The sequence below is a fragment of the Hyla sarda genome, chromosome 5 (genome assembly GCF_029499605.1).
Source record: "Hyla sarda isolate aHylSar1 chromosome 5, aHylSar1.hap1, whole genome shotgun sequence".
NCBI lineage: Eukaryota > Metazoa > Chordata > Amphibia > Anura > Hylidae > Hyla > Hyla sarda.
Window position 1 is genome coordinate 198,796,567 of NC_079193.1, and position 1,153,433 is coordinate 199,949,999.

The window sequence follows — 1,153,433 nt, forward strand, 5'->3', positions numbered from 1 at the left end:
CGTACCATTGCTTTAGGTATGCATTACTACTAGTGATGAGCGGCATTGCCAATATTCAAATTCGCAATATTTCGCGAATATATAGACGAATATTCATCCTATATTCGCGAATTTTGCGTATTTGTTATATTCGCAAATGTGAATATTCGTGTATTCCAGAAAGACAACAGTGAGGGGGTGGGCAACTATACTTTTGGTTGCTAGGGATGTTGTTGACAACCTCTGACAAATGTATTTGCATCATTCTAATTGGCCCATAAGTGAAAAGAAGGAATATGCGCATATGCAGAAAAAAGCGAATATTCACAATTTCGACTATATAGTGAATATATTTGCACTATTCGCAAATTTTCAATATTCGCAATAAAAATTTGAATTGCGAATATTAGTGCCCAACTCTAATTACTTTGGCTATCTTCGATTCTGTGGGGGAGATTTATCAAAACCTGTCCAGAGGAAAGTTGCTGAGTTGCCCATATTAACCAATCAGATCGCTTCTTTCATTTTTAACAAGGCCTCTGCAAAATGAAAGTAGTGATCTGATTGGTTGCTATGGGCAACTCAGCAACTTTTCCTCTGGACAGGTTTTGATAAATCTCCCCCTGTGTCTTTACTCCCTGCCAGCAGAGTGCTAGTAACCTGTATCTGCAGCCCTTGCCTATCGCTGCATCAGCACTTGAAATCTAGTTTACTGGAGTACAGCTTGAATGGACTAGGTGAGAGGTACACTGTACCACCAAGTATATTACTCTGGACTAACAGTTTGCATATGGAGATACTGACAAACCTTTCTAATATCTGATTATAATACATGCAACAAATTGAATGTTATATTTAATGTATTATTCTTTATTTAACAGTGTATATATTTACTATTCCTTCACAAGGACCCTGTGTTGGGATTTGTAAACATATTTTATTGTATTTTAAAACATTTATATTGTAATTGAAGCATGTCCATATCACTTTTCTTTTTCATTGTGCATCAGCCACATTAAGTTGCCTGGTGACATCCTTGAGGCTTGGACTATTGTGGTTTTTATTCGTATATGTCTTTACAAAGTCTTTTGGGTGTAGGTGTTTGTTCAATATAGCCTCAAATTTGGTTTAGTCGTAAGCTGCACACATTTCTTCTTTATACCATGTTTAAAAAGTTGCATGTTTGAGGCACCAGGTTAAAAAGTTGCCCAAAAAATTCCAGAGTAGAAACCTTACAAAGGAGAAAATGTGTACCGGCACCATATTTATCACATGTCCTGCACTATGTAACAAATTTGGTACACATACACTTTTCCAATACCTCAAATTAAAAGTGTAAACATATTTCTGCCTACATCAACCTTGATAAATTTCCCCAATGTGCCAAACTTGGGATTTGTATGTATTGTATAACATATGTGTAAATATGCTCCAAATTATGCAGACAAGTATTGCGTAAATAAATAACTAGGTGGATAATAATTTCACAATAGACACTGTATGGGCACAGATAAACTCTGAAGTATTATGGTTATTAAGGTGCGCACATGCTACAAATGTACAATTGTAAACTATCAGATCCAATAAAGCTGCTCAGTGTAAAGCAAGAATAACAAACTGTGTCCCTCCATATGTAACAAGTATGAGACTCAAATGGTTTAATAGAAAGACCATAAAAAAAAGTGAAAATTGATCAGTCTAGCGAAGAAGAGGAGAAGGGACAGTGTACCTAAATGAGCATTCGAAACACTTTGAGTCAAAGGGGTACTCCGGTGGAAAACTTTTTTTTTTTTTTTTTTTTTAAATCAACTGGTGCCAGAAAGTTAAACAGATTTGTAAATTAGTCAAATATATATTGTTATAAGGTGGTGTTAGCGCTAGTGAAATGATAGTGGTGTTAATTGGTAAAAAATTAATACTGCTGTAAACCCAGTGCAGATATAAATAATTATGATAGAAGTTGTTATTTACCTTGACGCTGGGTGTGATAATCTTTTATTTCCCCTCCTTTTTCTTTCCTCTATTTCTCCTTGAAACGATCTTGTTGTCTTAATTATACGCAGACGGTGAGTTTTTTCATCCCACAGAATTGCAGAAAAATGATTGTTAATTTTCCTATTTAATACTTTGATCTCGAGGTGTTGGTTTTGTTCCGGTGTATTAGGAGAACACCCGGCCGGTGGCGTCTACTACCTACACGCGTGACACTGAAAAATAAAGACGGGTAAAAAAAAATGGACCTCCGGTGATTGATATGACTTGAGATGAAAAAGGAAATCGTCAGACAGAGGAGGTCTTGACCCGCACAGGTACCTGGAGGCAAGTCATCTCAATCACCGGAGGTCCATTTTTTTTCCCGGCTTTATTTTTCAGTCTAGTAGACGCCACCGGCCGGGGCGTTCTCCTTATATGCCGGAACAAAACCAACACCTTGAGATCGAAGTATTAAATAGGAAAAAGAAACAATCATTTTTCTGCAATTCTGTGGGATGAAAAAACTCACTGTCTGCGTATAATTAAGACACCAAGATCGTTTCAAGGAGAAAGAGAAGAAAGAAAAAGGAGGGGAAATAAAAGATTATCACACCCAGCGTCAAGGTAAATAACAACTTCTATCATAGTTATTTATATCTGCACTGGGTTTACAGTAGTATACATTTTTTACCAATTAACACCACTATCATTTCACTAGCGCTAACACCACCTCATAACAATATATATTTGACTAAAACCAAAAGCAATGGCACATCAGGGGGCCATTTAGGGGTGTAAATAGCTGCTTATACAATACTTCCATTAGCGCCGGTATTTAATCTATCTCCTTAGATTTGTAAATTACTTCTATTAAAAATGTTTTATCCTTCCAGTACTTATTAGCTGCTTAACCCCTTAAGGACACATGACGTACTGGAACGTCATGTGTCCACTCCCGATCTATAACGCGGGGCCACGGCGTGGCCCCGCGTCATAGCGGGTCGGGCCCGGCCTCTAACAACGGCCGGGACCCGTGGCTAATAGCGCGCGGCATTGATCGCTGTGCCGCGCGCTATTAACCCTTTAGACGCGGCGTTCAAAGTTGAACGCCGCGTCTAAAGTGAAACCGAAAGCATCCCGGCTAGCTCAGTGGGCTGTTCGGGATAGCCGCGGTGAAATCGCGGCATCCCGAACAGCTGACAGGACAGCGGGAGGGCCCCTACCTGCCTCCTCGCTGTCCGATCGCCGAATGACTGCTCAGTGCCTGAGATCCAGGCATGAGCAGTCATCCGGCAGAATCGTTGATCACTGGTTTCTTATGAGAAACCAGTGATCAACATAGAAGATCAGTGTGTGCAGTGTTATAGGTCCCTATGGGACCTATAACACTGCAAAAAAAAAGTGAAAAAAAAAAGTGAATAAACATCATTTAACTCCTCCCCTATTAAAAGTTTGAATCACCCCCCTTTTCCAATAAAAAAAAAAACACAGTGTAAATAAAAATAAAAATAAACATATGTGGTATCACCGCGTGCGGAAATGTCCGAATTATAAAAATATATCATTAATTAAACCGCTCGGTCAATGGCGTGCGCGCAAAAAAATTCCAAAGTCCAAAATAGTGCATTTTTGGTCACTTTTTATATCATTTAAAAATGAATAAAAAGTGATCAATAAGTCCTATCAATGCAAAAATGGTACCGTTAAAAACTTCAGATCACGGCGCAAAAAATGAGCCCTCATACCGCCCCATACACGGAAAAATAAAAAAGTTATAGGGGTCAGAAGATGACAATTTTAAACGTATTAATTTTCCTGCATGTAGTTATGATTTTTTCCGGAAGTCCGACAAAATCAAACCTATATAAGTAGGGTATCATTTTAATCGTATGGACCTACAGAATACATATCAGGTGTCATTTTTACCGAAAAATGTACTACGTAGAAACGGAAGCCCCCAAAAGTTACAAAACAGCATTTTTTTTTCAATTTTGTCGCACAATGATTTTTTTTCCCGCTTCACCATAGATTTTTGGGCAAAATGACTGACGTCATTACAAAGTAGAATTGGTGGCGCAAAAAATAAGCCATCATATGGATTTTTAGGTGTAAATTTGAAAGAGTTATGATTTTTTAAAGGCAAGGAGCAAAAAACGAAAATGCAAAAACGGAAAAACCTCCGGTCCTTAAGGGGTTAATACTACAGAGGACATTATTTTCTTTTTGGAACACAGAGCTCTATGCTGACATATCTGTCCATTTTAAGAACTGTCCAGAATAGGAGAAAATCCCCATTGCAAACACATGCTGCTCTGGACAGTTCCTAAAATGGAAAGAGATGTCAGCAGAGGGCACTGTGGTCATGATGTCAGCAGAGAGCACTGTGTTCCAAAAAGAAAGTAATTTCCTCTGTAGTATTCCACAGCTAATAAGTACTGAAAGGATTCAGATTTCTTAATGGACATAATTTACAAATCTGTTTATCTTTCTGGCACCAGTTGATTTAAAAAAAAAAATGTAAAAAAAGTTTTCCACGGGAGTACCCTTTAAGTAAAATGCAGTAAGTAAATACTTTCTAACCTTCTAAAGACACATCAAGGAGATAGGCTGTATAAACAACAGTACAACAAAAAGCAGCAGCATGGAGTGAGATGCCAAACAATTACCAGAGTATGGTAATCCCAAAGCACATTCTGGCTAAAACTGACAAAGCATACCTAATTGGCTAGTTTAGTATGACATGTTGCTATTAGAATCAACAACATCCTGAAGGACACTTGTCCATAGAGGCACTGGCCAGCAGACAATGCTGTAAAATGTGTTTGGTACTGTTTTAATGATGCATATAACGATGGCTCCCTGAAGATAAAACTCAAATTTCTCACTTATTTGTGGTCATAAACATAAGTCAATAAACATTAAGAAAGCAGGTAAAAAGGCCATTAATACAAAAAGGCAATTACACAATTTGACAATAGAGTGATATAAGGTATAATCATAAGCCTGCTTGCACATAAGAATAACCTAATCCATAAACATGAATAATTAAATTAGTTACTGAATGCCTACCAGACATGGAGGGAAAAAAATATATTTCTTTTGATGATTTTGTACATTTGTCCACTGACAAAGGAATGATCAGTCTATATGTTTAATGGTAGGTTTAAAAATGCATTTTAGATGAGTTATGAAGTGATTTTCTTTTTACTTAGTAAAGTAAGTTTTTTATCCTCTTTAACTCAGCAAGATTCTGGCTCCCAATTGTCTTTTAAATAGGTAAGGAGCTGAGATTAGGAGCACTCTCTTAAAGGAGCTTGTTACTTGTATAAAAGACATCTGCCACAGAGGTAATCAATCAACCAAACTCTTTACCATGGCCAAGATCATAGAGCTGTCCAAGGATGTCTTAAGTTTGCCAATGAACCTTTGAATCATTCATACTATTGTGCATATTACTTTCCAGCAGTGATCCTCTTATCATCACAGACAAGAAAACAGTAACAGATGACACTAATATACACATAAAACACCATTCACAATAGCTGAAAGTCAGAGTTGGTCAAATTTTTAAAAAGTTGTACTTGGCGGGCTCACAATTTTTTTCTAAAAAGGTTTGTTTGCAGCCTTCATGATTCACAGCGCATCATCCTGGACAGTGCTGGAACCACCTACCTGATCCTACTCACACGAGGTTGGCCTCATATCAGGCTGATATCTCCTGACATCATCCGGCTGGATGTAGCACCTGTACTCCGGACACGCGAAGAGATACATCCATCCCCTGCTTTCATATCACTCACCAACAAGATTCACCAGTGGACATCCCACAAGAACTATGGCTCTATCTATTACAGAGGACCAGACAACACTTACTATGGATGGGCCTACTACCTTATCCATAAGATCATCTACCTTACGTTCGGCAACTGTCTACATACCCATTACGGATCCTCCCTCCTAAAACATATCGAGGAGTACCGTTCAATTTATAGCTCTACATGTGTAGGCACACACATCAGGGTCAGTATATAACCCCCTCTAAGTATTCTTACGTATCCCTGAGGAGCTGCCTGTGTCACCACAAGGTAGCGAAATGCGTTCGATGAATATATGCTGTTATCTTCTTATGCATAATATGGGTATATTAGATGCTATATGTCTAGCTGATCTAATTATGTATGTTGATGAATACTAATCTACTGTCCCTGGGTCACACCCATGGATTTTGTCTTCTTGGTTATATGACACATGTTGATAATATTTTCCCATTGCGGGTATATGTATCTGGGTACCATTTGGGAAGTTACTTTATGCAGCTATACTGTACCTGCGCACAAGCCCCTACCCCCTATATCTTTGTCCTAGCCTAGGGACTCTGAGGAGGTTCCAGAGTAGGCCCTAGTCATAAGGACCAGGGACCTACTACTTATAGGCAGGACATCAAGACTAGGGCAAGAGCAGGTCCATTCTACTACCCATTACCAGTGGGGATGCTTAGTTATATATATATCTGTATCTAATGTCAATTACCTATTGTCCTTAATTGTTCACTAACTTGTCTCTCTATAACATTAATAAATATTTCAATGGATATGTTTTTTGTGATCTTTCGGTGAATAACTAAACATATTCCCTCTACCCTAGACTGGTACATTTAGTACCTCTATGCGCCAGCCTTCATAATTGAAATAAGCCTCAACAAACGTGTATTACATTGTCTTAAAGCTCTGCAGTTCTTTAAAACACTCTTAGGGTCCCCTTGGAATGTATTCAAGTAGACATGTAAACATGAACATTTCTCCATTTTTGGGAGTTGTAACAAGGTTTGCGGCTTGCAAGTGAAGAAAACACAATGGATTTTTTCAAGCGTTTCAAAAATTCTCCTCCTTGGGAGGATTAGTGTCCCAAAATAACAAAGAAAAAAAGATTTTGTATAAAAAGCCCCACTAAATTAGGGTCTCTGTAAACTGCAGAGGGACGCCACCACCCCACAGCCAGTACAAGACAAAATAGAAAGTTTTCAAGCCTTCTTCAACAAACATCATATACCGGAAAACCACCTTCAGTCTATCAATTTTCTTATAATGCAACGTGATGTTTTCCAATGAATATCTTAGGCGATTCAGTGCAATCTTAATGCACTTGACACACTTGACAGAAACTTTTGGTAGTGCAATTTCAATTTATGGATTGGTGAAATGCAGACCTTGATGTTACTATATCCTTACCACAGTGGAACAAAGTGTTCCAACTTCCTCGCAGAGTGTTCTACTAACCATCAAGAAGCCATTTTCAAAACAATGTATAAGTGGTACTACACTCCCTCAAGAATGCACAGAGTTGATACCTCCAGTAGCTTACCTGTTTATGTCAACTAAACTATTAATCACAAGAAAATGGAGGTCTCCAACCACCCTTGCATTAATAGATGTCATTGCCTATGTCCATCTGACCTGTGAGTACGAAAGAGCAATTTTCATTGCCCATTTCCAACATGCTAAATTCCAGTCAATATGGGGTACAAGGACAGCTAACCCTTACTGCCCATCTCATGCATCGTATTAGTGCACTCAGGTTCATACTCATGTATGGTACAGGTAGTTTGACTGCTAATATTTTTTTTCTTGCTGATACCCTTATGTGTCACTTGTTTTGTCTGATTTTCACGTATGGTCTACACTGTAATTCATGCACTTATGTTTCATTTTTCTCCAGTTTGGCTACCTACCGGACTCTGTACAATATTTCTTAACCTATGGTTCATAGCCTAGCTCTTGGCCGAATGGTACGCGCCATATATCTATACACATTGTACATTGCATCATCGGTTGATATACTTGCTTGTATTCTTTTTTGTCTTTGTAACATTGTTATATTCATATTCCTGAAAAATATAAAAACTTTGGACTTAAAAAAAAAATGTATCACAAACAATATTGCTATTTTGGGTCATGGGTGGTGTATATGTAAGGCCTGGCAGGTAGTAGCAGCAGCAAGGGTGGTGGACTAGTGGTATTTATAGCCAGCCAACAGCAGGTAGTGGTAATCTGGTGATAGTTGTTATGGGGGCTGGTTGTAGTTCAAGTAACAGGAGAAACAGGTGGTGGTGGACTGGGGGAAGTTTAAGTGACCAGAGAAGTAGGTAATGGTGGTAGTTGCGTCAGCCAGTAGACTGCAGGGGTGGTGGACTATTGCTATATGTAGCCAGCAGACAGGAAGCAGTGGTGAGTTGGTGATACTTCTGGCCAGGCCTTGTGATGTCACTGAATGTTCCTACGTAAAGTCATTATTCCTAAACTGAGAACCTGGCTATGCTTTACTTTCTTTTTCCAGAGACAACACTGTGCCTGTTTTTCTTCATTTGGTAATACAGAAACTGATTTTTGATAAAGGAAAAATGTATATAGTACCACTACCTGACTGTGCATGTACTATTGGAGGCTTTTTTCTCAAACCTGCAGATGCAGCAGTGTCGCCATCTCCTGGGTCCAATATGGGTCCAATATAATATCAATATGGGTGAGTGTATGTTTACAATACGGGAGTTGTGCAATTGATTATACAGAATGGAATGTGGAGGTTAAGATATCATTTTTTGGTGGGAACCTCACATGTGCACCCCTGCTACTTATTATATTAGTCTGTTGAACTTTGTTCATTGAACTGTCTTACTCTCCTGCACTATAAATGTGTCTTCCCTGTTTGTAGACAATAGTATGTGTACTTATACTGATTCACAGTGGCTTTGCATATGTAAGATCCTTTGGTTGTCAGAATGACCTCTTATAGATAATCATATATGTGTTTTAGTTTTGTACTGAATAAAGATTGAATTTTAATATTCCTGAGATTATGAATTTTTGGTACACAGAGTCTGTTCAAGCTTATCTTGGGGTTATCCAGGAAAAAAACAAAACTTTTTTATATATATATATATATATATATATATATATATATATATATATATCAACTGGCTCCAGAAAGTTAAACAGATTTGTAAATTACTTATATAAAACAATCTTAATTATTTCAGTGCTTTTGAGCTGATGAAGTTGAGTTGTTCTTTTCTGTCTAAGTGCTCTCTGATGACACCTGTCTCAGGAACTGTCCAGAGTAGAAGCAAATCTCCATAGCAAACCTCTTCTACTCAGTGCAGTTCCTGAGACAAGCATAGATGTCAGCAGAGAGCACTGTTGCCAGACAGAAAAGAACAACTCAACATCAGCAGCTGATAATTATTGGAAGGATCAATATTTTTTTTAATAGAAGTAATTTACAAATCTGTTTAACTTTCTGGAGCCAGTTGATATACTGCATAAAAAAAAGTTTTTTCCTAGAATAACTATGCATTCATGACATCTAAGTTAGTGTGTGTCCTACATATTGAACTTAGTAAGGCTAGGATTCCACTGAGGTTTTGTTCTGACTTTTTTTAGGCTACAAATCACCAGAAAAACTGCCACAGATTTTTCCCTGCATTTCAGCATTTTTTTTGTGTGTGTTTTACCCTTTCTGTGGAAAAAAAAAAGATACAGTAGGGATTGGAAACATTGTAGGGAGCAAATTAAATCTATTTTAGAGCAAGATTTTTTATTTTTTTCGAGCAGGGAGCCATTTATGTGAGCAGGCAGGGACATAAAAAATATACCCAACAATACTTATTCTTTTTTTTTTTTATTTTACCTTTTTATTAATAAAGCATTTAATAATGTATTTAAACCCTTTTATTAATTTTATGTAACATCAGTACAGTGTTATCTTTTTTAAACTTTACGTATGAACAGAGTGTGCTCCATGTTGGGAGCAGTATCACCTGCACTAAAGACAGATCTCCCCTTGGCTCACTCTTGAGACCCTCTGCGATTCCTGAGATGCGGGCAGCATGCTGCACCGCTCCACATCTCTGCTCTATACTCTGCCAGGACAGTGATGGGGAGAGAACTTTACATCACTGATTCACATTTGCCGCTCAGAGTGGTGATTGGCCGGCACCATTTGGCTAATCACCACTCTGAGCAGCAAATATGAATCAGTGATGTGAAGTTCTATTCACATCACTGGCTGGCTGGAGTAGAGAGCAGGTATGCAGAACGGTGGAGTGCCGCCTGCATCTCAGTAATATAAGTGCCGATTGCAACGGGTCTCAGGAGTGAGACCAGAGATGATCTGTCCTTTACTGCAGGTATTACTGCTCCCGACATGGAGCACACTCTGTTCCATGCTGAGAGTAGTAGTAGGAACAAAATAATGTGCAGACTTATAGTTTAAAAAACATATTACACTGTACACTGGTTTTACATTAAATAAATAAATTAAAAGCTTTATATACATTATTAAATACATTATTCATAAAAAGGAAACTAAAAAATAGAAGAATACATTTTAATTTTAATTATTTAAGATCACATGGACCCCTTAGCCATTTTTTATATTGTCGGGTACATTTTTCAGTCCCTGCCCACTCACAAAAATGGTTCCTTGATCGAAAAATTTTTAAAATTTCATTCTAAACAATATAACATGACCTACAAAATGTAATAAATAAAAAAAAGCTAACTCTATCCTTTTTTTGGATTGCTAAAGTCAATAAAAGAATAAAAATCGCATGAAAAACCCCAATGTTAAAACCCACATGGCTTTTTCTGTGACGTTTTTTTCACTCCCATAGACTTCTATGGGAGAAAAACGCCAATTATTTTCCTGAAAGTACACCAAAGTCTCAACATGAGGTCGTTTTTTAAAATCGCCCAAAAAAGCAAAAAAAAAAAGTCAAATGTAAAATGTATTAGTAGTAAGGTTCTGTGCTCTAATGAGTCCAATTAAAATATCTGTTTAAATAAATTTCAAGGAAAGGAGTTGTTTTGGAAAACAATGTGATTAAAAAAGGATAGGGAATAAGATGTCTGATCGTAGGGGGGAGGGGAGGTCAGGCTGCTGGGACACCCTGCGATCTCCGGGCCGGCATTACGGCTTTCTGAATACGAAAGCTTGGGGTTTCTGTGTTCATGGCATCACGCCACGCCCCCCTCCATTCATGTCAATGGGAGGGGGCGTGATGTATAGTACACAGCCGCAATGTCCTCTCCCATAGATGTGAATGGAGAGGGTGTGGCGTCACAAACATGGAAGCCCCAAGCTTCCGTGTTTAGAAAGCCATGGTGCAGCAGATGGAGAGGGTGAAGATTTTCCTATATAAAACTTTTCCACACACATTTATAGTAAAATCAATAACATAAATGTACAGGTCAGGAAGCTAGTGTCTAAGCAAACAAGGTTAACCAAGTCTGTGAACTAAGACCACATTATCGGAGGTGTAATCCCGCACACGTATATGTACTTGATGTAATTAAAGTTATGGTGATCATCTTACTGTAGTGATAACAAGATCAAGATAACTTTTCCATTTTACAGAATGGTCCTTGGAATCTGAGCACCTCCTGACTGGACTAAAATTCCCAGCACTGTGCCACTTTTTTCTTTTTCTCTTTTAGACTTTATATATAAGCTAGGTATTGTGTTTTTCCAATTAAATTCAAACAGTAAAGAATCTGAAGTTTAAAAAAGTTTAAAAAAAAAAAAAAAAAAAAAACATCCCAGAAGGATTTTTTAAAAGAAAGATTAACTGTGGAGCAGTTTTACTGTCTCGTGTTTAATTCAGCTTCCTCTGATGGACCCAGCTGTCTGATATAGCTTGTCTATGAGCCTAGGTGCAATACTGTACCCATAGAGGTGTGCTCTGTCAGAAAAGCGTTACATGGGATTAGTGTTGCTCACAAATATTCGCAATTCGAATATTATTCGCGAATATCGCATATTCGCGAATTCGCGAATTTCGCGAATATAGCGCTATATATTCGTAATTACGAATATTCGTTTTTTTTTTGTTTTTTTTTTTCACAGTACACATCACAGTGATCACCCCTCTCTGCTTCCAGCTTGTGTGGTGTAAAGAAGGCTGTAATACTACTGTGTGAGACTGGCGTGCGAAAATTCGCATATGCGTTAATTCACATATGCTAATTTTCGCATATGCGAATTTTTGCGTATGCTAATTTTGTATATGTTAATATTCACATATGTTAATTTTGGCATACGCGAATTTACGCATATGCGAAAATAAAACGAGAATATAACGAATATGCGAATATTCGCGAATATATGACGAATATTCGTCCATATATTCGCGAATATTCGCGAATTCGAATATGGCCTATGCCGCTCAACACTACATGGGATATCTGTTAACCGGGGTTATAGAAAAGCAAGAGAAGTAAATCAATCCTTGGACACTGGCAGCTTTATTTTAAAGAAAACCTTAAAGAGGCACAAAAGAGCAAAATCAACTACGGTATATACCCTGTCAGCTGCAAATGACTCTACTATACAGCTAGTAGTTCTTGCGAACTTGCTTCTATATTTAAAGGGGAACTCTGGTGGAAAACTTTTTTTTTTAAATCAACTGGTGCCAGAAAGTTAAACAGATTTGTAAATTACTTCTATTAAAAAATCTGAATCCTTCCAGTACTTATTAGCTGCTGAATACTACAGAGGAAATTATTTTCTTTTTGGAACACAGTGCTCTCTGCTTACATCTATGTCCATTTTAGGAACTGTCCAGAGCAGCATATGTTTTCTATGAGGATTTTCTACTACTCAGGACAGTTCTTAAAATGAACAGAGGTGTCAGCAGAGAGCACTGTGGTCATGATATCAGCAGAGAGCTCTGTGTTCCAAAAAGAAAAGAATTTCCTCTGTATTACTCAGTAGCTAATAAGTACCAGAAGGATTAATATTTTTTAATAGAAGTAATTTACAAATCTGTTTAACTTTCTGGCACCAGTTGATAAAAAAAAAGGTTTTCCACCAGAGTATCCCCTTTAAGTCTAGGAGTATTTTACTACTGATGGTTTGCCTTTGGGGAATTTTGCAGTAAAACATTGGTTGCATGTGTATTTTCAAGCTTGTTTCTATTATAAGGGGAAACATTAGCTCATAATATTCTGATCACGGTTACTGCGATATATTGCCTGTCATTTCTATCCATTTAATACGGTGCACTCCTAGATATTTTTTTTTCTTTTGTATAAGTATCATTTATGCAGTAACATGGTTTAATGTAATAAATTACACCCCTCAGCCATTATTTATTTTATTTTTTATTTTTTTTGACATGCTGGGGAGGAACTGCTATCGGGCATCTTTTTTATGCAGTTAAGGTCAAATGCTGCTCTCAAAGAGGCATACATAGTTGTCTGGTTTTACCTTTGCTTTTACTGACATCTAGCTATGGTGGTTTACCTTATTGACACTTCTTGGTACCCTCTGGATGAAGGAAAAGTGTTAACTTGTTAACTCGCAATAGTCATTATTTGTAGAGGGGTGGAGGGGTGCTCTCCAGAAGAAAATAGTTAAAGGGGTACTCCGGTGGACATCTTTTTTATTTTTTTTAATCAACTGTTGCTAGAAAGTTAAACAGATTTGTAAATTACTTCTATTAAAAAATCTTAATCCTTCCAGTACTTATTAGCTGCTGAATACTACAGAGGAAATGATTTTCTTTTTGGAACACAGTGCTCTCTGCTGACATCATTAGCACAGTACTCTCTGCTGACATCTCTGTCCATTTTAGGAACTGTCTGGAGCAGCATATGTTTGCTTTGGGGATTTTATCCTACTCTGGACAGTTCTTAAAATGGACAGAGATGTCAGCAAAGAACACTGTGGTCATGATGTGAGCAGAGAGCTCTGTGTTCCAAAAAGAAAATAATTTCCTCTGCAGTATTCAGCAGCTAATAAGTGCTGGAAGGATTAAGATTTTTTAATAGAAGTAATTTACAAATCTGTTGAGTTTTCTGGCACCAGTTGATAAAAAAAAAAAGTACGACCAGGAGACTTTCATCTTTTCTGATGTCACATAATCTATCCACATAGATCCGGAGGCATCTCAACGCATCTAGAGTATGTAACTCTTGTTTTTCAGAGAAGGCAGTGTAAGGAGCCAGAATCGGTAGGGAAAACCCTTAAAGGGGTACTCCGGTGGTCAACGTGTTTTCCGTTTTTGACTTACCCTATTTGTTTTGTTTCATTTCTATTCTTGTTGTTTAGGCTACTCTATTTCCATTCTTTGTTGTCTTTTTATCCCCCACTTTGTTTTCCTATCTTTGCTTCTATTTCCTGTTTCTTGCTGTGCTGAAAACTACAAATCCCAGCATGCCACATGCCTTGCTAGTTTGGGGCGGCTCCTTTTTTTTTTTTTTTTGATCCGACCTTTACCCACCCTACTATTTTCCCGGGTTGGCCCCATTATACACAGCACACTAATATAATCAGCCCTCGTTGGGATACACTGTCATACATAAACAACAATTATTTACCCCGGAATGGGTTAGGGTCAATTGAACATAAACACCATTGACCAAGGGGCAAAACCCTAGGTCACTAATACCCTTCTTAATCCCACCCCCTAAAACTTAACTTTTATTAAGGTCACTATAATGATAATGATGTGGTGATCAACTATATTAAAATGACCCTCCTTGTGTATCTATATATATATATGGTTAGTGGACTCTGAGCTAATTGCTTCCTAGTAGTTAGTCATAGCCAGGGATCTGCAGTCTCACTGGTTAGTAAGACACAAGGAAGGTTGTAATAAAAACTGATTATGCCCCCTCTACATGTTTCGTTGCAGCAGCAACGTCTTCAGGAGGGAAATGGGCATCAACTAATATAGTTGATCACCACATCATTATCATTATAGTGACCTTAATAAAAGTTAAGTTTTAGGGGGTGGGATTAAGAAGGGTATTAGTGACCTAGGGTTTTGCCCCTTGGTCAATGGTGTTTATGTACACCGTCATACACACACACAAAAGGGACTACAACTCCCAGCATGAGTCATTCAGGAGTCTTCAGTCTGTGGTAAAACACCAGCATGCTGCCTCTGTAGTCTCCTGGAGGTTGTAGTTCACCACAGCTCTATAGGGCATACACCAGTGTTTCCCAACCAGAGTGCCTCCAGGTGTTGCAAAGCTACTACTACCAGCATGCCCGGACAGCAAAAAGCTGTGAGGGCATGCTAGGAGTTGTAGTTTTGATACAGCTGAAGACACCCTGGTTGGGAACCAATGCACTTTGTTTGTAATATACTGAATAGGCTAGGCCAGTGTTTCCCAATCAGTGTGCATCCAGCTGTTGCAAAACTACAACTCCCAGCATGCCCAAAGACTGTTAGGTAATGCTGGGAGTTGTAGTTTTACAACAGCTGGAGGCACACTGGTTTGGAAACACTGGTGAAACATGATGTGTATGCTGAATAGGCTAGGGCAGTGTTTCCCAACCAATGTGCCTTCAGCTGTTGCAAAACTACAACTCCCAGCATGTCCAAAGTCTGTCCAGGCATACTGGAAGTTGTAGTTTTGCAACAGCTGGAGGCACACTGGTTTGTAAACACTAGCATTCACACACATAACAGGGACTACAACTCCCAGCATGTGTCATTCAGGAGTCCCCCCCCCCCCTTCACACACAGAAATCATCCCCAGTTCAAGATTTATTCCCCTGCAGTATATCATCCCCAGCCGTGCACTTTGTTATCCTCCCCTTCAGATAACACTATTATCTTCTCTGTCTTCTTTCAGTGCAGACCTGCGTCCTCAGAAGTATGTCCTCTCTCCCCCTGCTCTGGCTTCTTTCTCTCATGCACACCTGTGTCCTCCAAGAGGGGGAGATGAGGGGGCGGGGCTTCTTTCTCTCATGTAGTTCTGAAAGAACAGAGAAAAAAAAGCCCTGACATGTTGTCCACAGCCTAATCCTAACATGTGGACAACAGTAAGAGATCCAACACAGAACTACAGAACTTCCTGGCCCACAAACAGGTAAGAAAAAAAGACACATCTTACACAAATATATAATACATGTCAATTGCAAAAAACATGAACATTAAAAGAAGATGCAATATAGCCAAAATTATTAACCACAGGAGTACCCCTTTAATTCAGTTAGCAATTTTAACAGCAAGTTAATAGCAAAGTGTCTTATAATTACATAAGGAACAATATATTAAAAGTGTAGTTTGATGACAAGTACTCTTTAAAGACTTTTCAACTTGAAAGAAAAAGTGTTATCCAGCTACCAAAACTAAATATCAGGTAAAAGCCTAAAACTTTATGTTCAATAGATGTGCATTAAAAATAGAGATACAGCCAAAAAAAAAAAGAAAAAAAAGAATGCATAAGTAAAATGAAAGCGAAATGCCAAAACATTTTGAGCTATATATATAGCTCTTAGTAAGGGCAATATGTCAAAACTGTAATGATTAATATATATATATATATATATATATATATATATATATATATATATATTTTTTTTTTTTGTCTGTATGTCTATGCATATGTATTAAAGGGGTACTCCACTGAAAAAAAAATATTTTTAAATCAACAGGTGCCAGAAAGTTAAACAAATTTGTAAATTACTTCTATTAAAAAATTGTTTAGGACTTTCAGTATTTATCAGCTGCTGTTATGATCCACAGGAAGTTCTTTTCTTTTTGAATTTCCTTTCTGTCTGACCACAGTGCCCTCTGCTGACACCTCTGTCTATTGTAGGAACTGTCCAGAGTAGGAGGAAATACCCATACAAAACCTCTTCTGTTCTGGATAGTTCCTAAAATGGACAAAAGTGTCAGCAGAGAGCACTGTGGTCAGACAGAAAGGAAATTTTAAAAGAAAAGATAATTACAGCAGCTGATAATTATTAGAAGGATTAATATTTTTTAAAAGAAGTAATTTACAAATCTGTTTAACTTTCTGGCACCAGTAAATAAAAAAAATAAAAAAAATGTTTTCCAGTGGAGTACCAATTTAAATATGAAGTTTTGTTTTGGGAGCTGGACATCACTTTTTCTTTCAAATTGTAAATAGTGGTGGACTATAAACAAAAGCAAACTATCCAAACTTCAATTTCAATATGAAAAACTATACCCTCCCTTTTACCTTCTAGTAAATTTTATTGTGAATTAAGACTGAATTTACCTAAAAGAAGAAGTAAACAGAATGAAATTGATTGGACCACCACCTTTTGTGTAGCACCTGCTTCGTATTATTATCAAAATGTGTCTCTAACAAACACCACAAATAACATAATACTTCAAATAATTCATTGCTGCAATTATTTTCATTCTCATACCCAACCCTCTAATATTCCAAGTGTTCACCTTAGCTCCCATCCTACTGTCCTCAGGTTACGAATAGAGAAGAGGAAAAAAAATAAATACACGACTGTTGACCCAAACCTATTTTTATGACCTGATTGGAAACAATAAAGCATGATTTATTGCCTACAGTCTTTTTTTTTTTTTGCACAAAATAACCTTTTTGTTTTCCTGTGTGTTTTTGCAGCAAGATCTGGAAAGACTATAATCTAAAAATTGTTTAGGAACACTAGGGTTTTCTTAGTTCATTGACTATAATATTGCTATCTTTTGATCTCAAAAGTTTCATGATTATTTAACTTACATTATGTCCCTGCATTTTGATGATGCCATCTGCATGTGGGCTTTAGCCTTGTCTGTTCTGGCTGCAGTTTTGATCGCTGCCATACTGATGCCCTGTCCAATCAGAATTGTGGACTTCTGGCCAATTGCTGTCTAGGCGTCCACCCCCTGTTTGGCTGGGTTACAAAAAGGAGCACAACAGCTTCACTGAGTTATAATGTTTCATCCTCACTCGCTCTTTACTGCATGCTATCCTGTTTCCTTATATCTGACTTCAGTGTTGTTTTAAATTTACTCTTTTCTCAGGCTTGGCACTTCATTTGTCCTCTTGGTATTTGACAGTTTTTTCCCTGTTTGTATTTAATGGGGTACTCTGGCAGTAGGACCCCAAGATTAGACATCTTATCCCCTATCCTTTGACATCCTAAGATGTCTAGTGCTCGTAATCTCACATGCAGAACCCCCTATAATCAGCCTCAAAGCAAAGATCGCTTCTTGTCTGATGACTCACGATCACAGCGCTGGAGTATCGCCCCCTCAATGCAAGTCTATGGGAGGGGGCATGGCATCACAATACTCCAGCCCCATGATCATGAGTCATCAGACACGGGGCGATCAACGCTCTGTGAGGCCGATCATAGGGGAAGCTGCATGAAAGATTGTGGGGGTCCCCAGCAGCAGGATAGGGGATAAGATGTCTAGGGTCGGAGAACCCCTTTAACCTTCTTTCTCCTGACCCGCTTAGTGTGACTACGCAAGTAGGTAGGGAAAGGGGATCTGGGCAGTTTAGAGTGCACCTTTTACTGCCCAAGTGACATTAGAGGCTTTGTCAGGACCAGATGTGGTGGTGCTGTTTTTTAAGCTATCAGCTCTGTCTTCCTAATCCTGGACAATCCCTTTAACCTCTTAAGGACGCAGGGCATCCCTGTGCACCCTGTGACCACTCCCCTGCTATGATGCGGGCTCATGAGCTGACCCCGCATAATAGCGGGGTGGTCCTGGCAGCTATCAACAGCCGGGACCCGTGTCTAATGCCGGGCATCAACGATCGTGGTGATGCCCTGCATTAAACCCATAGCATAGCCTTGATCAGTGTTATCTGTGCTCGATTGCTCCAGGCTTCTAAGGCTGCCAAGAGCAACGCAGAAGAGAATGGACTGCGAGGAGGCAGGTAAGGGCCCTCCTGCTGTCCTCGAAGCTGCCTTCTCGCCTTCCGATCTCTTCTGCAAAGCAATCGAGCGCAGATTTTGTGGTGAAATGACTGATGGAATTACAAAGTAAAATTGTTAGCACATAAAATAAGCCCTCATATAGGTATGTAAATGGGAAACTGAAAGTGTTTGATTTTTAGAAGGTGAGGAGGAAAAAATTAAAGTGCAAACACGGAAAAACCTTAAAGGGTTAAGGATGGTGAGTTATACAAGTTTAAAGTTGAAACACAAAATCTAGCACTGTTTTAAATGTGGGTATACACAGAGGATTGAAATCCCTAGTGTCTATGGAAAGAGTTAGAAAGGCATGCTCCTTTGTTTATAGATATATAAATAGTATTACATATCATTAACTCAATATTACCTTAAATGTCTGATGGGAAAAACTGCATGGGAGATACTAGATATGCAAGAGTCAAGCCTGGTGTAACAGGTCTCGCTCAGAACTTTAGGGTAAATTTGGCTCACAGAACTTTAAAACGTTGTCAGTTTTGGCTTGTGCAAGCCTTGTATTAGCACTATTATTAGCAGAACAAATGAGGAACACATGGAGGGAGATTTATGAAAACCTGACCAGAGGAAAAGATGCTCATAGCAACCAATCAAATCACTTCTTTCATTTTTTTTAAGGTCTCTGAAAAATGAAAGAAGAGATCTGATTGGTTGCTATGGGCAATTTGGCAAATTTTCCTCTGGACAGGTTTTGATAAATTTCTCCCATGGTGTTTTGACGCCTAAAAAAAAGAAGTACTTGGGACACTATGATGACATCAGGGTATTTTAGCATACCCTGCATCTAGCAGCAAGATCTCATGACCCAAGAGTATCAAATCATTGCTTGAATTATGTGACATAAAGTTCCAGGCCAATCAGGAGACTGCATAGGGGTGGCTTTAAGAGGCTGCATTGCAGTGGCCACCTAGGAGAAAAAGCTGAGCGATAGCAGACAGTGCACAGGAATTACTCATCCCATAAAGTTTTTATCCAATAGAAAGCAAGCAGAGCAAAACATTAAACAGTGGGCTGACCTTAGACAATGACCTCCTGTCACTTGCATCACTGTTTCTAGTGTCAATGCAGAACAAGCCCATAAAGCTTTCACATTAGAATGCAAAGCAAGCTAAACAAAGCAGTCGATAGACTTGTATTTTAACATACAAGCACAGGTAACATGGAATATGCATTTTAGATAAAGTACCGTATATTTTCTGAGTTTATTCAGGCATATAGAATTTCTCCTGAGTTTAACATGCATTAAAATTGTTTATGGTGAATATGAAATACACATTTTAGGCCAAGTTGCCTGAATTTTCTGGGTTTAATAAAACATAAAATATTTCTTCCTCTTTTTAACATGAACACACATTGAAATCATTGAGAGTAAAAACAAAGGCCATGTTACATGTATTTTCTGGGTTTAATGAAACATTTGGTGTTTCTACCAGTATTTAACATAAATATGTTTTAAAAATGTTGAGAGTAAACATGGAAAACTCATTTTAGGCCAAGTTGTCTGTATTTTCTGGGTCACATCTAACATATAGGCCCCAATTTACTATTGTAAACCTGACATGTTTGATTGGGTTGTGTGCCAAATTCTAAATTGTTCCAGAAATTCTGTCTGCACCAGAATCTGTGACAGAATTGAAAAAAAAAAAACAACCAACTCTCCATTTTACTGATAAAACCTGAAAAAGGGGCATGGTAATTGAGGAAAAGGTGCGTAGTCACTGAAAAGGGGGCATATCCCTGACAAAAAAAAAAAATACCAACATATTTACTAAGGTTTCCACAGAAAATGTGGTAGATTTAAGCTGAGAAAAACCCCCACAGTTCAGAGCATGTGCAAAAAAAAAAAAAAAAAAACAGGGAAAAGTGCACTACACTCTTAGTAAATAAACCCCATAGTGTCGTTCCCTTCTGTTTATCATAAATACACATTGAAAGCATTGAAAATTAAAGTTGACTGGCAGTGTCTCTGCCACCTTACTACTTGGTAAGTGTCAAATCACCCCAAAACATAATAATAACCTTAAAATCTTTTTAAAGAAAAAAAATGTCTCGTAAGGAATCAGGTAGATGCCCAGGCTCAGTACAGATAGCATCAGCAGCCCAGTGCCTTGTGATTGTAGTAGCAGCAGCTTTAGCAAGAAAATGTTGTCACTGTCTTCAAGGGATTGTGTGAATTTGAGGATTATAAGTCCCTTGTGGAATGGTTGACTAATTCTTGGTCATCTCAGGAGGAGGAAGAGTCTGACAATTTGACATTGAAAAAGGTGTCAGTGGATTCCTCATTGGTTACAGTTACATGGCACACTGCAAGTGGCCCATCTACATAGTCTGTTCCATCATCTCTGTCTTTTCTTCCCCCAACTTGTGCCAAGCATGAGGATGACCACGAGGAAGAGTTGTTTAAGAACCATCAGCCTTTGGAGTGTGTTATAGAGGTGATTGAGATGGAAGCTGTGGTCGAGTTTAGCACTAGTGAGATTGGTGATGGTAAACATGGCTGGGATACTGTAAGGCATCATGGGGGATATGCTGAGGGAGAGCAAGGAGCCTATGATCAGACATCAAAGGTTCATACTGAGAGGAGTGGTGGGAACAATGAGGAGGAGTTTGATGATGATGATGATGTTGGCAATGAAGAGCAGAGCCAAGGTAGGGACAGAACATCTGTCAAATGTAAAAGATGTAGGCTTGCTGGTATGGCCAGCTCAGGAGTGGATGACAGTGATGCTGGTGCATCTGTAGGCTTAAAGGGGTATTCCAGGCAAAACCTATATATATATATATATATATATATATATATATATATATATATAAGCTGGCTCTGAAAAGTTAGACAGATTTGTAAATTACTTCTATTAAAAAATCTTAATCCTTCCAATAGTTATTAGCTTCTGAAGTTTTCTGTCTAACTGCTCAATGATGATGTCACGTCCCGGGGAGCTGTGCATGATGGGAGAATATCTCCATAGGAACTGCACAGCTCCCGGGATGTGAGTCATCAAAGAGCAGTTAGACAGAAAACAACAACTCAACTTCAGAAGCTAATAACTATTGGAAGGATTAAGAGTTTTTAATAGAAGTCATTTACAAATCTGTTTAACTTTCCGGAGCCAGTTGATATATATAAAAAAGTTTTGGCCTGGAATACCCCTTTAAGTAAAAAGCCTTCCAGTGGAGATGCACAGTTGGGGGATGGTGCAACCATCTCTTTACAATATTCTGCCATGTGGAAATTCTTTTCTATCTAATCAGATGAAGAGACCAGGCACAATGCCATCTCTGTAAAAAGAATGTAAGTTAAAGCCAGGGTCAGAGTTTTGGAATGATGGCTCTCTGTAAGTACAGTCTGTTAGTGTTGAGCGGCATAGGCCATATTCGAATTCGCGAATATTCGCGAATATATGGACGAATATTCGTCATATATTCGCGAATATTCGCATATTCGTTATATCCTCGTTTTATTTTCGCATATGCGAACATTCGCGTATGCGAAAATTAACATATGTGAAAATTAGCATATACAAAATTAGTATACGCGAAAATTTGCATATGCGAAAATTAGCATATGCTAATTTTCGCATATGCAAATTTTCGCACGCCAGTCTCACACAGTAGTATTACAGCCTTCTTTACACCACACAAGCTGGAAGCAGAGAGGGATGATCACTGTGATGTGTACTGTGAAGAAAAAAAAATAAAGATAAAAAAACGAATATATAGCGCTATATTCGCAAAATTCGCGAATTCACGAATATGCGATATTCGCGAATAATATTCGAATTGCGAATATTCGCGAGCAACACTACAGTCTGTATCACTTGTCCTTTATTGCCTGATGTCCGCTGGCTAAAACTAGCACCACTCTACCAGCTCTGCTGTCTGTTGGCTACTACAACTACCACCAGTCCACCACCACCTGCTTTTTCTTGGTTACTACAACTACCACCAGTCCACCACCACCTCCTCTCCCTTGGCTACTACAACTACCACCAGTCCACCACTGCCTGCTGTCTGCTGGATATTACAACTACTACGAGTCCACCAATGTCTGCTGCTACTACCAGCTAGGCCTACACATATGGGGCCCACTTTAACCCCTTAAGGACTCAGGGTTTTTCCGTTTTTGCACTTTAATGTTTTCCTCCTTATCTTTTAAAAATCATAACCCTTTCAATTTTCCACCTAAAAATCCATATTATGGCTTATTTTTTGCGTCACCAATTCTACTTTGCAGTGACATCAGTCATTTTACCCAAAAGTTCACGATGAAATGGAAAAAAAAATCATTGTGCGACAAAATCGAAGAAGAAACGCCATTTTGTGAATTTTGGGGGCTTCCGTTTCTACGCAGTGCATATTTTGTTAAAAATGACACCTTAGAATTATTCTGTAGGTCCATACGGTTAAAATGATACCCTACTTATATAGGTTTGATTTTGTCGTACTTCTGGAAAAAATCATAACTACATGCAGGAAAATGTATACGTTTAAAAATGTCCTCTTCTGACCCCTATAACTTTTTATTTTTCCACGAACAGGGCGGTATGAGGGCTTATTTTTTGCGCCGTGATCTGAAGTTTTTATCGGTATGATTTTTGTTGACTTTTTGATCACTTTTTATTCATTTTTTAATGGTATAAAAAGTGACCAAAATACGCTTTTTTAGACTTTGGAATTTTTTTGCGCGTACGCCATTGACTGTGCGGTTTAATTAACAATATATTTTTATAGTTCGGACATTTACACACGAGGCGATACCACATATGTTTATTTTTATTTACACTGTTTTATTTTTTTATGGGAAAAGGGGGGTGATTCAAACTTTTATTAGGAAAGGGGTTAAATGACCTTTATTAACACTTTTTTTTACTTTTATTTGCAGTGTTATAGGTCCCATAGGGACCTATAACACTGCACACACTGATCTCCTATGCTGATCACTGGCGCGTATTAACACACCTGTGATCAGCGTTATCGGCGCTTGACTGCTCCTGCCTAGATCTCAGGCACAAAGCAGTCATTTGTTGATCGGACACCGAGGAGGCAGGTAAGGGCCCTCTCGGTGTCCTGCAAGCTGTTCGGGATGCCACGATTTCACCACGGCGGTCCTGAACAGCCCGATTGACTAGCCAGGATACTTTCGCTTTAGAAGCGGCGGTCAGCTTTGACCACCGCTTCTAAAGGGTTAATACCGCACATCGCCGCGATCGGCAATGTGAGGTATTAGCCGCGGGTCCCAGCCGTTGATGAGCGCCGGGACCGACGCTTCATATTGCGGGAGTCTGCGCAAGACATAAATATACGTCCTGCGTCGTTAAAGGATTAAAAATGCTTGGAAAAAGTCATTCTGTCTTCTTTACTTGTCAGTCACAAAAACTCCAAAAATATATTTTTAGATGTGTCATTACTTATCTTTTCATAAATGTTGTTAAGGACTCCAGTTTTTCACAATACAAATGTAATAAATTTATATACGGAAGCAAAAAACACAGTCAACAGGATATCGACTTTTTCATTCTATTTCAAAGCTGGTCATCTCACACCACTCTCTTTGGGAAATGTCCAGCCAAGAAACAAGGTAAGGTAAAGTACATATATGCGTTACTACTCAGGCTCTATGATTGAAACTGGTTCTAGAATAAGATTTAAAATGATCCACTGCAATCTGTGGTTAGGAAGCCATTTATTCCTAAACTAATGTATGAAAATGGCTCCTGTTTATAGTTGGTAATCATCTCAGTTTGACTTCTTGATAATATGATTTTTAACATATCATATTCATTAAATTTATGCTGACAGCAGTTCACATGAATTGGAAATTATTCTTATAAATTATATCAGAAAGAAATGTGTTAATCAACATCAATCTTTTCCAGATAATGAGGAATTTCTGTATTATCTTCTATAAACAATGTGGGGTTAAAATATGTTTTCTTGAACTACAGTATGTCTTTTACTTTGAAGTAAGTTTAAAGGGGTACTCCAGTGGAAAACAAATGTTAAACAGATTTGTAAATTACTTTTATTTAAAAATTGAAATCCTTCCAGTACTTATCAGCTAGTATGCTCCACAGGAAGTTGTATAGTTCTTTTCATTCTGACCACAGTGCTCTTTGCTGCCTCCTCTGTCTGTGTCAGGAACTGTCCAGAGTACAGGCAAATTCCCATAGCAAAGCTCTCCTGCTCTAATCAGTTCCTGGCACAGATAGTGGGGGCAGCAGAGAGCACTGTGGTCAAACTGGAATGAACTACACCACTTCCTCTGGAGCATACAACAGCTTATAAGCACTGGAAGCCCTAAGATCTTTAAATAGAAGTAATTTACAAATTTGTTTAACTTTCAGGGACCAGTTGATTTAAAATAATATACATATATATTTTCCCACCGGAGTACCCTTTTAAGTTCAAATTACATTTTTGCAGGCATCAGGAATCTTTTTGTTATTGTTGTTTTTTGTTGTTGTTGTTTATTAGTATCTTTAATAGCTAAATTTGTATTGTTTTTTAATCTTTTAATACCACAGATTCAGGGTTACAGAAACTACTTTTACTGATAAGGTCTTGCAGGCAGATGTTACAGTCCATGCATTAGAACAGCAAACATTAGTAGTGCCATAATTTGGGTACATTTGCATGGGATGTCGCATTACATCACTAGGTACTCTGGGACTTGTAGTTATGGTGCAGCTATGACGATTTAACTTGGCTTAGCTGGGCTTTTGACTGTTTTGGGAGACAACTAACACAGACTTGGGGTACTTCACGCTACATTCACAGAATCGCTTACCACCAGGGGTGAACTTTGATTTTTGGACTGATGCCGCAGGAGGCTTTCATTCTTTTAATATATGAGGTGCATTATGGGGTCCTTTCCATGTTATGGCAACTTCTCCCCACAACTGGACTTTGACTGACTTGACCTGGTTGCTAGTGGTTTAGTGTAGTTGCTCAGCACTTTACTACTTCACAGGCTCCACAGACTTGAAGGCTACACAGACTCTCCTCTCTCCTCCTTGCCCAGGACCCGACTTCCTCTCCTCTCTACACACTAGACCAGTGGTCTCCAACCTGCGGACCTCCATATGTTACAAAACTACAACTCCCAGCATGCCCGGACAGCCAAAGGCTCTCCAGGCATGCTGGGAGTTGTAGTTTTGCAACATCTGGAGGTCCGCAGGTTGGAGACTACTGCACTAGACTTTGAACCTGTCCACATTAGAGGTATGGGGCAGGTATGCTACAGGGATGCTCACATTGTTTTGACTGAACTCACACTAACTGACTCCTCCCTGTCTAGCCAGGGCTTGACTCTAATTGTCCACAGTGATTAAATGACTTCTCTCCAACCGTTTCCTTAAAGGGGTACTCCGGTGCTTACACATCTTATCCCCTCTCCAAAGGATAGGGGATAAGATGCCTGATCGCGGGAGTCCCACAGCGTCCTACCCGTGATCATGCACGCGGCACCCCGTTTGTAATCAATTCCCGGAGCGTGTCTGATTCTCCGGGTCTGATTACGGTCGACCGCAGGGCTCCTCCCGTAGGCTTGCATTGAGGGGCTATCACGCCCCCTCCCGTAGGCTTGCATTGAGGGGCGGAGCATGACGTCACACGGGGGCAGAGGCGTGACGTCTCACGCCGCCGGCCCTGCGGTCGACGGTAATCAGACCCGGAGCGAACACGCTCCGGGAACTGATTACAAGCGGGGTGCTGCGTGCATGATCACGGGCGTCTCCAGCTGCGGGACTCCCACGATCAGGCATCTTATCCCCTATCCTTTGGGTAGGGGATAAGATGTGTAAGCACCGGAGTACCCCTTTAAGGCACAGTACACTTTACACAGGATAAGCAGCATACATTGGTATGTAACATAAATACCATATTAACCACTTAAGGTCAGTCCCAGCGGCTAACGATAGCCGGGTTCCGTGGCTAATACTGGACATCACCGATAGTGGTTATGCCTGGTATTAACCCTATAGATGCGGCAATCAAAGTTGATTGCCGTGCGCCGTGTCTAAGGTTAAAAAAAACAAAAAAAAAGCATTCCTGGCAGCTCAGTGGGGACCACCACATTGTTTTTTTTTTTTGTTTTTTTTCAATTTTGTCCCATAAGTATATATTTTTTTTTTGTTTCACCATAGATTTTTGGGTAAAATTACTGATGTCATTGCAAAGTAGAATTGGTGGTGCAAAAAACAAGCCATCATATGGGTCTGTAGGTGCAAAATTGAAAGGTTATGATTTTTAAAAGGTAAGGAGGAAAAAACTAAAGTGGAAAAATGCTGAGTCCTTAAGGGGTTAAAGGACAAGTTCCCTAAAGCTGTTGGTTGAAACAGGCACCTGAGGCAACATCTACCTGAGAGGACAGACAGAGTAACTAGAGATCATGTGTTGACGGACCAGATAATCAAATTGTTTAAGGTACATTTTACTCTTATTGGGGATGATTTATCAAAACCTGTCCAGAAGAAAAGTTGCTGAGTTGCCCATAGCAACCAATCAGATCGCTTCTTTAATTTTTTTAAAGGCCTCTAAAAATATGAAAGAAGATATCTGATTGGTTGCCATGGGCAACTTAGAAACTTTTCCTCTGGACATGTTTTGATAAATCTCCCCTATTGTGCTTTGTATCTAACATATTCCATGCTTTTCCTTGTTTTTTTAAACAAATACATATAGCTTGAAAATTTGTCTTTCTTTGTATACCTTACCAGATAACATGTATGCTGACCCCTGATAAAGTCTAGTAATGGTGGAATTCATGAGGCTTAGTCTCCAAAACCCTAGTCAGGCTTGGAAAGATTTCCTCTTATCCGTATAGATTTCCGTATCTTGAAACAGCATAATTGCCTTTATTGTGACAATGAATTATTTCCAAAATATTTTTGTTACTTCAGCTGCATACCTGTCCCTACATGCTTTATTGCTTTTAGCTGAGTTTAGAGGTGGAACTGAACATGAGGGACATTGGGAGCCTGGGCTACCTGCCAGGCCCTATAATGTCCTGGCCAGGTTTGGTGTTAGTGTAGGGACCCCTTTTAAACTGAATGCGCATCATTTAGATGCACATGCAGCGGAAAAGTGTTAAAGGGAAAGAAGCCAATGACTTCTGACATATGGGTGGTGGATGTGTATATTGCTGGGATAGATCTTGTGTAGAAGGACAGTCTATGTTCAGTTTATGTTAAAGGTATGTTTAGTTTATGTAATCAGTCTTGTGTACTGCTGGCAGCTTTGTCCTGCCAAGAAGACTCAGTGTTCTGCTCAAGACTGCTGAGTCCTAGCGTGTGATTACAGAGCAGAGGTGGTGAGCGGAAGATGAGAAATCACAGGGGCCTTCAGCTCTGCAAGGGAATGTAGATAAGATAAGTATATATAGATTTTTCAAATTGGGGGGAATTTACTACTAACCTACTAGAGAACTCATCTAATGGGGGAACCAACGTACTAACTATGGGAGCTACAAACCTTCTAGGGGACTTGACTAACTAAAAGAGGGAATCTAACTGCTTAATAAAGAGGCTACCCACATAATGGTGGACTTGGGGAATTTACCTACCATTTTGACTTACCGATTTAGCTACTCTCACTATGTGAGGCACAAAAGAGGAGCACTATTACAATTTGGGACATCAAAGGAGATATTATGCTTGTTTGGAGGACTAGACAGTTTGTGTAGGTAGAGATGATGAGAGTTGTCATAAAAGTAAACATTTACAGTCAGAGAAGAAGTTGCCTGTGAGTCTTTGGATATAAATGCATGGTAAGTACTATAGTGTTCAGATCTCCTATTCAACACTGATACTAACCTTGATATGGTTACTTAATGTAGTGTTATTGATGTGTGTATAGTGTATGGTGGTATTCAGTCACTATTTAGTAGAAATGTTCCTGGTGCAATGGTAATAGTTGGACCTTATATAATGGTATTATTGGTAATACTAGTCTTTGTCTACTGATGTAGTATGTGACTGTGGTATTGTTATGGTATCTCAACATTAGGGGCCCCAATAAAAGTTTTTACTAGGGCCACACTAATTTTAAAGCCAGTCCTGGGCCTGGTCGCCTGGGCCTGTCAATGATATTATCTGATGCCTGTGTGACCTGGTGCATATCCCTAACAGTACTTAGCATTTAGGACTTTTTATGGGAAGTCAGAGTGCCCCACATGTCTAACCCCTTAAGGACACAGCCAATGTTATTTTTGCAATTTAGTTTTTTCCTTCTCGCCTAAAAATCATAAGTCTTTTATATTTTCTTCCACAGACCCATACAGTGGGGCAAAAAAGTATTTAGTCAGCCACCAATTGTGCATATGCTCCCACTTAAAAAGATGAGAGAGGCCTGTAATTTTTATCATAGGTATACCTCAACTATGAGAGACATAATGATAAAAAAAAAATCCATAAAATCACATTGTCTGATTTTTAAAGAATTTATTTGCAAATTATGGTAGAAAATAAGTATTTGGTCACCTACAAAAAAGCAAGATTTCTGGATTAGTGTTGGTCGCGAATATTCGCAATTCGAATTTTATTCGCGAATATCGCATATTCGCGAATTCGCGAATATTCGCGAATCTAGCGCTATATATTCGTAATTACGAATATTCGTTATTTTTTTTTTTTTTTTTTTTTTTTCACAGTACACATCACAGTGATCATCCCTCTTTGCTTCCAGCTTGTGTGGTGTAAGAAGACTCTAATACTACTGTGTAAGACTGGTGTGCGTATTTTCGCATATGCGAAAATTAGCACATGCTAATTTTCGCATATGCGAATTTCCGCGTATGTTAATTTGTTGTATATGCAAATATTCGCATATGTGAATTTTCGCATACGCGACTATTCGCATATGCGAAAATAAAACGAGAATATTACGAATATGCGAATATTCGCGAATATCACGAATATTCGTCCATATATTCGCGAATATTCGCGAATTCGAATATGGCCTATGCCGCTCAACACTATTCTGGATCTCACAGACCTGTAACTTCTTCTTTAAGATTCTCCTCTGTCTTCCACTCGTTACCTGTATGAACGGCACCTGTTTGAACTTGTTATCAGTATAAAAGACACCTGTTTACAACCTCAAACAGTCACACTCTAAACTCCACTATGGCCAAGACCAAAGAGCTGTTGAAGGACACCAGAAACAAAATAGTAGACCTGCACCAGGATGGGAAGACTGAATCTGCAATAGGCATGCCGTTTGGTGTGAAGAAATCAACTGTGGGAGCAATTATTAGAAAATGGTAAACATACAAGACCACTGATAATCTCCCTCAATCTGGGGCTCCATGCAAGATCTCCCCCGTGGTGTCAAAATGATCACAAGAACAGTGAGCAAAAATCCCAGAATCACATGGGGGGACCTAGTGAATGACCTGGAGAGAGCTGGGACCAAAGTAACAAAAGCTACCGTCAGTAACACACTATGTTGCAAGGGTCTTAAATCATGCAGTGCCAGACATGTCCCCCCTGCTTATGCAAGTACATGTCAGGGCCCATCTGAAGTTTGCTTGAGATCAATTGGATGATCCAGAAGAGTATTAGGAGAATGTCATATGGTCAAATGAAACCAAAGTAGAACTTTTTGGTAAAAACTCAACTCGTCATGTTTGGAGCAGAAAGAATGCCGAGTTGCATCCAAAGAACACCATACCTACTGTGAAGCATGGGGGTGGAAACATCATGCTTTGGGGCTGTTTTTCTGCAAAGGGACCAGGACGACTGATCTGTGTAAAGGAAAGAATGAATGGGGCCATGTATCATGAGATTTCACATGGGTGAAAACTTCCTTCCATCAGCAAGGGCATTGAAGATGAAACGTGGCTGGGTCTTTCAGCATGACAATGATCCCAAACTTTATTATTCCTGGACAACGAAGGAGTGGCTTCGCAAGAAGCATTTCAAGGTCTTTGAGTGGCCTAGCCAGTCTCCAGATCTCAACCCCATAGAAAACCTTTGGAGGGAGTTGAAAGTCCGTGTTGCCCAGCGACAGCCCCAAAACATCACTCCTCTGGAGGAGATCTGCATGGAGGAATGGGCTAAAATATCAGCAACAGTGTGTAAAAACCATGTGAAGACTTACAATATATTATTATATTATATACCAACAAAGGGTATATAACAAAGTATTGAACTGATGAAAAATTGAGCACTAATACAAAAAACAAGAAAGTTATAGGTGGTCAAATAGGTAAAATGGGCCATTTAAATTTTGATTGGGGGAGGGGCTCTTTCTTTTTTTTAAACTTTTTTTTACACTTTTATTTTCCCATAGGGGAATCATTAGATTGCATATACTGAACAGTGCTATGAGTAGGCATAGAACTTATCAGTATTATCAGCGATCTTCTTCTCTGGTCTGCTCAATCTCAGACCAGATGAGAAGACCCAGGGATGACGGCCGGAGCAGGTAAGGGGACCTCCGTCTGTCTTTTCGGATGATCGGATCCCCGCGGCGGCGCCGAGGGCGATGCAATCATCGGTTCAAATGACCGCATTGCTGCAGATGCAATGATCTATATTGATCTGTATTGGGCTTTTATGTGTCTTTTACACACGAGATTCTTCTTTCTTTCCTCTCTGCCATAAAGCCTGAGGAGTGCTGTAGTTATTTTTGAAGCTCTGACAAAGTGATCATTTGGTTTTTGGTCACCTTTCTTACCAAGATCCTTTTCCAGTAATTACCTAATTTGGTGCAGCAGCCAGCTCTGATGATTTTAAAGTTCTCCCATTGTAGTGTCATAGCAAAAGCCTGCATATATATATGTCCAGGCAAACATTTCCAGTTTAAAAAATGATAAATAAGGATTTCCAAATATTTGCTTTTACATTCTCCTTACTGTAGTACTGAATGCGAATTAACCACTTAAGGACCCAGGGCGTGCAGGTACGCCCTGACGTCCTGGTACTTAACCCCTTAAGGACTCAGGGTTTTTCCGTTTTTGCACTTTCGTTTTTTCCTCCTTACTTTTTAAAAATCATAACCCTTTCAATTTTCCACCTAAAAATCCATATTATGGCTTATTTTTGCATCGCCAATTCTACTTTGCAGTGACATTAGTCATTTTACCCAAAAATGCACGGGGAAACGGCAAAAAAAATCATTGTGCGACAAAATCGAAGAAAAAACGCCATTTTGTAACCTTTGGGGGCTTCCGTTTCTACGCAGTGCATATTTCTGTAAAAATTACACCTTATCATTATTCTGTAGGTCCATACAGTTAAAATGATACCCTACTTATATAGGTTTGATTTTGTCGCACTTCTGGAAAAAATCATGACTACATGCAGGAAAATTTATACGTTTAAAAATTTCATCTTCTGACCCCTATAACTTTTTTATTTTTCCACGTACAGGGTGGTGTAAGGACTCATTTTTTGCGCCGTGATCTGAAGTTTTTATTGGTACAATTTTTGTTTTGATCGGACTTTTTGATCACTTTTTATTCATTTTTTAATAGTATAAAAAGTGACCAAAAATGCGCTTTTTTGACTTTGGAATTTTTTTGCGCGTACGCCATTGACCGTGCGGTTTAATTAATGATATATTTTTATAGTTCAGACATTTACGCACGCGGCAATACCACATATGTTTATTTTTATTTATTTTTACTGCTTTTTTCTCAGTGCACCCCTTAGTACAATCCATGAGGGGTATAGTTTCCATAATAGGATCACATATGGGGGGGTCCACTCTTCTGGCCCTATGAGGTGCTTTGTAAACGCACATGGCCCCCGACTTCCATTCCAAATTCTCTCTCCATAAGCTCAATGGCGCTCCTTCTCTTCTGAGCATTGTAGTTAGTCCGTAGAGCACTTTACATCCACACATGGGATATTTCCATACTCAGAAGAAATGGGGTTACACATTTTGAGGGGCATTTTCTCCTATAACCTCTTGTAAAAATTGTAAATTTGGGGTAAAACAACATTTTTTTACGTGCCTTGAGGGGTGTAGTTTCCAAAATAGTATAACATATGGGGATTTTTTTTGCTGTTATGGAACCATAGGAGCTTCCTAAATGTGACATGCCCCCCAAAAACCATTTCAGCAAAATTTTTTTCAAAAAGCCAAATGTGGGTCCTTCTCTTCTGAGCATTGTAGGGCACCCACTGAGTACGTCCACACATGAGGTTTTTCCATACCCAGAAGAAATGGGGTTACACCTTTTGGGGGCATTTTCTCCTATTACCTCTTGTAAAAATGGTCAATTTTGGGAAAAACTGCATTGTAGTGAAATAAAAAAAATATCATTTACACATCCGACTTTACCGAAAAGCTGTGGGGTGTTAAGGCTCACTTTACCCCTTGTTACGTGCCATGAGGGGTGTAGTTTCCAAAATAGTATGCCGTGTTTTTTTTCACTTTGCTGCTATTCCTGTGAAACACATAAAGGGTTAACAAACTTTCTGAATGTCATTTTTGGGGTGCATTTTTCATGAAAATTTCTAATTTTTCACCAATAAATAATTTGGAAACAAATTCATAAGTAAAAGCATCCCAGAGTTATTAATGCTTAAAGTGACAGTGGTCAGATATGCAAACAATGCTCTGGTCCTTAGGGTTCTAATGGGCTTGGTCCCTAAGGGGTTAATGGAGAAAAACTTTATTTATTTATTAATGTATTTATTTTATTAATTTAGTTATTTATTTATGTATTCATTTATTTATTAATTTAACAAAATTAAAACAAGTGAAGAGAGTTGAAGACTTTCTAAATGCATTGTATCTTGTTGTAAAGTGCAGTTTTGTTACTTGTTCTTATTTCTCTTTTTTTGTTAGTAGATTTATGTGTATGACACGTGTTCAAATCATTAGCAGTGCATGTCAGTAAAGCAAAGGGTTAGACCCACCTGGAAGTTGTTGAATTTTTGCAAACAATGACAAATTGATGGAGAACTCATCAAATAATAATTAACCTATTCTTTTGACAAGGTTGACAAGGAACTGCACCTGGAGATAAGATCTTTGATTCTGTCATTTTAAAATGTATGCTTACACCAAAGAAGCATATGGCAGGTTACCTACGCAGCACTAATGGCCCAGTCATTTTTATTTATTTTTTCTAAACTAGAAGAGTTTGGTTTTAGTAGCAATAAATGCTGGAGAGAATTATGTTTAAATAATTTACCTGAAATGAAGCATGTTTCAAACATCTGGCCTAACTCTGTACACAATGTACATAGCACTGTAGCTAAAGTATAGTTAATGAGTTATGCTGGTCTTCAGTAGCAAGGGTTCATAATGAAATAAAAACATAACTGACATAATTTCCAGAATATTGATGACGCATGCAAACCATAAAAAGCTCAATATAATACTATCTAGAGGATGAAATATACATGTTTTCTTATGTCCGCTACATATATCACATTAATTACTTTTTTATTCAACATAAAAACTTCAGTTTTTAAAGCTGAAATTATTTTGTAAGACAAGAAACAGTATATCACATTTGATCACATTTTATTTAAAGCTGAAATTCAGCACTACGCATCATCTATTCTGCAATACAGTTGTCCAGAGCACACTAGTAGTGACTAATAGAGAGAGTTCTGAATCTGAGGTTTCCCATTTATACATACATATGTTTCATTAGAACTTATTCACAGAGGTTGTCATTGGATGTAACAGTTTAAAAATTCTGTTGATTCTGTTGAATTTGAAAACAATGCTGTAGGTCTGCATTTAGTAAGGTGTGTGACATGGCAGTCACATTGCAGTTGTTATGGTTGAAGGCCTGCTAAAAGGCCAGTAGAAGCAGAAGAGCACTTGTTTAATTTCCCTCTTCTGACATCTTTCTTTTGGAGTGCAAGTTTTGAGTAGATATTCCTTTAGTATGGACTTCAATGTGAGTCATGTGTACAGGTTAACTGCAAAATAATTTTTTACCAGAACTGGAGTTAAATGGGCACTGCCAGATCTAAAGACTTTTTTATATGTTGTTACTAACAAACATTTAAGACCTTTTGTATTATAGTTGTTTTTTGTAGTTGTTTAAGAAAACAGCCCCTGAAAATCCTACCACTAGGGTCCCCATACCTACTGGGACCCTAACCAGTCCTGTAGCAGCATTAGGCTTGTTCATGGGTCATGGACAAGAGATGACTGATGGACAAGGATACATGAGCAGACACACCAATCACCTCCCATCACCACAAGGTGGGACACATCCTCTTTTCCTGAGAGGATTTATAATGAAAAGAGGTATTTTTATAATAAATAAAGTTTATAGAGGCATAAAAATTAGATGTACATGGTCAGGATTAGGTATTGAGTAACATATTAATTTTTTTTTTTTTTTTTTTTGTGTGGAATCTGACAGGAACGCTTCAACTAAACTTCAACACAGTAGGCTTACTATCAGGAATACATTCTTACTTTTCTGGTCTAAACCTGACTAGACTAACTATGGTCTTCTCAGCTTAAGAGCTGAAAGGCAAAACCTCCCACTACAAATTGCACTAAGGGAGAAAGATGGACTAGGGAACTTATCTTTAAACGTTTTCTAGAGTACTCTAGCCATCAGTAAGGGATGTGGGTCATGTAGTTCATGTAGAAAAAAGTATTTCAGCACCTGTGTTTGTAGTGCACAGGTTCTCACCAGGCCAAGTATGTGCTACTAATGCAAAAAATAAATAAATAAATAAAAATACTTTTGATCCAGTTCTTCATCTATATTTTTTTATCTGCATTAAAACAAGCTACAAATACCACATCGCTTTGACACAAACATTGGGTTCTCCACACTTTAGTGTGCATGCACATGGATTTTCAGCATGACTTTTATTAATGTTTTAAACTCAAGATGCTAAATTACATGTTACTTCTTTTCCCACACTGATAAAATAAGGGGTATAAGATTTGGTGCAAAAGGTCCCACAGTAACTACTAAGTCAAGGTCTGTAGACCATGCGCTCAAAGATCAACAGAATGGCTGCCGGCCATGTGATCTGTGTTTATATTCAAACTGGCTGCCAATTATGTACCTATATTGAATACAATATACTCAGAAAGCACTGGTACATTAGACACAAACTAAGCAGAATTACTGAAGCCCAAATGCATTCAAAAGTACCCAAAACCAATCTATTAATATCAGTTAACAAACAATATTGCCAATCACTCAGAATACAGCAAAATATAATAATGATCAAAAAAGTCTACAACATATTCTAGCTGAACACTTGTAACTTGACAATTATCTATGCAGTACTAAGTATAATTCACATAAAGGCTATTAAGGAATACCAAAGCTAAATGAATGATTTCATCTAAAAGAAAAATATAAAAATGTTTAAAAATTATAAAACATACCTAGAAGCAGTCATGCAGGCTGATCTATGCTCTTTGGCAGAAAAATCTTTAGCAATCAAATAGAGACCATCCAGGATCCATATTCCTAGCAAATACCTTTGCTTTTTTTACAGTTAATTCCATTAAAATTAACCCATCTAGTATTAAAGGGGTACTCCGGTGCTTACACATCTTATCCCCGCAGCTGGGGACACCCGCGATCATGCTCGCGGCACCCCGTTTGTAATCGGTCCCCAGAGTGTGTTCGCTCCGGGACTGATTACCTACGACGGCAGGGTCGGCGGCGTGTGACGTCACGCCTCCGCCCCGTATGATGTCACGCTCCGCCCCTCAATGCAAGCCTACGGGAGGTGGCGTGATAGCTATCACGCCCCCTCCCGTAGGCTTGCATTGAGGGGCGGAGCGTGACGTCACACGCCGCCGGCTCTGCGGTTGACCATAATCAGCGAATACGTGCCGGGGACTGATTACAAATGGGGTGCCGCGTGCATGATCGCGGGCGTCCCCAGCTGCGGGACTCCCACGATCAGGCATCTTATCCCCATCCTTTGGATAGGGGATAAGATGTGTAAGCACCAGAGTACCCCTTTAAAGGAAATCTGTCATCAGTGTCACCCCCACTAATCTGTAATACAGGCTTGTAGTGTGGTTGACACTGGGAACTAGGAAGTCATCCTTCACTCCACCCAGCTCATCCATATTAGTAATCCCCCCCCCCGCTCACTTGGTCTATGTTACTGTAAGTCATATGCCACGGTCCCTGGATACACACGGAGGTGGCGTTCAGCTGAGTTTCATTCCTGTGGCCATCTTGGACGTGTAAGGAAAATTATTGTATCCTCAGTGTCCTGTCGTCTCCTGTCATGTCTGCCTACTTTCCTTTATGCCACCTATTAGTACTAATGTATTGTGCCTGCACCACACACACAAATAAATGTAGGTAGTGTTATGAAGCTGGATGTGGATCCTCTAACTTGTGTGTCTGATGACTCGGACCGTATCGGGGAGCGTATCTAAGGTGCTGCTGGTCTTTACCAGAGCCCGCCGCAAGCGACAACCAGATCGCTACCCCCGACAAGGCTCAACCACACAGGTAGCTGGGCAAGGTGAGGTACCAAAGGATAAGGCAGTAGAGAAGTCAGATGTAGCAGAAGGTCAAGGCAGGCAGCAAAGGTGCAAAGTCTATAACATAGCGGGAAGGTCTGGATACACGGATCTTTTCTCTGGTCCGAATCCTTCCCAATCTACAAGGAAGAAACGTTTTCCTCTGATAAGTTTGGAGTCCAGAATTTCCTTGACAGTAAAAACATCGGGGGTACCTGAGATGGGAGTAGGAGAAATGTCCTTTTTAGAGAAGCGGATATGGATGACTGCTTTCAAGAGGGAGATGTGAAAAGAAATCAGGATCCGGACGGAGGAAGGCAGATGAAGAGAATAAGCAACTGGATTTAGACGTTTCTTGACCTTGTAAGGGCCCAAATAGCAAGGACCCAGTTTATAGCAGGGTACTCTGAAGTGGATATATTTAGATGACAACCACACTGTCTCCAGGAGAGAATTTGGGAGGAGAACACCTTTTTTTTTGTCCACTTGAGATTTCATACTGGTCGTGGCATATAAGAGGGAGAGACAAGTCTTCTTCCAGAAGGAGGTGAAATTCTGTACAAGTTCATTTGACATAGGGACACCAGTTTGAGAAGACAAGGGAAGGGGTGGACGTAGATGAAGTGCATAGACTACATGAAAAGGCAAAGTCCCAGTGGATTCAGAATCTCTATGGTTGTAAGAAAACTCAGCCCAGGGGAGTAAATCGGTCCAATTGTCCTGACGAGCGAAAACAAAAAGGGCAAAGGTAGTCTCCCTAGATTTGGTTCACCCTTTCAACTTGTCCATTAGATTGGGGGGTAGGATACAACATGGGTAGGCAGTCCATATAAGCGGAAGATGTGGTGGAGAAAAAGTTGAGCAAGCTGCAGTGCCGATGGTAATCCTGGCAGGGGCACAAAATGAGCCATTTTAGAGAATTGGTCTACTACAACCCAAATGACTATTACTGACCTTCCTTCCTCTGGCGGCAATACAAAGTCCATGGCAATATCGGTCCAAGGTCGCTCAGGAACTGGCAAAGGTTGTAGAAGTCCTGCAGGTTTGGAGCGAGGGGTCTTGTCCCAGGCAGACTTAACAGGAACGGACGAAGTCCACAACATCCTGTTTTAACCCCTTAAGGACTGAGCCCCTTTTCACCTTAATGACTCGGCCATTTTTTGCAAATCTGACCACTGTCACTTTAAACATTAATAACTCTGAAATGCTTTTAGTTATCATTCTGATTCCGAGATTGTTTTTTCGTGACATATTCTATTTTAACATAGTGGTAAAATTTTGTGGTAACTTGCATCCTTTCTTGGTGAAAAATCCCAAAATTTGATGAAAAATTTGAAAATTTTGCATTTTTCTAACTTTGTAAGGAAAATGGATATTCCAAATATTTTTTTTTTTATTCACATATACAATATGCAATATGTCTACTTTATGTTTGCATCATAAAATTGATGAGTTTTTACTTTTGGAAGACACCAGAGGGCTTCAAAGTTCCGCAGCAATTTTCCAATTTTTCACAAAATTTTGAAACTCGCTTTTTTTCAGGGACCAGTTTAGGTTTGAAGTGGATTTGAAGGGTCTTTTTATTAGAAATACCCCATAAATTACCCCATTATAAAAACTCCACCCCCCAAAGTATGCAAAATGACATTCAGTAAGCGTTTTAACCCTTTAGGTGTTTCACAGGAATAGCAGCAAAGTGAAGGAGAAAATTCACAATCTTAATTTTTTACACTTGCATGTTCTTGTAGACCCAATTTTAGAATTTTTGCAAGGGGTAAAAAGGAGAAAATTTTTACTTGTATTTGAAACCCAATTTCCCTTACGTCCTAACCAGTAGCACAGATGGGGTATTCCACCCCCCGCGAACTGGTTAGGACAGATGGAAGTTTTATTGAACCTAATTAAACAATCAGTAAAGACACACCCACAACACCCTGTATAAGTAAGAGGGTCACCCTCTGTCCCATTGTGTTATTTTCTGTCCTCCCGGACAGTGGGACAGATGGTGACCCCCTTACTCCTGTTATATGAGTAGGGGGGGTTCTTTCTTACTTGCAAATTTGGGCATGGTTTGCGCCCATCTGCTTCTGTACCACGGAGCCGCGACTCCAATCGCGGCCCCGGCCGGAAGTGCGTCAGCGGCGTCTGACGTCACTTCCTGTTTTTCTCTTCGCTTCCCGGCTCGTTTTTTTGCGCCGTTTTGCTAATAATTAGTGTTGCTCGCGAATATTCGCAATTCGAATATTATTCGCGAATATCGCATATTCGCGAATTCGCGAATTTCGCGAATATAGCGCTATATATTCGTAATTACGAATATTCGTTTTTTTTTTTTTTTTTTTTCTTCTTCACAGTACACATCACAGTGATCATCCCTCTCTGCTTCCAGCTTGTGTGGTGTAAAGAAGGCTGTAATACTACTGTGTGAGACTGGCGTGCGAAAATTCGCATATGCTAATTTTCGCATATGCGAATTTCCACATATGCTAATTTTCGCATGCGCGTATTTTCGCATACGCGAAAATAAAACTAGAATGTAACGAATATGCGAATATTCGCGAATATATGACGAATATTCGTCCATATATTCGCGAATATTCGCGAATTCGAATATGGCCTATGCCGCTCAACACTACTAATAATACGGCGAAACCGAGCGGGGAGCCTCTTTCTATAACCCTCTAACTTAGGGTTCCTTTTTTTCCTGTTTTTTAAGCAAGATTTCTTTATCTCTCCTGTAACTCCGCCTTGTGGGCGGAGTCTTGTTTTGGCGCCAACCAGGGGGATATTTAAACTCCCCCTAGGCTGTCATTCAGCCTCCTAGAGCGCAGAGCTGTTGGTACCTCCACAGTCCTGTCTTTTTGAGTTTAGTAGTGCATCCTTGCGGATACTACTGTTTCCCTATCTCTATCTCTTACCTGGTCTCTTGCTGAGAACTTTGGGTATTTTAAATTATATTTTAGCTAGCCGCAATTTTTTTCTTGCCGCTACATTATCTAATCCTCCTCTCATATTTATCTAGATATGTCGACCGAGGGCTCAGGGGATCGTGAAGGCTTGGCAAAAAGATCCGCCAAGCGCAAGCACCTCTCTTGCCATGACTGCAATACTCCCCTTGAGGATAATTATGAATTTTCCAGGTGCCCTCCTTGTAGGGCTAAGTCTCTACCTTCCCACCAGACTGAGCCTACAGTCCAAGATATGTATGTGTGGGTCTCCTCTAACATGTCGGCCATGCAAGCCTCTATTGAGGAGCTGAAACACGTTGTCTCTCAGAAACGCGCCAGACCTTCTTCACCTCCCAGAATGGAGACGTCTGTGGATCAGGAGAGAGAAGATTCCAAGTCCTCCTCTTCGGATGAGGAGGTCGCTACCTCCTATTTCTTTCCGCTGGAAAAGACCCAGCGTCTTCTGAGATCCATCCGGTCGGGGGACCAGGATGTGTATCCCGGGGAAGCCTCTACCTCCGCCTCTAAGGGACCTAGGGTCTTTAAAGCGGATGATACCCTTCTGTCCGTGCTTAGAACGGAATGGAAAAAAACAGAAAAGGGTCCGGTCTTAACCAAAAGATTTAAGACCATGTTTCCTATACAGGAATCTCAGCTTTCCTCCTGGGGCCCTGTCCCTAAGGTTGATATGGCAGTTGCCAAACTGTCCAAGAGGACAGTAGTCCCTGCTGAGGATGGGTTTTCCTTGCAGGATCCAATGGATCGGAAGGCTGACTGTGCCATGAGGCGCTCCTACTCCACTGCTTCTGCGTCTGCATCAGTGGCGATAGCTTGCTCAGAGGTAGCAAACTTTTTAAAGACCCGCCTTTCTAACATCCAGGCGGATTTGGACCAGGGGGTTCCTAGGGATGAAATTCTTTCATCCTTCAAGACGACCAATCTGGCCGTTGATTTTTTGTGCGATGCTTCCACCCAGCATCTTAAATTGGCCTCCAAGTCTATGGCCCTGGCTTCCGCTGGACGACGTCCTCTGTGGTTAAAACCTTGGAAGGTCGACAACTCTTCCAAGAACACCTTATGTGCTATGCCTTACGAACCCGGCATTCTTTTCGGAGCTGAGTTGGACCGCATTATGGAGGGACTTTCTGACAAGAAAGGCAAGTCCCTCCCTTATTCCTCCTTTCGTGGTCAAGGGCGGCGTTCTGGGGGCGGATCAGCCCCCCAACCTAAGCCTCAGAGAGACTGGGGTAATCAACGCCGGGGCGGAAAACGCTCCCGTGGCCCCAAAGACAACAGAAAGCTCTGACTGCGGGCTTCTACGAAGCTCTGGGTTCCTTGCCGAGGTGACCTTTCCAGTTTCCCATCCTGCCCCCCAGATTCCAGTTGGTGGTCGTCTTCACCATTTTTTAAGCGCCTGGTCCCTCCACATTCAAGACCCTTGGGTCCTGAGATTAATCTCGGATGGTTATTCGATAGACCTCGAATCAATTCCCCCATCCAATTATGTGGAGACAAGAGTTCTTTCACCAATCAAACAGGGGGCACTAGAAACTTACATTCTGGAATACATCCAGAAGAATGCCTTAGAGGAAGTTCCTCTTGCAGAACGGGGGTCAGGAATTTATTCTCCAGTCTTCCTAGTTCCCAAGGTAACAGGAGACTGGCGGATGATTATAGATCTGAGATATCTCAATCAGTATGTAAAGCACAAACGCTTTCGTATGGAAACTATTCAATCTGTGGTCAATCTCATCTCGCCAGGGGATTACCTGGCTACTCTGGATCTAAAGGATGCTTACCTTCATATTCCTATTCATCCGGTATCCAGAAAGTATCTAAGGATCGCAGTTCAGGTAGGGGGAGTTCTAAAACACCTCCAGTTTGTAGCCCTCCCGTTTGGAATTTCTTCGGCCCCACACACATTTACCAAAGTGGTGGTAGCGGTAGTTGCTGCTCTGAGGCTCCAGGGGCTCAGCATCGTTCCCTACCTAGACGATTGGCTCCTCAGAGCTCCTTCTTCTGCGATCCTGTCCCAACATCTGCAACTAGCAGTATCCTTCCTTCACCAGTTAGGGTGGATAGTCAATTGGGCCAGATCCAATTTCCTCCCAACGACCTCAGTGAGGTTCCTCGGCTTCATAGTCGACTCAATTTCCATGACACTTTACCTCTCTCCCGAGAGGAAATCTCGGGTTCAAGAATCGGCCCTTTTTCTCTCTGTACCCCGGAGAGTATCCATTCGCACTCTCATGCGGATGTTGGGACTTATGTCCGCTACCGTGGATGCGGTTCCTTGGGCTCTTTGGCATCTACGCCCTCTTCAATCAGAGGTGCTCGCCACATGGAATCTCAGGCCCTCGGGCCTAAACAAGTGCCACTCCCTGTCTTATCGAGTCCGGTCCTCTCTCAGATGGTGGTCTCACCTCGAGGACGGCAAGTCAATGGTCCAACCCTCTTGGATCATACTTACTACCGACGCGTCCCTTGTAGGTTGGGGAGCGCATCTCTTGGATCTGTCAGTGCGAGGATCTTGGTCTCCACAGGAGAGAGGGTTAACCTCCAATCTCCTCGAGATTCGAGCCATCAGATTAGCACTCCTCCACTTTGCTTCTCTTCTTCAAGGGAAAGCAGTAAAGATCCAATCCGACAGCATGACGGCTGTATTGTACATCAACAAGCAGGGAGGCACTCGATCACAAAGCCTCCTCAGAGAGGTGGGTCTGATCTTGGATTGGGCAGAGAGGAACCTAACCCATCTGTCGGCAGTTCACATTCGGGGATCTCTCAATGTGATCGCCGACCGCCTGAGCAGAGGACTTTCAACTGGAGAATGGTCTCTCCATCCAGAGATATTCAAACAAATATCACTCAGGTGGGGTGTGCCGGAAATAGATCTAATGGCAACAAGGTTCAACACCAAAGTGGTGAGATTTTGCTCCCTGTACAGGGAAGACAACCCAGTAGCAATCGATGCTCTCTCAATCCCATGGAGGTTCAGGCTGGCCTACATCTTCCCTCCAATTTCCTTGATCCCAAGGGTATTGATGAAAATCAGGCAGGACCAAGCCTCTGTCATAGCCATAATTCCATTTTGGCCCAAGAGAGCTTGGTTTACCCAACTCTTGCAAATGAGTCGGGGACAATTCTGGAGGCTTCCCCCAGAGCAAGCACTAGTGTCGGGGGACACTCACAGCAGCTCAAATCTTCAAATGTTCAACCTGACAGCCTGGAGGTTGACCAGTCCCTTCCACATCTAGAAGGGCTTTCTAGTGCGGTCTTGAATACCCTCTCGCATTCCAGAGCGGAGTCCACTAACAGAGCCTATAAAAGAATTTGGACAACTTTTCAGTCTTGGTGCTCCAAGAAACAACTACCTGGACAGAATCCAGCTGTTGCCACAATTCTCAACTTTCTCCAGGAGGGATTAGACAAGAATCTATCTCCTTCCACACTCAGAGTTCAGGTATCAGCCATCTCTGCCTTTCTCAATAAACCATTGTCTCAAGACCCACTAGTCAAAACATTCTTGAGGGGATCCTCAAGGTTAAAACCTACAATTATACAACCTGTCCCAGCATGGGACTTATCGATGGTGCTCAAGGGGTTAGCATCTCCCCCCTTTGAGCCCTTGGAGGAGGTGGACATGAAATTTGTTACCATTAAAATAACTTTTTTACTGGCAATCACATCAGCCAAAAGGATTGGGGAACTCTCGGCACTTGAACCATATACTAAATTTTTGCCAGATCGAGTGTTACTCAGATTTATGCCATCCTTTATACCTAAAGTTCCATCATTCCAAAATATTAATCAAGTTATATCCCTGCCAGTATTTTCTCCTCCTCCATCCTCCAATGAAGATAGTGCTCTTCATTGCCTAGATATCTCGAGATGTCTCCAGATCTATATAAGAAGATCTTTGGAGTTTAGGAAGGATGAAAATCTGCTAATTCTCTTTTCAGGACCCAAGAGAGGTCTTAAAGCTTCCAAGCCCTCCATCAGTAGATGGGTAAAGGATGCCATTCGTATTTCCATGGTATCCCAAGGTAAGGAGCCTCCTGAGTTTGTAAAAGCTCATTCCACCAGGTCTGTATCTACCTCCTTTGCGGAAAGGAGTCTTGTTCCCTTGGAACATATATGCAAAGCTGCTTCCTGGAGTTCACTCTCCACATTTATCACCCACTACAGACTTGACAGTAGATTGGCCAATTTCTCCTCATTTGGACGGACAGTATTATCTGCCGTCAGGCATGAGAGCCCTCCCTCATAGGGTTTCTGCTTGCCATTTCCCCATCTGTGCTACTGGTTAGGACGTAAGGGAATCGTTAATTTCTAACGATAATTTGTTTTCCCTTAGTCCTAACAGTAGCACAACTTTCCCTCCCTAGTTAAGTTATTTTCTTCTATTGTTTGCCTTTAGTTCTTCTTGTTACTACACAATGGGACAGAGGGTGACCCTCTTACTTATACAGGGTGTTGTGGGTGTGTCTTTACTGATTGTTTAATTAGGTTCAATAAAACTTCCATCTGTCCTAACCAGTTCGCGGGGGGTGGAATACCCCATCTGTGCTACTGTTAGGACTAAGGGAAAACAAATTATCGTTAGAAATTAACGATTCTCTCGAGTAAGCACATACCTTTAGTCACCTTTAGGAAGCCCCTATGGTGCCAGAACAGCAAAAAAACCCACATGGCATACCATTTTGGAAACTAGACCCCTCGGGGAACATAACAAGGGGTAAAGTGAACCTTAATACCCCACAGGTGATTCACAACTTTTGCATATGTAAAAAAAAAAAATTACCTAAAATGCTTGGTTTCCCAAAAGTTTTACATTTTTACAAAGAGTAATAGCAGAAAATACCCCCCAAAATTTGAAGCCCAATTTCTTCCAATTCAGAAAACACCCCATATGGTGGTGAAAAGTGCTCTGCTGGCACACTACAGGTCTCAGAAGAGAAGGAGTCACATTTGGCTTTTTTGAAAGCAAATTTTGCTCTGGGGGCATGCCGCATTTAGGAAGCCCCTATGGTGCCAGGACAGCAAAAAAAAACACATGGCATACCATTTTGAAAACTAGAGCCCTCGGGGAATGTAACAAGGGGTTAAGTGAACCTTAATACCCCACAGGCGTTTCTCGACTATTGCATATGTAAAAAAATATATATTTTTTTTACCTGAAATGCTTCTTTTCCCCAAAATTTTACATTTTTAAAAAGGGTAAAAGCAGAAAATACCCCCCAAAATTTGTAACACAATTTCTCCCGAGTACGGCAATACCCCATACGTGACCCTAAACTGTTGCCTTGAAATATGACAGGGCTCCAAAGTGAGAGCGCCATGCGCATTTGAGGCCTAAATTGGGGATTGCATAGGGGTGGACATAGGGGAATTCTACGCCAGTGATTTCCAAACAGGGTGCCTCCAGCTGTTGTAAAACTCCCAGCATGCCTGGACAGTCAGTGGCTATCTGGCAATACTGGGAGTAGTTGTTTTGCAACAGCTGGAGGCTCCGTTTTGGAAACCGTGGCGTACCAGACGTTTTTCATTTTTATTGGGGAGGGGAGGGGGGCTGTGTAGGGGTAAGTGTATATGTAGTGATTTTTACTTTTTATTTTATTTTTTGTGGTAGTGTAGTGTAGTGTTTTTAGGGTACAGTCGCACGGGCGGGGTTCACAGTAGTTTCTCGCTGGCAGTTTGAGCTGTTGCAGAAAATTTGCCGCAGCTCAAACTTGCAGCCCGATACTTACTGTAAACCTCCGCCCATGTGAGTGTACCCTGTACATTTACATTGGGGGGGGGGGGGGGGGGGGCATCCAGCTGTTGCAAAACTACAACTCCCAGCATGCGCTGACAGACTGTACAAGCTGAGAGTTTTAGTTTTGCAACAGCTGTAGGCACACTGGTTATGAATCACTGAGTTTGTGACCTTACTCAGTGTTTCAAAACCAGTGTGCCTCCAGCTGTTGCAAAACTACAACTCCCAGCATGTACGGTGCATGGTGTAAGGTGACTGCTGGGAGTTGTAGTTTGCAACAGCTGGAGGCACACCGGTCGTGAAACACTGAGTTAGGTAAAAAAAAAACTGAGTTTCACAACCAGTGTGCCTTCAGCTGTTGCAAAACTACAACTCTCAGCAGTCACCGACAGCCAATGGGCATGCTGGGAGTTGTAGTTATACAACAGCTGAAGGTACACTTTTCCATAGAAAAAATGTGCCTCCAGCTGTTGCAAAACCATAAGTCCCAGCATGCCCATAAGGGAATGCTGGGAATTATGGTGGTCTGCCTCCTGCTGTTGCATAACTACAGCTCCCAGCATGCCCTTTTTGCATGCTGGGAGCTGTTGCTAAGCAACAGCAGGAGGCTGTCACTCACCTCCTGCTGCTGCTCCGTCGCAGGACAGTCCCTCGCCGCTGCTGTCGCTCCTGGGGCCCCGATCCCAACATGGACACCTGGCATCGGGGTCCCCAGCACCCGGGGTAGTCTTCCCGCTCCCGCTCACGTCCTTCGGAAGAGGGGCGGAGCGGGTGCGGGAGTGACACCCGCAGCAGGCGCCCTTATTGGTCGGCCGGTAATCCAGCCGACGAATCAGGGCGATCGTGATGTGGCACCAATGCCACCTCACCCCTGCAGGCTCTGGCTGTTCGGGGCCGTCAGAGACGGCCCCGATCAGCCAGTAATTCCGGGTCACCGGGTCACTGGAGACCCGATTGACCCGGAATCGCCGCAGATCGTTGGACTGAATTGTCCAGCGATCTGCGGCCATCGCCGACATGGGGGGGATTAATGACCCCCCTGGGCGATATGCCGGGATGCCAGCTGAATGATTTCAGCAGGCATCCGGCTCCGGTCCCCAACCGGCTAGCGGTGGAGATCAGAATTCCCAGGGGCGTATGGATACGCCCTGCGTCCTTAAGGACTCGGAATGCAGGGCGTATCCATACGCCCTGCGTCCTTAAGAGGTTAAAGTTGGCCACCAATACTGTCGGGATATGAGTTGTAAGGATTTTTGGATACTGGCATGACTGGCCAACAATGATGAATGACTCCATTTCAAGACACGAAGTCTGAGACAGGGAGTTATGAAAGTCTTTCCAGGAGAGGCAGGTGCTGAAGAGTTGCTGGTGCTGGAAAAATAAGACGATTAGGAGGTATAATATGTTGAGGATGGGATTCTTGGTCTTGTACATCGGAGGATCTAGACAGAGCATCTTTCTGCTCTGCTGGAAGGAAGTGAATGAAAAAATCAAATCTGGAGAAGAACAGAGACCAGTGAGCCTGATGAGGGTTGATGCGATGAGCTGTCTGTAGATAGAGCAAGTTCTTGTGATCTGTATAAATACTAAATGGGTGTACAGAGCCCTCCAAGAGATGACACCATTCTTCCAAGGCCAACTTTATAGACAAGAGCTCGCAATCTCCTACGGTATCATTTCTCTCCTCAGAAGAGAAGGTCTTAGAGAAAAAAAAACCTGCAAGTTAAAGTTATACCTTTGGAGGACTTTTGTGTCAAAACTGCACCTGCAGAAGATGCACCCATTTCCAGAATAAATGGCTTGCCTGGATTGGGTCTTGATAACACAGGAGCAGAAGCGAAGGCGAACTTTAATTGTTTGAAAGCTTCTTCAGCGTTAGGAGTCCAGACATTTGGATTAGCAGTCTTTTTGGTAAGCAAAACAATGGAAGCTACCAGAGTGGAGTAGTGAGGAATGAATTGCCAATAGTAATTGGCAAAGCCGAGGAAGCGCTGAATCGCTTTCAGACTAGTAGGTTGTGTCCAGTCCAAAACTGCGGATACCTTGTTGGGATCCATTTGAAGACCTTGATTGGTAACAATGTAGCCCAGAAAAGGGAGGCATAGCATAGAGATGATTTTCACGGAGACGCTGGAACACTTGGCGGAGGTGAGAGCAATGAGACTGGACTTTGGGAGAGTAGATGAGTATGTCATCCAAATAGACAGCGACACAGGAGTACAGGAGGTCACGGAAAATATCATTGACAAACTCCTGGAAAACTGCTGGAGCATTAGAGTCCGAATGGCATTACAAGATATTCGAAATGTCCATCACGAGTATTAAATGCAGTCTTCCAATCGTCCTCTTCACGCATACAAATAAAATTATAGGCTCCAAGGTCTAGTTTAGAGAAAATCCTGGCATCTCAAGGATAATCAAATAACTATGAGATTAAAGGAAGTGGGTATGGGTTCTTACCTGTAATTTTATTCAAGCCTTGGTAGTCAACGCATGGTCGCAAAGACCAGTCTTTATTTTCCACAAAGAAGAACCCAGAGTCTAAGGTGCCGCAGTATTTTACCAGAGCCCTACGCAAGGCAGGATGGGCTTGCTGCGGCAAGTGACACCCAGGTCACTACCCCCGACACGGCTCGACCACACAGGAAGCTGGGCAAGGTGAGGTACCAAAGGATAAGGCAGTAGCGTAGTCAGATGTAGCAGAAGGTAAAGGCATCAAAGGTGCAAAGTCTATAATGTAGCGGTAAGGTCTGGATACACGGATAAGGCAAACAGGCAATATGGAACGCTTAATCTCAGACTAGGGGCACTGAAGATCTGGCAGGGAAGTGGTGCAACAGTAATTATGGGAGGACGCAAGGAAGCAGCACATGCACCATACAATAACAATAATAGACCAAGTAAGCAGGGAGTGGGATTATATATAAAGATGAGCCGGGCATAGTGCCCACCCGGCAAGGATGACATAACAGTGCCTGAAGTAGCGATCCTAGCTCCACCCATGCTCCAAGAAACTGAAAAAGATGGATTACGGCAGAACGCAGCAACGGATTGGGCTGAAGTAAGTATCATTTTCACCTGCACTACAAGCCATTATGACAGGTTAATGTGGGTAATAATGATGACAGATTTCCTTTTAAAAAAAACAAAAACATTTTCTGGGAAAAATCTGTTAACTAGGAAGTCTAAATAATTTAGGAAATTATGAGCGTAAAAACACAAATGTAATATTTAAAATATAAGTCATGTTTATATCCATAACACATAAAAAAAAGTCATGTGTTTTTTTAAACCTTCACCTTTTTTGATGTCCCCCATTGAAATTAGAAGGGGGGATTTTTATAAATAAAAGTATGCAGATCTTGATGTGGAAATTGGTGAAGTTCCTGGGCCAAAATCTGCAAGTTTTTTGTCCATGTGAACAAGCCCTTAATTTAGGTAAAGAATTTGATGGTAACTGCACACTGAAAAATGGCACAATAAGCAAGAAGACAGGAGACACTAAATTAACAATTTTCCAATTTTCCACAAAATTTTCAAAATCTGACTATTTCAGGGACCACTTCAGATTTGAAGTGGATTTGAGGGGTCTTCTTATTAGAAATACCCCATAAATGACCCCATTATAAAAACTGCACCCCCAAAGTATTCAAAATGACATTCAGAAAGTGTGTTAACCCTTTAAGTGTTTCACAGTAATAGCATCATGGTAAAGGAGAACATTCAAAATCTTCATTTTTTACACTCGCATGTTCTTGTAGACCCAGTTTTTTCAATTTTACAAGGGGTAAAAGGAGATAAGCCCCCTAAAATTTGTAACCCAATTTTTCTCGAGTAAGGAAATACCTAATATGTGGATGTCTAGTGCTCTGTGGGTGCACTAGAGGGCTCAGAAGGGAAGGGGCGACAATGGGATTTTGGAGAGTGAGCTTTTCTGAAATGGCTTTTGGGGGGCATGTCACATTTAGGAAGCCGCTATGGTGCCAGAACAGCAAAAAAAAAACAACATGGCATACTATTTTGGAAACTACACCCCTCTAGGAACGTAACAAGGGGTCCGTTGAGCCTTAACACCCCACAGGTGTTTGACGACTTTTCGTTAAAGTCGGATGTGTAGATATATATTTTTTTCACTAAAATGATGGTTTTCCCCCAATTTTTACATTTTTTCAAGTAATTATAGGAGAAAATGCCCCCCAAAATTTGTAACCCCATCTCTTCTGAGTATGGAAGTACCCCATGTGTGGACGTCAAGTGCTCTGCTGGCGCACTACAATGCTCAGAAGAAAAGAAGTCCCATTTGGCTTTTGGAAAGCAAATTTAGCGGAAAGGGTTTTTGGGGGGCATGTCGCAGTTAGGAAGCCCCTATGTTGCCAGAACAGCAAAAAAAAAACATGGCATACTATTTTGGAATCTACAATCCCTCAAGGAACGTAACAAGGGGTACAGTGAACCTTAAAGGGTACCTCTCATCAAATAAACTTTTGATATATTTTAGATTAATGAATGTTGAATAACTTTACAATAGCATGTTAATGAAACATACACTTCTTTCTATTGTATTTTTCCAGATCAGTCCTGTCAGCAAGCATTTCTGACTCATGCTGGAGTCCTAAACACTCAGAGCTGCCAGCCTGCTTTGTTCACAGCCAAACAGGCTGTGAACAAAGCAGGCTGGCAGCTCTGAGTGTTCTCCTTTGTGAACAAAGCAGACTGGCAGCTCGTAGTGTTTAGGACTCCGGCATGAGTCTGAAATGCTTGCTGCCAGGACTGGTAGGGAGACCCCTAGTGGTCATTTCTTCAAAGTGGAAAATTAAATAGAAAGAAGCATATTTTTTAATAACATGCAATTGTAAAGTTATTCTGCATACATTAATCTATAATATATAAAAAGTTTTTTTGATGAGAGGTACCCTTTAACACCCCACAGATGCTTGACAAATTTCTGCTAAAGTTGGACGTGAAAATGAAAATTAGATTTTTTTCACTAAAATGCTGGTGTTACCCGAATTTTTTCATTTCACAAGGGATAATTGGAGAAAAAGCCTCCCAAAATTTGTAACCCCATTTCTTCTGAGTATGGAAATACCCCATATGTGGATGTAAAGTGCTCTGGGAGCGAACTACAATGGTCAGAAGGAGGAGCGCCACTGAGCCTTTGGTGAGAGAATGGCGCTCCTTCTCTTCTGAACATTGTAGTTCACCCGCAGAGCACTTTACATCCACATATGGGGTATGTTCTTATTCAGAAGAAATGGTGCTACAAATTTTGGGGGGCTTTTTTTCCTATTCTCCCTTGTGAAAATGAAAAATGTAGGGTAACACCAGCAAAAAATTTTTTTTTTTCATTTTCACATCCAACTTTAACAAAATTTGTCAAACACTTGTGGGGTGTTAAGGCTCACTGTACCCCTTGTTACATTCCGTTATGGGTTTAGTTTACAAAATGGTGTCACATCTGGGTATTTATTGTTTTGCGTTTATGTCAGAACCGCTGTCAAATCAACCACCCCTGTGCAAATCACCAATTTAGACCTCAAATGTACATGGCACGCTCTCACTCCTGAGCCATGTTGTGCGCCCGCAGATCCCTTTACGCCCATATATGGGGTAGTTCTGTAATCAGGAGAAATTGTGTTACACATTTTGAGGGTCTTTTTTTTTTCCTTTTACTGTTTGTGAAAATTAAAAGTATGAGGCAACTCCAGCATGTTAGTGTAAAAAAAAAAAAAATACACTAACATGCTGGTGTAGACCCCAACTTTACCTTTTCATAAGGGGTAAAAGCATTTGAGGCCTAAATTGGGGATTTGAATCTGCCACAAAAATACCCTACGGCAGTGTTTCCCAAACTGGGTGTCTCCAGCTGTTGCATAACTCCCAGTATGCCTGGACAGTCAGTGGCTGTCTGGCAATAATGGGAGTTATTGCTTTTCAACAGCTGGAGGCTCCGTTTTGAAACAGTGCCGTACAAGACTTATTTTTTTATTGGGGGGGGGGGGGGGAGACTGTGTAGGGGTATGTGTATATGTAGTGTTTTACTTTTTATTATGTGTAGGTGTAGTGTAGTGTTTTTTAGTGTTGCTCGCGAATATTCGCAATGTAAATTTTGTTCGCAAATATCGCATATTCGCGAATTCGTGAATATTCACGAATATAGCACTATATATTCGCAATTACGAATATATATATTTTTTTTCACAGTACACATAACAGTGATCATCCCTCTCTGCTTTCAGCTTGTGTGGTGTAAAGAAGGCTCTAATACTACTGTGTGAGGCCGCCGGGCGAATTTTCGCATATGCTAATTTTTGCATATGCTAATTTTCGCATATGCGAATATTACGAATATGCAAATTTAGCGAATATATGACGAATATTCGTCCATATATTCGCAAAATATTGCGAATTTGAATATGGCCCATGCCGCTCAACACTAGTGTTTTTAGGGTACATTCACACGAGCAAGTTTAAAGTGGGTTTCTCACTGGGAGTTTGAGCTGCGGCGGAAAATTTGCCACATCTCAAACTTGCAGCAGAAAACTCGCTGTAAACCCGCCCGTGTTAATGTACTCTGTAAATTCACATGGGGGGAGGGGCGGGGCAAACCTACAACTCCCAGCATGCACTGACAGTCCATATATGCTGGGAGTTGTTGTCATGCAACCACTCGAGGCACATTGGTTGCAAAACAATGAGAGTTTGTTACTTAACTCAGTGTTTCGCAACCAGTGTGCCTCCAGCTGTTGAAAACTAGAACTCCCAGCATGTACAGTCTCTCAGTGCATGATGGAAGTTGTATTTTTGCAACAGCTGGAGGCACACTGGTTGCAAAACACTGAGTTAGGCAACAAACTCTGTTTCACAACCAATGTGTCTCCAAAAAACTGTAACAATCAGCATGCATTGACAGTCAAAGGGCATGCTGAGAGTTGTAGTTTTGCCACAGCTGGAGGCACACTGCTACAACTCCCAGCATGCCCTTTGGTAGTCTGTACATGTTGGGAGTTGTAGTTATGCAACAGCTGGATGCACACTTTTTTATAGAAAAAATGTGCCTCCAGCTGTTGCATAACTACAACCCCCAGCATGCACAGACTACCAAAGGGTATGCTGGGAGTTGTAGTTGGAACTCCAGCTGTTGTAAGACTACAACTCCCAGCATGCCCTTTGGCTTTTAATGCAGAGAGTTGTTGCTAAGCAACAGCAGGAGGAGTACAGGCCTCACTTCCTGCTGTATCCTGCTGCCGGAACCACCGCCGCTGCTGCCACCGATCCTGCTGCTCCTGTCACCTCCACTGCACCAGAGTGGACCGCTGCGGGACCAGGGAAAGGTAGGAGACCCCCGTCAAACCCTATCACCCCCATGATCGTCATCCCGATCACCGCCCAGCAGGGTCGTGATTGGTCAGTCGTTACAACCGATGAATCACGTGATCGTGAGGCGGCACCGTGCCACCTCACTCCTGCTGGGTAAGGGTGAATGGGGCTGTCTCGGACAGCCCCATTCACCCTTTTCTTCCGGGTCACCAGAGACCCGATTGACCAGGAATCGCCGCAAATAGCCGGTCTTAATTGGTCTCAGGACCCCCCCAGCGGACCGAAATTCCCATGGGCAACCCACATACCCTCAGTCCTTAAATTTTAAAACGGGGACATATGGATACGCCCGGTGTCCTTAAGGGGTTAAACCAGTTCTCTCTAAATCCCCCCTGGTACACACACTGCCACTACGTCCCTCTTTATTTTGAAGTAGTTGTCTATAGGACAGAAATATTCTCAAAGTCCAGTAAACTGTTTTTTGAAAAAATGTCACTGGGGTAAAAAAAAAACACATAAGCCATAAACCAATGTTCAGAAGCCCAATAAAGTGCTGGTCACTCATCTACACTGCTGTTCAATTTGCTTGGGGGACGATTTTCCTTTGTTCATAGGTTTGGTGGAGGTCAGGCACCCACCAATCAGCTATTTACCCCCTATTCTTTGGGATTCTAATAACTAATGTAAATGTATGAATTCAATTTTACGGATAATACCTAAAGAAACAATTAACTAATTTTCAAGATTTAAAGCATGCCTATTCTCCCAGGTGAATCTTTGCAATAAGCTTTTATGTATACAAACTTGAATAATTACAATAATTTTGCCAACAATGGGACATGTAAGATGCATTTTCAGCCTTTTTTTCCCTTTTAAAGGCTTCATAACAATGAAGACATCTAGATTAAACAAAGGTCTAACTTACTGGATCAGTACTTTCTACAGATCATGTAGGATCAGAAGGAAACACTTGTCAGAGTTTAGTCTATATGATTCAAACACCAGGAGGTCACATATGAGCAGAATTTAAATATAGTAGGCAGTCAGGCCAAATCCAGTGTTAGATATCGTAATTGGTCCAGGAAAATGCTGGTCATCTGTGAACAGCAAGCCCACTTCAAATAGTTTTCCACATGAGGATTAGGACCATAGCACTTCAACAGAGGTGAGTCTCAGATTTTCTTGCTTTTTTCTGCAATGGTAGCAGAAATATATATGACAATTCTCTATTGTATGTGAATGAGATTGTGAACAGCTCATTGTGTATGGGATATGGATTTTCCATAGAGTTCATGCAAATTTTGGCATATAAACAGCTCTAAAATCCATATGAAGTCCAGAATGTGTAAATTAGAGCTTAATTCATTCTTTCATAAAACATATAAACTGGTAACTTGGGTTCAGATCCCCACCACCAATATACACACAGGTACAACAGACCTGGAACTGATTGAGAGATATACTAAGTGGAAAAAGAGGCATTTTCCTTAACAAGATATATACATTTTTTTTTTTTTTTTTATTTATTTTTTTAATCTTTGCATACACTACTGGCTTATGACTTTTGAAGAAAAAAAATGAAAAAAAGAATGTAAGCCATAGATACTCTTTATTATAGCTAAATTTAGATCATAAAGTGAATTGCATATTTAAAATATGTTTTTATTTAAAATGTTCAGTTGTACGGCAACCAGATGTTTAGATTAGAGAAGTAGGTATAAGTACAATAAGTGCAATGGGGAAGTATTTTTATAGGGAGTACAAAATACACACACACACATATATATGTATAAATATATATGTGTGTGTGTCTGTGTGTGTGTTAAGGCTGCTTGGAGAAGGATAAAAACACAGGGGGCGCTCCCTGATGAGGGGTATCTGCTGATGTGTGCCCTTCACCCCACCACAGTGAGATACCCACCTTGTATAGCCGTGGACTGAATTGTACGGCAATAAGCTGGGCCAATGGTATTAGTTGGCTGCTGCGCTCCTACCGGTATCGGGCCCCAATAATGGGGGCCGATGGTAATGGTAGACAACGGTTTTTCAGAGGCGCTGCACAACAAGAACATGAAGCGAAGACTCGAGCAGCACTGGACAATAAAAGGTTTTTATTGGTATAACGGGGACAACGCATTTCGGCATGAACTCATGCCTTCCTCAGGTCCACTTACAGTGTCCAAGTTGATGCTTGTGGTAGTACTGTAGAGCTGGTCAGAGGTCTTGTGTGCATCTGTGCTGCCGCCAGTGTGTGTTAAGGCAAATTACAAACCTGTTTGTGGGAGGAGTCTGTGCTCTCATATAACGCCTCTGACGTCAGCAGAAGGTTCTGCTGGCTTCCGTCCTGTTGATCTCCCATTGCGTTGGCGTTCACCTGGTGCTCTGGGCACCTTCCACATTCAGTTCCAGTATGGTTTCAGGGTCGTTAGACAAGCTAGGCAGACCAATCAAATATTTAGGTAAATCACAAATATGCAATAATTTTAACTACTCTGCATGTCACTATAATCAGTGTCACCTACTCCATGTCTGTGTGAATTGTTTCAGAGCGCAACTGAAAATAGCCTGTTCCCAAAAATCGGCTAAGTCCACATGACAAAGTGTGATCGACACTGATTATTTAGCCTTCAGCCTCACCCTGATACCCAGTTTGCGCAGTTTCTTGTCAGGGGCTTCATACAGGGCTTTCATACAGGCCTGGTCGCTTTGCCAGATCAGACATTTGAATGCAGTAACTTGCTGTCTGCTCAGAATGATCCCAGCATTGTAGATTCCTTAGTTCAAGCTAAATTGGACAAGGGATTTCTGATAGGTCCATTTAGAGTACCTCAGTTTGATTGTTGGAGAATTAGTCCCATTGGGGTTGTGTCTGGGAAATTCAGTAATAAAAAGCCTTTAATTTATGATCTCTCCGCACCTTATTCATCCCAAGTCCCTAGTCTCAATTCCTTGATTTTGGCAGATGAAGTGTCTTTAAAGTATGCCTCCATTGACCAGGCCATAGCTATCATTATCCAGTCAGGTGCTGAGTCAAATCTGTCTAAGGCTGATATTTCAGATGCCTTTAAACTCTTTCCCATAATGCCCAAACTATGGCAGTGGCTTGGGTTAAAATGGAGAGAGCGTTCCTATTTAGCCACAATGCTCACATTCGGATCCAGGAGCAGCCCCTGACTCTTTGATACATTTGCACAGGCCCTTCACTGGATTTTGGAAGAACAGTTTGCTTGCCAGCATGTCATCCACTACTTAGATGACTTCCTGCTAATTGAGGGTCCTGACAGACCTTCTTCCGATCTGTCCACGTTACTGACAGAAGGGAGTCCCGGTGTCAGCTTAAAAAGTAGAAGGGCCGGCTACCAGTCTTACCTTCCTAGGTATAGTCTTGGATTGGCAGCAAATAATAACCAAATTACCGGAAGAGAAGCTTCGTAGAATTAAGGAAGTCATTTCCAATATGTTGAACTTCGCCATGCAAATTATCCCTCAAGGTCATTCTCTTATTTCCCGTTTGTTAGAACTTCTCCCAACAGCCCTGTAGCAGGGCAACCAAAATTCACTTAGATCACAATGCCATGGCAGACTTAGCCATGTGGCGAGAGTTTCCTAATACCCGGAACGGCACATCTTTCTTCATTCCAGCAGCCAATAGCCAGCCCCCTATAGTATTTTGTGATGCTTCATCTAGTGTTCATCTAGGCTATATTTTATTATCACTGGCTAGCAGACAGGTGGCCGGAAGTTGTGAGACAGATTCCTGCATTTGATAGAACTTCCGCAATATTTGAAATTTATCCATTGGTCGCTGCGGCCCAAGTCTGGAGCAATCAGTTGTCTAATACCCCGGTCACCTTCCTCTCTGACAATCAGGCGACAGTAGACATACTTACCAGAGGCAGATCTAAGTCTAGTCATGTAATGTCTTTTGCTAGGAATTAGTACAACTTTCCTTACACCATAATTTTCGTTATATTTGCTCATATATTAGAGGCTCGACCAACACCTCTAGAATTTACAACATGGCCTGGAACACGTTGTTAAGATTTCAGCATACTCACCCGCCAGGTGATATGAAATTGATTGAATATGTACTTGCTTTCATTGGCTTTTGCCACACTGAACTTAATCCCTTGCCGCAAAACGCTGCTTCTAAATGGCGCTGTGGCACTGGAGGGTTATGAAGTGAGCCAAGGAGCTGAGCTCGCATCATATCCGCACGGTCCCGGATGCTATCAGCAGCCAGGACCCATGACTTATGCTGGACATCGCAGTTAAGGCAGATGTCTGGCATTAACTCTTTAGACGGAGCGATCAAAGTTGATCGCCGCATCTATAGTGAAAGTGAAAGCTTTCTTGCAGCTCAGTTAGGCTGATCGGGACCATCGCGGTAAAATTGCAATGTCCCGATCAGCTAGGATGCAGCAGAAGGGTGCCTTACCTTCCTCCTGCTCGTTTGATCGGCAATTGATTGCTCCAAGTCTGAAATCCAAGCTTGAGCAATCAACCGCCGATAACATTGATCAATGCATTGCAATGCAATAGCATTGATCAGTGTATTGAATCAATGTACTGCATGTTATAGTCTCCTATGGGGGCTAAAACATTGCAAAAAAAAAGTGAAAAAAAAAGTTCATAAAGATGATTTAACCCCTTCCCTAATAATAAAGGTTTGAATCACGCCCCTTTTCCCATAAAAAAAAATATGTAAATAAAAATAAACATATGTGGTATTGCCGCGTGTGTAAATGTCTATAAAAATATATTGTTAATTAAACTGCACGGTCAATGGCGTAGGCACAAAAAAATTCCAAAGTCCAAAATAGCGTATTTTTGGTCACTTTTTAAACCATAAAAGAATTAATTAAAAGCGATCAAAAATTCTGATCAAAACAAAAATGGTACTGATAAAAACTTCAGATCACGGTGCAAAAAATGAGCCCTCAAACATCTCTATATGCAGAAAAAATATAGAGGTTAGAAGAGGACAATTTTAAGATAAGGTGTCAATTTTACCCAAAAAATTGTAGAAACAGAAGCCCCCAAAATGTACAAAATGGCGTTTTTTCTTCCATTTTGTCGCACAATGTTTTTTTTTTCTGTTTTGCAGTAGATTTTTGGGTAAAATGACTGATGCCATTACAAAGTAGAATTGGTGGCACAAAAAAGAAGCCATTATATGGATTTTAGGTGAAAAATTTTAAGAGTTATGATTATTAAAAGGTAAGGAGGAAAAAACTAATGCAAAAATGGAAAAACGCTATGTCCTTAAGGGGTTAAATTGTCATACCATACTATTAAATCCTAATTGGCTGGTATCCAGCATTTCTTGGTGTTGGAACATTCTAGAAGCATTTCTATCTGTTTAGTTCATGTGATAAAAACAGCTTTACGAGGGGTGTTAAAACAGAACCAAAGAAAGGCCACGGTTAGACAACCAATCTCTGGGCAGGTTTTCAGAGACTTATCTGACATGCTTACTAGGAATCCGTTTGGTTCTTTCTGTAGTTTAATATTGAAAGCAGCCATTTATCTTGGCTTTTACGGATTCCTTTTGGTTGGGGAATTCACCTGGGCTAACAGTAAGGCTAGTTACATTAAGCAGAGCCAACTCTCTTGGTGCTCTGATCATTTTATTCTTTCTCTCCCAGTTACCAAGACATCACAAACGGGTGCCCCCACGTTGATTAGGTATTTCCCTACTACCCATGCTTGGTGCCCTGTATGTGTGCTACCTGATCTGTCTACAGCTCTACAAAGCAAAGAGCCGAACTATCCTTTGTTACCTTTTCCCACATCAGCATTATCCACATCTCAATTCATCAAGCACGTTCACATTTTGGTCTCTAATTTAGGTTTGAACCCAGCCAGCATGGGTGCCGCAACAGCCAGCATGGGTGCCGCAACAGCTGCTTCTAAACACAAAGTGATTAGAAAACTTGGGTGCTGGAGATCTCCTTGTTTTTATCAATACATACCTAATCCTCAAAAAGAAATGTCCGAAGCTTTTGATCATTTGGTTTTGTGAATGGTTGAATAAAATTCCTGTAAAATGTTTACAGTTGTCTGGGATTTTTTCCCCCTTAAAGGCATATTCCCTTCGCAGCGGTAATAGCACAACACAAGCTGCTTAGTTAGGTTTGGTGTTATTAGGTCGGGTTCACACTTAGGTCCTGACCAAAAGTGTTAAGGCTAATTACATTAGCCTGTGTTTGTGGGAGGGGCCTATGCTCGCATATAATGCGGGCAATGGCCCTCCCACTCTGAAGTCAGTGTAAGGTTTATCCGCCCAACCCTCCCCTTTTCACTTCACTACTACCAGGGTATCCCCCTTAAAGGCATATTCCCTTTGTAGTGGTTATGGCACAACACAAGCCGCTTAGTTATATTTGGTGATATTAGGTAGGGTTCACTCTAAGCTTATCAGGTCTTGACCACAGATATATATATATATATATATATATATATATATATATATATATATATATATCAATGTTACAGTTTTCTACATTTTGATTTGCAATACCAGAAAAGATCCTCTCAGCTGCACAGTTTTTTTTTTCTGAATGCAATGTCCTAATATATGAGTTTATCTAAATATTAATGAATACTTTAAACTTTAGATGACAGATACTCAAATATTATAAAGTTATTGACGCTTCCGTTTTTTAGAAGTTTAAAAGTTTTATTTTCTCCCCCAACAATCTCGTATTTCAGAGGGTGTCCTGCTTCTGGTAAGGACCCTCAGTGATCAGATGTGATCATTTGAGGTACCCAGCAGTTACTGCAGTATCACCACAGGTGTTACAAAATATTACACATTTCCGATTAAATCAATAGCATGTGTAGTGCACAGACATGCTTACTCCTTAGAGATATAAAATGTCCTCTCTTCATTTGACTTAATAGTTGAGGTTACTAAATGGGAGAACTGTTCCAGATATTTTAACCCCTTAACGACGCAGGACGTATATTTACGTTCTGCGCCCGCGATATGCCGCGGGGCCACGCGGTTTCCCCGCGTCATATCGGGTCGGTCCCAGTGGCTATCAACGGCTGGGGCCCGAGGCTAGTACAGGACATCACCGATCGCGGTGATGCCCTGTATTAACCCTTTAGACGCGGCGATCAAAGCTGACCACCGCGTCTGAAGTGAAGGTGAAAGTATCCCGGCTGCTCAGTCGGGCTGTTCGGGACCGCCGCGGTGAAATTGTAGTGTCCCGAACAGCTTACAGGACACCGGGAGGGCCCTTACCTGCCTCCTCGGTGTCCGATCGAAAAATGACTGCTCCGTGCCTGAGATCCAGGCAGGAGCAGTCAAGTGCCGATAACACTGATCACAGGCGTGTTAATACACGCCAGTGATAAGCATGAGAGATCAGTGTGTGCAGTGTTATAGGTTCCTATGGGACCTATAACACTGCAAAAAAAAGTAAAAAAAAGTGTTAATAAAGGTCATTTAACCCCTTCCCTAATAAAAGTTTGAATCACCCCCCTTTTCCCATAAAAAAAATAAAACCGTGTAAATAAAAACAAATAAATAAACATATGTGGTATCGCTGCGTGCATAAATGCCCGAACTATAAAAATATATCATTAATTAAATCGCATGGTCAATGGCGTACACGCCAAAAAATTCCAAAGTCAAAAAATGCGTATTTTGGTCACTTTTTATACCATTAAAAAATGAATAAAAAGTGATCAAAAAGTCCGATAAAAGGAAAAATCCTACCGATAAAAACTTCAGATCACTGCGCAAAAAATGAGTCCTCATACCGCCCTGTACGTGGAAAAATAAAAAAGTTATAGGGGTCAGAAGATGACATTTTTAAACGTATAAATTTTCCTGCATGTAGTTATGATTTTTTCCAGAAGTACGACAAAATCAAACCTATATAAGTAGGGTATAATTTTAACCGTATGGACCTACAGAATATTTATAAGGTGTCATTTTTACCGAAATATGCACTGCGTAGAAACGGAACCCCCCAAAAGTTACAAAATGGCATTTTTTCTTCGACTTTGTCGCACAATGATTTTTTTCCGTTTCGCCGTGAATTTTTGGGTAAAATTACTAATGTCACTGCAAAGTAGAATTGGTGACACAAAAAATAAGCCATAATATGGATTTTTAGGTGGAAAATTGAAAGGGTTATGATTTTTAAAAGGTAAGGAGGAAAAAACTAAAGTGCAAAAACTGAAAAACCATGAGTCCTTAAGGGGTTAATACAGTTTTTCCAAACACCAGAAAATCCATTAAATGGGCACTGTCACTTCAAAAAACTTTTGACATGTTATAGAGACAAGTTAGGAGTTTTGATAGGTCAGGGTCTGGACCATGACTGATTGCTAGAATGAGCTGGGAGAAGAGCACTCCAAGCAATACAAACTTGCAATGCAAGTCTATGGGCTTGTCATGGTAAACCGTCCTTTTCTCCCAGCTCTCTTGGTCAAGGTCTAAACACTCGGACCCCAACCAAACAAAAAAATATTTGACATGCCTTCAGGACATCTCAAAAGTTTTTTTTAAAGCGACAGGTACACTTTAAAGTGACCTTGTATAAGGCGATTTTTCTGCAAGCTTAATTACAACAGTTTATGTATAATACTTTCTAATATTTTGTTAAGTAAAATATACAATAACATTTTGAGAAGAGAGCTCTACGAAACAGGAAGCCCATTGTTAGCTTATTATGAGGCTCAAAGGCCTGTGCAAAAATATAGATAGATATAAATAGTCAAAAGCATGGAAAAATAGAAAAAGAAACCATTAAAAATATTTTTAAAAAAATGCTTAACATACAAACTTCATTTGAACTCTCACAGTATAACCAAGGCTATACTTGGAGCTTGGAAAAGGCCAATACATGTTAATCTGTGCTCAACTCGGGCTGCAGTTTCAGTGTATGGAGAACTATTTTGTCTCCCTACATTTTCCTGTCAGATCTGGGTTAGATGAAATGTGCTCTAACTAACTCCTCTTCTTATTTCTTTGCCCCCCCTTTAAAACTAAAATGTAAGCTGGCCATCCTGTCTGCTGTCTTCCTCTCTATGTGCTCCATTCCCCTTATCCTTCCTCTGTGCCTCCTTTGCCCTTTTCGGGCACCTTCAGTAATAAAGTGATGGGTCTTGTCCCTCCTCAAATCTTCCAGTATAATGACATTAACCTTTATCTTTCCTCTTACACCTATCTTGTGTGTTTTTTCAAGTGCTATCTATTTTGTGCAGAAACAGAGGTAAGAGTTAATGATCTGTTTTGTGCTCCAGTCCCCTGTGGCTTTTCCCCTTTCTGCCAGCACCAAAGGTTATTCCTATTCCCTTGTCTTTCCTTAACCTCAACAGTTTACAAGATAATAGCATAATAGGTTTCACAGCTAAAAGCAAAACAACATTTAGAAAAAATAAAAATAAGTAAACAAACACATTTTCCCTTACATAATGATTTGTTATTTCAAGGATTTAACAATAAAAAATACACATAACTGGTATCTTCGTATTTGTTTTGGCTAACAATATAAAAAAGATTATTTGACTTTAGCATGCCAGAAGAGATGTTCTCTGTTTATGTTATGTTGTCAAAACAGGAATAAAAAGTTCATTTTAATAAAGCACAGTATTAGGTTAAAAAATATGGCAATTTTTCCCCCTCTTTTATTCAGGATTTTGTAATGTGTGAACCCAGGTTAAATTTTGTATAGCCATTATAGTATCAACTAGTAGGCTAAAGACAACTTATTTATGGGGTGCAGTGAACAGAGTAAAAATGAGTCCAGAACAACTAATTGGGGCTAAAATTTGTAAAAGTCTATGGCTGCTGGTCATTGCTTGAAGTTCCGTTTACTTGTTTTGTTTCCCCCAGGTACCGGTTTCTATGTTTAAAGAGGTTGTTCCACCAATCTTAAAATTGCCCCCCCCCCCCCCCCACCTTCCCCTCCTAACCACTCATTCACTATAGAAACTTGTCTAAGTGAAGCACACTATACAATATCAGGCTGCCAGAATGTTGGACAAAGGGTCAGGTAGATTTACAGCTGGAGAATGAAGGGAAAGCATGGGAGAGTAGGACTAATGATAGAAGCATAGTCTCTGACATGTGCAGAAAAGAGGTGCTGCATAGTAATAAAGATCAGGAAAACCAACCGAGCAAGCATTACCTAGGATTCCCAGGTACATGGGCTACAGGTTAGAAACTAACTTTTAAACAAAGCAATAGTAAAAAATATATATATAATAAAGTATTGGGTAATATAATTGTTACAGTGAGTACTATAATTACATATATTAAAATTAATTAGGAAACATTTTGTATAATAGTATGCTGTTTAATTCACTGTACTATTGTATACTTAAAACAAATAATAGCAGATGTCTAGAAAAGTTATAATTAAAACATTTAAAAATAATAATAATAATATATATATATATATATATATATATATATATAAGAAATTTTAAATAGATGAATTAAAAAATCCATTAACATAAATAAACCACCTATTCACTGAAACTAAACAGATAAAATGCAAGTAAAAATCAATACATCTATGTATCCCATAGTATCAGAACAAGCACAGCAGCAGGTATATGCGCGACTGTGAACAGAAGTGGATGTAGGTCAAGTGGTGAATGTACAAGGCTAACCTGACCTGGGTATAATATGTATTGAAAGAGTCGTCCTGTGAACAGTCTAGATGGTGTTTCTTTGGCAGAGGTCCTACAGCTTTGGCAGGAGTAAGTATTCCTGAGCATGAGTGTGAAGAATACGGAGTTGCGTCTATGCACAGCGGAGGGTTCAATATGGGCAGTAAAAATACCAGCTTCTTGTGTTTGGTCAGCAGAAAAAATGGACTGTCAATCAGATGTGACAATTTGATGCGCTGCATTGCCATGGTACAATACATCTTTTGAGACACAGAGTATCTCTGATTCTTTTAGCTGAATGCATTTTGAGCCTTCCTGGCCTCTTTCTCAACAGCAAAAGATGTCTCTGTAATGGGTCACAGAAGGACTCCTACAGTATGCATCATAACCAGGTCAGCTGAACATACAACACTTGACGCATATGAACTGTTTATGGAAATACGCTTTAAACATAGCATAGACTGACATATTGCTATTGCAAAGCATATACACAAAATTCAATTCAAAATGTCAAAATTCCATTTCATATTACTGTGCAATAATCAAATGGCTAAAAATGGTCTTTAATCTGAACTTATATGACATCACAGTTTTGAGACAGATTTATTGTACAGTATAAACTCAGTTTGCTTATCTCTGTGCACTACACAATATTTCATGAGCTCTTTTGTTTACTCCTGCTCAAAATTGTGCGTATATCTTCTGCAGTGCTAATTCTAATACATTGGGATTCATACACTTTGTATTGTATTTTAGTTGTATTTTACCTGTTTAGTTTTCATGGCTTATAAAATTATGGCTTTAACCAAGCTGAAGCACAGGCATGGACAAATACCAGAAAGTAAGGATGGGCTAACACTCCTCTGTGCTCTCTCCTGTCTGATAGGACTCGTCTGTGCTCTCTCCTGTCTGATAGGACTCCTCTGTGCTCTCTCCTGTCTGATAGCACTCCTCTGTGCTCTCTCCTGTCTGATAGTATTCCTCTGTGCTCTCTCCTGTCTGATAGCACTCCTCTGTGCTCTCTCCTGTCTGATAGTACTACACTCCTCTGTGCTCTCTCCTGTCTGATAGCACTCCTCTGTGCTCTCTCCTGTCTGATAGTACTCCTCTGTGCTCTCTCCTTTCTGATAGCACTCCTCTGTGCTCTCTTCTGTCTGATAGTACTGTACTCCTCTGTGCTCTCTCCTGTCTGATAGTACTTCTCTGTGCTCAATCCTGTCTGATAGGACTCCTCTGTGCTCTGTCCTGTCTAATAGGACTTGTCTGTGCTCTCTCCTGTCTGATAGGACTCCTCTGTGCTCTCTCCTGTCTGATAGCACTCCTCTGTGCTCTCTCCTGTCTGATAGCACTCCTCTGTGCTCTCTCCTGTCTGATAGTACTGTACTCCTCTGTGCTCTCTCCTGTCTGATAGCACTCCTCTGTGCTCTCTCCTGTCTGATAGTACTTCTCTGTGCTCTCTCCTTTCTGATAGCACTCCTCTGTGCTCTCTCCTGTCTGATAGTACTGTACTCCTCTGTGCTCTCTCCTGTCTGATAGTACTTCTCTGTGCTCAATCCTGTCTGATAGGACTCCTCTGTGCTCTGTCCTGTCTGATAAGACTTCTCTGTGCTCTCTCCTGTCTGATAGGACTCATCTCTGCTCTCTCCTGTCTTATAGTACTCCTCTGTGCTCTCTCCTGTCTGATAGGACTCATCTGTGCTCTCTACTGTCTGATAGGTCTCCTCTGTGTTCTCTCCTGTCTGATAGTACTGCTTTGTGCTCTCTCCTGTCTGATAGGACTCCTCTGTGCTCTCTCCTGTCTGATAGGACTCCTCTGTGCTCTTTCCTGTCTGATAGTACTCCTCTGTGCTCTCTCCTGTCTGATAGGACTCCTCTGTGCTCTCCCTTGTCTGATAGTACAGGGTGGGCCATTTATATGGATAAACCTTAATAAAATTGGAATGGTTGGTAATATTAACTTACTGTTTGTGGCACATTAGTATATGTGAGGGGGAAACCTTTCAAGATGGGTGGTGACCATGGCGGCCATTTTGAAGTCAGCCATTTTGAATCCAACTTTGTTTTTTCAATAGGAAGAGGGTCATGTGACACATCAAACCTCTTGGAAATTTCACAAAAAAAAACTGCTTGTTTTTAACGTAACTTTATTCTTTCATGAGTTATTTACAAGTTTCTGACCACTTATAAAATGTGTTCAATGTGCTGCCCATTGTGTTGGATTGTCAATGTAACCCTCCTCTCCCACTCTTCACACACTGATAGCAACACCGCAGGAGAAATGTTAGCACAGGCTTCCAGTATCAGTAGTTTCAGGTGCTGCACATCTCGTATCTTCACAGCATAGACAATTGCCTTCATATGACCCCAAAGATAAAAGTCTAAGGGGATCAGATCGGGAGACCTTGGGGCCATTCAACTGGCCCACGACGACCAATCCACTTTCCAGGAAATTGTTCATCTAGGAATACTCGGCCCTGACACCCATAATGTGGTGGTGCACCATCTTGCTGGAAAAACTCAGGGAATGTGCCAGCTTCAGTGCATAAAGAGGGAAACACATCATCATGTAGCAATTTCGCGTATCCAGTGGCCTTGAGGTTTCCATTGATGAAGAATGGCCCCACTATCTTTGTACCCCATATACCACACCATACCATCAATTTTTGTGTCCCAACTCTTGGAGGGATATATCCAATGTGGGTTAGTGTCAGACCAATAGCGGTGGTTTTGTTTGTTAACTTCAGCATTCACATAAAAGTTTGCCTCATCACTGAACAAAATCTTCTGCGTAAACTGAGGGTCCTGTTCTAATTTCTCTTTTGCCCATTCTGCAGCACCTAAAACTACGGATACTGGAAGCCTGTGCTAGCATTTCTCCTGCGGTGTTGCTATCAGTGTGTGAAGAGTGGGAGAGGAGGGTTACATTGACAATCCAACACAATGGGCATCACATTGAACGCATTTTATAAGTGGTCAGAAACTTGAAAATAACTCATAAAAGAATAAAGTTATGTTAAAACCAAGAACATCATTGTTTTTCTTGTGAAATTCCCAATAAGTTTGATATGTCACATGGCCCTCTTCCTATTGAAAAAAACAAAAGTTGGATTCAAAATGGCCAACCTCAAAATGGCTGCCATGTTCACCACCCATCTTGAAAAGTTATCCCCCGCACATATACTAATGTGCCATAAACAGGAAGTTAATATCACCAACCATTCCCATTTTATTAAGGTGTATCAATATAAATGGCCCACCCTGTACTCTTCTGTACTCTCTCCTGTCTGATGGGACTCCTCTGTGCTCTCTCCTGTCTGATAGGTCTCCTCTGTACTCTCTCCTGTCTGATGGGACTCCTCTGTGCTCTCTCCTGTCTGATAGGTCTCCTATGTGCTCTCTTCTTTCTGATAGTACTCCTCTGTGCTCTCTCCTATCTGATAGCACTCCTCTGTGCTCTCTCCTGTCTGATAGGTCTCCTCTGTGCTCTCTCCTGTCTGATGGTACTACTATGTGCTCTCTCCTGTCTGATAGCACTCCTCTGTGCTCTTTCCTGTCTGATAGCACTCCTCTGTGCTCTCTCCTCTCTGATAGTACTCCTCTGTGCTCTCTCTTTCCTGTCTGATTGCACTCCTCTGTGCTCTCTCCTGTCTGATAGTACTCCTCTGTGCTCTCTCCTATCTGATAGCACTCCTCTGTGCTCTCTCCTGTCTGATGGTACTACTATGTGCTCTCTCCTGTCTGATAGAACTCCTCAGTGCTCTCTCCTGTCTGATAGCACTCCTCTGTGCTCTCTCCTCTCTGATAGTACTCCTCTGTGCTCTCTCTTTCCTGTCTGATTGCACTCCTCTGTTCGCGCTCCTGTCTGATAGGACTCCTCTGTGCTCTCTCCTGTCTGATAGCACTCCACTGTGCTCTCTCCTGTCTGATAGTACTCCTCTGTGCTCTCTCCTGTCTGATAGTACTCCTCTGTGCTTGTTACGCCGAGCGCTCCGGGTCCCCGCTCCTCCCCGGAGCGCTCGCTACACTTCCCTCACTGCAGCGCCCCGGTCGGTTCCACGGACCCGGGGCGCTGCGTTACTACCTCCGGCCGGGATGCGATTCGCGATGCGGGTAGCGCCCGCTCGCGATGCGCACCCCGGCTCCCGTACCTTACTCGCTCCCCGTCAGTTCTGTCCCGGCGCGCGCGGCCCCGCTCCCTAGGGCGCGCGCGCGCCGGGTCTTTGCGATTTAAAGGGCCACTGCACCGCTGATTGGTGCAGTGGTTCCAATTAGTGTTTACACCTGTGCACTTCCCTATATCACCTCACTTCCCCTTCACTCCCTCGCCGGATCTTGTTGCCCTAGTGCCAGTGAAAGCGTTCCTTGTGTGTTCCTTGCCTGTGATTCCAGACCTTCTGCCGTTGCCCCTGACTACGATCCTTGCTGCCTGCCCCGACCTTCTGCTACGTCCGACCTTGCTTCTGTCTACTCCCTTGTACCGCGCCTATCTTCAGCAGCCAGAGAGGTTGAGCCGTTGCTAGGGGATACGACCTGGTCACTACCGCCGCAGCAAGACCATCCCGCTTTGCGGCGGGCTCTGGTGAAAACCAGTAGTGACTTAGAACCGATCCTCTAGCACGGTCCACGCCAATCCCTCTCTGGCACAGAGGATCCACTACCTGCCAGCCGGCATCGTGACAGTAGATCCGGCCATGGATCCCGCTGAAGTTCCTCTGCCAGTTGTCGCTGACCTCACCACGGTGGTCGCCCAGCAGTCACAACAGATTGCGCAACAAGGCCAACAGCTGTCTCAACTGACTGTTATGCTACAACAGTTACTACCACAGCTCCAGCAATCATCTCCTCCGCCAGCTCCTGTACCTCCTCCGCAGCGAGTGGCCGCTTCTGGAATACGACTATCCTTGCCGGATAAATTTGATGGGGACTCTAAGTTTTGCCGTGGCTTTCTTTCCCAATGTTCATTACACTTGGAGATGATGTCGGACCAGTTCCCCACTGAAAGGTCTAAGGTGGCTTTCGTAGTCAGCCTGCTGTCTGGAAAAGCCCTGGCTTGGGCCACACCGCTCTGGGACCGCAATGACCCCGTCACTGCCTCTGTACACTCCTTCTTCTCGGAGATTCGAAGTGTCTTTGAGGAACCTGCCCGAGCCTCTTCTGCTGAGACTGCCCTGTTGAACCTGGTCCAGGGTAATTCTTCCGTTGGCGAGTATGCCGTACAGTTCCGTACCCTTGCTTCAGAATTATCCTGGAATAATGAGGCACTCTGCGCGACCTTTAAAAAAGGCCTATCCAGCAACATTAAAGATGTTCTGGCCGCACGAGAAATCCCTGCTAACCTACATGAACTCATCCATCTTGCCACTCGCATTGACATGCGTTTTTCCGAACGGCGTCAGGAGCTCCGCCAGGATATGGACTCTGTTCGCACGAGGCGTTTCTTCTCCCCGGCTCCTCTCTCCTCTGGTCCCCTGCAATCTGTTCCTGTGCCTCCCGCCGTGGAGGCTATGCAGGTCGACCGGTCTCGCCTGACACCCCAAGAGAGGACACGACGCCGCATGGAGAATCTCTGCCTGTACTGTGCTAGTACCGAACACTTCCTGAAGGATTGTCCTATCCGTCCTCCCCGCCTGGAAAGACGTCCGCTGACTCCGCACAATGGTGAGACAGTCCTTGATGTCTACTCTGCTTCTCCACGTCTTACTGTGCCTGTGCGGATGTCTGCCTCTGCCTTCTCCTTCTCTGCTGTGGCCTTCTTGGACTCTGGATCTGCAGGAAATTTCATCTTAGCCTCTCTCGTCAACAGGTTCAACATCCCGGTGACCAGTCTCGCCAGACCCCTCTACATCAATTGTGTAAACAATGAAAGATTGGACTGTACTATACGTTTCCGCACGGAGCCCCTTCTAATGTGCATCGGATCTCATCACGAGAGGATTGAACTGTTGGTCCTCCCCAATTGCACTTCTGAAATCCTTCTTGGACTTCCCTGGCTTCAACTCCATTCCCCAATCCTGGATTGGTCCACTGGGGAGATCAAGAGTTGGGGGCCCTCTTGTTCCAAGGACTGCTTAAAACCGGTTCCCAGTAAACCTTGCCGTGTCCCTGTGCTTCCTCATGTAACCGGTCTCCCTAAGGCCTATATGGACTTTGCGGACGTTTTTTGCAAAAAACAAGCTGAGACTCTACCTCCTCACAGGCCTTATGATTGTCCCATTGACCTCCTCCCGGGCACTACTCCACCCCGGGGCAGAATCTATCCTCTGTCCGTCCCAGAGACTCTTGCCATGTCTGAATACGTCCAAGAAAATTTAAAAAAGGGCTTTATCCGTAAATCCTCCTCTCCTGCCGGAGCCGGATTTTTCTTTGTGTCCAAAAAAGATGGCTCTCTACGTCCTTGCATTGACTACCGCGGTCTTAATAAAATCACGGTTAAGAACCGCTACCCCCTACCCCTCATCTCTGAACTCTTTGATCGTCTCCAAGGTGCCCATATTTTTACCAAACTGGACTTAAGAGGTGCTTATAATCTCATCCGCATCAGAGAGGGGGATGAATGGAAAACGGCATTTAACACCAGAGATGGACACTTTGAGTATCTGGTCATGCCCTTTGGTCTATGCAACGCCCCTGCCGTCTTCCAAGACTTTGTTAATGAAATTTTTCGTGATCTACTATACTCCTGTGTTGTTGTATATCTGGACGATATCCTGATTTTTTCTGCCAATCTTGAAGAACACCGCCAGCATGTCCGTATGGTTCTTCAGAGACTTCGTGATAATCAACTCTATGCCAAAATAGAGAAATGTCTGTTTGAATGCCAATCTCTTCCTTTTCTAGGATACTTGGTCTCTGGCCAGGGACTACAAATGGACCCAGATAAACTCTCTGCCGTCTTAGATTGGCCACGCCCCTCCGGACTCCGTGCCATCCAACGTTTTTTGGGGTTCGCCAATTATTACAGGCAATTTATTCCACATTTTTCTACCATTGTGGCTCCTATTGTGGCTTTAACAAAAAAAAATGCCGATCCCAAGTCTTGGCCTCCTCAAGCGGAAGACGCCTTTAAACGACTCAAGTCTGCCTTTTCTTCGGCTCCCGTGCTCTCCAGACCTGACCCATCTAAACCCTTCCTATTGGAGGTTGATGCCTCCTCAGTGGGAGCTGGAGCTGTCCTTCTACAAAAAAACTCTTCCGGGCATGCTGTTACTTGTGGTTTTTTTTCCAGGACCTTCTCTCCGGCGGAGAGGAACTACTCCATCGGGGATCGAGAGCTTCTAGCCATTAAATTAGCACTTGAGGAATGGAGGCATCTGCTGGAGGGATCAAGATTTCCAGTTATTATTTACACCGATCACAAGAACCTCTCCTACCTCCAGTCTGCCCAACGGCTGAATCCTCGTCAGGCCAGGTGGTCTCTGTTCTTTGCCCGATTTAATTTTGAAATTCACTTTCGGCCTGCTGATAAAAACATTAGGGCCGATGCTCTCTCTCGTTCCTCAGATGCCTCTGAAATTGAACTCTCTCCTCAACACATCATTCCTCCTGACTGCCTGATTTCCACTTCTCCAGCCTCCATCAGGCAAACTCCTCCAGGAAAGACCTTTGTTTCTCCACGCCAACGCCTTGGGATCCTCAAATGGGGTCACTCCTCCCATCTCGCAGGTCATGCGGGCATCAAGAAATCTGTGCAACTCATCTCTCGCTTCTATTGGTGGCCGACTCTAGAGACTGATGTGGTGGACTTTGTGCGAGCCTGCACTATCTGTGCCCGGGATAAGACTCCTCGCCAGAAGCCCGCTGGTTTTCTTCATCCTCTACCTGTCCCCGAACAACCTTGGTCTCTGATTGGTATGGATTTTATTACTGACTTACCCCCATCCCATGGCAACACTGTTATTTGGGTGGTCGTTGATCGATTCTCCAAAATGGCACATTTCATCCCTCTTCCTGGTCTTCCTTCAGCGCCTCAGTTGGCTAAACAATTTTTTGTACACATTTTTCGTCTTCACGGGTTGCCTACACAGATCGTCTCGGATAGAGGCGTCCAATTTGTGTCTAAATTCTGGAGGGCTCTCTGTAAACAACTCAAGATTAAATTAAATTTTTCTTCTGCATACCATCCTCAATCCAATGGACAAGTAGAGAGAATTAACCAGATCTTGGGTGACTATTTACGACATTTTGTTTCCTCCCGCCAGGATGACTGGGCAGATCTTCTACCTTGGGCCGAATTCTCGTATAATTTCAGAATCTCTGAATCTTCCTCCAAATCTCCGTTTTTCGTGGTGTACGGCCGTCACCCTCTTCCCCCCCTCCCTACCCCCTTGCCCTCTGGTCTGCCCGCTGTGGATGAAATTTCTCGTGATCTTTCCACCATATGGAAAGAGACCCAAAATTCTCTCTTACAGGCTTCTTCTCGCATGAAGAGATTCGCAGATAAGAAAAGAAGAGCTCCTCCCATTTTTTCCCCTGGAGACAAGGTATGGCTCTCCGCTAAATATGTCCGTTTCCGTGTCCCGAGCTATAAGTTGGGACCACGCTATCTTGGTCCTTTTAAAGTTTTGTGTCAAATTAATCCTGTCTCTTACAAACTTCTTCTTCCTCCTTCTCTTCGTATCCCTAATGCCTTTCACGTCTCTCTTCTTAAACCTCTCATCCTCAACCGTTTTTCTCCTAAATCTGTTCCTCCCACTCCTGTTTCCGGCTCCTCGGACATCTTCTCTGTCAAAGAGATTTTGGCCTCTAAAAAGGTCAGGGGAAGAACTTTTTTTTTAGTGGATTGGGAGGGTTGTGGTCCTGAAGAGAGGTCCTGGGAACCTGAGGACAATATCCTGGACAAAAGTCTGATCCTCAGGTTCTCAGGCCCCAAGAAGAGGGGGAGACCCAAGGGGGGGGGTACTGTTACGCCGAGCGCTCCGGGTCCCCGCTCCTCCCCGGAGCGCTCGCTACACTTCCCTCACTGCAGCGCCCCGGTCGGTTCCACGGACCCGGGGCGCTGCGTTACTACCTCCGGCCGGGATGCGATTCGCGATGCGGGTAGCGCCCGCTCGCGATGCGCACCCCGGCTCCCGTACCTTACTCGCTCCCCGTCAGTTCTGTCCCGGCGCGCGCGGCCCCGCTCCCTAGGGCGCGCGCGCGCCGGGTCTTTGCGATTTAAAGGGCCACTGCACCGCTGATTGGTGCAGTGGTTCCAATTAGTGTTTACACCTGTGCACTTCCCTATATCACCTCACTTCCCCTTCACTCCCTCGCCGGATCTTGTTGCCCTAGTGCCAGTGAAAGCGTTCCTTGTGTGTTCCTTGCCTGTGATTCCAGACCTTCTGCCGTTGCCCCTGACTACGATCCTTGCTGCCTGCCCCGACCTTCTGCTACGTCCGACCTTGCTTCTGTCTACTCCCTTGTACCGCGCCTATCTTCAGCAGCCAGAGAGGTTGAGCCGTTGCTAGGGGATACGACCTGGTCACTACCGCCGCAGCAAGACCATCCCGCTTTGCGGCGGGCTCTGGTGAAAACCAGTAGTGACTTAGAACCGATCCTCTAGCACGGTCCACGCCAATCCCTCTCTGGCACAGAGGATCCACTACCTGCCAGCCGGCATCGTGACAGTGCTCTCTCCTGTCTTATAGCACTCCTCTGTGCTCTCTCTTTTCTGATACTGTTTCTCTGTGCTCTATCCTGTCTGATAGTACTCCTCTGTGCTCTCTCCTGTCTGATAGCACTCCACTGTGCTCTCTCCTGTCTGATAGTACTCCTCTGTGCTCTCTCCTGTCTGCTAGTACTCCTCTGTGCTCTCTCCTGTCTTATAGCACTCCTCTGTGCTCTCTCTTTTCTGATACTGTTTCTCTGTGCTCTATCCTGTCTGATAGTACTCCTCTGTGCTCTCTCCTGTCTGATAGTACTCCTCTGTGCTCTCTCCTGTCCTATGAGGCAGCACAGAGGAGTGCTAGCCCACCCTCACCCTCTGTTAAATTTATGCATACTCCAAATTCATCAATTCAAATTCTGTGGGTTGGTACGATCATGGCAATAACCAATTGATAAAACTTTTTTATGTTCTATTTCTTTTTCTCAATAAAATCATTTCTTACCCTTTTTTTGTATTGTCATGTTCTGCCAGCCATAACTTTTAAAGGGTAGCTCCCACCATCCTTTTTTTTCTCCTGTCCCTGCCTATTGTCCATCTCTCCCCAAACCCCTTTCATTTTTTTTTTACTATATTAAAAATGCTTTTTTGTCTGCCTGGTAGTGTGCTCACTATTAGGCAGACGTCCCCAGCAGGCGCGACGTCACTGATGCATGCTTGGGGCCTGGTGCCGACTCTTCCGCCCTTAGTTCTTCTACACAGGGTGCCTCCAGCTGTTTCACCACTACAACTCCCAGCTTGCCCTGACAGCTATTGGCTGACAGGGCATGCTGGGAGTTGTAGTGGTGAAACAGCTGGAGGCACCCTGTGATGAAAACAATATCCTTCCGTGGCCGCGACGCTGTTTTTTTTTTTTTTGGGGGGGGGGGCATGATAATACAGGGTTTTATAGGGAAAGGGCCATTTATTTATATGTTTTACACTTTATACATGTTTTATATTTTTTATATTTTTCCCTTTTTACAGTTTTTACTATGCTGCAGTACATCTGTACTGCAGTACAATTCTACTGTCAGTATCACATTGACACAGCCTATGGCTGGACCTCACAGGCTGCCATACTGGGCAGACAAAAGGCTATCAGCTGTCCTCCTGCTGCCATAGCAGCCAACGGGATCCCAAGATTGCATCACGGGATCGCAGTTGGTAAACAGGGGAGCCCCTCCCCCTGTCAACCCTATGCATTCCGAGATCAGGACTGATCATGACATCTATGGGGTTAATGCTGCCGAGACTGATGTTATCACAATCTCACCAGTTGCGGTGGGACCCTGACTGTGATTGATAACTTGGTCCCATCGGCGATCTCTTGCAATGCATTGAGCCGAGCAGGATATTGCAGTGACATATGCATACGTCCATTTGCGACAACATGTTAGCAACTGGGACATATGCATATGTCCTAGGGTGGGAAGGGGTTAATGCAGTATCTGTTTGGTGGTGTGGAGTAGTATTTACTGCTGTATTGCAGTATATGTTTGGTGTTGTGTACAAATATTTAATGCTGCAATGTGAAATCTATTTGGTGCTGTGAAGAGGTAACTTGTTTAGCATTCAGTATATGGTGCTGCATGGGAGGTGTTTTGTGCTTCTCTGGGAATTTGTCTGATGCTGCTGGAGAGATATTTACTGCTACACTGAGGTATGTGATGCTACTGGAGAGATACGTTGTGCTGTAAGGCTAGGTTTCCACTTGGTTTTTTTTTTCTGGCAGTTTTTGTAAAACTGCCACTGCAGATTTTGAGCCAAAGCCAGAAGTGTATTAAAAAGGAATAGGACATTTAAAGGAAGGACTTAGACTTCTCCTCCCTTAGGTTAGGATTCCACTTGTTTTTTTTTTCTGGCAGTTTTTGGAAAAAAATGCAGTTTTTGAGCCAAAGTCAGAAGTGGATCCATAAGGGAGGAGAAGTGTAAGTCCTTCCTTTATATTTCCCATTCCTTTGTTTTCCAAAAACTGCCAGAAAAAAAACCAAGTGGAAACCTAGCCTAACTGTATTTGATTGACATTACTTAAAGGTAAAACAGACTCTACATAGTAGTATTTTTTCACTCGTGATGCCTTATATCACCACAGACTAAAGGGGTACTCCAATGGAAAACATTTGTTTTAAATCAACAGGTGCCAGAAAGTTAAACAGATTTGTAAATGACTTCTATAAAAAAAATCTTAATCCTTCCAGTACTTATCAGCTGCTGTTTGCTACAGAGGAAGTTCTTTTCTTTTTGAATTTCTTTTCTATCTGACCACAGTGCTCTCCGCTGACACATCTGTCCATGTCAGGAACTGTCCAGAGCAGGAGAAACTCCCCATGGCAAACCTATCCTGCTCTGGATAGTTCCTGAAACGGATAGAGGTATTCAAAAATGAAACGGCAGAGAAATTCAAAAATGAAAAAAACTTTCTGTAGCGCATACAGCAGCTGATAATTACTGGAAGGATTAATATTTTTATATAGGAGTAATTTAGAAATCTGTTTAACATTTTGGCACCAGTTGATTTAAAAAAAGATTCTACCAGAGTACCCCTTTAACTAGTGATACCGAGCGAAAACAAGCTTCTGAAGACTTGCCTAGTGCCTGGTTTTCAATAAATTTATATTACAGAAATGTCCAAGCCTCTCACAAAGGCATTTCAATCATTATTGTAAATAAAACTAAATATAGCTGAAATTGACAGCAGCATAGAGGGATGTATATTCATGAGGAATATATTAATTAATATGTCTTAAATAAGGTCCCAGAGCATCAAATAAACAAAACTAATTTGAGAAGCTGCATAAGGATTAATGATCTCAAAGACCTGGACTTTAAAGATTTCTGGTTGCAGTCTGATGAATATTAACTCACCCTATGCATCTCCCAGATCAATAAAATGATGAGAAATACCTAACTTGAGAATGAAAGCGACAGAGTGTGCCATATATATATATATATATATATATATATATATATATAGTAGAAGAAGGCAGCACATCCAGGCATATGGTTGGTGAAAGCAAATCTAAGGGGCCCCGGTCCCAGGGTCCAAGTTTAACTACCCAAAATGAGGCGACCGCAGCACACAGGCATATTCAGATAAAAAGGTGATTTATTCCATGAACAAGGTGCAATGTTTCGGTATCCTCAAAACACCATTCTCAAGCAAGTCAATAGTGAACCAACAAGGTATATATAGGGGAACAACCCCATACAGTGACAAATCATTACATCAAAACATCATGAGTAATTAGTGCAAATATCAATAATCAAAACAAAGTGGAATGTGCAAGTGCATTCTATTCTATAGGGGACGTCATAGACTGTCCTAAAGTGCTACATGTGATTTTAAAATCATACACATTGGGCCTCATTTACTAAGGGTGTTGTGTAGGTTTCTTTGTGGGTTTTAATTCCCTACAATTTATTTTCCTTGGTATTTACTAAGGTTTCCCTACATTTTGCACTTTTCCCTACACTTTGCTTTTTTTACACCTGCTCTGATCTGTCTGGTTTTCCCACATCTTTGGGTTACACCTACAGTGAGTGGGTGCGCCACATTCACAGATACATGTGCACCAATGGCCTTTAGTTTAATGCCATGGATAAAATAAATGAAAATCCCCCCCCAAAAAAAAAATGTAAATAAAAAAATTCTAAGAAAATTATTATGAATTTTTTTTAAAAGAACAAAGAATAAAAAGGGATCAAAAATCATAAAAAATATAAAATAATAATAAGATAAATAATAGGAAATGGAAAAATAAAAATAAAGTGAAATAAAAAAAATATTAAATCTAGCTGTGAAAACAAAAATAAATGAATAAACTTCATGAGCAATGTTACTCAGTGTGTGGTGTCTCACATCTACGGATAGGCCAGTAACATATCTCGAATGAATCAATTATAGAGAAAGATAATATTTTATTTCTAAGTTCAACTAGTGATTTCACATATAAACCATAAAGGAGATTTTGTCAAATTATATAAAAGTGAGCATGTGAAAAAATGAAAAAAAATCTTGTGAGGTTGTCTCAGCCACCTTCCAGTCCATGGTTCTGAAGAATCTACAATAAACCAAAAACCAAAATTAATATATATAAAAAAAAATTTCACAATATATCAATAAATAAATCAATGAAACATCACTATTGACTAAATACCCTTCTACTGTGACATAGAATTGAACACCGGGTCTAATTTCCTTTTTGAGGGTACCCCATTATTTGACATTGCATATCTGGGAGATTAGGGTGAAATCCACATTTAGACCCCTCAGTCTGAGTGTCTGTAACATGTGGATCCACCTCAACTCTCTACGTTTTAGGCTGCCTAAAACGTAGAGAGTTGAGGTGGATCCACATGTCAATAGTGTATGTTTTGTTTTTCTGGGCCCGTGAGTGTATGTTTTGTTTTTTTGCTTTGTGTATAAACCTTATAACATATTATTAGATAAGCTGTTTTGAATAAATATAAAGCAGTTAGAATTAATTTTGATTAAACTTTCTGGTGACAGACTTGGCCTGTCTCTTTTTTAAGGCACTTCTTATACTATATTGAAAAAAATACACAACTAGCAATTCTTTTGTATTTTATTAATGAAATCTGTCAGTTCAAATTTATTGCCCTGAAAATCATATCTCAGACCATAGACATTTACACAGACTAATGATCTGTATACACATACTGTATTTTCAATAACCCTTAAAGGTCTTTGGTCCTTTTTGGGCTGCTCATGCTTATAATGGTCATTTTTTTTTATTAAGTTGCCCAGTTTGGAAATCCATAAGTGAATCAAGGAGGTCATATATAAACCCACAGTCTTGTATTGGTCCTCACTATGTGAAAATAGCTCCCATCAAAAAAATTTATACCAGGGTAGTAATATAGGGGAGGTACCTAAAATATAATTTTTAATGCATTTTTAATAAATCAATATTAAAAATCTCACCACAGTCAAAGGTGTGGATCCATTAATAATATAATAAAAAGTATCCATCCGTATGAGACACAAATTAGTATTTCTAATATAGCGGCTATTTACATGTCAAAACTAATATTGTGTGTCACTCCCAACACATTTCTGTCACGATACATTACGTCCTTTGGGGAGTATGCGATTATACATAACACACAGCAAAAAGGTTATTAGTCAGAAACACAATGTTCTCACATATTGTTACGCCGAGCGCTCCGGGTCCCCGCTCCTCCCCGGAGCGCTCGCAGCGTTCTCTCATTCGCAGCGCCCCGGTCAGACCTGCTGACCGGGTGCGCTGCGATATTACTCCCAGCCGGGATGCGATTCGTGATGCGGGACGCGCCCGCTCGCGATGCGCATCTCGGCTCCCGTACCTGACCCGTTCCCCGTCTGTGTTGTCCCGGCGCGCGCGGCCCCGCTCCTTAGGGCGCACGCGCGCCGGGTCTCTGCCATTTAAAGGGCCGCTGCGCCACTGATTGGCGCAGCAGGCCTAATCAGTATTCTCACCTGTGCACTCCCTACTTATACCTCACTTCTCCTGCACTCCCTCGCCGGATCTTGTTGCCATTGTGCCAGTGAAAGCGTTCCCTTGTGTGTTCCTAGCCTGTGTTTCAGACCTCCTGCCGTTGCCCCTGACTACGATCCTTGCTGCCTGCCCTGACCTTCTGCTACGTCCGACCTTGCTCTTGTCTACTCCCTTGTACCGCGCCTATCTTCAGCAGTCAGAGAGGTTGAGCCGTTGCTGGTGGATACGACCTGGTTGCTACCGCCGCTGCAAGACCATCCCGCTTTGCGGCGGGCTCTGGTGAATACCAGTAGCAACTTAGAACCGGTCCACCAGCACGGTCCACGCCAATCCCTCTCTGGCACAGAGGATCCACCTCCTGCCAGCCGAATCGTGACAGTAGATCCGGCCATGAATCCCGCTGAAGTCCCACTGCCAGTTGTCGCCGACCTCACCACGGTGGTCGCCCAGCAGTCGCAACAGATAGCGCAACAAGGTCACCAGCTGTCTCAACTGACCGTGATGCTACAGCAGCTATTACCACAGCTCCAGCAATAATCTCCTCCGCCAGCTCCTGCACCTCCTCCGCAGCGAGTGGCCGCTTCCGGCTTACGATTATCCTTGCCGGATAAATTTGATGGGGACTCTAAGTTTTGCCGTGGCTTTCTTTCGCAATGTTCCCTGCACTTGGAGATGATGTCGGACCAGTTTCCAACTGAAAGGTCTAAGGTGGCTTTCGTAGTCAGCCTTCTGTCTGGGAAAGCTCTGTCATGGGCCACACCGCTCTGGGACAGCAATGACCCTGTCACTGCCTCTGTACACTCCTTCTTCACGGAGATCCGAAGTGTCTTTGAGGAACCTGCCCGAGCCTCTTCTGCTGAGGCTGCCCTGCTGAACCTGGTCCAGGGTAATTCTTCTGTTGGCGAGTACGCCATCCAATTCTGTACTCTTGCCTCCGAATTATCCTGGAATAATGAGGCCCTCTGCGCGACCTTTAAAAAAGGCCTATCCAGCAACATTAAAGATGTGCTGGCCGCACGAGAAATTCCTGCTAACCTGCATGAACTTATTCATCTTGCCACCCACATTGACATGCGTTTTTCCGAAAGGAGTCAGGAGCTCCGCCAGGATATGGACTTTGTTCGCACGAGGTGTTTTCTTTCCCCGGCTCCTCTCTCCTCTGGTCCTCTGCAATCCGTTCCTGTGCCTCCCGCCGTGGAGGCTATGCAAGTTGACCGGTCTCACTTGACACCTCAAGAGAGGACACGACGCCGCATGGAGAACCTATGCCTGTACTGTGCCGGTACCGAACACTTCTTGAAAAATTGTCCTATCTGTCCTCCCCGCCTGGAAAGACGTATGCTGACTCTGCACAAAGATGAGACAGTTCTTGATGTCTACTCTGCTTCTCCACGCCTTACTGTGCCTGTGCGGATATCTTCCTCTACTTTCTCCTTCTCTGCTACGGCCTTCTTGGATTCCTGATCTGCAGGAAATTTTATTTTGGCCTCTCTCATCAACAGGTTCAACATCCCGGTGACCAGTCTCGCCAGACCCATCTACATCAATTCTGTTAACAATGAAAGATTGGACTGTACCGTGCGTTACCGCACGGAACCTCTCCTAATGTGCATCGGACCTCATCACGAAAAAATTGAATTTTTGGTCCTCTCCAACTGCACTTCTGAAATTCTTCTTGGATTACCGTGGCTTCAACGCCATTCCCCAACCCTTGATTGGTCCACAGGAGAAATCAAGAACTGGGGTACTTCTTGTCACAAGGACTGTCTTAAATCGGTTCCCAGTACTCCTTGCCGTGACCCTGTGGTTCCCCCTGTATCCGGTCTTCCTAAGGCTTATATGGACTATTCTGATGTTTTTTGCAAAAAGCAAGCTGAGACTTTGCCTCCTCACAGGCCTTATGACTGTCCTATTGACCTCTTCCCGGGTACTACCCCACCCCGGGGCAGAATCTATCCTCTGTCTGCTCCTGAGACTCTTGCCATGTCGGAGTACATCCAGGAGAATTTAAAAAAGGGGTTTATCCGCAAGTCCTCCTCTCCTGCCGGAGCTGGATTTTTTTTTGTGTCCAAAAAAGATGGCTCCCTACGTCCTTGTATTGATTACCGCGGACTTAAAATCACGGTAAAAAACCGCTACCCCTTACCTCTTATCTCGGAACTCTTTGATCGCTTACAAGGTGCCCACATCTTTACCAAACTGGACTTAAGAGGTGCTTATAATCTCATCCGCATCAGGGAGGGGGACGAATGGAAGACCGCATTTAACACCAGAGATGGACACTTTGAGTATCTGGTCATGCCCTTTGGCCTATGCAACGCCCCTGCCGTCTTCCAAGACTTTGTTAATGAAATTTTTCGTGATCTCCTATATTCCTGTGTTGTGGTTTATCTGGACGATATTCTGATTTTTTCTGCCAACTTAGAAGAACACTGCCAGCATGTCCGCATGGTTCTTCAGAGACTTCGTGACAATCAACTTTATGCCAAAATGGAGAAATGTCTCTTTGAATGTCAATCTCTTCCTTTCCTAGGATACTTGGTCTCTGGCCAGGGACTACAAATGGACCCAGATAAACTCTCTGCCGTCTTAGATTGGCCACGCCCCTCCGGACTCCGTGCTATCCAACGTTTTTTGGGGTTCGCCAATTATTACAGACAGTTTATTCCACACTTTTCCACTATTGTGGCTCCTATTGTGGCTTTAACCAAGAAAAATGCCAATCCCAAGTCCTGGTCCCCCCAAGCGGAAGACGCATTTAAACATCTCAAGTCTGCCTTTTCTTCCGCTCCCGTGCTCTCCAGACCTGACCCATCTAAACCCTTCCTATTGGAGGTAGATGCCTCCTCAGTGGGAGCTGGAGCTGTCCTTCTACAAAAAAATTCTTCCGGGCATGCTGTTACTTGTGGTTTTTTTTCTAGGACCTTCTCCCCGGCGGAGAGAAACTATTCCATCGGGGATCGAGAACTACTGGCCATTAAATTGGCGCTTGAGGAATGGAGGCACCTGCTGGAGGGAGGGATCAAAATTTCCAGTTATCATATACACTGATCACAAGAATCTCTCCTATCTCCAGTCTGCCCAACGACTGAACCCTCGCCAGGCTAGGTGGTCGTTGTTCTTTGCCCGTTTTAACTTTGAAATCCATTTTCGCCCTGCTGACAAGAACATTAGGGCCGATGCCCTCTCTCGTTCTTCTGATGCCTCTGAAGTAGAGGTCTCTCCGCAACACATCAATCCTCCGGACTGTCTGATCTCCACTTCTCCAGCTTCCATCAGGCAAACTCCTCCAGGGAAGACCTTCGTTTCTCCACGCCAGCGTCTCGGGATTCTCAAATGGGGACACTCCTCCCACCTCGCAGGCCATGTGGGCATCAAAAAATCCTTGCAACTCATCTCTCGATTTTATTGGTGGCCGACTCTGGAGACTGATGTTATTGATTTTGTGCGGGCCTGTACGGTCTGTGCCCGGGATAAGACTCCTCGCCAGAAGCCTGCTGGTCTCCTTCATCCTCTGCCTGTTCCTGAACAGCCTTGGTCTCTGATTGGTATGGACTTTATTACAGACTTGCCCTCATCCCGTGGAAACACAGTTGTTTGGGTGGTCGTTGATTGATTTTCCAAGATGGCACATTTTATTCCTCTTCCTGGTCTTCCTTCAGCGCCTCAGTTGGCAAAGCAATTTTTTGTACACATTTTTCGCCTTCACGGTTTGCCCACGCATATCGTCTCAGATAGAGGCGTCCAATTCGTGTCTAAATTCTGGAGGGCCCTCTGTAAACAGCTCAAGATCAAATTAAACTTCTCTTCTTCTTATCATCCCCAATCCAATGGGCAAGTAGAAAGAGTTAATCAGGTCCTGGGTGACTATTTACGGCATTTTGTTTCCTCCCGCCAGGATGACTGGGCAGATCTTCTACCATGGGCCGAATTCTCATACAACTTCAGAGTCTCCGAATCTTCTGCTAAATCCCCATTTTTCGTGGTGTACGGCCGTCACCCTCTTCCTCCCCTCCCTACTCCCTTGCCCTCTGGTTTGCCCGCTGTGGATGAAGTGACTCGTGATCTTTCCACCATATGGAAAGAGACCCAAAATTCTCTTTTACAGGCTTCATCCCGGATGAAAAGATTTGCTGATAAAAAAAGAAGAACTCCCCCCATTTTTGCTCCCGGAGACAAGGTATGGCTCTCCGCTAAATATGTCCGCTTTCGTGTCCCCAGTTATAAACTGGGACCACGCTATCTTGGTCCTTTCAAAATCAAGTGCCAGATCTACCCTGTCTCTTACAAACTCCTTCTTCCTCCTTCTCTCCGTATTCCCAATGCCTTCCATGTCTCTCTCCTTAAACCACTCATCCTTAACCGCTTCTCTCCCAAAGTTGTTTCTCCCACTCCAGTTTCTGGATCTTCTGACGTCTTTTCTGTGAAGGAGATTCTAGCATCCAAGACGGTCAGAGGTAAAAGATTCTTCTTGGTCGACTGGGAGAATTGCGGCCCTGAGGAGAGATCCTGGGAACCTGAGGACAACATCCTGGACAAAAGTCTTATCCTCAGGTTCTCAGGCTCCAAAAAGAGGGGGAGACCCAAGGGGGGGGTACTGTTACGCCGAGCGCTCCGGGTCCCCGCTCCTCCCCGGAGCGCTCGCAGCATTCTCTCATTCGCAGCGCCCCGGTCAGACCTGCTGACCGGGTGCGCTGCGATATTACTCCCAGCCGGGATGCGATTCGCGATGCGGGACGCGCCCGCTCGCGATGCGCATCTCGGCTCCCGTACCTGACCCGTTCCCCGTCTGTGTTGTCCCGGCGCGCGCGGCCCCGCTCCTTAGGGCGCGCGCGCGGGGGGTCTCTGCCATTTAAAGGGCCGCTGCGCCACTGATTGGCGCAGCAGGCCTAATCAGTATTCTCACCTGTGCACTCCCTACTTATACCTCACTTCCCCTGCACTCCCTCGCCGGATCTTGTTGCCATTGTGCCTGTGAAAGCGTTCCCTTGTGTGTTCCTAGCCTGTGTTCCAAACCTCCTGCCGTTGCCCCTGACTACGATCCTTGCTGCCTGCCCTGACCTTCTGCTACGTCCGACCTTGCTCTTGTCTACTCCCTTGTACCGCGCCTATCTTCAGCAGTCAGAGAGGTTGAGCCGTTGCTGGTGGATACGACCTGGTTGCTGCCGCCGCTGCAAGACCATCCCGCTTTGCGGCGGGCTCTGGTGAATACCAGTAGCAACTTAGAACCGGTCCACCAGCACGGTCCACGCCAATCCCTCTCTGGCACAGAGGATCCACCTCCTGCCAGCCGAATCGTGACACATATCATTAGTAGGTAAAAGATTATGCCTGATTAAATCTGATTAAGCAATTATGCCCTAGTTCCCAATCATCCCAAGTGTTTGAAAATTATTTTGTCAAACATAGCATTAGATAGCCTAGTAGTGTTGGGAGACTAAGGGTAATAGAAGGACCACAATCATCTAGTGGGTATAACCCATGCTGGCTGAATGCCGGCTGATTTTCCCCTTGCCCGTCTTGGAGACAGTTAGGTGGTCCTTGTGCTAAATCTTGTGTTGGGGATATGACACCTGCAGTGAACCGTCACAACCGACTACTCTGCATTAAACAAAACCGCACATACAAACCACATACTGCAATTTAAAATGTTAAGTGATAGGCTCATTTGAGTAAAAAGCTATGGTAATCAGAAAGCTACTAATATGACTCTAACTAAATTAGATCCCTCCCACCCTACCCTAAAGAATAGAAGGGAACTGTCCCTATACTGACAACCCTTGGAGGTCCCTGATTTCTGAGAGGGGAGTAAACTGATTACTAAAAGTTCCAATTTTAGAATACAGTGCAGTTCCAATGCTTTCACCCCACCTGGCATTTGCTCAAGCTACAATTAAACCAACATACTAAAAACTTTCTGTCATGTAGTAATTATTGGTTATTCTTATATTCAATGCTGCCACCTGGTCACTGCATGAGGCCGAGTAAATGTAAAAGTCTACTCAGTTGTCTATGATTGGATCCAAGCAGATAGAGAGAATTGGGCTGCACACCAGATGAAGAACATGCCACATTAGGGAATGCCCTACAAGCACTTCACATCAATGGTGTGCACATATTTAGATGGAGGAGAAAGGGTTCAGGCTGCATAGTGAGGGAAGAAGAGTATCCTTGTGATGTGCAGAGAGTAACTAGACATGCCACCTTTATTGGATGAAAGTGTTATTGTTCCCAACTGCTACCACACTCAACTCAACAGAGCACGTCTCTCCCTGTTGCTTTCCTCACTGCATGAGATAGATTCTATCTGACAGTCTATTCTGACAATTGGTGGATTCAGACCCTAAACAATCAAAACTTTTCACATATCTGTGACATTTAAAGTGTCTACTGACAGCTGCACTTTAATAGGGTAGCAGCACTTTATGACCCCCGTATTGTTAAAATAGGGATTGTTAAAAGCAAAGACTTGGTGCAGATATAGAAACTACAGTGCAGCCAAGATGTGAGTAGATCGATGTGGTTTCTAAATTGATTGTAGCTTTAGTTCAGTTATAAATGTCTGTTTAGTAGACTGCTGTTTCCTGCAAATAATTGGAAAAATGCATGTCTGCTTGTTTCTGAAGTTTTGGCTGCATAGTAAATGAGGTTTAAAATATTATAAAATATAATAGTATTTTCCCTTATTAGTGTGAAGCTCAAGCTGACAATTAGAGATGAGTGAATTTTTTATTTGATTCAAATTTTCCAAATTTTCTGAAAAAAATCGGTTCGGTCTGAATTTTTTTGCAGCGAATCACTATTAAAAACCAATCACTATTAAAATCACAATTTCTGGCCTACAGAGAGGCTAAATAGGGGAGTAGAACACTTAGCCTTGCCCTAACACTCATAGGGAGTGTGCTGTGTTAGTGAAATAATACTGTTATTCAGAATAACATGCAGATTACAGGCATCGCTATCACAGCAGCAGAGCGGCACAATGACACAGCGTGGAGTTGGTGGCAGCATGAGGAGACCATATAGTGGCTGAATGACACAGCGTGGAGGTGCTGTCAGCATGAGGATACCATATAGTGGCTGAATGACACAGCATGGACTTGTTGGCAGCATATAGTGGCTGAATGACACAGAGTGGAGTTGGCGACAGCATGAGGAGACCATATAGTGGCGGAATGACACAGCCTGGAGTTAGTGGCAGCATATAGTGGCTGAATAACACAGCTTGGAGTTGGCCGTGATGTACGCTATTTGCGTAGACCTAACGTACACTACGCTAATCGCACATGCGTATGTCGTTTTCCACAGATTGTAAAAAACTTTATGGTGCTTTTCACAGATTTGAAAATACTTTAGATCTATTGTGGAAAAGTCCAATCTCCCACATGCGCAGTAGCACTTAGGCTGCGCTAACTGCGTAGTTAAAGGACATGTCCGGTGCTCAATTTTCTTATTGTATCTGTTCCGGGCTGCAAAAAAAAAAGCTTTCTTTTACCTGCATACGCTCCCCTGGTGCTCCGGTACAAGCGTTTGGTCCCCGGGCTGTATTCTTCTTCCTTCCTGTTACCCTGGCATGTCACACGGAGCTTCAGCCTATCACTGGCCGAGGCGGGACATCGCTGCGGCCGGTGATAGGTTGAAGCTCCATGTGACAAGCCGGGCTAACAGAAAGTAAGAAGAATACAGCCCGGGGACCGAATACCTGTACTGAAGCACCGGTGGAGCCTAGGCAGGTAAGAGAAAATTTGTTTTCTTTTATTTTTCAGCCTGGAACGGATAAAATAAGAAAAGTGAGCACCGGACATCTCCTTTAAGCTTTACGCTAACTGTAAACCCACAAAAAAGTTAAGGACAACATAAATCAAGGTATTACTCATTGAACCCCCCCCCCCCCTAAAAAGTATCTGAACAATTAAGGGAAAGGAGACAATTAAAGGAGTGCACAAGTGCGATATGAAAAATCCACAGGTGATCCAAGAAACTACACCTACGCTGATAACAAGCAAGTAAGGCACTGCGCAGGTGTGATCCTACTATAGAACTACTGCGCATGCGCAACATTACGCAATTAGCATAGCGTACATTAATAGCGTAAACTCGCACATGCGCATGGCGTTTTTCACAGATTGGACAATACTTTACATCACCGGCAGAATGAGGAGACCATAGGGCCTCACAATCCCAAAGATTAAAAGATATATTTTAATAGTTAAATTGAAGATTTATGGAAGCTAGTGTTACCATCATGCTACCATAAAAAGATTTTGGTAATGTCCCAGGTCCAGTAGCATCAGTAAACCATATAGTCACTGAATGACACAGCCTGGAGCTGAAGGTTTATGGTAGGTAGTACTACTATAAAAAAATTTAGGTAATGTCCCATGCTCAGCAGTATCAGTAAGCCACATAGTGGCTGAATGGCACAGCCTGGAGTTAATGGCAGCATGAGTAGAACAAATAGTGGCTGAATGACACAGCGTGGAGGTGGCGGCAGCATGAGAAGACCATATAGTGGCTGAATGGCACAGCCTGGAGTTGGCGGCAGCATGAGGAGAACATATAGTGGCTGAATGGCACAGCCTGGAGGTGACAGCAGATGAGGAGACCATAGAGTATCAGTAAACCACATAGTGGCTGAGTGGCACAGCCTGTAGTTGGTGGCTGAAGCATGAGTAGAACATATAGTGGCTTAATGACACAGCGTGGAGGTGGCGGAAGCATGAGGAGACCATATAGTGGCTGAATGGCCCAGCCTGTAGTTAGTGGCAGCATGAGTAGAACATAGAATGGCTGAATGACATTTTTTGATCAAAAGGGGACACATTTTGATCAAACAGTGCGCTGAGAGCCTCAATTTTTTTGACCTAGAGTGCTGTTGCAACTTTTTGTGCATTTGGCAGAATGAGACAGCCTGGAGGTGGCAGCATCAAGAGTTCTGAATGTGATCCAGTGACAGAGTGGTGCGGTAGGTAGAAATACCACTTCCCAGTGACGAAGGTGGGTGAAAAAAGGTCTGATGCGGAGGAATGTTTGTAACTGGGGAGCAGTGCCTTAAATCTGTTTAGCACTATCCATATTTGTGAAGTGTTGGTGTGGTGCCATGATCAATCTACTCTGATGCATCAGGCATTGGTGGGAGGAAATCCTGGCTGATCCATGCCTGATTTATCTTCACAAAGGTCAGGCTCTCCACATTTTTTGTGGACAGACGAGTTCTCCTTGGGGTGAATATGGCCCCCGCTGCACAAAGCACCCGCCCTGATGTCACACTACTGGCTGGGCAGGACAGCTTTTCCAGGGCAAACTCTTCTAGTTGCGGCCACAAATCAAGTTTGGCTGCACAGAAGTCCAGATCATCTTCAAGGTGTGTTGGCATGGGCATGTCAAGGTATGCCACAACCTGCTGGTTCAGGTCCTGCTCCAGGTCTACCTGCTGCTGATGAGTTGCTTCACTATGCGAGTGAAGAAAAGTACTCATCAGCGACTGTAGACTCAAGCTGCTGCTGATGGAGCTGGTACTGCTCCTGTCACCCCCATCCCTCCCCAGCATCCATGGCAGTAGAAGTTGAGTGCAGAGGGCCCCCGAGTTAGACCTGCGAGAGGATGGACGATGGTGCAGATAGGCATCTGCCAACTGACTACGTAGGATGTCACTTTAGTAGGTCAGTTTGTCCTCCCTCTCAGTGGGTGTAAAGAAGGCCCCAATTTTGTGGTGGTAGCGAGGGTCCAATAAGCTGGAGAGCCAAAAGTCATCCCGCTGCCGAATGGTGACAATTCGACGGTCACTACGCAAGCAATTGAGCATGCATCATGCCATTTGTGCAAGTAACTCGGAGGGACTCCCTGCCTCCATCTCCACTGCATACTGCCATGGTGTGTCTGGGTCCTCTGTCTCACCTTCCTTATAACCGTCTAGCTCCTCTGGCTGCTCCTGCTCCTCCTCTCCTGACAGATGACTAGAAAAAACAGCCATTTTGTGAAACCTAAATTGTGCTCCATTGTGCCCCTCCCACTCCTCCCTCTAGTTCAGCCCCCACAGGGCTCATGTGGCCATGAGATGGCAATGTCGCAAATCAGACTATGTTGGGGAATACCACTGCAGCTCAAGGAGGGTGTGCTTTGCAGTGTACGAGTGGCTGAAGTGCATGCAAAGTTTCTTTCCCATTGTTAGAATGTCTTGCAAATGGGGGGAACAATTCAGGAACTGCTTGACAACCATATTGAACACATGTGCCATGCAGGGCGCATGGCTCAGCCTTCCTTGTCGCAGCGAAGACAAAATGTTCTTCCCGTTGTCGATCACCTTGGTTCCCATTTCCAGTTTTCACGGAGTAAGCCATGCTCCAATTTCTTCATGAATGACTTTCAGCAGTTCCTCCCCTGTGTGACTCAGTTTGCCAAGGCAAACCATGTGAAGAACTCCATGGCACCACCGTGCCCTGCACACATGGTATGCTGAAGGGGCACTGAGGCTTGTCTGGGCAGTGGAGGTTGAGGGCACGGTGGAGGATGATGAGGCAGCGTCGCACATTGTCACAGGACCAATGGCCTGAGAGCGTGGAGGAGAAAGCAGCATGACCTGTCCAAGTTGCTGTTGTGGCTGTGCAAGAACTACATTGACTCAGTGGGCCGTAAAGGACATGTATTGTCCCTGACCGTAGTTACACCACGGCTGGCTGGTTGGCTGAAAGAGAGAGCGACTTGGCACTTCGTGATGCATCAGGCTGGACCACTACATCGGAGACACGTTTCTATCACGCCGCTTTATGGTGGCACAGCATATGTTGACGCAGGGCTGTGGTTCAAATATTGGGACCCTTGCCACACTTCACCTTCTGCCGACACATCTTGCATGTGGCTATGTTAACCTCCTTTGGATGCTTGATGAAAAACTGCCACACCACAAGAAGCTGATTTCCCCACCAACAGTCCACATTAATTGAATGCTACTGTCGCCGTCTTCAGGAACCCCTGTTCCACTACCTCCCGGGAAGATAGGCTGCAGCGAAGCAGGTGGTCTCCCCTGCGCACGTTTGGCTCCAGAATTTCCACTTCTGCCACCATGCTGACTGCCAACCATGCTACCACCTTGCTGGCTCATCTGCTGCCTCACAGCAACCTGCAACCCTCTTCTCCTGATGATGATGAAGACCCTTCTGCTCCCAGCCCCCAATCGGCTTCATCGTCATCAACAACAAGTGTCTGCAAGTTACTGATGTCCTACTCAGGTTCCTCAACAGTGTCTGCTTCTGACCCTGAATGCTGGCAACACCACCTCCCACGTCCCTCTCCTCATCACTACTTGCCCGAGTAGCAGAGGAAGCGGCGGATGTCTCCTCTACTTCTTGGCTGAGCAGTAGCTGCTGACTGTCCTCTATTAGATCATCCTCACTGAATAGTGGAGCTTAACCCACAGCATAAGATATTTCTTTAGGTGAGGGAAAAGCATAGGACAGAGGCAATGAGAGGACAGAAACTGCTCCCGGGCCATGCCAACTGAGGGTTGTGTCTGAGGAACCCACCAACTGTTGACTGGGGGTATCAGATGTCACGTGATGAAGTGGATGACTGTGTTAACCAATCGATGACGACAGATGGGTTGCTGGTCGAAACACGACCGCTAGCTGATACCGGGAGCTCAGGCCTCTCGCTGCGACTCCTGCTGCCACTCGCCCCTGGTCTGCTGCGATCTCTGCCTGGCTTCTGCCACTCCTCTGTGCACATCCTGGCACTTCTGGGCCTGACATACTTAGTGCATATATGAGGGGAGTACAATACGCTTCACTATGCTTCAAACAGTATTTGTCTAGAACAGCAGCAGATGTGTACTTATGACTGTCCTTTCAAAGTATCTGGGCCCTTGACAGATTAACAGGTACAAAATAGTACACTACTTAGGTGTTGTATGCACTTATGAGGGCAGAAAAATGTGATACAGAACGCTTAAAAAACATATTTGAGCACAACACCAGCCAGTGATTACTTTTGCCTGGCGTTTCACAGTATCTACGCCCTTGACAGATTAAAAGGTGCAAAATAGTACACTAGTACAAATAGTACACAACTTAGATGTAGGTAGGAGGGCAGAAAAATGTGATACAGTACACCTAAAGAAGTAGTGGAGTAAAACGCCAACCTGTGATTACTTTTGCCTGGACTTTCACAGCATCTAGGCCCTTGACAGAATAACAGGTGAAAAATAGTACACTACTTAGATGCAGGTATGTGGTGTACACTTAGAGCAGAAAAATGTGCTACAGTACGCTTAAAGAGGTATTTGAGTACAACACCAGCCGGTGAGTACTTTTTCCTGGCCTTTCACAGTATCTAGGCCCTTGACAGATTAAAAGGTACAAAAGAGTACACTACTTAGATGCAGGTATTTGATATGCACTTATGAGGGCAGAAAAATGCACTACAGTATAATTAAAGAGGTAGTGGAGTAAAACACTAGATGGTGATTACTTTTGCCTGGACTTTCACAGTATCTAGACCCTTGACAGATTAACATTACTTAGATGTAGGTATGTGGTATGCACTTATGAGGGTATAAAAATGCGCTAAGGTTTCTCAAGCTTAGCCAGCTTGTTAAAATGTATGAGGCAACAGACAGCTCTCTGTCCCTCTCTGTAATACAATGCTGTAGAAAGTGACTAGGAGGTTAATGGCTGCATTAAAAAAAAATTCCACCAGAAAGCTGACATGACTCTAAGGTGAAACGCTGCTGGAAAACACTTTTTGTGTAACACAGAAAGCGCTGACAGTCCTATCTTTCTGCAGTGGAAGGATTAAGTGACTAGCCGGAATTTGGCTGCCGATTATATAGGGGTGCAACATCACAGAGGTGACTGGCTGCTGATAGGCTGCATCCTGCATGTGATTCAGTCATCCCGCCTACCCTTGTTCCCGCCTTCCCAGCATTCCTTGCCCCATGTACTGACATGTGGATCTGCCATTTTAGATGCCCTGGAGCTTGGACCACACTAAATGGAGTTTAATTAAGTGATTCACGCAATAGAATCACAGCGATATTCACATTCATTGTGAATCAAACTTTTCATGAAATTCGTAACAAATTTGGGTTCGTCAGATTCGATTCGCTCATCTCTACTGACAATGATGAATGTAAAGTCTAGATGCCATACCAATATCAATATCATGATGGTTAATTCCTTTATTTACAGTACATACACAGGATTTTCTCCATCTGAGGAAAATGAATTACTCCTATTCTCCATAGTAGGCTCTTCTCCTCTTCTCTCAGATCATTGGTTGAACAACTAGCTTTGGAGCAGGAGAAACCAATTTCAACAGATTGCTTCTCTTGTTACACATAACATTAATATTGATTTTATGGAAGACAAGACCTGGGTGCTGTAAACTGACCATACATATAAAGGTTTCTAAATACATCGGAACTGATTAATTGAAGGTAAAACATTTTGGTCTAGAAAAGCAACCATTGAGACTGTTGTATCCCTATAAGTGAGTGGTTCAGTAAACATACTGTATTTATTGGGGGAAAAAACATCATTATACAATTTTCTTCTTTCTAAGGCAAACCAGCATGAGGAAAGTGAGCAGAAACAACACACTTTAACAGAATGTGAGATGATCTGAAGAGAAGGATGGGGAAAACATTTTTTATTATGTGTTATTGCTTGACGATGTTATAAAATGGTAAATACTTTAGTTTGAAAAACAAAGCATATATGCCCAATTGGCAGGTTTAGAGAAGGGCATAATATGTCGACGATGCTGCACTAAGACTAGCCATATATATATATATATATATATATATATATATATATATATATATATGTTGGTTTAATGTGTATGATAACCTACAACCTATATTATACAATACTAACAAGGAGACAAAAACAGAAAGGATGGTCAACAAACCAGATCAGAAAGCCAAAAGGACAGCAAAAGTGCAGAACTGAGTATTAGAGGGTTAACCAATTATAGATCCAAAGTCACAAAACCAAGAAGACAGAATCAGATACACATGTAGGTAAATGATAGCTTCAGAGACAAGCTCTTTCACAGTCACATAGTCAAAGTCTAAGTCAACTGGACACTTAAATACCCAAGAAAAAAATATATAATATGTAATAATAATCTGATCATCCAGCATGGCAGCTGGGGGTCCCCTCACCTGCCTCTGCTGCCTTCCACGGGTCTTCCGCAGAAGATGGCTGATAACACTGATCAGTGCTATGCCCTATACATAGCACTGAACAGTATTACTGTTACGCCGAGCGCTCCGGGTCCCTGCTCCTCCCCGGAGTGCTCGCGGCGTTCTCCTCTCTGCAGCGCCCTGGTCAGACCCGCTGACCGAGAGCGCTGTACTGACATTCACGATGGGGATGCGATTCGCATAGCGGGACGCGCCCGCTCGCGAATCGCATTTCAAGCCACTTACCCGTCCCGGTCCCCGGCTGTCACGTTCTGGCGCGCGCGGCTCCGCTCTCTAGGGCGCACGCATGCCAGCTCTCTAGGATTTAAAGGGCCAGTGCACCAATGATTGGTGCCTGGCCCAATCAGTCTATTAGCCTCCACCTGCTCCTTGTCTATTTAACCTCCCTTCCCCTTCAATTCCTTGCCAGATCTTGTTGCCTTGTGCCAGAGAAAGCGTTTAGTGTTGTCCAAAGCCTGTGTTCCAGATCTTCTGCTATTGCCATTGACTACGAACATTGCCGCCTGCCCCGACCTTCTGCTACGTCTGACCTTGCCTCTGTCTAGTCCTTCTGTCCCACGCCTTCTCAGCAGTCAGCGAGGTTGAGCCGTTGCCGGTGGATACGACCTGGTTGCTACCGCCGCAGCAAGACCATCCCGCTTTGCGGCGGGCTCTGGTGAATACCAGTAGCAACCCTAGAACCGGTCCACCGACACGGTCCACGCCAATCCCTCTCTGACACAGTGGATCAACCTCCAGCTAGCCGAATCATAACAATTACAATCAAATGATTTCTATAAATAGTCCCCTATGGGGACTATTAAAGTGTAAAAATAAAAGTAAACTTTAAAAAAGTAAAAAAGAAATGTGAAAACCTCCTCTCCCAATAAAAACGTGAATTGTACCATTTCCCCTATTTCACCCCCAAAAAGTGTAAAAAAAATATTTTATATACATATTTGGTATCGGCGCATGCGTAAATATCCCAAGTATTAAAATAAAATCATCAATAATAGAAAGAAATAGCTACCGGCACTGCTGCAATGATGGAAATAAGTAAGCAACAGGTGGTATGAATGAACCATAAATGCTATATGGGTGATTCATCCAGAAAAGAACAGTTCCAGATATCCAAACTAGAAGAAAGATAGACGGCACTCACCAGGAAGGTAGCTTCAACTTCTTTTCTTTTTCAATCGTTTCGGATCAAGGGAGCAGTGTCAGGCAGGTATCATGGCCGAGACGCTGGGGACCCATGAGCCCTCATACCGCCGCTTATACGGAAAAATGAAAAAGTTATAGGTATTCAAAATAGGGGATTTAAAATGCACTAATTTGGTTAAACAGTTTGGATTTTTTTAAGCACAACAGTAATAGAAAAGTATGTTACCATGGGTATCATTTTAATCGTATTGACCCAAAGAATAAAGAACACATGTCATTTTTTACTGTAAATTGTACGGCGTGAAAACGAAACCTTACAAAATTAGCTAAATTGCAGTTTTATTTTTAATTTCCCCACACAAATAGTATTTTTTTTGGTTGCGCCATACATTTTATGGTAAAGTGAGTGATGGCATTACAACAGACAACTGGTCTTGCCAAAAAACAAGCCCTCATACTAGTCTGTGGATGAAAATCTAAAAGAGTTATGATTTTTTGAAGGTGAGGAGGCAAAAACAAAAACGTAAAATGAAATTGTCTTTAAGGGGTTAACGTACATCTGTGGCTCCCGAGGTATAACGTGCGCTCAGCAGGTGAGCGCATATCATACCCGGTGGGTCCCGATTGCTATAGGCAACCAGGACCCACGGCTAATGCCGAACATCACTGATCAGGCTGATGTCTGGCATTAACCCTTTAGATGCGGCGATCAAACATGATCGCTGCGTCTAAAACAAAAGTAAACAATCCCTTCTTTTTGCCTGGACTTTCACAGTATCTATGCCCTTGACAGATTAAGAGGTACAAAATAGTACACTACTTACATGTAGGTATGTGGTATGCACTTATGAGGGCAGAATAATGTTCTACAGTATGCTTAAAAAACGTATTTTTGCACAACGCCCGCAGTACACAAAAGTCGCTGTGTACTAAACCCAAAATTGCACTTTCTCAAAGACTATAAGAAAAGGACTGCTAGGTATTATACTGTCAGACTAGTATAACCAGCAGACCATTTGTTGTTGAACAAAGACACAGAATTGCACTGAAAAATTATTCCTCCATCCTCTGCTAAGGTTTATGAAGTTGATGCAGCTTGTTGAAATGCATGAGGCAACACACAGCTATGTGCCCCTCTCTGTAATACTACGCTGTAGAAAGTGACTGGGAGGTTAATGGCTGCAGTAAAAATTATTTAAAGTGAAAAAAGCACTGCTCTAGGTCCACCAGAATGCTGATATGACTAGGAGGTGAAACGCTGCTGGTAAAAGCTTTTCTGTGTAACCCACACACAGGCTGTCCATCCTGCCTCTCAGCAGTGTAAGGAATGAAATGACGATCCGGAATATGGCTGACGACTTTATAGGGCTGTGACATTACAGGGGTGACTGGCTGCTGATAGGCTGCATCCTGCATGTGATTCACATGTGGATCCACCATTTTAGATGCCCTGGAGCCTGCACCACATTTAATGGAGTTTAATGAAGCAATTCGCGCAGTAGAATTGGGGCAATATTCACATTTGTTGCAAATCTAAATTTTCCGTGAAATTCGTAACAAATTCATATTGGTCAGCTTCGATTCGCTCATCTCTAATCATGACCACATTCCAAAAAGCATTTGGGTAAGGGGAGGAATAAGCAAAAGTATATACAGCACATCTCAGTGTGCGCCAGAGTCTCGATCCATGGACGTCCGGTAAGGGCGGGACTCCGGCGCGCACAGAGATCCGCTGTATATACTTTTACTTATGCCTGAACGAATTACAACTTCATGTGGGTGGCCATGAACTCCTCCCCCCGACCGGAAGGTATTTTTAGAATATGATTACTGTCACCTGATACACCGATCATCACACTGTATATTGTATGATCACATTATGCTTTATTCACAACCAGCTGCTATTAAGTTGCGCTGATATACTGATGTATTCACTGAACTGTTCAGATAGCTATGTATTCACTTTGTATATTTATGTATGATAATTAGGCTGTGATGTAACAGGATATAATATCATGATGTACACCATATTTAAAGCCTGCACTTTCTTTATTGTATTGCTTGACAAAGGTCACGTGAGGTGACCGAAACTTCGCTCACTTGTGTGATTGAATAATCAGCCACTATTTAATCACCACTGGAGTGCTACTGTGTCTTTATTTGTGATATATATATATATATATATATATATATATATATATATATATATTTATATTTATATATATAATATTTCCAGATTTCCAGAGTCACCTCATCAGAAGCGACCTCTTTGACTTTACCATAAGAAACTGCAGATCCTCCACTGGAGTGTACGTTTTACTGTGTACAAAGGTTCTTGAGGGAATCTACAGTATATTGGGGAATTTAAGCTGAAACTACAATCCAGGATAAATTTACACAGACAGACAATAGGAAATAATCCAGGCATACCCATGAGTAAACATTTCTCTGGACAGAATTAAACATCTTTATACTGAAAGGTCATTTGAAGAATGACAGGAGGAGGAAAGTCAGGGAATTCAAACTGATAAGAACTTTCTAGCCATTGACACAAGAACTCAATCTGAAACATGGATTTATGGCCCATAACTTCACACCCCACAGCAGTTACTTCAGATCTCTAAACTCCTGAATCATCATCTTGATTACTCTTCCAACTGTAATAAAAACTTCAGTTTTATTGCTTTGTCCTATCTTGATGATGTATAATCCTATCTACCATGTCTTGGTATAGCATCTCTTAAATGTTGCATTCTTCTTTCCGTCGGCACTTGCCGGATGAGGAATGTTATATGTAAGCTTGTAAATATAATTTTTCTAGTTAAATTAAATTATTAGTCATATAATAATTTTAGCGTTTTTAACACAATTTTTTTTAGATTTATCACAATATTAACCACTAGTGTTGCGCGGCATAGGCCACATTCGAATTTGCAATATTTTGCGAATATATGGATGAATATTCGTCATATATTCACTAAATTTGCATATTAGTAATATTCTCGTTTTATTTTTGCATATGCAAAAATTTGCATATGGGAAAATTTGCCCATGCGAAAATTTGCATATACATAAATTAGCATGAGTGAAAATTTGCATATGAAAAATTTGCATATGCACATTTTTGCATATGCGAAAAATTGCACGCCAGTCTCACACAGTAGTAATAGAGCATTCTTTACACCACACAATGGTACTTAAGGTACTGCTACTTAAGGACCCAGGGCGTACTTGTACGCCTGCGGGAATTCCGGTCTCCGACGCTCACCGGGCGGGGACGGTACCGGCATGCCTGCTGAAATCATTCAGCAAGCACCCGTGCAAACCCCTGGTCAATTCAGATCAGCGATCTGCAGTGATTCCGGGTCATAGGGGTCTCCGGTGACACGGAGAATAAGGGGGATTGGGGATGTCCAAGACACCCCCAATCCCCCTGAAGGGATAAGAGTGAGGTGGCAGGGGTGCCACTCCTCCTATAACTGCTATTGGTCGGCCAGAAGCGACCGACCAATGGCAGATTGGGGGCGGGGGCTGGGGTGGTGGTTAAAGTTCGAATTCCCCGTTCTGCCAACCCACGGTAGTCAGGGCAGAACAGGGAGATTGAAGTGTGACCGGCGGTGGCCGTAGAGGTCCCTTACCAGTGGCGATTGGCGGCGGCAGGCAGCAATCCTCTCCCTGGTGTGGCATGCTGCACACTACAGAAGCCAGTGCGTTGTTACCTAGCAACATATGGAGGGATACAGTTTGGAGACATCTATATATTGGTCTCTATACTGTAGCCCTTCAGATGTTGCAAAACAGACAGCGGTTTGCTTTTTGGGCATGCTGGGATTTGTAGTTTTGCAACATCTGGAGGGCTACAGTTTGGAGATCACTGGCACTGGTGTCTATAGTGTGGCTCTCTAGATCTTGCAAAACTATAACTCCCAGCATGCACGAACAACAAACGGCTGTATCGCCATGCTGGGAGTTGTAGTTGCGTACCTCCAGCTGTTGTACAACTACATCTCCCAGCATGCCCTTCAGCAATCAGCACATGCTGGGACTTGTAGCTTTGCAACAGCTGCGGGCACACTGGTTGGAAAATACTGAGTTAGGTAACAGAACCTAACTGAAGGTTTTCCAACCAGTGTGCCTCCAGCTGTTTCAAAACTACAACTCCCAGCATGCACAGTCTGTCAATGCATGCTAAGAGTTGTAGTTTTGCAACAGTTGGAGGTTTGCCCCCCCCCCCCCCATGTGAATATACAGGGTACATTCACATGGGTGGGTTTACAGTGAGTTTCCTGCTTCAAGTTTGAGCTGCGGCAAACTCCTAGTAGGAAACTCACCGTAAACCCCCGCCAGTGTGAATGTACCCTAAAAACACTACACTGACACATAATAAAGGGTAAAACACTACATATACACCCCCTTACACTGAAAAAACGTATCATACAGCAGTGTTTCCAAAACGGTGCCTCCAGATCTTGCAAAAGAACAACTCCCAGCATCTCCGGACAGCCATGTCTGTAAACACACATGGCCCTGACTTCTATTCCAACCAAATTATCTCTCCAAAAGCTCAATGGTGCTCATTCTCTTCTGAGCATTGTAGTGTGCCAGCAGAGCACTTGATGTCCACATATGGGGTATTTCCATGCTCAGAAGAAATGGGGTTACAAAATTGGGGGACATTCTCTGCTATAACACCTTGTAAAAATGTTACATTTGGGGAAAAACAGCATTTTAGTGAAAAGAAAATTAATTTACACATCCAACTTTAACGAAAAGTCGTCAAACACCTGTGGGGTGTTAAGGCTCACTGGACACCTTGTTAAGTTCCTTGCAGGGTGTAGTTTCCAAAATAGTATGCCATGTTTTTTGTATTTGTTTTGCTATTCTGGCACCATAGTGGCTTCCTAAATGTGACATGCCCCCCAAAAACCATTTCAGAAAAACTCATTCTCCAAAATCCCATTGTCGCTCCTTCCCTTCTGAGCCCTGTAGTGCACCCACAGAGCACTTGACATACACGTATGAGATATTTCCTTACTCAAGAGAAATTGGGGTTACAAAGTTTAGGGTGATTTCTTTCCTTTTACCCCTTGTAAAAATTCAAAATCTGGGTCTACAAGAACATGCAAGTGTAAAAAATTAAGATTTTGAATTTTCTTCTTCACTTTGCTGCCATTCCTGTGAAACACCTAAAGGGTTAACACACTTACTGAATGTCATTTTGAATACTTTGAAGGGTGCAGTTTTTATAATGGGGTCATTTATGGGGTATTTCTAATATTAAGGTCCCTCAAATCCACTTCAAAACTTAACTGGTCCCTAAAGATTTCCGATTTTGATAATTTTGTGAAAAATTTGAAAATTTCTGCTGAACTTTAAAGCCCTCTGATGCCTTCCAAAAGTAAAAACATGTCAACTTTATGATGCAAACATAAAGTAGACATATTATATATGTGAATCAATATAAAATGTATTTGGAATGTCTATTTTCCTTATAACCAGGTAGCTTCAAATTTTCAAATTTTTTATCAAATTTTGGAATTTTTCACCAATACATAATACATGTATCGATGAAAATTTACCCCTAACATAAAGTAGAATAAGTCACGAAAAAACTTTCTCGGAATCAGAATAAAAAGTAAAAGCATCCCAGAGATATTAATGCTTAAAGTGACAGTGGTTAGATGTGCAAAAAATGCCTGGGTCCTTAAGGGGTTAAAATATGTTATACTATACATGAGCAAATAAAAACAAAAAATATCTATTTTAGAGTAAAATGTGACATACCAAAATAACAAGTAGAAAATGTAGAGAGTCTAAATACTTCATATTTTAGAATGCACTGTATAAAACTTAAAAAAAAAAGGCCTGTTACAAAGCTAGGAGTAGCATTATTCATGGCCAATATATCACTTGTATCCGGCATTTTCCACCAGATTTACCGGCTCTGCATGCTCCATATCTAGTCTTTGATGTCTCCCTGAGCTAGTTGGGTTCCATGATGACACACGCACTTGCACGCACTCGCACTATTGATTTATGCAAAGTTTGTTAATATTGACCATACATATACTCATGCATGCAACACAGCAAAGGTATAATGTATTTTTTATTTAGTTAATTCGAAACCCAATGACATATATGTGCATAACAAAGCTATATATAGGAGATAAGTGGAAAAGCAATGATACCTTTATTGGCTAACTTACTTAGTCAATAAAGGTATTATCTATACTCCATTTATCTCCTGACAAAGCCATAATATAACATAATGCAAACACTTGAAAGAAAAATGCAGAGCAACTCACCCAGTTAGTTGATAGCAGCAGGATTATTCACATCACGTCCATTCAGTGAACAAGCAGGGAGGCGGAGGATGTTAACGGGGGAATCAGGCGTCGGGCCACAGCCATATCACATTGTTAGGTGCTTCGTCAGGCCCCTGCGACGTCATCATGCTCACTCCGCTGGTTTTATTACCTGTGGTAGCACATGACACAGGTGAGTAGGTGTAAACCAAAACATGTACCCTTAAGGTGCCTATAACAAAACTGAGTGGATTAAAAACATATCAGGAGGAACAAACTTGCATGTGTACGGGAACCAGGATACAGTGTGTCAGATTAAGGCTCCCAAATCATTTTTATCATTAAGACCTAAGCGTCATAGGAAAAAAAAAAACATACACCATTGAATTGCATGTTGACTAATGCCTGAAGTCTGACCAATAAAACTGATGAACTGGAGTTGAAAATGTCTGAGGAGAATTATGACATTGTGGGTATAACAGAGACTTGGTTGGACAATAGCTGTGACTGGACGGTCAACATACAGGTATATAGTCTATTCAGGAAGGATCGGACAAAACAGAAAGGGGGAGGAGTTTGTCTTAATGTAAAGTCCAGTCTGAAGGCTGCACTGTGGGAGGATATATGGGAGGGAAACGATAATGTGGAGTCACTATGGGTAGAAATATATGGAGATAAAAAAAAATCTGATAGGGGTTTGCTATAAGCCACCAAACATAATGGAAGAGCCAGAAGATCCATTATTGAGGCAAATAAACAAGGCAGTAAATCAAAATGAGGTTATAATAATGGGGGGACTATCCTGATATAAACTGGGAGACCGAGTCCTGTGAATTTCATAAAGGAAACAGGTTATCTGTCCCAAATGGTGCAGGGCCCGACCAGAGGGGGGGCACTACTAGACTTAATATTAACCAACAGACCTGAAAGAGTAACTAATGTGCAAGTAGAAGGACACCTAGGAAATAGTGATCATGATATAATACATTATAGCTTGTTCTTCAATAAGAGAATCTCTCGAGGGGCCACAAAAACAATGAACTTTAGGAATGCAAACAACTCAGAGAAGCCTTTAACAATATAAAATGGGATGATGTCCCCAAAAACAAGAATACTGACACTAAATGGGAGACTTTTAAAAATATCTTAAACTCTCACTGTAAGATGTATATACCTTATGGGAATAAAAGGGTCAGAAATAAAAGAAAACCAATATGGATGAATAAAAATCTTGAGGGGGCAATAAATGACAAAAATAAAGCATTTAAACTACTAAAACAGGATGGCAGTGAAGAAGCATTAAAAAGCTATAGAGAAAAGGTTAAAATATGTAAAATACAGATAAAAGCCGCAAAAATAGAGACAGAAAGACTCATTGCCAAAGAGAGTAAAACTAATCCCAAAATGTTCATTAACTACATAAATAGCAAAAAGGTCAAAAATGAAAGTGTTGGCCCATTAAAAAACGATGAGGAAGAAATTATAGACGGGGATCAGGAAAAAGCAAATATACTAAACAAATTCTTCTCCACTGTATTTACCGAGGAAAATGACATGCCAAGTGAAATACAGTGAGATAAGGTAAACTCCCCAGTACAGGTCACCTCTCTAACCCAGTAAGAAGCACAGTGCCGCCTACAAAAAATTAAAATAGACAAATCACCAGGTTCAGATAGCATTCACTCCTGTATTTTAAAGGAATTAAGTAATGTAATAGACAGACCCCTATTTTTAATATTCAGAGACTCTATAGGGACAAGGACTGTTCACAAGGACTGGCACATGGCAAATGTGGTGCCAATATTTAACCCCTTAAGGACAATGGACGTACTCCTACGCCCCCATTTCCGAGTCCTTAAGGACCGAGGACGTAGGAGTACGTCCTTTCCTTTCCCGGCCCCCTGCCGCTAGCCGGAGGGGAGCCGGTGCCCGATGCCTGCTGAAATCGTTCAGCAGGCATTGCGGCATATCGCCCAGGGGGGTCATTATGCCCCCCCATGTCGGCGATGACCGCAGATCGCTGGACAATTCAGTCCAGCGATCTGCGGCGATTCCGGGTCAATCGGGTCTCCAGTGACCCGGTGACCCGGAATTACTGGCTGATCGGGGCCGTCAGAGACGGCCCCGAACAGCCAGAGCCTGCAGGGGTGAGGTGGCACTGGTGCCACCTCACAATCGCCCTGATTCGTCGGCCGGATTACTGGCCGACGAATCAGGGCGCCTGCTGCGGCTGTCACTCCCGCACCCGCTCCGCCCCTCTTCCGGAGGACGTGAGCGGGTGCGGGACGTGCACCCCTGGTGCTGGGGACCCCGATCCCCGGCGTTAATGTTGGGATCGGGGCCCCAGGAGCGACGACGGCGGCGGCGGCGGCGGGACTGACCTGTGCGGCGATCAAGCAGCAGCAGGAGGTGAGTGACAGCCTCCTGCTGTTGCTTAGCAACAGTTCCCAGCATGCAAAAAGGGCATGCTGGGAGCTGTAGTTATGCAACAGGAGGAGGCAGACCACCACAACTCCCAGCATGCACTTATGGGCATGCTGGGACTTATGGTTTTGCAACAGCTGGAGGCACATTCTTTCTATGGAAAAGTGTACCTTCAGCTGTTGTGTAACTACAACTCCCAGCTTGCACAAACAGCTTAAGGGCATGCTGGGAGTTGTAGTGGTGCATCTGCTGGTTGCATAACTACAACTCCCAGCATGCCCGTTGGCTGTCGGTGACTGCTGAGAGTTGTAGTTTTGCAACAGCTGAAGGCACACTGAGTTAAGTAGCAAACCAGTGTGTCTACAGCTGTTGCATAACTACAATCCCCAGCATCCCCAGTCAAAGTAGTATGCCTCCGGCTGTTGCATAACTACAACACCCAACATGCCCTTCCGCTGTCCGTACATGCTGGGGGTTGTAGCTTTTGCAACAGCTGAAGGCACACTTTTTTTTACATATGCAAAAGTTGTGAATCACCTGTGGGGTATAAAGGTTCACATTACCCCTTGTTACGTTCCCCAAGGGGTCTAGTTTCCAAAATGGTATGCCATGTGTTTTTTTTTGCTGTCCTGGCACCATAGGGGCTTCCTAAATGCGGCATGCCCCCAGAGCAAAATTTGCTTTCAAAAAGCCAAATGTGACTCCTTCTCTTCTGAGACCTGTAGTGCGCCAGCAGAGCACTTTTCACCCCCATATGGGGTGTTTTCTGAATCGGGAGAAATTGGGCTTCAAATTTTGGGGGGTATTTTCTGCTATTATCCTTTTTAAAAATGTAACATTTTTGGGAAACCAAGCATTTTAGGTAAAACATTTTTATTTTTATTTTACATATGCAAAAGTCGTGAATCACCTGTGGGGTATTAAGGTTCACTTTACCCCTTGTTACGTTCCCTGAGGGGTCTAGTTTCCAAAATGGTATGCCATGTGTGTTTTTTTGCTGTCCTGGCACCATAGGGGCTTCCTAAATGCGGCATGCCCCTCAAAAACCATTTGACGCTCCTTCCCTTCTGAGCCCTCTACTGCGCCCGCCGAACAATTAACATAGACATATGAGGTATGTGCTTACTCGAGAGAAATTGGGTTTCAAATACAAGTAAAAATTGTCTCCTTTTTACTCCTTGCAAAAATTCAAAAATTGGGTCTACAAGAACATGCGAGTGTAAAAAATTAAGATTGTGAATTTTCTCCTTCACTTTTCTGCTATTCCTGTGAAACACCTAAAGGGTTAATACACTTATTGAATGTCATTTTGAATACTTTTGGGGGTGTAGTTTTTATAATGGGGTCATTTATGGGGTATTTATAATATGAAGACCCTTCAAATCCACTTCAAACCTGAACTGGTCCATGAAAAATAGCGAGTTTGAAAATTTTGTGAAAAATTTCCAAATTGCTGCTGAACTTTGAAGCCCTCTGGTGTCTTCCAAAAGTAAATGCAACAAGAGGGACCTATGAGTGGAGGGTAAATCCAATATTATTAACATTTGACCGCTAAGCGGTCACTGAGACCCTAAATTTCCCACCCAATATAAAACTTAACGTTTAATGAGCCAACATTAAAATAACCTCACACATATTGATCCATAGTGCATTGATTGGCATGACACTGCATGCTATAGTAAGTGAATTGAAAAGATAGATTGTGGCTGCAGTCCACAATCTATAGTGTGAGACAATTAAAAATCTAACACATTGCCCGCCTGCCCGACGTTTCGCCACAGGCTGTGGCTTTATCAAGGGCTAAGAGGCAAATGGCGTGCAAACAAGCCTTGCAGGGGTTTAAATAACCTCCTGTCTCTGACGTCATTGGAACATGTCACTTCCTGTATTAACATGACATCTCATTGGTTACAATCACATGCAGACTATTGATTGATCGCTTCCTGGCCAATGAAATTTAGACCAGGATGCATCCTGCTATATTCATTTGATTGACAGCATCCTTGACCAACCAGCTGAGACCATTCATACTTCTGAACTCCTCATTGGTGCCGGAAGCTATACACGTATGTGCGCCATCAGTCCTGCGCAAACTGATAGATTCCCGAACCTCCGGTATGGACGCATGCGCAGTACGGATGCGCAAAGGAACGTGCGCGAGTACTTAGTCATATACAGCCACTGCCAGGAAGCTGCGCGACAGACATATGCGCCGGCAAAAAAGCACTAAACTAATTCGAGAACACTAAGTAAGTTACTATCTGGCAATATGGGGCGACTAACCTAGCAACGATGGTATAACATCAAATCAAGGGAGTATTATTCATAATACCGCTGAGATCGTGTAATCGATAGTAAAAGGGGGGAGCTAATACTCATCTTGTTCTGCATGGGTATAGTCATAATTAATTCATATCATCAACGGAAGTTAATCATGAGTGTAATTAATAAAAGGCTTATAACGGCTCTTCTATATAGTATCAATTGTAATAAGTAATTCCGGTCCTACAAGAAGGCTGCATAGGTGAAGCCTTCATTCAGTCCATTTGGACTTTGGGATTTTAATCTCCAAATCCATCGGGCTTCTTCTTGAAGCAGTCTGGTGTTAAGATTGCCACGTCTCGGACCCAGTTTACACTGAGTAATGCCACAGAAACGTAATTCAAAGGGAGCATCATTGTGTACAGTCCTCATATGCCTAGCAATTGGCGTATCTTGATAGGTATTAATAGTACTTATATGTTTTGAAATACGCCTACGCAATTGTTGGACTGTCTTTCCTACATAGACTTTAGGACAGTTGCATGTGGCTAAGTACACTACCCCCATCGTTTGACAGGTGATGAAGTCCCTAATTTGGTATTTCCGATTATCAATCGGATTAGAGAATTCTTTTGTACGTGGCATATATTTACAAAAATTGCACCGTCCACATGGATGTGATCCTTGGATTGATGATTTCAACCAACTGGATGCAGACTCCTCTGCATAAAAACTCCAAACTATTTGGTTTTGAATGTTAGGTCCTCTACGATAGGTTATAGAGAGGTGAGTAGAGATCACCTCCCTAAGGTCATTGTCCACCTGTAATATAGACCAATATTTCTTAAGTATATTCATGATTTTTTGATTGTGTTGATCAAAAGTTCCGATACACCTAATGATCTTTTGGCCACTATTGTCTTTAGCCAAATTGTGATCACGTAATAATTCAGATCTTGGAGTAGCCCTGGCTCTGGCGAAAGCCTTATGAAGGACTTTCTTGGGATAACCTCTATTGGTGAAGCGTCTATACAGGAGATCACATTCTTCTTGAAATTTAAGAGGATCAGAGCAATTCCTTTTGGCTCGTAGATATTGACTGATTGGGATACCTCTCTTCAATGGTACAGGGTGATAACTCTTCCAATTAAGAAAACTATTAGTTGACGTAGGTTTACGATATATAGAAGTGTGAATGTGACCAAGTGAATCGATAGTGATAGTGAGGTCAAGAAAGTGAAGAAATTTATCGTGAATTTCAGAAGTAAAGTGCATATTAATATGATTAGTGTTAAGTGCTTGAACGAAGGACCGCTTAGCGGTCAAATGTTAATAATATTGGATTTACCCTCCACTCATAGGTCCCTCTTGTTGCATTAATTAATTGGAGTTAATCACTCCTTTTTGTGGACCGTCAAGCTTACTATGCACTGATGGCTGGATTTCTGTCCAACAAACCTAATTTAGAGCACTCTAAAGCTGATGCTGCTCATGTCTTTTCACTTCAAAATCTCCCTTTTAATCAAGTTGATATAAATTCAGCTTTTAAGGATTTACAAAAAACTTATAAACAGTATTATCGGTCTTGGTGGGAGATTGCCAGTCTCGAAACATATCTCCAGCAAAAAATTGTTTACCGTGGTTTAAGAATTAATATCACTCCTAATTCACATCAAAACGAAACTGAATTCATACAAGGTTGGCAACAACTTCTAACTGAAAACTCCTTACGTATGTTACAATATTTACTAGATTTTGAGAAGTTTGCATTTACAAAAATTGGTATACAGTTGGAAACACAAATTAGTGAAATTCAAATATTCCAAACACAACCTGAGTATCCCTTATTAGAGCAAAAACTTAAGAAACATCTGGACAGTTTTTTAAGTGATATTAAAGAAAGGAAACATAGAAAATACGTACGAGACAAAAGGGATTTTGAAACAGGACAGATTTATTTAAAATCACAACAACAAGATTTTCAGGGTAACAGGTATACAGATATTTCGGATTCTGAATAGTCAGGTACTGAGGATAGTGCTAACGTCCAGAGTGGCCCTAAGAGGTTTCAACCTAGATCGAGATCTAGGAGCAATAAGAGACGTCAACCCTATAGAAAAAATACTGGTACTTTTAAATCTGAGAATACCCCTAGACCACAAGGCCATTCACAACCATGCCCACCTCATACTACTCAAGGAGGTGGTCATCCCTCCATGCACTCACATGGATTTTTATCCTCTGTTATACCCAATCCTGCAGAGGTACAAATGACCCCAGTGATGCCTGGTCCTATAGCAACAACAGCTGCCCCACGGGCACCTGGCATCCCAACGATTACCCATATGGGAGGATTACCACAGAATCCCCCTCATCCTTTTTTAGAACCAGGGGTCCAATTGAGGGATCGCGACAAATGGGGATACAATCCAATTCCCAGACAATAACTGATGCTACCAGTGACCAATTGCAAATTTGTAACCTGTCATCCCTAGTTCTGAATGAACATCATTTGTCCGTATTACAAAAGGGGTTATCATTTACCCCTACACCACCTTGTAATATTTTCACTTGGACTAAAGATATAAATTTATTTGGCAGAAAGCTTGCCTTACACAAATTTCACAAAAACCTTGCTACCAATCCTGCTGTGAACAGACAACAAGATCAGCAAGTTGTTACTATGCTAGAACAGCTAGAAGAAGAAAGTGAGACAGGAATTGTCTCAGTTGAAGCTCCCTTCTCTAATCTTAAACCCAAGTCAAGTTTCACACCATCCTTGTCACAATACTCTAATATTGATACTTTTGTCAAGATGGTTACACATGAGATCAGTTCCCTAAGGTCAAGGACTCCCCACATTCCATCTAACTTATCTATGGAAGAAATCCGAGCACTTGATGAAATACAACAAAATAATGAGATTGTCTGCAAACCTTCTGACAAAGGAGGAAACATCGTCCTGATGGATAAAAGTTATTATAAGGCTATGGTGATGAGACTGTTGAATGATAAAGATACTTATCGTAAACTTGACCATAACCCACTTCAGGAGTTCAACCAGAATTTACGTACAATTTTACAAGAGGCAAGAATAGACCAATTGATAACAGAAGAAGAATTCAAATATCTCTTTAATCCATCGCCAACAATAGCCACTTTCTACGCCCTTCCCAAGGTGCATAAACGGAGTTCCCCTATCCCTGGCAGACCCATTGTTTCAGGGTGTGACAATATCACACAAAATATTAGTCACTATGTAGACCAGTTCTTGACCCCCTTTGTTTCCTCTCTTCCGTCCTTTATTAAGGATACCAAGGATACTGTGAAGAAATTACAGGAGATCACATTCCCTCCAGGTACTCTTATAGCTAGTTTAGATGTGGAATCTCTCTACACAAACATCCAACATGAACAGGGACTTAATGCTGTACAACATTTCCTAACTACTAAAGGTCTTCAGTACACAGCACACAATAAATTTGTTTTGACTTTATTACGTTTTCTACTTACTCACAATTTTTTCCTTTTTGATAGACACTTTTATTTTCAGTTGAAGGGCACTGCTATGGGCACTCCTTGTGCACCGAATTATTCTAATTTATTCTTAGGGTGGTGGGAAGACACTCACGTTTTCTCTGACACTTTTCAAGAATTTAATTCTCACATTTTATTTTGGGGTCGTTATATAGATGATATATTGATTTTTTGGGACAGCACTACACAATTATTCCAATCCTTCGTTCAAGCACTTAACACTAATCATATTAATATGCACTTTACTTCTGAAATTCACGATAAATTTCTTCACTTTCTTGACCTCACTATCACTATCGATTCACTTGGTCACATTCACACTTCTATATATCGTAAACCTACGTCAACTAATAGTTTTCTTAATTGGAAGAGTTATCACCCTGTACCATTGAAGAGAGGTATCCCAATCAGTCAATATCTACGAGCCAAAAGGAATTGCTCTGATCCTCTTAAATTTCAAGAAGAATGTGATCTCCTGTATAGACGCTTCACCAATAGAGGTTATCCCAAGAAAGTCCTTCATAAGGCTTTCGCCAGAGCCAGGGCTACTCCAAGATCTGAATTATTACGTGATCACAATTTGGCTAAAGACAATAGTGGCCAAAAGATCATTAGGTGTATCGGAACTTTTGATCAACACAATCAAAAAATCATGAATATACTTAAGAAATATTGGTCTATATTACAGGTGGACAATGACCTTAGGGAGGTGATCTCTACTCACCCCTCTATAACCTATCGTAGAGGACCTAACATTCAAAACCAAATAGTTAGGTGTTTTTATGCAGAGGAGTCTGCATCCAGTTGGTTGAAATCATCAATCCAAGGATCACATCCATGTGGACGGTGCAATTTTTGTAAATATATGCCACGTACAAAAGAATTCTCTAATCCGATTGATAATCGGAAATACCAAATTAGGGACTTCATCACCTGTCAAACGATGGGGGTAGTGTACTTAGCCACATGCAACTGTCCTAAAGTCTATGTAGGAAAGACAGTCCAACAATTGCGTAGGCGTATTTCAAAACATATAAGTACTATTAATACCTATCAAGATACGCCAATTGCTAGGCATATGAGGACTGTACACAATGATGCTCCCTTTGAATTACGTTTCTGTGGCATTACTCAGTGTAAACTGGGTCCGAGACGTGGCAATCTTAACACCAGACTGCTTCAAGAAGAAGCCCGATGGATTTGGAGATTAAAATCCCAAAGTCCAAATGGACTGAATGAAGGCTTCACCTATGCAGCCTTCTTGTAGGACAGGAATCACTTATTACAATTGATACTATATAGAAGAGCCGTTATAAGCCTTTTATTAATTACACTCATGATTAACTTCCGTTGATGATATGAATTAATTATGACTATACCCATGCAGAACAAGATGAGTATTAGCTCCCCCCTTTTACTATCGATTACACGATCTCAGCGGTATTATGAATAATACTCCCTTGATTTGATGTTATACCATCGTTGCTAGGTTAGTCGCCCCATATTGCCAGATAGTAACTTACTTAGTGTTCTCTAATTAGTTTAGTGCTTTTTGCTACCCAGTCGTTGTTCACATGAGTGGTTGTATTGTGTATTACAGTTCTATAACAACAGCCATGTATGAACCATATGCAATAAAATCGGCTGAGTGCCGGCGCATATGTCTGTCGCGCAGCTTCCTGGCAGTGGCTGTATATGACTAAGTACTCGCGCACGTTCCTTTGCGCATCCGTACTGCGCATGCGTCCATACCGGAGGTTCGGGAATCTATCAGTTAGCGCAGGACTGATGGCGCACATACGTGTACAGCTTCCGGCACCAATGAGGAGTTCAGAAGTATGAATGGTCTCAGCTGGTTGGTCAAGGATGCTGTCAATCAAATGAATATAGCAGGATGCATCCTGGTCTAAATTTCATTGGCCAGGAAGCGATCAATCAATAGTTTGCATGTGATTGTAACCAATGAGATGTCATGTTAATACAGGAAGTGACATGTTCCAATGACGTCAGAGACAGGAGGTTATTTAAACCCCTGCAAGGCTTGTTTGCACGCCATTTGCCTCTTAGCCCTTGATAAAGCCACAGCCTGTGGCGAAACGTCGGGCGGGCGGGCAATGTGTTAGATTTTTAATTGTCTCACACTATAGATTGTGGACTGCAGCCACAATCTATCTTTTCAATTCACTTACTATAGCATGCAGTGTCATGCCAATCAATGCACTATGGATCAATATGTGTGAGGTTATTTTAATCTTGGCTCATTAAACGTTAAGTTTTATATTGGGTGGGAAATTTAGGGTCTCAGTGACCGCTTAGCGGTCAAATTCCAAAAGTAAAAACTCATAAATTTTATGATGCAAACATAAAGTAGACATATTGTATATGTGAACCCAAAAATGTTTTATTTTGAATATCCATTTTCCTTACAAGCAGAGAGCTTCAAAGTTAGAAAAATTCAAAATTTTCATTTTTTTTCATCAAATTTGGGGATTTTTCACCAAGAAAGGATGCAAGTTACCATAAAATTTTACCACTAAGTTAAAGTAGAATATGTCACGAAAAAACAATCTCGGAATCAGAATGATAACTAAAAGCATTCCAGAGTTATTAATGTTTAAAGTGACAGTGGTCAGAATTCCAAAAAACGCTCCGGTCCTTAAGGTATAAAATGGCCTGGTCCTTAAGGGGTTAAAAAGGGGTCAAAAAGTGACCCCGGGAATTATAGACCTGTTAGTTTAACCTCCGTTGTATGTAAATTGTTTGAGGATTTTCTATGGGATGCTATTTTGGAGTATCTTGATAAAAATAAATGTATGACTCCATATTAGCATGATTTTATAAGGGTTCAGTCCTGTCAAACTAACCTGATCAGCTTTTATGAGGAGGTGAGCTCCAGACTGGATGTTGTATATCTGGATTTTTCCAAAGCATTTGATACAGAGCCACATAAAAGATTGGTTAATAAAATTAGAAGGATTGGACTGGGGGAGAATGTGTGTAAGTGGGTAAGTAACTGGCTCAGTGATAGGAAACCAAGGGTGGTTATTAATGGTACTTATTTTGATTGGGTGACTATTACTAGTGGGGTACCACAGGGGTCCGTCTTGGGTCCTGTTCTATTTAATATATTCATTAATGACCTTGTAGAGGGGTTGAATAGTAAAGCAGCAATCTTTGCAGATGATACTAAACTCTGTAAAGCGGTAAACACAATAGAAGACAGTGAACTGTTGCAAATGGATCTGAACAGGTTAGAGGTTTGGGCTGGAAAGGGGCAGATGAGGTTTAACACTGATAAATGTAAGGTAATGCACATGGGGAAGAAAAATCCGAGCTGGGATTATGTATTAAATGGGAGAACACTTGGGACAACTGACGTGGAAAAGGACTTGGGAGTCTTAGTTAACAGTAAATTTAGCTGTAGTGACCAGTGTCGGGCAGCTGCTGCCAAGGCAAATAAAATCATGGGGTGCATCAATAAGGGTATAGATGCCCACAACAAGGAAATAATTCTACTGCTGTACAAATCACTAGTCAGACCACACATTGAATACTGTGTACAGTACTGGGCACCAGTGTACAAGAAAAATATAGTGGAGCTGGAGAGGGTTCAAAGACGGGCAACCAGGGTAATACAGGAAATGGGAGGACTACAGTACCCAGAAAGATTATCAGTATTAGGTTTATTTAGTTTAGAAAAAAGAAGGCTTAGGGGAGACCTAATAACTATGTATAAATATATCAGGGGACCGTACAGAGATCTCTCCCATAATCTATTTATACCCAGGACTGTATCTATAACAAGGTGGCATCCTCTACGTCTTGAGGAAAGAAGGTTTCTACACCAGCACAGACGGGGGTTCTTTTCTGTAAGAGCAGTGAGACTGTGGAATTCTCTGCCAGAGGAGGTGGTCATAGTGAACTCTGTAAAAGAGTTCACAAAGGGGTCTGGATGCATTTTTGGAGAATAATAACATCACTGGTTATGTATACTAGATTTATAGGGACAGAAGGTTGATCCAGGGATTTATTCTGATGCCATATTTGGAGTCGGAAAGGAATTTTTACCTCGAGTATGAGGGTTTTTTGCCTTCCTCTGGATCAACTCAGTAGTGACTCATTAGGGATATAGGATGAACTTGATGGACTCTGGTCTTTTTTCAACCTTATGAACTATGTTACTATGTCCTAATGCATTTACTCTCAAAATCCATCTGGATTATTTAAATAATAATGTCTGGTGCCTACCTTTACCTTAGTTAGCAATTTCTACTCTTGCAAGGGTGCCAAACTTTAATGTACTGTAGAACCATCACCATTATGTGATTTAATCATATGTTCTATAAATCTAGCTGAACCCTTTTCGGATTATTACCCACAATGCCTGATGAAGCGGTTTTCCTCGAAACGCGTTGCATTGTGGGTAATAAACTTTTTCTGCCTCATCTGAGTTCCATGCGCCCTGCTTGATCCTTAGTTTCTTGGAGGTCTTCTTTGTGTTTGCTGTATATCCCAGGAGCGGCTGCTGGATCCATGATCTACTGATCACTTACACGTTTTTCCACTGTTGTACTTGGTTCAGTACAACCATCGAGGGTGAGTACTTCTAAATTTGGGTTCATCTGTATTATACACCAATGTTATCACACCATGGAGCACTTTGCTTTGTTTTAGCAGGATCCCTAGATGGTCACATTCAAACTTCTGGATTTAGGAAAGAAACTGCCCTCAATGCTTTTCTATATTATAATTCCTCCCATCCAGTCAAAACCAAGAACAGTATTCCATACAGCCATATGGTCCGTTTCAAACGAATAAGTAGTCATTCCGAAGTGTTTGCCAAATAAGTTGATGATATGGCTGACCGCTTATGAGCAAGAGGTTAGCCCTCAGATGTGATAGCACAAGCAAGAACTCAAATAGAAAACATTCCAAGAGAAGCATTGATAGCCAATAATACAAAAACGAAGAATTTAATGAAGAAACATCCATCTAGAGTCACATTTGTCTTCAAAAATACTCCTTTGAACGGGAAAATTCAACAATCTATTTATTCCAATTGGTATATGTTACAATCAGATCCTGACATTTGAGATATCACATCCCAAAAACCTATAATCACACACAAATGCAATAAAACTATTCAGGATTATTTAAAATCAACAAAACATACAGCAAGATCACAATCAAACTGGTTAACAGATACCAGACCAGGAGGGAATCATTCATGTGGGTCTTTTTCTTTTTGCCACATGAACTTAAAAAACTTAAAAACCAAAACTGTTAAAGGAGATGTCCGGTACGGACTATTCCTATTCCATCCTGCCCGGGCTGCAAAAAAAGAGAAACAAACTTTCACTTACCTTCCTACGTTTCCCAGGAGCTCCGCAACAGCTGATCCGTCGGCCGGGCTGTCTGCTTCCTACTTCCCCTAGCACGGGACGTCACACGGAGCTTCAGCCTATCATGGGCCGCAGCGATGTCGGTGATAGGCTCAAGCGCCGTGTTACGTCCCAGGCTAAGGGAAGTAGGAAGCAGACAGCCAGGCCAATGATCAGCTGTCGCGGAGCTCCGTGGGAACGTAGGAAGGGAAGTGAAAGTTTGTTTTCTTTTTTTTTTTTTTTGCAGCCCGGGCAGGATGGAATAGAAATAGTCTGTACAGGACATCCCCTTTAAATCAGGAAGTTAAACAGTGTATGTAAAACAACCAATTACCTGTAGATTTAAAGGGGTATTCCAGGATTTTTTTTATTTGACTATGTTACAGGGGCTGTAAAGTTAGTGTAGTTCACAATATAGTGTCTGTACCTGTGTGTAACGGTTTTCTCACAATTCTGATGTGATTTTCACTTTTTATTTTTATCAGCATACATAATGACTGTTGTCTCTGATTTTTCCCATCTTGCAATACGGCCAAGACCTGACTCACTAGTCTGCTGATGACAGGGAGCCTGTCTGCTTCAATGGGTGGAGGGATTGCTTGGTGGGAGAGAGATCAATCTGCAACTAATGCAACAGCTGTAGGCACCCTAATTGAAAACCACAGGTCTTTTGAATGGATGCAGCTCATTTATGTTTCAATGGGTGTGGGAGGGAGGAAAATGTATGTGGTATTTGTAGTAAAAAAAAAAGAAAAGTCAAACAGGAAATACCAGTTCACAAAAAGCTAGCCACAGTGTTGTGGTAATCTCATGACATAGCCATTTAGCCCCAAGACAAGCGCAGATCCTTCCTAAGCATGCCCATTACTGCCTGCCAGGTACGTACTAAAATCCCCTTATGGTGGACAACCCCTTTAATTATGTGGTATATCGCATGGTATGCACATGTGGTTTTTTCTACATAGGGAAAACCAAATGGCCCTTATTCCATAGAATTAGAGAACATTTAGGATCCCTTGCTCCTGGAAAAGGTTCAGCTAGACTTAAAGAATAGATGATTAAATCACATAATGGTGATGGTTCTATATTTAAGTTTGGCAGCCTTGAAAGAGTAGAAAATGCTAACCAAGGTAAAGATAGGCACCAATCATTATTATTAAAAGAATCCAGATGGATTTTGAGAGAAAATGCACTAGGACCGTTAGGTCTTAATCATAAAAACGAATTGGGAGTCTTAATCTGACACGCTGTCTCCTGGTTCCCGTTCACATGCAAGTTTGTTCCTCCAGATATTTTTTTAACCCACTCAGTTTTGTTATAGGCACCTTAAAGTAATTTTTTTTGTTTACACCTACTCACCTGTGTCATGTGACACTACAGGTAATAAAACCAGCGCAGTCAGCATGAAAGCGTCACAGGGGTCTGACGAAGCACCTAATGGCGTGAGACGGCTGTGGCCCGACGCCTGTTTCCCCCGTTTCCATCCTCCGCCTCCCTGCTTGTTCACCGAATGGACGTGATGTGAATAATCCTGCTGCTATCAACTTACTGGGTGAGTTGCTCTGCATTTTTCTTTCAAGTGTTTGCATTTGTGAGCATCGGCCACATCACTTGAGGTAAGATTTATATAGGGCAAACACTGTGGCAGTGCCGGATTCTACTTTCTTTTTGTTTCTTATCATTATATAACATAATATAACTGTGTTCAGGAGGCCTTATTAGAGGAAAGTTTTACTCTTCAGCTTCTTTTGATTCCTCCTTCTCTTCCTGCAAAATCACTGTAAATGTTCAGAATCCTTCACTGTAAAACAAAATATGTCGTTTTTGCATTTACGTTTTTTCCTCCTTACTTTTAAAAAATCATAACTTTTTAAATTTTGCACCTAAAAATCCATATGATGGCTTATTTTTTGTGCCACCAATTCTACTTTGTAATGTCATTTTACTCAAAAATCTACAACGAAACGGAAAAAAAAAATCATTGTGAGACAAAATTGAAAGAAAAAAAAGCCATTTTGTAACTTTTGGGGGCTTCCGTTTCTACATAGTACATTTTCAGTAAAAATGACACCTTCTCTTTATTCTGTAGGTCCAGATTAAAATGATACCCTACTTAAGTATGTTTGATTTTGTCGTACTTCTGGAAAAAAACCATAACTACATGCTGGAAAATTTATACGTTTATAATTTTCATCTTCTGACCCCTATAACTTTTTTATTTTTCCGTGTATGGGGTGGTATGAGGGCAAATTTATTTGCGCCGTGATCTGAAGTTTTGAGCGGTACCATCATTTGCATTGATAGGACTTATTGATCGCTTTTTATGAATTTTTTCATGATATAAAAAGTGACCAAAATGCACTATTTTGGACTTTGGAATTTTTTTTGTGCATACGCCATTGACCGTGCGGTTTAATTAACAATATTTTTTTTTTTTTTATAATTCGGACATTTCTGCATGCGGCGATACCACATATGTTTATTTTTATTTACACCATGGGAAAAGGGGGATGATTCAAACTTTTATTAGGGAAGGTGTTAAATGATCTTTATTAACTTTTTTTTTCCACTTTTTTTTGCAATGTTATAGCTCCCATAGGGGGCTATAACACTGCACACACTGATCTTTTACAATGATCAGTGGTTTCTCTTGATGATTCTGCCGCTTGACTGCTCATGCCTGGATCTCAGGCACTGAGCAGTCATTCGGGGATCGGACAGCATGGAGGCAGGTAGGGATCCTTCGGCTGTCATGTAAGCTGTTCAGGATGCCGCGATTTCACTGCGGCAATCCCAAACAGCTCCCTGAGCTAACCGGCATGGTTTTACTTTCACTTTAGACGCGGCATTCAACTTTGAACGCCGCATCTAAAGGGTTAGTAGCGCGCGGCACCGCGATCAGTGCTGCACGCTGTTAGCCACAGGTCCCAGCCATTGTTAGAGGCCGGGCCCGACCCGCTATGATGCGGGGCCACGCCGTATGACGTATCGGTACATCATGGGTCCTTAAGAGGTTAAAGAACTAAATATTGGGGTTGTTCGCATAATTGAAGAATAAACTGATCAGATAAATTGGCCCAGTTGAGTACTGCAAGTAACATTGTAACATAGTCTGTAAGGTTGAAAAAAGAGTCTTAGATTTCCAGAAAGACTGTTCACTTGATAATGTCTCTATTGTTGCTCTTGTTTCTTAGGGTGTACTATAAAGAGACAGAAGAGCAGCATCCCCTATTCTCTGTGTGTGCAATGTATGGGGGCCATCATAAAGGCTAGGTTCCATCAACTAAAGCATGTGAAAAATGCAATATAGAAGTTATATTATAGTTAGAAACATAGCACTTCTCATGTGCACACATGACAGCTTACCATGAAAAGTTACCTGAAATGACAAGTATGATATAAGGAGTTCATTTCTCAGCCTCACAGTGTAGCCATCCACTTAGAAATTGCCACAGTAACCTAAAGATAAAGATGGTCATCTTACTAATGCAGCAGAAACTTTTTTTTTACCTCTGACAACACTGTGATTGTTTTTTTATTTGGATGGCCTGAAGAACTAGCAGCAGAAGCCTGAAAACCACTGGCTGGGAGGTCACACCCATGCCTGCTTCCAGTGGCTTTGGGCTCCTTGGCTACAACACAAAGCTGTAAACCATCTCAGCACAACCTAAACCCCACATTTCACCTCCTTCCTTCTGTACTCTTCTAACAAAACAAGCAAGTTTTTATGGTGTTAATGCAATAAACCATAAAAAATGTATAAATTAGAAATCACCATAATTGTACTGACCTACAAAACAAAGCTAGTAAGTCATATATATCACATGGAAAACAGAGTAAAAGGAATACTCCTGTGGAAAACTTTTATTTTTATTATTTTTAAATCAACTGATGCCAGAAAGTTAAACAGATTTGTAAATTCAAAACAAATAGGGACCATTCACCTCTAGACTAATACCAGGAGAACCTGGTACAAGATGGTTATACATTTGGATAAAGAATTGGAACTGTGCTTTAAATTTATAATGTAGACAAAATTGTTATGTTATCAGTATCTACTGAGGAAAGGGTCAACATATAAAGCACCCTGAAATGCGTCTAGAGGTTTTTACTGCACCGATACCGCAAGAGAGAAATTATCGCATCAATACCCCAGTCTACAGCAGGACTCTAATCCTACCATCTATTAATCCAGCCACCGGAATTTGGTCATCACTGCTTTCCCTAACAGAATTTGCCAGGCTGATCTTCATCGCTATTGAAGCTGACGTCACACGCCGAGATTTCTTCCACGAGGCTTATCTCCATCACCGGAGCAACAACATCTACCTCTGGCATCAGCGGCATTTCTAGGTCTGTGGCAGGCAAACCAGCTGCCGGTGCGCACGCCAGCGCACATTAGCCTCATCGGGAGGGACAGCAAAAATAGCTCCAAAACCTTGCACATCTATCTTCTTGAGCCGGTAATTATAAATATATGATGACCATACATATGTAATAGCGGACTGTGATAACAAACTGATCCTTTACTAACGGACTATATATTTGCTGGATTATCAGATCAGAGACTCTCGGCGGTATTGCAATATTTTCTAACAATTGTTTCATTGAAGTTTTGTAAAAATTTTTCATCCCCACAAGGGCCCTGTGTAGGGAGACATTATACATATATATATATATATATATATATATATATATATATATATATATATATATATATATATATATTGTTACATGACATTAGTTTATTTTACCAGCAGTTATCTTTTTATATGAATAAATATAATTTTGTCTACATCATAAATTTGAAGCACAGTTCCAATTCTTTATCCAAATTTATAACCATCATGTACCAAGTTCTCCTGGTATTAGTCTAGAGGTGAATGGTCCCTATTTATTTTTACTGAAAGTTTTTTATTGCACTTTGTGGTGTAAGTACTATCCATTCATAACTCAACTAATTTTTTGTGAGCTGCACTCCAACACTTCTTTTCGGATTTGTAAATTACTTCTATTAAAAAATCTTAATCCTTCCAGTACTTATTAGCTGCTCTATACTACAGAGGAAATTCATTTATTTTGGGATTTCTTTTCTGTCATGACCACAGTGCTCTCTGCTGACACCTCTGTCCATGTGTCCATGTCAGGAACTGTCCAGAGTAGGAGAAAATCCCCATAGCAAACATATGAGATGAGATGAGAAGAGCAAATCAAAGCTGACGAACCCGAATTCGTTACGAATTTCATGAAATATTCGATTTGCAATGAATGCGAATATCGCCGCGATTCGATCGCGCGAATCGCTTCATTAAACTTCATTTTACAGCGTTCCAGGCTATTGGGGACCTAAAATGGCGGATCCACGTATGAGTACATGGGGCAGGGGATTACGGGAGGGTGGGAAACAGCGGCGGGAATGAAGATAGGCGGGATGACCCTGAATCACATGTGAGATACAGCCTATCAGCATTCATTGACCCCTGTGATGTCAGAGATAGAGAGAATGGGACTGTGTGTGTCTGACTAGCTTATACCACAGCGTTACACTGCCACTGCTAGTCACATCAGCATTGGGGAAAGACAGGAGTGCAGAATGCTTTGCTGTTACACTGAATCATTGATAGCTAAACCTTCTATTCACGTTATTGAGCATTGCAGCAGACAGGGGCAGATAGCTGTTAGCTGCCTCATACAGATCAACAAGCTGCCTGAACTTTATCAACCATCTTACCACCTCATTTTTCAGCGCAATTCAGTATTTATTTTGCTCCACAAATCATCTGCTTCTCAGAATTGTGTGACAGAGTGCAATTTATGGTTTAAACCCTGTATTTTTTATTGTGGTGGTGCACTGTTGGGTCCTGCTGCTGTTCACAAATAGGTTATTTTTCAGCGGACTGTAGTGCATTTGTCTGCCCTCATACGTGCATCACACATGCCTACATCAAAGCAGTCTACTATTCTGTATCTGTAACAAGTCTAGATACAGGGAAAGTCCTGACTCCTGGCAAAAGTAATCACCTGCTGGTGTTTTTAAAAAATACTTATTTTTTCTGCGTATAGTTGCGCATATTATTGCCCTCATCAATGCATACCGCATAGGTACATCCAAGTATTGTACCATTTTGTACCTGTTAATCTGTCAAGGGGCTATATACTGTCAAAAAGTCCAAACAATAGTATTCACTGGCTGGTGTTTTACAAAAATACAGAGTTTTTTTCTGCGTATAGTTGCGCATATTACTGCCCTCATCAGTGCATACTGCTTAAGTACATAAAAGTATTGTACCATTTTGTACCTGTTAATCTGTCAAGGGGCTACATACTGTCAAAGTCCAAACAATAGAATTCTCCGGCTGGTGTTTTACAAAAATACGGAGTTTTTCTCCATATAATTGCGCATATTACTGCCCTCATCAGTGCATACCGCATAGGTACATCCAAGTATTGTACAATTTTGTACCTGTTAACCTGTCAAGGGGCTACATTCTGTGAAAGGACAGCCATAAGTAATCACCTGCTGCTGATCTAGTCAAATACTGTTGAAAGAGTAGTGTAGCGTATTGTAATACCCTCATATACGCACTAAGTATGTCAGGCAGAAAAGTGCCAGGACGTGCACAGAGGAGTGGCAGAGGCCTAAATACTTCAGGCAGAGTTGGCAGAAGACAAAGGGCAAGTGGCAGCAGGAGTCGCAGCGAGAGGCCTGAGCTCCCGTTAACAGCCAGCGTTCGTGTCTCGACCAGCAACCCATCTGCCGTCGTCGATTGCTTAACACGCTCATCACAAGTGACATCTGACACCCCCAGTCAACAGACAGAGGGTTCCTCAGACACAACTCTCAGTTGGCATGGCCCGGGAGCAGTCCATGTTCTCCCATTGCCTTTGTCCTATGCTGTTCCCTCTCCTAAAGAAGTATCTTATGCTGTGGGTTCAGCTCCACTATTTACTGAGGACGATCTAATAGAGGACAGTCAGCAGCTACTGGCCAGCCAAGAAGGGGAGGAGACATGTGCCGCTTGCTCCGCTAGGCGGCCAAATAGTGATGCGGAGAGTGATGTGTGAGTTGGTGTTGCAAGGGTTCAGGGTCCTGAAGCAGACACTGTTGGGAAACCTGAGGAGGACATCAGTGACGTGCACACACCTGTTGAGGATGATGAAGCTGATCGCATTTGGGAACCGGGTGCAGTAGGGGCTTTATCATCATCAGGAGAAGAGAGTTGCCGGTTGCCCTTGAGGCAGCAAGGCGGTAGCACGGTTGGCAATCAGCGTGGTGGCAGTAATGGAAATTCAGGAGCCAAACGTGCCCGGGGGAGACCACCTGCTGCGCGGAAGCCTAACTTTCCGGGAGGTAGTGGAAAAGGGGTTCCTGGTGACTGCGCTAGTAGCAGTCTATTAGTGCAGACTGTAGGTGGGAAAATCAGCTACTCGGCGGTGTGGAAGTTTTTCATCAGGCATCTGGAGGAGGTTCACGTAGCCACATTCAAGATCTGTCGGCAGAAGGTGAAGCGTGGCCAGGGTCCCAATGTCGGCACCACGGCCCTGAGTCAACACATGCTTCGCCACCATAAAGAGGTCTTTTAGAACCGTGGCTCCGATGTAGTGATCCAGCCTGCTGCATCACCCAGTGGCCATCCGCTCCCTCCTTCATCTAGCCAAGGCTCCACCACCTCAGCCGAAGGGAGCTGTGTGTCAAACCATCCTTTTGTCGCTCCAGATGCTCCTGCTTCTCCAGCTTTTAGTCAGCCATTCCGCCAACAATCCATTGGTGAAGCCATGTCCAAGAGACAACAGTATGCGCCCACTCATCCAATGGCGCTGAAGTTGAATGTGCTCCTGTCCAAGTTGCTGGACAAGTGGTGGACTCTGCACCTTTCAGTGAATTGATGGCTTGTGCCGAGCCGAGGTGGAGAGTCCCAAGCCGTCATTTCTTTGCGAAGAAGGCAGTATCAGCCCTGCATAAGTTTGTGCAAGAGAAGGTGGGCCAGTCCTTGAGCCTGTCGGTGTGTTCAAAAGTGCACGGCAGCGCCGACTTGTGGAGCTGTAACTACGGGCAGGGACAATACTTGTCTTTTACGGTGCACTGGGTAAATGTGGTTCCTGCACAGCCACAACAGCAACTTGTTGTTGCTTCCTCCTCCACGCTCTCGCTCTCAGGCAGTTGGTCCTGTTACAGTGTGCGACGACGCCTCCTCATCCTCCACCGTGTCCTCGGCCTCCACTGCACGTTCAAATCTCGGTGGCCATTCATCGTACCATGTGTGTAGGGCACGGCGGTGTCAAACTGTTCTTCACATGGTTTGCCTTGGCGAACGGAGTCACACAGGGGTGGAACTGCTAAAATTCATTCGTAAAGAAATCCGAGTATGGCTTACTCCACGAAATCTTGAAATGGGAACCATGGTGACTGACAACAGGAAGAACATCATGTCCGCGCTGCGACAAGGAAGTGTGAAACATGCACCCTGCATGGCACACGTGTTGAATCTATTTGTCAAGCACTTCCTCAAGTCTTCACCCCATTTGGAAAACATCCTGAAAATGGCAAGGAAACTGTGCATGCACTTCAGCCATTCGTACATGGCCAAGCACACCTTCCTTGAGCTGCAGCGTCAGAACGGTATCCCACAACATAGTCTTATTTATGACGTTGCCACACGTTGGAATTACACGCTCCATATGTTGGACAGACTATACGAACAAAGAAAATCCATCACTGATTTCTTGATGATCCAATTTGAACCAGTGGCAGCTCATATGTGACACCTGCCATTTGCTGAGGCCATTTGAGGAAGCCACATTATTTGTGAGTCGCCTGGATTACGCCATGAATGACGTAATTCCACTCCTACATTTCCTACAACAAATTATTAAAACAATGGCTGGTCATGGCAATGGAGACGTTGCGCCTACATTTCAAGGCTACATGAGTCCTGTGGGGGCTGAACTGGAGGAGGAGGATGAGGGGCAGAGTGGAGCACAGTTTAGGTTGGATGAGATGGCCGGTGTTTCTAGTCATTGGGCAGGAGAGGAAGAGCAGGGGCAGCCAGAGGAGCTGGAGGGTTATGAGGAAGGTGAGACAGAGGACCCAGACACACCGTGGCAGTACGCAGTGGAGATGGAGGCAGGTAGTCCCTCCGAGTCACTGGTGCAAATAGCACGATGCATGCTCAGTTGCTTGCGTAGTAACCCCCAAATTGTCAAAATTCATCAGCAGGATGACTTCTGGATCTCCACCTTATTGGACCCTAGCTATCATCCCAGAATGGGGGCCTTTTTTACACCCACTGAGAGGGAGGACAAACTGACCTATAGAGAAATTCTACGTAGTCAGTTCGGCCACATGGTCCATCCACTCGCAGGTCTGACTCAGGGGGCCCTCTGTGCTCACCTTCCACTGCCATGGCTGCTGGGGGAGGGAGGGGTTGCAGGAGCAGTACCAGCTCAATCAGCAGCAGCCTGAGTCTACAGTCGTTGATGAGTAGCTTTCTTCACCTGCATAGTGAAGCAACTCATCAGCAGCCGGTAGACATGGAGCAGGACCTGAACCAGCAGGTGGTGGCATACCTTGACATAGCCATACCAACAACCATTGAAGATCCACTGGACTTCTGGGCAGCCAAACTTGATTTATGGCCGCAACTAGCAGAGTTTGCCATGGAAAAGCTGTCCTGTCTGGCCAGTAGTGTTTAGTGCGGCCGGGGCCATAGTCACCCCAAGGCGAACTCGTCTGTCCACTAAAAATGTGGATAAATTGACATTTGTCAAGATGAATCAGGGATGGATCAGCCAGGATTTCCAGCCACCAATGCCAGATGCCTCAGAGTAGATTGACCATGCTGCTACACCAACACTTCCCAATTATGGTTATGAAACCCTCTTGGGTTATCAATTAGGGTTGGGAAACCCTCTGTGGTACTGCAAATGCCTGCTCCTGACTCATCCTGTGTCTTTCAGGAACTACTTGCCTCACAGATGCTTTGGGCCTTGGCCGTTTCATTTTTGGATGTTTAGCAGTAGCTAAATAAATGCTTAATACAAATTTCAACATTGATCTTTATATGTAAGGGGTTATGAAACCCTCTTGGGTACTGCGAATGCCTGCTCCTGGCTCATCTTGTGTCTTTCAGGAACTTCTTGCCTCACAGATGCTTCAGGCCTTGGCCCTTCAATTTTTGGATGTTTAGCAGTAGCTAAATACATGCTTAATGCAAATTTCAACATTGATCTTTAGTGAAGGGATTATGAAACCCCTGCTAAACTTCCAAAAATTAAAGGCCCAAGACCAGAAGCATCAGTGAGGCAAAAAGTTCCTGAAAGACACAGGATGAGTTAGGTGCAAGCATTCGCAGTACTCTTGGGTACTGCGAATGCTTGCACCTAACTCATCCTGTGTCTTTCAGGAACTTTTTGCCTCACTGATGCTTCTGGTCTTGGGCCTTTAATTTTTGGAAGTTTAGCAGTAGCTAATACATGCTTAATGCTAATTTCAACAATGATCTTTAAATTTTCGGCGCTCTGCCATGGCCGTTGCCTACCCCGCCAGGGCCGATCAGAGCACCTCACTAAACCATCCAATCGATAGTAGAGACAGGCGGTGTGTACAAAGGCCAGGGGCTCAATGAACCCGAGCTTATGACCCGCACTTACCTGGAATTCTTCTTTCATGGCAAATAATTGCAATCCCCGATCCCTATCACGAACAGGGTTGAGCGGGTTACCCGCATTTGTCAGTGAAGGATAGACACACGCTGGTCTGTTCAGTGTAGCGCGCGTGCAGCCCCGGACATCTGAGGGCATCACACACCTGTTATTGCTCGATCTCGCGATTGATCGTGCTATGCAAGGAGTTATGAAAGCCTCATGGGTACTGCTGGTGCCTACTCCTGACTGCCCCTGTGTGTTTCAGGAACCACTTGCCTTCATGTTGCTTCTGGGCTTGGGCCTTTAATTTTATGATTTGTGAAATAGATACATACATGATTAATTAAAATTTCAACATTTATGGTGCAATATCATTTTTTTTTTTAAATTTAAATTAAACTTTGAGTGTCCCGGACCCCAGCGTGTGGGTACGAAGGACCAAATCCAACAAGCTCCCACAGGGCTCATGTGGCCGTGAGATGTAGGCGCAACGTCTCTATTGCCCTGACCGGCCCTTTTTTTTTGTTTTTATACTTTTGTTTAAGAACAAGCACATATCCAAGAGTCCAGAAGACTCAATAATGTAGGACGGTGGACCACAAAAAGACATTCTTCTCTAAAGTAATGTTTTCTGAAATGAAGAAGCAGAGTTCATCCATCTCCGTATTATTTTACTAAAAAAAAATCCCACACAACAAGCGTTCAATGGTGTAATGGTTATTATTCTGGAAAATTTAAGTTTATTGCTGAGAAAATCCTAAAATTTAAAAAAACAGTACCCAATAGGGTTTAATAACCCCTATTTAACCCTATTGGGTACTGTTTTTTTTTTAATTTTAGGATTTTCTCAGCAATAAACTTGAATTTTCCAGAATAATAACCATTACACCATTGAACGCTTGTTGTGTGGGATTTTTTTTATTAAAATTAGCAAAAATAATATGGAGATGGATGAACTCTGCTTCTTCATTTCAGAAAATATTACTTTAAAAAAGTATGTCTTTTTGTGGTCCACCGTCCTACATTATTGAGTCTTCTGGACTCTTGGATATGTGCTTGTTCTTAAACAAAGGTATAAAAACAAAAAAAAGGGCCAGTCAGGGCAATGGAGACGTTGCGCCTACATCTCACGGCCACATGAGCCCTGTGGAGGCTTGTTGGATTTGGTCCTTAGGCTGGGGTCCGGGACACTCAAAGTTTGATTTAAATTTCAAATCAAAAAATGATGGCGCTGCTGGGCCTGGGTCTGGGAATTTAAAAATTTCTCATAGGTAGCACCCGCTATCCAAAATCTTTTTCAAAAATTTCTAAAATTGTTGTGTTTTTTGGGGGGGGATTGTGAAGCCCTGCTGTGTACTCTTGCATCAGCCAACTACAGGCTGTGTCATTCAGGCAATAGATAGTTTACTGATGGCGCTGCTTGGCCTGGGTCTGGGAATTTCAAATTTTCTCTTAGATAGCAACTGCTATCCAAAATATTCTTCATAAATTTCTAAAATTGTTTTTTTTGGTGGGGATTGTGAAGCCCTGGTGTGTACTCATGCGTCAGCCAATTCCAGGCTGTGTCATTCAGGCAATAGATGGTTCACTGATGCCGCTGTGGGGCCTGGGTCTGGGAATTTCAAATTTTCTCATAGGTAGCACCCGCTATCCAAAATCTTTTTAAAAAATTTGTAAAATTGTGGTGTTTTTTGGGGGGGGGGATTGTGAAGCCCTGCTGTGTACTCAAGCATTAGCCAACTCCAGGCTGTGTCATTCAGGCAATAGATGGTTTACTGATGCCGCTGTGGGGCCTGGGTCTGGTAATTTCAAATTTTCTCATAGGTAGCACCCGCTATCCAAAATCTTTTTCAAAAATTTCTAAAATTGTGATGTTTTTTGGGGGGGATTGTGAAGCCCTGCTGTGTACTCCTGAATCAGCCAACTCCAGGCTGTGTCATTCAGGCAATATATGGTTTACTGATGCCGCTGTGGGGGCTGGGAATTTCAAATTTTCTCATAGGTAGCACCCGCTATCCAAAATCTTTTTCAAATATTTCTAAAATTGTTGTGTTTTTTGGGGGGGGATTGTGAAACCCTGCTGTGTACTCGTGCATCAGCCAACTACAGGCTGTGCCATTCAGGCAATATATGGTTTACTGATGCCGCTTCTGGGCCTGGGTCTGGGAATTTAACATTTTCTCCCAGGTAGCACCCGCTATCCAAAATCTCCGGTTTAAATTTCTTAATTCATCTTTTAATCTTAGGGATTGTGAAGGCCTAGTGCATACTCATGCTGCTGACAACTCCGGGCTGTGCCATTAAGCCACTATATGGTCTCCTCATGCTGCCAACACCTCCACGCTGTGTCGTTCAGCCACTATATGGTGTCCTCATGTTTCAGCCTAATCCAAACTGTGTCATTCAGCCACTATACAGTGTCCTCATGCTGCCAACACCTCCATGCTGTGTCATTCAGCCACTATATGGTCTCCTCATGCTGCCAACACCTCCACGCTGTGCCATTCAGCCACTATATGGTCTCCTCATGCTGCCAACACCTCCACGTTGTCATTCAGTCACTATATGGTCTCATGACACTGATGCCACCACCAGGCTCTGTCATTGTGCTGCTGTGCGGCAGTGATTTTAAAACGATGCCGGTAATCTGAATGTTATCCTGAATAACAGTATTATTTCACTACCCCAGCACACTCCATATGCATTTTAGAACACGGCAAAGTGTTCTATACCCTTATAGAGGCTGTATGTAGGCTAGAAATAGCCTTTTTTAATATAGATTTGCCGCAAAAAAAATTGGATCAAAATAAACGTTTTCGGAAAATTTGGCGAATCGGCCGTATCAAATTTTTGAAAAGTTCGCTCATCTCTAATATGCTGCTCTGGACAGTTCCTAAAATGGACAGAAGTTTCAGCAGAGAGCACTGTGGTTGTGACAGAAAAGATATCCAAAAAGAAAAAAATTCCTCTTTAGAATACAGCCGTTAATAAGTACTGGAAGGGTTAAGAATTTTTAATAGAAGTAATTTACAAATCTGTTTAATACCAGGGGTTGATTTAAAAAAAAAAAAAGTTTTCCACCGGAGTACCTCTTTAACCCCTTGGGGACGGAGCCCATTATGACCCTAAGGATGGGAGCATTTTTTGCAAATCTGACCACTGTCACTTTAAGCATTAATAACTCTGGGATGCTTTTACTTATAAATTTGATTCCGAGATAGTTTTTTCGTGACATATTCTACTTTATGTTAGTGGTAAATTTTTGTCGATGCTTGCATCATTTCTTGGTGAAAAATTCAAAAATTTCATGAAAACTTGAACTTTGAAGCTCTCTGCTTATAAGGAATATGGATATTCCAAATAAATTATATTTTGATTCACATATACAATATGTCTACTTTATGTTTGCATCATAAAGTTGACATGTTTTTACTTTTGGAAAACATCAGAGGGCTTCAAAGTTCAGCAGCAATTTTCCAATTTTTGGCAAAATTTTCAAAATCGGAATTTTTCAGGGACCTGTTCAGGTTTGAAGTGGATTTGAAGGATCTTCTGGTTAGAAATACTCCATAAATGACCCCATTATAAAAACTGCACCCCTCAAAGTATTCAAAATGACATTCAGTAAGTGTGTTAACCCTTTAGGTGTTTCACAGGAATAGGAGCAAAGTGAAGGAGAAAATTAAAAATCTTCATTTTTTACACTCGCATGTTCTTGTAGACCCAGTTTTTGAATTTTTACAAGGGGTAAAAGGAAAAAAATCCTCTCAAAATTTGTAACCCAATTTCTCTTGAGTAAGAAAATACTTCATATGTGTATGTCAAGTGTTCGGTGGGTGCACTAGAGGGCTCAGAAGCGAAGGAGCAACAATGGGATTTAGGAGAGTGAGTTTTTCTGAAATGGTTTTTGGGGGGCATGTCCCATTTAGGAAGCCCCTATGGTGCAAGGACAGCAAAACACCCCCACATCGCACACTATTATGGAAACTACACCCCTCAAGGAACGTAACAAGGGGTATGGTGAGCCTTAACACCCCACAGGTGTTTGACAATTTTTTTTTAAAGTAGGATGTGTAAATGAAAAAAAAAAATTCACTAAAATTATGGTTTTTCCCCAAATTTTACTTTTTTACAAGGGGTAATAGGAGAAAATGTCCCCCAAAATTTGTAACCCCATTTCTTCTGAGTATGGAAATACCCCATGTTTGGACGTCAAGTGCACTGCGAGCGAACTATAATGCTCAGAAGAGAAGGAGCGCCATTGAGCTTTTAGAGAGATAATTTGTTTGGAATGGAAGTCGTGGGCCATGTTCATTTACAAAGCCCCCCGTGGTCCAAGAACAGTGGACCCCCCCACATGTGACCCCATTTTGGAAAATACACCCCTCACGGAATGTAATTAGGGGTATAGTGAGCATTTACACCCTACTGGCGTTTGACAGATCTTTGGAACAGTGGGCTGTGCAAACAAAAAAATTTCATTTTTCATTTTCACTAACCACTGTTCCAAAAATCTGTCAGACACTTGTGGGGCGTAAATGCTCACTGTACCCCTTATAACATTCTGTGAGGGGTGTAGTTTCCAAAATGGGGTCACATGTGGGTATTTATTTTTTTGGCTTTATGTCAGAACCGCTGTAAAATCAGCCACCCCTGTGCAAATCACCAATTTAGGCCTCAAATGTACATGAGCCTTGTTGTGCACCGGCAGAGCATTTTACGCCCACATATGGGGTATTTCCGTACTCAGGATAAATTGTGTTACAAATTTTGGGGGTCTTTTTTTCCTTTTACCTCTTGTGAAAATAAAAAGTAAAGGGCAATACCAGCATGTTAGTGTCAACATTTTTTTTATACACTAACAGGCTGGTGTAGACCCCAACTTTTCCTTTTCATAAGGGGTAAAAGGAGAAAAAGACCCCCAAAATTTGTAGTGCAATTTCTCCCGAGTACGGAAATACCCCATGTGTGGCCCTAAACTGTTTCCTTGAAATACGACAGGGCTCCGAAGTGAGAGAGCGCCATACGCATTTGAGGACTAAATTAGGGATTGCATAGGGGTGGACATAGGGGTATTCTACGCCAGTGATTCCCAAACAGGGTGCCTCCAGCTGCTGCTAAACTCCCAGCATGCCTGGACAGTCAGTGGCTGTCCGGAAATGCTGGGAGTTGTTGTTTTGCAACAGCTGGAGGCTCCGTTTTGGAAACACTGCCGTACAATACGTTTTTCATTTTTATTGGGGGGGGACAGTGTAAGGGGGTGTATATGTAGTGTTTTACTCTTTATTAGGTGACAGTTTACTGTAGTGTTCTTAGGGTACATTCACACTGGCGGGTTACGGTGAGTTTCCTGCTAGGAATTTGCGCTGCGGAGAAAAATTTGCCGCAGCTTATACTTGAAGCAGGAAACTTACTGTAAACCCGCCCGTGTGAATGTACCCTGTACGTTCACATGGGGGGGGGGGGGGGGGGCAAACCTCCAGCTGTTTCAAAACTACAACTCCCAGCATGTACTGACAGACCGTGCATGCTGGGAGTTGTAGTTTTGCAACAGCTGGAGGCACACTGGTTGGAAAACCTTCAGTTAGGTTCTGTTACCTAACTCAGTATTTTCCAACCAGTGTGCCTCCAGCTGTTGCAAAACTACAATTCCCAGCATGTAACAGAAGGGCATGCTGGGAGATGTAGTTATGCAACAGCTGGAGGTACGCAACTACAACTCCCAGCATGCCGAGACAGCTGTTTGCTGTGTGGGCATGCTGGAATTTGTAGTTTTACAACATCTGGATTGCTACAATTTAGAGACCACTGAACAGTGATCTCCAAACTGTGGACCTCCAGATGTTGCAAAACTACAACTCCCAGCATGCCCAGATAGCAAACAGCTGTGTGGGCATGCTAGGAGTTGTAGTTTTGCAAGATCTAGAGGGCAGTAAAGAGATCACTGTGCAGTGGTCTCTAAACGGTAGACTTCCAGCTGTTGCAAAACTACAAATTCCAGCATGCCCACACAGCAAACAGCTGTCTGGGCATGCTGGGAGTTTTAGTTGCAACATCTGGAGGGCTACAGTCTAGAGACCACTATAGTGGTCTCAGACTGTAGCCCTCTAGATGTTGCTAGGCAACTCACCGGCTTCCGTCGCATCCAGGGAGCCGTCCTCTTCTGCCGCCCGCCGCCCGCAGATCTCCGTCGCCGCCCGCCGATCGCCGTCGCTCCGCTGCCTCTGGACGGGTAAGTGATCTTCGGCGTCGCTCCTCTTCATTTTCCCCGTTCTGGCCCGCATATTGTGGGTGGGCAGGACGGGGAAAACGAAAGTAAACCCCCCCGCCCCCGATCTGCTATTGGTGGTCACGTCTAGACCACCAATAGCAGAAATAGGAGGGGTGGCACCCGTGCCACCTCACTCCTATCGCTTTAGGGGGATTGTGGGTGTCTTAAACACCCGCGATCCCCCTTATATTCCAGGTCACCATAGTTCCGTAATGACCCGGAATCGGCACAAATCGCAAGTGTGAATTAACTTGCGATTTGCACCGATCGCCGACATGGGGGTCTAATGACCCCCCTGGGCATCTGCACAGGGTGCCTGCTGATAGATATCAGCAGTCACCCCGGTCGGGTCCCCACCCGGCGCGCGGCAGGGACCGAAATTCCCACATTTTTTTTTTTTTTACCTCATAAAAAAAGACAAAAAAGGCAATTAGAATGTCACACATACTCCAAACTGGTACCAATGAAAACATTAACTGGTTTTGCAAAAATGTGTTGGTACCCCAAGACTCATAAAACTTGATATGTTGCCTACATATCCTAAATAAATGGATCTTCCAAACTTGACTAGGGGCTCCATCATGTGGGAAGCCTGAAAATCTGCAAAAAAGTTAATAAATGTATAAAATTTTTCCTCCTCTCTGCTTTCATTTCTGTAAAACACCAAGGGTTAATAAACTGCATACATATAATTTTAAATAATTTAAGGGGCTTTTAATTTGGGTTGATTTGTGAGTTTTTCTAACATACAGGTCCCCCAAATCACTTCAGAACTGAACTCATTCCCAAAAATTCTGATTTTGAAATTTTCTTGAAATTTATGAAAGTTTCTACTAAATTTATAAGCTCTCTAACTTTCTATAAAAGTAAAATAATGTTTAATATATGAGGACAACATAAAATATACAGATAGTAAATGTGAATAAATAACTAATTTGTGGCATGGCTATTTTCCGCACAAGCAGCAAACTTCAAATTCAGAAAAATGAAATGTTTGTGGTTTTCACAAAAAACACAGAATGTATTAACGCTGTTGTCAAAAAAATCATTGCATCTGAAAGGGGTTAACGATTTCCTCTGTTTTTCAGAATACTTAAAAATGAATACTGTCCCAAATGCCAGACAAGCCCATGACATTTTAAGATTTGCAAAACTGTGGGAAAATGTAGTGTATGCTTTTTCCAAACATAATCTCCTAAACAGACAAATCTCCTACACACCAAGAGAAAAAGTGTACGGATCAGCAATTGTTGGTGGATAATCAGCATTACTATAGTAATATAGTCACTCAGATACTTTATTTTACTTTTCTTTCTTTTTTATAACTGTTTATTTATTAAGGTTTTATGACATTTTTTATACATAAAGAAAAGAAACATGAAAAATGAACAAAATAAAGTAATACAGGTCTGAATACAGTACACAACAGCGTGTTAAATAATGACAAAATATTGTAGCACTAAGATTAGAGTCATGCGACTTGTCTCCTAGATTAGTATAAAATAACAAAAGTTATAGAGAAGATGAACTGATAGTCCACATTTATGAACCTTAAAGCTGTACTCCCGTGGAAAACTTTTTTTTTTTAATCAACTGGTGCCAGAAAGTTAAACAGATTTGTAAATTACTTCTATTAAACAATCTTAATCCTTCCTGTACTTTTGAGGGGCTGTATACTACAGAGGAAATGTTTTTCTTTTTGGATTTCTCTGATGTCACGACCACAGGGCTCTCTGCTGACCCCTGCTGTCCATTTTAGGAACTGTCCAAAGCAGCATATGTTTGCTACGGGGATTTTCTCCTGCTCTGGACAATTCCTAATATGGACAGCAGAGGTCAGCAGAGAGAACTGTGGTCGTGACATAAGAGAAATCCAAAAATAAAAGCATTTCCTCTGTAGTATACAGCCCCCAAATGTACTGGAATGATTAAGGTTTTTTAATAGAATGTGTAATTTACAAATCTGTTTAACTTTCTGGCACCAGTTGATCTATAACAAAAAATAGGGAATACCCCTTTAACCCCTTAACCCCTTGGGCACAGAGCCCATTATGACCCTAAGGACGGGAGCATTTTTTGCAAATCTGACCCCTGTCACTTTAACCTCTTCAGGACATAGGCCGTATGGATACGCCCTGCATCCCGAGTCCTTAAGGACCGAGGGCGTATCCATACGCCCGTGGGAATTCCGGCCCCCACCGCTAGCCAGTTGGGGACCGGAGCCGGATGCCTGCTGAAATCGTTCAGCAGGCATCCCGGCATATCGCCCAGGGGGGTCATTATGTCCCCCCATGTCGGCGATCGCCGCAGATCGCTGGACAATTCAGTCCAGCGATCTGGGGCGATTCCGGGTCAATCGGGTCTCCAGTGACCCGGTGACCCGGAATTACTGGCTGTTCGGGGCCGTCTCTGACGGCCCCGAACAGCCAGAGCCTGCAGGGGTGAGGTGGCACTGGTGCCACCTCACGATCGCCCTGATTCGTCGGCTGGATTACCGGCCGACCAATCAGGGCGCCTGCTGCGGGTGTCACTCCCGCACCCGCTCCGCCCCTCTTCTGAAGGACGTGAGCGGGTGCGGGACGTGCACCCCGGGTGCTGAGGACCCTGATCCCCGGCGCCCCTGTTGGGATCGGGGCCCCAGGAGCAGCTGCGGCGGCGGGACTGACCTGCAGCGTCTGGATCGTTGGAGGTGAGTGACAGCCTCCTGCTGGTACTTAGCAACAGCTCCCAGCATGCAAAAAGCGCATGCTGGGAGCTGTAGTTATGCAACAGCAGGAGGCAGACCACCACAACTCCCAGCATGCCCTTATGGGCATGCTGGGACTTGTAGTTTTGCAACAGCTGGAGGCACATTCTTTCTATGGAAAAGTGTACCTTCAGCTGTTGTGTAACTACAACTCCCAGCTTGCACAATCAGCTAAAGTGCATGCTGGGAGTTGTAGTGGTGCATCTGGTGGTTGCATAACTACAACTCCCAGCATGCCCGTTGGCTGTCGGTGACTGCTGAGAGTTGTAGTTTTGCAACAGCTGAAGGCACACTGGTTGTGAAACTCAGAGTTTTTTTTTACCTAACTCAGTGTTTCACGACCGGTGTGCCTCCAGCTGTTGCAAACTACAACTCTCAGCAGTCACCGTACACCATGCACCGTACATGCTGGGAGTTGTAGTTTTGCAACAGCTGGAGGCACACTGGTTGTGAAACATTAAGTTAGGTCACAAACTCAGTGATACATAATCAGTGTGCCTACAGTTGTTACAAAACTGCAACTCTCAGCAGTCACCGACAGCCAACGGGCATGCTGGGAGTTGTAGTTATGCAACAGCTGGATGTCCCCCCCCCCCCCCAATGTGAACGTACAGGGTACACTCATATGGGCGGAGGATTACAGTAAGTATCTGGCTGCAAATTTGAGCTGCCGCAAACTTTCTGCTGCAGCTCAAATTGCCAGCGAGAAACTACTGTGAACCCCCGCCCGTGCGACTGTACCCTAAAAACACTACACTACACTAACACAAAAAATAAAATAAAAAGTAAAAAACACTACATATACACATACCCCTACACAGCCCCCCTCCCCTCCCCAATAAAAATGAAAAACGTCTGGTACGCCACTGTTTCCAGAACGGAGCCTCCAGCTGTTGCAAAACAACTCACAGTATTGTCGGACAGCCGTTGACTGTCCAGGCATGCTGGGAGTTTTGCAACAGCTGGAGGCACCCTGTTTTGGAATCACTGGCGTAGAATACCCCTATGTCCACCCCTATGCAATCCCTAATTTAGGCCTCAAATGCGCATGGCGCTCTCACTTTGGAGCCCTGTCGTATTTCAAGGCAACAGTTTAGGGTCACATATGGGGTATCGCCGTACTCGGGAGAAATTGTGTTACAAATTTTGGGGGGTATTTTCTGCTTTTACCCTTTTTAAAAATGTAAAATTTTTGGGAAAACAAGCATTTTAGGTAAAAAAAAAATTTTTTTTTTACATATGCAAAAGTCGTGAAACACCTGTGGGGTATAAAGGTTCACTTAACCCCTTGTTATGTTCCCCGAGGGGTCTAGTTTCCAAAATGGTATGCCATGTGGGTTTTTTTTTGCTGTCCTGGCACCATAGGGGCTTCCTACATGCGGCATGCCCCCAGAGCAAAATTTGCGTTCAAAAAGCCAAATGTGACTCCTTCTCTTCCGAGACCTGTAGTGCGCCAGCAGAGCACTTTTTACCCCCATATGGGGTGTTTTCTGAATTGGGAGAAATTGGGCTTCAAATTTTTAGGGGTATTTTCTGCTATTACCCTTTTTAAAAATAAAAATTTTTTGGGAAAACAAGCATTTTTTTTTTTTTACATTTGCAAAAGTCGTGAAAGACCTGTGGGGTATTAACCCCTTAAGGACGCAGGACGTAAATATACGTCCTGGTGAGGTGGTACTTAACGCACCAGGACGTACATTTACGTCCTAAGCATAACCGCGGGCATCGGAGCGATGCCCGTGTCATACGCGGCTGATCCCGGCTGCTAATCGCAGCCAGGGACCCGCCGGCAATGGCCGACGCCCGCGATCTTGCGGGCGTCCGCCATTAACCCCTCAGGTGCCGGGATCAATACAGATCCCGGCATCTGCGGCGGTTCGCGATTTAAATGAACGATCGGATCGCCCGCAGCGCTGCTGCGGGGATCCGATCATTCATAACGCCGCACGGAGGTTCCCTCTCCTTCCTCCGTGCGGCTCCCGGCGTCTCCTGCTCTGGTCTGTGATCGAGCAGACCAGAGCAGGAGATGACCGATAATACTGATCTGTTCTATGTCCTATACATAGAACAGATCAGTATTAGCAATCATGGTATTGCTATGAATATTCCCCTATGGGGACTATTCAAGTGTAAAAAAAAAATGTAAAAAAATGTAAAAGTAAAAGTAAAAAAAAAGTGAAAAATCCCCTCCCCCAATAAAAAAGTAAAACGTCCGTTTTTTCCTATTTTACCCCCAAAAAGCGTAAAAAACATTTTTTATAGACATATTTGGTATCGCCACGTTCGTAAATGTCCGAACTATTAAAATAAAATGTTAATGATCCCGTACGGTGAACGGGGTGAACGAAAAAAAATAAAAAAAAGTTCAAAATTCCTACTTTTTTAATACATTTTATTAAAAAAAATTATAAAAAATGTATTAAAAGTTTTTTATATGCAAATGTGGTATCAAAAAAAAGTACAGATCATGGCGCAAAAAATGAGCCCCCATACCGCCACTTATACGGAAAAATAAAAAAGTTAGAGGTCATCAAAATAAAGGGATTATAAACGTACTAATTTGGTTAAAAAGTTTGTGATTTTTTTTAAGCGCAACAATAATATAAAAGTATATAATAATGGATATCATTTTAATCGTACTGACCCTCAGAATAAAGAACACACGTCATTTTTACCAGAAATTGTACGGCGTGAAAACAAAACCTTCCAAAATTAGCAAAATTGCGTTTTTCGTTTTAATTTCCCCACAAAAATAATGTTTTTTGGTTGCGCCATACATTTTATGATATAATGAGTTATGTCATTACAAAGGACAACTGGTCGCGCAAAAAACAAGCCCTCATACTAGTCTGTGGATGAAAATATAAAAGAGTTATGATTTTTAGAAAGCGAGGAGGAAAAAATGAAAACGTAAAAATTAAATTGTCTGAGTCCTTAAGGCCAAAATGGGCTGAGTCCTTAAGGGGTTAAGGTTCACTTTATCCCATGTTACATTCCCCGAGGGGTCTAGTTTCCAAAATGGTATGCCATGTGTTTTTTTTTTTTGCTGTTCTGGCACCATAAGGGCTTCCTAAAGGTAACATGCCCCCCAAAAACCATTTCAGAAAAACGTACTCTCCAAAATCCCCTTGTCGCTCCTTCCCTTCTGAGCCCTCTACTGCGCCCGCCGAACACTTTACATAGACATATGAGGTATGTGCTTACTCGAGAGAAATTGGGCTACAAATACAATTAAAAATTTTGTCCTTTTACCCCTTGTAAAAATTCAAAAATTGGGTCTACAAGAACATGTGAGTGTAAAAAATGAAGATTGTGAATTTTCTCCTTCACTTTGCTGCTATTCGTGTGAAACACCTAAAGGGTTAAAACGCTGACTGAATGTCATTTTGAATACTTTGGGGGGTGTAGTTTTTATAATGGGGTCATTTATGGGGTATTTCTTATATGAAGACCCTTCAAATCCACTTCAAACCTGAACTGGTCCCTGAAAAATAGTGAGTTTGAAAATTTTGTGAAAAATCGGAAAATTGCTGCTGACCGTTGAAGCCCTCTGGTGTCTTCCAAAAGTAAAAACACGTCAATTTTATGATGCAAACATAAAGTAGACATATTGTATATGTGAACCAAAAAAAAATGTATTCGTAATATCCATTTTCCTTACAAGCAGAGAGCTTCAAAGTTAGAAAAATGCTAAATTTTCAAATTTTTCATCAAATTTACGGATTTTTCACCAAGAAAGGATGCAAGTATCGACAAAAATTTACCACTATGTTAAAGTAGAATATGTCACGAAAAAACAATCTCGGAATCAGAATGATAACTAAAAGCATTCCAGAGTTATTAATGTTTAAAGTGACAGTGGTCAGATGTGCAAAAAACGCTCCGGTCCTTAAGGCCAAAATGGGCTCCGTCCTGAAGGGGTTAAGCATTAATAACTCTGGGATGTTTTTACTTATAAATTTGATTCCGAGATAGTTTTTTTGTGACATATTCCACTTTATGGTAGTGGTAAATTTTTGTTGATTTCTTGCATCATTTCTTGGTGAAAAATTAAAAAAGTTTGATGAAAAAATTTGAAAATGTAGCATTTTTCTAACTTTGAAGCTTTCTGCTTGTAAGGAAAATACACATTCCAAATAAATGATATCTTGATTCACATATACAATATGTCTACTTTATATTTGCATGATACAGTTGACATGTTTTACTTTTGGAAGGCAAAAGAGGGCTTCAAAGTTCAGCAGCAATTTTCAAATTTTTCACAAAATTTTCAAAATCTGAATTTTTCAGGGACCAGTTCAGATTTGAAGTGGATTTGAAGGGCCTTCATATTAGAAATTTTCAGACCACTGTTCCAAAAATCTGTCAGACACCTGTGGGGCGTAAATGCTCACTGCACCCCTTAATACATTACATGAGGGGTGTAGTTTCCAAAATGGGTCACATGTGGGGGGTTCCATTGTTCTTGCACTATGGGGGCTTTGTAAACAGACGTGGCCTTCAATTCCGGACAAATTTACTCTTCAAAATCCCAATGGCGCTCCTTCTCTTCTGAGCATTGTAGTTCACCCACAGAGCACTTTACATTCACATATGGGGTATTGGGGGGCTTTTTTTTCTCCTATTTTCCCTTGTGAAAATGAAAAATTTAGGGTAACACCAGCATTTTAGTAGAATTTATTTTTTCCTTTTCCCATCCAAATTTAATGAAAATTCGTCAAACACCTGTGGGGTGTTAAGGCACACTCTACCCCTTGTCACATTCCGTGAGGGGTGTAGTTTCCAAAATGGAGTCACATGTAGGTATTTATGTTTTTGTGTTTATGTATGTCAGAACCACTGTAAAATCAGCCACCCCTGTGCAAATCACCAATTTAGGCCTCAAAAGTACATGGTGCGCTGTCACTCCTGAGCCTTGTTGTGCGCCCGCAGAGCATTTTACGCCCACATTTGGGGTATTTCCGTACTCAGGAGAAACTCAGGACATAGGGGTATTCTACACCAGTGATTCCCAAACAGGGTGCCTCCAGCTGTTGCTAAGCTAGCAGCATGCCTGGATAGTCAGTGGCTGTCCATATGCTGGCGGTTGTTGTTTTGCAACAGCTGGAGGCTCCGTTTTGGAAACACAGCCGTACAATATGTTTTTCATTTTTCTTGGGGGGGGGGAACAATGTAAGGGGGTGGTTATATAGTGTTTTACCCTTTATTTTGTGTTAGTGTCGTGTAGTGTTTTTAGGGTACATTCACACTGGCGTGTTACAGTGAGTTTCCCGTTAGGAGTTTGTGCTGTGGCGAACCTCCAGCTGTTTCAAAACTGCAACTCCCAGCATGTACTGACAGACCGTGCATGCTGGGAGTTGTACATTTGCAACAGCTGCAGGCACGCTGGTTGGAAAACCTTCAGTTAGGTTCTGTTACCTAACTCAGTATTTTCCAACCAGTGTGCCTCCAGCTGTTGCAAAACTACAACTACCAGCATGTACTGATCGCCGAAAGGCATGCTGGTAGATGTAGTTATGCAACAGCTGGAGGTACGCAACTACCACTCCCAGCATGCCGAGACAGCTTTTTGCTGTTTGGGCATGCTGGGATTTGCAGTTTTGCAACATCTGAAGGGCTACAGTTTATAGACCACTGCACAGTGATCTCCAAACTGTGACCCTCCAGATGTTGCAAAAACTACAAATCCCTGCATGCCCAGACAGCAAACAGCTGTTTGGGCATGCTAGGAGTTGTAGTTTTGCAAGATCTGGAGAGATACAGTTTAGAGACCACTGTATAGTGGTCTCAAACTGTAGCCCTCCAGCTGTTGCAAAACTACACATTCCAGCATGCCCAAGCAGCTGTCTGGGCATGTTGGGAGTTGTAGTTTTGCAACATCTGGAGGGCTACAGGTTAGAGACCACTGTATAGTGGTCTCAGACTGTAGCCCTCCAGATGTTGCTAGGACACTTACCGGCTTCCGTAGGATCCAGGGAGCCGTCCTCTTCTTCCACACGACATCGCCGCCCGCCGATCACTGACGAACGCTGCCTTGGGATGGGTAAGTGGATCTTCTGCCATCGGTCCTCTTCGGTTTCCCCGTTCTGCCCAGCCTATTGTGGGTGGGCAGGACGGGGAAAACAAAAGTTAACCCCCCCAACCCCGAACTGCTATTGTTCGTCACTTCTGATGACCAATAGCAGGGATAGGAGGGGTGGCACCCCTGCCACCTCACTCCTATCCCTTCAGGGGGATCGTAGGTGTTTTAGATAACAGTGATCCCCCTTATATTCCGGGTCACCATTGATCATGTATGACCCGGAATCGGCACAAATCGCAAGTGTGAATTCACTTGCGATTTGCGCCGATCTCCGACATGAAGGGTCTGGTGACCCCCCTGGGCATTTGCGCAGGGTGCCTGCTGATCGATATCACTATTTTGGACTTTGGAATTTTTTTGCGAGTACGCCATTGACCATGCGGTTTAATTAACGATATATTTTTATAGTTCGGACATTTCCAAATGCGGCAATACCCTATATGTTTATTTTTATTTTTATTTACACAGTTTTTTTTTATTAAATGGGAAAAAGGGGGTGATTCTGAATTTTATTAGGGAAGGGGTTAAATGATCTTTCTTAACACTTTTTTTCACACTTTTTTGTAGTGTTATTGCCCCCTCTAGTGGCTATAGCACTGCACATACTGATCTTCTACACAGATCAACCCCATGCGTTAACATAGAGATGATCAGTGTTATCTGCGGAGCAATTAATTGCCGATTGGACATGATGGAGGCAGGTAGGGCACCCTCTGCTCATGTTCTAGCTGATCGGGACATCGTGATTTCACCGCGATGGTGCTGATCAGCCCGACTGAGCTGCCGGGAGTATATTTTTGTTAATTTAGATGTGGCAATCAACTTTGAATGCCGCGTCTAAAGGGCTAATAGCGCAAGGCACAACGATCAGTGCCGCATGCTATTAGCCCAGGGTCCCAGCTTTCATTAGGTCACGATGTGACCCCGCGTTATATACCGGGACTGGGCGCAGTGCGTACAGGTACGCCCTGCATCCTTAAGAGGTAAAAAAATTACATAAGATGGGTATCAGATAAGATTCTGCATGTCCAAAATGTTAGAGAGAAGATTCAGACTTATTGCATATTATTTGGGGATATGAAAGAGTTCAAGAATATTGGAGAATGATATATAAAAAAAATTGAGGCAGACTTTCAGGTTAAATTGCAATTTAATAGAAGGAGTGCAATTTTAGGGTTAAAGGTTAAATTTAAAGAAATAGAAGAGGTTGTACTTAAAATAATTGGACAATTTTAATTGTTATATTAAAGGGGTATTCTGCCCCTAGACATTTTATCCCCTATCCAAAGGATAGGGGATAAAATGTCAGATCGCCGCGGTCCCGCTGCTGGGGACCCCCGGGATCCCCGCTGCGGCACCGCGCTATCATTACAGCACAGAGCGAGTTCGCTCTGTGCGTAATGACGGGCGATACGGGGGAGGGAGCAGCGTGACGTCATGGCTCCGCCCCTCGTGACATCACGTCCCGTCCCCTTAATGCAAGTCTATGGGAGGGGGCGTGACGACCACCACGCCCCCTCCCATAGACTTATATTGAAAGGGGCGGGCCGTGACATCATGAGGGGCGGAGCCATGACATAACGATGCTCCGGCCCCTGTACCGCCCATTATTACGTGCAGAGCGGATCCCAGGGTCCCCAGCAGCGGCACCGCGGCGATCTGACATCTTATCCCCTATCCTTTGGATAGGGGATAAAATGTCTAGGGGCGGAATGCCCCTTTAAGAAATTGGTTTGCCCCGTGTGTTCCACCATTAGAGGAGTGGAAAAAAATTGTAAATAAAGTCAGAAAATTTTAGGAAATTTTACATAAAGGGAGAAAATGGGTCGTAAATAAGTAAGGGGGGGTCACACTGGAAGAACTGACTATGTTGTTGATTAAAACTTCTTGTAGGGTAAAGAACGGATATTTCTTGTAAATATCGAAAATAGGAAAGTAGTGCCAGGCTGTGGGAGGTTGTGGGAGGGCGATCGAAGGGTTTATAAAATGTAGTGAATTTTTTATGTTATCTTGTAATGTGAATTAAAGATGGAAAATGTTAATAAAAAAACACAATTAAACAAAGATAAGTTAAAATGAATGATAAATAATATTTGAAAGAGGAAAAACTGAATAGATAAGATAGTTCACCCATGTGGCCAGCCCACCCTCACCCCCCACCACCAAATTTACTTTTCATGTTTCTCCTTCTGCCATTTTAGCTAATAAACCATTAAAACAAGTATATATGAAGGGTTAGCTTGTGTCTGAATGACACAAATTTCTGGAACTCCTGTGTTGAATTTTAATTTGCTATGTGCAATTATGTTATGCAATTCGAGATTTTCCTAGTTTTTATGAAGGAAAATATAGATTTTATAACGACAGGAGGCGAATAATATGCTGTCCAAATTCTTTACTACTCATAGCAGCTGAATAACATAGTACAGATACAGGAGAGAAAAACTTTAACAGTACAACCAAACATGTTGAACAGGTATAGGTGTGTTGACCAATCATACATTATGAGAGGTAATATAAGTCCAGGTGACCTAATAACGTCTCCTTTCTTTGATGTGTGTGTAGGAGAAAACAATCCATATTTGCATCATAAACAGTTAGGCAGGTCAAATCTTCATCTTAAAGGTATGAAGGTTGAATCCATAATGACTTGACTTAGGAGGTCAGATTAAAAGAAGAAGAGTCATCCGAGGGAGAAGTCGTCGTAGGCTGGTCATTTCGTCGAATCTAGTAGGCTGGAAAATATAAATGAATAATATCATTAGGGTTGGGTATGGGTGGGATATTATTCGCCTCCTGTCGTTATAAAATCTATATTTTCCTTCATAAAAACTAGGAAAATCTCGAATTTTATTGCCGACTAGGAGGCTCATAATATGCAAGTTTAAAGCTAAAACATAAAAATTTCATAAACAGTCATAGTATCATATATACAATTAATATAATTTAAAAGACAGACATAGAAACATGAGGTTCAGGGCGGAAATAAAAAGTTCTAAAAGTTGTTTCAGAAGACCAGTCTGCGGCCTTCAAAATATCTGATAGAGAGCCACCTGTGAGTGCTGTTTTTGTAGCCATGGCGCTACGAACTGAATGGGCACCGAAAAGGGATATGTCAATGCCAGCTAGGGACATGGTAGACCTGACCCATCTAGCTAGAGTAGAAGAAGAAACGGGTAGATGAGGTTTGCAAAAGGATATGAGAAGTTGAGGAGAAGAAGAACGAAGAGAGGAAGTTCTTTGTTCATAGGTGCGTAGACAAGAGACCACACATAGATCAGGACGGTTAGGGAAGTAAGGATAGAAAATTGATTGAATAGAAGTTTTGGTGCGTCTACAAATTTCAAAACGAACACCGTGAGGAGAAAAAGTTCTTCTGGATATGTCCAGAGCATGTACATCTGAAATCCGTTTGATAGAAATAAGACATAATAGCATGGTTAATTTGAAAGAAAGAAATTTTAAAGGTATAGATTCATTGTCTGACCAAGATGAAAGTAAAGATATAACTAGGGAGACATCCCAAGTAGATTGATATTTAGGTCGAGGAGGTCTTTGGAGTCGAATGCCTTTAAGTAATTTACAGATAAGAGGGTGTTTGCCTACAGGAGTGTCTAAGAATAAAGAGTGATGAGCAGAAATGGCAGAACGATATAAGTTAATAGTACGATAAGCCTTGCCTGAATCGAATAATTCAGACAGGAAATTTATGATGTGGGGGATAGATGCTTGAAAGGGATCCAGGTGTCTTCTAAAGCACCAATTATCCCAAACTTTCCAAGCTGATCGGTAAGATTTTCTGGTGCCTGGAGCCCAGACCTCGGCCAGAATGTTCTTAGATGACTGTGAAAGTTCGATATCGTCTGAAGGTTGCCCGAAATGAACCAAGCCACTAGAGACATGGAATTCGAATGGATTAGGGGATGAGGATTGAAGTATGGGTCTAGAAGGATGTGAGGAAAAGAAGGAAGGATCCTCGGAAAATCTATGGTCATGCCCAAGATCTGAGGGAACCATGCCTGAGTTGGCCACCAAGGTGTGATGAGAATCAAAGTAGATTGAAGTGACATTGTTTGAAGAAGAACTCTGGGGATCATTGCGAAAGGAGGGAAAGCATAGAGAATGCCTGAGGGCCAAGTTTGAAGGAATGCGTCCTGAGCTATGGCTTCCGGATCTGGGCGCCAACTGTAAAACATTGGAACTTGATGGTTGAGGCGAGACGCGAAGAGGTCTAATATTATTGGACCCCAAAGGTTGTTGATAGTCTGGAAAATTGTACGATCTAACATCCAGTCGCTGGAATCTATTAAATAACGGGAGTTCCAGTCCGCGATTGAGTTGTATAGGCCCGGAAGGTATTCTGATTTCAAAATTATGTTTCTGGCTAAGCAAAAATTCCATAATTGGGTGGCTATGTCTGATAGGGTTTTGGATCCCGTGCCACCTAAGCGATTGATATATTGAACCGCCGAGATGTTGTCCATGCGGATCAATACACAACAATGCGATCTGAATTTCGCAAAGCTCTTTAGGGCGAAGAAACCAGCCAACAGTTCTAGACAATTGATGTGGAGTTTTTGTTCTGTCTCTGACCAATTGCCTCCTGTTGAAGCCGAGCCGCATCGAGCTCCCCATCCTTGGAGACTGGCGTCTGATTCTATCACCAGGTCTGGTCTGCAGTTGAAAATTGCTTTCCCATTCCAAAGTTGGATATGAGTTAGCCACCATTGTAGTTCCTCCTCTGCTTCTGGAGATAAGGAAATCTCGTCTGAATAAGATAAGCCTTTCTGGAGGTAGTACTTTTTCAATCTCTGTAGAGCTCTGTAGTGTAAAGGTGCAGGGAAAATTGCTTGGATGGAGGCCGAAAGAAGGCCTACGATCCTCGCGATCGTTCTCAAAGAAACTGATTGTTTGCGAAGAATAGAAAGAATTTCTTTCTTGATAGTGAATAATTTTTTGTTGGGGAGGCTGAGAGTAGATGATAGAGTATCTATTGTGAAGCCAAGGAATTCTAACTTCCTGGAAGGAGAGAGAATAGATTTCTTCAGATTGATCGAGAATCCCAGGCTGGACAGTAGAGAAATTGTCCAATCTAGATGTCGAAGTACCATGTTGGGAGATTGAGCCATGATAAGAATGTCGTCTAAATATATAATGAGACGAACCCCACGACTTCTTAATAAGGCGACTACGGATTTCATTAGCTTGGTGAAACACCAAGGGGCTGAGGAGAGACCGAATGGTAGGCAAGTGAATTGCCATAGAGTGTCTTCCCAATAGAATTGGAGATAATGTTGATGGGAGGGGTGAATAGGAACCGTCAAGTAGGCGTCCTTTAGGTCTACTTTCACCAACCAATCTTGTTCCAAAAGAAGGTCTCTTAGCAGATGGATACCTTCCATCTTGAAATGTTGGTAAAAAACGAAGTCGTTCAAGTGACGAAGATTTATAACTGGACGGTGACCTCCGTCCTTTTTCTTCACTAGGAAGATATTGCTTATGAAACCTGGAGTGTTTGGGTTGGCTTTCATGATGGCTCTTTTTGAAATCAGTTCTTTGATTTCTTGAGAGATAAGAAGATAGTCTTGTGAGGAGAATTGAATTTGATGAGGGAGATATGATTGAGTCGGGGGGTATAGAAATTCTATCAGATATCCTGAGATTGTCTGAAGAACCCAGACATCTGTAGTGATGGAAGCCCAAGCGGGAAAAAAATGTTGGAGTCGACCACCTAGAGGAAGAAGGGAAGAAAGTTTTAGAGAAAGGCTCACCTGATGTTGGTCTGGATCTGGGGAATCCACGTTGACCTCGGGATCTCCATGGACGTCCTCTTGATGGGAAAAACGGGGTTGGATTCGGTTGGAAGGAAGGTCCGGGGTAATTATATTGTTGTGGTTGGGAAGAGCCTCTATTGGATTGTCTATTAGGGAAGGGGCGGCCGGGAAAACGGCCCCTACTTCTCCCGGCCTTCCCAAAAACTCTTTGGGAGAACACTTTTTTCAATGAGTTTTGGGCTTTATCTAGGGATGTGAAAATATTGACATATTTGCCTATCTCTTTTATGGCATCATCACCGAAAAGAAGTCCCTCATTGGAAGGTTCGGATTCTGAGTTGGCTAGATAAGCTAACTGCGGATCAAGTCTCATCAAGAGAGTTTTCTTTCTCTCAGAGCATAATGCTGCATTGGCATTGTCGAAGTGACAAATGGATCTCTGGAGCCATCCTCTCATGACCTCTGTGTCCAGAGTAGTGCCTGAAGCATGTGCATGTTCAACAATGTCCATCATCTGGGCCAATGGACCAAGTAAGTCCAATAACTTATCCTGACATATACGAAGTGATCTGTCTAGACCTTTTTTGGGGTGTTTGCCCGTTTTTAGCATGTATTTTACGAGTACGGGATCAATATCAGGGGTAGAGGCTGCCTTTCCTGGTAAGGTAGGCCTGGGGCATTCAGCCCTAAGTTTATTCCTGGCTGTCTTATCTAATGGTTTCTTAATCCATACAGACAGGTATTTAGATACAATAGGTTGAGGAAACCATTCGCCAGATCTGGGATGGGATATAAGGTATGGGTCAAATAGAGGGTTCCCTTTCTCATCATAAACAATGGTTTGGGATTTTGATGTTTCATCAGGGACCTGATATTCAGAGACCTCTCCTTCCTCGATATCAGATTCCTGAACGAGGTCTATATAATCATCATCATTATCCTCTTCCTCATCTGAGGAATTAGAGGAAAGAACATTATATGAGTCCGGTTTTGCTCTGGACTGAGCTTTTCGTGCCCTTTTTATTTTATCCACCTCCAGGGCTGAGGGTCTGTGGTGAGAAACTGAGTCACCTGTCATATTCACACTGACGTTAGCAGTGGGGTCTTTATTCTCAGAAGAGGTCCCTAAAGGGTTAGATATTCTGGGGTCTGTGTTGCAATATCGCCTTTTATGAGTTCTTTTGCCTGTCTTTTTATGCCCTCTGGCTAATTTAGATACTGAGTCATCTGCTGACCAGAAAATGTCAGAGGGGGTATTAGGATGAAGGGTAGAAGTATTGGGATTATTTATAGCTAGAGACTTTGTAATTGTATCTTGAATAGTCTCTATGGCCGATTTGAGAGCAGTCTGTACTGACTGGTCCACTAATTTTTGTATATGAGTGGGGTCATTATTGCCCTGTTCAGGAGTAGGGTTGGTGGACATATTAAATTAATATAATAGGGTAGTCTATAGAGAATACTGTCTATAAAGAATACTGTGAGGAGAGTAGCGAAATGTATGTGACCTGATGCTGAGTATCGCGGCGACTGAGGAGAATTGAAAAAGAGCGCGAAAATAGCGAGAGAGGGAATGAAATTTCGCAGACGCGAAATCTCGCAGACGCGAAATCTCGCGAGAGGAAGCGCGTGAGGGAGAGCGCGTTCAGATAGGGAACAATGGCGCCGGCGGAGATGCGAGAGCGGAACACTGCGCTAAGGTGAGTAGATTCGTTAGGATGTGAATTACCAAGTGAAGACAGAATGAAATACAAAGGAGTTATGTATGTATATAAATATATAAGAGAAAATAATGTAATGATAACTGGAATGAAAAGGGGGGGGGGAGGAGGGGGGAGGGGGGGGGAATGGATGTATGGAGGATATATATATATAAAAATAAAGACCGATAGGAATATACTAAACGGGGAAATATGATATATATATAAGAAAGTAAAGAAAATATAAAATATATAATATATATAATGTGTTATCACACTGAGGAAAATTGAAGTATATATATGAAGTACTTAACTCTCCTGTGGAGCAGCAAAGAAAGGAGACGTTATTAGGTCACCTGGACTTATATTACCTCTCATGATGTATGATTGGTCAACACACCTATACCTGTTCAACATGTTTGGTTGTACTGTTAAAGTTTTTCTCTCCTGTATCTGTACTATGTTATTCAGCTGCTATGAGTAGTAAAGAATTTGGACAGCATATTATGAGCCTCCTAGTCGGCAATAAAATCATTTGCCATGTTCTAATTTAAAATTCTGTTTGCAAACAGACACCACTAGGGGGAGCTAACTGTATATGAACAGTTCTAATAGAGGCCAAAAATAAATGCATGTGGGAAAGCTAATTATAAAAATCTGCTGCAGGTCACCATACTTTACCACTTCAAAACAAAAAAGGACTTTCATTTGTTTACCTAAAGCTACGTACTCACCAGCATTTGTCTTTTATTAACATGTATTTTCTAGAAAAAGAACCACTTTATTTCAATGGGGCAAACTCTTGCTGCTTGCATTTGTTCAGTCTTGATACGTATTTTTTTCGACCGTATCTGAAACTGCAAAGGAATGAAACAAAAACCTGCAATCTGCTTTTTCTTTTGTTTGTCTTGAACAAATGTATTCCACAGCACAATAACTATCAGCAGGAACCTACAGATCAATGTTATGCTCTGGTTACAATATCTGGCAGTGTTCCATACCACAGGATAGCAGGTATATGATATTGTCACCTAAGTTATGCTTCCACACAGTCATGTACAGTATCTGTATTACTTTCCAAATACAATTTATGTCACTGGAGCTACTACTCACATTTGCTGATATATTTCTATAAATATGTCATACTTCTTTTACAAAGGGAGTTTGTGAATATGCCTAATATTGTAAAGACATTGCATAACTGCTTATTTTTTGCGACATAAGTCCTTGATCCTTTATTGGGTTTTCTAAAATAAAAAGAAAATCAGGAAAAATAAAAAAAAATAATAATATTAATCATATATATATATATATATATATATATATATATATATATATATATATATATATACACACATACAGTGGGGCAAAAAGTATTTAGTTAGCCACCAGGTGTTCAAGTTCTCCCACTTAAAAAGATGAGAGGCCTGTAATTTCATCATAGGTATATCTTAACTGTGAGAGACATAATGAGAAAAAAAATCCATAAAATCACATTGTCTGATTTTGAAAGGATTTATTTGCAAATTATGGTGGAAAATAAGTATTTGGTCACCTACAAACAAGTAAGATTACTGGCTCTCATAGACCTGTAACTTCTTCTTTATTCTGTTGGGGACGGAGGGCGTACAAGTACGCCCTTGTGTCTCGATACTTAAGGATGGAGGGCGTGACCTGGAAAATTAGAGTGATTGGTGCTGTCTGAGACAGCGCCACTCAGCCAATCACCCTGAAGGATAGGAGTGAGGTGACAGGGGTGCCACCTCCTCCTATCCCCTGCGATTGGCCGATCAGGACTGACTGGACATTCGCAGGGCAGGGGGCGGTTAGCGTTAAGATTCCCCACCTTCGCCTTGCTTACATGTGGAAATCTGGGCAGAGTGGGGGGCAACACTTCTGCGGGGGGGGGGGGGCATGCAGCCTTACCAGTGTTGTGGCGTTAGTTAACTGCCGCAATGTCACCGGCGGCAGGCTGCGGTGTCGTGACCAGGCAGTGCTGTTTCAAGATGCAGCAGTGAAGACCAGTAAGTGATCTCCAAAAAGGTTGCAAAACTACAATTCTCAGTGCGCCGGACAGCCAGTTTCCTCAAACTGTGCCCCTCCAGATGTTGCAAAACTACAATTCCAGGCATGTTGGGAGTTGTAGTTCTGCAAAATCTGCACCTTTAGATGTTGCAGAACTACAACTCCCAGCATGTCTGGACAGTCGGGGCATGTTGAGAGATGTAGTTTTGCAAAATCTGGAGGCACACAGTTTGAATGTCACTGTGCAGTGATCCCCTAACTGTGGCCCTCCAGATGTTGCAAAACTATAATTCCCATCATGCTTGGATAGCCTGAACATGCTGGGAGTTGTAGTATTGCAACATCTGGAGGGCCACAGTTTGGAGACCACTTCACAGTGTTTTCCAAACTGTGCCCTTCCAGCTGTTGCATAACTACAACTCTCAACATACCCTTCAGCTGTCAGTGCATACTGGGAGTTGTAGTTTTACAACATCTGGAGGGCAACAGTTTGGAGACCATTGTGCAGTGGTCTCCAAACTGTGCCCTCCAGATGTTGTAAAACTACAATTCCCAGCATGCCAAGACAATCAGGCATTCTGGCCCTTCAGATGTTGTCGAACTACAACTCCCAGTGTGCTTGGACAATCTGGGCATGCTGGGAATTGCAGCTTTGCAACATCTGAAGGGGCACAATTTGGATACTACTACAGTGTGCTTTCCAAACTGTGCCCTTCCAGCTGTTGCATAACTACAACTCTCAGCATGCCCTTTGGCTGTCAGTGCACGCTTGGCGTTGTAGTTTTGCAAAAAAAAAAGTACAGGCTCAGTCACATGGTCAGGTTTACAGAGAGTTTCCCACTGAGAAACCAGCCATAGCTCAAACTCCCATCTGGAAACTCATTGTGAATCCCCGTCCGTGTGACTGTACCCTAAAAACACTACACTACACAAAATGAAAAGTAAAACACTAAATATACACACCCTTAGATATTGACACCCTCCACCCTCAATCATAATTAAAAACATCACGTATGGCACTGTTTTCAAAACTGAGCCTCCAGCTGTTGCAAAACAACTCACAGTATTGCCAAACAGCCATTGACTGTCCAGGCATGCTGGGAGCTTGGCAACAGCTGGAGGCACCCTATTTGGGAAACACTGTCATAGAGTATTTTGCGAAATCCAGGTCCGCCCCTAAGCAAATCCCTCACCTCAAATGTGCATGGCCTTCTCTCACTCTGGAGCCCTGTGTATTTTAAGGAAACAGTTTAGGCCACACATGGGGTATTTCCGTACTCGGGAGAAATTGCATAAAATTTTGGGGGGTCTTTTTCTTCTTTTACCCCTTATGAAAAGGAAAAATCGAGAATTTGGCTGCAATTGAAGGCCATGGGCGTTTACAAAGCCCCATGGTGCCAGAATAGTGGACCCCCCCCCACGTGACCCCATTTTGGAAACTGCACTACCTCACGGAATGTAATAAGGGATACAATGAGCATTTACACCCCACTGGTGTCTGACAGATTTTTTAAACAGTGGTCCATGGAAATGAACAAATTACATTTTTTATTTACACAGCCCACTGTTCAAAAGATCGGTCAGACACCAGTGGGGTTAAAATGCTCACTGCACACCTTATTACATTCCGTAGGGGGTGTAGTTTCCAAAATGGGGTCACATGTGTGTGTGTGTGTGGGGGGGGGGGGGAGGGGGTCCACTGTTCTGGCACCATGGGGGCTTTGTGGCTTTGTAAATGCACATGACCCCCAACTTCTATTCCAACCAAATTCTCTCAACAAAAGCCCAGTGGCACTGCTTCTCTTCTGAGCATTGTAGTTTGCCCGCAGAGCACTTTACATCCACATATAGGATATTTCCATACTGAGAAGAAATGGTACTATGAATTTGGGGGGGGGGGTTCTACTATTATTCCTTGTGAAAGTGAAAAATGTGGGGTAACACCAGCATTTTAGTAAAAAAAAAAAAAATGTTTTCATTTTATAATCCAACTTTAGCAAAAATTCATCAAACACCTGTGGGGTGTAAAGGCTCACTGTACCCCTTGCTACATTCTTTGAGGGGTGTGGTTTCCCAAATAGTGTCCCATGTGTTTTTTTTCCCCCATCTGGCACCATAGGGGCTTTCTTAATTTGACATGCCCCCAAAAAACCATTTCAGCAAAATTCACTCTCCAAAAGCCCATTGTCACTCTTTCCATCCTGAGCCCTCTAGAGTATCCACAGAGCACTTTACATCCACATATTGGGTATATCCATTCTCAGAAGAAATTGTGTTACAAATTTTTGGGGGGAATTTTCCCCTATTTTCCCTTATAAAAATGAAATATTTGGGGGAAAAACAGCATTTTAGTGGAAAAAATTTCATTTACACATCCCATTTTAACGAAAAGTCGTCAAACACATGTGGAGTGTTAAGGCTCACTGTACTCCTTGTTATATTCCTTAAGAAGTGTAGTTTCCTAAATAGTGTGCCATGTGGGGTTTCTTTGCTGTTCTGGCACCATGGGGGCTTCCCAAATGTGACATGCCCCCCAAAAACCGTTTCAGCAAAATTTGCTCGCCAAAATCCCATTGCCGCTCCTTCCCTTCTGAACCCTGTAGTGCGCTCGCAAATAACTTTTCATCCATATATGAGGTATTTCCTTACTCAAAAGAAATTGGATTACAAATTTTGGGGGCATTTTCTCCTTTTACCCCTTGTAAAAATGGGGAAAAAATGGGTCTACAAGAACATGTTACTGTAGAAAAATAAAGATTTTGAATTTTCTCCTCCACTTTGCCGCTATTCCTGTGAAACATCTAAAGGGTTAACAAACTTTCTGAATGTAATTTTGAATACTATGAGGGGTGCTTTTTTCATAATGGGGTCCATTATGGGGGATTCCTAACATAAAGACCTTCAAATTCACTTTAAAACTGATCTGGTTGATTTTGAAATTTTAATGACTCATTGGAAAATTGCTGCTATACTTTGAAGCCCTGTAATGTCTTTAAAAAGTAAAAACATGTCAACTTCATGATACCAACATAAGGTAGACATATTGTATATTTGGATCATTATATCATTTATTTGGTATGTCTCTTTTCCTTACAAGCAGAGAGCTTCAAAATTAGAAAAATGCTAAATTTTCTAATTTTTCAAGAAAAATTAGAATTTTTCACCAAGAAATTATGCGAGTATTAAAGAAAATGTACCACTAACATAAAGTAGACTATATCACGGAAATCTCGGAATCAAATTCATAAGTAAAAGCATCCCAGAGTTATTAATGCTTAAACTGACATTGATCAGATTTACAAAAAATGTTCCCGTCGTTTGGGTCAAAATGTGCTCTGTCCCCAAGGGGTTATGTGTATCATCTCTCCTCCACTCATTACCTGTATTAATGGCACCTGTTTGACCTCATTATCAGTATAAAAAACATCTGTCCACAACCTAAAACAGTCAAACTCCAAACTCCACTATGGCCAAACCAGAGAGCTGTCGAAGGACACCAGAAACAAAATTGTGTGAAGAAATCACATAAACGGGACTGCATTCATCTGAGCACAGGTTGTATTAAGTTGCAAGTATTTTTCTTTGTATTTATGCAAAGTAGATCAATATTTGTTATACTGCAAAATAATATGGGGGGAGATTTATCAAGACCTGTCCAGAGGAAAAGTTGCTGAGTTGCCCATAGCAACCAATAAGATCACTTCATTTTTGAAAAGGCCTGTTAAAAATAAAATAAGTGATCTGATTGGTTGATATGGGCAACTCAGTAACTTTTCCTCTGGACAGGTTTTGATAAATCTTTACCATGGTGTGTTCGTAAATTTTGTATGTTACTTTAATATAAAACAATTATGACCCAGTTTACTTCCTTCTTATCTATTTTTGTTTATTTATGACATTTTATTAATGTCTATTTGATTCATTGTCCCAAATATGAACTGTCATGAAAGAAAATGTATATATTTGGGTTTCCTTATAAGAATGGAATATCCAATTTTCTTGCTTGTTTCTAGCCATGATAAAGGACTATAGGTCTGAAGCGAGTCAGCTTTCCTTGTGGTGATTTTTAACCCCTTCCTTACCCATGACATTTATGTACGTCATTATTCAGATGGATGAACATGATGGGGGGCTGCATGACTTCGGAAGCCTGAGGCCTTACCTTGTCCTCGCATGTTCCCTGGCTCTGTGATTGCTTAGGACTTCCTTTGGCAGCCCTTAGCAATTGAGCACAGATTAATAGCATTACATTGATCTATGTAAGCCATCTGATGATGGCTTATGATAGGACCCTAGGGAGGACAAAAAAGTGTGTATACAAAAAGTAAAAAAAACAATTCTGTACAAATATAAAAAAAAAAATCCTCCCCTAATAAAATTTGAATCACCCCCCTTTTCCCATTTTTTAAATAAAACACAATATTTGGTATTGACACATGCGTAATTGTTCAAACTATTAAATTATAATGTTTCTGATCCTGCACGGTGAATGGCGTAAAAGCAAAAAAAAATCAAAATGCCAAAATTGCTGATTTTTGGTTTAATTACATCCTAAAAAGTTATCAAAAATCCAGAACTACACAAAAACTACAGCTTATGGCACAAAAAAAACAAACCCTAAAACAGTTCCATAGGTTGAAAAATAAAAAAAATTAAAGGGTTGAGAACATGGTAATGAACAAAGTAATTTTTTTTTCAAGGTTCAAATTTCTTTTTTAACCATAAAACGAAACATAGAATACAGATGGCATGTCAGATTTACCCTATTTTGAACTACAAAAAAAGGATTGTTCTCCAAAATTGTGCAATTCCATATTTTTTTTTCAATTTTGCCCTACATGAAGGAGTTAATGAGAAAATAATAAAAACATGAATTTTATTTATAGGTGTTAAAAGTTTTTTGTTTTTTTTTTGCCTTTTAGTCTACATTTACCCTTGAGTCTGGTGGAATTCTTCTGTATTCCATGTATACGGGATGAATTAGTGTTCGATAATACTTAATGAGAACATCTACTATTTCTATTTGCAATACTAAACAAAGTCAGCACTGCTGAACAACCGTTGTACTGTATTGAAGGCTGCACTATGGCAAAATAGTTATATTCTTTCTACAGTTCTTTAATACAGATCTATAGTTTACAATGTTGATCATATTTTTCTGTGATGTGGAAGAAAATACTAACAAAGCCACAGAAAAAGGGCAGATAAATACACAGTAAAACAATAGGAAAAAATCAAATATAATATTGACAAGTATGGAGCTGAATGCAAATGAATAAATCCATATTCTATATAAAAAATTAACTTAGTGTTTTATTGACATTTTTATACGCTTGTGTGGGTCGGCATACTGTAGAACATATTCTTACAAAATTACAATCATTCCTTAAAACTTTTGACATGTCATGCAGAAATAGATAAGGTTTTGATTGGTCAATGTCTGAGTGCTGAGACACCCCCTGATCATTAGGTTTAGTCAGATGAAGGGCACCACAGCTTGCTTCACTTTGTGGATCGGTGCTCTGTTTGATTGCAGGTGTCGGGCTCTATAGACTTGACTCCTGCAATAATATGAACTGAGCAAAGAACTGGTTAGTAAGGTGGAAAACCTCTTATATCTGTTTCCACTATGGTTCTTTGTTGTTTTAAAACCATAACTTTATTTTAAACTATCATTTCTTAGTATTTTATCTGGCCTGCTGTTTTATCTTTTTTCTCTTGACAGTATATGAAATCCTTCTTTATATTATGGCAAATTTTTCTTCCTGTGATGCCATTTCCAATACATCTGCCATAGATATTTCAGTGATTTGCTACAGATGAAACGATTACTTTATGTTTTACAATTGTACTTTTGATTATGTTTCTAAATACATAACTGTTAATTTTGTTCTACAAAACTAATTAAAAATGACTAGAAATGTTTAGACACAGTTGCTGAACAAGAGCGTCATACCAGATACTAAGATCAAAGGTTTACATACTTACTAACCACTCACAGATTTGCAATATTGGATCCTTTCTTCAAGAAAATATGTGATGGAGTCTAATATTTTTGACTCATGTGTTTCATTTTCTTCTTTTTATCTACTTTTAAGATCACTTTTAAGGCTTCATTCACACTACCCTTAGGACATGGTAGTGTGACAGCTGTCGGGGGAAAAAGCGGGAGAAAAAATAAAGCTTGTGTCGCCTTTTTCTCCCACTACTCCTGCTGAAAAACAGTGGTGCCCGAAGGACTCCATTGACCATAATGGGGTCCATCGGGACCTGCTGGTGCCCATTGCGCCCTGTCAAAATGACAGCCGTCAAACTCGGAAAAAAAAAAAAAGAGTTTGACGGTCGTTCTTGACGGGGTGCAATAGCAGTGTGAAAGTGTGAAAGAAGCCTAAGTCTGATGTAGTTTTGGTCAAATGTATGAAGAACATTCAGAAGGGTTGACAAACTTTCAAGCATCACTGTATGGGTATGGCATACATTAAGCTTTTATTACCATCTTACCGTTTGCAGAATTGCTCTGTTCACATTTACATCATGGTTTCCATTTGCATAAAAAACAGGCACAGCTTGATCAGTGGCATAGCAGATACTGTACAATTTTTGCCTGTTGGACCCAATAAACTTACAATGCTCTTCTCCCTGTAATATCTGCCTTAACTGTTAATGGAGTTATAAAAGTGATGGCATAAGCAGTTATAAGCAGTTAGCAGAAATTGGATAATTAGACATGTTAAAGGGGTATCCCAGGAATTTGTGTGTGACGGTGGTCTCCCAATTCTACTGTGATTTGCCCCAATTTTTATTTTAATTTGCCCCAATTTTTATTTTTAACTGCATACAAAATTACTCAGGTCTCGGATTTTCCAAGGTTGCAGTGCAGCCAAGACATGACATCACTAGTTAGGTGTGCAAAGTGAGTCTGTCCTGCTTCAATAGGGGTAGAGACCGTTGGGTTGGAGAGAGATCATTTTGCAACAGCTGTACGCACCCTGGTTAGAAAACACTGGTCTTTTAAATGGAATGCAACTCATTTGTGTTTTAATGGGTGTGGTTGGTGATGTGTGGGAGGAAAGTGACCTCACACTTACAAACAAGGAACTATGGGATGTGTAGTTTGAGAGAACAAACTCACAAAAAGATAGCCACAGCATTATGGTTGACGCAGAACATAGACATTTGGCCCCAAGACAAGCACAGATCCTTCCTAAGCATGCCCATTACTGTTTGGCAGATACATATTAAAATCACCTTATGGTGGATAACCCCTTTAATGATATACAAATGATGAAAAAATGGAAACAAAGTATTAAAAACATTTCAATTTATTCAACATAGAGTATGAGTTTTACTCACAGAAATATATGCACTTGCATGCCTTAGTATGCTATTAACCCCTTAACGACGCAGGACGTATATTTAAGTCCTGCACCAGCTCCCGCGCCAGCTGTAATTTGTACTGAAAAATTTACTGTGTAGAAACGGAAGCCCCCAAAATTAACAAAATGGCGTTTTTTCTTCAATTTTAGCCCACAATGATTTTTTTTCCGTTTCACAGTAGCACAAATGCTTGATAACGCCTTTATAGAGGTCATAATGCAGCACAGTAAAAGGAATCTTTTCTATGCTGCCCAAACCATAGGAAGCATACCACAGGTGCAGGGACAAGGATGCTGGGACACAATGATTTTCTCTGGAATGATCAGGCATTCATAGTTTAAATGAGTTGCCAGGACCCATGTAATTAATTGCCATGTCTTACTGGCTTGAGTGACATCTCTCCCAAACTGTGTATATAGAGATGCACTACTCAAGGCCAGAGGGATGGGGGCAGCTTCCAAGAACCACCTCAATGAGTAGTTACCTGTGTCCTGGCTGCTGTTTTTACTCTATGAATCTCTGAAAAGCAGAGTAAACAATAGTGTCCCAACATTCTATACTCTACACCTCTTTTATGCTGCTGCTGTTTATAAAACAAGTTACATGTTTCCTTTTTTTAATTGTAAAGGATTTGGCCAGTATTAAAACCAAAAGAAAATGAGAGCTTTGTAAATAAATCAGTGTTTAAAGTGTAAAAAGTGGTCTGATGAGGATAAAAGTTTGGAAGGAGACATTGGGGGAGATTTATCAAAACCTGTCCAGAGGAAAAGTTGCTGAGTTGCCCATAGCAACCAATCAGATCGCTTCTTTCATTTTTGAAAAGGCCTGTGAAAAATGAAAGAAGCGATCTGATTGGTTGCTATGGGCAACTCAGCAACTTTTCCTCTGGACAGAATTTGATAAATCTCCCCCATAGTGACCAATAAGCTTATCCCCCATATCTGGCTGTTTATGGAAATTAGGGTGGAATCCATGTTTTTTTGTTTTTTGTTTTGTTTTTCCAGTTATTTAGTAATTTACTATTTGTTGTCCCTGGCAGCCTGACATTACCAACCTAATAATACCAGCATAATAGTTGGATGTTGAGCTATAACTTGCCCTTCCAAGGACACCTGGGGCATTGGATGTAAGGGTAATAATGGGGGGATAAATGTTCACCTTTTTGGCAGCTATCAATAAGCCCTACCTTAGTAATAGATGTTGTTAATCAGGCTGCAGCAATTACTAAGCAAATATAAATAGTAATAGTAATAAATTAAAAAATAATTAAAATAAAGCACCCACCACAACCGTTATTTTTATTTATTTTTTTATAAAGAAAACTGCTGGGGAACGCAAGTACCCATCTTTATTGGGATTAGAAAAAAGATGTTTCAGATCCTAGAAAAGATGGATACTACCGCATATGGAGCCCCAGAGTTTCAGCAAATCAGTCACATCTCAGGAATTCATTAGCTAGTAATAAAGTAGTCCCTGCCCTCTGGATTACTCGCAGTTAACTGCAGTTCATGAGCAGCTCACAAAACAGGGACCTGCTGTTTAGAATTACCTCACTATTATTTGTCAGAGCTATGGGCTATTACTGCTAGTAGTGGCCCTCCCTTTAGAGTTTTAAACCTAACACGTAGAAGTGACACCAAGGATCTTGACCTACATCTATTTATCAATTGACCTAATTTCTTTGATTAAATGACCCACTTTTTAAATTGATTGGGCTCCCTCCGGTCCCCTCTGCCGACCCCCCCACCCCCAGACTTCCCTTTTCCCTACTAGACCGGAACCCTTCTCAAAAACTGTGCAGAAGAATACCAGTGCAGTTGCCTACAGCCACCAATCAGATTGCTTCTCTTATTTTTTAGAGGCCTTATTGAAAAATGTAATAAGCAATCTGATCCACTTAAGGGTATGTCCACACTAAGTAATATCTGCATGGAATTCCTATCAGGAGTTTTGCTTGAAGATGCCATCTGAGCCTGTCGCCACCGAAATCCCTCAGTGTGAATGAGTGAGCAGAATACCCAGTCACACCTATGATTAGGTTAATTCCGGAACGCAATTATGCACAAAGAAATTCTGTAGAGTAAACGTACCATAATTTGTATTACCAAAATTATTTATATTTGCCATATGCCAGAATAATGAGAGAGATGCATTTTTCAAGCATTTTTATTACTTTCTGCAAAGTCAAAAGTTTACATACACTAGGATTACTATGCCTTTAAACAATTTGGGACAGCCTGTATGATGATGTCATGTCTTTGGAAGCTTCTGATTTTATTGTTAACATCTGAGTTAATAAGAAACCCACCTGTAGATGTATTTTAATGCACACCAGAAACACACTGCTTCTGTGTGTAACATCATGGGGAAGTCTAAAGAAATCAGCCAAGATATCAGGAAGAGAATTGTGGACTTGCACAAGTCTGGATCATCCTTGGGTGCAATTTCCAGATACCTGCAGGTGCGTTGTTCATCTGTACAAACAATTATACGCAAGTACAAACAAGATGGGAATGTCCAGCCATCAAATCGCTCAGGGAGGAGACGGGTTTTGTGTCTCAGAGATGAACGTGCTTTGGTCCGACATGTGCATAATAACCCAAGAACAAAAGCAAAAGACCTTATGAAAATGCTGGTGGAAGCTGACAAGCTTGTGTCATTATCCATAGAGAAATGAGTTATGTATCAACATGGACTGAAAGGCCACTCTGCCAGGAAAATTCCATTACTTCAAAAGAAACATATACAAGACAGATTAATGTTTGCAAATACACACAGGGACAAAGACCTACATTTTTGGAGACATGTCCTGTGGTCTGACAAAACTAAAACTGAACTGTTTGGCCACCATGGTTACATTTGAAGTAAAAAGGGAGGAGCTTGGAAGCCTAAGAACACCATTCCAACTTTGAAACACGGGGGTGGCAGCATCATGTTGCAAGGTTGTTTTGCTGCAGAAGGGACTGGTGCACTTCACAAAACAGATGGCATCATGAGAAAAGAAGATTAAGTGGAAATACTAAAGCAACATCTCAAGACATCAGCCAGGAAGTTAAAGCTTGGGCTTAAATGGGTCTCCCAAATGGACAATGACACAAAGCATACTGCCAAAATGGTTACAAAGTGGCTTAAGGATAACAAAGTCAATGTTTTGGAGTGGCCATCACAAAGCTCTGATCTCAATCCTATTAAAAATGTATGGGCAAAGCTGAAAAGGCAGGTGCAAGCAAGGTGGCCTACATACATGGCTTAGTTACACCATTTTTGTGGGAGGAGTGGGCCAAAATTCCTACCAACGATTGTGAGAAGCTTGTGGAAGGATAAACAAAATAATTGACACAAGTCATAAAGTTTAACCCCTTCCCGCAAATGGACGTTTATGAACGTCCATTTTTCCTGAGACTTAATGCAAATGGACGTTCATAAACATCCAATGCATTTTCTATCACCATGTCCGTTGGCATGGTGATAGAAACGTCATCGCAGCTGTTCTGAACAGCAGACCGATGACACTATGCAGCTGGGGACCAATTATAATGGTCCCCTTCTGCTGATCGTTGTCATTAGTCAGTCAGTTAGTGGACTTGGACAAGGACTTGCGGGGTTCTGGGCTGATCGGGTTTCTGGTGACCCAACAGCCTGGAAAATAGGGATGATCGGAGCTGTCAGAGACCGTCCTGATCATATTGAGGCATAGGAGCGAGGTGGCAGCTGCCACCTCGCTCCTATTCCCTGCCATTAGTCAGATATGACGGCTGACCAATGTCGGACAGAGCAGGGGGAGAAGATGGCGGCGTTTAAATGGGGACCATCGGTGGGATCAGCGGTAAGGAAGCGACAGCGGCTGTGAAGGTAGCAGTAAAGATCGCCGTAAAGCGATCTTTACTGCTGCCTTCTAGGGGTTGCCAAACTACAAATCCTAGCATGCCCAGACAGCCAAAGCATGCTGGAAGTTGTAGTTTTGCAACATCTGTAGGGCCACAGTTTGGAGACCACTATACAGTGGTGACCAATCTGTTTCCCTTCAGATGTTGCAAAACTACAACTCTCAGCATGCCCAGACAGTCAAGACATGCTGGGAGTTGTAGTTCTGTAACATCTGTCCCTTCAGATGTTGCAGAACTACAACTCCCAACATGCCTGGACAGTCTGGGCATGCTTGGAGTTGAAGTTTGCAATATCTGAAGTACTACAGTTTGGACACGACTGCACATTGGTTTCCAAACTGTGGCCCCCCAGATGTTGCAAAACTACAACTCCCAACATGTCCTTCGGCTGTCTGGGCATGCTGGGAGTTGTAGTTTTGCAACAGCTGGAGGCACACTGGTTGGGAAGCACTGAGTTAAGTAACAAACGCACAGTGTTTTGCAACCAGTGTGCCTCCAGCTGTTGCATAACTACAACCCCCAGCAGGCACAAACAGCCAAAGGGCATGCTGGAAGTGTTGGCAGTATGCCTCCAGTTGTTGCATAACTACAAGTCCCAGCATGCCCTTCAGTTGTCACTGCATGCTGAGAGTTGAAGTTTTTGCAACGGCTGAAGGCACACTGGTTGCGAAGTTTGTTACCTAACTCAGTGTTTCACTACCAGTGTGCCTCCAGCTGTGGCAAACTACAACTCCCAATATGTACTGATAGACCGTACATGCAGGGAGTTGTAGTTTTGCAACAGCTGGAGGCACACTGGTTGGAAAATACTGAGTTAGGTAACAGAACCTAACTGAAGGTTTCCCAACCAGTGTGCCCACAGCTGTTGCAGAAGTACAACTCACAGCATGCACGGTCTGTCAGTACATGCTGGGAGTTGTAGTTTTGCAACATCTGGAGGTCCCCCCCCCATGTGAATGTACAGGGTACATTCACATTGGCAGGTTTACAGTGAGTTTCCTGCTTCAAGTTCAAATTTTTCGATGCAGCGCAACTCTTAGCGGGAAACTCACTGTAAATCTCAGCCAGTGTGAATGTACCCTAAAACCACTACACTACACTAACACATAATAAAGGGTAAATCACTACATATATACCCCCTTACACTGTCCCCCCCCCCCCCCAATAAAAATAAAAAACGTATTGTACGGCAGTGTTTCCAAAATGGAGCCTCCAGCTGTTGCAAAACAACAACTCCCAGCATTTCGGGACAGTTACCGACTGTCCAGGCATGCTGGGAGTTTAGCAACAGCTGGAGGCATCCTGTTTGGTAATCACTGGCATAGAATGCATAGAATACCCCTATGTCCACCCATATGCAATCCTTAATATAGTCCTCAAATGTGCATGGCACTCTCTCACTTGTCGTATTTCAAGGAAACAGTTTAGGGCCACATATGGGGTATTTCTGTACTCGGGAGAAATTGCACTAAAAAATTTGGGGGGGGCTTTTTCTCCTTTTACCCCTTATGAAAAGGAAAAGTTAGGGGCCACACCAGCCTGTTAGTGTAAAAAAAAAAAATTTTTTTACACTAACAGGCTGGTGTTGCCCCATACTTTTTATTTTCACAAGTGTTAAAAGGAATACGTAAATACCCCATATGTGGGCATAAAATGCTCTGCAGGCGCACAACAAGGCTCAGGAGTGAGAGCGCACTATGTACATTTGAGGCTTAATTGGTGATTTGCACAGGGGTGGCTGATTTTACAGCGGTTCTGACATAAAATGCAAAAAAAGAAATAACCACATGTGACCCCATTTTGGAAACTACACCTGCCACGGAACGTAACAAGGGGTATAGTGAGTCTTAACACCCCACAGGTGTTTGACAAATTTTCGGAAAGGTTGGAATGGAAAATGAAAAAAAAAATCACTAATATGCTGGTGTTACCCTCAATTTTTCATTTTCACAAGGGAAAATAGAAAAAAAGCCCCCCACAATTTGTAACCCCATGTCTTCTGAGTAAGAACAGAGCCCATGTGTGGATGTAAAGTCCTCTGCGGGTGCACTACAATGCTCAGAAGAGAAGGAGCGCTATTGGGATTTCGGAGAGAAAAATTTGTCCAGAATTGAAGGCCCGTATGTTTACAAAGCCCCCCGTGGTACCAGAACAATGGACCCCCCACTTGTGACCCCATTTTGGAAACTTCGCCCCTCATGTAATGTAATAAGGGGTACAGTAAGCATTTACGCCCCAAAGGTGTCTGACAGATTTTTGGAACAATGGTCCATGAAAATGAAAAATTGAATTTTTCATTTGCACAGCCCACTGTTCCAAAGATCTATCAAATGCCAGTGGGGTGTAAATACTCTGTGCACCCCTTATTAAATTCTGTGAGCAGTGTAGTTTCCAAAATGGGGTCACATGTGGGGGGGGTCCACTGTTCTGGCACCACGGGGGCTTTGTAAACGCACATGACACCTGACTTCCATTCCAAACAAATTATTTTTCCAAAAGCTCAATGGCGCTCCTCCTCTTCTGAGCATTTTAGTGTGCCAGCAGAGCACTTGACATCCACGCATGGGGTATTTCCATACTCAGACGAAATGGGGTTACAAATTTTGGGGTCATTTTCTACTATTACCCCTTGTAAAAATGCTAAATTTGGGGAAAAACCAGCATTTTAGTGATTTTTTTTTCCACTTACACATCCAACTTCAACAAAAAGTCATCAAATACCTGTGAGGTGTTAAGGCTCCTTGTACCCCTTGTTATGTTCCTTGAGGGGTTTAGTTTCCAAAATAGCATGCCATGTTTTTTTTTTTTTTTTTTTTTTTTGCTGTTCTGGCACCATAGTAGCTTCCTAAATGAGATATGCCCCCCAAAAACCATTTCAGCAAAATTTGCTTTCCAAAAGCCAAATGTGACTCCTTCTCTTCTGAGCATTGTAGTTCGCCCACAGAGCATTTTACATCCTAACATGGAATATTTCCATAATCATAAGAGATGGGGTTACAAATTTGGGGGGGGGGGAGTTTTCTCCCATTGCCCTTTGTAAAAATGGTAAATTTGGGGAAAAAACTGTATTTTAGTGAAAAAAACTATTTTTTTCATTTACACTTCCGACTTTAACGAAAAGTCGTCAAACACCTGTGGGGTGTTAAGGCTCACTGGACCCCTTGTAACGTGCCTTGAGGGGTGTAGTTTCCAAAATGGTATGCCATGTGGGTTTTTTTCTGCTGTTCTGGCACCATAGGGGCTTCCTAAATGTGACATGCACCCAAAAACCATTTCTGAAAAACTCACTCTCCAAAATCCCATTGTGGCTCCTTCCCTTCTGAGTCCTCTACTGTGCCTGCCGAACACTTGGCATACACATATGAGGTATTTCCTTACTCAAGAGAAATTGGGTTACAAATTTTGAGAGGATTTTTCTCCTTTTACCCCTTGTAAAAATTCAAAACTGGGTCTACAAGAACATGCGAGTGTAAAAAATGAAGATTTTTAATTTTCTCCTTCACTTTGCTGCTATTCCTGTGAAACACCTAAAGGGTTAACACACTTACTGAATGTCATTTTGAATACTTTGAGTGGTGCAGTTTTTATAATGGGGTCATTTATGGGGTATTTCTAATAAGAAAGCCCTTCAAATCCACTTCAACCCTGAACTGGTCCATGAAAAATTCCGATTTTGAAAATGTTGTGAAAAATTGGAAAATTGCTGCTAAACTTTTAAGCACTCTGATGTCTTCCAAAAGTAAAAACATGTCAACTTTATGATGCAAACATAAAGTAGACATTTTGTTTTTGTGAATCAAAATATAATTGATTTGGAATGTCTATTTCCCTTACATCCAGAGAGCTTCAAAGTTAGAAAAATGCTACATTTTCAATTTTTTCATAACATTTTTGAATTTTTCACCAAGAAATGATGCAATTATCGACAACATTTTACCACTAACATAAAGAAGAATATGTCACGAAAAAACAGTCTCGGAATCAGAATGAAAAGTAAAAGCATCCCAGAGTTAATAATGCTTAAAGTGACAGTGGTCATATGTGTAAAAAAATGCTCTGGTCCCTAAGGCCAAAATGGGCCTGGTCCTTAAGGGGTTAAGGACCATGCTACCAAATACCAATGAAATGTATGTAAACTTTTGACTTTGCATAAAGTAATAAAAATGCCTTAAAATAAACCTCTCTCTCTCATATTATTCTGTCTTTTGGAAAATATAGCTAATTTAGGTAATCCTAATTGACCGAAAATGGGTAAGGTCTATTCTGATTTTATGTGAAACAGGGAGAAAAACATGCATATTTGTCTTTTTATAAAGTGTATGTAAACTTCTAGTTTCCAATATATATATATATATATATATATATATATATATATATATATGTATATATATATATATATATATATATTTATATATATATATATATATATATATATATATATATATATATATATATATATATATATATATTTATATATATATATATATATATATATATATATATATATATATATATATACACACACACACAGGGTGGGCCATTTATATGGATACACCTCAATAAAATGGGAATGGTTGGTGATATAAATTCCCTGTTTGTGGCACATTAGTATAAGTGAGGGGGGAAACTTTTCAAGATGGGTGATGACCATGGCGGCCATTTTGAAGTCGGACATTTTGAATCCAACTTTAGTTTTTTCAATAGGAAGAGGGTCATGCAACACATCAAACGTATTGGGAATCTCACAAGAAAAATACTGGTGTGCTTGGTTTTAACGTAACTTTATTCTTTCATGAGTTATTTACAAGTTTCTCTTTGTTGACAGCCTTTGACATGTCGTTAAGGTTAACACGTGTCTGGTGAACGCAGTAAACGGGTCATTGCAGCAGATTTCAATGCAAGACACCCTACGAGACCACCCATCTCCCATGCTACAGTTAGCAAACTGCTTGCTAAGTTTTGTGAAACTAGTTCAGTGTTGGATTTGCCAAAATGTGGATGCATGAAATCTGTCACTAATGAAGAAACATCATTGGCTGTCCTAGCTTCATTCAGCAAGAGCCCACAGCGTAGCACTCGCCGCATGTCACTGTAGAGTGGCATTAGTCGAACATCGCTTCGGCGGATATTAGCTACTCACAATTAGCACCCTTACAAACTCCAGCTATTGCAGCATCTCAACAAGGATGACCCAGATGACTGAATTTGCAGAATTGGCAGAACAAAAATTGAACAGGACCCTCAGTTTACGCAGAAGATTTTGTTAAGTGATGATGCAAACTTTTATGTGAATGGTGAAGTTAAAAAACAAAACCACCGCTGTTGGTCTGACACTAACCCACATTGGATAGATCCCTCCAAGACTGTTGGAACACAAAAATTGATGATATGGTGTGGTATATGGGGTACAAAGATAGTGGGGCCATTCTTCATCAATGGAATCCTCAAGGCCACTGGATATGCAAAATTGCTACATGATGATGTGTTTCCCTCTTTATACACAGAAGCTGGCACATTCTCTGAGTTTTTCCAGCAAGATGGTGCACCACCACATTATGGATGTCAGGGCCGAACATTCCTAGATGAACAGTTTCTTGGAAAGCGGATTGGTCGTTGTGGGCCAGTTGAATGGCCCCCAAGGTCTCCCTATCTGACCCCGTTAGACTTTTATCTTTGGGGTCATCTGAAGGCAATTGTCTATGCTGTGAAGATACGAGATGTGCAGCACCTGAAACTATGGATACTGGAAGCCTGTGATAGCATTTCTCCTGTGGTGTTGCTATCAGTGTGTGAAGAGTGGGAGAAGAAGGTTGCATTGACAATCCAACACAATGGGCAGCACATTGAACACATTTTATAAGTGGTCAGAAACTTGTAAATAACTCATAAAAGGATAAAGTTATGTTAAAACCAAGCACATCATTGTTTTTCTTGTGAAATCCCCAATAAGTTTGATGTGTCACATGACCCTCTTCCTCTTGAAAAAACAAAGTTGGATTCAAAATGGCCAACTTCAAAATGGCCTCCATGGTCACCACCCATCTTGAAAAGTTCCCCCCTCACATATACTATGGTTAAGACAAATTGCTGAATTTCAAAACTGAATATGCTCATCTCTTTCTGCTCTATAACATAATGCCAATAGATTAGATAATCATTTTATGGTAACAGGTTCCCTTTAAATAACAAAAAAAAAAAAAACACTTTTATTTACTTAGCAATAGCCAGGTGATAATCTAACATTTTTATTTCATTTAGTCTCTCCTGACGCTATATTTTATCTGGCACTGTAAATTACTCATTAAGATTAGTAACTGCTTCAGTGGAGTTTACAGTCTAATTTTCTATTCACCGAGACATATGATGTGAATAGAATGAAAACAAATGTGTCAAAACCGGGAAACATGCTGCTAAAAGTAACCAAAAACTCCAGGTTAATGGTGTCATGATAAAAATAAACTTCAATACCTTATTGTTCAAAGACAGCAATTACTCATGATGCAACAATTCTAAAACTTGCCTTTGTTCTTCTTTTTCTTAGTCGTCTTTAAACTGTATTGTTAAAAACTTTTCCTTTTCATATTTCTGAAACTTTTTCATTAGTATTACGAAAACAGCTATTGTATAAATTGCTGTACCATATAACTTCAGTAATTTTATAATTACCATCCTGATAATTAGTTATGGTTTGTTACTTTTTACATTACTTAGCATTTCTATAATTTCTCTATTGAGATATTATAAATAGTGATGCATAGTTTAGTTAAGGTAAGTTTTTAAGGTCTTATGCAATTATCAGTGACACATATGTAAAGTACATCTACAGTATCATCATGATTTTTCTTTTTTTGCAAAAATTTATAGTAAATATAAATACATGAAATTTAAGGAGAGCCGGCTTTATTGTTACCTCTTAGTCATTTTTTTTCTGTCTGTAGGTTCTTTGTTAAAGTGGTCATCCAGGGGGATGACCACTCCACCTCTACCTTACGCTCTTTGTCAGAAATATACCTTCATTGAGGGTACCATATCATGATTATTGCATGTGGACAAAACCACGGTCACATGTAATGATAAAAAGCCCCATAATGCAGTTTCAACATTGTGATTGTGTACCTACATGTGATTGCTGTTTGGTAACCATCTCCTCTTGTCTCAAAAGGTACAGGGTGGAAGTGGAAAAGGGAATACCTTTTATGCTCCATGGACAACCCCTTTAAAGGAGTATTCCCGGATTTTTGGTTATTTAAATGTGAGACACGGACAGCAAAGCTAGTCTTGTTGCTAAAATACTTTGCTCACCTATGTTTGGTGGCTGTTACGGAATTTCTCCGTCTTTCTTTTCCCCGGCATATCTTTTTTAGCAACCCACAAAATGTATGTATACATCACAAGTTAGGTGCTGAAAGGGGGCTTGGCTGCTTCATCAGTTGTGCGAGAAGCCAGCCTGATGAGGCTACTGGCACACATTTGTGTGAATTTGTCATTACACAAATCCACAGCTTGTTTGTCAGGAGATGTTGGGCAAGTCATGTGATCAATGGGAGTGTGACTGTGCTGCAATGGGTATGGCGACTGAAGTGTGGGAGGGAAAGAAGTTCCCTTCCACCTTGAAAGAAAGGATCCTAGGGATTGTAGTCTGAGGGACACAACGGAAACAGGAAATAGACAGTTCCCAATAATAAGCAAGCAGAATTGTATACTAATGGATACTGCAGCATACCTAAACCAGATACATTGATCACTAGATTAACCGTAGTCTAAAAGTCAATTTCTAAGCATATAGAGTGTTTTTGAGTCCTGTCCAAAAAATGTATACACTTAAAAAAAAGACAGAACATAGTCACTAGAATAATCTGGTCCATTGAACTCAATGGATTCAGGGTAGGTATCCCATGGTGTACATTTGTATACCTTTCTGCCTATTTGTCAATTTTACCACAAACAGTGAAGTTTTAGATTTGAATCTAGCCTAAGATATGTAGCTGCTGTATAACTTCTGCAGTTTGTCTGTCAAACTGTATAGTGGACAAAGGTAGGATGGATAGATGTAGATATATTTGACTAGCTCAGAGCAAATCTCCAAGTATAATAAAGAATATTTTGCATTTAAAGTTATTAGAAGAAAGAAGGAGAAAGAGACAAACAGCATGTTACAGACATTGCTGGCTATAAAACGTATAACATACAAGTGTGATTGTTTATTTAGATTATAGACATTCTTAAATTGTTCTTACTATTGCTTATAGTCTTGAATGTAATATACAGTGAATACTTTTTATTAAATCTTTTAATGTCTGGAGGTAAAAGATTATATATACTATGCAAAGCAAATGACAATGTAGCCCCTGCAGGTACAGACTTCAGAAGGTCATGGTTCTTCATGGACTATGTTCATTAAAATGAACTCTAGCAGACAAATGAAGTGAATCCACCCTCCAGCAGTTCATATTAGGCCATTATACTTCAGTTCCCCCATTCCCCTTCTAATTAGCCTTTTTTTAATAGAATAATCTATTATGTCTTCTATCTTATCTGTGTAGGTAGAAATCAGACAGTAGCCTTAGTAATTACTTAAACCATTATTCCTTCCACATGTATCACGGAGATTGGTGTAGCCAGATCACATCTATCAGAAGCATTATATAGACAATTTAAATTATTTGCTGTATTCAGAGAAGCAATTGATGCATGTATAAAGCCCAGAAGAGGCTGCAGTTATTGACTTATTTTATTAAGCAGTGTACAATGTCATAGACAGTATACAAACTTCAGACACTGCAGGGAGGAGCAAAGTTTAAAGAAAATTGTTTTACAGAAAAGGAGTTATCTACCATTTTATAAAAAAACATATATCAGGCTGGGGCTGGGGAAAAAAAAACTATACTTACCTAGCTCTGGTCCTCCACAGCTCCCACTTGTCTCCATCTAGTACCTTGATCTATTGTTTCCTACCTGCTTTCAAGATAAGTGTTTGTTGCAGTACCTGCATTCTTAGCCAATCACTGGCTGAGATGACGCACCGTAGGTCCTGCTCCGAGCGCTCGTCTCAAAAGCAGAAAGACGACAGAGGATTGTGGACCAGACAAAGCTAAGTGGGAGTTGCGGAGGACCAGCAGGGGATTAGGTAAATATAATGTTTTTTTCTTTATTTCCGTCCCAACAGGATATAAATTTATGCAAAACTCTAGATAACCCCTTTAAAAAAAAAACAACAAGCATCCAGAAAAGACTGAGTAATTGGAGATAACACAGGCATGGAAATATCTGCATATGTCAACTACAATGTTCTTGTATTTTTACAATGCTATGGCCCAAGCAAGTTATGCCTAATAGTGTATTTTGAGTAACTTTTTAGAGCTAACAGTAGCATCACATATTAAGATGATTATAAATGAAATACTACATGGGAAATCATTGTTTCCATGGGAGCTTCCTTCTAACTCATATCTTAAATAGGCTTAAATGGTCACTATCATTTCATATAAATTACCGGCATTTGATAGCCTATGTTGTTCCAAATATTTTTGTAAATGTAAAATTAAAAAGAATCTGTAAGGTTCCTGGTGTCTTATACCCAGATGTTAGCACTTGGCAGGTGAGGAGAATAGCATTCTAATGCTCTAGGCCAGGCATAGGCAATCTTCGGCACTGCAGATGTTTTGGACTACATCTCCCATGATGCTTTGGTAGTATTTTGGCTGTAAGAGCATCATGGAAGATGTAGTCCAAAACATCAGCAGTGTCAAAGCTTGCTTAGGCCTGTTCTAGGCAATGTAGCATTGTGTTAAAAAATTACTTTCAATGGTGTACTGTCATTGGTAGCCACACACAGAAGAGGGGGCATAGTGGTTTTTTAGGCATGCTTGCCTCAGCCTTCTCCCACCAAAATGGCTTCATTGACCACTTGAATGCAGAAGTAAGTCTTGGATTCAAGCTGTCAATTAAGTCTGACCAGTGAGGAAGCAGGAAGCCTTATAGGAAGCCACTTCATCCCCTCCATTTGACTGGATAGCAGTCATGGCATGCACCATTTAAAGTTGTTCTTTTTTTTTGTTAGCTTGATGCAGCCTCACATATATGGAGAGGAATGCTAGTGCAGCATGAGGTATAGTGTATGGCTCAGGGAAACTGTGCTGTATATTGTACTGTCATGCTATGTATAATTGTAATTTATTGAATGACTTGTAATGATGACTGAATGATAACCCAAGCTCATATAGAGCAGAGAACCTGGCAGGTAACTTTTTAAAATGTTTTAAATAAAGGTTTACTGCCATTTTACTGCTTTAGAGCATGTGTAACCTCTTCACCTAGCTGGTTGTCCTATTGCTTCTAATAGAGATCAGATAGCACACTGTTCCTGGCTGTATTGTCTCTCTCTTTGCTCTCCCTATCCCATTTTCGGTTTTCAATATAGCTGTAGGAAGAGGTAAGAGGTGCTACATGGCTGTAAAAAGGGGAAAGTTTTCAGGGAAAACAGATAACACCAGATGAGAATAAAGAGCAGAGCATACACATCATTGTTTTAAGGGAAAGCAGGCGAGATTAAAGATAGTGTTTATGAGTGTAAAAAGAAAGGAGACAACCTATAAAAAAAATTGCATTACTGTTTGTCCCCACAAGGGGAATATATAGAAAATTTGATACAGTACTAGTAAAGGCAACATTAACCTCAACATACAAAACTCACATCCAGAATGTATTTAAATGGACATGCCCACATGAGAAAAGTCTGAAAGCAGGAACAAGTTAAAAAACTGTCTGGCTGGGGTCAGAAAATGAATGAATGAATACGGATTGCCGACTGAAACTTAGTGGACCTAAATTCATTTTCCATGTCAAAAGTATCCATAGCCTTTACTGAGATTAAGTTATCTTTACCTGGATAGAAATGACAGTGCTTTAGTATCTTGGTTAGTCTGTTTTTATAACCTGCGGTAGTTAATTCATTACATCTGCCCATTAAGTAGTTAGTTGTACGTAGAGGCTCTCCAAATACAGAACAATTTTCGTGAAGGACATAGAAAACAATACATGAACCCAGGCTATGCTTTTTTTTTATAATGGAGAAAATGGAAAACTAATTTTGATTTACATAATACCAAATAAATTTATAGTTCTTATTAAATTTACTTCACAATTTTCCCCACTGGCTATGTTATTATATTAAAACCATTTAGCCATTAAGCAAGTTGTAAAAACAGGTTTATTTCTTAAAAATAAATACAAAAATATAAATATAAAACATTGGCAAGATACTATTTGATGAAATGACGTTCTACTAACATATATCTTCACCGGTTTCATCACACTTACTAACATCTAATGTACATTTCAGTAAATTTTAATGTACATAATGTATCAGAGTATCTGAAAAATCATTTCCTTGTTCCTTCTGGAAAAAAACAATAAAAAATAAAAAAAGAAAGAAAAACATGAAAACAAAGCGGTGCTGCGAATGCAAAGGCAGCCAATTACTCAATAGAAGCAATGTATTCATGAGTCTGTACGAGGAAGTAGTCTTCTCATCAAGTTTTCAATGACCATTTGATAGACAGACAACATAGAAACCATGGCATTCAATCCATAGTTTGTAATTAACATTAGCCATACTCTAGGGTGATAGTCTACAGAGAATAAAAACGAATGAAATAAATGAATGTGGTAAAAAGTAGTTTTTTTTTTGTTTTTTTTTTGTTTTTCTCTTTAATGTGTTATTCTTATTATTTTAACACTGTGCCAAGTGTCAGAAAAAAATGTATTTTAAAATTGTTAATATTATTTCCAAGTGCCCGCAAACTTATTCCACTATGAAATAAAAAAAGGGTGATGACACATTTTTCAAGTTAGGAATCTTTATCACTTTCCCCGTTGCCATACATTTCCGCTAGTTTGTTGAAACGTGGACCCCATTCTTTGAGGTATTCATAGTTTTGGTCCCCTTCTGTAGTACTAGACTCAAGAGAACTTAAAGATTCAGCTATAGAATCATTGCCTTCATATGCATATGTTGCGAGTGAATCATATGGCGGTGCAGTAGGATCATTATCATGCTCTTTCAACCTTTGGTTAATAAAATCACGAACGTCTGTATTGTCTGGGACAGAAGCAGTTCTCCGAGGTAACAACAAATTTTCAGGAATAATGTCTCTACGATGTTTTTTATCCTCCATAGCACCTGGATTTCTTAGAGTGCCAATGTCGAAAGCTTGAGTGTCTTCTTCTCCACCACCTTCATCATTATAACTGACAATGTTGTCTCGGATATCCTCTTTTGACAAGACCAATGGCTCTTTCTTTCTCTGTCTTTTCAGCGCAGCAAACAATACCACAATAACTGCAAAAACAGAAAAACAACACAAAACAAATTCCTTAATAAATGTAATAAATTATTCAGTGCTTTGTGGTGCTCTTTTGCAACAAAATTGTGGCATAGCATCTTGCTGTACAGAAAGCCAACAAATAGTTTATCGAAACTTAGACTAGACAGATTAAAGATGCCCCAGATTTGTCAACAGCATGATACACTGATAAATATGGCACATGTTTGGTTTAATCTTTCAAGAACATTTTTCCAGTAGCCCATACGGCATCCTAGGATGTAATTAAGTACTTAAGAAGCATTAATGGATATTTCAGGAAGTATTTGTTATGAGGAAATGGACATAAACAACTCTGACATAGGCCAAATTGTGATGGCTAGAAAACTGGGTCAGAACAAATCCATAATGTCAAGTATAGTGGGGCACTCCAGGTATGAAGTAATTAATAACTACATAATAAGAGCAATTAAAGATAACTGGTGAACAAGAAAAAGGGTCATGGGTGTCAAGGTAGTGCATTGAGAGAAAGGGCTAGCTGTCTTGTCCCTTTTCACAGATTTCTGTAAAAGTCTAGAATGACTTTGATAGAAAGTTTCATAACAACAGTGTGCTGTGTGATAAGTACTAATTCTAACTACTAGTTAATGCTGGAAACATGTACAAAGGACATGTTATCAGAACTATATTATAGACCAAAGAAAGAAGAGGGCCTGGTCTGGTGAACCACTTTTGTCATGTTGACAGATGGGTATTTACAAAAAGATTATGACAACAACAACAACAATTGATGACAGTGGTCTCTTTTAGCAGGAGAGAGATACCTGAGAACTGTACTTGTGTATCTCCGGCTCTCCTATAGAGATGAATGGAGGGCACGTGCCGCCCCCCCCCCCTGCTCTGTGCCTGAGGAGAGCTTGATCACTCGGCAGGAGATCACAGGGGTCCCAGTGGTCGGATACCCCCCCCCCCCCCCATGATCAGACACTTATCCTCATATATCCTTTAGAAGGGATGAATTGTCCTATACTGCAGTGCTCCTTTAATGAATCTGCTGCTAATGTCTTGGATCCAAATACCACAGGATACCTTCACAGGTCTTACAGAGTCCATGTCATGATAGGCCAGTACTGTTTGGGCAGCATAAAGGGGAATAACACAATACTGGTTTTCATGTTAGGGCAGATTAGTGTATATGTATAGCAAGAAATCTACGAATGTTAAAAATGCTCTTGTGTGTCTGTTAAATTGATATTTATAAAATTCATGTTTAAGAATGTGTTAAAATAAAAATATCCAGAAATTAAATGTCAGTTAATTTGGAACCAGTAATTTGCATAACATTTTGCATACACAAAGAATGACCTGCAGAAGTTACATTTATCTTTACTGAACATGTCCAGAAAATTATTCACTGAAACAAATACTGGGTAAGCATATAAAGTGTCATTTAGTAGGTCTGTCTGTTTCATTTTTGTTCTGTGTCACTTTATTCTTTTTACTGACTTTGAAATTATAAATGTCCTATTTTCTTAAATTATTTTGAATTAAATAAAATACACAAATGCAAAGGGGATAAGTCTCCAAAATTTCAATTTCATTAATTGCCCTTCTGTGCCTTTAGATAAGCAAGCACATAATTGTAGAAACTAATTACGAAATATGAATAATACTGATCCTTTTTTTTACTAAATTAAATATATATTTTTCCCCAGAAATGTGTTTACTTGACAAGATGTGGATAAATGGATAATCAACCATATCATACAGTTATTGTTTGATCATTTATAATACCTAACCTTAAGTATTATTGGTTACAAGATATTATGACTAGGGTATTGTGCTGTAAATGGATGTACTTTTAGTGTATTAAATCCATAAATGTAAAATATATATAAATGATAAAAACAAAAATGAATAAAATACAACAGTGCACTATACCAAAAATGAAATTTGCTGTATGCTGCTAGGGAAATATATGTATAGCTCTTGAACATGTTAGTGTTTTTCTTCCCAGAAGCTACACTATTTCCCAGCTATTTGTCACACTAAGGGATCTTACAAGATAAGGAAAAGCATCCAGTGCTCCCAGCATGCTTTGTTGAGAAAGGATGAGATAACCCATGTGTACATATAAAAAGAATTATAAGAAGCAGTGTTTTCGTTCCTGAAACCAGTTATTTATGAGACCAGTGTTTATATTATCTTTCAGTTTAGAAAACCTATTTTCCTGTTCTTTATTGGGGTATTTTGAGTTAACAGAGAAGAATGCTCTGTTGAGGATCCTCATCTCTTGAACATATAGGGGAGCTTCCCAGTACTGCATTACAAAGGCATTTGGTTGTTTTGAAAGGGAACTGTGTAATGCTTAGGGAAATTAAACTCTTGCTACCATATTTTGCTACAAATTATAGCTGACTGCTGGGAGCAGCTTACATTAATCCCTTAAGGACACAGTCCATTTTGGCCTTGAGGACACAGCCAGTTTAAATTTTTTTTACCTGTTAAGGACCCATGACGTACCAGTACGTCATGAGTCTAATCCTGTTCTATAACGCGGGTTGGGCCCGGCCTCTAACAACGGTCAGGACCCATGGCTAATAGCGCACGGCACTGATCGTAGTGCCCTTTAGACGCGGTGTTCAAAGTTGATCGCCGCGTCCAAAGTGAAACAGTGTTAACTTTTTTTGCACTTTTTGTTTGCAGTGTTATAGCTCCCATAGGGGGCTATAACACTGCACACACTGATCTTTTACATCTTTCAATAGTTTCTTATAGGAAACCATTGATCTATGTAAAAGATCAGTGTGTGCAGTGTTATAGGTCCCTATGGGAGCTATAATACTGCAAACAAAAAGTGCAAAAAAAAAAAGTTAAAGTAGTATTCCAGGCAAAAACATTTTTATATATATCAACTGGCTCCAGAAAGTTAAACAGATTTGTATTTTACTTCTATAAAAAAATTGTAATCCTTTCAGTACTTATGAGCTTCTGAAGTTAAGGTTGTTCTTTTCTGTCTAAGTCCTCTCTGATGACACCTGTCTCAGGAAACGCCCAGTTTAGAAGAGGTTTGCTATGGGGATTTGCTTCTAAACTTGGCGTTTCCCGAGACAGGTGTCATCAGAGAGGACTTAGACAGAAAAGAACAACCTCAACTTCAGAAGCTCATAAGTACTGAAAGGATTGATTTTTTAATAGAAGTAATTTACAAATCTGCTTAACTTTCTGGAGCCAGTTGATATATATAAAAAAAGTTTTTGCCTGGAATACCCCTTTAATAAAGATAATTTAACCCCTTCGCTAATAACATTTTGAATCACCCCCCTTTTCCCAAAATAAAAAAAAACAGTGTAAATAAAAATAAACATATGTGGTATCACCGCGTGCATAAATGTCCGAATTATAAAAATATGTAATTAAACTGCACGGTCAATGGCGTACGTGCAAAAACATTCCAAAGTCCAAAATAGTGTATTTTTGGTCACTTTTTATATCATGGAAAAATTAATAAAAAGCGATCAAAAAGGCAGATCAATACAAAAATGGTACTGCTAAAAACATCAGATCACGATACAAAAAATTAGCCTTCACACCCCCCCATACGCGGAAAAATAAAAACTATAGGGGTCAGAAGATGACAATTTTAAACGTATACATTTTTCCTGTAATTATGATAGATTTTTTCCAGAAGTATGACCAAATCAAAACTACATAAGTAGGGTATCATTTTAATCGTATGGACCTACAGAATAATGAGGATGTGTCATTTTTACCGAAACATTTACTGTGCAGAAACGGAAGTCCCCAAAATTTACAAAATGGCATTTTTTTTTTCAATTTTGTCTCACAATGATTTGTTTTCTGTCTCACCGTAGATTTTTTGGTAAAATGATTTGTCATTACAAAGTAGAATTGGTGGCACAAAAAATAAGCAATCATATGGATTTTTAGGTGCAAAATTGAAAGAGTTATGATTTTTTAAATGTAAGAAGGAAAAAACGAAAATGCAAAAATGGAAAAACCCTGGGTCCTTAAGGGGTTAAAAACGGAAAGAGAAGCTGAGACAGGCCGGCACTCCAGCGCTAGGAGTGAGGAGACATCAGTGGGAGCAAAGCTGCAGTGACACTGGAACCCAAGACACCAGAGTCCAAGAGGTCCCGGACCTCTCCCCCACCACCTTTCCACACCTGCCCGCATCTGTCATGCACCGCTTTGAATAAAGCAAAGTTCTGAATGGTGAGTGCAATCTACTGTCTTGTCTTTGAATTGCAGTTTAAATCTTTGCATTTTTGTTTTTTCTTCCTCACATTTGAAAAAACATAGCTTTTATTTTTTCCTCATGGTGTTATATGAGGGCTTGCTTCTGTGCAACCTACTGTAATTTATAATGACACCTTAAATTTTTACCAAAAAATGTATGGTGCAACAAAAAAAACATTATTTGTGGAGGGAAATTGAAAAGAGACCACAATTTTGACACTTCTGAGGGGTTTTGTTTTTATACAGGGCACTTTACGGTAAACTGACATGTTCTCTTTATCATATGAGTCAATACGATTAAAATGATACCTATGTTTACATGATTTTCTATAATTGTACTGCATTTTGAAATAAGTATTCTTAAAATGTCACTACTCTGACCCCTATAACTTTCTTAGTTTTCAGTATGTAGAGGTGTATGAGGTCTCATTGTATTCCACCATTATCTATAATTTTCTACTAGTTCCACATTTGCTTATGTTACTTTTTGTTCACTTTTTCTTAAAATGTTTTATAGCATGTGATGTGACCAACACTTTCGGACTTTTTTAAACTTTTATTTAACTTTTTTAGTTTTTATTTGTCTTGTTTGTTTAACAAAATGACAAAGGGGGGTGACTTAAATTTGTATTATTATTATTTTACTCTTTAACTTTACATTTTTTAAGTCCCCATAGGGGACTATTAACATAAATCGTTCAATTTCTATTACTGCTCAGTGCTATACAACGGCAAAGAACCGATCAGTACTATCTGCAATCAACTTGTATAGCCTGTCTGTGAAGGCAGATTATACAAGATGATCATTGAAGTGGGTCTAAGCAGGTGTGGAGCCATCTTCAGTCACTGGATCCCAAAGATCATGGTGTTTGGTCTGATGAGTGTCAATTCGACTCACAGATGTTTTAGATGCCATCATCAGTATCGATCACAGCATCTTAATAGTTAATGGTGGGCCTCAGCATGATTGCTAATAGCTATGAAGTGAGTGCAACTCCTGTGCTTGCTTCATAGATGGAATTCCACTCAGGATGTAAATGTATGCCAATGTCATTAAGGAGTTAAAGAAGCCCGTCTTAGAAGTAAGATAATATGCTGGAACAATATTTATTTAGAATATTTTGTATACTGGATTCATTACAACAAAATGGAGACTACTTTACAATGGCCCTATTGTATATTTGAACCAAAAAAATAGAGGGTATGTGTTACACAGCATGCAATAAGTGTTCGATGGTTGTTATTTGGGGTTTTTGTTCCAGACTGTGTACTACTAATATCTATAAAAGTGTTAACAGGATACATAAAATTCAGTTCATTATGTTAAAGCCTAACAAAATACTTACGAAGAAGTATTATGATGCAGAGAAGAATTGCAATTAATGCTCCTGTACTAAGACCGGCAGGAAGGAGTAAGGCCTCAGCGCTACAGGACTGCATGTTTCCCTGGTTATCACATGTACACACTCTTATTGTCAAAGTTCCAGTGCTACTTTGGATGGGATAATCGTTGTCAGATATGACCACTGGTAAAAGATAACTGTTTATTTCATGTCTGTTAAATCCATTTCTTCTTGTTAGGATTCGAGCAGTGTTATCTGAAAATGACAATAGAAAATTGTTGCTGTTATTATTAACAGAAAATAGGTACAACCTATAAAATAAGTATGTAATATTCAAAGTAAAAACATAACAATTGCAAAGAAAAAACTATTAATGCTCAGATATTCAATTTAATAAATTACAACAGTTAGTTTGTATCTTTTGGCTATTAGTGTAAACAATAAATAAGCTGTAAATTATATATGAGCTGCTTCTATGAAATTGATATAATTTTAACAATTTAAGTATGCAATATTTGTATTAGAAATAAATAGATTTGAATACATATAGTTATTGTTTACATAACTATGCTACTGTATGCTCAGTGGGGAGTTCAAAGATAGGACCCCCACTAGTCAGAAGAATAAAGGAGTTGCAGCACTTTTTTGAACATAGAAGCCTCTGTTCCCCAGAAACAAGGTAACAACATAGCACTTCTTATTAAAGGCATGACACTACCATGGAATGCCAGAAGAATATAATAATAATAATAATAATAATAATAATAATAATAATGCAATCCCAGATTTGCGACAGTGGAAAAGATTTATGTAGAAAAAAAGCCACATAGTTCATCTGTCAGAACCTTGACAGGTGAAATGAATAAAATGTATTATCTAGTGACAATGGCATCTATCAAGTGGTAGGATATATTAGGTAGCAAGTGAATAGTCAGTATTTTAAGAGTATGTGATTAAATAATAAGTAAGTGTTAGGCTAAGTTTCTACTTGTTTTTTATTTATTTATTTTTAGCACCGAGAAAAACACCAATTCTGCCACATGGTGTTTTTTCGGCCAAAAATGTTAGCTGTAAATGAATGAAAATTCGAAAAATTCTTTTTCCACTTGCCGTTTTTCAGTTTGGCTTTTTTTTTAAATCCTTTTGCCGTGTTTTCACTCTTTTTTGGCATTTTTCAACTTGCATTTTTTCCCCTGAAATCGTAGAGTTTTTCTCCCATAGAAGTCTAAGGGAGTAAAAAAAATGCCAAGAAAAATGCCATGTGGGTTTTAACTTTGGCGTTTTTTCAGACGGTTTTTATTCTCTTTTGGACTTTAGCGATCCAAAAAAGTGATGGAGATACCTTTTTTAATAAAATTTTGTAGGGTACCATTAAAAAAATAATAAAAAAGATACAGTAGTGAAGTGAAAAAATTGTATTTAATGAAATTTTTCTTTTTTATGACACATTTTTTATTAATTTTTAAACAGAGATCAATTTATGTGGGCGGGCAGGGCACTAAAAATGTAGCGCACAATAATAAAAATGTAGTGTGTGTGTTTTTCACTTTTTATTCTTTATTTTTTAGGTGGTACTACTACTCCCAGCATGGACCACACACTGTTCCATGATGGGAGTAGTAGTAACTTTACCAATTGACAGATCGCCCGGGTCCCGTTGCGATCCTTCTGTATAATGTATAGATGAGGCCGGACACTCTTCTATCGTCCCCTGCACTGACGTATATATACACCTATTCATATTTCCTGCAGAGAGCTGTGATTGGCCAGATGGTTCCAGCCAATCACAACTCTCACTGTGGGAAATATGAATAGGTGTATATATACGTCAGTGCAGGGGTCCATAGAAGAGAGGCCGCCTCATCTATACATTAAACAGGAGGATCACAGCGGGTGTCAGAAGACCTCCACTGTGATGTTTCCTTAACTGCAGGTACTACAGCACTCAAAATGGATCAGAGTGTGCTCCATGATGGGAGTAGTTGTACCTGCAGTTAAGGAAAGACCACAGCGGGTGTCACTCCTGACATCTGCTGTGATCGTCCTTTCTATTGCAGAAATGTGGAGCGGCTTTCTCCTGTGCTCTGCATCTCTGTTCTGTACTCCGGTCAGTGATGTGAATAGAACATCACTCATTCATATTTCCCTCTGAGAGTGGGGATTGGCTGCAGCCATCCAGCCAATCACCACTCTGGGTGGAAAATATGAATGAGTGAGGTTCTATTCACATCACTGGCCAGCCAGAGTACAGAGCAGAGATGCGAGCGCTGTATAGAGCCGCTCCTTATCTCTGCTATATTATGGATGATCGCATTCGGCGATATGTCTATTAGTACAGGTACTACTACTCCCATCATGGAACAGTGTGTTCCATGCTGGGAGTAGTAGTACTACCTTAAAAATGTCCAAAAAGAGAGAAAAAAAGTGAAACACACTTTATTAATTGAAACACACACTAAATTAATTAAAATTTTTGTTATAAAAAAATATAAATTTTGTTGAATAAATTTTTTTACATCACTACTGCCTTTTTTTTTTTTTTTTTGGTACCCAACAAATTTTTGGTACCAAAAAAATTAAAAAACGCCAAAAGGGCCAAAAAGGGCAATTTCCACACAAATGAAAAAACTCCAGAAAAAACGCCAGACATAGGAAATTGCACTGGCGTTTTTTCAGGTGTTTTTTCTTGCATTTTTTTTTTTTAATCCAAAAAACACAGGACAAAAAAACAAGTAGAAACTTAGCATAAGGATCTGAGCGATCAAATGCCAAAGTTGTGATTACTTGATGGCTGGGTCAGGGCATCACCACAAATGTTGTAGGGTGCTCCCAGTAGTCAGTGATTAGTACCTACCAACAGTGACCCAAGGAGTACAATCTATGAACCAGCAACACTGGCACCACCACTTATCAATGCCCATGTGCAGCCATAGCTAACCTGTGCCGATGAAGCTCAAATTGCAGAAAACATGCTTACTATGGTAGAATGATATTGTAAGATCCAATGTATTGTTCTGTACTGTATTACTGTATATGGAGCTGTGAATGTCCATGCTGACCCCTTTCCATTTAGAAAATTCAAAACCATAGAACAATGGAAAAAAGGAGGTCAGGTTGCATTTTTTTTCCAAATATCAACAATAACAACATTTTATAGTTTCTCATTAGATTGGATGGAAGTTAGCATTTTATAACCTTTTGTTACATAAGTGAGGGTTACTTCACTCGAAAAACAGTAACCCCCTGTTTTTCAGTGTCTTGCAACATAGACTAGGATAAAAAGCAGAAACTATGTTGGTTGTCTATAGGTTACACAGTCATCTACCTAACACCTTTAGACCAGGAATACAGCATGTAGTTAGGTAGATGTTTGTTTAACCTATGGATAACCAACTAAATCACTATGGGGGGGAATGGCATTTTTCCCCAAATAATTATTATTTCGCCTCAAAGTCTATGCAAAATGTTAGTGTTGCTATAGTGAAAAAAATTTAACTCGAGAAAAAAAATTGATAATTTGGTTGGTTGTTATATACTTACACTTTTGAACAAAGTTTTTTTTTATGCTTGGCAAACACAATTGGAATTCATTATAAGTTAAATTAAGGACTGGTTCATTAATGTGGCATATGACTCTAGTTTTGGTTGATTGATCCAATTATAAAAGGTAAATAATGCCATTAGGCTGCTTCTACACCAGTATGTGAAGATTTACTAGTAAATTCCATGACATTTATACAGTATAATTAAATGGTTGGGCTCATTTTATGCTGATGGCTGCCAGATCGGTGATACCCAGACTATGGAGGACTCCCCATCCTACTACCCTTTCGTCCTTGCTGCAGGAAATTTCACTACTGTGTAAGATGGAAGAACTGCTGGCTGACTCAAAACAGCAAGCTGACAGGTTCCAAGCTGTTTGGTGTCCCTGGCTTTCCTTTATGGTGTCTGAAGAGTTTGAATCCTTCCACTTGGAGGCATAACATAATATAGAAATCTGAACCCTCCCTCATGATCTCTTTAGCACTCCCGCTACAGTCGTCGGTCTGGGGGGGGGGGGGTCTGGTTCCGGGCCAACTTGCGAGGTATGTGCTTTTCTCCTCCTGCCTCCTTCCCTACCTTGTTCTTTCTCCTGACTTTTTCTGTCCCTACTCTCATACTTTTATCTCACTCTCTTATCTCCCTCTCGGGTCCTCTCTCCTTCCCGGGCCTGTGAGTTTGATCATACAATCCTGTTTGGCAGGCCCTCTCTGCCTTAACTCTCATTGTTTTATTTGGATAGGCCATGCAATTGATGCTTGCCCTGTTAATTGACATACATGCTTTGTGCTCTCATAACACCAAGCCGCCAGTCTACCATGTGGTGATATCTGCCGTGACATGAATTGGACCTCCTACTTGTCAATGGAGAGAGTTGTTCCTTTTTTCTTTCTGTTTATTTCAGGGTTATATGCTTTACTATATACCGATTGTTTATATTGTAATAATTTGAAAACTAATAAAATTTCTACTTAAAAAAAAAAAGAAAGAAATGGTTGGGCTCCTGCAAATGGAATGCTAAAGAAGCCCTTTTTATCAAATGTGTATGTGCAGTCACTCTTTTGAAATAAGGAAAGTTACAAACACACAAATGTTAATGAAGAGTGACGTAGCAAGTAATGATACTGATGCTGATGATTGCTTTAGTCTGTATATATTAGTTCCATTCTCAAAGTGCTCCAGGTGCCCATGAAAGATTAATATAGTCCAAGAAGACCTAAGACTGCCATTCTGGAATTTTCCAAGCACCCAAAGCACTTTGAAAACAGAACTGATTTATACATACTAAAGCAATCAATAGTGATACTGTCACGATGCCGGCTGGCAGGTAGTGGATCCTCTGTGCCAGAGAGGGATGGCGAGGGCCGCGCTAGTGGACCGGTTCTAAGCCACTACAGGTTTTCACCAGAGCCCGCCGCAAAGCGGGATGGTCTTGCTGCGGCGGTAGTGACCAGGTCGTATCCACTAGCAACGGCTCACCTCTCTGACTGCTGAAGATAGGCGAGGTACAAGGGAGTAGGCAGAAGCAAAGTCGGACGTAGCAGAAGGTCGGGGGCAGGCGGCAAGGTTCGTAGTCAGGGGAGATAGCAGAAGTTCTGGTACACAGGCTTTAAACACACAAAACGCTTTCACTAGGCACAAGGGCAACAAGATCCGGCAAGGGAGTGCAAGGGAGGAGACCAGATATAGCCAGGGAGCAGGTGGGAGCCAATTAAGCTAATTGGGCCAGGCACCAATCATTGGTGCACTGGCCCTTTAAGTCTCAGGGAGCTGGCGCGCGCGCGCCCTAGGGAGCGGAGCCGCGCGCGCCAGCACATGACAGCAGGGGACGGGAACGGGTAAGTGACCTGGGATGCGATTCGCGAGCGGGCGCGTCCCGCTGTGCGAATCGCATCCCCAACGGCCATTACAGAGCAGCGCTCCCGGTCAGCGGGACTGACCGGGGAGCTGCAGGGAGAAAGACGCCGTGAGCGCTCCGGGGAGGAGCGGGGGCCCGGAGCGCTAGGCGTAACAGTACCCCCCCCCTTAGGTCTCCCCTTCTCTTTGTCCGGTAACTGCCTCCCCTGGGATGAGGACACCGGGAAAGGATGGAGGGATTCCTCAACGGCAGGCAGAACAGCAGGAGTAGGAATGGGGAGAGAGGGCAGAGGGCGAGACCTGGCACGGGGCAGTGTGACACCAGGACGAGGGCCATGAGGGGACACAGAGGCTTGCCTGATGGGACTGGGAGGGGGGGAGAGGCATTTCCTGTGGCAGGCAGAGTCCTTAATGACCTTAGGGGGACCGGATACAGGGGGAACCACAGGGTCACGGCAGGGAGTACTGGGAACCGGTTGAAGGCAGTCCTTGGAACAAGAGGGACCCCAACTCTTGATCTCCCCAGTGGACCAATCCAGGGTTGGGGAATGGTGTTGAAGCCAGGGTAGTCCAAGGAGAACTTCAGAAGTGCAATTAGGAAGGACAAAAAATACAATTTCCTCGTGATGAGGTCCGATGCACATTAGGAGGGGCTCCGTGCGGTAACGCACGGTGCAATCCAACCTGGCTCCGTTGACCGCGGAAATGTGGAGTGGCTTGACAAGACGGGTCACCGGAATGCGGAATTTATTCACTAAGGACTCCCGAATAAAATTCCCAGAAGCTCCAGAGTCCAGGCAGGCCACGGCTGAGAGGGGAGAGCTGGCTGAAGAAGAAATCCGAACAGGGACCGTGAGACGTGGAGAAGCCGACTTAGCATCAAGAGACGCCACACCCACGAGAGCTGGGTGCGAGCGTGCGTTTCCCAGACGTGGAGGACGGATTGGGCAATCCACCAAAAAATGTTCAGTACTGGCACAGTACAGACAAAGATTCTCTTCCTTACGGCGATTCCTCTCTTCCAGGGTCAGGCGAGACCGATCCACTTGCATGGCCTCCTCGGCGGGAGGCCTAGGCGCAGATTGCAGTGGAGACTGTGGGAGAGGTGTCCAGAGATCTAAGTCTTTTTCCTGGCGGAGCTCTTGATGCCTCTCAGAAAAACGCATGTCAATGCGAGTGGCTAGATGAATGAGTTCATGCAGGTTAGCAGGAGTCTCTCGTGCGGCCAGAACATCTTTAATGTTGCTGGATAGGCCTTTTTTAAAGGTCGCGCAGAGAGCCTCATTATTCCAGGATAGTTCAGAAGCAAGAGTATGGAATTGTATGGCGTACTCGCCAACGGAGGAATTACCCTGGACCAGGTTCAGCAGGGCAGTCTCAGCAGAAGAGGCTCGGGCAGGTTCCTCAAAGACACTTCGAATTTCCGAGAAGAAGGAGTGTACAGAGGCAGTGACGGGGTCATTGCGGTCCCAGAGCGGTGTGGCCCATGACAGGGCTTTTCCAGACAGAAGGCTGACTACGAAAGCCACCTTAGACCTTTCAGTAGGAAACTGGTCCGACATCATCTCCAAGTGCAGGGAACATTGCGAAAGAAAGCCACGGCAAAACTTAGAGTCCCCATTAAATTTGTCCGGCAAGGACAGGCGGAGGCTAGGAGTGGCCACTCGCTGCGGAAGGGGTGCAGGAGCTGGCGGAGGAGATGGTTGTTGCTGCTGTAGCTGTGACTGTACTTGCTGTAGTTGTGACTGGAGTTGCTGTGTCATGGTGGTCAAGTACGACAGCTGGTGATCTTGTTGGGCGATCTGACGAGCTTGCTGGGCGACCAGCGTAGGGAGGTCAGCGACAACTGGCAGAGGAACTTCAGCGGGATCCATGGCCGGATCTACTGTCACGATGCCGGCTGGCAGGTAGTGGATCCTCTGTGCCAGAGAGGGATGGCGAGGGCCGCGCTAGTGGACCGGTTCTAAGCCACTACAGGTTTTCACCAGAGCCCGCCGCAAAGCGGGATGGTCTTGCTGCGGCGGTAGTGACCAGGTCGTATCCACTAGCAACGGCTCACCTCTCTGACTGCTGAAGATAGGCGAGGTACAAGGGAGTAGGCAGAAGCAAAGTCGGACGTAGCAGAAGGTCGGGGGCAGGCGGCAAGGTTCGTAGTCAGGGGAGATAGCAGAAGTTCTGGTACACAGGCTTTAAACACACAAAACGCTTTCACTAGGCACAAGGGCAACAAGATCCGGCAAGGGAGTGCAAGGGAGGAGACCAGATATAGCCAGGGAGCAGGTGGGAGCCAATTAAGCTAATTGGGCCAGGCACCAATCATTGGTGCACTGGCCCTTTAAGTCTCAGGGAGCTGGCGCGCGCGCGCCCTAGAGAGCGGAGCCGCGCGCGCCAGCACATGACAGCAGGGGACGGGAACGGGTAAGTGACCTGGGATGCGATTCGCGAGCGGGCGCGTCCCGCTGTGCGAATCGCATCCCCAACGGCCATGACAGAGCAGCGCTCCCGGTCAGCGGGACTGACCGGGGAGCTGCAGGGAGAAAGACGCCGTGAGCGCTCCGGGGAGGAGCGGGGGCCCGGAGCGCTAGGCGTAACAGATACATTAGGTTCGGGTTCAGCTTTAAGTGGTTCATGTTGCTTTAAGTGGTTATCCAGTTATTAAAAAAAATATCTCCTCCCAAGCAAAGTACATTTAGGAAGGTGGGGCAGGTGAGCTTAGAGGGGAGAGTTGAGCCCAGCTATGGGGGTCATGGGGGTCTCACAGTCCCTGCAATCAGACTCTGATCCTAAATCCTATGCATGAGGGATACATTTGTAATAGCTTAGTTATATGCTTGTTTTTTTTTTCTTTTCATTTTTCTTTGAAATGACCTGTAAACAACCCCCCAAAAAATGATTTTGGTATAATTAAATAGCTTAGAGTGCCCTGATTAAATATTTTTACTGTTTCTGTGTATGATCTTACATTGCCAAGAGTATGTGGGTTTATATTGTGTCTGACAATTCAGGGAATCATCAAGTGTGCGTAAACATAATTGTATTAATGTTGGTGAACACATGAGGAGAGTCAGGGGTATGTATTAGGCATAAACACCAATCAATGTAAAATAACCACACTCTCTGCCTGTAGAAGCATGCCCATCCCCACAACATGATCATAGTGTTAAATAGACAAAACATTATAAATGTTTGGCTACATTTGGTCACACTGCTTCACAATGTTGTTGTACGCTTTATTTGAAAGACAAAAATTATTACAAGATTACCTTAAAGTGTCCTTGAAAAATAAATTCTATACTAAAGCAGACCAAATGTAGTCACAAATAGATGTTTGGTACATTAAAGTTCATGACTGTGCTGCTACACTGCATTATAGTGGCAAAACCTTTTTGATGGAACTCTGATATAGGTAACAGAGCCTCAAAATAGGATGTGTACAAGGTCCAATAGACTCAAATGATACATAATAGTAGAAAGGAAAAAAGGGGGGATTTTTAGTGGAGCGCTTCTTCTTGGCGATGAGCAAAACTCAAAACAGCCACGGTTGCACAGGACAAAGGTTTATTGGAAATAGAATAGATAGGACAACGCGTTTCAGCGCTAACAAGCGCCTTCCTCTGGTCCACAGAGTTCAAGTTTGTGTGTTCTGTCTGTGCATGCTGTGCAATGGTGGCGCCCCTCTCTTTTTTACTTCTGCCTTTGCAAATGATATATAATGTGAGTGATGTAAAATACAAAAGAATTCTTAACATGTTCACGCTTATTTCTGTATTTTGCTAGTAATAATACAATAGCTGTATTAGTCCAGTAATTTGGATGTAAAATCATAGAATGTTGCCAAATTCCTTTTTTAATTGATCTAGCATTATTTTGTAGAGCTAATTTTTTGAAAGTCCTCCCTTTGAAATGCTTTTGACTCTTAAAAGTTGGCCTCTTTGAAAATGCTGTTAGTCCTTCAAAAAAGGTATTACGAGATTCTGAAACATGAAATAATATAATACAACACCATTATATATTATATGACCCCCACTATAACTTACCTTCATTATCCTGGACTGTAAAGTTTGGATTAACAGATGCCAAACTGAAGAAGAATTTTTGTCCACCTGGCGGTTCGTCTTTGTCCACTGCACTTATAGTCTGTATTAACTGTAAAACATAAAATAAGGTTTTACTTAAAGTAATAACTTAAAAAGTTTGAAGTTTACAGAACAGCACAAAAAGAAAACAGGAAATATGGGTGTTAAATAAAGTGTGCTTTTTCTAAAAGGGGTAAGCTCCAGTGCCCAGGGATTTAAATGACAGACATTATTATAAATGTGCAGTCATACTTTTTATATTTTCCTGCTGTGAAGTATAAACACCATTATTAATGTGCCATCTATAGGAAGGAATGTTAAAGCAATGTCGTCTGTTAACTATAGGTGACATAATTTTCCTAGCATGAGAGTGTATTGAAATGTTTTGTTAATATTGATGGCCTATCCTTAGTCTATCAATCGAACATTGATAGTCTTTCTTGAGAAAGTAAGAAAGATAAATGTCTAGAAATGAGTCTAGAAAGACCTAAGATCTAAGGTATAGCATTTTATATTATAGTGATGGCCAGATATTGAAGGTAATGCTCATACTTCTGATTGGCAGCTCACATTGATGTCTTTGCGTTAAAAGATGAGGCAGAAATAAAGTTTGGATCATTCTGAATATTGTAAATATATGAAGAATTGAAACAGAGCTTATAGTTGTCATGTTGAACTGATTGACTGGTGAAATGTGAAATTTATATAATGTTATGCACCTTTTATGAATCCATTTAAGGTGCATAGCCACGTGGCTTCATAGCTGTTAAACTAAACCTACCCAACAGAAATCACAGTCTATTCACTGACCAGGCACAGGTAGCCCTTCATGCTCATAGCCATGGTTGTACTAAGCTGAGGGCCTTAATGGGGATGACTTGTATCTATGATCTCAGAAATAACTGAAAATATATAGTGCAAGGTGGCCCTACTTGGCTCCATGTCCTATTGTATGAATGAATGTTTTGTGTCACTGGTGGTGCAATGATGACATTGTACCACTCACATCTACTCAGAAGCCTGGTCAAAAGAAGCTAAGGATTCACTGTTTGCCAATGGTTGTGTGATGGTGTGAGAGTGTTGGCAGATGAAAATGACTTAGTGAGGGAACATCAACATTTTTTATGCAGGACACAAAATGTGTGGGCTACAGTTACATCAGGGTGGAAGATGAGTTTTGTTTTTATAAAGGAAAGACACAATGCATCTGGAGCACCGACTCTTAAAGTGGCAACCCCAAAAACATGGTTCCATAAATGCCCAAGAAAAACCCTTTCAAAATTCTCCAAACATGTTTCATCCCACCATAACCTAGGACTCATCAGTGGACAACAACAGGATAAAACATGTCTGGAGAAAGGTTTTTCTGGGATACTTAAAGGGGTGTTGTTTTTGGGGTTGCCTCTTTTTAGGTAGGTTCTTAATAAGGACATAAGTTAAGGTAATTAAAAGGCACCTGATGCATTGTGTCTTACCTTTAGGCTATGTCCACACAGTGTAAAATAAAATAAAAAATACTGCAGGAAGGTAAAAAAAAATGCAATATTTTTAAGTCATAATAATTAAGATATAAAAATATATATCTGTAAGCTTTTTTAAATGTCATTTATGTATTTATGTTTGCCTGACCCAAAGATTCATGAAAAAATTAATAAATATTGAAAGAAACAAAACATCATTGGTATTTAAAACATTTGAAATGAATGCCAGAATATATGCAATTTGTTTCCCCCAGTATGAAGAAAAACTTTCATAAACAATTGGCACAATGGGGGAGATTTATCAAAACCTGTGTAGAAAAAAAGTTGACCAGTTGCCCATAGCAACCAATCAGATTGCTTCTTTAACTTTTAAAGAGGCCTGTAAAAATGAAAGAAGCAATCTGATTGGTTGCTATGGGCAACTGGTCAACTTTTCTCTGCACAAGTTTTGATCAATCTCCCCTTATGTCCTGCAAAGTCAGCTTTAAAAAATGTTTAAAAAAAGCTTTAAAGGGGTACTCCGATGGAAAACATAAAAAAAAAAAACTGGTGCCAGAAAGTTAAACAGAGTTGAAAATAACTTCTATTAAAAAATCTTTATCCTTCCAGTAGATGTTAGCAGCTGTATGCTACAGAGGAAATTATTTTCTTTTTGAATTTCTTTTTTGTCTTGTCCACAGTGCTCTCTGCTGACACCTAATGCCCTTATCAGAAACTGTACAGAGCAGGAGAAAATCCTTATAGCAAACCTATGCTACTCGGGACAGCTCCTGACATGGACAGAGGTGTCAGCAGTGAGCACTGTGGACAAGGGAAAAAACTAATTCAAAAAGCAAATAATTTCCTGGCACCAGTTCATTTTAACAAAAAAGTTTTCATTTAAAGTTTTCCTTTAAAGATAAATAACTATAAAATTAGAAATTGACATAATTGTAACAATCAAAATAAACATACTTTTTTGTCAAATGGTGAATATCATAAAGCAAAAAGCTAAAAAAAAATTCCACCCTATCAAAGAAAAAAGTGTATTTTACACCAATCCCAAAATGATGCTATTAAAATGTAAAGCTAAAACAAAAAACAAGCCCTTATATAACTATGAGAAAAAAGCAAACATGATTAAATCGCCACACAACATGCCAAATTGGAGCCAAATAGTTGTTTTCTACAATGTTAATAGTTGATAGTTGTACATATATATATATATATATATATATATATATATATATATATATATATATGTTAAAATTAGGTACATTTATTGTTTTAATAATAATATATATATATATATATATATATATCATTAAAAAAGTAAATGCAGACAAAAAATACTAGTCAAGAAGCTGAAAGTATTAGATCAGCTGCACACCTCAAAGTGCTTTTAGCAACTAGAGTGATCTAATAAAAAATACAAAAAATACAAAAACCCTCTGGTGAAATGATTATTTCTGCAATGTTTGCTCCCATCCTTCACCTATCAAGCTTTTTCTCTGGCATTATATATTTGATGTAATCTTTCATTTGTTGTAGTACGGTTTCTTTCTTTTTTTTTTTTTCTTTTTTTCAAGTTTCCATATAGATTTGTAGCTATTTTTATTAATTTATATGGAATGCTCAAAACAGTTATCAATAAAATATGTACTGAAACCAATTAGTTATATCCTTGTAATTTTGAGGCTGGGCACCAGAAGTTAGCTTGTAGCAGTGAGATGTTTTGATGCCCGAAACTCCAGTGCTGAGCTGGTATAGCTGCTATACCTATACTATGTGTATGATTCAACCTCATAATCTTATGATAGTCTATCCTTAAATCATCACCACCCCCCTCAGGCTCACCTTAATCACTTTGATGCCTGGCTTCCTTGTCCTCTATCTTGTAAAATATCTACTTCACAAATGTTTTGGTGCCTTTTAACATTTGATCTGCCTCCTGTATCCTGATTTTGACCTCCTCCCTCTGACTGCTTAAAATTTCTTTATGCATCAGCACAGTATTTCACTAGATCTGGTCTTCTCTCGGCTCTGCTCAGTTTCTAATTTATTAATTCTTCTCTCCCACTTTCTAACTACAACTTACCTTCCTTTACTATCAAAAATTTTTGGCCTACTCAGGACACTGCTACCAATTACCGACACAGTAAACAGCATGCTATCAACATTCAGCAATGTATAGACACTCTACAGTCTCCATTATCCCCAATCTCGTCCTTGATTTTTCCCAATCTGGCTGGCAAAAATTACAATGCCATTCTTTAACCCCTTAAGGATTCAGCCCATTTTGGCCTTAAAGGGGTACTCCACTACCCAAGCATTTGGAACATTTTGTTTAGATCACGGAATGCGGGTTACGGGGGCCATGTCCCTTCAATCCATGTCTATGGAAGGGGGCATGGCGGCCGTTTACCCTTTAACCACTTAGGGACCACCGGCATACAGGTACGCCCTGACGCCCTGGTGCTTAAGGACCAAGGGCGTACCTGTACGCCTGCGGGAATTTCGGTCCCCGCCACGCGCCAGGCGGCGAACAGACCGGGATGACTGCTGATATCTATCAACAGGCATCCCTTGCCAATGCCCAGACCCCCCTCATGTCGGCGATCACACCGGCGATTTGAGGCGATTCTGGGTGACCCGGAAAATAAGAGGGATTGGGGTTTTCCAAGACACCCACAATCCCCCTGAAGGGATAGAAGTGAGGTGGCAGGGGTGCCACCCCTTTTATCCCTGCCATTGGTCGGTCAGAAGTGACCGATCAATAGCAGATCAGGGGCCGGGAGTTAAAGTTCAGTTCCCCCGTTCTACCCACCCACAGTAGTCCAGGCAGAATGGGGGAACCAATGATGACAGGTGCCGGTGATTGGCGGATTGATGCCGCTCCCTGATGTGGCTCCCTGGTGCGGCGATCCTACGGAAGCCGGTGAGTTGTTGCCTAGCAACATTTGGAGGGCTACAGTTTTGAGACCACTATACAGTGGTCTCTAAACTGTAGCCCTCCAGATGTTGCAAAACTACAACTCCCAGCATGCCCAGAGAGCTGTTTGCTGTTTGGGCATGCTGGAATTTGCAGTTTTGCAACAGCTGGAGGGCTACAGTTTGGAGATCACTGTGCAGTGGTCTCTAAACTGTGGCCCTCTAGATCTTGCAAAACTACAACTCCCAGCATACCCAAACAGCAAACAGCTGTCTCGGCATGCTAGAAGTTGTAATTGTGTACCTCCAGCTGTTGCATAACTACATCTACTAGTTTTCCAAAAGCGGTAGGCACACTGGTTGGAAAATACTAAGTTAGGTAACAGAACCTTACTGAAGGTTTTCCAACCAGTGTGCCTCCAGCTGTTGCAAAAGTAAAACTCTCAGCATGCACGGTCTGTCAGTGCATGCTGGGAGTTGAAGTGTTGCAACAGCTGGAGGTTTGCCCCCCCCCCCCCCCACCATGTGAATGTACAGGGTACATTCACACGGGCGGGTTTACAGTGAGTTTCCTGCTTCAAGTTTGATCTGCAGCAAATTTTCCACCGCAGTGCAAACTCCTAGCGGCATACTCTCCGTTAACCCCCGTCATTGTGAATGTACCCTAAAAACACTGCATTACACTAACAAATAATAAAGGGTAAAACACTACATAAACACCCCCTTACATTGTCCCGCCCAATAAAAATGAAAAGGCATAGTAAGGAAGTTTCCAAAACAGACCCTCCAGCTGTTGCAAAGCAACAACTAATTTCCGGACAGCCACTGACTGCCTAGGCATGTTGGGAGTTTAGCAACAGCTGGAGGCACCCTGTTTGGGAATCATTGGCGTAGAATACCCCTATGTCCACCCCTATGCAATCCCTAATTTAGTCCTCAAATGCGCATGGCACTCTCTCACTTCGGAGCCCTGTCATGTTTCAAAGAAACAGTTTAGGGCCACATATGGGGTATTTCCATACTTGGGAGCAATTGCACTACAAATTTTGGGGGGCTTTTTCTCCTTTTACCCCCTATGAAAAGAAAAAGTTGGGGTCTACACCAGCCTGTTAGTGTAAATTTATATATTTTTTTTTTACACTAACATCCTGGTGTTGCCCCATACTTTTTATTTTCAAAAGACGTAAAAGAAAAAAAAAAGACCCCCAAAATGTGTACGCAATTTCTCCTGAGTACGGAAATACCCCATATGTGGGGGTAAAATGCTCTACAGACACAAGGTTCAGGAGTGAGAGCGCACCATGTACATTTGAGGCCTAAATTGGTGATTTGCACAGGGGTGGCTGATTTTACAGTGGTTCTGACATAAATGCAAAAACATAAATAACCACATGTGACCCCATTTTGGAAACTACACCCCTCACAGAACATAACAAGGGGTATAGTGAGCCTCAACACCCCACAGGTGTTTGACACATTTTTGTTAAAGTTGGATGAGAAAATGGGAATAAATATGTAATGTAATAAGGGGTGCAGTGAGCATTTACACCCCATAGGTGTCTGACAGATTTTTGGAACAGTGGTCCGTGAAAATGAAAAATGTAATTATTCATTTGTACAGCCCACTGTTCCAAAGATCTGTCAAATGCGAGTGGGGTGTAAATGCTCAATGCACCCCTTATTACATTTTGTGAGGGGTGCAGTTTCCAAAATGGGGTCATGTGAGGGGTCCACTGTTCTGGCACCATGAGGGACTTTGTAAACACACATGGCCCCTGACTTCCATTCCAAACAAATTCTCTCTCCAATAGCTCAATGGCGCTCCTCCTCTTCTGAGCATTGTAGTGCGTCAACAGAGCACTTGACGTCAACACATGGGATATTTCCATACTCATAAGAGATGGGGTTACACATTTGGGGGGGTATTTTCTCCCACTACCCTTTATAAAAATGGTAAATTTGGGAAAAAACTGGACCCCTTGTTACGTGCCTTGAGGGGTTTAGTTTCCAAAATAGTATGACGTGTTTTTTTTTTTTTTTGCTGTTCTGGCACAATAGGGGCTTCCTAAATGCGACATAGTCCCCAAAAACCATTTCAGCAAAATTCACTCTCCAAAATCCCATTGTCGCTCCTTCTCTTCTGAGCTCTCTTCTGCACTTGCTGAACACTTCACATACACATATGAGGTATTCCCTTACTCGAGAGAAATTGGGCTACACATTTTGGGGGCTTTTTCTCCTATTACCCCTTGTAAAAAATAAAAAACTGGGTCTACAAGAACATGCGAGTGAAAAAAAATAAGATTTTGAATTTTCTCCTTCACTTGCTGCTATTCCTGTGAAACACCTAAAGGGTTAACAAACTTTCTGAATGTCATTTTGAATACTTTTAGGGGTTCAGTTTCTATAGTGGGGTCATTGATGCAGCATTTCTTATATGAGGGCTCTTCAAATCCACTTCAAAACTGAACTGATCCCTGAAAAATTCCGATTTAGAAAATTTTGTGAAAAATTAGAAAATTGCTGCTGAATTTTTAAGCCCTCTGATGTCTTCCAAGAGTAAAAACATGCCAATTTTATGAGCATTTGGAATGTCTATTTTATTGACAAGCAGAGAGCTTCAAAGTTGGAAAAATGCAAACTTTTCTATTTTTTCTTAAAATTTTAGAATTTTTCACCAAGAAAGGATGCAAGTATCGAAAATTTACCACTAACATAAAGTAGAATATGTCATGAAAAAACTATCTCGGGATCAAAATGAAAAGTAAAAGCATCCCAGAATTATTGATGCTTAATCCCTTAAGGACTCAGCGTTTTTCCGTTTTTGCATTTTCATTTTTTCCTCATCACCTTCTAAAAATCATAACGCTTTCAATTTTGCACGTAAAAATCCATATGATGGCTTATTTTTTGCACCACCAATTCTACTTTGCAGTGACATTAGTCATTTTACCAAACAATGCACAGCAAAACGGGAAAAAAAATCATTGTGCGACAAAATTGAAGAAAAAATTCAATTTTCTATTTTTTGGGTGCTTCCGTCTCTACTCAGTGCATTTATCGGTAAAAATAACACCTTCTCTTTATTCTGTAGGTCCATATAGTTAAAATGATACCCTACTTATATAGGTTGGATATTGTCGTACTTCGGGAAAAAATCATAACTACATGCCGGAAAATGTACATGTTAAAAATTCTCATCATCTAACCCCTATAACTTTTTTTATTTTTCCGCATACGGGCCGGTATGAGGACTCACTTTTTGTGCCGTGTTCTGAAGTTTTTATGGGTACCATTTTTGTATTGATCGGACTTTTGGATCGCTTTTTATTCCTTTTTTCATGATATAAAAAGTGACCAAAAATACATTATTTTGGACTTTGTAATTTTTTTTTGCGCACGCCATTGACCGTGCAATTTAATTAACAATATATTTTTATAGTTCGGACAGTTTCGCATGCGGCGATACCACGTATGTTTATTTTTATTTTTATTTACACAGTTTTTCTTTTTATGGGAAAAGGGGGGTGATTCAAACTTTTAATAGGGAAGGGGTTAAATGACCTTTGTTAACTTTTTTTTCACTTTTTTTTTGCAGTGTTATAGCTCCCTACACTTAGGTGTATTATACAGACACTCCCACTCACATTCTTTCCTTTGTATTTTTTTGGAGCACTCATGGGTTTTTTATATATATGGTCTATAAAAAAAAATTTTTTACATATTTTTTGCCACTATACTCTATATTATATTATTTATATTGCCTGCGATCCTTCCGGTATACTCCGGGCGTCTGCGTTGTCTTGGTTACCCGTCATGCGCATTGCTATGCTGACGGAGGACCGTGACGTCGCCGGCGCTCTGTTGGCATCGGAGGGTATCCTAGGCAATGAGTCAGGTGAGCGCTAGTCATGTGATTACTCACATGATTGCATCCATCTAACGCATGCGCACAGAGTTTTATTTACAAACAGTCGGCACCATTACAGCTACAGAGCGCGTGAGTTTTCCTCTATGATTTAATATGATTACAGCTGATTTGTATAAAATTAATGAATTAATTATACTTGAGCATTAATTTTCAAGCCTTTTTATGTACATCTTAATGATTTTAATATATTCACTATGCCTGTACCTATCGGTACTCTTATTTATGCACTGTTTTGGGTCAATATTGTAATTTTTCATTGTGATTTTTAATCTTTTTGCACTGTATTAGTAAATTTATTGTTTGATAAATGAGGTCACCTGTTTTGGGTATATATACCCCTGAAGTATTGATTGTCACTATGCTTGAAAAAAGCTCTAGTGTAGAGCTGAAACGTTGCTACTGGAGACATGCTTTGAATAAATTCACTTGCTGATTGGAACTTTGTTGGAGTGCTGCGCCATTGATTTCTGTGGACTGTCTAGAAAGGCCAGGATCGGGCCTTGGACGCTGGGCACCCGTGGTAGTATTATTGGATGTGCTGCATTTTTTTTCATTTATATATATATATATATATATATATATATAAATATATATATATATATATATATATATATATATATATATAAATATATATATATATATATATATATACACACAAAAGTTATCCAGCTTTTTTATGTTTTAACCCCTTAAGGACAAAGAACGTATATTTACGTCCATTACTCCCTCCCGTTTTATGATGCACGCTCAGCTCCTGACCGCTTCATGATCGGTGGGTCCCGGATGCTATCAGCATTGCCAATCTGTCTGATGTCCATCATTAACCTTTTAGACACTGCAATAAGAGTTGATTGTTGCATCTTCCATCCAATTGTTGCTATGAGACTCCAGTCAGTCATGGCAAGGTGGAGCAATGGCATAGCATTGAACAGTGTATGCAATCCATTGAATGCATGTAAAAGTCCTCTCTGGGGACTAAAAAAAAGTGGAAAAAGTGGGGGGAAAAAGTTACTAAATGTGAATTAACCTTCCCTAATGAAAGTTTGACTCACCCCCCTTTTTCTACTTTTTAAAAATAAAATAATGTAAGCAAAAATAAACATAAACGTATGGGATGTCAACGCATGCATACATGTCCGAACTATATAAATATAACATTAACCCCTTCCCGACCTATGACATACCTATACGTCACGGGTGGCATGGTGTTCCCGACCCATGACATACAGGTACGTCATGAACATTACTGCCGCTACTCGCGGCATCCCGCAGCGCCCGGAAAGATGGTGGCTATCACTGATAGCCAGCCATCTTACCGTGTGACCACAGGGGGTTTCATCCCCCACCCCCCCCAGTGATCGCTGCTATCAGCTGGTCAAATCTGACTAGCTGATAGCAGCGTTTCGCTATGAAAATACTTAGTAGCGCGGTGTGTGAGTTCCGATCACGGGGATCGGGACACACACCGCTCTGCTGAGTGTCCCTGACCCGTCCCCCGGCGTCACTTACCCGGCCATGCGGTGTCCCGAGCGGTCCCGGCGTGAGCGGCGTCCTCCAGGAGGTCCCGGCGGCGCTGCGTCCCGGAGGTGAGTTTGCAGCAGCAGGGCGGCATCTACATTGGCAGCAGTGAGATCGCCGTAAAGCGATCTCACTGCTGCCTCTGAGAGTTTCAAAACTGCAACTCCCAGCATGCCCAGACAGCCTTTGGCTTTCTGGGCATGTTGGGAGTTGTAGTTTTGCAACATCTGGAGGCCCACAGTTTGGAGACCACTGTATAATGGTCTCCAATCTGTGCTCTTCCAGATGTTACAAAACTACAAATCTCAGCATGCTCGGTCTGTCCAGGCATGCTGGGAGTTGTAGTTCTCTAACATCTGGAAGAGCACAGATTGGAGACCATTATACAGTTGTCTCCAAACTGTGGACCTCCAGATGTTGCAAAACTACAACTCCCAGCATGCCCAGACTGCCCAAGCATGCTGGAAGTTGTAGTTCGGCAACATCTGATCCTTCAGATATTGCCGAACTACAACTTCCAGCATGCCTGGGCAGTCTGGGCATGCTGGGAGTTGTAGTTTTGCAACAACTGGAGGCACACTAGTTGGGAAACATTGTCCGTTTCCTACCTCAGTGCCTCCAGCTGTTGCAATTGTTGCAAAACTATAACTCCCAGCATGCACTGACAGACCATGCATGCTGGGAGTTGTAGTTTTGCAACAGCTGGAGGCACACTGGTTTGGAAACACTAAGTTTGGTTGCAAAACACTTGAAAGTTTATTACTTAACTTAGTGTTTCCAAACCAGTGTTCCTCCAGCTGTTGCAAAACTACAACTCCCAGCATGCACGGACAGCCAAAGGGCATGCTCCGAGTTTGCAACAGCTGGATGTTTGCCCCCTCCCCCCAATGTGAATGTACAGGGTACACTCACATGGGCGGAGGTTTACAGTGAGTGCTGCAAGTTTGAGATGGCGCAAATTTTGCGCTGCAGCTCAAACTTCCAGCGGCAAACTTGCTGTGAACCTCTGCCCATGTGACTGTACCCTAAAAACACTACACTAACACTAACCTAAAATAAAAAGTAAAAAACACTACATATACACATACCCCTACACAGCCCCCCTCCCCCCAAAAAATGAAAAACGTCTGGTACGCTACTGTTTCCAAAATGGAGCCTCCAGCTGTTGCAAAATAATAACTCCCAGTATTGCCGGACAGCCATTGACTGTCCAGGCATGCTGGGAGTTTTGCAACAGCTGGATGCACCCTGTTTGGGAATCATTGGCATAGAATACCCCTATGTCCACCCCTATGCAAATCCCTAATTCAGGCCTCAAATGCGCATGGCGCTCTCTCACTTTGGAGCCCTGTCGTATTTCAGGGCAACAGTTTTGGGACACATATGGGATATCGCCGTACTCGGGAGAAATTGCCTTACAAATTTTGGGGGGCTTTTTCTTCTTTAACCCCTTATGAAAAGGTGAAGTTGGGGTCTACACCAGCATGTTAGTGTAAAAAAATAAATTTTTTACACTGACATGCTAGTGTTGCCCTATACTTTTCATTTTCACAAGAGGTAAAAGGGAAAAAAGACCACCAAAATTTGTAACGCAATTTCTCCCGACTACGGAGATACCCCATATGTGGGCGCAAAGTGCTCTGGGGGCGCACAACAAGGCCCAGAAGGGAGAGTGCGCCATGTACATTTGAGGCGATTTGCACAGGGGTGGCTGATTGTTACAGCAGTTCTGACAAACGCAAAACAATAAATATCCATATGTGACCCCATTTTGGAAACTACACCCCTCACGGAATTTAATAAGGGGTGCAGTGAGCATTTACACCCCACTGGCGTATGACAGAGTTTTGGAACAGTGGTCTGTGAAAATGAAAAATAAATTTTTTAATTTGCACAGTCCACTGTTTCAAATATCTGTCAAACGCCAGTGGGGTGTAAATGCTCACTGCACCCCCTATTAAATTCCATGAGGGGTATAGTTTCCAAAATGGGGTCACATGTGGGGGGGGGGTCCACTGTTCTGGCACCATAGGGGCTTCCTAAATGGGACATGCCCCCCAAACACCCTTTCAGAAAAACTCACTCTCCAAAATCCCATTGTCTCTCCTTCCCTTCTGAGCCCTCTACTGCGCCCGCCGAACCCTTTACATACGCATATGAGGTATTTCCTTACTCGAGAGAAGTTGGGTTACAAATTTTAGGGTGATTTCTCTCCTTTTACCCCTTGTAAAAATTCAAAAATTGGGTCTACAAGAAAATGCGAGTGTAAAAAATGAAGATTTAGAATTTTCTCCTTCACTTTGCTGCTATTCCTGTGAAACACCTAAAGGGTTAAAACACTTACTGAATGTCATTTTGAATACTTTGGGGGGTGCAGTTTTTATAATGGGGTAATTTATGGGGTATTTCTAATATGAAGACCCTTAAAATCCACTTCCAACCTGAACTGGGCCCTGAAAAATTATGATTTTGAAAATCTTGAGAAAAATTGGAAAATTGCTGCGGAACTTTGAAGTCCTCTGGTGCCCTCCAAAAGTAAAAACTTGTCAATTTTTTTATGCAAACACAAAGTAGACATATTGTATATGTGAATCAATATGTAATTTATTTGGAATATCCATTTTCCTTTCAAGCAGAGACTTTCAAAGTTAGAAAAATGCTAAATTTTCAAAATTTTCATGGAATTTTTAGATTTTTTACCAAGAAAGGATACAAATATCAGTGAAATTTTACCAATAACATAAAGTAGAATATGTCACGAAAAAACTATCTCGGAATCAGAATGATAAGTAAAAGCATTCCAAAGTTATTAATGTTTAAAGTGACAGTGGTCAGATTTAAAAAAAAATGCCCAGGTCCTGAAGGTGAAAATGGGCTGGGTCATGAAGGGGTTAATGGCAGAATTGCATATTTTTGGTCACTTCATATATCATAAAAAATTCATAAAAAACTATCAAAAAGTCTCATTACAACAAAAATGGGACCGATAAAAACTATAGATTTTGGTGCAAAAAAATAAGCCATCATATGGCCTTGTATATGGAAAAATAAAAAAGTTATAGGGGTCAGAAGAGGACTATTTTAAGCATACTCCTTTTCATACAACAAGTTATCATTTTTTTTTAAGGTATGAAAATAAAACAAAACCCATACAAATTGGGTATCATTTTAATCGTTTGGATCTACATAATAAATAGAATGTATATTAGTTGTTACCGAAAATTACACTGCATAGAAACGGAAGCCCCCAAATTTTTTTTTCCATTTTTGCCCCACAAATAATATAATTTTTTTTGTTTCAGGAGAGATTTTGTGGTCAAATGATTGATGTCATTACAAGGTACATTTGCTTGCACAAAGAACAATCCCTTATATGGATCTGTAGGTGGAAAATGGAAAACATTACGATTTTGAGAAAGGGAGGAGGAAAAATTAAAAAAAAATTGTTCTTAAGTGGTTAAATAACTTGATCCTCTCATTTCTATATATCTATGCCTGGCTAAGTGTCAGTAAAAATATCTACACATTTGTTAAACAGTTTGTTCATTCTTATCCAAATCCTCTAATCCGATAGGGAAATTGCTTATGGCAGCATCACTTATTGCATCTCAGTAAAACAAGTACTATAAAATTGAACTCTCATAGGAAAATTAGCCTAGAACTGCTGATACCTACAAAGAAAAAAGTGAGCTGTTTTTTGGCAAAAAATAAATAAAAAAGAATTATATGATTTTTTTGCATATACTGTGCAGTCTTCAGTAAGTAGACAGCTGTTATGCATTAAAAATGTTTTTACCGGTATCAGGAGGCTAGAAAGCTAGTTTGCATCAATAGTTCTTTTCCAACCCTATAAACAAATCAACTTTAGTAACCTAAACTTTAAATAAAATAGTGTCTGCTGATTTTCTGTTCCAGGAAGAGTAAAAAAAAAAAAAATGCTGCTGTGAAAAATTCAATTTCATTTCCTTTTAAAGATAACTTCTTGACAGACACTTTTCAAGATTTAATGGGATTTTTCAATGCTCTTACTGCGATAGAAGCCGACAGGTAATGACTATAGCAATAAAACACGGCTGTGCTCAAATGTTTTCAATTTATGTCTTATTTCCTTTATTATTATTTTTTCCTTTACCTATAGTGTATATGAATTTTAAATGAAAAATGTAAGTAATTGGAGTTGAGGAATTAGAAAAATGCGGGTGCTGAATCTCCAGTTCTGGAAACCTCCAGGTTTCCGGGACTGGGGATGTGACGTCACTCCACGCCCCCTCTATTCATGTCTAAGGGAGGGGGAGTGGCGTCCAGAAACCCGGAGGTTGCCGAAACTGGAGATTCAGGGAGATCACGGGGGCGGGGGGTGGGTCTCAGCAGCGCCCCCCTCCCCCCACCCCCCCGCGATCAGACATCTTATTAGGGGATAAAATGTTTTTGCCCATAATACCCCTAAGAAAGCCCAATAAAACAATGCATTTTCCTTTTTTTTGGGGGGGGGAGGGGGGGAACTCATGTTGACTTAAACATCAAGTTATGAGAAAAGAAAGCAAAATCAATGTTACCAAACCACTGGGGTCTATCTCTGGGACATGGAGAAATGATCTATGGGTCCAATATGTATGGGTCAGCTTCTGTATTTAGGGTGATTTGCTTACTACACATTGCAGAAATGGAAGCTGATTTTCATTTTGGATGTTTAAAAAGCATTTGGAATAAAACATTATTCATTTCTATTAACAATTAACTATTGATTAGCCATATTCTTGTTGTACTATGAAGATGGAATAACTGGTGTTTGCTGAATAGAAGGGGAGCTAATTACATTTACTTTTTACATCACAGTAGAACCAGGACAGATTAGGAACACAAAGAAAACAAAAAAGCACTACAAGAACCAGGTAGAATTAAACAAGAGATGACTACATTGACACACTAGACTATAGGCCTGGCTAGGTTTACCAGCAAAACTTAATAACCTCAAAAACAAACACTGTGTTACATAGCAACAAAGGTAAAATTTGAAAAGGCCAACCTATATTATCTTCAGCAGCAAGGTATGAACAAAGACATCGGCCCGGATTTATCAATCAGCCTGAAACCCTAATTGTTTGGTTTTCCCCATAGTAACCAATCACAGCTCAACTTTCACTTTACAAGAGCTTGATAGGAGATGAAAGTTGAGCTGTTATTGGTTGTTATGGGAATAACTAGACAATTAGGGTTTCAGGCTGATTGATAAATCAGGGCATCAATGTAGGATATAATTAGAAATGTCACAGTCCAGGATAACAACCTACAGTGACATGAACGGTACTTGCCGAACAACACAACTCAACCCCAATGAAAGGATGCAGAAAGGTAGTGCTAGAACAGAAAGCAGAGAATGACTGGGACTGGGATTTTATACAAAAAAAAAATCATGGGGGAAATGGTCTGGGGGCCAGCCAGCTAAGGGTTCTCATATCTATGCAACCTTCTGTCGACTTGACCCGCGTCCTACATACAAGGTGGTTAATATACAGAAAGATGATCATTTTTGTTCTACATCAGCATGAATAATACAATCTAACAATTAATGATTAACCAAAAACGCCCACACACTCCAATTCCGACCTCTCCTTTGTAATAAAGTATACATCATTCTGTTGTATTATGTAATAAAGTCTGGTTGTTTAAATGTAACTAGCAAGATGTCTTGTAAAATTACATGTTTTGTCTTATGATCTCTGCATGTATTTAGTAGAACCTTGAAGTACCTGTCAAAAGAATTTTGTCAAGTTCTAATACATAACAATTACACTAATGGCTCTAGTGATCTGATTATCAAATGTAATATGACTTACATAAGAATGCTTGTCAATGTAACTTTTCTAACAATTTTGTGGCTGGAGTTATGCTTGATAATACAGTATTCATAATTGCTGTAGTTAACATGTGGCATTAGGCATAAATAATAAGGTTTCCTGTCCATAGGTCAATATAAGTAGGAAGATGATCATGCTTTCAACCCACATCAATGCTGGAGCATGTAGAAATCATGGTCTATTTAACCCCTTAAGGACCAGGCCCATTTTGGCCTTGAGGACCAGACTAATTTTATTTTAGCATTTTCGTTTTTTTCCTCCTCGCCTTCTAAAAATCATAACTCTCTTATATTTCCATCCACAGACCCATATGAGGGCTTGTCACCAATTTTACTTTGTAATGACATCACTTATTTTACCATAAAATGTACGGCGCAACCAAACAAATATTATTTAAGAGAGAAAATTGAAAAGAAAACCGCAATTTGGCAAATTTTGGAAGGTTTTGTTTTTACGCTGTACACTTTCCGGAAAAAATGACATGTTTTCTTTATTCTGTGGGTCAACATGATTAAAATGATACCCATGTTATATGGTTTTCTATAATTGTACCGCTTAAAAAAAATCTCAAACAATTTTAACAAAATTAGTATGTTTGAAATAGTCCTATTTTGACCACCTATAACTTTCTCATTTTTCCGTATATGGGGCGATATGAGGGCTCATTTCTTGCGCCATGATCTGTAGTTTTTATCAGTACCACTTTTGCTAAGATTTTACCTTTTATACATTTTTTATAATTTATTTTTTGGAATAAAATTTGACAAAGAAGCAGAAATTTTTGACTTTTTTTTTTATTTTTTTACATTTACGCCATTCACCGTACGGGATAATTAACACTGTATTTTAATAGTTCAGACTTTTACGCATGTGGCAATACCAAATATGTGTGTTAATTATTTTTGTTAATTATTTTTGGGGGTAAAATGGGAAAAAAGGACGTTTTACTTTTTTATTGGGGGAGGGGATTTTTCGAATTTTTTTTAACTTTTTTATTTTACATTTTTTTTACTTTTTTTTTTACACTTTAATAGTCCCCATAGGGGACTATTTATAGCAATCATTTCATTGCTAATACTGTTCAGCAGACATCCCGGTCCTGTCCCCAACCTGCTAGCGGAGGGGACCGGAATTTTCACGGACATACCTGTATGCCCTACGTCCTTAAGGACTCAGGATGCAGGGTGTATGCATATGCCCTGCATCCTGAAGAGGTTAAAATGCTCTGTGTTCCAAAAAGAAAATAATTTCCTCTCTAGTATTCAGTAGCTAATAAGTACTGGAAGGATTAAGATTTTTTGATTGAAGTCATTCACAAATCTGTTTAACTTTCTGGCACCAGTTGATTAAAAAAAAAAAAAAAAGGTTTCCACTGGAGTACCCCTTCAATGTTTTATCCTGTTGTAAATTAAAGTCTAAAACTTTAACAATATTTAATTTTGGCCCAAAAGAACCCTCGTCAGGCTATGGCCATGTAAATTGTGTAACTGCTGCCATTCAATTAATGAATTCAGAAAGTCTTCAGACCCCTTCACTTTTTTCACATTTTGTTGTGTTGTTGTCTTGTGCTACTATTAAAAAAAAATAAAAAATCAATATCCCCCCATTATTCTGAAGCAATACCTCATAATGACAAAGTAAAAGCAGAATGTTAGAATTATTTGATATATCAGACCCTTTACCCTATGCAGATCCTCTCAAGCTTTGTCAGGTTGGATGAGAGCAGTCAGAGGACAGTCGTTTTCAGGCCTCTCCAAAGATGTTCCATTGGGTTCTATTCAATACTCTAGCTGGGACTCTCAAGGACATTCACAAAGGTTTCCCAACGCCACTCCTGTGTTGTCTTGGCTGTGTGCTTAGGGTTATAGTCTTGTTGGAAGGCCTGAGTGAGGTCCAAAGCACTCAAAATCAGGTTTTCATGAAGAAGATTTCTGAACTTTTTCTAAACCCTGACCAATATCCCTGTCCCAGCTGCTAAAAAAACACCCCTACTGCTTGATACTACCACTACCATGCTTCATTATAGGGATGGTATTGGGAAGTGAGAAGCAATGCCTGGTTTCTTCTAAACATAATGCTTAGAACTGAGGCCAGAGAGTTGAATTTTTTTTTTTGTTTTGATTGGTGCTGTGAAGGTTGACCATCTAAAAGTTTCACTGATCTGCACATAAAGTAAAAGTTGAGAGAGACCATTGGCACTTTTACCCCTATTACTTAGTTTGCTGGGCTGGCCAGATCAAGGACAAAGGACCTGGTTGTTCCAATCTTCTTCCATTTAGGAATTATTGAGGCCACTGTGCTCTTGATAATATTCAGTGCAGCAAAATGTTTTTGCACACTTCATTACATCTGTGCCTCCACACAATCCTCTCTCTGAGCTCTACAGGCAATTATTTCCCTTGTATGGCTTGTTTTACTTCTGTGATATGCATTGTCAACTGTGAGACTTTATAAAGACAGGGCTATGTCTTTCCTATTTCTGTCCAATCACGTGATTTTACCACGGGTGACTCCAATCAAAGTGCAAAAACATCTTAAAGATGTCATAGCCAAGAGTCTGAATACTTAAAGGGGTACTCCAGCCCTCTTTGGATAGGGGATAAGACATATGATTGTGGAAATCCAGCTGCTGGGGACCCCCACAATCTGTCATTCACCACCCAACTTTGCGAGCTCTCCACAGCGCTGGAGGCTCTGAATGTGCAGCCACGGGGCCAGAGTATTGTGACATCACGACTCTGCCCCCTGTGACATCATACCTCGCCCCCTCAATGCAAGTCTATAGGAGGGGGCGTGACATTTCCTTTGTCAGTCTTTTGGACAATGTGCAAATTTCAAAACTGGGCTTTGCAATTTACAAGTGTGTCCCTATTGATATTGTCCAATCAGTGCTGACAGTATGAGTTTGTTTAGAGATTAACCCCATGGTACCACCTAGTTGTCATTTTATTCAATAATTTCCAGGAGGAATAAGAGAGGAATTTGTCATTTTCTGTATAGGTAAATTAGGGCCTTGTGGCATGGGTGGAGCTCTGACCCGAGCTCCGGGCATGCTGACGTCATCTTCGCCGGGTGGAGTGCCGGGCAGCTCATCAATATTCATAAACACCCTCCCTGCTCTTGCGCCCCGTGATAGTGTACGGTGCATGCTCGCGAGCAACACTATTCCTGGGTACATATCCAGGCTCATCGGGTCTCTGGTGAGCCAATCGCTTGGAAAATACATCCTAAAGGATAGGAGTGAGGGGTGCCACCTCCTCCTATCCCCTGCAATGCCCCTGTCAAGACTGACTGGCTAATTGCAGGGCAGGGATGGGGGGGGGGGTTAGAGTTCAGATCCCCGCTCTTCCCACCCCTGGAAGTCTGGGCAGAGCGGGGGAAGATGGCGGTGACAGCTGCGGGGGGGCCAGTGTGGTGGGGGGACTGGTGGCAGGCAGAGGGGACAGGCGCAGGCAGCAGGGGACCGGGGACCGGGGGCAGGCAAGTGGAGGCAGTGGCAGTGGCTGAGTCAGAGGCAGCAGTAAATCACTGTGCAGTGGTCTCCAAACTGTGCCCTTCAGATGTTGCAGAACTACAACTCGCAGCATGCCTGGACAGTCGGGGCCTGCTTGGAGTTGAAGCTTTGCAACATCTGGAGGGCCACAGTTTGGAGACCATTACACAATGGTCTCCAAACTGTTCTCCTCTAGTTGTTGCATAAGCACAACTCCCAGCATGCCTGTCGGCTTGTTTGCAACAACTGAAGGCACACTGGTTGGGAAACACTGCCTGTTTCCTAATTCAGTGTTTCCCAACCCATGTGCCTACAGCTGTTGCAAAACTACAACTCCCAGCATGCACTGACAGACCATGCATGCTGGGAGTTGTAGTTTTGCAACAGCTGGAGGTACACTGGTACAGAAACACTGAGGTAGTCTGTTACCTAACTCAGTGTTTCCCAACCAGTGTGCCTCCAGCTGTTGCATAACTACAACTTTGTCTATCAGTGCATTCTGGGAGCTGTGGTTTTGCAATAGCCGGAGGTTTGCCCCCCCTCCCCCCCCCCCCCCCCCCGCCATGTGAATGTACAGGGTACATTCACATGGGTGGGGGTTTACAGTGAGTTTCCCGCTTTATGTTTGAGCTGTGGCAAATTTTCAGCTGCAGCTCAAACTCCCAGTGGGAATCTTGCTGTGAACACCCGTCCGTGTGAATGTACCCTAAAAACACTACACAACACTAACACAAAATAAAGAGTAAAACACTACATATACACACATCCATACACTGCCCCTCCCTCCCCCCTTAAATTGTCTTGTACGGCACTGTTTCCAAAACGGTGCCTCCAGCTGTTGCAAAACAACAACTCCCAGTATTGTTGGATAGCCACTGACTGTCCAAGCATGCTGGGAGTTTTGCAACAGCTGGAGGCACACTGTTTGGGAAACACTGCCGTAGGCTATTTTTGGTAGCAAAGGCAAGTGTAATGCTTACATCCGGGTTTACCCCTATGAAAATCCCTAATTAAGGCCTCAAATGCGCATGGCCCTCTCTCACTTCGGAGCCCTATCGTATTCCAAGGCAACAGTTAAGGGCCACACATGGGGTATTTCTGGACTCAGGAGAATTGTGCTACAAATTTTGGGGGGCTTTTTCTCCTTTTACCCCATATGAAAAGGTAAAGTTGGGGGTCTACACCAGCAGGTTAGTGTAAACATTTTTAATTTTCTACACTAACATGCTGGAGTGGCCCCATACATTTCATTTTCACAAGACGTAAAAGGAAAAAAAAGACTCCGAAAATTTGTAACACAATTTCTCCCGAGTACGGAAATACCCTAAATGTGGACACAAAGTGCTCTGTGGGCGCACAACAGGGCTCAGGAGTGAGAGCGCACCATGTACAATTGAGGTCTAATTGGTGATTTGCACAGGGGTGGCTGATTTTACAATGGTTCTGACATAGATGCAAAAAAAAAAAAGGACATGTGACCCCATTTTAAAGACTACACCCCTCATGGAATGGATGGAACAAGGGGTATAGTGAGCCTTAACATCCCACAGGTGTTTGAAAAATTTTCGTTGAAGTTGGACGTGAAATTTTTTATTTTTTTTTTTTCACAAAAATGCTGGTGTTACCCCAAATTTTTCTTTTTCACAAGGGGCAAAAGGAAAAAAAGCCCCACAAAATCACTGTTCTGGTAGCATGGGGTCTTTGTGAACGTACCTGGCCCCCGACTTCTATTCCAAACAAATTCTCTCTCCAATAGCCCAATGGCGTTCCTTCTCTTCTAAGTCTTGTAGTGGGCCCGCAGAGCCCTTACCATCCACTTATGGGGTATTTCCCTTTTTTTTTTTTTTTTTTTTTTTTGGGGGGGGGGGGGGCTTTTACTCCTATTACCCCTTGTGAAAATAAAAAAAATTGGGGTAACACAAGCATTTTAGTGAAAAAAAATCTAATTTAAAATTTTCATGTCCAACTTTAGCAAAAATTTGTCAATCACCTGTGGGTTGTTAAGGCTCACTGTACCTCTTGTTAAGTTCCTTGAGGGATGTATTTTCCCGAATAGTGTGCCATGTGTTTTTTTTGTTTTGTTTTTTTTGCTGGTCTGGAACCATGGGGGCTTCCTAAATGCGACAAGCCCCCCAAAAACCATTTCAGCAAAATCCATTTCAGCAATGTCGCTCTTTCCCTTCTGAATCCTGTAGTGCGCCCGCAGAACACTTTATATCCACATATGAGGTATTTCCTTATTCGAGAGAAATGGGGTTACAAATTTTGGGGGCTTTTTTCCTATAACCCCTTGTGAAAATGAAACATTTGGGGTAACGCCAGCATTTTAGTGAAAAAAAAAATCTATTTTTTTTCATTTTCGCATCCAACTTTAGCAAAAATTTGTCAATCACCTGTGGGGTGTTAAGGCTGTTAGGGCTCGATCCTTCCCCTCTGAGCCCCGTAGTGCGCTTCCAAAGCAATTTACATCCACATATTAGGTATTTCCTTACTCAAAAGAAATTAGGTTACACATTTTGGTGACTTTTTCTCCTTTTACCCCTTGTAAAAATGAAGAAGAAAAAAATGGGTCTACAAGAAAATGTTTGTAAACAATGAAGATCTTGAATTTTCTCCTCCACTTTGCTGCTATTCCTGTGAAACACCTAAAGAACAAACTTTCTGTATGTCATTTTGAATACTTTGAGGGGTGCAGTTTTCATAATGGTGTCCATTATGGGGTATTTCGGACATAAAGACCCTCAAATTCACTTCAAAACTGAACTGGTTCTGAAAAAATTCAGATTTAGAAATTTTTGTGAAAATTGGAAAATTGCTGCTAAATTTTGAAGCCCTCTAATGTCTTCAAAAAGTAAAAACATGTTGACTTTATGATGCAGAATGTTCATTTTCTTTACAAGCAGAGAGCTTCAAAGTAAGAAAAATGCTAAGTTTTCAAATTTTTCATGACAATTTTGCATTTTTCACCAAGAAATTATGCAAGTATCAACAAAAATGTACAACTATCATAAAGTAGAATATGTCATGAAAAACACAATCTCGGAATCAAATTCATAAGTTAAACCATTCCAGAGTGATTAATGCTTAAAGTGACAGTGGTCCTTAAAAGGGTAACTCTCATTAAAATAAATTTTTGCTATTGCACTCCTTATGGTAAATAAAACAATATTTCTAATATACTTTGTTTAAAAAAAAAAAAAGTTTTCTATGTTTTATTTGTGCTTAAAAAAGCTCAAGAGCACATTTTCCCTCATCTTATACACAGACTTAGGACCGAGGTCCAAATACAGAAAGTGCAGCCTGGAGTGCTGAGGGGTGTGTGTCCAGCCTCATCCAATCATAGCTCCTCTCACACTTAGCTGTCATATGCAGCACTCCAGGCTGCACTTCCTGTGTTTGGGCTTCGGTCCTAAGTCTGTGTATAAGATGGAAAAAATGTGCTCTTGAGCTTTTTTAAGCACAAATAAAACATAGAAAACGTATTTTTTTTAACCAAAGTATATTAGAAATATTTTGTATTTACCATAAGGAGTGCAATAGCAAAAAATTTTTATGAGAGTGCCCGTTTAAAATTAAAATGGGCCTTGTCCCCAAAGGGTTAAAGGGGTATTTCAGTGAAAAACTTTTTTTGTTTTCAAATAAACTGGCTCAAGTAAGTTAAACAGATTTGTAAATGACTTCTATAAAAAAAATCTTAATCCTACTAGTACTTAACAGCTGCTGAAGTTGAGTTGTTCTTTTCTATCTGGCAACAGTGCTCTCTGCTGACACCTCTGTCTGTCTCAGGAACTGTCCAGAGTAGGAAAGGTGTGCTATGGGGATTTGCTCCTACTCTGTGCAATTCCTGAGACAGAAGAATATATTGGTGGGTATGGGCTTAACTGTTCAGCTCAGATCAAGGTACACATGTTACTAAAGGGGTTTTTAACTCAACATCGTCTAGCCTAGCCAATCTACTGGGAGAAAGTAGAAGTTTAAATTAATGATTTGAAAAAAAAGTGAAAAAAAAAATGTGAAAAAAAAAACAAAAACAAGATTAAAGCATAAAAAGGCTTATCTTGGTTCTAATGCTTACCAGTTGTATTGAATGCACTTAGAACAACTCCCAGAGGCCTGTTGAAGTTATTACCATATGAATCTTTATTTGGAAAATTACCTAAGTTGACTTCTTCCCTGACATGCACAAAGCCACCGGGCAGACTCAGCTGAAGCCAATGAATAAAATATGTTTGGCCAAACTACAGCATATGCATACATAATAAATATTACATATTGTTCATAAAGATGGCTGTTGGTGACAAATTCCCTGTAAGCAAAGCGTGAAACTGTATCCCAGAGTACTGAAAATTAAAAGTCAACAGAGGCGCTTAACTATCAGTGAATATAAAACCGGTTGTTGTCACTTATGAACCAAAGAACAACATGCAGCTATAAGAGCCGTGAAGCGTTGTTTTTTTTTACATTTCCCGCATACATTTATACTGCCGGCACCAGGTAGTTGACACTAAAGGACATATGCAGTGATCTCTCAACTTACAATGGCCTCAACACACAATAGTTTCAACATACAATGGTCTTTTCTGGACTATTGTAACTTGAAACCAGACTCAACATACAATGCTAAGGAATCTTCCAAACATGGCTGGAAGAACCGACCAATCAGAATGGGTATTTACTGCTAAAACCCCTGTATTACTGAAGTGCATGCACTGAATGGCTGTCTGGTAGGGCCCCCTACAGTACAGGGAGGTATTACATGTTCTGTACTACTTTTAACCTATGCCAGGATTAGCTGCTCCTTTGGACACAGAGTAAGGGTGGCTCCATTTTACTTTTTTAGGACATTGTGTGTACTGTACAGAACCCTGAAGAAGCTCCTGTCCTCTACTTAGACCAGTGTTTCCAAATGAGGGTGCCTCCAGCTGTTGCAAAACTACAACTCCCAGCATGCCCGGATAGCCAAAGGCTGTCCGGGCATGCTGGGAGTTGTAGTTTTGCAAAAGCTGCAGGCACCCTGGTTGGGAAACACTGACATAGACAGTGATTCACAGCTCCCAGCAGATCTTTCTTATTTGTATATGTAAGGACTGGCTTTATCTCTATTAGTTATCTACTTATTTTTCTTTAATCCTCACTTTTTCCTATTTTTGGATGACATTTTGGTGGCTTCAGAACCAATTACCAGGTTTCCATAGAGTTATGGTTTCAGCATACAGTGGATTCAACATACAATGGTCATCCTGGAACCTATTAATATTGTAACTTGAGGGACCACTGTACATATATGCAAAATAGCAATTTATATTACAGCTGACACTGACACATTATAGCTCAAAATGGCCAGGGCCAGATATTGTGCTTGGCCCAGCTTTTTAACCCTTAGATGCCACATTCAAGTTGTTAGAAAGAGGGAAAAGGCCACAACTGCATATCTAGATGATGTTGTAATAGAAGCCAGGGCCTAACCAACATGACTAATAATATGCTAACTGCCAATATTCTGTGCTCCTCATTTTTCACCTGTCCTCTGTCTTCGACTACTCAATCCTGATACAGGCCCTGTCACTATTACAGTCATTGCAAATACAGTATCAAAGCCTCCTGAGTGCCAACTATTACACCTTAAAGGGTTATTGCAGGAATTTTTTTTATTTGACTATGCTACAGGGGCTGAAAAGTTAGTATGGTTCATACTATAGTGTCTGTACCTGTGTGTGACGGTTTTCTCACAATTATTCTGTGATTTTCACCCCAATATTTATTTTTAACAGCATACAAAATGACTGTTGTCTAAGATTTTTCCCAGGTTGCATTGCGGCCGAGACCTGACTCACTAGTCAGCTGATGGCAGGGAGCCTGTGTGCTTCAATGGGTGGAGGGATCGCTTAGTGGGAGAGAGATCAATCTGCAACTAATGCAACAGCTGTAGCAACCCTGACTGAAAACCACAGGTCTTTTGAATGGATGCAGCTCATTTATGTTTCAATGGGTGGGGTGGCTGATGTGTGGAAGGGAGGAAAATGGAATTATGGGATTTGTAGTCAAAAAAAGAAAACTGAAACAGGAAATACCAGTTCACAAAAAGCTAGCCACAGTATTAAGGTAATCTCACAACATAGCCATTTAACCCCAAGACAAGCACAATTCCTTCCTAAGCATGTCCATTACTGCCTGCCAGGTACGGACGAAAATCACCTTATGGTGGATAACCCCTTTAAGACCAACTTCATAGCTATATACTTGCCTGCATCTGAGCTACTCTCTCATAACATTGTTTATCTTGTTTATCATGGAGAGTTTATCTACCAATCATAGTTGACTAGGAAACCCATTATTTATCTAACTGTACCACCATACAACATTTAAATTTTTGTTTCAATGCTGCCAATAAACATTGTTTGAAGAGTGTTGATGTCTATTAAGGTTACAATGGTATAGTTTTTCAATTGTCATTTAATAAGCAATTTCCTTTAAGAAACAGTTTATCTTCCTTATTAGCAATTGGATTGCCGAGCAAGTTTCTTGTCTCCTTAAAGGGTTATTTGGTTTTATCCTGCAGACTGGCTTAGAATGTTGTGTGCAACATTTTCATAGATTTTCTTTTCATTTTCCAACTCAAGTCAATGTGATGCTTTGGGACCCTGCTGTGTCAGTTGTGCTTTAACTGGTTTGTTCAGCACAACAACAAAAAAAGAGCCAAACGGACCCTGAATGGGTAGGAGCACAATGACAGTGTGAACATACTCTAACAATCAATAACATAATAGGCCCCCTTGGTGTTCATAACATTTAAACAGAGTACAATATTGAAAAAAAGAAACAGTACCTGTCCAGGTCTGGCATTTTCACACACAAATGTGTCATAAAACATTGCAAATTGAGGTGCATTGTCATTAACATCCAGGATTAGAATGTAAACAGTGGCTCTTGTGGTTTGTTTGGGATTATCTGTAAAAGAAAATGACATACTTATTGCACAAGCCTATTATTATTGCACATTATACATATAAAGTAAACTCCAGAAATATACATTTATATGGACATTTATCAACGGGTTTAGTCAGGTTTTCTTTACTATAATTGTTTCAAAATTGTCGCAACTGCGACTACATAATTTTTTGTGCTACATTTTCACTGGAAAGCGAGAAAAGCAAGTTTTCCTAAAATTTACTATGTAGTAATAATTTTAAAATGGACTACGGGTAGTCAGGTATTTATTAACTGCGACAGTTGCAACTGCGCAAAAAAAAGTAGCAACAGCGTTAAAAATTGACTAAATTTACTCCAGCTCAAACATGGAGCAGAAGAAGCTACTACCAAAGTAAAAAAGGAAAAATTGCTTACGTGAAAGAAAATTATCAACAGGCTGAAACCAGTTGATAAATACGTCGCACATAAGCAAAAAAAAGGTAAGGAAAAAATTACTAAAAAAAAGAATACATAAGCAAACATTGATAAATGTCCCTCATTATGTCCAAAATAACAATTAGCATTTACTACACTGGTCTCTTAGGTTACAATATTATTATTTTTCCCTTGGTAACCATTTTATAAAACTATTGTAAGTTCGCCCCAAAGTGATACACAGGGGTTTAACCAGTGAAATGCTGTCTGGATTGAGCCAATCATTGGCTAAATCCCTAAAATTGTAAATTGTATGTGATTTCTCAGGCTGTACATGGTACATGTAAGGCTAAGGAAGTTAAAAATACATTTCGTAGCATCCTTGTAACCTGAGTAACCTGTATGTCAAAAATGAGTAAAAACATATAGTCTCTCTTGAAGGAATAGAACACAAAGGACAAAATGCTGGGGAATAGTTGTACTATACATCAATGGTGTTACAATATATATATATATATATATATATATATATATATATATATATATATATATATATATATAGTACTATCTAGTTATACCCCAGTTCAAAGTATGGGCCGTATATTTATGAGCTCCAATCGAAAAAATCAAAAAAACTAAAAATGACTCCGTATATTTATGAGCTCCAATCTAAAATATTGGAGTCATTTTTATAAAAAGATTATGTGTCCAAAAACACAAATTTTATTATTTACGTAGAAATAATAAAATTTGTGTCTTTCTGACACATAATCTTTTTATTAAAATGACTCCGTTGTGCTCTTTTGGTTTTTTGATCTCTTGAAGGAATGTAATTTGTGCTGGATATATTGGGAAAACTGGAAGAAGAACTTTGCAGAACTAGGATTTACATTGTAGGCTATTGTTTAAATGGGTATCCTTACTCCAGCATAGAAAGATTATACCTATTGTACATTAAAAAGTTTTACAATTTCCGATATACTTTCTTTATCAGCTCTTGGCAGTTTTTATTGCTTTTATTAAATAACCTTTACTGTTTGCTTCCTGTACAGGCCTATGTGGGTCAAACTGTTGCATATAGGTCTGCGTAGGATATACATCACCCAGTAGGACACTTTTAATCAAATCTGTTGCCAAAGTTACACATTTTTAATAAGCAGAATAGCTGAAAAAGGTGAACATACTCTTTTATACATTGATATTTTAAAATAGGCTTTCAAAATCTAGAAATAGCTGTAATGTAAACTTGCTGGTTTCATTGGTGTGTGAAGCATTAAGGAAGCATAAGAGTTGTTTTTAAGCGTGATCCAACAACAGACTTTTTTAAAATCTTTTTTTACTTCTATGAAGTACAGTATGGCTAAGAAGAAGCTTTTGTCACATGCAATTTAATGCTTCTAGTTGCCTCTCATTTGCTCCTTTAGTGATTTATGATTCTGCTTCTTCTTTTACATTTGGCATGTACTATTGTATTACATTTTATATATTTTTACTCTTATTTTTGTGGATACCATATGTATATTATACAATCCTATAATTCAGACACCCTTTCTCTGGCACCTATTAGATGGGTCTAGCGCTACTGAAATTTTAATGTTTATTATTATAGATTCATATTTGTGTTAGGATAAATTAATAAAGATTCTTTATACTTGTATTTTATTTGTATTTTTTTTGTGGTGTTTTTGGAGTGGCATATTTATAAGCACTGCAGCATGTTATATGGGTATTGATTAGTCCGATTAAAGCAGGTAATATATTTGGCAACCACTATTAGCTCCACAAGAGGTACAATCAGCTTTTATACACTAACAGTTATCAAATGGTGTCTTAGAAGAAAATACATCTGACAGATTCCCTTTAAGTGATATTTTAAGAGTGGAAATAGATCTACATTTTGTACTGCCTCGAATCAGTTTTGAAACAGAAGCAGGTTTTATTTTCAAGAATTTCAAGGGTTGTTATTTTTACATTGATGTGGTAGTTAAGCACTTTGAAGATCACTAGTCTTGGTTTGGCAGAACAGTCTCCATGGTCTGACCTAATTTTGTATTCTCTTTTAGTGGCAATAGCTCCAGTGAAATCAACAATTTTAAGGCTTAAGGAAACTATTCAGAAAAGAGTAGTTTGCTAGAAACGGACAGGCGAGCATCTGCTGCTGGTATTATTAGATCAGTAATTGCCTTAGCAGTGGCTTGAACATTATTATTGTCCATTTCTGGGTCTTACCTTTACATTGAATGCATACTTTTCTATGGTTTACAAAGCATCCAGATTTACTAGCTTATGTGATATGGCCTTTGTCCATAAAAGTATCAATAGTAAACAAAGTCATGAAAGAATATTGCTTAAGTATGAATGAGTTGTGATAAAACAAGATGTGTTATATCAGTTTCTGAGGGAATAACATCAGATCAGGGGTGCAAACATCTGCACAGCTGTATACAGTAGAAAAATATAAAAAAAAAATGGTTAGGAGTCCTGTAAGGTGAACTACACAATCTCTTCAGAGAGTACCTGTCATCAAACCATATTTTCCAAACTAACTTGGATTATATTGCCTAACTACTCCTAACACCCCTCCTGCCCTCAAAATAGTTTTCAGAGCTTTAACAAACTCTGTATCATACCTTTCCCCTTGCTCACATTGTATGAGCTCCCAGCAGGAGAAAGTGATCATTCCCCAGCAGGCGCGACATCACTGAAGCCTGCAAGAGCTGAGCCTCACCATGCCCCACACGCACTTCCTGAGTTTGGACTTCTGCCAGGCCAGGAGGAGACCAAACTAACTGTTTTACTTGTGGCAGGGAACATAACAGAGCCACCTAGTGGCCATTTTTCTTATCACATTAAAAACATATAAAGGTTGAGAATTTTAAAAGGAAGTAATTAGCAAAGTGTCTTATAATTACATAAGGAACAGTATATTAAAAGTTTAGTTTGGTGTCAGGTACTCTTTAATACATGTAGCAGTAGATATTATAAGTCCCACTTTAAAGAGGTTCTCCGGTGCTTACACATCTTTTCCCCTATCCAAAGGATAGGGGATAAGATGCCTATCTACGCTGGGGACCCCCGGGATCATGCACGTGGCACCCCGTTTGTAATCAGTCCCGGAGCGTGTTCGCTCCGGGACTGATTACAGGCGACCACCGGGCTGGCGGCGTGTGACATCATGCTCCGCCCTTCAATGCAAGCCTAGGGGAGGGGGCGTACCATGCAGGAGATTTACCTTGAGATACTCTGTGGCATTTCCCCGCATTCCCTTTAAATCATGTGACTTTCACATTAATGATAGAAACATTCAAGATCTTAAAGGGAATCTTTCAAGTTTGTCAATGTTGAGCTGCAGCAAGCACACCTCATCCAGTGGATGCAGCAAGCACACCTCATCCAACAAACAGTGGATGGAGTCCAAAATATATAAAACTAAGGTTTATTTGTGCAACAATAAGTTTTGTGTCCATGACAGACTCTTCATCAGGCATAAATTCATCTGTACACATACAGTTTTAAAAAGCCCGGGTAAGTAGTACCACCGGGTCATGAGGTCAATGATGTAACAGCATTAATATTTAAAACCATTCTCATAACTACACAAAATAACAAACATGTTGATAGAAACAGCAAATTAATCAGCATATGTGCGCGGATGCGCATAAAAAAACATTATTATATATAATGCACTGCTTCGCTAATCCCGGACAGCATTGCCGCGGCTTGTCATGATTGAAAACCAGACCGAGGCTGGTAAACAGATCATAGTAAATAAACAAGTAAGGGGGCCGTAGTGAAACATTGCTCCGCTGTTTTAGTAGAGCTTGATCCCGACTTGTATCCGTTTGTTACTGCAGAGGCTGAAGTGACTGCAGAGGGCGAAGTGATATGTTGTTACATTGGATGCGCCGATCATAATGCTCTGCTTCACATCTGATTGTGTGAGAGAGCCGCAGAGACATACTGCTACATTAGGTGTCCCGATCGCTACAACCTAACAGATCTGCTGAATTGTTCTCTTTTAGGATAACCTGAGGTGCTGGACTGTACTATACTATGAAACTGGTAAGGGTTCCTCATGGATAGGGTATCTTATTTAGATTATTACAATGTTATAGGCATATCATCTAAACATGGTAATCATCTAAATAGGACACCCTATCTGTGAGGAAACCTCACCAGTTTCCCAGTTTAGTACAGTCCAGCACCTCAGGTTATCCTAAAATCCTGCAAACAATTCAGAAGATCTGCCAGGGTGTAGCGATCGGGACAACTAATGTAGCAATATGTCTCTGCGGATCTCTTACACAATCAGACATGAACGCCGCCAAAGCATTACGATCGGCGCATCCAATGTAACAACATATCACTTCGGCCTCCGCAGTAACAATGTAACAATACATGACTTCAGCCTCTGCAGTAACATATGGATACAAGTTGGGATCAAGCTCCGCTAAAACGAAGGAGCAAGGTTGCACTATGGCCCCCTTACTTCTTTATTTACTATCATCTGTTTACCAGCCTCGGCCTGGTTTTCATTCATGACAAGCCGCGGCAATGCTGTCCAGGACTAGTGAAGCAGTGCCTTATATATATGCATATAATATTTTTTTACGCCCATCTGTGCACATATGCCTATTTATTTGCTGTTTTTATCAACGTGTTTGGTGTATTTATGAGAATTGTTTTAAATGCTAATGCTGTTACGTCATTGACCTCATGACTGGGCGGTACTGCTTACCCGGGCTTTTTAAAGCTGTATGTGTACACATGAATTTATGCCTGATGAAGAGTACGGTACAGACTCTAAACTTATTGTTGCACAAATAAACCTTAGTTTTATATACTTTGGACTCTATCCGCCGTTTGTTCCAGAGGGGAAGCGCCGAAACCTAGGTCTAATTTTTCACATATCTTCCAATTGCTACTCGATCTAAGGAATTTCTGGTCTCTTGGAATTGGACCCCTGCAGCAGCTGACATCGAGCCTCTAGCGAGTCTACATGCCATCACACACTGCTCAAAAAATTAAAGGGAACACTTAAGCAACACAATGTAACTCCAAGTCAATCACACTTCTGTGAAATCACACTGTCCACTCAGGAAGCATTTAACATGCTGTTGTTCAAATGGAACAGACAACAGGTGGAAATTATAGGAAGTATAAATTATTCTCCAGCATGATCAAAATAGAAGAAAATTCACACTAGGCAGGTATGAACGTTTTAAAATAGCTTTTAGTAAATTCTTAATAATTTGTACAATCTTGGAGAATGCTCCATTTTTTTCAAATGCATTCATTACAAATAGTACTTCACCCCAAGTGCTCACTAAAAAATGTCCGACATTTCCTGATCCAGCTGCCGATCTATCTTCACCTTAGCACGGGAACAGCGGAGTGAATCCTCCTTCCTCTCATGAAGGGGAAAGACAGGTGAGTGTGTAGGCCGGACACTTCCGACGTTTCGGAGGACACACCCCCTTTCTCAAGTGACCCTATCGTGCACCCATCACCTATTACATAGCAATCATCTCTCGTGAGAACTCATTTCTAAAATGAGAAGTTTTGGAATTAAAAACATATATATGTTCAAAACAATTTCATTACAGTAACATTTAATCATACGTTGGCAAAACTCACAGAAAAACTGAAAAATTGCATAATTCATTAAGCCCGTCCGGTCTTCTATCCAATATACTTCTCGTTGGAGTAATTTCCTTTTAATCTTCTCTTCTGACTCTCCTTCCACTTCTTCAATCACTAGTCAACGCAACTCACTAACTTTATGTCCATATTCATGTAAATGCTTTGCCACTCCGGTTTCGCCAAACTTACTTCCTATTTCAACCGGACTCTGATCTTCCTTACTCTTTACATTCCGGATTGCCGAACGGTGTTCATTAATCCGGTATTTGACATTCCTCATAGTCTGCCCCACGTAGACACGCCCACAGGGACATTTCAACATACATATAGACGACATGTTTAAGTTGCAACTGTAGCAGCCTTTTATTGGAATTTTAGTGCCTTTAAAAGTCTCCCATAGTCTCCAAAAGTCTCCCATAGTCTCGGGGGTTGACTCCATCCTACACCCTTTGGCAGTATACGTGGATTATCATTTGCAGAGAATTGTTAAAAAACAGAAAAAATGTCTAAGGGATACTAACGATTTTTTAGATCAAATTGAAAATTTGGAAATTACAGAAAAAACATTACTGTGTACATTAGACATCAAAATTCTTTATACAAATATCCCCACGCATGAAGGAATAGCTGCGATTAGGGAAGAAATAATCAAAAATCCCACACTTTGTAACTCTAAAATTGCCCTTTTTATTGAATCTGTTTGAGATAATTTTACAAAAATTTTTTTTTCGATTTGGGGAAGATTTTTATTTGCAGATACAAGGGACCTCGTATAGCAAATATTTTTATGTCTAAGTTTGAGGAGACATTTGTTCATTCTTTTGCTTTAAGTGAATATGTCATCAAGGGACTCGATACATGGATGATGTGTTTTTATTATGGGCAGGTTCGGTTGAACAGCAAGGAGAGTATGTACAGTTACTGAACAGTTGTCATTCACTTATCGAGTTCACTATGGAAGTACCCCCAACAGATTCACTATTTTGACGTAGAAATATTTAAAAATGGTACAAAATTGAGTCTACATTGTTTAAAAAACAAGCAGATAGAAATAATGTTCTCCTTAGACAAAGTCAACATGCACCACAAACATTTAATGGAATACCGAGAGGTCCGAGACAAATATGTAGTAATGATGAAGAATAAAGAAATGTTGACACAGAAATTTGTCGAACGAGGATATGCGGAAAAAGTAATAAGAAAAGTAGGAGAGGAGGTTCAAAAAATACCAAGAGTTAATTTCAGACAGAGGAAGGATAAAAATAAAAAGGGAAATGAAGATAAGAATTTTTCTTTCATGTCTACATATGACTGTCATGCACAAATAATCAAAACAAAACAGTGAATATATATATTGGGGACCATTACGTGCAGACCCCAAGTATGGAAACATGTTTGAAAAATTACCTAGATTTATATATAAAAAAGGTAAATTGGTAGCAAATTATTTAGTACGTGCAGACATGAAAGAAAAACGAAAAACAAAACAATCTTTTTTATGTACAAAAAAGAAAGGTACCTTTCCGTGCTTAAGTTGCCAAAACTGTAACAGCATTATTAAAACTGATGCTATCTGCCATCCTCTTAAAGGCGCTAAAATTCCAATAAAAGGCTGCTACAGTTGCAACTCTAAACATGTCGTCTTTATGTTAAAATGTCCCTGTGGGCGTGTCTACGTGTGGCAGACTATGAGGAATGTCAAATACCGCATTAATGAACACCGTTCAGCAATCCGGAATGTAAAGAGTAAGGAAGATCAGAGAAAGGTTGAAATAGGAAGTAAATTTGGTGAAACCGGAGTGGCAAAGCATTTCCATGAATATGGACATAAAGTTAGTGAGTTGCGTTGGCTAGTGATTGAAGAAGTGGAAGGAGAGTCAGAAGAGAAGATTAAAAGGAAATTACTCCAATGAGAAGTATATTGGATAGAAGCCCTTAATTCATTGATCTATCTTCACCCTCCACTATGACCGTGCTAGGGTGAAGATAGATCGGCAGCTGGATCAGGAGATGTCAGACGTTCTTTAGTGAGCACTTGTGGTGAAGTACTATTTGTAACGAATGAATTTGAAAAAAGTGGAGCATTCTCCAAGAGTGTATGAATTATTAAGAAGATCCACTCCACTATGACCGTGCTAGGGTGAAGATAGATCGGCAGCTGGATCAGGAGATGTCGGACGTTCTTTAGTGAGCACTTGTGGTGAAGTACTATTTGTAACAATTGAATTTGAAAAAAGTGGAGCATTCTCCAAGAGTGTATGAATTATTAAGAAGATCCACTCCACTATGACCGTGCTAGGGTGAAGATAGATCGGCAGCTGGATCAGGAGATGTCGGACGTTCTTTAGTGAGCACTTGTGGTGAAGTACTATTTGTAACGAATGAATTTGAAAAAAGTGGAGCATTCTCCAAGAGTGTATGAATTATTAAGAATTTACTAAAAGCTATTTTAAAACGTACATACCTGCCTAGTGTGAATTTTCTTTTATTTTGGAGACTGCTTTGAATGGGTTGAGCCCCCGTGTATTCACACGCATACCCCAGTGCATCCTAGGTTTACTATTTAATTATTATATGGATTCTCCAGCATCACCGGTTTGGCAGTGGGTCAGTAATGGTGTGGGGTGGCATTTCTTTGGGGCCTGCACAGCCCTCCATGTGCTTGCCAGAGGTAGCCTGACTGCCATTAGGTTCCAAGATAAAATCCTCAGCCCCTTGTGAGACCATATGCTGGTGCAGTTGGCCTTGGGTTCCTCCTAATGAAAGACAATGCTAAACCTCATGTGGCTGGAGTGTGTCAGCAGTTCCTACAAGAGGAAGGCATTGATGCTATGGACTTGTACATTCGTTCCCCAGACCTGAATCCGATTGAGCACATCTGGGAAATATTTTCTCGCTCCATCCACCAACGCCACATTGCACCACAGACTGTCCAGGAGCTGGCGAATGCTTTAGTCCAGGTCTGGGAGGATATCCCTCAGGAGACCATCCGCCACCTCATCAGGAGCCCACATGGAGGCCATACACACTACTGAGCCTCATTTTGACTTGTTTTAAGGACATTACATCAAAGTTGGTTGGTTTTCCACTTTGATTTTGAGTGTGACTCCATATCAGGATCTCCATGGGTTGATGAATTTGATTTTCATTGGTGATTTTAGTGTGATTTTGTTGTCAGCACATTCAACAATGTAAAGACGAAAGTATTTCATATGATCAGTTCATCCATTCAGATCTAGGATGTGTTATCTTTTGATCAGTGTTGGTGTTGTGCCCTCAGAATCGCTTACATTTATTGTGGGGCTATCAATTGCATAGATCCCCTGCACTCGGAGCGTACCTGTTTTTCGTTTTTATACAAGTGCTGGAAGCCAAACTCTGTATGTCCATCATTAAAGGCAGGGAGGGGTGGGGAGGAAAGGAGATCTGCATGATGCAGCTAGGTACTGACTCCTTGACATTTGAGCTCCTAGAATGATATAGGTCCGCATTTATAAATCTATCTGAAGCAAAAATTTGTCCAACAGATAGAAAAAAGAAAAAAAAACAGATAGAAGGCAATTTGTGGCCAGCTTTCATTACTCTGGTAAAATGAAAAATGAGCTATGATTGGCTGCTATTTTTCTGAGACAGAAATCAGAGATGTTGTTTTATACAGATTATTAAATCTGGGCCATTGAGCTGACAGATTATCTATGAAGTTTTATTTGATCTTTACCACTAGGGCAGGGCTACATCTGCCTATTATACTTGTTAGCCCACTTCTGATTATACAGCATATTCTATAGAACTTATATGCTCTTCCTAATATAGAAATTGCCTGTACTTGAGGATGAGCAATTGCATCCTGTGATGTCAAATGTTTAAAAAGTACCTGTCACCAAATAAACTTTTCTAAACTAACTCATACTATGTTCCCTAACTACTCTTATCACCCCTCCCACCCTTAAAAAATGTTTCAGAGCTTTAAAACGCTGTGTATCATACCTTTATTCTTGCTCACATAGTGCAATCTCCCAGCATGAGAAAGTGGGCGTTTCCCAGCAGGCATGACATCACTGAAGCTGGGGGACCGCTTCTGCCCTCACATCGTTGCAGTGCTGTGATGAATAGAAGACCTCAAGCTCTGTGTAGCATCTTTCATTGAGGCTCTATGCATCTTTCAGTGAGGCTCTTTGCAGCTGTCAATCAAGCTCAGTGCAGAGAAGCATTTCCTGGGTTTGGTCTCCTGCCAGGCCGAGATGAGACCAAACTCACTGTATTAATTGTGGCAGGGAACAGAACAGAGCCTCCTAGTGGCTGTTTTTTCTATTACATTTTGAATATATTTATGTTGAATGGGAAAGTGAATGGGAAAGTGTTTGCTAATTACATAAGGAATAATATATTCAATGTTTTATTTGGTGACAGGTACTCTTTAACATTAAGATATGTTCAATTTAAAATCAAAAAAGTATAAAATCAATCAATCAATCTTTGTAAACATAAAATACTAATCATAACTTGTAGTAAATACAATGACAATACATCAGTAGGTTACTGTTCCTTTTAATCATTTTGTTACATTTTCTTTTAATCATTTTAGAAAAGTACACTGCTGGCCAGCACAAGAAGGCTATTTTCCATTCTCATTTCAAGATTGCGCTCCAAGTTATTGTGCTCCAAGTTATTATTTTTTATAGTGTATACGTTTGAAGATAATATGTTTAGAAGACAAGCTTTTAAAATGTAATTTATATTGATCATATCTGTATTTTCATCAAAATGTAGAGCTTGCTCAAGTGAAGTGCTTATGAAATGTGAATACATAGATGACCCTGTGTAATAGTAAAGTGTAATAACTTCTTGGTTATCTTATTGTGATTAAAAAGGGAAAAAAAACACAGCAACAGCATCAACTAAACATTTCAAAATCATAGTTTTGTTGATTAATTTCAAAAACCTTAACAAAGAACTAACATAATGTCCTAGCATACAAATAAAGTAATTTTAAAAAGTGGGTATTTTGGTTTAGGGAACTATTATTTGTTATACAATGAGAAAAAAAAAATACAATTTTGTAATGTATTTATGTATCAAATTCTTGATTAAATTGTATTATTTATGTATCAATGGCTCACAGATTTCAAGACTCCTGCTTGCAATTATTCAATAGAAATCTTCGGGTTAAAACTAGTGTAAGCTGGTAACATGAGCAAAAAAAAAAGGTAAGGAAGATTTAATATTAAAATATGTAAAGTAAAGGATGTGTGCCACAGTAAAATATATTTGTGGTCATGTACATAAGTGAATGTATAAAGGGTGTTGCCGTTGCCTGAGGTGTGCCTTGGCCAACCATGTAGGTACACCTAAAGAATAGGAAAAAATAAATTCTACCAAATAGGTGTTAACTCATTATAGTCCCAAGGCACAGACCATACTGCCGACATCTATGAGGCCAATCTGACAAACCCTGGCCATCTCTGTCTGTGGACTTGGTAAACTTAGAACAAAAACTCAAGTAACTATCCAGCTTATTAATGGTAAGGTCTGAGGAACCATAGAACTGTAAACCTATCAATACATAAACATCTATTCACATAAATATTCACACATAAACACACACACACATATATGTTGCCCCCCGCCCCAATACCACACTAGGCACTATCAATAGCTTCTAACCATTTGGTACCCATGCAGGATAAGGTCAGGGACCTAAAAGATGATTCATGTACTTGAAATATATGATGCCCTCAATACTGTACTTGGACGAGTCTTGGACAGCGAGGGTCGTTTAGATGCATGCCATACCTTTTTATTTGCTCTTGATACTCGTATGGTGCTAAAAAAAATGCTTTTATGGGGGCCCAGAGGCCCCCATAAATGAGGCATGGATTTGTGTTCCCAGTGCACTCAAGAGGCATAGTTTTGTGTTTCCAGTGCACTCGGGCTGCAACACTGCAACACTATTATTTCCTGTGATGTCCCTACTTGATTGACATGCATGGCTCCCCTAACAACCATCCATGTAAAGATCTTGTTTATGTTAAGGGTATAAAAAACCATGGGCCACAACTATTTAAAGGGGTACTTAGGTGGAAAACATTTTTATTTATTTATTTTTTAATAAACTGGTACCAGAAAGTTAAACAGATTTGTTAATTCTATTTAAAAATCTTAAGCCGGGGATTGCGGCTCCCTGCTCCAGGCAGGTTTGCACATCACCGCAACATCTGAGGGCCAGACTACTGAATCGTTTACCTAGACAGCATTGCCTGTATCTGAAGCCCTGCAGTTTTATCCCCACAGGAACATGGTCTAATATACCAGTATGCTTGCTATTATAAGCATCGGACCTTTATCTGGCTGAGTGGGAAACTCATATTATATGATCTGTTTTTATATTTTTTGTATTATCAGTTATATAATATCTTATACAATATTCATACATAAATAATTGACAAGGATTTCCCCTGAGGACGCCGATGCACTTCGGCAGAAACGCATTGAGAAACCTTGTGTATGAAAGAAATTTTGTGCTTGAGATATTAGGTGTAGGTCACACCTGCCTTGTGACATTGTTTCATACGCTTTTATAGACCTTATGCTTTGGACTCTGGATGGGATACACTCGATCCATGGATCCATCCATGTCCTGAGTCAATTAGTTGTTATGTTTGTCTGGCACTGCATTCTTTTCACTTATGCAGGTTATATTTTACGGAAACTAGTAAAAGTTACGTTTTAACATATTCACTCTCCACTTCCTTGTTTATACACTAGGAGTTTCATATTATCCTTCCAGTACCTATCAGCTGCTGTATACCACAGAGAAAGTTATTTTCTTTTTGAATGTCTTTTCTGTCTGAGCACAGTGCTTTCTGCTGACACCTCTCTCCATGTCAGGAACTGTCCAGAGCAGGAGAGGTTTGCTATGGGGATTTGTTACTGCTCTGGACAGTTCCTAACATGGACAGAGCTGTCAGCAGAGAGCATTTTACTATGTTGACAGTTTCATTCGCTTAATCCATGTGACAGCCCCACTTTAAATGGAATAAAATATAGAGCAGAACAAGAGTAGTTCTCGGGTATACTGCTTACATGTAAGCTAAGCAGCAGTGCTCAATGAAAGACAGCAGTTACAAAAGCAAATACCATTTGTAAGTATACTGTACATATAAAAAAAATAGTAATAAAAACTAAAATAAATATTGCCCATCTTTAAATTCCTTAAATATGTTCATATAAATATATAAATGGTCAAAAAGGTATTGACATATAATTTATTCATGTCAGGGATTTTACAGAAGACCAGAGCATGTTTCTCATGGGTGAAGGAAGACCAAATGATTAAATAATATTTATATGGGTCTAGGAAATATCTAAGACAGAGACTATAAAAGCAAAATGGCCTAGATGTTTTCCTAATGAAAAATATAGTAATCTGAATGTACTTCATGTTGCTTCCCATATTGCAGATTATTACTGGATTATTTCTGTACAGTAAGTACAGAGGGCAATTTAGTGATTCAAAGTGAAACTACACATACAAGACAATATACAATGTATTTTATAATAATATATTTTCAGCACTGCTCAGCAAAATCTAAATTTTGAATAGACAACTAGACATTTAAATAAAACACTATAGTCTTTAGAATGTCATTGTTATTATGGTCTCCCAAACACTTGTTTTTATAGTACTATATTTCATTTTTTGACCCTCTGTCTTTCTAAATAATTCTACTTGGCTACTCAACAATGACAGATGGTTGGCTGTTCTGAACAGTCTGTCCTTTCAAAGGTACATTTCCAATTTGGACCTTGGGATTGAAAGGAAATAAACTACATTTACAAATACAAAGTTTAACATTATGGTAAAATTGACAGTTTAGTTTTATGGTACATAACTGACATTTTCTTTACATACTATATAACTAATATCAAAATAAATGGAAGGCTGTTAACCAACAATAGTTAAGAATTTAAATGAATATATATATATATATATATATATATATATATATATATATATATATATATATTTGAAATAATAATAATGGAAAATATTCAACCATATAAAGGAAGCGTTAAACCGCTATGTTAAAGACACTTAAGTTGAACAGTAGAGAACAAAGATCAGAAAATGTGACTGTCATTAAATTCCCATTATGCTGACTTTGTTCTTGATGAGTTTGCCAGTGATGAGGTGCCAGTAACTGTGGAGCAGGTAATCAGACCATTGTGCTAATAATATATTAACATTTTAAGAAAATTATTTAACATAAAAAAGACTATGTTAACATTTTTTCATGGTAATATTCGCAAGGAAAATGGATATACAGTGGACTTGTAAAATTAGTAAAAAAAAAAAGTATTTAAGTATTCAAAAATAAATAAATACATAAATATTTTTAAAAAAGCCAAATTTTTAAATATGTCAAGTCTTTTTAATGATGTGTTCTGGCCCTGTGATCCTTGGGGAGCCCGGGGTGTCAGTGTGATGTGGGGTGCACATAGAAGATGATCAAATTGTATGGGCATCATTAATTAGTTGTAAACCAGCATGGTGCACTACACGCTTCAATTTAACTGGCACCCTGTGTATTCCTTATCTGTGGGCAACTATAATACTAAGCAACTACTCCCTTCATGAAGTAGGCATGTGAGTGGTTGTTTATCAATATTTTGCACCTGTAAGACTTCTCCTTATATAGAATTGTGTCTGATCTGCATCATATTGGAAAACGATGCCAAACCTGCTCTTGTATCAATAACCAGTAAGTGTGGCCATTTTTCTGTGTTTTTTTTTCTTTTTCATATGCTGTGTCCCTTGAATATAATACTTCCACAGACTGTGTTCCCAATTAGAGATGAGCGAACTTACAGTAAATTCGATCCGCCACAAACTTCTCGGCTCGGCAGTTGATTACTTATCCTGCGTAAATTAGTTCAGCCTTCAGGTGCTCCGGTGGGCTGGAAAAGGTGGATACATTCCTAGGAAAGAGTCTCCTAGGACTGTATCCACCTTTTCCAGCCCACGGGAGCACCTGAAAGCTTAACTAACTTATGCAGGAAAAGTCATTAACTGCCGAGCCGAGAAGTTCGTGACGAATCAAATTTACTGTAAGTTCGCTCATCTCTATTCCCAATTATAATACTGCCATACACCACTGAATATAATACTGCCGCAAATTGTCCACCTAAATATGATACTGCTACACACTACAACATCTGAAAACAACCCTCATACATTTAATAAGAATGCACTCTAGTTTCATCAGGGGGGTTAACTTTAAAGCCTATTGCATTGAGGGGCGGAGTATGCTATCACACAGGGGTGGAGTAAATTCATGATACTCTGGCCCTGTGTTCGTAATTCATCAGATCCACAGCGATGTTCGCTCCGGAGGCTGATGATAGCAGGGTGCTGCATGAAAGATTACAGGGGACCCCAGCGGCGGGACCACCATGATCAAGCATCTTATCCCCTATCTTTTGGATAGAGGATAAGATGTCTTAGGCCGGAGTACCCCTTTAGCATCTTTTATCCCTTAAAACACTACTTGTCACTACATAACACAATCATAATTGTCTCTTATTGATTTTTGATAACATTATAGCATGTATGCTAAAAACTTTTGTCACTCATCCCATCTGCTACAGGATGACAGGTCCTGTTCCCAGCCCTAAGCATGCCCTTATGAGAGGCAGCCATGAGGCCAGAAAACCAGTCCTGACAGCTCATCTAACATACTGAGCCTAGATTCTGCATATATATATATATATATATATATATATATATATATATATCCCCCATTGTATGCATTTTTTATGATGGGAATTGCCCCTAGCAACAGACCACAAAGGCAGGATCTGCTCCCCCAGTATAAATGCACAAGTGGATTTGGGAATGAGCACCTCCTACCATTTGAGACCACGTCATTGTTGTTGTTTAAATCTTATACTTGGAGGTGTGTAAACTCCAAATTTAATGTGCCTTGATCACTATTTAGGCAGCATTAAGATTCACCTGTGAGGCTGGCAACCATATCAGCCAACTTGGGTGGAGCTCATAGTCTATCTCCCTCCTTCCATTGTATGTGTGCCCAGCCACATTGGAGGTAACCATGGATCAGACTGTGAGTCGGACCTAATGCTGCTGTAATTGCCCACTGGCCCCTGGTGTTGCTTATCATGCACCTGTAGGTTAGTATTAGGTCCTGTGCCACTTGAGAAACCTTGGCGTTGGTGTGCGGGCTCAGGTATGTCCTTCATATAAGGATATACTGGCTAATGTCTCAATTTTAACATCAGTTTTGAGGGTTAGCCAATGTCATTGTTTACATCTAGCACAGTAGTGAACCTAAATTATTGTATTGTATTATTCTATATGTTACACATTTACACCGTTTATCTGGTGTAGGATGCCATTGTGGCATTTGTAGTCTGCTGCAGGCATCCCCCATTGTATGCATTTTTATGCTGGGGATTGCCCCTAGCAACAGACAACAAGGGCAGGATCTGCTCCCCCAGCATAAATGCAAAACTGCATTTGTGGTTGAGCACCTTCTGCCATTTGAGACCACGTCATTGCTGTTGTTTATACATTTCTGGAAATTGCCTTTAGGTCCACAGTAGCAATAAATATTGACCCTCCCCTCTTCATTATCCAGAGATCTCCACTGACATTCACATGAAAGCCCGAAACTGCTTATGTCTATATTCACCATGGCTCAACACTCCTCCAGTGTCCAAGTTTTGTGTTTATAATTTTCAAATCTCTTACGTTTTCCCCACCCCGATAAAATAAAGAAGGTACTAATTATTGTCAATTTCAGCAACTCATGTAGTTTTGCACTTTAAATCAGGACATTCTGCCGCTCTCTAAGCCCTACTGTCATGTACCTGGATGAAGGCTGTCCCGAAGCTTGGACGGGGATCCTCCACCTGTTTGGCTAATGACTCGGACTGTATCGGGGAGCGGAATCTAAGGTGCCTCTGGTCTTCACCAGAGCCTGCCGCAAGGCAGGATGGGCTTGCTGCGGCAGGCAACACCCAGATTGCTACACCCGACATGGCTCGACCGCACAGGTAACTGGGCAAGGTGAGGTACCGAAGGAGAAGTCTGTAGCGAAGTCAACGTAGCAGAAGGTCAAGGCAGGCGGCAAGGTTCGTAGTCAAGAAACATAGCAGGAAGGTCTGGATACATGGGTATGGCAAAACAGGCAATTGGGAACGCTTTCTCTCAGGCAATAGGCACTGAAGATCCGGTAGGGAAGTGTGGGAGGTGCAGGGACTTTATAATGTAGTTTCAGGTGCAACATTAAATATGGGCATACTGACCCTTTAAATTTCAGAGCTCCGGTGCACGCACGCCCTAGGAGACGGGGACTCGTACACCAGAGCTGAGAGACAGGAGAGGATACTTAAATGGGCAGCAAAATACTCAGCAAAATAAAATAAATAAATAATAGCTTGACACATGTTGGGAATAATGCCTTAGTCATAAGCTAATTAGCTGATTACTTATAACTAAAGGTTTACTGCTGAAATGCATTGGGAAATTTTAAATTGTCATCTCTGTACTATCCTGTGTTAATTGGATCTTCAATAAATACATAAATAAATAAAAGGGACCCTTCTTGCATCGCTGGATTTTCTTCCAGACATTGCAACTTTTGTTCTAACATCTGAGCCAGAGAGAACCTGACAGATCCCACCCAGTCCCCATTTTTTTGACTCAATTTTGGATATCTTAACTAGCAAATACACTTTCCCCTCACCTTATTACCCTTACATATGATATCAATGGATGACCTTTCATTTATGAAAGCTTATGACCCATAATTTAAATCTCCTTCCTCAGTATTGTTCACATTCTTAATTTTGACCTTTGTCAAAGCCAAATTCTTTTAGATACCCTTAGATCATGAAAATCCAACCCATGAATTATGAATTTAACCATTTCTTTTAACAGTATACTGGTTCACAATAAAACACAGACTACAACAATTTGTGTGCTGTTAACAAGCCAGACAAATCTATTGACTTTTTTAGGAGTTCAATACTTTGACATGGCACGTGATACAATAACAAGTATAGTTTCTCATTTTGGTTTGCCCTTCTTCACCAGTATTTCAGGAGTGACACTACATAGACATTATATTGATGTCTGAAGTTCATGATTTAATGGACAGAACATACACATCGATTTGTTACAGAAGTGGATGCATTGCAGAGAGAAAGTAGGACATATTTAACTTTAATCCTCTCCAGCTTTGTAGCTTATGTCTTTAAAAACACATGTAGCTAAACTGTTTTACAGTACATAAAGATCAATAATCTGTTTAAAAGTATCTGCTTTTTCATCCTATGTTCAGGGAGCCACAGTAAAGTCAATTACAGAATTGCATATACAAAATGTAATTGCCATGGGAAGTCTATGCTACTAAAATAGATGAACCTGGCATAAAGACAGGCCTTCCGAATGACAAATTATACATATTGTGAGAGATATATGTTTAGTTATTATGGCTCTGCCTTTGGACTGTGAATGTAATATAAATCTAAAGTTCTAGAAATTACACTCCTTCTGCAACAAACCTTCCTAATAAGTGGCCTGTGACATTTAATGGGGTACTTCCGTGGAAAACTTTTTTTTTTAAATCAACTGGTGCCAGAAAGTTAAACATATTTGTAAATCACTTCTATTGAAAAATGTTAATCCTTCCAGTACTTTTTAGGGGCTGTATACTAAAGAGAAATCCAAAAAAGAAATGCATTTCCTCTGATGTCGTGACCACAGTGCTCTATGCTGACCTCTTCTGTCCATTTTAGGAACTGTCCAGAGCAGCATATGTTTGCTATGGGGATTTTCTTCTGCTCTGGACAGTTCCTAAAATGGACAGCAGAGGTCAGCAAAGAGCACTGTGGTCATGACATCAGAGGAAATGCATTTCTTTTTTGGATTTCTCTTTGTTATACAGCCCCTAAAAAGTACTGGAAGGATTAAGATTTTTTTAATAGATGTGATTTACAAATCTGTTTAACTTTCTGGCACCAAATTATTTTTAAAAAAAAGTTTTCCATGGGAGTACCCCTTTAATAGGAAGAGTAAACCATCTCCTGCTTTTTAACACTATTCCAAAACATGTAGAAACCATTTGTAACAATATTTGAAAATGCAATATACAGTATATACTTTAAGAAAGAAATCGCCTAGAAAACATTAGAAGCAGCGAGTTCTTCAAATATCTAGAATTATGAGAAATGTATGTGGCTCCAGGTTTGTGCTATTAGGAATCCAACACTCAACCATCTACAAATTCCTTTAATCTGAAAGATACTTTGTGTTTTGACCTATTGTAAAGACATGTGAGTAAATCAAAGGTGAGAGGAAAGAATAGATAGAATCCAGTGTAAGTTTAATCCAAGGAAGAATTTGAGGAATACAGATCTTAACAAAAAAAGAATACAATACATAAAAAAGTGATATTTTCAGGGAAGAGTTTGTGAAATTATTGGAGGACTTAACAAAACTAGTTTAGCACAAATGTGGATAAAACTTTATCTATTGAAAGGCTTTGTAGAGTTTGTAGAATTCTCGAGTGAGTACATGACCATTAATATTGACACAAAAAGACATTTTGGAGTATCTGAAAGCATTGAGGAGGTGGCTGCTGTAGTCACATGAGACCTGAAGGCTATTAATGACTACATTCTATTGTTAAAGTGTACCTTCGAACGATGAAGCCTGGAGCACACCTTGTTAAAGTTTAAAAATACCCTTTTAAAATATGACACTTATAAGGTATCACTGGAGCATGTCCCTCAGAATAATAAACCTCAATAACTCTATGGGCAATAGGAATGGTCAAATTACTTTTAGACTTCCCTACTGATATAAAAACATAATCTGTGCATTACATAGATTTAGACTTGGTGCATACTACTATTAACCTAAATTTTTATTATAGTCCTCTCATATGCAGCATGTAGAAGCACAAGCACTATAAAACACAACCTGCCCCAAATACTGCATGGAAGAACGATTAATGTATGAACATAGACGTATGCATTAAAGACAAGTAATTCACAATATCATTTAAAATAGCATACGTAGAAAGACAAAAAGGTACCCACACTCACCGCAAGGAAACAGCAGACTGACCTCTATGACATCTAGGACAGATCCGACTTCAGGTTGACAGCAGGGAGCTCAGAGTTGAGGAGACTGCCGGCAAAGTTTTGCGCAGATCTCGCTTCTTCCGGCAAAGTTTTGCGCAGATCACACTTCTTCCGGCCTCAAAGAGGCCGGAAAAAGCATGATCTCTGCGAAACTTTGCCGGCAGTCGCCTCCACTCTGAGCGCCCCACTGTCAGCCTGAAGTCGGATCTGTCCGAGATGCCATAGAAGTCGGTCTGCTGTTTCCTTGCGGTGAGTGCAGGTGCCTTTTTGTCTTTCTATGTATGCTATTGAGTGACTTCGGGTTTCTTGGTTCCCAGCACCTCCGGACCCACATGCATCAGGACTCTGCGTTGCCACAGTGACAGAACGCTAGCCTCCACAGTACATGTTGACATAATTGGTCTTTTTCCACAGCAGTGCCCTCTAGCTTTTGTTAGTTGTTTAAAATATCACCACCTTCTAAGCCAATAAACTCAATACACTGCACCAATATGAAAGGCTGCTATAGGGAGATTTGTAACATACAGTTTGGTTAACGTGAATAACTATGAGCAGTCAGAGGTTCAAACTGGAGATCTCTCCTATGTTTCTGTTGATCTCAACACTGCCCAGAATTTCTCTGCTGCTCTGATGTCTTTTTTATCTCATGCCAGTCCAAAAAGCTTTTTGCCCTACCTGTAGTTTAGCTGGCTTGGAGTTTATGCATTTTTTCTACAGTATTTATGCTTCCTTTTTGGCGACTAGGCACCATCATGCCTCTTCTTCTACTAATATACCTTAGGCTTCCAGGGAGTTCACAATTCTGCCATGCTTGCAAGGATAGAAACAGAGAGGGGATCTTATGTGTTATAGGCTTAAAATGCTTCAATGTGGTCCTTTATTGCACCCACAGGAATAAAGCTTGAACAGCAGCATATCAGTTACTATTATCTGTGCATTTAACTGACAGCTTCATCAAGGATCGCTGAAGAAGCTCAGTGTCGGCCAAGTGAAACCTGTTGGATGCACAGATTGTGGTACCTGATATGCTGCTGGTTAAGTGCAATAAAGTACACCATCAAGGTTATTTTAAACAACATCAACAACATTCTTTGTGGGGATAGCAGAATCGTGAATCCCCAGGAATCTTAAAGCATATGAGTTCAGGAAAAGTTTTCAGAGCACAGGGTAAGCTGCAAAGCAATAGGGAAGTGTGAATACCACTGGTCTAGCTCTTCTTTTCTTCTCTATTCTAAGTTTATATGATATGCCTATAATGACATGTGACTGCTACAGCTAATCACTGGCCTCTACATTCTCATGTCATACACTGCTGAAGCCAGTGATAAATTGTATTGGTTACATGATATACAGGCTTATTACTGCTATAGCCCCCTTCAACGGATTGCCACTTGTGCTAACTTGTCAGCTGTCAGCAGCACCAGAGCTCTCCAGAGAAGGCAGCGATGGCTCATGCTTATGTCAGCACCAGTTATAGGGGGACATCATCATAATTTCGAAAATAAAATGTACGTTATAATAAAGTCTGATGTATCATAGAAAATGTATTTAAAGGGGTACTCCGGTAAAAAAAAAAAAAATAATAATAATAATTAAACATCAACTGGTGCCAGAAAATTAATCATATTTGTAAATTACTTATATATAAAAATCTTAACCCTTCCAGTACTTATCAGCTGCCGTATGTTCCACAGGAAGTTCTTTTCTTTTTGAATTTATTTTCTGTATGACCACAGTGCTCTCTGCTGACTGTCTCAGGAACCATCAAGAGCAGGAGCAAATCCCCATAGCAAACCTAACCTGTTCTTGACAGTTCCAGAGATATACAGAGGTGTCAGCAGAGAGCACTGTGGTCAGACAGAAAAGAAAATAACTTCCTGTGGAGCATATAGCAGCTTATAAGTACTGGAAGGGTTAAGATTTTTAAATAGAAGTCATTTTCAAATCTGTTGACCAGTTTCAAATCTGTTCTGGCACCAGTTGATTAAAAAAAAAAAGTTTTTTCAATGGAGTAGCCCAATGTAGCCCAGTCTGGAAACAGTCCACTACCATCGATCTAAGGGGGTTCTACATAATATTTGACACTTCACACATTATGCTTTTTGTATCTTTTCCTAAACTAATTTATTTTATTTATGTATTAATAGCAATGTCTGAATTATAATAAAGTCTTTTCAATATATTTATTGAGAGAAAGCTGCTGTAGGGCCTGAGAGAGGAGCACAGAAGCGCGATACGGTCCGTTGCTTGAAGTCGTTCCCGACAGTCCGCTCCTCCATGCACAATGTACCTGCATCAAGAATAAAGTGCATCCTGCTTAAACTACCGGTCAGTGCTCCACCTTTACTTCTTTCTAGCAATATATATATTCAGAAATACAGTTTGGTAAAATGCAAAGTTATGCATCTTGATACTGATCTGCAGGCATCCTATGTCTTTAAAGGGGTTATCCAGGAAATAGAAAAACACAGGTAATTTCTTTCCAAAACCACTCCCTGTCTGTCTCCAGGTTGTGTGTGGTTTTACAACTTGGCTACATTAACTTCAATGGAACTGAGCTGCAGAACCACACCCAACCTGGAGACAGACTTGGAGCGGTTCTGGAAAGAAATTACCTGTGTTTTTCTGTTCCTGGATAACCCCTTTAACTGGGTGAGTCACTAATAAAGAAGGGTCAATGTGTGCTTGTAGATCATAGATAAATAGTTTATAAAGTGTCAATCAGCTGCATCTAAGGCCAACAAGATACAGTTGTGGATTTAGAAATGCATTAATCCACAAGACAGTAACATACAGTAAGACCGCACCTAAAATGTGCAGTTTATGTTCAAACAATGGGTTCACAAAAAGAATGCCCTGAACTGGTACATTGCATTTCTATTTTGTTAACTGAGTTCACTGTTCCAAAATGCTTGTTTAAGGTTTTAAGAACAATGAACACAATTTTTGGATACCTAAAATATGCATAAATTAGGAGGATTGATAAATCATGTAATGCATGTTGTCTACTATAGTTCATATTTATAGTAGAGAAAATAATAAAGCACTAAGTACAATGCTTTTTTTTTTTTTTTTAAATATAACTGATTTATTCAGCTCATTGAATCGGTTCCTGGTAGGATTTTTTTTTATGCTGATAATTGATTTATTACTAAAAATGAATAATCTGCAATTGAGAAAAAGAAATGTGGCACCTAGGAAATGATTATTAGTAAATTATAGTAATCCCATTTTCCCCTTATCTGTGGAACATCACTACAAGAGCACCTTGAAATAGTCTTCTAGAGATGACAGCAGCAGCCTACAGTTATATGTTACTTATTTATAAAATAAAATTTCTACCAAACTCCTGCTGAATTTGTAAGATACATGTAACTTTCCTTATAAGCCTTTTGCTTGTTTACTGTTCAATAAAATTATGAAAATTAAAGAAATATTTTCACAGATTAGTGGCAGATTTTGGAGAATGGCAGCTAAAATGTGTACAAACAATACTATTGCCATCACCAATATTCAAACTCTGGCTAATGGGTTATATACACCTTAGACTAAAGTCGGCTGACCCCCCCAATTTTTATGGATTCGATCAAATGTCCTAAACCATATGGTAGCCCTCTTGGCATTGAATGAGCTTTTATTATAGACTAAGAGGGATTGTAGTTACATAGTTCTTAAGGTTGACAAAAGACCAGGGTCCAAGTATGCCGTCAGAATAAATCCCTGGATCAATGTTCTGTACCTATAGATCTAGTATCTGTAACCTGCAATATTATTACTCTCCAGAAATGCATCCTGGCCCTGTTAAACCATGACCAAAAACCAGAGAGTTCTATAGGCTTACTGCTCTTACTATAAAGAACCCCTGTTTGTACTGCTGTAAAAATCTTCTTTCCTATTGATGAAAAGGATGCCCCATTGTTATAGGTACAGTGATGGGTATAAATAGATTTTAGGAGAGATCTCTGTACTGCCCCCTGATATATTTATGCACAGTTATTAGGTTACCCCTAAGCCATTTGTTTCTAACTAAATTACTCTGGATTAATTATTATTATTAATTATGATAATATTTCTGGATACTGTAGTCCTCCCATTTGCCTTATTACTCTGGTTGCCCGTCTTTAACCTGTTGGGGACCACGGGTGTATGGATACGCTCTTGCGTCCTGGTACTTAAGGACAAAGGGCGTACCTGGGAATTTCGATCCCCGCCGCTAGCCGGAAGGGGATCAGAATGGGATGCCTGCTGAAATCATTCAGGAGGCATACCATGCAAATGCCTGGGGGGGTCCTGAGACACCCCATGTCGGTGATCGCCGCAAATCGCCGATAAATTCAGATTGGTGATTTGCGGCTATTCCGGGCTGAGCGGGTCTCTGAAGACCAGATAGCCCGGAAAATAGGGATGATTGGAGATGTCAGAGACAGCACCGATCATCCTAAAGGATAGGAGCGAGGTGGCAGGGGTGCCACCTCCTCCTATCCCCTGCGCTTGGCCGAACTAGCCAATCAGCAAATCGCAGGGGCGGGGGGTTGCTGAAAGTTCATTTCCCCCGCTCTGCCCACCCCTGAATTTTGGGGAAGAGCGGGGGAAGATTGCGGCGATGTGCGAGCGATAGATGTGGCGGGTTACCAGGGCTCACATGGTGTCCAAGGATCGGCGGCTGACAGGAGGCACAGGCAAGTGGAGGCAGCTGTGGCGGTTTCCCAGATGCAGCAGTGAAGATTGTCGTAAATTGATCTACACTGTTGTATCTAGGAGTTTCAAAACTACAACTCCAAGCATGCCCAGACTGTCCAGGCATGCTGGGAGTTGTAGTTCTGTAACATCTGGCCCTTCTGATGTTGCAGAACTTCAACTCCCAGCATGTTTGGACAGTCTCAGGATGCTGGGAGTTGTAGTTTTGCAACATCTGGAAGGGCACTGTTTGGAGACCACTATACAGTGGTGTCCAAACTGTAGCGCTCCAGATGTTAATACAAAGCATGCCGATACTGTCCAGGCATGCTGGGAGTTGTAGTTCGGCTACATCTTTCCCTTCAGATGTTGCTGAACTACAACTCCCAGCATGCCTGGACAGTCTGGGCATGCTTGAAGTAGAAGTCTTGCAACAACTGGAGGGCTACAGTTTGGAGACCACTACACAGTGGTCTCCAAAATGTTCTCCACCAGTTGTTGCATAACTACAACTCCCAACATGTCCTTCGGCTGTCTGGGCATGCTGGGAGTTGTAGTTTTGCAACAGCTGGAGGCACATGGGTTGGTAAACACTGAGTTAGGAAACAGGCAGTGGTGCGGAAACACTGCGATAGTCTGTTACCAAACAGTGTGGCTCTAGCTGTTGCTAAACTACAACTCCCAGCATGCACGGTCTGTCAGTGCATGCTGGGAGTTGCAGTTTTGCCCCCCCAAGTGAATGTACAGGGTACATTCACATAGGCGGGGGTTTACAGCAAGTTTCCTGCTTCAAGTTTGAGATGCAGCAAATTTTCTGCTGCAGCGGGAAACTCACTATAAACCCCTGCCCGTGTGAATGTACCCTAAAAACACTACACTACACTAACCCAAAATAAAGAGTAAAATGCTACATATACACTACACCCTTACACTGTGCCCCCCCCCCAATTAAAATTTAAAATGTCAGTTTTTCCAAAACGGAGACTCCAGCTGTTTCAAAATAACACATTTTTTACACTAACATGCTGGTGTTGCCCCATACTTTTCATTTTCATAAAAAAGGTAAAAGGAAATAAAGACCCCCAAAATGTGTAACACAATTTCTCCCAAGTACAGAAATACTTCATATGTGGACGTAAAGTGCTCTGTGGGCACACAGCAAGGCTCAGGAGTGAAAGCGCACCATGTACATTTGAGGCCTAAACTGGTGATTTGCACAAGGGTGGCTGCTGGTTACAGTGGTTCTGACATAAACGCAAAAAAAAAAAAAAAAATACCCACATGTGACCCAATTTTGGAAACTACATCCCTCATGAAACGTAACAAGGGGTATAGTGAGCCTTAACACCACACAGGTGACTGAAAGATTTCTAAAACAGTGTTCCGTGAAAATGAAAAATGTAATTTTTCATTTGCACAGCCCACTGTTACAAAGATCTGTCAAACGCCAGTGGAGGGCAAATGCTCACTGCACCCCTTGTAACATTCCTTGAGGGGTGTAGTTTCCCAAATAGTGTACCATGTGGGGTGTTTTTCGCTGTTCTGGCACAATGGGGGCTTCCTAAATGTGACATGCCCCCAAAAAACCATTTCAGCTAAATTTACTTTCCAAAAGCCAAATGTTGCTACTTCCCTTCTTAGCCCTCTCGTGCACCGCAGATCCCTTTACATCCACATATGAGGTATTTTCTTACTCGAGAGAAATTGGATTTGAAATTTTGGGGGATGTTTTCACTTATTACCCCTTGTGAAAATGAAAAATCTGGGGTGACATCAGCATTTTAGTAAAAAAAATAATATTTTTCATTTTCACGTCCAACTTCAACGCAAATTCATCAAACATCTGTGGGGTTTTAAGGCTCACTGTACCACTTGTTACATTCCTTGAGGGGTTTAGTTTCCCAAATAGTGTATCATGTGGGGAGTTTTTCGCTGTTCTAACACCATAGGGGCTTCCTAAATGTGACATGCCCCCCAAAAAACATTTCAGCAAAATTCGCTCTCCAAAATCCCATTGTCGCTCCTTCCCTTCTGAGCCCCCTAGTACACCCACAGAGCACTTTACATCCACATATGAGGTATTTCCTTACTCGAAAGAAATTGGGTTACATTTTTGGGGGGCTTTTTCTCCTTTTACCACTTGTAAAAATAAAAAAAATATGGGTCTACAAGAACATGTTAGTGTAAAAAAATTTAGATTTTTAATTTTTGCCTCCACTTTACTGCGATTCCTGTGAGACACCTAAAGGGTTAACAAACTTTCTGAATGTCATTTTGAGAAATTGTGTTACAAATTTTGGGGGTCTTTTTTTCCTTTTACCTCTTGTGAAAATAAAAAGTACATTTTTAATTGTAAATTTTTTTACAATAACATGCTGGAGTAGACCCCAACTTTAGGGGGTTTAAGGGGTAAAAGGAGGAAAAGCCTCCCAAAATTTGTTAGGCAATTTCTCTCGAGTACGGAAATACCCCACATGTGGCACTAAACTGTTGCCTTAAAATATAACAGAGCTCCAAATTGAAAGAGCGCCATGCGCATTTGAGGCCTAAATTAGGGATATGCATAGTGGTCTACATAGGGGTATTCTATGCCAGTGATTCCCAAACAGGGTGCCTCCAGCTGTTGCAAAACTCCCAGCATGCCTGGACAGTCAATGGCTGTCCGACAATACTAGTAGTTGTTGTTTTGCAACAGCTGGAGGCTCAATTTTGGAGGGGGAGGAGGGGACTGTGTATATGTAGTGTTTTACTCTTTACTTTGTGTAGTGTAGTGTTTTTAGGGTACATTAACATGGGCGGGGATTCACAGCGAGTTCCCCACTGGGAGTTTGAGATGCAGCGGAAAATGTGCTGCGTCTCAAACTTGCAGTGACTTGCAGTGAGAAACTCGCTGTAAACCACCGTCTATGTGAATGTACCCTGTACATTCAAATGGGGGAGGGCAAACCTACAGCTCTCAAAACTACAACTCTCAGCATGCAGTGACAGCAGAAGGGCATGCTGGGACTTGTAGTTATGCAACAGCTGGAGGCACACTGGTTGCAAAACACTGATAGTTTGTTACTTAACTCAGTGTTTTCCGTGGAGGAAACATCTTTCCACGTGTTTTGGCAGTGCCCCTTTGCACAGGGTCTGCTGAACGCCCTAGAACATGAACTCAGAGACTCAGTGCCCAGGAGCTGCCTATCGTACCATTCGGTGCTTTACGGCCTGTTCCCTGGGACTCACGACGTGGAGGCCATCCAGGAGGCCTGGCGCCTTATGAACTGTTTTAAGGACGCAGTGTGGCTTGCCAGGAACCGCCTCGTGATAAACAGGGAAAACATGTCCGTCCGGGACTGCCGCAGGTTCATCAAGAACCTGCTTAGAGACTATTCCATCTTGGACAGCTCGGCCGTTGATGAGGAAGAAGAGGAGTGAAGACCCCTCTCCTTCTCCCATGTCTCCCTGAAGATACAGCCCAACAGTTTGGCCCTGTGATCCGCCCCCTCCCTACCCCCACATAGTCGCCCACACCCCTACCCCGATCACAGATTGTATTATTTGGTTTTTGTTTGATCTCTTGTGCCTTTCTATTGCAGGATTGAGCTGAATGTTAGAGTAGCATGGTGTGCGATGTATAGCTTAGGGAACCTTTGCTGTGTATTGTACTATCATGCTTTGTGTGACTGTAATTTATTGTACGACTTGTAATGACTGAACGGAAAATAAAGCTCTTTCAATCAAAAAAAAAAAAAAACTCAGTGTTTTCCAACCAGTGTGCCTCCAGATGTTGCAAAACTACAACTCCCAGCATGCATGGTTTGTCAGTGCATGCTGGTAGTTATAGTTTTGCAACAGCTGGAGGCACATGAGTTGGGAAGCACTGAGTTAGGAAACAGACAATGTTTCCCAACCAGAGGGCCTCCAGTTGTTTCAAAACTACAACTCCTGGTATGCCCAGACAGCCGAAGGGCATGCTGGTAGTTTTAGTTTTGCAACAACTAGAGGAGAACAGTTTGGAGACCCCTGTGTAGTGGTCTCCAAACTGTAGCTCTCCAGATGTTGCAAAACTTCAACTCCAAGCATGCCCAGGCATGATGGGAGTTGTAGTTCGGCAACATCTGAAGGGCCAGATGTTACATAACTACAACGCCCAGCATGCCTGGACTGTCTGGGCATGTTGTAGTTTTGCAACATCTGGAAGAGCACAGATTGGAGACCACAGCACAGTGGCCCTCCAGATGTTGCCCTCCAGATGTTGCCAAAGGCTGTCTGGGCATGCTGGGAGTTGTAGTTTTGAAACTTCTAGAAGCAGCAGTGAGGATCACTTTACAGCAATCTTCACTGCTGCCTCTGATGCCGACGCTGCCTTCTCTACTTGCCTGCCACCGCTGCCTCCTCCACTTGCCTGCTGCCGGTCCCCGCTACCTGCGCCGTTCCCAGGTATGTGCCACCGAACCCCACAGCTCTCTGGGTCATCTTTCCCCGCTTTGCCCAGACTTCTAGGGGCGGGCAGAGCTGGGGGTCTGAACTTTATTAATAATATATAATATATATATATATATATATATATATATATATATTATTACCTAAGTATTTTTTGTATATGTGCTATAATTATCAGGAATTTATCCTCATTTACTTAAAAAATAAGAGGTAATGTTTCTTCATTTTTATCTGTTTCTTATTGCAACCTATAAACTGAACTTGTGCATTCCCTCTCACACAACCTTCCCTTGCTTTATTTTTAAATAATTCTCCATTTAGGAAATTATTTTTATTTCACAGCAACAAAACAACAGTGATGCCCCCTCCCTGACATACATAGTGAGTGACCATTAAAGTGGAACCACTAAATAATGTGCATTAGGATGAAGAAGTATTCAACTAACACAGACCATATAGATCATAGTCCCAAAGGTTACATGTTCACTATTTAGAGATTGAATAAAAATAAAAGCCTTTGGATGGAAAGTATAACACTGACAATCAGAGAGAATCAAAGTGTGACCTGAGGGAAATTCGGAGTTTCTGTACACACTCCGTCTGAATGTATAAATAAGTTGTTCCTTTGAAGCACATCATTTTTTAAAGATATTACGGTCACAGAATAGGATTTTGGCGATTAGAGCAATTGATGGTAGTGAAATGAAGAATACACAGTAAACAAGTATAATTATGAAATAGCTTACTAATTTCCGTAGCTATGATGCTTAGATTATGCCACTGGGATATTTCACGGTCCAAAGGTTTTGCTGTATAAATTGATCCATTTCCTGAGTGTATATTAAAAATTCTGTCAAGGTCAGTGTGTCGATCCAGAGAGAACCTAGCAGGAAAACATGTTTATAAATATTTTACTATTACTATAAAATATGGCTGGTTTAATCCTACAAATCTACTATGGTGCTTCAAGTATCTGATATATATATATATATATATATATATATATATATATATATATATATATACTCATGCCTAGAACAGAATCATATAACAAATAACTGTGTCAGGAAAGAGTACATGTATATAATATTGATTCTTAACTTATATATAAACTGATACATGTATAACACAACTTAGTAAAACACTCTACCCATGATAAGGGTTTAAGGGCAGCTCAAATATACAGTAGCATATTATAGATACTCTAATGCCAAACAACAGTGTAATATTTGGTTAATAGCACCGTATATGAAATACAGGGTGGGCCATTTAAATGGATACACCTTAATAAAATGGGAATGGTTGGTGATATTAACTTCCTGTTTGTGGCACATAAGTATATGTGAGGGGGGAAACTTTTCAACATGGGTGGTGACCATGACGGCCATTTCGAATCCAACTTTGGTTTTTTCAATAGGAAGAGGGTCAAGTGGGAATTTCACAAGAAAAACAACGATGTGCTTGATTTTAACATAGCTTTATTCTTTCATGAGTTATTTACAAGTTTCTGACCACTTATAAAATGTGTTCAATGTGCTGCCCATTGTGTTGGATTGTCAATGCAACCCTCCTCTCCCACTCTTCACACACTGATAGCAACACCGCAGGAGAAATGCTAGCACAGGCTTCCAGTATCCGTAGTTTCAGGTGCTGCACATCCCATATCTTCACAGCATAGACAATTGCCTTCAGATGACCCCAAAGATAAAAGTCTAAGGGGGTCAGATTGGGAGACCTTCGGGGCCATTCAACTGGCCCACGACGACCAATCTACTTTCCAGGAAACTGTTCATCTGGGAATGCTCGGACCTGACACCCATAATGTGGTGGTGCACCATCTTGCTGGAAAAACTCAGGGAACGTGCCAGCTTCAGTGCATAAAGAGGGAAGCACATCATCAAGTAGCAATTTAGCATATCCAGTGGCCTTGAGGTTTCCGCTGATGAAGAATGGCCCCACTATCTTTGTACCCCATATACCACACCATACCATCAATTTTTGTGTTCCAACAGTCTTGGAGGGATCTATCCAATATGTGTTAGTGTCAGACCGATAGCCGTGGTTTTGTTTGTTAATTTCACCATTCACATAAAAGTTTCCCTCATCACTGAACAAAATCTTCTGCGTAAACTGAGGGTCCTGTTCCAATTTATGTTTGGCCCCTTCTGTAGCACCTGAAACTACGGATACTGGAAGCCTGTGCTAGCATTTCTCCTGCGGTGTTGCTATCAGTGTGTGAAGAGTGGGAGAAGAAGGATGCATTGACAATCCAACACAATGGGCAGCACATTAAACACATTTTATAAGTGGTCAGAAACTTGTAAATAACTCATGAAAGAATAAAGTTATGTTAAAACCAAGCACATCATTGTTTTTCTTGTGTCACATGACCCTCATCCTATTGAATAAACAAAAGTTGGATTCAAAATGGCCGACTTCAAAATGGTCGTCATGGTCACCACCCATCTTGAAAAGTTCCCCCCCTCACATATACTAATATATACTAACCAACCATTCCCATTTTTTTAAGATGTATCTATATAAATAGCCCACCCTGTCTATTAAACATATAGAAAATTCTGCCCACCTCTACCTGCCCTTATCATTGACAGCCACTGTACATAGTGGTTGTCAGTTAATGGTTAGGAAGGAGGTTGATGGGATAGGAAGAAAGTATCCACCCTCATGTGTACAGTGGAGTTATCCCTATGAGTATGCTGTATTCTCTGTAAATACTGTTCACCACATAGCACATTTTTTGTGTGCCTTTAAGGCTAATAATAGAATGGACTTTTAATCAGCTCTGCAATAAGAAGTACCCTTCAGTTATTTTATATCATTATGTTTAGAATGATATTGTTTACTGCTTACTTTTGTATGTTGATAAATTGATAATATTAAAATAATTTCAATAAAAAAATGCAGTGTTACACTATAGGCTACATATATATGATATAAGTATTAGCTTTTTCTTTAGGCATAGATGATCCACGCTTTTGATGTGTCTCTAAAAAATTTTTTTTTGGCCCATGAAGATCTCTATTCCACTAGGAAGAAACTATGTGAGGAAAATGTCACAACTTTAAACAACTTTTATATAAGATTTGAGGAAAACATTGAACATTTCACACAGTAACATGAAAATTACCTTATAGGACTGGAAATAGTATCTGGATCTCTAGCCATTACTGTCCCTATTATAGTCCCAAGTTCGATATCCTCATGAACTTTGAACATGTAGCTAGGTCGGCCAAAAATAGGAGGTTCATCAGCATCTTCTACTGAGATTTTCACAGTTGCTGTATCTTTAAATGGACCAAGATAGTGGAAATGGGGATCTATATGTGTATTCTCTGCTTCCACTTTTAAGGTGTACAATCTTCTGCTTTCGTAATCCAATTTCTGTGTTGAAAAACAAAGGGGAATGTTATCATTGCACATGATAGAAAGATGCACATTGATATACATCTCTTTTCAATTTGCTGCCTTATATTTTTCCTGCATATATATAGATATTCACAGATAGCCACTGTGACTCCTATAAACCATAGAGAAGATACACTTAAATTCATGATGGCCTTTTCATCAAGGATAATAAGAATCAGTGTAGGGCTCCGGTTACAGACACCCTGGGAGCTGTACATGTTTATTCTGTCTGTGCCGTAAAAGTAGTGTTGCCCACGAATATTCTAAATTCTAATTTTAATCGCGAATATTGCAAATACAGCACTATATATTCACAATTTAGAATATTCGCTTTTTTTTTCTTTGTTCACAGTACACATCACCGTGATGTCTAGAGGTACGCCCCCCGCACCTGATAGCTTTGGCTCTCGCTCACGGCACCTCCAGCTATTGACTTGCCGTCTGCTGTTTGGACATGTGGAATAAAGCATTGTTTGGCAAATACTTCTCAGTGAGTGAGTGCAGCTTTTTTCAAGTCTTCTGCTTTTCATGTTTTACACATCACAGTGATCACTGCATCCCTCTCTGCTCTTCGAATATTCGCGAATATTGAGCCCTCCCTTCTTTAATGGTATAGGGAACTAATGGGCTAGTGCAGTGCAATGCACTAGTCCATTAGTTCCCTATACCATTAAAGAAGGGAGGGCTCAATATTCGCGAATATGCACATATATTTTCGCATATGCGCAAAAAAACCCCGAATAGAACGAATATGCAAATTTCACGAATATATAAGGAATATTTGAATATCGCAAATTTGAATATGGCCTATGCTGCTCATATAAGAAGTAGTGTAGTGTAGTTTACAGACCAGAAGTACTGAACCTGTCCACACTATATGCATTCACTTTTAAATTCTTTTTACTATGAGATGCCCAAATACTCTGCTATAATTGATAATTTAGCATAATGTAACAACAGATTTCAGATAGAAATCCACGTGAGGCCATCTCAAGATTAAAAGTGATCACCAGCCACAGATTTGTTTTTTTTTGTTTTTTTTATCAGCTGATGCCAGAAAGTTAAATAGATTTGTAAATCACTTCTATTAAAAAATCTTAATCCTTCCAGTACTTTTTAGGGGCTGTATACTGAAGAGAAATCCAAAAAAGAAATGTATTTCCTCTAATGTCATGACCACAGTGCTCTCTGCTGACCTCTGCTGTCCATTTTAGGAACTGTCCAGAGCAGGAGAAAATCCCCATAGCAAACATATGCTGCTCTGGACAGTTCATAAAATGGACAGCAGAGGTCAGCAGAGAGCACTGTGGTCATGACATCAGAGGAAATGTATTTATTTTTTGGATTTCTCTTTAGTATGTAGCCCCTAAAAAGTACTGGAAGGATTTTTTTATTTTTTTTATAGAAACAGTTTACAAATCTGTTTAACTTTCTGGTACCAGTTTATAAAAAAAAAAAAAAAAAAAAGTTTTCCACGGGAGTACCCCTTTAATCTTCTAAAGATAGCCAAGTGCTGTTAGTCTCATTGAGAGTAAAAGGAGGTTACTGGGTTGGGAAGAAGGAGAAAGCTAAATAGCAGAGATATTTAAATGTAAAATAAAGGTACATTTTTGGGTATCAATGATACATTTTATATATTTATTTATTTTAAAGGTTTTATACACTGTATTATACATGACTCTAGCTCCCGATTGCTTATGGTATTGTAAATATACTGATGTGCACAAATGTCTTAAAAATTTATTGCACTTTATATAAGTCAGTCAGTTTAACCCCTTAAGGACTCAGGGTTTTTCCGTTTTTGCACTTTCGTTTTTTCCTCCTTACCTTTTAAAAATCATAACCCTTTCAATTTTCCACCTAACAATCCATATTATAGCTTATTTTTTGCGTCACCAATTCTACTTTGCAGTGACATTAGTCATTTTACCCAAAAATGCACGGCGAAACAGAAAAAAAAATCATTGTGCGACAAAATCGAAAAAAAAAACGCCCTTTTGTAACTTTTGGGGGCTTCCGTTTCTACGTTGTGCATATTTCAGTAAAAATTACACCTTATAATTATTCTGTAGGTCCATACGGTTAAAATGATACCCTACTTATATAGGTTTGATTTTGTCGCACTTCTGGAAAAAAATCATAACTACATACAGGAAAATTTATACGTTTAAAAATGACATCTTCTGACCCCTATAACTTTTTTATTTTTCCATGTACAGGGCGGTATGAGGACTCATTTTTTGCGCCATGATCTGAAGTTTTTATCGGTATGATTTTTGTTTTGATCGGACTTTTTGATCACTTTTTATTTATTTTTTTAATGGTATAAAAAGTGACCAAAATACGCTTTTTTGGACTTTGGAATTTTTTTGCGCATACGCCATTGACCGTGCGGTTTAATTAATGATATATTTTTATAGTTCGGACATTTACGCACGCGGCGATACCTCATATGTTTATTTATTTAATTTTTTACACTGTTTTATTTTTTTATGGGAAAAGGGGGGTGATTTAAACTTTTATTAGGGAAGGGGTTAAATGACCTTTATTAACATAGGGACCTATAACACTGCACACACTGATCTCCTATGCTGATCACTGGCGTGTATTAACATGCCTGTGATCAGCATTATCGGCGCTTGACTGCTCCTGCCTGGATCTCAGGCACGTAGCAGTCTTTCGTCGATCGGACACCAAGGAGGCAGGTAAGGGCCCTCCCGGTGTCCGGTCAGCTGTTCGGGACACTGCAATTTCACTGCGGCGGTCCCGAACAGCCCGACTGAGCATCCGGGTCACTTTCAGTTTCACTTTACAAAGCTGACCGCCGCTTCTAAAGGGTAAATACCGCACATCGGCGATGTGTGGTATTAGCAGCGCGATCCCGCTTCATATTGCGGGAGCCGGCGCAGGACGTAAATATACATCCTGCGTCGTTAAGGGGTTAAAGGGTATGTTCACACATACGGGATCTGCTGCATATTTTTGCTGCATATTTTGTGAAGCTGATTTTGCTACCTGTTGAAGTTAATAGGTAGCAAATTCAGCTGCAGAAAATCTGCGCAAAAATATACAGCAGATCCTGTACGTTTGAACGTACCCTAAATGTTTTTTTTTTCACAAAGATACATAGGTCTAAAAAGATGCATTATGTGAAAATAAACATATTTCAATGTTCAAGCATTTCTAAAACCATAAGGTATATACTACCTTATCCCGCATATGTCTGTTTCGTTTTGCTCTGTTGTCCTTGCTGATCTAAGGACATCCACTGAGACGGTCTAACATACTCAATACGACTGCAATATCTTGCCTTGCCCCAAGAGTAATAGCAGTTAGTCTCACTTGTTTATGAAAGCAAGGGGGATCGTGGGAAAGTTTGTGCTTTGTTGCATAGTAACAGTACAGGGATGCAATTAACCTTACATTATGTATGTGTTTTGCATCTGATCTTACCAACTTTGCTTCGTGGGAGACCCCTTTAATAAAAGTACTTATAAAAACCAAAGTGTTCCTATTTCCCCTGTGTAGGTTTCCCATGGGAATAATCCAGAGTGAGGAAGAAACTCCTTTGTTACTGCTTTCATATAAATATTATTTAGTCTTACTACCTATTATCAGCCAGCATATTATATCCTGTCCTGTGCATCTGTTTATTCATTCAGCAATGCAGCAAAAAATTTCAATATATTCTAACTTAAAAAAAACATTGATAATGTGTTTTCTTAAATCATCCTGCATGCAAACCAAAACATACAATGCATACCGTATATACTCAAGTATAAGCTGAGGCCCCTAATTTCAGCCCAAAAACACAGGAAAAGTTATTGACTCGACTATAAGCCTAGGGTGGGAAATACATCATCCCCCCTGTCATCATCCAGACCCCCATCATTAACACCCCCGTCATCATCACCTGTCATGATCCAGACCCCTGTCATCATCACCTGTCGTGATCCAGACCCCTGTCATCATCACCTGTCATGATCCAGACCCCCGTCATCATCACCCTGTCATCATCACCGCCTGTCAATCCCTTCAATCAGTGGTCTTCAACCTGCGGACCTCCAGATGTTGCATAACTACAAATCCCAGCATGTCCGGACAGCCATCGACTGTCTGGGCATGCTGGGAGTTGTAGTTTTGAAACATCTGGAGGTTCTCAGGTTGAAGACCACTGCCGGGCCTTCATCATCATCCAGACCCCCCCCCCCCTTTAGTTTTCTACTCACCTCCCCTCGGTGGGAAGGAAGGGTGAGCTGGTTCGGGCCATCTATGCTGCAGGGACCATCCGGTGGGGAGGGTTAGTCGTTAGGCTGTCCATCTTCACCGGGAGGCCCTCTTCCCCGCTTTGGGCCCGGCCCCAGACTAGTGACGTTGCCTTGATGACGACGCACAGGGACGTTCATGCGCAGGGACGTCCCTGTGTGTCATCGTCAAGGCAACTTCACTAGTCCGGGGCCAGGCCTGGAGCAGAGAAGAGAGCCTCCTGGTGTAGATGGCAAGGCCGGAACGACTAACCCTCCCCACCGGACGGTCTCTGCAGCATAGATTGCCCGGACCAGCTCACCCTTCCTTCCCACCGAGGGGAGGTGAGTAGAATACTAAAGGGGGGGTCTGGATGATGACGAAGGCCCGAGCAGTGGTCTTCAACCTGCGGACCTCCAGATGTTTCAAAACTACAACTCCCAGCATGCCGGACAGCTGGGAGTTGTAGTTTTGCAACATCTGGAGGTCCACAGGTTGAAGACCACTGAGAAGGGATTGACAGGCAGAGAGTTCACTCGAGTATAAGCCAAGGGGGGCATTTTCAGCACGAAAAATCGTGCTGAAAAACTCGGCTTATACTCGAGTATATACGGTACATATTATATATATATATATATATATATATATATATATATATATATATATATATAGTCCTGTGTAGTTTTTGTAGCTTTCGCTGCATTTAGAAAATTGGTTCATCACTTTTCCCTCCAGTTAAATGTGCATCGAAGCTTACTTTAGGGATGACAACACTACTGGAAACTAGGAAGTTAAAGTTTATAGAAATGTATTTATCATCTTACAAATGGAACATCCTGACAGTTCAAGCATTGCATTCTCTTAACAGGATGGGAAATCTCTATTCATTTACTTTCTATGGCAATTATAGCACTACAAAGCTTTTGCTACTCCAGTGGGTATTAGCCAGAAGGTATATGCTTGCCTTTCTACTACTAGGTCATTCGTGTGACCTATTCTTATTCCTCCGGTGAGTCATTCTTGATGCAGACTCTGGTCTGGTAATTAACTGTTCGCTCAATCTCTAAAGACTAATCCCTATCTCAGCTGACAAATGCAAGGCCACCAATTGATTCTAAAATAGTGTACTGCTTCATGCTACAAGCCTGTCACTTGAAATAGCTGATGTTTCTTACTTTCATTTGTTTCAAAGACTATTAAGTGGAAAAATCATAAACCTAATATAGTGTTGAAAGCTTCTGGAGCCATTGAGGGTTACTAATTGGACTCTTTAGTTAAAGAGACAATGTATAACTTCATTCACTGTATTACATGCTGCATTGTACTGTGTGTACCGTATATACTCGAGTATTAGCCGTCCCGAATATAAGCTGAGGCCCCTAATTTCACCCCAAAAACCCAGGAAAAGTTATTGACTCGACTATAAACCTAGGGTGGGAAATACATCATATCCCCATGTCATCATCCCCCTCCACTTTCATCATCCAGACCCCCATCATTATCACCCCTGTCATCATCACCCTGTCATCATCCAGACCCCCCTTTTGTTTTCCACTCACCTCCCCTCGGTGGGAAGGAAGGGTGAGCTGGTCCGGGTTGTCCATATTGGACCACCTATGCTGCAGGGACCGTCTGGTGGGGAGGGTTAGTCGTTCTGGGCTGTCCATCTTCACCGGGAGGCCCTCTTCTCTGCTCCGGGCCGGCCCCCGACGATGCGCAGGGATGCCCGTGCGCAGCAGACGTCCGTGACGTCCCTGCACATGAACGTCCCTGCGTGGTGGCATCAAGGCAGCGTCACTAGTTTGGGGCCGGCCTGGAGCGGAAAAGAGGGCCTCCCGGTGAAGATGGACAGCCCGGAACGACTAACCCTCCCCCCAGGACGGTCCCTGCAGCATAGGTGGTCGAATATGGATGGCCCAGACCAACTCATCCTTCCTTCCCACCAAGGGGAGGTGAGTAGAAAACAAAAGGGGGGCCTGGATGATGACAAAGGCCGCAGTGGTCTTCAACCTGTGGACCTCCAGATGTTTCAAAACTACAACTCCCAGCATGCCCGGACAGCCAACGGCCGGGACCATCCACTCTCAGCTAAGCCAGAAACTTTTTTTATTCACTCGAGTAAAAGCCGAGGGGGGCGTTTTCAGCACGAAAAATTGTGCTTAAAAAATCGGCTTATACTCGAGTATATACAGTATTTGTGATTGTAATGCTTTGAAAAAAGTTCACATACAAATTGTTCATAGTAAAAATATTAACTGTAATATTTAGTAAAAATAGACATATTTTTGGAGACTATGGGGGAGATATATCAAAACCTGTCCAGAGGAAAAGGTTCCCACTTGCCCACAACAACCAATCAGATCACTTCTTTCATTTTGCAGAGGCCTTGTTAAAAATGAAAGAAGCAATCTGATTGTTTACTATAGGCAACTGGGCAACTTTTCTTCTGGACAGGTTTTGATAAATCTCCCCCCTATGTCATTTGTATATGGCATTTTACACAGTTTTTCCCTTTGCTTGCATTCTCTAATTACCTCAGCTATATAGTGGCTGAGGACTAGTATTTTGCCATACAGTGGACACACAGAATTGAAGATCCAGCTCCCTCATATCTTTATACCACACCCAAAAAAAGCAGCAACTATAACAACAGTTGGCCGCTCTCTTCCCCCATTTTAGTTAGACAGATAGGTAAATAAATACGACCCCTTTGCGGCACAAATGACAAAAATAAAAAATAAACTTCTTTGCGCCCCCTCGCCAAACTGCATGCTACAGTCTGTTTGGCGAGGGAGTGTGAATCATATCATCGTGCTGCATCTTTTCGGACCTCACCTACAAAAAAGAAGTTTACAGGCCGACGTTTATCATTGTCTTTACACTGTTTTTTTGTGTCTACAAAAGGAGCAAAAAAGGCGCAAGCAGGGTTTATTTGCCCATTTTTTGCGCCTTTTGGTTTACACATTTCTGCTGATTTTGAGTTGCAATCCACTGATTTTGGCAATACACATGATATGGAAATGATATGGAAGGGTTTTATGAGCTGCGCCTTTTTCTGAAAAGGCGCAAAAAAGGTGCAAAGCCACTAAAAAGTCTCTAAAACTACACCGGCCCAGACTTAGCTTAGCTTTTTGGTGTATGTGAAAAGAGAAATTTCAGAAAATGTGACCTGCACAAAATGTATTAAATGCTATGTGACCATTTAATAAATTTGGTGCTCCTATACATTACCAGCACACAATAAAAAGGTGTAAAAATGCTTCACTTACACCTACAATGATAAATGCCGGCCACAGTGTCCCATGTCGCCACACCGGAGAGACTGAGCTGCACACTGTCTGGGGCAGATTTATCAAAACCTGTCCAGATGAAATGTTGCTGAGTTGCATATAACAACCAATCAAATCGCTTCTTTCATTTTTCAGAGGCCTTTTAAAAAATGAAAGAAGCAATCTGATTGGTTGCTATGGGCAACTTTTCCTTTGGAAAGGTTTTGATAAATCTCCCCAGTATGTCCTGGCTGGCATCAGGTCATTCTGTGTGTGCCCCAACACCACTGCACACAAGGTCCTAATCCTACTATCAGGAACTTGGGTACCAGTCTGGGTGAGTGGCCCAGGAGACCAGCCCATGGAGGGTACTGGCCCATCTGATATTTTCCAGAAAGGCAAGGCGACTAGACAGGCTGTGGATTCATATCTGTTCTAAAGATGAATGGATGAGGGAAGGTGGGTAGCACATAGAAGTACTGGCTAGAAATTTGGCATTTTTCTCTTACAAAGTATTTTACAAAATATATCATATTCATTATGCATTCAAGCTTCACTGTGTTTAAAGAATAGAAATCAAAGGTATTATCAAAAATGGCTTATTATTTAAATTATACTTTCATAATATATTTTATATCACTGTCCATTTAATAATAAAGTCTGCTATATTCTGGTTTCCATGCTAGCAACTGAAACTTAGAGGATAGCAACTTATCTTTAGAAGATATCATGTATAATGACAGGTAACCGCTCTATTGTCCTACTGGGGGCCTGGATTAGCAGGATAGTAGTTATATACAAAGAGATATGACTCTGAGTGCATGTTCCCTGACACTTTTTGGTTTCTATATAAGGTTGCATGAACACACACACACACACACCATGCTACTTTCTATACAAACAATAGTTAAATTTAAAACGTTAAAAAGCACAATTTTTCTTTTCTACAGAACATAAGAAAACAATGAATAATATTTGTAGCCTGGTTCTTTATGTACCACAAATAAATAAATAAATAGATTATATATATATATATATATATATATATATATATATATATATATATATACATACACCGTATATACTCGAGTATAAGCCGAGCTGAAAACAAGCTGAAAATGCCCCCCTCGGCTTAAACTCGAGTGAACTCTCCGCCTGTCAATCCCTTCATCAGTGGTCTTCAACCTGCGGACTTCCAGAAGTTGAAAAACTACAACTCCCGTCATTATCCAGCCCCCCCCCCCTCTTTTGTTTTGTACTCACCTCCCTCTGCGGGATGTTAGGGTGAGCTGGTCCGGGCCATCTATGCTGCAGGGACCGTCCGGTGGGGATGGTTAGTCGATGGGGCTGTCCATTTTCACCGGGGGGGCCTCTTCTCCGCGCTTCGGCCCCAGCCCTGGAGTAGTGACATTGCCTTGACGACGACGCACAGGGATGTTCATGCGCAACATCCCTGTCCGTCATCGTCAAGGCATCCCTGTCCATCATCATCCCCCCTTCATCATCACCCTCTGTCAATCACTTCATCAGTGGTCTTCAACCTACGGACCTCCAGAGGTTTCAGAACTCCAACTCCCAGCATGCCTGGACAGCCGATGGCTGTCCGGGCATGCTGGGAGTTATAGTTTTGCAATACCTGGAGGTCCGCAGGTTGAAGACCACTGATGAAGTGATTGACAGAGGGTGATGATGAAGGGGGGATGATGACGGGGGTCTGGATGATGACAGGGGGGAATTATGTATTTCCCACTCTAGGCTTATAGTCGAGTCAATAACTTTTACTGGGTTTTTGGGGTAAAATTAGGGGCCTTGGCTTATATTCAGGTCAGCTTATACTCGAGTATATACGGTACATCTTTTTTTTTTTAAATGCCCACAAATACTAAATGGGTCACTGACAATTGAATATCTTACCAACCTATACATCTTTTATATAAATATATTTTTTCAATATAAAACACAAACATTTATGGAAGTATAACCTGATACATACATAAGCTTCTATACTTCAGCACATGAACATAAGATGGATAATGATAATTACTCACTGGGGAGAACATTCTACCAGCCCAACATCTGCATGGTGTTTGTATATTCAACTTAGTGTACATGTTACCCTATGAAAAGTTGTACACATGACTGTCCTTAGCTTTATGTGACCAGCATGGTCTCACAGTGCACTGGCCACTAGGCTGCTGGGAGGACAACATTAGGATAGATCAGTGTAAGTTTAATGTTACTCATCAATTCCAATCCTCACTTACTCCAAGTCTGAAGGCTGCCCCACTCTCAGATGATGTTGCCGGCAGTGATGGAGGCTTTCTGTTTTGTGTCTGAGTGGCACTGCCCCCTTCCCAATCCCATCTCACTTGATCTCATACCGATTGATAGGCTTCCCCATGCCAGTCAGAAAGTCCATGCTGTCAGATGGGGTGGGGACACAGAGTGAAAGTCTTGTGCTCCCTGAACTTTCAAGAATGTGAGAGTGCAACAAAGTTACCCACAGTCTCAGTGACCAAGTAGGTTAGTTATTTAGTTTGGCTGGGGTGGTTGGATTTTATTTATTAAATAGGGGCAAGAACCTAAGGTGTGTGCAGGGGGCAAGATGTGTACAGAATTCAGTATCCCCCATCTGCTCATATGTAATATATTGCCTCTTAAGTGCACTCTTGTGACAGAAAAGTACAAAAGTGGCAATAAATTACAAAATGGCACATGGCAGAAAGGGACTAAAAGGACACTATGGATAATTCAATGCCATTGGTGCACATTTGGTAATAGCTTCTGCCCATGCATGTTTCCTGGGGAAGCTAAATCACCAAATACCATGCTAAATGCTAAATCAACAAAATCACCAAATGCCATCTTCACATAAAGATGTGGGGGCACCAAAGGGCACATTTTCACAGGGCAACATAACCTGTGGTAAATGCGTTTAGGTCATGGCTTGGTAGGACTTCTGGTCCTGAATCTAGGCATATCTTTGGTTTGATAATTTTCCCCTTCTAGCAACAAGTTATTCTACTTTGCATTGATATGCAAATGAGCATTAAAGGGGTACTCCACCCCTAGACATCTTATCCCTTATACATCTTAGATATACATAGAGGATAAGATGTCTGATCGCAGGGTCCCACCGCTAAGGACCCCCACTATCTCAACTGTGGCAATCCAGACATCTGGTGCGTGGAGCTAACTTTGCTCCATGCCGGATGACTGGCGATGCCGGGTGGCCATGCCCCCTCAATGCAAGACTTGCATTGATGGTGTGTGGCTGTGATGTCAATAGCCGGGCGCGGCCATGACGTCACGAGCCTCTGGTGCTGCACCTGACACTCTAAATTAATGCTGCGTTCAGCAGGGAGATCACAGGGGGTCCCCCTGCTGGGATAGGGGATAAGATGTCTAGGGGCGGAGTACCCCTTTAAAATACCTGGGGGAGGTCCCTTGCGCTGCAAAAGCCCAGCAGAGTTCATCCCATCCTTTTATTAACAATGGCTCTTAGCTTAGAAGCAGAGGTCAGAGATGTTTAAGAGACATGAAGGAAGCCTACACAACATTAGGCAGGTGGTTAGGGATGCAATGACAACTGCAAGCATCATGTTATAGAGCAGGAGAAGCTGAGCAGATTGTTATATAGTTTTGTGAGAAAAAGTGCAAGGATAAGTTTTCACTTATTCATGTAAATTTCTGCTTATACTGGGCTTAGTAGTAAAGTGTGTGGTCCTACCCGATTGACAGCTCTTACTTATGCACATGTATGCACAAATATTTGTCAATATCTTTGTATTAATTCATTTGTTCATTATTTTTATGTAACTATTTCAACCCCTTAAGGACCAACCCAAATAAACCTGCACGCCCCTGAAAGACCAGGCCTGCTTTTTCAAATCGGGGATGTCTGTGTTTATTAGAGAATACCGTATATACTTGAGTATAAGCCGAGTTTTTCAGCTCGATTTTTCGTGCTGAAAACACCCCCCTCGGCTTATACTTGAGTGAACTCTCCGCCCTCAGTGGTCTTCAACCTGCGGACCTCCAGATGTTTCAAAACTACAACTCCCAGCAAGCCCGGGCAGCCATCGGCTGTCCGGGCTTGCTGGGAGTTGTAGTTTTGAAACCTCTGGAGGTCCGCAGGTTGAAGACCACTGCGGCCTTCGACATCATCCAGACAACCCACCACCACCCCCTTTAGTTTTGTACTCACCTCCGCTCGATGGGACGTTAGGGTGAGCTGGTCCGGGCCATCTGTGCTGCAGGACCGTCCGGTGGGGAGGAATAGTCGTTCCGGGCTGTCCATCTTTAACGGGGGGGGGGCTCTTCTCCGCGCTTCGGGCCCGGACCCGGAATAGTCACGTTGCCTTGACGACAACGCACAGGGACGTTCATTAGCAACGTCCCTGTGCATCGTCGTAAAGGCAACCCCTCTATTCCAGGCCCGAAGCGCGGAGAAGAGGCCCCCCGGTGAAGATGGACATCCCGGAACGACTATCCCTCGCCACCGGACGGTCCTGCAGCACAGATGGCCCGGACCAGCTCACCCTAACGTCCCGCCGAGCGGAGGTGAGTACAAAACTAAAGGGGGTGAGAGGGTGGGGGGGCTGGATGATGTCGAAGGCCGCAGTGGTCTTCAACCTCTGGACCTCCAGATGTTTCAAAACTACAACTCCCAGCAAGCCCCGACAGCCGACATCTGGAGGTCCGCAGGTTGAAGACCACTGTATCAGACATTGACAAGCGGTGGTGATGAAGGGGGGGGCTGATGACATGTGGTGATGATGAAGGGGGGTGGGGATGATGACAAGGGGATGATGAAGGGGGGTGTGGGATGATGACAAGGGGATGATGAAGTGGGGGTGTGGGATGATGACAAGGGGATGATGAAGGGGGGTGTGGGATGATAACAAGGGGATGATGACAAGGGGATGATGACAGGTGGTGATGATGAAGGGGGGGTGGGATGATGACAGGCGGTGATGATGAAGGTGGGGTGGGATGATGACAGGCGGTGACGATGAAGGGGGGATGATGACTGGGGTTTGGATGATGATGTATTTCCCACCCTAGGCTTATAGTCGAGTCAATAACTTTTCCTGGGATTTTGGGGTGAAATTAGGGGCCTCGGCTTATATTCGGGTCGACTTATACTCAAGTATATACGGTAACTCTGGTAACGTTTTGCCAATCATGATAATTCTGACATTGTTTTTTTGTCACAAGTTGTCCTTCATGTACATAGTAAAAGTAAGCCGATATCATTTGTAGTTTTTTTTCTTACAATGCAAAAAATCATGAAACTTTTTGCTATTTGAACATTAATAGGTTGCATATATTTATACATACTGACCAAATAGTTAATGAAATTTATACTTTTAGATGTCTACTTTATTTTGAATGCATTTTTTGATTTTTAATTAACATTTTAAATTAATTAGAAGCCTAACAATTTAACTTGAAATGTAGAAAATTTAGAAAATTTAAAAAGTACATCTTTTTTTTATGTGCTATGCAAGGTTTGCAGAAATTTGTAGGTAGTAGAACATAGGAACACCCCCCAAATGATGCAATTTTAAAAACTAGACCCCTCAAGGTATTCGCTAGGGGGTACAGTGAGTATTTTAACACCATAGTTTTTTGGCAGGAATTATTACAAAATCAGTATTAAAAATTTGAAATTTGCATTTTTCACAAATGCATCATTTGTGGGACAAAATCACTTGTACATCACTTCTGATATTGCAAGAAATGCACCCTATATTTTATTAAGCTACTCCGCCCGTGTTTGGAAATACCCTCGCTTAGGCCATATTTGGTTCCTTGGCCGCGTGGTAGGACCCAGAAGGAGAGGAGCGCCATTTAGCTTTCAGGGCATCATTTTAGGCCGAATAGATTATAGGCCGCACTTCATGCCTGCAAAGGGTTTTAGCTGCCAGAACCATACGGAATCCCCACAAGTGACCGCATTTTGGAAACCACACCCCCAAAAGTATTCATCTAGACCAAAAGTGAGTACTTTGAGTCCTTATTGTGTGGCTGGAATGGATACAAAGTCAGTGAAAAAAATAAAAATTTTCTTTTTTTCACAAATGCATTATTTGTAGGACATATTTTTTGTACATTGCATCTGAAAAGTAGAAAATGCGCCCCATATTTTATTACGCTGTTCATCCTGTGTTCGGTAATACCCCCGCTTAGACCATATTTGGTTGCATGGCCACATGGTGGGACCCAAAGGAGAGGAGCCCCATTTGGCTTTCAGGATATCATTATACAAATTATAGGCCACACTTCAACTTGCAAAGCATTCTAGCTGTCAGAACAAAACCTCATCCCCAGATGTGACCCCATTTTCAAAACTACACCCCCTAAATTATTCACCTAGGGCAAAAGTGAGTATGTTGAGCCCTTATTGTGTGGTTAGAATAATTTTGAAGTCAGTGGAAAAAATAGCAATTAGCTTTTTTCCCCACAAATTCTTTATTAGTGGGACATCATTTTGGTAAGTCGCTTATGAAATGGAGGAAATACGCCCCATATTTTATCACCCTGTTCGTCCCGGGCTTGGCGGTACCCCTACTTAGGCCATATCTGGTTGCTTGACCGCCTGGTAGGAACAAGAAGGAGAGGAGCCCCCTTTGGATTTCAGGGCATCATTGTATGAATAGTCCCCATTCATACTGTATTTCTGCAGTATAGGTGTCCGTTGTCATGTCAAAAAAGGAATACCAATGTATACTGTAGCAGTCTCATTCAGAAATAAATAGAGCTGCTACAGTATATGTCAGCATCACTCTTTTTGACGTGATGCTGACGGATACCTCTAACACTGCGTAAACGCAGTATGAACGGGACGCAGTGTAGGGTCACATAGAGCGCATCTGCAGCATATTTCACCCCGCGGATGCCCCTGGCAGTCACAAGGGCGAGATCACTGCTGTGGTTGGGTAGCTCAGTGTGTCCGCTCATGACTGCCGGCGTGAAATTCGCCGCTATTAGTGGACACACAAAGCTACCCAGCCGCAACAGGGAGCTCATTATTGTGACTGTTGGCGGGCATCCGCAGCATGTAATATGCTGCAGATGTGCGCCGTGTGATCCTACACATTATACATTTTTATTTTTTATTATATTTATTTTAAAAATATGTTTTTATTTTTTTTACACTTTTTCCACTGTATTTTTTACACTTTTATTTATTTTATATTTTTTTCACTTTTTTATGCTTTGGAATATTCGTAAATGTACGTCTTGGTTTGGCGGGACTTCCCGCACCAAGACGTACATTTACGTCCTGTGTATGACCGCAAGCATCGGAAGGGTGCTCGCGTCATACATGGCAGGTTATGTAATGGCCGACATCTGCGATCACGCGGATGTCCGCCATTAACCCCTCCGATGCTGTGATCAATACAGATCACCGCATCTGCGGCATTGCGGCACTTTGATTGGATGATCGGATCGCCCGCAGCGCTGCCGCGGGGATCTGATTATCCAGCATTACAGCTGGAGGTCCCCTTACCTAGCTCCGGCCGTCTCCCGGGGTCTTCTGCTCTGGTCTGAGATCGAGCAGACCAGAGCAGAAAATCACCGATAATACTGAGCAGTGTTGTGTCCTATGCATAGCACTGCACAGTATTAGCAATCAAAGGATTGCTATAGATAGTCCCCTATGGGGACATAAAAAGTGTAAAATAAAAAGTAAAAAAAGTGAAAAATCCCCTCCCCCGATAAAAATGAAAATTGTCCGTTTTTCCCATTTTACCCCCAAAAAGCATTTTTTTTTAAATAAACATATTTGGTATCACCGCGTATATAAATGTTCGAACTATCAAAATATTATGTTAATGATCCCGTACGGTGAATGGCGTAAACGTAAATGCTGCTTTTTTTGTCACATTTTATTAAAAAAAAATAATAAAAAATGATCTAAAAGTTTTACATATGCAAATGTGGTATCTAAAAAAAGTACAGATGAAGGCGCAAAAAATGAGCCCTCATACCTTCCTATATACGGAAAAATGAAAAAGTTATGGGTGGTCAAAATACGGCGATTTTAGATTACTGATTTTGTACAAAAAGTTTTTGATTTTTTTAAGCAGTACAAAAATATAATAGTATCTAGCCATGGATATCATTTTAATCGTATTGACCCACAGAATAAAGAACACATGTCATTTTTACCGTAAAGTGTACAGTGTGAAAACAAAACCCTCCAAAATGTGCAAAATTGTTTTTGGGTTCGCCGTATATTTTATGGTAAAATGTGAGGTTTCATAACAAAGTACAATTGGTCAAGTAAAAAACAAGCCCTTATATGGGTCTGTAGATTTTAATATAAAAGAGTTATGGATTTTAGAAGGCGAGGAGGAAAAAACTAAAAACGCAAAAATAAAATTGGCCTGGTCTTTAAGGTGAAAATGGGCTTGGTCATTAAGGGGTTAAAATGAATATTATTATGTCTAATATGTCCTACATATATTTGTATACTTCCCTGTATATACATAGATTTGTACTGTACCTTTATTGTTTAAGCTTATTCCAGCCTCATTTTGTGCGTTTATGTTACTACAATCTAGCCTCCTATCTGCCATTTCTTTATTGCTTTTGATCCCCTTCACACACCATGACTCGGCCCCTGTCACATGTCATTATGTCCTGAAATAGCCACTGACACAAGAGGACAGAGGATTGAATTACACGACATCTGTACCATCATCAGCTGCAATAATGTAGCCCCGAGCTATCAGGTGATTTGGTGAGCAGCAGGTTATTCTGCACATCGAGGATATTGCCAATCTAAGCACATTCCAGACAGTCATGACCGGATTCAATAAGGTGATCAGACCCAAGATGCTCGAGAATGATAGAAGACAAAAAATTAAGAAATAGGTGGTGCATTCCAATGGCTTATGACTAAATAGCAAACAGTGTTGTATTACAGAGATAGAGAAAAAACATTATATGGACTTCTTAGGAGACTAATAACACAATTGCTCAGATTTACTAATCTGTCTAAGGTCCAGAGCAACCAACCAGAGCTCTGCATTTATTTTGCTAAGATATGAAACATGACTTATGATTGGTCATCATGGGCAAAGCCAGATATTGCCTCTCCTTAGATGTGCATTATATACAGTATGTGTGCATTTGTTAAACAATTTAATAAAATTACATTTATTTTCCGTACAGTACATATTTTGTTATGTAAATAATATTAAGTTTAAGGTGTAGAATTAAGCTGAGTCAATTTATTTCCTATCACTGCAAGGGATAAACTTTTCTATGTCTGTAGATATTATTGTACCATGTTATGCAAGTCCATAAAAAGATTATGCTTGCAAATTGGGGTTTTGCTAGTTGTTCAACACAACCAGCACAACTATTTTGGCTTCACTGCCACCCCCAGCTTCTGCAAAGAGGCCGGAGCGGGAAGGAAGCCATGATATAGCGATATGGGAATGCCCATTTAACACATATGGCGCACACAGTCTATTATAGTTGGAAAATACGGACCAATTGAGACTCTACTTATTACCATGCAGACCCTATGCATGCACCAATGTCTTTTTCATAGATTTATCTAATATATACTGTATATAGGTCTTCTTAATATTCCCTAATGGAAGTTTTTGGGGATATCTATGAGAGGGAATGTTGGCAATAATATCTTGGATCCTTTATTTGTGTTAAAGATAGGCCCTAGAAAACAGCTATGGTAGCAATAGAAAAATATGCATGTTAATGGGAGAGTTTATAGGGGAATACCTGTTGGTTGAACAGTCAGCCAACAGTTATTTAAAGTGTATGTTAACTTTAATGGCAGACTCTAGGATTTTGTTTAACAATTCAATGTTCTGAAATTGAAGTGTTAATACTTAAAAAAAAAAACATAACTATGGAAGTTACCCAGCTTACAGTATGAATCAGCGTCAAAACACAAAAAGATTAGAAATTATACAATTATGTCACAATTTCAGTAAAAGTTTCACATTCAGATCAATCTTCACATTATAAACTAATCTTAATAGGAAATTGGATCTTAACTGGAAATAAATGCCACTGTTGATTGAAGATCAGCAGTTTCTTGACATTTTCTAATTTTTCTCAGTGATTTACCATTTTAAGAAACCGTATATTAAATGATTATGTCTGACATTAGCTAATCCATAAAATTAATACAAGTCCTAGAGGGGAATATACATAAAGTTAAGCAGCTACACATAAATGAATATAAAATTTAGCAAAGTAATCATATTTACATATATAAAGCATCTTATACAATATTAATACAGTGCACACACAGCACAAGAATATTATTTAATTACTAAATTAAACACCAGGAAAAATAAGGCGACAAGTGAACAGTTGGTCAGGGTTGATGTTTAGGAAACATCTGAGAAACTTTAAGAAGGGCTAAATTGTGACAGCTAGACTACTGGATAAGATAATCTCCAGGTTATCTGCAATTTATACCTATTAAAAGTGGTCCAGTGGACTGATCAAAGGGTCATGACCTTTGACAGGGTATTTGATAGAAAAGGGATAGGATAAGGATTACCTGTCTTATCCAATTCTACAGAAAAGCTACACAAAATTGCTTAAAAACGTTAAAGATGATTGTGATAGAAAAGTATCAGAACACATCATGCAACACAGCATGCTGCAAGTCAGTGAGAGTACCCATGCGGACCCTTGTGTAGCTTTGAAAGTACCTGTAATGCACAAGTGAGTATTAAAATTGGACTATAGAGAAATAAAAATTACATTTTCTTTTATATCATGTTGATATAATGTTGGTATACAGAAAAAGGGAAGCTTGGTAGGCAGTTTGATGGTCTGGGTAGTGTTCTGTCTGAGAGCCTTAACCCCTTAAGGACCAGGGATTTTTCAGTTTTTGCACTTTAGTTTTTTCCTCCTTACCGTTAAAAAAGCATGATTCTTTAAATTTTGCACCTAAAAATCCGTATGATGGTTTATTTTTTGCGCCATCAATTCTACTTTGTAATGACATCAGTAATTTTACCCAAAAATCTATGATGAAATGAAAATAAAAATCATTGTGCGACAAAACTGAAGAAAAAACGCAATTTTGTAACTTTTGGGGGCTTCTGTTACTACCCATTTTTTCATTATATAAAAAGTGACCAAAAATACGCTATTTTGGACTTGGGATTATTTTTTGCACATACGCCATTGACCGTGTGGTTTAATTAACAATATACTTTTGTAGTTTGGACATTTCCGCATGCAGCGGTACCAAATATGTTTATTTTTATTTACACAGTTTATTTCTTTTTTTAAATGGAAAAAGGGGGGTGATTCAAACTTTTATTAGGGAAGGGGTTAAATGATCTTTATTAGCTTTTTTCACTTTTTTTGCAATGTTATGACACTGCACACAATGATCTTTTACATTGATCATTGTTATCCCATAGGATAACATTGATCAATGATTCTGCCGCTTGACTGCTCATGCCTGGATCTCAGGCATGGAGCAGTCATTTGGCGATCTGACACACAGGAGGAAGGTAGGGACCCTTCTTGTGTCCTCCAGATTTTCGGGACACCACGGCAGTCCCAAACAGTCCACTGAGCTAGCCGGAAGTAGTTTACTTTCACTTTAGATGCGGCGATCAACTTTGAAGGCCACGTCTAAAGGGTTAATAGCGCGAGGCACCACAATGTACACCACAGTGTAAATTTATGGATTTTTGTTAAATTAAGGAAACTGTCAGCCTTTTTTTGCCTTCTGCATTATACATATTACTGATGTCCCTTTCCTCATCTCATCTCTGACCCCCGCAATTATTGATGCCAGCACATTTAAATGCCCGAAAAAATAAAATTAAATAAATGGGTCTGAAAAATTAAAGGGAAAATACATACTGTATAATATCACTCCCTATAATTAGTACCCACATTAATAGACAGATCAGAACAGGTGTAAGAAGTGACACCTGTTGTGATCTGTCTATCTGTCCAATCACAGCTTTCTGCAGGAAATATGAATCTGTGATGTGAAGAACTTTAAATCGCAGGACATAGTGTAGGATCGCGCAGAAGAGCGGCCTGCCGGCCGCATCTATTTTTTATATAGAAGGATCGCAACGGGTGTCAGAAGTTATACCCTGGGTGATCTGTCTATTAGTACAGGCACTACTACTCCCATCATGGAACAGTCTGTTCTATGCTGGGAGTTGTAGTACTACCTAAAAATTTAAAAAAAATAAAGACAAAAAGTTATAAAAAGTTAAAAACACACACACACTTTATTAAACACATTATCAAAATACATTACTAATAAAACGTTTAACAAAATGAATAAAAAAATATGTTATTTTTACATTTAAATGGCCCCTTTCTACATTTTTATTATTGTCGGCTACATTTTTAGGACCCTGCCCGCCCACATAAATTGGTCCCTGTTTAAAAATTCATCACTCATCTCTAATCACATGCATTAGCACTTGAACTTTGCATTATGATTTAAAAGGAGCTACAGTATTTATTGATGGCTGAGCAATGTGCACAGCATACTTAGTGTTATGAACTTTTATGCATTGTATATGCTTGGTCCTTTTAATCAGATATTATGATTTATGGATTTTTGCATTGACTGTTCTATATTTAGGTAACCCAATACCTTTATGCTGTATCTCATGTCACTCAAGGTTTTAATTAGTTTTATATCTTTGAACTAGTCAATAAAGATTAAATATTATGGATTAATACATTGCTTAGCACTCATTCTTTCTTGAATAGGATTTGAATGATGTTGAGAACAGCCCAGGAAATATTGATTTTGGTCAGTTGAGATGTGTGTGTCTTTTATCTGTTTATACCTTAGCCAGTAAGACAAGGGGGCATCCAGTTTGTCTAGAGGCAAGAAGATTTCAACATCATGATATACTGTATGGGAAATCTTTACTGTTAGAGTAGTAAGACTATGAAACCTTATACCTCAAATGAAGACAGATTAATTGCAAAAGTTCAAGAGTGGCCTGGATGCCTTTCCTTTTTTATTTTTTATTAATTTATTTTTTTATATTTGAAGGTTTTTATTTTCAAACAACATAACGAAGTACAATAAAAGAAGTGCAGTCAGTGAGTCAGTATAAAAAGAAAACAAATAAATGGGTAATAAACCCGCTTATCTAACGAAAATAAACTACCCTTGAGGTAGATAAATAGCATCAAGTTCCATACACCGAACGCAAAAACATTTCAAAGGCACCTACAATAACAATTCAGTAAAAAGAGTAGGAGGTTTTGTTCACCGTGCAACAGGTAAGTCGATATCACTACGCATAAATGACTATTGCTCCGAAAAATGGATGCCTTTTCTTTAAAGGGGTACTCCCCTGGAAAACATTTTTTTTAAATCAACTGATGCCAGAAAGTTAAACATATTTGAATATTACTTCTATTTAAAAAAAATCCTTCCATTACGTATTTGCTCCACAGGAAGTCATTTTCTTTTTGAATTTCCTTTCTGTCTGACCACAGTGCTCTCTACTGACACCTCTATCCATTTTAGGAACTGTCCAGAGTAGGAGAAAATCCCCATAGCCAAACTCTCCTGCTGTGGACAGTTCCTGAAATGGACAGAGGTGTAAGCAGAGAGCACTGTGGTCAGACAGAAAGGAAATTCAAAAAGAAAAGAACTTCATGTGGAGCATATGGCAGCTGATAAGTACTGGGAGGATTAAGATTTTTTTTAATACAAGTAATTTACAAATATGTTTAACTTTCTGGGCCAGTTGATTAAAAAAAAAAAAAAAAAAACTATTCCAGTGGAGTACCCGATTAAATGTATACTATAGAATGCTTTAAAGCCTACAATTCTAGAAGTGTCATTTATCCAGGGAGTTTCCTCTTCTCTGGAAAGAAAACAAAACACTGTAGCCCTTATTGTCCTGTGTAGTAGGGTCAGCGTTCAGCCATCAAATGAGCAAACACTTGTCCATTAGCTGATCATGTCATTGGACTGGTTAAAAAAAATTACATCAGCTTTAGGGGATAGCGGCTGAAGACTGAGGGCGGCAAGGGAACATATAGACAATTCAGTAACCATTCCTGTGTTCCTCCCTACACTATGCTTACACCATATAAAGCCTCTGGAAATGAACGGTGATGTATAAGATCGGCACTTGTTTACAACACAGGGTCAGTCCTTGTAAAAGTGCCCTTGTAGAATGGACATGAGGGATCTGTCTATTTTTTTTTTCCAGCTTGTCAACTAGCTTCGGTATGCTCATGCAAAGGCAACTGATAAAGGCCTACTGTCCCCTGGAATCCTGAGCTGACAATGAGCAGGGATTTACATATAATACATTTATAGTTATACTATATTTTTCAAAACTCAAACTCTATAGCAATCTGCTTAGCCCGTACAGTCCTTTAACAGGCAGTCTGCAGGCTGCGCAGCATGTTTAATGTGTCAAGTCCCCTTATAATATTTATTATATCTACAAGTAATATTTAATCCAGTGCTTACCGTAAGCAGCAGATGTTCTCATAAAAGTAAAAATCTATGACACAGAAAAAGGTTTACAAATCTAAGAAAAAGAAATATTGTGAATAGAACACAATGTGTTAGTTACTTCAGAATACCCCACTTTATTGAGCAAAGTGTATGCTTACGATACAATAGCTTACAGGAAAGCCTTCTGACAACGAAAACAGCTCAATAACTTTTAAATGTTTGTTGCTTTATTGTTATGTTTGTTTTTAAATAATTGATTATGTTAAATTGATCTTTTGAGAGTTCCATGGTATAAGGAGCTGTTATTTTCAATGATACAGCCCTCTAAGTGATTTATATGTTATGCCATTAAACACTTAGAATATGTGTGAATAATATGTTTTAGTTTGTTTTCAAAGCCCTTTCAAGTTCTAAAAACTTGGCAGGGGTTTCGACTTAGATCCATAAAGTTTTTTTCTTGCTGTGCAATATAGCTCTGAGTTGAGTAATTCAAGCTCCTTTTTTACTGTTTATAGTTAAATGGTTTAGAAAAATCCATTATCAAGGTACATTATAAATACTGTGCTTATTCTTTGTAAAATGCAAATTTGAAGATCTATTTTGAAGTCGGCTTCTTGCATTACAAATTATACAGCAACCTCACCAAATACTTGCAATATTATGCTTGAATTTTCAAGACCAAAGTTAACAGGAATGCTTATATAAACATAATAACTAGATTGGTGTTTATTGGCAATAACATGTGGACTGAAGGATTTGGCACACAATAAAAAATAATGTCCAATTGGCTTTTCACAGTTTGCTATACATTTTTTGTAACCTTTAAAATTTTTCAACATTGCCTTTTAGGGTGTAGACCAAACCTTAATTACGCCACTCACAGCTGTGTCCCAAGTAAGTCAGTGATTGAAAGATTGGGATGTTCATGCAGGCATGAAACATCACTGTAACCAGGATCAGGGTAGGTGAGTATGATTTTATTAAAATTTTTTACACAATATATATATATATATATATATATATATATATATATTTATATATATATATATATATATATATATATATATATATATACTGCTCAGTAAACTTAAACAACTTAACAACAACACTATGTAACTCCAAGTCAATCACACTTCTGTGAAATCACACTGTCCACTCAGGAAGCAACACAGAATGACAATCAATTTCACATGCTGTTGCACAAATGCAACAGACAACAGGTGGAAATTATAGGCAATTAGCAAGACACCCCCAATAAAGAAGTGGTTCTGCAGGTGGTGACCACATACCAGTTCACAATTCCTATGCTTCCTAGATGATGTTTTGGTCTCTTTTTAATGCTGGCGGTGTTTTCACTCTAGTGGTAGCATGGGATGGAGTCTACAACCCACACAAGTGGCTCAGGTAGTGGAGCTCATCCAGGATGGCACATCAATGCGAGCTGTGGCAAGAAGGTTTGCTGTGTCTGTCAGTGTAGTGTCCAGAGCATGGAGGCGCTACCAGGAGTCAGGCCAGTACATCAGGAGACATGGAGGAGGTCATAGGAGGGCAACAACCTAGCAATAGGACCGCTACCTCTGCCTTTGTGCAAGGAGGAGCAGAAAGAGTACTGCCAGAGCCCTGCAAAATGTGTCCACTCAAACAGTCAGAAACAGACTCCATGAGGGTGCAAGACTGGCAAATTCACCACTGGCGTCCTGTGCTCTTCACAGATAAAAGCAGGTTCACACTTAGCACATGTGACAGATTTGACAGAGTCTGGAGACGCCGTGGAGAACGTTCTGCTGCCTGAAAAATCCTCCAGCACGACCGGTTTGTCGGTGGGTCAGTAATGGTGTGGGGTGGCATTTCTTTGGGAGTGCCGCACAGCCCCCCATGTGCTTAACAGAGGTAGCCTGACTGCCATTAGGTACCGAGATGAGATCCTCAGACCCCTTGTGAGACCATATGTTGGTGCTGTTGGCCCTGGGTTCCTCCTAATGCAAGACAATGCTAGACCTCATGTGGCTGGAGTGTGTCAGCAGTTCCTGCAAGAGGAAGACATTGATGCTATGGACTTGCCCCCCCCCCCCCAATCCCCAGACCAGAATCCGATTGAGCACAAATTGGACATCATGTCTCGCTCCATGCAATAACACCATATTGCACCACATACTGTCCAGGAGTTGGCCTATGCTTTAGTCCAGGTCTGGACAGCCCTCAGGAGACCATTAGCCACCTCAACAGGAGGTCATATGGGCACATGCATGGAGGCCACACACACTACAGAGCCTCATTTTGACATGTTTTAAGGACATTACATCAAAGTTGGATCAGTCTGTAGTGTGGTTTTCCACTTTGATTTTGAGTGTGACTCCATATCCAGACTTCTATGGGTTGATAAATTTGATTTCCATTGATAATTTTTGTGTGATTTTGTTGTCAGCACATGCAACTGTGTAAAATGAAAGTATTTCATAAGATTAGTTCATTCATTCAGATCTAGGATGTGTTATCTTAGTGTTCCCTTTATTTTTTTTTAGAAGTGTATATATATATATATATATATATATATATATATATATATATATATATGTATATAAATATATATATTTAAAGATATATGGGCACTGGTATATTAAAATTTTTAGCACCAAATATGCGTTTAGAGAAAAAAAGTGGTGTACATCCACTACTGGGTATATGCTTTACAGTAAAAGAATTAAATAGTGATCAAAAAGTATGAATAGAAATGTAGAAAAGTATGATCAGCACTAAATATTATTCGCATTTCACAATGTGTGAGAGCAACACTCAGTATGCAGACTTGGTAGTAATCCACATGGTGGAATCATATACTGGTACATAGAGTTAAATAGGGTACTGTACTATGGTGTGTCTCTGTATGGCACCATGTTATGTATTAAAGGGGTTATCCAGGGATATGTGTATATATATATATATATATATATATATATATATATATATATTTGTGACCAGAGCAATGACATACTATATTTAATACCTGAAAAAAGTTCAAATTATTATGTTTTATGTAGAATATATTGTGGAAAGGACTCCAGGGGGCAATTCAAGCAGTTTTTAGATATATTTTGCTGTTAGAATTACATATTAAATTTATTTGTACTGTACTACAGACACATTTTTTACTTCAAGAGGGCATATTTCCCATCTTGTCAGCATGAAGGAAAGTACTGGAAAATGAAATACCTTTTTGAATTTCCAATTGTAGGTATTAACCAAGAAGTAGTTTCGGGCTATTATGGTAAATCTATAATGTTTGTGCAGCCTAGATGAATACAGTATTTTCATGCTATCATTATAAGTGTATCTAGTTGTTGGTTTATGCTACAGCTGTCAAAAGAGAATTGACATCTGCCTTCTGTCTTGTATTGTACAAAAGGCTAATAAAAATTATAATATACAATCTTAAAAAATATATAACCATTTATTAATGGATTTAGACTAGACTTACAGTCTGTAAATATGATTGACTATGGACTATTACTAGAACATTTACAATTAGAAATGATAAAGTTTTAGAAACATTTGATTTGGCCAATTAGTAGAAATTTCTGAAAAAATTGGTTCAGTCCGAATTTATTTGTGGTCGATTGCTATTAAAAACGGTTATTTCAGGCCTACAAAGAGGCTCAATAGGGGTGTAGAACACTTTGCCTTGTCCTAACACACATAGTGAGTGTATTGTGTTGGTGAAATAATACTGTTATTCATTATGACGATTACAGGCATCGCTATTAGAATCACTGCTGCAGAGCATCTGGATGTGGCAGATTTTTTATGTAATTTTTATTTATTCTGGTGAGCATCGAGCTAGCGGTCCGCGGCGAGGTGAGCTACCACCTGTTCCAGCCCCTGCCTCTCAGCATACCCCCATACTGGAAAGGGGAGGGACTGCAGTATTAGCAACTTGGACAGGAGCACATTCAGCTTCTGTGGCATTGGATAAGTGGGCGTATAAAGCTAGGAGTGTATCTTAAAATCGAGTTGGCGGTCCTCCACCAGGCGAGATACCACCTGTTCCAGTGAATGTTTCATTTAATTAATGTTTCATTTAATTTAATTATGGTTCATTGTTATCGCTCAATCAATTTTTTGAAATTTAAATGTAAGATTTACTAATAAAATGTGTGGTTTCAAAGAACAAATCCAACAAGGTGTTACATGTCACATGGCGGCACAATGACAGAGCCTAGAGGTGGCGGCAGCATGGGGAGACCATAATCTGGCAGAATGACACAGCCTGGAATTGGCAGCTGCAAAAAGAGACCATATAGTGTTGGAATGACCCAGCCTGGAGTTGGCGGCAGCATGAGGAGACCATATAATGCTGAATGACACAGCCTGTAGTTGGAGGCAGCATGAGTAGACCATATAGTGGCTGAATGGCACAGCCTGGAGTTGGTGGATGCATGAGTAAAAACATATACTGGCTGAATGACACAGCCTGGAGCTGGCGGCAGCATGAAGAGACCATATAGTGGCTGAATGACACAGCATGGAAGTGGCGGCAGCATAAGTAGACCAAATAGTGGCTGAATGGCACAGCCTGGAGTTGGCAGAAGCATGAAGAGACCATATAGTGGCTGGATGGGAAAGACTGGAGTTGGCAGAAGCATGAGGAGACCATATAGTGGTTGAATGACACAGCCTGGAGTTTGTGGCAGCATCAGGAGACCATATAGTGGCTGAATTACACAGCCTGGAGTTTGCGGCAGCAAGAGGAGACCACATAGTGGCTGAATGATATAGCCTGTAGTTGGCTGCAGCATGAGGAGACCACATAGTGGCCAAATGACACAGCCTGGAGGTGGCGGAAGCATGAGTAGACCATATGGTAGCTGAATGGCACAGCCTGGAGTTGGTAGCAGCATGAGGAAACCATATCCTGGCTGAATGACACAGCCTGGAGCTGGCGGAAGCATGAGGAGACCATATTGTGGCTGAATAACACAGCCTGTAGTTGGTGGCAGCATGAGGAGACCACCTAGTGGCTGAATGACACAGTCTGGAGTCTGCGGCAGCATGAGGAGACCATATAGTGGCTGAATGACAGCGTGGAGGTGGTGGCAGCATCAGGACACCATTATGTCTGAAAGACACAGCCTGGAGTTGGTTGCATCATGAGGAGAACATATGGTGGCTGAATGACACAGCCTGGAGTTGGCAGCAGAATGAGGGGAACATATGGTGGCAGAATGAGACAGCCTGGAGGTGGCAGCAGCAGCAACAGGAGTCCTGAAAGTGATCTGGTGGCAGAGTGGTGCGGTGGGTGGCAATACCAGTAACCTGTGACAAAGGTGAGTGAAAAAAAGTCTGATGCAGATGAATGTTTGTATCTGGGGAGCAGCACCTTAAATCTGTTTTGCACTATCCATATTTGTGAAGTATTGGTTTTGGCACCATTGTCAATCTACTCTGATGCCTCAGGCATTGGTGGGTGGAAATCCTGGCTGATCCATATCTGATTCATCTTCACAAAGGTCAGTCTCTCCACATTTTTCATGAACAGAGGAGTTCTCCTTGAGGTAACTTTGGCCCCCACGACACCAAACACCCGGCCTGATGGCACACTACTGGACGGGCAGGACAGCTTTTCCAGGGCAAATTTTGCTTGTTGCGGCCACAAATCAAGTTTGGCTGCCCAGAAGTCCAGCGGATCTTCAAGGAGTGTTGGCATGGGCATGTCAAGATATGCCATCATCTGCTGGTTCAGGTTCTGCTCCAGGTCTACCTGCTGCTGATGAGTTGCTTCACTATGTGGGTGAAGAAAGATACACATCAGTGACTGTAGACTCAGGCTGCTGCTGATGGAGCTGGTGCTGCTCCTGCCACCCCACCCCTCCCCAGCAGCCATGGCAGTGGAAGGTGAGCACAAAGTGCCCCCCAAGTCAGACCTGCAAGAGGATGGACAAAGGCAACGATAGGCATCGGCCGACTGACTATGTAGTCTCTGTAGTCGGTCAGTTTGTCCTCCCTCTCAGTGGGTGTAAAAAGGCCCCCATTTTGTGCCAGAAGTGAAGAGCCAGAACTCATCCCACTGCCGAATGGTGACAATTCGGCAGTCACTACGAAAGCAACTGAACATGCATCGTGCCATGGCTCATGTGGCCGTGAGATGTAGGCGCCACATCTCTAGTGCCCTGACCAGCCATTTTTTACAACACGTGTTATAGGAAATGAAGCAGTGGAATGACATTGTTCATCTCGTAATCCTGGCAACTGACTTATCATGTGGCTTGCTCAAAGGGCCTGAGCAAACGGCAGGTGTCATGTATAAGCTGCCACTGGTTCACATTGAAGTTACACAGTGGAGTCCCCCTATATGCTTGGATCATCAAGAAATTGGTGATGGTTTTTCTCTATTTGTATAGTCATCCAACATATGGAGGATGGAATTCCAAAGTGTGGCAACGTCGCAAATCAGACTATGTTTTGGGATGCCGTTCTGATGCTGCAGCTCAAAGAGGGTGTGCTTTGCAGTGTACGCGAGTCGGGAGTGCATACAAAGTTTCCTTCCCATTGTTAGGATGTCTTGCAAATGGGGGGAACACTTCAGGCTCAGCTTGACAATCATATTGAACATGTGTGCCATGCAGGGCGCATGGCTCAGCATTCCTTTTCGTGATGCAGACAAGATGGTTCCCATTTCCAGTTTTCATGGAGTAATCCATGCTTCAATTTCTTTATGAATGACTTTTAGCAGTTCCTCCCCTGTGTGACTCCGTTCGCCAAGGCAAATCATTGCGAAGAACAGCGTGACACAGACATGCCCTGCACAAATGGTATGCTGAAGGTTCACTGAGACTTGTCAATGCAGTGGAGGATGAGGACACGGTGAAGGATGAGGAGGCGGAGTCACATACTGTCACAGGACCAATGGCCTGAGAGCGTGGAGAAGGAAACGGTGGGACCTGTTGGGTGGGTGCTGTTGTGGCTGTGCAGGAACCACATTCACCCAGTGGTCCGTAAAGGACATGTATTGTCCCTGAGCATAGTTACAGCGCCAGACACGGTGCTGTCGTGCACTTTGGTACACACCAAAATGCTCAAGGACTGGCCTACCTTCTCTTCTACAAAATTGTGTAGGGCTGGTACTGCCTTCTTTGCAAAGAAATGACGGCTTGGGACTCTCCACCTCGGCTCAGCACAAGCCATCAGTTCTCTGAAAGGTGCAGAGTCCACCACTTGAAGAAGGAGGGACTGCAGAACCAGCAACTTGGACATGAGCACATTCAGCTTCTGCGCCGTTGGATGAGTGGGCGCATACTGTTGTCTCTTGGACATGGCTTCACCGATATATTGCTGGCGGAATGACTGACTCTAAGTAGGAGGAGCAGGAGCATCTGGAGTGAAAGAAGGAGGGTAAGACACACAGCTCCCTTCGGCTGAGGTGGTGGAGCCTTGGCTGGCTAAAACAGGGAGTGGTTTGCCACTGGGTGATGCAGCAGGCTGGACCACCACATTGGAGCCACAGTTCTCCCAGGCCACTTTATGGTGGCGCAGCATATGTTAACGCAGGTCCGTGGTGCAAACATTGGGACCCTGGCCATGCTTCACCTTCTGCCGATACATCTTGCATGTGGCTATGTTAACTTCCTCCGGATGCTTGATGAAAAACTGCCACAACTCCAAGTAACTGATTTTCCCACCAACAGTCCGCACTAATTGACTGCTACTGCCGCCGTCTCAAGGAACCCCTGTTCCACGGAAGGTAGGCTGCCGTGGAGCAGGTGGTCTCCCCCAGGCACGTTTGGCTCCAGAATTTCCACTTTTGCCACCATGCTGACTGCCAACCATGCTACCACCTTGCTGACTCAGCTGCTGCCTCACGGGCAACCTGCAACCCCCTTCTCCTGATGATGATGAAGCAACTTCTGCACACGGCTCCCAATTGCAATCGGCTTCATCATCATCAAGTGTTTGCAAGTTACTAATGTCCTCCTCAGGTTTCTCAACAGAGTCTGCTTCAGGACCTTGAACGTTGGCAACACCACCTCCCACGTCACTCTCCTCATCACTACTTGCCCACCTAGCGGAGGAAGCGGCGGATGTATCCTCCACTTCTTGGCTGGGCAGTATCTGCTGACTGTCCTCTATTGGATCGCCCTCACTGAATAGTGGAGCTGAACTCACAGCATAAGATACTTCTGTAGGGGAGGGAACAGCATAGGACAGAGGCAATGGGAGGACAGAAACTGCTCCTGGGACATGCCAACTGAGGGTTGTGTCTGAGGAACCCACCGACTGTTGACTGGGGGTATCAGATTTCCCTCGTGATGAAGTGGATGACCGTGTTAACCAATTGATGACAGCAGATGGTTTGCTGGTCGAGACACGACCGCTAGCTGATACCGGGAGATCAGGCCTCACGCTGCGACTCCTGCTGCCACTCACCCCTAGTCTACTGTGACCTCTGCCTGAGCCTGATGAATTAAGGCCTCTGCCACTCCTCTGTGCATGTCCTGGCACTTTTCTGCCTGACATACTTAGTGCGTATATGAGGGGAGTACAATACGCTTCACTATGCTTAAAGCAGTATTTGTTTAGAACAGTAGCCGGTGTGTACTTTTGGCTGGCCTTTTATAGTAACTAGGCCCTTAAGACTTTATGAGGAAAAAAATGGTACAACACTTAAATGTACGTATGTGGTATGCACATTTGAGGACAGAAAAATGTGCTACAGTACGCTTAAAAAAATATTTGAGTGCAACACCAGCTGGTCAGTACTTTTCCCTGGCCTTTCAAAATATCTAAGCCCTTGAAAGTTTAACAGGTACAAAATAGTACACCTTTTAGATGTACATATGTGGTATGCACTTATGAGGGCAGAAAAATGTGCTACAGTATGCTTAAAAAGTATTTCAGTACAACACTAGCCGGTGAGTACTTTTGCCTTTCACAGTATCTAGGCCCTTGAGAGTTTAATAGGTACAAAATAGTACTCCACTTAGATGTATTAATGTGCTATGCACTTATGAGAACAGAAAATTGCCCTACAGTACGCTTAAAAAAGTATTTGTGCGCAACACCAGCAGTACACACTAGTGCTGCAGCACAGTCGCTGTGTACTACACCCAAAATTGCACTTTCTCTCTCAATCTCACTCCCTTTCCTATCAGGGCTTCTAGGCAGGATTTGTGCTCGAGCTGAATCACTGCTGTTCTTCTGTGCAACATATTGCTCTCTGTAATACAGGGTGGGCCATTTATCTGGATACACCTTAATAAAATGGGAATGGTTGGTGATATTAACTTCCCGTTTGTGGCACATAGTATATATGAGGGGGGAAACTTTTCAAGATGGGTGGTGACCATGGTGGCCATTTTGAAGTCGGGCATTTTGAATCCAACTTTAGTTTTTTTCAATAGGAAGAGGGTCATGTGACACATCAAACTTACTGGGAATTTCACAAGAAAAACAATGATGTACTTGGTTTTAACGTAACTTTATTCTTTCATGAGTTATTTACAAGTTTCTGACCCCTTATATAATGTGTTCAATGTGCTGCCCATTGTGTTGGATTGTCAATGCAACCCTCTTCTGCCACTCTTCACACACTGATAGAAACACTGCAGGAGAAATGCTAGCACGGGCTTCTAGTATCCATAGTTTCAGGTGCTGCACATCTCGTATCTTCACAGCATAGACAATTGCTTTCAGATGACTCCAAAGATAATAGTCTAAGGAGGTCAGATCGGGAGACCTTGGGGGCCATTCAACTGGCCCACAATGACCAATCCACTTTCCAGGAAACTGTTCATCTAGGAATGCTCGGACCTGACACCCATAATGTGGTGGTGCACCATCTTCTGGAAAAACTCAGGGAACGTGCCAGCTTCAGTGCATAAAGAGGGAAACACATCATCATGTAGTAATTTTGCATATCCAGTGGCCTTGACGTTTCCATTAATGAAGAATGGCCCCACTATCTTTTTAACCCATATACCACACCATACCCTCAATTTTTGTGTTCTATCCAGTGTGGGTTAGTGTCAGACCAATAGCGGTTGTTTTGTTTGTTAACTTCACCATTCACATAAAAGTTTGCCTCATCACTGAACAAAATCTTCTGCGTAAACTGAGGGTCCTGTTCCAATTTTTGTTTTGCCCATTCTGCAGCACCTGAAACTATGGACACTGAAAGCCTGTGCTAGCATTTCTCCTGCGGTGTTGCTATCAGTGTGTGAAGAGTGGGAGAAGAGGGTTGCATTGACAATCCAACACAATGGGCAGCACATTCAACACATTTTATAAGTGGTCAGAAACTTGTAAATAACTCATGAAAGAATAAAGTTATGTTAAAACCAAGCACATCATTGTTTTTCTTGTGAAATTCCCAATAAGTTTGATGTGTTACATGACCCTCTTCCTATTGAAAAAACTAAAGTTGGATTCAAAATGGCCGACTTCAAAATGGTCGCCATGGTCACCACCCATCTTGAAAAGTTTCCCCCCTTACATATACTAATGTGCCACAAACAGGAAGTTAATATCACCAACCATTCCCATTTTATTAAGGTGTATCCATATAAATGGCCCACCCTGTAGAATGCTGTAGACAGTGACTGGGAGGTAGATCGCTACAGTAAGAACGCTTTTCTATGAAACACACACTGCTCACTGTCCCTCTCTCTGTGCAGCAGAACGCTGACTGAGGTGAATCGCTGATGGAAAAAGCTATTCTGTGCAACATGCAGCGCTTTCTGTACCTGTCTAACTCTCTGCAGTGAAAGGGTGAAGTGACTGGCCGCAATGTGGCTGTCAATTATATAGGGCTGTGACAAGGGTAACTGGCTGCTGATAGGCTGCATGCTGCATGTGATTCAGGGTCATCCCGCCTACCCTTGTTCCCGCCTTCCCAGGATTCCCTAACCCACGTCCTCACATGTGGATCTGCCATTTTAGATGCCCTGGAGCATGGAGCGCACTAAATGGAGTTTAATTAAGTTAAATTTTTCCTGAAATTCGTAACAAATTTGGATTCGTCAGATTTGATTTGCTTATCTCTATTTACCATACTTACATATCCATTCTTAAGTCATGTAGTTAGATAAAGTTAAAAATAGAAAGTTTCAGCACTGATATTAATTGTGAAGCTTATTGATGCAGTCAGGGGAGATTTGGACTTAGGCTCTACTCCAAAAAATCCTGAAAGGCTGGTTAAATCATTGCCACTCGGGGCTGGCTCCAGGCATCAGGAACACAGTTGGACGCTATGTTGAAGCAGGAAGCAGGAAATGCAATATAATATACAGCAGGATAAGGTAAACTCCCCAGTACATATTACCTGTCTAACCCAGGAAGAAGTGCTGTGAGGCCTAAAAAAAATCTAAATAGACAAATCACTAAATCCAGATAACATTCACCCCTGCATTTTAAGGAAATTAAGCAATGTAATAGACACACCCCTATTTCTAATATTTAATGACTCTTTAGTGACAGGGTCAATTCCCCAGGACTGGCCAATAGAAAATGTGGTGCCAATATTCAAAAAGGGGCCAAAAATTACCTTGGGAATTATAGGTCTGTTAGTTTTCATGTATGTAAATAGTTTGAGGGTTTTCTAAAAGATGTTATGTTAGAAAATCTCAATAAAAATAAATGTGTGACTCCATATCAGCAGGGGTTTATGAGGAATCAGTCCTGTCAAACTAACCTGATCTATTTTCATGAGGAGGTGAGCTAAAAACTGTACTGGAGTAAATCGATGGATGTTGTATTTCTGGATTTTTCAAAAAATGTGATATGTTGCCACATAAAGGCTAGATTTCCACTTGTTTATTTTTTTTTTACAAAAACGCCAATAAAAACACCCATTCTGCCACATGGCGTTTTTTGGGTGAAAAAATGCTGCGGCCAGATGTTAGCTGCAAGTCAATAGTAAACTGCAAAATGCCAAATCCACTTGGCGTTTTTCAGTTTGGCGTTTTTTTTTATAATTTTGGAGTTTTTTGGCTCCTTGGCAGTTTTTAAAAAACGACCTCTTGTCGAGACTTTGGCGTTTTTTCAGGAAAATCTTGGCTTTTTTCTCCCATAGAAGTCTATGGGAGTGAAAAATCGCCAAGAAAAACGCCATGTGGGTTTTAAATTTGGCATTTTTTCAGGCGGTTTTTATTCTCTTTTGGACCTTAGCGATCCAAAAAAGTGTTGGAGATACCTTTTTTTATTAAAATTTAGTAGGGTACCATTAAAAAATTATAATAAAAAATATACAATAGTGATGGAAAAAATTGTATTTAACGAAATTTATCTTTTTTATAACAAAATTTTAATAAATTTGTAAACAGGGATCAATTTATGTGGGCGGGTAGAGCACTAAAAACGTAGCCGACAATAATAAAAATGTAGTGTGTGTGTGTTTCACTTTTTATTTATATTTTTCCTTTTTTTAGGTAGTACTGCTACGTGCAGCATGGAACACACTGTTCCATGATAGGAGTAGTAGTTACCTGTACTCATTGAAAGATCACAGTGGTCCGTTGCGATCCTGTATAATGTATAGATGCAGCCGCTCTTCTATGGTCCCTGCACTGCCGTATATATACATCTATCCGTATTTACCGCAGAGAGCTGTGATTGGTCAGATGGTTCCAGCCAATCACAACTCTGTGGCAAATAGGAATATGTGTATATATATATATATATATATATATATATATATATATATATATATATATACGGCAGTGCAGGGGACCATAGAAGAGTGGCCGCCCGTATCTATACATTATATCGGAGGATCGCAGCAGGTGTCATGAGGAGTGACACTCGCTGCGATCTGTCTATTAATGCAAGTACTACAGCTTCCATCAGAGTGGGAGCAGTAGTACCTGCAGTAAGAGCCAGATGACAGCAGATGTCACTCCTCCTGACACCCGCTGCGATCCTCCTGAAGTGAGGGAGTCGGGATCAGCTGTTCTCAAGGCTACAGAGCCTGGAGATCAGCTGATGCTGAGCAGTAGATATACATCATATACCTACTGCCCAGCAAGAACTTACAGTGAGCTTGCAATGTGTATACAGTATACACATTGCTGGCTCACTTAACCCCTTGCTGAGCTGTGCGCTAAGCCAGCCCGGCAAGGAAAGAGTTAACTTACACTGCTGGACAGTGTAGGTTAACCCTTTGGGCGGTATACACTATATACAGCTATCTATAGATAGCTGTATATAGTGTATACAGAAGATGGAGAAGTCCCCTTACCTCCGTCCAGTCCCCGTGGGTCAGTGTAGCTCCGCCCCTAGTGATGACGTCATTAGGGGCGGGGCTACAGACACGATCCAGGCTAGTAAGTCTGAAGCTCTGTTCACATTTTCTGTTTTGGATAATGGGAACAGACCCTTCTGCCAGTGTCTATCCAGACAGGGAGACTCCAGGTGTTGCTAAACTACAACTCCCAGCATGCCCAGACGGCAAAAGGCTGTCTGGGCATGCTGGGATTTGTAGTTTTGCACCAATTGGAGTCTCCCTGTTTAGGTAGACATTGCATTATGGGCGCTCTCCCCTGCAGAGAGCACAAGAAATTTCCTAACCAATTTTTTTGTGTTTTTTTCTTCTCGTTTCAGATCCGTGTATGCAGAGGAGTACAACGGATTTGATGGATTGCGACGGATGAACTTGATTTTTTTTATTGTAATAAAATGGTTAACGAGGGCTGTGGGGGAGTGTTTTTCAAAATAAAATAATTTTTCCAATGTGTTGTGTTTTTTTTTAAATTGAATATTCAGGCTTAGTAATGGAGACTGGCTAATAGACGGAATCCATTACTAAGTCATGGGTTAGCGTTAGCCCCAAAAACAGCTGGCGCTAACCCCCAATTATTACCCACCGCCGCAGGGGTGCCAGGAAGAGCCGGTACCAACAGTCCCGGAGTGTCGAAAACGTCAGGCTGTTGCTGCTTGGTTGGTATCTGGCTAATACTGAAAATAGGGGGGAACCCTATGCATTTTTTTTATTTTTTATTTATTTATGAAGAAAAAAAAAGCATAGGGTTCCCTGTATAGTCAGTATCAGCCAGATACCAACAAAGCAGCAACAGCCTGACGTTACCAGGGTGGGCGAGGACCATTGTTACTGGCCCTCCCCAGCCTAAATAACGCCAGCCTGTTACTGCTTAGGCCCAGGATCGCCATTTTTGACACTCCGGGCCTGTTGGTACTGGCTCTTCCAAGCACCCCTGTGGCAGTGGGTACCGGGGTAATAATTGGGGTTTAGCGCCAGCTGTTTTTGGGGCTAAGCCCCGGCTTAGTAATGGATTCCGTCTATTAGACAGCCTCCATTACATAGCCTGAATATTCAATGTAAAAAATACACAACACATTGGAAAAATTATTTTAGTTTAAAAAACACCCCCCACAGCCCTCGTTAACCATTTTATTAAAATAAAAAAAATCAAGTTCATCCGTCGTAATCCATCGAATCCGTCGTAATCCTCTTCATACACGGATCTGAAATGAGAAGAAAAAAACACAAAAAAATAGGTTAGGACATTTTTTGCACTCTCTGCAGGGGAGAGCGCCCATAATGCAATGTCTACCTAAACAGTGAGCCTCCAATTGGTGCAAAACTACAACTCCCAGCATGTCTGGGCATGCTGGGAGTTGTAGTTCAGCAACAGCTGGAGTCTCCCTGTCTGGGTAGACAATGGCAGAAGGGTCTGTTCCCATTATCCAAAACGGACAATGTGAACAGAGCTTCAGACTAGCCTGAATCCTGTCTCTAGCTCCGCCCCTAATGACGTCCTCACTAGGGGGCGGGGTTACACTGATCGGCGGTGACAGAAAAGAGGGAGGTAAGTGGATATCCTATTTTGTATACACTATATACAGCTATCTATGGATAGCTGTATATTCTGTTTACCGCCCAAAGGGGCTATAGGAGCAGGGAGTCCTGTCAGTCTGATGACTGGATTCCCAGCTCCTGTATAGTATAGACGGGTACACTCTGCCCCCCTGTATACTATACGGCTGGGGGAGGTGAGTAGTGATGCTCTACATCACTCCTCACCTCCTTACACTCTGTGGACCGGGCGTTCAGCACCCGACCCACAGAGTGGTACCCAGAAGGCAGTGAGAAAACTGCCACAGGGGACAAAACTGGCTGTTTCCACACACCAGGGAAAACGCAAGAAAAAATTCCAGAAAAACTGCCAAAACTCAGGAAAAACCTGTGGCAGTTTTTCTGGCGTTTTTGCTGGCATTTTTTTAGGTGTACAAAAAAAAAAAAAAAAAACAAGTGGAAACCTAGACAAACAGTTAATGCATAAAACATTAGAAAATATTACATTTGCTGATAATACTAAACTCTGTAAAGTTGTGTACACAATAGAGGACAGTGCAATGTTACAAATGGAGACTTGGGCTGAAAAGTGGAAAATGAGGTTCGACGCAGATAAATCCAGGCTGAGATTATGTACTAAATAGGAAAACACTGGGTAAGACTGACAGGGAAAAGGATTAAGGAATATTAGTTAACAGTAAGTTTTTTTTATGTAGCGACCAGTGTCAGGCAGCTACTGCCAAGGCTATGGTTAACTCAATATAAGAGTTTAAAAGAGGCCTGGAGGCATTTCTGGAGGGTACTAACATTACAGTTTATGGATAGTAGATGTAGAGGGACAGACCATTGATCCAGGGATTTATCTTATTGACATATTTGGAGTCGGGAAAGATTTTGCCCCGCCTGGTGATTGGGCATTTTTCATTAGCCTTATAAGGGTTATTGCCTTTCTCTGGATTAAGACAGTGGGAACATAATAGGAGAATAGGTTAAACTTGATGGACTTTTGTTTAACCTTATTAACTCTGTAACTATGTAAATATGTAACTATGTAGCAGAACTGAGCACATAAAGCCTGTCCAGATACATATGTAGTCCCTATACTGCAAAGCCACGTATTGCTATAAGGCTCCTCCGTAAGATGTATTCTGAAAAGCCCCTGCAAGCCTCTGTATAAAGTTTAAGGCATACAGAAATGCATTAATGTCCCTTATATTTCTATAAGTGCTGCATTGTAGCTTGTTACACAGGTTTTACACAGGTTTTACACTTGTTACACGGGTTTTCTTTTTTTTGGGGGGGGGGGCAATGTTGGCAAAAGTTTGCTGGTAATCAATTAGGAAATATAAATTGATATTTCTGCAATGCTTTTTGTGTTGTTTTTCTTTGGTGAGCATGCCTTCTTTTATGGTGTTTTTGTTTTTTTCTGGCATTATATAACATTTTTTACGTTCAACAAGAAACAAAAAAACGAAGATAAAAAAAAAATCCCCCAAAAATCAACCCACAGCTTTCTAAATAAGTAGATAGAAGTAAATTAGCCAGAGGTGTCACATTGCTAATATAGGCTGATTTAAAGAGGCACTCCCCTGGAAAACATTTATTTTTTAATTAACTGGTTCCAGAAGGCTAAACAGATTTGTAAATTACTTCTATTTAACAATCTTAATCCTTTCAGTACTTATCAGCTGCTGTATGCTCCACAGGAAGTTCTTTTCTTTTTGAATTTCCTTTTTTGTCTGACCACAGTGCTCTCTGCTCACATCTCTGTCCATTTTAGGAACTGTCCAGATCAGGATAGGTTTGCTACAGGGATTTGCTCCTACTCTGGACATGTCCTAAAATGTACAGAGGTGTCAGCAGAGAGCACTGTGGTCAGATAGAAAGGAAATTCAAAAAGAAAAGAACTTCCTCTGGAACATACAGCAGCTGATTAGTACTGGAAGGTTTAATATTTTTAAATAGAAGTAATTTGCAAATCTGTTTAACTTTCTGGTACCAGTTGGTTTAAAAAAAAAATATTTTCTAGTGGACTACCCTCTTTAATAATAGAAAACCATATAAAGCTAGGGCATGCTGAGAAATGGGCATCTGATTTCTATGTCCACTTAATATTGCATGTTTTTTGTTTTTCCTCATGTTCCTTCATTCCTTTCCTATATGTGAGCTTTCTTCACCTGGAGAAAATCTGAATTTTACTGTAGATGTACACCCTGCCCAAGCAGAGTGGCTTGCTGGTTGGCCCCATCCAGGGTTGGCCCCTCTCCCACCATCCAGGATATATGGCCAATTGGCCTTATACCAAGGCATTGCCATTCCACAAATAAATCCAGAATCATTGTAATCCTTCTCTTGAATCCGAGAGAATTAAAGTTTAGCCACAATATATTCTAGCTCACATTGTCTTTTTTTTTTTTTTTTTTTTTTATAACTTTATGATGTATAGTTCTTTATCTATAGATTGTCTCTTGTGATTCATCTTCACCTTTTTTAATGAATTTTCAGTCTGTTTTTTTCTGGTTTGGGAATTCATTGCTCATAAATTTTCAAATCTGTGTTTAAAAGCAGAACCTGTGGGACTCAATGTTCTCTTGCTGTTGTTGACTTCTCTCTGAGGTGTAAAATTAGGCACTGAAAAGTATTTGTGATAATTTATTGTTGCCTCCTCATTAGAGTGACAGTTTGCTTTTGTTACCGTGTATTCTGCTTCATGCTGTTCACTGTTGCAAGATAGTGCTAATTTCCATGAAATTCAGTTGGAGATCCTTTTTTTTTGGAAGCATTCTAAGATAAGTTATCGTAAATGTAATCATGATTATTATTCAAGGAGCATTTAGAAACAAAATCCAGTTTAAACTGTGTTTTTTGTTACTTAGAAAAATGGCATATTGTTTAAGATGTACTGCCCAATATAATCACATTAACAAGGTAATGGAATTATATCATTGTACGCATTCACTTCATGGTCACGGTCACCTTGGTAAAAGGTATTGAATGAAACCTCATTTATATCAATTTAACAATTTATAACACTGATCAAGCACACTTAGGGTATATTAAAATGTAGGGCCCATGCCCTCTACCCTATAAGGTATCTGTGTTGAATGGGTTTGTAATTCAAGACCTATAGATTGTTATGTACCCATAATACTATTAATGTGTACGTGCTTCTGTTATTGTTATGCAGGTATATGAAGGTCTCTTTGTTTTTCTCACACATTCATGCAAGAACAAAAAAAATGAGATCATCTTCTATCTCATACTATACAATTAAGAAAGGTTAAAGGGGTACCCTGCCCCTAGACATCTTATTCCCTAGCCAAAGGATAGGGGATAAGATGTCTGTTTGGGGGGACTCCCCACAATGTCTCTGCAGCCCCTGGCATTCTAAACATTATGTTCAGAATGCTAGGTTCGGGTGGCCGTGGCCACCATGCCTCCTCCCATAGACATGAATAGAGGGAGCGTGGCATGAGATCATGATGGGGCATGGCATGACGTCACAACCATGGCCGCCCAAACCCAGCCTTCCGAATATCATGTTCAGAACGCCAAGGTGCTGGCACAGAGATTGCGTGGGTCCCAGGGGCTGAACCCTCGCAATCAGACATCTAATGCCCTATCCTTTGCATTGGGGATAAGATGTCTAATGGGGGAGTTCCCCTTTCATGATGAAACCTTTATAGACAAACTTGGGCTTTATTTACAAGGTATCTTGCAAGTTACCCACAGTTCATGTTAAAGAGGTTGTCCTAGTACAGTAAAAAATATAACTTATCCTTGCTTCCCAACACTTAACTTCCTAGGGGAGAGGCAACGCAGCACTATACCTTTGTCCCAATTTGCAAAGGGTGAGCTGATGTCACTGTGGCTGGTCCTATGCTGTGACCACTTTATGTGGGTGAAACTATGCTTGCATGTGGTGGCCAATAGCCACACAATGTTTCCAGTGTTACCACAACATCAGTTGTCTTTGCAATATAATAAAAAAAATGCCCCTGCAATACAGCCTTTCCCGAAGCATCAGGCAGTGAAGATGTGTAATATCACTAACAGTGATGGGGTAACCCCTTTAATATTTCTCCTCAGACTCAGGGTAACACAGACACAGTGGAGCCCAAACCTAAAATCACAATCAAACAATACATTTAAAAAGATGAATAGCCCAAAAAAATTTGTCTGATTTGTACATAGCAACCAGCCACAGCTACGGTTTCATTTGAACAGAGCAATATGCAAAAAGGAAGTTGAACTGTGATTGGTTGATTGGTTGCTACGGGCAAATCAGACACATTTTATTGTCATGCAGTTTGATAAATCCGGGTCACATTTTCACTAAATCATTTGATCCATTTTGTTTTCTTACAGTGATCAAAATGAAAAATGTTTTACTAATAACATCAATAATAATAATGATTCCTTTATTTTTTTATAGCACCAAAATATGCCAAATACCTGCACAGAGCTTCTCATAACTGACATCGGCCACTGTGCCCATAGGGGCTCCCAATCTAGATTAAATTGTAAAAATCATGATTTTGGAATATAGGAGGAAACCCGAGTACACAAAGGAAACAGATGCAAATACATGGAGAAACTCAGATGTTGTCCTTGATGGCATTTGAACCTAAGATCTCAGCACCACAAGGCAACAGTGCACTGAGCCATAGGAATTACGTTCCTTTCACACTGCCGTTATGACTCCTAGCACCATCTTTTTCTCCTGCTATTCCCGACTGACCCCATAATAGTAAATGGGAGCTGTAAGGACCCGTTGTTTCCTGTTGTGCCCAGTCACGAGAACGGGCATTAAGGGCACACACAAAAAAAAAGACTTTAACGGACGTTCTTGATGGGGTGCAAAGGCTATGTGAAAGGGGCCTAATTCTTAAAAATCCAGTCTGATAACTGCAAAACCAAATGTACAAAAAATATTTTACTAAAACACAATTTTGTCATGAAATTTACTCAGGAGCTAAAGACAATTCACACCATATGTGAAGCCAAAACGTTTTTGCAATTTATTTTTGAGCATGTAGAGGTTACAAGGAATGGGAAATAAAAAGGAAGGCCTTATACTTCTCCTTCCTGCTGGATCTACTTCTGGCATTGACTTAAATACTAAATGAAAATCTGCTACAAAAACTGCCAGAAAATGTTCTGTGGGAAATAAGCTTAATACATGCACGTCGGTGTGTTTTTCTTGACAGACGTAGATCCAGCAGGAAATAGAAGACTTTCCTTTATATTTTCTAATCCTCTTGAATCCACAACTGGTTTTGGCCTAAAAATCTGAATAAATACTGTTATAAAAATTTTAGTATTTATGGAAAAAAAAATTTTTTATGATCCGCGACTAATACATATACTTTGTGTAACATCAACCCAGGAGGATGTTTCAGTTCTAAGTGGAATTTTTGTGGCAGTTTATTTATTTTTATTTTTTAGCCAAAGTAAATTCAAAAGAAATAAGGATTTTAAAGGAAAGTATTTTCTTCTCCTTTACGCTTAAGGGTGCATTCACACCACGTTTTGGCAATACAGTTCCCGTATCAGGTTTTTGATGAAAAATGGATTACTAAAAAATCTGACTAAACTGTATCAAAATGTGTGTACAAATTTCAACCCGTATACAGTTAAAAACCGTATACGGTTTGAAAAATGATCTCCGGTTGCCTCCGTTTTTAAGAAAAAAACATACGTTTTTAACTTTTCACTCCATTTTGAATTAAGTTTCACTTGTTAGACTGAAATTCCAAGAAAAAAAAAAACTGTGCAAAGTCAAAAAATGTGTGGTGAAAACCGGATGGAACTGTATGCACATACGGTTCTGTACGGTTCCCATTGACTCCCATGTTAAAAAAAAAAAAAAAAAAAAAACGTACCCGGTTTAATACAGTTTTTCACCCAGACCAAAAATTGTGGTAGACTACGGTTTTGGGTACGGGAGGAAAAACTGACAAAACCGTACAGGATGCAAAACGGACACAACCTGATACAACTTTTAGCATACGGTTTTCAATGGAGAGTCAATGCATACGGTTTTCAATATGGTTCCATACGGTTTTCACATTGAAAGCGTATACGGAAACTGTATTGCAAAAAAGTGGTGTGAATGCACCCACTTTAGACTTTTTTGGCACCAGTTGGCATAAAAAAAAAAGTCTGCAAATATGACATAGGATGCAATACATTTGTTTTTATTTTTTATTTGGGGGTATTTCAATTGTACTCTTCAGACATACTATAGCTTATAAAGGTATGAATAGAGCTTTATGATTGCTTTTCTCTTGGATACTATCTGGATACTACTTATATATGATAGTTTGGATACTATCATATAAGAAGCATTTTTTTCATATTTTTTATGAAACAATTCTGCAGGAATAGATTTTTCCTCATGCAAGGATGCTACTAATATAATATAAATAAATAGAATAAGGGCTCATTCATATTAACAAATTAACAATACATGCTCATTTCCAAATCTGTTCAAGCCTTTTGCAAACAGCTGTAAATGAATCCTATTGACGTCAATGGTATTTTTTTACAGTCTTTTGCAGGCCGTTTGCACCTGTTTGGTTCCTAATCCATTATTTTTTATGACAAAATTATGTGGCATGCAGTATTTTTTTCCCTGTCAAAAATAACAGAATAGAAACAGATATTATAAATTTAAAGGGGTACTCTGGCTCTAACACATCTTATCCCCTATCCAAAGGATAGGGGATAAGATGTCTGACTACAGGGGTCCAGCCGCTGGGGGCCCCGGGCCACCACGCCCCCTCCCATAGACTTGCATAGAGGGGCGGGGCGTGATGTCACACTGATGCGGACTCATGACATCACGATACTCCAGCCTCAAGGTCGGCAACCGGCAGTTTGTGAGCTGCAGCACGGCGTGCAGCTCAAAGAGGTGGGTGCTGAATGCAAGATAGTGGGGGTCCCCAGAGGCAGGATCCCCGCGGTCAGACATCTTATCCCTTATCCTTTGGATAGGGGATAAGATGTCTTAGGGCTGGAGTACCCCTTTAACATTGAAGTCTATGGCAAACAGATGAGTCTTTAAATGTCATCCGTTTGCACCTGGTTTTCAATATCCGTATTTGAACGGTTATCACTTCTGAGCAGGCTTAGAATTGGTGAAAGCAGCGGACTCCTGCAGTGCTGCTCAGGACTACAACTACTCCCAGGTGTGGGTACCTTGAGAACAGTCTTCTAACAGTGGATAAGAAGGTTTTTCCTAAAAGAGTTTGAGGAACCTGATAATTTTATATTAAAGACACTTTTGTGAAAATGTCCCCAGTAGATGTACAAAAAAACAAAACAATGGAATGACCAACACCTGTTAGTGACCAAGCACCACAATCTGCAAAAAGAACTGGAATATATGATATTTGCAATAGAGTGGCAATACACTCATCACCATATTTCTAGTACTCATTCACTGAAATCTTGGATTTCTCAATCCTTATTGTCCACTTGTGGCCAAGCAAAATGGTAGAAAACGTACATTCTGTCACTGTAAGCAGCCAGGGTATTTCCAGGAAACACTAGGCAATTCAAGTTCAGTTTCCTAGAGCCCCACAGTGATCTGTCACTCTGCGGCTCTGGGACTCTGAACTTGAATTGCCTAGAGTTTCCTGGAAATACCCTGGCTGCTTACAGTGACAGAATGTACGTTTTCTACCATTTTGCTTGGCCACAAGTGGACAATAAGGATTGAGAAATCCAAGATTTCAGTGAATGAGTACTAGTAATATGGCTGTTAAAAAGTTTAGGGGGTGGGATAAGGAGGTTTAACACAATAGCCATGTCTTCAAAATTGTATATGTGATACTTAATTAATTGTAGCTAGGCAGGTTTCTACATATACCTAACACATACAGTGATATATATATATATATATATATATATATATATATATTATATAGATAGATATATACATATTTTTTTTCATACATAATCTTATAAAACATTTTAAATTGGAATGAAATACATACCTTTCTTATAGTTATGGCACCGTCTTGTGTCGCCTTCTCTGTAGTTATATCAAACATATTCATTTCATCTCCATCTATTATTCTATATCTTACTTCTGCATTTCTGCCAATATCTGCATCTACAGCTTTTATATGACCAACAACAGTTCCAGGAAGAGAGGATTCTGAGACACTGAGATGGTATGTATCTAAAATTGAAAGGTACAAAGGACCTTGTCAATATAATGTAATATATCAGTAAAACATAGCGGTGAATCTGCTAACATATTTTAGGCCACAGTTGTGTCACTAATGGAAGCAATAATGAAATCGTACTAACAAAATGTCAAAAAATATATGAATTGGCTGCATTTTACAATATCTTTTTTCAATGTTAAATGTCTGAACTCAAAATTCATTTAAAAAGGAATGTGTTAACCGGGTACATTGTAACACTTAAATGCAGCATAACTTTCTTTGTTTTATTTGTTCATATACTAACTAAAACACTGAATGAAAACATCTTGTAAAAGGTTACAATAAAGGTATTTCATATTGATTTTTAAAACTGAAATATAAATATTCAAAAACAAGTCATCCAAAGAATAAAAATGTAGCTGTCTTCATAAAATAAAATAATTAAGTAAAATATGGACAGTTATGGGGTGTAACCATTTGTCAGTTAAAGGAGTTATCATACATTAAGTGTGTGTATCAACTAAATGTGATATAGTGGGGGAGATGCTTATAAATGCTTTGTATGGTGTCCAATGGCAATGCTTTGTCCAAATAGTTGTTTTTCTGGTTTGCGTGCGCTGCATACAACTACATTTCCCGGCATCTCTCTTTTAAAGTTGGGAGGTGACTTTAAATGGGCACTATCAGATACAAAAACTTTTGATATGTTGTAAAGCATGCAAAACTAATAGGTTTTGCAATTGCTTTCATTAGAAAATTTTCAGTATTCCATACTTAAAAAGCCAGTCAAACAACTGCCCCCCCCTGCCTGCTTGGACATATACTAGTCCTGCTGTGTCCATGCATCATCACCTATGCCATGGACACACATCCTTGATTGACAGCTGTGAGTGCAGGGCTCACAGCTGGAGGAAAAATCCTCCCACTGTGAGCTTGTGTCCCGATACTGTTAGTGAGGACAAGCTGGTAGGTGTAGTTTTGCTAATGCTAGGGGAGATGTGAGCAGACAGCATACTGAGGGAGGGGGCGGAGACATGTACAGTGAGGCCACACCCCCTTCCTTTGAGAGGAATTCAGACTAGTGAGCTAAATTAAAAGTATAATAAAAAAATAAAGGTGCTAGACACATACAAATGTGATGCACATAGTCAGGATTAGGTACTGAGTGATATATCAAAAAAAATGTTTTTGTTGGAGCTGACAGGTACCCTTTAAGCCCTCCCACCAAGTGTTCGGCACTCCCCTTGCAGCACAGCCATGCTCCCTGGCATGCACATTTTGCTGCAAACTACATCCCAGGGCTCATTTACATGTCTTTTATTAGATGTTTAGTAGACCTAGTGCATTGAAGCCTTGCTCTTTACAGGCTGTATAATTAGTAAGGTCCATCTGACAGTGGGGACATCAATTCTGCAGATGGACGCCAAATAAACAGTGAAGGGGGCTGGCTTGACAAAAAAAAAAAACAAGAAGCTGCCAAGCCCCCTTTGACAACCTGACTTATAAGGCTTGTCTTGACCCGAGACAATAGAAGTTCTGTATGCTGCACATAAGGAACTTCCAGGGACAACAGTACAACACAAAAAGGCCAGAAATCCCAAAAAAAAGGTAACACATTCATTACTGACTTTTAGTTAAGTTTTTTATACTTACTCAAAGTTTAAAAAATCTAAAAACCGGAATACCCTTATAGCAGTTGTCGAAAAAAAATCTTAAAATAATAACAAACTACTATTGTTGACTTGCTATAAATTTTTCAACCACTAACTTCCATGATATAAAAAATAAATAAATAAAAAAAACTATCCAATAGCTAGTTAGGAAGGACATATTGTAAAGTAACTTAAATATTTATACTCTTGTCTCTCAGTCAGGGAAAGCCATTGCTAGTAGGGGAAGTCAGCAGTGCCGAGTCTGATATTCACTTGTGGCCCTTCTTGGTCTAATTCTTGTGGGGGCAGAGGAGAACTCTGCCATGAGCATCAATACTTAGGGCTAAATAATGTGGAATCATTTGGTGAATGTCCTTTTTAGAAAAAAAGGGTGGCTACTTGTCTCCTCTTCATTGGGTCATTTAGGAGAACATACAGGAGAACTTTTGCAGTCAGTCATTCATGATTTACCTACATACTGTAAGTGAAGTGGGTGAGTGCATACATATACAAATATCTGCATTTTAAAGTAAGGCGGGAAAGTAAGAGATTTGATTATTCTCCCCCTTTGGGTGTATGTCTGCTCTTTTTGCCTATAATCCACAAAGTGAGGAGGTAATTATGATTTCATGCACTTAGAGAGAAAGCTGCAGACTCCCACAGTCATTACAGTCCATGGTTAGGCTCTGCCCCAAGACATTATGAAAACTTTTGACTTTAACTAAAAGTTTATTTTATTCCCCATAAAGAAGCATGAATGCTTTTATATTACTCAGAAAATAAACAAGAAATCCAAATTCCAAAAAATCCATTGTCCAGAACTGGAAAATGGAGTAGCATTAGATATTTTTAGATCTTTTATTTAGCTCACATTTTTTTTTTCCTCTGCACATTCTAAGACCCTTACCTTTTTATTTTTTAACTGACAACAATAAGTTGTATTAGGGCTTATTTTTGTTGTGGGACAAGTTGTACTTTTCATTTGCTTACTTTATTTGTGCTCATATAATACATAATTACAGAGCCAAAAAAAAAATAAATGTAGGGCAAAGTTGAAAAAATAATATGAAATTTTGCAATTTGTGGGGCAAACATTTTTTAAGGAGTTTACAATACAGTAAATCTGACATGCTTTCTTTATTCTATAGGCCAGTATGATTTCAATGATACCAAACTTGGATAACTTTTTGTTTCATTGTGTTAGAGCTGTGTGAATCAGCAATTTTGGAGCGTTTGGAATTTCTGCATTACCTTGATTTAAGTTATAGGCACTTGATTGCTAAGGGCTGCCTAAAACAGCCTTCAGCAATTGCTGATCCACTGGGCATTGGGAAGAACAAGTAAGTCCCCGTTCTTCAACAGTACCCTATCAGAAGCACACATTAACATCGGTGAACTGCCAATGTGTCCCCTAGACACCAGGGATTACCAGCATTTTACCATGGCATTTAACAGTATTACCCATGTAAATTATGGACATCAGAGCCAGCTCCAATGTCTATCATTACTGGCAGATGTCAGCTGCTAATAGCAGCAGGCATCTGCCGATTATTATGCAAACCCGAATCATGGGCCCGTGCCATAATCCCCTCACCAAACCCATGAAGTACCAGTGTGTCATGGGTTGGGAAGGGGTTAATGTTACTGTCCCCTCAAAAAAACTTTACACACAGCCATTCATGTCTAAACCTTGGCAACAAAAGGAAGTACACCCCTAAGTGAAAATGTCCAAATTTTGCCCAAAGTGTCAATATTTTGTGTTGCCATCATTATTTCTTTAGCACTGTCTGGAATTCACCAGAGCTTCACAGGTTGCCACTGAAGTCCTCCTCCCCACCTGCTGTTTGAGGATGCACTAAAGCTACATGTTAACATCCTATGAACTGTAGCTCCCTGGTGCCAGCAGCACTCATTCATTCCCAGACCATGACACTCCCACCACCATGCTCGACTATAGACAAGACATACTTGCCTTTGCAATTCTCACTTGGTTGCTTCCATACACGCTTGACACCATCTGAACCAAATATGTTTGTCTTAGCCTCATCGAACCACAGGGCAAGGTTCCTGTAATCTATGTTCTTAATCTGCTTGTGATAACCAAATTTAAGACACCTGCTCGTCATTCATACCTACGACCTTGTATCACTAATGAGTCACATGACAGTTTTGAGGGAAAATTACTAATTTGGACATTTCCTCTTAGGGGTATACTCACTTATGCTGCCAAGGTTTAGACTTGCATAGCGGGGGTGGGGGGTGACGTGACACGGGGCCTCGCGATACTCCAGCCCCGCGGTCGCCACCCGGCTATTTGTGAGCTGGCACCGTGGCGTGCAGCTAACACAGGTGGGTGGCAAATACAAGATTGTGGTGGGACCCCCGTGGTGAGACATCTTATCCCCTATTCTTTGGATAGGGATAAGATGTCTCAGGGCCAGAGTACCCCTTTAAACATTATTATACAGGCTGTGCACTCACTACTACTATTACATTGTAGCAAACTGTCATTTCTTCAGTCCTGTCACATGAAAAGATAGAAAATATTTACAAAAATATGAGGCATGTAAGATACTGTATGTACACGCACACACACACACACATATATATATATATATATATATATATATATATATATATATCAAAGCTAATGTGCACTAGTCACTACTGGTCACTACTATTCATCGCTGATCTATAAATGGAAGATATAGAACACACATATAAATATGTCTTACAGTCTTCATTACAATATTTTGTGTTGTGTTTCAGTGTGCACACAATCACAATTACAATGCAATGTAGATAGGGCAAAGCAATCAGCAAGGACAAAATACATCTATTTTTTAAGAACTTTCCAGCATAAATGACACGTCTGATTTTTATGCTACTAGACTGGTTCATGCATGCCTCTAGGAAGGAACTTAATGAGGTGATTTAAATCTAACCGGTGACATTTAGAACTGATTACTAGAATTCTATTAGCTACTTTTTTGGCAAGTTCAGAAAAATGTATACTAAGGACAAAACATCATATAATGTAATTGAATGGGTCCGTGTGCTAGTAAAAATGAATAAAATATAAAGGATAAAAAATAAAAAAAAATGTTTGACTAAGCTATTTGTATTATAAAATATCATGCCTTTAAAGATCTGTTTTCTGCAAATTACTTCTTTATTAGAATTTTTTTTACATTTTTTTTTACATATTTCATAAGAACTTTGTTGTACGTATCTATACTGGATACAATTGTAAAATCTTAGTATTAGGTTTGTACAGAATAATAATCTTTATATACATTGGCTGCAAACTGAGATATTTAGATAGGAGGGAAACAGAAATGGCTTTATGTTCTAAAATCTTTTTACTGTGTTAGTAGTATCAAATCTGTATTATGATATTACCAGTAAGGTTCCAAGAAATTCACTTATTGTTGACTGACAAACCACATTAACTGGAACATTAAGGACATGACCCATTTTATTCTTAAAGGGGTACTCTGGCGCTAAACATCTTATCCCCTATTAAAATGATAGGGGATAAGTTGTTAGATTGTAGGGATCCCACCACTGGGGACCCCAGCGATCTGCTGCAGCACCCCCCATTTTTTAGCCACCCCCTCATGACATCAACATTTTATCACGATCCAACATCCTTTCCCCTATCCCTTTCATAGGGGATAAGATGTTTTGTGCCAGACTACCCCTTTAAAGCCAATTTGTCATATTTGTAAGGGCCAGATGAAGCACTTGCATAATGAAAAACGGCAACCGTCGCCCAGTGCAGCTTCCCAGTGTGTGTACAAGTTCCTGTCTGTCCTGTAAAGCACTGTTTTGTTTGTATTTTTGCAATAAAGAAGTTTGAAGATATGACTATGACGAGTGACTTGGTTTAATTTCTTTGTGAAAGTCTGTTTATAGACTATATTAGAGAAGCCAGTGAGCACCACCAGTCATTACAGAGGTACAATAACTAATTGTGTTTACAGGATTTTTTGCTATTGTACGGCTTTTAATCCCTTAAAATAAAACTGACAGGCTGTTCACCCACACTAAACCCAATATACCGGGTTATAGTGTGGATAAACAACATTAAATAGTGGTCACTTATGGGAAATGGTAAAGTATTGCCAGAGTTTTGCATCTTCATTCTTTTTTTCAATTGCGTAGTTGACTTGCTGTACTCCCCTGCCTCCCCAATATTCTCTGCTCTTCTCTCCCCTCTAATGAATTTGCAAAAGTTTTCACTCTCATATCGCTAGGACTTGAGAGTCTGGACCTGTGCTCTGCTCTGAGCAAGCCTTTGCATCATATCGATGGAAGAGTGAATACTTTTGCATATTCATAAAAGGGGTGGGCACAGCAGAAAATATAAGAAAATGCAATAAATAAAAGTTAAATGGTTTAGTGAACAAGAGTTTTTTGCTGCAATAAATATAAAAAGAGGTTACACATTGCTTCAATGTTGCAGAATAACACCAGAAAAATACATCTAGGTAATAGGCAGCCTTAACCCCTTTACAACGAAGGACGTAGATGTACGTCCTGGTGATGCGGTACTTAACACACCAGGACGTACATTTACGTCGTAAGCATAACCGCGGGCATCGGAGCGATGCCCGGATTATGCGCGGCAGGTCCCGGCTGTTGATCACAGCTAGGGACCCGCCGGTAATGGCGGACATCCGCGATCCTGCAGATGTCCGCCATTAACCCCTCAGATGCCGTGATCAATACCGATCATGGCATCTGCAGCATCGCAGTCACTTAATTGGATGATCGGATCCCCGCAGTGCTGCCGCGGCGATCCGATCATCCAGCATGGCAGACGGAGGTCCCCTCTCCTGCCTCCGCTGTCTTCCGGGAGACTTCTGCTCTGATCTGCCTTCCCGCAGACCAGAGCAGAAGATGACCGATAACCCTGATCAGTGCTATGTCCTATACATAGCACTGAACAGGATTAGCAATCGAGTGATTGCTTTAAATAGTCCCCTATGGAGACTATTAAAGTGTAAAAATAAAAGTAAAAAAAGTAAAAAAATAAACTAAAAAAATGTGAAAAACCCCCTCCCCCAATAAAAATTTAAATTGCCCCATTTTCCCTATTTCACCCCCAAAAAGTGTTAAAAAAATATTTTATATACATATTTGGTATCGTCGCGAGCGTAAATATCTGAACTATTAAAATAAAATGTTAATGATACTGTACGGTGAACGGTGTGAGCGTAAAAAAAAGTCCAAAATAGCTGCTTTTTTTTATAACATTTTATTCCAAAAAAAATTAATAAAAATGTATTAAAAGTTTTATATAAGCAAATATGGTATCAATAAAAAATACAGATCAGGGCGCATTTTTTATCATATTGACCCAAACAAAAAAGAACACATGTCACTTTTACCATAAATTGTACGGCGTGAAAACGAGACCTTCCAAAATTAGCAAAATTGCGGTTTTCTTTTAAATTTCCCCACACAAATAGTATTTTTTTGGTTGCGCCATACATTTTATGGTAAAGTGAGTGATGGCATTACAACCGACAAATGGCAAAAAACAAGCCCTCATACTAGTCTGTGGATGAAAATATAAAAGAGTTATGATTTTTTGAAGGCGAGGAGGAAAAAATGAAAACGTAAAAATAAAATGTTCTGCGTTCTTAAGGTCCAAATGGGCTGCGTCCTTAAGGGGTTAAAAATGTGTCTTGTTTTATATGAATAAAGGCCCTCACTTACTAAGAGTGGAGTGTAGGTTTCTTTGTAGGTTTTAATTCCCTACAATTTTTTTTCCATGGTATTTATTAAGGTTCCCCTACATTTTCCCCTTTCCCTACACTTTGCTTTTTTTACACATGTTCTGATATGTAGGGTTTTCTTCAGCTCAAATACACCACATTTTATGTGGAAACCTTAGTAAATATGTTGTTTTTTTGTGAAAATGTCTGGAACAAGCCCCTTTTTGGAGACCACACTACCCTTTTCCCGGCAGCCATGCCCCTTTTTCGGGTTTCCTTAGCAAAATGGAGAGTTAGTTGTTTTTTTTCAATTCTGGCGCAAAATCTGACACAAAATCTGACGCAGACAGAATTTCTGGCACAATGCGACAGATTCTGTCACACAACCCCACAAAACATGTCGGGTTTGCAATAGTAAATGAGGGCCATTGTGTCAATAAAAAGTACTGCTGCTTTTAACACAGAATTGTTTAACTGAATTTTTGAAGGGAAAAAAAAGAAGGATAACATACATAAAAGACAGTAATATGGCTTCAATAAAGATGGTTGGTAATATTTACAATATATACTGTGTTCACTTACTCTGAGTAAATCTTGGCGGATTGTCGTTTACATCTGTCAGGTTAATATTTACAGTGGTAGTTCCAGATAATCCTCCCATCTGACCGCCCATATCTTTGGCCTGAATAACCACTTGGTAATGTTCTCTGATTTCTCGATTCATGTTTGGCAGAGCAGTCCGAATAATACCTTTATGATAAGTAAATGTAACAATGCAAGATGCTGTTAGTTTTCCACTTGGCACAGCTATTCAGAGTAATATAAGATGAAGCCTTTTATATGATACAATGATACAAAATAAAGCCATAGAAAACCAAATGCACACATACTAATGTAAACATTTTCATATTCTAAAATAAAAAGTCATTCATGGAATAAAGTGTTTTAAGCTTTCATCCTTGTTCAGCCTTGAAATGTTTTTTTTTTTTTTTTTTTTTTTTTATATAGGAATGGTCTAGCAGAAATTAAGTATAAATATTGTGTTGCTTGTGTTTCTCCAACCTGTGCCATTTATGTATTATTTACTTTCTTAACTTTTTTTTTTTAATAAAATTTTACAGACAAAAAAAATTCCATAAATTGTAACCGGCAACAAGTGCAGAGTTTCATAAAGGGTTTTTATGAGATTCAAAAAAGCTATGCATATGTGTTCATAAAGCCCCCTTAAAAAAAACTGACAAACCCCCAATATGCTTATGCCGCCCACAAGCATGGTCACTATGGACAGAATAGTCCTGCTGTGACAAATGTTGTGATCCCTTGATGCATTCTTACTACTGACATTCACACTGGAGCATCAGAATGACACGCAAGACTACTGTAGAGAGATGTAATAGTAATTGGAGACTCAAAGAAAATGTCCAGTGAAAGAAAACTTAACCTCCTATATGCAGAAGAGGGGATAAGTGTCTGATGTATGTGAAATGTCATTTCAGAAAGCTGTTGAAGCCCCATATGGGAGATTGCGGGAGTCCCAGCAGTTGGACCCCCAGGGATCAGACACTTATCGTTTCTCCTGTGGATATGGGATAAGTTGCCTTTCATTGGACATTTTCTTTAAATGGAGTCTACATGAACATATTTTTAAACCCCATAAGGCATCATTAACCTTTTATGACTAAGGGGTGTTTGGGACCTTTATGCCCAGACCAAAAAATAGTCAGAAACCGAGATTAAATTTTTTTCCCATATTTTTTCTGCTCTGCTATAGGTAGTTAGGTAGTTAAGTCAAAGAATATTATTAATCCACAAAATTAGTAGTTCTGTTATCAATAGCAAAGTCAAATATTTGTACATTGAAGGAGATTTATCAAAACCTGAAAAGCTGAAAAGTTGCTCATAGTAACCAATCAAATTGCTTATTTTATTTTTGAAGAGCCATCTGAAAATAAAAGAAGCAACCTGATTGGTTGCTGTGGGCAACTGGACAGCTTTTCCTCTGCACAGGTTTTGATAAATCTCCCCCATTGTGCAATATAGATGATGTTCTTATAACACCAAGAACAAAAGCCCTATTTGAGCTTTTACATGTACTGCCTAAGCTTTAGACCCAGCTTTTGTACATAGTTGATAACAATTTAGGTACAGGCACAGGCAGAAAAGCAGATAAGTCCAGAGAGGAACAACCTAAAACTGGCAGCTGGGGATATATACTTTGCTTGTGTTGTAATGTACATTTTGTGTGACATGAACATGATTAACAACTTCTGTCTGTAAGTTAGAGGTGTGTCGGCTTTTCCTAATTTCATACATTTTACATTATTTGTTCTTTACCATATGGGAACTGGTTTTCAGGATTAGCAGAATACACATTTTGGATGTGTTTCCTGCTGTGCTGTCCCCTTACACAGATCACTGCTACTAGTGATCTGCATAGACATAAATAAGAGATTGCATAGATTGCATCTTTTCTACATGACTCCAATTATACTCTGCTGAGGGAAAACTCATTAATTAATGTTTTTTTTTTATGTTTTAATATAAACGTCTTAATACTTTTAAAATATCCCATTTAGAGGATTTGACCATGTGATTGCATAAGCACTTCAGTAATACACTGCAATACTTTTGTGTTGTAGTGTATTATGCCTTTCTGTGTATAACTGGCAGTGGGTAATTCTGTAAGTATACACAGAAGGCAGAACCACATTAGATCCACAGCTGCTATGGAAGCCTATCGGCACCCTGAAATCATATCATGGGGTCAGGATAGGTTTACAAAGGCAGACCCTTTCTCTGTCTAATCTTATAGATGTGGTGATCATTTTTTAATGTAAAGTTTATGTGGTTAAATGTTATAGAGCTGGCACCCACTGCAGATGATGCAGATTCCCAATCCAGTGCCATCCCTGTACTATGCATTTATGGTATGTGTACATAGCACCAGCACTGTAAATGTACTGTAGTGCAGATGTTGGCAAGGGGTTAACACAATCATCCTGTGGAGTCTACCTGTAGCACAAGAAAAAAAAAAAAAAAAAGCAATAAAACTAACTAGTCATATGGGCCCGCTAAGAGCATACCAAAGGCTTCATAAGTTATAACAACATTGCTGGACTGTGAAAATCCGTCAGTTATTTGCTTTAACATCATTGTGGTAAAATCACATTACACTAAATTCAATTTGGTCACACTTCTCTCCAATGCAATTTTAGACCTTTTCAGTTGTAGCATTTCTCTTTCTTCTATAACACTGTAGTATGTGCATGCTGCTCAATTTCTCACTCAAAAACACTAGCTATGCAGAAAAAGTCTTTAAAATTTTTTTTTCCCCTCAGGAGTTTTATCCTAACATTACAAAAATGTGAGTGCTTTTAGTAATGCTGACATAATTGCATATGCTAAACTGATGGTTGTTCCTGTAAGAACATTCATACAGGACATGTTGTTACTAAAGCTACTCGTATGATAGCTGTATCTCCCTTTTATAATGTTCAGTTAGTCGTTGAAGATCTAGCATCAAGTCCATTCTCCATCCAAAGCTATTCCTGCAACGTATCCGTTTACAATATAATGGCAAAATGTCATTCCAACAGACCCAAGGGGAAGATTCAACTGCTTTATTTACTCTATGAAGTGCCGGTACAAACTATCAAACCTACCTTCAAGTATACATCCTATAAATTAGTGTAGAAATGTGCACATATATCACCCCCCCCCCCAAAACAATCCATTGAACCAGAATTATATATATAATGATTTATTTACACTCTCCAATCATTTCCCGTTTTCATTTATATATGCAAAAGATGTCTAATATTGTTATTGCACAAAATATTACATTGTTGAAAGTTTGTGGACATAAAAACACATGTAAGAGGCCAGTGGGAGAATTACAGACAGCCCTTAACCTCTGCACCCTTCATTTAAAAGGAATCTGTCAACTGTGTCAGATACCATGGGATTGCTGTTAGCGTATGAAACTGTAGCTTTCCTAAAGATGATGGTGGTTCCCATACTTATGAAATTACCTTTTTATTTCACAGTTAAAGGGGTACTCTGCCCCTAGACATCTTATCCCCTATCCAAAGGATAGGGGCTAAGATGTCTGATTGTGGGGGTCCTGGCACTGGGACCCCTGTGATCTCTGTGCAGCATCCGGCGTTCGGTTAGAACGCTGGGTGCGGGCAGCGAGGTTGTAATGTCACTGCTACGCCCCCTTGTTGCAAGTCTATGGGAGGGGACTTGGCAGCCACCTCGCCCCCTCCCATAGGCTTGCATTGAGGGGGCATGGTTTGACAACACCAGGGGATGTGGCAGTGATGTCACGACCCCCACCCCTGCTCCCACCCCCGCTCCAAGCATTCGGTACAAAATGTTCTGAACACTGGGGCAACAGAGTACCCCTTTAACCCCTTGCCAAAAATGGACGTGAATGTACATACATTGTGAGCTCCTGAGGTATGACGCATGCTCAGCAGGTGAGTGCGCATCATATCCGGTGGGTCCCGGTTGCTATAACTAACCAGGACATGCGGCTACTGCTGGTCAGGCTGATGTCTGGCATTAACCCTTTACACGCCGTGATTAAAGTTGATTGAAGCATCTAAAAGAGGTTAATTTAACTCCCAGCTAGCTCAATGGGCTGATCGGACTGCCGCGGCGAAACCGCAGCATCCCGATCAGCTGAGAGGACGGAGGAAGGTCTCTTACCTTCTTTCCTGCTGTCCAATCACCGATTCACTGCTCCGTGCCTGAGATCTATGGCATAGCATTGATCAGTATTTGCAATCAAGGTATTGCATGTTATAGTCCACCATGGGGTAAAGTGTAAAAATTTGATTTAACCCCTTCCCTAATAAAAGTTTGAATCACTCTGCTTTTCCCATAAAAACTGTGTAAATAAAAATAAATATATACATATGTGGTATCGCTGCATGCGTAAATGTCTGAACTATAAAAATATATCATTAATTAAACCGCACGGTCGATGGCCTACACATAAAAAAATATTCCAAAATAGCATATTTTTGGTCACTTTTTATACCATTACAAAATAAATAAAAAAGTGATCAAAAAGTCAGAGCAAAATAAGAATGATACCAATAAAAACTTCAGCTCATGGTGCAAAAAATGAGCACTCATAAATCCTCATATGTGAAAAAATCCTGTTGCTATATATATATATATATATATATATATATATATATATATATATATATAGTATCAATTTTACCGAAAACTGCACTGCATAGAAAAGGAAGCTGCTAAAAATTACAAAATGGCGTTTTTTATTTTGCCCCACAAATATTTTATTTTTCTGTAGATTTTGTGGTGAAATTATTAATGTATGGCGCAGAACAAGCCCTCATATGAGTCTGTAGGTGGAAAATTTAAAATGTTATGATTTTTAGACGGAGGAAAAAACAAAGTGCAGAAATGAAAAATCGTCAAAGAGGGAAGGGGTTAAGTGTCAAGAAGGTGGTGCCAATCTTCTCAAGTGCCATAGCTCCTGACCCATTTTATCTGCCAGTCCCTCGTTGACTGATGTCAGTCAAGAAGGTGCTAGGACGTAAGGGTGAGCGAAGAGGCATGCCAGGCTATGGCACTTAAGCAGCTCATTCCGACTCCTTGGCGTTTGGCTGAGAAAGAAAAGGGTTATTACCAACCATTACCAGCTCCAGGAAAGATACAGTTTGCTTTTATACTCAAATACCTATTCAATGGTGTCTGCAGCTCTAAGCACCAAGGACAGCTGACAGACTCCCTTTATGTATAAAAGCAGCTAGTTTCTCCCCCGAAAAATATTTTCTTTTATGGTACAAAAAAGCAGCAGAGTCTAAACCACTTAGCTTTTGATTTGGTGATATTTCTCCCATTTGTATTTACGGCTTGGGTGACCCCTACTTACACCCATGTGATTACTGTTTACAATTTAACAAAGTAGTAGGAAACACATTGACATGATGATTATGTTTTCCATATTATATATATATATATATATATATATATATATATATATATATATATATATATATATATATCTGTTTCACTGGTTGTGGCAAAAACAGCTTTTGTGTCAGCATGGGTTAGTTCTTTGGGCAAATATTCAACAAACATACTGCAAATCCATTGCTTCAGATGTCTGCCAGATATTTAAAGGGAAAATATGTTGTGTGCACAAAACCTTAACTCCTTAAGACTAAGCCCATTTTCACGTTAAGGACCAGGACATTTTTTGTTTTTGCAATTTTATTTTTTCCTCCTCACCTTCTAAAAATCATAATATTTTAAATTTTGCACCTATAGACCCATATAAGGGATTGCTTTTTGTGCCACCAATTGTACTTTATAATTACATCAATCATTTCATAACAAAATCTACAGCAAAACCCCAAAAATATATATTTGTGGGGTGAAATAAAAAAAAAAGGGAGAAAACACCAATTTGTGCAGTGCAATTTCTGTTGAAAATGACACGCCATTGACCATGCAGTTTAGCTAACCTTATATACTAATAGTTTGAGCATTTAACCACGGGGCGGTACCACAAATGATTATTTTTCTTTTTTTATTACATTATTTAATTTTAAAAATGGGAAAAGAGGGGGTGATTTGTACTTTTTTCTTTACATTTTTTTTTAGCCCCCACAGGGGGCTAAAACATGCCATCTTCTGATTGCATATACTGGTCAGGGCTATGTCATAGCAAAGCACTGATCAGTGTAACCAGTGATCTGCTGCTCTAGCCTGCTGCACAGGCTAGGAGTAGCAGATCACCGAACGGATGACGAAGAGGCAGGTGAGGACCCTTTTGACGTCCGGTAAGTTGATAGGGACATCGCGATTATGTCGCAATAGTCCCGATCAGCTCCGCAGAGCTTCCGGGACACTTTCACTTTCTTTTTAGACGTTGCAATCAAATTTGATTGTGGCGTCTTAAGGGTTAATGCCGGGCATTGGCCCAATTAATGGTGCCCAGTATTAGTCGTGAGTCCCGGCTGCCCATAGCAACCATGACCCATGGGGTCTAACCTATTCTCCACTGGTGAAAACAGATTAAACCCTGTTAATGGGACCAGGGCATACAGGTACACCCTTGGTCCTTAAGTACCAGGGTCCGAGGCCGTACCTGTACACCCTTGGTCCTAAAGGGGTTAAAGGGGTACTCCACCCCTAAAAAGAAGATAAGATGTCTAGGGCAAGAGTACCATTTTAACCCCTTAAAGACTCAGGATTTTTCAATTTTTGCACTTTTGTTGTTTCCTCCTTACCTTTAAAAAATCATAATTCTTTCAATTTTTCACCTATAAATCCATATGATGGCTTATTGTTTGTGCCACCAATTTATATGCTATTTTGGAATTTTTATGTGTGTACGACATTGATCGTGTAGTTTAATTAACAATATATTTTTATAATTTGGACTTTTTTTTATGGGAAAAGGGGGGTGATTCAAACGTTTATTAGGGAAGGGGTTAAATGATCTTTATTCACTTTTTTTGCAGTGTTATAGCTCCCATAGGGAGCTATAACACTGCACACACTGATCTTTTACATCAATCTGTGTTATCTCATCGGATAACATTGATCGATGATCTGCCGCTTGACTGCTCATGCCTGGATCTCAGGCACTGAGCAGTCATTCGGCGATCAGCGATGCAGGAGGCAGGTGAGAATCCTCCTTGTGTCTGCCAGCTGTTCGGGGCACCGCGATTTTGCCACAGTGGTCCCGAACAGCCGGCAGAGCTAACCGGCATTACATTACTTTCACTTTAGACGCAGCAATACATTTTAAATGCCGCATCTAAAGGGTTAATAGTGTGTGGCTCCGTGATCAGTGCCACGAGCTATTAGCCACGGGTTTCAGCCCGCTATGACGCGAGGCCACCCGTTATAGAACAGGAACGGACTCATGACATATGGGTACACCCTGCGTCTTTCAGGAGTTAAGTCAGGCCGTGTAAAATGATATGTTTAATATACAATATAACTCATGCAAGGTATAACTCTAGGGTATACAAGATGGCTGACAAAAGTCAAACATAAAATGGATGCCATGACCTTAAACAGTTAAGCTATAGACAGCTGAACCTTTAGATAGAATTGCTGAGGTATGCATAACACACTATATTGTTCTAAGAATAGTGAAGGTTGAAACTACAGGCCAACCATATATGTGAAGGGTAGTAATGTCCAATCAGTATGTAAGTTAAGCATGACATAATGTATACACCCTTAAGTTAAAGATACACTCAAACCAACCCACTAGGAGGAGATATATAGAGATAAGTATATTTATGGATATAAGACTTAGTATAACCACGCCCACATATGTAAAGAACACACCCATAAGTATGGTATAAAAGAAGACTGCAACACCAGGGGGCAGCATCATTAAGGAGACCTCACTCATTCATGGAGGACGAGGAAGCCTCAGTCAAGAAGAACCAAGGATGAAGTAAGCAAAGCCAAGCTAAGAGGAAGGAGGCGGAGCCAATCCAGTCTGATGAAGAAGGAAGCCATCTTAGATTAACTTTCAATGATGAATCCAGCCCACACAAACCTCAGTTGGTGAGATTGTTCTAAGAACATGCCTATACTCCCTACTGTTATTATTGTAATACTTAAGCAAGGACTGTTATTTACATAAGATTTACTAGTTTGTTCTGTCTGCCATATTTGTCTATGAGCCTAATAATAAATGTAATTTTTGTTTACTTAATTTGACGTAATCCGAGTAATTTATTCTCCAATGGTGACTATACCTGTGTCAAATGAAATTTGACCAGTATAAGAATGTAACATGCCGGTATGAATGTTTTTAGAGTATTAAATAAGTGCATTACTGTATATGGCTTTGGACCATGAACTAGGCTTCGGAACTCATGGAAGTTGGCCCTTTCACCCCAGTCACACCCCTTCTGTACTCCTATTTTTAACAACCACCAGGGACCAAACTTTGCTGGGCCCAGGCCCAATCAGCCATTCTTAAACACCTGCTGGCAGGTCTATTTCAACACCTTTAAAGGACTTGTGGAGTTTTGCTAGCATAAGGGGACCTACGCAATATTCGAACACACACTATAAGTGATGACACAAAAAGTAAAATAGAGTTTTTCTGCACTAACCTGTTTCAGGCTCCACAGAAAAGTATGGTTGTCCCTGAAGAATGCTGTAAATGATTTTGGCACTGTTTCCATAAGAAGGATCATCTGCATCAGCAGCTGTTACTTGAACTACAAAGGTACCTGCGGTTAAAGAAGATTTTGTTTTATTTTACCCAAGTAAAATTTTCAAACAATAAAAAATGTTGTAAGCAAAACTAGAAAAAGTCACAATGTATCCATCTAACGCTAAAAAAGTGTATTAAATAAAGAGATAATGTCATAAGACAATGTAGGCAGCGTGTCGTCCATACATATGACATACATTTCTTTATTCTCTATAAGGAAGAAAAAACTGGGTAAACCTCATCTATGTATGGTAAGTCCTTAGTTTTGCAGTGGTTTTACAAGAATACATTCAATATTAAATAATATATACCTTTACAACCATTTCTTTAACCCCTTAACGACGCAGGACGTAAATGTACGTCCTGGTGATGTGGTACATTTACATCCTGAGCATAACCGCGGGCCGGCATCATGCGTGGCAGGTCCCGGCTGTGGATCGCAGCCAGGGAACCGCCGGTAATGGCGGACACCCGCGATCCCGCGGATGTCCGCCATTAACCCCTCAGATGCCGTGATCAATACAGATCACGGCATCTGCAGCATCGCAATCACTTAACAGGATGATTGGATCGCCCGCAGCGCTACCGCGGCGATCCGATCATCCTGCACGGCAGACGGAGGTCCCCTCACCTGGCTCCGCTGCCTTCCGGGAGTCTTCTGCTCTGATCTGCCTTCCCGCAGACCAGAGCAGAAGATGACCGATAACCCTGATCAGTGCTATGTCCTATACATAGCACTGAACAGGATTAGCAATCGAGTGATTGCTATAAATAGTCCCCTATGGGGACTATAAGAGTTTAAAAATAAAAGTAAAAAAAGTAAAAAAAAAAAAAGTAAAACAAATGTGAAAAAACCCCTCCCCCAATAAAAACGTAAATTGTCCCATTTTCCCTATTTTGCCCCAAAAAGTGTAAAGAAATTATTTTATATACATATTTGGTATCACCACGTGCGTAAATATCCGTACTATTAAAATAAAATGTAAATGATCCCGTACGGTGAACAGCGTGAACGTAAAAAAAAAAAATGTCCAAAATAGCTGCTTTTTTTATAACATTGTATTCCCAAAAAAATTAATACAAAATGTAATAAAAGTTTTGTATCAGCAAATATGGTATTAATAAAAAGTACAGATCACGGCGCAAAAAATGAGCCCTCATACCACCGCTTATATGGAAAATTGAAAAAGTTATAGGTCTTCAAAATAGGGGGATTTTAAACGTACTAATTTGGTTAAAAAGTTTACGATTTTTTTAAGCGCAACAGTAATAGAAAAGTGCATAATCATGGGTATCATTTTAATCATATTGACCCAGAGAATAAAAAACATGTCATTTTTACCATAAATTGTACGGCGTGAAAACAAAACCTTCCAAAATTTGCAAAATTGCGGTTTTCTTTTTAATTTCCCCACACAAATAGTATTTTTTGGGTTGCGCCATGCATTTTATGGTAAAGTGAGTGATGGCATTACAACGGACAATTGGTCGCGCAAAAAACAAGCCCTCATACTAGTCTGTAGATGAAAATATAAAAGTGTCATGATTTTTTGAAGGGGAGGAGGAAAAAACAAAAGCGTAAAAATAAAATTGTCTGAGTCCTTAAGGTCCAAATGAGTCCTTAAGGGGTTAAATAATAAAAAGTATTTTCAAATGACATTTAACATTTCTAAAATTATATATTTTATTGTACACACTTCACATGTCTATGGAATGTATTAAAAGTATGTTAAATAAGGGGAATGGGTAGCTCAACAGACATGAATACAGATTCTAACGAGTACAGGTTAAAGATTGTTTACCCAATACAACCTCAATAAAATGAAGATATAAAGTTGAGGTTCTCAAGCTAGATTCTGTGTGTGAGGAGTGTAAGAAAATAAATGCTGAGAGAAATATTTGAATATTGATAAAAAAAATGGATAAATAAATTTGTGCTATATGTGTGGTGTCTGCAGAGCCCATGCAGACCACCCCCAAAACACTAAAAAAGGTTTTATATATTTTTTAAAGCATTAATAGAATAAAAAAAAATGAAAGATTACAAATGTTTATGCTGCTTAGCTCATATGCTGTGGCGCTATATGCATTTACCCCAATAGAAAAACCATAGAATGCTTGGTATCGGTATGTATATATGTTATGGCAGACAATATTGCAAATCGCGCATTTATATACAATATATCTTATTTTAACCACATTTAAAACAATTGTCTTCTGTGAAGACTATCAATATAATTGTGTCAAAGTTTCCTTCCGATGAAGATGCATGTCAACTGAGTTAAGTCCTATGGCGCTATGCGCCATCCTGAATGTCCTGTGCACTGGATCTTACGTTAATGCCTTCTATGAAGGTTGTTGCGATGCGATACCAGTGCTATGCACCGTTCCTTAATGCTGAAAAGAAGATAGTGTTATACAGCTGGTATAGGCGTGTGCTGCAAGCGCTGCTCACCTGGAGATGGATCCCGCGTAGCTCTCTCACTTACCCATCATAGACTGGTCTGCTTCTCGTTGTCCGGCTTGCGGGAGTACGATCATGGCAGGCATGTGGAGGGAGAGGTCAGATGAGGCAGGTCAGATGGTGCACGTCCGTCGCTGAGGCTGGAAGTTGGTGATGACGTAATGAATCTTTCACTGGCTTGCGGAGACCACATTCAATGCAATATTCGTATATGCGGCGAAGATACTTGATGTGGTAGTGTACTCTCAATACTGGCTAGACACGTTTCGAGACCGTCTTGTTCTCTTTTTCAATCGCTGATATCAGCCAGTGAAAGACCGACATTCATTACGTCAACACCAACTTCCAGCCTCAGCGACAGATGAGCACCATCTGACCTGCTTCATCTGACCTCTCCGTCCCCAGGCCTACCATGATTGTACTCCCGCCAGCTGGACAACAAGAAGCGGATCGGCCTATGACAGGTAAGTGAGAGAGCTACATGGCATCCATCTCCGGATGAGTAGCGTGTGCAGCGCACATCTATACCAACTGTATAACACTATCTTCTTTACAGCATTAAGGAACGGTGCATAGCGCCGATATTGCATTGCATCAGCCTTCTTAGAAGGCATTAAGATCTAGTACACAGGGTAAGATCTAGTACACAGGGCATTCAGGGTGGCACATAGCGCCATAGGACTTTACTCCGTTGACAGACATCTTTATTTCAAGGTACAATAAGTACCCAGGAATTTCTTTCCCGCAGGTATCAGAAGGAAACTTTGACACAATTATATTGATAGTATTCACAGAAGACAAATGTTTCAAATGTGAGCAAAATAAGATATATTAGGGGAGATTTATCAAAATCTGTCCAGAGAAAAAGTTGCTGAGTTGCCCATAGCAACCAATCAGATTGCTTCTTTCATTTTGTAGAGGTATTTTTTAAAAGAAAGGAAGCGATCTGATTGGTTGCTATGGGCAACTCAGCAACTTTTCATCTGGACAGGTTTTGATAAATCCTCCTCATTGTATATAAATGTGCAATTTGCAATATTGTCTGCCATAACATATATACATACTGCTGCCAAGCATTCTATGTTTTTCTATTGTGGTATATGCATATGCAGCATATGAGCAAACAAGCCAGCAGCATAAACATTTGTAATCTTTCATTTTTTTTTACTCTAGTAATGTTTTTAAAAATATATAAAACCTTTTTTAGTGTTTTGTGGGTTGTCTGCATGGGCTCTGCAGACACCACACATATAGCACAAGTTTATTTATTTATATATTTTTTTAATCAATAAACACAATCTATTATCAATATTCAAATATTTCTCTCAGCGTTTATTATCTTACACTCCTTACACACCAAATCTTTCTTGAGAACGGTGACCTCTAACTTTATCTCTTCATATTAAAAGAATGTGATGAACAAACAGTACAAAAAAATGATTATGGAAATATTTTAAATGGGCACTGTCATTAACCACTTAAGGACTCAGGGTTTTTCAGTTTTTGCACTTTCGTTTTTTCCTCCTTACCTTTTAAAACCATAACCCTTTCAATTCTCCACCTAAAAATCCATATTATGGCTTATTTTTTGTGTCACCAATTCTACTTTGCAGTGACATTAGTCATTTTACCCAAAAATTCACGGCAAAATGGAAAAAAAAATCATTGTGCGACAAAATCTAAGTAAAAACACCATTTGTAACTTTTGGGGGCTTCCATTTCTACGCAAAAATTACACCTTATCAGTATTCTGTAGGTCCATACGGTTAAAATGGACTAGGTTTGATTTTGTCATACTTCTGGAAAAAATCATAACTACATGCAGGAAAATTTATACATTTAAAAATGTCATCTTCTGACCTCTATAACTTTTTTATTTTTCAACGTACAGGGCGGAATGAGGACTCATTTTTTGTGCCGTGATCTGAAGTTTTTATCGGTATAATTTTTGTTTTTATCAGACTTTTTGATCACTTTTTATTCATTTTTTAATGGTATAAAAAGTGACCAAAAATATGCTTTTTGGGAATTTGGATTTTTTTGCGCGTACGCCATTGACCATGCAGTTTAATTAATGATATATTTTTATAGTTCGGACATTTACACAAGCGGCGATACCACATATGTTTATTTATTTTTAATTTACACTGTTTTATTTTTTTTTATGGGAAAAGGGGGGTGATTCAAACTTTAATTAGGGAAGGCGTTAAATGACCTTTATTAACACTTTTTTTTCTTTTTTTTGCAGTGTTATAGGTCCCATAGGGACCTATAACACTGCACACACTGATCTCTCATGCTGATCACTGGCGTGTATTAACACGCCTGTGATCAGTGTTATCGGCGCTTGACTGCTCCTGCCTGGATCTCAGGCACGGAGCAGTCATTCGTCGATCGTACACCAAGGAGGCAGGTAAGGGCCCTCCCGGTGTCCTGTAAGCAGTTCGGGATGCCGCGATTTCACCCCGGCGGTCCCGAATAGCCCGACTGACTAGCCGGGATAGTTTCACTTTCACTTTAGAAGTGGCGGTCAGATTTGACCGCCACTTCTAAAGGGTTAATACCGCACATTGCCGCGATCAGTGATGTGTGGTATTAGCCGCGGTCCCGGCCGTTGATGAGCGCCGGGACCGACGCGATGTGATGTTTCATATCGCGGGAGCTGGCGCAGGACGTAAATATACATCCTGCGTTGTTAAGGGGTTAAACATTGTTTTTTATATTTTATTCCTTATGCTAAATAAATAACTTTTGTAATTGGCTTCCAATTTTATGTTAGATTTTCTGCTGTATATTACTTGGCCAGAACACATTCTGTATGGTCAAAATCTCAGATTTTGGTCTACTGCTTGTAATGGCAGGAGACCAAACTCAGGAAGTGTTTCTCTGCACTGAGCTTGATTGACAGCTGCAAAGAGCCTTACTGACAGCTGCACAGACTAAAAGCTGCACAGACTGAAAGCTGCAAAGAGCCTCACTGAAAGGGGCACAGACGAAAAGCTGCACAGACTGAAAGTAGCAAGGAGCCTCAGTGAAAGATACACAGACTGAAAGCTGCTGCACAGAGCTTGACCTCTCCGTCCCCAGGCCTACCATGATTGTACTCCCGCCAGCTGGACAACAAGAAGCGGATCGGCCTATGACAGGTAAGTGAGAGAGCTACATGGCATCCATCTCCGGAGGAGTAGCGTGTGCAGCGCACATCTATACCAACTGTATAACACTATCTTCTTTACAGCATTAAGGAACGGTGCATAGCGCCGATATTGCATTGCATCAGCCTTCTTAGAAGGCATTAAGATCTAGTACACAGGGTAAGATCTAGTACACAGGGCATTCAGGGTGGCACATAGCGCCATAGGACTTTACTCCGTTGACAGACATCTTTATTTCAAGGTACAATAAGTACCCAGGAATTTCTTTCCCGCAGGTATCAGAAGGAAACTTTGACACAATTATATTGATAGTATTCACAGAAGACAAATGTTTCAAATGTGAGCAAAATAAGATATATTAGGGGAGATTTATCAAAATCTGTCCAGAGAAAAAGTTGCTGAGTTGCCCATAGCAACCAATCAGATTGCTTCTTTCATTTTGTAGAGGTATTTTTTAAAAGAAAGGAAGCGATCTGATTGGTTGCTATGGGCAACTCAGCAACTTTTCATCTGGACAGGTTTTGATAAATCCTCCTCATTGTATATAAATGTGCAATTTGCAATATTGTCTGCCATAACATATATACATACTGCTGCCAAGCATTCTATGTTTTTCTATTGTGGTATATGCATATGCAGCATATGAGCAAACAAGCCAGCAGCATAAACATTTGTAATCTTTCATTTTTTTTTACTCTAGTAATGTTTTTAAAAATATATAAAACCTTTTTTAGTGTTTTGTGGGTTGTCTGCATGGGCTCTGCAGACACCACACATATAGCACAAGTTTATTTATTTATATATTTTTTTAATCAATAAACACAATCTATTATCAATATTCAAATATTTCTCTCAGCGTTTATTATCTTACACTCCTTACACACCAAATCTTTCTTGAGAACGGTGACCTCTAACTTTATCTCTTCATATTAAAAGAATGTGATGAACAAACAGTACAAAAAAATGATTATGGAAATATTTTAAATGGGCACTGTCATTAACCACTTAAGGACTCAGGGTTTTTCAGTTTTTGCACTTTCGTTTTTTCCTCCTTACCTTTTAAAACCATAACCCTTTCAATTCTCCACCTAAAAATCCATATTATGGCTTATTTTTTGTGTCACCAATTCTACTTTGCAGTGACATTAGTCATTTTACCCAAAAATTCACGGCAAAATGGAAAAAAAAATCATTGTGCGACAAAATCTAAGTAAAAACACCATTTGTAACTTTTGGGGGCTTCCATTTCTACGCAAAAATTACACCTTATCAGTATTCTGTAGGTCCATACGGTTAAAATGGACTAGGTTTGATTTTGTCATACTTCTGGAAAAAATCATAACTACATGCAGGAAAATTTATACATTTAAAAATGTCATCTTCTGACCTCTATAACTTTTTTATTTTTCAACGTACAGGGCGGAATGAGGACTCATTTTTTGTGCCGTGATCTGAAGTTTTTATCGGTATAATTTTTGTTTTTATCAGACTTTTTGATCACTTTTTATTCATTTTTTAATGGTATAAAAAGTGACCAAAAATATGCTTTTTGGGAATTTGGATTTTTTTGCGCGTACGCCATTGACCATGCAGTTTAATTAATGATATATTTTTATAGTTCGGACATTTACACAAGCGGCGATACCACATATGTTTATTTATTTTTAATTTACACTGTTTTATTTTTTTTTATGGGAAAAGGGGGGTGATTCAAACTTTAATTAGGGAAGGCGTTAAATGACCTTTATTAACACTTTTTTTTCTTTTTTTTGCAGTGTTATAGGTCCCATAGGGACCTATAACACTGCACACACTGATCTCTCATGCTGATCACTGGCGTGTATTAACACGCCTGTGATCAGTGTTATCGGCGCTTGACTGCTCCTGCCTGGATCTCAGGCACGGAGCAGTCATTCGTCGATCGTACACCAAGGAGGCAGGTAAGGGCCCTCCCGGTGTCCTGTAAGCAGTTCGGGATGCCGCGATTTCACCCCGGCGGTCCCGAATAGCCCGACTGACTAGCCGGGATAGTTTCACTTTCACTTTAGAAGTGGCGGTCAGATTTGACCGCCACTTCTAAAGGGTTAATACCGCACATTGCCGCGATCAGTGATGTGTGGTATTAGCCGCGGTCCCGGCCGTTGATGAGCGCCGGGACCGACGCGATGTGATGTTTCATATCGCGGGAGCTGGCGCAGGACGTAAATATACATCCTGCGTTGTTAAGGGGTTAAACATTGTTTTTTATATTTTATTCCTTATGCTAAATAAATAACTTTTGTAATTGGCTTCCAATTTTATGTTAGATTTTCTGCTGTATATTACTTGGCCAGAACACATTCTGTATGGTCAAAATCTCAGATTTTGGTCTACTGCTTGTAATGGCAGGAGACCAAACTCAGGAAGTGTTTCTCTGCACTGAGCTTGATTGACAGCTGCAAAGAGCCTTACTGACAGCTGCACAGACTAAAAGCTGCACAGACTGAAAGCTGCAAAGAGCCTCACTGAAAGGGGCACAGACGAAAAGCTGCACAGACTGAAAGTAGCAAGGAGCCTCAGTGAAAGATACACAGACTGAAAGCTGCTGCACAGAGCTTGAGGTCTTCTATTCATCACAGCACTCCAACCATGTGAGGGCGGAAGTGGTCCCCCAGCAGGCTTCAGTAATGTCCTGTCGGCTGGGAAATGCCCACTTTCTCCTGCTGGGAGATTGCACTATGTGAGCAAGAAGAAAGGTATGATACACAGCTTTTTAAAGCTCTGAAATTTTTTATAAGGGTGAGAGGGGTGTTAGGAGTAGTTAGGGAAGATAGCCTGAGTTAGTTTAGAAAAGCAATACAATCAATACATTTACATAGTCTCCATGTTGGAAATCTTTTAATGATCACTAATGTTTAATAAACTTTTGTGGTTTTTACATTAGGATTGTAATATTTCTTTATGTGCCATTAGGGAACCTAACTTCCTGTGTATTTCTTCTATATAAAACAAAAGAAGCTGCAATGGATACATTTGGTTTTATATTTCAGCCTTTATTGTCTTCTATAGAGGAAATTAAACTTTAAATATATATATATATATATATATATATATATATATATATATATGAAAGATTTCACATATTTTTAAGTTACTTAATAAAAAAACAAAACAAAAAAACAACAAAAAAAGCATGATTGTAGATTATGCATAGAAATATGTTATTTTCATTATTCTCAGTCAATATCACTAAAGGAATAAAGTGACCTGTAACGTATGGGGAAAAAAAAATATAAAAAAAGAAGAAGCTTGTACTTCTTTACTGTATTCTTTGCGTGTGATGCTGACATTTGATCCAAGCACCAAAAATATGATTACTTCAAAGTGAGTGCCTTTTCTTTGTTATTTCACCTTTCTACTTCTTTCTCAGTGTCCAGCTGATACACTCAATGTTATAGAGCTCAGTTTTAGCAAGTGATTATAGCAGAGTGGGATTCCACCATAAAATTTTCATTACAGCCTTAGAAAATCTTAAATAAAATATTTAAAAGGTCAAAGGGTCAAATACATTTGTATGTAGGTTAATAGGTAACACAGGGCTGATTGCCTATGTGTCTCTGTGAGGAGACCAAATACTGGAAGCGAGGGCAGAACAAGCAAGGCTCTGTGCAGGCTCCTAGCTTGTCAATCATCCTGCTGTGTGAGCTGGGGGAATGTCACAGAGCTTCATGGCACAGAGCCCTGCTTGTCCTCAGTGCACAGAGCCCTGCTTGTCCTCAGTGCACAGAGCCCTGCTTGTCCTCACTGCACAGAGCCCTGCTTGTCCTCCGTGCCCAGATCCCTGCTTTTCCTCAGTGTACAGAGCCCTGCTTGTTCTCAGTGTACAGAGCCCTGCTTGTCCTTAGTGTACAGAGCCCTGCTTGTCCTCAGTGCACAGAGCCCTGCTTGTCCTCACTGCACAGAGCCCTGCTTGTCCTCCGTGCACAGATCCCTGCTTGTCCTCAGTGTACAGAGCTCTGCTTGTCTTCAGTGTACAGAGCCCTGCTTGTCCTCAGTGTACAGAGCCCTGCCTGTCCTTTGTGTACAGAACCCTGCTTGTCCTCAGTGCACAGAGCCCTGCTTGTTCTCAGTGTACAGAGACCTGCTTGCCCTCGGTGTACAGAGCCCTGTTTGTCCTCAGTGTACAGAGCCCTGCTTGTTCTCAGTGTACAGAGCCCTGCTTGTCCTCTGCACACAGATCCCTGCTTGTCCTCAGTGTACAGAGCCCTGCTTGTCCTCAGTGTACAGAGCCCTGCTTGTCCTCAATGTACAGAGCCCTGCCTTTCCTCAGTGTACAGAGCCCTGCTTGTCCTCAGTGTACAGAGCCCTGCTTGTCCTCAGTGTACAGAGCCCTGCTTGTCCTCGGTGTACAGAGCCCTGCTTGTCCTCAATGTACAGAGCCCTGCTTGTCCTCAGTGTACAGAGCGCTGCTTGTCCTCAGTCTACAGAGCACTGCTTGTCCTCAGTGTAGAGAGTCCTGCCTGTCCTCAGTGTACAGAGTCCTGCTTGTCATCAGTGTATAGAGCCCTGCTGGTTTTACCCAATGTACATTTGAAATATACATATTGTGTTATTTTCTACATTATATGAAAAGTTTGGGCTAATGACAGGTTCACTTACATACAGGGATAACTACCTGATCCTCTTTTTCTTCAGAAGTTCCTTAGAGAGTGAATGGTGCAGGGACTGAGCAGGCTTGCTGCCATTCCATTCACTTCTGAAACAATGGACCTCTGTTCTTGTGATTGGTGGAGATCCCAATGGTTGGACCCTTACTGAGCAGCTAACTTGTCCCTATCCTGTGTATTATTAATTACTTTTAACCTTTGGATAATCCTTTTATGAGCAGTAATATCTCCATGCAGGTACTTGGTAAAATATTAGCGTCTGAAGTAAAATATAATGATGAGGGATATGAATACAGCAAGCCTCATTTGGACAGACATTAGTTAGGCTGGGTTCACATCACGATTTTCCAATTCGGTTCCCGTATACGGTTTCTTAGTAAAAACCGTATGGGACAGTTTTGAAAAACGTAAACATTGACAAATCATTGAAAACCGTATGCATCAGAATGCATACGGGTGCATACGGTTTGCTGCCAACACGTTTTTTTCCCGTTCTGAAAACCGTGTCTGACCATGGTTTTTGGTCCTGTTCGAAAACCGTATTGCAACCGTATGCGTTTTTTTTTAACATGGAGATCAATGAGAACCGTACAACCGTACGGGTCAATACGGTTAACCGTACGCGTTTTTTGCATTGCGCATGCGCTTTGGACTCCAAAGTCCCTCCCACCTCCCCACCCTTCCAGAACTTCTCAGTCTGCTGAAGAGGAAAGAAGCAGTGACGTGAGCTCTGCCATATTCCTACACATTTTTCCATGCTTTCCAGATTCCATAGTGAGTACTCTGCCATGTTTTTTTAAAACAGGGAAACCTCTCCTACTTCTATGGAAATTTCAATTAAACAATGAAATCTTTGTTTGAAAATGTACAAAATTGCTTGACAAAATCAGATTTTCACAGCCAAAAACGTATGGAACAGTACGGAAACTGATATTTTTTTTAAAACATATACGGTTTGCTTTTTCTCATACTGTTCAATTCGGTTTAGTTAGTTTTTTGGACCCATACAGTTTTGGAAAAAAACCTGATGGAAAACAGTATTGCAAAATCGTGATGTGAACCAAGCCTTACTTTGTTTTAGCCAAAGCTGTTTTTTTTATGATATCTAAGCTAGGGATGCCTAGAAAAATCTTCCATTCCCAAGAACACAAAAAGTCAGCGATAAAAACCAACACAGGCTTACCTACTAATACTTATTGCCACACATTTCTGAGGTAGAAAAGCAAAAGAGGTACCTCTCAAATGTTGGAAAAGAGAAGCAAGTATTATATATATATATATATATATATATATATATATATATATATATATATATATATATATATATATATATTAATTTTATATAATGAGAAGGTTAAAGCAGGATTGGAACCTAATAATTGCCAGCTATTGCCAATTATTACTAGTACCAGCCTATTGCCTCATTTGTTTTTCTTTTTTTATGGCTCAGGACCTGATACCCAGATCTTTGTTGTACCCCTCGTGGTGGTAGGGTTATAGGGTTATGTTAGTTATTTTCTGAGCTAATGCTGAACCCAGGCTTAGTATAAAAAAAAAAAAAGGAAGATAAAAACAACAAACATGTCAGGTAAAAAAAAATATATAAAATAAAAAGCTTTATTGAAGCAAAATTAGGTCTCCTAATGAGAGTGGGACTACAATTACCAGCTGTCCATGACAACAGAATCTGATGTCATTGCTGTGGGCACTAAATCTGCATCTTGCTGAAAGTTCTGCATTCTTATGTTATGGGGCCAGTTTTAGAAATGCTTTGTTTTTTTGTTTGTTTGTTTTTTTGTTAAGTTTACTGTCTCTATAAAGATGTAGGCCCAGATTTAGCAAACTGTGTGAGAGAAAAAAATTTGGGATTTTCCCACAGCAACCAATCACAGTTCAGCTAATGAACTCTGGTAAAGTGAAAGCTGAGCTGTGATTGGTTTCTCTGGGAAAATCCCTCCACTTTTTCTCTCACACGGTTTGATAAATCTGAGCAGTAACCCCTTCAAAAATGTATGACAAAGTATATACCATAAATATCAGATAGATGCAAAAATGGGGATGGGACCTGTCTTAGGAATGAGGCCTTCATGACCACTAAAGCCTGGGTGCAGTGGCAAGATATAGCTGATATTCTAAAAAATAGCTGAGTAAGCACTTGTTCACAGTCTACATTAGTTGCTCAGACATTTATGGGAGTTTTAGAAACAATGTTGCATTATGAGCTGCACCTCTTCTCTAAGTCTGGGTTCACATCACGTTTTCAGCCATACAAAACTGCATACGGCTGGGGGGAGCTAAAACTGGGCGCTCCCGTATCCCTGCCGTATGCCGCCCATATGTAATTCATTTCAATGAGCCGACCGGAGTGAAACGCTGACTACAGTTGGCTCATTTTTGCCCCGTATGCGGTTTTCCCACCGGACCTAAAACCGTGGTCGACAACGGTTTTAGGTCTGGTGGAAAACCACATACGGGGGAAAAATGAGCCAACCGGAGTCAGCGTTTCACTCTGGCTCATTGAAATGAATTACATACGGGCGGCATACGGCAATGATATTGGAGCGCCCGGATTTAGCCCCCCCAGCCGTATGCAGTCCTGTATGGCTGAAAACATGTCAACCCAGCCTAACTGAGAATGTATAACAATCTATTACAATTATTTCTGCCCTATACAGTACTATAAACATATGCAAATCTCAATGATTTTAGTGAAATAATAATACTCCATGGCTCCATGCACGAATACCACAAACATGAGGTATTTTATCAATAGCCCTGCATTCAAAATAAATATTCTGAATTTAATGACACATTTAAGGATTCTTTACAAAAATGTTCTTGTTTGCTTGAGCCTTAATAAGACTATGAAAGAAAAGGTTTTATGTATGAAAATGTTATGCAAGCAAAATATACAGTATTGATGAATGTACTGATGGATGGATGGATTAACAAAAGCAAATTCATGGATTCACTGAAATGAATTTATTAAATAGTTGTGGTGTCTTCATGTTCTTGGGTGATGTATGTGTGGGAGCTTGTTGTGAATAAAGAAATGTAGAACAGCAGGGATTTTGTGCTGACAGATGTCAGAGTTGTGAATCTAGTATGTGTGTATATCCATAAAAATTAGATGTAAAGTAACCTGTGGAGAGCACAGTGTGACTATTTTTTAGTACATAGATGTTGTAAAGTAGATGCAGAATACACAGTAGTGCATCTTGTTTATAAACTATGCAAACGTTTAAAAATGTATTTTCTTTGCAGTCTTAAAATTGTTAATGCCTGAAGGTAGCCTGCTTGAGATCATTTAAGATTATGGCTGAAGCACAGGAGCAGTCTTGGTGAGTAATGTTAAAGGTTGAGATACAGAAAGCTGGTTGACTTAAAGGGGTATTCCAGGAAAAAACTTTTTTTTTATATATCAACTAGCTCCAGAAAGTTTAATAGATTTGTAAATTACTTCTATTAAAAAATCTTAATCCTTTCAGTATTTATGAGCTGCTGAAGTTGAGCTGTTCTTTTCTGTCTAAGTAATCTCTGATGACACCTGTCTCGGGAACTGTCCATAGTAGAAGCAAATCCCCATAGCAAACCTCTTCTACTCTGTGCAGTTCCCGAGACAAGCAGAGATGTCAGCAGAGAGCACTGTTGCCAGACAGGGAAGAACAACTCAACTTCAGCAACTGATAATTATTGGAAGGATTACATTTTTTAATAGAAGTAATTCACAAATCTGTTTAACTTTCTGGAGCCAGTTGATATATTAAAAAAGTATTCCCGGAATACCCCTTTAAATGTGATTGGAGTTTTTAAAAAGCAGGATTTAGACTGTATTCTTGTAGAAATAGACAAGCAGTAGAACGACAGCAGTTAATCAAAATTAGTGGGTTTTGAATAAAATTAACAAAAAAAATAGCTAAAACTAGTCATTTATTTTATTATTGACCTTATAGTAACCAATTTAGATGACAAATGTTAATACAGAACAAGTAAATACTAAAGTGGACATCTGGATTTTGAATCCAGAACCAAATCGAAAGGTAATAAGTGCAGATCACAGCGCACATAAGACTAAAAAAGACAATTGTCACGATTCGGCTTCCAGGTAGTGGATCCTCTGTGCCAGAGAGGGATTGGCGTGGACCGTGCTAGTGGACCGGTTCTAAGCCACTACTGGTTTTCACCAGAGCCCGCCGCAAAGCGGGATGGTCTTGCTGCGGCGGTAGTGACCAGGTCGTATCCACTAGCAACGGCTCACCTCTCTGGCTGCTGAAGATGGGCGCGGTACAAGGGACTAGGCAGAGGCAAGGTCAGACGTAGCAGAAGGTCGGGGGCAGGCGGCAAGGTTCGTAGTCAGGATGGGTAGCAGAAGTTCAGGTACACAGGCTTTGGACACACTAAACGCTTTCACTGGCACAAGGCAACAAGATCCGGCAAGGGAGTGCAAGGGAGGAGACTAGATAAAGGCAGGGAGCAGGTGGGAGCCAATTAAGCTAATTGGGCCAGGCACCAATCATTGGTGCACTGGCCCTTTAAGTCTCAGAGAGCTGGCGCGCGCGCGCCCTAGAGAGCGGAGCCGCGCGCGCCAGCACATGACAGCAGGGGACCGGGACGGGTAAGTGACCTGGGATGCGACTCGCGAGCGGGTGCGTCCCGCTGTGCGAATCGCATCCCCAACGGCCAAAACAGTGCAGCGCTCCCGGTCAGCGGGACTGACCGGGGCGCTGCAGGGAGAAAGACGCCGTGAGCGCTCCGGGGAGGAGCGGGGACCCGGAGCGCTAGGCGTAACAGTACCCCCCCCCTTAGGTCTCCCCTTTTCTTTGACCGGCAACTGCCTCCCCTGGGATGAGGACCCCGGGAAAGAATGGAGGGTTTCCTCAACGGCAGGCAGTACAGCAGGAGTGGGAATGGGGAGGGAGGGCAGAGGGCGAAGCCGGGCACGGGGCAGTGTGACACCAGGACGGGGGCCATGAGGAGGCACAGAGGTTTGCCTGACGGGACTGGGAGGGGGGGAGAGGCACTTCCTATGGCAGGCAGAGTCCCAGTTCTTTATCTCCCCGGTGGTCCAATCAAGGGTGGGGGAATGAAGCCGGAGCCATGGCAGACCGAGGAGGACCTCAGAGGTACAACTGGGGAGAATGAAGAACTGAATCCTTTCGTGGTGGGGTCCGATAGACATCAGGAGGGGTTCTGTGCGGTAACGCACGGTGCAGTCCAATCTGGCTCCGTTGACCGCGGAAATGTAGAGCGGTTTGGCGAGACGGGTCACCGGGATGCAGAATTTATTGACAAAGGACTCCAAAATAAAATTCCCGGAGGCACCAGAGTCCAAGCAGGCCAAGGCTGAGAGGGAGGAGTTGGCTGTAGGAGAAATCCGCACGGGCACCGTGAGACGTGGAGAAGAAGATTTAGAACCAAGAGATGCCACACCCACGTGAGCTGGGTGCGTGCGTGCGTTTCCCAGGCGTGGAGGACGGATAGGGCAATCCACCAAGAAATGCTCGGTACTGGCACAGTACAGACAGAGATTTTCTTCTCTACGGCGATTCCTCTCTTCCTGGGTCAGGCGAGACCGATCCACTTGCATGGCCTCCTCGGCGGGAGGCCCAGGCATAGACTGCAAAGGATGCTGTGGGAGAGGTGCCCAGAGATCTAAGTCTTTTTCCTGGCGGAGCTCTTGGTGTCGCTCAGAAAAACGCATGTCAATGCGGGTAGCCAAATGGATGAGTTCTTGGAGGTTGGCAGGAATCTCTCGTGCGGCCAGCACATCCTTGATGCGACTGGATAGGCCTTTTTTAAAGGTCGCGCAGAGAGCCTCATTATTCCAGGATAGTTCAGATGCAAAAGTACGGAATTGTATGGCGTACTCGCCAACGGAAGAATTACCCTGGACCAGGTTCAGCAGGGCAGTCTCAGCAGAAGAGGCTCGGGCAGGTTCCTCGAAGACACTTCGGACTTCAGCAAAAAAGGACTGGACTGTGGCTGTGGCAGGATCATTGCGGTCCCAGAGCGGTGTGGCCCAAGACAAGGCCTTTCCTGAAAGAAGGCTTACTACGAACGCCACCTTAGACCGTTCTGTAGGAAACAAGTCTGACAACATCTCCATATGCAGGGAACACTGAGACAAAAATCCACGGCAGAGTCTGGAGTCCCCATCAAATTTGTCCGGCAGGGACAAGCGGAGGTTAGGAGCGGCCACTCGCTGCGGAGGAGGTGCAGGAGCTGGCGGAGGAGATGGTTGCTGCTGTAGCAGGGGCAGAATTTGCTGTAACATGGCGGTCAACTGCGACAGCTGCTGTCCTTGTTGGGCAATCTGCTGCGATTGCTGAGCGACCACCGTGGGAAGATCAGCGAGACTTGGCAGCGGCACCTCAGCGGGATCCATGGCCGGATCTACTGTCACGATTCGGCTTCCAGGTAGTGGATCCTCTGTGCCAGAGAGGGATTGGCGTGGACCGTGCTAGTGGACCGGTTCTAAGCCACTACTGGTTTTCACCAGAGCCCGCCGCAAAGCGGGATGGTCTTGCTGCGGCGGTAGTGACCAGGTCGTATCCACTAGCAACGGCTCACCTCTCTGGCTGCTGAAGATGGCCGCGGTACAAGGGACTAGGCAGAGGCAAGGTCAGACGTAGCAGAAGGTCGGGGGCAGGCGGCAAGGTTCGTAGTCAGGATGGGTAGCAGAAGTTCAGGTACACAGGCTTTGGACACACTAAACGCTTTCACTGGCACAAGGCAACAAGATCCGGCAAGGGAGTGCAAGGGAGGAGACTAGATAAAGGCAGGGAGCAGGTGGGAGCCAATTAAGCTAATTGGGCCAGGCACCAATCATTGGTGCACTGGCCCTTTAAGTCTCAGAGAGCTGGCGCGCGCGCGCCCTAGAGAGCGGAGCCGCGCGCGCCAGCACATGACAGCAGGGGACCGGGACGGGTAAGTGACCTGGGATGCGACTCGCGAGCGGGTGCGTCCCGCTGTGCGAATCGCATCCCCAACGGCCAAAACAGTGCAGCGCTCCCGGTCAGCGGGACTGACCGGGGCGCTGCAGGGAGAAAGACGCCGTGAGCGCTCCGGGGAGGAGCGGGGACCCGGAGCGCTAGGCGTAACAACAATGCTTTTGAAATGTTGCATTTTATATGGAAAGCAATAAAAAAAAAAAAAACATAGCTTGAACACTACTTCAGGCCTCCATGTGTACTGTGATCTACACTTGTATGTTTACATAATTAATTGATAGAGTACCCTGTTGCTTTGGTAGTGTCAGTAGTGAAGTAATTAGTAGAAAACAATATAGTAGGAGGATAAGTAACTGGATAAAAAGAGAACTGTTGATCACTACAAGCAGGTATATATGATTTCTAAATCTTAACAGGATAGCATGGGGAACTGTTCCTGACATGGACAGAGGTGTAAGCAGAGAGCGCTTGTGGTCAGGTGGAAAGAAAATCTGCAAAGAAAAGAACTTTCTGTGTATTATACAGCAGCTGATAAGTACTGGAAGGATTTGGGATTATTTAATAGAAGTAATTTACAAATCTGTTTAACTTTCTAACACCAGTTGATTTCAAAGAAATTTTCCAGTGGAGTACCCCTTTAATCACCACAGGACATGTTTGTAGGTTTGCTCTTCTTACCCAAATGTGTCCTTCTAATGTAACTCATAAATGTGTTGTGAATGGGGACTTCACAAGTATTCTAACCCTTTAAAGACACAGCATATTTAGTTCTTGAGGACAAAGCACATGTTCTATTTATTTTGTGGGTCAATACAATTAAAATTGTACCTATGTTTGTCTGTTACTCTACTATTTAAAAAAAATGTAAGACAATGAGTATGCTTAAAATTGTAGCACAACATGTGCCTTGTGGCTTATGGCTGTGGTATGTATGCATGCAATTTTGAATAGCATGATGTTAGTGTCCATTAGTGTCCATGAGCATTCAAAGCAAAGTATTCAAACACCCCTTAACAAAATTCATCATAAGCCCTGTGAATTCCCAAGTTTGAAATGGCAGAACTATATAACAAATGGGTCTGTAATGAGGATCATTTATCCTTCTTAATTGTCAAAAACAAAACAAAACATAGAAATATTGTCAGACAGGTGTGAGCCTAATATAAAATGCACTGAACTGCTGCTGCATGTTTCACATTTCTATTTAATTGTTTTGTTTTTTGTTTTTTCTCTGAAAAAATAGAAAAGGGATAAATATATAAAAAATAAATAAAATATATAATTATACATAATTAGTACATTATATAATTATGAATAATTAGTACATGATATGTACATTATTTTGTACAAACCTTTGCTTTGTGCAAATATGTGTGACTTTTTACAACTTTACACCACATTCGCCAAAATGGGTGAGGTGTATAGTAAAAGCTGGTGAGGCTAAATTGATGGGCGCTGGGTCTCCTGTGAACACCAGATTTAGTAACATGCAAACAGACATTAGTTTTAGGTAAAATCTACACCAGCTCTTTGTTGTCATAGATTTATGTCAGAGGTACAGGGACAGATGTGTCAGATTTTTTTAAAGCCATATACCTCTTAATAGATTTGGCTAATATGACAATGTGTGAAAAACAACGGTCTAAGTAATTACCCCCAATATGTATTAATTGTATCAGTGTGGCTTATGGTGAGTGTTAGTCTTTGTAGTGGAGACTTAGGGGATCACTAACATTTTGCAAAATGTTGTTTAATTTGTAAAATAACAGCAAAACATTGTATCAGTATGGCTTATGGTGAGTGTTAGTCTTTGTAGTGGAGACATAGGAGATCACTAACATTTTGCAAAATGTTGCTTAATTTGTAAAAAAAAAAAAAAAATATATATATATATATATATATATATATATATATATATATATATATATAAATAAATAAATAAAAAAATTAGCCTGTTCAAGACTTATTGTAGAGATAGTTGACTACAATACGTCAAACATTATAGTGTCCACAAGGAAGTAGAAGCTGGAGAGAAAATGATGGTAACCAGGGCAGGATAATTGTGAAGGTTTGATACAATATGTGTATACTCCAAAGAGAAAGAAAAATCCACATGAATGAGCAAAAAAAAAAAATGATGGTGAGAAAAAGATGTGAGGAAATGGGATCAAAAGAAAATATATTGTAGGGCAGAGGACACTAGTTCTGGGACTTCATCATCTGTTTCAGGGTAGAATACAGAGAAGATACAAGAGGAAACATAATGATTGAGGAAAATTGCTCCTAGGAGTTTTTATGTCCTGATGAAAGTTGCTAATTTTATCTCTAAAATATGAGGCAAGGTCATGGGCACTGAGAACTGTAAAAGACGTCTGTGCATTGGCACTGAGAAGGAAGGTAAAATCAGAGGTGTTTAAGATTGCAGGGATGTGGAGGAGATAAGAAAAGTAAAGTCGTTTTGTCTGCAAAACCAAATACTAAACTGAATTGTTTTACTTTTGATGGATTACAATGTTCTCCTTTCTTTCTTTCTTTTCTCTCTGCGGCATGTAAACTTGTTGAGAGCTTTGAGAACAGCTTATTTGGCAGATATTAAAATCTTACAATCCAGACATTTTTACTAAGGACTGTTGTTTTGCATTGCATGTGGTATAATCATTCCTCTTTTTCTCAAAGTTGCTAAAAATAAAAACAGCAAAGGAGAAAAAACATGATTAACCCCTAAAGGACAAAGACAATTTAAACAAAAAATACATTTTTGTTCCTCGCTTTCTAAGGGTGATAGCATTTGCATATTTCTCTGTATGAGGGTTTATTTTCTGGCAGAACAAGTTGTGCTTTTTTATGGCCTTCTTCATTTTACAATAAAATGTAATGCTGCTGCTAGTCAGTAACTACTGTAACATAAGAACCATGAACAGGATACTTTCCTGCATACAAGTCCAACCTTAAATTTCATATCTCATTCAAGCCTAACATATGTTATTTAGGCTATGTTCACACTTAGGAATTAACTTGCGTAATTCCTCACATGAATTCCACTGTGATTCTACCTTGAATGGAATTTTCATTGACCTGAATGGTCTTTCCACTGCTCTGTCTCAGGCAGCATTTCCGATGAGGAGTTGTATTCTGTCAGAAGATTGAACATGTTCATTCTTCCGGCAGGATCTGCAGGTAAAAGCCCATTGAGGTCAATGGGATTTATGTTTCCTGACAAAATGAGTTTGGAGTAAAATTTGCATGAATTTGTGCAGAATTGGTGTGGAATTCCCACGCAAAAATTTCAAAAGTAGAATTGAGAGCCAGCCCATTGGTGGATGTAGTACTAATCTTCCTCCAGATTTCCTCTTCACATTGCGTGTTAAATTGTGCACCAAATAATGCACCAATTCTACCACAACCTTAACATGAACATAACCTTAAGGTTTTTTAAATTTTGATTCAATTTTAAAGATAATTTTAGGCATTGGAGATTTTAACAGATTGCCCAAAACAACAGACTACAACCATTGTAGTCATTTCTACAATAAAAAATGAGAGCTATCAGTTTTCATACGGACATTGTTATTTTCTCATTTTATGATCATGTGCATATTTTGAAAAGTACTTTTGTTGCTACTACTACTACTACTAGTGTTGCTCGCGAATATCGCATATTTGCGAATTCGCGAATATTCGCGAATATAGCACTATATATTCGTAATTACGAATATTTTTTTTTTTTTACAGTAAACATCGCAGTGATCATCCCTCTCTGCTTCCAGCTTGTGTGGTGTAAAGAAGGCTCTAATACTACTATGTGAGACTGGCGTATGCTAATTTTGGTGTATGCTAATTGTCGTATATGCGAATGTAGCGAATATATGATGAATATTCGTCCATATATTCGCAAAATATTAGATGCTTTGGTTCCTTTGCTTTATAATGTTAGCAAAATACAAGCTCCTTTATGACCATTACTCTTAACAGCAACCCATAGCGAACCTATCCTACTCTAGACAGTTCCTGACACGGGCGGAAGTGGCAGCAGAGAGCACTGTAGACAGACTGGAAAGAACTCCCTAACTGCCTCTGGAACATCTATCAGCTGGTAAGTATTGTATGGCTTAAGACTTTTAAACAGAAATAATATACAAAGTTGTTTAGTATTCTGCCACCAGTTGATTTGACATTTTTTTCTTCTACAGTACCATTTGTATTACTTTTACGGTTGATTTCTTATTTGTTGCAGTATATGTAAGTTTTAAAGCCAAAACTAGGAGTGGAGTAGAATCTTTCCCACATAAATTATCTCCTACTAAAATCCATTCTTGGCATCAAAATGTCATGTGAGAAATAACCCTCACTCTCTATTTTCTCTGCTCATCACAGTTCCTGTTGTTTTCCTTTTTGTCTCTCTGAAATGTTGACCCCTGTTGATTGCTGTTGTGCTTTTCATGTCTGTTATATTTGCTCTTATTTGAAGTCTCATACCCTTGTTTGCTTTTTCCCATCTATTTATTTTCATGTTTGTCTATTAATATTCATATTTTTATTATTTCAATTTTTGCATTTCTAAATGGAAAAAAAAGTATTGTTAAAAAAATCTTTCTTAGTTCATCTTGAAATTAGAAACAGACTGCAAAATTAAAGTGTTGTTAAATAATAGTTCATGTTGTGTTTCAATTCGTACATTTGTATCCATAAATACAAAAATATTTTAAAATGTGCACAGATTTTCAATTTTTTTTCCGTTTGCGTGAGACCAACAATGTGACCCTGTTTGTTCAACACTTGCTCTTGAAGTGTCGTTTTGATGTAATGTCCTGACACTGCCTGCCAAAACTACATGACCACAATTTTACTTGTAACTGTTAACAATGCTACTAAGAAATGTTATATTGAGGAATTGAACTTCATTGCTTTTATTTAACTTCAATCATTCTATCTTTAACTCAACTTCAGGATTCAGAAACCTGTTTAAAATACTCAATGGATAATTGTTACCTATAGGAAAATATAACTTATAATATAGTGAGCGGGCATATTTTTGCCTATTATTCTTACCAAAAACATCAATTTTATTTATTTTCATCGTCCTTGGTTAAATATCATTTATTTTCATTTTAAGCAAAGGTTTTGTCATTTAAGAATATGGCCAGCTACAAATATTCAGGATGCAAGCTGAGAGACAAATATGTTTCTTACCAACTTCAGACATTTCAGGGACACTGGCAGTATAAATGTGTTCTAGAAAAGTGGGCTCATTATCATTAATGTCATGTATCTTTATGACAAACTCAGACTCTGGTTCCACAGGTTTCTCTGTCCTTCTATTTATTGCTTGGGCACGCAAGGTGTAAAAGGCTTTTTCTTCTCTGTCAATTCGTCGTGTGGCGTGAATGTCACCTGTATTCTCATCAATGACAAAAAGTGTCCCAGCTCCATCTCCTGAGAGGATATATTTCAGATTCCCATCTCCTGTATCTTGATCTGAATGGAGCTGTAGAAAATAGAGAGGAAAAAGTAAAATTAATGCTTGTGCCTATATATGAGACACATGTTATGACTTTAATATCTTAGTTAACTCTTTAACTGCCACCATTGTATTATAATAATATACATGTACCTCCAGTATAATAGCTATTAGAACCTTCTTGCCCAATTCCACATTGGAGTAAACTAGAATTCACATTTTAAAGAATTTAAGGATGATTGAAGTTCAAAAGATTTTCTAATTTCTGTGTTATGCTATAACATTTGTACAGTATTACAGGATATATATTCTTTCCATTTAACAGTGGTTAAACTGCAAAGGCGTTTATAAATGGTCTATTTCTAGTATGGATTGATAATGTCTAATAACTTGTCTTTTGTACAACATGATGTTAACAATGTATCAAAGGGTAGAGTACAATATACTCACTTTACAACAGATTTATTCAATATTTTCTACAACAGTCCCATTCATTTAAACAGTGCTTTTAAAATATGTGTTCTTGTGTCCAAGACATTCAGAACAATTAAATTATACTTTACTTTTATGAATATCAAGTTTATTGTGTAGAAATATTATCTTAATCAGCCTTTAACTCCTTAAGGAAGAAGCCCATTTGACCTCTGCTTTTCTCAGGAACTGTCTGAAGCATTAGAGGTTTGCTATGGGGATCTGCTCTTACTCTGGACAGTTCCTGAGACAAGAAGAGGTGTCAGCAGAGAGCACTGTTGTCAGACAGAAAAGAACAACTCAACTTCAGCAGGTGATAACTACTGGAAGGATTAAGAATTTTTAATAGAAGTAATTTACAAATCTGTTTAACTTTCTGGAGCCAGTTGATATAAAACAAAGTTTTTTCCTGGGATTTTTTTTATGGTATATGAAGTGAACCAAAAATGCACAATTTTGGACTGTGTTATTATTTACGTGTATGCCATCGACTGTTTTAACTACCCTTATATTTTAATAGTTTAGACAATTATGCACGTGGCGGTACCACATATGATTATTTTTTTATGTTTTTATTTTATTTAAAAAATGGGAAAAGGGGAGGGATTCAAACTTTTATTAGGAAGGGGTTACTTTACTTTTATAAACCTTTTCTATAACACTATTTTTTTAGCCCCCATAGGGGCCTACAACATGCAACCTTTTAATTGCATATACTGATCAATGGTATGCCATAGCAGAGCATTGATCAGTGTTATAGGTGCTCTGCTGCTCCAGCAGATCAGACGGCAAGGAGGCAGGCAAGGTCCCGCCCGCCATCCTCTCAGCTGATCGGGACATCACTGTTTCACCACAATGGTCCTGATCAGCTCCACTGAGCTGCCAGGATACTTTAACTTTTGGTTTAGATGCCGCAATCAACTATGATCACAGTGCCTAAAGGGTTAATGTCGGCATTGGCCCGATCGGTGATGCCTGGAATTAACTCTGCTGATAGCTGTCGGGACCCGCCGGGTTTAAGGCATGCTCAGCTCATGAGCACGCTTCAAACTCTGGGAACGGAACCAGGGCATACTGGTACGCCCTCCATTCTTTCATACTAGGATGCAAGGGTGTACCTGTATGCCCTTCATCCCCAACAGGTTAAAGGAAATCTTACTTTGTACTAACCCTGTGTACAATATTGCTGGTAAATAGAGCCTTTTTTTCTTTCAATGGCGTTGTGCTAATATGAAAAAAAAAAAAAAACAATCACATGTTCCCCACCAATCAAAGCTCAATATCCCATAATGTTTTCATAAAGTTAAAACAGAATTTCAGATATTTTTGCAAATTTATTAAAAGCATGGACTTAAGTATTTAGACTCTTGACACTTGAAATTTATCTCTGTGGCTTCATTAAGTTCTTTGGACAGCATTTGGTAAGATACACCCCTGTATATATAAGGTCTAATTAGCGCCAAGACACTACTGCATGGAGGCACACATCTTAAGAAGGGTATGAAAAAAGTCTGCTGCACTTAAAGTTCCTGAAAGAGCACTGTGGCCTAAACTCCTAAATGGAAGCTATTTAGAACAACCAGCACTTTTCCTACCAAACAAAATAATTGGGGAGAAGGGCCTGAGGTGACCAAGAACCCAATGGTTACTCTGATTTAGTTTAGAAGATCCTGCTTGTGTACAGATGGGAGAAAACTTGGCAGAGTGGTAAGAAAGAAGTGTCTCCTTAGTAAAAGACACATGAACCCCCATCTGGACTTTGTACAAAAAGCAACTAAAGGACTCTCAGACTATGAGAAACAAGATTCCCCCTGTTGTGACAAAACCAACATTAATATGTTTGGCCTGTCTGGAGGTAACTAGGCACTCTCTTCACCTACCCAATGTTATCCCTACAGTAAAGCATGGTGCTGGCAGCACTTGGGGCATTGTTTTTTTGTTTTGTTTTTAAGCACAACGCTACAACATAAAATGTTAAGAAAAAAGTGAAAAGGGTCTGGAAAGTTTCCAAATATATTGTAAGTCTGCACTAGCTTACATGTTTGAAAAATTATTGACATTTATTTGGCTCTACACCATCTTTAATTATCAGCACACATTCATTTTAAATGAAGCCAGGTTGGCTTGTATTGTTTTATGTTATTCTGATTTTTGCCCATATTTCCTTGTATTCCTATTGCTTTTATTACTGTTTTTTGGGGGAATCTGATGTTGCAGGTCCACAAGACTGAATAAAGCAGCACAGGAAAATCGATCAAAAACATGATACAAGTAAAATTTCTGAAAGTTTGCTAATCTATATGAGAGTGATTTTGGCATGGCACAAGTGCAGATACACCTTAATATTTTATGTCAGGATGAAGCTCTGTGTGGAGTCCAAAGTGTTCTTTCTATATTTAGGGTCAGCTATTTATTATTGCCTGATTATAATATTCACCCATGGGAATATTTATAGGGAGAACTTATGTTTTACCCATGGTCACTATTCTATATCACATACCATTGTAGGATTGTCAGGATTGCTAATATCAGCAGTGGCTAATGCCAAATATCATTGATTTGGGTAATATTTAGCATTAACTCTTCAGACGACACAATAAAAGTGTATCACTGCATCTAAAATGCAAAAGAACAAGTTCTGGCAGCTAAGGGGAGCTGAGTCCCCTATAGGGACTAAAAATAGTAGAATACATTTTTTTTAATCACCTTACTTTTCCCATTTTTAAAATAAAACAATATAAACAAAAAATAAACATCATCATGTGTGTATTGCTGCATGCGTAATTGTCCAAACAATTAAAAGGTTATGTTTATTAAACCACACGGTCAACTGCGTATACGTAAAAAAATTACAAAGTCCAGAATTGTGTATTTTTAGTCACTTCATATATCACAAAAATTTGTCTCAAAAGTGATCAAAAAGCTGGCAAACAAAAAGGGTAGTAATAAAAACTAAGGATCCCAACACAAAAAATGAGCCCTCATACATCCCCGTTGAAATATTAGTTTTGTGGCACCGTAGTGGATTTTGTGGTCACATAAGTGATGTTATTACACAGTACAATTGGTGACAAGCCCTCATATGGGTCTGTAAGTGGAAAATTAAATTTGTTATGGTTTTTAGAAAGTGAGGAGGAAAAAATTAAAGGAAAACTGTCAGCCAGTTCACCTACACTTAACCCAATATATTGGGTGATAGTGTGGGTGAACTGGAGTCCATAAAGTGTTCACTTACTTTAGTGTGTGCCCTGGCCACTGAGTTCTCCTCTGCTAAAGTCCCATTTGTCCTCTCTGCAGTAGCGCTTTAAAGGCGGTCCCCCGGCGTCCATATCTCTTTTGGTCCTGGAGGAAGGGGACTAATCCTGTCCCTTGTGCTTTGCATATTCATTTTCTTCAACTCCATATCCAAGTGACGTGGAGTCACATGCCCTCTGCAGAGCGCATTCGCCTGAAGTTTTTACGCAGCTCTCACGTCTTGATGACATGAGAGCTGTGCGTTCAGAGAGCTTAACTGCGCATGCGCTGGGCCCTCGCTACAGAAGTTGGGAGTAGCGAGGGCCCGGTACATGCGCAGTTACTTAGGACGTGAGAGATGCATAAAAACTTCAGGTGCATGCGCTCTGCAGACAGAGCCTGCGCTCAAGGGGCATGTGACTCCACATCACTAGGATGTGGAGTTGAAGAAAATGAATATGCAAACCACAGGGGCAGGCTTAGGCCCCCTTCCTCCAGGGCCCAAAGAGAGATGGATGCCGGAGGACCGGCTTCAAAGCACTACTGCAGAGAGGACAAATGGGACTTTAGAGGGGGAGAACTTAGCGGCTGGGGCACATACTAAAGTAAGTGAACGCTTTATGGACTCCAGTTCACCCACACTATCACCAAGTATATTTGGCTTAGTGTGGGTGAACTGGCTGACAGTTTTCCTTTAGAGTACAAATATGAAAAATCTCTGCATCTTTCAGTGGTTAAAAAAATGGATAAGTGAAAGGACAGGACCAAAAACTGTGCATGGACATATCCTAAAACTACGTATGTAAATCTAATCCTAAAGTGTGGATATTAAAACAAATACAAAAAAAAAAAATCTTCCAAAATCGATCACTCTGATTTGCTACATTCAATTCAGAAATGCATTATAGAAAAATTATCCCACAGCGTTTGGTGGGATATTCAGGTCACTCCTGAAACAGACATGCAGTCAACAAAAAGTTAATTATTTTTTTGTTTGCAGGCAATTAACCTCTTAAGGACTCAGGGCGTACCTGTACGCCCTGAGCCCGGCCCCAGTCATAGCCGGGACCCTGGGCTAATAACGATCGGTGCCGCACGCTATTAACCCTTCAGACGCGGCGATCAAAGTTGACCGCCGCGTCTGAAAGTGAAAGTAAATGCTTCCCAGCAGCTCAGTCGGGCTGAACGGGACATTCCGATAAACTTGCGATGTCCCGATCAGCTAGGACTAGAGCGGAGACCCCCTTACCTTGCTCTGTCACGTCCAATCTGGGTTTGATTGCTCCAAGCCTGAGCTACAGGCTTGAGCAATCAAGCCCCTATCTCGCTGATCCATGCAAAGCTATGGTTTTGCAGGGAACAGGGTAAAAGATCAGTGTGTGCAGTGTTATAGGTCCCTATGGAAGCTATAGCACTGCAAAAAAAAAAGTGAAAAAAAAAGTTAACAAAGGTCATTTAACCCTTTCCCTAATAAAAGTTTGAATCCCCCCCTTTCCCATAAAAAACTGTGTAAATAAAAATAAACATATGTGGCATCGCCGCGACCGTAAATATCTGAACTATAAAAATATATTGTTAATAAGACCGCACGGTCAATGGCGTACGCGCAAAAAAATTCCAAAGTCCAACATAGCGTATTTTTGGTCACTTTTTATATAATAAAAAAATGGATAAAAAGCGATTAAAAAGTCTGATCAATGCAAAAATGGTACTGATAAAAACTTCAGAACATGGCACAAAAAAATGAGCCCTCATACTGGCCCGTGTGCAGAAAAATAAAAAAGGGGTCAGAAGATGACAATTTTAGACGTATACATTTTCTTGCATATAGTTATGATTTTTTTCAGAAGTACGACAAAATCAAACCTATATAATAAAGGGTATCATTTTAACCGTATAGACCCATAGAATAAAGATAAGGTGTCATTTTCACCGAAAAATGCACTGCGTAGAAACGGAAGCCCCCAAAAGTAACAAAATGACATGTTTTCTTCAATTTTGTTGCATAATGAATTTTTTGTTAAAATGACTATTGTCACTGCAAAGTAGAATTGGTGGTGCAAAAAATAAGCCATCATATGGAATTTTATGTGCAAAATTTAAAGCATAATGATTTTTAGAAGGTGATGAGGAAAAAATGAAAACACAAAAACGAAAAAATGCTGATGCTTTTTTTTCAAAAATTTTGAGTCAAACCTTGCTAAAAGTTACCTTTGAAATGAAGACCAGGAATAATGAATAGGAATATAATGCCAGCAGCAAAACATTGTGGGAGTAGTATAGGAGGCGAGACGCTGCTATCATAAAACCTGGATAACTATCTATTATTGTTGCAACAAGAACTTGGACAATACAAAAAAAAAAAAAAAAACTATATCCATTAACAGTCTAAATCTAAATATAAAATACAAATACAATACAATATAAAATCCAAAAAAAAAAAAAAACTATCATCTTGGCTTGGCCTAACTTGACCCATTAGCTATTTCTAAATTTTACATAAAGCAAGTAATGTGCTTAACCTCTTAAGGACCAAGCGTTTTTTTTTTTTTTGTTTTTGCACCTTCGTTTTTTCCTCCTTACATTTTAAATATCATAACACTTTCAATTTTGCACCTAAAAATCCATATTATGGCTTTTTGTTTTTTGCACCACCAATTATACTTTGTAATGACATCAGTCATTTTACCCAAAAATCTACAGAAAACGGGAAAAAAATCATTGTGCAACAAAATTGAAGAAAAAACACAATTTTCTAAATTTTGGGGGCTTCCGTTTCTACACAGTATATTTTCTGGTAAAAATGACATCTTCTCTTTATTTTGTAGGTCCATACGATTAAAATGATATCCTATTTATATAGGTTTGATTTTGTCATACTTCAGGAAAAAATCATAACTACATGCACGAAAATGAATATGTTTAAAATTGTCATTTTCTGACCCCTATAAGTTTTCTATTTTTTTTTCCACGAATGGGTCAGTATGAGGGCTCATTTTTTGCGTCGTGAACTGAAGTTTTTATCAGTACTATTTTTGTTTTGATTAGACTTTTTGATCGCTTTTATTCATTTTTTTATGGTATAAAAACTGACCAAAAATATGCTTTTTTGGACTATGGAATTTTTTTTGTGCATACGTCATTGATTGTGCAATTTAATTAACAATATATTTTTTTAGTTCCAACATTTATGCAAACAGTAATACCACATATGTTTGTTTTTATTTCCATTTACACACTTTTTTTTAATGGGAAAAGGGGGGGTGAGTCACATTTTTATTAGAGAAGGGGTTAAATCACATTTATTTCCATTTTTTTTTTTTTACTTTTTTTATGCAGTGTTATAGCCCCCTCTATGGGGCTATAGTATTACATACACTGATTGCAGGCACTGTTCAATGCATTGCTATAGGAATGCATTGATCAGTGTTTTCTGCGCTTGATTGTGCAAGCCTGGATTTGCAAATACCTGGGATTCTCAACCTTTAAATTATGTCAATTGCCTGCATGGAATAATTTAAAATATGCATCTTTTTAATTTTTTTTTTAAAAAGAACATAAATCTCTGTCTTTTACTGACCCTATCAGGTCAACAGAAAAAAGTTTAGTAAAGAAAAAAAAAATTACTTCACTATTTCTGTTCTGTATCTCTAACAGAAATTATTCTATTATCTATCCTAAATAATGTGACTTGTATCCACCACTTAAAATTGTAAAGACTCAAAATTGTAAAGAGCTGCAGAATTTGTTGGGGCTATATTAATATATACCGTATTTATCGGCGTATAACACGCACTTTTTCGGCTAAAATTTTTAGCCTGAAGTCTACCTGCATGTTATACGCTGAAAAGCCGCTGCAGTTCAATGATTTAAAGCGGGCGCTTTAAATCAACGAACTGCAGCGGCTTTGCAGGTGCAGAGACCTCCACCGCTGCCGGCTTCTCGGCCCCTGCCTGTCCTGGGGTCTAGAGCCCTGCTGCTGGCCCTTCTCTCCCCCTGGCTATCGGTGCCGCTGCCCGTTCTCTCCCCCTGACTATCGGTGTCGGCGCCCCATTGCTGGTGCCGATAGCCAGGGGGAGAGAAGCGGCGCCGGCAATGGGGCAGCGGCGCCGACAGACAAGGGGAGAGAATGGGCAGCAACACCCATTGCCGGCGCCGCTGCCCAGTTGCCTCCTCCATCCCCGGTTGTATAATTACCTGTTGCCGGGGTCGGGTCCTCGCTACTTCAGGCCTCCGGTGTGCGTTCCCTGCGTCGTTGCTATGCGCTGCGAGACGCAATGACGTCACTCGTCATTGCACCACGCCGTGCAGTGCATAGCAACGATGCAGGGGACGCTTACTATCCCTTTCCACAGAGTGGATCAAGATTTAACAAAGGCATCACTCTTTGTTTTGTTGCCTCTATTTGCAGTGAAATCCTGTTGTTATGGAGACTAACATACCAGGTGACAAATGGCTTTTAAAAGTGGCATTTAGGCCAAGTAAAATTTATTAATGCAGAAAAGAAAGTTGCTGTTACTGCTTGTAGCCCATATATTTATTCCATACGGTTACATATTTTTATCTTGACATACAGCAGCTACCATACACAGCCACCAGTTCAATAAACACATGGAATAAAATGTGTTAGATATAGCTCAGCAGCACTAGTAATATGTTGCATTCACACCAGCATACTGACTAAACTATCCCATAACAAGTTATTCATACTGCATCAATAGTAGTATCTGAAATGCTTCAACACCTGCATCCTACGCAAGAAATTGTATTGGAAAATGCTCAGATTACTTGTTGGCAGAAAAAAAATGCTTTTCACAATATTTGCAGATACTCAAGACGTGTATATATTGATCATCAGAGCAGATAATCCAGGCCACAAGAGGATAAAACAAAGGATCTAGTCAAAACCAGATAACCACATAACATCATCATCTGAAACTTGTAACCAATTAATGTAAAAATTTGGATCAAGGATAAATGATCTTTAGAGATGAGCGAATATTTGAAAAATTTGATTCCGCTGATTCGCCAAATTTCCCCCAAATATTTGTTTCGGTCCGGATTTATTCACGGCGAGTTGCTATTAAAAACGGCCATTTCTGGGCTACAGAGAGCCTCAATAGGGGAGTAGAACATTTTGCCTTGCCATAACATGCATTGGGAGCATAACACGTGTTGTGAAATAATACTGTTGTTCTGTAAAACATACAGATTACAGGCGTTGCTATTTGAATCACTGTCCCAGAGTGGCACAATGACAGAGCCTAGAGGTGGCATCAGTATGAGGAGACAACATGGCAGCAGAATGAAACAGCCTGTAGTTGGCGGCAGCATGAGGAGACCATATAGTGGCTGAATGACACAGCATTGAGGTGGCGGCAGCATGAGGAGACCATATAGTGGCTGAATGACACAGTCTGGAGGTGGCAACAGCCTGACAAGACCGTAGGGCTACACAATTGTATAGATTAAAGATATTTACTAACATTTAAATTGAAGATTTCAAATAGATAAACCTAAACAGTTTTATTTAATGTGCCAGCAGCATGAGGAGACCACATGGCGGCACAGTGACACAGCCTGGATGTTACGCCTAGCGCTCCGGGTCCCCGCTCCTCCCCGGAGCGCTCACGGCGTCTTTCTCCCTGCAGCTCCCCGGTCAGTCCCGCTGACCGGGAGCGCTGCACTGTCATGGCCGTTGGGGATGCGATTCGCACAGCGGGACGCGCCCGCTCGCGAATCGCATCCCAGGTCACTTACCCGTTCCCGTCCCCTGCTGTCATGTGCTGGCGCGCGCGGCTCCGCTCTCTAGGGCGCGCGCGCGCCAGCTCCCTGAGACTTAAAGGGCCAGTGCACCAATGATTGGTGCCTGGCCCAATTAGCTTAATTGGCTTCCATCTGCTCCCTGCCTTTATCTGACCTCCTCCCATGCACTCCCTTGCCGGATCTTGTTGCCCTTGTGCCTAGTGAAAGCGTTTTGTGTGTCTAAAGCCTGTGTACCAGAACTTCTGCTATCCACCCTGACTACGAACCTTGCCGCCTGCCCCCGACCTTCTGCTACGTCCGACCTTGCTTCTGTCTACTCCCTTGTACCTCGCCTATCATCAGCAGTCAGAGAGGTGAGCCGTTGCTAGTGCATACGACCTGGTCACTACCGCCGCAGCAAGACCATCCCGCTTTGCGGCGGGCTCTGGTGAAAACCAGTAGTGACTTAGAACCGGTCCACTAGCACGGTCCTCGCCAATCCCTCTCTGGCACAGAGGATCCACTACCTGCCAGCCGGCATCGTGACAGTAGATCCGGCCATGGATCCCGCTGAGGTCCCTCTGCCTTATATCTCTGATATCACCACGGTGGTCGCCCAGCAATCCCGACAGATCGCCCATCTAACCCACCAGCTGTCGGAAATGTCCACCATTGTGCACCAACTTCAGTCGCAACTTCAGCAGCAATCATCTCCTCCGCCAGCTCCTGCACCCCTTCCGCAGCGAGTGGCCACTCCTAGCCTCCGCCTGTCCTTGCCGGACAAATTTAATGGGGACTCTAAGTTTTGCCGTGGCTTCCTTTCGCAATGTTCCCTGCACATGGAGATGATGTCGGACCAGTTTCCTACTGAAAGGTCTAAGGTGGCTTTCGTAGTCAGCCTTCTGTCTGGAAAAGCCCTGTCATGGGCCACACCGCTCTGGGACCGCAATGACCCCGTCACTGCCTCTGTACACTCCTTCTTCTCGGAAATTCGAAGTGTCTTTGAGGAACCTGCCCGAGCCTCTTCTGCTGAAACTGCCCTGCTGAACCTGGTCCAGGGTAATTCTTCCGTTGGCGAGTACGCCATACAATTCCGTACTCTTGCTTCTGAACTATCCTGGAATAATGAGGCCCTCTGCGCGACCTTTAAAAAAGGCCTATCCAGCAACATTAAAGATGTTCTGGCCGCACGAGAAACTCCTGCTAACCTGCATGAACTCATTCATCTAGCCACTCGCATTGACATGCGTTTTTCTGAGAGACATCAAGAGCTCCGCCAGGAAAAAGACTTAGATCTCTGGACACCTCTCCCACAGTCTCCACTGCAATCTGCGCCTAGGCCTCCCGCCGAGGAAGCCATGCAAGTGGATCGGTCTCGCCTGACCCTGGAAGAGAGGAATCGCCGTAAGGAAGAGAATCTTTGTCTGTACTGTGCCAGTACCGAACATTTTTTGGTGGATTGCCCTATCCGTCCTCCACGTCTGGGAAACGCACGCTCGCACCCAGCTCTCGTGGGTGTGGCGTCTCTTGATGCTAAGTCGGCTTCTCCACGTCTCACGGTGCCTGTACGGATTTCTACCTCAGCCAGCTCTTCCCTCTCAGCCGTGGCCTGCCTGGACTCTGGTGCTTCTGGGAATTTTATTCGGGAGTCCTTGGTGAATAAATTCCGCATTCCGGTGACCCGTCTTGTCAAGCCACTCCACATTTCCGCGGTCAACGGAGCCAGGTTGGATTGCACCGTGCGTTACCGCACGGAGCCCCTCCTAATGTGCATCGGACCTCATCACGAGAAAATTGAATTTTTGGTCCTTCCCAATTGCACTTCCGAAATTCTCCTTGGACTACCCTGGCTTCTACACCATTCCCCAACCCTGGACTGGTCCACTGGGGAGATCAAGAGTTGGGGTCCCTCTTGTTCCAAGGACTGCCTTAAACCAGTTCCCAGTACTCCCTGCCGTGACCCTGTGGATCCTCCTGTATCCGGTCCCCCTAAGGTCGTTAGGGACTCTGCCTGCCACAGAAAATGCCTCTCCCCCCCTCCCAGTCCCTTCAGGCAAGCCTCTGTGTCCCCTCATGGCTCCCGTCCTTGTGTCTCCCTGCCCCGTGCCAAGCTTCACCCTCTGCCCTCCCTCCCCATTCCTACTCCTGCTGTACTGCCTGCCATTGAGGAAACCATCCATTCCTTCCCGGTGTCCTCATCCCAGGGGAGGCAGTCACCGGACAAAAAAAAGGGGAGACCTAAGGGGGGGGTACTGTTACGCCTAGCACTCCGGGTCCCCGCTCCTCCCCGGAGCGCTCACGGCGTCTTTCTCCCTGCAGCTCCCCGGTCAGTCCCGCTGACCGGGAGCGCTGCACTGTCATGGCCGTTGGGGATGCGATTCGCACAGCGGGACGCGCCCGCTCGCGAATCGCATCCCAGGTCACTTACCCGTTCCCGTCCCCTGCTGTCATGTGCTGGCGCGCGCGGCTCCGCTCTCTAGGGCGCGCGCGCGCCAGCTCCCTGAGACTTAAAGGGCCAGTGCACCAATGATTGGTGCCTGGCCCAATTAGCTTAATTGGCTTCCATCTGCTCCCTGCCTTTATCTGACCTCCTCCCATGCACTCCCTTGCCGGATCTTGTTGCCCTTGTGCCTAGTGAAAGCGTTTTGTGTGTCTAAAGCCTGTGTACCAGAACTTCTGCTATCCACCCTGACTACGAACCTTGCCGCCTGCCCCCGACCTTCTGCTACGTCCGACCTTGCTTCTGTCTACTCCCTTGTACCTCGCCTATCATCAGCAGTCAGAGAGGTGAGCCGTTGCTAGTGGATACGACCTGGTCACTACCGCCGCAGCAAGACCATCCCGCTTTGCGGCGGGCTCTGGTGAAAACCAGTAGTGACTTAGAACCGGTCCACTAGCACGGTCCTCGCCAATCCCTCTCTGGCACAGAGGATCCACTACCTGCCAGCCGGCATCGTGACACTGGAGCTGGCATCAGCATGAGTAGATCATAATGTGGCAGAATGAGACAGCCTGGAGCTGGCATCAGCAGCATCAGAAGTGCAGAAAGTGACCCGGTGACAGAGTGGGGCGATGGGTGGCAATACCAGTACCCGGTGAAGAAGGTGGGTGAAAGAGAGCTTGGCATCAGATATGTGGCATCAGACAGGTGGCAGGATCAGAATAGTAGCTGGGGCAGGTAGGCAGAAGAAAATGGTCTCTTTTGTAAAAGGTGTTAGTGTGCACAAGTAAGTATTGTGTATATGCATTAAAACTTAACTTTTAATAATATTCTTAGGATAAAATATATGTACCCAATTATTTTTTTTTTATTTAACAAAAGGAAAGGTGTGAAAAAACACCATATGTTACCTACACCACCAAGTATTGATGTATTGATGTGATGCAAAGACCTCTAAAAGGTTGAAGGGAACAATATATGGTCCATTGTAACAGGTGGGGGGTAACTTCCCCTGTTAGGATCTATTAATTTCTAGGCTCTATTAATTTCTAGGCTCTATTAATTTCCTTATTGAAAAGTTTTACCTGACCTATTAAGGGTGGTCCCACACAGAAACTTCTCCCTATTTGTACCTATAAACACTACCATTTCCCAGGGTTTTTAAGTTGGAAATAGGGAGAGGTTTCTGTGTGTGGCTGCCCTTTTAGGACGAGTAACACTTGCCAAGAAGTGGATTAATACTGCAAGAGAGGGGCCTTACAGGGGAAGTTTTTACCCCCCACCTGTTACAATGGACCATACTTTGTTTCCTTACACCTTTTAGAGGTCTTTGCATCGCATCAAATCTTGGTGGTGTAGGTGACACATGGTGTTTTTTGCACATCTTTCCTTTGTTAGAGTTCAAAAACATTTGGGTTCATATATTTTATCATAAGAAAAGTTAAGCTTTAGCTAATGCATATCCTCAATACTTCCTTGTGGTCTAATGCGGAGGAATTTCTGTAACTGGGATCAGCACCTTATTTATGTTTTGCAGTATCCATGGCAGCACAATGAGTGAATCTGGTGGTGGCAGCATCAGCATGAGGAGACCATATGGCGGCACAATGACAGAGCCTGGAGGTGACAGCATCAGCATGAGGAGACCATATAGCAGCACAATGACAGAGCCTGGAGGTGGCAACATCAGCATGAGGAAAGCCTATAGTAGCACAATGACAGAGCCTGAAGGTGGCAGCATCAGCAAGAGAAGACCGTATGGTGGCACGACGAAACAGCCTGGAGGTGGCAGCATCAGCATGATGAGACCATATGGTGGCACAATGAGAGAGCCTGGAGGTGGCAGCATAATGAGAGAGCATGGAGGTGGCAGCAGCAGCATGATGACCATGCCAACTGAGGGTTGAGTCTAAGGAACCCACCAACTGTTGACTGGGGGTGTCGGATGTCACTTGGGATGAAGGGAATGACCGAGTCAACCAATCAATCACGGCTGCTGGATTGCTAGTCAAGACATGACTGCTAGCTGACACCAGGAGCTCAGACCTCTCGCTGCGACTCCTGCTGCCACATGCCCCTACTCTGCTGCAACCTCTGCCTGCGCCTGATGAATTTAGGCATCTGCCACTCCTCTGTGCATGTCTTGGCACTTCTCTGCCTGACATACTTATACACTAGCTTAATGCGTATATGTTACACTTATGGGAGGACAATGTGCTCCACTACTCTTAAAGCTTCATTAGACTACAGAAACAAGTGGGTGGCTTTGGCTGGCCTTTCACAGTAACTAGGCCCAAATTAGTTTTTCAGGGGGAAAAAAAAGCGTACACCACATATGTGTACTTACACTTTACAATTATTAGAGCTGGACAATACGCTCAGCTAAAACTGTATAAGGCTACAGAAACAAGGGTGTAGCTTTGGCTGGCCTTTCACAATAACTAGGGAAAAATGTGCTTTTCCGGAAGAAAAAAAAATGTACACCACCTATGTACGCACAGGCTACACTTATGAGAGGACAATTAGCTCTGCTACACAACCTGTATTGGGCACTGTCTGTAATCAGGTGACTATTACTTTTCGTGCTCACCCTAACTGGCCCTTGTTAGCTTTACAGTTGTACAACCAACTGCAGCAGTACAGAATCGCTGTGTAGTAGAGCCCAGTACAGTAATATTAGGCACTTATAGCAGGTGACAATGGTTTTTAGTGCTCTGCCTAACTGGCCCCTATGAGTATTACACCCAAAAGTGCACTTTCTCTCTCTCTCTCTGTCAGTGCTTTTATGCAGTGATTTGGGCTTGTGGTGAATCGCTGCTGTGAAACTGTTTTTCTGTGCACCGCACACAATGCTCTATCTCTCCCTGCAATGAAACGCTCTCTCTGAAATACAAATCTGAAGTGAGTGACTGACCGCAAGATGGCTGCCGATTATACTGGGCTGTGACTTCACAGGGGTGGCTGGCTGCTGATAGGCTGCATGCTACATGTGATTCAGGGTCATCCCACCTTGCCCCATGTCTTCATATGTGGATCTGTCATATTAGATAGCCTGGAACGCACTAAATGAAGTTGAATGAAGCGATCAAAACATGGTGATATTCAAATTCATTGCAGAGCGAATTTTTCTGAAATTCGTAACAAATTCTGATTCCTCAGATTTGATTTGCTCATTGACCTTGCACTCACATGAACAAAGAGTGTCTAATGAATATTTATGAGGTGGGAGGGCACATGGGAGAATAGAGGAAGGAGGCAGGGAAGCTCTGTATGCCAGGCCCCACCTCCCAAAGCTGGAGACGATAACTGGGTGTGTGTATCTCCAGAACGGCAGCACCAATCCGCATAAGTAAAACATAATTTTAATCTGGTTCATGCCCACTATAATCCTGTTTATTGGGTTTAGTGGGGGTGAACAAGTTGTCAGTTTCCCTTTAAACCAATTGAAGTGAATAATAACAGGCTCTTAAAGGTAAGCAGAACCGCTCATTATGAACATGGAGAGGTTGTATGCTGTACTTTGATAGCTTCAGGTTATGCCTATAGTAAATATATTGAACATATTTCTATCAATTTTTTTCATTAATGTGATTTTTTAAAATGAAAATAACCTTGAAAAGATTAACATTTACAATGCTTAATGCACATCAATATGTCCTTGAGGGGGTAATCATAATACAATCCTAACACGTTCATGACATTTTAAATACTGCTTATATATAGAAGTTAACATCTAGATTATATTTTGTCACCTATATTTCAAGTTTGTTTTTTTTTGTTTATTTTTATTTAGCAGAGCATTACTTTTTTTTTTTTTTTTTTTTTTTTATAGATGACAGCATTCCCCAAGGTTCTATGAAGTTTACCTTTTTTTTGTGCAAAACTTACACAAGATCACTGATTAAAACAAGTGAATTACAAAGTAACCAACTTCTCATTAGAAGATGACCTACATATATTAGTGTAATGAACTTTAATGTAAATTCAAACTAATTAGCACAAACAATGTTAAACATAATCCAATACATGTATAAAACACTTGCTATGGAAAGTGGCTGTCCTAAATCCCCAGAAATATAGTCTAAATACTTGACATAAACTATAATGCTAAATATATTACTAAGCAATGGGATTTATAGACATACAAAAAAAAATGAAAAAGGTGAAAGATGTACAGACACTAATAATAAAATTAAACAATAAAATACACCCTGTGAATATAAAAGCTTCCATATCATGAGCAATGACTTATGTCTAGAGCTGTAAAAGCAAACAAAGCAGCTGCAATACATTACAAATAATTGTAATATAAACATTTCCATAATACACAATGCATTTGTAAAGTTTTTAAGGAAAATGTGCTATTTTTTTTTAGTTTTTAAATCAGAGACTATATGGACACTATCTTGTCTGAGCTGCTGCTTTGCTCTATCTGAGGCTTATGAACATTGCCAAGCACTGCTCCATATGGTTTTCTGACTGTGTATTTGTGGTGTGTTTCATCCTCTGAGGAGGACATTTCTCTTCTGTTCTGCCTTTTAGCAACTAATAGGGTATGCCCAGCCTAGGTGGTGCATACCTGGGAATCATTATGTTACAAAAAATTCATCTCTACTTTGAACAATCATGTGGCAGAGAGGGTGGGCCACTCGATGCAGTTATTGGTGCCATGCACCACAGTGCATGCCATGGTAGATATAGCTACGGCCAGGGCCAATACATGTCTTTTACGGACCACTGGATCAACATTCTGCAGAATGAGGCTTCACGGCATTGAGGCAAGGAAATAGTGGCACCTCCACGGTTCCACCTATCTGGTTCACATTCTAATGCCTGCCACATATCCTCCTCCCCATCCAGGTCTCCTACATGGACATCTTGCTTTCGCCTACAGGGAAGAGCGTAGTTTATCCTCCTCCTCCTCCCCCCTCCTTTCATCTTTGTAAGGTCAAGCGCTGTCATTTTTTACATATGCTAAGCCTGTGCGAGAAAAGTTGCTCCCCTGTATGCATCAGGAAGTTTTACACTGGCTCTGTAATCTTAAATTGGGAAGCATGGTCACCCCTAATGGCATTAACATCAGAAAAGGCTGCATCTAGATGGCTAGACACATTTTAAACAAAGAGATAATCCAGAACTTGAAAACAGGATTCAGTTTAATTTCAAACGGCGAGCGATTAAAACAAACAGATATGGCACACCTTATAGATACATTTGACGCATTTCAGGTGCATGTGAGCCTTTCATCAGTGATGTTTCAGCAGTGCTTCTCCCCTGACCTAAATACCTGTACTGAGGGGAGGAATATTTGTGCGGCATGGACAATGGGTAAGTACAAAGATATAACATATAAAATAAATGCCACACATGTAACATATAATAAATATGTAACCAAATATGAAAAGCTATGAGAACATGCATAAAATGCAAATGGGATATCTATGTACATAAATACGAAAACACTGCAGGGCATGCATAAATGTAGATATGCTGTCAGTATTAAAATAACAACTCACACCACATGTTCATGCCGTAAGATGCATGAGTGCCCAGCGGGAACTGCCAAAAGGCTTCACAATCTAGCAGCCTCCTAAGTATACATTCCCTTTGAGAATGAGTCACATACACTCAATGCCATAAACTCTGATCTATTGTGTGCTACATTGTTATTTTGTTGAGATGTTTGATCTATGTGTGGTACATCCCACATACAGTGGGGGAAAAGTCTTCAGTTAGTCACCAATTGTACTGTACTGTAATGTCTGTTTATTTGTTTTTGTATTTTTCTGATTAGGTGTGTATTCAAACACTAGTTTGTTCAGAGAAGTTTGCTATTCTACCATGATAGGCAATCGTGGAGCCACCTGGGCGCCCAGGTATTTTTTGTAAAAAAAAATTCTGATGTGTTTTTATGTTTGTTTTGTGTTTTTTAGGGGGTCCGGTGGCATCTCTTTAACCCCTTCCCGCAGAATGTCATATATAAACGCCGGGTTGTGCAGTGCGTTCGCGCATCCCGGCGTTTATAAATGACATGCAGTTAACCCGGCGATGCGCAGCAGGGGACAACTTCCAGCAGGGGACAACTTCTGCTTCACCCCCAGGACCATAAATTGATGGTCCTGGTCAGCGATCACTGTGATTGGTTCCTGTGGACCAATCACAGTGATCTGGGGTGAAAGTTCAGATCCCCCGCACTGCCCGCCCCTGGAAGTCGGGCAGAACGGGGGACGATGGCTGCAGGGGCTCGCGGGGACCTGCGGCATAGGGGGGGGGACACGTGGGGACCGGCGGACTTACCTGATCCAGCGGCAGGACCGAGGAGCAGCGGCAGGACCGGCCACGTGGACGAGCAGCGACGGGACCAGCAGGTAAGTATGTAGTCCTCAGAGGCAGCAGTGAAGATCTTCACTGCTGCTTCTAGGAGTCTGAAAACTACAACTCCCAGCATGCCTAGACAGCCTTTGGCTGTCTGGGCATGCTGGGAGTTGTAGTTTTGCAACATCTGGAGGGCCCCAGTTTGGAGACCATTGTATAATGGTCTCCAATCTGTGCTCTTCCAGCTGTTGCAAAACTACAACTCCCAGCATGCACTGACTGTCCAGGCATGCTGGGAGTTTTAGTTAAGCAACATCTGGCCCTTCAGATGTTGCCGAACTACAACTCCCAGCATGCCCTTCAGCTGTCTGGGCATGCTGGGAGTTGTAGTTTTGCAACAGCTGGAGACACACTGGTTGGGAAACATTGTTTCTAACTCAGTGTTTCCTAACCTGTGTGCCTCCAGCTGTTGCAAAACTATAACTCCCAGCATGCACTAAAAGACCATACATGCTGGGAGTTGTAGTTTTGCAACATCTGGAGGGCCCCAGTTTGGAGACCATTGTATAATGGTCTCCAATCTGTGCTCTTCCAGCTGTTGCAAAACTACAACTCCCAGTATGCACTGACTGTCCAGGCATGCTGGGAGTTTTAGTTCAGCAACATCTGGCCCTTCAGATGTTGCCGAACTACAACTCCCAGCATGCCCTTCAGCTGTCTGGGCATGCTGGGAGTTGTAGTTTTGCAACAACTGGAGACACACTGGTTGGGAAACATTGTCTGTTTCTAACTCAGTGTTTCCTAACCTGTGTGCCTCCAGCTGTTGCAAAACTATGACTCCCAGCATGCACTAACAGACCATGCATGCTGGGAGTTGTGGTTTTGCAACAGCTGATGCTGTACAGCCCACTGTTCCAAAGATCTGTCAGACACCAGTGGGGGGCAAATGCTCACTGTACCCCTTGTTACGTTCCTCAAGGGTTCTAGTTTCCAAAATGGTATGCCATGTGTGTTTTTTTTTTGCTGTTCTGGCACCTTAGGGGCTTCCTAAATGCGAAATGCCCCCCCCCCCCCCCCCGAGCAAAATTTGCTCTCAAAAAGCCAAATATGACTCCTTCTCTTCTGAGCATTGTAGTTCACCCATAGTGCACTTCAGGTCAACTTATGGGGTACCTCCATACTCAGAAGAGATGGGGTTACAAATTTTGGGGGGTATTTTCTGCTATTAACCCTTGGAAAAAGGTGAAATTTGGGGGGAAACACACATTTTAGTGGAAAAAAATTTTTTTTTTTTACATATGCAAAAGTCGTGAAACACCTGTGGGGTATTAAGGCTCACTTTATTCCTTGTTATGTTCCTCAAGGGGTCTAGTTTCCAAAATGGTATGCCACGTGAGGGTTTTTTGCTGTTCTGGCACCATAAGGGCTTCCTAAATGCAACATACCCCCCAAAAACCATTTCAGAAAAACGTACTCTCCAAAATCCCCTTATCGCTCTTTCCCTTCTGAGCCCTCTACTGCACCCGCCGAACACTTTACATAGACATATGAGGTATGTGCTTACTCGAGAGAAATCAGGCTACAAATATAAGTATACATTTTCTCCTTTTACACCTTGTAAAAATTAAAAAATTGGGTCTACAAGAACATGCGAGTGTAAAAAATGAAGATTGTGAATTTTCTCCTTCACTTTGCTTCTATTCCTGTGAAACACCTAAAGGGTTAAAATGATGACTGAATGTCATTTTGAATACTTTGGGGGGTGCAGTTTTTATAATGGGGTCTTTTGTGGGGTATTTCTAATAAGAAGACCCTTCAAATCCACTTCAAACCTGAACTGGTCCCTGAAAAATAGTGAGTTTGAAAATTTTGTGAAAAATTGGAAAATTGCTGCTGAAATTTGAAGCCCTCTGGTGTCTTCCAAAAGTAAAAACTCGTCACTTTTATGATGCAAACATAAAGTAGACATATTGTATATGTGAATAAAATTTTTTTTTATTTGTAATATACATTTTCCTTACAAGCAGAGAGCTTCAAAGTTAGAAAAATGCAAAATTTTCAAATTTTTCATCAAATTTTAGGATTTTTCACAAGGAAAGGATGCAAGTTACGACAAAAATTTACCACCATGTTAAAGTAGAATATGTCACGAAAAAACAATCTCGGAATCAGAAAGATAACTAAAAGCATTCCAGAGTTATTAATGTTTAAAGTGACAGTGGTCAGATGTGCAAAAAATGCTCTGGTCCTTAAGGCCAAAATGGGCTTGGTCCTGAAGGGGTTAAAGGGGGGTACTGTAATGTCTGTTTATTTGTTTTTGTATTTTTCTGTTTAGGTCTGCATTCATGCACTAGTTTGTTCGGAGCAGTTTGCTATTCTACCTGGATAGGGAATAGTTAATGCTCTGAACGAATGAGAACTCGAGTGGAGTTATTTAACCAGAGTTCTCCTGCATTCTGGTGCTGGTTATTGTGCAATAAACTTTCAAGTCTGCTTGAGTATTTACCTTGTATTTATCTGAGTTTTAGCCATGGTTAAATAGCCTTGTTCTTTTAGATTTTAGTCTGTGTTGCATTTGTCGGTTTTAGGATTTGTATATCCTTTATGTTATATATCTGTTCACACTATGTCTTAGTCTTGCTTGTTACCTGTGCCCTTTATGTTTCATTCCTGTTTGGAATCCTGGAGCCTATTCAGACTCATTAGGTTCTAGTCTAGTGTTTCATGTATTAAATTTCTGTTTGCTACTGGGTCAGCATCTTGTCCCCACGGTGGAGTGTGTCAGCTGGCCAGTAGCCTATTTGGCTTTATAATTAATGGCTACTCCTTTTGTGGAGTGGGGTGTCCAGTTTGTTTGTTCTGTGTCCCAGTGTGAATAGTTTCCTGTTTTTATTCTACTCTGTTAGTATTTGTATTCAGTTTGGTATATTTGGTTGTCTAGTAGTTTTCCGTTTCTGGCCTGTGACCGACTAGGTATATTATTGTTGTTTTGTTTTAGTTTTTTTTCAAATTCAAAGGTATATTATTGTTTTTATGCCACTGCACTTTAGCGCTGTAAGGGACTGGTGCCCAGTTGTCGATCCATCATTAAGGCAGGGAGAGATGTTTTAGGGTCAGTTTAGGGTTCACTCTCCCTGTCCTCCTGGTTGGTCCGTGACAGGTACACTTCAACTATGAGAAACAGAATGGGGGAAAGAATACAGGAAATTACATTGTAGGATTTCTAATGAATTAATTGGTAAATTTCTTTTTAAAATAAGTATTAGACCTCTAAATTCTTCTTTAAGAGTCTCCTCTGTCCTTCACTCATTACCTGTATTAATGGAACCTGTTTGAACAGTCACACTCCAAATTCCACTATGGCCAAGACCAAAGAGCTGTCAAACAACACCAGGAACAGTATTGTAGACCTGCACCAGGCTGAGAAAACTGAATCTGCAATAGGCAAGCAGCTTGGAGTGAAAAAATCAACTGTGGGAGCAATTATTAGAAAATGGAAGACATACAAGACCACTGATAATCTCCCTCAATCTGGGGCTCCACGCAAGATCTCACCCCATGGTGTCAAAATGATCACAAGAACGGTGAGCAAAAATCCCAGAACCACACGGGGGGATCTGGAGAATGACCTGCAGAGAGCTGGGACCCAAGTAACAAAGTCTACCATCAGTAACACACTACGCCAACAGGGACTCAAATCGTGCAGTGCAAGATGTGTCCCCCTGCTTAAGCCAGTACATGTCTGGGCCCGTCTGAAGTTTGCAAGAGAGCATTTGGATGATCCAGTAGAGGATTGGGAGAATGTCATATGGTCAGATGAAAGCAAAGTTGATCTTTTTGCTAAAACCTCAACTTGTGTTTGGAGGAGAAAGAATGCTGAGTTGCATCCAATGAACACCATACCTACTGTGAAGCATGGGGGTGGAAACATCATGCTTTGGGGCTGTTGTTCAGTAAAGGGACAAGGATGACTGATCCATGTAAAGGAAAGAATGTGCATATTTCGGTAAAAATTACACCTTATCATTATTCTGTAGGTCCATACGGTTAAAATGATACCCTACTTATATAGGTTTGATTTTGTCGCACTTCTGGAAAAAAATCATAACTACATGCAGGAAAATTTATACGTTTAAAAATGTCATCTTCTGACCCCTATAACTTTTTTATTTTTCCACGTACAGGGTGGTATGAGGACTCATTTATTGCGCCATGATTTGAAGTTTTTATCGGTATGATTTTTGTTTTGATCGGACTTTTTGATCACTTTTTATTCATTTTTTAATGTTATAAAAAGTGACCAAAATACGCTTTTTTGGACTTTGGAATTTTTTTGCGCGTACACCATTGACCGTACGGCTTAATTAATGATATAGTTTTATAGTTCGGACATTTACGCACGTGGTGATACCACATATGTTTATTTATTTCTTTTTTTACACTGTTTTATTTTTTTTTATGGGAAAAGGGGGGTGATTCAAACTTTTATTAGGGAAGGGGTTAAATTACCTTTATTAACACTTTTTTTTTACTTTTTTTTTGCAGTGTTATAGGTCCCATAGGGACCTATAACACTGCACACACTGATCGCTCATCCTGATCACAGGCGTGTATTAACACGCCTGTGATCAGCATTATCGGCGCTTGACTGCTCCTGCCTGGATCTCAGGCACGGAGCAGTCATTCGTCGATCGGACACCGAGGAGGCAGGTAAGAGCCCTCCCGGTGTCCGATCAGCTGTTCGGGACGCCACAATTTCACCGCGGCGGTCCCGAACAGCCTGACTGAGCAGCCGGGATACTTTCAGTTTCACTTTAGAAGCGGCGGTCAGCTTTGACCGCCGCTTCTAAAGGGTTAATACCGCACATCGCCGCGATCGGCGATGTGTGGTATTAGCCGCGGGTCCCGGCCGTTGATTAGCGCCGGGACCGATGCGATATGATGCGGGATCGCGGCGCGATCCCGCTTCATATCACGGGAGCCGGCGCAGGACGTAAATATACGTCCTGCGTCGTTAAGGGGTTAAAAATCAGACAATGATTTTCTGGATTTTTTTTTTCTCATTATGTCTCTCATAGTTGAGGTATACCTATGATGAAAATTACAGGCCTCTCATCTTTTTAAGTGGGAGAACTTGCACAATTGGTGGCTGAAACCCCTGTACTTTAAGTTACACTGGATATCCTAATGATATTAACAACATTGGAATTATTACAATTTCTATATTGTTTAATATCATACTGTCTGTCATCTCTAGAATTCTCCAAACATTTACAAGATTTGACATAGCTGCAAGTTCGACAAATTCTACCTCCGCATCAATAAAAACCTTTCTAATTTAACCAACTACTGTCAGTTTGCTGTCTTGATAGAACTATGCTGGAGGATAATTTATCCCCCAGTGTTTCGCTTTTTTGGATACAATTTCACATCCATGTCTATCCAATTTATCCATGTCTATCCAAGTCTATAATTTTTTTCCCACACTTCCAAAAAGGTATTCAGTGTATATATATATATATATATATATATATATATATATATATATATATACATTCATGGCTGTAAATGTTGGCACCCCTAAAGTTTTTCAAGAAAATTAAGTATTTCTCACAGAGAAGGAGTGCAGTAACACGTTTTGCTATACACATGTTTATTCCCTTTGTGTGTGTATTGGAACTAAACCAAAAAATTTAGGAAATAAAGCAAATTGGACATAATGTCACACCAAACTCCAATAATGGTCTGGACAAAATTATTGGCACCCACAACTTAATATTTGGTTGCACTCCCTTTGGAAAAAAATAACTGAAATCAGTTGCTTCCTATAACCATCAATAAGCTTCTTACACCACTCAGCCGGAATGTTGGACTACTCTTCCTTTACAAACTGCTTCAGGTCTCTCTTATAGGAAGGGCTTATTTTCCCCACAGCAATTTTAAGATATTTCCACAAGTGTTCAATGGGATTTAGATCTGGACTCATTGCTGCCACTTCAGAACTCTCCAGTGCTTTGTTGCCATCCATTTCTGGGTGCTTTTTGACGTATGTTTGGGGGTCATTGTCCTTCTGGAAGATCTCGGACTCAAACCCAGCATTCTGACACTGGGCTGTACAGTGCGACCCAAAATCCGTTGGTAATTCTCAGATTTCATGATGCCTTGCACACATTCAAGACACCCAGTGCCAGAGGCACCAAAACGACGCCAAAACATTATTGAACCTCCACCATATTTCACTGTAGGTACTGTGTTCTTTTCTTTGTAGGCCTCATTCCATTTTCGGTAAACAGTAGAATGATGTGCTTTACCAAAAAGCTCTATCTTGGTCTCATCTGTCCATAAGACGTTTTCCCAGAAGGATTTTGGCTTACTCAAGTTCATTTTGGCAAAATGTAGTCTTGCTTTTTTATGTCTCTGTATCAGCAGTGGGGTCCTCCTGTGTCTCCTGCCATAGTGTTTCATTTCATTTACATGTTGACGGATAGTTTGTGCTGACACTGATGCTCCCTGAGCCTGCAGGACAGCTTGAATATCTTTGGCACTTGTTTGGGGCTGCTTATCAACCATCCGGACTATCTTGCATTGACACCTTTCATCAATACATTTTTCTCTGCTGTCCACGCCCAGGGAGATTAGCTACAGCGCCATGGGTTGCAAACTTCTTGATAATGTGGCACACTGTGGACAAAGGCAAATCTAGATCTCTGGAGATGGACTTGTAACCTTGAGATTGTTGATATTTTTTTCATAATTTTGGTTCTCAAGCCTTCAGACAGTTCCCTTTTCCTCTTTTTGTTGTCCATGCTTAGTGTGGCACACACAGACACACAATGCAAAGACTAACTGAACTTCTCTCCTTGTTGTCTTCTTTCAGGTGTGATTTTTTTTTATTGCCCACACCTGTTACTTTCCCCCAGGTGAGTTTAAAGGAACATCACATACTTGTAACAATCTTATTTTTCCCCAATTTTTAAAGGGTGCCAATAATTTTGTCCAGCCCATTTTTGGAGTTTGGCGTGACATTATGTCCAAATTGCTTTCTTCCCTCCCTGTTTTGGTTTAGTTCCAATACACACAAAGGGAATAAACATGTGTATAGCAAAACTTGTGTTACTGCAATCCTTTTCTGTGAGAAATACTTAATTTTTAGGATAGATTTCAGGGGTGCCAACATTTACGGCCATGACTGTCTTTACAGTATATATATATATATATATATATATATATATATATATATATGTCACGATGCCGGCTGGCAGGTAGTGGATCCTCTGTGCCAGAGAGGGATTGGCGTGGACCGTGCTAGTGGATCGGTTCTAAGTCACTACTGGTTTTCACCAGAGCCCGCCGCAAAGCGGGATGGTCTTGCTGCGGCGGTAGTGACCAGGTCGTATCCACTAGCAACGGCTCACCTCTCTGGCTGCTGAAGATAGGCGCGGTACAAGGGAGTAGACAGAAGCAAGGTCGGACGTAGCAGAAGGTCGGGGCAGGCAGCAAGGATCGTAGTCAGGGGCAACGGCAGGAGGTCTGGAACACAGGCTAGGAACACACAAGGAAACGCTTTCACTGGCACGATGGCAACAAGATCCGGCAAGGGAGTGCAGGGGAAGTGAGGTGATATAGGGAAGTGCACAGGTGAACACACTAATTGGAATCACTGCGCCAATCAGCGGCGCAGTGGCCCTTTAAATCGCAAAGACCCGGCGCGCGCGCGCCCTAGGGAGCGGGGCCGCGCGCGCCGGGACAGGACCGAGGGAGAGCGAGTCAGGTACGGGAGCCGGGGTGCGCATCGCGAGCGGGCGCTACCCGCATCGCGAATCGCATCCCGGCTGGAAGCGGAATCGCAGCGCCCCGGGTCAGTGGATCTGACCGGAGCGCTGCAGTGGGGAGAGTGTAGCGAGCGCTCCGGGGAGGAGCGGGGACCCGGAGCGCTCGGCGTAACAGTACCCCCCCCCTTGGGTCTCCCCCTCTTCTTAGAGCCTGAGAACCTGAGGAGCAGACTTTTGTCTAGGATGTTGTCCTCAGGTTCCCAGGATCTCTCTTCTGGACCACAACCCTCCCAATCCACTAAAAAAAAGGTTTTCCCTCTGACCTTTTTAGAAGCTAGAATCTCTTTGACGGAGAAGATGTCCGAGGAGCCGGAAACAGGAGTGGGAGGAACAGATTTGGGAGAGAAACGGTTGATGATGAGTGGTTTAAGAAGAGAAACGTGAAAGGCATTAGGGATACGAAGAGAAGGAGGAAGAAGAAGTTTGTAAGAGACAGGATTAATCTGACACAAAATTTTGAAAGGACCAAGATAGCGTGGTCCCAACTTGTAGCTAGGGACACGGAAGCGGACATATTTAGCGGAGAGCCATACCTTGTCTCCAGGGGAAAAAATGGGAGGAGCTCTTCTTTTCTTATCCGCGAATTTCTTCATGCGTGATGAAGCCTGTAAGAGAGAATTTTGGGTCTCTCTCCATATGATGGAAAGGTCACGAGAAATTTCATCCACAGCGGGCAGACCAGAGGGCAAGGGGGTAGGGAGGGGGGGAAGAGGGTGACGGCCGTACACCACGAAAAATGGGGATTTGGAGGAAGATTCAGAGGCTCTGAAGTTATACGAGAATTCGGCCCATGGAAGGAGATCTGCCCAGTCATCCTGGCGGGAGGAAACAAAATGTCGTAAATAATCACCCAAGACCTGGTTAATTCTTTCTACTTGTCCATTGGATTGGGGATGATATGCAGAAGAAAAATTTAATTTAATCTTGAGTTGTTTACAGAGAGCCCTCCAGAATTTAGACACGAATTGGACGCCTCTATCCGAGACGATCTGCGTAGGCAACCCGTGAAGACGAAAAATGTGTACAAAAAATTGTTTAGCCAACTGAGGCGCTGAAGGAAGACCAGGAAGAGGGATGAAATGTGCCATTTTGGAGAATCGATCAACGACCACCCAAATAACAGTGTTGCCACGGGAAGGGGGTAAATCAGTAATAAAATCCATACCAATCAGAGACCAAGGCTGTTCGGGGACAGGCAGGGGATGAAGAAAACCAGCGGGCTTCTGGCGAGGAGTCTTATCCCGGGCACAGATAGTGCAGGCTCGCACAAAGTCCACAACATCTGTCTCCAGAGTCGGCCACCAATAGAAGCGGGAGATGAGTTGCACAGATTTCTTGATGCCCACATGACCAGCGAGATGGGAGGAGTGACCCCATTTGAGGATTCCGAGGCGTTGGCGTGGAGAAACAAAGGTCTTTCCTGGAGGAGTTTGCCTGATGGAGGCTGGAGAAGTGGAGATCAGGCAGTCAGGTGGAATGATGTGTTGCGGAGAGAGTTCAACTTCTGAGGCATCCGAGGAACGAGAGAGAGCATCGGCCCTAATGTTCTTATCGGCAGGCCGAAAGTGAATTTCAAAATTAAATCGGGCAAAGAACAGAGACCACCGGGCCTGGCGAGGATTCAGCCGTTGGGCAGACTGGAGGTAGGAGAGGTTCTTGTGATCGGTGTAAATAATAACTGGAAATCTTGATCCCTCCAGCAGATGCCTCCATTCCTCAAGTGCTAATTTGATGGCTAGAAGCTCTCGATCCCCGATGGAGTAGTTCCTCTCCGCCGGAGAGAAGGTCCTAGAAAAAAAACCACAAGTGACAGCATGCCCGGAAGAATTTTTTTGTAGAAGAACAGCTCCAGCTCCCACTGAGGAGGCATCAACCTCCAATAGGAAGGGTTTGGAAGGGTCAGGTCTGGAGAGCACGGGAGCCGAAGAAAAGGCAGACTTGAGTCGTTTAAAGGCGTCTTCCGCTTGAGGAGGCCAAGACTTGGGATCGGCATTTTTTTTGGTTAAAGCCACGATGGGAGCCACAACGGTAGAAAAATGTGGAATAAATTGCCTGTAATAATTGGCGAACCCCAAAAAGCGTTGGATAGCACGGAGTCCGGAGGGGCGTGGCCAATCTAAGACGGCAGAGAGTTTGTCTGGATCCATTTGTAGTCCCTGGCCAGAGACCAAGTATCCTAGAAAAGGAAGAGATTGGCATTCAAACAGACATTTCTCAATTTTGGCATAGAGTTGATTGTCACGAAGTCTCTGAAGAACCATACGGACATGCTGGCGGTGTTCTTCTAGATTGGCAGAAAAAATTAGGATATTGTCCAGATATACAACAACACAGGAGTATAAAAGATCACGAAAAATTTCATTAACAAAGTCTTGGAAGACAGCAGGGGCGTTGCACAGGCCAAAGGGCATGACCAGATACTCAAAGTGTCCATCTCTGGTGTTAAATGCCGTTTTCCACTCATCCCCCTCTCTGATGCGGATGAGGTTATAAGCACCTCTTAAGTCCAGTTTAGTAAAGATGTGGGCACCTTGGAGGCGATCAAAGAGTTCAGAGATGAGGGGTAGGGGGTAGCGGTTCTTAACCGTGATTTTATTAAGACCGCGGTAGTCAATGCAAGGACGTAGGGAGCCATCTTTTTTGGACACAAAGAAAAATCCGGCTCCGGCAGGAGAGGAGGATTTACGGATAAAGCCCTTTTTTAAATTTTCCTGGACGTATTCAGACATGGCAAGAGTCTCTGGGGCAGAGAGAGGATAAATTCTGCCCCGGGGTGGAGTAGTGCCCGGGAGGAGGTCGATAGGACAATCATAAGGCCTGTGAGGAGGTAGAGTCTCAGCTTGTTTTTTGCAGAAAACATCCGCGAAGTCCATATAGGCCTTAGGGAGACCGGTTACTGGAGGAACCACAGAGTCACGGCAAGGGTTACTGGGAACCGGTTTTAGACAGTCCTTGGAACAAGAGGGCCCCCAACTCTTGATCTCCCCAGTGGACCAATCCAGGGTTGGGGAATGAAGTTGAAGCCAGGGAAGTCCAAGGAGAATTTCCGAAGTGCAATTGGGGAGGACCAAAAGTTCAATCCTCTCGTGATGAGATCCGATGCTCATTAGAAGGGGCTCCGTGCGGAAACGTATGGTACAGTCCAATCTTTCATTGTTTACACAATTGATGTAAAGGGGTCTGGCGAGACTGGTCACTGGGATGTTGAACCTGTTGACGAGAGAGGCCAAAATAAAATTTCCTGCAGATCCAGAGTCCAAGAAGGCCACAGTAGAGAAGGAGAAGGCAGAGGCAGACATCCGCACAGGCACAGTAAGACGTGGAGAAGCAGAGTAGACATCAAGGACTGTCTCACCTTTGTGCGGAGTCAGCGTACGTCTTTCCAGGCGGGGAGGACGGATAGGACAATCCCTCAGGAAGTGTTCGGTACTAGCACAGTACAGGCAGAGGTTCTCCATGCGGCGTCGTGTCCTCTCTTGAGGTGTCAGGCGAGACCGGTCGACCTGCATAGCCTCCACGGCGGGAGGCACAGGAACGGATTGCAGGGGACCAGAGGAGAGAGGAGCCGAGAAGAAGAAACGCCTCGTGCGAACAGAGTCCATATCTTGGCGGAGCTCCTGACGCCTTTCGGAAAAACGCATGTCAATGCGAGTGGCTAGATGAATGAGTTCATGTAGATTAGCAGGAATTTCTCGTGCGGCCAGAACATCTTTAATGTTGCTGGATAGGCCTTTTTTAAAGGTCGCGCAGAGGGCCTCATTATTCCAGGATAATTCTGAAGCAAGAGTACGGAATTGTACGGCATACTCGCCAACGGAAGAATTACCCTGGACCAGGTTCAACAGGGCAGTCTCAGCAGAAGAGGCTCGGGCAGGTTCCTCAAAGACACTTCGGATTTCCGAGAAGAAGGAGTGTACAGAGGCAGTGACGGGGTCATTGCGGTCCCAGAGCGGTGTGGCCCAAGACAGGGCTTTTCCAGACAGAAGGCTGACTACGAAAGCCACCTTAGACCTTTCAGTCGGAAACTGGTCCGACATCATCTCCAGATGCAGGCAACATTGCGAAAGAAAGCCACGGCAAAACTTAGAGTCCCCATCAAATTTATCCGGCAAGGATAGGCGTAGACCAGGAGCGGCCACTCGCTGCGGAGGAGGTGCAGGAGCTGGCGGAGGAGATGACTGCTGAAGCTGTGGTAGTAACTGCTGTAGCATAACGGTCAGTTGAGACAGCTGTTGGCCTTGTTGCGCTATCTGTTGTGACTGCTGGGCGACCACCGTGGTGAGGTCAGCGACAACTGGCAGAGGAACTTCAGCGGGATCCATGGCCGGATCTACTGTCACGATGCCGGCTGGCAGGTAGTGGATCCTCTGTGCCAGAGAGGGATTGGCGTGGACCGTGCTAGTGGATCGGTTCTAAGTCACTACTGGTTTTCACCAGAGCCCGCCGCAAAGCGGGATGGTCTTGCTGCGGCGGTAGTGACCAGGTCGTATCCACTAGCAACGGCTCACCTCTCTGGCTGCTGAAGATAGGCGCGGTACAAGGGAGTAGACAGAAGCAAGGTCGGACGTAGCAGAAGGTCGGGGCAGGCAGCAAGGATCGTAGTCAGGGGCAACGGCAGGAGATCTGGAACACAGGCTAGGAACACACAAGGAAACGCTTTCACTGGCACGATGGCAACAAGATCCGGCAAGGGAGTGCAGGGGAAGTGAGGTGATATAGGGAAGTGCACAGGTGAACACACTAATTGGAATCACTGCGCCAATCAGCGGCGCAGTGGCCCTTTAAATCGCAAAGACCCGGCGCGCGCGCGCGCCCTAGGGAGCGGGGCCGCGCGCGCCGGGACAGGACCGAGGGAGAGCGAGTCAGGTACGGGAGCCGGGGTGCGCATCGCGAGCGGGCGCTACCCGCATCGCGAATCGCATCCCGGCTGGAAGCGGAATCGCAGCGCCCCGGGTCAGTGGATCTGACCGGAGCGCTGCAGTGGGGAGAGTGTAGCGAGCGCTCCGGGGAGGAGCGGGGACCCGGAGCGCTCGGCGTAACAATATATATATATATTTATTGTGCCGTTTAAAAAATAATGTATATTACAAAGAGAAGACACTTATGGCTACTATATATGTATGACCCTAACTAGGTCACACTCATAGTAAACAATGCTTTCATAGAAAAACATTTCAGACTGTGAAAACAATATTATATTATTCCCCAGTTTCACAATATTTACTGAAAGTAGACACTTGCTGCATAATGCAAATGCTATCTAGTATCTTACACTAATGGATGCATTGGCCATTTTTTTTTTTTTACACTGGTTTATTAAAAGAATGAATGAAAATCAATGTTTGTGGTTAAAAGTCTATCACCAGAAAAGCATAAGATGCACAATAATTCTTAACCCCTGCCCACTATAGAACATATGGGTGCGTCCTGGGAAGGAGGAACTGGCATTGAAGCTGAATTGTGTTGTCATCAAGCTCCCTATTGTGCGGTCTCTGGCAATAATCGACAGCTAGGGGCCGTAGCTAATAGCTTGCAGCACCAATGGTCGGTGCAAGGCTATGAACCCAAAGTCAATCGCAGGCCCTATAGCCAATTACTGTGTGGCCGCTTGATTGGTGTTACTGATCGGAACCACTGGAAGGTAATCACAGGGTCCCGGTCAATTAACATACCATACCAGAGGGGCCCTATATGCCTCCATGCCATCTTATCTGAGCTTTGAGCCTCCAGCCTACTTTGGCAGGATAGAGCAGCAGAGTGCAGATATCAATGATCAATGATTTGCAATAGCACAACAGTGAACAGTTTTAGCAACCTAAGATTTGCAGGTTATGGTCCCCTATGGGGAAAAAAAAAAAAGAAAAACTAAAACAATATTTTTGGGGGGCGTTACCGTATATTTTGTTGTGAAATGAGTGATGTCTGTACAAACTACAATTAGTCCTACAAAACAACATGCCCTATAGATGGAAAATTGGTGGAAAATTAGAGAGTTACCAATTTTGAAAGACAAGAAGGAAAAAATTAAAACGCATGAAACAAAAAAAAAATCACTACTACATTAAGTGGTTTAAAAAAGGGTTAAGATGTTTGAATATGCCACTTACAGTACGCCTATATCTATGTGCATACATTATCAACACCTACTTTCAAAGCATTTTTTTATTTTTGGCTTTGTACTTTGGGGAAAAGAATACTTTCTTGATAAGTGTTTAGTAACAATTTTTTTTAATCTGCTCTGCTTTCTTTCTTTCACCTGTATAAAGGTTAACAGATTTTACCCTACAAACTGCCTTTTTGTGCTTTCCTCCTTCTTTACATTGTCTCCTTTGCATTCTCTTCCTTTTGCCCACACTTTGATCTGATGCGAACCCCCCTCTGCAATTCCTTACACTTAAAGGACAAAAAGGCCCTCTGATAGATTTTTCTTACCTTTCTCTGAGTAGAAGCTAAATGGTTGATAAATTTTAATAAAAACTATTTAGAAAGACGATTCTTTTTACATTCAGGAAATAAATGAACAATAAAAATGGAGGTTAATAGAATTCAATCTTGTGTTTATATATCAAATAATGACAAAATAAAACATCTTAGTCTGTTGTTTTTCTGAAGATTTCTTCATGAGTTTGGATGTAAAAGAATTATTAAAATGGTTGATTTGCTGTGCTGAGAGAGGGCAATCTAGATCTAAATATAGTGGAAGGTATAGCTGCACTACAGGATAAGTGAGTCATTGTCTTTGAGAAATAAAAATATCTTGCTTTTTTTGTCATATGCTATCCATTTAGACATAATAACAAAGATAAAGCTATATTTGAATTGAAAAAGGTGCGTATACACTTTAGATGAATGTATATATTCTTATGTATGGGTACGAGTTCTTACAACTGCTGTCTAGTGAAAAAAGGATGGGGCATGTTCAATTTTAACAAGCCTGATTCTTTGTTCTTTCCTGAGGAGTCTGGCAGCAAATACTTCCCCTCTACCCATTAAATATACAAGCATACTTAAATCGGCATGTGTAAAAGAAGTCCGAAGGATGAGCCCTATAAAACTAATCCCTATAACACTATAATTTTTTTCCATAAATGTGGCTGTATAAGGGCTCATTTTTGTGCCATGATCTACAGTTATAGTGTTGCAATTTTTGTTTCCACTAAATTAATTAATCTTTTTGATTTATTTTTTTCTCTGGTGTATGATGTGACAAAAAAAAAATCCCTGAAATGTGTAATGCTTACTCCATTCACTGCACAGTTCACTGTGGCGATACAAAATATGTAAAAAATGTTTTTTGTTTGTATTAGTTTATTTGAGAAATGAGAAAGGGGGGTGATTTAACCCCTTAAGGACCGAGCCCTTTTTCACCTTAAGGACCAGAGCGTTTTTTGCAATTCTGACCACTGTCACTTTAAACATTAATAACTCTGGAATGCTTTTAATTATCATTCTGATTCCGAGATTGTTTTTTCGTGACATATTCTACTTTAACTTACTGGTAAAATTTTATGGTAACTTGCATCCTTTCTTGGTGAAAAATCACCAAATTTGATGAAAAAAATGAAAATTTAGCATTTTTCTAACTTTGAAGCTCTCTGCTTGTAAGGAAAATGGATATTCAAAATATATTTTTTTTGGGTTCACTTATACAATATGTCTACTTTATGTTTGCATCATAAAATTTATGAGTTTTTACTTTTGGAAGACACCAGAGGGCTTCAAAGTTCAGCAGCAATTTTGAAATTTTTCACAAAATTTTCAAACTCGCTATTTTTCATGGACCAGTTCACGTTTGAAGTGGATTTGAAGGGCCTTCATATTAGAAATACCCCATGAAAGACCCCATTATAAAAACTACACCCCCCAAAGTATTCAAAATGACATTCAGTAAGTGTATTAACCCTTTAGGTGTTTCACAGGAATAGCAGCAAAGTGAAGGAGAAAATTCAAAATCTTCATTTTTTACACTCGCATTTTCTTGTAGACCCAATTTTTGAATTTTTGAAAGGGGTAAAAAGGAGAAAATTTTTACTTGTATTTGAAACCCAATTTCTCTCGAGTAAGGACATACCTCATATGTCTATGTTAATTGTTCAGCGGGCGCAGTAGAGGGCTCAGAAGGGAAGGAGCGTCAAATGGTTTTTGGGGGGCATGTCACCTTTAGGAAGCCCCTATGGTGCCAGAACAGCAAAAAAACACACATGGCATACCATTTTGGAAACTAGACTCCTCAGGGAACGTAACAAGGGGTAAAGTGAACCTTAATACCCCACAGGTGTTTCACGACTTTAGCATATGTAAAAAAAAATTATATATTTTTTACCTAAAATGCTTGGTTTCCCAAAAATGTTACATTTTTAAAAAGTGTAATAGCAGAAAATACCCCCCAAAATTTGAAACCCAATTTCTCCCGATTCAGAAAACACCCCATATGGGGGTGAAAATTGCTCTGCTGGCGCACTACAGGTCTCAGAAGAGAAGGAGTCACATTTGGCTTTTTGAAGCAAATTTTGCTCTGGGGGCATGTCGCATTTAGGAAGCCCCTATGGTGCCAGAACAGCAAAAAAAAAAAACACATGGCATACCATTTTGGAAACTAGACCCCTCGGGGAACGTAACAAGGGGTAATGTGAACCTTAATACCCTACAGGTGTTTCACGACTTTTGCATATGTGAACATTTTTTATTTTTTTTTACCTAAAATGCTTGGTTTCCCAAAATTTTTACATTTTTAAAAAGGGTAATAGCAGAAAACACCCCCCAAAATTTGAAGCCCAATTTCTCCCGATTCAGAAAACACCCCATATGGGGGTGAAAATTGCTCTGCTGGCGCACTACAGGTCTCAGAAGAGAAGGAGTCACATTTGGCTTTTTGCAAGCAAATTTTGCTCTGGGGGCATGCCGCATTTAGGAAGCCCCTATGGTGCCAGAACAGCAAAAAAAAAAACATGGCATACCATTTTGGAAACTAGACCCCTCGGGGAACGTAACAAGGGGTAATGTGAACCTTAATACCCTACAGGTGTTTCACGACTTTTGCATATGTGAACATTTTTTATTTTTTTTTACCTAAAATGCTTGGTTTCCCAAAATTTTTACATTTTTAAAAAGGGTAATAGCAGAAAACACCCCCCAAAATTTGAAGCCCAATTTCTCCCGATTCAGAAGACACCCCATATGGGGGTGAAAAGTGCTCTGCTGGCGCACTACAGGTCTACAGGAAACTAGACCCCTCGGGGAACGTAACAAGGGGTTAAGTGAACCTTTATACCCCACAGGTGTTTTATGACTTTTGTATACGTAAAAAAAAAAATTTTTTTTTACCTAAAATGCTTGTTTTCCCAAAAATTTTACATTTTTAAAAAGGGTAATAGCAAAAAATACCCCAGAAAATTTGAAGCCCAATTTCTCCCGAGTACGGCGATACCCCATATGTGGCCCTAAACTGTTGCCTGGAAATACGACAGGGCTCCAAAGTGAGAGTGCCATGCGCATTTGAGGCCTAAATTAGGGATTGCATAGGGGTGGACATAGGGGTATTCTACGCCAGTGATTCCCAAACAGGGGGCCTCCAGCTGTTGTAAAACTCCCAGCATGCCTGGACAGTCAGTGGCTATCTGGCAATACTGGGAGTAGTTGTTTTGCAACAGCTGGAGGCTCCGTTCTGGAAACAGTGGCGTACCAGACGTTTTTCATTTTTATTGGGGAGGGGAGGGGGGGTTGTATAGGGGTATGTGTATATGTAGTGTTTTTTACTTTTTATTTTATTTTGTGGTAGTGTAGTGTAGTGTTTTTAGGGTACAGTCACACGAGCGGGGGTTCACAGTAGTTTCTCGCTGGCAGTTTGAGCTGCGGCAGAAAATTTAACGCAGCTCAAACTTGCAGCCGGATACTTACTGTAATCCTCCGCCCATGTGAGTGTACCCTGTACGTTCACATTGGGGGGGGGGGGACATCCAGCTGTTGCAAAACTACAACTCCCAGCATGGACGGTCTATCAGTGCATGCTGGGAGTTGTAGTTTTGCAACCGCTGGAGGCTCCGTTTTGGAAACAGTGACATACCAGACGTTTTTCATTTTTATTGGGGAGGGGAGGGGGGCTGTGTAGGGGTATGTGTATATGTAGTGTTTTTTACTTTTTATTTTATTGTGTGGTAGTGTAGTGTTTTTAGGGTACAGTCGCATGGGCGGGGGGTTCACAGTAGTTTCTCGCTGGCAGTTTGAGCTGCGACAGAAAATTTGCCGCAGCTCAAACTTGCAGCCGGATACTTACTGTAATCCTCCGCCCATGTGAGTGTACCCTGTACATTCACATTGGGGGGGGGGGGGGGGGAAACATCCAGCTGTTGCAAAACTACAACTCCCAGCATGTACGGTCTATCAGTGCATGCTGGGAGTTGTAGTTTTGCAACAGCTGGAGACACACAGGTTGTGAAACACCGAGTTTGGTAACAAACTCAGTGTTTTGCAACCAGTGTGCCTTCAGCTGTTGCAAAAGCTACAACCCCCAGCATGTACGGACAGCGGAAGGGCATGCTGGGTCTTGTAGTTATGCAACAGCCGGAGGCATACTACATTGGCTGGGGATGCTGGGGATTGTAGTTATGCAACAGCTGGAGACACACTGGTTTACTACTTAACTCAGTGTGCCTTCAGCTGTTGCAAAACTACAACTCTCAGCAGTCACCGACAGCCATGCTGGGAGTTGTAGTTATGCAACCACCAGATGCACCACTACAACTCCCAGCATGCACTTTAGCTGATTGTGCAAGCTGGGAGTTGTAGTTACACAACAGCTGAAGGTACACTTTTACATAGAAAGAATGTGCCTTCAGCTGTTGCAAAACTATAAGTCCCAGCATGCCCATAAGGGCATGCTGGGAGTTGTGGTGGTCTGCCTCCTGCTGTTGCATAACTACAGCTCCCAGCATGCCCTTGTTGCATGCTGGGAGCTGTTGCTAAGCAACAGCAGGAGGCTGTCACTCACCTCCAACGATCCAGCAGCACAGGTCAGTCCCTCGTCGTCGTCACCGCCGCCGCCGCCGCCGCTGCTCCTGGGGCCCCGATCCCAACAGGGACGCCGGGGATTGGGGTCCCCAGCACCGGGGGTCGTCTTCCCGCACCCGCTCACGTCCTCCGAAAGAGGGGCGGAGCGGGTTGCGGGAGTGACACCCGCAGCAGGCGCCCTGATTGGTCGGCCGGTAATCCGGCCGACGAATCAGGGCGATCGTGAGGTGGCACCAGTGCCACCTCACCCCTGCTGCCTCTGGCTGTTCGGGGCCGTCTCTGACGGTCCCGATCAGCCAGTAATTCCGGGTCATCGGGTCACTGGAGACCCGATTGACCCGGAATCTGCCGCAGATCGCTGGACTGAATTGTCCAGCGATCTGCGGCAATCGCCGACATGGGGGGACATAATGACCCCCCTGGGCGATATGCCAGGATGCCTGCTGAACGATTTCAGCAGGCATCTGGCTCCGGCTCCCCTCCGGCTAGCGGTGGGGGCCGGAAATGCTCAGGGCGTATCCATACGCCCTCGGTCCTTAAGGACTTGGAAACGGGGGCGTATGGATACGCCCTATGTCCTTAAGGGGTTAAACTTTTATTAGAGGATAGGCTTAATCACATTTATTCATACTTTTTTTTCACAATTTTTTTAGTCTTCATGGGGCAGTATTACATGCAGTCTTTCAATTGCAAACATTGTTCAATGCTGTGTCTTAGCATATCGCTGACCAGTGTTATTGGCACTATGCTTCTCCATCCTACTGAAGCAGCCTGGAGAAGCAGATCAATGAGTGAACGGCACTGATAGGGAAAGGTCCCGATCAGCCCACTGAGCTAACTGACAACATAAGTTTTACATTTAATTAATCTTGGGAATCAATATCCATGCCTTTGCCAATATTAAAGGAGTTATCCACCATAAGGTGATTTTTGTACGTACCTGGCAGACAGTAATGGACATGCTTAGGAAGGATCTGCGCTTGTCTTGGGGCTATGTTGTAAGATTACCATAACACTGTGGCTAGCTGTTTGTGAACAGGTATTTCCTGTTTCAGTTTTCTTTTTTGGCTACAAATCCCACAATTCCATCTTCCTCCCTCCCACACATCAGCCAACCCACCCATTGAAACATAAATGAGCTGCATCCATTCAAATCAGTGTGGTTTTCAATCAGAGTGCCTACAGCTGTTGCAGATTGATCTCTCTCCCACCAAGTGATCCCTCAACCCATTGAAGCAGACAGGCTCCCTGTCATCAGTTGACTAGTGAGTCAGGTCTCGGCCGCATTGCAAGCTGGTAAAAATTTGACACAACAGACATTTTGTATGCTGGTAAAAATAAATAATGGGGTGAAAATCACAGAAGAATTGTGAGAAAAACATCACACACAGGTGACTACTTACGGCGGCGGTGGTGACTAGTTTATAACTTTATATCTTTACCATCCCTGGGGGCAGGAGCGTCCCCCGGGGATGGTGAGGACAACAATGTTACCCTATATAACGCTTTACCAAGCATTATATAGGGTAAAATCTGATGATTGGTTCCCTTTAATGGTGAGTCCTGACTGCTGATAGCAGCTGGTACCCACTTGGTATGAAGTGTGCACAGCTCGTAAGTGCATTTCATACACCCAGACCACGATCAGGGCATACATGTTCCTACCTACATTTTAAAATAAATAAAATCAAAATCAAGCAGTAGTAGCCTGACATTACCAGGATAGGGATGTAGAACAATACTTAACCTTTCTGATTAAACTAGGTAGCTCGTATACACATGATACTGATCCCTTAGAATACAAAAAGGCAAATTATCACATGTATCTGCAAATTCCACACAATAAAGGTGTAGATAGCAAAAAGACAGGGTAGAACACAAGGCCCCTTGTCAAGTTCCTAAGCATGGATTCAATGTAGAAATATACAATGACAAAACATGTTTTTTTGTACAGGACAGCACAGCTCATCAGGGGGTATGCTTAAAAAAAGATATTATATTTCTGATAATACCAATATTCAAAAATACTGGAATTCTATACAGCAGGACAGATGCCAGCTAACAAAACTATATAAATGTTAGGTGTACAAAATGATGAAACAATTGAATATGGACAGCACAACAGTAAATTACAGACAACCTATACCAGGACCCTTCTTAGACTAATAGCAATATTTCTATAACAAAAGATCAATTGATGCAGATATGGAAGACTGATCAGTCAACCAGGCACAATAATCTCCAGCACAGGTACGTAAGACCAGAAATAATGCAGGGAGAATATAAGGCTCAAAGAAAAAGCAGAACCAATTGATATGGGTACTTGCCTGCTGGAGGTCCTGATGAAAAGCGCTATGCAGAGGTAAGCGCAGGTCAGGCAATCCCCATCAAACATCAGGGACCGAGTCCAGGGACACACAATGGTGTTTAGAGACACATGGGTAATAGTGTACTCACCCAGAGGAGAATGAGAAGACATCCTGGGAACAAAAAGTACATACAAACCCATGTGTGTGGCCACCTCACGTCTGTGCCTGCGGATGAGTAAAGCTGCCAGTAATAGAGATGTTATCATTGGAAGTTGCAAATGCCCTCCAGCATCATTTCCGCTGTCATTCAGATAGACCTATGCCAGACATGCACACATGCTCCAGGGAACATAAGCATACATGCCCCAACTTATCATTGGACTGATGGATTTTTACTCAGGACACCTACAGGATATTATATGGACTACAACAGAAAACTTGCATGCTGTCTCTGAACAACGTTAAACCGGACTCAGGGTCCATGAATAACATCATGATGGACTCAGTACAACTACACCCTGTTTCAAATTATTATGCAATTTCTATTTAAGTGTCACAAAGATTAAATATTTAGTTTTTCAGTTTAACTCATGGATGGCATTGTGTCTCAGGGCTCTTTTGATCACTGAAAACAATCTCGGACACCTGTGATAATTAGATTGCCAGGTGAGCCCAATTTAAGGAGAAACTACTAAAGTTGAGTGTTCCACATTATTAAGCAGAGCACCATTATAAAGCAATATGGGGAAGAAAAAGGATCTCTCTGCTGCCGAAAAGAGTGAAATAGTTCAATGCCTTGGATGAGGTATGAAATGATTAGATATTTCACGAAAACTTAAGCATGAACAGCACACTTTTAACTCCTTAAGGATCAAGCCCATTATGACCATAAGGACCAGAGCATTTTTTGCACATCTCACCACTGTCATTTTAAGCATTAATAACTCTGGGATGCTTTTATTTATGAATTTCATTCTGAGATTGTTTTTTTTATGACATATTCTACCTTAATATAGTGGTAAATTTTTGTTGATACTTGAGTCATTTCTTAAAACTTTTTGTGAAAAATTAGAAAATTTAGCATTTTTTTAACTTTAAAGCTCTCTGTTTGTAAGGAAAATAGTCACACCAAATAAATTATATATTGATTCACATATACAATGGGGGAGATTCTCAAATAATTTTGTGCCGAAATTTTGGCGAAAAAAGTATCAACCACATTTTCAAAGAGCTTTGTCCCGTAGTTTACGCTGTTCACGTCAGTTTTGTAAAACTTGTCGTGTCTAAGTATATTGTCTGCTTTACAGGAAATTTTCAAAGGATTGAGAGTCCAGTTGGCATAAAAAATTTCATGCCAGCTTTTTGATAGTGTTGAAATCACAGAAATAGTTGTAGTCTAATTGTTTTTTTTTTTTTTTTTTGGAAAATGTGTTATTTAAGTAAGTATTAAAAAAAAGACATAATTATTATTGAAAAATTTTATTATTTTTTTTTTCTTGGTCACTGCACCAGCACTCACATTTAAGCTCAGAAATGTTTTATTTATACAGTTATCACTTGTCTGGGCACTAATAACCATGTAATATTTTGTGGGATATTTCCGCAATAATTTTCTGGGATGGAAAATTTGACGCAAATATCGGCAATTTTGGTGCCACAATTGCCTAATTTGGCACCAAACTTGGCAATTTTGGCGCAAAAAAATCCATTATGGCTGCAACAAAAAATTATTGTTGCCACGTAAAAAAACAAAAGTGGTGCTAAAATAAATTTTTCAAAAGCAGCACAAAAGATGGTGTGAATAATATCACTGGAAAGAAATTACAGTAGTTTTTGAGAATCTCCCCCCTTATGTCTACTTTATGTTTACATCATAAAGTTGACATTTTTTTTTTTACTTTTCTAAGACATCAGAAGGCTACAAAGTTCAGCAGCAATTTTCAAAAAAAAATTCTAAATACGAGTTTTTCAGGGACCAGGTCAGTTTTGAAGTGGATTTGAGGGGCCTTCATATTAGAAATACCCCATAAATTACCCCATTCTAAAAACTGCACCCCTCAAAGTATACAAAATGATATTCAGAAAGTTTGTTAACCCTTTAGGTGTTTCCCAGGAATAGCAGCAAAGGGAAGTAGAAAATTCAAAATCTTCATTTTTTTACCCTCGCATGTTCCCCGTTTTTATTTTTACAAGGGGTAAAAGGAGAAAAAGCCACCCAAAATTTGTAACTCAATTTCTCTCGAGCAAGGAAATACCTCATATGTGGATGTTAAGTGCTCTGTGGGTGCACTAGAGGGCTCAGAAGTGAAGGAGCGACAGTGGGGTTTTGGAGAGCGAATTTTGATGAAATGGTGCCATAACAGCATTTAATAAAACACATGGCATACTAACACACGTAACAAGGGGTACAGTGAGCCTTAACACCCTACAGGTGTTTGACGACTTTTCTGATAAGTCGGATGTGTAAATGAATTTTTTTTCACTAAAATGCAGTTTTTTTTCCTACATTTTCCATTTTTACAAGAGGTAATAGGAGAAAATGCCCACCAAAATGTGTAACCCCATTTCTTCTGAGTATGAAAATACCCCATGTGTGGACGTAAAGCACTCTGTAGGCGCACTACATTGCTCAGAAGAGAAGGAGCCACATTTGGATTTATTAAAGCAAATTTTGCTGAAATGTTTTTTTTGGGGGGGGTGTTACATTTGGGAAGCCCTATGGTGCCAGAACTGCAAACATAAGCCCCACATGGCATACTATTTGGGAAACAACACCTCTCAAGGAATGTAACAAGGGGTACAGTGAGCCTTAAAGCCCCACAGGTGTTTGACCACTTTTTGTTAAAGTCGGATGTGTAAATGAAAAATTAGATTTTTTTCACAAAAATGCTGTGTTATCCCAAATTTTTTATTTTCACAAGGGGTAATAGGAGAAAAGGCCTCCCAAACTATATGTGTATGTACATACCCCGTAAATACCCCATATGTGGATGTAAAGTGCTCTGCAGGCGAACTACAATGCTCAGAAGAGAAGGAGCGCCATTGAGCTTTTGGAGAGAGAATTTGTTTGGAATGGAAGTCAGGGGCCATGTGCGTTTGCAAAGCCCCCATGGTGCTAGCACAGTGGACCCCCCCTCCCACATTTGACCCCATTTTGGAAACTACACCCCTCACAGAATTTAATAAGGGGTGCAGTGAGCATCTACACCCCACTGGCGTTTGACAGATCTTTGTAACAGTGGGCTTTGCAAATGAAAAATTTAATTTTTCATTTTCACGGACCAATGAAAGGTTTCTGCCAGATCCATGCATCGGATCAAGACAGCAGCTGCTAAAATACCATTACATAGCAGCAAACAGATATTTGAACCTGCTAGTTCCTCTGGAGTCCCACGGACATCAAGGTGTAGAGTCCTACAGAGTCTTGCAACTGTGCATAAACCTTCTATTCGGCCACCACTAACCAATGCTCACAAGCAGGAACAGCTGCATTGGGAAGAAAAATACATTTTCAAACAGTCCTGTTCACTGATGAGTGCCATGCAACCCTGGATGGTCCAGATGGATGGAGTAGTGGATGGTTGGTGGACGGCCACTCTGTTCCAACAAGGCTGCAACATCAGCAAGGCGGTGGTGGAGTCATGTTTTTGGCCGGAATAATGGGAAGAGAGCTGGTTGGCCCCTTTAGGGTCCCCGAAGGTGTAAAGAAAACCTCTGCAAAGTATGTGGAGTTTCTGACCGACCACTTTCTTCCTTGATACACAAGGAAGAACTACTGTATGCTTTCTGTAATAAAATCATCTTCATGCATGACAGTGCACCATCTCCTGCTGCAAAGAATGCCTCTGCATCAAAGGCTGCTATGGGGATAAAAGGAGAGTCATGGTGTGGCCTCCATCCTCCCCTGACCTCTATCCTTTTGTTAACCTTTTAAGCTTCCTCAAGCAAAAGATCTATGAGGGTGGGAGGCAGTTTACATCCAAACATCAGCTCTGAGAGGCTATTCTAACATCTTGCAAACAAATTCAAGAAGAAACTGTCCTAAGACTCACAGGTTCAATGGATACATGACTTGTGAACATGACCTGTTAAAATGTTTAAAAAGTTAAAATGTTGTTAAAAGTTTGATTAACCCGTTAAGGACCCAGTGCGTACCTGTACGCCCGTGGGAATTCCGGTCCTCGCCATGCACCGTGTGGGGACCGGACCGGGATGCCTGCTGAAATCATTCAGCAAGCACCTCATGCAAACTCCTGGGGCGGTCCTGAAACCCCCAATGTCAATTAAGATCGGCGATTTGCAGCAATTCCGGGTAAATTGGGTCCCCGATGACCCGGGGAAAAAAACGGTGATAGGTGCAGTGTCGGACCTTTAGCAGCAGGAGTGAGGTGGCACTGGTGCCACCTCATGATTGTCCTGGTTCGTCAGCCATTAAGGGTCGTCAGCCATAAAAATGAAAAACGACTGCTACAGCAGTGTTTCCAAAACAGAGCCTCAAGATGTTGCAAAACAACAACTCCCAGTATTGCCGGACAGCCATTGACTGTCCAGGCATGCTGGGAGTTTAGCAACAGCTGGATGCACCCTGTTTGGGAAACACTGCCATAGAGTAAATTAGTATCGGAGGCAAGTCTAATTCTTGCATCTGGGTCCGTCCCTATGCAAATCCCTAATTTAGGCCTCAAATGCCCATGGCGCTCTCTCACTTCGGAGCCCTGTCGTATTTCAAAGCTACAGTTTAGGGCCACATATGGGGTATTCCCGTACTCCGGAGAAATTACCTAACAATTTTTTTTTTCTTTTCATCCCTTATGAAAAAGTTAAGTTGGGGTGTACTCCAGCATGTTATTGTAAAATATATATATATATATATATTTACACTAAAATGCTGGTGTTGCCCCATACTTTTCATTTTCACAAGAGGTAAAAGGAAAAAAGATCCTCCAAAATGTGTAACACAATTTCTCCTGAATACAAAAATACCCCATATGGGGAGGTAAAATGCTCTGTGGGTGCAACACAAGGCTCAGGAGTGAGAGCACCATGTACATTTGAGGTGATTTAAACAGGGGTGGCTGATCGTTACAATGGTTCTGACATAAATGCAAAAAAAAAAAAAACCCTCATGTAACCCAATTTTGGAAACTACACCCCTCATGGAAGGTAACAAGGGGTATAGTGAGCATTAAAACCCCACAGGTGTTTGAAGAATTTTCATTAAATTTGGACGTGAAAATGAAAAAAAAAAAGGATTTCACTAAAATGCTGGTATTATCCCATTTTTTTCATTTACACAAGGGGTAATAAAAAAAAGCCCCCAAAATTTGTAACACCATTTCTTACGAGTATATAAATACCCATGTGTGGATGTAAAGTGCTCTGCTGCACTACAATGCTCAGAAGAGAGGGAGCGCAATTGGGCTTTTGGAGAGAAAATGTGTCTGGAATTGAAGGCCATGTGCGTTTACAAAGCCCCCATGGGGCCAAAACAGTGGACACCCCCCCACATGTAACCTTATTTTGGAAACTACACCCCTCAAAGAAAGTGTCTGACAAATTTTTTGAACAGTGGTCCATGAAAATGAAAAAAAAAAATTTAATTTGCACAGCCCTCGGTTCCAAAGATCTGTCAAACGCCAATGGGGTCTAAATGCTCACTGCATCCCTTATTAAATTCTGTGAGGGGTGCAGTTTTCAAAATGGGGTCACATGCTGGGGGATCCACTGTTCTGGCACCATGGGGGGCTTTGTAAACCCACACTGACCCCGACTTTCATTCCAAACAAATTCTCTCTCCAAAAGCTTGATGGCGCTCCTTCTCTTTGTAGTGAACCAGCAGAGCACTTTACATCCACATGTGGGGTATTTCCATACTCTGAAGAAATGGGGTTTACATTTTTGAGAGGCTTTTTTTTCCTATTACCCCTTGTGAAACTGAAAAATTTAGGGTAACATCAGCATTTTAGTGAAAAAAAAATCCCATTTTTCATTTTCATGTCCAACTTTAGCGAAAATTTGTCAAACCCCTTGTTACAATCCCTGAGGGGTGTTGTTTCCCAAATAGTATGCCATGTGGGGTTTTATTTTGCTGTTCTGGCACCACAGGGGCTTCCTGAATGCGTCATGCCCCCAAAAAACCATCTTAGCAAAATTTGCTTCCCAAAATCCAAATGTGACTCCTTCTCTTCTGAGCATTGTAGTGCGCCCGCAGTGCACTTGATGTCCACACATGAGATATTTCCATACCTCATAGAGATGGGGTTCCAAACTTTGGGGGGCATTTTCTCCTATTACCTCATGTAAAAATGTAAAATTTGGGGAAAATCCAGCATTTTAGTAAGCCCCCCACAATTTCATTTAACGAAAAATCATCAAACAACTGTGTGGTGCTAAGGCTCGCTGTACCCCTTACATTCCTTGAGGAATGTAATTTCCAAAATGGTATGCCATGCTTTTTTTTTTTTTTTTTTTTTTTTTGCTGTTCTGGCACCATAGGGGCTTCCTAAATGTGACATGCTCCCAAAAACCATTTCAGAAAAACTCACTCTCCAAAATCCAATTGTCGTTCCTTCCTTTCTGAGCCCTCTAGTAAACCCAAAGAGCACTTGACATCCACATATGGGGTATTTCCTTCGAGAGAAATTGGGTTACAAATTTTAGGGGGATATCTCTCCTTTTACCCCTTGTAAAAATTCAAAAACTGGGTCTACAAGAACTGGGTCTACAATTACAACGGACATGCGAGTGTAAAAAATGAAGATTTTGAATTTTCTCCTTCACTTTGCTGCTATTCCTGTGAAACACTTAAAGGGTTAACACACTTTCTAATATAAATGCCCTTCAAATCCACTTCAAAACTAAACTGGTCCCTGAAAAATTCAGATTTTAAAAATTTTGTGAAAAATGTGAAAATTGCTGCTGTACTTTGAAGCCCTCTGATGTCTTCCAAAAGTAAAAACATGGCAACTTCATGATGCAAACATAAAGTAGACATATTGTACATGTGAATCAATATATGATTTATTTGGGATGCCCATTTTCCTTATAAGCAGAAAGATTCAAAGTAAAAAAATGCAAAATTTTCAAATTCACCAAGAAATGATGCAAGTATCAATGAAAAGTTACCACTAACATACACTAGAACATGTCACAAAAAAAAGAATCTCGGAATCAGAATGAAATGTATAAGCATCCCAGAGTTATTAAGGCTTAAAGTGACAGTGGTAAGATGTGCCAAAAAAATGTGGGGTCCTTTAAGAGGTACTATGGTTGAAAACATGAAACATGAAATTATTTTCTGTTTTCTTTTATTTTCTGTCTGTCCACAGTGCTCTCTGCTAACACCTCTGTACATTGTAGGAACTGTACAGAGCAGCATATCTTTGCTATGGGGATTTTCTCCTGCTCCGGACAGTTCCTGAAATGGACAGAGGTGTCAACAGAGAGCACTGTGGACAGACAGAAAAGAAATCCAAAAAGAAAAGAATTTCCTCTGTAGTATACAGCCACAAATAAGTACTGGAAGGATTAAGATTTTTTTTTTAATATAAGTAATTTACAAATCTGTTTAATTTTCTGGCACCGGTTGATTTAAAAAAAAAAAAAAAGTTTTTCACCAGAGTACCCCTTTAAGGTGAAAATGGAAATTTTCCATTCTTTACAACCTATAAAGCGTTTTGAAACTTACTGTGTGTAATCCTTTGGAACAGTGCATTGTAAGTTTTTTATTTTTGAAACAAATACTGTTATCATTAGGAGGTTTGTTCAAACATTTTTGAATTGTACTCTTTACCCCTTAACGACGAGCGCCGTAAATGTACGTCCTGGTGACGTGGTACTTAACGCACAAGGACGTACATTTACGTCCCAAGCATAACCGCGGGCATCGGAGCGATGCCCGGATCATGCGCGGCAGGTCCCGGCTGTTGATCGCAGCCAGGGACCCACCAGTAATGGCGAACATCCGCGATCCCGCGGATTTCCGCCATTAACCCCTCAGATGCCGTGATCAATACAGATCACGGCATCTGCAGCATCGCGGTCACTTAATTGGATGATCGGATCGCCCGCAGCGCTGCCGCGGCGATCCGATCATCCAACACGGTAGTCGGAGGTCCCCTCACCTGACTCCGCTGTCTTCCGGGAGTCTTCTGCTCTGATCTGCCTTCCCGAAGACCAGAGCAGAAGATGACCGATAACCCTGATCAGTGCTATGTCCTATACATAGCACTGAACAGGATTAGTAATCGAATGATTGCTTTAAATAGTCCCCTATGGGGACTATTAAAGTGTAAAAATAAAAGTGAAAAAAGAAAGTAAAAAAAAATTGAAAAACCCCCTCCCCCAATAAAAACGTAAATTGCCCCATTTTTCCTATTTCACCCCCAAAAAGTGTTTAAAAAATATTTGATATACATATTTGGTATCGCCGCGTGCGTAAATATCTGAAATATTAAAATAAAATGTTAATGATATCGTACGGTGAACGGCGTGAACGTAAAAAAAAAATTCAAAATAGCTGATTTTTTATAACATTTTATTCAAAAAAAATTAATAAAAATGTATAAAAAGTTTTATATAAGCAAATATGGTATCAATAAAAAGTACAGATCACGGCGCAAAAAATAAGCCCTCATACCGCCGCTTATACCGAAAAATTAAAAAGTTATAGGTCTTCAAAATAGGGGGATCTTAAACATACTAATTTGGTTAAAAAGTTTGTGATTTTTTTTTTAAGCGCAACAGTAATAGAAAAGTATGTTATCATGGGTATCATTTTAATTGTATTGACCCAAATAATAAAGAACATATGTCATTTTACCATAAATTTTACGGCGTGAAAACAAAACCTTCCAAAATTAGCAAAATTGCGGTTTTCATTTTCATTTCCCCACACAAATAGTATTTTTTGGTTGCGCCATACATTTTATGGTAAAGTGAGTGATGGCATTACAACGGACAACTGGTCGTGCAAAACACAAGCCCTCATACTAGTCTGTGGATGAAAATATAAAAGAGTTGTGATTTTTTGAAGGCGAGGAGGAAAAAATGAAAACGTAGAAATAAAATTTTCTGCGTCCTTAAGACCAAAATGGGCTTCGTCCTTAAGGGGTTAATAGTTGATAACAAGAGAATTATGCTGACTGTTATTTATTTAGGTAAATGAGAAAAATATAATTTGCATAATAATTTGGAACAAGGTGTAAATGGTCCATGATGGTAACTAAAGGGATAGATGTGTACATCTAAAATTAGAAAAACTGGGATAGAAAGATATAGATTGAACTGATATTGGCAAAGTACTGCTAATTTGATGAATTACAAAGAATAGAAGGGTAAGATGGCGAAGCCCAAAAACCTAAATACAGATATTAAACAATATATGGGCAATGCATCTATTACAGATAATGTTTCACAGGTAGCTGGAAAAGTTAAGTTGATCATTGAGTTCATCTGGATGGATTGTATTCATATGAAAAATTTATTTTGTCTATTTTTGTTGCAGTCTCTTATGCATGTCTTCTTTCTGTATTTCTGTTTTTACGACTTCTGAAACCTAAAAAATGTAATACTTTGGAGTCCTCATCATGCATGTGTGACATGCCATCTGCGACATGGCGGGAAACTGATTTATGAAACAAAAATATCTACATAACATATTTTTTTTTATGAATTCTATAAAAAATGAATCTGTCTTGGGTGATACAATAGAGTAATATAAAATAATATTTAATCCAAAAACTAATAAAATAATAAATAATAAATAATAAAATTTAGTCCTGGGACAACCTCATCAACATGTGCTTTTCTGATCGTGCAGAAAAAGACCTTTAAGAAAATGAAATTACTCCTAAAGGTGTGTTTGATCGCCAAAATCACAAAAAGATAGCATCCGTTTAAAAAAAAATATATGTAATGCATCCTAGCCTCTGAAAAAGTGGTTGTATGTACTAAAAGCGTATTTAGATTAAAAAGAAAAATATATATATATATAGATATATATTTTTTTATCATTCTCGCATGTTCTTAAATAAATGATTAAAAAAGGCTCATGTTTTTAATTAAAAAAATTTCAATAATGAATTGCCCCCCTAAAAAGGCTGTTACAGTTGGTAGGAGGAATTTGAGCTTTAAATTTACAATCATGTGGATATGGCTAAATGCCCAGGGGGGTAGGTGTATGCAAAATAAATGAGTTCGCTAAATAGCAAAAAAAAATAAAAAAAAATTAAAAAAAAGCTGTATAAAAATACAACAAATTATTTGAAACAGTGTCAGGATTATTTTACGCCTTAAACATATGCCTAAAAAACCCTCATGTTGCTTTGATGCTATACTGTACATGGATGCTTTTTCAAGCAAAGATTAATACCTGTAGGGTAAACTTGATCTTTTATAAATTAGATTTAAGCTATTTTTACCTGTTATAAACAGTTTTATTTAAAGGGTAGCTCCCACCATCATGATTTTTTTTTTCTGTCCCTGCCTATTGCCCTTCTATCCCTAACACCCTCCCTGCCTTTATTTATTTTTTTTACTATTTTTAAAATGGCATTTAGTCTGCCTGGTAGTGTGCTCACTACCAGGCAGACTTCCCCAGCAGGCACCACGTCACTGATGCCTGCTGGGGGGGGCTTCCGCCCTTAGTTCTCCCAACAGGGTGCCTCCAGCTGTTTCACCACTACAACTCCCAGCATGCCCTGACATCTATTGGCTATCAGGGCATGCTGGGAGTTGTAGTGGTAAAACAACTGGAGGCACCCAGGACAGGAGTTTCATGGGGGAAGGAGTGAGCCAGGAGCCGATGCGGGAGGGACGGGTGCGGGGGAGACTCTTCCTGCCGCTCGGTAAGTAAACCCAAACAACCCCCATCCCCCCCCCCCCCGTACCTTGCAGCAGCGCCCCCCATCCTCCCCCGTACCTTGCAGCAGCGCCCCCCATCCCCCCCCGTACCTTAGAGCAGCACTCCACGCACCTTGCTGTAGCAGCCAACCCCCCCGCGCCGCCCGCACCTTGCAGCAGGGCCGTCAGCCGATGCGGAGCCCTGGCTGTTACTGCGCCTGCGCAAAATTTCGACTGATGCCCTGCCGGAATCAGTCGGAATTTTGCTGTGACGTCACTCTGCACTGCATTCGGCCACTAGGAGGGCGCCCCCTAGTGGCCGAATTTCAAATTGCTTTTAAAACGTTTTAAAAGCATTTTTTTTAATAAAAGTATATTAGAGATATGGTGTAGTACTTGAGTACTACAACATATCAAAAATTATTTTTCATGACAGTGCCCATTTAATTGTTCCATAATAGGAAATATATTTACCTAACTATTTAACTGTCACATAAACATAATAATTACTGGTACAGTGTAGATGTGTGAAGATTATGGGGAAGTGGAAAATAAATAATAGGGAATCCTGTTCATCTTTTGGAAACCCCCGTGTTTTTCATGGTATCCCCCACACTGTGATGATATTGCGTGCAGCCTAGTTATCTACTGATCCTTGGTGCTAGCCATTTTCTTCTGTAATCATGCAGCTACACTTTAAAGGTTTCCTGCAGTGTTTTTTAATAGACTTCTTAAGAAGAACTTTTGTATAGTATGGACAAGAGATCTGTCTCTTCTAAGATAAATGTGTTAAATATATTTTCTTCAGGCATCTGAAAGTTAACATCCTGTACACATCCTGTACTACAGATTTTTTTAGTTTTTTTTTTTACTAAATACTTGATCACATCTTATGTATTTATTTATTTATGCATGACAAAGTGTAATAAATATTGATCTGAATGGAATTTGTGGAGTTTGGAGGCCAAACCAACATCTTAAACTCTTTATTATGGCACCTAAACCATTCCTGAAGATTTTTGCAGTGTGGTTGGGCAAAGTATCTTAGAGGAGTTCTGTGGCCAAAATTAACTTATCCCCTATTCACAGGATAGGGGATAAGTAGCTGATCTCGGGGCTCTGACCGCTGGGACCCACCTCCTAAATGGGACCCCATCTTACTCAGTGAGGAGTCAGGTCTACCACAGGTGCTCCTCACTCAAAGCCAGGTCCCATTCAGGAGATCGCGGGGGTCCCAGCAGTTGGACCTCCCTTGATCAGCTACTTATCCCCTATCCCATGGATAGGGGATAAGCTAATTTTGGCCACCATTCTCCTTAAATGGAGCGGACCATTGTCATGAGGGAATACTGTTGTTATGAAGATAACTGGTTTGTTGGATTGTTTTGGTAGGTGGTATATATGAAAATAATATTCACATGAATGCCAGGACCTAAGGCTTCCTAGGAGAACTTTTCAAAAGAACACTGCAGCCACTGGGTTTCTTATTTGCATAGTTCCTTGTTATGCCATATCTTCTCCATATATGTGATGTACATCCACCAGGCAATCCCCATGATGTTAATTAGACGAAGTTAGAGTCAGTAAAGCTGCTCTTACTGATCTGCTTTCACCAATCCACTATGCAGCACACTGTCATGTACTTTAATATCCACCATTATTTTTTCACTAATTTATGCTAAACTTGCTCTTCTGTGTTATGAGGCCAAACAGTCTATCTTTGCTTCCCCCCCAACCGCCATGCAGATCATTAAAGGGGTACTCCGCCCCTGGCATCTTATCCCCTATCCAAAGGATAGGGGATAAGATGTTAGATAGCCGCAATCCCGCTGCTGGGGACCCCGGGGATCGCCGCTGTGGCACACCGCCATCATTACTGCACAGAGCGAGTACGCTCTGTGCGTAATGACGGGCGATACAGGGGTCGGAACAACGTGATGTCATGGCTCCGCCCCTCATGACATCACGTCCCGTCCCCTTAAAGCAAGTCTATGGCAGGGGGCGTGACGACCACCACGCCCCCTTCCCATAGACTTGTATTGACGGGGCGGGCCGTGACGTCACGAGGGGCGGAGCCATGACATAACGATGGTCCGGCCCCTGTATTGCCCATCATTACGTGCAGAGCGATCTCGCTCTGCGCAGTAATGATAGAGGGGTGCTGCAGCATCGATCCCTGGGGTCCCCAGCAGTGGAACCCCGGCGATCTGACATCTTATCCCATATCCATCTTATCCCCTTATCCATGTCTAGGGGCGGAGTACCCCTTTAAGTCTTGTGTACCCATTCATTAGTCGAAAACACTCACCTATTGATGGAGATAAATGTGGCCCCTGTTAAAGTCAATTAGATAATTTGCCTATAATGTAATACATATGAATATGTGTCTTTGTGCACATTTAAATGAATAATATCTATTCTTTCTTAAAATATTATTTAAGTATTCTTGTATGTTATATTTTTCTAAGCTGTATTCAAAGAATTTTCCTTTTTCAGTATGTAATACCTTATTAAACCTTTTTCCTCCCAGCATGATACAATATATAAAACCACACAGTCATTTTTGGAAGCTTTCAGTATTCTCTACCAGCTGTTAAGTATGGGAGGTCTCTCCAGAGGGACATATTTTATTTTGCTTTTACTAACTTGCTTGGTACTAAGCTGTGTCTAATTTAGTAATACATTTTCTATTTGTTCCCAATGCTCACTCAACAAGGAATATTGCCAAATTGTTTATACGTTTAGCCATCTGAAAGACTAAAGAATTAATTTTAAAAATGGCCTACTATATTTTAAAAATTAAACAACTATAAACATATATTAGTATCAATATACTAATTGATGTATTATTGTCATGTACATCTTGTTATTTGAAAATGAAAAGAGATATTTAAAACAAACAGTAATTGAGTGCAATTAGTTAGTGTCCTATAGTTACTTGTTGGGGTCCTCGTTTAACCCCTTAAGGACCAAGGACGTACTGGTACGTCCTTGGTCCTGCTCCCGTGATATAACGCGGGGTTACACGGTAACCCCGCATCATATCACGGCGGGCCTGGCGTCATAGTGAAGCCGGGACCCGCCGCTAATAGCTCAGAGCTGAGCCGCGTGGCTAAAAGCGAAAGTGAAAGCTGCCGGTTAACTCAGTGGGCTGTTCGAGATAGCCGCTGCGAAATCGCGGCATCCCGAACAGCTTACTGGACAGCGGGAGGGCTCCTACCTGCCTCCTCGCTGTCCGATCGCCGAATGAATGCTCAGTGCCTGAGATCCAGGCATGAGCAGTCATGCGGCAGAATCATCGATCACTGGTTTCCTATGAGAAACCAGTGATCAATGATAAAGATCAGTGTGTGCAGTGCTCCCTATGGGAGCTATAACACTGCAAAAAAAAAGTGGAAAAAAAAAGTGAATGAATATCATTTAACCCCTCCCCTATTAAAAGTTTGAATCACCCCCCTTTTCCCATAAAAAAACACAGTGCAAATAAAAATAAACCTGTATGGTATCACCGCGTGCGGAAATGTCTGAATTATAAAAATATATAATTAATTAAACCGCTCGGTCAATGGCGTGCATGCAAAAAAATTCCAAAGTCCAAAATAGTGCATTTTTGGTCCCTTTTTATATCATTTAAAAATAAAAAGCGATAAATAAGTCCTATCAATGCAAAAATGGTACCGTTAAAAACTTCAGATCACGGTGAAAAAATGAACCCTCATACTACCCCGTATTAATTTTCCTGCATGTAGTTATGATTTTTTCCAGAAGTACGACAAAATCAAACCTATGTAAGTAGGATATAATTTTAACCGTATGGACCTACAGAATAAAGATAAGGTGTCATTTTTACCGAAAAATGTACTACGTAGAAACGGAAGCCCCCAAAAGTTACAAAACGGCTTTTTTTTTTTCAATTTTGTTGCACAATGATTTTTGTTTCCGTTTCGCCGTAGATTTTTGGGCAAAATGACTGATGTCATTACAAAGTAGAATTAATTGGTGGCACAAAAAATAAGCCATCATATGGATTTTTAGGTGCAAAATTGAAAGAGTTGTGATTTTTAAAATGCAAGGAGCAAAAAACGAAAATGCAAAAACGGAAAGGGGTTAAAGACATGATACAGATTGTAGGCTTTTAACTATATGTAATCATTAAAAGTAGTGGAAGTATTTTCATGGTGGCTTCTTTGAACTAGATATAACAGTGACAGAATGAAACATGATTTAAACAGTTTTACGCCCACATATGGGGTATTTCCGTACTCAGGAGAAATTGCGTTACAAATTTTGGGGGTCTTTTTTTCCTTTTACCTCTTGTGAAAATAAAAAGTAAAGGGCAACACCAGCATGTTAGTGTAAAAATTTTTTTTTTTTACACTAACAGGCTGGTGTAGACCCCAACTTTTCCTTTTCATAAGGGGTAAAAGGAGAACAAGCCCCCCAAAATTTGTAGTGCAATTTCTCCCGAGTACGGAAATACCCCATATGTGGCACTAAACTGTTTCCTTGAAATACGACAGGGCTCCAAAGTGAGAGAGCACATGCGCATTTGAGGACTAAATTAGGGATTGCACAGGGGTGGACATAGGAGTATTCTACGCCAGTGATTCCCAAACAGGGTGCCTCCAGCTGTTGCTAAACTCCCAGCATGCCTGGACAGTCAGTGGCTGTCCGGAAATGCTGGGAGTTGTTGTTTTGCAACAGCTGGAGGCTCCGTTTTGGAAACACTGCTGTACAATACGTTTTTTATTTTTATTTGGGGGGGGACAGTGTAAGGGGGTGTATATGTTGTGTTTTACTCTTTATTAGGTGTTAGTGTAGTGTTTTTAGGGTACATTCACACTGGCGGGTTACGGTAAGTTTCCCGCTAGGAATTTGCGCTGCGGCGAAAAATTTGCCGCAGCTCATACTTGAAGCAGGAAACTTGCTGTAAACCCGCCCGTGTGAATGTACCCTGTACGTTCACATGGGGGGGGGGGAACCTCCAGCTGTTTCAAAACTACAACTCCCAGCATGCACGGTCTGTCAGTACATGCTGGGAGTTGTAGTTTTGCAACAGCTGGAGGCACACTGGTTGGAAAACCTTCAGTTAGTTTCAGTTAACTAACTCAGTATTTTCCAACCAGTGAGCCTCCAGCTGTTGCAAAACTACAACTCCCAGCATGCATGGTCTGTCAGTACATGCTGGGAGTTGTAGTTTTGCAACAGCTGGAGGCACACTGGTTGGAAAACCTTCAGTTAGGTTCTGTTACCTAACTCAGTATTTTCCAACCAGTGAGCCTCCAGCTGTTGCAAAACTACAACTCCCAGCATGCACGGTCTGTCAGTACATGCTGGGAGTTGTTGTTTTGAAACAGCTGGAGACACACTGGTTGGAAAATACTGAGTTGGGTTCTGTTACCTAACTCAGTATTTTCCAACCAGTGTGCCTCCAGCTGTTGCAAAACTACAATTCCCAGCATGTCTGATCACAGAAGGGCATGCTGGGAGATGTAGTTATGCAACAGCTGGAGGTACGCAACTACAACTCCCAGCATGCCGAGACAGCTGTTTGCTGTGTGGGCATGCTGGAATTTGTAGTTTTGCAACATCTGGAGTGCTACAATTTAGAGACCACTGAACAGTGATCTCCAAACTGTGGACCTCCAGATGTTGCAAAACTACAACTCCCAGCATGCCCAGACAGCAAACAGCTGTGTGGGCATGCTGGGAGTTGTAGTTTTGCAAGATCTAGAGGGCAGTATAGAGATCACTGTGCAGTGGTCTCTAAACTGCAGACCTCCAGCTGTTGCAAAACTACAAATTCCAGCATGCCCACACAGCAAACAGCTGTCTGGGCATGCTGGGAGTTGTAGTTTTGCAACATCTGGAGGGCTACAGTCTAGAGACCACTATAGTGGTCTCAGACTGTAGCCCTCTAGATGTTGCTATGCAACTACTCACCGGCTTCCGTCGCATCCGGGCGCCGTCCTCTTCTGCCGCACGCCGCCGCAGATCTCCGTCGCCGCCGCCGATCCCCGTCGCTCCGCTGCCTCTGGAGGGGAAAGTGGACTCCGGCGCCGCTCCTCTTCGTTTTCCCCGTTCTGCCCCGCCTATTGTGGGAGGGCAGGACGGGGAAAACGAAAGTAAACCCCTCCGCCCCAGATCTGCTATTGGTGGTCGCGTCTAGACCACCAATAGCAGAGATAGGAGGGGTGGCACCCATGCCACCTCACTCCTATCGCTTTAGGGGGATCGTGGGTGTCTTAGACACCCGCGATCCCCCTTCTATTCCGGGTCACCGGGTCACCATAGACCCGTAATGACCCGGAATCGGCGCAAATCGCAAGTGTGAATTCACTTGCGATTTGCGCCGATCGCCGACATGGGGGGTCTAATGACCCCCTTGGGCATTTGCACGGGGTGCCTGCTGATAGATATCAGCAGTCACCCCGGCCCGGTCCCCGCCCGGCGCGCGGCGGGGGCTGAAATTCCCACGGGCGTATGGATACGCCCTTCGTCCTTAAGTACCAGGACGCAAGGGCGTATGCATACGCCCTTCGTCCCCAACAGGTTAAGGACTGAGCCCTTTTTTGCAATTCTGACCACGGTCACTTTATGCATTAATAAATGTTGAAAATGTTACAAGGACCAGTTAAGTTTGAAGTGTATTTGAGGAGCCTTTCTGTGAGAAATACGCCATAAATGACCCCATTATAGAAACTACACCCCTCAAAGTATTCCAAATGACATTCTGAAAGTTTGTTAACCCTTTAGGTGTTTTACAAGAATAGCAGCAAAGTGGAGGAGAAAAATCTAAATCTGCATTTTTACACTAACATGTTCTTGTAGCCACATTTTTTCCTTTTTAAAAGTGGTATAAGGAGAAAAAGCCCCCAAAATGTGTAGCTCACAACATGGCTCAAGAAGGAAAGAGCAACTGTGGGCCTTGTTGCATTTAGGAAGCCCCCATGGTGCTAGAAAAAAAATTACCCCCACATGGCATACATTTTATGCTAGGGACGTTAGGGACCCACTCTGAATAGGTGGCCTTGACGTGGCGAGTGGGCTTGTACTTTTTGATCAAAAATGTATACTAACAACCTGTTAGTTTTTGATATTGTGCTGAGAAGCAATCAGATCATTATTCAAGATTGTAGATGTGTCTGTATTCTACTCGAATTCATACTATTTTGGAAACTACACCCCTGAATGAAACAAGGGGTATAGTGAGCCTTAATACCTCACAGGTGATGACTTTGTGTTGAAGTTGGACGTGAAAATGGAAAATTAGATTTTTTACACTAAAATGATGGTGTTACCCCAAATTGTTCTTTTTCACAATGGGTAATAGGAGAAAATGGACCCCAAAAGTTGAAGCCCAATTTCTCCCGATTAAGAAAATGCCCCATGTGTGGACGTTAAGTGCTCTGCTGGTGCACTACAATGCTCAGAAGAGAAGGATCAAAAAACATTTTTTCTAAAGAGAATATAGCTGAAATGGTTTTGGGGGGGCATGTTGCATTTAGAAGGTCCCCAGGGTACCAAAACAGCATTAAAAAACCACATGGCAACTATTTTGGAAACTACTCCCTTCAAGGAATGTAACAAGGGGTATAGTGAGCCTTAACACCTCACAGGTGTGTCACGCCGAGCGCTCCGGGTGCCGCTGCCTTCCCTGAGCGCTCACGGCGTTCCTCTGGCTGCAGCGCTCCGGTCGGCATTGCTGACCGCGAGCGCTGCTCTCTGGTCCCCGGAGGGGACGCGATCCGAGGCACGGCTCGTGTCCGCTCTCGGATTGTGCCCCGTCTCTCTCACCTCTCGCTCCCGTCTGCTTCCTCCCGGCGCGCGCGGTCCCGCTCCCTTGGGCGCGCGCGCGCCGACTTGCTTAAATTTAAAGGGCCTGTGCACCACTAATTGGTGCCTGGTCCAATCACGCCCTAATGTATAAAAACCCACTTCCCCTTCCTCTCCTCGCCGGATCTTGTTGCCTTGTGCCCTGAGAAAGCGTTATACTGTGTCCCAAGCCTGTCTACCTAGACCTTCTGCTGTTGCCCCTGACTACGAACCTCGCTGCCTGCCCTGACCTTCTGCTACGTCTGACCTCGCCTCTGTCTAGTCCTTGTGTACCGCGCCAGTCTCAGCTGCCAGAGAGGTCGAGTCGCTACTGGGGAACACGACCTGGTAGTTACTGCCGCAGCAAGTCCATCCTGCTTTGCGGCGGGCTCTGATGAACACCAGTAACTGCTTAGAACCGATTCCCCAGTACGGCCCGCGTCATCGCCTCTCTGGTACAGGGGATCCACCTCCAGTGTCATCACCAGCCGCTAGCCCGGATCCTGACAAGGTGTTTGGTGACTTTGCATTAAAGTTAGACATGAAAATGAAAAATTTGATTTTTAACACTAAAATGATGGTGTTACTCAAACATTTTTCATTTTCACATGGTGTAATAGGAGAAAATGGACCTCAAAATTTTAAGCCCATTTTCTCCCAATTAATAAAATGCCCCATATGTGGATGTTAAGTGCTCTGTTGGCGCACTGTTGCTCTGCTGGTCTCAGAACAGAAGGAGCGCCATTGGACTTTTGGAGAAAGAATTTTGCTGAAATTGAAGTCAGGGGCTATGTGTATTTTCAAACCTCCAATGATGCCAGAACAGCAGAAACCTCCCCACATTTGACACCATTTTGGAAACTACACTCCTCAAGGAAGGAACAAGGGGTACAGTGAGTACTTACACCTCACAGTTTTTTGAACAGTGGGCCATAAATTTAAAGATTAGATTTTTTTACATTAAAATGCTGGGGTTACCTATTTTTTTACATTTTCACAAGGGGTAATTGTAGAAATTGGGTTACAAATTTTGGAGGGTTTTTTCTCCTGACTATGGAAACACATCCACATATGGGGTATTGTGCTGGGCGGGCACACAACAAGGCTCAGAAGTCATAGAGGTCTGTTTTCATTTGTGGCCTATGGCATATCAGTAGCTGACGGTTACATACATTCAGAGGAAAATGCAAAAATGAAACACCCACATGTGACACCATTACAGAAAGTACCCACCCTGAGGAATGGGTATAGGGGTAAAGAGGACATTTTGAACGCACTGGTGTTTCCTAAATTTATTTTCCAGGAATGGATGACGGGTAGCTTTGGAAAATTGCAATTTTCAACCTATGCTCTGCTTCATCTTTCTGGAAACAACTAACATGTGACTCCGAATTGTCGCCTGGAAATAGGACATAGTTCATGAACGAGAACTCTTTCACATTTTGAGGCCGATGTTTATTACGGACCTAACAGTTGCATACATTCAGAGGAAAATACAAGAAAGGAACACCTACATGTGAGCCTATTACAAACAGTACACCCCCTAGGGAAGGTGTATATGGGTGAAGTGGAGATTTTGAACAGACGGGTGTTTGCTAAATTTATTTTCCAGGAATGGATGAAGTGTATTATGGAGGGGGGGATGAAAATTGCAATTTTAATACTGATATGCCAATTCCCAGTATAGCTGAAGATAAAAATTATGCCCGCTCCAAACCCTATGATCTGAATCATCATTCTGGGAATGTGATATGTGTGGCTGTCCCAAGCCTGTTACCTCAAATGCGCAACTGCAAACCCCCAATGCAGGGGGGGGGGGATATTATCAGGGGTATTGGGAAAGAGGTTTTTTTTTTGTTTTTGGGGAGGTGGGGTGTTTTGGTTTTAAAATTTAGAAGACAATGTACTCTGGACTGGTACATTGGAGTATAATTCTGGGGAATTAAAATTAGGGGAAAGGATTAAAAATGTAGTGCTCCATGGAAGTGTGATACTCCCTGAAGCAGTTTTTAATGCAAAGGCCCGTATGATCAGCACAAGTGTCACATTGAGTGGTGGTGTCCTTCCGAATCCCCCTCCACTCAATGTGACACTTCCCACCCAGGGACATAGGCCTCCTAAAATTTGGCCACCAAGTGATTGATGATCGTCCTGATTTTATACACGCGGTCATATGCGGGATCACTTCAGGGGGGGACATGTCGCATTATCAGCATAATGCAAACATTTCCGAATGGCCTCGAACCGGGGACATGCCATGGTCATACAGTAGAGCGGGGTTTAATAGAGGACATCCCCACTCCAGTATTGCCTCACACTGGGTTTTTTAACTAGACCCATATGCAGCACGAGGCCTCAAAAGGTCCTCATTTCGGCTGCATTGACTGGGTACCACTCATTGGGTCCAGCTAAAAATGAGCCCGGGTTTGCGGCGACAAACTGTTGGGCATAGTTGTCACTGAAAAAAAAACTGAAATAGTCCATTTCAGTGAACCCGACGATGTCAATCATTATTCCTGAGTCACCAACAAACTCAGAAATCATGTGCTCGTGGTCCGCTGGCTGAGTCCAGACAAGTTTGCCGGTATAGGGCACCAGTAAACTTGGCTGGGGGGCTTGACTAGTATGAGCCACAGGGGGATTTATACTAGCATGGGGCACAGGGTCAGGAGCAGAGGAGATTTGCGGCCTCGCATGGCGGCATCTCTGCTGCCTTGGTGGCTCATCATCAGAAGATGATGAAGAGGACAAGGAAATAAGGAAGGTGGGGTCTTCCTCGTCCTCTGTGGCACTTTCAGAGTCGGAGGCTAGTAAGGCATATGCTTCCTTCACTGAAAACGCCCTGCGGTCCATTTCCCTACATATAGTGTATATATGTGGGAGGGAAACTTTATCGATGTGTGCTGCGTGTGGTGTGGTGCGAGACTTCCTACCCTAACCCATCCTAGCTAACTAACCCGCCCTAAGAACAAAAATATAAAAATATTAAATAAAACTAAACTTAAAAAATAGAAAAAGATAATTAAAAAAAGACTTCTAGCGTGAAAAACCCTATGCCCCAAAAAAATTGTGCACACTGTTTAGCGCTTGGTGGCGGCAGGTGCGAAGGGGGCGAAAACAAAACATTAAAACCCCCAAAAAAGCACCCGCCTGAACCCAAAGAAGCTGCTGATCAGTGATAAATCACTGATAGCGGTGGGGCAGGCAGCACACACAGGTACGGTCCCTCCACACAGCACAGGCCTGCTGCTGGTGGCACAGACCGCCTATAGGTGAAAAAATAAAAATATGCTTTAATCCCCGAAAATGCGCCTTCATCACAAAAAAAAGCTTTATGGAAAAACAATTGATATTCTCAGCTCAAGTAAATCCTTAACTTTCTATCCTCTGTATTGAATCATGGTTTATGGTTCATCATCATGATTATGGCTTTCATAGGCATAGCATGTCCTTCCCCAAACTTATTGGATTGTACAGGAGGCTCACGTCACACCTCTTTATGAGATATTCATTGGGACTTCCATTAAACCTGGTTAGCTAAAACACAGACTATTCTGCATGCAGTAAGTGGAGTGGGGTGTACTCTTCCCACTCTCAACCAGGTCCTTCTACATATTTGTAACACACCACAGAGAAAGACCTATTTTTATACAATAAGGTGCGTGGTATAAACATAGGTCTTTCTCTGTGGTGTGTTACAAATATGTAGAAGGACCTGGTTGAGAGTGGGAAGAGTACACCCCACTCCACTTACTGCATGCAGAATAGTCTGTGTTTTAGCTAACCAGGTTTAATGGAAATCCCAATGAATATCTCTATAAAGAGGCGTGACGTGAGCCTCCTGTACAATCCGATAAGTTTGGGGAAGGACATGCTATGCCTATGAAAGCTAGAATCATGATGATGAACCATAAACCATGATTCAATACAGAGGCTAGAAAGTCAAGGATTTACTTGAGCTGAGAATATCAATTGTTTTGTCATGTGTGAAGAATAAAGCTGTTTGAGGCCAGCTTTAAACCTAATTCAATGTGTTTGAGTGGAATTTTATTTGTGTACCAACCATATTGACCAAGAGATGGCATTTTCATGAGTAAAATGCACATAAGTAAAAGTACAAGTATATGTTGGTAAAGAAATTGGAGTACTAGATTTAGATGTCCAATGCAATACTGGCTGGTCAAACTTACCTTGGTGCAATCCTTTACTTTATTGCAGCTTCATCCAAATGAAGCCAAGTCCAAAGCCCCAGATTATCATAAAACTTAACTTTTATTCCATCTTCAGTTTTAAAAATAAATTGCTTATGGCATCCACGTTTTGGCCATAAAATAGGTTTTCTTCAAACCATACAAGATAAAAGCAACATTTAATTTAGTCTTGGATAATTTTAAAAGGCAATTTTATGGCTAAACCATAGCTGCTTTATGTCAGTTTTGCGCATGTTTTTTATGAAGATAGCACAAAAGTTATGTTTTCTGATAATCTATTGCCATGAACCGTGTTATATTTGCACTAGATTGTAGGCTACACATCTGAAACATTGTGCTTATTTATGGATATTTTTGTATTTGTGTCATATGTTTAATTGCTAATCTTAGGTTTCAAGTATAGAAAATAATATATTCTATTTTTCTAAGCTTTATTCCATTGCCCTACTTTTTGTCCATGTATATTTTTACTCATCACATTCTAGTACAATGTATAAATAGTATTCTACAGTGATGGCCGAAACATTAAAGCAAAGAATGGTGTCATTTCTATACCTGGAGGAACATTTTGCAGACCACATAAAGTGAAATGCCATAAAAAATGTTGTGACTTTTCCATAAATTGGAACACTGTGTATTATCTATGAAAATGGGTTGGAAATCCCCTCAGGCTTGTTTCACATATCCCCAGGCATTTCCATTCAAAAGGATTCTAATTCTTTTTATGTATCTTTGAATTTACCAGCTGAGGGAAATCCTATAAAATGATTGCTTTAACACAGGATTGTGAACCAACATCAGATATTAGCCAACAGTGTTTCCAAGCAGAACATACTTTAGCTAACATATTTACCAAGTGGCAAATCATATAGACCGAGCCCAGTGATCCCTACTAGAAATGATCGAATCAAATCCATAGACCCAGATTTCCATGAGAACTGTGCTAGAAGCTCAAGATCGCCTAGAATGTGAATTTTGGTTTGTTCTCTTTGGTAGAACCTATTAAATAGCATTAGCCACATGGCAGAAAAGAGAAAGGATCACATGGCCACAAGGAATTCGACAATGCCTTTAAAACAGCTCTTACAGCCAATCAGCAGTATAGGGGTGATGTCAAAGCTAATAATTGTAGTAAAGCAGCACTGCAAATAGTGTTCTGCATCTGTTCAGTGAAAATTCTCTTTTAATTGAAAGTTAAATGCATAAGTTTTGTGTCACTTTTGAGCACTTTCTAGGATGCAAATCCAACTTGCTACACCCGAAAGTGGGAATAATTTTTAACAGCTTGTAAAAAGCCATTGTTGCCACTCTCAAAAAAAGATAATTTCTGGACATTAAAAAAAAAAAAAAAACACTGCATCTTCCAATACCTCTGTGTTCATATATCCAGCTCACCCCTAGTAAGTTGCCACTCACATGCTGCGGACCCAGCCTGGACTAGGCTGTAAGCATACGGTAAGAAGAAGATTGTCCAGCGCAGCAAAGGCTCAAATGCAGGTTATCTTTATTCTGACACGGCAGTACAGGTAAAATGAACAGCAGTGACGCGTTTCGACTGCCTAGGCGATCTTAGTCATACTGGCACGATCGCGGTGATGCCCTGTATTAACATTTCAGATGCGGCGATCAAAGCTGACCGCCGCATCTGAAGCCCGCTGCTCAGTCGGGCTGTTCGGGACCGCCGTGGTGAAATTGCGGCATCCCGAATAGCTTACAGGACATCGGGAGGGACCTTACCTGTCTCCTCGGTGTCTGCTCCATGCTCCTGCATGGCCGGCGCTCTCCTTTGTCGTCATAACGTCGTCATAGTGACATGATGGCGGCGACAGAGAGTGAGGATACCCGGCAGCAGAGACGTTCCAGAGTGATGGGGACCCCCCGGGGACGTGACAACAGCAATGGAGGGCGACATCCAGGGCAGCTGTGACGGGTCCGGAGCGGCGGGGACACGTGAGTATTGCCTCCTATACCAGTGGTCTTCAACCTGCGGACCTCCAGATGTTGCAAAACATCTGGAGGTCCGCAGGTTGAAGGTTCAGAATCTTTTTTTTCTAGATTTTCATCCTTTAAAATTGGGTGCGTCTTATATGCCGGAGCATCTTATATGGCGAAAAATACGGTATATATATATATATATATATATATATATATATATATATATTACTAGTGTATTACAGATTTTCTTTTGTTTATTGAAATTTTATCCTGAAATGTAGCCCTTCTGCACATTCATATCTTTGAAGATTACAGTCATTCATCAATGTGTCACATTTCTATTCAACAACACCACACCAGACATATAATTTAAAATGTAATACAAGAGAGGCTTATCCTTAAGGAAAATAATAAAAATAAAGTAGGGAAAAAATAGAATACACTACATGTATATCTATTTTTTGCACATAAACCCCTGTGCTCAGAGTCATCACTATTGAGTCTTGATACAAAGTGAAGGTGAGGTTAGTTTTACAACATCTTTTCAGACAGATGATGTTCAAACCGCTGTAATATAGGTTAACTTACTCTGCATTTCACTCATGTGTACTTATGATAACACAGTCTGTAGGGACTTTGACAGCTTGACGTGGTATGCCTCTTGTAAAGAAATTAGAAGCTTGTCAAAATCATGCAAATGTAGATTAAGGTCTGTCACTTTAGAGTGACAATGGTAAAGACAATATTTTGAATGTTCATATGCTGATTTATGCAGGACTCCAAAATAGCACATCTTGACATCCAATGACTTGACATGCAATTTTTTTTTCTATAGCATTTTGTCTTTGTAAATGGTATGTGTAATTTGTCATATTTTAAATTAATTTATTATTTTAATTCTTTTATTTTAGGTAAGGAACTGTAGAAATTATCCAATATTAGATCTGTCAAACAATTTAATACATTGGGTGAACTGTTAGACTAAATTTGTGAATTACTTTAATGAATCAAAATGAATGCTTGGAGAATTAGTAGCCCAATACATAGTAAAGTAGGGCAGATTGTAAATGGGTTTGTGAGCCATTAAGTCAGGCAGATCAGTTTGCTTATCTTAGTAATCATGCTATTCTTAGTGCTACCCTGCTTAGAGCAACCTGGCAGCTGTACATTTTATACACAGTTATTATACTACTTACAAGGATATGTAGCTATAGATCTGCATATGAATGTTATCCTCAAAAGAACATGTATACCACTTGTATAATAATTTGGACAAAGTATTTTCTGGTGATAAGTCTTACATATAGAACCTTTGCTAAAACAGTCTTATATCTGTTTTAATGATACATGTGCAAGCTGTGATTTATGAGACCTCCTCTAAGGTCATTAAATGACACCTTGTTTATTTTTATGCTTCATGGGATATATTAAGCAATTGATGTACATTACTGCAGAGAAGCAAAGAGTATATACTTACTAAAAATCAAATCTACTGGTAGTACTGTATATCTAAATTTACAGACACAATATAAAGCTGAATTCAAGATATCACTGCTTGATAATGTGTGTGTTTTTTTTCCTTTCTTAAATAGCCTAACAATAAGCTTTAGCATTCTTCTTCATGCATTCTGTATCTTAAGACTCTCTAAATGCAATATGCATCTGAATCGCTTACATCTACAAACCCCAGTTATTCTAAAGAAGAGAAGCCTTGAAAGGCATAGACCAAACTGCCATATAAATAAAATGCATCCTCCTTACTCACTTTATAAAGTTAAAAAGGATACTTAGATCAACATTCTACTGTAAATTATTAATAAAGAGATGTATGCACTGACATAAATGTCATTGCAAAATATGGAGAAATAACACTAGACCATTCTATATAGTACAGATTTCCTCCATAAAGGCAGAGATCATGAAGGCGCTGGAGATCAGGTAAAAGGCAACTTTTCTTTATTCCCACAATGCAACGCGTTTCGCGGAAGTTCCACTTCATCAGGCATAATGAAGCAGAAGCGGATGAAGCGGAACTTCGGAGAAACTCGTTGAATTGTAGGAATAAAGAAACGTTGCATTTTACCTGATCTCCAGCGCCTTCATGATCTCTGCCTTTTTGGAGGAAATCTGTACTGTATCTGTGGTTATGTGAAGCGGAGCGGCTGCTGAGATCCTATTACTGAACACGCTCTTCCATGGTTGTACTTGGATGGAGTACTACCCTACTTGGTAAGCGCTAATTCACATGAAGCGTTACCACATTTTACCTTTGTATCACACAAGGGAGCGCATTCTTTTGTCTCTTTTTTTCTAACTAGACCACTCTCCATATTTCCTCCATAAAGGCAGAGATCATGAAGGCGCTGGAGATCAGGTAAAAGGCAACTTTTCTTTATGCCCACAATGCAACGCGTTTCGCGGAAGTTCCACTTCATCAGGCATAATGAAGCAGAAGCGGATGAAGCGGAACTTCGGAGAAACTCGTTGAATTGTAGGAATAAAGAAACGTTGCATTTTACCTGATCTCCAGCGCCTTCATGATCTCTGCCTTTTTGGAGGAAATCTGTACTGTATCTGTGGTTATGTGAAGCGGAGCGGCTGCTGAGATCCTATTACTGAACACGCTCTTCCATGGTTGTACTTGGATGGAGTACTACCCTACTTGGTAAGCGCTAATTCACATGAAGCGTTACCACATTTTACCTTTGTATCACACAAGGGAGCGCATTCTTTTGTCTCTTTTTTTCTAACTAGACCACTCTCCATATTTCCTCCATAAAGGCAGAGATCATGAAGGCGCTGGAGATCAGGTAAAAGGCAACTTTTCTTTATTCCCACAATGCAACGCGTTTCGCGGAAGTTCCACTTCATCAGGCATAATGAAGCAGAAGCGGATGAAGCGGAACTTCGGAGAAACTCGTTGAATTGTAGGAATAAAGAAACGTTGCATTTTACCTGATCTCCAGCGCCTTCATGATCTCTGCCTTTTTGGAGGAAATCTGTACTGTATCTGTGGTTATGTGAAGCGGAGCGGCTGCTGAGATCCTATTACTGAACACGCTCTTCCATGGTTGTACTTGGATGGAGTACTACCCTACTTGGTAAGCGCTAATTCACATGAAGCGTTACCACATTTTACCTTTGTATCACACAAGGGAGCGCATTCTTTTGTCTCTTTTTTTCTAACTAGACCACTCTGTCCTGAAAGGCGGGGGGGGGGGGCGTTGGGGGGGGGGGGTCAAAATGAGACACCAAAGACCAAAGACCATTTCGATCTTTACAATGCCCCCCTTCTTCCATGTATACCCTTGCCAAACTTGGTTTGTATTAGATTCAGAAAATGTAGCTCTTGATTTGGGAGGCATACCAAATAGACATACTGTAAATCTCTGTAGAGCAAGCTTTAGCTAGCATAGTTTCATGTACAAACATTTTTTTGATTCCATCCTGTTCATTAATACAATAGCCATACAGTTTTGATACACAGTTAACATCTACACAGTATTTGGTCATGGTAGTAGGGTCTCTCAAAATAATATAATGTCACGTGTCTCTCTTTGGATACCATCCTCTCTTTCAGCAGGTCAATGTGTGTCCACCATCATCACAAAGTGGAAAGCAATAATATATCATGTAAAAATACAAGGTAATAGATAGTTACAAAAATGGATAGTCCAGAAATTATTTCCACCAATATTTGACAATATAAGATTAAATATTTACATTTCTAAAATATATTTTCTATTTCTTTAATACTTAAACAGCATGTTAATAAAAAAATAAAAATATAGTATTAACAATGAATATAATAATTCTAACCCACATTGATACTATTCTCGCCTACTTTAAGAAATCTGTAATAAACCCATCCACTTCTTAAGGTTATAATAATCATAACTATTGCTGAAGGGAAGCTTTTCTCAGAATCCTTGACAATTTATTAGGAGCCTATGACTATTTTTATGTTAAATTGAGGTCTAATACTTTATAGTCTGTCCTACATAATTATATTTAATGTGAAAACTGCTGTTGCAGACAGTTTTTTTTGTCTGTTTTACAAATGTATCTGAAAAAGACAGATCACATCCCATTGTCAGTATTTCATTAATGTTTTTTTTTTCTCTGACTACTTTGCAAAATCTATGTCTGCTGGTAATACTTACAGATGCAATGTCTCAAAATATTCCACTGATGGTTAGTTTGAAATGATTCCTTTATTCCTTTTAACAATAAATAGTGTAATAGAAATTATAAAGGAATACTATATATAAATATATATATATATACATATATATATATATATATATATATATATATATATATATATATAGACTCTCCCGTTTATTTCCTATACTTTAGGTGTTTACAGTATATATATATATATATATATATATATATATATATATATATATATGTATACTGTATATGTTTGCCTGTTCAATGGATGATTACATTGCTGCTTTGGTATAAGAGCTAATTTGCACCTAAATTGTCAGACAATGATATACTACCGTAAGTTTACAGCTATATTTTCTTCAAGCTCCAACAACCCTACTAGTGTCTATTAATAGTTCTTAAAGATACAATATTTTTACTTGACACTTAATTAAAACAATAGTATATCTTGCTTTTATTATTTAATTTATGCATTTCATAGGCTTGCTATTAGCAGATCTCGGAGTGTAATGTACCATAAGTGCTGACAACAGATAAAAATGTACAAGTATTATATCACCTTGGCACATTATTTAATAAATTAAATTGACTGCTTTTGCCCATGATAAGTAAGTGTAAAGTAAATGTAATTCATCTTGATGTGCGTTAGTCAATTTGGATGATTTCATAAACCTCAAGTATTCCATAAATAATGATACATAAAATGTGATATTGCTGCAGAGATACATATTATGATTGCTATTAGCAAATCAACTGTATTATGACTTTGATTTATTGTCTTCTTTTCCTCAATTTTTCTAAAGGCAGAGACATACAAATAATCGTAGGGCCTATAGAAAAACTGGAATAGGGATCCAGTCTGTTTAGGCAGCCCATAATTTCTAGACAGCAGAAGATCATTGTGCAAGAATATTGTATTGTCCTCTTGCTCCTAAATACAACACCGAAACTCAAGTCTACCAATCCACCAATAACTCTGAGTCATTGAATTCATAAATACAAACTAATGAAGCTGCTTTGTAAAGCATTACTGTCATTCAGAATGACTTTTAACAAGTCGTCTAGACATGTCAATAGTTTTAATTGCATTGGGTATCAAAATGATTACCCTGTGAAGCTCTTCACTTCCTAGCCAGTCACTGTATCCAACTCATTTACTGCATTAGAGTCTATGGTAAATATGTCAGGTTAGAGTGACCGGCAGGAAGTGAGGTGTCTGCATGCACTCCCCCCAGCCGTATCTTGCTATACCAGTGGGTCTCAGGACTGAGACTATGGGGGAGATTTATCAAAACCTGTCTAGAGGAAAAGTTGCCCAGTTGCCCATAGCAACCAATCAGATCGCTTCTTTCATTTTTATCAAGGCCTCTGCAAAATGAAAGAAGCAATCTGATTGGTTGCTATGGGCAACTCAGCAGCTTTTCCTCTAGACAGGTTTTGATAAATCTCCCCCTATGTGTATTCTTTACATAGAGTACATCTATGTCTGTTTAGCCTCAGCATTGATTTAAATCTTCCACAATCTCTTTATTCTTACTCGCTTTTATTTTTGTCCACATGGTTGCTGCTATGTAGGGTTCCATGATACCCTTTATGCAAATTAATGTTAAGTGACCTTTAATCTATAGTATATGTAATACTATTATTAAACTATTATTATGGTTCTAGCTGTTACATTTGTAGTGCGATAGCATAATTCCGCGATACACTCACATATGTAAACCATGAGTGTGAATGCTTCTAAGATATGCGGTTTTCTTTTCTTTTATTATGAGAGATAGATTTCTGTAATTTATAGATGATGCTGATATCTTTCTCCCTTTTTTTATATCTAATATATTTTTGTAATAAAGAAACTGTTGCATCTATGTATGTTAATATATTTTAATACTGTTTTCATGTAAAGCGTCCACATTTGGTAAATCTTATACAATTTTATGGATTTCTAATTTATGTTTTGCATGTCTTGCAGTGGCGGTTGCCATTGGTTTCTACATGTGGGTGGTTATACCATCTTGTGTAGGTGTGGCTTTTGACGTCACGTCCATCTGTCAGTGCAGGTGTGCCGCTGCGTCATGTCCGCCCACCCACATGTATAAAACCCGGTCTTTCTGTACTACATGTTGTGTATGACTAAGGCTTTGTTGTAAAGCCGAAATGCGTCACTGTACCCTGTGTTCCTGTTATGACCATCTGGTGAATAAATATTATCCTCCGAGTTTTTTGGACGCTGGACTCTGCCCTGTCCGTGCGCACCTGGGGTGAGCTGAAGCACTGTTGTTTCTCTATCTTACCTGTGTGGACCAGCCTCGCGCTCCCCCAGCTCCCGAAGCTTGATTTACCTATCCCCCGGCGATATACGGAACTGGACTTGCATTGTTCAACATGGCCACGGGTGGAGGTGAAGCTCTTCAAAACGGGAATTTAACTCGTGAGGAACGCATGCACTGCATTTTTAATGCCACCAGTTTGGACACTCAGGAAACACTTGATCTTAATATCGCACTCCGAGAATTGGAGGAAGCTATGCTGTCTGAAACCAAAATTTGGTGGGATATGACCACGTAAAAAAATTATGTGGATCAAACAATGACTCCCAGGGGACTAAGAATCAAAAAGTTCCCCACTACCGTCTTTTGCCAGCAGTTCAAGCAAGAGTGGGAACTTCTGCTAGCTGATTCGTCTTTGAAGTTTATTAAACTGATAATACAATACGAAGAAAAAGCACTTGCAGAGGTGAATGATAAAATCTCCACCATTAAATCCTCCTTGGAACAGCATGAACAGAACCCTATTTATGTGGAATATAACACTAAAATTACAGAACAGATAAAGAAAGTGGAATCTTCAATTGCAGATGTAAAACAAAGAACATTCCTGCGAGATTTGGAGGACTGTAAAACCAACTTTGTTTTCATCTGGCCCAACACTGGGAATAACATCACTCCCAGGTCCATCCTGAAGAAACAAGGGAAGAAGAATGCATATAAGAAACAAAATAAATCACAAAATAAAAAGAACTTGAGAGTCAGCTTTTCCTCTGTTGAATCAAGGGGAATGGATGACACCAGTGATCTGGGATCCCAAACTGGGACTTTGACCCCAAATGCTTCTTCTTCGCCTCTGCCAACACCGCATAGGATGAAGATCCAAAATAAGGCATCAAAAAACGCCGTGCCGGCAGAAAACATCGTTCAAACCAGGCTAATGAAGCACAATCAGAAGAGGTAAAGACTTCTATTCCCATATTTAATTTATCTGCCACCATTCTTTCTTATACACAACTGGAAGTTTTGTTCCGTGGACTTTCTTTTGCCCCGACATGTAGATTTGATTTATTCCGGACTTTACTTGATTTAAACCGTTTTGTTCGTAATATCACTCTACGTAAGCATTTTGTCAATATTGAGAAGAATACTGTATCTGATGTTGTTAGTACTTATTCTAGTGATGCTGTTGTATCGGATGTGTCCAACATAAACTTCTCTTTGCATTCATCTCATGTCTCTGGGTTTTCACATACATCCCCATTGAGCTCCACGGCTAGTTTCAGCTTTTCTGAACTTGCCCTGGCGTCCAATTTACAGGATCAGTGTGACACCAGTTTTCAACTGACATCCCTGACTTTGTTACTTCCAATAGGGACTTTTACCCCATCATGTCCCGTACCCCAGCACTGGATAATTTTCAAGATGCTGTGGAGTCAGACTTGACTATGCTGTCCATGCAAAACCATTCTGTTAAATATAATTTATCATTTAAACAAAGGAATGCTCTCAAAGAATTGGAAAACATGGACAGCATAGTCATAAGACAAGCAGATAAAGGAGGAGCGGTGGTCATATTGGATAGGGGACTCTATAGCAAGTTAAATATGGAGATGTTAAATGACCTAGACACATACAGACCCCTTCCAAGTGACCCGACTCCGAAATTTAAGAAGATCCTAGAGTCCGTAGTGCATCTTGGGGCAGTGAATGGACATATCACAGAAAGTATTGCGAAATATTTAGTTATTGATAGCCCTGTTATACCTATATTCCATTCGCTGCCCAAAGTGCACAAGGGGGTATTTCCCCCTCCGCTTAGGCCTATCGTGGCGGGGATATCTTCTTTCAATGAACGGTTGTGCGAGTGGATTGATTCACTTTTACAGCCACTCATTCCTACTATCCCAGGCTACATAAGAGACACAAAGCATGTGTTAGAAATGTTGGACTTGATACAATGGCATGAGGGGTATCAGTCGGTGACAGCTGATGTCACCTCACTGTACTCTGTCATACCACATCATCTTGCCTTATTAGCCTTATCCTGGTTTCTGGAAACCTATTCTCGATACCCAGGTGGTCTCCGGGAATACATGCTATTGGTAGTAGATTATTTGTTAAAACATAACTTTTTTATGTTCAATGGCGTGTTCTTCCTGCAGACCACCGGCGCTTCGATGGGGGCGAAGTTCTCCCCCTCTCTCGCCAACATTTATATGTGTTGGTGGGAGAGGGGGATTCTCTTCGCCCCCAATAATCCCCACAGTCACGCTTTGGTGTGGTATGGCCGCTACATTGACGATCTCCTCTTTATTTGGAGGTCTGATGTAGCGGCCATACAAGAATTTTCGGAATACCTCAATCAGAATGAGTTGAATTTAAAATTCACTGTGACTGTGGAGAAAGAGGTGATCAATTTTTTGGATTTGCGTCTGTGGGGTGACAGAAAAGTCGGCCAGGTCATAACATCTACCTATAGGAAACATACTGCAGTGAATTCAATCCTGCATGCCGATTCCTGTCACCCCAGACAAGTTATAGAGAACCTCCCAACTGGTGAGCTCATTAGAGCTCGGCGTAATTGTACCCGAGAGGTTGACTTTAGTGGGGAGGCAGTCTCCATAAGCAACCGCCTTATAGCAAGGAATTATCCACAGTGGACCATTGATAAAGCCCTTGCGGTTGCCAATGGTAAAGATCGCAAGTCTCTGATGGGCATTACTTCTGACATGCACGGTGAAACACATAATGGTGATGATAGAAATGTTACTCATAGCTATGGTGACAATAAAAATATTAAGTTTGATAACAGAAGTAATTCACCAGTAGTGTTTTCCACCCAGTATAGCATAGAGTTTCATAAAATTAAGAAGGTCATCAATAAGTATATGCCGATCTTAACTAGTGATCCAGACTTTAAACAGGCTTTGATAGGGGGCCACAGATGTGTGTCTAAGAAAGCACCCACTATTGGCCAGCGTCTCTCTCCCAGCCTGTTCCAGGATAAGGCTTCTACTAAACCCACTTGGCTGACATACATTGGATCATTCAAGTGTGGGGCTAAAAGGTGCATTTGTTGCAGCTATATTTCTAATTCTACTACATTTGTGTCTACAGTTAACCATACTAGTTTTCCAATTAAACAGTATGTAAACTGTAACACCACTGGTGTCGTATACCTGTTTACATGCATTAGCTGTCAGGTACAATACGTTGGCTGCACCACAAGTTCTCTGAAAATGAGGATTCGGAAGCATATTTCCGATGTACCACATTTCCTATCTAGGAACGTCTCAATGGTATCCAAGCACTGCGCGGAGGCGCATGCTGGGGATACCTCTGGCCTCTGGCTTCAGGGGATCGAAAGGGTCACGGTTCCAACTAGAGGTGGTAATCTTAGACATAAGATTCTAGACCGTGAGATCTTTTGGATCCTGAAGTTGGTCCTCGAGGTTTGAATAAAAGAATGGATACGATCCTACACTACTGATATAATTTTTTGAATTTCCTGAGTTTTTTTCTTCTTCTTTTTTCCTCTTCTCTGGGTCACTGCCCCTTTCCCTCTTTCCCCCCCCCTTTTTTTTCCCTCCCCTTCCCCCTCCCTTCCCCCCCCCTCCCCCTTTCTTACCTGTATGTTTTCCAACTATTATTATGGTTCTAGCTGTTACATTTGTAGTGCGATAGCATAATTCCGCGATACACTCACATATGTAAACCATGAGTGTGAATGCTTCTAAGATATGCGGTTTTCTTTTCTTTCATTATGAGAGATAGATTTCTGTAATTTATAGATGATGCTGATATCTTTCTCCCTTTTTTATATCTAATATATTTTTGTAATAAAGAAACTGTTGTATCTATGTATGTTAATATATTTTAATACTGTTTTCATGTAAAGCGTCCACATTTGGTAAATCTTATACAATTTTATGGATTTCTAATTTATGTTTTGCATGTCTTGCAGTGGCGGTTGCCATTGGTTTCTACATGTGGGTGGTTATACCATCTTGTGTAGGTGTGGCTTTTGACGTCACGTCCACCTCTCAGTGCAGGTGTGCCGCTGCGTCATGTCCGCCCACCCACCCACATGTATAAAACCCGATCTTTCTGTACTACATGTTGTGTATGACTAAGGCTTTGTTGTAAAGCCGAAACGCGTCACTGTACCCTGTGTTCCTGTTATGACCATCTGGTGAATAAATATTATCCTCCGAGTTTTTTGGGCGCTGGACTCCTCTTTCTTCTATAAGTAATACATGTATGATGACTTGCAATCTTACCTCTGCGATCATACATTTCTCCTGTACAGTACTCTGTATAGAAGGCAAATATGATCTAGTGATCTTAAAGATATTTACATACATAATTATATTCAAACCTTTTTCACCCTTTATATTTGTATGCTTTGTCCTGGTGTGAGAACAGAACAGTAAAGCCAGCAACTGTTTTATCTTTTATTAGACACAAAGGGGGATGTGAGCCTACATGATAAGAGGTTTGTACCTACCTAATATGTGGTGTATACCTACTTAATTTGGGGAGTCTACTTACAGTGACTATTCAATTTGGGGTTTGATCTACCTAACTAGTATTTGGGGTGTATTTACTTAAATAATGTGGAACTGAACTTACTTAATAGGTGGGTGGATTTACCTAACTAATTTGAAGAGGGGGATTTCACCTACCGATCTAATATGAGAGTGTGCCTACTTAATCCCTTATACCCCTTATAAGGCCCATGGTGATGATATGAGCAGTCATGGTGTTTAGTAAGGCATTAAAAGTGATATTTTTGGTTACATTTTTATGTATAGTATTTTTTTTTTGTTAGCAGTAGGAAAGTTATATTTCCTTATTAAATAGTGATAATATTTACATTTGTTATCTAAGCGATAGAGATAAGCAAACCAGAAACATACAATCTGAGTTTGGTCAGAGTTTTGTTAAAAGGTGAAGTTTGGCTAGAACTCAGGTAGTTCAGTATACCAGAACTTGCTAAAATAAGATCAGCATAAAAGCTCAAAAATGAAAAAAAGGAAGAATCATATGACCTCAGGGAATCCCTTAATGCCTTTCAAACACCTCTATCAGCCAATCAGGAGGCAGTATAGGGGTCATGTCAAAGCCACTATAAAAGCCTATGCACATAGGTAAAGCAGGTATTTTAGAGAAAGCAGGTATTAGGCTGGGTTCACATATGTCTGGCATCCGGCATAGGTGAACAGAGCCTAAATCTTGACACAACTGATGCCACAACTGATGACAACTTGTCATCAGTTGTATGGCATCTGGCATCTATAATTTCTGGGCAACGGACAGGGGAACGCAGCAAGCTGCGTTCCCCTGTCCGGTGCCTTCCGGCGTGTCCATCCATCCGGCGTTAAAATTGAGACGCTGGATGATTGTTGAGTGTCCCATTCAAATAAATGGGATCAGTTCTAGCATCAGTTTCCCTCCTTTGGACACCAGAGGGAGACTGTGCCGAATGGCGGCCTTAGTTGAAGATTTCTGTGAGGGACACTAAGCAGTAAGACCACGTATGTACAACAATTGCACAACAAAAGTGCTAAATCTGTTTTACTTGACAGCTATGTTTTTTTTGTTTTTTTGTTAGAGGGTTTTCTTGTAACTTCTGTGCCTTTTCTAGTATTCCAACCCTGTTGCTATGCCCCAATAATGTTAATAATTGTTTACAGCTTGTGAAACACCATTCTTAACTTTCCAGGCACAAAACCTATTGCTCCTCCTATAAAGGGAGAACGTTTGAACCACTTGGAAAAAGGCATTGCTTCTTTCAATGCTTCTATGGGCATTTAAAAATGACAGACATCTGGGGAAAAGAGGGGGGGGGGGTAAGGTTGCATTGGAGCTAGTGCCCTTCAATTTCACAATCTCAAGGATGAAATAGTTATCATTATGAAAATGTATCTTTTTCCCTTATATCCATTAAGCAATTGTTAGTCTATACTCTGGTATTTGACAATTTTCGATATACATTTTAACTGAATCTTCTCTTTATCTCTGTCATTAAATGTTATTTTAATGTTAGTCTTGGAATCCTTTACTCTTCAAATTCGAAACTATAAAAAAAACTGGAGACCCTTGAAATTTTGGGAACTATAGTTAATTTTCTGTAGTAAAATCCTCTAAAATATCAAGATAGCAATACAATTACCATGTTACATTGAGGAGAATAGCATATTATACTGGAGACCATTCAATACATGTCCAACCAATATGAATTAATTTTACAACATTATTACTACAATATTGGTTCCAATCTCCCATCTACATTTTCAGCAATGACTATTAGTGTTTAAGGACATTTTGTATATAGGATATGGGCTATAGTACTACCCATATAGGAGAAAGTAGATTTAATTTAACTGTAAGTTCTCCCTTAAGAATTAACTTTCCTTAAAACTACATAAAATGCATTGCAATATGAAACTAGTGACCTGAAGACTAAGGGGAAAAACATACAGTTCATCACATATGATTATTTTTCTGTAACAAAGAAATTAATAAATGACTGACAGGTGAATATAGATGATATTCTTGAAGTCAAAGAATAGAAAACATGGTGATTATTATATCTACCTGTCACAGATAGTCATATCAATTGTTTCAGGCCAGAATAGAACTACAATTTGCTGTCACATTGAATATTCTATTCAATCTCAATGCCTTTATTTAAGAATCTATCTATTTAGATATTGAAGAAAAATGAGAAAGATAATAGGAACTCTATAAGGCTGGGTTCACACTTGGACTGAATTGTTAAAAATAACTACAGATTTTTTTTTAATGATTATGGATAAAAAAGCATGCATGGAATATGCTACAAAATTTTAGTGGGAACCCATCATAAGAACACTTTTTTACGATTGAACTGCCAGTATCTTATTTTAAGTTGCAAGTCCTCCTAAAACACATACAGTAAAGGAATATGTCCAATCAGGGTAATAGTAACAACCACACTTTAGGATACACATCTATTATATTGAGGGAAAGCTTTAGGCTTCATCGTGCCCTGTGCAAAATTACCCCTTGGTGCCCTTATTCTAGATATTTGCATGTTATAAAATGTTGGCATCAGGTGTCTTCACTTATTTTTACTCAGTTTCCACAGTACACATACATGGCTAGGCGGTCATCTGAAAATTGAGCGAACCTGCTATTCATGTGAGTGACCTTTTGGCACTTTAATGATAACTTACACAACACCGCACAATAAACAAAAGGAACTGCACAAAATTAAAATGAATGCAACGGCTAATAAAGTAAAATAGTAAAAAAAAAAAAAAACATTATAATAAAGAGTGTTGAATCAGATCCTATGAATCACAAACAAAAAATTGCATACTCTTAGTGTGTCCTTAATATCTTTTTGGTTAATGCCCCTTTGGTACCTTTTGATACTGCCCCATTAGTAGCTTTATGTCACAGAGGGACTCTATAGAAGCAATGAATGACAATTGAGCACAAAAGGGGCATTAGACTGAAGGACACTAAGGGGCTGATAAATGGTAAATGTAAACTTGATCCTGTGTCCACTTGTCATTTCTTGTATATTTCCCTTCAGTGCCCAGGTGCCCACATTTAATCAAATAAGCACACATTCAGTAGCTGACAAGCTAAATTTGTCAGACTTCAGTTCCTCTGCCATCAGGGATTTGAAGAGTAAACTATGTCCTCACACCTTTATGTATCCTGATTTCTGTTACAGACGAGTGTATCTGCGGTGAGCATAGTTAAAGGGGTACCTTGTTGGAAAAATTACATATACTTTTATATATATATATATATATATATATATATATATATATATATATATATATATAAATATATATATATATATAAATATATATATATATATATATATATATATATATATATATATATATATATAACTTTTTATATCAACTGGCGCCAGAAAGTTAAACAGATTTGTAATTTACTTATATCAAAAAAAATCTTAATCCTTCCAGTACTTATCAGCTGCTGTATATTACAGTGGAAGTTGAGTTGTTCTTTTCTGTCTGACCACAGTGCTCTCTGCTGACACCTCTGTGTGTGTTCAGAACTGTCCAGAATAGGAGCAAATCCCCATAGCAAACCTCTCCTGCTCTGGAAAGTTCCTGACACAGACAGAGGTGTCAGCAGAGAGAGAAATGTGGTCAGACAGAAAAGAACTACACAACTTCCTTTGTAGTATATAGTGTTGGGCGTCAATATTCACATTTTGAATTTTTATCACTATATATTCGAAATTAAGAATATTCCCTTTTTCCGCATATTTGCATTTGTGCATATTCACATATTCCTTCTTTTTACTTGTGGGCCAATTAGAATGATGAAAATACACTTGTCAGAGGTTATCAACAACATCCCTAGCAACCAATAGTAAAGTTGCTCACCCCTTCACGGTTTTCTTCCTCGAATATGCGCATATAACGAATACGTGAAATTCCCAAATATAGGACGAATATTCATCTATATATTTGCGAAATATCACCAATTCGAATATGGCCAATGCTGCTCATCACTAGTAGTATACAGCAGCTGATAAGAACTGGAACGATTATTTTTTTAATAGCATTTACAAATCAGTTTTTACTTTCAAGCACTGGTTGATTTAAAGGGGTTATCCAGGAAAAAACGTTTGTTTATATATCAACTGGCGCCAGAAAGTTCAACAGATTTGTAAATTGCTTCTATAAAGAAATCTTAATTCTTTCATTACTTATGAGCTGCTGAAGTTGAGTTGTTATTTTCTGTCTAAGTGCTCTCTGATGACTCCTGTCTCGTGAACTATCCAGAGTAGAAGCAAATTCCCATAGCACACCTCTTCTACTCTGTGCAGTTCCTGAGGCAAGCAGAGATGTCAGCAGAGAGCACTGTTGCCAGACGGAAAAGAACAACTCAACTTCAGCAGCTGATAATTATTGTAATGATTAATATTTTTTAACAGAAGAAATTTACAAATCTGTTTAACTTTCTGGAGCAAGTTGATATATAAAAAAGTTTTTTTTCATGGAATTTGTTTTCCACTGGAGTACATATACATATATATATATATATATATATATATATATATATATATGTGTGTGTATATATATATATATATATATATATATATATATATATATATATATATAATTTTTTTGCAGGAAACTTCTTTGCTTAGGAAATGGAAAATATGTATGGCATACTTGGGCAGACTGAGATGATCTGGGCCTCCAAGTTCTATGAATAACCTACATGTCACCTTTACCAACTAGCCTATTCATGGATTGGTACATTGGCCTAAGTTTATCATTTTTCTTGAATTCAAAACTTTTTTGGTCACAAAATGAGCTGTCATTGGTTGCCAAGGTAGATTTTAGTTATTTATTGAAAGAAAGAAGCTGTTTAATCTATTGATACCTCTGTACGCATTTAAACACCAGCAAAATTCTGTCTCTAAAAAGGGATAGTTTTTGGGCATGGGTATAATTTTTATTTGCCATTATCCCTGGACTGTCACAATCAAAATAATAACCCCTTCACTGCAACCCTGATGCTGCTGGAATAATTTTCACACTGAACCCAGCTAATCACCGACCTCAAAGATGTCCCACCTTGGTGGCCCGATATATCACATTGCCACTCAGCCTATCACTGCCCAGGAAGGGACATTGCTGCAGCGGCAATTAGCTGAGTGCAGTGGGCCCCAAAAGCAAGAAGAAGAGATGGGCTGGTGGATGAAAGAGAAATTCCAGTGGCACTGCGGGATCTGCGGAAGACAAGTTAAAGGGTACCTCTCATCAAAAAAACTTTTGATATATTATAGATTAATGTATGCAGAATAACTTTACAATTGCATGTTATTAAAAAATATGCTTCTTTCTATTTAATTTTCCACTTTGAAGAAATGACCACTAGGGGTCTCCCTACCAGTCCTGGCAGCAAGCATTTCAGACTCATACTGGAGTCCTAAACACTACGAGCTGCCAGTCTGCTTTGTTCACAAAGGAGAACACTCAGAGCTGCCAGCCTGCTTTGTTTACAGCCTGTTTGGCTGTGAATAAAGCAGGCTGGCAGCTCTGAGTGTTTAGGACTCCAGCATGAGTCAGAAATGCTTGCTGACAGGACTGATCTGGAAAAATACAATAGAAAGAAGCATATTTTTTATTAACATGCTATTGGAAAGTTATTCAACATTCATTAATCTAAAATATATCAAAAGTTTATTTGATGAGAGGTACCCTTTAAGGGGTATTATTTTAACTGCAGTACCCCGGGGTTTAATGGGAAATTGAGTACACCATTAATTATAAAAAATCTGCTAGTGCATGTTTTTATTCAACCTGTTAGCTATCACCAGGTACTATATTATTTTACCCCTAGGCATACATGTTGCCGTAACTATGAAATAATATTTGCCTTAAACACAGCTCAGAAGTACATAGGTGACCTAGCAGTGTTATACAGGTCTTTTAGGGCTCCCTAACAGTGTTATGTTCACATTTATGGGCTATTAGTGAAGTACAGGTTGGGCAGAACTAGTTCAGTCAGAACCAGAACTTTTTGACAAAGTTTAGCAAACTGCCAGAACCAAACTTTTAAAAGGTCACTCATCTCTACTTGAAACCGAAGCAGCATTGAGGCTGGGGTCTTTTAGAATACATAAAAGGGGACTAGCAAAATAAGAACATTTTAGACAGCTTAAAAGAATTATTATATCTAGGGATGAGCGAATCAAATCTGACAAATCCAAATTAGTTACAAATTTCAGGAAAAATTATATTCGGAACAAATGCGAACATCGCCGCAAATCAGTTTATTGCTCCAGGGGCTGGGCATCTAAAATGGCGGATCCACATGTGAGGACATGGGGCAAGGAATCCTAGGAAGGCGGGAACAAGGGTCGGCGGGAAAAACCTGAATCACATGCAGCATGCAGCCAGCCACCCCTGTGATTAGTGTTGAGCGCGAATATTCGCATTTCAAATTTTAATTGCGAATATTGCAAATTAGCGAATTTGCTAATGTTGCGAATATATTTGCTATATATTCGAAATTACCAATATTCACTTTTTACCACATATGGGCATATTCACATATGTGAATATTCGCATATTCCTTCTTTTCACTTGTGGGCCAATTAGAATGATGCAAATATACTTGTCAGAGGTTATCAACAACATCCCTAGCAACCATACATTGTTAACTTCCCCCTTTTAAAGGTCTTTACATCACATCAATACTTGGTGGTGTAGGTGGCACATGGTGTTTTTTGAGGGGAGGAAAAAGATGCATAAAACAATATTTTTCCTTTGAGAAGTGTCAATATCGAAAGGCTCGTGAGAAAACAATTAGCCAAGGATTGGAGAGTTATAAATGTTTTACTGGACATAGATAAAAGATATCACACCTGAAAAAGCATGCAAAACTCAATATGTGGAAGCCTACACTATACAGATAAGGCTCCAAGGGTTTTGACATTTTCACTAGCATATGAATCTTCAAGAAACAATAAGTTTTTGCTTAACCAAAGTAAAAGGACCTGATCAAGAGTGTGTTTATATTGGTCTCTCGATGGTCAGCAAACAAGCAGTTTCTCCAAGCGTGTAAAGTGGTTTGGACTGCAGTCAATAATAACATGGAGAGATCAGGTTTAATGATAGTCACAAAAGCAGTTGTAAAGAAAAGGGTAAGACAGAGACACTTCCAATAAAAATACCATGAACGTAAAAGGAGGGAAAAAGCCATGAATGTAATTGGTCTGATAGGAGAGTCTGGTGATAGGGTAATAGTAATATAGGCTTTGATAGCTCCACATTTGTAGTCCAGTACAAAAAAAAAACTTGGTGTCAGAGTCCTGGCAGGGTTTCTTGTGCTGTTGATTATAATATCAGTAGCCAAGTAGTCCCCAGTCAGCAGCTGCCGACATAGAACAGTAGAGAGAGGGCTATGTTGTTTCATGAGAAGCTCTTGATATGTCACTTCTTGGTACAGACCAATGGTATGTAAAAAGCAGCTGTCAGAGCTTTTTACTTTTGGTCAGAAACCCTGTATTGTTCAGTGGGCGTGCCCCAAAGAGTATGGGAACCAGATAGAGTTTTACACTGTGCTGTAGGGCGTGGGTGTGTGCAGCTGGAGTAGGAGCTGTGCAGGGCCTGCAGACTGCACAAGAAGGAAGATGAAGCTTTCTGGAGAGGCCCTGGATGCCTCATGGTGATTAGGACACAGGTCTGTGTGCTAATATTGTCTTGCTCTGGTTGTTAAAGTGGCAGATGAGAGGACCTTTCCTGGCTGATAACGTGGGCCCAGGTTTGAGGGACATTTTTAAATCTAGGCTATTATTTTTGAGGAACATTTATGACTACAATGAAAGGGGTACTTGGTGGAAAACAAATGTTTGTAAATCAACTGGTGGCAGAAAGTTAAACAAATATGTAAATTTATTATATCTAAAAATCTTAATCCTTCCAGGACTAATCAGCCTCTGTATGCCCTACAGAAAATTGTGTAGTTCTTTTCAGTCTGCCCACAGTGCTCTCTGCTGCCACCTCTCTCCCTTTCAGGAACTGTCCAGAACAGGAACAAATCCCCATAACAAATGTCTCCTGCTCTGGACAATTCCTGACATGGACAGAGGTGGCAGCAGAGAGTGCTGTGATCAGACTGGAAAGAACTACAGAACTTTCTCTGTAGTAGAAGTACTACACAAATCTGTTTAACTTTCTGGCACCAATGGATTTGAAAACATTTATTTTCCATTGGAGTACCCCTCTAAAGGACCATGGACCCTTGCTTAGTGCCATAATGCCAGGAGGGTTTCTCTGTCTCTGAGCTCCTAACAGATAAACAAAACAATAAAGTGTGGGTAAAATAATCCAACTCTTGTTGACTATATTCAATCTTATACCTATAATGCACATTTTTAGAGAATGCAAAATACCAACACAACTGCTTTGACATAAAAAAAATATCGGCATCCATACAGCTATTACATATTCAAAGGTTTGACGGTTCTGTCTATTTTATGAACATACCTTTAAAAGTTGTAGTTTGTAAAACATGTTCTTAAAAAAAAAAAAAATTAAACTTACCTTTGTGAGACCTGAATAAAAAGGTCAGCATCATGGTTGAGGAGATAAACGGAAAACCTAGTTTTAAAGTTAATGAATCCTACAACATCAAACATATTACTGTACAATTATGGTCAGGAAGAATGAACTTTTTATGCAAAAATTATGCATGTTATGCAGAATGTTCTCCAGTAATTTACATGGGATTATGACCTGAATGCTCTAGTTCTGTTGAGCTGTAGGGCATTTAATATATTTTAAAACAAAAGTGACCATATTTATCAGTATCCACTTTAAAAATATGAGAAGAAATTCAGCAGAAAGATGATAGCAGAAACATAATACACAAAATAATAGACGTGTAAACAAAAATAGTGCATATACTTTTCCTGCCAAATCTCTTTTCAGTTTTAAGAGAGTGCAGAAAATACAGTTCCACAGTCTTTATTACATTTGATTAATTTAGTGTTTGATTATTGATTTTTATTTTCCGATTTTACCTTCATTTTAACAGATTTCTTTAATTGGCTGTATATAAATATGCCAGATGTGCAGCTTGAGGTTTTCTACCTCAAAGACATTAAACCCCTACCATGTACCATTTACAATGCTGATAAGTTCCTATATGACAAAGGATAATACATTGTCTGCATTATATCTATGCCTTAGCCTCCAACAGGCAATGATACTGCAAAGTCTGAATGACACCCACTGTGACCTCCAAATTGATATAAGCAAATGGCATGGATGCCAGGGATGCTATAACATGCCAATTATAATGGACTGATCATGCAGTCTCATGTAAGAGTTTGAGAACCTGAAAGGCAATACAGTGGCAGAAATTATAGCACTGATGATGCTTCTTTCAGTCCTATTAATGACCCAGCTATCAAGTATAAGTTCATTATTAAAGTTATTTATTTTTTTCCATATACATAACTCTTAAATGGGCACTGTCAGACATAAAAACTTTTTATATGTTATAAAGCATGCAAAACCAATAGGTTTTGAAATTGCTTTCATTAGAAAATTTCATACTGAAAAGGCCAGTCAAATAACTGCCCCCCCCCCCCTGCCTGCTCGGATACATACTAGTCCTGCTGTGTCCATACCTCATCAACTATGTCATGGACACACTTCCTTGATTGAAAGCGCAGGGCTCACAGCTGGAGGAAAAATCCTCCCACTGTCAGCTTGTGTCCTGTTACTGTTAGTGAGGACAAGCTGGGAGTTGTAGTTTTGTTAATGCTAGGGGAGATGTGAGCAGACAGCATACTGAGGGAGGGGGCGGAGACCTGCACAATGAGATAATGCCCCCTCCCTTTGAGAGGAATTCAGACTAGTGAGCTAAATTAAAAGTGTAATAAAAATAAATAAAGGTGCTAGACACATAAAAATTAGATGTACATGGTCAGGATTAGGTACTGAGTGATATATAAAAAAATTCATTGTTTGATCTGACGGGTACACTTTAATTAGTTGCATTAACATATAGTTAAAGAAATCACTATGTATTGCTATTAGATGCTGGATAAAAGTCTCAAAAAGACAGATCTACAGAAAAGAAGCTGCAGTTTATGACAAGGCAGGGACCAGGTTAGATTGTCCTTTATCAGTACCAGCCCTTACTAACTAAGCCTACAACCTAACTGCCAGACAGACAAATACATAGACAAAATTGAATTCTTTATTAAATAATGCATTCTTCTTGCTCTAGGCTTCTACCAGAGAAAGATGAAGGGCCAACATTTTCATTATTAAAGAATTGTCTCACCACAGGAATTACCAATAGTTAACCGAAATACATAAAAAAAGTTATATTGTTAAATATCTGTATTAAAAAATACAAAGGTGACATGTTATCTGCCAACTGTACAATTATAAGGATGACTTATAATTCCTTTAATCTAATAACATATGAACACAAATTCTGCCCAGTGTGTGTGTGTGCCTGCCTCATGAACATATTTCACATATATATATATATATATATATATATATATATATATATATATATATTTCATGTCTTATTATAGCATGCACCATTTCCCTATGAAGTGAAATACAAGATATATTATAATATGTAAAGAAGGGCAGGGCATCCAGCTGACATACCAATAGTTTTTACCTACACTGTTCAAATGCTCTGCTCTGCCTGGAAGCCACATAGCTTAAATGTACATGACTGATTACAAAAGTACATTTGTGAAATAACCCTTTGAATCCAATGTAGTAATGTAGATAGTATGATACTTTTTTCTACATAGGCTGCCAGAACGTAACAATTTAAAGAAGTATTCAAGAGGATTAAATGAATATATATATATATATATATATATATATATATATATATATATATTTTTTTTTTTTTTTTTTTTTTATTATTATTTTTTTTCCCGGGGTGGAGTTCTGTAAAATAAAAAATAAGCATATACTTACCTCTCTTGCTCATTGCTGCAACTACTGTTATGGTGTTAGCCCCCGCTGCTCTTTACATCCCTTTGTCAGTGTTGGCACAGGACCTGCCCACTCAGCCAGTCACTGGTTTCAGTGGTGTCCAACCTCAGCCACTGATTGGCTGAGAGGGCAGGTCCTTGTGCTGACACTAGAAAGCACAGGGCAGCAGAGACTGACACTAAGACTTTATAAATGATTTAGTACATAATATTGAACCTATTTGGATTTAAAAAGAAATGCTACTCAAGGGCGGACTTTTACTTCATAGGTGATACACATATGCCTGTGAATGTTTGTTTCTAACCATCACCAGCTTTTCCTGTATTCATGCTGCTCTACTGATACCTAATGATTAGTATCTTGTTTACTCATTTGACTTCTGATTTGTACCCTGATAAACCCCCCCTAGTTATTTGACCCTTTCATTGAACATTAACAACATGTTGCCTACAGATCATGTGATTATGTGACCTCCAAGATTTGGACCTTAAGACAGTGTTCTGTCTTTCAATTCTGTAGCTATGCGACCCATAGATATTGATCGTGTTAGTTAGAACATTCTTCCCTCCTGTAAGGGAAGGATTTTACTTCCCAAAATCTATTGTTTTTAGCAACAGTTTTATGGTAGTTAATGTGATGAAAAGCAGCAGAAAATATCTATAAATGTATTTATTACATGTGTTCATTTATTTTGTTTATCTGTATTTTTCACATTGGTGGTCTCTGTGCAGACTATGCAGTGCTAAAATGTCAATGCACCAAGGAAACATCAGAGACTTCACTAAAACCACTTATGTGAACATTCTAAATAATTTACATGGACATCACTAAAAAAAATATATATATATATATATACATATATATATATATATATATATATATATATATATATATATATAGCTATGCACTTGATAGATAGATTAAAGAGAGCACATTGGATTATATGTCCATTTATGTGCCACTTGGCAATCAGCACAGGAGCAGACAGAGAAGTCAAGCAAGCAGAGAAACACTTACCGTATTTTTTGCCCTATAAGGCGCACCGGCGTTTAAGACGCACCCAATTTATAGGTGCAAAATCTAAAAAAATAAAGATTCTGAACCCAACAGTGGTCTTCAACCTGCGGACCTCCAGATGTTGCAAAACTACAACTCCCAGCATGTCCAGACAGCCGTTGGCTGTCCGGACATGCTGGGAGTTGTAGTTTTGCAACCGCTGCCCTGGATGTCACTCCATCGCTGTCGCCGCGTCCCCGTGGTGTCCCCGACTTTCCGGGCGTCTTCTTCCCCGGTACCCACGCTCTCCGTCGAAGGAGAGCGCCGGCCAAGCAGGGGATCCCGGAGCAGACACCGAGGCAGGTAAGGTCCTGTAAGCTGTTCGGGACGCTGCAATTTCACCGCGGCGGTCCCGAACAGCCCGACTGAGGTTAGTGTCACTTTCCCTTCAGACACTGTGGTCAGCTTTGATCGCCGTGTCTGAAGGGTTAATACAGGGCATCACCGCGATCGGTGATGTCCTGCATTAGCCGTGGGTCCCGGCCGTTGATGGCCGCAGGGAGCGCCGCAATAGGCGTGTATTCGCAGTATAAGACGCACCAACTTTTCCCCCCCAGTTTTGGGGAAGAAAAAGTGTGTCTTATATGGCGAAAAATACGGTATGTGCTCTCTACAAACACTCAGCAAAACATACCTAAATAGAGCCACAGATAATAGGCCTAGTGATGTGAAATATTTGTAAAATGTTTTTATTCCATATGTTATATTTTACTTTGTAGAAACTTTTAAGGGGGGTGGGGGGTGGATAGAAATATTGTGCTATATTTTTACACTCAAGATTGAACTGGTTGCCCTGGGACCTTTATAAATAGCCCAGATGAGGTGGTGGACAGGCTCTTTGATTGTGTCTAATGTCCACAGGTCCATATGAGGGGCAGCCGCAGCATGACCGGTTTGGACAAAGAGAAAGACAGCTGTGGGCCTTGAGAAAATAATTCATTTCCTAAGAGTTAGGCAAAGTCCAAATAGGGGCATGAGACACATTCTTGTGGGATCTAACAATTAATATAGCCTTGGTAGTGGTCTAGTAGTGGCAGGCCAAGAACCAAGATTAGGGAGATTAGGGATATAGAAAATCTAATTTGGTGTACTGGTGGGTCTAGGAGGAAATTTCCCCACTTCTTTGGGATTGCACATTGGCTGTGAACATGTACTGGAGGTGCCAAGTAAGCCTGTTATGTATGTCAGATAAAGTGTACAGAGACACAGATTCCTCATGATGAACTGGGGTTTTGGCAACGCTTTGAGGTTTAACTTTATCTAAATCTCCTTTATGAGCTAGTGACATCCTTACATTTCAATGTAGATTTTAGTGGCAAAAAAAAAAACTAAACTAAACTAAAAACCTCATAAAATATGAAATTGCCTGAAGGCAGGCAGAAATATTACTTTACAATGTAACATATTTAATTTTTACATGTTATAATTTACAAAAGATAACACAACAGCAAACAGACATCTGATTAACAACTAAGAAAGACAATGAGCAGACTAAAGGAGCTAGAAACTGCTGAAGTGTTTCTAGGCATGATGATTAGATACACCCCAGCCATTACTATGGTTAATAAATGGCTTGTAGTGTTAACATATATCATTGAATAGAGCACATACATGACATCATGATGTCTTCTTTCTAGACTGCAATACAGTGGAATTGTGCTGCAATGCAGCTAAAAATCAATAACCCTTCTAACTTACATGCATTGTCAGCAGACAAGATTAATCAAGACAGGATCAGGGACTTCTATTAAGATTCACTTTAGATTACTTCTTCTAAAGAGCATTGGTAAGCACATACAAAGAGCCTTAGTAACGATTTCTAACTTTATATTTTTTGTAAAGGTATAATAAATTGTCATTTGAATGTTTCCATTTCCCATTACATAGCTATTCTATATGGCAATAACATGGCTTATAAGAGTCATTCAGTGACTATAAATTTCCATCATTCAGTTGTCTATCACAGTATTTTCAATTCAATAATGATACTAACACAATTGCATAATTAAATTGAAGAAATTGAGAAAAAAAGAAAGAAGAAACATATGCATAGTAGAAGGCAGATCTATGATTAAGAATAACAGTTCTTACTTTTAAAGGGATTGTCCAGTATTGAAAATATTTTTATGCCAATTTTTTGACCAGAATGCTTTCTTGATCAAATAAATGTCATGAAGTCTAGGAAGGGGTAATGTGTGTGTGTGCGTGTGTGTATGTGTGTGTTTGGGGGCGTCAAACTACTGGCCTTTGGCCTAGGTGGCAAACTTGAACATCTTTTTTTAAGGGCCTCATTTGAAACATTGTTTTAATGGCACCCCTAATTATGCCACTATTGCTATTTTTAGTTATGTCACGATACCATTGACTTGATTTAGGATTATGGTTTAGCCAGAAATACAGTAAGACAGAGTTCAGCTGAGTTTACATATGTCCGGAATCTGGCATAGGTGATCTCGACGGAACTGGTGCCATAACTGTTGACAACTTGTGTGCCCAACCATCGGGCATTAAAATTGAGATGCTGGATGATTGTGAACAGTCCCTTTCAAATGAATGCATGTGCATGCCGGAGGGTAACTATGCCGGACGCCAGAAATATGTGAACCCAATCTTACTAATACTGTCTAACGTGTCAATATTGCACTGTTTTTCTAAAGAATAAAAATATATTTTAAAACAAAACTAATACTGTCTAACTGTTTGACACTGCAAAACTAAACAAACTATGCAGTCTAAAACTACACACGTTTCATCATAGTGTCTCATACTGCTTAATAAACCCTGGTTACTCTTTAAACAGTCTAGTCCAAGAATAGACCAACTATAGGCTTACTTTACTCCAAAATGTGACACCACAATTTTGGTAAAATTGTTGGGGCAAAGAGTGACGCACAAACCACATCTTTTCACATTCTATTAAGCCACATTTTTCATTAAGCAATTGCTTACTGTAATGTGAGGCACTAAAGTATCTACCAAGTGAGTAAAACTAGTAATAAATATGACAATAGTAATGTAAGTTATATTTTAGATACACATTCAGTAGAATTCTGGTACATTTGCAATAGTAAATCTGTTCCAGTGACTTCCTTCTTCTTGAGGCTTTGACATTTTTCTTATGAATTGCTAAATTTACAGAATTTACAGAGAAGCAAAGTGCTAAAGTTCTCTTTTTTTGTAGAAATTTTTTGCCCCTAGCCAATGACTTTAAAAAGCTATATTCTGTCATCCGCTTTACTCAACATTTAGGTTTGTAGCAAACAACCTTTGCTTCTGCCCTTATGAGAATGTTTGAATTAATTCTCTACTTGAAACAAATACGAGAGACATTTTACAGTTTTCTATGATTTTAGTTTCATGCCCTCATTTTAATATCATTTTAACAAAAACATGATTTCATTTAGATGACAAGCCTCAGTATAGGTTAAAGTATCTGAGTAACAGCCAAAAAGATACAAGGCTGATCCATTTTGCTGTCTTTTAAAATGTGCCATAAAAATGAAACCTAATTCATTTCTGAAATTGTTCTTCCTTGTTCTGCATTGTCTGTTTAGTCTGAATTATCCATATAATTAACTTTCCTACAGTTTAGATTTAGCTGAACATGAAAAAAAAAATTATATTAAAGGGGTACTTCGGTGGAAAACATATATTTTTTTTTTTTTTCAAATGAACTGGTGCCAGAGAATTAAACAGATTTGTAAATTACTTCTATTTAAAAATCTTAATCCTTCCAGTACTTATCAGCTGCTGTATACTACAGAGGAAATTGAGTTGTTCTTTTCAGTCTGACCACAGTGCTCTCTGCTGACACCTCTGTCCATGTCAGGAACTGTCCAGAGCAGGATAGGTTTGCTATTGGGATTTGCTCCTGCTCTGGACAGTTCCTGACATGGACAGAGGTGTCAGCAGAGAGCAATGTGGTCAGATGTAAAGAAATTCTAAAAGTGAACAACTTCCTCTGTAGCCTAAAGCAGCTGATGAGTACTGGAATGGTTAAGATTCTTTTATAGAAGCTATTTACAAATCTTTTGAACTTTCTGGTACCAGTTGATTAAAAAAAAATATATATATTCCACCTGAGTACTCCTTTAAATAAGGAATCATTTTTATTGAATACTGCAATATGTTAACGTATTACATTGGGAACATTATATGAACTAAAGGATATATTCACCCTAAGTAGTTTTGTTGCAGAAATATCTGTGATTACCTCATTTATGTAACGGAAGCTTGCAAAATCCTTTTAGATGAATGGGACAGATTATCAAAATTTTTGGATCAAACCTGTCATGTTTGAAATCACCTTTATGCTATGTTCACACATTCTTTTTCGAGAGTAATTTTGAAAAATGCACCAAAAGAAATAAATGGCTGAAAAACCTGTAAACATAAAAATAGCTGAAAATAAGCTGAGAAAAAAGGCAAAAAAATTTTGCCCAAGGCTATGTGCACATAAAGCATTTTGGGGGACATTTATTTCAACATGTGCAGAGGAAGAGTGGTGCAGTTGCCCATAGCAACCAATCAGATTGCGTCTTTCATTTTTCACAGGTTCTTTAAAAATCAAAGAAGTGATCTGATTGGTTGCTATGGGCAACTGCACCACTCTTCCTCTGCACAGGTTTTGATAAATCTCCCCCTTTGAGCTTTGTTTTGAGCATTAGTGTGGTTCAAATTTTAGTTAGTATTTGTATGATCATGATGCAATACTAAAAAGGCTTCAGCTTTCTATATGGAAAAGGATGAACCCTCAGAACCATTTCTTACGGTAGGTCCGGGTCCACAGGTTGTATAGTAGGTCAGTCTATCTTAGCATTTTCTTTCCTCCTACCAAATTCTAATCTTACCATGATTGAAACTAAAGCTAATAAAGATAATCATAAGGGAAATAAATAAAAACTGGTGTCACCAATCACAGATCAGCTTCAATTTTTAACGGACACTAAATAAAATAAAAGTGGTAATGTTATTGGTTGTCATTGGCAACACCAGACAGCTTTTCTTTTAGACATTTCTTATAAATTCCTCCTATGTATTTGTGTCTACACTGAACATATTGGGCCTCATTTACTAAGTGTTGGGTTTTTACTAGTGTGAAATGTTGTTTCAGACTTGCAGGATTCCCCTCTATTTACTATTAGGATCACATATTTACAACTTGGGAAAATTTTCTGACCAGCTTTTTCTGGGTAGGTGGAAATTCCCAGCCATTTATTCACAGGATTTTCTATGAATTCAATAGAAAATAGGTCGGGTTGTGAAACCACACCCCTTTTTTGACCGACCACACCCCTTTGTGACAGACCATGCCCCCTTTTCGGCTTTTCACAATGCAATGTCGGGTTAGTTGGATTTTCCTGGTGCACACTGTTGCACACAGTCTCAGACACTACGCACCAAAATAACTTGGAAAAGCTTAACAAAAACTAGTGGGTTTAATCTTAGTAAATGAGCACCACTTTCTTTTTCACAAGTAAGCCTCCCCCCCCCTCATCTATTTACACTGAGTGTTAGCAAAGCATTGGCATTATAAGTGAGTTGTTAAAGCTCTTATCTGAACCATAAGTAATAAGCAAAACTTTGCATTTATATGCCTTTTTTTGTTTTAAAAATAATATAAAAAATGGCATACAAGAAATAATAGCTTAAGAAAGGTGAAAAGAAAAAAGCTGTGGTATGAACTACATCATGTAATATCTGATACAAAATCTGCAGTAAACATATGTAAATTACCAACCAATTTACAAGTTATCACACTAAAAATATTACACTTAGTGGTACCATTACCATGTTTTAGAGACTTTTTTAGATATAATATAGGAAACAAGGGGAAAAAATTCTCACCATCCTATTACACGGATTGTTGTCCTACCACATCATCAATCTTTTACTATGTCGATAACCGTTATACCTTGTAATTGCTGCAGTAGGTACCAATCATTGTATTTGAAGTTATTATGGGGATGTTTTTTTTTACACATGTGTCTTGTCTATTGACAAAACAACCCCAGGCAATGAAAATATTTAGGCATTTTTTGTTATTCTTCTTTGCATGCATCCAATTCATTTGTAATACCCAATTTAGCATCCAGTAAGAGTTATAAAGAGGTGAGTCAAACCAAATTATGAAGAATGGATGTTTTTGCCACTACACATGTTAAAGGGGCACCCCTTTAAAGGGGTTGTGCGCTGCCCTAATTTTCGGAGCTCCGCTCACAGCGTCCGGAAGTTCATTACTCCGAACGCTGTGTGCGGGCTTCCGTGTTAGCGGCCGCCAGGCGTGGGATATCACGCACGGCCCCTCGCCCACCCCCTCGTGACGTCACGCCCGGCCCCTCGAGACGTCTCACCTGCCCCCTCAATGAAAGTCTATGGGAAGGGGGCGTGACAGCGGTCGGGCCCCCTTCCCATAGACTTTCATTGAGGAGGCAGGCGAGACGTCGCATGGGGCCGGGCGTGACGTCACACCCGGCTGCTGCGAACTCGGGAGCCCGCACACAGTGTTCAGAGTAATGAACTTCCGGACGCTGTGAGTGGAGCTCCGAAAGTCAGGGCAGCACACAACCCCTTTAAAGGGGTACTCCGCCCCTAGACATCTTATCCCCTATCCAAAGGGTAGGGGATAAGATGTCAGATCGCCGGGGTCCCGCTGCTGGGGACCCCGGGGATCGCTTCTGCAGCACCCCGCTATCATTACTGCGCAGAGCGAGATCGCTCTGCACGTAATGACGGGCAATACAGGGGCCTGAGCATCATTATGTCACGGCTCTGCCTCTCGTGACGTCACGGCCCGCCCCCGTCAATACAAGTCTATGGGAAGGGGGCGTGGCGGTCGTCACGCCCCCTACCATAGACTTGCATTAAGGGGACGGGCCGTGATGTCATGAGGGGTGGAGCCATGACGTCACGCTGCTCCGGCCCCTGTATCGCCCATCATTACGCACAGAGCAAATTCGCTCTGTGCAGTAATGATGGCGGGGTGCCGCAGCGGCGATCCCCGGGGTCCCCAGCAGCGGGACCGTGGCGAGCTAACATCTTATCCCCTATCTTATCCCCTATCCTTTGCAAAGATGAGTCTTTGAGAATATGATTAATAAGATGATATCTTATCAATTTTCATCATCTTCTTTCATCATCATATTACTCTAGGAAAGTATACAGAACAGGGCCCACTCAACCATCAGAAGAAAATATTTAACAAATTTTTGCGTCAGATAATTGTGCCCAATCCTGTAAAATCCTGTAATTACTGTGAACCCCCACAGACTATACAGCAAGTCCGCCTTTAACATTGTACATTTATGGACATGAGGAAGATGACATCATTCCCACCAGACATTGCAGTTTAGGTGAATAATAACCTCTATATAATAATTTAACATACATCTCTGCATACCTTGCCAGTTTGAGAGGCTGCATTATTTTATTGTGAGTAGCCAAAAGGGTTGTTTCAATTAACTGTGGAAAATCCATTTTATGGTATAAAAAGTGACAAAAAATATGCAATTTTGGACTTTGGAATTTTTTGGTGCATACACCATTGACAGTGGAGTTTAATAAATGATATATTTTTATAGTTTGCACATTTATGCACGCAGCAATACCAGACATGTTTATTTTTATTATTTACACTGTTTTTTATTTTTTATGGGAAAATTCAAACTTTTATTAGAGAAGGGGTTAAATAATCTTTATTACCTTTTTTTCACTTTTTTTTTGCAATGTTATAGCCCCCATAGAGGACTATAACATGCAGTACATTGATTCAATTCACTGATCAATACTATTGCATTGCAATGCATTGATCAGTGTTATCGGTGGCCTGGATTTAAGGCTTGGAGCAATCAATCACCGATCGGACACACAGGAGGCAGGTAAGGCACCCTTCTGCTGTGTCCTAGCTGATCGTGACATTGCGATTTTACCGCAATGGTCCTGGTCATCCCGACTGAGCTACCGGAAAGGTTTCACTTCAGACGCGATGATCACTTTGATCACCGTGTCTAAAGAGTTAATGCCAGACATCTGCCTGAACTACAATGTCCGGCATTAGCCACGGGTCCTGGATGCCTATAGCAGCCGGGACCATGTGGGTGTGATGTGAGCTCAGCCCCTGAGCTCGCTTTATAACCCTCCCGTGCCACTGCGCCACTTAGAAACAGCGTTTTGCGGCAATGGGTTTATTGGGGGAGATTAATCAAAACCTGTCTAGAGGAAAAGTTGCTGAGTTGCCCATAGCAACCAATTAGATTGCTTATTTCATTTTTCAGAAGCCTCTTCAATAAGGAAAGAAGCGATCTGATTGGTTGCTATGGGCAACTCAGCAGCTTTTCCTCTGGACAGGTTTTGATAAATCACCTTGAATGATCCTAGTATAAGACTTTACAACTGATAAGGGAATCATGTTTATATAGTATAACAGTTTTGGAAAGCTAACCATCTTCAATAAATGGTTCCTCCTGTATTATGAGCGAGAAAGAGATTCCCACAATTTAAGATCTTTATAACCCCAAGTCAGTTATGGGGTGTAATTGAACTATATATTCCTTAATTATTATTCATACATATAAATAAAAAGAAAAGAATACATGGAGTAAAAACCACAGAATAAAATGTGTAAGATAACCTCTATTACATTTATGTTATACAGTTATACATTTACATATAATGCATTAAGCAACAGTAACCAACACAGAAAAAAAAATAGCAAAATGTGATTTCCTAAGGACAGAGTAGCTTTCTTTACTCATCTTTTTTTCATTTCTGTGGTTAGAAATTACACTGTTCTTAAAACTTTAATTAATTTTACATTTCACTGATTCTATTTGCCATGTGTTCTGTTTCACTGTTGTGATTCCAACAAGCAAAATTACCATTAAGATAAGCAAACCTACCCATGGGAATGGGAATGCTTCTAACAATTTGTGAGAGTTCAAAGAGTGGTAAATGTGAGATTGGATGGAATGAATCATTTTAATAAGTTGTTTAGGATAAAATATTATCTTGCTAATTTCTACATCATCTTTTTAGTAACCAAAAGAAGGCTTTTTAGTATTTATTACATGAACTACAGTATGTATAATTTTTACATAAATACATAAATCAGAGATAGGAGAAAATACTTGCACTGGTCTTTCACCTACAGATACTAAACCCACTTTATCTCACAAATATGTCCCATATGTCCAACTTCTCATTTGGTCACTAAGTAGGACTCATTTTCTATTTATCACAAAGCTCCAACACATTCCTACTCTGTTCATTTTAAACAATGTATTCTAGTTTGGCTTTCTTTGGTACAGACTACATTGGTAAATTATTTTAGATGTTACTGCTATTAAGGCTGCATTCACACTTCATTTTTACATTACGGATGCCGGATCTGGCTGGGGGAGGGGCAAACCGGGCTCTCCCGTACCCCAGCCGGACCAGCGCTGAACTCCATTTACTTTAATGAGCCGACCAGAGTCAAACAGTGACCCCAGTCGGCTCATTTTTGACCCGTATCCGGTTTTGTTACTGGATCTAAGACCGTAGTATACTATGGTTTTAGGTCCGGTCAGGAAATCGCATACAGGTAAAAAATGAGCCGACCGGAGTCACCATTTGACTCCGGTCGGCTCATTAAAGTAAATGGAGTTCAGCGCTGGTCCGGCTGGGGTACGGGAGAGCCTGGTTTGCCCCTCCCCCAGCCGGATCTGGCACTCGTGATGTAAAAATGAAGTGTGAATGCAGCCTAAGTCAGTTTTCTGAACTAAAAACAAACAGTGAAGTGAAAACAATATTTCAACCCCTTCATCACACTCCCTTAATTTGTGACCTACATTAAATGTGCCAGTTCCCTTTCAGTGTCTAAAACTGCCCTATATTTCCTCTATTACCATGAGTGCCTCAAATTTTGTTCTGGTAAAATTTTAAGATATATATTTAGAGGTGTCAGGGCATATTTTTATGCTTACTGCATAAGGATTTACAAAGCTCCACATAAACTCAATAAATAATTGGTCTTCTAAAGGTACCCCTATTTGTGGGTGTGGGCAGCCAGAATTTTACAAGTGAATTTTATAGCTGTGTGAACAGAATTGGGGAGTTTGAAGCTCTGTATCAGAGAATATACAACAGCACTGACTACTGCATCCATCTATATGGTTAAGATCCCTCTTCTAGTCTTACTGTTTCAGCACTCTTTAGAGTTGCATTGTCCATAGTAGCATACTAGTGTAAATGTCATTGGGTAGCAGCCATGTTGGCATTCCAAATACAGCCAAACACTGATGAGCTGCTGAACACTAGATAGTAAGGACAAACAGCAAAATCAGGTGGGGCTCTCCTTTTTATATAGTAGTAAGGGTGCATGCCCACAGGGCGTATACGCAGCGTATTTGACGCTGCGCAAAATTTATGGCAGCAGCGGGAAATACGCTGCGTATCCCTTGCTCACTATACACACAGGGCTTTCCGGCGGCAGCCCTATGTGTGTAGTGAGTTTTGGAGGCGGAGCCATATGCCGGCGTGTCTGTGACGCGCGGCTCCGCCTCCAAAACTCACTACACACATAGGGCTGCCGCCGGAAAGCCCTGTGTGTATAGTGAGCAAGGGATACGCAGCGTATTTCCCGCTGCTGCCATAAATTTTGCGTAGCGTCAAATACTTTATAATCCAACATGTATGTACACATAATAGATGACAGGGCAGACACCAGAGAAGAAACACAGGTAGCATCTATTTAACACTACTTCAGACCACTACAGCGCTGTTACCTGTGTTTCGTCCCTGGTTTCTGGCCCGTCATCTGTTTTGTGTACACACACAATGGATTAGAAAAGCACATTACAACGACAGCTTTCAGATAAGTGCCACTTATTCCTACTGTGTGGATCCTAATGTAACATGTAATGCCATATATAAACAGGCATATTTCAGGTAGTTGGTACTCAGCCTATGGCTCTGATAATTTATTCCTACACAGAACCACCACATCTTGATTAAACAAAATTGTTCCTTGTTCATTTTAGATGTGTTTATTTTTAGCTTTTTCCTGATTCGATTTTTCTTGACCTAACCTATGTCTGTCATTTTATATTGCATGACCTCTTCCAACCCTGACAAATTCAAACAATGTTGCTTCTATTGATGGACTCGGGTACTTCACTTTGGAAAAAACATTTCCAATCATTACTATTACAGACTACTCCCAGGACACAACCAAGACATTTCCATACCAGTTTTTACAAGTTTTTACCCTTTAAAACCTCAAAAACCATTGAAGTCATTCCTCAGTTTAACTAAAATCCACACCTAATAATGACATAGTGGGTTTATGAAGTTGTCTCAGTGCTTGATCATTATTGAAATAAAGCTCAAATGACAGCTCCAAGGTCTATAGGAATTATGGCCATACAGCAGCATCCAGCTGTTTCAGGTTTTGACAACAGTATATGAAAGTATAGCAAATTATGAACAATAAAGATTTTGTTCAACTATTTTCAGCAGATGATTTTACAGACATTAAAATGGTTGTAACCGAATGAGCAATTACTTTGCATTTCGGACACTTAAAGGGAAACTAACATCAGGCCCACCCACACTAACCTGAATATACAGGTAGATAATGCAAGTGACTTTGCTTCTAATGCTCTTTACTGTGTGAAAATCCAGTACACTTCTACTGTGATTTTCACCCCACTATTTATTTTTAACAGCATACAAAATGACTGTTTTCTCATATTTTTCCCAGCTTGCAATGCGGCCGAGAACTGACTCACCAGTCAGCTGATGACAGGGAGCCTGTCTGCTTCAATGGGTGGAGGGATCGCTTGGTGGGACTAATGCAACAGCTGTAGGCACCCTGATTGAAAACCACAGGTCTTTTGTTTCAATGGGTGGAGCGGCTGATGTGTGGGAGGGAGGAAAATGGAATTGTGGGATTTGTAGTAAAAAAAAGAAAAGTCAAACAGGAAATACAAGTTTACAAAAATCTAGCCACAGTGTTATGGTAATCTCATGACATAGCCATTTAGCCCCAAGACAAGCACAGATCCTTCCTAAGCATGTCCATTACTGTCTGCCAGGTACGTACTAAAATCATCTTATGATGGATAACCCCTTTAACTACACTGAAGGCAGCTGATGTTGGTGCTACTGGTGAGACCTCATATGGACTAAACTGTGTAATACTGGAGATCATGGGGGGAATTGATTTAACCATTGATTTAACCATTTTTGTGATGTTGATTTGTCTCAGTTGCTGCTTAGAGACTTTTTATTGCAATGTTTGATTTAGATTTTTTTTTTACAAAATTGTCTAGCTATGCCATAGTCTGGGTAATGTTTTGCAGTGGTTATGAATTTATCATGTGTAATTTGTCACAAAATTTGTTGTATAGCCCTCAATTTGGTGCATATCTACACTAGCTCTGACCTAGCACCATATTTAACACATGCCATGTGACCATTTCATAAATTTGGTGCACAAACCCATTACCACCACACAAATGAAAGTATAGAAAAATTGTTCACCTGCACCACCCTTGATAAATCAACCCCCTTTATCTCCAGGTTATAGATACTGAACTTTGGAGAGAGTTCAGTGAAGAGCTACTAAACTAGTACATGGATTGCAGGATAAAACTTATTAGGAAAGGGTAAAAGGACCTTGACATGGTCCTTGGATATGATAGAGACATTTAAATACATAAAGAGAATCAACTTAATAAAGGAGGAGAGTATATTTAAAAGAAGAAAAACTACCATATATCATTTTAAATTAGAGGGTAAAGGTTTATGAAGTAATATCAGGAAGAATTACTTTACTGAGAGAGTAGTGGATGCATGGAATAGTCTACCTGCAGAAGTGGTAGCTGCAAATACAGTGAAGAAGTTTAACCCCTTGAGGACCACGGGTTTTTCCGTTTTTGCACTTTCGTTTTTTCCTCCTCACCTTTTAAAAATCATAACCCTTTCATTGTGCACCTAAAAATCCATATGATGGCTTATTTTTTGTGCCACCAATTCTACTTTACAGTGACATCAGTAATTTTACCCAAAAATATGCGGCGAAACGGAAAAAAAAATCATTGCGAGACGAAATTGAAGAAAAAAACGCCATTTTGTAACTTTTGGGGGTTCCGTTTCTACGCAGTACATGTTTCGGTAAAAATGACACCTTATCTTTATTCTGTAGGTCCATACGGTTAAAATGACACCCTACTTATATAGGTTTGATTTTGTCGTACTTCTGTTAAAAATCATAACTACATGCAGAAAAATGTATACGTTTAAAATTGTCATCTTCTGACACCCATAACTTTTTTATTTTTCCACATATGGGGCGGTATGAGGGCTTATTTTTTGCGCCGTGATCTGAAGTTTTTATCGGTACCATTTTTGCATTGATCGGACTTTTTGATCACTTTTTCTTCATTTTTTCATGATACAAAAAGCGACCAAAAATACGTTAGTTTGGACTTTGGAATTTTTTTACACGTATGCCATTGACCGTGCGGTTTAATTAATTATATATTTTTATAGTTCGGACATTTACGCACGCGGAGATACCACATATGTTTATATTTATTTTTATTTACATGGTGTTTTTTTATGGGAAAAGGGAGATGATTTGAACTTTTATTAAGGAAAGGGTTAAATCACATTTATTAACCTTTTTTTTTTACCTTTTTTTGCAGTGTTATAGCTCCCATAGGGACCTATAACACTGCACACACTGATCTTATACCCTGTTCACTGCAACGCCATGGCTTTGCAGTGATCAGGGTTATCAGCGGTCAATTGCTCAAGCCTGAATCTAAGGCTTGGAGCAATCAATCGCCGAGGGGACATGTCGGAGGCAGGTAAGAGGACCTCCGCTCGTGTCCCAGCTGATCGGGACACCGCATTTTCACTGCGGTGGTCCGGATCAGCCCCGCTGAGGAGCCGGGCAGCTTTCACTTTCGGTTTTGACGCGGCGTTCAACTTTGAACGCCGTGTCTAAAGAGTTAATAGCGCGCGGCACTGCGTGACCCCACGTTATATCGCGAGAGCCGGCCAAGGATGTAAATATACGTCCTTGGTCGTTAAGGGGTTAAACATGCATGGGATAAGCATATAAGATAGGGCCAGGGACTATTGATAGGATTCAGGATATTGGACAGACTAAATGGGCTGAATGGTTCTTATCTGCCGACACATTCTATGTTTCTATGTTATAATAATTAAAGATGAGCTAACTTCCAGTAATTTGATTCATTACAAACATCTCGGCTTGGCAGTTGCTGACTTTAGCCTGCATAAATGAGTTCAGCTTTTAGGTGCTCCGGTAGGCTGGAAAAGGTGGATACAGTCCTATGAGAGAGTCTCCTAGGACTGTATCCACCTTTTTCAGCCCACCGGAGCCCCTGAAAGCTGAACTAATTTATACAGGCTAAAGTCAGCAAGATGTTCATGATGAATTGAATTACTGTAAGTTCGCTCATCTCTAATAACAATAATAATAATAATAATAATAACAATAATTTCATATATTTCATATTTGTATACATGTATTTAAAAAAAATGATCTGTAAACTAATAATTAAGCATAAAACACTCTTTGGTGGAATATGGTTCCTTTCAATATATATATATATATATATATATATATATATATATATATATATATATATATATATATATATATCAAATTAATGTACAACTCCAAAGTTGTACATGTGTGAAATGTGCTATGACTTTTGCTTCTTCGAGATATAGGAAATGAAATAATCCTAACATTAAACAAGTCTAAAATGACAAGGCAGGTGTGAAAATTGACTTTTTACACTTCAGTCAAAGTGAAAAGATAAATAACTTGCGCTCTCCCCCGAGTATACGCAATGGTTTTTCACCTTTCATCAAGGACATCAATTACAAGCTGCAGTCATCAGCATACAAGAGTATTAACAATCCTGATCACAAATGGCTCATTTCCTAGTGCTCCAGTCATGTCTTACTACTGATAAACATTGGGATTTTGTATTTTATTTGAAAATTGCAGATATCTGATCGAATTAAATAGCATGTGCAAATGCCGCATATTATATTTGTATGCCAAGTGTCATATTTTATTCTTTTACAGCTGTACACATTACATAGGCATTTCACATAAAGATTTAGGGGGACATTTATCAATGTTTGCTTATGTATTCCTTTTTTTAGTTCTTTTTTTCTTACAATTTTTTTTGCTTATGTGCGACTTATTTATCAACTGGTGCCTGTTGAGAAAATTCTTTCACGTAAGCAATTATTATTATTTTTTTTTATTTTTTTGCTTTGGTAGTGGCTTTTTCTGCTCCATGTCTTAACTAAAGTAAATTTTGTAGGTTTTTTGCGACTTTCGCACTTGATAAATCTCTGACCACTGCAAGTCAAAAATCACTTTTTGCTTTGGTATGCAAGTTTCTTTTTTTTTTTTTTGCTTAGGGCACTGCACAATCAAAAAGTCACACAAAAATAGAGTAGTTGCACATTTGACTTTTTTGCAACAATTTTCTGCGAAAAAAAATAAACTACTGAATGCTTTGATAAATGTCCCCCAATATGATCTTTAATGTTGTTTACTTTTTACAAATTATTATAAGCCATAAAAGATATTGTCAGAAATAAAACACTGATATAAGAATCTGAGGATAGTCACATAAATCAACATTTACGGGCTGAGTTTTTCCACTTCAGCTTGGTGCACCTCATCTCAATTCAAATGAAAGGGGCTGAGGTATCATTTTTGAGTAAAATTCCACATATTCTCTTGACCAGTGGGGGTCATATCGTTCAATAGGATATGCTAACAATCTTGTGGGAATGTGTCATATATTTTAGTTAAAGCGGACCTGTGGGAAATGGGAATATAAATAAGCACATGGATAGATAGAGCTTTTCATTATGAATCCAGGTAAATACCTATTTATGTACAGGGTATAGAAGACAAAACACAGGGTTTCTTTTTTATGTTGTAGCTATTAAAAAGGGTACTCCACCCCTAGGCATCTTATACCCTATCCAAAGGATAGGGGACAAGATGTCTGATCGCGGGGGTCCCCCGCGATCAGACATCTTATCCCCTATCCTTTGGATAGGGGATAAGATGTCTATGGGTTGGAGTACCCCTTTAAGAGCTGCCATTTAAAAGGCCTGTTTTCTACATTATCAGTCTAGATTTTTGAGCACATTGTATTCTTTATTGCAGTTAAAATGTAATGTATGGGAGTTATTGGTAAAAAAAAAAATCAATAAAAAACAATTATTAACTTGTATTTTATTCAAAATAAATAGCTTATTATAGATCAGCTATATCTAAATAATCAATTTCACTTGTTAAAATAATAGACATATTTTGGTGCAAAGGATGTGTGTGTACGTTTACAGAGAGGCTGAAGGTATGGAAGGGAAACTAGAGGCTGCTGTAAGGTGAGGAAGATGGCACTGCCCACCAAAAACATACACTACCATTTTTCATAGCTTTACATGTACAGCCATTTCATGCTAATTATCTTTATAGATTAAGAAAAAGTTGTCTGAAGAATTAAACCAGGGTTAATGCACAAATATCATATATAGGTATAATCTTTGTGGAGAAATAAACCTTTCCTTTTATTTGTTTAAAACCGGGAGAATATATTAAAAACAATGGCCCTCATTTACTATTGCAAACCCGACATGTTTTGTCAGGTTGTGCGCCAGAAATTCTGTCTGCGCCAGATTTTGCGCCAGAATTGAAAAAAACTAACTTTCCATTCTGCTAAGAAAACCCCAAAAAGGGGCGTAGCTGCCAGGGAAAGGGGGCGTGATCTCTGAAAAGGGGTGTATTCCTGACATTTTCACAAAAACCCAACATATTTACTAAGGTTTCCACATAAAATGTGATGGATTTGAGCTGCGGAAAACCAGACAGATCAGAGCATGTGTAAAAAAAGGAAAGTGTAGGGAAAGTGGAAAATGTAGGGAAACCTTAGTAAATACCATGGAAAATAAATTGTAGGGAATTAAAACCCACAAAGAAACCTACACTCCACTCTTAGTAAATAAGGGCCAATATGTAGTAAATACTTAATCGTGTATATTTAAAGGGGTACTCCGGTGGAAAACTTTTTTTTTAATCAACTGGTGCCAGAAAGTTAAACAGATTTATAAATTACTTCTATAAAAAAAATCTTAATCCTTCCAATACTTATTAGCTGCTGAATACTCTAGAGGAAATTCTTTTCTTTTTGGAACACAGAGCTCTCTGCTGACATCATGACCACAGTGTTCTCTGCTGACATCTCTGTCCATTTTAAGAACTGTCCAGAGTAGGAGAAAATCCCCATAGAAAACATATGCTGCTCTGGACAGTTCCTAAAATTGACAGAAATGTCAGCAGAGAGCACTGTGGTCATGATGTCAGCAGAGAGCTCTGTGTTCCAAAAAGAAAATAATTTCATTGTAGTATTCAGTAGCTAATAAGTACTGGAAGGATTAAGATTTTTTAATGTAAGTAATTTACAAATATGTTTAACTTTCTGGCATAAGTTGATAAAAAAAAAAAAAAAAAAAAAAATATATATATATATATATATATATATATATATATATATATATATAAGTTTTCCACCGGAATACGCCTTTAATGATTATCAATTAAATGATTTACTTATTGATAATTTTATTTATTTGTTATTTATTCAAATAAAAACACATTTCTTTGTCTACCCTTTTTTTTTTTACTAGTGTAATGATACAAGGATACATTGTTGCCTCAGGATTTCAGCATCTTACAGTTATTAATTACAGTTAATCTAATTATTCATTTTTTTTAAACTGTTTAAAACATGGATAAATAAATTGACATTTGGGTGTTGGAGCAGTTGGAACCAGCGAGGTGACAGCCTACCAAAGTCCTTGGTGGTAGTTATGCCTTACCCTTGCAATTTCTGTGTAGTGTGAGCAGTGTGTTTTGTCAATTCCATACAATGTATAATTCCATACAATTATGGAACGGTGCAGAATGTACTTTCCAGCATTTACTTGGCATGGAATTGCTATTTAATCCTTTCCCACTTTAAGACATATATTACATCATGGGGAAAATAGTTTAATGCAAAATGTTCATGTTGTACATTCATGTTGTAGCTATGCTCGCTTCATAGACAATGAGAAATGGCTACAAACATCAGCCAAGACTCTTAGTTAATGGGAGACAGTGGTGATCATGCCAATGCCCGCAATTAACCCTTTAGATCCTGCAGTCAAAGTTGATAGTGGGATCTAAATGTCAATATTAGGCTGGGTACACATTTATCAGTTTTCCGGCATAGTCTTCCTCCGGCATGCACAGAGGGAAACTGATGCTAGAACCGATCCGTTTTATTTGAATGAGACAGTTCCCAATCATCGACCCTCCCAATTTTGATGCCGGAGGTTGAACACGCCCGACAGCACTGGACAGGGGAACGCAGCTTGGAAGCCGGATGCCATACAACTGATGAACATTGGGGGCTATGTATGAAGCTTTTTTACCCTGTTTTTTTTTGTCTGTGATTTGTCGCATTTTTTCCTTTATGTCATTTTTTGCAACAAATGTTTGCGCCAAATGGTTTAGAACAAAATCACTGATTTCACTTTGTTACAATCATGCCTTGGTATGAAATTCATCATTTGTGACTTTTGTTTTGGCGCATTTTCGGGCGCAATCATGCCCGTTAGGTCGCAAACTTGCACCAAGAAAAAAGTGACACAGAAAGTAGCTAAACAACATTACAAGGTAGAACACAGGCCAAACAAAGTGGCTTACCAATGTCTTAGTACGTGGCTTTTTTCAAGTTCACAAACAAAACAAAAACCTTAACCCATGTAAAGAAAAAAAAAGAGCTTGTTTAAAAGGACCACAAAGTAAAAAAACACAAAAAATGATGTTTAGCTAAGGTAAAAAGAAACATTAATCCCAGTCAAACATTTATCAACCCTAGGAACAGATTTTTAACAGATTTAAGTTTGTGAAGCAGGGCAAAATCCAAGTGGAGAATTAACAAGTTTCAGCTGCTACAACACAGCCAGAAAATGTTTCCTGGAATTCTGGGGCAGGATTCTGCGCATTTTATAGGCGCATCAATTGCGCCAAATTTGACAAGTGGTTTGCAACAACTCATTGTCCTCAGTTACGGCATCAGTTGAGGCAAAATTTAGGTTGCTGTATGCCAGACATGTGTGAATCCAGCCTTACTGGGTAATATCCAAACTATTAAAATATAATGTTATTTAAATGGAATGATGAATGGTATAGACATCTAAGTCCAAAATCCAGAAGTAAAGCATGCACTATATGAACATTATTCATCCTGCCAGCCGGCAAACTTAATTAGAGCGTGCCCGGCAGCAACCATCTGATATTGGTATCACTGGTAAGAGACACAAGGTGCCAACTCCTTATCGTACTTGGGGTTTTTGTACAGTTATTCCGATGCCGCCAGAGTAAAGTGGTTTTAAAGGAAAGAGACTCCAGCGCTGCACAGGGCACTTGTCCGGTAGTGTTGCTCGCGAATATTTGCAATTCGAATATTATTCGCGAATATCGCATATTCGCGAATTCGCGAATTCGCGAATATAGCGCTATATATTCGTAATTACGAATATTCGTTTTTTTTTTGTTTTTTTTTCTTCACAGTACACATCACAGTGATCATCCCTCTCTGCTTCCAGCTTGTGTGGTGTAAAGAAGGCTCTAATACTACTGTGTGAGACTGGCGCGCGAAAATTCGCATATGCGAACATTAGCATATGCTAATTTTCGCATATGCGAGTTTTCGCGTGTGTTAAATTTTGTATGTGCTAATATTTACATATGTTAATTTTCGCATACGCGAATGTTCGCATATGCGAAAATAAAACGAGAATATAACGAATATGCGAATATTCGCGAATATATGACGAATATTCGTCCATATATTCGCGAATATTCGCGAATTCGAATATGGCCTATGCCGCTCAACACTATTGTCCGGCATCTAATCCCAAACCCCACTCAAGGACACATCAGGATAGAGTGGGTAGCAGAAAAGGGGCACTACAGTGCTGCCGGGCACACATACTGAATACCTACCAGCCACAATTGCGGTTCATATTAAGGCATGGCGCCACCCGAGCCATTTTTCTAAAGAAAAACTTACTGACTATATTGCAAATAACTGTACCCACATTGCGAAGAGGTCATCACCCTGCTACCTTATTGTTACAGTACTCCAGTTACGGCGAAGAGACCGCAAGCTACTAAAATGCATGCCAAATAGGGGAACCATACTCATCAATGGTGCACATTATTATTTTTTCTTCATTTTTTTAAATATTTTTTAATTCTTGTTTTAAACATACTATCTGTCTGATGCAAGGGCCCTGCAAAATATTTTTTTTTTATATAACATTATATTGTCTATTTAATATTGTGTAACAAATTCAAATTATTTATTGGACATATCCCTACATCTCTTTCTTTCTTTCTTTCTTTCTTTCTTTTCATCATCCTTAACCTAGTAGGACTGTTTCAATATATTGTTTTCTCGCTGTTTATTTGGCACATTGGGTAATGTGTAGCGCAGTATCCTCGGCTTAGGATTTCAGTTTTATGTAGAGCTCCCATTTAGTTTTACTTTAGAAACAAAACCCCCAACAAATGTAAAACATTTTTTTTTCTTTTCAATTTTTCTCATCAAATACTTTTTTGTTTTGCCTCTCAGTAGATTTTGTGGTAAAATAAATGATGGCATTACAAATTAAAATTTGTCCCACATAAAACACGCACTCATTTGCCTCTGTTGGTGGAAAATTGAAATATGTATGAATTTTAAAAGGTAAGCAAAAAAAAAAAAAAAAAACAACAGAAATGAAAAGTGGTTGCATCCTCAAGGCCACAACAATGCTGTGTCAGTAAAGGGTTAATAGAAAAAAGAAATGTTTGACATGTAATAGACTATTTTTTTATTTCAGTTAGCAAGTATGCATAAGAATTTATGTATTAAAAATGTTTAGATATTCTCTATTGTGACAGCTTTTTGCAATATGTTTTCACACCCACCCACATATTCAGATACTGTGACAGACTGCACTAAAACATGTACTAGCTGGTCATGGCTGTGCTTGACAAGAAGAGACAAGATAGATCTATTTTCTTTAAGTGGATACCCAGCATTTGGAGAGCATAATTATTAAAGCATAATACCCTTCCTTTTGACATTCTTATTTTCTAAGAAATAAAGGCATGCTCCAGCATGCAAACATATCCATATCTTATTTATAGCTATCTGTTTTTGTGCATAATTAACAAGGACTAAAATCTAAAAATATTGGTTACATTGTTGTTCACAGACTGCTAGGGTCTGCAGTGTTCTGACATGACATCACATTCTCAGTATTCATGCTGTTCCAAACAACAATATAATCATGAACTAGCTGGATTTCTTGTGCATAGCATATGCCATTTCATACAGCCAAGATCATTTAATTTCCCTCATCAACTTCTGTTTTCTCATAACGTATGCAGATTAGCTCTTTGAATTAGCCCTGAAAGGCTTGCTTTCTTCTTTTATTTCTTCTCACATATCAGGCATCTCAAGGAGGAAAGCAACATCTTCTCTTTGAAAACGATATGTCGAAACTGGCATAATGGGAATCTCATCCAGGAGTAATGTTGAGTGAACTGAACCCAGCAAACTCAGATTACGTCTGAATATTGCAAAAAAAAAAAATTGGTTGGGTGTTAACTCAAACCTCAGGTGTTTTTTTGTTTTGTTTTTCAGCCAAAGATGCTTATGTTCAGCAACCTAGGGAGGCTGTGCAATCCCCATCTTACTATAACATATTCACTGGGCCAGGTGCGCTGCATCCAACTCTGGGGATCTTTCCATCCCCTTAACTGCACAGCACCAAAGCTGGTGAACACAGTGTTGGCTTGCTGCTGACTGCCATGGGGTTTCTTGAAAAGAATAAAAAAGTTTTTGGTATATTGTGCTAAAAAATTGGCACACCTTTTGCATTTGCCAGAAAAAAAAAAGTGGCGGTTAGCATGTACTTATATGTACAGTTTTTGTTTTTAGTTTTTTTTATTGTTTTCAATTACTTTATTTTTAATGGAAGAATACCAGGACTAAAAAAATTGGTGTGAATATTTTTTTAAAATTATTTTCCTTTTAGCTTACCGTATATACTCGAGTATAAGCCGACCCGAGTATAAGCCTAGGGTGGGAAATACCTCATCCCCCCCTGTCATCATCCAGACCCGTCATTAACATCCTCATCATCATCCCCTTGTCATCATCCCACACATCCCCCCTTCATCATCCCCTTATCATCCCACACATCCCCCCTTCATCATCCCCTTGTCATCATCCCACACATCCCCCCTTCATCATCCCCTTGTCATCATCCCGCACATCCCCCCTTCATCATCCCCTTATCATCCCACACATCCCCCCTTCATCATCCCCTTGTAATCATCCCCACCCCCCTTCATCATCCCCACACCCCCCCTTCATCATCCTCTTCTCATCATTCGCCCTCAGTGGTCTTCAACCTGCGGACCTCCAGAGGTTTCAAAACTACAACTCCCAGCAAGCCCGGGCAGCCATCGGCTGTCCGGGCTTGCTGGGAGTTGTAGTTTTGAAACCTCCGGAGGTCCGCAGGTTGAAGACCACTGCGGCCTTCAACATCATCCAGCCCCCTCTCACCCCCTTTAGTTCTGAGTACTCACCTCCGCTCGGCGCTGGTCCGGTGCTGCAGGACTGTCCGGAGAGGAGGTGGTCCGGTGAGGAGGTGGTCCGGGCTGCTATCTTCACCGGGGGCGCCTCTTCTCCGCGCTTCCGGCCCGGAATAGAGGCGTTGCCTTGACAATGACGCAGAAGTACGTTGGCAATGAACGCACCTCTGCGTCGTTGTCACGGCAACGTGACTATTCTGAGGCCGGGCCCGAAGCGCTTAGAAGAGGCCTCCCCGGTGAAGATAGCAGCCCAGAACCAGTATCCCACCGGACCACCTCCTCTCCGGACAGTCCTGCAGGACCGGACCAGCGCCGAGCGGAGGTGAGTACTCAGAACTAAAGGGGGTGAGAGGGGGCTGGATGATGTTGAAGGCCGCAGTGGTCTTCAACCTGCGGACCTCCGGAGGTTTCAAAACTACAACTCCCAGCAAGCCCGGACAGCCGATGGCTGCCCGGGCTTACTGGGAGATGTAGTTTTGAAACCTCTGGAAGTCCGCAAGTTGAAGACCACTGCGGGTGGGGGAGTTCACTCGAGTATAAGCCGAGGGGGGTGTTTTCAGCACGAAAAATCGTGCTGAAAAACTCGGCTTATACTCGAGTATATACGGTAATAGTTTATTGGACTTCATCCATTACTAAGCCAAGGTTTAGCAGCCTGGAAAACAGAGCACACTAACACTCCATTAATACCCAAGTACCCATCAACACCTTGCGGCTTGGGCCACAATAAATGTGGTCTAGGATCTTTCTGCCATAGAAACTTTAGAGCCCTGCTACTTGTATTCATAGACTCCCTGTTGATATCTACTTTCCTTTAGTGTATTTGTAGAGAGTTAAGGAACAGATCAAGAGTATCCATGGATAACACAGATTAAACATGTATTTCCTACATATAAAAAAGGGAATAATGATGGTCAAAAAGACCATAAATTCTGGGGGAAATCCTCAATGCACATTTTCACAGCTTCCTCTAATATGAACTTAATAAAGTGATTTATTATTGCTTTTTTGTTTTTGGGATATTTTCAGTAAGCTAAGCAGCAGTAGTCAATGTCAAGTAGGAGCTGCAAAAATAAATCAGATAGTGTAAAAAGACACAATAGCCATTGATCCTAATGTAATATTGCCCCTCTATAAATCCATGTAAGGGCCTGTTCACACAGACAGGTTTACAACAAGGTTTCCCCTACAATTTTGTGCCGTAACAGGTTTTCCATTGTGAATTTCTCTACAGCGGAAAATCCACAGCCGATTACTCGCTGTAAACTGGCCCATGTAAATGTACACTAAGGCTACATCTTTAATATGAAATTTAGTTTTGGACTGACATTGTAAAAGAAAGGGAAGGAGAGCAGGAGATAATTCTCTTTCAGTGAAAGGCTAGAAGAATTGGACACCTTGAACATGAAAATGTCTTAAAAGGGCTTTCCAGAGGATGTTAAAGGTTAGCATGTACCCCCCCCCCCCCCCCCATAAAGATTTCATACTTACCTCCCTCCTTTGGATCTGCAGCTGTCAGATCTTCTTGTCCATACTTCTGTGTTGTTTTTCTGCCTTATAATGATGTCCCACTCCCTGTTCAGACAATCATAGACCTGAGCAGGGGAGCAGGAGGTCAAGAGCAAGAGGAGGCAGAATGGACTGGAATATCTTACAGCAGCAGCACCGGGGGAACAAGGAAGGAAGTGTGTGGTCTTTTATTGATTTAATGCAGGAGTACAAACTGCCATTTCCCAGAAATCCCCTTTAACGGTGATCTTATTATTGGCATAAAATGAGTTGCAGTTAGAACAGGGAATGGCAAATTATTTATTAATTTAAAGAATTGTACAAAAATACAAATCTTTTACAAAGACATTAACCCCTTAACGACGCAGGACGTATATTTACGTCCTGCGCCGGCTCCCGCGATATGAAGCAGGATCGCGCCGCGATCCTGCATCAAATCGCAGCGGTCCCTGCGCTCATCAACGGCCGGGACCCGCAGCTAATACCACACATCGCCAATCACGGCAATGTGCGGTATTAACCCTTTAGAAGCGGCGGTCAAAGCTGACCGCCGCTTCTAAAGTGAAACTGAAAGTGACCCGGCTGCTCAGTCAGGCTGTTCGGGACCGCCGCGGTGAAATCGCGGCGTCCCGAACAGCTGATCGGACACCGGGAGGGCCCTTACCTGCCTCCTCGGTGTCCGATCGACGAATGACTGCTCCGTGCCTGAGATCCAGGCAGGAGCAGTCAAGCGCCGATAATGCTGATCACAGGCGTGTTAATACACGCCAGTGATCAGCATAGGAGATCAGTGTGTGCAGTGTTATAGTTCCCTATGGGACCTATAACACTGCAAAAAAAAATGTAAAACAAAAGTGTTAATAAAGGTCATTTAACCCCTTCCCTAATAAAAGTTTGAATCACCCCCCTTTTCCCATAAAAAAATAAAACAGTGTAAAAAAATAAATAAATAAACATATGTGGTATCGCCGCGTGCGTAAATGTCCGAACTATAAAAATATATCATTAATTAAACCGCACGGTCAATGGCGTACGCGCAAAAAAAATTCCAAAGTCCAAAAAAGCGTATTTTGGTCACTTTTTATACCATTAAAAAAATGAATAAAAAGTGATCAAAAAGTCCAATCAAAACAAAAATCATACCGATAAAAACTTCAGATCACGGCGCAAAAAATTAGTCCTCATACCGCCCTGTATATGGAAAAATAAAAAAGTTATAGGGGTCAGAAGATGACATTTTTAAACGTATAAATTTTCCTGCATGTAGTTATGATTTTTTCCAGAAGTGCGACAAAATCAAACCTATATAAGTAGGGTATCATTTTAACTGTATGGACCTACAGAATAATGATAAGGTGTAATTTTTACCGAAATATGCACTGTGTAGAAACGGAAGCCCCCCAAAGTTACAAAATGGCGTTTTTTTTACGATTTTGTCGCACAATGATTATTTTTTCCGTTTCGCCGTGCATTTTTGGGTAAAATGACTAATGTCACTGCAAAGTAGAATTGGCGACGCAAAAAATAAGCCATAATATGGATTTTTAGGTGGAAAATTGAAAGGGTTATGATTTTTAAAAGGTAAGGAGGAAAAAACGAAAGTGCAAAAACGGAAAAACCCTGAATCCTTAAGGGGTTAAAATGTGAAAAAAATATACTTGATTGGGTGGGGAAAAAATGAACACTCCATTTTTATGATACACAAGCTTTATATTGACACATAATGCTAAAACCAATTCCATCCTTCTAATGCTCTCGTATATACACTTAGAAAACTCTTTCATGGTGAAATTGACCTTCATGACTGAAATGCATAGCAAATTTGTTGTTCTGTCACTTTTCTATCTGTAACATAAGCTGTGCACTTCACCTCATGTCATTAGATTCATTAAAACTCTCATATCTACGCTATCAGCTTAAACCTGTTTATTCTCTCTCCCTCCCTTGTCTGTTTTTGCATCTTATAATATTTCCCTTTCAGCTTTTTAGTGCCTCTTTACTGCCTACTTGTTTAGTAGCTTAAATGGCTTCATTTCATTATTTACTGTCCCCTTCAAATTTTTATTTATCCATATTGCATTTCTTCTGTTTGCAACTCATTTATCCCCATAATTTCTCTTTAGATGTTTTACAATATCCCATTTAGTATTTTTACCAGTCAATTAGAACAGTCGTACCACCAATTCCAGAGATGATGCCGAGGTGTGCTAAAAGTTCCTCTAATAATGAGATATTCGGTGGTGATTTTGACTCATAGTACGACATAACAATCCAGCAATAGAAATGATTGGTGGCACTCATCAAATCTTCATAATTTCTTCTTTATTGAGTAAAACAAGTCTTCAGGGGGAGACATACAGGGGTATTCAGCAAGGAGGCTACAGCAGCTGTTTAGCACTGACTAGCCCGGGCCCGATGAAGCACTAGTCAGTGCAAAACAGCTGCTGTAGCCTCCTTTATGTGGTTGTTGGCGTAAAACAAAGCAATTTGGGACATATGGTATCCCACATCAGAGTCTGCACCAAAATCCACACAACAGATTTTGTATCTTTTTTTGTTTTCAATCTTTTCAACTATGTAACTATATACATTGCAAACACATACACACACATACTGTATATTGTAATTTTGTGTGCTGGCCAATTCATAGATATTAAAGCTCTTTTATTATTTATTTAAGTGATTTTCTAAAGAGGTTCCATTAGAGCATCAATAACCAAGTATAAAATGTTTTTTTTTGCGAAATAATCAATATGCATCAATGCATTTATATTAATTTCATATGTTTAACCCCTTAAGGATGCAGGGCGGTGCCGCACTTTTAACCCTTTAGATGCGGCATTCAAAGTTGATTGCCTTGTCTAAAGTGAAAGTGAACTGCACCCGGCTAGCTCAGTGGGCTGTTCGGGACCGCCACAGCGAAATTGCAGCATCCCTAACAGCTGGCAGACACAAGGAGGGTCCTTACCTGCCTCCTACATCGCTGATTGCTGAATGACTGCTCAGTGCCTGAGATCCAGGCATGAGCAGTCTAGTGGCAGAATCATCGTTCAATGTTATCCTATGCGATAACAAAGATCGATGATAAAGATCAGTTAGTGCAGTATTATAGCCACTAGAGGGGGCTAACACACAGCAAAAATAAAGTCATTAAAAAAATTAAGAAAAATCATTTAACCCCTTCCCTTATAAAAGTTTTTCCATTTAAAAAACAAACAAACTGTGTAAATAAAAATAAACATATGTGGTATCACCGTGTGGGGAAATGTCCAAATTATAAAAATATATTGTTACTTAAACCTCACGATCAATGGCGTACGCACAAAAAAACTCCAAAGTCCAAAATAGTGTATATTTGGTCCCTTTTTATATCGTGAAAAAATTTATAAAAAGCAATCAAAAAGTCAGATCACGGCGCAAAAGAGAGCCCTCATACCACCCTGTACACGGAAAAATAAAAAAGTTATAGGGGTCAGAAGATGATAATTTTAAACGTATACATTTTCCTACATGTAGTTAGGATTTTTTCCAGAAGTACGACAAAATCAAACCTACATAAGTAGGGTATCATTTTAATCATATGGACCTACAGAATAAAGAGAAGGTGCAATTTTTACCAAAAAATGTACTACGTAGAAACGGAAGCCCCAAAAATGTACAAAAGGGTGTTTTCTCTTCAATTTTGTCTCACAATGATTTTTTCCCCCCATTTTTGGGTAAAATGACTGATGTCATTACAAAGTAGAATTGGTGGTGCAAAAAATAAGCCATGTGGATTTTTAGGTGCAAAATTAAAATAATTATGATTTTTTAAAGGTAAGGAGGAAAAATGAAAGTGCAAAAAGGGAAAATCCCTCAGTCCTAAAGGGGTTAACAACCATCTGATTTCTGCAGATTTATTCTAAAAAAAACGTTGAACTAAGCCAATATCATTACACAAAAATAGAAATATAATTTTTTTTTAAATAAAATCTATTTTAACACTAAGCGAGTTAATAAATCAAACAGGTGCAGCATGCATCAGAATTGTAAATCCCTAAATTGCATTTGTTTGATTTTACTGTTTAATATGCACAGAAAGGATGGAACTAAACAGTAACAATCCCTTCGAGGTTTTCTCTATATGGAATTCTATCTACCTACATTCTTTAGTACCTCACACAGACAATTCTATGTAAACATGTGCAATGTGGCGATAAAATAAAACTAAATACTTACTAATAAATCAGCTTAATCCTGTACATAGCAAGAAGTACAATGAACAGTACAATGAAACAAAGACACATTTGTACAAACAACATGGTCTTTTTAAATATAGAACCAAAAAGCAAAATTTTCATAAACGAAAGCACCCCCAGGAAAGGACAAGGTAGTGAGGCTTTAATTAAAAGGACATAATAACTCCGGTAACACTCCTATTTCACCGGGTACCACAATGCACCGTGTTTTCTTTTTGTAATAATATTTTTGATGTATGTTCTGAAATTGTCTGGGCTTCATTTAGTAAAGCATGTTGTTTTCTATTTTGTTGCTAAGTTAATTCAAGTTAATTTTGTTCAAACTTCTGCAGATTTATTGTGTGTAAAACTGGTTAGTGTAATGCTGGTTATTTCTGATGGTTGGAAAAGCCCTGGCATCATTTTAGTTGGTTATGAAAATATTGTTATTGCAGTACAGTCAATATTTCAATAGTTTACCACAGTCAATAGTTGATGCTATGACGCCATAGAGCAGGGGTCCTCAAACTTTTTAAATGGGGGGCCAGTTCACGGTCCCTCAGACCGTTGGAGGGCCGGACTATAGATAACAAAACATGAACAAATTCCTATGCACACTTATATATCTTAGTGGACTACCACTTTAAGTACGCAGCACAGTTGGTAGTATAGATCCCCCCACATAAGGTTGTAGTTCCCACACATTAGGGTTGGCAGTACAGTTCCCCCACATTAGGTGCAGTACAGTTCCCCCACATTAGGTGCAGGACAATTCCCCCACATTAGGTGCAGGACAATTCCCCCACATTAGGTGCAGTACAATTCCCCCACATTAGGTGCAGTACAGTTCCCCCACATTAGGTGCAGTACAGATCCTCCACATTAGGTGCAGTAAAGATCCCCCACATTAGGTGCAGTACAGTTCCCCCACATTAGGTGCAGTACAGTTCCCCCACATTAGGTGCAGTATAGTTCCCCCAAATTAGGTGCAGTATAGTACCCCCACATTAGGTGCAGTATAGACCCCCCACATTAGGTGCAGTACAATTCCTCCACATTAGGTGCAGTACAATTCCTTCACATTAGGTGCAGTACAATTCCCCCACATTAGGTACAGTGCAGTTCCCCCACATTAGGTGCAGTATAGTCCCCCACATTAGGTGCAATATAGTTCCCCCACATTAGGTGCAGTATAGTTCCCCCATATTAGGTGCAGTATAGTTCCCCCACATTAGGTGCAGTAAAATTCCTCCACATTAGGTGCAGTACAAATCCTCCACATTATGTGCAGTACAATTCCCCCACATTAGGTGCAGTACAGTTCCCCCACATTAGGTGCAGTACAGTTCCCCCACCTTAGGTGCAGTACAGTTCCCCCACATTAGGTGCAGTATAATGTTCCCCCACATTAGGTGCAGTATAATGTTCCCCCACATTAGGTGCAGTATAATGTTCCCCCACATTAGGTGCAGCATGTTCCCCCACATTAGGTGCAGTATAGCTCCCCACATTAGGTGCAGCATGTTCCCCCATATTAGGTGCAGTATCGATTCCCCAAATTAGGTGCAGTATAGCTCCCCACATTAGGTGCAGCATGTTCCCCCACATTAGGTGCAATATAGATCTCTTACTTTACGTGCAGTGTAGATCCCACAAATTAGGTGCAGTATAGCTCCCCACATTAGGTGCAGTATAGATCCCCCAAATTAGGTGCAGTATAGCTCCCCACATTAGGTGCAGTATAGATCTCCCACATTGGGTGCAGTATAGTTCCCCACAATAGGTGCAGTATAGATCCCCCAAATTAGGTGCAGTATAGCTCCCCACATTAGGTGCAGTATAGACTCCCACATTAGGTGCAGTATAGCTCCCCACATTAGGTGCAGTATAGCTCCCCACATTAGGTGCAGTATAGATCCCCAAATTAGGTGCAGTATAGCTCCCCACATTAGGTGTAGTATAGATCTCCCACATTAGGTGCAGTATAGCTCCCCACATCAGGTTCAGTATAGCTCCCCACATTAGGTGCAGTATAGATCTCCCACATTAGGTGCAGTATAGCTCCCCACATTAGGTGTAGTATAGCTCCCCACATTAGGTGCAGCATGTTCCCCCACATTAGGTGCAGTATAGATCTCCAACATTAGGTGCATTATAGATCCCCCAAATAAGGTGCAGTATAGCTCCCCACATTAGGTGCAGTATAGTTCCCCACATTAGGTGCAGCATGTTCCCCCACATTAGGTGCAGTATAGATCCCCCAAATTAGGTGCAGTATAGATCCCCCAAATTAGGTGCAATATGTTCCCCCACATTAGTTGCAGTATGTTCCCCCACACACATACCGCCTCCATCCATACACTGTATGGCTAGAGGCTGTATGCCTGTGTTCTTCAACACTTCAGTGCTCTGACCACCGCTCCTCCGGTCTGGACATAGCAGTAAGTCCCGGGACCGAAGGAGTGGTGGTCGGAGCACCGAAGATGACGTGCCGCTGGGAACACTTACCTAGCTGGCCAGCGCACGTCCTCATCGCTGCCCCGCTCCTCCGCGCTCTGTTGCTATGGGTGCATGCACGGCGTCAGTGACGACCCTGCGTGCGCCACCTTCCCGGCGGCCCCTGCATTTTTAAAGTAAACGTGGGGTCTCTGAGAGCGCATCCCTGTGTCCCGAAAACATCTTTCTTGACACAGGGATGTCCCAGGCAGCGGTGGGCCGGATAAATGTCCTCGGCGGGCCGCATGTGGCCCGCGGGCCATAGTTTGAGGACTCCTGCCATAGAGTTTAAATAATAGAAATGACATTTTTATTTTTATTGTTATTTGAAACTTAAAAAGAAAAAAAAAAACTTGTGCAACAAGGATTGTTTAGGATGCAATCTAATATCCAAAAATGGTGCAGCCAAGTGGTCAATTGTTGACATGCTGCATTATCATTGAATCTGCATAGGCTTTTTATTTTCTCTCTGTGTTTGCATGGGTTTCCTACTAGATTTCCACCTTCACTGCACATTCTAAAACCAGGTGTTTTTGCCAAGTGGCTTAAGCTGCAGTGAGAGTAGTGTATCCCTACTGATTCCTGTGACATCTTGTGCAGGCAGGAACTACCCGCCCAGCATAATGATTGTCTGAACATGCAGAACATGCAGGACCTGCTCACATGAAACATCACAGAAGCCAGTAGGAAGAAGACTATAATGATGGCCAAGCCCTTAGGAAAACTTCAGGGGAGGGAATCTGGTCAGGTAAATATACAACTTTATTACTGTCATTACCACCACCCAAGCTTACTTGTGACTGTTTGTATGTCTGAAATAGGCAAATTAGATTGAAAGCTCCACAGGGACAGATGTGGATAGTTTAATTCTAAATAGGAAAGAAACAAAAAAATCAATGTCTGTCTATTAGACATCTGGATATTACTGGGAATGCAATCTATTACTGTTGCCCTCTGTGGGGGAAAATATGCAGCAAAATAGCTTTAAAGTACTTATTTTTTGAAGGAAGCATGATTATACAGTAGGTCTTCTAAATGTATTTTAGAATGTATTTTAGAATGTATTTTTAACATTTTTATTTTTTGCTTAAATATGATGTCTTTGGGATCGGTTTCCATGCAATAGTACCAAGTGTTAACTGAGTGTCGAGGGCACCATAGAAAGTACATACAGGAGCATGAACTGTTGTCAAAAAAACAGGACTCCCTAATTAAATAGGTACTATGCAGTGAGGCAAACACTCTAGGTCTTACTGCTCAGGTAACATTTTTCCAGCAAATGTGTGGATCTACATAAAGGTAAACTGGACCAGGCACTCTGAACCCAGACAAGAACATTTTAACTGAGCGGTGAGCTTTAATGTCCAGTGTGAACATGTAGGGACTCCTGATTTCTTATCACAAGTCTCCTATAAATAGTTGCAAAAACCTTTAATATATATATATATATATATATATATATATATATATATATATATATATTGTTCGCCATGGTAATTAAAACTCAGAGAGAAGGAAAAAGTTTTGGCCCCCCAGGCCTATCATAAAACACAGAAAAAATGTATAAATACAAATAAACACAGCAAATGTATAATACCACTACCTGAACAATGCATGAACAATGTTATCATCAATCTTCTCCTCTGTGGATGACATATATTTATCCTCTGCAATCTTCCTTAAATGGTGCAACTCACCGCACCCGTAGGTGAATCAGCTAAGTGTGACCGTCCAGGATAACCGGGATGCTGCGGGAAGGTCAGAGGCAACGTACCGGTAAATTTTGTTGAGGCCGGATGAAGTGCTATTGCATGAAACTTAACAGTATGTTGCCGCTGAGCTTCCCTCAGCATCCGGGTTATTCTGAATGGTCGCACTTAGCTCATTCACCTACGGGTGCGGTGAGCTGCCGGATCTATCCATTCTATTTACTTTGTTTATCCATGGTTCTCGCTATCCTGGCACCACCACATTGTCAGCATTTTTAGCCATTTTCGTCCATAGAATTCCTCCCTCATTATGCATTTAGCCTCAGGTGTATGAGTCAGGTGCCTCAGATCTTTGTCTTGCTTATTGTTGCTCCTTAAATGTTAGCTCATAAACAGCTTCTTTACAAAAACTTTAACATTATAATTGAAATATACTTAAGATCCAGCAATACAGACCTTGCCAACATATTGGTAATCCAATCCAGTATACTCTTCCAGCAAAAAGAATTGATTCCACATCCATCCCCGTTTCTGCCGATGTAGCAGTTTCCCATCGTTCACTGGGAAATGTTGCAATATTTGTTTAGGCTGGTCATCAGTAGTTCTTTTAAAGTAGAGTTCAGCACGACTAGGATTTGGTTTAGAAATCCACAGCAAAAGCATCAACACTGGACAAGGTATCATAGTTTCAGTCTCCCCAAAAATATTAAATAAACAAAATATAGCTTAATCTAAATTTCAATTGTTTTTCTTCTTAGTTGACATTTTCCAGCGATGACGAGTTATTGTTTATGTCCCCCATGTGTTTGAATCTGAAAGAAAGGAGAGATTGGAAATATTTTATAAGACTTGCAGTATTATCCTTTTGTAAAAATGTTCACGATAAATAGTTTTCAGTCTAGTAAGGCAAATGTGACAGTTTTAGCAAGTGGCAGATTTAAGTTGGGCACATACTGAAATTCCCATTAACACTTAAATGTACAAACTGATACAGTACATACTGTAGTAAACTTATTTCTAATACAATACAATGCCCCTCTTTGAACACTATTTGGTTGAAAGCGTATGTTATGGAAATAAAAGTTGTGTTTTAACATTATACATTTCCCTGTCCCCACAGTAGGCATGGCCAAATAAACCTGTTTTTCCACTTTATGTGAGGAAAGTAGGTGGAGCCTAAGCCACAGGTGGGGCATAAGGGGATAGTATTCTTAGAAAGGGCGCATTTAGGTCCTTTTGGAGCATCTGCTTCTCAACGCCATAGCCTGGGATGGATAAGTATATTGCTGTATCAGGATATCGGTTAGATCCATGCTAGTTTGCTAAACATAGAGTATGTACTATTGCATTAATGCTTGTATGTATGTCTTATTTGGTTTAACTAATTAATGTTTTATTAAATGTTCAACTTTGCTGGTTACCGAGGGATTGTTAATTTGGTGGGATACACTGCTGGTACAAGACATTTCTGCCAAAATACCTTGTACATTTAATTCATAGTTGTACAAAGCTTAATCAGTGTTTCTGGGTGTTTACAAACATATGTAAGCCCTATAAATTGAGCCTGTACTTCCTGCTGCCGTTTCATATACTTGGTGGCCATTTTAGGGACTCAAACAAAGGAAGCACATGGTCAGGGGAGGGGCATGTTTTGTTGTACTCTTATCCCTAAACCACAATTTGTGTAGTCAGCAGGTTTTCCACAACAAGTGGAGCTGCAGACAGGATTATCACCCTAGAACCACAACAGCGTACCTGTCAGATACCACAAAAATAAATGAATAAATGAAGGAAAAAAAATGTTACTCGGTAACTAACCTGACCATGTACATCTATTTTTTATGAATCTATAATCTTTATTACAAAAATACCTATTTTCAGGGGAAATCCTCTCAGGGGAAGGGGAATTTGTCCCTTCCTTGTGGTGGTGGGAGGTGATTGGTGTGTCTGCTCATGCAGTCTTGTCCATGAGTCATCTCTTGTCCATGACTCATATAGCAAGCCTGATGCTGCTACAGGACTGGTTAGTGTCTCAGTAGGTATGGGAACCCCTAGTTCCTGGATCCTCAGGAGCTGTATTCTTTGTTAAGGAGCACCTGCCACCAAATAAACTTTTCTAAACTAACTCAGGCTATGTTCCATAACTACTCCTAACACCCCTCCCACACTGAAAAAAAAATTTCAGAGCTTTAAAAGCTTTGTATCATACGTTTCTTCTTGCTCACATAGAGAAATCTCCCAGCAGGAGAAAGTGGACATTTTCCATTAGACATGACATCACTGAAGCCTGCTGGGGGACCACTTCCACCCTCACATCTTTGCTGTGCTGTGATGAATAGAAGACATCAAGCTCTGTGCAGTAGCTTTCAGTCTGTGTATCTTTCAGTGAGGTTCTTTGCAGCTTTCAGTGTGGCTCTTTGCAGCTTTCAGTCTGTGCAGCTTTTAGTCTGTGCAGCTTTCAGTGAGTTTTTTTGCAGCTTTCAGTGAGGCTGTTTGCAGCTGTCAATCAAGCTCAGTGCAGTGAAACACTTCCTGAGTTTGGTCTCCTGCCATTACAAGAATTATACAAAAATCTGAGTTTTTAACCAGACGGAATGTGTTCTGATCAAGAAGAGAGACCCCTGGTGGCCAAAAGTATACAGCAGAAAAACTAACAAAAAACTTTTGTTTTTTTGCTATGGAAGGCAATTGCAAAAGTTATTTATTTTGCATAAGGAATCAAACATTAAAAATCATGTTTAATTACAGTGCCCATTTAAATATTCCAAAAAGTTTTCATCAACCATATTACAAAAGGTCTTTAATTTTCTTCAGTGACAACATATAAAAAGTTTTTGGATCTGACAGTGCCTATTTAAGGCTATGGTTCAGACAGTGTTTATTCAGACATATTTTATTAGTAAAAATGGTCAGCAAAATGTATTTATTTTTTATTTAAACATACCACACATAGGCATTAAGCTAAATCATACAATTCTGGCATACTGCAGCCTTAACTAGGTAGGTGGGCTTATTGCATACATTCACCTCGATAATAAAACAGTATGCAGAACACTCTCACACAATCTATTCTAACCTAGAAAGAGAGTATAGATTATTATTACCCTTAAATTATTTACCTGCCGAATATACAGCATTCTTACTTAAAGGGGTACTCCGGCCCTAAGACATCTTATCCCCTCTCCAAAGTATAGGGTATAAGATGCCTGATCGTGGGGGTCCTGCCGCTGGGGACCCCCATAATTTCTCATGCAGACACCCACCTGTGGCAGCTGCACAGAGCGATGTTCGCTCCGTGTCTGAAGGGTCACGGCTACAGGCCGAAGTTTTGTGATGCCATGACCCAGCCCCCTTGTGACATCATGCCCCGCTCCCTAAGTGCAAGTCTATGGGAGGGACCATCACGCCCCCTCCCATAAACTTGTATTGAGGGGGCGGGGCGTGACATCACAAAGGGGCAGAGTCTTAGGGCCAGAGTACCCCTTTAAAGCCCTTTTTTTGCCACAATGAATATATCCATAATGAAGGTGATGACAATGTATGGAATAGGCTTAGCAGCCTCTTAGTAGCTGAAAGTTGTGATCAGTGACGGGTAACAGAGCTAGTTCTAATGCAGATAATTTGACCACCTAGATTCACTGTCAGCAGATGACATCTAGGCAGTTAGGAACCACATCCTGGTGATTTTAAGAGTCTGATTGGCCTATTGGTAAGCTGTCAAGGCAGTAAGGGGCCTTTTGAAGGACTTCATGGCTGCCATGATAGGAGCCCCATTATAGCCTGCCTTTGGAAGCCTATGATAGGAGATTAACTAAGTCTCTCCTGGAACCCAGATTTTAATTGAACATTCTCAGAGTAACAATAGGAAGTATCATTTAAAATAAGCTCTAAGACCTTACATTGTATGAATCACCTAGAGACCTCAAGGAAGTTTCTCTATAGACTTAACACTGTTTCCCCATACCACAAATTTACCCTCATACCTCAAGTTAATGTTGTTGCTGCCATAACCAAGTGGGATCACTGATGCATATCTTTTGGAGTGTGATGTGATAAAAACTGTGGGACCAAATGTATTCCCTTCTCTATGAGTTTCAATTACCATGGCAACCAAGATAAGCCTCTCTGGCTTAGCTTAATCTCTCCCCTCTGACAATATGGTTACTGTATGTTTCATATTCTTACAGTTACTAGAGCTAATATAGATATGAAATAGAAATCTATGGAATTACCTAGCACATATGATGCTGTAAATACAGTACATCATATCTGTGTGATCGAACATGACAGCTTGCAAGTCAAATCATTCGCCAACTGGACAAAAAGATTTACATTTAAAAGTTACCAACTTTAAGTTCTGAGACCTCTGGTAGAATACCATAAATATGTCTGCCTCTCTCCCTAAGGACTCTTTGTCAATAATAGTCACAACTACCTTTTATAAGATGTAAGTATCAACATGCATTGCACTGAGATCATCATTAGGATTTCATATGTATAAAAATGTAACTTCTCCTTCTGGTGGAAATATTTTAGTTCCAGTTAATGTACTCTATGGGTACGTTCTCATGTGCAGGATCTGCTGAATATTTTTGCTGCATTTTTTGTGCATCTGATTTTGCTTCCCATTGAAGTAGCAAAATCAGCTGCACAAAATATGCAGCAAAATTATACAGCAGATTTTGTACATGTGAACGTACCTTATAAGTGCTAGTTTACTTTTGACATCTGTGTATTTTTATGTCTCACAATATTAAAGGGGTACTCCAGCCCTAATACATCTTATCCCCTATCCAGCAGGATCTCCTGCTGTGTGTGTGTGTGTGTATGTGTAGTGTATGGGAGATACCATTGATATCTGCTAAAAATGATATATACAAGTTATATAATGGTCACAGTGCTGCTTCTCATGCAGACACACAGGGGAGTTTACCCTGAATGACCTCCTGAGTCAATGCACCTGAAACGACAGGTAGACTTAAAGGAAATCTGTCACCAGTGTCACCTGAACTAACTTGTTGGTACCGACAGCTAGTTGAGGTGACATCACCACTGCTGTTCTCTAGCAGCGGGACCCAGAAGGGAGCAGCAGCGGTGACGTCACTAAGCTACGCCCATGCCCCAGCCGCCGCTGCTCTCTGCTGGGTCTCGCAGCAGTGGTGATGTCACTAATCTCTGCCTTTGCCCCAAGTCGGGTGCCCGGAGCTGGAGCTAACGGCCAAGATTACCGGATATCCCCGCCACCGAACGGGACAAGGTAAGTAGCATTGTCACCAGTGTCACGGATACCAACAGGTAAGTGCAGGTGGCACTGGTGACAGATTTCCTTTAAAAAAAGATTAGAAATTATTGTTTGTTTTGTATTTTTTAACCACACGTGAAATAAAAAAGCAATCAAAAATTCCTCTTTACCCCAAAATAATATGAATAAAATTTACAATGCAAAATAAATAAATAAATAAATGAATAAATAAATAAAAATTAAACAAGGAATGGAATAATAATGGAAAAATAAAATATTTAAGGCTCCTAGAAGACTACAAGATAAAAAAAACAATAACAATATGATAATGATCATATGATATATATATATATATATATATATATATATATATATATATATTTTTTTTTTTTTTTTGTCAATTCAATGTTACATTTTGTAAAGTTTTGTACAATTCAAACATAAATAAATCAATAATGAACCACAATGTTAGAAAATAGATTGCAAGGTGGAACAAGGTGAATTGCGTACCAAATGTATGTCTTAGGCTAGGTTAAGACTACGGAATTTTCGACAGAAATGCAGTCGTAAAAATTTCCGTCAGAAATTCCACTTGCTAAAATGTCTAGTGTAGTGAATGGGTTTCCGTTCACAAATTCACACTTCGGAATTTGTGAAGCGGAAAATCCGCTTTGAAAATCCGCTTAGAAATTTCCGCCTGAAGAAAGGCGGCGCTCTTTCTTCAGGCGGACTGCAGTGTCTGCGCGGTCCTAGTGCTAGTGCCGACTGATTCAGCCGGCGCTGGCCGCACTCGGAATCTCCGGGCGGAAATTTTCTGCCAGGAGATTCCGTAGTCTGAACCTAGCCTTAGGATGCCATCACATATATTTGGCTATCTGGCTCAGTGACTGGCCACAATTTATGCCATAACTGATGACAAAGTGCATTAGTTGTCTATGGGTCTGGTGCCCAGTTATTTCTGCAGGCCGAATGGAAAAGCTGTGGGGGGATCTGGCATCTGACTTCAGCATCGGCCAAATATTAACTTTCTCATTCAAATAAATGGGATCAGAGCGGTCAGGCTATGTTCACATGCCAGAATTTGCACATGAAATTCTGCATGACTTTAGAGCCAATACACGTCAATGGGATTCTGCTGTCCCATTGAGGCAGCAGAATTTCTGTTACAGAAATTTCTGCGGAATTTACTGCAAAATTTTCATGCAGAATTCTGTGCAGAAATTTGGCCATGTGAACATAGCCTGACAGTTTCCCTCCATTGCATGATAGATAGGGAGGAAAACTGAATTGGAGGAAAACTCGGACCGCTTGATATATGTGAGGGCACCCTTAGATAACAAAAGAAAACAATGAATATTGCATAAATAAATAACCATAAACACCCTTAAACCTTCCCTTTTTAACTGTAGTCACTAGCAAAAACTGCATACATGAGAACCTTTTTGCATTTTAAAATGACATTTTCTATGTACCTTATCATTATACAGCTTTCTCGATAACTACAAGTTACTATTTCTATAACCCTTGAAGTGAAGGGACATTGAAAATCTGTTGTATATATTCTCTTTTATTAACTCCTCAAATCTATCTATAAATCTAAAGTTCCATTAAATGTATCATCTCTACTCATATTTTTTCAAACTGATATTAAAATATGCTGCTTTAGTTAAGGGCAACATAATATAATGCCTGGTCTAAGGAACTATTGTTCCGACTTTCCAAAAAAGTACTACGCAATTTGCATAATAGTTGGTTAGAAAGAATACAGCAGGCTTATGGTTATGAGTTTACTTTATTCATCAGAGTATTATTCCCCTGCCTCTTCCTGACCTATTCCCTCATGATCATGGCTGCCAATATATGCGCTTGTAACTGACAATATTATTTGTGCTGTCTGGCACCAAAGCTCTATGGACCAGGAAATATAATATGCTGCCTGCATAAAAGACATCATAATTCCAATGAATTTTAAATATATCCTATTTTAAAATAGTGAATATAAAGTATATTGTGTGGAAATACTGTAAACAGTGTATGTAGTTTGCATGCACATATGGTATAAATGCATACCTCAACATTGAAATTATAACTCCAAGAAATAAAATTATGGAAATCCCAGGATTAACAGACATAGTTAGAAATGTACAAATAATAAAACAAAGGGAGAATTTATCATACTCGACATCAGGGCACAGTAGCAAAATTGGGCACTTTTTTACACAGCCAGTTTTTACGCAAAAAGGTTTTACAGACTCTTACTTTGTACAAAAATGTTACACAAAAACAGTGCTTGCACAAAAATTATGTGTCATTTTGCCACTCTGCTTCAACAAATTTTGCCAATTTGCTGCAGCAGAGAATGGATATTCATTCACCCCCAAAAATAGTCAAAATATCTCAGTTTATTCTGTATCGAGAATGAGCACCATACGCAGCAATGCAAACACTTACATGCCTTGGCATGCTGTCAATGAGGTTATTAGTGGTTGTCAGAGGAATGCTCTACCACGCTGAATGCACTTGGGCACACAAATTGTCAAGATCTGCTGCTGTCAGCTCTCTTTGTAATACTGACCAATGATGTCCTAGATAAGATCAATGGAAGATAAGTCTGCAGCGGCTGCAGGCCATGATAGCACATTAAGGCCATGAAGGCTCCTGCTCACAATAGCATGAAAGATGGGTAATAAATGGAAAAAATGGATCTCAGAGGCATTGCTCAAAACTGGCATAAACACGACTACATGACGTGTTTTGGCACTACCATGTGCCTTTCTGATGTCCCCCAGAATAACTGCCTCAGCGATCTGATGCAAACTGTGCCAACGTGATCTGTCCAATGGCATGAACAACATGAAGCTTGACACTGATGTGTTCACAAACAGCTACAGGGACACTTTGGAGGTACGACTGTACCACTGGTTCCACAACCAAATCAATATAACCTCAATCTGTAAGTGTACCTGGAATGTAGACTAGAAACACGAATTACAGACATTATGCCATCTCACACCATAAACCCAGGAGTAGGACTGGTGGGAGGTTTCCTCATAAAGGCCTCTTCATAGCATTCCCCATGTAATCTCCAGACCAAGCTCCAGCTATCATTATGTCCAAGACAAAAAGAGATACTTATTGCTGAGGGGGGTAGACCTCCCTTCCAGCCTCCATTGCTGTCTTGCTATGCATCAATATAGCCTTTAAAATCAGTTGTGTTACGTCAATGGTAAACTGACGCAAGCGCCTTTCCATGCTTTACATACATAATGTTTAATGCTCTAACCTTGGTATATCAGGTTAAATTTCACTTACAGCACAGAATGGATCACTATGTGCCATTATTCTAATCTGACAATCTGTCTGTACAATGGTTAACCTCTGTGCACCTTTTGTTGTTATTCCATTTTGTCATTGGTCTCCTATCTACTTAGACACACAATGTTGAACAGTGCTAATATCTCGGCCTACATGCATTGCTATCTGCCGGAGTGATAAACCATGGTCTCTCAGTTCAAGGATTTTGTCCCTCTCAGTTTTTGACAAGTGGTGACAAGAATATTCATAAAGAATAGGTTAATTTTTGATTTTTATGCATTTTATAAATGGCAGAATGATAGAGAAAAATTATTTTTTTATGTGGAAAGGGGATAAACAGTGATTATGTACAAACAGTATGTGTTGTGTGTGTATTTATATGTAAAATATTGATCACTTGCACACATAAATAACCAATTTATTTTACTAGCCTAGGGAGATTACTCTTGGTGAACTGTGTCTCTAATTGTATCCACACACATACCATCCAGAGACAACCTCGGATCTTTTAATGAGAATGAATATTCATTAGTGTTAATCAAACAAATAATAATAAACAAGGCCTTCAGAGAGCGCCATTGGTATTCACTGCATTATGCATCAGTTGACAAAACTGCAGGAGTTCAAGGAACACTGGAATATATGTTAAATGAACAATAACGGTGGCTACATGAATTAGTCATCCACTCCTTCAATCCATCTGTCTACCATAAATATTTTACTGTGTTTACAAAATGATGTTTAATAATTTTAGATTGTTTAACTACTTTTCCTAAAACTCTTTTTCCCTTACAAAAATGTAAGTAGTATGTCAAATGGAAGTGGAGTCAGTAGGTCAGGTATGGGAGAAAAAGCACAGTTTAGCACATTAGGGTCAGATGTCTTCATCCATTAATTTCCTCAAGCCATGTTGAGGACATCAATTTCTCACAATGCAACATACCAGAAAAAAAACATAATATGCTACAAATATCATCCCAACCACAAGTTGGGACAAACAGAAACATAAAATATCCATTTCCCAACAATTCACATTTATTTATTTTTAAATGTCATCTCACACCACTCATCTCAGGGTAAATGGAGTTAAATGGAAAGGTAAGAAGAACACATCTGTCCCATGAGGCAGCCAGCTTGATCATTAAGTGACCTGGGTCAAGGCAACAGTTAACAAACACAATGAAAGCAAAGGTTGAAGGATAATTAGGACAAGGAAATACAATACACTCCGCAGGACAGTATACTTGGCAGTTGCCTAGGACTCTATTCCATACCCCAGCCTTTCCTACATTTCACATGGAGTTGCACCAGTATCTTTGTATGGATCCACCCTGCACCTTCATTAATGCCTGTCATTATTTTTCAAGGTTGTGAACATGCAGCCTACATATTACCTAAACTTTTGCACAACAAGAGTATGAACCCAGATTATACTTCTGTCTCAGTACAAGCCTTTTTTATAGAAAGGAGTAATGTCAAATTTAACTTGCAAAAAGAGCAATAACTTCCGTTCCTCCAACTTTATCTTACAATAAATATTGTAATACGTTATCCTTCAATTGTGGGGAATTAAAATAATACCTTCACACCAGACCCACATATTACCATCACATAGTAACCGAGTAAGAACACAAACTTGGTATTGCAATAAACATACTATATACAGACCAACATTGGCCCTCATTTACTTAGAAAATCGGGTTGTAAGTCTATCTTGCTTTCTTACCCGACTGCTTTGTCCCCTGGTATTTATTATTATGTTGCATCCTGTTTGTCGCACGTGGGTTTTGTAGGTTTTGGTTTCCAACTCCTCTGAGTTATCTGGAAAAAATGTGTTCCCTTGCCGGTGACGATCAGACGTGTCCAACCATCCGGTGTCCAAACAGAGATGCCGAATGATTGTGAACTGTTCCATTCAAATGAAGGGGATTAGTTCTATCATCAGTTTCCCTCCGGTGCAAGCCAGAGGAACACAGTGCCGGACAACTGATATATATGAAGGGAACCTTACACCATTAGGTAGATCCTGAAAGTACTAAAGGTAGATGCCCTTAGTAGGTAGATAGGTTCCTTATTAGTAAGGTAGTTTCCTTATTATGACTAGGGATGAGCGAATCAAATCTGACAAATCCAAATTTGTTCCGAATTTAAGGAAAAAAAACATTTTGTCCCTGTTAAAGTCTCAAGGGCCTTGTTACTGTGAAAGGCCAGCCAAAAGTATACACCTGCTGGTGTTGTACACAAATACTGTTTTAAGAGTATTGGAGCGCATTGTACTCCCCTCATAACTGCATACCACATACGTACATCTACATTTTGTACCATTTTGTTCCTGTTAAAGTCTTAAGGGCCTAGATACTGTGAAAGGCCAGCCAAAAGTACACACCTGCTGATGTTGTAGACAAATACTGTTTTAAGCGTAGTGGAGAGTATTGTCCTCCCCTCATATACGCACTAAGTATGTCAGGCAGAGAAGTGCCAGAACATGCACAGAGGAGTGGCAGAGGCCTAAATTCATCATGTGCAGGCAGAGGTTGCAGCAGACTAGGGGCGAGTGGCAGCAGGAGTGGCAGCAAAAGGTCTGAGCTCATTCTGCCACTATAAGGTCTCCTTATGTTTCCGCCACCTCCAGGCTGTGTCATTCAGCCACTATATGGTCTCCTCATGCTGCTGCCAACTCCAGGCTGTGTGATTCAGCCACTACATGGTCCTCTCATGCTGCTACCACCTCCAGGCTGTATCATTCAGCCACTATATGGTCTCCTCATGCTGCTGCCAACTCCAGGCTGTGTCATTTAGCCACTATATGGTCTCCTCTTGCTGCTGCCAACTCCAGGCTGTGCCATTCAGCCTTTATATGGTCTCCTCATGATTCTGCCACCTCCAGGCTGTGTCATTCAGCCACCATATTTTCTCCTCTTGCTGCTGTCAACTCCTGGCTGTGCTATTCAGTCACTATATGGTCTACTCGTGCTTCTGCCACCTCCAGGCTGTGTCATTCAGCCACTATATGGTCTCCTCATGCTGCGGTCAACTCCAGGCTGTGTCATTTAGCCACTATATGGTCTCCTCTTGCTACTGCCAACTCCAGGCTGTGCCATTCAGCCTTTATATGGTCTCCTTATGATTCCGCCACCTCCAGGCTGTGTCATTCAGCCACCATATGTTCTCCTCTTGTTGCTGTCAACTCCTGGCTGTGCTATTCAGTCACTATATGATCTCCTCGTGCTGCTGCCACCTCCAGGCTGTGTCATTCAGCCACTATATGATCTCCTCATGCTGCTGCCAACTTCAGGCTGTGTCATTTAGCCACTATGTGGTCTACTCTTGCTGCTGCCAACTCCAGGCTGTGCCATTCAGTCACTATATGGTCTACCTGTGCTTCCGCCACCTCCAGGCTGTGTCATTCAGCCACTATATGGTCTCCTCTTGCTGCCGCATACTCCAAGCTGTGTCATTCAGCCACTATATGGTCTCCTCTTGCTGCTGCCAACTCCAGGCTGTGCCACTCAGCCTTTATATGGTCTCCTCATGATTCGGCCACCTCCAAGATGTGTCATTCAGCCACCATATGTTCTCCTCTTGCTGCTGTCAACTCCTGGCTGTGCTATTTAGTCACTATATGGTCTACGCGTGCTTCTGCCACCTCCAGGCTGTGTCATTCAGCCACTATTTGGTCTACTCATGCTGCCGCCAACTCCAGGCTGTTTGATTCAGCCACTATATGATCTCCTCATGCTGCTGCCAACTCCAGGCTGTGTCATTTAGCCACCATATGGTCTACTCTTGCTGCTGCCAACTCCAGGCTGTGTCATTCAGCCACTATATGGTCTCCTCTTGCTGCCGCATACTCCAAGCTGTGTCATTCAGCCAATATATGGTCTCCTCTTGCTGTTGCCAACTCCAGGCGGTGTCATTCAGCCACTATAAGGTCTCCTCATACTTCCGCCACCTCCAGGCAGTCACTGTACCACCACGTGGTCTCTCCATGCTGCTGGCACATAAAACCAAATCCAAATCCAAATTTTAGGTTCATGTGCTTGAAATATTCAATTTAAATGTTAAAAAATATCTTTAATCTTTTCAATTGTGAGGCCCTATGGTCTCATCAGGCTGTTACCACCTCCAGGCTGGGTCATTCAGCCACTATGTGGTCTCCTCATGCTGCAGCCACCTCTATGCTGTTTCGTTCAGGCACTATATGGTCACCTCATGCTACTGCCCCCTCCACACTGTCTCATTCAGCCACCATATGATTTCCTCATACTGATGCCACCTCCATTGTGCCGTTCTGCAACAGTGATTCTACTAGCGGCATTATTTCACTAATCTAGCACACACCCTTTGTGTGTTACAGCAAGGCAAAGTGTTCTACACCCCTATTGAGGCTCTCTGTAGGCCAGAAATAGAGAACGAGATTCACCACGAATACATTCAGACCAAACCAAATTTTTGGGAAAAATTTGGCGGATCGGCCAAATTGATTTTTTCAAAAATTAGCTCGTCTCTAATTGTGATGATAAATATTCACAATAGGTAGGTGGGTCTCTCCTTGCAAGATTAAAAAAAATAGGATTTTCTTGCTCTTCTGCTCGGGTGCAATCCACACAATTAGTTAATGTCAATCACATGCAACTGCACCAGACCACAGGATGTCTAAGCTGCTCTTGGCCACAGGCAGCCTAAGGCCTACAAAAGTACTGTAGGTGATGGAGCAAGAAGCAAATTACTTTTTTCTTTACCATATCTTAACCCCTTCCCGACCCATGACTTACATGTAGGTCATGAACGGGAAGATTTTCCCGACCTATGACATACATGTAAGTCATGCAGATACTGGTCACTATTTGAGGCACCCCGCCATGCCGGTAAGATGGTGGCTATGACTAATAGCCAGCCATCTTGCCTCGGGACCTAGATGGGTTTCGTCCCCCCACCCCCAATATATATATATATATATATTCAAAATGTAATTTCTCCCCAAAATTGATTTTGAACTTTTGTTGAAAATTTGAAAACATGCTCATAATAATATAAGCCTTCTAATGTCGTAAAAAAGTAAAATATTGCTTAGCAAATGATGCCAGCATAAAGTAGACACCTTGTGGATGTGAATTAATAACTAAATGTATTTGGCATGACTATTTCTCTTACAAGTAGAGAGTTTCAAACATAGATACATTTTCCAATTTTTCACAATATTTTTTACAAAAAAAAAAAATAACAATTTTAATAAAAATTTACCACTAATATAAAGTACAATATGTCTCAAAAAAACTATCTCTGAATCATTTTGCCAGGTAAAAGCAGTTCAAATTATGACCACTTATTATGACACCTGTCAGATTTGAAAAAAAAGACTGGGTCATAAAGGCCAAAACTAGCTGGGTCATGATGGGGTTAAAGGGGTACTCCGGTGCTCAGACATCTTATCCCCTATCCAAAGGATAGGGGATAAGATGCCTGACCGCAGGAGTCCCTCCGAGGGGACCCCCGGGATCTTGCACGCGGCACCCCGTTTGTAATCAGTCCCAGGTGCGTGTTCTCTCCGGGACTGATTACCGTGACCACAGGGCGGGCTTCTCGCTCCGCCCCTAAATGCAAGCAAATGGGAGGGGGCGTGACAGCTATGACGCCCCCTCCCCTAGGCTTGCATTGAGGGGTGGAGCATGACATCACACGGGGGCACAGGCATGACGTCACACGCCGCCCACCCTGTGGTCGCCAGTAATCAGTCCCGAAGCGAACACGCTCCTGGGACTGATTACAAACAGGGTGCCGCGTGCAAGATCCCGGGGGTCCCCAGCGGCGGGGCTCCAACGGTCAGGCATCTTATCCCCTATCCTTTGGATAAGGGATAAGATGTCTAAGCACCAGAGTGCCCCTTTAAGAATGGCCATACAGTTAAAATGTTTGCAAAGGGTCTTTTAAAAACAGGGAAACCATCCCCTTGCATATGTGTCTGGTGCCTGGTCTTTTTTACAGACTCTATATCGGCTCACTGGCTTCTGATAGTCTTTAGATCTTGCTGCACAACTCCTCTCTAGTATGGTTATTCTTCTGGTCTCAGTGGCTTTATCATTGCTTACTTTTTTCTCACACCTTAAGAGAATACCTTGAGAGGTTTAATGTTTTAAATAGCTGACTATTCATTTGATGCCTAATATATGCCACCTCTTGACAGTTGCCATTGTCATGACACAATCATTGCTATCCACTTCACCTGTCAGCAGTTTTATTGTTATATCCAATAGCTTGTGGCTTGTGTATACTAATATCATATCACTCCTGGATTTTAAGTAAAAGAACAAATTTGTTATTAAAAATAGTTTTAAATAAAACTAAAATCATTTTGACACATAATAGATGGTACTCACCATGGAGAAGCAACCCCAATGAACTCTCTCTAAGCTTTAAATTACTTTCCTAACTTTCTGAAAATGTACTTTGCAGATCAGTTTGTTCACTTTCTCCATTTTCATTTTACTTTTTACCTTTTTTTCTCATTTAATCTTATATTTTAGGACAGATATATAAAGAAATTGACATACTGCAACTAAAGTACAGCTTAATTTAAAAAAATCTATTTAAAGGTTAGTTTTGATCTTTATTATCTGAAAATGTTCTTCATAAATAGTATTTTTCGACAATATTTCATGTTGATTTATTAATTTTTTTTATTATTTCTACTACATTTTCAAAAATTCCAAATAAATAAATCAGACAATAAACTTTTATGTCAAGCACACACTGCTTGCTTGTCTCTATAAATCCAACAATACATACACTAATGTCAGATTCTGATGTCAATTCTACATATCCGAATCATTTTCTTCCTGCACGCAAGCATTTTTTTCCTTGCTCAAAGACTTTATTTATCATGTCATCTTAAATGGTAGATGATGATTTTTTCATTCTAGGCAATGTATTTTGTTGCAATTGCAAATATACACTGTACATCAGAATAAATTACTTTATCCTTGCTTACCCTTGTATGTAAGTGTTCCCGAAGGGCTAATGCAAAATCTATTTTGGCTATAATTTTTAATTATGAAACTTATATTTTATGAGTTGGTTATTGATTTGATTGATAATCAAGCTGACATAAATGACATTTTAATCTATTCATTCCGTAGACTGGTTATGCAGTTGCACCTAATCCTAAAACAATCCAGGAAGAGAGAAGTTGTGGCACTCACCAAAGGATTATTTTAATGCTTAATTTATTATATTAACATAAAACTACAATTAGAGATGAGCGAACTTACAGTAAATTTGATTCGTCACGAACTTCTCGGCTCGGCAGTTAATAACTTTTCCTGCGTAAATTAGTTCAGCATTCAGGTGCTCCGGTGGGCTGGAAAAGGTGGATACATTCCTAGGAAAGAGTCTCCTAGGACTGTATCCACCTTTTCCAGCCCACTGGAGCACCAGAAAGCTGAACTAATTTATGCAGGAAAAGTCATCAACTGCCGAGCCGAGAAGTTCGTGACAAATCGAATGTACTGTAAGTTCGCTCATCTCTAACCACAATATAATATATTATCAAGAAACATGGAACCTACACTTCACCACATGGTCCCTAAGGTTTCTATATCAACAATAATAACTGGTTTGAGACAGGCTACTTTACATAATATGGGCGGGACTTACCATATTCCAGTTTCTGTGGGTATCCTGCCTAGTTATTTTGTCCTTTGGAATAAATGTTCTATCTCCTGTTATGTTCTGTTTTCTGTATTTACTGCCTTGAGTTGACCTCCCCAGATCACCAAGGTTCTATGATCCTAAGATTTGACGTGATCCGTATACAAGGATACTCTTCCCTAGAGATCTTATCCCCTATCCAAAGGATAAGGGATGAGATGTCTGATCGTGGGGAGTCTGGCTCCGGTCCGACACTGCAGCATTCTGAACATGGAAGCTTGGAGCTTCTGTGCTTGTAATGTCACACCACGCCCCCTTCATTCATGTCTATGGGAGGGGACGTGACGGCTAATACATAGCCATCACACCTCCTCCCATTGACATGAATGGAGGGGGTGTTATGGCTGTGGTCACCCGTCATCCAGAGTTCACTCCATGCACTGGATGACTGGGGTGCCATACTGGAGATTGCGGGGGTCACAGCAGCTGGACCCCTGCGATCAGACATCTTATAACCTATCCTTTGGATAGAGAATAGGATATTTAGGAGCGGAGTAACCCTTTAAGTCTACCAGGTACAGTAAAGTAAAAGTAAAGTGGAGAAAAAGGTCAGTTTTTAAGGTATACAGCATGTTTACTAAAATCAGCCCTGTAATGTTAGGAATCTGCCACTTCTGTTTGTTTATCAGTGTCGGGAAAAGAGGTCTCAGCACATGGATCCTACTGATCAAAACCTCTGACAAATAAGACCCCATTCACACTATAGAGATGCTGTGCCGAATTTCCATGAGGCAGCCTCCCATGATTTTAATGGGATTTTGTTGCCAGTGAAATCCGCCAGCGATGCTCTGTGTGTCAATGGAACGGTGCTTGTGTCCGCAACAGATTCACATAGACAAATGGTGGATATGCATATACTGAGAATATTCAGCAAGGAGCGTACTCGCTGAATTTCCTCATTGAAACACACAGAAACATTGAAATTAAATTTACAGTTTACCTACATGTCCCTTATTTACACCAATAGAAAAAAACATGACCATTTTTAATATGCTGTGTGCACAAACAACCACTTTACCATAGACTTATACACATCACATTCATTTTGCAATTATTTTACAAAATGAATGTGATCTATATACGGTTTATTAAAATAAAATATAAATGAAATTTACACTGTGTAAAACAAAAAATCAAATGACCATAAAGAAAATACTGATTTTTTTTAATGGTATGTGAACATGGCCTTAGGTGAAGATTAAACAATAATATTTGGGGAACTATTTATATTTACGCTATGTTTTTAGTTTTAAAAGCTTAAATATCCAAGATATATGGGATTAACTTTATAGAAACCAAGCTTACATATTTAATAGTGCAGCCTTTACTGCTATATTTCTGCCTGATTTGATTTACAAGTAATCCAGTGTTTTATTAATCTTACTACCATGAGACCTGAAAGCTAATGCAAAGTAGTTTTACAAACCACAGAAATAGTGAAAGAGTATTTCCCCCGGGTGCTTTAAATGGCAAAAGAGAACATCACATGAATCAGATCAAATTTAACATGACAGATGCAAACTTTTTAATATACATCATTCCTACTCTATATCATACTAACAAGCTAATGGATGTAGCAACTTCAAACTTACTAACTGAGTAATATTTTTATTGGATTTATGACCTTTTTAATCTTCAAATAATACGATACTGAAGTTATTTTGTTCTTTTGTAACAGTTTTAAAGAAATATCTCTTATAAATCATACGCTTCCCTAGCATAGTTTCTATTTTATGTAAGCAATGTACATTTTAAAGCTTCCTTTTTTTTTTTTTTTTTTTTTTTTTTTTTTTTTACAATGGTACTTTTGTATTGTAATTTATTGAAAAATAAATAACTTTTACTTCAAATAAATTACTGGATTTTGTATTGGCTACGGAAACTAATTTCTTTCATGTGTATTATTAAGTAATGTTAGTATCTAAAAAGTGTTTTAGAGTCACATATATCTACTGGGGACTGTTTTCTATCTGTATTTCACAATGTATTAGTTATGTCAATGTCGCTGATCATTGTATATTACAGTTGTGTCTCTTCTGAAATCTTTTCACACAGTGGGCCTCATTTACTAAGCTGAAACCGACCAGTTTTTGTCTGGTTATTTTGACGCATGTGTCTGCCACATGTCTGCGCCAGTCTGTGCCAGTCTACGCCAGTGTGCCGAAAAAGGGGCATGGTCTGCCACAAAGGGTGTGTGGTCATCCAAAAAAGGGCGTGGTGTCCACAACCCGACCGATTTACTATTGAATTCACATAAAATCATGTGGATAAATGGCTGAAAATTTCAACCTAGAAAAAGCTGGTCAGAAAAATTAAATAGAGGCATCAACATTTCCCACTAGTAAAAACCCAACACTCTTAGTAAATGATGCCCAGTGTCTGGTAAAGAATCATAAATTTACAGAAATTAAAAACCAAAACATATCGCACAAATTCTGTGGATTTCAAACTACTTATAAACCCCTGTTATGTGTTTAAATCCTTGTGTGTGAAGTTCTACTTCATTGTTGGTTATGTTGTGTTATAGATATATATATGCTAAACTAATTTGTTAAATGCATGTCTTTTTATCATAGTAACAATAGAAAAAAAATTAAATGAACAAAATGCAATAAGTATTGATATATCAGTCGCAGCTTTGTAGTATTTTTCCTACCAGAAGACCACTGGTAACAAAGGCATCTATACAATGGAAACAGCAAAAAATCAATGAGTAACTGGGCTAATGTGAGCAAGCACAGGAAAACAAAGGTCATAATCGTATCTAAAGGACGACAATTTAACCTTTGATTTTATCCTTAAAAAAAAAGAAAGTTTAAATTAGTAGACAGGAACCAAAAGGATCTAAGTTAGGCTGGGTTTCCATATGTTCAACATCCGGCATAGGTCTTGACACAACTGATGCCATAACTGATGACAACTTGCATCAGTTGTCATCAGTTGTATGGCATCCGGCATCCACAGCAAGCTGCAATCCCTTGTCTGGTGCCATTAGGCAAATCTAACCATTCGGCATCAAAATGTAAATGATGGATTATTGTGAACTGTCCCATTTAGATGAATGGGATCAGTTCTTGCATCAGTTTCCCTACAGTGCATGCCGGAGGGGAGCTATGCCGAACGCCGGATATATGTGAACTCAGCCTTACAGGTTTAGAGCTATCTTTAGTAAAGACTAAGGGGGAGATTTATCAAAACCAGTGCAGTTGCCCATAGCAAACAATCAAATAATTTCTTTAATTTTTAAAGAGACCAGTGAAAAATGAAAGAAGCAATCTGATTGGTTGTTAGGGGCTTTTTCACCACTCTTCCTCTACACTGGTTTTGATAAATCTCCCCCTAAGCACCTGCACAATCTTCAGGGCACACACACAGAAGACTGTTATGCGTTGGAACCTAAATTGGACAACCAAAATTATATACAGAAGAGAGGGCCTTCTACACAGGGAAACTATTGGCTAAATGGACATATTATTGCCCAGCATTATAGAACGATCAATTAACTGGGGAAATGAGTAAACACTTATTGGCAGCTGTTTGCTGGTATTGTGCGGCCCTTAAGATCACTGTTAGTTTGCAGCACATCTTACTGTGTGAACAGACGATGTGTTACTGACAATAATGTAAGTGAATGGCTGCACAAACATTAATTAGGCTTTGTAAATTGGCAATTGGGGCTCATTTCGTTCGGCTGTCTGCCTTATGATGCACTTACACCGTGTGGTATTTGGTATAAGCCACTGTCCTCAAACAACATGGGTCACACAAGTATTATCCACCATATATAAACCCATGCTTCTATTCTGTTTGTTTAATTGTCATTTTTATTTCACTGATTTATTGAAGGTCTAACTAACCCCTTGCCGCAAAACGCTGGGTTTATACAGCGCTGCGGCACCCCCGTGGTTATGAAGCGAGCTCAGGAGCTGAGCTCGCATCATACCCGCACAGTCCCGGTTGCTATCAGCAGCCAGGACCCGTGGCTAATGCTGGACATCGCCGTCCCGGCAGATATCCGGCATTAACTCTTTAGATGCGGTGATCAAAGTTGATCGCCACGTCTAAAAGTGAAAGTAAAAGTATCCCGGCAGCTCAGTCGGGCTGATTGGGACATCGCGATAGAATCGTGATGTCCCGATCAGCTGGGACGCAGCAGGAGGGTGCCTTACCTGCTTCCTGCGCATCCGAATGGCGATTGATTGCTGCAAGCCTGAAATCCAGGCTTGAGGAATCAACCGCTGATAACACTGTTCAATGCAAAGCTATGGCTTTGCAGTGAACAGTGTAAAAGATCAGTGTGTGCAATGTTATAGCCCCCAATGAGAGCTATAACACTTAAAAAAAAAGTGAAAAAAAAGGTTAATAAAGTTCATTTAACCCCTTCCCTAATAAAAGTTTGAATCACCCCCCTTTTCCCATAAAAAAACTGTGTAAATAAAAATAAACATATGTGGCATTGCCGCGTGCGTAAATGTCCGAACTATAAAAAATATATTGTTAATTAAACTGCACGGTCAATGGTGTACGTGGTCACTTTTTATAACATAAAAAAATGAATAAAGAGCGATCAAAAAGTCTGATCAAAACAAAAATGGTACCGATAAAAACTTTCAATCACGGCACAAAAAATGAGCCCTCATACCGGCCCGTACGTGGAACAATAAAAAAGTTATAGGGGTCTGAAGATGACCATTTTAAACGTATACATTTTTCTGCATGTAGCTATGACTGTTTTCCGAAGTAATAAAAAGTCAAACCTATATAAGTAGGGTATAATTTTAATCATATGGACCTACATAATGAAGATAAGGTGTCATTTTTAATTAAAAATGTACAGCGTAGAAACAGAAGCCCCCAAAATTTACAAAATGGCGTTTTTTCTTCCATTTTGTCCGACAATGATTTTTTTTTCTGTTTTGCTGAAGATTTTTGGGTAAAATGACTGATGTCATTACAAAGTAGAATTGGTGGTGCAAAAAATCATATGGATTTTTAGGTGCAAAATTGAAAGGTTTATGATTTTTAAATGGTAAGGAGGAAAAACGAAAGTGCAAAAACGGAAAAACGCTATGTCCTTAAGGGGTTAAGTAATCATCCAGTATTGTTGCTATTACTGCATTCGCAACTTTTTGTATTTCCTTTTTTATTTATATAGTGATTTACCCCAAATAATACCCCTCAAGGGTGTTTATTTTTATTATTGGAAAACCTATGTCTAGAGCATTCTAGCCTATTGTGTCAGCTTAGTAGGATGGAAATACACAGATACTATAGAAATATTTTGGCAATCCCTAATTCATAATTTTACAAGTTTTGCTCCTCTATTAGTATTAGAATGACACCCAATAAATGATTATTTTACCTAGTGAAGACCGGAATATAGTACTACTACTTTTTCATTTTTCTAGGCACTAATCTGTTATATGTTAGTTAGTAGTTAGAGGTTAGTAGTAAACTGACTGCTTGTTGATACAAGTATTTCGAATACCTATGACAATTATCAGATGACAATCCATACACTGCACTACTGGCTTGGAATAATATAAGATCAATGTACCATTTTCCTGATTATCCTAGAATTTATAATATTTCTTATGATTTGAAGTCAATTTCCTGGCAGAGTATATTCTCTTTGTTCAGGTCAGGTTTAAGCACAGGATCACCCTTATCAGGGCAGCTGCTTTGCAGATTTAGTCAGGGATTTAGTCTATAGAGCAAATTTGGGATAGATCATTACCTGAATCTGTACATCCTGATCTTTTGGTTCATGTCTAAAACTAATGGCTCTCCTGTGTTGATTTTTTTTTAAATATATAATTAAAAGTTAAGTTTTAAATGATTGTTCTTTCAATGAGATAGATTTCCATAGTCAGCCCCAATTGATATTGATCCTTAGGATCAATGTTTGGTGGTGGAGGGACTTCCAGGACTCTTATTGATCATCAGAATGAGGTATCCCTTATTTAATATGTGTGCTTTGCAGCTCATCTATGTCAGTATTGCAGCTCAGTCCTAGTTAAGCAACATTCAGTACATGATGTTAAAATTGAACCTAAAAGGTGTATGTTTTCTTTACACAAGAGGCTATGAGCTGTAGTTACCCTCCTGATCAGTAAAATCAGGTGTTCCTATGCACTGTCAGAACCGAAGGCATGCATAAATAGTATTGGGCCCATTAGCGAAAACTATAATGTGGTCTGTATTTTGAGTTTCAAGTGTGTAAGGCTCTGAAGTTTTTTTTCCCCTTTCATTTCTTGACTCTTGAACCAATTTCTTACCCTATTGTTTGCTAACAATGAAGTCGCTATTTAGAAGGTTCTCCTATACAGGTTTGTGCCCCTCTATAACAAAAGCCAAATATTCTCCAGTTCCTCACAGCAGCTGCATTAGATGCCTCTAGAATGTATACTTTTAGACAAGTTTATGTACTTATATGATGGAAAAGAGCACAGTAGAGGATTACATTTGGGACATTTTGGTGGTTGCCCAGAGCCCAGGTTCCCGGTAAATCCCTAGACTTTTCTAACTGTGCACTAATTACCTAATACTAGCAGATAATCTCCCCACTAGAAACATTCATGGGATCCCCTCCCAGGAGATCAGACTGGGAAAGTATTGTATGGTACAGATGTGTTTGTATGTAGAGCATATATACAGTATGGCCCTGATTTACTATTATAAACCTGATATGTTTTGTCAGGTCGTGCACCAGAAATTCTGTCTGCACTAGAATTTGCGCCAGCATTGAAAAAAAACAACAAACTCTCTATTTTACTAGGAAGAAAAAACCCAAAAGGGGCTTGGTCGTTAGGGAAAGGGTACGTGACCGCTGAAAAGGGTCTCCCTGACATTTTCTCAAAAGCCAAACATATTTACTTAGGTATGTAGTAAGGCCAAAATGTGCTGGACTAACCAAAAATTACACCTATATCCTAGGTGCAGATAGTGAGAAGATAATATAATAAAGGAATTTGGAGCTCTAGGTCCATAAATATACGAACAGTTGTACTGATAAAAACTAATTTATTGTATAAAAGATAATTAATTACATAAAAGTGATACATATAGTCAATGCATACATACAGTTTACCCACAGGGCTATGGTGGGTAAATATACTAGAATAAATCCAAAATAATGTCAGCAGACTAGGTGTAGCGAGTTCAGTGTAGGAATAAAAAATGGTTACACCTATAAAACAATATACCACCACTGGAATTATGCAATAATAGATAAAAAAAAAAAAAAAAAGCATGTTCAAAGAGTGAATTAGATCCTGTAATGAAATCCTGAAAAAATAGCACCTGTAAATATAGAGTAGATCCTGTAAAAAATGGCAGTCCAATCTTAGAATAACGTCTGCATAGATAAACAGTATTTACAATACCAGTGTCGCATGCGTGTACTTTAATGCTCCGCAGAGCATGTGATATAGACCTGTAGATATAGAAACTGGTACACAGTACTGCTCACCCTTATTCATTGGTATGAGTCCTCCCTGGTTCTTGCTGCGAGAGTGGCTGCTAGTGGAATGACCACAAGCCCTCTCAGTTAGCAGACCTTTGGATGTCAGAGCCGGGGTTTCTTACTATAATTAATTCACTTTTAAACAATAATTTAGTTTTTCTCAATAATCTTCATATATTTATAGGCCTAGAGGTCCAAATTCCTTTATTATAGTGGATGTAGTGGATTTGAGCTGAGGAAAACCCGACAGATCTGAGCATGTGTAAAAAAAAAAAAAAATGTAGAAAAACCTTAGTAAATACCGTGGAAAAAATTGTAGGTAGTTACAACCCACAAAGAAAACAAAACTCCACTCTTAGTAAATCAGGGCCAATGTGTACATACAGTACAGTATGTGCAAATGTGTGTCTGTGTGTGTATATATGTATATTGATGTATATAGAGTACAAGCACCCGTGTATTTTGGTAGTTATGCTACCTATTTTAATGTGTGTTTCTTGTAATGCAAATGAAGGACATTGGCAAGCTCTTTTAGCCATGCACCCTTCCCTTTTCACAGAAGGTTTTTAAACTTATAGTGGATCCTGCATATCACATCTGCCTCTTACAAGAGAAAACTAAGTAAATCTGAATCCTTCTAGTACTTATTAGGGGCTGTGTGCTCCAAAGGAAGTTCTTTTCTTTTTGGATTTCTTTTCTGTCACGACCACGTTGCTCTCTGCTAACACGTCTGTCCATGTCAGGAACTGTCCAGAGCAGGAGAAAATCCCCATAGCAAACATATGCTGCTCTGGACAGTTCCTAAAATGGACAGAGATGTCAGCAGAGAGCACTGTGGTCCAACTGAAAAGAACAGCTCAACTTCCTCTGTAGTACACAGCAGCTGATAAGTACTGGAAGGATTAAGAATTTTTTATAGAAATAATTTGCAAATCTGTTTAACTTTCTGGCACCAGTTCATTTAAAAAAAAATAATAATAATAAAAAAAAAAAAGAGTTTTCCACCGAAGTAACCCTTTAACCTAGGTATTCTATGCAGTAAAGTTCAGATCCCCTTGTGAAAACATTTAATCCCTCTGCTCCCTGAATTTGCCCAAAGCTAAATCCATTAGTGACACAGTGGGTCAACTACCCCTGTTGGCTGCAATACAGCAATAAAAAAGCATTTTCACTTACAGTTATTTAATTATTTTGTTAAAATTGTTTTCATAATTTTGTCCTAAATATGCTTAAATCAAAATATGTCTGCATAATAAAAAATACATAAACAAATCAAACTCAAATCATGTATTTTTACTATATTATTTGTGTCTTTCAATATTATAGATAAAAAAAAAAAATGATGTGCAATTTTACTATACCTGCTCCAAACACTAAAGATCCCTAGAATATGATCTATCTCTGTAATAAGCCTTGATGGGGATTTGAAAACAGCTTTGCCTTTAGAATGCTTCAGGCATATGCATGCATATTGAGGTTGGCTTTCAATTATGCAGATGCTAGTAGTTACTTAAAAAGTTTACAAGTACAAGATCATTTAACTTTTGAAAGAGTTGAACAAAAATTCTTAGTTCTTAGTACATATATATATATATATATATATATATATATATATATATATGTATAGACAGGAGAATACAGAAGCACACTGCTAGCACAAAGATACAGATAAAACATGAAATGCTATATTGCTACAATGCAAAAAATGAAAACAATTGAGGTACTTTGCTCACCATTTGGCCAAATAGTTACGACCATCCCACCACGATAAGGTGACCTCATTGGGACGGACCCTACACTGTGAATGTGCCTCTGTGCAATGTGCCTCTGTGTATGCAAACGTCCCAGCACCCAACACATTCGTGTGCTGGGACGCATACATGCCATGGGCAGCTTAGGAGATCGCCGGTGGGACCCGGCTGTCAATGGGACCCGCCACAGCTGCCAGGGCCGCAATCAAGCCGGTCCCGGCAGCAATCCTGATCACAGCATCTATGGTGTTGACAGTGGGAGGTTGCTCCTCCCCCCCCCCGGTTAACCAACGGCGGTGCTGTGATGCGATCATGGGTCACCATTGGTTGCTATGACAGCAGGAGGTCACATGATGACCTCCTATCTGCCAGCTACGGAAGCCTGTGAGATCCATCTACAATCTGAATCCCACGTGCATGTGCAGCTGATCAGGCTATACTGTGCTGCAGTACAAATGTATTGTATTGCAGCATAGTATACCATGTAAAAAGTGCGAAAAAAAAAGTTCTTCAATAAAAGTATAAAGTGGAAAAAAAATTTAAAAAAGCCCCTTTCCCAATAAAAGCCATGTATTGTCATAAAAAAAACACAAATCATATACATATTAGGTATTGCCACATCTGTAATGAGGTGTAATATAAAGCTATAATGTAAATTATCCTGCATGGTGAACACCATAAAAAACAACAACAACAAAGCACAAAATTCACCAATTTTGCTGCAAATAGCGGAATAAAAAAGATCAAAAGGTAGAATGTATCGCAAAAGTGATACCAATAAAAAGTACAGCTTGTCCTGCAAAAATTAAGCCCTCATTCAATGACGTCAGACGATAAATGAAAAAGTTATGGCTGTCGGAACATGATAACACAAAAAAGGGATAAAAGGAATTTTGCTCAGAAAAAGGAAAACACATCAAATTAAAAATAAGAGCGTGGTCATTAAGGTAAAAAATGGGTCTGTCCTTAAGGGGTTAAATATAGACACTTAAGGCAGATAAAATAAAGAAAAAAGGTGGTAGTTCCAGAAGGGTGAAAGGCAAAATCCATGTTACACAATGACAGCATACTAGGGATTCCCTTAAACATGTACATTATTTCCATCTTTTAAACATCATGACCTCATGTAAAATTTGCTTTTCATATTCTATCTTTTTGCAATATCCCCTAGTGCACTGCATTACAAACCACCATTGTTATTTATTAATTTTAGTTACCTGTGGCGATGCTTATTTTAGACAAAGCATGTCAGTTTTCATTTTCATGCCAGCAATATCATTTACAAAACAACAAAAATTAACTGATGAAAATGGTTGTACATGTTAAATTGCTTTTTTATAATATGACAGAAAGTTAAAATAAAATCCTAAATTCCCATTTAGGTCTTTTTAGAACCCTATTTTTAATTAATTTAACAATTCAAAAATCTCAAAAACTTGTGCCAAATTGTTGAAAACAAACACAAACACTGAGTCCAGAAATGCCTGAAGGCTGGTATATAGATGAGGACTAGAGATGAACCATCTCCTGAACTTGTTTTCGTAGCTGGGGCCAGAGTACCCTTTAAGGACCAATCCCATTTTGACTTTAAGGACCAGGCCAATTTTATTTTTGCATTTTTGTTTTTTCCTCCTTGTCTTCTAAAAATTGTAACTCTTTTATATTTTCATCCACAGACTAGTATGTCCTGCATAATGACATCACTAATTTTACCACAAAATGTATGGCACAAACAAAAAAACACTATTTGTGTTGGGAAATTAAAAAGAAAACCGCAATTTTGCTAACTTTGAAAGGTTTCGTTTTCACACTGTACAATTTACAGTAAAAATGACATGTGATCTTTATTTTGTGGGTCAATATGATTAAAATGATATCCATGATTACATACTTTTCTATTTTGACGACGTATAACTTTTGAATTTTTCCATATAAGAGGCGGTATATGGGCTAATTTTTTGCGCTATGATCTGTACTTTCTATTGATACCACATTTGTGTATGTAAAACTTTTAATATTTTTTTTATAAATTTAAAGTTAAATTTTAGTTTTTTTTTAAAGTTCACGCTGTTCACCATACGGGATAAATAACATGATATTATAATAGTTTGGACATTTATGCATGCGGCGATACCAAATATGTGTATAATTTATTTATTTATTTTTTTACACTTTATGGGGGTAAAATGGGAAAAAGGGACATTTTTCATTTTTAAATGGGGGAGGGGATTTTTCAATTTTTTTTAACTTTTTACTTCTATTTTTACACTTTAATAGTCCCCATAGGGGACTATTTATTGCAATCCTTTGATTGCTAATACTGTTTAGTGCTATGCATAGGGCATAGCACTGATCAGTAGTATCGGTCAACTTCTGCTCTGGTCTGCTCGATCTCAGACCAGAGCATAAAACCTGTGGAAGGTGGTGGAGGCAGGTAAGGGGACCTCCGCGCACCATTCTGGATGATCGGATCGCTGCGGCAGCGCTGCGGGCGATCATCCATTTTAGTGACTGCAGCGCTGCAGATGCCGTGATCTGTATTTATCACGGCATCTGAGGGGTTAATGGTGGACATCGTCATGATTGCGGATGTCGGCCATTACCGGCGGGTCCCTGGCTGCGATCAGCAATCGGGACCAGCCACGCATGATCCGAGCATCGCTCTGATGCTCGCGGTCATGTGCATGACATAAATATATGTCCTGGTGAGCTAAGTACTGCATCACCAGGATGTAAATTTACATCCTTGGTGATTAAGGGGTTAAAGGGGTACTCTGGTGGATTATTTTTTTTAAATCAACAGGTACCAAAAAAGTTAAATACATTTGTAAATTACTTCCATAAAAAAATCTTAATCCCTCCAGTACTTATCAGCTGCTGTATACTACAAAGGAAGTTGTATAGTTATTTTCTGTCTGACCACAGTGCTCCCTGATGACACTTCTGTCCATGTCAGAAACTGTCCAGAGTAGGAGCAAATCCCCATTGCAAACCTCTCCTGATCGAGACAGTTCCTGACATGGACAGAGGTGTCAGCAGAGAGTACTGTGGTTAGACGAAAAAAGAACTATACAACTGTTGGGGATGATTATAATGATTCTGATTGCTGATCAATAAATAATATATATATATATATATATATATATATATATATATATATATTAAAAATGCTGCAAAAAAACTTTATTATTCTTGTCAGATGTATCAGCTTGGCTATTAGCTTGTAACCAAGAATTGAATCTACTCACTGGATGACACTTAAGATGCAAGAAAGTAGATTTATGGTGTTCCAAAAAGGAAGAAGTAACAAAAGAACGAGTAGGAGGCCGAATGAAATCATTCTGAGGAAAATGTAATCGGTGCAAAATAGCGGATACATCTGTAATCTTCAAAATAAAACGGGAAATCTGCCTCATAATCTCATATGACTATGATTGAATAAATGCTCAAAATAAATGCTTACGCCTGTACATAGTGTATATACTTAATTTACCAATCAACACATGACAAGATGATTTTTTATGTGATTGACAACCTCCCCTTTTGATAATCATATATAACAATGAACTTCCTTAATATGGGCACTTCTTTTTTTTCTTCTGCCTTGGCTGAGAAAGGAGATTGTACCAAACTCTCTTGTCTGGTATTCTTTTCTTACGTCGACATTCAGCATACAAATTGGACAGCAGCACTCACTCACATTTGAGGCCTAAGCAGAGCTACTCCTTGACACAACTACCTCTGTAGTATATAGCAGCTGATTCTGTACTGGAAGGATAAATATTTTTTAATAGAAGTAATTTACAAATCTGTTTAACTTAGAGCCTGTCGATATGAAAAAAAATTGTTTTCACCGGAGTACCTCTTTAAAATGTGAATGTCTGTAAGTATGGTGGCATGTACTTATGGCTATAAGTGCACTTGACCCACAAAATTTTAGCGGAGAAGTTTTGTATTGCTGTATATTTTATGGTAATATGTAAAAAATGCAAATAGTCTAGAAAAAATATCTTATAAAGCTCTGTCGAAAAAAAAAAGTAGTTATTAAAAGGCAAGGAGGTTAAAAACATATGCACACAATTTACTTAGCTTTGTAGCTTCTGGTAGACATGTGCACAATGGAAAAAGCTGGCTCTGTTCATTTAGTTTAGTTTCATTAAGCACATTTTTTTCATTCGGTTTTCTGAGCTCATTTAGTATTTTGAACTTTTCATTATGTTCACTAAAGAAAAATATATCCTTAGATTAAGTTTTTTTGTGTTAAGAAATTGTTTTTATTTTGTTGCTTTCATTTGTTATTCTAAACAGTTTGTTATTCTTGAGTAAAATTAAAGTTTTTTCAGTCCCTTGTCTGTCCAATCACAGCTCTCTGTGGGAAATATGAATAAGTGATGAGTATAGTGCAGCCAGAGTATAGTGCAGTGATGCGAGCGCAGGTGAAAGCCGCTCCATCTCTGCAAGAGATAGGACAGACGGGACGATCTGTCTATTAGTACAAATACTACAGCTACCATAATGGAACAGTCTGTTCCATGCTGGGAGTAGCAGTACTACCTAAAAAATATTTTTAAAAAATAGAGAAAAAAAAAAGTGAAACACGCACACTTTATTAAACACAATATTAAAATGCATTACTAATTTAAAAAATGTATTATAAAAAATATATTATTTTTACATTTGAATGGCCCCTTTCTAAATTTTTATTAATGCCGGCTACATATAAATTGATCCCTGTTTAAAAAATATACATATTTATTTATTTTTTGTCTTTCAGCGCTCAATATTAAAAATGAATGAGGAGTGCATTTCATATTTTTTTCTAGTTTTTGTTCTAAATCATATTTCTTTTTATTTTCCCTTTACTTTTTTAGCCCCATTTATTTTATTTCATTTTTTCGAGCATTTAGATGTGCTGCCATGAATAATTGCGGGGGTCAGAGACGAGCCGAGGACAGGGACATCAGTAATATGTATAATACAGTAGGGGAAAAAAGGCTGTTTCCCTAATTTACCAAAAATCCATAAATTTGCAGAGGTCTTCTATCAGAAATCAAAGATATTTCAAATTGTAATTTGTGGAGTCAGATGGCCAGGACAATAATGTATGTATGTATGTAATGCAATTGGGAAGGACAATGTCATTGTAATTATTCATTATTAATATTATAAATCCAGTGTCTCCTGGTCTCTGCCACTCACTACTCAATCCTGGTTCCTATATTATATTGATCCTGCAAGAACTGCCTGCTCAGCCAGTCACTGACTGAGATGGGACACCTCCTGTGGTCAGTGATTTGCTGAATATTTAGTTCCAGTGGGGTCAACCAAGAACCAAAAAGCAGTGTTCATGGTGGGGAATGGGAAGCAATGGATTGGCAGCTGCAGGGAAATGGGACAAATGATTATTGTTTCTTTTTCATATAACCCTGGGTCACTTTCTATTTTTTTCTGGGGTTGGAATACTCCTTTAACCCCTTAACGATGCAGGGCATACCTATATACCCTGCTCCCGGTCCCGGTCTATAACGCGGGGTCATGTCACGTCATAGCGGGTTGGTCCTGGCGGCTAGTGAAAGCCATCCACTATTAACCCTTTTAGACGTGGCATTCAAAGTCGATTGCCGCGTCTAAAGTAACACAAATACACTCCCGGCCACTCAGTCCGGCTGATCGGGACAATCGGGGGGAAATAATGATGTTCCAATCAGCTAGAACATGAGCAGAGGGTCCGTTACCTCTCTCTGACCCATTTGATTACTCCAATCCTGAAATCCAGGCTGGAGCAATCGACCACTGATAACACTGATCATTGGTATGTTAATGAATGGCAGTGATCTGGGTAGAAGATCAGTGTGTACAGTGTTATAGCCCCTAGAGGAGCTATAACATTGCAAAAGGAAAAGTTTGAAAAAAGTTAATACAGATCATTTAACCCCTTCCCTAATAAAAGTAAGAATCACCTTTTCCCGTAAAAAAAAAACAGTGTAAATAAAAATAAACATATGTTGTATCACCATGTGTGGAAATGTCCAAACTATAAAAAATATACATTAATTAAACCACGTGGTCAATGGTATATGCTCAAAATAATTCCAAAGTCCAAAATACATATTTTTGGTCACTTTTTATAGCATGAAAAAATTAATTAAAAGTGATCAAAAAGTCCGATGAATAAAAAATGGTACCACTAAAAACTTCAGATCATGGTGCAAAAAATGAGCCCTCACACCACCCTGTACGCTGAAAAATATAAAGGTTATAGGGGGTCAAATATGACAATTTTAAACATATTCATTTTCGTGCATGTATTATGACAAAGTCAAACCTATATAAGTTGGGTATCATTTTAATTGTATGGACCTACAGAATAGAAAAGGTGTCATTTTTACCGAAAAATTTACTGTGTAGAAATGAAAGCCCCCAAAAGTTACACAAATGGAAGCCCCAAAAAGTATTTTCTTCAAATTTGTCGCACAATGAATTTTTTTTTTCTGTTTCGCCATGGATTTCTTGGTAAAATTGCTAATGTCACTGCAAAGTAGAATGGGTGGTGCAAAACATAAGCCATAATATGGAATTTTAGGTGCAAAATTGAAAGGGTTATGATTTTTAAAAGGTAAGGAGGGTAAAATGGAAAAAAAAAAACGGAAAAACCCATTAAGGGGCTAAGGACCAATCCCATTTTGACCTTAAGGACCAGGCCAATTTTATTTTTACATTTTCATTTTTTCCTCCTCTCCTTCTAAAAATCGTAACTCTTTTATCTTTTCATCCACAGACTAGTATAAGGGCTTGTTTTTTGCACGACCAGTTGCCCTTTGTAATGACATCACTCATTTAACCATAAAATGTATGGCACAAAAAAAATACTATTTGTGTGGGGAAATTACAAAGTAAACAGCAATTTTGCAAATTTAGGAAGGTTTCATTTTCACGACATACAATTTATGGTAAAAATGACATGTGTTCTTTATTCTGTTGGTCAATACGATTAAAATTATACCCATGATTAATTACATTTCTATTACTGTTGCGCTTAACTTTTTAACTAAATTAATATGTCTAAAATCCCTCTATTTTGACGACATATAACTTTTTAATTTTTTCGTTTAAGCTCATTTTTTGTGCCGTAATCTGTACTTTTTATTGATACCACATTTGTGTATATAAAACTTTTTTTTTTTTTTTATAATTTTTTTAAAATTAAATGGGACAAAAAAGCAGCAATTTTTTCTTTTTTTATGTTCATGTCGTGATCATTAACATTATATTTTAATAGTTCTAAAATTTACGCACACAGTGATACCAAATATGTTTATTAATTTTTTTAATACTTTTTGGGGGTAAAATGGGAAAAAGGGACATTTTACATTTTTATTGGGGATTTTTCAAATTTTTTAAACTTTTTTTAAAAACTTTTTTTAACTTCTTTTTTTAAACTTTAATAGTGTCCATAGGGGACTATTTATAGCAATCAGTTGATTACTAATACTGTTCAGAGCTATGCAGAGCTATCTTCTGCTCTGGTCTGCTCGATCTCAGACCAGAGCAGAAAAAGCCGGGAAGGAGTTGGAGGCCAGTGAGGGGACCTCCGTTCGCCATGTTAGCTGATCTAACCCCTGTGGTCATGCCACAGGGAATCAGATCAGCATAAAATCAGCCGCGCTGCCGCAGATGCCCTGATCTGCATTGATCACAGCATCTGAAGGGTTGATGGCAGACATCCACGTGATTGCGGATGTTGGCCATTACCGGCAGGTCCCTGGCTGCGATCATCGCTCCGATGCTCGCGGTCATGTACTGGACATAAATGTACATTTGTCTGTGGTCATAAGGGGTTAATGGTTAATTTATTACATTAACTTTTTTTATGTAAATTGCTTTCAATTAACACACAATACAAAGAAAATGGCAAGAAGTCTATTTATCTAAAAAGCAATAAACACAAAAGTCAAATGAAAATAATTTTCTAATGATAATTATTTTTCTTGCTTAGCTGGTATCTAATTACAATTTTGCAAAAAAAAAATATTTTTTATTACAATTTTAATACATGTAAAAATTTCCTGATAAAACAAATATTCCTTTACATTCTACAATTGCTTTCTAAAGTATTGTATGATTTATTGGTTTGTTTGTTTCTTTGGCTTTTTTGTATTTATCTTTAATGAGTAAACAGAAAGGACCACATTTAAGTGACAAAAATGTATCTTTTAAAATCTGAACTTTTCTGACATTCCTTTTGGCAGATGAACAATAAAAAATGTAATATCTTTTTATTTACGGATATTTGTTTTGGAGTAAAAATTTTATGCTTAAAGGATAAAGGGTAAAGACCAATGAAAGTTTATTTAAGCATATGTCTGGCTTGTGAAAATAAATATGTGCATGTAAAGTTTTCCTTTACGCATACTATCCCATTTAATATAACACAGGGTGTGGAGGGATACAATTTACACATTGGGCAGCACAATGGACAAGGTAGTCATATGATGCCCAGAGAGCATGCAGTGTGGTAGTCATTGATGTTTTCCATCCCTGCTAACTATCATAGAAGGTTATTAAATTGGTTGTCCAGGGGTTAAAGGGGAACTCAGTTGGAAAACAATTTCTTTTTAAATGAAATGGTGCCAGAAAGTTAAACAGATTTGTAAATTACTTCTTTTAAAAAATCTTAATCCTTCCTGTACTTATCAGCTGCCGTATGCTACAGAGGAAGTTCTTTACTTTTTGAATTTTATTTCAGTCTGACCACAGTGCTCTCTGCTGACACTCTGTCCATGTCAGGAGCTGTGCAGAGCAGGGTATGTTTGCTATGGAGATTTATTCCTACTCTGGACAGTTCCTGACATGGACAGTGGTGTCAGCAGAGAGCACTGTGGTCAGACAGAAAAGAATTTCAAACAGAAAATAACTTCCTCTTTAGTATAAAGCAGCTGATAAGTACAGGAAGGATTAAGATTTTTAAAAAGAAGTAATTTACAAATCTGTTTTACTTTCTCCCATAGATCCCATAGCGAATGCATGGAACTTTTGCAGAGCCAATGCTCCATGCTGTGGGGAGATTTGGGGCCCCATTCTGGAAATTGTGGTGGAGTCCCAGGGGTCAGACCCCCATGATCAGACACTTATCTTCTAGAATGTGGAGAGGGCATACATTAAAGCAATGCAAACATGTTTTTTTGTTACTTCCCATCCCAAAAAATGCTCCATTCACCAGGAGATGTCGAGCGGAGCTTGTGGTGTAAGGCACCAGAAGTCCTATATACTTGCATGGGACTAGAGACAAAAACCCCATCCTTCACATATGGGGGTAGGTTAGGGGTTAATTTATACATATACGTAACATGTGACCAAGTATTATTGAAATATCTTCAGCCGTATGGAAGTTATGCTGGAACATACATTTACCATAGATTTGCAAGGAATTTAAAACTAAAACATGACTCTGGCAAATGGGGGTGAGTAAGGGTTAAATTACCTATCCTATGTTTGTTGTTGACATAAGTAACATGTGTACCAAGTTTCATGTTAATATCTTTAGCTGGTTGGAAGGGATGTTGGAACATACACACATACATACATACACACGCACACACACACACATACACACACACACATACACACACACACACACACACACATCGAGTTTTATATAAATAGGTTATTTATAAAAGCCAAAAAGTTATTGCTTGTTTTATTCTGTCGTATTCGCTCTCATCAAAATCTGTACTGAATGAAAGTACATTTTGATATGTGTCATATGTGAAAGAGGAATGAGATCAAACAGTTAATGTGCAGCTGCATCAATCATAACGCTTCATAACTGCATACTCATAAAAATGTCTCAACCTTTTTAACGTGTGCTAAAAGAGACTCAAACAGATTATATCCAACTGCACAAAGTGGTGGAAATGGAACACACTATCGATGGCCCTGTCATTCATTACAACTTCTCTTGATCTGGTCATAACTAATTTGGAAGCCAAAAGATGAGTTTTATTTGATGCAGTTTGAAAAAATGATGGTAGCAACTAGAATACAACTGTAATCTATAAACACATGTAAAACTATACTCTCAACTCCCAATGTCCAGATTTAAAGGTGTTCTCCAGGAAAGTAAATATAAAAAAGTTCCAAAGCCAGCACACTACCTGGATATGTTCCCTGTTAATTATCCTGCTTGATATGCATGGCTCCTGTGGTCTTCTCTGGCTGCTTGATATTCTTTGTTATAATTCCCTCCCTCTGCACTATGATACTACAAGTCCCAACAGTCACTGATGCTCTGTTCTCATTGTCATCAAGCTCCTCACAGCTCCCTCTCTGAGAACAGCCCCCACCCTGTTCTGTTCTGTGAACAGAGAGATAGTGTCTGGTTGGCTAAGGCTGCACACACCTCCCAGCTAAAGGAAGCATGAGGGTAGGAACCAGTATGTCTGTGTCTCTCAGGAAGGTGGGGGCTGCTTTTAGAGAGAAACTTAAACAGAGACACAGTGAATGGGTGCATGACATATTTTCCTCACTCCCTGCATGTAAGTGACAACTGAAAGGGAGAAACTGTTCTATGTAGCTAATGAATATTTAGACAGTTAAATAAGTTGTTGAGAAGGAAATTATGAGCTATGGGTTTAGTTCTCCAGAGTACACCTTTAACCCCCTAAGGACATACGCCATAAATGTAAGGCACTGCTAAGTTTACCTTAACGCACAGTGCCTGTGTCCCAGGATCACCATGTCACTAGATGCGGTGATGAGGCCGGGATGGCTGCTGTTATTGGTGCTCTCTGACCAATCACCCCTATGCAGCAGGAGTTAGGTGGCACTGGTGCCACCTCATGATCACCATGATTGGTCACAATAAAAAGGTGAATTTCTGGCACAATATTTGGCACAAGCTAAGGCCTCTTTCACACTATGAAATAGTTCAGTTTAGGAACTTCCGTCACAAGTTCCGTCACTATATCGGGAAAAACCTGCCGTTACAAAACCCCTGACGGCCGTGACTAAATAGCATTGCAGCCTATGGGGTTTTGTAACTGCCCGTTTACACCTGTATATGCCCGTAATTCATTACGGACGTGATACAGTGACGGGACATCGTGGCGGAAAAATTACTGCATGCAGTAATTTTTCCGCCACGATTTCCCGTCACTGTATCACGTCCGTAATGAATTACGGGCATATACTGGTGCAAACAGGCAGTTACAAAACCCCATAGGCTGCAATGCTATTTAGTCACGGCCGTCAGGGGTTTTGTAATGGCAGGTTTTCCCCGATATAGTGACGGAACTTGTGTCGGAAGTTCCTAAACGGAACTATTTCATAGTGTGAAAGAGGCCTAAGTAAGCTACTTTGAATTTTGATGCTGGACAGAGTAATGCATGAGATTAGGCCCAAATTTATCAACAAATGTACACATAAAAATGTAATGCCACAAAAAAGTACAACTCACAATGTAGTCTGTATGACATATACCCACAAATCCATACCCCTCCCCCTGTAAATGTTACTTCCCTTTGCTTGCAGAGGAAGTGGAGCAGAACACTTAGTTTACTAGGCAGGACCCAAGCCTATATACTTGGGCATATTTAGTATACTTTGCAGTTGATGCACACAGCATTTCTGATATCACTCTAGCGTGTAGTAGAAATGTGTATGTGTGTGTGTGGGGGGGGGGGGTAAAGTGGGGCAGGTGGACAGTGATCTGCTACACCTTCATAGCAGGGTGCATCCCTGTTCTCTTCTGGATTTTATGACTGGGGAAAAGCAGCAGAATAAACTCTGCTAAAAGTATTCCATTATTGTAGTTTGATTTGATGTGGAAGCTTTCAGTAGATATCCAGGATAACATACCAGAACACCCCTTCAATTTCTCATTGCGTATTTCCTTACATCAAAAGAATGAATCATGTTGTTTTTTTTTATTTATTTTTTACTAAGTCTAAATTTATAGCAGAAATTTAAACATAGGGATTACATCTCCCCACTCTTTTACAAGGCATTCATTAATGCAGCTTGGCAATATCAGTCCTCACATAATTAATTGGCTGGAGTCCATCTGTGTACAATTAAAAATGTTTAATTGATCACATAACAAATAACGCTGATTGTGACAGGCTCCACAGCTGGATTACAAAGATCAGAGGACAAATATGAGGAAAGGTAATCGAAATTAGTCATCAGGAAACTGTAAAAAATGATGACTCTTTTTAGTATATATTGTAGAATAGGGGGAAATATGTTCCCATCTTAGCTCATAGGGATATGTTGACATCATATACATTTTTGCATATGAAAAAAAAAAAAAAAAACTGCTGTTAAAGATAGAAAAACCCACAATGTTACCTGAAATAACTTGAAACTGACATAAGTAAGGGTGGGTTCACGCTACAATTTCACTTTACGGGAACCGGATCCGGCAGGGGGTAGTGTAAACCATGCGCTCATCTCTAGCTAAGAGCAAAACATCGGACTATTCTGTAGCCATCTATGAGCCCTGATTTTAAGCCCATGGAACATGTGTGGAAGGAACTAAAAAACCTGCAGCCTGGAGAAGGCACCCTTCATACCTAGGACAGCTGGAGAAGTTTACTTATGAGGAGTGGGCTAAGATACCTGGAGACAAGTGCAGAAGTCTCATTGAGGGTTACAGAAATTGCTTTACTGCAATGACTGTCTAAGAAGGTTGTGCAATAAAATATTAAGTAATTTTAGGTACCATCATTTTTTTCTAGGGTAGTTTCTTTAATTTGTTGATAAAAATGATTCTGTTATACCACAATTCAAAAGCAATGTCTTAACCTGTTGGGGACCACGGGCATATGGTACTTAAAGGACATTTGCAGCGTGATTAACACTTATCCCCTATCCACAGGATAGGGGATAAGTGTTTGATCGCGAGGGGTCCGACCGCTGGGACCCCCTGTTATCTCCTGTACGGGGCCGCGGCTGTTCTGCGCAGGGGGCGTGCCGGCCACAGCATGACGTTCCTGCCGACGCGCCTCCCCCATACATCTCTATGGGAGAGGCGGGGAGGCAGGGGGCGTGCCGGCCGCAGCATGACGTTGCAGCCGGCACGCCTCCTCCATACATCTCTATGGGAGAGGCGGCATAGAACTGTATGGGGGACGGGGAGGAGACGGGGCGTCACCGTCGACCTCTAGGTCGACGCTACGCGCATAAGCGCTCACCATGAGTGCTAATGGCGGCACCCCGTACAAGAGATCACAGGGAGTCCCAGCGGTTGGACCCCCCACAATCAAACACTTATCCTCTATCCTGTGGATAGGGGATAAGTGCCATACCACTGCAGTTGTCCTTTAAGGACCAAGGTCATTCAGCAGGCATTCCGTGCAAGTGCCTGGGGGGTCCAGAGACCACCCCCACCCCCATGTCGGCGATCGCCGCAAATCGCCGTTCAATTCAGATCGGCGATTTGTGGCGGTACCGGGCTGATTGGGTCTCTGATGACCCGATAGCCCAGAAAATAGGGATGATCGGAGCTGTCAGAGATAGCCCTGATCATCCTAGAGGATAGGAGCAAGGTGACAGGTGTGCCACCTCCTCCTATCCCTTGCGATTGGCGGATAAGGACTGGCCGGCAAATTGCAGGGCAGGGGTGGGCGTGAAAGTTAATTTCCCCCACTCTGCCCGCCCCTGGATGTCGGGGCAGAGTGAGGGAAAGATGGCGCCGGGTGCAGGGGCTGTGGATGTGGCAGGGACCTACGGCATTAACCTCCCATCACGGCGCGGGGACCAGGGACCTAGACGGCTGACAGGAGGTGGAGGGCAGGTGGAGGCCACGACGGTGTCAGATGCAGCTGTGAAGATCGCCGTAAAGTGATCTTCACTGCTGTAGCTAGGAGTTTCAAAACAACAGCTCCCAGCATGCCCAGACAGCCTTTGACTGGAGGGCCACAGTTTGGAGACCACTGTCCTTCCAGAATTTGCAAAACTACATCTCTCAGCATGCCCAGACAGTCCAGGAATGCTGGAAGTTGTAGTTCTGTAACATCTGGCCCTTCAGATGTTGCAGAACTACAACTCCCAGCATGCCTGGACAGTCTTAGCATGCTGGGAGTTGTAGTATTGCAACATCTGAAAGGGCACTGTTTTGAGACCACTATACATCTGGAGCGCTACAAACTGTATTGCTCCAGTTGTCAATTCAAAGCATGCCAATACTGTCCAGGCATGCTGGGAGTTGTAGTTCGGCAACATCTGGCCCTTCAGATGTTGCTGAACTACAACTCCCAGCATGCCTGGACAGTCTGGGCATGCTTGGAGTTGAAGTTTTGCAACATCTGGAGGGCTACAGTTTGGAGACCACTGCACAGTGGTCTTCAAACTGTTCTCCACCAGTTGTTGCATAACTCCAACTCCAACTTGTTGTAGTATTGTAACAACTGGAGGCACACTGGTTGGGAAACATTGTCTGCTTCCTAACTCAGTATTTCCCAACCCGTGTGCCTCCTGCTGTTGCAAAACTGTAACTCCCAGCATGCACTGACAGATCGTGCAGGCTGGGAGTTGTAGTTTTGCTACAGCTGGAGGCACATGGGTTGGGGAACACTGAGTTTGGAAACAGACAGGGGTGCAGAAACACTGCGGTAGTCTGTTACCTAACTCACTGTTTCCCAAACCCAACCAGTGTGCTTCTAGCTGTTGCACAACTACAACTCTCAGCATGCACAGTAAAACACTACATATACACTACACCCTTACACTGTCGCCCCCCCCCCACCCCAATAAAAATGTAAAAACGTCTTGTACGTCAGTTTTTCCAAAATGGAGCCTCCAGCTGTTGCAAAATAACAACTCCCAGTATTGCCGGACAGCCATTGACTGCAACAGCTGGAGGCACCCTGTTTGGGGAAAACTGACATGCAGTATTTTTGGTGGAGGAGGCAAGTGTAACGCTTGCATCCAGGTACACCCCTATGAAAATACCTAATTTAGGCTTCAAATGTGCTTGGCACTCTCTCACTTCAGAGCTCTGTCATATTTCAAGGCAACAGTTTAGGGCCACACATGGGGTATCTCCATTACGCTACAAATTCTTGGTGGCTTTTTTCTCCTTTTACCCCTTATGAAAAGGTAAAGTTGGGATCTATACCAGCATGTTAGTGTAATTTTTTTTTCTTTACACTAACATGCTGGTGTTGCCCCATACTTTTCATTTTCATGAGAGGTAAAAGGAAAAAAGACCCCCAAAATTTGTAACACAATTTCTCCCAAATATGTGGATGTAAAGTACTCTGTGGGGGCACAACAAGGCTCAGGAGTGAGAGCGCACTATCCACAGCCCACTGTTACAAAGATTTGTCAGACGCCAGTGGGGTGTAAATGCTCACTGCACCCCTTGTTACGTTCCTTGAATGGTGTAGTTACCCCAAATAGTATGCCATGTGGGGTGTTTTTTGCTGTTCTGGCACCATGGGGGCTTCCCAAATGAGACATGCCCCTCATAAACCATTTCAGCAAAATTTGCTTTCCAAAAGATCAATGTCGCTCTTTCCCTTCTGAACCCTCTAGTGCACCCGCAGAGAAGTTTACATCCACATGTGATATATTTCCTTACTTGAGAGAAATGGTGTTTCAAATTTTGGGGGACATTTTCACCTTTCACCCCTTGTGAAAATGATAAATTTGGGGTAACATAAGCATTTTATTGAAAAAAATATTTTTTCATTTTCACATCCAACTTTATTGAAAAATTGTCAAACACCTGTGGGGTGTTAAGGATCACTGTACCACTTGTTATGTTCCTTGAGGGGTGTAGTTTCGCAATTTTTTTTTTTTTTTACCATATGGGGTGTTTTTCGCTGTTCTGGCACCGTAGGAGCTTCCTAAATGTGACATGCCCCGCAAAAAACATTTCAGCAAAATTCGCTCTCCAGAATCCCATTGTCGCTCCTTCTCTTCTGAGCCATCTAGTGTGCCCACAAAACACTTTACATCCACATATAAGGTATTTCCTTACTCAAGAGAAATTGGGTTACAAATTTTGGGGGGCTTTTTCTCCTTTTACCCCTTGTAAAAATTAAAAATATGGGTCTACAAGAACATGTTAGTGTAAAAAATGAAGATTTTGAATTTTTGCCTCCACTTTGCTACTATTCCTGTGAAACACCTAAAGGGTTAACAAACTTTCTGAATGCCATTTTGAATACATTGAGGGGTGCAGTTTTCATAATGGGGTCCATTATGGGGTATTTCTAACAAAAAGACCCACAAATTCACTTCAAAACTGATCTGGTCCCTGAAAAATTCAGATTTTGAAATGTCCTTGAAAAATTGGAAAATTGCTGCTGAACTTTGAAGCCCTCTGATGTCTGTAATTTACACAATAATCCACGCCAAGTTACTTCAGCACTTAAAAGTACTCTAAGCACCAATCCCCCCCACGCCGGCTGCCCCCTATATATATATATATTATGCCCCCCACAGCGCTTCCATGTATTTATGCCCCTGCAGCACTTATATACATTTATGCCCCCCACAGCACTTCTATGTATTAATTCCCTGCTGCGCTATGTGTAAAAAGTGTTGTACTAGCGCATTGGGCTGGCCTGGGAAGCTGGCGACATTGCGCCGGGGTCCTTAGCCGGCCTGATGTGCTAATTAAATACTTTTCACACATAGCTCAGCAGCGGCCATATATATATGGCCGCCGCTGCACTATGTGTGAAAAGTTTTGAATTAGCGCATCAGGCCTGCTGGGGACCCAAGCGCAATGTCGCTGGCTGACCCCTCGCATGCCGCCCGACTCCTAATTAAACTAATTTTTTAATTAAAAGAACAAAATAAGCTGCTTATAATTCTGAAATTATCTGAAGATTGAACAGCTTCTTAAAAGACAGTTGATCTACCCTCTGTGCCACTGCTTCTTAGCTTCAGAAAGCTGTTTCAGGACTTAACCTTAAAGTTCAACATGGAACCCCCATTTGAAATCTTAGCACTTCTCATACTGTTGAAAGGATGAGTTCTGAAACAATTCTATTTAAAGAAGATATAGCGGTGTACAAGGCACATGATCTGTTTTTTGACTAGCTCATCCCATAAGGTTCTGGGTTCAATCCCCAGACAGGGACAGATGATTATAGAATTACTCGCCGTGCCTGAACAGGTGTAAAATGCTGGGAGGTAATTTTTCAGTAATGTTCCCGAGCACAAAATTCATCAAGGGACGAGCAAGTTTTCATAAATTTGGCGCAGGGAGTTAAAACAAACAAGGCAACTTTTCATGACTAAAATAGTAAAAAAAAAAAAGTAGACAAGTATTGATGAATTCCCTTCAATATGTACACAAAGACTCAGTCACTAAACATGTAAGCATCAGCAGGGAAGAAATCTGATAAACACTGGGACATACAGGCAGGCAGCAAAATCAATGTTTGGTTTCAGTATGTTTTGTTGCTCCCATCCTATAGGGTTTCTCAGACATTCTTAAGGGAGTGTACAAGAATTATTTTGAACAATTTGACTAGCAAACAAAAGGAAACATCATTCTCTTGAGGTACCGAATGAATGGCATAATCAATATTTTTATTGAAGCAAGAAGGAATCTCACATTCATTCTCGCATCTACAGAGTATTTCAGGTTTACAACACTGAATAGCCCATAATGGGCTCCGCGTGTTGACCAGGAGAAGGAAGAAAAACACTACAGATAAACAAACCAATCTTGTATTTTCTTTTTTTTTTTTACAGAAAATGTAAGTTTTCATGTTATATATAAAAAAAGAAAAAAGTAACATATATGTAAGATAAGTTTTATATAGCATTCTGTATATACAACCTTGCGATGACATCTGATATTCTTAAGAATTGAAAATAATAGGAACATTTACCTTAAAACCAAAACAATTTTATTAGGGTACAGACAACTTTTCAAGACGAGATTTCTGACAAATGATTAATTAACTTTTCTCTCCTTAATAAAGTTCTAAATATATATGGTGGATGACTTTTCTTATGAGAATAAGATTCCATTACTGCCAATCTATCCAATTAGTGACCTGAAGTCCTTCTTATTCTTCAAAAGAGCTTTTGCATAAATTGGTGGGAGTGTTACGCTGAATATGGTCCAGACTCCAGAATGTATTTTAGAATAGATGGTTTGTGCTTCATGTCAATCAATATTGATTGACATGAAGCAAAACTTGCTCTATTAAAATAAAGATAATTGACAAGCTGGTCCTGGCTGGAGGGGAAAACAATCATAAAAGAGTAGGAGAGTAATTCTATGAGATGAGATATGATTAATTTAAGAAGAATGAGAAGTACCTGTGAGCATGAGACTGTATCACTGCCACACAGAGAGTAATATTGTGATGTTTTTAAGAAACCATCATTTCTGATATCATAACATGCATATTATTAATGAATGGATTATAAGACATTGCTTAGTGTTAAAGGAGTATTCCAGTGCAAAATTATTTATCCCCTATCCAAAGGATAGGGGATAAGTTATAGATTGCGGGGGGTCGGAGTGCTGGGGCCCCCCGGGATTTCCTGGATGGGGCCACGGCAGTCTGCAGGAAGTGAAGTTTCGTCCCCAGCAGAAAGCCGGGGCTGACGCGCCCCCTCCATGTATCTCTATGGGGTACATGGAGGGGGTGTTGGCAGCTGCGTCATGTGGCGATGGAACGCCCCCTTTCCAGCATACTGCTGCGACCCTGTCCAGGAGATCCCGGGGGCCCCAGCGCTCGGACCCCCCACAATCTATAACTTATCCCCTATCCTTCAAATAGGGGATAAGTTATATTGCACTACAGATCTCCTTTAAGGATCTCTTTTATCTCCCTAAACACCCACATGGAGGTATGGACTTTTCTTAAGGTAATTCCCTAGGTCGAATTCCCTTAAATAATCACCAGATGAAAGCCAAGAACAATAGTGAAAACAGACCACGGGCATAAAGACAGGACTGGAACCCAAAACAAGGATGGCAATATGGCCAATAGACTAAAGATGGTAACAGAACTAACACACAGAGACATGAAAGACACATGATCATGGAATTGGAACATGGTCAAAGGTCTATGTAACTGGGAACTATGTTTCAGAACGAATATATGGTCACAAAAGACAGAAACCTGTTCAAAGGGTTGGATCCTAGTTACAGGGCCGAAGATGGCCACAGAGTAGACATCTTGTCAAGTACTTACAACACATTCCGCTTTTCTACCATTGATAAGATAAAAAACAGTAATATGATGTGCATTCTATAAAGAATATTATAGTGATTTACAACAAATGAATGACAGTAGGGGCTGCTCTTCAGTTCTACAAATAGAGAAAACGATTGTATGTGAATCAGTTATTAGTAAATTGAGTCAATAACAGATTGGCCTAAACTAAACATAACAGGGGAGGTAATAATCAGACAAAATGAATACAATGAATAAAATGAATATGGTCAATACAGCCATAAAAGGATAAACAGATCAATATTCATTCTTTAAAAGACTTTTTCCATCTTAACCATTTGTGTCATATCCACAGAATAAGCAGACTATGCAATAAAGGTATGAGGAATGTGTGTCCCTGTGATATATAGGTAGGGAGGGATATTCAAAACTAAATTTGTCTTTTTTGTGTAAACTGCACCAGATTGGTTAAAAAAAATGGCAGTGTGTTCATTTTCAAAATAACTATTTTGCCTTTTTGTGCCATATGCACTGATTTAAAAAGTACTGTGGTCTCAAGAGAAGGGTGGGCAAGGGGGGGGGGGGACTCACATTTTGTCAATTTTAAATAATTTGAGCCTAAATAACCCAGTCCTTAACTAAACCACTTTAGAGGTGGTATAGACTAAGCACACCGTATAAAATAAACTAAATTTCCAAACAGTCTGAGCCTCTGGTACAATCTAAGACTGCCTAGTTTAAGTTTTTGTATACGTCCCCAATGAGTTACACAACAACCATTGTGCTGTGCAATGCTGTTTTCTTAATTCCAATGCAATTCTATGGGAGGTATGGAAAAAGCAGAACACCAAGACCTTAACTGTTTCCTTACTCTAGGAAACTCTGTTTATCTCCATGGGAATGAGGTTTCCACCATACTAGATGAGACACTGGTCAATGGACCCCAGACCTTAATGATAGGTATGTGTGTCACAAGAGTGAAACCCCAATTTGTGACAATTCCATAAATAAACATGAGAAAATCAGTTCAGGAGAATGAGAATTTTGGGGGAGATTTGTTCTAGGCAAATCACAAGACAAAGTGACCAACACAGATAGTAGGAGGACCAGACATATATAATAACTGTGGTAAAGCAGCACTGCAGAGAACATTCTGTATCTGTTCAGTCAGTGTAAAAACTGTTTTACCTGGAAATTAAGTGCGATAGTGTTTTTGTTTGCTTGTTTTTTTATTTTATGTATTGTGAAAAGAAACCTTGTGCACTTACAATCCTGTTGCTAGACACCAAAATGGGGTAATTTTTCAAACCATCTTGACATGAGCTTCCATCATAACCTCTGTGCATTTAAACACTGCCAGGCATCTACCTCCAAATAAAGGGATCATTTTTGAACATTTATTTAAAAAAGCCTAAAAGGTCTGCTAGTGCAGTGTGTGTATATTCAACCTGTTAGTTACCACCTGGTACCATTCACTTACATATACCCATACATGTTGCTGTAACTTTGAACATAAAACAGCTCAGAAGTTCATATAAACACTCCTATGTGACCTAGCAGTGTTCTATAGGGCTTTTAGACAGTGTTATACACATGTTTAGTGCTATTGGTGAGATACAGGCTTGAACAGAGCTAATTTGGTCGGAACAAAAAAAATTTTCCTCAATTCGGTGAGCCAGCAGAATCAAACTTTTGTTCACTCTCCCTTTATTTTTGTGCAAAAAAGTTGCAGTTTTCATTGGTAGCTCTGCTTACTTTTTGGGGACAAAAGACAAATAAAACACAATTTCACTTTTTTATATATAAATATAGACATACGGTAATTCAAGCACTTTACATGTTTAATATTTACTACCAAAGGGTTAAAAATGTACAATTCATTATTGTGTGCCGATACCAATATGTTTCATTAAAGGGCCTTCATATAGATATTCCATAGGAAATTTATTGTCTAGTGGGGACTGTTTAACTGACACTCACTTTAACTGCATATCACTGTAGAACTCTTAGCCCTGAATTTCCCCAGTAATAATATATGTTACCACATAGCACTGAATATTTAACTGAGTAATGGTATATATATATATATATATATATATATATATATATATATATATATATATATACATATATCTGACTCATATCCAAGTGCCTTTTTTTCTACTCACTGAGATTCTATGGCTCTTATAGAGATATAATAATTCTTTGTGTCACCGTATGTGAACTCTTTAACACCATCTCAATCAGTTTTGTTTTCTAGCATCTTCTTGGCTATAATTCTGAATTTATAACAAGCACCTATAAGTAGGGGTTACTTATACATTCCTAACAACAGAACCTGACACACATTAGAGACTGCCTGATAATCCTTTGTATTTGTCCCCTCTGATAGTAGGGATAGTTTCAAAGCAGCCCACTTGAAATGCTTTGCTCTGCCATGTGAGCTCTGAGCCTACATGAAACAGGAAATATTCATCTGTAAATCTGTAAACTTGTAGAAAAAAAAAAACCTTTTTTTAACAAATAATTTTGGAAATTTGGTTAAAGAAGGACAATGTTAACTAACCATTTATGACACCAATCCCCATTGCAACAACACTTTTTGTAGAGAAAATGATCTAGACTTTATATTAGAAAATGGAAGAAAAGGGAGCAAAATGTCAATTGAGAAATATTAAAAACTTCTTCTCATCAGAAGTACTAGGTATTGCCCCTATACGCCTCATGGTAGAGACTAAACCTAATGAGAGATTTATCAAAATCTGTTTAGAGAAAACAGTTAATGAGTTGCCCATAGCAACCAATCAGATCACTTCTTTCATTTTTTAGATGCCCTTTCAAAAATGAAAGAAGCAATCTCATTGGTTGCTATGGGCAACTCAGTAACTTTTCCTGTAAACAGGTTTTGATACATATACCCCAATGTGTTTACCAAACTCACATAAAAGAGGTTTCCATGATTGTCTCCACCTAGTCCTGTGCCATTACAAAAAAACTGGCACGCTTGACAATGAGAAAGATTTTGCCGGTCCTTTCTGTATACTGCTTTGGAACATTGTAGCAGTATATGTGATCCCAGCCTTATCCATGCCATTTTACTAGATTTGGCTAAATGAAATGCAAACTTTTCTGAAAGTTCTGACTGATCTGAGGTTCAACAGGTTCGGCTCGCTCATCTCTATTACAACATCTCGCATATCTCAAAATGACAACCCACAAACAACACTGCTCCATGGAAGTTCAATGCTAAGTGAAACAGATCACAGAGACAACTACAGTGAAACATTAAAGGAGTACTCCACTGGGAAACATTTTTTTTAAATCAACTGGTGCCAGAAAGTTAAACAGATTAGTAAATTTCAATAAAGAAATACGTAGGTGCACTCACCGCTCAGTGGAGACAACTGCATGTAGGGGTCCGATTCACGGGGAGCTGGATCTCAGCATAGGCGCAGGAAGTGTGGCGGAGGCAGAGCCTGAGATCCAGCTCCCAGTGAACCGGACCCCTACATGCAGTTGTCTCCTCTGAGCGGTGAGGGCACCTACGTATTTCTTTATTTAATTTTTCCGATACTTCATGCTAGTATGTGTGCACCCCGCAGGAGATATGAAGATAGGTACCGAGGTTTGGCCGCACTCCAGTCCAGATGATATATGCCCTTAAAGGGTACCTCTCATCAAATAAACTTTTGATATATTTTAGATTAATGAATGTTGAATAACTTTCCAATAGCATGTTAATGAAAAATATGCTTCTTTCTATTGTATTTTTCCCGATCAGTGCTGTCAGCAAGCATTTCTGACTCATGCTGGAGTCCTAAACACTTAGAGCTGCCAGCCTGCTTTGTTCACAGCCAAACAGGCTGTGAACAAAGCAGGCTGGCAGCTCTGAGTGTTCTCCTTTGTGAACAAAGCAGGCTGGCAGCTCGTAGTGTTTAGGACTCCAGCATGAGTCTGAAATGCTTGCTGCCAGGACTGGAAGGGAGACCCCTAGTGGTCATTTCTTCAAAGTCGAAAATTAAATAGAAAGAAGCATATTTTTTAATAACATGCAATTGTGAAGTTATTCTGCATACATTAATCTATCATATATCAAAAGTTTTTTTGATGAGAGGTACCCTTTAAAGTGCTCTCTCCTCTCTTGTCTTTATTTATATTAGATTCATAAATTTCTTCTATTAAAAAAATCTTAATCTTTCTAGTACTTATCAGCTGCTGTGTGATCCACAGGAAGTTCTTTCCTTTTTGAATTTCCTTTCTGTCTGACCACAGGGCTCTCTGCTGACACCTCTGTCCATGTCAGGAACTCTCCAGAGTAGGAGCAAATCCCCATAGAAAACCTATCTTCCTCTGGAAAGTTCCTGACATGGACAGAGGTTGCACATTTTTCAGATGTCCTTTTGAAGATAAGAAAATTAATCTGATAAGTTTGTCTGGAGACAAGGAGAGAGTTCTCCATAGTGTAAACCAGCAAGGTAATAGGAATCACATGGTGTGGTTTGCGCTTACCCCAGCATGTTGTGCAGCCCACACACAACTATGGAAAAAAGTATGTGGAGCGAGTACGATCCTTCCACAGCTCTACTGCCCTCCTGCACTGGTATAGTGGAAGAATAGTAGACAAGCCTCAGAGAAGGGAACGAGCTGAACGGACCAACACAGGAGTAGATAACAACAGTAGTTTGGTCTATTAAACTACTACTTGTGTTATCTACTCCTGTGTTGGTCTGTATGTATATATATATATATATATATATATATATATATTCTTTTTTTTTTTTAAGTATAACATAATTAGAGTTGCAAGGCTAAGAAAAGTTAAAATATTTAACTAAAAATATTATGTGAGCTGGAATGGGTATTACTCCTTATGCTCTTAGTCACTCCATTCCATACCTTTTTTTTTATCTAATAGGATATCATATAAAGAGAGATACATGTTTTCCTGGTGCCGAAGCTCTTAGGTTGAGAGGCCGTTTTGAGTGTAACTCCCATCAGGCACTTATATGTAGAATTAAGGCTTTAGCTGTGCAGCTGGGTAGAGCACAGAAAGAGAGAGGGAGAGAGACAATGCAGCAGAGCATGAAGAGTTACTGAATTGAGGAATTGTGCCTGCTCATGAGACTGTGTAATGTGATGAAGTGTTCATTTATTTCAGCACATAGGCACACTGCATGCATGCTAGTTCCTGTAGAATAGAGACATGGCATTTTCGTCGAAGTAATTACAGAATTTGTTTGTAGTGAAGAAAGAACAATCCCAAGTAGATTGAGTGCAGTTTGAAATATTTCTGCATACAGTTCACAATGTTGACAGTCTACACGGAGCAATGTATTTTAACATAATGGAAAGGTTTCTTAAATGTCTTGCAAGGTATTTATTATTGCTATACAGATGTATCAACATATTTCTAAAAGATTCTTTTTTGAGATGCAGATTTCAGGCATTTATGTCACTGAATGGCAGTTCCTATATTTTGGATCCTATATTTAGCATAGTGAATCATTTTTTTTTCATTTTTTTTTAAAGACTGCACGTGAATTTGGCTTAGAAAGCTGATTAAGCATGGAGACTGATACATCTGTGAAGTGCTGACAAGTGGTAATGGTTCATGTCGAACAGATAGCTAATTATTGGGACAGAAGTCTAAACTCAGAGAGGTAATTTGCTAGATGGGGACAGGAAATTAATGTAACAATAGTAAGGCGCTAACAAGACACTGCTATGTGTTCGGACAGTTTCTGACAACAAAGCAAATTCTGCAATACACCACAATAAAGGAGGCCAAAGTGGGAAATGCCCAACATTGTTAGCGGGGGGTGGGTACATGTGGAAGGTGGTCATGGAAGTTGTGTTTATAGGAAGGCGTGGTAAGGCAGTGTTTGAAGAAGCGATCTGCTATGGGATTTCAGTTAAAGATGTTGTCTAAATGTTCAAACTAATGATTTATCCATAAGATATGTGACACGTATCTGTTTGGGGTGTCTGACCACTGGAAGCCCAACAATCACAAGAACGAGCGAATGGAGTCCACATGTGCAGCGCATATTATTGACTGCTGACCCATTCACTTTCAATGGGACTTGACTGAAGATGTGCTGTACTTAGCTACTGCATGTACTTAGCTACCAAGTGCTGTACTTAGCTACTGCATGTGCTTAGCTACCAAGTGCTGTATTTAGCTACTGCATATTGAACATCCTGTAGAGAGACCTAATTTTATGCATCAGAAATTCTATACATTTTGACAAAGTAATTTATTTTTACTTTTTGCTTTGCAACATTAACCACTTATGGACGCAGAGCATATGCAAATGCCCTGCATCCCCGATCCTTAAGGACTCAGGGCGTACCTGTATGCCCTAGTCCAGTTTAACAGGTTTAAACCATTCTCACCAGCGGAGAACTGGTTAAACCTGGTGGGTCTCGGCCAGGACCCACAACTAATGCGGAGCGCGGCATTAACTCTTTAGACGCTGCAATCAATATTGATGGTGGTGTCGAAAGCGAAAGTAAAATAATCCCAGCAGCTCAGTGGAGCTGATCGGGACTATTGCGACAAAATCGCGATGTCCCAATCAGCTTACCGGACGATGGGATGGTCCTCACCTGCGTCTCTGTCGTCTGATCGGCGATCTACCGCTCCATGTTCATTAACCCCTTCCCTATTAAAATATTAAATCACCCCCCTTTTCCTATTTTTTTTTACAAAATAATGTAATAAAGAATAAAAATAATATGCCCACGTGCCATATGCCCACGTGCGTTTTAAAATCCTTTGGAAAAACCTATTTAGAGAAACTAAAACATCACAATCAAACAGAAAAACACCATGAAGGAGATTTATTAAAACCTGTTTAGGGAAAGAGTGGTGCAACTGTCCATAGCAGCCAATCAGATTGTTTCTTTCATCTTTCAGAGGCTTTTTTTTGGTGGCTATGGGCAACTGCACCACTATTCCTCTACAAAGGCTTTGATAAATCTCCCCTCATATCCAAATATTGTAGGGGAGGATAAGATTATCTAAGCTTACCTAACATGCAGGTTTGTCGCAAACATTTCTGCATTTCTTCTAAAATAGGTTGTTTCAGATAAATGGTGCCGGCGTCATAGTTTGTGCAACAAATCTGCGTGTCATTATACCTTTATACTAGTGCCTACAGTTCTATAATACATTAGAGAAGGCACAGTGACCACTGTACATGGTCTGTATATTTAAAGTTTCCATATGCAGGGACCTTAAAACCAGTGTTTCAAGCTATTCTCAGATTATTGCCTTCATGATTCCACATACACCCACAAGTACTGACATAGATCTACATTTTTTATAAATACTTTCTTACATCACATATGCAAATGAAAGGATGTAAGAAATGTAAATCTTAATATTAGTTTTCACGACAAACATGAGTTGTCCAAAAATATGTTCAGCTGTAGATAAGTCTGTTGAATGTTCTGAAGCAATACGCCTTCTTCTTTGGCTGAAATTAGCTATGATGCATGAAATTTGCATATCATACATAAAGAACTACATATCGTTATACACTTATGCATATGAAGAAGCAAGCCTTACAGCTGAGTTACATGACTGTGTCTATAATGGGGCACATGTATGAAAAGACTCTGAATAGAAATATATATTTTTACTTTTCAATGTCTGTTTGCTATCTTAAAACAAATGAGAAAACATGAGCGTAATGTAAAGTTTATAAGGATTATAGTAAAAGGGGGCAAGCTCAGCTTTGAACTGTGAGTGCGTTTTTAAGATGCATACACAGTTAGTTAACACTACCAAATAGGGGCTGCTGAGACTTCTGGTGCAGGGAGAGTTTCTGTTTCACCTCCTGACAAAGTGGGTTAGCCCAAGAAACAAACGTCAGTTGAGGGGGCACGGGAGTCCCCAGATGGCCGCTGACAGTATGCAAGGAACAGGTAATGCGATTCCTTAATGTTATGATGCCGGTGATTGCACATGTTATATAATAATGGTACTAGCATTCCCTATATAGATATATGGAGGTATATTAAATAGTTTATTGTGCATACTGTTATACTGTGCTAGTGATCGGCCAGGGATACCCATGCAATTTGGGGGGGGGGGGGGTTAGGGGTTAGGGGTTGCATCCTTTTCTAATTTTGTTACTTTGTATTTTTCTTGTGTTGAATAATAAAGATGTCTTTTGATACTACTTGATTGTGGTCATTGGTGGGGGATAGCAAGTGTAGGTGTATATAGAGTTTCTGTTTCACTCTGCCTGGACTGAAAGATCAGAGTGAGGAGCAATGTTACAGGGGAGCAGTATATCAGGTGAGTATTGCTTTTTTCATGTTTTAGGCAGTGTGGGAGCCTAACTACTATATGGAGGAAGTGGTAAGAGGTATAACTACTACATTGGGACATAGAGGAGCCTAACTATGATATAGGGGCACTGAGGGGAGCCATGTTATAAGAGTAATATGGGGCTTAAACACTACATGGGAGCACAAACAGGATTTATACTATATGGGGGCACAGAGGAGACCTAATGATGATATGGTACAACAAGTCAAGAGAAAACATAACTTTTATTATACACTAAAAAATACTATGGAGTGAATGAGTAATACATGAAACCCTGACCAAATATAGCAACTGGGAGAGCTGGGAGAGAACCCACTTATCAAAAACTTTTCCTCAATTGACCAAAACTTCCTACAACATGTGAACAAGTGACAGTGCCTATTTAAATCGAAACCCAATGAGACTTAACAGATCTGTCACAGCAATCTTAGGATGAAAAGAGGCTTATAATGAAAGAGCCAAAGTTGGCAATGTTACATTATATGATAACCTGAACAAAAATGTACTAAGTTTTCAAATGTTCAAACTCAGTTTTAATGGTTTTTCATACATAGAGGATAAAAATTATGAAATCAGGATTCATAATTTTTACTACTACTAGGGATATGCTTGGTCTCAAAAAGTAAACAAACACTAAATAAAGGCCCATACAGAAGAGTAAATTAATATATAAAAACTTGATTTTTCTATATTATATTTAAGGAAGAAGTTCCCAAGTCATATAAAACATAATTTCTACTAACACATCCATTTACATTCTATATTTTAGAAAATTAATATTAGAAGTGAATATGTTAAAGCGAGTTGTCATTAAGAATTAATGGCTATAAATAATGTAGTCAGCAGTATAATTTATTTATGATACTTTTTAACAGAAGCCAAATACTTTTCTGGGCTAAATAGTCACTGTCATTTCAGGTAACTTTTCAGATTTAGCAATCATATGTGTATACAAGAGGATTAAGGAATATATTGATCTATAACAGATCCAAATATTGTCAGATTACTCTGAAGTCAGCACCAGAATGGGTGAAGACTAGCTACTTTGATGTTTCCCAAACATCACATATAGATGAAGAAATCCGATCCCCTCTCTCCCACACAAATAGCAGCAGCATGAAGGACATTGAGGGAATTTTAAGAAGTACTGATTAGTCAGTATTTACCTTGAAGAAGAGATTAGTCTACTCCTTAGACCATTTTCTAACTGTATACTGTGCTGTTATAGTGTAAAATTAAATAATTAAAAATATATGCAGTGATATATCAGTATTGCATATTTATGTGAATAGCTCAAAATATGAGGATATATAGATATTTATATGGATGTTTGTAACTTATATGTAGCCCATATATTTTCAGCATGTACAAATATCAAATTAAAATATATGTATTGCTTCATGAAAGTTTTACAAGTTTAAAGTGCACTAGTACAATGAGAGAGAGAGAAAAGATATATAGGAAGGGATGTAAAAAAAAAAAAATAATAAGTGCCAAAATAAAATAAGACTAAAGTGGCTGTCTAAAGCCCTGTTGATCAGATCCAGTTCAGTGGGCAGTTGCTAGTAGTCCCAGAATGTCTGTGGTCAGTAAACTGAATGTTCCTCTAATGCTTTATATAAGCCATAAAGTGCAAAGTGTGGCAGTTACCTTCTGAGGTGTTTGCGCTTCCAAGCAAGATCATACTCACCACTTCTTGAGCTCACGGGCGACGTCTCGCTCCATCTCTGTGTGGGCTCCGACGTTGAAGTGCGGCTGTCTCAATCGTTTGCAGTCTGTTCATGCGTACTTCAAAAAGAAATCCTTTTGTCCAGCACGGCTGAGTTGCAGGTCACTGTTAGTCTTAACTTCAAAGCGATTCCCCTGCTCACACTTGGCATCTGTGCTGCACCGGGAGATGATGGCAGGTTCAATATCACAGAGTATATCTGTGTAGAAAGTGGCGATATGCAGTCACGATCCTCTGTTAGGTATGCTTTGTTTAACCAACAGGAAGACTAGAACTAAAAGCTAAATGCGTTTCAGAGTCTTGCTCGACCCCTTTTTTTAACAACATACCTATGTTATTGAAAAAGGGGTCACAAAGGCTCCAAAAAACGTCCAGCCTTTCTCTATCTTGTTCTTTATCTCTTTTGTCTCCAGCTAACTCAAACCATTACTTTTCCTAACTATAACTTTTCTGCCCCTGTTAATATACCATACTATAATAATGTCCTAACTAGAATTGCACCAACTGTGCCTTTAATTACCAATAATGCCACAACTGTGATCCAATGTTTTCCTCTGCCATAATTTAGTAATACTGTCCTCCAAAAGTAGTGATGCTCTTTGGTGCTTTTTGCTGAAATAATTCCACCCTGTGTCCTAATACAGTAATAATGACATCCTGTGCCAACATATACAAATAGAGCCCCACATACAAATTATTACTTACTGTGTCCTATATACAAATAATGCTCTTCTTTGCCCTATATACAAAATAATGCCATTCTGTGTCGCTTATACAAATAAAACCTTCCAGTTAATACTTCTACAAATAATGCTCTCCTGTGTTCCCATGTAATGTCCCACTGTAGTAGTAATGCTCCTGTTTATCTGGTACTCCTATAGACAATGCATGTAGAGCATGCTATCTATGGCTTCATTAAGAAAGGAGACCCCATGCCTTAATCAGAAGTGGTTGGACCCCCCTCTCTCATGATGAGAGATGCATTCCCTATCCAGTTGAATGGGGGATAAGTTATTAAAGGGGTACTCCATGGAAAACGTTTTTTTTTATTCAGCGGGTTTCAAAAAGTTAAACAGATTTGTAAATTACTTCTCTTTAAAAATCTTAATCCTTTCAGTACTTATCAGCTGCTGTATGCACCAGTGCTCTCTGCTGACACCTATGTCCAAGTCAGGAACTGTCCAGAGTAGAAACAAATCCCCATAACAAATCTCTCCTACTCTGGACAGTTCCTGACATGGACAGAGGTGTCAGCAGAGAGCACTGTGGTCAGACAGAAAAGAACTACTCAACTTTCAGTTAAACTTTTTGGCACCAGTTGATTTGAAAAAAGAAAAAAAAAACAGTTTTCCAACAGAGTACCCCTTTAAATGCTGTATAACCCCATTAACCCTTTTCCGCAAATGGACATATATGTATGCCCACTGTGGGCTCCCACTGTATGACGCACACTCAAAAGGTGAGAGCGCATCATACCCGGTGGGTCCCGTTTGCTACCAGCAACCAGGAACCATGGCTAATGCTGGACATCGCCGATTAGGCTGATGTCCGGCATTAACCCTTTAGATGCCGCGATCAAAATTTATTGCGGGGTCTAAAAGCGGTTAATTCTGTTCCAGAAACCGCGGCATCCCAATGAGAGAGGACTGGGGGAGGTCTCTTACGTTCCTCCAGGCCATCCAATCGGTGCTCCAGCCTTGCGTTCAGCTTTGCAAGGCTGAAGCATTGGAGCACAGATAACACTGATCAATGCTCTCCTATGGAGAAGCACTGATCAGTGTATGCATTCTAAAGATTGTATGGTATAGTCCCCTATGGGGACCAAAAAAAAATGTTAAAAAATAACATCTTAACATGTGTGGTATTGCCACGTGCATAAATTTCCGAACGATTCAAATATCATGTTAATTAAACCGCACGGTCAAAGGTGCAGTTGTAAAAACATTCCAAAGTCCAGAAATGCATATTTTTTTACACTTAATATACTAGAAAAAAATGAATATAAAGTGATCAAAATGGTCTCGTAAAATCTTCAGATCATAAAAAAATAAAATAAAGTTATAGGGGTCAGAAGTGGACAAATTTAGACATACTAATTTTGGTGCATGTAGGTATAATTTTTTTAAAGTAGTAAAATAAAATAAAACCTACATAAATTGTGTATCCTTACAACCGTATGAACCTACAGAATACAGATATGGTGTCATTTGTACTAAAAAGTGAACTGCGTAGAAACGGAAGCCCTCAAAATTTATAAAATGTCAGATTTATTTAAAATATATATTTTTTTCAGGTTTGGCAGTGGATTTTGTGGTGAAATGATTAATGCTATTACAAAGTAAAATTGGTGGCATAAAAAACAAGCCCTCAAATGGGTCTGTAGGTAGAAAATTGAAAGTGTTATGATTTTTAGGTGAGGAGGAAGTGACAAAAGTGCAAAAATTTAAAATGGCCCGAGAGGGAAGGGGTTAATCTAAAGTGTATGGCCAACATTATAAAATCCATTGGATTAATGACTTCAGTTCGAACAGCTTTATTCTATCCAGAATAGTTCAAGAAATAAAATATAATAGATAGCTATGCTCAACTGGTGTTGAAATAAAAGATGAATAAAATAACAAGACATTACTTTATATGTTTAATTATTTGTAACAGAATATCAGGTAATGCAAATATTAGAGCTGATGGCTAGAAAAGACAAAAGATACAGCGCTCCATGGTGTAATAAATGGGAGACCTGTGAGGTAGAAAGGTGTATACTGATAAGTAGGCTCACCTGGTGTTGTTGTGTACCCCCATACACAACAATGGTGAGCGCATGAAGTGTCCGCAGCCAAGCCGGCTGAACAGGAGGTAATGCAGAGATAGACTTCAACAGGGGTGCCGGCTTTGAGAGGTGCAGGTCACAGGACAATCAAGGTAGGTAAAAGCAAGGGTAGTATATTCTCCCAGCATGCAACGCGTTTCACTGCATCTGCAGCTTTATCAGGCATAACAAGAGACACATGGATGGTAAATTTATCAGGATGGTGAGAGGACACATCAGAGGAAAGGTGGGAGGAGTGAGGAAGGGGGGGAGGAAAGGAAAGAAAAAAAGACAGTCCTCTCAACCAGCGGACAAACTCAGCATTTACAATTATATATGAATTGTACAAACAGTATATAAAAACAATAATAAGAATGACAAATTATGTATAAAAATATATAAAATTATACATATAAATAATCAATGAGAGGATAGAGAAGGGTCGTAAAATTTTCATCGAGCGTGGTTTATCTCTATGGTCTCATTCAGACCATGCGGTATTAAAGTAGACAAAGTAAATATCCAATAGAATTTGCGGTTAATTAAATATTGGAAACGATTAGGTTTAGAAGGTGGAACAGATTCTAAAATAATTAAACAAAGAGATGATATGTCGCTTTTGTGAACATGAGTGAAGTGACGTGACTCACTATGAAGTGTGAATTTGTTTTTAATATTGGATCTATGTTTAGACATACGGCAACGCACTGTTTGAATAGTGCGACCGATGTATTGTAAATTACAACTGCAAGATAACAAATATATTGCATATTGAGTGTTACAGTTTAAATATTGCTGAATTTTAAAAGATTTTTTGTGTAAGAAGAGAAAAAATTATCCATAAATGGGTCCATCATATTACAACATAAACAACGAATCCTATTGCACGGTGAACAACCGAAGGGAGAGGATGGAATGGAAATATCAATAGATGAAATATTTTTTTATCTATTGGGTGCCAGTAAATTTTGAAGATTTTTAGATCTTCTATAAGTAATGCCCGGTTTCGAGGGGACCATATCCTTGAGGATCGGATCACTCCGAATTATATGCCAATTTTTCTTCAAAATACTATGTATTAAGGGAACCGCTCTGTTAAAATTAGTGATGAAGTTGTATTTGAAATGATTATTTTCTTTTTTTGTTTATTTATGGTGGTCAAGTTTACCTGTGTTTTATTTTTCACACTGTGATATGCTTGGGATAAAATTGAACTTGGATAACCCTTAGATAAGAAACGTTGTTTTAATATTTGTGCCTGTAAAGAAAAATCATGATCGGTGGTGCAATTTTTACGTATTCTAAGGTATTGACCATAAGGGACACCTTTAAGCCAACTGGGATAATGAGCACTGGTGTAATCTAAAAAACTATTAACATCAACGGATTTAAAATGAGTTCTGGTCTGTATCTGTCCCATATTGTTGACTATTTCCAAATCAAAAAAATGAATACTAGTAGTTGAAAAATTTATTGTGAATTGTATACCCCAGGAATTAGAATTTAAATAATTAACAAAATCATGAGCTTGTTTTTCTGTACCTGTCCAAAGGAAGAATAAATCATCAATATAAAACGCCGGAAAAATAATATATGAGGTGAAAAGATCAGAGACTGTGCTATGTGGACGGCCTCAAATGCCCCCATGAATAAATTAGCATAACTGGGGGCGAAGCGCGTCCCCATAGCACAGCCTCTGATCTGTTGATAAATGGTGTCATGAAAGGAAAAAAATATTATGTTTAAGAATGAACGAAATCGACTGTAACAAAAACGATGCTTGATCAGGATGTAAAGAGTTATCACCAAATAAAATGTCTTTTATTACTTGTAAACCTAGATCAGTGTCATTGTTAGAATACAAAGAACAAACATCAAGAGTAAAAAATGAAAAGGATGTCGGTAAATAATTTGCTGTAACTCAAAAATTAATTGAGAAGAATCTCTAAGATAAGATGATAAGTTTAGAACGTACGATTTTAAGAATAAATCAACAAAATGGGACAGATTAGATGTAAGAGAAGAAATGCCAGAAATAATAGGGCATCCAAGTGGATTTACATGTTTTTTGTGTCATTTGGGTAAACAATAAAAATTAAATAATGAAAAATGTTTTACTGTAAGAAAAGCTAGTTCTTTTTTATGAAAAATATATTACAGGATGCTATATTGATATTGTTAGTATAAATTTTATGAAATTATTGTGATGGATCTGATGAAAGAACTATATAATTATTTGTATCGGAGAGAATTCTCCGAGCCTCAAGGATATAGTCCCCTCGATTAAGAATAGTAATTCCTCCCCCCTTATCAGCCGGGCATATAAATATTTGATCATTATTTTGTAAAGTTCTAATGGCCTGCCGTTCCATCCTAGACAGGTTATCACTGCTATAAAAATCAATATCTTGTTTTTTAATGTGATTAAATTCAGCCATAACAACAGAATAAAACGTATCTAAATAGTTCCCCCGATGGTACAATGGGTAAAATGATGAACTTGGTGTGACACTTGCATGTTTAAAAGGTAAAGTAGCAGTGATTAGTTTATCAGTTTGAATAGAAGGAGGAAGGGATTCTTCAGCCTTGTTCACATTGTGCTGGATCGAAAAATGTCTGGTAAGAGTAAGTTTTCTAATATACTGGTTAGGAAACAATTGACATTGATTAAGGTTGGACGTCGGGCAAAAGGATAATCCCTTAGAGAGAAGATCCATTTCATTATTTGCCAATATATGAGGAAAGATTAAATAATTTTATTTTTTATTTTTGAGGGCAGATGGACTTATGTTTCTTGGATTGTCCTCCTCTGCATCCTCTATATGATTTTTTCTGTGACTGGGTTTGGCTGAGGGATGGAAAATAATGAGTGATGTGTTGCGGGAGGGAATGGTGCGGTATGGGAAGTGAATTGGGAGTGTGAACAGGAACCGAACAGTAGTCTAAAAAAGATATGTCAGAAACTGGTGATGGACATAAAGTGATAGAGGAAGTGTGTGACCGTGCAGTGTCAGGAGTGTGATGGATGGGAGAATGAGTATGTGTAGTGAGTAAAGAAGAATTGAGAAGTGTAGATGTGGAATGATCAAGAGAAGGGGACGTGTGGGATGTGGGAATGGAAAGAGGAGGTAATATATCAATATAGCATCCGGTAAAAATATTTTTTATAAAAAAGAACTAGCTTTTCTTACAGTAAAACATTACACAAAAACCCTGTAAATCCACCCGGACGCCCTATTATTTCTGGCATTTCTTCTCTTACATCTAATCTGTCCCATTTTGTTGATTTATTCTTACAATCGTACGTTCTAAACTTATCATCTTATCTTAGAGATTCTTCTCAATTAATTTTTGAGTTACAGCAAATTAATTTACCAACATCCTTTTAATTTCTTACTCTTGATGTTTGTTCTTTGTATTCTAACATTGACACTGATCTAGGTTTACAAGTAATAAAAGACATTTTATTTGGTGATAACTCTTTACATCCTGATCAAGCATCGTTTTTGTTATAGTCGATTTCGTTCATTCTTAAACATAATATTTTTTTCCTTTCATGACACCATTTATCAACAGATCAGAGGCTGTGCTATGGGGACGCGCTTCACCCCCAGTTATGCTAATTTATTCATGGGGGCATTTGAGGCCGTCCACATGGCACAGTCTCTGATCTTTTCACCTCATATATTATTTTTCCAGCGTTTTATATTGATGATTTATTCTTCCTTTGGACAGGTACAGAAAAACAAGCTCATGATTTTGTTAATTATTTAAATTCTAATTCCTGGGGTCTACAATTCACAATAAATTTTTCAACTACTAGTATTCATTTTTTTGATTTGGAAATAGTCAACAATATGGGACAGATACAGACCAGAACTCATTTTAAATCCGTTGATGTTAATAGTTTTTTAGATTACACCAGTGCTCATTATCCCAGTTGGCTTAAAGGTGTCCCTTCTGGTCAATACCTTAGAATACGTAAAAATTGCACCACCGATCATGATTTTTCTTTACAGGCACAAATATTAAAACAACATTTGTTATCTAAGGGTTATCCAAGTTCAATTTTATCCCAAGCATATCACAGTGTGAAAAATAAAACACAGGTAAACTTGACCACCATAAATAAACAAAAAAAGAAAAAAGAAAATAATCATTTCAAATACAACTTCATCACTAATTTTAATAGAGCGGCTCCCTTAATACATAGTATTTTGAAGAAAAATTGGCATATTATTCTGAGTGATCTGATCCTCAAGGATATGGTCCCCTCGAAACCGGGCATTACTTATAGAAGATCTAAAAATCTTCAAAATTTACTGGCCCCAATAGATTAAAAAATATTTAATCTATTGATATGTCCATTCCATCCTCTCCCTTCGGTTGTTCACCGTGCAATAGGATTCGTTGTTTATGTTGTAATATGATGGACCCATTTATTGATAATTTTTTCTCTTCTTACACAAAAAAATCTTTTAAAATTCAGCAATATTTAAACTGTAACACTCAATATGCAATATATTTGTTATCTTGCAGTTGTAATTTACAATACATCGGTCGCACTACAAACAGTGCGCTGCCGTATGTCTAAACATAGATCCAATATTAAGAACAAATTCACACTTCATATTGTGTCACGTCACCTCACTCATGTTCACAAAAGCGACATATCATCTCTTCGTTTAATTATTTTAGAATCTTTTCCACCTTCTAAACCTAATCGTTTCCAATATTTAATTAACCGCGAATCCTATTGGATATTTACTTTGTCTACTTTAATACCGCATGGTCTGAATGAGACCATAGAGAACGCTTGATGAAAATTTTACGACCCTTCTCTATCCTCTCAATTATTATTCATATGTATAATTTTATATATTTTTATATATAATTTGTCATTCTTATTATTGTTTTTATATACTGTTTGTACAATTCATATATAATTGTAAATGCTGAGTTTGTCTGGTTGAGAGGACTGTCTTTTTTCTTTCCTTTCCTCCCCCCTCCGTTCCCCACCCCTTCCTCACTCCTCCCACCTTTCCTCTGATGTGTCCTCTCACCATCCTGATAAATTCACCATCCATGTGTCTCTTGTTATGCCTGATGAAGCTGCAGATGCAGTGAAACGCGTTGCATGCTGGGAGAATAAACTACCCTTGCTTTTACCTACCTTGATTGTCCTGTGACCTGCGCCTCTCAAAGCCGGCACCCTTGTTGAAGTCTATCTCTGCATTACAAAATAAAGTGTGGCAGTCTGACAGTAGGTATAAAACGTCTACACATCCCAGTTAAAATGGTAGGTTATTGTGTTGTTAAAGAATGAGACAAAGATAAATAATTTAACCCCTTAAGGACACAGGATGTAAATGTACGGTTATGTCCTGTACATGAAGTGAGCACCGCAGCCACGAGACGAGAAAATAAATCTGGTCAATGAGGCTTCAAAGAGGCCTACTACCAGGAATTTCTGGCATGTACTGGCCGTGTGCTACATGTGACAACAATCTCCCATATTCTTCATAAGAACAAGCTATGGGGTAGGGTGGCAAGACAACAACATATTCTTACAACAACAACAAAAAACTTCCAAGCCTGCCTGACTACTTAGGCATGTAAAAAAATGTGTTATAGTCTGATGAAACCAAGGTTGATCATTTTGGCCATAATTCCAAAAGGTATGTTTAGCTCAAAAATAACACCCGAAGAAAACCATTCCCACAGTGAAGCATGAGGTTGGCAGCATCATGCTTTGGGCTGTTTTTCTTCATCGGAAACCAGTGCCTTAATCAAAGTGGCGGAAATTATAAACTGTCCCAAAAGCCAAGCAATTTTGGCACAAAACCTTCAGGTGCCCATTATAAAGCTTATGATGAAGAGGAAGTACACCTTTCAGAAGATGTCCTTGTGATCTGACATATTTGAAGTGTTTTTGCAAGGAAGAGTGAACAAATATTGACACTTCAAGATTTGCCATGTTAATAGACTCATATTTCACACGTGATTTATCTTTGTCTCCTTCTTTAACATTACAGGAACCTGGCACTTTGAAAGGGTGTATAAAATGTTTATATACATTGAACATCAGTGTTAAAAAATGTCCTTTTCCACTTGGCAGTTTTTTTTATTTTTTATTTTTTTATTTCTTTTACTGCCACTGCAGTTTTTGAGCCAAAGCCAGAAGTTAAAGGGGTACTCTGCTGCCCTGCTTCCGGAGCTCTGCTCCCCAGCGTCCGTAAGTTTTTTGTTCCCATTGACTTTCGTTGAGGGGGCGGGCGTGACTACACGAGGGGTGGCCCTGAACATGGAAGCCCACACACAGTGTTCGGAACAATAAACTTCCGGACGCTGGAGAGCGGAGCTCCGGAAGCAGGGCAGCGGAGGACCCCTTTAATCCATGAGTCCTTCCTTTATATTTCCCATTCCTTATGAATAGAGATGAGCGAATCGAATCTGATGAAGTCGAATTTGTTCCGAATTTCATGAAAAATTAGATTCGGACCAAATCCTAACTTCAACTCGATTCTAAATAACAAATTTCTTCATTCGCGACACCCCTGCGATCGTCCTGTATAATGTATAGATGCACTCACATCTCTACAATAGATAGGACAATCGCATTGGGTGTCAGGAGTGACACTTGCTGTGATCTGTCCTCAACTGCAGGTACTACTGCTCCCAACATGGAGCACACTCTGCTCCATACTGGGAGCTGTAGTACCTGCATTAATAGACAGATCGCAGCAAGTGTCACTTTGGACACCCGATGCGATCGTCCTGTATAATGTATAGATGCGGATGGCCAGCCACTCTTCTCTGGTCCCACTGTAGCATGAGTATATGCCGTATATAAACCTATTATTCATATTTCCTGCAGATAGCTGTGAGTGGCTGGAACCATCTGAACAATCACAGCTCTCTGCGGGAAATATGAATAAGTGATGTGAATTCTATTCACATCACTGGCTGGCCAGAGTATAGTGCAGAGATGTGAGCGCAGGAGATAGCTGCTCCATCTCTGCAATAGATAGGATGATCTGTTCCATGCTGGGAGTAGTAGTACTACCTAAAAAATGTTTAAAAAAAGTGAAAAACACACACACTACATTTTTATTATTGTCGGCTATATTTTTAGTGCCCTGCCTGTCCACATAAATTGATCCCTGTTTAAAAATATTTTTTTAATGGTAATGGTGCCCTACGAAATGTTATTAAAAAAGGTATCTCCATCACTTTTTTGGATCGCTAAAGTTCATATTTTCTCCGTTATTGCCTCCTAAATGGACCATTCTAATAATGGATAAAAACTGATGCAAAGAGATGCCATTTAGTGGCATCCATTTGCATACGTTTTTCATCCGTTAGTATCAGCCGTCGGCAGACTCGCACAGCCGGGACTACTACTACTATTCCCATCATGGAACAGACTTCTTTCCATGATGGAAGTAGTAGTTCCTGGGCTGCGGGAGTCTGCCGGTGGCTGGGGAGGCTACAATAGTGCAATAGTGTTTTTACTACTACCCCCATCATGAAACAGAGTATTTTCCATGTTGGGGGTAGTAGTACAGGGGATAAGGGATTGATCGCAGCGGCTCTCACTTCTGAGACCCGATGTGATCAGCAGTTATAATGCAGGGGAGAGAACGGCATGCTCTGCTCCCCTGTGATATATATTACTGTGTAAACTTTCATTTTAAAATCCCCCACTGGGAGCCCTGAATGGCCCTCACCGAGGAGCCATTCAGGGCTCCTGGCGGGGTTTTTAAACTTTTACTTTGTCCCCCAAATTTATGACCCCATGCATGTTTATAATAATTCATTGGCCCCAGTGTGTTTTTAATAATTCATTGGCCCCAGTGTGCTTATAATAATGCATTGGCCCCAGTGTGCTTATTTCCCCTCCCGCTTCCTGCTCCTCATCTTCTTGGAGCAGAGCAGCAGTGGGACAATGGTGGCAGTGAATGAATGAAGTCGACATGTCCTGCATGTAGGCTTAATTCATTTGCCACCACTGCCTGACATGTCCCCGCGGATGCCCTGCTCCTAGCGCAATCAGTGCACCGCTGGGACATGTCTATTCTCTGCTGCTCATCACCGTCGGGTACAGAAATGAGCAGCAGAGAATAGACATGTCCCGGTTGTGCAATGATTGCGCTAGGAGCAGGGCAGCAGGGACATGTCGGCAGTGGCGACGAATGAATGAATGAATGAATGAAGCCCACATGCGAGACATGTCAGCTGCTGTCTCGCTGCTGTCCTGTTCCAAGAAGATGAGGAGCAGGCAGCGGGAGAAGGAATAAGTACACTGGGGGGTTAAAGTAGTAGTTTTAAAACCCCCGCCGGGAGCCCTGAATGGCTCCTCAGTGCCTGACATTCAGGGCTTCATGCAGGAGATTTTAAAATGAAAGTTTACACATTTGCATATACATCGCAGGGGAGCGGAGCATGCCGTTCGCTCCCCTGCTTTATAACTGCTGACCCAATCGGGTCAAGTGAGACCAGGTGCAATCAATCTCTTATCCCATGTACTACTACCCCCAACATGGAACACACTCTGTTCCATGATGGGGGCAGTAGTACAAACAATCCTGCGGGAGTCTGCCGATGGCTGATACTAACAGATGATAAAATGATGCAAATGGATGCCATTAAACGGCATCCCTATGCATCAGTTTGCATCCCTCATAAGAATTGTCCGTTTAGGAGGCAATAACGGAGAAAATATGAACTTTAGTGATCCAAAAAAGTGAGGGAGATGCCTTTTTTAATAAAATGTTGTGGGGTACCATTAAAAAAATGAAAAAAGATACAGTAGTGATGAAAAAAAATGTATTTAACAAAATATATCTGTCACGATTCGGCAGGCAGGAGGTGGATCCTCTGAGCCAGAGAGGGATTGGCGTGGACCGTGTCGGTGGACCGGTTCTAAGTTGCTACTGCTATTCACCAGAGTCCGCCGCAAAGCGGGATGGTCTTGCAGTGGCGGTAGCAACCAGGTCGTATCCACCGGCAACGGCTCAACCTCTCTGACTGCTGAGATAAGCGCGGTACAAGGGAGTAGACAAGAGCAAGGTCAGACGTAGCAGAAGGTCGGGACAGGCGGCAAGGTTCATAGTCAATGGTGGAATAGCAGGAGGTCTGGAACACAGTATGGGTAACACAGTAAAGCTTTCTCAAGGCACAAGGCAACAAGATCCGGCAAGGGAGTGCAGGGGAAGTGAGGTATAAGTAGAGCATGGAACAGGTGCAAGCTAATCAGGGTGATTGGGCCAGGCACCATCATTGGTGCACTGGCCCTTTAAATCTCAGAGAGCTGGCGCGCGCGCGCCCTAGAGAGCGGAGCCGCGCGCGCCAGAGCATGACAGCCGGGGACCGGGACAGGTAAGTGACTTGGGATGCGATTCGCGGGCGGGCGCGTCCCGCTATGCGAATCGCATCCCCGCCGGCAATGTCAGTGCAGCACTCCCGGTCAGCGGGTCTGACCGGGGCGCTGCAGGGAGAGAAACGCCGCGAGCGCTTCGAGGAGGAGCAGGGACCCGGAGCGCTCAGCGTAACAGTACCCCCCCTTAGGTCTCCCACTCTTTTTGTCGGGATGTCGCTCCACAAAGGACGAGGACATCGGGAGCGACTGTAGAGTCTCCCTCTGGGGGACAGCGAAGTCCTGGGTATGCCCATGCATGGCAGACAGTCCAGAAGGAGTGGGAATGGGGAGGGGGGGCAGAGGGTGAGGCTTGGCACGGGGCAGAGTGTCACCAGGACGGAGGCTATAAGGAGGCACGACACAGTCCTTATAATCCTTTGGGAGATCAGGCACAGGAGGAGACAGTGAGGCTCGACAGGCGGGGCTGGGAGCAGAAGTGAGGCATTTCTTGAGGCAAACAGGACCCCAATTCTTGATCTCCCCGGTGGTCCAGTCAAGGGTGGGAGAATGATGCTGGAGCCATGGCAGACCGAGGAGGACTTCAGAGGTGCAGCCGGGCAAAACCAAAAATTCAATCTTCTCGAGATGTGGTCCAATGTTCATCAGCAGGGGCACTGTGCGATAACGCACAGTGCAGTGCAACTTGACTCCGTTGACTGAAGAAATGTAGAGTGGCTTGATGAGACGGGTCACCTGGATGCAGTGCCTATCAAGCAAAGAGGCCAGAATAAAATTTCCGGAAGAACCAGAGTCCAAGACGGCCACGGCAGAGAAGTAGGAGTTGGCAGAAGGAGAAATCCATACGGGCACAGTGAGACATGGAGAAGTAGACTCCGTACCCAGAGACGCCAGGCCCACATGAGCAGGTTGCATGCGTGCATTTTCCAGACGTGGGGGACGAATAGGGCAATCCACCAAGAAATGTTCGGTACTAGTGCAGTACAGACATAGATTTTTATCCCTACGGCGAGACCTCTCTTCAAGAGTCAGGCGAGACCGATCTACTTGCATAGGCTCCTCGGCGGGAGGCACAGGGGTAGATTGCAAGGGATACCGTGAGAGAGGTGCCCAGGGATTAAGGTCTTTTTCCTGGCGGAGTTCCTGGTGTCTTTCCGAAAAACGCATGTCAATGCGGGTGGCCAAATGGATAAGTTCATGCAGGTTGGCAGGAATCTCTCGTGCGGCCAGCACATCTTTGATGTTACTGGATAGGCCTTTTTTAAAGGTCGCGCAGAGAGCCTCGTTGTTCCAAGATAATTCGGAAGCGAGAGTACGAAATCGGATGGCGTACTCGCCTACTGAAGAATTACCCTGGACCAGGTTCAGCAGGGCAGTCTCGGCAGAAGAAGCTCGGGCTGGTTCCTCGAAGACCTGCGAACCTCAGAGAAGAAGGAGTGTACAGTGGCGGTGACAGGGTCATCGCAGTCCCAGAGCGGTGTGGCCCAAGACAAAGCCTTCCCAGACAGGAGACTGACCACGAAAGCCACCTTCGACCGTTCTGTAGGAAATTGGTCCGACAACATCTCCAAATGTAGGGAACATTGTGACAGAAAACCACGGCAGAGTCTAGAGTCCCCATCAAATTTGTCCGGCAGGGACAAGCGGAGGTTAGGAGCGGCCACTCGCTGCGGAGGAGGTGCAGGAAATGGCGGAGGAGATGGTACTGCTGTTGCAGATGCTGTAGCTGCGACTGAAGTTGCTGTACCATGGTGGACACTTCCGACAGCTGGTGACTTAGATGGGCGATCTGTCGGGATTGCTGGGCGACCACCGTGGTGAGGTCGGCGACAACTGGCAGGGGAACCTCAGCGGGATCCGTGGCCGGATCTACTGTCACGATTCGGCAGGCAGGAGGTGGATCCTCTGTACCAGAGAGGGATTGGCGTGGACCGTGTCGGTGGACCGGTTCTAAGTTGCTACTGGTATTCACCAGAGCCCGCCGCAAAGCGGGATGGTCTTGCAGCGGCGGTAGCAACCAGGTCGTATCCACCGGCAACGGCTCAACCTCTCTGACTGCTGAGATAAGCGCGGTACAAGGGAGTAGACAAGAGCAAGGTCAGACGTAGCAGAAGGTCAGGACAGGCGGCAAGGTTCGTAGTCAATGGTGGAATAGCAGGAGGTCTGGAACACAGTATGGGTAACACAGTAAAGCTTTCTCAAGGCACAAGGCAACAAGATCCGGCAAGGGAGTGCAGGGGAAGTGAGGTATAAGTAGAGCATGGAACAGGTGCAAGCTAATCAGGGTGATTGGGCCAGGCACCATCATTGGTGCATTGGCCCTTTAAATCTCAGAATGCTGGCGCGCGCGCGGCTCCGCTCTCCAGGGCGCGCGCGCGCCAGCATTCTGAGATTTAAAGGGCAGAGCATGACAGCCGGGGACCGGGACAGGTAAGTGACTTGGGATGCGATTCGCGGGCGGGCGCGTCCCGCTATGCGAATCGCATCCCCGCCGGCAATGTCAGTGCAGCGCTCCCGGTCAGCGGGTCTGACCGGGGCGCTTCAGGGAGAGAAACGCCGCGAGCACTTCGGGGAGGAGCAGGGAACCGGAGCGCTCGGCGTAACAATATCTTTATTATAACAACATTTTAATAAATTTTTAAACAAGAATCAATTTATGTGGGTAGGCAGGGCACTAAAAATGCAGCCACAATAATAAAAATGTAGTGTGCGTGTATTTTTCACTTCTAAAAAAATGTATATTTTAGATAGTACTACTACTCCCAGCATGGAACACACTGTTCCATGATGGGAGTAGTAGTACCTGTACTAATTGACAGATTCCCCGTGTCACTTCTGACACCCGTTGTGATCCTCCTGTATAATGTATAGATGCGGCCTGCCACTCTTCTATGGTCCCCTGCACTGCCATATATACACCTATTCACATTTCCCACAGAGAGCTGTGATTGGCCAGATGGTTCCAGCCAATCACAACTCTCTATGAGAAATATGAATAGGTGTATATATACGTCAGTGCATGGGACCATAGAAGAGCAGCCGCCCACATCTATACATTATACAGGAGGATGACAGCGGGTGTCAGGAGTGACACTCGCGATCTGTCTATTAATGCAGGTACTACAGCTCCAAGCAATGGAGCAGAGTGTGCTCCATGTTTGGAGCAGTAGTACCTGCAGTTAAGGACAGATCACAGCAGGTGCAAATCCTAACACCCGCTGCGATCATCCTTTATCGCTTAGATGCGGAGCGGCTTTCTCCTGTACTAGCATCTTTGTTCTGAACTCCGGCCGGCCACTCACCGTTCATATTTCCCGCTGAGAGCAGGGATTGGCTGCCACCATCCGGCCAATCCCCACTCTGGGCAGAAAATATGAATTTCTATTCACATCACTGGCTGGCCCAGAGTATAGTGCAGAGATGCGAGTGCTGTACAGAGCTGCTCCGCATCTCTGCTATATTATGGACAATCGCATCGGGTGTCAGGAGTGGCTCCTGGGCGATCTGTCTATTAGTAAAGGAACTACTTCTCCCATTATGGAACAGTGTGTTCCATGCTGGGAGCAGTAGTACTATCTAAAAAATAAAGAAAAAAAGTGAAAAAAAAACACACACACACACAACACACACACACACACATTTTTATTATTGTCGGCTACATTTTTAGGTCCCTGCCCACCCACATGAATTAGTCTCCGTTTAAAAATTAACATTCTTTTTTTGGTCTTTCAATTTTTGGGAGCGGGCAGGGACCAGAAAATTCAGGGCTCATTATTAAAAATGAATGAGGAGTGCATTTCATAATTTTATTTTCTAGTTTTCATTCAAAATCATATTTTTTTATTTTCACTTTACTTTTTTAGCCCCATTTTTAATATTGAGCCCCATTTTTAATATTGAGCGCTGAATTTTCTAGACAGGGATCAATTTATATGGGCGGGCAGGGACCTAAAATGTAGCAAACAATAATAAAAATGTAGAAAGGGGCCTTTTAAATGTAAAAATTATATATTTTTTATAATTTTTATTTTTATTTTTTTCATAAGTAATGCATTTTAATATTTTGTTTAATAAAGTGTATGTGTGTGTTTCACTTTTTTTTTTTACTCTATTTTTTTATTTTATTTTTTAGGTAGTACTACTACTCCCAGCATGGAACAGACTGTTCCATGATCGGAGCTGTAGTACCTGTACTGACAGATCACAGCAGGTATCACTCCCGACATCCGATGCGACAAATAGAATTCACATTACTTATTCATATTTCCACAGAGAGATGTGATTGGCCAGATGGTTCCAGCCACTCACAGTTTGCTGAGTGGAATATGAATAATAGGTATATACAGCATATACTCATACTACAATGGGACCAGAGAAGAGCTGCCGGCCACCCTCATCTATACATTATACAGGACTATGGCATCGGGTGTCCGAAGTAACACCCACTGAGATCTGTCTATTAATGCAGGTACTACAGCTCCCAGCCTGGAGCAGAGTGTGTTCCATGTTGGGAGCAGTAGTACCTGCAGTTGAGGACAGATCACAGCGGGTGTCACCTGATGCTATCGTCCTATCTAGATGCGAGAATGCTGCCTGCATCTATATATTATACAGGATGATCGCAGCGGGTTTAAGGAGCAATCTGTCTATTAGCACAGGTACTACTACTCCCATTATGGTCTGTTCCATGCTGGGAGTAGTAGTACTACCTAAAAGAAATGAGAAAAGTGAAACACACACACTTTATTAAACACATTATTAAAATACATTACTAATACAAAATTGATGAGAATTTATTGTGATTGAATCGATTTTTTTTTTTTATTCGGCAAATCGTCCGAATCGAATTTTTCAAAAATTCGCTCATCTCTACTTATGAATATACTTCTGCCTTTCGCTCAAAAAAACTGCAGTGGTAGTTCTCCAAAATAACTGTCAAGTGGAAACACAGCCTTGCAATCATATCATGGACATGGCAATAGAGCATACAATGGAAACAGTGGCCAAGATTTATCAAAAAGAAAAACAACAAAAACTGTCTTACAAAAACTAAAGACAAAAACTGTCTGGTTTGCCTATAACAACCAATTGCAGCTCTTTTTCTTTTAAAGCTTCAGAAACATAAAAGCTGAACTTTGACTGGTAACTATGGGCACATAATTCTTGTCCTCAGACAGATTGATAAATCTGGGTAATATGGGTTTCTGGCCATATACATCTTATCCCCTATTCATAGGGGCCCGCCGCTGGGATCCCCATAATCTCCTTGCAGCACCCGCATTCTATGCCAGGCTGTTGCTCCAGTTTCGGAAACCTCTGTGCTTCCGGGACTGGAGACATGACTTCACGCCACGCCCCCTCATAAAGTCACGCCACACCCCCTCCATTCATGTCTATGGGAGGGGGCATGAATGAAAGGGGAGTGGCATGACGTCATAAGGGGTTGTGGCATGATGTCACGTCTTCAGTCCTTTTTTTTTGGGCACAAGCCCCACAAAACTGCATGTATTTACATTTGTTAAAGTTTTCGGGGTGCAGCAGTAGTGTTATTTTCTGTTACCCCATATTATGGCTCCATATTGACATATCCTTAGAACACCTGCACCTGGCAAGCCTAACTGCTAGATTTGTTCTTTTCTATCCTTTTTATGTTACTCTGTTCCTGAACTACACTGAATAACATAGCTATTGAAAACCAACTAAAATTACCAGTTACCCAATATCCATCTAAATAGAGTCATTATTATTATTATAATTATATGTATATATATATATTTTTTTTTCATCTAAGTGCTCTGATATGGAGTAGGTCACATTCACGAAAGAAGTCAAGGAGAAAAAATATATTTCTATTTAATTAAGCCTTTTTTAATGGAATGTAACAGAGCAATGTAGCAGAAATATTTCATTAACAACATATAGCACAACAATAACATATAAAACATTAGCGTTTTTATGTCTGTTAATGCACTTAATATAATTCAGTTTTTATTATTACAGGTACTTTTCCATCTTTTAAGGGAAAGATAAGTCAGATGCAGTAAGGGTGGACAGATATGCTGTCAAGATTTAATCAGTAGTTCTAGGCATTGTCACATAACAAGACCATCCATTGTTAAATGATAATATCTCCTGGTCACTAACAATCCCCATGCATAATGAAGCTTGGGAAGCAGTCATTTATTAGAGTCTGTCCTAGTAATGTGTGCTGCTGAACACACAGAACTGCCATGAAAATGGTGCCAAGGACAAGGGTGGTGCTATTAGGAGATATCATTCCCTTTCTATATTTTGGCAGTCTGGCTAAACTATGTCTAACAGTTTATAACTACATTCTCATGGTAAACTAGTTCTTTCGCTATGGTACATTTTTTTTTGCAGCAAATAGATGTGCAGTAGTCTTGTACTTGACATCATTGTTGAGTGCTTTATTGTACCTTTGCACGATTTTATATTGAGATATATGAAGGGATTTTTCTACACAATCCAACATAAAGGATATCATGTAATATTCAACTGGATTGTATTTTCCATTGAACTTCACCAAGCCATTATATAGTGGAACATTGCATACCTCCAGCTCGGTATTGTGAGCAGAGTTCAAGTCTCTTCATAATGCAGTGAGCAATAGATTTACAGTATTAACAGGGCATGTGCTTAACCCCTTAAGGACTCAGGGTTTTTCCGTTTTTGCACTTTCGTTTTTTCCTCCTTACCTTTTAAAAATCATAACCCTTTCAATTTTCCACCTAAAAATCCATATTATGGCTTATTTTTTGCATCACCAATTCTACTTTGCAGTGACATTAGTCATTTTACCCAAAAATGCACGGCGAAACGGAAAAAAAAAATCATTGTGCGACAAAATCGAAAAAAAAATGCCATTTTGTAACTTTTGGGGGCTTTCGTTTCTACGCAGTGCATATTTCGGTAAAAATTACACCTTATCATTATTCTGTAGGTCCATACGGTTAAAATGATACCCTACTTATATAGGTTTGATTTTGTCGCACTTCTGGAAAAAATCATAACTACATGCAGGAAAATTTATACGTTTAAAAATGTCATCTTCTGACCCCTATAACTTTTTTATTTTTCCATGTATGGGGTGGTATGAGGACTCATTTTTTGCGCCGTGATCTGAAGTTTTTATCGGTAAGATTTTTGTTTTGATCGGACTTTTTGATCACTTTTTATTCATTTTTTAATGATATAAAAAGTGACCAAAATACGCTTTTTTGGACTTTGGAATTTTTTTGCGCGTACGCCATTGACCGTACGGCTTAATTAATGATATATTTTTATAGTTCGGACATTTACGCACGTGGCGATACCACATATGTTTATTTTTTATTTTTTTTACACTGTTTTATTTTTTTTATGGGAAAAGGGGGGTGATTCAAACTTTTATTAGGGAAGGGGTTAAATGACCTTTATTAACACTTTTTTTTTGCAGTGTTATAGGTCCCATAGGGACCTATAACACTGCACACACTGATCTCTAATGCTGATCACTGGCGTGTATTAACACGCCTGTGATCAGCATTATCGGCGCTTGACTGCTCCTGCCTGGATCTCAGGCACGGAGCAGTCATTCGTCGATCGGACACCGAGGAGGCAGGTAAGAGCCCTCCCGGTGTCCGATCAGCTGTTCGGGACGCCGCGATTTCACCGCGGCGGTCCCGAACAGCCCGACTGAGCAGCCGGGTCACTTTCACTTTAGAAGCGGCGGTCAGCTTTGACCGCCGCTTCTAAAGGGTTAATACCGCACATCGCCGCGATCGGCGATGTGTGGTATTAGCCGCGGGTCCCGGCCGCTTCATATCGCGGGAGCCGGCGCAGGACGTAAATATACGTCCTGCGTCGTTAAGGGGTTAAAGGGGCCATCCAAGATTAGAGAAACATAACTGTTTTATCCAGAAACCATACCACTCTTGTATTATTTTGTGAGTGGTATTGGAGTTCAGTTCCATTGGAGTGTATGGAGCAGAGTTGTAACACCATACACAACCAGAGGACTGGAATGGAGCTGTTTTTGTGGAAAAAAAAGTTTTGTTTTTGTTTTTTTACCCCTCTTACTGCTGTTTTTCTCATGACTGTGGTTCTCAACTTTTAGCAAGTCATGAGCAACTTAAAAATATAGCAGAGAGTGTTAAGCCTCACTTCAAAAAAACATTCTAGCAATACATACTGGAATTATTAACAAAACACAATTCAAATGAGGGTTATTTTACATGTTTATGTTTTGTGATGCAAATTTGGTAGCAAAAAACAAATGAGGATTATATAAATCAGATAAAATTATGAATAAATGCTATTTTAACTCTTTTCCTTTTCCTTTTTGAATCCATTCCCTATCAAGAGTGAATTAAAAAAATAATAGACTCAGCATCTGCTCTTTATACAGTATAATTTCATTCATTATATTCTGGACTCTGGTTTTGGCTTAAGAACTGCAAAAATGGGATCAAAATCTGAATGTGTATGAGTGTGCTAAATATATGGTTTTAGGCCATCGAAATTATGGGCCGAATAAGCGTACTTAGGAAGGCTCGTTCTAAATAATTGGCTCATGTAAAACCATCAGCGACCAGTCAATGAATGAGGAAACACTTGTTTGTCAGCCCTGTATAAATGAGTCATGTGCATATGACATTGATGAAGTTAAAGGGAATCTGTCATCAGTTATGTGAAATGTCACTCACAGCTGGAGCAGTGGGACTAGATAAGTATAGCTCCCTGTCCAGGGGCTGCATGAATTATTTAGCAATTGTTCATGTGGCCTGGCCTGCAATTGAGTCATGTGAAGGCATATTAACCAAGGGCCGATAATCAAGAGCTTGTTATTGTACCCCATCGCAATGTAGGACCCTAAGTGTTCCCCTAATTTTACCTGCTAGGGATATTATCTTGGCAACACAATTAATAAGATTACAGGGTACAGCGTAAAACCCATGCAGATAATTCTTTCCAGAAAGATAATCAGGAGAGTGCTCTTAACACCTAACTTTTATCAATACATTTTGAAGGAGCCTAACTGGGATACCCAGCATCTGACCATAATGTGTCCTATAATCAACAGGAGGAATTCCTAACCAGTACTGTCAGCACCACTACTGGTTCTGGACAAGCAATAATCAATATCTGACAGTATAATGGTTTATTCCCCACTACTTGTCCCTTACAAAGCTTCATAAGGACCTCATATTCCCAACACATTTCATCACTTATTGTAGTGATGTTATCAGGGAAGAATTATTAAAAAATATAATATGACTGTATACTAGGCACAAAAATAGTTGCTGACCTAGCAGCACTTAGCGTCATCCAGATGGGCACAATAATTCTTTAATTTACCTGCTAGGTCAGTCACAGTCGCTGACCTAACCAGTGCCTAGGTGACATAAATAAATCATGTACATAAATTGTCATGCAAAAATAGATGCCAAAGTTTATAACGCATCATTTACCTCAGGTAAGGGTCAACATAGATATTATGTTATTATTTCCCTCAATCCCCTAATGCATTAATAAGGACATGGGTGTCAAAGGCATCAACTGGAAAGGGGAAAATTGAAAGCCAACACCAGCAGTGTTAAATGTGGTAAATAAAGATATGATCTCAATTACACAAACCATAAGCAAGCAAACTGTGAGCTATACATAAGGAATAATATTCATCTCAATGTGGCTACTTACTGCCCCCCCCCCCCCCCCCCGACATTTTTTTAATGCTTGTCTATACCTGGAGTGGATGAGGGCCCTTTTTTTGACCTGTGGGCATATTACTGTATCTTTATTATTACTTGGCCAGAAACTGTACTGGTGTTCATATTATTTGGTCCCTTCTACTAAGTTAGTGTAAAGTTAGGACATCCATGGTACTACTGAAGCACATAATGTGGATATAGGGGACTCTAGAGCCACATGCATGTGACTCCAGAGTCACTGGTTAGGGAGCGCTGTGCTGACTTATACAATCTTAATAAAACTACAATTTCAAGAGATCACAAGCATCAAACATTTAAAGAACACAGTTTGCATCTAAATAAATAAAATAAATTAGCAGGAAAACATTTTTTACCTGAGGTAGCTGGCAGCTATTAACTTCATTAACAACATCAAACGCTATCAGAATGCAACCCCAGTATAGCAAAACAAATATCAAAACATGCCTCAGCTTTTATCCAACGGCCTATAGGTTACTTATATAGTTCAATGCAAACCAGAAAATGCTATGAAGTATGTTTACTCTGTAGAAAATGGTACACATCTAAGTAAAAAAAAGCTTTATGTACTGTTTAATAGTTTAGAAATATGTCCCGATTCAATCAATATACGAAAAACCTATCCTTATTTTATAATTAGATTTTTACCTATTTTTTTATCTTATCTTCAAGATTTTCTTTATTCATGTTTTTTTTACATAAAAATGTATATATATATATATATATATATATATATATATATATAAAATTGAATTTTTCAAACATGCTCATCTCTATATATTATGTGTATATATATATATATATATATATATATATATATATATATATATATATACATAATATATAGAGATGAGCACATGTTTGAAAAATTCAATTCGGGCGATTTGCCGAATTTTCCCAAAAAATTTAGTTCGGTCCGAATTTATTTGCGGTGAATCTGTATTAAAAAATGGCTATTTCTGGCCTACAGAGAGCCTCAAAAAGGGTGTAGAAAACTTTGCCTTGCTGTAACAAGCATAGGGTGTCTGCTGGGTTAGTGAAATAATACTGTTATTCAGTTTGACATGCAGGTTAGCTGTGTCGCTATTAGAATCACTGTTGCAGAGCTGCACAATAACAAAGCATGGAGGTGGCATCAGTATGAGGGGACCATATAGTGGCTGAATGACACAGCATAGAGGTGGCGGCAGCATGAGGAGACCATATAGTGCCTGAATGACACAGCAGGGAGGTGGCAACAGCCTGACGAGACCATAGGTTCTCACAATTGCAGGGGACACTGATCAGTTTGATGCTTACCGTGCCCAGATCCACCGTGCCGTTCTGTCGTAATCTTCGATTTTTCCGTATATGCTAATGAGGTGCTAACTGGCACCGGCCTGGCTAACTGGCAGCGCCGCCCAGCTCATCAATATTCCTCCCCTCTCTCTTCATTACAGAGAGGGGAAAGAGGGAGAGGCGGAGGGAGGGGAGGAATATTGAGGAGCTGGGTGGCGCTGAGGCCATCGGCATTGACGTCAGAGTGCCAGTTAGCCCTGCTGGTGCCAGTTAGCACTTCATTAATATATACTGAAAATCGAAGATTATGGCAGAACGGCGTAGCGGATCCAGGCACGGTAAGCATCAAACTGATCAGCGTCCCCTGCACTACCAGCCAGTACCGCTGTTTAGTTTGGGGGGGAGCAAGCTGACAGTTTTCCTTTAAGAGTATTTTATGATGCTGTCTTGTGATAAAGAGAAGATCCTTACATACAGTCAGATGTGTATATGAAAGATACAGCAAGTCTCTTTCGTATTTTTTGAGAATCTGCTTGTTTTTCAGAGATGCAGTATCTGGGTGCACCTGAATCTTTATGTTCTCTTTATGACTGAGTGGTGGGGGAAGCAGCAATACACCCCTTGGAACCTGTGGGAATCTGACAAAGAATGTTAGTACCTTAAAGAAAAGAGTGTTCTTAAGGCTTTTCAGCTTACAATTTGTATTCAGCTCTTTCTCCTCATGGTTCCCAAGCTGTTGCTGAAGTCAGTGAGTAAAGTATTACTAGTGGTTACTTTTGGTAAGGTTTTTAGGTTTTGGTGTGTTCTTTTATTCATTTTGAGCTGACATGTCCAGGATAATTCAATAAAGAATTTTTTTACGAGATGTTCGGGTGCTGGATGTGTTTCCCATTGTATTGGAAGTGTCTTGTTCAGTCCAAAAGAACCTTTGCATCATCTCTAAACCAGGGAAACCGGCACCAGTCAGAGTTTAAGGGAGAGCAGCTTTAAATAGTGTTGTCTGTATATGTCATTTCTAACAACAGTTCTGAGTTTAGATCGTTATTTATATCCACTTACAGATGTAGCACTTATTTAGCACTAATTACTTGCACTGTTTATTTTTAACATTGTTTTTTTTTTTTTTCCCTGCAAAGACAGTTGGCTTGAATGGAGTTGTGATGTAGTTCCCCTTGGAAAACAGTCTCATACATATGTATGGAATGATTTTCAGTTATAGAAAGTTTTGTGAGCATTCCCTAAACATGACACAAATTTAACTACTGTATGTGTAACAATTACCAAAATGAACATAAATTCATTAAAGTTAATCTATTATCAAAATTTCAAACAACTGATAGGGTTGGAATTATTTTATCAAATTAAGCCAAAAGTCCCTACCATCGGTGGGGATTGAACAATCCTTGTTAACTATAGTCCACTATCTTTTTGTCTGTGACATAATGACTCTTTTGATCATCCACATTTTGAAAAGCTTCTAATAAACTATTTGTCCACAATTCTGTACTAATCCCTCTTAACATATTCTAATCTTTGACTCCAAAGTCTCCCCTTGGATGTCCTAGGACTAAAAAAAATCTTCTATATCTTCCTATTTTGCTGTCTTCAGATTTATATCCTTTTATGTAATGTCTAGAGGAGCTTGCAGACCCTTGCCTAACGGCTCTTGTTGGAAGAAGTATAAATTGGACAGGGCACAATTCATAGTCTGATAGCTGTCTGCCAAATGATGTCTCAATTTTCTAATGTCTATGGACATCTTAGATCTAACTTAATATAGCTCTGGGAAGTAGCAAGTGACGTTTGCTGCTAAACAAATGGCTTGAGAAATTTTAACCATGTACAACTGGAATTTATCTTTTAAATATACTGGTAGAATTGTTTGATATGCTATACTATTTGGACTATTTAAAATTAGTTTATTTTCATTTATTTTTTTAGTATTTAATACAATGGAAAGGAAAATAAAACTGAATATCGGATGTAACATTGCCTTTCGAGATTAACTTCAAGTTATCTAGGCAGGCAAATACTCAATTGGCTGGAAAACCAGTGAGCCAGCTATATATTGTGAAAAAGTTTACCCTGAAGACACAATAAAAACAATGCAAATGTCAGGGTGGCTAGAGTAATTCCTATCATGCATGCCTTTTCTTTCAGTTAAATGTTAAACTTTGAAATTCTTGGATCAGCTATGTAAAGGGATTAAACTGTACTGGCAGGTAAAGCAAAGCAATACAAACATTTATGTAGCAAACCAAAAGATTTAGCAGCTTTTGTAACTTTTTTGCAGTTTTTCTTTTTCATTTCAGCATAATTACAATATCATCATACAGTGTTTTAATTGCATAAAATGTATTATTAATAAACAATTATTATGTATAAATAAATTATATCCTATGTTTTTATTTATGACCAGATAAAAAATATTATCATTAACAGACTCCATAAATTGGTAGTTTAAGATGCATTATATCTTACATAGGTAATACTTTGATATAGTAATTACAAAATGTAATAAATAGAGATGAACACATTTTTGAATATAAAATTGATTCAATCAGAATACATTCTTGGTAAATTTTTATTAGTAATGTATTTTAATAATGTGTTTAATAAAGTGTGTGTGTTTTACTTTTTTCTCTATTTTTTTTAGGTAGTACTACTACTCAAAGCATGGAACAGACTGTCCAATGATAGGAGTAGTGGTACCTGTGCTAATAGACAGATCGCCCCGGGTGTCACTCTTGACACCTGCTGCGATCGTCCTGTATAATGTATAGATGCGGGTGGCTTTCTCGCATCTAGACAGGACTATTGCATCAAGTGTCAGAAGTGATACCTGTGGTGTTCTGTCCTCAACTGTCGTTACTACTGCTCCCAACATGGAGCACACTCTGCTCCATGCTGGCAGCTGTAGTATCTGCATTAATAGACAGATCACAACTGATTTCACTTCTAACACCCGATGCCATAGTCCTGTATAATGTATAGATGCAGGCAGCAGGCTGCTATTCTCTGGTCCCACTGTAGTATGAGTATATGCCATATATATACCCATTATTCATATTGAATTGTGGATGATTGTGAACTGTTCAAATGAATGTTATCAGTGCTAGCATCAGTTTCCCTCTGGAGCATGCTGGAGGTAAACTATGCCAGATGCCTGATATATGCGAACCCAACCTAACTCATCACTCTATTGTAGTCTCCAGTATTAGGATGCTCTGTCTCTGGCTGATCTCTACTGAGAGTCTACTTCCCAGAGCTGGCTGGAGCTGCCAACTTGATGCCACAGTGCCGCTCAGCTACAGTGGTGTCCTGCCTTGGCCAGTGAATGGGGAGCAGCACTGTTAGTTCCCCTGGCTGCAGATACTGTGCTCTGCAGCTCTGGGGAAAGCAGTGTCATTGGTCGCATGCAGAGCGCCCTCAAACTGGAGACTATGAGGGAATGGGATAGGGGAGTTAAAGTTTTTATTGTTTGAATAGCAAGCCTGAGCACATTAATTATTAATTGAAAAAAAAAATCACCAGACAGCCTCTTTTAAGGTATGAGTAATAGCTTTGTATATCAGAAAACCCAAATAGAATATCAACCTATCCAAAGTATTTATTTCTTACAAGAAGGAACAAGGTTTTTCACCAGGATAAGCCCCCTTAACCCATGGACTCCATAACAGTGGCCTTGGCTGCTAAACAGTTACACCCATGCTGATAACTTTGAAATTATACAACGAGAAAAAGCTAAATTATGACGTTTATTTTAAAGTAATTTTCCACATAATGAGAAATGTAAGAATGTTTACTGGTAGAATTAAGTGTAGGAATTCATTAGTCACTCTTGTGTGTAAGGGCTCAAGCACACAACTGTATTCTCTTTGTGAATTGGAGACATCATAGCAGCTAGTCTTCACCCGCTCTATTGTTGAGCTTGGGAAAAAATGTCAACAAAAATGGGGCTTGCAAAAAAGGACTGATACAAATCACCTGAAATAAAATATTTGCTTCAGAAGAGGAGAAAATTAGCTAAGAGAATGTATATCTCCCAAGGCCAGTATGAAAATTCAAACTGTCAGACAAATCCAAATGATTCAGATCTTTGCCGTTTGTAATAAATTAGGCATAATTCTCTTTCACTTCCCCCTCAATTTCTATTAATAAAGATGGGCCAGTCTGATGTAAAAAGAACCTCAGCTCTATATCTTATCTGTTCTTCCCTGTTGGCAGACCATTCAGGCTGGGGTGCTTGAATAGACTTATTCAATTGGATTCCTCAAAGGAAGTCCAGAAACACGTCTGAGCCCTTCATCATTACATTATCTCATATAACTCCAGTTGTGATCACTTCTGAAAATGATTGCATACATGTTACGCCGAGCGCTCCGGGTTCCCGCTCCTCCCCGGAGCGCTCGCTTCACCTCCTCCGCTGCAGCGCCCCGGTCACGTCCTCTGACCCGGGGCGCTGCGATCCTGCTGCTAGCCGGGATGCGATTCGCGATGCGGGTAGCGCCCGCTCGCGATGCGCACCCCGGCTCTCCTACCTGACTCGCTCCCCGTCTGTTCTGTCCCGGCGCGCGCGGCCCCGCTCCCTAGGGCGCGCGCGCGCCGGGTCTCTGCGATTTAAAGGGCCACTGCGCCGCTGATTGGCGCAGTGGTTCCAATTAGAGTTATCACCTGTGCACTCCCTATATTACCTCACTTCCCTTGCACTCCCTTGCCGGATCTTGTTGCCTTAGTGCCAGTGAAAGCGTTCCTTGTGTGTCCCTTGCCAGTGTTTCCAGACCTTCTGCCGTTGCCCCTGACTACGATCCTTGCTGCCTGCCCCGACCTTCTGCTACGTCCGACCTTGCTTCTGCCTACTCCCTTGTACCGCGCCTATCTTCAGCAGCCAGAGAGGTGAGCCGTTGCTAGTGGATACGACCTGGTCACTACCGCCGCAGCAAGACCATCCCGCTTTGCGGCGGGCTCTGGTGAAAACCAGTAGTGGCTTAGAACCGGTCCACTAGCACGGTCCACGCCAATCCCTCTCTGGCACAGAGGGTCCACTACCTGCCAGCCGGCATCGTGACAATACATATATGTGATTAATATCAGCAGATCTTTTTTTTTATTATAAGCGGCTCTGTTAGAAACCCTGTATTGGTTTAGTGCTTATTTTAGTGCTGTGATGACTCATATTTTTTCAATAGCTTTAATTTCTTGTAACAGCAAAGCGCTTAATAAAACTTCTGCATATATATGCTATGAAAATGCATTGTTCAGCAGATGTTAATGCCAGTTAGTATTCAGACACTTACTTTTTTTTATTTTTTACTAGTGTCTAGGATGAGATTTTTATTATTCTATATTATTTGACTGACTTGCTTAATTCTAAAGTGAAGCATAAATCAATGTGTCATAAATACAGTATAGATTATTATCAACATCCTGGGGTTAAGTAAATGTAGGATTTAAATGGTGCTGGATGTATTGATGTCTATTTGCTGTTATAAATGAATCAATCAGTCACTGTACTGTAACGAACGCTCAAGGCTTAGCTGAAACCAATACGCATTAGGTAGCCTATTCGTGTTAATAAGGACTGCATAATATTTGTGTAATTTTTTTTTATTTACTATAACTATCGATTATTTAAATTTGTATTGTATATTTCATAGACAGATCATCCCAAAAAAGATATATTTTGTTATATACAGTGGGGATCAAAAGTTTGGGCACCCCAGGTAAAACTTTATATTAATGTGCATAAAGAAGCCAAGGAAAGATGGAAAAATCTCCGAAAGGCATCAAATTACAGATTAGACATTTTTATAATACGTCAACAAAAGTTAGATTTTATTTCCATCATTTACACTTTCAAAATAACAGAAAACAAAAAAATGGTGTCTGCAAAAGTATGGGCCCCCTGCAGAGTTAATATCTTGTACTGCCCCCTTTGGCAAGTATCACAGCTTGTAAATGCTTTTTGTAGCCAGCCAAGAGTCTTTCAATTCTTATTTGATGTATCTTTGCCCATTCTTCCTTACAAAAGTCTTCCAGTTCTTTTAGATTTCTGGGCTGTCTGTCACGCACTGCTCTTTTAAGGTCTATCCATAGATTTTCAATTATGCTGAGGTCAGGAGATTGTGAAGGCCATTGCAAAACCTTCAGTTTATGCCTCTTGATGTAATCCCCTGTGGATTTCGAGGTGTGTTTAGGATCATTATCCATTTGAAGAAGCCATCCTCTCTTTAACTTCAGCTTCTTCACAGATGGCATCAAGTTAGCATCCAAAATTTGCTGACATTTTATTGAATCCATTTTTCCTTCTAATTGTGAGATGTTCCCTGTGCCACTGGCTGCAATACAACCCCAAAGCATGCTTAACAGTTGGACAGAGGTTCTTTTCATTAAATTCTGTTCCCCTTCTTCTCCAAACATACCTTTGCTCATTCCGACCAAAAAATTCAATTTTAACCTCATCGGTCCACAGAACTTGTTTCTAAAATGCATCAGGCTTGTCTGTATGTTCATTTTCAAAGTTCAAACACGGATTTTTGTGGTGAGGACGTAGAGGAGGTTTTCTTCTGATGACTCTTCCATGAAGACCATATTTGTACAAGTATCTCTTTATAGTGGAATAGTGTACCACAACTCCTGTGTCTGCCAGATCTTTCTGGAGGGATTGTGCAGTCAAATGTGGGTTTTGAATTTTTTTTCTCACAATCCTGCAAGCTGTTATCTCTGATATTTTTCTTGCTCTTCCAGATCTTGCTTTAACTTCCACTGTTCCTGATGACTGCCATTTCTTAACTACGTTCCGAACAGAGGTTATTGACATCTGAAAACGCTATCTTCGTATAGCCTTCTCCAGCTTTGTGAACATCAACTATTTTCAGTTTCAGATTTCTAGACAACTGCTTAGAAGAACCCATGGTGCTGATTGTTGGGGCAAGGTCAGATGAGTCTGGGCATTTAAAACCTTTGAGATTGACATCACCTGGTCTTCCCAGATGATGATTGAGAACAATGCATGACACTGGCAGGTCTCAGCTTTGCAAAGGGGGCAGTGCATGCTATAAATTCTGCAGGGTGCCCAAACTTTTGCAGACGCCATTTTTTTGTTTTCTGTTATTTTGAAAGTGTAAATGATGGAAATAAAATCTAACTTTTGTTGACATATTATAAGAATGTCTAATCTGTCATTTGATGCCTTTTGGAGATTTTACCATCTTTCCTTGGCCTCTTTATGCACATTAATACAAATTTTTACCTGGGGTGCCCAAACTTTTGATCCCCACTGTAAAGTTCAATTTAGGAATTCCTACCTAGTTCAACAGTAAAACATGTAATTTCACAGAATCTAAATATAGACTGCATAGTGGTATGTTCTTATGCTTTTGTGGTAGGGCAAGGAAGCCCATAAACAGAATGAGAAAACTAGAGCACAAAATCCAAAGTGAAGATTATTTGTAAATTTTTTATTAGAAGACACCAACGTGAAGATTAGTAAAGACTATTCGAACATAAAGTACTAGGTACAGTCAGATTAAATGTAGACAACATTTTGGCCCTCCCAGGTTTTGTTTATGGCAGATCTGAAAAAAAGTCATGATAAATAAATATCTTAGGGTATCAACAATTAAATCTATAAGGCGGGGTTTACATATAACTCCCTGCTATGTGTATTGTCTATTTTTTTTTTTTTTTTATTGGTGAGTGCCGCTTTTTCATTTTCATATGATGATGTGTGATGTTGCTATTGGTAGCTGAGCACTATCGGTTTAACGCAACATAGGTGCAATTCCTGTGCAGCTGTTTGGACGTCTGGAAGTCTGAATAGTGACTTGTTATGCAGTGTCGGATCTTTGCCTTATTTAAGGCGACAAAGATTTTTATGCCTGAAAAATTAACATTTACTCATTTGATGGCTGATCTCAGGGTTATGGTTTGTTTGTCAAATAACTGTCCTACTTGAATGGATCTTGAATGCTGCTCTGTTTTTTTTTTTTTTTTTATGGGAAGAGCAAAGTGAATCAAACCAATCTCACTATAAATTTCCCCTCAAAATTTGATTTCCCTAATCAAAATTTTTGGAATTCAGATAAAGTTTGCACCTGTGTTAAGAACCTTAAAAGGGTACTCCGTTGGAAACATCTTATCCCCTATCAAAAGGATGGGGGATAAGATCTTAGATTGCAGGGGTTCCACAACTGGGGACCCCCGCAATCTCCAGGCCAGCATCGACAGCAGCGTCCGTAACACGAAAGCTTGAATCTTCCACATTTGTGACATCATGCCATGCCCCCTCCATTCATGTCTCCTCCCATGAGACGTGACTAGAGGGGGTGTGGTGGCTTGCATCGCCAGTCATTGGGCATGGAGCGGAGTTTTGCTTTGTGCTCCGAATGATGGGTTTCTGCGGTGGAGATCACTGGGGTCCGCAGCAGCTTGGGTCCCCATCGGTGGGATCCCTGCGATCTAACATCGTATCCCCTATCCTTTGATTAGGGGATAAGATGTTTTCAGCTGAGTACCCCTTTCAGTGCTTAAAGCACATTTCATGAATCATTGTGAAAATTTGTGCCTGAGGGATATGGCACTGTCTGAGAAGGAAATCTAAGATATCTCAAAAGCTTATATCTTTGATTCAATACTAAAGGTGTAAGGTTACTTTCTTGTTTCTTTAGATTACTAAAATAATCCACCAAGTTATTGCTCAAATTAATGACATTTTATGCGAAGCCCAGAACTTTTTAGAGCCATTACAATAATTTATAGAAAAAAAGTATACATTTCTATTATTTTTGTTATGTAAAACTAATTACAGAATAATTATACACATTAATCTAATTTCACAAGCTAATTAGAAATTATTAGAATGTAATAAAATAGCTGTATATGGGTAATTTATCATGACACTAAACATTACTGTGTAGTACTATGAAACCATATTTATTTTTGCATTTCAATCAAAGGCTTTCATGGATGGGGAGCTGTATGTAATGTTAAAGCTGGATTACATTTTTCATAATTTAATTTTTTATTTCACCAGATTTTCCATGTGGCTTGATCCAGAAATAGCTGGATTTTGAAGGTTGTTCACTCCTCAACTATGTGCCCTTGGCTGCAGAAAACATGTAGTTACAACTGTACCTTTTAATAAAAAAGCAGGGAATCACAAACTGTGAAAATAAAACTGTATATAACTTTAGGTAATGGAAGTTCTTGGGTCAGGGGACAAAATAATAGCATTCTGTAAAAATATTGTATACAGAGATGAAGGAGGTGAACCATTCATACATGATGATTAAAAGAAAAGTAACTGGTTTTATAAAACCCAATCCTGATAACCGCATACAAGTATAGTCTACAGAAAATCCTGATAACGGAACAGTGTTCCTATACAGTATGTACAAGAAGTGGGGGCGGAAAATGAGATAACAAAGCAGAGAGCCAGACATAAATATGTCATAGCAAAGAAGTAAACATTCATAGTTACCAGTATATATTGTCCCTTAATATGAGGGAATAAAACACTTAAAAAAGGCTTGGACAATATTGTAAACATCAGGTGAACTCTATGAGGGAACTGCAAGAGTAATGTGGTGTATAAGCGTTATAGAGATGATGAATGTGTATATATATATATATATATATATATATATATATATATATATATATATAGTAAATTTGAGTAGCCGTATTAGTCCAGTGATGCAGATCAAAAAAATGTTGCAGTGTCTTGTGATACCTTTATTATTGGACTAACAGCATTTTGTAGAGACAAGCTTTCGGGATTCCTCCCTTTATCATGTCCAAAGCAAATCTAAGCTCACAAGTAGAAGACACAGGTTACATCTCACAAATATGCAGGGGTTAAGACAATAGATGTGGAGAATTCACAATAAGATGGGCCATAAATTGTCCTGTTATGGGAACATAGACTAAATAGATAAGGATGAGAAAAAGGGGGAGGGACGAGGGAGCAGGGGAGGGACTGGTAATGGGAACGCGTGGGGTCCTAGGGGGGCACCTGCCTAGTCATTCCTCCATCAGCCGTCCCTTGTTCCTTCTCTACATGTTCTCAGTGAAAACCATTTAGGTTGCATATGGGTTATTTTGTTGTGGGGTTGAGACTGTATTGATGTGATATTATTCTAACTAAGTAAAAACATGTCAACTTTATGATGCAAGCATAAAGTGGACATATTGTATTTGTGAATCAAAGTATAATTTATTTGGAATATCCAATTTCCTTACAGACACAGAGTTTCAAAGTCAGAAAAAAGCTAAATTTTCAAAATTTTCATGAAATTTGGGGATTTTTCACCAAGAAAGGATGCAAGTAGCAACGAAAATTTACAACTATGTTAAAGTAGAATATGTCACGGAAAAACAATCGCTGAATCAGAATAATCGGTAAAAGCATCCCAGAGTTATTAATGCATAAAGCGACAGTGGTCAGAATTGCAAAAAAGGGCTCAGTCCTTAAGGTGAAAAAGGGCTGAGTCCTTAAAGGGGTACTCCGGTGGTCAGCGTGTTTTTCAGTTTTTTTGTTCTTTGTTGTCATTTTATCCCCCACTTTGTTTTCCTATCTTTGCTTCTATTTCCTGTTTCTTGCTGTGCTGAAAACTACAAATCCCAGCATGCCACATGCCTTGCTGGTTTGGGGCGGCTCCTTTTTTTTTTTTGTTCCGCCCTTTACCCATCCTACTATTTTCCCGGGTCAGCCTCCTTATACACAGCACACTAATATAATCAGCCTTGGTTGGGATACACTCCCAACTACAACTCCCAGCATGTGTCATTCAGGAGTCTTCAGTCAGTGGTATAACACCAGCATGCTGCTTCTGTAGTCTCCTGGGGGTTGTAGTTCAACACACTTCTATAGGGCATACACCAGTGTTTCCCAACCAGGGTGCCTCCAGGTGTTGCAAAACTACAAATCCCAGCATGCCCTGACAGCCTTTGGGCATGCTAGGAGTTGTAGTTTTGCAACAGCTTGAGGCACACTGGTTGGGAAACACTGGTGTAATATGATGTGTATGCTGAATAGGCTAGAACAGTGTTTCCCAACCATTGTAATCCAGCTGTTGCAAATCTACAACTCCCAGCATGCCCAAAGTCTGTCAGGGCATGTTGGGAGTGGTAGTTTTGCAACAGCTGGAGGCACACTGGTTTGTAAACTCCAGCATACACACACACACACACAACAGGGACTACAACTCCCAGCATGTGTCATTCAGGAGTCCCCCCCCTCACCCTTCACATATAGGGGGAGATTTATCAAAACCTGTGAAGAGGAAAACTTGCCCAATTGCCCATAGCAACCATCAGCTTGCTTCTTTCATTTTTATAAAGGCCTGTGAAAAATGAAAAAAGCAATCGGATTAGTTGCTATGGGCAACTGGGCAAGTTTTCCCCCGCATAAGGTTTTGATAAATCTCCCCCATAGAGATCATTCCCAGTATGAGATTTATTCCCCTGCAGTCCATACATCCCCAGCCCGCGCACCCTGTCATCCTCCCCTTCAGATAACACTTATCTTCCCTGTGAGGTCCTTCTCCTGTGCAGACCTGCGTCCTTAGAATACAGAGCAGGGAGGAGGGGAGGTGAGAAGCTGTGTACTCAGCTGGAGGAGATGAGGGGGCGTGGCTTATTCTTCTCTTGCAGACAGAGAAAAAAAAAAAAAAAGAAAGAAAAAGCTGTGACATCTTGTCCACAACAGACTCAGAACTGTGGACAACAGTAAAAGAAAGCCCTCTGAACTACAGAACTTCCTGCCCAACAAACAGGTAGGAAAAACAAACACATGCTGCCAAAACATATAAGACATGTAAATTGCAAAAAAACTAAACTTACAAAGAAGATGCCATATAGTCTAAAAAAAATAACCACCAGAGTACCCCTTTAAGGGTTTAAATGATCACTCTCATTAAAACAAATTTTTGCTATTGCACTCCTTATGGTAAATAAGAATATTTCTAATATACTTTGTTTTAAAAAAAATGAATCAACTGGTTCAAGAAAGTTAAACAGATTTGTAAATTACTTCTATTTAAAAATCTTAATCATTCTAATAATTATCAGCTGCTGGAGTTGAGTTGTTCTTTTCTGTCTCAGCTCAGCAGCTCAGTTCCATTGAAGTGAATGGAGCCAAGTTGTAATACCACACCCAACCTGGAGACAGACATGGAGCTGTTTTTGAAAGAAATTATTTACTTTTTTTCTATTCCTGGATAACCCCTTTAACACTAGTGCTTTATTAGGGGCTTTGGTCATGTGTACTTTGTACTGAACTTGGATTTGCACATGGTCAGTTTGCCCCTGACATTATACACTATGGGGGAGATTTATCAAAACCTGTGTAGAGGATGAGTAGTGCAGTTGCCCATAGTAACCAATCAGATCACGTATTTCATTTTTCACAGGCCTCTTTAAAAATGAAGGAAGCAAGCTGATTGGTTGCTATGGGTGACTGCACCACTCTTCATCTGCACAGGTCTTGATAAATATCCCCCTATGAGTCTGACATATTGTGATATCTGCTCTATATTTGCCTCACATTTCCCTTATATCTTTCTCCTTTCATTCTTCTGCTATAGAGAATGTGGTGCTTAAATAAATAAAGCCACATTGCTTAATAAAGGGTTCTCCACCATAAGGTGATTTTAGTATTTATCTGGCAGACAGTAATAGACATGCTTAGGAAGGTTCTGCGCTTGTCTTGGGGCTAAATGGCTATGTTGTGAGATTACCATAACACTGTTTGCAGCTAGCTGTTTGTGAACTGGTGAGTCCTGCTGAGTTTTCTTTTTTTGACTACAAATCCAATAATTCCATTTTCCTCCCGCCCACACATCAGCAACCCCACCAATTGAAACATAAATGAGCAGCATCCATTCAAAAGACCTGTGGTTTTCAATCAGGGTGCCTACAGCTGTTGCATTAGTTGCAGAGTGATCTCTCTCCCACCAATCGATCCCTCCACCCATTGAAGCAGACAGGCTCCCTGTCATCAGATGACTAGTGAGTCAGGTCTTGGCTGCATTGCAACCTGGGAAAAATCTGAAACAATAGTCATTTTGTATGCTGTTAAAAATAAATATTGGGATGAATATCACATAGGAATTGTGAGAAAGCCGTCACATACAGGTACAGACACTATATTATGTACTACGCTAACTTTAGAGCCCCTGTAGCATAGACAAATAAAAAAAAAAGCCCTGGAATACCCCTTTAAGGCTATTTCTGACTTGAGATCAAGGTCTCTGCGCCTCACACTATGTTCTAAAATTATGTTATATATACCATATGTGTATAGTACAGTATAGCAACTGCAATGAATAGAAAATTATTAGCAGAAGAAGCAGGCGTTATGTATCATTTATCTCTTAACTTATCACCAGACTGCTATATAACTAGTGATGAGTGTCAGTGTCAGTGTCCAAGCTGGAAATGCCGATATTCGCATAAATATTCGCATAAATATTTGCATAAATACTTGCAGAAATTTGCATAAAAAAATGAATATTTGTCATTCCGAATATATATCACTATATTCTAAATATTCGCGAAATCGCGAAGTGTCGATATTCGCGGTAAACATTTGCATTTCGAATATTTGTCCTCAACACTATATATATAACACTAATCTTAAAGGTTATTAGAACTTCTGATTATTGTTGTTGGCCTATTCAAGATTTTGCAACACTAGAATGTAATTCATTTAATTAAAAGGGAAATGAGTATAGAATTGTAATGTGGCATATCATTCATTACAAAGTCTATTTATAAGTGTCCCTTTAGAATTAGCCATTACTAAGAAGTTAATTGATCTAGGCAACTAATTACAGTCAATATTTTGCTATATTACATATTCCAGCTATCAACTAATCTCCTTCCTTTACGTATAAACTGGTATTGTATCTATAAAAAAAAAAACCTTGCTCATGTAAGAACATTTATATTTAATATTCGACATGATATTTTTACTTTTTTTTTCCACCAAGTGAAAAACCAGTGACCCACTATGCTGCCTGTACTGGAACTGGAGAAAATCTTTATAAAAATATAGACTTTAAGAAAGACCTATAGTCAACCCTGATTACACACTTTTTTTTTTAGTTTCTGGATACCCCCCCCCCCCCCCACACACACACTTACACGATTCCCGAGATGCGAGTTTATATTTTGTTGTCAATTGGTGTGGACATAATTTTAATAATGGGAGTGAATGTCAGGTGATGGGTGGAATTATACAGTCTGAGGGTGTGCATTAGGCGTACACGCCCCTTAATGTAAAACATTCCCACCCTGACTGTATTATCCCACCCATCACCTGATATCCAATCTTATTATTTATAAAGTTCACACCCATGTGACTTTTCCTTAAATCGTCAGACATATATCTGTATATCTAGATCTAAACACCCTCATATCTCAGAACATATAATGAAAACATGTGATCAGGGCAATGGAGTTGGCTATGTGTTCTCTTTAAGTATTGTCCCAGCAGATATAGTAACCTAATTCTGGTGCGTAAACATGTTCTGCAAGATGCACATTATGTAATCTTTTTGGTTAGTGAACAATTTCTCCATTATGGAAGAAAGGATGCTCTTTTATTAGTGTGTTGCCTTTGATCTGTATTTGTGACTGCTATCTAAGAAAGTAAGCGGCTAACACTACCATGAAATCATAAAATGTTCCTCTAAATAAGACTTTATAACAAACTCAAAATCTGATTGTAAACAGGATTCGGAAGCCATTTGTCAAAAAGCCTTCTTGTTTTCTACAAAATGTTATCCAGTGATCGTACTTTCAGCACAGAAAGAGGACATTTAGTAACTTCAATTATTTTTTTTTCTTTTTGTCCTTGTGGTTTACTTCCTTTCTTGTCCTGAAGACACATAATTTTTTTGTGAAATCTTTCCATTAATCTAGTTGCATCAGTGAAAAAAGGATTCCTAATTAAATGTGTAAATAAAATGGTGGTCACTAAAAGGGGTAGTCCAATGTTTTACTTCCTATCTCATCAGAAACATAGAGGTCCAAACACTGCAACCTCCCATAATCTCCTGCATGGTGCTTCAGTTCTCATCATGCATAGAGCAAGTGTTAACACGCACCCCCCCCCCCCCCCCCCCTCCATGCATCTCTATGGGAGAGATGGAGATACATAAGTACAGCACTTGTATATCTATGGCTTTCCCATAGAGATGTATGGAAAGGGCATGTTAACCCTTGCTCTATGCATGAGGAGCTAGGGTTAACAATGGTCGGAGCCCCCACGATTAGATTAGTTATCCCCTATACTTTTGGTCGTGGCCATGATGTAACAAGGGGCGTGGCCGACCCCCGCAACGCCAAAACAGTGTTCTGAACATTTTGTTTCGAACACTGGCAAGTGGAATACCCCTTTAACCACAATACATAGATACAAGATTTTCTGTACACTAGAAGGTGGGGGCATGACTAGAAGGCCCTTGAAGATTACACACTACACAGATTTATGTGCGTATGAATGACTGTGTTATTTCCACACTGAACAGTCTGGGTTTCACAGAAGTCTGTATAGAAGATGTGACTGTTCAGTATACCAATAACACAGGGATAATGTACACACAGCACAGTTCATGCTCCTTCCAGACAATTGTATCGCCAGAAGCTGAGATATACATAGAGCTTGGATTTACCTGATTACCTGCAGAATACATCTGGTCTACTTCATGCACCAGCAGTTTTTTTTTTTTTAAGTGCATTTAGTAGTCTGAACATAATAGTAATGATGAACAAAACATCCTTCTTCTTCAATATATTGTTATTATTACTATGATTATTACCATCATTATTTCACAGTGAATAAATATCGATTCTTCAAAAGAACTGAAAGTATTTTAATAGTTAGGCTTTAAATCTAGGCAAATAGCACTGCAGTTCTTTACAAAGCAAAAGTTGTGTGATCTTTTACGTACTTTGAAATCATGTTTAGTAAATTGGCTCTAACTCCAGAGTGTTTTTATCTAAAAATTGTATATTAACTTTTACCGGTTGTGAGAATACATTATGAAAAAAGTTTGACCTTCACAGTGTACAGAGGCACATTCTGTCATACAAACAATGTAAGGCTTTGATGTGTAGATGAGGTTTATAGTTGACCTTAAGAAACGGTCTATAGAGAATAGATCTACAATGGGAATAGATCTACAACATTTTTCGGGTGGTTTTGTGCCCCTGTTTTGGTGCACAGTCTATTCTGTAAATACTTTACCAAAATGTGCACTCCCTTTCCTCCAATGCTATTATTTTGGGCTAAAAGTATAGCTCACTGATGGTGCTTGCCATTTTCTAAAGCATATTTTTGCACATTTTATAATAAATTTAACTTGTGCGCCAAAAATTATGGCACATTTTTAATAATGTGCACCACTTTCACTAATATACGTGTGGCTGACAGCCAAAAATGCTTCCTTCCACCACTGTGCCTAATGCAGGGATGGTGTTCGGCATGCATCACCCCTCAAGCACCAATTCCTGCGCTAGGCATAACACAGTGTTCCAGATTTATAAATGCTGTTAAACAGTCTAAGCTGAAACTAGTCAGTCAAGAGATGTGCCAAATTGATTCCAATGGCACATGTTTTTTAATAAATAAGGTGTCACTTCTTTAGCCATGTCTAGCTTTCTATGCTATCATAAAGGGGTACTATGTCCCTAGACATCTTATGCCCTATAAAAATGACAGTGGATACGATGTCTGATCGCGGAGGTCCTGCCACTGGGAGCCCCTGGCGATCTCTCCTACAGCACCCTGTGTTACGTGTTGCACGGAGCAAACTTGGCTCCGTGCATGATGACTGGTGATACAGGGTCAGAAGTGTGACATCACGGCCCTGCCCCCTTATTTTGTCATGACTCAATGCAAGTCTATGGAAAAGGGTGTTCACTCCATGCAGCAGATGAGAGATTGTGGGGGTTCCCAGTGGCAGGACACCTGCGATCACACATCTTATCCCCTATCCTTTGGATAGACCAGGCATGGGCAACCTTCGGCACTGCAGATGTTTTGGACTACATTTCCCTTGATGCTTTTGCAGTATTTTGGCTGTAAGAGCATCATGGGAGATGTAGTCCAAAACATCTGCAGTGCCTAAGGTTGCCTATGCCTGGGATAGGGAATAAGATGTCTAGGGGCGGAGTACCCCTTTAAGATTGGTTTAAAATTTTATTGCAATTTTTGGAATCTTGGTGCAGTTTGTTGCAATTACTGCCACACTCTTTCCAGTAAAATCCCACCTTCTTTCCTGTTAAGCCACACCTCTTATTGCATGAGCCAAAAAGTATCTAAAGCTAAAACAGATATAACATTATTGTAATTCCCATAAAAATGTAACTCTTGTCACAATAAATTCAGCAGGCAGATGTTAGCTGAAAGTTAATAGAGAAGCATGAAATATCGTATCCACATTTTTTTTTATTGTTGGGGTGGGGGGGGGAGGTTGTGTTTTCACATTGTTGATATGTTTTTAGGCTCAGTGACAGTTTCTCAAAATGACAGCATAATCTGTGTATGGCTTTTTTTTTTTTTTTTTAGTTTTATTTTTTTTATAATAAATTGTGTTGTTTTTCTACCATGAAAAAATGTATCAAAATCATTGTGCATGTATGTTGTGTTTTTTTTTTTTTTAACCCCTACCTTTATGCCCTGGCTGCCTGGTACTTGGTGCACCAGGACGTACATGTACATACACGTACATGTACCTGAGTCTCATCAGGACTGTGAAGCAGGCGCAGGAGCTGTGCTCACTTCAAAGATCATGGGTCCCAACTGCTATCAAGAGTATCATGTATTTTTTCAGAAGTTCTTTCTTCCCCAAAAATTATTCAACAGAGATTGAGTCATATGATGAAAGAATCACATGTCTTGTATTGAGAAAAACACAGGAAATAAAACACTGAATAAATGGCTAAACTTATACACACAGACAAAACAAAACCTACAAAAACTGCATCATGTTATAGAAAAATGGCGGGCTATTTTTTTTTTGTGGCATTTTTTTTATAGGTAAAAAAAAAAAAGGGTTCTAAATTATATGTACCAAGGTGCACAAAACTTTGTCACAACTTACACAGCGGTGGAAGAAATTACACATTGATATAGACATTGATGTTTTCATTTTCCCTGTAGTGTTCATTTAACCTGTATTGTGCTTTTATGAAATCTAGAATTCTGAAGTCTTCTGTTTGGGATGTTGGTTATCACTTGGTAGTTATTATTCATTCAGTTTTCACCCAAATCTGATTTCCATAATTGATTTTGACACACTAATAAAGCTGACATTAATCTCAGGAATGACTTTGTAGAATAGAGGACACTTCTGAGAACTGCACCTTCTGAAAAGCACATCATAGCATTCTTAAAAATTGAATGACATATTTTAATGTCTAAAGATGTCTTCATATCACATTTCCCTGCCACAATCTTCTTGTAGGATATTGCATGATTCATTCTGCCAGGCAAGGCGATGATTGACATATTTCGAATCTCATTTTATTGGTATGCAATTTGGTGTCCAAAATATTTTATTTTCAATATGTCCCAGAACTCATTGTTTCTTCCTTTCTGAATATTATTATTGGCCTTTGTTAGGCACCTGCTGTTGCAATAATGTTACAGTAAAAAGGCCTGGAGAGCTAGTCAAGGTATTTCTGTATGATATAAAATTTGCTCTGCATACTGAAAGCTCAGCACAATTCAATATACATTATAGCCTTGGATAAAATTGCATAAAGATTATAATGAGTTTGCTGAAAATATAAGACCTGTATCACAGTAATGTCAATTCTGACCTTGCAGCAAGTTAATATTGAAAGGCATATGAGGTTCTTTCCACATTATCCAGACGGCAGTTTTAATTTCCTAATGGCAGGCAACAGAGAGAATATGAATACTGATGTCAACATGGAAAACCTGATACAAATACTGTACTAATTGTTCTCTATGATAAAAAGAAAACAATACAAACACATGCATACATATAGGACATGATGGATTTTTTCTACTGATAGCTGCAGGCAGTCGAAATGCATATTCATTTAATCTCAAAGCCTTTACAGTAAGTGCGGTCTTCATTTAGCGTTTTAGCATTTGTCGGCTAACATCCGTTATTGTGCCTCATGGCGGGATCTGAGTCAGTGCACACAATCTTCTGGAAACAGCAGACCAAGTTTAGATATAGCAGGAATGATTTTCTCCGTGCGTGGTCCGCCATTCTGCCATCCATTTCAGGTAAACATTCACGTATGTAGCTGTCACAAGAATCAATAATCCAGATCCAGGGGCCTTTGGCAGTACAAGGACCCCTAGCTATTCATATTAAAGTTCATGCTTTCTAAGCTTATTATTCTTATATATTTATTTATTTATTTATTTCTTGCACAAGAGAATCAATAATCCTGTTTGAATGTCATTTATGAGGCGCACAGTAAAATTTACACATCTCAAGGGAATCTACTCCAATAATATATATTGTGCGAAAGGGAAAAACCATTACTGATAATTTTCAATTTCACTAGAAACGGTGTTACTTTTTGCATGCATACTAACTAGACAAGCACTCTAAATTTATTCCAGCTTTGGATGATCTCCAGAGCCAACAACAGATTGTAAAAATGCATGTATGCAAAATGGTGATAGAGGTTCAATGCAAATAATCACCATAACCTTCAAGCTGTCAAATCATTCACACACTGGTATTTATCATGACGTGCAGTTGGATTATTTAGTGAATGTTAACATTGTTAACACATAGTGGAGAGAGGCATACATATTGTAAAAAGATGCAACCTTCAAGAAAGTCACTAAATCCCATTCAGCTCATTGATAATGTTTGCTGTGATCCAAAAATACATTTTATATAGCATTCCTCTTCGTAAAAATATGATTTACTGTCGACTGACGTTATGCAATTCAATCTACCTATTTGACGTATCTCATATCTCACCTGTGCAGATGGCCTCTATTCAAATTAGTTTGGCATCTGTCAATACACAATACATAAAGGAACTGAATGAATGTTGCACAATACAGAAAGTATTACTTTGGCCTCTGTGCATAACAGCATTTTTAGTAATAGCAATTCAATAAGTGTACATTTCGTGAATTCTTGGCAAAGAACATTCTGGATATGTTACTAAGGATTAAAGGAGTACTCCGGCATAGGAGAGAGGAGAGGGGAGAGGCGAGAGGGGAGAGAGGGGAGAGGGGGTGGTTCAGCAACATTCTCATTCTGCTCAGTTTAAAAAAATAAACATCTACTTACCTCCCACTGCTTTCCTGAATCCTCTGTTGCCACACAGTTGTCCTCAGTGTGCTCCTCCTCTTGGCTCTTTGTGGTCAGTATTTTACCCTGGCTACAGCAATGTTTTGCCTTGGCCAGTGATTGGCTGAGTGCCAATGTGACATATTGAGCCCCGGCACCAATCTTCTTCCTAGTGCCGGTGGTCAATGTGTCACAATGACATTGCTGTGGCCAACGGATCGCTTAGCCGCATCATGACATATTGACCACAGGGAACCAGGAAGAGGAGTGCCCCAGGGACCACAGCAGGACAACAGAGGCACCAGAGGGAGTAATAGGAAGTAAGTAGATGTTTATTTTTTAGTAGTGGGCAGACTAAGAATGTTGCTGTACTCCTTTAAAGTGACCAATACACATTACAGAGAATACTCATTTCACTAAGGGTCTTTTAGGTGGGTAGACAACTGCTTGGTACAAGCACCAATCTATTAGATTGGTGCTTGTTTAATGGAGCTTTTACATGGCTCAATTATTGATAGTGTGAGTCAGAACAAATATTTGCTGGATGGTTTGTGTGGCCCTTTCCTTACATAATTTTTGGTTACACATTCCCTATTTACAAAGTGTACAAGCAATGAGTTTATGATTTTTAGGGCCAAACAATCCTAGCAAACAGTCAACCAAATCTTTGTCAGCTGATTGATATTTTTGTTGATTGCCTGATGTAAAGGGCCTTAATATTATGATATAATATGATATTAATATGATGTAAACATTTTATTGATCTTGGTATAAAGCATCCATAGAAATTAAATATACAGTTATTGAATACTAAAAATGTTATAGTATTATTGCTTGAATGTAAAAAAGACAATGCAAAACAAATAGTTAATGCACACATAGAACACTTCAGAACATTCATAAAACATCCGTATCATTCAGAAATGCAGAAAAAACTTGTAGCTTGTATAAAAACTTTTTGACCTACTTCGCCAGTCCATCCGGTTTTTAAACAATAGGCATGACATGGTGTAAAAAGGGACCTCATGTCTAATGTGTTACAAAAAATGCCAGGAAGCGCTGCAAACAGAATGTGTTGGCTTGCAGCGGTATAGAATGGAAGGTACTGCAAAATGCTGATGAAGAGTAGAATTAAGACCTGTCTGGTCATGCTTCCTTTTGCTCTCCTTCAAATGAGATTTTTTGCCACCTCAGATAAATATTTAAGGGAGAGAATTACTATGTATTGATTGTTATGTATCCAGAGACCTGAAAATGTTTGTATCCAGAGACCTGAAAACTCTGATTTGCTTCCTGAAAATACTGCTCCATGAATTGCTTTGACATTTTCATCAATTGGAAGAATTCCAAATGTATCATCCTTGTATCCAAGGAATTTAAAGCGGGGTAATCCAAACACATTATTCTTTTTTATGTTTTCATCAAATACTGCAATATTGACTGTAGCCAGCCAGCTAATACCTGCATTGTTCCTGTTCACTCCAATAAGGGCATCACCAAAACACTAAACTACTAGAAATCCCTTGCAAAGGTTGCCCATCAAAACTGAAAAAAAAAAAAACTTAAGCAATGCAAATTCAAAACTACAGATAGGAAACCTTGACCTATAATAATTGAAGGTGTAACTGCAGCTACACTGACAGTCACCTGCTAGCAAACTTGGTCCAAATAAAAATAAATAAAAAATAAACTTTGATTCACATCAGGAATCTAAAATATATTTTTTTGGAATGCTTAGTTCATTGAACATTTAGAATCAGCACAGATTCTGACTTTACCATTTGGTTTCACAACAGGAACGCAAAGTTTGACTCTACTGAGGTGTGTTACTATAAGCACCTAATCACCCTTCATTTTTAGTTTTAGTGCAGGGAAATGAACTTTTCAGACACTTATCCCCTAGCTCTGGCCCCTGCCTTTTGGACGAGCACAAGTAAGAGCCCATTCAGCCAATCACCTGCTGTGGAGGGACATCGCTGCAGCCGGTGATTGGCTGAGCGGGCCGTCACTTGTGATCATCCAGGAAGGTGGGGAGCAGGAGAGTGCCATGGACAAGTTGTATCCAGAGCCCTGTACAGGAGATTTCGGGAAGTCCCAGCAGCTGGAACCCCGTGATTAGACACTTATCCCCCCCGATGATGGAGGATAAGTGTCTGATAAGTTCCCTGGACTACCCCTTTAAATGATCAATTTCCTCACCTACAGTATTTTTGCACAGAGAGGAACAGATCTTGTATATATTAGTGCTACTTTGATTTTTTTCAAGTTCTTTAAACACAACCACAAAGGAGTGATCAGTGATTTCCACAACAGCCAGAGCAATATCCCTTTTTATGGGGCTTATGTGGTGTTTTGTGTAGACTTTAATGTAACATTGTACTCGTTATTAAAGAGTAGATTTGGAAGATGCACATTACCAGAAGATGACTGTATTTCTCCTAAATGAAAAGATGCAGCCTCATTTGCCAGCATCTCTTTGAGCTATAGGTTATGTTTTGCTTGGCTAATAACTACCTCTGAAGTGCTCCTTTTTAGACACCACACATAATTCTGTCTCTTAAAGAGGTTGGACTATAATACATTTAAAGAAATAAAAGCTTACTAAAGTGCTGAATAGACCACACTAACATGTTTTTTTGTTGTTAACTGCCATAAAAGTTACTAATCAGCTTTAACCACTTCAGGATGCAGTCAATTCACATTTTTGCATTTTCCTATTATACTTCTTAACCTCTAAAAGCAACACTTAGCAGAAACGTATTACAGCTTGTTTTCTTGAATTGAAGGTTGTACTTTTTATTCTTCCTCATTCTACCCTAAAATGTTTTACGAAGATTATTTGTGTGGTAAAAAAAAAATGGCAGTTCTGAAAGTTTTGGATGGCTTCACTTTTTAAACCATTTTCTTTCAATAAAACAGACTGTGGTTTTGTACTAACTTTGTTCTGTGGTTCAGTACGATTACAGAGATACCACCTTTTTAATGTTTTTGTTATGTTTTACTTCTTTTAAAGAATGGAAAACATCTTTAAAGGAAATCATCAGTATCACTAAACTGTTGGTACAGGTGTGTAATGCAGCTGACACTGATGATAACCACACTTACTTCCCCTTGATCAGTAGTCCCGCTATCCCGCTATCTTCCTCCATTGCTTCATTTCCGGGGGCAGGCTTGGGGCACAGGTAGAGATTCCTGACGTTACTCCTGCTGTTTCCCCAAGCCTGCTTGCAGTGGGACCCAGCAAAAGCCTGCCACCAGAACAGAAGGAACCTCGGAAGATAGTGGGAGAACGGAACCATGGATCAGGGACAGGTAAATATGTTTGTCATCAGTGTCACCCGCACTTCACACCTGTACCAACAGATGTGGTGACACTGATGACAGATTTCCTTTAAAAAATAAATGTTTCTTTTGTTTCGCCATATTCTGCCACCAATTGCCATGTTCACACACCATAAAAAGGCCATAGTTTATTTGGACACATAAAAAAATATTGACAGTTTTAATATTTCATAATCAGCTAAAAAAAAAAGACTCTTTGTAAAATATACCCTTTTTTATAGTGTGTGAACATGGCCTATAAAAATGTTTTTCTGACAGCTGTGTAAGGGCTGTTTTTGAGTTGTGATTTTCATTGATTGCATTTTGGGGTTGCTAGGACTTCCTCATTACCTTTTCTTTTAATGTTTTCTAGGATGTAAGGTTACTAGAGATGGGCGAATCAAAGCTAACAAAGTCGAATTTGTTAAGAATTTCATGAAAAATTTGATTCTGAATTAATCCAAATTTCCTCTCGCTTCATTCACTACATTTTATTTGGGCCGGGGGGATACGTGTGTGAGGACATGGGGCAAGGAAGTCTGGGAAGGCGGGTAGGTGGATCACCCAGAATCACATGGCGGCATGAAGCCTATCAGCAGCCAGCCAGCCCTGTGATGTCACAGTCCTATATATTCGGCAGCCATTGCTAAAGACGGGCATTTGCTGAGAGAGCAGAGACTGTGTGTGTGCGCACTAATCACCGCTACTGACAATACAGATCTTTACAGTGGTGAATCCATTCATCTCAAGCCCGCATTCATTCTGGCTAGAGAGAGAGAGCAAACACTGGGTGATTACTAATCAACGTTACTGACAATACAGATCAGCACTGGGGAAATCCATTGACCTCAAGCCTGCATCACTGCAGGCAGGCAGGCAGGCAGAGTTTAGAAGTTGTTTCATAGTCTGCCAATTGAGATCATCACAAGAAGCATATGATCTCCTGACCCTGCTGCCATATCCAGACTCTGCCATGGTGCCGCTCTGCGGCAATTATTTTTAATAACAACAGCTGTAATCTGCATGTCATACTGAATAACAGTATTATTTCACTACCCCAGCACATTCCCTGTGCATGTTACAGCAAGTCAAAGTTCTCTACACCCCTGTTGAGGCTCTCTGTAGCCCGGAAATAGCCGTTATTAATAGTGATTTGCTGCAAATATATTCAGATCGAACCGGTCAAATCTAATTTTTGAAAAATTCACCCATCTCTAAAGGGGACAATAAACACCAACTCTGGCATCTGGCTTTTTTGTTGTTGTTATAGTATTGTTCACCATTTGGAATAAATAAAACTTATTAAAGTATGTTTATTTATTTATTTTTATTTGAAACTTCTATTTGTAAAAAAAAGATGACAAGGGTTGGGATTGGAGTTTTTAGTAAAGTAGATTTTTCATACATTTTTATAAACATTTTATTTATTTCTTATTTTATTTTTTAGTGCTTCCCAGAAGACTTTACTATGCAATGACTTGATCACTTGTGCAGTTTGCTGTTATTCATATGTACTGCAGTGGACTGTCAAATGCCAGATGTTTTAGTACAGTCTGCCAAAGGCCGGCTGTAATAAAACTTCTATCATGGCAGAAAAGATGAAAAAAGGATATCTAGTGAGAAAAAAAACTAAACTGTTAGTTATAAACGGCTAGATAAATTGAAGTTTTCTGTCAATTTATGGTAGTCAGCAATGTAAACTGTAATGCTTTATTCTGAAAACAGATTTCTTTTATTGAAATGGAAATACCTTGCAGTTTCAGAAGGGGAATAAGCAAGAGGATTTGCCTTAAGCCTACGACACTCAGCAGTATGGCTTGTTTTTGAACAACATCAACCACTCTGTTTATTTACAGGTAAAAACAAACATTTTTAGAAAATTCTATGAAGATGGGTTGGTGACATCAAATGTCTTCATTTAACCCCTTAATGACCAAGCCCATTTTCACCTTAAGGACCAGGCCAGTTTTATTTTAGCGTTTTTGTTTTTTCCTCCTCGCCTTCTAAAATCCATAACTCTTTTATATTTCAATCTACAGGCCCATATAAGGGCTTGCTTTTTGCGTGACCAATTGCACTTTGTAATAAAACCTCTAATTTTACCATAAAATGTACGGCGAACCCAAAAAAAAATTTTAGGGAGGAAATTTTAATGAAAACCAAAATTTTGCACATTTTGGAGGGGTTCGTTTTCACACTGTACAATTTACGGTAAAAATGATATGTGTTCTTTATTCTGTGGGTCAATATGATAAATGATACCCATGGCTAGATACTTTTATATTTTTGTACCGCTTAAAAAAAATCAAAACTTTTTGTACAAAATCAGTAATCTAAAATCGCCCTATTTTGACAACCTATAACTTTTTCATTTTTCCGTACATAGGGCGGTATGAGGGCTCATTTTTTTTGCCGTCATCTGTACTTTTTAATGTACCACATTTGTATATATAAAACTTTTAGATAATTTTTCATTAATTTTTTTTGAATAAAATGTGACAAAAAAGCAGCATCTTTGGACTTTTTTTTTTTTTTTTAACGTTTACGCCATTCACTGTACAGGATCATTAACATTATATTTTGATAGGTCGGACCTATGTTTATTAAAAAAAATTACGCTTTTTAGGGGTAAAATGGGTAAAATGAACAATTTTCATTTGTATTGGGGGAGGGGATTTTTCACTTTTTTTTTACTTTTTATTTTTACATTTTTCAACTTTTTTTTTTTACGCTTTTTATGTCTCCATAGGGGACTATCTATAGCAATCCATTGATTGCTAATGCTGTGCAGTGCTATGCATAGGACACATCACTGCGCCGGAATTATCGGTGATCTTCTGCTCTGGTCTGCTTGATCTCAGACCAGAGCAGAAGAACCCGGGAGATGGCCAGAGCCAGGTGAGGGGATCTCCAGCCGCCATGCCGGATGATCAGATCGCTGCGGCAGCGATGTGGGCGATCTGATCATCCAATCAAAGTACCACAATGCCGTGATCTGTTTTGATCACGGCATCTGAGGGGTTGATGGCGGACATCCGCGTGATCGCGGATGTCAGCCATTACGGGCGGGTCCCCGGCTGCCGCTAGCTGCCGGAACCTTCTGTGTATGACGTGAGCACCGTTCCGATGCTCGCGGTCATACATAGGACGTAAATGTAGGTCCTGGTGCGTGAAGTCCTGCCAAACCAGGACGTACATTTACGTCCGTGGTCGTTAAGGGGTTAAAAGACAATGGTCATTTTATAGATACATGTACAGGTATTGACATACAAATATATCTATAAAAGTAAAGAACATAGCAATACAGAATTGTTTGCATTATAAATTAGGGTTGTTAAAAGGGGTTCTAAATTGTATGTGTTCTAATGTCCATGCCTTTCTTCAAACTGAACCAATAGATTCCACTATTAATGGTTTGTTAAGTCCATATCACCTTGAGGGCCTGTTCATAGAATTTATTATGGCAAAGTATTAAAACATTGTCTAGTAGTTCATTATACTGTTAGCAGTCTGCAGTGGTACAACATGTTAGGGTTTTTTTCCCCTCTGTTATCAACTACCTAAAACTACCAAATACCACCTAATACTACCACTAGACTCACTACTGCTACTCTGCTGTATATTGCCTACTATTGCCTCTTGTTCACCACCGTTCCTGTAAACCTGTATTCATTACAACTACCACCAGTCCTTTTGTAATTTCGCTACTACATCCACCAGTCTAGCACACCTGCTGTTGACTCATTACTACTAAAACTAGTCCACCACCTTCTGCTGCCCGCTTTCACCAGACCTACATATGCACAGATATCCCTCTCTAGTACTTTGTTTTACATTGTACTTTGGCTGATGTTCTTCTTTTATCACAACCCCCACTGTTGCTATTACCAGGCCTGAAATTTGAGATGGTCCCAAAAAAAGGGATTATTTTTTTTCTGCTTTCCATTTGTAAAACATAAATTTCTTTTTACATTCCAGGATGCCAATCCTGTATCTCCTTCCCAATTTGGGATGATTTCCCAAATTGGGATGAATAAATGTCTTGTAAAAGGGTTCTTCTGTTGCCAGGTGCAAAACCTGTTACCAATTCCAAAAAGGAGTTATTTGTGGATTGCTTGGAAAAATCCACTGCTCCTTTTGAGACCCATGTGTGCATATTAATATGGGCAAGAAACTGCCATCTACAAAGGAATCATTGTTGGACCATTTACATTTAAGTAGCTTAAAAAAATCTGCAAGCCCGGTGTGTTTTTCAAGAATGTTTTAGTTACATGTTGGAATAACATTGACATTACCTTAAATTAAGTTAAAAAGTACTTGGATACACTCCTAGGTGATCGTGTTATACAGGGCTTTTAGCGCTCTTAGACAGTGTTTTACTTAAGTTTTAGGGTAACTGCTTAGGTCTTGGTTCACTTTGAATTAATTCAGTCCAAACCAAACTTTTTGCTAAAATTCGTCAAATCTGCTCAATTGAACTTTTGATAAATTTGCTCAGCTCATCTGACTAGATACACATATTTAGAACTAAACATATGGGAAGAATCCAATTAACTTCTCCCCTTGTGAGATTATGTGATGAGCTAGTTCTTATTTACATATGGAGGAAATTTTTTTTTTTTTAGAGAAGTAAGTGTTTTTATGTTTCAAGTCACTTGTATTATGTCTCAGATCGATCTGGTGTTAGGTGAGGATTTGCACTATCCCCTTGTGAAGAGTGTTAGCTATGAATCCAGGATTATAGCTGATCATTCTGTAGTATCAGAGGTAATAACTGAAGGGGGAGAACCAAAGAGTTGGGGTTTGAATCAAGCCCCAATGGTTTGTTGTAATGGAAATACCACAAAGATGTTTGTTAACAAATGGAGACTATATATATCTATATATATATATATATATATATATATATATATATATATATATATATATATATATGTATATATATATTCACACGCACACACATACACATTTATTCAGTAGGTGAAATAAGTACTGAACACAACACCATTTTCCCTACTAAATATTCTTTCAAAAGGGCTACTAACACGAAATTTTCTCCAGATGTTTGTAGAAATCCAAATAATCCATACATACAAAAAGTTAAATACAGTGACCCCTCGACCTACGATGGCCCTGACATTCGAAAATTTCAACATGCGATGGCCTCTCAGAGGCCATCGCATTTTGAAAGCAGCATCAACATACAAAGCTTTTTTATGTCGGGGCAATCGCATAAACAGCTATCCGGCAGCGCTGACTGCTTCAGCTTTTTACGGTGCCCCGTGTGGTCTGGTGATGGTCACCCACCTGTCCTCGGGGCTCCGGCGCGTCCTCTTCGGGATCCTCTGCATCGTCGGCGCTATCCATCAACGTCATCACGTCAATGCGCACGCCGTCCCGTCATCCAATAGGAGCAGCGTGCGTAGCGACGTGATGGTGGTGACGGAGAGCGCGGTTGCCGTGGAACCAGAGGCCTTGCCAGAGAGTCGGGGACACCTCGGGGACGCGGCGACAGCAATGGACGGCAACATCCCGGGCAGCGGTGACGAGCGGTCACGGCTGTCCGGGCATGCTGGGTGTTGTAGTTTTGCAACATCTGGAGGTCCGCAGGTTGTAGACCACTGTCCTATACTTTACATTGCACGGATCCCTCAACATACGATGGTTTCAACAAACGATGGTCCGTTTGGAACGGATAACGTTCGTATGTTGAGGGACCACTGTACAAATAAGCTGTTATGTTGTGTTATGTGTAATAATGTAAAATGAAACAGGGGAAAAGTATTAAACACACTTACAGTTATTTATTTAATAGAATAGCATTTTAGAATGCATAGAATAAATGAAACATTGAAACATTGATTCCCAGTGGGACCACTGAGCATCATTAGGGTAATATACATAGACACTGGGGTGGATCCTAGTGCCGATGCTGGACTCTGCAAGGCGGCAAAGTGAGCATGTTCTATTTTAATATTTTAGAAACCCTTTAGCATGCCATAACTGCATTTGATAACTGATTTAGTTGGTGAATTTGAAGAACCATATTTGATATTGCTTGCCCTTTCCCTTAACTCTTTGAACTGTATGTAAGTGAGAGAAAAGGGGAATCATAAGTAAATTGATAGAAGATGATAACATTTCTGATTGGACAACTTATACTGAATAATCTTTTGAATGACAAATATCTACTACCTTGACCATAGGCACATCCTGTAGAGCATTACAGTATCCATTGTCACTCTTATATTTATTGAGTATTACAGAACAAAGGAAACACCATGGGCAGATTTATGTAGTTGTCTAAAACAAAGATTGTCTCTGTTGCCTACAGCAACCAATAACAGAATAGCTTTATAAGAATATAAAATAAAAGCTGCTTTCAATTGGTTGATATAGGCAACATAAACACAATGGGGGGAGATTTATCAAAACCTGTGCAAAGGAAAAGTTGTCTAGTTGCTCATAGTAACCAATCAGATCACTTCTTTCATTTTGCAGAGGCCTTGTTAAAAATAAAAGAAGCGAGCTGATTGGTTGCTATGGGCAACTTTTCTTCTTGACCGGTTTTGATAAATCTCTGCCTCTGTGTTTAAGACACTTTTTAAGACAGCGTCATAAATCTCTCTCAACTGTGCGTAAAAATTCTATAAGGCTAGAATTGTGCATGCAGTTTTGAGGCAGTTATAATTCTTGAAGCCAAAACCATGAGTGATTCCCAAAAGGTAGAAAAGTATTAAGGAAAGTCTGATATTTCAAACACCAAATCCCCCTAGAATAACAGATGCAACACAAGTTGATCACAAATTAACAAAAAAAGAAAAAAAAAAGTGATTTTATGGATCAAAATAAAAAATTTTATTAAGACACATTTGCAAGTAACTACATTTAAAAACAATAACATATATCTCTGTAAAGAAAGTAAGATGCACAGAGATATTGTCCTGTGTGAAACAAACATGGTGGCTGATTAAAAAAACAGAATATAAACTAATAATAACATAGGGAGCGTAGCCAAACCCCAAAAATGGCCGATATATAGTGACTGGCAAACCCATATTCAGCAAGCATAGTGCATCTATAAATAGCATATAAGAAAAGCCTATGAATGAGTAAACAAAGCAACAGAATAATAAATAATTAACCTCTTCAGGACATAGGGCGTATGGATACGCCCTGCATCCCGAGTCCTTAAGGACCGAGGGCGTATCCATACGCCCGTGGGAATTCCGGCCCCCACCGCTAGCCGGTTGGGGACCGGAGCCGGATGCCTGCTAAAATCGTTCAGCAGGCATCCCGGCATATCGCCCAGGGGGGTCATTATGCCCCCCCATGTCGGCGATCACCGCAGTGATCCAGTGACCCGATGACACGGAATTACTGGCTGTTCGGGGCCGTCTCTGACGGCCCCGAACAGCCAGAGCCTGCATGGGTGAGGTGGCACTGGGGCGCCTGCTGCGGGTGTCACTCCCGCACCCGCTCCGCCTCTCTTCTGGAGGATGTGAGCGGGTGCGGGACGTGCACCCCGGGTGCTGGGGACCCCGATCCCCGGCGCCCCTGTTGGGATCGGGGCCCCAGGAGCAGCTGCGGCGGCGGAGACGACGAGGGACTGACCTGCAGCGTCTGGATCGCTGGAGGTGAGTGACAGCCTCCTGCTGTTGCTTAGCAACAGCTCCCAGCATGCAAAAAGGGCATGCTGGGAGCTGTAGTTATGCAACAGCAGGAGGCAGACCACCACAACTCCCAGCATTCCCTTATGGGCATGCTGGGACTTATGGTTTTGCAACAGCTGGAGGCACATTCTTTCTATGGAAAAGTGTACCTTCAGCTGTTGTCTAACTACAACTCCCAGCTTGCACAAACAGCTAAAGTGCATGCTGGGAGTTGTAGTGGTGCATCTGCAGGTTGCATAACTACAACTCCCAGCATGCCTGTTGGCTGTCGGTGACTGCTGAGAGTTGTAGTTTTGCAACAGCTGAAGGCACACTGGTTGTGAAACTAACTCAGTGTTTCACGACCGGTGTGCCTCCAGCTGTTGCAAACTACAACTCTCAGCAGTCACCGTACACCATGCACCGTACATGCTGGGAGTTGTAGTTTTGCAACAGCTGGAGGCACACTGGTTGTGAAACACTGAGTAAGGTCACAAACTCAGTGATACATAACCAGTGTGCCTACAGTTGTTGCAAAACTGCAACTCTCAGCAGTCACCGACAGCCAACGGGCATGCTGGGAGTTGTAGTTATGCAACAGCTGGATGTCCCCCCCAATGTGAACGTACAGGGTACACTCACATGGGCGGAGGATTACAGTAAGTATCTGGCTGCAAATTTGAGCTGCCGCAAACTTTCTGCTGCAGCTCAAATTGCCAGCGAGAAACTACTGTGAACCCCCGTCCGTGCGACTGTACCCTAAAAACACTACACTACACTAACACAAAAAATAAAATAAAAAGTAAAAAATACTACACATACATATACCCCTATACAGCCCCCCTCCCCTCCCCAATAAAAATGAAAAACGTCTGGTACGCCACTGTTTCCAGAACGGAGCCTCCAGCTGTTGCAAAACAACTCCCAGTATTGTTGGACAGCCGTTGACTGTCCAGGCATGCTGGGAGTTTTGCAACAGCTGGAGGCACCCTGTTTGGGAATCACTGGCGTAGAATACCCCTATGTCCACCCCTATGCAATCCCTAATTTAGGCCTCAAATGCGCATGGCGCTCTCACTTTGGAGCCCTGTCGTATTTCAAGGCAACAGTTTAGGGTCACATATGGGGTATCGCCGTACTCGGGAGAAATTGTGTTACAAATTTTGGGGGGTATTTTCTGCTTTTACCCTTTTTAAAAATGTAAAATTTTTGGGAAAACAAGCATTTTAGGTAAAAAAAAATTTTTTTTTACATATGCAAAAGTCGTGAAACACCTGTGGGGTATAAAGGTTCACTTAACCCCTTGTTACGTTCCCCGAGGGGTCTAGTTTCCAAAATGGTATGCCATGTGGGTTTTTTTTTTGCTGTCCTGGCACCATAGGGGCTTCCTAAATGCGGCATGCCCCCAGAGAAAAATTTGCGTTCAAAAAGCCAAATGTGACTCCTTCTCTTCCGAGACCTGTAGTGCGCCAGCAGAGCACTTTTCACCCCCATATGGGGTGTTTTCTGAATCGGGAGAAATTGGGCTTCAAATTTTTAGGGGTATTTTCTGCTATTACCCTTTTTAAAAATAAAAATTTTTTGGAAAAACAAGCATTTTAGGTAAAATTTTTTTTTTTTTTACATTTGCAAAAGTCGTGAAACACCTGTGGGGTATTAAGGTTCACTTTATCCCATGTTACATTCCCCTAGGGGTCTAGTTTCCAAAATGATATGCCATGTGGTTTTTTTTTGCTGTTCTGGCACCATAAGGGCTTCCTAAAGGTAACATGCCCCCCAAAAACCATTTCAGAAAAACGTACTCTCCAAAATCCCCTTGTCACTCCTTCCCTTCTGAGCCCTCTACTGCGCCCGCCGAACACTTTACATAGACATATGAGGTATGTGCTTACTCGAGAGAAATTGGGCTACAAATACAAGTAAAAATTTTGTCCTTTTACCCCTTGTAAAAATTCAAAAATTGGGTCTACAAGAACATGTGAGTGTAAAAAATGAAGATTGTGAATTTTCTCCTTCACTTTGCTGCTATTCGTGTGAAACACCTAAAGGGTTAAAACGCTGACTGAATGTCATTTTGAATACTTTGGGGGTGTAGTTTTTATAATGGGGTCATTTATGGGGTATTTCTAATATGAAGACCCTTCAAATCCACTTCAAACCTGAACTGGTCCCTGAAAAATACTGACTTTGAAAATTTTGTGAAAAATCGGAAAATTGCTGCTGACCGTTGAAGCCCTCTGGTGTCTTCCAAAAGTAAAAACACATCAATTTTATGATGCAAACATAAATTAGACATATTGTATATGTGAACCAAAAAAAAATGTATTCGTAATATCCATTTTCCTTACAAGCAGAGAGCTTCAAAGTTAGAAAAATGCAAAATTTTCAAATTTTTCATCAAATTTACGGATTTTTCACCAAGAAAGGATGCAAGTATCGACAAAAATTTACCACTATGTTAAAGTAGAATATGTCACAAAAAAACAATCTCGGAATCAGAATGATAACTAAAAGCATTCCAGAGTTATTAATGTTTAAATTGACAGTGGTCAGATGTGCAAAAAACGCTCCGGTCCTTAAGGCCAAAATGGGCTCCGTCCTGAAGGGGTTAAATAATCTGTGGCAGGTTATAACCTACTAGCCACACAACATTCAATATTTTGCTCCAAAGGCTTCTTCCAGTGTATCCACTAATGTATGTTATTTGCATATGTGTCTTAATACAAATTAATATTTTGATCCATAAAAATGCTTTTTTCCCCACTTTTGTGGAAATAAAAGTCTAACATTTCTTATATATTTTGTCACTCACCCACCATTCTTTCAGGCTCATTTTGAGCTGTAAACAACCATTAAAAAAATTGTTGATAAAGCATTGCGTGAACAAAAAAAATCTAAAAATTAGATGCAAAAATACAGTGTGTGACATTATTGTGCCTTTTTTTTGTTAATTCCTTCTCTTGAGCCTAAGATAGAAGGGGATTCTTACACGTAACCTTCCTGCTGCATCCACTTCTGGCCTTGGCTCAAAAAACTGAAAGTAAAACTTAAAAAAAAAAAGTTGTGTGTCACTACTACTACCCTACTACCCTAAAACTAGTCAACTAGGGTTGAAGCACACACATAATAATTGGCCAATTTTGATTGATTGTGCCATACACTTATATTTGTGGTCAACTTGATAAAGAAAAACATTGCACGGGACATACATTCATGGCTGTAAATGTTGGCATCCCTGAAATTTTTCAATAAAATGATGTTTTTCTCACAGAAAAGGAGTGCAGTAACACGTTTTGCTATACACATGTTTATTCCCTTTGTTCATATTGGAAATAAACCAATAAAGGGAGGAAAAAAACAAATCGGACATAATGTCACACCAAACTCCAAAAATATGCTGGACAAAATTATTGGCACCCTTAATTTAATATTTGGTTGCACACCCTTTGGAAAAAAATAACTGAAATCAGTCGCTTCCTATAACCATCAATAGGCTTCTCAGACCTCTCAGCCGGAATGCTGGACCACTCTTCCTTTGCAAACTGCTCCATGTCTCTCTTATTGGAAGTGCGCCTTTTCCCAACAGCAATTTTAAGATCTCTCCACAGGTGTTCAATGGGATTTAGATCTGGACTCATTGCTGGCCACTTCAGAACTCTCCAACACTTTGTTCCCATCCATTTCTGAGTGCTTTTTGACATATGTTTGGGGTCATTGTCCTGCTTGAAAACCCAAGATCTCAGACGCAAACCCAGCTTTCTGACACTGGGCTGTACAGTGCAGCCCAAAATCCGTTAGTAATCCTCAGATTTCATGATGCCTTGCATACATTGAAGGCACCCAGTGCCAGAGGCAGCAAAACAACCCCAAAACATCATTGAACCTCCACCATATTTCGCTGTAGGTACTGTGTTCTTTTCTTTGTAGACCTCAATCTGTTTTCGGTAAACAGTAGAATCATGTGCTTTACCAAAAAACTCTTTCTTGGTCTCATCTGTCCACAAGACATTTTCCCAGAAGGATTTTGGCTTACTAAAGTTCATTTTGGCATATGTAGTCTTTTTCATGTCTCTGTGTCAGCAGTGGGGTCCTCTTGGGTCTCCTGCCATAGCGTTTCATTTCATTCAAATGTTGTCGGATAGTTCGTGCTGACACTGATGCTCCCTGAGCCTGCAGGACAGTTTGAATATCTTTGGAACTTGTTTAGGGGCTGCTTATCCCCCATCCGCACTATCCTGCGTTGACACATTTCATCAATTTTTCTCTTCCGTCCACGCCCAGGGAGATTAGCTACAGTGCAATGGGTCGCAAACTTCTTGATAATGTTGCTCACTGTGGACAAAGGCAAATCTAGATCTCTGAAGATGGACTTGTAACCTTGAGATTTTTGATATTTTTCCACAATTTTGGTTCTCAAGTCCTCAGACAGTTCTCTTCTCTTCTTTCTGTTGTCCATGCTTAGTGTGGCACACACAGACACACAATGCAAAGACTAAGTGAACTTCTCTCATTTTTATCTGCTTTCAGGTGTGATTTTTATATTGCCCACACCTGTTACTTGCCCCAGGTGAGTTTAAAGGAGCATCACATGCTTGAAACAATCTTATTTTTCCACAATTTTGAAAGGGTGCAATAATTTTGTCCAGACCATTTTTGTAGTTTGGTGTGACATTATGTCCAATTAGATGTTTTTCCTCCCTTTTTTGGTTTAGTTCCAATACACACAAAGGGAATAAACACGTGTATAGCAAAACATGTGTTAGGGCAATCCTTTTCTGTGAGAAAAACATAATTTTCTTGAAAGATTTTAGGGGTGCCAACATTTACGGCCATGTCTGTATTTAATTTTTTCAGCCAATTGTGTGGCATTACCCATCATACTGTTACGCCGAGCGCTCCGGGTCCCCGCTCCTCCCCGGAGCGCTCGCTTCACTCTCCCCGCGGCAGCGCTCCGGTCACGTCCTCTGACCCGGGGCGCTGCGATTCCGCTGCCAGCCGGGATGCGATTCGCGATGCGGGTAGCGCCCGCTCGCGATGCGCACCCCGGCTCCCCTACCTTACTCGCTCTCCGTCTGTTCTGTCCCGGCGCGCCCGGCCCCGCTCCCTAGGGCGCGCGCGCGCCGGGTCTCTGCGATTTAAAGGGCCACTGCGCCGCTGATTGGCGCAGTGGTTCCAATTAGTGTGTTCACCTGTGCACTTCCCTATATCACCTCACTTCCCCTGCACTCCCTTGCCGGATCTTGTTGCCTTAGTGCCAGTGAAAGCGTTCCTTGTGTGTTCCTTGCCTGTGTTTCCAGACCTTCTGCCGTTGCCCCTGACTACGATCCTTGCTGCCTGCCCCGACCTTCTGCTACGTCCGACCTTGCTTTTGCCTACTCCCTTGTACCGCGCCTATCTTCAGCAGCCAGAGAGGTGAGCCGTTGCTAGTGGATACGACCTGGTCACTACCGCCGCAGCAAGACCATCCCGCTTTGCGGCGGGCTCTGGTGAAAACCAGTAGTGGCTTAGAACCGGTCCACTAGCACGGTCCACGCCAATCCCTCTCTGGCACAGAGGATCCACTACCTGCCAGCCGGCATCGTGACAGTAGATCCGGCCATGGATCCCGCTGAAGTTCCTCTGCCAGTTGTCGCTGACCTCACCACGGTGGTCGCCCAGCAGTCACAACAGATAGCGCAACAAGGCCAACAGCTGTCTCAACTGACCGTTATGCTACAACAGTTTCTACCACAGCTTCAGCAGTCATCTCCTCCGCCAGCTCCTGCACCTCCTCCGCAGCGAGTGGCCGCTCCTGGGATACGCTTATCCTTGCCGGATAAATTTGATGGGGACTCTAAGTTTTGCCGTGGCTTTCTTTCCCAATGTTCCCTGCATCTGGAGATGATGTCGGACCTGTTTCCCACTGAAAGGTCTAAGGTGGCTTTCGTAGTCAGCCTTCTGTCCGGAAAAGCCCTGTCATGGGCCACACCGCTCTGGGACCGCAATGACCCCGTCACTGCCTCTGTACACTCCTTCTTCTCGGAAATCCGAAGTGTCTTTGAGGAACCTGCCCGAGCCTCTTCTGCTGAGACTGCCCTGTTGAACCTGGTCCAGGGTAATTCTTCCGTTGGCGAGTATGCCGTACAATTCCGTACTCTTGCTTCAGAATTGTCCTGGAATAATGAGGCCCTCTGCGCGACCTTCAAAAAAGGCCTATCCAGCAACATTAAAGATGTTCTGGCCGCACGAGAAATTCCTGCTAATCTACATGAACTTATTCACCTAGCCACTCGCATTGACATGCGTTTTTCCGAAAGGCGTCAGGAACTCCGCCAAGATATGGACTCTGTTCGCACGAGGCGTTTCTTCTCCTCGGCTCCTCTCTCCTCTGGTCCCCTGCAATCTGTTCCTGTGCCTCCCGCCGTGGAGGCTATGCAGGTCGACCGGTCTCGCCTGACACCTCAAGAGAGGACACGACGCCGTATGGAGAACCTCTGCCTGTACTGTGCTAGTACCGAACACTTCCTGAGAGATTGTCCTATCCGTCCTCCCCGCCTGGAAAGACGTACGCTGACTCCGCACAAAGGTGAGACAGTCCTTGATGTCTACTCTGCTTCTCCACGTCTTACTGTGCCTGTGCGGATGTCTGCCTCTGCCTTCTCCTTCTCTACAGTGGCCTTCTTGGACTCTGGATCTGCAGGAAATTTTATTTTGGCCTCTCTCGTCAACAGGTTCAACATCCCGGTGACCAGTCTCGCCAGACCCCTCTACATCAATTGTGTAAATAATGAAAGATTGGACTGTTCCATACGTTTCCGCACGGAGCCCCTTCTTATGAGCATCGGATCTCATCATGAGAGGATTGAACTTTTGGTCCTCCCCAATTGCACCTCGGAAATTCTCCTTGGACTTCCCTGGCTTCAACTTCATTCCCCTACCCTGGATTGGTCCACTGGGGAGATCAAGAGTTGGGGGTCCTCTTGTTCCAAGAACTGTCTAAAACCGGTTCCCAGTAACCCTTGCCGTAACTCTGTGGTTCCTCCAGTAACCGGTCTCCCTAAGGCCTATATGGACTTCGCGGATGTTTTCTGCAAAAAACAAGCTGAGACTCTACCTCCTCACAGGCCTTATGATTGCCCTATCGACCTCCTCCCGGGCACTACTCCACCCCGGGGCAGAATTTATCCTCTCTCTGCCCCAGAGACTCTTGCCATGTCCGAATACGTCCAGGAGAATCTAAAAAAGGGCTTTATCCGTAAATCCTCCTCTCCTGCCGGAGCCGGATTTTTCTTTGTGTCCAAAAAAGATGGCTCCCTACGTCCTTGCATTGACTACCGCGGTCTTAATAAAATCACGGTTAAGAACCGCTACCCCTTACCCCTCATCTCTGAACTCTTTGATCGCCTCCAAGGTGCCCACATCTTCACTAAATTGGACTTAAGAGGCGCCTATAACCTCATCCGCATCAGAGAGGGGGACGAGTGGAAAACGGCATTTAACACCAGAGATGGACACTTTGAGTATCTGGTCATGCCCTTTGGACTGTGCAACGCCCCTGCCGTCTTCCAAGACTTTGTCAATGAAATTTTTCGTGATCTGTTATACTCCTGTGTTGTTGTATATCTGGACGATATCCTAATTTTTTCTGCCAATCTAGAAGAACACCGCCAGCATGTCCGTATGGTTCTTCAGAGACTTCGTGACAACCAACTCTATGCCAAAATTGAGAAATGTCTGTTTGAATGCCAATCTCTTCCTTTTCTAGGATATTTGGTCTCTGGCCAGGGACTACAGATGGATCCAGACAAACTCTCTGCCGTCTTAGATTGGCCACGCCCCTCCGGACTCCGTGCTATCCAACGCTTTTTGGGGTTCGCCAATTATTACAGGCAATTTATTCCACATTTTTCTACCATTGTGGCTCCTATCGTGGCTTTAACCAAAAAAAATGCTGATCCCAAGTCCTGGCCTCCTCAAGCAGAAGACGCCTTTAAACGACTCAAGTCTGCCTTTTCTTCGGCTCCCGTCCTCTCCAGACCTGACCCTTCCAAACCCTTCCTATTGGAGGTTGATGCCTCCTCAGTGGGAGCTGGAGCTGTTCTTCTACAAAAAAATTCTTCCGGGCATGCTGTCACTTGTGGTTTTTTCTCTAGGACCTTCTCTCCAGCGGAGAGGAACTACTCCATCGGGGATCGAGAGCTTCTAGCCATTAAATTAGCACTTGAGGAATGGAGGCATCTGCTGGAGGGATCAAGTTCTCCTGTTATTATCTACACCGACCACAAGAACCTCTCCTACCTCCAGTCTGCCCAACGGCTGAATCCTCGCCAGGCCCGGTGGTCTCTGTTCTTTGCCCGATTTAATTTTGAGATTCACTTTCGTCCTGCCGATAAGAACATTAGGGCCGATGCTCTCTCTCGTTCCTCGGATGCCTCAGAAGTTGAACTCTCTCCGCAACACATCATTCCACCTGACTGCCTGATCTCCACTTCTCCTGCCTCCATCAGGCAGACTCCTCCAGGAAAGACCTTTGTTTCTCCTCGCCAACGCCTCGGAATCCTCAAATGGGGTCACTCCTCCCATCTCGCAGGTCATGCGGGTATCAAGAAATCTGTGCAACTCATCTCCCGCTTCTATTGGTGGCCGACTCTGGAGACGGATGTTGTGGACTTTGTGCGAGCCTGCACTATCTGTGCCCGGGATAAGACTCCTCGCCAGAAGCCCGCTGGTTTTCTTCATCCTCTGCCTGTCCCCGAACAGCCTTGGTCTCTGATTGGTATGGATTTTATTACTGATTTACCCCCTTCCCGTGGCAACACTGTTATTTGGGTGGTCGTTGATCGATTCTCCAAAATGGCACATTTCATCCCTCTTCCTGGTCTTCCTTCTGCGCCTCAGTTGGCTAAACAATTTTTTGTACACATTTTTCGTCTTCACGGGTTGCCTACGCAGATTGTCTCGGATAGAGGCGTCCAATTCGTGTCTAAATTCTGGAGGGCTCTCTGTAAACAACTCAAGATTAAATTAATTTTTCTTCTGCATATCATCCCCAGTCCAATGGACAAGTAGAAAGGATTAACCAGATCTTGGGTGATTATTTGCGACATTTTGTTTCCTCCCGCCAGGATGACTGGGCAGATCTCCTCCCATGGGCCGAATTCTCGTATAACTTCAGGGTCTCTGAGTCTTCCTCCAAATCCCCATTTTTCGTGGTGTACGGCCGTCACCCTCTTCCCCCCCTCCCTACTCCCTTGCCCTCTGGTCTGCCCGCTGTGGATGAAATTTCTCGTGACCTTTCCATCATATGGAGAGAGACCCAAAATTCTCTCTTACAGGCTTCATCACGCATGAAGAAGTTCGCGGATAAGAAAAGAAGAGCTCCCCCCGTTTTTTCCCCTGGAGACAAGGTATGGCTCTCCGCTAAATATGTCCGCTTCCGTGTCCCTAGCTACAAGTTGGGACCACGCTATCTTGGTCCTTTCAAAATTTTGTGTCAAATTAATCCTGTCTCTTATAAACTTCTTCTTCCTCCCTCTCTTCGTATCCCTAATGCCTTTCACGTCTCTCTTCTCAAACCACTCATCCTCAACCGTTTTTCTCCCAAATCTGTTCCTCCCTCTCCTGTTTCCGGCTCCTCGGACATCTTCTCGGTCAAAGAAATTTTAGCTGCCAAAAAGGTCAGAGGGAAAAATTTTTTTTTAGTGGACTGGGAGGGTTGTGGTCCTGAAGAGAGATCCTGGGAACCTGAGGACAACATCCTAGACAAAAGTCTGCTCCTCAGGTTCTCAGGCTCTAAGAAGAGGGGGAGACCCAAGGGGGGGGGTACTGTTACGCCGAGCGCTCCGGGTCCCCGCTCCTCCCCGGAGCGCTCGCTTCACTCTCCCCGCGGCAGCGCTCCGGTCACGTCCTCTGACCCGGGGCGCTGCGATTCCGCTGCCAGCCGGGATGCGATTCGCGATGCGGGTAGCGCCCGCTCGCGATGCGCACCCCGGCTCCCCTACCTTACTCGCTCTCCGTCTGTTCTGTCCCGGCGCGCGCGGCCCCGCTCCCTAGGGCGCGCGCGCGCCGGGTCTCTGCGATTTAAAGGGCCACTGCGCCGCTGATTGGCGCAGTGGTTCCAATTAGTGTGTTCACCTGTGCACTTCCCTATATCACCTCACTTCCCCTGCACTCCCTTGCCGGATCTTGTTGCCTTAGTGCCAGTGAAAGCGTTCCTTGTGTGTTCCTTGCCTGTGTTTCCAGACCTTCTGCCGTTGCCCCTGACTACGATCCTTGCTGCCTGCCCCGACCTTCTGCTACGTCCGACCTTGCTTTTGCCTACTCCCTTGTACCGCGCCTATCTTCAGCAGCCAGAGAGGTGAGCCGTTGCTAGTGGATACGACCTGGTCACTACCGCCGCAGCAAGACCATCCCGCTTTGCGGCGGGCTCTGGTGAAAACCAGTAGTGGCTTAGAACCGGTCCACTAGCACGGTCCACGCCAATCCCTCTCTGGCACAGAGGATCCACTACCTGCCAGCCGGCATCGTGACACATACACTCCTACATAGATAAAAATAGATAGATTTCATGTTGTTTTCTTCTGGTAGGATAGTTTTTCTGTCTACACTTTTACTAAATATAATTTCGCTGACATAACAAAAGGAAATGTAGAACAGGGCTCAAAGTATATTCATATTTATTCTAAAAACATCTGGCAGTCAGCACTTATGCTGAATAGCTTTGTCCCAGCTATTAAATGAAGATATTGGCCCTGATTTACTAAGAGTGGAGTGTTTACTCTGGAGTGATTTCAATATTACTCATCTTTTTTTTCAGGCTTATTTACTATTCTGTCGCACATGTCGGTTATTTTTCTGTCGCACGTTTTTTTGTGTCGCACAAACTCTGAGCTATGTGAGTTGTGTGAGTCAAAATGGGTTGGACTTGTTTGTTTAAAGACATTTCCATGAATCAAAAGTATTCATGTGTTATAATTTTTCAAACATTACAACAATTCTCCTTGTTTATCAGCTTGGGTGTTAAATTGATTTAAACCTAATATTGCAAATGTGTTAAAAAGAAAAATAATATAAACATTAACTATCACAAAAGCATATTCAATATTATATTCATAAAGGTGTTGAACTGTACAAAATGTTTTCAGGTTATAAAACAAGTTACTTTCACAAAAAACACAATGGTAAACAGCCCCTTGTTAGAAATCACTCCATTTTTTGAATTTCACTTGGCCTTTAGTAAATGAGGGCCATTATGTTTACATGTTGCTTTATTTTTACTATTTTAAAGCATAGCCTAAATTTTTACTATATATATATATATATATATATATATATATATATATATATATATATATTAGTTAGGAGTAGCCGTATTAGTCCAGTGATGCAAAATGCAAAATCCTCTGTAGTTGCAGTATCTTGTAATACCATTTTTTATTGGACTAACAAGATTTTGTAGAGACAAGCTTTCGGGATTCCTCCCTTTATGCTTATGACTTGATAAAGGGAGAAATCCCGAAAGCTTGTCTCTACAAAATCTTGTTAGTCCAATAAAAAAGGTATTACAAGATACTGCAACTACCGATGATTTTGCATTATATATATATATATATATATATATATATATATATATATATATAGAAGAAGAAGGTAGCAGCACTCCAGAGAGAGTCTGATGCAAGTGGGTGCAGGTCACAGTGGAATTCCTCGGTTACGGGTTTCCAAAAAATAGTTAGAAGCTGGAAAACATCACTGTAGCACTCCAATATGGTGAAGAAAGTGGATAGTGTTTATTCCATCAACCCACACATGACAACGCTTCAGCTGCAACAATGCAACCTTTCTAATAAACACTATCCACTGTCCTTAACCCCTTAACCCCTTAAGGACCGGAGGTTTTTCCGTTTTTGCATTTTCGTTTTTTGCTCCTTGCCTTTAAAAAATCATAACTCTTTCAAATTTACACCTAAAAATCCATATGATGGCTTATTTTTTGCGCCACCAATTCTACTTTGTAATGACGTCAGTCATTTTGCCCAAAAATCTATGGTGAAGCGGGAAAAAAAATCATTGTGCGACAAAATTTTAAAAAAAACGCTGTTTTGTAACTTTTGGGGGCTTCCGTTTCTACGTAGTACATTTTTCGGTAAAAATGACACCTGATATGTATTCTGTAGGTCCATACGATTAAAATGATACCCTACTTATATAGGTTTGATTTTGTCGGACTTCTGGAAAAAATCATAACTACATGCAGGAAAATTAATACGTTTAAAATTGTCATCTTCTGACCCCTATAACTTTTTTATTTTTCCGTGTATGGGGCGGTATGAGGGCTCATTTTTTGCGCCGTGATCTGAAGTTTTTAACGGTACCATTTTTGCATTGATAGGACTTATTGATCGCTTTTTATTCATTTTTTCATGATATAAAAAGTGACCAAAAATGCACTATTTTGGACTTTGGAATTTTTTTGCGCGCACGCCATTGACCGAGCGGTTTAATTAATGATATATTTTTATAATTCGGACATTTCCGCACGCGGCGATACCATTTATGTTTATTTTTATTTTTATTTACACTGTGTTTTTTCTTTTATGGGAAAAGGGGGGTGATTCAAACTTTTAATAGGGAAGGGGTTAAATGATGTTTATTCACTTTTTTTTTGCACTTTTTTTTTGCAGTGTTATAGGTCCCATAGGGACCTATAACACTGCACACACTGATCTTTTACATTGATCACTGGTTTCTCATAAGAAACCAGTGATCGATGATTCTGCCGCATGACTGCTCATGCCTGGATCTCAGGCACTGAGCAGTCATTCGGCGATCGGACAGCGAGGAGGCAGGTAGGGGCCCTCCCGCTGTCCTGTCAGCTGTTCGGGATGCCGCGATTTCACCGCGGCTATCCCGAACAGCCCACTGAGCTAGCCGGCATGCTTTCGGTTTCACTTTAGACGCGGCGTTCAACTTTGAACGCCGCGTCTAAAGGGTTAATAGCGCGCGGCACAGCGATCAATGCCGCGCGCTATTAGCCACGGGTCCCGGCCGTTGTTAGAGGCCGGGCCCGACCCGCTATGACGCGGGGCCACGCCGTGGCCCCGCGTTATAGATCGGGAGTGGACACATGACGTTCCAGTACGTCATGTGTCCTTAAGGGGTTAAGGACTCAGGGTTTTTCCGTTTTTGCACTTTCGTTTTTTCCTCCTTACCTTTTAAAAATCATAACCCTTTCAATTTTCCACCTAAAAATCCATATTATGGCTTATTTTTTGCGTCACCAATTCTACTTTGCAGTGACATTAGTCATTTTACCCAAAAATGCACGGCGAAACGGAAAAAAAAATCATTGTGCGACAAAATCGAAAAAAAAACGCCATTTTGTATCTTTTGGGGGCTTTCGTTTCTACGCAGTGCATATTTCGGTAAAAATTACACCTTATCATTATTCTGTAGGTCCATACGGTTAAAATGATACCCTACTTATATAGGTTTGATTTTGTCGCACTTCTGGAAAAAATCATAACTACATGCAGGAAAATTTATACGTTTAAAAATGTCATCTTCTGACCCCTATAACTTTTTTATTTTTCCATGTATGGGGTGGTATGAGGACTCATTTTTTGCGCCGTGATCTGAAGTTTTTATCGGTATGATTTTTGTTTTGATCGGACTTTTTGATCACTTTTTATTCATTTTTTAATGATATAAAAAGTGACCAAAATACGCTTTTTTGGACTTTGGAATTTTTTTGCGCGTACGCCACTGACCGTACGGCTTAATTAATGATATATTTTTATAGTTCGGACATTTACGCACGCGGCGATACCACATATGTTTATTTTTTATTTTTTTTACACTGTTTTTTATTTTTTTATGGGAAAAGGGGGGTGATTCAAACTTTTATTAGGGAAGGGGTTAAATGACCTTTATTAACACTTTTTTTTTACTTTTTTTTTGCAGTGTTATAGGTCCCATAGGGACCTATAACACTGCACACACTGATCTCTAATGCTGATCACTGGCGTGTATTAACACGCCTGTGATCAGCATTATCGGCGCTTGACTGCTCCTGCCTGGATCTCAGGCACGGAGCAGTCATTCGTCGATCGGACACCGGGGAGGCAGGTAAGAGCCCTCCCGGTGTCCGATCAGCTGTTCGGGACGCCGCGATTTCACCGCGGCGGTCCCGAACAGCCCGACTGAGCAGCCGGGTCACTTTCACTTTCACTTTAGAAGCGGCGGTCAGCTTTGACCGCCGCTTCTAAAGGGTTAATACCGCACATCGCCGCGATCGGCGATGTGTGGTATTAGCCGCGGGTCCCGGCCGTTGATTAGCGCCGGGACCCACGCGATATGATGCGGGATCGCGGCGCGATCCCGCTTCATATCGCGGGAGCCGGCGCAGGACGTAAATATACGTCCTGCGTCGTTAAGGGGTTAAAGAGGTACTCCGGTGAAAAACGTTTTTTGTTTTTAAATGATCTGGTGCCAGAAAGTTAAACAGATTTGTAATTTACTTCTATTAAATAATCTTTATCCTTCCAGTTCTTATTAGCAGCTGTATGCTGCAGAGGAAATTCTTTTATTTTTTAATTTATTTTTTATCTTGTCCACAGTGCTCTCTACTGACACCTGATGCCTGTATCAGGAACTGTCCAGTGCAGGAGCAAATCCTCATAGCAAACCTATGCTACTCTGGACAGTTCCTGACACGGACAGAGGTATCAGCAGAGAGCACTGTGGACAAGACAAAAAAGAAATTCAAAAAGCAAAGAATTTCCTCTGTAGCATACAGCTAATAATAAGTACAGGAAGGATAAAGATTTTTTAATAAAAGTAATTTACAAATCTGTTCAACTTTCTGGCACCAGATCATTAAAAAAAAAAAAAAAAGTTTTTCACCGGATACCCCATTAAAGTGAAAATAGGCTGAGTACCTAAGGGGTGAAATCAGTATTTGTCTACAACACCAGTAGTGTATACTTTTGCCTGGCCAGTCCCAGTAACTAGGCCCTTAAGTCTTTAACAGGAACAAAATGGTACACCACCTATGTACGCACAGGTTACACTTAATAGAGGACAATACGCTCCACTACTCAACCAGTATTAGGCACTAATAGCAGGTGATTGTGGCTTTTAGCTCTCTGCTCACCCTTACTGGATGGCTACTATTAGCTTTTCAGTTGTTGTACACACGAGTGCTGCAGCACACAGTCGCTGTGTACTACACCCAAAATTGCACTTTCTCTCTCAATCTCACTCCTTTCCCTATCAGTGATTCTAAGCTGGATTTGGGCTTGAGGTGAATCGCTGCTGTAAAAATGCTTTTCTATGAACGCTGATGTGAGTGGCCGCAAGATGGCTGCCGATTACATTTAGTGCGGTCCAGGTTCCAGGGCATCTAAGATGGCAGCTCCACATGTCAGGACATGGGGCAAGGAATGCAGCATGATAGCCTGCATGCTGCATTCCTTGCCCCATGTCCTGACATGTGGAGCTGCCATCTTAGATGCCCTGGAACCTGGACCGCACTAAATGGAGTTTAATAAAGTGATTTGTGCGATTGAATTACGGTGATATTTGGATTCCTTGCAAAGCTAATTTTTCATGAAATTCGTAATGAATTCGGATTCGTCAGATTCGATTCGCTCATCCCTAGTTATTTAGTTTGATAAATGCAAATTACCACTTGCAAGAATCAAATTGATTTTTTTTGTTTCTTTTCAGCCACCTGAAAACATTCACTCATAAAACAAAGATAGCATGCAGTGCCATTGTGCTATTGAAACTTTGTCTACAAAAGAGCCTTCTGCACAGAGAAGTTATCCTATCGATTTCTATTATCTAAACAACATAGTTCTTTTTTTTCTCTTTGTGCAAGTCTTACAGATAGGGCTATTTAACATGGACATTTCAAGCCAACTTAAAATATAAATATCTGGACATGTATTTAGAGTTGTTTTTTTTTTTTAGAGTTAATGTCATTAGATATTATCGACCTGTAATTTGCTTACACAGATATATATATATATATATATATATATATATATATATATATATATATATATGTATATATTAAGATCATGAAAAGGTAAATAATAACATTTTACATGCTACAATTGCCTTTTCAGTCCATCATAGCAGTGCTGGTGTCTTTTTTTCATTCTGGCACATACTGCAGGCAAGAATAAGACAGACATGCAATTAACTTTCTCTCTTTGTTCTCAAGGTTGTTGTGATAGTACAAGACACAGCACAAGCATTTTAACTCTCTGTTCTCTAATTTGTACCATGTTTTATCATAGCATTACCAGGAAGAAAGAGAATATCAGCTGACAAACAAAAAACAGGAAGAACACTTTTAGCCAGGTATTCTATTATTCACATTTACAATAGCACATAGAATTTATGTTATTATGTGTCATAATAAACTCATTTCAATTTGGAGTGAAGAGAGGCAAAAGATAATAGGGTAGAAAGCACCATTACGCACTACATAACTATAGATCATAAGTAGATGAAGAGGTGGAGAAACTATAGGATGGTGTCCTCAAATTTACCTTAGTGGAAAGTGAATAAAAGGAGATATATATATATATATATATATATATATATATATATATATATATATATATATATGATTTATTGTGATACAGACTCTCTTAAACACATGTAGCTGGCACTCACCCATGACCGCATCATTAACTTTTTCCAGTATTTCACATCAAACACATTTCCTATCCATTATCAAAATTTCTTATTGCAAACCATGTACAAGTAGGGAAAAGGCTGATACTATGGCACAGAGGAAAATCAAGGTTGCTAGGGGGAACTTCTTAAAGGGGTATGTAAACCTTTAAAAAAAATAAAAACAATATACTGATGCGATGGGGGGGGGGGGGGGGTAGAGAAAAAAAAAAAAAAAACATACAACATATTTCCCAGCCCTGATCCCCTGCTGATTCCTCATAGCTACTGTTCGCCTCCATCTGGTCCCCGGATCATATCTCTTTTTTATGCTTTTGAGATGAGCGCTGGATGCCTCAAAGGTCCTGATTCACATGCTTCTCTCAGAAGCAGGGTGAAAAGAAATGATCGGCGACTGGACTGAATAGAATGGGAGCTGGGAGGGACCAGCAAGGGACTGGAGCTAAGTAAGAAAAAAAATACTGACTGATCTATATTATTGGAGTTAGAAATACATATTGACATTGAATGTGGGCCCAGTCAGAAATATAGTGATCTAGTGCTTCTTTAGCCAACTGGAAACTTCAGGGGCCTTTTGCACATTAATGCCATTGACTTAGCCAATGTTCTAGGTTAAAAAATAAGACTATATTTTCCAAACATTTTTTAAACCTGTATTGCTGGTCCTTTTTTATCATTTGTTGTTCGAACTGCAGCCAAAAACAGTGATATATGTATGTATATGTAAAAGAAAATGTTCTATGTCTATGGGCCATGATCCCAAGTGATAGGAAACACAGTGATATTACATCGCTATCAGTGACTGGTGACACTGGTGTTTTTAATTTTTGCTTATACTGGTACTGTTCCTAAAACACAAATAAAATTTGAGTTTAGGGCACTTAAAACATTTGATATTGATTGTGTATTGTAATGCTGCTGGTTGGCAACCACCAACATTCCATGTGGCCTGGTCCTCATCAGCATCACTTGATATCCTCTGTGCCATGTACCTGCCATGCTTTCTGGTCTTGCTGCTTTGCTCTCCTGCTGCGGTTACTGCTCTACTCTCTAGGGTCCACGCGCACGCACTCAGTGTGCACTCACTAATGGATCCTCCTGCTATCCCTGCCTGGAACTCCCTATATAAACCTAATCCACCTGTTGCCTGATGCCTCAGCATGATTTTGTTTCCTGTATTGCTAAGGTCCCTGAACCATGTCTTCTGAACATGAGTTCCTGATCCTGTCTGTCTTCTGTACCTGTGTTCCGGATCCTGCCTGTATACTGAACTTGGCTATCTGTTGTCACAGTGCCTATGCTGCTATTATTCACCTGTACAACTCTGCTGCATCTGACGCTATCTTTACTGTCAGTTTGTCCCATTCTGCCTGCCTAGCCAACTGCCACTTGTGGGACAGTGGGTCCACACCCATGGGGCATTACACATATCCTGATGATAGACCATGAACAGAAAAGTCCTGAAAAATGTATTTACTTATAAGTCATAACAATAGCGCATATGTAACATAGTGCTTACTAATTAATCTTGAGCTTGTCTTGCAATGTCCTCTTTGCACAGTACCTCTCTATTGTTTTATTAGACATATAGGTGTAGAACATCATAGTGGTGCCTCGCACCTACAAATGGCTCATTAAATTCTGTCAAATCTTTATATATTGAAATTGATTTGATTGATAAATTATATTAGTACATAGTGCACTGTACAAAAAGAGTTGCATGTATTTGGATGCATTGGAGCATTCATGGTAATATACCTGAGAAATGGAAAGCTAGAAACAAATGGATTCACTTATATAAACAGGTCAAGTTATAAAAGAATCACGTGTACTCACCTCAATGATAGAAAAACTCTCTGGCCATGTACATCTCATAGTTTAATGTTCCCTTTACAAGTAATAATAAATGACAAAGCATTGCATATTAACAAATAAGTGTTATCTGATCTAAATGTCTGATTGTGGGAGAAACTGACATTTCTATGTGTTATATTCTGTCACCTACAGAAAATGACCAGCACTGCTTTATCAGGCGATGTGGTGTGAAAAGTGTGAAAGCATTCGTAATGGAAATAGCAATTCTACCATTGCTGTGAAACATAATACTGTTAAAAGAGGCATTGAGCTATGTTCATGGCAAATTCGATGCAGAGATTTCTACAACTGAAATTCAGTTCTGTATATTTGAATAGGGTTGTTTCTGAAATATGTGCATTGGCTTCTGCAAACCTCAGATAAATGGGACAGTTTCAGATATTTCTGCAACATACCTGCAATACCCACTAATATAGTATTCACATACTGGATGTATCTGAGACAAAATTCTACAACATTTGTCTTCTACAAAAATTTATTTTAAACAACCAAGTACAATTATCAAGTTCATTGTATTTTTTAATAATAAAAAAGTGGCATCACTAAAAAGATTTTTCACACAAACACAAACAATCTGCCTGATAAGCGTTGAGAATCTGATTGGTGGCAGTCCAGCTACTAGGATTTCCACCATCATGAGAAGTCATTGATTGAGGCTTTTCCGAGTAGATTTTGTAGGTTTTTTTTGTGTCGCACTTATTATGCACCAGAATTTCTGACAAAAAAATTCTAAAACCCCTGCTAACTCTCCACTTTACCCAGAAAGCCTTACATTGGGGCATGGCGGTCAGGGAACGGAACGTGTCTCTGCTAAAAAAAAAAAAAAATAACTAAATTTCTAAAGAAACCTACAAATTTACTAATGTTTCCACATAAAATGTGGTGGATTTGAGCTCTGGAAAACCCGACAACTCAGAGCATGTGTAAAAAGAGCAGAATGTAGGGAAAATTGCCAAATACAAGATACACAATAGATACACAAAGAAATATAATAGTAAATACTGTGGAAAAATATCTGTAGGAAACAAAAACCCACAAAGAAATCTATACTCCACTCTTAATAGATGAGGCCCTCTCTGATGCGAGTACGTATGTGGCCTGTATATGGCCAAAAACCAAGCCTGCATGTTGTGTTGTATGCCAACATAATCTTGTTACAGGTTTACCGGAAAAATTGTGTAACTATTTGTCACCACATGTGATCATGGTGTTTGACTACATGGCACCACCTTTATGTAAAACCATACTCTAAAATGGCAGAGCATTTTGAAGGTTAATACAGTCACCTATGTCCCTTATGACAATACTGGTCAATAGTTTATTGAGTAAGACTAAATTAAAATGGGTTGAAATGGCTGTGGATTATTTTTTGGCATTTCACCTGATAACATATAATTGCAGGAGGCTTTGTGTACAGACAAGAGAGGGGAACCAGTAGCAGGGTACTATAGGAGTGCTGAGAGTAGTTAGTATTGTGTATTTTTTTCTTCTCCTATCAGATTATCCACAACCAAATCTTCATCACAATGGTTTGTTGTGGATTTTTGTCATGAAACAAGACTTTTTGGATGTCTTTTTTTTTATGATCGTGGAAACAGTGAAATATTGAAATGTAGATATCTGTTTATGACTCTGAGTTGTTTCCTAAACTCGATTATATGTCAGTTTTCTACTCTACCTTTTCTGTGCAAACCAGCTAACCAAACCGATGTCATATCTCCTCATGTAAATTTGTCAACCATGTACCAAATTCTGTGTATGGTGGAATGTTTTATTTTAAAATATGTTATTAAGGGTTTCTCAGAGGATCCACTTGTGAATTATTACCAGAACATTGATGTAAATGTGTTAAGCTTTCTGTAATGTACAAAAACAATGCAATGCTACCAATACAATAGATCGAAAGACATTGTCCCAGAAGCAGGAGGATTCTTCTAAAAACCCACCGCTATACAAAGCATATAACATTAATGGTTAATTTCCACTATAACGATACTTGTTTGGGACCCAAGGGTATTGGATTGGTATACATTTTCTGCTCATGTTTCTGGGACCTAACCAAAGACTCTGCTAAAGGAACCACTATGTCCATCAAATTCAGGGCTCTAGGGTTTTGTTTTGTTTTTCAAATCAACCTGGGGAAAGTATAAACCTCTCATAGGCATATCTTGACCTTACTGAGCTTCAATATAAAATTTATCAGGGCCCCTAAGCTTTACATCTTATTTATGATGCTACCGAGTACCCTCCAACACTAGTTCACAGGTGGGACTGAAGTCTCTGTAACTAATAAATGTAAGACTCTGAAAATGCACACAACAATGCAACTTCTTACAGCATGACACAATATATGGACAAAAACTGCAACGTAAATCCACTAAAATGACAAAAATGCTGTCACAAAATTGTTGCACAATCCCCACACAATAAGTTGGCAAGCAGGCTTAAAATTAGGGTAGATTTCTGAGGCTTCCACAGAAGAAGCTTAACATTTGCCTAGATTTATCTAGAGGTGTGTGCGTTTCGATAGTGGTGCGTTTCGTTAGTGTTCTTTTATCATGTTCTGTTCTTGTATGCTGTATTTGGATTTTAACTTGATCTAAATTAAAGTCTGGAATTTGAATCCAAGTTGGAAGCCGGATGTACTATTCCTTTGTCTGCAATCATACCACCTGGGAACCCAGTCTCAGTCTTACAATCCCGAGCTTCCACGAGGAGAGGTTGTGCTGGACGCATGGACTTAAATAACAGTGAGTGAGCTGATCTATATGTTCTCTATCTAAATATGCCTCTTGATAATACCAGTATAAAAGTACACTGGTGGGGGTTTACTTAAAACCAGCATTTGAAACAATGGTCTTAGTCAATTTACCATATAATGATGTAGTAGTGCAAAGACAATAAACACTGGTATCCATTATGAGGTACAGTAGCTGTTGGGCTTCCGTCATCACTAGGATTGTGTCCTTAAGCTCAGTGACTGAGATGTGTAAAAAGATGGAATAAATAAAATTAATGCTTGAAGAATGTTCTGCCACGCTGAATGTACTTCATATACTGCATGTAAATCAGCAAGATCCACTGCCGGCAGCAACCTTTGCAATTTCCAACCAATGGCACCCCAGATGTGCCAGATGTGAGACAAGCCTAGAAATGCTGCAGGTCATGGTATCATGTGTCTTTCAGGCTGCTCACAGTAACACCAGAAACTTGGCATAGTGTTGTTGTGTTAAAAACTGCCTCCTGAGGTACATTTGAGAAATAGCCATAGCACTGATTTCACAATGAAAATAATGTACTCACAAGCTGTATGTGTACTTGAGAGAAGACTAAAAATGTTCAGCTACCGTACATTAAGCCATCTCACACCATTATCCGGGAGCAGAAATGGTGTAACAGTTCCTCGTAAATGCCTCTTCATGATGTTGCCTGCATGGTCTTCAGACCAATCATTTTGTCCAAGAAAAAAGCAGGACTCATTGCTAAAGAGTACAAACCTACACTCTAGCCCCCATTTCTGTCTTTCTCTGCACCATGATATCCTTTAAGAATGGCGGGATGCGGTTAATGGATCACCTGTAGCTGGACATCTTGTTAATAGCCAAATGTCGTACAATGATTTTCGGATAGTTTGAGTAGACACTGTTCCACACCCAAGCTTGATATGTGATCTCTAATTTCCCTAACAGTACAGAATTGATCACTATGATCCATTCCTCTAATCTTACATAAGTCTACAAGTCTAAACTGGTGTAATGAAGTCATCTGAAGAATTGATGCAGATTGGTTAATGTGTATCCCTCCTTCATCTCTATTAGAGTAAGCCATCTATGTTATTCTAAACTCATAGAATGCTTTATCTCATCTATGCCTTCCTGTCTTTATAGTTAAAACATTATGTTGTTTTTGCTCTTAGGAAACTCCAGGTGGTCACCAAAAAGCATGGTTTTGGAAATCAAAAAGAGAACCCAAAGCCCTGTGAATTTCCTTCCATGATATTATGCATTAGGCAAAAAAATCATTGCTTTGCCCAACAATGGATTTACTTTGCTAAAATTATTGTAATCCGTGCACAGGAGTCGCTACTGGAGAAGAAATCCCTTTATGCGTTTATAGTAAAATGACCTGCCGACTTACCCCACCATGACACTTTAACATGATCTCATGGCTGCAAAAGAGAAGGATACACTGTACAGTGAGTTCAAGCCTGTTCTGAATAAGATTTGCTAAAGGTGATGATTTATCTGCCCAGGGATCTGGGTCTTTCATTGCTCCTATTCTATTTTGTTCAGACACCACATGAAACTCTGTAAGAAGATAAAAAAAGTGATTTCTGTGGAAAATATTTCTACAAATGTATTTCTGCTTGATATTTAAAAATGGCAGAGCAATTATTAGGAAAATGCCTCTGAAAGTTGTTTAACCATCATGGAATCACTTGTCTGCTTTCAGGGAAGAAGGAGGTTTCCAACTGAGATTATATTTCCCATTTCTCTCCAACCTAGAGAAGATAAGAAAGGACTATTACCTACTGCACTCTGGACTGCTCAGGGGTCCTTGTGCTACCAGAATCTACCGCCATGTACTATGTTTACATCACAGTGATAATTTAAGTAAATATTGTTAACAACACTAGATGAACCAATAATAACAATTCACTATGTTCTATTTCTGTTTGTAGATTTACAGCTTTTGTTATGCTTAGTTTTCCACAAAACAAAATGTAATTGAAAACAAAAGCAATAACATATATTTAGTGCTAAAATTACTCTTGCAAATATTTATGTTTTGTTTTCATAAAACATAAAAGCAACAAGAAGATTTTCTAGATGCTGGGAAGCAGTCTGGTTACCATTTTACTAACATTGAACACTGAAAAAATAATTTCTTTCGAAGTAATATATTAACATTGGAACAGATTTTCTAACCCCATGCATTACATAAACAGCGTAAACTAGTCAATGTAGGTGTCAAATTTTTCACAGTGGTTGATGCTGTATGATAACTTTAACACATTGTTAGCATGTCTTTTTATGCCAATTATTGGTTAGCTTAGTTTGTATGAATTTTCTAGACCAGAATTTACATTACATTACATACATTTTTTGTCACATTTCAAGCCCTTTATCACTATGCCATGTGTTGCAGCTGAGGTGAAGTGGATCCGCTGTACATGTGTGGATGATGATGTGGGCCGTACCAGGTAGCAGAGTCTAAGGAGCCATTGGTTTTCACCAGAGCCCGCCGCAAAACGGGATGGACTTGCTGCGGCAGGCCGCACTTAGGTCACTACCCCTGATACGACTCGCCCATACAGGCGGCCGAGGTGTATCATGGTAGTGGAAGGACGAGGCAACACGTTGTCAGGACAGACAGGATGTCAGGGCTGGTGGCTCAGTAGCAAGGACAGGTCATGTAGCAAAAGGTCAGAGGGCAGGCGGCACAGGAGAAAGGTCAGGATACGTAGCAATAGGGTCTGATACACGGCAAGGCAAGACATAAACTGAACACTTTCTCTTAGGCTGATAAGGCACAAAAGATCCGACAAGGGTCAAAAGGAAGTGCCTGTACTTATAGGGTCATGGAGAAGCAAGAACCAATTAAATGTGTACTGTCCCTTTAAATTTCACAGAGCTGGCGCATGCCCTAGGAGGCAGGGATGCGTGCCCTGGCAAGTAGGAAGCATACAGGGACAACGGGGAAGGTGAGACACAGTGGGCAGGCTACGATTGCATCGCAGGATGCAAATCACAGTACAGAGTATGCCAGGCAGCGGAGGAGGAGTGCGTCCGTGGCAAGCATGTCTGACTGTGGGGCGACTCCTAACACCATGGTCACTCTTGATGTGTGAGATTGAATGAAGCAGGTGGGTTATTCAATCAGGCAGTAGATTATTCTTTTTGGATCATGTTCTTCTTAAATGTGTCTAAAACTGAATGCAACATTTTGCACTATAAATGAGCCAAATATTGGGAAAATGTGTCAACAATTAGCAAATGTGCTCTAATATATATGGGTTTAGTATAAGTTTATAAGTAAAGTTAAATGCTGTTCTGGTCGTGCACATATGTGTACATATATAAAGGGGTTGAAGTTGCCTGAAGGCTTACCTAGTAAAAAGGAAATTAAATGAAAAATAACAACATTGAATGACAGTCATGTCATGTAAGGAAAGAGGAGGGGTTAACTATGCTAGTCCCCTCCCACGAATACAGTTCATCAATGTAATTGAACCTAAACTTGCCATGAATTTAACATAAAGTTAATGATCGTAGTACGTTTATGAAAAATGAGTGCAGTATTTTAGATGTATGGAAGACTGTGCCGTACCAATAAAGTACCATATATATATATATATATATATATATATATATATATATATATATATATATATATGATAAAATAATAATATCTACTGGTAAAATATATAAAAAGTATGCTAAGGTGCTAAGGTCATTTGATTATAAAGTAAAATATAGATTGTTGGGTTTCACTAGGCTAATCCTTTTTAGTGGGTCATCTGAGAACAGGAATGATATTGTCCTGGCATTCTACAACACCAGATCTATGTAGACCATATGATGCAGTAGAGTAACTGAGCAGATTTTTTATTTCATCAGATCAGAGGCTTATCATAGTTAGTGCCCCAATGATAACAAGATGATTCTTTTTTGATCACATGGGCTGCCTATTTAGAATACTGGGATTACTCTATTCCTAAACATCTCATCCTTGTCATGTTACAAATAGCTGTCTGGATTACAGCACCTGTTTTTTGGCAGTGTTGTGGATCTTGATGTGTACAGAAATGTCCAATGTGATTTTAAGGTTCCTTAGCACATCTTTATAAAATATTTTCTCCTTCCTAGCTCACATTTCCCTCTGACACACACACACACACACACACACCTTTGTGGTTTACTGTATATTCGGCAGGACAATCGTAAATGGTGTTGCTAAAAATACTATGACCACATGCTTACAAGCATAGTACAAAATGATAGCCTTGGTATTCATAACTGAGAGAAGATGACACACTGTCTATCCAAGTTGTATCTATATACTGCAAATGTTCAAAGGCTTTCAATTGGTGACACAAGAGATGTCAAGTCAGTCGTCTAGTTCTGTCCAGAGACAACCAGCATATCCTCCAATGTGGACTTGGCTTTTTCAGTTATGCGTGGGGGAGGAGGGGGGGGGGGCAGATAGACTGAGTCCTTGATGTAGTCCCACAGAAAGAAGTCAAAGGGTCTCAACTCTGGCAATCATGGAGGCCAGCACAACATTGGCAAATAGTTGCTTCCAGTGTGGCAAAAAAAATCATAACTCTTTCAATCTTTCACCTAAAAATCCATACGATGGCTTATTATTTGTGCCACCAATTCTATTTTGTAATGACATCAGTATTTTTACCCAAAAATCTACGGAGAAACGGGTAAAAAAATCAATGTGACACAAAATTGAAAAAAAAAAAAACGCCATTTTGTAACTTTTGGGGGCTTCTGTTTCTGCACAGTCCATTTTTCGGTAAAAATGACACCTTCTTTTTATTCTGTAGGTCCATACGGTTAAAATGATACCCTACTTATGTAGGTTTGATTTTGTCGTACTTCTGAAAAATCAAAACTACATGCAAGAAAATTTATACGTTTAAAATTGTCATCTTCTGACCCCTATAACTTTTTTATTTTTCCGCGTATGGGGCGGTATGAGGGCTCATTTTTTGCGCCGTGATCTGAAGTTTTTAGTGGTACCATTTTTGCATTGATAGGACTTATTGATTGCTTTTTATTTATTTTTTCATGATATAAAAAGTGACGCCATTGACCATGCGGTTTAATTAATGATATATTTTTATAATTTGGACATTTCCGCATGCGGCAATACCACATATGTTTATTTTTAGTTTTATTTACACTGGGTTTTTTTTATGGGAAAAGGGGGGTGATTCAAACTTTTAATAGGGGAGGGGTTAAATGATCTTTATTCACTTTTTTTTCACTTTTTTTTGCAGTGTTATAGCTCCCATAGGGACCTATAACACTGCACACACTGATCTTTCACATTGATCACTGGTTTCTCATAAGAAACCAGTGATCGATGATTCTGCCACTTGACTGCTCATGCCTGGATCTCAGGCACTGAGCAGTCATTCGGCGATCGGAAAGAAAGGAGGCAGTTAGGGACCCTCCAGCTGTCCTGTAAGCTGTTCGGGATGCCGCGGTGAATTTCACCGTGGCTATCCCGAACAGCTCCCTGAGCTAACTGGCATGGTTTCACTTTCATTTTAGACGCGGCATTCAAAGTTCAAAGTCTAAAGGGTTAATAGCGCGCGGCAGCACTATCAGTTCCGCGCACTATTAGCCACGGGTCCCGGCGTGACCCCGCGTTATAGATCGGGAGCGGACTCAGGGCGTACAGGTACACCCTGGGTCCTTAACAGGTTAAAACATTTTCAGGCAGTCCTGGTGCAAGGATTTTTGCCACTGTAGGCGAAAGCTAGTTTTGCCGCCCCTTGACCCCACCCATTGGCTCCTCCCAATGTGGTGCATGCAATGTTAGGATGTTGGACGGACCTGACCTTATTGATTGCCCCGCTCTGCCACGGAGATGGCGCTGCGCTCCTACAGCAGGTGGAATAAAATATTATTATAGTACGGGTTGGGGCAGGGTGGCGGGGTTTTGATGGTCCAGTGCTTCAGATGGCAGCTTACTCCATTGCAGCAGGCAGAACCTCCCCCCATCAAGAGGGCACTCTAGGTGGCTGCCTATTTTGCCCATAGGTAGAGCCGGCCCTATGTTCAGGGAGCAGTGGCCAGTGACAGTGTCCTCAGCAAAAAAAGATGGGACCATAGAAATTTATGCCTGCTCATTGCAAAGAACACAGCACTATTCCAGATTGCTATCTTCTGAAGTTTTTGGGCAGTCTTGACTTTTCCCATGACATAAACACTGATGATTATAAACTTCTTTACCCAACTAAAAAAGCTATTTCAAAAAGTTTTTCTTTACTGTCACAACAGAGCCTCTTCTTTCAAATTCCAACACACAAAAAGCTTTATCTTGATTTAATGTCACAATTTTATATCACATGCTGGGCTTTAAATGGCTCCTATGGGCAACTAAGCTAGTTTTTCTTCAATTTTAAGTCACTGGCCCTTGACTGCCAATGTTACAATAGGCATTTACTTTTGCACCATCCTATATATATATATATATATATATATATATATATATATATATATATATATATATATAAACATTGTAAACTCTTGTCTCAATTATCTAAACTTCTAATAGATGCATAAACTTTTGAAGATATGTAACTTTGTAGGAATTAATACACAATACCATGGGTAGATATTGAAAATATGTGTAATAATGATGTGAGGATGCTAAATTATTGAAATTTTTTACTTTAATTAGGCTCCATATAAGCAAAATTCACACTTTCATATATATATATATATATATATATATATATATATATATATATATATATATATATATGTGTGTGTGGTAGGCCTTGGGGGGGTGTATAGTAGTGGTGGTATGGTATTGGGATAGGAGGGGTTAATGTTAACCCTATAGTTTGTGACGCCAGGCTGGGGGCTGGTATGCTGAATCAATGTTCCGGCCTATTGCCGCCCTTCCCAGTAACAATGGGTGCATGAAATGACTGAAGGTCCACAAGAAGATTTAACTTGAACTTGAACAACTTTACTTAAAGGGGTACTCCGGTGAAAACCTTTTTTCTTCTAAATCAACTGGTGGCCGAAAGTTAAACATATTTGTAAATTACTTCTATAAAAAAAATCTTAATCCTTCCTGTACTTATTAGCTGCTGAATACTACAGAGGAAATTATTTTCTTTTTGGAATGCTCTCTGATGACATCACAAGCACAGTTCTCTCTGTTGATGTTATTATAATAATAACGCTTTATTTATTGCTGTCCTTAGTGGGATTTGAACCCAAGTCCCCAGCACTGCAAGCCAGCAGTGCTAACCACTGAGCCACCATGCTGCCCTTAGCATACATCTGCTATGTATGGTTGCTAAAATGGGCAGAGATGTCAGCAGAGAGCACTGTGCTCATGATGTCATCAGTGTTCCAAAAAGAAAGGAATTTCCTCTGTAGCATTCAGCAGCTAATAAGTACTGGAAGGATTAAGATTTTTTAATAGAAGTAATTTACAAATATGTTTAACTTTCTGCCACCAGTTGATTTAAAAGAAAAAAAGGTTTTCACCGGAGTACCCCTTTAACCCCTTAAGGACTCAGTCCATTTTGGCCTTAAGGACTCAGACAATTTAATTTTTACGTTTTCATTTTTTCCTCCTCGCCTTCTAAAAATCATAACTCTTTTATATTTTCATCCACAGACTAGTATGAGGGCTAGTTTTTTGCGCGAACAGTTGTCCTTTGTAATGACATCACTCATTATATCATAAAATGTATGGCGCAACCAAAAAACACTATTTTTGTGGGGAAATTAAAACAAAAAACGCAATTTTGCTAATTTTGGAAGGTTTTGTTTTCACGCCGTACAATTTATGGTAAAAGTGACATGTGTTCTTTATTCTGAGGGTCAATACGATTAAAATGATACCCATTATTATATACTTTTATATTATTGTTGCGCTTAAAAAAAATCACAAACTTTTTAACCAAATTAGTACGTTTATAATCCCTTTATTTTGATGACCTCTAACTTTTTTATTTTTCCGTATAAGTGGCGGTATGGGGGCTCATTTTTTGCGCCATGATCTGTACTTTTTTTTGATACCACATTTGCATATAAAAAACTTTTAATACATTTTTTATAATTTTTTTTTAATAAAATGTATTAAAAAAGTAGGAATTTTGGACTTTTTTTATTTTTTTTCGTTCACGCCGTTCACCGTACGGGATCATTAACATTTTATTTTAATAGTTCGGACATTTACGCACGCGGCGATACCAAATATGTCTATAAAAAAAGTTTTTTACGCTTTTTGGGGGTAAAATAGGAAAAAACGGACGTTTTACTTTTTTATTGGGGGAGGGGATTTTTCACTTTTTTTTTACTTTTACATTTTTTTAAATTTTTTTTTACACTTGAATAGTCCCCATAGGGGACTATTCATAGCAATACCATGATTGCTAATACTGATCTGTTCTATGTATAGGACATAGAACAGATCAGTATTATCGGTCATCTCCTGCTCTGGTCTGCTCGATCACAGACCAGAGCAGGAGATGCCGGGAGCCGCACGGAGGAAGGAGAGGGGACCTCCGTGCGGCGTTATGAATGATCGGATCCCCGCAGCAGCGCTGCGGGCGATCCGATCGTTCATTTAAATCGTGAACCGCCGCAGATGCCGGGATCTGTATTGATCCCGGCACCTGAGGGGTTAATGGCGGACGCCCGCGAGATCGCGGGCGTCGGCCATTGCCGGCGGGTCCCTGGCTGCGATCAGCAGCCGGGATCAGCCGCGCATGACACGGGCATCGCTCCGATGCCCGCGGTTATGCTTAGGATGTAAATGTATGTCCTGGTGCGTTAAGTACCACCTCACCAGGACGTACATTTACGTCCTGCGTCCTTAAGGGGTTAAATGCTTGCAGTATCCAAGGCACAGTAACAGTCTCATATAAACAGTCTTTAGCTTGCTTAGTGACTGACAGTTGTTGCGGACCTTCATATTTAAACAGTTTCAGAATTTAGGGTAGATATTTGCAGATCCTTCCGGATTTAGGGGTATTATTAGGTCCGGTGATGCTGCAGAGTGTCTGGGGATTGATACACTCTATATTTAGAATTGTTCAGCCGTTGGCCTAACTCACTGTGTTAGTTGCTGTGCAGATCCTTCTTTCATGACAGCCCACGAGGTAAGAGAGAAAAACATACATAGGTACTGTATAGGATGCGGTACCGGGACACCACAGATGGAGTTGTGGAAAGCAGCTTGAGAAGGGGTTATAGGCTTACTAGCCAGGATTACAGTGGGGCAATAGGGCTTGAGCACCATCCCCAAATTAGGAGCAACCCATGACCCTTTTGTTGATACCCTGGAAGCAGGCAAACTCTCCATGTCAGAAGAGGGCCTTGGTACATAGGTTGGTACCCGTGCAGGAGGCAAACTCTCATTGCTCCGAGAGGACCTAGGTATGGTCTTTGGTGCCCGCAATTTGGGCTTGATTTCTTGAACTTGAGCAGGGCTTGACTCTCGACGATCTGTAGAAAATGAAGTACATGGAAAATGACGAACTTGACTGTTGAAGCTCCTTCTCCTTGGGTGCGCTGGTGGAGGCTTTAGGAGCAGACCTTTTCGGCCTCAAGTTGAAGGGATCGGACTCCAAATCTGTTGACGGGAAATATTTGAAAGGAAGCTGTGTTGGGGCTGTTGGTCTGGTGACCGCTGCAGCCCATTCTCCACGAAGGCTCTGGACTGGGGTGTACTCCACAATTTCACCCATCTCCAAGGTATTGAACTTCTTATGGAGATATGGCCTTTGCACTGCTCGCCGGTTTACGAGGATGGTCTGCCCAATGTGGCAGTCAAGGAGTGTCCCATAACCTCTGACCTTGTCGAACTTGGCCACAGTTGCTCTTCTCCTTTCTAATGGCTCCTCCTCTTCTCGGGGGTGATCCCATTTACGGATGTGCAATGCCTCCATTTCTTTGGTATTTTCTTGATACCGCACTCTTTCTTCATAAGGCAAATGTACGTGCTTTGGAGCGTAGAGTTCTTTGTATCGGGTCTTTAGCTTTTCCATCAATTCAGCCAGCTCGGCTTCTTGACAGGCCCTTTCCCTTTCTGCAGTTGGGATTGGTTGGAGTGTCTTCCCAGGTAACGGTTGAAGTACTCTGTGCATGTACTCGATCAGCTCCGGCTCATCTCCGAACACCCATTGCGGCAATTTTGGTGAGCACGGTCGTGCACTTGGCAAACTTGATCGAGGAATGACCTCAGGGCTGGAGGAGGAAGAATAGGCCACCTCTGACGGGGTACTCACAGCAGACTCCTCCGACAGGATCTCGGCCCACGAGCCCTAGGTCCTGTGTTGAGGGGACAATCTCACTGGTGATGCACCTCCAGGTGTCCCTGCACTGTTCGCTGGAGGTGTCTCTGGCCAATTGTCGTCATCATCAGGTAGTGGGGGAAGATTCTAGGCCCCCTCTTCGTCTAATGACAACCGCTGCAGACAGTCAGCAAGCTCTTGAAAAGTTGGGCTGCGACTGCCACAACTTTCCGTGTTTCTGGCGCCATTTTGCTAACTTGACCGCGTGGAACGCTGCTCTCTGCCATGTCTGTATTCTCCGGCTCTCTCTGCAGACTGAAGAGGTTGTTCTGCGTGGCGTCTTTTATAGTAGGCTTCTCCAAAATGGCGCGGGGCAGGAAGGACGCTATCGGTGCAGCCCCGACTTCTGGTCCCTCCAGAAATGGCTCCTGCATCTCTGAGTTCCCTTTCGTCTGGGATACAGCCACTTGGCGTCCACGTCCAGGGGCGGGGCGTGGCGCAGCGCGGGCTTTCTTCGCGCGCTTTTCCGGCAGCAGTTCAGCTCCACCTGTGCCGACCGGATCAGAGGGTCGCAGCATGAACTCATTGCGCAGTTTACACATTTCAACTGTAGACAAATCTTTGCCTCCCCCCTTACTTTTCTCTTGGCCCCCTTGTTTGGTGCACCACAAGCACCGTTCTTGTACACAGCAACACATGAATAAAGTTTTCTTTCTGGGGGGGAGTACACTTGCACTAGTGGCAATAGTAGGCACACCCGAATCCTGTTCGTGCAACGTCAAAAAGGCTTTGTGGTAGCCCTTGGGGGGGGGGGGGGTGTATAGTAGTGGTGGTATGGTATCGGGATAGGAGGGGTTAATGTTAACCCTGTAGTTTGTGATGCCAGGCTGAGGGCTGGTATGCTGAATCAATGTTCCGGCCTATCGCCGCCCTTCACAGTAACGATAGTTGCATGAAATGACTGAAGGTCCACAAGAAGATTTAACTTGAACTTGAACAACTTTACTTAAGTGCTTGCAGTATCCAAGGCACAGTAACAGTCTCATATAAACAGTCCTTAGCTTGCTTAGTGACTGACAGTTGTTGCGGACCGGATTTAGGGGTATTATTAGGTCCGGTGATGCTGCAGAGTGTCTGGGGATTGATACACTCTATATTTAGAATTATTCAGCCGTTGTCGCAAGGCTCGGGTCTAACTCACTGCGTTAGTTGCTGCGCAGATCCTTCTCTCATGACAGCCCACGAGGTAAGAGAGAAACATGACCACCGCTCCCTTATATGGGTAGGGGGCGGGGCGAATCCGATTGGTCCGAACATCTGCCATTCAGCATTACAAAGAGTAATGGGATTGCTTACGTCACAGGGCCTCCAAAGGTCCTTAAGCTTAATACCATAGAGTTCACCTAGTCACATGACCCGCAGGTCCTGCAACGCTATGGCACAGGTGATTAACCACTTATCTACAAATAAATTATTAAATTTACATTAACCTTATATAGACCACCGGTCTACTAGAAGAAATAGAGGTGACAAGGGGTAAACTACATTACAGGGATCCCTATGTCCTAAAGACTCTGGCTATGGGGACCCACACATACATAGGTACCGTATAGGATGCGGTACTGGGACACCACACACACACATATATATATATATATATATATATATATATATATATATATATATATATAGTTACATAGTTACATAGTTAGTATGGTTGAAAAAAGACATATGTCCATCAAGTCCAACCAGGGAATTGAAGTGAAGGGTGTAAGGGTGTATATATACAAACAAAAATAAAAATAGCCAGCACAACAACCTGATACATGGGTGCACGCTGCTATGGCAGATACAGAGTATACAAAAATCCTGCAATCCTCTTTTTTTGTTTATATATATATATATATATATATATATATATATATATATATATATTATACAAGATTATTAAACAAGAAGCACTGTACAATTGTACAAGTAGTTACATGTCAACACTTTATTTCTCTTGTTCTCTCTCTCTCTCTCTCTCGTTATATATGCTTGAAAAAGGCTCTAGTGTTGAGCTGAAAAGTTGCTGTTGGTAACATGTGGTGAATAAACTCACATTTTTTGGGATACTTTGTTGGAGTGCTGCACCATTTTTTTGTTGGATATATATATATATATATATATATATATATATATATATATTATAGGGAGAGAGAGCGAGAGAAAGGAAGCAAGTGTTGATATGTAACTACTTGTAAAATTGTAAAGTATTTCTTGTATAGTAATCTTGCATTATAATACATTTCTTAGAAGAAGAAAAAATTGTGTTCAATTTTTTAAGTTACAATAAAGTGTCTGGTACTTTGTTAATATATTTGCCTATATAAAAGACAATGTACTACCATTTGTTCCATAAAATGCTAATATTAATACAAGATAAATAGAACTTGTTTATACAATTTAATCTGATTACTTGGAATCTGATAATGGTTGGGATACATTCATGAGTATTTTGTTTTCTTATGCATTCTAATAGAAAAACTCTTAGAAGTGTAAACTATAAAGTGATTTATGAAATTACATATGCAATGTGATTAATAACGACAACAGACCAAACAAAGTGAATCAAAACAATGATGACGATAGACTAAGTCTTATAGATTCTTATCTACTCAAGGAAGTAAAAACAAAACAGAATACACTAGAAAAATAAATGTATTGAACAAAATAAGACAATTGAAACAAATCTCTGGATCACCATCCAATCTACAGAAATCTAGTGCTAATGTTGACTTGGGCAATACTCTTAAAATTTTTAATTAATGTTATAGTCAGCGCTATATGGGACTTAGTGTGGTATTGAGTGTATAGGTAGTGTACCTGAATAAGATGGTAGTAGATGCGATGGAGATACCAACTGTATATAGTTTGCTGGGTAAAACAGATGCTATACACTACTTGCAAGTGACACCAATCTTTGTGTTTTCATTGCGGTTTTTCTGCGGTTATCGTTTTTTGTTGAACTCATGGACATTCCTTATATCCAGCTCCCTTCAAGACTCATCACCTGAGACGCAAGCATTTTAGCGCAAGACCCGAAACAAAAACCACAATGGAAACGCAAAGATTGGTGTTGCTTTCAAGTAGTGTATAGCATCTGTTTTCACCAGCAAACTATATACAGTTGGTATCTCTATCGCATCTACTTCCATCTAAATCTGGTATGCTACCTATACACTCAATACCACACTAAGTCCCATATAGCGCTGACTATAACAATAATTAATATTTAACGCATGTGTATGTTTATACGGGATTACATACGTTCGGTCTAGCAGCTTTAAAGGGCATAATCCATAATTGTAGCGCTCCTGTCACTGCAGACTATGGTACTCTTAAAAGTTTGCTGCTGCCCTTTTAGTGGATTTTTTATGTAACCAACTAAATTTGTATCATTGGATTTGGATCTCTTTCTTCTTCTCCAGTTCCTCGCCATCTCATGAAAAAGGGCAAGCCAGTTCTGTGATACCCAGCTCTGCCAAGGCTGTCTCCTATCATTTTCCTTTTGCTGCCCATATTCATGCTATTTTGTTACCTAGATAGGCTCCTTCCTTTCAGCGAGGTGCCATAGCATACTAGCCTCACTACACATATCTCTTTTTCAGTAGAAGGCCTCTTTAGTGCCATATCCATACCTGCATCCTCTCTAAATGGTTGGCCATCCAGAAGGCATTTATTCTTGTTGCCAGCCACCATAATTCAACATGGCTGCTTTATTGGGTACCATGGCCATATACTGTGTAGTACCCCATTCCACATGCATGCATAAATTCAAAACGTGCAACAATAATCACAAAGTAGTGCATAAAGTGCAAAGTGATTGTTTAAAGTGACAGGCACCTACTTATAAAAATGGAAATCATTCTGCAAAGGGCAATTGTCCATTCACCCTCTGACAAGGTGGTTGGCTTTGTTAAAAAAAATGCAGTCAATGACATGAAGGAATTGCCACAGCAGGGACTTGCCTTATTGAGTAGTATTTGTCTGAATAGGCATTTCATGTGCATTCTTCAGCAGGGGCACAGACAACATTTTTTACTTTTAGGTCACCCTATCCCCTTTGAAAAAAAAAAAAAAAAGATTTCCTAGAATATCCCATTCTTTCAAGACCCCATACTGACCCCAACTTTGCTGTAATACCTAAAGTTCTACCTCTTGCTCCTTCTTGGTAGTATATCTTTAGGTCTTGATGAGCCTTTGCTGGACAGAGATGGGTAGTTGCTCAGTGGCAGCCAAGGAAGAAGCATGCATACATCTTTCAGGGTTCTATTATCACCCTAAGGTAGGGTAAACATAAAGGGGGAGATTTATCAAAACTGTCCGGAGGAAAAGTTGCTCAGTTGCCATAGCAACCAATCAGATTGTGTTTTTCATTTTTGAAAAGGCCTTTGTAAAATGAAAGAAGTGATCTGATTGGTTGCTATGAGCAACTCAGCAACTTTTCCTCTAGACAGGTTTTGTTAAATCTCCACAGTGAACAGCCAATGTATATGGTCTTGCTTGGATAGAAACATGGATACAGCACTTTGTAAAGCGGGTGTAGGAGGTGTGAAGTGTTAAAGGGGTACTCCGTCCCTGGCATCTTATCCCCTATCCAAAGGATAGGGAATAAGATGTTAGATCGCCGCAGTCCCGCTGCTGGGGACCCCGGGGATCGCCCCCGGGATAGCGAGTTAGCTCTGTGCGTAATGACGGGCAATACAGGGGCCGGAGCAGCGTGATGTCATGGCTCCGCCCCTCATGACATCACAGCCCGTCCCCTTAATGCAAGTCTATGGCAGGGGACCACCACGCCCCCTCCCATAGACTTGTATTGACTGGGGCGGGCCGTGACATCACGAGGGGTGGAGCCGTGATGTAACGATGCTCCGGCCCCTGTATTGCCCGTCATTACGTGCAGAGCGATCTCGCTCTGCGCAGTAATGATAGCGGGGTGCTGCAGCAGTGATCCCCGGGGCCCCCAGCAGTGGGACCCCGGCGATCTGACATCTTATCCCCTATCCTTTGGATAGGGGATAAGATGTCTAGGGGCGGAGTACCCCTTTAATACTGTAGCAAGAGGCCTGGTAGTGATTGCCTCACTGGAGAGCATGGCACTGAAAACTAGCATAGACACAATCTTTTGTATGTAGAACCCACTATAGCTTTGCTTACAGGAGGCATTGATGCTTGACAGTTACAAGGAACAAAAAGTGTGGGTGGGGGTGATTATGATGGGGTTACACAGTGCTTACAGGAAGTTGGTGGTTGTGATGCAACTTAAAATAACATGTTTCTTATATTCTTGTTCACTTATTTAACCCCTTAAGTACGCAGCCCATTTGGGCCTTAAAGGGGTTCTCCGGTGCTTAGACATCTTATCCCCTATCCAAAGGATAGGGGATAAGATGCCTGATCGCAGGAGTCCCCCCGTTTGTAATCAGTCCCCGGAGCGTGTTCGCTCCGGGTCTGATTACTGTCGATCACGAGGCCGGCGGCATGTGACGTCACGCCTCCACCCCCGTGTGACCTCACCCTCCGCCCCTCAATGCAAGTCTATGGGAGGGGGCATGACAGCTGGGGCGGAGGTGTGACATCACACGTCATCGGCCCTGTGGTCGCCGCTAATCAGACCCAGAGCAATCACGCCCCGGGGACTGATTACAAATGAGGTGCCGTGTGCAAGATCACGGGGGTCCCCAGCGGCGGGACTCCCGCGATCAAGCATCTTATCCCCTATCCTTTGGATATGGGATAAGATGTATAAGCACCGGAGAACCCCTTTAAGGAGCAGACAATTTCATTTTTAAGTATTTTTTTCCTCCTCGCCATAAAAAAATCCTAACTCTTTTATATTTTCATCCACAGACTAGTATGAGGGCTTGTTTTTTGCGAGACCAGTTGTCCATTGTACTGCTATCACTCACTTTACCATAAAATGTATGGCGCAACCAAAAAAACACTATTTGTGTTGGGAAATTAAAAAGAAAACAGCAATTTTGCTCATTTTGGAAGTTTTCGTTTTCACGGCGTACAATTTACGGTAAAAATTACATATGTTATTTATTCTTTGGGTCAATACGATTAAAATGAATGATACCCATGGTAACATACTTTTCTATTACTGTTGCTCTTTAAAAAAATCACAAACTTTTTAACCAAATTAGTATGTTTAAGATCCCCCTATTTTGAAGACCTATAACTTTTTCATTTTTCCGTATAAGCGGCGGTATGAGGGCTCATTTTTTGCGCCGTGATCTATACTTTTTATTGATACCATATTTGCTTATATAAAACTTTTACACATTTATATACAATACATTTTTTATTCATTTTCTTTGGAATAAAATGTTATAAAAAAGCAGCTATTTTGGACATTTTTTTTTTCGTTCACACTGTTCACCGTACAGTATCATTAACATATTATTTTAATAGTTCAAATATTTATGCACGCGGCGATACTTTTTGCGGGTGAAATAGGGAAATTGGGACAATTTACGTTTTTATTGGGGGAGGGGATTTTTCTAATTTTTTTTTTACTTTATCCTTTTTTTTAAAACTTTTTTCTTTACACTTTAATAGTCCCCATAGGGGACTATTTATAGCAATTATTTGATTGCTAAAGCTGTTCAGTGCTATGCATAGGACATAGCACTGATCAGTGTTATCGGTCATCTTCTGCTCTGGTCTGCGGGAAGGCAGATCAGAGCAGAAGACGCTGGAAAGGCAGCAAAGCCAGGTGAGGGGACTTCTGTCTGCCATGCTGGATGATTGGATCACCGCGGCAGCGCTGTGGGCGATCCGATCATCCATTTAAATGACCGCGATGATGCAGATGCTGTGATCTGTATTGATCACGGCATCTGAGGGGTTAATGGCGAACATCCGTGGGATCGCGGGTGTCCGCCATTGCCGGTAGTTTCCTGGCTGCGATCCACAGCCGCCACCTACCGCGCATGATCCGGGCATCGCTCCGATGCCCGCGGTTATGCTTAGGATGTAAATGTACGTCCTGGTGCGTTAAGTACCACCTCACCCAGATGTACATTTACGTCCTTCGTCGTTAAGGGGTTAAGGACTCTCTATGCACACTTAGTATTAAAACTTTTTTGAACAGGACTCTCCTTATATTCTACAATGACTTCTTCAGAGCTATTTATAGATATATGTCTTCTGCTTCAGGGTCTCTTTATTTTGTCTCTCTCTCTTTACTTTGCAATCTCACTGTCCTTGGTTAGGCACACTTCTCTACTCACAGTCAAGGTCCTTTGAATTTGTTTTTGGCGGGAGTCCCTTCTTTATATTGTAATTCACTCAAAGTTAAATGGGTATTCTCATCTCATGATGTTATCTAATATCCACAGGGGTCAAAAACTGGTTGTAGGTTTCCAACCCTGGTGCATTCCGTTCATTCTAGAGACAATTTTGTAAATGATCTAGGGATTGGTGGGAATCCCAGTCAGACCCTCACCAATTAGCTTGCTATCCCCTATTTTGTGGATAGGGGATAACTTCACAAGATGGGAATGCCTTGATTATACCAACAAAATCATATTTAGATAAATCTACATTATTTTGAGAAATTTGATCAAGGACAAACAAATTCACCCATCTCTAGTCTTTCTACATGCCTTTACTTATCTTGCACTAATCTGAAAATATAGCTTGCAATGTTAAGCAGTTAACAGATTGTTCATTGGGCGGTCCTTATAAGTGACTGACCCTTCTGTTTGTGTGTACACTCATAGAGAGAATACTGTCAATTATTGACTAGACTGCCAGCCTGACTCTCACAGTAAGCAGAGACTTCAAAGAAAAAAAAATATTGAATATTCCCCTTCCCCAGCTACTGTATATATCCATCTTCTCAGCTACTTTTCCTCTATAATATGATGTCAGTAGATGAAATCACATTTTCACAATGACAAGTTCCCTTTAAATACATCACACAATTATTTACTAAAATTTCAAAGATGCATGAATTTATTTGAAAGTAAAAAAAAAATACATTACAATAAAACAAACCGTCAAAAATTATGAAAAATATTTATATGTTTGATGATGATTATTATTATTACTGTTGTTGTTATTGTTTTTTTAAGAACCCACAATCAGAATAAACATAGCATAACACATCTACAGTGTATTAAATATGTCAGGAAAAATAAATAAATAAGTAAAATAATTACATATATATATATATATATATATATATATATATATATATATATTTATATATATATATATATATATATATATATATATATATATATATATTAAATAATAATAACAATAATAAATAAATTATATATATATATATATATATATATATATATATATATATATATAGATCGAAAACGGAAGACTAGCCACAAGATGGCAGCAATTGACTTACTGACTTTACTTTGTACAGTACAAGTATCTTTCTATTTTTGTATAGATAAGAATTCTATACATATCAGTTGATTAGTCAGATATGTTTATATAAATATGAATAGTAATATTATGATTGTAATTCATACTGAGAATGTACTCTAACCAGTCTGTTTTCTGATATGTGAACTTGTTCCTAAACTGTACTTCTGTTATTCTATACTAAACCTGGTTATATCTTACTACTTGTGAAACATTGCTTTGTCCATCATTGTATTGATAACATCCTGTAGAATCTACTTGCTGCTGTCCTTTTGAATGTGTTTCATTACAGATGTAACTTTAATACAATTTTTTTTATATTGTGTGTTTTGAAAGTTTACTACTTTGAAATAAGCTCAGTCCTTTTGGACACCAAAGATTACTCATTGTAAATATGGCACAATTTGCCAAATAATATTCAGTTCTGCATCATAACAAATATATTTACATCTACATACATTGAAGTTCCTAGACCCTGACACAAAGTGCGTATCAGGGCCACACACTGACTATGTGTCAGCTTTCATACTGGTGTCTTCTTTTGTGGCCTCAGGTGACCTAAGGTACCAGGGCTTGGTTGTAATATCTACACTTCACTTTTCCATGGCACAGGTTTTGATCTCCCCATTATTATTCATATTACTTTATTGTTGTATTAATAATTCTACTGCTGTCTAATGTCAGTGCCGTTATCCAACATCTCAATAATCTATTCATCGAAATCAAGGGTTCTTAACTATTTTTAGTAAGGGTCCGCTTGTCCAGGACAGAAATCCGGCGAAGGTCCGAGCTAAGGCCTGGTTCTTCTAGAGCCGTTGAAGAAAAAGAAATAGGTACTGCCTGTTATAGAACATTATCATTACCCTAATAATAGTCACAGGGTAAAATAAGCAACTGAAGTGTGGAGGGTGTAAATCTGCTTTTTCCTGTATGCAACTGTTCCTCTTAATATAGTACTCCCACAATGTGCCCCCAAACTATGTCTTTCTGTGCCAATTAGCCCCCATGAACTGCACCACTATGCCTCATATACTGTGCCACTATGCCCTCCATATAAACCATGCCACTATGCCTTTCTATGAACTGTGCCACTGTGCCCTCACATATGTTGTTTCTTTTTATAAATTTTAATTTATTTTAAATTTAATAAATTTTAAAAATTCTTTTTTATTTCTTTTCTTTTATAAACGGTGCACTTAATTTATTTTCTGTGACTCTCCAGGTGTTGCAAATTACAAGTCCCATCATGCACAGCCAGAGGTTATTATGGGATATGTAGTTCTGCAACAAGTGTAGAGTCACAGGTGGGGATAAAAAGGGACTTTTCACCTGACTAAGCTTCCCATCCCAGGTATCTTGCTGATTCGCTGTTCTGGCCTCTTCTGGTCAGGCCTGGCCAGAGCAGAATGATGCAGGCAGCACTAATTGCACCACCTGGATTATAGAAGAATCACCGGATGGCTGGGCAGGGAACAAAGTGTTCCCTTACACTGACCTACACTCGGCTATTCATTTGTATCGGTGTCTGTAAGACACAGATATAAATGAAGGTGAGAAAAGCCAGCTGACTTCTCAGGGAATGCTGACAGGGCTAGCGGTTCAAATGACTGGTAGCCATGGTCTGGATTTGGACCACAGTCCGCCAATTGAGTACTGCTGATCTAGATCATTCAGCTTGTATTGGTTAAAAGATGGATTATTGATCTCAGATTTCTTTGATATTTCAATTTAGACGACATTTTTACTTTGTAGAACGTATCATTAAGTAGTGATACTTTAGGGATACTTTTACTTTCATTTTAGATGCCACAATCAACTTAGATACCACTGCCGGTCATCGGCCCGATCACTGGCGCCTGGCATTAATCCTGGGTCCTGGTTGCTGATAGCAGTCAGGACCCACTGGGTTTGAAGTGTGCTCAGCTCGTGAGCACACTTCAAACCCCATTAATGGGACTCAGGCGTGCATGTATGCCCTTGGTCTTTAAGTACCAGGACGCAAAGACGTACCTATATGCCCTTCATTCCCAACTGGTTAATTACTGATGTGGTGTTGGGCGGCGTCTTTTGCTGCCGTGGCACCGTGTCTATGGGGAGGCTCGGCCCTGTGACTGGTCTGAGTGGCACTGGGGTTGCTCTGCCAGTAGGTCGTCCCCTCTGTGGGCACTGGTGTTGCGGCTGTGGTGGTCGCCACCCAGTGTTACGTCATTTTATGCTACTGATGTTAGGGACCCACTTGAAATGGGTGGCTTTGATGTGGCGAGTGGGCTTGTACTTTTTGATCAAAAGTAGTAGATCAAGCAAGTAGATCAATATACATATTGTGGATATGCGACCATGTCTGCTTTTTCTATTTGAATTCAATTTAATTACCTCCTAAACATGTGAATAAAAACATTTATGGACATTTATCAACGGGTTTAGTCAGGTTTTCTTCACTATAATTGTCGCAAAATTGTCACAACTGCGACTACGCGATTTTTCGTGCGACATTTTGACTGGAAAGCGAGAAAAGCAAGTTTACCAAAAATTTACTACGTAGTAATAATTTTGAAATGGACTACGGGTAGTCAGGTATTTATTAACTGTGACAGTCGCAACTGCGCAAAAAAAAGTCGCAACAGGGTAAAAAATTGACTAAATTTACTCCAGCTCAAACATGGAGCAGAAAAAGCTACTACCAAAGTAAAAAAGGAAAAATTGCTTAAGTGAAAGAAAATTATCAACAGGCTGAAACCAGTTGATAAATAAGTCACACATAAGCAAAAAAAAAGTAAGGAAAAAATTACTAAAAAAAAAAAGAATACATAAGCAAACATTGATAAATGTCCCTCATTATGTCCAAACAACTCCTTTAAGCTATGATTTCTGCCACTTCACTGGTGCAAATTTAAAAAAAAAAATTGACAGGCCACTGTGGCCATGACCATTTTTAACCACACAATTCTGCCAAAAAGTCACACATTTATTTATGTCAGGTGTAAATGAATAATACATTCCCCCTAGTATATGGAAGTGTTGTTCTTTTCCCAAATTGACAGGGGGCAACCATCCCTATTACTTTCATTAAAATTAAAGTGATTCTAGAAATACACATTGACATCTGTTGAGAAAATGGAGAAAATTGCAGACTGCTTGCATTTGATAGTATGCGTAAGTAGTAACAAATGTGGTGAAAGGGACTTGGCATATAAATGTAATTGTACAAACAGCAACCAAAACTAGCAGTGGGGGATAAAGCAAACAAGGCTCATTTAAGAGTAACAATACATCTTCACTGTCCCTCGGTATCAAAGTCACTCTTCATTTTTCAGACATGTGTGTCAAATATTTTCCTATGAGTTATTAACAATTCATAAGAAAACCATTGAAATACTGTATTAAGTATTGATGTTGTTTTTTGAGATAATGGTATGTCTTGACCTGAAACCGCTGTGTAAAAATATTTATATTTTCTGAGGAAATGTTAACCTATGATATATCATAAAGATTACAATTTAGCAACGATTCCCAACATACACCAAATCAATGGCAACATAAATTCTCAATTTACTGTAAAGAAAAACTTTATATCAGATTGTGTTGGCTTACATTCCACATAATCCTTTACCAATGACTATTATCTGTAATGCAATTCTAGTCTATTTGTCTCAGCTTTAATTACTTCTGCCATTGTCTCAGAGTCTCCTTGTGACATAGCCTTTGTTCTGTCCACATGCAGCGTTCTATAATAAGCCTTTCTAGCTGTGCTGATCTGCATCTGGCCTTTCATAATGTCATATAAGCACATGATATATGTATATAATCAGGATTGTTTTTACATTTAAAGGGAACTTGCAACATTTTGTAAGCAGTCTAAGCTGCACACATCATGGTATAGAGCAGGAGGAGCTTTGTGGATAGAAATATCATTTTGTGGGGAATGGCTCAGTATATTCTGTAGTTTAGTCATCTGAATGTTATGACTCACAGTTTTGGTCTGAAGGGTTAACTTTTTAGGTTCTGGCTTAGCTTGTGTTGCTGTAGTTACACCCTGATCTATCTGTGAGTCTGTCTCTTTAGCCATTCAGATATCTTGTGTGACCACACCTGTTTAAAGGGGTACTCCGGTGGAAACTTGTTATTTTTTTTTTAATCAACTGGTGCCAGAAAGTTAAACAGATTTGTAAATAACTTCTATTAAAAAATCTTAATCCTTCCAGTACTTATTAGCTGCGGAATACTACAGAGGAAATTATTTTCTTTTTGGAACACAGAGCTCTCTGCTGACATGATGACCACAGTGCTCTCTGATGACACCTCTGTTCATTTTGAGAACTGTCCAGAGTAGGAGAAAATCCCCATAGAAAACATATGTTTCTCTGGACAGTACCTAAAATGGACAGATATGTCAGCAGAGAGCACTGTGCTCATGATGTCAGCAGAGAGCTCTGTGTTCCAAAAAGTTTTCCACCAGAGTACCCCTTTCTCCCTTCAGTGGCTAGTGCACTTTGCCTGTGAAGGAAAATAATTTCTGGAGCTAGGTTTCTGTATTGGATTTGGTATTCTGACTTTGGCTGTGTTTTCCAGGATTAACCCATTGCTTTCTTATTCAACATCTCTCAGGTTCCCTTGGTTCTGACTTGTTGACTCTGAATTATCTGTGGGTCTGTTTGTCTCCCTCTGTATTGTTAGTGTGCGTTTCCCTTTCGTATTCCTGACAAATTCCCTGACTTGTGACTTGTGAGTATTTTTGAAGTTTGCAATTTTGACTTTACAGTTCCAGCATGTAGACTCTCTTTGTGGTTGTGGATTTGTCAGTAAGGGAGGATATGCAATAGGAAGTGACAGGTATTGTGGGAAAGTTCAGGACTTCACCTCTTCCCTGCCCATATGTGACACAGAACCTCTGCTCATTTTGGGTTTACGGGTCTAGTAGGCTGTCCAAATCAGTGATTGACAGTTATTTCTGTATATACATAAGTACAGGGACCCCTAAAATTCCTAAAATGAGCATAGGTTCAAATGAATTAACAATTATTAGTAATAATAAATCTTTTCTCACAGAACTTTATATTAATCCACTCAGCCCCTACTGATCTACAACATAATGACAGTACATTATACTATATCTTATGGCGACAGGTTCCTTTTAACTTTTGTAAATTGACAATGCATGTAATGATATTGTTTAGAAAACACAATTGTGAAACTAAGGTCTCTTTTACTGAATCTTATTTCCCTCAGTATTTTTGTGTCACTGACCTAATAATACAGTGACCCCCCGACCTACGATGGCCCCGACATACAATCATTTCAACATACGATGGCCTCTCAGAGGCCATCGCATGTTGAAGGCAGCATCAACATACGATGCTTTTGTATGTCGGGGCCATCGCATAAACGGCTATCCGGCAGCGCAGACTGCTTCAGCTGCCACCGGATAGCCATTTACGGTGCCCCATGTGGTCCGCTGACAATCACTTACCTGTCCTCGGGGCTCCGGCGCGTCCTCTTCGGGATCCCCTGCATCGTCGGCGCTCTCTATCGTCGTCGTGTGTAGCGACGTGATGGTGGCGACGTGAGAGCGAGGATGCCGGGGAAGCAGAGGCCTTCCTGGAGTGTCAGGGACACCCCGGGAACGTGGCGACAGCGATGGAAGGTGACACCCAGGGCAGCGGTGACGAGCGGTAACGGTCCGGAGAGGCGGGGACACGTGAGTATAACCTCCAATACCAGTGGTCTTCAACCTGCGGACCTCCAGATGTTGCAAAACTACAACTCCCAGCATGCCCGGACAGCCGTTGGCAGAGTGTTGTAGTTTTGCAACATCTGGAGGTCCGCAGGTTGTAGACCACTGTCCTATACTTTACATTGCATGGATCCCTCAACATACGATGGTTTCAACAAACAATGGTTCATTTGGAACAGACTACCATCGTATGTTGAGGGACCACTGTATTCTTATTCTCATTTTTTTAGTTAGTTTCTCACAGTTGTTTATTATTTGCTGTATCCAAAAATATCAGTTTAGAATGCACTGTCCTCTGGGTACTCGGGTTCATATACACATTGGCAAACTTGTACCCGCAGAACTGCTTTGTCAAGCATATTGTCCAGCAGTTGAGTTAAATATTGAGTTAAATATTGTAATTTATCTCATGACAAGAAATGTAAAAAAAATAGCCATAATATGTGAAGAAAATGATATCACACTCCAGTTCAATGGGAGAAGTCTGGTGAGAGCATTCATAAATCCATGTTAAAATACAGTCTACGGCACCCAAAAGTTGTAAGATTAGACAAGTGTTTATGTAGCAGCATCATTATCAAATGTGAAAGGTACAAAATGACCTTGCTTGTGCTCACATAGGGGGAGATTTATCAAAACCTGTCCAGAGGAAAAGTTGCCCAGTTGCCCATAGCAACCAATCAGATCGCTTCTTTCATTTTGCAGAGGCCTTGTTAAAAATAAAAGAAGCAATCTGATTGGTTGCTATGGGTAACTGAGCAACTTTTCCTCTGCACAGGTTTTGATAAATCTCCCCCATAGTCATTCCCTTAACCCCTTCATGACCCAGGGTTTTTCTGTTTTTGCACTTTCGTTTTTTCCTCCTCACCTTTAAAAAAACATAACTCTTTCAATTTTGCACCTAAAAATCCATATGATGGCTTATTTTTTTTGCGCCACCAATTCTTCTTTGTAATGACATCAGTCATTTTACCCAAAAATCTACAGAGAAACGGAAAAAAATTAATTGTGCGACAAAATTGAAGAAAAAACAACATTTTTAAGTAACTTTAGGGGGCTTCCATCTCGGTAAAAATGACACATTCTCTTTATTCTGTTGGTCCATACAATTAAAATTATACCCCACTTATATAGGTTTGATTTTGTCATACTTCTTTAAAAAATCATAACTACATGCAGGAAAATGTATGCATTTAATATTGTCATCTTCTGACCCCTACAACTTTTTTATTTTTCTGCTTACGGGGTGGTATGAGGGCTAATTTTTTACTCCGTGATCTGAATTTTTTTAGCAGAACCATTTTTGTATTGATCGGACTTTTTAAATCTATTTTTATTCATTTTTTCATTATATAAATGTGACCAAAAATACGCTATTTTGGACTTTGAATTTTTTTTGTGCATATGCCATTGACCATGCGGTTTAATTAACAAAATATATTTACTATTCAGGCATTTCCGCATGTGGCAATACCACATATGCTTAGTTTTATTTACATTGTTTGTTTTTTTAAATGGGAAAAGGGAAGGGGTTAAATGATATTTATTAACTTTTTGGTTTCATTATTTATTTATTTTTTTTGCAATGTTATAGCTCCCATAGGGGGCTATAACACTGCACACACTGATCTTTTACAATGATCTTTGTTATCCCATAGGATAACATAGATCAATGCTTCTGCCGCTTGACTGCTCATGCCTAGATCTCAGCCACTGAGTAGTCATTCGACGATCGGACACCAGGAGACAGGTAGGGGGACCCTCCTTGTGTCCTACAGCTGTTTGGGATGAACAGCCCACTGAGCTAGCCAGGGATAGTTTAGTTTTACTTTAGATGCGGCGATCAACTTTGAATGCCACGTCTAAAGGGTTAACAGCACGTGGCACCGCGATCAGTGCTGCGCTCTTTGAGCCACAGGTCTCGGCCATTGTTAGAGGCTGGGCCCTACCCGCTATGATGCGTGGCCCCGCGTTATAGAAAGGGAGCAGATTCAGGGCGTACAGGTATTCCCTTGGTCCTTAACAGGTTAAAGAGACTTTTGTTAACCAACCATAATATTAGTACTGTATATAGTGTGCAACATTGGTCCATCTGGATCTTTATCAAGCCAACTTTATATGGATGCAATAAGTGGGCTGGCATGCACACTGCAAAGGGATGTCTGATATCACTGGAACCCCCCTCAATCAAGAGAACAGAGTTTCCCTATCCCCTAAGTCAGACCTGGGCATTGTACGGCCCGACAGTCAGCGCGGGCCGGTCAGAGCCAATCAAAGGGCCGTATGTGGCCCGCGGGCCGTACAATGCCCAGGTCTGTCCTAAGTGAATGCAGAGTCAGCGTGCATGCTCGACCATCATTCTATTCACTCACTATGGTACTGCTTAAGACAGCCGAGCACTATACTGTGCACAGGTAAAGTTGTAATATTGGGAACAAAGGCTCCTTTAAGGTGTGTGTATATATATATATATATATATATATATATATACATATATATATATATATATATATATATATATATATATATATACACACATTACTGGTTGTGTCATTTCTTAGCACAGAATTGTTGGTTTACCAATGTGTGTGTGTATATATATATATATATATATATATATGTATATATATATATATATATATATATATATATATGTATATATATATATATTGCATTGGATTTCAATGCATTGTTCCTTGTTTCATTCCTTTTCGAGAAGTCAAACAATCTCACACAGTGGTATTGTCAAGCTACATCTTTGGTAGTCATAAATATTATACTCATACATTGTGGAGACTAAAGACAAATTATGGAAAGCTGTTTACAGAGCAAACAGACATAGAAACATACTTACTCTCAAAAGCAAACATGCAAATAGGCAAATAAGTAAACAGAAATACTGTAAGCCTCTTATCTTGCATAGAACATCTCTACAAGCACTCAAATAAGCCATTGACATTTAACTGTCTGAAAATATATTAATTTACCAATACATACATGGAGAAATAAGCAGGGTATTCAAATACTTGCTGTACTGCCTGAATAGAACATCCATTAATAAGTTAGATATTTACTGTGAGGATCAATATTACATGTGCAGAAAACGCAATTCCAAAGAGAACTATATGGCTGTTCTTCACAAAATCTATTATTCTGATATATTTCTGCCGCCCAATTGTTAATGAGAACTTGTGTATACACTGTCAATTGATAGCCCATTCAAAAATGTAACAAGGTTATATTTATATCTGCAAGGAACAGATAGTTGGGCAATCTTGTTGTATGACAACAGAGAATCAAGAGTTATTTGTATTGGGTTACCGATAATAAAATACAGGGACTCGAACTGACATAACAGAAAATGGAATACATTTCTGATTCTTTCCAATGCTTGTTTAATAAATAAATGACACATTTTATGGGTGCATTTTTTTTAATAAAAGACACCTAAAAATGCCCTGTGTGAACATTCTAATACTGCAGCTTAATCATTTTTAGTTGATTATCACATAGCCCATGGATAACAGTGGCACTGTTTTGGAGGGGAAAAACATAAATAAAAATAAATAAATAAATAATAATAATATTTTATGTATATATATATATATATATATATATATATATATATATATATATATACACACCGTATTTTTTGCCGTATAAGACGCACTTTTTCTTGGGGGGGAAAAGTTGGTGCGTCTTATACGGCGAATACACACCTATCACGGCGGTCCCTGTGGCCATCAACGGCCAAGACCTGCGGCTAATATAAGACATCACCAATCGCGGTGATGTCCTGTATTAACCCTTCAGACGTGGCGATCAAAACTGACCGCCGCATCTGATGGGAAAGTGACACTAACCCGGGAGGGACCTTACCTGCCTCCTCAGTGTCTGCTCCATGCCGGGATGCCCTGCATGGCTGGCGCTCTCCTTCGACATCATCACGTCGTCACGCACACCGTCCCGTCATCCAATAGAAGCGGCGTGCGTAACGACGTGATGATGGCAACGGAGAGCGTGGATCCCGGGGAAGAAGATGTCAGGAGCGTCGGGGACACCACAGGGACGCGGCGACAGTGATGGAGCGACATCCAGGGCAACGGTGACGGGTCCGGAGTGGCGGGGACACGTGAGCATTACCTCCTATACATGTGGTCTTCAACCTGTGGACCTCCAGCCAACGGATGTCTGGGAATGCTGGGAGTTGTAGTTTTGCAACATCCGGCGGTCCGCAGGTTGAAGATCACTGTTGGGTTCAGAATCTTTTTTTTCTAGATTTTGCACCTTTAAAATTGGGTGTGTCTTATATGCCGGTCCGTCCTATAGGGCGAAAAATATGGTATATATATATATATATATAGAGAGAGAGAGAGAGAGAGAGAGAGAGAGAGAGAGAGAGAGAGAGAGAGAGAGAGAGAGAGAGAGAGATGTGGTGGATTTTACTTAAAAAATAGGGGTATGCCTTAAAATGGAAAGGTTATGAAAGTTACTTATTACTTGTCTTTGCAGCAGGTGATCAAGCAACAAAGTATATATCGTAGTTTATGACATGTTAAATAATTGTATTTACTAATTTATGTCATTCCCAGCATCCCAGTATTGGCAACTCCACCTTCATACTTTTTGTTCAGGTACAGAGTTTCTTAGCTTACCAGAAAGCTTCTTTGTGATGGTGACAATCTTGAATGTGGTTAAAGGGCTAGCTGCCTGATGACTCACTTCAGGGTGATACAGCCCATTCCCGGTAGGCAGGAAATAAATATTGGGTTGTGTCAGCATGGTCGCCAGGATTAAGTCCTCAGGCAGCGAACAAAAAGTTGTGTCCAGCCTTACCTTTTCATTAGTTAATGCAGTTTCTAATGAAATTATTTCAAAAAAAAAATCTCAACAAACTCTCAAAAGGCCTTATTTAGATATCAACCACTGTGTCTTCTCTAATAGAATTAGGACCCTATTTAATGGAGTGCCAAGCATTGTAAATGAGCCATGACTTCATTGATCAGTGCAATTTCAGAAGTGGGCAGGTCTGTACAAGCGATTGCTGTGCCATTTGCTGGCGACACATCCCCTAATACATGAGGAGATGTATGACAAATAAACAGTTTTTTTTTTAAATCTGTAAAAAGGAAGTAATAATGAGCTCACAATAGTATACAGAGTGATATAGGCCTGTTTGGCCGATAATCACCCCATGTAATAGGGCCCTTACACAGGGATACGATTGGTAATAAGCCTGGGATGGTCACATCTGTACAAGCTTGTGCCAGCAGAAGACATTATGGACACCACAGTTATGTAATCCATTATGCCCAAAGCAGTTGTCTACATAGGCCTGCTTCCCATACTGAAGATGAAACGGAGGAATCAGACTAGATTTGCATATTTTTTCAATGCAGTATATGTTAGGAATGTTTTCTACAGTAAAGATTGGTTCATTTCTATATCCAGCATTGGAATTATTATTGAGGCAAGGCTTTTGTAGATCTGTATATGTTTTCTACAGTAGCTATAATCCAGATATCTAATTTTCATGCCTGATGAAGCAGTCTATCTGTGAAACGCGTTGCATCATGGGTGAATAAACCTCACTTCCTATTACTTGGGTGTCCTGCGCTCTCAATCCCGTCACCACATTAAGATGTGGAGTAGCTGCAGATGTCCCACTTTCCATGCCATTATCCATTGTTACACTTGGCTGAGTGTAACTAGATACGGTAAGCGCTTCTTTACATTTAGCCCTTACCTTGTATCTACGGTATCACACTACGGAGCGCTGTCTATCTTTCATTTTAGATATCTAATTTGGTAATTAATTACATTTCTGTAAATTTAATAAAGCACCTAATGCAGAAACCATTGCTCTTTCTACAATTAGATAGCAGGTACAATAATCTGTGGCTGTTTAAGTAAATCTCCCCGGCACTTTAGCTGTCTACCAGTCAAAACTGTAAGGGATTAGCGGCTCTCCACTGCAATACATGTGGGTCCAATCCAGAGACTTTTGTTGTTTTGAAAACATAATAAGATTTAAACACCAAACACTTTCCACCACTGTACTCCGTATTGTATTGAGCTAATGGCTTGCAGAATTTTTAGAAATATGCTGCATATACTAAAAAAAATTATATTTCTAATGTTCATATGCATGACAGCAATGATACATTACTTTTTTAATTTATTTAACAGAAATAGTAAAACTACAGGTTCTATGCATTTTCCAATGTCATCAGTATAAAGTTAATGTGCTTGCTCTCAATGAGCACTTAGCAGTTTAACCAAATATGTTGCACTTTTCATACAGTCTGTCATTATCTGGAAATAAAAGGCCGTTTTGTAATCTATGAAACAAAGACATAGAGTTAGCAATTACACAACTCCACTTCAAAGGTCTCAGTCAAAGGCTTTATTCCTCTGTTTTATTTTATGCAGAGGAATTATTGAAGTTGACAGAATACTTATTATCATTAAAAAGTACAATATAATTATTGGCCGATATATTCATAATGATATAATGCTAAGTTGAATGTATTTATTGGTAACCCTAATGCCAAGCTGACAACAATGGTGTAACTTTACAAAGTGGTTTTAGTTATCTACCTTTATTTTCTCTGTAAAAGGAACTATAGGAACAAATCACTTTACTGTTTTTAAATATTCCAGGATTTTGGACATACTATGGGCCCTATTTGTTATGATTTTAGAAAAATGACAACAAAAAGTTCATGGTTAAGAGTTCGACGTTGTACCATATTAAGAAAACATGCTCCCCTTTGTCAAGAAACTTTTCTAACAAATCCAGTGAATCATTCCACAGAAGTACATTTTCTATGAATGTAGGTCCCAAACAGGAGCAATCACAAGGTCATTCAGGGTCATCAAGCTTCTTTTCTTTCATGGAGCTTGGCAACATACAAACATGTAAGGGAGAGGGGACGGAACAAGGTAGGTGGAGGAGAGGGTTGGGCGACGGTCCCTATTCGCGCACGTAGCGCTTCGTCAGGCCCCTGGGTAGCGGAGAGGGTTGGATGATGGTCCGTATTCACGCACGTAGCACTTCGTCAGGCCAGGGGCCTGACGAAGCGCTACGTGCGCGAATACGGACCGTCGCCCAACCCTCTCCCCCACCCACCTTGTTCCTTCCGCTCTCCCTTACATGTTTGTATGCTGCCAAGCTCCATGAAAGAAAAGAAGCTTGATGACCCCGAATGACCTGGTGAGTGCTCCATTTCTTTGTTATCTGTTTGGGACCTGCATCTGTATTCTTATAATGTGAGAACCGAAAAGGTCTATTATTGGAGAAGAACATAGCGGATTACTGGCTTACGGAGTAGCGGTGCTGGGCTTCTTTCTGTTTCTGAATGTGTTTACTAATCTGTCTCCAGTGGTGTAGTTATAGGAATGCTGAGGTAGGAGCAGCATGATGGTACTGGGCAAAGGTATTGGACTTTTATGCCAACTGTGTATGCTTTAAGTACAGAACTACAATGAAAGAATGAGATGGGCTCAAGAATTTGGCACTGCCAATGCTGATGTCACAGGCAGGAGGATGTCAATCATCCTCCAGAAGGTATGTTTAGAGCTATGATGGGTTGCATTACACCACTTACTCTGTCACCCAGGGGGCAAGCCTAAGTGACTTGAAGAGGGCAATGTGTATAATGCTGTGCCACATTAAAACTACATTTTCTGGACAAAATTTATTTCAACATACTGTAAATACCACAGGCAAGTTTAGAAAGAAAATGACAGGCTTCCTTTACTTATTGGTCAGTCTTTCCTTTTTTTCTGATAGTGTGTTTGCTATTAAAAGCTTGTTGTTGAAATTTGAAGATAATAAAGTTATCTAAAATAAATTACCCTCAAAAGATGTCTCCGGTAAGACACCAGAGCAATAAACACCCATCAAAATAGCAGCATGCTGTCTTCTCAAATGCCAACTTCAGCAATTTTATTCAGATTGAATAACAAATTATAAATACATTCATCCAGAGGAGTTCAGTTTTAATAGCTCTCAGATGAAACATATGGCATTCTTTTTTCAGGTAACTTCATTGCCTTTATTCGTCAATAACACATCTTTACTAGCAAACATACTACTATAAAAATGCATTACAAATCAGCAATGAAGACAGAACATCAACCTGCTTTATCATAATACTCAATTAATCAAAAAATGACAAGAAGATCACAAAAATGTAAAAAAAAATTGCATTTGCGGATGTGTTCTTACAAGGTTTTTTTTTTCCATAAAAAAAACCATTAAATATGTACCCTATCATTTAAATTGAGTTTACATATTATAGTTTTCTTTTCATATTGTATTGAAAATGTGTGATGCCGATTTGCATTGAATGGGCCTAATATGCACCCATGAGTGTGATTAAAAAAATTAAGACAAAATGCATACATAACAAAAATCTAAAGCTATCTTTGGAATTTCTGTCACATATTTCTTATCTTGTGAACATAATTTAAAGGGGTATTTTGAAATAAATTAACATCCCGTATATTAACAGATTATGGGGAGTCTGATTGCTTGGGCTCCCCATGAAGTCCAAAATGGAGTCCTGAATGCTTTTTAGCAATGGAGCAGCAAGTTGCACATGTGTGTGGTCACTCTATTCATAACATTGAGTCAACCCTCATTCTGGACCTCTGAGACCCACACAATCTGACACTTTTTCCCCTATCCAATGGATAGGAATAAGGTATTTCAACTTGGAATAACCAGTTAGGGCCTCCTTTACACAGACTTTTTTACATACCTTGAGGGATAATCAGATCCAGAAAGGGCTGTTATATTGCAACAAAAACCATACAGTTTATGACAATGGGTTGAAAACTTCATTATAAGCTTCATTCAGTTATCTCCTGACACACCCTACCATATCACATGTTTCAATGCCCCCGTGTCAAGGTTTGCACCATTAAACATGCCGTTTGGCATTTTGGGGTGCCAAAAAGAAAATGTCCATTGCATCTTTTCCAAGGATATCATCTTTATATATCCATGTAGTACTATCAGATTTTAGAATAGAAAAACAGAAAAAAAATCTGGCAGTAAATACACAGGAGGAAGGGGTATGCATAGGATGGGAGTCATTGAGTAATGAAGATAAGTGGTGCTCAGCATATAACAGCAGTCAATCTTCACAATCTTTTTGCTTTATTGTACTTACTTCACACAGCAAACTAGGAAGGGGGAAAATCACACAGCAGAGGCATCACTGGTAATAGCCTTTTTTTTTTTACAGGATTGAAAAGATGATGATGTATATTGGTGAGTACCACTGTCTATTTTGCTTTTTTTTGCCGAGATTTTTAGCATAGTACAAGTAATAAAACGTTTTTTAAGCAATTACATTTTAATTAGTTAATTGTAACTGAGAAAAAATTGTGGTGGCGGTGGAGGAAGGAGGGGGGGGGGGGGGGTCTACTTGTGGTCACCAGTGCTGGCAAGTGTGCCAGGAAGAGTTCTACTTGGCTATGTAAAATAATGGTGTTAGAGTTATTCTGTTCAATCACTGGTTTTAAGCAAAAAAAAAATAAAATGCACTTAAAGGGGTATTCAGGACTTAGGAACCTCTGTGCAGCACCCGGATTTCTGTACTGGGTGCTGCTCCAGTCTCAGAAATGCTGGGTTTCCAGATCTGGAGATGTAATGTCACACCACACCCCCTCCCATAGACATGAATTGAGAGGGTGTGGTGTAACATCACATCTCCAGTCCAGCAAACCCAGTGTTTCCAAGACTGGAGTAGCACCCAGCACAGAATGCCAGGCGCTGCACTGAGATTGCAGGGGGTCCCAGAGGCGTGACCTACGCAATTTGACATCTTATCCCCTGTCTAAGGCCAGAATACCCCTTTAAATAAAGGCCAGGAAACTTTGATAAAAATGTAGTAATTATAAAATGCTGCTTGTAAAGCAAAATATTTGCATGAAGTTTTCTTGGTATTTGTATATTGGTATCTTGGTATTTTTCCCATGTACTTTTTTGCCCAAAAGTTTCATTTTTGGGGTTCTTGGCATTTGTGTTTTGAAAATGCAGCAAGCTTTGGTATGTTATTTTTTCTGTTCTGATTTTTTCCAAATAGGAAATGAACAACTATACAAACAGATGTATGAAAAAATGCCACCAAAATGCTCATACAAGGTACAGTGCAGACAATGTTTGTGTGCATACACATTGCCAAATTAAAAACTCTGCCCAAACTTGCATTTTGTTTCATTTTCACTGCTCGACTCCAATAAATAAACCTAGCGGGGATATCTCTATCTTTGTATTTATGCTAGCCTAAAGGATAGACCTGCATTATCTGGTTTTATTTAAAATGTCTTTGTTCACAGCAACGACATAATAAACAACTTGCCACCATAAATATATTGTTCTTTATTCCCTTGATTTAAATTTGATAATTAATTTTTGGCTGTGCTTTTACTATTCAGTCTCCAGCTGATCTGTTTATTTTATTCAATCCATGAGTAGTAAACATGAGATCCTACTGCAGATATAAAGATTAAATTTGTCTGCAGTATTATAGGAACAGTCTACATAGCATAGGCAATTTTTTCAGCATAATTTGCTAGCAATTCCACGAAGGTCATATGAAGGTCAAAACTAATTTTTGTATTTTGCAGTGGGACATAAGTATATATAATGACTTTAAACATGTTTTGTATGTAAATGATTATTATGATGTAAACAAATACAGTATGTTCTGTTACTATATCAACCCACACAGCTAAAATGATAAAACAAAAGTGAAATTATTTCTAATTTAGTTTGATTCCTTTGATTTTCATTCTGATAAGATGTGTTCTATTTGCACTGAACACACATAACATTTTAAATAGAATATGTCTATATTTTGATTCAGTTTTATGTAGTCATTTTTCCAATTGCAAAGCTATAATTTCAGGAAAATACATAAACATTGTAAGAATATAATCAGTAGGGACTTTTTTTTCTTCAACAAAAAGGGCTGTGCTGATGCATGCACACATCTAAAGTATGCCTATTTTCATAGTGAGGATATTATATTTGAATAAATATGGCTATATACCTTAAAGGGGTATTCAGCTGATTTTTTACTTATTTTTTAAATCAACTGGTGCCAGACAGATTTGTAAATTACTTCTAATAAAACCTCTGTCCAGGTCAGGAACCGTCCCGAGCAGGATAGGTTTTCTATGGGGATTTGCTCCTACTCTTGACAGTTTCTAAAATGGACTGAGGTATCAGCAGAGAGCACTGTGGCCAGACATAAAGGAAATTCAAAAAGAAAAATACCTCCTATGGATCATACAGCAGCTGATGGGTACTGTAAGTATTAAGATTTTTTAATAGAAGTAATTTACAACTCTGTTTAACTTTGTGGCACCAGTTGATTTAAAAAAAAATATTTTCCAGTGGAGTTCCCCTTTAAGTAGCTGTCAGCAGAATGTGCATTCAGCTGACTGCTATCTTTTGATTTCCCCATACACATGGTCATTTACATGGCCAAACATTTATGCATTCTCAAAGAACAGAGGAGGGGTAAACTATTGCCAAACAGCTCTGATGGCAGCTTGAATCTGCAAAACAAAAAAAGGTTGGGCAGATGAAATACTACATGCCTGTTGATTTTCAGTTTTGAGGAGAATGTTTATAGAAAACATGAAAGACAATGGGCATGAGATTTGCTCCTCCCTACGCAAATCTTTTTATGGGTCAATTCTATAAACCTATAGTTTACTTGTAACTGTGAACTCCACCAGGGGTAAATACATCAATGGAACCTTTTATTTTATTTATTTATTTATTTTAAATAATCATGAGCCAGTTTATGGACTACACCAGCGGCCATTACAAAAAAAATGGCTTTGAAAGTACCATATTCCCAGTATAAATATATATATATATATATATATATATTTATATATATATATATATATATATATATATATATATATATATATATATATATATTGCTTTCTTTGATGTAACCTTCTGTAATCAAGCCAAAATTTTGCAGTCTTGTTTTTTTTTTTTTTTTTTTTGAAAAATAATATCTTCCATCAAGTACATCTTAAAGTGTACCTGTCATTTTCAAAAGTGTTTTATAAAATGTAGAAAATTACATTATATGTATATTTTATTAAGCATTGATTAAAAAATGTGTATATTTTTGGGTGATAAAATGCTGTCTTTTGCCTCTGTGCAGCGGACAGTGTGGGTGGACAAGCACAGATCTGTGCACTGAGGCTCTATGATAAGTTCTCGGCTCACACAGCAGGATGTTTGACATGCCAGGAGCCTGCACAGAGCCCTTACCTGTCCTGCCCACATGTTCTGTCGACACACAGGCAATAACTGCAGGGATATCAATTTTTCAAACCAAAATATAAAAAAAAACTATGTATACTACAAATATAGGTATATTGTATGTTATATCTGCATTATGTAAAAAGTTTTTGCCAGCAACAGGTGCACTTTAAAGAATTCATATAGGCAAAGAAGAAAAAAACATCCTCTTAAGCCCTATGTCTCACTAAATATTCCAGTACTAAGTTGGGTCTATGTAATACCCATTTCAATTGTATCACCCAACATGCTCATGACTACTAAAAATGTAGAGAAATCATTCAAAAACACTGTTAGATTTTGTTGGGAGAGCAATATCATGTAAAAATACTGTTAGATTTTGTTGGGAGAGCCATATCATGTAAAAACACTGTTAGATTTTGTTGGGAGAGTCATATCATGTAAAAACACTGTTAGATTATGTTGGGAGAGTCATATCATGTAAAAACACTGTTAGATTCTGTTGGGAGAGTCATATCATGTAAAAACACTGTTAGATTTTGTTGGAAGAGCCTTATCATGTAAAAACACTGTTAGATTCTGTTGGGAGAGTCATATCATGTAAAAACACTGTTAGATTTTGTTGGGAGAGCCTTATCATGTAAAAACACTGTTAGATTTTGTTGGGAGAGCCATATCATGTAAAAACACTGTTAGATTTTGTTGGGAGAGCCATATCCTGTAAAAACACTGTTAGATTTTGTTGGAAGAGCCTTATCATGTAAAAACACTGTTAGATTTTGTTGGGAGAGCCATATCATGTAAAAACACTGTTAGATTATGTTGGGAGAGCCTTATCATGTAAAAACACTGTTAGATTTTGTTGGGAGAGCCTTATCATGTAAAAACACTGTTAGATTTTGTTGGGAGAGCCTTATCATGTAAAAACACTGTTAGATTCTGTTGGGAGAGCCATATCATGTAAAAACACTGTTAGATTTTGTTGGGAGAGCCATATCATGTAAAAACACTGTTAGATTTTGTTGGGAGAGCCTTATCATGTAAAAACACTGTTAGATTTTGTTGGGAGAGCCTTATGATGTAAAAACACTGTTAGATTTTGTTGGGAGAGCCATATCATGTAAAAACACTGTTAGATTATGTTGGGAGAGCCATATCATGTAAAAACACTGTTAGATTTTGTTGGGAGAGCCATATCATGTAAAAACACTGTTAGATTTTGTTGGGAGAGCCATATCATGTAAAAACACTGTTAGATTTTGTTGGGAGAGCCATATCATGTAAAAACACTGTTTGATTCTGTTAAGAGAGCCATATCTAAAAGGCAATCTCTACTATATATAAATGTAAACGTTCATTCAATTTAATGTTCCAGAATTTAATCTACCAAGAAAGTTGCTGCATCAAATTCTGTTTTACCTGTGTACTTTTGTGTTTATATAATTTTTAGAAATTCTATTTTATGTAGTTGTATTTCTGTTAACTTATTTGCTTATCTATGTCTAAATGCTATCTTTTCATTCAATTTGAGGTTAAGTGATTCTGGGTCAATTTGCATTTTCTTGATTTAAATACTTTTTGGGTGCTTTCCCACAGGGCGTATACGCAGCGTATTTGACGCTGCACAAAATTTATGGCAGCAGCGGGAAATACGCTGCGTATTCCTTGCTCACTATACACACAGGGCTTTCCGGCAGCAGCCCTATGTGTGTAGTGAGTTTTAGAGGCAGGGCCGTGTGCTGGCGTGTCTGTGACGCACGGCTCCGCCTCCAAAACTCACTGCACACATAGGGCTGCCGCCGGAAAGCCCTGTGTGTATAGTGAGCAAGGAATACGCAGCGTATTTCCCCATGCTGCCGTAAATTTTGTGCAGCGTCAAATACGCTGCGTATACGCCCTGTTGGAACGCACCATTCATGTTTTTGTTATGTACTTGTTTTTTATGTAGGGACCAATCCAAGCATGACATGCATTTTCTGTTCTCTCAAATAAACTACTTATGTCTTGAAGAATACCTTGGTATGTGGTGCTTACACTTTAGGCTTTTTCTGTCAAAATCAGCATGTTTGGTAGATTTTTGTTTAAAATGTATCCCATCCACCCCACCCCAACTATTCATTTAAATATTATAATACATTTGAATGTGCAGGTTTGTATTTAGAGCCCATATACATATAAATAATAAAAATACACTTCAGTAGAGCTATGTGTATATTTGGAAACTTTACATATTGTCTCCTTCTATGTCCAGCGACCTTAGCTTCAAATGGGTTAAGAAACCCTTATTCCCATTCCCATTGAGGCCATAATTGTCTATAGGGGAAATAATTATTTATGTCATTGTTAAACAATGGTTTCCGGGGGAAAACTATATTTTTTTTTTATGTCAACTGGTTCAAGGAAGTTAAACAGGTTTGTAAATTAGGCAATAACAATAAGTATTTGCGACTCAGTGCACAGAAAAAAAAAATATAGATGGTGTTAGACAACTTACTGAACAAGTGATGATCCTGGGTGTGGGAGTTGATAGAGGAGGATTCAATATTGCTGAGGGATTCCACTGAAAATAGCAAACAAATTATAAATAAATATACTAATACGCAAACTACTCTATTCGCACAGGTGGTGGCTCATATGTTCAATATGTACACAAGGATTATTTGTCACTTACTTAAAAGTGCTCTGTAGGTTTTCTGTAACAATGTCCAATTATATACTTAGAGGTAGCTTGCCATTCCCAAAAATGCTGGACGCTGTAACTGACAGAAGAATGGAGCATGAACACACCGTATCTAGATGTAATACAAGTGTCCTCATAGATTGCTTCCTGTTACTTTTGTATCTATGTAACTTTTTTCTTCAATAGCACAAAAATCAATACAATCTATTTGTCAATGAAGTTATTGTAGGTTAAGACCTACTATCATAGTGCAGTACCTCCATGCTCCTTATGGTGATATTGCGGTCTCATACTAAATGGACTAGGATTATGTATTTCTGTCTACAATATAACAGACATTTGGAGAAATAAGCACTGAAGCAATACGGTAATGTTGGCGGATTACTGGAAGTTTATATATGCCGGACCATCAAAGAGCAAAGAACATAAGTAGTAGGTACCTGGGGTACCACCCACCCCTGAGGAAGGATAGCGTACTATTCAAAAGGCATAGGATCTAATCCCCATGCCCTATGACACTAAAAGACGTCACTGTACAGTGCCCAGGCATTACTGCAACTTGTTCCACTGCTCGGCGCGCGCCAATCCGTTCAGACGCTTTCCGGCCGGAGCGATACTCCCGGCACGTGCAACCGCTGTTATCCCCGGACGATATAATCTTCATTATAACCTCCGCCGCCAGTTCCTTGTATCACGCGGACACCGGCCCGTTACTGAGCGTGGAGACACGGCAGCCGGTACGCGATCCTTGAGGAAGCCGGAGACCGCGATATCACCATAAGGAGCACGGAGGTACTGCACTATGATAGTAGGTCTTAACCTACAATAACTTCATTGACAAATAGATTGTATCAATTTTTGTGCTATTGAAGAAAAAAGTTACATAGATACAAAAGTAACAGGAAGCAATCTATGAGGACACTTGTATTACATCTAGATACGGTGTGTTCATGCTCCATTCTTCTGTCAGTTACAGCGTCCAGCATTTTTGTGAACGACAAGCTACCTCTAAGTATATAATTGGAAATTGCTACAGAATATCTACATAGCACTTTTAAGTAAGTGACAAATAATCATCGTGTACATATTGAACATATGAGCCACCACCTGTGCGAATAGAGTAGTTTGCGTATTAGTATATTTATTTATAATTTGTTTGCTATTTTCAGTGGAATCCCTCAGCAATATTGAATCCTCCTCTATCAACTCCCACACCCAGGATAAAACTGATCATCACTTGTTCAGTAAGTTGTCTAATACATCAATATATTTTTTTTTCTGTGCACCGAGTCGCAAATACTTATTGTTATTGCCTATCTGTACCTTGGGGGATTTGCCAGGACCCTCTTAGCGACCAATTGGCTGCCAGAATTAAATAACTCCACTGCTAGTGATATACACGTCTAGGTTTGTAAACTACTTCTATTAAAAATCTTAATCCTTCCAGTACTTATCTACTGCTGTAAACTACAGAGGAAGTTGAGTGCCTTTCAATCTGACCACAGTGCTCTCTGCTGACACCTCTGTCCAGACCAGGAGAGGTTTGCTATGGGGATTTACTCCTACTCTGGACAGTTCCTGACATGGACAAAGGTGTCAGCAGAGAACACTTCCTCTGTAATATACAGCAGCTGATAAGTACTGGAAGGATTTTTTTTTATATAGAAGTAATTTACAATTCCGTAGAATTTTCCAGCACCAGATGATTTAAAAAAAAAAAAAAAGTTTTCCACCGGAGTACCCCTTTAATGTAAGATTAGTTGTTGGTTTTCTTTTGCCTGGCTATTGTGACAACATCTATGATTAATGACTCAATTTAAGAAATTAACATTTGGAAAATAATTGTCATTTGAGTCTTTTATAATATGATGTGTAAACATTTTTATGTAACTATACACCTCTACAATTTAGAAAATTGGTTAAGATTTAATTAAAAATCAATAAAGTTCAGTAGTTTACAATTGTACCTTGAAGACTTAGTATATTTAATTGAATTTTTATTATCTCGAAGCTGGCTATGTGATACTCTACGTGTAAAGCTTTCAAAAATAGCTATTATTGTGTGAATGCATTCAGCACAGCCCAACCGGCTAAAATATATCCGCAAGTGTTGTACATTTCTTTATCAAATAATTCCATGCAAACTTTTTTTTTCTTTTTGCAAATAAGAAGAAAAAGCATAAAATGCATGATTGACATCTGTCACCAAGAATATTCTGCATGTAATGTATAAGCTTATTTTGGCATCTGCCATTGGGATGTTGAAAAGTTTAATGAATAGCATCAATAAAAATTAACCTATGGTTACATCTCCAATGCAAATATATTAGGACATATTTGGTTTGGTATGCTTACTATTGGTTCTGCCATTCTGCTCCTCTACAAGGAGTTTGTACTGTATGTTATTCCCATGTTTCTGTGTTTTTTCTATCAGCAATTTCTATTTCCCACCACACTCCAGAACTTTGTAACCTTTGTATCTGATCTGTTTGTTTTTTATTGTTGAAAATCAATAACCTTTCAAAACCCCATTGATAGGTTAATGTTGTACATGTGTATGTATGGCATTGTGAGTTCCACTGGGGACAGGGACTGATGTGACTGGTGACAATCTTTGCAATGTTCCTGTAGAATGTGTTGTACTACATAGACAATAGGAAATAAATACATATGGTGGTGAATCTCCAGTCTCAAACCCTCAAATCTTCAGTTTAACATTATTTTGTATTGTTCAAACTTTATACTGATGGATACATCATAGATACATATTGATTACATTACAACTAACTTTATAGGTACATATCCATTTTATTTAGTAAACACATAAATGTCCCAGGGTATAGTATCTTCCCTGTAAAAGGGGTACTCCAGTGGATTTTTTTAAAATCAATTGTTAAACAGATATGTAAATTACTTCTATTAAAAATATTAAAGTTAAATAGAATTGTAAATTACTTCTATTAAAAATATAAATAATATTAATCCTTACACTACTTATCAGCTGTTGTGTTCTCCACAGGAAGTTCTTTACATTTTGAATTTATTTTCTGTCTAACCACAGTGCTCTCTGCTGCCACCCTTATCCGTATCAGGAACTGTCCAGAGCTGGATAGATTTGTTATGGGGAATTACTAATGCTCTGGACAGTTCCTGATATAGACAGAGGTGTCAGCAGAGAGCATTGTAGTCAGACAGAAAAGAAATTCAAAAAGAAAAGAACTTCCTGTGGAGTATACAGCATCTGATAAGTACTAGAAGGATTAAGAATTTTTAACAGAAGTAATTTACAAATCTGTTTAACTTTCTGGCACCGGGTGATTAAAAAAAAAAAAAAAAATCCACCGGAGTACCCCTTTAACTCTTAGCATGATACAGTATAGTTTAAAGGAGTACTCTGCTGGAAAACATTTTCTAGTAAATCAACTGGTGCCTGAAAGTTAAAAAAAATTGTAAATGACTTCTAGTTAAAAAATTTATCCTTTTAGTACTGCTGTATGCTCCACAAGAAGTTCTTTCTTTTTTAATTTATTTTCTTTCTGACCACAGAGGTTTGCTATGGGGATTTGCTCCTACTCTGGACAGTTCCTAAAATGGACAGAGTTGTCAGCAGAGAGCACTGTGGTCAGACAGAAAATAAATCCAAAAAGAAAAAAACTTCCTGTGGAGCATACATCAGATTACAAGTACTGGAAGGATTACAATTTTTTTTAACAGAAGTAGATTTACAAATCTGTTTAACTTTCTGCTACCAGTTGATAAAAAAAAAAAAATGTTTTCCACCGGAGTACCTCTTTAATACTGATTGATACATTATTGATACATTGATACATATTGATTACATTACAACTAACTTCATAGGTACATATTGATTATTTTTATTAGACATCTAAATGCCCCATGCTATTGTCTCATCCCTGTTAACTCTTTGCATGATGTACAGTATAGTTTGTAGTCTTCTTCCCACATTTAAACTATATTATATGGCTTATATAAGATAATTTGATTAGGCCTAGCTGTAAAAGTAGATATAGCCTATAGAGTGGTATACTATCTCAAAGAAAATGGCCATTGGGGGCGATAACCTTCCAGTTTGTGATTGTTTTAGAAAACTGTGCAAAGAGAAGTCCAGCTCACTCCACCCTGGACAGGTGGAACATGGATCCAGGTGCTGGACGGCATGAGTGTGGCAAATAGGGAAAAAAGGAAGATCAGATCCAGCTCAGACTGTGTTTATTCTGACATGACAATACAGGAACACAGGTAGGTAACATGTTTCAAGAGCTGCAAGCGCTCTTAGTCATACAACATAGGAAGGAAAAACATGGATATTTATAGGTGGAGCAATCACACCAGGTCAAAGGTCATGTGGTCTGGTGATATTAACCCCTTCCAAACTTCATGGTTAACCCTCATGGGATGCACATATAATAAAAGCAATAATGTTTATTTTTTACCATTAGAATAATATATATATATATATATATATATATATATATATATATATATATAAAACAACAACAACAAAACCGAAAAATGGATAAAGATATGTTAGAGGGCACAAATATGTAAATAGGCAATTAAAGTAGTTAAATATGAGGAGGAGTATAGCAGAATAGGAGGATAATGTCCAGAGCAGGATATAGTCCATGTAGTGAAACCATAACCATGCCATAATACAACATATTACTAACATAAAAAGGCCCAGATATTAATATTGTACAATGGTGATCCTAGAGAGGACAAATTCAGGAGTCAAGCAAAAAATAATAAGTACCTACTGGTTTAGTAATGTAAAACAAAATCCTGGTGTTTGTTCATACCCAGTGGCACCTGAGTAGAAAGTTTTAAAATCCAAAAAAAAACTCCCTATTTAAGAGATTTTGTTTGTGGTCTCCTCCTCTCTTGGACGATTTACTCTTTCAATAGATGAAAATTGTAATGATGTAAAGCTTCCTTAATGTATCTTGGCACAATGTTTGGAAACTGCAGATACATTCTTAGACAAAAAGTGGGAAATATCAGACAGATATTTGTGAAGTCTCAATTTTAGTGGATTTGTGGTACAGCCAACATACTGCATGCGACAAGTTATGCATGACACCAAATAAACCACATAAGTGGTATTATATTTGATATATTGTTTGATCAGATATGTGGTATTATTAACTTAAGATGTAAAGTATTTGGTGACATGCCTAATTGTGCAGCAAGTACAACTGCTGTGACCACATTTGTACAACCCAGGATAAGATAACCATGTGGAGGACACAGGTTGTGAGCTAAGAAACAAACTAGGGGATACAATTTGGCCAATTGTGGGGGCCCCTTTAGCTATACACCTGTGTCCTGATTTCATCACACAGCTGAAAAGTGGGTCAAACAAGATCATGGGCATGTAAGTATGAATAATTTTACAGATGGATGAGAATTCAGTACTGTACGGGGAGGTAAACACAATAGGGTTAGGGCTAGTGTTATTCTTCATTTTTTGTTTGAGGGAACTATTTAATAGTTCCATGCCACTTTTATTTAATGCAATGTTCCTAGCCCTATCCAATGACCACTTAGGGTAACCATGGGCTGTCAGGCGAGATTGAATGCCATCTGCTTCCTGTGAAAAGTCGGTGTCAGTGGTACAATTCCTGCGTGCCTGAATCATCTCACCCACCGAAAGGTTCTTAATGACATGTGGTGGGTGACTCATGAGGGCACAAAGGAGTTGACCAACATGCTTTTACGAAATGTGGAAAAAATTCTATTTTTTCAGCATCACCCCTCAGATTTAAATCTAGAAAAGAAACAGTGTGGTTGTGGTGTGGGACATTAAAACTTAAATTGCAAATGTTGGAGTTGTGGTATGAGGTGAAATCTGGTACGATCATCACACCGGGCCCCCATATAAATATGAGGTCGTCGATGTAACGACCGTACCAGATTAGGCTGTCAACCAAGGGGTTATCTGGAGAAAACAAATTATTATATTCCCACCAACACATAAAAATGTTAGCTAGTGAAGGAGAAATTTGCCCCATTGAAGCTCCAGTAATTTGGAGAAAGAAACAGCACTCAAACTTGAAAAAATTGTGCTCCAACAAAAAAGTGACTGCCACACCCAAAAACTCACACAGATCAGAGGGATAAGATGAATACAGATAGAAACCACTTGAATGCAACTAATGCCAAATTGTGGGGGATGACCGAGTTAAGTGATGTCATGTCAACAGAAACCCATGAATAGTCATGAGACTATTGAAACACCTCAATATTTTCTAAAAGGTGCTTGGTGTTTTGAATGTATGCAGGAGTTTGGGAAATCAAGGGTTGAAGAAGTGTGTCAACCAAGGTTCATAAATTCTCATTTAGATAGCCAATCCCTGCAACAATATGCCTGCAGGGTGGTGGAAAACAGAGCTTGTGAATCTTCAGAAGGGAATGAAAAATAGGAATAATGGGGTGTTCTACTAAAATAAAATCGGCCTCTCTAGAAGCCACCCTCCTTGTGAAGAGTCACAAGCTCTGTAAGTTGGCGTTTGAAGATGTCTGTAGCATCAGACTTAAGGACACGGTAGCATGTATAGCATGCATAAATTTATACGTCTATATAGACCTTTATCTAAAATAATGACAGTGCTGCCTTTGTTGGCCTGTCGCACTGTAAGGTCATCGGCTGTGGACAAGCTGTCAAGGGCTTCCCTTTCCAAACGTGTTAAGATGGAAAGTTGGATCTACCACGTGAGGATGTCTGTGCTGAGGTAGTGAGGTCACGCTCGATTGCCTCCTGAAAAGAATCCAGGACAGATGTCCTAAATGAAATAGGAATTACGGATATCAAAGCTGGGAATCTCATCAGGGGCAACCGGGTAATGATCCTGTAACTGATTTAATTGTGATACAGACATTAGATCCTGAAAAGAAAAAACAATAGTTAGGTCATGTTCAGACTGAGCATCTGAGCATTTTCCAAATGATTCTCATAACCAACAGAATCTGTATGCGAGAAATCACAATTCAAGGTTTTAATAGCATTAAACTAATTTGCAGATAAATTGTTTGCAGTAGATATAACATCAAAACATCTGTGTACTGTGATTCCCCTAACAAAACGATTAACGTCCAGAAGTGTTCGAAACAAGTCAAACTGTGTGGTGGGTGAAAAGGAAAGTCTGCGTGATAATACTGAGACTTGCTGTGCATATAGGATTTTGGCCGAGAGATTGTAAATAGGTACGGTTGTCACTTCTTCCTCTCCTTGCGATTACGTGTGCTGCGCCTTTCGGGTTCTGAGCTTGAGGCCCTCCCGCCCTTTTTGAGCGCTGATTTTTTGGGAGGAAGAGGAAGTGTGTGAACGAGGCATGTCTGGGTTAATTGGTGTGATGGTACTATCCCCATTCTGATTATTCACAGCCTCCCCATGTTCAGAAGCCGAGTCTGAAAATTCAAACTCAGTGGAGCTAAAATTAACTTGTGCATCTCCATGCTTCTTATTCTGACTTTTGTTATAACGCCGTTTAGTATAAGATTTCTTAAGAATAGAAAGTGGTGTGTCCGATTTAGTAATCAGCTGAGGCCAGTTAAATACAATGTTGGTCTTATAATCCTGTACATCTCTCAAATATTTAACTTGTTTAGTGTCCACAATGGATGTCTCTAACTGGGTCAGCTTTTCGTTAATTTTAACATCAAGCTCATTGAAAAGTTCATGTTCAGCATATTTAACCACATTAGCTTGCAAATTAGTGATTTTGTTTATCTCCTCCTCCAGAGCCTGTTGCTCGTGCCAAATAGTCAACATTTGTTTTAGAAAAAGGCATTTTTGTTGTAAGCTCACCTATAGTGTACTAGAGCCAATCTGGTAGATCTTATTAGAAATAAGGTAATTTATTGCACATATTTTTGTTACACTGGACAGTCTACATGATAAATTACAAGAATGACATCAAAATGAATGGATGGTAAAATCATAGAAGCATTTATAGTCTTCTTCTATTTCCAATAATTATCCTATTTCTTCCATTAAGCTTTTGTGTATATAACTCCAACAGGCCAATTCTAATAATCATTAATAGCTCTGAATCTGATGGGTGAAACAAAACTTAATTTTAATAGAGTACAGAAGTAAAGTCTTTCTGTTTAATTTGATAAATGACTACATTTTAAAATGCTCCATATGCAGAATTCACTTTTTACGGCCAGGATATAAATTTATAATTTGTTATTTGAACATTATTACAAAATATGAATATCGAAGAAGGCATATATTAGAAAATCTCTCCATTTCCATCTTTAGAGGGCTTCAAATGATCTATTCTCAAATTGCATTTAAGATTTTATGAATAAAAAAGGGTTTATTTGTTTAAATAAGCGGTTTAGAATGTTTTATTCCCAAGATGGTAAAATTGCATTATATATATTTAGAGAGTGATCAATGTAAAAAAAATATATATATATTTACAGTTTGAAATGTAACTACAATGCATAATATGAACTGGATTACAACAAATCATGTTTATTACAATAATATACCGTATTTATCGGCGTATAACACACATTTTTTAGGCTAACATTTTTAGCCTAAAGTCTATCTGCGTGTTATACGCCGATAAACTGTTTCTGACCCCGCAGAAGCCACTCCGTCGCTGCCCGCTTCTCTGCCCCTGCCTATCCTGAGGTCCAGAGACTGCTGCCACCACTGCCCCATTGCCTCCCCCATCCCCAGTTTTAAAACCTGTTCCTGGGGTCCACGCTGCTTCTGGCTCCAGTGTAATGAAGAAAACTGTGTCTTGAAGCGTTCTGTGTCCTGCGTTGTTGCTATGCGCTACGCAATGACGAGTGACATTTTCAACACAACGTCACCGTCAGTGGCTCGGCGCACAGTGACAGCTAAGGATGCCTCCGGAGCCAGAAGCAGCGTGGACCCCGGGAACAGGTAATTATAAAACCAGGGATGGGGGAGGTAATGGGGCAGCGGTGGCAGTCTCTGGATAGCAAGGGGGGGAGAAGCGGTGGCAGCAGGACTCTAGACCCCAGGAAAGGCAGGAGGAGAGAAGCGGGCAGCGATGGCCTCTCTCCCCCTGCCTTTCCTGGGGGCTTCTGCAGGGTCAGAAACAGTCTATCAGGGTATACACATGCACACACACACATCCTCATTTTACCACGGATATTTGGGTAAAAACTTTTTTTACCCAAATATCTTTGGAAAAATGAGGGTGCGTGTTATAGGCCGGTATATAGATAAATACGGTATATAGATTCTGCCTTTTAATTACTGTCATTTAAAAAAAAGAAAAGAAAATAATAAAATACTTCAACTGATCAAAACTTTTGACATGGATGTATCAAAAGTATTGTATCAAAAGTATTTTTTATTCAAATGACAGTAACACTTTAATAGTCTATCATTGGATTTCTGCAATATGTATAAACCATGTATGCTTTTTACAACAAGAATGTATCAGTTCATTCTGAAATTTTTTAAATGACCATCGTGGGTGATTTATAAAGACTAATGCAAATGATCAGTGGAACAGTTACCCATAGCCACTAGACCCTTGCTTCCTTTGTTCAGGGGTTTTCCTTTGGAATATAAATGCAGCAAACTAATTGATTTCTAAGGGGAACAGCCTGATTACCTTCTAAGAAATTAACTTCTAATTTGAATCCACTGTGTATTAACTTATTTTTGTGAATTTGAAAATATTTCATAGGTTAAACTTTATATGTTAACATTTGGATTTAATATTAGAAGGAATCAATATGATCCTATCTCGGAATACTGGTTCTAAATAAAATATTTCCTGCTGGTATGCATCTAATTGAACATTTCTTGTAAACAATGTTGACAACCAGCAGTTTTAGAAAATGCCTGAAGCACTTTTTGATTGTAGGCCCCAGCACTTCTGCTTCCAAGCTTTCTACAGGAAAGCAGCCTAAGGGTACCCATAATGAAAGGAAAGAGTACAGGCGAAGGAACATAATGGTGTCCATAGTTATTGACCCATATTCAAGCTCCACTTGCCCCATTACATGGCATATTATGAATGTAATTTCTTGAAAACTACAGGGGGAGATTTATCAAAACCTGTCTAGAGGAAAAGTTGCTGAGTTGCCCATAGCAACCAATCAGATTGCTTCTTTCATTTTTGAAAAGGCCTCTGAAAAATTAAAGAAGCACTATGATTGGTTGCTATGGGAAACTTAACAAATTTTCCTCTGGTCAGGTTTTTCTCTATCTCCCCATAGTGTTTTGGTGGCACCATATGGGATATTACAAAAGTAGGTCTACTGGAAAATATAGTGCCCTACAGAGATGAACCATAGGGTGGCACATGCAATGCCTACAAGTTTTTGATTAAGATCCATAAGGGCTTTGTTTACTGCCATAACCCTATTTTGGCTTTTAGGACACAGACAAATACATTATTTGCATTTTTGTTTTTTCCTCCTCACCTTCTAAGAACCATAACTTTTTTATATTTCCATCCACAGACCAACATGAGTTTTTTTTTTTTTTTTGCAAACAATTGTACTTTATAATACAGCTTTCATTTTACCATACAGTTTTCAGCGGAACCAAAAAATATTATTTGCATAGGGAAATTGAAAACAAAACCGCAACTATGCAAACTTTGGTGGGTTACGTTTTTTACATTGTACGGTAAAACTGATGTTTACGTTATTCTGTGGGTCAATACAACTAAAATAATATCCATGTTTTCATGCTTTACTATTATTGTACTGCTTAAAAAACAAAACTTTTTTAACAAAATAAATATCCTTAAAATTGCCGAATTCTTACCCCTATAACTCTTATAACTTTTTCATCTTTTTTGTACTTTGATGTGTAGTTTTTACCAGTATCACTTTTGCTTATATATAATTTTTTCATTACTTGTAACCCCTTCCCGCAAATGGACGTATATTTACATCCACTGTGGGCTCCCGCGGTATAACGCGCACTCAGCAGGTGAGTGCGCATCATACCCGATGGGTCCCGGTTTCTATCAGCAACCAGGACCCGCGGCTAATACCGGACATCGCCGATCGGGCTTATGTCCGGTATTAACCCTTTAGATGCCAAAATCAAAGTTGATTGTGCCGTCTAAAACGGGACATTGCCATTGCCAATTAGCTCAGTGGGCTGTTCGGGACCGCCGCGGGGAAATTGCTGAGAGGACAGCGTGAGGGTACTTACCATCCTTCCCGTTGTCCAATCATCGCTTGATTGCTCCAAGCCTGAGATCCAGGCTTGAGCAATCGAGCCCACATAACACTGATCAATGCTATGTTATGGCATAGCATTGTTCAGTGTATGAAATCAAAGAATTGCATGTAATAGTCTCCTATGGGGGACTAAAAAAAATTGTAAAAAAAGTTAAAAAAAAGTTAATAAATGTGATTTAACCCCTTCCCTAATAAAAGTCTAATCACCCCCTTTTCCATTTGAAAAATCTGTAAAAAAATGTAATATAAAAATATGTGGTATTGTCACGTGTGTAAATGTCCGAAATATAAAAATATTATTTTAACTAAACCGCACGGTCAATGGTGTACAATTTTTCGATATTATAAAAAAAATTTAAGTCTCATGAAAACAAAAATGGTACCGATAAAAACTTCAGATCACAGTGCAAAAAAATTAGCCCTCAAAACGCCCCATATATGGAAAAATAAAAAAGTTATAGGGGTCAGAAGATGACAATTTTAAACATAATAATTTTGGTGCATGTAGTTATAATTTAGTAAGTAGTAAATAAATAAAAAAAAACATTAATTAGGTATCTTTGAAACTATTTGGACCTACAGAATAAATATAAGGTGGCATATTTTTTTTTTAATTTTGCCCCACAAATATTTATTTTCTGTTTTTGCCGTAGATTTTGTGATAAATTATTAGTGATATTACAAAGTAAAATTGTCGGCACAAAAAACAAGCCTGTCTGTAGGTGGAAAATTGAAAGTGTATTGATTTTTAGGAGGTGAGAAGGAAAAAACAAAAGTGCAAAAATAAAAAAATGGCCCGAGAAGGAAGGGGTTAATTTATTTTATTTTTTGGAATGTAATGTGACCAAAAAGCTGAATTTTTTTTATTTTTTTTTTACATCCACATATGGAAATGAAAAATTTGGGGTAACACCAGTACTTTATTGAAAAAAATCTAATTTTTTATTTTCATGTCCCACTTTAACATGAGTTTGTCTATCACCTGTGGGGTGTTAAGGCTCACTGTACCCCTTGTTTCTTTCCTTGCGGAGTGTAGCTTCCCAAACAGTGTGCCATGTGGTTTTTTTTTTTTTTTTTTTACTGTTCAGGCACCATGGGGACTTCCTAAATGTGACATGCCCACCAAAAACCATTTCAGCAATATTCGCTCTCCAAAAGCTCAATGTTGCTCCTTCCCTTCTGAGCCCTCTAGTGCAGCCACCGAGGACTTTACATCCGCATATGAGGTATTTCCTCACACAAGAGAAATGGGGTTACAAATTTTGAGGGGCATTTTCTCCTATTACACCTTGAAAAAATGAAAAGTTTTGGGTAACACCAGCATTTTAGTGTTAAAAATCTAATTTATCATTTTCACGTCCCACTTTAAAGAAAGTTTGTCAATCACCTGTGGGGTATTAAGGCTCACTGTACCCCTTGTTACATTCCTTGAGTGGTGTACTTTCCAAAATATTGTGCCATGTGTTCTTTTTTTTGCCTTTCTGGCACCATGGGGATTCCCAAGGGCAACATGCCCTCCAAAAACCATAACAGTAAAATTCACTCTCCAAAATCCCATTGTCGCTCCTTCTTTTCTGAGCCCTGTAGTGCGCTCGCAGAGCATTTAACATCCACATAGGAGGTGTTTTCCTACTTGAGAGAAATTGAATTACAAATTTTTGAGGGGGTTTTTCACCTTTTACCCCTTGTAAAAATGAAAAAAAAATGCGGCTACAATAACATGTTAGTGTAAAAAATTTAGATTTTGAATTTTCTCCTCCACTTTTCTGCTATTCCTGTGAAACACCTAAAGGGTTAACAACACTTTCTGAATGTCATTTTGAATACTTTGAGGGGTGCAGTTTTCATAATGGGGTCCATTGTAGGGGATTTCTAACATAAAGATCCTCAAATTCACTTCAAAACTGAACTGGTTCCTGAAAAATTCGGATTTTGAAATTTTTGTGATAAATTGGAAAATTGCTGCTATACTTTGAAAAGCCCTATAATGTCTTCAAAAAGTAAAACCATGTCAACTTTATAATGCCAACATAAAGCAGACATATTGTATATGTTAATCAATATATAATCTTGGAATCAAATTTATAAGTAAAAGCATCTTAGAGTTATTAATGCATAAAGTGGTCACATTTGCAAAAAATGCTCCCGTCCTTTGGGTCAAAATGGCCTCCGTCCCCAAGGGGTTAAACACATTTACTTTATTTTGATCTATACATTTTTTTTCCAGTTTATCAACTATTATCATCACCTCCTATGTAGCTATATTAACTTTTTTCAAGACTCCTGAACACTTTAATTTTCATGCCCATTAAAAAAGTATTAGACTGGATTATGGCAGATTGTATAATGGGGTTGACTAGCACAGAATATATTAATGAAGCTTAAGTTGTATGTATGAAATAAAGTAAGTTTAAATGTACACAATAAATATAAAATGACTACCTTGTATAATATGTTTAAATATTACAGTACTACATTATTACCATTAGACACTGTCATTTCATTACACTTTGTATAAATGAACAGTACAAGTGATTATAAAAAACAACAACTTTGCAATATAGTCTATCAAAGAGAAATGCTCATTTTAACTGTTAACATGAACCTTCCCTGCCACCCCTGCCCCTATAAACTTTAATTTAGATGTTAGATTAGATGAATTTCTTCTTGTATTTACAAAGCAGAGTAGAAACTCACTAAGGGATTCCCATAAATGCTTTCCATGTCTATGGAAAGGGGAGGGGCTAGAAGGATAATGGGAATAGTAGTGACTGGAGATAACCAGAATCATAAACTGCAAACAGACCAGGCTAAATTGCTATTGTAAATCTAATCCCAAAGCTTAATCACAGTATAGACTGTTCAGGACTGCCCTATGGCGCCCTCCATACTGCTGCTGCTCCTTAGGGTGTATTATAAAGAATTTCTCTCCTGTGTGTGTGCACTGCTGTAGATGCTAGGCTCTGCCCACTTGCTTGGGTACAGTTGATGAGGCCTGCAGAACAGAAGTCTGATAAGGAATACCATATACCGGTTATGTAATGGTGGCAATAGGTCTACTACTCATGTAGTAGAACATATGATCACTTTTCCTGAAAATGTATCTAAATGGCAGGTACACGTAAAGTCCTGGATATTCACAAATAAGGTTTTCATTGTAGAAAAATCCCCAGAAACAAGTAAGCATCACATATTGGGCACACACCTATCAGCAAGTTGTCTTTAGTTAAAGTATTTTATTATTATTATTATTATTATTATTATTGTTAATATTATTATTATTATTATTATTATTATTATTATTATTAATACAACTACCACCAATAATAATAATAATAATAACAATAATAGTACCACTAATTATAATAGTAACAGAAACATTCAAGGGGAACTCAGGGGAACTATACCCATAGCCCATCCTGCCCCCATCCAGCCAGTTCAAATGGCTGCCAGAGGTCTCCTCACTTTTCTCTGGTGTTCAGGATGGCCAAGCTTGTTGTGCAGCCTGAAGAGCCGGGGTTTACAAGAAAATTGCCAAAGGTTTTGATTGGTAGTATGTGATAACACAGTACTGAGCAGTACATGCAATCTAGTCCCCTATGGGGACTTAAACAGTGTAATATATATATATAAGCATCCCCCCCTCCAATGAAACAATGAAATTATAATACACTCACTTTTTCCATTAAAAAAGAAATAAAAAGTAAATATGATAAAATTCATAAAAAGAGAAAACTTCATATCTGGTATCACTGCGTTTGTAAATGTCTAGTCTATTAAAATATAATGTTTATTATCATGCATGTTTAACAGTGTGATCTTAAAAAAATACCAAAGACCAGGATTGCTTATCATTGGTCACATCTCATGTCAGAAAAATCTTAATAAAAAAGGCAATCACCAAGTTCCATCAAAACAAAAATGGTACCAATAAAAAAACTACAGATTATGGTGCAAAAATTGCACTCATACAGCACATATATATAAAAAAAAAAGTTATAAGAGGTAAGAATATGACAATTTTAAAAGTTTTTTTTAAAGCAGTACTCTAATATAAAAGCATGTAAACATGAGTATAATTTTTCCATAATAGTTTTACCATAAGGTGTACAGCGTAAAAACAAATCCCCCTAAAAGTTGCAAAGTTGACGCTTTCTTTTTTATTTCCCCCACGCAAATAATGTATTTTTGCTTGTGCCATACATTTCATGATAAACTGAAAGGTGTTATTTCAAAGTTACAACTGATTGTGCAAAAAAACAAGCCCTTATATGGGTCTGTAGATGGGAAAAAAGTTATGACTCTAAGAATGAGAAGAGGTAAAAACTATTGTCCTTGTTCTTAAGGCCAAAATGAGCAATATCTTTAAGGGGTTGAATTTACTTCCTGGCACTTTAGAATTATAATTGTAAGTTCAACATAACTGCTCAAGACTGCTCAAAACTGTTCATCTGCTCACTAAAGTATTAGGTTACAGCTGCTCATAGAAGTCTACGGAAATGGAAGTGGTTGATAAGAAGGACAGATAGAGGTACATTATCTAAAAGGTCTTATAATTCTCTTTATGTTGCTACTGCTTATCAGGATATGCTACAGAGATATAGGGGAGCAGTATACATTTGTGTAGCTTATAATAATAATAATTATTATAATAATATGAAGAAGAAGAATATAATAGGAATGAGACTCAATCGATTAGCTCAGGAACAACTGACAACTAGAAAACAAGACTATTAGGTAGAAATCTGGTGAGAGATGCCATATTAAAGTTACTTAATGGCCAAAAATAACTTTAGGGGCTACCCCCTCATGTTCAGACACAACAACCTATCTTAAAAAGCTACTGGACACAAAAGGTACACATTATTGATTTTTTGATGATCTACTCTTAGCGCTGACCATCGATGTTTGATTGGGGATTGTCTAGCTACATTGCTGATCACAGCTTGAGAACGGCGACGAGAGGTCGCTGAAACGTCGCTTCCTTTGTACACTGGGATAATGCAATACATTTTTCACCTTTTTTGCACCTAATTTTCTGTGTGCTGCTGGTCTCTTGTTTTTTTCTAGTACATGTGAACCTCTCACCAAGGTGCACACCCAGCATGCACCATTGCATCGTCTTTCTTAAATTTGTTGTGCTGCTCTTCTGGAATTTTTTTTTTTTTTTACATTGCTGATCAGCTAAATGTGACACAAATGTAACTGTGTGTATTTACTGTCACTATCACTTAAAAGGGTCATCATAAAATTTTTCTAATTTATTCTGGGTGCTGTAAAAAGAAAAGAAAAAAAACAAAACATAATCATCTTCCCCCATCCCCTGCTTCCCACTCCTTGGCTGCTTCCTGGTTCCTGTGATGTGTTGCACCTACAGGAAATGCCTGCCTAGCCATTCACTGGCTACTGGTTACATCTGCAGACAGGACATTACTCAGGGAGTACAGGGAGGAAAAAACATGTCACAAGATTTTTTTTCACATCACCCAGAGTCAATAAGAAATGTTATTATTTATTATTTTTAACCTTAACTGCTTTACAATATCAGGAATAACCATAAACCGAGTCCTAAATATTAAACATTCATGGTTTCCGATGGTCTCACCTATGGATATGTAAACAATATTGAGGGTACACTTTCCTCATGGCTGGGCTTGAATATCACAGTAGTATTCAGTATATGATGTGAAATAATATGTAGTGTCCAGTATAATTTAAAACAATTTAAAGGGGTACTCCGCACCTCTAGACATCTTATACCCTATTCAAGGATAGGGGATAAGATGTCAGATTGCCGGGGTCCCGCTGCTGGGGACCCCCGGGATTTCGGCTGCTGCACCCACCTGTACGGCTTCCACCTCACACCTCACGTCACGCCCTGCCCCCTCAATGCAAGTCTATGGGAGGTCTGTCACACCCCCCCACATCACACGGGGCGGAGTCATGATTTCACGCTTGTCCGCCATTGGGGATCCGAAGCCTCCAGCGTTGCCGATGTGAGGTTAAAGTCACAGGTGGGTGCAGCAGCCGAGATTCCGGCGGTCCCCAGCAGCAGGACACCAGCGATCTGACATCTTATCCCCTATGCTTTGGATAGGGGATAAGATGTCTAGGAGTGCGGAGTACCCCTTTAAACAATAGTGATCTCTGTGGTGTCCTCTGCAGGGCCCTTGCATCAGACAAACCATGATAGATTATAATAAAAATATATATTGAATGCTCATACAATAGAATATATGATTAAAATGATTAAAATAAAATAGAGAGTAAAAGTATTATAGATGATTCTAGTTCCCCAATTGGCAAGTAAGTTGGTAATGCTATAAGTGCTTTACAATATCAAACTGCTTTACAATATCAAGAATAACCATAAACTCAGTCCTAAAAATTAAACATTCATGGTTTCCGATGCTCTCACCTATGGATATGACAGACCAGGAAAGCATATTTTATCAAGCCCCAGACCATCCATCCTGTTTTATGTTGCATTTATACAACTTGCTGCATGATGTTGAGGTGAGTAAACTTCTGATTACCTTGTTTACCTTGTGAAATCTATATTATATTTTTTCTACCTTTTTAGAGAGAAAATAGGTGTTGGCACTACTTCATACACTGTTTACAACATGAAGCAATGGCAATGTTCTGACAGCTGTCCATTGAAGTAATTGGTGGTGCATACAAATCAATATAACTACATAAACGTGCAAATAAAGCAGATAGAAGTCACGGCACTCACCCCACTCTGAAGTAATCTTCATAAGCTTTATTTAGCTTGTGGCAGGACAAGTAAACACAAACTTGCAGGGGCATCTCCAGGCTATATCCATTATATGCTGTTTAGGCCTTTCTTTTGGCCCACATACTATAGACTCTTCTTCTAGCCCACTCCTTCTGTGTTGGCCAGAAAAAGTGCCTGAGCAGCATAAAACAACTCTAGCTTGGAGATCTCCATTATGTCTGTGTTTGGCTAAGTTTCAACACAGGTTTATTTATATATATATATATATATATATATATATATATATATATATATTTATTTATTTATTTTTTTTTGGGGGGGGGGGGGGGGGATTTTTAGAAAACTGCCACTGCAGTTTTTGAACCAAAGCCATAAGTGGATTCAACAGGAAGGAGAAAGTATACGTTTTTTTTCTTTATATTTGTTAGTCCTTTTGAATCCACTTCTGGCTTTGGCTAAAAAACTGCAGTGGCAGTTTTCCAAAAAAACATCAGAAAAGAAAATCGGTGGAAACTTAGCCTTTATGTGTTCTGCCACAAGCTTTATCCAAAGTGGGATGAGTGACGTGATTTCTTTCTGCTTTTTTTTTGCATGTTTATATGTTTTTTTCTACCCCATTCTTTCCTATATGGAAGTAGAAACAAGAAAAGACAACCGGAAGGCAGCGCCTCGTGTATTACCCTTGGTAGGTGAGGAATCCACAGAACTTACTGGGTAAATACACCCAGGACTTTAGTTAAGATGGCCGCTCACCTTAAAACGAAGAAAAGGGCACATATCGCCCCTCATCTGGGTTATCAAATGGTTGGGAAAAGCTGCCAAGCCTGATGGTCACAGGAGGACGTTAATCTTCCTGTAGGAACTGAAGCAATTGAGTAGAAGAAGACCACTATAATCCAGACGCTGCTTGATCCAAGGATGCACGGATGCAGGTAGGTATTGTTAACCAGATACTTTTATTTATATTACAACATACAAGTTAGCAAGATCATGATGAGTTTCGGGGTCTGCTACCCCTTCCTTAGATGAACTTAGATCATCTGAGGAAGGGGTAGCAGACCCCGAAATGTGTCATGATCTTGCTAACTTGTATGCTGTAATATAAATAAAAGTATCTGGTTAACAATACCTACCTGCATCCGTTCATCCTTGGATCAAGCAGTGCCTGGATTATAGCGGTCTTCTTCTACTCAATTGCTTGCCATTCTTTCCTAGGCCAGTTTTCTCTGCAGGGTCTTTCATATAGCTGTTGTAGCATGTTGAGGGCTCAATGGGTAGGAGAGCCCATTATCCTTAATTAAACATAATTAAAGTACTTCCAACTTTCAACTGGATAAAATAGTTTTAGGTATTATTATGATGGCATGTTGATAGATTGCAGTTCACCATAGAAATGTAAATATCAGTGGAGGCCATTATGGGATGATGAATTAATTGTTGGGAAGTAAAGGGACATCATCTTTTTACACAGAGGTCCTCTGCTATCTGTCTGCCTCTGATAACCAGCTATCATGCAATCATCACTATATGGAGGCCACTAAGTCAATATATATTCTCTAGGTAGCAGATTAATTGGGGAAAAGCTTTTTTGGATGCAGATTGATGAGCTCACATTTTGAAGGCAGGTTACACTTAAAATACTGTGTAGCCTTTGGTCATAGCTGGTTAGGGGATTTTATGATGAATAATGCTGTACCTGTAGATGTTCTTTATTACTGATTCTAAAAAATGTATTCAATATATATGCAACTTGCAGATAACATAAAAAACTCAAGTTAAAATTTAAATGATCCTTTGATAAGCGAATACATGTAGGCAATTAGATCAAACTGAGTGTCAAATATGACTAAATAATGGACAAGAAATAACTTGAACAATGGTTATTTCAACCTACAGGGACAAGTCATCTTTCAATCGGTTATTAGTTTATTTCCGGCTTTGCTCAGATTGCACGGTACCATATATTGCAGCAATAGCATACTGTGTTAGGTAAGTGAACAATGGTAGTTAGGAAATTGGAACCTTTCAGCATGCACTAGACTAGGCTGCCCACACAATGGAATGAAATCAGGCATGCCTGCCTTCCCCACAAAGTACAGGGTCATAATAAGAACATTTTAGTCACAGAGTGATTAATATATAAATAATGCCTTTTCTCGGATGAACAGGGCAACCATGCATGGTTTACGGTTATGACCACTAGTTCTGAAGCATTTGACATATCACTTTCAGCTATCAGCTTCTTCGGAAAAGTCACTATAAAAATACATAATGGTCTTAAATGGTGCATTGCCATTGACTACTTACAGCCTATGGCAGACAATAAGCTATTGTATATATAATTATGCTCAATCCCTTTTGTACCCATAATTTCCAGATACCGAAAAGCTTTTCTTTTTTTTTTTTGTGATGCCAAGTTGGGGAATCATTACTGAATTAACCTTTTTTTTTATTGTCATGTAGCTTTACTGGGAAATTAATATTAGACAATGCCAATTGTATTCCAAGTTCACATTTCTTACCTTATTACTGGGAAAGCTATTCTGTAGAATGAATCACTTTGATATTGGGTTGTAAAGCAGTTAGCAATGGATTGAGGATTTAAACTCCCTGGTGGGTATAAAAAAGCAAGCAGGCAGGCAGGGGATATGAAAACATTGTCCTCAGCAGCTATATTTAACAGAATGTATATATATATATATACATATATATATATATATATATATATATATATATATATATATATACGGTATATATATATATATATATATATATATATATATATATATATATAAAATATATATATATATATATATATATATATATATATATATATATATATATTTATATGTACGTTCTTCCTCCCAAACTTTGTTATTGTTATTCTGTGTAAAATACTAAGCTATAACATTGTCTATTTTTGCTTTAGGTTTGCATCTCTCAATCAAAGACTCGCCACTTTTGCACTGCAAATGATATATCAAGTCTGCTGACATTTTCTGTGCCACCTATTGAGTTAAAAAAAAAATAGGTTATGAAAAGCGCAGCACTGTCCACAAAAAGATGTATTATCAGATTGCTGTATTCAGCATACTTCATGCTGGCTTGTGCTCCAAACAACTACAGTTAAAAAAATAGGGACGTATATATGTATATATATATATATATATATATATATATATATATATATATATATATATGTGCATACACTTCTTCTAGTCTGTCATTTATTTATTTTTTTTGCCATGAGGAGTTGCTGCATGGACTATAAATGAGGCTTTGATTCAATTCTTTTGTTTAACAGGTTGGCAAGGCGATGGAATAGTCTAATTTAGAAGGGTTCCCATGGCACAAACAAGATTACCAGCTTATGTTCCAAAAAGTATTTATCTTTCTGTTCAAGCTATACTACATCTATAAAGCAGCTTATTTATTTTTACTGCAACTGTAGCTTCTCTGTGCACACTTAACTTTGCAGCAAAAAGCTAAAATATGTAAGGTTGTTCTGGGAAGAGGCACTGCAGTATAAAAGTTCATTACTTATGGAGCCTGGGTATGGGAGTCTATTATTCTTGCCACATCTTTCCCTGCAATAGACGATATCTATGTTTTGGCACATGCCTGTCTGAGTCACACAAGACATATATAGTACTTAGGAATCACTCTTTGATGCTACAGGATCTGGTGGGTTGTGAATGTCATATCATAGTATTTAATGGTATTCCTATCCGTCCCTATCTACCTGGGTTTCTCTATACTTCAGTATGTGCAAGGCATGCTTCAGTTCTGAGTCTAGAGCTATTTGTGTCTGAGTGGGTACATTTACCGCCTGGAAAAAAAAAGTACAAAATAATATATCTTGACACGTATTAGAAATAATAGATGTGCATTTTAGTATAATAGAGATGCTTTTACAAGAAAGAAAAGCTGAAGATTATAGGAAACAGCTCCATTTGTGTGAAAGCAGAAAAGATAATATGTCAGTTAGAGGGAGCTGGATGCTGTTTGTCAATGATTGCATGTGCAGGATCATTGTGGGGCTAGAGGGCTTCTAAGACTGTCTGTCTGCACAGAGTATCATGTAGCACATCCTTATGTTACAATAACTCCACATCACATAATGCCTTCCACAACACTTGCTCCAGGGAAACGTGTTCTTGTCTTTAGACATCATGACAACATGCTACAGCTTACTACAACGGCTAATAATACATTTATTCATAGTTTGCCGGGAATGGAATCAATTATAAAAAAAATAAATAAATAAAAAAAATAAAAAATAAAAAACAAACGTGTTATTTTCATATTGCTGAATAATGCTGATCAGCCGGCATTGTCCCCCAGCCCGGACATGTGTCGTGCATAGATCCATGTCTATAGGAAGAAGATTCTAATATTACAACGAGGTACTCACTGAACACTGAGTATATTTTACCTGAAGCCACAACCTGCATATACAGTAGACAGAGGTATCCGTCTGCGGTTGTCTAATACATACCCCAGCAGCACCAGGCTACATTTTCTGAGATCATTTAGGAGATTCATTTACAAGCTTAAATCCTCTCTCGCTATTCATTCCACTAGGCAAACTTACATATATCATGCACAGCGAGCAGGACTAGAGTGCACAATCCCTATTTAGAAAGGGCTTTAGTCTATAATACACTGCTGCCGCCAGCTAATTGCCTGACTCACATCTTGCATTAACCAGACACACTAAATGAAAAGTTCCAATACTTAGAGACAAATCATCTTCATCTACATTACAATGCAGCAAACCCGGCTGGCGTCGTACATGGAGGACGCATCCTGAACACACACACGTTTTTTTTCTTCAATAGAAATAGCTTACCTTTTAATTTTCTGGCTGTTCCTGGAAGTGTATTGTCCTACTCGGCACCGCAGCTTGAATGTTTGTTGCTATTTACCCTTTATTTCTGCTTATATTTTCCCAAGGAAGATTCTACTTGATTCTAACTCAGTCTTTTCCTCACAGTCACAGCATCACTTTTAACTCTAAGAGGCAGGAAAACGAAGCCAAGGGAAAGCGAAGCCTGTGATTGGCTTTCATTCAGGGCTTCTGATTAATAAGGAGAAAAAAAAAATCCTCGCTCACACAACACAGCAAGCCTCTGCTGAAAGAACTGCAGTACTTACCATGGGAAGGTTAGGGAGTGAGAGGAACACTGGCTTTTACTGGCAAAATGATTTGCAAGTGAATGCAGACGGAGAGTGGAGGGAGCTTTGTTAAACAGCACATCTGTAGAATGATTTTCTTTGTTTGAAATTTAACATAATCATAATTCAAACTCCGCCATCTCCATATTGCTGCCGCTCGAGCAGAAGGAAAAAAAAAAAAAAATTACGTGTAAGTATTTAATTTAGCAATGCAGGAAATGATGTTAATTCCAAATCTATAGCTCACAATCGTATTGGCATTGTTAAAGTTGAATAGATACCCCAATTTTAGGTTATTTTCTTTGTTGGCAATCTTATATAAGAAACCGGTGTTCAATTTTCATTTGGAGAAAGAACATCTATTCTGCTTCAAAATCCTCCTTCTGTTCATCACATAAATCACCATCCCTCTCCAAGCTTATTTACCCTTGAGTTTGTGTCTGCTGTGCCATACCAGGCCAAACCTCATTTCACCGCTACAGAGATACACTCCAGCTTTCTACACAATAATCTGCATGTACACAAGCATGCAGTCATTATGGCACATATATATATATATATATATATATATATATATATATATATATATATATATATATATGTATATAAAACTCAACGTGTGTGTGTGTGTATGTATGTGTGTATGTTCCTCAAAAACTTCCAAACGGCTAAAGATATTAACATGAAACTTGGCACACATGTTACTTATATGTCAACAACAAACATAGGATAGGTGATTTAACCCTTACTCACCCCCATTTGCCAGGGGCGGGGTTTATGTTTAAAGTCCCATACAAGTCAATGGAAGTATAAGTTACTGCATAACTTCCAAACGGCTGGAGATATTTCGATAATACTTGGTCACATGTTACTTATATGTCCACTTAAAATGTATGTTCCCACATAACTTCCGTACGGCTGGAGATATTTCAATAGCTGGTACACATATTACGGGCCGGGGTATGAGAACGGAATGGGAGGTCGTGATAGGAGGTCGGAATAGGAGGTTGGGATATGAGGGCGGAATATGAGGATGAGATATGAGGACGAGTTATGAGGCCTGGATAGGAGGATGGGATAGGAAGATGGGATAGGAGGATGGGATAGGAGGATGGGATAGGAGGACGGGAAAGGAGGTCGGGATAGGAGGACGGAATAGGAGGATGGGATAGGAGGTCGGGATAGGAGGTTGAGATAGGAGGTCGAGATAGGAGGATGGGATAGGAGGTCGAGATAGGAGGTCGAGATAGGAGGTCGAGGTAGGAGGTCTGGAAAGGAGGACAGGAAAGGAGATCGGGATAGGAGGTCAGGTTAGGAGGTCGGGATAGGAGGTCGAGATATGAGGATAGGATAGGAGGTCAGGATAGGAGGTCAGGATAGGAGGATGGGATAGGAGGTCGAGATAGGAGGATGGTATATGAGGTCAAGATAGGAGGTCGAGATAGGAGGTCGTGATATGAGGACGGGAAAGGAGGACAGGATAGGAGGTCGGGATAGGAGGTCGACATAGAAGGTCGAGATAGGAGGTCGAGTAATAAGGATGGGAAAGGAGGTCAGGATAGGAGCTCGAGATTGGAGGACGGAATAGGAGGTCGAGATAGGAGGACGGAATAGGAGGAAGGGATAGGAGGTCGGGATAGGAGGTCGGGATAGGAGGATGGGATATGGGGACGGTATAGGAGGTCGGAACAGGAGGTCGAGATAGGAGGTCGAGATAGGAGGTTGGGATATGACAAGAATATATGAGGACTGGATATGAAGTCAAAAGCTTCCTCCTTTGTTTATTTTCCTGCCGAACAGGGATTAGGAAGGAAAAACCGGGCAACGCCGGGTACTCAGCTAGTCTATATATATAAAACTCAACGTGTGTGTGTATGTGTGTGTATGTATGGCTAAAGATATTAACATGAAACGGCTAAAGATATTAACATGAAACTTGGCACACATGTTACTTATATGTCAAAAACAAACATAGGATAGGTGATTTAACCCTTACTCACCCCCATTTGCCAGGGGCGGGGTTTATGTTTAAAGTCCTATACAAGTCTATGGAAAATATATGTTACTGCATAACTTCCAAACGGCTGGAGGTATTTTGAAAATACTTGGTTACATGTTAGTTATATGTCCACTTAAAATATAGGATAGTTAATTTAACCCTTAACTACCCCCATTTGTGAGGGTCAGGGTTTTTGTTTAAAGTCCCATGCAAATCAATGGGAAATGTATGTTCTCACATAACTTCTGTACAGTTGGAGATATTTCAATACCTGGTACACATATTACAGGTCAGGATATGAGGACGGGATGGGAGGTCGAGATAGGAGGTCGGGATAGGAGGTCGAGATAAGAGGATGGGATAGGAGGACGGGATAGGAGGATGGGAGGTAGGGATAGGAGGTCGAGATAGGAGGTCAGGACGTGATGGTCGGGATAGGAGGTCGGGATAGGAGGTCGGGATATGAGGTCGGGATATGAGGACGGTATATGAGGACGGGATATGAGGACGGGATAGGAGGTGGAGATAGGAGGTTGGGATAGGAGGCTGGGATAGGAGGACGGGATAGGAGGTGGAGATAGGAGGTGAAGATAGGAGGTGGAGATAGGAGGTCGGGATAGGAGGCCGGGATAAGAAGTCGAGATAGGTGGACAGGATAGGAGGTCGAGATAGGTTGATATAGGAGGCCGGGATAGGAGGACGGGATAGGAGGTGGAGATAGGAGGTGGAGATAGGAGGTGGAGATAGGAAGTGGAGATAAGAGGTGGAGATAGGAAGTGGAGATAGGAGGTGGAGATAGGAGGTCGGGATAGGAGGCCGGGATAGTTGGTCGAGATATGAGGACGGGATAGGAGGTTGAGATAAGAGGTGGAGATAGGAGGACGGAATAGGAGGATGAGATAGGAGGACGGGATAGGAGGTCGAGATAGGAGGATGGGATAGGAGGTCGAGATAGGAGGGCAGGATAGAAGTACGGGATAGGAGGTCAAGATAGGAGGGCGGGATAGGAGGTCAGGATAGGAGGTCGAGATAGGAGGTCGAAATAGGAGGACGGGATGGGAGGTCGAGATAGGAGGTCGAGATAGGAGAACGGGATAGGAGGACAGGATAGGAGGATGGGATAGGAGGACAGGATAGGAGGACGGGATAGGAGGATGGGATAGGAGGACAGGATATGGGGTTGGGATGTGACAACAATATATTGGGATGGGATTTGAAGTCAAAAGCTTCCTCCTTTGTTGATTTTCCTCCCAAAAAGCTCAACGTGTGTGTGTGTGTGTGTGTGTGTGTATGTATGTTCCCCAAAAACTTCCAAACGGCTAAAGATATTAACATGAAACTTGGCACACATGTTACTTATATGTCAACAACAAACATAGGATAGGTGTTTTAACCCTTACTCACCCCCATTTGCCAGGGGTGGGGATTATGTTTAAAGTCCAATACAAGTCTATGGGAAACATATGTTACCGCATAACTTCCAAACGGCTTGAGACATTTCGATAATATTTGGTCACATGTTACTTATATGTCCACTTAAAATATAGGATAGTTAATTTAACCCTTAACTACCCCATTTGTGAGGGTCAGGGTTTTTGTTTAATGTCCCATGCAAATCAATGGGAAATTTATGTTCTCACATAACTTCCGTACGGCTGGATAGATTTCAATACCCGGTACGCATATTACAGGTTGGGATGGGAGGTCGAGATAGGAGGTTGAGATAGGAGGTCAAGATAGGAGGACGGGATGGTCGGAATCGGAGGTCGGGATAGGAGGTCGAGATAGGAGGACGGGATAGGAGGTCAGGAAAGGAGATCGGGATATGAGGACGGGATATGAGGTATATGGGGATATGTTTTTTTTTTTTTTATTACAATAAAACATTCCCTAAGCTAAGGATTTGGGATCCAGGCCAAAACTTTTTTTTATATATCAACTGACTGCGGAAAGTTAAAGGGGTAGTCCAGTGGTGAAAAACTTATCCCCTATCCTAAGAATAGGGGATAAGTTTGAGATCGCGGGGGGTCCGACCGCTGGGGCCCCCTGCGATCTCTCTGTACGGGGGCCAGGCTCTCCGGCCAGATAGCGGGTTTCGACCCCCGCATGAAGCGGCGGCCGACACGCCCGCTCAATACATCTCTATGGCAGAGCCGGAGATTGCCGAAGGCAGCGCTTCGGCTCTGCCATAGAGTTGTATTGAGGGGGCGTGTTGGCCGCCGCTTCGTGCGGAGGTCAACACGCCCCCTTCCCGCGGGCTGTCGGGGCTCAATACAGGAGATTGCAAGTGGCCCCAGCGGTCGGACCCCCCTCGCTCTCAAACTTATCCCCTATCCTTAGGATAGGGGACAAGTTGTTCACCACTGGGTCACCACTGGACTACTCCTTTAAACAGATTTGTAAATTACTTCTATTAAAAAATCTTAATCCTTCCAATAGTTATTAGCTTCTGAAGTTGAGTTGCTGTTTTCTGTCAAACTGCTTTCTGATGACTCACATCCCGGGAGCTGTGCAGATCCTATGGGGATATTCTCCCATCATGCACAGCTCCCGGGACGTGACATCATCATTGAGCAGTTAGACAGAAAACTTCAGAAGCTAATAACTATTGGAAGGATTAGGATTTTTTAATAGAAGTAATTTACAAATCTGTTTAACTTTCCGGAGCCAGTTGATATATAAAAATTTTTTTTTTGCCTGAAATACCCCTTTAAACTTTAAAATAAATATCCTAAACATGAATTATTTTTGGATAATCCCTCTCCCTATACCCGGTTAGGACATATGACTGTCATGGTGAAGGGTAGATCACCACACACAACTCCCATTAAAAAAACATCAACTAAATATTCAGAAGTCAGCTGCAGTAGATGCACCCTCTATAAGCAAATAAAATAAAATAAATGTGTCCATAGATGAGATTCAACTAGTTTGGTCAGGTTCTTCTTATAGTGCATTTGCTGTTGGTGAATGATGATTTTTTGGGGGGAGGACTCATACTGTATGGTGGGTTTCTACTTTATAGGGGCCCTATACTATATGGAAACAGTATGGAACCTATGTGGGGGCAGTTTAGGGTCCCTATACTATATAGAGCCTTTTACAGTATGGGGGCCTAATGATTTATGAGAAGCATGGGGCCCTATACTAAATGGTGGTCTAATATTATATGATTGGCAGTTTCAGGGGCCTAATACTTAAGGGAGCAATTTGAGACCTAATACTATATGATGGCAGTATAGGGCCTAATACTATATAGGGGCAGTATGGGAGCCTAAAGCCATATAGGAACAGTATCGGGGCCCTTTGCTATATGGGGCCTTATACGGTATAGGGGTGTAATGCTACATGTAAGCAGTATGGGGGGATTGTCTATACTATATGGAGTCCTTACATTATATAGGGGCCTAATATTATATAGGGGCAGTAGAGGGGCCTCATTATATATGGTAGCAATATGGGGCCTCATACTACATGGGGCAGTATGAAGCCTAATACTATATGAGGCAATATTGGGGTGTAACTACTATATTAGCACAGAGGGAGCCTAAATGCAGTATGTGTGCACACAAGAGACTAACTTTATGGGGACACATTATTCACTGACACTACTATTGTGCCCAATTAGGGTGTGCGTTCACACTACACAATCCCCGCAGAATTCCACGGGCAGAATTCCGCTCTGTGAACTTTTACATCAGTGTGAATGGGTTTCCGCAAGACCCATTCATACTGAGAAATTTCAGCGGCGGAAAATTCCGCCACTGAAATTGTTCCACACAGAGAATGAACATGTCCATTCTTTGTGAGGAATTCAGCAAGTATTGCAAAGCCATCAATGGTGACGGCGCAGTGCCGCGGGGTCCTACCGCCAACGGCGGCTGAATCTCCGCTCGCTTTGCAATGTGAACACACCCTTAGGGTGCATGCACACCAAGTTTTTGCTATACAGTTCCCGTATACGGTTTCAAGTTAAGAACTGTATGGAACCATATAGAAAACTGTATGCATTGACTTAACATAGTAAATTAACATAGTCCGCTTTGTGTCTTATACGGTTTTGTACGTTTTTTTACCGTACCTAAAACCATAGTCTACCACGTTTTTTGGTCCGGGTGAAAAACTGTATTAAACCGTATATGTTTTATTTTAACATGGGAGTCAATGGGAACCGTAAAGAACAGTATGTGCGTACGGTTCAATCCGGTTTTCCCATACGGTTTTTGATTTGCACAGTTTTTTTCTTGAAATTTCAATCAAACAAGTGAAACTTCATTCAAAATGGAGTGAAAAGTAATAAATGGATACGTTTTTTCCTTAAAAAACGGGTGCAATCGGACATCATTTTTCAAATCGTATACGATTTTAAACCGTATACAGGTTGAAATTTGTACACACGTTTTAATACAGTTTAGTCAGGTTTTAAGGAATCCATTTTTCATCAAAAACCTGATACGTGAACTGTATTGCAAAAACGTGGTGTGCATGCACCCTTACACATATCCTCCACCTGGTACTTGGTGAAGTGATTGGCTGTTTGGCTGCTACATATAAATATATATGTCATATTTTTTGGACTATTCCTTACCACTGACTATGGGATTCACACTGGTTTAGAAAACCGAAACAGGGAAAATAGTTCATATTTATAAACTCCCCTAGTAGTCTAAGTAATGAGATCAGAGATTTATCAAAACCTGTGCAGAGGAGAAGTTGCTGAATTGCCCATAGCAACCAATCAGATCGCTTATTTAATTTTTAAAGAGGCATGTGAAAATTAAAGAAGTGATATGATTGGTTGCTGTAGGCAACTGGTCAGCTTTTTTTCAGCACAAGTTTTGATAAATCTCCTCAATGTCAATAATTTTGGTGGTCTATTGTTAAAGGGGTACTCCGGCGCTAAGACATCCTATCCCCGATCCAAAGGATAGGGGATAAGATGCCTGATCGCGGGGGTCCTGCCGCTGGGGACCCTAGTGATCTTCCACGCGGCACCCCGTTAGAATCAGCCCCTCCGGGGGCTGATTCTAATGGGGTGCGGCGTGGAAGATCACGGGGGTCCCCAGCTGCAGGATCCCTGCGATAAGGCATCTTATCCCCTATCCTTTGGATAGGGGATAAGATGTCTTAGCGCCGGAGTACCCATTTAAGAAGGGGCCTAATAGTCACATCCATCCACATCCGGAGTACCCCTTTAAGAAGGGGCCAAATAGTCACAAAAGTGGGAGTTTTTTCCCGCCTAAGCAAAAACAATAGTCAGTTTCTGTTAGTTAAGCCAAGGTTCGGCTGGAGTATATTAAGTAGTTTTTAAAGCATTAGCGACTTTTTTGCGAATGTCGCGGTTGATAAATTTCAAAATTGTAAAAACGCTTATGTACGCCAATTTGACAAAAAAATGCTTTTCTTGCCCTTGTGGAAGATTGTCGCACGGAAAAGGACGGTGGTGCAATTGTGATTTTTTTGCGACAATTTTATGCGAAAAAACTCGGGTAAATTGGTTGATAAATGTCTGTCATAGTCTTCTAGTGTGTATTGCTTCTTTTTTACTGGGGTCCCCAGGGATTGGATCCAACATCATATATTGCTATACTATATATATACCATATATTATCACCACATTATCCATGAAATTCCTTAAACCTCTTCAGGACACAGGGCATATGGATATGCCCTGCATTCCGAGTCCTTAAGGACCGAGGGCGTATCCATACGCCCGTGGGAAATCCGGTCCCCACCGCTAGCCGGTTGGGGACCGGAGCCGGATGCCTGCTGAAATCATTCAGCAGGCACCCTGGCACATCGCCCAGGGGGGTCCTGAGACCCCCCCCATGTCGGCGATCGGAGAAAATCGCATGTCAATTCAGACATGCGATTTTCTCCAATTCCGGGCTGATCGGGTCTCTGGTGACCCGATCACCCGGAAAATAGGGCTGATCGGAGTTGTCAGCAACAGCCCCGATCAGCCTAAAGGATAGGAGTGAGGTCGCAAAGCTGCGATCTACTCCTATCCCCTGCCATTACTCAGAACGGAGTTCTGACCAATGGCAGCGCAGGACAGGGGGTTGCCATGGCAACCCCCCGTTCTGCCCGCCCTTGGATGTCGAGGGGCTCTGGAAAGAAGATGGAGGCCGTACCTGCAGGAAAAGATGCCTGGGGACCTGGGATCTTCGCTGGAGCCTGCAGGATCCTGATCAGGTAGGGAATCGACAGTGGGGGGGGGGGAATTGAAAGTGAAAGTAAATCGATCTTTACTGTGGCAACCACTAGGGGGGGCCAAACTGCAACTCCCAGCATGCCCAGAGAGCCAAAGGCTGTTTACAGTGGCTGTTACAGTGGTGCCCAAACAGTAGCCCTCCAGATGTTGCCAAACTAAAACTCTCAGCATGCCTCGACTGCCCAGGCATGCTGGGAGTTGTAGTTCTGTAACATCTGTCCCTTCAGATTTAGCAATTTTCATGACATTTTTGAAAATTGCTGCTCTACTTTGAAGCCCTCTAATTTTTTCAAAAAGCAAAAGTTTGTCCATTTTATGATGCCAACATAAAGTGGACATATTGTGTTTGTGAAGAAAAATAAAATTTATTTGGAATAACCATTTTCCTTACAATTAGAGAGCTTCAAAGTTAGAAAAATGCTAAATTTTCAAAATTTTCATGAAATTTTGGGATTTTTCACCAAAAAAGGATGCAATTAACGCCGAAAATTTACCACCAAAATAAAGTAGAATATGTCACGAAAAAACAATCTCAGAATCAGAATGTTCGGTAAAAGTGTTTTCGCGTTATTAATTTGTAAAGTGACGGTGGTCAGAATTGCGAAAAAGGGCTCAGTCCTTAAGGTAAAAAAGGGCTGCGTCCTTAAGGGGTTAATATAGCTGCAAGAATATCAGCAAAGTTTGGCATTGATGTAGGAGGATAAAGCCTGGCTGACAATCCATATTAATAGCAACAATGTTTGATAGGTCTGAAGGTCAAGGTCAAGTTTGTGGCTCCAGAAGACTATTAACTAGTACTGGCACTAAGTGCAGTAAAATGCTTGTTTTTAATACTAAGCCCAGCATGCAAAGTAACATGTTTTTAGGCTGTACTGGCCACTTCATCAGGCTCATGTTAAGGTAAAACCTTTATATGTCTTCATCAAATAGTTGATTTAAATTTAGAATCAAACAATTCTTAAAAATGTAATTTCATAGTTTCAAATTTTCCTCCTGAATCCATGGTGCACAGCCTAAAAAATTGCCTTAGGACATCAATCATCTTTACAGACTGGGCAATGCATTCTAGCAAAGAAACATTGTCATGGCAAATATGAATCCCAGATTCTTCAATGATTTAGTTTTTTTCAAAACTCTATTAAGTAAAACCATAAAAATGCATTAGACAAGACAGATTGCATAGAGTGTCTCACAGTGTTAGGATCCCCTTATCTGTCAAAAAACAAGTAAAGGAATTAAAAGTGTACAACCACAACATATGTTGAATAATGTGAACTGTATGTGAAAGACAAAGAAACTGCATACACAGTTAACAGTAAGGCTGAGTAGCCAAGTTCACCCACACCCGAATATACTGTCCAAAATACTAAAAAAAATTCGGCCCCAAAAAGATCTATTTTGCACCAAAATTTGGGCGCAAAAAGTGTCGACCACATTTTCGAAGAGCTTTGTGCCTCGGTTTACACTGTTCACGTAAGTTTTGTAGAAATCACTGAAATGGTTGTAGTTTTATTGTTTTTTTTTTCTTCTTTTTTTCTTAGTTTTTGGGGAAAATAAGTAATTATTAAAAAGAGAAATAATTATTATTGAAAATATATTTTTTCTTGGTCACTGCACCTGCACTCACATTAAAGCTCAGAAATGTTTTATTTATACAGTTATCGCTTGTCTAGGCACTAGTAATCATGGAATATTTAGTCAGATGTTTCTGCCAGAATTTTCTGGGATGTAAAATTTTACGCAAAAATTGGCAACTTTGGTGCCAAACTCTGCAATTTTGGCACAAAAAAATCCAATATGGCTGCAACAAAAAGATCTTGGTCGCGAAAAAAAAACTAAAGTGGTGCAAAAATTTTTTTTCATATTTTCAAAGCAGCACAAAAGACCTTTAAAAATGTGAGGAGAAAAAAAATTGTGAATAATATCGCTGGAAGAGAAATTACAGTAGTTTTTGAGAATCTCCTCCTATGTGTTATAGCAACAGAAATAGTGCATATGGGGGGGGGAGATTTATCAAAACCTGTCCAGAGGAAAAGTTGCCCAGTTGCCCATAGCAACCAATCAGATCGCTTCTTTAATTTTGCAGAAGCCTTGTTAAAAATTAAAGAATCGATCTGATTGGTTACTATGGGCAACCGGGCAACTTTTCCTCTGGACAGGTCTTGATAAATCTTCCTCATAGTGATGTGGGAGGAAGAACCGGATGTAAGATGTTATTGATCTAATGGACTTGTTGGTATATCGAAATAAACAATATCAGCCCCAACAACTAGGCATCACTCATTTGGGCATGGTCGGAGTCATACAAAGGAAGAGGGGAAGGCCGCATCAGATTTGACTGTGGTTAAAGATAAAAGCTAAAGGTCCTTGGCTAGACTTGCTATGGAATGTGTATGACTTTCAATCTTGTTGCTGTGGAAATAAAGCTCCACTAAGGGCCCAGTAGGTCTTTCAAAACTACAATCTATTGCGATTACTCAAAATACGCAAGTAAATGAGTCAAAAAATCTAAATCTGTCTGTCTTAGACTTACTAAGCCAATATTTTGCACACCTATGCTGTAACAACATTCACACTTTTCACTGAACTGAATTTAGCCACTTTACAATTGAAATTGGAGTTTAGACTTTCCAGTCCCATTTTATATTGTTTAGGCTTCTTTCACACTGCCGTCATGTTCCTGCATTTTAACATCCGTTTTTCTGCTGAAAGGGGTCATGAAAAAATATACAAAATAACGGATGCTAACGAATGACCAATGTCCGTTATCTTAATGGGCATTCTGTCAAAATAACTGATATGTTTCATCCGTTATCACCCATTATTTTATCCATCATGCACCCTTATAGTCCGTTATTTTATATCCGTTTTAACCCTGTCTGGTTGTGATGCTGTACTGAGCATGCTCAGTAGCAATAACGGATCATAACGGAAGGTGGAAATAATGGGCGCTACAGATGTTCTTTGTGAACATCTGTCAGCCATAGACTTTAACCCCTTAAGGACCAGGGTTTTTTCCGTTTTTGCATTTTCGTTTTTTGCTCCTTGCCTTTAAAAATCATAACTCTTTCAATTTTGCACCTAAAAATCCATATTATGGCTTATTTTTTGCGCCACCAATTCTACTTTGTAATGACGTCAGTCATTGTGCCCAAAAATCTATGGTGAAATGGGAAAAAAAATCATTGTGAGACAAAATTGAAAAAAAAAACACCATTTTGTAACTTTTGGGGGCTTCCGTTTCTACGTAGTAAATTTTTCGGTAAAAATGACACCTTCTCTTTATTCTGTAGGTCCATACGGTTAAAATAATACCCTACTTGAATAGGTTTGATTTTGTCGTACTTCTGGAAAAAATCATAACTTCATGCAGGAAAATGTATATGTTTAAAATTGTCATCTTCTGACCCCTATAACTTTTTTATTTTACCGTGTATGGGGCGGTATGAGGGCTCATTTTTTGTGCCGTGATCTGAAGTTTTTAACGGTATTATTTTTGCATTGATATGACTTATTGATTATTGATTATTTTTATTCATTTTTTATGATATAAAAAGTAACCAAAAATGCACTATTTTGGACTGTGGAATTTTTTCGCGCGCACGCAATTGACCGTGCGGTTTAATTAACAATATATTTTTATAATTCGGACATTTCCGCACGCGGCGATACCATATATGTTTATTTTTATTTTTATTTACACTGTGTTTTTTTTTATGGGAAAAGGGGGGTGATTCAAACTTTTAATAGGGAAGGGGTTAAATGATGTTTATTCACTTTTTTTTTCACTTTTTTTTTGCAGTGTTATAGCTCCCATAGGGACCTATAACACTGCACACACTGATCTTTATCATTGATCACTGGTTTCTCATAGGAAACCAGTGATCGATGATTCTGCCGCATGACTGCTCATGCCTGGATCTCAGGCACTGAGCAGTCATTCGGCGATCGGACAGCGAGGAGGCAGGTAGGGACCCTCCCGCTGTCCTGTAAGCTGTTCGGGATGCCGCGATTTCGCCGCGGCTATCCCGAACAGCCCACTGAGCTAGCCGGCATGCTTTCGGTTTTACTTTAGACGCGGCGTTCAACTTTGAACGCCGCGTCTAAAGGGTTAATAGCGCGCGGCACAGCGATCAATGCCGCGCGCTATTAGCCATGGGTCCCGGCCGTTGTTTAACGGCCGGGCCCGACCCGCTATGACGTCGTGGCCTCACGTTATAGATCGGGAGTGGACACATGACGTGCAGTACGTCATGTGTCCTTAAGGGGTTAATGTTAAAATTTTAACGTCCGTTATTTCACTGGTATTTCTGATGGGAAAAAAAAATGTGTGCATGCACCGTTATTTGCACAGTCAAAAATAAAGAATGTTAGTCATAATGGGACATAACTGATGCTAAAGGATGGTCAAAAAATACCGTTGACATGAATTTTTGACGCCCGTTTTATGGACTTTCTGATGGGAGTTCATGACGGAAGTTTTTGCAGGAGCATAACGGTAGTGTGAAAGGGGCCTAAGTCCGGGTGTAGGCTCCTGCTTTCCCAGCTCTGCCAATGACACGGGGGTTTAGTTTGCTTCAATGTTCCCAGTTTTAACTTTTAATAAATCTATGCATCTGGAGGATTATGTGGTGAATGCTCCGATTTTTTTCATATTTTCTGTTTGTACATGGCCATGTAGCACCCTGTGAGGTCCGGGACTGCAATCCATACTTACCCCTGTCTAGCCTGAAGTGACATCTATACCCGCAAAATACATGTGGGTAGTGCCCAGTAGTTATTCTACTTAGACTCTTTTGAAGGGGCCTAAGCCTGAGTTCCTACACAAATACCTTCTGTGTTCTGTCGAATATTGACCATTATTTGCCCAGGTTGGATTAATATGTGCGGGCTTGGATAAACAGGCGCTGCATTACTTATAAGACTCCCAGCGCCTGTTTGGCCAAGCCGCCACCTGTAGAAAAAGGGTTTGGTCTATCGATTCAATTCATGGCTAGGAGCGTCTGCAGATAACTCTGTTTGGCTATCACCAATCCCTTTCCAATGTTGCTCTTGGCTTGTACAACCATCAATTGTAAGCATACATTTTATCAGTGTTTGTAAAGCTGTTCTGAGGATATCACACCACAGAGTGCTTTAAGCATGTTTTTTTTCTAGGTTGGAGCTAATTTTGAAAAAAATATTTGGATGCAATTTAACCCTTTCAGGACTCCATTTTAGCACTTTTGTTTTTTCCTCGTCACCTTAAATCATAACGCTTTCAGTTTTCCACCAACAGACCTATATAAGGGCTTGTTTATTGTGCTACCAATTTAACTTTGTAATGACATCAGTCATTTCCCCACAAAATCTATTGCAAAACAAAAAAAATGATTTGTGGGGCAAAATTTAAAACAAAACAACACCATTTTGTAATTTTTAGGGGCTTCCGTTTCTACGCCATGCACTTTTCAGTAAAAATGAAACCTTATATTTGTTCTCAACGCAGTGTAGAAATATGGAAGGCACTCACCAAGGCAGTAGCTTCAGGGTATTGTTTATTGTACAAACAGGGTGGCGGTGTAAGACAGGCATCGGGACAGAAGCGCCGAGGACCTCAGCGTGCAGGTAACAGCTGTGTCATACTTCCTATCTTGAGAGAGTGCCCTACTGAAGGCATTATCCAATACCTTCTGGGTGTACCCTCTATCTTCAAGCCTTTTGGCTAATTCCACAGCCTGTATTTTGAAACCAGAATCTGTGCTGTTTATTCTTTTTAATCTCAACATCTGTCCATATGGTATGGCAGATTTTACATGCTCCGGGTGGTAACTACTGAAGTGCAGGAGGGAATTACCTGCTGTGGGTTTCCTGTATCAAGTAGTTACCAACCCGTCGTTGCTTACAGGCAACATCTAGGAACTCCAGATGGAAAATGCAATTGTTAAAGGTAAAGTTTAAATTCATATTGTTACAGGTTATGTGTTGGACGAAGTCCGACTCTGAGCCCATCCAGATGATAAAAATATTGTCCACGAAACGGGCATACCCCTTGACAAATCTCGCTCAAAACAAGCTACGAATAAATTGGCAATAGTGCAGGCCACCGGAGTGCCTATGGCCATTCCTGAGGTCTGCCTATACCAAACATCATTGAAAACAAAAGCATTATTAGCAAGGATCAGAGTCAGTGCCTCACAAACAAAGTCCACCACTAACGGACTTCTATCTGATTTTTCCAATAGGCTGTGGATACATCTTACTCCCAGATCTTGGGGAATACTGATATATAATGACTCTATATCTAAAGAAGCCAGGATACAGCCATCTTCCCATTCTTGACTGTTAAGTAAAGCCAATAATTTGTCTGTATCTTTAACTAGGGTGGGGACATCTTCTAACATAGGTCTTAATAAAAAAAAAAAAAAATCTATGTATTTAGAGATACATTTACTTATGGAGCCCACCCCGGAAACAAAAGGGCATTCAGGGGGGGGGGGGGGGAAGTTCCAAACTTTATCCTATAGCTGAATTAGAGGATCTGTCCGAATTCAAGACCGTGTTAACACTAGGATCGGACAGTTCTATTGCTGCCAAGCTACTTGTTTTTTCCGCTTGTAACTTCGTTTTCCGCTTCTGTTGTTTTCCTCCAGGGCCTCTGATACATTTCCTAAAGGGATCTATTTTTCTTGTTCCATCACCGCAGCTGCAACATTAATGTCTACATTTGTGAGATTGAATACTCCTGGCTCATCTGAGTTACTTGACACCGATTTAGTGGTAAAGAAATCTTTTTTTTTTTTTTTTTTAAAGCATTTTTATATTGTTGTTGGGGTTTAAAGTCCTGTTTGTGGGCGGCATGATTTAGTTTTTTTTACAGCTTTCCATGTCTGTTTCTTATTATTATAAATATTATTATAAATATATTACCCATATCGAAATCAGTCTTATCGCGGACAAACTTGTTGCGTTTTTGTTCTTTGATGTTTGTCTGTAGGACCATGAGTTTTTGATCCAGCTTTTTATTGAAGCTGTGAAATTGTGAATCGGACATCCTGGTTTGTAATTCTCGTTTAGCTTTATATAATGCATCTGTAGTCATAGTGTATTCAGATTCATTCCGTTCTCTTAACAGAGCTAGCATATCTTGGGAGTATTTGAGGTGTTTGTCTTTCCAGGCTTTTAAGAAAGCATCATCTTCTAAAAATTGAGATTGCTCTTAGTAGTTTCTCAAACCCCGTGGGATGAGATCAAAATCTTCATTGGATTTTAAAGACTTGATAGTCCAGAAAATATGCATTTCTTTATCTGCTAAATGCTGGATTTTTTGTACTAAACTTTTGATGCTCATGATGTATAGAACATCTTTAGCATTGCATACAGTGAAAAAGTCCTCGGCATCCTGTCGACCCGCTGACACTGCATTGGCCCCCTCCAGGTTAGCACCTGTGTTCTCTGTTTTTTCATCCATGATAGAAAAAACAATAAAGCACCTTCAGGGGAAGAAATCCAGCCATGAAAGAGGACTGTAAGTCCCAGCGTGCTCAGGAAATGCAAAGGCAGATACAAAGTGTACAAGGCAAAGAGTCTGGCACTTCTATAATTACAGCATAGGCAAAACACCAGTGTGTGTGGGAAGAGCTGGCTAGTTCATGCGGGGCTCAGTCCAGAGACAGTATAGATACATCCATATCAACGCAGTGTAGAAATATGGACGGCACTCACCAAGGTAGTAGTTTCAGGGTATTCTTTGTTGTACAAACAGGGTGGCGGTGTCAGACAGGTATCGGGACAGGAGCGCCTAGGACCTCAGCGTGCAGGTAACAGCTGTGTCTTATTCCGTACATCTTTAGACCATGCGTGCCCCAGGTGTGGCCACTGGTAAAATACCTGCGTGACATCATCAAGGGGTGGGGACTACAAAGGTGTAGTATCACTTATATTTATTCTAAAGGTCTACTCTATACGGTTAGAAGGATACCTAATGTATGTAGGTTTTATTTTATTTTACTAAAAATTATAACTACATGCACCAAAATTAGTATGTATAAAATTTTCATATTCTGACCCCTATAACTTTTAAATTTTTCCACATACAGTGCTGTATTTTTATCAATACCATTTTTGTTTTGATGGGACTTTTTGATCACTTTTAATACATTTTTGTAAGGTTTACAAAATGACCAAAAATACGCAATTTTGGACTGCGTGGTTTCATTAACATTATATTTTTATAGTTCGGACATTTACACACGCGGCAATACCACATATGTTTATTTTTGTGTACATAATTAGTTTGTTTTTTAACTCCTTAACAACCATGAGTGAATATTAACCCTTTAGATGCCACAATCAAAGTTGATCGTGGCATCTAAACTGTGATAAAATACTCAGCGGAGCTGTTCGGGACCGCCACAGTAAAATTGTGGCATCCCGAACAGCTGAGAGGACAGTGGGAGGGTACTTACCTTCCTTCCCATTGTCCAATTGGCGTTTGATTGCTCCAAGCCTGAGATCCAGGCTTTAGCAATTGAGCACAGATAACACTGATCAATGCTATGCTATGTCATAGCATTGTTCAGTGTATGCAATGAAAGGATTGCATGTAATAGTCCCCTATGTGGGCTAAAAAAAGTGTAAAAAAGTTCAAAAATAAGTGAAAAAATTAGATTTAACCCCTTCCTAAATAAAAGTTGGAATTATCTCCCTTTTCCCATAAGAAAAAAAATATTTAAACAAAAATAAACATATGTGGCATTGCAGCGTGTGTAAAAGTCTGATCTATAAAAATATAATGTTACCTAAACCGCACAGTCAATGGCGTACACTAAACTCCAAAGTCCAAATTTACATTACCTCAAAAATCACAAAATATTGTTTTTCTTCCAATTTTGCCCCACATATAATTATTTTCTGGTTTCTCCATAAATTTTTGGGGCAAATGATTTATGTACAATTACAAAGTACAATTGGTGGTGCAAAAAACAAGCCCTTATATGAGTCTGTTGGTGCAAAATCGAGTGCTCTGATTTTTTGAAGGTGAGGTGGAAAATACGAAAATGCAAAAATAAAAAAAAAACTCTGGTCCTTAAGTGGTTAATGGGCAAAGGAGGTTATTCAAACTTTTATTAGGGAAGGGCATAGTTTATCTGCAGGAGATTCAATCATAAATAGTGTGTGATGCTCCAGCACAACAGGACCTTGAAGCCTAATATACAGTTTTCTGATTTAAAAAATATGTAACATGTTTGCAAAGAAAGTATTGAACAACAAAATAACCATGATGGGAAGCAATAGATGATAAAATCAGGGATATATTAAGAAAATGATGAGGTGCAATACTTTGAGATTATATTGTTCCCGACATTCGCTAATTCATCACACATCTTTTTCAATATCCATTTTCACATGCATTTGTTACAGTACACACAGTGCGTTACACCTTGCATTTTTCGCATCAACATTTACACAACACATTTTTCCTGCTAAGAAATATTTATATTGCACCTCATCATTTTCTTTATATATCCCGGATTTTATCATCTATTGCTTCCCATCATGGTTATTTTCTTGCTCAATACTTTCTTTGCAAACATGTTGCATATTTGATCAACAAAACCAGGTTGCTTGAAATTGGATCTAAATTTCTATCTTTGGTTTTAACTCTTTGTTGTAACTATTGGAACTCCTATGTTGGAGTCATTTTAATTAATGCAACACAATTGGAGTACCACCTATTTAGCTATACTGGTTACCATAGAATGTATCTTTGACAAAGAGCGCATGCGCTCAAAACGCGTCAAGATGGCACATACCTTGTGAATTGTGTGTTGCCTTGCTGTTTTTATGGAGGATTGAATAAAGCTGTGGATTTCGTTAAGTGCTGGATCATTTTGTTTTCTCTCTTCATTGTTGGACACATGGAGCCTGGGTGAGGACCCGCACACAACATTAGGAGGATGAGCTGAATTTTCCTTTACTTTATAAGTGGCTACATGTACATGCCCGAAACTCTACGTCGGAAAGACGGTTCAGGTGTTCGGACATCAGCGGTATTAGAACAGGAGCTGATACACCCATCACTAGACACATCAGAGATACTCATGGCGGGGACCCAAGGAACTTGTGGTTCTGGGACTATGCTAGATCAGACTAGGTCATAGGTGAGGGGATATTGATAAGATCCTTATGAGGAAAGAATCTAAATGGGTGTTCTGATTGAAATCATTGAGCCCTAGAGCCCTATTTACGTATGCTGCACATTTGTATACTATCAGCCATAGCCCAGTCATATTCATATTTGTAGTTTAAGATCATCTGAAGATCAATTGAAAAAGTTTGATAGAGTTATTTTATTTGAGTGCCAAGTATAATTAGTGGATGATTTTCATTGGATACCCAGATTGCATTTGTCCTTGGTGGGATATAAACACAGAACCACAGTGTTGTAGTTCAAAAGTGCTGGCTACTGAGCAACTGTGCTTGCTGTAATCATATGTGGGTAAGAGCCTAAATAGTGTGAATGCTTCATTTAATCAGTTATGGTTCATTTTTATCGCTCCAAGCTGTTTCAACCATAGGGCCTGAGTCTTGAAAAGATTACATCTATTTTTTTCAAATTAAAATGTAAGATTTATATTAGATTCCAAAGTTTAATGTCCCAGTGTTTACTTTGAACTAATACTGTATGACTACAAAACCCAATCTAACAAGTAGTCACATGCTGGCACTATGACAGAGCCTAAAGGTGGCAGCAGCATAAGGAGACCATAATCTGTCAGAATGATACAGCCTGGAATTGGAAATGAACCCCTTAACGACCACGGACGTAAATGTACGTCCTGGTTTGGCGGTACTTCGCGCACCAGGACGTACATTTACGTTCTGTGTACGTTCGCGTCATACACGGCAGGTTCTGGCTGCTATCAGCAGCCGGGGACCCGCCGGTAATGACCGATATCCGTGATCATGCGGATGTCCTCCATTAACCTCTCAGATGCTGTGATCAGTAGAGATCAAGGCATCTGCGGCAATGCGCATGCTAAAATAGATGATCAGATCACCTGCAGTGCTGCCGCGGATATCTGATCATCTGTAATGGCAGATGGAGGTCCCCTCACCTGCCTCCGTCAGTCTCCCGGCATCTCCTGCTCTGGTCTGAGATTGTGCAGACCAGAGCAGGAGAAAGCCGATAATACTGATCAGTGCTATGTCCTATGCATAGCACTGAACAGTGTTAGCAATCAAATGATTGCTATAGATAGTCCCCTATGGGGACATAAAAAGTGTTTAAAAATAGTAGAAAAATGTAAAAATAAAAAGTAAAAAAGGGAAAAATCCCCTCCCCCAATAAAAATGAAATTGTCAATTTTTCCCATTTTACCCTCAAAAAGCGTAATTTTTTTAATAAACATATTTGGTATTGCCGCATGCGTAAATGTCCGAACTATAAAATATAATGTTAATGATCCCATACGGTGAACGTCGTAAACGTAAAAGATTAAAAAAAGTCCAAAAATTATGCTTTTTTTGTCACATTTTATTCCCCAAAAAATGTATGTAAAATTATGTAAAAGTTTTATATATGCAAATGTGGTATGGATAAAAAGTACAGATGACGGTGCAAAAAAAATTAGCCCTCATACCACCCTATATACGGAAAAATGAAAAAGTTATAGGTGGTCAAAATAGGGCGATTTTAGATGACTGATTTTGTGCAAATTTTAATTGTATTGACCAACAAAATAAAGAACACATGTCATTTTTACCATAAATTGTACAGTGTGAAAATGAAACCCTCCAATATGTGCAAAATTGTGGTTTTCATTTAAATGTCCTCCCTAAGAAAATACTTTTTTTGTTTCGCCATACATTTTATGGTAAAATGAGAGGTTTCATTACAAAGTACAATTGGTCACGCAAAAAACAAGCCCTTGTATGGGTCTGTAGATGGAAATATAAAAGACTTATGGATTTTAGAAGGCGAGGAGGAAAAAACGAAAACGCAAAAATAAAATTGGCCTGGTCCTTAAAGGGGTATTTCGCCCCTAGACATCTTATCCCCTATCCAAAGGATAGGGGATAAGATGTCAGAACGCCGCGGTCCCGCTGCTGGGGACCCCTGGGATCCCCGCTGTGGCACCCCGCTATCATTACAGCACAGAGCGAGTTCGTAATGACGGGCGATACGGGGGACGGAGCAGCGTGACGTCATGGCGCCGCCCCTTGTGACATCACGGCCCGTCCCCTTAATGCAAGTCTATGGGAGGGGGAGTGATGACTGCCACGCCCCCTCCCATAGACTTGTATTGAAAGGGGCAGACCATGACGTCACGAGGGGCGGAGCCGTGATGTAATGATACTCCGGCCCCTGTACTGCCCATCATTACGTGCAGAGCGAACTCGGTCTGTGCTGTAATGATAGCGCAGTGCCGCAGCGGGGATCCCAGGGGTCCCCAGCAGTGGGACCGTGGCAATCTGTCATCCTATCCCCTATCCTTTGGATAGGGGATAAGATGTCTAGGGGCGGAGTACCCCTTTAAGGTGAAAATGGGTTTGGTCCTTAAAGGGTTAAGGTAATGTCCCAGGCCCAGCAGCATCACTGAACCATATAGTTGCTGAATGACACAGCCTGGAGCAGGCAGTAGCAGGAGTAAACACAAGGGCTTCACAATCCCTAAGATTAAAAGATTCATTTTAAAATTGAAATTGAAGAATTATGTTAGCTAGTTTCAACATCATGAAAATATTGAATTTTTTTGTCTTACCCAACTGTACCTCAGAAATTCTTCTTGGCTTGCCCTGGCTCCAACGTCACTCGCCTAGCCTCGACTGGGCCACTGGGGACATTAAGAGTTGGGGATCTTTCTGCCACAAGCGATGTCTCCACCCAATTCCTTCCAGCCAAGTCTCTATTGCTACACCTTTGCCTGTCCTTCCCGAGGTCTGTCTGGACTATTCTGATTTCTTTGAAAAGCAAGCCGAAGTTTTTCCTCAGCACATCTTACCTCCAGAGTCTCCGATCTCCCCTGCTCCTGTCTCTACCTTCGGCATGCCAGCCACCAGTGTCCCTGCCAAACCGGCTGTATCTGCCCCTTCCTATGGTATACCAGCATCTAATGTGTCTGCAGCTGCTCCCTCTTCTTCTCTCTCTGGGAAGTCCCAGCCTGGTCCCGCTTTTAGTTTGTCTTCTTCTAGTGTCCCTGATTACCTACTCGTCCGCAGATTTCTTCCAAAGAGAGAGGGGAGACTTAAGGGGGGGGTACTGTAACGCCGAGCGCTCCGGGTCCCGCAGCTTCCCCGGAGCCCTCGCGGCGTTCTGTTAACAGCAGTGCTCCGTTCTCTATCTCTGACCGTGAGCGCTGCTGTGTTCGTGCCGGAGGGGACGCGATCCGCGTGGTGGCTCAGGTCCGCTCGCGGATCGCGCCCCGTTCTACTCACCCTCCTCCGGTGTCTGTCTCGTCCCTAGGGCATGTGCGCGCAGGCTTTCTAACATTTAAGGGGCCAGCACACCGCTAATTGGTGCCTGGCCCAATCTGTTCAATCACTTCCCCACACTATATTATCCAGCCAGATCTTGTTGCCTAGTGCCTTGTGAAAGTGTTTAGTGTGTGCCATAACCTGTGTATCCAGACCTACTGCTGTTGCCCCTGACTATGTACCATTGCCGCCTGCCCTGACCTTCTGCTACTTCTGACCTCGCCTCTGTCTAGTCCTTCTGTACCATGCCTATCTCAGCTTTCAGTGAGGTTGAGTCGCTATCAGGGGATACGACCTGGGAGTTACCGCCGCAGCAAGCCCATCCTGCCTTGCTGCGGGCTCTGGTGAAAACCAGTAACTCCTTAGAACCGGTCCCCCGGTACGGCCCGCGTCATCGCCTCACTGACCAGAGGATCCACTACCTGCATACCAGTCCAGATCGTGACACATCTGAGTACAATACCAGCTTGTGAGAACTTTTGCCTGGACTTTCACAGTATCTATGCCTTTGACAGATTAACAGGTACAAAATAGTACACTATTTAGATGTACATATGTGGTATGCACTTATGAGGGCAGAAAAATGTGCTACAGTACGCTTGAAAAACATATTGGAGTAAAACACCAGTCGATGATTACTTTTTGCTGTCCTTTCCCAGTATGTAGGCCCTTGACAGATTAACAGATACAAAATAATACACCACTTAGATGCCTTCCCGCCTTACCAGCGTTCCTTGCCCCATGTATTGACATGTGGATCCACCATTTTAGATGCCCTGGAGCCTGGATGGCACTAAATGGAGTTTAATGAAGCGATTTGCGCAATAGAATCACGACGATATTCACATTTGTTGCAAATCAAATTTTTCATGAAATTTGTAATTTTGAAGTCGGCCATTTTGAATCAAACTTTTGTTTTTTCAATAGGAAGAGGGTGATGTGACACATCAATCTTATTGGGAATTTCACAAAAAAAAACAATGATGTGCTTGCTTTTAACATAACTTTATTCTTTCATGAGTTATTTACAAGTTTCTGACCACTTATAAAATATGTTCAATGTGCTGCCTATTGTGTTGGATTGTCAATGCAACCCTCTTCTCCCACTCTTCACACACTGATAGCAACACCACAGGAGAAATGCTAGCACAGGCTTCCAGTATCTGTAGTTTCCGGTGCTGCACATCTCATATCTTCACAGCATAGACAATTGCCTTCAGATGACCCTAAAGATAAAAGTCTAAGGGGGTCAGATCAGGAGGCCTTGGGGGCGACGACGACCAATCCACTTTTCAGGAAACTGTTCATCTAGGAATGCTCAGACCTGAAACCCATAATGTGGTGGTGCACCATCTTGCTGGAAAATCTCAGAGAACGTTCCAGCTTCAGTGCATCAAGAGGGAAACACATCATCATGTAGCAATTTCGCATATCCAGTGGCATTGAGGTTTCTATTGATAAAGAATGGCCCCACTATCTTTGTACCCCATATACCACACCATACCATACATTTTTGTGTTCCAACAGTCTTGGAGGGATCTATCGAATGTGGGTTAGTGTGAGACCAATAGCGGTGGTTTTGTTTGTTAACTTCACCATTCACATAAAAGTTTCACCACTGAACAAAATCTTCTGCGTAACTGAGGGTCCTGTCCCAATTTTTGTTTTGCCCATTCTGCAGCACCTGAAACTACGTATACTGGAAGCCTGTGCTAACATTTCTCCTGCGGTGTTGCTATCAGTGTGTGAAGAGTGGGAGAAGAGGGTTGCATTGACAATCCAACACAATGGGCAGCACATTGAACACATTTTATAAGTGGTCAGAAACTTGTAAATAACTCATGAAAGAATAAAGTTATGTTAAAACCAATCACATCATTGTTTTTCTTGTGAAATTCCCAATAAGTTTGATGTGTCACAGGACCCTCTTCCTATTGAAAAAACAAAAGTTGAATTCAAAATGGCCGACTTCAAAATGGCCACCATGGTCACCACCCATCTTGAAAATTTTCCCCCTCACATATACTAATGTGCCACAAACAGGAAGTTAATATCACCAACCATTCCCATTTCATTAAGGTGTATCCATATAAATGGCCCACCCTGTATATTGAGGTCAGTGTTATTCAGTCCGGAGTATCACCACAGACATACTGAGTAAGATGCAATGCTGTATCTTTTCATTAGTGCACCATATCTATTATTTTCTGGGCATTCTACTCCACCTTGGCTCAAACACCCTTTAACAGATTGCTATATGGAGTATACACATACAAAATTCCTAATATGAACAGTCGCTGACAGCTTAACACTTTACTATGGGACTGTTAGTTACAATTTTTTGTTAAATACAGTGTTAATCCCTGATTAACAACAAGATATACGTTACGGAGAAATGTGTTGGATGGATAGTATTTTGATATATATCTAGGTTGCTCATCATATCAGAATACAACTGACATATTAATTGGATATGCATACAGTAGATTAGTGGTGCACTGGCCCTTTAAATCTCAGAGAGCTGGCGCGCGCACGCCCTAGAGAGCGGAGCCATGTGCGCCAGGACGTGACAGCCGGGGACCGGGACAGGTAGGTGGATTGGGATGCGATCCGCGAGCGGGCGCGTTCCGCTATGCGAATCGCATCCCCGTCGGCAGTGTCAGTGCAGCGCTCCCGGTCAGCGGGTCTGACCGGGGCACTGCAGAGAGGAGAACGCCGCGAGTGCTCCGGGGAGGAGCAGGGACCCGGAGCGCTCAGCGTAACATATATATATATATATATATATATATATATATATATATATGTAACAAATGGATTATATCGTAATCAGTCAGGGGTGATACCGTTTGACACCTGTCTCTGGCATATCAGGGCCAGCTTTTGATTTACCTGTTTTATTCACTTTAGTACACCTATCTTACATAGAAGGTTTTATAATAAGTAAAGGTTATGTTTTCACAGGTTTTCTTTTATGATTTTTCCCATATGATTTATAACCTCTATTATTTGGTATCTTACTCAGGTGACAGCATCTTGGTCACTATATAATTAATCACACATAGGTAGTCTTTCCTTCACTTTCTTACGGAAAAATATTAAAGGGGTATTCAAGGAAAAAACTATTTTTTATATATCAACTGACTCCAGAAAGTTAAATGCTTATAAAGAAAAAGAAAAAACAGACAAATGCGCAAACATGTGCCGTTACTCTGATAGACAGGTGGTTACCACTAGCAACAAGATAGTTGTGCTAACGTGATGGTGCTATGCTCAGAGCATAACACCTATTGAAGCTTGAATCCCCAATCTCTGGGTGGATAGCCGGGGTGCTGCCTGGATTGTACCCGTCTCTGAAGTCCTAAGAGCAGTCAGAAGAAATTCAAGTTAGATCTGCAGGTGCAGAAGAAAATTTACGATTGTCTTTGAGCTCTCCCGGTGGTATATGGCAGAAATGCTGAGTCGGACAGGGGTATAATAAATAAAATAAAATGTATTCAAAGCGCTGCGGACTATGGGTTTCAAGGGGTGGGACCCCCTTTTCATCATGTCCTCCCTTCATCAGGACCTGATGAAGAGGGGTCCCACCCCTTGAAACACATAGTCCACAGCACTTTGAATAAATTTTATTTTATTTGTTTACCCCTGTCCGACTCTGTATTTCTGCCATATACCACCGGGAGAGTGCCAAGACGATCATCATTTTTCTTCTGCACTTGTAGATCTAACTTGAATTCCAGAAAGCTAAACAGATTTATAAATTACGTCTATTAAAAAATCTTAATCCTTCCAATAATTTTCAGCTGCTGAAGTTGAGTTGTTCTTTTCTGTCTGGCAACAGTGCTCTCTGCTGACATCTCTGCTTGTCTCGAGAACTGCACAGAGTAGAAGAGGTTTGCTATGGGGATTTGCTTCTACTCTGGACAGTTCCAGAGACAAGTGTCATCAGAGAGCACTTAGACATAACAACTCAACTTCAGCAACTCATAAGTACTGAAAGGATTAAGATTTTTTAATAGAAGTAATTTACAAATCTGTGTAACTTACTGGAGCCAGTTGATATATATAAAAAAAGTTTTTTTTTTCCTGGGTAACCCCTTTAACCCCTTAAGAACTAAGCCCATTTTCACCTTAAGGACGCAGCCAATTTTCTTTTTGTGTTTTTGTCTTTTCCTCCTCGCCTTCTAAATAACTCTTTTATATTTCCATTCCCTGACACATATGAGGGCTTGTTTTTTGCGAGACCAGTTGTACTTTATAATGACATCACTCATTTTACCCCAAAATTTATGGTAAACCCCCCCCAAAAAAATTTGTGTAAGGAAATGTAACCGAAAATCATAATTTAGCAAATTTGGGGGGTTTCGTATTCGCGCTTGTACACTTTACAGTAAAAAAAACAAAAAAAAAAACAAAAAAAAAAACATGTTTTCTTTATTCTCTGGGTCAATAATATTAAAATAATAACCATGGTTACATACATTTCTGTTATTGTACTGCTTTTAAAAAATTGCTTTAGTTTTTTTTTACAAAATCAGTAAGTTTAAAATTGCCCACTTTGACCACCTTTAAGTTTCTTATTTTTCTGTATTCAGGGATGTGTGAGGGCTAATTTTTTGCACCATGATCTGCAGTTTGTTTTGGTACCAGATTTGCATGTATGGGACTTTTTATTAAAAATGTTTGCAGTTTGATGTTCACCATAGGGGATCATTAAGATTATATTTTTTTTACAGTTCTGACATTCACGCACGCAACAATACAAAATATGTTTATTTTTTGTTTTTTTTTTGCTTTTATGTATTAATATGGGGAAAAAGGATGATTTAAAACTTTATTAGGGGAGATGATTTTTCACAATTTTTTAAAACTTTTTTCAAAACTTTTTTTACATTTATCTTACACTTTTTTTTTAGTCCCCATAGGGGACTATTTATAGCAATCATTAGATTGATAATACTGTTCAGTGCTATGCATAGGGCATATCACTGATCAGTATTATCAGTGATCTTCTGCTCTGGTCTGCTGGAAGGCAGATTAGTGCAGAAGACCTTGGGAGACGGACAAAGGCAGGTGACAGGACCTCCGTCCGCCATCTTGGCTGATCTGATCCCCGCGGACAATCAGATCAGTCATTATAAGTGCTGCACTGCCACAGATGCCGTGATCTGTATTGATCATGGCACCTGAGGGGTTAATGGTAGACATCAGCGTGATCGTTGATGTCCGCCATTAACGGCGGGTCCACGGCTGACCTTACAGGAATGAAACGAGCGCAGCTCCTGCGCTCATATCACAGCTGTGCCATAAATGTACGGCGCTGTGCGCTAATAGGTGCTATGCAGCGCCATACATTTATGCCGCATGTCCTTAAGGGGATAATTTTACCTAGTTCTACAACATAAGCTAACATCAGTTTTGGGGCTAAAGTGGGTTGAAGGGTATAGAAAACTTATTGGAGCACAGAATTTTTTTATACATTTTTTTTAAGTATTACAATGTCATCACGACTTAGAGAAAAATCACAAGTTTACATACTTTCTGATAAAGCATGCACATGGGAAAATGGAAAATAAAAGCAGTTTTTATAGGTGGAGAAGTAACCTTACAAAAATGTGATTTATCAGTAAAAAGAAATCAGAAAAGGACTTGGGAACAATTAAAATGGAGGATTGGACAACTATCTTTAACAGCTGTGATGAATCTTTATTATTATTGAAAAACACATACCGTATTTATCGGGGTATACCACACACCGGCCTTTAACACAAAAAAAGTTTTTTACCCAAATATCCTTGGTAAAATGAGGGTGCATGTGTGTGCATGCGTATGCCCCGATACACCCCCAGGAAAGGCAGGGCCCGCTTCTCTCCCCCTGCCTTTCCTGGGGTCTAGAGCCCTGATGCCGCCGCTTCTCTCCCGCTAACTATCTGCGCTGCTGCCCGTTCTCTCCCTCTGACTATTGGTGCCGGCGCCCCATTGCCGGCGCCGATAGCCAGGGGGAGAGAAGCAGCGCCGGCAATGAGGCAGCGGCTCCGATAGCCAGGGGGAGAGAAGGGGCCGCGGCACCCATTGCCAGCGCTGCTGCCCGTTGCCTCCCCCATCCCCAGTTGTATAATTACCTGTTGCCGGGGTCGGGTCCGCGCTGCTTCAGGCCTCCGGTGTGCATCCCATGCGACGTTGCTTTGCACTGCACGGCGCGGCGCAATGACGAGTGACTTCATTGCGTCTCGCAGCGCATAGCAATGACGCAGGGGACGCACACCGGAGGCCTGAAGCAGCGCGGACCCGACCCCGGCAACAGGTAATTATACCACTTCTCTCCCCCTGGCTATCGTGCCGGCACCGATAGTCAGGGGGAGAGAATGGGCAGTGGCACCAATAGCCAGGGGGAGAGAAGGGCCAGCAGCAGGGCTCTAGACCCATGGACAGGCAGGGGCAGAGAAGCCGGCAGCGGTGGCGGTCTCTGCACCTGCAAAGCTGCTGCAGTTTATTGATTTAAAGCGCCCGCTTTAAATCATTGAACTGCAGTGGCTTATTGGCGTATAACAGGCAGGTAGACTTTAGGCTAAAAATTTTAGCCTAAAAAGTGCGTGTTATACGCCGATAAATACGGTAGCTGGTTAATTCATGATTGTACCCAGACTATATCATACTCCTAGTAATTTTAATAAGATTGGGCTTAAACAATCATTCATGTGCTCCTGATGTAAGGTACAGGTTTCAGATTTAATACACATGATATAGAGTTGCCATAGGGTAAGAATTTTTTGGGGTGGTGATACATAGGGAGGTGTTGAATCATTTGAAATATGAAATCATGCTCACATTTTCAATATTTGTTTCAAGGGGTTATCAAATTTACATTTACAAAGCTGAAAGATAAAAGATAAAAGCTGATTTTTTTTTCCTGACAGACAAATGATAATGAGGTTTTGGTTTACGAATAAATTACTACCCTAATAGCCTGGGAAAAATAAATTGATAGCTTAAAAGCCATGAGTTGCTTTTATTCAGGGACAGAAATAAGAAATAAGAAGGGAGAATTTGGGAGTGAAAGGAAATCTGTCATCAGTGTCACCTGCACTAACCTGTCGGTACTGAAAGGTAATGCAAGTGACACTGATATAAAAAAAAAACAATATTTACCTGGTCCTGTTCCGTGCTGTGGTTCTCCCGCAATCTTACACTGTATTTTACATTCAGGGGCCAACTCTGAGCATGGCCAGAGCTTAGTGATGTCACTGCTGTTGTTTGCTAGCTGGGTCCTGCTACTAGCAAACAGCAGTGATGACGTCACTAAGCTCTGCCCATGCTCCAAGTCATCCCAGGAACAAAAGATTGCTCCCCATAAAGTGATCGTGGGGCGCTGATGGTAGCCATTGCAACCAGAGGTCAAAACAAAATGGCCTTTGAATACCTTAATAACAGAAATGTATACATTTTATAAAAATAAAGTTGTGAAAACATTTTTTTTTGTTAATATTGCATTCTAAATATTAAATAATTGATGAAAATATCATATAAACCCCAAAATGGTACCTCAAACAACATTAATTCCCCCTGTATTAAGGTTGGGTGACATACAGCGCATCTACAATGCATTTGATGCTGTGAATGTGCTGCCGACAGTCACAAAGTGACAGCAGTGCAGGCTCCCGGCTTCCTGTTGCTCTGTGTGTCTGCTCGTAGTGGCGAATTTCCCGCTGACAGTCACAAGCTGCAGCAGGGATCTTGCTCTACAGTCTGCCAATCTTACTGCCGGCAATGCATCCACAGCATCAAATACAGTGGGGCAAATAAGTATTTAGTCAGCCACCAATTGTGCAAGTTCTCCCACTTAAAAAGATGAGAGAGACCTGTAATTTTCATCATAGGTATACCTAAACTATGAGAGGTATAATGAGAAAAAAAATCAATAAAATCACATTGTCTGATTTTTTAAGAATTTATTAGCAAATTATGGTGGAAAATAAGTATGAACTTTGCTCCGTGCTTGATGGCTGGTGATGCCAGCTACTACACCCCCTCCATTCACATCTATGGGAGGAGGCATGAAAACTATGTACTAGTCATCATGCCCCTTCCCATAGACATGAATGGAGGAGGCGTAGCGTGATGTCACAAACACAGAAGTTGCAATATTCCGTGTTCCGGCCACTCCAGCTACCAGCCTGGAGATCGCTGGGGACCCCCGCGTATCTCCAGGCTGGTAGCGAGGTGTCCAGAAAGGGGATAAGATGTATTCAGCGGAATACCCCTTTAATGACTGGGCCCCATTTTTCACAACTCACATGTGTCTCTTTAAATAGTAATAACTAGGGATAAGCGAATCGAATCTGACAAATCCGAATTTGTTACGAATTTCTGGAAAAATTTGCTTTGCAACAAATAAGAATATTGCCGTGATTTGATCGCACAAATCGCTTTATTAAACTCCATTTAGTGCGGTCCAGGCTCCAGGGCATCTAAAATGGCAGATCCACATGTGAGGACATGGGGTAAGGGACTCTGGGAAGGCGGGGAAGCGGGATGACCCTTAATCACATGCAGCATGCAGCCTATCAGCGGTCAGCCACCCCTGTGATGTCACAGCTTTATACAATCGGCAGCCATCTTGCGGCCAGTCACTTCAGCGTTTTATTTCAGAGAGAGCGTTTCACTGCAGGGAGAGATAGAGTATTGTGTGCGTCGCACAGAAAAACAGCTTCACAGCAGCGATTCACTACAAGCCCAAATCACTGCATAAAAGCACTGACAGAGAGAGAGAGAGAGAGAGAAAGAGAGAGAGAGTACACATTTGGGTGTAATACACAACGATTCCACTGCTGCAGTGGTGTACAGCAACTCTGAAGCTTAAAGGGGCCAGTTTGGCAGAGCAGTAAAAGCCATTGTCACCTGCAATTAGTGCCTAATAGTACTGTACTGTGTTCTACTACAGAGTGATTCTGTACTGCTGCAGTTGGTTGTACAACAACTGTAAGGCTAAGTTTCCACTTGGTTTTTTTCTGGCAGTTTTCTGGAAAACTGTCACTGCAGTTTTTGAGCCAAAGTCAGAAGTGGATCCTTAAGGGAGGAGAAGTATAAGTCATTCCATTATATTTCCCATTCCTTTTAAATTCACTTCTGGCTTTGGCTCAAAAACTGCAGTGGCAGTTTTCCAAAAACTGCCAGAAAAAGAAAAACAAGTGGAAACTTAGCCTAAAGCTAACAGGGGCCAGTTAGGATGAGCAAGGAAAGCCATAGTCACCTGATTACAGTGCCTAATACAGGTTGCATAGCGGAGCTTATTGTCCTCTCATAAGTGCAACCTGTGCGTACATAGGTGGTGTACATTTTTTCCCCTGAAAAACTAATTTTGACCTAGTTACTGTGAAAGGCCAGCCAAAGCTACACCATTGTTTCTGTAGCCTTATACAGTTTTAAGTTGAACGTATTGTCCAGTTCTCATAAGTGTAAAACGTAAGTGTAAAACAAGTGTACATTTTCTTTTTCCCTGAAAATCTAATTTGGCTTTGTTACTGTGAAAGGCCAGACAAAGCTACACACCTGTTTCTTTAGTCTAATACAGTTTTAAGCGTAGTGTCTCGACCAGCAACCCAGCAGCCGTGATTGATTGGTTCATTCAGTCATCCACTTCATCCCAAGTGACATCTGACACCCCGTATTAACACTAGGTGGGTTCCTCATACTCTACCTTCAGTTGGCATGACCCTCATGCTGCTGCTGCCACCTCCAGGCGCTGTCATTGTGCCACTATATGGTCTCCTCATGCTGATGTTGCCACCTCTAGGCTCTCTTATTGTGCTGCCATATGTTCTCCTCATGCTGATGCTGCCACCTCTAGGCTCTTTCATTGTGCTGCTATATGGTCTCCTCATGCTGATGCTGCCACCTCACAGCTCTGTCATTGTGCTGCCATATGTTCTTATCATGCTGATAATTTTTCTTTTAAATCTAACAATAGGAATGTTGTGCAAAAAACACCATGTGCCACCTACACCACCAAGTTTTGATGCAATGCAAAGACTTCTAAAAAGTGGAAGGGAACAATGTATGGTCCATTGTAACATGCGGGGGTAAAAACTTCCCCTGTAAGGCCCTACTCTCACACTATTAATTCCCTTCTTGACAAGTGTTACTTGCTCTAAAAAGGGCGGCCCCACACAGGAACCTCTCCCATTTCCACCTAAAAACTGCCATTTCCCAGGGTTTTTAGTTGGAAATAGGGAGATGTTCCTGTTTGGGGCTGCCTTGTTTAGAGCAAGTAACACTTGCCAAGAAGGGAATTAATAGTGCGAGAGTAGTTCCTTACAGGGGAAGTTTTTACCCCCACCTGTTACAATGGACCATACATTGTTCCCTTCCACCTTTTAGAAGTCTTTGCAATTTCATCAATACTTGGTGGTGTAGGTGGCACATGGTGTTTTTTGCACACCTTTCCTTTTGATAGATTTCAAAAAAAAATTGGGTCCATATATTTTATCCTGAGAAATGTTAAGTTTAACTAATACATATCCTCAATACTTACTTGTGCACACCAACACTTTGCCTAAAGAGACTGTTTTCTTTTGCCTACCTGTCTCACTTATTATTTTGATCCTGCCACCCGCCTGATGCCATACATCTTATGCCAAGTTCTCCTTCTTTCACCCACCTTGGTCACCAGGTACTGGTATTAACACCCACCACCCCACTCTACCACAGTGTACCAAAGTGCATGACAGCACCCACGTGTGGAACTGTAACCATGGTCAGGGACAATACATGTCCTTTACGGCCCACTGGGTGAATGTGGTTCCTGCACAGCCACAACAGCAACTTGGACAGGTCACGCCGCTTCCAACTCCACCCTCTCAGGCCATTGGTCCTGCGAAAGTGTGCGACTCTATCTCTTCATCCTCCACCGTGTCCTCAACCTCCACTGCATGGACAAGTCTCAGTGCCCCTCTAGCATACCATATGTGCAGGGCACGGCGGTGTAACACTGTTCTTCACAGGGTTTGCCTTGGCGAATGGGGTCACACCGGGAAGGAACTGCTAAAAGTAATTCATCAAGAAGCGAGGTCTTGAGTCAGGTTGATTTTAAGATACAAGTATGAGCTTTTTCACTGCAGCCACTTGTAGTTTTATGCGCCCACTTAACCAATGGCACAGAAGCTGAATATGCTCTGTCCAAGTTGCTGGTACTGCAGTCCCTCCCTTTTCAAGTGGACACTCAGAGCATGGGGATACACTGAGAGGCAGGGGCTGGGACAGGCAGTAGCTGGCCTTGTGGCGGACTGCCAGCTCTATTATAAGATACAACTAGGAGCTTTGCCATAGTTTACACAGCAGCAATTATTCACTATTGGAGCTGAAATTACCGCGGCTCCTTGCACCAGACTTACCTTCCAATGTGTTTTTAAAAAAGGATTTAAAGTTTGTCATTCCAATTACCAGGCTCTGTCATTGTGCTGCCATGTGAACTCCTCATGCTGCTGGCACATTAAACTTGTGAATCTATTCAACATCTTCTATTTAAATTTAAACAAATCTATGTGATCTTTTCAAGACTGAGACCCCATGGTTGTTGTCATATATTACCTCTGGAATTATCACAAGAATCCATTGAAACAGGTTGGAGCGATAAAAATGAACCATAACTGATTAAATGAAACATTTGCAGTTCCACACAGAGTAAGACAGTCCAAAAGGGGGAGGGGGGTGTTGACGCTAAGAGGCAGGGGTTGGAACAGGTTGTAGTTCGCCTCGTGGCGGACCGCCAGCTCGGTGCCCACCAGAATGTGTCCTCAAAAAAGGGTTTTACATTTTTTTCATAAATAAAAATGATCTTTAATCTCTTAAATTGTGACACCATATGCTATCCCTGCTGCCACATCCAGGCGTGTGTGGCAGTGATTCTAATAGCGATGCCTGTAATCTGCATGTTATACTGAATAACAGTATTATTTCACTAACACAGCACACTCCCTATGAGTGTTACTACAAGGCAAAGTGTTCTACACCCCTATTGAGGTTCACTGTAGCCCACAAGTAGACTTTTTTAATAGCAATTCGCAGCAAATAAATTCGTACCAAACCAAATTTTTTCGGAAAATTCGTCGAATCAGCTGAATCAAATTTTTCAAAAATCCGCTCATTTCTAGTAACAACTTTTACTGAACAGTTGTGGCGGAGTCCCCACTGTATTTTACATTCCTCTAATGTTGTTGATCGCTTCTTACTATATATCATAGAGGTGTAACTGGAGATGTGATGTCATGCCACGCCCCCTTGTGACATCACGCCTCCTCCATTTATATATATGGGAGCCATGTCATGAGGGGGCATTGCGTGTCATCATGTCTTCATTCCCGGAAACAAAGAGGTTTCCGAGACTGGAGATGCAGCCCCGCATAGAATGTGTGTTGATAATTTTAAAAGCAAGTGAATGGGAAAGTGTCTGTTAATTACACAAGGAACCCTATATTAAAAGTTTTATTTGGTGACAGGTACTCTTTAAATGTCAGAGTTTTTTTGTACTTTACTTCATAATGACAAAGGGGGAGATTTATCAAAACCTGTGCAGAGGAAGAGTGGTGCAGTTGCCCATAGTAACCAATCAGATTGCTTCTTTCATTTTCCACAGGCCTCTAAAGAGGCCTGTGGAAAATGAAAGAAGCAATCTGATTGGTTGCTATGGGCAACTACACCACTCTTCCTCTGCACAGGTTTTGATAAATCTCCCCAAAAGTGAAAACAGAATTTTAGAAATGGAGATGTATTCAAATTTATGTAAAAATTTTTCTTTGCAGAGACAGAAGTAGTCAGGCTGTTTGCTATAACGCTTGCAATTTAGCTCTGGACTCCTTTCATTTCTCTTGATTCTCTTTCAGATGTTTCTACACCTTGATTGAAGTCACCTCTGGTAAATTCTGTTGATTGGACAAGAATTGGAAAGATCTCACAGCTGACTGCATTTCAGAGCTTACTGGAAAAAGGTACCTACCAGGAGTACTTTTCTACTTTTTAGGGGACCTGTCAACTTACTGAGGGAACCTACCCACATAAAGCTATTACCTGCCCACTGTACTATGTGGGACACTAATGGGGCATTACTACTATTTGGGGGTACTGGATGTGGAAATAAAAAGGTTAAGAGGGTTCTAGAGAATTGCAAAAATTGTCTATCTGTAAGGTTTTGCAGAGACGAGTCTTTTCTAGACAAAAAGTGCCATGATGGTCTGGAGTGGATGAAGAAGAAAAAGAAAAGTAATTCCATTCAGAGAAGATGCCACCTGTGAGTCACTAGATGTAACTGCACTGTAATCACTTATAGAGTCTGTAGTAGTAATAATAGTCGTAATGGTGTGGTGCTATTATTTAGGCCTTGGTAATATCTTCCTCTGTATAGGGCATTTTTGTTAAAAGGGTACTCTGCCCTTAGACATGCTATCTCTTATTCAAAGGATAGGGGTAACATGTCTGATCACGGGGGGTCCGGCCTCTGGGACACCCGGCTATCTCCGGGCTGGCGATGCGGCGTTACAATCCCTGAGGTCTTGGGCTTCTGTGATCATGATATCACACCACCCTCCTCCATTCATGTCTATGGAACAGGGCGTGACTGCTAATACACAGCTATCATGCCCCAGGCTTCAATGACCTTAATGCCACCTTGACGGCCCAGAGATCAAGGGGGATCCCAATGACCGGAACCCAACGATCAGACATGTTATTCCCCATCCTTTACATAGGGGATAACATGTCTAGGGGCGGAGTACGCCTTTAAGTAGCAGTGTGGAGTTTATAGGTAATTACTGTGTGGTTGGTTTGTTCATAATGGCCCTCATTTACTATTGTAAACCCGACATGTTTTGTCGAGTTGTGCACCAGAATTTAAGCCAGAATTTGCGCCAAAATTGAAAAAAATGTGGCCGCCGAAAGGGAGCATTTCCCTGACATTTTCATGAAAACCCAACATATTTACTAAGGTTTCCACTGAAAATGTGGTAGATTTAAGCTGAGGAAAACCCGTCAGATGAGAGCATGTGTAAAAAAACAAAGTGTAGGGATAGTGCAAAATGTAGAGAAACCTTAGTAAATACCGTGGAAAAAAAATTGTAGGGAATTAAAACCAATAAAGAAAACTCCACTCCACTCTTGGTAAATCAGGGCCAATATTTGCTCTTAGTATTCTGCATACCATGGTAGTAACAAGTGGTTATTTGAGTTACTGCTACATTTCTGTCAAACAAGTCTGTCCTTTTTGCTCTGACCTCTGACATCCAGAAGGCATTGTTTCTCCACACTGGATATTTTCTCTTTTTCAGACCAGCCTGTGTAAAGCCTAGAGATGAATGTGCAGGAAAATACTAGTAGATGAACAGTTTCTGAACAGTTTCTGAAATACTCAAACACTCAATACCCAGTCTGTCTAGCACCAACAACCATGTCCCATTCAAAGTCACTTAAAGGGATTATCCAGGAAAAAACTTATATATGTATATATATATATATATATATATATATATATATATATCAACTGGCTCTGGAAAGTTAAACAGATTTGTATATTACGTCTTTATTTTTATTTTTTTATTCCAAATGTTTTATTTTGAAAAATATTTCAACAGCAGAATACAGTAATAAACAATGAAAAAGTGAGTAATGTACATCTTACATCACATTAAAAAGTTATACAGATGTGAATTCAAGTGAAATCCACAGGTAATGGAAACAAAGAAGTATCAAATAGAAAAGTTTCTATATTGAATCGTAGAGACAATGAATCGAACATCAATAACAGAGTAGTGACATCAAGTTACAGATTCACTGGTACATTTAGGGTAATGAGGGCTCGAAATCCAGACATCCCAAGACTTCAAGAATTTATCATGTGTGTTGTGTGCTAAAGAGTATGCTCTTTCATAGTCACATGTTAGGTTGTCCTGGCAGATAACCTCATGCAAAGAAGGTATCTTAGCAGTTTTCCAGTACCTGGTTATGAGTAATTTGGAGGACATCAGTAGGTGTGCAATAACAGTTCTCAAATAAAAGGGAAAAGCGGTAGTAAAGCTAATGCCGGGGTAAAGTGTACGGGTACACGAGACACTCTGTTGAGGAGTAATTTAATCCCATTCCAAAAGGTCCAAAGTAGCGGACAATTCCACGGAACATGATACAGCGTGCCCCCCCGCAACCTCTCCAACAAAGATTAGAACAGGAAGAATGTAGGATGTGTAACCTCGAGGGCGTATAGTACCATCTACAAATTGTTTTAGCAATTGCTTCCTGATGATTAACGGAGCGAAACATAGTACGCACATTGGAGAAGACCTTAGCCCATTGATCATTGCTAAACACCTGTCCAAGGTCCAACTCCCACTTAGACATAAAATGCTGTTTGGAAATAGAATATTTATGGTGTAGATAGTTGTAAAAAAAAGGTTATGCCTCCTTTAGTCCGTGTGTCCCTATTTAGATATTGTAGGAGTTTCTTTTGAATGCTGTGAGATTGAGAGAATCTAGGTGTTGTATATTACTTCTATAAAAAAAAAATCTTAATCCTTTCAGTACTATGAGCTTCTGAAGTTAAGGTTATTCTTTTCTAAGTGCTCTTTGATGACACGCGTCTCGGGAACCGCCAAGTTTAGAAGCAAATCCCCGTAGCAAACCTCTTCTAAACTGGGTGGTTCCTGAGACACGTATCATCAGAGAGCACTTAGACAGAAAAGAACAACCTTAACTTCAGAAGCTCATAAGTACTGAAAGGATTAAGATTTTTTAATAGAAGTAATTTACAAATCTGTTAAACTTTCTGGAGCCAGTTGATATATATATATATATATATATATATATATATATATATATAAATATATATATATCTATATATATATATATATATATATATATATATATATATATATATATCTATATATCTATATATATATATATATATATATATATATCTATATATATATATATATATATATATATATAAAAGTTTTTTCCTGGATAACCCCTTTAAGTCCCCTTTCTTCCCAATTCTTATGCTTGAATTGAACTGCAGCAAGTTGTCTTGACCATGTCTACATGCCAAAAAGCATTAAATTGCTGCCATTTAATTGGCTGATTAGCTATTTGTTTTATTAAGCAATTGAACAGATGCACAAAAATAAAGTCACCAGTGAATTTAAATATCCTGTATATCATAAAGACATTTCACCTGAACCCCAAATTCAATGCCAAGTGTTTTATCATGTCAACTTACTGTATATGATGCTCTATTTTAGCAACCTATGCATAACCATACATTAACCTGATGACACCTTTGTGTTCTTTATGTTTATGTTGTTATTGGTACACTGCATGATACTCACTTTTTTTTATAATTTTTTTTTTATAAAAAAAAAATATATATATAATTGCATTTTTGGTTTAATGAAAAAAAATGTTTTATTACTGACAATTATTGGTGCCGGATTTTGATCTACTTATTAGCAGATCAATTGTGTCAAAAAATGTAACAATTTAAAAGGGGATAAAATATAGTTATTTTGCTATATGAAGACATGCTGCTTATGAAGCAAGCAATGTCGATGTTATGCATATCAATTTATGAAATGTATGAAAAAAAGTTATTATAGGACCATACATAGAAACACTTACACTGTGTGACCCTACTGTGCATGTTAAAGTGACTTTAATCCATTGGATGAGGGTAAATCGAACTTTAATCTGTTCTCAAAAGAATGTGGATTGTTTGATGATGCATGATCCCATTACCCTGAAAATCCAGGAGTCAGAGTTCAAGGTGGTTTGTTTATGTATTATTCAGTGTGCAGAGCATAGCTAAATTTTGGGTGGGTTGGAATACTGTATAAAATGTAGGAATACTGTATAAAATTTTGGAATACTGTATAAAATGTTAATTTCACTATAAATGGTTGAACTATGTATACATGTGAAGCTAGATTACAGAGGATGTAGCAAAACAGAAATTTTAGTTGTATTTGCCAGGTAGGAATGTTAAATAAAATTTCTGTATATATATATATATATATATATATATATATATATATATATATATATATACATATATATATATATATATATATATATATATATATATATATATATATAACTCAATGGCCCTTATTTACTAAGAGTAGAGTGTAGGTTTCTTTGTGGGTTTTAATTCCCTACAATTAATTTTCCACGGTATTTACTAAGGTTTCCCTACATTTTCCACTTTCCCTACATTTTGCTTTTTTTACACATGCTCTGAACTGTCGGGGTTTCCGCAGCTCAAATCCACCGCATTTTATGTGGAAACCTTAGTAAATATGTTGTTTTTTTATGAAAATTTCGGGGACATGCCCCTTTTCGGAGACCATGCCCCGTTTTCTCTGGCAGCCACGCCCTTTTTCGGGTTTTCTTAGCAAAATGGAGAGTTAGTCTGTTTTTTTTTTTATTCTGGCGCAAATTCTGGCGCTGACAGAATTTCTGGCGCAATGCAACAGAATCTGGCGCACAACCCGACAAAGCATGTTGGGTTTGGAATAGTAAATGAGGGCAAATATGTGTGTATGTGTGTATGTATGTTCCACAAAAACATTCAAATGGCTGAAGATATTGACATGAAACTTGGCACACATGTTACTTATATGTCAACAACAAACATAGGATAGGTAATTTAACCCTTACTCACCCCTATTTGCCAGGGTCAGGGTTTTTAGTTTAAAGTCCCATACAAGTCTATGGGAAATATATGTTATTGCATAACTTCCAAATGGCTGGAGATATTTCGATAATACTTGGTCACATGTTACTTATATGTCCACTTAAAATACAGGATAGCTAATTTAACCCTTAACTACCCCCATTTGTGAGGGTTGGGGTTTTTGTTTAAAGTCCCATGCAAATCAATGGGAAATGTATGTTCTCACATAACTTCCTTTATGGCTGGAGATATTTCAATACCTTGTACACATTACAGGTCAAAAGCTTCCTCTGTTGATTTTCCTCCACAAGAATTAGGAAGGAAAAACCGGGCAACGCTGGGTACTCAGCTAGTATATATATATATATATATATATATATATATATATATATATATATATGGCCGTCGTTATTGCTGTGGCCTACAGACCATAGCAGTAGATCATGACCAGTGACTGGAGGAGCGGTGGTCGGAGCACTGAAGTGAGGCAGTACACAGGCATACAGCCTCCAGCCATACACTGTATACGGCTGAAGGCTGTATGTCTGTTGGGGGAACTATACTGCACCTAATGTGGGGAACTATACTGCACCTAATGTGGGGGAACTGTACTGCACCTAATGTGGGGGACTATACTGCACCTAATGTGGGGGGAACTATACTGCACCTTATGTGGGGGGAACTATACTGCACCTAATATGGGGAACTATACTGTACCTAATGTGGGGGACTATACTGCACCTAATGTGGGGGAACTATATTGCACCTAATGTGGGGGAAACTATACTGCACCTAAAATGGCAAACCCATAAAATTATTATTTGTGTGAGGAAATTTAAATAAAAAACACAATTTTGCACATTTTGGAGGGTTTTGTTTTCACGCTGTACACTTTACAGTACAAATTACATGTTTTTTTTATTCTGAGGGAACAATATAGAAAAATTCTACCCATGTGGCAATAAATGCATAAAATATAACTTTTACTAGATATTGATATAAAAATGCAAATAAATAATGCAATCTTATCAAAAATGTGTGGTTCAAAATCAGATCGAGACTGAGTAATAGATTAATGATGAGAAGCAACAATAGATATAGATACATAAAGGGTCCAGTAGGTTAGTGTTAAACAGACCAAAGTTATACCGCAACAGTTAATCCAGAGAGTACGTTACAACATGCCCCATAAATAAATATAGTGATACAGTAATAACATTCAAGGGCAGTACAGTAATAAATATTAAATGTTGTGTAATGATGGACACTTCCATATGTAACCTGTAATAAAGAAAAAGGAAAAGGGTAAATGTATAAAGGGTTTTAATATACACCAGAGACCTGATAATATCCATAGATAGCCATAGATAAATAAAAATTATACCTGTGGTTACACTAAACCGAATTCTGTGGTGCTTCTCAGCATACATGGAGCCAATAAAAAGTTACAATGGGGTTAAACTTATGCTGCTTATTAGGCTGGTCTTACCCGCAGTCGCAAAAAGCCACATATGGCCGGAAGAGAACCCAATTTGATATGCCTGTCATGGACTTGAAGATGTGATATTGCAGCTTCGTGGTGTAATAGTCATGTTGTGGCTGATGAGGTAAAACACAGCATTACGAGTAAGCGATGTGGCTCAATAACATAATTACAATAGGAAAGATACAAAGACGCAAGGCCGAAGACGTGATGCAGCTATAAAGTAAAAAATTAGAAGCTTACCAAATGCAATGACTGCCTAGCTTAGAACCATGCTTGGAATGGCGGCGTTTAACAGCACCGCGCTTCCTGTATAAAAGGTCATCAGGCCGGATATGCTCCGACATAACTAGGATCTGATACGCACGCAGACACTGCGTGTCAAAAGACCAGATGGAAAGTCACATGACTGCTGAAACGCATATGCATATGTCAGTACGATATGAGCCGCAATATGTGTCAGTGACACAATAGTCACTCACAAGAATAAGGGGAGCTTAAAGATATAGAAAGATTTAACTCCTGAATGGGGTACCAAAAATAAGCCCACTGAATGGCAGGTGTTAAAATACTAAAACCTTAGGGTGTTAGTGTAAAAATGTATGTTGGATAAGGTGCTGGCATAACCACTGCAAGAGACGGGTGAAAACAAAATTTACTGACCAATTCTGATTATTGAACCGTAATAATGAATTCTTGATAGAATATGAGATATAAAAACACTCAATGGTGTAGTTTGATACAATCAATATGTCACCAAATTGGTGATATTTAGATTAGATACAGTAGGCAGCAATACAACAAAATGTATGGGGGGTTAACGGCTGGTGTTGTACACAAATACTTTTTTAAGTGTACTGTAGTGTATTTTTCTGCCCTCATAAGTGCATACCACATACGTACATCTAAGTGGTGTACTATTTTGTTCCTGTTAAAGACTCAATAGCCTAGATACTGTGAAAGGCCAGGAAAATGTACTCACCGGCTGATGTTGTACTCAAATACTTTTTTAAGCATACTGTAGCACTTTTTTCTCCCCTCATAGGGGCATACCACATACGTACATCAAAGTGGTGTATTATTTTGTTCCTGTTCAAGTCTCAAGGGCCTATATAATTTGCAAAGCCAGGAAAAAGTACTCACCGGCTGGTGTTGTACACAAATACTTTTTTAAGCGTACTGTAGCACATTTTTCTGACCTCATAAGTGCATAGCACATATGTACATCTAAGTGGTGTACTATTTTATTCCTGTTAGAGTCTCAAGGGCCTAGATACTATGAAGGGTGTAGAGGGTGTAGATACTGTGAAAGGCCAGGCAAAAGTACTCACCAGCTGATGTTGTACACGCATACTTTATAAGCGTACTGTAGCACATTTTTCTCCCCTCATAAGTGCATACCACATACGTACATCTAAGTGGTGTACTATTTTGTTCCTGTTAGAGTCTCAAGGGCCTAGATACAATGAAAGGCCAGTCAAAAGTACTCACCAGCTGGTGTTGTACACAAATACTTTTTTAAGTGTACTGTAGTGCATTTTTCTCCCCTCATAAGTGCATACCACATACATATACCTAAGTGTTTACTATTTTGCTCCTGTTAAAGTCTCAAAGGCCTAGATACTGTGAAAGACAAGGCAAAGGTACTTACCAGCTGGTGTTGTACACAAATACTTTTTAAAGTGTACTGTAGCACATTTTTCTCCCCTCATAAGTGCATAGCACATACATACATCTAAGTGGTGTACTATTTTGTTCCTGTTAAATGGTTTAGCTACTGTGAAAGGCCAGGCAAAACTAATTCTGGGCTGGTTTTGTACACAAATACTTTTTAAAGCATACTTTAGCTAATTTTTCTGCCCTTATAAGTGCATTGCATATACGTAGATCTAAGTGGTGTACTATATTGTTCCTGTTAAAGTCTCAAGGGCCTAGATACTGTGAAAGGCCAGGCAAAAGTACTCACTGGCTGGTTTTGTACACTAATACTTTTTTAAGCGTACTGTAGCAAATTTTTCTGCCCTCACAAGTGCATAGCACATAGATACATCTAAGTTGTGTACTATTTTGTTCCTGTTAAAGTCTCAAGGGCCTAGAAACTGTGAAAGGCCAGTCAAAACTACTTAACGGATGGTGTTGTACACAAATACTTTTTAAAGCATACTGTAGCGCATTTTTCTGCCCTTATAAGTGCATACCACATGCTTACATCTAAGTGGTGTACTGTTTTGTTCCTTTTAAAGTCTCAAGGGCCTAGATACTGTGAAAGGCCAGTCAAAAGTACTCACCGGCTGGTGTTGTACACAAATACTTTTGTAAGCGTACTGTAGCACATTTTTCTGCTCTCATAAGTGCATGGCACATATGTACATCTAAGTGGTGCATTATTTTGTTCCTGTTAAAGTCTCAAGGGTCTAGAGACTGTGAAAGGCCAGGCAAAAGTACTCACCAGCTGGTGTTGTACACAAATACTTTTTTAAGCATGCTGTAGCGCATTTTCTGCCCTCATAAGTGCATAGCACATACATACATCTAACTGGTGTACTATTTTGTTCGTGTTAAAGTCTCAAGGGCCTGGATATTGTGAAAGGCAGGGCAAAAGTACTCACTGGCTGCTGTTGTACACAAATACTTTTTTATGCATACTGTGGTGCATTTTTCTCCCCTCATATGTGCATACCACATGCTTACATCTAAGTGGTGTACTATTTTGTTCCGGTTAAAGTCTCAAGGGCCTAGATACTGTGAAATGCCAGGCAAAAGTACTCACCGGCTGGTGTTGTACACAAATACTTTTTAAGCGTACTTTAGCACATTTTTCTGCCCTCATTAGTGCATAGCACATATGTACATCTAAGTGGTGTACTATTTTGTTTGTGTTAAAGTCTTAAGGGCCAAGATATTTTGAAAGGCCAGGTAAAAGTACTCACCGGCTGCTGTTGTACACAAATACTTTTTTTTTTGCATACTGTGGCGCATTTTTCTCCCTTCATAAGTGCATAACACATGCGTACATCTAAGTGGTGTACTATTTTGTTCCTCTTAATGTCTCCAGGGCCTAGATACTGTGAAAGAAAAGCCAAAAGTACACAACTGCTGCTGTTCTAGACAAATATTGTTAAGCGTAGTGGAGCTCATTCTATTGCCCTCATAAGTGCATACCACATACGTTCATCTAATGATTATACAATTTTGTTCCTAATAAAGTCTTAAGGGCCTAGTTACTGTAAAAGGCCAGCCAAAAGTACACACCTGCTGATGTACTAGACAAATACTGTTTTAAGCATAGTGAAGCGTATTGTACTTCCCTCATATACACACTGAGTATCTCAGGCGGAGAAGGGCCAGGATGTGCACAGAGGAGTGGCAGAGGCCTAAATTGATCAGGCACAGGCAGAGGTAGCAGCAGACTATTGGCGAGTGGCAACAGGAGTCATCTGACACCCCCAGTCAACAGCCGGTGGGTTCCTCAGACACAACCCTCAGTTGGAATGGCCCGGGAGCAGGCCCCCTCCTCCCATTGCCTCTGTCCTATGCTGTTCCCACCTCTACGGAAGTACCTTATGCTGTGGGTTCAGCTCCACTATTGAGTTAGGATGATTTAATAGAGGACAGTCAGCAGCTACAGCCCAGCTAAGTAGTGGAGGAGACATCTGCGGCTTCCTCCGCTAGTTGGGAAATTAGTGATGAGGAGAGTGACGTGGGAGGTGGTGTTGCCAGCGTTCAAGGTCCTGAAGCAGACACTGTTGAGGAACTGTTGAGGAGGACATCAGTGACGTGCAGACACAACTCTATGATGATGGAGCAAATCTCACTTGGGAGCTGGGTGCAGAAGGGGCTTCATCATCATCAGGAGAAGCGGGTTGAAGGTTGCTCAAGAGGCAGGAGCTGAGCCAGAAAGGTGGTAGCATGGTTGGCAGTCAGCATGGTGGCAGAAGTGAAAATTCTGTAGCCAAACGATCCTGGGGGAAACTACCTGCTTCGCAGCAGCCTACCTTCCCGGGAAGTAGTGGAACAGGGGTTCCTGGAGACGGTGGCAGTAGCAGTCAATTAGTGTGGACTGTTGATGGGAAAATCAGCTACTCGGTGGTGTGGCAGTCTTTCATCAAGCATGCGGAAGAGGTTACCATAGCCACATGCAAGATGTGTCGGCAGCGGGTGAAGCCTGGCCATGGTCCCAATGTGGGCACCATGGCCCTGCGATAACATATGCTGCGCCACCATGAAGCTATATGGGAGAAACGTGGCTCCGATATGGTGGTCCAGCCTGCTGCATCCCCAGTGGCACGCTGCTCCCTGTTTCAGCCTGTTTCATGCTCCTGCTCTTCCTATCTTGAGTCAGTCATTTCACCAGCAATCCATTGGCATAGCCATGTCTAAGAGACAACAGTATGCACCCACTCATCCAATGGCACAGAAGCTGAATGTGCTCCTGTCCAAGCTGCTGGCACGGCAGTCCCTCCCTTTTCAAGTGGTGGACTCTGCACCTTTCAGACAACTGATGGCTTGTGCCGAGCAGAGCTGGAGAGTCCAAAGCAATCATTTCTTTGTGAAGAAGGCAGTACCATCCCAGCACAATTTTGTGGAAGAGAAGGTTGGCCAGTCCTTGAGCCTGTGAGTGTATACTAAAGTGCACGGCAGCACCGAGGTATTGAGCTGTAACTATCATTAGTGACAATGCATGTCCTTTATGGCCCACTGGGTGAATTTTGTTCCTGCACAGCCACAACAGCAGCTTGGACAGGTCACGCCACTTCCTCCTCCACGCTCTCTGGCCGTTGGTCCTGTGACAGTGTGCGACTCTGCCTCCTCATCCTCCACCGTATCCTCAGCCTCCAGTGCATGGAGAAGTCTCAGTGCCCCTTCATAATTCCATGTGTGCATGGCACTGCGGTGTCACACTGTTCTTCACACGGTTTGCCTTGGAGAATGGAATCACACAGGAGAGAAACTGCTAAAATTCATTCATAAAGAAATCGGAACATGGATTACTCCACAAAAACTGGAAATAGGTACCACGTTGACTGACAAAGGGAAGACTATCTTGTCTGCGCTGCAACAAGGAAGGCTGAGCCATGTGCACTGCCTGGCACACGCGTTTAATCTGGTTGTCAAGCGGTTCCTGAAGTGTTCCCCCCATTTGCAAGACATCCTAACAATGGGATGGAAACTTTGCAGGCACTTCAGCCACTCGTACACAGCAAAGCACACCCTCCTTGAGCTGCAGCGTCAGAATGGTATCACCAAACATAGTCTGATTTGTGACATTGCCACACATTGGAATTCCACCCTCCATATGGTGTGCCATCAGAGCAGGTGTTTACAGCGGGGACCATAGTCCCCCCAAAGAGAATTCGTCTGTCCACAAAAAATGTGAAGAGACTGACCTTTGTGAAGATAAATCAGGCATAGATCAGCCAGGATTTCCAACCACCAATGCCTGATGCATCAAAGTAGATTGACCATGGTGCCACACCAATACTTCACAAATATAGATAGTGCAAAACAGAATTAAGGTGCTGATCCCCAGTTACAAACATTTCTCCGCATCAGACCTTTTTCACCCACCTTTGTCGCTGGGTACTGGTATTGCCACCCACGGCACAACGCTATCACTGGGTCACTTTCAGGACTCCTGAAGCTGCTGCTACCACCTCCAGACTGTGTCATTCAGCCACTATATGGTCTCCTCATGCTGCTTGTACATTACTTAAAAATGTTTAAGGTAGCACCAGCTACCATAAAACTTCAATTTAAAAATAAAAATTCATCTTTTAAACTTCGGGATGGTGAAGCCCTATTGTCTCTTTATGCTGTCGCCAACTCTAGGCTGTTTCATTCAGCCATTTTAGGGTCTGCTCTTGCTGCCGCCAACTCCAGGCTGTGTCATTCAGCCACTATACGGTCTGTTCATGCTTTTACCACCTCCAAGCTGCGTCATTGTACCACCATGTGGTCTCCTCATGCTGCCGCAAACTCCAGGCTGCGCAATTTAGCCACTATATGGTCTCCTCATGCTGCCGCTAGCTCCAGGCTGTGTCATTCAGCCATTATATGGTCTCCTCATGCTGCTGGGACTTTACCTAAACATTTTTATGGTAGCACTAGCTACCAGAAATCTTCAATTTTAATTTGAAAATTCATCTTTTTATCTTAGGGATTGGGAGGCCCTTTGGTCCCAACATGCTGCCGCCAACTCCAGGCTGTGTCATTCAGCCACTATATGGTCTCCTCATGCTGCTGGGACATTACCTAAACATTTTTATGGTAGGACTAGCTACCATAAATTTTTTATTTAAATTTGAAAATTCATCTTTTTATCTTAGGGATTGTGAGGCCCTATGGTCTCCTCATGCTGCCACCAACTCCAGGCTGTGTCATTCAACCACTGTATGGTCTCCTCATGCTGCAACATTACCTAAACATTTCTATGGTAGCACTAGCTACCATAAATCTTCAATTTAAATGTGAAAATTCATCTTTTAATAGCTCCTTATGCTGCCGCCAACTCCCAGAATGGGTACTCAAAAAAATGTAAATAAATTCAAATTAAATAAAATAAAAATGACACAAAATTTCTCTTTATTCTCTTAAATTTTGACGCCATATGGTCTCCCTGCTGCCACATCCATACGCTCTGTGGCAGTGATTCTAACAGCCTGCAATCTTTTCTACACCCCTACCCACCTCCTCATGCTTCCGCCACCTCCTCTCTGTGTCATTCAGCGACTATATGTTCTCCTCATGCTGCCACCACCTCCACGCTGTGTCATTCAGCCACTATATGGTCTCCTCATACTGATGCCAGCAGGCTCTGTCATTGTGCTGCTCTGCAACAGTGATTCTAATAGCGACACCTCTGATCTGCATGTCGTACTGACGAACATTATTATTTCACTAACCCAGCACACACCCTATGCGTGTTACAGCAAGGCAAAGTGTTCTACACCCCTATTGAGGCTATCTGTAGGCCAGAAATAGCCATTTTTAATAGTGATTCACCGAGAATAAATTCGGGCAGAACCAAAGTTTTTTCGGAAAATTCGGTGAATCGAATTTTAAAAAAAATTGCTCATCTCTACCTCATACCATCACCTTGGTCCTGATTTCCACAGGCCATTTCCAGACTGGGATAATATCTCTCCTATTGTGTATTCACACATACAGTATTCTGCACAGATTTGATTTTACACTGCAGATTTCAATTTCAAATTCTGCACATCAAATTCTGTGCATAAAATTTGTGCAGAATACTGTACGTGTGAATAGACCCTTAAAAGGGTACTCCAGTGGAAAACAATTTATTTTAAATCAATAAATCAATTGGCTCCAGAAAGTTAAACAGATTTGTAAATTACTTTAATAAAAAAAAATGTTAATCCTTCCAGTACTTATTAGCTGCTTTATACTACAAAGAAAGTTCTTTTCTTTTTGAATTTCTTTTCTGTCTGTCCAAAGTGCTCTCTGCTGATACCTCTGTCCATGCCAGGAACTGTCCAGAGTAGGCACAAAACCTCATAGCAAAGCTATCCGGCACTGGACAGTTCCTGACACGGACAGAGGTGTCAGCAGAGAGCACTGTGGATAGAGAGAAAATACATTTAAACAGCAGCTGATTTTCTTCAAGGATTAAGATTTTTTTAATAGAAGTTATTTACAAATCTGTTTAGCTTAATTAGTTGATTTAAAATAAATTGTTTTCCAATGGAGAACCCCTTTAAGGATCTCTGCAAATTTTCTCGGGACACAGGCCCCCTCCACAAATGTGCGTCACCCGGCGGTATTCCCCTATGGCACTGTAGAAAAAAACACCAAAGGGAACTGATTGTACAACTGATCCCATTCTTTTAATGTGTTCCTGTCAGATCCCACAAAAATAAAAAATTACATGTAACTCAGTACCTAATCCTGACCATATACATCTTTTTTATGCCTCTATCACCTATATTTATTATAAAAAAATACCTCTTTTCATTAGCTCACAGTGATGGGAGGTGATTGGTGTGTTTGCTCATGCAGCCTTGTCCATGACTCAAGGACAAGTCTGATGCTGTTGCAGGACTGGTTAGTGTCCTAGTAGGTATGGGGACACTTAGTGGTGGGATTTTCAGGACCTGTTTTTTTATTAAAGGGGAAAGCACCTTGCTGAGTTCCTCTGTCCTGCATGCAAAATTTATGAACGATGGATCCTAAACAACTGATGATAGTTAATATTGCTTTCTTCATCACTTGTGGCATCTATTGCAGTGAGTTATAGGCTGGGTTCACTGAGCTACACACTGAACATATGTGAATCCAGCCTCATAGAGTAGCATATTGTCTTCCCACTCTCAACGTGGTCTTTCTCCAGGTGTTTAACACACCACACAACAGAGATGGGCCCTTTTTATTTGCTGCACACACTTTAGGGAAAAAGCAGATAACGGATTAAGAAGTACACAGAGAAACCACAATTTCATTTAAAAATAAATAAATACAATTATGTTTTATTTTATGTGTTTTTAAATATTATTGACTATAATTTATTAATATACATATTACAATGCTATAATATAGTGGTTAGTGCTCTTTCTACAAAACACAGCATTTGCACACCATATTACATGCTTTATAACAATTTTCTTTATTTTTTATATAGCAAATGTACAAATTACAGACAATACACAAAACAACACTTGGTTATGAGATTAATGTCCTGTTGTGAAAAATACCTTAAATAAAAGTAAATTATTTTAATGACTGTGTTAGTCCCCAGTCTCCTTATGTAGAGATAATGCAATATCAAAGGCACATACGTCACCAGTAGTTAGGTCCAATTTTGTGTTTGATCCTCTTAGTATGAGGCCTCACTCATATCATCATCTTCCTGGAGGGATTGTACCCATTACCTTTGGGTTTTGAAGTTATTTTAACCCCTTAATGACCAAGCCCATTTTCACCTCAAGGACCAGGCCAATTTTATTTTTGCGTTTTCGTTTTTTCCTCCTCGCCTTCTAAAATCCATAACTCCTTTATATTTCCATGTACAGACCCATAAAAGGGCTTGTTTTTTGCGTGACCAATTGTACTTTGTAATGAAATCTCTCATTTTACCATAAAATGTACAGCAAACCCAAAAAATATTTTTTTTAGGGAGGAAATTTAAATGAAAACCTAAATTTTGCACATTTGGGAGGATTTTGTTTTCACACTGTACACTTTACGGTAAAAATGATAGGTGTTCTTTATTCTGTGGGTCAATACGAATAAAATGATACCCATGGCTAGATACTTTTACATTTTTGTACCGCTTAAAAAAAATCTTAAACTTTTTGTACAAAATCAGTAATCTAAAGTCGCCCTATTTTGACCACCTATAACTTTTTCATTTTTCCGTATATAGGGCGGTATGAGGGCTCATTTTTTGCACCGTCAGGAGTAATTTTTTTTAGATACCACATTTGCATATATAAAACTTTTAGATAATTTTTTGTAAATTTTTTTGAATAAAATGTGACAAAAAAGCAGGATTTGTTGACTTTTTAAATTTTTTATGTTTACGCCATTCACCGTACAGGATCATTAACATTATATTTTGATGGTTCGGACATTTACGCACGCATCGATACCAAATATGTTTATTAAAAATAAAAAAATATGCTTTTTGGGGGTAAAATGGGAAAAACTGACAATTTTCATTTATTGGGGGTGGGGATTTTTCACTTTTTTTTTACTTTTTATTTTTACATTTTTCAACTTTTTTTTTACACTTTTTATGTCCCCATAGGGTACTATCTATAGCAATCGTTTGATTGCTAATACTGTGCAGTGCTATGCATAGGATGCAGCACTGCTCAGTATTATCGGTGATCTTCTGCTCTGGTCTGCTCGATCGCAGACCAGAGCAGAAGACCCCGGGAGACATCCGGAGCCAAGTGAGAGGACCTTCAGCTGTCATGCTGGATGATCGGATCACCGCGGCAGCGCTGCGGGCGATCCGATCATCCAATCAAAGTGCCGCAATGCCGCAGATGCCGTGATCTGTATTGATCACGGCATCAGAGGGGTTAATGGCAGACATCCGCGTGATCGCGGATGTCGGCCATTACCGGCGGGTCCCCGGCTGCTGCTTGCAGTGTATGACGCGAGCACCCTTCCGATGCTCGCGGTCATACACAGGATGTAAATGTACGTCCTGGTGCGAGAAGTCCCGCCAAACCAGGACGTACATTTACGTCCGTGGTCGTTAAGGGGTTAAATATTCCTGTTGTGTTGGATATTTTTTGAAATTTGTGTGGATAAATTGTTTGCTTTATTTATTTATTTTTTTAATTATGTTAATAAAATAAGAATTAAGGAGATTAATAAAAAGGTACATTATTTGATTTAAGAGGTGCTGTCTGATATATCTGTTTATTTCTTTCTTCTGAGATACATATTGTGGTTTCTAAATATTGACTGCTACGCTTTGTTATATAGTTAGTGGTGCCCATCATTTTGGATTCATTTTTACTAAATAATATTCTACATTAAGCTGGTAAAGCTTTATTTTTGTCATGTCATGGATCGATTTATTTTGTAATTTACAGCAAACAATTGTTGCTCCTGCCAACATAATCCCAGTGGCACTACATCTGGTTTATTTTACTGTTCCATTATTTGCCCTGTTTTGCGATTGCTATCTGTTCTACACATACATTGTGATTTGTACTATACATTATATACTTGTACTGTACTTCCTAGAGGAGACATTCACTAAGCACTTTGGATTATGTGATATTTCTTCCCTGATATTGCTCATTTGTCATATTACATGTGGAGTTACCCTAATGATAGGTTCCCTTTGAAATTGGAATTGGAAAGTCTTGGTACAAGAAGCTTTTGTGTAGCCCCTACCGTTCACCACCTTCACTTGGCTGCAATTTAGCATTTGTGTTTGTAAGCCAAAACTAGGCTTACTAAGTGGGTAAAAAACATAGAAGAGTGTTGGTTTATTTATTATAATAGATTACTAATACGGATGAAAAATACTGACCAAAATGCTGCTGTGTGAAAATGGACAAAATGTTATTGTGGTATATATACAGATAATAATATAACAAAAGGCATCTATAAATTGTAACCAGGTAACCAGGTGCACCTCCAAATTAAGAACAACTCTGTTGGAATGAGAACTTTGTAATTAAATCCCAAAATTTGGCATTGTCAAAGCAATCCTAAACTACTAAAGAGCGAAGCACAGATCCAATAAAAAATTGCCTAGCAATTCATATAGTGATAAACCTATCACATAGTGATAACCCTATGTCAAATCTTTTAAACAGAATTAAAATGACAAAAACATTGATTAAAATGTATAGAAAAGACAAAAATTTAAATGTGTCATAAGTACTTAGTTTATATGCGCTTTGTGATATTTTATAAAGAAAATGTTCCCAATGCAAAGCATGTATTAAAAAGTATAAAAACAAAATGTTTCTATTTTTTAAAATTGATCATATGATGCGAAATAAATTGTATACAATTTATATTATTTTATGATTGACTAAAGAAATGGGTTTTAGCATTAATATATATATATATATATATATATATATATATATATATGTATATATATATATATATATATATATATATATATATATATATATATATTATATATATATATATATATATATATATATATATATATATATATATATATTAAAACTGCTATCTATGTATCTTAATAGAAATCAAGTAAATGACCAAAACCATTATGGACTCTTATTGCATTGTCCCCTTAGGCTTTCTTTACAAAGTGCTTATTTTTTTTTAGCCTTTTAGTGTACAAGAAAATGCATGTAAAACACCATAATGTATGAAATGTAAAATGGTTTTCATGCCATTTTTACATGAGGTTTGGTGGTGTAATTGATGATATTTAAAAACACTGCTCACCATTATTTTATTTTATTGAAAGCATTAAAGAATACAAATACATACTGTATATTGGATGCAGGTATAGTTTGGGTTTTTTATTTAAGAAACATTTATATATTGCACTTAAACCCTATCTATAGACTATTCTTACCCATAAATGATTATCTTAGATATTAAGAAATGTATTACAGAAAGCATTTACATTACATCTATAATACATAATACTGAAAACTGCCCTGATTCATTTCCCCCAATATCTAAACAAACCAGGTATCTTACTAAAGCTATCATACCAGTAAATATGACAAGTCCGAAGAGGATGTCAGCCTGTAGCTGAAACAAGCAGTTTCAGACCCAAGTTAAACATATATCAGAGTAACAAATAACAAAGACAGTCCAATGACAGTGTCCATGTGCCAGGTCTGTTTCACTTAATGCTTCTTCTGGGGCTTGAACACAAAAATATATTAACAATATATTCTAAATGCTTGTGTCTTTTTATTTATTTACTAGCTGAGTACCCGTTTCTCCTTCCTTATCCTTGTTGAGGAGGAAAATCAACAAAAGAGGAAGCTTTTGACTTCTTATCCTGTCCTCATATATTGTTGTCAAATCGCAACCCTATATCCTGTCCTCATATCTCAACCTCATATCCCGTCCTCCTATCCCGGCCATATATACAATCCGCATATCCCGTCATCATATCTTGACCTCATATCCTGACTTCTATCCCGACCTCATATCTCAAACTCCTATCCCGACCTCATAACAAGTCCCCATATCCTGACCTCCTATCCCGTCCTCCTATCTCAACCTCATATCCCATCCTCATATCCTGTCCTCATATCTCATCTTCATATTCCAACCTCCTATCTCAACCTCATTTCCCATCCTCCTATTTCGACCTCCTATCTTGACCTCATATCCCGTCCTCATATAACGACCTCATATTCCGTCCTCACATCCCGTCCTCCTATCTCGTCCTCCTATCCCGACCTCCTATACCATCCTTCCATACCGTTCTCATATTTCGACCTCCTATCTCGACCTCCTATCCCGAACTCCTATACCGTCCTCCTATGCCGTCCTCATATCCCGACCTCCTATCTCGACCTCCTTTCCCATCCTCCTATCCCGTCCTCCTATCCCGACCTCCTGTCCTGTCCTCCTTTCCTGTCCTCATATACTGTCCCCCTATCCCTTCCTCCTATCTGGACCTCCTATCTTGACCTCCTATCCCTACCTCCTATCCCGTCCTCCTATTCCGTCCTCATATCCCGTCCTCATATCCCGTCCTCATATCCCGTCCTCAAATCCCGTCGTCACATCCCGTCCTCATATCCCGACCTCCTATCTCGACCTCCTTTCCCGTCCTCCTATCCCTTAGTCCTATCCCGCCCTCATCTCCCATCCTCATATCCCATCCTCACATCCCGTCCTCCTATCTCGACCTCCTATCTCGACCTCCTATCTCGACCTCCTATCCCACCCTCATCTCCCATCCTCATATGCCGTCCTCCTATCTCGACCTCCTATCTCGACCTCCTATCCCTACCTCCTATCCCAACCTCCTATCCCATCCTCATATTCCATCTTCATATCCCATCCTCATATCCCGTCCTCAAATCCCGTCCTCACATCCTGTCCTCCTATCTCGACTTCCTATCCTGTCCTCCTTTCCCATCCTCCTATCCCGTCCTCATATCTCGACCTCCTTTCCATTCCTCATACCTCGACCTCCTTTCTCGACTTCCTATCTCGACCTCCTATCTTGACCTCCTATCCTGACCTCCTATCCCGTCCTCATATCATGTCCTCCTATCTCGTCCTCCTATCTCGACCTCCTATCTTGACCTCCTATCCTGACCTCCTATCTCGACCTCCTATCTTGACCTCCTATGCTAACCTCCTATCCTGACCTCCTATCCCGACCTCATTTCCCGACCTCATATCCTGTCCTCCTATCCCGAGCCGTAATATGTGAACCAGGTATTGAAATATCTCCAGCCGTACAGAAGTTATGTGGGAACATATATTTCCCATATATTTGCATGGGACTTTTAGCACAAACCCAGACCCTCACAAATGGGGGTACTTAAGGGTTAAATCAACTATTCTATATTTTAAGTGGACATATAAGTAACATGTAACCAAGTATTATCAAAATATCTTCAGCTGTTTGGAAGTTATGCAGTAACATATATTTCCCATAGACTTGTATGGGACCTTAAACAAAAACCCTGACCCTGGCAAATGGGGGTGAGTAAGGGTCAAATCACCTATCCTATGTTTGTTGTTGACATATATGTAACGTGTAAATTTCATGTTAATATCTTTAGCCATTTGGAAGTGATGTTGGAACATACACACACACACACACACACACACACACACACATACATACACACACACACATTGAGTTTTATATATATAGATACTAGCTGAGTACCCGGAGTTGCCCGGTTTTTCCTTCCTAATCCTTGTTGGGGAGGAAAATAAACAAAGGAGGAAGTTTCATATCCTGTCCTCATATATTGTTGTCATATCCCAACCCCATATCCCGTCCTCATTTCCCAACTTCCTATTCCGTCATCATATCTTGACCTTCTATCCCGACCTCCTATCATGTCCTCATATCCAGTCCTAATATCCCGACCTCCTATCCCGTCCTCCTATCCCGCCCTCCTATCCCGTCCTCCTATCCTGTCCTCCTATCCCGTCCTCCTATCTCGACCTCCTATCTCAACCTCCTATCATGACCTCCTATCCCGACCTCCTATCCCGACCTCCTATACAGTCCATCTATCCCTACCTCCTATCCCGACCTCCTATCCCGTCTTCCTATCTTGACTTCCTATCTCGACCTCCTATTCCGACCTCCCATCCCATCCTCCTATTTCAACCTCCTATCTCGACCTCCTATCCCGACCTCCTATCCTGTCCTCCTTTCCTGACCTTCTATCTCGACCTCCTATCCCGTCCCCCTATCCAGTCCATCTATCCCGACCTCCTATCTCAACCTCCTATCCCGTCCTCCTATCCTGACCTCCTATCTCGACCTCCTATCTCGACCTCCTATCCCGACCTCCTATCCCGTCCTCCTTTTTCAACCTCCGATCCGTCCTCCTACTTCGACCTCCTATGCCAACCTCCTATTTCGTCCTCCTATCCCGACCTCCTATCTTGACTTCCTATCCTGACCTCATATCCCAACCCTTAATATGTGTACCAGGTATTGAAATATCTCCAGCCGTACGGAAGTTATGTGGGAACATACATTTCCCATTGATTTGCATAGGACTTTAAACAAAAACCCTGACCCTCACAAATGGGGGTAGTTAAGGGTTAAATTAACTATCCTATATTTTAAGTGGACATGTAAGTAACATGTGACCAAGTATTATCGAAATATATCCAGCCGTTATGCAGTAACATACATTTCCCATAGACTTGTATGGGACTTTAAACATAAACCCCACCCCTGGCAAATGGGGGTGAGTAAGGGTTAAATCACCTATCCTATGTTTGTTGTTGACATATAAGTAACATGTGTGGCAAGTTTCATGTTAATATATTTAGCGGTTTAGACGTGATGCTGGAACATACACACATACATACATACACACACATACACACATTGGGGGACATGTATCATTATTTGTGTATGGTAGAAGCATTTTACCCCTTTTCCCGAATTCTAAATTATGTGCAGAAGCGCTAAATTTATCAATCAAGCGCAATGAGCTTCATAAATTGCCGATAAATATAGTAATCTCCTCAATCCACACTTTGGGAAATAGAATCGATGATTTAGAGCATCTTGCTAGGTTAAGTCCAAGATGGCTTATATTTGCGGCAAAATTTTTGGTGTAAAGGAAAAGTAAGCAGTTAATAAATCTGTGCGTACTATAGATGTCACTCCAAGGTACCCTGATTCAGCCACATCTGGAGAACATGCTCTACCAAAACGTGCGCAAAAAAAGGGCTTGCGCAAAATTTTGCGCAAAAAAATACACACAAAACAGGGGTAAAATCTTTGATACATGTCCCCTATTGAGTTATATATATATATATATATATATATATATATATATATATATATATATATATATAGATAGATAGATTTCATGGGGTTGAGGTATGGGATTTGTGCTGCTCATTCAAGTTCTTGCACAAAAAACTTGACAAACCGTGTCTTTATACTGTAGATCTTGCATTACTCATAGTGGCCAAGTCACAGTGGAGCAGTAAAATTCCTTCTCCAAACTACTAAAGTAGCATTAAAGTATATGGTATACTGTAGCATTTAAGAGCTTTGACTGAAAAAATGTAATGGCCTATACTCCATGTGAATTATTTGCAATTGACATTTCGATGTCTGATAATCCATAAAACTCCTCCTACCGCATTCCACCTTCTCACTGTTGTTGACAGCATGTAACTAATCTCTCAGTGATGAACTCTTAAATGTTTAGAAGTGCTGCCTTCAGTTATTTATGGTTTGAATGGAGTGAACCCTGAATCAGGCTCAGAGAGGCATGCAACTATGCACCTAAAATAAAATTGTGTGCCTATATCCAGTAATATTTATTGTCATTTATTGAGCTTTTTGTCCATCTTATCTCTCAGGATGGACTTGAAACAGCTTCTTTAGAGGGAATGATGAGTTTGGGGTTACAAAAAGTATTACATTTGCTGGTGTTATTAATTCATTCAAAGTTATTTATTTGACAGTGAGTGCATTGACCATTTAAGAAAAACATTTCAGTGTTTTAAGTTTAATGTTTTTGTAGTAAGCCACCATTTATTGTAAAATGATTATATAACAAAAAGACAATTAGTAAGTAAATTGCTTTGTACAATACTGAGAAGTTACAGGCAAAGAATAGAAAGCAGATACAAAAGTTGGCCTAACTTGGGGCATTAGAAGAAATCTGCTTATCTTTTACAGATTAAGAACATAATTACACTAGGCCATCCATTATTCTCCCACGTCCCCATTTCAGCAGAGAAGTGATAGATTACCCAATGAAAGTAAATATCCATATAAATAAAGCAGTCTCTAGCATGCAACCAACAGATGCTGTCAAATAAAAGGAGACAGGAATCGCTCACTCAACTTCTATGCAGCAAGCATAAGTGATAACTAGCTCTGCATACAGCTCAGGAGGCCAGAGAGATGAGCTGGGTGCCTTATAGACACTGCCACCAAGAATGGAGTTATAGACGGAGGACATGGACCAAGCAAATCCCCAAATCCTTACATCATTTGGACATTAAATTGGAAGCAATAAGAGGTAACATACTTTAGTGAGATGTGAATAAGGTAATCCATCCTATACTGTCTAAGTGAAAATCATGTACTGCAAAAACTGTAATATACTGTTGTAAAAAGCAAGTTAAAAGTGGAGTAGTGAATAGACATGTACGTCGGGACATGTCTATTCCCTGCTGCTCATCTCTGTACAGAGATGAGCAACAGAGAATAGATATGTCCCAGCGGTGCACTGATTGCACTAGGAGCAGGGCAGAAGCGGGAACATGTCGGGCAGCGGCGATGAATGAATGAAGCCTACACACTGCTGCCCTGCTCCAAGAAGATGAGGAGCAGGCAGCAAGAGGGGAAATAGAGACACTGGGAAGGGGGGGATAAGGATAAGCACACTGGGGCCAATGAATTATCATGAACACACTGGGGCCAATGAACTATTGTAAATATGCATGGGTGGCATACATTTGGGGGTCAAATTAGTAGTTTAAAAATCTCGCAGATAGCCCCGAATGGCTCCTCGGTGGTGGCCATTCAGGGCGCCCAGTGGGGAATTTGAAATTAAAAGTATAAATACACCATACATCACAGGGGAGCGGAGCATGCCTACCACTCTTTTGTTTTAGAACTTCTGATCGCATCAGGTCTCAGAAGTGAGACCCGTTGCGATCAATCCCTCAGCCCATGTACTACAACCCCCATCATGATGGGGGTAGTAGTACAAACACTAATGTAGCCCCCCCAGCCACTGGAAGACTCTCGTAGCCAAATTATGTTCCATGATGGGAGTAGTAGTAGTCCTGGCTGCGGGAGTCTGTAGGCAGAGGTTTTAAGACAGCCATAAAATAATGGTGCATGACAGATGTTATAATGGGTCTTAACGGATGAATATGCCCATTATTTTGACAGACATTCATCCGTTAGCACCCATTATCTCATCTGTTATTATACATCCGTTTTTTTATTATGCAATACAGAAAATGGATGTTTAATAACAGATGAATTCTCATAGTGTGAAAGCAGCCTAAAATGTAGACTTCATTCTTGGGTGTATAAAAAATTATAAAGCCACCAAAAATAAAAAATGTTAACATTAATTTTTAATTTATGTGGGCGGGCAGGGACCTAAAAATGTAGCTGACAAAAATAAAAATGTAGAAAGGGGCCATTTAAATGTAAAAATAATATATTTTTTATAATTATTATTTTTTTATTAGTAATGTATTTTAATATTGTGTTTAATAAAGTGTGTGTATGTGTGTTTCACTTTTTTTCTCAATTTTTTTTTATTTTTTAGGTACTACTACTACTTCCAGCATGGAACAAACTGTTCCATGATAGGAGCTGTAGTACCTGTACTAATAAACAGATCACAGCAGGTGTCACTCCTAACACCCAATGCGATTGTCCTATCTATTGCAGAGATGGAGCGGATTTCTCCTGTGCTCGCATCTCTGCACTATACTCCGGCCGGCCAGTGATGTGGATAGAATTCACATCACTTATTCATATTTCCCGCAGAGAGCTGGGATTGGCCAGATTGTTCCAGCCACTCACAGCTCTCTGCAGGAAATAGGAATAATAGGTACATATACGGCATATACTCATACTTCAGTGGGACAAGAGCGGCCGGACACCCACATCTATACATTATACAGGACGATTGCATCTGTCTATTAATGCAGGAACTACAGCTCCTAGCATGGAGCAGAGCTGGGAGCAGTAGTACCTGCAGTTGAGGACAGATGACAGCAAGTGTCACTCCTGTCACCCACCGCGATTGACCAATCTATTGCCGAGATATGCGCACAGGAGAAAGCCACATGTATCTATTCATTATACAGGAGGATCGCAGGGGTGTCGCTAATGAAGAAATTTGTTATTTCAAATCGAGTCAAAGTTTGGATTTGGTCCGCATCAAATTTTTCATGAAATTCGGAATGAATTCGACTTTGTCAGATTTGATTCGCTCATCCCTAACCAAGACCACTAGGGTCCCGATACCATCCAAAACATTACCCTGTCTGCCTGCAGCATCATCTTTGATACAGCTAAAGCATAGGCTGGTAAATGAGGGCCGGACTAGCACTGCTCTGTGCCCACTCCTGTCCTGACTATCAGACTCCTGTCTGAAAACAGAGAGCAAAGAGTAATAGAGCAGACTGAGGTGATTGGATAAAGAGAGCCAGCATAGCACATCAGACTCAGGGAGGAAGATAATGCATGTTGAGTGAGGGAAAGCTATGTACTTGCCTAGGACACAACCTTTCCTGAGCAGACACAAAAAGACATGTTAAGAATCTGCATTACATAGTAATGAATGTATATACCGTATTTATCGGGGTATACCACGCACCGGCCTATAACACGCACCCTCATTTTACCAAGGATATTTGGGTAAAAAAAGTTTTTCACCCAAATATCCTTGGTAAAATGAGGGTGCGTGTGTCCATGTGTATACCCCGATACACCCCCAGGAAAGGCAGGGGGAGAGAGGCCGTCGCTGCCCGCTTCTTTCCCCCTGCCTTTCCTGGGGTGTAGAGCCCTGCTGCCGCCGCTTCTCTCCCGCTTGCTGTCCGCGCATAAAAAAAGCCGCGCATAGAGCCCTGCTGCTGGCCCTTCTCTCCCCCTGGCTATTGGTACAGCTGCCCGTTCTCTCCCCCCTGACTATCGGTGCCGGCGCCCCATTGCCGGTGTCGATAGCCAGGGGGAGAGAAGCGGCGCCGGCAATGGGGCAGCGGCGCCGATAGCCAGGGGGAGAGAAGGGGCAGCGGCACCCATGGTCGGCGCCGCTGACCTATTGCCTCCCCCATCCCCGGCAATGGGTGCCGCTGCCCCTTCTCTCCCCCTGTCTGTCGGCGCCGCTGCCCCATTGCCGGCGCCGCATCTGTCGGCGCCACTGCCCCATTGCCGGCGCTGCTTCTCTCCCCCTGGCTATCGGCGCCGGCAATGGGGCAGCGGCACCGATAGCCAGGGGGAGAGAACGGGCAGCTGTACCAATAGCCAGGGGGAGAGAAGGGCCAGCAGCAGGGCTCTAGACCCCAGGAAAGGCAGGGGGAGAGAAGCGGCGGCAGCAGGGCTCTAGACCCCAGAACAGGCAGGGGCAGAGAAGCCGTCAGCTACTGCAGGTCTCTGCATCTGCAAAGCCGCTGCAGTTCATTGATTTAAAGCGCCCGCTTTTAATCATTGAACTGCAGCTGCTTATCGGCGTATAACACGCAGGTAGACTTTAGGCTAAAAATTTTAGCCTAAAAAGTGTGTGTTATACGCCGATAAATACGGTAAGCATAATTTTTTAGACATATGCTTTAAATCATGGTATGCTTTAAATCATGCATTTTTTAAATATCTATAGACATCCAAAAGAGAAGAGCACAGTTTATCGACATCAAGAAGCAAAAGCAATTACGATGATGGGTAACTGCTGTAAGAAGCACCGACTTTTAATATGCTCTTGATTATCTGGATTGGCATGAAGGGCACATTTGGGTAGTAGATGGACATGCCTACTAGCGTGTATGGGAGGTTTTTTTTATGCTAGGGTGCTGTACTTTCCTGTAATATAGTTGAGTTTTAAAGGGCTTGTGGGTAGGAACTTCTACATTTTTTTTTCAGAATTATGCAAATGACTATACAAAAAAAAAGAGTAAAGCAAATTATATAACATATCTATCTATGAACCCAATGAAAGAAACAAAGACAAAGAAGATGGTAAAGAGTGAAGAAAAGGGGGACTTTTAGGAAAGGAAAATATAAAATACACTAACAATATCTATAGATAGCTGCGGCACCCACAACATTTAATAGATAAAATTCCCTTCCGGGTCCTTACAGTAAATATGTATGTAAGTACTTTCTTCATGAGTTGCTATAAGAATAGTAACTTATCAACAGATGACAGAAACCAAATGATGATGTATGGAGTCTTGAAGGAAAAAATGATTGCTCACATATAGATTCCTCAGAGTCCTCAGCAAATGATGTTAATATCTGCAAACAGATTATGTCTCTAGCAAGTCAATAATAGAAGACATTAATAGACAATTCCACTGGTTTACTGATTTCCTATTAACGATAGTCTCTAATCAGAGGTATTTCAAGTAAGACATTTCTCCGGGCCAGGTGAAGTCTTTGGATATCGTCTTCTGTTATGTATTTTCAATTAAAGATTTCTTGTTGCTTAATTCATTGGAGTTCAGCCCTGGGGAACAGAAGTGTCACTAGATCCATCAATGTGCACATGACTCAGATATTTAGTCTAAGCAGCTGCCCTGCTCCAACTTGCAACAGATCCCAGAAACCATGCCAGCTTTGTATGTACAGTCTTCCATTATTCTGCTAAAGCATATATATTGTATCGGCACTTAAACAGTTTATGCAGTATCTGGAAAATTTGCTAAGGTTGTTGATAATAAAGATAATTCACTAGATTCCTTTTGGAGTGGTCAACACTTCTCCCTTCGTATGTGATTTTTTTTTTTTTTTTAACTCACATTTTATCCTCTTGCAGACTTCCAAAATGATGTATCTGAAGAACAGGAGATACTAAGTCACAGCCAATGAGTGCTGTGTACACAGCTCTGCAGCTAGAGTGATCAACAGATGCTAGGCAACAAAAAAAATAAAAAAAAAACACAGCCTCTGGCCTTGCCCCTAACACAAGATCTCCTATAAAATGACTGTAAAGGAAAGGGCAACTTTGAGCTATTAAAACATTTATTTTATCATGCAAAAGGGACATAATGTGACAGTCATGAAGGTGTGTATGTGGGGTGGGGGTGGGGGGAGGGGTGGATAAAGTGGATAAAATTACAACCAGTCCAAAAGCCTGGAACTAGATAAGTTAAGAAAACCCAACATGGAATAGATCTTCTTATGGAGTCATTATGTAGCATGATACAAAATAACAACTTAACCATATCAAAAATAGATACTTCATATATCTGTAAATGACTGGTAATGCAATTCCAGTAGTGTAATATCATCTTTAACAAAATAAATATGACAACTAAAAATACAACTGTCACAACATAGATACATTACCAATGAGGCATTAGATAATATAAAACATAACTCTTATTCATAAATTGAATAAAATCATATATATATATATATATATATATATATATATATATATATATATACAAATAGAAATAGTCTGCAGTAGTATGAGAACACCAGTGATATATACAGTAAGGACAGGGAATGGGTACAGGTGACAAGCCCTAATCTAAACATTATAATAGTTACCCAACCTAACTAAACCTGTCCCTCCCTATTCTAAGGTGTGGAATGGGGTGGGGACACATACAATGCAGCAAAGTGTTCATTCAAACAAACACAAATCCAGCAAAAACTAAAAATAAAGCTAAACTCCCTTTTCCAATGAGTTTCACCTGATCAGTATTATGTGTTCATCAGGGAACAAGGAGATAACCAAAGTAATGCAGGCACTGATATTTTCAACAATGATTAGATACACATTATAAAGGAATGACAACCATAATAATTGTTGAAAATTGGGGGCTAACAAGAACCATATCATAGACAAGTGGTCATCGGATGATAATAGTCAAATGGGTTAAATGTTAGTACTGTTAGTGTAGGTCGTGGATGTATTAGTAACATACATAGCTTATATTAGCAGATGCAAATAGATAGAGAGCCGGCACTGTAGTGTGGTCTAACGGTCCCGTTAGACACTAGGCTGGGCTCGTGCAAATGGACGGGTGGTGTGGCAATGGTGTCAGGAGTGTGCTTATATGGAACATACAGAGATACTTAATACAAAAAGAGTGAAAAAACAAATTACGCACTCACCCGGTTTCATGCCAAAGAATAGGTTGCTTTATTCCAGGAGTAACGTGGAATACAGGGTCAAGGTCGGGAAGAGGAAGGAGGTAGAGCTCGGCCGAGCTCGTGGAACGACGGTCCCGTTTCGAGCGTTCTCCGCTTGGTCACCGTGACCGGAGAACCCGCAAAACGGGACCGTCATTCCACGAGCTCAGCCGAGCTCTACCTCCTTCCGCTTCCCGAGCTTGACCCTGTATTCCATGTTACTCCCGGAATAAAGCAACCTATTCTTTGGCATGAAACCAAGTGAGTGCGTAATATGTTTTTTCGCTCTTTTTATATTAGAAGATATTTGGCATACAGATGGAATAGAAATGCAAATACAAAAACAAATACAAAACACAGTGGCACATGGAATTAGTGACAATGAATGTGTTAGACAACACTAAAAAGATGTGTCTGCCCAACAAAAAGATTATAGTTTTATAGTAGCCCGTACTTTAGATGTCAAATGATCAAAGGCTATTTACAAGGCTAAACAGAGAGCTGTGAAAAAAGGTGACATCATTTCAATTACCGTGGTGTATCTGGAATAGGATCATACTTATGTGGTAAACGAATTTATATTGGCTTACCAAGAGAGATGACTCTCTTACCAAGAAAAATCATGCCCCTTCAAGTGAATATTGTCCAAATTGAATCATCCATGTCAATATAATAGTCATACTTAACTAGGATAAAACCTTAAAGAGGTACTCCCGTGGAAAACTTTTTTTTTTTTTTTATCAACTGGTGGCAGAAAGTTAAACAGATTTGTAAATTACTTCTATTAAAATCTTAATCCTTCCAGTACTTATTAGCTGCTGAATATTACAGAAAAAAATGGTTTTCTTTTTGGAACACAGAGCTCTCTGCTGGCATCATGACCACAGTGCTCTCTGCTGACATCTCTGTCCATTTTAGGAACTATCCAGAGCAGCATATGTTTGCTATGGAGATTTTCCCTTACTCTGGACAGTTCTTAAAATGGACAGAGAGGTCAGCAGAGAGCTGCATCCAGCTGTTGTATAACTACAAATTGCAGCATGCACAGACTACCAAAGGGCATGCTGGGAGTTGTAGCAGTGTGCCTCCAGCTGTTGCAAAACTACAACTCTCAGCATGCCCTTCAACTGTCAATGCATGCTGAGTGTTGCAGTTTTGCAAAAGCTGGAGACACATATGTTGTGAAACAGAGTTTGTGTCCTAACTCAGTGTTTCACAACACTGAGTGTTTAATGACCCCTTCTACCTCCAGATGTCCGGCACCGCCATGGGCACTAACGTGGTGCCCATGTATGCTAACCGGTTCATGGCGGTGCTGGTTGCTGGGGTGGTGGCGATATATTGACAATGTGTTTCTCGTCTGGAAGGGTGATATGGCACAACTACATTCTTTTCACACACACATCTCAATTCTGTTAATGAACATATCAAATTCACACTTAATGTATATGTGTTTTTGGACACATTGGTTTCAGTTGATAACCATCGGTTAACTACTGAGTTATATGTCAAAGAAACAGATTGTAATTCCATATTACACTTTGACAGTTGTCATCTGAAATGATGTATCATGGATTCTGATGACAAACTTGTAACCACATTGGATAAAATGGTAAATAATTTTTCTAAATGTGGTTATCCCACAACATTATTGCACCAAGAAAAATCCAGGGTCATGTCACTTGATAGATCTAGACTTATCTATGATCATTAAAAATAAGATTCTAAACCATGCATCCCCTTTGTGTCGACATTTGACACTCATTCTAAAGCTGTGGGTAATGCACTCAACAAGCATTGGAATGTGAATGATGAAAATTACCAGCGCTGCACCAAGATCTGTAGAAGCGCCCCCTCTGCTGCACTACTATAAGCACCTTTCCCTGTATTTAGGTGCTATGGGATAAAGCAGATGAAAAACAGTATAAATAGCCTGCGCTGAGAGGCGACTTATTTGTGTGGATATAGATATATATATATATATATATATATATATATATATATATATATACATATGTCTATATATACACATGCACACAGAATAAACCTGAATATCAAGACTTATGTACCTAATAATGGGTGTACCTGAATTTGAAATCGTTCATCAAAAATGCACTGAGGAGGTGAGAGGAATATGGACGGGAGAATGATCAAGGGATGATGCTGCAGGAAGGAAAACAATGTGCAATCATAAAATAGTTTTTTCCCGTGTAAACAATGTGTTGCTTGCAAAGCTATGAACAACTGTATTCCAGTGATAGAAGTGGAAAATACATGGGAAAAAAACCTATGTGAAATCAAAGAACATATACATTATAAAAGCAAGGGGGTCATCTATGCCATATGTTGCCCCTGTGGCAAAATGTATATTGGGCGCACAAAAAGACAGCTATGTGTGAGATTAAAAGAACACGTGTACAATATTCAGAGGGTATATGAGGGACATCCTCTATTGGCCCATTATAAAAACACAGATAATGCATCGCTTATAGGATCCACATTTTTTTGATTACAACACGTTATCCCCCATTGGAGGGGGGAATTTTATAACACAATTATCAAAAATGGAGTCAAAATGGATATTTAATTTTAACACTCTCATTCCCCACGGACTTAATGCTGAGTTCGAATTATTTGGATTCCTGCAGGAATAAGACTGTGCACAAGTCAAGTCCATATAAATGATGGAGCTGGTTATTGTGGAATAATCGACAGTGCTGAACGTTCCTGATGTTAAGGGGTTAATTGGAGGCGAAAGCTGACTATAAGAGTGAACAGTGTGTCCAGGACGGCTATTCCCGATGAAGGAAACCGATACTTTGTTTCCGAAACGCGTTGAAGCCATTTTTGGACTTTCTCAGACACTGTAGTGACATCACTAGCGCTAGTACCATCAGTAACCCAGAAGTCGGCAGCAGTTTGGTAGAGACACCACCGGCCGGGGCGAACTCCCCCTGCACACTCGCTACCAAGAACAAACAGAGGACCCCTGAAGTATCTACATACAGCAGTCCCGCTCAGCACAAGTAAGAAATCGGGTAACATTTTGTTACCTACACCACGCTACTGCAGATGTTCCGTTCATGTATGACTATTATTTTCTAAATGCAGGACCGCTCTTTCATAACAAAGCATTACTGAAATCACGCACATCGCAGTATTGAGCCGCATTCCGGTGTTACTCCTAATGGTATTCTCAGCTTGTTCTAAGAGAGAGGTATATGCCAGCTGCCTATTATAGTTAGGACATTCCCTCCCCCCCCACCATTTCTGTTGTAAACATTGATTGCACATTGTTTTTCTTCCTGCAGCGTCATCCCTTGATCATTCTCCCGTCCATATTCCTCTCACCTCCTCCTGCATTTTTGATGAACAATTTCTAATGCAGGTACACCCATTATTAGGTACATAAGTCTTGATATTCAGGTTTATTCTGTGTGTATGTGTATATATATACATATGTATATATATCCACACAAATAAGTCCCTCTCAGCGCAGGCTATTTATACTGTTTTTCTTAAACATTGGAATGTCCTGTGGACACATTTTTCGGATATCCCTGAATTCAATGACCACCCTTTGTTGTCTTATAGACAATCTTTAAATCTCAGAGATAAAATGGTTAAGTCCATTGTATCTCGAGATATCTATTGGTCAGGAGTTGGAGCTCCTACCCCTGTTGTCAGTGTGTAAACTGTTGTAATATGAATAAGGGTCCTTGTTTTGTGCATCCACAATCCGGTAAGAGTTATGTGTTGAAACATTACCTTACTTGCACATCAGATTTTTTGATCTATGTCTTGACTTGCTCATGTGGCCTCCTCTAAAGACTAGGATGAACCAACACCGCTATAGCATTTGCAAGAAACAATTTACGGGAAAAATTACATGTGTTCTTTATTCTGTGGGTAAATACATTTAAAATTATACCCATGGCTAGATACTTTAATATTTTTGTACCGCTTAAAAAAAATCTAAAACTTTTTGTACAAAATCAGTAAACTAAAATCACCCTATTTTGATCACCTATAACTTTTTCATTTTTACATAAATAGGGCGGTATGAGGGCTCATTTTTTTGCAACCTCATCTGTACTTTTTATCGATACCACATTTTCACATATAAAACTTGCAGATAATTTTTTATTAATTTTGGGGGAATAAAATGTGACAAAAAAAGCAGCATTTTTGGATCATTAACATTATATTTTTATAGTTTGGATATTTACGCACGCGGCGATACCAAATACGTTTATTAAAAAAATGTACACTTTTTGGGGGTAAAATGGGAAAAAACTGTCAATTTTCATTTTTATTGGGGAGGGGGTTTTTCACTTATTTTTTTTTTTTACTTTTTTTTTTGGCATTTTTCAACTTTTTTTTTACACTTTTTATGTCTCCATAGGGGACTCTCTATAGCAATCACTTGATTGCTAATACTGTTCAGTGCTATGCATAGGACATAGCACTGATCAGTATTATTGGCTATCTTCTGTTCTGATCTGGTCGATCTCAGTCCAGAGTAGGAGATGCCGGGAGACGGACAGAGGCAGGTGAGGGACCTACGTCTGCCATTACAGATGATTAGATCCGATCATCTATTTTAACATGTGCATTGCTGCAGATGCATCTGAGGGGTTAATGGCAGACATCCGCATGATCGCGGATGTCGGCCATTACAGGCGGGTCCCTGGCTGCTGAGAGCAGCCAGAACCTGCCGTGTATGACATGAGCACCACTCCGATGCTCGCGGTCATACACAGGACGTAAATGTACGTCCTGGTGAGCGAAGTATCCCCAAACCAGGACATACATTTACGTTTGTGGTCGTTAGGGGTTAAATATCCAGAAGACTTCTAGTTTCTTTAGTACCTCAAACCGATTGGACTTATTCTCCGAAACAGTGTCTATTGGAATGACTGTGAACAGTTTTGTGATCCCTTGGTGGACTTGGCTGCAGTGCCTCTACAGGCTATGTAGGAGAAAACCAGTTTTATTGATTCTGCATCTGAGTTTTAGGGTGGTCCTACATAAATACTGCAGGCCACAGCAGCATTGGATGAGATAATGGTCAGATTCACATGTAAGATGGTATTTTATCTCAACGTTTTCTCCTGTAGTTTGAGATTGAAAAGACTGTCGCCCATGTTCAATCTCTTTACAACACAGGCAGCGATTCCTACTGCACTGGTAGCTCCCTGGTTTTCTGCAGTCCTTCGGTTTTGATTGTTGTCTCCTGAGTTGACTAGGGGCCAATACGTTTTTCAAGGATAGTGCTCTTCTGAAGGTGACCATAGGATGTGTTGGAATTCTTCCCTTCAGAAAGTTGTCATTTTTCAAAATGTACGTATGCTTTCTCAAAATGTTCATAATGGCTTGCGATGATGAACTGTAAGTAGTGATAAAATTGAGATGGTAATTCTCATTCGGTAGTTTTGGGGTCTTTGTCTGTGGCTTTAGGCAGTCTTCTTGGGTCAGGTTTTTCATTCTTTCAAACGCATTGATGAGTAGTTGTTTTGGGTATTTCTTTGCCTTGAAGCGTTTTCTTGGACCAACCGCTTGTTCTTGGAAGTTCTCATTGTTGGTGCAATTTTTCTGACCCTTTTATACTGGGAGAATGACACATTTCTGTTGAAAGGAATGAACCGGCACAGTAAGATTTTTTAGGGATTGCTTCCAAGAAGACCGATATCCCTATAGCCCCAATTTTTGGGATGCAGAAAACCCTACTGAAAACACAAAAAAGAAAAAGAGGAGGTAAAAAGAGGAAGATTGTCACACCAATAGAAGCACAAGAAAAACCTACACAAACGGAGTCTATTAAGATATTCAATCTTTCAGAATATCATCTAAATCCTTACAAATTATATCTTTAAAAAAAAAAGGGACTATCATTCTGTCACACTTACCAGTCAGATCAGTTCCAATAATTTTTGGACATATACCAGTTCACCCGCAAAATAACTCTGAAAAGACATTTCAATATATTATCTAAAGGAAGACAGAATGTACCATTAATCAACACTAATATTATTCACCAGCCAGTTAAAGCACCATCTACTTTTTATCCTATTCTCTCACAAGGGCCGTTTAATAATGCATTCCATGAAATTATATCCTGCAAAATAAAAAGCCTAACCACTACCACAAGTACCCAAAGAAAACCCAATCTGAGCAAGCAAGAAAAACAAGCCCTGAGAAAACTCCAAAAGAACACAGAACTGGTGTTCCGTCCAGCGGACAAAGGAGGAGGGTTACAAATTTTGAGTTACCGGCAATAACATAAAGAAGCACAAAGAATACGGATCCTTTTAAAAAAAATGATTGGAGAGACCTTCTTCAAACAAGCTCACCAGGACCATATCCTAAACAAACAACTTCAGTTTTCTCACCACCAATCATTATAATCATCCATATTTGTACTACCTACCAAAAATTCATAAATCACTAACCCAACCACCCGGTAGACCTATTATAGTGTTCACCAACTCCCCCACCAGTAATTTGGCCCACTTCATTGACCTGTATCTACAAAAATACATACTTACTTTGCCCAGTTTTCTACGCGATTCTTCCCAGCTCATTACACAACAGTCAAATCTAACCTGGGACCCCATGTACACTATGGTTACGTGCGATATCACGTCTCTATATACCAATATTGACCATCAATTGGAACTCAACATAGTCCAATCTTTTTTGCAAAAAGATGATGAGTTACCAGAATCACAACGCCGCATCCTCCTACAAGGACTAAGATACATCTGAGAAAATAACTTTTTTACATATGATGGGGCCACATACCAGCAAAAGAAAGGCACTGCTATGGGAGCCAAAGTTGCCCCCGCTTATGCTGATCTATTTCTGGGAGCCTTTGAAGCCAATAACATTTGGCAAAACCACAATCTTCTCAAACACATCATTTGCTACCATCGGTATATCGATGACTTGATATTTATCTGGCTAGGACCAATAGCCACCACCAACATCTTGCTGGATCACTTAAATAAAAATAATTGGGGTATAGCATTTACCCTCCAGGCTAGCAACGAAAGCATTGAATTCCTCGATCTGGTCATTATTCACGACTGCAAAAAATTCATCACATCGACTTTCAAATATAACAAATAGTTATATTGACTTTACCAGTGGCCACTATAAAAAGTGGCTGGAGAATGTGCCATACTCCCACTATAAAAGGGTCAGAAAAAATTGCACCAGCAATGAGGACTTCCGAGAACAAGCAGGTATTCTAAGTTTGAAAGAACAAAAAACCTGACCCAGGATGACTGCCTAAAGCATCAAAGACCCCAAAACTACCGAATGAGAATTACCATCTCGCAAGCCATTGAAAACATTTTGAGAAAGCATTGGTACGTTTTGGAAAATTACAACTTTCTGAAAGGAATAATTCCAACATATTCTATGGTCACCTTCAGAAGAGCACAATCATTGAAAAACCTATGGGCCCCTAGTGAACTCAGGAGACAACAATCAAATCCGAAGGACTGCAGAAAACCAGGGAGTTACCAGTGCAGTAGGAATCGCTACCTGTGTTGTAAAGAGATTGAACATGGGCGACAGTCTTTTCAATCTCAAACTACAGGAGAAAACGTTGAGATAAAATACCATCTTACATGTGATTCTGACCATGTAATTTATCTCATCCAATTCTGTGGTGGCCTATAGTATATAGGTAGGAGCACCCAAAAACAATAAACATTGATTCAATGTTAAAACGGGTTTTCTCCTACATAGCCTGTAGAGGCACTGCAGCCAAGTCCACCAAGGTATCACAAAACGGTTCTCAGTCATCCCAATAGACACCGTTCCGGAGAATAAGTTCAATCGGTTTGAGGTCCTAAAGAAACTAGAAGTCTTCTGGATCTATAAATGCAATTCCCTGCAACCACTCGGTTTGAATGAAATTTCAGAAACCATCCTGGTTTAAATTTACGTCTTCATAAAATCTATATGCAAGAAGATAATGCCTATTAAGCCAACCAATAGAAAATAATTTTACAACCTCCTTCTTTATATTAAGTTCACTAAAGGTCCATGAAAGCCCTCTATGGACAATAAAACATATTATCCATAACCATACATCTGGTTAATAACTTTTAAACATTGGACATTAATCCCAAAACAATTCTACCACAACTCCTTTTCATGTAATAAATATATCCTACCCTAACATGTAGTGACATTATAAATGTTAGTACAGCCATACAAACTAGAAATTGTATTATTTAAAAAATATATATATTATTTTAGCTCTATCAATATCTGTTGCTTATCCTATTCTACCTATACATGTGAGTTTAAATGCTTTCAAACTATTTTTATAGTCCTAAACAAGTTCAGGATACTGTAGTTGTGCCTAATATAAAGGGCAGTGAAAATGGTGCATGTATATACCTTATTTATCGGGGTATACCACGCACCGGCCTATAACACGCACCCTCATTTTACCAAGGATATTTGGGTAAAAAAAGTTTTTTACCCTAATATCCTTGGTAAAATGAGAGTGCGTGTGTGTGCCCGCTTCTCTCCCCCTGCCTTTCCTGGGGTCTAGAGCCCTGCTGCCGCTGCTTCTCTCCGGCTGGCAATGGGGCAGCGGCGCCGATAGCCAGGGGGAGAGAAGGGGCAGCGGCACCCATTGCCGGCGCCGCTGCCCCGTTGCCTCCCCCATCCCCGGTTGTATAATTACCTGTTGCCGGGGTCGGGTCCGCGCTGCTTCAGGCTTCCGGTATGCGTCCCCTGCGTCATGCAGTACATAGCAACGATGCATGGGACGCACACTGGAGGCCTGAAGCAGCGCGGACCCGATCCCGGCAACCGGTAATTATACAAACGGGGAAGGGGGAGGCAACGGGGCAGCGGTGCCGGCAATGGGTGCCGCTGCCTCTTCTCTCCTCCTGTCTGTCGGCGCCGCTGCCCCATTGCCAGCGCCGCTTCTCTCCTCCTGCCTATCGGCGCCAGCAATGGGGCAGCGGCACCGATAGCCAGGGGGAGAGAACGGGCAGCGGCACCGATAGCTAGGGGGAGAGAAGGGCTGGCAGCAGGGCTCTAGACCCCAGGACAGGCAGGGGCAGAGAAGCCGGCAGCGACGGCAGGTCTCTGCACCTGCAAAGCCGCTGCACTTCATTGATTTAAAGCACCTATAGGGGGCTATAACACTGCATACACTGATCTTTTACACTGATCACTGGCATGTATTAACATGCCATTGATAAGTGTTATCGGATCTCAGGCACGGAGCAGTCGTTCGCTGATCGGACACCGAGGAGGCAGGTAGGGATCCTCCCGGTGTCCTGTAAGCTGTTCGGGATGCTGCGATTTAATCGCAGCGGTCCCGAACAGCCCGACTGAGCTGCCGGGATACTTTCAGTTTTACTTCAGACGCATCAACTTTGATCGCCGCGTCTGAAGGGTTAATACAGAGCATCACCGCGATCAGTGATATCCTGTATTAGCCAGCGGTCCCGGCTGTTGATGGCCGCCGGGACCGACCCGATATGACATGGGGTCACTGCGTTATCCCGTGTTATATAGCGGGAGCCGGCGTAGGACACAAATATACGTCCTGCGTTGTTAAGGAGATACATACACACACATATATATATATATATATATATATATATATATATATATATATATATATATATATCCATCCATTACATTGTCCCTAGATAATCCATGTTATTCACTTCACCTATCCATAGTTTTAATGTTATGGTTGTTGTGTATTGTTCATTGAACAGTTTTTATTAATCCATTTTGGCTTGCGGAAACATGATATTTTTTTGTTGAGAATTGTGTTACACTGCAGATATAAGTTTAATTAAGCTGCCAATCTCTATATCTGCTTCAAGCCTTTTGTAAAATCTTATATTACATTTCTATAACATATCAAACAAAGCAGTTTAATTGTACCTTAAGAGGATGTCTACTGCTATGTTATCAAAAGTTTGCACATTCTCAAAGTTATTTTATGAATTTAGATATCTTTATAGTGTGAACATCATAGTCAATTTCTTAAAAAAAAAAAGTACAACTTTAACCACTTCCTGGATTCCTATGTACAGGTATGTCAAATGAGTAGAGTACAATTTTTATAGTGTACAAGAAATCCCTAGGAGAAGTAGAAATATATAACAGTCTTTATAACAAATTGTTGTAGTACATTTTCTCCTTATGGAACCCTTGTTAACTTGGATGGCACAAACACTGTGTAATTCTTGTGTGAATAATTTGTAAAAACAGATTTGATTAAAAGAAAAAAAATCTCTACAGAACAGGATGTGTCAGTTTATTATTAGGCTTAGTAGCCGGAATGAAAACCTTTAACATTTAAGGAGGACTATTTTATAATGTAGGTAGGAAAATAGAAAAATGGGCTAAAAAATCTCTTAAAAAACTAGTTTAACAGTAAAAAGTTTATTTAAATGGGTACTTTGGTGAAAAAAAAAATGTTATACAGATTTGTAAATTACTTCTGTATAAAAAACGTAATCCTTCCAGTACTTATCAGCTGCAGTATGCTCCATAGGAAGTTGTGTAGTTCTTACTAGTCTGACCACAGTACTCTCTGCTGCCACCAGAAATTGTCCAGGGCAGGAAAGGTTTGCTATAGGGAAAGTTCCTGATGCAGACAGAGGTGTCAGCAGAGAGCACTTTGGTTACACTGGAAAGAACTACAATTCTTCCTCTGTAGTATACAGCAGCTGATAAGTACTGAAAGGATTAAGCTTTTTATATAGAAGTAATTTACAAATCTAATATCACAAAAAGCAAATAAGGTATGCTCGGCACCACTGAATTCACGCTATATGGTATGAAATCCCCGCTGGAGGTGCCAATAATGGTGCTTCCATGCTCGCAGAGAGCAGATCAGTCATGTTCAAACACACAAGGTAGAAAGAGCGGAGCACTCACCACATTAGGCTTCTTGTTGCAATCAGACTTTATTCATGTAGTCATCAGGGGATACAAGTAGGGGTGTGGGGGTGCCCTCTTTCTACCTTCTGTGTTTGAACGTAATTTACAAATCTGTATAACTTTCTGGCAAAAGTTGATTTGAAAACATTTGTTTTCCACAGGAGTACCCCTATAAAAAACAATGTCATTTTATTTTGACATATTCTCTTTAAGCATTGTTTGTGGTCATATGGTGTTAAAGGAGATATGCGGAGGGAAAAAAACATGATCTTCCGTACGAGATCCCAGCTCTGCTCCGGTAATGACATGTTTCACCCAGCACTGAAGCTTGTTGAAACACGCCTCCTCCATTCATCTCTATGGAAGAGATGTAGACACAGCATTTGTGAGATGAGAGGAATGTAGGGGGCCTGTTTTGACCAGCTTCCGTACTGAGTGTGACACATCATTACTGAAGCATAGCCAAGGCTGAGCCGAGGCCCCATGAGGGAAATTGTGGGGGTCCCAGCTGTCGGACCCCTGCGATCAGACCCTGCGGATAGGGGTTAGGTTTTTTTTTCCGCCGCATATATCCTTTAAAGAGTAACTTTAACTTTGACCTAGCTAAGATTCACATTATGCCAAATAAACAGTTTAGCAGCAGAGTACAAACATAACAAAAACTTCTTGAAAACATTTCAGGTCATGCTTTGTGTAGTGTTATACTTTGTTATTTTGTACAGTAGACCTTATACAACAACTAGATAGACAGATAGATATTTTTTCTAAGGTAATAACACTTTATTGTTTTGGGACTGTTGTACTGTATTTTATCCTCTGTTTATTTAGTTTCCCCTACATTTACATTTATCATTCCAAGCATTGTTTTGAGCTATAAATTCGTTTAAATTGATAGATTGCATAAGATATGAAACATAAAGAATACAATTGAACCATGGTTACATACTTATGTTGTGATTAGTAATATTATTCTTATTATAAAGACCACAGAGCTTAGAATTAGTAATTACTATACTGTGGATTGTGTTTTGAGGAATTATTCTTGTGGTAGCAGGAGACATATTTTCTATTTAGTTGAAAACATAAATTCTATTGTGCTCTTTTAAAAATCTTAAAGCATCTATAGAAGCTGCTTAAGAACTAAGATGAATAACACTTGTAGATGAAAAGGTCAGATTATATAGTCTTAATAAGCAATGCCACTAAGTAATGTTACAAATACTGGTATACTTACAAGTGGTCTTTGCATTTTCCATTGCATGTAATAAAGTACATACTTTTTTCACAACATATTTAAATACATATCATGTTATCTTTATAAATTCATACTTATGTTGCTTAGAAGTGATAACATGTAGATGAGCTGTTTTAGGGTATGTTTTAGGGTATATTTGCGTACATCACATTTATTGGTGAAAATTCTACAACTGCATCATTTATCCGAATAAAGCTTGCGGAACTTAATATTCATTTCTACAAAAAATCTGGGAGTACCAGCCAACACTATGCTCCATGCAGTAGGGAGATTCAGGACTAAATATATGCTAAATAAATAGATAAATATTGGTGTACCCGGTCAACACTTACCAAAGTGTTGTTTTTCAAGGGCTATAAAAGTTCATACCAAATGTGGTCAAGTAACCTTGACTTATTTGTGTGTTTATTTATTTTTTGTGACATCACCTACTCTAGTCATGAGTTATGAGGTACCATTCCACAGTGATCATTATTATAATTTTATTTTTATTTTTTTGCGACTGACAAATTGACAGGGTGCCTCTTTCAGTTTAATGAAATAGTTGACGGCGATGTGCTTGCTTAAAAATATGCTTGACCAGCTGACAATATTTGGTTAGTAAGTCACATGAATGCTGCTTCTCTCTTAGGTCAGCCCATCTCTCCCAGTCTCCTTGCAGACTGACAGTTCTTTTTACAGTATGAGCAATGTGATTGGTTTATTAGAATTTTGTGCAATGAACAATGAGTGAGTGATAAGGGAAAACACCTATGTTTCTTGTAAAAATGGGCCCAATAGGCATAAAACAAAGAACAAATATATTTTCCACAGAATATGAGCAGAGACCAATATGAAAATATCCACAGCCAAGGGAATAAATTCTGCAGGAAATATTTATTAGCCAAAGAGGACTGTAAGCTCTGGGTCCACCTCCTGATGACTATCCTTTGGAAGGGTTCATTTTAGCAGTGGTTTTTCACTCCACTGTGCACGGCCTTCAGATAAATGGTGTATACAGTAGGCCATGAAGGTGCTTTCTGCAGTATTCACACTAGGCCTACATTTTCTCCATAGCTATAGCTTAGGTTAAAAATTATTCAGGTGGGGAGGCATCTTGGGTAGTTTCTAGATGCTCCTCCCACAATATAGATGTACACAATTAATAGGGGCACGCCAGGAAGTGTCTAAAGCATGCAGACTGCCAAATAAATACAGCTATGAAGTATCCTCACTGTCTAGTCTCAGCAGGTTATGAAGAAGGTCAGTTATCAGGATGGTCAAGCATCAATTGATAAGTATATAAATTTGTATCCACGCACAATCACAGCTTTGTCTTCTCCATGCCATTATATACCCCCAGAGAGTTACTTGTGAAGCCTTTCAGGACTATGTTATGCAGCTTCTGTTACAGTTCTTACATCTTTAGTGACACACCCTCTGATGGCTGTGGTAGCTCAAAACCCTTGGCTAGAACAGCCAGCATCTCAGTTACAAGCCAGCTGATACAGATACAGTACTGAAACAAAAAGAGGAGAGCACCCATGTGAAAAAGCCTCAAACACAATATAGCAGGTAGCCAGGAAATGTATCACTCAACAAGCAGGGTGTTACTTAGGGCAAAACTTCCTTGAAGACCTTTATTTTTTTAACCTGTCGCAGTGGCGCCCCAAGGTGGGGCGGGGGGGGGGGGGCGGCCCGCCCCGGGTGCCACTCTCAAGGGGGGTGCCAGGGGCGGACTGACCCGCCGTCGCAATGACTGTGCTCTGTATATACCTATGGGAAAGGGAGGGAGAGGGGGGCTCAGTATATACCTATGGGAAAGGGAGGGAGGGGGTGCTCTGTATATAACTATGGGAAAGGGAGGGAGAGGGGGGTGCTCTGCATATACCTATGGGAAAGGGAGGGAGAGGGGGGTGTAGCTCTGCATATGCCTATGGGGAAGAGTGGGGGTGGTGTAGCTCTGCATATACCTATGGGGAAGGGGGTGTAGCTCTGCATATACCTATGGGGAAGAGGGGGGTGTAGCTCTGCATATACCAATGGGGAAGAGGGGGGTGTAGCTCTGAATATACCTATGAGAAAGAGGGGGGTGTAACTCTGCATTTACCTATGGGAAAGAGGGGGGGTGTAGCGTAGCTCTGTATATACCTATGGGAAAGGGAGGGAGAGGGGGGCTCTGTATATACCTATGGGAAAGGAAAGGAGAGGGGGTGCTCTGTATATACCTATGGGAAAGTGAAGGAGAGGGGGGGGGGCTCTGTATATACCTATGGGAAAGGGAGGGAGAGGGGGGGGGGGCTCTGTATATACCTATGGGAAAGGGAGGGAGAGGGGGGGTGTTCTGTATATACCTATGGGAAAGGGAGGGAGAGGGGGGGTGTAGCTCTGCATATACCTATGGGGAAGAGGGGGGTGTAGCTCTGCATATACCTATTGGGAAGGGAGGTGTAGCTCTGCATATACCTATGGGGAAGAGGGGGGGTGTAGCTCTGCATATACCTATGGGGAAGAGGGGGGTGTAGCTCTGAATATACCTATGGGAAAGAGGGGGGTGTAACTCTGCATTTACCTATGGGAAAGAGGGGGGGGTGTAGCGTAGCTCTGCATATACCTATGGGAAAGAAAGGGGGTGTAACTCTGCATATACCTATGGGAAAGAGGGGGGGTGTAACTCTGCATATACCTATGAGAAAGAGGGGGTTACCTGGCTACCTACCTACCTGCCCTTTTACTGTGCAGGACACGAAGGAGGGCATTATTACAGTTTGTGGGCCTGTAGATGGGCAGATTGTGTATAGGAGGGGAGGGCACTAAAAAATGCAAAGTCTGACATGTTTTTCCTGCAGATGTTAAGAGATCTACATGGCGGTCTTATCCCGACGGAGAAGAAAAGGAAAGAGGACGCCGCTGATCAGAAAATATGTAATTTGCGAGTCCCAAAATGTAACTGTAGTCGCTTATATAGTATACACATCCTGTGTACAGCTGATATCTACCGCCATATGGTCCTGTATATAATCACTTATAATGTATACAGATTCTTTATAGTATACTGGTCTGTGTATAGTGGTTTTATTCAGTACAGTATGGCGGTATTATTCAGTTATTGTGTGGTGGTATATATTTACTCCTTGTATACCAGTATTATTGGTCATTGAAATTTACCTACTTTAAAGTGTTTCTTACATACTGTAGTTATCGGCATATGACACGCACTTTTAAAACTTAAATTTAAGGCAAAAAGTCTGCCTGCGTGTTATACGCCGATAAGTTTTCTGGTCACTGATTTAAAGCGGCCGCAGCAGCGTCTGCTTGTTAAGTATTAACAGCACGGCCGCGGCCACTTTAAATCAGTGACCAGCGGCGTCTCCTCCCCGCTCTGTCACTTGTTTTCTCCCGCACTATCCACAGGTACTGGTGTGGTGGATAGTGCGGGAGACGCTGATTAAAATGAGCCCTACCTTGTCCGGATCTGCCCTACCTTTTAATCAGCGTCTCCCGCACTATCCACCAGTACCTGTGTATAGTGCAGGAGAACCTCCCCCCTCCCTCATCATTCCCCCTTTTCCTGCTTTTTATAGTTTTGTTTATTTTCCTTACCTGGCTGCTCTTCGGCAAGTCAGGTCAGGCGGAGGGTCTTGCGGGGTCAGTGAAGCAGATGAGTTACGTCCTCTGCCGGCTTCTCTGTGCGGCATCACTGACATCACTTTTCCTTTCCTGTAGTCGCCGCCGAAAAGTGACATCCCTGATGCCGCACAGAGAAGCCGGGAGAGGACGCAACTCATCTGCTTCACTGACCCTGCAGCCCGCAAGACAGCCGAAGCGCAGACAAGTAAGTAAAGGAGAAGAGTGGTCTTCAACCTGCAGACCTCCAGATGTTGCAAAACAACAACTTCCAGCATGCCCGGACAGCAGTTGGCTGTCCAGGCATGCTGGGAGTTGTAGTTTTGCAACATCTGGAGGTCCGCAGGTTGAAGAACACTGGATGCCTTAGGAGGAACATGATGGGGGGATGATGAGACGGGGAAATGATGAGGGGATAAAACGGGGGGAAATGATGAGGGGGAGATGATGAGGCAGGGTGGGGGGATGATGAGGGGGAATGACGGGGGACATGATGAGACAGGGTGGGGGGATGATGAGGGGGGAATGATGAGGGACATGATGAGACAGGGTGGGGGGATGATGAGGGGGGAATGATGGGGGACATGATGAGAAAGGGTGGGGGATGAGGAGACAGGGTGGGGGGATGATGAGGGGGGAATGATGGGGGACATGAAGAGACAGGGTGGCGGATGATGAGGGGGGAATGATGGTGGACATGATGAGACAGGGTGGGGGGAGGATGAGGGGGGAATGATGGGGTCATGATGAGACAGGGTGTGGGACGATGAGACAGGGTGGGGGGGATGATGAGGGAGGAATGATGGGGAACATGATGAGACAGGGTGGGGGGATGATGAGGGGGGGAATGATGGGGACATGATGAGACAGGGGGAAATGATGGTGGGGGAGGCACTAAATGCTTAATGTCTGTATGGCTAGTGGTGGTCTATGACAGGGGGAAATGATGAGACATGGGGGAGATGATGAGACATGGGGGGTGGCGATGAGAGGGGTTAAATGTGGCACAGGGACTGATAAAAGGGAAAGAATGATGTGACACTGGAGCGGACGGGACCAAACAGGTGCAGAAGAAAACGAAGTTGGGGGTGATGTGGCATTTATTCCAAGTCATTTATGAAAAATTTTATTTTTTTTACTTAAATTTCCCTGTTAAAATTGGGGTGCATGTTATACGCCAGTGCGTGTTATACGCCGATAAATACGGTATATAAACTTACATTTATTGTGTGTGGGATTTGGGTGGAATAGGAGCGTGGCAGAAGATTGACGAGCTGCAGAGCCTAGCAGGGGCCCTTGCATTTTTTTTGGTCCGGGGGCCCCAATTGTTGTCTGTCCGCCCCTGGGGGGAGGGAGGGGGTTTAATTAAGAGGGGGTGTGCCAAACAAAGGGTCCGCCCCGGGTGCCAAATGCTCTAGGTACGCCCCTGACCTGTCGGTAGTATGCTACTTTCCTTGGTTTGTCCCAGTAAGCATGTCAACACTAGGGTGTGGATACCGGACACTCCATACAACTTCGATAATAATTGCCCTTGATGTATCAAATTATTAACTTCTCAAACTTGAACACAAATCACCAATTAGGCCAAATGTATAAAACATAACCTTTACTGTTTATTAAGATTAAAAAAAAATGGTACAAAATTGCACATAATACTCACTATATATGATATGTTAACAAATTGTATCAGGGGACTACTGATATGTGGGATATCCCAGCACAACAATCACCATTGCAACAATGTACAGTGAGCATCAAAAGTTTGGGCACCCCAGGTCAAAATTTGTATTAATGTGCATAAAGAAGCCAAGGAAAGATGGAAAAATCTCCAAAAGGCATCAAATTACAGATTCTAATTCTTATAATATGTCAACAAAAGTTAGATTTTATTTCCATCATTTACACTTTCAAAATAACAGAAAACAAAAAAATGGCATCTGCAAAAGTTTGGACACCCTGCAGAATTTATAGCACGCACTGCCCCCTTTGCAAAGCTGAAACCTGCCAGTGTCATGGATTGTTCTCAATCATCATCTGGAAAGACCAGGTGATGTCAATCTTAAAGGTTTTAAATGCACAGACTCATCTGACCTTGCCCCAACAATCAGCACCATCGGTTCTTCTAAGCAGTTGTCTAGAAATCTGAAACTAAAAATAGTTAACACTCACGAAGCTGGATAAGGCTATGAGAAGATAGTCAAATGTTTTCAGATTTCAATATCCTCTGTTCGGAATGTAATTAAGAAATGGCAGTCATCAGGAACAGTGGAAGTTAAAGCAGGATCTAGAAGACCAAGAAAAATATCAGACAGAACAGCTCTCAGGATTGTAAGGAAAACAATTCAAAACCCATGTTTGACTACACAATCCCTCCAGAAAGATCTGGCAGACACTGGAGTTGTGGTACACTATTCCACTATAAAGAGATCCTTGTACAAATATGGTCTTCATGGAAGAGTCATCAGAAGAAAACCTCTTCTACATCCTCACCACAAAAATCAGCATTTGAACTTTGCAAATGAACATATAGACAAGCCTGAAGCATTTTGGAAACAAGTTCTGTGGACCAATGAGGTTAAAATTGAACTTTTTGGCCAGAATGAGCAAAGGTACGTTTGGAGAAGAAGGGGAACAGAATTTAATGAAAAGAACCTCTGTCCAACTGTTAAGCATGGGGGTGGATCAATCATGCTTTGGGGTTGTATTGCAGCCAGTGGCACAGGGAACATCTCACGAGTAAAAGGAAAAATGGATTCAATAACATTTCAGCAAATTTTGGATGCTAACTTGATGCCATCTGTGAAAAAGCTGAAGTTAAAGAGGATGGCTTCTACAAATGGATAATGATCCTAAACACACCTCTAAATCCACAGGGGATTACATCAAGAGGCATAAACTGAAGGTTTTGCCATGGCCTTCACAATCTCCTGACCTCAACATAATTGAAAATCTATGGATAGGCCTTAAAAGAGCAGTGCGTAAAAGACAGCCCAGAAATCTCAAAGAACTGGAAGACTTTTGTAAGGAAGAATGGGCAAAGATACCTCAAACAAGAATTGAAAGACTCTTGGCTGGCTACAAAAAGCATTTACAAGCTGTGATACATGCCAAAGGGGGCAGTACAAGATATTAACTCTGCAGGGTGCCCAAACTTTTGCAGCTGTTATTTTGAAAGTGTAAATGATGGAAATAAAATCTTACTTTTGTCTCATACAAGGTATTTGACCTGGCACTGTCACGATAATGTTCAATTACAGATTGCTCTCCTGTTGGCAAACAGGTGGCTAGCAGCTTTATCTATATATGTGCCTCAGTATGGTGCTTCTCGAATACAGCAGAGCCTTCAAAACCATATCCACATAGAGAAAGGAACATTTTCGGAGCACTCACCTCGGACACCAATTTTGCATGCAGAAGATTCTTTATTCGTGATTACAATAGCAGGTACATAGCAGGGAGGTGGTGAGATGGAACAGTAGTGGATGGATACACACTGGCTGTATCCACCCGCTCTTGTTCCATCTCACCACTTCCCTGCTATGTACCTGCTATTGTAATCACAAATAAAGAATATTCTGCACGCTAAATTGGTGTCCGAGGTGAGTGCTCCGAAATTGTTCCTTTCTCTATGTGGATAAAATCTAACTTTTGTTGACATATTATCAGAATTTCTAATCTGTAATTTGATCTTTCCTTGGCTTCTTTATGCATATTAATACAAATGTTTTACCTGGGGTGCCCAAACTTTTGATCCCCACTGTATAATTATATCACATCCATTATAGGTCCATAAATAATTGATGGTAAATGAAGGAAAAAAAGTGAAACAGTATAAATAAGATACCGTACCAATAGTTGGGAGGAGTCAGGGGTACAGGTGCTAGTCGCTTAATCAATTGATAGGATATTTCTCCCTACCTGCCTACAATCTATTCCTCCCAATACTAAAAGTGTGGATAGGTAAAGGGATAGCATATGTTAAACAAGATATAGTCCCTGATACAGATACTCGGTGTATAGACAGATACAAATCAAATTACATAGCCACTGTTAAAATCTCATACTCCTTTTTCCAACATGTTCTCTCATGAATAGACTAGAGTTCATCAGGGATGGAGGAGATATAGACAGATAAAAGAATATTACATTTAGAAAAGCAACCAAAAGGGGAACACACCACTAGGCATACAATAATTAACACAATGAAAGATGTTAGTGGTAATAGGCAGTTAGCATAATAATCAGTTAGTTCATTAGTCACAAACGGACCAATAGAAACCAATGGTAACGGTAGATGCAGACTGATTGGCATCAGTGTCGTTAGTGATACCACGTAAAATATATAGCCACTTATAATATAGTGATTGTCTATTTGTTTTATTTTAGTCCAAAAAGGAAAAAATTAGTCCAGGAATAATACTGTGATTTTCCAAGAGAAGAGAAAGAAATCGGCAACTCACCAAATCAGCTGGTATGTTCTTCTTTTATTGAAGCATACTCACATAAATATAACAAAGGGAGAGGGTGGTGGGGGGATAGTGATATGCAACCGAGCTCCTGTCGCATATCACTATCGCCCCACCACCCTCTCCCTTTGTTATATTTATGTGAGTATGCTTCAATAAAAGAAGAACATACCAGCTGATTTGGTGAGTTGCCGATTTCTTTCTCTTCTCTTGAAATATCATATGAATATCTCATTGTGTCAGAGCACCACCAGCTACACCGACGCATATCCAACACGTTAGTTTCCACCAATACCACAGTGCCGTGCTACTTCTTATATTAAATAATACTGTGATTATTGGCTAGGCAGCCAGTTGGTGAATCACCAGTACTGGATAAATTGATATTGAGAGGCCAGTCGTTTCAACAAATAATAGAAAGCCTCAATAATCATGATCCTTCAAAGAAAAAATGAAAATGTAATTCTCTTCAAGGCATCACTTGGCTACACCTCATAGTAAGAGACAGGTACAAGACAACAATGCTCCCTCAAGTAGTCACAAAATCACCCTACAAAGGATTCCACTCAAGGTATGGGCAGAGCAACACCTGACATGAGAATGTCAACACATGCATATGATAGGAGCCCCCCTAGCACCTCCATAAACAGGGTAAATTCCATAAGGCAGGTAATGATAAGTCAATGTTGGTCCCCTGCGGGATGTACACTAGTAAGATCCCTCCGCCAATTATTGGTATGGTATCCTATTTATACAATTTTGCTTTTTTCAATTGTTTACCATCAATATTTATGAAGCTATAATGGATATGATATGATTATACATTGTTGGAATGGTGATTGTTGTGCTAGAATGTCCTGCATATCAGTAGTTATATAATTTATTAACACGTATATAGTATATGTATATAGTATATAACACATATATAGTGAGTATTATGTTTATTTATTTATTTTTCATCTTAATAAACAGTAAAGGTTATGTTTTATACATTTGGCCTAATTGGTGATTTGTGTTCAAGTTTGAGGAATTGTCCCTGTAAGCAAAACATTCCATTCAGTTTACAGGACAAAGACAGTACAAATTCCCCTACCTGAAAAAAAGGTTTATTCTGAACCAAAAATATATTGTTATCTTGTATAAGATTCATTTTAGTGTGATGTTCTGTACCAACCCATTGTTTAAACAACAAACCAACTAATGGCTGAGAAAATTCCTGGCAAACTTGCAAATGCTGACTAGTAAGGCTGGGTTTTCATGTCTGGCGTCCGGCATAGTTTTCCTCCCGCGTGCACAGGAGGGAAACTGATGCTAAGACTGATAACATTAATTTAAATAGGACAGTTCACAATCCATCAGCATCTCAATTTTGACGCAAGATGGTTGGACTTGCCGGATGGCACCAAACAGGGGTATGCAGCTTGCTGTGTTCCCCTGTCTGGTATCCAGAAACAATCGAAGCTGGATGCCATACAACTGATAACAACTGATGCACATTGTCATCAGTTATGTCATCAGTTGCATAGAGATCTAGGCTGAGTTCACCTATGCCGGACCTGCTTTGCCATAGACGAATCAGTAATGTGCAGGTGACTGCTGCAGCCATAGGCTTGTTTGAAACCTAGACATTTCGGGAGGGGTCAATAGGTAAGTCAAGAGGGGGTCTCTGTTGTGTTGAATGAAGGGCTAAAGAAGTTGCGATTGTTCCATAGTCCTCGCAGAGTTGCAATTCATTTTGTAACTGGAATTGTCTGACTCTAAAGAACAGAGGATAGATAGGATAATATAAAAGAAAAATTGAAAAGACCTTCTAGTCGCTGAAGTGTAATTATGGTTGAAAGGGTAGCACACCTACAAATCAGCAATGTGTAAGTGTGCCATATCTTTGTTGCAGCCATCAGCTAGTTTTTTAAGCTGACTACAAAACTGGCATTATTATGTCATCAGGCACAACACAAGAGCAGGAAAAGGAAGGGAAGGCAACATCTAAGTTTGTGAGGGCAGAGGGAATGATGGAAATTCCTTTTTTTCCAGCTTGGTGATACTAGCATTATTCTGATCAGAGCTAGATGTCAAAGAAAGCAAACAAGGATGCTACATGGAATAGGCCTAAAGATCAAAAATGATATACAATTAAAAAATAAATAAATAATGCTGAACTATGTTAGTATATTGAGCATTCAGATATATTGAGCTACTTTTAAAAACTTTTTATTATCTCCTTTTATTATTAGAAAACCTTTTTCAAGTAAGTAATATGTATAGTTAATTTAGTATTAACACTGATAAATTATTTATTTAAAAAAATACACATTTCAGTTATGCCAAATTCTTCTATGAAGTTGTTATCAAAATAAATAGGCTTTCAGATTGATGTCTATATTACCTTTTATGATTCAATTGCAGATCAAAAGTTTCATACTTTGGAAATAAAATGCACAATAGATGGATATTGTTCCTGCCAATTTAGTTTTCATATCGATGTTTGAATTACCATAAAGTCTTATGCTTAGTATGGATAAAATATTGTGAGCTATTTGCATTCTTATTCAGATAGAGATGGTGTTAAATATTAAAGTGTAAGTAGAAAAATGATACATTTCTCCACATCAATCAAACTCAATCAATCAAAAAGATATGTCCTTTTTTTTTTTAAGAAATCTTGTATTTTAATTAAAACTATGATGTACAGTATTACAAAATAGCATAATCATTGTGTTTTTCTAGAAAAAATAAAAAAAATTAAAAGCTATAACAATGGTGTATTTCCTCACTTGGGCTGTTTTTGCATTTTTGTTGCATTTTTCTCCCATTCACCTTCATAGATCTTCCCAAAAATGAATGTTTTAATGAGTGTTGCCTTTTTGGGCCATTACTTAACATTCTTTAGTAGAAAACAATGTGAATCACATGATTACTGAAACCCATGCCTTAAAATGAGAAAAATGTCACTGGAAAAAAAAAAAGCATGAACTAAAACAAACTATTTTGGGAAAACAGCTACAAAGAGTGTATTTTGTGTTTCTAGCTTTGTTTCACGGTGTATGCTCTGATTGGTGAAGGAGCCTCGTATTGGGGTTTCAACACCCCACCAATCTGATGATCTATCTCAAAGCATTTTTTATGTGCCATTTTCCCCCTGAAAAATTGTCAGGTAGGCTATACAAGTAAATTGCTAACATCACTTTCCCTTTAAAACCGACACTTTAGGGAGGTAGGCTAGATGCACTCTCCAGTAGCTCTTGCACCAGATAGCCTTCTTTCACATTTATTGGCTACTAAAATGGCCCAAGAATGGGATCCAGCCTGGGATCCCCCTGTATTGAGTAGATAAAACTGTGAGCCATATTGCTGGACTACCCATACATCTGCTCATCTCTACTCTGTGACAAAACACTATTAAGGGCATGTTCAAAAGTACAGGATCTGCTGTATATTTTTGCTATATATTTTGTGCAGCTGATTTTGCTATCCATTAACTTAAATGGTTAGCAAAACCAGCTGCAGAAAATATGCATCAAAAATATGCATCAGATCCTGTATGTGTGAACGTACCTCAAGGGATCCATTAACTTCCTTTCTTATTAAATGGGTACTCCACCCCTAGACATCTTATCCCCTATCTAAAGGAGTTTATGTTTAGAATGCTGGGTTCAGGCTGCCGTGGTTGGGACATCACGCCATGCTCCTTCCATTCATGTCTATGGGAGGGGTTGCTGGTCATGCCCCTCTCATAGACATTAATTGAGAGGGGTAGCATGATGTCATGACCATGGCTGCCCGAACCCAGCGTTCTAAACATAAGCCTTCAGAACACCAGTCCAATGCTCCCTGCATCCTAGTTTCTCTCTACAAAAGAATTCACACAGAAAGGAAACTCAGTAACTGACTTCTTACAGTATATTTCCCTGCAATTTCAGATGCCATATTTATCTTTACTGCTACCACATGCTTTCATCTAGTGGTTATTAGAAATATAGAAGCTAAGCAGTCTACCCAGTTCACCCTGATTGTTCCTTATATTTCCTTTACCTTTTACGCTGTCAGGGGTCTAGCTCCAAGATATTTTATAAGAATCACAATATCTGTTTCTTAGGTAACCAGTTGGCATAACCGCTTTCCTCTGGACTTATTGCTTTATTGTTTAGTTCTCAAGGAGATAAGGGATGCTCAAGATTGTCCCTCCAAAATCCAGGGAAAATAATCTCCTGCTTGTAGAAGATGCAGTATTGAATATTTTGTTAAGAAACATATCTCAGTGGACAGGAGACTGCAACCGTCCTCAAGCTCTATAGTGGATAAACACTCTACACCTAAGTATCGGTAGGAGTCTCTATTGATATTGATAGTGAAACTGAAGACTGTTACGCCGAGCGCTCCGGGTTCCCGCTCCTCCCCGGAGCGCTCGCTTCACCTCCTCCGCTGCAGCGCCCCGGTCACGTCCTCTGACCCGGGGCGCTGCGATCCTGCTGCTAGCCGGGATGCGATTCGCGATGCGGGTAGCGCCCGCTCGCGATGCGCACCCCGGCTCTCCTACCTGACTCGCTCCCCGTCTGTTCTGTCCCGGCGCGCGCGGCCCCGCTCCCTAGGGCGCGCGCGCGCCGGGTCTCTGCGATTTAAAGGGCCACTGCGCCGCTGATTGGCGCAGTGGTTCCAATTAGAGTTATCACCTGTGCACTCCCTATATTACCTCACTTCCCTTGCACTCCCTTGCCGGATCTTGTTGCCTTAGTGCCAGTGAAAGCGTTCCTTGTGTGTCCCTTGCCAGTGTTTCCAGACCTTCTGCCGTTGCCCCTGACTACGATCCTTGCTGCCTGCCCCGACCTTCTGCTACGTCCGACCTTGCTTCTGCCTACTCCCTTGTACCGCGCCTATCTTCAGCAGCCAGAGAGGTGAGCCGTTGCTAGTGGATACGACCTGGTCACTACCGCCGCAGCAAGACCATCCCGCTTTGCGGCGGGCTCTGGTGAAAACCAGTAGTGGCTTAGAACCGGTCCACTAGCACGGTCCACGCCAATCCCTCTCTGGCACAGAGGGTCCACTACCTGCCAGCCGGCATCGTGACAGTAGATCCGGCCATGGATCCCGCTGAAGTTCCCCTGCCAGTTGTCGCTGACCTCACCACGGTGGTCGCCCAGCAGTCACAACAGATTGCGCAACAAGGCCAACAGCTGTCTCAACTGACCGTTATGCTACAACAGTTGCTACCACAGCTTCAGCAGTCATCTCCTCCGCCAGCTCCTGCACCTCCTCCGCAGCGAGTGGCCGCTCCTGGGATACGCTTATCCTTGCCGGATAAGTTTGATGGGGACTCTAAGTTTTGCCGTGGCTTCCTTTCCCAATGTTCCCTGCATCTGGAGATGATGTCGGACCTGTTTCCCACTGAAAGGTCTAAGGTGGCTTTCGTAGTCAGTCTTCTGTCCGGAAAAGCCCTGTCATGGGCCACACCGCTCTGGGACCGCAATGACCCCGTCACTGCCTCAGTACACTCCTTCTTCTCGGAAATCCGAAGTATCTTTGAGGAACCTGCCCGAGCCTCTTCTGCTGAGACTGCCCTGTTGAACCTGGTCCAGGGTAATTCTTCCGTTGGCGAGTATGCCGTACAATTCCGTACACTTGCTTCAGAATTGTCCTGGAATAATGAGGCCCTCTGCGCGACCTTCAAAAAAGGCCTATCCAGCAACATTAAAGATGTTCTGGCCGCACGAGAAATTCCTGCTAATCTACATGAACTTATTCACCTAGCCACTCGCATTGACATGCGTTTTTCTGAAAGGCGTCAGGAACTCCGCCAAGATATGGACTCTGTTCGCACGAGGCGTTTCGTCTCCTCGGCTCCTCTCTCCTCTGGTCCCCTGCAATCTGTTCCTGTGCCTCCCGCCGTGGAGGCTATGCAGGTCGACCGGTCTCGCCTGACACCTCAAGAGAGGACACGACGCCGTATGGAGAACCTCTGCCTGTACTGTGCTAGTACCGAACACTTCCTGAGGGATTGTCCTATCCGTCCTCCCCGCCTGGAAAGACGTACGCTGACTCCGCACAAAGGTGAGACAGTCCTTGATGTCTACTCTGCTTCTCCACGTCTTACTGTGCCGGTGCGGATGTCTTCTTCTGCCTTCTCCTTCTTTACAGTGGCCTTCTTGGACTCTGGTTCTGCAGGAAATTTTATTTTGGCCTCTCTCGTCAACAGGTTCAACATCCCAGTGACCAGTCTCGCCAGACCCCTCTACATCAATTGTGTAAATAATGAAAGATTGGACTGTACCATACGTTTCCGCACGGAGCCCCTTCTTATGAGCATCGGATCTCATCATGAGAGGATTGAACTTTTGGTCCTCCCCAATTGCACCTCGGAGATTCTCCTTGGACTTCCCTGGCTTCAACTTCATTCCCCAACCCTGGATTGGTCCACTGGGGAGATCAAGAGTTGGGGGTCCTCTTGTTCCAAGAACTGTCTAAAACCGGTTCCCAGTAACCCTTGCCGTAACTCTGTGGTTCCTCCAGTAACCGGTCTCCCCAAGGCCTATATGGACTTCGCGGATGTTTTCTGCAAAAAACAAGCTGAGACTCTACCTCCTCACAGGCCTTATGATTGCCCTATCGACCTCCTCCCGGGTACTACTCCACCCCGGGGCAGAATTTATCCTCTCTCTGCCCCAGAGACTCTTGCCATGTCCGAATACGTCCAGGAGAATCTAAAAAGGGGCTTTATCCGTAAATCCTCCTCTCCTGCCGGAGCCGGATTTTTCTTTGTCTCCAAAAAAGATGGCTCCCTACGTCCTTGTATTGACTACCGCGGTCTTAATAAAATCACGGTTAAGAACCGCTACCCCTTACCCCTCATCTCTGAACTCTTTGATCGCCTCCAAGGTGCCCACATCTTCACTAAATTGGACTTAAGAGGCGCCTATAACCTCATCCGCATCAGAGAGGGGGACGAGTGGAAAACGGCATTTAACACCAGAGATGGACACTTTGAGTATCTGGTCATGCCCTTTGGACTGTGCAATGCCCCTGCCGTCTTCCAAGACTTTGTCAATGAAATTTTTCGTGATCTATTATACTCCTGTGTTGTGGTATATCTGGACGATATCCTAATTTTTTCTGCCAATCTAGAGGAACACCGCCAGCATGTCCGTATGGTTCTTCAGAGACTTCGTGACAACCAACTCTATGCCAAAATTGAGAAATGTCTGTTTGAATGCCAATCTCTTCCTTTTCTAGGATATTTGGTCTCTGGCCAGGGACTACAGATGGATCCAGACAAACTCTCTGCCGTCTTAAATTGGCCACGCCCCTCCGGACTCCGTGCTATCCAACGCTTTTTGGGGTTCGCCAATTATTACAGGCAATTTATTCCACATTTTTCTACCATTGTGGCTCCTATCGTGGCTTTAACCAAGAAAAATGCTGATCCCAAGTCCTGGCCTCCTCAAGCAGAAGACTCCTTTAAACAACTCAAGTCTGCCTTTTCTTCGGCTCCCGTGCTCTCCAGACCTGACCCTTCCAAACCCTTCCTATTGGAGGTTGATGCCTCCTCAGTAGGAGCTGGAGCTGTTCTTCTACAAAAAAATCCTTCCGGGCATGCTGTCACTTGTGGTTTTTTCTCTAGGACCTTCTCTCCAGCGGAGAGGAACTACTCCATCGGGGATCGAGAACTTCTAGCCATTAAATTAGCACTTGAGGAATGGAGGCATCTGCTGGAGGGATCAAGATTTCCTGTTATTATCTACACCGACCACAAGAACCTCTCCTACCTCCAGTCGGCCCAACGGCTGAATCCTCGCCAGGCCCGGTGGTCTCTGTTCTTTGCCCGATTTAATTTTGAGATTCACTTTCGTCCTGCCGATAAGAACATTAGAGCCGATGCTCTCTCTCGTTCCTCGGATGCCTCAGAAGTTGATCTCCCTCCGCAACACATCATTCCACCTGACTGCCTGATCTCCACTTCTCCTGCCTCCATCAGACAGACTCCTCCAGGAAAGACCTTTGTTTCTCCACGCCAACGCCTCGGAATCCTCAAATGGGGTCACTCCTCCCATCTCGCAGGTCATGCGGGCATCAAGAAATCTGTGCAACTCATCTCCCGCTTCTATTGGTGGCCAACTCTGGAGACGGATGTTGGGGACTTTGTGCGAGCCTGCACTATCTGTGCCCGGGATAAGACTCCTCGCCAGAAGCCCGCTGGTTTTCTTCATCCTCTGCCTGTCCCCGAACAGCCTTGGTCTCTGATTGGTATGGATTTTATTACTGATTTACCCCCTTCCCGTGGCAACACCGTTATTTGGGTGGTCGTTGATCGATTCTCCAAAATGGCACATTTCATTCCTCTTCCTGGTCTTCCTTCTGCGCCTCAGTTGGCTAAACAATTTTTTGTACACATTTTTCGTCTTCACGGGTTGCCTACGCAGATTGTCTCGGATAGAGGGGTCCAATTCGTGTCTAAATTCTGGAGAGCTCTCTGTAAACAACTCAAGATTAAATTAAATTTTTCCTCTGCATATCATCCCCAGTCCAATGGACAAGTAGAAAGAATTAACCAGATCCTGGGTGATTATTTGCGACATTTTGTTTCCTCCCGCCAGGATGACTGGGCAGATCTCCTTCCATGGGCCGAATTCTCGTATAACTTCAGGGTCTCTGAATCTTCCTCCAAATCCCCATTTTTCGTGGTGTACGGCCGTCACCCTCTTCCCCCCCTCCCTACCCCCTTGCCCTCTGGTCTGCCCGCTGTGGATGAAATTTCTCGTGACCTTTCCATTATATGGAGAGAGACCCAAAATTCTCTCTTACAGGCTTCTTCACGCATGAAGAGGTTCGCGGATAAGAAAAGAAGAGCTCCCCCCGTTTTTTCCCCTGGAGACAAGGTATGGCTCTCCGCTAAATATGTCCGCTTCCGTGTCCCTAGCTACAAGTTGGGACCACGCTATCTTGGTCCTTTCAAAATTCTGTGTCAAATTAATCCTGTCTCTTATAAACTTCTTCTTCCTCCTTCTCTTCGTATCCCTAATGCCTTTCACGTCTCTCTTCTCAAACCACTCATCCTCAACCGTTTTTCTCCCAAATCTGTTCCTCCCACTCCTGTTTCCGGCTCCTCGGACGTCTTCTCGGTCAAGGAGATTTTGGCTGCCAAAAAGGTCAGAGGAAAAAATTTTTTTTTAGTAGACTGGGAGGGTTGTGGTCCTGAAGAGAGATCCTGGGAACCTGAGGACAACATCCTTGACAAAAGTCTGCTCCTCAGGTTCTCAGGCTCCAAGAAGAGGGGGAGACCCAAGGGGGGGGGTACTGTTACGCCGAGCGCTCCGGGTTCCCGCTCCTCCCCGGAGCGCTCGCTTCACCTCCTCCGCTGCAGCGCCCCGGTCACGTCCTCTGACCCGGGGCGCTGCGATCCTGCTGCTAGCCGGGATGCGATTCGCGATGCGGGTAGCGCCCGCTCGCGATGCGCACCCCGGCTCTCCTACCTGACTCGCTCCCCGTCTGTTCTGTCCCGGCGCGCGCGGCCCCGCTCCCTAGGGCGCGCGCGCGCCGGGTCTCTGCGATTTAAAGGGCCACTGCGCCGCTGATTGGCGCAGTGGTTCCAATTAGAGTTATCACCTGTGCACTCCCTATATTACCTCACTTCCCTTGCACTCCCTTGCCGGATCTTGTTGCCTTAGTGCCAGTGAAAGCGTTCCTTGTGTGTCCCTTGCCAGTGTTTCCAGACCTTCTGCCGTTGCCCCTGACTACGATCCTTGCTGCCTGCCCCGACCTTCTGCTACGTCCGACCTTGCTTCTGCCTACTCCCTTGTACCGCGCCTATCTTCAGCAGCCAGAGAGGTGAGCCGTTGCTAGTGGATACGACCTGGTCACTACCGCCGCAGCAAGACCATCCCGCTTTGCGGCGGGCTCTGGTGAAAACCAGTAGTGGCTTAGAACCGGTCCACTAGCACGGTCCACGCCAATCCCTCTCTGGCACAGAGGGTCCACTACCTGCCAGCCGGCATCGTGACAAAGACTCTATACTTAACAATGACCTGTCTGTCTCTAGAAACTTTATGTACATGCTCATCCTCCTCTAATTCCCTCCCCAATTGCCAATTACACGGAAATAAAATAGTGAATTAGCTGGAGGATCAAGGTAACAGAGGTGCACCCTAAATGCATGTTTAAATAAATAGTACTTCTATGAATGTGCTCCTGCATGCTGATGCCGCACACCCAGCTGCGACCATTAGGGCAGTCCCAATAGGACAGTTTTTAAGGATGCAAATCTGTTCCTCTGATGCACAATTTGAAGCTCAGTGTAGTGATTTGAAGGACAGATTCATACAAAGGGGATGTAGGAAGAAAAATATTGACAATGCATATAGAAGAGCTAAATATACTCCCAGAATAGAACTCCTGAAAAATAAAAAGAAAGAAGGAATTGTGGAATACAAGATGAAATTCATCTCATCATTCAATTGCCAATGGCAAAGAATGAGAGATGTTCTTCAGGAATACTGGGAAATTTTAAAAACAGATCCCCAAATAACACCCTATGTGACAGATAGGGCCCTCATGACATCTAGAAGAGGGCAACATTTAAAATACACATTGGTGCAATGCCATTATACACCAAAAATTGATAATCCCTTCAGTTCCAGGGGGCCTCGCTTGGGTTGTTACCATGTGGTAATTGTAAGGCCTGCACTAATATAGTGAGAACATCCAATTTTACAAATGGTGATCGCACATATCAAATCAGACAATATATATTTTGCAGCACTTACAATGTCATTTACTATGCCACTTGCCACTGCGGGAAGATATATATTGGACTGACCTCCAGAGAGCTCAGAATCAGAACAAGGGAGCATATTAGTGATATTCTGGCATCTAGGGATATAGTGGAGATACACACACTTAAAACAATACCAAGACACTTTAAACTGGTACATGATAGAGATCCTAGAGGTTTTAGAGTAAGAATAATTGAACAGATTCATGTGACCATTAGAGGAGGAGATGTGTGGAAAGTTTGGCCGATAAGGAATGCCGCTGGATTGTCACATTGGGGACAATGTCACCGGCTGGCGTCAATGAACAATTAAGCTTTGCTGCTTTTCTATAAGTGCTATCCTCACCTTTATTTTGTTTTTAACTATGTTTTGTGATTTTTAAGAGTCCATTATTGTTTTTATTACCTCACACATGTTTTCTATCAGTGATTGTGGCTTCAGTTCTGAAGGAATGTTGCTGGGAGATCTTTGATTGGATGGCCCTCTCTCTTGGAAGAAAATAATATATAGGGGAGCTATTGATTGATATGTAAGAGGTGTCTGTCACAAGTGGCACCTCTATGTATTGTTAATGTATGTATATATATATATATATATATATATATATATATATATATGTATACAGTGACCCCCCAGACCTACGATGGCCCTGACATACGATAATTTCAACATGCGATGGCCTCTCAGAGGCCATCACATGTAGAAAGCAGCATCAACATACGATGCTTTTGTATGTTGGGGCCATCTCATAAACGGCTATCCGGCAGCGCTGACTGCTTCAGCTGCCGCCGGATAGCTGTTTAATGTGCCCCGTGTGCTCCGGTGATGGTCTCCTACCTGTCCTTGGGGCTCCGGAGCGTTCTCTTCGGGATCCCCTCCATCGCCGGCGCTCTCCATCGTTGTCATAATGTCGCCGCGCACTCCGTCCCATCATCCAATAGGAGCGGCTTGAGTAGTGACTTGATGACGGAGATGTGAGAGCGACGTACCTGGTCAGCAGAGACATTCCGGAGCGGCGGGGACACCACATCCAGGGCATCGGTGAGGAGCGGTGACGGGTCCGGAGCGGCAGGGACAGGTAAGTACAACTTCTGATTTTTTACATTGCAGGGATCCCTCAACATACGATGGTTTCAACAAACGATGGTTCATTTGGAACGGATTACCATCGTATGTTGAGGGACCACTGTATATAGTTACTTATTGATTGTAGGCACTATGGAATTTTGTGTAGGAATATGTAATCCATGTGTTTTAAGAGTGTAATTCACATTTGTTGTGTTGTGTTATATGTTGAAGTGCTGGGGTATAAATATATCCCTGCACTTCTAGAATGTTGATTGTTGTTGTAAAAATGCATGTATGTATGTAATAATATACTTAGCACTAGTTCACTTTAGATACACTTGTTTTCACTTATTTTTGTGTGAGGGGAATAATAGTTAATATGGCACTTTTTTTTTAAGAATGTAATCTATAATGAGGTTTACAATAATGCACTTTAATTGGTATATCCCTGTATATGGGGAATTTTTACTAGCACACTTTAAAATGAGATAGGATGTTTTATGTTTTTTTTTTCTTTTTTGTATACATGTCGTTTTGAAATGAAAGGTGTTATTACAAAGTACAATTATTTGTGCCCAAAAAAGGAAATTGGCTGTATCCTAAGTGTAAATTAAGCAGTGTCCTCAAAGGATTAAGATAGTTTTTTTGTCATGTGGAGCTTAGTTTTACTTCACATTTTTTAAAAACATTATTTTCCTTATGGTTGACCAAGGGAAAAAGATTTACTGCAAATGCCGGATACTACAGGAAATATTTAGAAATCTTGAGGAATCCCTACTTCAATGGGTAAGAACTGTTGTGGCAGCACAAGAGGAACCTACACAATATTAGGCAGATAGTTTTATTTTCATGGCCAATAAGTGTATGTTAAAATACATGGGGGGGATTTATCAAACGATTAATGAAATCTCCAAATGTGGATGCACTGGTCAGGAATTTATTATTGCGACTTTCCATGGGAAAGTTGCAAACCACACTAAACAGCCGCCAGTAGCCGCCAGGTCAGACCTTACAGGCTTACTAAACTGCCTGTGAAGAGAATGTTTTGAAAAGTCGCAAAAAAAAGCACAGCTGCAACTTTTTGTGTAACTTTTTAAAAGCTCTGCCCTGGCCACCCGGCTGCATCTTCCACCCGCCCGCTAGCTATTGCAAGACTACAACTCCCAACATGCCCTTACAGTGAGGACATGCTGGGAGTTGTAGTTGCAACAGCTAATGAACAGATGGTAGATGTAGGTGGGTGACCGGGGAGTAGATCTGGCCGGCTCACAGAAATATAAAACTATGGCACTGTAATTTCACATTTCCTGCCCAGAGCAGTGATCACGGCGGTGTTTCATATTTCTGTAAGCCTTGCTCCCCGGCCACCCGCCCTCATCTACAACCCCACCCGCCCGCTAGCTGTTGCAGCTACAAAGAGTTGTAGTCTTGCAACAGCTAGCAGACGGGTGGTAGATGTGGGTGAGTGGCTGGGGAGTAGCTTGCACCAGGGTGCCTCCAGATGTTGCTAAACTACAACTCCCATCATGGGAGTTGTAGTTTTGGAACAGGGTGTCTCCAGCTGTTGCTAAACTTAAACTCCCAGCATGGGAGTTGTAGTTTTGGGACAGGGTGCCTCCAGCTGTTGCTAAATTCCAACTCCCATAATTCCCAGACAGGCAAAGGCTGTCTGGAAATGATTGGGGGTTTGGTAGCAACAGCTGCAAACACTGTTTGGAAACACTGCTTTTATGGGCATTCTCTCCAGGGAAATGAGCCAAAAATGTACTTACTAATTTTTTGTTGTTTTTCTCTTATCATTTCAGATCTGTGTATACAGAGGACTATTTCAAATTTGGTGGACTACATCTATGACCAGCATTTGGTTAACTTTATTTACTTTAGAGTCTTAGTAGTGGGAGCCATTTTATAGATGTTCTCTATTATTAAGCCAGGGTGGACAAGGACCATTGTTACTGGCCCTCCCCTGCATAAATAACGCCAGTCTGATACGGCCTAGGCCCAGGAGCGCCATTTTTGATGCTCCAGGCCTGTTGTCACTGGCTATTCCCAGCACCCCTGTGACGCTGGGTACTGGGGTAATAATTGGGGGTTAACGCTAGCTGTTTTTGAGGCTAATGCTAAGCCCTGGCTTAGTAAAAGGACTCCGTCTACAAGACAGTTTCCACTACTAAGCCTGTAAATAAAAAATAAAAATAAAAAAACAACACGTTTAAAAAACTTTTATTCCAAAAAGCACAAGCCCACAAGCCCTTGTTAACCATTTTATTAAAATGAAACAAAAAGAACACTGGTCATCGATGTAGCCCACCAAATCCGAAGTAGTCCTCTACATACACTGATCGGAAATGAGAATAACAAAAAATAAAAAAACACGCAAAAAATGGGTTAGTACATTTAGGGGGAAAAAAGTGTTAAACATTTTTAATAAACAAACATATTGGAGCAACGGGTTAAAAAGTTGCACACAAAGTCGCAGAGGAGGCACCATACAAAGGGATGTACTGAAGTAGAAAACTTGTGCTGGTGCAAGCATTTTTGCCACCCTAGGCTATAGCTAATTTTGCTACCCCTTGACCCTGTGCATTAGCTCTGCTCTTTGACATGCCCCACCTAACTACTAGGGTGACAGACTGTAACAAACCTTATCCTCATGTAATCTCCTCACTACTGGGATGACACACTGTAACAAACCTCCTTATAATTACCTTACTACTAGGGTGACACACTGTAACAAACCATATCCTCATGTAATCTCCTACTACTGGGGTGACACACTGTAACAATCTTCCTCCAAATGTAATCACCTTACTACTGGAGTAACACACTGTAGCAACCCCCTCCTCCATATGCAGTAAAGACATGCTGGGAGTTGTAGTTTTGCAACAGCTGGAGAGTCATAGGTTGGGAAATGCTGCCCTAACATGTGTCTCTCCATATAGTACACAACTACAACTCCCAGCACCCCCTGAATTTTAATAAATGTGAATAAGCCCATCCCCTCAAAATAAATAATAATAATAATCACCATCATCATCATAATAAATTAATTACTCATAATAATACATCAATTAATTACCCCCTTTTCCAAATTACTTTATAAAAAAAAAAAAACATGAAACAATTAAATATATAAACATTTGGCATCGCCACGAGCGGAAATGTCTGAACTATTCAAATAAAATGTTAATGATCCAGTGCGGTGAATGGAGAATTGTAGATTTTCTGGTCACATCACATCGCAAAATAACGTAAAAAAAGTGACCAAAATGTCACATACACGCAAAATTGGTACCGCTAAAATCTACAGATCATGGTGCAAAAAATCAGGCAGCCCCATGTATGGAAAAATAAGCTAGTTATAGGGGTCAGCAAAGGGCCAACAATACAATAAAGCAGCACACAGCACTTATCACAGCCACATTTGAAAGTGACTGTACTGAGGTAATTTCTCCTAGCTGTATATTGCACTGACAAATTCATCATATGCTCTGCGCCATGTCATAAATTTGATGTACGTCAAATTTATGACACAGCTAAACATTTTTGACTGCGAAACACATCTACCACAGAAAAAAGTCAAAATAAAGTCAGTCAAATAAATCAAGTAAAATAGATGTATTTTGTATACCTGCAAGTACAATAAAAGGATACTATTATTGTATTATATTATATTATATGATGCCTGAATATCATTAATAGATGATGATGAGCTTGATGATGATAATCATCATCATCATTATCATCATTCATCATCCATCAATCATCATCATAATATTCTAGGGTACTTGTAATTTAGCAATTTACATATCACAGATAGAATACTATGATCACTGCTAGGTAAAATTAAGATATCGTTTATAATATACCGTAATAACATCTCAAATGAACACTGGACATCTCAAGTACAGTAAATTTGACAGTCTAGATTCAAAAAAGAGAAAGCACTGAAAAAGAGAAATCTGGGGATTCAAATTTATAGTACATTAGGACAAGATTAAATCTCCCATCAGAGTTCACGACCCACTATGAAATTCAGACACACTTCATGCTTCTCTGAGGTAATTGACTCCAGACCTATGGACTCTTCACACCATATACCTAATTAAATGTCATTACATTATAAACCTCTTCATTTCATGCAATTGCTCCTACTTAATATTTCTCTCCATCTTTATCTTTCAAGAACTATCAAAGTGTCCCTGTACAGTTCATAAACATTTTATATACTTCTATCAGTTCTGTTTTTAACCCCTTGAGGACCGAGCGTTTTTCCACTTTCGCTTTTTCCTCCTTACCTTTTAAAAATCATAACCCTTTTAATTTTGCACCTAAAAATCCATGTGATGGCTTATTTTTTGAACCACCAATTCTACTTTGTAATGACGTCAGTCATTTTACCCAAATATCTATGGCGAAACGGGAACAAAAATCATTGCGCGACAAAATTGAAGAAAAACGCCATTTTTAAGTTTTGGGGGCTTACGTTTCTACGCATTAAATTTTTCGGTAAAAACTACACCTTTTCTTTATTCCGTAGGTCCATGCGATTGAAATGATACCCTTCTTATATAGGTTTGATTTTGTCGTATTTCTGGAACAAATCCTAACTACATGCAGGAAAATGTGTACATTTAAAATTGTCATCTTCTGACCTTCTGACTTTTTATTTTTCCGCGTACGGGCCGGTATGAGGGTTAACTTTTTGCGCCGTGATCTGAAGTTTTTATTGGTACCATTTTTGTATTGATCTGACTTTTTGATCACTTTTCATTCATTTTTTCATGATATAAAAAGTGACCAAAAATACGCTATCTTGGACTTTGCACTTTCTTTGCGCATACGCCATTGACCGTGCGGTTTAATTAATTATATATTTTTATAATTCGGACATTTCCGCATGCGGTGATACCACATATATTTATTTTTATTAACAGGTTTTTTTTTTTAAATGGGAAAAGGGGGGTGATTCAAACTTTTATTAGGTAAGGGGTTAAATGATCTTTATTCACTTTTTTCCCACTTTTTTTTTTGCAACGTTATAGCTCCCATAGGGACCTATAACACTGCACACATTGATCAATGATTCTGACGCTCGACTACTCATGCCTGGATCTCAGGCACTGAGCAGTCATTCGGCGATCTGACAGCGAGGACCATCCTACTGTCCTACAGCTGTTTGGGATTTCATCGCGGTTGTCCCCAACAGCCTCCTGAGCTAACTTGCAGCATTTTACTTTCACATTCAACTTTGAATGACGCGTCTAAGGGGTTAATAGCACGTGGCAGGTACGATTTTTTAACACCATAGCATTTTGCATCAGTGTTTTAAGCCAAAACCAGGATAAGCTACAATGGAAAAATTTGCTGTGTTTGAGACCTGGAATAAGATCTGTACATATCAAAAAGTCTCAGCTTAGTTTTAGACCTAGTGACCAAAATGGAAACTGCTACATTTTAGGATTATTATAAAATATTATAATGAGTGAAGCTTAATGGAAAATTAGAAAATGATCAACAAAAATGCTTACAAAATATGGTAAACATAAAATCCTGATTTTGGAATTTTAAAACTGCCACTTTATGCTCAAAACAAATGTGTATTAATAATATTTTTTTAGTTGTGCTATACATTTTATAGTGACCAATAGACATAGGCAACAATAGGTTGAGACCTGTTTTATTTACTGCGTGTATAATAGAGGTATTTAGCTAATCTGTATGCCCATAACTCACCCAAATATGTTGGTTGCACAACACCCTTGCTTCTCTCTAGCAGAGGTGAAATGGTAAGCTGAAATAATCCTCATCCCAAAATTGATTGGGCCAGGTTAGATTTGTCCAATCTCGTGAAGGTAAACATAACTTACCAGGCTTATCAACATTGTTCACTATGTCCTCCTTCACCACACCACTTATGCTCTTGGGTACCGACACTAAAAGGCATTTGATAAGGGGAATTGGAAATATATGCATGCTATCTTGGCCAAATTTCATCTACCACCAGTATTTATCTCAGCCATTTTCACTCACTGTAAAGCTTAATCTCAATGGTATGCTGTCTATTCTCTTTCCCATTACAAATGATACCCATCAGGGCTGCGCCTATGTGCCTACCCTGTTTGTGGTTGCTGTGGAAGCAATTACTTAAAGAATTAGGTAAACACAAGAAATACAGGAGACTTGAATTGGTGATAACAGCTGCCTTTGAGTATGAGCTCATGCTGATAGTGTCCACCCCATTAGATACCCATCCCCACATCCTGTGTATGTTTAATCAATACGGGTCTGTCTCAAATTAACTTTACAACATGCCCAATATTTGATGTATCTATACCCCCAAATTTCAACCATCAAATGCATTGCCCCATTCACATAGCTGGCTTACCATGCTGAGTAATTTGGAAAGTCACTTAACTAAATCCTCCTCGTCCTTGTACATGTCCAACTACTGCCTTTCCTCCATAAAATTAAATCTCTATTAGATCATTTTAAATTGCCTATGATGGGCAAGAATAATTTGATAAAAACAAATCCTTACTTAAGTGAAGTCATGCAAGCAGTTGCATTGAAATTCCAATCTCCTTTTTTCCTGATCCACATTTATTTTATTATGCAGTACACCTTTGCAGGCAATTGCAATTCAATGAATCACAAGAACACCTTTTCTTTGTTGTGGTACCTTATCGTCTGGAAACAAAACTTTAAGCCCTATGATTAAAGTGTAAATTAAAGTGTAAAGTTTGCACGTGATTGAACTTAATCCATGAGAGTAATCTCCCCCTAGTCATAATGTATGGCTGGCCTCATCACTTGGGTCTTTCTAACATATAGGTGTAATATCCGTTTATTAGTTTTTTAATTTTTCTGTTTAGGCGTGTATTCACACACTAGTTTGTTCAGAGCAGTTTGCTAATTTACCTGGATAGGGAATAGTTAATACTCTGAACGAATGAGAACACAGGTGGAGTTATTTAGCCAGAGTTCTCCTGCATTTTGGGGCTGGTTATTGAGCGCAATACTACTATGTCTGTTTGTGCTAGATTCTGACTATGTTTGCGTTTTAAGCCATGGTTATATTGCATGCTCCTTGTATTTTAGTCTGTGTTACATTAGTCGGTTTTAGGGTTTGTTTGTTCGTTCTGCTCTGTCTGTATTCACACTGTGTAGTCTAGCTTGTACCCTGTGCTCTGTATGTTTTATTCTTGTTCGGTATTCTGGAGTCTATTTAGACTCATCCGGTTCTAGTCTAGTGTTTCATGTATTTTATTTCCGTTTCCTACTAGGTCAGCATTTTGTCCACACAGTGGAGTGTGTCCACTGACCAGTAGCCTATTTGGCTTTGTAATTAATGGCTACTCCTATGGTGGAGTGGGGAGTCCAGTTTGTATGTTCTGTGTCCCAGTGTGAACAGTGTCCTATATTCCTATATCAGTTTGCCTGTTTATATTCTTCCCTGTTAGTATTTGTATCCTGTTTGGTATTTTGTTCTGGCCTGTGACCGACTATAAATATTATGCGTTTTTACACCACTGCACTTTAGCGCAGGAAGGGACAGGCGCCCAGTTGTCGATCCATCATTTAGGATGGATGGGCAATTAGGCAGGGAGATATGTTTTAGGGTCAGTTTAGGGCTCACTCCCTGTTACCCCAGTCGGTCCTGACAATAGGATAATCTTTGAGCAGACCTTCTAGGATCCACGCTAATAGATGCCTATAAGGTAGATTCTGTCAACCTTCATTCCTACTTTAACACACTTCTGCCCACAGGTGGCATGTTATAGCCCAATTAAATCAGGCAAGTTGTTTTGTAGTTTTATATCTAGATTGTCATTCTTGTCTCCTCTTTTCTTGCTCTAAAATACATGCCCCCCACTTTCGCCTTCTCGAGTGGTACAGAACTCCTAATTAGCACAGTTCTTAAAGGGGCTTTCCACCAGAAAACATCTTATCCCCTATCCTTTGGATAGGGGATAAGATGTCTAATCACAGGGGTCCCACTGCTGTGGACCCCGTGATCTCCGCCGTGGCACCCTAGTCATCTGGTGCACTTAGAACTCAGCTCCGTGCCAGATAACTGGCGACCAAAGCCACCACGCCCCCTCCATTCATGTCTATGGGAGGAGGTGTGACGGCTAGTACGTCACAAACGTAAAAGCTCCAAGCTTCCGCGTTCCAAGCGCTGCCGATGTCTGCCCGGAGAATGTGGGGGTCCTGAGCTGCAGAATCCCCGTGATCAATCATCTTATCCCCTATCCTTCAGATAGGGGATAAGATGTTTTCTGCCGGAGTACCCCTTTAAAGAGAACGCGTGGCAACATCCTTCCATTCCTGAGGTAAGAGGGGTTAAAGTTTGCCTGACAATGCAGGAAATTAGGCAGATGGGAGTGAACTTTATTGTAAAAGTGGGAGTTAATATCAAGTGATGGGCAAGGGTGTCAGAGGGTATGAATGTACATTGGACAAATTACATGGGGTCCTAATACACACTGTTAGGATTCGGCAGGCTGGATGTGGATCCTCTGTGTCAGCGAGGGATTGGCGTGGACCGTGTCGGTGGACCGGTTCTAGGTTGCTACTGGTATTCACCAGAGCCCGCTACAAAGCAGGATGGTCCTGCTGCGGCGGTAGCAACCAGGTCGTATCCACCGGCAATGGCTCAACCTCGCTGACTGCTGAGAAGGCGTGGGACAGAAGGACTAGGCAGAGGCAAGGTCAGACGTAGCAGAAGGTCGTGGCAGGCGGCAAGGTTCGTAGTCAATAGCAATAGCAAGAGGTCAGGTACACTGGTAAGGCAAACACTGTAAACGCTTTCTCTGGCACAAAGGCAACAAGATCCAGCAAGGAAGTGAAGGGGAAGTGAGGTTAAATAGACAGGGAGCAGGTGGAGGCTAATTAGACAGATTGGGCCAGGCACCAATCATTGGTGCACTGGCCCTTTAAATGTTAGATAGCTGGCGCGCGCGCGCCCTAAGGAGCGGAGCCGCGCGCGCCAGGACGAGACAGCCGGGGACCAGGACAGGTGAGAGACTTGGGATGCGATTCGCGAGCGTGGCGTCCCGCTATGCGAATCGCATCCCCGCCGGCAGTGTTAGTGCAGCGCTCCCGGTCAGCGGGTCTGACCGGGGCGCTGCAGAGAGAGGAGTGTCGCGAGCGCTCCGGGGAGGAGCAGGGACCCGGAGCGCTTGGCGTAACACACACCCTCTGACTGTATAATCCCATCCATCCCCTGATATTCACTTTTATAATTACAATGAGATTCACACCCAGCTGACTGATTCCCTAAATTGTCAAACTCATTTCCTTACAGATCAATGCACCCATCTCCAAATGTATTGAAGATACAGGATCATGTGATTTCTTCTTTAATCATTGACTTCTTACTGACAAATGGTGATGATGATGTCAACATGATCCTTCCCTCCTCCTCTGTTTTTCTTCCCCCTATGTCTTATTGGTTCTCCCAATCACCCTTTTTACTAATGCATTCTAAATATTATTATACCCACTAGTGATGAGTGGCATTGGCCATCTTCAAATTTGCGATATTTTGCAAATATATTGATGAATATTCGTCCTATATTCGCGAATTTCACAAATTTGTTATATTCGCATATGTGAATATTCACACATGTGAATATTTGCATATTTGCATATTCGAGGAATAAAACAGTGAGGGGGTGGGCAACTTTACTATTGGTTGCTAGGGATGTTGTTGATAACCTCTGACAAGTGTATTTGCATCATTCTAATCGGCCCACAAGTGAAAAGAAGGAATATGTGAATATTCACATATGCGAATAGTTGCATATGCGAATATGCGCATTTGCGAAAAAAATGAATATTCGCAATTTCGAATATATAGTGAATATATTCGCAATATTCACAAATTTGCGATATTCGCGATAAAAATTTGAAATGCGAATATTCGCTTAACACTCATTCCCACACAATAGTCTATTGGAGCAACTATTGTTATGTCTACACTGTTCATTTAGATTTAATTCTTATATAATATATATAATGCTTATTCATAATTGATGTATAAGAAATTTTGGAAAACTTTCTGGTGCCAGAAAGTTAAACAAATTTGTAAATTACTTCTATAAAAAATATCTTAATCCCTCCAGTACTTATTAGCTGCTGAATACTACAGAGGAAATTATTTTCTTTTTGGAACACAGTGCTCTCTGCTGAATCACGAGCACAGTGCTCTCTGTTGACATCTCTGTCCATTTTAGGAACTGACCAGAGCAGCATATGTTTGCTATGGGGATTTTCTCCTACTCTGGACAGTTCTTAAAATGGACAGAGATGTCAGCAGAGAGCATTGTGCTCGTGACTTTCCTCTGTAATATTCAGCAATTAATAAGTACTGGAAGGATTAAGATTTTTTATTAGTAGTAATTTACAATTCTATTTAACTTTCTGGCACCAGAATACCAGTTGATTTAAAAAAACAAAAAAAAAAAAAAGGTTTTTAACCGGAGTACCACTTATCATAGTAAAGTGTCTGAAAACTTATGTCCATGTGAATTTTATTTTTTATTTTTTATAAACTAGTAGGCATTTCAAATATTCATGTTTTCCCTTTGTCATTGTGGGCTATTGAATGTAGAGTGACAGGGAAAAGTTTCTTAGTTTCTGTCTTTAACATGAAAAAATAAATAGATTTTAGAATGCATTGCTATGTACCCTCAGAATTGTTAAGTGCTGTAGAATGTTTGGACATTATATTATAATTATTACATTTACCTCACCATAAAAAGCAACATAGTTTTACTATTAATATATAAGTGACTAATATCATTTTATAGTGAACCTACTCTGTATGAACACAAAATATGATAAAAGAATAAAAAACTAAGTTTCTCTCCCTCCATCATATGAAGTGCCCACAGTATTTTTCATTTTTGTACACCATCCATAGAACAAAGATGGGTCGGCACTGCTACACACTGCAGTTTCTGAACGGCTGTAGTCCTGTGGTGCTCAATAAGAAAGCAACAAGTTAACATCATTAGAAAAGATGAAGATGGCACTCACTTATCCGCAGAAAAGTTCCTTCATTGTACAGTCTGGTTAACGATACAGGTACTGGCCAACAGGCCGTTTAAAGCCATTACCAGCGCTACCTCATGACATGAGGTCATGAGGAAGCACTGGTAATGGCATGAAACGGCCCATTGGCCAGTACCTGTATGGTTGACCCGACTGTACAATAAAGGAACTTTTCTGCGGATAAGTGAGTGCCATTTTCATCTTTTCTATTGATATGAACTTTTTTCATTTTTGCACTTTTGTTTTTTCCTCCTCACCCTCTAAAAATCATAATGCTTTCAATTGTCCACCTACAGACCCATATGGGGCTTGTTTTTTTGTGCCACCAATTTTACTTTGTAATGACATCAATAATTTCACCACAAAATCTATGGCAAAACCAGAAAAAAATATTTATGGGGCAAAATTGAAATGCATCATTTTGTAAATTTGGGGGCTTCTGCTTCTACGCAGAGCACTTTTCGGTAAAAAATACACCTTATCTTTATTCTGTAGATCCATACGATTAAAATGATACCCAAATTATACAGGTTTGATTTTGTTTTTACTTTTGTAAAAAAAATATAACTTTTTGCACAAAAAATTGTATGTTTAAAAATGTCCTCTTCTGACCCCTATAACGTTTTTAATTTTCCGAAAATGCGGGGATGTGTGAGGGCTAATTTTTTGCATCGGCGATACCACATATGTTTATTTTTTATTATGTTTACATCTTTTTTATATGGAATTATTTTTTTTACAATTTATTAGTCCCCTTAGGGGTCTTTTAGGAGGAATCATTAGATTCCTCATACAGATCAATGTAGTTTCAATAGAATTACTTTGATTAGTTTGATTGATAAAGCCTGGATCTATCAATCAAAGAGCCACAGCAGCAACAGGAGGATATGTGAGCCTTCCGGCTACCTCCACAGTGGATCGCCACCCCCCACCCCCCCACCCCACCTCCCTCGGCACGTCCTTAGACGGCAACCAGTTAAAGAGGTATTTGAGTATTTTGGAAACACTAACATGCCACTCACTTAGGGAAAAAATTGGAAAAAACATCCATACTTACATACAGTCCCTTGTTTTTCTCCCACAGCTTCAGTGCGGTCCTTTAAGTCTCCCAATCTTCTGTCTTCTTCCTGCTTTCATGAAAAGTGCTTGGTGCAGGACCTACTGGCGCAGGCAATTACTGGCAACAGCAGTGCCCCCTCTCAGCCACTGATTGGCTGATCAAACAGGTCCAACAAAAAGTGTTCATCTCAAAAGCAGGAAGAATACAGAAAATTGGGGGAGTAGGACAAACCAAACAAGAGCTGGGACTTGCATGTGACCGGGGGTATGTAAGGTGTTCTTTATTTTTACTTTGCACTAGCAGCATAATGTGTATATATATATATATATATATATATATATATATATATACATATATATATATATATATATATATATATATATATATAAAATTCTGAACTATCTCTTTATAAGACAGCTATTTCAATGTTATTATGTACTGTGGATGAAGCAATCAGATAAACATCCTGTTTACAACAACACGTACAGTAACTAAAAACAACAGATCAGTGAACAGACATTTTCAGGTAAATTCACATGGCATAAATTCACTAGATTTGTAAAGGTGCAATAATCAGGGAATACAGTAGCAACAAATGTACTATAAAATGACCTGGCATGCCGATTTTAAACTCCACAGTATGTCCTTTTGTGCTGCACATTTTCCTACAGATTTTATCCATTTCAATGCAGCAGGGGTAAAAAAAAAAGAGGTCATAATATATCTCTCAATAATGCAGTAATACATTTATAAAAAAAAAAAGAAAATTAAATTAAGAACAAATAATTTCACACAGATAATACAATTACACATTTACTTATAACTAGAGATTAGCAAATTTTAGAAAAATTTGATTTGGCAGATTCAATGAATAAAAAAATAAAAAAAATCTATTCGATCCAAATAAATTCTTGACAAATTTTTATTAGTAGTGTATTTTAATAATCTGTTTAATAAAGTGTGTGTGTATTTTTCACTTTTTTTTCTCAATTTTCTTTTTCGTTTTTTGCTGCTCCCATCATGTAGCACACTCTCATCCATGCTGGGAGCTGTAGTACCTGCATTAATAGACAGATCACTCCTGACACTCAATACGATCGTCCTGTATAATGTATTGATGCAGGCGGACGGCCGCTCTTCTCTGGTCCCACAGTAGTATGAGTAAATGTGGTATATATATCTATTATTCATATTTCCCACAAAGAGCTGTGAGTGGCTTGAACCATCTGGACAATTACAGCTTTCTGAGGGAAAAATGAATAAGTGATGGGAATTCTATTCACATCACTGGCCGACCGGAGTATATTGCAGAGATGCGAGCGCAGGAGAAAGTCACTCCATGTCTGCAATAAAAAGCACAATCGCATCGGGTGTCAGGAATGATACCTGCTGGGATCTGTCTGTTAGTACAGCTCCTATCATGGAACAGTCTGTTTCATGCTGAGAGTAGTAGTACTACCTAAAAAAAATTAAAAAATAGAGAAAAAGTGAAACACACTGGCCCTCATTTACTATTGTAAACCTTACTTGTTTTGTCGGGTTTTTGTGGCGCATCTTTGTCTGCGCCATGTCGCAGACATCGTGCGCCAGTCTGCGACACGATGCAACATTTTTTCCCGACGGACCCGATGTGGATTCTCCCAAACCCAAAAAAGGGGCGTATTTATAAAGGTTTCCAACCCGAATTTGTTGAATTGTTGTGGATTTTTTCCCGACAACTCAGAGGAGTTGGAAACCAAAACCTACAAAACTCACGTGCGACAAACAGGATGCGACATAATAATAAATACCAGGGGAAAAAAGCAGTCGGGTAAGAAAGCAACATAGACTTACAACCTGATTTTCTAAGTAAATGAGGGCCACAATATTAAATTAAATACAATATTAAAATACATTACTAATAACATTTTTAAAAAAAAGTTAATTATAAAAAAATATATATTATTTTTACATTTAAATGGCCCCTTTCTACATTTTTATTATTGTCGGTTGCATTTTTAGGTCCCTGTCCGCCCACAAAAATTGATCCCTATTTAAAACTTAACATTTTTTTTTTTTTTTTTGTCTTTCAATTTTTGGGAGTGAGCAGGGACCACAAAATTCAGTGGTCAATATAAAAAATGGGGCTAAAAAGTAAAGTGAAAAAAAAATTATGATTTACGAAAACTAGAAAAAAAAATTATAAAATGCACTCTTCATTCATTTTTAATATTGAGCATTGAATTTTCTGATCCCTGCCCGCTCCCGAAAATTGAAAGACCAAAATTTTTTTTTTAAATGAAAAATGTTAATTTTTAAATTAGAAAAATTGTGACTGTACAGGGAACCTGAAAACAAAGCTTTTATTATGCTAGTATAAAAATAGCAATAATGTGTCAAAAATCAAGAAAAAATAGCAAAAAAACATTAAAAATATTCAGATTAGGTTATCTGAAGTATTCTGAGGTTATACAAGTATTCACAATCACTGTTGGTGAATTTTAAATACTGTAAGTGGGATTTTTTTGAACATCCTTTTGTATCAGGCATGTCCGTTTTTACTAACGTCAGTTATTTTTGCCAGCACAAAAGACGGTGCATGCATTTATTTTTGGTCCGGCAAAAAAATAAAACGGTGCAAAACCGGACGTTAAAATTTAACATTGAAGTCTATGGGAACTGGATGTTAAAAAAAATCATCCGTTATCATCAGTTATTATCAGGTTTTTAACATCCGTTTTTTGTACTGAGCATGCCCAGTACAGCATTATAAAAAAAAGGGTTAAAAACCTGATTTAAAAAAATGGATGTAACTGGTAATAACAGATGATGACGGATAATAACGGATGAGCAACATGTGTTTTTTTTTAAAGAAAAAAAACATTAAAAATAACAGATGATGGTCATCAGTTATCATGCGTTATTACCAGTTATTGCATCCGTTTTTTTTTCCATCTGTTATTGTAAAATAACAGCAGTAAAAAAAAGATGATACCTGTAATGTGAAAGGGGCCTAACAAGTAGAGGAGAGAGGAGACTCTTAAAGAAGAAGTTACAGGTCTGTGAGAGCCAGAAATCTTGCTTGTTTGTAGGTGACCAAATACTTATTTTCTACCATAACTTGCAAATATTTTTTTTAAAAATCAGACAATGTGATTTTCTGGATTTTTTTTCTCATTCTGTCTCTCATAGTTGAGGTATAACTATGATGAAAATTATGGACCTTTCTCATTTATTTGAAGGGGTATTCCAGGAAAAAACTTTTTCTATCAACTGGCTCCAAATTTGTAAATTTCTTCTGTAAAAAAAATCTTAATCCTTCCAAAAATTATCAGCTGCTGAAGTTGAGTTGTTCTTTTCTGTCTGTCAATAGTGCTCTCTGCTGACATCTCTGCTTGTCTCGGGAACTGCACAGAGTAGAAAAGGTTTGCTATGGGGATTTGCTTCTACTCTGGACAGTTCCCGAGACAGGTGTCATCAGAGAGCACTTAGACAGAAAAGAACAACTCAACTTCAGCAGCTCATAAGTACTGAAAGTATTAAGCTTTTTTAATAGAAGTTAACTTTCTTGAGCCAGTTGATGTATAAAAAAAGTTTTTTCTTGGACAACCCCTTTAAGTGGGAGAACTTGCAAAATCGGTGGCTGACTAAATACTTTTTTGCCCCACTGTATCTGTATCATTTATAAAAACACAACTCTCATTTGAGTTACTTGCATAGTATTACTTGCATCATTGCAGTGATTACTGCTGCAAACTTTCACCCTTCTATCTATTGTGCCTATCGAAGCTGACAAACCCGAATTCATTACGAATTTCATGAAAAATTTGATTTGCAACAAATGCGAATATCTATTGTGCGAATCAGTTCATTAAACTCCATTTACTGCGGTCCAGGCTCCAGGGCATCTAAAATGGCGTATTCACATGTCATTACATGGGGCAAGGACCGCTGGGAAGGCGGGAAGGCAAGGCGGAAAGGCAGGTAGGCGGGAAAACCCTGAACCACATGCAGGATGCAGCCTATCAGCAAATAGTCACCCCTGTGATGTCACAGCCCTATATATTCGGCAGCCATTTTGCCGCTCGTCATATCATTCATTACACTGCACGGACATCGCTGTGTGTTACACAGAAAAGCTCATTCCAGCAGCTTTTCACCTCTTAATCACCTCAGCCATCTGTAGGACACAGAGCACAGCATTTTTGCACGGAAATTAATTATTACTGCAGCGATTAACCCCTCAATCATTGTGTACAGCATTGTATTACAGAGAGGGGCAGAGAGTTGTGTGTTGCCTCAGCTGCAATAACGTTTTCAGAGGAGGAAAAACATTTTTTTTAGGGAAAATCTGTGTCCTTTGTTCCACAACAACTGGTCTGCTGGTTATACTAGACTGTAGACATATAATCCATACCCAGTAGTCCATTCCTAATAGTACTGGAGAGAGAGTCTTTTTTCTATTTTGGGTTTAGTACACAGTGACTGTGAGCTGCAGCATTGTTGTGTACTGCTGGTGTTGTGGGCACATTTTTTTTAGCATACTGTACCCCATTTTTACTTGTGTTTTACTTAAATAATTTTGGAGGGTACAGTAGCACATTTTTCTGCCCTCATAAGTGCATATCACATACCTACATCTAAGTGGTTTACTATTTTGTACCTGTTAATCTGTAAAGGGCCTAGAGACTGTGAAAGAACAGCCAAAAGTAATCACCTGCTAGTGTTTTACTCAAATTATTTTTGAAGCGTACAGTAGCACATTTTTCTGCCCTCTTGAATGCATACCAGATACCTATATCTAAGTGGTGTACTATTTTGTACCTGTTAATCTGTCTAGGACCTACATTCTTTGAAAGGACAGCAAAAAGTAATCACCAGCTGGGGTTTTATTCAAATAGTTTTTGAAGCATACATTAGCACATTTTTCTGCCCTCATAAGTGCATACCACATACCTACACCTAAGTGGTGTACTATTTTGTACCTGTTAATCTGTCAAGGGCCTAAATACTGTGAAAGTCCAAGCAAAAGTAATCACCGGCTGTTTTTTTACTCCAATACATTTTTTTTAAGCATACTGTAGCGCATTTTTCTTCCCTGTTTGTTTTACCACAAATGGTCTTCTGGTAATACTAGTCTGTAGATGGTACAATACATACCCAGTCCATTCCTAATAGTCTGTGAAAGAGAGCAATTTTGTGTTTAGTACACAGTGACTGTTTGCTGCAGCACTGTTGTGTACTGCTGGTGTTGTGCAAAAATATGTTTTTAAGCATGCAGTAGCGCATTTTTCTGCCCTCATAAGTGCATACCGCATACCTACATCTAAGTAGTGTACTATTTTGAACCTGTTAATCTGTCAAGTCTCTGAAAGTCCAGGCAAAAGTACTCACCGGCTGGTGTTTTTACTCCGATACTTTTTTAACCTGTTGGGGATGGAGGGCATACCTGTATGCCCTCTGCCCACTCCCTTTCTATAAGTCATAGCTGGTCAGGCCTTGCCTCTAACAACAACTGGGACCCATGGCTAATAGCGCGCGGCCTTGAACATGGTGCTGCGTGCTATTAACACTTTAGAAAGTGAAAGTAAACTAATGCCAGTTAGCTCAGGGGGCTGGGATCGCCGCTGCATCCCGAACAGCCATAGGACAGCAGGAGGGTCCTCTACCTTCCTCCTCGCTGTCCGATCGCCGAATGACTGCTCAGTGCCTTAGATCTAGGCATGAATCAGCAGAATCATTGATCAATTGTTTCCTATGAGAAACCATTGATCAATGTAAAAGATAAGTGTGTGCATTGTTATAGTCCCCTATGGGAGCTATAACACTGAAAAAAAAAAAAAAAGGTTAATAAAGATCATTTAACCCCTTCCCTAATAAAAGTTTAAATCACCCCCTTTTCACTGCGTGCGGAAATTTCCAAATTATAAAAATAGCGTATGCGCAAAAAATAATTCCAAAGTCCAAAATAGCGTATTTTTGGTCACTTTTTATATTTATATAAAAAAGCGATCAAAAAGTCTGATTAATACAAAAATTGTACCGCTAAAAACTTCAGATCACGGCGCAAAAAAATGAGCCCTCATTCTGGCCTGTAAGCGGAAAAATAAAAAAGTTATAGGGGTCAGAAGTAACAATTTTAAACATATACATTTTCCAGCATGTAGTTATGATTTTTTCCAGAAGTACAACAAAATCAAAGCTATATAATTTTTATCATATGGACCTACAGAATAAGGATAAGGTGTCATTTTTACCGAAAAATGTACTGTGTAGAAATGGAACCCCCCAAAAGTTACAAAATGGCGGTTTTTCTTAAATTTTGTCGCACAAAGATTATTTTTCCCATTTTACCGTAGGTTTTTGGGTAAAATGACTGATGTCATTACAAAGTAGAATTGGTGGCGCAAAAATTAAGCCATCATATGGATTTCTAGGTGCCAAATTGAAAGGGTTATGATTTTTAAAAGGTAAGGAGGAAAAAATGAAAGTGCAAAAACGAAAAAACCCTCCGTCCCCAAGGGGTTAAGTGTACTGTAGCGCATTTCTCTGCCCTTGTATGTGCATACCACATACCTACATCTAAGTAGTGTACTATTTTGTACCTGTTAAAGGAAAACCGTCAGCGTCAGGGGGACGCTAATCAGTTTGATGCTTTTTTTGTCCAGATCCGCCCAGCTGTTCTACTAATATATTTGTTTTTCCCTATATGCCAATGAATTGCTAACTGGCACAGGCGGGGTAACTGGCTCTCTGACGTCACAGCCGCCAGCATCAGCGCTGCCCAGCTCATCAATATTCCTCCCCTCCCTCCGACTCTCCCTCTTCATTACAGAGCGGGGAGAAGAGGGAGAGGCGGAGGCGGATGGAGGGAAGGAATATTGATGAGCTGGGCGGCGCTGGGGCAAGCAGCGGTGATGTCAGAGTGCCAGTTAAGGCCACCTGTGCCAGTTAGCATTTCATTAACAGATAGGGAGAAATTAAGATATCGGCCGAACGGCTGGGCAGACCCGAGCACAGTAAGCATCAGTCAGTACACTATCAGCCAGTACCACCGGTTAGTGCTGGAGGAGAAAGCTGACAGTTTTCCTTTAATCTGTCAAGGGCCTAGATACTGTGAAAGGACAGCCAATAGTACACACCTGCTGCTGTTCTAGACAAAAACGTAAGCGTATTGTACTCCCCTCATATACGCAATGAGTATGTCAGGCAGAGTAATGCCAGAACGTGCACAGGGAAGTGGCAGAGGCCTAAATTCAGCATGTGGCAGCAGGAGTCGCAGCAAAAGGTCTGAGCTTCCGGTGTCAGCTAATAGTGGTGTCGTGACCAGCAGCCCAGCAGCCGTGATATATATCGGTTCACTCCGTCATCCAGTTCATCCCAAGTGACATCCGACACCCCCACTCAACAGTAGGTGGGTTCCTCAGACTCAACCCTCAGTTGGCATGGCCCTCATGCTGCTGCCTCCTCCAGGCTCTGTCATTGTGCTGCTCTATGGTCTCCTCATTCTAATGCTACCACCTCCAGGCTCTGTCATTGTGCTGCTCTATGGTCTTCTCATGCTAATGCTACCACTTCCAGGCTCTGTCATTGTGCCGCCATATGGTCTCCTCATGCTGATGCTGCCATCTTCAGGCTCTCTAATTGTACTGCTCTATGATCTCCTCATGCTGATGCTGTCACCTCCAGGCTCTCTCATTGTGCTGCTCTATTGTCTCCTCATGCTGATGCTACTGCCTCCACGCTCAGTTATTGTGCCTCCATATGGTCTCATCATGCTGATGCTACCACCTCCAGGCATTGTCATTCTGCCACCATATGTTCTCCTCATGCTGATGCTGCCACCTCCAGGCTCTCTAATTGTGCTGCCCTATGGTCTCCTCATGCTGATGCTACCACCTCCAGACTCTCTCATTGTGCTGCTATGGATACTTCAAAACATAATTAAGGTGCTGGTCCCCAGTTTCAGAAATTCCTTGCATTAGGGTCCCTTTCAGGACTCCTGATGCCACCTCCAGGCTGTCTCATTCAGCCACTATATGGTCTCCTCTTGCTTCAGCCAACTCCAGGCTGTGCCATTCAGTCACTATATGGTATCCTCGTGCTTCAGCCAACTCCAGGCTTTGCCATTCAGCCACTACATGGTATCCTCATGCTTCAGCCAACTCCAGACTGTGCTATTCAGACAGTATATGGTCTCCCCATGCTGCCACAAACTCCAGGCAGTCATTCAACCGCTCTATGTTGCCATGTTACATGTGACTCGTTGTTCGATTTGGTCCTTTGTACTCGCACGCCGGGGCCCAGGACTCTAAAACTTAAATTTAAAAATATCAAATTTCAATGATCTCCTCATGCTTCATCCAACTCCAGGCTGTGCTACATTCTGCCACTCTATAGTCTCCTCATTCTTCAGCCACCTCTAGGCTGTGCCATTCAGCCACTGTAGGGTCTCTTCATGATTCAGCCACCTCCAGGCTGTGTCAATCAGCCAATATTTGGTTTACTGATGCTGCTTGGCTTGGCCTAAACATTTTTATGGTAGCACTAGCTACCATAAATTTAAATTCCAAAATTCATCTTTCAATCTTAGGGATTCTGAAGCCCTAGTGTCTACTCATGCTGCTGCCAGCTCCAGTCTGTTTCATTTAGCCACTAGATGGTCTCCTCATGCTGCCAACACCTCCACGCTTTGTCATTCAGCAAATATATTGTCTCCTCATGCTGCCAACACCTCTACGCTGTGTCATTCAGCCACTATATGGTCTACTCATGCTGCCAACACCTCCATGCTTTGTCATTCAGCCACTATATGGTCTCCTCATGCTGCCAACACCTCCATGCTGTGTCATTCAGCATTTATATGGTCTTCTTATGCTTCAGCCACATCCAAGCTGTGTAATTCAGCCACTATATGGTTTCCACATGCTGCCACCTCCACGCTGTATCATTCAGCCACTAAATGGTCTCCTCATACTGATTCCACCTCCAGGCTCTGTCATTGTGCCCCTCTACAGCAGTGATTCTAATAGGGATGCCTGCAATCTGTATGTCATACTGAATAACAGTATTATTTCACTACCCCAACACACTCCATGTGCGTGTTAGAACAAAGCAAAGTGTTCTGCATGCCTATTGAGGCTCTCTGTAAGCCAGAAATAGCAGTTTTTAATATAGATTTGCCGTGAATAAATTCGACCCGAAACAATTTTTTTCTGAAAATTCGGCGAATCGGCCGAACCTAATTTTTCAAAAGTTTGCTCATGTCTAGTGCCTACAAACATTCTCTAATAACTATATTCTAAAAATACACTAATTTATGCATGGTGTATATTTCACATTCCTGAGGAATCTCCAGCAAACATGAAGCACTTCTGCTTTCTTGTCACGATTCATGTCCTTACATAACTCTAAATGAAAGAATATAAACACCACTGCCACAGTGTATCTATTTTAGACATGTGCAATTCGGTTCGGTACGAATGTCTAAATTAACGAATTTTACCGTTTTCGTGCATTCGGACCGATCCGAATGCACGAAAACATATTTTGAACATTCCCGAATAGTCACGATAATACGAATAGCAAAGTAACGAATACATTCGACCATATGTTGTAAATAACGAATGCATTCGTTATCCATAAACAAATGTGAAGAATTCGTTCTGATAACAAAGATAATAAAAAGGATACAGATAGTTTGATTTTTCGGATACATTCGGTATTCGGGTACATTCGGTAAATCTTTAGTCTTTTTTTGGACTTTAGCGATCCTAAAAAATTATGGAGATACCTTTTTTATTAAAATTTCGTAGGGAATCATAAAAAAATCATAATAAAAAAGATACAGTGGTGATGGAAAAAATTGTATCTAATGAAATGTATCATTTTTATTATGAAATGTTTATTCATTTTTAAACACGGATCAATTTATGTGAGCGGGTAAAGCACTAAAAATGTAGCCGACAATAGTAAAAATGTAGTGTGTGCGTGTTTTTCACTTTTTTTTAAAAAACATTTTTTAGGTAGTACTACTACTCCCAGCATGGAACACACTCTTCCATGATGGGAGTAGTAGTTACCTGTACTAATTGACAGATCGCAGGGGTCCCTTGCGATCCTCTTGTATAATGTATAGATGCAGCGGCAGCTCTTCTATGGTCCCCTGCACTCACGTATATATACACATATTCATATTTCCCGCAGAGCTGTGATTGGCCAGATGGTTCCAGCCAATCACAGCTCTCTGTGAGAAATAGGAATATGTGTATATATACGGCCGTGCAGGGGACCATAGAAGAGCGGCCACCGCATTCATACATTATATCGCATTATATCGCATTAGATCTTCCCTTTACTACAAGCACTACTACTCCCAACATGGAGTACACTCTGCTCCATGCTGGGAGCTGTAGTACCTGTATTAATAGACAGATCGCAGTGGGTGTCAGAAGTTACACTCGCTGCCATATGTCTATTAATGCAGGTACTACAGCTCCCAGCATGGAGCAGAGTGTGCTCCATGTTGGGAGTATTAGTACCTGCAGTAAGGGACAGATCCCAGGGATGTCACTTCTCCTGACACCCGCTGCGATCGTCCTGATGTGAATGTCGGGATCAGCTCAGTGGCGTTGCTAGGGTTGGTGTCACCCGGTGCGGTAGAAAATGGTGTCACCCCCATACCTCCCCCCTCCCCCCAGTAAGTTTTTAGCCTGTTGTGACAGACACCACTGTTGTAGCGCATTGTGAGAAATTCCAGTATAATAATACTATATATATACCAGTTGCCACAGAATGGGAAAGTGTTAAAGAAGTTTTCCCCATTTAAATATACAGCTCCCAGAATTACTTAAAGGGGTACTCCACTGGAAAACATTTACTTTTATATCAACTGGTGCCAGAAAGTTAAACAGATTTTTAAATTACTTCTATTTAAAATCTTAATACTTACAGTACTTATAAGCTGGTGTATGCTCCACAGGAAGTTGCGTAGTTCTTTCCAATCTGACCACAGTGCTATTTGCTGACACCTCTGTCCATGTCAGGAACTGTCCAGAGCAGGATAGGTTTGCTATGGGGATTTGCTCCTACTATGGACAGTTCTTGACATGGACAGAGGTGTCAGCACAGAGCACTGTGGTCAGACAGAAAAGAAATTAAAAAAGAAAATAACTTCCTGTGAATCGCTTATACAGCAGCTAATAAGTACTGGAAGGATTAAGATTTTTAAATAGAAGTAATTTACAAATCTGTTTAACTTTGTAGCACCAGTTGATTAAAAATTTTTTTTCCAGTAGAGTACCCCTTTATGCAGTGGTGAGGTTATGCTGGGAGTTGTGGTTTCACTGACCATAACTGTAGAACTGACAAGCAACTACAGCTCTGATAGGACATAGAGAGGAGAATGTACAATGGTATCAGTGACGTCTTCTCTATAGTTTTCCCTTATCTAATTCAGATGGTACATACCGCCTGGTAGAGCTAAAACTTCTGTCTGTAGAATGTGACGCCCAGACGTCTCCTCACTATGTCAGCGCATTCTCATCCTCTATATGAAAACAATTATTATTATAAACCTGCCAGACACTGTATCCTCTAAATATAATACTATTATACACTATACTCTGATTATAAACCTTCCATACACCATACCCACTGAATATAATACCACACACTGTACATTCTGAATATAATACCAACACATACTGTACACTCTGAATATAAATCTGCCACATACTGTACCCCTGAATATAATACTATCACATACTGTACCCTCTGAATATAATACTACCATATACTGTACCCTCTGAATATAAATCTGCCACATACTGTACCCCTGAATATAATACTATCACATACTGTACCCCTGAATATAATACTATCACATACTGTACCCCTGAATATAATACTATCACATACTGTACACTCTGAATATATTACTACCACCCACTGCACCCTCTGAATATAATACTTAGAGATGAGCAAACTACAGTAAATTCAACTCGTCACAAACTTCTCGGCTCGGCAGTTGATGTCTTTTCCTGCATAAATTAGTTCAGCTTTCAGGTGCTCCCGTGGGCTGGAAAAGGTGGATACAGTCCTAGGAGAATCTTTCCTATGAATGTATCCACCTTTTCCAGCCCACCGGAGCACCTGAAGGCTGAACTAATTTACGCAGGATAAGTCATCAACTGCTGAGCCGACAAGTTCGTGACGAATCGAATTTACTGTAAGTTCGCTCATCTCTAATAATACTACCACAAACTGCGCCCTCTGAATATAATACTACCACCCACTGTGCCCTCTGAATATAATACTACCACACACTGCACCCCATGAATATAATACTACCACAAACTGCGCCCTCTGAATATAACGTTGCCATACAGTGCACCCTCTGAATATAATACCACAACCGCAGTAACACCCCTCAACATCCGTTAGCTGATGCTATTACCACGGGAGGGGGGTATTGGTGGTGTTGCTAGTGGATGATCGGGGTGCTACTACTGGGGGGGGGGTGTTGCTGAAGGATGAGGGTGCTACTGGCCATCCCCCCTGGTATCACCCCCATCATCCATCGGCAGGATCATCCTCCTGGCAGGAGCACCGCCATCATCCACCATCAGGATCTGCTGCTGTGGGGGGGGGGGGGTAGTTGCTGGCGGATGATGAGGGTGCTACTGCCAGGGGGGGAGCATTAGGTAGGCAGCAGTTCCCCCACATTAGGTAGGTAGCAGTTTCCCCACATTAGGTAGCATCTTTCCCCCACATTAGGCAGCATAGATTCCCCACATTTGGTACCAGTTTCCCCACATTAGGTAGGTACCAGTTACCCCACATTAGGTAGCAATTCCCCCATATTAGGTAGCACAGATTCCCCACATTAGGTAGCAGTTTCCCCACATTAGCTAGCACAGATTCCCCACATTAGCTAGCACAGACTCCCCACATTAGCTAGCACAGACTCCCCACATTAGGTAGCATAGACTCCGCACATTAGGTAGCATATACTCCGCACATTAGGTAGCATATACTCCGCACATTAGGTAGCATAGACTCCCCACATTAGGCCGCAGGTTCCCTTGCAGGTTCCCCACAATGCGTCAAAGTCTCCCCTCTCACACACACACACATGCACACACACAAAAAAAAACACATACAACACAGAGAGACACACACACACACAGTCAGAGAGACACACACTCACAGACAGACACACAGAGTCACACACACACAGAGTCACACACAGAGTCACACACACACACACACACAGAGTCACACACACACACACAGAGTCACACAAATACACAGTCACACACACACTCAGAGAGTCACACAAACACACACAGTCACACACACACACAGAGTCACACACACAGAGTCACACACAAACATAGATAGAGACACACACACACACACACTCACCCATCCAGCGCAGCGATCCTTCTCACCGGGCGCAATGCGAAGTGACGTAACTGACGTCCCCCTACGCGGCCACGCGGTATGACGTCAGGCCGGCGCAGACGTGGGAGCGGAGGCCGGGCACAGTACTGGTGAAGGTGAGGGGGGGGCGTGATGACGGACGGGCGCACTGAAAGGGGGGGGGTGCTAACGGACGGGCGCACCGCACACACAGCACAGGGGGGGGGGTGTGCTGACGGATGGGAGGCCGGTCGGGCACATAGGGGGGTGTCAGTGTAGCTGGGGAGGGGGTGTGGGTGCTGCGGAGCGTCTTGTTGTCAACCCATTAGGTTGGTGTCACCCGGTGCGGGCCGCACCCCCCGCACCCGGGTCGCAACGCCACTGGATCAGCTGTTCTCAGGGCTACAGAGCCGGGAGAACAGCTGACGCTGAGCCGTAGGTATATATCGTATATCTACTGCCCAGCAAGAACTTACAGTGAGCCTGCAATGTGTATACAGTATACACATTGCTGGCTCACTTAACCCCTTGCTGAGCTGTGCGCTATGCGCAAGCCCAGCAAGGGAAGAGTTAACTTACACTGCTGGACAGTGTAGGTTAACCCTTTGGGCGGTATACACTATATACAGCTATCTATAGATAGCTGTATACAGTGTATACACAAGACGAAGTCCAGCTTACTTCCCTCAAGTCCCGGGCCGGGTTCGTGTAGCTCCGCCCCCTAGTGATGATGTCATTAGTGGGGCGGAGCTACAGAAGGGAACAAGGCTAGTTAATCTGAAGCTCTGTTCACATTGTACGTTTTGTATAATGTGAACAGACCCTCCTGGCAGTGTCTACCCAGACAGGGAGACTCCAGCTGTTGCTAAACTACAACTCCCAGCATGCCCAGACAGCCAATGGCTGTCTGGGCATGCTGGGAGTTGTAGTTTTGCACCAATTGGTGGCTCCCTGTTTCGGTAGACATTGCATCATGGGTGCTCTCCCCAGCGGACAGCGCCAAAAATGTCATAACCAATTTTTTGTGTTTTTTTCTTCTCGTTTCAGATGCGTGTATGCAGAGGATTACTGCGGATTCCATGGATTACGGCGGATTATTTATTTTTTCCTTTAATAAAATGGTTAACGAGGGCTGTGGGGGAGTGTTTTTTTAAATAAAATAATTTTTCCAATGTGTTGTGTTTTTTTTTTTTTTTTATTGAATTTTCAGGGTTAGTAGTGGAAGCTGTCTTATTGACGGAATCCATTACTAGGCCAGGGCTTAGTGCTAGCCCCAAAAACAGCTAGCGCTAACCCCCAATTATTACCCCGGTACCCACCGCCACAGGGGTGCCGGGAAGAGCCGGTACCAACAGGCCCGGAGCGTCAAAATGGCGCTCCTGGGCCTAGGCGGTAACAGGCTGGCGTTATTTAGGCTGGGGAGGGCAAGTAACAATGGTCCTCGCCCACCCTGGTAACGTCTCATGCTGAGAGTTGTAGTTTAGCAACAGCTGGAGTCTCCCTGTCTGGGTAGACACTGCCAGAAGGGTCTGTTCACATTATACAAAATGTACAATGTGAACAGAGCTTCAGATTAACTAGCCTTGTTCCCTTCTGTAGCTCCGCCCCCTAATGACGTCATCACTAGGGGGCGGAGCTACACGAACCCGGCCCGGGACTCCAGGGAAGTAAGCTGGACTTCGTCTTCTGTATACACTGTATACAGCTATCTATAGATAGCTGTATAAAGTGTATACCGCCCAAAGGGTTAGCCTACACTGTCCAGCAGTGTAAGTTAACTCTTCCCTTGCTGGGCTTGCGCATAGCGCACAGCTCAGCAAGGGGTTAAGTGATCCAGCAATGTGTATACTGTATACACATTGCAGGCTCACTGTAAGTTCTTGCTGGGCAGTAGATATACGATGTATACCTACGGCTCAGCGTCAGCTGTTCTCCCGGCTCTGTAGCCCTGAGAACAGCTGATCCCGACATTCACATCAGGAGGATCGCAGCGGGTGTCAGGAGAAGTGACATCCCTGGGATCTGTCCCTTACTGCAGGTACTAATACTCCCAACATGGAGCACACTCTGCTCCATGCTGGGAGCTGTAGTACCTGCATTAATAGACATATGGCAGCGAGTGTAACTTCTGACACCCGCTGCGATCTGTCTATTAATGCAGGTACTACAGCCAGTGGCGTTGCTAGGGTTGGTGTCACCCCGTGCGGTAGAAAATGGTGTCACCCCATACCTAACCCCCCCCCCCCACATAAAAGTTTTTAGCCTGTTGTGACGGATGCCACTGGTGTAGCGCATTGTGAAAAATTCCAGTATAATAATTAAATATACCAATTGCCACAGAATGGAAAAGCGCTAAAAAGGTTTTCACCATTTAAAACTACAACTCCCAGAATTACTTAAATGGGTACTCCGCTGGAAATTATTTTCTTTTGAATCAACTGGTGCCAGGAAGTTAAAATCTGAATCCTTTAAGTAAGTAATTTACAAACCTGTTTAACTTTCTGGCACCAGTTGATTCAAAAGAAAATGTTTTGCAGCGGAGTACCCCTTTAAGCAGTGGTGAGGTTATGCTGGGAGTTAAGTTTCACTCATCTAACTGCAGAACTTACAAGTGACTATAGCTCTGATAGGACATAATGAGGAGAATACACAATGATATCAGTGACTACAGGTGACGTCTTCTCTATAGTGAGGAGAATACACAATGATATCAGTGACTACAGGTGACGTTTTCTCTATAGTGAGGAGAATACACAATGATATCAGTGACTACAGGTGACGTCTTCTCTATAGTGAGGAGAATACACAATGATGTCAGTGATTACAGGTGACGTCTTCTCTATAGTGAGGACAATACACAATGATATCAGTGATTACAGGTGACGTCTTCTCTATAGTGAGGAGAATACACAATGATATCAGTGACTACAGGTGACGTCTTCTCTATAGTGAGGAGAATACACAATGATATCAGTGACTACAGGTGACATCTCTATAGTGAGGAGAATACACAATATCAGTGATTACAGGTGACGTCTTCTCTATAGTGAGGACAATACACAATAATATCAGTGACTACAGGTGACATCTCTATAGTAAGGAGAATACACAATGATATCAGTGACTACAGGTGACGTCTTCTCTATAGTCTTTCCTTATCTAATTCAGATGGAACATACCACCGGGTCCAGCTAAATGTTCTCTCTGCAGAATGTGACGCCCAGATGACTCCTCACTATGTCAGCGCATTCTCATCCTCTATATGAAAATAATAATTATTATTATAAACCTGCCAGACACTGTATCCTCTAAATATAATAAACTAGTATACACTAGGGATGCACGAGATATCGAAAAAACAATCGAATCGCAATTTTTGCCATATATCGATATGGCCCCCGGGAAAATTTGCGATTATCTGCTCGGGCAGATCCCGTGTGCGGCTGCAGTGCGGGCCGGCCAGGGCAGATAAAAACAAATTTAAATATTAAAAGTCTGTGTTTCCCAACCGGAGTGCCTCCAGCTGTTATGAAACTACAACTCCCAGCATGCCCGGACAGCCAAAAGCTGTCCGGGCATGCTGGGAGTTGTAGTTTCACAACAGCTGGAGGCACCCTGGTAGTGAAACACTGGTAGTGAAACACTGATCTAAGTAAAGGGCGCAGGGATAAAAAATAATTAAAACATTATGCTCACCTCTTTCCGGTCCCTGCATCTGTAAACCTCCGTGCGGTCCCGATGTCTCTATACAAGCTGTAGGACCTTTACCTTTAGCCAGTCACTGGCCGCAGCGGTGTCACATGTCAAGCCAGTGATTGGCGAAAAGGTAAAAGTCCTCAAAGGTCTGCAAACATACACAAACCTAGGGGAATATGTGACAAGGGGTAGAGGGGGCAGAATGTGACAAGAGGGGGAATATGTAACAAGGGGGGGGGGATATGTAACAAGGGGAGGGAATATGTAACAAGGGGGGGATATGTAAAAAGAGAGGGCAGAATGTGACAAGGGGGGGAATATGTAACAAGGGGGGGATATGTAACAAGGGGGGGATATGTAACAAGGGGGGAGGAATATGTAACAAGGGGGGGCAGGGGGAATATGTGACAAGGGGGGAGGGGGAATATGTGACAAGGGGGGGAGGGGGAATATGTGACAAGGGGGGGAGGGGGAATATGTGACAAGGGGGGGAGGGGGAATATGTGACAAGGGGGGGGAGGGGGAATATGTGAAAAGGGGAGGGGGAATATGTGACAAGGGGGGAGGGGGAATATGTAACAAGGGGGAGCAGAATGTGACAAGAGGGGGAATATGACAAGAGGGGGAGGGGCAGAATGTGACAATTGGGGCAGAATGTGACAAGAGCGGGGGAGATGTGAGATGTGAAATGGGCGGTGGGCATAAAATGGGTGAATAGTTGTAAAATTGAGGAGATTGGACATGACATAAGGGGATTTCACTATTTATTTATTACATTGCATCACATATCGAAATCACAATATTTAGGCCCAAAATCGCAATCGCACATTTTTCTCATATCGTGCAGCCCTAGTATACACTACACTCTATGAATATAAACCCTTACACACCGTGCCCCCAGCAGTAGCACCCCCATCATCCACCAGCTGATGCTATTACCACAGAACAGGGGGGTAGGGGGAATGGGGGGGGGCGGGGGGGTGCCCTGGCAACACCCCCCAGCAGTAGCACCCCATCATCCACCAACACCCCCCCCATTCCCCCTTATGGTAATAGAATCAGCTTCTGGATTATGGGGGTGCTACTGCTGGGGGAGGGTGCTGGTGGATGATGGGGGTGTTACTGCTGGGGGGTGCTACTGCTGGGGGGGGTGCTGGTTGATGATAGGAGTGCTACTGCTGGGGGAGGGGGGGCGGGTGCTGGTGCATGATGGTGGTGCTACCAATGGGGGGGGGGTGCTGGTGGATGATGGGGTGCAGCCTCATCATCCACCAGCAACACCTCCCCCCAGAAATAGCACCCCCATCATCCACCATGACCAGCAACACCTCCCCCCAGAAATAGCACCCCCATCATCCACCAGCACCCCCCCCCTGCTGGATGATGGTGGTGCTACTGCTGGGGGGTGCTGGTGTATGATGGGGTGCAGCCTCATCATCCACCAGCAACACCTCCCCCCCCCAGAAATAGCACCCCCATCATAAACCAGCACCCCTCACCCAGCTGGATGATGGTGTGCAGCCTCCTCATCCACCAGCAACACCTCCCCCCCCAGAAATAGCACCCCCATCATCCACCAGCAATAGCACCCCCATCATCCACCAGCACCCCCCCCTTCTGGATGATGGTGGTGCTACTGCTGGGGGGGGGGTGCTGGTGTATGATGGGGTGCAGCCTCATTATCCACCAGCAACACCACCCCCCCCAGAAATAGCACCCCCATCATAAACCAGCACCCCCCACCCAGCTGGATGATGGTGATGCTACTGCTGGGGGGTCCTGGTGGGTGATGGGGTGCAGCCTCCCCCCCCAGAAATAGCACCCCCATCATCCACCAGCACCCCCCCCCCTGCTGGATGATGGTGGGGGTGATGGTGGATGATGGGGGTGCTATTTCTGGGGGGGGGGGGTGTTGCTGGTGGATGAGGAGGCTGCACCCCATCATCCACCAGCACCCCCCAGCAGTAGCACCACCATCATCCAGCAGGGGGGGGTGCTGGTGGATGATGGGGGTGCTACTGCTGGGGGGTGCTGGTGGATGATGGGGTGCAGCCTCCTCATCCACCAGCAACACCTCTCCCCAGAAATAGCACCCCCATCATCCACCAGCACCCCCACCCAGCTGGATGATGGGGTGCAGACTCATAATCCACTAGCAACAACCCCCCCCCCCCCCTCCCCAGAACTCCCACAGCACCCCTTTTTTCTCTGTACCTGGCTGGCTCGGCTGCTCCAACTGTCCCCGGGCTCACTAGTGTGGGCCTGATCAGTGCGGACGGCGCGTGATGTTAGCGCCGTCCATCTAGCTCCGCCCGCCGACGTCCCGTCACAAGCCGGGACGTGTGCCGGAGATACGGGGGGGGGGGGGAGGTGTCAGCGCTGAGGACCGGGGGGGGGGGTTGGGGTGCTGTCAGCGCTGAGGACCGGGTGAGGGGGTGGGTGCTAGCTGTCAGCGCCAACTGAGGGCCGGGGGGAGGGTTGGGGGGTGCTGTCAGCACAGTGGTGTCACCCCATCAGCTGAGGACAGGGGGGGGGGGTGGGGTGCTGTCAGCGGTAACTGAGGACCGGGGGGGGTGCTGTCAGCGGTAACTGAGGACCGGGGGGGGCAGGGTGCTGTCAGCGGTAACTGAGGACGGGGGGGGGGGTGCTGGCACAGTGGTGTCACCCCATCAGCCTGGTGTCACCCGGTGCGGTCCGCACCCCCCGCACCCCGGTCACAACGCCACTGACTACAGCTCCCAGCATGGAGCAGAGTGTACTTCATGTTGGGAGTGGTAGTACTTGTAGTAAAGGGAAGATCACTGCGGGTATCACTCCTGACACCCACTGCGATCCTCCAGTATAATGTATGAATGCGGCGGCCGCTCTCCTATGGTCCCCTGCACGGCCGTATATATACACATATTCCTATTTCTCACAGAGAGCTGTGATTGGCTGGAACCATCTGGCCAATCACAGCTCTGCGGGAATTATGAATATGTGTATATATACGTGAGTGCAGGGGACCATAGAAGAGCAGCCGCCGCATCTATACATTATACAAGAGGATCACAAGGGACCCCTGCGATCTGTCAATTAGTACAGGTAACTACTACTCCCATCATGGAAGAGTGTGTTCCATGCTGGGAGTAGTAGTACTACCTAAAAATGTTTTAAGAAAAAGTGAAAAACACGCACACACTACATTTTCATTATTGTCGGCTACATTTTTAGTGCTTTACCCGCTCACATAAATTGATCCCTGTTTAAAAATGAATAAACATTTCATAATAAAAAAGATATAGTTCGTTAGATACAATTTTTTCCATCACCACTGTATCTTTTTTATTATGATTTTTTTGTGATACCCTGCGAAATTTTAATAAAAAGGTATCTCCATAATTTATTAGGATCGCTAAAGTCCAAAAAAAGACTAAAAAGATTTACCGAATGTACCCGAATACCGAATGTATCCGAAAAAAAACAACCCGAATACCCGAATACCGAATGTATCCGAAAAATCTAAACCGAAAATATTGCCGAACCGAAATTTTTTTACAAAACGAAAAAACGAAACAAAATTAAACGAAAATTTTTCTAGTGCACAAGTCTAATCTATTTTAACTTTTATGTCTATCTATGATATCTGCATATGGTACCACTACCAGTCTTACACTCTTTCCTTACAGATTATTGCCATATGTGTTTACTAGGTGTTTAAGACTTGTGTTCAATAAACATTTTAAGTAAGCATAATTACCCTTTCTGCCACCAGTACCATCTACTAATATACACTTGCCTGCACTGAAGGCAGTACTGGTACAGATGTAGGAACTCCTGTCATAGAGTCTCTGCTTCTGTATTGATTTGCATGAAGTGAATCACCCCAAAAAAAAAAAAATTGGACAATTAAATTTTTGTTTCAAAACTTTTTTGGCATCCAATCTCTCCCAGCAGTGAAACAGCAAGGAAGTATCTGCTAACTATAAGAGTGAAGTATACAAGTGATTGTTTGAGCTGTGATTGTTTTGAGCTGTATACAAGAGTGTGAAGTATACAAGTGAGTGTGGGTATAAAAGTGAGAGGGACTTAACATTAAGGGAATACTGTAAGAAGTATACAGCACTGCTGAGTGTGATCTGATTTATTTTATTTTATTTTTTTGCTCTTTCTCTGTCTGGGAGATCACAGGTGGAACAGTTAATTAATTAATTAGCAGAAGATAAATTGCAGGTGTTTGCAGGCAGCTAGCCCTTTGCATACAGTCTCTCCCAGCAGTGAAACAGTAAGGAGAGGGACTTAACATTAAAGGACTTTAAAGTGAGATTGACTTAACATTAAGGGACTTTAAATTCAGGGAGTTTAATTGACATATTTGATTGTTTTTATTTATTTACTGATCATTTTGCAATCCCCAAACCTATAATGGCCTCCATGTTCGAAAATGCAGTCCGGTGTGCATCTTGTACAATGTATGCAATCCTTGAGCAGCAGTTCGAGGGTGAATATTGTTGTGTGAGATGTGAGCGAGTTGTTCGTTTGGAAGCCCAGATCCTGGATCTAGAGGAACAACTGGCAACATTGAGATGCATTGACAACTTGGAGAGGAGTCTTCTGCTCACTGAGCAGGCACTCTCGGGGGTAAAGGTGGGGGAGGACAGTGGGACGGAGTTGCAGGACAGTCAGGCAGCTAGCTGGGTTACAGTTAGAAAGCGGGGTAGGGGAAAAGGTGTCAGGAACACCAGTCCTGAACTGGCACACCCCAACAAATTTGCCCGCTTGGCAGATGAGGGGGATGCAATTTCAGAGCTAGCAGTACTGCAGCAGGATACTGCCTCTGACCACCAGGGGGTGTCTGCTCCAGTAAAGAGGGAGGGAGGAGTGCAGGGCAGGCCGGACAGGTACTAGTGGTGGGGGACTCAATTATTAGGGGGACAGACAGGGCGATCTGTCACCAAGACCGGAATCGACGAACAGTGTGTTGTCTACCTGGCGCTCGAGTTCGGCACATCGCGGATCGGGTTGACAGGTTGCTGGGCAGGGCTGGAGAGGACCCAGCAGTCATGGTACATATTGGCACCAATGACAAAGTAAGAGGTAGGTGGAGTGTCCTTAAAAATTATTTCAAGGACTTAGGCCGCAAGCTTAAGGCAAGGACCTCCAAGGTAGTTTTTTCTGAAATACTACCAGTATCACAAGTCACACCAGAGAGGCAGCAGGAGATTGGGGAGGTAAACAAGTGGCTCAGAAGCTGGTGTAGGAAGGAGGGGTTTGGGTTCATGGAGAACTGGGCCAACTTCGCTGTCGATTACCGGTTATACCGTAGGGACGGGCTGCACCTCAATGGGGAGGGTGCAGCTGTACTTGGGGAGAAGATGGCTAGAAGGGTGGAGGAGTGTTTAAACTAGGGACTTGGGGGCAGGGATCCTACAGCAAAGAGGGGGAATATAGTGTAGGTAGAGAGGTGGGAATTATTAATGTACCTGCGGGTGGAGCAGAGGGAGGGGTTAGGATAGTTAATAGGAATAGGCTTCATAGGAAAATAAAACATATACCCTTGAATCCCATTAACCCCAATAACATAAAGGATGGAAATGTAAAGTGTATGTTCACAAATGCCAGAAGCCTTGGTAAGGTAACCTTGGTATTAGTGACCACAATATAGTTACTTTTGATTTAAAATGTAGAAAACAAAGACAGGCGGGGAAGGCAAAAACATATAACTTTAAAAAGGCAAATTTCCCTGGGCTGAGGGCTGCACTACAGGACATAGACTGGGGGGAGGTGTCGTCAAATACTGATACAGAAGGTAAATGGGACATCTTTAAATCAACTCTAAATAACTATACAGCTAAATATATACCAAAGGGGAACAAATATAAACGATTAAAACTAAATCCTACACTGCTGACAAATTATGTTAAAAGAGCAATAAACAACAAAAAAATAGCCTTCAAAAAATACAAATCTGAGGGTCAGCTATAACATTTAAACAGTACAAAGAGCTTAATAAAATCTGTAAAAATTTAATAAAAACAGCAAAAATTCAAAATGAGAGACAGGTGGCCAAAGAAAGCAAAACTAATCCTAAATATTTTTTTAGATATATAAATACAAAAAAACCAAGGACAGAGCATGTAGGACCCCTTAATAACGATAATGGGGAAGTTGTCACGGGCGATCAAGAGAAGGCGGAGCTACTGAATGGGTTCTTTAGTTCTGTATATACTATGGAAGAAGGAGGAGCTTACATTGGACAGGTGAGTGCTGGTAACACATCATGTAATGTACTGAACTGGCTTAATATAGAGATGGTACAAGGTAAGTTAAGTAAAGTAAATGTAAGCAAATCTCCAGGGCCGGATAGACTACACCCAAGAGTTCTTAGAGAGGTAAGTTCAGTAATATCTGTACCCCTGTTCATGATATTTAGAGATTCACTGGTGTCTGGTATTGTGCCAAGGGACTGGCGCAAGGCGAATGTGGTACCAATCTTCAAGAAGGGCTCTAGGTCTTCCCCAGGAAATTATAGACCGGTAAGTTTAACGTGCATTGTGGGTAAATTGTTTGAAGGACTTATAAGTAGAGATGAGCGAATCGAAGTTGACGAATCCGAATTCATTACGAATTTCAGGAAAAATTCGATTCACAACAAATACGAATATCGCTGCGATTCTATCGCGCAAATCGCTTCATTAAACTCCATTTTACAGCGTTCCAGGCTATTGGAGACCTAAGATGGCGGATCCACATGTGAGTACATGGGGCAGGTGATTATGGGAGGGCGAGAAACAGCGTCGGGAATGAAGGTAGGCGGGCTGACCCTGAATCACACGTGAGATGCAGCCTATCAGTGTTCACTGACCCCTGTGATTTAACAGCCCTATATAATTGGCGGCCATCTTGCCTCTCTTCATTTCTCCTATGCACGAGATAGGGAAAGGAAGTGACTGCACGTCTGTGTGCTGATCGCACACAACGGCGTTATACAGCATATATGCAGCAGTGACATAAGCATTAGGGAAAGACACAAGGGCACAGTGTTGCTGCAGTTCTGACCGAGAACGATTCTAGCAAAACCTCGTATTCTTGTTACTCCATATAGCAGGCAAAGAGGTGCTGCATAGCAGTCACCTGCGTCATAGATCTCACAGCTGTTTTACCTGTATGGAGCATCTAATCTCCTCTTTTTTCAGCTCAATTGAGTTTTTTCTGTTGCTCCACAAATCTGATTCTCACAATTGTGTGACAGACTGCAATTTAGGGGTTAATCCCTGTAAAAAAAAAAATTCTGTGGTGCTTCCCAGTTGGGTCCTGCTGCTGTTCAGAAATAAGTCATATTAGTGTGGAATTTAGTGTCTTTTTACAATTTTTCACCTGTTATTCTGTCTCTGTGCTAAATTCAGTGTTATACCACATGTTATACACCTGCTGGTGTATGAAAGAAAAAAAAAAGGTTTTCCTGTGTACAAATACGCTTAACAGTGGCCTTATCATTGCAAAGGGCCTAAATACAAGCAAGTAGCGTACCATATACTACCTTTTTTTTCTGTCTCTGAGCTAAATTCAGTGTTATACCACACGTTATACACCTGCCGGTGTCTGAAATAAAAAAAAAGTTTTTCCTGCGTACAAATACGCTTAACAGTGGCCTTATCATTGCAAAGGGCCTACATACAAGCAAATAGTGTACCATATACCGCCTTTCTTTCTGCCTCTGTGCTAAATTCAGTGTTATACCACACGTTATACACCTGCCGGTGTCTGAAATAAAAAAAAAGTTTTTCCTGCGTACAAATACGCTTAACAGTGGCCTTATCATTGCAAAGGGCCTACATACAATCAAATAGTGTACCATATACCACCTTTTTTTCTGTCTCTGTGCTAAATTCAGTGTTATACCACACGTTATACACCTGCTGGTATATTAAAGAAAAACATTTTTTTTTCCTGCGTAAAAATACGCTTTTTCAGTGGCCTTATCATTGCAAAGGGCCTACATACAAGCAAACAGCGTACCATATACTACCTTTTTTTCTGTCTCTGTGCTAAATTAAGTGTTATACCACACGTTATACACCTGCCGGTGTATTAAAGGGAAAAAAACGGTTTTCCTGCATACAAATACGCTTAACAGTGCGCTCATCATTGCAAAGGGCTTACATACTGTTACGCCGAGCGCTCCGGGTTCCCGCTCCTCCCCGGAGCGCTCGCTTCACCTCCTCCGCTGCAGCGCCCCGGTCACGTCCTCTGACCCGGGGCGCTGCGATCCTGCTGCTAGCCGGGATGCGATTCGCGATGCGGGTAGCGCCCGCTCGCGATGCGCACCCCGGCTCTCCTACCTGACTCGCTCCCCGTCTGTTCTGTCCCGGCGCGCGCGGCCCCGCTCCCTAGGGCGCGCGCGCGCCGGGTCTCTGCGATTTAAAGGGCCACTGCGCCGCTGATTGGCGCAGTGGTTCCAATTAGAGTTATCACCTGTGCACTCCCTATATTACCTCACTTCCCTTGCACTCCCTTGCCGGATCTTGTTGCCTTAGTGCCAGTGAAAGCGTTCCTTGTGTGTCCCTTGCCAGTGTTTCCAGACCTTCTGCCGTTGCCCCTGACTACGATCCTTGCTGCCTGCCCCGACCTTCTGCTACGTCCGACCTTGCTTCTGCCTACTCCCTTGTACCGCGCCTATCTTCAGCAGCCAGAGAGGTGAGCCGTTGCTAGTGGATACGACCTGGTCACTACCGCCGCAGCAAGACCATCCCGCTTTGCGGCGGGCTCTGGTGAAAACCAGTAGTGGCTTAGAACCGGTCCACTAGCACGGTCCACGCCAATCCCTCTCTGGCACAGAGGGTCCACTACCTGCCAGCCGGCATCGTGACAGTAGATCCGGCCATGGATCCCGCTGAAGTTCCTCTGCCAGTTGTCGCTGACCTCACCACGGTGGTCGCCCAGCAGTCACAACAGATTGCGCAACAAGGCCAACAGCTGTCTCAACTGACCGTTATGCTACAACAGTTGCTACCACAGCTTCAGCAGTCATCTCCTCCGCCAGCTCCTGCACCTCCTCCGCAGCGAGTGGCCGCTCCTGGGATACGCTTATCCTTGCCGGATAAGTTTGATGGGGACTCTAAGTTTTGCCGTGGCTTCCTTTCCCAATGTTCCCTGCATCTGGAGATGATGTCGGACCTGTTTCCCACTGAAAGGTCTAAGGTGGCTTTCGTAGTCAGTCTTCTGTCCGGAAAAGCCCTGTCATGGGCCACACCGCTCTGGGACCGCAATGACCCCGTCACTGCCTCAGTACACTCCTTCTTCTCGGAAATCCGAAGTGTCTTTGAGGAACCTGCCCGAGCCTCTTCTGCTGAGACTGCCCTGTTGAACCTGGTCCAGGGTAATTCTTCCGTTGGCGAGTATGCCGTACAATTCCGTACACTTGCTTCAGAATTGTCCTGGAATAATGAGGCCCTCTGCGCGACCTTCAAAAAAGGCCTATCCAGCAACATTAAAGATGTTCTGGCCGCACGAGAAATTCCTGCTAATCTACATGAACTTATTCACCTAGCCACTCGCATTGACATGCGTTTTTCTGAAAGGCGTCAGGAACTCCGCCAAGATATGGACTCTGTTCGCACGAGGCGTTTCGTCTCCTCGGCTCCTCTCTCCTCTGGTCCCCTGCAATCTGTTCCTGTGCCTCCCGCCGTGGAGGCTATGCAGGTCGACCGGTCTCGCCTGACACCTCAAGAGAGGACACGACGCCGTATGGAGAACCTCTGCCTGTACTGTGCTAGTACCGAACACTTCCTGAGGGATTGTCCTATCCGTCCTCCCCGCCTGGAAAGACGTACGCTGACTCCGCACAAGGGTGAGACAGTCCTTGATGTCTACTCTGCTTCTCCACGTCTTACTGTGCCTGTGCGGATGTCTGCTTCTGCCTTCTCCTTCTCTACAGTGGCCTTCTTGGACTCTGGTTCTGCAGGAAATTTTATTTTGGCCTCTCTCGTCAACAGGTTCAACATCCCAGTGACCAGTCTCGCCAGACCCCTCTACATCAATTGTGTAAATAATGAAAGATTGGACTGTACCATACGTTTCCGCACGGAGCCCCTTCTTATGAGCATCGGATCTCATCATGAGAGGATTGAACTTTTGGTCCTCCCCAATTGCACCTCGGAGATTCTCCTTGGACTTCCCTGGCTTCAACTTCATTCCCCAACCCTGGATTGGTCCACTGGGGAGATCAAGAGTTGGGGGTCCTCTTGTTCCAAGAACTGTCTAAAACCGGTTCCCAGTAACCCTTGCCGTAACTCTGTGGTTCCTCCAGTAACCGGTCTCCCCAAGGCCTATATGGACTTCGCGGATGTTTTCTGCAAAAAACAAGCTGAGACTCTACCTCCTCACAGGCCTTATGATTGCCCTATCGACCTCCTCCCGGGTACTACTCCACCCCGGGGCAGAATTTATCCTCTCTCTGCCCCAGAGACTCTTGCCATGTCCGAATACGTCCAGGAGAATCTAAAAAGGGGCTTTATCCGTAAATCCTCCTCTCCTGCCGGAGCCGGATTTTTCTTTGTCTCCAAAAAAGATGGCTCCCTACGTCCTTGCATTGACTACCGCGGTCTTAATAAAATCACGGTTAAGAACCGCTACCCCTTACCCCTCATCTCTGAACTCTTTGATCGCCTCCAAGGTGCCCACATCTTCACTAAATTGGACTTAAGAGGCGCCTATAACCTCATCCGCATCAGAGAGGGGGACGAGTGGAAAACGGCATTTAACACCAGAGATGGACACTTTGAGTATCTGGTCATGCCCTTTGGACTGTGCAATGCCCCTGCCGTCTTCCAAGACTTTGTCAATGAAATTTTTCGTGATCTATTATACTCCTGTGTTGTGGTATATCTGGACGATATCCTAATTTTTTCTGCCAATCTAGAGGAACACCGCCGGCATGTCCGTATGGTTCTTCAGAGACTTCGTGACAACCAACTCTATGCCAAAATTGAGAAATGTCTGTTTGAATGCCAATCTCTTCCTTTTCTAGGATATTTGGTCTCTGGCCAGGGACTACAGATGGATCCAGACAAACTCTCTGCCGTCTTAAATTGGCCACGCCCCTCCGGACTCCGTGCTATCCAACGCTTTTTGGGGTTCGCCAATTATTACAGGCAATTTATTCCACATTTTTCTACCATTGTGGCTCCTATCGTGGCTTTAACCAAGAAAAATGCTGATCCCAAGTCCTGGCCTCCTCAAGCAGAAGACTCCTTTAAACAACTCAAGTCTGCCTTTTCTTCGGCTCCCGTGCTCTCCAGACCTGACCCTTCCAAACCCTTCCTATTGGAGGTTGATGCCTCCTCAGTAGGAGCTGGAGCTGTTCTTCTACAAAAAAATCCTTCCGGGCATGCTGTCACTTGTGGTTTTTTCTCTAGGACCTTCTCTCCAGCGGAGAGGAACTACTCCATCGGGGATCGAGAACTTCTAGCCATTAAATTAGCACTTGAGGAATGGAGGCATCTGCTGGAGGGATCAAGATTTCCTGTTATTATCTACACCGACCACAAGAACCTCTCCTACCTCCAGTCGGCCCAACGGCTGAATCCTCGCCAGGCCCGGTGGTCTCTGTTCTTTGCCCGATTTAATTTTGAGATTCACTTTCGTCCTGCCGATAAGAACATTAGAGCCGATGCTCTCTCTCGTTCCTCGGATGCCTCAGAAGTTGATCTCCCTCCGCAACACATCATTCCACCTGACTGCCTGATCTCCACTTCTCCTGCCTCCATCAGACAGACTCCTCCAGGAAAGACCTTTGTTTCTCCACGCCAACGCCTCGGAATCCTCAAATGGGGTCACTCCTCCCATCTCGCAGGTCATGCGGGCATCAAGAAATCTGTGCAACTCATCTCCCGCTTCTATTGGTGGCCAACTCTGGAGACGGATGTTGGGGACTTTGTGCGAGCCTGCACTATCTGTGCCCGGGATAAGACTCCTCGCCAGAAGCCCGCTGGTTTTCTTCATCCTCTGCCTGTCCCCGAACAGCCTTGGTCTCTGATTGGTATGGATTTTATTACTGATTTACCCCCTTCCCGTGGCAACACCGTTATTTGGGTGGTCGTTGATCGATTCTCCAAAATGGCACATTTCATTCCTCTTCCTGGTCTTCCTTCTGCGCCTCAGTTGGCTAAACAATTTTTTGTACACATTTTTCGTCTTCACGGGTTGCCTACGCAGATTGTCTCGGATAGAGGGGTCCAATTCGTGTCTAAATTCTGGAGAGCTCTCTGTAAACAACTCAAGATTAAATTAAATTTTTCCTCTGCATATCATCCCCAGTCCAATGGACAAGTAGAAAGAATTAACCAGATCCTGGGTGATTATTTGCGACATTTTGTTTCCTCCCGCCAGGATGACTGGGCAGATCTCCTTCCATGGGCCGAATTCTCGTATAACTTCAGGGTCTCTGAATCTTCCTCCAAATCCCCATTTTTCGTGGTGTACGGCCGTCACCCTCTTCCCCCCCTCCCTACCCCCTTGCCCTCTGGTCTGCCCGCTGTGGATGAAATTTCTCGTGACCTTTCCATTATATGGAGAGAGACCCAAAATTCTCTCTTACAGGCTTCTTCACGCATGAAGAGGTTCGCGGATAAGAAAAGAAGAGCTCCCCCCGTTTTTTCCCCTGGAGACAAGGTATGGCTCTCCGCTAAATATGTCCGCTTCCGTGTCCCTAGCTACAAGTTGGGACCACGCTATCTTGGTCCTTTCAAAATTCTGTGTCAAATTAATCCTGTCTCTTATAAACTTCTTCTTCCTCCTTCTCTTCGTATCCCTAATGCCTTTCACGTCTCTCTTCTCAAACCACTCATCCTCAACCGTTTTTCTCCCAAATCTGTTCCTCCCACTCCTGTTTCCGGCTCCTCGGACGTCTTCTCGGTCAAGGAGATTTTGGCTGCCAAAAAGGTCAGAGGAAAAAATTTTTTTTTAGTAGACTGGGAGGGTTGTGGTCCTGAAGAGAGATCCTGGGAACCTGAGGACAACATCCTTGACAAAAGTCTGCTCCTCAGGTTCTCAGGCTCCAAGAAGAGGGGGAGACCCAAGGGGGGGGGTACTGTTACGCCGAGCGCTCCGGGTTCCCGCTCCTCCCCGGAGCGCTCGCTTCACCTCCTCCGCTGCAGCGCCCCGGTCACGTCCTCTGACCCGGGGCGCTGCGATCCTGCTGCTAGCCGGGATGCGATTCGCGATGCGGGTAGCGCCCGCTCGCGATGCGCACCCCGGCTCTCCTACCTGACTCGCTCCCCGTCTGTTCTGTCCCGGCGCGCGCGGCCCCGCTCCCTAGGGCGCGCGCGCGCCGGGTCTCTGCGATTTAAAGGGCCACTGCGCCGCTGATTGGCGCAGTGGTTCCAATTAGAGTTATCACCTGTGCACTCCCTATATTACCTCACTTCCCTTGCACTCCCTTGCCGGATCTTGTTGCCTTAGTGCCAGTGAAAGCGTTCCTTGTGTGTCCCTTGCCAGTGTTTCCAGACCTTCTGCCGTTGCCCCTGACTACGATCCTTGCTGCCTGCCCCGACCTTCTGCTACGTCCGACCTTGCTTCTGCCTACTCCCTTGTACCGCGCCTATCTTCAGCAGCCAGAGAGGTGAGCCGTTGCTAGTGGATACGACCTGGTCACTACCGCCGCAGCAAGACCATCCCGCTTTGCGGCGGGCTCTGGTGAAAACCAGTAGTGGCTTAGAACCGGTCCACTAGCACGGTCCACGCCAATCCCTCTCTGGCACAGAGGGTCCACTACCTGCCAGCCGGCATCGTGACACATACAACCAAGTAGTGTACTATTTAGTACCTGTATTTCTGTCTCTGTGCTAAATTCAGTGCTATTCCACACATAAGTATACACCTGCTGGTGTATTTAAAAAAAAAAAAAAAAGTGTTTTTTCTGCGTAGAAATACGCATACCAGTGCGCTCATCATTGCAAAGGGCATACATACAACAAAGGAGTGTACTATTTATTAACTGTTATTCTGTCTAAGGCCTATATACTTTGAAAGGACAGCTGTAAGTAATCGCCTGCTGCTGTTCTATACCCTCATAAATGCACTAAGTATGTCAGGCAGGGAAGTGCCAGGATGTGCACAGAGAAGGGGCAGAGGCCTACATACGTCAGGCAGAGTTGGCAGCAGACTTGGGGCGAGTGACAGTAGGAGTCGCAGCAATAGGCCTGAGCTCCCGTTAACACCCAGCGGTCTTGTCGTCGACCTATCTCTCCTCGTCAATTGGTTTGCACACTCATCCCCATCATCACAAGCGACATCTGACAAGCCCAGTCAAGAGTCGGTGGGTTCCTCAGACACAACCCACATCCCGGGAGCAGTCCCCGTAATCCCATTGCCTTTGTCCTATGCTGTTCCCTCTCCCAAAGAAGTATCTCATGCTTTGGGTTCAGCTCCACTTTTTAGTGAGGACGATGTAATAGAGGACAGTAAGCAGCTAATGGGCAGCCAAGAATGTGAGGAGACATGCGTCGCTTGCTCCGCAAGGCAGGCAAGTAGTGATGCGGAGAGTGACGTGGGAGGCAGTGTTTCAATTGTTCAGGGTCCTGAGGCAGACACTGTTGTGGAACACGAGGAGGACATCAGTGACGTGCACACATTTTTTGATGATGATGAAGCCGATTGCAATTGGGAGCCGGGTGCAGAAGCCGGGGCTTCATCATCATCAGGAGAAGAGATTTGTTCTTTGTCTATGAGGCAGCAAGGCGGTAGCACGGTTGGCAATCAGCTTGGTGGTGGAAGTAGTGGAAATTCAGGAGCCAAACGTGCCAGGGGGAGACCACCTGCTTTGCGGCAAGCTACCATTCAGGTTGGTAGTGGAACAGGGATTCCTGGAGACGGCGCCACTAGAAGTGAAATAGTGCGGACTGCGGGTGGGAAAATCAGCTACTCTGCGGTGTGGTTGTTCTTCATAAAGAATCCGGAGGACCTTAGCGTAGTCACATGCAAAATCTGTCGGCAGAAAGGGATGCGTGGCCAGGGTCCCAATCTCGGCACCACGGCCCTGCGTCAACACATGATTTACCACCATAAAGCGGCCTGGGATAACGTGGCTCTGATGTAGTGGTCCAGCCTGCCGCATCACCCAGTGGCCATCCGCTCCCTCCGTCATCCAGCCAAGGCTCCATCACCTCAGCCGAAGGGAGCATTGTGTCAAACCCTCCTTCTTGCGCTCCTGCTTCTTCCGCTCGTAGTCAGCCATTCCGCCAACAATCGATCGGCGAAGCCATGTCCAAGAGACAACAGTATGCGCCCACTCATCCAACGGCGAAGAAGTCGAATGTGCTCCTGTCCAAGTTGCTGGTGTTGCAGTCCCTCCCTTTTCAACTGGTGGACTCTGCAGCTTTCAGGGAATTGATGGCTTGTGCCGAGCCGAGGTGGAGAGTCCCAAGCGGTCATTTCTTTGCGAAGAAGGCAGTACCAGCCCTGCATAAGTTTGTACAAGAGAAGGTGGGCCAGTCCTTGAGCCTGTCAGTGTGTTCAAAAGTGCACGGCAGCGCCGACGTGTGAAGCTGTAACTACGGGCAGGGACAATACATGTCTTTTACGGCCCACTGGGTAAATGTTGTTCCTGCACAGCCACAACAGCAACTTGGACAGGTCACACCGCTTCCTCCTCCATGCTCTCGCTCCCAGGCAGTTGGTCCTTTTACAGTGTGCGCCTCCTCCTCCTCCCCCATGTCCTCGGCCTCCACTGCACTCGGTGGCCCTTCATTGTACCCCGTGTGTAGGGCACAGCGGTGTTAAGCCGTCCTTCACATGGTTTGCCTTGGCGAACGGAGTCACACAGGGGAGGAACTGCTAAAGTTCATTAGGGAAGAAATCCGAGTATGGCTTCCTCCACGAAATCTGGAAATGGGAACCATGGTGACCGACAATGGGAAGAACATTGTGGCCGCGCTGCGACAAGGAAGTGTGAACCATTCGCCCTGCATGGCACACGTGTTGAATCTGGTTGTCAAGAAGTTCATCAAGTCTTCACCCCATTTGCAAGACGTCCTGACAATGGCAAGGAAACTGTGCATGTACTTCAGCCACTTGTACACCGCCAAGCACGTCAGAGCTGCAGCGTCAGAACGGTATCCCACAACATAGTCTCATTTGTGACGTTGCCACATGTTGGAATTCCACCCTCCATATGTTGGACAGACTATACGAACAAAGAAAAGCCATCACAGATTTTTTGATCATACAAGCAGATAGGAGTACTCCCCTGTGTAACTTCAATGTGAACGAATGGCAGCTCATACGTGACACCTGCCGTTTACTGAGGCCCTTTGAGGAAGCCACATTTTTGGTTATTTGCTCGAATTATGCCATAATTCCACTCCTACATTTACTCCAAAAAATGATTGAAAACATGGCTGGTCACGGCAATGGAGATGTTGCACCTACATCAGAAGGCTACATGAGTCCTGTGGGGGATGAACTGGAGGAGGATGATGAGGGGCAGAGTGGAGCACAGTTTACGGTGGATGAGATGGCCGGTGTTTCTGGTCATTGGACAGGAGAGGAGGAGCAGGAGCAGCCAGAGGAGCTGGAGGGTTATTACGGGGGAGGCGAGACAGAGGACCCAGACACACCGTGGCAGTATGCAGTGGAGATGGAGGCAGGTAGTCCCAGCGAGTCACTGTCACAAATGGCACGATGCATGCTGAGTTGCTTGCGTAGTGACCCCCGAAATGTCAAAATTCGTCAACGCGATGACTTCTGGATCTCCACCTTATTAGACCCTCGCTACCGGCCCAGAATGGGGGCCTTTTTTACACCCACTGAGAGGGAGGACAAACTGACCTACTTCAGGGAGCTTCTACGTAGTCGGTTGGCCGATGCCTATCGGCCACATGGTTCATCCTCTCGCAGGTCTGACTCGGGGGGCCCTCTGTGCTCACCTTCCACTGCCATGGCTGCTGGGGAGGGAAGGGGTGGCAGGAGGAGTACCCGCTCAATCAGCAGCAACCTGAGTCTACAGTCGTTGATGAGTAGCTTCCTTCAGCCGCATAGTGAAGCTACTCATCAGCAGCAGGTGGACGTGGAGCAGGACCTGAACCAGCAGGTGGTGGCTTACCTCTACATGACACTGCCAACAACTGTTGAAGATCCGCTGGACTTCTGGGCAGCCAAACTCGATTTATGGCCGCAACTAGCAGAGTTTTCCCTGGAAAAGCTGTCCTGCCAGGCCAGTAGTGTGCCATCAGAGCAGGTTTTAGTGCGGCCGGGGGCCATAGTCACCCCAAGGCAAACTCGTCTGTCCACTAAAAAAGTGGTGAGACTGACGTTTGTCAAGATCAATCAGGGATGGATCAGCCAGGATTTCCAGCCACCAATGACAGATGGGTCTGGGTAGATTGACCATGCTCCTACAACAAAATGTTCTCCATTGTGGTTGGTTATGAAACCCTCTTGGGCAGACCTGGGCATTGTACGGCCCGCTTGCCACATATGGCCCTTTGGTTGGCTCTGACCGGCCTGCGCTGATTGGGGGACAACTATGCTGCCTAATCTGGGGGACAACTATGTTCCTAATCTGGGGGACATCTATGCTGCCTAATCTGGGGGACATCTATGTGGCCTAATCTGGGTGACATCTATGCTCCCTAATCTGGGGGACAACTATGCTCCTTATCTGGGGGACATCTATGCTCCTAATCTGGGGGACAACTAAGCTCCTAATCTGGTGGACATCTATGCTGCCTAATCTGGGGGACAAGTATGCTCCTAATCTGGGGGACATCTATGCTGTCTACTCTGGGGGACAAGTATACTCCTAATGTAGGGAACATCTATGTTGCCTAATCTGGGTGACATCTATGCTGCCTAATCTGGGGGACAACTATGCTCCTTATCTGGGGGACAACTATGCTCCTAATCTGGGGGACAACTAAGCTCCTAATCTGGTGGACATCTATGCTGCCTAATCTGGGGGACAAGTATGCTCCTAATCTGGGGGACATCTATGCTGCCTACTCTGGAGGACAAGTATGCTCCTAATGTGGGGAACATCTATGTTGCCTAATCTGGGGGACAACTATGCTCCTAATCTGGGGGACATCTATGCTGCCTTATCTGGGTGACATCTATGCTGCCTAATCTGGTGGACATCTATGCTGCCTAATCTGGGGGACATCTATGCTGCCTACTCTGGGGACAAGTATGCTCCTAATGTGGGGGACATCTATGCTGCCTAATCTGGGGGACATCTATGCTGCCTACTCTGGGGGACAAGTATGCTCCTAATGTGGGGGACATCTATGCTGCCTAATCTGGGGGATAAGTGTGCTCCTAATCTGGGGGACATCTATGCTGCCTACTCTGGGGGACAAGTATGCTCCTAATGTGGGGAACATCTATGTTGCCTAATCTGGGTGACATCTATGCTGCCTAATCTGGGGGACAACTATGCTCCTTATCTGGGGGACAAATATGCTCCTAATCTGGGGGACAACTAAACTCCTAATCTGGTGAACATCTATGCTGCCTAAACTGGGGGACAAGTATGCTCCTAATCTGGGGGACATCTATGCTGCCTAATCTGGGTGACATCTATGCTGCCTAATCTGGGGGACATCTATGCTGCCTAATCTGGGTGACATCTATGCTGCCTAATCTGGTGGACATCTATGCTGCCTACTCTGGGGGACATCTATGCTGCCTTATCTGGGTGACATCTATGCTGCCTAATCTGGTGGACATCTATGCTGCCTAATCTGGGGGACATCTATGCTGCCTACTCTGGGGGACAAGTATGCTCCTAATGTGGGGGACATCTATGCTGCCTAATCTGGGGGATAAGTGTGCTCCTAATCTGGGGGACATCTATGCTGCCTACTCTGGGGGACAAGTATGCTCCTAATGTGGGGAACATCTATGTTGCCTAATCTGGGTGACATCTATGCTGCCTAATCTGGGGGACAACTATGCTCCTTATCTGGGGGACAAATATGCTCCTAATCTGTGGGACAACTAAACTCCTAATCTGGTGAACATCTATGCTGCCTAATCTGGGGGACAAGTATGCTCCTAATCTGGGGGACATCTATGCTGCCTACTCTGGGGGACAAGTATGCTCCTAATCTGGGGGACATCTATGCTGCCTAATCTGGGTGACATCTATGCTGCCTAATCTGGGGGACATCTATGCTGCCTAATCTGGGTGACATCTATGCTGCCTAATCTGGTGGACATCTATGCTGCCTACTCTGGGGGACAAGTATGCTCCTAATGTGGGGGACATCTATGCTGCTTAATCTGGGGGACAAGTATGCTCCTAATCTGGGGGACGTCTATGCTGCCTACTCTGGGGGACAAGTATGCTCCTAATGTGGGGGACATCTATGCTGCCTAATCTGGGGGATAAGTGTGCTCCTAATCTGGGGGACATCTATGCTGCCTACTCTGGGGGACAAGTATGCTCCTAATGTGGGGAACATCTATGTTGCCTAATCTGGGTGACATCTATGCTGCCTAATCTGGGGGACAACTATGCTCCTTATCTGGGGGACAAATATGCTCCTAATCTGTGGGACAACTAAACTCCTAATCTGGTGAACATCTATGCTGCCTAATCTGGGGGACAAGTATGCTCCTAATCTGGGGGACATCTATGCTGCCTACTCTGGGGGACAAGTATGCTCCTAATCTGGGGGACATCTATGCTGCCTAATCTGGGTGACATCTATGCTGCCTAATCTGGGGGACATCTATGCTGCCTAATCTGGGTGACATCTATGCTGCCTAATCTGGTGGACATCTATGCTGCCTACTCTGGGGGACAAGTATGCTCCTAATGTGGGGGACATCTATGCTGCTTAATCTGGGGGACAAGTATGCTCCTAATCTGGGGGACGTCTATGCTGCCTACTCTGAGGGACAAGTATGCTCCTAATGTGGGGAACCTCTATGTTGCCTAATCTGGGTGACATCTATGCTGCCTAATCTGGGGGACATCTATGCTGCCTAATCTGGGGGACAAGTATGCTCCTAATCTGGGGGACATCTATGCTGCCTACTCTGGGGGACAAGTATGCTTCTAATGTGGGGAACATCTATGCTGCCTAATCTGGGTGACATCTATGCTGCCTAATCTGGGGGACATCTATGCTGCCTAATCAGGGTGACATCTATGCTGCCTAATCTGGTGGACATCTATGCTGCCTAATCTGGGGGACATCTATGCTGCCTAATCTGGGGGATAAGTGTGCTCCTAATCTGGGGGACATCTATGCTGCCTACTCTGGGGGACAAGTATGCTCCTAATGTGGTGAACATCTATGTTGCCTAATCTGGGGGACAAGTATGCTCCTAATCTGGGGGACATCTATGCTGCCTAATCTGGGTGACATCTATGCTGCCTAATCTGGGGGACATCTATGCTGCCTAATCTGGGTGACCTCTATGCTGCCTAATCTGGTGGACATCTATGCTGCCTAATCTGGGGGACAAGTATGCTCCTAATCTGGGGGACATCTATGCTGCCTACTCTGGGGGACAAGTATGCTCCTAATGTGGGTGACATCTATGCTGCCTAATCTGGGGGACAAGTATGCTCCTAATCTGGGGGACATCTATGCTGCCTACTCTGAGGGACAAGTATGCTCCTAATGTGGGGAACATCTATGCTGCCTAATCTGGGTGACATCTGTGCTGCCTAATCTGGGGGACAACTATGCTCCTTATCTGGGGGACAACTATGCTCCTAATCTGGGGGACAACTAAGCTCAATAGTAAGGGGGAGAAAATATTGAGGTGCTAATAAAACATAGCTTTTAATGTATAGATTAAAACACACTGATTAAACAAAGTGATGTATAAATAGGTGACAGGGCAAGAATGTCAGCCCTGTAACTAATGATAGACACAAGCAAGGCTGTTAAAATTGCATATGTAGAGATTGCCCCACAGATGCAAAAGCCTAATTAAATTGTATGCTGGTAGTGAATAATTAAATAGAATTACTAGCTCTGCCCAAAGCGTTTCAGCACATTATTACATGTGACCTCATCAGGGGCTGACAGGCATGAAGAAATACAGTCATTACATATAGTAATTAACATCAGGGGTAGCTGATACAGTAGCGACCCCTGAGAAAAGTGTGCTGGATGTTATGCACTAGTACTCTATACAGCATATAGATGACAGGACCCGGATGCAACAGTTATGGCGTCTATCTGGGATAAATCCTGACGATGTGTGTATAACCCGCAGTGGCAGGGAGCCAAGCGTACAAGCCGGCTGCTAGCACACATGTGACATGTGTGCTAGTAGCCGGCTTGTACGCTTGGCTCCCCGCCACTGCGGGTTATACACACATCGTCAGGATTTATCCCAGATAGACGCCATAACTGTTGCACTGTAGCACCTCAATATTTTCTCCCCCTTACTATTTTCCTTATGCTCATTGGGAGTTGTCTATATTAGGGAGTGGACACCAGTACTAGTCCACAAGATTATTATCTGGACAACTAAGCTCCTAATCTGGTGGACATCTATGCTGCCTAATCTGGGGGACAAGTATGCTCCTAATCTGGTGGACATCTATGCTGCCTAATCTGGGTGACATCTATGCTGCCTAATCTGGGGGTCACCTATGCTCCTAATATGGGGAAAACTGATGCTTCTGGCCTTGGGCCTATAATTTTTTAAAGTTTAGCAGTAGCTAAATACATGCTTAATGCAAATGTCAACATTGATCTTTAAATGTAAGGGGTTATGAAACCCTCTTGGGTTCTGCGAATGACTCCTTCAGACTCATTCTGTGTCTTTCACAAACTACTTGACTCCCTGGTGCCTCAGGCCTTAGGCCTATAATTTTTTGAAGTTTAGCAGTAGCTAAATACATGCTTAATGCAAATGTAAACATTGATCTTTAAATGTAAGGGGTTATGAAAACCTCTTGGGTACTGCAAATGCATGATCCAGACTCATTCTGTGTCTTTCAGGAACTACTTGCCTCCCTGGTGCCTCTGGCCTTGGGCCTTACATTTTTGGATGTTTAGCAGTAGCTAAATACATGCTTAATGCAAATTTCAACAATGATCGTTAAATTCTCGGCGCTCTTCCAGGGCCTTCTCCTACCCTGCCTGGGACGATCCGAGGACCTCACTAACCAACTCATTAACTAATCCAATCGCTTATAGCGACGGGTGGTGTGTAGAAAGGGCAGGGACTTAATCAACGCCATATTATGACCCTCACTTACTCGTAATTCCTCGTTTTAAGGTTAAATAATTGCAATCACAGATCCCTATCACGAACTGGTTTCAGCGTGCAACACGCACCTGTCCTTGAAAGATAGAGACACGCTAATCCGTTCAGTGGAGCGCTAGTGCGGCCCAGGACATCTGATGCCATAACACACCTGTTATTGCTCGATCTCGCAATTGATCGGGCAAGGTAAGGGGTTATTAAAGCCTCTTGGGTACTGCTGAGGCCTATTCCTGACTGCTCCTGGTGCAATGTATGGGGAAATTAAACACTCTTGGGTAGTGCTATTGTTAAATTTACTGATAATTTTATCAGTAATAAAATTGAATTTTGCAGAATGCTAACCGTTACACAACGGAATGCTTGTTGCGTTTGATTTTTTAATGAAAAAAATATATATATATGGAGAGGGATTAACTCTGCTTAATCATTTTTGGCGATTAGAATACTTTTGTGATCTGATCTTTTGGAGACAGATGCGCTTACACACATGTAATAATTTTTTTAACCAAATTTCAAACATTGTGTGGTTTATTATTTTTGAGAAGAATGTCTTTTGGTGGTCCACCGTCCTGCATTATAGAGTCTTCTGAACTGCTGTATATGCGCTTGTTTAAAAAAAAACTGGTATTTTGTCAGACAATTTCGATAAAATTTTGTGGTTTTTTGGGGTGGATTGTGAAGCCCGGGTGTGTACTCGTGCATCAGCCAACTCCAGGCTGTGTCTTTCAGGCAATCTATGGGTTCCTGATGCCGCAGAGGTGGGGCCTGGGTCTGGGAATTTAACATTTTTGGATTGCGGGTGCTACCAAAAAAGATGGACACACCCTAATCCGTTCAGTGGAGCGCGCCTGCCGCCCAGGACATCTGAGGGCATAACACACCTGTTATTGTTCGATCTCAGGAGAAGGGGGGGTTCATCATCCGGAGAAGAGAGTTGCAAGTTGCCCTTGAGTCAGCAAGGCGGTAGCACGGTTGGCAGTCAGCGTGGTGTGGCAGTAGTGGAACGTCTGGAGCCAAACGTGCCCGGGGTAGACCACCTGCTTCGCGGCAGCTTAACTTTCCGGGAGTTAGCGGGTTACCAGCACCGGTGGATGAAAGATAGAGACACCCTAATCCGTTCAGTGGAGTGCGTCTGCCGCCCCAGACATCTGAGGGCATAACACACCTGGTATTGCTCGATCTCGCAATTGATTGTGCAAAGGTAGGGGGTTATTAAAGCCTCTTTGGTACTGCTGAGGCCTACTCCTGACTGCTCCTGGTGTAATGTATGGGGTAATTAAACACTCTTGGGTAGTGGTTTTTTTTTATTTACTGATAATTTTATCAGTAATAAAATTAAATTTTCCAGAATGCTAATCGTTACACAACGGAACGCTTGTTGCATGTGATTTTTTTATGGAAAAAAATAAATAAATACGGACAGGGATTAACTCTGATTCATGATTTTGGGCGAAAAAATTCCTTTGGTGATCTGATCTTTTGGAGACAGATGCGCTTACACACATATTGAATTAGTTTTAGTAAAAAAATTTCAAACATTGTGTGATTTATTATTTTTGTCTTTGGGTGGTCCCCCGTCCTGCATTATAGAGTCTTGTGAACTGTTGGATATGCGCTTGTTCTTACACAAAGGTATTTCTTTTAAAAAATTCTAAAATGTTGTTGTTTTTTGGAGGGGATTGTGAAGCCCGGGTGTGTAATGGTGCATCAGCCAACTCCAGGCTGTGTCCTTCAGGCAATATATGGGTTCCTGATGCCGCAGAGGTGGGGCCTGGGTCTGGAAATTTCAAATTTTTGGATAGCGGGTGCTACCTATGAGAAATCTTTGTCAAAAATGTCATATATTGTGTTGTTTTTTTGGGGGGGATTGTAAAGCCCTGGTGTGTAACGTACTAGTGCATCAGCCAACTCCACGCTGTGCCATTCAGCCACTAAATGGTCTCCTCTTGCTGCCAACATGTCCCCGCTGTGTCATTCAGCCACTATATGGTGTCCTCATGCTGCCAACACCTCCACGCTGTGCCATTCAGCCACTATATGGTGTCCTCATGCTGCCAACACCTCCACGCTGTGCCATTCAGCCACTATATGGTGTCCTCATGCTGCCAACACCTCCACGCTGTGCCATTCAGCCACTATATGGTGTCCTCATGTTGCCAACACCTCCACGCTGTGCCATTCAGCCACTATATGGTGTCCTCATGCTGCCAACACCTCCACGCTATGTCATTCAGTCACTATATGGTCTCCTGACACTGATGCCACCACCAGGCTCTGTCATTGTGCTGCTGTGCGGCAGTGATTCTAAGAGCAATGCCGGTAATCTGCATGCTATTCTGAATAACAGTATTATTTCACTACCCCAGCACACTCCATATGCGTTTTAGGACACAGCAAAGTGTTCTATACCCCTATAGAGGCTGTATGTAGGCTAGAAATAGCCTTTTTTAATATTCATTTGCCGCAAACAAATTCGGATTGAAACAAACTTTTCGGGAAAATTTTTGAAAAGTTCACTCATCTTTACTTATAAGGGACTACATACAGGAATACATAGGGGATAATTGTATTATAAGTGATAGCCAGCATGGGTTTACTAAGGATAGAAGTTGTCAAACCAAGGTGAGTAGAAGCCTTAACAGAGGAGTGGCTGTGGATATAGTGTTTCTGGATTTTGCTAAAGCGTTTGATACTGTCCCTCATAGTTGTCTGACAGGTACGTTAAGGTCTTTGGGCTTGGAAACTTTAGTTTGCAACTGGATTGAACACTGGCTCATGGATCGTACCCAGAGAGTGGTGGTCAAGGATTCGTACTCTGATTGGTCCCCGGTTATTAGTGGTGTACCCCAAAGTTCAGTACTGGGACCGCTGTTGTTTAATTTATTTATCAATGATATAAGGGATGGCATTAACAGCTCTGTTTCTATCTTTGCAGATGACACCAAGCTTTGTAGCACAGTACAGTCTATAGAGGATGTGCATAAGTTACAAGATGACTTGGATAGACTAAGTGTCTGGGCATCCACTTGGCAAATGAGGTTTAATGTGGATAAATGTAAAGTTATGCATCTGGGTACTAATAACCTGCATGCATCTTATGTCTTAGGGGGTGTTAAACTGGCAGAGTCACTGGTAGAGTAGGATCTGGGTGTACTTTTAGTTCATAGACTACAGAATATCATGCAATGTCAGGCTGCTGCTTACAAGGCCAGCAATATATTGCCATGTATCAAAAGAGGCATGGACTCGAGGGACAGGGTCATAATACTCCCCCTTTATAAAGCATTGGTACGGCCTCACCTGGAATATGCTGTTCAGTTTTGGTCACCAGTCCATAAAAGGGACACTGTGTTGCTGGAAAGGGTGCAGAGACGCGCGACTAAACTAATATGGGGCATGGAACATCTTAGCTATGAGGAGCGATTAAAGGAGTTACAATTGTTTAGTCTTGATAAGAAACATTTAAGGGGGGGTATGATAAACGTATATAAGTATATAAATGGCCCATACAAAACATATGGAGAAAAACTGTTCCAGATTAAGCCCCCTCAAAGGACAAGGGGGCACTCCCTCCGTTTGGAGAAGAAAAGGTTTAGTCTCAAGGGGAGACACGCCTTCTTTACCATAAGAACTGTGAAGTTATGGAACAGTCTACCTCAGGAACTAGTCACAGCAGGAACGATTAATACATTTTAAACCGGGTTAGATACATTCCTGGAACAAAATAGCATTAATGCTTATGCAGAAATATAAAATCCCATCCCTTCCCCCTTCCACCTTGTGCAGTATCGTCTGCTGATACCCCATTTTATGATGTGTCATATTGTTTCCAAATTATACAGTTACCCAAGCCTTCACTATAATCATCTTTACTATTGACATATGGCAAAGGTTATATACTCCTTGGGCTACCCTTTGGTATTGCCTGCTGATTGTTCACTTAAATCCACATATTAGCTGTTTTCCTCATGAATTTCATTCTGATATCAGCATTACAGCAGACTATATGACATAAATAATAGGTTTTCAGTTTTGTTCAGCAGCTCTTGTTCTATATAGAATTATTATGATTTGTCTGTTTTACAAAAAACAAATAAACAAAAAAAAAATCCCCCTTACTTATCAGGTAATGGTAAGTGATGTCTGCAAGATAATCCATCTCTTAAGATTGTAAGCATGAATATGGGAACTATGGAGCTTACTTGTTTCCCAGAAATGGCAAATGAACACTATTAGATTAATAAATTGAGAGAGTTATTTAAAATCTTACAGAATTGTAAAAAAGATTGAACCAACAATGAATTCATTTTCCAAAAATGCAATAAATGTAAAATGAATTTTGTAATGGTCTTAGCCTATCAGACATATGTTATGCCGCATATTGTATGCAACAAGTTCACAGAAAGTTCATGTTTAATAGAAGTATTCTTGTTACTACCACTGGAAGATTTTTTTCCATAATGTTGTACCAAAGGCATTTGACCTAAAAAACCAATACAAAACCTGCTTAAAAAATACTTTAATAGATTTTAAAAGATATGCTTATTGATTTCTTCTGAAATGAAAGCAGTATTTTAATGGTGTAAAGTCCAGGTCAATGTTTTCTGTATAATTAGATTAAAATGGAAGAAAGTATCGCTGTGCAGAGGGAAATGTTTGGCTTACATTCTTTTATAGGAAGCACATTCAGAAAATATTTATTTAACTCATTTCTCACTTTCAACTTGCTTTTTATTTCAAAGCATATTATTTGAATAATATCTGAAATATCATATTTAGGGAATCTGTCATCAGTGTCACCCACACCAACCTTTTGATACAGGTGGGTGATACTGAAAATGATACTTACCACTTCCATGGCTTCTACCGTTCTGATGGGCGAAGTTCATGCACCTTCAGTTACACATTTTGATTCCAAAAATCTACCACTGCGCATAGGCTCAATCTGGAATGAAGGCAAATCCATATATATGCAAGTGTAGAATAACCAGGTATATCAGCACTCAGAGGGGTGAATATTCCGACCTCCTATCCCGTCCTCCTATCCCATTCTTCTATCTCGACCTCCTATCCTGTACTCCTATCCAGTCCTCCTATCCAGTCCTCCTATCCTGACCTCCTATCCCGTCCTCCTATACCGTCCTTCTATACCGTCCTCCTATCTCGACCGCCTATCCCGACCTCCTATCCCGACCTCCTATCCCGTCCTCCTTTCCCGTCCTCATATCTCGACCTCCTTTCCCGTCCTCGTTTCCTGTCCTCTTATCTCGACCTCCTTTCCCGTCCTCCTATCTCGACCTCCTTTCCCGTCCTCCTTTCCCCTCCTCCTATCCCGTCCTCCTATCCCGTCCTCCTATCCCGTCTTCCTTTCCCGTCCTACTTTCCCGTCCTCCTTCCCCGTCCTCTTATCTCGACCTCCTTTCCCGTCCTCCTATCTCAACCTCCTTTCCCGTCATCCTTTCCCATCCACCTATCCCGTCCTCCTATTCCGTCCATCTATCCCATCCTCCTATCACAGCCTCCTATCCCGTCCTCCTTTCCCATCCTCCTTTCCCATCCTCATATGTCGACCTCTTTCCCCGTCCTCCTTTCCCATCCTCCTTTCCCGTCCTCCTATCCCGTCCTCCTATCCCCTCTTCCTATCCAGTCCATCTATCCCGTCCTCCTATCCTGACCTCCTATCCCGTCCTTCTATCCATTCCTCCTATCACAACCTCCTATCTCGTCCTCATATCTCAACCTCCTATCCTGTCCTCCTATCCCGACCTCCTATCCCATCCTCCTATGCCATCCTCCTATCCCGTCCTCCTATCCCGTCCTCCTATCCCGTCCTCCTATCCAGTCCTCCTATCCAGACCTCCTACCCCGACCTCCTATGTCGACCTCCTATCTCGACCCGTAATATGTGTACCAGTTATTGAAATATCTCCAGCCGTACAGAAGTTATGTGGGAACATACATTTCCCATTGATTTGCATAGGACTTTAAACACAAACCCCGACCCTCACAAATGGGGGTAGTTACGGGTTAAATTAACTATCCTATATTTTAAGTGGATATATAAGTAACGTGTGACCAAGTATTATTGAAATATCTCAAGCTGTATGGAAGTTATGCAGTAAAATATATTTCCCATTGACTTGCATGGGACTTTAGACATAAACCCCGCCACTGGCAAATGGGGGTGAGTAAGGGTTAAATTACCTATCCTATGTTTGTTGTTGACATATAAGTAACATGTGTGCCAAGTTTCATATTAATATCTTTAGCCGTTTGAAAGTTTTTGTGGAACATACACACATACATACATACACACACACGTTGAGTTATATATATATATATATATATACTAGCTGAGTACCCGGCGTTGCCCGGTTTTCCTTCCTAATCCTTGTTGGGGAGGAAAATAAACAAAGGAGGAAGCTTTTGACTTCATATCCCGTCCTCATATATTGTTGTCATATCCCAACCCAACATCCCAACCTCCTGTCCCGACCTCCTGTCCCGACCTCCTATCCCGTCCTCCTATCCTGTCCTCCTATCCCATCCTCCTATCCGGTCCTCCTATTCCATCCTCCTATCTCGACCTCCTATCCCGTCCTCCTATCCCGTCCCATCCCCACCTCCTATCCTGTCCTCCAATCTAGAGCTCCTATCTTGACCTCCTATCCCGTCCTCCTATCCCGTCCTCCTTTCCATCCTCCTTTCCTTCCTCCTTTCCATCCTCCTTTCCCATCCTCCTATCTCGTCCTCCTATCCCGACCTCCCATCCCGACCTCCCATCCCGTCCTCCTATCCCGACCCGTACCTCCTATGCCATCCTCCTATCTCGACCTCCTGTCCCGACCTCCTATCCTGTCCCCCTATCCCGTCCTCCAATCCCCACCTCCTATCCCCACCTCCTATCCTGACCTCCAATCTCGAGCTCCTATCCCGACCTCCAATCCCGTCCTCCTTTCTCGACCTCCTATCTCGACCTCCTATCTCGACCTCCTATCCCGACCTCCTATCCCGACCTTCTATCCCGACCTCCAATCCCGTCCTACTTTCTTGACCTCCTATCTCGACCTCCTATCTCGACCTCCTATCCCGACCTCCAATCCCGTCCTCCTATCTCCACCTCCTATCTCGACCTCCTATCTCGACCTCCTATCCCGACCTCCTATCCCGACCTCCTATCCCATCCTCCTATCCCGTCCTCCTATCCCGTCCTCCTATCCAGACCTCCTATACAGACGTCCTATCCCGTCCTCATATCCCGTCCTCCTATCCTGACTTCCTACCTGACCTCCTATCCCGACCTCCTATCCCGACCTCCCATCCCGTCCTCATATCCCAACCTGTAATATGTGTACCAGGTATTGAAATATCTCCAGCTGTACGGAAGTTATGTGGGAACATACATTTCCCATTGATTTGCATGGGACTTTAAACAAAAACCTCGACCCTCACAAATGGGGGTAGTTAAGGGTTAAATTAACTGTCCTATATTTTAAGTGGACATATAAGTAACATGTGACCAAGTATTATCAAAATATCTCCAGCCGTTTGGAAGTTATGCAATAACATATATTTCCTATTGACTTGCATGGGATTTTAAACATAAGCCCCGCCCCAGGCAAATGGGGGTGAGTAAGGGATAAATCACCTATCCTATGTTTGTTGTTGATTTATAAGTAACATGTGTGCCAAGTTTCATGTTAATATCTTTAGCCGTTTGGACGTGATGCTGGAACATACACACATACATACATATATACATACATACATACGCACACACGTTGAGTTTTATATAGATAGATAGATACATAGATAATGCTGCTATTGCATGTCAGGTGTTCTTTAACTCTTTCAGGACTGAGCGTTTTTTCGCTTTCATTTTTTTCTTCCTTATTTTAAAAAAAATCATAATTTGAACCTACAGACATATATGAGGGCTTATTTTTTGCATTACCAATTCTACTTTGTAATGACATCAGTCATTTTACCCAAAAATCTACGGTGAAACCAGAAAACAAATATTTGTAGGACAAAATTGGAAAAAAAAACATTTTGTACTTTTGGGGGCTTCCGTTTCTACGCAATACATTTTTCGGTAAAAATGACACCTTATCCTTATTATGTAGGTCCAGATGATTAAAATGATACCCTACTTATGTAGGTTTGATTTAGTTTTAGTTCTGGAAAAAATCATAACTTCATGCAGGAAAATTCATATGTTTTAAAATATCCTCTTCTGACCCCTATAACTTTTTTATTTTTCAGCATATAGGGATGTTTGAGGGCTCATTTTTTTCGCCGTGATCTGAAGTTTCATTTTTTTTTTAATCAGACTTTTTGATCGCTTTTTATTCATTTTTATGGTATAAAAAGTGACCAAAAATACGCTATTGACCATGCGGTTTAATTAACAATATATTTTTGAAGTTCGGACATTTACACATGCGGATATACCAAATATGTTTATATTTATTTTTATTTACATTGTTTTTATGGGAGATGGGGGGTGATTCAAACTTTTATTAGGGACTGGGTTAAATCACATTTATTAACTATTTCTTTTTACACTTTTTTGCAATGTTATAGCCCCCATAGGGGGCCATAACATGCAGTACATTGATTGCAGACACTGATCAATGCTATGCCATAGCAGAACAATAATCAGTGTTATCGGCACTCCACTGCTCCGTCCTGGATCTCAGGCACGGAGCAGTGAATCAGGGATCAGACAACGAGGAGGCAAGAAGGGACCCTCCTCGTGTCCTAACAGCTGATCGGGACACCGCGGTGGTCCCGATCAGCCCTACTGAGCAGCCGATAATACTTTTTTTTACTTTAGACGTGGCAAATAACTTTGATCGCCGATTCTAAAGGTTAATACCAGGCATCACCCCGATCTGTGATGTCCAGTATTAGCCACGTGTCCTGGCTATTGTTAGCTGCCAGGAACGACCGGATATGATTCGGGAGTGAGCGCAGGATGTACAAGTATGCCCTGTGTCCTTAAGAGGTTAATAAAGTAAGGACTGGGTTCTCTTGGGATCTCCACCTCTAATCTAAGACATACATTTTTATTGCTCAAAATCAGACTCCTTAGTAAAGCCTTAGTAAATATTACAAGGAGAAGCACACAGTTGCATGCTTCTCTCCTCGGCTGGCTGTGATCTTCATCCAGTTGCACTAGACAGGCTCTGTTCTAAATTTATAGAGTCTGTAAAAAGTAGTCTGACAAAGACTGCAATTAGTCAATGCTTCTCCAATATCTTGAGATCTGTCATGGTTTGAATGCTAAAACACCAAGTGATTAAAACTTTTTAACTACAGGACCCATGACGTAACGGTACGTCCCGACACCCTGGGTCTTAAGGACCAGGGACGTACATTTACGTAATGGCAGATTTAGTCCCCGCGGTGCGCCGGGCGGGGATCGGAGCGGGATGCCTGCTGAAATCATTCAGGGATGGGAATCACTGGCGTACAATACCCCTATGTCCACCCCTATGCAATCCCTAATTTAGTCCTCAAATGCGCATGGCGCTCTCTCACTTCGGAGCCCTGTCGTATTTCAAGGAAACAGTTTAGGGACATATATGGGGTATTGCCGTACTCGGGAGAAATTGCACTACAAATTTTGGGGGGCTTTTTCTCCTTTTACCCCTTATGAAAAGGAAAAGTTGGGGCTACACCAGCTTGTTAGTGTAAAAAAATAAAAAAAATTACACTAACATGCTCCTGTTGTCCTTTACTTTTTATTTTCACAAGTGTTAAAAGGAAAAAAAGACCCCCAAAATTTGTAACACAATTTCTCCTGAGTACGGAAATACCCCATATGTGGGCGTAAAATGCTCTGCGGGCGCACAACAAGGCTCGGGAGTGAGAGCGCACTATGTACATTTGAGGTCTAAATTGGTGATATGCACAGGGGTGGCTGATTTTACAGCGGTTCTGACATAACCCCCCCCCCCCAAAAAAATAACCCATATGTGACCCCATTTTGGAAACTACACCCCTCACGGAATGTAATAAGGGGTACAGTGAGCATTTACGCCCTACAGGTGTCTGACAGATTTTTGGAACAGTGGTCCGTGAAAATGAAAAATTTTATTTTTCATTTGCACAGCCCACTGTTCCAAAGATCTGTCAAACGCCAGTGGGGTGTAAATACTCACTGCACCCCTTATTAAATTCTGTGAGGGGTGTAGTTTCCAAAATAGGGTCACATGTGGGGGGTTCCACTGTTCTGGCACCACGGGGGGCTTTGTAAACGCACATGGCCTCTGACTTCCATTCCAAACAATTTTTTTCCCAAAAGCTCAATGGCGATCCTTCTCTTCTGAGCATTGTAGTGCGCCAGCAGAGCACTTGATGTCCACACATGGGATATTTCCATACTCAGAAGAGATGGGGTTACAAATTTTGGGGGGTCTTTTCTGCCATTAACTCTTGCAAAAATGTGAAATTTGGGGGGAAACACACATTTTAGTGAATTTTTTTTTTACATATGCAAAAGTTGTGAAACACCTATGGGGTATTAAGGGTCACTTTATTCCTTGTTACGTTCCTCAAGGGGTCTAGTTTCCAAAATGGTATGGCATGTGTTTTTTTTTTTGCTGTTCTGGCACCATAGGGGCTTCCTAAATGCAACATGCCCCCCAAAAACCATTTCAGAAAAACGTACTCTCCAAAATCCCCTTGTCACTCCTTCCCTTCTGAGCCCTCTACTGCGCCCGCCGAACAATTTACATAGACATATGAGGTATGTGTTTACTCGAGAGAAATTGGGCTACAAACATAAGTATACATTTTCTCCTTTTACCCCTTGTAAAAATTAAAAAATTGGGTCTACAAGAACATGCGAGTGTAAAAAATGAAGATTGTGAATTTTCTCCTTCACTTTGCTGCTATTCCTGTGAAACACCTAAAGGGTTAAAACGCTGACTGAATGTCATTTTGAATACTTTGGGGGGTGCAGTTTTTATAATGGGATCATTTGTGGGGTATTTCTAATATGAAGACCCTTCAAATCCACTTCGAACCTGAACTGGTCCCTGAAAAATAGTGAGTTTGAAAATTTTGTGAAAAATTGGAAAATTGCTGCTGAACTTTGAAGCCCTCTGGTGTCTTCCAAAAGTAAAAACACGTCAATTGTATGATGCAAACATAAAATAGACATATTGTATATGTGAATCAAATTTTTTTTTATTTGGAATATCCATTTTCCTTACAAGCAGAGAGCTTCAAAGTTAGAAAAATGCAAATTTTTCAAAATTTTCATCAAATTTGGGGATTTTTCACCAAGAAAGGATGCAAGTTACCATAAAATTTTACCACTATGTTAAAGTAGAATATGTCACGAAAAAACAATCTCGGAATCAGAATGATAACTAAAAGCATTCCAGAGTTATTAATGTTTAAAGTGACAGTGGTCAGATGTGCAAAAAACGCTCTGGTCCTGAGGTGTAAAATGGCCTGGAAAGTTAAACATATTTGTAAATTACTTCTATTAAAAATTCTTAATCCTTCCAGTACTTATTAGCTGCTGAATGCTACAGAGAAAATTCCTTTCTTTTTGGAACACTGATGACATCACGAGCACAGGCCTCTCTGCTGACATCTCTGTCAATTTTAGCAACCATGCATAGCAGATGTATGCTAAGGGCAGCATGGGGGCTCAGTGGTTAAATCCCACTAAGGACAGCAATAAATAAAGCATATTATTATAATAACGTCAGCAGAGAGAACTGTGCTCATGATGTCATCAGAGAGCATTCCAAAAAGAAAAGAATTTCCTCTGTAGTATTCAGCAGTTAATAAGTACAGGAAGGAATAAGATTTTTTAATAGAAGTAATTTACAAATAAGTTTAACTTTCTGCCACCAGTTGATTTAAAAGAAAAAATGTTTTCACCTGAGTACCCCTTTAAATGAAAAGGACACTTTGAGACACTTTCCAAAATGCTGTCTACCCAAAGAGGATCTCCTGCATGGCCTATGGAACTATCCTTGCATGGAAAGGGTCTCAAACACGTATGCTGTATATCAAATGTGGAGGAATGACGTATATTTGAGGCATTGGCTCCTTTACACTGCACATTACACAATAAGGACAAGGCTGCACAAGTGTTACCTACTTACCAACCCCTTTCCTGGGGCCCAGGCCTCTTTTTCTGTATTCCCACCTCTAATGATGACATTACTAGAGGCAGGGCTACAGAAGAAGACTAGGAATGTGTCAAAGGCTGTCTGGGAATGATACGAGTTGTAAATAAGCAAAAGCTGGAGGCTCACTGTTGCTTAACTACAATTCCCATCATTCCAAGATAGCCAAAGGATGTCTTGGAATGATATGAGTTGTAGTTAAGCAACAGCTTGAAGCTCCCTGTTTGGGAGCAAACTGGCAGAAAGGGTCTGTTCACATTTTTTACATGATGCGCAAAAGGCACGCTAAAAATGCACAATGGGAACAGACCCATACTTACCGACCTTCTTCTTGGTCAAGGGCTCTTATTCTGTACCTCTACCTCTAATGATGTCATCAAGAGCCGTGGAAGGCAGATCAGAGAAAAATACTTCAATCTTAGACCCTTCCCCACCTAGCTCTGCTCTCAGAGTACTACAGAGTACTACTAAAGATCTCATGTGTGCCCTTTGTAAGAGAAATTAATGTGGTAGGTGAGTCCATACAATGATCTGCTGCAGACTTATACAACTTCCCTGATGTGCACTGCCTGTCTCTTCTGTGTGCATATTCTCTAGTGTTCCCTATGAGAAGCAACATGACACTGCTCTTCTTTTTGTATTTCTTTAGCCTCTTAAGGACCGGACCAAGGACGTACCGGTACGTACTGAGTCCTTTCCCTTTCTATAAGGCAGGGCCACAGCGTGGGTAGGGCCCAGCCTCTAACAACGGCCGGGACCCGTGGCTAATAGCGCGCGGCACTGATCGCGGTGACACACGCTATTAACCCTTTAGATACGGCATTCAAAGTTGAATGCCGCTTCTAAAGTGAAAGTAAATCACTGCCGGTTAGCTAAGGGGGCTGTTCGGGATGTCCGCGGCAAAATAGTGGCATCCCGAACAGCTCTGGGACACAAGGAGGGTCTCCTACCTTTCCTCCTGGTTTCCGATCGCTGAATGACTACTCAGTGCCTGAGATCCAGGCATGAGTAGTCAAGTGGCAGAATCATTGATCAATGGTTTCCTATGAGATACCATTGAACAATGTAAGAGATCAGGGTGTGCAGTGTTATAGCCCCCTATGGAAGCTATAACACTGCAAAACAAAAGTGAAAAAAAGATCATTTTACCCCTCCCCTAATAAAAGCCTAATAAAAGTTTGCATCACCCCCCTTTCCCAATAAAACAAAAAACAGTGTAAATAAAAGTAAAAATAAACATATGTGGTATTGCCGCGTGTGGAAATGTCTGAATTATAAAAATATTTTATTAATTAAACCGCACGGTCAATGGCGTACGCGCAAAAAAGTTCCAAAGTCCAAAATAGAGTATTTTTGGTCACTTTTTATATAATGAAAAAATAAATAAAAAGTCTGATCAATACAAAAATGGTACCGCTAAAAACTTCAGATCAAGGCGCAAAAGAATTAGCCCTCATACTACCCCATATGCGGAAAAATAGAAAAGTTATAGGGTTCAGAATACAAAATCAAACCAATAAAAGTAGGGTATCCTTTTAATCATATGGACCTACAGAATAAAGAGAATGTGTAATTTTTCAATTTTGTCACACAATGATTTTTTTTTATTTTCAGTGTAGGTTTTTGGGTAAAATGACTGATGTCATTACAAAGTAGAATTGGTGACACAAAAAATAAGCCATCATATGGATTTTTAGGTGCAAAATTGAAAGAGTTATGATTTTTTAAAGGTAAGGAGGAAAAAATGAAAGTGCAAAAATGGAAAAACCCCTGGTCCTTAAGGGGTAAAGTAAAATAAAACGCCTGTGGTGCTGGCGCTCTTCTGTGACTTTGCTTATCGATCTGTAAGGAATATGAAGGTAAAGATGATAGATCTTCTCTGTAAAGGGGTATTTGTGGGGTAACAGGATGTACTTCTTATATATCTAGAGTGATACCACAAACTTCGGCTCTGAGAACTAAAGATATGAGATGTCCCACTGAGCTCCTGGTAGAGTCATCTGACCTGTAGAGGACTGTGCGGCTGATCAGTCAGGAAGGAATTTCTCCCTAGTATGGGGCAATAGACTTCAGCCTCAATTGTTTTTTTTTTTTGCTTCCTCTGGATCAACACAGTAGGGACACAACAGGGATATAGGTTAAATTTGATGGACTCTTGTCTTACGAAAAAAAAAAAAAAAAATATATATATATATATATATATCAACTATATACCGTATATACTCGAGTATAAGCCAAGTTTTTCAGCTCGATTTTTCGTGCTGAAAACACCCCCCTCGGCTTATACTCGAGTGAACTCTCCGCCCTCAGTGGTCTTCAACCAGCGGACCTCCAGATGTTTCAAAACTACAACTCCCAGCAAGTCCGGGCAGCCATCGGCTGTCCAAGCTTGCTGGGAGTCGTAGTTCTGAAACCTCTGGAGGTCCACAGGTTGAAGACCACTGCGGCCTTCGACATCATCCAGACAACCCACCCCCACCCTCTTTAGTTTTGTACTCACCTCCGCTCGGCGGGACGTTAGGGTGAGCTGGTCCGGGCCATCTGTGCTGCAGGACCGTCCAGTGGGGAGGAATAGTCATTCCGGTCTGTCCATCTTCACCGGGGGGCCTCTTCTCCGCGCTTCGGGCTTGGCCCCGGGATAGTCACGTTGCCTTGACGACGACGCACAGGGACGTTCATTAGCAATGTCCCTGTGCATCATCGTCAAGGCAACCCCTCTATTCCGGGCCCGAAGCGCAGAGAAGAGGCCCCCACCGGTGAAGATGGACAGCCCGGAACGACTATCCCTCCCCACGGACGGTCCTGCAGCACAGATGGCCCGGACCAGCTCATCCTAACGTCCCGCCGAGCGGAGGTGAGTACAAAACTAAAGAGGGTGAGAGGGTGGGGGGGTTGGATGATGTCGAAAGCCGCAGTGGTCTTCAACCTGCGGACCTCCAGATGTTTCAAAACTACAACTCCCAGCAAGCCCGGACAGCCGATGGCTGCCAGGGCTTGCTGGGAGTTGTAGTTTTGAAACATCTGGAGGTTCGCAGGTTGAAGACCACTGTATCAGACATTGACAAGCGGTGGTGATGAAGGGGGGGGGTGGCTGATGACATGTGGTGATGATGAAGGGGGGGTGTGGATGATGACAAGGGAATGATGAAGGGGTGTGTGGGATGATGACAAGGGGATGATGAAGGGGGGTGTGGGATGATAACAAGGGGATGATGAAGGGTGTGTGTGGGATGATGACAAGGGGATGATGAAGGGGGGGTGGGATGATGACAAGGGGATGATGAAGGGGGGTGTGGGATGATGACAAGGGGATGATGACAGGTGGTGATGATGAAGGGGGGTGGGATGATGACAGGCGGTGATGATGAAGGGGGGGTGGGATGATGACAGGCGGTGATGATGAAGGGGGGGATGATGACGGGGGTCTGGATGATGACAGGGGGGTTGATGTATTTTCCACCCTAGGCTCATAGTCGAGTCATAACTTTTTCTGGGATTTTGGGGTGAAATTAGGGGCCTCGGCTTATATTCGGGTCGGCTCATACTCGAGTATATACGGTAAGCATAACCATGTAAGCAAAATAAATAAATCAATAAATACATTCCCAGAGTACATTTCAAAAGCAATGACATGATTTTTTTGTGTGCATGTGGCGTATAGACTGAAATAGAATAGAGAATATTTAGAAAAATAGGTCTCAATTTATCAGGCCATCTTATGAATATTCTAAAGTATAAAGCACTGTTAACCATTGTTGAGGAACTGGCCATTGGAAGTCAATAAATAACATAGTAGTCTGATCAATATTAAATCAAGTGGAAACGGTTCTGGTCTTCCATTTACCATTTGTAAACAGTAGTTTTGTTTTACTACATGAGTTTTTCAATTGTGATGATAAAGTGTTATTTATTTCCCTACATACAATGTATTATTTTATAGTGAGCATGGCCTGCTGTGGAATAATAAACTTACTTTACTATACTCAAGCAATGTTCTCCTATTTCCATCTGTCTGGAGGGGACAACTGCTCTTATCTCCATGGTGGGACAAGCGTGGGTGCTGTTTAATATCCTAAAATTCTCTTTGATTCTTTACTAGCTCTCTAAAAAAAAAACATGAAGTAGTTTGGTATGTTTTTATATCATCCCATTGTCACTTTTGTCACAGAATTGATTAATCAGCAATGAGTATATCCAAATTCCTTCACTTCAGTCATTTAAAACACTTCACTGGTGACCTCGGTAAAATATGTGATATATTATGTGGTATCTAAACCCAGTGGGCTTTTCCCAGTAATGGTAATTGTAACAAATTCCCAAAATGTAAGCCATTCTAATATGCTTTGAATCTCAAACTTGATACAAAGGGGGAGATTTGTAAATCTTTTTATACTTGTTTTTGGTCTAATATGTGTATTTTTCCTAATTTTTTGGATTTGCATTTTTTTGCACATTTTTTTTTTTAGCTTCAAACTAGCTGAGTACCCAACGTTGCCCAGTTTTTCCTTCCTAATTCCTGTTGGGGAGGAAAATAACCAAAGGAGGAAGCTTTTGACTTCATATTGAGTACTCATATATTCTTGTCATAGCCCAACACCGTATCTCAACCTCCTATCCTGACCTCCTATCCCGTTCTCCTATCTCGACCTCCTATCCCGACCTCCTGTCCTGACCTCCTATACCGTCCTCCGATCCCATCCTCCTATTCCGACCTTCAATCCCGACCTTCTATCCCAACCTCCTATCTCGATCTCCTATCTCAACCTCCTATTCTGATCTCCTATCCCGACCTCCTATTCTGTCCTCCTACCCCGTCCTCCTATCCCGTCCTCCTATCCAGTCCTCCTATCCAGTGCTCCCATATCGACCTCTTATCCCGACATCCTATCCCGTCCTCCAATCTCGAGCTCCTATCCTGACCTCCTATCCCGACCTCCTATCCCGACCTCCTATCCTGACCTCCTATCCCGACCTCCTTTCCTGTCCTCCTTTCCCGTCCTCATATCTCGACCTCCTATTTCGACCTCCTATCCCGACCTCCTATCCCGTCCTCCAATCTCAAGCTCCTATCTCGGCCTCCTATCCCGTCCTCCTATCCCGTCCTCCTATCCCGACCTCCTATCCCGACCTCCTTTCCTGTCCTCCTTTCCCGTCCTCATATCTCGACCTCCTATCTTGACCTCCTATCCCGTCCTCCTATCCCGACCTCCTTTCCTGTCCTCCTTTCCTGTCCTCATATCTCGACCTCCTATCCGAACCTCCTATCCAGACCTCCTATCCCATCCTCCTATCCCGTCCTTCTATCCCAACCTCCTTTCCTCCTATCTTGACCTCCTATCTCGACCTCCTATCTCGACCTCCTATCCCGACCTCCTATCTCGACCTCCTATCCCGGCCTCCTATCCCGTCCTCCAATCTCGAGCTCCTATCTCGACCTCCTATCCCGACCTCCTATCTCGACCTCCTATCCCGGCCTCCTATCCCGTCCTCCAATCTCGAGCTCCTATCTCGACCTCCTATCCCGTCCTCCTATCCCGTCCTCCTATCCCGACCTCCTATCCCGACCTTCTTTCCTGTCCTCCTTTCCTATCATCCTCAAATCTCGACCTCCTATCCCGACCTCCTATCCAGACCTCCTATCCCATCCTTCTATCCCGACCTGCTTTCCTGTCCTCATATCCCGACCTCCTATCCCGACCTCCTTTCCTGTCCTCCTTTCCCGTCCTCATATCTCAACCTCCTATCCAGACCTCCTATCCTATCCTCATATCCCATCCTCCTATCCCGACCTGCTATCTCGACCTCATATCTCGTCCTCACATCCCGTCCTCCTATCGCAACCTCCTATCTCGACCTCCTATCCTGACCTCCCATCCTGTCCTTATATCCCGACCCGTAATATGTGTACCAGGTAATGAAATATCTCCAGCCGTACGGAAGTTATGTGGGAACATACATTTCCCATTGATTTGCATGGGACTTTAAACAAAAACCTCGACCCTCACAAATGGGGGTAGTTAAGGGTTAAATTAATTGTCCTATATTTTAAGTGGACGTATAAGTATTGTGACCAAGTATTATCGAAATATCTCCAGCCGTTTGGAAGTTATGCGGTAACATATATTTCCCATTGACTTGCATGGGACTTTAAACATAAGCCCCACCCCAGGCAAATGGGGTGAGTAAGGGTTAAATCACCTATCCTATGTTTGTTGTTGACATATAAGTAACATGTGTGCCAAGTTTCATGTTAATATCTTTAGCCGTTTGGAAGTTTTTGTGGAACATACATACACACATTGAGTTTTATACATATATATATATATATATATATATATATATATATATATATATACATATATATATATATATATATATATATATATATATGTGTGTGTGTGTGATTTCTGAAGAATTATCTACATAGGCTACTTTACATTAATTTATCATTTGTGATTTTAAACAAATATGCTATGTAGACCAAAACATAAACACAGACCACCTTTAGTGCTGCTCTGCAAACCTGCAAGGTGAGAAATGGTGTTGTTGAGTAATTTTGCGCATTATTTATTACACATATAATAAATTATGCGCGTGCCCACCAAAAAACCTCCATCAAAAGTGATTTTAAAAATCAAATACAAAACAACCCCCAATGATTCTACCATCTCATTTATTCTGTGAAATGTGTATCACTCAGATTTGTTATTGATTGAATTCAATGAGAACTCCAGCCAAATAAAATTGCCTTTAAATAGCTGCACATGATAAAGTTATATAACTTTGCAATGTGAAATCTTTGCTGAGCACATACCTTGTTTCTCTCCAGGCAGGAAGTCCAGGAAATCTTATCATACTGATGACTAGCGTCTACCGTAGACAACACATCACACTCCCTTCTCCCCGGCTCAGAGAGCTGACAGCTTCAGTGTGTCATGTTTGAGTGTCCTTAATTAACTGGAGACCAACACATCACCCCTCCCTGCAGCTCACACAGGAAACAAGCCCAGTGTGTGTATTTTTTTGCGGATGCAGGATTTTCAAAGGCTGTTTATGGGGCAATGGGGGTCTGATTTTGAAACAAATTAGCTGGGATGCCTTATGGAGTCATGGCGAGTTTATATATATATCACCTATTTAAGTTTTTTTTTTACCCCTTTTGGCTGGATATCTTCTTGTGGAATCAATTCTCCTACCGCTTGTATTTAATAAATGTAATAAAAAGCTTGTAAATCCCCTGTGATTCAATGTTGTTGCGTGGTAAAACAATAAATTAAGGGAGGATGCCAGTTGTGAATGCTATTTAGAAGCACTATAGGCATTCTCTTCGGTTCTATGTAGCGCTCGAAAAACAAAATCATTGTTAAGCTTACAAAATATATGCAATACTAAACTAAAATAGCTTAATACATAGAAACCTGTGGGCTAAAATGTATGAACTTGAACTAAATACAAAGCATTCTCTTACTTGGCAAGAAATCAATGGAGCTATTAATTAGGGAGTTTATGTATAATCTCTTAAAATAATAGACATGGTGATGTTGTTTCATGCGGTTTCTTGAGGCTGTATTAATATCCCTTTTTATAATTATGGGTAAGTAATTGAAGAATAATGCACCAGTAAATAATTGAGAAATAAAAAGATTGTTGAAAGCTGCAGGCTCTTTAAACCACTTCTATAGCTATGCTCATTCCAGTCACAGAAAGGATGACCACCTTAAAGGGGTACTCCGGCGCTTAGACATCTTATCCCCTACCCAAAGAATAGGGGATAAGATGCCTGATCACAGGGGTCCCGCTGCTGGGGACCACCGTGATCTTGCACCCCAGTTGAAATCAGTCCCCGTAGCATGTTTGCTCCGGGTCTGATTTCCGGCGACCACAGGGTTGGCGTCGTGTGACATCACGCCTCCACCCCCGTGTGACATCACGCTATGCCCCTCAATGCAAGCCTATGGGAGGGGGCGTAACAGAAATTATCCCTTTTTTTTTTACATTCCTGGATAAGCCTTTTTAACTACATCTAGAGCAGTGGTTCTTAACCTGGGTTCGATCTAACCCCAGGGGTTCGGTGAGTAAGTCCCAGGGGTTCGGCGGGGGAGGTCGCAACAGGACAGGCAAACCAAGCAATTGCTTGGGGCCCCCGAGCTGCCCCCCCCCCATCACTATTAACTCCCTGCAGCCCCGCCTTAAATTTAAAAACGCAGGGCCGCGGGGACGTCATTGACGTCCCGTGCGTGCGCCCATGGAAACAAAGGTGCCGAGGACCGCAGGAGAAGGAGGAAGACGCGCGCTGGCCAGCTTGGTAAGTGACCAGCGGCACGTCATCTTCGATGCTCCGACCACCGGTCCTGAGACCTACTGTTATAGCCAGACCGGTGGTCGGAGCACTGAAGTGGGCAGTACACAGGCATACAGCCTCCAGCCATACACTGTGAGGGAACACTGCCTACATCAGTGGTCTTCAACCTGTGGACCTCCAGATGTTGCCAAAATACAACTCCCAGCATGCCCGGACAGCCGTTGGCAGTCCGGGCATGCTGGGAATTGTAGTTTGGCAACATCTGGAGGTCCACAGGTTGAAGACCACTGGCCTACATAATGTGGGGGAAGACTGCCTGCCTAATTTGGGGGAACTCTGTCTGCCTAATGTGGGGGAACACTGTCTGCCTAATGTGGGGGGGAACACTGCCTGCCTAATGTGGGGGAACACTGCCTGCCTAATGTGGGGGAACACTGCCTGCCAAATGTGGGGGAACACTGCCTGTCTAATGTGGGGGAACTCTGTCTGCCTAATGTGGGGGAACCTTGTCTGCCTAATGTGGGGGAACACTGCTTGCCTAATGTGGGGGAACACTGCCTGCCTAATGTGGGGGAACACTGCCTGCCTAATGTGGGGAACTCTGCCTGCCTAATGTGGGGGGAACTCTGTCTGCCAGATTTGGGGGGAACACTGTCTGCCTAATGTGGGGGAACACTGCCTGCCTACATTAGGCCAACCTAATGTGTGGGGACACTGCCTGCCTAATGTGGGGGAACACTGCCTGTCTAATGTGGGGGAACTCTGCATGCCTAATGTGGGGGGAACACTGCCTGCCTAATGTGGGGGAACACTGCCTGTCTAATGTGGGGGAACACTGCCTGCCTAATGTGGGGGAACTCTGTATGCCTAATGTGGGGGAACACTGCCTGCCTAATGTTGGGGAACACTGCCTTTGTTGTGAAAATGACATTAGAGTGGCACTTGCCAAGGTAAAGCCACGCATTTCTGAACTGGTCTATGAAAGACAACAGCAGAAGTCACACTGATTTGCAGTAAATATTCATTATGTTTTTGTTTTTGTGTGAAAATCATGTTTTCATGGTTTTGTTCTTTGTTCTTAACCCCTTAACTACGCAGGCCGTAAATGTATGTCCTGGTGAGCTGGTACTTAACGCATCAGGATGTACATTTACGTCCTATGCATAACCGCGAGCATCAGAGCGATGCTCTCGTCATGCGCGGCAGGTCCGCTGCTGATAGCTGCTGGACCCACCTGTAATGTCGGACATCCGCGATCGCGCGAATGTCCGCCATTAACCCCTCAGATGCCGTGATCAATACAGATCACGGCATGTGCAGGAGAGATCTAAAATTAAAAGATAACTCAAAAACATGAGGTAAAAGGGGCTAGGCTAAGTCCATGATACCATTCTATAAGGTGCAAATGTTTTAAAAATATATTACAAACAACTGACTTGGTTAACCCCTTAACCCCTTAAGGACCAGGCCATTTTTCACTGTAGGACCAGAGCATTTTTTGCACATCTGACCACTTTCAATTTAAGCATTAATAACTCTGGGATGCTTTCACCTTTCATTCTAATTACGACATCGTTTTTTTAAATTACATATTCTACTTTATGTTAGTGGTAAAACTTTGTCGATACTTGCATAATTTCTTGGTGAAAAATTCCAAAATTTGATGTAAAAATAGAAAATTTAGAATTTTTGTAACTTTGACGCTCTCTGCTTGTAAGGAAAATAGACATTCCAAATAAATTATATTTTGATTCACAAATAAAATATGTCTACTTTATGTTTGCATCATAAAGTTGACATGTTTTTACTTTTGGAAGACATCAGAGGGCTTCAAAGTTCAGCAGCAATTTTCCAATTTTTCACAACATTTTCTAAATCGGAATTTTTCATGGGCCAGTTCAGGTTTCAAGTGGATTTGAAGGGCTTTCTTATTAGAAATACCCCACAACTTGCCCCATTATAAAAACTGCACCCCTCAAAGTATTCAAAATGACATTCAGTAAGTGTTTTAACCCTTTAGGTGTTTCACAGGAATAGCAGCGTAGTGAAGGAGAAAATTCAAAATCTTCATTTTTTACACTCGCATGTTCTTGTAGACCCAGTTTTTGAATTTTTACAAGGGGTAAAAGTAAAAAAATCCTCTCAAAATTTGTAACCCAATTTCTCTCGAGTAAGGAAATACCTCATATGTGTATGTCAAGTGTTTGTCTGGCTCAGTAGAGGGCTCAGAAGGGAAGGGGCGACAATGGGATTTTGTACAGTGAGTTTTTCTGAATCATTTTTTGGGGGGCATGTCCCATTTAGGAAGCCCTATGGTGCCAGAACAGCAGAAAAAAAAACACATGGCATACTATTTTGGAAACTACACCCCTCAAGGCACATAACAAGGGGTCCAGTGAGCCTTAATACCCCACAGGTGTTTGACGACTTTCGTTAAAGTCGGCTGTGTAAATGAAAAAAAAAATTTCTCTAAAGTGCAGTTTTTTCCCCCCAAATTTACAATTTTTATAAAGGGTAATGGGAGAAAATTCCCCCAAAATTTGTAACCCCATCTATTCTGAGTATGGAAATACCCCATGTTAGGACGCAAAATGCTCTGCAGGCGAACTACAATGCTCACATTTGGCTTTTGGAAAGAACATTTTGCTGAAATGGCTTTTGTAGGGCATGACGAATTTAGGAAGCCCCTATGGTGCCAGAACAGCAAAAATGCCCACATGGCATACTATTTTGGAAACTACACCCCTCAATGAACGTAACAAGGGATACAGTGAGCCTTAACACCTCACAGTTATTTCACAACTTTTTGTTAAATTTGTTAAAATTCACTAAAATGCTGGTTTTTATCCAAATTTTGCATTTTTACAAGGGGTAATAGGATAAAATTTCCCCCAAAATGTGTAACCCCATTTCTTCTGAGTATGGAAATACCCATGTGTGGACATCAAGTACTCTGCGGGTGAACTACAATGCTCAGAAGAGGAGGAGCGCCATTGAGCTTTTGAAGAGTGAATTTGTTTGGAATGGAAGTCAGGGGCCATGTGCGTTTACAAAGCCCCTCATGGTGCCAGAACAGTGGACCCCCCCCCCACACACACATGTGACCCAATTTTGGAAACTACACCCCTCTCAGAATTTAATAAGGGGTGCAGTGAGCATTTACACCCCACTGGCATTTGACAGATCTTTGGAACAATGGGCTGTGCAAAGGAAAAATTACATTTTTCATTTTCACGGACCACTGTTCCAAAAAATCTGTCAGACACCTGTGGGGCATAAATGCTCACTATACCCCTTATTACATTACATGAGGGGTGTAGTTTCCAAAATGGGGTCACATGTTGGGGGGGTCCATTGTTCTGGCACTATGGGGACTTTATACACACACACACGTGGCCTTCAATTCCGGACACATTTTCTCTTCAAAATCCCAATGGTGCTCCTTCTCTTCTGAGCATTTTGGTTCACCCACAGAGCACTTTATATCAACATATGGAGTATGTTCTGACTCAGAAGAAATGGGGTTACACATTTTGGGGGGCTTTTCTCCTACTCCCTTGTGAAAATGAAAAATTTAGGTTAACACCAGCATTTTAGTGAAAAAATTTTTTTTTTTCATTTTTCCCATCCAACTTTAACAAAAATTTGCCAAACACCTGTGGGGTGTTAAGGCTCACTATACCCCTTGTTACATTCCGTGAGGGGTGTAGTTTCCAAAATGGGGTCACATGTCGGTATTAAATATTTTGCATGTATGTCAGAACCCCTGTAAAATCAGCCATCCCTGTGCAAATCACCAATTTAGGCCTCAAATGTACATAGTGTGCTCTCACTCCTGAGCCTTGTTGTGCGCACGCAGAGCATTTTACGCCCACATATGGGGTATTTCTGTACTCAGGAGAAATTGCGTTACAAATTTTGGAGGTCTTGTTTTCCTTTTACCTCTTGTGAAAATAAAAAGTAAAGGGCAACACCAGCATGTTAGTGTAATTTTTTTTTTTTTTACACTAACAGGCTGGTGCAGACCCAACTTTTCCTTTTCATAAAGGGTAAAAGGAGAAAAACAAAAAACAAAATTTGTAGTGTCATTTCTCCCGAGTACGGAAATACCCTATATGCGGCCCTAAACTGTTTCCTTGAAATACGACAGGGCTCTGAAGTGAGACTGCCATACGCATTTGAGGACTAAATTTGGGATTGCATAGGGGTGGGCATAGGGGTATTCTACGCCAGTGATTCCCAAACAGGGTGCCTCCAGCTGTTGCTAAACTCCCAACATGCCTGGACAGTCAATGGCTGCCAGAAATGCTGGGAGTTATTTTGCAACAGCTGGTGGCTCTGTTTTGGAAACACCAGGGCAACACCAGCATGCTAGTGTAATTTTTTTTTTCTACACTAACAGGCTGGTGTAGACCCCAACTTTTCCTTTTCATAAGGGGTAAAAGGAGAAAAACAAAAAACAAAATTTGTAGTGTAATTTATCCTGAGTACGGAAATACCCCATATGTGGCCCTAAACTGTTTCCTTGAAATACAACAGGGCTCTGAAGTGAGACTGCCGTAAGCATTTGAGGAGTACATTTGGGATTGCATAGGGGTGTACATAGGGGTATTCTACGCCAGTGATTTCCAAACAGGGTGCCTCCAGCTGTTGCTAAACTCCCAACATGCCTGGACAGTCAGTGGCTGCCAGAAATGTTGGGAGTTGTTATTTTGCAACAGCTGGCGGCTCTGTTTTGGAAACACTGCCGTACAATAAGTTTTTCATTTTTATTGGGGGTGACAGTGTAAGTAGTAGTGTTTTACCCTATAGTATGTGTTAGTGTAATGTGTGTTTGTAGGGTACATTCGCACTGGCGGAGGTTTACAGTGAGTTCCCCGCTAGGAGTTTGCGCTGTGGTGAAAAATTTGCTGCAGCCCAAACTTGAAGCAGGGAACTTACTGTAAACTTCCCCGTGTGAATGTACCCTGTACATTCACATGAGGGGGGGGGGGGGGAAGACCTCCAGCTGTTTCAAAATGACAACTCCCAGCATGTACTGACAGACCGTGCATGCAGGGAGTTGTACTTTTGCAACAGCTGGAAGCACACTGGTTGGAAAACCTTCAGTTAGGTTGTGTTATCTAACTCAGTATTTTCCAACCAGTGTGCCTATAGCTGTTGCAAAAGATGTAGTTATGCAACAGCTAGGGGTACGCAACTACAACTCGCAGCATGCCGAGACAGCTGTTTGGGCATGCTGGGATTTGCAGTTTTGCAACATCTGGAGAGCTACAGTATAGAGACCACTGAAAACTGTGGCCCTCCAGATGTTGCAAAACCACAAATCCCAGCATGCCCAGACAGCAAACAGTTGTGTGGGCATGCTAGGAGTTGTAGTTTTTCAAGATCTGGAGGGCTATAGTTTAGAGACTACTCTATAGTGGTCTCAAACTATAGCCCTCCAGCTGTTGCAAAACTACAAATCCCAGCATTCCCAAACAGCTGTCTGAGCATGCTGGGAGTTGTAGTTTTGCAACAGCTGGAGTGTTGCAGTATAGAGACTACTGTATAGTGGTCTCTAACTGTAGCCCTCCAGATGTTGCTAGGCAACTTACCGACTTCCGTAGTTCCAGGAAGCCAGCTGCACAACAACGCCGCACGACGATCTCCGACACCGATCGTTGCCCACAGCCTCGCCCGCAGGGTAAGTGGACTCACAGGGTAAGCTGGTCCCCGTCGGTTTCCCCGTTCTGCCCCGCCTATTGTGGGTGGGCAGAACGGGGAACAGATGCGACGACCAATAGCAGGGATAGGAGGGGTGGCACCCCTGCCACCTAACTCCCATCCCTTCAGGGGGATCGTGGGTGTCTTGGACAACCGCAATTCCATTTATATTCCTGGGTCACCGGGTCACCATAGACCCGTAATGACCTGGAATTGCGCAAATCGCAAGTGTGAATTCAGTGTGAGCTAACCAGCAACAATTTACTTTCACTTTAGATGCGCCGTTCAACTTTGAACGCCGTGTCTGAAGGGTTAATAGCGTGTGGCACCGTGATCAGTGCCGTGCACTATTAGCCACGGGTCCCAGCCGTTGTTGGAGGCTGGGCCTGACCCCCTATGATGTGGGGCCACGCCGTGGCCCCACGTTATACAGTAGAATGGGAGCGGACTCATGACGTACCGATACGTCATGGGTCCTTAAGGGGTTCAATTGTTAGCTTTTCCTATCACCTCCGTTCCATAACTTATTAGTATATCTTGCCCTCAACTTGTACAACCTGTGCATCACAAGTCCTTTTTTAAAGGGATATTACAACATTATGTTACAGTATTGTGCCATAAACTATACTCTTCCCATTTTTTTTAATTACTACCTAAAATTTAGATCACATGACAGATTTTAACATATGGCCCATATAACCCCATATAATGCTTATTTTTCAAATAATTACAGTGACTGATAGAAATCATTGGCAAACAAAGTAATAAAGTAACCTACCTAGCCTGTGCCTTGTTAAGAAATTGTAATTTTCAAATGATATCCTTTGACTTTAATATTGCAGTACTTTTAACCCATCCTTAACATCCTCTCAAATAAGCAGGGTCTCTTTTCGTTAAATGGAGTCCCTGCTCTGGAATATATTTAGCATAAGCAATTGCAGGACAATCAGGGAACTTCCAACTTTGAATCAAAATCTGAATATGAATCACCTTATTAGACTAGAAACATCTCGGGAGATTTGTTCATCTCTAGTTATAACTTCTTAGGCTTCTTTCACACTGCCGTTATGACATGGCAGTGTGACATGCGTGGGGAAAAACCCAGGGAGAATAGTGGAAAGGAAACCTACATCATTCAACATTTACTCCCGCCAGAAAACAATGGCGCCCGACGTACCCCCTAATAGTAAATGGGTCTGTTGGGACCCGTTGTTTCCCGTTGTGCCTCGTCAAAAATAAAGTCCATTAAGGCACAAAAAAAGTGCCTGACGGACAGAGGAAGGTTAAACATATAAGGTACAGTCATGGCTGTAAATGTTGCAGAAATCAGTCGCTTCCTATAACCATCAATAAGCTTCTTACGCTTCCTATAACCATCAACAAGCTTCTTGGACCATTCTTCCTTTGCAAATTGCTCCCTGTCTCTCTTATTGGATGGGCGCCTTTTACCAACAGCAATTTTAAGTTCTCTCCAAAGGTGTTCAATGGGATTTAGATCTGGACTCATTGCTGGCCACTTCAGTACTCTCCAGCGCTTTGTTGGCATCCATTTCTGTGTGCTTTTTGACGTATGTTTGGGGTCATTGTCCTGATGGAAGACCCAAGATCTCGGACACAAACCCAACTTTCTGACACTGGGCTGTACAGTGTGACCCAAAATCCATTGGTAATCCTCAGATTTCATGATGTCTTGCACACATTCAGCACCCAGTGCCAGAGGCAGCAAAACAAGCCCAAAACATCATTGAACCCCCACCATATTTCACTGTGGGTACTGTGTTCTTTTCTTTGTAGGTGTAATTACATTTTCGGTAAACAGTAGAATGATGTGCTTTACCAAAAAGCTCTTTCTTGGTCTCATCTGTCCACAAGACGTTTTCCCAGAACTATTTAGGCTTACTCAAGTTCATTTAGGCAAAATGTAGTCTTGCTTTTTTATGTCTCTGTGTCAGCAGTGAGGTCCTCCTGATCTCTTGCCATAGCGTTTCATTTCATTTAAATGTTGATGGATAGTTCGCGCTGACACTGATGCTCCCTGAGCCTGCAGGACAGCTTGAATATCTTTTGAACTTATTTGGGGCTGCTTATCCACCATCTGGACTTTCCTGCATTGACACCTTTCATAAATTTTTCTCTTCCATCCATGCCCAGGGAGATTAGCTTCAGTGCCATGATAATGTTGCGCACTGTGGACGAAGGCAAATCTAGATCTCTGGAGATGGACTTGTAACCTTGAGATTGTTGATATTTTTCCACAGTTTTGGTTCCCAAGTCCTCAGACAGTTCTCTTCTCCTCTTTCTGTTGTCCATGCTTAGTGTGGCACACACAGACATACAATGCAAAGACTAAGTGAACTTCTCTCCTTTTTATCTGCTTTCAGGTGTGATTTATATATTGCCCACTCCTGTTACTTGCCCCAGGTGAGTTTAAAGCAGCATCACATGCTTGAAACAATCTTATTTTTCCACAATTTTGAAAGGGTGCCAATCATTTTGTCCAGCCCATTTTTGGAGTTTAGTGTGCCATTATGTCCAATTTGCTTTTTTTCTCCCTTTTTTGGTTTAGTTCCAATACACACAAAGGGAATTAATATGTGTATAGCAAAACATGTGTTACTGCAATCATTTTCTGTGAGAAATACTTAATTTTCTTTAAATATTTTAGGGGTGCCAACAGTTACGCCCATGACTGTGTGTCTAAAGAGTATCCAGCCATTCTTAATATGACAAGAATGCTTTTGCATGACAAGACGTAAACTGGCAGGCAAGGAGATAACCTTCCTGTTATACAGTAGCTAGAGATGAGCGATTCGAATCGGACAAATCTGAAGTCCTTAAGAATTTCATGAAAAATCTGATTATGACCAAATACGAATTTCCACTCGATTCTATATAACAAACTTCTTCATTCCCTCCATTTTGTTATTACTCTAAGGCTCAGATTCCACTGAGTTTTTGCAATAAAAAATGTATTTAACAACATTTTTATTTTCTATAACAAAATTTTAATATATTTTTAACCCCTTAAGGACCAGAGCATTTTTTGAACATCTGACCACTGTCACTTTAAACATTAATAACTCGGGATGCTTTTAGTTATCATTCTGATTCCAAGATTGTTTTTTCGTGACATATTCTACTTTAACATAGTGGTAAATTTTTGTGGTAACTTGCATCCTTTCTTGGTGAAAAATCCAAAAATTTGATGAAAAATTTTGCATTTTTCTAACTTTGAAGCTCTCTGCTTGTAGGGAAATGGATGTTCAAAATATTTTTTTTTGGTTCACATATACAAAATGTCTACTTTATGTTTGCATCATAACAATTATGAGTTTACTTTTGGAAGACACCAGAGGGCTTCAAAGTTCAACAGCAATTTTCAAATTTTTCACATTTTCAAACTCGATAATTTTCAGTGAACAGTTCAGTTTTGAAGTAGATTTGAAGTGTCTTCATATTAGAAATACCCCATAAATGACACCATTATAAAACTACACCCCCAAAGTATTCAAAATGACATTCAGTTAGTCTTTTAACCCTTTAGGTGTTTCACAGGAATAGCAGCAAAGTGAAGGAGAAAATTCAAAATCTTCATTTTTTACACTCACATGTTCTTGTAGACCCAATTTTTGAATTTTTGCAAGTGGTAAAAGGAGAAAAATGTTACTTGTATTTGTAGCCCAATTTCTCTCGAGTAAGCACATACCTAGAGATGAGCCAACTTACAGTAAATTCGATTTGTCACCAACTTCTCCGCTCGGCAGTTGATGACTTTTCCTGCATAAATTAGTTCAGCTTTCAGGTGCTCCCGTGGGCTGGAAAAGGTGGATACAGTCCTAGGAGACTCTCTCCTAGGACTGTATCCACCTTTTCTAGCCCACCGGAGCACCGGAAAGCTGAACTAATTTATGCAGGAAAAGTCAGCAACCGCCGAGCTGAGAAGTTCGTGACGAATCGAATTTACTGTAAGTTCGCTCATCTCTACACATACCTCATATGTCTATGTAAAGTGTTCGGCAAGCGCAGTAGAGGGCTCAGAAGGGAAGGAGCGACAAGGGGATATTGGAGAGAACATTTTTCTGAAATGTTTTTTAGGGGGCATGTCCCCTTTAGGAAGCCCCTAGGGTGTCAAAACAGCAAAAAAACAAAAAACACATGGCATACCATTTTGGAAACTAGACCCCTCAGGGAATGTAACATGGGATAAAGTGAGCCTTAATACCCCACAGGTGTTTCATGACTAATGCAAATGTAAAAAAAAAAAAAAACTAAAATGCTTGTTTTCCCAAAAATTTTACATTTTTAACCCCTTAAAGACCAGGCCATTGTACACCTCAGGACCAGAGCGTTTTTTGCACATCTGACCACTGTCACTTTAAACATTAATAACTCTGGAATGCTTTTAGTTATCATTCTGATTCCGAGATTGTTTTTTCGTGACATATTCTACTTTAACATAGTGGTAAAATTTTATGGTAACTTGAATCCTTTCTTGGTGAAAAATCCCAAAATTTTATGAAAAATTAGCATTTTTCTAACTTTGAAGCTCTCTGCTTGTAAGGAAAATGGATATTCCAAATAAAAAAAATTTTGATTCACATATGCAATATGTCTACTTTATGTTTGCATCATAAAATTGACGTGTTTTTACTTTTGGAAGACACCGGAGGGCTTCAAAGTTCAGCAGCAATTTTCCAATTTTTCACAAAAATTTCAAACTCACTATTTTTCAGGGACCAGTTCAGGTTTGAAGTGGATTTGAAGGGTCTTCATATTAGAAATACCTCACAAATGACCCCATTATAAAAACTGCACCCCCCAAAGTATTCAAAATGACATTCAGTCAGCGTTTTAACCCTTTAGGTGTTTCACAGGAATAGCAGCAAAGTGAAGGAGAAAATTCACAATCTTCATTTTTTACAATTGCATGTTCTTGTAGACCCAATTTTTTTATTTTTACAAGGGGTAAAAGGAGAAAATTTATATTTATATTTGTAGCCCAATTTCTCTCGAGTAAGCACATACTTCATATGTCTATGTAAATTGTTGGGCAGGCGCAGTAGAGGGCTCAGAAGCGAAGGAGCGACAAGGGGATTTTGGAGAGTACGTTTTTCTGAAATGGTTTTTGGGGGGCATGTTGCATTTAGGAAGCCCCTATGGTGCCAGAACAGCAAAAAAAAAAACACATGCCATACCATTTTGGAAACTAGACCCCTTGAGGAACTTAACAAGGTATTAAGTGAGCCTTAATACCCCACAGGCGTTTCACGACTTTTGCATATGTAAAAAAAAATCTTTTTTTTCACTAAAATGTGTGTTTCCCCCCAAATTTCACATTTTTGCAAGGGTTAATAGCAGAAAAGACACCCCAAAATTTGTAACCCCATCTCTTCTGAGTATGGAGGTACTCCATAAGTTGACCTGAAGTGCACTACGGGTGAACTACAATGCTCAGAAGAGAAGGAGTCGTATTTGGCTTTTTGAGAGCAAATTTTGCTCGGGGGGCATGTCACATTTAGGAAGTCCCTATGGTGCCAGAACAGCAAAAAAAAAAAAAACACATGGCATACCATTTTGGAAACTAGACCCTTTGAGGAATGTAACAAGGAATAAAGCAAGCCTTAATACCCCACAGGGGTTTCACGACTTTTGCATATGTAAAAAAAAAAATAATAATAATTCACTAAAATGTGTGTTTCCCCCAAAATTTCACATTTTTGCAAGGGTTAATAGCAGAAAAGACCCCCCAAAATTTGTAACCCCATCTCTTCTGAGTATGGAAATACCCCATGTGTGGACGTCAAGTGCTCTGCTGACGCACTACAATGCTCAGAAGAGAAGGAGCGCCATTGAGCTTTTGGGAAAAAAATTGTTTGGAATGGAAGTCAGGGGCCATGTGCGTTTACAAAGCCCCCCGTGGTGCCAGAACAGTGGAATCCCCCACATGTGACCCTATTTTGGAAACTACACCCCTCACAGAATTTAATAAGGGGTGCAGTGAGTATTTACACCCCACTGGCGTTTGACAGATCTTTGGAACAGTGGGCTGTGCAAATGAAAAATAAAATTTTTCATTTTCACGGACCACTGTTCCAAAAATCTGTCAGACACCTGTGGGGCGTAAATGCTCACTATACCCCTTATTACATTACATGAGGGGTGTAGTTTCCAAAATGGGATCACATGTGGGTATTTATTTTTTTGCGTTTATGTCAGAACCGCTGTAACCATCAGCCACCCCTGTGCAAATCACCAATTTACCTCAAATGTACATAGTGCGCTCTCACTCCTGAGCCTTGTTGTGCGCCCACAGAGCATTTTACGCCCACATATGGGGTATTTCTGTACTCTGGAGAAATTGCGTCACAAATTTTGGGGGTCTTTTTTTTCCTTTTAACGCTTGTGAAAATAAAAAGTAAAGGGCAACACCAGCATGTTAGTGTAATTTTTTTTATTTTTTTACACTAACAAGCTGGTGTAGCCCCAACTTTTCCTTTTCATAAGGGGTAAAAGGAGAAAAAGCCCCACAAAATTTGTAGTGCAATTTCTCCCGAGTACGGCGATACCCCATATGTGGCCCTAAACTGTTTCCTGGAAATACGACAGGGCTCCGAAGTGAGAGAGCGCCATGCACATTTGAGGACTAAATTAGGGATTGCATAGGGGTGGACATAGGGGTATTCTATGCTAGTGATTCCCAAACAGGGTGCCTCCAGCTGTTGCTAAATTCCCAGCATGCCTAGACAATCAGTGGCTGTCCGTAAATGCTGGGAGTTGTTTTTTTTTGCAACAGCTGGAGGCTCCGTTTTGGAAACACTGCCATACAATACGTTTTTCATTTTTATTGGGAGGACAGTGTAAGGGGGTGTATATGTAGTGTTTTACTCTTTATTATGTGTTAGTGTAGTGTAGTGTTTTTAGGGTACATTCGCACTGGCGTGTTACGGTGAGTTTCTCGCTATAAGTTTGAGCTGCAGCAAAAAATTTGCCGCAGACCAAACTTGAAGCAGGAAACTTACTGTAAGCCTGCCCGTGTGAATGTACCCTGTACGTTCACATGGGGGGGCAAACCTCCAGCTGTTTCAAAACTACATCTCCCAGGATGTACTGACAAACTGTGCATGCTGGGAGTTGTACTTTTGCAACAGCTGGAGGCACACTGGTTGGAAAACCTTCAGTTAGGTTCTGTTACCTAACTCAGTATTTTCTAACCAGTGTGCCTCCAGCTGTTGCAAAACTACAACTCCCAGCATGTACTGATCGCCGAAGGGCATGCTGGGAGATGTAGTTATGCAATAGCTGTAGGTACGCAACTACAACTCCCAGCATGCCGAGACAGCTGATTGCTGTTTGGACATGCTGGGATTTGCAGTTTTGCAACATCTGGAGGGCTACAGTTTTAGAGAACACTGCAAAGTGATCTCCAAACTATGGTCCTCTAGCTGTTGCAAAACTACAATTCCCAGCATGCCCTGACAGCAAATAGTTGTTTGAGCATGCTAGGAGTTGTAGTTTTGCAAGATCTGGAGGGCTACAGTTTAGGGACTACTATATAGTGGTCTCAAACTGTAGCCCTCCAGCTGTTGCAAAACAACATATTCCAGCATGCCCAAACAGCTGTCTGGGCATGCTGGGAGTTGTAGTTTTGCAACATCTGGAGGGCAACAGTTATAGACCACTGTATAATGGTCTCAAACTGTACCCTCCAGATGTTGCTAGGCAACTCACCGGCTTCCGTCGGATCCAGTCGCACGTCATCGCCGCCCGCCGATCTCCGTCGCCCGCAGCCTCCGTCGCCCGCCCGGAACGGTAAGTGGATCTTCGGTCCCCGTCGTTTCCCCATCCTGCCCCGCCTATTGTGGGTGGGCAGGACGGGGAAAACGAAAGTAAAACCCCCCGCCCCCGATCTGCTATTGGTGGTCGCGTCTAGACCACCAATAGCAGGGATAGGAGGGGTTGCACCCGTGCTACCTAACTCCTATGCCTTCAGGGGGATCGTGGGTGTCTTAGACACCCGCGATCCCCCTTACATTCCGGGTCACCGGGTCACTATAGACCCGTAATGACCCGGAATCGCGCAAATCGCAAGTGGGAATACACTTGCGATTTGCCGCGATCGCCGACATGGGGGGGGGTCTGATGACCCCCCTGGGCATTTGCACGGGATTCCTGCTGAATGATTTCAGCAGGCATACCGCTCCGATCCCCGCCCAGGCGCACGGCGGGGACTAGAACTGCCCATGACGTAAATGTACGTCCCTGGTTCTTAAGACCCAGGGTGTCGGGACGTACCGTTACGTCATGGATCCTGTAGGGGTTAAAAAGGGAAATAGCAGAAAATCCCCCCAAAATTTGAAGCCCAATTTCTCCCGATTCAGAAAACACCCCATATATGGGTGAAAAGTGATCTGCTGGCGCACTACAGGTCTCAGAAGAGGAGTAGTCACATTTGGCTTTTTGAAAGCTAATTTTGCTCTGCCGCATTTAGGAAGCCCCTATGGTGCCAGGACAGAAAAAAAAACAAAAAAAACACATGGCATACTATTTTGGAAACTAGACCCCTCGGGGAACGTAACAAGGGGTTAAGTGAACCTTTATACCCCACAGGTGTTTCACGACTTTTGCATATGTAAAAAAAAAACTATAATAATTTTTACCTAAAATGCTTGTTTTCCAAAAAATTTTACATTTTTAAAAAGGGTAAAAGCAGAAAATACCCCCCAAAATTTGTAACACAATTTCTCCCGAGTTCGGCGATACCCCATATGTGACCCTAAACTGTTGCCTTGAAATACAACAGGGCTCCAAAATGAGAGCGCCATGCCCATTTGAGGCCTAAATTAGGGACTTGCATAGGGGTGGACATAGGGGTATTCTATGCCAGTGATTGCCAAACAGGGTGCCTCCAGCTGTTGTAAAACTCCCAGCATGCCTGGACAGTCAGTGGCTGTCTGGTAATACTGGGAGTACTTGTTTTGCAACAGCTGGAGGCTCCGTTTTGGAAACAGTGGCGTACCAGACGTTTTTCATTTTTATTGGGGAGGGAAGGGGGGCTGTGTAGGGGTAAGTGAATATGTAGTGTTTTTTACTTTTTATTTTATTTTGTGTTAGTGTAGTTTAGTGTTTTTAGGGTTCACAGTAGTTTCTCGCTGGCAGTTTGAGCTGCGTCAGAAAATTTGCCGCAGCTCAAACTTGCAGCCGGATACTTACTGTAAACCTCCGCCCATGTGAGTGTACCCTGTACATTCACATTGGGGAGGGGGGAACATCCAGCTGTTGCAAAACTACAACTCCCAGCCTGCGCTGACAGACTGTACATGCTGAGAGTTTTAGTTTTGCAATAGCAGTAGGCACACTGGTTATGTATCACTGAGTTTGTGACCTAACTCAGTGTTTCACAACCAGTGGGCCTTCAGCTGTTTCAAAACTACAACTCTCAGCAGTCACCGACAGCCAACGGGCATGCTGGGAGTTGTAGTTATGCAACCAGCAGATGCACCACTACAACTCCCAGCATGCACTTTAGCTGTTTGTGCAAGCTGGAAGTTGTAGTTATACAACAGCTGAAGGTACACTTTTCCATAGAAAAAATGTGCCTCCAGCTGTTGCAAAACTATAAGTTCCAGCATGCCCATAAGGGAATGCTGGGAGTTGTGGTGGTCTGCCTCCTGCTGTTGCATAACTACAGCAGGAGGCTGTCACTCAGCTCCAACTGCTGATCCACGCCGCTGCTGCAGGTCAGTCCCTCGCCGCCGCCGCTCCTGGGGCCCGATCCCAACAGGGACGCCGGGGATTGGGGTCCCCAGCTGCCGGGGTCCTCTTCCCGCACCTGCTCAAGTCCTCTGGAAGAGGGGCGGAGCGGGTTGCGGGAGTTACACCCGCAGCAGGTGCTCTGATTGGTCTGCCGGGTCAGGGCGATCGTGAGGTGGCACCAGTGACACCTCACCCCTGCTGACTATGGCTGTTCGGGGCCGTCAGAGACTGGGCTGAATTGTTCAGTGATCTGCGGCCATCGCCGACATGGGGGGTCATCATGACCCCCCTGGGCGATATGCCGCGATGCCTGCTGAACGATTTCAGCAGGCATCCGGCTCCGGTCCCCAACCGGCTAGCGGTGGGGACCAGATCTCCCACGGGCGTATGGATATGCCCTGTGTCCTTAAGGACTCGGAATGCAGAGCGTAGCCATACACCCTGTGTTCTGAAGAGATTAAACAGGGACCAATTTATGTGTGCGGCAGGAAACTAAAAATGTAGCCGACAATAATAAAAATTTAGAAAGGAGCCATTTAAATGTAAAAATATTATATTTTTTAGAATTAATTTTGTTAAACTTTTTATTAGTGATGTATTTTAATAATTTGTTTAATCTCTTAACCCCTAAAGGACCAGGGTTTTTTCCGTTTTTGCACTTTCCTTTTTTCCTCCTTACCTTAAAAAATCATAACTCTTTCAATTTTGCACCTAAAAATCCATATGATGGCTTTTTTTTGCGCCACCAATTCTACTTTATAATGACATCAGCCATTTTAAAATCTACGGCAAAACGGAAAAAAAATCATTGTCAGACAAAACTGAACCCACAATTTTTTAACTTTTAGGGGCTTCAATGATTCTGCCGCTTGACTGCTCATGCCAGGATCTCAGGCACTGAGCAGTCATTCGGCGATCGGACACCAGGAGGCAAGGTAGGAGACCCTCCTCGTGTCTAACAGCTGTTCGGGATGCAGCAATCGGCAATGATTTACTTTCACTTTAGACACCGCGTTCAACTTTGAATGCCGCGTCTATAGGGTTAATAGCATGCGGCACCGTGATCATTGCCGCACGCTATTAGCCACAGGTCCTGGCCGTTGTTAGAGGCCAGGCTCGACCTGCTAAGACCCGGGGCCCTGCGTTATAGAAAGGGAAATGACTCAGGATGTTCTGGTACGTCCTTGGTCCTTAAGGGGTTAAGGACCCAGCCCATTTTCACCTTAACCCCTTAACAACGCAGGACGTATATTTACGTCCTGCGCCGGCTCCCGCGATATGAAGCGGGATCGCGCCGCGATCCCGCATCATATCGCGTCGGTCCTGGCGCTAATCAACGGCCGGGACCCGCGGCTAATACCACACATCGCCGATCGCGGCGATGTGCGGTATTAACCCTTTAGAAGCGGCGGTCAAAGCTGACCGCCGCTTCTAAAGTGAAAGTGAAAGTGACCCGGCTATTCAGCACCTAATAAGTACAGGAAGGATTAAGATTTTTTAATAGAAGTAATTTACAAATCTGTTTAACTTTCTGGCACCAGTTGATTTAAAAAAAAAAAAAAGTTTTTCACCGGAGTACCCCTTTAAAATCTTAAAGACCCAGGACGTACGGGGACGTCCCCGTACCCTGGGCTTTAAGGACCTAGGATGTCCCCGTACATCCTGGTGTTTTCCGTTCCCTGCCGTGCGCCGGGCAGAGATCGGAACGGCATGTCTGCTGATATCCTTCAGCAGGCATGCCGTGCAAATGCCGAGGGGGGTCTCGGGACCCCCGCATGTCGGCGATCACCGGAGATCGCTTGCAAAATCACGCAAGCGATCTTCGGTGATTCGGGTCATTCGGGTCACTTGTGACCCGATGACCTGGAAATAAATGGTGATCGGCGGTGTACAATTACACCGCCAATCACCTGTCGTTGCTGGGGAGCGGTGACAATACTGTCACTGCCCCACCAATGCTGCTATTGGCTGGCGATCGTCCAGCCAATAGTAGAGCGGCAGAGGAGGGGTTAACGGTCCCTTCCAGCTGCTGCACCCGCTCTTTTCGTTCAGTCAGCGGGTGCAGCAGCAGGAAGAGGACCTTTGATCCCCCCTCAGAGCTCCGGAGCCCCCTCGGGAGCCGTAGAATAGGGAGAGCTGATTGCAGGGACAGGTAGGAGTAAATAAGTAAAACAGTGAAGTAAAAGTAAAAAACAAAGTAAAAAAAAGCTGCGTACGCCATCCCCCTTTTTTTTTTGGCCGCAGCTTTTTTCTTCTTTTTTTAATAAAAAAAAATCCCCCCCTGACCCCCTAATAGGTCCCCCAGGGTCCTATTAGGGTCTGATCCCTTACCCCGGGTCCTATTAGGGGTTCAGGGAGCTGCATGCGCCAGACCATTTTTTTTTTTTGGCCGCAGCTTTTTTTTTTTTCTATTACTGTTATTACACTTTTTACACCAAGCACCACACAGTACATACTTCCCCGCTGCATATGGGCCTGGACAAAAACCAAATGTCCGTCATTACTGGAGCGGGGACGTCCTCTATCAGACCCTCCTTTACAGTATGGCGATGACACGGAAGCGGTACGAGGCGATTCAGAAATGCCTGCATTATGCAGACAATGCGGCATGTCCGCCCCGAGGTGATCCCGCCTATGACCGGCTTTACAAAGTGAGGCCGGTCATCGATCACTTTGGGGCCAAATTTTTGGAGGCTTACGTACCACTCAGGGACCTCTCTGTAGATGAATCTCTCATCAGTTTTAAGGGGAGACTCATCTTTGCCAGTATATTCCCTCGAAGCGGGCGCGGTATGGCGTGAAGCTCTAATAACTCTGCGAGAGTACCTCCGGGTACACTTGCAGGTTTAGAGTATATGAGGGACGAGATTCCCGTATTGAACCCCCAGATTGTTCCCCCACTCTGGGTGTTAGCGGGAAAATCGTTTGGGACCTTATGTACCCATTGCTGGGTAAGGGTTTCCATGTATACGTGGATAACTTTTATACCAGCATCCCTCTGTTCAAATCCCTTTCCGCCAGATCCACGTCCGCTTGTGGGACCATGCGGAAGAACCAGAGAGGCCTCCCTCTTAAGACGCCTATCCCCAAGGGTGAGTCCCGTGCCCTGACCCATGATAACCTGTTGTTGGTCAGGTATAAGGATAATAGGGATGTCCTTATACTCACCACTATTCATGTGAATGGCAGCACCCCTGTCCCTGTGCGAGGTACCGTGGGACCGGTCCTCAAGCCCGATTGTATTCTGGACTACAATCGGTATATGGGGGGAGTTGATCTCTCAGATCAAGTCCTCAAGCCATATAATGCCATGCGGAAAACACGGGCATGGTACAAAAAAGTTGTGGTCTACTTGGTAAAGGGGCATGTACAATGCTTTTGTACTATCCCAGTACGCTGGCAACACAGGGACATACCTCCAGTACCAAGAAGAAGTCCTAAGGTTCCTGATCTTTGCTGACCCGGGAAAGATCAGGGCAGACTTACCAAGGGTCTGGAGTTATAGGCGCCAGGATCGTCCCAGGCCAACACTTTCCAGGTGAGGTCCCCCACATTGGAAAGAAGGGGCGATCCCAGAAAAAATGCAGAGTGTGTCACAGGAAGGGGAGACGGAGGGACACCAGCTATCAATGTGACACTTGCCCAGATAATCCGGGTCTCTGTATAGGCTGCTTCAGGGAGTATCACACTTCCATGGAGCCCTAAATTTTCCCTTTTCATTTGAATTTTCCATAATTTGACCAATGTACCAAGTCCAGAGTACATTCCAAAATATAACCCCCATAAATCACTAATTTTTTATGGCCCACTGTACCCCATATTACGGGCCTCTGTACCCCACCTGTCTACCCCAGTTACGGCCTGTTGTCCCCCATAGTGTTCCCCTGTTTTACTTTACTTTACCCCTTGTTACGTTCCTCAAGGGGTCTAGTTTCCAAAATGTGCCGCTGCATTTTTTTTTTACTTTGAAGCTCTCTGCTTTTAAGGAAAATGGATATTCCAAATAAATTATATGTTGATTCACATATACAATATGTCTACTTTATGTTGGCATCATAAAGTTGACATATTTTTACTTTGGGAAGACATCAGAGGGCTTCAAAGTTCAGAAGCAATTTTCCACAAAATTTTCTAAATCAAAATTTTACAGGGACTAATTCAGTCTGAAGTGGATTTGAAGGGCCTTCATATTAGAAATAGCCCTAAAATTACCCAAATATAAAAACTCCTCAAAGTATTCAAAATGACATTCAAAAAGTTTGCTAACCCTTTAAGTGTTTCACAGGAATAGCGACAAATTGAAGGAGAAAATTCAAAATCTTCATTTTATACACTTGTATGTTCTTGTAGACCCAGTTTTTGAATTTTGACAAGTGGTAAAAGGAGAGAAATCTTCCTAAAATTTGTAATCCAATTTCTCTCGAGTAAGGAAATACCTCATATGTATTCTAAAGGAATTAAGTAATGTAATAGATAAACCCCCTTTTTAATATTCAGGGACTCTGTAGGGACAGGGACTGTTCCCCAGGACTGGCGAATGGCAAATGTGCCAATATTTAAAAAGGGGTAAAAAAGTGACCCCGGGAATTATAGGCCTGTTAGTTTTACCTCCGTTGTATGTAAATTGTTTGAGAATTTTCTAAGGGATGCTATTTTGGAGTATCTTGATAAAAAAAAAAAATGTATGACTCCATATCAGCATGGCTTTATGAGGGATTGGTCCTGTCAAACTAACCTGATCAGCTTTTATGAGGAGGTGAGCTCAAGACTGGACCAGGGGGAATCGCTGGATGTTGTGTATCTGGATTTTTCCAAAGAAATGGATATGGTGCCACATAATAGATTGGTGCATAAATGAGAAGGATCGGGCTGGGGGAGAATGTGTGTAAGTGGGTAAGTAACTGGCTCAGTGATAGGAAACAGAGGGTGGTTATTAATGGTACTTATTCTGATTGGGTGACTGTTACTAGTGGGGCACCACAGGGGTCAGTCTTGGGTCCTGTTCTATTAAATATATTCATTAATGACCTTGCAGAGGGGTTGAATAGTAAAGTAGCAATCTTTGCAGATGATACTTAACTCTGTAAAACGGTAAACACAATAGAACACAGTGAAATGTTACAAATATATCTGGATAGGTTGGAGGTTTGGGCTGGGAAGTGGCAGATGAGGTTTAACACTGATAAATGTAAGGTAATGCACATGGGGAAGAAAAATCTGGGCTGGGATTATGTATTAAAAGGGAGAACACTTGGGATGACTGACGTGAAAAAGGACTTGGGAGTCTTAGTTAATAATAAATTTAGTTGTAGTGACCATTGTCGGGCAGCTGCTGCCAAGGCAAAAAAAAAAATCATGGGGTGCATCAATAGGGGCATAGATGCCCATGACAAGGAAATAATTCTACCATTGTACAAATCATCAGTCAGACCACACATAGAGTACTGTGTACAGTACTGGGCACCAGTGTACAAGAAAGATATAGGGGAGCTGGAGAGGGTTCAAAGATGGGCAACCAGAGTAATACTGGGAATGGGAGGACTACAGTACCCAGAACGATTAGCAGAATTGGGGTTATTTAGTTTAGAAAAAAGAAGGCTTAGGGGAGACCTAATAACTATATATATAAATATATCAGGGGACCGTACAGAGATCTCTCCCATGATCTATTTATACACAGTACTGTATCTATAACAAGGGGGCATCCTCTACATCTAGAGGAAAGAAGGTTTCTACACCAGCACCGACAGGGGTTCTTTACTGTAAGATCAGCGAGACTGTGGAATTCTATGCCTGAGGAGGTGGTCATGGTGAACTCTGTAAAAGGGTTCAAAAAGGGGTTTGGATGCATTTTTGGAGAATAATAACATCGCTGGTTATGTACACAAGATTTTTAGGGACAGCACGTTGATCCAGGGATTTATTCTGACTGCCATATTTGGAGTCGGGAAGGAATTTTTACCTCGAGTATGAGTGTTTTTTGCCTTCCTCTGGATCAACTCAGTAGGGACTCTTTAGGGATATACAGTACAGACCAAAAGTTTGGACACACCTTCTCATTCAGAGTTTTCTTTATTTTCATGACTATGAAAATTGTAGATTCACACTGAAGGCATCAAAACTATGAATTAACACATGAATATGTGGAATTATATACATTAAAAAAAGTGTGAAAATATGTCATATTGTAGGTTCTAGCCACCTTTTGCTTTGATTACTGCTTTGCACACTCATTCTCTTGATGAGCTTTAAGAGGTAGTCACCTGAAATGGTCTTTCAACAGTCTTGAAGGAGTTCCCAGAGATGCTTAGCACTTGTTGGCCCTTTTGCCTTCATTGGGCTCAGGTCTTGTGACTGTGGAGACCAGGTCATCTGGCGCAGCACCCCATCACTCCCCTTCTTGGTCAAATAGCCCTTACACAGCCCGGAGGTGTGTTTGGGGTCATTGTCCTGTTAAAAATAAATGATGGTCCAACTAAACGCAAACCGGATGGAATAGCATGCCGCTGCAAGATGCCCGTGTGAGACGGAATTTTGCGCCCCTGTGAAAGCTTGTGTCCATTCCTCCCCGAGCCCTCCGAAGATTTCCGAAGCTAGAGCTGGGGGGAGGGCAGAGCAAGGGGAGAGAGGAGGTACAAGCCCCCTCCCTCATCTCCCCTCCCTGAGCTCGGGAGGACGCAGGTCTTTACGGGGAAAAAAAAGCCAGAGCAGGGGGAGAGAGGAGGAGCACGGCTCCCGCATCTTCCCTCCACTCGGAGGACACATGTCTGCATGGGGAGACAGAAGCCAGAGCAGTGCTCCTCATCTCCCCTGCCTGAGCTCTGTCTGTGTTTGCTAAACAGGATGACAAAGTACACGGGCTGGGGGGATTCATACAATGGAGGGACTGGGGAATAAATCTCTGACTGGGGATGATTTCTAAGTGAGAAGGGGAGGGTGGGCACATGCTGGGAGTTGTAGTCCCTGTTATGTGTGTGCATGCTAGTGGTTCCTAACCAGGGAATGCTGGGAGTTGTAGTCCCTGTTATGTGTGTTTATGCTAGTGTTTCCCAACCAGGGAATGCTGGGAGTTCTTGTCCCTGTTATGTGTGTGTGTATGCTAGTGTTTCCCAACCAGGGAATGCTGGGAATTGTAGTCCCTGTTATGTGTGTGTATGCTAGTGTTTCCCAACCAGGGAATGCTGAGAGTTGTAGTCCCTGTTATGGGTGTGTGTGTGTATGCCAGTGGTTCCCAACCAGGGAATGATGGGAGTTGTAGTCCCTGTTATGTGTAGGTGTCCCGGTACCGCATCCTATACGGTACCTATGTATGTGTGGGTCCCCATAGCCAGAGTCCCTAGGACGTAGGGATCCCTGTCATTTAATTAACCCCTTGTCGCCTCTATTTCTACTAATAGACCAGTGGTCTATATAAGGTTAATGTAAATATAATTATATATCTGTAAATAAATGGTTAATTACCTGTGCCATAGCGTTGCAGGACCTGCGGGTCATGTGACTAGGTGAACTCTACGGTATTGAGCTTTGGGACCTTTGGCGGCCCTGTGACGTAAGCATTTCCATTACTCTCTGTAATGGTGAATGGCACATGTTCCGACCAATCGGATTTGCCCCGCCCCCTGCCCATATAAGGGAGCGGCGGCCATGTTTGCCCTCTTACCTCGTGGGCTGTCATGAGAGAAGGATCTGCGCAGAAACTAACGCAGTAAGTTAGGCCCGAGCATTGCAGCAACGGCTGAACAATTCTAAGTCTAGAGTGTATCAATCCCCAGACACTCTGCAGCATCACCGGACCTAATAATACCCCTAAATCCGGACGGATCTGCAAATATCTACCCTAAATTCAGAGACTGTATGACTAGCTCAAGGTCCGCAACAACTGCCAGTCACTAAGCAAGATAAGGACTGTTTATATGAGACTGTTACTGTGCCTTGGATACTGCAAGCACTTAAGTAAAGTTGTTCAAGTTCAATCTCTTTGTGGACCTTCAGTCATTTCATGCACCTATCGTTACTGGGAAGGGTGGCGATAGGTCGGAGCATTGACTCAGCATACCAGCCCTCAGCCTGGCGTCACGAACTATAGGGTTAAAATTAACCCCTCATATACCGATACCATACCACCACTACCATACACCCCCAAGGGCTACCACAAAGCCTTTTTGGCGTTGCACGAACAGGATTCGGGTGTGTGCCTACTATTGCCACTAGTGAAAGTGTACTCCCCCCTAGAAAGTGAACTTTATTCATGTGTTGCTGTGTACAAGAACGGTGCATGTGGTGCACCATACAAGGGGCCAAGTGAAAAGTAAAGGGGAGGTGAAGATTTGTCAGTTGAAATGTGTAAACTGCGCAATGAGTTCATGCTGCGATCCTCTGGTCCAGTCAGCACAGGCGGAGCCGAACTGCTGCCGGAAAAGCGCACCAAGAAAGCCCACGCTGCACCACGCCCCGCCCCTGGGCGTGGACGCCAAGTGGCTGTATCCCAGCCGAAAGGGAACTCAGAGATGCAGGAGCCGTTTCAGGAGGGACCGGAAGTCAGAGCTGCACCGATAGCGTCCTTCCTGCCCAGTGCCATTTTGGAGAAGCCTACTATAAAAGACGCCACACAGAACAACCTCTTCAGTCTGCAGAGAGAGCCGGAAAGTACAGACATGGCGGAGAGCAGCGTTCCACGTGGTCAAGTTGGCAAAATGGCGCCGGAAACACGGAAAGTTGTGGCAGTGGCAGCCCAACTTTTTCAAGAGCTTGCTGATCGTCTGCAGCGGTTGTCATTAGACGAAGAGGGGGCCTGCAATCTTCCCCCACTGCCTGATGATGACGACAATTGGCCAGAGACACCTCCAGCGAACAGTGCAGGGACACCTGGAGGTGCGTCACCGGTGAGATTGTCCCCTCACCACAGGACCTGGGGCTCGTGGGCCGAGATTCCGTCGGAGGAGTCTGCTGTGAGTACCCCACCAGAGGTGGCCTATTCTTCCTCCTCCAGCCCTGAGGTCATTCCTCGATCAAGTTTGCCAAGTGCACGACCGTGCTCACCAAAATTGCCGCAATGGGTGTTCGGAGATGAGCCGGAGCTGATCGAGTACATGCACAGAGTACTTCAACTATTACCTGGGAAGACACTCCCAACAATCCCAACTGCAGAAAGGGAAAGGGCCCATCAAGAAGCCGAGCTTGCCGAATTGATGGAAAAGTTAAAGGCCCGACACAAAGAACTCTATGCTCCAATCACGGACATTTGCCTTATGAAGAAAGAGTGCGGTATCAAGAAAATACCAAAGAAATGGAGGCATTGTACATCCGTAAATGGGATCACCCCCGAGAAGGGGAGGAGTCATTGGAAAGGAGAAGAGCAACTGTTCGACAAGGTCAGAGGTTATGGGACACTCCTTGACTGCCACACTGGGCAGACCATCCTCGTAAACCGGCGAGCAGTTCAAAGGCCATATCTCCATAAGAAGTTCAACACCTTGGAGGTGGGGGAAATTGTGGAGTACACCCCCGTCCAGAGCCTTTGTGGAGAATGGACTGCAGCGGTCACCAGACCAACAGCCCCAACACAGCTTCCTTTCAAATATTTCCCGTCAACGGATTGGGAGTCCGATCCCTTCAACTTGAGGCCGACAAAGTCTGCGCCTAACGCCTCCACCAGCATACCCAAGGAGGTAGGAGCCTAAAGAGTCAAATTCATCATCTTCTATGTACAGCAAAGAGTCAAGTTCATCATCTTCTTCATACCGTCGAGAGTCAAGTTCGGCACAGGGTGAAGAAAACAGGCCAAAGTTGTGGCCAACCAATTCGTTACCTAGACCCTCTCGGATTAGTAAGAGTTTGTTTAACCCTGGGATACCCAGAGATGTACCAAGGCCCTTTCGGAGCAGTGAGAGTTTGCCAGTTCCTAAGGTACCAACGCAAGGGTCATGGGTTGCTCCTAATTTGTAGATGGTGCTCAAGCCCTATTGTCCCACTGTGATCCCGGCTAGTAAGCCTATAACCCCTTCTCAAGCTGCTTTCCACCACTCTATCCTCACCATTGTGGTGTGGCAAAGCTATGTCAAGTCTGATCCTGCCCCTGATGTTGGCAGATATAGAGGAACCAAGAGAGGCACTACAAGAGTAAAGAAGAATATCTTCTAGAGAGACTCTAAAGTAATGTCATGTTGTTTTTCTGTCTAACCATTTTGTCTTACAGCAACCAAGTTCAAGAATTGTGCCTAGCAGGACTGTGCTAAGTTGTTCCAGTTTAAAGTTCAGCAACGTAACCCCCAAGCTTGTGTCTGACTAATAAGTCAAGAGACTCCTAACCTGTAGGAGATTCATCAAGGACTGTACCCGGCTGATTTGTGGTAAGGCCGTGTTTACATTTCCCTTCCTATGAACTCCTAGTGTAGGTGGACTGCTGATCCTTACACGTCAATTTGAATATTTTCTTTGGACTCCTAGTGTAGGTGGACTGCTGATCCTTACACGCCTGCTTCATGTTTATACCATCAGCTTCATAAGGACTCTTATGATAAATGTTGCACTTATCGGGTGAATGCACCTGAAACATATTGGAGTGTTGATAAATATATAGTAAATATGTATATGGTTCTGTACACAAAAAGATATCCTTGTATCTGTGTACATAAATAGTAAGTATGGTTTGTACATAGAAAAGATAGTCTAATGTCTATGTACGTAAAAAGTAAGTTAGAGTTGTTTATGGGAAATAGTGACGTACTGCACGTGTACACTCAACACTAAAAATATGTATAATACTTGTACATACAAATGTGTAATAAACTAAAGGTGTTTAGTAGGTAACTCAGCAGGGGACACCTCGGCTCCTCCGAGGGTAGTATTATTGTTGCCGCCCGTCGCTAGCACCTCTCTCAACCAAAGAAAAAAAATAGTAGGGAGAATTCCCCTTAAACTAGTACTTGCACTCATAGCAGTGGCGGATCCAGGAGGGGGGGGGGGGCAACGGGGCAATCGCATCCTTTGTGCGGGCTGCCTGTCAGTACTGAGGATGCTTTGGTCTCAGCATCATTCAGTCTGCAGGCATTACACTGTGCAGGGGCTGGGAAGAGAGATAAGCTCCTCCCCCTCTCACTCCTCTGTGTTTCCTGCAGGCCGGGCTGAGTTTCCTGCACCTCCACCACAGGCCCAGACACCCACCCAATGCCTCCAGACCGCCCTGCCCCCCCTGATGCTGCCCTTCATAGTAAGTAACTTTGGGGTGAGGAGGAGGGGGGGGGGTCAGGAGACAGTGAGAGGTAAAGGGGGACTCTTATCAGTGTTTCCCAGCAGAGGCCTCTAACTGTAGTAAAACTACAACTCCCAGCTTGTATTTGGCTTTGTGGGCATACTGGGAGTTGTAGTTTTACAACAGCTGGAGGCACCCTGGTTGGGGAACACTAATCTATCTATCTATCTCCTATCTATCTCTCATATCTATCTATCTATATTTCTATGTCATATCTATCTATCTATCTATCTATCTATATCATATCTATCTCATATCCATCTATCTATCTATATATCTCATATCTATCTATCTATCTATCTATCTATCTCTTTCATATCTATCTATCTATCTCCTATCTCTCATATCCATCTATCGCATATCTATCTATCTATCTATCTATCTATCTATCTATCTATCATCTATCTCATATCTATCTATCTATTTATCTATCTATCTCATATCTATCTATCTATCTATCTCATATCTATCTTTCTATCTATCCCACTGCTGCCAGCATCTATTTTTCATTTATTTACAGCCTATTTAGACGCCGAGACAGAGTATATGTTATAGATTGTGGGGCATCCGAGCGCTAGGACCCCCTACAATCTCCTGAACAGGGCCCCTGCAGTCTGCTGTAAGGGGGTGTGCTGAACCCTGCACGGAGTGCCGGCCAACATGCCCCCTCCATGTATCCCATGTATTGGCCGCGGCTTCCTGCGGGGGACATTGGAATGGCCACTTCCGACAGACTGACAGGGTCCCTTTATGTGCCCCTCACTTATAATGCCCCCCTGTCTTGTACCACTAACAAATAATGTGCTCTGATTTATAATGCCCCCATTTATGTGCCCCTTTCTTAAAATGCCCCCTGAGGGTGCAGGACAGGGGGCATTATATGTGAGGGGAACATAACGGGGCATTATACGTCGAAGTACATTATATGTTAGCGGCCCGAGACAGGGGGGCATTATAAGTGAGGGGCATATGACAGGGGGCTCCTCACGTATAATGCCCCCCTGCAATGCGCCCCTCACATTGAATGCCCTCTGTTATGTGCCCCTCACTTATAATGCCCCCTGTCATGTGCCCCTCACATTTAATGCCCCCTGTCATGTGCCCCTCACTCATGCCCCCTGTTATGTGCCCCTTACTTAAAATGCCCCTTGAGGGTGCAGGGCAGGGGGCATTATGTGTGAGGGGCACATGACAGGGGGCATTAAATGTGAGGGGCACATGACAGGGGGGCATTAAATGTGAGGGGAACATGATAGGGGGCATTAACCCCTTAAGGACAATGGACGTACTCCTACGCCCCCGTTTCCGAGTCCTTAAGGACCGAGGACGTAGGAGTACGTCCTGTCCATTCCCGGCCCCCCGCCGCTAGCCGGAGGGGAGCCGGTGCCCGATGCCTGCTGAAATCGTTCAGCAGGCATCGCGGCATATCGCCCAGGGGGGTCATTATGCTTCAGTCCAATTCAGTCCAGCGATCTGCGGCGATTTCGGGTCAATCGGGTCTCCAGTGACCCGGTGACCTGGAATTACTGGGGGTGGCACTGGTGCCACCTCACGATCGCCCTGATTCGTTGGCCAGATTCCCGGCCGACCAATCAGGGCGCCTGCTGCGGGTGTCAGTCCCGTAACCCGCTCCGCTCCTCTTCCGGAGTACGTGAGCGGGTGCGGGACGTGCACCCCGGGTGCTGGGTACCCCGATCCCCGGCGTTAATGTTGGGATCGGGGCCCCAGGAGCGGCGGCGGCGGGACTGACCTGCGCGGCATGGATCAGCAGCAGGAGGTGAGTGACAGCCTCCTGCTGTTGCTTAGCAACAGCTCCCAGCATGCAAAAAGGGCATGCTGGGAGCTGTAGTTATGCAACAGCAGGAGGCAGACCACCACAACTCCCAGCATTCCCTTATGGGTATGCTGGGACTTGTAGTTTTGCAACAGCTGGAGGCACATTTTTTCTATGGAAAAGTGTACCTTCAGCTGTTGTATAACTACAACTCCCAGCTTGCACAATCAGCTAAAGTGCATGCTGGGAGTTGTAGTGGTGCATCTGATGGTTGCATAACTACAACTCCCAGCATGCCCGTTGGCTGTCGGTGACTGCTGAGAGTTGTAGTTTTGCAACAGCTGAAGGCACACTAAGTTAAGTAGCAAACCAGTGTGTCTCCGGCTGTTGCATAACTACAATCCCCAGCATCCCCAGCCAAAGTAGTATGCCTCCCGCTGTTGCATAACTACAACACCCAGCATGCCCTTCCACTGTCCGTACATGCTGGGGGTTGTATCTTTTGCAACAGCTGAAGGCACACTGGTTGCAAAACACTGAGTTTGTTACCAAACTCGGTGTTTCACAAGCAGTGTGCCTCCAGCTGTTGCAAAACTACAACTCCCAGCATGCACTGATAGACCGTACATGCTGGGAGTTGTAGTTTTGCAACAGCTGGATGTTTCTCTCCCCCCCCCCCCAATGTGAACGTACAGGGTACACTCACATTGGTGGAGGATTACAGTAAGTATCCGGCTGCAAGTTTGAGCTGCGGCAAATTTTCTGCCGCAGCTCAAACTGCCAGCGAGAAACTACTGTGAACCCCCGCCCGTGCGACTGTACCCTAAAAACAGTACACTAACACAAAATAAAAAGTAAAAAACACTACATATACACATACCCCTACACAGCCCCCCTCCCCAATAAAAATGAAAAACGTCTGGTACGCCACTGTTTCCAAAACGGAGCCTCCAGCTGTTGCAAAACAACTACTCCCAGTATTGCCAGATAGCCGTTGACTGTCCAGGCATGTGGGGAGTTTTACAACAGCTGGAGGCACCCTGTTTGGGAATCACTGGCGTAGAATACCCCTATGTCCACCCCTATGCAAGTCCCTAATTTAGGCTAATAAAAATGTCTTAGGCAGCTATCTAATTGTCTAGTGAGACCTAATTGTCTAGTAAGCTTAAAAATGTATAATAAGTTTTATAAGGTTGTATAGGAAACTAGAAACTAAACTATAGATAGCTTCTTTAAATGTCTAGATAGCTTTAAATGTCTAGATAGCAATAAATGTCTAGATAGCCTTATATGTCTAGATAGATTTCTAATTGCCTAATCCAGATACTAGGAAAGGTATCAAAAGAATGTAAATGTGTTTAGTCTACTTAGGATGTATAGCAAAAGTACAGATCATCCTGTTCTATAGCATCCTGTTCTAGTCCTAGTCCCTCTGTCTCAGGGGACAGACGTCGAGGCCGACATATTTTTAGTAAGGGGGTTTGTGGTGTCCCGGTACCGCATCCTATACGGTACCTATGCATTTGTGGGTCCCCATAGCCAGAGTCCATAGGACGTAGGGATCCCTGTCATTTAATTAACCCCTTGTCGCCTCTATTTCTACTAATAGACCAGTGGTCTATATAAGGTTAATGTAAATATAATGATATATCTGTAAATAAATGGTTAATTACCAGTGCCATAGCGTTGCAAGACCTGCGGGTCATGTGACTAGGTGAACTCTATGGTATTGAGCTTTGGGACCTTTGGAGGCCATGTGACGTAAGCATTCCCATTACTCTCTGTAATGGTGAATGGCACATGTTCCGACCAATCGGATTTGCCCCGCCCCCTGCCCATATAAGGGAGCGGCGGCCGTGTTTCGTTCTCTTACCTTGTGGGCTGTCATGAGAGAAGGATCTGCGCAGCAACTAACGCAGTGAGTTAGGCCCGAACAACGGTTGAACAATTCTAAGTCTAGAGTGTATCAATTTCCAGACACTCTGCAGCATCACCGGACCTAATAATACCCCTAAATCCGGACGGATCTGCAAATATCTACCCTAAATTCCGAGACTGTATGACTAGCTCAAGGTCCGCAACAACTGTCAGTCACTAAGCATGATAAGGACTGTTTATATGAGACTGTTACTGTGCCTTGGATACTGCAAGCACTTAAGTAAAGTTGTTCAAGTTCAAGTTCAATCTCTTTGTGGACCTTCAAAAATTACAGTTCAAGCATACCTTTTGCTGCTTTCTAGCAGCTTTAATCGGGCTAAAAAATGCTTTTTATGAAAGTAAGCAACAGTGGGATATCCCCAGTATGTCAGCGCTGGGACATATTCTTAAATGTGGGTGGTGAGTTTTATACTGTAAAAGAATAAACAGTGCCCGTTCTCCTGTGCACAGCGGTGATGCGAGGCAGGCACACTCAAAGCAAGTGCTCTCTCCCCATGGGCGGCATAATGCAGTAGTGAATGAGCTGGCCGTGTGCATCGCATCCCCGCTGTGCACTCTAGGAAGACAGGAGAATGGGCGGGCGGCTCATTCCACTACTGCATTACGGTGCGCATAGGGCCTTAGGGACTGAACGCTTGCTGTGGCCGCCCGCATGGCATCAGTGCTGGGCATAGAAGAAAGAGCACTGTTTATGCGCCACCTGCATATAAGAAGAAAAGGGGCCTATGCGCTTTGACCTGTGTGTCAATCACACAGCGGTCCCAGCACTGACATTCAGGGGATATCCGACTGTTGCTGACTTTAATAAAAATATATTTTTTATCCTGATTAAAGCTGCTAGAAAGCAGCAAAAGGTAAGCTCGAACTGTAATTTTAACAACTTTGCATCCTAGGGCTAGTTTATGGGGGTTAAAAACGATGACAGTTGGAAAGATTGCCCTGAGTGTCACTTCTGACACCTGTTGCTATCCTCCTGTATAATGTATAGCTCTTCTATGGTCCCCCGCACTGGCGTATATATACACCCCTATTCATATTTCCCACAGAGAGTTGTGATTGGCTGGAATCATCCGGCCAATCACAGCTCTCTGTGGGAAATATGAATAGGTGTGAAAATATGTTAGTGCAGGGGACAGTAGAAGAGCGGTCGCCGCATCTATACATTATACAGGAGGATCGCAACGGGTGTCAGGAGTGACACCCTGGCGATCTTTCCTTAAAGCGCAAATGTCACTAATTTGAACCCCCATAAACTATCCTCAGGATGACAAAGTTGTTAAAATTACAGTTCAAGCATACCTTTTGCTGCCTTCTAGCAGCTTTAATCATGTTGTTTTTATTTGTTTTTTTTAGCAACAGTCGGATATCCCCTGTATGTCAGCGCTGGGACCGCTGGGTGATTGACACACAGTTCCCAGTGCATAGGCCCCTTATTCTTCTTATATGCAAGAGACGCATAAACAGTGCCCGTTCTCCTGTGCCCAGCAGTGATGCCATGTGGGCGGCCACAGCAAGTCCCTAAGGCCCTATGCGCGGCAAAATGCAGTAGCGGATTGAGCCGGCCGCCCATTCTCCTGTCTTCCTAGAGTGCACAGCGGTGATGCGATGCACACAGCCAGCTCATTCCGCTACTGCATTATGCTGCCCATGGGGAGCGAGCACTTGCTGTGAGAGCTGGCCGCCTATATCGCATCACCGCTGTGCACAGGAGAACAGGCACTGTTTATTCTTTTACATATAAGAATAAGGTGCCTATGCGCTGGGGCCTGTGTGTCAATCACACAGCAGTCCCAGTGCTGACATACAGGGGATATCCGACTGTTGCTGATTTTCATAAAAAGCATATTAAGGCTTGTAGAAAGCAGCAAAAGGTATGCTTGAACGGTAATTTCTAACAACTTTGTTGGGAGCAGTAGTACCTGCAGGGTCACTCCTGTCACCAACTGCAATCATCCTGTATAATGTATAGATGCGGGGCATGGCTGCTCTTCTCTGGTCCCCTGCATTGCCTTATATATTATATATATATTTCATATTTCCCACAGAGAGTTGTGATTGGCTGGATCCATCTGATATATAAATCTGTCATGTGAAGAACTTGACATCGCAGAACATATTGCAGGATCACGCAACGGGTGTCAGACCCGTTAGTACAGGTTCATGCTGGGAGTAGTAGTACTGCCTAAAAAAAATTAAAATAAAGAAAAAGAAGTTAAAAAGTTAAACACACACACACACTTTATTATATTGATTCACCATGAATTTATTTGGATCAAATCATTTTTTTTTCTTTTTTAATTAAACGTGGCATACAAAAACTATTTGAATGATTGAGAAGGCTTTCAGGATGAAGCAATGAGTGCAGTGGAAATGATAAAGAAGACCAAACAATTCAAAGATGATTCAGAATCTGTTGAAAGTGATCCATATGAAAAAGTCTATGGAAAGCTGAACAGCAGAAAAAGTCGAATTTGCAATCAACAAAGATCAGTGACTAAAAACTGAAAGTTGATCTTTTTTTTTTTCTTTTAACTGCTACGCCTGAGATTTTGTCCAAGGATCTTGTAATAATAAGAACTGTATGAGGTCTCAATGTGTCTCCATTGAAGGGGACTGAGACATGACTGTCCTATGTATACATATACAGTTATTAAAGGGGTACTCCGGTGGAATTTTTTTTTTTTTTTAAATCAACTGGTTCCAGAAAGTTAAACATATTAATAAATAACTTATATTAAAATGTTTTAATCCTTCAGCTGCTTAATGCTCAGAGGAAGTTGTGTAGTTCTTTACAGTCTGACCACAGTGCTCTCTGCTGACACCCTTGTCCGTATCAGGAACTGTCCAGAGCTGAAGAGGTTTGCTTTGGGATTTGTTCCTACTCTGGACATTTCCTGATACAGACAGAGGTGTCAGCAGAGAGCACTGTGGTTTGACAAAAAAGAAAACTCAACTTCCACTGGAGCATACATTCGCTGATAAGCACTGGAAGGATAAATATATATATATTTTTTTATAGAAGTACAAATCTGTTTAACTTTCTTGAGCCAATTGATATAAATAAATAAATAAATAAAAAAACTCACCTGAGTACCCCTTTAAGGCTCACAGTCAGGATATTACTGTATATTGTGTGTTCCACTGTGTTGAAACTTTAATACCAGGCATATGGATTACTGATACTTACTGTTATAATTTGTTTCCATAACAAAAAACAACACTACTATCTGATACTATCTGGATATGAAATACTAAACAGAAGGTCTGACAAAGGGTAAAAATGGACAATTATATTCTAATATCATATTGGAAACATTAAAAGAAGAAATACCTTTTAACTTTTTTAGCATGTGTTTTAACAAAATAATATGCAGGTGCCACTATTATGCCAGTTTATCTGAATAACAAAACTATTTCAACAGCATTGCCTTAAGCCATTTTTATAGTGTCGAACACACTAAATTGACATATGTTATCACAGTATGGTTCTTATTGGTCATGTATAGAAATCATTAATCACACTGTGTATTTCTATTGGAAATGAAATCGGATTGTTAGAAAAAGGAACCCTACTGATCTGAAAGCAATAGTTGAAATGGCACAGAATGTCAAATGATATTTTTGACTTTTTAATCGGAATAGTTGTGCAATAGTGTGAAAACTAGAAATTATATTTTAGCATCAATTATTTTGTACAAACAATACGGGAAAATGCAAGAATGCTAAATAATAACTGTTAAATAGCTAAAACGAAGATCAAAAACACTACTCAGCAGCTTTTAACTTTCACAGTGGAGGTAAATGCTTCTTTCCACATTCACAAAATAAAATTATTGAACTGCTGATGAAAGTTGCTTTTTCTACAATCACAAGTGCTTTGGCAGCGATTACCATCCTTTGTAAAATTGGAAAGGTCATATCAGCTTTGTTGTAAATAATTATATGGTTTTAGAAGGCATGTCCCACTAAAATGCCAAATGTCTCTTATATCCCGAGTACAGATTGTTTTAAGTAGACATCTTCGCTAGCTAGGATAGAGATAAAGAGTGCTAACAAAGGAAAATAAAAGTCCTGGCTTTGTTTTTGCCCTAATTGAATAACTAAATGCTTAAAACAATTGAGTCATAGTTACCAACAAAATAAGTGTTTTTTTTTCTTTCATTTAGTTTTTTTTCATGTTAATGTGTTAATGTTTATGAATATACTATTATTATATATAATGTAAACAGTTATTATTCTGTTGTTGTGTATTTGACATCAAGTGTAGATAAATAGACTGAGCCAGTGACGTATCTTCTAGCGTTAGCTGAATCTAGTAAAAGATTACCTTGGGAGACTAGCCAAACTTTTGAAAAAGCCTAAAAAAAACAATGAAATAAGCCTCAAAACATGTGTATAACACTGTCTAAGAGCTCTAAAGCACTGTTAGGATCACATAGGAATGTATTCAAGTAGTTTTAACCTCTTGGGAACACAGGGCGTACAGGTATGCCCTGCATCCGTGGTCCTTAAGAATCCAGGGCATACCTGTATGTCCCGGTCCTGTTTACTGGGTTTAAACCGTTCTCACTGGGTTTAAACCGTTGCTACGGGCAGCCAAGACCCACGGCTAATACCAGGCACAGCCGATCGGGCAGATTCCCAGCGTTAACCCTTTAACCAAAGTTGATTGCGGCGTCTAAAGCGAAAGTAAAAGAATCCCGGCAGCTTAGTGGAGCTGATAGGGACTATCGCTACAAAATTGCGATGCCCTGATTAGCTTACTGGACAATAGGAGACTGCTTATCTGCCTCTCCGTCGTCTGTTCAGTAATCTACTGCTCCATGCCTGCTCAGCAGGCAGTAGCAACAGAGCACCGAGAACACTGAGCAATGCTATGCTATGGCATAGCATTGATCAGTGTAAGCAATCAGAAGATTACATGTTGTAGCCCCCTATGTAATGAATGTTCATTAACCCCTTTCCTATTAAAAGTTTAAAATGTTTCAATTTTTTAAAATAAAATGATGTAATAAAAAATAAATATAATCATGTGTGGTATCACCGCTTGTGTAAATGTCCAAACTATTAAAATATGAGGTTAACTAAACCACATGGTCAATGGGATGCACGTAAAAAAATACCGAAGTCCAAAGTTGCTCATTTTTGGTCACTTCATATACCATAGAAATATTCACATCAAAACAAAAATGGTACCGATAAAAACTACAGACGACGGCGCAATAAATGAGCCCTCATGCTGCCCCGTACGCAGAAAAATAAAACAGTTATAGGGGTCAGAAGATGCCAATTTTAAACATACTAATTTTGGTGCATGTAGTTTATCATTTTTTTAAGTATTAAAATAAAATAAAACTTGTATAAAATGGATATTTTTTTAACTGTATGGACCTACAGAATAACGATAAAGTGTTATTTTTACAAAAAAAAGTGCACTGTGTAGAAACAAGAGCCCCCAAAATTAACAAAATTGCATTTTTTGTTATCCCCCCTCCCCCCACAAATATTTTTCTTTTTTTTTGCAGGTTATATTATAAAATAAGTGATGTCATTACAAAGTACAATTGGTGATGCAAAAAACAAGTAGTCTTTTTTTAATAAAATAATATTTCCAATGTGTCTTGCTTTTTTAATCTAAATTTTCAGGCTTAGTAGTGGAAGCTGTCTTATAGACGGAATCTATTAGGAAGCCAGGGCTTAGCGTTAGGCCCAAAAACAATTAGCACTAACCCCCAAATATTACCCCGGTACTCACTGCTATAGATAGCTGTATATAGTATATACCACCCAAAGATTTAACCTACACTGTCCAGCAGTGTAAGTTAACTCTTTCCTTGCTGGGCTGGCACATAAGCGCACAACTCAGCAACAGGTTAAGTGAGCCAGCAATGTGTATACTGTATACACATTACAGGCTCACTGTAAATTCTTGCTGGGCAGTAGATACGCAATGTACATCTACAGCTCAGTATCAGCTGTTCTCCCAGCTCTGTAGCCGTGGCACAGCTGAAGTCCCGATCTATGCAGGGACACTTTCAAGCACAGCATGCTGCACTGGAAAATACTGTATGGCTGTGGAGGGATGCTATGCATCACTCCTTCTCTCCGAGGATGCTGAAACAATGGCATTTTTGCTTAAAAAAAAACGCCATAGTCTCAGCATGCTGTGATTTGGAAAAAAGTGCCAGATCGCAGCAAAACGCTGAGATCTGTGGAAAAAATGCCAAACCCCAAAACGCATTTGCATTTCCCCATTGACTCCTTGCTAACATCTAGCCGCAGCATTTTTCCCACAGAAAAAAAAAACGCAACAGGGCCGTTTTGGCATATTTTTGGGCAAAATGCCCCAAAACACCCAAGTGAAAACTTAGCCTCAGGGGCATTACCATTTACATAGTTACATAGTTACATAGTAAGTATGGTTGAAAAAAGACATACGTTCATCTAGTTCAACCAAGTAAGTGAAGGGAAAGAGTATGGTGGGATGAAGGGGAAAGGATGTGATTTAATATTTCTGAATAAGCATTACTGTTATATTGTTCTAGTTATGTATCTAACCCTGTTTTTGAGATTTCTACAGTTCCTGCTGTGACCGGTTCCTGAGGTAGACTGTTCCATAAATTCACAATTCTTGTTGCCACTTGAGACTAAATCTTTTCTTCTCCAGATGGAGGGAGTGCCCCTTGTCCTTTGAGGGGGTTTACCCGGAACAGTTTTTCCCCATATCTTTTGTAGGGGCCATTTATATACTTATATACGTTGATCATATCCCCCCTTAAACGTCTCTTCTCAAGATTAAACAAATGTGAGTCTTTTAATCTTTCCTTATAGCTAAGATGTTCCATGTCCCATATTAGTTTAGTCACACGTCTCTGCACCCTTTCCAACTCCACAACATCCCTTTTATGAACTGGTGCCCAAAACTGAACAGCATTTTCCAGGTGAGGCTGTACCAATGCTTTATAAAGGGGTAAGATTATGTCCCTGTCCCTTGAGTCCATGCCTCATCTGATACATGAAAATATTTTACTGGCCTAAGAAGCAGCTGTCAGACATTGCATGCTATTTGCAGTCCATGATCTACAATTACATAAACTAAATAAAAAAAAAGCGGAGCTACTCAGAAAATAAGTGAATCAAATATAAATCTTTATTGTACACAAATATCAAGTTAAAAACACATGATTAAAAAAGAAGGAAATTGACACAGATAGGCACTCACTGATAGAGATGAGCGAATCAAAGCTGACGAATCCGAATTTGTTACAAATTTCATGAAAAATGAGATACGCAAGGAATGTGAAAATCGCTGGGATTCTATCATGCAAATCGCTTCATTAAAGTCCATTTAGTACTGTCCAGGCTCCAGGGCATCTAAAATGGCAGCTCCACATGTGAGGACATGGGGCAAGGAACTCTGAGAGGCAGGAAGGCAATGAGGGAAGGCGGGTAGGCGGGATGACCCTTAATCACATGCAGGATGCCGCCAGTCAGCTCTATATAATCAGCAGCCATATTCCGGATCGTCACTTCATAATTTCACTGCAGAGAGATAGGACGGACGTCCTGTGTGTGTGTTACACAGAAAAGCTTTTTCCAGCAGGTTTTCCCCTCCTAGTCACATCAGTGTTCTGGTGGACAGAGAGCAGTGCATTTTTACACAGAAAATATTTTTTTTTACTGCAGCCATTAACCTCCCAGTCACTTTCTACAGCATTGTATTACAGAGAGGGGAAGAGAGCTGTGTGTTGCCTCATACATTTCAACAAGCTGGCTCATCTTGATAAACCTTAAGAGGATGGAGGAATAATTTTTCAGTGCAATTCTGTGTCTTTCTTCCACAGAAAATGGTCTGCTGGTTATACTAGTCTGTAGACAGTATAATACTTAGCAATCTTTTCCTAATAGTCTTTGAGAGAGTGCAATTTTGTGTTTAATACACAGCGTCTGTGTACTGCTGGCGTTGTGCAAAACTATGTTCTTTTAAAGCATACTATAGCACATTATTATGCCCATGCAAGTACATACCACATATGTACATCTAAGTAGTGTACAATTTTTTACCTGTTAATCTGTCAAGGGCCTACATACTGTGAAAGTCCAGGCAAAAGTAATCACCAGCTGGTGTTTTACTCCAATATGTTTTTTTATTTAAGCATACTGTAGCATATTTTCTGCCCTCATAAGTGCATACCACATACCTACATCTAAGTAGTGTACTACTTTGCACCTGTTAATCTGTCAAGGGCCTAGATACTGTGAAAGGACAGTCAAAAGTACACACCTGCTAGACAAATAATGTTTTAAGTGTAGTGAAGTGAATTGTACTCCCCTAAATTCATCAGGCAAAGGTAGCAGCAGAATAGGGGCAAGTGGCAGCAGGAGTTGCAGCGAGAGGCCTGAACTCCCATTATCAGCTAGCAGTCGTGTCTTGACCAGCAACCATCTGCTGTCATCGATTGGTTAACATGGTCATTCACTTCATCACAAGTGACATCTGATATCCCCAGTCCACAGTTGGTTGGTTCCTCAGACACAACCCTCAGTTGGCGTGACCTGTCCTCCCAGTGCCTTGGTCCTATGCTGTTCACTTCCCTAAAGAAGTATCTTATGCTGTGGAATCAGCTCCACTATTCAGTGAGGATGAAGTGGTAGTAGTAGAGGACAGCCAGCAGCTACTGCCCAGCGAAGAAGTGGAGAAGACATCTGCCGCTTCCTCCGCTAGGCGGGCAAGAAGTGGTGAGGAGAGTGACGTGGGATCAGTGTTACCAGCATTCAGGGTCCAGACACTGTTGAGGAACCTGAGGAGGACGTCAGTGACATGCAGACACAACTCAATGATGATGAAGCCGATCGCACTTGAAAGCCGGGTGCAGTAGGGGCTTCATCATCATCAGGAGAAGAGGGTTGCAGGCTGCCCGTGAGGCAGCAGCTGAGCCAGCAAGGTGGTAGCATATTTTGCCGTCAGCATGGTGGCAGAGGTAGAAATTCTGGAGACAAACATGCCCGGGGGAGACCACCTGCTTCGTGGCATCCTATCTTCCCAGGAGGTAGTGGAACAGTGGTTCCTGGAGACGGCGGCAGCAGCAGTCAATTATTGCTGACTGTTCATGGGAAAATCAGTTTTTCATCAAGCATACAAAAGAGTTTAACATAGAACATGCAAGATGTGTCGGCAGAAGTTGGCGCGTGGCCAGGGCCCCATGTCAATATATGCTTCGCCACCATAAAGCGGCCTGGGAGAACCGTGGCTCCAACCGCCAGCCCAAGCTCCACCACCTCAACCGAAGGGAGCTGTGTGTCATACCCTCCTCCTTTTGCACCAGATGCTCCTGCTCCTCTTACTTTTAGTCAGTCATTCCGCCAACAATCCATTGGCGAAGCCATGTCCAAGAGACAACAGTATGCGCCCACTCATCCAACGGCGCAGAAGCTGAATGTGCTCCTGTCTAAGTTGCTGATGCTGCAGTCCCTCACTTTTCAAGTGGCAGACCCTGCACCTTTAAGAGAACGGATGGCTTGTGCCTAGCTGAGGTGGAGAGTGCCAAGCCGTCATTTCTTTGCAAAGAAGGCAATACCAGCCCTGCACAATTTTGTGGAAGAGAAGGTGAGCCAGTCCTAGAGCCTGATGTGTGTACCAAAGTGCACGGAAGTGCCGATGTCTGGAGCTGTAACTATGGTCAGGGACAATACATGTCCTTTACAGCTCACTGGGTGAATGTGGTTCCTGCACAGCCACAACAGCAACTTAGACAGGTCACGCCGCTTCCTCCTCCATGCTCTCAGGCCGTTCGGCCTGTGACAGTGTGTGTGACTCCACCTCCTCATCCTCCACCATGTCTTCAGTCTCCACTGCATAGACAAGTATCAGTGGCCCTTCAGCATATCATGTGTGCAGGCACGGCGGCGTCACACTTTTCTTCAAATGATTTGTCTTGGCGAACATAGTTCCACAGGGGAGGAACTGCTAAAAGTAATTCATAATGAAATCGGAGCATGGCTTACTCGTTGAAAACTGGAAATAGGAACCATGGTGACTGAAAACAGGAAGAACATCTTGTCTGCACTGCAACAAGGAAGCCTGAGCCATGCGCCCTGCATACCACGTGTTCATTTTGGTTGTTAAGCGGTTCCTGAAGTGTTCACCCCATTTGCAAGATATCCTAACAATGGGAAGGAAACTTTTCATGCACTTCAGCCACTCGTACACTGCAAAGCACACCCTCCTTGAGCTGTCAGAAAGGTATCCCCGAACATAGTCTGACTTGTGACGTTGCTACACGTTGGAATTCCACCCTCCAGGACCGACTGTACTAACAGAGAAAAGCCATCATCAATTTCTTAATGATTCAAGCGGATAGGGGTACTCCCTATGTAACTTCAATGTGAACCAGTGGCAGCTCATACGTGACACCTGCCGTTTGCTTTTGAGGAAGCCACATTAGTAAGTCGCCAGATTTACGGGATGAACAACGTTATTCCACTTCTTCATTTCTTACAACATGTATTGAAAGCTATAGCTGGTCAGGGCACTGGAGACGTGGCGCATGAGCCCTGTGGGGGCTGAACTGGAGGAGGAGAAGGGGGAGGGGCACAGTGGAGCACAGTTTAGGTTTCGACAAATAGGTGGTATTTCTGGTAATCTGACAGGAGAGGAGGAGCAGGAGCAGCCAGAGGAGCTACATGGTTATGAAGAAGGCAAGAAAGAGGACCCAGACACATTGTGGCAGTATGCAGTGGAGATGTAGGCAAGTAGTCCCTCCAAGTCACTTGCACAAATGGTACGATGCAGAGGCATCCTATGTAGTCAGCTGATGCCTATCGGCGCCTTCGTCCATCCTCTCGCAGGTCTGAATCGGGGTGCCCCCTGTGCTCACCTTCCACTGCCATGGCTGCTGGGGAGGGGTGGGGTGGCAGGAGTAGTACCAGCTCCATCAGCAGCAGCCTGAGTCCACAGTCGCTGATGAGTACCTTTCTTCACCCGCATAGTGAAGCAACTCATCAGCAGCATATAGACCTGGAGCAGGACCTGAACCAGCAGGTGGTGGCATACCTTGACATGACCATGCCAACACTCCTTGAAGATCCACTGGACTTCTTGGCAGCCACACTTGATTTGTGGCCGCAACTAGCAGGGTTTGCCCTGGAAATGCTGTCCTGCCTGGCCAGTAGTGAGCCATCAGAGCGGGTGTTTAGTGCGGCGGGGGCCATAGTCACCTCAAGGAGAACTTGTCTGTCCACGAAAAATGTGGAGAGACTGACCTTTGTGAAGATGAATCAGGCATGAATCAGCCAGGATTTTAACCCACCAATGCCAGATGCATCAGAGTAGATTGACCATGGTGCCACACCAACACTTCACAAATATGCATAGTGCCAAACAGATTTAAGGCGCTGCTCCCCAGTTACAGACATTCCTCCGCAACAGACCTTTTTTCACCCACCTTCATCAACAGGTACTGGTATTGCCACCCACCACACCACTTTCAGGACTCCTGATGCTGCTGCCACCTTCAGGCCGTGCCATTCAGCCACTATGTGGTCTCCTCATGCTTCCGCCAACTCCAGGCTGTGCCCTTCAGCCACTATATGGTCTCCTCATGTTTCAGCCACCTCCAGGCTGTGCTATTCAGACACTATATGGTCTACTCATGCTGCCACAAACTTCAGGCTGTGCGATTCAGCCACTATATGGTCTCCTCATGCTTCAGCCACCTCTAGGCTGTGCCATTCAGCCACTATATGGTCTCCTCATGCTTCAGCCACCTCCAGACTGTGCCATTCAGCCACTATATGTTCTACTCATGCTGCCGCCAAATCCAGGCTGTGCCATTCAGCCACTATATGGTCTCCTGATGCTTCAGCCACCCCCAGGCTTTGCCATTCAGCCACTATATGGTCTCCTCATGCTTCAGACAACTCCAGGCTGTGCCATTCAGACACTATATGTTCTAGTCATGCTGCTGCCAACTCCAGGCTGTGCCTTTAGCCGCTATATGGTCTCCTCATGCTTCAGCCACCTCCAGGCTGTGCCATTTAGCCACTATATGGTCTCCTCATGCTTCAGCCACCTCCAGACTGTGCCATTCAGCCACTATATGTTCTACTCATGCTTCATCCAATTCCAGGCTGTGCTATTCAGACACTACATGGTCTCCTCATGCTTCAGCCAACTCCAGGCTGTGCCAATCAGCAACTATTTGGTCTCCTCATGCTTCAACCAACTCCAGACTGTGCCATTCAGCCACTATATGATCTCCTCATACTTCAGCCACCTCCAAGCTGTGCCATTAAGTCACTATATGGTCTCCTCATGCTGCCAACACAGCCTCAATGTATCATTTAGCCATTATATGGTCTCCTCATGCTGCCAACACCTCCACGCTGTGTCATTTAGCCACTATATGGTCTCCTCATGCTGCCAAAACCTCTATGCTCTATCATTAAACCACTGTATGGTCTCTTCATGCTGCCACCAACTCCAGGCTGTGCCATTCAGACACTATAAGGTCTCCTCATTCTGCCACAAACGCCAGGCAGTCATTTAGCCACCATATGGTCTCCTCATACTGATGCCACCTCCAGGCTCTGTCATTGTACCGCCATGTGACTCCTTGTTAGATTGGTCCTTTGTAACAACACACCGGGGCCCGGGACAATAAAACTTGGGAGCGTAATCTTAACCCCTTAAGGACTCAGGGTTTTTCTGTTTTTTGCATTTTCATTTTTTCCTCATCCCCTTCTGAAAATCATAACTCTTAAAATTTTTGTCGTACTTCTGAAAAAAAAACTACATGCAGGAAAATGTATTAAAAATTGTCATTTCCTGACCCCTATAACTTTTTTATTTTTCCGCGTACGGGCCGGTATAGGGCAAATTTTTTGCGCAGTGATCTGAATTTTTATTGGTATAATTTTTGTATTGATCATACTTTTTGATCGCTTTTTATTCATTTTTTCATGATATAGAAAGTGACCAAAAATATGGTATTTTGGACTTTGGAATTTTTTCGCCCATACGCCATTGACCGTGTGGTTTAATTAACTATATATTTTTATAATTCAGACATTTCCACACGCGGCAGTACCACATATGTTGCTTTTTATTTTTATTGACACATTTTTTTTTTAAATAGGAAAAGGGGGGTGATTCAAACTTTTATTAGGGAAGGAGTTAAATGACCTTTGTTAGCTTTTCCCCCCCTTTTTTTTTTTTGGAGATTTTTAGCTCCCATAGGGGGCTATAACACTGCACACCCTGATCTTTTACACTGATACCTGCAAAGCCATAGCTTTGCATTGATCAGTGTTATAGGTGGTCAATTGCTCAAGCCTGGATCTCAGGCTTGGAGCAATTAATCGCCGATTGGACCCATCTGAGACAGGTAAGGGGACCTCCGCTCGCATCCTAGCTGATCGGGATGGTCCTGATCAGTCTGACTGTGATCTGTCCTCAACTGCAGGTACTACTGCTCCCAACATGGAGCACACTCTGCTCCGTGCTGGGAGCTGTAGTACCTGCATTAATAGACAGATGGCAGAGAATGTCACTTCGGACACCCGATGTGATCGTCCTGTATAATGTATAGATGCGGGCGGCCGGCATCTCTTCTCTGTTCCCACTATAGTATATGCCGCATATATACCTATTATTCATATTTCCCGCAGAGAGCTGTGAGTGGCTGGAAGCATCTGGCCAATCACAGCTCTCTGTGGGAAATATCAATAGGTATATGTATACGGCAGTGCAGGCGACCATAGAAGAGCGGCTGACCACATTTATACATTATACAGGAAGATCGCAACGGATTTCAGAAGTGACACAGGTGATCTGTCAATTAGTACAGGTACTACTACTCCCATCATGGAACAGTGTGTTCCATGCTGGGAGTAGAAGTATTACCTACAAAAAAAAAATTTAAGTGAAAAACACTCACACTATATTTTTATTATTGTCAGATTTTTGCATTTTTAGTGCCCTGCCTGCCCACATAAATTGATCCCAGTTTAAAAATTAATTACAATTTCATCATAATAAAGATACATTTTGTTAAATACTATTTTTACTATCATTACTGTATCTTTTTTAATATTTTATCTAAATGGTACCTTACGAAATGTTATTAAAAAAGGTAACTCCATCACTTTTTTTGATTGCTAAAATTCTTATTTTCTCCTTAATTGCCTCCTAAATGAACCATTCTAATAGCGGATGCAAACTGATGCTAAGGGATGCCATTTAATGGCATCTATTTGCATCAGTTTTTCATCCGTTGGTATCAGCCGTCAGCAGACTCCCGCAGCTGGGACTACTACTACTACCATCATGGAAAATACTTATTTCCATATTGGGAGTAGCTCCCTGGCTGCGAGAGTCTGCTGGCGGCTGGGGAGGCTACATTAGTGTTTGCACTACTACCCCCATCATGGAACAGGCTCTGTTCCATGATTGGGGTTGTAGAACAGAGGCTGAGGGATTGATTGCAGCGGGTCTCACTTCTGAGACCAGATGCAATCAGAAGTTATTAAACAGGTGAACAGTAGTCATTCTCCACTCCCCTGTAATTTACAATGTATTTCTACTTTCATTTTGAAATTCCCCGCCGGGAGCCCTGAATGGCCGATACAGAGGAACCATTCAGGGCTCCCGGCTGGGCTTTTAAACTTACAGTGTGCCTATTTACTGTATAATCACATTCCCTCTGACTTATTCATTTTATTTCTCTCATGTGTATATGTATGATTCCCCCCTGCCTGCTGCCCCCTCATCATCCCCCACTCTGTTTCATCATCCCCACCCTGTCTCATCATGCCCCCCATCATCCCTCCTCATCATTTCCCCCTGTCTCATCATGTCCCCTATCATTATCCCCCACCCTGTCTCATCATGTCCCCATCATTCCCCCCTAATCATCCCCCCACCCTGTCTCATCATGTCCCCATCATTCCCCCCTCATCATCCCCCCACCCTGTCTCATCATCCCCCCCTCATTCCCCCCTCATCATTTCCCCCTGTCTCATCCCCCCATCATCCCCCCTCATCATTTCCCGTCTCATCATCCCCCCATCATGCCAGTGGTCTTCAACCTGCGGACCTCAGATGTTGCAAAACTTCAACTCCCAGCATGCCCATACAGCCAACTGCTGTCTGGGCATGCTGGGAGTTGTAGTTTGCAACATCTGGAGGTCCGCAGGTTGAAGACCACTCTTCCCCTTTCCTTACCTGTCTGCACTTTGGCAGGTTAGGTCAGGTGGCGGGTCTTGCGGGCTACGGAGTCAGTGAAGCAGATGAGTGACGTACTCTGACGGCTTCTCTGCACGCCATCAGGGATGTCACTTTTTTACATCGGCGGCGACTACAGGAAATGAAAAGTGATGTCAGTGATGCTGCACAGAGAAGCCGGCAGAGGACGTAACTCATCTGCTTCACTGACCCCGCAAGACCCGTTGCCTGACCTGACCTGCCGAACTGCAGCCAGGTAAAGAAAATAAACAAAGCTATAAAAAGCAGGGAAAAGGGGGAATGATGAGGGAGGGGGGAGGTAGGGAAAAGGAACAGTGAAACTCGCTTGTTTTCTCCCGCACTATCCACAGGTACTTTTGGATAGTGTGGGAGACGCTGATTAAAAGGTAGGGCAGATCCAGACAAGGTAGGGCTCATTTTAATCAGCGTCTCCCACACTATCCACCAGTACCTGTGGATAGTGCGGGAGAAAACAAGTGACAGTGCGGGGAGGAGACATCCGCTGGTCACTGATTTAAAGTGGCCGCGGCTGTGCTGTTAATACTTAACAAGCAGCCGCTGCTGCGGCCGCTTTAAATCAGTGACCAGAAGACTTATCGGCGTATAACACGCTGGCAGGCTTTTTGCCTTAAATTTTAGGTTTAAAAGTGCGTGTTGTACGCCGATAAATACGTTATTTAAGCCACAGTCCAAGGTCCAAGAGTGTGAGCCAAAGGCAATGGAGGCAGCTTGTCACCAATAATATAAACAAAAGTTCAAGAGTGTACCTTTCCCATTTGGGAGAAGTAGGACAGTAAACATTTGGTCAGTATTTTAAATAAGCAGTATAAATATTTTCATGATATAAAATGCTAAACATCAAACTATGTGTTATCCAATTTTGATGTATTTATGGAAACAAAAGTGTAAGTAGCCTCTCTCGCTCAGTCTTCTATCCCCCTATGATTCTCTTTCACAAAGCACTAGTGTCGGGTAGGGATGCAGGTGGCAGTGTGGCATATGGCGCATATAAGGGAAGAAGAGATCCCTGCTGCAGCTAGACCAGAGAAACATATCCAGAGCCTTCAACATACAAATAAGAACAAGCCATGTATAAAGCCCATTAGATAACTATCAGTCTACTATATCTGTGTATATATCCCTGATATCTCTCTCCCCCCCCCTCCCCCAACTCTTTCTCTATCTTTCTATTTTGCATTGAAACCAAGTTGGGATTTTTCATACATGTATAAAATTATTATGTTTAAAAAATATATTATGTGTACATTCTCCCTAAAAGGCATATTATCAAAGTAGGCCAGCACAGCAAAAAGCTCCTGACTTGCTTAAACATGACCTGATATTAAAGGGGTTAAATGTTAATCTGCGTCTGTGCTGATCAAAATATAGCTTTATATTTATATTCAGTTTCAGTTGTGTTGTCACTCATTTATCATCTTTAGAAGTATCTAATAATCCAGAATCCACAATCTAAGCCTCTATTAAGCTAAAATTTTGATTGATTTGTAGTTTTTATCTGCCTTTGCTATATCTGTAAATAGAATTATCCTTTACAGTATGTGCGTTTTATGTAAAAAGGTATCCAAACAGCCAACATTCATAATCTATTGAAAAATGGAGAATGTTATATTTTCTTAACAACATTAAACTGATGAGATTTAATATGTCAGTTATTTGATGTTGTAAAATCAGAAATATATTGGTATTTCATTGTTCTTTAAAGCTCTCCGTGGTTCTCTGTTTCCTTGTGTAGAGATTCTTTGGCTAAATTCACACTGAGGATGCTCCAAGTGGAGAACATTCTGTCTAGAAATTCCCAGTGAGCCCAGTATTCCCCATAGACGGCAATGTTTTTGGTGTGGATTCTGCCTAAAAAATGAGAGAGATCATTTTTTTGGCAGTGGAATTTCTGTAGCGGAATATTCACTGCACAAATTCCATAGTGTGCACTGTGCAGTGAAATCCTATTCCAGAAAAGGCATTCTGCTCCACCAGAATTTCCGACTGAATTTTCTAAAGGGAATTCCAAACAGAAATTTTGTAGTGTGAATCTAGCCTTCAAAACAATGCTCCTAGGTAAAAGAATGCAATAGAGCTTTGAAAAACATTGTTATGGATGTCAACCAAACCAGAAACTCCCATCTATAGGCAATGGCTTCAAAGTTCTTGTTCCTTATTAATGAAGTATAGTACTGGTTGGTTGGATAGTGGATAGACATTTCGTCTTTGATGCAGCTTTACTGGTACACACGTAATGGAGCGCTAAGTGGTTAGGATAGCAGCTGGCAGTACTTCCTTGTACTACATGGTGTCCTAAAAAACCTTTCAAAACAAGAAACATTGCAATGCAGTAATAATGTTTTTTACAAGCAATGAAATTAAAGAATGGTTTTAAAAAAGTGTATTAAAAAATAAAAACACAAATAGTAAAAGTTTACAAAGAAAACCTTCTCCCAATTTGTTTGTGCTATAATCTGTTATATAACTCACACAGTGAACACCATCAAAGAAAAAAAAGGGAATCGGCACTTCAGCGAAAGCAGACCTGTGACTTTATTCAACCATTATTTCTGTGGAAAACACTATGTTTCGGCTCCTTCAATAGAGCCTTTTTCAAGCATTGAAAGAGCTGAAATGTAGCGTTTTCCACAGATGGCCAAAAAAAAAAAAGTCACAAGTTTGCTTTCATTCGCTGGAGTGCAGCTTCCCTTTTTTTTGGTGTGTACATTAACTTGGGATCTGGGTCTAATCCTGAACATCCTTTTGCTGGACTATAAGTCTGCAGTTTTCAACTATAGGTTTCTTTATTGTGCCCAGCCTTTGTTGTAGTTGCTATCAGAGAAAAAAATATATAACAGACAGTATGGGCTTATCCATAACCAATGTTAAACCATTGTGTCCAAAATTATACTAATGAGGAAACCTACAGAATGACACTACAGCCAAGAATAACAAAAAAAATAATAGATTTTATTAGATTACATCTTACTACACAAAAACAAAACTTTTAGATTTTAGAAAAACAGACTTTTCAAAAATGAGATTAGTTATAGATAGGTCCCTATCAGACTGGAACGGATTACCTGGAGTCCAGGAGAAATGGGACTACTTAAAAGACGCATTATTGAAGGCAACAGAAAATTGCATTAGACTTGTCTGTAAGAGACCACTGTGGTACTCAGCAGAACAGGCCAAAATAATAAAAAACAAAAAGCTAGCATTTAGTAATTATATAACAACCCAGAGCAATGAAGATAAGGAAATCTACAAGACTAGGCAGAAAGAGGCCAAGCAAGCTATAAGAACTTCTAAAGCACAGGCAGAAGAAAAACTATCTCAGTCTGTGAAAAAAGGGAATAAGACATTCTTCAGATATATTAATGAAAAAAGGAAATTAAAACAAGGAATAATTAAATTAAAAACAAAGGAAGAAAGGTATGTAGAAGAGAATAAAGGGCTAGCCAACTGCCCTAATGAATACTTCTGTTCAGTTTTTACAGAAGAAAAAGAAGGAAAAAGACTTCGATTAGGGAGAAAGACTAATGAATCATTTGATGCATGTGTCTTTACAGAGGAAGAGGTTCTACATTTGCTTTCTGAAGTTAAGACAAATAAGTCACAGGGGCATGATGGGATACACCCAAAATGATTAAAGTAGCTTAGTGGTGAGCTAGCAAAACCATTAACAGATTTATTTAACCAATCACTGTTTACAGGAGCCGTCCCAGAAGATTGGAAATTAGCAAATATTGTACCCATTCACAAGAAAGGTAGTAGGGAGGATCAAGCAACTATAGGCCAGTAAGTTTGACATCAATAGTGGGGAAATTAATGGAAATAAAAAAATAAATTAAAAAAATAGTCTGTACCTTCCTGATGATTAGAGGTGATCTCATTGGCATTCGTGAGTGGGACTTTACTATGAAACTCCTGCACCATCTTAGTCACTTAAGCCCTGAAGAGAGACTGATGCTTTTTAACCCCTTAACAACGAAGTAGGTAAATTTATGTCCTGGTGAGGTGGTACTTAACACACCAGGACATACATTTACGTCCTAAGCATAACTGCGGGCATCGGAGCGATGCCCGCACCATGTGCGGCAGGTCCCGGCTGTTGATCACAGCCAGGGACCCGCTGGTAATGGCGGACATCCGCAATTCTGCGGATGTCCGTCATTAACCCCTCAGATGCCGTGATCAATACAGATCACGGCATCTACAGCATCGCGGTCACTTAAATGGATGATCGGATCGCCCGCAGTGCTGCCACCGCCATCCGATCATCCAGCATGGCCACCGGAGGTCCCCTCACCTGCCTCCGCTGCTTTCCGGGAGTCTTCTGCTCTGATCTGCCTTCCCGCAGACCAGAGCAGAAGATGACCGATAACCCTGATCAATGCTATGTCCTATACATAGCACTGAACAGCATTAGCAATCAAAGTATTGCTATAAATAGTCCCCTATGGGGACTATTAAAGTGTAAAAATAAAAGTAAAAAAGATAAAGTAAAAAAAAAATGTGAAAAACCCCCTCCTCCAAAAAAAAAAACGTAAATTGTCCCATTTTCCCTATTTCACCCCCAAAAAGTGTTAAATTTTTTTAGATACATATTTTGTATCGCCGCGTGCGTAAATATCTGAACTATTAAAATAAAATGTTAATGATACTGTATGGTTAACGGCATGAACGTAAAAAAAAAAAAGTCCAAAATAGCTGCTTTTCTTTAACATTTTATTCCCAAAAAAATTAAGAAAAAACAAGCCCTTATGCTAGTCTGTGGATGAAAATATTAAAGAGTTATGATTTTTTGAAGGCGAGGAGGAAAAAACAAAAACGTAAAAATAAAATTGTCTGCGTTGTTAAGGCCCAAATGGGCTGTGTCCTTAAGGGGTTAAAAAAAAAAAATATTTCAGGATACAATGCAAGAAGCTGGGTGTCTGGAGTTTAGCTTATGAAGATAATCCTGAACTACCTTCAAAAAATTAAATTAAATACAATTCAATATACAGTAAGTCATAGTTGGCTAGAGGTGGCTAGAGGTGACTAGACTTACCCTGTACTAGTGTAAATAATCATGGTTCCGGCTGGTGTGGGAGAAATTACACTGCGGCTGCGCAGCTATTGCGAAAATACTGTGAAATGTGCTGGCCAATCACGCTAGTCCCGTTCCTGATCACGTGACCTGAAGTACCCAGGTCACCTGATAGGAGCCGGGTTCTCCATCATGCACATGTGCGCATAAAGTATCTGGATCGCACTCCTCCATCTTGGAGTAGTGAAAATGAGAATAAAGCGAATAAAATGAAAAAGAAAAAAAAAAAGGTGGAATTAATTATGAACGGATGATCTGTCAGTATGGCCATTCATGGCCCATGGCTAATATAGTGGATTTAATAAGACCTTATAAAAGCCCCCATTACAGTCATTGTATACACAGGCATTGGCACTATTAACCCTCCCCTGGCTGGTGTTCTACTCAGTAATGCTCCCACTTTTGTGGGAGCAACTGCCTCAGTGCGTGACAGCGCGAGAACTATATGGTCTCGCATCCATCTCACAGAGGGGAAACCAGCACTTTCGGGGTAAAATCTACAGTGAGCAGGGGTGCCACATTCACAAGGCAGTCATAACTGGCGCTTTATGTTGCATAATGACAGTTGCCAAACAAAATGGTGAATGAATCTAACTGACAGCAAAAATAAATATTAATTAAAAAAAGATGGAAAAAGCATGATACATTCAAAAAATGTGGAGAATTGCCAGAGGCATTTGCAAGCATGACAGACCAAAACATTAGGTGATATTTAAAAAAATAATGAAAGGTATAAGTGAAAATTTATAATTTTTATTATGTGTAATCATACTTTTAAACCATTACTGTTTTACAAGTGATAGGAGAAACTTGCAGGGTTGTCTTAGCCACCACTTCAAATGTGACTCTGCATACAAAGCAAAAAAAAAAAAAGACAAGATAAATTAAAAGACAGGTCACTATCAAAAATATAAATATACTAGTTGAGTACCCGGCGTTGCCAGATTTTTCCTTCTTATCCTTTTTGTAGAGGAAAATCAACAGAGGAAGCTTTTGACTTCTTACACATACCATAGATTAAATTTTGATCCTGTTCACAATATAACTCAGTACATCAAAACCGTCCTCGACGAGGCACTAGGAATTGGCCTCATTGATCAAACTTTGTACAAATTTATTTTGGTCTTACATCCTACCACACCTGAGCTATATTTACTCCCAAAGATCCACAAGTCGCTGATGGACCCCCCAGGTTGCCGCATTGTCTCGGGCAGGGGGTTCATCACCAGCAACTTGTCGATCTTTGTGGACCAAATCCTCCGTCCCTTTGCAACACAAGACAAATCCAAAGTACAGGATACTTCAGATTTCATCAAAAAAACTCCAAATGTCTATATTCCGGAAGGCACCATTGTCACCACCCTTGACGTGGTCAGCCTTTACACCTCCATCCTGCATGATGGGGGTATACAGGCTGTCAGGTCAAGCATTGATCAATATTTTTCTAGTAGAAAGACCAATTTTATAATCACACTATTGGAGCTTATTTTGAAAAATAATTATTTTATTTTCAATGACACTTTTTTCCTTCAAATCTCCAGCACCCCATGGACACAAATGTGGCACCAAAAAAATAGCCAGCACCTTAAATAAACATTGGAGCGTTTTACAGAGTTGCTTTCCAAACATTCTGGAATTTAGAGAAAGACCTTTAAGTTCAAATCGTCGTGCTCCCATATTACGGGATAAGTTGGTTAAAAATGACACATCTCTGAAAACAAGCTCTCAATGCTATTTGACAGTTACAAAAAAGGGATCATATCCCTGTTGCCAATGTGTGAATTGTCATTATATGCATAGGGGCCCTCTATTTGTACATCCTGGATCGGGAAGGACGTACAGACTGTCAGGATCCAGGCTGTTAAGCGGGGAGGACACGGGTGGTGGATCCTCTGTGTCAGTGAGGTGATGACGTGGGCCGTACCAGGGAAACGGAATCTAAGGGGTTACTGGTTTTCACCAGAGCCCGCCGCAAAGCGGGATGGACTTGCAGCGGCATGTAACCCCCCAGGTCGTTCCACCCGATAGCGACTCAACCTCACTGACAGCTGAGACAGGCGCGGTACAAAAGGACAAGGCAAGAACAAGGTCGGACGTAGCAGAAGGTCTGGGCGGACAGCAACGGTTCGTAGTCAGGGGCAACGGCAAGGGTCTGGATACACAGGCAATGGAACACACAGAAACGCTTTCTCAGGGCACAAGGCAACAAGATCTGGCAGGGATAGGAAGGGGAAGTGGGTTAAAATAGTGTAGGGAGTACTTGGAACTAATTGGGCCAGGCACCAATTAATGGTGCACTGGCCCTTTAAATCTTAGAGACCCGGTGCGCGTGCGCCCTAGAGAGCGGGGCCGCGCGCGCTGGGACTGAGCAGAAGGACGGGGCCGGTGAGTGATACGTGATGCGATCCGCGGGCGGGCACGTCCCGCCACGGGGATCGCATCCCCGCCGAGGGACACAGAGCAGCGCTCCCGGTCAGCGCTCCCGGTCAGCGAGCCAGCGCTGCAGGCAAGAGAGTAACGCCACGAGCACTCGGCGTTACACAGACTAAGACATTATCTGACCTATACGTCCGAACACGTTATCTATGTCTTGAGGTGTTCATGTGGTCTCCTTTATGTTGGGGAGACCACATGGAACTTCAAGACTAGAGTTAATCAACATTGATACAGCATCCTTAAAGGCAGATTATACTTCCCAGTTTCGAAACATTTTGTAGAGGCTGGAAATGGGGAGAGAGATCTAAAGTTCACACTATTTCATCATGTGCCTTCCCTAAAAAGAGGAGATAACCAAAAGTCTTTTAAAATGCAGAAAACTGATGTGGATACATACCTTTCAGACCCTTTTACCGAAGGGCCTGAATGTTGAATTCCCCATAACAGCACAAATATAATAATATAATGTGCCGACCTGTCAAGCTTGAAATTGTTTCTGGCAATTCTTTAAATTTTTTTAATGTATCATGCTTTCATAAATTTTTATTTCATATATTTTTTTTACTTTTTAAATAATTTTTTTAAATTTTCATTACATATTTTTATTATTATTTATTTACATAATATACCCCCTTTTTGCATGCTCATGACAGAGAACTTAGCTCCCATCAAGTGACCTTGGTACTTCTGGTCATGTGATCGGGAACAGGACTAGCGTGATTGGTCAGCACATTTCACAGAATTTTTGCAATAGCTGCGCAGCCGCAGTGTAATTTCTCCCACGCTAGCCGGCACCATGATTCTTTACACTAGTACAGGGTAAGTCTGGCCACCTCCCAACAATGACTTACTGTATATTGATTTACTAATTTGTTAATTGCTTTGATATATGTAAAAGACCCATTCTCATGATATCTACATATATAATATTATTAAATAAAATGAACATTGGTTTTGTATGTTTAACGTCCCCTAATTTGCACTGTAATATGGAATATGCACTTTATTGTATTTCTTATGAATTTATGTTAATTCATGATTTGTGATTGCTTTGATACTGTATTTTGCACTTCCTATAAATATCCTGTTGTGGTCACTATTAACTTGCTTGAGAACGGTGTTGTGAGAACAACGAAACACTGCACTTGCACTTTATGTTCATGGAATAAACCACGTTTCATTTGAATACTTCTGTGTGCTGCAGTCGCCTTAATTTATATATATATATATATATATATATATATATATATATATATATATATATATATATATACCAAAACTTAAGAGGAAGTGGCACTCCAATGTAGAACATCAACGTGGTTTATTCACTCATCTGTGTACGTGAATAAACCAGGTTGATGTTCTACATTGAAGTGCAGCTTCTTCTTCATTTTTGGAATATTACACTGGGAGTAGGTCTGCTCCGCTCCTGAAGCGTGCACCCACACGAATCTTGAATCCTGCTGCACGGTGCTCCTCTTCCCCCACTATATATATATATATATATATGTATATATATATATATATATATATATATATATATATATATTTATATATGTGTGTGTGTGTGTGTGTATAGATATATATATATGCAGATGAAGTCAGGCTGCTCACCACTCTCGCGTCTGCTGCACTATCTCGTGCTACGGACACCGGTACCGCTCCCGGCTTAGTAGAAGTCACACAGGAAAAAAACGTCCGGCACTCGGGAAGATGCAGGTAAAACTTGGCAATGGCTTTATTCACACGCTTAAGGCAGGACACAATCTGACGCGTTTCGCACACTCAGGTGCTTAGTCGTAGATAGACATACACTCAATAATGCGGGTTAAAATACACATGAGTTTGGTCACATGACCACATGAATCTTAATTAAAAACAGTTGGTTACAAAACATGGCATTGGGAATCATGATCACATATGGTCGTTCGGAGAGAGTTCACACAGGGGTGCAGATAATGCGGCTTTAAATTTCAAATTTTGATTAACATTCAAATTTCAATCTCGAATGATCTAAAAACTAGTTTATCAAATACCATGGATATTCATATTAATTTAGAAGTACATATTTACCGAAATAAATAGACTATACCTACACATCAAGATCCGAAATATTTATATATAGATCAATAACCGCACAATGTGTATCTCACCGTGTGAACATTCCCCTATAATTTGCGACAATCCAAAATTTATTATATATACACAAGAAACGAAGAGTACTTATTGGACCGGGAACTAAACATACGTGATTAGTAATAAATTGTATACATCAACTATATTCTCTTATTCAATTTATGCACACGTTAACATTAAATCCAGTCTTTTATTTAACCCTTGCGGGTATCTGGTTCCCAAAAGGAACATCCAATGTGCCTCTCTATTATATAGTTTCTTTCTAAGATCGCCTCCCCTAGGTCCTAAGGTGACTTTTTCTACCCCCAATACTCGTAGATGGGTGGTGTCCCCTGAGTGGGACTCCCTAAAGTGACGTGACAGCATAGAAATGCTTGTTAAGCTACTTTTAGCATCCGTAATATGTTTCCTAAACCTCACTTTCAATGAATTCCCAGAGCATCCTACATACTGCAAATTGCAAACAATACATGTTGCTACGTATATAATAGATTTAGTGTTACAATTGATATACTGGTGTATATCGTATGTCCTATTTGTTGTACAAGACGTTACGGTATTTGAATTTACCATGTGTGTACATGTGATGCATCTGGTATGACCGCATTTGCGATTACCTATATTCCTCAACCAGTCCCGGTCCTTTGTACTTTCCTTTTGACTAGTAAATAGACTAGGTGAGACTCTGGTTCCAATAGTGGGGCCTCTCCTAGACACAATAGAGATACCTTCTGATAATATGTCTCTTAGTATTGGATCTGTTTCTAATACCGGAATGTATCTATTTATTATTTTCTTAATCTGTCCAAATTGGGTACTGTATGATGTCACGAAAAATGGTGGTGTATCCTTATTCGGATTTATGTTTTCATTTTTAATTGTGTTTTTGGCTAGTTTGCCTCCAGCCTTATATGAGTCCCTGCTATTTTGATGCCTACTGGAATAGGATACCAGTTCCTCGCGCCCCCGCCCCTCTATTCTTATTTGTGCTTTTTTAAATATTTTTTCGCTATAACCCCTCTGCTCTAATCTAGTATGAAGTTCCTCTGCTGCAATTTTGAATTGTTTCTCGCAAGAGCAGTTACGTTTTATTCTACATAATTCGTCATAGGGAATATTATCCAGGACATGACGTGGATGGCAGGAGGAGGCCAATAAAATAGAGTTAGAGGCTGTATCTTTTCTATAGGGGCGGATTTCTATACCATCACTCCCACTAATCAACGAAATGTCCAAAAAATGTATTGTGTTTTTATCGAAATGTGTTAATCAACATTAATTCCCAGTTTCGAAACATTTTGTAGAGGCTGGAAATGGGGAGAGAGATCTAAAGTTCACACTATTTCATCATGTGCCTTCCCTAAAAAGAGGAGATAACCGAAAGTCTTTTAAAATGCAGAAAACTGATGTGGATACATACCCTTCAGACCCTTTTACCGAAGGGCCTGAATGTTGAATTCCCCATAACAGCACAAATATAATAATATAATGTGCCGACCTGTCAAGCTTGAAATTGTTTCTGGCAATTCTTTAAATTTTTTTAATGTATCATGCTTTCATAAATTTTTATTTCATATATTTTTTTTACTTTTTAAATAATTTTTTTAAATTTTCGTTACATTTTTTTATTATTATTTATTTACATAATATACCCCCTTTTTCCATGCTCATGACAGAGAACTTAGCTCCCATCAAGTGACCTTGGTACTTCTGGTCATGTGATCTGGAACAGGACTAGCGTGATTGGTCAGCACATTTCACAGAATTTTTGCAATAGCTGCGCAGCCGCAGTGTAATTTCTCCCACGCTAGCCGGCACCATGATTCTTTACACTAGTACAGGGTAAGTCTGGCCACCTCCCAACAATGACTTACTGTATATTGATTTACTAATTTGTTAATTGCTTTGATATATGTAAAAGACCCATTCTCATGATATCTACATATATAATATTATTAAATAAAATGAACATTGGTTTTGTATGTTTAACGTCCCCTAATTTGCACTGTAATATGGAATATGCACTTTATTGTATTTCTTATGAATTTATGTTAATTCATGATTTGTGATTGCTTTGATACTGTATTTTGCACTTCCTATAAATATCCTGTTGTGGTCACTATTAACTTGCTTGAGAACGGTGTTGTGAGAACAACGAAACACTGCACTTGCACTTTATGTTCATGGAATAAACCACGTTTCATTTGAATACTTCTGTGTGCTGCGGTCGCCTTAATTTATATATATATATACATATATATATATATATATATATACCAAAACTTAAGAGGAAGTGGCACTCCAATGTAGAACATCAACGTGGTTTATTCACTCATCTGTGTACGTGAATAAACCAGGTTAATGTTCTACATTGAAGTGCAGCTTCTTCTTCATTTTTGGAATATTACACTGGGAGTAGGTCTGCTCCGCTCCTGAAGCGTGCACCCACACGAATCTTGAATCCTGCTGCACGGTGCTCCTCTTCCCCCACTATATATATATATATATATATATATATATATATATATATATATATATATATATATATATATATATATATATATATATATATATATATATTTATATATGTGTGTGTGTGTGTGTGTGTATATATATATATATATATATATATATATATATATATATATTTTTTTTTTTATCCTTTTTGTTTATAGATTTTTTACATAATTATATTGGCCTACAAAGTCATGTCATAGAATCTGAAAGTCAGAAGTTCAATGGTCCTTGTACAGTGCATTGAGTAGGCTTGATTGTGGTCCCGAATAGGTTAAAGGGGTTATCCAGGGGGAAAAAAAATAAATATATATATCAACTGGCTCCAGAAAGTTAAGCAGATTTGTAAATTACTTCTATTAAAAAAATCTTAATCCCTTAATTCTCTTCTACTCTGTGCAGTTCCCGAGACAAGCAGAGATGTCAGCAGAGAGCACTGTTGCCAGACAGAAACGAACAACTAAATTTCAGCAGCTGATTATTATTGAAATTCTTAAGATTTTTTTATAGACGTAATTTAAAAATCTGTTTAACTTTCTGCTGCTAGTTGATATACAGTTTTTTCCTCGAATACCCCTTTAACTGCAGAACTAGAGTCTTCAGTTATTGGTGTATAACATCTATCCTCCCTCTATTGATTGTGTAGGTGCAGTGGTAGTGTCCAGGCAATCAAGTTGGCATAACTGCCACAACTACCTTAACACCCTTAACCACCTATGATCTCAAGCATTATTTAATGGCCCTTCCTCAACATCAACTAATTTAAAGATTATAAAGAACATGTACAACGGGAAAAAAAACAAAATAAATAAAGGATATTTTCAAGGTCCATTTCTTGATCTAAAACTATAGTCATTTGTTAAAGCATTTCTTGCTGAAAGTGCTCAACCTTTATTTTTACAGACATATTATTTCTGGGACTGTATTGTTTTCTCTGGAGAGACATTCAGGCCACAAAGTCTATTATCATTACAGTCAGTTTACTTGCAATCCACAAGTGTATTCTAAGCCATTGTTTTGCTGTATATCAATATATTTCAAAATCTTTGAAATGGTTGACATAAAGTCCAGAAGATGTGAAAGGTCAAGCAGGGTTTTCTATCATCCTTGTGTCCTTCATGATATTTAGTTATCTTTTCAGAAATGACATCCCTCTTTATCTAATACAGTCACAACGGTCCACCATCACATGTATTTTTACAAGACATTGCTTATGAAGTAGATAATACATGTCAAAGTATATTTTGATTTGCTATTTGTTTTTTACTTTCACTTACTCTTTGTCAAATACACTTTATCAATCATCACATGATCCTCACAAATTAAATGTATAAAGCAGTTCAGTTGTGCTCCAGTGTCTAATGTTGGGGAACACAAAAAAGAAGTATAATCTCCCCTTGGGAGATATTAGCAACCTGACTGCCCTGTTAAAAGCATAATTAAGGAGAGATAATGTTATGGGGTTGTTTCCAGGAGTTGGCTTAGGCCTCTTAGTTCCAGTGAAGAGAAATCTTAAATGGGTTGCGCCAAGTTATCAATTTACCACATATGTATCAACATACCGCATATGTTTAGTTTTTATTTACACAGTTTTTTTTTTATGGGAAAAGGGGGTGATTCTTACTTTTATTAGAGTAGGGGTTAAATGATCTTTATTAACTTTTTTTTTTCACACTTTTTTTTTGCTGTGTTATAGGCCCCTCTAGTGGCTATAATACTGCACACTGATCTTCTACACAAATCACTGCCAGGCATTAACATGGCGATGATCTGTGTTATCGGTGGCCGATTGTTCAAACCTGGATTTCAGGCTTGGAGCAATCAATCGCCGATCGGACACACTGGAGACAGTTATTGAACCCTCCGCTCGCGTTCTAGCTGATTAGGACATCGCATTTTCATCTCGATGGTCCTGATCAGCCCGTCTGAGCTGCTGGGAGTGTATTTTTGTTACTTTAGATGTAGTGATCAACTTTGAACGCCACATCTAAAGAGTTAATAGCAACAATCGGTGCCGCACACTTAGCCCAGGGTCCTGGCTGTCATTAGCCACCAACGTGACCGGGACCGGGCGCAGGGCGTATAGGTACGCCCTGCGTCCTTAAGAGGGGTACTCCCCTGGAAAACATAATTTTTTAAGTCATTTGGTGCCAGAAAGTTAAACAGATTTATAAATTAATTCTATTTAAAAATCTTAACCCTTCCAGTACTTATCAGCTGTTGTATGCTTCAGTGGAAGTTCTTTTCTTTTTGAATATCCAATCTGTCTGACCACAGTGCTCTCTGCTGACATCTCTGTCCATTTTAGGAACTGTCCGGAGCAGGAAAGGTTTGTTATAGGGATTTGCTCCTACTCTGAACAGTTCCTAAAATGGACAGAGATGTCAGCAGAGAGCACTGTGGTTAGACAGAACCAATATTCAAAAAGAAAAGAACTTCCTCTGAAGCATACAGCAGCGGATAAGTACTGGAAGGGTTAAGATTTTTAAATAGAAGTAATTTACAAATCTGTTTAACTTCCTAAAACCAGTTGATTTAAAAAAAAAATGTTTTCCACTGGAGTAGCCCTTTAACAGTCTGCTACCCAAAACAATATACTCCTTTAGTTCTGTAGCTTAGAGGTCAAGTCTGTGCAGTCTTCTCCCTGCTGTGTATGTTGTCCAAAGCAATTAGATGGTACTTGAGCATTATGTCTAGTCTCACTGCTCAGGCCAACAAATGTTCATCTGGTCAATTAATGGATTGTAATTGTGCACACACCCTATGGTTGAAATTTGAACATTTTGGTACACATAATATGAGGCTCTCTTTAAAAAGATAAGGGTTCTATACTATAAAATGAGCAGCTTAGATTTGTACACAATTAATAGTCATTTTGAAGTAAAACCCATAAATGTGCAATAATTACCAGGGAAAGTTATAGCCCTGTTTCAATGGTGCCCAGGGCTGCCGTCAGGGGGGTACAGCCAATACTTACAGAAATACCTTAAATATTGGTTTTGGGTACAAACAAGGCTAACAGAAAAAATCTAACCAAAATCCCCTAAAATATACCTTTTATTGATATGCAATAAAATAGAAATATCTCTAAAACATATTAGACTTCTTCAAGTGGTATATAGAGAGCATCAATCATAGATAAATCCCATTACAAGACTGACAATATGAATGTACATACAGTATAATAATTTACCAACATTATCTATGACTATCGATGAAAATATGAGGAAACAGTCAAGAAAAGTTTTATGACTTACAGTTTAATGGAGAAGAGGCCATAGATATAAAGCCACATATTGGAGAGTGCAATAGGCAGATGCTAGTATGGACAGAAAAAAATTGTAAATAACATTCAGCCAGTCCCTATAATAAGGAAATTACTGGATTTGCCTGCTTGCACTCAAATATCTTATATATGCTCACAATGAAGGCATTTCATACTCACATCTAGTACACTTGTATGAAAGACAACACATAACAATATACAGTATTGACCTAACATACCCAAATATATTGCCAAATAGTGCACTTATTTAGAATGAAGTGTCAGAATGGGGATTTTAAACATTATAATGAGGCATCATTATATAGCCACCACTATTGATAAAAACATATTCATGATCTGGCCACTCAAAAGAAGGCCCGTAAAAAATAACATGAAAAATAACCTCAAATATCACATTACAACAACCTCAACGCGTTTCCCCCAATGAGATATTAAATAGGGTTCATCAGGAGCTTTAACAAGAGATAGGTACAGGAAAAAAGACCATGCTCCATGGAAGAACACCTGGCTCCAGATAACGAGCCTGGGTCAGGTACTGGAGCATAGGGGTGCACACAGAGCAATGTGTGTGCCAGCAAATAGACCACAAAGCCCATTATATACCTGTGTGTGCTGTTCCCGTCGTTCACCGTCACCTCCGCCTGTCGCAGAAAATGGAAGCACCGGAAATGACGTGTGTGTTCCATCTGAACACTCAATATACCACTGAGCGGATATGATGTATGCGCTCCAAGTGTATCTCTGAAGGACGGTTAGGAGTGGATGTTGCATGTTTGCGCTCCAGCCCTGCTTGCGTTCCACCTCTGGCCAATCAAGGCTTAGTCCTGCCCCCACGTGTCCAACATGTGCATTCCACGCCTGCAGGTATGTGGAACGCACAAGTGATTGGATCATGCAGGGTGCCACCCTTTTTATATACACATGAATAGTTATAGAGATATTTCCTGAACATAGGTGCGCATCTATTCACATATAGTATAAAGTAACAAAAATAGATGGTAAAAACAGATATCCATAGTAGTGACCATAAATACAGATTATATGATATCAAACAAATAAAAAAGTGTGTATCATAAACCTACCTGCAGCAGCCCCAACACATTCCTCCAGACATCCACTGTGGCCCTTTAACAGTACCGCAGTGGCTGCCTGGGAGAAGAGCAGGGATGTATCACAGAGGGCCGGGTGGCAGAACAGAGAAGGAATGATGAAAAGAAGTCCTGCACCTCCCCCTCCTCTGCTGTGTGGAGCGATGTCTGGAGCTTCTCTCCCCTTATGACACCATCACTCAGCCTACATGCTGACAGGGAGCTCTGCTGAGGAAGTGCTGCCCATCTCCCTCTCAGAACCCTCACTGGCTGTAATGATCTGGGAGTGGGACAGAAGTAGGGGGAATCATTCTGTTCATCCTCTTGATGACCTAGCTGTCACAGGCAAAGAAACACGGTGCAGGAAATCCTGGGGGCTGCAGTGCAGGTCGGTGAAGTGTAAAAAACAGAGACAGCTTTCCTTACACTATCTGCTTAACATTACTTACTAGCCAGCCATAGACAGTGCTGTACCCATAGAGGGTGGGGAGACCATGTGGCCAGGCCTCATGGCACTTCATTAACTCCTTCCTAAAACTTTATAATTTCTTCAGCAGGCTCTGTTCATGCTGTGTTTTCAATCCTAGTCACAGGTATCTGTCAGCATCCAGCCAAGAATAGGATGTTGACAGATACTGTGGAAGAAAGCACTGGGGGTGCCATTTACTTCAATTGCCTGAGATTCTGTTTGGGCTGTACATGCTATTTTAACCAGACCTAAATGGCATATATGGACCGAATTGAGTCACTAGGTGATCACAACTCTGTTCAAACAATTGAAAGGAATTGCACCCGCTGCTCTCCACCGCAATATACATTGGCCCCCTATTCTTACTGGTGATGGAGATTTACAATGCAGTCTAAACCTTGCCTTATCCACCTTCATCATTCTTTCATTTCTTACACCTCAGTCTTGTATAATTCTCTACCCTGTTTCTTGCTTTCTCTTCTACCTCTTTTCCACCTATCCTATATACCTTCCTATCTGCCAATCATCCCATTCCTTCATAGGCATGGTCTTGTAAGTAATAAAGATGTAGCAGTAAGACTGGTTCCCATTGCATTAAGCACCTTAGGGTATGTTCACACACACTACACTATTGTTGGCTGTTTAATCCCTTAATGACATGGCCAATTTTAATTTTTGCATTTCCTTTTTTTCCTCCTCTCCTTCTAAAAGACATAACTCTTTTATTTTTCTATCCACAGACCTATATGAGGCTTGTTTTTTGCACAACCAATTGGACTTTGGCATCTTTCATTTTACTATAAAATGTAATACGTAACAAAATAATATTATTTTGGTGGGAACATTTTGAAAAGTAAACTATTTGCAAATGGGGTGGGGGCTTGTTTTTACACAGTGCACTTTATGATTAGAACCAACATGTTCTATTAATTCTGTCTGTAGTTCAATACAACTGATACCCATGTTTATATAGTTGGGAGGGGGGGGGGGCAGAAACTGCAGCTGCATGGGGCCCCAAAATTCCTTATGGCGGCCCTGATGGTGCCTAACTTTTTTAAATTAGTGTTATGAAAGTTAGACCAGGAAAATAACATTTTAGACAGCCAAATGATGTATCTATAACAGGCATTAAAGGGGTTATCCAGGAAAAAACGTTATATATATATATATATATATATATATATATATATATATATATATATATATATATATATATATATATATCTCAACTGGCTCCAGAAAGTTAAACAGATTTGCAAATTACTTCTATTAAAAATTCTTAATCCTTTCAGTACTTATGAGCTTCTGAAGTTAAGGTTGTTCCTTTCTGTCTAAGTGCTCTTTGATGACACGTGTCTCGGGAACCGCCCAGTTTAGAAGAGGTTTGCTATGGGGATTTGCTTCTAAACTGGGCAGTTTCCGAGACATGTGTCATCAGAGAGCAATTAGACAGAAAAGAACAACCTTAACTTCAGAAGCTCATAAGTACTGAAAGGATTAAGATTTTTTAATAGAAGTTTACAAATCTGTTTAACTTTCTGGAGCCAGTTGATATATAGAAAAAAGTTTTTTCCTGGATAACCCCTTTAAATGTGACAGTGTGTATTGGAGCCGGTTGACAATTAAAGGAAAAGAAGAAAAAAAAAGTGGCAAAAGCCAGTTTTAATGAAACACCAGTTTAAATCACAATGTACTAGACTTTTTTTTTATTTATGTATGTATATATTTATTTAATCATTTATTTATTTTTGTTATCTGGGAATAGAAAGCCAGAGCTAATTTATTCCAAAGACAACACCAAATCTGTCCTCAGATTGCATGTGGTAGTACAACTTAGCTCCTTTTGTTTCAATGGAACTGAGATGCAATACCACATACAACTTGAGTTCAGATGGGATACTGTTTTTTGGAAGATATTGGCTCTCTTTTTCTTATTCTGGATAATTCCTTTAACATGTTCTGAAATAATATTACCTTCCTTCACCCAAAAAGTTTGTTTAGTAATAAAGAGCATAAGCACCACAATTTAATGTTTAATATTTCTATTACTATTCTAAACAGGTTTTTGCATTTAGAGGAAAAGAAAGTATTTTAATAAAAAAAACATTAAATTGTAGCATGAACCATTTTAATGCTGCATTTGCACTTTGCTTAAACTTATTAAATTGTCATTTAGAAAATTATTAAATTATACTGAATCTCTAATAGAGTGCTTGCTGTAAAATGATCAAACACTTGCTCTAAACTTCATCATGTTCATTCATTAATATAAAAAAAAAAATCATTATTGAGGAAAATGTATATGATATACTGGATTTTGGGATTTTTTTTGCAAGTTGACCAAATTTGCACAACGCTTAATCTAAAATAATTTATTCAGAAAAAAATGCTGTTGTTACAAAGCACAAATCAAATGGGAATTTACAAGCCTCTTCAACACTGTACAGATTAGCATAATCATGAATATGCCAAGGGATATTAAACATATTTGTTTGTACAATATTAGTTTTGAAGATGCCACATGACTGGAAGTAATTTAAACAAACTTTTCAAAGTGTACTATTTCCAAAGTAATCCATCAAAATAATTTTTTTTTTGAGGTGGGGTTTTGTACAGCTTACACATTGCAGACTGTTTATTATACAATATAACTTCACTAAGAAGCAATACTTTTTATGTAATAACATTTTTCACTTTAATAATGTCTACAGTGTTAATGTCATTCAACAAAACATTAGACATGTCCCAAATACATATCAAAAGTTTTGATCTGTTGGGGTCTGGTTGTCCAGTTGCCAGAGACGAGCTCCATTATAGGTCTATAGAGTCAGCTTCCTGCAACACAGAAGTTGCTGTGAGCCAGGGAGTGAAGCGCACATCTGGGTGCTTCTCCCTGCTCATTCTAATAATCGGTGGGAATTTGGACACCCAAACCCAATAGTACTTTACTTTTGACATGTCTCTGTGACATGTCTAACGTTTTGTTAAATGACAGGGACACTTTAAATGTAATGTATAATCACAAAATGAAGTATTATTTAGAACAAGATTTTATGTTGAGCATATATTTTTTTTTAACATAATTTGTTTTCCATTTTTCATCGTGAAATCTTTCATTTTTTTATTGTGGTAATTTTATAGTAGGCTGACATTTCATATTCTGTAGAGATCAGTCAGTTTTCATCAGTCATTATAGGTTGTCTGTAAACAAAAATATCTTTGAATGCTGTTCACTGTTGACTCCCTCAACAATAATGTAAAGAAAGCAGTTTTAAAAAAATAGCAAAAAAAATATATAACTTGGTATAATTGTAGCCAGGGAACTTCTGAAGGTTTACATGGCTGCCGCGTTATATCTACTAATACAGCTGGCTGTTTTAGGAAAGCGCAGATTGAAGGGGTATTCTCAGGTTTGCCCAGGCTGCAGGTTTTCCCAAGACATTACATCACTATTCAGGTGTTTAAAGAAAGCCTGTTTGCTTTTTGAAATAGGCGTGACCGCTAAGTGGAAAGGAGATCATTCTCCACATAGCTGCAGGGTATTGTAGTTTCATGAACAATACGCATAGCTCAGGTATGCTGCAATGGATGGGGTGGCTGATGTGTGGGAGGAAGAAAAGTGACCTCACACTCACTAAGAAGGGAACTTAGGACTTGTTAAGTGGAGGGAACTTTAACAGGAAATAGCCATTTCACACACACACATAAAAAAAAAGCAGCAGTGTTATGGTGGACTCACAGCACAGCCATGTAACCCCAAGAGAAGCACGGATCCTTCCTAAGCTTGTGCATTACTGTCTGGCTGGTAAGTACTAAAATTACCTAATGGTGGATAACCCCTTTAACCTCTTAAGGACAAAGCCCATTTTGGCCTAAAAGGGGTACTCCGGTGGAAAACTTTTTTTTTTTTTTTTCAAATCAACTGGTGCCAGAAAGTTAAACACATTTGTAAATTAGGTTCACCAAATCTTATCGGTACAGCCCACCCTGCACCGCGACACGGACAAGATCGGACCCAGGTCTCTTGGAACAAGTCTTTGCATATCCACATTGAAAAAAGGGACACTGCTCCCCTAAACGTGTTTGGTCCAAGACTGCCTTTGCACAGGAACTTGGGACTATTTGGATTATTTGTCCACCACTATTGGTCTTTTACTGCCCTCTCAGCTACTCCCCACGCTGTTGGGGTAGAGAGGGATCCCACACCAAAGACCTCCAGCGCTGCCATATGCTACAAACTAACATTACCTTTTCCAGCGAACTATGCAATAACCATCTGTACCGGACATCTTCACCTCTCCTACACCTTTCCTGTGCTGCCTGGGCTGAGAGGCATCAATCCGGATCACCGTTAAGCGCTGCTATGCGCATATGACTGCTTTCGCCGGAGCCGGTAAGAAGCACTAAGACTTTGATCTATTTTTCCTCTGGTACTTTGTCCCCATGCCATCGGGGTATAGAGGATAGATCTTTAGCGCTATTGTGCATACAAGTATACTCAGTGGGCCCGTAACTGCAAGCCTCCAGCACTGCAAAAACTGTTTATTGGACATATCCTATTACATGCTATAAACCCAAACCATTGTACCACTGTTTAAGTGCAATACTATTCTAGTGTCATGTTTAAAATGTTTATAACTAACTTTTACCATGTTTTCTTTATTCTGTGGGTCAATATGAGTAAAATGATACCCATGATTACATTCTTTTGTAATATTGTAGCACTTGAAAAAAAAATCAAACCAAACCAAATCAAATTAGTACGTTTAAAATCCTTCTATTTTGTCGACTTATAACTTTTTACATTTTTCATAGAGGCGGCCATATGATGGCTACTTTTTTTGTGCCATGATCTGTACTTTTTATTGATACCACACTTGCATATATAAAATTTTTAATACATTTTTTATATATATATTTTTTTTTTTTGGAATATGATATGACAAAAAAGCATACATTTTTTACTTTTTTTATTTTATCTTTGTTTACGTCGTTCACCATACGGGATAATTAACATAATATTTTGATAGTTCAGACATTTACACATGCGGCAATACCAAATATGTTTATTAAAATATGTTTATTTAAAAAAATATAAAAATTTTTGGGGGTATTTTTTTTCTTCTTTTTTTCACTTTTTATGTCCTCATATGGGACTGTTTATTGTAATGATTTGATTGCTAATACTGTTTAGTGCTGTGCATAGTGCATGGCACTGATCAACGTGATCGGCGATTATCTGCTCTGGTCTGCTCGATCTCAGACCAGAGCTGAAGACCCCCAGAGACGGATAGAGGCAGGCGAGGGGACCTCAGTCCGTCATTACAGATGAAAGGATCCCCACGGCAGTGCTGCGGGTGATCCGATCATGCATTTTTCTGACCGCACTGCCGCAGATGCCGTGATCTGTATTGATTGCTGATGTCCACCACTACCGGCGAGTCCCCGAGTGCTGATAGCAGCCGGGACCTGACTCACATGACCCGCAGTCATGTTCATGACGTAAATGTACATCATGGTGCATTAAGTACCACTGCACCTTGACATACATTTACATCCATTGTCGTTAAGAGGTTAAACAGTACACTGCAATACAATAATATAATAATGAGCTATACAGTTTTTCTTCTTTTAAATATCCTCTCTTCCTTTACTGTGTTTATTCTATTTAAGTATTTAAAAGTTTTCATCATGTCCCTGTAACACTAACGTTTCAGAAGACAGGAACTGCGGTGGATGTGGATCTGCTGGATCTGTGTGGCAGATGACTCGGACCGTACCAGGGAGCAGAGTCTAAGGTGCCGCTGGTTTTCACCAGAGCCCGCCGCAAAGCGGGATGGACTTGCTGCGGCAGGCGGCACTCAGGTCACTTCCGCTGGCACGGCTCGACCACACAGGCGGCTGAGGAGATGCAAGGCACAGGAGCAATAAGGCAGCTCGTAGTCAGGATAGCAGAAGGTCAAGGCAGGCGGCAGAGGAGCAAAGACAAGTCACAGAGCAAAGGATCAGATACACAGTAAGGCAACTCTCAGGAATGCTTTTTCTCAGGCTCAAGGCAACAAAGATTCGGCAGGGAAGTGAGGAGGGTGGAGGATTTATCAATGAGCCACAGGTGAATTACACTAAATCTTAATGATACAGCGCGCCCTAGGTGATGGGGACATGCATGGCAGCAAAAGGTAACAGACCCATCCCCGCCGGCAGCAGCAGGTAACAGGACCATGCGCTCACGGCCAGCATGTGCGGCCGAAGTGCATAACGTAACAGTCCCTCTATCTTATCTTTCTTACAAGATTTATTAATCTTTGCTGACATGTTTTATCCTGCAATCCATCAAGGGGACTTCTTAGCAAAGTTGTAACAAGCCTTAAAGGACCTTTTGGTGACATCACAGGTTCCAGTGCATCAGAAGAGGGAGAGTGAAATACAAGCATGGGAGGTAAGTTAAAAAGAAGTGTGGAGAAAAAACAGTCTGTAGAGAGAGGGGAAAACATGGAGTGAGGGAGATCAGTCTGTAGAGGGGGGAAGGCATTTGAGGTTTTCTCTGAAAGAGGGGGGGGGTAGAATGACTAGTCTGTGTAGAAGGTACTAGTCTGTGTAGTACTAGGTGGTTTGTGTAGTACTAGGTGTAAGGTACTAGGTGGTTTGCTGAAAAATAGGAGGGACAGGGAGGCCAATCTGTTGGGAACTATGGGGCTCACAAGATTGTTCTGCACAAGGTTATAGATACAGTGTTATAGGGAAAAAAAAAAAATATATATATATATATATATATATATATATATATATATAAAACTCAACGTGTGTGTGTATGTATGTATGTATGTATGTATGTATGTTCCACAAAAACTTTCAAACGGCTAGAGATATTAACATGAAACTTGGCACACATGTTACTTATATGTCAACAACAAACAAAGGATAGGTAATTTAACCCTTACTCACCCTCATTTGCCAGGGGCGGGGCTTATGTTTAACCCCTTAAGGACCCAGCCATTTTACACCTTAGGACCCGGCCATTTTTTGCACATCTGACCACTGTCACTTTAAACATTAATAACTCTGGAATGCTTTTAGTTATCATTCTGATTCCGAGAAAATTTTTTCGTCACATATTCTACTTTAACATATTGGTAAAATTTTGTGGTACCTTGCATCGTTTCTTGGTGAAAAATCCCAAAATTTGATGAAAAATTTGAAAATTTTGAATTTTTCTAACTTTGAAGCTTTCTGCTTGTAAGGAAAATGGATATTCCAAATATTTTTATTTATTTATTCACATATACAATATGTCTACTTTATGTTTGCATTATAAAATTTACGTGTTTTTACTTTTGGAAGACATCACAGGGCTTCAAAGTTCAGCAGCAATTTTCTAATTTTTCACAACATTTCCAAACTCCCAATTTTCCAGGGTCCAGTTCAGGTTTGAAGTGGATTTGAAGGGTCTTCATATTAGAAATACCCCACAAATGACCCCATTATAAAAACTGCACCCCCCAAAGTATTCAAAATGACATTCAGTCAGCGTTTTAACCTTTTAGGTGTTTCACAGGAATAGCAGCAAAGTGAAGGAGAAAATTCACAATCTTCATTTTTTACACTCGCATGTTCTTGTAGACCCAATTTTTGAATTTTTACAAGGGGTAAAATGAGAAAATGTATTGTTATTTTTGTAGCCTAATTTCTCTCGAGTAAGAACATACCTCATATGTCTATGTAAAGTGTTTGGCGGGTGCAGTAGAGGGCTCAGAAGCGAAGGAGCGAAAAGGGGATTTTGGAGAGTATGTATTTTTTAAATGGTTTTTGGGGGGCATGTTGCATTTAGGAAGCCCCTATGGTGCCAGAACAGCAAAAAAAAAAAAACACATGGCATACCATTTTGGAAACTAAACCCCTTGAGGAACGTAACAAGGAATTAAGTGAGCCTTAATACCCCACAGGGGTTTCACGACTTTTGCATATGTAAAAAAATAAAAATAAAATTTCACTAAAATGTGTGTTTCCCCCCAAACTGCACATTTTTGCAAGGGTTAATAGCAGAAAATACCCCCCAAAAATTGTAACCCCATCTCTTCTGAGTATGGAGGTACCCCATAAGTTGACCTGAAGTGTACTATGGGTGAATTACAATGCTCAGAAGAGAAGGAGTCCTATTTGGCTTTTTGAGAGCAAATTTTGCTCGGGGGCATGTCGCATTTAGGAAGCCCCTATGGTGCCAGGACAGCAAAAAAAAAACCACATGGCATACCATTTTGGAAACTAGACCCCTTGAGGAACGTAACAAGAAATAAAGTTAGCCTTAATACCCCACAGGGGTTTCACGACTTTTGCATACGTAAAAAAAAAAAAAAAATCACTAAAAGGTGTGTTTCCCCCCCCAAATTTCACTTTTTTGCAAGAGTTAATAGCAGAAAATACCCCCCAAAATTTGTATCCCCATCTCTTCCGAGTATGGAGGTACCCCATAAGTTGACCTGAAGTGCACTACGGGCGAACTACAATGCTCAGAATAGAAGGAGTCATATTTGGCTTTTTGCGAGCAAATTTTGCTCGGGGAGCATGTCGCATTTAGGAAGCCCATATGGTGCCAGGACAGCAACATAACCCCCAGATGGCATACCATTTTGGAAACTAGACCCCTTGAGGAACGTAACAAGGTTTAAAGTGAGCATTTACCCCCCCCCCACTGGTGTCTGTCAGATCTTTGGAACAGTGGGCTGTACAAATTTTTTTATTTGCACAGCCCACTGTTCCAAAGATCTGTCAGACACCTGTGGGGTGTAAATTCTCACTGCACCCCTCATTACATTCCGTGAGGGGTGTAGTTTCCGAAATGGGGTCACATGTGGGGTTTTGTTTTTTTTGCGTTTGTCAAAACCGCTGTAACAATCAGCCACCCCTGTGCAAATCACCTCAAATGTACATGGTGCACTCTCCCTTCTGGGCCTTGTTGTGCGCCCCCAGAGCACTTTGCGCCCACATATAGGGTATCTCCGTACTCGGGAGAAATTGCATTACAAATTTTGGGGGGCTTTTTCCCCCTTTACCTCTTGTCAAAATGAAAAGTATAGGGCAACACCAGCATGTTAGTGTAAAAAAATTTTTTTTTTACACTAACATGCTGGTGTAGACCCCAACTTCACCTTTTCATAAGGGGTCAAAGGAGAAAAAGACCCCCAAAATTTGTTAGGCAATTTCTGCCGAGTACGGCGATACCCCATATGTGGCCCTAAACTGTTGCCTTGAAATACGACAGGGCTCCAAAGTGAGAGCACCATGCGCATTTGAGGCCTGAATTAGGGATTTGCTAGGGGTGGACATAGGGATATTCTACGCCAGTGATTCCCAAACAGGGTGCCTCCAGCTGCTGCAAAACTCCCAGCATGCTTGGACAGCCAACGGCTGTCCGGCAATACTGGGAGTTGTTGTTTTGCAACAGCTGGAGGCTCCATTTTGGAAACAGTGGCGTACCAGATGTTTTTCATTTTTATTGGGGAGGGGAGGGGGGCTGTGTAGGGTTATGTGTATATGTAGTGTTTTTTACTTTTTATTTTGTGGTAGAGTAGTGTTTTTAGGGTACAGTCACACGGACGGGGGATTACAGTGAGTTTCCCGCTGCGAGTTTGAGCTGCCGCGCAAAATTTGCTGCATCACAAACTTGCAGCCTGATACTCACTGTAAGCCCCCTGCCCATGTGAATGTACCCTGTATATTCACAGGGGGGGGGGACCTCCAGCTGTTGCAAAACTACAACTCCCAGCATGCACAGTCTATCAGTGCATGCTGGTAGTTATAGTTTTGCAACAGCTGGAGGCACACGGGTTGGGAAACACTGAGTTAGGAAACAGACAATGTTTCCCAACCAGTGTGCCTCCAGCTGTTGCAAAACCACAACTCCCAAACATTCTCAGGCATGCTGGGAATAGTAGTTCGGCAACATCTTTAGAGCCAGATGTTGCCGAACTACAACTCCCAGCATGCTTGGAGTTGTAGTTTTGCAACATCTGGAGCACTACAGTTTGCAGACCACTAATACAGTGGTTCCCAACCTATGCCCTTCCAGATGTTGCAAAAACTACAACTCCCAGTATGCCAAAACTGTCCATGCATGCTGGGAGTTGTAGTTCTGCAACATCTGAAGGGCCAGATGTTACAGAACTACAACTCCCAGCATGCCTGGACAGTAAGGGCATGCTGAGGATGTGTAGTTTTGCAACATCTGGAAGGGCACAGTGGTCCCAAAACTGTGGACCTCCAGAAGTTGCAAAACTGCAACTCCCAGCATGCCCAGACGCCAAGGGCTTTCTGGGCATGCTGGGAGTTGTAGTATACAGGGTCCCAATACAGCAATGCATGTCGCTTTACGGCGACGTGCATTGCTGTAAAGGGCCCGACCGCGGCTGAAGATCCACTCACCTGTCGCTGCCGCCGCCGTCGTCGTCTTCACGCCGGGATCCGGGTCTTCAGGGTCGAGGTAAGTACCGGGGCCGGTCCCTAGCACTCCCCCGTCCCCCGCCGCGTCCTCCGGTCTTCCTCCCGTCCTCTCCGGACTTCAAGGGGCCGGGCAGGGCGGGAGGAAGTAACCGCCCCCCCCCCTGCGATTGGTCGGTTACTAAACCGAAGAATCGCAGGGGATCGGAGGAGGTGGCAGGCTTGCGACCTCGCTCCTATTCTTTAGCATGGTCCTGGCTGTCTGTGACAGCCGGGATCATGCTAAATTACCGGGCGGTCGGGTCCCAGAGACCCGATCAGCCCGGTATCGCCGCAGATCGCAAGGGCGATTTCCCTACATGGCATCCCATGCAAATCAATGGGAAATGTGTGTTCCCATATAATTTCCGTTAGGCTGGAGCTATTTCATTACCTGGTACACATATTACGAGTCAGGATATGAGGACGGGATGGGAGGTCAGGATATGAGGACGAGATATGAGGTCGGGATAGGAGGTCTGGATAGGAGGTTGGGATAGGAGGTCGAGATAGGAGGACGGGATAGGAGTTCAAGATATGAGGATGGGAAAGGAGGTCGGGATAGTAGGTCTGGATAGGAGGTCGAGATAGGAGGTCAAGATAGGAGGTCGAGATATGAGGCCTGGAAAGGAGGTCGGGATAGGAGGTCGGGATATGAGGACGGAATAGAAGGTTGAGATAGTAGGTAGAGATAGGAGGTTGGGATAGGATGTCAGGATAGGAGGTCAGGATAGGAGGACATGATAGGAGGACGGGATATGAGCCCGGGATAGGAGGTCTGGATAGGAAGTTGGGATAAGAGGTGGAGATAGGAGGACGGGATAGGAGGTCAAGATATGAGGTCGAGATATGAGGATGGGAAAGGAGGTCGGGATAGGAGGACGGGATAGGAGGTCTGGATAGGAGGTCAGGATAGGAGGTCGAGATATGAGGATGGGATAGGAGGTCAAGATAGGAGGTTGAGATATGAGGACAAGAAAGGAGGTCGGGATAGGAGGTCGGGATAGGCGGTCGGGATAGGAGGTCGGGATAGGAGGTCGGGATAGGAGGTCGAGATAGGAGGATGGGATAGGAGGTCAAGATAGGAGGTCGAGATATGAGGACGGGAAAGGAGGTCGGGATAGGAGGTCGAGATAGGAGGATGGGATAGGAGGTCGGGATAGGAGGTTGGGATAGGAGGTCAGGATAGGAGGTCGGGATAGGAGCTCGAGATTGGAGGACGGGATAGGAGGTCGGGATAGGAGGTCGAGATAGGAGGATGGGATAGGAGGTCAAGGACAGGATAGCAGGACGGGATAGGAGGACGGGATAGGAGGACCGGATAGGAGGTCGGGACAGGAGGTCGAGATAGGAGGCCAGGATAGGAGATCGGGATGTGGGGTTGGGATATGACAACAATATATGAGGACTGCATATGAAATCAATAGCTTCCTCCTTTGTTTATTTTCCTACCCAAAAAGGATTAGGAAGGAAAAAGCCGGGTACTCAGCTAATATATATATATAGTGTTCAACGAAATGCAACCGATTGCCTGTGTAAATCCCCTTGGGGGCATTAGAAAATAATAAAAATAGTAAAACTATGCTTTTCAAAATATTGAATAAAAATCTCCATAATAAAAATTTCTAATATTTAAACTATTGCAATATGATATTATTTATCCTGCACAGTGAATGCTACTAGTGTTTCTATGGTGGAGGCTAGCTTTGTGAACAACACTGGGACCTATGACATACTAAATTGGGTTTTCCAAGGAAAGCTCACTAATGGCCTATCCACAGGATAAACCATCAATATTAGATTATTTGGGTGCCAATACCCTGCACCCTCGCCAATTAGATTTCTGCAACTCAGCTCCCATTGACGGGAGTGGGAGTTGCAATGTAGTAACCCAGCCCCAGCACAATGCAATGTCTCTTCCGCCTCCTATGCATTGTTTACACCCAGATGCCATAGCGATGCATAATAACAGATAGAAAGGCCATCAATGGGTCAATTGAGAACCCTTTTAATATTCAACTACATACATTAAACAGATATATCATATTAAAGTTGACAATATACAGGTTGATTAAAAAGGATGATGCCAAAATCAAGGCCTGTAGTTACAGTGATAAACGGTCAGTGACTAAAAGAAATTATCAATATTTTAATATAGTATGACAATAGATGGTAACATTGAAGCAAGAAAAAACTTTTTGCATGTTGAAATGTGCAAGAACAGGGTCTATTGTGACAGTACAGTGAGACTTTCAGAATAAATTTGGTAAATGTGCTCCACATAGAACTTGCATTTTCCATTGGGTGAAGCAATTCAGAACCACAGGGTATTTATGATATTATTATCTCTGTAAAGACTCACGGCAGTTGGCAGGACACTCTGGAGGTAGTGGATCCGCTGGACCTGTGTGGCAGATGACGCGGGCCGTGCCAGGTAGCGGGGCTAAGGTGCTGCTGATTTTCACCAGAGCCAGCCGCAAAGCGGGATGGTCTTGCTGCAGCAGGCGGCACCCAGGTTGCTACCCCTGGCACGACTCAACCACACAGGCGGCTGAGGTGAGGCGAGGCACAGGAGGGATTAGGCAAGACGTGGTCTGGACAGCAGGAGGTCAGGGCTTGCGGCACAGGTGCAAAGACAGGAACATAGCAGGAAGTCTGTAACACAGCAAGGTAACACAGAATATGCTTTTGTTTTCACTAGGGCAACAAAGATCCATCAGGAGTGTGTGGGAGATGCAAGTATTTATAAAAAAAAAGGTGCAGGTGCAAAACATAATTATGGGCGCACTGACCCATTAAATCTAAGAGCTCCGGCTCGCGTGCGCCCTAGGAGGCGGGGGCACACGTGCTGAGGAGAGATGGGAGAAGCAGAGCATGGAGGTGAGAGAAGGGATGGGACTCGCATGCGAGCGCATCCCACAATGCGAATTCCCGCCCCTCCGGCTGGAGAGGAGACAGGGAGGGAGCGCTCACGGTCAGCGTGTCTGGCTGGAGCGCAAGTTGTGACAATTATTACTATTATTATTATATAATAATAATAACAATAATGATATTTTATGGGTAACAGAGGCCACTGTAAGGCATCCATTACAGCATCCATATAATGTACTGTATATGTTGAGAGATGTTCCTAGTGAATATATTAAACAGATACCAAAAATACTGTGTGAATTCAGCCTTAAAGGCAGGTTTATTGAACATATATTAGTGAATTAGAAGGAAAGGCCACTGTCAAAGATTAATATTTATGTTTGTTTAACTAACACAAGTATTGAAATTTTTCTATTCAATTACACTTTTTGCTTCACTTACAGAGATGTCACTTTCTTCTATTCAATTGTGTTTGATGTTTTTTTTGCAAAAGGTAACATAGGAAGTGTTGTGATACTGTTTGTCACCTTTGAATTAACTTTTTTTTTTAGAAACAACCAACTGTCATTTTGCGAGCATGTTCTTTAATCACAATGTGTAATTCAAAGGTTATAGTTTTACTTCTTACTGTCAGTTTTAAAGAAATGTCCAATATAATTTAAAAGAAAAACAGCATATCAGTGTAAATAATACAAAGATAAATGGCAAGTATAGTAAGCAAACACTTGTTATTTTATTAGACTAGGAGATTAGAGACTGCTAGATAACTATATATGGCTAAGTTTCTACTTTTTTTTTTTTTTTTTTCTTGTTTTTTTAAATGCCAAGAAAAACGCCAAATCTGCTGCATGGCTTTATTTGGCCAAAAAACGCTGCGACCAGAAGTTAGCTGTAAATCAATGAGAAATCACAAAATTATTTTTCTACTTGGCATTTTTCAGTTTGGTGTTTTTTTAATCCTTTGGGCAATTTTATTCTCTTTTTTGCCGTTTTTCAGCTCCTTGGCGGTTTTGCAAAATCGCAGCATGTTGAGCCACTGGCATTTTTTCCCCTGAAATCGTGGCGTTTTTCTCCCATAGAAGTCTATGGGAGTAAAAAAAAACACCAAGAAAAATGCCATGTGGGTTTTAAATTTGGTGTTTGTTCAGGCAGTTTTTATTCTCTTTTGGACTTTAGCGATCCAAAAAAGTGATGGATAGATATATAGATTAATTAGTGACCTTTTTTTTTGATAAAATTTCGTAGGGTACCATTAAAAAAAAATAATAATAAAAAAGATACAGTAGTGATGGAAAAAATTGTATTTAACAAAATGTATCTTTTTTATAACAACATTTTTATTAATTTTTAAACAGGGATCAATTTATGTGGGCGGGCAGGGCACTAAAAATATAGCTAACGATAATAAAAATGTAGTGTGTGTGTGTTTTTCACTTTTTATTCTTTATTTTTTAGATGGTACTACGGCTCCGAGCATGGAACACACACTGTTCCATGATGGAAGTAGTAGTACCTGTACTAATTGACAGATCGCCCAGGGTTCCGTTGCGATCCTCCTGTATAATTTATATTTGTGGCTGGCCACTCTTCTTTGGTCCCCTGCACTGCCGTATATATACACCTATTCATATTTCCGGCAGAGAGCTGTGATTGGCCAGATGGTTCCAGCCAATCACAACTCTCTGTGGGAAATATGAATAGGTGTGTAAATAAATATATATATATATATATATATATATATATATATATATATATATATATATATATATATATATATATAAACTACGTCTGTGCAGGGGAACATAGATGAGCGGCTTCCCGCATCTATTAATTATACAGGAGGATAACAGCAGGTGTCAGGAGTGACATCCACTTTGGTCTTTCCTTAACTGCAGGTACTACAGCTCCCAACGTGGAACAGAGTGCGCTCAATGATGGGAGTAGTAGTACCTGCAGTTAAGGAAAGATTACAGCGGGTGTCACTCCTGACATACGCTGTGATCATCCTTTCATTGCAGAGCTGCTCTATACAGCGCTCTCATCTCTGCACTATACTCCAGCCAGTGACATGAATAGAACATCACTCATTCATATTTCCCGTTGAGAGCCATGATTGGCTGCCACCATCTGGCCAATCCCCACTCTGGGCGGAAAATATGAATGAGTGATGTTCTATTCACATTACTGGCCGGAGTATAGTGCAGAGATGTGAGCGCTGTATAGAGCCGCTCCGCATCTCTGCTACATTATGGACAATCGCATCGGGCGATATGTCTATTAGTACAGGTACTACTACTCCCATCATGGAGTAGTGTGCTCCATGCTGGGAGTAGTAGTACTACCTAAAAAAATGACAAAAAAAATTTATAAACATTTTGCAATAAAAAATATAAATGTTGTTGAATACATTTTTTTTACCATCATGACTGCATCCTACCAAAAAAATAACAAATAAAAAAATAATACCAAAGGGGCCAAAAATGCAATTTCCACACAAATGAAAAAATGCCAGAAAAAAAAGCCAGATGCAGGAAATTGCACTAGCGTTTTTTCAGGTATTTTTTCTTGTATTTTTTCAAACCAAAAAATGCAGGACAAAAAAAACAAGTAGAAACTTAGCCTTATAGAGTATCTTAGAAATCAATCCCTTAACCCCTTCACGACCCAGCAATTTTTTGGGGGCTCACTTTTTTTGCTCCTCACATTCTAAGACCCATAACTTTTTTATTTTACCACTGAAAAAGTTGTTTAAGAGCTTATTTGTGGGACAAGTTGTACATTTTATTGCCACACTTTATTTTATCATATAATGTATTAAGGAGCCATAAAAAAATGTAAACAAATTTGGAATTGCGCAATTTTGTGGGGCAATAATTTTTTCAGGGTTCACAATATGATAAAGGTAAATCTGACATGCTATCTTTATTCTGTTGGCCAGTATGATTTATAGAGCAATATAGACAGAATACGGGTATCTATTCCCCGGTTTTGTTAACTTCCAGTCACTAGGATATTAGAATATTATGGGAAGTGAATAAAATATAACTTTTAATAAAATCATAAAATGACTTAAACATGTATCTGTGAGCGGTGGTGGAGCAATTGTAGCATTTGTCCACTCAAAAATACATACCAAATACTAACTGTTAATATAGAGCCTGTAATAAACCAAGGTGTGTATTAACCATGTCCCAACAAACCCGACGCGTTTCCATCCCTCTTTATAGGGGGGACTTCCTCAGGGGTTAAAGGATTACATATAGGTGAGACCATTTGTCTCCAACACCTGTAAAGAAATGTAGGCAGGGGCTGTTGATACTACACAGCCCCTGCTATGAACGATATTGGCACACAAATCAGAGCGCCCCACTTCTTGTGGGGTAAAGAGCACAGCAGATACTGTCCGGCCGAATCCTGTGATCTAATTAAGACCTGCAGGAAAAAGACATACAGAGCCTGTATCAGCTCTATTTCTACAGCAGAATAGCAGCCAGAACCTGAAAAGGAAGAGATACGTATTGTACTCACAGTTCGCCGCCTCGCTCAGTCCTCGTGCGCACCCGCAGTGGCGGGGAGCCGTACTCGGTTTCCGGCTTCTAAGCGCACTGGTGAGCAAGTGGCGCTGGCGTCCAATTTATCTTCCGCTTCCGGGATGGATTACGGAATCGAGCGGTGACCTCACTTCCGGTTGACGTGCATGACAGGAGGAGTGTACTAGATCCCGCGATGTAGCCGGTAAGTGTGTCACCGCTCAAGATTAACTCCCTCCATCCCGGGGTGGAGATTAAAAATAAGCTACGGTGAGCTGTACATAAAGATGGCTTATAGGCTAACAATACCACACATCTAGAGTAATAATTATGGCTAAAACAAAAAACATCCGTGTTCCTCTGACAACTAAAAGATGTCAGATATAAACATAGCACATTTGTCTTAAAAGTTATATGGAATAACAGGGACTACCAGTCCCAGTTTCCAAAATTTAACACCACAGTGTTATTATAACTGAAGGGGCAATATTACCCAATAGCAAGGGAGATCTAGGAATTTATACCCAAGGTTAGAGAATGGGAGAGGAATGTCGGATAAGGACGGATTTATGTAATGCAATAAAAGATTTTTTATTCAAAAAGAAGAAGAAATTATGGCTACATATGGTCACAGCTCAGTCACCCCTCACATGTAAACAGACCGTCCACCATCTAAGGTATATAAATCCAAACTATGGAGCCACTCTGTACCAATTAAATGGTTTTAGGACCCCAAGTATGGGATAGTTGTATATGGTACTAGGGTCAGGAGCCAGTATGATTTCAATGATACCAAACTTGGGTATTTTTATTTTTTTTTTTTCATTTTAAAGCAAAAAAAATAAAATAATTAAAACTTAGAAAAAAAAAGTTTGATTAATGCCCTGTTCTGATCCCTATAACTTTTTTATTTTTCCACCTACAGAGCTATTTTAATGTTTATTTTTTTGCACCATGAGCTGTAGTTTTTGTATCAATGTAATATACATTTTGTGCATATATGACTTAAAACTTAATTAGGGAGGATTTTTTTTATGTTTTTAAAAACTTTAAAACTTTTTTTTACACATTATTTGGCCCCCTATGTGCACATCATATGCATTCGTTAGAGGGCTTACATAGAATCAATGTAATGCTATTGCATTACACTGATCTATGTTTTGGACACTCTGGGAACCTTAACCCGATAAGGATGGAGGGCGTATCCATACACCCCCGTATTAAAGTCCTTAAAGACTGAGGGCATATGGATACGCCCGTGGGAATTCCGGTCCCCGCCGCTAGCCGGTTTGGGACCGGACTGGGATGCCTGTTGGAATGATTCAGCAGGCATCCCGGCACATCGCAGAGCGGGGTCCTGAGACCCCCCCATGTCGGCGATCGGAGAAAATCACATGTCAATTCAGACATGCGATTTTCTCCTATTCCGGGCTGATCAGGTCTCTGGTGACCTGATCACCCAGAAAATAGGGATGATTGGAGCAGTCAGTGACAGCCCATATCATCCTAAGGGATAGGAGCTAGGTCGCAGCGATCTCCTCCTATGCCCTGCCATTAGTCAGAACTGAGTTCTGACCAATGGCAGCGCAGGACAGGGGGTTGCCATGGAAACCCCACATTCTCCCCACCCCTGGATGTCGGGCAGAACGATGGGGAGAAGCTGGCGGCCTCTACCTGTGCAGAAGATGCCGTGGGCACCGCAGATCATTGCTGGAGACTGCGGAGATCAGCGGCTCAGGTAGGGAAACGACGGTGGGGGTGGAAAAAGAAGGTTGCAGTAAGTGATCTTTACTACTGCCCTTCCTAGTGGTTGCCAAACTGCAACTCACAGCATGCCCAGACAGCCAAAGGCTTTCTGGGCATGCTGGGAGTTGTAGTTTTGCAACATCTGGAGGGTCACAGTTTGGAGACCACTGTTACAGTGGTGCCCAAACGGTAGCCCTCCAGATGTTGCCAAACTACAACTCTCATCATGCCTAGACTGCCCTGGCATGCTGGGAGTTGTAGTTCTGTAACATATGTCCCTTCAGATTTAGCAATTTTCATGAAATTTTTGAAAATTACTGCTCTACTTTGAAGCCTTCTAATTTTTTCAATAAGTAGAAATATGTCCATTTTATGATGCCAACATAAAGTGGACATATTGCATTTGTGAATAAAAATAAAATTTATTTGGAATATTCATTTTCCTTACATGCAGAGAGCTTCAAAGTTAGAAAAATGCACAATTTCCAAAATTTTCATGAAATTTTGGGATTTTTCACCAAAAAAGAATGCAAGTAACGACAAAAATTTAACACCAAAATAAAGTAGAATATGTCAAGAAAATTTTTTCTCAGAATCAGAATATTCGGTGAAAGCGTTTTAGAGTTATTAATGCGTAAAATGACGGTGGTCAGAATTGCGAAAAAAGGCTTAGTCCTTAAGGTGAAAAAGGGCTCAGTCCTTAAGGGGTTAAGCAATCGCTGATCAGCGAAATAGCAGAAAGGACAAGTACGGTAAGTCCCCGTTCTTCCCTGGCAACCCATCTGCAGCCAGCAATTACATCGCGGAGTTACAGCTGGGTACCCTAGACCCTAGGGATTACCGGCATTTAATGCTAAGATGTTGTGATAACTGTTGATTACGGCATTTTACCATTTCAATTATGGACATTTAACCATTTCAGTGTCCTTCATTTTTACAGGCAGATGCAGCTGCTGATAGCAGCGGGGATCTGCCGGTTATGACGCCGACCCGACCCGCGGGTCTGCATCATGTTCCCCTCACCCGACCTATAACGTTAGTTTTTGCTGAGTCTTTAAAAAAGTTAAAAAAAAAAAAAGATCGTATTTAAAGTGTACCTGTCATAGTGCAAAAAAAAAAAAGTGATATATTACTCAGTACCTAATCCTGACCATGTACGTGTCTAGCACCTATATTTTTTTATTACACTTTTATTGTTGCTCACTTACATGAATTCTCCTCCAAGGAAGGGGGCGTGGCCTCATTTTACTGGCCTCAGCATGACAAGACATGACAGAAGCAAGCCTGGCCGTCAGCCAATCACTCCAGGCTGCTCTGTAACCCCTTCCTCTTTGTTTTCATGCAGCAAATGTGCCTCCAGCTGTTGCAAAACTACAAAGACAAAGGCTTTCCAAGCATTCTGGGAGTTTTAGTTTTGAAACAGCTGTAGGCACCATGTTGGGAAACACTGCTCTATAGAGCTCAGGCTTTCTCCCTCTCCTGCTGCAGGTTCCCCTACTAATGTTGCTCCCATGCTCAGTGGCGCTGTACCCCCCCCAACAGAAACCAGTCATACCAGCTGACCTCTTGCTCAGCGCAAGCGCTGCTCTACAGACCCAGGTGGCAGCACTTCTCCCCTGCACTCCATGGGACCAGGAAGTGCACAAAATTTACCTGCTGTTGCTGATTACTCTGTCACCTCCCCTCTATGATGCCCGCTTCTCTAGATGCCTGCTCAAGTTTGTGCATGCTGCTCTAAGGAATGATCTAGGCTGAGGGTGAGTGAGTCTGTAGGCAGGCTCTTCTTTGAGAACCCCCCCCCCAAAAAAAATTTGTAACCCAATTTCTCTCGAGTAAGGAAATACCTCATATGTGGATGTAAAGTGCTCAGTGGGTGCACTAGAGGGCTCAGAAGAGAAGGAGCGACAATGGGATTTTGGAGAGCGGGTTTTTCTGAAATGGTTTTTGGGGGGCATGTCACATTTAGGAATCCCCTATGGTACCAGAACAGCAAAAAAAAAAAAAAAAAAAAAAAAACATGTGGTATACTATTTTGGAAACTACACCCCTCAAGGAACATAACAAAGGGTACATTGAGCCTTAACACCACACAGGTGTTTGACAAATTATTTTTTTCACAAAAATGCTAATTTTACATTTTTACAAGGGGTAATAGGAGAAAATGCCCCCCAAAATTTGTAACCCCATCTCTTCTGAGTATGAAAATACCCCATATGTGGATGTCAAGTGCACTGCAGGCGCACTACAATGCTCAGAAGAGGAGGAGACATATTTGGCTTTTGGAAAGCAAATTTTGCTAAAATGCTTTTTGGGGGGTATGTTGCATTTAGGAAGCCTCTATTCTGCCAGAACAGCAAAACAATGCCCCATGGCATACTATTTTGGAAACTACACCCCTCAAGGAACGTAACAAAGGGTACATTGAGCCTTAACACCACACAGGTGTTTGACAAATTATTTTTTTCACAAAAATGCTAATTTTACATTTTTACAAGGGGTAATAGGAGAAAATGCCCCCCAAAATTTGTAACCCCATCTCTTCTGAGTATGAAAATACCCCATATGTGGATGTCAAGTGCACTGCAGGCGCACTACAATGCTCAGAAGAGGAGGAGACATATTTGGCTTTTGGAAAGCAAATTTTGCTAAAATGCTTTTTGGGGGGTATGTTGCATTTAGGAAGCCTCTATTCTGCCAGAACAGCAAAACAATGCCCCATGGCATACTATTTTGGAAACTACACCCCTCAAGGAACGTTACAAGGGGTACAGTGAGCCTTAACACCCCACAGGTGTTTGACGACTTTTCCTTAAAGCGTAGCTGTCATAGTGCAAAAAAAAGAAAAAAAGTGATATGTTACTCAGGACCCAATCCTGATCATGTGCATATAATTTTTATGTGTCTCTGACCTATATATCCAGAGATGTAAGCATTTATCTGCTGGTGAGTTACTTTTTCATTGTGCAGGCTGGAGGGGGCGTGTCAGTCTGTCTCCCTCACAGGAGCAAGCCTGGGCAGTCAGCCAATCAGTACTCTCTACTCTGTAACCCTTTCCTCTCTGGTTTTATGCTGTGTCATGTGTCAGAGGAAGATACTTGGAGCTTGCCTGCAGTAAACAGGAGACAATATGGTGAATTCATAACAGGATAAAATGTATAAATATAAGAATAGATCTTTATAAAATTAGTGCAAGGATTTTTTAGATAAAAGTACAGCATTTTTATGAATACATGTTCTATCTGTTTTATCTTCTCCTAGTAAAACTGGATGCTAATCAGCATAGCTGTCACTATGTGTGTCATTCATCTTTCACAGACTCCTGAATGTCTGATCAACTTCTTTGTCATTCAGGAGTCCGAGAAAGCTTTGACTATTTCAGCATGCTGGGAGTTGTAGTTTAGTAACAACTGGAGCTGCAATGTTTGTAAATAACTATGTTAGAGCAGTGTTGCCTCCAGATGTTGTAAAACTACAGCTCCCAGCATGTTCACACATCCTTTATCTGTAGTTTTTCATCCACTCAATGGAAATCTCCTATACTGGATACCGGTATGCTTTACGGTCGGTATCCAGTATGCTGTAAAATCTAGACTAGTCTGTCTGGCTATAAGACAGGTGACCCCTAGTGGCGGCTATGTTGAGCTTAAATTTCAAATGAAAATTTAAAAACATTTTAACACTGTATATTGTGAAATGTCATATTATAATGAGTCATGTAATCTATGAAAAGTTTTTAACAATGACAGGGCCTCTTTAAAGTCGGATGTGTAAATGAAAAAAAACTTTTTTGCACTAAAATGCTGTTTTATTCCCAAATTTACCATATTTACTAAAGGTAATAGGAGAAAAAGCCCCACAAATTTGTAACCCCATTTCTTCTGAGTATGGAAATACCCCATATGTGGATGTAAAGTGCACTGCGGGCAAACTACAATGCTCAGAAGAGTAGGAGTGCCATTGGGCTTTTGGAGAGAGAATTTGTTTGGAATGGATGTCGGGGGTCATGTGCGTTTACAAGGCCCCCGTGCTACCAGAGCAATGGACCCCCCCACATGTGACCCTATTTCAGGAACTACACCCCTCATGGAATGTAATAATGGGTGCATTGAGCATTTACCCCCCACTGGCCTTTGACAGATCTTTGGAACAGTGGTCTATGCAAATGAAAATTAAAATTTTTCACTTTTACGGATGACTGTTCAATAAATTTGTTAGTCACCAGTGGGGAGTTAATGCTTACTGCACCCATTTTTACATTCCTTGAGGGGTGTAGTTTCCAAATTGGGGTCACATGTTGGGAAGGGGGGTCCACTGTTCTGGCACCATGGGGGCTTTGTATATACATATATGTATATATATATATATATATATATATATATATATCCCTTCTTTTAGCTCGTGGGCCAATGAGAATGATGCAAATACACTTGTCAGAGGTTAACAACATCCATAGCAACCAATAGTAAAGTTTCCCACCCCCTCACTACATAAGATTCCTCCCAGTAGCATTTTTGCATTTTCATGTGCGATTACGCGAATATGCAACGAATACGCGCATTTGCGATTACGAGAATATGCAACAAATACGCAAATACACAACGAATATAACCAATATGTGAAATTCGAGAATATATGATGAATATTCATCCATATATCTGCAAAATATAGAAGATTGGAATATAGCCAATCATGTACAATTGCCCAAATGTAAATACCTACAGATCAAAATCACATCAATTATATTACCTAAAGATAGCACACCTCGGGACAGAAAGAACACCAGCCCCAAAATAAACTGGAATAGTTTTTCATACTGTAAGTTGTCACAAGTGTTGGCCACCAAGAATCTTTTTTTAATTTTTTCATTAGATGTGTTCAGTAAATCTGCACGTGAATCCAACACAAAGTATCCTACATTACACAAACTATTACACAAGTAATATAGTGAATCACACATTTTGTTTAAAAACTGGAGGATGTAATCGCTATCAAAGGTGCTTCATAAAAATACTTATATCATTGCAATATTTTTATTTTCAATAAATTAGCAAAGATTTCTAAAATTTTGTTTTCACTTTGTCATAATGAATTATTGAACGCAGATGAGGGGAACACACAAACACACACACATACACACACACACACACACATATATATGTATATATATATATATATATATAGTCCCAAATAAATGCAGCACTACTGTTACGCCGAGCGCTCCGGGTCCCCGCTCCTCCCCGGAGCGCTCGCTACACTTCCCTCACTGCAGCGCCCCGGTCGGTTCCACGGACCCAGGGCGCTGCGTTACCACCTCCGGCCGGGATGCGATTCGCGATGCGGGTAGCGCCCGCTCGCGATGCGCACCCCGGCTCCCGTACCTTACTCGCTCCCCGTCAGTTCTGTCCCGGCGCGCGCGGCCCCGCTCCCTAGGGCGCGCGCGCGCCGGGTCTTTGCGATTTAAAGGGCCACTGCACCGCTGATTGGTGCAGTGGTTCCAATTAGTGTTTACACCTGTGCACTTCCCTATATCACCTCACTTCCCCTTCACTCCCTCGCCGGATCTTGTTGCCCTAGTGCCAGTGAAAGCGTTCCTTGTGTGTTCCTTGCCTGTGATTCCAGACCTTCTGCCGTTGCCCCTGACTACGATCCTTGCTGCCTGCCCCGACCTTCTGCTACGTCCGACCTTGCTTCTGTCTACTCCCTTGTACCGCGCCTATCTTCAGCAGCCAGAGAGGTTGAGCCGTTGCTAGGGGATACGACCTGGTCACTACCGCCGCAGCAAGACCATCCCGCTTTGCGGCGGGCTCTGGTGAAAACCAGTAGTGACTTAGAACCGATCCTCTAGCACGGTCCACGCCAATCCCTCTCTGGCACAGAGGATCCACCACCTGCCAGCCGGCATCGTGACAACTACTTATCTAGTCCAACAAACAATGGTGGTGCCAGCATCCAAAAAAAGACTCGATCAAAGTCCTCCATAGACAGAAACCAAAAACAGGCGCAGCACTCCAAAAAACAGTGTGATTTAATATCTCATGTCAGCATTACAACGTTTCAACTCCTCCTGGAGCCATTTTCAAGCATAGTGATATACAAACACCACAGGGCTTTTATGCCCCAAACAATTAATTAGTGCAAATCAATTCATAAAGTGCCAATCATATAAACATCATATAAAAATATAAACAGTGCGTTACATCATTATATAGCACATAGTGCATCAGTGTAGATAAAGTGCTATGGTGCATATAGTGCATAAGAATCATACAAAAAGTTAAAATACAGCTTGAGTAGTACATAGTACATACTGCATAGTGAGGAGGAAACATCCACCTGCTCCATACAATGGCGCCGTAAGCGTGGGCTACTAGCTATTGCGCCTGCGCAAACAGGCTGTGGATACTTCCGCATACACACTCGCGGTCATGTGACTCACCCGCTCACGTGATCCGCTACCCCGGCAACGGCCAACGCTATCTGCGAGGCAGTGTACAGAGGCAGCCGGAGCACGATCGCAGGCGACAATCCAGGCTGCGAGATGTGTATATATAGAAGAGAAGAAAACAAGAACACAGGTATCAGCAAAGAAGAGGGCACAAACAGGACCATGGATTCAGATGCCACAACATAGGGGTTACAAGGAGCATAGCAGAGTAAGAAAAGATTAGGAACAAGAAATTGAAAAAACATAAAAAAAACACACAAATAATAATCAACAAAAATAAGAAATAAAAAATAAAAATAAAAAAAAATAAAAAAAAATATAAAAAAATAATAATAAAAAAATAAAAATAAAATAAAATATAATCCATAAAACATTGTTTCTTTTTTTGCAGTTGTGTTTTCATTATTTTTGTATAATATTAATAAGGTTACACCTTGTTGGGCCAGGGATAGATAACTGGCTTAACCCCTAATAGGGCCAAGGAGTTATCCATCAAAGGGGGGACTCCTGTGTTCAGGACCGTCAAGCCCTCACCCCACTGGATTCACCCCACCTGGGCTATACTCAAGGGCGCCCGCTTATTCAGCAGCGCTGGACCCTAGGCATACTGCCTAGTGTAATTCAAAATAAAAAAAAATAAAAAAACATAATAAAAAACAAAAGGAAAAAAATAAAAATATAAATAAATACAAAATAATGTATTCTTTTTATCATATAAAAAATATAAAAAAATAATAAATGTAAAGACAGAAATGGAGAAGATTAAAATTTTTTTGAAAAATACCCCAGAATGATGTAATATGCGCATATATACCCCACATGATGGAATCCACCAACCACGGTTCAAGTAGTACCACAACAGTGCTGAATCTGTGTAACTTTATTTAATTCACCACATCAGATTGTAATAATACAAAAAATTAATGAAAAAATATTTGCCACAGTGTAGAAATTTATCTTAATTCACATATGTTGGAGTAGGTGATGTCTCCTCCTATGGTTGTAGAAATCTAAAAAATAAAGAAATATATTATTAGAATTATGACATTGTATTTGTATATCACATTACATATGTATAGAGGAGGTAAGTATAACAACGGATAAATGGAATTTAGGGGCTGTTTGTAGGCCACTTCTGTATACAAGTTTTCTACATAATATTGAAATCCGCATTAAGACCATAGGGACGTAGTGTTTTAAGTTTATGTATCCACCACAATTCACGTCGTTTCAAGATTGCTAATCTATCACCCCCTCTCACAGGATGTGGTATATGATCAATTGCCATGAAACGTAGGTCCTTCTCCAAGTGGCCAAGCTCAGTGAAGTGCTTGGACACCGGGAGATCCAACCGACGTTTACGTATGCTAAACCTATGGTTATTAATTCTAGTTTTCAAATTCAAAGTAGTTTGCCCCACGTAGACTAAATTACATGGGCAAGTCAGAATATAAATTACCCAGGTTGAGTCACACGTGAGATAAAATTTAAGAGGATATTCCATCCTGGTCCCTGGGTGTCTAAAGCTAGATCCCTTTATCATAAATTTACAATCCACACATGTTAAACATGGAAAAGAGCCAAAATTACGTATACTGAGTACAGTCTGTCTAAGGGTTTGGGGTGAGTCAATAGTAGATTTTACCAGTTAATCCCTCAAATTTCTTGATCTTTTATAGGACATCAAGGGAAATGTGGAAAACTCCTCAATTCCCTTGAAACTTTTCTGTAATATGGTCCAATGTTTGTTGATAACACCCGCAATTTTACCACTATGATTATTATACACTGATGTGAAGGGAATTCTTCTTGCTTTTTGAGTCTTACTAACTTTTGTCAAAGTAGATTGTCTGTCAAGAGCCTGTAATTTATTTCGCTGTCTGTCAATTATGTCTTTGGGATACCCTCTCTCCAAAAAATTGGAAGAGATGGTATCCAAAGTAGAGTCCAGAGTTGATTCGTCACTTACTATACGTTTTGCTCTAAGTAGCTGGCTGTACGGGAGTGATTCGATCATTCTTCTAGGATGACAACTTTTGAAGTGCAATAGCGTATTTTTATCTGTTGGTTTAGTATACAATGACGTGAAAATCTGTCCATCCTTTTTGCCCACCCAGACATCAAGAAAACTGATGCCCTCTAGGGAAAAAGTCATAGTAAATTCAATGTTGGGGTCAATTGAATTTAGAAATTGGTGGAATCGATTTAATTCATTCACAGAACCATTCCACAGGAGGAAGATGTCATCAATATATCGCCACCATGCCAGACAATGTCTGGCATGGTGGGACGGGTAGATGACATCCTCCTCCATTGTGGCAACATACAAGTTGGCATACATGGGCGCGACATTCGTCCCCATAGCGGTCCCGACTAATTGTAAATAAAAATTTTCTTCAAACATAAAATAATTGTTGGTAAGTATAAGTTCTAATAAATCTAACATAAATTGTCGGGCCGCTATGGGGAATTCAGATGTCGCCAGTACTCTAGAAATTGTCATTAGGCCTCGTTCATGACTAATCGAGGTGTATAGACTCGTGATATCAAATGACACCAAAATGATGTCTTCTCGAGTCTGTACATCTTGAATCTTATTTAGAAAATCGGTAGTGTCTTGTATATAGGACTGGGTCCTAAAAACAAAAGGTCTAAGAACCCTATCGAGGAAAATGGAGGCATTACTGAGGAGTGAATTACGCCCAGAAACTATAGGGCGGCCTGGTGGATTAACCAAAGATTTATGTATTTTGGGGAGAACATAAATGACAGGTGTAACCGGATAGCTGAGTACCCGGCGTTGCCCGGTTTTTCCTTTCTAATCCTTGTTGGGGAGGAAAATAAACAAAGGAGGAACCCCCTATCTCTTCTTCATATCCCGACCTCCTATCCCGACCTCCTATCCCGTCATCATATCTCGACCTCATTTTTCATCCTCACATCCCGTCCTCATATCCCATCCTCATATCCCGTCCTTCTATCCCGACCTCCTACTTTGACCTCCTATCTCGACCTACTATCTCTACCTCCTATCCCGACCTCATATCTCGTCCTCCTATCCTGTCCTCCTATTCCGTCCTCCTATTCAGTCCATCTATCCCGACCTCCTATCTCGACCTTATGTTTTGACCTCCTATCTCGTCCCCCTAGCCCGTCCTCCTATCTCGACCTCCTATCCCGACCTCCTATCTCGACCTCCTATCCTGACCTCCTATTGCGACCTCCTATCGTAACCTCCTATCGTAACCTCCTATCGCGACCGCCTATCCCGTCCTCCTATCCCGTCCTCTTATCTCGTCCTCCTATCCCGACCTCCTATCCCGACCTCCTTATCCGACCCGTAATATGTGTACCAGGTATTGCAATATCTCCAGCCGTACAAAAGTTATGTGGGAACATATATTTCCTATTGATTGGCATGGGACTTTAAACAAAAACCCAGACCCTCACAAATGGGGGTAGTTAAGGGTTAAATGAACTATCCTATATTTTAAGTGGACATATAAGTAACATGTGACCATGTATTATCGAAATATCTCCAGCCGTTTGGAAGTTATGCAGTAACATATATTTCCCATTGACTTGTATGGAACTTTAACTCCTCGCGTCCCGTCACTTAAGGACGGAGGGCGTATTCATACGCCCTCGGCATTTCCGATCACTTCCGCTTGCCGGGCGGTGATCGGACCAGGATGTCTGCTGATGTCTGCCCATATCGGCGATCGCAGCAAATCGCAGGTCAATTCAGACCTGCGATTTGCCAGGATCCGGGCAAATCGGGTCACTGGTGACCCGATCTCCCGGAAAATAAGACTGATCGAAGCTGTCAGAGAAAGCTCCGACCAGCCTAAAGCATAGGATCGAAGTGGCAAAGTTGCCACCCCCTCCTATTCGCTGCCATTGGTCTGTTGGGGGGGTTACAGTTCATTTCCCCCCGCTCTGCCCACCGATCAAAGTCGGTACAGAGCGGGGGGAACACGGGCGGCGAGGTGGGGGACATGGCCCGGCTTACCCGGACCGGAGGAGGCGGCGGAGGCGACATCCCGGAGCAGCGGCGCGAGCAGGAGGAGCGGCGGAGAAGGCTGCAGTGAAGATCGCGATAAGTGATCTTCACTGTGGCCTTCTAAAAGCTGCAAAACTACAACTCCCAGCATGCCCAGACAGCCAAAGGCTGTCTGGGCATGCTGGGAGTTTTAGTTTTGCAACATCTGAAGTGGCACAGTTTGGAGACCACTATATGGTGGTCTCCAAACTGTAGCCCTCCAGATGTTGCAAAACTTCAACTCCCAGCATGCCCAGACAGTCAGGGATGCTGGGCGTGTAGTTCTGCAATATCTGGCCCTTCAGATGTTGCAGAACTACAACTCCCAGCATGCCTGGTTGTCTGGGAATGCTTGGAGATGTAGTTTTGCAGCATCTGGAGGGCTACAGTTTGGAGGCCACTGTTCTTCCCCAGTTGTTGCATAATTACAACTCCTAGCATGCCCAGACTGTCCAGGCTTGCTGGGAGTTGTAGTTCTGCAACATCTGAAGGGCCAGATATTGCAGAACTACACGCCCAGCATCCCTGACTGTACGGGCATGCTGGGAATTGTAGTTTTGCAACAGCTGTAGGCACACTGGTTGGGAAACACTGAGCTAGAATCTGTTTCCTAACTCAGTGGTTCCAACCCGTGTGCCTCCAGCTGTTGCAAAACTACAACTCCCAGAGTGCACTGACAGACCGTTCATGCTGGGAGTTGTAGTCTTGCAACAGCTGGAGGCACATGGGTTGGAATCACTGAGCTAGTCTGTTTTCTAACTCAGTGGTTTCCCACCAGTGTGCCTACAGCTGTTGTAAAACTACAACTCCCAGCATGTACGGTCTGTCAGTGCATTCTGGGAGTTGTCATTTTGCCACAGCTGAAGGTTTGGGGTGCCCCCCCCCTTGGGGCGCCCCCCTCCCCATGTGAATGTACAGGATACATTCACACGGGTGGGTTTACAGTGGGTTTCCTTCAAGGAAACTTACTGTGAACCCCCGCCTGTGTGAATGTACCCTAAAAACACTACACTACACTAACAAATAATAAAAAGTAAAACACTACACATACACCCCCTTACACGTCATTTCATTTAAACATCAAAATTTTACGAAAAGTCGTCAAACACCTGTGGGGTTTTAAGGCTCATCGGACCCCTTGTTACGTGACTTGAGGGGTGTAATTTTCAAAATAGTATGCCATGTGTTTTTTGTTTGCTGTTCTGGCACCATAGGGGCTTCCTAAATGCGACATGCCCCCAAAAACCATTTCAGCAAAACTAACTCTCCAAAATCCCATTGTCGCTCCTTCCCTTCTGAGCCCTCTACTGCGCCCGCCGAACACTTGACATACACATATAAGGTATTTCCATACTCAAGAGAAATTGGGTTACAAATTTTGGTGGGCTTTTTCTCCTTTTACCCCTTGTAAAATTTCAAAAACTGGGTCTACAAGAACATGCGAGTGTAAAAAATTAAGATTTTGAATTTTCTCCTTCACTTTGCTGCTATTCCTGTGAAACACCTAAAGGGTTAACAAACTTACTGAATGTCATTTTGAATACTTTGAGGGGTGCAGTTTTTATAATGGGGTCATTTATGGGGTATTTCTAATATGAAGGCCCTTCAAATCCACTTCAAAACTGAACTGGCCCCTAAAAAACTCCGATTTTGAAAATGTTGTGAAAAATTGGAAAATTGCTTCTGAACTTTTAAGCCCTCTGATGTTTTCCAAAAGTAAAAACATGTCAACTTTATGATGCAAACATAAAGTAGACATATTGTATATGTGAATCAAAATATTATTTATTTAGAATGTTTATTTTCCTTACAAGCAAAGAGCTTCAAAGTTAGAAAAATGCAACATTTAAAATTTTTTCATCAAATTTTGGAATTTTTCTCCAAGAAATGATGCAAGTATCGACAAAAATTTACCACTAACAAAAAGTAGAATATGTCACGAAAAAACAATCTCGGAATCAGAATGAAAAGTAAAAGCATCCCAGAGTTATTAATGCTTAAAGTGACAGTGGTCAGAATTGCAAAAAATGCTCCCGTCCTTAGGGTTATAATGGGCTCCGTCCCCAAGGAGTTAAACATAAGGGGTGAGTAAGGGTTAAATCACATATCCTATGTTTGTTGTTGACATATAAGTAACATGTGTGCCAAATTTCATGTTAATATCTTTAGCCGTTTGGACGTGATGCTGGAACGTACACACATACACACGTTGAGTTTTATATATATATATATATATATATATATATATATATATATATATATATATATTCTCACTTATGGACAGGGAGGGAATGCAGTACTGATCTCACCCATTCCCTCTATCCCTTCCTACTTGCCTATCTGCCCTAAATAGCGGATCAACAACCACGATGACAGTCCCTTCCTAGATAAGTAATGGAAGTCACTGTCAACAAAATAAACTATAAAACAGACAGAGGTTGGAATACTATATGGAATCACACAAATTAACAAAAGTAAAACTAAACACACACAATATGTCAAAGTCTAGTAGCCAAATCTATACAAGGAGTTGTCAAAGTTGCTGAATCACAAATACAGGAGAATAGTCAGAATGTCAAGCCAAAATGTCAGAAATACCGGAATAATCAGAAATACAGATACAAATGCTAGCTACTAGAAAAACTGTTTCGCAGGTGAGGTTTGAAAGCACATTGCAGGTTTAAAGCACATAAGCAACACACAAGGGAACTAACAAGATCAGCTGACCAGCCCAGAGCTAGACGTCACCACAGCAACCAGATAAGCAAACACTCTTAGGGATGTTTAACCCTTTGGGTTCTTACACACACACACACACACACACACACACACACACACACACACATATATATATATATATATATATATATATATATATATATATATATATATCTAGAGACAAGTTTTCAGGATTCCTCCATTTATCAAGTCCAAAGCAAAACAGGACTTGATAAAGGGAGGAATCCCGAAAGCTTGTCTCTACAAAATGCTGTTAGTCCAATAAAAAAAAGGTATTACAAGATACTGCAACATTTTATGATTTGCATCTGCATCACTGGACTAATACGCTATTCAAATTTACTATTACTGCTGAAACATTGCACCATATTTGGGAATAAAAAACACCAGCTTTAATTGATCCAAGACCTGCTTGTGCAGTGATTTCTGGACCTGTTGTACTGTTATCACTGGCTGGCGGCCTGGGTAACCACACAGAGGTCTGTCCCTGGTGCGGTCTTATCATTTGAGGCCGCAACATAAATAAAATGTGAAAAAGTTAAAGGGTCTGACGATGTTCCAAATGCATTGCATCTTGTCTGTATAAAAGCATGTATTACAGTAATGTGATTTATTAACTGTCTTCACTTCTTAGGATAATACATTTCTCTAGTAATTGACAATATGCAGTTTCCAACTATCCAAGTAAATGTTATGCCCTCTTCTTATTCTTATTTAATATGATCTGAAGTTATTACACAGAGAAGCAAAGAGAAAACTGTCTAGATGCTGATTGGATTTAAAATGTTCTTTTAGATTTATTTCTTAAATCTTTCATTTTTACTATTATAAACTAATTAAAGGGATACTCCGGTGGAAAACAAATGTTTTCAAATCAACTGGTGCCAGAAAGTTATGCAGATTTGTACATTACTTCTATTTAAAAATCCTAATCCTTCCAGTACTGATCAGCTGCTGTATACTACAGAGGAACTTGTGTAGTTCTTTCCAGTCTGACCACTGTGCTCTCTGCTGCCACCTCTGTTCATTTCAGAAACTGCTCAGAGCAGGAGCAAATCCCAATAGCAAACTTCTCTTGCTCTGGACAGTTCCTGACACAAACAGAGGTGTCAGCAGAGAGCACTGTGGTTTGACTGGAAATAATTACACAACTTTCTCTTCAGTATACAGCAGCTAAGTACTGGGAGGTTATAGATTATTAAAAATAAGTAATGTACAAATTTGTTTCTGGCACTAGTTGATTTAAAAATATATTTTCCCACCCGAGTACCCCTTTATAGCTCAGAACTATACAGTCACATAGATGTTTAACCACTGTGTAGCTTTAACTTAGTCCTGTTGTAAGTACATGGCACTGCTGTGTAGTAAAGTAAATGACCCTGCTGTGCAGGAATAGGAAAGAAATTAGCACTAAAGTCTGTTTCTCCTGAAAAAAAAATCATGCAATAATCCAGTATTTCGTAGCTTCCATGCATTTTATCACAGGGCTAGGCCTTGTGTTGCTCTCAATGTTTTTTTTTTGTTTTTGTTTTTACATGGATGTCTTGTATAACATCAATTTTAAATGGGTACTCCACTGGAAAACTTTTCTTTTTTAATCAACTGGTGTCAGAAAGTTAACCAGATTTATAAATTACTTCTATTTAAAAATATTAATCTTTCCATTGCTTATAAGCTGCTATTTGCTCCACAGGAAGTTATTTTATTTTTGAATTTCTTTTCTGCCTGACCACAGTGCTCTCTGCTGACACTGTCCATGTCAGGAACTGTACAGAGCAGGATAAGTTTTCTATGGGGATTTGCTTCTACTCTAGACAGTTTCTAAAATTGACAGAGGTGTCAACAGAGAGCACTGTGGTCAGACAGAAAGGAAATTCAAAAAGAATATAATTTCCTGTGGAGCATAAAGCAGCTGATAAGTACTGGAAGGATTAAGATTTTTTAATAGAAGTAATTTACAAATCTTTTTAACTTTCTGGTACCAGTTGATTAAAAAAAAGTGTTTTTCAGCAGAGTACCCCCTTAACTATTCCTATTTTGTGACATCTATGTACAACTAATTTGCGTGTTTGTAAATATCACACATATTTATGTTTTATGTAAAAACTTTTTTAAACATTGCTCACATAGTCACATTTTATTTTTTATTTTTTAAGAAAAAAGAAAAAACAACACAAACAAAGTTATTGCAGAAAAGAACAACCTGTAGATGATACCCCCTTCATGCACGCATATGTGCAGAGCTACACCACCCATCTAAGTGAAAAGCAAATCGTAGAGATTCAACATAGATATTGTGGTAAAAAGCTGATCCTTTATTTCTTCATAATTAAAAGCATTTTTCACAGCAAATCAACAAACCATGGTTTGCTCTAAAACATGCTTTTAACCCCCTAAGGACCGCAGGTTTTTCATTTTTGCACTTTCATTTTTTCCTCATCACCTTCTAAAAATCATAACACTTTCAATTTTGTACCTACAGACTCATATGAGGGCTTATTTTTTGCGCCACCAATTGTACTTAGTAATGACATCAATCATTTTACCACAAAATTTACAGCGAACCCAGAAAAAAATATTTGTGGGGCAAAATTTAAAATAAAAAAACACCATTTTATAAATTTTGGGGGCTTCCGATTCTACGCAGTGCATTTTTAAGTAAAAATGACACCATATGTTTATTCTGTAGGTCCATACGGTTACATTGATACCTAATGTATATAGATTTTCTTTATTTTACTACTTTAAAAAAATATATAACTACACGCACCAAAATTTGTATGTTTAAAATTGTCCTTTTCTGACCCCTATAACTTTTTATTTTTCGGTATACAGGGTGATATGAGTGCTTAATTTGTGTGCCGTGATCTGAAATTTTTATCGGTACCATGATTGTTTAAATAAGACTGTTTAATCACTTTTTATACATTTTTTAGAGTATAAAAAGTGACCAAAAATACGCAATTTTGGACTTTTGAATTTTTTACGTGTACGACATTGACCGTGCAGTTTCATTAACCTTATATTTTTATAGTTCGGACATTTACACAAGCGGCGATACCACATATGTTTATTTTTATTATCTATTTACCATAGAAGTAATAACAGAGCACTCCCCACAGATTTCATGAAGCTTGTGGGTACTTCTTTATTCATTCATTTTTCACACAACGTAAGCAGTTCTTACAGGAGAGCAGACAGATAGAATGCGGGGGGTTCTCAGGACATCACATGGGGTGATGGTCCATATCACGCAGTCTGCACTTTGTCAGGCACCGGAGTGTGACGTTGCCGAACAGGTGAGTTTAAATACCACGTGACTAGTAACTATACTGATACAAAACTAAACAAAGAAAAAGTTACATGAGTTAAAACCAATCTGAAACAGCAGGGAACAGCTTTTTCCTTTTCTTTTAAACAGGATTAAAGAAACACAGAGGTTTCCTGATGGTCATTTAGACCTAAGGGACCGCTGGCCTCAAGCCAGAGGATCTAGCGGGGTTCTTTCAAAAGAAGCAGCTGATGTCTGTCCTTTCCTGGAATACCACTTTCAACTCTCTCTAGGGCAGCAAAGTAAATGGCATTAACATCACTATTATGTTTCTCAACCATATGTACTATTAAGCGTGCTGAACCAACCCCTGTCCTCAGAGTGCGAAAGTGTTCTCTTATCCTATGAAACAGGGGACATTGTGTTTTACCTATGTAGAATAAGCCGCAAGTACAGGCTATATCCTACATAGTGGGCCTACAGGTGATAAATTGTTTCACATGTACCGTGTATCCACCCAGCTTAAATGTCTTTGCTTTCATGTTAAAATTATAACATGAGCAAGATCCACAGGCAAAATTGCCTATGGGTCTGGTATCTGTTAGCCAGTTTTGATTCTTGCTTGTAACCGTGTTTTCCTTCTCTGTATAGAGTTCCTGATGTTTTGATTCTTTTTATAAGTTGATACTGGTGGAATTTCTGAAATCGATGACAGATCTGCATCTCACCGAATCATGAACCAATTTTTTAATATAGGCTTTTTTATACATTCATTCATATGGGGAATTTTTAAAAGAAAAGACTGCACAACTCATATTTTGCTTTTGTTTCACATGTATTTTTGATCTTGTAATTTGATAGTACCGCAGCTGCTGTCACCAGAATTGCCCACCAATGGGTCCTCAAAAAAGGATTTAAAATTTGCTCATTCCAATTACAGGGCTCTGTCATTGTGCTGTTGTGTGGCAGTGATTTTAATAGTGACGCCTGTAATCTGCATGTCATACTGAATAACAGTAATATTTCACTAACACAGCACACCCCATATACATGTTACAGCAAAGCAAAGTCTTCTACAACCCTGTTGAGGCTCTCTGTAGCCTGGAAATAGCTGTTTTTAATAGCGATTTATCGCAAATAAATTTGGATCGAACTACATTTTTTCAGAAAATTCGGCGAATCAGCCATATTGAATTTTTCAAAAATTCGCTCATCTCTACTGTACGCCATTGGCCATGCAGTTTAGAAAATCTTATAATTTAATATTTCAGACTTTTACGCATGCGGCAGTACCACATATGATTTTTTTTTTATATTTTTCTTTCAAAAAATGGAAAGGGGGGTGATTCAAACTTTTATTTGGGAAGGGGTTAATTCACTTTTATAAACTTTTTTTTTTACACTTTCTTGTTTTTTTTAGCCCCCATAGGAGGCTATTACATGCAATCTTCTGATTGCATATACTGATCAATGCTATGCCATAGCATAGCATTGATCAGCGTTATCGGTTCTCTGCTGCTCAAGCCTGCTGTGCAGGCTAAGAGCAGCAAAAGAGTGATCAGACAATGAGGTGTCAGGTAAGGGCCATCCTGCCATCCTCTCAGCTGATCGGGACCTGCAATGTCACCGCGGATGTACTGATCAGCTCCACTGAGCTACCAGCACCCTTAACTCTGCATATTAGACACTCCAATCAACCGGGCATTAACCCTGGGTCCTGGCTTCCCGCAGAAACCGGTACCCACCGGGTTTAAAGCGTTCTCCGATCGTGAGAACAGTTTAAACCCTGGTTCTTATGTCCCAGGGACGCAGGGGTGTATCTGCACACCCTTCGTCCTGGTGGTGTTAAAGGGGTACTCCGTTGAAAACCTTTTTTCTTTTAAATCAACTGGTGGCAGAAAGTTAAACATATTTGTAAATTACTTCTATTAAAAAATCTTAATCCTTTCTGTACTTATTAGCTGCTGAATACTACAGAGGAAATTCTTTTCTTTTTGGAATGCTCTCTGATGACATCACGAGCACAGTTCTCTCTGCTGACATTATTATAATAATAATAATGCTTTATTTATTGTTGTCCTTAGTGGGATTTGAACCCAAGTCCTCAGCCCTGCAAGGCAGCAGTGCTAACCACTGAGCCACCATGCTGCCCTTAGCATACATCTGCTATGCATGGTTGTTAAAATGGACAGAGATGTCAGCAGAGAGCACTGTGCTCGTGATGTCATCAGTGTTCCAAAAAGAAAGGAATTTCCTCTGTAGCATTCAGCAGCTAATAAGTACTGGAAGGATTAAGGTTTTTTAATAGAAGTAATTTACAAATATGTTTAACTTTCTGCCACCAGTTGATTTAAAAGAAAAAAGGTTTTCACAGGAGTACCCCTTTAAGATTCTAATCTATGGTTACCTTATCATTTAGTTATCAATCCACTAGGGCATCTTTCTTCCTCTTCGCAAACAAAGTAAAGTTAATACAGAAACATCTCTTTTTTCTGCAAGTTCCATAGAATGAACTGGTCTGATACTGAACATTCATTGACATCAAAAGATTTTAGTTTTGATACAAATACCGATATAGCCATGATTATCATGATTGTGTTAGCACAACATGTTACCTTCTTCTTCCTTCCAGATCACAAAATGTCAACAAGTGTTTGCATAGTTAAAGGGGTGCCAGAAAGTTAAACAGATTTGTGAATGAAATACAATAGCAGTAGAAACAAGAGGCACTCCCCATACGCTGTGTTCAATTGCAAATTTATTTTTCCAAGTGCAGATTAAAATGCAGCAGGACTATCAGACTACAAACCTTACCTGTGCGGTGAAAGGTATTAAACCTTTCCTTTCACATAACACAGGTGAATTGGCAAATACAAACTACAAAAGTGAAAAAAAAAACCACAAAAAACAATATGTATAAAAAATATATATATTAAAAACAAGAACCATTAATAGAAACTTACTGAGATCTTACCTGTCATTCAATGCTAAATGATCAAATGCCTTTGTCTCTAAGGTCTAGCATGCTTCTCTTTGTAACAACTTGAATTTGTCTAAGCCATCTTTATGAATCACCCTTTCGACAAAGATCTTAAGGCATCTATGATCTTATTCGTGCGCTTCACACATATGGGAGATCAATCTTGGGGCTCCTTTCCCTGATCTTAGTGAGTATACCTGCTTTCTGAAGCGGGTATTTAAAGCCTGAACAGTGTAACCAATATAGAACTGTTTGTATAGGCAAATGAGGGCATAGACTAGGCATATTTGTAAATGAAATAAATCTAGTTTGCCCGATCTCAAGGAAGGTGTATAGAATTTTTTTTTAAATATGAAGAATAATTAAATTATTGAAAACCGTGCTTCAATTGTAATATATATTCTTTACTTTATTAAAATTAACAGTATCTAATAAACTATCTTCACACAGGGCCTTTGTGTGAAAAATAGAATAGACAGTTCACAATTATTAATAAAACATTCAGCATAAAATAGACATAAAAATTGTAGCCACTAATAAATAACTGTTCATTTGATCCTGTTGAAAATATTCAAATAATGTTATAACAATCAGCGTCCATATATGTCACTAAATGGTTAACACAGATTGCAGCCTGGTTATTTAATCTTAAGTACAGTGTCCATTTTAGGACAGCATCAGCCGTCAAGCTGTACCTCGCTCATCCTTCAGCCAAAACGGCGTCCCGCCTCCTCCCTCCTCCGTCAGGCGTCAGGCAAAACCTTTGTCATCCTTAAGTCTGTCATACCTCAGATGAAAATAAAAGTGCTGAGTCAGCAGAGCTTCGGCAGACCTGCTAGCACAGACAGTGTGTGATCGGCTGCTGCCAGCAAAGATACTATGATTGGTTGATGGGAGCGTAGGTGTGTGCAGTCCTGCTCCACTGTTTAGACACATTTCTTTACAAACCCTAATCCTCTCATGTACCCAGCTTTCCCCTATTCCTGCAAAACAAACCTGCGCTCACTGTGATTGGTTGATTGGAGCGTAGGTGTGTGCAGTCCTGCTTCACTGTTCAGAGCAGAGTACGATTTGCTCCTGCTCTGCACTATTGTAGCAATGATGATTGCACCTCTTCTGGAGCATAATAGGAGTGTTGGGAAGCATCTTGTGGATGGTAAGTACATGTGGCTATATGAAATTCCCTGGGTAGATGTTTAAGTACTCAACCTGTTGGGGACCGTTCTATAACATAGCGGGTCGGGCCTGGCCTCTAACAATGGCCTGGATCCGTGGCCAATAATTGCGGTGCTGCGCGCTATTAACCCTTTAGACGCAGCGTTCAAAGTTGAACGCCGCATCTAAAGTGAAAGTAAATTAATGCCGGTTAGCTCAGTGGGCTGTTCGGGATCGCCGTGGCAAAATCACGGCATCCCGAACAGCGGTATGACAGCAGGAGGGTCCCTGCCTTCCTCCTCTCTGTCCGATCGCCGAATGACTGCTCAGTTCCTGAGATCCAGGCATGAGCAGTCAAGCAGAATCATTGATCAATGGTTTCCTATGAGAAACCATTGATCAATGTAAACGATCAGTGTGTGCAGTGTTATAGCCCCCTATGGGAGCTATAACATTGCAAAAAAAAGTGAATAAAGATCATTTAACACCTTCCTTAATAAAAGTTTGCATCACCCCCCTTTTCCCATAAAAAAAAAACTGTGTAAATAAAAATAAACATATGTGGTATAGGCGCATAACACACCCGTTATCAAACTGGCTTTATATAATGTGATGACACTTCAATAGATATCTATTCATGAGGATGAGACTTAAATGCATTTATGTGTATATAATATGCCCCTGCAGGCTGCAGCGCAATGTATGAATAGTATTCTATCAGCAGCATTGTGCCGGCAGTGGCTGGTGCGATGCTCTGCCAGTAAAATACTATTCACAGAGAGCACTGCAATAATGACATATGCGCCAGCTGGGGGTTTCATAAATGTGCTGGCGGGGGGTCACATAAATGCACAGGTGGGGGGTATATATATTGATAATTGCGCTGGCAGGGGGTATATAATTATAAAGGTGCAGGCGGGGGTTAGATTATAAATCCACTGGCCGGGGGTCACACATATATATATACTGCGGGGGTATATATTTTTGCGCTGGCGGGGGTTATATTTTTATAAATGTGCTGGGGACTAGATATATAGCGCTATATATCTTGCCCACCACAGCGCTTTTAATATACATTGTCCATTTTAAAAATCCTTGCAGGGAGCCCTGATTGGCTCCTCGGTATGGGCCATTCAGAGCTCCCTGCGGGGAATTTAAAAATGAAAGTACAATACATCGGTGATCGCAGGGTTGCGGACCATGCCACCTGCTCCCCTGCTTAATAACTTCTGATCAGATCGGGTCTCAGAAGTGAGACCCAGTGCGATCAATCCCTCAGCCCCTGTACTACTACCCCCATCATGGAACAGAGTCTGTTCCATGATGGGGGTAGTAGTACAAGCACTAATGTAGTCTCTCCAGCTGCCGGCAGACTCCTGCAGCCAGGGAATTACTACTCGCACCATGGAAACAAGTCTGTTCCATGATGGGAGTAGTACTAGTCCTGGCTGCGGGAGTCTGTAGGTGGCTGATTTTTTCATAAAAAAAAACAGATTAAAAAGATTTTTTTTTGAACTGAACGGGGGCAAACGGCCGTGTGAACGCAACCTTACTGTCGATGGACCCGAGAAAAAATGTATTTATTGACTTCTTGCTAAGCTCAAGCTCACTGATGCAAAAACCCATGACCAAACACCTATATGAAACCTTGTCTGAGAATTCCCCATTTAATTCTGTGATGGTGGCCACAGGTTGAGGAGTCTCTGGTTCTAAATTGCCTCACACTTCCTCTACCATCATAACTGTGTGCTGACTATAGAAAGGTCTAAATGCTTTGTGTTACTATCTCTGAATGACAGATGGCAATGTAGCACATGTACCAATAATAGTGGCATAATTATAACATTTTGATATTCAGCCCTGGTATATTCAACTTAAATGTCCAATCATAAACTCATAATGAGATTTAAATACATAAAGTATTCTTAAATTAATTCTAAAAATGACATAGGTAAGTATTTCAAAATCATTATACACTAACATTAAGTATTTCCTGGGAGAAATTGACCATAGTTCTTTGGAAGTTGGACATGATGATTAAGTAAGAACCTCATATATAAAGATTTGTTCTTGTTAAGGTCATTAAGATGGCAGAAATTGTATTTTCTGTTCCTCTTGGCATCACTTAATTTTTTTTCTGGAAAAAAAAATCACAAAAAATGAATCAAAGGCTATGTCACATATTTCAAGCTGCCACTGATTTGATCAAAAACTGCAATTTTGCATGTAAGAGAAAAAGCCATGAAAAAGCATGGTAAATATATATATACTGTAGTTTTGTATTTCCCTACTGACATCTAACTAATATGTGGCTACAGTGTTGTTGTATTTTTTCACCAAAAAGATGCAAAAAATATGACTGGAAATATCACAAAAAATCTGACATTGTCACAGAAATGCTATTCATGAAAATGTCTTAACATTGATGTTCTCTTTGTGACAACAAGGTACATATGTTTAAGAGAATACACAGGTGTCTGAGTGAATGTAAACATTGTTAATTAGGATATGCCTATATTGTTGGGCTGTAAGAGACACATACCTGCCGGCCAGACTCCTGGTTTAGACAGCTAAAAACACGTGTTGCACTAATTAAACGCCCCTGGTGGTCACTATTGTGATGGTCTTGGATGAAGAGGGAATTTATAGTGAAATCCTATTATGATCTAGTAATGCTTAGTGTGTCATTATTTACATTTAGCTATTTTAGGCTGGTTTCACACAAGCAGAATATAAGAGCATTACTGATTCTCGGACCAGGCCTGACAGCAGGTGTAAAAACTCCAACTCATAGCATTATTGATCACTATGATAGATGTCTATGATAGATCACTATGATGCAGTCAGTTTGTGTAAATAGACCTGTGATTTAGCTGGGACTTGTTGTAATAACTGATGCTAGAACTGATCCCATTCATTTGAATGGGACAGTTCACAATCATCCAGCGTCTCAATTTTGATGCTGGATGGTTGGACACGCTGCAGAGCACCTGACAGGGGAACGCAGATTGCAGGGGAACGTCCAGCATCACAAAACAATGGACGCCAGATGCCATACAACTGATGACAACAACAATAGCATCAGATCTTGACTGAGTTCACCTATGCCGGATGCCAGACATATGTCAATCCAGCCTGACCTCAGTGGGGGAATTGTCAGGTGGCACGATGCCAGATTGGAGGAGGGAGAGCACTGTGCAGCTTTAAATTGGGAACACAACTGTATTAGTACTCTACCTGATCATTAGGAAAGCAGCCAGGTTAGTCTGACATCATTAGCTATGGACTGTAAGATATAGAAAGTTTTAGCAAGAATTTTTTCTTGCAAATATTTTTTGGGACCATAATATGCACTTTTTAGCAACTTTACAATTTAGGAAATACAATCATTAACTCTTTGAATGTATGTTTCTTATTCAGAAAGTGATTTATGTTCAGAAAGAGTCATCCTGATCCCTTAATGGTTTTTTATACATGTTCTTTAAATTATCAAGAACTCTCTTTTTACTAAAATTTGAAAGATAATTGATTGTCTTTACTGTAAAAAAAATTGTACCAATCAACTCTATTATCATTAATGAAAAGCTAAACCTTTACCTGCACCGGTTATCAAACTGGCTTTATATAATGTGATGACACTTCAAAAGACATCTATTCATGAGGATGAGACTTAAATAGCATTGACATTTCCAAGGTAACACAATTGTGAACTGAAAATAGCAATCTTCAATAAATAACAATAAAAGCTTACAAAGAATGGAGTTTACTGTGTAGTGTACACCAGCATTTATACCGAATTGTTAACAGTATGACCCAGTAATGATTGTATGTAATTTAACATAATAACACTTAATGACAAATAGTCCAACACACCTACAGTATATACTGTATGCTGGAGCAATCACACTAAAGCCAACATAAAAGAATACATCATACTCTTATTGAGCTCTGCTGGAATGTCTGTAGATAGAGAATATAGATCTAGAGTCCGAAATGTGTGAACATCATATGTCCCTATAACTTTAACTAGGAAATAATTTGGAGAATTTTTACAAAGTGTCTGAAGAAAAAAATGACCAAAATGACTAGAATAACAAGAATAAAATACATATTCTTTTTATTGTGACGACAGGACCCATTCCAGTAATTGCTTGTACAAAGGCTTCATTAACTAGTACATTAAGAAAATTTGATTTGTACCTCCAGATCTCTCTTTTAAGAGTCCATTACATTCTTAATGACCCTCAGCCGAGGAAGCACTGCATTTGCTCACAATGGGAGGTCTATATGCTAGGTTGTTAAGACTGATTTATTACAATGTTGATTAGCAACCGTAAGGTGAAATGTTTTAACAGAAAGACCACCTTCCTTTAAGTTTGGGATCCCACATTTTTTAGAAGGATTTAAACTTTACAAGCAGCAGCTATGGATGAGGCTGCATATACAACAACACAGATTAGGTGTGAAATAATACAGTTCATTGTTACAGATAATAATTAGAAACAAGTGCATGAGAATATTATCTGGTTGTCACTGCAGACTATCACTTTTTCCCCCAGAATTATAATCTCCAGTATTATGAACAAGTGTATTCAGTTGCATACTGTGCAGTTGTTGCCTTGTACCTTTAATAGCTGTATAATTTTTTTGTAATTCTGTGTGCAATGACGCATGGAGCAATTTCTGGGCAACCAACCCAACACTTTTCTGACATGCTATTGGGCGCAGTTTCTAAATTGATTGTTAATAGCCACATGATTTTGAACTTGATCATTATAAATACATTTGAAAACAGCACCAAACAACATGTTAGAACTTTTTTTTTTTTATTTAGCCATGATTGAGGTGTAAAGAAACTCATGATTTGGGCACCCCATTTACCTAGGGCTTTACCCCTACAGGAACAACTGAAATGTATTAATTAGTAATAGACTGCATATGCTAATAAGTGATGAATTTGTATCCTTGAATATTTGCTATAAATATTTGTCAGAATTGATTCGTTTTTCATGGCAACTCACATTTAAAGGGGTTGTGCGCTGCCCTGCAGTTCGGAGCGCCGCTCACAGCATCCAGAAGTTCATTACTCCGAACGCTGTGTGCGGGCTTCCGTGTTCGCAGCCCCCGGCCCCTTCGTGACGTCTCGCCCGCCCCCTCGTGATGTCTCGCCCGCCCCCTCAACGAAAGTCTATGGGAAGGCGGCGCAACCGCTGTCACGCCCCCTTCCCATAGACTTTGGTAGAGGGGGCGGGCGTGATGTCACGAGAGGGCGGGCGAGACGTCACAAAGGGGCCGGGCGTGACGTCACGCCCAGTGGCTGCGAACACGGGAGCCCGCACACAGCGTTCGGAGTAATGAACTTCCGGACGCTGTGAGCGGAGCTCCGAACTGCATGGCAGCGCACAACCCCTTTAATATAGATACGTACAAGATAATGCATCTTGGGCAGAATATAGAATATATCTATATTTATTATCTGAGGAAAAGGATTTAGGGGTAATCGCTTCAGAAGACATAAAGCAGCAGAAAATGCTAGCAGAATGCTTGGTGTATGGGGAGAGGTATTAGCGGTAGAAAGTGCTCATGCCGCTGTACAGAGCACTGGTGAGACCTCACTTGGAGTATTGTGCGCAGCACTGGAGGCCATGGGGGAGATTTATCAAAACCTGTGTAGAGGAAGAGTGGTGCAGTTGCCCATAGCAACAAGTCAAATTGCTTCTTTCATTTTATTTAAAAAAAAGGCCCCTGAAGCATAAAAGAAGCAATCTGGATGATTACTATGGGCATCTCTGCCACTCTATCTCTACACAGGTTTTGATAAATCTTCCCCATCTCTCCAGAAGGATATAGATACTCTAGAGAGAGTTCAGAGAAGAGCTACTAAACTAGTACATGGATTGTAGGATAAAACTTACCAGGAAAGGTTAAAGGACCTTAAAATGTATAGCTTGGAAGAAAGAAGAGACAGAGGGGATATGATAGAGACTTTTAAATACATAAAGGGAATCAACATGGTAAAGGAGGAGAGCATATTTAAAAGAAGAAAAACTACAACAAAGAGGGGCAAAGGTTTATGAAGTAATATCAGGAAGTGTTATCTTACTGATAGAGTAGTGGATGCATGGAATAGCCTTCCTGTAGAATTGGTAGCTGCAAATACAGTGGAGGGATTTAACCTCTTAACCACATTGGACATAAATGTACATTCTGGTGCCCTTGCTACTTAACGCACCAGACGTACATTTACGTCCTGTACATGAAGTGAGTAGGTCCGAGCTTCTATCAGTGGCCAAGGACTTGTTGGTAATAGTGGAATCTGATGTCTGCCATTAACCCTTTAGATGTTATGATCAACATGGAATACAGCACCTAAAGCAGTTGTGGTATTTGTTTAGACTCATCGAATCACCCGCATCAAGATTGCGGGAGTCTGATGAGTCAAGATGTCGGCCAGATGTCGGTCTTCTGGCAGACTATACAAATAGCTCTCTGATATCACTGGTCAGTGCTATGCCAATGAATAGCACTTAACAATAAAAGCAATCAAACAGTTCCCTGTGAGGACTTAAAAACTAAAAAAAGATTTTAATTTTTTTTGTATTTGCCATTGACCGGGAAGTATAAGGAAGGTAATAATTGAATAGTTCATTTAACTATACATGTTTTATTTAACCCCTAAGGACACAGCACATTTTGGCCTTAAGGATGCAACTAATTTCATTTTAGAATTTTTGTTTTTTTCCTCCTCACCTCCTAAAAATCATAACTTTTTTTGTGCGAGCAATTGTCCTTTGTAATGACATCACTTATTTCACCATAAAATGTATGGCGAAATAAAAAATAAAGAAATACTATTTGTGTGTGAGGAAATTGAAAAGAAAACCACAGTTTTTCAAATTTTGGAAGGTTTCGTTTTCAAGCTGTACAATTTACAGTAAAAATGTTCTTCATTCTGCAGGTCGATTAAAATGATACTCATGATTACATACTTTTCTATTATTTTACCGCTTTAAAAAAAATCTTAAATTTTAACCAAATTAATGCATTTACAATCTTTCTATTTTGACGACCTATAACTTTTTCATTATTCCGTATAAGTGGCGGTAGGAGGGCTAATTTTTTTGTGCCTTGATCTGCACTTTTTATTGATACCACATTTGCATATATTAAACTTTTAATAAATTTTTTTTTTGGGGGGGGGGGGAATATTATATGACAAAAAAAAACAGCAATTTTGGATTTTTTTTTTTACTTTAACGCCGTTCATGGTACGGGATGATTAACTTTATATTTTGATAGTTTGGACAGGACATTTACTCACGTGGTGATTAGTGTTGCTTGCGAATATTCGCAATTCGAATTTTATTCACGAATATCGCATATTCGCGAATATTCGCGAATATAGCGCTATATATTCGTAATTACGAATATTCGTTTTTTTTTTTTCACAGTACACATCACAGTGATCATCCCTCTCTGCTTCCAGCTTGTGTGGTGTAAGAAAGCTCTAATACTACTGTGTGAGACTGGTGTGTGAATTTTCGCATATGCAAAAATTTGCATATGCTAATTTTCGCATATGCGAATTTTCGCTTATGCACATTTTTGTATATGCTAATTTTCACATATGTTAATTTTCGCACACGCGAATATTCGCATATGCGAAAATAAAACGAGAATATTACAAATATGCGAATATTCGCGAATATATGACGAATATTCGTCCATATATTCGCGAATATTCGCGAATTCGAATATGGCCTATGCCGCTCAACACTAGTGGTGATACCAAATATGTTTATAATTTCTTATTTTATTTTTTTTTTACACTTTCTGGGGGTAAAAGGGAAAAAGGGATGATTTATATTTTTATTGGGGGAGGAGATTTTTCAAAAATGTTTGACTTTTTTTTTTTACACTTTAATAGTTCCCATAGGGAACTTTTTATAGCAATCATTTGATTGCGAATACTGTTCAGTGTAATGAATAGGGCATAGCACTGATCAGTATTATCGGTGATCTGCTCTGGTCTGCTCGATCTGCTCGGTCTGCTCTGGTCTGCTCAATCTGCTCGATGGACGGAGGCAGGTGAGGGGACCTCCGTCTGTCATTATGGATCATGGGATCCCCTTGGCAGTGCCGCGGGCGATCCGATCATCCATTGTACTGACTGACTGAGGGGTTAATGGCGCACATCAGTGTGATCGCTGATGTCCGCCATTACCGGCGGGTCCCTTGTTGCTGATTGCAGCCGGGACCTGCCACGCACGACACGAGCACCACTCCGGTGCTTGTGGTCATGTACAGGACAGAAATGTATGTCCTGGTGCGTTAAGTACCAGGGCACCAAGACATACTTAAAAAATGGTAAAGGAGGGATGTTTGACATTTTTATTGAATTTTTTATATATATATATATATATATATATATATATATATATATATATTTTTTTTTTTTTTTAAATTTCATGTTACCTTTTTTTTATAAGTAGATGGCTTACGTAGATTAATGTAATGCTGTTGCATTATATTGATCAATGTTATCGGTGCTAAATTACTCAAGTCTACAAGTTAACAATCGCCAATAGAAGGAAGATATTGAGGCTACCATTAGACACCAGGGACTACAGACATTCAATGTTTAAATGTTGCAATCAATATTTTACCCCTTTCTGACCCATAATGTACCTGTTTATCATTATTCAGGTGAGGCGAATATGGCCTGGGCCTGTGAGTCAGCAGCTGACATCTGCTGGTAATGTCAGACATTGGAGATTGCCTGACATTACCAGCAAATGTCAGCTGCTGACGCACAGGCCCAGGCCATATTCGACTCACCTGAATAATGATGAACAGGTAAATTATGGGTCAGAAAGGGGTAAAATGCTGTTCGACGGAATTGCTATTAAAAAAAAACTATGAGGCTTACAACAGACACAAAACTACCCCCTCTTTTTTTTTCTCCTTCATAATGTGTTAGCGATGAGCGAGCCAAACCTGTTGTGCCAGGTCTTGCTCACAACTAAAATGAAGTTTGGCTTTGCGCGAGCCTGATAACATGCTATTGTAGAAGACTGTATGAGAAACACATGGGCCCGTATTTACTAAGAGTGGAGGGTAGTTTTCTTTTGTAGGTTTTAATTTCCTCCAATTTTTTCCCACGTTATTCACTAAGGTTTCCCTTTATTCCCTATATTTTTTTACACACGTTCTGATCTGTCGGGTTTTCCTCAGCTCAAATCCACCACATTTTCTATGGAAACCCTAGTAAATATGTTGGGATTTTGTAAAATGTGGGAGAAACGCCCCCTTTTACCCATGGTCACACCCCTATTTCTGGTTTTCTCAGTAAAATGGAGAGTTGTTCGTGTTTTTTTAACCAATTTTGGCGCAGACAGAATTTCTGGCACAATGCGCCAGAATCTGTCGCACAACGCAACAAAACATGTTGGGTTTACAATAATAAATTAGGGTCATGGAGTTTGGGTACCAATTCAGCACTGGATTAGTATCAGTTTAAGCAGGGTTGCCATCAGAAATGTTGGGGCCCTTTGCACAGTTTTAGGCCTGGGCCCCCTCCCCCTCAATGCCCTACTCTCAGTGCCCCCAATAATACTCCCCTTGGTGTCCTAGGGAGTAGGTTAGTGTATTGGGGGAAAGGGTAGGGGTATTGGGTGGTAGTGGGTAGGTGATTTTCCTTCCTCTATTAGTTAATGTCCCCACATTAGGTAGGTTGTAGGTTATGCCCCTGGTAGGTGGTAGGTAATGCCCCCAGTAGGAAGTGCCCCTTGTTGATAGATAGTAGGTAATGCAGTAAATAGTGCCCCTAGTAGGTAGGTAGCAGGTAATGCCTCCAGTAGGTAGTGTCCCCCAGCTTAGTAGTGCCCCCAGTAGAAAGTGGCCCAGTAGGTAGTGGTCCCTGGTAGGTTGTGCCCTAAGGTAAGCTTTTCTAAAAATAATAATAAAAATCCACTCACCTTTCCGCCAATCCTGCGTTGAAGTAGTGCTTTCAGCAGCCTCCGGAGCGGAGCGGGACTCCTCTGGTAGGCTGCGTGATGAAATGACATCATCATGTAGCCTGCAGTGCAGTGTACGCTCCTGTACATACATTGCATACGCTATTTGCATAATGTAGGTACAGGAGCCAATAAATGCTTCAGCCTGCACATACATTATGTACAATTTGTGTAGTGTATGTCCAGTAGCAGGAGACCGCTGTTTACATAGTAGTCTTCTGCGCTTCTGTTGCTGCAGGGGAGCCCAGGCCCTTTACTGGTGTATTGGCGGTACCCCACTGATGGCGGCCCTGAGTTTACTGATAAAGACTGATAAAATCCTATGCATTGCATTGGAGTGATTAATCAGAGAGCAGTGCACAGAGGAACTCACAATTTAACTACTGATTCCTTCACTGACTTCTGTAACCTGCATTGCTTTGTCCACTTGCTATGCTACAAATCTCAGCATTGTCACTGCAGAACAAGCAAGTTGAGCAAAGCATTGTGCAGTGGGCTGACCTCAGTATCTTGTATTACTGTGTTCAGTTGATCCACTACAAATCCCAGCAGTGTGATTGCACAATGAGCCTATAGAAAGCTATCAGACTAGAACACAAAGCAATTTGAGCAAAAGCTTTCTGCAGTGGGTTGTACTGTGTATAACCAAATATAAAAAAAATAAAAAAAAAACATCAAACTTGGAAAGCACCATCGTAGTCCATGGAATCAGTAATCCTCTGCATACACGGATCTGAAATGAGAAGAAAAAAACATGAAAAATGGGTTATTACATGCATAATTCATTGTCTTTTCCAATTGTTGCAAAACTACAACTCCCATCATGACCTGACAGCCTTTGGCTATCCGGGTGTGGTTTCCCAGCACCAAAGGCTGTCTTGTGGCTTCGGATTTCCTCAGGTAGACCTGTGGCACAGGTGTTGGGCCCATTGAGGGACTTATTACTGTGTTTATTGTGTTCCAGCACTTTGACAAATGTTAATATGTTTTATCATGTTCTGTTATTTCTATCTATGTTATTTATATGTGTTATTGTACCTTTAAGAGAGGAGCAGTACACCCCATGTGACCCTGCCTGCCAATGGGAACTCCTAAATTCTTGTCCTTATAGTGTATAGTGATGAGCGGCATAGGCCATATATCGAATTTGCAATATTTCCTATTCATTCACATTTTTTCCCATGCAAAATTTGTTATGAAATTCGCAAAATGTGCATGTGCGATTATATCTTTCCAACAACTACTTTCCTAATGGTTGCTAGGGATGTTGCGAACCTCTGACAACTGAATTTGCATCCTTCTTAATGGCCCACAAGCTAAAAGAAGGGAGGGATCAGTGTCCTCTGGAAGTGCAAAAATTTGCTGGGCCACAAGAATATTCATCATAACGAATATATTTCGCTATATTCTAAATCTTTGTGATAAAAATTCACTATTTGAATATTCGTGCTCAACACTAATAGTGTAGTGGGGGAGGAGTTGCCCCAGTTCAGTTCAGCCTAGAGCTGTGAGCAGAGCACAAGTTTTGTAAAGGTGTGAGGTATGTGGATAAGTTCTAAGGGAAGGACCAGAACAAATCTATCTTATCTGGTCATTCTGCAAGGATCACTCGCACAATGGAAACCTACAGGGCCTTTACAGAACCCTAGCTACCAGACTCAATCTTCAGTTCTCTCAAGTCAGTATCAATTTATTGGGTGAAAGCCCCGCAAGTCCCAGCAAGACAACAGGGTTCTCAAGGGGTTACGCTGTATCCACTCACTCTGCACCATACTGTCTATGTATTAACATCTGCACCCTGCTCTGTTAGTTATCCTTAACCTGACATCAGTATGTTCCTTTACTCCTCGCGTCTGGCCCAGGAGAAGCTGTCTCTAACCTTGGACCGTGTATAGGCTAATGGTGCCCTGGCATCACCAAGTGATTAAGTATTACCTTACACCACCCGTGGCACCACACAGGCATGCTGGGAGTTGTAGTTTTGCAACAGCTAGAGTCTCCCTGTTTGAGAAGACACTGCCAAAATCACTTACCAACCAAGGGTCCTGACTGTAGCCCCGTTCCATAACGATGTCATCACTGTGGGTGGAGCTACACTGACCCGGCCGGGACAGGGGACAGGGGACAGGGGACAGGGGACAGGAACCACGGAGGTATATGATCATCTGGCATCTGTATACACTTTACATCTATAGATGAATGCATATAGTGTATAGCCATGGGGCTATAGGAGCAGGAAGTCCCATCAATATAGTGATGGGAATCCCAGCTCCTGTATAGTATACATGTGTGCACTATTCACCCCTGTATACAATACGGCGGACGAAGGTGAGAAGTGATGCTGTACATCACTCCTCATCTCCTTATACTTTGTGGGCCATGCGCTCTGCATCCGACCCACTGAGTGGTACTCTGAAGGCGGAAAAAAAAACTGCCACAGGGTACCAAATTCGCTGTTTCCACACACCAGCAAAAACGCAAGAAAAAACATGCCAAAATATCTGCCAACACGTAGGAAAAAAGCTGTGGCAGTTTATCTGGCATTTTTATGGCATTTTTTTCAGGTGGGGAAAAAACCTTAGTGGAATTCTAGAATTCTAGGGTAAAAGTTCCCTAGGCCTCTTATGCCACTTTACCTATATTTTCTGAGTTTACCAAAAAATAAATAAAAAATGTATAAAAAAAATAGAAAAAGCATTTCTAGCTGGTTTAAAAAAAAAATTCTAGTGGTAAGAGTGAAAGTTCACGGGTTGTAGTGAAACATAGCATTTCTAGGTGAGTTTAATAAAAAAGCACCACCACCTGGACAACCAGTCTAATGCATATCTAAACTGTGCCCAGACCCCTGGACTTCTTTGTCACCACATTAGACCTTTAGCCAGAACTTGCCCAGTTTGCTATAAGTGTTCTGTCTTGCCTACCCTCCTGTGTAGCATCAGAGAGAGTGTTTAGGTAACAGGTGTCATTACCTTTAAGCAAAAAGCGAAGATTGTCTGCCAGCAATTTGAATGAATCAGGCTTGGATGAGTGCCTGATGTCACGGATTAGACAGTACTAACAACACTTCTGCTATCTGCTTGCTACAACGGCCACTAGTCCACTCATCACTACCTGCTGTCCACTAGCTACAATAACCACCAGTCCACCACTGCCTTCTGTCAGCTGGCTACAACTGTCATTAATCAGCACACCACTGCCTGCCATATGCTGGCCACTACAACTATCACAAATCCACCATTTCCTACTTTCTGCTTGTTACAATTATCACTAGTTCACCAACCAGTTTCTGCTGGCTACAACTTCCACCAGTCCACCTTAGCCTTCTGTCTGCTGGCTACAACTATTACTGGTCCACCCATTATTTACAGTTGTAAATAAAGTATTTACAACTGCCACCAGTCCACCACTGTCTGTTGTCCGCTGACTACTACAACTACCACCAGTCCCCCACTGTTTGTTTTCTGCTGGCCACTAAAACTATGACTAGTCCACCCACCACTGCCTGCTGTCGACTGGATATTACAGCAACAACCAACCCACTACAATCTATTGTCTACTGTCAACAGCAAACAGCCCACCACCCTTATTGATGTTGCTACTACTACAAGCTATGCCTACACATTTATAACCCATGATCCAAAAAAAAAGGGTTACTTTACTTATTTTATTTTTATTTTTTTGGCTTTTCATACAAAAGCTATTTCTCCTTCACCATTTTGGGACATCAGTACTGTTGCAACTCCCAAAATGAACCATTTTTGAAACACTTGAAAAAAGCCATTGCGGCTTCCAATACATCTACGTGCATTTTAACATTAAGCAAACACAACACTTATTAGGGGGTGGGAAGATAGTGAAGGCTAAAAAACCAAAACACTAGCCAATATGGTAACAGCCCCCTGTAAAGTAAAGTAAGGTAATCTAGACTCCTAAATCACACAAAAAACAAAAAATAGAAAATGGAGTCCTTCATGAGTAAATCATAATAATCTTTATTAAATAACAAACGATAAAAACATAATTGCAAGGAGGAATCACAAAACATGGGAACACTAGAACACTGCACCGAAACCTCTGCTGGCATATGGTAAAAAGGAACACCACAGTAAAAGCTTTAAAGGGAGGTCAACACAATTAATGATGGGTCTATTGCACTAAATATGGCCTGAATAGGGATATGATAACCCCCCCCCCCCCACACACACACACACACAAGCATATATAAGGGGATCAGTGCAAAACAATGTGCAACAGCGCATAAAGTGCTAAACAAAGTATATACCAACCTATATCAAAGTATTCAGTACAATAATAAGAATAGCAGAAAACAGTCAGCAGGGTCCGGGGCAGCGTCACCCCAACGCGCATTTCGGCACGTTACAGCCTTCGTCCGGGTTTCGGTGCAGTGTTTTAGTGTTCCCATGTTTTGTGATTTCTCCTTGCATTTTGTTTTTATCATTTGTTATTTAATAAAGATTATTCTGATTTACTCATGAAGGACTCCATTTTCTATTTTTAACGTGCACATAGAGGATACTTTATGCATCTTAATTTTAATGTTGAAAAGTATACAAAATCCGCTTGCACAGTGTGTTTTTAAACAAGCTGTAGGTTACCATGGGTAACGCCATGTCACCATAACTTTAAAATTGTCTTAACCTTAAAACCACGTTAAAACTACTTGAATACATTTCTAGGTGACCTAGCATAGTTAGGAAATATTCACATAGGTGGTTTATACTTATATTTCCCGCTGCAAGGTTAAGCCATAGCAGATCACACTGACCTCAAATTTCTACAATGAAAATTTGGCTGTACTTTACTGTACACTCATGGATTAAAAGCTGCCTTGGCTCAAACGCAGCAGGAAGCACACAAGTTACTCACCTATGTCCCATCTGAACGAAGAGCTAGATGGTCCAACAGCTAGGTGGACTAACAAGCCCTATATTTCAGAATTGGGGGGAGGGGTGATCACCATACTATAAACAGGTTTGTGATCAGCCCCTTCTAGCCTGTCTATATATGCCAATTTATCACATTTTACAAAGAGACCACATGTCCATAAAACTCTTACTAAATGTGCACATCCCTTTAGTGATGTTAATTCTGTAGAACATATGGGTATCACAGCAACTGAAAATAACCTTTTTCTAAAACATATATACTTTAATGATATGCTTTAAAATAAGAATGACTAAAGCAAAAAATAATAAACTATAATTAGTGACCTATAGGTGAAAAAATATGTCAAAAAAAGAGACACAGGTCCTATTGTTAAATGGGCAGCACCCTATGAGAGAGACAATGTACCACAATCATCGATCACTACGGATATATCAGTGGTACAATTAGATACATTCTCATATATATACAATGGTGCTACTCATTATCTAGGACCTCTCCCCACACCACGTGAGAAAAGTGATAAGATAAATGTTACAATTTGGTATCCGTTCCGACGCGTTTCCCCCCAACTTGTGGGGTTTCTCAAGGAACTAATGGGATACAATCAACAGTCATAAAAATCGTCTCTGGTGTTTTTAGATTGTCTCTGATGCAGTAGGTGCCTGAATAAAAGAATACATAAACACACTATTTGCATCTCTCTCAATCCAGCATAAAAACTGCTAAATATGTACATGAAAGAAATGAAAATAAAAGGATATTAATATAGAAACTCTCCCCAGGAGGGGTACATACCATAACTTGATTGACACCACTCTCAAGGCAGATAACTTATGGACAGTATAATGTACTGCATCTCCAAAGAAGAAGCACTAGATAAACAAGCAGCAGTACATGTCCGTCAGTTTTTAAACCACATTGCATTAACACAATAAAGCAGGGGGGACATGATATAACAAAGTACCCAGTTGTGATACATACCTATCTTATGCCCGCCTTGTACCAACGATGGATACCGAGCGCCAGGATAAGCGCACTGTTTAATCACAGGCGGCATGTGTATGGCTCAGTACACTGCCATTAAATACACAGGCCGGCATACATTTCCGGGGTAGCACCGATTCACTTCCGGTATTTACCCGGCTGTGTAATGCGCATGCGTGACTTCCCTGCTTCTGAAAGTGTTTTCTATGATGTCACTCCGATCAGGCGCAGGCGCACTCAGATTACACAGAGATCACATCAGTGTCTCCGTGTGTGCCTATTGCGCATGACCGGAGCTACTCCCGATCATGTGACCGTCATGTGATTTTAATGTTTACAAACAATATGGTAAAGAATGGACCAGGTCAGTCCACTCAATCCCATAGTGTACAATCAAGGTAAGTATGACCTACTGGCCATCGGGGAGGTTTATATTACAAAAGATGTAAATTTATTATTATTACAAGACAAGATGTAAATTTATTATTATTACAGGACACCTTATATGGTAATTATTATGAAGGTTTGTGATTATGTCCGCAGATTTGGATGTACTTATGATCACCAAAACCATTGTCCTTCCATATTATTTAACAAAAAGGAGGAGAAAGAGGTGGTTATAGAAAAAGAAGAAGAAGAAGCTTCGGGACAGGGATGGATATGCTGTACTTACCTTGGATCCGACTGATGAATTCTTATTGGAACTAGAAAACGTGCTTGTTGATGCCTTAGATAAAAGACTGATTGATAGGGATGAGTTTAAATTCCTCCTCCCCAATAAACCACTAATAGCGACCTTTTACGCGTTGCCAAAGGTCCATAAGGGGCTTCATCCTCTAAAAGGACGACCTATTGTATCAGGTGTCTCATCAATCACACAGAATTGTGGCATATATGTAGACAGGATCCTGATAGAGTTTGTAACTGCCCTTCCCTCTTATATTAGGGACACTTCTGACTTATTGCAAAAACTTGACGGGATAACAGTGGAAACAGATGTTCTACTAGCATCAATAGATGTAGAGGCCTTATATAGTAGTATACCACACGAATGGGGTCTAAAAGCCACTGAACACTATTTAAGGTCTCGAGGTAAACCCTGTAAAGAACATAGTCGTTTTGTTTTATCCCTCCTCCAATTTGTTTTGCAACATAACTATTTCATATTTGACCGTCGTATCTACCACCAACTCAGGGGCACAGCGATGGGGAGCCCTTGTGCCCCCACATACGCAAATGTGACCCTGGGTTGGTGGGAGGATAACATTGTATTTGGAGAGGAGGAAAACCAGTATACATCAAAAATTCTATATTGGGGAAGATACATAGACGACGTGTTTATATTGTGGAAAGGAACGGAGGCTTTGTTTAAGGAGTTCGTATCATCCCTCAATCATAATCCTATCGGGCTGCGGTTTACATCAGAAAGCAGCTCTGTATCCCTCCCGTTTTTGGATGTGCTAATTGAGAAAGACGGAAGGGGGAGCCTTAGGACGAGCATATATAGGAAACCCACGGCGACCAATAACTTATTAAGATACGAGAGTCATCACCCCAACCCTCAGAAACACGGGATCCCCAAGGGTCAGTATTTACGACTGAGACGCAATTGCTCAGATAGGAAGGACTTTATTAGACAGTCAGCTGACCTGAGAAAAAGGTTTCAAGAAAGGGGGTATCCCGATAGGGTCCTTAGGAAAGCCTTTAAACATGCACTTAAGAGTGATAGGACAGACCTTCTAACTCCTAAAAAGAGACCACACAATAACAACAAACAGATCCGCCTGATAGGCACTTTTGATGAAAGATCAGAACAGGTTAAAAGGATTTTGGGTCGATACTGGGGCATTCTAAAAACTGACTCTCACTTGAAAGATGTGTTATCTGACCATCCGTCCATCACTTTTCGAAGAGGAAGATCCATCAGGGACTTTGTGGTCCATAGCCACTTCGAAAGAGAAGAAGCATCAGGATCATGGTTGGCGAGAAAGCCTATAGGCACTTTTAGATGTGGAGGGAACTGTATAGCATGCCCTTTTATGGACAAATCCAAAACCTTTAAGAACGATCATACAGGCGAAGAATTTAAGATCAGGGACTTCGCAAACTGTAAAACAAGTGGAGTGGTCTATTTATGTAGATGTACATGCCCATTAGGTTATGTGGGGAAAACAAGCCGTGAGATACGAAGGAGGGTGGGTGAACATCTAGGTGACATACGACACAGACATGACACCTCTATAGCCAAACATGTGTGGGAACAACACAATGGAGATCCTAAGGTATTAACATTTCAGGTGATAGAGGTCATCAGATCGAGTATAAGGAGAGGTGATATGGATAGAAAGATTTTGAGGAAGGAGGCCGAATGGATTTTCAGACTGAAGACAGTGAGACCTTATGGCTTAAATGAGAGCCTTTTATTCACACCCTTTATTGAACAGGGATAATTTACAGTGTCACTTTATTGGATGATAAAAGGAGGATTAGCTTAGGCTACAGGAGACTAGGAGATGTGATAAATTGCCTTGTTCTCCCCCCCCCCTTGTTTTAGGGTATCTATTTGTCTCCAACATAGGAGCTAATATTTATTTGGTGAACATTATGAAGACTAACTATAATTTGGTGACAGGCTGTGATTATAGATTTGTGTGGATGGGATCGCCAAAGACATTCGTCCCATTTTTCCTTTCTGTAGGTTGTGAACCGGATAGATCCATCACTTAGTAAGGGAGGGAAAGTCCTCGTGGTTGAGGCCACCCTGCTAAGGAGGTGGGTCCCTCAAAAGGTAGGGACAGAGGGTTGAGGATTTAGATTCAGGTGGGCACCGCTGTCTCCCCCTCTTTTTTTTTGTTTATTCTTATCTTTTTCATTTCCTCTACATAAGTTCTGGAGCCCATTTTACATATGTCTTCCATAACAAGATATAGTCATAAAACCTGATTTGGCTGGGAGCAATGATAATATCAATGGGGATCCGAAACAGATATAGATTTAAGAGGAAGGTATGATGTACTCTGGGTAGCTATATCATCTCAATATATTACCAGAATGATAGATCTTCTTCTTCTGCTACTCTAAGTGTTAGTATCATTATCCTTATTATTATTTTCTTACAGCTTCTTCTTCTTCTTTTTCTATAACCACCTCTTTCTCCTCCTTTTTGTTAAATAATATGGAAGGACAATGGTTTTGGTGATCATAAGTACATCCAAATCTGCGGACATAATCACAAACCTTCATAATAATTACCATATAAGGTGTCCTGTAATAATAATAAATTTACATCTTGTCTTGTAATAATAATAAATTTACATCTTTTGTAATATAAACCTCCCCGATGGCCAGTAGGTCATACTTACCTTGATTGTACACTATGGGATTGAGTGGACTGACCTGGTCCATTCTTTACCATATTGTTTGTAAACATTAAAATCACATGACGGTCACATGATCGGGAGTAGCTCCGGTCATGCGCAATAGGCACACACGGAGACACTGATGTGATCTCTGTGTAATCTGAGTGCGCCTGCGCCTGATCGGAGTGACATCATAGAAAACACTTTCAGAAGCAGGGAAGTCACGCATGCGCATTACACAGCCGGGTAAATACCGGAAGTGAATCGGTGCTACCCCCGGAAATGTATGCCGGCCTGTGTATTTAATGGCAGTGTACTGAGCCATACACATGCCGCCTGTGATTAAACAGTGCGCTTATCCTGGCGCTCGGTATCCATCGTTGGTACAAGGCGGGCATAAGATAGGTATGTATCACAACTGGGTACTTTGTTATATCATGTCCCCCCTGCTTTATTGTGTTAATGCAATGTGGTTTAAAAACTGACGGACATGTACTGCTGCTTGTTTATCTAGTGCTTCTTCTTTGGAGATGCAGTACATTATACTGTCCATAAGTTATCTGCCTTGAGAGTGGTGTCAATCAAGTTATGGTATGTACCCCTCCTGGGGAGAGTTTCTATATTAATATCCTTTTATTTTCATTTCTTTCATGTACATATTTAGCAGTTTTTATGCTGGATTGAGAGAGATGCAAATAGTGTGTTTATGTATTCTTTTATTCAGGCACCTACTGCATCAGAGACAATCTAAAAACACCAGAGACAATTTTTATGACTGTTGATTGTATCCCATTAGTTCCTTGAGAAACCCCACAAGTTGGGGGGAAACGCGTCGGAACGGATACCAAATTGTAACATTTATCTTATCACTTTTCTCACGTGGTGTGGGGAGAGGTCCTAGATAATGAGTAGCACCATTGTATATATATGAGAATGTATCTAATTGTACCACTGATATATCCGTAGTGATCGATGGTTGTGGTACATTGTCTCTCTCATAGGGTGCTGCCCATTTAACAATAGGACCTGTGTCTCTTTTTTTTGACATATTTTTTCACCTATAGGTCACTAATTATAGTTTATTATTTTTTGCTTTAGTCATTCTTATTTTAAAGCATATCATTAAAGTATATATGTTTTAGAAAAAGGTTATTTTCAGTTGCTGTGATACCTAGAGAGGAACCTTTAATTTGACAGTTTTTTGTTGCTGTGAAAAGTCTGTAGAACATATACACAATTTTTTTTTGTCACTAGCCAGCTCCTAATTGTGTACACTCATGGATTAAATTCCGATGTGGAAAATCTGCCATGGCTTAAACCCGCAGCAGGAAACATGCTAATAACCAACCAGGGTCAACATATCTTTATACAGGGTATTAGAGCGCTTAGGCAGTGTAATACATGAGACTTGAAGGTTTTTGCATTGCGTGTTCACATAGAACTTATTTGCTGAGAAACAAACTTTTGTTTAACACTTATATTGACCATATCCGTCTTTATATTTTCTCCATCAATACATTATGAAGAGCCAGCACTGCCTTCTTGATTGTCAGCTCCTGGATTTTATCATTTGCCAAGCATGTAAAATTTTGTAAACAAAATACTGTACCCAATTTTTTAAGACATATTAAATTTGACATATATCAGTGCAGTCATTAAGGAGATAGCGCTCAAGAAGGCAGAATTAAATTTTTTGCTTTTATTTATTTTTTGTGTTGGTTTTATATATTGTGTTATGTTTATCATTTTCCCCTTCTTTAAAACATCTTTGACCTTTTACTGAATTAATATATCTCAATTACCTACAAACATGAATGTGATAAGCTTAAAAATGATGTTGCAGGCTCAGCTGGGAAATTAACCAAATATTATGAGGGACTCATCAATGATGTCTACATATTTTGGAATTGTTGCTAAAGAAAACCATTGTCAATTGCCTTATGATTGAGAACAGAAATACAAAACAGCATCAAATTTCTATTTTCTGGGAGATTGGTAGTCACAAAATTGATGATATGTTAATGAATGAAGGAAATGGGAATAAGACAGTTGGGAAAATGTATCAAATATTATCACTGAGCGTGAAAGCACAATATTGTCTTAATAGAAGAGAATAATGGGAAAAGGAATTAGGGTAAATCATGGTAGAGGAATGGAAGAGGATTACAATTATAATTTTTTTTTTATTTTTTTTAAAGATTACTCACAGACTGAACAATACGCCTTTATCAGTGGGGAAAATGGGATTAAGAGTTGACACAAAATGCCAGAGATGTGATGAAGAGGGTGCAGAAACTTTACTTGGGACTGGGAATGTAATGTGAAACAACATTTTTGGCAAAAAATAGTAGGGAAATTGGTAAATGATTTTGCAGTCAAAATCCTGTGGGAGACTAGACTACTCATTTTTAATATTGACCTGGAAGAGGGAGAGTAAAGGGATATAATACTTAGATAGCTTGGACTTGTCATGATGGTAATACAGCGTACCCGTCAGGTCCCAAATTTATGCACATCTCAGTATGCTGTCTTCTCACATCTCTCCTAGCATTAGCAAAACTACAACTCCCAGCTTGTCCTCACTGACAGTAGCGGGACACAAGCTGACAGTGGGAGGATGTTTCCTCCAGCTGTGAGCCCTGCGCTCACAGCTGTCAATCAAGGAAGTGTGTCCATGACATAGGTGATGACGCATGGACACAGCAGGACTAGTATGTGTCCAAGCAGGCAGGGGGGGGGGGGGGCAGTTGTTTGACTGGCTTTTTCAATATGAAATACTGAAAATTTTCTAGTGAAAGCAATTGCAAAACCTATTGGTTTTGCATGCTTTACAACATATCAAAAGTTTTTGTATCTGACAGTGCCCATTTAAAGGCATGGTTGCCTCAATTTTACCTTTGTGGTTTCCTTTGCAAATAACCAACATGTCACTTAAAGAGCAGGCTAATGCAGACTATTCCCATTCAGTTGTGCCCAGGCTGAAAAAAAATTGAGAACAAACTTTCACTCACCTTCCTGTGTCCCCTGGAACAATGCTACAGCTGATCGGTCCTCCTGTCCTGTCTTCTTCCTCCTTCCGTGTACACGGATCATCACACACGGCACTCATGATATCACTGGCTGCAGTGATGTCCCGCCTCGGCCGGTGATAGACTGAGTGCCGTGTGGCGATCAGTGCACACGAAAGAAGGGTCAAGACTGGACCAGAGGACCGGGATCAGCTGTAGCCGCGCACGTGGGGGAACGCAGGAAGATGAATGAAAGTTTTGTTTTTTATTTATTTTTTCAGGCCCGTGCACAACAGAGTGGGAATAGTCTGCAGTAGACTACTCCTTTAAAATAAATCATGACTAACAGTACTTACAAATAGAGGAAATGTTATCATAATTAATTTGAACATATTAAATGCCAGAACTGTGATGACCATCCAGAAATACATCACAGTAACAACAGTACCAGTGTGCTCCAAATATGCATTTTTGGTAGATCAGGTGCCTGCTTAGTCTGTACATGTATGTAACATTGAAGCCATGTCATTAGGATGATAAAGGGACTTGAATATCTGAACATTACTTCACATCTAATATATAATTCTGAAAATAACCAAAAACCCTTATTAACCAAGCCAGGTAACTTTTTTAATGAAGCTACTGTAGCTTAGTTTCTGAGCATATATTAGAGTTACAAAAAAAAATCTGTCAATTCTTACATGGTTCATAAAAAGAAGGTTTTTCTGTCTCATAGTTGTAAACTTGAACTAATAATGGTGTAAAGATCTTCTGAAGCTAGAGGCGCTTTATTTATCATCATAAGGGATGAGCAAATCGAATGTGACGATTCGCTTCGCAAAAAAATCCGAATATTGCCACAATTTGATTGCACAAATCGTTTAATTAAACTCCATTTGGTGCAGTCCAGGGCATCTAAAATGGAGGATCCACATGTGAAGACATGGGGCGAGGAACTCTGGGAGAGCAGCAAGGCGGGATGACCCTGAATCACATGCAGCCTATCAGCAGCCAGCCACCCCTGTGATGTCACAGCCCTATATAATTGGGCAGCCATCTTGCGGCCAGTCACTTTTAATTTCAGAGAGAGCTTTTTTATTGCAGGGAGAGATAGAGCATTTTGTGCGTTGCACAGAAAAAACTGCTTGACAGCAGTGATTCACCACAAGCCCAAATCACTGCATAAAAGGAGAGAGAGAGAGAGAGAGAGAGAGAGAGAGAGAGAGAGAGAGAGAGAGAGAGAGAGAGGAGAGAGAGAGGAGAGAGAGAGAGAGAGAGAGAGAGATGAGAGAGAGAGAGAGAGATGAGAGAGAGAGAGAGAGAGAGATGAGAGAGAGAGAGAGAGAGAGAGAGAGAGAGAGAGAGAGAGAGAACACTTTTGGGTGTAATACACAGCAACTCCACTGCTGCAGTTGGTTGTACAGCAATTCTAAAGCTTAAAGGGGCCAAGTTAGGCAGAGCACTAAAAGCCATTGTCACCTGCTATTAGTGACTAATAATACTATACTGCTCTACTTCACAGCGATTCTGTACTGCTGCAGTTGGTTGTACAACAACTGTAAAGCTAACAGCACAAAAAAGCCATAGTCACCTGATTACAGTGCCTAACACAGGTTGCGTAGCGGAGCTTATTGTCCTCTCATAAGTGTAACCTGTGTGTACATAGGTGGTATACATTTTTTATTTTCCTGAAAAACTAATTATGGCCTAGTTACTGTGAAAGACCAGCCAAAGCTACACCCTTGTTTCTGTAGCCTTATACAGTTTTAAGCTTAGCGTATTGTCCAGTTCTCATAAGTGTAAACTGTAGGTACATCTACGTGGTGTACATTTTTTTTTGTCCTGAAAAACTAATATTGCCATAGCTAATATTAGTGGAGCGAATAGTCCTCCATTCGAAAGTTAAACTGTATGTACACCTACGTGGTGTCCTTTTATATATTTTCCTGATAAACTAATTTGGGCCTAGTTACTGTGAAAGGCCAGACAAAGCTACTCACTTGTTTCTGTAGTCTAATACAGTTTTAAGGGTAGAGGAGCGCATTGTCCTCCTCTCATAAGTGTAACATATACGCACTCAGCTGGTGTATAACTATGTCAGGCAGAGAAGTGCCAGAACATGCACAGAGGAGTAGCAGAGGCATAAATTCATCAGACAGAGGTTACAGCAGACTAGGGGTGAGTGGCAGCAGGAGTCACAGAAAGAGGCCTGAGCTCCAGGTATCAGCTAGTAGTCGTGTCTCGACCAGCAACCCATCTGCTGTCATCGATTGGTTAACTTTGTCATTCACTTCATCACAAGTGACATCCAACACACCCTGTCAACAGTCGGAGGTTCCTCAGCAGACACAACCCTCAGTTGGCATGGCCCGGGAGCAGTCCCTGTCCATCCATTGCCTCTGTCCTATGCTGTTTCCTCCCGCACAGAAGTATCTTATGCTGTGGGTTCAGCTCCACAATTTAGTGAGGATGACAGTCAGCAGATACTAGCCAGCCAAGAAGTGGAGGAGACATCTGCTGCTTCCTCCACTAGGCGGGCAAGTAGTGATGAGGAGAGTGGTGTGGGAGGTGGTGTTGCGAGCGTTCAGGCTCCTGAAGCAGACAATGTTGAGGAACCTGAGGAGGACATCTGTGATGTGCAGACACAACTTGATGATGATGAAGCCGATCGCACTTGGAAGCCGGGTGCAGAAGGGGTTTTATCATCCTCAGGAGAAGAGGGGTGCAGGTTGCCCTCAGACTGCAGCTGAGCCAGCAAGGTGGTAGCATGGTTGGCAGTCAGCATGGTGGCAGAAGTCTGGAGCCAAGCATGCCCGAGGTAGACCACCTGCTTTGCGGCAGCCTACCTTCCTGGGAGGTAGTAGAACAGGGGTTCCTGGAGTGTGCGGCAGTAGCAGTCAATTAGTGAAGATTGTTGGGGGGAAAATCAGCTACTCGGTGGTGTGGCAGTTATTCAAGCATCCAGGGGATGTTAACCTAAAGATGTGTCGGCAGAAGATAAATTGTGGCCAGGGTCCCAATTTTGGCACCATGGCCCTGCATCATCATATGCAGCGTCACCATAAAGTGGCCTGGGAGAACCATGGCTCTGATGCGGTGGTCCAGCCTGTTGCATCACCCAGTGGCACACTGCTCCCTTTTTCAGCCAGCCAAGGCTCCACCACTTCAGCTGAAGGGAGCCGTCTGTCATACCCATTGTTACGCCGAGCGCTCCGGGTCCCCGTTCCTCCCCGGAGCGCTCGCCTCATCTTCGTTGTTGCAGCGCCCCGGTCAGATCCACTGACCGGGTGCGCTGCGGTCCCGCCTTCAGCCGGGATGCGATTCGCGATGCGGATAGCGCCCGCTCGCGATGCGCACCCCGGCCCCCGTACCTGACTCGCTCTCCCTCGGTCCTGTCCCGGCGCGCGCGGCCCCGCTCCCTAGGGCGCGCGCGCGCCGGGTCTCTGCGATTTAAAGGGCCAGTGCACCAATGATGGTGCCTGGCCCAATCTTCCCAATTAGCTTATTGGCTCCCACCTGTGCACTTCCCTATATCACCTCACTTCCCCTGCACTCCCTTGCCGGATCTTGTTGCACTTGTGCCTAGTGAAAGCGTTCCCTTGTCTGTTCCTAGTCCTTGTTCCTGACCTCCTGCCGTTGCCCCTGACTACGATCCTTGCCGCCTGCCCCCGACCTTCTGCTACGTCCGACCTTGCTTCTGCCTACTCCCTTGTACCGCGCCTGTCATCAGCAGTCAGAGAGGTGAGCCGTTGCTAGTGGATACGACCTGGTCACTACCGCCGCAGCAAGACCATCCCGCTTTGCGGCGGGCTCTGGTGAAAACCAGTAGTGACTTAGAACCGGTCCACTAGCGCGGTCCTCGCCAATCCCTCTCTGACACAGAGGATCCACTACCTGCCAGCCGGCATCGTGACACCCATCTTCTGTCGCTCCACATACTCTTGCTCCTCCTACTTCGAGTCAGTCATTAAGCGAGCAAGCCATAAGCAAAGCCATGTCCAAGAGACAATAGTGTACGCCCACTCATCCAAAGGTGCAGAAGCTGAATGTGCTCCTGTCAAAGTTGCTGATGCTGCAGTCACTGCCTTTTCAAGTGGTGGACTCTGCACCTTTCAGAGAACTGATGGATTGTGCTGAGCCAAGGGGGAGAGTCCGAAGCCATCATTACTTTGTGAAAAACGCAGTACCAGCCCTGCACAATTTCGTGGAACAGAAGGGGGGCCAGTCCTTGAGCCTATCGGTGTGTGCCAAAGTGCACGGCAGCGCCGACGTGTGGAGCTCTAACTACAGTCAGGGACAATACATGTCCTTTACTGTGCACTGGGTAAATGTGGTTCCTGCACAGCCACAACAGCAACTTGGGCAGGTCATGCAGCTTCCACCTCCATGCTCTCAGGCCGTTGGTCCTGTGATAGTGTGCAACTCCGCCTCCTCATCCTTCACTTTGTCCTTAGCCTCCACTGCACAGACAAGTCTCAGTTCCCCTCCAGCATACCATGTGTGAAGGGCACGTCAGTGTCACGCTGTACTTCAGATGGTTTGCCTTGGCGACTGGAGTCGTACTAAAAGTAATTCATCAAGAAATAAAATCATCCACGAAAACTGGAAATACGAACCATGGTAACTGACAACATCTTGTCTGCGCTGCGACAAGGAAGCCTGAGCCGTGTGCCCTGCATGGCACACGTATTCAATCTGGTTGTCAATAGTGTTGAGCGGCATAGGCCATATTCGAATTCGCGAATATTCGCGAATATATGGAAGAATATTCGTCATATTCGCGAATATTCGCATATTCGTAATATTCTCGTTTTATTTTCGCATATGCGAATATTTGCGTGTGAGAAAATTAACATATGCGAAAATTTATATATACAAAAATTAACATATGCGAACATCCGCATATGCGAAAATTAGCATATGCAAATTTTCGCATATGCGAAAATTCGCACACCAGTCTCACACAGTAGTATTAGAGCCTTCTTACACCACATAAGCTGGAAGCAGAGAGGGAAGATCACTGTGATGTGTACTGTGAAAAAAAAAAAAAGATGAATATTCGTAATTACGAATATATAGCGCTATATTCGCGAATATTCGCGAATTCGCGAATATGCGATATTCGCGAATAAAATTCGAATTGCGAATATTCGTGAGCAACACTAGTTGTCAAGCGGTTCCTGTAGTGTTCCCCCATCTGCAAGACATCCTAACAATGGGAAGGAAACTTTGCATGCACTTCAGCCACTCGTACATTGCAAAGCACACCCTCCTTGAGCTGCAGCATCAGAACTGCATCCCCCAACATAGTCTGATTCAACCCTCCATATGTTGGACTATACAAACAGAGAAAAGTCATCACTGATTTCTTGATGATCCAAGTGCATAGGGGGACTCCCCTGTGTAACTTCAATGTTAACCAGTTGGAGCTCATACTTGACATCTGCCGTTTGCTCAGGCCATTTGAGGAAGCCACATTATTAGTCAGTCACCAGGATTACGGGATGAACAACCTCATTCCACTGCTTACTACAACATGTGTTAGAAACGATGGCTGGTCGGGGCACTGGAGATGTGGCGCCTACATCTCATGGCCACATGAGCCGTGTGGGGCTAAACTTGAAGAGGAGGAGAAGGGGAACAGTGGAGCACAGGTAAGGTTTCGCAAAATGGGTGGTTTTATATAGTCATCTGACAATAATAACCCCAAGGAGAACTCGTCTGTCCACCAAAAATGTGGTGAGACTGACCTTTGTGAAGATGAATCAGGCATGGATCAGCCAGGATTTCTACCCACCAATGCCTGATGCATCAGAGTAGATTGACCAATGTGCCACACCAACACTTCACAAATATGAATAGTGCAAAACATATTTAAGGTACTGCTTCCCGGTTACAGAAATTCTTCTGCATCAGACCATAATAATGTATTGAGGATCTGCATTAGCTTAAACTTAACTTTTCTTAGGATAAAATATATGGACCCCAATTTTTTTTTTTATATCTAAGAAAAGGAAAATTGTTCAAAAAACACTATGTGCCACCTACACCACCAAGTATTGATGTGATGCAAAGACCTCTAAAAGGTGGAAGGGAAGAACATGTGGTCTATTGTAACAAGTGGGGGTAAAAACTTCCCCTGTAAGACCCTATTCACGCAATAGGAATTCCCTTCTTGCCAAGTGTTACTCACCCTAAAAATGGCCACCCCACACAGGAACCTCTCCCTATTTCCACCTAAAAACACTGGCATTACTCACGGTTTTTAGGTGAAAATAGGGAGAGTTTCCTGTGTGGAGCTTCCCTTTTTAGGGTGAGTAACACTTGCTAAGAAGGGAATTAATAGTGCGAGAGTAGGGCCTTACAGGGGAAGATTTTACCCCCATCTGCTACAATGGACAATACCTTGTTCCCTTTCACCTTTTGAAGGCAAGTGTTCCTTGTCCTAAAAAAGGGCGGCCCACACAGGAACCTCTCCCTATTTTCAACTAAAAACCCTGGGAAATGGCAGTGTTTGTAGGTGGAAATATGAAGAGGTTGCTGTGTGGGCTGCCATTTTTAGGGCAAGTAACACTTGCCAAGAAGGGAATTAATAGTGCGAGAGTAGGGCCTTACAGGGGAAGTTTTTCATCCCCACTGGTTACAATGGTCTATATGTTGTTCACTTCCACCTTTGAGAGGTCTTTGCATCACATCAAGACTTGTTGGTGTAGGTGGCACATGGTGTTTTTTGCACACCTTTCCGTTTGTTAACCCCTTAAGGACCCAGCCATTTTACACCTTAGGACCCGGCCATTTTTTGCACATCTGATCACTGTCACTTTAAACATTAATAACTCTGGAATGCTTTTAGTTATCAATCTGATTCCAAGATTGTTTTTTCGTGACATATTCTACTTTAACATAGTGGTAAAATTTTGTGGTAACTTGCATCCTTTCTTGGTGAAAAATCCCAAAATTTGATTAAAAATTAGAAAATTTTGCATTTTTCTAACTTTGAAGCTTTCTGCTTGTAAGGAAATGGATATTCCAAATATTTATTTTATTTTATTCACATATACAATATGTCTACTTTATGTTTTCATCATAATATTGATGTGTTTTTACTTTTGGAAGACACCAGAGGGCTTCAAAGTTCAGCAGCAATTTACCAATTTTTCACAAAATTTTCAAACTCACTATTTTTCAGGGACCAGTTCAGGTTTGAAGTGGATTTGAAGGGTCTTCATCTTAGAAATACCCCACAAATGACCCCATTAGTATTCAAAATGACATTCAGTCAGCGTTTTAACCCTTTAGGTGTTTCACAGGAATAGCAGCAAAGTGAAGGAGAAAATTCACAATCTTCATTTTTTACACTCGCATGTTCTTGTAGACCCAATTTTTTTATTTTTACAAGGGGTAAAAGGAGAAAATTTATACTTGTATTTGTAGCCCAATTTCTCTCAAGTAAGCACATACCTCATATGTCTATGTAAAGTGTTCGGCGGGCGCAGTAGAGGGCTCAGAAGCGAAGGAGCGACAAGGGGATTTTGGAGAGTACGTTTTTCAGAAATGGTTTTTGGGGGGCATGTTGCATTTAGGAAGCCCCTATGGTGCCAGAACAGCAAAAAAAAACACATGCCATACCATTTTGAAAACTAGACCCCTTGAGGAACGTAACAAGGAATTAAGTGTGCCTTAATACCCCACAGGTGTTTCACGACTTTTGCATATGTAAAAAAAAATAAAAAAATTTCGCTAAAATGTGTGTTTCCCCCCAAATTTCACATTTTTGCAAGGGTTAATAGCAGAAAATACCCCCAAAATTTGTAACCCCATCTCTTCTGAGTATGAAGGTACCCCATAAGTTGACCTGAAGTGCACTACGGGTGAACTACAATGCTCAGAAGAGAAGGAGTCATATTTGGCTTTTTGAGAGCAAATTTTGCTCGGGGGCATGTCGCATTTAGGAAGCCCCTATGGTGCCAGGACAGCAAAAAATAACCCCCACATGGCATCACATTTTGGAAACTAGACCCCTTGAGGAACGTAACAAGGGGTACAGTGAGCATTTACCCCCCACTGGTGTCTGTCAGATCTTTGGAACAGTGGGCTGTACAACATTTTTTATTTGCACAGCCCATTGTTCCAAAGATTTGTCAGACACCAAAGATTTGCACCCCTCATTACATTCCGTGAGGGGTGTAGTTTCCGAAAAGGGGTCACATGTGGGGTTTTGCTTTTTTTGCGTTTGTCAAAACCGCTGTAACAATCAGCCACCCCTGTGCAAATCACTTCAAATGTGCACGGTGCACTCTCCCTTCTGGGCCTTGTTGTGCGCCCCCAGAGCACTTTACGCCCACATATGGGGTATTTCCGTAGTCAGGAGAAACAGCATTGCAAATTTTGGGGGGCTTTTTTCCCTTTTACCTCTTGTCAAAATGAAAAGTATAGGGCAACACCAGCATGTTAGTGTAAAAAAATTTTTTTTTACACCAACATGCTGGTGTAGACCCCAACTTCCCCTTTTCATAAGGGGTGAAAGGAGAAAATACCCCCCAAAATTTGTTAGGCAATTTCTCCTGAGTACGGCGATACCCCATATGTGGCCCTAAACTGTTGCCTTGAAATACGACAGGGCTCCGAAGTGAGAGCGCCATGCGCATTTGAGGCCTGAATTAGGGATTTGCATAGGGGTGGACATAGGGGTATTCTACGCCAGCGATTCCCAAACAGGGTGCCTCCAGCTGTTGCAAAACTCCCAGCATGCTTGGATAGTCAACGGCTGTCCGGCAATACTGGGAGTTGTTGTTTTGCAACAGCTGGAGGCTCCATTTTGGAAACAGTGGCGTACCAAACGTTTTTCATTTTTATTGGGGAGGAGGGCTGTGTAGGGGTATGTGTATATATAGTGTTTTTTTACTTTTTATTTTATTTTGTGTTAGTGTAGTGTAGTGTAGTGTTTTTAGGGTACAGTCACGCGGGCAGGGGATTACAGCGAGTTTCCCGCTGCGAGTTTGGGAAACACAGACAATGTTTCCCAACCAGTGTGCCTCCAGTTGTTGCAAAACCACAACTCCCAGCATGCCCAGGCAGCCGAAGGGCATATTGGGAGTAGTGGTTACGCAACAGCTGGAGGAGAACAGTTTGGGGACCACTGTGTAGTGGTGTCCCAGCCGCAGCCCTCCAGATGTTGCAAAACTACAACTCCCAGTATGCCAAAACTGTCCAGGCATGCTGGGAGTTGTAGTTCTGCAACATCTGAAGGGCCAGATGTTACAGAACTACAACTCCCAGCATGCCTGGACAGTAAGATGTGTAGTTTTGCAACATCTGGAAGTGCACAGTGGTCTCCAAACTGTGGACCTCCAGATGTTGCAAAACTGCAACTCCCAGCATGCCCAGACGCCAAGGGCTGTCTAGGCATGCTGGGAGTTGTAGTTTACAGGGTCCCATTAGAGCAATGCATGTCGCTTTACGGCGACGTGCATTGCTGTAAAGGGCCCGACCGCGGCTGAAGATCTACTCACCTGTCGCCGCCGCTGCCGTCTCCGCCGCCGGGATCCGGGTCTTCAGGGACGAGGTAAGTACCGGGGCTTGCCACCTCGCTCCTATGCTTTAGCATGGTCCTGGCTGTCTGTGACAGCCGGAATCATGCAAAATTACCGGGCGGTCGGGTCCCAGAGACCCGATCAGCCCGGTATCGCCGCAGATCGCAAGGGCAATTTCCCTTGCAATTTGCGGCGATCGCCGACATGGGGGGCCTACATGGCCCCCCTCGGTGTTTGCCCTGGATGCCTGCTGAAGCATTTCAGCAGGCATCCGCTTCCGATCTCTGCCCGGGGCGCGGCAGAGACCGGAGAAACACCAGGACGTACTAGTACGTCCTGGGTCCTTAAAGCCCAGGGTGCCAGGACGTTCTAGTACGTCCTGGGTCCTTAAGAGGTTAAATAAATAAAAACTATTGGGTACATATATTTTATCCTAAGAATATTATTAAAAGTTAATTCATAGTTTATATAATGCATATCCTCAATGCTTACTTGCATACTAACACTTTTACAAAAGAGATTTTTTTCTTCTGCCTACCTGTCTCAGCTACTATTCTGATCATGCCATCTGCCTGATGCCACTCATCTGATGCCAAGTTCTCCTTTCACCCACCTGCATCACTGGGTACTGGAATTGCCACCCACCACCCCACTCTGTCACCGGGTCACTTTCTGGACTCCTACTGCTGCTGCTGCCAGCTCCAGGCTGTCTCAATCTGCCACCATATGTTCTCCTCATGCTGATGCCAGTTCCAGGCTGTCTTATTCAGCCACCATATATTCTCCCCATGCAGATGCCAGCTCCAGGCTGTCTCATTCTGCCACCATATGTTTTCGTGGTAGCTTTTCTTCTTTTAAATATGCTCTCCTCCTTTACCGTGTTGATTCCCTTTATGTATTTAAAAGTCTCTATCATAACCCCTCTGTCTCTTCTTTCTTTCAAGCTATACATTTTAAGGTCCTTTAATCTTTCCTGGTAAGTTTTATCCTGCAATCCATGTACTAGTTTAGTATCTCTTCTCTGAACTCTCTCTAGAGTATCTATATGCTTTTGGAGATATGGCCTCCAGTACTGTGCACAAAACTCCAAGTGAGGCCTCACCAATGTTCTGTACAGCGGCATGAGCACTTTTCTCTTTCTACTGCTTATACCTCTCCCTATACATCCAAGCATTCTGCTAGCGTTTCCTGCTGCTCTATTACATTGTCTTCTTACCTTTAATTCTTCTGAAATAATTACTCTTAAATCCCTTTCCTCAGATACTGTGGTCACGACTGTGTCAAATATTCTATATTGTGCCCGAGGTGCATTTCTTGCCCCAGGTGCATTATCTTGCACTTATCCACATTAAAGGGGTACTCCAGTGAAAAAAATTTTCTTTTAAATCAACTGGTGGCAGAAAATTAAACATATTTAACTTCTATTAAAAAATCTTAATCCTTCCTGTACTTTTTAGCTGCTGAATACTACAGATGAAATTCTTTTCTTTTTGGAATGCTCTCTGATGACATCACGAGCACAGTTCTCTCTACTGACGTTATTATAATAATAATAACACTTTATTTATTGTTGTCCTTAGTGGGATTTGAACCCAAGTCCCCAGCACTGCAAGGCAGCAGTGCTAACCACTGAGCCACCATGCTGTCCTTAGCATACATCTGCTATGCATGGTTGCTAAAATGGACAGAGATATCAGCAGAGAGCACTGTGCTCGTGATGTCAGTGTTCCAAAAAGAAAGGAATTTCCTCTATAGCATTCAGCAGCTAATAAGTACTGGAAGGATTAGGATTTTTTTAATAAAAGTAATTTACAAATATGTTTAACTTTCTGCCACCAGTTGATTTAAAAGAAAAAAGGTTTTCACCGGAGTACCCCTTTAAATTTCAGTTGCCAGAGTTCTGAGCATTTTTCTAGTTTGCCTAATTCCTTTTCCATTGGCGTATTCCTCCAGGAACATCAACCCTGTTACATATCTTTGTGTCATCAGCAAAAAGACATACCTTACCATCGAGACCTTTTGCGATATGACTAATGAAGATATTAAACAATATTGGTCCCAGTACAGATCCCTGAGGTACCCTACTGGTAACAAGACCTCTCTCTAAATATACTCCATTGACTACAATCCTCTGTTGTCTTTCACTCAGCCACTGCCTAATCCCCTCAACAATATGGGAGTCCAAGTTAATTGACTGTAGTTTATTAATAAGTCTTCTATGTGGGACAGTGTCAAAAGCCTTACTAAAATCTGGATATGCTATGTCTACTGCCCCTCTGCCATCTATTATTTTGGTCATCCAGTCAAAAAAAATGAATAAGATTTGTTTAATCTCCCTGAAGTAAACCCATGTTGTTTTTCATCTTGCAATCCATGGGATTTTAAATGTTCCACAATACTATCCTTTAGTAGGGTTTAAATTAATTTTCCCACTATTGATGTCAGACTTACTGGCCTATAGTTGCTTGATTACTCCCTACCACCTTTCTTGTGAATGGGCATGACATTTGCTAATTTCCAATCTTCCGTGACGACTCCTGTTACCAGTGATTGGTTAAATAAATCTGTTAACGGTTTTGCTATCTCGCCCCTAAGGTATTTTAATAATTTTGGGTGTATCCCATCAGACCCCTGTGGCTTATTTGTCTTCACTTAAGACAGCAAATGTACAACCTCTTCCTCTGTAAAGACACATGCATCAAACAATTCATTAGTCTTCCTCCCTAATGGAGGTCCTTTTCCTTCTTTTTCTTCTGTGAAAACTAAACAGAAGTATTCAAACCCAAATTGACTCTATGTTGGTCTCACTAACTTGTATTTGGTTAGATTATATCCTATATTTCACATATAGGGCCACTCAACCTCCTTTCTTGCCTTTTCTGTCTCTTCTGTATAAAGAGTACCCTGGTATGGATATGTCCCAGTCATTACTTTCATTAAACCATGTCTCAGTGACAGACACTAAATCTACATTCTCAGACGTCATTATTGACCCAAGTTCATTGATTTTCTTACCTAAACTGTGGGCGTTTGTAGACAGGACTCAGAGCTTGTCATTTCTTAACCTCTTAGCTACTGACATGTTCTGGCATTGTTCACTGTTTTGCCCCCCCCCCCTTTTTTATTTTAAATTCTCCTCAGCAAATTCTTGAATTTGTTCATTGAGTACATTTGTTCCTTTGAGAGAAGGATGCAAATCATCTTTGTTGTACAGTTCCTTTCTATTCCAAGTAGAGCTATCATGAGACACAAAGCCAAATCCTTGCTCTTGACACAATTTACTAACCCATGAGTTGAACTCCTTAAAGCACCTCTGCCTATCATTCTGAAGGTTATGCACAGGCAGAACTTCAGTAAATGAAACAGTGGATGCAAAATCAGGTACATAATTACCAAGAGTGATAAAAGATTCATTCACCTCTGAAACTTCATTGCAAGCCAGGTCATTTGTCCCTAGATGGACAAGAACATCCACATCCCCTTCTTGCATTGATGATTCCTCACCCTCTGTGCTTGAGCCAATATCCATGTTGCCCATACATTCTGAGAGTACTGCTAATGAATTATGGAGAACCACAGACTGTGGGGCATGTCTTCTATCCACAACTCTAAGCCTTCCAGAACCTACAGTAACCCATCTGCAGTTTCTAGGGGTCCTCTTTGGCAGTGGCAATGCAGCACAGTCCCAGTCTGAGTTTGTTTAACAGATAATTTAAACATCTCAGATTTCAAAAATTCAATTTCCTGAGGCAGTAAGGAGAACTGTCTACAGATCTGATAGCGTCCAAACATCCAAAGAGTGGAACCTGAAATAAATGCACAGCAATTCCTGCACTAAACCAAGTCTGCCATTTTAAAGAGGAGAACATTTTAAAACAAACAATTCTTTCCTTTTTTAGAATGTATCCACCTCCAGCCTAACTCCTTACTATCTCCTGCAATATCTCTCCAATGTACTTAGAAACAGCAGCACTGTTTTCAAGCAGTGGTCAGCAAAAACACAGATGTTGCAGTTGAAAATTCCAAGTCAGTCTCCTGCAATATTTCTCCAATGCCCTTAGAAACAGCAGCACTTTGAATATAGCAGCTAATTAATTAAGCCAGCTAATGAGTCAGAGCCTGTATATACATTCTGATGCCAGCTCCAGTCTTTCTCATTCAGACACCAAATCACTGACAAAATGGGGGCTACTTATCCCCTATAGCTATCATTAACCCCTTAAGGACGCAGGACGTAAATGTACGTCCTGATGCGGTGGTACTTAACGCACCAGGACGTACATTTATGTCCTGTACATAACCGCGGGCATCGGAGCGATGCCCGTGTCATGCGCGGCTGATCCCGGCTGCTGATCGCGGGCGTCCGCCATTAACCCCTCAGGTGCCGGGATCAATACAGATCCCGGCATCTGCGGCAGTGCGCGATTTGAATGAATGATCGGATCGCCCGCAGCGCTGCTGCGGGGATCCGATAATTCAGAACGCTGCACGAAGGTCCCCTCACCTTCCTCCGTCCGGCTCCCGGTGTCTTCTGCTCTGGTCTGTGATCGAGCAGACCAGAGCAGAAGATAGCCGATAACACTGATCTGTTCTATGTCCTATACATAGAACAGATCAGTATTAGCAATCATGGTATTGCTATGAATAGTCCCCTATGGGGACTATTCAAGTGTAAAAAAAATGTAAAAAAATGTTAAAGTAAAAGTAAAAAAAAAGTGAAGAATCCCCTCCCCCAATAAAAAAGTAAAATGTCAGTTTTTTCCTATTTTACCCCCAAAAAGCGTAAAAAATTAATTTTATAGACATATTTAGTATCGCTGCGTGCGTAAATGTCCGAACTATTAAAATAAAATGTTAATGATCCGGCGTGAACGGAATTTTGAACGGCGTGAACGGAATTTTTTTTTTCCAAAATTGCTACTTTTTTAATACATTTTATTTAAAAAAAATATAAAAAATGTATTAAAAGTATTTTATATGCAAATGTAGTATCAAAAAAAAGTACAGATCATGGCGCAAAAAAATGAGCCCCCATACCGCCGCTTATACGGAAAAATAAAAAAGTTAGAGGTCATCAAAATAAAGGGATTATAAACGTACTCATTTGGTTAAAAAGTTTGTGATTTTTTTTAAGTGCAACAATAATAGAAAAGTATGTAATAATGGGTATCATTTTAATCGTATTGACCCTCAGAATAAAGAACACATGTCATTTTTACCATAAATTGTACGGCGTGAAAATGAAACCTTCCAAAATTAGCAAAATTGCATTTTTCGTTTTAATTTCCCCACAAAAATAGTGTTTTTTGGTTGCGCCATACATTTTAAGATATAATGAGTTATGTCATTACAAAGGAAAACTGGTCGTATAAAAAACAAGCCCTCATACTAGTCTTTGGATGAAAATATAAAAGAGTTATGATTTTTAGAAGGAGAGGAGGAAAAAATGAAAACGGAAAAATTAAATTGTCTGAGACCTTAAGGGGTTAAACATCAAAAACCCAAGAAAAATAGCTAAAATGTATCAATCCTTTATTAACAACAAAAAATCTCTCATTCAGACACCATAAGTTCTCCTCCTGCTGATGCCAGCTCCAGGCTTTCTCATTCTGCCCTTATATGTTCTCCTCATGCTGATGCCAGCTCCAGACTGTCTCATTCTGCCACCATATGTTTATCAATCCTTTACTAACAATAAAAAATCTCTAAGAATAAGATAACAAGCATGTAATCTCTATGAATAATAGCAACATGCTAAAATTTCCAAGTAGCCACATCTCATAGCTAAAGATACAAACAGCAGTTATCAATACCTTGATCATATAGATCCTAATCAGTCCATATGCATCCCAGCCTGATGTATACCGTTATACTACTTCTTAGATCTTCACAAATAAGGGTCTAACAGCGATCAAAAATATATTGATATCACTATAGGCAACTACCATAATAATATACTCATTGGTACAAGATATATTACAGCTAAAAGCTTATAAGGTCCTTATCTCCCTTTGTCTCAGATAATGATAAATCCGATGACATCAAGGTCCAATTTAGTACTGTTCCATTGCTTTCACACCTAGGTGAACAGCATGGAAGGATTATACCAAACCTAAGAATTATGCATAAAAGGTAAATCATAAGGACGTTACTTACCTATATACTCATAAGGGCACATCAGATGACCAATCCAGTCCGGATCCCTGCCAGTGGTATCTGTGTGGGATCCGTAGTCTCCTTAAATACACACCAGAGCAGAGGCGCGCAAAGCCTCCCTTCCAGTAATGCCGTGCGTTCCTCCGGTGTGTGTCGGTAAGACAATTCACACCTCGTTCTGAATCAAACTGGCTAAGTGCGCATGTCCCTACCTTCCCTACAGTCAAAGTTAATGTTGTGCGTGCCACGCCGCATCATAACGATGCGTTCAACGCCTCGCTTAGATCCTAAACAGGAGTTCCAACCCTCGTTTTCAACTATACCTCCGATTCGCTTAATTCCAAAAATAACAATCTACAGCCATTCGCGATGTGCGTTCCACCAACTGCGTGTCATGCCTCCTTCTCATTGACAGGTAAACACAACAGTATACAGAATTAATTCCAATGAACCATATGATAACAGTTCAATATTAGTGCCCACCTAATCAGGTGCACATATGGAGGTAATTTAGAAAGTAGGAGGCCAGTTATGCTCACATATAAATCATAATTTTGTAACAAAAATAATAATAATTACATCAAATGTTTTGAAATGAAAATTGAAAAAAAGGCACACAGGAGACTACATCTGTACCACAAAGGTACATATTTTTTTGTTCAAATAGATCCACAACACATACCAAACATACATAGATTCCTAAAATTCATGGCAGTGTATATTGATATCCCATCATGCACATTGATGATAATATAAGAGATAGCCCATTAGGGCTGATACTTCTCGCTTTCTTCACTTTTGGACTCCCTTCATGTGTACCAAACCCTACACAGGCACCATAAATTGTTCCATCATAATGGACTACTGATTCGATTACCTACACCTATACACCTTAAATGAAGCAGGAAAATGAAAGACGCTCATTAGGCCCCAAAGGAGCCACCGACTTCATCCTAAATATCCATTCCGCTTCTTTTTGCAGGATCTTTTGATCCCTTTTCCCTCCTCTTGGGGATCTCCTTACGACTTCAATCACACAAAAGTTTATTTCACTAGTTTTTCCACCATGTTTTTCAATAATATGTTGCACAACAGGTGTATCCCTCCTGTTGTTGTTATCGCAAATGTGCTCACGTATACGTTTTTTGAAGGCCCGTTTTGTTTTACCTATGTACTGCATCGGACATGTGCACGTACATAGGTAAACAACCCCCTCTGTGTCACAATTGGCAAAGTCACGAATGTCAAAGGTTTTGTTAATCACTACACTCGAGAGGCACATGCTTTACATTTCCCGCAGCGAAAAGTTCCTACCGGGCGCCTATGTAACCAAGTTCCTCCACTCTTGATCGCACAGAAATGGCTTCTAACAAGCCTATCCTTAAGTGATCTCCCCTTTCTAAAAGTAATGGAGGGGGTTTCAGGAATTATATCGACTAGGTCCCTATCATTTGTCAAAATGGACCAATGTTTTTTCAGAATCGTCTGGACTCTAGCCACCTGGTTTTCATAAGTTCCTATAATTCTAATCTGATCATTGTCCTCGTTGTTTGCTCTAGGTGTTAATAATTTGTGCCTATCAGATAACAGAGCCCTTTCATATGCCTAAGATAAAGTTTTCATAGGGTACCCCCTTTGGAGAAACCTATCTCGAAGATCCCTCGCTTGTTTCCTAAAGAGATCCGTAGACGAACAATTTTGTCGGATTCTTAAATATTGTCCGGTCGGAATGCCTCTTCGTAGCGGCTGAGGATGATAGTTTTCCCACCGGAGAAGGCTATTGGTTGATGTGGCCTTTCTGTAGACTTGATAAGAACATCCAGAAAGGGTAACTCATCCCTATGAATTTCTGATGTAAATCTTAAATCACGGGGGGGTTCTTATTTAGATGTTCCACAAATTCCATGAACAGGTCCTCCGTTCCGGACCACACAATGAATACGTCATCAATATATCTACCCCAATAGATGATATGTGGGTACCAACTATTCTCCTCCTCTCCGAAAACGATAGTACTCTCCCACCAGCCCAGGGTGAGATTTGCATATGAGGGAGCCACAGGGCTCCCCATTGCATTCCCCCTGAGCTGGTGGTAGTACTTCGAATCAAACAAGAAATAATTATGATGTAACACAAATTCTAATAGTTAGATGACATATTCATTGTGTGCCTGGAACTGGACACCTCTTGCCTGTAGGTAAAAGGCTACAGATCGCAATCTGTCATTATGACGAATAGAGCTGTAAAGGGCCTCAACATCTATCGAGGCCAGTAGCATGTCCTCATCTAGTTGGAACCCATCAATTTTTTTTGATGAGGTCACTAGTGTCACGTATATGGGAGGGTAGTGAAGTCACATGATCTCTCAGAATTCGATCTAAATAGATTCCTACATTTTGTGTAATGGAGTCTACCCCTGACACAATTGGTCGTCTCTTTAGTGGGGACAACCCCTTGTGTATTTTGGGGAGAGCATAGAAGGTAGGTATTTGTGGATTAACAGGACACATGAATTTGTGCTCATGATGAGAAATTAGATTTTCATTAAGGCCCCGATCTAATAGATGTTGTAATTTATCTTTAAAAATATCTGTGGGGTTCCTTGGGATAATTCTGTAAGATGCCCAATCTTTCAACAGGGCTAAAGTCATAAGCTGATATTTGACTGAATCCATAACCACCAAATTGCCCCCTTATCCGAGGGCTTGATGGTTATGTTCGAGTCTCGCTCTAGAGACCTTAGAGCCATCAATTCATTATCGGTCAAATTAGACCTTACTTGATGGTTCCAAGGTGGGACTTTTTCAAGTTCATTAGTTACCATATCTAGAAAAATATCCAGATTGGGTGTATCCAATTGAGGGGGGGGTTCTGTCACTCTTTAGTCTCAATTCAGAAAATGGACCCTGGCCACTAATTCTATCATTTTCTTCCAGTAGACGACTAAGAATTTTCACCTCTGGTAAGTTCTCCTCTGAGATTCCCAGTTCCTCACATCTCTGTTGATCGCTATTCTTAAAAAACGTTCTCCATTTTAGTTTACGTATAAAGAGATTAATGTCCTTAATCCAATTAAAGGCTTTGTATTGTGTAGTTGGCACAAAGCCCAAGCCTTTTGACAAAACCGTTATCTCAGAGGTAGATAGTTCTTTAGAGGATAAGTTAACTATTAGATTTTCTGTGCTGGAGTGAGATCTGATTTGTCCCGTAGACCATAAGGGGTCCCTCTCCACTCTAAAAAAGAGGAGGAAGGCTGTGATGCTGAAGAAGAGGCGGCCGAAGGATATGAACCTCCTCTGCCTCTCCGATTTCCCCATCCCCTCCCTCTGTCTTGATTCTTCCTGTTAAGTGGGGACGGGTGCGGCTGCGGGAAGTCTCTTCGCTCTGAATCAGATGACTACGTCAGATGTAGAGACCTCACCTCCTATATTTCCAGTTCTCTCCTGAAAATTATAAGCTCTTTTTTCTCTAAACTCGGCAAGGTCCTGAATAAACTGCTTATGCTTCCGTGTAGCATAAAATCTATCCACTGAAGATTCTAGAATCGCCTCTCTTCTTGTATAATCAGGGTCTATCTTATGTTTAACTGCCAACTCGATCAAGTCGTTAAGTCGTTTACTAGATTTATCCAATATCAGTCTTTCCTCCTCTAGCAAAATATTCATAAAACAAAATGAACTAGCTACAGACTACTGCTTCCTTCTAGCAAGAAGATTGGCAGACCGAGATCTTTCTGCTGGAAATAAATTTATCCTGAGCCCCTTTGGTATAATCTTATTTTTAAGGTAATTTTCTAGTGACTGTACCTCCCAAAATGACTTAGGGTTCTCCTTATAAGCCTCATATAGTTCCTTAAATAAGCTCTTAATCGAAACAACAGAATCATCCTCCCTGTCCGTCTCCTGTTCAGAAACACATCCACTGCATCAGCAGTCCATTTTTTGGTATCTAGGGGCCCAGTAAGCCTGCCATATCAAACAACAAATCACTGACAAAACGGGGGCTACCTATCCCCTATAGCTATCATTAAACATCAAAAACACAAGAAAAATAGCTAAAATGTATCAATCCTTTATTAACAACAAAAAATCTCTCATTCAGATACCATATGTTCTCCTCCTGCTGATGTCAGCTCCAGACTGTCTCATTCTGCCCTCATATGTTCTCCTCATGCTGATGCCAGCTCCAGACTGTCTCATTCTGCTACCATATGCTCTACTCATGCTGATGCCAGCTCAAGGCTGTCTCATTCTGCGACCATATGTTCTCCTCATGCCTCTACCAGCTCCAGGCTGTCTCATTCTGCCATTATTTGTTCTCCTCATGCCTCTGTCAGCTCCAGGCTGTCTCATTCAGCCACTATATGGTCTCCTCATGCTGCCGCCAACTCCAGGCTGTTCCATTCAGCCACTATATGTTCTTCTCAAGCTGATGCCAGCTCCAAGCTGTCTCATTCAGCCACCATATTGTCTCCTCATGCTGATGCCAGCTCCATGCTGTCTCATTCTGCCCCCATATGTTCTCCTCATGCTGATGCCAGCTCCACGCTGTCTCATTCTGCCACCATATTTTCTCCTCATGCTGATCCAAGCTCCAGGCTGTCTCATTCGGCCACCATATGTTCTCCTCATGCTGATGCCAGCTCCAGGCTTTCTCATTCTGTCACCATATTTTCTCCTCATGCTTACGCCACCACCAGGCTGTGTCATTCAGCTACTATATGGTCTCCTCATGCTGCCGCCACCTCCAGGCTGTGTCATTAAGCCCCTATATGGTCTCTTCATGCTGCTGTCACCTCCAGGCTGTGTCATTAAGCCTCTATATGGTCTCCTCATGTTCCCGCCACCTCTAGGCTGTGTCATTCAGCCATTATATGGTCTCCTCTTTCTCCCGCCAACTCCAGGCTGTGTCATTCAGCCACTACATGGACTACAAAAATCCGCTCATCTCTAATCATCATGTTACACTTTACAGTAACCAATATTTATAATCTTTTGTTTATTTGGGGGTTTGCATTCATTGTGACTTTTGTTACACTAACTATTTTAATGGGGTTTCATAGAGGATGATGCAGATTCTGCATCAAAATTCACATGAAGACTGCATGAAATCCACACAATTTTTTTCTGATGGAGATTTTAAAATCCATTTTAATAATTGACATGCAGTTTTTCCCATTCCATTTTTTCTTTTGATTGTTATTTTGTTCCCTTTTTTACAAGGATTTGGTGCAGTTTTTGTTTGGCCCTCCTCAAAATGAAATTATTTTTTATTTAGTCATGTGAACTATTAAAAAAAAAAAACCTTCTTCAGAATCAAAAACACATGATTTTTTTAATTTATTGAGAATTTAGAAGTGAACTCCCTTGACAAAAACATCAATTAAATTAAAATTTCTTTCTGTGGAAACATATCCTAAGTGGTTTAAACAGAGGAGGTTTTTTAGCCCTGCTAAATAATTAAATCAGCTCTGGCCAATAAGTATGCACACTACCGTCCTAGTAAAGCCAACACACTGTGTAATGTCACCCATGTCCATCTGTAGCTAGACCATCAGATCACCATACTCTAAACAGGTATGTGATTACACCCCCTCTGTTGCTTCCTTTTTACAAAAAGACCCAGGTTCTCCTTAAAAGCTTTATAAAAATTGCACATCCCCTTAGAGAGGTCACATGAGCCTTCTCTGTATTCTGCCGAAAATAGCCTTACTTTACCCAAGGGATAAGGGGGTATGGAATTAACAAACAGCAGTAAAAGTAAAAATGTGCCCAAAAAATTGTAATTAGATAATTTAGGAGGAATCTTGTAATATTATAAAAGCTATAGCACCAGCACCTATAAATTTCAATCACTTCATTTGCATCTGTTGATACTCCTATATGTTGAGAAAATATATACTTTATGCTAGAACAATCTTATAAATATACTGTAGATCACTGCAATGTAAAACACATGTAATGTAAAATACTTTTTTTTTCTAAAAACATAGCATCGAAAACACAATCCCCAGCTGAAGCATAGCTGATTGCTTTAACAACATGTGTTTAGGTATGCAGATGTAACAATCCCAATGAAACCATTACAATTTCTTGTGCTTTCTATAAACATGCATCCCACAATATGAAAAGGAAGGCTTCAGAAGTCCTTCTGTAGTCAACAAATGCATAATGCAGTTATGCTAATATCTGGGTGCTCAAGTAAATCAGCATCATTTGTTCTGTAATATTTACTTTGCAAATTTATTTTATTATAAATACAGGTTGAGATTCCAGTAATATTTGATGTACAGTATTATTTTTATACATTTTATATTTCATACCCTAGAATTTAGATTACATTTTATTACTTTCTTTATTATGTTTATTAGTTCTCTAAATTTACTTGAATTTGTTTGTAAATATATTTATAGCTAGTTTATAGCTGCACCTTTTACCTTTACCTTTTACTGAAGAATATTTGGAGAAGAAAGACAGCCTATGAAACAAAACAACTAAGCACAAGAAGTGAATGGAGTTTTTAGTGAAAGCAAACAATATAATATCTTAAATCAGCTAACTCCAAAATAAACTGTACTATATATGAATTTCAACCACAAAGTAAAATAATTTCAAAGAATAAAACTTTGCAATACTTTATAGTTTTCGGAGTACAGTATTGATAATGGAACAAAGAATGACAGGACCAACATTTCTGATATATTATCTATCTATTGTTACAATAAAGGGGAACTACCACAGATCAACTGGCTCCCGAATGTTAAACAGATTTTTTAATTACTTCTATTAAAAAATCTTAATCCTTGCTGTACTTATCAGCTACTGTATACTACAGAGAAAGTGTCACATTGGGCAGGGGTAGATTGAAGCCCTAATCTTGTCCACACACTCTGTCCCTGCCTACTTGTGTACCCTTCCTAAACAACGGGTCCTTTTTTAAAGTCTTTTTTTAAATATATTTTTGTTTTCTTTTTTTAAGTTTCTTTTGCAAAAACATTTCAGCCAGTCTGAAGGTCACGCACACTAAGTGGACAATTTACTAAGACCAGTGTTTTACATGTCGATCTTCTGAAAAATCCCAGAGTCTTGTGTTGTCAGATATTCATGATTCCTGTAGGCCATCATTTTTAAATGCTCAGAAGCCAAAAAATGCTAATCCTCTTGGAATACTGCTACTGTAAAGCCCTAGCTGTTGTAAACACTATGTAGCGGTCATTAAGGGGTGACCTGTAAAGTCATGTCTTTACAAGTTATTATATATATATATATATATATATATATATATATATATATATATATATATATATATATATATATAGATATACATTTTAAAAGATTTAAAATCCCATCAGTATTTCCTTCAAGTTCAGATTTCTATGCTGATTTTAAGATTAAAATACATTCTTGATTAGGAATTGTTGCTTGTTCTTTTAACCCCTTAATGACCCAGGGGTTTTCCGTTTTTGCAATTTCGTTTTTTCCTCCTTACCTTTAAAAATGCATAATTCTTTCAAATTTGCACCTAAAAATCCATATGATGGCTTATTTTTTGTTCCACTAATTCTACTTTGTAATCACATCAGTCATTTTACCCAAAAATCTATGGCAAAATCTATGACCCCTATAACTTTTTTATTTTTCCGCATATGGGGCAGTATGAGGACAAATTTTTTGCGCCATGATCTGAAGTTTTTAGCTGTACCATTTTTGCATTGATAGGACTTATTGATATAAAAAGTGACCAAAAATACACTATTTTGGACTTTGTCATTTTTTTGCGCGTACGCCATTGACCTTGCGGTTTAAATAACAAAATATTTTTATAATTCGGACATTTCCACATGCGGCGATACCACATATGTTTATTTTTATTTACACAGTTTTTTTTTAATGGGAAAAGGGGGGTGATTCAAACTTTTATTAGGGAAGGGGGTTAAATGATGTTTAATCACTTTTTTTCACTTTTTTTTGCAATGTTATAGCTCCCATAGGGGGCTATAACACTGCACACTCTGATATTTTACATTGATCAATTGTTTCTCATAGGAAACCATTGATCAATGATTCTGCCGCTTGACTGCTCATGCCTGGATCTCAGGCACTGAGCAGTCATTCAGCGATCGGACACCAGGATGCAAGGTAAGGGACCCTCCTGTTGTGTCACAGCTATTCAGGATGCCATAATTTTGCCGCGGACATCCCGAACAGCCCCCTGAGCTAACTGGCTATGATTTACTCCGTGGCCCCGCGTTATAGAACAGGAGCGGACTCATGACATACGGTTATATCATGGGTCCTTAAGGGGTTAATGGTTCACTAATGTTAAGAGAAAAAAGTTATATTGTATTCCCCTAATTAGTTTTGTGTCCCCTATGCATAGGAAAGTGGATATGAAGCTGATTGGTGGGGGTGCAACTGCTCAGATCCCCACCAATCCCAAGAAAGGGGTTGTCCAGATGTCCCCGAAATGTAAGTAGTATACCACACATGGTTAGCCACTGATCCATGCATTTTTTTTATGGAGATACAGGACGTATCATTTTGTAGAACATAGTTTTATTCATTCCTGGGACAATTATGTTCCAGTTTTTGGGATCAGTGGGGGTCCCAATAGTCACATTCCCACCATAGGGGATAAATAATACTGTCATGGAAATACCCATTTCATTTCCTACTCTTAACATTAGTGAACCATTACCATAACATGCAAAAATTCCTAATCAATAATGTATTTTTCGCAAGATATAGTAATACCCCTTTAATGGTCCGCAGATTAAGTAATGTAGCTGAATATGATATTCTAAACTTGCATTTAGTAGAGTTGATAAAGCCTATTTAACATAGTCAATAGATAATCAATCATCCTTTCAAACTAAAACAGATTGATTGATTTGCACAGTGTAAACTAATAGCAATCTATTCTAATTAAAAAAGAAGCATGTCATTTGCATATTCCCAGTGGGGGGCATATGAGACTTAATGTATGTTTTCAAAGTTTCCTATAGCCTACATACAGTAGATAAATTAAAGGGTAGCTCCCACCATCCCTTTTTTTTCTGTCCCTGCCTATTGCCCATCTATCCCTTACCCCCTCCCTGCCTTTTCATGTTTTTTTTTACTATATTAAAATGCCTTTTTGTCTGCCTGGTAGTGTGCTCACTACCAGGCAGACTTCCTCAGCAGACACCACGTCACTGATGCCTGCTGGGGCCGACACTTCCGCCCTTAGCTCACTATACAGGGTGCCTCCAGCTATTTTACCACTACAACTCCCAGCTTGCCCTGACATCTACTGGCTGTCAGGGCATTCTGGGAGTTGTAGTGGTGAAACAGCTGGAGGCACCCTGTGGTGAAAACAATAACTTTGTTTAACCAGCGCAGCAGTGCTACTTCGGGAGCAGCAGCGGCGGCGCTCTCCCGAACACCGCTCCCCCCCACCCCCATGCCTCTAGTGCTGAGCAGCGGCGCTCCCCCGAACCCCGCTTCCCCCAACCCATTCCTCTAGTGGTGCAGACTTGCCGGAGGATCAATGAGCTGCCTTCAGACAGGGTAACTGGAGCGGGTGGAGCCGTGCGCGAGGCCAGTGGAGCTGGCACATGCGCACAGCCCCAGCTTTGAGCGTGCTCGCTCTCGCCTGTTTGATTGACAGGCGGGAGCGAGCACCGCAGTGACTGGATTTTGACTCATTGCCAGGCTTAAATGAGTCGAAATCCAGTAGTGACGTCACTGCAGAATGCATTCGGCCACTAGGACGAATTGTTTAAAATCACTTTTTTAATTAAAGTATATTAGAGATATGTTGTAGTACTTAAGTACTACAACATATCAATTTTTTGATTTCATGACAGTGCCCATTTAAGTATCGTACTTTTGAACGTAAAATAGTAGTATGATCAATTACTTGCAAGTTTAATATAAATCTAATATGTTTGATTATTCTTCAAAGAACATGTGTGCTTTCAAATTTTTCATCAATAATTTGTATTTAAAAAAAGGAACAATATATCAGCTATGCAGCACAAATAAAGGCTGAAAATATGATCAGGACAGCTTAGAAATCTGTAAGACAACAGAATCTTCATAAAAGCTTGAGTTAAGAATACTTCGGTGGGGAAAATCTTTTTTTTTATCAACTGGTGCTGAAAAGATGAACAGATTTTTAAATCATTTCTATTTAAAAATATGAATCCTTACTATACTTATCAGCTGCTGTATTATACACAGGAAGTTGTATAGTTCTTTTTTATCTGACCACAATGCTCTCTGCTGACACCTATGTCTGTGTTAGGAATTGTCCAGGGTAGGAGCAAATCCCAATAGCAAACCTCTCCTGCTCCAGACAGTTCCTGACATGGACAGAGGTGTCAGCAGACCAGACTGGAAAGAACTGTACAATTTCCTCTAGAGTACACAGCATCTGATAAGTACTGGAAGAATTAAGATTTTTAAATAGAAATAATCTACAAATATGTTTAACTTTCTGGCACCAGTTGATTTGAAATATTTTTTTTCGCACCAGAGTACCCCTTTAAAGCTTGAGAAGACAGCTGTACTTCTTACAAATTTTCATCAAGATTGTGTCTTTGGGTCTTACCAGCTTCACGTTAAGATTTCTGTTACATTTATTCAGAGATAACAGAGCCTCAACTTAAGAGTACAATGAATAAAGTAGCATAAGTGAAAAGCCATAGGGTCACCACCTCCCCGCTCATGTCAAGAGAATGACTCAATGACAGGTCAGAAAATCCCTAAACATTATATATTGATTAGCCATAATATGAAAACCCCTGACCAGTGAATTGAATAGCATTGATTATTTTGTCACAAGGAGATCTCTGAAGGAGGGCTATATATAAGTTAGCAAGTTACCACTCAGTACTCAAAGCAGGTGTATGTAAACCAATAAAAAAATGTTCAAGAGTAAAGATATGAGTGATTTCATAAAGTTTCAATTGAAATGGCTAGATGACTGGGTCAAAGCACCTCCCAAACAATTATATATATATATATATATATATATATATATATATATATATATATATATACATATGTGCATGTATATTTATTTATTATTCTTTATTATGAATTTTTTATGGATATTCCTGTTGATCATTTTGGGTACTCATTTGTAATTAATTGTTTCTGATGAAATATTAATGGACGTTGATGGTTATTCCTTTTCTCTATGTTTCTTTTAGTTGTATTCCAGAATAGTTTTTATTAATGAATGTAACTTCATTTCCGTGTCTGACGTTTCTTATATGTCCTTGTTTTTCCCTCCTATATAAACTAATTGTTGGATAGGTTTTATTACGCCTGATGAAATGACCGGAACGGTCTTGAAACATGTTGCGTTTATTGTTATTTGAGTTTTAATAAACATTCCCTGTTGCAAAACAGTCTGGACTTACCTGGTGTTCTTCAGCAGTGTGGTCTTCAACTTCCACCTTCCTGCTCTCTCTTCTTCCTTCATTGTGTGCACGCTTGCTTGTCAGCGTGGGAAGCCGTTGCTGCCGAATTCCTTCTGTGCCTCCTTTTGCACAACATTACAAGGTGGGCAGGCCATTTGAATCTGTGTCCTGAAGTTGTGCCTCAAGTGATTCCACACAAGGGAGCGCTCCGGATGTCTTTTGTTTAAAGTCATAGACCTGTCAGAGTACCCATCTTGAAAGCCTGTGACTGCCGAATATTCTACCATGTTCTTGTGAGTATCACAACTAGACCAAGGAGAATTGGAAGAAGGTGGCACAGTCTTAAACCTCTTAAGAATACAGGGCCTACCTGTACGCTCTGCGCCCGCTCCCCTGCTATGACGCAATCTCACGAGCTAACCCCACGTCACAGCCGGGTGGTGCCGGTGGTTATCAGCCACCAGGGCCCGACATTAGCCCCTTAGATGCGGCGATTAAAGTTGATCGCCATGTCTAAAGTGAAAGCAAAACCGTTCCCGGCAGCTCAGTCGGGCCGTTCGAGACCGCCGCGGTGAAATTGCGGGAGAGCAAGGTGGGAGGGCACCTACCTGCCACCTTGCCATCTGATCTGTGTACTACTGCTCCATGCCTGGAGCAGCAGAGCGCCGATAACACTAATCAATGCTATGCTATGGCATAGGATTGAACAGTGTATGCAATAAGAAGATTGCATGTAATAGTCCCCTTATGGGGACTTAATGATGGTGTAAAAAAAGTTTTTAAAAAATTAATAAATGTGATTTAACCCCTTCGCTAACAAAAGTTAGAATCACCCCCTTTTCCCATAAAAAAAGGGGTCATTTTTTTATACCCTAAAAAAATTTATAAAAAGTGATCAAAAAGTCCCATCAAAATAAAAATGGTATGAATAAAAACCACAGACCATGGCACAAAAAAAGAGCCTTCAAATATCCCTGTATATGGTAAAATAAAGAACTTATAGGGGTCACAAGATGACAACTTGAAACATACTAATTTTGGTGCATGTAGTTATAATTTTTTTAAAGTAGTATAAAAAAAAAACTACATAACTTGTGTATTCTTGTAACCATATGGACCTACAGAATAAATATAAGGTGTCATTTTTACCAAAAAGTGCAATACGTGGAACTGGAAGCCGCTAAGAATTACAAAATGGCGTATTTATTTATTTTTTTGTCAAAAAATATTTTTTAGAGGGTTTTGACATAGATTTTGAGGTAAAATGACTGATGTCATTACAAAGTTAAATTGGAAGCACATAAACCAAGCACTCATATAGGTCTTGGGCGAGCGTTATGGTTTTTAGAAGGTGATGAGGAAAAAACAAAAGTAGAAAAACACTCCTGTAAGGGTTAAAATGTATGCTTTTTTTTCATATCATAGGCCAGGTCGATGTCTGTTTATTTCACCTAGGAAAAAGATTGCACCAGGGTGCACCAAGGAAAGAAGGCAAGCCACCACCACATTTTTGCAGACTACATACCATCAAGGCAACTGTAGTCCCTAATAGTAGTGGCCTCTTTCAGCAGGATAATGCAAAAAATGATGGGAGAAACATGACAGATAATTCAAGGTGTTTACCGCCCAATTCCCTTGGTTTCAATCTGTAGGATGTGCTGGGAAATCCATATCAAGTTATTGAGGCTTCCTCTTGCAATTTATGCCATTAAACGATGTACTGCTTTGTGCCAGATGCCACATGACACCTTCAGAGGCCTTGGGATATTCACTCCCTGAAAGGTCAGAGCTGTTTTGGTGGCACAAGGGTGACTTACTGTATACAATAATATGCATGTGGTTTTAACTCCTTAAAGGGGTATTCCGCCCCTAGACATCTTATCCCCTATCCAAAGGGGGACCCCAGGGATCGCTGCTGCAGCACCCCGCTATCATTACTGCGCAGCGCGAGTTCGCTCTGCACATAATGACGGGCAATACAGGGGCCGGAGCATCGTTACGTCACGGCTCCGCCCCTCGTGATGTCACGGCCCGCCCCATCAATACAAGTCTATGGGAAGGGGGTGTGGCGGTCGTCACGCCCCCTGTCATAGACTTGCATTAAGGGGACGGCCCGTGATGTCATGAGGGGCCGGTGCCATGACATCACGCTGCTCCGGCCCCTGTATCACCCATCATTACACACAGAGCGAACTCGCTCTGTGCAGTAATGATGGCGGGGTGCCGCAGCGGCGATCCCCGGGGTCCCCAGCAGCGGGACTGCGGCGATCTAACATCTTATCCCCTATCCTTTGGATAGAGGATAAGATGCCAGGGGCGGAGTACCCCTTTAAGGGCACAGCCAACTTTGACCTTGAGGACACAGCTAATTTTCATTGTTGTGTTTTCTTTTTTTCCTCCTCACTTTTTAAAAGCCATTACTCATTTACTTTTCCATCCATAGACCCACATGAGGGCTTGTTATTTGCACAACCAATTGTACTTTGTAATGACTGTTTTATTTCACCATAACAGGGTATTGTTTCAGTAAATGAGGGGTTAATGTTAACCGTATAGTTCGTGACGCCAGGCTGAGGGCTAGTATACTGAGGTAATTCTCCGGCCTATCGCCGCCCTTCCCAGCAATGATAGGTGCATGTAATAAAATGACTGAAGATCCACAAAGTAGTTGAACTTTAACTTGGAGAACTTTACTTAGATGGATGCGGTACATCCAATGAACAATAACAGTTTCAGGCAAACAGTCTCCATACATCTCAATGACTGACAATTGTTGCGGAACCTTGAATGAAATTAAAGTCTCTGAATTTAGGGTAATTATTGCAGATCCTTCCGGATTTAGGGGATAGATAAGGTCCGGTGATCCTGCAGAGTGCTTAGGGATTGATATACTTGCGATTCTAGATATAGCAGCCGTTGCCGCAAGGCTCAGGCCTAACTCACTGTGATAGACAGCTGCGCAGATCCTGCTGGTTTGACAGCCCGGGAACAAGAGAGATGCTTACTGCTTGGCTGCGCAGGAACAAGAGCGAGAACAATGGCCGCAACTCCCTTATATGGGCAGGGGCCGGGCAAATCTGATTGGTCCGAACATCTGTCATTCACTGTTACACAGTGTGAAGGGATTAACTACATCACAAGGACCTCCAAAGGTCCTCAAGCAGAAATACCATAGAGTTCACCTAACCACGTGACCCGCAGGTCCTGCTACGCTACAGACAGGTAATTAACTATTTATAGGCATTGATATCATATTTACATGCTTCTTAAGTAAGCTATTAGTGCAATAACTATCTGGATGAGAGGTGACCAGGAGTGAACTAGACAATGGGGACCCCAACATCCTAGGGACTCTGGCTAAGGGGACCCACACACGCAGGTACCAGATGAGATACGGTATCGGGACACCACAATTAAATTTCTATTACTTTATCTACACTTTTTTAAAGGGGTACTCCTGGGAACTAAACCCATAGTCCATCCTTTCCCTCTCATTAAACATATTTCATTGTCTAAATGTCATTACTTTGCTATATAGAGCAGTTTCCCCTCTTTGGTTGTCACTTACATGCATAAAGTGAGGAAATTTCTTCATTCAGCAATCCACTCTCTATCCAAATTCCTCTTTGAAAGAAGCCCTCATCCTACTGCGAGGCATAGACCATGTGGTTTCTGCCCTGCACATATGAGTCATAGTGTTGGGCGCGAATATTTGCATTTCAAATTTTTATCAAGAATATCGCAAATTTGTGAATATTGCAAATATAATTGCTGTATATTAGAAATTACAAATATTCACTTTTTTCCGCATATGCTCATATACGCCTATTCGCATATGCGCCTATTCGCATATGCGCCTATTCACATATGCACCTATTTGCATATGTGAATATTTGCATATTCCTTCTTTTCACTTGTGGGCCAAATAGAATGATGCAAATTGACTTGTCAGAGGTTATCAACAACATCCCTAGCAACCAATAGTAAAGTTGCCCACCCCCTCACTGTTTTCTTCCTCTGAACATAACGAATACACAAAATTCGCGAATATAAGATGAATATTCGTATATATATTCACAAAATATCGCAAATTTGAATATGGGCAATGCCGTTAATCACTAATGAGCCATACTCTCTTTATAACTGATAATTGGGAGTTGTGTGCAGCCATAGCCAATCAGACACTGAATCTCTCTCTGCTGCTAAGAGCAGGAGGGTGGGAGCTTCTCTCAGAGAGTGAGCTGGCTGGAAGAACAGTGCTGCAATGATTGCCCAGAGATGTAGGCAATGGGAGGGGAGGATGGCAAAGAATATCAAGCAGCCAGAGAAGGTTGAAAAACAGAGCTACTTTCAAAGCCACTCCGTCTGTCTCAAGGTTGTAATAACGCACCCAACCTGGAGACAGACGGGGAACTGTTTTTGAAAGAAAATAGCTGTGTTTTTCTATTCCTGGATAACCCCTTAAAATTATGGCAATTAAGAGGTAAATGATGGTGATGATTGGTGGTCAGAGATATTGGTCATTTGCTGTAATGGCTGCTGATAGCTGTCATCAGTCACTTTCTATGAAGCCAGTGCAGCTCACTTTATAGACTCATTGTACTTTGAAATGTACATATACAGGATCAGAAAGCATCAATGTACATGTGCATGGCATGTCTTCTAGGGCTTACTTTTATAGCTTATCACTTCCTGTCACTCTTAATAGAAAAATTAATAACTCAGGTAAGCATGTCTTAAAGTAGCCATCTGTATAACAATTTTTTAGACAATATACCAATATTTAAAAAAATAATAATAATAATAATTGAACAGTATTTTGTAAAAAAAAAAAAAAAGTAGTGTGACAAAATTTTGTGGCATTATTTCAGCACATGGCATGGCATTTTAAGTTATGCCCATGTCAAATGCTTTCCTGGTAGGCCATTCCCTCTTTTTTAAGCAAGGCACATTTTCTTAAAATAAATGTGTCTCAATTATAATGCACCACACTTTTGGTGCATCTGGAATCACAATTCTGGAATTCTGGTGCATCAGGCAGAGTAAATGAGGGCCAATGTGTTATGCCTGAAGTAACTCAACTACAACCGAAAGCATGTAAATCATCATTTTCATATCATCCCCTTGGGCCTTGCACTAAGGATATCTCATAGCATAAACTGGAGCATTGTTTAACAAGAATTCCAACATCTATGGAGAGTTACCAAGCTGTAAAGACCAATTAGAACCTAATGGAAAATCCAAGTCTGATTATAAGAAAATGACAATAAATCACATCACCTATATAATAGAAAGTCTTATTTATTTTTAACCATTTAATAATCACAAGATTATCTAGTAGATAGTTAAATAGTGTCTCTGCTGCAAAGTAAATACATAATTTTCTGATGTTGTGGAAACTCATATAAATTACTACTAGGGTTGAGCGAATCGAATCTGACAAATCCAAATTTGTCATGAATTTCAGGAAAAATTTGCTTTGCAACAAATTCAAATATCGCAGCAATTCGATCACACAAATCGCTTCATTAAACTCCATTTAGTGCTGTCCAGGCTCCAGGGCATCTAAGATGGCGGCTCCACATGTCAGGACATGGGGCAAGGAACGCTGGAACACGGGTAGATGGGATGACCCAAAATCACATGCAGCATGCAGCCTATAAGTAGCCAGCCACCTCTGTGATGTCACAGCCCTATATAATCGGCAACCATTTTGTGGCCAGTCACATCAGTGTTCTATTACAGAGAGAGGGACAGAGAACAGTGTGTTGCACAGAAAAGCATTTTTACAGCAACGATTCACCAAGAGCCCAAATCCAGCCTAGAAGCACTGATAGGGAAGGGAGAGAGATTGAGAGAGAAAGAACAATTTTGCGTGTAGTACACAACGACTGTGTACTGTAGCACCGGTGTGTACAACAACTGAAAAGCTAATAGTAGCCAGCCAGTTAGGGTGAGCAGAGCACTAAAAGCCATAATCACCTGTTATTAGGGCCTGCCTAAGGCTGGGTTCACACCACGTTTTGTAACTACGGTTCCCGTATACGGCTGGGAGGAGGAGGGGGCGGGGCTTAATTGCGGCGTCCGCACTCAGCCGTATAGGGGAACCATATTTAATGCATGTCTATGAGCCGACCGGAGTGAACTGCAGCCTCCGGTCGGCTGCATTTTCGGCCGTATGCGGTTTCCCGACCGTAGGCAAAAACGCGGTCGACCACGTTTTTGCCTGCGGGCGGGAAAACACAGCCGACCGGTTCCCCTATATGGCTGAGTGCGGGTGCCACGATTAAGCCCCGACCCCCTCCTCCCAGCCGTATACGGGAACTGTAATTACAAAACATGGTGTGAACGCAGCCTAACACTAATACAGGTACACACGCACGTACATATACACACAGGGTTTGAAGTCAAAATTCAAATGGCATAGAAGTTGTGCCTATACACTCATTTAGTGGATGAAGGCTGTGACTGCCTGAAGCTCTCCAGAATCCTTGTCAGTTAGCCCCTTAGTCCTCATGAATGCTGATCTTGGTGGGAACAAATTAAAGGGGCCTCCTTTTTCCTGTCTTAAACAGCTCTTGGCCTAAAAAATGTCATAAGGGCTGTCCAGTTACAGTGTCTGTTAGGCATACAATACTTTATGTAAATAAATGTTATTTCTGGTTACAAAAAAATAATAAAAATGTGCCTTTTTTGTTGGTGATTTAGGAAATCCTAAAAACTAAATCTACAGGGTGGGCCATTGTTATGGATACACGTTAATAAAATGGGAATGGTTGGTGACATTAACTTCCTGTTTGTGGCACATTAGTATATGTGAGGGGGAAACTTTTCAAGATGGATGGTGACCATGGTGGCCATTTTGAAGTCGGCCATTTTGAATCCAACTTTTGTCTTTTCAATAGGAAGAGGGTCATGTGACACATCAAACTTATTGGAAATTCCACAAGAAAACAATGGTGTGCTTGTTTTTAATGTAACTTTATTTTTTCGTGAGTTATTTACAAGTTTCTGACCACTTATAAAATGTGTTCAATGTGCTGCCCATTGTGTTGGATTGTCAATGCAACCCTCTTCTCCCACTCTTCACACACTGCTAGCAAAGGCTTCCAGTATCTGTAGTTTCAGGTGCTGCAGAATGGGCAAAACAAAAATTGGAACAGGACCCTCAGTTTACGCAGAAGATTTTGTTCAGTGATGAGGCAAACTTTTATGTGAATGGTGAAGTTAACAAACAAAACCACCGCTATTGGTCTGACACTAACCCACATTGGATAGATCCCTCCAAGACTGTTGGAACACAAAAATTGATGGTATGGTGTGGTATATGGTGGGGCCTTTCTTCATCAATGGAAACCTCAAGGACACTGGATATGCAAAATTGCTACATGATGATGTATTTCCCTCTTTATGCACTGAAGCTTGCACGTTCCCTGAGTTTTTCCAGCAAGATGGTGCACCACCACATTATGGGGGAGATTTATCAAAACCTGTGCAGAGGAATATTTGCCCAGTTGCCCATAGCAACTAATCAGATTGCTTCTTTCATTTCTAACAAGGCCTCTGCAAAATGAAAGAAGTGAGCTGATTGGTTGCTATGGGCAACTGGGCAATTTTCCTCTGCACAGGTTTTGATAAATCTCCCCCTATGTGTGTCAGGTCGGAGTTTCCTGGAAAGTGGATTGGTCATCGTGGGCCAGTTGAATGGCCCCCAAGGTCTCCCGATCTAACCCCCTTAGACTTTTATCTTTGGGGTCATCTGAAGGCAATTGTCTATGCTGTGAAGATACGAGATGTGCAGCACCTGAAACTAGCGATACTGGAAGCCTGTGCTAGCATTTCTCCTGTGGTGTTGCTATCAGTGTGTGAAGAGTGGGAGAAGAGGGTTGCATTGACAATCCAACACAATGGACAGCACATTGAACACATTTGGTCAGAAACTTGTAAATAACTCATGAAAGAATAAAATTACATTAAAACCAAGCACTCCATTGTTTTTCTTGTGAAATCCCCAATAACTTTGATGTGTCACATGACCCTCTTCCTATTTAAAAAACTAAAGTTGGATTCAAAATGGCCAACTTCAAAATGGCCGCCATGCTCACCACCCATCTTTAAAAGTTCCCCCCTTCACATATACTAATGTGCCACAAACAGGAAGTTAATATGACCAACCATTCCCATTTTATTAATGTGTATCCATATAAATGGCCCACCCTGTACTTCCTAAGGTCCCAGAATGTGATAAAAAATCACTGTTCACTTTTCAGCGTGATGAAGCAGCATATCATCTATATAAGGGAAGCTCACAACTCAGAAACATAACTAGTGATGTTTTACTTGCTTTAGTTTATGCAAGTCATCTTTTATTATTTTACAGATTTGTTAATGACTTAGTTATTTGAAATCAAGTTCTAGTGGTGCCTGTAATTAGCCCAACTTGTAATTAAGATAATACATTATCTCTCTTCTAGAAGGACTTGATTGACATGAAATCTAATTACTAACAAGGGATCTGAAACCTTGACATATTGTAATTTCACATTCATATTCATACTACTTAGATGTTGTTTAATTATTACAGATGCAAATTTACATTTTCGTCCTTTTTGTTATATAGGCAGGGAAAGCAGTGACAGCAATTTGCCAGCATGAAAGGTAAAGTAAATTAAATTCTGCAATTAAATATCAAAAGATTTCAAATCCTATACTTTATATTTATCATATACATAACTGTTAAACTATGTCACTAGCTTATGTACTACAACTACTGCTACTACTACTGCTTCTACTGCTACTTTACTACTACTACTACTACTACTACTACGACTACTACTACTACTACTACTACTACTAATAATAATAATAATAATAATAAACAACAAGAAATCTTGTTTAGTTTAAAGGGACTGGATATGTTTTGAAAAAAGTAGAATGAACATTAATCCCTTAGAGACATTGAACATAAATGTACGTCATGGTGCCGTGGTACTTACTATGACATACATTTAAGCTCTGTAATGACCGCGAGCACCAGAACGGTGCTCGTGTCATGCACGGCAGGTCAAAGATGCTATCATCAGCAAGGGACCCGCCGTTAATGGCGGACATCAGTGATCGCTCTGATGTCCGCCATTAACCCCTCAGAAGCCGTGATCAATACAGATCGCGGCATCTGCGGCAGTGAGGCACCTTAAAATGGATGAATGGATCGCCTGCAGCACTGCCGCAGAGATTCGATCATCCAGCATGGCGGCCGGAGGCAGGTGAGGGGACCTCTGGATGCCATGCTGGATGACCAGATCCCCGGGGTCTTCTGCTCTGGTCTGAGATCGAGCAGACCAGAGCAGAAGATGACTGATGACACTGATCAGTGCTATGCCCTATGCAAGCACTGAACAGTATTAGCAATCATGTGATTGCTATAAAAAGTCCCCTATGGAGACATAAATAGTGTTAAAAAAAAGTTAAAAATTTTATAAAAAAGTAAAAAAAATTGAAAAATCCCCTCCCCCAATAAAAAATTTATAAACATATTTGGTATTTCTGCATGCGTAAATGTCCAAACTATCAAAATATTATGTTAATTATACCATATGGTGAACGGCGTACATGTAAAAAAAAAAGTTAAAAATTGCTGCTTTTTCGTCACATTTCATTTAAAAAAAAGGTTACTAAAAAGTGATTAAAAACTAAAACTAAGCAACAGTGGCACCAATAAAAACTACAGATCACGGCGCAAAAAAAACACCGGAAAAATGAGAAAGTTATAGGTGGTCAAAATAGGGCAATTTTAAACATAAGGAATAGAAAAAACGAAAATGCAAAAATAAAATTGGCCTGGTCCTTAAGGCCAAAATGGGCCTGGTCCTTAAGGGGTTGAAGGGGTATTCCACCCCTAGACATCTTGTCCCCTACCCAAAGGGGATAAGATTCTTGTATGCCAATGGTTAGCTTAACCCATTATCGACCATGGACACATATTTATGTCCTGGGCCGGCTCCTGTTATGTTTTAACGTGTGCTCAGGAGTTGAGCGCACTTCATACCAGGCAGGTACCAGTTGCTATCAGTGGCGTATTTACCCTTTAGACATGTCATCTAAAACGGGAGAAAACACTGGCGGTTAGCTCAGCGTCACGAACAGCTAAGAGGACAACTGGAGGGTGCGTACCTTCCTTCCCGCCGTCCAAACATCGCTCCATTGCTCCAAGCCTGAGATCCAGATTTGAGCAATTAAGCACAGATAACACTGATCAATGCTATGCTATGGCATAGCAATGTTCAGTGTATGCAATCTAAGTATTGCAGGTAAAAGTCCCCTATGGGAACTGAAAAAAGTGTAAAAAAAAAGTTAAAAATGTGATTTAACCCCTTCAGTAATAAAAGTTTGAATCACCCACCGTTTCCCATAAAAAAAGTTCACAAAATTTTTTTTTTGCATATATAGTATCGTCCAAAATATATGGCGTACAGTCCAAAATCGCGTATTTTTAGACAATTTGTATACCCTAAAAAAAATTATAAAAAGCTATCAAAAAGTTCCATCAGAGCAAAAATGATACCTATAAAAATTTCAGATCACGGCACAAAAAATTTGCCCCCGTACCACCCGTAAAAAAGTTTTACAGATCAGAAGATGACAATTTTAAACATACTAATTTTGATGTAGTTATAATTTTTTTTGTAGTAAAATAAAATAAAACCTATATAAATTCGGTATCCTTGTAACATAAAGAATAAATATATGGTGTAATTTTTTACAAAAAGTGCACTGCATAGAATCGGAAGCCCCCAAAACTAACAAAATAGTGTTTATTTTTTTCCAATTTTGCCCCGCAAATATTTTTTTTTTCTGTTTTGGCTGTGAAATGATTGATGTAATTACAAAGTACAATTGGTGGCACAAAAATGCAAGCCCTAATTTGGGTCTGTAGGTGCAAAATTGAAAGTGTTCTGATTTTTAGAAGGTGAGGTAGAAAATACAAAAGTGCAAAAAAAAAAAAATAATAAAAAACTGTGGTCCTTAAGGGGTTAATGCTCTTTTCACATTACTATATTTTCCCTTCCTTCAGGGGTACCAATAGTTTATATTTTAAGAGCCTGTTTTAGTAACATGAAAATACCAGAACCTCAACCAGTTAAAGGAGTACTCCTGCCCTAGACATCTTATCCCCTCTGGGATCCCCATCTATCTCCGTGCAGCACCTGGCATTCTGAACATTTGTACACATCAATAAATAACATAAAGGTTTTATTTAAGGGGAAAAAAAATGCCAGTAGAAAAATGAAGATTAACTTGAAGCCACAGAAACTGATGGAGTAGCCCAGATACATGGACATACTATATAAAACTTACAGGATAACATTTCATGGAAAAACAAAATTAACATGATTTTTTGTAATATCTTTTTTATATGGTTTATTCACCACAAGGTTTTTTAAAGTAAAAAAAAAAAATTAAGTAAGTCCAATTACATTGTTGAATAAATATAAAATATGTTATTCATCTTACAATGTTTTTATATGATATAGTTATATGTTTGTAGTAATGACTCTATTTGTAGTCATAACCTCTATTTCATTTTTTCCCACTAGTTTGTGTTTGTCCTTGAAAAATGCACAGTCATGTCTGCTCTACTATGATTACCTTATCTAACACATTCAAAAGATATTTTCCTAATATATTCATGACTATGTACAATTTGCCAATGTGAAAATGTGAGGTGGAATATTTAGAAGGAAAAAAAATAGCATTATTGACATTCACCATACCTGAATAATCAATTCTAATAATGCATACTTAAAAGAAAGATATTATGGTGAAAATAATCAGAAAAGAAAAATCTAAAAAGCCTTGTATCTTAAAGTAAATGCAAAAATTATAGTATTGGATAGATAGACATAAAATTAGTCATGTGCTTATAGTGCACCTTCCTTTTGCAAAAACTTTTTTCTGTATTGTAGATAATAACATAAGATGTATATTTGTAATATACAATGTTAAAAAAAAAAAAGTGTTTATGTTTGGCTGAAAAAAATTCTGTCTTGTCCAGGCCTGTGTGCAGAGACAAAATACAGGAAGTACAGGCAGACAAGCAGGGCTCTGTGCACTGAGGACAAGCAGGGCTCTGTGCACTGAGGACAAGCAGCGCTCTGTGCAGTGAGGACAAGCAGGACTCCGTACACTAAGGATAAGTAGGGCTCTGTGCACTGAGGACAAGCAGGACACTGTACAATGAGGATAAGTAGGGCTCTGAGCACTGAGGACAAACAGGGCTCCGTACACTGAGGATAAGTAGGGCTCTGTGCACTGAGGACAAGCAGGGCTCTGTACACTGAGGATAAGTAGGGCTCTGAGCACTGAGGACAAACAGGGCTCTGTACACTGAGGACAAGCAGGGCTCTGTGCACTGAGGACAAGCAGGGCTTTGTACACTGAGGATAAGCAGGGCTCTGTACACTGAGGACAAGCAGGGCTCTGTACACTGAGGATAAGTAGGGCTCTGAGCACTGAGGACAAGCAGGGCTCTGTACACTGAGGATAAGCAGGGCTCTGTACACTTAGGACAAGCAGGGCTCTGTGCTCTGTACACTGAGGACAAGCAGGGCTCTGTATTCTGAGGACAAGCAGGGTTCTGTGCAATGAGGACAAGCAGGGCTCTGCTCAGTGAGGATAAGTAGGGCTCTGAGCACTGAGGACAAGCAGGGCTCTGTACACTGAGGACAAGCAGGGCTCTGTGCACTGAGGACAAGCAGGGCTCTTTGCAGTGAGTACAAGCAGGGCTCTGTACACCGAGGATAAGCAGGGCTCTGTGCACTGAGGACAAGCAGGGCTTTGTACACTGAGGACAAGCAGGGCTCTGTACACTGAGGACAAGCAGGGCTCTGTACACTGAGGACAAGCAAGGCTCTGTATTCTGAGGACAAGCAGGGATCTGTACACTGAGGACAAGCAGGGCTCTGTACACTGAGGACAAGCAAGGCTCTGTACACTGAGGACAAGCAAGGCTCTGTATTCTGAGGACAAGTTGTTTTATTGTAAATGAAAAAGAAATGGTATATATATATATATATATATATATATATATATATATATATATATTATTATTATTATTTTTTTTTTTATTTACTTTTTATTTTTGCTGCTCCTGGCCTGGTAATTCAATGCTCTTCCTGGCACCCCTGGTGGCAGTTGGTACCTGAGTAATAAGGGGGTATATAGAGAACAATTACCAGCTAATGATGACTGCCAGCTTAGTAACGGATGTCTTCCTATAAAAATATAATCTTATTTTAATAAAATGCATTTTAGTGTGCTCTTTTTATTGTGTTACCTAAGATTACATAAAAATATGATATACTGGCCCAGATTCACTAGATTAAATTTTTTGACACTTTTCAGATGACTGACCTTCATAACAGGAGTGTGTATTCGGGTAAAGAGGGCATGGCTTAAGATTTTCAAAAATGTCCCCAAAATTCTGATGCAGTTTAAAGGTGTACTCAGGTGGAAAACATTTTTTCAAATCAACTTGTGCCAGAAAAGTAAACAGATTTGTAAATAACTTTTATTAAAAAATCTTAATCCTTCCAGTACTTATCAGCTGCTGTGTACTATAAAGGAGGTTGAGTTGTTCTTTTCTGTCTGACCACAGTGCTCTCTGCTGACACCTCTGTCCATGTCAGCAACTGTTCAGAGCAGGAGAGGTTTGCTATGGGGATTTGCTCCTACTCTGGACAGTTCTGATACAGACAGAGGTGTCAATAGAGAGCACTGTGGTCAGACAGAAAAGAACAACTCAACTTCCCCTGGAACATACAGCAGCTGATAAGTACTGGAATGGTTAAGATTTTTTTAATAGAAGTAATTTACAAATCTGTTTAACTTTCTGGAACCAGTTGGTTTGAAAAAAATGCTTTCCCCTGGAGTACCCCTTTAAGTCAACTAATAGTTGGTCTAGACTCTAGACCATTGGGGGGGGGGGGGGATTTATGATGTAAAAATATTATTTGATTGTTCAGTTACTTAGTAATGAGAAATATCCATACATCATAAAAATTGGATATTTCAATACAATTTGAAAATGTTTTAATCTTTTTGTAAGCATATAAATGAAAATGTTCTTTGTAGCAAAGGATTATCATGTAATAAAAATAATTTTCTTTGAAAGGTGTTGCTTACAGACCAAAAGAGAGAACTTCCCAAAATAAGTCTCCTATAAAAAAAAATTATCTTGTATAAATGCAGTTTTTTTTTAGCACAACTAAAACAGCTTTCATAAATGACAGTATAAAACTCTGCAAATGATCAAAGTCTAAAAGATCTAGAAGGTTAAAATCAAAGTGATGGTGTCTGAGGTTCTTTCCAATGTCATTGTCAGAGTCTGTGCATCAGTAATGACATGGTCAAATCACAATTACTTTTATGGCATTAAAAGACAAAAAGCTTTTTTCCATTTATAAGGATCAAAAATGTTAATACTTGGCTTATGTAGCTTAATCTATCCTGAATATAAAGAGATTAAATGGTGATTTATTGTTGAAAGGTCTCAGAATGCAAACACATAGCATAGGTGAATGTGAGCATTATATAACATTGCCATTTTGTTAACTATTTTTCATTTCAGAATGCTGATCTATGTAAAGCACCTTCTGTCAAGTGAGTCAAGACCTCTTGGCAAATGATAGTGATTCATCAAAAAGATATTCATAATCAGTACTCAGGCAGTATATTGCAAAGAAAAAAACGTTTCTGCATTTTAAATTACGTTCTGCACTATACAGGGGAACAAACTCAGATCATTAGAGTGCATGATATATTAATGCAAAATATTCTACTTAGATTAGATGTAATTATCAACAAATGGCATAATCTATTAGTTGCTCTATACCACAAAAGAAAAAAGATAATTAACATAAACATGAGTGTTCATTTTAGGGGACTCAGCTAAGCCTATACATTTGTTTATTTTTAAACAATAATATAGACATAGCTAATAATAATAATGATTATAATAATAATAATCAAAACAAAAGAAGGAAAGAAAATACGACAGTCTTTTTGCCCAGGCAGCCAATCAGAGTTCAGTTTTTATTTTAACAGGGCAATTGGAGAAATGAAGCGTGGGAGAGCAGGAATGTGAATTTTGATCAAGTACAACATAGGGAGATACGGGAGTAAGAAGACAATCCTGCACCGGTTATAAGAAGTTTTGATGTGCTAAGATGCTAAAATCCACATTAAAGGGAAACTGACAGGCTGTTCACCCGCACTAAACCTATTACACTGGGATATAGTGTGAGTGAACAGCATTACAACGAGGGGTCATTTACATAAATTGGTGCAGTGGATAAAAATTTCTGCCTCCTGGCATCCTTCTCTATATACAGCATTATGCACGTCCATCTGATGGATATTCTAGTTTCTTCACTCTCCCGTCCTAGTGATATGTGAGTCTGAAGGCAAGTGAGCACTCTGCTCTAGTAGCAGAGTGCAGGTGTTGCTCCCATGTAGGCTCTTACCTCACTAGGATGTTAGATTACAGAAATTACAATATTTATCAGATGGTACTACATATGGAGGAGGCAGGGGAGCTCAGCAAGCTGGTTCCCCACCACCATGGCGCATAGCAATGCTGTGGCAATGAAGCTAGCAGACGGCAGACATTTTAATCTATTGCACTCATTTATGTAAGTGACCCCTCATTGTAATGCTGTTCACCTGAACTAAAACCAAGTGTACTAGGTTAAGTGCAGGTGAATAGCCTGTCAGTTTTCCTTAACATTTTTAAAATGATAAAAACATTATCATCTTGGCTTTGAATGTCTTTTTTTCTTGTGTGTTTTTTAACTTTCCTCAGTATTTTGATTCTAAGGTCATGTATGGTCTGTTTGGGTAAAAAGTGTCCAACTAGGGTACAATAGTCATTTTCTTGATAGTGGTTGATGGAAAATCTGTGTAGAATCATCCTCTCACTGAATTTCTGACTGATTTCACCAATGTAACATCTTATTTTACACTTGGTACATTGTATCATGTGTACCACATTTTGAGATGTGCAGGAGTATAGTCCCTTAACCCTTTAATGACGCAGGACTTATATTTAAATCCTGCGCCGGCTCCCGCGATATGAAGTGGGGTCAAAGCTGACCGCCGCTTCTAAAGCGAAAGTGAAAGTATCCTGGCTAGTCAGTCGGGCTGTTCGGGACCGCCACGGTGAAATCGTGGCGTCCCGAACAGCTTACAGGACACCGGTAGGGCCCTTACCTGCCTCCTCGGTGTCCGATCGACGAATGACTGCTCCGTGCCTGAGATCCAGGCAGGAGCAGCCAAGCGCCGATAACACTGATCACAGGCGTGTTAATACACGCCTGTGATCAGGATGAGAGATCAGTGTGTGCAGTGTTATTGGTCCCTTTGGGATCTATAACACTGCAAAAAAAAGTTAAAAAAAAGTGTTAATACAGGTCATTTAACCCCTTCCCTAATAAAAGTTTGAATCACCCTCCTTTTCCCATAAAAAAAAATAAAACAGTGTAAATATAAATAAACATCTCCGCGTGCGTAAATGTCCGAACTATAAAAATATATCATTAATTAAACCGCACGGTCAATGGCGTACGCGCAAAAAAATTCCAAAGTCCAAAAAAGTGTATTTTGGTCACTTTTTATACCATTAAAAAATTAATAAAAAGTGATCAAAAAGTCAGATAAAAACAAAAATCATACTGATAAAAACTTCAGATCACGGCGCAAAAAATGAGCCCTTATACCGCCCTGTACGTGGAAAAATAAAAAAGTTATAGGGGTCAGAAGAGGACATTTTTAAATGTATACATTTTCCTGCATGTAGTTATGATTTTTTCCAGAAGTGCGACAAAATCAAACCTATATAAGTAGGGTATCATTTTAACCGTATGAACCTAAAGAATAATGATAAGGTGTTGTTTTTTCTTTGATTTTGTCGCACAATGATTTTTTTTTCCATTTCGTCGTGAATTTTTGGGTAAAATGACTAATGTCACTGCAAAGTAGAATTGGTGACGCAAAAAATAAGCCATAATATGGATTTTTAGGTGAAAAATTGAAAGGGTTATGATTTTTAAAATGTAAGGAGGAAAAAACTAAAGTGCAAAAACGGAAAAACCCTGAGTCCTTAAGGGGTTAATGTTGTATGTTCTATTGTTGTAGGTGGAATAATAAGGTGAAGAGAAAGACTGGTGGTACTCAATATTCATGATCAATTTTTTATTTACCTATTGCAACAATTAAATGGGCACTGTCAGATGCAAAAACTTTTGATATGTTGTGAAGCATGTAAAACCACTAGGTTTTGCAATTGCTTTCATTAGAAAATGTTCAGTATTTCAGACTGATAAAGCCACTCAAACAACTGCCCGCCTGCCTGCTTGGACACATACTAGTCCTGCTGTGTCCATGCATCATCACCTATGTCATGGACACACTTCCTTGATTGACAGCTGTGAGTGCCGGGCTCTCAGCTGCAGGAAAAATCCTCCCACTGTCAGCTTGTGTCCCGCTACTGTCAGTGAGGACAAGCTGGGAGTTGTAGTTTTGCTAATGCTAGGGGAGATGTGAGCAGACAGCATACTGAGGTTGGGGGCGGAGACCTGCACAATTAGGCCATGCCCCCTCCCTTTGAGAAGAATTCAGACTAGTGAGCTAAATTAAAAGTGTAATAAAAAATAAATAAAAGTGCTAGACACATAAAAATTAGATGTACATGGTCAGGATTAGGTACTGAGTGATATATTGAAAAAAAATATTTTTTGTTGGATCTGATGGGTACGCTTTAAGCACATTAGAAAGCCTTTCTCAATCATAATGGTCTGAAACAGTGCAAAGGGTAAATAAAAATGAACTGTGTATTTAAAGCGCAGCCACAACGTTCCTTAATTTTTGCTTTTATGAGGGATTGGGTCTTTGGAGGTTTTCACACCATAAGCTTTTTTATAAATCAATGCTGCTCATATCTATTTTTTATGTAAATTCAGCCCACTCATTAGATTATGTGAAAGCTATAACAAATATATGAAGAGAAAATTATAGCACATGAGAGATTTCTATTCACCCTAGTAAAGTCACACTGAGTAAGAGCTGTAACTACCTAATTACTTTCTGAAATAGCTGTTTACACAAATATAAATATAAAGTTGATACCTATTATTGAGACAAGCCCTATTTATTACTTACATTGCTTCATCATATTCATTTGGTTGTCAGATTCTTGTGAATATAGTTTAATAGCCAGCTGCTTGCTGCTTCAAGAGATGTGAATATACATTGTTTTCAAGTGAGATGTCTATGTATATTTTGGTATGGGGTAAAAATCTATTTTTTGTCTGCTAACACCTTTCTGCTTGTATATATATATATATATATATATATATATATATATATATATATATGTGTGTGTGTGTGTGTGTATATATATATATATATATATATATATATATATATATATATATTTGTATCCGAAGAAATTCTATAGACAGCACTGTAAGACATCTTTTGTTATAGACGTATCAATATTGTATCAAAACAACTTTAGGCTCTATGACAAATTGTTTAGGAATAACTCCCATCACATATTCTATATCTATCAATAGGCCTCTATGCATCCAGTGCTTTCCTTTTGGTAGGTGAATAGAATCGTCTACTCTCTCATTGAAACAAATGCAGTAAAAATGTACTACAGTATATAATGTATGGTATCTATTCATGTTATAGCCTTTTGCTGGATATGTTGGTGAATATCCCTGATGGAAGGAGAACAGAGTTGTTCACTTACATATTAAAGTGAAGCAATATAGATTCACAAAATATCGTTCTGCCTTAAAGGGATACTCCGCTATTAAAAACATTTTTTAATCGACTGGGGACAGAAAGTTAAACATATTGGTTAATTATTGAACAGATTTGTAATATTACTTGTTTTTAAAAATCTTAATCCTTTCAGGACTTATCAGCTGCTGTATTCAACACAAGAAGTTATTTTCTTTTTTAATATACTTTTTGTCTGACCACAGTGCTCTCTGCTGACACCTCTGCCCATGTCAGGAACTGTCCAGAGTAGGAGCAAATACCCATAGCAAACCTATACTGCTCTGGACAGTTCCTGACATGGACAGAGGTGTCAGCAGTGAGCACTGTGGTCAGACAGAGAGGAAATTCAAAAATTAAAGAACTTCCTCTGTAGTATACAGCGGCTGATAAGTACTGGAAGGATTACAATTTTTAAATAGAAGTTATATTACAAATCTGTTTAACTTTCTGGCATCAGTTGATTATTATTTTTTTTTCCAGAGGAGTACCCTTTTAAGTCACTTTTACACAGAGCAAGTTTACTAGGCCTCATTAATAGGAACATATGTCGCTATTGAGAATTGAAGGGAGTAACACTGAATACCCCCTTACAAGAGCATCTGTCCAAGGGTGGATATTTTAGTCATTAATTTAACATTTTTTGCATTTAATTTAGAGGTCACAAAATGGGCAAGTATAGAGATCTGAGTGGTTGGATCTATGATTAGGTCAAAGAATCTCAAAGTAGAAGGTCTTGTTGGGTATTCCTGGTAGTAAGTTATTAATATCGATCAAAAGTGATCCAAGGGAAGACAGCTATAGTGAAGGGAAAATAATTTGATCCCCTTCTGAATTTTTTAATTTGCCCACTGACAAAAAAATTGATCAGTCTATAGTTTTAATGGTAGGTATATTTATACAGCGAGTGACAGAAAAAAAAAAAAGTACAGAAAAATTAATTTCAAATAAGCTGAATTAATTTTCATTTTACTAAGATAAATACATATTTTATCCACTATCAATCAGCAAGATTTCTGGCTCCCATAGTCCTGATATCTTGCTCTGTATCTTCTGTTCATTGGCAGGCTTGGGGCACGATGGATGTCACTTCTGCTATTTCTCTGCTAGTCCCCTCTGCGAGCAGGCCTGGGGAAACAGCACTGGATCAAAAAAGAAAAAAAGAAATAAAATCTTTGTCCGATGTAGAGTCTTGATTTGAAGTATTCTGCTTGTCTCCATGCAAAAATAAATAAACAAATTAATAAGCTAGGTGATGGGAGTTTTGTCATCTCAAACTACAAATCCCATGATTACTTGTTTGTCAGTGTGAGGTCATTTTCCTCCCTCCTACTTATCAGCCAACCCACTCATTGAAACACACTTGTGATCCCTTTAAAGCAATAATGCAATAAACCAGGGTGCCTCCAGCTGTTGCAAAATTAGAATTCTTGCAGAATGATCTCCCTCCCACCCAGCAGTTGCTCCACCCATTAAAGTAAAGACAGGCTCCCTCTGAACACCTGACTAGTGATGTAATATCTTGGGCCGCACTGCAATCTGGGAAAACATGAGACAACAGTCATTTTGTATGCTGATAAAAATAGATAAATCACAAAGAAATTGCTAAATCACCATTAAACACACATACAGACACAATATCATGAACTTCACAAATGTTACTGCCTTGTAGACCAGTCAAATGAATTAATCCTGGAATACCGCTTTAATAAATTCTGGAGAATGTTTTTGCTTATTGTAAAATGAAGATAGGTGGCTCCCAGCTCATGTTTTCCCTTCCTTTGGGCCATCACTGCAGAATAATAGGCTGAAATCTGTAACAGTGCATCATCTGCAAATGTCCCCCATAACAGTGCTTCATCTGCAAATGTCCCCCATAACAGTGCATCATCTGCAAATGTCCCCCATAACAGTGCATCATCTGCAAATGTCCCTATAACAGTGCATCATCTGCAAATGTCCCCATAACAGTGCATCATCTGCAAATGTTCCCCATAACAGTATGTCATCTGTAGATTTTCCATCTGTTAAAATGGTATTTGCTCTGATTTTTTTTTTCAATAAAAATGTGGGTGTTTCATCGTCCACTGGGTCATATAATCCACTAATAAAGTAAATAGCTCATGTTAGTTTCTTTCTGCTTTATTTCTAGTCTAATTCTGCTTAGTGCATTTATAATGTTACACTTAGAGATGCAACAGGAAAAAGCACAGGGTCTGACAGAGAAGAAGACAAAAGTAGATACTGCTTGTTTAGATAATTAGATTACTTAAACAGTGCTACCACGTGTGAAAATGGGTGCATGAAAGCAAATGAGGTAGAATCAAAAGGAAAGGACATGTAAAGTGATAATCAATGTAAACAAATAGGCTTTATTCAAAGATTAGAGAAGGAAAGTGAAAATGAATGGCGCCATAATAATTCAAACAGAATGCAAACAGGCCATCAAAATCAGAGATTATATATATCATGGCAGCTTTGAATCAGATAAAATTATCTAAACCCCATCCTACATTACCATGCATTCTGTCATATACATATGTGATGGGGATTTAGCAATTAACAGATGGAGGATGGCTGTGATTGACAGCCGGTCTCAAGCACTGATAAGAGAAAACTCCAATCATGGGCACTTAACCTCTTAAGTACCATAATCAATGCCAATTGTCAACCCTGGAAATGAAATTGCTAAGACTTACTGCGTAATTGAGATAACCCTAGGCCTAATAAAAGCTCCCAAGGCTCTCTATCCGAAGTTTATGTTATGGTAAACGTCAGTTATGCCCCAACAGACACCTGGGTCCAAAAGAGACTAAAATGTTAAACATTATTATATGAAAATCAATCTATAAACAAAAAAATTAAGGTAGCATGAATTCCCAAATAAAAAAATTTACTTATAAGCTACCATATATTTTCCCCTAAAAATATGAAAAATTTCCAGTAAAAATTTAGGTTAAATATATATGATTAATGCAAAAAGAGGAGGTAAAAATTATAGAAATTATCACCAGCATTTTACCATACCAAAAATGATTTTTACAGCAGCCATCATCCTTCCAGTCACTTTCTCCAGCATTGTATTACAGAGAGGGGTAGATAGATGTATGTTGCCTCATACATTTCAACAAGCTGCCTCAACTTCATAAACCTTAGCAGAGGTAGTGTTGAGCGGCATTGGCCATATTAAAATTTGCGATATTTCCCGAATATATGGACGAATATTCGTCATATATTCGCTAAATTTGCATATTCGTTATATTCGCCTTTTATTTTCGCATACGCAAATTTTCGCATATGCTAAAATTCGAATGCCAGTCTCATTTGCATATGCAAATTTCCGCATATGCTAAAATTCGAATACCAGTCTCACACAGTAGTATTAGAGCCTTCTTTGCACCACACAAGCTGGAAGCAGAGAGGGATGATCACTGTGATGTGTACTGTGAAAAAAAAACAACAAATAAAAAACTAATATTCGTAATTGCGAATAGATAGAGGTATATTCACGAATATTCGCAAATTTGCAAATATGCAAAATTTGCGAATAAAATTCACATTGCGAATATTCGCGAGCAACACTAAGCAGAGGAGGCAAGAAGAATTTTTCAGCGGAATTCTGTGTCTTTGTTCCACAACAAATCATCTGCTGGTTATACTAGTCTGTAGATGTACCACAAATACAAAAGGAGTCATTTAAGTAGAATATAAAATATATATGATTTTATTGATTGTATTAAAAACATATAGTTCATGAGACATAAAAGAGGGGGAGGATTGCAACTACTGGGGGAGACTAGACAAAAGGGGCGACACTACCTGCTTGCTCATAATACATTAACACAAGGATAAAGTGCATGGCTGGTGGAAAAATATAAAGTGTATAATAGGGGCTGTTACAGCTTCCATAGAGTGCATGATCATGTCTAAGAACCAGCATACATACCAAAAGACTATAGAAAAACAATATAGCAGCTTAACCAAGCAGGAATGACGCCACCCCAACGATCGTTTGGCAATACCTTCGTCCTGGACTGAATGGCACAGCCTGGAGGTGGCTGAAGCATGAGGATACCATATAGTGGCTGAATGGCACAGCCTGGATGTGGCTGAAGCATGAGGATACCATATAGTGGCTGAATGGCACAGCCTGGGGGTGGCAACAGGAGTCCTGAAAGTGACCCTAATGCAAGGAATTTCTAAAACTGGGGACCAGCACCTCAATTATGTTTTGCGGTCTCCATGGTAGCACAGTGAGAGAGCCTGGAGGTGACAGCATCAGCATGAGGAGACCATAGAGCAGCACAATTAGAGAGCCTGGAGGTGGCAGCATCAGCACAAGGAGACCATATGGTGGCACAATGACAGTGCCTGGAGGTGGTAGCATCAGCAAGAGGAGACCATATGGCGGCACAATGAAAGAGCCTGAAGGTGGTAGCATCAGCATGAGGAAACCATATAGTGGCACAATGACAGAGCGTGGAGGTGGTAGCATTAACATGAGGAGACCATAGAGCAGCAGAATGAGAAAGCCTGGAGGTTGCAGCATCAGCATGAGGAGACCATATTGCGGCACAATGACAGAGCCTGGGGGTGGTAGTAATAGCATGAGAAGACCATAAAGCAGCACAATGACAGAGCCTGAAGGTGGCAGCAGCAGCATGAGGGCCATGCCAACTGAGGGTTGAGTGTGAGGAAGCCACCGACTGTTGACTGGGGGTGTCGGATGTCACTTAAGATGAAGTGGATGACCGAGCGAACCGATCAATCACGACTGCTAGCTGACACCAGGAGCTCAGACCTCTCGCTGGTTGGCACACACTCCTACTCTGCTGTGACCTCTGCCTGCGCCTGATGAATTTAGGCCTCTGCCACTCCTCTGTGCACTTCCTGGCAGTACTCTTCCTGATATACTTATTGCGTATATGAGGGGAGGACAATACGCTTCACTATGCTTAAAACAGTATTTGTCTAGAACAGCAGCAGGTGTGTACTATTGGCTGTCCTTTCACAGTATCTAGGCCCTTGACAGATTAACAAGTACAAAATAGTACAATACTTAGATGTAGGTATGTGGTATGCACTGATTAGGGCAGAAAAATGCGCTCCAAAACACATTAAAAACTCTATATTTTTGTAAAACACCAGCCGGTGAGTACTATTGCTTGGACTTTCACAGTATGTAGGCCCTTGACAGATTAACATGTACAATATGGTACACTACTTAGATGTAGGTATGTGGTATGCACGTATGAGGGCAAAAAATGGGCTACAGTGCACTTGGAAAACACATTTTCGTAAAACACCAGCCGGTGATTACTTTTGCCTGGACTTTCCCAGTATCCAGACTTGTTACAGATTTACAGATACAAAATAGTAGACTGCTTTGATGTAGGTATGTGGTATGCACTTATGAGGGCAAAAAAATGAGCTACAATGAGCCTAAAAACTCTGTAATTTTTGTAAAACACCAGCCGGTGAGTACTATTGCTTGAACTTTCACAGTATGTAGGCCCTTGACAGATTAACAGGTACAAAATGGTACACTACTTAGATGCACGTATGCGGTATGCACTTAGGAGGGCAGAAAAATGTGCTAAAATGAGCCTAAAAACTGTAATTTTTGTAAAACACCAGCCGGTGATTACTTTTGGCTGTCCTTTCACAGTATGTTGGCCCTGTACAGATTAACAGGTACAAAATAGTACACTATTTAGATGTACGTATGCGGTATGCACTTAGGAGTGCAGAAAAATGTAATTTTTGTTAAACACCAGCCGGTGAGTACTATTGATTTAACTTTCACAGTATGTAGGCACTTGATAGTTTAACAGGTACAAAATGGTACACTACTTAGATGTACGTATGCGGTATGCACTGATAAGGGCAAAAAAATGCACTACAATACGCATTAAAAACTCTGTATTTTTGTAAAACACCAGCCGGTGAGTACTATTGCTAGGACTTTCACAGTATGTAGGCCCTTGGAAGATTAATAGGTACAACATAGTACACTACTTAGATGTAGGTATGTGATATACACGTATGAGGGCAAAAAATGCGCTACAGTACACTTGGAAAACTTATTTTCATAAAACAACAGCCAGTGATTAGTTTTCCCTGGCCTTTCACTGTATGTAGGCTTGTTACAGATTAACAGGTACAAATAAGTGCACTACTTAGATGTAGGTATGTGGTAGGCATGTATGAGGGCAAAGCAATGCGCTACAGTACACTTGGAAAACTTATTTTCATGAAACAACAGCCAGTGATTAGTTTTCCCTGGCCTTTCACTGTATGTAGGCTTGTTACAGATTAACAGGTACAAAAAAGGGCACTACTTAGATGGAGGCATGTGGTATGCACGTACGAGGGCACAAAAATGTGCTACAGTACACTTGGAAAACATATTTTTGTAAAACACCAGCAGGTGATTACTTTTGCCTTGACTTTCCCAGTATCTAGACTTTTTACCGTTTTACAGATACAAAATAGTAGACTGCTTTGATGTAAGTATGTGGTATGCACGTATGAGGGCAGAACAATGCACTACAATCTGCTGAAAAAACTTATTAAACCCAAAATTGCACTCTGTCACAGAGTATTAAGAATGGTGTGAAGTGCTGGTTATTATACCGTCTACAGACTAGTATAAGCAACAGATTATTTCTTGTGGAAAAAAATACACAGAATTGCACTGAAAAATCATTCCTGCCTCCTGTGATATGGTTCATGAAGTTAAGGCTGCTTGTTGAAATAATTGAGGCAATGAAAAGCTATCTGCCCCTCTCTGATAAAATGCTGAGTAAAGTGACTGGGAGGTTAATGGCTGGCGTGAAAATCCTTCTCAGTGAGAACAAGCAAAGCACTGCACTGCTCTCTGTCCACAACGCTGATGTGACTACCAGTTGGAAGTGGAACGCTGCGGCATGATCAATTAAGTGTGTCTGTAACACACAGAGACACGCAGCCGTCCTCTCTCTGCAGTGAGTGTCATGAAATGAGCAGCCGCAAAATGGCTGCCGATTGTATAGGGCTGTGACACAGGGGTCAGTGAATGCTTATAGGCTGCATCCTGCATGTGATTCAGGGTCATCACGCCTATCTCCCTTCCCACCTTGCCTTCCCAACATCCCCTGCCCCATGTATTGACATGTGGATCCACCATTTTAGGTGTCCTGGAGCCTGGAATACTGTAAAATTGAGTTTAATTAAGCAATTTACGCAATAGAATCGCAGAATTCACATTCGTTGCAAATCGAATAAATCCTGAAATTCATAATGAATTTGGGTTTGTCTACTTGGATTCGCTCATCTAGCCTACATACTGTGAAAGTCCATGCAAAAGTAATCACCGGTTGGTGATTTACTAAAATAAGTTTTTTTAAGCGTACTGTAAGTACATACCTGATACCACATACCTACATCTAAGTAGTGTACTATTTTGTACCTGTTAATCTGTCAAGGGCCTACATACTGTGATAGTCCAGGCAAAAGTACTCACCAGTTGGTGTTGTACTCAGGTACATTTTTAATTGTACTGTAGCTAATTTTTCTGCCCTCATGATTGCATACCACATACCTACACCTATGTAGTGTACTATTTTGTACCTGTTAATCTATCAAGAGCCTATATACCTTTAAATGGACAGCTTAGAGTACACACCTGCTGCTGTTCTAGACAAATACTATTTTAAGCGTAGTGAAGCGTATTGTATTCCCCTGATATACGCAATAAGTATGTCAGGAAGAGTAGTGCCAGGACGTGCACAGTTGAGTGGCAGATGCCTAAGTCTCAAAAGACATCCCACACCTCCAGTCAACAGTCAGTGGGTTCCTCAGACTCAACCTCAGTTGGCTTGGCCCTCATGCTGTGCCATTCAGCCACTATATAGTCTCCTCATGCTTTAGCCAACTCAAGGCTGTGCCATTCAGACACTATATGGTCACCCCATGCTGCCGCAAACTCCAGGCTGTGTCATTCATCCACAATATGGTCTCCTCATACCAATGCCACCTCCAGGCTCTGTCATTGTGCTGGCATGTGACATATGACTCCTTGTTAAGTTTGGTCCTTTGTACTCACACGCCGGGGCCCGGGAAACTAAAACTTTGGAGTTAAAATTTCAATTTCAAAATCCTTAAAGGGGTACTCCGGCGCTTAGACATCTTATCCCCTTTCCAAAGGATAGGGGATAAGATGCCTGATCGCGGGGGTCCCGCCGCTGGGGACCCCCGTGATTTTGCATGCAGCACCCCAGTTAAAATCCGTCCCCGGGGCTCAGCTCAGCTGTCACGCTCCCTCCCATAGGCTTGCATTGAGGGATGGAGCGTGACGTCAGACGGGGGCGGAGGTGTGACGTCACACGCCGCCGGCCCTGTGGTCGCCGGTAATCAGACCCGGAGTGAACATGCTCCGGGGACTGATTTTAACTGGGGTGATGCGTGGAAGATCACGGGGGTCCCCAGCGGCGGGGCCCCCGCGATCAGGCATCTAAGCGCCGGAGTACCCCTTTAATTTCAATGTAAAAATCTTAAATTTAAATTAAAAAATTTTACATTTCAATGGTCTCCTCAGGCATCAGCCACCTCCAGGCTGTGCAATTCAGCCACTATATGGTCTCATGATTCAGCCACCTCCAGGCTGTGTCATTCAGCCAATATATGGTTTGCTGATAAAAATTTTTTTATGGTAGGTAACATTAGCTAGCAGAAATATTCAAGTTGAATTTCAAAATTAATCTTTAATCTTAGGGATTGGGAAGTCCTAATGTCTACTCATGCTGCTGCCAGCTCCAGGCTGTGCCATTCATACACTGTATGGTCTCCTCATGCTTCAGCCAACTCCAGGCTGTGCCATTCAGCCACTATATGGTCTTCCCATGCTGCCACAAACTCCAGGCAGTCATTCAGCCACTATATGGTCTCCTCATACTGATGCCACCTCCAGGCTCTGTCTTTGTGCCACCATGTGACGTGACTCCTTGTTATATTTGGTCCTTTGTACCCACACGCCGGGGCCTGGGACACTAAATCTTAGGCATTAAAATTTCAATTTTGAAAACCTCAATTTCAATTTAAAATCTTAAATTTCTATTTACTGCACTTGCACTCACATTTAAGCTCAGAAGTCTTTTATTTATACAGTTATTGCTTGTCTCGGCACTAGTAACCATGGAATATTTCATGAGATGTTACCGCCAGAATCTTCTGGGATGTAAAATTTGGCACAAAAATTGCCAATTTTGGTGCCAAACTCTGCAATTTTGGTGCTAAAAATCCAATAGGGCTGCAAAAAAAAAAATTGGGGCACGAAAAAGAAAAACAAAAGTGCCGTGAAAATGAATTTTTACATGTTTTCATATTTTGAAAGCAGCACAAGAGACCTTTGAAAATTAGAGGAGAAAAAAAAGGTTTGAATAATCTTTCTATAACAGAGATTACAACAGTTTATGTGTGAACATAGCGTGCAACATTTTTCTGACATGTTCATGTTTGGATTTTTAGTTCCTGGAAAGATCCTGGTCATGTTCATTCTTTGGGCTGAATTCTGTGGGAGTGCATTGCCATCTATAGAGACAGCCTGCAGATATCGGTGCCTGCTGCAAGTGGACATTCCACAGACTGATTGTTCATAATATGGAGGAGCCCTTAGGGGTCTGGACAAGGAGGTGAATTATGGGTCTGAGGGGACTTGGGGAGGACAACAGAGAAGACATCTCCTGTTAATCATTATACCAGTGTATTCTGCCTGACTGTCCCATCAGTGCTAAAGTATCTTGTAATTTTTGCAGTGATGCTAAGTTAAACTGTAACCCAATCTGTTGCCCTCCAGCTGAAGTGCATGCAGGCATAATAAAACTTATAGCTTTACAATAGCTGGTGAGCCACTTGAACCAAGGTTATTTTAGACTACGCAGCCCATTTTATTTTTATGGTGGGTTCCCCCACCAAAATAAATGGACTACATAGTCTAATATGACTGGGTCTATTTTGGTCCCAGTCTGGCCCTGTCTGGGGATCTGAAAAAAAGAATTGTTGCTCTATATAAAGGATACCTAGACAATAAGAAGATTGCCAAGACCCTGAAGCTGAACTGTTGCACAGTGGGCAAGACCATACAGGGTTTTCCCAGGACAATTTTCACTTAGAATAGGCCTAATCATGTTCAGCCAAAGAAGTTGAGTGCGTATGCTCAGTGTCCAGAAGTTGTCTTTGAGACAAATGCTATCAGCATTGCTGCAAAGGTTGAAAGGGAAAGGTGGGTGTCTGTCTGTCAGTGCTCAGATACACCGCACATTGCATCAAACTGGTCTGCATGGCTGTCGTCCCAAAATGAAGCCTCTTCTAAAGCTAAACAACAAGAAAGCCCGTAAAAGTTTGCGGAAGACAAGCAGACTAAGTACATGGATTACTGGAACCATGACCTGTGGTCCGATCAGACTAATATAAACGTGTTTGGTTCAGATGGTGTCAAGCATGTTTGGTGGCAACCAAGTGAGGAGTACAAAGGCAAGAGTGTCTTGCCTACAGTCAAGTGTAACACCTTGAGCTCCGGCCACACGCACAGGCCGCGAGCGCATTGTCCCTCTCTTCACTGCTGCCGGTGGGGCTCTGAAATTTAAAAGGCCAGTATGCCCATAATTATGTGTTACACCTGAGGCTATTCTATAAGTTCCTGCATCTCCCACTCTTCCCTGCCGGATCTTCAGTGCCCCTAGCCTGAGATTAAACGTACATTACTGTCTGTTGCCCTGCCCATGTATCTTGACCCTTCCGCTACGTTATTTGACTACGCATCTTTGCCGTTTGCCTTGACCTCCTGCTAAGTCTGACTACGCCTCTGTCTCATCATTCTATACCACATCTTTGCTAAACTACCTGTGTGGTCGAATTGATATCCATTTCTCTGAACAACGCGAGGAACTATGTCAAGAAAGGGAGTCTGCGCGACCTCGGCACTTCCCTCGCCTGGCTCCAGTCTTCCAGCAACCATCGCAAACTTCTACGTTGCCTTACCGCAGTGGAGGCTGTGTAGGTGGATCTTTGTCGCCTGACTCTGCAGGAAACAACTCGCCGACGAGCTGAGAATCTTTGCCTCTACTGCGCCAGTGCAGATTATTTCCTTAAAGATTGTCCTTTGCATCCTCAGTCTCAGGGAAAAGCTTGCACCTACCGTATGTGGGAGAGGTCTCCCTAGGTGTGAATACCTCCTCTCCACGCTTGAATTTGACGGTCCAGCTTTCTCTTTCCTCCAAAGAGACAATTTCCCTTCTTGCCTTCCTGGACTCTGGTTCTACGGGAAATTTCATTGATGCCTCCTTAGTTCATAGGTATCGTCTGCCGGTGTCCCACCTTTTAAAGCATTTCAAAAGCATTTCATTTCTTCAGTCAACAGGGAAAAACTGTACTGTACTGTGCTATTCCGCACAGAACCCTTATCTATGCAGGTTGGAGTCCTGCATAAGAAAAATTTGTCTTTCTATATACTTCCTCATACTTCCTCCCTACCTCCGCTCTTCTACTTGGCCTTCCTTAGTTGCAACTACATGCCCCGCAACTTGATTGGAAAACTGGAGAAGTACTTAGTTGGAGATCCTACTGTTTTAAGAACTGTTTTCATATACTACCGTCTAAGTTGGTGTCTCCTTCTACCCCTCTGCCCGGTTTGCCATTGTTTCTCCTGGACTTTACAGACACCTTCAGTGAGAAGAAAGCCAAAATTCTACCCCCTCATCGTCCCTACGATTGTCCTATTAGCTTATTGCCCGAGACCACACCTCCTCGGGGCAGAATTTACCCTTTATCTGTTCCTGAGAACCAGGACCATGACTAATTACATCCAAGTAAATCTTCAGAAAGGATTTATCAGAGAGTCTTCTTCCCCTGCCGAAGCCGGATTTTTATTTGTGGAGAAAAAAGATGTTTCTTTGTGACCTTGCATTGATTATTGTGGCTTGAATAAAATTAGTGTCAAGAACCGCTATCCACTTCCTTTGATCTCAGCATTATTTGATTGTTTGCATGGAGCAAGGATCTTCTTCAAACTAGACCTTCGTGGGGCCTATAATTTGATTTGTATACAAGAAGGAGATGAATGGAAGACGGTGTTTAGTATTCTTGATGGACATTTCGAGTATCTTGTCATGCCATTCAGACTCTTTAATACTCCAGCAGTCTTCCAGGAGTTTGTCAAAGATATATTTTGTGACCTCCTATACTCCTGTTTCGTTGTCTATTTAGATGACATTCTCATCTACTCGCCCAATGTTCAGACTCATCGCTCTCACCTCCACCAAAATTGCCTTCCTTTTCTGGGCTATATTGTTACCAGTCAAGGTCTTCAAATGGACCCAAACAAGTCATCTGGTGTACTGGACTGGCCAAGACCTTCCGGCTTGAAAGCTATTCAGTGCTTTCTCGTCTTTGCCAATTATTAGCGGCAATTTATCCCTCATTACTCCACCTTGGTAGCCCCAATTGTCTCTCTCACCAAGAAGACTTCCAATCCTAGGGTTTGGACTCCAGAGGCTGAAGAAGCTTTCAAACAGTTAAAGTCCGCCTTTGCTTCAGCTCCGGTTTTATCTAGACCCAATCCAGGCAACCCATTTCTTTTGGAGGTGGATGCTTTTTCAGTTGGAACTGGCACAGTTTTAACGCAAAAGTCTTCTAAAGGAAGAATTGTAACCTGTGTTTTTTTCGGAGACCTTCGGAGAAAAATTATACCATTGGAGATCGCAAGCTCTTGGCAATTAAGCTGGCTTTGGAAGAATGGCGTCATCTCTTGGAGGGTTCTGTACATCCGGTTACTATTTATTCTGACCACAAGAACTTGCTCCATCTACAGTCTGCCCATCGTCTCAACCCTCGGCAGGCCTGTTGGTCTCTGTTCTTCTCTATATTTGATTTCTTCATCCACTTCCATCCTGCAGAGAATAATTTACGAGCAGACACCTTATCTAGATCCTCGGATGTTCTTGACCAGGAATCTCTTCCTCAACATATTATTCCTCCTGAACATCTCATCTCTGCAGCACCAGCAACTCTTCAGCACCTGCCTCCCGGAAAGACTTATGTATCTCCTTGTTTAAGACTCCGTCTTTAAGTGGGGTCACTGCTATTTTCTGGCCGGTCATTCCGGTATTCGTAAGTCCTTGCAACTCATCTCCAGACAGTATTGGTGGCCTACTTTAAAACAGGATGTCATTGATTTTGTCCGTTCCTGTTCGGTCTGTGCCCGGGACAAGACCCCTCGTTCTAAACCTGCGGGTCTTCTACAGCCTTTGCCAGTTCCAGATCTTCCCTGGACGGATATTGCAATGGACTTTATTACTGACCTTCCTCCTTCTGGTGGCAATACAGTCATCTGGGTTGTAGTGGAACGATTCTTAAAAATGGCTCATTTTGTGCCACTGCCTGGACTTCCATCTGCACTGCAGCTTGCTAAGCTTTTCTTATGTCACATCTTCCGCTTACATGGATTGCCTTCACATATTGAATCCGACCATGAATTCCAATTCATCTCTAAGTTCTAGCAGGCCCTCTGCTCTCGTCTTCAAGTTAAGTTGGATTTTTCCTCAGCTTATCACCCACAATCCAATAGACAGGTCGAAAGGGTGAACCAGGTCTTGGGAGACTATCTTTGCCATTTCGTTTCTGCTTATCAGGACGACTGGGTTGATTTACTTCCCTGGGCTGAGTTTTCGTATTATAGAGATTCTGAATCCACTGGGACGTCACCTTTCTTAGTGGTCTATGGACTTCAACCTCGGCCTCCTCTTCCCTTGTCTTCTTCCTCTGGAGTTCCTTTGGTGGATGAGCAAGTGCGAAGTTTCTCCACCATCTGGTAGAAGACTCCTTACTCCCTTTTCTTGCCACGAAGAAAAGGCATTCTCAAGTCACAAGAAAAGGCATTCTCCTCCTGAATTCTCTCCTGGTGACAGAGTCTGGTTATCATCCAAGTATATCCATTTTAAGGTACCCTGTTATAAACTGGGTCCTCACTATCTGGGTCCTTAAACAATCAAGAAATGCTTTAATTTTGTGGCCTTTTCATCTGCCCTCCTCTCTCCGGATCCTGAATTCCTTCCGTGTCTCCCTCTTGAAATCAGTCATTCACAACCGCTTTTCTCAAAAAGATATCTCGCCCAGTCCCATCTCTGGTACATCTGTTGTTTTTGTTGTTAAAGAAATCTTGGACTCCAAGTTTATCAGAGGAAAACACTTTTTTTCTTGTGGATTGGGAAGGATTCAATCTGGAGGAGAGTTGTTGGGAGCCACAGGACAAAATCCTGGACCGAGACCTTCTCAGGAAATTTCTGGGGGGGTACTGTAACACTTTCCGCTTCGGCCGCACGCACTTGCCGCAAGCGCATTGTCCCTCTCTCCCCTGCTGCCGGCAGGACTGGAATTCACATCGTGGGATGCACCCGCATATGAATCCCAGCCCGTCACTTACCATGCTCCTCTGCTGCCTCCTCCTCTGCTTCTCAGCTCCGGTGCTTGTGTCCCTGTCTCCTAGGGCGTGCGCCCGCCTGAGCTCTGAAATTTAAAGGACCAGTGCACCTATAATTATGTGTTACACCTGAGGATATTCTATAAGTTCCGGCACCTCCCACTCCTCCCTGCTGGATCTTCAGTGACCTTAGCCTGAGATTAATCGTACCTTATTGTCTGTTGCCTTGCCCATGTATCTTGACCCTTCCGCTACATTATTTGACTACGCATCTTTGCCGCCTGCCTTGACCTTCTGCCAAGTCCGAATACGCCTTTGCCTCATCCTTCTGTACCACATCTTTGCCCAGCTACCTGTGTGGTCGAGTCGAGGGTAGCGATCTGAGTGTCACCTGCTGCAGCAAGCCCATCCTGCCTTTCAGCGGGCTCTGGTGAAGACCAGTGGCACCTTAGACTCTGCTCCCCGATATGGCCCGCGTCATGTGCCACACAGGTCAGAGGATCCACATTCAGCATCATTACATCAAGTATGGTGAGAGTCTCATAGTATCAGGCTGCCTGAGTGTTGCAGGCACTGGGGAGCTACTCTTTGGCCACAGGGCAGTATTCTAACATGATAATGACCCCACACCTTCAAGATGACAGCTGTCTTGCTACAGAAGCTGATGGCAAAGATGATGGACTGGCCAAGCATGTCTCTATGCCTAAACTCTATTGAGCATCTGTAGGGCATCCTCAAACAGAAGGTTGGGGAGTACCAGCTCTATGATGTTGTCATGGAGGAGTGAAAGCGGGATCCAGTGGTAACCTGTAAAGCTCTGGTGAACTCCATGCTGAAGAGGTTTAAGGTGGTGTTGGTAAATAGTGGTGGCCACACAAAATACTGACACTTTGGGCCCAATTTGGGCATTTCCACTTAGTGGTGTGCAGAAACAGAAAAACCAGCCAAAAGATATGAGACTACCCGCGATGCACGTTGCCACCTACCTGCTCCAACCCCAACAAACATTTCACATTATGCTTCGTCAGGGGGCATAAGGCGAAACATACGTTAAGGTTGGAGCTGATAGGTTGCAACGTGCATGGCGGGTAGCCTCATATATTTTGGCTGTTTTTTCTGTTTAATTTTCAGCTTTCAGTATACATGATGTCTCTTATGTCATGATTACCTCTCTCTGTTCCATCTCAGGGTATTATCCTCTTCCATATGTAATCCTTGGTGTTTGATATCTGAGAGAATTAATTCAGCTGTACCTATTTTTTCCCGCACTCTATGTATTGTTGTGCCTCCTTTACCATCTCCAGTCATCTGTTTTTGTCACCTTCAGTGCCTATATTTTAATGCTCTATCTAGTTTTTAAATGTCCTGTATGTCTTTTTTGATATATGTTCAATAAACATTAAGATTTTACATAATTGATTCTCTTTGATTGTGAACGCTAATGGTTGTTTGTGCCGTTATTTTAACCCCTTAAGGAAACAGCCCATTTTAGCCTTAAGGACCAGGCCAATTTTATTTTTGCATTTTCGTTTTTTCCTCCTTGCCTTCTAAAAATCATAATTATTTTATATTTTCATCCACGGACCCATATAAGGCCTTTTTTTTTGCACAACCAGTTGACCTTTGTAATGACATGACTCATTTTACCATAAAATGTATGGCGCAACCAAAAAAATATTATTTGTATGGGGGAATTTGCATATGCATAGCACTGATCAGTGTCATCGGTGATCTTCTGTTCTGGTCTGCTCAATCACAGACCAGAGCAGAATTCCAGGAGACAGACGGAGGCAGGTGAGGGGACCTCCGTCCACCATTTTAGATGATCTGGTCCCCGTGATGGCGCCGCTGGGGATCCGATCATTTAATATATAACACTCGCATTGCTGCAGATGCCGTGATCTGTATTGATCATGGCATCTGAGGGGTTAATGGCAGACATCAGCGCGATCGCTGATAGCAGCCGGGACCTGCCATGCATGATGCGAACACCGGTCCAGTGCTCGCATCATGTACATGACGTAAAGGTACGTCATGGTGCGTTAAGTACCGCCGCACCATTACATATATTTAGTTAGGTGTCATTAAGGAGTTAAGGGGACACAACATTAAACAGTGTTATACAGCCTGTGCAGTCACTACTTTGCATTGTAGCAAAGTGTCATTTCTTCAGTGTTGTCACATGAAAAGTATAAAAATGTGAGGGTTTTACATTAATGTGATACTGTGCACATAAAAGTATAACTCATGGAGTCATATAGACCAATATATAAAAGTGCATTTAGCCATTTTCAATACATAACACACCCATGTCCTAAACTGAATATACTTAAAGAGGCACTGTCATTGTTAAAAACTTTTCATATATTGCAGGACTCATTATAATATGACATTTCACAATATACACCTGTTAACATTTTTTTTTACATTTTTGCTGAAATTCAAGCTCAAAATAGCCACCACTAGGGGTCGCCTGTCTTTTAGCCAGACAGACTAGTCTAGATTTCACAGCATACTGGATACCGGCCGTAAAGCATACTGGTATCCAGTATAGGAGATTTCTATTGTGTATGCAAAACTACAGATAAAGGATGTGTGGACATGCTGGGAGCTGTAGTTTTAAAACAGCTGGAGGGAACACTGCTCTAACACAGTTATTTACAAACATTGCAGCTTCAGTTGTTACTAAACTACAACTCCCAGCATGCTGAAATTGTCAAAGCTTTCTCGGACTCCTGAATGACAAAGAAGTTGATCAGACATTCAGGAATCTGTGAAAGATGAATGACACACATAGTGACAGCTATGCTGATTAGCATCCAGCTTTACTAGGAAAAGATAAAACAGATAGAACATGTATTCATAAAAATGCTGTACATTTATCTAAAAAATCCTTGCACTAATTTTATAAAGATCTATTCTTATATTTATACATTTTATCTTGTTATGAATTCACCATAATGTGTTCTGATTACTGCAGGCAAGCTCCAAGTATCTTCCTCTGACACATGACACAGCATAAAACCAGAGAGGAAAGGGTTATAGAGTAGAAAGTATTGATTGGCTGACTGCACAGGCTTGCTCCTGTGAGGAAGACAGACTGTCACGCCCCCTCCAGCCTGCACAATGAAAAAGTAACTCATCAGCAGATAAATGCTTATATCTCTGGATATATAGGTCAGAGACACATAAAAATTATATGCACATGATCAGGATTGGATCCTGAGTAACATATCACTTGTTTTCTTTTTTTTTTTTTGCACTATGACAGGTGCGCTTTAAGTACTAAAGAGCCAAAAATTCACACAGATACCAAACAGAAAAAAAAAATTCAAGTAATAACACACACAAATTCACTACTACAAATAATATTTAGGATTTTCTTTCACTCCAACTTCTGGACAGTTTGTGGTGCAATGTGGCATTGGTGGATGGAGCGAGACATGATGGTCTGGGGAATGGACGGGCCAGTCCATAGCATCAATGCCCTCCTCTTGCAGGAACTGCTCTGTGGTCTCACAAGGGGTCTGAGGATCTCATATTGGTACCTAATAGCAGTCAGGCCACCTCAGGCAAGCACATGGAGGGCTATGCGGCCCCATAAAAGAAATGCCACCCCACACCATTACTGACCCACCTCCAAACCGGTCATGTTGGAGGATGTTGCAGGCAGCAGAACGTTCTCCGTGGCGTCTCCAGACTCTGTCACGTCTGTCACATGTGCTCAGTGTGAACCTGCTTTCATCTGTGAAGAGCACCATTGTGCGCCAGTGGCAAATTTTCCAATCTTGGTGTTCTCTGGCAAATGCCAAACCTCCTGCACGGTGTTGGGCTGTAAGCACAACACCCACCTGTGGATGTTGGGCCCTCATATCACCCTCACGGAGTCTCTTTCTGACCGTTTGAGTGGACACTTGCACATTTGTGGCCTACTGGAGTTAATTTTGCATGGCTCTGGCAGTGCTCCTCCTGCTCCTCCTTGCACAAAGGTGGAGGTAGCAGTCCTGCTGCTGGGTTGTTTCCCTCCTACGGCCTCCTCCATGTCTCCTGATGTACTGGCCTGTCTCCTGGTAGCGCCTCCATGCTCTGGACACAATGCTGACAGACACAGCAAACCTTCTTGCCACAGCTCGCATTGATGTGCCATCCTGGATGAGCTGCACTAAGTGAGCTACTTGTGTGGGTTGTAAACTCTGTCTCATGCTAACACTAGAGTGAAAGCACCACCAGCATTCAAAAGTGACAAAAACATCAGCCAGGAAGCATAGGAACTGAGAAGTGGTCTGTGGTCACCACCTGTAGAACCACTCCTTTATTGGGGGTGCCTTGCTAATCACCTATAACTTCCACCTGTTGTCTGTTCCATTTGCACAACAGCATGTGAAATTGATTGTCAATCAGTGTCGCTTCCTGAGTGGACAGTGATTTCATAGAAGTGTGATTGACTTGGAGCTACATTGTGTTGTTTATTCCCTTTATTTTTTTGAGCAGTGCATATATATATATATATATATATATATATATATATTTATATATATATATATATATATATATACACACACACAACACTTTATATATAGCTTGTAATTAATAGCACTGTTTCTATCTTTTCAGTTGTAACAAACCTGTGAAGTGAAATTCAATAATTGGACATCCACATGGTAAATGAAATTCAATGCAGAACACTGTACAGCATGCATGAGCTAAAAATATACCAATAACCATGTATCCTGGGAGTTCGGTTTAGTGATCACTATTGTTAAATGTATTCATGAATTATATGCAACATTGGCTAAATAGCCCTGTTCTTTCTTTCTTTGTGTTTTTTTGTTTAGTTTTCTCTTTGAAGATGACACTGAGTTATGCTATAAAATGTAAGAGCCACTGCATAATTGAGCATCCTTAAGGTAAATGAGATTCAATGTGAAAAACTATATGGCATCTATATATATATATATATATATATATATATATATATATATATATATATTTTTTTTTTTTTATATCTATGGAAGATTGCTGTGTATCTCCTTTCAGCTTACTCAGGTTTACAGAGGCATGGCTTCCAAAATGTTGTGTATCAAAGCAAGCAAACCTGAGTATGGTGGAAGGAGAAACACAGCATTCTTCTATGTGGATTTATGTGACTACATCTGATTAAGAAACAGTAATAAATTGAATTTATCCAATAATTCATGTGATGCAAAGAAGATCATAAGCGAGTGATTAATGGTTTATAGCTGTCTATACTGACTGTTCAGCATTTATTTGCCCTTGGTGTCTGATTGATTGTAAAGATGTATATTTATTGTATATTCTGGGGGGAAGTGGAGGCGTTAGAACATTCTATGTTAGTGCTTCTCCGGATTTTATAGATCATAGTCTAAAGAACAGTTTTCTGTAGATCCAAAAACCCAAGATACTGAAATGAATTTTACTAAGAAATATAAATATGTCTAAATGAAGGCATTATTAGAAACTAAACATCTCTAAAATGTACAAGCATTTCTGAAAACACGCAGTCCAACATTCGTAATATTGAATTTGACCATTTTGGAATTACACAACTGAGGCTGTGTTGAGGAAGACTATTTTGACGCTGTAATTCTAGGAGGACATGTGTGACAGCATAAGAATGGCTAATCTGAATGCACACTTTCCTGCACATAGCCAGCATATCATTGAGACTGCCAAGATTTCTCAAGAAATATTTGACAGCAAGATTTAACACATGTATTGTGGTGTCCCAGTACAGGACATGGTCCTGTACCTTCTCTAAGTCCCCTCAGGAAGAGTCCCTGCAGTCCATAGGGCTCTCCTGCAGGGTTTACCCCTTTGCTCACCTTCTATTGTCTCATATAAATGCATTGTATATATTGTGTATGCATTGTCAATATGTATAAAGTTTGTATAAATGTGTACAGAAGTGTTAGTCATGTGAAGCAGTGTCATGTGACATACAAAGATTGCCTTGCGTACAGGACCCACAGGCTTTGAAACCAATGGGCTTTAGTCCAGCCTCCTTAGTATATAAGGGGCTGTAGTCTCTAAACTCTCTCTTATCTTCTGGATTTCAGTCAAGCACAATACCTGTACTATCTAAATTCATCTCAGCTAGGCCAAAGCCTAAAGAACCTGCAGCCACTTCAAAAGTGAGTTATCAAGCTCTATCTACAATTCTAGTGACTACTACTCAACTCAAGAATAATATTATTAGCACAGTGGCCTGCATAGATATTCTCAATACTACAAGTCCCAGCAAGCCTTCGAGGTATCCTGTGTCCCTGTTGCCTCTAGAGAAACTGCATAACTGTAAAGATTGTTTCTTAAGAATTACAAGTAAAAGTTCTAGTTCTTGAATTATTCCTGCTGTGGACATCCCTTTAATGAAAACTGTTTTGGGTTGGTTGACGGCGGTTACCATACCGGAATAACCACATCCTGGCATCACAAACTTTAAGGGGTTAACAACATCTTGCCCCCCAGAGTTAATACCACCAGACCCTGCTACACTATAGCAACACCCCACCTCACCACAGTATCATACAGGTAGACTGTGTATACCACTTAGATACAGTGCAGCAACAAAGTTTGTGCCTTTTTCAGCAACAACCGTCCATTGAATTGATCAGACAAGCAGACCTATGTCAAATACATTGGTCATGCTACCTTGGTTATGCTCTTCTTTACTAACAGTATCACTACCCTCCTGTTCTGAACACATTACCTCCTTCTCACCTGGTTCCCACCTTCTGTCCAACATATTATCAAACACCTCCTCATTGTCCCCACCACTCTTTTCAGAATGAACTTCTGATGTATGATCATGGGCTCCTTGCTCCCCCTCAGCATATCCACCACAATGTCTTACAGTATCGCCACCACGCTTACCTCCACCAGTTCCACTAGTGCTATGTTCGGTCACTTCGGTCAGACTTCTCCACCTCTGCAACACACTCCAAAGGCTGACCCTTCGCACAGGATAGCTAATGCTATCCCTCTACTTAGCACTGTAGGGGGAGGGGGGATTCGTAAAGACAGAGATAATGGATCAGACTATCTAGGACCGATTTTTTCCTGCACACCGTGCAACTGTACACAATGAGGAATCCACTGACACCTGGCTTAGCATCATATCATCAGACTCTTGCTCCTTCTGAGATGATGGAGAATGAGTCAACTAGTCCACAAAGGCCATACTATTCTCCAAAACCAGAGAACCCCTAAAAGGATAGGGGATAAGATGTCAGATCGCCACGGTCCCGCTGCTGGTGAGCCCCGGGATCACCTCTGCAGCACTGCACTATCATTGCAGCACAGAGCGAGTTCGCTCTGCATGTAATGATGGGCAGTACAGGGGCAGGAGCATCGTTACGTCACGGCTCCGCCCCTTGTGACGTCACGGCCTGCCCCTTTCAACACAAGTCTATGGGAGGGGGCGTGGCGGTCGTCACGCTGCTCCGTCCCCTGTATTGCCCGTCATTACGCACAGAGCGAACTCGCTCTGTGCTGTAATGATAGCGCAGTGCCGCAGCGGGGATCCCGGGGCTCACCAGCAGCGGGACCGCGGCAATCTGACATCTTATCCTCTATCCTTTGGATAGGGGATAAGATGTCTAGGGGCGGTGTACCCCTTTAAATAATAATAATCAACTGGTGTCAGAAAGTTAAACAGATTTGTAAATTACTTCTATAAAAAAAATCTTTATACTTCCAGTACTTTATTTTTGGAATTTCCTTTCTGTCTGACCACAGTGCTCTGCGGACACCATATCAGGAACTGTCCAGAGCAGGATAGGTTTGCTATGGGGATTTGCTTCTACTCTGGACAGTTCCTAAAATGGACAGAGGTGTCAGTAGAGAGCACTGTGGTCAGACAGAAAAGAAATTAAAAAAGAAAAGAACTTCCGGTGGAGCATATAACAGCTGATGAGTACTAAAAGGATTAAGATTTTTAAATAGAAGTAATTTAAAAATCTGTTTTACTTTCTGGCACCAGTTTATTTAGAATTTTTTTTTTCCATTGGAGTCCATTTTGGCCTTAAACTCTTAAAGGGGTATTCCAGGTCAAAACTTTTTTTTATATATCAATTGGCTCCGGAAAGTTAAACAGATTTGTAAATTACTTCTATTAAAAAATCTTAATCCTTCCAATAGTTATTAGCTTCTGAAGTTGAGTTGCTATTTTCTGTCTAACTGCTCTTTGATGACTCACGTCCCGGGAGCTGTGCAGTTCCTATGGGGATATTCTCCCATCATGCACAGCTCCCGGGACGTGACCTCATCATTGAGCAGTAAGACAGAAAACTTCAGATGCTAATAACTATTGGAAGGATTAAGATTTTTTAAAAGAAGTAATTTACAAATCTGTTTAACTTTCCGGAGCCAGTTGATATATATAAAAAAAGGTTTTGCCTGGAATACCCCTTTAAGGACTCAAGGCGTACCTGTACGCCCTGAGCCCGGTCTCGGTGTGAACTCACACGCATCACACCAGGTCGGTCCCGGCTGCTAACTACAGCCGGAACCCTGGGCTAACAGCGTGCGGCACCGATCATTGTGTTGCGCTCTGTTAACCCTTCAGACGCGGCGATCAAAGTTGATCGCCATGTCTGAAAACGAAAGTAAATGCTTCCCGGCAGCTCAGTTGGGCTGATCGGGACATCGCGATAAAATCGCGATGTTCCGATCAGCTGGGACGCAGGCGGAAGTATCCTTACCTCTCTCCGTGGCGTCCGATCAGGGTTTGATTGCTCCAAGCCTGAGCTACAGGCTTGAGCAATCGAGCCCCTTTCTCGCTGATCCGTGCAAAGCTATGGCTTTGCAGGGATCAGCATAAGAGATCAGTGTGTGCTTCCTATGGGAGCTATAGCACTGCAAAAAATAGTGGAAAAAAAGTTAACAAAGGTCATTTAACCCCTTCCCTAATAAAAGTTTGAATCACCCCCCTTTTCCCATAAAAAAAACTGTGTAATTAAAAATAAAAATTAACATATGTGGTATCACCGCATGTGTAAATGTCCGAACTATAACATTATATCATTAATTAAACCGCACGGTCAATGGCGTATGCGCAAAAAAATTCCAAAGTCCAAAATAGCGTATATTTGGTCACTTTTTATATCATAAAAAATGAATAAAAAGCGATCAAAAAGTCAGATCAACACAAAAATAATACAAATAAAAACTTCAGAACACTGTGCAAAAAATGAGCCCTCATACCAGCCCGTACGCGGAAAAATAAAAAAGTAACAGGGGTCAGAAGATGACAATTTTTAACATATAAATTTTCCTGCATGTAGTTATGATTTTTTTCAGAAGTGCGACAAAATCAAACCTATATGAGTAGGGTATCATTTTAATCGTATGGACCTACAGAATAAAGATAAGGTGTAATTTTGACAAAAAAATGTACTGCGTACATGAAATTTTTCTTCAATTTTGTCGCACAATGATTTTTTTTTCTGTTTCGCCGTTGATTTTTTGGTAAAATGACTAATGTCACTGCAAAGTAGAATTGGTGGCGCACAAAATAAGCCATAATATGGATTTTTAGGTGCAAAATTGAAAGCGTTATGATTTTTAGAAGGTGATGAGGAAAAAATGAAAATGCAAAAACGGAAAAACGCTGAGTCCTTAAGGGGTTAAGGACTCAGCAAATTTTATTTTTGCAAATTAGTTTTTCCCTCTTTGCCTTCTAAAAAAATCTCTTCAATATTTTCCTCCACAGATGAGTATGAGAGCTTGTTTTTTTTTTGTGTGACCCATTGTCCCTTGTAACAACATCACCATTTTACCATAAATTGTATGGTGAAACCCAAAAATACTATTTGTGGAGGCAAATTGAAAAGAAAAACACAATTTTGCTAATTTTAGAAGGCTTTGTTTTCACGCTTTACAATCTAGGGAAAAAATGACTTGTTTTCATTATTCTGCGGTCAATACAATAAAAATTTTACAGATCACTGCCGCAGATTCTGTGATCTGTATTGGTCACGGCATCTGAGGGGTTCATGGCGGACATAAGCGTGATTGCTCATGTCTGCCATTACCAGCGGGTCCCTGGCCGCTGATAGCAGTTGGGACCTGCCGTGCATGACGCGAGCACCACTGCGGTGCTCATGTACGTCCTGGTGCATTAACTATCACCGCACCAGGACGTACATTTACGTCCTGCATCGTTAAGGAGTTAAACATGCTCTAAGCGGTTGGGTTTTTTAGAGCTCAAATCCACCACATTTTATGTGGGAACTTTGTATTTTTTTTTTTAAATGACGATTTTTTTTCGGACACATACCTTTTCCCTGATGGCCATACATTTTTTTCAGGTTTTCTGAGGAAAGGTATAGTCACACAGCAGAATTTGCGCAATTCCCCTGAAATTTGTGCAGTCTTTCGGCCGCATTTAGTTTTCTGAGAACACATACTTCTGTCTAAATTTAACCACTTAGGGACCCAGGTATGCCCTGATGCCCTGGTACTTAACCACTTAAGGACACAGGGCATATGGGTACTCCCCCATTCCCAAGTCCTTAAGGACTGGACCAGGAGGCCTGCTGAAATCATTCAGCAAGCATCCCGTGCAAATGCCTGGGGGAGTCCTGAGACCCCCCCCCATCTTGGCGATCACCATCAAATCGATGATGAATTCAGATTGGCGATTTGCAGCGATTCCGGGCTGATCGGATGTCTGGTGAACCGATCGCCCGAAAAATAGGAATGATCGGAGCTGTCAGAGACAGCCCCGATCATCCTAAAGGATAGGAGCAAGGTGGCAGGGGTGCCACCTCCTCTTATCCCCTGCCATTGGTCAGTTAGGACTGACCGACCAATGGCAGTTGGGGCAGGGCTTAATTTCCCCCGCTCTGCCAAGCCCTGGATGTGCAGGCAGTGTGGGGGAAGATGGCGGCGGGTGCCATAGCACGTCTGGATGGTGAGGGGCTGGCGATCGCAGCAAGACCAGCGGTGGGGTCGGCGGCAGTAAGGAGGTGGTGGCGGAGACAGCGATGGAGGCAGCAGTGAAGATCAGTGGTAATTGATCTTCACTGCTGCCTTTTAGGAGTTGCCAAACTAACTTCCAGCATGCCCAGACTGCCAAAGGCTGTCTGGGAATGCTGAGAGTTGTAGTTTTGCAACATCTGGAGGGTCACAGTTTGGAGACCACTATACAGTGGTGCCCAAGCTATAGCCCTCCAGATGTTGCAAAACTACAACTCCAAGCATGCTGAGACTGCCCAGGCATGCTGGGAATTGTAGTTCTGTAATATCTGGCCCTTCAGATGTTGTAGAACTACAACTCCCAGCATGCCTGGACAGTCTCAACATGCTTGATGTTGTAGTTTTGCAACATCTGGAAGAGCACAGTTTGGAGACCAATATACAGTGGGGCAAAACTACAACTCCAAGCATGCCCAGACTGCCCAGGCATGCTGAGAGTTGTAGTTCGGTAACATCTGGCCCTTCAGATGTTGCCAAACTACAACTCCCAGCAAGCCTGGGCAGTCTTAGCATGCTTGGAGTTGTAGTTTTGCAACATCTGGAGGGCTACAGTTTGGACACCACTACACAGTGGTCTCCAAACTGGTCTCCTCCAGTTGTTGCATAACTACAACTCTCAACATGCCCTTCGGCTGTCTGGGCATGCTGGGAGCTGTATTTTTGCAACAACTGGAGGCACACTGGTTGGGAAATATTGTCTGTTTCCCAACTCAGTGTTTCCCAACCCGTGTGCCTCCAGTTGTTGCAAAACTATAACTCCCAGCATGAACTGACAGACCATGCATGCTGGGAGTTGTAGTTTTGCATCAGCTGGAGGCACACATGTTGGGAAACACTGACTTAACTCAGTAACAAACTCTCAGTATTTTGCAACCAGTGTGCCTCCAGATGTTGCATAACTACAACCCCCAGCATGCACGGACAGCCGAAGGGCATGCTGGGAGTGTTAGTAGTATGCATCCAGCTGTTGCATAACTACAAGTCCCAGCATTCCCTTCAGCTGTCACTGCATGCTGAGAGTTGTAGTTTTTGCAACAGCTGAAGGCACACTGGTTGTGAAACACAGAGTTTGTTACCTAACTCAGTGTATTGCAACCACAAACTACAACTCCCAGCATGCCCTTTGGCTGTCCGTACATGCTGGGAGTTGTAGTTTTACAACAGCTGGATGTTTGCCCCCCTCCCTTGTGAATGTACAGGTAAGTTTGAGATGCAGCAAATTTTCCGCTACAGCTCAAACTCCCAGCAGGAAACCAGCTGTAAACCCCCGCCCATGTGAATGTACCCTAAAAACACTAAACTACACTACACCTACACAAAATAAAAAGTAAAACACTACACATTTACCCTCCTCCCCCCAATAAAAATGAGGAACATCTGGTACGGCATGGTTTCTAAAATGGAGCCTCCAGCTGTTGCAAAGCAACAGCTCCCAGTGTTGCCGGACAGCCATTGACTGTCTAGGCATGCTGGGAGTTTTGAAACAGCTGGAGGCACCCTGCTTGGGAAATACTGCCGTAGGGTAGTTTTGTTATTGGAGGCAATTGTAATTCTTGCATCCGTGTCCATCCCAAAGCAAATCCCTTGTTTAGGCCTCAAATACACATGGCGCTCTCTCACTTCGTAGCCCTGTCCTATTTCAAGGCAACAGTTTAGGACCACATATGGGGTTTTTCCATAATCGGGAGAAATTGCCTAACACATTTTTGTGGTCTTTTTCTCCTTTTACCCCTTATGAAAAGGAAAAGTCGGGGTTTACTCCAGCATGTTATTGTAAAAAAAAATTACCTTTTTACACTAACATGCTGGTGTTGCCCCATACTTTTCATTTTAAAAGGAAAAAAAGACCCACAAAATTTGTTACACAATTTCTTCTGAGTACGGAAATACCCCATATGTGGATATAAAATGCTCTGCTGGCACACAACAAGGCTTAGGATTGAGAGCACTTTGTACATTTGAGGTGATTTGCACATGGGGTGGCTGATTGTTACAGCGGTTCTGAGATAAATGCAAAAAAAAAACACCCACATGTGACCCCATTTTGAAAACTACACCCCTCACGGAATGTAAAAAGGGGTATAGTGAGCCTTAACACCCCACAGGTGTTTGATGACTTTTCGTTAAAGTCGGACATGAAAATTACATTTTTTAATTTTTTTCACTAAAATGCTGGTGTTATCCCAAATTTTTCATTTTCACAAGGGGTAATAGGAAAAAAGCCCCCCATAATTTATAACACCATCTCTTCTGAATATTGAAATACCCCATATGTGGATGTTAAGTGCTCTGCTGGTGAACTACAATGCTCAGAAGAGAACGAGGGCTTTTGAAGAGAGAATGTGTCTGGAATTGAAGGCCATGTGCATTTAGAAAGCCCCCAGTGAGGTACAGTGAGGCGTCTGACAGATTTTTTGAACAGTGGTCCATGAAAATTAAAAATGTAATTTTTTTATTTGCACAGCCCACTGTTCCAAAGATCTGTCAAACACCAGTGGGGTGCAAATGCTCACTGCACTCCTTATTATATTCCGTGAAGCGTGTTGTTTCCAAAATGGGGTCACATGTGGGAGGGTCCACTGTTCTGGCACCACGGCGGCTTTGCAAATGCACATGGCCCCTGACTTCCATTCTAAACATATTCTCTCTCCAAAAGCCCAATGGCACTCCTTCTCTTCTGAGCACTGTATTTTGCTCGCAGAGCACTTTACATCAAGACATGGGGTATTTCTATACTCAGAAGAAACGGGGTTAAACATTTTGGGAGGCATTTACTCCTATTACCATTTGAGAAAATAAAAAAATTGGCGTAACACCAGCATTTTAGTGAAAAAAATAAATAAAATCTTTCATTTTCACGTCCAACTTAAGCGGAAATTTGTCATACACCTGTGGGGTGTTAAGGCTCACTGTATCCCTTGTTACGTGCATTGATATGTGTTGTTTCCCAAATAGTATGCCATGTGGGGCTTTTTTTTTGCTGTTCTGGCACCATAAGAGCTTCCTAAATGCGACATGCCCCACAAAAACAATTTCAGCTAAATTTGCTTTCAAAAAGCCAAATGTGACTCCTTCTCTTCTGAGCATTGTAGTGCGCATGCAGTGCACTTGACGTCCACACATGAGGTATTTCCATACTCAGAAGTGATGGGGTTACAATTTTTTTTTTTTTTTTTTTGGGGGGGGGGCATTTTCTTCTATTACCCCTTGTAAAAATGTAAAATTTGAGGAAAAAACTGCATTTTAGTGAATTATTATTTTTTTTTTCATTTACACATCCAACTTTAACAAAAAGTCATCAAACACCTGTGGGGTGTTAAGGCTCACTGTACCCCTTGAGGGGTATAGATTCCAAAATAGTATGCCATGTGGGTTTTTATTTGCTGTTCTGGCAGCATAGGGGCTTCCTAAATGTGACATGCCTCAACAAAAACGATTTCAGAAAAACTCACTCGTCAAAATCCCATTGTTGCTCCTTCCCTTCTGGGCCCTCTAGTGCACCCACAGAGCACTTAATATCCACATATTAAGTATTTCCTTACTTGAGAGAAATTGGGTTACAAATTTTATTGTAATTTCTCCCATTTTACCCCTTGTAAAAATTCAAAAACTGGGTATACAAGAACATGCGAGTGTAAAAAAATGAAGACTTTGAATTTTCTCCTTCACATTGCTGCTATTCCTGTGAAACACCTAAAGGGTTAACACACTTTCTGAATGTAATTTTGAATACTTTGAGGGGTGCAATTTTTATAATGGGGTCATTTATGGGGTATTTATAATTTAAAAGTCCCTCAAATCCACTTCAAAACTGAACTGGTCCCTGAAAAATTCAGATTTTGAATTTTTTTTGAAAAATTGGAAAATTGCTGCTGAAATTTGAAGCCCTCTGATGTCTTCCAAAAGAAAAAAACATGTCAACTTTATGATGCAAACATAAAGTAGGCATATGGCATATTTGAATCAATATATAATATATTTGTATATGTCCATTTTCCTCATAAGCAGAGAGTTTCAAAGTAAAAAAAATGCAACATTTTAAAAATTTTTATCAAATTTTAGAATTTTTTTTTACCAAGAAATGATGCAAGTATCGACAAAAATTTACCACTAACATAAAGTAGACTATGTCCCGAAAAAACAATCTTGGAATCAGAATTAATAGTAAAATCCCAGAGTTATTAATGCTTAAAATGACAGTGGTCAGATGTGCAAAAAATGCTCGGGTCCTTAAGGTAAAAATGGGCTGGGTCCTTAAGAGGTTAAGCCCTATTGACTTCAATTGGATTCTGCCATAGAATGCAGCAAAATATAGGACTGATCTTATATTAGTGCGGAATGCAGAATTTTCGCAGTGGAAATTTTGCTGTCTTAATGGGACTGTGGAATCCCCTTCAAATCAATAGACAGTAAATTACAGGGGAATTTCTGGATCAATTCTTTTGCAGCATTCTGCATGGATTTTCCACTGTGTGAACATACCCTAAAGTGGAGAGTTAGTAGGGATTTTTGGATTTTTTGTCGGAAATTCTGATGCACAACACATGCGACACAAACAACTCTACAAAATCTACTCAGAAAAGCCTTGAAAAGCAATGTGCAGTAGATTTTGCTGAATTTTCTGAGCTGAATTTTTCCTCCAGACTCTGCGTGGAAATTCTACCACGTGAACATAGGGTTCCTTTAGATTTGCTTTAGGAGATCGAATAATTGTGAAGTAATCCCCAAATTTTCAATGTTTTGGACCCACTCCTGGTTTTGGCTAAAAATTTTGACAGAGATGAACTCAAAAACAAGGACTAAATATAGACCAAAATACTATGTGAACTCAACCTAAGATTAAATGATCTATTATCTAAACAATTTTGAACAAGGAGAGAGGTAAAACAGGGGTATCCTTTTGTGTACACTATTATTTGACAATATAAGGTTTATGTCACACATGCCAGTTTTTTATTTTTATTTTTTTATTTAAAGCTGCCACTATAGTGGATCCATGAGGAAGGAGAAGTGTAAGTTCTTCCTTTATTTTTCCCATTCATTTTAATTCACTTTTGGCTTTTGCTCAAAAAGTCAGTGGTAGTTTAACCCCTTCAGGAAGGAGCCCATTTTGGCCTTAAGGACCGGAGCGTTTTTTGCACATCTGACCACTGTCACTTTAAACATTAATAACTCTGGAATGCTTTTAGTTATCATTCTGATTCCGAGATAGTTTTTTCGTGACATATTCTACTTTAACATAGTGGTAAATTTTTGTCAATACTTGCATCCTTTTTTGGTGAAAAATCCGTAAATTTGATGAAAAATTTGAAAATTTTGCATTTTTCTAACTTTGAAGCTCTCTGCTTGTAAGGAAAATGGATATTACAAATACATTTTTTTTGGTTCACATATACAATATGTCTACTTTATGTCTGCATCATAAAATTGACATGTTTTTACTTTTGGAAGACACCAGAGGGCTTCAACGGTCAGCAGCAATTTTCCGATTTTTCACAACATTTTCAAACTCAGTATTTTTCAGGGACCAGTTCAGGTTTGAAGTGAATTTGAAGGGTCTTCATATTAGAAATACCCCATAAATGACCCCATTATAAAAACTACACCCCCCAAAGTATTCAAAATGACATTCAGTCAGCGTTTTAACCCTTTAGGTGTTTCACACGAATAGCAGCAAAGTGAAGGAGAAAATTCCCAATCTTCATTTTTTATACTCACATGTTCTTGTAGAAAATGTTTTACTTGTATTTGTAGCCCAATTTCTCTCGAGTAAGGACATACGTCATATGTCTATGTAAAGTGTTCGGCGGGCACAGTAGAGGGCTCAGAAGGGAAGGAGCGACAAGGGGATTTTGGAGAGTATGTTTTTCTGAAATGGTTTTTGGGGGCATGTTGCATTTAGGAAGCCCTTATGGTGCCAGAACAGCAAAAAAAAAACACATGGCATACCATTTTGGAAACTAGACCCCTCGGGGAATGTAACATGGGATAAAGTGAACCTTAATACCCCACAGGTGTTTCACGACTTTTGCAAATGTAAAAAAATAATAATAATTTTTACCTAAAATGCTTGTTTTCCCCAAAATTTTTAATTTTTAAAAAGGGTAATAGCAGAAAATACCCCTAAAAATTTGGAGCCCAATTTCTCCCGATTCAGAAAACACCCCATATGGGGGGTGAAAAAAGCTCTGCTGGCGCACTACAGGTCTCAGAAGAGAAGGAGTCACATTTGGCTTTTTGAAAGCAAATTTTGCTCTGGGGGCATGCCGCATTTAGGAAGCCCCTATGGTGCCAGGACAGCAAAAAAAAACACATGGCATACCATTTTGGAAACTAGACCCCTCGGGGAACGAAACAAGGGGTTAAGTGAACCTTTATACCCCACAAATGTTTCACGTATTTTGCATATGTAAAAAAAAAAATTTTTTTTTTTACCTAAAATGCTTGTTTTCCCAAAAATCTAACATTTTTAAAAAGGGTAAAAGCAGAAAATACCCCCCAAAATTTGTAACACAATTTCTCCCGAGTACGACGATACCCCATATGTGACCCTAAACTGTTGCCTTGAAATACGACAGGGCTCCAAAGTGAGAGCGCCATGCGCATTTGAGGCCTAAGTTAGGGACTTGCATAGGGGTGGACATAGCGGTATTCTGCGCCAGTGATTCCCAAACAGGGTGCCTCCAGCTGTTGCAAAACTCCCAGCATGCCTGGACAGTCAACGGCTGTCCGACAATACTGGGAGTTGTTGTTTTGCAACAGCTGGAGGCTCCATTCTGAAACAGTGGCGTACCAGACGTTTTTCATTTTTATTGGGGAGGGGAGGGGGGCTGTGTAGGGGTATGTGTATATGTAGTGTTTTTTACTTATTATTTTATTTTGTGTTAGTGTAGTGTAGTGTTTTTAGGGTACAGTCACACGGGCGGGGGTTCACAGTAGTTTCTCGCTGGCAGTTTGAGCTGCAGCAGAAAATTTGCGGCAGCTCAAACTTGCAGCCAGATACTTACTGTAATCCTCCGCCCATGTGAGTGTACCCTGTACGTTCACATTGGGGGGGGGGGGGAACATCCAGCTGTTGCATAACTACAACTCCCAGCATGCCCGTTGGCTGTCGGTGACTGCTGAGAGTTGTAGTTTTGCAACAACTGTAGGCACACTGGTTATGTATCACTGAGTTTGTGACCTAACTCAGTGTTTCACAACCAGTGTGCCTCCAGCTGTTGCAAAACTACAACTCCCAGCATGTACGGTGCATGGTGTACATTGACTGCTGAGAGTTGGAGTTTGCAACAGCTGGAGGCACACCGGTCGTGAAACACTGAGTTAGGTAAAAAAAAAAAAAAAACTCTAAGTTTCACAACCAGTGTGCCTTCAGCTGTTACAAAACTACAACTCTCAGCAGTCACCAACAGCCAACGGGCATGCTGGGAGTTGTAGTTATGCAACCAGCAGATGCACTACTACAACTCCCAGCATACACTTTAGCTGTTTGTGCAAGCTGGGAGTTATAGTTATACAACAGCTGAAGGTACACTTTTCCTTAGAAAAAATGTGCCTCCAGCTGTTGCAAAACCATAAGTCCCAGCATGCCCATAAGGGAATGCTGGGAGTTGTGGTGGTCTGCCTCCTGCTGTTGCATAACTACAGCTCCCAGCATGCCCTTTTTGCATGCTGGGAGCTGTTGCTAAGCAACAACAGGAGGCTGTCACTCACCTCCAACGATCCAGCCGCATGAGTTCAGTCCCTCGTCGTCGCCGCCGCCGCTCCTGGGCCCCGATTCCAACATTAACGCCGGCGATCGGGGTCCCCAGCACCCGGGGTGCACGTCCCGCACCCGCTCACGTCCTCTGTAAGAGGGGCGGAGCGGGTGAGGGAGTGACACCCGCAGCAGGCGCCCTGATTGGTCGGCCGGTAATCCGGCCGACGAATCAGGGCGATCGTGAGGTGGCACCAGTGCCACCTCACCCCTGCTGGCTATGGCTGTTCGGGGCCCTCTCTGACGGCCCCGAACAGCCAGTAATTCCGGGTCACCGGGTCACTGGAGACCCGATTGACCCGGAATCGCCGCAGATCACTGGACTGAATTGTTCAGCGATCTGCGGCGATCGCCGACATGGGGGGGCATAATGACCCCCCTGGGCGATATGCCGGGATGCCTGCTGAACGATTTCAGCAGGCATCCGGCTCCGGTCCCCAACCGGCTAGCGATGGGGACCGGAATTCCCACGGGCGTATGGATACGCCCTCGGTCCTTAAGAACTCGGGATGCAGGGCGTATCCATACGCCCTATGTCCTGAAGAGGTTAAAAAAAATAAAAATAAAAATAAAAAAAAAATGTTTTTATTTAAATGCAGGCAGAATGGCCAAGGCTTTTTTTTTTAAAGTTTAATGTCATATAACTCCTTTCACATTGTATGTCGACAGAGAGGGGCCTAACTACTATATGGGGCATAGAGGACCCTTGCTACAATATGGTGACACAAATTACTGTGTGATGATCATATTCCTCATCATATACTGGTATTATTGGTAATTTTGATTTCTGGATGCTGATATATGTATAATGGAGCAGCACTTTAATATATTGAAAAATTGTGTGTGTGATTCTGTGGAGATGCATTATGGTTGGAAGAAGTCTTGAGAATGCTCTGACCAGATGGGGAAGAAAAGGAAAAAGTGAACAAAAGGTACTAGTGGTGGGGGACTCAATTATTAGGGGGACAGACAGAGATCGCCGAACAGTGTGTTGTCTGCCTGGCGCACGAGTTTGGCACATTGCGGATTGGGTTGACAGGTTGCTGGGCGGGGCTGGAGAGGATCCAGCAGTCATGGTACATATTGGCACCAATGACAAAGTAAGAGGTAGGTGGAGTGTCCTTAAAAATGATTTCAAAAAATGATTCCGCAAGCTTAAGGCAAGGACCTCCAAGGTAGTATTTTCTGCAATACTACCAGTACCACAAGCCGCACCAGAGAGGCAGCGGGAGATCAGGGAGGTAAACAAGTGGCTCAGAAGCTGGTGTAGGAAGGAAGGGTTTGGGTTCATGGAGAACTGGGATGACTTCGTTGTCGGTTACCGGCTTTACCGTAGGGACGGGCTGCACCTCAATGGGGAGGGTGCAGCTGTGCTTGGGGAGAAGATGGCTAGAAGGGTGGAGGAGTGTTTAAACTAGGGACTTGGGGGGAGGGAACCTACAGCAAAGAGGGGGAAGATAGTGTAGATAGAGAGGTGGGAATTATAAATTTACCTTGGGGTGGAGCGGAGGGAGGGGTTAGAATAGTTAATAGGAATAGGCTTCATAGGAAAATAAAACTTACACCCTTGAATCCCATTAACCCCAATAACATAAAGGATGGAAATGTAAAGTGTATGTTCACAAATGCCAGAAGCCTAGCAAATAAAATTGGGGAGCTTGAGGCCTTGATACTGGAGGAACATATTGATATAGTTGGGGTCACTGAGACATGGCTGGACTCCTCGCATGACTGGGCTGTCAATCTGCAGGGGTTTACATTGTTTTGCAAATATAGAATGAACAGAAAAGGTGGTGGAGTCTGTCTGTATGTTAGAAGTGGTATGAAAGTCAGTGCGAATGATGCCATAGTGTGTGATGATTCTGAGGATGTGGAATCACTGTGGGTAGAATTACAAAAGGAGGGAAATACTGAAAAAATAATACTTGGTTTAATCTACAGATCCCCCTAATATCACTGAAGAGATAGAAGGTCAGCTGTATAAACAAATAGAGACGGCCGCCCGGGCAGGTACAGTGGTAATAATGGGAGATTTTAACTATCCAGATATAGATTGGGGCCGGGGGCTGGCTAAAACTACAAAGGGGCGACAATTCCTAAATTTATTGCAGGATAATTTTATGGGCCAGTTTGTGGAGGACCCAACAAGAAGTGATGCCTTGTTGGATCTGATCATTTCCAACAACGCAGAGCTGGTTGGTAATGTAACTGTGAGGGAAAACCTTGGTAATAGCGACCACAATATAGTTACTTTTGACTTAAAATGTAGAAAACAAAGACAGGCGGGGAAGGCAAAAACATATAACTTTAAAAAGGCAAACTTCCCTGGGCTGAGATCTGCACTACAGGACATAGACTGGGGGGAGGTGTTCTCAAATATTGATACAGAAGGTAAATGGGACATCTTTAAATCAACTCTAAATAACTATATAGCTAAATATATACCGAAGGGGAACAAATATAAACGATAAAAACTAAATCCTACATGGCTGACAAATGATGTTAAAAGAGCAATAAACAACAAAAAAATGGTCTTCAAAAAATACAAATCTGATGGGTCAGCGATAACATTTAAATAGTACAAAGAGCTTAATAAAATCTGTAAAAATGTAATAAAAACAGCAAAAATTCTAAATGAGAGACAGGTGGCCAAAGAAAGCAAAACTAATCCTAAATATTTTTTTTAGATATATAAATGCAAAAAAAAAACAAGGATAGAGCATGTAGGACCCCTTAATAATGATAATGGGGAGGTTGTCACAGGCGATAAAGAGAAAGCGGAGTTACTGAATGGGTTCTTTAGTTCTGTATATACTATGGAAGAAGAAGGAGCTGACATTGGACAGGTCAGTGCTGGTAACACATCATGTAATGTACTGAACTGGCTTAATGTAGAGATGGTAAAAGGTAAGTTAAGTAATATAAATGTAAGCAAATCTCGAGGGCCAGATGGATTGCACCCAATAGTTCTTAGAGAGGTAATTTCAGTAATATCTGTACCCCTGTTCATGATATTTAGTGATTCACTGGTGTCTGGTATTGTGCCAAGGGACTGGCGCAAGGCAAATGTGGTGCCAATCTTCAAAAAGGGCTCTAGGTCTTCCCCAGGAAACTATAGACCGGTAAGTTTAACGTGCATTGTGGGTAAATTGTTTGAAGGACTTATAAGGGATTACATACAGGAATACATAGGGGATAATTGTATTATAAGTGATAGCCAGCATGGGTTTACTAAGGATAGAAGTTGTCAAACCAATCTAATTTGCTTTTATGAAGAGGTGAGTAGAAGCCTTGACAGAGGAATGGCTGTGGATATAGTGTTTCTGGATTTTGCTAAAGCATTTGATACTGTCCCTCATAGACGTCTGACAGGTAAGTTAAAGTCTTTGGGTTTGGAAATTTTAGTTTGTAACTGGATTGAACACTGGCTCATGGATCGTACCCAGAGAGTGGTGGTCAATGATTCGTATTCTGATTGGTCCACGGTTATTAGTGGTGTACCCCAAGGTTCAGTACTGGGCCCGCTGTTGTTTAATTTATTTATCAATGATATAGAGGATGGCATTAACAGCTCTGTTTCTATCTTTGCAGATGACACCAAGCTTTGTAGCACGGTACAGTCTATAGAGGAGGTGTATAGGTTACAAGATGACTTGGATAAACTAAGTGTCTGGGCATCAACTTGGCAAATGAGGTTCAATGTGGATAAATGTAAAGTTATGCATCTGGGTACTAATAACCTGCATGCATCGTATGTCTTAGGGGGGATTAAACTGTCAGAGTCACTGGTAGAGAAGGATCTGGGTGTACTTGTAGATCACAGACTACAGAATAGCATGCAATGTCAGGCTGCTGCTTCCAAAGCCAGCAGGATATTGTCATGTATCAAAAGAGGCATGGACTCAAGGGACAGGTACATAATACTCCCCCTTTATAAAGAATTGGTATGGCCTCACCTGGAATATGCTGTTCAGTTTTGTTCACCTGTCAATAAAAGGGACACTGTGGAGCTGGAAAGGGTGCAGAGATGCGCGGCTAAACTAATATGGGGCATGGAACATCTTAGCTATGAGGAGCGATTAAAGGAGTTACAATTGTTTAGTCTTGAGAAGAGACGTTCAAGGGGGGATATGATAAACGTATATAAGTATATTAATGGCCCATACAAAAAATATGGAGAAAAACTGTAAGGACGAGGGGGCACTCCCTCCATCTGGAGAAGAAAAAGTTTAGTCTCAAGGGGCGACACGCCTTCTTTACCATGAGAACTGTGAACTTATGGAACAGTGTACCTCAGGAACTGGTCACAGCAGGAAAAAATTAACAGCTTTAAAACAGGATTAGATACATTCCTGGAACAAAATAACATTAATGCTTATGAAGAAATATAAAATCCCATCCCTTCCCCAATATCGCGCCACACCCCTACCCTTCAATTCCCTGGTTGAACTTGATGGACATATGTCTTTTTTCGACCGTACTAACTATGTAACTATGTAACAAATTCAATCAGAGAAGATGTCACTGGATGCAACTGTAAGTGATCAATTATACTGTCTTCAGAGCCTGTATAGTGTTGGTATCTATTGTTATATGGTTACTGCATGAGAAAATATTGGAATTTGTATAGATTTTTATTCAGTAGCAGGCATTCTGTGGGGGGAAAAATATTGTGTGTGTGTGTGTGTGTGTGTGTTTGTGTATAGAGTTAATTAAATAATTTAAAGTTCTTGTTGTCATGCCAAGGATTAAAAGAAGAATATTTTTGAACCTCAAAATTTCTGTGTAATGCTGTTTACTATTGTATTAAATTGCAAAAAATTATTATATTTGCAACGGGTGTTAGTTAAAAAGATAATAGTAAATCACACAAAGAACACACCAATAAGGTATAAAAGAAAACTTAAAGTGCAACTGTCATGGAAATTATACCCCCCAGACTAATAACATGATAGTATAGATGATGATACATGTAATGCGGCTGTACCTTTGGCTGCTGTTTATCACTCTTTATCAGCCAGAAAATAGTTTTATCGTGTGGTCAGCAACAGTCGGGTAGGCGTGGCTGGGGATCGTAATGCCCCGCCTCCGCCACGCCTATCCCCTGCAAGTGAGCGCTGGGATCACTGTGTGAATGACACATAGGTCCCCACCCCCCGATGTCCATGATGTGCGGGCCAGTGTGACTCCACTGAGCCTATACATATAATGTGCACCTTTATGTTATATGAAATACAGTGCCCATACTCCTCTTCTTTCTTCTCATGGTGCCGGAGACACGCTGCTTCTGCTTTCAGTAGAGGCAGTGAGCTCGCTCCCGTTGTCATCCGCCAGCTCAGTGCGCCTGCGCAGTGCTAGAGGCAGGGAGCGAGCTCTCTGCCTATAGTGAAAGCAGAAGCAGCGCGTCTCCGGCACCAGGAGAAGAAAGAAGAGGAGTACTGGCACACTATATCATATAACATAAAGGTGCACATTATATGTATAGGCTCAGTGGAGTCACGCCGGCCCGCACATCATGGACATCGGGGGGTGGGGACCTGTGTGTCAATCACACAGTGGTCCAGCGCTCACTTACAGGGGATAGGCGTGGTGGAGGCATTACGAACCCCAGCCACGCCTTCCCTTCTGTTGCTGACCTCACGATAAAACTATTTTCCTGCTGATAAAGAGTGATAAACAGCAGTCAAAGGTACAGCTGCATTACACGTATCATCATCTAGACTATCATGTTATTAGTCTGGGGGGTATAATTTCCATGACAGTTGCACTTTAACCTTTACTTCAGTAAATGAAAACCTATATTACAAAAGTAGTGCACAGTGCACCCTTGGGAACATCAGTTTCTGTGAGGGGGAAGGAAAGAGGGTACAGGTGAACACCTAATCTAACAATAATCCTATCCCTAACAGAGGAATATGACCCTCCTTAAACAAAGTGTGGACTGGGGAAGGGGGAGAAATAATATATACAAATAAATTTGTATAATTGTGGCAGACCTCTCTTAGCCAACGTGTTTCACCCAGTGATAGCAAGGGCTCATCAGGGATTAGAAGGAAGCCACAGAAGGATCCAAAAGGTACTACAGTACACTTGTTACAAAATTCCACAATAGATTTGCAATTAGATATGATTAAGATAACATACAGATTATCATAGTATAATGAAAGGTTAATGGTACTAGCCATAGATGAATTAATAGGGTTAGACAGTGGTTAGTAAATTAGTAATGGAGTTTGTCAGAGAATGGCAGTCTGGGTGGAGCTGAACAAGTCAATGTCAGTACGTCAGAGTATATGGTATTAATAATGCAGACACAAAGGCACAATATTTTTAGAGCCTTACAAAGGTCGCTCACATGGACGAAAACATAACATGATGCTTGATGGAGTGGAGTTATATAACATATAGGTACTCCACAGCCCATATGCTCCTTGTACCGATACTTCAGACGGCCATGATAGTGCAGCAGCACCCAATTGCTGGTCGCCACTTGATTTACTTTAACTACAAATCACCAAAGGCTATTGATATCTATAGGTTCAGGGTACCTTTATCTACCCATCTACATTGGTTTTTCTAGTTAAAAAGATAGCCATGCCCAGCAGTAGGCACTAAACATTATCCTTCACCAAGGCATCTATGACCCTAGGCTAGGTCCTGTCTATAACTGTCATTTACTGGACCTGGTAAAGAGAAAAAATGGGCCTGCTGGCTTGGCCATTCATTGGACAGACATAATGGCACCATGTCATGATTAAGAATTCTATATCATGGTGAACCATCAGTATGCCTGGTTCGTCGATTAACTTTAAATGGTTTTTCTTCAATACAGTGTTTTAGGATGATGCCCTTCATCAGGCTTATTTTAGGTGGAGTGGGTTTTGTAGTAGCTCAGTGTACTTTGCTTCCATGTGGTCCTACAATGTGTCTATATATTGGTAGAATCCAGTTCTCTGCTCTGGCAGCACTTTATGTGCTATCTCTCAACCAGCCAGTGCACTTACAGCACATACTACAAATCTTTCTGCTGCACATAAAAGCCTGAGGAAGGGCATCAGCCTGAACTGTTGTATTGAATAACAACCATATGATAGTTATGTACATTTAACCAAGCAGTGATGTTAAACCGTGACATGGAAAAATAATAAAAACTACAACACTGATATTTTTACTCCATTACAGTGGGGATTTGAAGTGTAATAATTTGAACATAAGTCATATTTATTGACCAGGTTCAGACATGGGGGATTTGCTGCAGAGAGGAATCCTCACTGCAGATATGCAGCAATTTATAGTACAATACCCTATCCACAATCTGCATCCAATATTTATCAAATATACATCAAATATTACACGTTCAGACTACACTGTGGAATTTCCACAGATTCATCTTAGTTTTGCAGCCTAGACTTGAACTTTGAGGATGTTTTTTCCTGTAACACTCTCTGTATATGGAAATTGAGGCATATAGAAAAGGCAAATTGGGAAGTGAATGTGTGGCATATTTCTTAATAACAGTGGAAAGTGATGTATAACTCTTCAACAGAATATTGTGTTTTTACATGTTCAAGTCTATGAATCTATTCTGCTATTCATAGTATTTTACCAGTATTTCTTTAAACCCTAAAATATGTATTCTTGGGGATTAAAACTTATTTAAACACACCCAAAGGGGAATAATATGAATATACAATTGATTGTATATTGCAAGTAAAAAATAGAATTGCAAATGCAATTTGCCCCATCCATGAGCACATAAAACAATGAAAAGATGATTCAATTTATAATCAATTCTCAAAAAAGAAAGAGAAGTTTGAATCCTTGCAGTGAGTGACCTTAGACAATGATTATATACAATATAGTTTCTTAGTTCCAGGGTTCTGTGCATATGATAAGGGATTGAACTGCATATAATCACACACACACACACACACACACACACGACTACAACGAATGTACAACAATAAATAACAGAATGATCTAAAGGGAGATAGGGTCCTGGCCACAAGGGCTTACAATCTACAAGAGGAGGGTAGAACAGTTAGGAAAGTTCATAGGGCATTACAATTGCAGCAGGGCTGTCGTAGGTTGCAGGCTTTCCTGAAGTGATTTTTTTCAGGTTGCTTTTGAAGGTTTTCATAGTGGAAAAGTGCCAAATTCATCAGGGTAGGGACTTTCAGTGTATGGGGGAATCACAGGAAAAATATTGGAGATAGTTTTTTTTGTGGTGCGGACAGGCAGGGAGCACAGGCAGAGTTCTTTAGACGATCGGAGTTTACATAAGGGGGAAATCAGATCAGAGATATATGAAGTGGGTAGGTTGTGGATGACATAATAAACAGTTTTAACTGATTTATTCTTAAAAATGGGTAGCCAGTGAAAGGATTGGGAGAGGGGAGAGGCCACAAGAGGAGCAAAAGGAGAGGTTGGGCTGAGGTTGGATTGGAGTGGAGCAAGAGTGGTTGATGGAAGGCAATATAGGAGAATGTTGCAGTAGTTCATGGGAGATGATGAGGGCATGTAACAGTAGCTTAGTGGAGTCAAAGTTGAGAAAAGAGCATATTTGAGAAATGTTTTTGAGGTGGCGGTGGCAGGAGGTGGTAAGGGCCTGAATGAGTGGTAAGACAGAGCAGAATTAAAGGTGACAATAAGGCAGCAGACCGGCAGGACTGGGAAATGCATGAACCCTTGACTATAATTGATAGATTATGTGGGGGAGGGAGATAGGGATAGATAATGAGTTCTGTTTTCTGCATGTTCAGTTTTATTAAGAAGGTGGAGAAGAAGGAAGATATAGCTGACACTAGGGATCCTGGATAGTAGAGAGGTGACATCGGAACCAGAAAGGTAGTCATCAGCATAGAGGTGGTACTTGAATCAATTGCATTCTATTAACTGACCAAGGCTAAAAGTATAGATGGAAAATAATATAGTCCCCAGGACAAAGTCTTGGGTGACTTTAATAGTAAGTGAGTGAAGTATGGAGGTGGCATGTGAGTGGGAAATACTTGCTGAGGGCTGACAGAGCTTGTAGCAGGGAGTGGTGGATTATGTCAAAGGCATTGTGTCAAGGAGAAGGATCACATATTATTGGCATTAGGCTTTGGCAGTCTGCAGATCAGTTGCCACTTTAATTAGGGCAGTTTCAGTGGACAAAGAGGAACGGTCAAGGGATGGATTTTTAAGGATGGGTGTGATGGTTTCATGTTTAAATGATAAAGGAAAGCTTCTAGTCTTTAGTGATAGAATGAAGGGATGGGTTAGAACTGGGATAAACATTATAGTAAGGTTATAGAGGAAATGGGATTGAGTCAAGTGCACAGGTGGTGAAATGCAATGTGAAAAGTAGAGGGGCCGTCTTTGGTAATGGTTAGAGATGAGTGAATTTTAGAAAAATTAGATTTGCCCAATTTGCTGAATTTTCCCAAAAAATTTGTTCCAAATTTATTTGCGGCGAATCTCTATAAAAAACAGATTTTTCTGGCCTATAAAAACCCTCAATAGCTGAGTAGAACACTTTGCCTTGTCCTAACACGCATAGGGAGTGTGCTGTTTTAGTGAAATAGTACAGTTTTTCAGTATGATATGCAGATAGCAGGCATCGCTATTATAATCATTGTTGCAGAGCATCTGGATGTGGCAGCGGGGAGACCATATGGCATCAAAATTGAAGAGACTAAATAGATTTTTGTGTAATTTTTATTTAATTTAACTTGAATTTATTTACATTTTTTGAGTACCCACTCTGGTGAGCATCCAGCTAGCGGATGCAAATGTTTCATTTAATCAGTTATGGTTCATTGTTATCGCTCCAACCTGTTTCATTGGATTCTTGTGGTAATTCCACAGCTAATATATGATGTCGACGACCATATGGCCTCGGTCTTGAAAAGATTACATATATTTTTTACATTTAAATTTAAGATTTTGAAATTAAAATGTAATATTACACTCCCAAGTTTAATGTCCCGGGCCTCTTCATTTACTTTGAATAAATAGTGTGGTTACACAAGACCAAAACTAACAAGAAGTCACATGTCACATGGCGGCACAATGACAGGGCCTGGAGGTAGCATCAGTATGAGGAGACCATATAGTGGCTGAATTACACAGCCTGGAGTTGGCGGCAGCATTAGGAGAACATATAGTGGCTGAATGACACAGCATGGAGGTAGCGGCAGAATGAGGAGAACATATAGTGGTTGAATGACACAGCGTGGAGGTGGCGGCAGCATGAGGAGAACATATAGTGGCTGAATGAAACAGCCTGGAGTTGGCAGCCTCATGAGGAGAACATATAATGTCTGAATGACACTGCATGGATGAGGATAACATATAGGGGCTGAATGACACAGCCTGGAGTTGGCGGCAGCATGAGGAGACCATATAGTGTCTGAATAACACAGCCTGGAGTTTGAGGCAGCATGAGGAGAACATATGGTGGCAGAATGAGACAGCCTGGAGCTGGCATCAGCATGAGGAGAACATATGGTTGGCAGAATGAGACAGCCTGGAGGTGGCATCAGCAACATTAGGAATCCAGAAAGTGAGCGGGTGACAGAGTGGGGCGGTGGCAAGGTGGGTGGCAAGGTGGGGGAAAGAAGGAGAACTTGGCATCTGATGTGTGGCATCAGGCGTGTGGCAGGATCAGAATAGTAGCTGAAGCAGGTAGGCAGAGGACAACGGTCTCTTTTGTAAAAGTGTTAGTGTGCACAAGTAAATATTGAGAATATGCATTACATAAAACTTAACTTTTAATAATATGCTTAGGATAAAATATATGCCTCCCCCCCCCTATTTTTTTTTTTAAATCAAACCAAAGGAAAGGTGTGCAAAAAACACCATGTGCCACCTACACCAGCAAGTATTGATGTGATGGAAAGACCTCTAAAAGGTGGAAGGGAACAACGTATGGTCCATTGTATCCGGTGGGGGTAAACACTTCCCCTGTAAGACCCTATTCTCGCATTATTCATTTCCTTCTTGGCAAGTGTTACTCGCCCTAAAAAGGATGGCCCCACACAGGAACCTCTCCTTATTTCCACCTCCAATCACTGCCATTTCCCAGGGTTTTTAGGTGGAAATAGAGATTGGTTCCTGTGTGGGGCCGCCCATTTTTAAGACGAGTAAAACTTTCCTCGAAGAGGTGGAAGGGAACAAAGTATTGTCCATTGTAGCAGGTGGGAATAAAAACTTCCCCTGTAAGACCCTACTCTCGCCCTATTAATTCCCTTCTTGGCAAGTGTTACTCACCCTAAAATGGGCGGCCCCACACAGGAAACTCTCTCTATATCCACCTAAAAACACTGGGAAATGGCAGTTCCTGTGTGGGGCCGCCCTTTTTAGGATGAGCAACACTTGCAAAGAAGGGAATTAATAATGCAAGAGTAGGGCCTTACAGGGGAAGTTTTTACCCCACCAGTTACATGGACCATACGTTGTTCCCTTCCACCTTTTAGAACTATTTGTATTATATCAATACTTGGTGGTGTAGGTGGCATATGGTGTTTTTTGCACACCTTTCCTTTTGATTAAAAAAAAAAATTGAGTACATATATTTTATCCTAAGAAAAGTTAAGTTTTAGCTAATCCATATCCTCAATACTTACTTGGTGAGTAATGTCTGTAACTAGGGAGCAGCGTCTTAAACACGTTTTTCGCTATCCATATTTGTGAAGTGTTGGTGTGGCACCATTGTCAATCTACTCTGATGCATCAGGCATTGGTGGTTGGAAATCCTGGCTGATCCATGCCTGATTCATCTTCACAATGGTCAGTCTCTCCACATACTTGAGGTTACTATGGCCCCCGCCGCACTAAACACCTGCTCTGAAGGCAAACTACTGGCTGGGAAGGACACTCTGCTAGAAGCATCCACAAATCAAGTTTGGCTGCCCAGAAGTCCAGTGGATCTTCAAGGTGTGTTGGCATGGGCATATCAAGGTATACCACCACCTGCTGGTTCAGGTGCTGCTCCAGGTCGACCTGCTTCTGATGAGTTGCTTCACTCTGTGGGTGAAGAAAGCTACTTATCAGCGACTGTAGACTCATGCTGCTGCTAATGGAGCTGGTACTTCTCTTGCCACCCCACCCCTCCCCAGCAGCCATGGCAGTGGAAGGTGAGTGCAGAGGGCCCCACAAGTAAGACCTGCAAGAGGATGGACGAAGGTGCAGATAGGCATTGGCCAACTGACTACGTAGGATGTCTCTGTAGTAGGTCAGTTTGTCCTCCCTATCAGTGGGCGTGAAAAAGGCCCCCATTTTGTGCCGATAGTGAGGGTCCAATAAGGTGGAGAACCAGAAGTAATATGGCTGCCGAATGGTGACAATTCTGCAGTCACTATGCAAGCAATTGAGCATGCATCGTGCCATTTGTGCAAGTAACTCGGAGGGACTCCCTTCCTCCATCTCCACTGTATACTGCCACAGCATGTCTGGGTCCTGTGTCTCGCCTTCCTTATAACCCTCTAGCTCATCTAGCTGCTCCTGCTCCTCCTCTCCTGTCAGATGACTAGAAAAATCATCCATCTAGCGAAATCTATACTGTGCTCCAATGTGCCCCTCCCCCTTTCTCCTCCTCTAGTTCAGCCCCCACAGGGCTCATGTGGCCATGAGATGTAGGCCCCATGTCTCCAGTGCTCTGACCAGCCATCGGTTCCAACACGTGTTGTAGTAGATGAAGCAGTGGAGTGATGTTGTTTATCCCGTAATCCTGGTGACTGACTAATAATGTGGCTTCCTTAAAGGGCCTGAGCAAGCGACAGGTGTCACGTATGAGTTGCCACTAGTTGACATTGAAGTTACACAGGGGAGTTCCTCTATCTGCTTGGATCATCAAGAATTCGGTGATGGCTTTTCTCTGTCCGTACAGTCGGTCCAAGATATGTAGGGTGGAATTCCAACGTGTGGAAAAATCGCAAATCAGACTATGTTGGGGGATGCCGTTCTGACGCTGCAGCTCAAACCATGCGAAAAACAGCGTGACACCGCCGTGCCCTGCACACATGGTATGCTGAAGGGGCACTGAGACTTGCAGTGGAGGCTGAGGATATGGAGGAGGATCAGGAGGCGGAGTTGCACACTGCCACAAGACCAACGGCCTGAGAGCGTGGAGGCAGAAGCGGCGTGACCTGTCCAAGTTGCTGTTGTTCTGGCTGTGCAGGAACCACATTCACCAGTGGGTTGTAAAGGACATGTATTGCCACTGACCGTAGTTACAGCTCCACACGTCGACACAGCCATGCACTTTGGTACACACTGACAGGATCAAGGACTGGCCCACCTTCTGTTCCACAAAATTGTGCAGGGCTGGTACTGCCTTCTTCACAAAGACTTTACGGCTTGGCACTCTCCACCTCGGCTTGGCTAAAGCCATCAGTTCATTGAAAGGTGCAGAGTCCACCACATGAAAAGGATGGGACTGCAGCACCAGGAACTTGTACAGGAGCACATTCAGCTTCTGCGCCGTTTGATGAGTGGGCGTATACTGCTGTCTCTTGGATATGGCTTCACCAATGGATTGCTGGGGGAATGACTGACTTGAAGTAGGAGGAGCAGGAACATATGGTGCGGCATAAGATGGGTATGACACACAGCTCCCTTCGGCTGAGGTTGTGGAGCCTTGGCTGGCTTAAACAGGGAGCAGCGTGCCATTGGGTTATGCAGCAGGCTGGACCACCACATCGGAGCCACGGTTCTCCCTGGCCGCTTTATGGTGACGTTGCATATGCTGACACATCTTGCATGTGGCCAGGTTAACCTCCTCCGGATGCTTGATGGAAAACTGTCACACCGCCAAGTCACTGATTTTCCCACCAACAGTACGCATTGATTGACTGCTACTGCCACCAACCGGAACCCCTGTTCCACTAACTCCCAGGAAGGTAGGCTGCTGCAAAGCAGGTGGTCTACCCTGGACACGTTTGGCTCCAGAATTTCCACTTCAGCCACCATGCTGACTGCCAACTATGCTACCACCTTGCTGGCTCAGCTGCTGCCTCACGGGAAACCTGCAACCCTCTTCTCCTGATGATGATGAAGCCCCTTCTGCACCCGGCTCCCAAGTGCGATCGGCTTCATCATCATCATCGAGTTGTGTCTGCATGTCACTGATGTCCTCCTCAGGTTCCTCAACAGTGTCTGCTTAAGGAGCATAAATGCTAGAAACACCACCTCCCACACCACTCTCCTCATCACTACTTGCCCGCCTAGCATAGGAAGCGGCAGATGTCTCCTCCAATTCTTGGATAGGCAGTAGTTGCTGACTATCCTCTAGATCGTCCTCACTAAATAGGGGAGCTGAACCCACAAGATACTTCTGTGGGGGAGGGAACAGCATAGAACAGAGGCAATGGGAGGACAGGGACTGCTCATGGGCCATGCCAACAGAGGGTTGTGTCTGAGGAACCCACCGACTGTTGACTGGGGGTTTCAGATTTCACTTGTGATTTGGTGGATTATCATGTTAACTAAACAATGACGGCAGATGGGTTGCTTGTCGAATCCAGACCGCTAGCTGATATGGGGAGCTCAGGCCTCTTGCTGCGACTCCTGCTGCCACTTGCCCTTAGTCTACTGCGACCTCTGCCTGATAAAATTAGGCCTCTGCCACTCCTCTGTGCATGCCCTGTCACTTCTCTGCCTGACATACTGAGTGCGTATATGAAGGGATTACAATACACTCCACTATGCTTAAGAAAGTATTTGTGTGCAACACCAGCAGGTGTGTACATTTGCCTGGCCTTTCACAGTATCTAGGCCCTTGAGACTTTAACGGGAACAAAATAGTACACCACTTAGATGTACAAATGTGGTAAGCACTTATGATGGGAGACAAATGCGCTACAGTATGCTTAAAAAGTATTTGTGTACAACACCAGCGGTTAGAACTTTTTCCTGGCCTTTCACAGTATCTAGGCCCTTGAGACTTTAACGGGATCAATATAGTACACCATGTAGATTTACGTATGTGGTAAGCACTTATGAGGGGAGAGAAATGCGCTACAGTACACTTAAAAAAGTATTTGTGTACAACAGCAGCTGGTGAGTACTTTTGCCTTGCCTTTCACAGTACCTAAGCCCTTGAGACTTTAATAGGAACAAAGTAGTACACAACTTAGATGCACGTATGTGGCATGCACTTATGAGGGGAGAAAAATGTGCTACAGTACACTTAAAAAAGTATGTGTGTAGAACACCAGCTGGTGATTACTTTTGCCTCGCCTTTCACAGTATCTAGGCCCTTGAGACTTTAACAAGAACAAAATAGTACACCACTTAGAAGTAACGTATGTGGTATGCACTTATGAGGGTAGAAAACTGCACTACAGTATGCTTAAAAAAGTATTTGTGTACAATACCAACTGGTGAGTACAGTAAATAGGCCCTTGAAACTTTAACAGGAACAAAATAGTACACCACTTAGAGTATATGTACGTATGTGGTATGTACTTATGAGGGGAGAAAAGCTGTGCTACAGTACGCTTAAAAAAGTATTTGTTTGCAACACCTGCCAGAGAATACTTTTGATTGGCCTTTCACAGTATCTAGCCCCTTGAGACTTTAACAGATACAAAATAGAACACCACTTATCTGTACGTACAGTTGGGATCAAAAGTTTGGGCACCCCAGGTAAATATTTTTATTAATGTGCATATAGAAGCCAAGGAAAGATGGAAACATTTCCAAAAGGCATCAAATTACAGATTAGACGTTCTTATAATATGTCAACAAAAGTTAGATTTTATTTCCATCATTTACACTTTCAAAATAACAGAAAACAAAAAATTGGCATCTGCAACAGTTTGGGCACCCTGCAGAATTTATAGCATGCACTGCCCCCTTTGCAAAGCTGAGACCTGCCAGTGTCATGGATTGTTCTCAATCATCATGTGGGAAGACCAGGTGATGTCAATCTCAAAGGTTTGAAATGCCCAGACTCATCTGACCTTGCCCCAACAATCAGCATCATGGGTTCTTCTAAGCAGTTGTCTTGAAATCTGACACTGAAAATAGTTGACACTCACAAAGCTGGAGAAGTCTATAAGAAGATAGCAAAACTTTTTTAGAGATCAATATCCTCTGTTCGGAATGTAATTAAGAAATAGCAGTCATCAGGAACAGTGGAAGTTAAAGCAAGATCTGGAAGACCAAGAAAAATATCAGACAGAATAGCTCACAGGATTGTGAGAAAAACAATACAAAACCCACATTTGACTGCACAATCCCTCCAGAAAGATCTGGCAGACACTGGAGTTATGGTACACTATTCCACTATAAAGAGATACTTGTACAAATATGGTCTTCATGGAAAAATCATCAGAAGAAAACCTCTTCCAAGTCCTCACCACAAAAATCAGCATTTGACCTTTGCAAATGAACATATAGACAAGCCTGATGCATTTTGGAAACATGTTCTGTGGACCGATGAAGTTAATATTGAACTTTTTGGCCGGAATGAGCAAAGGTACTTTGGAGAAGAAGGGGAACATCATTTAATGAAAATAACTTCTGTCCAACTGTTAAGCATGGGGTGGATCAATCATGCTTTGGGGTTGTATTGCAGCCAGTGGCACAGGGAACATCTCACTAGTAGAAGGAAAAATTGATTCAATAAAATTTCAGCAAATTTTGGAATCTAATTTGATGCCATCTGTGAAAAAGCTGAATTTAAAGAGAGGATGGCTTCTACAAATGGATAATGATCCTAAACACACCTCGAAATCCACGGGGGATTACATCAAGAGGCGTAAACTGAAGGCTTTGCCATGGCCTTCACAATCTCCTGACCTCAACATCATTGAAAATCTATGGCTAGACCTTAAAAGAGCAGTGCGTGACAGACATCCCAGAAATCTCAAAGAACTGGAAGACTTTTGTAAGGAAAAATGGGCAAAGATACCTCAAACAAGAATTGAAAGACTCCTGGCTGGCTACAAAAAGTGTTTACAAGCTGTGATACTTGCCAAAGGGGGCAGTACAAGATATTAACTCTGCAGCGTGTCCAAACTTTTGCAGACACCATCTTTTTGTTTTCTGTTATTTTGAAAGTATAAATGATGGAAATAAAATTTAACTTTTGTTTACATATTATAAGAATGTCTTATCTGTAATTGGATGCCTTTTGGAGATTTTTCCATCTTTTCTTGGCTTCTTTATGCACATTAATACACATTTTTACCTGGGGTGCCCAGACTTTTGATCCCCACTGTATGTAGTATGCACTTCTGAGGGGAGACAAATGCACTACAGTACACATAAAAAAGTATTTATGTACAACACCAGCCGGTGAGTACTTTTGCCTGGCCTTTCACAGTATCTAGCCCGTTAAGACTTTATCAGGTACAAAATAGTACACCACTTAGATGAACTTAAGTGGTATGCACTTGTGAGGGGAGAAAAATGTGCTACAGTACACTTAAAAAAGTGTTTGTGTACAACACCAGAAGTTGAATCTTTTGCCTTGCCTTTCACAGTATGTAGGCCCTTGAGACTTTAACAGGAACAAAATAGTACACCACTTAGATGTTTGTATGGGGTATGCACTTATAATGGGAGAAAAATGTGCTACTGTAGGCTTTAAAAAAAAGTATTTGTGTACAACACCAGCAGGTGAGTACTTTTGCCTGGCTTTTCACAGTATCTGGTCCCTTGAGACTTTAACAGGCTAAAAATTGTACACCATTTAGATGATTGTTTGTAGTATGCACTTATGATGGGAGAAAAATGCGCTACAGTAAGTTTAAAAAGTATTTGTCTGCAACACCAGCCGGTGAGTACTTTTACCTTGCCTTTCACAGTATCTAGGCCCTTGAGACTTTAACAGGAACAATATTGTACACCACTTAGATGTCTGTATGTGGTATGCACTTATGAGGGGAGAAAAATGTGTTACAGTACGCTTAAAAAAGTATTTTTTGTACAACACCAGCCGGTAAGTACTTTTGCCTGGTCTTTCACAGTATCTAGGCCCTTGAGACTTTGACAGGAACAATATTGTACAACACTTAGATGTACGTATGTGGTATGCACTTATGAAGTGAGAAAAATGCACTACAGTACGCTTAAAAAAGTATTTGTGCACAACACCAGCAGTACACACCAGTACTGCAGCACACAGTCACTGTGTACTACACCCAAAATTGCACTTTCTCTCTCAATCTCACTCCCTTCCCTATCAGTGCTTGTAGGCACACTGCTCTGTCCCTCTCTGTAATAGAATACTGTAGACAGTGACTGTAGACAGTGACTGGGAGGTGAATGGCTGCAGTAAGAATGCTTTTCTGTGAAACACACACTGCTCTCTGTCCCTCTCTCTGTGAACGCTGACTTGACTAGAAGGTGAATCGCTGCTGGAAAAAAGCTTCTCTGCAACACACAGGCTGTCTGTCCCTATCTCTCTCTCTGCCTGACGATTATTTAGGGCTGTGACATCACAGGGGTGATTTACTGCTGATTGGCTGCATGCTGCATGTGATTCATGGTCATCCCGCTTACCCTTGTTCCCGCCTTCCCAGGATTCCTTGCCCCATGCCCTGACATGTGGATCCTCCAATTTAGATGCCCTTAAGCCTGGACCACACTAAATGGAGTTTAATGAAGTGATTCTGGCGATATTCGCATTCGTTGCAAATCAAATTTTTCCTGAAATTCAGATTCGTCAGATTTGATTCGCTCTTCCCTAGTAATGGTGGAAAAATGAGTTACGGTGAAGAACACTAGATGGGTGTGAGGATAGATCATGGGCACTGCAAATGAAAGGGATTATCCAGGAATAGAATAACACAGGTAATTTCTTTCCAAAACCTCTCCCTGCATGTCTCCAGGTTGGGTGTGGTTCTGCAGCTCAGTTCCATTAAAGTGAATTGAGCCAAGTTGTAATATCAAACACAACCTGTGGACAGACAGGGAGTGGTTTTGGAAAGAAATTACCCCTTTAATTATGTTGTCAATCTTGTGTTTCAAGTATGTGGCAAACACTGAGATTAGAGATGTGGGGGGCTTAAAAAGTGTTAAAAAAAATGAGTAAGAAAAAGGCAAAAAAATTATATAAAAGCCTTATTTGCCTTATTTTGCCGTTTTACAATAATAATAATAATAATAATAATAATAATAATAATAATAATAATAATAATATACTTGGTATTGCCAAGTGTGTAAATGTCTAAACTATTAAAATATAATTTTGGTGTTCCAGCATGGTAAACATAAAAAAAAAAAGAAAAATACCAAACACCAAAAATACAGATTTTCAATCAATACATATATCAGAAATTTTTTTATAAAAAACGATCAAAAAGTCCCATCAAAGCTAATTATGGGTTTTCATTCCGTACAAGTATTTTCTTCTATATTTACTAATGTTTCCCTATGTTTTGTGCTTTTCCCTACATTTTGAAACTGCTCTAAATATGTTTGAATTTTTTGAAAATGTTGGGGACATGCCCCCTTATTCAGTGAACACACCCCGTTTTCCTACCGCCTCCCTCCTTTCGTTTTCTCTTTAAAAAATGGAGATTCGGTCGGGTTTATACATTTTTTTGGTGCAAATGATGGAGCAGACACAATTTGTGGCACAATGTGCCAAATTCTGGCGCACAGCCTGACAAAACATGTTGGGTTTACAATAGTAAATCATGGCCAATGTGTCACTTTTACCACAAAGTGCACTGTGTAAAAACCAACCCCCCAAAAGTAGCTAAATTGCAGTTTTCTAATAAAATTTCACCCACAAATAATACATATTTGGTTTTGCGGTATGTTTTATGTTAAAATGTAAGGTGTCATTACAAAGTACAAATGGTCGCACAAAAAATAAGCCCTCACATGGGTCTGTAGGTGGAAAAATAAAAATTCTATAGATTTTACAAGGAAGAAAAAACAAAAACGCAAAAATTTAAATTTCCTTAAGTCCACAATGGTCTGAGTCCTTAAGGGGTTAAGATTCCTATGAGAGTGGGCTTGGTTCTAGATTGGGGCAGTTGAAGTGAAGAATATATGGAGGCTATTATCAGATAATTAGAGAGGTGTGTATGATTGGTTACAAAAGGAGCAAAGGTCAAGTGTATGTCCCTCTTTGTGAGTTGCCAATAAGCACCACTGTGAGAGGCCAAAGGAAGATGTTAGCAATAGGAGTTTAGAGGTGGTTGACTGTGATGTGTTGATGGGGATGTTGATGTCACCCATGATAATTGCAGGAATATTCGGTGAGCGGAGATATGGGATCCAGATAGTGAAGTGATCACTTGGAAGGGAAGTAAATGGGGACAAGAGTGTTCTTTTAAATAAAGTAGGGTGAGGAATTTACAGTGGGTCTCATTTACTAAGGCTTTTCCAAATAGATTTTGTAGTGTTTTATATAGCTCATTTGTCGTGTGCCAGAATTTCCGACAAAAAATCGAAAATACCCTACTAACTCTCCACTTTACGCAGAAAACCCTACAAAGGGGCATGGCCATCTGGGAAAAGGGAAATGTCTAAAAAAAAACTACATTTTTAAAAGCTACAAATGTACTAATTTTCTAAATAAAATGTGGTGGATTTGAGCTCTGGAAAACTCAAACCCTTAGAGCATGTGTTAAAAAAGTAACATGTGGGGAAAATCGACAAACACAACATATAATAGTAAATACCATGAAAAAAATGCAAAAACCCACAATGAGGGCCAGTATATTGGTGATGAAGCCCTGAACATGTGATGTAAATGGAGCTTAATAAATACAGTGTTGTGGTATGTGTTCATTTATATGTACCTCCCAGTATATGTTGGCATTCCATCTAAAAAAGGGATTCAGATATAATTTATGTCATACAGCAGGTCTAGTCACTTTAAAGGGGTAATGTCTGGATTCTGACTCCTCGGACCCTCCCAGGTTCTTCTGCATGGCGCTCAGCATCTCTTTGTACATGGAGCAGGAGTTGACAGGCCCCCTCCATGCATCACTAGAGGAGAGCTGGAGATACAAGTACAGAACTCATGCTTCATACCACCATGTTCATGATAAAATAAAAAAATTGCTGCTGAAAGACTGGCAAAATAAAGAAAAATAGCTTGTCAATGAAAAAATTGTTTATCAATTAGGCCCATTTAGGCTTGGTCAATAAGGTGTTAAGGCCAACTTATAATTGACCAGTTTATCTTGTCAGATGACCAGTGTTTAAATTGCTCATTTGTTCATGCTTGTTTTCTCTTATTTTCTAGTTTTATTGTTATTATAATTGTTTTCATTACTGTGATTGCAATTTTTTTTCTAAACTATTCAATGCAATATTTTCTCATTTCATCCATTTTGTATTTAATATGTATTGCACACATCTAAAGGGCTTGTGGTAAGCCACTAATTATTGGGTGTACAAGCCAAGGAGAATAAATGCATAACCAATTGGCCCTACTAATCACTGATTGGGAAACTGCAAATGCACATTAATAACGTTCTAAATAGAAATCTAAGCTTAATTTAGTAAATGTATCATAAAATTACAGAATCATTCCATAGAAAAGGGTGGGTATTAATAATTTGATTATATATTTTTTCTTCCAAAAACATCATATCAAAGACAATTTTAAGTTATTGTGCTCTTGGAACATGTCACATAGAATTGTAATATATTTATGCAAATTGTTATGTAACAAAATAAGAGCAGATGGTGTTCATCACAACACATTTTTCCTCTTCTTACGCTACAGGTTTTGTTTAAATTAAACCAAAATATGTGAGTCACTGTAATTGTAATCACTTTTAATTTATACCAAAAGCTCCATATTGTTTCCATATTTAAGTCACTGAGGTCTGAAAGCATTTACAAAAAACTGTGCAATGAGAGTTAAATGGCTTATTGCTCTGCTTTTACATTTTAGGGGAAATATTAAGTATATATGTTGTTGTAAACAGAAAAAGCATTTTACCAGATTTGTTTTTTACTTACAGGTGTTAATATTTTCACAGCTTTCTAAACCATACCTAATGTGTTTCCCTCATGGCTGTAATGAAGATGAATATCAAATCCGCAAGCAATCCAAACAAAACCTGTTCATTTTGTAGGAGCTTAATGTTATAACTAAAACTAAAATAAACATTATAAGGATGCATTAAATTGTCAAAGTTAAAGGGGTTATTCAGGAAAAAAAAACTTTTTTTTTTTATATATCATCCGTCTCCAGAAAGTTAAACAGATTTGTAAATAGAAACAAAATTTCAACCACCCCTCATGGATACCCCCCTACTGGGTGCACAGTGAAGAAATGGTTTGAAGACAGTTTGTTTGACCAATGCAAAAAATATTTATTAAAATACTATTAAAATGATTCAATTAAAAAACATTTGAACAGAGCAATATTGAATATATTGGATTACCATAGGGCCCTAATGGTATATATTCATAGTAATATATGAGGCACTGCAGTTGTAAATAATGGCCGACTGTCCAGATTGTACTGTTAAACCGGCAATTTGTATATCTGGTTGTAAAGTCCTTTGTGTGGATCGGACTAAAAATGCCTGTAGTCTCTATGGAGATGAATAATGCTCACCGTGTCCGCTGGTCCCGTACTGTGATGGGCCGAAAATTATGGGAGTAGCAGTTCTACTTCACAAGCAGAGCGTTGAATTCAGCTTGGTTTGGGAGCGGTGATGTAGCAGATGGCTCCCACACCGGAGGTCCGTAGCTGCGGCGTGCGGCTGTTGTAATATCGGACCCTCGCTGGCTTACTCTGGTGGAAATGCTAGCGGTGGTGGCAGCATGTCAGACATGTAAGGTAGAATCAGAAGCAGGTGAATGCGTCAGATGGATAGAAATCCCGGCTGGAGCAGCGGGTCTGTAAGCGGCTGGCTTGGTTAAGTCGGCTTCTGAATGGGCAGTACGTCTTTGTAGTGCTCTGTTCAGACAAAGTCTTAAGCCTAGACACGTTTCAGGGTACTGCAACTAGACCCCTTCCTCAGTAGGCAAATTTTGTATATTACTTCTATTAAAAAATCTTAATCCTTTCAGTACTTATGAGCTGATGAATTTGAGTTGCTTTTTTCTGTCTAAGTGCTCTCTGATGACACATGTCTCGGGAACCGCCCAGTTTAGAAGCCAACCTCTTCTACTCTGTGCAGTTACCGAGACAAGCAGAGATATCAGCAGAGAGCACTGTTGTCAGACAGAAAACAACTCAACTTCAGCAGCTGATAATTATTGAAAGGATTAAGATTTTTTAATAGAAGTCATTTACAAATCTGTTTAACTTTCTGGAGCCAGTTCCTGGAATACCCCTTTAACATTTAAAAAAAAAGGCAAAACAAAAAAAAAAAAAAGCTTCACTATATACATTTTACCAAACCGTTCTAATAACTCTAGATTTACGGGTAAATCCCTTTTTTGCGCTTGATCCCAGGACTGTTCCATCAAGTTAATGGCTCTAGCAAAGGAAGTTTGATGAGGATCAACAAATTGAATAACTTTTCAGTTTGTAGCCTCTGGTGCATAGATTTACATACCACTGAGCCTAAGGCCTTGTTTACAGACAGTAAAACAATAAAGTTTTTAAGCCATAAAACTCAATTTTTACAGTTACAAAAAAAAAAAAATGTATTCCATTGTTGCCAATGTAAATCATCCATGAGCACACAGAAAGTGTAAAAAAAACTGTAATTTCAAAATGTTATTCCTATTTTCGGATGATTTGGGGAGAAAAATGTTTGTTAATGTTCAAAAAGATTTCCATGCATAAACTTTTTTTTTCAAAAATGTTTACGTATGTTTTTCATAAAAATCTGCTGATTTTTTTTACTCCGGAACAGAACAACCAGAAAGAAAATTACTGTCTAGTTGAGATAGGACTACTGATCCCAGAAAGCCTTCACAAATCCTATAGAATTCAAAAGCAAGCTGAGCAAAGAATTAGTCAGTGGGCTTACTTCAGACTGCGACCTGAACTACTGTCACCTGAACTACTGTGTACAGTTGGTACACTACAGATCACAGCCAGAATGGAACAGGCTCATAAAAGCTATCATATTACAAGCAGAGCAAAGCATTGTTCAGTGGGATACCTTAGACAGTGACCTCCTGTTACCTGCAGTACAGTGTCCAGTTGGTGCACCTCTAATCCTAGATAGCAGTGATTGAGCCCATAAAGGTTGGTGCATTACAAATCCCAGTCAGCATTGAATGAGCACCAAAAAACTCACAATACTAGCAGAGCAAAGCATTGTTTAGTGGGCTGACCTCAAACAATGATCTTGTGTCACCAGCAGTGTTGTATACAGTACATGCTCTTCAAATCACATCCAGCAGTGAACAAGCCCATAAAAACTTTAACGTTTTACCTCATTTCCCTATTCATTTACTCTTTATTTCTTCCTTCCCTTCTTCCTGCTTCCCCCTTTCCCTTCTTCTTCTTGTTGCTTTATTCCGTAATACTGGATGTTGCTTGTTTATCATTAACAGAGCCTTCTGATATTGTTTCCAGCATCATTACTGTGCTGCCACATTACTTTGTCTTTCCTGCTAGGAATCACACAGCAAGACATTATGTGACTGTTGTTCTCTCATAGAAATGGCATGTGCAACTACCTGTTTCATTGACTTGTTATGTACTACCTTGTTGTTTTATTTGAAATTATATGATAAACTCTGAATTTTGAAAAAAAAAAAACAATAAAAAAACAACAACACCCCATTACAAATACTTGGCAAACTGAGCAAAAGCAGTGGGCAGACCTGCATTTGTTGTGAATGTAAAATAGTTATCTGAGGCTCAGTTACGAGTATTTTTGGGGTTTAATCAAACATTTAATCTACCAGGGTTTAACATAACTAAACATTTAAAAACATTGGGGGAGATTTATCAAAACCTGTGCAGAGGAAAAGTTGCCCAGTTGCCCATAGCAACCAATCAGATTGCTTCTTTCATTTTTAACAAGGCCTCTGCAAAATGAAAGAAGTGATCTGATTGGTTGCTATGGGCAACTGGTCAACTTTTCCTTTGCACAGGTTTTGATAAATCTCCCCCATTGAGAGTAAATGCAAAATAGCTATTTAAGGCTCGGCTACATGTATTTTCTAAGTTTACTTAGCATAGTATTTCTACCTGGTTTAAAATAACTATGCAGTCAAAAGCATTGAGATTGAATGGGGCATAGCCATCAAAGGACAACTTAAATGTTTGTTCTGGGTTTATTCAAACATAAAATTTCTACCTGGTTTAACATAACTACACAGTTAACTCCTTTATGATGCCTGTGTCCTGCGCCGGCTCCTGCGATATAATGCAGGGTCACGCGGTGACCCCGCATTATGTCGGGTCGGTCTGGGTGGCTATCTACGACCGGGACCAGCGGCTAATACAGGACATCACCAATCACGGTGATGACCTCAATTAACCCTTCAGACATGGCGATCAAAGTTGACCGCAAAGTCTGAAGTGAAACTGAAAGTATTGAACAGCTTAACGGAAACTGGGAGCATACCTACCTGCCTCCTCGGTGTCCGACTGGCGAATGACTGCTCTGTGCCTGAGATCCAAGCAGGAGCAGTCAAGCGCCGATAACACTGATCAATGGCATGTTAATACATGTAAAAGATCAGTGTGTGCAGCGTTATAGCCCCCCCCCCCCCCCCATGGGGGCTATAACACTGCAAAAATAAGTGAAAAAAAGTGTTAATATATGTGATTTAACCCCTTCCCTAATGAAAGTTTTTCCCATAAAAAAAACTATGTAAATAAAAATAAACATATGTGCTATCGCTGCATGCGTAAATGTCCGAACTATAAAAATATATTGTTAATTAAACTGCACGGTCGTATTTTTGATCACTTTTTATACCATTAAAAAAATGAATAAAAAGCTATCAAAAAGTCCGATCAAAGCAAAAATGGTACTGATAACAATTTCAGTTCACGGCGCAAAAATGAGCCCTCAAACTGCCCTGTACATGGAAAAAAAAAAGTTATAGGGGTCAGAAGAGGACATTTTTAAACGTATACATTTTCCTGCATGTAGTTATGATTTTTTCCAGAAGTATGACAAAAGCAAACCTATGTAAGTAGGGTATCATTTTAACTGTATGGACCTACTGAATAAAGGTAATGTAATATTTTTACCTAAAAATGCACTACGTAGAAACTGAAGCCCCCAAAATTTACAAAACAGTGTTTTTTTCTTCCATTTTGTCGCACAATGATTTTTTTTTCCATTTCAACCTGGAATTTTGGGTAAAATGACTAATATCACTGCAAAGTAGGATTGGTGGTGCAAAAAAATAAGCCATGATATGGATTTTTAGGTGGAAAATTGAAAGGGTTATGATTTTTAAAAAGTAAGGAGGAAATAACGAAAATGCAAAAACTGAAAAACTATGAGTCTTTAAAGGGGTACTCCGGTGGAAAACTTTTTTTTTTTTTTAAATCAACTGATGCCAAAAAGTTAAACACATTTGTAAATTACTTCTATTAAAAACCCCAATCCTTCCAGTACTTATTAGCTGCTGAATACTACAGAGGAAATTATTTTCTTTTTGGAACACAGAGCTCTCTGCTGACATCATGACCACAGTGCTCTCTGCTGACATCTCTGTCCATTTTAGGTACTGTCCGGAGCAGCATATGTTTTCTATGGGAATTTTCTCCTACTCTGGACAGTCAATGGACAGAGGTGTCAGCAGAGGGCACTGTGGTCATGATGTCAGCAAAGAGCTCTGTGTTCCCAAAAGAAAATAATTTCCTCTGTAGTTTTCAGCAGCTTATAAGTACTGGAAGGAATGAGATTTTTAATAGAAGTAATTTACAAATCTCAGTATGAATTTCGGGTAGAATACAGACATGGCGCACATCTACAATCTTGTATAATGATCTGATTGCTTCTCAGCATAATATCAAAAACTAACAGGTTGTTAGTATACATTTTTGATCAAAAAGTACAAGCCCACTCGCCACGTCAAGGCCACCTATTCAGAGTGGGTCCCTAACATCCCTAGCATAAAATGGCGTAGCACCGGGCAGCGACCACCACCGCCACGACACAGGCGCCCACGGGGGGGGGAGCAACCCACTGGCAGAGCGGCCCCAATGCCACTCAAACCAGTCTATGGGCCGCACCCGCCCGCAGATACAGTGCCACGGCAGCAACGGACGCCGCCCTGCACCACACCAGTGTGAACAAGGTGTAATGGCTCACTTACCCTGCTCTCCCAGTCAGACTGGGAGGCTGCTAGGAGTGAAATGGCCCTAGTGTGGGTAATAACCACCTATATAGGGTTGGGCTGAGGGGGTGGGGAAGAGTGCAGCACATGTTAAAAAAAAAAAAAGGAAAGGATAGAAATCACAGTATGAATTTAGGGTAGAATACAGACATGGCTCACATCTACAATCTTGTATAATGATCTGCTTGCTTCTCAGCATAATATCAAAAACTAACAGGTTGTTAGTATAAATTTTTGATCAAAAAGTACAAGCCCACTCGCCACGTCAAGGCCACCTATTCAGAGTCGGTCCCTAACATCCCTAGCATAAAATGGCGTAGCACCGGGCGGCGACCACCACCGCCGCGACACAGGCGCCCACGGGGGGGGGGGAGCGACCCACTGGCAGAGCGGCCCCAATGCCACTCAAACCAGTCTATGGGCCGCACCCGCCCGCAGACACAGTGCCACGGCAGCAACGGACGCCGCCCTGCACCACACCAGTGTGAACAAGGTGTAATGGCTCACTTACCCTGCTCTCCCAGTCAGACTGGGAGGCTGTTAGGAGTGAAATGGCCCTAGTGTGGCTAATTACCACCTATATAGGGTTGGGCTGAGGGGGTGGGGAAGAGTGCAGCACATGTTCAAACAAAAAAAAAAAAAGGAAAGGATAGAAATCACAGTATGAATTTCGGGTAGAATACAGACATGGCGCACATCTACAATCTTGTATAATGATCTGATTGCTTCTCAGCATAATATCAAAAACTAACAGGTTGTTAGTATACATTTTTAATCAAAAAGTACAAGCCCACTCGCCACGTCAAGGCCACCTATACAGAGTGGGTCCCTAACATCCCTAGCATAAAATGGCGTAGCACCGGACGGCGACCACCACCGCCGCGACACAGGTACCAGTTGATAAAAATAAATAAATAAAAGTTTTCCACTGGAGTACCCCTTTAACCCCTTCACGACGAGCGATGTACATGTACGGCGCCGCGAAGTGTCACTTGGCGCGGGGCGACGTACATGTACGTCGCGGGGTTCCGGGAGCGCCGCGTCACCGGTAGCGGTGATCGGGCCGGGATGACCGTGATGCGCGCAAATCGCAGGTCAATTCAGACCTGCGATCTGCGCGATTCCGGGTCATACGGGTCACTGGTGACGCGGTGACCCGGAAAATAAGTGGGATCAGGGGTGTCCGAGACACCCTTGATCCCCCTGAAGGGATAGGAGTTTGGTGGCAGGGGTGCCACCCCTCCTATCCCTGCTATTGGTCGGGCGAGCGACCAACCGATAGCAGACCGGGGGAGGGGGGGGTTAAAGTTCGGTTCCCCCGCTTTGCCCACCTATCGGTGTCCGGGCAAAACGGGGGAACCGTCCAGGGAAGGTCGGCGCCGAAGGTCCCTACCTGGATCCCCGAGCGCGATCCTCCCCCACGTGCGGCGGCGGCAGCAATACTTCTGGGTCCTGCTAGGTGAGTTGTTGCCTAGCAACATCCGGAGGGCCACAGTTTACAGTGGTCTCTAAACCGTGGCCCTCCAGATGTTGCAAAACTACAACTCCCAGCATGCCCAGACACCTGTTTGCTGTGTGGGCATGCTGGGACTTGTAGTTTTGCAATATTTAGAGGGGCTCAGGTTGTAGATCACTAAGTGGTCTCAAACTGTAGCCCTCCAGATGTTGCAAAACTACAACTCTCAGCATGCCCAGACAGCAGTTTGCTGTCTGGGCATGCTGCGAGTTGTAGTTTTGCAACATCTGGAGGGTCACAGTTTTAAGACCACTGGACAGTGATTTACAACTTGAACCCCTCTAAATCTTGCAAAACTACAACTCCCAGCATTCAGGAACAGCATAAGGCTGTCTTGGCATGCTGGGAGTTGTACTTGCGTGCCTCCAGCCATTGCATAACTACATCCCCCAGCATGCCCTTCCGCAATCAGTACATGCTGGGAGTTGTAGTTTTGCAACAGCTGGAGGCACACTGGTTGGAAAATACTGAGTTAGGTCATAGAACCTAACTCAAGGTTTTCCAGCCAGTGTGCCTCCAGATGTTGCAAAACTACAACTCCCAGCATGCATGGTCTGTCAGTGCATGCTGGGAGTTGTAGTTTTGACCCCCCTCCCATGTGAACGTACAGGCTACATTCACACTGGCGGCGGATTACAGTGAGTTCCCCGCTACAAATTTGAGCTGCGGCAAATTTTCCGCCGCAGCTCAAACTCCTAGCGGGAGACTCAGTGTAATCCGCCGCCAGAGTAAATGTATCCTAAAAACACTACACTACACTAACATAAAAGAAAGAGTAAAACACTACATATACACACGTACACTGCCCCCCCTACAACCCCCCTCCCCAATAAAAATGAAAAACATATTGTATGGCAGTGTTTCTAAGATGGAGCCTCCAGCTGTTGCAAAACAAAAACTCCCAACATTTCTGGACAGCAATTGACTGTCCAAGCATGTTGGGAGTTTAGCAACAGCTGGAGGCACCCTGTTTGGGAATCACTGGCATAGAATACCCCTATGTCCACCCCTATGCAAGTCCCTAATACAGGCCTCAAATGCGCATGGCGCTCTCACTTTGGAGCCCTGTTGTATTTCAAGGCAACAGAATAGGGTCACATATGGGGTATCGTTGTACTCGGGAGAAATTGCCTAACAAATTTTGGGGGTCTTTTTCTCCTTTTACCCCTTAGGAAAAGGAACAATTGGGGTCTACACCAGCATGTTAGTGTAAAAAAATAAAAATGTTTACACTAACATGCTGGTGTAGCCCTATACTTTTCATTTTCACAAGAGGTAAAAGGGAAAAACGCCCCTCAAAATTTGTAACGCAATTTCTCCCGAGTACGGATATACCCCATATGTGGGCGCAAAGTGCTCTGGGGGCACACAACAAGGCCCAGAAGAGAGAGTGTGCCATGTACATTTGAGGTGATTTGCACAGGGGTGGCTGATTGTTACAGCGATTCTGACAAACGCAAAAAAAAAAAAACACACCCACATGTGATCCCATTTTGGAAACTACACCCCTCACGGAATGTAATAAGGGGTACAGTGAGAATTTACACCCCACAGGTGTCTGACGGATCTTTGGAACAGTGGTCCGTGAAAAGGAAAAATTTTGCACAGCCCACTGTTCCAAAGATCTGTCAGACACCAGTGGGGGGGGGGGGTAAATGCTCACTGTACCCCTCATTACATTCTGTGAGGGGTCTAGTTTCCAAAATGGTATGCCATGTGGGGGATATTTTGCTGTTCTGGCACCATAGGGGCTTCCTAAATGCGACATGCCCCCCGAGCAAAATTTGCTCTCAAAAAGCCAAATATGATGCCTTCTCTTCTGAGCATTGTAGTTCGCCCGCAGTGCACTTCACATCCACTTATGGGGTACCTCCATACTCAGAAGAGATGGGGTTACAAATTTTGGGGGGTCTTTTCTGCTATTGACCCTTGCAAAAATGTGAAATTTGGGGGGAAACCCACATTTTAGTGAAATTATTATTATTATTTTTTTTACATATGCAAAAGTCGTGAAACACCTGTGGGGTATTAAGGCTCACTTTATCCCTTGTTACGTTCCTCAAGAGGTCTATTTTACAAAATGGTATGCCATGTGGGTATTTTTTGCTGTCCTGGCACCATAGGGGCTTCCTAAATGCAACATGCCCCCCGAGCAAAATTTGCTCTCAAAAAGCCAAATATGGCTCCTTCTCTTCTGAGCATTGTAGTTCGTCCGCAGTGCACTTCAGATCCACTTATGGGGTACCTCCATACTCAGAAGAGATGGGGTTACAAATTTTGGTGCGTCTTTTCTGCTATTAACCCTTTAAAAAATGTGAAATTTGGGGGAAAACCAACATTTTAGTGAATTTTTTTTTTTTTTTTTACATATGCAAAAGTCGTGAAACACCTGTGGGGTATTAAGGCTCACTTTATTCCTTGTTATGTTCCTCAAGGGGTCTAGTTTCCAAAATGGTATGCCATGTGTTTTTTTTTTTTTTTGCTGTTCTGGCACCATAGGGGCTTCCTAAATGCGACATGCCCCCCAAAGACCATTTCAGAAAAACGTACTCTCTAAAATCCCCTTGTCGCTCCTTCGCTTCTGAGCCCTCTACTGCGCCCGCCGAACACTTTACGTAGACATATGAGGTATGTCCTTACTCAAGAGAAATTGGGCTACAAATATCAGTATACATTTTCTCCTTTTACCCCTTGTAAAAACTAAAAAAAATGGGTCTACAAGAACATGCGAATGTAAAAAAATGAAGATTTTGAATTTTCTCCTTCACTTTGCTGCTTTTCCTGTGAAACACCTAAAGGGTTAAAACATTTACTGAATGTCATTTTGAATACTTTGGGGGGTGCAGTTTTTATAATGGGGTCATTTATGGGGTATTTCTAATATGAAGACCCTTCAAATCCACTTCAAACCTGAACTGGTCCCTGAAAAATTGCGAGTTTGAAAATTTTGTGAAAAATTGGAAAATTGCTGCTGAACTTTGAAGCCCTCTGGCGTCTTCCAAAAGTAAAAACTTGTCAATTTTATGATGCAATCATAAAGTAGACATATTGTATATGTGAATCCCAAAAAAAATATTTGGAATATCCATTTTGCTTACAAGCAGAGAGCTTCAAAGTTAGAAAAATGTAAAATTTTTTATTTTTTCATCAAATTTTGGGATTTTTCACCATGAAAGGATACAAGTTACCACAAAAATTTACCACTATGTTAAAGTAGAATATGTCACGAAAAAACAATCTCAGAATCAGAATGATAACTAAAAGCCTTTTTAGAATTATTAATGTTTAAATTGACAGTGGTCAGATTTGCCAAAAAGGGCTTCGTCCTAGAGGTGAAAATGGGCTCCGTCCTTGTCTAGTAAGTCAATGACAAAACACCCCAAAAACATAAAAATAACCTCCAAAGCTTTTGTAAACTAAAGCAAAAACAAAATGTCTGGTAAATAAATTGTTGAACAGGGTAGTGGACAGAGCACCCCTGCTATGTTGGTGTCAATACCTGCACCAGTACAGGTAGCAGCAGGCATTACAGAGGAAAGAATCTCTGTAATGCCTCCTTGTTTACTTATATATAATTATTAGGTTGTCCCTAAACCGTCTTTTTTCTAGGCTTAATAATCTTAATTCTGATAATCTTTCTGGGTAGTGTGGTTCTCCCAAACCTCTTGTTACCCTAGTTGCCCGTCTTTGAACCCTCTCCAGCTCCACTATATCTTTCTTGTACACTGATGCCCAGTACTGTACACAGTATTCCATGTGTGGCCTGACTAGGGATTTGTACAGTGGTAGAATTTTTTTTTTTGTTGTGAGCATCTATGCTCATGATTTTATTTGCCTTAGCAGCAGCTGTCGGACACTGGTCGCTACAGTTATATTTACTATAAACTAAAAGTTTGAGTCCTTATTCTTGTCAGTAGTTCTCAGTGTTTTACTATTTAATACATAGTCCCAGCCTGGATTTTTTTCTCCCCATGTACATTTATCTGTGTAGAACCTCATCTGTTACTTCTCAGCCCAATCCAGAAATCTTTGTAACTGTGCACTGTCCTCTATTGTGTTAACCACTTTACAGAGCTTAGTATCATCTACAAAGATTGCTACTTTACTATACAATCCATCTACAAGGTCATTAATAAATATATTAAAAAGAACAGGAACCAAAACTGACCCCTGTGTTACCCCACTAGTAACAGTCACTCAATCAAAATATGTACTATTAATAACCACCCTCTGTTTCTTATTACTGAGCCAGTTACTTACACACTTGCACACATTCTCCCCAGCTCAAGCATTTTCATTTTATGCACCAACCATTTATGTGGCACCATATCAAATGCTTTGGAAAAATCAAGATATACGACATCCAGTGATTCCCCCTTGTCCAGTTTTGAGCTCACCTCCTCATAAAAGCTGATCAGGTAAGTTTGACAGGACCAATTTCTCATAAACCCTTGCTGATGATAGCGTTGTATCCTTATTTTCATAAAGATATTCCAAAAAAGCATCTCTTAGAAAACCCTAAAACAAGTTACATACAACAAAGGTTAAACTAACACACGTCATTTCGGGGGTCACTTTTTGGCCCCTTTTTGAATATTGGCACCACATTTGATGTGTGCTAGTCCTGGGGAACAGACCCTGTCACTATAGAGTCCTTGAATATAAGAAAAATTAGTCTGTCACTAATTAGAACACGGGGGTGAATGCCAAGTGTACCATCTGGTGATTTGTCTATTTTGATTTTTTTTAGGCAGCACTGTACTTCTTCCGGGGTTAGACAGGTGGCCTGTACAGGGGAGTTTACCTTATCTTGCTGTATTTTAGCTGACATTTAATTTCCCTCTGTAAATATAGTGGAGAAGAATGTGTTTAATATATTCACCTTTTACCTGATCCCCGTCTATAATTTCTCCCTCATCACTTTTTAAAGGGCCAATACTTTCATTTTTAATTTTTTTACTATTTATTATATCATTTTGGGGATAGTTTTACTCTCTTTGCAAAATCTATTTATTCTTCACTATTTTCGGACACAAATCCTGTTGCAACTCCCGTGAAGGGAGAACTTTTGGAAAGTTCCTGACCCCCCCCCCCAAAAAAAAAAAAAAAGGCTACATAATACAGGATGAGCACTCTACCAAGAACACAACTGAAATTGAGAACTCAACACAGTAACAAAAATAAAATCTGCTAACAATGGCCAATGAACAAGCTATCATGGGGTATTATAGGCTGCTTGTAGCTAGGGACAACACTGGAAGCACCAGATTTCGGGTGACCACTATCTGCTAATCAGATTTGATATATGCTGGAGAGTCTTAGAAGAGTCCTCCAGAAGATTCCATTACTAAAGAAGCCATATCCTCTCCTCAACTGCTGTCACTGTGTGTGTCACATTGTCATGCATGACAAAAACCTTGACAGAGAAGCCCCAGCAGTAGAGGATTTTCTTTTAACCAAGCACTGATTTGAATGGAGCCAGAAGTCAACGCTGTTTCAGAGAAGCCACAGACAAATCTATTTAGAATTGGAGGGACCAAAACTTGTCAGGGACTAAAAACGTGGAGATGAGTGAATTGAATCGGATTATCTGCCCAGGGTACATGTCATCTGCTGAGCTTCTCCTGTCCCATACCATGATGCCTGCAGATTGTACTATATTGTATTTTCCATCTGTTCAGCTCCTCCTGCCTGGTATGTTGCCTACAGATTGTACTGTGTTGTATATATCATCTGCTTAGCCCATCCTGCTCTATAACATGATACCTGCAAATTGTACTGTATTGTATATATCATCTGCTCAGCCCATCCTGATCCATGCCATGAGGCTTGCAAATTGTACTATATTCTATATATCATCTGCCTAGCTCCTCCTGCTCTATAACATGATACATGCAGATGGTACTGTGTTGTATATATCATCTGCTCAGCTCATCCTGCTCTATAACACGATACCTGCAATTTGTACTGTACTGTTCCCATCACATGTTTAGCTCCTCCTGCTCTATAACATGATACCTGCGGATGGGACTGTATTTTATATATCATTTGCTCAGCTCCTCCTGCTCTATGACATGATACCTGCAATTTGTACTGTACTGTTCCCATCACATGTTTAGCTCCTCATGCTCCATAACATAATGCCTGGAGATTGGGCTGTATTATGTATATCATCTGCTCAGCTCCCTCTGCTCCATAGCACAATACCTACAGATCGTACTGTATTGTATATACAGTATTGTCTGCTCAGCTCCTTCTACTCTTGCATGGTGCCTGCAGATTGTACTGTGCTCTATGTATCATCTGGTCAGGTTTCTGCACTGTGGCATTCAACGTCCGCTTTACATTTTTCCGCTTTCACTATATTACTTGCATAGGTTCTTATGGGTTTTCCTAAATCTGTTCCCTGTACTTCTTCAGTCACTTAATGTTCAAGCTGCAGCTTTAGTTACTGTTATGCTTGCACATTCATCCATCCTCATTGAAGATTCCGTTCATTTCCTCTTTAAATTCTTATATTTTCTGTTGTCTAAAAATGCTTCCTTATTCATGTCAGTTGTTTTTTTTTTTTTTTCCATATCTATTAGTGTTGAGCGGCATAGGCCATATTCGAATTCGCGAATATTCGCGAATATATGGACGAATATTCGTCATATATTCGCGAATATTCGCATATTCGTTATAGTCTTGTTTTATTTTCGCATATGCGAATATTCGCGTATGCGAAAATTAACATAAGTGAATATTGGCATGTACAAAAGTAACACGCGCGTAAATTCGCATATGCGAAAATTAACATATGCGAATTTTCGCATATGCGAATTTTCGCACGCCAGTCTCACACATTAGTATTACAGCCTTCTTTACACCACACAAGCTGGAAGCAGAGAGGGATGATCACTGTGATGTGTATTGTGAAGAAAAAAAAAACGAATATTCGTAATTACGAATATATAGCGCTATATTCGCGAAATTCGCGAATTCGCGAATATGCGATATTCGCGAATAATATTCGAATTGCGAATATTCGCGAGCAACACTAATATCTATAAGTTTTTATTCTGTTGTAGGCTCAGTTCAAGCCTACAAGATACATTCATCTCTTGTCTTCATTAATTCTGTTGGGTCTAGCTTGGTCTCAGCCTTAGCCATTCGATTCGTTCATTCAAGCACTAATCCTTCATCTTCATTCAAGTTCCGTGGAGTTCATTTCAGTAAGTTGTGCTTTGAGCTTGCTTCATGGTTGGTGTCTGTTCACACTTTCTTATTGGCCACCACAAGGTCGGGCCCTCTTTAGTGTTTGACTTTCTTTTTCTTTCATTTACATTAATATTTCATCGTAGGCTCAGCATTAGCTTATTCAGCTCATTTAATCAAGCATTAATCCCTAGTCATTCACGTTTTGTTCAGTTTATTTCAGTAGTAGTGCTTGATTTTCTTCACCGTTGATGTATGTTCACCCTCGGTTTTTGGCCACCACGGGGTCGGGCCTTCTTTTGTGTTCGGCATTCAGTTACGTTCACTTACAGTGATATTTCATAGTAGCTCTCAGTGTTAGCCTATTCAGCTCATTTAGTCAAGCATCAATCCCTTGTTGTCATTTTTACGTTCCGTCAAGCTTTTTTTGGTAAGTAGTGCTTAGATCAAGCATCAATTCCTGGTCGTTTTTTACTTTCTGTTGGGGTTTAGTTCAGTAAGTAGTGCTTTAAGTTTTTCTTTGTGGTTGGGTTTGTACACCCTCGATCCCTGGCCATCACGGATTCGGGCCCTTGATATTGGTTAACGATCAATGTTAGGATGTCTTTGGTGTTGCATGTTAAGTTCTCACGAACGGTCATTCATTTTGGACCATCATTAGTTTTCATGTATTCTCTCCTGACATGCCCATCCATGTACTTAACATTTCAGGGTGTTGGGTCTTTTTCTATTCTTACCCTCTCCACAAGTCAGTTGTGCGCCTATCTTCGATCTATTAGTTTACTTGTTATGTTTGTTTCAGGCTGTGCATGTCACTCAGGGGTTAGTGGCCACCTTCAAGGTCGGGCTCTTGTACGTCTCATCTGTAACCTCAAGTAGCAAAGTTCATGGTTGGTTAGATCTGGGTAGAATCGTCGCTGCCCGTTCTACCGAGGAGTCCCTTTCTAGTTTTGTATAACACACTGGCGCTAGTACCGTTACGAGTCTTGTTTAGCACAACTTTTCTTTCAGGTTCATACGGTTCTTCGTATTCAACATTCAATTGCTTTCCATCTATTCTTCCGTTATTCTTCAGGTATTGCATATAGTAGCGCGTATGATGCATGCGCGCGTAGAATTTGTGCTGTACTCGTAGCATTTACACTGTATAAACGCTCATAGCATTTATACTGTACATGCGCTCGTAGCATGTATATCGTTCAAATGCCCATAACATTTAAACTGTACATACGCCCATAGCTTCCACACTGTAGATATGCTCATAGCATGCATAGCTTACATACGCTCATGGCAGTCATTCTGTACATTCGTTCATAATATTTATACGGTACATATGTTCAAAGCATTCATACTGTACATGTGCCCATAGCATTTATACAGTACATTTGCTCATAGTTTTATAATGTTCACACGATCATAGCATTTATATTGTCCATATGCTCGGAGAATTCATACTGTTCATACGCTTGTAGCATTATTTGTTTATACACTCATAGCTTTATACTATATATACGCTCGTAGCATTTATGCTGTACATACGCTCATAGATTTATACTGTACATACGCTTATAGATTTATATTGTTCACACGATCATAGCATTTATATTGTTCATATGCTCATAGCACTAATACTGTTCATAGCCCGTAGCATTATATTATTAATACACTCATTGCATTTATACTGTACATTCGCTTATTGCATTATGCTGTACATTAGCTTGTAGCATTTATACTGTTCATATGTTCACAACATTCATACTGTACATACGCTCGTAGCGTGTATATCGTTCAAATGCCCATAACATTTATACTGTACATACGCCCACAGCTTCCACACTGTCTATATGCTCATAGCATGCATTCCTTACATACGCTCAAATCCTTCATACTGTACATACGCCCATACACTTGTAGCATTGTTTTGTTTATATTTTCATAGCTTTATCCTGCTTATACGCTTGTAGCATTTATGCTGTACATAGGCTCATAGCAGTTATACTGCACATACGCTCATAGATTTATAATGTACATTCGCTGATAGATTTATATTGTTCACACGATCATAGCATTTATATTGTTCACATGCTCATAGCGTTTATACTGCACATACGCTCATAGCATTAATTATGTACATTTGCTTATTACATTATGCTGTACATTAGCTTGTAGCATTTATACTGTTCATATGCTAACAGCATTCAAACTGTATGTACGCTTGTAGCATGTATATCATTCAAATGCCCATAAAATTCATACTGTACATACACCCACAGCTTCCACACTATACATATGCTCATAGCATGCATACCTTACATACACTCATGCGATTCCTACTTTACATTCATTCATAATATTTATATGGTACATATGCTCACAGCATTCTTACTGTACATACGCCCCTAGCATTTATATGGTACAGCATTTATATGGCTCATAGATTTATATTCACACGATCATAGCATTTATATTGTCCTGTGCTCATAGCTAGAGATGAGCGAACTTACAGTAAATTTGATTCGTAGCGAACTTCTCTGCTCGGCGGTCACTGACTTTTCCTGCATAAATTAATTCAGCTTTCAGGTGCCCCGGTGGGCTGGAAAAGGCGGATAAAGTCCTAGGAGAGCCTTTTCTTAGGACTGTATCCACCTTTTCCAGCCCACCAGAGCACCTGAAAGCTGAACTAATTAATGCAGAAAAAGTCAGCGACCGCCGAGCCGAGAAGTTTGTGATGAATCGAATTTACTGTAAGTTCGCTCATCTCTACTCATAGCATATATATTATTCATAAGCTCGTAGCATTTATACTGTACATACACGCATAGCATTTATATGGTACATTCACATATAGATTTATATTGTTCACAAGATCATAGCATTTATGTTGTCCATATGCTCATAGCATTTATACTGTTCATACGCCCGTAGCATTATATTGTTTATACGCTCGTAGCATTATACTGTACATGCGCTCATAGCATTTATACTGTACATACGCTTATTACTTGCTGTACATTAGCTCGTAGCATTTATACTGTTCATATGCTCACGGCATTCATACTGTACATACGCTCGTAGCATTTATATCATTCTCATGCTCATATCATTTATACCGTACATATGCTCATAGCATTTATAGTGTCCACACGCTCATAGCATTCATACCGTACAAACGCTCATAGCTTTCATACTGTTCGTATGTTCATAACATTCATACTATACATGCGCTCATAGCATTTATGCGGTACATTCGCTCATACATTTATTTTGTTCACACGATCATAGCATTTACATTGTCCATATGCTCATAGCATTTAAAGTGTCCACATGCTCATAGAATTTATACTGTTCATACGCCCGTAGCATTATATTGCCTATACGCTCATAGCATTATATTGTTCATACGCTCATAGTATTGGTACTGTACATACGTTCATAAATTATATGATACATACGCTTGTAAAATGTATTCTTTACATTCGCTCATAGCATTCATACTATTTATATAATCATAGCGTACATACGCTCGTAGAATTTATACTGCTCATACCCTTGCAGCTTTTATACTGTACGTATACTTGTAGCATTTATGCTGCACATACGGGCGTATCATTTTTATACTGCACATACACTGATAGCATTCAAACGGTACATATGCTGGTAGCTTCACTCTCTACATATGTTTTTAACTTTTTTTTGGTTCATACGTAGTCTTCCTGTATGTACATTTACTGTACATATGTGTCTTTTACTGCACAGTTTGTTACTGTACACATGCATAACTTTCATATTGTACATAGCCTACTAAAAAAATGCGAAATATTTCATCAATTAGTCTCTTTCACGCAATACTATTATGAATACTACTAGGAACAGATTGAAAGGAATCCTTGAGAGTGCTTTTCAGGGGAATACAAAGTGCGATCTAGTTAACTCACCTAATAGACAACCGTCTCTGGCAATTGTTCAAGAAATTTCTCTGCCACCCTAGACACAGCATCTTTTGGCCATCTACCTAGTCGTGCAATCAAGGCGGCTAGGTATCTCAGCTTCTGCGGCTTCTTCCACACTGGCAAATTCACCAGGTTTCTGCCAGATATAAGGAATTGTAAAAAGGTCAGATGTCTGGAACCAGGATCATTCCATTATTTATTCTTGTTTCTATTCTCTAAGCGACACTTCAGACACCAGTCCTCTACTTCCTTTGAAGTTCATGCTTTAACCTCTTCCCAGTTTATAACTCACATTCGGTCAATAGTCTTGAGTCTGGGCATTAATCCTTCTTCCTTCAGTCTGGGCATCATCCTTCTCGGCCATTCATTTAGTATCGGTGCCACCTCAGCCGCTTCCAACATAACGTTCCTGGTCATTTCACTAGGAAGTTGGGCCACTGGCGGTCTTCTTGTTTTCCTGTTACATTCCAAACCCATTCATTCAAATTTCTCATGCTTTCAAAACTGGCTTTATAACTATTCAATATATCACTTCTCCTACTTTGGTTGGTTTTTGCCCCCTTATAGTTTTACCCTCGACGATGGTTTGGACACAAGGCTTCATGAAATCTGAGGATTTCCTGAAGACTCAGTGACCTATGACCAGTTTTTTTGAAAAAATACCCCCAGAGGTCTTATCAGTTTATTTATTTTTTTGCTGAAATTTTTTTTGGGGCAATTTAGTGGTTTTATGGGGTTAAAATTTGGAATGTACTCTGGACTTTGTACATTGGGGTCAAATTATGGAAAATTAAAATGAAAAGGGAAAATTTAGTACCGCATGGAAGTGTGATACTCCCTGAAGCAGTTTTTAATGCAGAGGCCCGGATGATCGGGGCAAGTGTCACATTGATAGGTGGTATCCTTCCGTATCCCCCTCCTGTGACACACTCTGCATTTTTTCTGGGTTCGTCCCTTCTTTCCAGTGTGGGGGATCTCACCTGGAAAGTGTTGGCCTGGGACGATCCTGGCACCTATTACTTCAGTTCCTTCTGAACTCCGGCCTGCTCTTTCCCGGTCAGCAAAGATCAGGGCCTTTAGGACTTCTTCTTGGAACTGGAGGAATTTCCCTGTGCTGCCAGCATTCTGGTACAGTACAAAAGAGTTGTACATGGCAACCTGTACCAAGTAGACTGCAACTTTCTTGTACCATACACGTGTTTTCTGCATGACGTTATATGGCTTCAGGATTTGATCAGAAAGATCAACTCCCCCCATATATTGATTGTAGTCCAGAATACAATCGGGCTTGAGGACCGTTGTTGTGGTACCTCGCACAGGGACAGGTGAGCTACCGTTGCCATGAATTGTGGTCAGCATAAGGACATCCCTCTTATCCTTACACCTGACCAGCAACAGGTTTTCATGGGCAAGGGCACGGGACTCACCCTTGGGCATAGGTGTCTGCAGAAAATTTAGAGGGAGGACTCTCTGATTTTTCCGCACGGTCCCACAAGCGGACGTGGATCTGGCGGCAAGGGATGTGAAGAGAGGGATGCTGGTATAAAAGTTGTCCACGTACATGTGGTAACCCTTATCCAGCAATGGGTACGTAAGGTCCCAAACGATTTTCCCGCTAACTAGAGATGAGCGAACTTACAGTAAATTCGATTCGTCAAGAACTTATCGGCTCGGCAGTTGATGACTTATCCTGCGTAAATTAGTTCAGCCTTCAGGTGCTCCGGTGGGCTGGAAAAGGTGGATACAGTCCTAGGAAAGAGTCTCCTAGGACTGTATCCACCTTTTCCAGCCCACCGGAGCACCTGAAAGCTGAACTAATTTATGCAGGAAAAGTCATCAACTGCCGAGCCGGGAAGTTCGTGACGAATCGAATTTACTGTAAGTTCGCTCATCTCTACCGCTAACACCCAGAGTGGGGGAACAATCTGGGGGTTCAATACGGGAATCCCGTCCCTGATACACAGTAAACTTGTAAGTGTACCTGGAGGTAGTCTCACAAAGTTTATAAAGCTTCACACCATACCGCGCCCGCTTCGAGGGAATATACTGGTGGAATATGAGTCTCCCCTTAAAACTGATGAGAGACTCATCTACAGAGAGCTACCTAAGCGGTACGTAGGCCTCCAAAAAATTTGGCCCTAAAGTGATCGATGACCGGCCTCTCTTTGTAAAGCCGGTCATAGGCGGGATCACATCGGGGTGGACATGCCTCATTATTTGCATAATGAAGGCATTTCCGAATGGCCTCGAACCGCTTCCGTGCCATGGCCATACTGAACAGCGGGGTCTGGTATAGGACGTCCCCGCTCCAGTACTGCCTGACACTTGGCTTTTTGACCAGGCCCATGTGCAGCACGAGGCCCCAAAATGTCCTCATTCCGGCTGCACTGACGGCGTACCATTCATTGGACCTGGCCATGAAAGAATCAAGGTGGTGGGCGATGAACTGCCTGGCGTACAGATTCGTCTGCTCCACCATTAGATTGACCAGGCTGTCACTGAAAAAATAACTGAAAAAGTCAAATTCAGTGAACCCGCCAACAAACTCCGGAACCCGTGGCTGATAACCCTCTGGGGGTCTCCAGACAGGTTCACCGGAAGGGGGCTCTGGTAAAATCGACTGGGGGGTCGGACTCCTAATACGAGCGGCATTGTCGCTCGTTCATGTAGTGAGTGCTGGGTGTAACTATAAGATATAACGGTGTGTGATTAGAAATCACACACCGTTATATAAGGGAGGGAAAAAAATGCGGACAAATAAAAATGGGGGGCAAATGCAGTGCCCTGAACCCCTAATAGGGCCCGGGTCACACTGGAAAATTTGTGGTGGACCCTTGGGGACCTATTAGGGGGTCAGGGGGGTATTTTTTATTTTTTACTTTTTTAAAACTTTTTTACACTCACTCACTCACTTTTTTACCGCACAGAGCAGCACCTCCGAGCAGCTTTGCCCGCTGACTGAACTCAGTTAAGGGGGAAGAGCTGCAAAAAGATGCAGTTAACCCCTCCCTGCCGGCTGCTATTGGTTGGACGATTGGCCAGCCAATAGCAGCGCTCCTGGGGGGGTGACGAAATCGCCATCTCCCCATAGATTCAGTGGGTGATAGGGGGTGTATTGTACACCCCCGATCACCTTGTATCTCTGGGTCATCGGGTCACACGTGACCCGTATGACCCGAATCCCGGCAGATCGTTTGTGTGAATTCACTAACGATCTGCCGCGATCGCCGACACGGGGGGGGGGGGGGTGGGGTCTGATGACCCCCCTCGGCATTTGCACGGGATGCCTGCTGAACGATATCAGCAGGCATCCCGGTCCGGTCCCCTCCCGGCGCGCGGCAGGGACCGAAATTCCCACGGGCGTATGGATACGTCCTGGGTCCTTAAGTACCAGAAAGCCAGGGCGTATCCATATGCCCTAGGTCCTTAAGGGGTTAAGCGTGCCAATATTTTTGTCCAACCCATTTTTGTAGTTTAGTGTGACATTATGTCCAATTTGCCTTTTTTCCTCCCTTTTTTGGTTTAGTTCCAATACGCACAAAAGGAATAAACATGTGTATAGCAAAACATGTGTAATCCTTATCTGTGAGAAATACTTAATTTTCTTGAAAAATGTCAGGGGTGGCAACATTTACGGCCAATATATATATATATATATATATATATATATATATATATATATATATACAGCAGTGCAGGGGACAAGAGAATAGTGGTCGTGTCCTCCATCTATCCATTATACAGGACGATCACAGTGGGTGTCAGGAGTGACAACAGCTGTGATCTTTCCTTAAATGCAGGTACTGCTGCTTCCAACATGGAGCACACTCAGTTCCATGCTGGGAGCTGTAGTACCTGCATTATTGACAGATCACAGTGATTGTCACTTCTGACACCTGTCGTGATCTGTCTGTTAATGCAGGTACTACAGCTCCCAGCATGGAGCTGAATGTGCTCCATGTTGGGAGCAATAGTACCTGCATTTAAAGCGCAACTGTCACAGATTTTAACCCCCATAAACTAGCCCCAGGATGAGTTGTTAAAATTACAGTTCAAGCATACCTTTTGCTGCTTTCTAGCTGCTTTAATCAGGTTAAAAAAATTTTTTTTTATTAAAGTCAGCAACAGTCGGATATCCCCTGTATGTCAGCGCTGGGATCGCTGTGTGATTGACACACAGGTCCCAGCACACAGGCCCCTTATTCTTCTTATGTGTGGTGGTGCATAAACAGTGCCCATTTTCCTGTGCCCAGCAGTGATGCGATGCGGGTGGCCACAGCAAGCATTTGGTCCCTAAGGCCCGTGGTGCAGCATACTGCAGTAGCTGAATGAGACGGCCGCCCATTCTCCTGTCTTCCTACAGTGCACAGCGGTGATGCAATGCATCTGGCCAGCTCATTCCGCTACTGCATTATGCAGCCCATGGGGAGCGAGCACTTGCTGTGAGTGCTAGCCGTCCGCATCGCATCACCGCTGTGCACAGGAGTACAGGCACTGTTTATTCTTTTACATAAGAAATCTCGCCACCCACATATAATAATAAGGGGCCTATGCGCTGGGACCTGTGTGTCAATCACACAGTGGTCCCAGCGCTAACATACAGGGGATATAAGACTGTTGCTGACTTTCATAAGGCATTTTTTGGCCCGATTAAAGCTGCTAGAAAACAGCAAAAGGTATGCTTAAATTTTAATTTCTAACAACTTTGTCATCCTGGGGCTAGTTTATGGGGTTACAATCCGTGACAGTTGCACTTTAACTGCAGGTACTTCTGCTCCCAACATCGAGAACAGTCAGCTCCATGCTGGGAGCTGTAGTACCTGCATTAATAGACAGATCGCAACAGGTGTTGGAAGTGACACTCACTGCGATCTGTCTATTAATCCAGATACAACAGGTCACAGCATGGAGCTGAGTGTGCTCCATGTTGGGAGCAGTATTACCTGCAGTAAAGGAAAGATCATCATGGGTGTCACTTCTGACACCCACTGCAATTGTCCTATATAATGTATAGATGCGGGGCACGGCCACTCTTCTCTGGTCCCCTGCACTGCTGTATATATATATATATATAGATAGATAGATATACCTATTATTCATATTTCCCACAGAGAGCTGTGATTGGCGAGAACAATCTGGCCAATCACAGCTCTCTGCGGGAAATATGAATCTGTGATGTGAAGAACTTCACATCACAGAAAATAGTGCAGGATCGCGCAGAAATGCTGCCGGATGCCCGCGTCTATTCCTTTATATTGGAGGATCACAACGGGTGTCAGACTCCGGGCGATCTGTATATTGGTTCAGGTACTACTACTCCCATCATGGAGCAGTCTGTTCCATGCTGGGAGTAGTAGTACTACTTAAAAAAATGTTTGGAAAAAAGTAAAAAAAAAAGTTAAAAACACACACATACTTTATTATATTGATTTGCCGTGAATTTATTTGGATCAAATCAATTTTTTTTTCTCCAAAAATTTAGAGAATCAACCGAATCAATTTTTTCAAAAATTCACTCATCTCTAGTGGTAGCGACGTCCTCTGCTAGATGTTTAGGGTGTGGAATTTTTTAGGCCAAGGCCAACCAATGGTCATCTCATAGGGTGGGCAGTCAGGCAGGACCGCTTGGATTTATTTCACAAGATAGGGTTTAATCTCAGAGGCTGCTACAGTTTCTCTAATACCACAGAATTTAACGTTATTCCAGCAGGATCTGTCCTCAAGATCTGCAATCTTAAAGTGTAGAGTGTCCAAGTCTGATTAAAGCTCATAATGTGCATCAATTAGCTTGTTGTATAAATTAGCAAAGGAGCCCATTTTGGATTCCAATTTATCCACTCCATCTCCTGGAAAGTGCAACTGAAGGACTGGAGCATTACAGACATATCTAAAAAGAGTGATTGTTTTTAGGGCCCTTAGCATAATTTTGAATGTCAGCTTATTTACTGGTGCTGTAGAGGAGGGTAAAGAGTGCTGCACTGGCATGTGCAGAAAGGTTTTCACTCAATCCTTTTACGTCCTCTGCATATTGAAGCCTTGGCCTCTGTTTTGCTGTGCCCGGAGTCGCTTCAGATGCTTGATAGTTGCAGGAGCTCCAGTCCTAAGTGGCCATCTTCCTTAGCAGGAAAGCAACACCCTGGAATATTATACAATTTTCACAAAAAGATTATTGTACACAGATAGAAACAACATTCAATACTCCTATTTTACTTTAGTTGCCTCCATAACTGTATATATATATATATATATATATATATATATATATATATATATATATATATATATAACAAGGGGGAATCCTATATGGCTAGATAAAGCAATGAGAATATGGAAATTTCTGCCGGAGGAAGTGGTCATGTAGAACTTAATAGAAGAGTTCAAAAGAGGGCTAGATATTGATCTGGAAAGTGAGCAGACATCATCCTTCAGTAGATGTACTGTGGGCATACAGCGATGGACATGGTCAACAACAATAATGGCTGTTGCTCAATTTGTACTTAACCCCTTAAGGACCAGGGTTTATTCTGTTTTTGCACTTTCATTTTTTCCTCCTTAATTTTAATTCATAACTCTTTCAGTTTTGATCCTAAAAATCCATATGATGGTCATTTTACCCAAAAATCTACGACAAAATGGAAAAAAATAATTTTGGGACAAAATTTTAGAAAAAAACACCATTTTGTAAATTTTGGGGACCGTTTCTACACAGTACATTTTGTCGGTAAAAATTACACCTTATCATTATTCTGTAGGTCCATACGGTTAAAATGATACCCTACTTATATAGGTTTGATTTTGTCATACTTCTGGGAAAAAATCATAACTACATGCAGGAAAATGTATACGTTTAAAATTGCCATTTTCTGACCCCTATAACTTTTTTATTTTTCTGCGTATGGGGTGGTATGAGGGCTCATTTTTTGCACCGTGATCTGAAGTTTTTAGCGGTATTCTTGTATTGATCAGACTTTTTGATCGCTTTTTATTCATTTTTCCATGATGTAAAAAGTGACCAAAAATACGCTATTTTGGACTTTGGAATTTTTTTGCACGTACGCCATTGACCATGCAGTTTAATTAACGATATATTTTTATAATTCGGACATTTCTGCACACAGCAATATTACATATGTTTAATTTTATTTTTATTTACACAGTTTTTTTTAAATGGGAATAGGGGGGGGGGGGTGTGATTCAACCTTTTATTAGGTAAGGGGTTAAAGGGGTACTCCACTGGAAAACATTTTTTTTAAATCAACTGGTGCCAGAAAGTTTAACAGATTTGTAAATTATTTCTATTTAAAAATCTTAATCCTTCCAGTACTTATCAGCTGCTGTATGATCTGCAGGAAGTTCTTTACTTCTTGAATTTCCTTTCTGTCTGACCACAGTGCTCTCTGCTGCCACCTCTGTCCATTTTAGGAACTGTCCTGGGCGGTTTTCTATGGGGATTTGCTCCTGCTCTGGACAGTTCTGAAAATTGACAGAGGTCCAAAACACTGGACATTCCTTTAATGCAGGAATGCCTTGACTTAGTAGAATAGTGTTCTGTTATGGATGTAACTAACATTCTCTAGTCTTAATTATATTATCAGGCCCCCTGAACTAAAGGCCATTAATATATACATTATAGATATTAATAGAGAGAGAGAGAGAGAGAGAGAGAGAGAGAGAGAGAGAGAGAGCAAAGAAAAATAATATATAAATACATAAAAATACTGAAATGAGAAAACATTTTATAAAAACAATATACATTTTAACCCCTTAAGGACTGAGCCCTTTTTCACCTTAAGGACTCGGCCATTTTTTGCAAATCTGACCACTGTCACTTTAAACATTAATAACTCTGGAATGCTTTTAGTTATCAATCTGATTCCGAGACTGTTTTTTCGTGACATATTCTACTTTAACGTAGTGGTAAAATTTTTGGGTAACTTGCATCCTTTCTTGGTGAAAAATCCCAAAATTTGATGAAAAATTTGAAAATTTTGCATTTTTCTAACTTTGAAGCTCTCTGCTTGTAAGGAAAATGGATATTCAAAATATTTTTTTTTTTTATTCACATATACAATATGTCTACTTTATATTTGCATCATAAAATTGATGAGTTTTTACTTTTGGAAGACACCAGAGGGCTTCAAAGTTCCGCAGCAATTTTCCAATTTTTCACAAAATTTTGAAACTCGCTTTTTTTCAGGGACCAGTTCAGGTTTGAAGTGGATTTGAAGGGTCTTAATATTAGAAATACCCCATAAATGACCCCATTATAAAAACTGCACCCCCGAAAGTATTCAAAATGACATTCAGTAAGCGTTTTAACCCTTTACGGGTTTCACAGGAATAGCAGCAAAGTGAAGGAGAAAATACACAATCTTAATTTTTTACACTCGCATGTTCTTGTAGACCCAAGTTTTTTATTTTTGCAAGGGGTAAAAAGGAGAAAATTTTTACTTGTATTTGAAACCCAATTTCTCTCGAGTAAGCACATACCTCATATGTCTATGTTAATTGTTCAGCGGGCGCAGTAGAGGGCTCAGAAGGGAAGGAGCGTCAAATGGTTTTTGGGGGGCATGTCACCTTTAGGAAGCCCCTATGGTGCCAGAACTGCAAAAAACCCCACATGGCATACCATTTTGGAAACTAGACCCCTCGGGGAACGTAACAAGGGGTAAAGTGAACCTTAATACCCCACAGGTGATTCAAGACTTTTGCATATGTAAAAAAAAAAAAAACTAAAATGCTTGGTTTCCCTAAAGTTTTACATTTTTAAAAAGGGTAATAGCAGAAAATACCCCCCAAAATTTGAAGCCCAATTTCTCCCGATTCAGAAAACACCCCATATGGGGGTGAAAAGTGCTCTGTTGGCGCACTACAGGTCTCAGAAGAGAAGGAGTCACATTTGGCTTTTTGAAAGCAAATTTTGCTCTGGGGGCATGCCGCATTTAGGAAGCCCCTATGGTGCCAGGACCGCAAAAAAAACCACATGGCATACCATTTTGGAAACTAGAGCCCTCGGGGAATGTAACAAGGGGTTAAGTGAACCTTAATACCCCACAGGCGTTTCACGACTATTGCATATGTAAAAAAAATAAAAAAAATTTTACCTAAAATGCTTCTTTTCCCAAAAACTTTACATTTTTAAAAAGGGTAAAAGCAGAAAATACCCCCCAAAATTTGAAGCCCAATTTCTCGCGAGTACGGCGATACCCCATATGTGACCCTTAACTGTTGCCTTGAAATACGACAGGGCTCCAAAGTGAGAGCGCCATGCGCATTTGAGGCCTAAATTAGGGATTGCATAGGGGTGGATATAGGGGTATTCTACTCCAGTGATTCCCAAACAGGGTGCCTCCAGCTGTTGCAAAACTCCCAGCATGCCTGGACAGTCAACGGCTGTCCGACAATACTGGGAGTTGTTGTTTTGCAACAGCTGGAGGCTCCGTTTTGGAAACCGTGGCGTACCAGACGTTTTTCATTTTTATTGGGGAGGGGAGGGGGGCTGTGTAGGGGTATATTTTATGTTTTGTTAGTGTAGTGTAGTGTTTTTAGGGTACAGTCGAACGGGCGGGGGTTCACAGTAGTTTCTCGCTGGGAGTTTGAGCTGTTGCAGAAAATTTGCTGCAGCTCAAACTTGCAGCCCGATACTTACTGTAAGCCTCCGCCCATGTGAGTGTACCCTGTACATTCACATTGGGGGGGACATCCAGCTGTTGCATAACTACAACTCCCAGCATGCACTGACAGACTGTACATGCTGAGAGTTTTAGTTTTGCAACAGCTGTAGGCACACTGGTTATGTATCACAGAGTTTGTGACCTTACTCAGTGTTTCAAAACCAGTGTGCCTCCAGCTGTTGCAAAACTACAACTCCCAGCATGTACGGTGCATGGTGTAAGGTGACTGCTGGGAGTTGTAGTTTGCAACAGCTGGAGGCACACCGGTCGTGAAACACTGAGTTAGGTAAAAAAAAAAAACTCTAAGTTTCACAACCAGTGTGCCTTCAGTTTTTGCAAAACTACAACTCTCAGCAGTCACCAACAGCCAACGGGCATGCTGGGAGTTGTAGTTATGCAACCAGCAGATGCACCACTACAACTCCCAGCATGCACTTTAGCTGTTTGTGCAAGCTGGGAGTTGTAGTTATACAACAGCTGAAGGTACACTTTTCCATAGAAAAAATGTGCCTCCAGCTGTTGCAAAACCATAAGTCCCAGCATGCCCATAAGGGAATGCTGGGAGTTGTGGTGGTCTGCCTCCTGCTGTTGCATAACTACAGCTCCCAGCATGCCCTTTTTGCATGCTGGGAGCTGTTGCTAAGCAACAGCAGGAGGCTGTAACTCACCTCCTGCTGCTGCTCCATCACAGGACTGTCCCTCGCCGCCGCCGTCGCTCCTGGGGCCCCGATCCCAACATGGACGCCGGGGATCGGGGTCCCCAGCACCGGGGGTCGTCTTCCCGCACCCGCTCACGTCCTCCGGAAGAGGGGCGGAGCGGGTGCGGGAGTGATACCCGCAGCAGGCGCCCTGATTGGTCGGCCGGTAATCCGGCCGACGAATCAGGGCGATCGTGAGGTGGCACCAGTGCCATCTCACCCCTGCAGGCTCTGCAGCCAGTAATTTCGGGTCACTGGAGACCCGATTGACCCGGAATCAACGCAGATCGCTGGACTGAATTGTCCAGCGATCTGCGGCGATCGCCGACATGGGGGGGCATAATGACCCCCCTGGGCGATATGCCGGGATGCCTGCTGAACGATTTCAGCAGGCAGCCGGCTCCGGTCCCCAACCGGCTAGCGGTGGGGGCTGGAATTCCCACGGGCGTATGGATACGCCCTGCGACCTTAAGGACTCGGGATGCAGGGCGTATCCATACGCCCTGCGTCCTTAAGAGGTTAAAAGACACCCAATCCACCAAAAAAAAGTGAACAATTCTCTGTACCCACAGCCACAAAATTATATATTTTTGTGTGACACAAATACAATTTTCAGATTCTAATCATGGTCACCTTGGCTGAGCTCCAAAGATCCTGTATGAAGAGTGACAAGAAAGAAAAATAAGTGTCTTAAAAAAGTTTGCTCCTAAATGATGCATTCTCATTCTCTTTAATGTAACCAAGATTGACCTTTTTGACCTTAATCCTAAGCATCAGTCATGTCTGAAGGACACTAGTCACTGCTGATCCCTTGCCCAATATCTTCTCTACAGTGAAGTGTGGCGGTAGCGGCTTGGGCTGGGAGACTGGAAAAGGTTGAGGAAAAGCTGGATGAAACAAAGTACAGAATATTTTTTTTATAAAAAAAAACCTGATCCAGGGTGTTCTGTTCAGATTGGACTAAAGGTTCACCTTTCAATGACCCTAAGTACTCAGCAAAGACAACATAGATGTGGCTTAGGGACAGCTCTGCAAATGTCCTGTGAGTGGCCCAGCCAGAGCCCTGACTTCAACCCAATAAAACATCTCTGGAGAGACTTGTAGCATCATACTAAAGAAGACTAGAGGCTATAATTTCGGCCAAAGATGCTTCATCTGAGTAAAGGGTCTGAATACTTATGTCAATACAATATTTAGGATTTCCCTTTTCAATAAATTAGCAAAGGTTTATAACATTCTGTTTTCATTTGAAAACTTGATTTTTTATTTTTATTTTTAATTTTTTAGCCACAAAAAAAAAGGGAAAAAATCGCAATACTATCCAAAGTTATTACATATCAATCTGCTCAGCGTCAGCTGCTCTATAACATGTTTTCTGCAGATTGGACTGCACATTTAATATGACAAACGGCTCTCTTTAATGATTTTACTAAAATTATCTATTATTATTGATAAAATAACAATTCTGTTTGTGACTTTCCACACTGGAGAAAATCCCCTCGTTTTTTATAGGTATTTAGTTGGTATGTTATTCATGTATTTATCGCGTCTTGTCTACTAACAATTACATTAATTGCTAATGTATTGAGATGTTGAGAAAAATGATATGAAGCAATTTGAAAACATATTCAGAAACAAGCATGCATATGTATATTGAAAGGCGAGAGACATTACTGAAGTCAAAAGAAAGAACGAGCGCAGATGTTGTATACACAAATGAATCTTAACATAATTTTTTTTTTCATCATATGCATAGTTGGATGAATGTGGTAAAGTAAGCATCAATTGCAATGAATCAGAATCATCTTATACAATTAAAACTGTCAACATTACTAGTCCTATTTTATAAAGGTTAGAAGATTAAATTTATATATTTGTTTCCTTGGTGAGTCCTAATTTATCATACACATTTATATTTAGCCATATCCATAGTATTACATTTGACATAAACTAGAAACAGAGACAATATATTTATGTTATACTTATGTGTTGAAAATCAATCCATGTACCGTGTTCCTGTATGTATACTACACAACAAAAGTATGTACACAGCAGTATACAGTGCATATTTTTAGAATGCAGATTGTAACTCCACGTGGCGTTAATGATAATTGCATTTGTCAGCAGATTGCCAGGGGCTTTTCACTTTATTGGTTTTAAAAAGACATTGTATATTGAAACTAGTGTTGCTCGCGAATATTCGCAATTCGAATATTATTCGCGAATATCGCATATTCGCGAATTCGCGAATTTCGCGAATATAGCGCTAAATATTCGTAATTACGAATATTCTTTTTTTTTTTTTTTTTTTTTTTTTCTCTTCACAGTACACATCACAGTGATCACCCCTCTCTGCTTCCAGCTTGTGTGGTGTAAAGAAGGCTGTAATACTACTGTGTGAGACAGGCGTGCAGAAATTCGCATATGCGAAAATTAGCATATGCTGATTTTCGCATATGCGAATTTCCACATATGCTAATTTTCACATGCGCGTATTTTCGCATACGCGAAAATAAAACGAGAATATAACGAATATGCGAATATTCGCGAATATATGACGAATATTCGTCCATATATTCGCGAATATTCGCGAATTCGAATATGGCCTATGCCGCTCAACACTAATTGAAACCCCCACCTGCTGTTAGTGGGTGGTATTAGCATTATTACTATGTTACAGCAATCATTTCTACTAAAATGTAATCAGAGTTTATGTGTCATGGGATCAAGCCATTAGATATTTACAATCTGAATATAAACAGTATGCATCCAATAATAAATACCATTTGTTCAAATGCGTCATACAATTGATGGTAAATATGCTTTGTTTATCTGCATTTGTAGAGAACATTTAATAAACTTTAACGTAATTAGATGGATAGATGAGAACAGAAGGGGAGCAGCGCATCAAATGCGTGATAGGGTACCTAGTGCAAACTGTGCCAAAGCTAAAGTCCCAGGCCTATAGCATATCCATGGAGAAGTAAAGCAGCACTCTTACATGGCAATTCAATGTTTAGCTTTATTTACCAAATGCATACAGCAATGTTTTGGCATTGGCAATGAAACATTGCTGTATGCATTTGGTGAATAAAGCCACACACTGGATTTCCATTTGAGAGTTCTTCTTCTTTACTTCAGGATAGATAGAAAAATAGATAGATAAATAGATAGACAATTGTTTATTTAGGCTGGTGGGTTCTAGTATATGCACAATGGAAAACCTAGAAAATACATTCAGCTTCACTGGCCAGGCAAAGGAAGCAGCTTACCTCTTAGAAGATGAATACAACTAAAAGACAATGGTACATAGGTGGGATTTCAGACCAGCTTGTAATGATGTACCCAGTCCTTAAGGATGTCAGCAAAGTCAAGTTGGGTCAATTAGTTCACTGACAGCTGGACTTTTCTCTAAAGTGGTTTCACCTAATTCCCTGCAAAAGGGTAATACAAATTTGGCACTGGCACAGATTTTTTAATAACATTCTGAATCTTCCTTAGATAATAAGGACACCTTTAGAAATCACATAAAGTCAGCTGGTGATGTAGTAGGTCATTGACTTAAAATGCTATTCCTAAATCCTATCTTTGTTCCATAACAAGATGTATTATCATATTAAAAAATGCCTTTATCAACATAGAACATATTGTGACACCTCAACAAGTTTGGACCCGCTGTTCTACCCAACTGATTTGATCTATGGCTAAACTCCGGAGTGTAGAAACTAAAGCCATGGAGAAGGAAAAGGGAGAAAGGCCAGAAGAGAAAGCACTGACTTGATTGCAGCCCAGTAGCGGTAAATGTTGTAACAAGACAGGTACCGGCGGGTGAAATCTACACATATTAGGGTACTTGTTGACCCCGGGGCACTCAGTAGCCAAAGTGTCTTGGCGTATATGTGCTTGTGATATTAGATACAAATAAATTGAACCCAACACAGGTGTAAACTTGAAGCAGGAACAGATCTTTACCAGTAAAAGATTCCTCTGTGAACACCAATACAGTATACAGTCTCCAGAGCAAAGGGTGGTGACCAGTTCATACCATCTTGACGCCAGTGTATGAGAAATGGGTTCCAAGCATTCTTAGTAGGACTAGGGGTAATTTAACAAGTCTTTAGAAACACTGAAAGCATTTTAGGTGTTGCTTCAGAGTATACAGTCCATTAGGATAAGTGAGAGGTGTCTTCCAAAATTGGCTTAATATGGAAAATATTTAGAATACTTTGGTTACTCACAGATAGTTTCATAATGATACGCTATCGCAGGGTGTAAGACGCTGAGTTAATGGTTTGTAAGTCACATTGTACTGGCCCTATCCAGAGGACCACAGAGTCCAGTGGTAGCTGACAAGCACCTGTTCAGCTTTCTCTTTTTTTTTACTTAAAGAGGTACTCTGGTGGAAAACAATTGTTTTGAAATAAACTGGTGCCAGATAAACAGATTTACTTCCATTTAAAAATCTTAATCCTTCCAGTACTTATCAGCTGCTGTTTGCTTTACAGGAAGTTCTTTTCTTTTTGAATTTCTTTTTTGTCTGACCACAGTGCTTTCTGCTGACATGTCTGTCCATGTCAGGAACTGTCCGGAGCAGGAGAGGTATGCTATGGATATTTTCTCCAGCTCTGGACAGTTCCTGACATGGACAGAGGTGTCAGCAGAGAGCACTGTGTTCAGACAAAAAATTAATTCAAAAAGAAAAGAACTTCCTGTGGCACATACAGCAGCTGATAATTACTGGAAGGAATAAGATTTTTAAATAGAAGTAATTTACATATCTGTTTAACTTTCTGGCACCAGTTGATTTAAAATAAAAAATGTTTTACACCAGAGTACCCCTTTAACCTCTTAAGGATGCAGGGCGTACCTGTACACCCTGCGCCCAGTCCCAGTAAATAAAACGGGGTCACGCTGTGACCCCGCATCATACCGGGTCGGTCCCGGCGGCTAATGATAGCTGGGACCCTGGGCTAATAGTGTGCGGCACCAATCATTGTGCTACGCGCTATTAACCCTTTAGACCCGGTGGTCAAAGTTGATTGCCGCGTCTAAAATGAAAGTGAAAGCTTCCCAGCAGCTCAGCCAGGCTGTTAGGGACCATCACAATAAAATCGTGATGTCCCTGTCAGCTAGCACGCACGCAGAGGTCCCCTAACCTTTCTCTGTCACGTCCGATCAGTGTGTGCAGTGTTATAGCCCCCTATGGGAGCTATAACACTGCAAAAAAATGGGAAAAAATAATAAAGGTCATTTAACCCCTTCCCTAATAAAAGTTTGAATCACCCCCCTTTTCCCATAAACAACAGTGTTAATAAAAATAAACATATGTGGTATCGCTGCATGCAGAAATGTCCAAATTATAAAAATATATTGTTAGTTAAACGGCACGGTCAATGGCGTATGCACAAAAAAATTCCAAAGTCCGAAATAGCGTATTTTTGGTCACTTTTTATATAATGAAAAAAGGAATAAAAAGCTATCAAAAAGTCAGATCAACACACACATGGTACCAATAAAAACTTCAGATCACAGGGCAAAAAATGAGCCCTCATACTGGCCTGTACGCGGTAAAATAAAAAAGTTATAGGGGTCAGAAAATGAGAATTTTTAACATCAAACCTATATATGTAGGGTATCATTTTAACCGTATGGACCTTAAGAATAAAGATAAGGTGTTATTTGTACTGAAAAATGCACTGCGTAGAAACGGAAGCCCCCAAAATTTACAAAATTGCATTTTTTCTTCAATTTTGTCGCACAAAGAATTTCTTTTTCTGTTTCGCAGAAAATTTTGTGGTAAAATTACTAATGTCACTGCAAAGTAGAATTGTTGGTGCAAAAAATAAGCCATCATATGGAATTTTATGTGAAAAATTGAAAACGTTATGATGTTTAGAAGGTGATGAGGAAAAAAGGAAAATGCAAAATCGGGAAAACCCTGCATCCTTAAAGGATAGGCGATAAGATGTCTGATCACGGGGGTCCCGTCGCTGGGGACCCCCTCATTATTGCATGTGGCACCCACCTGTTTTTTCACTGGAACTGCTGGAGGATGTAAGTCACGACAACGGGAACGGAAGTCCGTGATGTCAGGACTCCGCTCCATGTGAAGTCACGCCCGTCCCCTCAATGCAAGTCTATGGGAGGGGGAGTGACTCCCTCTCAGAGTAGAAATGCAGGACAAGATTATCTACCTCTGTGAACTGGAGACAGTACATGGGTGTATATTAACTCTACACAAAGCTGTGGTTTACCAGAGCTGACTTGAATTGGAAAAGCAACTTGAAAAGTTTACAGTTCTCTGACAGAGCCAGGGGAAACTAAACTTCTTCAAAACAGGTTTGCTGACAGGCAGACACTTAAAGGATTTTCTTCTCTGGCCTGAGCCAGGCCAGACTATCTAGTGTGGACTGGTTCTAGCCCTGTGGGAGCTCCTCCCACAGAAATCTCTAAAAGACTCTAGTAGCCTGTGGAATTGTGTAGGCGAAGAAGAAACCCATGGCTCCTACAATATATTAAAGTGTTCCACATAATCCTCTCAGATGGCGGACAGTTTTTTATTCAACACAATCAGGGAAAACTTGAAGCACACCTGATGCTACAATTAAAAAAGGAGTGCTGAGTAACCAGGGCCGAAGATAGTAAGAGAGCTGCTACTGGACAAGAAGACCACATCAATGAAATGTACGAGTAGGGGGGCAAGAAGGCCTCCTCCAACTCAACCCATCTAGGAGCCCCCTTTTTAACATGAACAAGGGCCAGCTGGGTGAGTCTTACTGTATAGTAGTATTTCAGAAAATGCGGTACTGAAATGGATGATAGTACGAGCTATAAGAGGTCATTTATATGACCAGATATAGTCAAAGACATCCTTTTGAAGAGATACAAGGTTCAGCCTAGGCACTGGGATAGGGAGGGAGAGGAAAAAATAAAGTAGATGTGGGTGATTTACCATCTTCACAACATTAATCCTACTCACCCAGAAAAGATTTAGAATCCGCCCTACAAAGGGTACAAAGGGACATAGTAAGCTTTATACAAGGAGCCCAAGTGAGGCATCAGCTTAACCCCAAGGTATGTAAGACAGGAAGAATATTTAGGAAAGCCAAAGTTTAGAGAGATAAGATGCTGGACCGAAGTGGGGAAATTGAGAACAGAGAACTTCTGATTTAGAGACATTTGCCAGTAATACTGAATGCTGTGCAAACATATCCAAGGCACTGAACAAGTTGGGAAGGGAGGTCAGGGGAGTAGAAAGAGCCAACAAAAGGTCATCAGCAAAAAGACTATTCTTATATACGGAGGACCCTACCGTCACCCCCCGAATATCGGGATGGTCAAGGGCAAACAATACCAGGGAAAGAGGGCACCCTTGATGGTTCCCCTACCAATCAAGATGGGCAATGGTGCTGTGGAAGGTAATTTGAGAAAAGCAGTCAGGGACGAATAAAGGTGCTGAGGGATTTGCACAAATTTACCCAAGAAGCCAAATTAAGACAACACTGCTTTTTCTATATCTAGGGCCTTTCTATATCTTAAATTTTATATCTAGGGCCAAGACTAGCATGAGTGTGCCCGTAGAGTCAGACTATTGTATAAGGTTCAGTATCTTAAGTATATTATCAGGTTCCTGCCTGCCAGGAAACAACCCCACCTGGTCCAGATGAATAAGAGAAGGAAGAAAGTGGTTTAGTCTAGTAGCAAGAATATAAGTCAGTTTAGTTTAGCATCAACATTAAGGAGAGAAATAGGGCAGTAGTTAGCAGTAAGAAGATGGTCCTTATGGGGTTTAGAAGTACAGTAATAAGAGCATCTAAGAATTCAAAGGGAAGCGAGGAAGAAGACATCAAAGAATTGAAGAGAGAAGTGAGGTAGGGTGTCAAGATGGAGCCTCCGGGACCTAATCTCAAGATCCTCAAGTTTCAGCTCGAGAGCCTGCAACTTGGTGGCCTGTACATCTATGTCATCCAGCAATGGTGTCAGATACCTCATCCAGCTTAGATTTGTTGTTGGAGACCCTCTGTAACAGCTCCTACATCTGTGACGTGACGTAGGCAACAGCTTTAGCAAGTGCTGCATCAAAGAGCTGCTTAATGTTGTGAAACAAAGCCACCGGCATCAGGTCCTCCTGTTTTGGGAGGCCTTCCCCCTCTGAGTGGCCTGTAGGAGAGCCATAGCAGAGGGAAACAAATCTGGAATAGACTGGGAAAGGACCTGGAAAAGTTGCGTGGATCAGGGAATATTCAATGTGCTCCAGGTGAGTTTCTGTTGCCAAAAAGCCGAAAATCGGCTCTAGAGAAGACTAGATGGATGCAGCCAGCACAGAGCTCAAATCAAGCATGTCCTTCCTCGTGAGCCGCACACATGCACCCACCCCCCCCCAACATTTAGCTTGGTTTATCTGTATGTTTACACATAGCTGACTCAGAGAACATATTTTGTTCCACATAGAGTTGCATTTGCATGTTTAAATACTGCACATTGTTTCAACTGACAACTCTTTTTAGGGGTAATATTTGCATTCAGTTTGTCAAGTTCAACAGCTCAGTAAGCTTTGTTAGCATTACATTTTTAGAGTTGTGCCAATATTTGTTTTACAAATAACAATTATAACTCGATTCCATAATTTTTACCTCAACATTCAGTGAATCCATATTTTGTTTTCTAAATGATCTGGGCAAAACTATGCCAGCCTTAAAAAATGATCACCTTCCTAGGTACTGCAGAGCTGTCTTTTAGGAGAAATAGGACAGCATTGCAGTATTTTGCGCCATCACTATAAATAGTACAACATTTGGAAGTTTTAAGACAGATACATTTGAAAAGATCCCAGAGTTTATAAAAGCACCACGACCCCTTCAAAGAGTTGACTGGCAGGAGTGTCCAGATCTGCAGATCTAATATTGATGGCCCTATAGTAAGTTATCAATTTTTAAAGGCCGAATAACCCTGCTGACAAAAGTGAATTAATTTAATGTATTATAAGTATATTTAACCCCTTAAGGACTCAGGGCATACCTGTACGTCCTGAGTCCGCTCTCGTTCTATAACACGGGGTCACAGCCGTGCGCTATTAACCCTTTAGACGTGGCGTTCAAAGTTGAAAGCCGTGTCTAAAGTGAAAGTAAAACGTTGCCGGTTAGCTCAGGGGGCTGTTCGGGATTGCGGCGGCGAAATTGCGGCATCCCAAACAGCTGTAAGACACGAGGAGGGTCCCCTTACCTGCCTCCTGGTGTCCGATCGCCGAATGACTGCTCAGTGCCTGAGATCCTAAGAGAAACCATTGATCAATATAAGAGATCAGTGCATGCAGTTTTATAGCCACTAGAGGGAGCTATAACACTGTAAAAAAAAGTGGGAAAAAAGTGAATAAAGATCATTTAACCCCTTCCCAAATAAAAGTTTGAATCACCCCCCTTTTCCCATTTAAAAATAAAACAGTGTAAATAAAAATAAAAATAAACATATGTGGTATCGCCATGTGCGGAAATGTTCGAATATATCATTTATTATACTGCACGGTCAATGGCGTGCGCGCAAAAAAAATCAAAAGTCCAAAATAGCGTATTTTTGGTCACTTTTTATATAATGAAATAATGAATAAAAAGCGATCAAAAAGTCTGATCAATACAAAAATGGTACCGCTAAAAACTTCAGATTATGGCTCAATGAGCCCTCGTACCACCCCATACGTGGAAAAATTAAAAAGTTATAGGGGTCAGAAGATGACAATTTTGAATGTATACATTTTACTGCATGTAGTTATGATTTTTTTCCAGAAGTACGACAAAATCAAACCTATATAAGTAGGGGGCGTGGCCTGAGCTTGCTATGAGAGGACGTGTCTAGGTGAGCTCCGGCTTTCTGAGCACTAAAAAAGCAACTCCAAAGCGAAATATCCCACCAGACGAACTTTACTTTCTACAGCTAGAAAGAGAAAAGTACCAGCTTTCCTCCGACACCAATATCGGGCAGATCGTCACAACAGGAGAGCCCTGGAGCGACGGAGAAGATCATGGCAGGAGACCGGCGCCATTTGCAGCAGCCGCGGCTTCACGCTGAGAGACGGAGCAGCCACACACAGTGAGTGACACAGGCTGAGTTACATCAGTACTCACTGTTTTAAAACCCTCCAGCTCCTTTCCGGTACCGGACAGTACTAGAGGCACACAGTAAACCTGATAAACAGAAGGTACCTAAGCCTCCTGTGGGGATCCTCCATTGCAGTGTGAGGAGGCTCCTTCACACTGAAAGACGGGCGCCATCTTGAGGACAGGGTTGCTGAAATTAGATGCAGCAGATAAGAAATAGCAGCTCCTCACAACTCTCAGCGCTGAGAAATAACAGCTCCTGCAGATACCAGGACTCAAATCACTTGCAGCACAAGTAAGTGAAGATTATACAAAAGGACAATAAGAAGTAATAGTGCATTGTAAAACCAGAATCCATTAAACAGTTACTACTGTATAAGTCTAAAGCTTTGGAGTCCTTACCCTGGTGCAACCCACCTGTGGTGCTTGTTATATAAAAGCTATAATACTACCATCTCAGTAGGTTGCCTTTGCTATAAAATTAAGACCTGCAGCAACTAACCATAACTATACCACCATTGTGAGAACTGAAAATACTCGCTGCTTTCATAGATCTTCACTGAAGTTCGGCATCATATGAACTTTCACTAATCTGGTTTAAACTTTATACTACCAGTAATAGACACTACTACTACTGAGCTCACAAATAAAACATTTTAATTGCTGCGGCTGTACTCTCAAATCTGAACTGTTGCTCTGCAATATTGGAACAATCACTGTTTTGGCTTAAAGTTTATAATACCAGTAATAAACACTACTACTACGGATCTCACAACAATAATATTTTAATTGCTGCGGATGATATAGACGGCAAAGACAAAGCACCTGCAACTAAATAAGTATCATATATCTAAAAATCCTATAAGCTCCATCTTGAACAAGAAACTCAGCAACTGAAAAGTTACAAGTGAGATACTGAAAGTCTACTAAGACCATTAGCAGAATTGCGGAAATATTTGAAGCTGCATTATGTCTTATAACACACCTAGGAAGAGTACTAGGAATCAAAAATCCTCTCAGAATTACTTGAAGAGAGACAACAAATCGATGGAGTTATCTCAAAAGCACAAACCTATATACTTTAGTACTGGGACATCTTCTAGAAAAGATAAAAACCCGAATATTAACAAATTTTCCGCACTGTATATTCCTGACAATCCACAGGAACCTGAAAATAACATGTCATCGGCAGAATCTTCCCCTACTAAAAGTCCAATAAAACAAAAGCCCAGGAAAGAGACAGAATCTGAATTAGAATCTGAACTACCTTCGCCTAAAGGACAAACCGAAATGGACCCCTTTGATTGCTTACCGTCATCGACTGAAACAGCATCAGAACAATTTATTAAAGAATCCATGCAATTATTGAGAAGATCATTCTTACAAGATATACAAAAACTGCTGGAACCCACCACAAAACAAATTACTGTTCTAAACTCAAAGGTTTCACATATTGAATCCAAAATGTAAGAGTTTGCTTCAGCGCAAAACAACTTAGCTGATGACCACGATAATACTAAATGTGAAATTTCTGATATTCAACTCAAGTTAGCAGACATCGAAGCTAGGAGCAGACAAAACAACTTGAAATTTAGAGGAATACCAGAGAATGTCCCACCCAAAGAATTGGAGTCTTATCTAACCAATTTTACTAAATCACTACTTCCTGATAGTTCTCAACTAGAGCTGGAAATTGACAGGGCTCACAGATTACCAAGGGCAAGAAGTGTCGATCCGGAACTACCTAGAGATGTGATAGCGTGATTTCACTTTTACAAAACCAAAGATAAACTACTACAAGCAATAAAGAAGAAAATCCATCTTCCAGAACCATATGATAACATTCAAGTTTTTATAGACTTATCCCAAGCTACTATACAACATAGAAGATCATTTCATCCAGTCACTTCCATTTTAAGGAAAAACAACGTACCTTATAGATGGGGATTCCCAGTGAAACTGTTAATCCCGGATGGACATTCAACGAGAATCGTACACAACTTAGAACAAGGTCTGGAACTTCTGAGAAAATGGAACCTGTCATTAGATGCTGAACAATGAACTCTATACAGAAGAAGAATGAGATATACTTGACTAACTGAAGACTCTGATTGTTTGTTCCTGTCAAGTCTGGAGGGATGACATACCTATCTTATGTGCTATGCAGGCTGGTTATGTTTTTTTATTTATTTTCCTTTCTCTCTGGTTTTTATTTAATCCTAAGTGTATTGCTATCTACACTCTTTTTTTTTCGAAGTTCCCCCAGTTCGAGTAGCCTAGCTACATTATAAGTTTACCTATTCTATACTTTTCTAGATATAAGTTTTATATAGTACGTGATCGAGCTCTACAGCACTATATTCTCCCTGACATTGGTTTTTATTTCCTGTACTAATAATTACTTGTTCTCTCTCCACTACCTTTGTATTACGGTTGTAGAAAATAATTTACTGGGAACTTCTGATTATAATACGCAGTGCCCTGGTTATATTCGCAGCCTGGACTTGGAGAATTCCCCCCTCATCTCATCCATCCACACTGAAAGGTAAACACAAGCTAAAGTCCACCTCTACACTCACAATCAGTCCTCTAGATAGATTTCTTTAACTAGACATAAAGAAAAAGTAATGTCTCATTTAATACTGAGCATTAATTGCAGATGATTAAATAGCCCGACTAAAAGATCGCTGTTATGGAGACAAGCTAAAACTTCTAAGGCTGAGATCCTGTTTCTTCAAGAAACTCATTTTCAAAATGACAACCATCCCTCCTTACAACACAAAAATTTTACACATATTTTTCTGGCAAATTCTCCAAAGAAATCAGCAGGAGTAGCCATAGCTTTCAAAGACTCTCTTACATTTGAACTTAAGTCATGTACAGCAGACAAACAAGGCAGATACCTTATAGTAGTATGCAGTATTAATAACAAACTATTAACATTGGTTAATATTTATGCTCCCCTTTCTAAACAACTTCATTTTCTTAATAAGTTATTGAAAAGAATAAATAAATTACAAGAGGGATTACTAATAATAGGTGGAGACTTCAATTGTATTAGCGAAGTTGAGATGGACACTACTAACACTAACCCTAGTCATAGGACAGAACTATTTTCATGGTTGCAAGAAAACGGTTTATGTGATATTTGGAGATGCTTACATAATAACGAAAAAGATTTCACGTACTATTCTGCAACACATGACACTTACACTAGACTAGATATGTTTATCACACCTATTAGACAGATCTTAGATATAACCAATTGTGAAATAGGATCAATAACGTGGTCGGATCATGCACCAATCTCTATAAATGTTTCCTCAAAAGTAGGAACGGCTGAAACCTTCCAGTGGAGATTAGATCCATTTTTTATTTCCCACCCAGAATATAAACAGAAGATCAAGAAAGATATTGTTGAGTTCTACACACTAAATGAGCCAACCACAACAAATACAACCACACTGTGGCTGACTCATAAAGCATATATTAGAGGTATGTTGATTCAATTAAAGGCCAAACATAGAAAAGAAACTACAAAGAAAACAACCACGCTTCTTAAAGATATTGCAGAATTAGAAAAATCTCACAAAAAAAGTAAAGACTTAATCACACTACAAACTCTTGAGGGGAAAAGGTTAGAGTTATATACAATCCTCACTGAGGAAGCGGATAAACATTTCAGAAATTTAAAGTGTAATGGTTACCATCTACTCAATAAACCGACTAAACTAACTGCCACCATAGCCAAAGGTCCTAGAACTAAATGTAGAGTTCCATATTTGAGAGATAAAAGAGACAATTCCAAAATAACACATCCAAAACTCATAGCAAAAGAAACCGCATCCTTTTATGAAAAAATATACAATCTTAGAGAAGACAAGAATACCCACCAACCCACCAATGAAGAAATACATAAATATCTAGATTCATGTGACATTCCCACAATACTCAATGATCATATTAATGATCTTCAAAAACCCATCACAATAGATGAAGTAAGGAAAGTCATCAATAACCTCAAACGCAAAAAGGCACCAGGGCCAGACGGATACTCTGCAGAATATTACACATCCTTTTCAGATATTCTAGAACCTCATTTAACAGATATATTTAACTGTGCATTCAATACGGGAACTTTCCCTACAGAAATGTTAATGGCAAATGTAATAACCCTCCCTAAGCCGGGTAAAGAACCAACATCCCCAGCAAATTTCCGGCCTATTTCTCTCATAAACACAGATGTTAAAATGTACGCCAAATTATTAGCTAATAGAATACAGCGCATACTTCCAGATGTCATACACACAGATCAGGTGGGATTTACACCTGGTAGACAAGCTGGAGACGGAACTAGGAGAATCATAAATCTAATAAATTGGGCAAAAAAACGTGGTACGCCTTCCCTATTATTATCACTTGATGCAGAGAAGGCGTTTGATAGGGTTAATTGGGCATATATGAAAGCCACATTAATAAAAATAGGTCTCCCGACGTCACTTGTGACAGCGATATTCGCCTTATACACAAATCCAACAGCTAAAATATTTATTAACAGCCATTTCTCAAAGACATTCCCCATTACAAACGGTACACGTCAGGGATGCCCACTTTCCCCCCTACTATTCGTCTTAGCAATAGAACCCCTGGCCATCAACATCAGGAAAAACAAGAATTTGACAGGCATATATACGCCAGGAGTACATAATAAAATAAGTTTGTTTGCTGACGACATTCTATTGATACTCTCCAATCCACAAAAGTCTTTACAGGAATTGACCACAGAACTCAGACAATTTAGTTTAATTTCCTACCACAGAGTTAATACAGATAAATCCTTTATATTACCAATACTCTTAAAAAAAACAGAAACCACAATTCTGAAACAAAAATTTCCATACAAATGGGTAACAAACTCAATATCGTTTTTAGGTATCAACTTGACGGCAAACATTAAATATTTGATAAATGAAAATTACCCTAAATTGTGTGCAAGAATTCAGCAAGATCTACATTTCTATGACAACTTTTCATGGAGCTGGTTTGGCAGGATTAATTTGTACAAAATGTTTATACTACCTAAAATTTTGTACCTTATGAGGACTATCCCTATAACAATACCAGATTATCTATTAAAAAAGTTCCATAAACAGATGTCCACGTTCATCTGGCGCGGAAGCAAGCCCAGAATCCCCGCCAATTTGATGAGTAAGAAACCAGAAAATGGGGGTGCTGGGATGCCCGACCTTTATGCGTACCATAAAGCTATTCTAATAAAACAATCCTTAGAATGGTTGAGGCCTACAACAGAAAAGAACCCATGGGCACGACTAGGAGAGTCTTTAAGTTCCATCGATAATTGGAAGGATGTTCTGATAAACTCCCATAAAATACACAAAGCAACATTTAAGACTAATAAAATCCTTAAGGACACTATTAGGTTGTGGAATGTACGTCCCAAAATTGATAACCTAGACGATATTTCCTCATGCATAAACCTCAATACTGAATCCTTGTGTTTATTCACGAACATCTCTGACATAACAGTCTGGAAAGAAAAAGGAATTACCCATGTGTCCAATTTAATGAGGAATGATCAAGTGATTCCTTTCGATGAACTAAGGCTATCCCATGATATCCCTATTAGTGAAAAAAAAAACTATGCACTAATAAAAAATCACATGACTGCATTCCCGTCAACCAGTACAAAAATACCTCATTTTATCTTAGATCTTATCAACCTATCATCAGCTTCCATTTCTAAAGTAAAAACTAAAAGTCTATATGAGTTTTATAATGGTGATAGCTTCTCATCTACCAATAAATATAGAGCAAAATGGGAGAAGGAATTGAAATTAGTTATTTCACTGTCTGAATGGAACCAAGCTTATAATACTCTTAAAAAAGCTACTTCATGTATAAGCCATAGGGAACAATATTTTAAAATGGTTACTAGATGGTACTATTCTCCCACTAGATTACATACTATGATCCCTTCTCATTCACCCTTATGCTGGAGAGGATGCGGAATATACGGATCTATTGGTCATATTTTCTGGTATTGTCCTAAACTACAAAAATTAAAAAAAGATGTAGACGCATTGATAAGACTAATATCTGATAATAAAACTTTTCTCAGAAAAGAATTAGCTTTATTAAACATTGGTTTACAAAAAGTACACATGGCATATAGGACACCAATTTGTCACATCACTACAACCTATAGAATGAAGATTGCCTACAAATGGAAGTCAGCTGAAATTCCCTCTTTATCAGAAATTATAGAAGCAGTTTCAATAAATTGCACACATGAGAGGACTTATGCGTGGAAAGAACAAAGAGGTCCTCAATGTTCACTAAAATGGAAAAGTTGGCTTGATCATTATCCGACCTAGATAGAATACGAGGTCTTAGATTGATCGTCTAGTTTGTTCCTTGACACAGACGATGATAACAGGATTCATCATCTTGGAAATACGATTTAACTCAAAATATGCTGATAATACAATTATTTTACTTTTTATTTTTATTTTCTTTATTAATATAGCCTACATAGATGTCACGATGCCGGCTGGCAGGAGGTGGATCCTCTGTGCCAGAGAGGGATAGGCGTGGACCGTGCTAGTGGACCGGTTCTAAGTCACTACTGGTGTTCACCAGAGCCCGCCGCAAAGCGGGATGGTCTTGCTGCGGCGGTAGTGACCAGGTCGTATCCACTAGCAACGGCTCAACCTCTCTGACTGCTGAAGATAGGCACGGTACAAGGGAGTAGACAGAAGCAAGGTCAGACGTAGCAGAAGGTCGGGGCAGGCAGCAAGGATCGTAGTCAATAAGGTAATAGCAGGAGGTCAAGTACACAGTATGGACAAACACAGTAACGCTTTCACTAGGCTCTAAGGCAACAAGATCTGGCAGGGGAGTGCAGGGGCAGAGATCAGATATAGTCTGGGAGCAGGTGGAAGCCAATTAAGCTAATTGGGCCAGGCACCAATCATTGGTGCACTGGCCCTTTAAGTCTCAGGGAGCTGGCGCGCGCGCGCCCTAGAGAGCGGAGCCGCGCGCGCCAGCACATGACAGCAGGGGACGGGAACGGGTAAGTGACCTGGGATGCGATTCGCGAGCGGGCGCGTCCCGCTGTGCGAATCGCATCTCCGACGGCCATGACAGTGCAGCGCTCCCGGTCAGCGGGACCGACCGGGGCGCTGCGGAGAGAGAGACGCCGTAAGCGCTCCGGGGAGGAGCGGGGACCCGGAGCGCTAGGCGTAACAATAGAGAGAGGGGGGAAAATTCCAAATTCTAAATTCTAGAATGTGACTCCTAAATTACACTTTATACATACCTCAAAGACAGTAACAACGATATGAAGATATAACACTTTATGTATACAGTTACAGAATAGTCGGACTGGACTTACGATTACTTGCAATAATCAATACTCCAAGGTTGTGAAATAACGGGCGCAAGGGTGATATCTGTGTACTTTATTATTTCTGGATTTATAATATCCTTTTCACTGTTTCTTAATTCTTGTTTATTGTTATTTTTCTTTGTTACTTATTGTAGTTGCTATCATTGTGTTTAAAACCTGGAAAACCCAATAAAAACACTTTGAATAGGAACCTATATAAGTAGGGTATCATTTTAATCGTATGGACCTACAGAATAAAGATAAGGTGACATTTTTACTGAAAAATGTACTGCGTAGAAACGGAAGCCACCAAAAGTTACAAAATGGCGTTTTTTCTTCAATTTTTGTCGCCCATTGATTTTTTTTTAACTATTTTGTCGTAGATATTTGGATTAAATGACTGATGTCATTACAACAGAGAATTAGTGGCACAAAAAATAAGCCATTATATGGATTTTTAGGTGCAAAATGGAAAGGGTTATGATTTTTTAAAGATAAGGAGGAAAAAATGAAAGTCCAAAAATGGAAAAGGGGTTAATTATACAATTTCTGCAATTCGTACAGAGTAAAAAGAAGCTGGCTGAAAACCCAAAGGTTTTGTAAAACCCACTTAGAACATAGGCCACCAGAAACTACAATCTCCCCTGATATATCCTAGTCCATCAGAATATAAAAAGAAACAGATTTTACTTCCATTGGCCAACTGGTCCAATAGTTTTGGTGTATAGTTTATCATGCTGCTCAAACAATTCCTTTAATTTTGTAGTGTGCCAGAGAGAATTCTTATTCTGAAACAAGCCTATGCCCTTAAAAATACTATTGTACACTACTATTAAATGTGTTTGCATGGTTTGCAACAATGTGTAGGTGGTATGTTTCAGTGAATGGATGCCAGGACAGATTTTCCAACAGCATATTGCAGGAGCATTACACTAGGCAAGCAAGACAAACAACCATCCATTAGACCAGACCCCCTTCTGTTATTGCTCCATGATCCAGTTCCTATGCCATATTGTAGGTGCCTTTGATAGTGGACAAGGATCTGTATGAGCACATCCCAGACTGATGCATGACGCTGTACACAGCATGAACTAATAAGTATCTTAGTGTGGGATAACATGATCAGCTCTTGCCTATTTGGTGATATTTGACTTCTGTAATTGGTCTATTTGAGATTTTTATTTAAGGGCGCTACTGTCATTGTGTCAGCAACGAAGGATTGATATGATACGTGATTGGTATGCAGCCCCGTACGACCAGCTATAATGAATTGTATTCTGATATATTCTATAATAGTAAATATAATAATTTTTTTCAGTTTTTTGTGCTACAGTGGCTCTTTTGGGTACTCATTATATTTGGACCCAGATGTCAATTCATCACAATTTGGCACATGCCAAAGAAGCTATGATCCTTATGCTTGCCAATTTTTCCTACTTCCAACACATCAAGTTCAAGAAATGACTGATCATCTGCTGCCGAAAATATGCAACAAGATAATCAATACTATTCACTTCATCTGTCATCAGATGAAGTAAAAAAATAAAAATAAAATAATAGTATATATATATATATATATATATATTTATATCTATGGTAGTTTTATTAGCACAACAATCAAATATTTTATCTAGAAAGCTACAAATAATTTATGAAAGTGAATGTGGTAACTGAACAAATATACATCTAGTAGTTCTCAAGTTACCCTCTTTCTTTAAAATGCTTCATTTTCTTTAGCACTTAAACAAATTTGCTGTATGGAAACATGCTTCAGTTAATTATCACCTAGATATTACACTAAAAATAACAAATGAATCATTTTACCATATAACAATGTAATTAAATGTGAAATAAAAAAAGAAAGACATTAACTACACTTCACACTTTCCAAATATCTAAAACAATCAGTGAATGTTAAATCTCTAAGGAAAACTGATCATGGCAAAAATAGTATCTCTTGTCTGTTACTTGCAGCTGTATGCAATGAATATGTTATTAGGCTATTATCTTACATTGTTAATGCAATTAAAACATGTCCGTAAGACCTGAATAGTTGATGATTTGACATAAACTTGCCAAATTGTTTCCTTTATATTTTTAGCAATGAAAACAGCATGATGTTCTTAAAGGGGAACTCTGGTGGAACAAAACATTTTTCAAATCAACTGGTGCAACTCTGGTGGAAAAAAATTGTTTTCAAATCAACTGGTGCAAGAAAGTTAAACAGATTTGTACATCACTTATATTAAAATATCTTAACCCTTCTAGTACTTATCAGCTGCTTTATACTACAGATATACTACAGAGAAATTTGGGAAGTTCTTTTCTGTCTGACAACAGTGCTCTCTACTGACACCTCTCTCAGTGTCAGGAACTGTCAAGAGCAGGAGAGGTTTTCTATGGGGATATGATTCTAATCTGGACAGTTCCTGACACGGACAGTGGTGTAAGCAGATAGCACTGTTGTCAGACAGAAAATAAATTCACAAATTTCCCTGTTTTATACAGCAGCTAATAATTACTGGAAGGATTAATATTTTTTTTTTTTTTTTTAATAGAAGTAATTTACAAATCTGTTTAACTTTCAGGCAACAGTTGATTTGAAAACATTTGTTTTCTACTTGTTTCCACCAGAGTTCCCCTTTAAAGTATAAAAAATTACATAAAGTAATGGCACACACTATTAAAACTGTCAAAAAATCCTTATCCAGGCTAGGATTAACCCTGGTCACTAGACAAAGGGAGATTACAACATATTGTTGTTGATTTTACCAGCATGTTTCTTACATTTCATTATACTTTCTATCTGCTTTGCATATAACATCATTGTGGTGTCCCACTGAGTGTTGCTTACTAGTGTTGCTCGCGAATATTCGCAATTTGAATTTTATTCGCGAATATCGCATATTCGCGAATTCGCGAATATTCGTGAATATAGCGCTATATATTCGTAATTACAAATATTCGTATTTTTTTTAATTTTTTTTTATATTTTTTTTCACAGTACACATCACAGTGATCATCCCTCTCTGCTTCCAGCTTATGTGGTGTAAGAAGGCTCTAATACTACTGTATGAGACTGGTGTGCGAATTTTCGCATATGCGAAAATTCGCATATGATAATTTTTGTATATGCAAAATTGTATAGCTTATGTTAATTTTTGTATATGCAAATTTTCGCATATGTTAATTTTCGCACACGCAAATATTTGCATATGCGAAAATAAAACGAGAACATTACGAATATGCGAATATTCGCGAATATGACGAATATTCTTCCATATATTCGCGAATATTCGCGAATTCGAATATGGCCTATGCCGCTCAACACTATTGCTTACATCATTTACCGATTGTCAGATGTCATTGTGTAGTCAAAAGTAAATTGAGTTAAACACTTCATGCTTGCTCGGTTGATGCACTATTAATCTCTTTGTATTCTTATTTAAGACTGTGTGTAGATGCGCCCTATGCACTTTACACAGCTCATGGAGATATATTAAGAAAACCCTAGAAGGTGGTAGATCCTTTGCTCAAGACGAGTCTTCCTCTGCCCAGAGGGAGGAAGTCCTTTGATTCTAAGTTTAGCTAGTCAAGAGAGTGGAAGGTAATAGGGCTGTCTATCTCCTTCCTTCATAGTATAACTCAGGAACATAGCTATAGGGGATGCAGAGGTAGCAGTTGCACCAGAGCACTGGTACCTAAGAAGGCCCAAAGCGCATCTGCCCCATATGAGACCAGTATTATAATTTGCACATGGGGCCCTGTTGCAAATTTTGCTTTGGGGCCAAGAAGCTACAACTTGCACCTCCGGTATAGCTCTTAGGATTCTACGTACATTTGAAGCTGAGAGTCCCTGCAAAGTATTCTAAAATACCCCTGCTATTGCCTATCCCATCTACTATTAAGGGATACTACAGAGGAAAGAGAAAACAAGGAAGATCAGTCTAGCCTTTAGGAGAATCTGTGCAGGAATCCCAATGCAAGGCATCAGGCTGGGCCTAGTTATCCATGTGGCTATAGGAAATAAAAGTGAGCACTACACATGTCCGAACTCCGAAAGCCAGCTGGTGTAAATTCTGTTTAGTTAAAGGGGTACTCCACCCTAGACATCTAATCCCCTATCCAAAGGATAGGGGAAAAAATGTCTGATCACGGGGGTCCCACTGCTGGGGAACCTCACAATCTCTCCTGCAGCCCCCTGAGTCATCACTGCATGGAGCTAAGTTTGCTATGTGCGTGATGACTCACGATACAGCAGCCGGAGTATTGTGAAGTCATGGCTCCACCCCCTTGTGACATGGAAGCCTATGGGAGGGGGCGTGGTGGTCATCACTCCCCCTCACATAGACTAGCATTAAGGGGGCAGGGCGTGATGTCAAAAGGGGTGGAGCCGTGAAGTCACAATTTTTGTATAGGGGATAAGATGTCTAGGGCGGAGTACCCCTTTAAGCATAGACTGTGGTCCTGATTTGCTATTGTAAACGCAACATGTTTTGTTGGGTTGTGCGCCAGATTGCACCAGAAATGAAAAAAAACCCTGACCATCTCTCCTGAGACAACCCGAAAAAGGGGCATGACCATCAGGAAAAGGGGGTGTGCCCCTGACAGTATCACAAAAACCCAACATATTAACTAAGGTTTCCACAGAAAATGTGTTGGATTTGAGCTGAGGAAAACCCCACAGATCAGAGCAGGTGTAAAAAGCAAAGTGTAGGGAAAAGTGCAAAATGTAGGGAAACCTTACTAAATACTATGGGGGAAAAAATTTAGGGGATTAAAACCCTCAAAGAAAACTGCACTCTTGGTAAATCAGGGCCTATGCATTGATTCTGTTACAGCCGTAAAAGTCTTGAGCAACATAATCTAAAATTTAAAGTGAGAGCGCTCCATAGTGCAATTAAAACAACAGGCATAAGAGTGAAGATAATATGTATAACCGCTCACCCTGATAAGTTGTGCAGCCCCATACACAACAATGGTGTTTAGCATAAATGAAATAAGAGTAGTCCGCTGCACTCCGGCTGGATAGAGTATGCAGGTAAGGATAGCTTTAACGTGATCGCCAGCTCAGTCATGCGCAGGAACAACTCAAGGTGCATAGGAGCATGAGGATAAAAACTTTATTCCCAAGATGCAACGCGTTTCACTGCGCTTGCACAGCTTCTTCAGGCATGAGAAACAAGAGTAAGATGCTGGTTTATAAAGGTGAATATTAACCCCTTCAGAGCCTGAGCACAGAATTGAAGGTGAGAAATAACCACAAAAACATTCTATTAATACTTTACATAATTATAAAAATGCATAACCTATGATGCAAATATGTTAAAATATTAGATAAAATTCCACAAGAAAATATATAATGACAAATGGGAAATACAAAATAAAAATAATAATCACATTATCTGAGAATTAGTATGAACAGCAATTAATCTGTACAATCACACTTCAATCAATTAACGAACATTCTCTATCATTTCATTCATGTCCTGAGGTGTTAATGTAGATAATTTGAATATCCAATTTGATTCACAGTTTATAAGTCGTTGATATCGGTTTGGAATTCCTTCTGGTATAGTTTCAAGTATAATCGAGATGTAACATCATTTTTATGAATTTGCGAAAAATGTCTAGAGACACTATGTAATAAATAGCTATTTTTAATATTGGACCTGTGCTTACAGTCTGAACTGTGCGTCCAACATATTGCAGACGGCAACTGCAGGACAACATATTAATAGAAAATTGAGTATTGCAATTCATCGAATGGACAATAGAGAAAGTGTTTTTCGTTTGGTTTGATGTAAAGCTATTAACATGACTACCAATCATATTCAACAAAGACAGGGTTTTTTTTTTTATTACAGGGGAGTAGCCCTTATCCATAGGTACTGAAAGTAGATCAAATTTTCGTCTACTTAAAGGGGTTATCCAGGAAAAACTTTTTTTTTTTAAATATATCAACTGGCTCCAGAAAGTTAAACAGATTTGTATATTACTTCTATTAAAAAATCTTAAACCTTTGATGACACCTGTCTCGGGAACTGTCCAGAGTAGAAGAAAATCCCCAAAGCAAACCTCTTCTACTCTGTGCAGTTCTCGAGACAAGCAGAGATGTCAGCAGAGAGCACTGTTGCCAGACAGATAAGAACAACTCAACTTCAGCAGCTGATAATTATTGGAAGGATTAATATTTATAAATAGAAGTCATTTACAAATCTGGACAGCAAAGATACAATGTAGGAGAGGCTCCTATCAACTAGTTACCTTTGATCCGAGCAGCTCAAATGGCACCTATACCCACGGTGTCAGAGTAAAAAAAATTGATAATAAAGAAATTGAGGCTCAGGGTCATGAATACTGGATAGATAAAATATGTATTAATTAAATGTGTCTAATATGTAATGTGCTCCGTGACGCACAGGGCCCTTGTGGGTCAGCGGGGACAGAAAATACAATATACTGCAGTACATTAATTATTTATGCAAAATAAAAACTTTTTAAATGTCACATAAAAAATTAGTATTTGATCACTTAGGGACCACGGGGGCGTACAGGTATGTCTTCGCTCCCCGGTACTTAACTCCTTGGGGACGAAGGGCGTATGCATACGCCCTCGCGTCCCGTCACTTAAGGACGAAGGGCGTATCCATACGCCCTCGGCATTTCCGATCACTGCCGCTCGCCGGGCGGTGATCGGACCGGGATGCCTGCTGACATCTATCAGCAGGCATCCCGTGGCAATGCCTAGGGGGGTCCTGAGACCCCCCCATATCGGCGATCGCAGCAAATTGCAGGTCAATCCAGACCTGCGATTTGCCGCGATCCGGGCAAAACGGGTCACTGGTGACCCGATCTCCCGGAAAGTAAGACTGCTCGGGGCTGTCAGAGACAGCTCCGACCAGCCTAAAGCATAGGAGCGAGGTGGCAATGTTGCCACCCCCTCCTATTCCCTGCCATTGGTCTGTCAGGCTGACCACCAATGGCCGGAGGGGGGCGGGGGGTTACAGTTAATTTCCCCCCGCTCTGCGCACCGATCGAAGTCGGTACAGAGCGGGGGGAACACGGGCGGCGAGTGGGGGGATATGGCCCGGCTTACCCGGACCTGCGGTGGCAGAGGCAGCGGCATCCCGGAGCAGCGGCTGCAGGCGGAAGAGCGACGGCCGGAAAGTGCGGCGGAGAAGGCTGCAGTGAAGATCGCGATAAGTGATCTTCACTGTGGCCTTCTAAAAGCAGCAAAACTACAACTCCCAGCATGCCCACACAGCCAAAGGCTATGTGTGCATGCTGGGAGTTGTAGTTTTGCGACATCTGGAGGGTCACAGTTTGGAGACCACTGTGTAGTGGTCTCTAAACTGTGGTCCTCCAGATGTTGCAAAACTACAACTCCCAGCATGCACTGACTGTCTGGGCATGCTGGGAGTTGTAGTTTTGCAACATCTGAAGAGGCACAGTTTGGAGACCACTATATGGTGGTCTCCAAACTGTAGCCCTCCAGATGTTGCAAAACTACAACTCCCAGCATGCCCAGACAGTCAGGGATGCTGGGCGTGTAGTTCTGCAATATCTGGACCTTCAGATGTTGCAGAACTACAACTCCCAGCATGCCTGGACAGTCTGGGCATGCTTGAAGTTGTAGTTTTGCAACATCTGGAGGGCTACAGTTTGGAGACCACTGTTCTTCCCCAGTTGTTGCATAACTACAACTCCTAGCATGCCCAGACTGTCCAGGCATGCTGGGAGTTGTAGTTCGGCAACATCTGAAGGGCCAGATATTGCAGAACTACATGCCCAGCATCCCTGACTGTACGGGCATGCTGGAAATTGTAGTTTTGCAACAGCTGTAGGCACACTGGTTGGGAAACACTGAGCTAGAGTCTGTTTCCTAACTCAGTGATTCCAACCCGTGTGCCTCCAGCTGTTGCAAAACTACAACTCCCAGAGTGCACTGACAGACGGTACATGCTGGGAGTTGTAGTCTTGCAACAGCTGGAGGCACATGGGTTGGAATCACTGAGTTTTCTAACTCAGTGGTTCCCCACCAGTGTGCCTACAGCTGTTGTAAAACTACAACTCCCAGCATGTACGGTCTGTCAGTGCATTCTGGGAGTTGTCATTTTGCCACAGCTGAAGGTTTGGGGTGCCCCCCTCCCCTTGGGGCACCCCCCACCCCCCATGTGAATGTACAGGGTACATTCACACGGGCGGGTTTACAGTGGGTTTCCTTCAATGAAACTTACTGTGAACCCCCACCTGTGTGAATGTACCCTAAAAACACTACACTAACAAATAATAAAAAGTAAAACACTACACACTCACCCTTACACGTTGCCCCCCCCCCCCAATAAAAATGAAAAACGTCTCATACGGCAGTGTTTCCTAAACGGCGCCTCCAGCTGTGGCAAAACCACAACTCCCAGTGTTGCCGGACAGCCATAGACTGTCCTGGCAGGCTGGGTGTCTTGCAACAGCCGGAGGCACCCTGTGGGAGACACTGCTGTAGGGTTTTGGTGGAGACGAGCCCCATCCTTGTAACCGGGTCCACCCCTACTGCAAATTCCTTATTCAGGCCTCAAATGCGCATGGCGCTCTCTCACTTCAGAGCCCTGTTGTATTTTAAGGCAACAGTTTAGGGCCACATATGGGGTATCTCCGTACTCGGGAGAAATTGCGTTACAAAGTTTGGGGGGATTTTTCTCCCATTACCCTTTGTAGAAATGGTAAATTTGGGGAAAAAACCTGCACTTTAGTGAAATTTTTTTTTTTCATTTACACATCCGAATTTAACAAAAAGTCGTCAAACACCTGTGGGGTGTTAAGGCTCACCGGATCCCTTGTTACGTGCCTTGAGGGGTGTAGTTTCCAAAATAGTATGCCATGTGTTTTTTTTTTTTTTTGCTGTTCTGGCACCATAGGGGCTTCCTAAATGCGACGTCCCCAAAAACCATTTCAGCAAAACTCACTCTCCAAAATCCCATTGTCGCTCCTTCCCTTCTGAGCCCTCTACTGCACCCGCCGAACACTTGACATACACATATGAGGTATTTCCTTACTCGAGAGAAATTGGGTTACAGATTTTGGGGGGCTTTTTCTCCTTTTACCCCTTGTAAAATTTCAAAAACTGGGTCTACAAGAACATGCGAGTGTAAAAATTTAGATTTTGAATTTTCTCCTTCACTTTGCTGTCATTCCTGTGAAACACCTAAAAGGTTAACAAACTTACTGAATATCATTTTGAATACTTTGAGGGGTGCAGTTTTTATAATGGGGTAATTTATGGGGTATTTCTAATATGAAGACCCTTCAAATCCACTTCAAAACTGAACTGGCCCCTAAAAAATTCCGATTTTGAAAATTTTGTGAAAAATTTGAAAATTGCTTCTGAACTTTGAAGCCCTCTGATGTTTTCCAAAAGTAAAAACATGTCAACTTTATGATGCAAACATAAAGTAGACATATTGCATATGTGAATCAAAATATTATTTATTTAGAATGTTTATTTTCCTTACAAGCAGAGAGCTTCAAAGTTAGAAAAATGCAAAATTTAAATTTTTTCATCAAATTTTGGAATTTTTCACCAAGAAATGATATGCAAGTATCGACAAAAATTTACCACTAACATAAAGTAGAATATGTCAGGAAAAAACAATCTCAGAATCAGAATGAAAAGTAAAAGCATCCCAGAGTTATTAATGCTTAAAGTGACAGTGGTCAGAATTGCAAAAAATGCTCCCGTCCTTAGGGTTATAATGGGCTCCGTCCCCAAGGAATTAAGGACCAAGGGCGTACCTGTACACCCATGGAAATTTCGGTCCCCGCAACATGCCTGGTGGGGACTGGACCGGGGTGAGTGCTGATATCGATCAGCAGGCAACCCGCGCAAATGCCCAGGGGGATCATTAGACCCCCCAATGTCAGCGATCGCCGCAAATCGCTGGTGAATTCACCCCGGCGATTTGTGGTGATCCCAGGTCATACGGGTCTATGATGACCCGGTGACCCAGAAAATAAGGGGGATCTTGGTTGTTTAAGACACCCATGATCCCCCTGAAGGGATAGGAGTGAGGTGGCAAGGGTGCCATCCCTCCTATTCCTTTTATTGGTCATCTAGAAGCAACGACCAATAGCAGATCGGGGACGAGGGTGTTAACTTTCGGTTTCCCCGTTCTGCCCACCCACAATAGGAGGGGCAGAACGGGGAAATGGAGGAGAACCAATGCCAAAGGTCCACTTACCCATAGGATTCGGCAGCAGGTGGTGATCGGCGGCAGAAGAGGACATCCATGCGGCTCTCTGGATCCTATGGAAGTTGGTGAGTTGCCTAGCAACATCTGGAGGGCTACAGTCTGAGACCACTATACAGTGGTCTCTAAACTGTAGCCTTCCAGAGGTTGCAAAACTAAAACTCCCAGCATGCCCAGACAGCAGTTTGTCGTCTGGGCATGCTGGGATTTGTAGTTTTGCAACATCTGGAGGGCCAACGTTTGGAAATCAATTTCCCCTGTGCAGTGGTCTCTAAACTGTGGCCCTCCAACTGTTGCAAAACTGCAAATCCCAGCATGCCCAAACAGCTGTCTCGGCATGCTGGGAGTTCTAGTTGCGTGCCCCCAGCTGTTGCATAAATACATATCCCTGCATGCACTTCGGCGATCAGTACATGCTGGGAGTTGTAGTTTTGCAACAGCTGGAGGCACACTGGTTGGTAAAATGCTGAGTTAGGTAACAGAACCTAACTGAAAGTTTTCAAACCAATGTGCCTCCAGCTGTTGCAAAAGTACAACTCCAAGCATGCATGGTCTTTCAGTACATGCTGGGAGTTTTAGTTTTGAAACATCTGGATGTTTGCCCCCCCCCATGTGAATGTACAGGGTACAATTACGCGAGCGAGTTTACAGTGAGTTTCCTGCAGCGCAAACTCCTAGAGGGAAACTCACCGAAACCGGCCAGTGCGAATGTACCCTCAAAACACTACACTACACTACACTAACACAAAATAAAGGGTAAAACATTACATATACACCCCCTTACACTGCCCCCCGACCCAAACAAAAATGAAAAACGTACTGTACGGCAGTGTTTCCAAAATGGAGCCTCCAGCTGTTGTAAAACAACAACTCCCAGCATTTCCGGATAGCCACTGACCGTCCAGGCATGCTAGGAGTTTAGCAACAGCTGGAGGCACCCTGTTTGGAAATCACTGGCGTAGAATTCCCATATGTCCACCCCTATCAATCCCTAATTTAGTCCTCAAATGCGCATGGTGCTCTCTCACTTTGGAGCCCTGTTGTATTTCAAGGAAACAGTTTAGGGCAACATATGGGGTATTTCCGTACTCGGGAGAAATTGCACTACAAAATTTGGGGGGATTTTTCTCCTTTTACCCCTTATGAAAAGGAAAAGTTGGGGTCTACACCAGCCTGTTAGTGTAAAAAAAAAATTTACACTAACATGATTTTTATTTTCACAAAAAGACCCCCAAAATTTGTAATGCAATTTCTCCTGAGTACGTAAATACCCCATATGTGGTTGTTAAATGCTCTGCGGACGCACAAGGCGGCTCAGGAGTTAGAGCGCACTATATACATTTGAGGCCTAAATTGGTGATTTTCACAGGGGTGGCTGATTTTACAGAGGTTCTGACATAAACGCAAAAAAATAAATACCCACATTTGACCCCATTTTGGAAACTACACCCATCACGGAATGTAACAAGGGGTATAGTGAGCCTTAACACCCCACAGGTGGTTGACGAATTTCCGTTAAAGTTGGATGGGAAAAGGAAAAAAAAACTATTTTCACTAAAATGCTGTTGTTATCCAAATTTTTTTATTTTCACAAGGGGAAATAGGAGTAAATTTCTCCGAAAATTTGTAACCCCATTTGAATACCCAGAAGAAATGGGGTTACAAATTTTCGGAGAAATTTACTCCTCTTATGCCTTGTGCCTTACGCCTCTTATGCATTTTAGTGATTTTTTTTTTTTTTACATTTACAGATCCAACTTTAACAAAAAGTCGTCAAACACCTGTGAGGTATTGAGGCTCCCTGTACCCCTTATTACATTCCTTGAGGGGTGTAGTTACCAAAATGGTATGCCATGTGTTTTTTTTTTTTTGCTGTTCTGGCACCATAGGGGCTTCCTAAATGCGACATGCCCCCCAAAAACCATTTCAGACAAATTTGCTTTCCAAAAGCCAAATGTGACTCCTTCTCTTCTGAGCATTGTAGTTTGCCAGCAGAGCATTTTACATCCTAACATGGGGTATTTTCATACTCAGAAGAGATTGGGTTACAAATTTTGGGGGGCATTTTCTCCCATTACCCTTTTGTAAATTTGGGGAAAAACTGCACTTTAGTGAAAAAAATAATATTTACACATCCGACTTTAACGAAAAGTCGACAAACACCTTTGGGGTGTTAAGGCTCACTAGACCCCTTGTTACGTGCCTTGAGGGTTGTAGTTTCCAAAATGGTATGCCATGTGGGGGTTTCTGCTGTTCTGGCACCATAGGGGCTTCCTAAATGCGACATGCCCCCCAAAAACCATTTCAGAAAAACTCAATCTCCAAAATCCCATTATCGCTCCCTCCCTTCTGAGCCCTCTACTGCGCCCACCGAACACTTGACATACACATATGAGGTATTTCCTTACTCGAGAGAAATTGGTTTTAAAAATTTTAGGGGATTTTTCTCATTTTACCCCTTCAAAAACTGGGTCTACAAGAACATAAACATGTAAAAAATGAAGATTTTGAATTTTCTCCTTCACTTTGCTGCTATTCCTGTGAAACAGCTAAAGGGTTAACACACTTACTGCATGTCATTTTGTATACTTTGAGTTTTTATAATGTAATTTATGGGGTATTTCTAATAAGAAAGCCCTTCAAATCCACTTCAAACCTGAACTGGTCCATGAAAAATTCTGATTTTGAACAGTTTGTGAAAAATTGGAAAATTGCTGCTGAACTTTGGAGCCCTCTGATGTCTTCCAAAAGTAAAAACATGTCAACTTTATGATGCAAACATAAAGTAGACATATTGTATTTGTGAATCAAAATATTATTTATTTGGAATGTCTATTTTACTTAAAAGCAGAGAGCTTCACATTTAGAAAAATGCACAATTTAAACTTTTTTCATCAACTTTTGGAATTTTTCACCAAGAAATGATGCAAGTATTGATGAAATTTCACCCCTTACATAAAGTAGAATCTCGAAAAAAATATTCTTGGAATCAGAATGAAAAGTAAAAGCATCCCAGAGTTATTAATGCTTATGTTGACAGTGGTCAGATGTGCAAAAAACACTCTGCTCCTTAAGGACAAAATGGGCCTGTTCCTTAAGGGGCTAAAAATGAACATAAAATATATAATAGCCACACATCTGTGGATAATCCAGCCTATAAGGATGTGATAATAAGACAATTTAGAATTGTTAGTGCACTTTTGGATGAAGCAAAAAATGTATAAGGTACAGCAATAAGCTGTACAGTGCGCTGTTAAAAGATAAATAGTCTCCATTGGTATCAATATAGCAAATAGTACATGGTAGCAATAGTAGCAATGTCTGGTATACTTGCAGTATTAGAAGAAAGATTGCCGCTTAGAGACTCGACCTTCTCACGGAGGAAGCGGTGATGGTGGGCTTCAATAGTGGGGACTGCAGTGCTTCAATGGGAAGTGGAATTTGCATATATCGTACTATTACAAAAAATGAAATAGCAACATAGTACCGGGGTATAAATGTATCAATGAGACATATACTATGTCTAAAAAACTATATTTTTATCCCCAGTACAGAGGGCTTCATATATGACCTCCACAAATTAGTAAACAAAACACCAAGGAAAACGGAGTCATTTAGATAGAATTAAAACATGATCACTTTTATTAGTTACATTAAAAACATAAGAACAAGGGAAAGGCAGACCAACTGGGGGAGACTAGACAAAAAGGGGCGACACTACCTGCTCATGTGCATAGGAAATATGTTTCAATAAAGGTGCATGGTGCATTTGATAAAGTGCATACATCTAAGAGTCAAGGAAGGATCTCTATAAAGTGCACATAAGTTAAAAATACAAACATGCATACCACTCGTAGAGAGCACAATAGATGATTCCAGCAACAGAGCAACATCGCTGCACTTTATAGAGATCCTTCCTTGACTCTTCCTTTGGTCTGCCTTTCCCTTGTTCTTCTGTTTTTAATGTAACTAATAAAAGTGATCATGTTTTCATTCTATCTAAATTACTCCGTTTTCCTTGGTGTTTTATATATCGTACTATGTACGAAGACAATGATCAGAATTCCGGTCCTGTATATGTGCCACATGATGTTAGAGACTCAGCCGTCTCAAGGATTACAGCAGTGATGGTTGCTCCGGTCTCTGAAGACTGTAATAGTGATCCCCGATGCGGTCAGAGGGTATGTGGCGTCCTTGTGACCATGGCAATGTGCACAAACTATTAGTGCTTGGCGGATGCCATATATGAGCAATGTCTATAACTCCTAGATAGAAGCTGGATACTTTGGCACTTGTAATGGAGCTGGACACGTTTCAAGTCCTCCATAGGACTTTTCCTCAGCCGTTTTAAGGTATATTCCAAGGTTAGTACTCTGGAATATTAATATACATAGCTCCTCCCTTTACGGGAGAACGTCACATCCAATTAGGTAATACAAAAAATGGGATTTTGTGGAAAAGTGTTTCTGTTTGTTATATATACTTCTGAGTTGTTTAAATAATCAGATTTGGAATAGATATAAATATACAATTTGCACTGGGTTTTCAGAAAATGAATTAATTGCAACATAATAATGATAGTGTAAGATAGTAAATACAATGATATTAGTAGTAAAAATAATAATTATAAAATAATGGAAACATATTTAATGGATGATTTCAGCATTTAAAAAAGAAATATGTAAATGTGTAAGTACGACACAGTTTGTTTACATGATTGTGCGGGTATGTATACACATGAACGATGTGTATATATAATGTGATGTGGTGAAATAAATTAATAAAAATGTTAGTTAAATAGGGGAGACACTGGTGTGTAGGTGGAAATATGTGGTGTGATGGTGATATAATTTGTGTGTAGTTGTAGAAGACAAATTGGGATGTATAAAACAGAACTGGGATCATAGGGCAAACATATGTTTGATTTTTGGGGGTAAGCTTATCTGAGAAAAAAATAGAGAATGGTTTCTGAGGGAGAATGGAACTGGGGGCTAAGAATAAATAATTATAATATAAAAATGTATTAATATGATAAGAGATATGATAATAAAATGTATTAATATAATAAAAGGAATTTAAGGATTAAGAATCTGCGGGGGACAATGATCTACTCTAAAAACCCAAACAATTCTAGTTCATTATTTAATGAAGTAGAATTGTTTGGGTTTTTAGAGTAGATCATTGTCCCCCGCAGATTCTTAATCCTTAAATGCTATGGAGTCAAACTCAAATATTTTCCTCGACTCTGCTCTGTACATTTTACTTATTTAATTGCCTCCTCTCCAATCTTGCTCAATAGATTGTAGGGCTGTATACCGAAGATTATTAGGGTTTCTGTCACGATGCCGGCTGGCAGGTAGTGGACCCTCTGTGCCAGAGAGGGATTGGCGTGGACCGTGCTAGTGGACCGGTTCTAAGCCACTACTGGTTTTCACCAGAGCCCGCCGCAAAGCGGGATGGTCTTGCTGCGGCGGTAGTGACCAGGTCGTATCCACTAGCAACGGCTCACCTCTCTGGCTGCTGAAGATAGGCGCGGTACAAGGGAGTAGGCAGAAGCAAGGTCGGACGTAGCAGAAGGTCGGGGCAGGCAGCAAGGATCGTAGTCAGGGGCAACGGCAGAAGGTCTGGAAACACTGGCAAGGGACACACAAGGAACGCTTTCACTGGCACTAAGGCAACAAGATCCGGCAAGGGAGTGCAAGGGAAGTGAGGTAATATAGGGAGTGCACAGGTGATAACTCTAATTGGAACCACTGCGCCAATCAGCGGCGCAGTGGCCCTTTAAATCGCAGAGACCCGGCGCGCGCGCGCCCTAGGGAGCGGGGCCGCGCGCGCCGGGACAGAACAGACGGGGAGCGAGTCAGGTAGGAGAGCCGGGGTGCGCATCGCGAGCGGGCGCTACCCGCATCGCGAATCGCATCCCGGCTAGCAGCAGGATCGCAGCGCCCCGGGTCAGAGGACGTGACCGGGGCGCTGCAGCGGAGGAGGTGAAGCGAGCGCTCCGGGGAGGAGCGGGAACCCGGAGCGCTCGGCGTAACAGTACCCCCCCCCCTTGGGTCTCCCCCTCTTCTTGGAGCCTGAGAACCTGAGGAGCAGACTTTTGTCAAGGATGTTGTCCTCAGGTTCCCAGGATCTCTCTTCAGGACCACAACCCTCCCAGTCTACTAAAAAAAAATTTTTTCCTCTGACCTTTTTGGCAGCCAAAATCTCCTTGACCGAGAAGACGTCCGAGGAGCCGGAAACAGGAGTGGGAGGAACAGATTTGGGAGAAAAACGGTTGAGGATGAGTGGTTTGAGAAGAGAGACGTGAAAGGCATTAGGGATACGAAGAGAAGGAGGAAGAAGAAGTTTATAAGAGACAGGATTAATTTGACACAGAATTTTGAAAGGACCAAGATAGCGTGGTCCCAACTTGTAGCTAGGGACACGGAAGCGGACATATTTAGCGGAGAGCCATACCTTGTCTCCAGGGGAAAAAACGGGGGGAGCTCTTCTTTTCTTATCCGCGAACCTCTTCATGCGTGAAGAAGCCTGTAAGAGAGAATTTTGGGTCTCTCTCCATATAATGGAAAGGTCACGAGAAATTTCATCCACAGCGGGCAGACCAGAGGGCAAGGGGGTAGGGAGGGGGGGAAGAGGGTGACGGCCGTACACCACGAAAAATGGGGATTTGGAGGAAGATTCAGAGACCCTGAAGTTATACGAGAATTCGGCCCATGGAAGGAGATCTGCCCAGTCATCCTGGCGGGAGGAAACAAAATGTCGCAAATAATCACCCAGGATCTGGTTAATTCTTTCTACTTGTCCATTGGACTGGGGATGATATGCAGAGGAAAAATTTAATTTAATCTTGAGTTGTTTACAGAGAGCTCTCCAGAATTTAGACACGAATTGGACCCCTCTGTCCGAGACAATCTGCGTAGGCAACCCGTGAAGACGAAAAATGTGTACAAAAAATTGTTTAGCCAACTGAGGCGCAGAAGGAAGACCAGGAAGAGGAATGAAATGTGCCATTTTGGAGAATCGATCAACGACCACCCAAATAACGGTGTTGCCACGGGAAGGGGGTAAATCAGTAATAAAATCCATACCAATCAGAGACCAAGGCTGTTCGGGGACAGGCAGAGGATGAAGAAAACCAGCGGGCTTCTGGCGAGGAGTCTTATCCCGGGCACAGATAGTGCAGGCTCGCACAAAGTCCCCAACATCCGTCTCCAGAGTTGGCCACCAATAGAAGCGGGAGATGAGTTGCACAGATTTCTTGATGCCCGCATGACCTGCGAGATGGGAGGAGTGACCCCATTTGAGGATTCCGAGGCGTTGGCGTGGAGAAACAAAGGTCTTTCCTGGAGGAGTCTGTCTGATGGAGGCAGGAGAAGTGGAGATCAGGCAGTCAGGTGGAATGATGTGTTGCGGAGGGAGATCAACTTCTGAGGCATCCGAGGAACGAGAGAGAGCATCGGCTCTAATGTTCTTATCGGCAGGACGAAAGTGAATCTCAAAATTAAATCGGGCAAAGAACAGAGACCACCGGGCCTGGCGAGGATTCAGCCGTTGGGCCGACTGGAGGTAGGAGAGGTTCTTGTGGTCGGTGTAGATAATAACAGGAAATCTTGATCCCTCCAGCAGATGCCTCCATTCCTCAAGTGCTAATTTAATGGCTAGAAGTTCTCGATCCCCGATGGAGTAGTTCCTCTCCGCTGGAGAGAAGGTCCTAGAGAAAAAACCACAAGTGACAGCATGCCCGGAAGGATTTTTTTGTAGAAGAACAGCTCCAGCTCCTACTGAGGAGGCATCAACCTCCAATAGGAAGGGTTTGGAAGGGTCAGGTCTGGAGAGCACGGGAGCCGAAGAAAAGGCAGACTTGAGTTGTTTAAAGGAGTCTTCTGCTTGAGGAGGCCAGGACTTGGGATCAGCATTTTTCTTGGTTAAAGCCACGATAGGAGCCACAATGGTAGAAAAATGTGGAATAAATTGCCTGTAATAATTGGCGAACCCCAAAAAGCGTTGGATAGCACGGAGTCCGGAGGGGCGTGGCCAATTTAAGACGGCAGAGAGTTTGTCTGGATCCATCTGTAGTCCCTGGCCAGAGACCAAATATCCTAGAAAAGGAAGAGATTGGCATTCAAACAGACATTTCTCAATTTTGGCATAGAGTTGGTTGTCACGAAGTCTCTGAAGAACCATACGGACATGCCGGCGGTGTTCCTCTAGATTGGCAGAAAAAATTAGGATATCGTCCAGATATACCACAACACAGGAGTATAATAGATCACGAAAAATTTCATTGACAAAGTCTTGGAAGACGGCAGGGGCATTGCACAGTCCAAAGGGCATGACCAGATACTCAAAGTGTCCATCTCTGGTGTTAAATGCCGTTTTCCACTCGTCCCCCTCTCTGATGCGGATGAGGTTATAGGCGCCTCTTAAGTCCAATTTAGTGAAGATGTGGGCACCTTGGAGGCGATCAAAGAGTTCAGAGATGAGGGGTAAGGGGTAGCGGTTCTTAACCGTGATTTTATTAAGACCGCGGTAGTCAATGCAAGGACGTAGGGAGCCATCTTTTTTGGAGACAAAGAAAAATCCGGCTCCGGCAGGAGAGGAGGATTTACGGATAAAGCCCCTTTTTAGATTCTCCTGGACGTATTCGGACATGGCAAGAGTCTCTGGGGCAGAGAGAGGATAAATTCTGCCCCGGGGTGGAGTAGTACCCGGGAGGAGGTCGATAGGGCAATCATAAGGCCTGTGAGGAGGTAGAGTCTCAGCTTGTTTTTTGCAGAAAACATCCGCGAAGTCCATATAGGCCTTGGGGAGACCGGTTACTGGAGGAACCACAGAGTTACGGCAAGGGTTACTGGGAACCGGTTTTAGACAGTTCTTGGAACAAGAGGACCCCCAACTCTTGATCTCCCCAGTGGACCAATCCAGGGTTGGGGAATGAAGTTGAAGCCAGGGAAGTCCAAGGAGAATCTCCGAGGTGCAATTGGGGAGGACCAAAAGTTCAATCCTCTCATGATGAGATCCGATGCTCATAAGAAGGGGCTCCGTGCGGAAACGTATGGTACAGTCCAATCTTTCATTATTTACACAATTGATGTAGAGGGGTCTGGCGAGACTGGTCACTGGGATGTTGAACCTGTTGACGAGAGAGGCCAAAATAAAATTTCCTGCAGAACCAGAGTCCAAGAAGGCCACTGTAGAGAAGGAGAAGGCAGAAGCAGACATCCGCACAGGCACAGTAAGACGTGGAGAAGCAGAGTAGACATCAAGGACTGTCTCACCTTTGTGCGGAGTCAGCGTACGTCTTTCCAGGCGGGGAGGACGGATAGGACAATCCCTCAGGAAGTGTTCGGTACTAGCACAGTACAGGCAGAGGTTCTCCATACGGCGTCGTGTCCTCTCTTGAGGTGTCAGGCGAGACCGGTCGACCTGCATAGCCTCCACGGCGGGAGGCACAGGAACAGATTGCAGGGGACCAGAGGAGAGAGGAGCCGAGGAGACGAAACGCCTCGTGCGAACAGAGTCCATATCTTGGCGGAGTTCCTGACGCCTTTCAGAAAAACGCATGTCAATGCGAGTGGCTAGGTGAATAAGTTCATGTAGATTAGCAGGAATTTCTCGTGCGGCCAGAACATCTTTAATGTTGCTGGATAGGCCTTTTTTGAAGGTCGCGCAGAGGGCCTCATTATTCCAGGACAATTCTGAAGCAAGTGTACGGAATTGTACGGCATACTCGCCAACGGAAGAATTACCCTGGACCAGGTTCAACAGGGCAGTCTCAGCAGAAGAGGCTCGGGCAGGTTCCTCAAAGACACTTCGGATTTCCGAGAAGAAGGAGTGTACTGAGGCAGTGACGGGGTCATTGCGGTCCCAGAGCGGTGTGGCCCATGACAGGGCTTTTCCGGACAGAAGACTGACTACGAAAGCCACCTTAGACCTTTCAGTGGGAAACAGGTCCGACATCATCTCCAGATGCAGGGAACATTGGGAAAGGAAGCCACGGCAAAACTTAGAGTCCCCATCAAACTTATCCGGCAAGGATAAGCGTATCCCAGGAGCGGCCACTCGCTGCGGAGGAGGTGCAGGAGCTGGCGGAGGAGATGACTGCTGAAGCTGTGGTAGCAACTGTTGTAGCATAACGGTCAGTTGAGACAGCTGTTGGCCTTGTTGCGCAATCTGTTGTGACTGCTGGGCGACCACCGTGGTGAGGTCAGCGACAACTGGCAGAGGAACTTCAGCGGGATCCATGGCCGGATCTACTGTCACGATGCCGGCTGGCAGGTAGTGGACCCTCTGTGCCAGAGAGGGATTGGCGTGGACCGTGCTAGTGGACCGGTTCTAAGCCACTACTGGTTTTCACCAGAGCCCGCCGCAAAGCGGGATGGTCTTGCTGCGGCGGTAGTGACCAGGTCGTATCCACTAGCAACGGCTCACCTCTCTGGCTGCTGAAGATAGGCGCGGTACAAGGGAGTAGGCAGAAGCAAGGTCGGACGTAGCAGAAGGTCGGGGCAGGCAGCAAGGATCGTAGTCAGGGGCAACGGCAGAAGGTCTGGAAACACTGGCAAGGGACACACAAGGAACGCTTTCACTGGCACTAAGGCAACAAGATCCGGCAAGGGAGTGCAAGGGAAGTGAGGTAATATAGGGAGTGCACAGGTGATAACTCTAATTGGAACCACTGCGCCAATCAGCGGCGCAGTGGCCCTTTAAATCGCAGAGACCCGGCGCGCGCGCGCCCTAGGGAGCGGGGCCGCGCGCGCCGGGACAGAACAGACGGGGAGCGAGTCAGGTAGGAGAGCCGGGGTGCGCATCGCGAGCGGGCGCTACCCGCATCGCGAATCGCATCCCGGCTAGCAGCAGGATCGCAGCGCCCCGGGTCAGAGGACGTGACCGGGGCGCTGCAGCGGAGGAGGTGAAGCGAGCGCTCCGGGGAGGAGCGGGAACCCGGAGCGCTCGGCGTAACAGTTTCCTTGGTGGAATTGTTTAAAATGGGCAGATAATGGGTGTCTTCTAATACTGCAAGTATACCAGACATTGCCACTATTGCTACCATGTACTATTTGCTATATTAATACCAACGGAAACTATTTATCTTTTAACAGCGCACTGTACAGCTTATTGCTGTACCATATACATTTTTGCTTCATCCAAAAGACAAGTTCACAATTCTAATTTGTCTTATTATCACACCCTTATAGGCTGGATTATCCACAGACGTGTGGCTATTATATATTTTGTGTTCCCTATTTGTAAATACTCATTTTTTATGTGACATTTTAAAATATATTGTATTTTGTGTCCCGGCTGACCCACAAGGGCCCTGTGCGTCACGGAGCACCTTACATATTAAACACATTTAATTAATAAATATTTTATCTATTCAGTATTCAAGACCCTGAGCCTCAATTTTTTTATTATTAATTTACAAATTTGTTTAACTTTCTGAAGCCAGTTGATCTAAAAAAAAAAAAAAAAAATAATAAAAAAAAAATAAAAATATATATATATATATATATATATATATATATATATATAAAATCCTTGCTCTTTAACCTATTAGGTGCTAGAAGGTTCTGTAGATTTTTTTGATTGCCTAAAGGTCACTCCTGGGGTCTTAGGTACAATTTTCTTTAAAACCGTATCACTACAGTCTATATGCCAATTACATGTAAGCATCATTTTAATTTCCTTTGCTTCACAGTTATAATTAGTAATAGAATTATATTTGAACACATTTTCATTATTTTTCTTTTTGCTTTGTTCACACTACTTTCAGGGTTAACTATGTCAGCTTGTTTTAAGTTTTTTACTTTTTGATAGGCACTAGTTAGAAGGTGGTCAGGATATCCTTTTTGGGGAAAAAAACATTCCATCTAAAGAGTGAAAAATTCAAATCTGAAGTAAAAAAATTTTGTATGTGTAAATACTGACCATAGGGGACACACCTAAGCCAGTTTGGGTAATAAGCACTGTTGTAGTCAAGAAAACTATTTACATCTACTGATTTGAAATGTGTTTTAGTGAAAATGATGCCAGAATTATTAGAAATGTCCAAATCAAGAAATTGTATATTATCTGTAGAAAAATGTAGTGTAAATTGAAGACTCCAGGTTTTAGCATTCAGGGTTAATTGATTGATGTACAAGTGTGATTATACAGCTTAGTTGCTTTTCACACTATGTCTCAGATTATGTGATTATTATTTTTTTGTATTTCCCATTTGTCATTATCTATTTTCTTGTGGAATTTAATCTAATATTTTAATATATTTGCATCATAGGTTACATTATGTAAAGTATTGATAGAATGTTTTTGTGGTTATTTCTCACCTTCAATCCTGTGCTCAGGCTCTGAAGGGGTTAATATCCACTTTTTATAAACCAGCACCTTGCTCTTGTTTGTCATGCCTGAAGAAGCTGCGTAAGCGCAGTGAAAAGCGTTGCATCTTGGGAATAAAGTTTTTATCCCTATGATCCTATGCACCTTGAGTTGTTCTTGCGCCTAACTGAGCCGACGTTCACGTTGAAGCTATCCTTACCTGCATTGAGCAACATAAGGAACAGAGAGACCCCATTATTCACTATAGTATTACTTTAAAGGAACTCCCCTGATCTAGATGTCTATTGTCAAGTTATTTGCTGCCAAAGATTGCAGGTTTAGCATAACAGCATTTGTTTACTTCAACCATGTGTCTGGCTTCTTTCTGCCTCCACAATACCAGAGCACCCTAATTTTTACCACTTGCATTAGGGAGTGTCAGTGAGGAAACTTTTATAATACCAAAAGTGCGTAGGCCCTAAGTAACTAGACCACCCCACAGAATGTGGAATAAAATCCCTTGAACCCGCCTGACCATGGCAGCTGTGGCACTGCAAGGCACTTTCTTAAGGTTTGACCCTCATTAAATGGCATTATCTTGTTCTGTGCTCTTCTTCATCAGCACAGGCCCTGTCCCCTTCTTAGTTAAAAAAACAAAAAAAATGTGTGTATGAGGAGGAGCCAAGGAGTAAAGGAGTATATCAGAAACTGTTATTTCATTGTAGCAACAAGTTGTATGAAATAAGGGTTAGGGATTTATGATTATTCCTCATACTTCAAAGGACAAAGGCAAAAAAGACAAAGTAGAGAGTATTTAATTGATTTTCTTATTACACAGCAATATTTCTTCATATTAGACAATTTCTGAGGCTGCATTGCTTTACAAGAAGTGTCTCTGATCACATATAGCACCACTCCTTTCATAGCTGAGAATCTGCAAGGATCAGTTGATCTCTGCAGGCTGTTTTTTTCTGCTAGCTTGATTCCTATTGCTGATTCTATTCACAGCACCTCCATATTGTGCTCATAACGCTCACTAACAAAGATTGGCTTATCTCTATTGAAAGGATTGTCCCAAGATTACAATTGATCATCTATACACAGAATTGGTAATAAATTACCTTGCATCACGGCCCTAAACAAGTGGCCTTGTAAAAAGACCCAAAATGTACCAATAAATGGCTGAAAGAATTGCATGCTTCTGAATGGCAATATCAAAGCCTTGACCTTTATTCGATCAAGATGCTGTGGGGCACTAGAAAGGAATTGTGTATGCAAAATATTGTTCCGTAAGAATCAATAATTAACAATTTGGAAAGCAATTGTTCCCAGGCATTCTGATATTAGATTGGGTTGTTTCTACAGAAAAAAAAAAACACCTGGATTTCAGAAAGTCCCACAATGACAACCATTTCTGCAAATATGCCATGTGTGTCAGAATATTCAAAATTGACCGTTCACACAAAAATAAACATAAAAAGGGCACTCATCACTATAAAACATTTCTTTCAGTTTGTTGTATCAACACGCATGCACAGATATGCAGGCAGCAAAGGGTACTTGGGAATGCTTCTGCAATCATGACATCATCATTTTTTGTTTGAACTTGCTGTATTATGAAGTGACCAGTGCTTAAGTCAGGTCGGAGGTAATTGATTGGCTCTCCTAATAGAGATGATGTGAACAGTGATCTAGAGGTAGTGCCGGATGTGAGCTACTTGTTCAGTTGTGTGGATATTCAAAACTAAATTTTCCTTATTTTGTGTAAACTGTGCCAGATTTGTTAAAAAGGTGGTACAGCACATACTGTATATTTACTGTATCTCTAACTGCAGCTATTTTCTATCAAATATGTATGGATTTTAATGAAACAAAAAGAATTTTAGAGAAACAAAAGACAAATGAACATGTTTCTAGGAAAGGTTTAATAATTATGCAAATAATAAACAGCTTCATAATGTTGTAACAGACTTTTCTTTTCGAATCCATTCTTGGGCCTTAAAAAGAGTGGCAAGTAGATGGGGAAAAAATAAGGATGGATTGCATTAAAAAGTATAATTCTGTTGCCAAAAATAAGAATAAATAAAAGACAAGAACATTGGTATAAATATATTTAATGTAATAGGAATCAATTCTATTAAGCACATTTTTGCATTTGTTTTCACTTTAGAATATTAAATTAACAAAAATACTGTGCAAGTATTTAAAGAAAGTAACACTTGTTTGAATTCATTGCACTTCATGTATATCATTTCTAAGATGATTTATGATTGTTTAAGATTATTTGTGAAAACATTTTAATTTAACATGTTAATTTACTTTTCTGTACAAAACTTTTGCTTGTAGCTTTTTTTAATTAATTTTGATCTTGTATGAATTCATTGCTCATGTGGGATTTAAAATAACAACATTTATATAATGTGACAAGCATAAATATGTTCATTCTTGAAATATAATGTCCATATATCTTTCTATCTCGCAAAAAAAACATGCAAATTATCTCTTTTCCAAAAGGAACAAAACAGCTAATTTCCATATTTAGTCCCATACAGCTTTGCCTGAAAATAAGTCTTCACATACTGCAACATCTCTTTAATTACAATAAGTATTAACCCCCCAACTCCACCCCTGAGCTGCCCAACATAGGAAGCACTGTAACTTAGCAAATGATTAAAAAAACGTGGTCCTTTGTTCAACCAAAGAGTTAAAGTAAAGTAATTTGCAAACAAAGCATTCAGTTACACACTGGAGGAATATCACCAAGTAGGCAAAGTCATATGATAGCAATCAATTAAGAAATACAATAACATACCATATGCAATAAAATATCGGTAAAGTGCGAGCTGATCAGCTACCACCGGACCATCCTCCCAAAACCAACGCACGGCAGGTGTATGGCAGCACCAAATGCAGAAACAAGGAAGAAATGCCAGCGAGGTAAAGCGGATCCCAGATTTATTAAATGGATAAAAACAGGAACGGTAAATACAGGGTTACGCGTTTCAGGCGTGTAACAGGACGCCCTTAGTCATACATGACTAAGGGCGTCCTGTTACACGCCTGAAACGCGTAACCCTGTATTTACCGTTCCTGTTTTTATCCATTTAATAAATCTGGGATCCGCTTTACCTCGCTGGCATTTCTTCCTTGTTTCTGCAATAAAATATCCTATTGAACATTCTATTACAATACAGGGTACATGTAAACACATTATTATGGTTAAACACACAGATTATGGTTAAATCATTTAAACTTTCACAATATTCTAAAAATGCTAGGGAGCATGCTCAAAGCTTTAGAACATTATGTGTAAATCCATTGTGCCAAACCAGGCATTGAAAATATGAAAGGGGCTGAATTATGCAAGAGAACTTAAGTTTATTCTCAAAAGGGGTTGCCCACTTTATTTAAAATATTTTCCCAACACTTCACATTTAGGTAAAAAAGAACTAAAAGCATGCTATATGTACCTGTTTATCCCCACAGTATCCATTGTTACAACTCTAGTCCTCACCAGGGGAATAGCTATATGGAGTGCAGAGGTAGTAGTCAGACCAGGGCCTTGGTGCCTAAGGGGGCCTCAAAGTACATCTGCCACATGATACCAATATTTTAATTGGTACATAGGGCCCTGTTGCAGATTTTGCACAAGAAATTCTGCTGTTTGAATGGGACAGCAGAATCCCATTGAAGTGTCTTGGCTATAAATGAATGCAGACTTTTCATGCAGAATTTCTGGTGTGTGAACATAGCCTTAGGCTTCAGTAATGGAAACCTCTTTGATAACACTTGATTGCTGCTATTATCTCCCCACCAGACCTCATGCAATCTATCCTGCTTTATTCTCTTTATGCTTTAGAGGATGCTAAGCCGTGGGTTCATTCTACCATATACGGTAGTTGTGCCAAACATATGTGACCTTCCTGAATCAAGTTCTCAGATAGGCTAGTGATATTTCCCCAAGTGTCTGTCAATCTACTTACTTGGAGATAAACCCATTAATATGCCTAAACATAAATCTACTATGATCCTGTATATGTTATGTGCAGCAAGAATTCATATAGCCTCCAAGTAGAAGTCTGACTCTCTTCAGTTCTCCACGGCATTCTCTTGCATTCATATGAATATGATTTGGGAAAAACTCAGTGCAGTTACGGATGATGTGGTCCAATGCTCATAGAAGGTTTAGGCTCTGTGAGTGTCCTCTTCTCATATCCCAGGCATGTGTCATTGTAATGATTGTAATGATCAAATATATGAAAGCTTTTTTATACCATTCTGAAGGGAACTCTCCTTCAGGACCTAGTGGATATCTGTTCCCGTCCAAATCAATTATTATCTGATGCATGCATTGAAGTAAGTGAATAACACACTGACACGTTGTTCAGTACAGAACTTCTTCCTTCCTTTTATAAGAGCATTTCAAAGGGGTTTATATAGACTTTAGAATTAACATAAATTACCACCCACATTATTGATTAACTATTAGCGTTGTATGTCTACGTTTACATCGTTTTTTGTCATGCACAAGTTTGACTTGTTTTGCTTCTAAGAGCTAAGCAATTATTAACCTTGTTCTTCTCCCCAAATTTCCAAATGTCCTTTTGACATTACTTTATCTCTTACTTTATCTCTCTGCAGATCAATCTTGATTGTCACGGAGCACTTGTGAGGGAGGGGCTTATTGCTGTCTGGTCAGCTGATATTGAGCAAAGAACTAAGCAAATGTAAAATAAGTCATTATCGATTAAAATATATATGATTATATATATATATTAAATCCATTACAATTTCCCCCCTTAAAATGGCTATTTTTACATTCTTTCCTTAACATGTAGTCCTATCTCATCTGTCCTATGTACTTCTCCAACTCTTTTTCTTCTTGCTGTACGTTAGATGAGTCATGGCTATTCCATGACCCCCCCTTGCCACAGGTTTTGTACATAGATTTTTAGATGCTGTCTCTTATATATACAATGATTCTGTATTCGGGAATTTCTGTAATGGGGTATATAGTCCGGCATTGTATTCTTCATAGTCAAGGTTTGTCATCATATGAGTAACATTGTCCATGCATTTTTCACACTTCTTCAGGCATGGCAGCACACAACAGATGATAAGTGCAAGGATTATAAGAATTAAGTTCCAATGAAAGGCTTTCTAACTTTTTTTATGGTTACCTTACTGTTGGGTCCTGTGTTATCTGGGATGTATGCACAACAGGTATCCCCAAACATTTTACATACTCCTCCTTTCTCGGCTAAGATCATATCTAAGGCCATCCTATTTTGAAACTTCATAATAGATGTGGCGCCAAGCTGTTCAGCCTGTCCTTTGAAGGTTTCTATTGAAAAGTTTACAAATCTTTGTTGATTGTAATAAATATAATTAATCCAGTCCACATTGTTATTTATGGTGACTAGGGGTAGTAGGAAAGATTCAACTTCATGCAGTCTAACAAAGGTCTACCTTCCTTGCTCTTGCTGCCTGTAGCTTGGGACTGTTCAGGTTTTTAACCCCATGGGGGCCCAGATTTCCAGGCCACTGCAGACCAGGACTTGCAATCTTCTCTCCATGGGCCACCATTAACACACACATATCCCTCCCCATATACTACACGATACCACTTCCATTTATCGGCTCCCCTTGAGCAAGCTAACATTGTACACGTGTCAAAAACACATATGGCTACAGTGGTATTTACTCGACATGTGCAATTCGTTTCGGCACGAATGTCTAAATTACCGAATTTTACAGTTTTTGGGCATTCGGACCGATCCGAATGAACGAAAACATATTTTGAACATTCCCGAATAGCCATGATAATACGAATAGCAAAACAACGAATGCATTCGTTATTACCCGAATGCATGCGGTAAATAACGAATGCATTCGTTATCCGTAAACGAACGTAAATAATTCATTCTAATAAAGATAATAAAAAGGATACAGATACAGTTTGATTTTTCGGATACATTCGGTATTCGGGTACATTCGATAAATCTTTTTATTCTTTTTTGGACTTTAGCAATCCTAAAAAATTATGGAGATACCTTTTTTTATGAAAATTTCGTAGGGTACCATAAAAAAATCATAATAAAAAAGATACAGTAGTGATGGAAAAAATTGTATCTAACGAAATGTATCTTTTTTATTATGAAATGTTTATAAATTTTTAAACAGGGATCAATTTATGTGAGCGGGTAAAGCACTAAAAATGTAGCCGACAATAATAAAAATGTAGTGTGTGTGTGTTTTTATCACTTTTTTTAAAAACATTTTTTAGGTAGTACTACTACTCCCAGCATGGAACACACTCTTCCATGATGGGAGTAGTAGTTACCTGTACTAATTGACAGATCGCCGGGTCCCTTGCGATCCTCTTGTATAAAGTATAGATGCGGCGGCCGCTCTTCTATGGTCCCCTGCACTCACGTATATATACACATATTCATATTTCCTGCAGAGCTGTGATTGGCCAGATGGTCTCTGTGTGAAATAGGAATATGTGTATATATACGGCCGTGCAGGGGACCATAGGAGAGTGGCCGCCGCATCCATACATTATAGAGGAGCATCACAGCGGGTGTCAGGAGTGATACCCGCAATGATCTTTCCTTTACTACAAGTACTACTATGCCCAACATGGAATACACTCTGCTCCATGCTGGGAGCTGTAGTACCTGCATTAATAGAGAGATCGCAGCGGGTGTCAGAATTTAAACTCACTGCTATATGTCTATTAATGCAGGTACTACAGTTCCCAGCATGAAGCAGAGTGTGCTCCATGTTGGGAGTATTAGTACCTGCAGTAAGGGACAGATCCCAGCGGACGTCACTCCTCCTGACACCCCCCTGCAATCGTCCTTATGTGAATGTCGGGATCAGCTGTTCTCAGGGCTACAGAGCCGGGAGAACAGCTGATGCTGAGCCATAGGTATACATCGTATATCTACTGCCCAGCAAGAACTTACAGTGAGCCTGCAATGTGTATACAGTATACTCATTGCTGGCTCACTTAACCCCTTGCTGAGCTGTGCACTATGCGCAAGCCCAGCAAGTGAAGAGTCAACTTACACTGCTGGACAGTGTAGGTTAACCCTTTGGGCAATATACACTATATACAGCTATCTATAGATAGCTGTATACAGTGTATACAGAAGACAAAGTCTGCTTACTTCCCTCAAGTACCTGGCAGGTCCGTGTAGCCCCGCCCCCTAGTGATGACGTCATTAGGGGCGGAGCTACAGAAGGGAACAAGGCTAGTTAATCTGAAGCTCTGTTCACATTGTCCGTTTTGTATAATGTGAATAGACCCTTCTGGCAGTGTCTACCCAGACAGGGAGACTCCAGCTGTTGCTAAACAACAACTACTACTGGGCATGCTGGGGGTTGTAGTTTTGCACCAATTGGTGGCTCCCTGTTTGGGTAGACATTGCATCATGGGTGCTCTCCCCAGCGGACAGCGCCAAAAATGTCATATCCATTTTTTTGTGTTTTTTTTCTCCTCGTTTCAGATACGTGTATGCAGAGGATTACTGCAGATTTGATGGATTACGGCGGATTATAATTTTTTTCTTTTAATAAAATGGTTAACGAGGGCTGTGGGGGAGTGTTTTTTTAAATAAAATAATTTTTCCAATGTGTTGTGTTTTTTTAAATTGAATTTTCAGGGTTAGTAGTGGAAGCCGGTCTTATTGACTGAATCCATTACTAAGCCAGGGCTTGGTGCTAGCCCCAAAAACAGCTAGCGCTAACCCCCAATTATTACCCCGGTACCCACCGCCTCAGGGGTGCTGGGAAGAGCCAGTACCAACAGGCCCGGAGCATCAAAAATGGCGCTCCTGGGCCTAGGCGGTAACAGGCTGGCGTTATTTAGGCTGGGGAGGGCCAGTAACAATGGTCCTCGCCCACCTTGGTAACGTCAGGCTGTTGCTGTTTGGTTGGTGTTGTGCTGAGAATGAAAATACGGGGAACCCTATGCGTTTTTTTTATTTATTTTTATTTAAATAAATAAAATAAAAAAACGCATAGGGTTCCCCGTATTTTCATTCTCAGCACAATATCAACCAAACAGCAACAGCCTGACGTTACCAGGGTGGGCGAGGACCATTGTTACTGGCACTCCCCAGCCTAAATAACGCCAGCCTGTTACCACCTGTTTTTGGGGCTAGCACTAAGCCCTGGCTTAGTATTGGATTCAGTCAATAAGACCAGCTTCCACTACTATCACTCAAAATTCTATAAAAAAAATAAAACAGAACACATTGGAAAAAGTATTTTATTAAAAAAAAACACTCCCCCACAGCCCTCGTTAACCATTTTATTAAAAGAAAAAAACAAATATCCGCCGTAATCCATCAAATCCGCAGTAATCCTCTGCATACACGGATCTGAAACGAGAAGAAAAAAAAACACAAAAAAATGGTTATGACATTTTTGGCTCTGTCTGCTGGGGAGAGCATCCATGATGCAATGTCTACCCAAACAGGGAGCCACCAATTGGTGCAAAACTACAACTCCCAGCATGCCCAGACAGCCTTTGGCTGTCTGGGCATGCTGGGAGTTGTAGTTTAGCAACAGCTGGAGTCTCCCTGTCTGGGTAGACACTGCCAGAAGGGTCTGTTCACATTATACAAAACGGACAATGTGAACAGAGCTTCAGATTAACTAGCCTTGTTCCCTTCTGTAGCTCTGCCCCTAATGATGTCATCACTAGGGGGCGGGGCTACACGGACCTGCCCGGTACTCGAGGGAAGTAAGCGGACTTCGTCTTCTGTATACACTGTATACAGCTATCTATAGATAGCTGTATATAGTGTATATCGCCCAAAGGGTTAACCTACACTGTCCAGCAGTGTAAGTTGACTCTTCCCTTGCTGGGCTTGCGCATAGCGCACAGCTCAGCAAGGGGTTAAGTGAGCCAGCAATGAGTATACTGTATACACATTGCAGGCTCACTGTAAGTTCTTGCTGGGCAGTAGATATACGATGTATACCTACGGCTCAGCATCAGCTGTTCTCCCGGCTCTGTAGCCCTGAGAACAGCTGATCGCAGGGGGTATCAGGAGGAGTGACGTCCGCTGGGAACTGTCCCTTACTGCAGGTACTGGGAGCTGTAGTACCTGCATTAATAGACATATCGCAGCAAGTTAAAATTCTGACACCCGCTGCGATCTCTCTATTAATGCAGGTACTACAGCTCCCAGCATGGAGCAGAGTGTATTCCATGTTGGGCGTAGTAGTACTTGTGGTAAAGGAAAGATCACTGCGGGTATCACTCCTGACACCCGCTGTGACGCTCCTGTATAATGTATGGATGCGGCGGCCACTCTCCTATGGTCCCCTGCACGGCCTTATATATACACATATTCCTATTTCACACAGAGACCATCTGGCCAATCACAGCCCTGCGGGAAATATGAATATGTGTATATATATACGTGAGTGCAGGGGACCATAGAAGAGCGGCCGCCGCATCTATACATTATACAAGAGGATCGCAAGGGACCCCGGCGATCTGTCAATTAGTACAGGTAACTACTACTCCCATCATGGAAGAGTGTGTTCCATGCTGGGAGTAGTAGTACTACCTACAAAATGTTTTTTAAAAAAGTGAAAAACACGCACACACTACATTTTTATTATTGTCGGCTACATTTTTAATGCCTTATCCGCTCACATAAATTGATCCCTGTTTAAAAATTCATAATAAAAAAGATACATTTCGTTAGATACAATTTTTTCCATCACTACTGTATCTTTTTATTATGATTTTTTTATGGTACCCTACGAAATTTTAATAAAAAAGGTATCTACGTAATTTTTTAGGATCGCTAAAGTGCAAAAAAAGAATAAAAAGATTTACCGAATGTACCCGAATACCGAATGTATCCAAAAAAAAATCAACCCGAACACCCAAATACCGAATGTATCCGAAAAATCAAAACCGAAAATATTGCCGAACCGAAACATTTTTCCAAGACGAAAAAACGAAATTAAACGAACATTTTTCTAGTGCACAAGTCTAGTATTTACTGAATTAAACCAGAACCGTATTAGTGCCTCTTTTCTAGTTATGGCTATCTCTGGACCGCTTAGCGCCATTGATACTAGACAAAGGATATGTATGATTTTCATTATTGGGTTGGACTGCTTCCTTTGTCTTCTGGCGTTGGCACCTTTTTGCTGTGGGAAGCATGGATCCAGGTGTTCTTCCTTTCCACCTTGACTGAAGTGGACGTGGTCAGCAGAACTTGGAATGGACCATCAATTCTGGGCTCAAGAGGATTCTTTCTCATAAACTTTTTCCCTAGTACTCAATCACTAGGCAATAGCTTGTGAGTCCCAGCAACTGCTTTAGGATCTGGAATGGAAGAAAACACGCGGACATGTATTTTAGTCAACTCCCTTGATAATGATGCCGCATAATTAGTTAGTGCATCAGACTGTACTTGTAACTGCTGAGGATAGTAACACCCTAATCTTGGGGTAGTGCCAAACAAAATCTCATAGGGGGATAGGGAATGCACTCCTCTAAGGGTGTATCTTATGCTATAGAGGGCATTGGGTGGACCATCAGGCCAAGGTAGACCAGTTTCTTGGGACATTTTCAACATTCGGGTTTTAAGGGTGCCATTTATTTTTTCAACCTTTACACTGCTCTGGGGGTGATATGGGGTATGGAAGGATAAAGTGACTCCTATGGCAGACCAGATTTTTTTTCTCCATTGTAGCTGTGAAATCAGGTCCTTGGTCACTTTCTATGACTTCAGGTACTCCCTACAGACATACTATTTCATTGAGGAGTTGGGTAAGCTTCTGGCCACCCTGAGAACATGTCCACTACCACAAGGGTGTTTTCAAATCTTCCGCTCTTTGGCATTTGTATGTGGTCAATCTGTATCCTTTGAAATGGGTACTGTGGTCTGGCCAAGTGTTTCAGGGGTGTTTTCTCGATACGGCCTGGGTTGCTGTGTAGTACTTTTAAATTAGGGCATTCATGAGAGTTTTTGACAAGTGGGCAGCTCCATGTGCCCACTGCACCACTGCTGGGTACATACTTCTTAGTAAGCAGGGCTTCCTGTTATCTTAAAATAGGCCATTCTTATTCAACATGGCTCCTTTCTGTTTCCAAATGTCCTTTTCTTCAGAGCTTACTGCCTCTTGTAGTACTGGTAGGGTCCGTAGGGCCAATATCAGGGTGTCCTCTACTCTGCTTTTCACTAACTGTGAGTCTCTGGCTGCTTGTTTGGCCACAGAGTCTGCTAGGTGGTTGACCTTTGCTTCCCTAGAGTTCAGTTGTCCATGGACCTTCACTTTCAGAACTGCCACTTGAGTTGGGAGGAGAAAGGCATCCATCAGATCTTTGTGTTTTACTGGTGGTCCTGCTGCTGTCAGGAAGCCTCTGGTTTTCCATAGTAATCCAAAATTATGGGTGGTGCCAATCATATATGCTGAATCGGGTATATATATTCACTGTTTGGCCTTCTGCCAATTTGCATGCCATGATGAGGGCCTGAAGTTCAGCTTCCTGTGCAGAGACAGTAGGAGGTAGGACCTTCGCTTTTAGGACTGTATCTGTCATGTTAGCTTATCCTGTATGGTATTTCCCATGCTGGCCTGCAAATCTCGAGCCATCCACAATGATAGTGAGGTTTGGATTAGGCAGTGGAGTTTTACTTTCAGATGACAAGTGTGTTGTGGTTACCCTGATCCTCTTCACCTTGATCCTCTTCATCACCTTCATTTCCCCCCCTCAGGAAGTGGAAGCAGGGTGGAGGGGTTAAGAACATTGCATCTTAGGAGGGTGACATTGTTGAGTATCAAGAGTGAGCACTGTAGTCTGAGATGTCTTGCTGTGGAGAGTTGTTTCTGCTGAGTCTGGTTAAGAATTGCAGAGATGTCATGAGGAGCCAGAAGAATGAGATCATGACCAAAAACCAGGTCGGAAGTTTTGTCCAGGAGTACCTTTGCAGTAAAGACAGCTCTAAGGCAGGATGGGCCTTGTCTGGCCACAGCATCGAGTCTGCAAGAGTGATATCCAATAGGTCTTGTCCTGCTGCCGTGAAACTGGGCTAGGACACCAGTGGCATGACCCTCACATTCCGAGACAAAGAGCTTGAAGGGTTTGTCATAGTCTGGCAGGCCAAGTGCAGGTGCTGAGGAGATGGCATCCTTGAGTTTCCAGAAGTTGGAGATAGCCTCCTCAGAGAGGTCAAAGGATCCATCTTCAAAGCATTGTAGAGAGGTTGCATCAATAGAGAGGCTTCTGGGATCCATGACCAACAGTAGGAGATCAGTCCAAGGAAGGCATGTAAAGCCTTGGGTCTTGCTGGTACAGGGATATCCTGTATAGCTTGCATTCTGTTTTGAGTAAGGCGTCTGGTGCCTTGTGAGATGCAGTGGCCAAGGAACATATCTGAAGTTTCTGTTCTGAGGCTTTGAAGACCTTGGTCAGCTAAGTAACAGAGGAGACTTTCAGAATGTTTTTCTGGGTGGTCCTCAGCACATAAAAGAAGATCTTCCACGTACCTAAGAAGTACCACTGATGGGTTCTGTTCTTGCCAGGTGGATAGGATGAGAGTCATGGCTTTAGCAAACTGGCTGGGTGAGTTTTGAGCTCCTTTGGGCATGACAATCCAAGTGTACTGTTGTCTGCCCTTTGTGGGTGAAAGCGTATAAATACCAGCATCTGGAATCCAAAGGTATGCTAAAGAAAGTATTGCTGAGGTCGACAACAGGAAAATACTTTGCAGTAGGGGGCACCCTTGACAGCAGAGTATGGGGATTGGGAACAATAGGGGTGTCTAGTACTGTGGCTTCATTCATGGCACTAAGATCTTAAACCAACCTGTACCAGGTTCCCCTTTGTCTGTCTTTTTCCTGACCAGGAATAGGGACATGTTGCAGGGGGAGGTACATGGGCTGAGAGCCCCATTGCCGACCAGTGCCTGGACTTGTTTAAAGAGAGAGACTCAGATTGGGCAATCTTAAGTGGGTACTGGGGTTTTCTAGGCAGCAGGGCTTCTGGCTTGAGAGTGACCATGAAAGGTGGGACCTTAAGTTTGCCAATGTCTTCTGGACCAGTTGACCAGAGACTGACTGGTATATGGGCAAGTACATCTGATGGGATTGTGGAGATTGGAGATTTATGGAGAGCCACGATGATCGGGATGGAGCACAGATCTTCTTAGGGATCTGCAGTAACGTTTATAGTGGCCAGGCTTGTGGGAGTTGCAGCAGATTACAGGTTGGTGCCGTCCTGGCGGCAGGGGGTTGGTGGGGGGATCCCCATTCATCATAAGAGGGGCAGGTTTTTTGGTGAGAGCTTGGCTAGACTCTAAGCCTTTTGCCACTAAAAGAAGGGTATCAAGTGTCAGCACTCTGTATTCTGGGCGTGATAGAACAAGGCCCTTCTTTACTGGGTCCTTTAGGCCATTGACAAATGCAGAGGAAAACATTTGTGAATGTGATTTGTTGGATGAGTAAAATCCAAGATTATGAAAGAGTTGCTTGAGACGGGCATAGTGTTTTTCCACAGATTCACCTTTGTCTTGGCTAATATCATTGACACTAGATGCTTGATCTTCTAATATGTCTTGGGACCATTTTAATAGGTGTTTGGAGAGGTAGGTGCCTGACTGGTAGGTAGTTTCCTTAGGGTAAATTTCTTTCTGGAGAAGCGGTTCCATAATTGGCCAGTAAGCATCACCAGCCTTAATCTGATATAGGCTCTGTAGATCCTTAAATGAAGCAGAGTAAGATTGTTGAATTTCCCTGATCCTATGGTTAGGCTGCATTCACATCTCGGTTTTACACTATGGGTGCCGGATCCGGCTGGGGGAGGGGCAAATCGTGCTCTCCCGTACCCCAGCCGGACCAGCGCTTAACTCCATTCACTTTAATGAGCCGGCCGGAGTCAAACAGTTTTGTGACCGGACCTAGAACCCGGTTTGTCCCTCCCCCAGCCGGATCCGGCACACATAGTGTAAAACCGAGATGTGAATGCAGCCTAAAAGGGCATTGGTTGTTTCTCTGGGTCAGAGAGTTTAGATACAAGGGTAACTGCTTGGGATGGGTTAAAAGTAACATACATAGTAGGGGCATCAGAAGGGGCATTGCCCGTGCATGTCCATCAAGTTGCCTCGGGGTATAAAAGGTATTTCTGATAGGGGTCTCAGAAAGGCTGTCTGGATTAAAAGGTGACATGCGGAAACAACCGGGTGTAATCAGGTCTATCTGCTGCTTGGGACAGGTCACGGGTGCTTGAGCACCTGCTATGAGGGCAACCCCCAGAGTGGAAGCGTGGCTGCCTACTAGGGGTGGCTGCATTAGGGCTGGTTCTATCCCTCTGGTAGTTACATTGGTCTTGTTGTCATCTGAGAATTGCTCCTCCTCCTCCCCATTAACAGAGTGAAGGAGGATGGGTGTAGGAGGAACATGGTAGGAACCATCAGGATTAAGCACAGGATACATGGGAGTAGGTCTTCCAGGTATAGCAAGATAGTTGCCAGGGATGGGGCCGGAAGTAAGGGAAGTAGGAGTATTGTGTGACCCAAGATGGCTGACAGGGGCAGAAGTGAAAGTATGCATACTTCCAGGTATAACAAGATGGCTGCCATTTCCGGATACTGAAGGGGCAGGTGTTTTCAGGTCATTACTGGGGGAGGAAACAGGGTGTGGCCTATGGGCACCACAACTATAACACGTATCTCGCCAGGGGATACAATTAAAAAATATCCACCTTGGTTTGCCATTATAGTGGCTGACTTAAAATATTGGGGGAATTTCCTCATCATTAAGACATTTATGGTACACATATACCTTCTTATCCCTCCATTCTATTTCTAGTTCTAACCAATTTTCCTTGTGCACAAATTTAGCTGTATTAAACCATGCTTCTGACATCTTCTTCAGCAGGTTATTATCAACTAATAATCCTTTCTTCTCTCTGAGAATTTCCCGCCATTTTTTGGGCTGCAACCTTCCTCCCTTTACTGGTTGCATATTACATATTTTAATTAGTTCACCCAACTTTTTCACAATTTCTTCACCCTCTCTCTCTGCCACCAGATCACATGCTAAAATTCTTCTCTCTGGCTTCACCTGTTTCTGTCCCATCCTTACTTCTTTTGACCTCCCAGTGGGAGCCCAAACAGATCTGCTGCTCTACTCTTCTCTTCCGTCTCACAGTCCTCTGGTTGTTCTTGGTGGCAGGGGCACCTAACTGGCTCACTCCCCTTCTCTCTTGCTTCACCTTCTATTTTTTCCAAAGATAGTCCCTGCTCCCAATCCTCTATTGGAAAATACACATTCAGTCTAAAAATCACTATAACTCTGGTATGATTGGGTGAAGTCCCAATAGTTCACTCAGATAACCTCGGCTATTCACTTTAAGCAATCTTCACCTCCATCTGAAACTGCTAACATTAATCCACAGACACAATTTGGACATGAAATTACATAACACATATACATACAGATAACATACAATATACATACTAGGACAAGTCACAGAGATGTCTTATTATCAGAGAAATCCCGTAAGTGTGCACATATCAGAGACAGAGACTACATACTGTGTTTCTATTAAACTACTGTCGTCCTGCCAAATTCACTAATATCTTTTCTCACATATTAACTTAAGTTGATTATTAGCTTTCTCTGGAACTCAATCTCTCAGAGGCTTTTGTCATTCTGGCTGGGATCCCATTCACATACATAAACAGTTATGACAGGGAGGGTCACGGAAATGTCCTATAGGCCGAGGAACTTCTTGTGTTATACTTTCCTGTATACACGCTTGTTCAAGACATGCTTTACTGCAGTGGCTTGTTTGAACTACTGGTGTCCAGCACCTACCCACTAATACTCTAAAGAACAGAAATATCTGTAGCAGCAATTATTAGTGCCCTCTCCTATTCAATCTCCCTGAGACACAGCCCCTCTTCTTGAGAAAACACACACACACACACACTCACTCAACACATACCTGGTCAACTTTATGACAGGTTCAGCTTTTACCTGTCTAGTGTGTTAGCTGCAAGCCAGTCAGCTAAGTCATAAGCCAGACCAAGTGGGGGAGACAGAGTACTGGCTAGGTTACAATAAGAAATGGGTCCTACCGTATTTTTAGAGTTGATCAGGCTTGTCTGTGTCCCGTCTGTATCCAGTTGGTCTGGCTTAATGCATTGTCTCCCGCGACTGCCTTCCGGTACCAGTACTTGGAGTCTCTCGGCGTCAACTGAAGTGAAACTCTCCTTCAGGACCTAGTGGATATCTGTTCCAGTCCAAATCAATTATTATGTGATGCATCGAAGTAAGCAAATAACACACTGACATGTTGTTCAGTACAGAAATTATTCCTTCCTTTTATTACAGCATTTCACAGAGGTTTATATAGACTTCAGAATGAAAATAAATTACCACCCACATTATTGATTATTTATTAGTGATATGTGTGTGTTTATAGTCTATGTGTACATAGTTTTTTGTCATGCCCAAGTTTGACTTGATTTGCTTCTAAGCACTCAGCAATTATTAGCCTTGTTCTTCTCCTCAAATGTCCAAATGTCATTTTGACATTATTTTATCTCTCTGCAAACAGTTCAATCTTGATTGACATGCTGCACTGGTGGGGGAGGGGCTGACTACTGTGTGCACAGTATATATATATATATATATATATATATATATATATATATATATATATATGTAAAATCCATTACAATTCCAACAGTATTTTATGTCTCTAAGTTTCATAATGTCATAAAATATTGTTTTCATGATGATACATTTATTCTGAATTGCTGCTTTTCTACCTGACCCAAGATAATATATTTTTCCCTTCTTTATTAAACTTAGTATTTTTTTTGTCTCTAAAACTTATCATATAGAATTTTCTATGTCACCAAAGGTATATATAACCCTACATATATAGTAGGTAAAGGTATGTAATTGTAATTATGACACCAAAAAGAGAACCATACCAAACAATAAACAGAAAAGTAATAGAATGTACAAAATCAACTTTATTAATACAATTTAGTGATAAAAAATAGATATTAAAATTGGAACAAAGAGTAGATAGGCACTGGTGGACATACAAAGATATAGGACAATGGTAGGACACAAATACATCAAAATATGCAAGTATAAGGAATAAATGCCACGGTAGCTGGTAGGATACAAGAGTGATACCTGCCAAAAATATGCAATAAAGGGTGCCAAACCATACCTACACCTGAACCCCAACGATCGTTTCGCTGTTATGCCGCTTCTTCAGGGGTCCTACCATTGTCCTATATCTTTGTATGTCCACCAGTGCCTATCTACTCTTTGTTCCAATTTTAATATCTATTTTTTATCACTAAATTGTATTAATAAAGTTGATTTTGTACATTCTATTACTTTTCTGTTTATTGTTTGGTGTGGTTCTCTTTTTGGTGTCATAGAATTTTCTATCTTGTAGTATCATAAAGACTGAATAGTTATTTAGTTGTGTGTAGTTTGTTTGTAGTTACCTTGCTGTTAGATCACTTTCACATAGTGATCTAAAATACTGACCAAAATACAGCTATTTGTAATCCAAAACCAAAAGGGGGTCTGAAACACAGAAATAGTCAAATATTTTTATCACACTGTTTCTGTCTGCTTGTTCTACTTCTATTTTTAGCTTACAAATAATAATGTAAAATATGAACCCAGTGGGAACAAGTGTAAAAAAAAGTCTAAAAGACATGTTGCCAATTTGAATAATATAAATAAATAAATAAATACATGAATAAATAAATAAACTGGCAATGGATTAGTACACTGATGATCAATAATAATAAAACCAAGAGCCTGATATTGGGCTTAACCCCTTGGGGGCGGAGCTCATTATGACCCTAAGGACGGGAGAATTTTTTTCAAATCTGACCTTTATCACTTTATGCATTATTAACTCTGGGATGCTTTTACTCATAAATTTGATTCCAAGATTGTCTTCTCATGACATGTTCTACTTTATGTTAGTGGTAAATTTTTGTCACTACTCGTAGCATTTCTTGGTGAAAAATTCCAAAATTTGATTATTTTTTTTCTAACTTTGAAGCTCTCTGCTTGTGAGGAAAATATACAATATGTCTACTTTATGTTTGTATCATAAAGTTGACATGTTTTTACTTTTGCAAGACATCAGAGGGCTTCAAAGTTCAGCAGCAATTTTCAAATTTTTCACAAAATTTTCAAAATCTGAATTTTTCAGGGACCAGTTCAGATTTGAAGTGGATTTGAAGGGCCTTCATACTAGAAATACCCCATAAATGACCCCATTATAAAAACTGCACCCCTCAACGTATTTAAAATGACATTCAGAAAGTTTGTTAACCCTTTAAGTGTTTCACAGGAATAGCAGCAATGTGAAGGAGAAAATTCTAAATCTTCATTTTTTACACTCGCATGTTGTAGACCCAGCTTTTTTTATTTTTAGGGGTAATAGGAGAAAAGGACCCCAAACATTTGTAACCCAATTTCTCTTGAGTAAGGAAATATCTCATATGTGTATGTGAAGTCTTTGGCGAGCGCAGTAGAGGGCTCAGAAGGGAAGGAGCAACAATGGGATTTTGGAGAGTGAGTTTTTCTGAAAAGGTTTTTGAAGTGCATGTCACATTTAGAAAGCCCCTATGGTGCCAGAATAGCAAAAAAAAAAACAACCACAAGGCATACTATTTTGGAAACTACACCCCTCAAGGCAATGAGAGGTACAGTGAGCCTTAACACCCCCACAGGTGTTTGACGACTTTTTATTAAAGTATGATGTGTAAATGAAAAAAAAATTTAATATTTCACTAAAATGCAGTTTTTTTCCCCCCAAATTTACCATTTTTACAAAGGATAATGGGAGAAAATACCCCCCAAAATTTGTAACCCCATCTCTTTTGAGTATGGAAATACCCCATGTTAGAAAGTAAAATGCTCTGCGCGTGAACTACAATGCTCAGAAGAGAAGGAGTCACTTTTGGAAAGCAAATTTTGCTGAAATGGTTTTTGGGGGGCATGTCACATTTAAGAAGCCCTTATGGTGCCAGAACAGCAAAAAAAAAAAAAAAAAAAACACATGGCCTACTATTTTGGAAACTACACCCCTCAAGGAATGTAACAAGTGGTACAGTGAGCCTTAACACCCCACAGGTGTATGACGACTTTTTGTTACATTCGGATGTGTAAATGAAAAAAACAAAACACTAAAATGCTGGATTTTCCCCAAATTTTAAATTTTTACAAGGGGTTACAGGAGAAAATGCCCAACAAACTTTGTAACACCATTTCTTCTGAGTATGGAAATACGCCATGTGTGGACATCAAGTGCTCAGAAGAGAAGGAGCGCCATTGAGCTTTTGGAAAGATAATTTGTTTGGAATAGAAGTCGGGGGCCATGTGGGCCAGAACAGTGGACCCTCCACATGTGACCCCATTTTGGAAACTACACCCCTCACGGAATGTAATAAGGGGTACAGTGAGCATTTACACCCCACTGGCATTTGACAGATCTTTGGAACAGTGGGCTGTGCAAATGAAAATTTTGTCAGAAACCTGTGGGGTGTAAATGCTCACTGTACCCCTTATTACATTCTGTGAGGGGCATAGTTTCCAAAATGTTGTCACATGGGGGGGAATTGTTCTGGCACTATGGGGGCTTTGTAAACACGTGACCTTCAATTCCAGACAACTTTTCTCTGTAAAAGCCCAATGGCGCTCCTTCACTTCTGAGCATTGTAGTGCACCCACAGAGCACTTTACATTCACATATGGGGTATGTTCTTACTCAGAAGAAATGTGGTAAAAAATATGGGGGGGGGGCTTTTTTCCTATTTTCCCTTGTGAAAATGAAAAATTTAGGGTAACACCAGCATTTTAGTGAAGAATATTTTTTTCTTCATCTCCCTATCCAAATTTAACGAAAATTCGTCAAACACCTGTGGGTTGGCAAGGCTCACTTTACCCCTTGTTACGTTCCATGAAGGGTGTAGTTTCCAAAATGCGGTGACACCATGGTATTAATTTTTTTGCATTTTTGTCAGAACCACTGTAAAATCAGCCACCCCTGGGCAAATCACCAATTTTAGCCTCAACTGTGCATAGTGCGCTCTCAACTTCTGAGCCTTGTTGTGCATTCGCAGAGTATTTTATGCCCACATATGGGGTATTTTGCGTTATAAATTTTGGGGGTCTTTTTTACTTTTACCTCTTGTGAAAATAAAAAGTATGGGGCAACACTATCATGTTAGTGCAAATTTTTTTATTTTTTTACCCTAACAGGCTGGTGCAGACCCCAACTTTTCCTTTTCATAAGGGGTAAAAGGAGAACCCCCCCCCAAAAAAAAAAAAAATCTGCATTGCTATTGCTTCCGAGTACAGAAATACCCCATATATAGTTACATAGTTACATAGTTACATAGTTAGTATGGTTGAAAAAAGACATACGTCCATCAAGTCCAACCAGGGGATTGAAGGGAAGGATGTAAGGGGATAAGGGAAAGGGATGTAGTTTTATAATTCTGCATAAGCTTTAATGTTATTTTGTTCCAGGAATGTATCTAACCCTGTTTTAAAGCTGTTAATTGTTCCTGCTGTGACCAGTTCCTGAGGTAGACCGTTCCATAAATTCACAGTCCTCACGGTAAAGAAGGCGTGCCGCCCCTTTAGACTAAACCTTTTCTTCTCCAGACGGAGGGAGTGCCCCCTCGTCCTTTGGGGGGGTTTAACCTGGAACAGTTTTTCTCCATATTTTTTGTATGGGCCATTAATATACTTATATACGTTTATCATATCCCCCCTTAAACGTCTCTTCTCAAGACTAAACAATTGTAACTCCTTTAATCGCTCCTCATAGCTAAGATGTTCCATGCCCCATATTAGTTTGGTCGCGCGTCTCTGCACCCTTTCCAACTCTGCAGTGTCCCCTTTATGAACAGGCGACCAAAACTGAACAGCATATTCCAGGTGAGGCCGTACCAATGCTTTATAAAGGGGGAGTATTATGTCCCTGTCCCTTGAGTCCATGCCTCTTTTGATACATGACAATATCCTGCTGGCTTTGGAAGCAGCAGCCTGACATTGCATGCTATTCTGTAGTCTGTGATCTACAAGTACACCCAGATCCTTCTCTACCAGTGACTCTGCCAGTTTAATCCCCCCTAAGACATACGACGCATGCAGGTTATTAGTACCCAGATGCATAACTTTACATTTATCCACATTGAACCTCATTTGCCAAGTGGATGCCCAGACACTTAGTCTATCCAAGTCATCTTGTAACTTATGCACATCCTCTATAGACTGTACCGTGCTACAAAGCTTGGTGTCATCTGCAAAGATAGAAACAGAGCTGTTAATACCATCCTCTATATCATTGATAAATAAATTAAACAGCAGTGGGCCCAGTACTGAACCTTGGGGTACACCACTAATAACCTGGGACCAATCAGAGTACGAATCATTTACCACCACTCTCTGGGTACGATCCATGAGCCAGTGTTCAATCCAGTTACAAACTAAAGTTTCCAAGCCCAAGGACCTTAACTTACCTGTCAGACGTCTGTGAGGGACAGTATCAAACGCTTTGGCAAAATCCAGAAACACTATATCCACAGCCATTCCTCTGTCAAGGCTTCTACTCACCTCTTCATAAAAGCAAATTAGATTGGTTTGACAACTTCTATCCTTAGTAAACCCATGCTGGCTATCACTTATAATACTATTATCCCCTATGTATTCCTGTATGTAATCCCTTATAAGTCCTTCAAACAATTTACCCACAATGCACGTTAGACTTACCGGTCTATAATTGCCTGGTGAAGACCTAGAGCCCTTCTTGAAGATTGGTACCACATTAGCCTTGCGCCAGTCCCTTGGCACAATACCAGACACCAGAGAATCTCTAAATATCATGAACAAGGGTACAGATATTACTGGACTTACCTCTCTAAGAACTCTTGGGTGTAGTCCATCCGGCCCTGGAGATTTGCTTACATTTACTTTACTTAACTTACCTTGTACCATCTCTACATTAAGCCAGTTCAGTACATTATATGATGTGTTACCAGCACTGACCTGGCCAATGTCAGCTCCTTCTTCCATAGTATATACAGAACTAAAGAACCCATTCAGTAGCTCCGCCTTCTCTTGATCGCCCGTGACAACCTCCCCATTATCATTATTAAGGGGTCCTACATGCTCTGTCCTTGGTTTTTTTGTATTTATATATCTAAAAAAATATTTAGGATTAGTTTTGCTTTCTTCGGCCACCTGTCTCTCATTTTGAATTTTTGCTGTTTTTATTACATTTTTACAGATTTTATTAAGCTCCTTGTACTGTTTAAATGTTATAGCTGACCCATCAGATTTGTATTTTTTGAAGGCTATTTTTTTGTTGTTTATTGCTCTTTTAACCTCATTTGTCAGCCATGTAGGATTTAGTTTTAATCGTTTATATTTGTTCCCCTTTGGTATATATTTAGCTGTATAGTTATTTAGAGTTGATTTAAAGATGTCCCATTTACCTTCTGTATCAGTATTTGAGAACACCTCCCCCCAGTCTATGTCCTGTATAGTGTTGAGCAGCATAGGCCATATTCGAATTCGCGAATATTCGCGAATATATGGACGAATATTCGTCATATATTCGCGAATATTCGCATATTCGTTATATCCTCGTTTTATTTTCGCGTATACGAAAATAAACGCATGCGAAAATTAGCAAATATGAAAATTCGCATATGCAGAAAATAGCATATGTTAATTTTCGCATATGCTAATTTTCGCATATGCGAATTTTCGCACGCCAGTCTCACACAGTAGTATTACAGCCTTCTTTACACCACACAAGCTGGAAGCAGAGAGGGGTGATCACTGTGATGTGTACTGTGAAAAAAAAAAAAAAAAAAAAACGAATATTCGTAATTACGAATATATAGCACTATATTCGCGAAATTCGCGAATTCGCGAATATGCGATATTCGCGAATAATATTCGAATTGCGAATATTCGCGAGCAACACTAGTCCTGTAGTGCAGCCCTCAACCCAGGGAAGTTTGCCTTTTTAAAGTTATATGTTTTTGCTTTCCCCGTCTGTCTTTGTTTTCTACATTTTAAGTCAAAAGTAACTATATTGTGGTCGCTATTACCAAGGTTTTCCCGCACAGTTACATTACCAACCAGCTCTGCGTTGTTGGAAATGATCAGATCCAACAAGGCATCACTTCTTGTTGGGTCCTCCACAAACTGGCCCATAAAATTATCCTGCAATAAATTTAGGAATTTTCTCCCCTTTGTAGTTTTAGCCAACCCCCGGCCCCAATCTATATCTGGATAGTTAAAATCTCCCATTATTACCACTGTACCTGCCCGGGCGGCCCTCTCTATTTGTTTATACAGCCGACCTTCTATCTCTTCAGTGATATTAGGGGGTCTGTAGATTACACCAAATATTATTTTTTCAGTATTTCCCTCCTTTTGTAATTCTACCCACAATGATTCCACATCCTCAGAATCATCACACACTATGGCATCGTTCACATTGACTTTCATACCACTTCTTACATACAGACAGACTCCACCACCTTTTCTGTTCATTCTATCCTTGCGAAACAATGTAAACCCCTGCAGATTGACAGCCCAGTCATGCGAGGAGTCCAGCCATGTCTCAGTGACCCCAACTATATCAATATGTTCCTCCAGTATCAAGGCCTCAAGCTCCCCCATTTTATTTGCTAGGCTTCTGGCATTTGTGAACATACACTTTACATTTCCATTAAGTTTTACACATGTAGTCTCACTAATGGGATTTTCAGAGTTATTGGGGTTAATGTCATTTTTTGAGTTATAAGGGCTAATTGTACTATTTAAGTTATTGGGGCTAATGGGATTTTTTGAGTTATTGGGTCTAACGTTATTATTTAAGTTATTGGGGCTAATGGGATTTTTTGCGTTATTGCGTCTAACGTTGTTATTTAAGTTATTGGGGCTAACGGTATTTTTTGAGTTAAAGGGGCTTATTGTAGTTATTGAGTTATTGGGGCTAATGGAATTTTTTGAATTATTGGGATTACAATTTTTCGGGCTACATTTATTTTTACAGCTGGTTTGTAACGCATGAATCTCCTTATCCACTGCTCTTAACCTCCCCCCACAGGACTCCTCTCCACCCGCCATTATGTCCTGACCCCTCTCTAACCTATCCATCCCACTGTCTGCTTTCTTTGCTTTATTATCCTCCCCCCACTCACCTAGTTTAAATACTCAGCCACCCCTTCCAGGATTCTCTCCCCCAGCACAGCAGACCCCCTTCCATTCAGGTGCAAATTATCCGTAGAATAGAGTTTGTACCCTAATGAAAAGTCAGCCCAGTGCTCTAAAAACCCAAACCCTTCCCCCTCACACCACGACTTAAGCCATGCATTTAACTCCCTAAGCTCCCGCTGTCTTTCCTGCGATGCGCATGGCACAGGAAGTATTCCAGAGAACACAACCTTAGAGGTCCTTCCCTTCAGCTTGGCACCTAGTTCCTTGTAATTATTCTTCAAGGACCTCCACCTACCATGTATTCTGTCGTTGGTTCCCACATGGACCACGACAGCTGGGTCATCCCCAGCCCCCCCTAGTAATTTGTCCACCCTTTCCACCACATGCCGAACCCTGGCACCAGGGAGACAGCAAACCATTCGGTTGAGGTGGTCTTGGCGACAAATTATTCTATCCGTCTTCCTGATTATAGAATCCCCTACCACAACTAACTGTCTTGGCCTACCTGCGTTACCATCCCCCACACTACTAGTTGAGCTGTTCCCCCGGCTGTTAGGGAGAACAGTATCCACTAGGGTTGCCATCTCTGACACTGAGGCCCTCACATCATCGCCCAACTTGGCAATTTTACTTGGGAGATCAGAAGCAGAAGTGTCCTTCCTTTTCCTTGCCCCCTTTCCAGTCCCTCTAACTACATTAACCCAGCTCCCTACTTGGGCCTCCTGGCTAGTTTCTCCAACCTCCATTTCTACCCCACTAACTGCTTGCTCTGTAAGATTGTCAATCGCCCTCAATGTTGCATTTTGCTCCTCTAGATCTCTAATACGAGCTTCCAGGTGGGCAACATGCTCACATTTGTCACAGCGGTATTCACCCTGAAGCTGCTGCTCCAGAGATGTATACATGTGGCACAATGTGCACTGAAGAAAACCTCCAATCCTGCTGTCCATATCCTTGGTGACAAACAGCTGTTATTAACTATTAAGAAAAACTACTTTTATCAACGGAGTGTAATACTTACAGTTACAGTGGGTCCTGCTTACAACTCCTGCTTTTTAAACTTCTGCTTATAAAACTTCTCAAATGTAACACTTAATAATACAACACTTTAGAATACAGACCCAGCTTCAGCTAGACTCAGTCAGAGCAGGGCTCACAGAGTTTCCCAGTTAGTTTTATACACCTGAGAGCAGTTAATCAATTAACCCCTCCCCCAGGTGTGCTACAGACAGGAGGAAAAAAAAATGCAAGGGCTATGCAACCGCTGGAGACACCCTGTTTGGAAAACAATGATCCACAGTATACTTAGCACATGAACTTCTGCTTATAAAACTTCTCAAATGTAACACTTAATAATACAACACTTTAAAATACAGACCCAGCTTCAGCTAGACTCAGTCAGAGCAGGGCTCACAGAGTTTCCCAGTTAGTTTTATACACCTGAGAGCAGTTAATCAATTAACCCCTCCCCCAGGTGTGCTACAGACAGGAAGAAAAAAAAAATGCAAGGGCTATGCAACCGCTGGAGACACCCTGTTTGGAAAACAATGATCCACAGTATACTTAGCACATGAACTTCTGCTTATAAAACTTCTCAAATGTAACACTTAATAATACAACACTTTAGAATACAGACCCAGCTTCAGCTAGACTCAGTCAGAGCAGGGCTCAGAGAGTTTCCCAGTTAGTTTTATACACCTGAGAGCAGTTAATCAATTAACCCCTCCCCCAGGTGTGCTACAGACAGGAGGAAAAAAAAAAATGCAAGGGCTATGCAACCGCTGGAGACACCCTGTTTGGAAAACAATGGTCCACAGTATACTTAGCACATGAACTTCTGCTTATAAAACTTCTCAAATGTAACACTTAATAATACAACACTTTAGAATACAGACCCAGCTTCAGCTAGACTCAGTCAGAGCAGGGCTCACAGAGTTTCCCAGTTAGTTTTATACACCTGAGAGCAGTTAATCAATTAACCCCTCCCCCAGGTGTGCTACAGACAGGAGGAAAAAAAAATGCAAGGGCTATGCAACCGCTGGAGACACCCTGTTTGGAAAACAATGATCCACAGTATACTTAGCACATGAACTTCTGCTTATAAAACTTCTCAAATGTAACACTTAATAATACAACACTTTAAAATACAGACCCAGCTTCAGCTAGACTCAGTCAGAGCAGGGCTCACAGAGTTTCCCAGTTAGTTTTATACACCTGAGAGCAGTTAATCAATTAACCCCTCCCCCAGGTGTGCTACAGACAGGAAGAAAAAAAAAATGCAAGGGCTATGCAACCGCTGGAGACACCCTGTTTGGAAAACAATGATCCACAGTATACTTAGCACATGAACTTCTGCTTATAAAACTTCTCAAATGTAACACTTAATAATACAACACTTTAGAATACAGACCCAGCTTCAGCTAGACTCAGTCAGAGCAGGGCTCAGAGAGTTTCCCAGTTAGTTTTATACACCTGAGAGCAGTTAATCAATTAACCCCTCCCCCAGGTGTGCTACAGACAGGAGGAAAAAAAAAAATGCAAGGGCTATGCAACCGCTGGAGACACCCTGTTTGGAAAACAATGATCCACAGTATACTTAGCACATGAACTTCTGCTTATAAAACTTCTCAAATGTAACACTTAATAATACAACACTTTAGAATACAGACCCAGCTTCAGCTAGACTCAGTCAGAGCAGGGCTCACAGAGTTTCCCAGTTAGTTTTATACACCTGAGAGCAGTTAATCAATTAACCCCTCCCCCAGGTGTGCTACAGACAGGAGGAAAAAAAAAATGCAAGGGCTATGCAACCGCTGGAGACACCCTGTTTGGAAAACAATGATCCACAGTATACTTAGCACATGAACTTCTGCTTATAAAACTTCTCAAATGTAACACTTAATAATACAACACTTTAGAATACAGACCCAGCTTCAGCTAGACTCAGTCAGAGCAGGGCTCACAGAGTTTCCCAGTTAGTTTTATACACCTGAGAGCAGTTAATCAATTAACCCCTCCCCCAGGTGTGCTACAGACAGGAGGGAAAAAAAAAATGCAAGGGCTATGCAACCGCTGGAGACACCCTGTTTGGAAAACAATGATCCACAGTATACTTAGCACATGAACTTCTGCTTATAAAACTTCTCAAATGTAACACTTAATAATACAACACTTTAGAATACAGACCCAGCTTCAGCTAGACTCAGTCAGAGCAGGGCTCACAGAGTTTCCCAGTTAGTTTTATACACCTGAGAGCAGTTAATCAATTAACCCCTCCCCCAGGTGTGCTACAGACAGGAGGAAAAAAAAAATGCAAGGGCTATGCAACCGCTGGAGACACCCTGTTTGGAAAACAATGATCCACAGTATACTTAGCACATGAACTTCTGCTTATAAAACTTCTCAAATGTAACACTTAATAATACAACACTTTAGAATACAGACCCAGCTTCAGCTAGACTCAGTCAGAGCAGGGCTCACAGAGTTTCCCAGTTAGTTTTATACACCTGAGAGCAGTTAATCAATTAACCCCTCCCCCAGGTGTGCTACAGACAGGAGGAAAAAAAAAATGCAAGGGCTATGCAACCGCTGGAGACACCCTGTTTGGAAAACAATGATCCACAGTATACTTAGCACATGAACTTCTGCTTATAAAACTTCTCAAATGTAACACTTAATAATACAACACTTTAGAATACAGACCCAGCTTCAGCTAGACTCAGTCAGTGGCCCTAAACTGTTTCCTTGAAATACGACAGGCCTCCGAAGTGAGAGAGCGCCGTTTGAGGACTAAATTTGGGATTGCATATTGGTGGACAAAGGGGGGTTCTACGCCAGAGATTCCCAAACAGGGTTCCTCTAGCTGTTGCTAAACTCCCAGCATGCCTGGACAGTCAGTGGCTGTCCAGAAATGCTGGGAGTTGTTGTTTTGCAAAAGCTGGGGGCAACATTTTAGAGACACTCTTGTATGATACGTTTAAATTTTTATTGGGGGGGGGAGACAGTGTAAGGGTAGTATATGTAGCGTTTTACCCTTTATTTTGTGTTAGTGTAGTGTAGTGTTTTTAGGGTACATTCGCACTGGTGGGGGGTTAAGGTGCTTTTCCCACTAGGAGTTTGCGCTGCGGCGGAAAATTTGCCGCAGCTCAAACTTGAAGCAGGAAACTCACTGTAAACTCGCCTGTGTGAATGTACCCTGTACATTCACAGGGGGGGAGGGGGGGGGCAAACCTCCAGCTGTTGCAAAACTACAACTCCCAGCACTTTTGCAACAGCTGGAGGCACACTGGTTGGAAAACCTTCAGGTAGGTTCTGTTACCCAACTCAGTATTTTCCTACTACAACTCCCAGCATGTACTGATTGCCGAAGGGTATGCTGGGAGATGTAGTTGTGCAACAGCTGGAGGTTCACAACTACAACTCCCAGCATGCTGAGACAGCTGTTTGGGCATGCTGCGAGTTGTAGTTTTGCAAGATCTGAAGGGCCACAGTTTAGAAACCACTGCACAGTGATCTCCAAACTGTGGACCTCCAGATGTTGCAAAACTACAAATCCCAGCATGCCCAAACAGCAAACTGCTGTGTGTGCATGCTGGGAGTTGTAGTTTTGCTAGATCTGGAGGGCCATAGTTTAGAGACCACTGCACAGTGATCTCAGACTGTAGCCCTCCAGATGTTGCTAGGCAACTCACCGGCTTCCGTAGGATCCAGGAATCTGCATCGCCGTCCTCTTCTGCTGCAGATCATCGCACGCTACCGCCACCGATCGTCGCCTACTGCCGCCGCCGATGGTAAGTGGACCTTTGGCGCCGTTCCCTTTTGGTTCCCTGTTCTGCCCGGCCTACTGTAGGTCGGCAGAACGGGGGAACCGATCGTTAACCCCCCACCCCTGATCTGCTATTGGTCGTCACTTCTGAATTACCAATAGCAGGGATAGGAGGGGTGGCACCCCTGCCACCTCACTCCTATCCCTTCAGGGGGATCGTGGGTGTCACCGGAATCGGTGGAAATCGCCGGTGTGAATTCATTGGCCCGGGATGCCTGCTGAATAATTTCAGCAGGCATCCCGTTCCGATCACCGCCCAGCGGTGATTGGAAATGTGGAGGGCGTACAGGTACGCCCTCCGGTCCCGTACCTTAAGGACCTACAGGTCCTACAGGTCCCGTACCTTAAGGACGTACCTACAGGTACGCCCTCCGTCCTTAAGGTACGGGACCGGAGGGCGTATCCATACGCCCTCCATCCCCAACAAGCTAAAACACATTGAATGGGACATTTTTCTTTTTTGTAGTGCACACAAGAGATGATTTCAATGATGTCAATGTTTTCTTATTAAAGTCAGATTTTATATTGAGGGTACGGGCGTGATGTAGTCGCGACTCAGACCCTCCAGCGGTTCCGGTGAAAAAACAGGTGGGTGCCGCATGCAATAATGCGGGGGTCCCCAGCGGCGGGACCCCCGCGATCAGACATCTTATCCCCATAGGGGATAAGATGTCTAGGGTGGGAGTACCCCTTTAAGCATGAAGATCTTGATGTGCTGGAAGATAGAAAAATTGTGTTCATTGTATGTAGTAGCTAGTACTTACTAAAATTGTCTGAAAGAGGATAAACATGCTGTTTTTTTTAAACCATTTGTTCAACAGTGTCTTTGTAACGTAAGTGCGGAGAAAGGTTCAAACATATGCATTACATTTTTCCATACACGTCCCCCCACCCGTTACCTGACATGAGCCAAAATTGTTTTGTTCTGGCCTCCCATACATCTTTTGGTGTCTGTTAAATGAAATAGCACATGGTATGTGCTTACTTTTTTTTTTTATTATGTAATATAAATGACCAGTAAGTGGCATCTTTCAGAGGAATTTGTCAGAGGTTTATGTCTTGGAGACCCCCATTGCATATATCCAATGTACACTGCTAAGGCATTGTAAAACCAACTTAAATCCACAACATATGTGTATCCACTACTGGTTCGGCTCCTGAGCTTGCTACATAAATCCTGACATGTATATAAAATGTTAGGAATGGAACAACTATAAAAATTATTGTCATTTATTTGAGATGTATTTTATGACTCTATAAATTTGACTGGAACTATCTTGAACTATTTAAACATATTAAAGGGGTATTCCAGTGTTGGACATCTTATCCCCTATCCATATCCCCCATCCTGTCTGACTGCAGGGGTCCTGCTGCTAGACATGAAAGGAGTGGGTGTGGCCATGATGTCACATCTAGGGAGCATCGCCCGTCACAGAATGCCGGGGGCTGCATGGAGACCATGGGGGTCCCAGTGCCAGGAACAGTGCCTGCATTCAGACATCTTATCTCCTATCCTATTGATAGGGGATAAGATGTCTAAGGCTGTAATACCCTTTTCAGTAAAAAGTTTCAGATGCAATCATAGTAAACATGATTTTATTATTTTTCATATCTACTCTTCCACAATATATATATATATATATATATATATATATATATAAAAAAAAAATATATATATATATATATAAAAAAAAAAATATATATATATATATATATATATATATATATATTTTTTTTTTTATAATCTCATTTTAAAGAACTATGTCAAAATGTCACAAAGTGCATGTCGGCCTCTGGAATGTCTTTGCATTCATTTGCACAGTCTACAGCCCATATACTGCTATAAATATGGTGAATACATTGCAAGTAAGAATTTTATAAAGGTCACTATTTTTACCAGAACTTAACATAGCTCCTGTGTCCTAATTTCCAAAGTGGAAATTATCATAAATTCCATATATATATAGTTACATTTTCTATAACATAAATAGTTTTTTAGTATCTTTTAAATTCAAAATTATTATTAAGACTAGTTAAGAAAAAGAATGTTAATGGATCCCATTTCTAGAAAAAAAAAATATATAACTCAATGGCCCTCATTTACTATTGCAAACCCGACATGTTTTGTCGGGTTTGTGCACCAGATTCTGTCACATTGCGCCAGAAATTCTGTCTGCGCCAGATTTTGCGACAGAATTTGGGCTAGAATTGAAAAAAAACATACAAACTCTTTATTTTGCTAAGAAAACGTGGCTGCAGGGGAAGGTGGCATGGTCTCCTAAAAGGGGCGTGTTCCTGACATTTTCACAATAACCCAACATATTTACTAAGGTTTCCACATAAAATGCGGTGGATTTGAGCCGAGGAAAACCAGACATATCAGAGCATGTGTAAAAAAAAAAGCAAAATGGTGGGAAAGTGGAAAATGTAGGGAAACCTTAGTAAATACTGTGGAAAATAAATTGTAGGAAATTAAAATCCACAAAGAAACCTACACTCCCCTCTTAGTAAATAAGTGCCAATGTGTGTGTGTATGTGTGTATGTTCCAGCATCACGTCCAAACAGATAAAGATATTAACATGAAACTTGGCACACATGTTACTTATATGTCCACAACAAACATAGGATAGGTGATTAAACCCTTACTCACCCCCATTTGCCAGGGGTGGGGTTTCTGTTTAAAGTCCCTTACAAGTGTATGGGAAATATGTGTTACTGAATAACTTCCAAATGGCTGGAGATATTTCGATAATACTTGGTCACATGTTACTTATATGTCCACTTAAAATATAGGATGCTTAATTTAACCCTTAACTACCCCCATTTGTGAGGGTTGGGGTTTTTGTTTAAAGTCCCATGTAAATCGATGGGAAATGTATGGAGATATTTCAATATGGCTGGAGATATTTCAATACCTGGTACACATATTAAGAATCGGGATATGAGGACGGGATAGGAGGTCGGGATAGGAGGTCGGGATAGGAGGATGGGATAGGAGGTCTAGATAGGAGAACGGGATAGGAGGACGAGATAGGAGGACAGGATAGGAGGTCGGGATAGGATGTCGGGATAGGAGATCGAGATAGGAGAACGGGATAGGAGGCCGGGATAGGAGGTCGGGATGGGAGGTCGGTCGGGATGCAAGGTTGGCATAGGAGGTTGAGATAGGAGGTCGGGATAGGAGGTTGGGATATGGGGTTGGGATATGACAACAATATATGAGGACGGAATATGAAGTCAAAAGCTTCCTCCTTTGTTTATTTTCCTCCCCAACAAGGATTAGGAAGGAAAAAACAGGCAACGCTGGGTACTCAGCTAGTCTATATATATATAAAACTCAATGGTGGACATGAATAAAAGATTTTAACCCTGTTTTGCGCAAGCTGTTTTTTTTCGCACATTCTGGTGGAACATTTCCTCCAAATGTGTATGTTTCTGTGTACCTTGGAGTGACATATTTAGTACGCACACATTTATTAACTGCATACATTTTATTTCCCTGCAGAAATCTTGGGCAATGACCATATTTTAAACGCAAATAAAAGCCATCTTGGACTGCACATAGCAAGGTGCTCTAAATCATTGATTCCAAGGAGATAACTATCTTCTGCCACCAATCAGATTATCTCTGGGATACTTAAAACCTGTGCAGTGTAACCATGGTGACCGTACAGCTAATAATATACCACTGTATGTGCAGGGAGGGAGAAGGAAGTACAGCTGTTAGGTCTATGTATATGTGTGATTGTGTGAACGCAGCACAGTTGAGTGTGCGAGTATGTGTATGTAACAGAGCAATGTGTGTATGCAGCAGTGTTGAGTGTGTATGTAGCAGAGCTGAGTGTGTGAGTGTGTGTATGTAGCAGAGTTGAATGTGTGAGTTGGTGTATGTAGGAGAGCTGAGTGTGTGTATGCAGCAGAGTTATGTGTGTGTGTATATGTAGCAGAGCTGAGTGTGCGCGTGTGTGTATGTAGCAGAGCTGAGTGTGTGAGTGTGTATATGTAGCAGAGTTGAGTGTTTGTATGTAGCAGAGCTGAGTGTGTGAGTGTGTGTATGTAGCAGAGTTGAGTGTGTGAGTGTGTATGTAACAGAGTTGAGTGTGTGAGTGTGTGTATGTAGCAGAGCTGAGTGTGTGAGTGTGTGTATGTAGCAGAGTTGAGTGTGTGAGTGTGTATGTAGCAGAGCTGAGTGTGTGAATGTGTGTATGTAGCAGAGCTGAGTGTGTGAATGTGTGTATGTAGCAGAGCTGAGTGTGTGAATGTGTTTATGTAGCAGAGCTGTGTGTGATCAGGTTTATGTAGCAGAGTTGAGTGTGAGCGTGGTCATGCTTACACATAATCACACATTCAGCTCTGCTGCATACCCATGTCGCACACTAATTTCTGCTACCTGGGTACCTCCAGCTTTTGCAAAACTGAAACTCCCAGCATGCCAAGTTTTGCAACATTCTGGTTGGTAAACACTATGGGTAAGGGGACATATTATTCAGCCAAATTTCATATTTTTTAAACCCAGACATTCTGGGGGAGATTCTCAAAAACTACTGTAATTTTTTTTCCAGCTATATTATTCACATCATTTTTTTCCCTCCTCACATTTTCAAAGGTCTCTTTTGCTGCTTTGAAAATATGTGAACATTTTTTTTTTTTTATTTCTTATAACTTTTTTTGCACCAAAATACATATTTTTTATGTGGCAGCCATATTGTTTTGCTTTTTTTTGTGCCAAAATTGTCGAGTTTGGTGCCAAAATTGTCGAGTTTGGTGCCAAAATTGTCGATGTTTGCGCCAACTTTTACATCCAAGAAAATTCTGGTGGAAACATCTCATGAAATTTTCCATGGTTACTAGTCCCCAGACAAGTGATTTTATATATATATATATATATATATATATATATATATATATATATGAAAAAGGATTTGACTGCAGCACACCAGCATATCCAGTAAAAAAGTGTTGTAGATTTATTCCATAGATACAAGGACTACGTTTCTGTGGTCTCACACAACCATTGTCATGTCAAAGTACAAGTGATCCGATGGGGTTTAAATACAAATAATCATGTGACATAGAAATTTTCATATACAAAATCAAAACATAGACATAAACAAGGATATCGTAGATGATCATGTACAATAAGGTGCATATAGGAGACCTGGTATATGGCTCAATAAAGTGCTGAGTGCATATATATGAGTACATACAGTAATGAACGTACAATAAAGTTAAAAACACAAGAAAATACAGACTGGGGAGTAATCACATTAGTTAATGGAGCTGTGCATAGCCAATCATATTAGTCTGTGATAGGAATAGGAAGGTGGCAGATAGAACTTACCCCCGACATGGTCACAGCATATATGAGTGCATGAATGTGAAAATAGCATCACAGCGACAGGAAAACCAGAAATAATGTACAAATGGAAGCACACCAAAAATATTCAATTTAAACAAAAGTAACAATCTTTATTAGGAGCACATAATTAACACAGCAAAGGAAAAAATAATAATATAACAGACACAAAAAATTAAAAACACTTAAAAAGGCCCATATTGGGCCACGCCACACAGATGAGACATGGTGTATGTCTCATCTGGACCAGGGCCAAAAAGGTATGGCTCTCCAACCAACAATAGAATGAATGCAGGTACACTATGCCCCTGTCTGACCTATATCACTCAAGCTCACCATAAAGTGACGTATGCAACAAATGTAAAGAGTATATATATATATATATATATATATATATATATATATATATATATATATATTTATTTATTTTGTGACGAACTGTCTTGGGGATTAGCTCTGGGATCGTCCTGGTCACTTGACACGGGACACGTTCCTCACAATAACACCACAGACCACAGTTCCGCATACAAGTCTGGCTCCTTGCCAGCTTTATTTACACAGGTTGCAGGTAAAACAAAACATAAACAGGAAAAAAATAAAGTCCTAGACCGTCTGGTCACTGACTACACATATCAGCATGCCCTGACTACGAACTGGTGAGCTACCCTCAGCCATTTAAACATGTGTCTCCTGCAACCTGCTACTCACAGTTCACACCACTTCTTCGACCACTCGCAGCACCTTCTGCGTGTTACCTAAACAGGGTCCATGTCTCCCCCTCTAACAGCCAGCATACTGTTTCCAAGGGAGAGCCCCAACTATTCTGTTTCCTTTCTTTTTAAACACACTTCCCCTTCCCAATACCTCATTAATCAGGCCACATGTGGATTCTCCAGAGTTAGCAAGGGAAATAAACCCTTTCCTTGCCACCTTACCACAATATATATATATATATATATATATATAGAAAAATATCACAGTGAACATCAGAAAATGACATGCAGTATCTCTGTAAATAAAGTGCCAAGCAGTCAGCATCTGTAAACAAATGAACAAGAGATACCAGCAAGGTATAAGGTCAGATATGAGGCAAGGCCTGCAAAAGGTAGGAGCAAATATCACCCATACGCCCGGGTCCGAGAACCTCCACGCGTTCCGTCACTGAGGGACTTCTTCCTCAGGAAGTCACTCAGTGACGGAACGCGTGGAGGTTCTTGGACCCAGGCGTATGGGTGATATTTGCTCCTACCTTTTGCAGGCCTTGCCTCATATCTGACCTTATACCTTGCTGGTATCTCTTGTTCATTTGTTTACAGCTGCTGACTGCTTGGCACTTTATTTACAGAGATACTGCATGCCATTTTCTGATGTTCACTGTGATATATATATATATATATATATATATATATATATATATATATATATATATATACTCTTTACCTTTGTTGCATACATCACTTTATGGTGAGCTTGAGTGATATAGGTCAGACAGGGGCATAGTGTACCTGCATTCATTCTATTGTTGGTTGGAGAGCCATACCTTTTTGGCCCTGGTCCAGATGAGACATACACCATGTCTCATCTGTGTGGTGTGGCCCAATATGGGCCTTTTTAAGTGTTTTTAATTTTTTGTGTCTGTTATATTATTATTTTTTCCTTTGCTGTGTTAATTATGTGCTCCTAATAAAGATTGTTACTTTTGTTTAAATTGAATATTTTTGGTGTGCTTCCATTTGTACATTATTTCTGGTTTTCTTGTCGCTTTGGCTTCATATAATGTTGGTTAAGCACCCATGTCTATATATATTTTTCCAGCTGAGCCCCCCTCCTTCCTTTCCTTGAAAATTGCATCACAGGTCACGCAGCGATGGAGGTGCCAGACGTCTGGAGGAAGAATGCGTCATTGAACATAAAATAATAGTTTTTCAAAATTAACTCAAGAAGTGAACAAATAAAATCAATCTTGTGCTCTGTGAAATCCTTGGCAAGACTTGACCTGACAGCCTGTACACCCCCATCATGAGGGATGGAGGTGTATAGGCTGACCACGTCAAGTGTGACCAAGATGGCATCAGGGGGAATAAATAAATCATACATTTTAACCAAAAAATCTGTAGTACCACGTAAATAGGATTGTGCTGCTGTAGCATATGGACGTAGGATCTGCTGCACGAAGATCGACAAGTGACTGGTGGCAGATCCACGGCCAGACATGATCGGTCTGCCAGGAGGGTCCACCAGAGACTTGTGGATCTTCGGGAGCAGATAAAGTAAAAGAATAGCCATGTGTGCCACCAGTAGATACTTGTATAGCTTATCAATCAACAAGTTAGACAGTGCTTTATCCAGGATGGCTGTAACCCCAGTGCAGATTACTTGGGTTTAAAGTAAGTAGAAGAGCCGGATAGTTGGCGTTCAGCCTCCCTAATATACTTCTCCTTGTCCATGATCATGATGGCTCCACCCTTGTCAGCGGGCTTCACCACCAAATCGTGATCCTGCACCAGGGAAGCCATAGCTACCCGTTGTTGTCTGGTTAAATTGTGTCTCCTATGGGAGGAGTTTGAGCCCTTAATATGCATGAGTTCTGTGTAGACTAGGTCACAATATGTGTCCAAAGCATTAGTTGGAAAGGAGAATTGAAATTGCTAGGTAAATTAAGAGAAAAATCTGTAAAGGAAAAGCTGTCCTGTTGAGAATAAGAAGGGTTAACAGAAACAAAAGTATTGGGATTACATGGATTTAAATGAAACCATATCTTAAGTTTAAGGCTGCGAAAAACTTTATAAAATCAAGTTCTAACTGAAACCAGTCTGTGTGTTGGTTAGGGCAAAAATTCAGACCCCTAGAAAGTAAATCAAGTTGACAGTCAGACAGAGGTATGGAAGAAATGTTTACCGTTTGTTGTTGGATTACTTCTTTTTGAATCAAAGCTTGTGCTGAATCTGCTTGCTGTGCTTCTGTGCACGGGTCTTGATTTGATCTATGGTGACGTCGGCCTCCTCTGTGGGTTGGTCTCCTCCTAGAGACTGGTGTTCCCCTAAAAAAGGCTGAGGATTAGCGTGTACGGACCTGCTGCTCCATGCGGCATATGTTGTGACCATGCCGGGGGTAAGTCCTATCTGCCGCCTTCCTATTCCTATCACTGACTAATATGATTGGCTATGCACTAATGTAGTTACGCCCCAGTCTGTATTTTCTTGTGTTTTTAACTTTATTGTACATTCATTACTGTATGTACTCATATATATGCACTCAGCACTTTCTTCAGCCATATACTATGTCTCCTATATGCACCTTATTGTACACAATTGTCTATGATATCCTTGTTTATGTCTATGTTTTGATTTTGTATATGCAAATTGCTATGCCCCATATTACGGGTATTTAAACCTCATTGGATCACTTGTACTTTGACTTGACAATGGTGGTGTGAGACCACAGAAACGTAGTCCTTGTATCTATGGAATAAAGCTAGAACACTTTTTACTGGATACGCTGGTGTGCTGCAGTCAAATCCTCTTTTGTCTATCTACTGTGTTGGACCCAGGACCGGAGCCCCTGCGACTGCCTGCACCCAGGGCCGGATTATCATTGGAGCTTATGGAGCTCCTGCTCCGGGCCCCAAGTGCCCAGTGAAACAAGGGGGGGCCCTCCCGCTACTGTCAGCAGGCCCCGGGAGCCAGGAAGCGGAGCAAGGAAGTAGGAAGTCTGTGCCTCTGACGCTGCTGGGACCCGGGACCTGATCAGCAACAGGCCTCATCGGTGATCTCCCTTCATGGCGGCCGCAGGTAAGGAGGATGACGGGGGGGGTAATATAATTGTGTGTGTGGATGTATATTGTGTGTGCAGCACTCACAGCAGCCTCATGCACAGTAAGCCAGGGCAGGGACACTGCAGACATCACCGGAGTATCCCTGCCCCAGCTGTGCTCCCTGCAGGAGGGGGATCCTCACCACTGCCACCGGAGTCTCACTACTGCTGTTCAGTGGCATAACTAAGGAGGGGCCAGAGGGGGCCAAGGCCCCCCAAGTAAAAACCCTGAGAAGTCCCCTGCAGCTTCCATGGTGCCAGTGGACCGGGGGAAGGAGATCACAGGCAGCAGACTGTATCAAAAAGATCCTCTGTACAGCTAATTCCTGCTGGCCGAGGATCTCACAACACAGCTGTATTGCCGCCTTAAGAGGAGATCCTGGCTGTGCTTCCTTAACAAGCCCCCTCCCCCTCGGCTGGCCCCGTCTGCACTGCATGGCTCCGTCTGCTGGTGAAGAGTATGGGGAGGAAGTCTGCAGCCACCGGGAGGACATAGACCTGATTCTGACTTCAATGTGAGGAAAATGTAAGTGTCTTGGTGCTCGTAATGTAATGTGTGATGAGTACATGTATATAGTGAGTGTATATATAATGTCTGATGAGAACATGTATATAGTGTGTGCATATATAATGTGTGATGAGTACATGTATATAGTGAGTGTATATATAATGTCTGATGAGTAAATGTATAAAGTGAGTGTATATATAATGTGTGATGAGTACATGTATATAGTAAGTGTATATATAATGTGTGATGAGTACATGTACATAGTGAGTGTATATATAATGTCTGATGAGAACATGTACCGTATTTATCGGCGTATAACACGCACTTTTTAGGCTAAAATTTTTAGCCTAAAGTCTATGTGCGTGTTATACGCCGATACACCCCCAGGAAAGGCAGGGGGAGAGAGGCCGTCGCTGCCCGTTTCTCTCCCCCTGCCTTTCCTGGGGTCTAGAGCCCTGCTGCCGGCCCTTCTCTCCCCCTGGCTATCAGTGCCGGCGCCCCATTGCCGGCGCTGATAGCCAGGGGGAGAGAAGCGGCGCCGACAGCCAGGGGGAGAGAAGGGCCGGCAGCAGGACTCTAGACCCTAGGAAAGGCAGGGGGAGAGAAGCGGGCAGCGATGGCCTCTCTCCCCCTGCCTTTCCTGGGGGTGTATTGGGGTATACACGCGCACACACGCACCCTCATTTTACCATGGATATTTGGGTAAAAAACTTTTTTTACTCAAATATCCTTGGTAAAATGAGGGTGCGTGTTATAGGCCGGTGCATGGTATACCCCGATAAATACGGTATATAGTGAGTGCATATATAATGTGTGATGAGTACATGTATATAGTGAGTGTATATATAATGTCTGATGAGTACATGTATATAGTGAGTGTATATTTATTACTATTCACTATTCACACAAGTCACTAGGACGTGAGAGTGAATAGTAATAAATATTAAAACAATGGGCAGGCCTAGCGCTTCATACAGGAGGAGGCTGGGAAGCAGGAGCAGCCTCCATTGCGCAAATCTACAGGGGACAATATCTTCTAAACGACTTCACAAATTTATGTACGTTATACCCTTTTCTACTCAAGTTCACCTGCACTATGACCCAGTGTATTGGGTTTAGTGCAGGTGAACAGTCTGTCAGTTTCCCTTTAAGTCCTGGGTACATTGTGTTGCGTTATTATGTCCTATTATGTCCCATTACGTCCTGGCAGCACAGCATATGGCACTATTATGTCCTGGTAGCACAGCGTATGGCACCATAATATCCTGGCAGTGTAGTGTTAGGCACTATTATATCCTAGCGACACAGTGTGGGGCACTTTTATATTCTGGCAGCACAGTGTGTGACACTGATATCCTAACAGCACTATGTGGGGTACTTTTACACCCTGGCAGCAAAGTGTGTGGCACTATTAAGTCCTAGAGTATATTGTGTAGCACTATTATTTCCTGGGGTAGATTGTGTGGCACTAATATGTTCTGGGGTACATTGTGTGGCACTCATATCTTGGCAGCACAGTGTAGTGTGTGGCACTATTATATCTTGGCAGCACAGTGTAGTGTGTGGCACTATTATATCCTGGCAGTACTGTGTGTGGCACTATTATATCCTGGCAGCACAGTGTGTGGCACTATTATATCCTGGCAGCACAGTGTGTGGCACTATTATAGCCTGGCAGCACAGTGTGTGGCACTATTATATCCTGGCAGCACAGGATATAACTTCTGTTTTGGCGTATTCTCTGTCCCTACCTTTAACACCTTGGAGATTGGTGGATGAACCGATCTGAACCCAGAAATATGCAGTATGCTTCTATTTTCAATTTTAAGGCACATTAGTAAGCACGCAATTCACTGAATTTAGCAGGGGATCTTCTAGGGGACATATCTCAGAATCTACTGGACGTATTTTAGTAAGTGACCCCATGTTGGACTCCTGTTCACCCACATTATAACCACATGTGTATTTTCTGGGTTTAATCTGACATATAGTATTTCTACCTGGGTCTTACATAACTACTGTGATGACTCGCTCTTGCAGACAGGTGCGGTTGCTGTTAGGCAAGGAATCAGGATTTTGAAATCAAAGTTCAGTGTTTTATTTACACTTGGCAATAACAAAACAGTCTAAGTGCAGTAAAAGGAAAAAAAAAAAAAACAACACACACCTGCGTTCCTGTTGGTTCACACCAGAGTCTATACCGTGCGGCAATAATAAAGTCTTTTCCAGGCCTACAGGTAGGTTGCTCACCAGCTTTCAGACTAGAGCAAGAGCATGGAGGACCACTCAAACAGAGTAAGCTATCAACACGCAATCCCCCCAGCTGGTGAAGCAAGCTGCCTTTAAGGTCAACAAAAGGCATCCTGGATTGTGGGGAATGGCGCCCACCCAACACTTGGCCATCCCCAGTAAGAGCCCCGTCCCGGGTTAGCTTTGCAGCTATACTATGACTACAGTGTCAGTCTGCAACCTGCAGCACAGACACTGGAAAATTACCGACTCTTACTCCACCGAGGCCAGGAACCTGGGTGACACAGAAGCGGCGGCAGCAGGGCTCTAGACCCCAGGAAAGGCAGGGGGAGAGAAGCGGGCAGCGACGGCCTCTCTCCCCCTGCCTTTCCTGGGGGCTTCTGCAGGGTCAGAAACAGTGTATCGGGGTATACATATGCACACACAAGCACCCTCATTTTACCCAGGATATTTGGGTAAAAAACATTTTTTACTCAAATATCCTTGGTAAAATGAGGGTGCGTGTTATAGGCCGGTGCGTGGTATACCCCGATATATATAGAATTTTTTTTCCTATGGGACATTTATCCTTGTTGTCTTTGTAAAGTGAGTTTTGAATTAATTTTTTATTTATTTATTTTTTGCTTTGGTTTTGCAACATATTTATCATACTTTCAATTGATAAATTTGGTGTGCATAAGCAAAAAAACAATAAATCCCTTCAGAATGCCATTTTGTATGTTTCCTCCCCTCCTCTGCAACTTTTTGTAAGACTTTTTAAAAGTGCACTCCAAAAGCAATTTTGTAAGCATAGTGTGACCTGGTTTAGCTTTGGGACTTTTTGGAGGGGTTTGTTATAATTTTTTTTGCCTACGGGCGACATTCACACTTAATCAATTTGTGATCACTGCAAACTGAAAACTGAAAGTTGCTTAGGTAAGGCTGTTTGGTACTTTCTGCGTACCCACAAAAGTCCCCAAAAAAGGCTCAGGCGCACATGTGACATTTTGTGTGTCTGCCGTTAGCCAAAAAAACAAACAAAAAAAACCTCTAAATGCAATGATAAATCTCCTCATATATGTTTTATACATGGTAGAGGACAGAGCACCCCTGCCATGCTCTCTGCCAATAAGAATGTTGGTGGTAGTACCAGCACTTATACAAGTAGCAGCAGCCAGGTACCTGGTGGTGGTAGTAGTAACAGCCGCATCAACCGGCAAATGTTTTCACTTTCTTACATGGGTTGTATGGTTTTGGATGATAATACAGTTCATGTGGACTGGTTGACTCATTTGAGGTATTCTCAGATGGAGGATATTACATTGAGCTGGGTATCAGTGTATTCCTCATCTCCTACAGTTACAAAGCGTACTTGTTAATGATGACATTGTGTAGGACAAGACGTGGGAACAAGTTGAAGAGAAGAAACTTCAACATTAAACAGCCTGTACCAGAAGTGCAAAATGGTAACTTTTTGGTAGCTGATTCGGCAGCAATTCAGAGACACAGTGGTGTCACTAGGCCTTTCAAAGAGGCAGCAAGATTTGTCATGTAGGTCAATAGTGAATTTTGCAATGTTTATGTTGCAGATATTCCTTCTGGAGAAAAATCTCATGAAGATAATTGAGGAACAAGGGATAGAAGAAGGTTCACATCTGGCTGGCAGCTGTATGGATATTCTTCTTTAACCTCTTAAGGACTAGTGTTGAGCGGCATAGGCCATATTCGAATTTGCGAATATTCGCGAATATATGGATGAATATTCGTCATATATTCGCTAAATTTGCATATTCCTAATATTCTCGTTTTATTTTCGCATCTGCGAAAATTCGCGTATGCGGAAATTAACATATGCGAAAATTAGCATATACAAAAATTTGCATAAGTGAACATTCGCATATGCGAAAATTTGCACGCCAGTCTCACACAGTAATATTAGAGCCTTCTTTACACCACACAAGCTGGAAGCAGAGAGGGGTGATCACTGTGATGTGTACTGTGAAAAAATAAACAAAACAAAAAAAACAATATTAGTAATTACGAATATATAGTGCTATATCCGCGAATATTCGCGAATTCGCGAATATGTGATATTCGCAAATAAAATTTGCATTGCGAATATTCACGAGCAACACTATTAAGGACCCATGACGTACGCGTACGTCATGAGTTCGCTCCCGATCTATAACGCCGGGCAATGGCGTGGGGCCCGTGGCTAATAGCGTGCGGCATGGATCGCGGTGCCGCCCACTATTAACCCTTTAGATGCAGCGTTCAAAGTTGAACATCGCGTTTAAAGTGAGAGTAAAACCATGTCGGTTAGCTCAGGTAGCTGTTCGGGATCGTTGTGGCGAAATCGCGGCATCCCAAACAGCTTACATGACAGCAGGAGGATCCCTACCTGCCTCCTTGCGAGATCGTGATCATGAGATCCAGGCATGAGCAGTCAATCGGCAGATTCATCGATCAGTGGTTTCTTATGAGAAACCACTGATCAATGTAAAAGATCAGTGTGTGCAGTGTTATAGGTCCCTATGGGAGCTATAACGCTGCAAAACAAAAAAAAACAAAAAAAAGTGAATAAAGATCATTTAACACCTTCCCTAATAAAAGTTTGAATCACCCCCCTTTTCCATAAAAAAAACTGTGTGAATAAAAGTGTGGAAATGTCCGAATTATAAAAATATATTGTTAATTAAACCGCACGGTCAATGGCGTATGCGCAAAAAAATTCCAAAGTACAAAATAGTGCATTTTTGGTCACTTTTTATATCATGAAAAAACAATCAATAAGTTCTATCAATGCAAAAATTGTACCGCTAAAAACTTCAGATCACGGCACAAAAAATTAGCCCTCATACCGCCCCATACGCTGAAAAATAAAAAAGTTATAGGGGTCAGAAGATGACAATTTCAACAAAATACACCAAAATTAAACCTACATAAGTAGGGTATCTTTTTAATCGTATGGACCTACAGAATAAAGAGAAGGTGTCATTTTTAGTGAAAAATGTACTGTGTAGAAACGGAAGCCCCCAAAAGTTACAAAATAGCGTTAGTTTTTTTTTCAATTTTGTCTCACAATGATTTTTTTTTCCGTTTCGCCGTAGATTTATGGGTAAAATGACTGATGTCATTACAAAAAATGGCGCAAAAAATAATCCATCATATGGATTTTTAGGTGCACAATTGAAAAAGTTGTGATTTTTTAAAGGTAAGGAGGAAAAAACGAAAGTGCATAAAAGAAAAAAAAACCTGGTTCCTTAAGGGATTAAAAGGTGTTGGATGAGGAGGATGAAGAAGTGGGACCTAGAGTAGAGGATTTGGAGATATAATCTGTTGACAGGGACAATAGGGGACAAAAAAAACTATTCTATATACATTGTATTTGATTTAGTACTTACAGGTACATATCAGGAAACCATTTCAGTTGATACTCATCGCAAACCTATCTCAGGCAACACTGTACTCAGGGCAGACAGTAACCACCCTTTCCACACTACTTGGGCCATTCCTATAGAAGAACTCATTAGGCGTAAAAGAAACTGTACTGAACCTGACGTTTTCCAAAACAAGCCAGTGAGCTAGAACAAAGGCTCAAAAGTAGGGGTTATTCCTCACATACATTAAAAAGAGTCCATCATATTGTGACTGGAAAGGACAGAAATATGTCAATGCTGGAATAAGAAAGGGATGCTTACTAAAAAAAATTTGCTGACAGAGAGGCATTTTGGCAGTTCATGTTGGGGACGCATACCCCATCGGGTCTAAATGTCCAATGTAAATTATTATTTCATTACTGATTGTCTATACTTCCCATTCTTATTCCTCATGTACTCTAATCCATTTGTCTGAACTTTGTTAATTTTATATTTTTTTAACATATCGTTCAACTATTACCAAGTTGGTTATATCTCCGGTGAGGTGGGAGGTATTTGGAGTATTCATACTCCGCCCCGCAAACAGGTATTTAAAGGGGTATTTAAGGAATTTGTTTTATTTGACTATGCTACAGGGGCTGTGAAGTTAGTGTAGTTCATAATATAGTGTCTGTACCTGTGTGAGACGTTTTTTTTCCCCATTCTTCTGTGATTTTCACACTACTATTTATTTTTAACAGCATACAAAATGACTGCTGTCTCTGACTGCTGATTTTTCCCAGCTTGCAATGCGGCCGAGACCTGACTCACTAGTCAGCTGATGAAAGGGAGCCTGTCTGCTTCAATGGGTCGAGGGATCAATCTGTAACTAATGCAACAGTTGAAGGCACCTTAATTGAAACCCACAGGTCTTTTGTTTCAATGGGTGGGGTGGCTGATGTGTTAGAGGGAGGAAAATGGCATTGTGGGATTTGTAGTCAAAAAAACATAAGTCAAACAGGAAATACAAGTTAACAAAAATCTAAAACATCACAGTGTTATGGTAATCTCACAACATAGCCATTTAGCCCCAAGACAAGCACAGATCCTTCCTAAGCATGTCCATTACTGTCTGCCAGGTACATACTAAAATCACCTTATGGTGGATAACCCTTTTAAACCTCACCTGAGATCGAACTGATTTCACCGAGGAAGAGCACTCAAAATGCATCTGTTAGTATAGTCGTTTCATGTGTGTTGTGATCTACAATAAAGTTGTTTTTAATGAAGTGCTGGACCATCTTCCATTTCTAGGGGACAAGAAACCTACAGAAGGTTCCAGTGATGTTGATGATGATGACGATGAGGACCAACCTTGACAATATTGGATGGAGGCAGAAAAAAACAGGGCCTCGAAAAACTGTCAAGGATAGCAAGTGGTATGCTTTTTTGCATACGCAGCGACAGGCATATTGCGTGCATAAAGCATATACACCTACATATATCACTACAATTGTTATGCACAAATTAATAAAAAAAATGACTTTATTAATCACACAAAAAATATACAAAATTCCACAAAATAGATATCAAAACTACAATACAGAAAGTGAATTCCCTATCCCATCAAAAACATATACCCCAGAAAATGGACACAGGGAATCCCAAGGCCAATATTCAGATCAGGTAATATGCCAGGTGTAACCAAAATCACCAATCCACATTTGAGTTATCAAGTCATATAAAATAGGAAAAGCAAATAAAAGAGAGAAACAGTGCTTAATCAGTCCTATTACCTGTGACCGTCATATTACCATGTGGGGATCCATGCAACCTCAATGGACGTTATTTTGTGTGCAAACCCACTTCGTCAGGAGGTCATAATGCGTGCATAAAGGTAAGAGATGAATACGGGATAGCCACACTTCTAGACCTTCGGTATAAAGCCAGAATTTGGGATTCTTTTTTCTTCTTCTATCGATAATTTAATTTTTATAGAGAGAAGCTATGTAGCCGGCTTGCCATAGTCCACTGCTGCCTTCTGTCCTGTCAGCTGGCTGCTACAACTCCCACCGGTTCACTACAGCTTGCTCTCTGCTGACTACTACAACTCACACCAGTCTACCACTGCTTGCTGTCCGTTAGCTACTACACTTCCTACATGTCAACCACTGCCTGCTGTCCTGTCCTCTGGCTACTACAATTCCCAAAGGCCTACCACTGCCTACTGTCCGCTTTTTACTCAAACTCCCACCAGTCCACCACTGTTGGTTGTTCGCTGGCTACTACAACTCCCACCAATCCATCACTGCTGGTTGTCCACTGGCTACTGCAACTCCCACAGTTCCCCACTGCTGGTTATCCGCTGGCTACTACAACTCCCACCAATCCATCACTGCTGGTTGTCCACTGGCTACTGAAACTCCCACAGTTCCCCACTACTGGTTGTCCGCTGGCTACAACTCCCCCAGTTCACCACTGCGAGTTTTCCGCTGGCTACTACAACTCCCACCAGTCCACCACTGCCTGTTGTCCACTCACTATGACAACTCCCACAAGTCCAACACTGCCTGCTGTCTGTAACTACTAGGCTTACACATACACAAACCCAAAAGGGATATTTTTTCCATTTTTCATAAAAAAGCTATTTCTGCCTCACTATTTTGGGATGACGATACTGTTGCAACTCCCAAAATATATAATAAATATAATTTTTGGAACTCCTGGAAAAAATTATTTGTGTCTTCACTTGCCATACTCAAAATCTGTTGCAACTCACAAAAAGGGAAAATCCATCTATATATATATATATATATATATATATATATATATATATATATATATATATATAAAACTCAATGGCCCTGATTTAGTAAAGTCTAACCAATTTTTTTTCTTGGTTCATGCGCCTAAATTTTTGTTGCACCATCCGTGTGATTAATTTTGCGCCCAAATTTTACACCGCACAATCTACACTTTTGAAAACACTCGGAGTGTTTTTTTATTACAAGAAAATGGGTGTTGATAACAAAAAAATGGGCGTGTCCCCAACAAAAAGCAGAAATTTCTCGGACTACTTCCAAAATCACTCCTGAAAAAGCGTGAGTTTGGCTCACATAATAACCAACAGCCAAGAGGATGTGTAAAAACTACCAAAAGTGAGTGATTTTGGCGAAGGCACAGCTTAACGTGGTGGAGAGTGCTTAAACTATTTTCTTTCTTTTTTTTCATTGTTTTTTAGTTCTACACAAAGATTTTTAGAATATGCATATAGTTTTTTTTGTGTGTGTGTGTGTGTGTGTGTGTGTGGGGGGGGTGTTTTTAAACTCCTACATTACATGGTCTAAGTCCATAAAAAATTTTTAGTTCTATTTTGTTGGTTAATTCCCATTAAATCTTGTGTTTTGCTGGTTTG

General features: G+C 41.1%; 1 protein-coding gene across 2 annotated transcripts; it reads right to left on the minus strand.

The window, feature by feature from the left end:
* Positions 1-171,849: 171,849 nt before the first annotated feature.
* LOC130273719 (cadherin-10-like) lies at positions 171,850-644,159 on the minus strand. Of its 2 annotated transcripts, XM_056520964.1 has the most exons (13): positions 643,806-644,159; positions 505,750-505,987; positions 451,538-451,893; positions 330,936-331,230; positions 308,427-308,546; positions 299,878-300,045; positions 291,741-291,928; positions 246,661-246,914; positions 244,259-244,395; positions 214,075-214,196; positions 188,019-188,127; positions 178,588-178,839; positions 171,850-172,998 (listed from the first exon to the last, which is right to left on the minus strand). In XM_056520964.1, exons 3-13 carry the CDS (start codon positions 451,763-451,765, stop codon positions 172,508-172,510), a joined length of 2,364 nt encoding a protein of 787 aa, XP_056376939.1. In that variant the 5' UTR covers positions 451,766-451,893; positions 505,750-505,987; positions 643,806-644,159; the 3' UTR covers positions 171,850-172,507. The 2 variants fall into 2 exon arrangements, with proteins under 2 accessions (XP_056376939.1, XP_056376938.1); XM_056520963.1 differs by lacking the exon at positions 505,750-505,987.
* Positions 644,160-1,153,433: the final 509,274 nt, after the last annotated feature.

Bases quoted from the DNA above. Each gene is read 5' to 3' on its own strand.
- LOC130273719 (XM_056520963.1), bottom strand. From the start codon at position 451,765: ATGATACCTTGTCCAGTGTTGATGCTTTTGCTGTGGATTTCTAAACCA. The intron at 188,128-214,074 runs GTACTGTTTCTT...TATGTTTTACAG, and splicing joins AAAATGCCAGACCTGGACAG to TTAATACAGACTATAAGTGC. The intron at 178,840-188,018 runs GTAAGTTATAGT...TGTCATTTTCAG, and splicing joins TACAGTCCAGGATAATGAAG to ATAACACTGCTCGAATCCTA.